This window comes from Ovis aries, chromosome 6, assembly GCF_016772045.2.
Source record: "Ovis aries strain OAR_USU_Benz2616 breed Rambouillet chromosome 6, ARS-UI_Ramb_v3.0, whole genome shotgun sequence".
Taxonomy (NCBI): Eukaryota; Metazoa; Chordata; class Mammalia; order Artiodactyla; family Bovidae; genus Ovis; species Ovis aries.
The window spans coordinates 96,726,105-97,853,514 of record NC_056059.1 but is presented as its reverse complement, the minus strand read 5'-3'; the positions used below and the strand labels follow the sequence as shown (position 1 = coordinate 97,853,514).

The window sequence follows — 1,127,410 nt, the reverse complement described above, 5'->3', positions numbered from 1 at the left end:
AGGTTGGTAATTATATTTTGAGTGATTTCACAACTTTTAGCTTTTATTTTTTAAGGTTTTAAATTTCAGTCAATTTCTAAGGCCACCCCTTCCGACCTGTTATTCCATAGGTTATCTTCATCTCTAAGATTATTTGTAACTTTGAAAGTTTTGTTTCCTGCAAGGTGCTTTTCTTTCCTGTTGCTTTGGCCTCTGCCCTTCATCTTCCTCAAATATTTGATGATCCTTAGCTCATATTTAGGAGTGCAGCATTTTAAAAGCTGCTTGGGTGTTGTGTATGGGGCTGAGGGATGGGGAGGATAGGGACTTGTCAACCATGGGGTTCACTGCTAGGCAGTCAGGCTGTCTCATTGAGGAATCTCTTGATGCATTTCTCCTCTGCTTTGAGGTGATCAGGTTCCCCAGAGAAGTGTTTTTTTTTTTTTTTTTTTCCATTCTGCTGCCTGGAAGGTAAAACAACTTGGCTGCCAATGTTCTGAGATTCCAGTGTCGAGAGAAACCTGAGGTATCTGAACAAGTAAAGTGCTTTTTAACTCCTTTGTTTTCATCACAGTATGCCTGTTCAAAGACCACCCTCCCTTACCTGCTCAGACAAGTTTCTGCCAGGATGGGGAAGTTCAGTTGTCCTCTAGTACAGAGAGGATATGGAGGTTTAATTGCTTAACCAATCCTCCCCTTTACCTCTATTTCCAGAGAGATCAGGGCTGCCAGTTGCTTAATAAGCCTTTGGAGGTTCTGTGATACAATTTGAAATACCCTCACTGCTGACGGAAAATTCCTTTCTTATCTGCTTAGTTGATTGCCATTCGTTCAAAAGCTTTTGGCTTATATCATTCAGTAGTTTCTTTTTTATGCTATTTGTTTTGGTTTTTGACTATACCTTGTGGAATCTTAGTTCTCTGACCAGGGATCAAACCCATGCCCACTGACAGTGAAAGTTGGATTGCCAGTGGTTTGCTGGGGGATTGCCTCCTGTCCATTTTTTTTTTTTTTCCTTAACATGGGTTATTTTTAAACAACCAGTTTTTGCCAAGGACTGTTGCCAGCCCACTCTCCCTCTACCCCCTTTTTTTAAGCACTGGGTTTTAGTAAGATTTCAGAAGAGACTAGAAGTGACAAGTAGCCTTTGTGTGTGTGTGTGTGTGTGTGTGTGTGTGTGTGTGTGTGTGTTGGGGGAACCGAGTGAGGCACACAAAGCACGCACCACGTTCCTCTTTCTGCCTTGGTGTGGTGACTGCTTCATTGTTCCTTTGTTGTATACAAGTTAGAATATAGTGTGTGGACACCTCTCCAGGTTCCATTTATGCTGAGATAATTTTGAAAGGTAATCTTACTAAAAAGAGAATCTGATTATCAGTTCTTTGTGTTCTGTAGTTTATGTGCTTTGTTTTACTGCCTGGAAAAGTTCTTCGAAGTTGTTACCTTGCACTTTAAAAGTGCCGTATGTGTGCGGCCTTGAGGTATTGGAATTTTAAAACAAGGACTGATAGCACTGTCCATCACGGTGTCTGTTTTTTCCTGAATTGTATAATGAGTATTTGGTTTAGAGTCCGATTAACCAGAAATTTAAAAATCTGGATCCATGCATAATGGATACACTGACATCTCAGTAAATTTATTTGGGTGCAGTTTATGTAATAGTGCAATTTATCAGTGCACTAATACTTAAGGATAACTCTAGATTTCATAAAGACCGATTGTTACTACCTACCTATGAAACAGTTGAGAAGAATGCATACTGACTTACCCTTTCTTCACTACTGGCCATATTTAGGAGTCTAACCTGAAATTTTGCATTTGTAACCTGATTCTAGCAAGATGAATATCCAGCTGTGTAAAATGAGTTGGCTTGGGCTATATATTGTTGTCAATTGCCTATAATCTGAAAAGTTGGGGGAAATTTATTATAATCTGTTGGTATTTGAAAAGAAGCTTGCAAGCTGGTTATACCAGAATCAGTATTTGGAGGTGTTGCCTGGAATTCTGTATTTCACATACATCCAGTGATCTTAGCTGCACTAGAGTTGTAAGGACTTGCTTTAAGATGGTTAGTTAAGCTTGCTGTTTTCATAAGAAATTTTTATTTTTACTGCTATCTTGTGTAAAGACAAAGGTTCATGTTTCATAAAACTTAACACCACTCAAGGATTTTAATCACAGACCCAAGGTCTAGTTTGAAAGAAAACCAGACTTGGCATTCTAAAGAGTACGAGATGACAGCAGCAGTGTACAAGCTGGGGAAGGAGTAGATAGAGGTGGTGAGAGGAGGCGGTTCCTGAATTCCTCGAGACAGTACGTTCTATTGCCTGCATATTCCCCCCTTGGCTTGTCACTGATCTCACTCATCGATCGCATTTTTACAAATTGTTAATCAGCAACTCTTTAAAATTGAGTGTTGTCTTGAGTTGGGCTAATTACATATCGCCTTATTTGTTCATAAGCATATTTTAGAATCTAATGAATGAAATGTAATTCCAACAGCCTCTGGTTATAAATGACTATAGTATAGTGCGTGCTAAGTTGCTTGAGTCATTTCTGACTGTACTACCCTATGGACTGTAGCCCGCCAGGCTCCTCTGTCCATGGGATTCTCCAGGCATGAGTACTGGCAGTGGGTTGCCATGCCCTTCTCTAGGGGATCTTCCCGACCCAGGGATTGAACCCACATCTCTTTCGTCTCCTGCATTGGCAGGCGAGTTCTTCAGCACCAGCACTGCCTGTAGCTTTGGATAAAGACAAGGATCCAAGGGACTGTGTAATTTAGAAGACAGCACTGGGGTAAGTGCTAAGTGTTAATTTTCCCCACTAAGCCCTATAAAGGCAGATAATTCTGGAGGGACAGAAAGCATGAAGAGGACTAGGTAAAACTATTTTACTACTTAAAAAGGGTGCAATGTTTTATAGGAATAAGATCCTAAGTGAGCAAGGTGTTCCTTGTTATAGCAGTCCAAGTCAGTTATCTTAGTTGTCATGGGAGGAATTCTTTACAGTCTTCAAAGAAAGTACAGACAGCAGGAAAGGTTCTATTCATTAAACATGGATATTAGGGTTACTGGATTCTATTTTGAGAAACTTGGATAAGTTGCTTGGGAAGATAGTTTACTTTTCAAGGTATATGTTTTATTTGTGTAGGCATATTTATTTTAGAATTTGAAGGCAAGTTTACTTTCCTGAATTTTTAAAAATTTCTCTTAAAACACTAGAAACTTAAGGAGGTCTGTTAGTGCCAGTACGTGACGTTTAATATGTCATGGAAAGCTATGCTTTGAATAAATACTTGAGAAAAGTAATTATAATTGCCCCCTTTTTGTTGTATGGATAGTCCTGATTACATGGAGCTTTATCAGATATTTAGAAAACATTTGCCAATCTCAGACTGGTGAAGTGGAACCCTTTTTAAAAGAAATTGGAAGAATGGTTTAGTTACGAGATTGGCTATGGCAATAAAGAAAACTTCGGAATGCTCAGAAATTTGTTGTGAATTGCTTCTCCAATCATTGATAAAGCATGCTACTACTAATTACATGTATTAAGACCAATCAGCATGTCATTTTTTGAGAACTTGGTTGATTTGATTTTAAACCCAACGTGATGTTCTCTGTACCATCTGACCTTTCCAGGCATACTTTCCCTAAGCAAATTCTGTTGGAACCAAGTGTTTCCAATTCTAGGAGTCTACTTCTAGAGTCTTCATATAAAGTTTATAGTGGGCTTTAATGGGGTTTTGATTTGCACTAAACTTCCTTTTCTGAAAAGATTACTCATGTTCAAATTACAATGTAGTGCTTTTGTTTTACAATTAAACTCTTACTAGCAGTCATGCATTTTTTGCACTGTCTTTTTTTTCTTTTTTTTTTTTTAAGCTTACCCCTCTTGGGTGAATTTCTTGAACTAACATAGGTCTTATTAGTTGAAAAAGTAAGGCAACTATTGTCAAGTCAAAAAGGACATGATGTTAAATGATGGGATTTTATGCATAATTGGTTAAATAATATTAAAAGTTGAGACTGTGGTGGATGAAAAAAGGGCAATTTCCAGTTTTCTCCAGGCTGTTCTGAGAAAGGATGCCTGCAATAGGAGTAATGTTATGGGGATGTTCAGTCTTTACCCTCTACTGGGCTTGCTGTCAGATTGTGGTGAAACCACCAGAAGGCCTGGGAATGCATTTAATATCTTTGCAGACTTAACACATTTTTCAAAAAATGGCAAATTAGAGTTGTGCAATAGCAGTAATGTTAACCAAGGTACTTGTAGTCAATGTAAATACAGGAAAAGCCGATTATTTCAGTATATTCCTATGTTTGTGTCCTTTGAGAACTCCTTTCAAGGGGTGTGGGGGTCTCATTGTGCTGGCCTGGAAAGAGGTTGCCATTACTGGGTGGGTCATAGTACTGAACAGGTGCTTCCCTCAGATGAACTCTTTCTTTAACCACCTTGTGATTTGTCTAAATACAGGCTGGAATTAAATCATGCATTCTGTAGTTGTAGGTTCTGCTAACATTCTGTAAAGAGGTAATGAACTTTGAAAAGTTAAAATAATTCTCAGATTTATTAGAATGTGTGGGACATTCTGTCTAGTAGATTATTTTTTAAATTCTTGTTTAGTATTGTCAGTGGAACAGATGGTATCAAATGAATGATTCTGAGGTTCTGCTGTCATTTGCCCTGTGATGTTGGGCAAGTAAAATTTTAACTCCTCCAACAAGCATCAGTTTTTCCAGCTGTAAAATTTGATGTTCTTTAGGAGGTATGTGCAGTGTTTTGATGGTGGTTCTCTGCTTCATACAGAAAGTGTGATGTGGCCAGGCTTGAGGGGAGTAGACAGGTAATTGTCCACTGTGATGGGAATGAGTGCCCTTTGCGAAGCTTGCCTGGGAACTTGCAGGGTCTCCCTGCTTTTGCTTCTGTCGCTCTTGTGGAGTTTCTTGCTGTGAGGTTCCATGTAGTAGCCCCATGATTTTCGTGAGTGATGCGGAAAGATGAGAAGCAGGAGGGAGGAGTTAGGGACGGATGGCTAAAGACTGTCCTAGGTTATGGAATAGCTGTGATCCCCTTTTGAAATAAACTCAAGCAGTTTCCAGGGGAAAAGAAAAAGATGTAGTTAAGAGTTTCAGGATTTAACATTAGAGGTGTTTGCATGACACCCAAGTGAGTGTGTCTCGTAGAAAATCATTTGTGATTCAGAAGGAAGGTTATTGCCAGAGAAGGCAATGCTGTGGGAGTGAATAAAAACACCCCGGATAGTGTGGAAAATGAAGAGACCTGAAGGCTGAGCTCTCTGCTGGTCCTCTGAATGGATGCTTGTGTGCATGATTGAACTCCCCAGGACTAGTCCACTTCCTCCACTCCCACAGCCAGCGGTGTGTTCATTTGTTTATCCTCATTCCTCTTAACTACGTTAGCCGAGTGGAGCCTGGCAAGTTATCTAACTTGTGCTTCAGTTTTCTTACCTGTAAGATGGGAAGAATATTATGTACCTCAAGGTTGTGAGGATTAAATAAAAAAGTATTTAAACAGTACTGGCACATCAGTGGTCAGTAACAATGGGACTGCCTTTACCTGTTGAGATAACTTTGATTTCCAGTAGGGTCCAATTCCCTTCCCTCTTAATGACTGGAGCCAGTGATTATCATTATCTTTCTTGTATTTATTTCCTGCCACACAACCACCATTTAAGTAGATGGTATTTTAGCGTGTTAGGATCTTTATGGGTCTTGCCTTCTCAACTGAAACATAAGCTTCCCTAAACATCAGGACCGCTTCTTAAACTTGTGTGTACAGCCAGTCATTTCTTAAATATTGGTTATCTCAGTGTGGTGAAGTCGCTCAGTCGTGTCCGTTTCTTTGCCTAACTTAGAATAAATCCTAATGTTCTAGGACTGTTTGGTGCTGAGTAGGAACTCTATTTGAACCCACAGATGAAAAATCTAAGACTGTCTAAGTATTTGTTTCTTTCTGCTTGGGTATATTGTGACAGATGCAGCACAGATAGCAGGGAAACACTCCTTACTAAACGAGTGCTTTCCTTCCTGGCAGCTTTCAAGAGTTGGTAAAAAATACACATCATCTGGAAAACAAACTCTCAGACTGCCTGGGAAAACAGGCTTTCTGTGAGACTTGCTTCCTGGAACCAGAGTGATGGCCTGTGCTTTCAACAGTGCAGTGGAGAGGAGGTTGCAAAGACGTGCAGTAACATAGTAACATGTAGCATAATGTTCAGGCTTCTGGGTCTTGGCATCTCAGTATGTAAAACTGAGGGCGGGGTGGTGGTTAGATGAGGTGATCTTTAAGTTCCATGGCTTCAAGCAATAAGTGTGCTAGTATTCACTGGCGATCAGTGAAGCATTGTTTTATGAAATGGCAACCCACTCCAGTACTCTTGCCTGGAAAATTCCATGGAGAGAGGAGCCTGGTAGGCTACAGTCTATGGGGTAGCAAAGAGTTGGACACGACTGAGCGACTTCACTTAACTATACATTGTTTTATACATAATTATTATAAGTTGCAGAAATATTAGGTAAATTTTACAGGGCTTTAAAAATAATGCTAGCAAAACTCATGACAATATCTCTTCTTATAAAACTTCAGAATCCTATTTCTACCCTCCAGAAACAACTACTAACCTGGCCCAAAGCAAAATAGTACTGATATGCTGTCTGGCCCACAATTAAGCAGGCAGATAATACACTCTGAGTTAAATGTGGGTTTTGTGGCTATATACTTCAGTCAGTACTTGAATCAGTAAAATCTCAGCTGTCTAACTATGTGATCTTGAATTTAACTTTGCTATTTTCTCATCTGCAAAGTAAAGCTATGTCTAAGCCTAGACAGCATATTTAAAAGCAGAGACATTACTTTGCTGACAAAGATTCATATAGAAAAGCTATGGTTTTTCCAGTAGTCATTTACTGATGTGAGAGTTGGACCATAAAGAAGTCTGAGGGCTGAGGAACTGATGCTTTTGAACTGTGGTGCTGGAGAAGACTCTTGAGAGTCCCTTGGACAGCAAGGAGATCAAAGCTGTCAAATTTTAAACCCAGAATATCATTGGAAGGACTGATGCTGAAGATGAAGCTCCAATACTTCGGCCATCTGATGTGAAGAGCCGACTCCCAGGAAAAGACTTCGATGCTGGGAAAGATTGAAGGCAGGAGAAGAAGGGCATGACAGAGGATGAGATGGCTGGATGGCATCACTGACTCAGTGGACATGCGTTCTGAGCAAACTCTAGGAGATAGTGAAGGACAAGGAAGCCTGGCATGCTGCAAGTCCATGGGGTTGCAAAGAGTTGGACATGACTTAGCAACTGAACAACAACATTAATGTAGCACTTATGTGCTTAGAACTACTGTTTTATGTGCTTTACGTTATACTCACAATATAATCGTTTTTACCCCTTCATGTCATTGAAACACCTCTCCCCCAAAGCACTTACTACATTATGTTGGGCTGTATTCCCCCCCGCCCCCCCGCCGGGTATAAATTACAGAAACTCCAAAAATTTCTAACATTGAAAATGCTTTAATAAAAAATATTTGGTGAATGGAAATGTGATACTGTGCTGGAGGAATTGGGACCTATTTAAAATGCTGAAATTAGATCATTATTAGGATTAAAATGAGTTCTCTAGTAGTCAGGAACTTCTGATCTTTTTGTTCTTCCTCATGGGTCACTATGATTTTTGTGATTTAAAAGCTGACTTTATGAGACTTCTGTGGCCATTCAGTGGTTAAGACTCCACACTTTCACTGCAGGGTGCATGGGTTTGATCCCTGGTCAGGGGACCAAGATCCTGCATGTTGTTCAAACAAACCAACAACAGAAACCTATCAGACCTCATGATCCCAGTTAGCACGAAACTTTGTTAACCAACTGTAAAGAAGTTGAATGTTTTGTTTTTTAGAAATCTTAGTGATTCATGGTTATTGAATGAGTGTATCACTCAAAAAAAAAAAGCTGTTGGTGTGGTAAAAATAAAAGACGTGACCTGTGATTTATTTGAGAAATGACAAAGTTTTCTATTTTTTTTAAACTTTACCCCCCAAAAATGCCTAGTATAAAACACAATGGTTTGATTTTCATTTCAACGAAAGTGTAAAAGAGGTGATGTATATCTGGACTGTACTCATGTAAAGATTCTCATTAAAAAAAAAAATTGCTTGGCTGTGCCAGGTCTTAGCTGCAGCACGCAGGACCTTTGGTCTTTGTTGCAGCATGTGAGATCTTTAGTTGTGACGTGCAAACTCTTAGTTGTGTCATGTGGGATCTAGTTCCCTGACTAGGGGTCGAGCCCGGACCCCCTGTATTGAGAGTCCAGTCTTAGCCACTGGACTACCAGGGAAGTCCCAAGATCAGGAAATTGTAAGGTCAAGGTCATTTCTGAGTAGAGTAAGATGATGGGAATTTAGTCAATGCCATAAATGGAATCATCTTTCCTATTAAGTAATAATTAACACTTAAATAACATTTACTGTGGGGTAGACAACTGTGTGGTATTATTAGCTCCATTTTAAAGACGAAAACAGCACCAAACATAACCCACTTTAAAAGTCACCTGTGGTACATGGCAGAGTGCAGAACTGAAACTTGGTGGTCTGATTCCAGGGTTTGTGCTTGTAATAGTAACAGGAAAGCAGTGGAGCAATGGTAATAACAGAAACAACCCCCCACCCCTCAAACCAAATGGGGTTACAGACATGGAAGAGATACAAAGACAAGTCCAGAGATACCAAAGAGACAGGGAAATACTTCAACCCCCTCTTCCTCCATTCCTTCTATCACTTTGTCATATGAGTCACTAGGGAAGCTCTCCTGCCACTAGAGAATGCTTTTGTAATTGTTGGTGGTAGAACTCTATAATTACATATAACAATTTATTGGTACCCGCTGGGGATGGGGAGAAGGGTCAAGTCGGAATAATGTTTGTACTTAAAAGAATGATGATGATTGAAAGGAGAGCTGCCATGCTGATGATGATGATCTTTTTGCAGTGTTTCCGCCATATCCTCCTAAGAACCTTCATTGTTTGGGGGGATTCTTTGGCCTGAAATAAAACAAATTTCATGATTTCTTCTCATTTCTGGATTAATGTGTGCCCTACAATACATACTAGAACTATTTAGAAGAATGGATTTAATTTGATTTTGATCAGTCACAAAGTCTCAATAGGTCTGAGCAGCTGTTCTAAAATGGTGCACCAAGATTCCTTATGGTGTTCAGCTGTAGTTTTATTGGCTTAAAAAATTTTTGACCTTGAAAAGTTACTCTCTGAACTCATTTCCTCATCTTCATGATTTTACAAGTGTCACTCTCCCTTACAACCGTATTTAAAATTGCTAACCCATCTCCATCCCAGCAACCCTTTTCCCTTTCAATACATTATTTTTCCCAAAGTACTTACCTCTCCTCTAACAATATATAAGTTTTACTTTTATTGTTTGTTGAGAATGTAAGCTCTGTGAAGGCAGGGATTTTTGTTTCATTCACTGCTATAGTCCCAACAGTGAACCAATGATATAGAGCAGGTATTTAGTTAATATTTGTTGGAAAAAAATGAATTATTAAGTCTGCTTATTAAATGAGAATAGTACCTGCCACAGAGTAGCCCAGATTCTGAGAACTAGCCAAGATAGTGAATATATATCAAGACTGGATATAAGAATTATTTCATTATAAAGTATGCCATTATTAATATTTTGATGAATAATGAGATGGATTTCCTTAAGTATGAAACAAGTTTCATATCTTAATTAAAATAGCTCACTTTTATTAAATATTAAATATTATTAAAATTATTGAAATAATTCAAGGAGCAATGAAGAGAAATGAAACGTGGCCACACAAAATTATACAATCCTGCCCACCCCCCTGAAGTAAGCTTTATTTTCATTCGGTCCACTCCTTTTTGTTTTTAAAATACATGTAAGTGCTTTTCATCTAGTCATGATACGAGTGAGCTGCTTGATGCTCACATGGATTTCTGCTGTCTGCCACCTGGATAAGGAGGCTGTTATTTCATTATCTTCATGCACCGGGTCTGCTTCAGTCTCAGTGTATGGTGATTTTCCAAGAACAAAGTCACGGTAGATGCTTACAGCGCTTACTCTTAAGTGGCATGAGTCCTGGCATGCCACTCAGGTGGCCTCATGACTCCAGTTTATGACAAGTTATGGGAGCCCGGGTTTGTATATCCAGGATGATGCTGATTATTCCCAAGGATTTGGAGTACGGAAGCTAGCGACCAGGTGTACTTTCCAATGTGTTATAATGCTTTAAGTGCAGGTACTATAGGACGTGCATTCTATGTATTTCTGCACAATACTATGTAATACTCATAATAACCTTAGGTTGATATTCCTGTTTTACAGTGTTGGAGAAAAATGAGGCTCAGAAAGGTTGAAGTTACTTGCCTCAGATTTAGAGAAAGTGACGGAACTGGAATTCAGATCTAGAATTGTGTGACTCTATACTGCCTTGTGTAGAAATACTGAATTAAGGTATAAATGGGCTTTACATTCTTCTCAGATTATTTATTTTTAATGTAACATGCATGTACAGTTTGGGCAGTCGGAATTCTGTAAGGCGTGTGAGTAAAAAGTGCCTTCTCCTGTCCTGCTCTTTTCCCTCCCAATCCTATTTTTCAGAGGTAATTGCTTTTAGCTCTTGTTTGTGTGTTTTGTTAGCTGATATATCCCTATTGGCTGGAACAGTGGTTCTCACCTGGGGATGCTTGTGCTTCCCAGATTGCACTGGGCAATATCAGGAGATATTTTTGCCTGTCATGAATGTAGGGGGTGCTCAGTTCAGTTCAGTCACTACTGGGTGTCTAATGGCTAGGAGCCAGGAATGCTGTTGAACATCCAACAAGGCCTAGGGCAGTCCCAAGCGTGCCACAGTCGAGAAACCCTGACCTAGAACAGTGTCTGATGTATAGTGGGTGATCAGTAAATACTTGCTCAATCCATCTCATTTAGCTGTTTATTTTTTCCTCGTGTTTGTTTTCCTTTGGATTACTAGAAATATTTACATATTATTATACACATATATTACTAGAAATATATATATATAGTTCTTGATTTTTTTCTGTTTCCAACTATAGAAAAGAGGAGATAATAATTCCTACCATACCTACCCCCCCAAAAAATCCTTCCTTTGATGGCTCCTGTGTTGGATCATTTTATCTATTAAAAAAATTTTTTTTAATTACTTATTTTTTAATTGAAGGATAATTGTTTAACAGAATTTTGTTGTTTTCTGTCAAACTTCAATATGAATCAGCCATGCTGCTGCTGCTGCTGCTGCTAAGTCACTTCAGTTGTGTCCGACTCTGCGACCCCATAGATGGCAGCCCACCAGGCTCCCTCGTCCCTGGGATTTTCCAGGCAAGAACACTGGAGTGGGTTGCCATTTCTTTCTCCAATGCATGAAAGTGAAAAGTGAAAGTGAAGTCGCTCAGTTGTGTCTGACTCTTAGTGACCCCATGGACTGCAGCCCACCAGGCTCTTCCGTCCATGGGATTTTCTAGGCAAGAGTACTGGAGTGGGGTGCCATTGCCTTCTCCGATGAATCAGCCATAAATATACATATATTTATTTTTGACTGCACTGGCTCTTTGCTGCCTGAGGACTTTCTCTAGCTGTGGACAATGCGGGCTACTCTTTGTTGCAGTGTGTGGACTCATTGCAGTGGCTTCTTGTTGCAGAGCATGGACTCTAGGGTGCATGGGCTTCAGTAGTTGCAGCATGACGGCTCCGTATTTGTGGCGCATGGGCTTAGTTGCTCTGAGGCACATGGGATCTTCCTGGACTAGGGATTGAACCCATGTCCCCTGCAGTGCCAGGCAGATTGTTAACCACTGGACCACCCGGGAAGTCCCTTCTGCTTTATCTTGGAAGTTCCACACAGAATCTTTTGATCTGCTCAAGTGGGTTTTGGTTGGGGGTCCAGGTTTGCTGTACCTAAAGCTTTAATCTTCAGATCTTTCTTCACCAGTATTCTGGGCATGCCCTTCTCTTGTGTTTACCTCCTGTTTTTTCAATCTCATTTCATTTCTTGATTTATTCTCTCTTGTTGGTGAAAAATTTCTTCTGAAAATTTCTCAGAAAGAGTCACTGGGAGGTAAGTTTCTGAAAATTTATATGCCTAGAAATGACTTTATTCTACCCTTACATTGAGTTGGTAATTTGGTTATAGAAATCTAGAGTGGAAATCATTTTCTTTCAGAATTTTGAAAGCATTCCTTCTTTTTTCTTTAGCACACCTATACTGTTTTTGCAAAATCTGTTGTTACTCTAATTGCCAAGTCTTTGTTTTTCTTTCTCCATCTGAAAGACTTCAGAATCCTCTCTTCCTTTTTAACATTCTATAATTTCAAGATTATATGCTCTGCTATGGTCCTTTTTTGTTGTTCACTGCATCTGTAAATTCATGTTATTTGTTTTAGGAATTTTTCTTATATTAATCTGGTTTTCTCTCCTCTGATTCCTTCATTTCCTTTTTCTGAAACTCCGGTTATTCATATGTTGAATCTCTTAGACTGTCCTCTGTCTTGCTTCTCTTTTTTTGCTCTACTCCCTGAGAGAATATCTCAACTTTATATTTCAATAATTCTATTTAATTAAAAAATTTTACTACTGTTTTAATTTCCAAAAGACCTTTTTGTTTTATGAATAAGTTTTTACATAGCTTTCCATTCTGTTTTCAGAGTTGTATTATATTCTGTTATTTGTCCCAGGACATTAGAGAGGTTTTTTTTTTTTTTAAGTACAGTTGATTTACAATATTGTGTTAGTTTCAGGTATATAGCACAGTGATTCAGTCACATATTTTTTTTTTTTTTCAGATTCTTTTCCCTTATAGGGTATTACAAAATTGAGTATAGTTTGTCCTTCTTCCCTAGAAAGGATTATTATTAACAGTTTGTTTTTTTCTCATGCCATGCAGCATGTGGGATCTTAGTTCCCCAACGAAAGATCTAATCTGTGTTCCCGGCACTGGAAGTACAGTCTTTAGGCACTGGACCACCAGGAAGTTAGAGGGTTTTTGTTCTATGATGAAGCTTTCTGTTGCTTCTGCATCATCTGTTTTGTCTGAGTTTCTTTTTTCCTGTTTATTTTTATTTATTTTTTTATTATAGAGATTTTTCTCAAATATCTCATGATCTGTGTTGTTGATTAAAGTGATGGTTGGAAACTCAGTATGAGCGAGTGAGGGCTATCATTTGGTGAGTTTCACTATAGGGTAATCTGGTGCACACCTGACTGTTTCATTGGGGGAATGCCTCAATACCTGTAGGTTAGTATCTGTAGGTCTTTTTTCCTTGTCCTATCCTAGTCAGTTTTCTTAGGGAGGAATCCTCTAATCTCTCGCTGAGTGAAGCTGACTGGGAGACAGGTTGGAGAGTGGTCACCATATTCTGGATTTCACTAAGTTCACATAATTTTAATATGATGGTCACTCTGGCCTTTACTGCACGTGGTATCTGAATTTAAAATCTCTTAGATCTGTTGTCTTTAGATAATACAATTTATTATCCTTTGTCAGTGATAAGGAGAGGAAGCAGCGTGGTTGTAAAAAGAAGGGAAGGGACTCGACAGGTAACTTGTTCCTTTTAAAAACTTTATACTCCAGTCACTTCTTTCTAGACCCATACTGCTTTTAGAAGTACTGTGTGTCTACTTTTAGACGTACCATGCATATCCAGTTGCTGATCCTTTCCAAAGTTTTATGGCCTGGATCAGTTTGCATCTTAACATCTTCTGCTACTGTAAGTGTGTGTTTTGAGCTTTCACTGGTTGGATTGAAACTATTAAATACAAAGAACCTAAATTTTTTCTAGCTTCCAAAATTTTGAGATTTTTTTCCTGTTATTCTTTTTCTAAAAAATCCTAGTGGTTTATACATTAAAATTTGTAACTGTTGTTTTACTTATCATTTAATAGAGTTTTGAGAGCATACCAAGAAAAATGTATATGTTTAATCTGCTATGTTCAAATCCATGACCCATATTTATCTATAGGCAGACTGACAGAAAGCTTATTGTCCTAGTTTTTTTTTAAAAAGAAATCTGCTTTTTAAGTACATTCAGTAGAGTCTTTTACAAAAAGATCAAGAGAAAAGAGAGAGAAGATTAATTTAGATAGGCAAAATTGGAGGATTTAGTGAGAATGATTATATGATATCTGTGTGAAAATAACATGAGAACAATTATAAAATACTTCAGTGAAATTTTATCTTGTTTTGAGCTGCTTCTACTTAACTGGCTTCAAGGAGAAAGTAATTTTCCCCATGTAATCATGAAAATACAATGTATACATAAAAGTGGAATTTTCTTGAGAGGAAAGGCAAAAAATCTCAACTTTTTTTGCTATAACTTTCTGGGATTTAGATGTTGCTCCTTTTCTGACAGGAAAGATACATGATATAATCTAATAAAAAAGTAAAAGGCCCAGTGATATAGTGGATTGTGTAACTATAACCTTGCCACTTTGTGTGGGTGTGTTCAGTTGTATGATTCTTTGTGACCCATAGGCTGTAGCTCACCAGGCTCCGCTGTCCATGGGATTCTCCAGGCAAGAATACTGGAGTGGGTTGCCATTTCCTCCTCCAGCAGATCTTTGCCACCCAGGGATCGAACCTGTGTCTCCTACATTGGCAGGTGGATTCTTTACCCCTGAGCCTCCTGGGAAGTCTGCCACTATTGCTACTCAAAAATGCTAGATAATATATCAAGTTGGCCTAAAAATGTCCCAACCTAGTATAACTTATTAACCAACAATAACTTATGGAAAAACCCAAATGAACTTTTTGGTCAACCCAATATAAGAAGCAAACTTAAATGCCTAGCTGAGCTTGGAAGAAAGTAAGAGAAAGGTCAAGAGCAGGAACCTAGGGAAGCAGCAAGAAGCTGCACTGATGGCACAGCTCCCCTGGATTTGGGAAGGTGATGATGCTGGCTTCTACCATGCAGGCAGGGCTTAGGGTTTTAGTGGTCACAGGGACAGTGGGCTAAGCCTTGGGCTCACATGAGGAGAGCAATGAAGGTACTCAATTTCCATCCTTCTGGTTAACAAGGCTCAACATTCTCTCTCACCCCATATCTAATCTGTCAGCAACTCTAATTCACGCCACCTTCAAAATATATCCAGAATCCAACCACTTCTCACCACCTATACTGAAATCAGTATTCCCTTGGTGTTACCTATACCTTTGAAGTAAAGTGAAGTTGCTCAGTTGTGTCTGACTCTTTGCGACCCCATGGACTGTAGCCTACCAGGCTCCTCTGTCCATGGGATTTTCCAGGCAATACTACTGGAGTGGATTGCCATTTCCTTCTCCAGGGGATCTTCCCGACCAGGGATCGAACATGGGTCTCCCACATTGTGGACAGATGCTTAACCATCTCAGCCACCAGGGAAGTACCTATACCTTTAGTACTTTACATACTTTAAAATGTTAATTTTATGTTTGTGAATTTTACATCAATTACAAAAAGAAAAGATTCTGCCCTGCATTAGAGATCAGATTAAAGGTATAAGCTTCCTATTCAACCCAGATAAATGGCCTCAAGGTAGTTGGCCTTTTAACCTGAGAGGGAGGCATGAGGAAGAAAGCAAATAACCAGGCTTTAGAACTTCAGAAATATGTCTGGAAAAGAACTTTACATGTGTCTACAGGCCCTTGGAAATGATTAGATGCAAAAAGATTAGAAGTCAACTAAGTTTTGAATGAAATTATAAATAAACCAAAAACTGGTCCTTTAAAAAGACCAAAAAAGAAAAAAACAAAAGCTTTGCAGTGTGGTTGCTGGAGAAAAGATGTGTGGAAGAATGGACAAAATACATAAAACCGTTTTTACTAATTTTTCCATCAGGAACAAAAGTATTTCATACATTACCATTTCTATTCTATATATTACTGGAGGTCCTAGCTAATGTACTGATAGGAAGAAAAGAAGAAAGAAAGAACAAGAGAGAGAGAGAGGAAAAAAAAGAAGAAAGGATGGACGGAAAGAAGGATGGAAAGAAAGAAAAAACAAAATATATATTGGAAAGGATGAAAAAAATCCTGTCATTTTTTACATGTTATCAGTTCAGTTCAGTCACTCAGTCGGGCCTGACTCTTTGTGATCCTACGGATTGCGACACCAGGATGTCCTGTCCATCACCATCCACCAGAGCTTGCTCAAACTCATGTCCATCGAGTCAGTGATGCCATCCAACCATCTCAACCTCTGTCATCCCCTCTCTTCCTGCCTTCAATCTTTCCCAGCATCAGGGTCTTTTGCAATGAGTCAGTTCTTTGCATCAGGTGGTCAAAGTACTGGAGCTTCAGCTTCAGCATCAGTCCTTCCAATGAATATTTAGGACTGATTTCCTTTAGGATTCACTAGTTTGATTTCCTTGCAGTCCAAGAGTCTTCTCCAACACCACAGTTCAAAAACATCAATTCTTGGGCACTCAACTTTCTTTATGGTACAACTATCACTTCCATACATGACTACTGAAAAAATCATAACTTTGACTACATGGAGCTTTGTCAGCAAAATAATGTCTCTGCTTTTTAATGTTCTGTCTAGATTTGTCATAGCTTTTCTTCCAAGGAGCAAGTGTCTTTTAATTTCACGACTGCAGTCACCATCTGTGGTGATTTTGGAGCTGCCAAAAATAAAGTCTGTCACTGATTCCATCATTTCCCTATCTATTTGCCATGAAGCAATGGGACTGGATGCCATGATCTTAGTTTTTTATAGAACTGCTATATAGAAAATGAAAATAATTTTTTTAGACAATATTACCACAAAAAAAGTTCAGCAAGACTTGGGGATATAAACAACTCCAGTACTTTGGCCACCTCATGCGAAGAGTTGACTCATTGGAAAAGACTCTGATGCTGGGAGGGACTGGGGCAGGAAGAGAAGGGGATGACAGAGGATGAGATGGCTGGATGGCATCACCGACTGATGGACGTGAGTTTGAGTGAACTCCGGGAGTTGGTAATGGACAGGGAGGCCTGGCGTGCTGCAGTTCATGGGGTCACGGAGAGTTGGACACAACTGAGCGACTGAACTGAACTGAACTGAACTGATGCAAAAATTGACTGTGTTCCTATTAACCAAAAGTTTTTTGAAAATGTTTAAAAATATCATATAAAATAACAATAAAAACATATCAAGAAATAAATCTCACAAAAGTTGTACAAGATCTGTATGGGAAAAATTGTAAAACTTGAAAGATTTTGAAAGACTTAGGAAAAGAGACATGGCATGTTCAGAGATGCGAAAACAGTATTTTAAAGGTGTTAGTTCTCCCCATAGTACTGTCATTCCAACTAATATACCAACATTTCTTTTGTGTGTAACTTGAGATGTTGATTCTACAATTCCCTGAAAGAGAAAGAAGCCTAACCAATGTAATTTCTGAAAAGGAGAAAGTAGATGAACTTGCCCTATAAGATATAAAGGCTTCTCCTAAAGTCATAATAATTAAAATGGTGTAATATTGGCCCAAGGATGTAGAAATAGACCAGAAGAATATAATATGAGAGTTGGACTGTGAAGAAGGCTGAGCGCTGAAGAATTGATGCTTTTGAACTGTGGTGTTGGAGAAGACTCTTGAGAGTCCCTTGGACTGCAAGGAGATCCAACCAGTCCATTCTGAAGGAGATCAACCCTGGGATTTCTTTGGAAGGAATGATAGTAAAGCTGAAACCTCAGTACTTTGGCCACCTCATGTGAAGAGTTGACTCATTGGAAAAGACTTTGATGCTGGGAGGGATTGGGGGCAGGAGGAGAAAGGGACGACTGAGGATGAGATGGCTGGATGGCATCAAGGACTCGATGGACGTGAGTCTGAGTGAACTCCGGGAGTTGGTGATGGACAGGGAGGCCTGGCGATTCACGGGGTCGCAAAGAGTCGGACACGAGTGAGTGACTGAACTGAACTGAGATGTCGATTCTGAACGTAATTTCAATGTAATTTCTGAAAAGGAGAAAGTAGATGAACTTGCTCTATAAGATATAAAGGCTTCTCCTAAAGTTATAATAATTAAAATGGTGTAATATTGGCCCAAGGATGTAGAAATAGACCAGAATATAATATATACAAATCAAAAGAATGAAAGTTGTTTGCATATGAAAGCATTATGTGGCAAGGTTGGCATTACAAAACAAATGGGGAAGGCTGAGCTAGTCAACAAATGGCTGTTGGGCAACTGCCTATTTATATAGAAAATAATGAAATTTGATTCCTACGTCATGTGTGCTCGGTCGTTTCAGTCATGTCTGACTTTTTGCCACTCTCCAGCCTGTAGCCCTCCCTCCAGGCTCCTCTGTCCATAGGATCCTCCAGGCAAGAATACTGGAGTGGGTTGCCATATGTTCCTCCAGGGAATCTTCCTGACCCAGGGATTGAACCCGTATCTCCTGCATCTCCTTCACTGCAGGCGGATTATTTACCCACTGAGTCACCTGAGAAGCCCTCCTACCTTATACTTTACACAAAAATAAAATGCCCCCTGTTTTAATGATCCATGTTTAAGAAGCAGAATTAAAATTTTTTTGGAGACAATGTAAGACTATCTTTGTAACCTGGGGAAAGTCATCTGGAAAGGCCTAAATAAGACACAGAAAGCATAAATCAGAAAGAGCAAGACAGATACATTTGCCGACATGGAAGTTAAAGACTTCTGTCCTGATAAATGGATAAAGAGATGTGGTACATATATACAATGAAATACTACTCAGCCATTAAAAAGAATGGAATAATCCCATTTGTAGCAACATTGATGCAACTAGAGATTATCATACTACATAAGTTGGAAAGAGAAAAATACCCTATGATATGACATATATGTGGAATCTAAACTATGACACAAAATAACCTATCTATGAAATAGAATCACGGACAGAGAGAAGAGACTGGTGGTTGCCAAGGGGGAGGAGGAGGTTAGCGGAAGGTTGGAGTGGAGGCTGGGGTTAGCAGATGTAAATTTTTACATGTAGGATAGATAAACAACAAAGTCCTATTGTATAGCACAGAGAATTATATTCTATAACCTATGACAAACCACATGTAAAAGAGTATAAAAAAGGATATTCATATGTATATGTATAACTGAGTCACTGCTATACAGCAGAGATTAGCCCAACACTGTAAGTCAACTATACTTCAATTAAAAAAACAGTAAAAAAAAAAAATGACTTCTGTCCTAAAAAGGATACTATACACAAAACTAAAATCAAGCCACATATTGGGAGAACATATGTAAACTCTATACAACTGCCTAAGTACTAGGATGAAGAATTATATGCTCATTCTTTATTCTAATAGTTATAAAATCATTGTTTTATACATGAATATATGTTAAAAACTATTAAAAAGATAAGTACCCCATTAGCAAAATGGTCGAAGGATATCAACGAACAGTTCACTGAAGAAATTCTAATGGTTAATAAACATAAAAATTGCTCATTGTCATCCAAAATGCAAATTTAGACAATATTTTCTTTCCCCTGTCAGATTGTTAAAAATTATAATCTAATAATCCCAAGTATTGGAAAGATACAGAACCTTTCATACAGTACTGATGGAAGTGTAAATTAGCACAATCTTTGGAAAGCAGTTTTAAATTATTTGCTTAATTCAAGGGTGCATATATTTTAAGATCCAGAAATTCAATTTCTATGTATATATTCTAGATGGTTTAAAATAGGATCAAGCGTCCCAAGGGGTTCAGATGACCCACTGGAGAGCAGGAAAGTAATATTAGAACCTCTATTTGTTTTAATCTAAAAAACAAGAAGGAAATTAAAATATTTAAATTTTAACATATGGATAGCCACTGACATCTTCCCTAGGTATGGTGTAAAATAATTAAATCATGAAAGTTAAGGTGTTTTGAGAATAGGGTGGAAATTCCACGGTGATGAAGAGTTGGCCACTGCATACTCCTTTATCCATTCTCTTGTAGTGTATTGCAACACGTATGATACATCTAGGTAAGTGAATGTATGGGTAATATTATTTAGTTTTAACTAAGCAATGGCAACCCACTCTAGTACTCTTGCCTGGAAAATTCCATGGATGGAGGAGCCTGGTAGGCTGCAGTCCATGGGGTCGTGAAGAGTTGGACGCGACTGAACGACTTCACTTTTACTTTTCACTTTCATGCACTGGAGAAGGAAATGGCAACCCACTCCAGTATTCTTGCCTGGAGAATCCCAGGGACAGGGGAGCCTGATGGGCTGCCATCTATGGGGTCGCACAGAGTCGGACACGACTGAAGCGACTTAGCAGCAGCAGCAGCAAGCTAAAGAATAGACGTGGCTTAATTATATTAATACTAATAAGGCACTCCTAAACAACAAGAAAATGACAAACAGAATATATCTCTGCTTCTAGTTTGAATAGTCCACCTTCCATATTTAGAGACTTTAAAGTCATTTGTAATCAGATCTGACTTTTAATTGCATTGCTATTATTAAAATACATTATTAAAATGTTTCTTAATTAGAGTTTTATTTTCTTAAGAAAACAAACTATTTAATTTTATTTCATCTTTGTCTCATTCTTTAAATTTCTACTTTTCTGTATGTTTTATATAATATAAGATTATTATAGGATAATACATATAATTTATATATATTTAAATGCATTCTCAACAATACAAATAAATGTGCATGATCAAAAAATTCTGCAGACCGCTCTTAGAAACATTTTGCAAGCATGTACCAAAAGACATGTACAAGGGTGTTCAATGCAGTGTTGTTGATAATAAAGAAGTTGGAACTACATTAATGTTGATAAAAGGGGAAAGGACAAGAATACTCTATTTCTTCAAACAGTAATGAGGTGCTGTCAGAAGCTAAATTGATAAATCAGAGCTAAGCGTATCAAAATTAATACATTTCAAAAAATAATAATGTTGAACTAAAAACAGATTGTAGAAGGATAAGCTCATTAGAATGTCATACATAACAAAGTTTAAAAATGCAAACCAACTATAGATATTATAGCAAAGGAATGAAAACATGCATATAAATGATTCATATCAAATTCATAATAGTGTTTCTTCTAGTGAGGGAGTGGAATGAGCTTGGGAAAGATTCAGAGGTGACTTTAATTACATTTATAATTTTATTTCTTTGAAAACCAAAGGCCCATATCCAATGTGGCAAAACGCTAAGGCCATATAAGACTGGCTGATGATTACAAGGGTATTAGATATATCATTCACAGAAAGTTTTCACATACCTGAAATAAATGTTGAATGATATAATACTGATTTTAGAATTTAATGATTGTGATTTCAAAATTCATTGTAAAAATGTAGACACTATCAGTTATACACTCTTTGGCTCTTACGCTTTATCCATCTGTTATGAACTTAACACATGCTTATATTGCAGCTAGGTTTATACTAATATGTCTCCTGCAATAGATTAAACTTTGAAAAGTATCTCATTCATTTTTTTAAATCCCTGAAGACGACAAGCATAATACCCTCTACATAATAGGCCCCCAAAGAATGTTTATTAATGAATGAATCTAAATGGCTCAAACAGTTTTATCTGAACTCTTTTGTTATAATTTTCATAAAGTACAACTGAATCCTAGACAATGATTTTCTTTATTAATTCTTCCTTGTAGATTATATAAACCAATGTGACCTATTCTTTTTCCTGCTAGAAAAATAATGTAGAGGGTTGCCCCTGGGGAAGGAAATGGGAACCCACTCCAGTATTCTTGCCTGGGAAATCCCATGGACAGAGGAGTGTGGCAGGCTACAGTCCACGGGGTCTCAAAGAGTCAGACACGGCTTAGCAACTGAATGCGCACATACCGGTTTCTGTCAACAAACTGCCCTTGTTTTCTACGGCGGCTGTAGCAAGGCTCTACAAACTGGGGGGCTCAGAACAACAGGACACGTATTGTCTCAGAGTCCTGGAGAACACAAGTCTGTAAAGTGTCAACACAGTTTAAGGGATGGTCCTTTGTTCTCTTCCAGCTTCTAGTGGCCCCAGGAAATCCATGAATTTCCTTAACATGTAGATGTAACACTCCAAAAAAAAAAAAAAATGTAGAGGATTGCTTTAAGTAAGTAGTGTTTAACTTAACTAACATCGAGTGCTTGTTTGCTGCAATTCTTATTATCTTAGTGCCTAACATAGAGTTTGGTAGACAGTAGATCTTCAAGAGATATTTGTCAAATTAATCAATAAATAAAAGATTCAGGGACTGCACAGATGAGAGAGGGATAGATTCAGCCTGGGAAATGGATGAGGAGATGATTCTTGAGTTGGGTTTTGATGGATGAGTAGAAGTTTTCCAAAGCAAGGAAAAAGAAGGAACAGTATGCATACAGGTATGAAATAATACAACATGTATTTGGGAGAAGTATAAGCAGTCTGATAATTTTTGAGATTTATAAACTATAAGACCATGACCTCTGGGTGATGTGACTGGCAATATAGTCAGAAGAAAGCTCATTAAGTTAGGGAGGTTGGACCCTACCTCGCTTGGACAGAGGTGCACCACAGCGGGGTTTCAAGAAGGCTATAGATAGGGACTTCCCTGGTGGTCCAGTGGTTACGAATCCACCTTCTAATGCAGGGGACATGGGTTTGCTCCCTGGTTGGGGAGCTAAGAGCCCACAGGCTGTAGGACAACTGAGTCCATGGGACTCAACTAGCGAGAAGCCCCTGTGCTGCAATAAAAGATACCACATGCTGCAACCAAGACCCAGCGCAGCCAAAAAAAATAGTAATTTAAAAAGAGGGCTGTAGATAGTGCTCACTACTTGCATTTTAAAAGAATACTCTAGTGTCACTGTGGAGGATGAATGGAGCAGAGCGGGACCAAAACTAGGGAGAACAATTAAATCTGGGAATTACCATATTCAGACAAGAGGTAACTGACCTCAGAGTGAGACAGTGAACAGCACTGAAATGGGCAGAAGTGAAGTGAAGTGAAGTCCGACTCTTTGTGATCCCATGGACTGTAGTCTACCAGGCTCCTCCATCCATGGGATTCTCCAGGCAAGAGTACTGGAGTGGGTTGCCATTTCCTTCTCCAGGGGATCTTCCTGACCCAGGGATCGAACCCAGGTCTCCTGCATTGCAGGCAGACGCTTTACCCTCTGAGCCACCAGGGAAGCCAGAAGGTGGGTTCAAAAGAGATCTAGCCATTCTGTGGAATACTATATAGCAATGATAAGGAAGAAAACATTAACATGCAACAACATGAATATCAAAAACATTAAGAAGTCAGACACAAAATACTATACACTGTATGACTGTATTTATAAGACATTCCAGAAAAGGCAACACTATAGTGACAGAAAGCAGATTAGTAGTTGGTTGGGGTCAGGGGTGGGGGAGTCAACTACAGAGGAGGGCAGATTTTAGGATGGAAGAGCTAGTCTACAACTTGACTGTGGTCACACAGTTGTTCACAATTATCACAGTTCATCATACTCCATACTTAAGAGTATGTGACTATTATATATGAATAATACCTTGTAAATTGTTTTGAAAGGTGAACAAAATGAAGTTTATAATAAAAAAGATTTAGGAGGTTGAACCAACAGAACTTGATGAGTAAAAAGTATGTATATACTTTGCTTTATATGGTATCTGTGTTTCTAGAAAAGCTCTGTAAAAATAAAATTTAAAATGCTCACCACAGGGAATTCTGTGGAGGTTTAGTGGTTAGGACTCTGTGCTTCATTGCAGGGGGCACAGGATTGATCTCTGGTCAGGGAACTAAGATCCCACAAGCCATGAAGCCTGGCCAAGAAAAAAAAATGTTCAGAGGGAACTCTTCAGACTTTAGTGATTGTTTTAAAACTGTTCTCTAACATAATTTCAGACATATAACAAAAGTTGACAGGATGGTATAATGAATCCCTATATACTCAACATCAAAATTCAACCATTGTTAATTTATGGCCAATTTTTGTCTAATTTATACTCTATTATACTCACCCACTCCTGAACTATTTTGAAGCAAATCTTAGATGTTACATAATTTCATTCATATATATTTTAGTATATATCTCTAATAAGTAAAGACTCTTCAAAAACATACCCAGAATGCCATTATCACACCTAAAAATTACTAACATTTCTTAATCTCATCAATCTCCAGCCAGAGTTCAAATATCTGTTTCATGATACTGTAAATGTTCATTTTTATAGTTTATTTGAATCAAAATCCAATAATGACTACATATTGCAACTGATAACTCTTCTAAGTCCTTTTTTTCGGTAATTTTCCCTCTCCTTTTCCTATTGGAATTTACTTGTTGACTAACATGTGTGTTTCTTAATATAGGAAATCCTTTAGTTACACAAATAACCATTTTCTCCTTTAATAGGCTTTAAAATTTGAGTTGTTTTAGAATTATTCTTTTACTATTTTAGTTGCACTGCAATAATCTTTAATAAAGAGATAGTCTGGTGATATAGGATCATCTCACCTAGCGTCCCAGTATGTTTTTGCTTTGGGCAGTTTGTCTCCAGAGCAGGGATCCTATGACTTAGAGCATTGTTTGGGTATCAAGACAGCGGAACACTCACAGTTGTTTGCGGATCATCCGTTCTACCAGTGAAGATATTCAATCTGTCTTCACTTTCCAAAATTTTATCAATATTTTGGGTCATAACATTTTTTACATCAGTTACTTGACTCTTCAGTGTGGATATCGAGCTGTCAACTTGATTTGTATTGTATTTCATCTATAGAGAAGTGAAGTATAATATACATTTAATTTTCTATAAGTGAAATCTATTGTAACACATTGTACAAATCAGAACAAAGGTGTCAGAGGGACATCTCACTGGTATTTCAGCATAGAGAATCAACTGAGCCTCAAATTGTCCTACCTTAATCTTGCAGAAAAAAGATGGAGAGTGGTGAGAGAGGGAATATATCAATGTATTCAATCAGCAATGTTCTGAAGTGTTTTTTTAATTTAAATTACTTATTTGTATAGACTTTTTAAAAGATCAGTTACGCTTCCCTGGTGGCTCAGGCTGTACAGAATCTGCTTGGAATGTGGGAGAACTGAGTTCAGTCCTTGGGTTGGGAAGATTCCCTGGAGAAGGGACTGGCTACCCACTCCAGTATTCTGACCTGGAGAATTCCGTGGACAGAGGAACCTGGCAGGTTACAGTCCATAGAGTCACAAAGAGCTGGACATGGCTAAGCAACTTTCACTTCACTTTTTAGGTTGACAATAAAATTGAGTGGAAATTTCAGAGTTCCTGCGTATTCCTTACCCCACCCCTCACACAGCCTCCCTCACCAGCAACATCCTGCGTCTGAGTGGTCCATTTGTTGCAATGGATGACCCTACAGTGATGTATCATTATCATCCAAAGTCTATAGTTTACCTTAGGGTTCACTGTTAATAGTGTACATTCGGTGCATTTGGACAAATGTCTAATGACATACATTTGTCACAACAGAATCATACAGAACAGTTTCATAGTGGCCCTTAAAATCCTCTGTGTTCCACCTATTCTTGCTTCCCTTCTCCCTAAGCCCAAGCAACAACCGGTCTGTTTTTTTTTTTTACTGTCGCCATAGTTTTGCTTTCTCTAGAATACCATATAGAGTCATACAGTATGGAGCCTTTTCAGATTGGCTTCCTTCACTTAGCAATATGTATTTAAGGTTCCTTCATGTCTTCTCATGGTTTAATAGCTCATTTCTTTATAGTGCTGAATAATAGCCCATTGTCTGAATACACTGTAGTTTATTTATCCATTCACCTATGGAAAGACATCTTGATTGCTGCCATGTTTCTGCAATTATGAAGAACACTTCTATAATATCCATATACAGGTTTTTGTGTGGATATGATTTTTAACTCCTTCGGGTAAATACTGAGAAACACAATTGCTGGGTCATATGGTAAGAGGATGTTAGTTGTATAAGAAAGTGCCAAATTGTCTACCAAAGTGACTGCACCATTTTGCATTCCCACCACCAGTAAATAAGAGTTCCTCCTGCTCCACATTGCCAGCATTTGGTATTGTCAGTGTTTTGAATTTTAGCCATTCTAACAGGTAAGTTAGGGGTATTTCATTGTTGCTATAATTTGCAATTCCATAATACATATGATATCAGGCCTTTTCATATGCTTATTTGTCATCTGCATGTCTTCTTTGGTGAGACATCTATTCAAATATCTGGCCCACTTTTATTATTTTTCTTTTTTTTAATAAATTTATTCATTTTAATTGGAGGCTAATTACTTTGCCATACATTGCCATGAATCAGCCATGGGTGTACATGTGTTCCCCATCCTGAATCCCCCTCCCACCTCCCTCCCCATCCCATCCCTCTGGGTCCACTTTTAAAACTGGGTTGTTTATTTTCTTTTTGTTGACTTTTAAGAGTTCTTTGTATATTTTGGATTACAGTCCTTTAACAGATTTGTCTTTTGCAAATATTGTCTCTCAGTCTGTGTCTTTCTCACGACAGTTTCTTGATCCAGTTTGACAATATCTGTCTTTAATTGGTATATTTACACCATTAACTTTTAAAGTGATTATTGACATAGCTGGATTAATAACTACCACAGTTGTTACTGCTTCCTATTCATTGCTCTTGTTCGCTGTTCCTATTTTTGTCATCCACTCTATCCATATTAAAAACATATCTATATCTGGAGAAAATTGTAATTTAAAGAGATAACTGCACCCAATGTTTACTGCAGCACTATTTATAATAGGCAAGATGTGGAAGCAACCCAAGTGTCCATCAATGGATGAATGGATAAAGATGTGGTATATATATATATATATATATAACTGAATATTACTCAGCCACAAAAAGAATGAAATAATGCCATTTGCAGCAACATGCATAAACCTAGAGATTATCACACTAAGTGAAGTATCCAAAGACAAATACCATACGATATCACTTAAATGTGGAGTCTAAGAAAAAAGATACAAACAAACATATTTACAAAACAGAAACAGAAAGCGAATTTATGATTACTAAATGGGGATGTAGGGGCAGGGATAAATTAGGAGTTTGGGATTAACGTATACACACTACTGTATATAACAATAGATGACCAACAAAGCCCTAGTATACAGCACAGGGAACTATACTCAGCAATATTTCACTATACTCAAAGTACTCAATACTTTGTAGCAACTTATAAGGGACAAGAATCTGAAAGAGAATACATGTATATAACTGAATCACTGTGTTGTACACCTGAAACTAACATAACATTGTAAGTCAACTGTATTTAAGTTAAAAAACAGATCTTTAAGATATAGTATATTTAAAAAATAAGCTGCAGCTGTAGAGTATTAAATAATAACTTATTAAGCACTTTGTGTGTGCCAGGGACTGTTTCAAGCACTTTACATTTATTCAGTTCAGTTCAGTCGCTCAGTCGTTTCCGACTCTTTGAGACCCCATGAACCGCAGCACGCCAGACCTTCCTGTCCATCACCATCTCCCGGAGTTCACTCAAACTCACGTCCATTGAGTCGGTGATGCCATCCAGCCATCTCATCCTCTGTCGTCTCTTTTTCCTCCTGCCCCCAATCCCTCCCAGCATCAGAGTCTTTTCCAATGAGTCAACTCTTCGCGTGAGGTGGCCAAAGTACTGGAGTTTCAGCTTTAGCATCATTCCTTCCAAAGAACACCTCATTTAATTCCCTATCGATAAGTCATCTTATCGTCTTTTATTTTCTAAATAAGAAAACTTAGACTGAGAGAAGTAAATATATTGCCCAGTGTTACACAGTCATTGACTCAATGGACATGAGTTTGACCAAACTCTGAGAGACAGTGAAGGACAGGGAAGCCTGGTGTGCTGCAGCCCCTGGGGTTGCAAAGAGCTGGATGTGACTTAGTGACTGAACGACAACACAACTAGAAGTAAAACTAGGATTTAGATCAAGAAGCTCTAGGGATTAAACCTTTACCTGCTGAATTAATGATCCCAGTTTTGTGAATTTACATATATATATGTACATAAAATTCTGGAAGGTTTACCCCGAACTGTTGAGTGCTCACCTCAAGAGAGTCTGTTTGACAGTGTAAGAAATACTTATATTTCACTTTCTATACCTTTGCATTATCTCATCTTATTACTGAGCATTATTTTTTAAATAAAAATGATATTAAAATCCCCTACACTTTGGCAAGTGATCACATCCACCTTAAACAGAACTCTCATCTTGGTCACTGGACCATGCAACTTATGACTGACATTCTGCGAGGAGCTCACCAGTTGGATTTAGCAAAGAGGGAATTGCTAGTTGAACTGTGTCCCCCTAAAAGCATGCTTTCAAGTCCTGATTCTGGATACTTATGAATGTGACCTTGTTTGGAAATAAGGTTTTGGTGGTTTCTGTTAAGAAATGTTAGGTAGATGCCTCTGTGGCTCACAGGTTAAAAATTTTTATTAAGACACAGTCAAGTTAAGATAAATGGTGAATCTTTGATTTTTCTTTTTATTGCTTTTCCCTTTTTCTCTCCTTTTAAAAATGTTTAATCTTTTTAATCTAAGCTGCTGCTGCTGCTAAGTCACTTCAGTCGTGTCCAACTCTGTGCGACCCCATAGACGGCAGCCTACCAGGTTCCTCTGTCCCTGGGATTCTCCAAGCAAGAATACTGGAGTGGGTTGCCATTTCCTTCTCCAAGGCATGAAAGGGAAAAGTGAAAGTGAAGTCGCTCAGTCCTAGTCTTAGCGACCCCATGGACTGTAGCCTACCAGGCTCCTCCGTTCATGGGATTCTCCAGGCAAGAATACTGGACTGGGTTGCCATTTCCTTTATTCTAAGAGACTCATCTAAATTTTGTTAAGATAATGTATTCATAGTCCATTCAATGTCATTTGGCACACAGACACACACACACACACACACATACACACACACACACACACACATATATATAAATATTTAAAACTCCCTCAAAACTACTTTTTTTCCCCCTGTGTGCATTTGTAAATTATAGCATTAAAAATTCAACAACTTTCAGAAAAATTTTCTACAGATTTAAAGCTCATTGGGTTAGTTTATAAATGTTAAACAAATTTCTTTGATGTCAATTGTGTTAACTGCTTAACATGTGCATATTTTTGCAGGGTAACTGGTTTTCAGGGAGCATGGTAATAATAGATTTTGGCTGTGATGAATACTGCAGAATTCTCCATAGAACAGTATGTAAATTTGATATATCTATCCTTCATTATTTTTCAGGCATTGTGGTGGACACACGCTATGGGGACACTCACTGAGTCACATCTTTGTAACATGCTCTCCCTTCAGTGTGATTTGCCCTTAGTGAACGGATGAAAGATGATGGATGTCACTCCTGTGATTATCATATTATGTCACATTCAGCAGACTGGAATGAGAGATTCCTCTGCTGGCCTTGAAGAAGCAAGCATGTGTGCTGAGGATGCCCTGGTGATAAAGAACTGCTGTCAGTCTTAGGACCGAGGGTGTCCTCCAGCCGACAGCCAGCAAAAAGCTGCAGCCCTCATGCAGTTCTTAGGAAATCAACAACCTGAATGAGGCTGGAGGCAGATTCTTCCCCAGCACTAACAGATGAGAACACAGCTGGACTGACACACTGACTGCAGCCTGGTGAGACCCTGAGCAGAACATCCCAGTTAAACCGTTCATGACCCGCAGAAATGGTGAGGTAATGAATGTGTGCTGTTTGGGGCTGCTGACTTGTGGTGATTTGTTATACATAAACAGAAAACGAACTGTTTTAAAACATTTTATTATGGGGCATACTTAAAATATTTTATTATGGGGAATTCCCTGGTGGTCCAATGGTTTGGACTCTGAGCTTCCACTGCAGGAGGCAAGGGTTTGATCCCTGGTTGGGGAACTAAGATCCCACAAGCTGCAAGGTGTGGCCAATTTTTTTTTTTTTAATTATGGAAAAGTTCAAACATATACAGAAAGAGTGAACTGTTTAGTGTACCCATCACCTAGTTTCAGCAGTTATCAACACATGGCCAATCTTATTTCTATCTGTCTTACTACTGATTGAAAAGTCAAAGTGTTAGTTGCTCAGTTGCATCTGACTCTTTGTGACCCCATGGCCTGTAGCCCGCCAGGCTCCTCTGTTGGGATTCTCCAGGCAAGAATACTGGAGGGGGTAGCCTTTCCCTTCTCCAGGGGATCTTCTCAACTCAAGGACTGAACCCAGGTCTCCCACACTACAGGCAGGTTCTTTACTGTCTGAACCACGAGGGAAGACCCTACTACTGATTACCCCTTCCCCAAATGTATTATTTTAAAGAAAATCCTAGGCAGTCTATTATTTTAATCTGTAAATGCTTGAGTTTGTACCTCTAAAAGCTATGGCCTTGTTTTTCCTTAAAAACAAAACCATGGGGCTTCCCTAGTGGTCCAGAGGTTGGGAGTCTGCCTGCCAATGCAGGGCACACAAGTTCAATCCCTGGTCCAGGAAGAATCCCACATGCCACAACCGCAACTAAGCCCCTGTGCCACAACTACTGAGCCCATGCTCGAGGGCCCAGGAGCTGGAATTACTGAGCCCTCGTGTTGCAATTACTGAAGTTCGTGCGCTCTAGAGTCCGTGCTCTGCAACAAGAGAAGCCACTGCAATAAGTCCGTGCACCACGAGGAAGAGTAGCGCCCGCACATGGTTACTAGAGAAAGCCCTTGTGCAACAATGAAGACCCTGCACAGCCAAAAATAAATAAATACAATTTTTAAAGAATAATAAAATATTGCCACTTGCAGCAGCATGAATGGACTTGGAGTGCGATATGCTAAGTGAAATAAGTCAGCTAGAGAAAGAGAAATCCTATATGATATCACTCATATGTGGAATTTAAAAAATACAACAAACTAGTGTATAAAACATAAAAGAAGCAGACTAACAGATATAACGCACAAACTAGTGGCTCCCAGTGGGGACAGGAAAGGCAGGAGGGGGAGGTAGGTATAGGAGATTAAGAGGTACAAACTATTAAGTATAAAATAAGCTACAAGGACATATTGTACAACATAGGAAATACAGCCAATATTTTATAATAACTATAAATGGAGTATAACCTTTAAAAATTGTGAATCACTATCTTGTACCACAGTAATTTACACAATACTGTACAGCAACTATACTTCAAGAAAAGAAAAAACTTTATAAAATGTACAATTTCAACCATTTTAACGTATGGTTCAGTGCATTAAGTATATTCAGATTGCTGTACAACTGTCACCACCATCTATCTCCAGGATTTTTTTATTTTCCTAAACTGAAACTCTGTATCCATTAAACACAATTCTTCCTGCTCCCTTCCACCCAGGCTCTGGCAGTCAAACTTCTATTTTCTGTCTCTAAATCTAGTCTATGTACCTCATGTAAGTTGAACCACACATCATTTGTCTTCTTGTCACTGTTTTATTTCATTTATTAGGAACTACTTTTATTTTTTTTAAATATTTGCCTGTGGCATGTGGTATCTTAGGTCCCAGACCAGGGATCGAACCCACACCTCTGCAGTGGAAGTGTGGAACCTTAATCAGTAGACTGCCAGGGAAGTCCCAGGACTCCTTTTTAAAACAAATTTTATTGAAGTATAGTTGATTTACAATGTTAATTTCTGCTGAGGGCCTACTTTTAAAATATTTAATAATTTTATATTTATGTAAAATATGTACAGAATGATTGTGTACATATTTTACAATTTTTAAAACTGTGTAAAATGTTTATGTGGTTCCAAGTCAAATTTGCAAGACAGGTTTCATTCACAGAGGTCTAATTTCTATTCTCATCCTTATAGAGGCATGTTTTCAGTTTATCCTTCCCTTGTCTCTCCATCCTCCCCTTTTTCACTATAAGCAAAACATATATTTGTATTTATTCCTCTTGCTTAAAATGGTTGTATATCAGGATGGTAAGTAAATAATAGTAATGCCATATATATTTTCTCTATCTTGCTTTATTCATTTACCAATATGTCGTGGATATCTTTCCTTACCATTATAGAAAGATAAAAGTTCTTAGTTCTCATTCATCTTAACAGCTCTTAAACTCCTAACTGATTTGTCAGAAGTGATATTGACAAGTTTTTTTTTTGGCCACGCTGCATGGCTTGGAGAATCATAGCTCCCTGACCAGGGACTGAATCTGGGCCCCTTGCAGTGGAGGCTGGAGTTCTACCCAGAGTCGACCACCGGGGAAGTCTCCCTGACAATGTTTAGGAATACAGTTAGAGGTTACATACCATAAACTTTCCTAATACTTGTTGAAAATCTGCAGCAACTGCATTTGAAGGAGAAAAGTGTTCTTGTGACATCAAAGGATTTTTCAGAAAAGTCTCACTAACCTGGAGAAATCAATGGAAATATTTAAACTGTATAGATAATTTCAACCGGAGAATTACAAAACAAGGGTTAATTTGAAGCAAAGTTTGGTAGAAACTTGCAATAAGAGAAAACAGAACAGTTCTAGATTTTTGGTGGCAGGGTATGTTTCTATTTTAAAGATGCAGTATAATGAAAACTGCTCATATCTCATATCATGAGATATGATTCTTTGGTGTTGATATTTCTCAGGACTTGAGGGGACCCACAGATGTTACCTCTGGCAGACAAGGAAAGATAGGGGGTCTATGATATTCTCTAAATAAGTGCCTTTCATTTTCCCCTCTTGCCTTACTTTCAAAATCCATTCAATGATAACAAAACAAACCCACCCAAATGTTAACCCTATAGGGTTGTTAAATGACATTTCAAAGCTTCAAGAAGGAATTCTGACAGCTGTTTGTACTTAATGTTGTGTCATCTCAGAAGCAGTGGTAAAAACCATGCAGTTGAGCAATTATGTGTTAACCTGATTTTGAAAAGTTGGTAAAGTTGGGATGTTCTTCCATAATGGCAGAGAGGGGAAAAAAATTCTAGTCAGTTAAACGGCTAACAGTGTTTATCATGTAGGTGCTAACAACTGTCTAGGCATAAAGATAGAGTGAATTACAATATTAGGCCTTATACTCCTTAATTCTATGTGGTTATGATTTGAGTTGTGTTAAAACAAGTTGGTAAACTAAGCAAATAAAATCTATAAATGACTCATGAATATGACTGGAGAATATCTACTAATAAGTATAGTATACTTGACTGATTTTCCATTAATATTTCTTTGTTAAAATATTTATCCTAAATTATATACTTGTGAATAAAATTGAAGATTAGTATTATTTACTTTTTAAAATAAGAAACAAGCATACTCTCTGGATCATAAAATTACTAGAATAATGGTTTATTCCTAGTCTGTCTCTGAGACTGCCTTTCACAATCTTGTTCTTGTTGTTGCTAAGTTGCTCAGTCGTGTCCGACTCTTTTCAACCCCATGGACTGCAGTTATCAAATTCTGGGTAATCGTCAGTAACAGATGATAGCTATTAGAGATGTTAATTACCTTTTAAGAAATTTATAAAATCTCATGTATCTACATACGTACACACACACAATTACTCTATTTATATTTTATATTTGTTGGTAACTTTTACATAAAACATTCCCTGAAGGTTGTGTAGGGCTTCCCAGGTAGCTCAGTGATAAAAGAATCTATCTGCAGTGCAGGAGATTCAGGTTTGATTTCTGGGTCAGGAAGATCCCCTGGAGAAGGAAATGGCAACCCACTCCAGTATTCTTGCCTGGAGAATTCCATGGACAAGAGGACTCTGGTGGGCTACAGCAGATAGGGTTGAAAAAGAGTCAGATACGACTTAGTGACTAAAACAACAACAAAGGTAGTATGAATGATTAAAAACATTTCTTTAACTCTTATAATTGATTCACATTTTCTGTCAGAAGTATCTTACATGTGTTTCAAAATTAAATACATATGCTATTGAGAAAGCATACTAAATATTATTGATTATAAAGCTTTTTTTACTTTGAAAGGACAAAAGAAATATAAAGAGAGATTCTGATAGATCTGGGTTGATTGTCTTTGCAGATCTTGCTTCAGAGTCGGGGGACGTGTGGAGGCAGGAGATAGGTGAAGGGTGAGGGTGAGAAATCTCTGAAGGTCATTAACGGCTCTGCTATATGGACAGATGGCTGATCTGCTCTTGGCTAGGGACATTACTACTAATAAACTATAAATCAGACCTCATAATTTCAGTAATTGAAAAAGTCAAAGTAGTATAAGAAATTACTTACATTTTTAAGAAATGCAGATGGTGTTAAAATATCTAAGGCATTGTCTGAGGCACAAAGGTAAGTGATTCCATCAATAAAGAGAGTATGGTAAACAAAGCTTTGAAAAGAATACATTCATTTACATATAATATTAAAGAAATTAAGTACTGATACAGAGAATTGAATTTTGTTTTCAAGCTTTTATTAATAGTATAAAAACTATGTAGGTAACTTTTTATAATCAGAATAATTAGAAAATCTTTCATACATTTGAAGAATTATGTTAGATAAAAACTCTAAAATGTGAATATCTATTTAACATTGTATCAAGAAAATAAATTACAACAGAGAAAAGTATAATAATTTAATCATATATGTATATTTGACATGCCTTTGATGGAAGTCACATTCCAAGGTTACATCTAGATTCTGATCAAACCGAAAATTCTATTTGTTCACTGATTTTTAGTATTCTTATATTTTTAGGTAGACATATTTAATTTTGGCAGTTCTTGGCTTTCTATCATGACAGATTAGAATTTAAAAGTCTTAAACTGCAAAGATCAAATATTCTGGAGAACATGAGTTGGGGGGGGGCGGAATTAAACTTCCCCATAGTAATCCAATTGGAGAAGGAAATGGCAACCCACTCCAGTGTTCTTGCCTGGAGAATCCCAGGGACGGGGGAGCCTGGTGGGCTGCCGTCTATGGGGTCGCACAGAGTCGGACACGACTGAAGCGACTTAGCAGCAGCAGCAGCAGCAGCATAGTAATCCAAAGTGTACGTTTTTTAAGACCACTTAGCTTCTAGGTACCTTTTGTACCTTCTCAGACATTTTAGGAGGATATAAGATTTTTGGAGAGTGTCACCATCTTTACTACCCAGCAATCCAGAAAATTTAGGGATGTAGCAAAATAGTTGCTTGGTGCCTAGGCTTTAATCTAGTCATTTTTGAACACTCTATATCCAAATGGTTATATAGGCAACAGACATGTTCAAATGCTAAACTGGATATATATGAGAATGAGGAATTGCAAAACATGTAGAAAAGATAATCCCAGAGGTAGAAAATTTAAAATATGCATGCTTTCAAAACAAATCCTTCATATCATATCATGAATACAATATAGTACAAATATTTTTAATGATGGCATTAGTTGACATGCATAATATACACTAGGGCTTCCCAGGTGGCTCAGTGGTAAAGAATCCACCTGCCAAGCAGGAGATATGGGTTCAATCCCTGGGTCAGAAAATTCCCTGCAGAAGGAAATGGCAACTCACTCCAGTATTCTTGCCTGGAGAATTCCACGGACAGAAAAGCCTGGTAGTCCATGGGGTCACAAAGAGTCAGACATGACTTAGTGATTTAAAAAATATTTATTTTTATTTTTAAATTGGGGAGAGTCTTTATAGGAAAAGAGTTTCTAATTCTATCATCTCTTCAAAAATTACATATGTGATTTGAAGTAAATTGATACTGGATGTGATTTTAAATTTATGTTTAGTATGCTTAGTGAATAACATTCAGAAATGTCCTTAAAGATTAAAAAACCTGAATACATGATGTCTAGGATATACTGTTAACTGACAAATGCAAGGCGGAGAAAAGTGCTTATGATGTACTACCATTTATCTGTCATTCTCGTATGCTACCATAAAGGAAATACAAATATATGGATGCATCTCTTATAGGAAAGAAAAAAAAGAAAATGATAAACTAAAAACTTAGTCAAAATAGTTACCTACACAGAGGGAGAGAGAGTAGTACGAAGAAATGAACAAAAATGAGACTGCTTGAAGGAAACTCGTTTTGTAGATTTGACTTTGGAGCCGTATAAATTTTATCATTTTACATAATGACAAAATGTCATTAAGTCAGACTTTAAGAGTGCAACCCTTAAAAATAAAAAACAAAAAGAAGAAGAAGAAAAAAAAAATCTAACTTGATGTCAAGTAACCCCAGCAAGAGATGGTGGTGGAGGCAGTCAGACTGTGGATATATTTGGAAGGGAAAGACAACAGAAGTTGCTGATGGGTTAGATTTGGAAGTAAAAGAGATAAAAATCAAGGATCATAGAAGTTTTAGACCTGAGGAACTGGAGAGGTGATGTGGGGACAACTCCAAGAGGAGGCTTGACTTCGAACCTAAGTTGGAGATGCCCATTAGACATCCTCTAGAGATATGGAAATGGCAACCCACTCCAGTGTTCTTGCCTAGAGAATCCCAGGGATGGGGGAGCCTGGTGGGCTGCCGTCTATGGGGTTGCACAGTCGGACATGACTGAAGCAGCAGCAGCAGCAGAGGTATGGAATGAATGGTTGGGTATACAAGTCTGGAGACCAGGGAAGAGGTCCTCAAAAGATTCAAATTATAATGTTTGATATAGGTAGGCAAATAGAGGAGAGAATCTCTTTTTCAAATCATTCCAGCTAGTAAGTAAAACAAAACTAGAATATCACTATTTTGCAGCCCGCAATAAATTAATGGCTCTACAGTGTAGGCCATGAATATCAATGGCTTCTAGTATGCCAGAAGGCAGAATTATGCACCCTCAGATCAAAAACTGATGAAAAACCTACAGTCTTGCCAAGGGATCAAGTCACTGGATCCAACTGCTTTGATCAGGATGAACTTCATTTTGAATATGCAATCAGCAAAACCAGACTGTGGGAAACTCTGTAGGTTCTTCAACAATAAATTGTAAGGAAAGGAAAGGGATGTAAGGGCAATATGTGGATTAAAGAGACTTAAAAGACACCAAACTAAAAAATGGGCGGGACTAGGCTCTTTTGCCTGAAGATGCATATTCAGGTACTGAGGTGATGAAGAAATAGGATAAGTGACTGCTGCAGAAGTTGGAATGGTTGTTGATTTGGGGGAGAGGGAGGAAGTTGTGAATGGGGTATCATGGTGGGGAATTTTTGGGGTAGTTGGCAGAGATCTATTCTTTGGCTTAGTTGGCAGTTGCAACTGGTTGCTGGGAGTGAGTCCTTTGAGAAACCTCATAAAACTGTGCATTCATTTAATGTGTCTTTACATTAAGTGTAAGCTAAAACAAATCTCCTCTTTAAAAAACAATGATGAGTCTGAAAAAAAAAAGAAATTGGACTTCCTTGGTGGCTCAGATGGTAAAGAGCCTTCCACCTGAAATGCGGAAGACCTGGTTTTGATTCCTGGGTTGGGAAGATCCCCTGGAGAAGGGAATGGCTACCCACTCCAGTATTCTGGCCTGGAGAATTCCATGGACAGAGGAGCCTGGCAGGCTACAGTTCACGGGGCCACAAAGAGTCGGATACAACTGAGTGACTTTCACTTTCACTATTTCCTACTTGTTCTTTTACTAGCAAAATATTTACTTAGGACATTACATGGTTTAAGCCACATCATGTAATGTCTCATGTAAAGTAGAATGATCTTATTAAAGATATTTTAAGGAGTATGTCAAGGCTGTATATTGTCACCCTGCTTATTTAACTTCTATGCAGAGTACACCATGAGAAATGCTGGGCTGGAAGAAGCACAAGCTGGAATCAAGATTGCTGGGAGAAATACCAATAACCTCAGATATGCAGATGACACCACCCTTATGGCAGAAAGTGAAGAGGAACTAAAAGCCTCTTGATGAAAGTGAAAGAGAAGAGTGAAAAGGTTGGCTTAAAGCTCAACATTCAGAAAATGAAGATCATGGATTTGGTCCCATCACTTCATGGGAAATAGATGGGAAACAGTGGAAACAGTGTCACACTTTATTTTTTTGGGCTCCAAAATCACTGCAGATGGTGACTGCAGCCATGAAATTAAAAGACGCTTACTCCTTGGAAGAAAAGTGATGACCAACCTAGATAGCATATTCAAAAGCAGAGACATTACTTTGCCAACAAAGGTCCGTCTAGTTAAGGCTATGGTTTTTCCAGTGGTCATGTATGGATGTGAGAGTTGGACTGTGAAGAAAGCTGAGCACTGAAGAATTGATGCTTTTGAACTGTGGTGTTGGAGAAGACTCTTGAGAGTCCCTTGGACTGCAAGGAGATCCAACCAATCCATTCTGAAGGAGATCAGCCCTGGGATTTCTTTGGAAGGACTGATGCTAAAGCTGAGACTCTAGGAATTTGACCACCTCATGCGAAGAGTTGACTCACTGGAAAAGACTCTGGTGCTGGGAGGGATTGGGGGCAGGAGGAAGAGGGGATGACAGAGGATGAGATGGCTGGATGGCGTCACCGACTTGATGGACGTGAGTCTGGGTGAACTCCGGGAGTTGGTGATGGACAGGGAGGCCTGGCATGCTGCGATCCATGGGGTCGCAGAGTTGGACACGACTGAGCGACTGAACTGAACTGAACTGAACTCAAGTGGAATATTGCCCTTTTTATTAATTAAATATTTTGGTATACCAAAAAAGGTACAGAGAATAAGATAAGAAGAACATTCGTAGCCCTACTGTCCAGTCAAAATGTTACAGATACAATTAATGTCCCCCATATACTGTTTCTCAATTTCTTCTCCCTTCTCTTTGTAGAGGTAACCACTTTCTTGAATTTAATGTCATCCTTACCATTCATAATTTCATACCTTCATTTCTGAGGATTCAATCAAGAGCCCGTGTGATAAATATTCCCCCCCATGTCATCATCATTATAATTATCAGTTTGTGGTGGTTGTTGTTTAGTCGCTAGTTCAAAAGAGTTGAACCTCATGGACTGTTGGCTGTCAGGCTCCTCTGTCCATGGGATTTCCCAGGCAAGAATATTGCAGTGGGCTGCCATTTCCTTCTCCAGGGGATCCTCTTGACCCAGGGATTGAACCTGCATCTTCTGCATTGGCAGGTGGATTCTTTACCACTGAGCCACCAGGGAAACCCAGCCCAGTTATCAGCTGGTAATGATTAAAAAGTAGACTTTATTAGAATATAACTTACCTTCCCATTTGAATTATGGTCTTCGGTTCAGCTCTAAGAAGTACTAGCTTAAGCACTGCTGCTGCTGCTTCCTAAAAAAAATTGTTAGCATTTATATAGAAGATTGTAGTGCCGTTCATTATTCATCTCCTTAATTTACGAACGTTTTTTTAAATTAAGGAACAACTGTTTACTAGGAGAACTAATGGATAGTTATTCATAATGCATGGTAAGAGACAAGTTATCATGAAATATTCATATGAATCTGAAGGAATATATTAAAATTACATCCCTGGTTTGGGAAGATCCCCTGGAGAAGGGAATGGCAACCCACTCCAGTAGTCTTGCCTGGAGAATTCCATAGACAGAGGAGCCTGGTGGGCTACAGTCCATGGGGTCCAAAGAGTCGGACACGACTGAGCACCTGACATTACTACTACTAAATACACATATACTTTGTTTGTATACATTCAAGTGTGCAGATATAAGATATGCTAGTCATTTTTATAACACATTATTAATATGACTGGTTATTATTAATATAGTCAACAAAAGAGTCTGAAATGCAGTACTTGGGTGCAGTCTCAAAAATGACAGAATGAACTCTATTCATTTCCAAGGCAAACCATTCAATATCACAGTAACCCAAGCTTATGCCCCAACCAATAATGCTGAAGAAGCTGAAGTTGAATGATTCTATGAAGACCTACAAGACCTTCTAGAACTAACACCCCCAAAATATGTCCTTTTCATTATAGGGGACTGAAATGCAAAAGTAGAAAGTCAAGAGATACTTGGCTGCTATTGCTAAGTTGCCTCAGTTGTGTCCGATTCTGTGCGACCCCAGAGACGGCAGCCCACCAGGATCCCCCGTCCCTGGGATTCTCCAGGCAAGAACACTGGAGTGGGTTGCCATTTCCTTCTCCAATGCATGAAAGTGAAAAGTAAAACTCCTAGCGACCCCATGGACTGTAGCCTACCAGGCTCCTCCATCCATGGGATTTTCCAGGCAAAAGTACTGGAGTGGGATGCCATTGCCTTCTCCGAGAGATACCTGGAGTAACAGGCAAATTTGGCCTTGGATTACAGAATGAAGCAGGGCAAAGGCTGAGAGAGTTTTGCCAAGAGAATGCACTGGTCATAGCAAACACCCTCTTCCAACAACACAAGAGAAGACTCTACACATGGACATCACAAGATGGTAAATACCGAAATCAGATTGATTATATTCTTTGCAGCCAAAGAAGGAGAAGCTCCATACAGTCAGCAAAAACAAGACCAGGAGCTGACTGTGGCTCAGATCGTGAACTCCTTATTGCCAAAATCAGACTTAAATTGAAGAAAGTAGGGTAAACCACTAGACCATTCAGGTATGACCTAAATCAAATCACTTATACTATACAGTGGAAGTGACAAATAGATTCAAGGGATTAAATCTGATAGAGTGCCTGAAGAACTATGAACAGAGGTTCATGACATTGTACAGAAGGCAGTGATTGAGACCATCCCCAAGAAAAAGAAATGCAAAAAAGGCAAAATGGTTGTCTGAGGAGGCCTTACAAACAGCTATGAAAAGAAGAGAAATGAAAGGCAAAGGAGAAAAGGAAAGATATACCCATTTGAATGCAGAGTTCCAAAGAATAGCAAGGAGAGATAAGAAAGTCTTCCTCAGTGATCAGTGCAAAGAGAGGAAAACAATAGAATGGGAAAGACTAGAGATCTCTTCAAGAAAATTAGAGATACTAAGGGAACATTTCATGCAAAGATGGGCTCAATAAAGGACAGAAATGGTATGGACATAACAGAAGCAGAAGATATTAAGAAGAGGTAGCAAGAATACACAGAAGAACTATACAAAAAAGATCTTCATGACCCAGATAATCATGATGGTGTGATAACTTACCTACAGCCAGACATCCTGGAATGTGAAGTCAAGTGGGCCTTAGAAAGCATCACTACAAACACAGCTAGTGGAGGTGATGGAATTCCAGTTGAGCTATTTCAAATCCTGAAAGATGATGTTGTGAAAGTGCTGAACTCAATATGTCAGCAAATGTAGAAAACTCAGCAGTAGCCACAGGACTGGAAAAGGTCAGTTTTCAATCCCAAAGAAAGGCAATGCCAAAGAATGCTCAAACTACCACACAGTTGCACTCATCTCACACACTAGCAAAGTGATTCTCAAAATTCTCAACAGTTCATGAACCGTGAACTTCCAGATGTTCAAGCTCAATTTAGAAAAGGCAGAGGAATCAGAGATCAAATGGTCAATATCTGTTGGATCATTGAAAAAGCAAGAGAGCTCCAGAAAAACATCTACTTCTGCTTTATTGACTATGCCAAAGCCTTTGACTGTGTGGATCACAACAAACTGTGGAAAATTCTTCAAGAGATGGGAATACCAGACCAGCTGACCTGCCTCCTGAGAAATCTGTATCCAGGTCAAGAAGCAACAGTTAGATCTGAACATGGAACAACAGACTGCTTCCAAACTGGGAAAGGAGTATGTCAAGGCTGTATATTGTCACCCTGTTTATTTATCTTATATGCAGACTTTGTCATGAGAAATGCTGGACTGGATGAAGCACAAGCTGGAATCAAGACTTCTGAGAGAAATAGCCATAACCTCAGATATGCAGATGACACCACCCTTATGGCAGAAAACAAAGAAGAACTAAAGAGCCTCTTGAGGAAAGTGAAAGAGGAGAGTGAAAAAGTTGGCTTAAAACTCAACATTCAGAAAACTAAGTGGCATCCAGTCCCATTGCTTCATGGGAAATAGATGGGGAAACAGTGGAAACAGTGAGAGACTTTATATCTTGGGGCGTTAAAACCATCGCAGATGGTGACTGCAGCCATGAAATTAAAAGATGCTTGCTCCTTGGAAGAAAAGCTATGACCAACCTAGACAGCATATTAACAAGCAGACATTACTTTGCCGACAAAGGTCCACCTAGTCAAAGCAATGGTTTTTCCAGTAGTCATGTACGGATGTGAGAGTTGGACTATAAAGAAAGCTGAGTGCCAAAGAACTGATGCTTTTGAACTGTGGTGTTGGAGAAGACTCTTGAGAGTCCCTTGAACTCCAAGGAGAGCCAATGGGTCCATCCTCAAGCAAATCAGTCCTGAATATTCACTGGAAGGACTGATGCTGAAGCTGAAACTGCAATCCTTTGGCCATCTGATATGAAAAACTGACTCCTTGGAAAAGATCCTGATGCTGGGAAAGACTGAAGAGGGGAGGAGAAGGGGAGGACAGAGGATGAGATGGTTGGATGGTGTCACCGATTCAAGGGACATGAGTTTGAGTGAACTCAGGGAGTTGGTGATGGGCAGGGTGGCCTGGTGTGCTGCACTCCATGGAGTCACAAAGAGCTGGACATGACTTAGCGACTGAACTGAATTGAAATGAATATGACTGAGGATTGGACTATCTAATCAAACATCTTTTCAGTGACCTCTGTGAAGCTATATGTAAAATGTTAATCGATTAAAAGAATTCAGCTTTTAGTCTCTGATAAACTACGCAGTCTTCTTTTTTTTTGATTAAGATAAAAATTGTATTCATTATTATGCACTGATGTATTTGTATAAAAATAATTGTTAAGATTTCTTCTATCTGTTTATTATAAGGCTCATTCTTTGGGGAAAATTTGCAAGGTATTATTATTCAGGGAAGAGGGCATGGCAACCCACTCCAGTATTCTTGCCTGGAGAATCCCATGAAGAGAGGAGGCTGGTGGGCTACACTCCATGCAAAGAGTCAGACACGACTGAAGAGACTTAGCAAGCAAGCACACACATGATTATCCAGAATATCTTAACTATATCTAATTATATGGAATCCCATTAATTGACTTTAGAAGCATGAAAGGAACCCGAAAAAGACCTAAGAAGACTTGAATAGGCATGTTCCTGATTAACTTTTCCATTTGCAGAAAATGATGCTTGAAATAAAAACTTTTTGGCAGAGAAGAGCTTATTATTAATGATTTGGGAGAGAGTAAAACTTGAAATTTTTGGTATTACCTTAAAAATCTAAGTGTTTTCTCTAGAAAATGATTTCCTAAGAAACATTAAGGGAATTAAGAGAATACATAATCTTTCAGTTACTCTGTTCTCATCACTGGAACATATTCCCCTAGCTTTTCCAAAGTGTCTCTTTTAGAGTATGTAAACTATGAAATCAGAAAAATGTGAAACAAAGCAAGTGGCAACATGAGGCAATAAAATAACTGACACATGAGGCTGTAGTGCTGTTTCTGGGATTGAAGTGCTCACAGTTTAAGAAAATGACTTGTCTGGGTCTGTTTCCTTGTGTGAAGAATGATGGGATTGGGCAAGATGAGCTCTACAAGAAGAAACAGAGACACAAACATAGAGAGATTACTATGTACAAAATGGGCTTCCAAGGTGGCGCAGTGGTAAAGAATCCACCGGCCAACACAGGAGACTCAAGAGACAGGGGTTTGATCCCTGGGTCAAGAAGATCCCCTGGAGAAGGAAATGGCAACCTACTCCAATGTTCTTGCATGAAAAAATTCCATGGACAGAGGGGCCTGGCAGGCTACAGTCCATGCGGTTGCAAAGCTCTAGTATTCTTGGGCTTCACTGGTGACTGAGAGGGTAAAGAATTTGCCTGCAATGCAGGAGATCTGGGTTCGATCTCTGGGCTGGAACCATCCCCTGGAGGAGGGCATGGCATGTATTCTTGCCTGGAAAATCCCCATGGACAGAGGTACCTGGTGGGCTACAGTCCATGGGGTCACAAAGAGTCGGACACAACTGAGTGACTAAGTACTGGAATGAGAACCTACTGTATATCACATGGAACTTGACTTAACGCTCTGTGGTGACCTAAATGGATGGGAAGGAAATCTGCAAAAGGGCATATATGTACACGTATGGGCTTCCCAGGTGGCGCTGGTGGTAAAGAGCCTGCCTGCCAATGCAGGAGACCTAAGATGCTGGGGGCCAGCGTGAGGAATTCCGCCCATGGCAAAGGTCATGAGGAACGAGGCTTGGCACACGCAAAGGCATGATCAAGCCTCAGGAAACCCTCTGTTCCCGAGCATCTAATCCCAAAACCACAGTCTGTTTTACGCTCTCACCTACACCTCTGACTTTACGGGGGCTCTCCCCCATAACCGTTTCTCTCTGAGAAGGAGTAAATGTGCAGCTCCAAGGCAATAAAAATTCCTGGGCGTGACAAGAGTGTTTCAGCTTACGGACTCCTCTGAAGGTTATCTAGCCCACCTGTATAGGTTTGTCTGGCCACATGTGATTGTTTACAGCCTCCCAGTCTGAGAGGCACGAGATGTTTTAGACTTATTAAAGGCGAATTATTTTGGGGAGTTAAAATTGTTAGTATAGTTGGTTAGGAATTATATTGGTGAAGGGTCTCTTCATTTGTTGTGTCAATAATTGCTGCTAATTCCCTGCTCTGGGTGGGACAAGGATGTCTCAGGTCAAACCTCTCTGCTGACAGACTAGCTTGTGTGACAGGATTATCCATACTCCTGCCACATGATTGTTTACTACCTCTCAACCATAAACAGCACAGAGTTTTGGAGTATTTTGAGAGTCTTAATTAGCATAGGACTTTTTCTTCTTGTTGAGTCAATGATTGCCGCCAGGCCTCCATATCCTTAGGCACTTGGGAATATATTAATCAATGTATTTGGAATATAGCAAAGGAAATATGGTAGTTTTTGATGTTAGCAATATTAGACTTTTTGAGTTAATGGATTTTCTCTTTTGTAATAGATCACTGTACTTATATATCACTGTGTCCTTGCTGTGTAAGAATGTAACTTTATCATATCTTAAGACTAAACAGATCTTAAGAGAAGCATTGGTGAAAGGATTTTCATTTGTTGGGCTGATGTTTGCTGCTAAATCTCCATGTTCCCTACTCTTATAATGAATATAACTAGCATATAGGAAGAAATAAGTATTAACCTTTAAGCATATAGGAGAAATAAGTATTAACCTTTAAGACTAATCATGTTAACCTTGGGCTGAATAAATTCCTTTCTTGATTGTAACTCACTACACCCTCACCCTATAGGAATGTAACTTTATTTGGAGGGTGGTGCCTGGTTTAAGAAAAAACACCCTTGGAAGAAATAAGTTTTTTTGGTTATCAGAAAGAAAGGATCATAAAATGTAAGCAGGTCTCACTCATGGCCAGAAGATGATGTAATATCCCTAAGACCTTTTTTTTATACATTTATGTGAAGCACCTGATTTTGACAAAGGTCAGGACTGCTGACCCCCACGTGACTCTGTATTCATCCCTATGTGTAACAAAAGGTATATAAGCAAACCCAAAAATAAAGAAATCGGATCAGTTTCCGGAAAGACTGATTCCCCCATGTCGCTTCTTTCTTGCTCCCGTTTTTCTGGCTGAATTCCCATCTGGAGCATGGATGCTATTTCACGTAATCCAAGTTATTCAGCCTCCTTTTCTCCACTGATCTTCCTACTACACTATCCATTTCTAATCTCTCTATATTTGTGATTAAATATGTATTTTTCCAAAGACGCCGACTCCGTCCCCCCACCTTCGAATCACCCTGGATCCACCGGGGCTGGACCCCGGCACTAAGAGACAGGTTTGGTCCCTGGGTCGGAAAGATCCCCTGGAGAAGGAAATGGCAACTCACTCCAGTATTCCTGCCTGGGGAATCCCATGGACAGCAGAGCCTGGGGAGCTAGTCTACAGGTTTGCACAGAATCGGACACAACTGAAGCAACTTAGCACGTATGTGCTCATGTATACATATAGCTAATTCACTTTGCTGTACAGTAGAAGCTGTTAATGTGCTGTACGTTCAATTGTGTCCAACTCTTTGCGATCCCACAGACCACAGCCCACCAGGCTCCTCTGTCCATGGAATTCTCCAGGCAAGAATACAGGAGTAGGTTGCCATTTCCTTTGCGAAGAAGCTATTAATAACACAACATTATTGTTGTGTGGTGGCCAGGATGTTAGGAGACTTTGAGGGAAAAGGGATACATGTGGTATACATGGCTGGGTCCTTTTGTAGCTCACTTGAAACTGTCACAATATTGTTTGTTTATCGGCAATCCCCCAGTTCAAAGGAAAAGTTGAAAAAAGAAACTAACACAGCATTATAAAGCAACTGTACTCCATCAAAATTTAAAACAAAACAAAAAGATAATCTCTACAGTCCTGTCCAGTTCTATTTGATTTCATGATTAAGCTTTGGTTGGTACTAGTATTTTCTAATGAGTATAAAACATTTGTGACATCAATATTTAGCATGGAAGGAATATATGACAGAACTGGCCCATAAAGTGCCTTCTTCTCCCTGGTCAGCCTTCCACACAGCAGTCATTTCAGACCTTTAATCCTGTCCTCCACTACCTTCCACTTTCTTATCTCTCTGCGTGTTTCATACAGAGAGTCCATTGGGCTTATAAACTCCTTCAACCTTCTGACCCTGTATCTTCAGAACTAATCAAATGGTTATTGAGAATCTACTATGTCTAGGCATCATACACTGTAAGGGCAGAGATGAAAACAGTCCCTGTCCTGAAGAAATACAGTGGCAGAGACTGATAAGTAAAAGAAGATTCCAGTTCAGCCTGGCAAGTAGTTTGTTAAAGGGATGTAAATTATCCTGGGCATTGAAGAAGCTTCGAGGAGGAATGCAGAAACATCTCAAGCACAGAAGAGGTGATATCATTAAAAAATGGAGACAAGTGGGTTCTAGGGAACAGGGACAGGAGATGTGAACGGAGACCTTGGTCAGACTGGAGAGCGGTGTGAAGTTCAGGGTGGGTGGAGCACCGGGGGTGGGGAAGAGGAGATAGTCATGGAGAAGCCCTACCAGGAGGGCCGTGAATGCCAGTCTGAGGACAGTGAACTTTATGATGAAAGTAATCAGTTGCCACCCAACGATTTGAAGCAAGGGAGTGACATGATCATATTTGCTTTTAGGAACAATCTCCTGAGTAGCAATGTGGAGGCTGGTTTTGAGAGGAACAAGGCTAAGGTCTGGGAGATGAGTTAGGGGGCATTTTCAATGACCCTGATGAGAAGTAATGAGGGCCATAATGAGATGTGGTTCTGACACAAGGAGGCGGATTCGAGATATACTCACAAGACAGAAATGATAGAACTTGGCAGCAAAGAACAGATGTGAGGGTATAGAAGAGGGAAAAATGGAAAGTGACTCCCAGTTTCCAGCTTGCATGGTTTGGCAGAGCTGTCCAGCAGCATTAGAAATACAGGAGGAGGAAAAAAAAAAAAAGAAATACAGGAGGAGGAATCTGCTAGGAAAGAATGAATTTAGTGCTGGACATCATATGCTTGAACCTCTATTAGACAATCTGATGGTGGAGAGAGGTGAATACTTTGGAAGTGGATTTGGCAGTGATCAAAGCAAAAGTAATCCAAGGGTGTGAATGAATGTGTCAAGTTAAAAAGAGGACTGAAGTTAGAACCCTGAGGAACACAGCGTTTAAGGGACTGGCACAGAGGCAAGCCTTAGAAGGAGACTAAGTTCCACGTCTACATCCACACCCATCCTTTCCCCAAGAGAAACACCGCATTCCTCTAATCCAAGGCTCACTTCTCTACTGCCACATTGGATTCCAACCCTTCATGCTCCTTCAGGTCTTACTCTCTCAATAACAACCCTCTCCACAAAATTTTCCCTCTTCTCTCCATTAGCCTACAAACGTGAAAGTTCTCCCTATATTAACAAATGAAACCTTTTCTGGACCAAGCTTCTAGCTGTTGGCCTTTCTCATTCCCTTTCTAAATTCTTGAAAGAACAGTCTAACTTCATTCTCCCTGCTTCCATCTCCCATTCACTTGTTGTTCAGTTGCTAAGTCTTGCCTGACTCTTTGCAACCCCATGGAGTGCAGCACGGCAGGCTTCCCTGTTCTTCACTATTTCCCAGAGTTTGCTCAAACTCATGTCCATTGAGTTTGTGATGCCATCCAATCATCTCATCCTTGGTCTCCTCCCACCCTCAATCATTCCCAGCAACAAGGTCTTTTTCAGTGAGTTGGCTCTTCACATCAGATGGCCAAAGTATTGGAGTTTCAGCTTCAGTATCAATCCTTCCAATGAATATTCAGGACTAATTTCCTTTAGGATTGACTGGTTCGATCTCCCTGCTGTCTAAGGGACTCTTGAGAGTCTTCTCCAGAGCCACAATTAGAAAGCATCAATTCTTCAGCCCTCAGCCTTCTTTATGGTCCAACTCTCACATCTGTACATGACTCCTGGAGAAACCATAGCTTTGACTTTATGTCAGCAAACTGATATCTCTGCTTTTTAATATGCTGTCATAACTTTTCTTCCAAGAGGCAAATGTCTTTTAATTTCATGGCTGCAGTTACCATCTGCAGTGATTTTGGAGGCCAAGAAAATAAAACCTGTCACTGTCTCCACTTTTCCCCCCACTTAGCCTAAAGCAATGTCTTCTTCCTCCACCTCTACCACTATCAGTAAGGTCACTTATCATCTCCTAACTGTCCAAGTTGGCTCTTATTCAACTTCTCTGGGGCACAAAACATTCTTGTAACTTTTTTCTCTTGGCTTTCAGAATACCATTGCTCCTGTTTGGTGACCCAACTCTCTATTAAAAAATTTTTATTACATTTATATTTATTGAATTATTTATTTGCCCATGTTGGGTCTTTGTTGTGACATGCAGGATCTAGTTCCCTGATCAGGCACCGAACTTGGACCCCCTGCATTGGGAACATGGCAGTCTTAGCCACTGGACCAGGAGGGAAGTCTCTCTATTCTATTCTTAATAGTGTCCTACCTTCTGGTGCTCTTCTCGTCTCACTCTCTTTCCTTGTCTTGGGCAGTCTCACCCACTTCTACCATCTTTATCTCTGACCCGTTGGACATGTTTACAACTTAAATCTTTTGGGAATGAGATGGAGGAATAAATACACAAACAGATGGACTGTTTTCCAACTGGCCACAAAATTCTACTTGTCCCAACTTGTACTCTCTTCCCTTGCAGTTTCTCTCCTAACTCCTTCTCCCACAATCCTATTCCTCCACCTGTAGCTGCCCTCTGGTTTCATACCACTCAAGAAAACAAATGGAGAAACTATACACCTTAAACTTATGCATTGTTGTATGTCAATTATATCTCAATAAAGCTTTGGGTTAAAAGATTAAAAAAAAAAAAAAAAGGAAACAACAAAACCCAAAAACCCTGAAGACTTCCCTGATGGTCTAGTGGCTAAAGCTTCAAGCTCCCAATGCAGTGGGCCCAGGTTCCATCCCTGGTCAGGGAACTAGATCCCTCATGCCTCAGCTAAGACCCAGCATAGCCAAATAAATAAACAAATATTAAACAAACAAACCCTGAGATTCATCCTAGGCATGGCCCTGTTCTCTGTCCTACATATCCTACCAGTCATTAACTCCTGAGGACTAGTTTGCAAAGTCTGTTTAGTATCTGTCCATTCCTTTCCTTCTGCACTGTCTTTGCCTTAGCTCAGGCTCTTTGATCGTCTAGATAAACTATACCATCCTAACTGGCTCTCTTTCCTCTAAACCATCTTCTATGTTGTAACCATACCAAATTTCCCAGAAAATGGATCAGATTGTGTCGTTTCTCTATAAATCTTGTCCGCTCCCTGGTATCTCTAGGATAAGAGAACCAGCCTAATCTAGGACCTTTCATTAACTAGTCTCTGTTCACTTTTCTGACCTCGTCGTTAGCCCCTCATATATTGCGACCCTGCGCTCAAGCCACACCTGAGGTTCTTGAGGTTTCCCCAAGCCCACCATGCTGTTCCAGGCTATGGCGAACTCTTGTAATGCTTTTAAGCCAAGCACCCCACCATCATCTCTTTGGTTGGCAAAGCAGTCATCCATCCTGAGTGCTACCGTGGCAATCTCTATCTACGTCCACTGAAACACTTATTACACACTGCAGGAGGGCTGAATGCAGCCCTTGGGTATAAAAGGACAGCTCCAGGCGCCGTTTTCATTGTATCCCTTACACCATGACTCTGGGATTTTACAACTAAAACATGTTCAATAAACGTGTGTTGAACTGCAGGCCATTTCTCCGCAGGGGAGAGAAAATCTTTAAGGGGTCTCCGGAATGAAACGTGACAGCCAAGTCACCCTCAAGTACGTCGCGTGCAGCACCAACACTAACCCCTGGGCGGCGCACTTGCGGCTCCGCCGCCCGAGAGGGCGAGCGGCTCCCGCCAGGGATTCACGGCTCACCAGCCTGGCCGTTCACGGGGGCGGGGCCTCACGCCCCTCAGCCCGCTCGGGACCGCCGTTCAGGGCCGCGTCCTGAAGGGCGGGTCCGGTGGGCGCCACCCTTGAAAGGTGGAACCTGCGAAGGCCGAAGGCTGAGGAGCCGACGGAGGGGTACCTGATAAGACCCGCCGGTTAGGGCCAGCTCCGCTAGGACCGCTCGGCCATTTGCAATGCAGCTGTAGGTGATCGTCATAGTGGGCGAGCTAATGAAGAAAAAGCTCCCGCCACATCTAACCGCCCGCGACTGGGGCGGGGCTTCAGGAGAGGGCGACGTCTGCGCAGGCGCGAGGGCCGGTTGATTGGCAGGCAGGAAGGCGGGGCCATCTCTTGCCTGGGCTGAAACTGATGAATCCGGGCGAGGTCTCTGAAAATACTGTTTGGGTGAGTGAAGCCTTTCTTCGTGGTCATTCTTAAAATCATTTAAGAGCCAGTTACTTCACAGTGTTTACGTACATATGATTCATTCACAATCTAGGACATATGAAATATCGACCTTGATTTAAAAGGAAATTCAATCATGAATTCAACAAGCACTTTTTGAACTCCCACTGTGCGCTCCCTAAGTACTTAGATGAACAGATATGCAGAGGTAGGTTCCAGACCCTGATTTTGAGGAGTTCATGTTCTAGTAGTGGTCAAAGAGGCACATGCAGGCAAATGCCAATCTCAAGTGATGGATGTGCGCTCTGATAGAAAGATAAACGGATCACACATGCTGGAGTGGATGCAACTAATCTTCCTTGGGAGACGGAGCAAAGATTTCGAAGTCACTGTCCCATCGTGGAGGATGGGTTGGGGTTCTCTTAAATGGGAAAGAAAGGTAGGACAGTCTAAGCAGAGGGAACAGCTCTGTGAAGGCTTGGAAGAAGGCAAGTGGGTGTAGGGAACGGATGTGAGTGTCAGAGGGAAGGTGTGTGGTGGAGTGGGTAGGAGATGAGAGTGGGAGGAGTGGTGGAATGACTGTTATTCTAGACCTAGAGTTTCTTGACAAGAATATTTTAAAGTATAAACTTCAGATGAACTTAGGTATTTTCATTAGCAAGGTGTTGTGGTAGAGTGAAATATAGGCATTGCCATTTACCCTGTGCCTGTATTGTAACAGCCTTTCTGAGACTCAATTTGCTAATCTGTAAAACAGGGATAGTTGTCAAGTTTAAATTAAGTGATTGTGCAGAATACTCAGCACACCATAGATATGTAGTTGCAATCTTTACTGTGATAAACACATTAATGAGAATTACTGTCTTGCTTCTGATGGTATAACTTTAAAGGAAAAACAGTCGATGCCTCGCTGGACTTGAAGAGAGGTAGTCAATTGAATTTATTTTAACCCAGTGCGATCAAATGGCATTTGACAAGCAAGCAGCAAAACTGGTCTGGACTGTAAATGTTAAAAAATGGCTTGTTGAATCCTTTATCGTTTTGTATAAAGGAGATCTTGAATCAATGTGTCTTATCAGCTTAGAGATAATGTCTTGTGTTATAGGTGGGATGCCTGAATCACGAGCGCTGATCATGTTACTTACATGTGGGAAAAAGAAATATGTTAATTCTGAGGTTATACATTGGTATATTCTTGCTTACTGTGAAAATAAGCTTCATAGGCTTCATAAGCTTGGCCGCACTGCCTTGCTTCTTCTGTTTAGTAACTGGTGGTGCTGAAAGTGACTGGGCAATGAATCCTGAACTGTAGTAATGACAACAAGCATCTGATGGTTGGAGACATGTATATGGGACCTTCCCTATCATTGGTCTCATTTTCTCATATTAAAACAATCCTGTAAAACTAGTGTGGGGGGTTAACTTTGCACAGTCCACAAATTCAGGCCTCAGCAACATAAAGCATAATTTATAACACACCTCTGCCTTTCTTGTGATTCTCATTTTACCTGGTATCAGTGCTTAATTTACTCACTGAGAGGTGTCCTCAGTGAACTCAGAATTCCCCTTCTTTGGGTGTGTGTGAGGAACCTGGAGGAGCAGGAGGTCTCCTGATCGAGGATCTTCCTCTCGCTCAGGTGGCATCTGCTGCTAATATTTGTTTCTGTTTGTCTCTGCTCATCAGTTCACTCACCGCACTTGGGACCTCCAGGTTCCCGCATGCACTTTGGGTCTCTCTCTACCTCTTCTGTGGCCCTCTGAGGGGCAGGGGAGACTTTCGGCTGCTCCCTCAGGCCATTCTGAGGCTTTGAGAGGTTCGAGAGGCTGTCTCAGGACTCTGGCCAACACACCGTGCTGCCTTCCCTCCTGTCGTGCTGCCACTGCGTTGTCTCGAGGGAGCAGCTCTTGGACCTTACCTCGCCTGGGGCCCCAGTGACTGAGCGTCTTCTCGTCCCACATGCTGTCACCCCTCACCTCCCAGCCGGGGCGCTGTGGCTGAGTGGATTGCTTCCCGTGGACCCTCTATGCTCCTCCAGCCTGGAGAGACTCCAGTAAGCCCAGGTGGGGAGCTGCCCAGCTCTCAGGCAGTCTTCTCGGTTTGTGGCATCACTGTTGGCTTCCATATCTCCAACCTTTTCTTTCTGCACACTCTCTCTTCAGGGAGTTTCCATAATCTATTTTGAAACCTTTAGGGAATCTTTTCCTGCTTGTCCTCCTTTCATTTTCTTTGTTTTCTGTTTTTATGCCAGAAAAATAATAGAGCCTAAAAACCACAGCAGGCAATATAAAACAGCACAGATATTTCTGTCTTTCCCTAGATGGTTTTGCAAAACCTTGAGGGTGGAGTAGAAAGAGTGATGAGAAGATGGACCCATGAGAAGAAGAAATGAGACATTGTGCTCTTGTCCATTTCTTTTATTTATTTTTTAAAAATTAATTATTTTTAAATTGAAGGATAATTGCTTTAACATGTCCATTTCTTTTAAAACAAGGCTTTTAGACCTTTCATGGACCAACAAATCTACTATCACTGCTTTTTTAAAAGTTTATTTTTTCTGTTTTTTGGCCATGCTGTGTGGCATGTGGTATCTTATTCTATATATGTGTGTGTATACACACACACACACACACACACACACACACACACACACTCCACATATTCCTTATCTATTTCCCTGTTGATGGATGTTAGGGTTGTTACCATGTCTTGGCTGTTGTAAACAGTGCTGCAGTGAACACTGGGGTGCATATATCCTTTTCATATCATGTTTTTCTCCGGATATATGGGCAAAGAGAGAAAACCACAATCACAGAAAACTAATCAAATTGATCACATGGACCAGAGCCTTGTCTAACTCAGTGAAACTGTGACCCATGCCGTGTAGGGCTACCCAAGACAGACGGGTCATGGTGGAGAGTTCTGACAAAATGTGGTCTACCGGAGAAGGGAATGGCAAACCACTTCAGTATTCTTGCCTTGAGAATCCCATGAACAGTATGAAAAGGCAAAAGATATGACACTGAAAGATGAACTCCCCAGGTTGGCAGGTGCCCAATATGCTACTGGAGGAGAGTGGAGAAATAACTCCAGAAAGAATGAAGAGATGGAGCCAAAGCAAAAACAACGTCTAATTGTGGATGTGACTATGATGAAAGTAAAGTCTGATGCTATAAAGAACAATATTTTATAGGAACCTGGAATGTTAGGTCCATGAATCAAGGTAAATTGGAAGTGGTCAAACAGGAGATGGCAAGAGTAAACATCAACATTTTAGGAAATCATTGAACTAAAATGGGCAAATTTAATTCAGATGACCATTATATCTACTACTATGGGCAAGAATCCCTTAGAGGAAATGGTGTAGGCCTCATAGTCAACAAAAGAGTCTGAAATGCAGTACTTGGGTGCAGTTTCAAAAATGACAGAATGATCTCTGTTCATTTCCAAGGCAAACCATTCAATATCACAGTTATCCAAGTCTATGCCCCAACTAGTAATCCTGAAGAAGCTGAATTTGAACGGTTCTATGAAGTCCTACAAGACCTTCTAGAACTAACACCCAGAAAAGATGTACTTTTCATTATAGGGGACTGGAATGCAAAAGTAGGAAGTCAAAGAACTTAGAGTAACAGGCAATTTTGGCCTTGGGGTACAAAATGAAGCAGGTCAAAGGCTAATAGAGTTTTGCCAAGAGAATGTGCTGGTCATAGAAAACACCCTTTTCCAACAACACAAGAGAAGACTCTACACATGGACATCACAAGATGGTTAATAACGAAATCAGATTGATTATATTCTTTGCAGCCAAAGATGGAGAAGCTGTGTACAGTCAGCAAAAACAAGACCAGCAGCTGACTGTGGCTCAGATTATGAACTCCTTATTGCCAAATTCAGACTTAAATTGAAGAAAGTAGGGAAAACCACTAGACCATTCAGGTATGACCTAAATCAAATCCCTTATGACTATACAGTGGAAGTGACAAATAGATTCAAGGGATTAGATCTGATAGACAGAGTGCCTGAAGAACTATGGATGGAAGTTCATGACATTGTACAGAAGCAGTGATTGAGACCATCTCCAAGAAAAAGAAATGCAAAAAGGCAAAATGGTTGTCTGAGGAGGTCTTACAAATAACTGAGAAAAGAAGAGAAGCTAAGGGCAAAGGAGAAAAGGAAAGATATATCCATTTGAATGCAGAATTCAAAAAAATAGCAAGGAGAGATAAGAAAGCCTTCCTCAGTGATCAATGCAAAGAAATAGAGGAAAACAATAGAATGGAACAGACTGGAGATCTCTTCAAGAAAATTAGAGATACCAAGGGAACATTTCATACAAAGATGGGCTCAATAAAGGACAGAAATGGTATGGACCTAACAGAAGCAGAAGATATTAAGAAGAGGTGGCAAGAATACACAAAAGAACTGTACAAAAAAGACCTTCATGACCTAGATAACCACAATGGTGTGATCACTCATGAAGAGCCAGACATCCTGGAATGTGAAGTCAAGTGGGCCTTAGGAAGCATCACTACGAACAAAGCTAGTACAGGTGATGGAATTTCAGCTGAGCTATTTCAAATCCCCAAAAATGATGCTGTGAAAGTGCTGCACTCAATATGCCAGCAAATTTGGAAAATGCAGCAGTAGCCACAGAACTGGAAAAGGTCAGTTTTCATTCCAATCCCAAAGAAGGGCAATGCAAAAGAATGTTCAGACTACCACACAATTGCCCTCATCTCACATGCTAGCAAAGTAATGCTCAAAATTCTCTAAGCCAGGCTTCAACAGTAGGTGAACCATGAACTTCCAGATGTTCAAGCTGGATTTAGAAAAGGCAGAGGAATTAGAGATCAAATGGCCAACATCCGTTGGATCATTGAAAAAGCAAGAGTTCCAGAAAAATATCTACTTCTGCTTTATTGACTATGCCAAAGCCTTTGACTGTGTGGATCACAATAAAATATGGAAAATTCTTCAAGAGATGGGAATACCGGGCCACCTGACCTGCCTCCTGAGAAGTCTGTATGCAGATCAAGAAGCAACAGTTAGAACTGGACCTGGAACAACAGACTGGTTCCAAACTGGGCACGGAGTATGTCAAGGCTGTCTTGTATTGTCGCCCTAGTTATTTAACTTATATGCAGAGTACATCATACGAAATGCCAGGCTGGATGAAGCACAAGCTGGAATCAAGATTGCTGGGAGAAATATCAATAACCTCAGATACACAGATGACGCCACCCTTATGGCAGAAAGTGAAGAACTAAAGAGCCTCTTGATGAAAGTGAAAGATAGGTAGGGTGAAAAGTTGGCTTAAAATTCAACATTCAAAAAATGAAGATCATGGCATCTGGTCCCATCACTTCATGGGAAATAGATGGGGAAACAGTGGAAACAGTGACAGACTTTATTTTCCTGGGCTTCAAAATCACTGCAGATGGTGACTGCAGCCATGAAATTAAAAGACACTTGCTCCTTGGAAGAAAGACTATGACCAACCCAGAGAGCATATTGAAAAGCAGAGACATTACTTTGCCAACAAATGTCTGTCGTGTATGGATGTGAGAGTTGGACTATAAAGAAAGCTGAGAATCGAAGAAGTGATGTTTTTGAACTGTGGTGTCGGAGAAGACTCTTGAGAGTCCCTTGGACTGCAAGGAGATCCATCCAGTCCATCCTCAAGGAAATCAGTCCTGAATATTCATTGGAAGGACTAATGCTGAAACTGCAATCCTTTGGCCACCTGATGGGAAGAACTGACTCCTTGGAAAAGACCCTGATGCTGGGAAAGATTGAAGGCAGGAGGAGAAGGGGAAGACAGAGGATGAGATGGTTGGATGGCATCATTGACCAAATGGACATGAGTTTGAGCAAGCTCCAGGAGTTGATGATGGACAGGGAGGCCTGGCGTGCTGCTGTCCTCGGTGTCACAGAGTTGGACACGACTGAGCAACTGAACTGAACTGATGAGAAAAGTGGATTCTTAACCATTGGACCATCAGGCAAGTCCCTGTCATTGCTTTTTATAGATTAGCTTCTCAGAAGGAGAAGTCACTAATTTTGAATCATCCTATTTCTTAGGTTACTAGAGCATTTCCGAATACGCCACAAGATGGAGACTTTCAAGTACTCACTAATTCAAGATGCTGCTTGTTAAATATCAAGGTCTCCTGTAAAGGACTGTTCTTTTACTTATTGTTGTTCTTCAGAAATGGAAATATTTTATAGTTTTTTTTTTCCATGTAGCACGTGATCACTGTAGAAGTTCAAACAGTACAGCAGTAAAAGTCTATTTGAAAGTGAATGTGAAGTTGCTCAGTCCTGTTGGTCTTTGCGACCCCATGGACTGTAGCCTACCAGGCTTCTCCATCCATGGGATTTTCCAAGCAAGGGTACTGGAGTGGGTTTCCATTTCCTTCTCCAGGGGACCTTCCCAACCCAGGGATCGAACCCGGGTCTCCTGCATTGCAGGCAGATGCTTTACCGTCTGAGCCACCAGGAAGTCTCTTTACCATCCCATAAAAATAATTTAGTGATCTAGTTTATATTTGTCTTTTCTTTTGTGCATTTTATATTTAACATTAGTGAAGACTTCCTGAACTCTGTTTTTTGTTGTTTTTAAAACTAATAATGCATTGTTTTCTCTGTCATATATATCTCGAATATTTTTCCCCTGAAGTTTACCATTTTCTCTTTCTTTTTCATGTCTGTTCATTTCCAGACATTTTGTTTTTTACCTCATCAAACATGTAAGAATTTTTTAATCATAGTGTTGGACCTGAGTGGCATTTTGGGCAAGGCTTTCTTTCCTATTTCCATATAAAAATATTGCCTTATTTTTCTTCTGTACTTTTATTTGTTTTAATGTTTAAATCCTTAATACACCTAGAATTTGTTTTTATGTCTCTTGTAAGAGTAGGGATTTGTGTTTTCTCAAATGTACAGCCAGCTGTTACATACCACTTATTGACTATTTTCCCCACTAGTTTGAAATGCTACTTTTACCACAGACTAAACTCCCCATATACATTGTTAATTGAATTTTAGAGTTGATGTATAGGTCTATTTCTGTGCTGATGTCACAGTGATTCAATAACCAAATCAATAGACCAAATTTACTTTTTACATTTAACAAATTGAAGAGAATGAATATATTTGCAATACTGAGTCTTCTCATCTGGGAACTGTGGTTAATTTTCTATTTATTCTACATTATATGTTTCTATAAAAGCTCTGTAAGTTTCTTCATAAAGACTTGACAAATGTTTAAATGTTTATTCTGGGGTATTTGGATCCTCTTGTTAGTGGAAGTTGTTTTCGATTATGTTTTCAAACTAGCTGTTTTTTTTGCCATGTGGAAAATCTATTGGCTACATTTAATTTATTTTGCATGTAGCCCCTGCTCCATTATATTGTACACTCCTTAATGCCAGGGCCTTCACACAGGGCTTTGCTCAGTATGAACATGAAATAGTATACTATTGTTAACCATTACATCCATTATCCTCAGTGGGCTTCCCAGATGGCGCTAGTGGTAAAGAACCCACCTGCCAATGCAGGAGACATGAGAGACGCGGGTTTGATCCCTGGGTTGGGAAGATCCCCTGGAGGGGAGCATGACAACCCGCTCCAGTATTCTTGCCTGGAGAATCCCATAGACAGAGGAGCCTGGTGGGCTATAGTCCACAGGGTCGCAAAGAGTCAGACATGACTGCAGTGACTTAGCACACGCATTATACTCAGTGACCAAGTGGAGGGAAACCTCAGGTAGCAGTGATATTCATGGAAACTGACAATGATCATAGTAGTGGGTGGGGATTAAAGGGACCTTGGAGTCAAGCAGGCCTTGGCTTGAATGCTGACTTTGCCACTTTCTGGTTGTGTAATCTTGGCATCTCTGAACCCAGTTCCTTCCTTAGGCTCATCTCTGAACCTAATCCATAAAATGAGCTAACACGCATAAAACTTGTGACTGGATCCCAACAAGTATTCCATAATAGTTGGCTGTTAGGATCATTGGCTGAGTCCATATTGTCGTGTAACCAAACATATCCAGTAAGATGCACATTTAAGAAGGCACGGCCTGCTCTGTTGAGTTGCTGCTTCTTGGTTTTTTTTTTTGGCCATGCTGCATGGCATGGTATGTGGTAGTTTAGTTCCCTGACCAGGGATCAAACCCATGCCACCTGCATTGGAAGCTTGGAGTCTTAACCATGGGACTTCCAGTGCAGCCCTGAGTTGCTTCTTTATAGATTCAGTGAACTTACTGGAATCAGCATTCAAGGCACATGTTACAGAAATTTTCTGAAATTCTTCCTTTTGAGAAATGTGTTGTATGTTAGTCTCCTCTCTCTAACTTGCAAGTTCCTTGACAGTAGAGACAAAGTATTACTAATTTTTTATTCTTCAGCACCTCACATGGTGGTGAACACAATTTAGGTGGACTGCATTTGTTTTTTTTTTTAGGTGGACTGCATTTCATAGTATGAACTATAATAATTTATTTCACCATTCCCCCCTTTTTTTAATCCTTCCTTCCCTTACTTTTTGTTGTTGCTGATAGAAAAGAAGTTGAACCGTCATCTTTGCTAGGAAGCGTAGCCAAGTTTAAGAGCAAATGTGTAGATGGCAAAGATCTCTGCAGGCCACCCAAATGTAACTTTTATGCTGTAGTTGGTTTTATTTTTTAATTTTTAAAATTAAAGTATTTTATTTTTTTGACCGTACCACGGGGCATGAGAAGTCTTAGCTCCCACGCTAGGTATTGAACCTGATGCCCCTGCAGTGGAAACCTGGAGTCTCAACCAGGAAACTCCCCTGTGCTGTGCTCAGTCGCTAAGTTGTATCTGACTCTTTGCAAGTCCATGCACTGTAGCCCACCAGGCTCCTTTATCCGGGGGGTTTTCTAGAGCAGAATACTGGGGTGAGAGTCCATTTTCTGCTCCAGAGGGTTTTCTGGACCCAGGCATCGAACCTGTGTCTCCTACCTTGGCAGGCATATTATTTACGACTCAATCATCTGGGAAGCCCATGCTGCTCAGTTCAATTCAGTTCAGTCGCTCAGTCAAGTCTGACTCTTCGCGACCCTGTGAATCGCAGCACGCCAGGCCTCCCTGTCCATCACCAACTCCCAGAGTTTGCTCAAACTCATGTCTATCGAGTCGGTGATGCCATCCAGCCATCTCATCCTCTGTCGTCCCCTTTTCCTCCTGTCCCCAATCTCTCCCAGCATCAGGGTCTTTTCCAGTGAATCAGCTCTTTCCATCAGGTGGCCAAAGTATTAGAGTTTCAGCTTCAGCATCAGTCCTTCCAATGAACACCCAGGAATGATCTCCTTTAGAATGGACTGGTTGGATCGCCTTGCAGTCCAAGGGACTCTCAAGAGTCTTCTCCAACATCACAGTTCAAAAGCATCACTTCTTCGGTGCTCAGCTTTCTTCACAGTCCAACTCTCACATCCATACATGACCACTGGAAAAACCATAGCCTTAACTAGACGGACCTTTGCTGGCAAAGTAATGTCTCTGCTTTTTAATATGCTGTCTAGGTTGGTCATAACTTTCTTTCCAAGGAGTAAGCGTCTTTTAATTTCATGGCTGCAGTTACCATCTGCAGTGATTTTGGAGCCCCCCGAAATAAAGTCTGTCACTATTTCCACTGTTTCCCCATCTATTTCCCATGAAGTGATGGGACCAGATGCCATGATCTTAGTTTTCTGAATGTGAGCCCATGCAGTAGTTGGTTTTAAACCTAACTGCCAGCAGAGGGCGCCCAGAGCACAGTTTTGAAGAAGTCTGACTACAGTAGTGGTGGGGAAGAATTAAAAAGGCCACTCAGGGCGTTTGCAGAAGGAAATGAGAGCTAGGAAGACGGCCGTTCCTCGTTTTTATTCTCATCTACTTTTGTAACTCGTTCAGGCCCAGACAGGCCTGTTCTCTTTTGTTTCTTGCTCAGCAGCTTTTCCCAGCGCTTCCCGTTCCTCTATTTAATTACACAGACCGGCACACAGGGTCATTAGGCCCTCCGGGCTGGTTTCTCCTTTAGCCAGCTCGGTTGCTGCTGCTACTAACTCGCTTCAGTCGTTTCCGACTCTGTGCGACCCCATGGACAGTGGCCCATCAGGCTCCTCTGTCCACGGAATTCTCTAGGCAAGAATAGTGGAGTGGGTTGCCATTTCCTTCTCCACCGGCTCGGTTACTTAGCCCATATTCGGGGCGTGGACTTTGGTGAGGGTCTCAGAAAAACACTGAGGAACCCAGGAGCCTCACTTCATCATCCCCACTGAATAAAGCCCTCTGGGGGGGGGGTCTTAGAGGGCAGGAAGGGAGGGCTTCAGGTGGTGAAGAATCTGCCTGCAATGCAGAAGACCCAGGTTTGATCCCTGGGTGGGAAAGATCCCCTGGAGTAGGGAATGGCAACCCACTCCAGTGTTCTTAGGGGGTAATCCCATGGACAGAGGAGCTGGTGGGCTACAGTCCATGGGGTCGCAAAGAGTCAGGCAGGACTGAGTGACTAAAGCTTTCACTTTTTTTTTTTCCCCACTGGGTAGGAAGGAGGGCTGGAGTTGGGTTCTCTGCATAAGGAACTGACGAGGCAAATAGAAACAGACTGGAAGGGCTGTGGGAAGTAGGGTTTCTGGAGAGTAGGAGAAATGCCACTTCCTGCTTTATTATCTTGTGTAAGAAGATCTGGTGAGCACAGAACCACATGTGAGGTGCCCCAACCACATGGACGCTAATGTTGGCCAGTGTTTCTTAACTGTTTTTGTGGAGTGCTAGGATCTTAGTAGGTATTATGTGGGAATAAGATCTATGATCAAATAAGTGTGTGGAAACTGGTGTAAAAAACGGAACAGGGAGTTCTACAGTGGGAGTTCTTAGATCCTTTAGTAGGCTAATTAATATCGTTCGTGAACTCCGACAGAAAAGGATATGATACGAGATTTCCCGAACTTATGTGGACTGAACCTTTTTAAGGAAAATCTATGGACTGAGTATTGTGTGAATTACTCTTGAAAAGTACAGAAATAGTCTTGTCTAACGTTTAGGAAATTAGGTTATTACTCCATGAAACACTTTAAAAAGTAGCTGTGAAGCACGTTAAAAAGGACAGCATTTTTTTCAAAAGTCTCCTGTGGCTTCCGACGGCTACCCACTCCAGAATTCTTGCCTGGAGGATCCCCTGGACAGAGGAGCCTGGTGGGCTGCAGTCCAGGGGGGATCACAAAAGAGTTGAACACGGCTGAGCCACTTAGTGTGCAGGCAGGGATGAGTGGAGTGCTGAAGGAAGCAATATCAAAATGTCAAGTGGGTTTTAAAAAAATTTATTTATATTTTTGCTGTTAGGCTTTGCTGCTGCCTGTGTTAGGCTTTGTTGCTGCCTAGCTGGGCTTTTCTCTAGTTGAGGATGGTGGGGGCTCCACTCTAGCTGCGGTCCGTGGGCTTCTCATTGCAGGGGCTTCTCTTGACGTGGAGCATGGGCTCTAGGGCACTTGGGCTTCAGCAGTTGGGGCATGTGGGCTGGCTAGTTGTGGCTCCCAGGCTCTGCAACACAGGCTTAGTTGCTCCACGGCACACGGGATTCCCTCCCCAGCCCCCCAGTCAGGGATTGAACCCATGTCTCCAGCATTGGCAGGCAGATTCTGCACTGCTGAGCCACCAGAGAAGCCCCTTCCTTAAGTGGAGTTTTTGAAATCTCTCATGTCCATTACCACTCCTCCTTCCTTCTGATATAGTCTGATATCATTCTCACTTCCTCATCCCTATAGTTGAGGATCTATTGAATTGTGGGCCATTGCTGGCTCTGGGAATAACTGTATCCCTCAAGCATGCTGGAAGAGAGGATATGTTTGTGAACCATTGTCCTGGAGTCCAAAATTCTCTGCCTGTTGCTTAAAGTTTTCTTTTGTTTTCTTATACCCCCCAAATCTCCCTGAATTTAACCTTCTTCTCTTTCCCACATTATTTACCGCTATATTCGGCTTACTGACCTCATAGCATATTATGCTGATTCTGGGCTGGAAGCTCTTGGACATACAATCGTTCTCCGCATTCTCCTAAATTCTCTTCTATTCTGCAGAATTCCACTTAGATGTTACTTCCTTCAGAGGTCTCTGGTTATCCCCCAGCCTACACCACTTAGTTTTTACAGTATTGGTTTCAGCTCTTAACTGCAGACAGCTAATTTTTTGTTGACGAAACTGTTGAGTTTAAAATGTTTATAAAAGGACTGGAAGGTAGAGCACATTTCTCTGCAGAAATATTGTAACTGAGTCAAGGTGTATTTGAAATAGAAATAGTAGAACGCAATCTTTAGTAATTAAGCAAAACAGTAACTCTAGTGATTAAACAAAACAGGGAATCAATAAGATTGAATTAGTTTACTCTCATTTATCTTGGTGCTGGTGTTTAAGGGAGAGCAGGTTTAATTAAAGGCAGATGAACAGGTGCTGGAAATTAGTGGCTATTCTGAATGGGCCTTATGGGGCAATTTCACAGAAGACATAGGCTTTACCTTACATCTTCATTCGGTTAAAACTCCTAACTCTCTCTCTCTTTTTAAAGTCTTTATTGAATTTGTTACAATACTACTTCTGTTTTCTGTTTTGGTTTTTTGGCCCCCAGACATGTGGGATCTTAAGGGATTGAATGCATACCCCCTGCATTGGAAGACAAAGTCTTAAGTACTGGACCGCCAGGAAAGTCCCACAATTCCTAACTCCTTGTTCCCATGATGCTCGTGTCTGCTACTAGTGCTTTTGTATTTAGCTATAGTTCAAACTATTTTTGGCTTGACAAAGGTTATGGGTAAATATCAGGAAAAATGGCAGAAAATAAGACCTCCAAAGATTTTTCTGTCCTTAAAGAGCAATGAAAAAACTGGGAGAAATTTTCAGAATTAACTGCTTTAGAACTCTAGAAATTAATCAAAGGCTTGTTGTAACTCAGGAATTGTTTATTCATGAAAAATGGCTGAATCCTAGTGTGAACATTGAGCTCTGTGGCATTTTAGCTTGCCCTAGTCCTTCTTGCCTCCACTTTCCAGTTATGCAATAGTCTTAAAAAATAATTGCCTACATTTCCAGGGCAGCTTGATAGCCACCAGAGAGGCCTGGAGGGAAAAATGTATTTGGAGTTTATTCAAAGCCTCTGTTTTTATAGAATTATTGTGATCTGACTTATCTGGTGGTTCCCTGGAAGACTTCACTTACAAGACTGACTCAGAACTCACTCAGTGCTAAAAATCTTCTCTTTGCACAGAGGCAATTGTCAAGAACAATTAAAAGCAGGGATTTTAACTTTGCAGATGCTTTAGATGAATAGCAGTTGGGGCAAACAATAGACTAACAGCTTAAAAGGAATAGCTGGGGAATGTACTGTCCATAGAGACTCTGAAAAACTCTAAAATATTCCTGGTAATCTAGAAGGCTGTGTACATGGATGAGCTATGAGCATGCTTAGAAGAGACCTGAGAAGCCCCAAAGCTCTCATTCTTGATTGACCTCGAGGTTATTTGCAAGCAGGAAGTGAAGGCTAAGGTGGAGTTATAAACTGAGTTTTAAAGATATGCTCCAACACTCACCCAAAGCCATTTGCAGTAAAATCTGGGAGACTGATTGGTTCCAGTATTTAAGGAAATTTCTGTCTAATCATTAGCTCACCAATGAACTAGCCAAGTAGAGACACTATGTGATGAAGAATGTATACTTTACAGAATTAGTTCAGGAAAGTCTCTAAACAAATAGCAACAGCTCTAAAAAGTGGTAATAATAACAAGCACTATAGGTACGGTGAGCAAATCTGGTTCCCAGAGTTGTCATATTATTTTAAATGTTTAGTTTTTTCCCCATCAATATTTTTTAAAAATCTATTTTAAAATATTTATTTATGTTACTGTGCTGGGTCTTAGTTGTGGCATGCAGGATCTTTGATTTCTGTGGCAGCATGCGAAATCTTTAGTTGTGGCATGCGAACTCTTAGTTGTGACATGTGGAATCTAGTCTCCCTGACCCGGAATTGAACCTGGGCTCCCTGAATTGGGATTGTAGAATCTTAGCCACTTGACCACTGGACCACCTTTTTGTTGTTGTTGTTGTTGTTCAGTCACTAAGTCACATCTGACTCTTTGTGACCCCATGGACTATAGCACACCAGGTTCCTTTGTCCTCTGCTGTCTCCTGGAGTTTGCTCCAATTCATGTCCATTGTGTTGATGATGCTATCTATTAAAAAGTCTCTTTTTAATCTATTTTAAATGTAGTAGTATGTACATGTCAATCCCCAAATCCCAGTCTATCCCTCCCCCCCTTGGTAATCATTAAAGTTCATTAAATGTTCAGCTTTTTACCAAAACTTATGAGACATAATTTAAAAACAGATTAAAAATATTGAGGCATAATTTAAGGCATAAATTATGAGGCATAGTTTAAAAAATAGAATTAAGAAAATATACTCCATACAAGGAAAAAATGCAATCAGTAGAAATTGTACCTAAGGAATCCTGGATATTAAACTTATAAGACACTTTAAATCAACTGTTTTAAGTATTCCAAAGAGCTAAAGCAAACCACGTCTAAAGAATTAATGTGTGATAACAGCATCATACAAAATAGAAAATATCAATAAAGAGGCATAAATTATGAAAAGAAATGGAAACTCTGGAGCTTAAAAGTACAAAAACAAAATGAAAGAAATCAGTTGTGGAGCTAAACAGCAAATATGAACAGGGAAAAAGGAATCTGGGAACTTGAAGATGGGTGCATCAATATCCAGTCTGGGGAAGAGAAAAAAAAAGATGAAAAATGAACAAAGCCTCACAGACCAGTGGCACACCAAAAGATTTACCAATACGACCGTACTGAAAGTTCTAGAGGAAAGGGGGGTGAGAAAAGGGCAGGTGAAAAATAACTGAAGAAATAATGGCTGAAAATTTCACAAGTTTGATGGAAAACATTCACCTGCATATCCAAGATGTTCAAAAGCTCCACATAGGGTAGACTCAGAGAGAGTCACACCTAGACACATCATATAATCAAACTGTTGAAAGCCAAAGGAAAAGATAGAATCTTGAAAATAGCAAGAGAGGGGAACTCATTAAATATGTAGGAACCTCAATAGCATTAACAGCTGACTTCTCATCAAATGTCATGGAAACCAGAAGACAGAAGACATATTTAAAGCACTGAAAGGAAATATAAAACCTATCAACCAGGAACTTTTATCTGACAAGGAGGAATTAAGACCTTATCAGGTAAACAGAAACTGTGAGAGTTCATTTCTAGCAGATCTGCCCTGTATGAAAAATTAAACAGTGAGGACACTGCAGTATGCCAGATCCACATGAAGACCACTGATAAGGTGGGTAAACGTAGGCAAATATGCGAGCTAATATGAAGATAGCTTCTGTTTGTTACTCCTCCCCCCATATCTGATGTAAGATACCTGCATAAAGAATAGCTAAATATATGCTGATAAGTACATAATGAATACAGATGAAATTTACAGTAATCACGGTATAGAGGAGAGGTGGGGAATGGAGTTGTTTAGGGCTTTTTTTTTTTTTACACACTATTGAAATTATTAAGGAGTATTAATCAGAACCAGATTATTATAACTTAATATGTTAATTGTAATCACCAAGGCAGTTGGTAGGACAATAAATAAAAAATACATAAGAATTGACAAGGGGACTTCCCTGGTGGTCTAGTGGTTAAGAATCTACCTTGTAATACAGGGGACATGGATTTGATCCCTGGTTGGAGAACTGAGATCCTGGAAGTTGCATGGCATGGCCAAAGAAAAAAAAAGGTACCTATAAAGTAAGAGGACTTAAAAAAATAAGAATTGACAAGGGGGCTAAAATGGTACAGCAGGGGCAGAAACCAACACAGTACTGTAAGGCAATTATCCTTCAATTAAAAATAAAGAACAAAAAAATGAAAACCTGAAAAAGAATTATTGGGATGCTCAAAAAAAATGGTACAGGAGAAAATATCTATTTAAAACAAAAGAAGGCAGAATTGGAGGAATCAAGAAACAAAAATAACATCAGATATGTAGAAAATAGATTACAAATGGCAGATATCAATCCTACCTTATCAGTAATTAAATTAAATATAAATGGATTATACTCTTCAATTAAAAGGTAAAATTGATAGGATGAATTAAAAAAAGATGATACAACTGTATGCTGCCTGTACATATTAGATGAAAAAAACTCAATAGCTTTAAAATAAAAAGGATGGAAAAAAGATATACTATGCAAATAGTCACCAGTAGTCACCAGAGCACTGATGTAGCTATACAAATATGAGACAAATAAACTTTAAGACAAAAATTCTGACTAGAGACAAAGAGGACATTTTTATAATGATTGAAGTGCCAGTTCATCAGAAAGACATGACTTATAAATATCGATGTACCTAACAACAGAGTTTCTAGTATAGGAACTAAAAGTTCATGGAACTGAAGGAAAAAATTGGAAATTAAAAAAAATAATACTTGGGACTTCAGCGCCCCAGTTCCAATAATACATAGAATAAATAGGCAGAATATCAGCATGGAAATCCAAGAACTGTATAATGCTGTATACCAGGTAGACTGATTGACAGCTGTAGAACACTCCCCCCCCAAATGGCAGAGCCCACATTCTTCTCAAGTGCACATGAAACATTCTACAGGATAGACCATATACTGGGCCATAAAGCAAGCTTCAGTAAATTTGGAAGGATTGAAATAATTACAAAATATATTCTCTGATCACAGTTCAATAAAGTCAGAAATCAATAACAGAAGGGACTTTACAAAACTCAGAATATGTGAAAATTAAATAACATACTCCTAAAATAACCAATGGGTCAAAGAAGAAATCGCCAGAGAGGTTCACTCATACTTTGACATTCATGAAAACAAAAGCACAACATGCCAAGATATAGGATGCTGCTGAACCAGTTCTTAGCAGGAAACTTAAAGGAATGAAAATCCTGAATACAAACAAGGAAGTACAGAAGGCATGTGTTCATGGTGATAGCAGGGGAACAAATCAACTCAAGCAAGCAAGCTCTTTCCCAGCCTCTGGTTGTGTTACGTTTGCTAATATCCTGCTCACCGAAATAAATTACATGACTGAGCCAGAGTGCAGGGGAGGGGCACAGCACACTCCCCACAGTGGGAGGGCCCTGGTGTTCTTCACCATGTAATATTTCTCTGTAATGTTGCTTGTTTCCGTTTCCCTGCTGTTTTTTTTTTAAACAGGTGCATGAGTTATTTATTATGATATTTAGAAACTTTTTTTACTAATAAAACTATTTCTTAAAGTTATCTACATCAAATTATGAGATCAATTGAATATAATTTTAAAGGCAAGTTTTTGTTGGAGTATAATTGCTTTGTTTATTTTTTTATATATATTTTTTATATAATTGCTTGACAATGTTAAATGACAGTCATTTCTTCTGCCCAGCAGCGTGAATCAGCTATGTGTGTACCTATATTCCCCCTTCTTGAGTCTCCCTCTGCTCCCCATCCGGTCATCACAGAGCACAGAGCTGAGCTCCTTGTGCTCTACAGCAGCTTCCCGCCAGCTGTTTTACACATGGTAGCCTGTGTATGTCAGTGTTACTCTCTCAATTCATCCCACCCTCCCCTTCAAACAAATATTGTATGTTAATACATACACTGGAATCTAGAAAAAGGTACAGATGAACCTATTTGCAGGGCAGGAATAGAGACACAGACAACAGACATCTGTTTCTCCGCTTTTGAAGTAGGCATAGGATTATAAAAATGCAAAATAAAAGCAGGAAAAGACACATTGCTTTCCTTGTTGAGGATCTGCTTAGCATGAGTTCATATGTTAGAAATTTGCTTCAGCTATGTATACTCATCATTGATATATCCATGGGGGAGATATTTACCTGTTGGCATGCATTCCCTGATCAGCAGTGTCAGTTCTGCTCAGATGCCACCATTTAAATGGTCCTGGAGAATGATTCTTTCATCTGGTTTATCTTTTGAGATTGCCCATCTTCAAATAGTGAGTTCTACTGAGTTCTGTTAGTTAGTTCAGAATTAATAACCCTTCACTAACCTGTGAAGTTGAAGGATAGAATTGGAAAAAGCCTGAATACTGTATCATATAAACTGATTTTTGTATTGTCCACTTGGTGGTAGAGTTGTTTTTAGAAAGCACTGCGAAGAGTAACGAGCCAAGTAAAAGAGAAATAGAATCTCATAAATTCCTAGCCGCAAGAAAAATACAGCATGCATTTTTTAGAATACAGGTATTCTTTTAGGCAACATCATTACTTTTACTAGAGTAAAAGATTGTGTAATCCAGGATAGGTAGGTTCATGTTATAGGTTTTTCTTTTTCTCTTTGCTAAGGAGGCATGATTATTTCATTTCCCAACATATCAGATGAAGCGGTTTGTTTACTGGTTAGAGTTCAGTGCTCAGAAATACAGATTTTAGAGATTGTCTTAATTTGGGTAATCCTCAACACTGTGTAATATGATAGCATCGTCATTATTATTTTTAATTTAGAAAAGTCATTGTGTAAAGTAACACTCCTCATGGTTTAAAGTCCTTCTTCCTCAAACGGAGGTTTCCTGATCAGCCACATTGACATCACTTTGGAGCTTGTTAAAAATGAAGCATCTTGGCCCTCACCCCAGACCTACTGAATCAGACGGCAGTTTCACAGAATGCTCAGGCTTCTTGCAGGCACGGTGCGATGCACTCTTCTGCACCGATGAAATGCAAGCAGTGGATGATGTACAAAGGGAAGAGAAGTAGGGCAGATAGTAGGATTGGAATCATTTCACCATCTATATTATGGTATCTGTTTCAGTGGCTGTTGCTCATGCCCCACTCGTTGTCATATAGTGTGACTGATTATCAACACTGATTGTCATCAGTGACATGTACTGTCAACTGATGATTTTAGGGGAGCTAAGTGCCAGGGACTGTTGTTCACAGATTTATCCTGAACCTTTAGCTGCTTATTTGAAACCATCCTGAAATAACCATGCTCCAGCACTGGAGACTGTATACATGAAGCCATCTTGAGTTCTTTTAGATTCTTGAAGAAAAAGCAGGGTTCTGTCAGTCATTTGCAGACTCATCAATCAATGCTAAAACACAGGAGATTCTGGAGACTGGAGTTCTAGTCTGGCTCAGCCAGTGGCCGGTGGTGTGACATTTGGCAGGCTGTTAATCTCTTAGTCTTTAGCTTCTTTATCTGACAAACAGGGTGGTTGGGCAGGTTTATCCTTTTCAGCCTTTCTAAAATTGGTTTGATTTTAGGTACAGTCAGAGTTGAGGTTCAACTGGTAAACCCAGAGAGCAGTGTGACCTAGCAGTTATTTAGTGGTGTCCAACTCTTGTGACCCCACGGACTGTAGCCCACCAGGCTCCTCTGTCCATGGAATTATCCAGGCAAAAATACTGGAGTGGGTAGCCATTCCCTTCTCCAGGGGATCTTCCTGACCCAGGGACTGAACCCGAGTCTCCTGTACTACAGGTGAATTCTTTACCACCTGAGCCAGCAGGGAAGCCACCAGAGAGCTCTGTACCATCTATATCATGGTATCTGTTTCAGTGGCTGTTGCTCATGCCCCACGGGTTGTCATATAGTGTGACTGATTATCAACACTGATTGTCATCAGTGACGTAATACTGTCAACTGATGATTTTAGGGGAGCTAAGTGCCAGGGACTGTTGTTTAGTCGCTATATCCGATTCCTTGTTTCTTGTACTAAACCTTGGTTCAGTCAGAGTTAAAGTAGAAAGATGAATGATGTGGCATTTTCAACTTTGAAAGAGGAGCTTGTGATAATGGATGTCAAGTTGCCATGATATTTAACTTTCTTTCATTAAACTTGTTTTTTGGCGATGTGCCACAGCATGTCGGATCAATAGTGTGCAACTGTGTACACTATTCACAGCATGCCAAGATTGTATCATTTGAAAGCATTTCTGTTTTAATGAAAAATTTATATGTTTCACTGAAAACTATGTCAGATAAATAGTCTTCAAAACTCTGATGCTGTGCTATGCTTAGTTGCTCGGTTGTGTCCGCCTCTTTGCAGCCCTGTGGACTGTAGCCCACCAGGCTCCTCTGTCTAGGGGGATTCTCCAGACAAGAATACTGGAGGGGGTTGCCATGACTTCCTCCAGGGGATCTTCCCAACTCAGGGATCGAACCCAGGTGTCCTGCACTGCAGGCAGATCCTTCACCAACTGAGCCACCAGGGAAGCCTTCAAAACTCTGATAGGTGAGATGAAAGCCCAGGAGTCTGGCATCTTGCTTTTAGGCTGGACATCATTATCTCTAGAATGTCCTTTGAGGTGAAGGACCATGATTTTTGGCTTCAGTCTTTAAAAAAGTTTACTAACTTTTACAAATCATTTTTTGTATGATTCCTTCCATGACAAAACATGTGTTTAGTAAAACTTGCAGCACAGAACAGATCTGATGGTCCTACCTACAACCACACTTCGATAGGTATTTGTACGTAGCAGATTTTTGTTTTGAGATCTTTCTCTGATGCAGGAGTTGTAGGAGAAATTTACTGGGTACATCGGATGACTTCTTGAGCTGCCCCCTAGCATCTGAGATTGAAATACAGATTTGGTGCCTTCAACTGGACTCTCTTTGAGTTCTTAGCACTGTGCTCTCCCTTTGGTACTTATTGAATCTTTGTTGATGTCGACCTCTAGTTTAAATGATTCGAATCCTTGAAAAGGAGCTAAAAAGTAGATCATCTAAGATGTTAGTCTGAAGCACATCTCTTTAAAGATCTTGTGCAAAGCTGGTGCTTTTTTGTAATTAAAGGTTACATTCACTTTTAAACAGTAGAAAACTATCACAGAGAAATAACAAAGGTCTTTTTAGTCAAGTCTTACCTTCTTGATCTTTTCAAAATGCAGTGATTCCTCAGGCTATATCATTTCAGTAGAGGTTATACTGATAACTCTTGACATTTGCAGTTGCTTTGTGTTTTACAAAGCACTTTGAGATGTGTCTTATTTGAGCCTATTGGTGCAGACTTAGTAAGGACCATATGCATCTTCAGTTCAGTTCAGTTCAGTTCAGTTGCTCAGTCGTGTCTGACTCTTTGCGACCCCATGAATCGCAGCACACCAGGCCTCCCTGTCCATCACCACTTCCTGGAGTTCACTCAGACTCACGTCCATCGAGTCAGTGACACCATCCAGCCATCTCATCCTCTGTCGTCCCCTTCTCCTCCTGTCCCCAATCCCTCCCAGCATCAGAGTCTTTCCCAATGAGTCAACTCTTCGCATGAGGTGGCCAAAGTACTTGGAGGTTGACTGAGTTTCCTTGACCTTCTCAAGGTTACATAGTTAAAGGTAGAGCTTGAACTAAAACATTTTTACTTTAGTGTTCTTTTCCCACCTACACATAATGATTGCCTTTGTTAAATGATGATTTATTAAATTAGTTTTTATTGGAGTGTAGTTGCTTTACAATGTTGTGTTAGTTTCAGCTATATAGCAAAGTGAATCAGTTAGGCATATACATATATCCACGCCCCATGGACAGTGGAGCCTGGTGGGCTACAGTCCATGGGGTCACAAAAGGTAGAACACGACTGAAGCGACAGCAGACACTCTGTTTTGGATTTCCTTCCCATTTAGGTCACCACAGGGCATTGAGTAGAGTTCCCTGTGCTGTCCAGTAAGTTATCATTAGTCGTCTGCTTTATACATAGTATTGATAATGTGTATATATCAATCCCAGTCTTCCAGTCCATCCCATCACCCTCTTCTCCCCTTGGTATCCATATGTTTGTGCTCTATGTCTGTGTCTCTATTTCTGCTTTGCAAATAAGATTATCTATATCACATTAAATGATAATTTGGATAAGATGACTTTGGGGGACAGTTATGGGATGGCTGGCATATGCTTCTGCAATTTCCGCTTATTCTTGTACGGTTTTCCTATCTTGGAAGCTAAGTGACAGTTTAGCACTATTGATACAACTCAATATCTAGTTGTGGCCTGATGAGGGCACTCTTATTCAACGCACAATTCAAAACCTGATATTCAGTCTCGCTTGTAACTTCACATATAGCTTAAATAAATAAGTGTGAGTATATTTATCTCGGACCAAATAAAGTATTTCAGTTCAGTTTCACCTTTTCCACCTATGCAAAGAACTGGAATCTGCTCTGTCCCCCTTCCTTTTAATATACTACAGTGTAGATTGAAAATAATAAAGAACCTTCCAAAGACTGAATTGATTTAACTCTGATTCCAGAGCGAGAGTGTGGAGGGGGAAATGGGGCTGGATCTGTCCATCTCTGAGATGATGGTTTGCAACTGGTGAAACTGTTTAAAGGAGCCCTTTGACCTGCAATGCAGGAGGCCCAGGTTTGATCTCTGGATCGGGAAGATCCCTGGAGGAGGGAATGGCAACCGAGTCCAGTATTCTTGCCTGGAGAATCCCAAGGACAGAGGAGCCTGGAGGGCTACAGTCCACTACAGTCCATGGGGTCGCAAAGAGTTGGGCACAACTGAGCGACTAACACATTCCCTTTCACTTGACCCTCTTTTTTAACTCTGTCTTGCTGCTGCTGCTAAGTTGCTTCAGTCGTGTCCGACCCTGTGGGATCCCATAGATGGCAGCCCACCAGGCTCTGCCGTGCCTGGGATTCTCCAGGCAATAACACTGGAGTGGGTTGCCATTTCCTTCTCCATAACTCTGTCTTAGCAGTGCAGATATCACATAAACAGAGTTCCCTATGTATGTGTAGACCTTCGGTGTTCAGATTAGCTTGCCTGAACTTCTGGCTAGTGCCAGAAGTCATAAAGTTTATATTTGTGTTTGTTGATTTATCGATGGAAAAATTAACCAGAGCTTCTGTTAACCAGAGCTATTCTTACATTTTCAACTCTCAGAAATTGTGAGATAATAAATACTTGCTCTTAGTTTTTTTTTTTTTTTTTTAAGTTAGGTATTTATTTGTCTGTGCTGGTCCTTTGTTCTGATTCAGCACACAGGATACACAGGATCTTTGATCTTCATTGTTAGCATGCAGGATTGTTATTAATTACGGCATGTGGGATCTAGTTCCCTGACCAGGAATGGAACCCAGACTGCCTGCTTTGGGAGTGCACAGTCTTAGCTACTGGACCACCAGAGAAGTCCCTAAAAAAGTTACATTTTAAAAAAGTACTGAAAAATGAAGAAGAAAGAAAAGACAATCCACAATCCTGTGAATAAGAGTAGAATCTATCCCAACAGTGCAAAAAGGAAAAATTAAAACTCTTCTCCCATCCCTTATCTCTACTTTCCTCCCCAGTTTTATTTAGCTGTCATTGACATATAGTATATTAATCCAAGGCATGCAAAAAAATGGTTTGAAATCATTTTTCATTATTGTGAAATGATTGCTACAATAAGTTTGGTTAGCATGGGTCACCGCCAATTTCCAGTTCTTCATCGTAAGGTGACCAAATTATTCTTCTACAGACTTCATGTATATGCAGGTTTCATCCTAAAATCCTGTTAAGATGTTTATAAAAATCATATTACACTCTTGAAAAAGCTTAATACATCTTGAAGACGCCTTCCTCCCAGTACCTACATCTCTATCTTATTCTTTTTAGTGGATTTTTCATTATTTGAATGCATCATATTTCTTTAAATCAATCCCCACATTTGGATATTCGGGATATTTACACTTTTATTCCATTATAAAAATGTCATGATGAACATTTTTGTGCTTTTGTGGGTACCCTCAGGTAAATTCCTAGTGGTGGAATTCTGACGTCAGAGGGTGTATGCATTTAAAGTTGATACTATCCACTTGTTTCTCAACCTTTGCCCACAATATACACTAAGTATGAGAATGCCAATTCCCCAGAAACCTGTGCATATCTTTGATAGGAAACATCTTTTGTTTTTTTGCCATTTCTTTTTCTTTTTTTGAGAATTGCTAGTGCCTAATAGAGTGCTTGTCTTATAACATGTAACATAATAATAGCAATATCTAGCATTTTCTGAGCTCTCTTGTATTTTGAATGCCTGGGTGCTAAATCGCTTCAGTCGTGTCCAACTCTTTATGACCCTATGGACTGTAGCCCACCAGGCTCCTCTTTCCATGGAATTTTCCAGGCAAGAATACTGGAGTGAGTTGCCATGCCCTCCTCCAGGGGATTTTCCTGACCCAGGGATTGAATTCATGTCTCTTGCGTCTCCTGCATTGGCAAGTGGTTCTTTACCTCTAGCCGCCACTGGGAAGCCCCTTCTTGTACTTTACGTGGATTTGAATACTTACAAAGACCTATGAAGTAGATACTGATATCATCTGCCTATGGCTGGTGGGAAAACTGAGTCAGAGAAAAGTTAAATAAACTGCTCATGGTTACACAACTAGAAAGGGTGGAGCCAGGATGCAAATTATACTGAAACTAAAAAAAAAAAAAGAACAGCTATGGAATGAGTGATTGAATGACCTGTTTGTTTTTCTTTTGCTTGTTTTTCTACTGAGTTGTTTTTCTGTTCTATTGGTAGGAGTTCTTTATATATCATGAAGATCAACTTCTTTCCTACTCTACATGTTAGAAATAGTATTACTTCTCTTTAACATATTTATTTGTCACATTTCTTGCTCCCATTAGAAAATCCCAAAGCAGTAGTTAAAAATATGACCCAAGATATTGTTGTTAAAATTTGTACTGGCTATTTGAAAATAGTAGTGACAATCATTTAGGTGTAACAGAGGAACTGTGATGTGGGTAATATAAAGTCTCAGTAAATTAATCTAAATATGAAAAATAATCTCAAGGGAATTAGTTGCTTTGTTCACACTGAGGTCTTTTAAAATTACAATTCCCCTTTAGGCATCTTTATAATTGAAAAAGAAGGAGTTGGGGGTTTTCATATGCATTAGATTGACATTTGGGGAAATGAATTTTTACTTCATTTTCAACAAATGAATCCCAATCAGTTAAGTGGCTCTGGGCTAAGGGAACTATAGTGGCTTCCTTCTCTGTTTTGTTTCCACTCTTTGAAATGCTCCTTTTGGCGCAATGAAACTCTCCCGTCCCCCCGGCTGATTCGCATGTCACTTCCCTTGAGGCCTCGAAACCTCCTCTGATCCCCTAAAGCATTTTATACAGAGGCTTTGGCAAACATCTTTCTTGCTGTGAGAATCCCAGATTTGCTTAGATGTTCACTTTTCCTCTTGTATCCTGAGGGATAGACTCATCCTGTAGGTTAGATGTCAAATCAGAACTGGCCAAAACCTAAATTGGTGTTCTCAAACTTTAGCATGATCGCCTTAACCTGGGGGCTTGGTAAAACACTGATTGCTGAGCTCCACCCCCAGAATATCTGATTCAGTAGCTGAGGGGTGGGGTGTTTCTAACAAGTTTTGAGGTGATGCTGATGGTTCAAGGACCATGCTTTGAGAATCATTGATCTGAGCCAGTCATGATGGTTCAACTTTGCCCATGATGGACTTAGTTACATTATTTTTCGTCTTCTTTGTTTTGTCATGCGGACTATCTATCACACCTGGAAAGTGACACAAAAATAACTTCCTAGGAGAGCTCTCAGTATGTACCATGTACAACGTGGTTTCCATTTTATACAGTTCCTGCTTTTGTTTCTGAAGATTGTGCACATAACACAGAGCCAAGTATTTATTTTTATTTTATTTTATTTATTTACTTATATGTTTTGGCTGTACTGGTCACCATTGTTGCAGGGAGCGGGGGCTCCTCTCTAGTTGTGCTGCTTGGGCCCCTCATCACGGTGGCTTCTCTTGTTGGGAGTGCGGGCTCTAGGGCATACAGGCTCCAGTAGTTGCAGCACGTGGGCTCGGTAGTTGCGGTGCAGGAGCTTGGTTGCTCCAAGGTACATGGAATCTTCCCAGACCAGGTATCAAACAGTATCCTCTATATTACAAGGCAGATTCTTAATCACCAGACCACCAGGGAAGCCCCGGACCACCAGGGAAGACCCAGAGTCGAGTATTTAAATACACAGGATTCATAAAGATGTGTTTGTGGCTCTGTATTTCAGGTTAACTTGGTTTGTGAGAAAATCTGGTACATGGACTTGGATGTTAGAGCAGCCTGTGTTTGAACTATACTTTTTCTGCACTTATATGAACTTGGGCAAATGACTCAATTTTTTGACCTTTGATTTTCTCATCTGTAACCAAATAAGAAAATTTAAAATTCAAAATAAACCACGATGAAGTCCTTGTTGTCCCCAGTGACCCTCTACGGTTTGGTACATACAGTTAATAATGTTTAGAAATATTCATGTGACTACTTCTTGGATTATTACTAGCTGTTAGTGCTGGTGGCAAAGAACTCGCTTGTTAATGCAGGAGATGCCAGAGAAACAGGCTCTTCTACCTGTCTAGGTCCTAGGACCTGGTGCAGGGCTCTGATTCCAGCTCTCCATCTCAGCCCCAGTTTGGACTCCCTGCCACCCCTTACCTCCCATCTCAGTTAACAACCTGATACATGTTATTTTATGAAACACCAGCAAGCTCCTTCAGATTCCCCACCTCGATAAACAGCAACTCCATTCCTCCCATTGTTCAGACCAAACACTTAGAGCCATTCTCAGTATCTTTGTCTCTATTACTCCTCATATGCAATTCACCAGCAAATCCTGATTATATCCAGAACCCAGGTGCTTCTCACCATTTCCATCGCTACTACCTCCCCCACCACCAAACATGTCACCTAATACACCAACATGATTTCTTTATATGATTGCAAAAACTTTTTTCAACAAACCATTTGCCTGGATCTAATATCTAACTCTGGAAGTGGCAAAGTCACTGCTGTCTGACTGTATTTAAGAAATCCAGGGCTTCCCTAGTGGCTCAGTGGTAAAGAATCCGCCTGCCAAAGCAGGAAACACAGGTTCAATCCCTGGTCCGGAAAGATCCCAGATGCCTCAGAGCAACTAAGCCTGTGTGCCACAACTACTGAAGCCTGCGCTCTGGAGCCTGTGCTCCACAACAAGGGAAGCCTCTGCAATGGGAAGCCCATGCACTGCAACGAAGAGTAACCCCCACTCGATGCATCTAGAGAAAGCCCGAGCAGCAACGAGGACCCAGCACAGCCAAAAATAAATAGATAATGTTATTTTTAAAAAAGAAAGAAATTCAGTGTACTGTGGTATAATGGATTTCAAGAAACTAAAGACAGACTAGCCCATGAGAGTGATTAGTGGGTTGACAGGCCACGTGATGCTCCTGTACTGTCTAGGGACTCCCAGACCTAGGTGGGCGGGACAGCACCTGCTCAAGAGAGACCAGAGTGTGTGCATGGGTTTGTGATGTTGGCAGGTGAGGGAAGTGAATCAGCCCACTCAGGAAGGTCTGACCCAAGTCTGTCCATGAACACCAGCTCAGAAACAAAAACTGAGCTAAAACAGAAACTCTGGTTAATTTTTGCATCAATAAATCAACAAACACAAATGTAAACTTTATGACTTTTGGCACTAGCCAAAAGTTCAGGCGAGCTAATCTGAACACTGAAGGTCTGCACATACATAGGGAACTCTGTTTATGTGATATCTGCACTGCTAAGACAAAGTTAAAGAAAGAGGGTCAAGTGAAAGGGAATGTGTTAGTCGCTCAGTTGTCCCACACTGCGACCCCATGGACTGTAGTGGACTGTAGCCCTCCAGGCTTCTCTGTCCTTGGGATTCTCCAGGCAAGAATACTGGACTCGGTTGCCATTCCCTCTTCCAGGGATCTTCCCGATCCAGAGATCAAACCTGGGCCTCCTGCATTGCAGGTCAAAGGGCTCCTTTAAACAGTTTCACCAGTTGCAAACCATCATCTCAGAGATGGACAGATCCAGCCCCATTTCCCCCTCCACACTCTCGCTCTGGAATCAGAGTTAAATCAATCCAGTCTTTGGAAGGTTCTTTATTATTTTCAATCTACACTGTAGTATATTAAAAGGAAGGGGGACAGAGCAGATTCCAGTTCTTTGCATAGGTGGAAAAGGTGAAACTGAACTGAAATACTTTATTTGGTCCGAGATAAATATACTCACACTTATTTATTTAAGCTATATGTGAAGTTACAAGCGAGACTGAATATCAGGTTTTGAATTGTGCGTTGAATAAGAGTGCCCTCATCAGGCCACAACTAGATATTGAGTTGTATCAATAGTGCTAAACTGTCACTTAGCTTCCAAGATAGGAAAACCGTACAAGAATAAGCGGAAATTGCAGAAGCATATGCCAGCCATCCCATAACTGTCCCCCAAAGTCATCTTATCCAAATTATCATTTAATGTGATATAGATAATCTTATTTGCAAAGCAGAAATAGAGACACAGACATAGAGCACAAACATATGGATACCAAGGGGAGAAGAGGGTGGTGGGATGGACTGGAAGACTGGGATTGATATATACACATTATCAATATTATGTATAAAATAGACAACTAATGATAACTTACTGGACAGCACAGGGAACTCTACTCAATGCCCTGTGGTGACCTAAATGGGAAGGAAATCCAAAACAGAGTGTCTGCTGTCGCTTCAGTCGTGTTCTACCTTTTGTGACCCCATGGACTGTAGCCCACCAGGCTCCACTGTCCATGGGGCGTGGATATATGTATATGTCTAACTGATTCACTTTGCTATATAGCTGAAACTAACACAACATTGTAAAGCAACTATACTCCAATAAAAACTAATTTAAAAAATCATCATTTAACAAAGGCAATTATTATGTGTAGGTGGGAAAAGAACACTAAAGTAAAAATGTTTTAGTTCAAGCTCTACCTTTAACTATGTAACCTTGAGAAGATCAATGAAACTCTGTTAATCTCCATTTACTCATCTCTAAGATAGATATACTTCTTACTAAGCCTGCACCAATAGGCTCAAATAAGACACAGCTCAAAGTGCTTTGTAAAACACAAGGCAACTGCAAATGTCAAGAGTTATCAGTATTACCTCTACTGAAATGATATAGCCTGAGGAATCACTGCATTTTGAGAAGATCAAGAAGGTAAAACTTGACTAAAAAGACCTTTGTTATTTCTCTGTGATAGTTATCTACTGTTTAAAAGTGAATATAGCCTTTAATTACAAAAAAAATAGCACCAGGTTTGCACAAGATCTTTAAAGAGGTGTGCTTCAGACTAACATCTTAGATGATCTACTTTTTAGCTCCTTTTCAAGGATTTGAATCATTTAAACTAGAGGTCGACATCAACAAAGTTTCATTAAGTACCAGAACGAGAGCACTGTGTAGGAACTCAAGAGAGTCCAGTTGAAGGCACCAAATCTGTATTTCAATCTCAGATGCTAGGAGGCAGCTCAAGAAGTCATCCATTGTACCCAGTAAGTTTCTCCTATAGCTCCTGCGTCAGAGAAAGATCTCAAAACAAAAATCTGCTAAGTACAGTTACCTCTAAAAGTATGGTTGTAGGTAGGACCATCACATCTGAACTGTGCTGCAAGTTTTAAATAAACACATATTGTTTTGTCATGGAAGGAATCAAACAAAAAATGATTTGTAGAAGTAAACTTTAATTTTTAAAGACTGAAGCCAGTAATCGCGACTTTTTCATTATATGAAAAGATGTCCAATACTTTGGCCACCTGATTCGAAGACCTGACTCATTTGAAAAGACCCTGATGCTGGGAAAGATTGAGGGCAGGAGGAAAAGGGGACAACAGAGGATAAGGATGGTTGGATGGCATCACCGACTGGATGGACATGGGTTTGGGTAGACTCTGGGAGTTGGTGATGAACAGGGAGGCCTGGTGTGCTGTGGTTCATGGGGTCACCAAGAGTTGGACACGACTGAGCGACTGAACTGTACTGAACTGAATAATCATGGTCCTTTACCTCAAAGGACATTTTAGAGATAATGATGTCCTGCCAAAAGCAAGATGCCAGACTCCTGTGCTTTTATCTCATCTATCAGAGTTTTGACGGCTTCCCTGGTGGCTCAGTTGGTGAAGGATCTGCCTGCAGTGCGGGACACCTGGGTTCTATCCCTGAGTTGGGAAGAGTTCCTGGAGGAAGGCATGGCAACCCACTCCAGTGTTCTTGCCTGGAGAATCCCCCTAGACAGAGGAGCCTGGTGGGGTACAGTCCATGGGGTCGCAAACAGTCGGATATGACTGAATGACTCAGAACAAACAGCATCAGAGTTTTGAAGACTATTTATCTGACATAGTTTTCAGTGAAACATCTAAATTTTTCATTAAAACAGAAGTACTTTCAAATGATACAATGTTGGTGTGCCGTGAATAGTGTACACAATTGAATGTAAATATCATAACAAGGGATTTCCCTGGTGTTAAGGCTCTGTGCTTCCAGTGTAAGGGGAGGGGTTTGTTCCCTGGTTGAAGAACAAAGATCCAACACGCTGTGGCACATCGCCAAAAAACAAGTTTAATGAAAAAAAGTTAAATATTTTTTTAACTTTGACACCCGTGATCACACATTAATAAACAAGCTCCTCTTTCAAAGTTGAAAATGCCACATCATTCATCTTTCTACTTTAACTCTGACTGAACCAAGTTTAGTACAAGAAACAAGGAATCGGAAATAGTGACTGAACAGTCCCTGGCACTTAGCTCCCCTAAAATCATCAGTTGACAGTAGTCACACTATATGACAACCCGTGGGGCATGAGCAACAGCCACTGAAACAGATACCATGATATAGATGGTACAGAGCTCTCTGGTGGCTTCCCTGCTGGCTCAGGTGAAGAATCCACCTGTAATACAGGAGACTTGGGTTCAGTCCCTGGGTCAGGAAGATCCCCTGGAGAAGGGAATGACTACCCACTCCAGTATTCTTGCCTGGAGAATCCCATGGGCGGAGGAGCCTGGTGGGCTACGGTCCATAGGATTACAAAAAGTTGGACATGACTGAAGTGATTTAGCACATTCACCTAAAATCTAATTTGTCCTTAGGACAAGGGTTATTCCATCTATTTTTGTGAAAACGGACTTCACAAGCCATTAAAACTTTTCAAATGCAGATTTTCACTGCACTTGTGACTACTTCAAGGTCCAACATCTGCTCCAGTGGTATTATGGAAACGTTTTAGAGTCCTTTATAGGTCAGGTAATTACACATTGTATCTCTTTTTTATTTTGATGTTTTTAATATGCTTCAAAAAGCCTTGAAAGGTCAGGAAAAATGCTTCACCTGAGAAAACCTATATAGGAATTTTATTTTCTCTTTATTGGATCAATGCAATTTATTTTTTATCTTTTTTTCAGTTGAAGGATAATTGCTTTACATAATTTTGTTGGTTTTTCTGCCAAACATCAACATGAATTTTATTTTTTATCTTTTAAAGCCTAAGTTGCTCAAGTCCCGATCCTCCAAAAAAAAAAATCTGTCTTGAAATAGACGATTCCAAAATTGGCCTTTGCTCTGTTTTTTTCTAAGGACAATCAGATTGTAAGTATAGTTTCTAACCAATTTACATATCATTAGACACGCACGTATTAAACCAGTTTGGATTTTCTGTGACCATCACTCAAACTTATCTACTAATTATTTTTCTAAATAGCAAGATAAATCTGCACTCAGTCTTCTCCCTTGGGCAGTCCCATAAGACATCATTTTGCTATTAGTCTGGAAATGTTCCATAAACAGAACAGTGTGGTGGCGGTCTGCAGCGTGGCCTCAAGGGGGACATCAGATGTTGGTTCAAATGTGACTTTTATGCTCTTGATCCCTCATCTGAAAGTAAAGATGCAATGTGTCTCTGCAAAGGTGGTGCTGAACGGGGGCATTCTATCTCTGTCGGCGTCTCAGCCTCTGGGGAAGTGCAGTCTGAAAGCCATCAGTGAACTCCTGGGCATTGTCTTTCATCGGATGTTTTGGGGGTTCTTGAAATATGGCGGCCAATTTAAACCAGTGAATGCTAATCCTGCAGCAGTCAGCCACATGAACACTTCTCATCCGGGGATTTAAAAACACTTTGCCAAACATAAGTCATTAATCTTCACAGTTGCCCTTTGGAGTCATAAACATCTATCACTACCCATCTTTACCACTAGGAAGTCTGGGATTTCAAAGGCACAGGGAAGGGCTATGCCCAGGTCCCAGGTGGGTCTCTGTGATCTGACCATCAAACTCTGGAATTAATCTTGGGAGCATGGCACAGTGGCCCGTGGGGAGATGTGACTGATGTGGGAATGGGTCACAGTGGGGTCTTTGGCAGGGTTGGTTCTGTCTGGAGCCCACCCAAATGCTGTGTGTTATTTGAAGAAATGTTAATGGGAGAAGACTGAGCTGTTATGTCTGTTTTTTTTCTTTCACTGATTATTTCTCTCCCTAGAGGTCTTTTTTTTTTTTCTTATAATCATTCTCTTAATTTGATTTCTCACTTCTGAAGACATAGATTCACAGCCCTTCAGAACACAGAGAAACCTGAGAAGTGGAGCACTTTTAATCTTTCTATAAAACTGAGATACTCTGGGCAGGGGTATAAAGTTATTGGCAGCGAAAACCCAAGCACTGAACTCTGTTTCTGTTGCTTTATCGTTTCCTGAAAATTTCTGGCCCATGGCAGTTGCTTCATAAATGTTTTCTGAATGAATGCATGAATGGGTAAAGCCCTATTGTGAATAAGGCTTAGAAGAAAAGGGATCATGGCAGAGGTAATCATTCAAATATTACTCAGGTAAGGCTCCGAGATTTACTAGATCGTCTTCTCTGGTTGTTACAGTGGTGCCTGGGAACCTTTAATCTATTTAAGGCCCTAACGTTAGAGAACAAAATACCAAGGACACACAGAGACTTTAAGTGACATGCCTAAAGCTGTATAATTCTAAAAAAGTATGAGAAACCAGTGCATTCTTTCTTGTTTTGTAGAACCTAAAAGTAATTGGTGTAATTTCTCCAGTTACAATGTGGTGTGTGTGTGTGTGTGTGTGTGGCACATACTCAGTCATCTCCGCCTCTCTATGACCCAATGGACTGTGGCAAGAATACTGGAGTGGGTTGCCATTTCCAGTGACTTAAAGTCCTAGTCTGTCACTTATTGACCAAAGTCATTTAATTCTAATAAGCTGTTATTTCTTCATCTGTAAAATGCTAATAATGGTATTAATCTTACAGAGTCACAGTGAGGATTAATAAGATAGTGAATATGAGAGTGTTTAGTAGATGGTGGAGTATTAGATAGTAATAAGTAAATATTTTATAATCCTATTTGAATATAATGTTTTTATTGGAGGTTTTTCCCAAATTACTAAATTACATATAGTAACTTATTCTCAGATGGTAAAGAATTTGCCTGCAACGCGGGAGACAGCGATTTGATCCCTGGGTCTGATCCCTTGGTCAGGAAGATCCCCTGGAGAAGGGAAAAGCTACCCGCTCCAGTATTCTTGCCCGTGGACAGAGGAGCCTGGCAGACTACAGCCCACGGGATCGAAAAGAGTTGGACATGATTGAGCGACTAACATACATACACACACAATGTATTCATCCAGACTGCCTAGGCTTCCAGACAAGTTTGGTAGTTATCAAGCAGCAGAGGATAGAGATCATCTAGGAATATGTCTGGGTAATGTCAACCATTCCAAACACAGAACAGTTTTAGGTACTATATCACAGACAATGTTGAAATGAAAATGTTAGAAAGTACATTGCTGGAGGCTGCTTGAAGGCTTCTTGCAGGCTTCTTGCATGCTTCTTGCATGCGAGGAGACAGGGGAGTGAGCCCAGCAAGGGAGACAGAATGTGTGGGGGTGTCATGACATACGTCATCATCTGTTCAGTTCAGTCTCTCGCTCAATCGTGTCTGACTCTTTGTGACCCCATGGACTGCAGCCCGCCAGGCTTCCCTGTGCATTACCAACTCCTGGAGTTCGCTCAAACTCATGTCCATTGAGTTGGTGATGCCATCCAACCATCTCATCCTCTGTGGTCCCCTTCTTTTCCTGCCTTCAATCTTTCCCAGCATCAGGGTCTTTTCCAGTGAGTCAGTTGTTCGCATCAGACGTATGTCGTGATACATAGTTAGAAACCTTGAAGACAAAAATTTCGACCTTAAAGTTGGACCAAAAAGAAAGCTTTATCTTCATGTAGACATGTAAAGACTTGTCCAGCCCTTACTTACCACCAGCCCCATCCATATGTCCTGTATCTAAAGCTGTCAATCGACTGTCTACTCAGTGTGGATTTTATACCACCTCTTCCCATGTGGCAAATTTCACTTCTCTCCTTTTTAAAAAAGTAATTGATTAATGAGGCTGTGCAGGGTCTTAGTTGCAGCATGTAGGATCTTTATTTGTGGCATGTAGGATCTAGTTCCCAGACTAGGGTTTGAACCTGGGCCCCCTGCACTGAGTGTGTGGCATCTTAGCCTCTGGACCACCAGGGAAGCCCCAAAGCGCAGCTCTCTTGAGTGAAGTTAAAAATGTCAGGTTTTTTTCATTTTCTTAATGTGTTTGCAGTTAATGATGTCAATATGACCCAATGCTGGTCAGTGAGCTGCCAGAGACGTCTGTGGGGATGCAGTTGGGAAAGACATCTTCCTGTTGGAGAGATTTGTCTGAGGAGGTCGTTTTCCCCCCTCTTCTGGGGTTATTTTCTGTGAGGTGAGGACATGATATTTGGAGTTGTTGTAGCAATCTTAATACTATGAGACAACCCACCAGAGGATGAAAATCCAATGTGTTGAGGCTCTCAGAGCAAAAGGATGGAAGGAGCCTGGGACCTTGAACACATCACTGAGCTGCTGGACCAATTCTGGAACAGTGTGTCTTCAGACTTATTACTTGAAAGGATTATATATATTTCTTTATTGTTTGCTGCTGCTGCTGCTAAGTCGCTTCAGTCATGTCCGACTCTGTGCAACCCCAGAGACGGCAGCCCACTAGGCTCCCCTGTCCCTGGGATTCTCCAGGCAAGAACACTGGAGTGGGTTGCCATTTCCTTCTCCAATGCATGAAAGTGAAAAGTGAAAGTGAAGTTGCTCAGTCGTGTCAGACCCTCAGCGATCCCATGGACTGCAGCCGACCAGGCTTCTCCGTCCATGAGATTTTCCATGCAAGAGTACTGGAGTGGGGTGCCATTGCCTTCTCCTCTTTATTGTTTAAATCACTCGAAGTTAAGCATTCTGTTAACTGCAGTCATAAATATACAGATGTACTCTTAATTTACCTTTTCTTTGTCTCAGGAAGAATTTAAGGTAGCCCCCTCCCCGGCCCCTGTACAGTGTGATTAAAGAAATTTGAAATAGATAAAGAAGGATGCAACATAAAAACATAAAGGGAAGGAAGGAAAGATGGGATGAGGTCTGATGTTAACACACAAAAAGTGTGCCATGACAACCAATATACTTTCTAGAAGAGTGCTAACGTTTTATTTTGTGGTCAGAGAAATACCATCAGAGCACAATATTCACTAGTTTCTCTTAAAAGTTTGTTGAATAAGTAAATGATAGTACCAGCCCCCAGGGGAGGAGCTCACACCTCTCGTCCCTGTACTGAGTGAGATGATTTTAGCATGGAAAGGAAGAGAAGTCAATGACCAGGCATTAAGACTGAGCCATGAGGGGTCTCCCCTGGTGGTCCAGTGGCTGAGACTCTGCGCTCCCAAGGCAGGGGCCTGGGGTTTGGTCCCTGATCTGCCTTCCCAGGTGGCACTAGTGATAAAGAACCCACTTACCAATGCAGGAGACGTAAGAGACATGGGTTTGATCCCTGGGTTGGAAAAGATCCCCTGGAGGAGGGCATGGCAACCCACTCCAGTATTCTTGCCTGGAGAATCCCATGGGCAGAAAAGCATGGCGGGCTGCAGTCCATAGGGTCACACAGAGTTGGACCCGACAGAAGAGACTTAGCATGCATGCAGGGAACTAGATCCCGCATGCTGCAAATAAGAGTTCATATGCAGCAACTGGAGATCCCACCACATGCCTTAAGGAAGGTTGAAAATCCCACCTGTGGCAATTAAGACCCAGCACAGGCAAATAAATAAAGACCGAGGCATGAAGGTGGTTTTCTGATCCCTTGGCCACTCTGCCAGAAAGAAGGGAGGAGCTCTTCCTCAGAGTTGGGGAAGCTGAGAAGATTAGAGACAAATCCTTGGATCCTGATTCTGTTGAAAAATTACAGAACTTTGAAAGTGTTTTCATTACATACTTTGTCATGGTAACAACTGGAAATAAATTCCAAGTTAAAAGGGTAGGGGAACAGTGTAGTAAATTGTACTTTATCCATTTAGTGGATAATTTTTATTTACCTGGTGGCTCAGATGGTAAAGAATCTGCCCCTGCGTTTGATCCTGGGTTAGGAAGATCCCCTGGAGGAGGGCATGGCAACCCACTCCAGTATTCTTGTCTGGAGAATCCCCAAGGACAGAGGAACCTGGCAGGCTATAGTCCATGGCGTCGCAAAGAGTTGGACACGACTGGAGAAACTAAGCATGCACCCATATTTGAAAATTCAAACAACAGCAATAAGGTATTCCTGCCTAAGGTGATACAGCTGTCTCTTAGTCCATTGGAAGCATACTCTCTCCCCAGAAAAGGGAGACCTAGCCTCCTTTCAGTTCATACACCTGCTTCTGGGGGATGTTTTCTGTCTCCTCCCCTTCCCTGGGTCAGGAAGATTCCCTGGAGAAGGGAATGGCAACCCACTCCAGTGTTCTTGCCTGGAGAATTCTATGGGTAGAGGAGCTTGGTGGGCTACAGTCCATGGGGTTGCAAAGAGTTGGACACGACGACTAACACTTTCACTTTTTCACCCCCACCTTATTGGACCAAACTTACAGAACTGTGTTAATCATCATTCTTGGTCAGTACACACTTTCATCTTTGCTTCTAAGTGATGTTCAGACTCTCCCTCCCCCTCCCCCACACCTGCCATGCAGGGTCTTAGTTCCCCGACCAGGGATTGAACCCATGCCACCTGAATTGGGAGCAAGGAGTCTTAACCACTGGACCACCAGGAAAGTCCCTCAAACCTCCTTTAATTCTGTCGGAATCCCAATTTGATATCCTGTAACCTTTATAATCCTATAAAACTACATTATAAAGTTTGTTACATCCACCATACCTTGTATAAAATAAGGAAAAGGTCGATGGAAAATTGTGTCAATAAAAAAGTAAGGAAAAATATCTGTACAGCTATTATAATCCTCATTTGTGTACCTGAGTATAATGTTAGAGTTGACATTTATAACTTCCTTTTTCCCCCTACCCATTCCATATTCCCTTTGCTTTCAGCAAACACCTCAGTGGTTGTGATTTTTTTTACCTGGTGATTGACCCAAACATCCATCCCTGTTGAGTGTGAGCTTTTGGTTGACCTGAGTATCCTGGGGGGCTAAGTCTTCTGTTAATTTCTATCAACAGAGAGGGCAGCACTGTGGGTTCCAGATTTCATCTTCTGCAGCCCCTGTGTTGTAGACAGCATCACCCGTTTCTCATCCCAGAAGATGGTAGGTCTGTGTCTTCAGCCTCTGCTTGTCACTAGATTTTCTTTTTTCTGGGTTACAGATATGCTTATATTATTTTTTTATTTTGACTGCACAGCCTCTTCATTACCGTGTGCAGACTTTCTGTAGCTGTGGTATGCAGCTTTCTCTTTTGCAGCATGTGAGCTCAGTTACCCTGAGGCATGTGGGCTATTAGTTCCCCTACGAGGGACTGAACCCATGTCCCCCTACACTGGAAGGTGGATTCTTAACCACTGGGCTGCCAGGGAGGTCACACTTACTTTATTTTTGAGCATAGCTATACCTTTGGCTCGCTTGCTGATGTGGGAGACATGCGATGTGAGTTCTATCTCTGGGTTGGGAAGCTCCCCCGGAGGAGGGCATGACAACCCACTTCAGTATTCTTTCCTGGAGAATTCCATGGACTGAGGAGCCTAATGGGCTACAGTCCATGGGGTCACACAGAGTGGGACGTGACTGAGTGACTTGACACACATACTTTTGAAAGATTAAACTTTTCCCTTGTGGCTCAGGGGTTAAGAATCTGCCAGCAGTGCCAGAGATACAGGAGACTCTGGTTCAATTTCTGTGTCAGAAACATCCCCTGGAGAAGAAAATGGCTATGCACGCCAATTTCTTTTTTTTCAAACATTCAAATTTATTAATGTAAATTTCCATTTTAAGTTGTGTACATGTTGGATCAGTAAAAATTCTCAGTGAAGCACTGCATCTTCCAGAGGACAAGGGTTTTATGGATGAGTATCAATTTGGTTCCCATGCTGAAACATATCTCTGCTAAGTTCCTTATGTATTTCTTTTTTAAAAATCTTTTTATTTTTTATTTTTTTAATTAATTGTTTTAATTGGAGGCTAATTACTTTACAGTATTGTAGTGGTTTTTGCCATACCTTGGCATGAGTCAGCCGTGGGTACACATGTGGGTCCCCCATCCTGAGCCCCTCTCCCTCTTCCCTCCCCATCCCATCCCTCAGGGTTGTCCCAGTCTACCATCTTTAAATTCCCTGTTTCATGCGTCGAACATGGACTGGTGATCTATTTCCCATATGGTAATATACATGTTTCACTGCCATTCTGTCAAATCATCCCACCCTCGCCTTCTCCCACAGAGTCCAAAAGTCTGTTCTTCATATCTGTGTCTCTTTTTCTGTCTCACATATAGGGTCATCATTACCATCTTTTTAAATTTCATATATATGCATTCATATATTGTATTGGTGTTTTTCTTTCTGGCTTACTTCACTCTGTATAATAGGCTCCAGTTTCATCCACCTCATTAGAACTGATTCAAATGCATTCTTTTTAATGGCTGAGTAATATTCCATTGTGTAAATGTACCACAGCTTTCTTATCCATGTGTCTGCTGATGGACATCTAGGTTGCTTCCATGTCCTAGCTGTTGTCAGCAGTGCTGCGATGAACATTGGGATACACGTGTCTCTTTCAATTCTGGTTTCCTCGGTGTGTATGCCCAGCAGTGGGATTGCTGGGTCATATGGCAGTTCTATTTCCAGTTTTTTAAGGAATCTCCACACTGTTCTCCATCCACTCCAATATTCTTGCCTGAAAAATTCCATGGACAGAGGAGCCTGGTGGGCTGTGGACCATAGGGTCACAAAGAGTTGGACATGACTGAAGCGACTGAACACACACACACGCATGCTCTTGGAAAGGAGGTGAGAATGGGCTTGACTCTGCTCTACCACACTGATGGACTGTGGCACCCACCCTGACCCCCTCTTCAGGGCTGGCACACCCAGGCCATGAGTGCTGGGTATATGGGCTGCCAAAGGCTCACAGCTGTGTCCTTTACTGTGAGGGGACCTCCGCTGCAGGCATCTGCCTTGCCCAAAGGTATACCTGTTCCTGGCTGGGGTCGGGGGTATAAAAGCCCACCTCCTTTGCCTCAGCCTGGAGCAACTATTGCAACTCCTGCTCTTCGTGGGATTGGCTGAGGTCTTAGTGCCAACTGCCTGGCAGTCGACCCTTCCCTCTGCCTAGACCTGCCCTCTTCACCTCCGTACAGGTGACATCTCTCTCAAGGACACACCCCAGTTAGCCCCTTGTACTCAGCTCTACACCTCGGACACTATTTGGGAACTCTGAGACAGACCGGAAGTTCACCAGAGAAAATATTCAGTGGCCTGCTAAAAACATCTGTGCTTTGACTGGTATGGTGGACATATATTAAATGTTTTCCTGGCAAGCCTTCTCTTTTCTCTAATTGGTCTTCTTCCTTTTGGAAACTATCAGTCCCTGTGACCCCAGTCACATTGTTTATTACAGGATCTGTATGTAACTCTACTTTTTATTTATTTTTTTTTATTTTATTCTTTTTAAAATTTTTATTTTTACTTTATTTTACTTTACAATACTGTATTGGTATAACTCCTCTTTCAGCTTCATCTAGTCCAAACTAGAAATTCTGCTTCTTGCAACCAAATGTTCTAAGCTAGTTCACTGGGATAAAGCACTATTTTTATAAGTCAGCAGATGAATAGGCTTGGTTTACCATATTAACCTACAGCAGGTCAGCAGAGGGCAGTTTTTAAGACAGGATAGATGAATTAATATAAAATATTTGTATTTTTTCCTTAGCAGGAAAATAGTGCATAGTTGTTGTAGAAAACTTTGAAAGTAGAAGGGAGAAAAAAAAATGCCCTTCATTCCACTGCCTAGAAGTAGTTGTTATTACTGTTTATTATTAATTTTTCTATATCCTTCTAGTCTTTTGTCTAAGGTTATATGTTTATGTATATCTATTTTCTTTGAGAATAGTGGGATCATACAATTGGTAAATTGCTTTAAAATAATTTTAATGTATTATAAACAAATTTCATGTCATTAAGTACTCTTCCACCATGTTCTTTTATTTAATTTATTTTTAAAACTATAGTTGATTTACAGTGTTGTGTTAGTTTTAGGTATACAGCAAAATGATTCAGTTACTTTTTCAGATTATATTCTATTATAGGTTATTATAAGATATTGAATATAAAATTCCCTGTGCAGTGCAGTAAGTTCTTGTTGCTTACCTATTTTATGAATTGGTGGTGGTGCTCAGTTTCTCCGTCATGTCCAGCTTTGGCAACTCCATGGACCATATAGCCAGAAGGATCCTCTGTCCATGGAATTTTCCAGGCAAGAATATTGGAGTAAAAAAAAATAAAAGAATATTGGAGTATGTTGCCATTTTATGAATAGTGATTTGTATTTGTTAATTCCATACTCCTAATTCTCACTGCCCCCCCACCCCACCATGTACTTTTAAATTGCTGTATACTACTATCCTGGTGTGCTGCCGTTCATTGAGTTGCAAGGAGTTGAACATGATTGTGTGACTGAACAACAACAATAACAACAACATCTCGACTGCATAGTTGTATCATAATTTATTGACTCAAACTTAAATTTAGGTTGTTTCCAAGTTATTGCTGTCATTAGTGATATAGTGAATGAGATCTTAAGATGAATTTTTGAACACAATTCCCAGAAATGTAATTGATGAATTAAAATGCTGATAGATTTTAAGACCTTTAACATGAATTACTAAATTGATTTCTAAAACATTATATTACCATACAGGTGCCAGCAGGGTATGAGAGGACACTGCTCTAATATGGGGTTGTTTTCTTAAAAGAATTTTTACAGTTTAATAGGCAAAATGATGCTTTCTTCCTTATCTCATATTTCTTTAATTATGAAGAGATGAATGTATTTTCATATGTTTTTCACCTCTATATGTGCATAGATATATGTATGTAGACCCAGCACATATAATATGGTATGTATGTATGTGTAAGTGTGTGAACTGCCTATTATGTCCTTTGCTTAATTTTTTTGTGATATGCTGACATTTTTCTGTACAATGCAAATATCTTTTCCAGTTTGTCATTTGCCTTTTACTTTTGTTCATAGCGTCTTTTGATGTATGCAGTCAATTTAATAATTGTCTCTTTTGTGGTTTCTGTTTTGCACGGGAAGGCCTTCCTCAACCCTAGGGAATAGGGACTTTGATGGGAGGTGGGGGTCCTCTGTGGCGAGGGGGCAAAAGGGAGTAGACAGAAAGGTTGATTAAGCCTGCGGCTAACTCCACAATCCCGACAAAGGCTTTGGAATTGCGTCTTCTACCTCCTTAATTTTACAGATGAAGAAGCAGAGGTCCAGGGAGAATAAGAAATAAGATTGAAGTGGAAGATTACAAAGTCTCCTAATACCAGCATTATCCATAAAGGGATATATTACATTTTTATGAGAAATAATTAATTTAGTGTGGGTGAAAAGCAAAACAAAACAAAACAATCCTTTTGTGTTCTTTCCTATATTCTGATGTTGGTCATAACATTGACATAAAGAATTTAAAATGCCCCTGAAAGCTGATTACATCTTCACATGTAGAATTGATGGTTCTAATTTCTTTTTATTGATTGTGTAGCATATTATAAAAGCTGTATGGATGTCATGGTGCTTACCCAAAGCAAACCCATCTATAATTGTTAACAGTGTCTACAAATTAAACTGGAGCGACTTGAAACTGAAGAGGAAGAACAGGCTATATAGTATTCAATAGACAGCGCTTTGTCTCGTTGGCACAAGGAGTAGAAACAAACAGCAAATAATGGAATATTCCAGAAGCACGCTTTGCATCTAGGAGGTGAAATATTAACTAATCTAGAAGGCTGCCAGATTTAAAAAATAAAAATATCCACTTAAATTTGAGTTTCAGATAAACAGTGAATAATTTTATAGTAAGTATGTCCCACATAATGCATAGGACATACTTAACTAAAGAATTATTCACTGTTTGTCTGAAATTCAAAGTTAATGAAGCATCCTGCATTTTATCTGGCAACCCTAGCACTCGGGACCTTTTGTTACACATAGTGAAAAACGAAACCCATTGCATGCACTATATGGGGCTGGTTCGTTATCATTTCTCCTACACTAGTCGGATGAACAAGGTACTTTCAAGGAAAAGTCCACCAAGAATCTCACAGTGATGTGAAAATTAGCAATAAGAAGCAGAGACATTGTATTAGATTCCAAGGGCTGCTATGACAAAATACCATAAGCTGGTGGTCCAAAATGACAGAAGTTTATTGTCTCCGTTCCAGAAGCTGCAAGTATGAAATCAAGGTGTCAGCTCTCTCTGAAATTAGTCAGGAGATCCTTACTGGCCTCTTCCTAGCTTCCGCTGTATGTGTTAGTCGCTCAGTCTTGTCTGACTCTCTGCAACCCCATGGACTGTAGCCTGCCAGGCTCCTCTGTTCGTGGAATTCTCCAGGCAAGACTACTGGAGTGGGTAGTCATTTCCTCCTCCAGGGGATCTTCCCGACCCAGGGATTGAACCCAAGTCTCCATCATTGCAAACAGATGCTTTACTGTCTGAGCTACTAGGGTGGTTTGCCAATAATCCTTGGTGTTTCTGGATTTGCAGCTACATCACTTTTATTTTTAAGTAATTAAAAAATTATTTTTTTAATTTATTTTTGGCTGAGCTGGGTCTTCGCTGTTGTGTTTTCTCTAATTGCAGCAAGTGGAGGCTACTCTCATTGCGGTGGCTTCTTTTGTTGCAGAGCAGGGGCTTTAGCGTTCGCAGCCTTCAGTCGTTGTGGTGCACAGGCTTAGTTGCCCCGAGGCATTGTGGAGTCTTCCCAGACCAGGGATTGAACCCGTGTCCCCTGCAATAGCAGGCAGATTCTTTCTTTTAAAAATTTTATTTTATTCATTTTTGACTGAGCTGGGTCTTCACTGCTGCACGTGGGCTTCTCTCTAGTTGCAGCAAGCAGGGGGCCGCTCTCTATAGTGTTGTGAGGGCTTCTAATTGCAGTGGCTTCTCTTGTTGTGGAGCACGGGCTCTAGGGTGCTTGGGTTTCAATATTTGTGGCACCTGGGCTCAATAGCTGTGGCTCCCGGGCTCTAGAGCACAGCCTCAGTATTTGTGTCTCAGGGGCTTAGTTTCCCTGAGGCATGTGGGATCTTCCCAGATCAGGGATTGAACCCATGTGCCCCTGCATTGGTAGGCAGGTGCTGAACCACTGGACCACCCGGGAAGTCTGCAGCTACAGCACTTATCTCTGCCTCCATTGTCACATGGTGTTCCCCAGTGTGTCTCTGTTTTCACATGGCATTCTCCTTTTATTAGGACACCAGTTATATTGGGTTCCTAAAAGAAATCAACCCTGAATATTCACTGGAAGGACTGATGCTGAAGCTGAAGCTCCAATACTTGGGTCACCTGATGCAAAGAGCTGACTCATTGGAAAAGACCCTGATGCTGGGAAAGATTGAAGGCAGGAGGAGAAGGAGATGACAGAGGATGAGATGGTTGGATGGCATCACCGAGTCAATGGACACGACTTTGAGCAAACTCCAGGAGACAGTGAAGGACAGGGAAGCCTGGCATGCTGCAGTCCATGGGGTTGCAGAGTTGGACACGACTTAGCAACTGAACAACAACAATGTATTGGGTTAGGACCCACTCTAAAGGTCTCATTGTGATTTGATTACATCTGTAATGACCCTATTTCTGAATAGTCACATTCACAGGTCCTGGGGTGGGGTGGTGAGGACCTTAAGATAACTTCTTGGGGGGACACAACTCAACCTACAAGTATGATCACCTAATATCCTTCATTATATATAAAAAATAGGAAAGTAACTTTAACTGTCTTTTTATTATTTGCTAATTCCAAATACAGATACTAACTGGGCAATCAGCTCCCATTCAATCATTCTTCATGGGAAAGATTTTCATTTTTCAAAGAACAAGCAGAAAATTTTATTTGGGCTCCTTGAATTTCCCCGTATATGTTTGGCTTGAAACCCAAAGTTGATGTTAGAAGGAGGCAGCTCTGGGGACTGCAGAAGTTTTTATTTCCCTGCACATAAGGGAAGATTTTTCTTTTAAACTTTTTATTTTGTATTGGATTACAACCAATCAGCAATGTGCTGATAGTTTCAGGTGCACAGCTAAGGAACTCAGCCATGCACATGCTTGTATCCATTCTCCCCCAAACTCCCCTGCCATCCAGGCTGCCACATGACGTTGAGCAGAGTTCCCTGTGCTCAGCAGTAGGTCCTTGCTGGTTATCCATTTCAAATATAGCAGTGTATGCATGTCCAACCCAAACTTCCTAACTATTCCTTTCCCATTCTCTTCTGCCCTGGCAACCATAAATTCATTCTCTGTGAGTCTGTTTCTGTTTTGGAAACAAGTTCCTTTGTATCATTTCTTTTCAGATTCCGCATATAAGGGATGGTATAGGATAAGGTGAATTTTTTTTTTTTAAACAAACTTTCCTGTGTGATAGTCAAGTGAAGAGTTTTTTTAATAGTCCCAGAGGGGCCCTTTATAAACATGTTGACTTTTATTTATTTATTTTTGAACTTTTTATTTTGTATTGGGATATAGGCAATTAACAATGTTGTGATAGTTTCAAGTGAACAGTAAAGGGCCTCAGCCATATATATACATGTATCCGTTCTCCCCCAGACTCCCCTCCCGTCCAGGATGACACATAACACTGAGCAGAGTACCCGTGTGACTTTTGGTACAGTTGTCCCAGAAAGGGAGGGGGAGATGTTATAAAGCCTTCAAAACTTTTACTTTCAAAACTGGTAGAGCATTTTTATGTTAATGTGCTTTGGAGGGGTCTTCAGACAACAACAAGGTCAGAACGACTTCTTAGCGACAGCCAGCATGTAAGGGAGAGGCTGAACCAGCAGCAGAAGTGACTGTATAACATGAGAGTTTATGTATCAGCAACACAGAGGATAGTTAATCAAAGACTAGACCAGTTCAGTTTTCTAGTTTGGAATAAGTCAGGGAAAGAGGGCATTTGAATATACTTGTTTTTAAAAAGATGATATGACAACATTAAATAAAAATTTGAAAAAATTACCCTAATCTTAGAAGCCTTATACAAATATGTTCATTTCTGTGACTTTCCGCTCCTTTAGTAATGTAGTGATATACCATTTAGAATCCACCTGCAAAGCAGGTTCAGTCTCTTAGTTGGGAAGATCCCCTGGAGAAGGAAATAGCAACCTGCTCCAGTATTCTTGCCTGGAGAATCCCATGGACAGAGGAGCCTGGCAGGCTACAGACCACAGGACTGCAAAGAGTTGGATATAATTGAGCGACTGAGCACACACATACCATTTTAAGGTTGTTGTTTCCCCATGACAAAGCAAAGCTTATTTTGTAAATTAAAATTTGAAAATAGAGACCACCCAACTTTAAAAGACATCTCCTACTTGCACATGTTATGTAAAAAGATTATAGTAAAAATGTTAAGTTGTTTGACAATATAAATAAGGTTGATCTGTTATGACAGGGACTTTGCTTGTCCTTGGGGAGGATTGACTGTCTTAAGTGCAAACTTGTGATTCAGATTTACAGATGTTTAACCTCACAAACTTAAGTCTAGATGTAAGAAATTGTATTTCCCAGAATTTTTAGTGTAATTTGAAGTAGGAAGAGCTGCTTTTTGAAATGGATTCGTCTCTGATATGTTAATATTTTTCATGGTGTATTCTTAGGCAACTGCTATGAGTCACTAGCATTGAGTTTCTCTGAGTTTTCATGTGGCAATCAGAGTAATGTATTTTCTTACCTGACTCATTGGAAAAGACCTTGATGATGGGAAAGATTGAGGGCAGGAAAAGAAGGGGGTGACAGAGGATGAGATGGTTGGATGGCATCACCTACTCAATGGATATGAGTTTGAGCAAATTTGGGAGATAGTGAAGGACAGGGAAGCCTGGCATGCTCCGGTTCATGAGGCCACAAAGAACTGGACATGACTGAGTGACTGAATGATGTTTTCTTGGCAAATCCTGATGCAGTGGACCTTTAGATGCTAGGGTATTTCCAAGATAGGGAGGGCCTTGATAAAGTCATAGAGAAGTGATAGGGGAACCTGTTCGCATCTCTTTGTGGCCACATTTTATTATTATTGTTATTATTTTTACACATTTTGGCCTTGCTCTGCAGCATGTGGGATCGTAGTCCCTGACCAGGGATCAAACCTGTGCCCCCTGCACTGGAATTGTGGAGTTTTAACCACTGGACCACCGGAGAAGTTGTCAGTCACATTTTAAAGCTGAACCATGGGTTGGCTCAACCCCCTCCCATCATTTACTTCCTCTGCTTCACCTTTTCTGGTGCCTCAAAGCTAGTACCCCAGAAGCCACTTATGTATCCAGCCCACCCTTGCCCAAGTTCAGAGCTGGTCCCCTCCCTGAGATAGGACAGGCACTGTGTCAGATCCCTTACTCTGTTTAGCACTAGCCATTTTCCTAAACTTGAGACGTGAGGCCTCTCGGAGGCCCCTGCCCCATGCTCTGGTTCTCTTTTGTTGTCAGCCCAGGTTTCATGCTTCAGTGACTACTCGGCTCCTACACGCTTTTCTTCTCCATCCTGTGTGTGCAGTCACCTGGTCTGACTGTCAGCTTTGGTGCCTGTTAGCTTGTCTTGTTCTTGCCAAGCCTTCTCCCCAGAGCCAGGATGGGTAACCTAAGCTCTGCTTCCAGGGGTGGGTAGCATAAGCTCTGCTTTGCCCTGGAGAAATGTTATCATGTCATTCTGAAATCTTTCTTGATCCTGGATTTACAGCTTCTGTTCTCCACCCACATGCTGAGTAGCCTCCTGCAATCCTTTCTTTTAAACAATTTTTATTTATTTATTTGTTTGTTTATTGTTGTCTGTGCTGGGTCTTTGTGGTGGCACACAGGCTTTCTCTAATTGCAGAGAGTGGGGGCTACTCTCTAGTTGTGGTGCCAAGGCTTCTGCTTGTGGTATCTTGTTGCAGCTAGAAAGCTCTAGAGCACCCAGGGCTTCAGTAATTGTAGTGCATGTGGGCTTAGTTGCCCCACGACATATGGGATCTTAGTTCCTGTTCCAGGGATCTAACCCATGTCCCCTGCTTTGGCAGGCGGATTCTTAACCACTGGACCATTAGGGAAGTCCCACTGCAATCTTCTCTTTAACTGCCTTGATGGAGCTTTGTTTCAGCCACTGATGTTCATTCCATTGTATCCAGCCCATGTTCCTTTGCAGACCGGGTCTGTTTCAGGCAACCATCCTAACCTGAGACATATCTGAGACATGTTCTGAGACGTATCCGTGGTATCCTTAACCCCTTTCCTTCCTGCTGAGAGACTCCATCTGTCTGATAATTGAGTTCTGAGACATAACAAGATGGGCTTCTGAACCATTTGTGGATTTTTGTCTTGAGATATTGAGTCTCTCTGAGTTCTTTCCATTTCTGTATTACCTGTTCAGACTTGCAGTGGAGACAGCACATGCAGAAAGCTTTTGTAAATTGAAAGCATGACTGATTGAATGAATGAATGAATGAATGAACAACCCATTGAGAATCATTCAGCTGAAAAATTCAGTGCTCAGGTAGGATTTTAACCAGCAGTCACTCACAGTAGACAGTGGAAGAGCTGGGATTCAAAACAACTTCTGCTTGGCTTCAATGCTCATAGGAAAATGCCAAAAGTGACAGCTAATTGATGTAGTGGAAGAAATACTCCTAATTTTCTCCCTAGCTAGGGAGTGTTTCAACAGCTCAAGAGGATGCGTTGATAGGTTTTAACCTTTTTACATGGCTTCTGGTTTTATTGGTTGCATCTTGGAGCATTGACTGTGAACTATTGGGCTTCTGCGCTATTGGTGATTATGTTGGAGAAATGGCAGTTGCTTCGTGTATGAGTGACCCAAGCAGTGTGTGATGCTTCTGTGATGGCAGTGAAATAAAGGGTTCTCTTGAGAGATGTCTCGGAGGAGAATAGTACCCAGTGGGGTTCGAGACTTGCTTAGTCCTCTGGTTATGTTATAACATGTGGCAAACATGTCCCCAAACAATAATTCTGATTATCATATCTCAGGGCAGACCTGGAACAAGGATGTTTCTTTTATCCTAAGAAGGTCTTAGGAAGGTGTTTGAAAGCTCCTGTATACGCCCCAGTGCTTGAGATACTCTGTGCAGAGGCTTGGAATCTGTTCTTTTTTTATTTGGCTGCACTGTGTCTTAGTTGCGGCATGTGGGATCCTCGTTGGGGCATGAAATTAAAAGACGCTTGCTCCTTGGAAATAAAGCTATGACAAACCTAGATAGCACATTAAAAAGCAGAGACATGACTTTGCCAACAAAGGTCTGTCTAGTCAAAGCTATGGTTTTTCCAGTAATCATGTATGGATGTGAGAGTTGGACCGAAGAATTAATACTTTGGAACTGTGGTGCTGGAGAAGACTCTTGAGAGTCCCTTGGACAGCAAGGAGATTGAACTAGTCAATCCTAAAGGAAATCAAGCTTGAATATTTATTGGAAGGACTAATGTTGAAGCTCCAATACTTTGATTACTTGTTGCAAAAGAGCCAACTCATTGGAAAAGACCCTGATGCTGGGTCTTTTGATTGAAGACAAGATTTTTTTTTTTGATTGAAGGCAAAAGAAGAAGGGGGAGGCAGAGAATGAGACGGTTAGATAGATAACATCACCAGCTCAATGGACATGAGTTTGAGCCAACTCTGGGAGAGAGGGGAGGATAGGGAAGCCTAGCGCACTGCAGTTTGTGGGGTTGCAAAGAGTTGGACATGGCTTAGCAACTGAGCAACAACAGCAACACGAGATCTTTTAGTTGTGGCATGTGGGATCTAGTTTCCTGACCAGAAATTGAACCTGGGTCCTCTGCATTGAGAGTGCGGCGTCTTAACCACTGGACCCCCAAGGACGTCCCTCATAATCTGTTCCACATGAGTGTATGTGTGTTTGTGTGAGTGTGTGTTTGTGTGTGTATTGAAATTCTGTTTTGTTTTATTTTGGTACCATAGATCTTTCTGACAGTCAGAAGAATGTTCTTAAATGCATAAAATGAAATGTATGAAATTACATAATATATAACAATCTTTATTGAAATCCAGCAGCATCCTGATGTAGTAGTAACTGCTGTAATTTTGAAGTAGTGGTGGGTACAAATGATATGACAAAAAGTCAGCAACAATGTGATAGGCTAGGAAAACATCTGGGATTTCTGACAAGTTCCTAGATGTTTCTAATATTACTGTGGTTTGTGCTCTGTAGGGGCTTCCCTGGTGGCTCAGAGGTTAAAGTGTCTGCCTGCAATGCAGGAGACCTGGGTTCGATCCCTGGGTTGGGAAGATTCCCCTGAAGAAGGAAGTGGCAACCCACTCCAGTATTCTTGCTTGGAGAATCCCATGGATGGAGGAACCTGGTGGGCTACAGTCCATGGGGTCGCAAAGAGTCGGACACGACTGAGTGACTTGTAATTCAATTCAAAATAAAATTTGTGCTCTATATTATAATGGAAGGAAACCCAAGGTACTGGTTTGTGTGTGGGGGAAGATAATTATTTCCAACCCAAGTTCACAATGCCCTAATGAAGAACCCCTTCTCTTTGGGTGGGAGCGCAAACTGGCTGTAAAGCCACCACTACAGACCCAGTCTCCCAGGCCTCCTCACAGGTTGCAGAGGGATCCATAAGGCAACTGCTATGTGTCAGGTAAACCAGACTCATCACGCCATCTCTTTATGCATCATTTTTTTTTCTGTGTCACTGAACCAGATATGTTGGCTCCATCTTTACCCAGAGGTTAAACGTAGTGATCTATGTCAAATAAAATATGTCACATGCCTTCAGGTCGTTAGAAGCAAAGTCAGTATTTAGTAGGTGTAACTTCATCTAGATAAATGTAGGGAAAATTAAATGGGAGAGATTAGTTTTCATTATTCATGATTCTATCTTTACCCAGTTTTTTTCTTTGATGCCCTTCCTAATAAATATTGTTTCATGATGATCTTTTCCAGGATCTTAATGAAAACAAAGTAGCTCCTCTCAATTACTCCTTTATAAAAATGTGGTTTCTTATCACATTATTATTAATAATTAAAATTTTCTTTGTTAGTTGAAAGATACTGGAAAAAACCCAATCAAGCCAATAAAAGGGAAAAAAGAGTCACTTTCAATTCCTCAACTCTTTTGGGGAGCTACATAAAAAAGAAATGAATGTCATCCTGTTCTCTGAACCCCTACTCCACAAGATAAATAGAGTTTATAGTGGGGGTTTAAACATTTTTTTTTCAACTTTTTCTAGCCTTATCCATGTGTATGTGTGCATGTGGGTGTGCATTTGTGTTTCTGCATGTATGTGTGTTTTATTGGTCACTGGCATCAGCTGTGGTAGTGCTTTCTATCTGGGTTGCTTTTCCATTCCTTTTCTTTGGCAAGATCAGTGTTTCTAGAGATGGTTCTTCTATTCCGCATGGTCCTTGGGGTTGGTCATGGAGCACCACTCACCTTTGATGTATAGAGGTGAAAATTGAGACCTGAGCATGATTGGCGATTGGGATTGATCAGTTAGGAACAGAGATTTGTAGGGTATTAATCCAGGTTGGTTCACTTTCGGCAGTCTTTCAACACCTGCTTCCGTTTCCTTTGGTACTGAGTTTGGAATGCTAAAATTTCCCAGATCTCTTTGCGGTGGGTGTGGAACGTGATGTTATTCAGACAGTGAAAAGGAAACGAGAAATCTGCAGAGGGTTTGGGGGAACCTTTGCTTTCCTGATAACAAGTGCTGTTTCTTTCTTCTCCGCCTGTCCCCAGAGATGCATTAGCTTGAGCACCAGTTGCCACATAGGGAGCACAAGGCAGGCTGGAGATAACTGCATAACTTTGAATGGAGGCCAGCAGATGCCTACTCTGGACATTTATTGTGATGTGCGGGAAAACCTCAAAACTTTTATGTGTTGAAACTAACATTAACTGGGTTTTCTGTTCAGTTCAGTTCAGTTCAGTTCAGTCGCTCAGTCGTGTCTTACTCTTTGTGACCCCATGAATCGCAGCATGCCAGGCCTCCCTGTCCATCACCAACTCTTGGAGTTTACCCAAACTCATCTCCATTGAGTTGGTGATGCCATCCAACCATCTCATCCTCTGTCGTCCCCTTCTCCTCCCGCCCTCAATCTTTCCCAGCATCAGGGTCTTTTCGAATGAGTCAGCTTTTCACATCAGGTGGCCAAAGTATTGGAGTTTCAGCTTCAACATTAGTCCTTACAATGAACACCCAGGACTGATCTCCTTTAGGATGGACTGGTTGGATCTCCCTGCAGTCCAAGGGACTTTCAAGAGTCTTCCCCAACACCACAGTTCAAAAGCATCAATTCTTCTGTGTTCAGCTTTCTTTATAGTCCAACTCTCACATCCCTACATGACCACTGGAAAAACCATAGCCTTGACTAGATGGACCTTTGTTGACAAAGTAATGTCTCTGCTTTTTAATATGCTGTCTAGGTTGATCATAACTTTCCTTCCAAGGAGTAAGCGTCTTTTAATTTCGTGGCTGCAATCACCATCTGCAGTGCTTTTAGAGCCCCCCAAAATAAAGTCAGCCCCTGTTTCCACTGTTTCCCCATCTATTTCTGTTACCTGCCTCTAAATGCAAACATTGACTGATTCAACAGGTGTTTTGAGCTGGAGCTGTCAGGTCCATCTTGGACTTTTCTTTAGGAGCTGAAGGGGGAGACAGCTTCTTTCTCTGGGGTTGCTTGGTTGGGTGGACGGGAGCCTGAGCTTCCAAGGGGCCACTTCAGCTCCTCTGAGAAAGTGTTCATCTGAAGAATGAAACTAAGGAGCGACAAGCCCAGGAGAGTAACACAGGCTTAATGCATCCTTTGAGTTCATGGATGCAGTCTTGTGTAAAGCCAGGAGCTCCCAATTTATGATAACAAATTTCCTTCTTGCCTGGTGTGGTTTTTTCTTTTTTCTTTTTTTTTTTTTCCTTCTGTGCTGAACCGTTTTGCTTTTTTTTTAAATTTAAATTTACTTTTTTTTTTTTAATTGGAGGATAATTGCTTTACAGTGTTATGTTGGTTTCTGCCATGCAGCAACGTGAGTCAGCCTTAAGTATGCAGATGTCCGCTCCCTCTTGAAGCTTGCCGCCGCCCCTATCCTATTCCACGCCTCTTGGTTGTGCGAGCACTGGGCTGGGCTCCCCGTGCTCCGCGGCGCTTCTCACTGGCTGTCTCACGCATGGTGGTGTACATAGGTCAGTGCCACTCTCTCGGCTTGTCCCGTCCTCTCCGTCCCTCGCTGTGTCCACAGGTTTGTTCCCTGTATGGTTGTTAGGCATGTTTCTCTCACTTGCAGCCGACAGACTTCTGACTAATCGGGTCTACAAGTGCCTCACCCTCCTATGCCCACATACTTGCCTCCATTCCAGAGATGCCCACAGTTAGTTTCATATGTGTTTTCCAATTTCTTCTAGTTTCTCCACATCCTCACTAACACTTGTCATTATTACTATTTTTAATAACAGCTGTCTGAATAGATATGAGTCGTATTTTATACTATCTTAATCAGCATCTCTAAATTACAAGTAATTTTGAAAAAGCTCAAAGGTACTAAACTAAAGTGGATTTGACATAGTTTCTTTAGTGATATCAGCTTCATCTGTTTGCATTCTCCTGTGCTTTCTTGGGGCTTTCTAGGTGGCTCAGTGGTAAAGAATCTGCCCGCCAATGCAGGCGATGTGGGTTTGATCCCTGGGTCAGAAAGTTCCCCTGGAGGAGGAAATGGCAACCCACTCCAGTATTCTTGCCTGGAGAATCCCATGGACAGAGGAGCCTGGTGGGCTGTAGTCCATGGGGTCACAGAGTTGGACCGGACCAAGTTTGCATGCACGTGATTTCCTGAGTGGAAGAGTAAAGGGGTAGAAGTATATTTTGTGTGCCGGGAATTAAGTATAACCTGTACATTCAGTAATCTGGGCATGTCCATTTCATATGCATGTAAATATTTTGCCAGATGGTAGGGAAGCAGATGAATAAAGCAAGATTTCTTATACTCTATTGTATGTTTACAGATGTGGAAAAATTTTTTTGTTAATAATGCTGTTAATGGAATTTGATATGAAATGGCTATTTCCAAGATTTAGCAAAAATTTTACATTGGACAGGCCTTTTTTTGTGTGTGGTTTGGATAGTTTTGAATTCTTTTAAAAATATTTTTATTTTTTATTGATGTATTTACAATGTGCTAATTACTGTTATATAGCAACATGATTCAGTTATATATATATATTCTTTTAAAAAATATTCTTTTCCATTATAGGATATTGAACTATATTGAAACTATATAGTAGTTTCAATAAACTATATAAATAAACTATAATTTATTTTAATAAACTATATATAGAACTATATAGCTCTCTATGCCATACATTAGGACCTTGTTATTTTTCCATTCTCTATATGTAAAAGCTTACATTCGCTAACCCCAACCCCCAACTGCACCCCTCCCTCAACCCCTGCAGCCACCAGTCTGACCTTTATGGACATAAGTGTTTATACTCCTTCTCAGAGTCCTTGAATCACCTGCTTCTCCTGAAGGAGGCCCTTTCTCTGATGCTGTCACCTCTTGTGGTTCCTGTGCTTTCTGGATTCTGAGTTGAGGCCCTGGATCTGTCTGGGATCCATAATACCAATGCTGAGCTCCACCTGCATGAAATTAGCCTTTACTTCTGCATTTGGGCACTCAGGGCATGGGATCCAGCCTCCTGAGCCGGTGCTGAAGGTCTGGATGTGAGTTCTGAGGACCTTTGATCAAGGGGCCCTGGAGATAGGGAATGGGGCAAATAAGCTCTCCTTTCCGCCTGCCCTGGACTGCTCCAGGGTGCTTAGTTCTTGTAGTTAATTACTGAGAAACCCCAAGTGCCCAGTAAACACTTGGGTGAGTGACCCACTGTGTCTCTGCAGATTGTAGTGAAGTGGTAGATGGCTTGCAACTTCCAAGGAAAGTACCAGCACTTTAATCCTTGCTTTGAGGTCTGCTTCCTAGGGAATTTGGGCTAAGACAGAACTCCATGTATATTTTGTGCTGAATTGTTCTGAACTAGTAGACCTTAATAGCTATGAATGATTATTGGCTCTCAAACCCATGAAAAGTTGCTCCACATCACTAATTATTAGAGAAATGCAAATCAAAATTACAATGAGGTATCACCTCACACTGGCCATCATCAAATCTACAAACAATAAATGTTGGAGAGGATGTGGAGGAAAGGGAACCCTCTTGCACTGTTGGTGGGAATGTAAATTGACACAACCACTGTGGAGAACAGTATGGAGATTCCGTAAAAAACTAGGAATAAAGCTTCCATATGACCCAACAATGCCACTACTGGATGTATACCCTGAGAAGATCATAATTGAAAAAGACACATATCCCCCAAGATTCACAGCAGCAGTATTTGCAGCAGCTAGGATGTGAAAGCAATCTAGATGTCCATCTACAGAGGAGTGGATAAAGAAGATGTGGTACATATATACAATGGAATACGACTCAGCCATAAAGAGAATGAATCTGAGTCAGGTCTCGTGAAGTGGGTGAACCTAGAGCCTGTTAAACAGAGTGTAATAGGTCAGAAAGAGCAAAACAAGTATCATATATTAAAGCATATGTATGGAATCTAGAAAAATGGTATTGATGAACTTATTTGCAGGGAAGGAATGGAGATGAAGATGTAGAGAACGGACGTGTAGACACAGTGGGAGAAGGAGATAGCGGTACAAATGGAGAAAGTAGCATCAACATATACACACTACCATGTGCAAAACAGATCGCTTGTGAGAAGTTGGTAGATTAGTACAACCCAGGGAGCCCAGCCTGGTGCTCTGTGATGAGCTAGACGGCTGAGATGGGGGGAAGAGGAGGGAGGCGCAGGACAGAGGTGATTTATGTTTAATTATGGCTGATTGGTGTTTTTGTATGGCAGACACCAACATAATGTAAAGCAATTTCCCTCCAATTAGTCAATAAATTTAAAAAAAATCTATGGATGATTATAAGACAATGAATTCTGTTATTTCCAAAAATGTATTTTCTAAAAGCAGTTCAAATTAAGGTCCCATTTCTTTTTGGCATTAAGCTATGATTATTGAAGTGTACTGATTATTAAAAATGTAAGGTCACTACTTCTTTCATCATATATGATTATCTTTTCCTGATCACACATGTAATACATGTTCATTGCATGTTCATACATATCAGAAAATAAGCAAGAAAAATATAGTCAGTAATCACAATGCAGGGAGTACAGTTGGTTGATATCTTTCCAGCTTCTTTTCTATGTATATGTATGTATATATGCATATGTGTATACTTTCTATGTATATGTATGTGTATACTTATGTGCATTGTGATTCCTGACTATATTTTTCTTCATTGTACATATTTTTTAAAAATAAAAACAGTACCAAACAATCCTTTCTCTTTTGGAGCCAGTGTTTTGGACTCAGTATTTACATGTTACTAGTTCTACAGCACCATTCTTTTTCCTGGCTGCATAATAGTCCTTTGTTGTTATGATATACTCTAATATTACTTTAAGTAGGCCATTGTGAGGATCATGTATAGAATTGTACATTTAAAAGTTCTTAGTAAACTGTAAACCACTGTACTAAAGTAAATGATAATGATTAATCTTATTTGCTGAATTAGAAAGTTGGAAACCTTTTGTTTGTGGTTTTGTTTTTCTGCCTAATCTATCATTTTAGCCTTTGTCTTTTTGGAGTTATCTATTCAGAAGAGGTTGAAATATACTGAGTGAGGGAAACTTTCTGCTCTAGGACACTGGAATTGAATTCTGCTGCCCGGAAGAAAACTCAAGAAGGATATTATGTGAATTTAAGTCATCTCATCTCTTTGGAGGGCTGGTAAGGCTGATTCAAAAATCAGCTCACTCTGTATAGCTTTATGCCTGCTCATCATTTTACATTCTTAATACAAAATACATGACCACTACATGCTATTAGTGGGCACATGTGCAGTGTAATCGCAGACATGTCAATCCTTTCTGACACCACCTTTCTGATTTTTGCTGTGCAAAGAATAATGTCACCTGGAGGGGCTGTAATAATGAGCAATTTCTTTATCAATAATAGATAGAACTAGTCAGTGCCAAGGTCCAAATTGTTGGGTAAATTGGGTCCAGGTCCCTAGTGGTCACTGGTGTTTCTCCATGATTATCTGAGAATAGTTTCACCTACTGGATGAGTGGAAAGCTGAGTAGGTAATTTTTGAGTACCTCCTAAGGAATACCCTTTGCCTGGTAGTGAAGTCTTAGGTTGGGATGGGAATTGGTAGAATGTTAAGACTTGCGTGTTAGAGTAATCTTTAGTGAAAGAAGCTGAACATCTGCATCTTTGTATCACTCAGAAGGAAGCTATGGCACACACACAAGCCAAATGATCCAGGAAACTGTTTTGGTTGGTGGCTGAAGACAAGGTTTATTTTGCTCAAGTGTTTGGCTATGCTGTTCATGATAATTCAAGATATTTTTCCACCTTGAAGATCCTTTGGGGGTTTTACCTGAGTCAGAAAAGCCTGAGTAAAAGGAAAAAAGCGTTTTCCTCAAGAGTAAAAACTTCTGAATTTGGCCCAGAGAAATATGGGTTGGTCTCTAGCAGAGCATTCTTTTTTTCAGGCAGGGTTAATAAGGAGTAATGTTTTATTTATAATATTAGTGAGAGAAAATACAGAGAATTCTGTTGCTTCAGGAATCTACCTGAAGAATCTAAGAGAGAGGATCCTTCCCGTTTCTGGGAAGGATGCTGTTCATTGTTGTGGTCCAAGGAGGCTTAGGAATACATCCTAGGGTGCTTTGGGCTCCCTCAATTTCCAGGCTGCTCAAGAAATGGTCTCACTTCCTCCTCATGCCTCAATTCCACCCCTTCCCCCACCTCACCCTACTTAAATTACATATTGGAGAAATATGTGTTTAACTGCAATTAATTATCTAGAATTTCATTGTTAAAAAAACATACAACAGTCTCAAGTCAGTTTGCAATGTAGGGATAAAGAAAAGGAATCGTGACACTGACACGGATTGTTCAAGTATTTTTAGTGTTCCTGATTAGAGTTTTGGATTCTATTCCTATTGCCTGTCAAAACACAAATCTGCCTCCTGTGGTGCTTAGCATAATATTTGCTTTTCCTATTTATCAATTAAGCACTTTTATATTTGCCTTATTAGAAGATTTTTGTTGAAGAGGAGTGGTAGCTTTTTATTTATTGATGGTTAACACGTTGAACTTGACTCTGGATCTGCTTCATCCCAGAAAATAGATTTTAACGGTGATTTGTGTTTATTCTTTGATGATATTTGACCTAGTTTTCATTAGCAAATCTGCCCTGTCTTGAATTTCAGTAGCTGTTTTTAAGTGATTTTTTCATACTCCTTTTCTTCTGTGAGTCTTGGAGAATGCCATGTTCCTACTGTGTGATGTCACTCAGCCATTAGCATGCATCACTGAAGTGTCAGTGCTAGGAGAGTTCAAGAGGGGATTTAAAGGAAGAAGGTCAACTCTGTCATCATTGTCTGTTACCTTTCATTCAGTGAACTCCCCATTTTATTTCCAGAGACTTCACCATCTTTCTCTGTTCCCACTTTGGCTTTTATACATTTGTTATCTGTTTTGATCCATTTGTGGACTGGTAATAACCCTACTTATGCAGACTACATCATGAGAAACGCTGGACTGGAAGAAACACAAGCTGGAATCAAGACTGCTGGGAGAAATATCAATAACCTCAGATATGCAGATGACACCACCCTTATGGCAGAAAGTGAAGAGGAGCTAAAAAGCCTCTTGATGAAAGTGAAGGAGAGTGAAAAAATTGGCTTAAAGCTCAACATTCAGAAAACGAAGATCATGGCATCTGGTCCCATCACTTCATGGGAAATAGATGGGGAAACAGTGGAAACAGTGTCACGCTTTATTTTTTTGGGCTCCAAAATCACTGCAGATGGTGACTGCAGCCATGAAATTAAAAGACACTTACTCCTTGGAAGAAAAGTTATGACCAACCTAGATAGCATATTCAAAAGCAGAGACATTACTTTTTCAACAAAGGTGCGTCTAGTCAAGGCTATGGTTTTTCCAGTGGTCATGTGTGGATGTGAGAGTTGGACTGTGAAGAAAGCTGAGTGCCGAAGAATTGATGCTTTTGAACTGTGGTGTTGGAGAAGACTCTTGAGAGTCCCTTGGATCCAACCAGTCCATCCTAAAGGAGATCAGTCCTGGGTGTTCACTGGAAGGACTGATGTTGAATCTGAAACTCTAATACTTTGGCCACCTGATGCAAAGAGCTGACTCATTGGAAAAGACCCTAATGCTGGGAAGGATTGGGGGCAGGAGGAGAAGGGGACGACTGAGGATGAGATGGCTGGATGGGTATCACCGACTCAATGGACATGGGTTTGGGTAGATTCTGGGAGCTGGTGATGGACAAGGGGGCCTGGCGTGCTGCGATTCATCGGGTCGCAAAGTGTTGGACATGACTGAGCGACTGAACTGAAGTGAACTGAACTGAATAACCTTACCAAGAACCTACTGTTCAGGAGATACAAAACAAAGGCATCCTTTTTCGAGTTTGTTTTTTTCCCCTCAAGGAGATATAGATAAGGATTGTCATAGCCGATATCCATTATTGGGGAACAATTAAATATACTAATTTATCCATACATTGAAATACTGTAGTGTGAATTTCTTTTTTTTAACGCAGTAAGTCTATATATACAAACATGATCTTCTACAGTTTTTGTTGAGTGAAAATAGCAGGTTCCGGAATGTGACTTAAAAGATGATGACATTTAGGTAGGAATGATATCATCATATTATTGGATTCATTTTCTTTGTGACGTATTTTTTATGCTAGGTGTAATTTGATATTTTGCTTAATTTTTGCATGTATATTCTGAAACCAATTTGGTCTTGTATCAGTTAGCTTTGGTGTATAACAGAGAGTTAGTTCCAAAACAACTCCCAAAACATACAAGCTTAAAGCAGTGGTTTCGTTAACTGGATAGTTCTCCTTCCCTCACTGTGCACATTCTGCCCCTATGTTGTTATTGATCAAGGAGATCTAAGGTGGCTTCAAGAAAGATGCTCTTGGGAAAAGCATTTCCATACTTTAGAGCTGTTCCTCTTCAGTGATATATCTGTGCTTTATTTAATTATGATTAATATCAGGCCATGGAGAAGGCAATGGCACCCCACTCAGTACTCTTGCCTGGAAAATCCCATGGATGGAGGAGCCTGGAATGCTGCAGTCCATGGGGTCACTAAGAGTTGGACATGACTGAGCGACTTCACTTTCCCTTTTCACTTTCATGCATTGGAGAAGGAAATGGCAGCCCACTCCGGTGTTCTTGCCTGGAGAATCCCAGGGACCGGGGAGCCTGGTAGGCTGCCCTCTATGGGGTCGCACAGAGTCGGACATGACTGAAGTGACTTAGCAGCAGTATCAGGCCAAGCACGTAGTAGTTGCTTAAGAATATTTGTTTAAGTTAAAAATAATACTTAACTTTTGTGGACTGCTTCTGTATGCTGGGCATTATTTTAAGTGCTTTCTATGCAGTAATTCATTTAACAAATAAATGAATATTTTGAAAGATGACAAGAAAAGGCACCTGAATTGACCGACATCAATTTGATCCATATTTTATTGACATCTCTGAACATGCTCAAACTCAGTTTTGAATTTAGTAGGAAACACTTCCTAAATGCAGGTACTTACCGTAATAAAAATTTCACTCTCAGTTTCTGTGCCTGCAGCAGGTGTTTAAATAATGTTTCCAGGCATCTGAAGAATCGGAAAATAAATTTCCATTTCTCTTTTTATCATGTTTGATAGAGTGGTTGGATGTTTGGACGTTTGGAAGTTGATATTATAAACCAAAATTATCAGTCTTGTTAAGATTTTCTTACATATGCTTGAGAATGGGTATTACAGTTTTAAACCACAAAAGCTTGTGTAATAGTAAACTCTGGGTGGACTGTTTTGTGACGCATCATACTATTTTCCCTGAGACCTCATTTGCAGGGAGAAACTGACTGTCCTGAATACTATAAAACTGACTAATATGCATTAATAAACAACATGGCAGTGCTTTATATATCTTTGTGCTAGTTCAGGGCCTTTAATTTAGGATCTCAGTAAGTGAGCATTGAATTCAATAATTTGGAAACAGGCAAAAAATTCATTCATATTCTCATCAATAAACATTTCCACTATTAGCATTTATGGGTATTTTATTCTGGATTTCTTTCTCCCAAAGATAATGAAGATGTTTCCATGGGTTATTATTCTGATCTTTGTAACCATCATTTCAACATTTTTTAAAAATGGAAATGTCTTCCTGTCTTTTTTTCTCATTATAACAGGAAATAAATAAGAAATTCAAACCTTTAGAAACGCATTAAGTGCAAATGAAAATTCTTAATAACTTCACTTCTCAGAGATAACATGTTTAACAGTTTTATCCATTATTTGAAAGCCTACTTATAATTCCATTTAGTGTGTTTACTTACCTAAGTAGTTTACTTAGGTTTTATTATTCGATAAAGATTTTTCTTCTAATTTTTGCTATAAAATAATACTCTAATGAATATCTTTGCACAGAAAGCTTTTCCTATTTTTATTTCTTTAAAGAATCATATAGAATAAGATTAAATCATGGAAATGGTGAAGTTATTATAAAAATATCAAAACTTGCAAAATTTATTTTGGAATTACTGGGTCAAAAGCTATGAATGAACTTAAGGCCTTTGAAGAACATTTTCAAATTGCTTTCAAAATGGTTGTGCCAATTTACATCATCAGTGATACTGAAAAGTTGAAACCTGGTATAAAAGTACCAGGTTAACATATATATTACCATATGTAAAATAAGAACTTCCCTAGTGGCTCAGCTGGTAAAGAACCCACTTGCTCATGCAGGAGACACAAGAGACCTCGGGTTCAATTCCTGGGTCTGAAAGATTCCCTGGAAAAGGAGATGGCAATCCATTCCAGTATTCTTGCCTGGAGAATCCCACGGATAGAGGAGCCTGGCAGGCTACAATCCACAGGGTCACAAAGAGTTGGACATGACTGAGCGTGCATACACACATATATGTAGAACAGATAGCCAGTGGGAATTTGCTGTATGACACAGGGAGCTCAACTGGGCACTCTGTGACAACCTACAGGGGCGGGATGACGTGGGAGGTGGGAAGGAGGTTCAGGAGGGAGGAGACATATGTGTACCTATGGCTGATTCATGTTCATGTATGGCAGAAACCAACACAACATACTAAAGCAATTATCCTCCAATTAGAAATAATTTTTTAAAATTATATAAATAATAACAACACAAAAGTGATAAGTGAAGTAAAGTGTTAGTTGCTCAGTCATGCCCGATGCTTTGCGACCCCATGGACTGAAGCCCACCAGGCTCCCCCTGTCCATGGGATTTTCCAGGCAAGGATACTGGAATGGGCTGCCATTTCCTTCTCCAGGGGATCTTTCTGACCCAGGAATCAAACCTGAGTCTCCTGCACTGCCAGATTCTTTACCAACTGAGCTACGAGGGAAATTAAGTGATAGGATTGAACATAAATAGAGTAGAATTGAACATAAAAAGAATTTAAGAAATACCAGATTCACAACATGCTATCTGTAGAGAGTATTATCATTCAACAAAGCACTTGCTAATTTCATGAGAAAAATAGCACTTTCCTATGGTTTTATTTTGTATTTCTTTAGTTTCTATTGGAATGTTTCTTCATGTTTGTTTATTTGTTGTATCTTCTTTTGGGGATTGTCTGTTTATATATTAAGTTATCAGAGCTGTGGGTTTCTCCTTGTTGTACATATGAACCCTATATGTTGTAACAAAAACAATAATTTGTCTGCTGTATAAGTTAAATTTGTTCTCAGTTTCAGTTCACTTCAGTCACTCAGTCATGTCGGACTCTTTGTGACCCCATGGACCACAGCACACCAGGCTTCCCTGTCCATCACCAACTCCCCGAGTTTTCTCAAACTCATGTCCACTGAGTCGGTGATGCCATCCAACCATCTCCTCCTCTGTTGTCCCCTTCTCCTCCTGCCTTCAATCTTTCCCAGCATCAGGGTCTTTTCTAATGAGTCAGTTCTTCACATCAGGTGGTCGAAGGATTGGAGTTTCATCTTCAGCATCAGTCCTTCCTATGAGTATTCAGGACTGATTTCCTTTAGGATTGACTGGTGTGATCTTGCATTCCAAGGGACTCTCAAGAGTCTTCTCCAACACCACAGTTCAAAAGCATCAATTCTTTAGCTTTCTTTCTAGTCCAACTCTCATATCCATACACTCATTCCAGTTGTTACTAATTGGTTCCCAAGTTAGACAGGGTCTAATTCTGAGTAATTTATTTAAATCTAGGCATGTGTACCTTTTGTTTACTTACTTATGTATTAAATGATTTTAACTACCTAATTTATAGTTGACTTTGGAGAAGGCAATGGCACCCCACTCCAGTACTCTTGCCTGGAAAATCCCATGGGCCGAGGAGCCTGGTAGGCTGCAGTCCATGGGGTCGCGAAGAGTCGGACCCGACTGAGTGACTTCCGTTTCACTTTCATGCATTGGAGAAGGAAATGGCAACCCACTTCAGTGTTCTTGCCTGGAGAATCCCAGGGACAGGGGGGCCTGGTAGGCTACCGTCTATGGGGTTGCACAGAGTCGGACACGACTGAAGTGACTTAGCAGCAGCAGGATATATTTGTTGAGAATCCACATGTATCAAGCTCAGTAACTTACTAATAACATTTCTTTTATACATTTTTTGATATTCTTAGTTGCTTACTCTTTCAGATGAATTTTAAAATAAAGTATCTTCTACAATCTTGTTGAAACTTTAAATGCAAATATAAATTTTGATATTTTTCCAATGATTTTACCATTCTCATTACTTAGCTTATTCTGTAAATATTTGTTATTTTCATGATATGCATATTTCTCATGGAAAATTTCTCTTAAAAATTTTTCTATTTCTATAGTAAGTAAGATATACTTTAAAATTATATTATCTAAATGGACTACTATATAGAAAGACTATTGACTTAAATATTTATATTTGGCCATTTTTCTAAACTCTTATCTTAGTTCTTCTAGATTTTAGAATTCTTTATTTAAATATTATCTTCAAATAGTGATAATTTTATAATTTTCTTTGCAGCATTCATAACTTTTATTTTGTCATATAAATAGTATGAAATACAAATAGTAGAAAGTGTCATTGTTTGTGCTTAATTTTACTGTTATACCTATAGAATTTATTTATTGACTGTGAGACTGGTTATTGGTTTGATTTTAAAAATAGCTTCCATTTATTGGGTACATATCATGTACCTAGAAATGTGTTATATATGCATGAGGTTTAGTGGTGTTATTTGACCCTGGGTCTATTTAATTTCAGAGTTTTCCCTCTTCTTTGTCCTATTTTTTTTTTTTTTTTGTAACATGGATGCTTTTATCTTCATTTTTTTTTTTACACTGATTGGTTCTTTATTATGAATATTATATGATAATCCACTTAAGTGATTGCTTCTTTCAAAGTCTAAGTTGAGAAACACTGGTTTAAAATAAAATTTATATGATTTGGTTTAGATACTCAATTTTAACATATATTTTTTTTTAATTTTAAAATCTTTAATTCTTACATGCGTTCCCAAACATGAACCCCCCTCCCACCTCCCTCCCCATAACATCTCTCTGGGTCATCCCCATGCACCAGCCCCAAGCATGCTGCATCCTGCGTCAGACATAGACTATTTTAAAGCTATTAACAAAATCAGGAATAGAAGTTAATTCCATCAACTCCCTTTTTGGCATCTGGGTGTTTTATTTAGTGATGTAATGATGTTAAGAATGAATATTTGATCCTTTCTATAAAATGATATCCTTCTTTATTTGAAAAAGGATTTTAGTAGCTCTCAAATATTTAGATATCAGGGTAAAAAAAATGATGACAAGTTGAGGCAAATGATTAAGTGGAAAATTATCTTATGGATTTTCTTATTTGGCTTTTTATTAGGACCTTACTAATAAAGTTTTCACCACTGGGCTATTCTTACTTTTCCTGTTTAAATCTGTTTGGTTACCTTCAGTTCAGTTCAGTCGCTCAGTCGTGTCTGACTCTTTGTGACCCCATGAATTGCAGCACGCTAGGCCTCCCTGTCCATCACCATCTCCCGGAGTTCACTCAGACTCACGTCCATCGAGTTCGTGATGCCATCCAGCCATTTCATCCTCGGTTGCCCCCTTCTCCTCCTGCCCCCAATCTCTCTCAGCATCAGAGTCTTTTCCAATGAGTCAACTCTTCGCATGAGGTGGCCAAAGTACTGGAGCTTCAGCTTTAGCATCATTCCTTCCAAAGAAATCCCAGGGTTGATCTCCTTCAGAATGGACTGGTTGGATCTCCTTGCAGTCCAAGGGACTCTCAAGAGTCTTCTCCAACATCACAGTTCAAACGCATCAATTCTTTGGCGCTCAGCCTTCTTCACAGTCCAACTCTCGCATCCATACATGACCACAGGAAAAACCATAGCCTTGACTAGATGGACCTTAGTCGGCAAAGTAATGTCTCTGCTTTGAATATACTATCTAGGTTGGTCATCACTTTTCTTCCAAGGAGTAAGCGTCTTTTAATTTCACGGCTGCAATCACCATCTGCAGTGATTTTGGAGCCCCCAAAATAAAGTCTGACACTGTTTCTACTGTTTCCCTATCTATTTCCCATGAAGTGATGGGACCAGATGCCATGATCTTAGTTTTCTGAATGTTGAGCTTTAAGCCAACTTTTTCACTCTCCTCTTTCACTTTCATCAAGAGGCTTTTAGCTCCTCTTCACTTTCTGCCATATGGGTGGTGTCATCTGAATATCTGAGGTTATTGATATTTCTCCTGGCAGTCTTGATTCCAGCTTGTGTTTCTTCCAGTCCAGCGTTTCTCATGATGTACTCTGCATAGAAGTTAAATAAGCAAGGTGACAATATACAGCCTTGACGTACTCCTTTTCCTATTTGGAACCAGTCTGTTGTTCCATGTCCAGTTCTAACTGTTGCTTCCTGACCTGCATACAGATTTCTCAAGAGGCAGGTTAGGTGGTCTGGTATTCCCATCTCTTTCAGAATTTTCCACAGTTTCTTGTGATCCACACAGTCAAAGGCTTTGGCATAGTCAATAAAGCAGAAATAGATGTATTTCTGGAACTCTCTTGCTTTTTCGATGATCCAGCGGATGTTGGCAATTTGATCTCTGGTTCCTCTGCCTTTTCTAAAACCAGCTTGAACATCAGGGAGTTCACGGTTCACATATTGCTGAAGCCTGGCTTGGAGAATTTTGAGCATTACTTTACTAGCATGTGCGATGAGTGCAATTGTGCGGTAGTTTGAGCATTCTTTTGCATTGCCTTTCTTTGGAATTGGAATGGAAACTGACCTTTTCCAGTCCTGTGGCCACTGCTGAGTTTTCCAAATTTGCTGGCATATTGAGTGCAGCACTTTCACAGCATCATCTTTCAGGATTTGAAACAGCTCCACTGGAATTCCATCACCTCCACTAGCTTTGTTCATAGTGATGCTTTCTAAGGCCCACTTGCCTTCACATTCCAAGATGTCTGGCTCTAGATTAGTGATCACATCATCATGATTATCTGGGTCATGAAGATCTTTTTTTGTTACCTTAGATGATATTTTATTGAATTAAATCTGCTAATATTTTATTTGTAATTTCACTTATATTCTTGAGTGAAGATTTCCAACGTCTCCTCTCATCTTCCCTTTCTTCCCTCTCCTTCCTATCCTTTTTTCCTTAAAAAAAATATTTTGTATTATCTTTTTGAAGTTTTGGTATTAGGGATATATTTGTTTTTCTAGAACCTATTAGGTTCTTTTCTATTTCTTCTCTATGTTTTGGAGCTAGGTCCATTTATTTACTACAACACACTCTCTGCTCCTAGAATTTTGCAAGTCTTTGCTTGTAAAACAATGTAATCCAGTAATACAAGCATTCCAGTACATAAGACAAGAAATTAAGTGTGAGAAGACAGTGTATATATATTTATTCTTCGCAAATGGCTACCCTTCTTTATAAGTTAATTTCCCTTCTCAAATGAGAATAATAAGAAGGACCTCTGTACTTTGAGACTAATCCATATTTTAAACTGGAATTTTCCTGCTGTAATAATTACATTTGCTGGTCCATCAGTTCAAACTTGATGATCTGTTGACATTAGTGGTCCCTGAAAAGCTTCTTGATGGTTTATTATTATGTTTCTGCTCCGCCCAGGCAACAAACCCACTTATTTTCTTCTTTGTTGTCATCTTGCTGAGAGTATTTCATTGTAATGACTATCAGCGCTTCCTTAAAGGGCACGATGTCATTCTCTTATTTCTTCTTTGAGAGAAAGTATGGTGCAGTCCTGAGAGCTGGGGCCACTCTGGACAGCCACTCTGCTTAACAACAGTTGGCTTTTCTAAGTCTCATCTTTGTCACCTATAAAGTGGGAACATCAATACAACTTAAGCCATTGGTTCTCATGAGAAAATGCTTTTAAAATGCTGAACATAGATTCTGACACGCTGTAAACAATAAATGGTAGCTCTTCTTACTTGATTCTTGGTATTTACTGCTGCTTTTATTATTACACCAACAATGTCAAAATATATTCAACACATAAAAAATGTAAAATGAATAACATTTTTATTTTAAAAATCTGCTTTTTTGAGATATAATTTACGTACAATAAAATGCTTCCATAAATGTTGACAAGTGCATGCACAGTTGAATACAGAACATTTCCACTGCCCAGATGATTCCATGTGCTTTTTCCTAATCAGTCCCCATCTCCCACCTCCAGCTCTAGGCAGCCACTGATCCGCTTTGTATCATTATAGATTAAACATGCCTTTTGTAGTGTTTTATGAGAATGAAATTATGTGGTAGGAACTCCTTTGCATTCTTTTTTTCACACTCAACATGTTGTTTTAGAGATTCAACTACATTGTTGCATGGAGCAATTTTTTTTTTAAAAATTGCAATTAGTTTGTTGCCAGTTTTTGGGTGTTATGAATAAAACTATAAACATTCATGTAACAGTTTTATAAACATCTTTTTATTTTATTTTTATTGGAGCATAGTTGATTAATAATGTTGTGTTAGTTTCAAGTACAGGTATCTTTTCTGTTTCTTTTCATGCCAAACCATTCTGTTTTGATTACAGTAGCATTATATTAAGTCTTTAAACCACTGTAGTGTGGGTTCTTTGGTTTTCTTTTTCAAAATTGCTTTGACTATTTTAGGTTCTTTACATTTCCATATACATTTTAGAATCAGCCTGTCAATTTCTACAGTAAAGTCTGCTGGGATTTTGATTGATATTACGAAGAATCTATAGACTAATTTGGTGATAATTGACATCTTATCATATTGATACAGATTATATGTCTCCATTTATTTAGGTTTCTTTTTTCAGCAATGTTTTGTTGTTTTCAGTATGCTGCTGCTGCTGCTTCAGTCGTGTCCGACTCTGTGCAACCCCATAGATGGCAGCCTACCAGGCCTTGCATACCTTAAAAAAAGCTGTCCTAAAAAAACAGTTGTCCTAAGTATTTAACGTATTTTTTTGATACTGTTATGAATGATGTTTTTTTTAACTTCAATTTCTAATTGCTTATTTCTGGAATTTAGGAATACAGTTGATTTTTGAGTCTTGCCCTTTTTTTCTTTTACACTCGTTTCTAGCATCTTGTCTAGACAAAAGATTTACTTAGGATTTTCTGTGTACATGAGCATATCATGTCCACTAATAAAGACAATTTTACTTCTTTTTTCCAATCTGTATGCCTTTTGTATCCTTTTTTTATCTGTTATATTGGCTAGGACTTCTAGCAAAATGTTAAATAAGAGTGGTGAAAAAAAGAATTCTTGCTTCTGATTTTAGGGAAAAAGTATTCAGTCTTTCAATAGTGTGTATTATAACTAGGTTTTCCATGTATCAGTTGACATTCTGTTCCTAGTTTGCTGAGCATTTTAAACATGAATGGATTTTGATTTTTGTCAGATGCTTTTTCTGCATTTTGCAAGACAATTGTATTTATCCCTTTTCTGTTAATATTGTGAATTACATTCATTGGTTTTCCAATGTTACACCTTTTATTTCTGGGATGAACTCCATTTGATCATGACATTTTACTCTTTTTACGTGTTGTCCAATTTGATTTTGCCTGAGATGCCAATATTTCATTAAGTTAGGTGCAGATCACTTAGGATTTCATCTATCATTGATGATGTTCAAAGCAATAGAAAGATGCAAGGTATAAGGCAGAAGAGATGTTCCTCTAAAACTGAGTGTAAGGGCTTCCCTGATGGTCCAGGGGTGGAGACTCGGCCTGCCAATGCAGGGGACACAGGTTCGATCCCTGGTCCAGGAGGAGTCCACATGCCGCAGGGCAACGAAGCCTGTGTGTCACAGCTACAGAGCCCGAGTTCTAGAGCCTGCGCTCTAAAGCAACAAGAGCAGCCACTGCAGTGAGAAGCCCATGCACCACCAGAGAGTAGCTCCTGCTCACCACGACTAGAGAAAGCCTGTGTGCAGCAACGGAGACCCAGTAGAGCCAGAAATAAATAAATAAATATTTTAAAAAAGTATCAGGCAACTCTGTTGGCCTGGACTTGCATTCCAAACAAACAAACAAAAAAACTGAAAAAGCCATCAAGGACAGTGGGTCATGTGTTTTATTGCCATAGTGTTAACTGACCCAAATCCAAAGCTTTCTGTTTTATAGAGAAGTTTTTAGAAATGTGGGAAGCTTCATGGTGAATATAATCTCATAAGACTTTTTCTTCCTTCTTTTCTTGTGGAGGTTGTCAATTTATATTCCTGCTCATGAGCTAGAGAAAGCTTCACAAATGGACTTCAGTTATTCTACCTGCCTTGAGAGCTGACAAATGCAGTAACCTAGATATGTTACCTAGGCTCTGCAATCCCATATCAAGGCCTTTCTTCCCAATAGAATTTAAGTAATGTAAACAACAAAAAGAGGGCATGCGGGAATGGCAATGTACAGAGCAAAGTCCTCAGGACTAAATCAGTTCTGAGTGATGATCCAAGGGTTATGCTCCTGGTGCTTTTGAGGATTATTCTGCATTGTGCAATCTGAGGCTCTAACTGTAAAATAATCTTTATGATTGCCATTAAATTTGTCATAGTGGAATCCTTCTCTGGTAAAAAGGTAAAGTTCTCACCAGAGCCTCCAGAGCAAATGTGTCGGGAGCACTTAAAATATATACAATGAAAAAAAGTCTTTTAAAACTGTACTGAACTGTGTACACCCTTTTTTTTGTGTGTGTGATTATCATAGTCTTTTCCCAAGGACCTCCAGATCCTTCTATATACAGATTCCCCATACTGTGTCTGCTTACAGAGAGGGATTGCCATCCCAAATATTAATCCAGAAGGCATCTTGCAGTAAGAAATCAGCAAGAACACCTTTCTGTAGGAGGCTCAGGAGTTGTGCTCTGGTTTCAAAACTTCTTGAAAGCAAGATCGGCACACCGCTCAGTGATTGGTACATTACAGGGCTCAGGAAATGTTTGCTGAGAGAAGGTGTGGACAGGGACTTCCCTGGTGGTCTGGTGACTAAGACTGAGTTCCCAGTGCAGGTGGCTTGGATTCATTCCCCAGTCAGGGAACTAGACCCCACATGCCATGACTAAGAGTTTGCTTGCTGGAACTGAAGATCCTGCATGCCACATCTAGGGCTGAAGATCCCACATGGGACCTCTTAAGACCCGACACAGCCAAATAAATAAATAAAGTATATTTTTAAAAAAGTATGGACATTTCCATGAAACAATGTGTTTGCTAATTTGCTCAGAAATTGTGATGCTGGAAATCTTAAATCTATAGATACCGTCCAGTTTCTGGATTATAGATTTTTAATGGCTGAGGAATATGAACTCTTCATTTTTTTAAAAAACAATTTATTGATTTTTGGTTGTGCTGGATCTTCATTGCTTTACAAGGGCCTTTCTCTAGTTACAGCCAGCCAGGGCTAACTCTTCTTGGAGGTGTGGGGGCTCCTCAATGCAGTTTCTTTTCTTTTTGTGGAGCACAGTCTCTAGGCATGTAGGCTTCAGTAGTTGGGGCTCGTGGGCTCTAAAGCGTGGGCTCAATAGTTGTGCTGCATGGGCTTTGCTTTGCAGAATGTGGGATCTTCCCAGACCAGGGAATGAGCCCATGTCTCCTGCACTGGTAGGTAGATTCTTTACCAAGGGAGATGTGGGGATGAGGGACCCAAACGGGTATAGCCAGAAACACAGAGGAAATCCCCGCACTGAGTAATAAGCCAAGCGAGCGTTATGATCCAAATGCCAAACTCATCTACAAATAGGAAATCTATTTTTTTTTTCTGGAATATGCAAGCAAATTAAACATCATCCTTTCTGCGCAGCCGGATTTCAGAACAGATGTGTGCGCTGCTGCTCAGGTTTCAGTTTGCAGGCCATGGCAACAGGCCAGCTCTATACGTAAGTGGAATAGGAAACCGCCCACATGCCAGAATTCTCTATAGCAACAACATGAGAGTTAGGGATTTGAGGCACAAGGCGTTCTTCTGTTTCCCAGTCCTTTCTGGCTATTCACTGACGCTTGAAATACATTTAACAAGGGACAAGGGCTTTGAATCACCAACTGGAGAAATACTTCCTCGTGGTTACTCCCCATGGCTCTCATATCATCTTGGATGTTTTAATCCTAGTCCTTATCATAGTGTACAGACCGGAGTGTGAGTTATATTTCTGTATTCCCAGGATCCAGCACAGTGTCAATCCTAAGATAAGTTGATTGTTAAATATTTGTTGAGTGAATGGAAGTTATACTTAGGTTTTTTTTCCTAAGATTTATTTATTTTTGACTGTGCTGGGTCTTTGTCGCTGCGGGTGCTTTTCTCTAGTTGTGGCAAGTGAGGCTTACTCTTCTCTAGCTGTGATGTGCAGGCTTCTCATTGCAGTGGCTTCCCTTGTTGTGGAGCAAGGGCTCTGGGGTGTGCAGGCTTCAGGTGTTGCTGTTCCTGGGCTCTAGAGCGCAGGTTCAGTGGTTGAGGCACACAAGCTTAGTTGCCCTGAGGCCTGTGGGATCTTCCTGGACCTGGGATTGAACCCTTGTTCCCTGCATTGACAGGTGGATTCCTAACCACTAGGCCACTAGGGAAGACCCCACACTTAGGTTTGTTGTTGTTTTTCAGTAGCTAAGTCATATCCGACTCGTTGCAACCCTGTGGACTATAGCACATCAGGCTTCCCTGTCCCTCACTATCTCCTGAAGTTTGCTCAAACTCATGTCCATTGAGTTAGTGATGCTGTCCAACCATCTCATCCTCTGTCGTCCCCTTCTCCTCTTGCCATCAATCATTCCTAGCATCAAGGTCTTTTTCCAGTGAGTTGGCTCTTAGCATAAATGACTAGTATCAGAACTTCTGCTGATTCCTGATTTCTAAATGGTCTGGGTGAGGAAGGGACTCCAGAAGAGGAGGAAGGAACCAGAAGGAGGAAGCTGAGAAGACTCAAGCAAACTTTATTTCCTTCACTATTTTCCTTGCAGCCTACCCCCACTTGGCTGGCTGAGAATGGGGTGACACAGGAAAAAATTTATACTTTTGTTCTTGTGCAAATTGAAAAGCAATGGGTCCAAGTCATTATGAATGTTTCCTCTGGTGCCCAAAGAGCACAGCGTGCTACCTAGAACTGTAATCCTAGGACAACAGGGAAGTCCTCTCTTGGACATTGAGTCTTAGCGTTGTACATTTATTCATCTGTGGGTACCTTACTGATTTTTTTCTCCTGGTTTTAGGGTTTGATGCTAATGGCTGTTCACATCACTAACTTAATTGGCAGTTTCCAGGGGGCCAGTTGTGGGGTAATGCTGTCCCTTGCCTGGCAGGCTGGAATTAGTGACATGTCCAAAGCTGACTAGAAATGGTGAACCGGATACATACACCCACACACAAGTGTTTTTCAGCCATTAAAAAAAGAGAATTCCTACTATTTATAACATCACGGATGAACCTTGAAGGCATTATGCTCAATGAAATAAGTCAGACACAGAACAACAGATACTGTATGATCTCACTTATATGTGGAATCTTTAAAAAATAATAAAAATTAGAAAACTTGTAAAGACACTCCGATACTTTGGTCACTTGATGCAAAGAACTGACTCATTGGAAAAGACCTTGATCCTAGGAAAGATTGAAGGCCTAAGAAGAAGGGGAAGAAGAGGATGAGATGGTTGAATAGCATCACCAATTCAATGGACATTAATTTGAGCAAACTCCAGGAGTTAGAGGAGGACAGAGAAGCCTGGCATGCTGTAGTCCATGGGATCACAAAGAGTCGGACACGGCTTAGTGACTGGTTGACAGCCCCACCAAAAGAAGACCAAAGGGACTTCTCTGGTGATCTGTGGGTTAAGACTCCATGCTTCCAATGCAGGGGGTGTGTGGATTCTATCTCTGGTTGGGGACATAAGATCCCACATGCCTTGTGACCAAAAGAATAAAAGCTCTTAAAAAGAAAGTGGTGAATCCTGAATAGCCAGGAATTCATCCCTCCAGGGAGCAATTGTCAACCAATGGCTGATGGATGTTTTGGGACAAATTCCTCACTCGGTGCCTCTTCAGCGGGATGGCTTGGGAATGTGTGTTTCATACCTTTTCCCAGTTTCCCCATGAGATGAGATGCTGGTCACCCCCAGTGGTAGCTCACTTGCCATCACCCCCTCATTGCCGTCCATCCCTGACCTCTCTCGCTTCCCAGTCACCTACTGGAGGTAGTACTTCCTGTGACCTCCAGACTCGCACTTGAAATGTTGCCAGAGGCTCTGCTTCTGGGAAACCCAAGCAAAGACAATAGGTTTTGCTCATTCCAGAGTAGACACGAGGATCTTGTGGTCATCACTTAAGATCTGCTGGATTTGTTGTTTTGGCAAAGTTTGGGGGGAGCACGAGGTGGAGGGGCAGGGATGAGAATGTATGGATTTCTGTTGACCCTTGATTTCCCGGGCACACTGTGGGCTCGGAGCTCATCAGTGTTGAGAGTTCTTCTCATTTCCTAGTAATTGCTTCACTTGGGAAAATCCCTGCTTCAATAGAGTCCTTTATGACCAGCCTATTCATCAGTGTTTGCAAGGCTGATGTTGATGGCCTTACTCGGGAGCTCTTCCTCAGAAAATCCCAGCTGAGAAAAGCTGTTTAGCTCCCATTTCAATTAGGTCCCAAGACCTCTTTGCCCTTGTCCTCGTGCGCTTCATTTTCTGCACGCGGACAGTGTTGCATGTGGCAGAGCATTGCAGGGGAGGTGTCAGGGCCGATGCCGCTCTGGTCAGTGTGGTGTGTACCCTGCCCTGCACAGCTTAGGCAGCATGGGGCGTGATAAGACAGCCTGGAGTATTATGAACGTGTCAGGATGATGGATTCACTATAACAATATCACCATTGGCAGCGCACGTAACACACTATATCTCAATCTGTCATTTTCCATGGTCATGCATTGTGTGGAATCAAGCTATTTTTTTTTCTTTTGGTTTTGAGTGATGCTGATAAGAGTGGTGGTGAGAAAAGCAGAAGTAAGATAATGATTTTGGATAGCCTTGTTTGAGTTAACTGTCATTGCCAGGAGACAAGGGGCTGTGTGGGGTGTGTGTGTGTGAGACACACAGAGACAGAGACAAAAAGAGAGACAGAGAGAGAGAGGATGTGAAACTGGGCAAGGGTGAAAGGAGATGCAAGCAAGATTATTATGAAAGCGTTCAAGTCCTGGGGTAAAGTCTCTGTTAGGTTATTTAGGAAACTCATGCAACATACAAATTTACCTGTACTCCCTATGCAGGGACTGCTTGCTCCAACAGAGGGTAGCAAATGGGAAGCTTTTATTTGCAGCCCCGAATGGGTTATCAATCTGGAAAATGATCTTTAGCATCTCATGCCTTTCTCCTTTGCTTTCAACCCTGCCATGACTCCCCCTTCCCCACCCACTGCCTTACCACTCACCCTGTGACTGCTTATCACTTCTGGGAACTCTCAGATATAACTCATTGGCAGACTGCTGCTTCTCTGTAGAGGGTAAGCAAAATGAAAAGACAACCCACCCATTGGGAGAAAATTTTAGTCTTCCAAATCTACTAGTAGTTCATGAGGCTTAACGTCATCAAAGCAAACAATCTAATCAAAATGGGCAGAAGATCCAACTAAGACATACAGCTTCTCCAAAGAAGACATAGAGATGGCCAAATGGCACATGAAAAGATGATCAGTGTTGCTAATTATTAGAGAAATGCAAATCAAAACTACAATGCAATACCACCTCACACCAGTCAAAATGGCCATCATTAAAAAGTCTAAAAATAATAAATGCTGGAGAGGGTATGGAGAGAAGGGAACCTTCCTACAGTGTCGTTGGAAATATAAATTGGTATAGTATGGAGGTTCCTTAAAAAACTAAAAATAGAACTACCATATGACCCTCCAATCCCACTCCTGGGCATGGTCTGAAAGGATACATGCACCCCAGTGTTCATTGCAGCACAGTTTATGACAGCCAAGACATGGAAGCAACCCAAATGGATGAATAGAAGCAACCTAAATGGATAAAGAAGGTGTGGTACAATAGGTACAGTTCAGTTCAGTCGCTCAGTTGTGTCTGACTCTTTGCGACCCCATGAACCGCAGCACGCCAGGTCTACCACCAACTCCCGGAGTCCACGCAGATTCGTCTCCGTTGAGTTGGTGATGCCATCCAACCATCTCATCCTCTGTCGTCGCCTTCTCCTCCTGCCGTCAATCTTTCCCAGCATCAGGGTCTTTTCAAATGAGTCAGCTCTTTCCATCAGGTGGCCAGAGTATTGTAGTTTCAGCTTCAGTATCAGTCCTTCCAATGAACACCCAGGACTGATCTCCTTTGGAATGGACTGGTTGGATCTCCTTGCAGTCCAAGGGACTCTCAAGAGTCTTTTCCAACACCACAGTTCAAAAGCATCAATTCTTCTGTGCTCAGCTTTCTTTATAGTCCAACTCTCACATAGGCATGTACATGACTACTGGAAAAACCATAGCCTTGACTAGACGGACCTTAGTTGGCAAAATAATGTCTCTGCTTTTTAATAAGCTGTCTAGGTTGGTCATAACTGTCCTTTCAAGGAGTAAGCGTCTTTTAATTTCATGGCTGCAGTCACCATCTGCAGTGATTTTGGAGCCCCCAAAATAAAGTCTGACACTGTTTCTACTGTTTCCCCATCTATTTGCCATGAAATGATGGGACTGGATGCCATGATCTTTGTTTTCTGAATGTTGAACTTTAAGCCAATTTTTTCACTCTCCTCTTTCATCAAGAGGCTCTTTAGTTCTTCTTCACTTTCTGCCATAAGGGTGGTGTCATCTGCATATCTGAGGTTATTGATATATCTCCCAGCAGTCTTGATTCCAGCTTGTACTTCTTCCAGCCCAGCATTTGGCATGATGAACTCTGCATATAAGTTAAACAAGCAGGGTGACAATATACAGCCTTGATATACTCCTTTTCCTATTTGGAACCAGTCTGTTGTTCCATGTCCAGTTCTAACTGTTGCTTCCTGACCTGCATACAGGTTTCTTAAGAGGCAGGTCAGGTGGTCTGGTATTCCCATCTCTTTCAGCATTTTCCACAGTTTATTGTGATCTACACAGTCAAAGGCTTTGGCATAGTCAATAGCAGAAATAGTACAATGGAATATTATTCAGCCATTAAAAAGAACGAAATAGTTTCATTTGCAGCAGTGTGAATGGACCTAGAGATTGTCATGCTGAGTGAAGTTAGCCTGACAGCCAAGAAGAAATATCATATGCCATCCCTTATGTGTGGAATCTAAAAAGACATGATACAAAGCAACTTAGTTATGAAACAGAAACAGACTCACAGACTTAGAGAGTGAACTGAGGGTTGTAGGGGGCATGGAGAATGGGGGGAGGAGGTAGTTATGGAGTATGGGATAGGTATGTATACTCTGCTGTATTTAAAATGAATTACCAACAAGGTGCTACTGTACAACCCAGGGAACTCTCAATGTTATGTGGCAGCATGGGTGGGAGGGGAGTTTGGGGGAGAATGGATACATGTATGTGTATGGCTGAGTCCCTTTGCTGTTCTGAGATACCTGAAACTATCTCAGTTCAGTTCAGTTCAGTTCAGTCGCTCAGTTGTGTCCGACTCTTTGCCACCCCATGAATCGCAGCATGCCAGCCTCCCTGTTCATCACCATCTCCCGGAGTTCTCTCAGACTCACGTCCATTGAGTCAGTGATGCCATCCAGCCATCTCATCCTCGGTTGTCCCCTTCTCCTCCTGCCCCCAATCCCTCCCATCATCAGAGTCTTTTCCAATGAGTCAACTCTTCGCATGAGGTGGCCAAAGTACTGGAGCTTCAGCTTTAGCATCATTCCTTCCAAAGAAATCCCAGGGCTGATCTCCTTCAGAATGGGCTGGTTGGATCTCCTTGCAGTCCAAGGGACTCTCAAGAGTCTTCTCCAACACCACAGTTCAAAAGCATCAATTCTTCGGCGCTCAGCTTTCTTCACAGTCCAACTCTCACATCCATACATGACCACAGGAAAAACCATAGCCTTGACTAGACGGACCTTAGTCGGCAAAGTAGTGTCTCTGCTTTGAATATACTCTCTAGGTTGGTCATCACTTTTCTTCCAAGGAGTAAGCGTCTTTTAATTTCATGGCTGCAGTCACCATCTGCAGTGATTTTGGAGCCCCCAAAATAAAGTCTGACACTGTTTCTACTGTTTCCCCATCTATTTGCCATGAAGTGATGGGACCGGATGCCATGATCTTCGTTTTCTGAATGTTGAGCTTTAAGCCAACTTTTTCACTCTCCTCTTTCACTTTCATCAAGTGGCTTTTTCGTTCCTCTTCACTTTCTGCCGTAAGGGTGGTGTCGTCTGCATATCTGAGGTTATTGATATTTCTCCTGGCAATCTTGATTCCAGCTTGTGTTTCATCTAGTCCAGTGTTTTTCATGATGTACTCTGCATAGAAGTTAAATAAGCAGGGTGACAATATACAGCCTTGACGTACTCCTTTTCCTATTTGGAACCAGTCTGTTGTTCCATGTCCAGTTCTAACTGTTGCTTCCTGACCTGCATACAGATTTCTCAAGAGGCAGGTTAGGTGGTCTGGTATTCCCATCTCTTTCAGAATTTTCCACAGTTTCTTGTGATCCACACAGTCAAAGGCTTTGGCATAGTCAATAAAGCAGAAATAGATGTATTTCTGGAACTCTCTTGCTTTTTCGATGATCCAGCGGATGTTGGCAATTTGATCTCTGGTTCCTCTGCCTTTTCTAAAACCAGCTTGAACATCAGGGAGTTCACGGTTCACATATTGCTGAAGCCTGGCTTGGAGAATTTTGAGCATTACTTTACTAGCATGTGAGATGAGTGCAATTGTGCGGTAGTTTGAGCATTCTTTTGCATTGCCTTTCTTTGGAATTGGAATGGAAACTGACTTTTTCCAGTCCTGTGGCCCCTGCTGAGTTTTCCAAATTTGCTGGCATATTGAGTGCAGCACTTTCACAGGATCATCTTTCAGGATTTGAAACAGCTCCACTGGAATTCCATCACCTCCACTAGCTTTGTTCATAGTGATGCTTTCTAAGGCCCACTTGCCTTCACATTCCAAGATGTCTGGCTCTAGATTAGTGATCACATCATCATGATTATCTGGGTCATGAAGATCTTTTTTGTACAGTTCTTCTGTGTATTCTTGCCACCTCTTCTTAATATCTTCTGCTTCTGTTAGGTCCAGACCATTTCTGTCCTTTATCGAGCCCATCTCTGCATGAAATGTTCCCTTGATATCTCTAATTTTCTTGAAGACATCTCTAGTCTTTCCCACTCTGTTGTTTTCCTCTATTTCTTGGCATTGATCTCTGAAAAAGGCTTTCTTATCTCTTCTTGCTATTCTTTGGGACTCTGCATTCAGATGCTTACATCTTTCTTTTTCTCCTTGGCTTTTCGCCTCTCCTCTTTTCACAGGTATTTGTAAGGCCTCCCCAGACAGCCATTTTGCTTTTTTGCATTTCTTTTCCATGGGGATGGTCTTGATCCCTGTCTCCTGTACGATGTCACGAACCTCATTCCATAGTTCATCAGGCTCTCTATCTATCAGATCTAGGCCCTTAAATCTATTTCTCACTTCCACTGTATAATCATAAGGGATTTGATTTAGGTCATACGTGAATGGTCTAGCAGCTTTCCCTATTTTCTTCAATTTGAGTCTGAATTTGGTAATAAGGAGTTCATGATCTGAGCCACAGTCAGCTCCTGGTCTCGTTTTTGTTGCCTGTATAGATGGTCAACACTGAAATCAGATTGATTATATTCTTTGAAACTATCTCAATATTGTTAATCAGCTATACACCAATATAAAGTTAAAAGATTTTTTTGTTTTTTATTTTAAAGGCAAGGTGAAAGTATGTGATCAACTTGTGGAAGTCCTTCTTATTGGTTGGTGGCAAGGTAACAAGGTGGTATTTCGGGAATTTCAGTTATCAGTTTTTTGAGTCCAACCCATCAGGGGTGTATGTGCTAGTGGTCAGTATGCAGTTCTACCTGGTGGTGGTTTTAGTGTCTGCAAAACAGCTCAAGGATCTGGCTCAGGACATTATCTATTGCCTTTGAGGAGGAACTAAATCTCCTTGACTTTGTTTTATGGCTAAATTATTATTCTTTTGTCTTTCTTGAGTATTTTCTTTTGTTGCTGCATCTTCTCACCACTCTGATTCAATTTGCTCTTTGGAACTCTAGGGAAGACTAGGAGGCTAATAGTGCTTTTCTGAAAACAAGAGGCAGGCAGGGGACATGTGGGGGTCTGTTCCTGGGAAGGACCATGCTCCTTCTTGGTTTCAATACCACCTTTGAAGACTGTGCTTCCAGGGATCATCTCTATGGTTTGTTAGTATCACCTTTGTTTATATATGTGTGTATTAAGACTTTTGCCAAATTTTATTTAAGATAGTTCATACATTTCCCTGTGACCTGCACCATTTAGTAGCCATGTCCATACTACTAGACATTTACCACTCCAGTACTCTTGCCTGGAAAATCCCATGGATGGAGGACCGTGGTGGGCTGCAGTCCATGGGGTTGCTAAGAATCAGACATGACGGAGCGACTTCACTTTCACTTTTCACTTTCATGCATTGGAGAAGGAAATGGCAACCCACTCCAGTGTTCTTGTCTGGAGAATCCCAGGGACCGGGGAGCCTGGTGGGCTGCCGTCTATCGGGTTGCACAGAGTCGGACACGACTGAAGCGACTTAGCAGCAGCAGCAGCAGCAGACATTTAGTTTATTTCCATGTTTTCTCACTAGAAATGTTACCAAAATGAACATCTTTGTGCATAAAGTTTTCTTTTTCCCATCTTTAGGATGATTGCAGTAGAGTATATTCTCAGAATTAGAGTATAATTAATAACTTGATTTTCAAAAGAATCTTACATTCTCACCAGGAATATATAAAGACTACATTTAACCAGGTCTTCATCAGCAGTGGGTATTCTCATCTTTGCTTTTTTTAATTATTAAAAAATTTTACTCATTTATTTTGGTTTACTTTTTATTATTTTATTTTATTATTGGAGTATAATTGCTTCCTTTCATTTTTAAAAAGAAAGAATAGCTCATCCTATTTAATAATTCTGCCTCTCCAAAATCACTGCAGATGGTGATTGCAGCCATGAAATTAAAAGACGCTTACTCCTTGGAAGAAAAGTGATGACCAACCTAGATAGCATATTCAAAAGCAGACACATTACTTTCCCAAATAAGGTCCATCTAGTCAAGGCTATGGTTTTTCCTGTGGTCATGTATGGATGTGAGAGTTGGACTGTGAAGAAGGCTGAGTGCCGAAGAATTGATACTTTTGAACTATGGTGTTGGAGAAGACTCTTGAGAGTCCCTTGGACTAAAAGGAGATCCAACCAATCCATTCTGAAGATCAGCCCTGGGATTTCTTTGGAAGGAATGATGCTAAAGCTGAAGCTCCAGTACTTTGGCCACCTCATGCGAAGAGTTGACTCATTGGAAAAGACTCTGATGCTGGGAGGGATTGGGGGCAGGAGGAGAAGGGGACGACAGAGGATGAGATGGCTGGATGGCGTCACTGACTCGATGGACGTGAGTCTGAGTGAACTCCGGGAGTTGGTGATGGACAGGGAGGCCTGACGTGCTGCGATTCATGGGGTCACAAAGAGTTGGACACGACTGAGTGACTGAACTGAACTGAACTGAACTGAGCTGGTCCTTAAAAGACCCAGTATTCTAAAGACAGTGAGAAGTATTCCTAAACATTGAGGAAGGAATGGGTGGCAATAATTGTTTGCATGGGGATGGCACCTGAAGGAGGGAGAGAGGGGAGGGACTTAAAGAAATTAAACCCAATGTGGCTTTTTAAACTTGGTGTCAGGAATGAGAGGATATTTCTGTTGGCTTCATTAACCATACCTTCATTTCTTTGTTATATCCCCTGATTCCATATGCAGATTTTAGAATATAGTTGCTTTTTGACAGATTATTTAAATCCCAGTGAGGTGGAACAGTATTCAGATTGTTTATAATGACTATCGTCAGTGGCAAATTAGTTTAGCCTGTCTCAGTTAATTCTCTTTGACAGCTTCATGTTTATTTCACCCCATGGAGGCTGAAAAAGAAAACACATATAAAGAAGAACTTATTATATTGTTATTTAATTATATGAATAATAATATGATGTGAATAATATGAATAATAATATGAAGAATCTGTTTAGAACCCTGTCCTAGCCACAGAATGAAACTGGACCTGAAACACCATAATGCTTTGATTTCCTCTTTTTTCTCACATGCCATTTTTAAAAATTGAATTCTATCAAGTTCATATTTTTCTAGAAATTGAAACTTAGGAAATAGACCACTCATGGTAATTGCAAACCATCCATTGCTTGGCTTTTAGAATATGTTGAATGGGATACCACATCTTCTAGCCATGAGTTTAACAAAGGATGCTCTTTTACCTATTATTGCAGTTAAAAAGTTAAGAATATATTATGTCTCCAGAATTCATTCATCGTCCGTAATTGGAGCTTTGTACCCTTTGACCCACATCTCCCTTCCCCTCTCTGTTTCACCCCTCAACTACCATTCTACTCTCTGCTTCTGTGAGTTTGAAAATTTTAGATTCCACATAAAAATGAGATCCATGCAGTCCATATTTGTCTGAGTCGCCTTATGTCATTTACCTTAGTATCTTCCAGATTCATGTGTTACAAATGCCAGGATTTTCTTTTTAAGGGCTAAATAGCATTTCACTGTGATATGTTCACTGTATTTTCTTCCTCCGCTCATCCATTGACAGATATTTGGGTTGTTTCCTTCTCTTGGTTCTTCCTGTGAATAATGCTGCAATGGACATGGGAGTGCAGATATCTCGTTGATATAGTCATTTTATTTCTTTCAGGTATGTATCTGGAAGTGGGATTGCATAGGGCAGTTTAATTTTTAAGTTTCTGAAGAAGTTCCAAACTGTTTTCTGTAGAGGCTGCACCAATTTACATTCCCACCAGCAGTGTGCAACGGGTCCCTTTTCTCCACCTCCTCTCCAACACTTTGTATCTCTTGTCTTTTGGAAAATAGCCGTCCTAACAGGTGAGAGGTGTTGTCTCATGGGAATGGCATGGTGAGGTCAGCTAACAATATTGTGCTGTGTACTTGAAGTTCGCTAAGAAGATACTGAGTGTTCTCACTATCAAAAGAAAGAGAAAGACAGAAAAAGAGAAAGAAAAATGGTAATTCAGTGAGGCAACGGATATGTTAATTAAATTGATTGTGGTGGTCATTTCACAATGTATACAGTGTTTTGATACCAAAACAGCAAGTTGTACAGCTTAAATATAATCAGTGATAACTGATAAAATTCTTATATTTCAATGATAACTGATAAAACTGAAAACATTTTTGAAAGATTAACAGTAATTTTTAATGTACCAATGCATTTCCTTCTTGATAGTCTACTTGAGTCTATTTCATCCCTTCTGGGCTGTGTCTCTATTTAGTGCAGGATACTGTTGGTATTGAACTTCCCTGGTGGCTCAGCAGTAAAGAATCTGCGTGCCAAGTAGGAGACACAGGCTCGATTCCTGGGTCAGGAAGATCCCCTGAAGGTGGAAATGGCAACCCATTCCAGTACTCTTGCCTGGGAAATCCCATGGACAGAGGAGCCTGGCTACAGCCCATGGGGTCTCAAGAGTTGGACATGACTGACTAAGCACAGCCCAGAACACGATACAGAGAAATCTATTCATAGAAAGGCTGTATAATTGTCTTCCAAAAATCTGCTTCCACCAAGAGAACAGGGGACAGACATTTACCAACATTAGAAATCAGTCATTCACCAGACCCATGTGCAAAAGAGGAAGTAGCGTGGTGAGCTTAGGGAAAAGGGCTGCCTAGTTGGAGTGTCTGGGTTTGTAACTTGGCGTTACTACATACCAGCTGTATGATCTTAACCAAGCTTCTTAATCTCTGTGTTCCTTGGTTTCCTCATCTGTAAAATGAAGTTGTAAAGATGTTAACGTGTAGATTGTTTGACGCATGTAAATACTCAGTGCATGGTATTAGTTTGCATCTGCAACCCCAAGTGAAGTCCAACGGCAGTGAACACATTGAGTCTCAGAGAGACTTCTTGGGCCTCATCCTATTCTGCGAATAGGATGCTGGTGTCACAAGTCTCTGGGAGCAGCCTCTGAGATGGAGACGGGTAAGCGAGCTGCTGTTGTTAGGGACTGTTTTCAGAATCATCACCTGGGAAGGGAACGAAGTGGAGGTTGGGCAGAGGTGGTTTTTGTTTTCCTGATTAGACTTTGATCCCTCCCCCCTCCCCTAGTTAGCAAGAAAACCCCGTGAGGGTAGTGGCTTTGTTTGGTTTTGCTCATGGAGATATTACCTGGATTCAGCACAGCAACTGGAAGAAATTTCTAAAGCACCTGCTGCTGTACTCAGTCCTGGACTCAGCATTGCCCTCCACATTGTTCGGTGAAATTTCAGATGCTAACAACATATTCTGATGACAATTGCAGTTTTTCTGACCCTCTCACTCCTTTACTTTCACTCAGTTCAAAAGCAGCACAGTAAATGAGGGATTTATATGTCTTTTTTTTTTTTTAATAGCAACCTTTCAGTTAGTTGAGTTGCTCAGTCCTGTCCAACTCTTTGCGACCCCATAGACTGTAGCACGCCAGGCTTCCCTGTCCATCACCAGCTCATGGAGCTTGCTCAAACTTATGTCTGTTGAGCCGGTGATGCCATCCAATTATCTCATCCTCTGTCATCCCCTTCTCCTCTGGCCTTCAGTCTTGCCCAGCATCAGGATCTTTTCAAATGAGTCAGCTCTTCACATCAGGTAGCCAAAATACTGGAGTTTCAGCTTTAACATCACCAATGCACACCCAGGACTGATTTCCTTTAAGACTGGTTGGATCTCCTTGCAATCCAAGGGACTCTCAAGAGTCTTCTCCAACACCACAGTTCAAAAGCATCAATTCTTCGGTGCTCAGCTTTCTTTATAGTCAGACTCTCACATCTGTACATGACTACTGGAAAAACCATAGCCTTGACTAGACAGACCTTTGTTGACAAAGTAATGTCTCTGCTTTTGAATATACTATCTAGGTTGGTCATAACTTTCCTTCCAAGGAGCAAGCGTCTTTTAATTTCATGGCTGCAATCACCATCTGCAGTGATTTTGGAGCCCCCCAAAATAAAGTCTCTCCCTGTTTCCACTGTTTCCCCATCTGTTTGCCATGAAGTGATGGGACTGGATGCCATGATCTTAGTTTTCTGAATTGGATGTGAGAGTTGGACCATAAAGAAAGCTGAGTACCAAAGAATTGATGCTTTAGAACTATGATGCTGAAGAAGACTCTTGAGAGTCCCTTGGACTGCAAGGAGACCCAACCTGTCAATCCTAAAGGAAATCAGTTCTGAATGTTCATTGGAAGGACTGGTGCTGAAGCTGAAACTCTAATACTTTGGCCACCTGATGCGAAGAGCTGACTCATTTGAAAAGACCCTGATACTGGGAAAGATTGAAGGCGAAAGGAGAAGGGGCCGACAGGATGAGATGGTTGGATGGCATCACCGACTCAATGGACATGAGTTTGGGTAATCTCCAGGAGTTTGTGATGGACAGAGCGGCCTGCCATGCTACAGTCCGTGGGGTCGCAAAGAGTTGGAGATGACTGAGCAACTGAACTGAACTGAACTGAATTGGATGTAATATATATGTGCTTAGTTGCTCAGTCACGTATGACTCTTTGTGACCCCATGAATTGTAGCCCGCCAGTCTCCTCTGTCCATGGGATTCTCCAGGCAAGAATACTGGAGTAGGTTGCCATTTCCTTCTCCAGAGCATCTTTCTGACCCAGGGATCGAACCTGAATCTCTTGTGTCTCTACATGGGCAGACAGATTCTTACCACTGAGCCACGTAATACAATACTGTGCATTTCTTTACCTTTCCTTCACTCCCTCCCTTCCTTCCTTCCTTACATTCCCCTCCTCTTTCCCTTCCCCTTCTTTCCCTTCCTCCTCTCCCTCTCTCCCTCCCCCATTTTTTTTGCCTTGGCCGCCTAGAAGCCTAGAAACAGATATTTCATCTGAATATGATAGCGCAGTCAATCACCCATTTATTTCATTGAATGCATATTTATTTTCATGGCTACCAGAGCCCAGGTACCAGCATTAGAAAGATGAGTCAGATGTGGCGCTTGCCCTTTAGGATGCTAATAGAAGAAACAGACATGTGAGTACACATGCTATAATAAAACCAAGCGTAGGAGTTCAGTTGGAATGTAGTAGAAAGGCTGACTAATTCTGTGGAGATATGTAGGTAAGCTATCACAGAGGGTTTATATCTGGAAGGATGGATACAGTTTTTTCAAGTAGATAAAGAGGAGAGGCAGTCCAAATAGAGAGAATGGTACGAGCATTATTATCATCAAGGACTAAGAGCAGGTTCTCTGGCCTTCAGATAGGATAGGTTGCAACAGTTCGGGTCTGGAGTGCTATATGGGCAGGGGCAGATCTGAGAGGGGAAAGTTGTGCAACCAGATCATCAGGGCTCCACGAACTTTGCTGAGGAGTTCCGACATCATACTGTGGCGATGGCAAAACCTTTGAAAAGTTAGAGTAGGTGAACGCGTGCTAAGTCACTTCAGTCGTGTTCGGCTCTTTGCGACTGACCATATGGATTGTAGCTTGCCAGGCTTCTCTGTCCATGGGATTCTCCAGGCAAGAATACTGGACTGGGTTGCTATTTCCTCCTCCAGAGGATCTTGCCGACCCAGGATGTCTCTTTACATCTCTTGCATTGGCAGGCAGAGTCTTTACCACTAGGGCCATCTGGGAAGCAAGCCCTAATAAATACCATGCTATAATTTGCTCCTGTACATATAGTACAACCTGGAGGAGGGCATGGCAACCCACTGTAGTATTCCTGACCTGGAGAAACCCATGGACAGAGGAACGTGGTGGGCTACCGTCCGTAGGGTCGCAAAGAGTTAGACACAACTGAAGTGACTTAACACTCACACATGTAATACAAATGAATCAGACAGGTCTCAGACCAGAGGCTTTCATTATTATTCAGGCGAGAAACGATGCCTGAAACAAGGTGTGCTTGTGGGCTTGGAGATGAGGCTGTAGATGAATGTATTTAATCAGGTGAAACTGATCAGAGTTGTGGGTGACTGGAGCCAGGCTGCCTAGGTTTGAATCTTGGTTCTCCCTCTTGGTAGCTGTGCGGGCTCAAGACACTTCTTAAGCTTGGTGCTTTCTTCATCACATGCTTTGGTAAAGCATATGGTTAATGAATGGTTAATACATTAATAAACAAGCTTAGAGGAGTATTGACTGCTCTAAGGAAATTATATTGGGTGAGGCAGGGGTGAAAACAGGATGACATCAGATTTTGGCTGGATGACAAGATAAATGGTCATCCTATTTAGGGAAAAAAAAAAAAAAGAAAACAGAAGGAATAGCATTCTGGAGGTGGGGAAACTTGAGTTTAGTTTTGGCTTTGTACATTCCGGAGGACATCAGTTGCACACTGTGAACTGACCTGAGGCAGTTCGTTTTTGCATTAACTCTTAGGTTCATTTTGGTTGATGATAGTAGGAACTCAAAAACTACAGTGACTGAGGGTCAGCTATTCTTCTACACAGTGATATCAGGTTATGGTGGTGGTAAGTCTTAGATCAATTTTTGCCATACGCTTGGATTTTTTTAAGAATGTGTCAGCAAGCAGGCACAAAATAAGTCATACAAACTGCTGTGTAAGGTTGATGGTGTCTTAGGGCGCTGTCCTATTAACTGTCACAATGATATTTTTATAAAAGGTTCACCTGGATTTCCCTGTCATTCCAGTGGTTTGGAATCCATCTGCCAATGCAGGGGACACAGGTTCAATCCCTGGCCCCGGAAGATTCCACATGCTGAGGGGCACCCAAGCCCGAGAGCTGCAACTACTGAGCCCAAGTGCCTAAGAGCCTGTGGGCCGTAACAGGAGAAAGCCCGATGGCAGCAACCAAGACCTAGCACTGCCGAAAGTAAATAAATTAAAAAATATAAATGGTTCACCAGCAGCATGTGTATGGGGCCACTGGAGTCCTCAGTCCAAGTGGTGGACTAAATAGAGGACTTACTGAAGTATCAAATCTTGAGCAGGGGCCATAAAGATTCAAACTACAGGCTTTACTGTCTTCTCATTCTCTATTCTTATGAGGGAGGAGAGTGTCTCCAAAGTATTTTACTCAGTAAATATCAATGCATACCACTAATTTTTCCATTGAGAGCTCATTTTTAATACCCTCTGGGCTATTCATTTACCAATGAAAACTTGTTTTTAAACATTTATTATGCTAATTAGCAGACCTCCGGTGTTGATCAAAGATAAGCATAATAGAAGCACAGTAACAGTTGTTGCTGGAGCTGGAATTCCTGATTAGAGCACATACTGACCAACCCCTGACTTCCCTGGTGGGTCAGATGGTAAAGAATATACCTGCAATGCATGAGACCCAGGTTCGATCCCTGGGTTAGGAAGATCCCCTGAAGAAGGGAATGGCTACCCATTTGAGTATTCTTGCCTGGAGAATCCCATGAACAGAGGAGCCTGGTGGGCGACAGCCCATTGGGTTGCAAAGAGTCGGACATGACTGAGCGACTGACACTTTGACTTTGACCACCCCTGGGATATAGATTCCTGATTAGATTAACTGGTAATCCCTAAGATGCAGCTTAAACTTGCTAATACAAATATGCATAGAACACTGTCTATGTTGAAGCACTTTATTTTTTATTTTTATTTTTTTTTTGTTGAAGCACTTTAAAGACCAATAAATCATGGTCAAGTCCAACAGAAAATAGGATTATGTAAGGGCGGGACTCAGGGAAACATCTAAATTGGAAACATTTTTGGCAATCTTATGGTTTGTCATATTTATTTCTACTTTAAAAATAATACTGCTTTCCTTTTTTCATTCCTTTTTTATGAGCTTTTTCTTATGTACATTTATTCTGTCCTGCCCACTTTAAATATTTTTTAACTTTGGAGGGTATAAATCTCAATAAATAAGACTTTCCCCCCCGCCATATCACTTGCTTTAAATTTCTGCTAAGAATTATTTCTTATGCAACCAGTTTTTTGTTTTTCTGAGCATATTGTGTTGCATTATTGTTTATTGGTTTTATTATTAGTGTGATTTCAGACAAAATCATATTAAGGAACTCTTTTAGAATAAATATAACTTTTTTGCATTTCTTTTTAAAAAAGTATAGTTGATCTACAATGTTGTATTAATTTCTGCTGAATAGCAGAGTGATTCAGGTATACATATATACACATTTAAAAAAACTTTTTATTTTATATTGGAGAATAGCTGATTAACAATGCCGTGCTAGTTTCATGTGACCATCAAAGGGACACAGCCATACATATACATGTATCCATTCTCCCCCGAACTCCCCTCCCATCCAGGCTGCCGCATCACATTGAGCAATGTTCCCTGTGCTCTAAGTAGGACCTTGTTGGTTATCCATTTTAAATATATTCTGCAACTAACATTTAAAACTACGTGCAAGATAATTATTGTCTCTGCAATTTTTGTCACTTTACTTAAAGTAAAATTTTAGATTTGGATACACGCACACACTTTTGTTGTTGTTGCAAACCATGTTTATTTTGCTCCTGTTAGGAATACCTCACAATAAGGAGACTGATATACTTTGCCAAGCAGCTGAGAAAAACAAGGTTTTAACTTTTCATATTTTCAGGCAAGGACATAAACTTAATTTTTTTTTTTCACTGATTCCTTTACATAAATTACTCTCTCCTCAACTGCTAGCCCTCAATTTAAATGTCACCACTAGCTCCATGGTGATGATAGTTTTGTATTATATAATGAAAGGAGCAATAAATATTTTGATTTAGTGATATTTTAGGCATATTTTCTTTTGTAGACTTGAAAAAAATTTGTTATTTAAAATAACAAGCATGTGGAAAAGTGAACAGATTTTAAGCGTAGAGCCCAAGGAATTATCAAAAAGTGAGCACACTTGTATTCCCCACCCAGGTCAAAAAATAGAATATAACCAGCACCTCCAAGGCTCATTTTAGCTTCCCATCTTGCTGCAAACATTTGTGTATGAGTATTTTGTGTGAACATATGCTTTCCCTCTGGTAAATGCCTAGGAGTAGAATGGCTGAGTTACATCTTAGGTACATATTTAAACTTCAAGAAAATGAGAAAATGTTTTCCAAAGTGCTTGTACCGTTTTACATTCTCAGCAGCAATGGGTGAGAGTTCTAGGTGCTCTACATTTTCTCCAACACTGTTATTGGGTTCTTGGATCCAGTTTCAATGTGGGGTGAGGCATTTCCCACCGCCCCCTCCCCACCGCAAAGAAATTGCCAAACACCAGCTGGATGTCCTACACTTCAACTTAATTCTGATACTATTTTCCTAGAAATAGCATAGATTCCGCAGGTTTAAGGCTCAGTCTTACTGCACCCCCGCCCCCACTTCAGATGCCAGTGGAAACCCCGGTTTGTTACTTGTGCTTCTGAGCTACCAGCTGTAGATTGGGAGTTCCAATGACTCTCTCCTTGGGTTCCTTTAACTTGTTAGCTTTTACATGGAACATTTAGATACTTATATTTAATGTATTACTAATTACTGAAATGTTGTTTTAATCGCTAAGTTGTGTCTGACTCTTGCAACCCCACTGGACTGTAGCCTGTCAGGCTGCTCTGTCCAGATAAGAATACTGGAATGGGTTGCCATTTCCTTCTCCAGGGAATCTTCCCAACCCGGGGACAGAACTTGAGTCTCCTGCTTGGCAGGCGAATTCTTTACCACTGAGCCACTTGGGAAGCCCAATTACTGAAATAGTGATAAACCTATGATCTTCCTACTTGTTTTCAACTTCTTATTGCCTTCTTTTGAGTTAAAATCTTATTATTCATTTTTCTCTATTAGTAAGTTGATTATAAAATATTTTACTATGCTTCTAATGTTTACTCTTGATCACAGATAACAGTCTGTCCTTGACTTATTAAACTTTAATATAAAGAAATACTTTCACCTTTTCCAGGAAAATTCAAGAACCTTTCAAGAAAATTCAAGAATACTTTAACTTCGTTTATCCTCATCCTGACCTATTATTGCTGTGTGTTTTATTTAATTCTATCTGTATTTTAAGTCCTGCAAGATATTAGTGTTATTGTTTTGTACAAACAGTATTTGTTTATTTTCTACATTTTTTTCTGTTCATTCCTTTATTTCTTAAATTTCTTGTATTCTACCTGGGATTATTATTATTATTTTTTGCCTATAGGATACCTTTAAAAAATTATTTTTATTTGGAGGATAATTGCTTTACAACATTGTATTGTTTCTGCCATACAGCACATGAATCAGCCATAGGTATACATATGTCCCCTCCCTCTTGAACCTCCCTCTTATCTCCCATCCCACCCCACCACTCTAGGTTGTCGCAGAGTACTAGGTTTGAGCTCCCTGCATGTAGGACACGTTTTGATATTTCCTTTTGTATGGGTCTAGAAGTAGCTTTCTTGTTTGCCTGAAAATATTCTTATTTTACTAGCATTCTTTTCTTATTTTTTTCTGCACATAGTGTGGCTTGCAAGATATTGTTTCCCTAACCAGAGATTGAACCTTGGCCCTTGGCAGTGAAAGCATGCCAAGGGTATTATGAGCATTCTTAAAAGACATTTTCACTGGGTATAGTTTGGCAGATTTTTTTTTTTTCTTTTCAAAGCGCTTATGCATTTCCTCTTGAAGACATTATGCATTATTTTTTGGCCTCTGTTGTTTCTGTTGAAAAGTGATATTTTCTTTTTTGAAGGCAATATTTATTTTGGAAGAGCTGCTTTCAACATTTTTCTCTTTCTCTTTCAGCAGTTTTACTATGGTTTGCTTAAGTGTATTTCACTTTGCATTTATCTTACTTGAGGTTTATAGGGCATTTCAGAGCTTTGGCTTGATCTCTTTCACCAGATTGGGAAACCTTCTCAGCCATTAACTCTCCATTTCTTCTGTCTTTTTCCTTTTATGTTTTAATTATTCTTTTACTATATCCACTATATGTCTTACCCATTTTTATACTGTCAGTCCTCTTGTTTCTTTTTCATTCAGTTTGGACAGTTTTTAACTTACCTTGCAATTACTAATTCTCCTTTTGACTGTGTTTTGAGTGCTGTTTGACACATATAGAAAATCTTTAATTTCAATTATTTTATTAAAAAAATCTATAATTCTCCTTCGGTTCACTTTTGTAATTTCTGGTTCCAAGTTGAAAATCTTGCCTTTAGTATCCTTGAGCATACTAGGCATCAGTTCAGTTCAGTCGCTCAGTTGTGTCCGACTCTTTGCAACCCCATGAATTGCAAAACGCCAGGCCTCCCTGTCCATCACCATCTCCCGGAGTGCACCCAAACTCACGTCCATCGAGTCGGTGATGCCATCCAGCCATCTCATCCTCGGTCGTCCCCTTCTCCTCCTGCCCCCAATCCCTGCCAGCATCAGAGTCTTTTCCAATGAGTCAACTCTTTGCATGAGGTGGCCAAAGTATTAGAGTTTCAGCTTTAGCATCATTCCTTCCAAAGAACACCCAGGACTGATCTCCTTTAGAATGGACTGGTTAGATCTCCTTGCAGTCCAAGGGACTCTCAAGAGTCTTCTCCAACACCACAGTTCAAAAGCATCAATTCTTCGGCGCTCAACCTTCGTCACAGTCCAACTCTCACATCTATACATGACCACTGGAAAAACCATAGCCTTGACTAGACAGACCTTTGTTGGCAAAGTAATGTGTCTGCTTTTGAATATGCTATCTAGGTTGGTCATAACTTTTCTTCCAAGGAGTAAGTGTCTTTTAATTTCATGGCTGCAATCACCATCTGCAGTGATTTTGGAGCCCCCCAAAAATAAAGTCTGACACTATTTCCACTATTTCCCCATCTATTTCCCGTGAAATGATGGGATCAGATGCCATGATCTTCGTTTTCTGAATGTTGAGCTTTAAGCCAACTTTTTCACTCTCTTCTTTCACTTTCATCAAGAGGCTTTTTAGTTCCTCTTCACTTTCTGCCATAAGGGTGGTGTCATCTGCATATCTGAGGTTATTGATATTTCTCCTGGCAATCTTGATTCCAGCTTGTGCTTCTTCCAGCCCAGCATTTCTCATGATGTACTCTGCATATAAGTTAAACAAGCAGGGTGACAATATACAGCCTTGATGTACTCCTTTTCCTATTTGGAACCAGTCTGTTGTTCCATGTCCAGTTCTAACTGTTGCTTCCTGACCTGCATTTAGGTTTCTCAAGAGGCAGGTCAGGTGGTCTAGTATTCCCATATCTTTCAGAATTTTCCACAGTTTATTGTGATCCATACAGTCAAAGGCTTTGGCATAGTCAATAAAGCAGAAATAGATATTTTTCTGGAACTCTCTTGCTTTTTTGATGATCCAGCAGATGTTGGCAATTTGATCTCTGGTTCCTCTGCCTTTTCTAAAACCAGCTTGAACATCTGGAAGTTCACGGTTCACATATTGCTTTGGGTGCTCATCTGTGTTAATTTTACCCTTAGGTCCTCAAGGATCTCAACCCCATGCCTTGGGAGATGGCAGCAGGGTGGGTCCTAGATTTATCAGCTGCTATCTGCTTTCCAGTAAGCCCTAAATTCCAGGTTTAGTCTCCTAGCCCTGTGAGTCTGTTAAAAACTCTTAACAGTTTCTCAGCCTCTCAGCCACTTCTGCTGGAACACTGGCACAGTTTTGTGGTATAAAAATGGTTCCAAACTTCAGACTCACTTTTTGAATGTCCTTATTCTTCTGGACCTTGGCTACGACATTTGTCACAGCTTTATTGTCTCTCTGTGCCTTCAAACGTTTAAAAAGTATTTGTTCAACTTTTAAAGTCATTCTCAGCAATAGGTTTGGTCTAAATCACCTACTCTTCATTCAGTTCAGTTCAGTTCAGACGCTCAGTCGTGTCCGAGTCTTTGCGACCCCACCAAAACCTTCATTAATGAAACCAAAATAGGCTTTTAATACCCAAAGGACTGTATTTTTGCTACTCTAGAATTTCTGGAGGAAATTCAAGTAAATTTTTTAAATTGATGATATTATTAATTTAAATTTGCTTGAATCTGAATAAAAAGATGTACCTGTCTATAAAATAATACATTTTCATGATTGAACTATATATATCATCTTTTTTTTTTGGAAACATGTAACATGGAGAGAGGAGTCTGGCAGGCTGTAGTCCATGGGGTCGCAAAGAGTTGGACAGGACTGAGTGACTACCACTTTCACTTTCACTCATTTTAAAAAACATCTTTCCCAAAAGTATGTCTTTTTTTATAATTAGTATGTGTGTGTGCTCAGCTGTGTCTAGCTCTTTGCTACCCCATGCTCGCCAGGCTCCTCTGTCCGTGGGATTCTCCAGGCAAGAATACTGGAGCGAGGTGCCATTTCCTACTCCAGGGACTCTTCCCAACCCAGGGATGGAAGCTGTGTCTCTTGTGTCTCCTGCATTGGCAGGTGGCTTCTTCACCACTGCGCCACTGGAAAAGCCCATTATTAGGAACAATATATTAAAAAAATTTTTTTAATTGGAGGATAATTGCTTTACAATATTGTGTGTGTTTCTGCTACAACAGTGTAAATCAGTGTAAGTATACGTACATCCCCTCACTCTTAACCGTCCCTCCCACCTCCCACCACATCCCTCTAGGTTGTTGCAGAGCACCAGGTTGAGCTCCCCGTGTTATACAGCAACCCCACTAGCCTTCTGTTTTACCTGTGGCGATGTGTATGTTTCAGTACTACTCTCTCAGTTTGTCCCGCCGTCTTCTTCTCTCACCGTGTCCACAAGTCTGTTCTTTGTGTCTGCATCTCTATTCCTGCCCTGAACATAGGTTCATCAGTACCATTTTTCTAGATTCCATACATATGCATTACTATACACATACAATCTCTTAATGTTCTAGTTCTCTTTCAAATTCATCCTAAACATAGGGAAAGTAACCTGAACTACCTTTCTTTAGTTCTTTTAACACATATGAAATAGGACGTTAAATGAAACAGGGCTTATGCACTGAGTGAGCTGGAATCTGGGAACTATGTTTTGTAAATTTAAATCTTAAGTTTTCTGGGTATTTTTGTCTCATTTGGAAATTAATTCCAGCTTCTCTTATATGGGGACAGATGAATTGGAGTTTGATTTTATACACATTCGAGTCAGAATGTTAGAGAGGGAAAAGCACTCCCCTCAAAGTGGGAGTGTTGGTAACAAGATGGAATTGAAGAAACTCTTTTGCAAGAGACAGATAAAACTAAAGAGGAAATAAACATGTTTCCTATATATCTACCATTCCTCACTCAGAATTTTCCTTCAAAGATACTTTATGCTCCAACATTATAAAGGTTTGCCATTTCATGCAGTTTCTCTCATTTAATAGGCAGAGCTCACTGTGGATCATAAGATCACTACTTACCATTATCTATATCATTTTATGATATCATCATCCTTATTAGTTGTATTATCCTAGCTACACATTGTACTACGTGTACCACCAGATCAAGGGAAATTGAGCTGATTAATATTCTTCTTGCTTCGATGACCCTAGAACACTCAGGGTTTGATTCTTTTTTCAACTGGGGAAACAGTGAAATTTATGTAGAATGCATCAATTCTCCAGAGATGTATGAGCAAGCAGAAGTTAATTCTTTTTTTTTCACATAACTAGACTGACAAATGACTGGGTAAAAGACAGGGAAATAAAATGCAATTTTCCAAGTGGACTCCAGTGGAAGAATTTTAATGTCACAGTGTATCACAATACGGATAGATCAACTGTAATATTTGGACAAACATTGTTAGAAAGCAAACAAAATAATTTCTTATTTTATGGGGCAGAAAATGCTCTCAGTACTGTTTTTATTTAGTCATATCTGTGGCCTCTTTTGTAGGAAGTGTTTCTCTATTTAGTGATATGTGTATGTGCGTGCAGACTTACATATTATTTCTGATTGTACTGGTTACTTATGGCTTTTCATATGTGGGTGTTTATTATTTTGTAGCTTATATATGCACATTATATTGAATATTCCTTTAGTGTTGATGAGAAAATAAATCATTGGTATGAGAAAACGCTAGCATTACAAGGTATTCATCTGGAATTATTCAACCTTTCACAAGCAAATGAGAAAGATTATAGGATTAGAGCAAATCCTGGATTCCCTTTCCTCTGTGCCCATCTGTATTCATTACAGTTGAAAGACAGACAAATGAAACTATTGGTAGCTCAGTCTTTAAAGCTTTATTACAATTTAAAAGCATTAAAATAGAGAGAAAATGGAAAAATCTTATCAAAGGCTGGAAATGATCATCATGCTGTATAGTTGAATTTTCCGGCTTAATGCCAATGAAAAATGAAGAGAGGTGTTGTAAAGATACGACTTCATTATTGGTATCACTCAGTATTCTCAATTCCAAAGAATTGAGCATAGAGCTTTTAAAAGCCTCCGTCAGAATATAGAACTGACAATTGGGCACATCACTGTTGGAAATGAAATGGGTCAGTGATTTTCAAGTCTATGTAAACTGCCTAAGACAAGCCCACAGTCTTGGCTAAGACTCATACCCGAATCCAAGACTCCTATGGACTGTTGCTCTGGTTATTGTTTTGCTTCTCGGACCCCAGGAATGTGGACTGAGAAAACGGAAGGGCTGCCATGTGAAATGCAGAGGATGCTGTTTGTTTTCCCCCAGTTCTTCTCCCCTTTTCTAAAGCACCCCTCTGTTTTAAAACTTAATTTTTAGTTGGAGGATAATTGCTTTACAATGTTGTGTTAGTTTCTGCTATAGGACACCTTGGAACAGCCATAAGTATACAGATCTCCCTTACCTCTTGAGCCTCCCTTCCCCCCCATTCCACCCTCTAGGTTGTCAGAGCACTGGTTTGAGCTCCCTGTTTACATAGCAATTTCCCACTGGCTATCTCTTTTATCCATGGTACTTTTCACTTTCACGCATTGGAGAAGGAAACGGCAATCCACTCCAGTGTTCTTGCCTGGAGAATCCCAGGGACGGCGGAGCCTGGTGGGCTGCCGTCTATGGGGTCGCACAGAGTCGGACTCGACTGAGGTGACTTAGCAGCAGCAGCACATATATGTTTCAGTGCTACTCTCTCAATTTGTCTCGCCTTCTCCTTCCCTGGCTGTGTGCACAAATCCATTCTCTGTGTCTGCATCTCTATTCCTGCCCTGCTAACAGTTTCAGCAGTACCATTTTTCTAGATTCTATATATATATGTGGGGCTTCCCAGGTGGTGCTAGTGGTAAAGAAACTGCCTGCCAATGCAAGATACATCAAAAATGTGGGTTCAATCCCTGGAGGAGGGCACGGCAACCCATTCCGATATTCTTGCCTAGAGAATCCCATGGACAGAGCAGCCTGATGGGCTACAATCCATAGAGTTGCACAGAGCCAGACACAACTGAAGTGACTTAGTGTGAACATACACACACACACACACACACACACACACGCGCACACACACATATTAATATACAATGTTTGTTTTTCTCTTTCTGACTTAAACTTCACTCTGTATAATAGCCTTTAGGTTAATCCACCTCACTAGAACTGTCTCAAATTTATTCCTTTTTATGACTGAGTAATAGTCCATTGTATATATGTACCACAACTTCTTTATCCATCCATCTGTTGATGGATATCTAGGTTGCTTCCCTGTCCTGGCTACTGTAAATAGTGCTTCAGTGATCATGGAGGTGCACATGTCTTTTTCAGTTATGGTTTTCTCAGGGTGTATGCCTAGTAGCAAAGCACCCCTCTTTAAATCCAGGAATCTAACCTTCACCAACACAGCTTAAGGACTGCAAGGGAAGCTGAGCCCATCCCCAGTTCCAGGGGATTTCTGATTGGTTTAAGGGTAGTTCTCAGTGTCACTGTTATTGATTCTGGAATAAATGTGTCACAATAAGGTCCCCAGATGCCTGCTGGGGACTTCTGGTAGAGTGTTCTTCTTGGCTTTGAGGGAGAGCCACCAGGCACGAGGATGTCTTCTCTTCCTCTGGACATATTTATGAAATTAGTCTTAAAACTACTTCGGCCAGTGTGAAGCAGACACATGGCAAGAGGAGAAAGAGAATTGAAGAGAAACAAGCCACAGCTCTGATCAAATCATATCTAATCGCTGCTTTTAAGAGCTGTGGGTCAGTTTCCTTAATTAATCATACAAATTTAAGTGAGCTGTTCCTTGCAGCCAAGATAATCTCTACTGATAGAGAAAGGAGGTCTACTTCCGGCCCAAATGGTTCCTAATCTAGAAGACCACCCTGAGGATGTATTTTGGGGACCTCAAGGCCAATTAGATCTCTTGGGAGAGTCACAGAGACATCCCTGCTCTGTATCTGCTTTTCAGGTTTTTGGACCTTTTATGATCATGCTCTTCAAAGTCCTCTGGTTTGTAAGCCTGGAGCATTCCTTCAAAGACTATCCCTGCTGGAATGAGCCCTCTAGATGCAGTTTGGTCCAGATCCCCACTCTTGAGTCGAGAAGTGCCTGCCTTGGTCACCTTCAGTCTGTGGAGAACAGATCACAGGATTCTTCTCTCTGGTCATTCATCATCTCCAACTCAATGTCTAATGAGAAGACCTTTCCGTGGGAGGAGATGCATTCTCATGCAGACTCACTGCTGGCCTTTCTAATTTCCCACGCAGTTTTGCTTTTTACAATGACTTTGGTCTAAGTGCACCATCAGTTTTGGGAAAGCCTGTTGAGCTCTTATTAGCTTACAGTGGAAGGCATTGTGATAGAGACAATTTGGCAATGCAAAGGCTTTGGTCAGGTGTGATAATAAAACTGCATCCTAGATGATCTCTAACTAAGCCCAGTAAGAACAGATTGGTTGCATCCCAAGGGTAAGATGCCTATTGTGCAGCTAGCATATAGAAATAAACTTCTATAGTGAGAAATCTGTGGTGTGCATGGTGTCTAATATTGTGAGCTTGCAATCATACGGGCAAGTTTTGTACTTCCGTTTAAATAGAACTAAGTCAAGACCAGTGGTTTTCATACTTGGTTGGGAGTTGAGGGGGGATGTGGGGTAGACGTTTAGAAGTCATGGTACTTAAGATACAACACCATGAAGCAACACTTTATTTAATACCATACTAAGTATTAGGCAGATTTTGGAGGCAGAAAATTGGATTCTTATTTCGTTCTTAGCATAGAGCCTATCTCTTCGTTATTCCAGGCACAGAAACACTAGTCTAACATGTAAACATAATTGCAAAGCAATGTAAGGTTTTACTATAATCTTTTTGGACAATGTGAAGTAGAGATGACATTCATAAAACTGCAAAACTTTTTTAAAAAGCTTTTCACCCTTCCATCTTCTTGAACTCTCCCTTACTGTGATGTCGTAAGTGCCTCTAAACTCTCTTATTCTCCTCTAAATTTTCAGAAATTCAAAAACACCCTGTCCTGGCTTTTATCCTTTTGTCTCTACTCTCTTATCTTCCGGTATGTTTTCTTCTCTTCTAGAGTAAATTTTGCCCTTTCCTATAAAAAATCAACCAAGTCAATCTTTGAGTTCTCATATAGCTCCCTATCACACAGTGCTTGTATTGGCCCAGAAATTGTGCATGTGAGGAAAGATGTCTCCCTACTATTACTTTAGAAGCTTTATTTATTATTCTTACCTTTTAGCATCAGTTTTGATCTGACCAACCTCTACCAGTTCAACGTCATTTCCCATGACAGCCCCAGAGATGTGGCATACTTCAGCACAAAAGGATTTTAAGCAGAGAAGTTGTGTGATCATATTTGCATTTTAGAAGGATTATTCTGAGTGCTGTTTGGAGAATGGATTGAGGTTTTGCTGAGACAGGGAGGGTGAGAGATGGTAGGGAAATAAAATTAAGAATAGGATTGTCTAGGAAAGAGATGTTGGCAGTTTGGACTGGGATGGTGGTAAAAAGAAATAGAAATAAGTTAAAAGGTTTGAGATGTATTTTGCTAATTTCTGGCTGGAGAAGAAATGAGGTTGTTATCCAGAGTAGGGAATACAGACAGATCTATTAGTTTAGACTGGGCTGGAAGACTCACAAGCTGGAATCAAGATTGCTGGGAGAAATATCAGCAAACTCAGATATGCAGATGATACCACTCCAATGGTGAAATGCAGAAAGGAACACTGTCTCTTGATGGGGGTGAATGAGGAGAGTGAAAAAGCTGGCTTAAAACTCAACATTCATGAAACAAAGATCATGACATCTGATCCAATCACTTCATGGCAAGTGGATGGGGAAAAAGTGGAAACAGTGACAGATTTTAATTTCCTGGGCTCTGAAATCACTGTGGACAGTGACTGCAGCCACAAAATTAAAAAATGCTTATTCCGTGGAAGGACAGCTATGACAAACCTAGACAGAGACATCATTTTGCCAACAAAGGTCCACATAGTCAAAGCTATGGTTTTTCCAGTGGTCATGTGTATAGTAAGAGTTGGAGCGTAAAGAAGGCTGAGCGCTAAGAGTTGATGCTTTCAAATTGTGGTGCTGGAGAAGACTATTGAGGGTCTCTTGGACAGCAAAGAGATCAAACCAGTCACTCCTAAAGGCAATCAACCCTGAATATTCATTGGAAGGACTGATGCTGAAGCTGAAGCTCCAGTACTTTGGCCACCTGATGAGAAAGAACTGATGTTTTGTTGGAAAAGACCCTGATGCTGGGAAAGATGGTGGGCAGGAGGAGAAGAGGGCAACGGAGGATGAGATGGTTGGATGGCATCACCAACTCAAGGAACATGGGAAGCCTGGTGTGTATGGGGTCCATGTGCTACAGTCCATGGGGTCACAAAGAGTTGGACACGACTTAGGGACTGTACAACAATTAGTTTAGAAAGTATTGAGATTGGTTTTGGATATGTTGAGTTTGAGGACCTATGAGGTATCTACTTGAAGTGTCATTTGGCATTTGTCTGGGGGTCAGAATTAGAGATATGGATTTGAGAGTTATCAGCTTATAGATGGCTGTGGAACCCATGAGTTTTTCTGAGCATATTCTAGGGATTCATTTATGAGGAACATATTGGCCAAGTGGGAGGGGAATTTAGTTTTATTTTTATGTTTCTGGAAAGAATACTGCAGAAGTTCAAAGAAACACCGGTCAATATGAAGAATTCTTTTACAAGCTGGTGAAAAATGAAATTGGGCTTCCCTGGCGGCTCAGTGGTAAGGAATCTGCCTACCAATGCAAGAAATGCAAGTTCAGTCCCTGAGTTGGGACGATCCCCTGGAGGAGGACATGGCAACCCGCTCCAGTTTTCTTGCCTATGAAATCCCATGGACAGAGGGACTTGGTGTACAGTCCATGGGGTCCCAAAAGAGTCAGACATGACTTAGCGACCAAACCACAACAAGATAAAATGGAATAGGTTGGCTTGTTTGGAGTAAGGACCCCTTGATTAGAGGTGTTTGAGCAGGAACTGGTGATCTCCCAATCAGGAATGGTGGAGCCAGGGATTCCTGTCTTGAGTAAGAGATTTACCTATTGAGGTAGCTTCTAATTTTAGAAGCCAGTGACTCTGTGAAGTTGTCTTTCTCTCTTTCCACATTTGAGGCATATATTGCAGATCACTGCACAGAGCGGGCCAGTGTGTCATGCAGTAAGCTTAGGGTGACTGTAAGGAGTGACGTTTTATTCTTTGGAGACTAAGTGAAAGTGACATGAATCCTCCCCACGTTCATATCAGTACTCAAGAAATTTTGTTGAGAATTCCTCTGAGAGAGAATGTCTCAGTATTGAGCCATTTTGTGGCCTTGAGCTGAGACAGTTGACGAGATATCTTGTAATAAGAATAAGAGGGCAAGATGCCCTAAGGGTTTCACATGCATTTATATCAAAATGCTGTGAGGGAAAATCAATATTTTGCTTCTGGCAGTGAAAATCCAAACCTCACCAAATTACTTGGGACAGACACTTTATTTTCAAACACCAGAGAGGAAAAAACACTCCAAGTTCAACAAATGCTACTTTGGCCATGTGATGTGAACAAATTGGAAAAGGCCTTGATGCTGGGAAAGATTGGGGGCAGGAGCAGAAGGGGGCGACAGAGGATCAGAGGATGGCATCACGGACTCAATGGGCATGAGTTTGAGCAAACTCCAGGAGACAGTGAAGGACAGGGAAGCCTGGAATGCTGTAGTTCATGGGGTCACAAATAGTCAGACACACCTTAGTGACTACATAATAGCAGCGTGGCTCAGAATATAAGATGGTGTCATAGGCTTGGCAGTGTCCCTATTTTGGAGCTTCAGTGATGTCATTCCTTCTTCCATTTAGTCTTTTATCAAAATCCCCTCAGTGAAGCCTTTATCATGCAATCTGAGATTGTACCCCACTCAATACTTCAATTCCTCTTTCTCTGCCTCATGTTTTCCTTGACACTTGTCTTGCCCAGAAGAAAGATCTTGGACATGGGTTTGAATGTCGTGGTTTATATGAGAGGTGATCCCAGGAATGCAAGTCAGGTTGGGGTTAGGGTTAGTGGGAGAGACTGGGAGGGGAAGGAAGCCAGTTCAGGGTATGGCAATCCGAGGTTACTGCTGTGGGCAACTGGGACTCAGTCCTGCTAGGGAACTCGGGGACACTGCATAGACACGCCGTGAAGTATGTCTGAGGCATAAGGAAGTGAGGGTGTTTATCCACCAATTCTCATCAGTTCATGGTTGAGAGCTGCCCTGGGGATGGGGGTGGGGTGGAGTCGGGACTTGAACTTTGCAGCATCTCCCATCACTGTGCTTGGGCAAGTGTCCTTCAGCTGCCAGGGGAAGCCTTCTGAGGTTTGCAGGGGGAGCCCTGGGGTCAGGCCGGGTGGGAACGGAGTCCGGGGAGTCTGAGACAAGCACTGATAACAGCTGCAAGAGAACGTGTTCCTCTCTACTGAACTGTGTATTTTACTTATCATTTTTTTCCCTGTCATTATCATTCTTTTTTTATTTTTGTGCTCAGTTGCTCAGTCGTGTCCAACTCTTTGCGACCCTATGGACTGTAGCCTCCCAGGCTCCTCTGTCCATGGGATTCTCCCAGCAAGAATACTGAGGTGGGTTGCCATTTCCTCCTCCAGGAGGTGCTCCCGACCCAGGGACTGAAACCATGTCTCTTGCGTCTTCTGCATTGCAGGACCATTCTTGACCTTCTGAGCCATCTGGGAACCCAAAAGGAATGTATATATGTGTATAACTGAATCACTTTGCTGTACAGCAGAAATTAACACAATATTGTAAATTGACTATGTGCTCTGGTGGTTTAGTCGATAAGTCATGTCTGACTCTTGCAACCTCATGGACTGTAGCCTGAGAGGCTCCTCTGACCATGGGATTTCTCAGGCAAGAATACTGGAGTGGGTAGCCATTCCCTTCTCCAGGGGATCTTCCCGACCCAGGGATTGGTGTCGGGTCTCCTGCATTGCAGGTGGATTCTTTACCGTCTGAGCCACCAGGGAAGCCCCAAGAGTGAGATGTGTCCCTTATTGGAAGATAATTGCTTTACAATATTGTGTTGGTTTCTGCTGTACAACAACATGACTCTGTTGTAAGTATACATATGTCCCTTCCCTGTTGAACCTCTATCCCACCCCCACCCTATCTCATTAATTGTATATCTTTATTGTCTGCCTCCCACTGTAACGTAAGCTTCATGAAGAGAGGGAATTTTCTCTGTTTTGTTCACCAAATGGCATTGAAAACATGGTTTCTGAGTTATTCAGTTTTTAACAGCACTAAATTAGTGCCTACCTGAACCAGGTACTGCCCTCACATTCTTGGACACTATGCTCTTCAAGGCAACCTCCACCATCTTTACAGCTAATCCTCAGCTTATATTGAGTCAAAATGAAAAATTACAAGGGAGAGGGAAGGAACATGTTATAACCAAGGAAGATGCCCTGGACTGGGGTGGGGGAAGGTTATTCCCAGGAAAATGACTGAGCGTCTCACACAGTGAGGTCGTCATAAGCAGGGAGAGGTGCTGGAAGATGAAGGAAGGAAGAAGACACAGACACAGTGGAGGCTGGGATCCTGGGTTCATGAGCACCAGAGAAACCTTACAAAAAAAGGTAAAGGGAGAAATAGAAGGACGTCCCTGCCAGTTCAGTGGTTATGACTTCGCCTTGCAGTGCAGGGGGTGCGGGTTCGATCCCTGCTTAGGAAGCTAAGATCCCACATTCCTTTTGGTGCAGTCAAAAACCCAGAACATAAACAACAGGAGCACTATTGTAACAAATTTAATAGACTTTTAAAATTCTGTGCTGTGCTTAGTCGCTCAGATGTATGAGCGACTCTTTGCAATCCCATGGACTGTAGCCCACCAGGCTCCTCTGTCCATGGGGATTCTCCAGGCAAGAATACTGGAGTGGGTTGCTATGCCCTGATTCAGGGGATCTTCCCAACCCAGGGATCAAACCCAAGTCTTCCGCCTTGCAGACAGATTCTTTACGGTCTGAGCAATCAGGAAAGTCCAAGAATACTGGAGTGGGTAGCCTATCCCTTCTCCAGGGGATCTTCCCAACCCAGGAATTGAACCAGGGTCTCCTGTATTGCAGGGGAATTCTTTACTAACTGAGCTACCAGGGGAGCCCAACTTTTAAAATGGTCCACATCAGGAAAAAAAAAATCTTAAAAAAAAATAAAGAGAATTAAAAGTAAAGATGATAATTGGTGTTAGCTGCTCTGTCAAGTCCGACTCTTTGTGATTGCAAGACTGTATGTAGCCCACCAGGCTCCTCTGCCCTTGGAATTCTCCAGGCAAAAATACTGGAGTGGGTAGCCATTCCTTTCTTCAGCGGATCTTGCCGACCCAGCAGCTGAACCCAGGTCTTCTGCATTGCAGGCGGATTCTTTACCAGGGAAGCCTAAAGATGATAATTAGACAGAGGCTTTTGTTTTAACCAGAGCATGAACTGGTAAATCAGAGAAAGGTCAACAGGGGGTTAAGAGAAAATGCAAATAAGAGATTAGAGTGCTTACTCTAACCCCAGCTTTCCCAGAGACTATCCTTGATCACTGAGTCTGCACACAGGAAACCCCAGTCCAAAGCTACCTCTTCCTGGCAGTGGGATTTAGGAAGAATATGCAACCTTAGGACCATAATTGAGGAAGATACTTTTCATCTGGGCTCTGTGCTTCAGTTAATGGAGACTTAGATCTGCCAAATGGTGGGGATGATTCATTGAGTAATTAACAACTGTTCCATGTATGACTATTGAATTACTTCCCACCTGCTCTGAACTTTTTTCCTGCAACTCTAAACCCAAGTTTAGCATATTTTTAGCACATGTAAGTCAATGTTTAGCTCTCACTTATCTGCTCTGTCTTTTGACTCTCCATTTCATCTCTTGCCCTTTCCAACACAGCAGATACGATTATTATTTTTGAAAACTCTGAGTCCTAGTGAATTTAAAGAATTTTTTATCAAGAAAAATCTAAATGAATTTGATTATACAATTATTTGTATATAGCCATACTTCTTTCCCTTATATTAATGGTGTTGTTTATCAAGGATTGACCAGACCGAAAATTCTTTCAAGTTGCATTTCTGCAATTTCTAATTTTGAATTTTTCCTGTGGGATCAAATCTACAGGCAGCCAAATGTGTCAGTACACACCCCATAGCTCCAGTTATTTTTGTTAAAATTTCTTAGTGTGGTTTCTAATTGGAGACTGTTTTTTACCCAACATGGGAGTATGTACTGTTTTAAAATCATTCATGAGAACCTCTAGAGTTATCTCCTCAAAGTTGGGGAGGAAATTTATTTCTAAATGCAAACCCAAATATAAACATATTTAATCATTTATTTGGTTGCAGCGCACGAGATCTTTGTTGCTATGTGCAGGATTTTAGTTGCTGCATGTGGATTCTTTAGTTGTGGCATGCAAACTCTTAGGTGCTGCGTGTTGGACCTAGTTCCCTGACCAGGGATTGAATCCAGGTCCCCTGCATTGGGAGAGCAAAGTCTTAACTATTGGACCACAAGGCAAGTCCCGCAAATCCAAATATTTTTAAACTATAACTGCAGGGAGAGAAATTTGGACATTTGTTTTATGCAGGCACATCTGACTTGTAAGTAAAAACTCAGAAAGAGGTGACTTAGGGCCTTTTGGTAAATTAGGTTGTCATCATCAAAGTAATATTTTTTAATATTATTTATCAGTACTATTAAGATGGACATTACACAAAGTGTGAATACTCAGTTGCTGGTTGTGTCTGATTCCCCACAGACTGTAGCCCTCCAGGCTCCTCTGTCCATGGAATTTTCCAGGGAAGAATATTGGAGTGGGTTACCATTTCTTTCTCCAGGGGATCTTCCCAAACCCAGGTCTCCAGCATTGGCAGGAGGATTCTTTACCACTGCACCACCGGGGAATCAACGTGGTCATGTGGAAGTGCCTGTAGAATTAAACGTGGTTGGGAGGTCATGTAGCTCAATGCATCAAGGTTTGCTAAGAGTGCCTGTGAGAAGAAGAATTTAGTGTTTCTGGGAGCTTTCTGTCCCAAAGATGGTATTTAGACCTCAGAAAGTCAGCCAAATCATGAGGTTATGTGTGGACCCACCAAAGCCATTAAGTTTTGTCTGAGACTTTGGCCTTTCCATTCCCGTAAGTTACAACAGTGACACGAACAAGCACATGGACGAACCACGTGGTTGTGCAAACACCAAATAATAAATTGGACATATGTCAAAAAAAAAAAAAAGCCTTTACACTATGTTAAAGAATTAAAGACAGCAAAATGTACATCTGTGAGCTGCGTGCTACCTTTGTATTCCATAAAGGTTTTCTTTCAAGTAAAACAATGAGATTACTGGTGTGATAAATTAGCAGACACCTCCTTTGGCGTGAAGTATTCCTGTGTTGCAAATCACCAGTTTTATTAGATGGCAGCTTTAGCAGCAATCTAACGGTGCCTCATGAAAAATCTATAACAATTCAATCTAATTTTAATGGTTCTGGAAACTAATAGTACATATTTGAGAACAGCCCACTTGCTCATATTCCCACTTTCTAGTCAGGTCTTTTAACGTGAATGTGATTCATGGGCTTTTGTGGCTATTTTTTTTAAAGCAATGTGCAAACCCCATTTGGTTTATCTTTACCTGTGTGATTCACGCTTCATCTCTCCTCTCAGCATATTTTTTGCATCTTGCATGTGTTTCTGGCTTGTTTACTTATTCATTTGGTTTCTAAGCTCATTGGAGGAAGATCAAAACTTATTCAGTTGAACATTTGAACCTGTTCTGATACTTGTTCATGGAAAAGATGCACATAGAAATGGCTTACATTTTTGTTTTAGAGAATAACCCCAAATAACTGTACCAATGATTCTCTTCAGGCATACAAGAGAACAGGAGGATTTTCTAAGATAAACAGAAAATTGGTGAAAGCCAATCTAGTAGTAGACTGTGACTCCGACTTATATGCCTCCTAAATATTTTACATATTTATTTATTTAGGCTGAGCTAGGTCTTACTTGCTCTTCACTGTGGCATGCTGACTCTTAGTTACAGCGTGCAGGCTAGTTCCCTGACCAAGGATCGAACCTGAGTCCCCAGCATTGGGAGCGCAGAGTCTTACCCACTGGACCACCAGTGAAGTACAAATTACATGCCTTCCAATTTCATTTGTTTACTTATGTGTAGAGCTTTATTCATGTGACACCTTCATTGTGTGATAGTCATGCCATTTTCCTGTGAAAACCCTCTGGGAATACACAAGAGCCTGATGTTTATTCTCAATTAGATCACTAATTTTTTCTTTGGCCATAGTTGGAATAATCTGTCATCTTCAGGCCCAATATTGGAAAAGAACAAGATGTTACTGTATTTTCGTATGTTCTGATTCTGGTGTTAGCACTGCTGTCTGTCCATTGATTAAACCATACACATCCTTCAAATATCTCAAGATGAGACCATGTTCCTTCTCAAATTCCACAGTTTTTAAAATTCACTTTCTAGATATGCATAGTTATCAGAATATGTTCTTTGCATGATTTCTTCTGTTAGGAGCACCATTTATCAACAGCAAATATTTAGCCTATTAATAAAATATTAGTCTGTATCTATGTTTCTCTTACAATTTTCTTTTCTTTATTTACATATACTTTTACCGTGATGTATTTTTATTGGCTTACAATTTCAAGATGAAGATTGTTGATGTTATTCATTGTTTTGTTTCATTTTAATGGTTTTTACCCCCAGTTGTTGTCTGCTGCTATTAAGAAATCTATCCTTTAATAGATATGCAGTTCTTTAAATGGCCTTTCCTGCTGGCTCAGACAGTAAAGAATCTGCCTGCAATGCTAGAGACCCAGGTTCGATCCCTGGGTCGGGAAGATCCCTTGGAGAAGGGAATAGCTACCCACTCCAGTATCTTTGCCTGGAGAATTCCATGGGCAGAGGAGCCCAGTGGGCTACAGTCCATGGGGTCGCAGAATTGGACATGACTGAGTGACTAACACTTTTGCTTCACTTCACTTTGAATAAAGGCAGATGTAGAGAGTGGACCTGTAGACACGGAAGCGGGGGAGTGAGATGATGACTTGGGAGCTTGGGATTGACGTATATACACTACCGTGTGTAAAATAGATGGCTAATGTATAGCCCCGGAGAAAGGAATGGCACCCCACTCCAGTACTCTTGCCTGGAAAATCCCATGGACGGAGGAGCCTGGTGGGCTGCAGTCCATGGGGTCGCAAAGAGTCGGACACGACTGAATGACTTCACTTTCACTTTTCACTTTCATGCATTGGAGAAGGAAATGACAACTCACTGCAGTGTTCTTGCCTAGAGAATCCCAGGGACGGCGGAGCCTGGTGGGCTGCCGTCTATGGGGTTGCACAGAGTCGGACACGACTGAAGTGACTTAGCAGCGGCGGCAGCAGTGTATAGCACAGGGCGCTCAGCTCAGTGCTCTGTGATGACCTAGAGTGTTGGGATTGGGGTTGGAGTGGGAGGGAGTTTCAAGAGGGAAGGGATATATGTATACATTATAGCTGATTCACTTCATTGTACAGCAGAAACTAACTCAACATTGTATAGCAACTATACCCTGATTAAAAAAATTGATTGGACTGTGGAAAAAAAGATAGATATTCAGTACTTTGAACAATAAGTGGCAATAAGAATTTTGTAATAGAAAATCAGAGTACTGAAATAACAGTAGAGGTCTATTTGGTTGCCTCAGCTTTGCCAGGGAGACTTAGAATAGCTTAGTCTGGAGAGATACAAATTGAAACAAATGCCAAGCTAATTTGTGGACTTTGCTCTGCAGGTGTGCTGGCCTGTGTGAGACCATTTGCCCAACTCACTGTTCTTGGAGATTAGAGAGGTCCCAGTCTTAAAAGTAGTGTTCTTGCCTGGAGAATCCCAGGCATGGGGGAGCCTGGTGGGCTGCCATCTATGGGATCACACAGAGTTGGACACGACTGAAGTGACTTAGCAGCAGCAGCAGCAGTACTTTTGAAAATATTGGTGATCATCCCTAGAGGTGCTTGCTCTTTCAGAAGTCAGATTCCATCTATTTTTCTAGTCTTGTATTCCTGAGCTTTAAAGCCAAATATACTTGCCTTATACTGTTGCCTCTCAGGTGAGTAAAAGATTTATTACTATACCAAAAGATAGAAAGCCTAGTCCAGATAGCCTGTGTATCTGGAAAACTACTGGACCATACTATATAAAAATCTACTATCAAAAGCCTAAAGGAGAAATAAGTAACTTAACATAAATTTTGGCTGATATTTCTTGTGTCAGACAAAAATGTCAATTAACCATTCATGAATTCTGCAAAAGAATTACAGACGATTTTGTTTTTAAATGGATTTCTTAAAGTCTGAAAATATCTTATTGCAGCATTTTTTTTTTCCTCCAGAAATACCTGCTACAGGGGTATGGGATAATTGTGGGATTATCACATAGGCTGTGGGATAATTGAACCTTTATCTTCTCCAGCCTATTTCAGTATTGGTACTAACATTCCTGTTAGAAAGAAAAGCTATGGCAAACCTCAACAGCGTATTATAAAGCGAGCCATTACTTTCCTGACAAAGGTCTGTATAGTCAAAGCTCGGGTTTTTCAACAACAATTCCCAACTAATGTCTTCAACTTGTAGGTTCAGTGTCTCCAGTTCCTAAGTCAGTCCTTGATAAATCCAGAACAAGGCTCTATAAGGGTAAAATGTTGTTGTTGTTCAGTCCCTAAGTTGTGTCCAACTCTTTGTGACCTCATGGACTGCAGCACTGCAGGCTTCCCTGTCCTGCACCATCTCCTGGAGTTTGTTCCGCATCCAGGTCCATTGAGCCGGTAATGCTATCTAATCATCTCATCCTCTGCCGCCCCCTCCTCCTTTTGCCTTCAGTCTTTTCCGGCATCAGGATCTTTTCCAGTGAGTCAGCTCTTTGCATCAGGTGGCCAAAGTATTAGAGCTTCAGCAACAGTCCTTCCAATGAGTATGCAGGGTTGATTGCCTTTAGGATTGACTGGTTTGATCTCCTTGCTGTCCAAGGGACTCTCAAGAGTCTTCTCCAGCACCACAGTTCAAAAGCATCCTTTCTTCAGTGCTCAGCCTTCTTTATGGTCCACCTCTCACATCCATACATGGCTACTGGAAAAATCATGGCTTTGACTATACAGACCTTTGTCAGCAAAGTGATATCTCTGCTTTTGAATATGCTGTATGTTTGTCATAGCTTTCCTTCCAAGGAGCAAGTGTCTGAATTGCATGGCTCCAGTCGCCATCCACAGTGACTTTGGAGCCCAAGAAAATAAAATCTGTCACTGCTGTCACTTTTTCCCCTTCTATTTGCATGAAGTCGTGGGACTGGATGCCATGATCTTAGTGTTTTGAATGTTGAGTTTCAAGCCAGTTTTTTCACTCTCCTCTTTCGCTTTTATCAAGAGACTCTAGTTCCTCTTTGCTTTCTGCCATAGGGTGGTATCATCTGCATATCTGAGGTTATTGATATTTCTCCTGGCAATCTTGATTCTAGCTGTGCTTCATCCAGTCTGGCATTTCACATGATGTACTCTGCATATCAGGGGATTTGTAGTAATAAACTTAGGCTCATGAGTTTTTTAGAGATTTTAAAGATAGGTGATTTCAAGTTAACTGCTTTTATGGTGGGCCAGGACTCATCAACTGTGGATAATGAATTTATTTTTTTCTGCTGCTGAGAACTGACCCAAACCACTTTGCTGTGCACAAGTATTAGGTTCTTTTTGGTATATCTTGGGAGTTTTAACGGTCGTCAGTAATGAGGGTTAATTACTCTCTCATAACCTTGTATCAGATTATTAGGAAAACAAATCTCAGACCAAATTCTGCTACTCATATAGACATTTCTGCAAGCAGGCACAAAACAATCATAAACCCCTTCTGCAAACATCATTTAGGGATATCACCTAGGATCCATTCCTAAGGATAAGGATGCCAGGGCTCACTGGAGTCTTACATCCTGTTCTTGCAAGCACAGAGTCATCTATAAAAATATCACAGGCAATTCATATTTCTCCACTGCCACTAATTTCCCAAATGAAAGCCTCATTTTTATCAATTAATGAGCCACTAATTCCACCAATGAAAACACACTTCTGACATTATGCTGATTAGGATGCTCTTGCATTGAAGGCAGAAAATAATGACAGAAGACCTTTTAGTCCTTACCTCTAGTGTATGACTTTTCTAATAATGCTCAGCAAATCATTCGCAGAATGTGAATTTCTGATTAGGGCAACATCCTGCCCCAAGAGTGTAATTGTAACTCTCATACACTGTCTGTACTAAAAAATATTAAAATAAAGTATAGATACCATAGCATGTGCTTTAAGGAGAGCTTTGGTGGAAGAGTTTGAGACACTTTCACCAGAGTATAAGAAATTAGGACCTTGGGATTAAGCTTTGTGGATTCATTGCTTTTGGAAGCAGCAACATCTCAGTTCTCAGGTAACATTTTCCAGAACTAAGTTTTGTGTACATAATTTAAAATTTTATTAAAATATGTATTTGTTTTTAGTGTCTATTTTTGAGCATACACAAAAGTAGAAGCTGTTCTGATCACCCAGCTTCAGTGATTATCAATTGTGACCAACTGTCTCTACACCTCTCCTTAACTTCCCTCCCAGATGACTTAAACTCCAGAATTATCTTTTCATCTATAAATACTTTGGTGTTTATTTCTAATACCAGGTAAGTATTTTCCTATTAGCATAAGCTTAATACTATTAGTATATCTAAAAATGAATAGTTCTTCAATATCCAGTCAGTGTTCAAATTTTTTTGAACCATAAATATATAGTTGCCTTGATTCTGGATGCAAACAAGATTCTTAAATTGCATTTGGTTGATATGCACCTTGGGTCCTGTATTTCTTGAAGTTGGCTCAAAACTGTGTTTCCTAATCTCAGCACTATTAATAATTTGGAGAATCATTTGCCATAGGCGGTTGTCCTGTCATTGTAGGATATTTGACATCCCTGGTCTCTACCTACTAGATGCTAATAACACCTTTCCCCTTGTGAAACCTAAAATGTCTATAAACATTGCCTACTGTCCCCTAGGGACAAAATTTCCCTAGTTGAGAATAATTGATCTAGCATTCATGTTTAATATTTTAGCAACATTCACAGTTGATAATTGTATTTTTTTTTTTTACTGTATCACATCCATAAGCACCAAAAAATTGGTTTTTGATTAGTGAGTATAAATATCATTTACCTGATTCATCCATGCTACAGTTTCTCATTTATCTTTTACCTAAGGATTTTAATAACCATTGATGAATATCACGTATATCCATTGTTTTATTAGGGATTACAGAATGGGAATTTTGTCATTTTATCATTATTTCAACATTTATTAGCTGTAACTCTTCATAAAGGAGAACATTTCCTCATCAACAATTTGGTTACACTGTAAATGAGGAAATACTGTGTTCCTCTACTTATAACACTCTAGGGCTCAGTCTCATAAGACTGCCCTCCCCCCCACTTCAGATGCTAGTTTTAAGTCCCAGGTTGTCACTTGTACTTCTGATCAGTTCAGCTCAGTTCAGTTGCTCATCATGTCTGACTCTTTGTGACCCCACGAATTGCAGCACGCCAGGCCTCCCTGTTCATCACCAACTCCCGGAGTTCACCCAGACTCATGTCCATCGAGTCAGTGATGCCATCCAGCCATCTCATCCTCTGTTGTCCCCTTCTCCTCCTGCCCCCAATCCCTCCCAGCATCAGAATCTTTTCCAATGAGTCAACTCTTCGCATGAGGTAGCCAAAGTATTGGAGTTTCAGCTTTAGCATCAGTCCTTCCAGTGAACACCCAGGACTGATCTCCTTCAGAATGGACTGGTTGGATCTCCTTACAGTCCAAGGGACTCTCAAGAGTCTCTCCAACACCACAATTCAAAAGCATCAATTCTTCGGCGCTCAGCCTTACAGTCCAACTCTCACATCCATACATGACCACAGGAAAAACCATAGCCTTGACTAGACGGACCTTTGTTGGCAAAGTAATGTCTCTGCTTTTGAATATGCTATCTGGATTGGTCATAACTTTCCTTCCAAGGAGTAAGAATCTTTTAATTTCATGGCTGCAATCACTGGCTGTAAATTGGGGGTTCCCAAGGTCCGCTCCATGGGTTCATTCTTGAGCCTAGAATGGCTGGCAGAATTCAGGGAAACACTTGACTTACTAGAGCACCGGTTTTTTAGAAGGTGTACAACTCATGAACAGCCAAATAAGATACATAATGGAAGGTATGGGGAGGTGCCCTGAGATTGTATATACTTTCCATGTGGTCACCCTTGTCTATTTGTCATCTACCTGGGAGCTCTCAAACTCTGTTGCTTAGGGCATTTCATAGCCATGATTGGAGGTTGGGGGTTGGTGATGAAGTTCCAGTTCTCTAATCAGGTGGTTGGTTCCTCTGGCCACCAACCTCGATCCTCCAAAAGTTGCCTCATGAGTATAAACTCAGATGTGGTGGAAAGGGGCTTATTAGGAATAACAAAATACTCTCCTCTCACTCCATCATTCAGGAATTTACAAGGATTTTAGAACTCTGTGACAGGAACTGGATATGTAGACCAAATACGTATTTCTTATATCACAATATCACATGTCACCCCCTGGTCTTTGAATACAAATGTGTTACAGTAAAATCTTGACAGAAGTCGAAAGATACTGGCACATTAGTAGAATCAATTCTATTATTAATGATTATCCAGCCCATCATCCTATTATATGAAGATGTCTCCCAGAGAGAGGCTACTCAGATTTGCGGGCTTTCGTTCAACCTTGTCAGTTTCCAAATAAGGAATGGTCTCAGAAATATACGTTCTGGTTTTTTTTTTTTTTTTTTTACTTTATTTTACTTTACAATACTGTATTGGTTTTGCCATACATTGACATGAATCCACCACGGGTGTACATGTGATCCCAAACATGAACCCCCTCCCACCTCCCTCCCCACAACATCCCTCCAGGTCATCCCCGTGCACCAGCCCCAAGCATGCTGTATCCTGCATCGGACATAGACTGGCGATTCGATTCCTACATGATAGTATACATGAGAAATATATGTTCTTCATTGCTCTTTTCACTTAATATGTCTAAGAGAATACTCTATAGTAGGGATTGTCCACTGCAGCACTATGGACCAGACAAATTTTGTTTTGAGTGACTGTCCTGTGTTTTGTAGGATACTTAGCAGTATCCCTGGTCTCCACCCACTAGATGCCAGTGCCTCTTCTCTCTGCCATTAGGCGATAAAAAAATATCTCCAGACATTGCCAGAAGTCATGCCTAGCTGAATTCCAGTCCCATAACACTGAGAGCTTTCTCATTTCTTTTTATGATAGCATTGTACTCCGTTTTGTGAATGTAGTATAGTTTATTCAAGCAGTTCCCTACGGTCAAGTATAGTCTTTCACTATTAAAAAGAGTGAGAATGGTGTCATGCCCACACCATTTTGTATTTTTGTTAGTGTATTTTTGGCAAAATTCCTGAAATGGGATCCCTTGGTCAATGGGTAAATGTGTATATCATCTATCTAGATATTGCCTCAAATTCTCCTCCTTGTTTTGTTCAGTTTTTCATTTCCTACAGCAAGGTATGAGAGTGCATGTTTTTCTTCATAGAACATGTTTTTAAATACTTGGAATTTTGTTTGCTTTTCTTTGAATTGTATAATTTACTCATTTTTGTATAGAAATTTCCATCCTCTACAATCATTAAGACCTCTTTGTATATTAGAGGTATTAACACTTTATGAGTAATTTAAGCTACATTCCCTCTGCCCCAGTTTGTGTTTATCCTTTGATTTTGTTTGTTGTTTCTTCATGCAAAAGTTGCTGTCTTTTGTCGTCAGATTTATCGCTTTTCCTTCATTGCTTCTGGATTTTACATCAAAGGAAAGTTTTCCCTATTCCCAGGTTATAAAAGAATGACCCGTGTTTTCTCCTAATGTGAGTGTGTGTGTGTGTATGTATGTATTTTTATTTGTTTCTTGGCATCGGGTCGGGTCTTAGTCGCAGCGCACGGGATGCTCATTTGCGTCATGTAGGACCTTTCATTGTGGACTCCAGTTGTGGTGTGTGAGTTCAGACACTCTGTGGCGTGTGGGATCCTAGTTTCTTAACCAGGGATGAAAACTGTGTCCCCTGCATTGCAAAGCAGATTCTTGACCACTGGATCACCAGGGAAGTCCCTTTATGTGTGTAATTAACATTTAGTTCCATTTAGAATTTATTCTGGCATACACTGTGAGAAATAGTTTCTTTACACATTTTTCTATATAACTAAACAGCTTTCATTAGTTCATTTTTTTCCATACTGATTTGAGATTCTGCTTTTGTAATATCCTAAAACTTCCATATTTGACTTGATGTGTTTTGGATTTTCACTTCTTTTTCTATTGCTCAGTCATTTCATGTGCCTACACTGACGGTTTTATAATAGGTTTTAATATCTAGTAAGGCTGTCCTCCCTGCTCTATTGTTTTGTTTTGTTTTTAGTGTTTCCCTGGATATTCCAGGTTGTTTGTATTTTTTTCAAATAACATTTGTAATCAACTTATCTAGCTCTGGGGAAAACACCATATATATTTTTATTAAGATTATGTTAAATTCATACAATCACTGAGGGAAAACTGACATTTTTCATGATGCTGAGTTTTCTGATCTGAAAATGTGAAATGTCTTTCCATTTGTCCAAGCCCACTTCCATGTCTTTCAGGAGTATTTTATAGTCTGTAAACACTTTGGGTGTCATATAGTGTGAAGAGTAAGGCTGTTCTCCCATTTCACAGACAACTTCCGAGCACGTACATGTTTTGAGACTCATCCTCTCACTTTTGTAGCCATGATCACTGAAACCTGATTCTTTCTCACAATTTGGGAGGTAGGAAGAAGAATGGCAGGTCGAGTGGTACGCATGTGGGGCTTAGGAGTTAGATTGCTTTTGGTTTGAGATTGGCACTGTCATTTGTCAGCTCTATGACCACGGGCAAGTCCTTATTGGTAAAATAGAGATTTCTCACCTTTTATAGTAATAAGGACTGAAGGAGATGATATATGTAAGGCAGCTAGCCCAGTGCCTGGCACAAGTAAGAGCTCACTTTCAGTGGTAGCTGATACTTGTAGGCACTTAGTCGTCTTAGTCTGTCCTGGTCATGAACAATTTGGGGTATGGATTGAAAACCATATCACTGGCCTTCTGCATGTGTTTGAAACCTAGCTGTCTCGTTCAGTTCAGTTCAGTCACTCAGTCGTGTCTGACTCTTTGTGACCCCATGCATCGCAGCACGCCAGGCCTCCCTGTCCATCACAAACCCCTGGAGTTCACTCAGACTCATGTCCATCAAGTCAGTGATGCCTTCCAGCCATCTCATCCTCTGTCATCCCCTTCTCCTCCTGCCCCCAATCCCTCCCAGCATCAGAGTCTTTTCCAGTGAGTCAAGTCTTCGCATGAGGTGGCCAAAGTACTGGAGTTTCAGCTTTAGCATCATTCCCTCCAAAGAAATCCCAGGGCTGATCTCCTTCAGAATGGACTGGTTGGATCTCCTTGCAGTCCAAGGGACTCTCAAGAGTCTTCTCCAACACCACAGTTCAAAAGCATCAATTTTTCGGCGCTCAGCCTTCTTCACAGTCCAACTCTCACATCCATACATGACCACAGGAAAAACCATAGCCTTGACTAGACGGACCTTAGTCGGCAAAGTAATGTCTCTGCTTTTGAATATGCTATCGAGGTTGGTCATAACTTTTCTTCCAAGGAGTAAGTGTCTTTTAATTTCATGGCTGTAATAAACCCATCCATCTTCTGTCTATGTTAATTTCATTGGTGCCTGGCAATACCATGTTCTTCTGAGCTTTTCCTTTTCCCCTATGAGTTGGCATTTTTTTCAACTTTGTGTTTTGTCTCAGTTTTACAAAATGCTGGAATAACCTGCAAGTTATGGCAGAAGCTTCGCGTGTCTGAGCTGTGATAGATCATCTTTTCGGGAAGCCATCAGTCAAGAGCCGCTAACAAGAATCTGGAGTGGGGTAAGAGTGGGAGGGGGTCTAAAGGTCACTTTACTTGGTTCACCGACTACTTGCTATGAATGCTTGTGATTGATGTTGTGGAAATTTCTGCTGATTTTGTCCCCATGTCGGGACAGGATTGACTTGCTTTCCCCAAGCAGATTTCTGATTTTAGTTGAGAATCAGCATTCTAAAGTTCAGAAATTTCAGGTACCCAGCCACAATAATTGAGCACTCACTGTCCACTGAGCACTATGCAATAGAGTTAAAACTAAGTAGAAGAGCGACAAAACCTGCATGGAACTGAAAATAGCCGCTTGCGTGGGCAGCTGGGCAAAATTATGGGCAAAATATACAAAGAGACCGAAAAACCCAACTGCCACTTTTGGAGAGCCTGGAGCAAAAACAGAATGTTGGGAGCAAAAACAGGGTACTATGCACGCCCCCTTCACTCAGCACCACCAGTGAAAGTAAGTCGCTCAGTTGTGTCCAACTCTTTGGGACCCCATGGACTTAGTTCATGGAATTCTCCAGGCCAGAGTACTGGAGTAGATAGCCTTTCCCTTCTCCAGGGGGTCTTCCCAACTCAGGGATCAAACCCAGGTCTCCCATGTTGCAGGCGGATTCTTTACCAGCTGAGCCACAAGGGAAGCCCAAGAATACTGGAGTGAGTAGCCTATCCTTTCTTCAGCGGATCTTCCCGACCCAGGAATCGAACCAGGTCTCCTGCATTGCTGGCGAATTCTTTACCAACTGAGCTATGAGGGAAGCCCCAGCACCACCAGAAGGGTGAGCAAAGTGCTTAAGCCACTACTCCAGCCTGACCTGGACACACGCTCACCCCGAATGAGGAACAAGCTTGTCTCCCAGAAGTGAGTGAGCAAGCAAGGGAATCTGTTGTTTGTTCTTGTTTGCCCTCTGCTTCAACAGGGGCCCCAGTAAAGCCTTGGCTGGAAAATATAAGTAGAGAGCCAGTGATGGGCTATACCAGGCTGGGGGGTAGGTGGTTTAGGCTTGGCCCCATTCTGTAAAGGTGGGTCTGGCTGACTGATCAAGGTGGGCTTCCCAGCCCACTTCCTCCTTGTTCAAGGAAGGTGGGCTAGTGAGTGCTCAGCGCCCATGATGGGTGCAGGGCTTGAAGTGCTGGTTTACCAGGGCTGAGTCATCACCTGGAAGCTGAAGGAAGCAGGAATTAAGTTAAGATCCTTTCCTGAAGAACAGGGGAAGTTTGCTGTTGTGGCCAACAGTGAGAAGAGGCAGTCTGTGGTGTGAAAGCCTTGGTTGAAAGCCGTGGAAACTGAGCAGATGGTGGAGCAGGAGTCAGGCCAAGATCAGAGGTGAGCAGACAGAGTTTCTCTCAGGAGGGGGTTGTGATGACAGGGTGTGAGGGGCAGGGCCATCTTTTTCAAAGGGCAGCGCAGGACATCCCTGGAGTCAAGCCAGTAAGGTGCCATCCCTCATCTTAAAGGGACCCTGTCATCAAGGTCAAGAGACTTGGGTGAACAGTCTGCATAGTCTATAAGCCAAAGTGGTACCCGGCCAGGACAGAATCTTGTTAGTAATAATAGCATCTTCATTTATTTCATGATTTAATACTTGAGTGTTTTCTCCTTTTTTAATGCACATGTATACAATGATGTCCCTTCCCTAGGAAGATGATGCCAAAGGCTTCCCACTAACCCTGTCCTTGGTTTTGTTTTGCCAGAAGTGTTTATGGACTTGGATTGATTAAACCAAACTTTTCGGTCTCCTAGTGACCTCCAGGAATTAGAAGCATCAGAGTGAAACGGTGTATTGTCTATATATTCACATTGCTGTGAAATATACATATGTACATGTATTTATTCAGCTCCAAATTCTTAGTGTGCACCTACTAGGTAGCAGGCACTGCATTGGTGCTGTAGATGTACAAATATCTCTCTGTAAAACTTGTGTCTCTGTGTTTATTATCCTGTAATATCACCTCTTGTCCAGAGGTCAGACTAATGGCGGCCTCAAGCACCGAGAACATAAATTGGAAAAAAGCAGTGAGAGAGGCATGAAGCTGCAGAATGCTGAAAACTTTATTCTGCAGGAAAGACAGAATTGCCCTCAGGCAGTTGCTCAGAACAACTGTGTGTATCAGGCAGCAGATGATTGCAGCAGGACTCACCGACCACACAAGAAATGATAGCTGACAGCAGAAGAAAGAGAAAAGCTCGCGAGAGCAGCATGATTTCTTTTGAATTCTTCCTAGTTGTTCAGCACAATGATCTGAGCCTTTTACTTCAGCAGAAAACAACCACAAGGGCCCCAGTAACCTTTGAGAGCAGGACTGTGTTAAACAGGACCATAATTGATGATCATAATGCTACTAGCTTGAATTTCCATAGCTTTTCTTTTTTTAAAAAATGCAGTTCTTTGTATTATGTGTAACATCGCATTAAGTCAACACAAAATCCTTTTGGCAGCGCACATCAGAACACATCAGACTCTTTGCATGTATAGCTGAATCACTTTGCTCTACACCTGAAACTAACACCGTATTGTAAATCGATTACAGTGGTAGTGGTTTAGTTGCGAAGTCATATCCGACTCTTGGTGACCCCATGGACTGTAGCCCATGCGGTTCCTCTGTGCATGGGATTTCCCAGGCAAGAATACTGGAGTGGGTTGCCATTTCCTTCTCTAGGGGATCTTCCTGACCCAGGGATTGAACCTGTGTCTCCTGTGGCTCCTTCATTGGCAGGCGGATTCTTTACCACTCAGCCACCTGGGAAGCCTATCTCTCTCTCTCTCTCTCTCTCTCTCTCTCTCTCTCTCTCTCTATATATATATATATATATATATATATATATATATATATATATATCTCCATTTATTTTCTTTATATAGAAAGAAATATATTTCCTTCATATTTCCTTTATATAAAGGAAATATTTAGTCATGAGGATATCCTGCCTTTTGTGACAACATGAAATTTTGAGGGCATCACGCTGAAGTGAAATAAATTAGAGGAAAACACACTATGTGACCTGATTTACATGTGGAACTGATAGAGTAGACCTGTGGTTGTCAAGGGCTTGGAGGCTGGAGAAATAGGGAGGTCAGAGGGTACAAGCTTCCAGTTATAAGCTAAATAACTTCTGGGGTTCTAATATAGAGAATAGTGATGATAGTTAATGCTAATGTATTATGTACTTTAAACTTGCTAAGAGAAGAGATCTTAAATGTTCTCATCATAAACACACACACACACATATATACACAAAGATAGCTATGAGGTGATGGATGTGTTCACTAACCTTACTGTGATAATCATTTCAAATATATACATATATCAAATTACCACACGTATACCTTAAACTTACATGTTTATTATATCTCAAAAAACCTGGAAAAATTGCCATCCTAGTTTATTAGAACATTATGTGTATGTCTTATGTTCTTTTTTCACAGAGCTGGATGGGGTTTTTGGTATGTGCATTTTTAAAAGATTTTTAAAGCTTCTGGAAAGATTCAGTTCAGTTCAGTTCAGTCGCTCAGTCGTGTCCGACTCTTTGCGACCCCATGAATCGCAGCACGCCAGGCCTCCCTGTCCATCACCAACTCCCGGAGTTCACTCAAACCCACGTCCATCAAGTTGGTAATGCCATCGAGCCATCTCATCCTCTGTTGTCCCCTTTTCCTCCTGCCCCCAATCCCTCTCAGCGTCAGAGTCTTTTCCAATGAGTCAGCTCTTCACATGAGGAGATCAGCCCTGGAAACATTAGGACACTTTAAATCTCTTAGCAGTTATAAATAAGAATTCCCAGTTCCCTGAACTCTCAATAACACTGGTCTTACCATATTTAAAAAAGCTTTGCTAATTTAATAATTAAACATGGTATTTATCTTAATTTGATTTTCCTTGATTGTTAGAGAGGTTAAACATTTGTTTGTTTGTTATTGCCTATTTATATTTATTTTCCTAATAAAATTATGAAATTATATTTTTAGCTTATTTTTTCCATTCGCTTGTTAGACCTCTTTAAAAATTGACTGAAGTAGCTTTTTATGTATTGAGAATAAAATCACGTACCTCTTGTACATGTTGGAAATATTTTTCTCAAATTGCTGTTTGCCTTTTTGCATTTCACATTATACTTTCTAAAGAGTTTACAATTTTTATTTAATCAAAATTTCAATCCTTTTAAAAATGGTATCTGCTCTTGAGGCCATACTTTGAAAGTCTTTCATTCAATATTATGTAAATATTCAAGTGTATATTTCCATGCTTTTAGAGTTTGATTTAAAATTTTTACACTTTAATTCCATTAGGAATTTCCTTCATTATCATGGAGAGACGAAGCCAGGGATGGTGTTCAAAATATTTAACAACCAGTATTCCCTGAGTGCTGACCGATCAGAATGAATGTCAGTCATGGAAACTGGTCAGACTGGTAGTTTTTTTGCTGAATATCAGCTCTGGATGAAATTGATTCTTTTCCCCAAATGATCAGCAGTTAGCCCAACACATATTACATCTTTTCCTCATTGATTTAAAATGCCTCATTTATCCTGTGTTAAATATTTTAAAAATTAGAATCTCTTTCTGAAGTTTACTATTGACTTTCCATTACATGGCTGCCTGCCCTACCTGTTCATAGTAAGGCAGTCAATTCAACACTGTTTTTGGTTAGTGTAGCTTCCAATGTAGAACATTTTATTAACCTGTTTTCAAATCACTGTGACGAGCAGGTAAGAAAGGGTGTTACCACCTTGACATCTGATCTTCAGGAGGTAATATAGCTGCTCTTACACAATTGGAGCAAGAAAGAATATTTTGCTCTTAAGTGTTCCATTGGGACATCTTCTGAGGCTCCCATCCCAGTTTCAAAGGTATATGGACAATACCTATAGCAATTATATATATATTAATACACACACATATATATATATACACATTCTTTTTCATATTTTTTCCATTATGGTTTATCACAGGGTATTGAATATAGCTCCCTGTACTGTATAGTAAGACCTTGTTTATCCATTCTATGTTCAGAATGGTTTGCATCTATTAACCCCAAACTCTGAATCCTTCCCACCCCCATGTTTTCCATAGTGGCTACACCAGTTTACCTTCCCACCAACGGTGTAGGAGGAGGGTTCCCTTTTCTCCACACCCTCTTGAGCATTTATTATTTGTTGACTTATTAATAATGGCTCTTTTGATTAATGTGAGGTGGTATTGCACTGTAGTTTTGATTTGCATTTCTTTAATAATTAGTGATATTGAACATCTTTTCATGTGTCTGTTGGCCATCTGTAAGTCTTCTTTGGAGAAATATGTATTTAGGTCTTCTGCCCATTTTTAAATTGGGCTATTTGTTTTTCTTTGTTGTTGAGTTATATGGACTCTTTGTATATTTTGGAAATTAAGCCCTTGTATCATTTGCAAATATTTTCTCCCAGGCTGAAGATTGTCTTTTCTTTTTGCTTATGATTCCCTTTGCTGTGCAAATGCTTATAAGTTTGATTAGGTTCCAGATGTTTATTTTTGCTTTTATTTATATTGCTTTGGGAAAGTGACCTACAAAAACACTGGTATAATTTATGTCAGATAATGTTTTGCCTATATCTCTCTTCTAGGAGTTTTATGGTATAATGTCTTATAATTTATAATTAAGTCCATAGAGCTTTTATGGACTTAATTATAAATTAGCTTTGATTATATGAAGTCTCCCTGTATATTAGAGATATAGATTAACTACCAAAAAGGATTTTCTTGAATTTTGAGTTAAATGAAAACGAGTTATTTAAAACTGTCCCACCCCCATCATTTCCTGAAGTTTCCCTTCCCTATACAATGTAGCCTGTGTAGATAACACACTTTTACAATAGGAACCTTCAATTTCATGAAACTCATAGTTCTCTATGAAGGCTCTGCCCCAGTAATGACAAAATTAGGGATGAAGCTATAGGCAAAGGCAAGTTTGGCAACTGGCGTCTACTATAGGCCACATGTGAAGTATTTGGAAATAACTGATCAAATGCCAGGAAATGTTCCTTACCTTTGGGACATTAATAAGATTAACTTGATGTAGATATTTTACTTATAAAAATTATGCTTGTTTTTGGTAAAAAATTAAAACTACATGGAAGGCCTTCCCACACTGCAATCTCACTTCCAGAGTTTTCTACTTTTAACAAATGTTTTGTGTATCCTTCAGAAAGTTTCTGTAAATACAGAAAAATATAGAATATCCCTTATAGTACCTTCCCCATACCGCCTTTCACATGGGATTATCCTGAATGTGATGGTCTCCATCTTCTCTGTCAATTAACAAATTGACAAATCAAACCTTCGACCTCTTTTTACATAGCTGTGTACATATCTGTTACTCTGTTGTACACAGTAGTATGGTATGCACCTATGCCATAATTTATTTACTAGTTGCTTTTGATGCTCTTTTGGTTGTTTCCAAGGTTTTGTTCTAAGAAAACATACTGCAGTCTGCATTCTTGTATTTATGTTTATGTGGATTGTTCAAGATATTTGTGGATAAAATCTCAGAATAAATTCTTGCAGTGGAAGGTATGTGCATTTAGCATTTTGGTAGATATTTCCAGGAACCTATTTATTTCCTTATGAGTAGAGTATAAAAACGTATGGGCCGAGTAGAGTATAAAAATGTATGGGCCCAGATGCGTGACCTGAATCTAATCATGAGGAAACACTGGGCAAAGCAAATTAAGGCACATTCTTAAGATGAAACAAAACAGACATTTATCTTTAAAAGTGTCAAGTTCTTGTTAAAATAAAAATGGACAAAAGGAAATATGAAAGCAACAATTTAATAATAAATGAGGTTGGTTGGCATGGACAAAAACAGAAAGTCTTTCAGCCTTTCACTGTGGACTGTGGATATTGGTTGTGGACTTGTCATGTAGGGCCTTTGTTGTGTTGAGATATATTCACTCAATGTGCTTTGCTGAGCATTTTTGTCGTGAATGGATGTTGAATTTTGTCAAGTGCTTTTGTGCATCTATTCAGATGATCATATTTCTGTCTTTCATTTTGCTCATGTGGTGTGTCGCCTTGATTGATTTGTGGATGTTGAGCCATTCTCGAGTCTCTGGAATAAATCCTACTCATTCATACCAAAAAATAAAATGCATAAAGTGTCAAGGTCTTGAAAATGACAGAAAGACGGCATCATTTCAGACTGCTAGAAACTAAAGGGGCTTGACAAATAAATGCAGCATATGGTTCCAGACTGGATCTTCTTGCTATAAATGACTTATTGGGAAAATTGGTTAAACTTGAAAGGGGTTTGTGGATCAGATGGTTATGATGTATTAATGTTAATTTCCTGATTTTGATAGGTATTTTGGGGCTACATAGGCTAATTATCTTGTTTGGTGGCTCAGACAGTTCAGAATCCACCTGCAATGCTGGAGACCTGGGTTTGATCCCTGGGTTGGGAACATTCCCTGGAGGAGGGCATGGCAACTGACTCCAATATTTTTGCCTGGAAAATCCCCATGGACAGAGGGGCCTGGCAGGCTACAGTCTATGGGGTTGCAAAGAGCTGGACACGACTGATTAAACACAACACAGCACATCTTATTTGTAGGAAATATATACTAAGGCATTCAGAGGTGATGGGTATCATTTTGGCAGTTTCTGAAACAGTTCAGGAAGAAAGTTCTTTTATTATATTTGCAACTTTTCTATAGATGTGTAATTGTTCAAGATAAAAATCTGAAAAATATACAAAAGAAAAAAATTACAGGGTAGTTTAAAATGCATATTTCATTAAAAATTTGCTTACCAAAGAGATCAGATTTATGCAGTTTCAAACTAGAGTGTTATACTAAGCTTTTAGAAGCAGAATTGTATGAGGGAATAATTTAAAAATGACTGAAACAATAGAATTATTTCATAAATTGCATTAGTAGACAGTAATTCTATATGATTTCCATTTTTGAATTGTAGCTCTTTCATAGTTTTCCTTAGGAAATTATTTCTAATATTTCAATCAGTCTTAATATTTGGGACATTTTGTGAGTTATTCATTTCTCTTGCTCTAATTTACCTGTTTTTCCTGATTTAATTTCATTTAATCATATTAAGTAATATCTCCCATTTCCTTTTAAAAGTTGTTTTGTCCATTTCTTACATACTCCTTAATTATTTCTTGCATGAATGTCCCTTCGTGCCTATATATTTTCATGTGTGCCCACATTAGTAAAATGATGTTGTTTGATATTGAAAAGCTTCAGTATTCTTGTTGGTTAGTAAAGCTTTATGCATGTATGAGTTATTGAAATAATTGTTTACAAGACCTAATGTGATTTTGTTATTTTTATCATGAATGTAAATGGTAATATATTTCAATTTAGATATGATTTAATGTAACTTTTGTTTGATAAAATATAATCTCTGTAAATAATTATTGCTCACATTCTTCACTGATGACCATTCATTAGTAATTTTTCAAAATAATTCTGACAGTTTTACATGTCACATATTATTGAGTAATCTGTAAAATGAACTTGTTCATTTGGAGAAGACAACATGGTTGCATGGAAACTATTATGATGAGATCTAGCGGCAATAAAAATATTAACAGTTGTTATGTCTGGGGTGTAGGAAGTTCTATTTTTCTCCTTTTGCTTACCTCTATTTACAAATTTACTTATAATAACCACATATTGATTTGTTTAAAAAATAAATAACATTTCAAACACAGTGTGTTTATCAACAGGGGCTTCCTTGGTGGCTTACTGATAAAGAATCCGTCTGCCCATGTAGGAGACACAGGAGATGTGGGTTCAACCCCTGGACTGGGAAGATCCCCTGGAGAAGGAAATGGCAACCCTCTCCAGTATTCTTGCCCGGGAAATCCCATGCACAGAGGAGCCTGGAGGGCTATAGCCCAAGGGGTCACAAAAAGTTGGACACGACTGAGCATGCGTGTACACATGCATGTGTTTCTCAATAGAGTTCAGAGGGGACCCATGAAAAGAGAGAGGAAGGGAGTGTGGGAGTGTGGCCAACAGTTCGCAGTTCTGTTCCTTCCCTGGTTCTTAAGGGAGCTGAGCAAAAATAATTCTTATGTTCTTCACTCTTTCCAAGAATGCATTATTTAAGTAGATGAACACATTTAATTTTTCTATATGAAAAAGAAACACAAGCTCTGGAAACTTTCTACTTGCAAATAGTCTTTTGGTTTTTTTCCTGACCGTAGGAATATGCACTCTGAAGTGAATACACTAAGCATCTGTGTTAGTTTGCTAGGGCTGCCATAAGTATACACAGACTGGGTGGTTTAAACAACAAATTTGGTTTCTCACAATTCTGGAGGCTAGAACTCTGAGATCATGGTGTTGGCAAAGTTGCTTCTCTCTAATAGCTGTCTTTGCCATGTGTGTTCACACAGTCTTTCCTCTGTTGGTGTCCACGTCCAAATTTATGCTTCTTATAAGATTAAGGATGCTAGTCATGTAGTATTAGGGCCCATCCTAATGATATTATTTTACCTTCAGTTCAGTTCAGTTCAGTTGCTCAGTCGTGTTCGACTCTTTGCGACCCCATAAATCGCATCATGCCAGGCCTCCTGTCCATCACCATCTCCCGGAGTTCACTCACACTCACGTCCATCGAGTCCATGATGCCATCCAGCCATCTCATCCTCTGTCATCCCCTTCTCCTCCTGCCCCCAATCCCTCCCAGCATCAGAGTCTTTTCCAATGAATCAACTCTTCTCATGAAGTGGCCAAAGTACTGGAGTTTCAGCTTTAGCATCATTCCTTCCAAAGAAATCCCAGGCCTGATCTCCTTTAGAATGGACTGGTTGGATCTCCTTGCAGTCCAAGGGACCCTCAAGAGTCTTCTCCAACACCACAGTTCAAAAGCATCAATTCTTCGGTGCTCAGCCTTCTTCACAGTCCAACTCTCACATCCATACATGACCACAGGAAAAACCATAGCCTTGACTAGACGGACCTTAGTAGGCAAAGTAATGTCTCTGCTTTTGAATATACTCTCTAGGTTGGTCATAACTTTTCTTTTTTATTTTTTTAATTTTAAAATCTTTAATTCTTACATGTGTTCCCAAACATGAGCCCCCCTCCCACCTCCCTCCCCATAACATCTCTGTGGGTCATCCCCCTTCTTCCAAGGAGTAAGCGTCTTTTAATTTCATGGCTGCAGTCACCGTCTGCAGTGATTTTGGAGCCCCCCAAAAATAAAGTCTGACGCTGTTTCCACTGTTTCCCCATCTATTTCCCATGTAGTGATGGGACTAGATACCATGATCTTCGTTTTCTGAACGTTGAGCTTTAAGCCAACTTTTTCACTCTCCTCTCGCACTTTCATCAAGAGGCTTTTTAGCTCTTCTTCACTTTCTGCCATCAGGGTGGTGTCATCTGCATATCTGAGTTTATTGATATTTCTCCCGGCAATCTTGATTCCAGCTTGTGCTTCTTCCAGTCCAGAGTTTCTCATGATGTACTCTGCATAGAAGTTAAATAAGCAGGGTGACAATATACAGCCTTGACGTACTCCTTTTCCTATTTGGAGCCAGTCTGTTGTTCCATGTCCAGTTCTAACTGTTGCTTCCTGACCTGCATACAGATTTCTCAAGAGGCAGATTAGGTGGTCTGATATTCCCATCTCTTTTAGAATTTTCCACAGTTTATTGTGATCCACACAGTCAAGGGCTTTGGCATAGTCAATAAAGCAGAAATAGATATTTTTCTGGAACTCTCTTGCTTTTTCCATGATCCAGCATCTCTAAAGATCCTATCTCAATGTGCAATCACATTTTGAGATACTGGGGGTTAAGACTTCAGCGTACGAATATTTGTTGTTGTTGTTGTTTAGTTGCTAAGTCATGTCTGAATCTTTGTGACCCCATGGACTGCAGCACGCCAGGCTTCCCTGTCCTTCACCATCTCCTGGCGTTTGCTCAAACTCATGGCCAATGAGTTGATGATGCCATCCAACCATCGATGCCATCCAACCATCTCATCCTCTGTTGCTCCCTTCTCCTTCTGCCTTCAGTCTTTCCCAGTGTCAGCGTCTTTGCTAGCGACTCAGCTCTTTGCATCAGGTGGCCAAAGTATTAGAGCAATAGCGTCAGCATTAGTCCTCCTAATGAATATTTGAGGTTGATTTCCTTTAGGATTGAGTGCTTTGATCTCCTTTCTGTCCACGGGACTCCCAAGAGTTTTCTGCAGCACCACAGTTTGAAAGCATCAATTCTTTGGCACTCAGCCTTCTTTATATATTTAAATATCTATGAATATTTGGAGGGGCATAATTCAGTGAGATGGTTAGATAGCATCACTGACTCAATGGACATGAATTTGAGGAAACCCTGCAAGACAGTGGAGGACAGTGGAAAGCCTGGTGTGCTGTAGTCCACTGGGTTGCAAAGATTCAGATATGACTTACTGATTGCACAACAACCATTCAGTCTATAAAAGCATCTGAAAAACATACCTATCAATTCAAATACTGTTTGGTTCCATAACTATACATGGCTCATATAGAGTGAGTTAGGGACTCTTTTCAGAATGAAAAGTTGGGAACTTCTACCCAGAGAAATGCGCAAACACAGTGAATTTCACATCAGGGAGTTTACAGACACGCCCTGGCCCCTGCCACCTCACCCTGTCTATGCATCTCTCGGGTCCAGATCACTTGGTGCCTGTGTGCTGAGTTGCTTCAGTCACGTGTGACTCCCTCCAACTCTATGGACTGTAGCCCAGCAGATTCCTCTGTCCATGGGATTCTCCAGGCAAGATATTGGAGTGGGTAGCCCTGCCCCTCTCCAGGGGATCTTCCTGACCCAAGAATTGAACCTGCGTCTGTTATGTCTCCTGCCTTGGCAGGTGGGTCCTTCACTACCAGCACCACCTGGGAAGCCTCAGGTACTGATGCTATTAAAACCACGAAGTCAGAGAATTCACTGATCAAATCCATCAGACTGGTTGTTTGTAAGTCACAAAACTTCACAAGGTTAGCCAGTAGTAAATTATAGTTTTAGATCTTTCGCTTAAATGCTTATAGTCCATTGGCTATAAGCTTGATACCTCAAGGATTTGAAAGCAGTTCTCACTCTACCAAAATCAAACTCCAAGTGCCTGCCAGCAACTCTCCTGCATGATTGGAGCTCTCTTGGTTTCCAAAGATGTCTGCTGATACCAGATTTTAAGGATACATCGATAGTGAGGGAGGGCAGGCCTGCTCTCAGGTGGTCCTGGGTTTGGACCTCTTAAGAATGAAAGGAGGTGGCCACACCAGGTTACATCTGGAGCTTCTTTGGAGATGTAGTCGGGCTTTGACTAATCAGTGGATAGGGAGGTCGCAGGTAATTAGGTTGATTTCCATTTCAGACCTTCCACGTAAAACCTGAAGTCCTTTGGTGCTCGAAGCTCAAAAGGAACTTAATATTACTTGAGGCTGAGTCAGATTTCCAAGGGCTGGACCTCTAACTAGTCCTGTGAAGTGAGCAGGATATACTTTTAGTATTTTAAAAAATATTTATCTATTTGGCTGCGCCATATTCAATCTTTGCTGTGGCATGTGGGGTCTTTAGTTGTGGGATTCTTAGTTATAGCATGCGAACACTTAGTTTTAGCATGTGAGATCTCGTTCTCTAACCAGGGATCGAACTGGGACCATGTGTATTGGGAGCACAGAATCTTAGCCCCTGGACCACCAGGGAAGTCCCCTTTAGCATTGTTTTTGCTTATAAATAAAGACAAAGGAAAAATCTGTTCCAGCCTTTATAGAAGTGAGCTCGAGTTGGGCCCTATACCAAGTATATGTAACTTCCCATAGAATGTATGGACTTGAATGAATGTTTAGACCTGGTGCAGAGAATATTTTGATCACCCTGTTTTTTTCTGGTACATTAGGTAAATGTGTCCATCTGAGTCCAGTTACTGCTTTTTGTGTTAGCACAACACTTTGGCAGGGTTTGTGAGTCAGGAAAAATTTGATATTTGGGTTCAGTTTGTTTCAGCCTTCTGAAACATCATGTGATTCTTTCCAGCTTTTGTTCTAAAGTTCATTTAGATTTGATTTAAGTCCATTGTCAAAACAAAATTGAAAATGCTTATTCAATAATACAGTGCCACTGGAAATCAGCTAATTCCCCATTATATAGTTACATCAAAATTCTGTACATAAGCCAAAAATATCATGAAGGAAAAAGCTTGCTAATCTACCAGAAATTCTTTAATTAAATTATAAATTTTTAATGTATCTTTAGTTTTGGGTGAGTGTATTTTATTTTCTTTGTCCTTTCTTAACTGCAGTGTGGTTGATTTACGATATTGTGTTAGTTTCAGATGTACAGCATAGTGATTCAAAAACTATCGATTATGCTCCATTTAAAGTTGTTAAAATATATGAGCTGTATTTCCCGTGCTGCACAATATGTCCTTGTGGCTTATTTACTTTATGCACAGGAGTTTGTACATTTTAATCCCCATCCCGTCTTGCCTCTCCCCTCTTTCCTCTCCTCAGTGGTAACCACCAGTTTGTTCTCTGTATCTGTGAGTCTGTCTCTGTTTTATTATATTCATTTATTAGTTCTAATATAAAAAAAGGAGAAAAAAGTGACCATTGACTCCATAATGAAAACCACTATACATTCTCGTTCTCCTTATGCATTTGTCTTTTTCACACAATATGTGTGTAAACTTCCCTGGGAAAATTATGTTATTCCATTGATGACTGAATAAATGAAAGAATAAAAATGGTTCAAAATTTAACAAAAAGAATATGTGGTACTCACACACACATACATCAGAATGCTACTCAGCCATAAAAAAGAATGAAACTTTGCCATTTGCAACAGCATGGCTGGACCTGGAGGGTGTCATGCTTAACGAAATAAGTCAGGCAGAAAAAGACAAATACTGTATGATATCACTTTTATATGGAGTCTAAAAAATAGATTTTTCCCTTGTCTTTGTTTATAAGCAAAAATAATGCTAAAGGCGCCAGTGGCTAAGGTTCTGTGCTCCCAATACAGGGACCCCCAGTTCAGTCCCTGGCTGGAGAACTAGATTGCACGTGCTCCAACTAATAAGACTCCCACAACTAAAGATCCTGCGTGCCATGAACAAGACTTGGTGCAGCCAAATAAATAAGTAAATATTAAAAACAAATACTAAAGGTATCATCTAATGCTGCTCACTTTGTGGGACTGGTTAGAGACCCAGACCTCAGAAATCTGGCTCAGCCTCAAGTATCTTCAGTTTTGGGTACAGATGTCAAGAGTTCCTTAGAAGCAGGGTTTTTTTTTTTGTTTGTTTGTTTTTTTCTTTAAAGAAAACCACTCAAATTTTATTCAGATTTCATCAGTTTTTCCACTAATGTCTTTTTTCTGTTCCAAGAGCCAATACAAGATAACCACATTTTCTTTAGAATGCTTTTTCTTTTATAAAGTAATTTTTGTTATTCCCATATTTTATAATAATTGCTGACTAGTAGAAATCCTGACCATGCTTGTGTGTATGGTTATGGATTCCCCAACCCCTTCTTTGGGAGAACAGAAAAAATAATCCTATGGGATTTGGAGTCACACTGGCCTGAGTTTTAATTCTTAATTTTCTACTTAATTTTGTGGGGTACCAGTCAGGTTATCTAAACTCTCTAAACTTCAGCTTCATCTGTAATATGTAATAATGATAAAGAAATAATACCTAACTCACTGAGTCGTAAGGACTAAATGTGAGTATACAGTGAACTATGATGATTCTTGGTGTTACTATTACTTATCATCTAATGACAATATTAAAGAAAAGAGAATTATCTAGAGAGCAGATGGTCAAAAATGATTTTAAAAATTGGGGGAGGAGAAATGGCATGGAAAAGCCACAAATTGGAAAAACTCACTCAAAAACAAGCCACATTTGATTACTGAGTAAAATTAAGAAGCTTTCCTATTTCTTGCCAGCATATTTAGAAGAAAATGTGTAACATGGGGCCAGTTTTGTTACTTGGCATGTTTCTGGCCATTAAAAAAAAAAATGTTCAGCAGCTGTTGTTCTGGGAGGCATATGGATGGATGACATTCTGAATTGTATTTTTCAGATGGAGAAACTGAGGTACCCCGTGTTTTTAATTGTTTTTGCACATCCACGAATTATTGCATTTGAAATGATAGGACCCAAGTATCTTCTGCCTTCCAGCTACATGCTGCAGAAAGGAATTGTCAATGGATGAGCTGGTAAAAATGGGGAGCTTCCTATGAGGGAGGCCAGCTGAAGAGTCGTGCTTTTGTGTCTGGTACAGATGGCCAACTGGTAGTGCTGGGCTCCCCTCCCCTGCAGCCACCCACCCTCAAGTGACAGCTTTTTGCATTTCCTTGTCTAATTAAACCACCAACAGAGAATGCCAGTTATAGGCTTGCATGACACCTCTGAATATTAAGTAGGTTTTGTAATTAATTATTTTTTGAAAGGCTTGATCCTCCATAATTAAAAAAAAATCTTTGAGAATTAATAATAGGTGAACACGATACATGGACTAAAAACACCACGAGCAACAGCTTGGCAGGGAGGGAACAACTTTGCATCCAAGATAGTGTCTCTATTGATCAGCCTTGGATGGTCTGAATGCTCCCAATACTAACATCACGATGTGTTTCTTCTCTTTTCTATATTCCTGTGCACCCAAGTGGAACCAATTGTTCCTGCACAGGATAAGATATAAAAATGCAGATAACTTAAATAATTTACTGCCCAACAAGGCAGCCTGTGTCGTACATGAGAATACATCGCAAGCAGCTGCCTGCCTCTTGTTGCCCTCTGGGTTTGTTATGACAGCAGCGCTGTTTAGTAACTTTTTGGCCTTTTTGTGCTGGTGGGGACACTAAGGCCAGATGATGGATGCTGGTGAGATCTTGAAATCAGAGGCATGGAAAGAACGCCTTTGATCAGGTGTTGATATTCTTCTATGGCGAGCTTGTGGGGTGTGGCATAGCTGGCCCACCCCAGAGGACAGTCCAATATGCCACCACTGTTTAGATGCAGGGTCTGCTATTTTGCCCTCGAGGAGGTGGGCAGCTGGGGAAGTAGGAACTTGCTGCTGGGGGATATTCTGCCTCTGGGCCTGGTGTTGTGTAATTTTGCCTTTTTCGGTGAGGGCTTTTTATTTTTATTGTTTAGTTTTGGCTGCGTAGAGTCTTAGTTGTAGCCTGCAGGCTCAGTTGCCTCACTGCATGAAGCATCTTAGTTCCCTGACCAGGGATCAAACCCGCACCCCCTGCATTGGAAGGTTGATTCTTAACCACTGGACCACCAGGGAAGCCCGGGGGGAGGCTTTTTAAGCTAAGTCTGTTCAGTCTTGGTTGTTGACTGCCAAAACTAGATAGTATAGGCATGCTGTAATTCATGGGGTCACAAAGAGTGGGACACAGATTATTGACTTAACAACCACCATCACAACAGATGTTTAGCCAGGAACAGCTGGGGAAGGGACGATGGAGTTAGGTGAGCAAAACTGGGAGAGGGGTCATACTCACATTTTTATTTAAAGGAAACTTCCTGCCCTTTCCTTTTGCCAGGTCTCATTCTCCTCCCATCTTCAATGCAGGATCATGCCTCAGCAGAGTAGAGTTTTAGATCTGGAAGGTATCTTGGGAGTTCTGGCCCAGCCATGGAAAGTCTCAAATCTTCAAGATTCTAAGAAGATTCCAAGGTACCTTCCAGGGGTTTTGCTATCTGGCTGAGAAATTTAGATGTAAGGGTAATGTATGAAGATGGTTATCATCCTAATAATTAACCCATATTGACTGATGCACACTCTGTAAGCTTTGTCTTTTGACATTTTAGTTACTTTTTTAACAGGTAATAATCTGCATGTATTTTAATAGGTAACACACCACAATGCATAACTATGAAATATTTGATAAAGATTTTCCCTCTCCCCTCCACTGAGTTACCACCCCCCAAAGACATAAATAATAATTACTTCCCACGTGGCACTAATGATTAAGAACACTCCTGTCAATGTAGGAGATATAAGAGATGTGGATTCGGTCAGGAAGATCCCCTGGAGGAGGGCATGGCAACCCACTCCAGTATTCTTGCCTGGAGAATCCCATGGACAGAGAGGCCTGGTGGACTACAGTCCATGAGATCATGAAGAGTCAAACACGACTGAAGCAACTTAGCACGGATGTTCAGTTCAGTTCAGTTCAGTTGCTCAGTTGTGTCCAGCTCTTTGGTACTTCCATCACCAACTCCCAGAGTTTACCCAAACTCATGTCCATTGAGTCAGTGATGCCATCTAACCATCTCATCCTCTGTTGTCCCCTTCTCCCCCTGCCCCCAATCCCTCGCAGCATCAGGGTCTTTTCAAATGAGTCAGCTCTTCCCATCAGGTGGCCAAGGTATTGGAATTTCAGGTTCAGCATCAGTCCTTCCAGTGAATACTCAGGACTGATCTTCTTTAGGATAGATTGGTTGGATCTCCTTGCAGTCCAAGGGACTCTCAAGAGTCTTCTCTAACACCACAGTTTAAAAGCATCAATTCTTCAGGGCTCAGCCTTCTTTATAGTCCAACTCTCACATCCATACATGACTACTGGAAAAACCATAGCTTTGACTAGACAGACCTTTGTTGACAAAGTAATGTCTCTGCTTTTTAATATGCTCTCTAGGTTGGTCATAACTTTCTTTCCAAAGAGTAAGCGTCTTTTAATTTCATGGCTGCAGTCACCATCTGCAGTGATTTTGGAGCCCCCCCAAATAAAGTCTCTCACTGTTTCCACATCTATTTCCCATGAAGTGATGGGACCGGATGCCATGATCTTCGTTTTCTGAATGTTGAGCTTTAAGCCAACTTTTTCACTTTCCTCTTTCACTTTCATCAAAAGGCTCTTTTGGTCTTTACTTTCTGCCATAAGGGTGGTGTTATCTGCATATCTAAGGTTGTTATTTCTCCCGGCAATCTTGATTCCAGCTTGTGTTTCTTCCAGTCCAGCGTTTCTCATGATGTACTCTGCATATAAGTTAAATAAGCAGGGTGACAATATACAGCCTTGACGTACTCCTTTTCCTATTTGGAACCAGTCTGTTGTTCCATGTCCAGTTCTAACTGTTGCTTCCTGACCTGCATACAGGTTTCTCAAGAGGCAGGTCAGGTGGTCTGGTATTCCCATCTCTTTCAGAATTTTCCAGTTTATTGTGATCCACACAGTCAAAGGCTTTGGCATAGTCAATGTACACTATTCATTTATTGTATATCCTTTCAGATTTTTGGAGAAAAAAATGTGTTGGAGAAGACTCTTGAGAGTCCCTTGGACTATAGGGAGATCAAAGCAGTGACTCCTAAAGGAAATCAGTCCTGAAGATTCATTGGAAGGACTGATGCTGAAGCTGAAGCTCCAGTACTTTGGCCATCTGATGTGAAGAACCTACTCATTAGTTCCCCTGATACTGGGGAAGATTGAATGCCAGAGGAGAAGGGGATAACAGAGGATGAGACGGTTGGATGGCATCATCCACTCTATGGACATTAGTTTGAGCAGGCTCCGGGAGTTGGTAATGGACAGGGAAGCCTGGCGTGCTGCAGCCCATGGGGTCGCAAAGAGCTGGACATGACTGAGTGACTGAACTGAACTAACTGAACTCAGATTTTTATGCACAAACAAGAAAATCTGAATATAAACATATATATTTTCCATTTCCTGGCCAAGTGGTAACACATTACACATTATTCTTTGTTTCATGTGTTGTTTTTACTTAATTCTCACAGCAGTCTTATGTGGAATGAGCTATTATTACCCCATTTTACAATTAGAATTAAGCTCTAGCTGAGTAACTTGCCCAGGGCAATGTAGCAGGGTGGAGGCGCTGGGATAACCCCCGACTGTCTAACTTGATCAGCCGTGATCTCAATCACTAGGCTGTCCTGCCTGGCTGGGACTGGTATGGACTCCCAGGAGTGCCTGCTGATTTGCACAAATTCCCTGGAGGCTCAGCTCAGTGCTGGCTCCTAACCACAGATTCCAGCCAACAAATGCGGGAATGTGGCAAAACTTCGTTCTGAATCAGTTGGCATTTATTTCTTTCTTTTCAATGAAGTAATGTTGTTGTTGTTGTTGTTTTAAATTGTGGCCAAATGCATATAACAAAATCGGCCATTCCATGGACAGTGGAGCCTGGCAGGCTACAGTCCACGGGGTCGCTGGAGTCAGACACAACGTAGTGGCTAAACAACAACAAACCATTTTAAAGTGTGCAGTTTAGTGACATTAAGTTTACGTAATTCTGGAACCAGTCTCCAAAACTCATTTCTTCTTCCTAAGCTGAAATTCTGAATCCTTTAGACAACAACTCGCCATGTGTCTCCCCACAGTGATCTGGCCCCTGGTAGCCTTGGTCCTACTTTCTGTCTCTGAGTTTGCTACTCTTAGGGACCTCATGTAAGCGGGATGATATTGTAGTTGTCTTTTTGTGATAGACTTATTTTGCTTAGCATAGTGTCCTCAAGTTTTGTTCATGCTGTAGTATGTGCTTTTGTTTTTAAGGCAGGATAACATTCCGTTGTTTGTAAGCACAGCATTTTGTTTATTCATCCACCCCTTGGTGGGCACTTGAATTGCTTCCACTTTCTGGCTGTGGTGAATAATGCTGCTGTGAACATAAATGTACTCATATCTGTTGCATTTCTGCTTTCAGTTCTCTTGGATACAAAGTGGAATTGTTGGATCATATAGTAGTTCTGGAGGAGGAAATGGCAACGCACTCCAGTATTCTTGTCTGGAGAATCCCATGGACAGAGGAGCCTGGAGGGCTATACCATGGGGTTGCAAAGAATCGGACATGACTAAAGTGACTTAGCACGTTGTAGTTCTGGGCTTCCCTGTGGCTCAGATGGTAAAGAATCCGCCTGCAATGTGGGAGACCTGTGTGGGTCCTTCAGTTGGGAAGATCCCCTGGAGGAGGGCAGGGCAACCCACTCCAGTATCCTTGCCTGGACAATTCCACGGACAGAGGAGCCTGACGGGCTACAGTCCATGGGATTGCAGAGTTGGACACGACTGAAGTGACTAAGCGCGTGCGCGCACGCACACACACACACACACACACACACACACACACACACAGGTAGTTTCTACTTTTAATATTTTGCAGAAATGCCATAGTATTTTCAATTTTGTCTTTTCCAGTAGTGCACAAGGGTTCAGTCTCTCTACATGCTTGCCAGCACTTGTTATTTTCTTTTTGCTAGTAATCATCCTAATGGACATGAGATGGCATTTCTTTGATAACACGTTAATTCTTGTATTGGTCCACCTGCCAAAGAATTCAGAGTTCTCACTTACTGTCCCTCTTGCAGGAGGCGGGGAGAGGGCTGTGAAGGACCAACCAGCCTGGAGGCCAAGTGATGCTGACGCTCAGCTCAGTAGGCTTGACCCTCCCCCTACCTGTGTCCTTGGTGACCTCACTCTGGGCTTCACTGTGGCTGCATCTTCATGCTGGTTATTCCTCAGCAGGTTTTCTTAACCTTTGCCAAAAAGACCAGGATGGGCTCCCAGAATGCAGAGGAAACCTTCCCATCTGGTAGATAACTCACATTACTTATCCCTTCTTCCTGGGTGATTGCTTGCTTTATTAAAGTGGGAGGCTTTTTAAATCTAGTAACACTTTCATTCAATAAGCCAAGTCACTGGTAGGTGTCCACCCTCCAGTTTACATTGTCCTTTGTTTTATCCTCTCCAGGAAGAAGATGGGGATGTTCTTGTCCCACAGTGTAATATGCAAGATGTATCACGTCTCATGCAGACTCCCCAGATAAGTGACTCAGTCTGACATGTAAGGTGAGCCATTTTTTCCCTCCAGCTCCCAGCCCTGGGCTCTCTGGAAGTGTTTATTGGAATAATTAGTTAGCTTTAGTTACTCACGGTTCAGGTATGGCCTCTGTTTGTCTGTGTTCCCATCTGTGTTCCCCACATCTAATTCAAGGCTTAGCTGCCCCAGGGATGGGGGAGCCTGGTGGGCTGCCGTCTATGGGGTCACACAGAGTTGGACACGACTGAAGCGACTTAGCAGCAGCAGCAGCAGTAGCAGCAGCAGGGAGGAGCAATGTGCCTCCGTTTGCGGTGTAATCCATTCTTCAGCTGCCTTCCGTACGCCCTTAAATGCTGTGTGTGCTCAGTCACGTCCGGCTCTTTGTGATCTTATGGACTGTAGCCTACCAGGTTCTTCTGTCCATAGAGTTTTCCGGGCAAGAATACTGAAGTGGGTTGCCATACCCTCCGCCAGGGAATCTTCTCCCAGGGATAGATCCTGTCTCTCTTGTGTCTCCTGCTTTAGCAGGCATTTTCTTTACCACTAGTGCCACCTGGGAAGCCTTGAGGGCTGTATAACCATCTTAAAAAGTAAATACTTTTTCTAAATACAAAAGCGAGCACACGTTTAAAGCAGAAAAGTAAGAAAAATACACCGCTATAAATGTTGTAGTGCGTAAGATCATAACGCAGGTACTATTTTATAGTCTGCTTCTTTGCTTAAAAGATAGTACAATCTTTCTACAATAACAAATATTTCTTTACCATATGAATTTTAATGATAATCTTCATGGCGTAACATGGGTATTCTATTCTTGATTTAAAAAGTTCTTTATTGTTGGATTTTTAGGCAGTATCCTCTTGACTGTTAGAAGCTTTCATGAACATATTGGTACATATACATATGAAACATGTTATTTTTAAATGCTATTTTTTGGAAAGATATATAGGAAGATCTGTTTTATTACTGGTGACCCTGACTCCACAAGGAAGTGGGTTGACCATGTAGGAACAAATACTATTTATAGGAGGTGGAAGAGGGTGCCTTCCCTTGGAGTTAGGACAAAGAGTGTCTGGGCAGTGACAGCAACTCCAGGGAACTCGGAACAACAATAACATCATTATTGTTTTGCCCATTTCATTTGACACCAGTGTTCTAAGATGTTCAGGATGCTCTGTTTAATCCTGCCCTGCTGTTTATGGTCCTGATTAGTGGAATCTTTGGAAATATGTCTCTAGCAAATCAAGCCAATAGCCTCACCCTCAAAATATAGATCTCTCCCTTTGTTCGATTGTTTGTTTTGTGAGATGTTGGATGATCATCTGAGTTTGTTTCTGTTTCTGAAGTAGCCTCTATTTCCCCAGGACATTTCTTGAGTTCTTACTGCAAGCAACAAGAGTATTGTATCATTGTTATTCTCATTATTATTCTGGGGGTCTCCTCTCCTTTGGTGATTTACCGCAGACAGTCCTGGCTTTTTCTGCCCTAACACATTCCTGAAGACTGTGTCCTCAAGCAGATTTTTAAAAATCATATTTTCTAATGAGAATAACACAATCGAAAACCTGCATGTTCATACCAAATAACTTAGAATCAAATAAAAACATAGGTATGGCAAATTATATGTCATTAAAACAAAGAAACATCATTCTATATTTTTTCCTAAATCTTCTTCAGAGCTATCAGAGGCATTCAAAGTACTTGCACTAATTCAGGTCATACAAAGTAAGCATAAATATACAGCATATACTGTGTTTTCAAAGGGCCCCAAATGTACATAGAAAGTACTGATAGAGACTATAAGAACATAATTCCACAACATGATCAATTTAGCTCACGTCTAGATCTTTTGGGCTGAAGAAACTTGAGAAAGTTCTAGCCTGCCTCACTTGATGGTTAAGGAAAGTGGGTCCCACAGCATTAAGTGACCTGCTAACGGTCTCCATGCTGACATTAATTCAACATGTAATTAATGACAGTTTTGCCTCCTTTCTGAGACGTAAAGTAGGTTGTGTGGGGGTGCTTATCAGCATTTCCCTTCAGGAGGACTGAAGACCTATTACCCCAGCCACTAGGAGAACAGGCAGTGGACAGTCACCAGCTGAGTTTCTCTCCTGGGGTTTGCACTGGGCTGGGAAAATCCTCTTTATCCAAGGGCAGCTCCCATCTGATGGCTGTGCTGCCTGGTTGATGTAGAGATATAAAGGCCTGGCCCCCCAGCCCCAACGGAGACAACCCTGAAGCGCCAGTAGATCAGCTGAAGCCTATGTTGTCCCTGCATGTGGTCCAGTTTTTCCCTCTGCCAGTGGTCCTTCCTTCCCTTTGGATACTGATCCTAGAGCACTTTCTAATAAATATCCTAAAGGCAAACTCTATTTCAGAGTGTGCTTCTCAGGGAGCTGAACTGTGAGGTTAAGCAAACCTTTTGGGGATATTTGGGATCAACAAGTCTTTCAAAAAATGTGTAGCATGAAGTTTGAGCTGATACCTTACTGATGCCTTGTTTTTTATATACTGTTTGTAAATTTTCTCAGAGAGTAAACAGAAGTAGCTCTGTTAACTCAAGTTGGAATATATGTATACATGTATATTGTATTAACCAGTTCAGTTCAGTTGCTCAGTCATGTCCGACTCTTTGTGACCCCATGGACTGCAACACGCCAGGCCTTGCTGTCCATCACCAACTCCTAGAGTTTACTCAAACTCATGTCTATTGAGTCGGTGATATCATCCAACAATCTCATCCTCTGTCACCTCCTTTTCCTCCTGCCTTCATCAGGGTCTTTTTAAATGAGTCAATTATTTGCATCAGGTGGCCAAAGCATTAGAGTTTCAACTTCAGCATTAGTCCTTTCAATGAATATTCAGGACAGATTTCCTTTAGGATGGACTGGTTCAGTCTCCTTGGAGTTCAAGGGACTCTCAAGAATCTTCTCCAACACCACAGTTCAAAAGCATCAATTCTTTGGCACTCAGCTTTCTTTATAATTGAACTCTCACATCCATACATGACTACTGGAAAAACCATAGCTTTGACTAGATGGACCTTTGTTGGCAAAGTAATGTCTCTGCTTTTTAATATGCTGTCTAGGTTGGTCATAGCTTTTCTTCCAAGGATCAAGCATCTTTTAATTTCATGGCTGCAATCACCATCTGCAGTGATTTCGGAGCCCCCCAAAATAAAGTCTCTCACTGTTTCCACTGTTTCCCCATCTATGTGCCATGAAGTGATGGGACCAGATGCCATGATCTTCGTTTTCTGAATGTTGAGCTTTAAGCCAACTTTTTCACTCTCCTCTTGCACTTTCATCAAGAGGCTCTCTAGTTCTTCTTCGCTTTCTGTCATAAGGATAGTGTCATCTGCATCTCTGAAGTTATTGATATTTCTCCTGGCAGTCTTGATTTCAGCCTGTGCTTTTCAGCCTGTGCATTTCTCATGATGCACTCTGCATAGAAGTTAAATAAGCAGGTGACAATATACAGCCTTGATGTACTTCTTTTCCTATTTGGAACCAGTCTGTTGTTCCATGTCCAGTTCTAACTGTTGCTTCCTAACAGATTTCTCAGGAGGCAGGTCAGGTGGTCTGGTATTCCCAACTAATACATATGTTTCTGAAAATATTGCAGCATTTTAATAAGGACTTTAGTTTGGAAAGGACCTCTCTTTTTCTTTAGTGAAGTATAGTTGATTTACAGTATTGTGTTAGTTTCAGGTGTACAGCAAAGTGATTTAGTTATACATATATATATTCAGATTATTTTCCACTATAGATTGTTACAAGATACTCAATAGTTTCCTGTGCTATCGATAATCCTTGTTGTGTATCTATTTTATGTGTAATAGTTTGTATCTGTTAATCACATACTACTAATTTATCTCTTCCTCCTCTCTTTCCCCTTTGGTAACCATAAGTTTCTATGTCTATGAATCTGCTTCTATCTTGTATACAGGTTCATTTGTATTATTTTTCAGGCTTCATATATAAATAGTATCATATAATACTTGTCTTTGTCTGACTTACTTCACTGAGTATAATATTCTTTAGGTCTACCCATGTTGCTGCAAATGGCATTATGTCATGATTTTTTCATGTCTGAGTAATATTTCACTGTGTGTGTGTGTGTGTGTGTGTATTGCTGCTGTGAACATTGGGGTGCATGTATCTTTTTGAATTATGGTTTTAATTTTTTATGGATATATACCCTGGAGCAGTAGTGGATATATAACCTAGATCATATGATGGCTATATTTTTAGTTTTTTAGGAACCTTGAAACTATTCTTCATAGTGGCTGCAGCAGTTTACATTCCCACCAACAGTGTACGAGGGTTTGGTTTTCTCCAAACCCTCTCTAGCATTTGTTATTAATATTTGCAGACTTTTTGATGGTGGTTATTTTGAGCAGTGTGAAGTTAGTCACTCAGTCATTTCCGACTCTTTGCGACCCTATGGACTGTAGCCTGCCAGGTTCCTCTGTCCACGGAATTCTCCAGGGAAAAGGTGATACCTCATTGTAGTTTTGATTTGCATTTCTCTAATAATTAGTGTTTTGAGTACACTTTCATTTATTTGTCGGCCATCTGTGTGTTTTCTTTAGAGAAATGTCTAGTTAGGCCTTCTGCCCATTTTTTGATTGGGTTGTTTGTCCCTGTGATATTGAATTGTATGAGCTATTTGTATATTTTGGATATTAACCCCATTTTCTCCCATTCAGTAGGCTGTCTTAGAAAAGACATATCTTGCTTATTTTTTTATTCTTCCCTTTCTCTCCCAACAAATTCACAGCCTAATTAAAGGGAGATGAAAATTCCCCAAGTTTTGTGTTTGAGAAGGAGAGAGGGATGACTGGTGAGAATAAGGAGATGAAAGAGAATAAAGAGTTGATTTTATGGAAATTAAATCTGAAGATTAAAGAAATAAAAAACATAGAATGATGTATTAATAACAAATATTCATATATTTATTACACAAAATTAATATGTTGTAAATTGTCATGATTTGATCTTCTTAAAAAATAAACAATAGAAATTTATTTCTCACTGTTCTGGGGGCTGAAAATTCCAAGATCAGGGTGCTGGTAGGTTCAGTGTCTGGTGACAGTCTGTTTCCTGGTTCATAGATGGTTGTCTTTTTGCTGTGTCCTCACTTGGCAGAAGGGCCAAGGGAGTTTTCTGAGGTCTCTCTCTCGTTTTTTTTCCCTTTTAAACTTTTTAGCCGATTAACAATGTTATGATAGTTTCAGGTGAACAGTGAAGGGACTTAGCCGTACATAAACATGTAACTCGTTCTCCCCAAAACTCCTCCTCTGATCCAGGCTGCCACGTAACATTGAGCAGAGGTCCATGTGCTATACAATAGGTCCTTGTTGGTTATCTATTTTAATATGTAGCAGTGTATACATGCGGAGAAGGCAATGGCACCCCACTCCAGTGTTCTTGCCTGGAGAATCCCAGGGATGGGGGAGCCTGGTGGGCTGCCATCTATGGGGTCGCACAGAGCAGGACACGACTGAAGCGACTTAGCAGCAGCAGCAGTGTGTACGTGACTACCCCAAACTCCCTAACTATCCCTTCCCCCTGGTAACCATAAGTTTGTTTAGAAGTCTGTGAGTCTCTTTCTGATTTGTAAGTAAGTTTGTTTATGTAATTTCTTTTTAGATTCCACATATAAGGGACGTCATACGATATTTCTCCTTCTCTGTCTGACTTACTTAATTCAGAATGACACTCTCTAGGTCCATCCAAATATGAAATAAAAGGTAGAGACAGAGCCCTTAGGATTTTCTCTTACCAGTACTGCAGATCTCATCCTGTTTGTGCTCAGTGTTTGGCTGAATCACTAGCCACACAGCAGCTGGTTTTTGACATCAGAAACACCAAAGGTGTAAACGTGGACAGGATAGCATCCAATGAACAGGGTGATGAAATAAGTGTTGAAAGCAGAGCACATCCTCCTGGTATGTGGACGTTTATTGTAATGGAGTCGGGAAGGTACAAATTGAAATCTAGATGGTGCAGCTGCAGAGAACAAACCCTTGGGGAGTAGAGCTCTCGCTCTCATTTTTAAATAATGTAGACAGTAGCATTTTAAAAGTCTTCTGAATCTGTGGATGTTGAATGGCTTGTGTAAAGGGCTTTGGAATTCATGATGAAATTTACCAGTAACTCCTCATTTCCCAAACAAGATTTCCTCTTCCTTCCCTGCTTCAGTAAATGTATTGCCAAATCACCTGAGTCAGAGACCTGGAAATCTCCCCAGAATTCTCCTGATCTGAGGACACCCAGTTCAGAATCATTCAGCTCCATCCCTTCCTCTTCATGCTGGCTTCTCCAGTCCTTATGTGGAATCTCATCGGGTCTGGGTTGCACTGTTACAGAAGTCTCCTGAGTGGTCTTGATACGTTTCACCATGGTGCCCTACCATCAGCCCCGGCCCAGCTCAGAAGCAAGAGTCACACCACCTTTGTAATGAGGTCCTCCTTTGTAATGAGGTCCTCACACCACAAATGAGGTCTTCCTAAAAGGCGATTCTGGCATATCATTCTTGAAAAGGAAAATCCATAGCCATTTCCCATTGCTCAATTAATTAATTCAAGATACTCCATGAGGCGTTCTCGCTCTCCACATCCTGGCCTCTGACCTTAAGCTTCAGGCAGCATCCTTCCCTCCCTGCCATGCTTCACACTTCATGATTTAGTGATGCCCAACCGCTTGGATACCCCCACACCAACCATGTCACTCTTTCTTGTCTTTGCCCATGCCTCTTCCTTGTGTTGAACTAAATCCATCCTTGCTCCTATTTCTTCAGCTGGCAAACTCCCACTCAGACTTTTTAAAAATTAGCCCTGGTGGTTGAGCTAAATAAATAACAATAAATAATATAATTTTAAACTTATTTTATTAAAATTTTTATTTTTTAATATTAAAATTTTAAATTTATTTTTTAAAGTTAGATTTATTTGTCTTTGGTGGCATCAGGTCTTAATTGCCACACATGAGCTTCTCCTTAGTTGTGGAGCGGGGGCTCGGTAGTTGTGGGTAAGGGCTTAGTTGCCCTGCAGCACATAGAAGTGCAGTTCCCCGGCCAGGGATCAAACCTGCCTTGCCTACATTGGAAGACAGATTCTTAACCACTGGACCACCAGTGAAGTCCCTCCGACTCGAACTTTGAGGCTCAACATTGCGTATTCTCCTTGAGGAAATCTTCCACAATTTCTTCCAGCAGGTTTGACTGTCTCTTTTTTTGTCTGCCCCTTAGAACCTGATGATTTCCCTGGTGGCTCAGACAGTAAAGTGTCTGTCTACAATGTGGGAGACCTGGGTTCGATCCCTGGGTTGGGAAGTTCCCTGGAGAAGGAAATGGCAACCCACTCCAGTACTCATGCCTAGAAAATCCCATGGACGGAGGAGCTTGGTGTCCATGGGTTCGCAAAGAGTTGGACACGACCGAGCGACTTCACTTTATAATCTGATGTGAACTCCAAAGTGAAATGGAGTGAAAGTGAAAGTCGCCCAGTTCTGTCTGACTCTTTGCAACCCCATGAACTATTCAATCCATGGAATTCTCCAGGCCAGAATACTGCAGTGGGTAGCTGTTCCCATCTCCAGGGGATCTTCCCAACCCAGGGATCCAACCCAGGTCTCCTGTGTTACAGGTGGATTCTTTACCGTCTGAGCCACAAGGGATGCCCAAGAATACTGGAGTGAGTAGTCTATCCCTCTCCAGTGGATCTTCCTGACTCAGGAGTCGAACCAGCGTCTCCTGCATTGCAAGTGCATTCTTTACCAGCTCTACCAGGGAAGCGATGTGAACTCTAAATCCTATTAAACCCTGCATCCCAGCATTGGACACAGTACCCGGCTTCATAAATGCTACTCTTCATAAATGCTTCTGAGTATTTGTTGAGTGCTGGCTCAATGCATCTGGGAAAGGGGTTGAATGCAGAACACTGGGTGGGTGGTGAGACCTTCTGTGTATGGCCTGCAGGTTGCTGGACGGAGCATGAGTGGAATGAGCTGGGGCATCTCCAGCACAGCTGTGTCACCTGCAGGGGTCTCTTCTCTAAGAAGGAGGGAGAAGGTTGGTGCTAGTTAGGTTTTGAGTCTTTACTGAATCTCTGAGAGCCTCCTGGGCTCACACAGGCTAGATCACTGGAGTTGGGAGAGATTGTGGGAACTATGTCATTGGGTGAGTGGAAGGGAAAGGTAAGGTGGTAACTGAAACAAGAGATGGTTGAACGCTGCAGGAGTGCCCAAGAACAGTAGCACGTTTTGCTTGGAAGGGACCGATGGGGAGTCATTTTCTTCCTCCTTCTCTTCATCTTCCTCTCCCACTCTTTCCCTTACTTCCCTTTTCATTTCTGTTTTTGTCAATGTCCTCTGCCTCTTTCCTTCAGTTTTGGCAGACATGTTACATTTTATGTCCCAAAGAACCATTTACTAATAGTGGCACAGAGAAAGAAAGGTAGAGAAAAATCTGGAGAAGTGCAAAATAAATTTGGGCTTAAGAGGAGGGTTGAAATTAAAGAGATGACAAGTAAAGTGGTTCATTCATTAAGTTGGGCAGCACGAGCCTTAAAATCAATTGTAAATCAAGCACTCGCATTATGTGAGGCATGTTGCCTTGGTGCATAAATCAAGTCACATTATCGCCACTGAAATAGAGTACAAGTTCAAGATGCTGGGTTATGAACCCAAATAGGGAGATATATAGTGTTGGGTGATACAGCACGATGCTGAGTGTCTCCCTCGACCCTGTCAGTCATGCACAAGATACTGAGTTTCTTTGGTCACTGGTGGATCAAAATTTGCATAAGGTATTTATGGCTTCTTGTGAATAGTTTGCAAGCTAAAGACTAATACTAAACATTAGGGCATCTGTATTATCAGTAAAATTGCCAGTGCTGGAATTAAACCCTGGCAGAATTTTCATGCCGTTGAATTTACGGTGTCTTTGAAGGAGCTATTTTCTGTGTTTAGTTTAAAGTATGTTCACAGGCCAGGCCGTCATTTCAGCCCCTTTTACTCGTGCTTTCTCACAACACAGGCCTTTTACCTACATTGGAAAAACCTGAGGTGCTTGCTTTGGTCTGGATTCTTGGGCCTCCCCACTCAGATCTACACGAGCAGGATGTCAGTGAGTGGGTGCTGGGACTCTGCAGTTTGCTTTAAGGCCACCAGGGTTTTCTGCAGCAGGTCCAGACGCCGAGCCTGCTGACTGTGCGTTTTGAAAGGGATACTTAGTGTCTGGTTCACATGGACCAAAGTGATGAAACATCACGTGATCTCCAGATCACATTGGCTGGAAGATGTGGTGTGCTATCAGCAGTTAGAGATGATACCATTCGTGTCACACAGATGGGAAACCCGGTGACCCAGCGATGGGCAGGGGTGCCTAGGTAGCCATGGGAACCCTTCCCTACTGAGATGATAAAGCAGTGGCTTGAACAGTGTCCATGACCCTGGAGGGGCCCCTGGCAGAGGGTCTTAATTGCAATTATATTTGGCTGCCTGACTCACACTTGGAAAGTCTTATTTTTTTAGAGTGTAATCCCGACCTTGAACAAAATCACACAGGGAAGCAGTCTGTTTCATAGGCTGTGAACTGCATCCAGACCACAGCCAAATTTATCTGTGGTTCTGTACAGTTTCTGAGCCTTCAGCTAGCCAGCTCTTCTGCCACTGCAGGGAAGCACATCTGCAGGAAAGCTTTGGGCCCAAATGCACTGGTAGCTGTCCTGCCATATCTTGGTGCACAGAATACAAATTCATATTATGATACCCCTTCATGTCATTCAGCCCATGTGATGGTATCGCAGAAATATTTAAACATATTTTCCTGGTCCGAGCCACTCTCCTTCTGATAACTTAGGACATCCCTATATCTTTCTGTGTGTGTGTGTGTGTGTGTGTGTGTGTGTGTGTGTGTGTGTGTGTGTGTATGAGCGTGCGCTAAATTGCTTCAGTCATGTCTGACTCTTTGCAGCCCTGGACTGCAGCCCGCCAGGCTCCTCTGTCCATGGGGATTCTCCAGGCAAGAATACTGGAGTGGTTGGTTTGCCGTGCCCTCCTCTAGTGGTTCTTCCCCCCTCAGGGATCAAACCCGTGTCTCTATGTCTCCTGCGTTGGCAGGCAGTTCTTTACCACCAGTGTCACGTGGGAAGCCCCATCTTTCTGTCTACATCAATATAATTCTTAATACAGTATGCCATTGAAAATGCGCCACCACCCCCACCGATTTGAAATGATAGACGCATAACTGTCTGTGATACACTCATCTGATGTCTTGGAAAAGCATACTGGATTTGTTCCAAGAAATCTTCAGGTTACTTGAGCTTTGAGCTTCTGGGAGTATGTGAAGATTTACTGCTGATTCTGAAAGTGGTTTATCTATTGTACCCCTCCCCTCTAGATTCATCATTGTTGGACCGCTTGTTTGGACTCTGGGTGTTCCTATCTGGCTACCAAGTAACATGCTGGAGGTGCCCTTGAGGACTTGAACATGTTGCCATGCTGACCTCAATGAGCCCAGCAGCTCTGCCCCTGCACCTGTCTGGTTAGAACCTTCCTGCAGACTCAGGATTGTTGTGCTTGTAACACACTTTTGTGGCCCCAGCAGGGATGCCCAAACTTAGCTGAATGGGAGGATAAAGGAAGGCAGAGAGTAAAAGGCCTCTGATCAGGGGATTTGATGGTCTTGCCTATTGGTTCTGGGTTCTTGCTTTTATCTCTAAGATTCAGGACATCATGTCTCCAGAGCTGTGGCACCTACCAGTGCCTCCTAGCCTTAACTGAATTCTCTGGGATGCACTGCTGATTGTTAAGACTGACTTTTGCAGCCTCATTCTCTTGACCTGCATCTTGTACCTCTAATATCTGTCAGATCTCCACCTGACAAATCAGGCCTCTAGTAGTGACTCTTCCTGGCTCACTGGGTCCAGTTTCCACCGGAACCTAGAACTTATCTAAACCTTGACTTAAGCTCTATATGGGTGGGCATTATGTTGATTTGCTGTTTCCTATAACAGTTGCTCAATAAATGCCGGCCACATGTTGAATGAAGCTGTGTAAAGACTTCTGTTTTTAAAAAGTAAGTATAAATTATAAGAGTGGGAACCTGGAAAGAAATTTATTTGAATGAAGAACATGAAAGTTGTGATTCTCTTTCTCCTGTTCATAGTAATTCCTGGTGTCCCTGCTGTTATCAAGAGATTTTCCCCATGTTTTTTTTTTTTTTTATCTTTTAGGAATAACAGGTAGTATTGCTTTGCTGATCTAAGATACTGATTTCCTTCTTTTAATATGAACTGTGCACAGAAGAAGGACAAACAACTTCTCCAAATCAGGGACTTAAACTGAACAGTTCTGGAGTCTAAAATTTACAAGAGGCCATTATAATTAATAATCCTGACTCCAGGGACTTTCCTGGTAGTCCAATGGTTAAGACTTTGCCTTCCAATGGAGTGCAGGCTCAATCCCTATTTGGGGAGCTAGGATCCCACATTCTCTGTGGCCAAAAAGCCAAGATGTTAAACAGAAGCAATATTGTAACAAATTCAATAAAGACTTTAAAAAGTCCACATGAAAGAAAAATACTTCTGACTCTGAAACACTTTTTTTTTTTTTTAATCCTTGGCCACCCCTCCTCCCTTAAACTCACATTATCATAGGAGCCAACATTTCCACAAAAATTCTTGATACATGTTATCCAACCAGAATGAAGTCAGTAAGGACACATTTTTTCCTCAAGTCTTGTTTGTTGTAAAATAATAAGAAAAATCATTTATGATCTTACTGCCTTAACTAAATTAACTACTTGCCTCTATGTTTCCTCAGATTGGAATATTTGTCTTATCTGAATGAAAGCCCAGGCTGAACTAGGGTAGTGCCATTTTGTCTTATGTATTTTAAACTCTGATTTGGCTTGCTTTCTTAGTAGTCACTTCAGCTTGTCAAATGACTTCCTGAGGCTGATATCACTATGAAAACTTTGCATCGACTGTTCTATTTTTCCTAAATAGAAGAAACTAGATAAAGCATGTGGACAGTTGAGATGAAGCCAAACTCTGGATAAGAGCACATGTTTTGACATAGATTTTTTAAAAAATGTATTTATTTTTAATTGAAGGATAATTACTTTACAATATTGCATTGGTTTCTGCCATGCATCAACATGAATCAGCCATAGGTATACATATGTCTCCTCCCTCTTGGACCTCCCTCCCCGCTCCCACCTCTTCCCACCCCTCTAGATTGTTATTGAGCCCTAGTCTGAGTCATACAGCAAATTCCCATTTGCTATCTATTTTACATATGGTAGTGTATATGTTTCCATGCCACTCCACGATTTTTTAAAAATCAGGTTGGCTCTTTTTTATTTTAAACTTAATTATTTGTCGCTCTGGGTCTTCACTGCTGCGTGAGGGTTTCTCTAGTGATGAGCGGGGGCTACTCTTTGTTGCAGTGCCTGGGCATCTCCTTGCAGTGGCTTCTCTTATTGTGGAGCACGGGCTATAGGCGCATGGGCTTCAGTAGCTGCAGACATGGGCTTAGTAGTTGCGGCACACGGGCCCAGCTGCTCTGGGGCATTTATGTAGATTTTTAAAAGAACAGACTATACTTTGAGATGGGAAGAGGCCAGTGAACATTCAGTTGGTCTCTGCTGTGTGTTCATGAGGAGGAAAGATGGCTGGAAGAGGGATTCTCATATCTGATCTTAGGACAGCTCTACGGGGCCAGCAGCCTCTGTTGCCCATGTTTCCTTCTTTGAGTCTCTTGGCAGTCTTGTGATGTAGATGGATAGGTAAGATGGGTCACTAAGCTTGTCTTTTATATGAGAAATTGATGCTCTGAATGTTGCTAACTCTCATTCAGCAAATAAATGTCAGAGTTGAAAATCAGACTTAGATCTTTTGATGATAAATTTTGCTCCTTTCCACATACCAGCTCCTGGAATAGTGCCTGTTATGTGTTCTTTCTGGAGCTATGAGCAGGCCAGCTAATCTCTAGTGTGAATTGCCTGAAGACGGGGGCTGGTGTGAGGTATTTGCCTTTCCCTCGGTTTTGTTTTTGGTTTCTTCTCTTAATATTTTTTCAAGATGATTTCCCTACCATTCTGTTACTTATGTGGTCCACATTCGTGAATAAATATTAGAGCTTTACTTGCCTGGAATTAATTCAAATAAAGTCATATCTTTGATATAAACATAAGTCAAAGTAAAGAGAAATCTGAAGCATGTTCAAGGGGTTTGGTTTTCCTTCTTTGGCTCCTTCAGATTTGGGATGTCTCTGAAGGGAAGTAGGATGGAGGCCTCATGGAACTGCCAAAATATATAGTTTTTCTTTAAACTCCTCAAGGAGTATGACTTGTGTTTCTTTTCTATGGGAGGACAAGACATTAAAGCAGATTCATTCTAAAGCTCCTTGGAAGGAAAGCTATTTCAAACCTAGACAGTATATTAAAAAGCAGAGACATCACTTTGCCATCAAAGGTGTGTACAGTCACAGCTATAGTTTTTCCAGTGCTCATGTACAGATGTGAGAGCTGGACAATAAAGAAGGCAGAGCACTGAAGAACTGATGCTTTCAAATTGTGATGCTGGGGAAGACTCTTGAGAGTCCCTGGGACAGCAAGGCGATCAAAACAGTCAGTCCTAAAGAAAATCAACCCTGGATATTCATTGGAATCTCCAATACTTTGGCCACCTGATGTGAAGAGCTGACTCATTGGAAAAGACCCTGATGCTGGGAAAGATTGAGGGTAGGAGGAGAAAGAGGTGACAGAGGATGAGATGGTTGGATGGCACCACTGACTTGATAGGCATGAGTTTGAGGAAGCTCCAGGAGATGGTGAAGGACAGGGAATCCTGGTGTGCTGCAGTCCATGGAGTTGCAAAGAGTTAGACACCACCTAGCGAATGAACAAAAACACTTTTTTAGGTAATACTTTTAATTTTATTTATCTATTTATTTTAAAAATTCTTGTTTGTACTTGTTCACTACTGTTACCTGCAATTATGAATTCCAAAAAGCTTTGAAAATCCTAATTTTTCCCCATAAGTTTAGTGCAGACTTATTTGGTAGAAATACAAGGTCTACACTGAAATGTGACTGTTTCTAGTCTTTATTTATCCCATTTAATGTGGATATTTATGTGTTTTGCTGCAGAAGTATTAATACAAGTTGCTGCCAAGATCCTGTTTAGTGTGTTACCTAAAATATGGTTATACCATAACATATGAAAAATCCAGATCCTGAAATGCATTTAGTCTCAAGGGGTTCAGAGAAGGGACTGTCAACCTCTTCTTAAGAAGGGAGGGGAGGTGTGTGACTAACACAGAATAAGGAAGAAACACAAGCAGTTGGCTATAAGACCTTTCACGCACATTGATGTCCCCCTGATACAGGATGATGTGTCTTTGTCTCCATCGCCTTGAACTCATGCACTCCCATGTGATCCGTTTTCTCTGGAAAACAAAATGTGAGCAGAAAAGAAGAGGTGAGTCATTTCTAGGCAAAGCTTTAAGAGCCAACATGTAGCTCTTCATTCTTTTTCTTCTTCTGCCAAAGCTCAGTAGGCTCTGTGTGAAGGCTGGGCTCTATCAGCTTGGACGTCCCGTGAAGCCTGGCACGGAGCTGTGACTGCTCGATGCTGGAGATGTCATGTGAATGAGAAAGAAAGCTTTGTTTTGAAGTCTCTACAGTCTGTTTTGAAGTCTCACTGAGTCTGTATTCGCTGACGCATGTAAAATCAATGCTCTTTGGGATGGAGCCATCCATTAATGTAACATCTGTGGGCACCAACACAGCTAATGACCAACAGTCCACTGTCCTCCAGGGGTCTGTAGTCCAGCTGATACAGATAAATAGTTAAGAAGTCAGGTCTGGGCTGCCGCACTGCCATGCCCTCTCCTCCACCCCAGTGTTGGTTTCCATGTTTCTACCCAAGGCTAGATGTCGCCTGACTTTATGTATCCAAACACAGGCTTGGATATCACTGCACACTTTTTGTTACTTTGTTGGATTTAACGAATTACTTAATTCCTGCTTATTATTATAAATTAAGCAACATGAAAATATGTAAAGAAAAAATTTATTCTTTCTTCCTCTCTCTCCTTCCAATGGTGTGTATCCCTCTACAGATTTGTATGTTCTAGGCAAATACAAATATGTTTGTTTTCAACATCCATCTATTTATTTATTTGGCTGTGTTGGGTCTTAGTTGTGGCACGCAGGGTCTTCAGTTATGGCAGGGGAACTCCAGTTGTGGCATGTGGGACCTAGTTCCCTGACTTGGGATTGAACCTGGGCCCCCTGCATTGGGAGCATGGAGTCCTAGCCACTGGACTATCAGGAAGTCCCTAGGAAAATATATTTAGATAAATAGGGTCATTTTAAAGTATTTTCCTCCCATGAGCATTACTCTGCCAAGGCGTGAATTCTTAGTCACTTCAGTCCTGTCTGACTCTGTGACCCCATGGACTGTAGCCCACCAGGCTGCTCTGTCCATGGGGATTCTCCAGGCAAGAATACTGGAGTGGGTTGTCGTGCCCTCCTCTAAGAGATCTTCCCAACCCAGGGACTGAACCCAGGTCTCCCACACTGCAGGTGGATTCTTTACTGTCTGAGCCACCAGGGAAGCCCCAATGTCCAAATCACTCTTGTTAATACTTAATTAAATCCCTTTTGTGAACCCTGTGAGGTTGGTACTGTTATCATCAACCTCTACTATTTGAGAAAATTGAAGCCTTGAAACATTGAGTCATTTGTGAATGTCACATAGATTAGGACGTGGTGGAGTGAGAAACCCAGGCAGCCTGACTTCACACTCCATGCTTTGAACCTCCAAGTTATATCACTTCCGTCGTTGCATAATAGTCTGTGAATGAATGGACTATAATTTATTCAAGCATTTCCCTCTTGATGGAGATTTAGGTGGTTTCCTGTTTTCCTCTTTGGATTTTGCTCCCACGAACAGTGTTGAAATAGACAGCAACATGGGGATGCTCTTTTTTCCTGTTGAAAGAGCCCCACGTCAGTTTCTTCCTGGGCCTCATTTGGGACATCGCTGCCAGCTCTGGCAGTTGGGTTCTAGTGAGGCAGGGTTTATCATAATTCCTATTCCAGGGACCAGTTAGGAATTCTTGCTTCACTGGTTCCTCTGAATCCCCTACATGTCTCTCTAGTCCTGGGCAGAGAGGAGAGAGGCTTGTTTAAGTCAATGCAGCTTACATGTAGAAACAGGAGGAAGTGAACTGTAAGGGATTGTGTTCTCCTAGATGTGTCAGATGCAATCACACAGCATAGATTTATGAAGCGGAGTGAAATATTTGTTTTGATTGCTCGCTGATTAAGAATACACTCTAATGCACAATCTTGACAGACATCTAGGGCAACTACCCTTACTTGCGAATCTGGGTCAGAGGTGCCCAACTTCTAATTCAGCAGTCTCATTTCATTAAAGGATTATGCAAAGAAACCTCAGTTGGGTCTGTGCAATTGGCCGCTTCATCTTCAGTATTTAATATTGCAGGAGCCCCAGCGGTTGCCAGTGTTATTGTCTGTAAGTTTGTAACATCTTCTTTTTTTTTTTAATTTTAAAATCTTTAATTCTTACATGCGTTCCCAAACATGAACCCCCCTCCCACCTCCCTCCCCATAACATCTCTCTGGGTCATCCCCATGCACCAGCCCCAAGCATGCTGTATCCTGCATCAGACATAGACTGGTGATTCAATTCTTACATGATAGTATGTATGTTAGAATGCCATTCTCCCAAATCATCCCACCCTCTCCCTCTCCCTTTGAGTCCTAAAGTCCGTTATACACATCTGTGTCTTTTTTGCCGTCTTGCATACAGGGTCGTCATTGCCATCTTTCTAAATTCCATATATATGTGTTAGTATACTGTATTGGTGTTTTTCTTTCTGGCTTACTTCACTCTGTATAATTGGCTCCAGTTTCATCCATCTCATCAGGATTGATTCAAATGAATTCTTTTAACGGCTGAGTAATACTCCATTGTGTATATGTACCACAGCTTCCTTATCCATTCATCTGCTGATGGACATCTAGGTTGTTTCCATGTCCTGGCTATTATAAACAGTGCTGCGATGAACATTGGGGTACATGTGTCTTTCAATTCTGGTTTCCTCGGTGTGTATGCCCAGCAGTGGGATTGCTGGGTCATAAGGTAGTTCTATTTGCAATTTTTTAAGGAATCTCCACACTGTTCTCCATAGTGGCTGTACTAGTTTGCATTCCCACCAACAGTGTAGGAGGGTTCCCTTTTCTCCACACCCTCTCCAGCATTTATTGCTTGCAGATTTTTGGATCGCAGCCATTCTGACTGGTGTGAAGTGGTACCTCATTGTGGTTTTGATTTGCATTTCTCTAATAATGAATGATGTTGAGCATCTTTTCATGTGTTTGTTAGCCATCCGTATGTCTTCTTTGGAGAAATGTCTATTTAGTTCTTTGGCCCATTTTTTGATTGGGTTGTTTATTTTTCTGGAATTGAGCTGCAGAAGTTGCTTGTATATTTTTGAGATTAGTTGTTTGTCAGTTGCTTCATTTGCTATTATTTTCTCCCATTCAGAAGGCTGTCTTTTCACCTTGCTTATAGTTTCCTTTGTTGTGCAGAAGCTTTTAATTTTAATTAGATCCCATTTGTTTATTTTTGCTTTTATTTCCAGAATTCTGGGAGGTGGATCATAGAGGATCCTGCTGTGATTTATGTCTGAGAGTGTTTTGCCTATGTTCTCCTCTAGGAGTTTTATAGTTTCTGGTCTTACATTTAGATCTTTAATCCATTTTGAGTTTATTTTTGTGTGCGGTGTTAGAAAGTGATCTAGTTTCATTCTTTTACAAGTGGTTAACCAGTTTTCCCAGCACCACTTGTTAAAGAGATTGTCTTTACTCCATTGTATATTCTTGCCTCCTTTGTCAAAGATAAGGTGTCCATAGGTGTGTGGATTTATCTCTGGGCTTTCTATTTTGTTCCATTGATCTATATGTCTGTCTTTGTGCCAGTACCATACTGTCTTGATGACTGTGGCTTTGTAGTAGAGCCTGAAGTCAGGCAAGTTGATTCCTCCAGTTCCATTCTTATTTCTCAAGATTGCTTTGGCAATTCGAGGTTTTTTGTATTTCCATACAAACCTTGAAATTATTTGTTCTAGTTCTGTGAAAAATATGGTTGGTAGCTTGATAGGGATTGCATTGAATTTGTAAATTGCTTTGGGTAGTATACTCATTTTCACTATATTGATTCTTCCGATCCACGAACATGGTATATTTCTCCATCTATTAGTGTCTTCTTTGATTTCTTTCATCAGTGTTTTATAGTTTTCTATATATAGGTCTTTGGTTTCTTTAGGTAGATATATTCCTAAGTATTTTATTCTTTTCGTTGCAATGGTGAATGGAATTGTTTCCTTAATTTCTTTTCTACTTTCTCATTATTAGTATATAGGAATGCAAGGGATTTCTGTGTGTTGATTTTATATCCTGCAACTTTACTGTATTCATTGATGAGCTCTAGTAATTTTCTTGTGGAGTCTTTAGGGTTTTCTATGTAGAGGATCATGTCATCTGCAAACAGTGAAAGTTTTACTTCTTCTTTTCCAATTTGGATTCCTTTTATTTCTTTTTCTGCTCTGATTGCTGTGGCCAAAACTTCCAGAACTATGTTGAATAGTAGCGGTAAAAGTGGGCACCCTTGTCTTGTTCCTGACTTTAGAGGAAATGCTTTCAATTTTTCACCATTGAGGATAATGTTTGCTGTGGGTTTGTCATATATAGCTTTTATTATGTTGAGGTATGTTCCTTCTATTCCTGCTTTCTGGGGAGTTTTTATCATAAATGGATGTGAATTTTGTCAAAGGCCTTCTCTGCGTGTATTGAGATAAACATATGGTTTTTATTTTTCAATTTGTTAATGTGGTGAATTACATTGATTGATTTGCAGATATTGAAGAATCCTTACATCCCTGGGATAAAGCCCACTTGGTCATGGTGTATGATCTTTTTAATGTGTTGTTGGATTCTGACTGCTAGAATTTTGTTGAGGATTTTTGCATCTATGTTCATCAGTGATATTGGCCTGTAGTTTTCTTTTTTTGTGACATCTTTGTCAGGTTTTGGTATTAGGGTGATGGTGGCCTCATAGAATGAGTTTGGAAGTTTACCTTCCTCTGCAATTTTCTGGAAGAGTTTGAGGAGGATAGGTGTTAGCTCTTCTCGAAATTTTTGGTAGAATTCAGCTGTGAAGCCGTCTGGACCTGGGCTTTTGTTTGCTGGAAGATTTCTGATGACAGTTTCAATTTCCGTGCTTGTGATGGGTCTGTTAAGATTTTCTATTTCTTCCTGGTTCAGTTTTGGAAAATTGTACTTTTCTAAGAATTTGTCCATTTCTTCCACGTTGTCCATTTTATTGGCATACAACTGCTGATAGTAGTCTCTTATGATCCTTTGTATTTCTGTGTTGTCTGTTGTGATCTCTCCATTTTCATTTCTAATTTTCTTCCTTTGATTTTTCTCTCCCTGCTTCTTGATGAGTCTGGCTAATGGTTTGTCAATTTTATTTATCCTTTCAAAGAACCAGCTTTTGGCTTTGTTGATTTTTGCTAAGGTCTCTTTTGTTTCTTTTGCATTTATTTCTGCCCTAATTTTTAAGATTTCTTTCCTTCTACTAACGCTGGGGTTCTCCAATTCTTCCTTTTATAGTTGCTTTAGTTGTAGAGTTAGGTTATTTATTTGGCTTTTTTCTTGTTTCTTGAGATATGCCTGTGTTGCTGTGAACTTTCCTCTTAGCACTGCTTTTATAGTGTCCCACAGGTTTTGGGTTGTTGTGTTTTCATTTTCATTAGTTTCTATGCATATTTTGATTTCTTTTTTGATTTCTTCTGTGATTTGTTGGTTATTCAGAAGTGTGTTGTTCAACCTCCATATGTTGGAATTTTTAATAGTTTTTCTCTTGTAATTGAGATCTAATCTTAATGCATTATGGTCAGAAAAGATGCTTGGAATGATTTCGATTTTTTTGAATTTATCAAGTTTAGATTTATGGCCCAGGATATGATCTATCCTGGAGAAGGTTCCATGAGCACTTGAAAAAAGGTGAAATTCATTGTTTTGGGGTGAAATGTCCTATAGATATCAATTAGGTCTAAATGATCTAATGTATCATTTAAAGTTTGCGTTTCTTTGTTAATTTTCTGTTTAGTTGATCTGTCCATAGGTGTGAGTGGGGTATTAAGTCTCCCACTATTATTGTGTTATTGTTGATTTCCCCTTTCATACTTGTTAGCATTCGTCTTAGATATTGCAGTGCTCCTATATTGGGTGCATATATATTTATAATTGTTATATCTTCTTCTTGGATTGATCCTTTGATCATTATGTAGTGGCCTTCTTTGTCTCTTTTCACAGCCATTGTTTTAAAGTCTATTTTATCGGATATGAGTATTGCCACTCCTGCTTTCTTTTGGTCTCTTATCTGCGTGGTATATCTTTTTCCAGCCCTTCACTTACAGTCTGTATGTGTCCCTTGTTTTGAGGTGGGTCTCTTGTAAGCAGCATATAGAGGGGTCTTGTTTTTGTATCCATTCGGCCAGTCTTTGCCTTTTGGTTGGGGCTTTCAACCCATTTACGTTTAAGGTAATTATTGATAAGTATGATCCCGTTACCATTTTCTTTATTGTTTTGGGTTCGGGTTTATACACCCTTTTGTGTTTCCTGTCTAGAGAATATCCTTTAGAATTTGTTGGAGAGCTGGTTTGGTGGTGCTGAATTCTCTCAACTTTTGCTTGTCCGTAAAGCTTTTGATTTCTCCTTTGTATTTGAATGAGATCCTTGCTGGGTACAGTAATCTGGGCTGTAGGTTATTGTCTTTCATCACTTTAAGTATGTCTTGCCATTCCCTCCTGGCCTGAAGAGTTTCTATTGAAAGATCAGCTGTTATCCTTATGGGAATCTCCTTGTGTGTTATTTGTTGTTTTTCCCTTGCTGCTTTTAATATTTGTTCTTTGTGTTTGATCTTTGTTAATTTGATTAATATGTGTCTTGGGGTATTTCGCCTTGGGTTTATCCTATTTGGAACTCTCTGTGTTTCTTGGACTTGGGTGATTATTTCCTTCCCCATTTTAGGGAAGTTTTCAACTCTTATCTCCTCAAGGATTTTCTCATGATCTTTCTTTCTGTCTTCTTCTTCTGGGACTCCTATAATTCGAATGTTGGAGCGTTTCATATTGTCCTGGAGGTCTCTGACATTGTCCTCATTTCTTTTAATTCGTTTTTCTTGTTTCCTCTCTGATTCATTTATTTCTACCATTCTATCTTCTATTTCACTAATCCTATCTTCCGCCTCCGTTATTCTACTATTTGTTGCCTCCAGAGTGTTTCTGATCTCATTTATTGTGTTATTCATTACATTTTGACTCTTTTTTATTTCTTCTAGGTCCTTGTTAAACCTTTCTTGCATCTTCTCAATCCTTGTCTCTAGGCTATTTATCTGTGATTCCATTTTGATTTCAAGATTTTGGATCATTTTCACTATCAATATTCGGAATTCTTTCTCAGGTAGATTCCCTACTTCTTCCTCTTTTGTTTGGTTTGGTGGGCAACTCTCCTGTTCCTTTACCTGCTGAGTATTCTTCTGTCTCTTCATCTTGGTTATATTGCTGCATTTGGGGTGGCCTTTTTATATTCTGGTAATTTGTGGGGTTCTCTTTATTATGGAGCTTCCTCACTGTGGGTGGGGTTCTATCAGTGGCTTGTCAAGGTTTCCTGGTTAGGGAGGCTTGTGTTGGAGTTTTGGTGGGTGGAGCTGGGTTTCTTCTCTCTGGAGTGCAATGGAATGACCAGTAATGGGTTATGAGATATCAAAGGTTTTGGGATAATTTTGAGCTGCCTGTATATTGAAGCTCAGGGGAGTGTTCCTGTGCTGCTGGGGAATTTGCGTGGAATGTCTTGTTTTAGAACTTGTTGGCTGTTGGGTGGAGCTTGGTTTCGGTGCTCCTATTGCTTAATGTTCCCTGAATTCAAGAGTTCTCTAATGTTTTCAGGCTTTGGATTTAAGCCTCCTGCTTCTGGTTTTCAGTTTTATTTTTACAGTAGCCTCTAGACTTCTCCATCAATACAGCACCGATGATAAAACTTCTAGGTTAAAGATGAAAAGTTTCTCCACATTGAGGGATACTCAGAGAGGTTCACTGAGTTACAAGGAGAAGAGAAGATGGAGGGGGTAGTTAGAGGTAACTGGAATGAGATGTGGTGAGACCAAAAGAGGAGAGAGCAAGCTAGCCAGTAGTCACTTCCTTATGTGCGCTCTATAGTCTGGACTGGTATTTATGGAGTTATATGGGGAAGAGGAGAGGGAGGAAGTAGACAGAGGTGACCAGGAGGATAAGAGAGAGGAATGAGAAGGAGAGAGACAACTCCTGCTAGTAACCAGTTCCTTGGGTGTTCTCCACCGTCTGAAACACACAGAGATTCACAGAGTTGGATAGAGAAGAGATGGGGGAGAAAAGAGACAGAGACCACCTGGTGGAGAAAAAGGAGAGTCCAAAGGAGGAGAGAGTGGTCAAGCCAGTAATCTCGCTCTCAGGTAAACTTGGGTAGTGAAGTTTGGGTTTTTAAATGTACAAAATTGACAACAAAAACCAAAGAGCAAAATTAAAAATCTAGAGTAGAGGTTGGATTTTCAAAAATACAATATTAAAGAAAAGAAGCAGAAGGAAAAAGGAGGAAAGAAAAAAAAGAGAGAAAAAAAAGAAGAGAAAAAAGAAAAAAGAAAAAAAAAGAAAAAAAAATTATTGAAAAAAAAAAACCACTATCAACCTTCCAAAAAAAGTCTTTTTTTTAAAATAGTAATAGTAGGTTATAGAAATAAAAATTAGAGGAGAAGTAGAAGACTTAACAATTTAAAAAAGTTAGAAAAAGAAAAGGAATGATTTTAAAAATAGTAAAAATACCACTGGCCCTTCTCTGATGTTGTGGGCCGTGTGGGATCACTTCCAAGGTGGTTCCCTCTGTTTAACTTCTTCTGTTTGCTGGTTTTTTAGGCTCACTAGTTCAGTCGTGCTGTGGGGAGGGGGATGCTGCAAACAAATAGCACTGTCGTGTGCACACAGTGTCTCAGCCCTGCTTGACCTGTCCCTTCTAGCGGCGCACAAACCGCTCCGGGTCTACGATGCTCAGCCGGGAACCGTCTGGGGCCGGCACTAGGCTGCATGCACTTCCCCGGTCCAAGCCGCTCAGGTTCGGTGCTCAGGCAGCCCTCAGAGGCACAAATTCGGCTGGGACTGCGCTTTGTGCCCTTCCCAGGTCCGAGTAGCTCAGGAGTTTGGTGAGTGCGATTGCCGCGACTTGTCGCCTTTTCTGCCGCTGCTGCTCAGCTTTCTGGGTGGACCGCTGGCGCCCCCCGTGAGGCAGATGGTGACTGTCCAGCACCCCCAGAAGTCTTAGCAAAGGAGCCTGCTTGCAGTTAGGTAAGTAAAGTCTCTCCGGGTCTGCAATTGCCCCTTTCCAGTCCTTATGGCTCTGGCTGCCTGTCCCCGGCGGGGGATGGTCTGCAGCCGGCTTTTTCCGTTCCGTCCTTTGTTCTGTGCTCGGTCCTGGCGGTGTCTTATGTTCGAGCTTTTCGCGTGGTAGCTATCCCACAGTCTGGTTTGCTAGCCCAAGTTAGATCGTTCTGGTTGCGCGTGGGGCGTTCCTGCCCGATTCTTGCAAAGCACTGCAGCCCGCGCCTCCCGCGTGTCCCTGCCCTGCCCCCTCTTCCCAACGGCGAATGCAGGCGTCTGTGCTGCTTTTCCGCTGGGGGAGTTACTGTTGGGCTTGTAATCTGTTGGTTTTAATTATTTATCTATTTTTCCTTCCTGTTATGTTGCCCTCTGTGTTTCCAAGGCTCGCCACAGACTCGGCAGGGAGAGTGTTTCCTGGTGTTTGGAAACCTCTCTTCTTAAAATTCCCTTCCTGGGACAGGCTTCCCTTCCCCGGACGGAGCTCCCTCCCCACCTCCTTTGTCTCCTTTTTCGTCTTTTATATTTTTTCCTACCTGTTTTTGAAGACAATGGTCTGCTTTTCTGGTTGCCTGATGTCCTCTGCCAGCCTACAGAAGTTGTTTTGTGGAGTTTGCTGGGCATTGAAATGTTCTTTTGAGGAATTTGTGAGGGAGAAAGTGGTCTTCCCGTCCTATTCCTCCACCATCTTTTCTCCATCTTCTGTAACGTCTTCTTTGTCGTTGTTCAGTATAGAGTTTGGGAAAGCAGTCAGCTGGGGATCTTATGAAAAATGAACGTATCCTATGAAAAGTGGATGTGTGATTTGATCCTAGAATAATTTGTGAAGATATTTGGGGTAAGGTGTGAGACAGAACTCCCCCATGTTGGAGATGCTTAAAAGTGGGGTTTTGCAAAAGCCTGAACATTATTTAAGAGGAAATGGCTAAAAGTTTTGAGAGGTTTGTTTTAAAAATTTAATCTAGAAGCACTACAGGGTAGGTATTTATCAATAGAGTGCTATAATGTGTTACTACATGAAAATTGGACAGTAAAGCACATTTGGCTATTTTAAGTTAAATTATCCAGTGAAATGCATTGGGGAAAGTCATAGCATAAATTGGGAGATCTAGTGTTTGTGCCTGAGTAGTGTATTTTTGTGTGAGGTAGAAGGTAGGGGTAGATAACCATGTGTGCTGTGCTAAGTTGCTTCAGTTGTGTCTGACTCTTTGTGACCCCATGGACTGTAGCCCGCCAGGCTCCTCTGTCCATGGGATTCTCCAGGCAAGAATACTGGAGTGGGTTGCCATGCCCTCCTCCAGGGGATCTTCCCAATCCAGGGAGCGAGCCTGAGCCTCTTAGGTCTCCTGCTTTGGCAAGTGGGTTCTTTACCACTAGCACCACCTGGGAAGCCCTAGAGAAGCATATGGTCTCCTTATTTATGTATTTTTTAGGACAGTGTCGGCTTTAGGGTAACCAGTTGTTAGTCTGTACAGTCTATGTTTGAAAGAAATGCTTTCAAGATCTTAAAAATTAATGATTACAAAAGTAAGAACTTCTACTTTCAGAAGCCAAGCATCACATCATCTCTGTCCTGAAGTGTCAGTGTGTCTATTTCTCACCTCAGCGGCCATCCCCATTTCTGTTTACTCAGGAGCATGTAATCGAAAAGCTCCCTTGTAAGTATCCAGGATGCAGGCCTCAGTCCATTCTTGACTCTGTTCATCAGGGGTGGGAAATGTGACACATGTTATATTTATTTATAAATATTTATGTGACAGATATTTTATTTATTGATTGATATTTATGAATATATATTTATAAAATGTTTAGTTTTTAAAGATTTTTTGATATAGGCCATTTTTTAAAGTATTTTTTTATCAAATCTATTACAATAAACTGCTTCTGTTTTATTTGGGCCTGAGACATGCAGGATCTTAGCTGCCCGACCAGGGATGGAACCCACACCCCCTCCACTGGGAGACGAAATCTTAACCACTGGACCACTAAGGAAGTCCTGATAGATATTTTAACTAACCCATGTTATGGCAACCCACTCCAGTACTCTTGCCAGGAAAATCCCATGGACGGACAGAGGAGCCTGGTAGGCTGCAGTCCATGGGGTCACAGAGTCGGACATGACTGAGCAACTTCACTTTCACATTATCTTGAATACAGTAAGTCCCCAACATGTGAACCTTTAAGGTGCAAACTTTCTAAGATGTGAATGTTCCTTTGTGTGTCTGGTCATGTGAGTTCACGTGTCTGGCGTACATTGTCATGTGTGTGCATTGTCTACAGGTGGTTGTGCTTTTGTGCACTTCACTGTATGGCACTTGTATAGAGTATGATAGTTCAGTATCTTTATTTCAAGCCCAGGCTGTCCAGAAGCAAGTGTAAAGGCAGCAGTGATGTAACTGGCACTGCTTAGAAGTGCTAAGCAAGAATGATCATGTTAATTGGGTACCTAGGCTAACTTTAGGAGAAGGCAATGGCACCCCACTCCAGTACTCTTGCCTGGAAAATCTCATGGATGGAGGAGCCTGGTAGGCCACTGTCCTTGGGGTCACTAAGAGTTGGACACAACTGAGTGACTTCACTTTCACTTTTGACTTTCATGCATTGGAGAAGGAAATGGCGACCCACTCCAGTGTTCTTGCCTGGAGAATTCCAGGGCTGCCGTCTATGGGGTCGTGCATAGACGTGACTTAGCAGCAGCAGGCTAACTTTGTTGGATCCCTGAACAAATTGGATTTATGAATGCGCTTGGAAATTGTTCGCATGTGGGGGACTTACTCTTCACCAGCGAGAGCCTGTTTCTACAACCATGGTGCTGAGATGCTGCTGATTTCACCAAAGGAATTCCATTTCTGAAATTCTTTATTCTCATGAGAAAAGCACAGATAAGGACCAAGAAATGAACACCTGGAGTGCAAGTAGCTGGAGTCCCTCTGGTGTGTGGTCTTCCACCCCCTGATTGTGGGGTCCTTATTAGGGCAACGGCTGCCCCTTGAGTAAAGCTGAAACCGGCTAACACATTCCTGGGTCCTGTTGTCTACACTGAAGATTTTAAAGTTAAGTTGTGGGTCTTTAATCCATTTTGAGTTTATTTTTGTGTGCGGTGTTAGAAAGTGATCTAGTTTCATTCTTTTACAAGTGGTTGACCAGTTTTCCCAGCACCACTTGTTAAAGAGATTGTCTTTACTCCATTGTATATTCTTGCCTCCTTTGTCAAAGATAAGGTGTCCATATGTGTGTGGGTTTATCTCTGGGCTTTCTATTTTGTTCCATTGATCTATATGTCTGTCTTTGTGCCAGTACCATACTGTCTTGATGACTGTGGCTTTGTAGTAGAGCTTGAAGTCAGGCAAGTTGATTCCTCCAGTTCCATTCTTCTTTCTCAAGATTGCTTTGGCTATTCGAGGTTTTTTGTATTTCCATACAAATCTTGAAATTATTTGTTCTAGTTCTGTGAAAAATGTGGCTGGTAGCTTGATAGGGATTGCATTGAATTTGTAAATTGCTTTGGGTAGTATACTCATTTTCACTATATTGATTCTTCCAATCCATGAACATGGTATATTTCTCCATCTATTGGTGTCCTCTTTGATTTCTTTCATCAGTGTTTTATAGTTTTCTATATATAGGTCTTTAGTTTCTTTAGGTAGATATATTCCTAAGTATTTTATTCTTTTCGTTGCAATGGTGAATGGAATTGTTTCCTTAATTTCTTTTTCTACTTTCTCATTATTCGTGTATAGGAATGCAAGGGATTTCTGTGTGTTGATTTTATATCCTGCAACTTTACTATATTCATTGATTAGCTCTAGTAATTTTCTTGTGGAGTCTTTAGGGTTTTCCATGTAGAGGATCATGTCATCTGCAAACAGTGAGAGTTTTACTTCTTCTTTTCCAATTTAAAGATCTAAATGTAAGATCAGAAACTATAAAACTCCTAGAGGAGAACATAGGCAAAACACTCTCAGACATAAATCACAGCAGGATCCTCTATGATCCACCTCCCAGCATTCTGGAAATAAAAGCAAAAATAAACAAATGGGATCTAATTAAAATTAAAAGCTTCTGCACAACAAAGGAAAATATAAGCAAGGTGAAAAGACAGCCTTCTGAATGGGAGAAAATAATAGCAAATGAAGCAACTGACAAACAACTAATCTCAAAAATATACAAGCAACTTATGCAGCTCAACTCCAGAAAAATAAACGACCCAATCAAAAAATGGGCCAAAGAACTAAATAGACATTTCTCCAAAGAAGACATACGGATGGCTAACAAACACATGAAAAGATGCTCAACATCACTCATTATTAGAGAAATGCAAATCAAAACCACAATGAGGTATCACTTCACACCAGTCAGAATGGCTGCGATCCAAAAATCTACAAGCAATAAATGCTGGAGAGGGTGTGGAGAAAAGGGAACCCTTCTACACTGTTGGTGGGAATGCAAACTAGTACAGCCACTATGGAGAACAGTGTGGAGATTCCTTAAAAATTGCAAATAAAACTACCGTATGACCCAGCAATCCAACTTCTGGGCATACACACCGAGGAAACCAGAATTGAAAGAGACACATGTACCCCAATGTTCATCGCAGCACTGTTTATAATAGCCAGGACATGGAAACAACCTAGATGTCCATCAGCAGATGAATGGATAAGGAAGCTGTGGTACATATACACAATGGAGTATTACTCAGCCGTTAAAAAGAATTCATTTGAATCAGTTCTGATGAGATGGATGAAACTGGAGCCGATTATACAGAGTGAAGTAACCCAGAAAGAAAAACACCAATACAGTATACTAACACATATATATGGAATTTAGGAAGATGGCAATGACGACCCTGTATGCAAGACAGGGAAAGAGACACAGATGTGTATAACGGACTTTTGGACTCAGAGGGAGAGGGAGAGGGTGGGATGATTTGGGAGAATGACATTCTAACATGTATACTATCATGTGAATTGAATCGCCAGTCTATGTCTGACCAGGATGCAGCATGCTTGGGGCTGGTGCATGGGGATGACCCAGAGAGATGTTATGGGCAGGGAGGTGGGAGGGGGGTTCATGTTTGGGAATGCATGTAAGAATTAAAGATTTTAAAATTAAAAAAATAAAAAACTAAAAAAAAAAAAATAAAAAAAAAAGAAAAAAAAAAAGAAAAGAAAACTCAGAAAGAATTAGAACATGGATAAAAAAAAAATTTTAAAAATAAAAAACTAAAAAAAAAAATAAAGTTAAGTTGTGGGCATTTATCTGTGATGGACCTATGTAAGCCCTTGCACTCAGCTGCTCTCCATCTGTTCCTTTCTATAATATATTCATTCAGGTTTGCCTTTGGCCATATGCTTATTCCCCTTTCTAGCTCAGCTCCCGCCTCCCTTCATGCAGGATGACAGTTCCTCCTTTATACATAAGTATATGAAAAAGTATGGTTACTTTTTTGAGTGATCATTGAGGTTACTTTATTTACTACTGCCATTGTGCTAAATGAAATGTTTTCACCTGGATGATTTAAAGCTTTGCCAAAACAGGGCAAAAAAATGACAAGTTTCCTCTTGGTGTGAAATGAGTGTCTTCCACCTTCGTCCTTTGGGCCTCTGCTTCCTTTCACCTGTAAAGTGATGAATTTGGACCAGAATAGCTACTCTTTCCCCGGGAGCTCTGATAATCTGAGATGTCTGTCTCAGCAATTACACCTTAGTCTCGGACTGCAGCACCCTGTGAGGCAAGTCCATAAACAGGGCTTGCTGCCTTGGGTGTGGGTCTTTCTCCTTATGGCGATGAATCAGAGGGCTCCAGGCATCACTGTTTGATAATCCAGCCAGGTCTGTTCCTGACATGACTAACAGATATGTATGGTGATGGTGCAGAAGCTCTACCATAGGTGAGTCATCCTTTAGATCAGGAAGTACCTCATGAGGGGAATCCATGGTAATCAACTGCCTGGCTTTAGTTTTGATGTAGTCATTGATCAAATACGCATGTACAGTGTAGCACACTGTCCCATCTTTGCCTTTAAATATAGTTCTGCTCCCTAGGCAGGTAGTATAATTTTTTCCAAGGCAGCAAAGTTTTGATTCCTGGGTCGGGAAGATCCCCTGGAGTGGGGCATGGCAACCCATGTCAGTATTCTTGCCTGGGAAATCACATGGATAGAGGAGCCTGGCAGCTACAGTCCATGGGGTCGCAAAGAGTTGGGACACGACTAAACAGCAACAACCAAAGACCCTTTGCCTCTGAATATCCAGTGTTGTCTTTGAAGGAATAATGGGCTGGTGTTGATGTCTGTGTTTAATTTCACTTTAAATATTATTTTACAATAGGCTTTTGTTCCAATGTCCATTTAGTGTTTAATGGTGGAGTTATTTGTCTTCACAGACAAATTCAGTAGACAGAAACTTGAAAGAAAATTTTATAGATATCAGTATTTATTCAATATATGGTGCCTGTTGACTGCATTCAACAAATGTACAGCTCCCTTGGCTGATATTCTGGTAAAACAACTCCTATTTTGTTCATTTGTGGCTGTTTCTATCTGTTATTTTTCTCTCATTTTCAGTTCTCATGCCTTTGCTCATTTCCAAAAGGGAACAGTTTAGCTCATGAGCTTGCTATCCTCTAGGAAATATGGGGCAAGAGGATTGGCAGAAATTGCTGCTTTTTTAGCTCAATTTTTTTCCCTGGATAGTTTAGTTCAACTCTTTGCTTTTTCTTTCTCTCATTGAGCCATCAGGTCAAGCAGACAAAAAACCAAGCATACTTACAGTCATATTTTGCTTATTCTTAATCAATCAGAGGGCTTCCCTGGTGGTTCAGATGGTAAAGAATCCGTCTGCAGTGCAGGAGACCTGAGTTTGATCCCTGGGATAGGAAGATCCCCTGGAGGAGGGCATGGCTACCCACTTCAGTATTCTTGCCTGGAGAATCCCCATGGACAGAGGGTCCTGACAGGCTACAGTCCATGGAGCCGAAAAGAGTTGGACACGACTAAGTGACTAAGCAATCAGAAGGTAAAAATTTAAGGAAAAAATATTATTTTTAATAGTCTTACCAAATGTGATTTATTATTATGTTCGAAGCCAGACTTTATCTACTTCTAATCCCTAACCTCATCCTTAGGACTAATATGTCTTTCTTTGCATTTCACACTGACCCTGGAGAAATCTCACGACACCACGATCCTCATTTAAATTCATGTTTGGCCCATCTGTTTCTTTTATTAAGGTTCACTTCTCCACTTTGTTCTATGCCCTGGGAGTTGGATGTCTTCATCAGCATACCTTACTCTCCAGCTCAAAGTTGGCTTGGCCAATGGGAGCCTTGACAGGTATGAGAGGGAAAGGAGACAGTCCTGTGTGTTCATCACCCTTCCTGTCTCTTTGGGCTTATTCTGTACTGTCTTATACTTTCTCTAAAATGTCCCTGCCCACACAGCCTCTGTGTTTCCAAATTCCAAAGCCACATTGCCCCTTCAGGCTAATGGGTGCTAACAGGGACCACTGATACCAATTCTGCATTGTCCCTTGGGGTTCACTATCCCCTGCATGCCCCACTGTGGACAAGACCCTTAGGGAAGTTTCCTTGTGGTATTAAGTTTGAATGTGCCATCTGTTTTTATGCTGGAGCCCTGGTGGATAGAATAATTCAATGAGTGCTTATATTACTGGCAGGTAGTGTGGTATAATGGTTGTCTTCCTTGTGGCATCAGACAGATCTAGGCTTGAACACATCCCCCATCACTTGTTAACTCAGAGAAGAGATTACTTAACCACTCTAAGACTTAGTTTCCTCTAATTTATTTACTTAATTTATTTGGGCTGTGCTGGGTCTTAGTTGTGGCATGTGGGATCTAGTTCCCTGACCAGTGATTGAACCCTGCCTCCCTGCACTGGAAGAGTGGAGTCTTAGCCACTGAACTACCAGGGAAGTCCCAGTCTTCTCTAATTTAAAGTGAGGACAATATTATTTACTTCACAGAATTGTTAAAAGAATATGTATGAATACTCAAAAATATCAACTGTTATATATAATTATATGCAGTAATATTAGAGCAATATACAGTACTATATATTGTGCCATAATATATAATAGCATATAATAATATTTTATGTAATAGCATTATATATATTATTTTGGTTTCCCCTCAACTTATACTGCTTCATTTCCTCACAGGTAAGGTGTGAACAATTACAAATCAGTCATTTTTCCTTCCTCTTCACCTTATGCTATTGATCTTTGTGATTCAAGTTATGTGGACTGCCTTTTCCCTTGTGCCCCACGAACTCCAGCTTATCTAAATGGTAGTTTGCTTCCCGCAGAGGGTCCTGACTGCTCTGCTAATCTTCCTTCAAGTCTGTGGAATTTTCACATGACTTTTCTTCCGAGGTAAGTGCTAAACACAGGGGTCCCTGGTGAAGTGTGAGTCTTTTGCTTATGTGTTAACCCTAAGCACAGGCTGCTTTTCTGCAGAGGAGCCAGGCATCACTGGGTAATCCCATGCTTTACAGAATAGCCGTTTTTTGTTTCTACCTTCTTGAAGCAGTATCTCTAAAATGTTCTGAGAGCACTGGCTAAGCCCAGAGAGGTGTTGCAAGGATTAGCTAATTGATTATTTTAAATGCTTTGAAACTGGCAGAGAGTTTAGCAAGAAGGACAGGCTAAATAATGTTTGCAGACTTGATAGGAGTACAAAATGTACCAAACGGTCCTTCCCATTTGATTTGTTGCCACGTAGAACTTGCCTATTGTATAACATGTCCCATTAAAATGAGTTATATATGTTATTGCATTTAAAACCTGACCCGGGGGGATGCTTTAAGATAAAGAGTAGTGTTCAGAAGGATATACAAACCTTTTGTCAAATGGAGTTGTAGTTGCTGAAACCACTTGGGTTTTTCTGACTTGAGGGAAGTCCTAGGAAGCACAACTCAGTTGCATTCATTTTCTCAGGGCCTGGCATGTGTCAGGTCTGAATGGGTCACCATGGTTATGAACCTTGAAGGCCCATAGCCTGGAAGAGGAGCCGGTATACACATAGTCAGAACTGTTTGATAGTATGTGATAGGGGCTAAGATGGATGAATATACAAGGTATAGTGAAAAAAAAAATCAAGTGGTAATTAGCTCAACCTGGGGAAAATCAGCGAAGATGCATCGTGGAAGAGAGGCTTGAATTGGTCTTTAAGGGTAAGAGAAGTTTGCCAAGTAATAAAGGCAGGATGGACATTTCAGACACAGGGAACAGCATATGATGAAGAGCCTCTCCTCCTCTCTCCCTGTTTCATTCAAACATCTTTTAAGAGTCCCCACTTCCTCAGTATCCTGCTTTATCTTATTCTTTGCTCATAGTAGATATTCAGTTAATTCTTATAAATGAATAGAATGGGTGGTAGGATTATAGGCAGTGATTTCAATTTTATTTATTAGGTTTTTCCTTATTTTCTAAATTTTCTGGAACAAATGTGTCTTTATTTTGTAATAAGAATATTCTAGAATATTTGGGGAATGGTTATCAGAGTCCATGGCTGCACTGGACTTGGAGATAAATGGAGTCAAAGAGGTCAATGAGCTTTTGGCCAGGTAACTTGGTGGGACAGAGGCTTGAGATGGTGGGAGGTATCACTGGAAATGAAGCTGAAATGAGAGGTTGGGGCTCAGAACTTTGGACTTTCTGTTGTAGACCATGAGAAACCATGGAGATTTGATTAGGCAGAAAGCCTATGTTGAGTCCTCTGGCGATGCTGTAGGGCACAAACTGGCTGCAGGAAGGGCTGGAGAGAAAGGACCCGTTGTGACACTTTTATAATCCAGGTAGAAAAGTATTGAAGCTTCTCTTGTTTGGGGAGTTGAGGAAAAGATAATGCATTTCGTTTTAGACATAAGGATACATTTGTAGTGTCCATGTAGTAGTCCGTAGGAAGGCCGGTGCATGTTTGGAACTGCCTGGGGGAAGGAATCAGTGTCTAAAATATGACTGACGCCAGACAGCACAGTCACAAAAGCAAGAGAAAAATGAAAGCAAATGGTGTTGTGAAAATCATGAGAGAAAGGAGAGGTGGTTCTGAAATGAGCAAATTATCTAGTCAGGAAGTAGAGTATTTTCCTTTCTCCAGACGTTCCTCTTCTTCCCTGCCTTCAGGTTTCTGCTCAAAAGAAACCTGTTGAGGTTTCTTCAGAGATGCCTTCCCACACCACCTAAATAAAACAGCACCCTTCCTCACTCCCAGCCACCTTCCATGAGTACTGTTTCAGAATGCAGCCTTTATTATTGTTCAAGTATAATGAGGATCGGAAAGTGAGTGCCACTGAAAAGGTAATTTGCTACCCATAGTTTCTGAGAGGGGGTGGGGCATGCCATGCCTTGCAAGGTCACATGGGCGAAACATTGGGGCCAGTCAGGACTTGGAGGGCAAGTCTTTTTATTTTTTTTTTTAATTTTATATTGGGGTTTAGCAGATTAACAATGTTGTGATAGTTTCAGGTGAACAGTGAAGGGATTCAGCCATACACATATATGTATCCATTCTCCCCCAAACTCCTGTCCCATCCAGGCTGCCACATAACATTGAACAGAGTTCCAGGTGCTATATAGTAAGTCCTTGTTGGTTTTCCATTTTAAATATGTTAGGCAAAAGTCTTTATAGTGATTTCCATGCAATGGAATAGGTGAGGCAGGATAAGCAGGCTTAGGATTGGCTAGTTTTTTTTTTGTTGTTGTTCTGATAGGTCTTCGTTGCTGTGTGTGGGCTTTCTCTAATTGCCTCGTGTGGGCTTAGTTGTCCCAAGGCATGTGGGATCACAGTTCCCAACCAGGGATCAAACCTACAGCCTCTGTACTGAAAGCTCGGAGCCTTAGCCACTGGACCAGCTGGGAAGTCCCCTGGGATTGGAGAGTGTGAGTAGTTCCTGTGGACTCTTGGGAAGAAGGGCTGTGCCTTATGGTCTGGTATCTGCCCCTAGGTGGTTAGGGCAGGAGCCAGTGACCTGAGTGAAGTGGTTGGGATGGGCTTGGCTTGGTTGGTTCACATAGGAAAGACTTGCTGGAGAGGTGAGTTGTTTACTATCTCTAGGAGTTACCCTCAAAGAAGAACAGCCCTGGGAGGGCAATGAAAGCCTCAGAATAAAAAGCCGTGTTCAACAGGAGCACTGCTTGAAATTATGTTCATGTGTTTGCAGGGCAGCTCCAGGCCTGGAACTAGGGTGTGGTGAACAAGGCTTTTACCTCAGGCACAAGTGTAAGGGGGTGGGTGCCAAAAATTTAATTAATCAAGTTGAATAATATGTTAATATGAACAAAGTAAAAGTGGACACAAAAATATACCTGATGAATAAAAATACCAATGTTGTAAATAAAGACAGATCAGTTGGTATTGAGTCATGCTGAAGCCTGAAACAAAAGAAAAAGGAATCAGTAATATGGATCCTCTAGGTTTGATTTTTTAAGCTGTTGCATTAAAATGATCAAGCCTTAAAAAGGAAGGTAATTCTGACACATGTTACAACATGAATGAACCTTGAGGTGAAGTCACAAAAAGACATACTGTATGATTCCCTTGCATAAAACACTTAGAGCAGTCAAAATCATAGAGACACGAAGTAGAATGGTGGCCACCAGGGTCTGGGGGTGAGAGGATTGGGGAGTAGTGTTTAATGGGTGTAGAGCTTCAGTTTGGGAAGATGAGAAGAGTTTCAGAGATGGACACTGGTGATGGTTGTACAATATTATGAATGTATTTGATGCCACTGAACCATGCACTTAAAAATGGTTAGTTTCAGTTTCAGCTAGTCGCTCAGTCGTGTCTGACTCTTTGAGACCCCATGAACTGCAGCACGCCAGGCCTCCCTGTCCATCACGAACTCCCGGAGTTCACCCAAACCTGTGTCCTTTGTGTCGGTGATGCCATCCATCCATCTCATCCTCTGTCATCCCCTTCTTCTCCTGCCCTCAATCTTTCCCAGCATCAGGGTCTTTTCAAATGAGTCAGCTCTCTGCATCAGATGGCTAAAGTATTGGAGTTTCAGCTTCAACATCAGTCCCTCCAATGAACACCTAGGACTGATTTCCTTTAGGATGGACTGGTTGGGTCTCCTTGCAGTCCAAGGGACTCTCAAGAATCTTCTCCAACACCACAGTTCAAAAGCATCAATTCTTCAGCACAGTTCAAAAGCATCAATTCTTTGGCACATTTCAAAAGCATCAATTCTTCGGCATCAATTCTCACATCCATACATGACTACTGGAAAAACCATAGCCTTGACTAGACAGACCTTTGTTGGCAAAGTAATGTCTCTGCTTTTTAATATGCTGTCTAGGTTGGTCATAGCTTTCCTTTCAAGGAGCAAAGGTCTTTTAATTTCATGGCTGCAGTCACCATCTGCTGTGATTTTGGAGTCCAGAAAAATAAAGTCAGCCACTGTTTCCACTGTTTCCCCATCTATTTGCCATGAAGTGATGGGACCAGATGCCATGATCTTCGTTTTCTGAACGTTGAGCTTTAAGCCAACGTTTTCACTCTCCTCTTTCACTTTCATCAAGAGGCTCTTTAGTTCTTCACTTTCTGCCATAACGGTGGTGTCATCTGCATATCTTGAGGTTATTGATATTTCTCCCGGCAATCTTGATTCCAGCTTCTGCTTCCTCCAGCCCAGCATTTCTCATGATGTACTCAGCATATAAATTAAAAAAGCAGGGTGACAATATACAGCTTTGATGTACTCCTTTTCCTATTTGGAACCAGTCTGTTGTTCCATGTCCAGTTCTAACTGTTGCTTCCTGGCCTGTATACAGGTTTTTCAAGAGGCAGGTCAGGTGATCTGGTATTCCCATCTCTTTCAGAATTTTCCACAGTTTATTGTTATCCACACAGTCAAAGGCTTTGGCATAGTCAATAAAGCAGAAATAGATGTTTTTCTGGAACTCTATTGCTTTTTCCATGGTCCAGCAGATATTGGCAATTTGATCTCTGGTTCTGCCTTTATTAAAACCAGCTTGAACATCTGGAAGTTCACGGTCCATGTATTGCTGAAGCCTGGCTTAGAGAATTTTGAGCATTACTTTACTAGGATGTGAGGTGAGTGCAATTGTGTGGTAGTTTGAGCATTCTTTGGCATTTCCTTTCTTTGGGACTAGAATGAAAACTGACCTTTTCCAGTCCCGTGGCCACTGCTGAATTTTCCAAATTTGCTGGCATATTGAGTGCAGCACTTTCACAGCATCATCTTTTAGGGTTTGAAATAGTTCAATTGGAATTCTGTCACCTCCACTAGCTTTGTTCATAGTGATGCTTCCTAAGGCCCACTTGACTTCACATTCCAGGATGTCCGGCTCTAGGTGAGTGTGAGTGATCACATCTTCGTGATTATCTGGGTTGTGAAGATCTTTTTTATATAGTTCTTCCGTGTATTCTTGCCACATCTTCTTAATATCTTCTGTTTCTGTTAGGTCCTTAGCATTTCTGTCCTTTATCAAGCCCATCTTTGCATGAAATGTTCCCTTGGTATCTCTAATTTTCTTGAAGAGATCTGTAGTCTTTCCCATTCTGTTGTTTTCCTCGATTTCTTTGCATTGATCACTGAAGAAGGCTTTCTTATCTCTCCTTGCTATTCTTTGGAACTCTGCATTCAAATGGGTATATCTTTCCTTTTCTCCTTTGCTTTTTGCTTCTCTTCTTTTCACAGCTATTTGTAAGGCCTCCCCAGACAGCCATTTTGCTTTTTTGCATTTATTTTCTTGGAGATGGTCTTGATCCCTGTCTCCTGTACAATATCACGAACCTCTGTCCGTAGTTCATCAGGTACTCTGTCTATCAGGTCTAGTCCCTTAAATCTATTTCTCACTTCCATTGTATAGTCATAAGGGATTTGATTTAGGTCATACCTTAATGGTCTAGTTCAAAAATGGTTAAGACGGTAGAGTTTATGTTGCTGCTGCTTCTGCTGCTGTCACTTCAGTCATGGCCGACTCTGTGCGACCCCATAGACGGCAGCCCACCAGGCTCCCCCGTCCCTGGGATTCTCCAGGCAAGAACACTGGAGTGGGTTGCCATTGCCTTCTCCAATGCATGAAAGTGAAAAGTGAAAGTGAAGTTGCTCAGTCATGTCTGATTCCTAGTGACCCCATGGACTGCAGCCTACTAGGCTCCTCCACCCATGGATTTTCCAGGCAAGAGTACTGGAGCAGGGTGCCATCGCCTTCTCCAAGAGTTTATGTTACTGTATATATATTTTGGAGTGTGACAAAAACAAACCATTATTTGCTTAAGCCACTGTATTCTCTGATTTGCAGCCAAACATATCTTCACTGATACACTTTTTCTTATTGTTAAACAAAATGGCCCCAAACCAATGATAAATGGAAAAATTACACTTAATCTGAAGAACAGCCAAACCTCAGCTTCTGATCACCCACCCCCCCCGCCACTTCCCTCTGACTCTCAGCTTCTCCCACAGTGCCCTCCAGGCTCGAGAGGATGGTGAGGCCAGTGCAACATGTAAAAGGGTGCCAACAAACTCAGTAATCCACATAGGCACTATTTCAATGCAATGGTGATTTTTCACTTTTTTTTTTGATTGTTGTTGTTGTTCAGTTGCTAAGTAGTATCCGACTCTTTTGTGGCTGCGTGGACTGTAGCCCACCAGGCTCCTCTGTCCATGGGATCCTCCAGGCAAGGATACTGGAGTGGGTTGCCATTCCTTTTTCCAGGGAATCTTCCTGACCCGGGGATCTGAACCCGTGTCTCTTGCATTGCAGGTGGATTCTTTATCCCTGAGCCACCAGGAAAGCTCCAAAATGTACATACAGTAATATAAAATCTACCATCTTAACCATTTTTAGTAATCCCTGGTGGCTCAGTGGTAAAGAATCTGCCTGCAATGCAGGAGACTGGGGTTCGATCCTGGGTCAGGAAGATCCCCTGGAGAAGGAAATGGCAACCCTCTCCAGTATTCTTGCATGGAGAATCTCATGGACAGAGGAGCCTGGCAGACTACAGTTCACAGGGTTACAAAGAGTCAGACACGACTGAGTGAGTAATGCATTAGTGTGCATGCACACACACACACACACACACACACACTCAACACACACAGACAGTTTAAGAAAACAATTCAGAATTTGTGTGCTGCTCTCTATGCCTTCAGTGATTCAATAAAATTAAAATCATACTTAAAAATAAAACTCAAAATTAAAGCTTGCTTACATTCTCATAAGGGCATTTCTATGTATATAAAATAAATGTATCATTTGCGTGTCTGGAATATGGTTGTGGATGAGGGTGAAATTCACATCCAGCCTGAATCAGCTGATTTGAGAGTGTGATTGCATGGTTTTGAATGTCCTGGGTTTTCTTGGTTGCGGCACCTGCTTTCACAGATTCTTCCTGGTGTCTGCAAGGAAGCTTCTTCCAGAATCTCTTCAGTATAGTTTAATAATTCTCGGCGTAAATGTTTGTTGGATAATCAAAAGTCTGAGCGGCAAGTTTCTCTAATCTTACAGAGGACTCTCAACATTTCTGAAGATCATCACTGGAGATATTCAAGAATCCCAGATTTGCAAACAACTCTGTAGCATATAATTCCCCCATAAAATGGATATTTTCCCCACTGGTTGGAGCAGCCACTGAAATAGTGTCTGGACACCTCCTCCTCCCATTTTCATACAGAGCAAACTGTTGACTCTTTCAAGTCCTAGATCCAAGTTCATTTCCAAATTTAACATTCTACTATTTGTTGTTTGTTCGTTGTTGTTTTTAATTCATTAAGTTGTGTCTGACTCTTTGAGACCCCATGGACTGCAGCACGCCAGGCTTCCCTGTCCTTCACCATCTCCTGGAGTTTGCTCAAACTCAGGTCCACTGAGTCGGTGATGCCATCGAACCATCTCATCCTCTGCTGTCCCCTTCTCCTTTTGTCTTCAATCTTTCCCAGCATCAGGGTCTTTTCCAATTAGTTGGTTCTTCATATCATGTGGCCAAAGTATTAGAGCTTCAGCTTCAGAAACAACATATCCAGAACTCCCTTTTGGAATCCAAAACATATCCAAAATTCCCATGGGAATTCGAGCTTCATTCCAGTTGCTCTAAGGAATCTCCAGGGAATTACGAATTATGCTCCAAGTGTAAGGTCTCTCATTCAGCCTGCAGAATTTACTCTGATGCTACAGATGGCACCTTGTCTATCTTGAGTCGGCTGCGCTGGCCACTGTGGCTTGTTCTTTGGTTGCTCATCCTGAGAGTGGCTCCTGCATGGCTGATGTCCATCAAAGGCAGGGCAGATGCTAGGACCTGTGTTGTTGGTGTCAGCCGATACCTGTGCCCAGGATGTCCCGATGCCATGCCTGATGGTGAGGCTCTGCAGTCTGCACCAGGGATGCTGGCTCCCAGACCACAGAGCTGCCCATACCCACACCCAGATGCCTTGTCTCAGAGATTATGATTGTGTTGCTTTTCTTCCCCCAGGCACCCTTCTTTCCTTCCATAACCAAGCCGAAGTACAAAATAACAGAGATCCTTGTAGCGTAACAGGGTACAAGAGAAATGTTAAGAAGTGGTTGGTTTAGACAATGAGAAAGGTCTGGTAGTCTTTACAGTTATTGTATTTGTAATATACCAGACATGGGGAGTTTACTGTTTCTTCAATTTTAGGGGGTAATTGTATTCGGTACTGTGGCTAAATTCTAAAGCCAGCGTGTGAAAAGAAAAGGAAAGTGGACAAAGTCATTCTTGAAATCCCCTTAAGTTGCTCATAGACTAAGTATCCACGGCCATATTTCTATGCCACAGTGAAGACTGACGGGCCATTTTTTGATGAACCTAACACAGCTGGTTTCTGCACTGGGTATTGAAACAAACCATTGTTGTTTGACTGACTGCTAAGTAGTTGACTTGGGTAGAGGGGCCATATTGTATCAGAAATTCAGATCTTTCACTTTTCACTTTCATGCATTGGAGAAGGAAATGGCAACCCACTCCAGCGTTCTTGCCTAGAGAATCCCAGGGACAGGGGAGCCTGGTGGGCTGCTGTCTCTGGGGTCGCACAGAGTCGGACACGACTGAAGCGACTTAGCAGCAGCAGCAGCAGCAGCAGTAGCAGCAGCAGCAGCAGCTGTCACAATACTGTGGAATGCAGTAAAATGTTCACACTACAAGAGGCATAAAAACCGAAGCCACCTAAGGGAAAATATGTGGTGTATTCACTCCTTTCACAGAATAACAATGGTAAACCAACATTTATTGGAGACATGCTGCCAGGCACTCTTAAAATTTTTTTTTATTGGAGCATAGTTGATTTACAATGCTGTGTTTCAGGTGTGCAGCAGTGTGAATCAGTGATACATATATCTGCTTTTTCTCAGATTCTTTTCCCATATAGTGTCAAGCACTCTTTTAAGCACTTTAATTTTTATTAACTCATTTAATTCTTACAACAACCCCAGAAAGTATTTGTTATTATTATACCCATTTTTTTAAACTCGTAACTCCAATACTTTTGCTACCTGATACGAAGAGCTGGCTCATTGGAAAAGACACTGATGCTGGGTAAGATTGAAGACAAAGAGAAGGGGGCAGCAGAGGATGAGATGGTTGGATGGCATCTCTGATTCCATGGACATGAGCTTGGGCAAACTCTGGAGGGCAGGGAAGCCTGGTGTGCTGCAGTCCACGGGGTTGCAAAGAGTTGGATATGACTTAGCAACTGAACAACAACATAACTGAGGCAGAGGGAGGTCAAGTGACTTGCCCAGTTAGAAAGTGGCAGGGCTTGAATCTGAACTCCAGCAGTCTGGCTCTAGTGCTCTTGTTCTTACCTGCTTTGTTCTACACTTTCGACCATGACTCCACCATTTAAATGTCTTTTCCTCTCCTTCTTTCCACGTGGAATGGAGTGGAATTTACCAACTTAATGTTTTTAATGGTGTGACTCCATTGTGCTTTCTTGCTGTGGCAAAAATTCAAATTATACTGAAAGGCGTAAAATATACAAAGGGGTAATGTCCTGTGTTCTCACCTTTAGCTGGAACAAATGTTAATGGCTTGTGCATCTTCCCCACCCCCGGGGTTTCTTGTATGCATGCATTCACACACATATTTTGTTTTTGTTTGACATATACTTCACTTTCCTTTTTCACTTATCAGTGTCACAGACCTCTTTCTATTAATATGTCAGAATATAGAATTTCACCTCCTCTGTTTTTGAAAGGACTATTTTTAATTGGAGAATAATTTCTTTACAATGTTGCGTTGTTTTCCGCTGTACAACAACATGAAGTGAAGTGAAGTGAAGTCGCTCAGTTGTGTCTGACTCTTTGCGACCCCGCGGACGGTAGCCTCCTCCGTCCATGAGATTCTCCAAGCAAGAATACTGGAGTGGGTTGCCATTTCCTTTTCCAACAACATCATGAATCTGCTATAAATATACGTGTATCCCCTCCCTCTTGAGTGTTCCACCCCCCCAACCCCTCATCCCACCCATCTAGGTCATCACAGAGCAACGAGCTGAGTTCCCTGTGTTACACAGATGCTTCCCACTAGCTAGGTATTTTACACATTCACCTCCTTTTCAAGAGCTATTTTAGTAAGTGCAGATTATTCTGCTACAAAAATAAATCATAATTTAACTTTGCATATTCCCTTACTGATGTATAGTCAGGTTTAAAAACAAAATTTTTGCCAAGTTTTTATTGTTATCGACTCTGTGGCAGACAGGTTTATTTGTTCTCCTAGCATTTTACAGATTTAGATTTTAGTTTTAAATCTTTAATCCACATGGAATTTGTTTTGTGCAGGAAGTGAGGTGGGAATTAGAGCCATTTCTTTACTTGCCTCATCCAAATGATTACCCACCTGAAGAGATTCAGTCTCCAGGCACCCCAGTAATCATGCTGCATCTATTAGAGGAATACTTGGGAAATTGTAATAAGGAGAATCTCTGTGGTGGAAAATATTTGATAGTGTGTGTTGGGGAGAGGAAGCAGAAACAGCAGGCTCTGCCAATGTGGACGAGAGGCCGGAGCTCCGCTTTCAGGTTGGAATGCTGCATTTTAATTAGCAATATTACTCCCAAATGTTTAGCTGCAACAGTAGGGGATTAGAGACCCCTGCTTGCTCATCATAATTCAGAACCTGCGCATCAGAGTGTCTAATTAGATCTGCTCACTTTTGAAAGGTCAGCCAATAAAATCGTCATGTTGTGTCATTCAAGGTCTAGAAGTTACTCTGCTATAAACTTGAAGGATTTTTTTTTTTAAGTTAAAAATTGCCTATTCATGTCTGGTGTCTTTAAGTGAGCTTTGCTGGCCGAAGATTTTGGCAGGCCATCACGCAAAGGATCTGTGAAGTCTTTCAGCCACTTAGAACAATTCGTGTCCTTTGTAATTTTTTTTTGTTATCACTTTGGACACTCTGCTAGAAGGAGCCACTGTATGATAAGCCGTTGGTTTTATTTTCCTACTCACAAGGAAAACAGCATTCACTTTGGTCTTTGTTTTGAATCTTGAACTCTGAATTGAATATTACTTTTAATTAACTTCCATGGGAAAAACAGTTCCCCAAAGAGCTGTGCTCCTCTGGAAAAATCATCATCATACAGAAATGAATGGAGCTAGGTTTCTTTTTTTTTTTTTTTCGTTTTTTTATTTTTTAAATTTTAATATCTTTAATTCTTACATGCGGAGCTAGGTTTCTTAATTTTATTCCTTGGCTACAAGTGAAGGAAGTTAGGGAACAAACTTAATTCTTTTAAAGCCATTAGAATCTTAATTCGGAGAAGGCGATGGCACCCCACTCCAGTACTCTTGCCTGGAGAATACCAGGGATGGAGGAGCCTGGTGGGCTGCAGTCCATGGGGTTGCGAAGAGTCGTACACGACTGAGCGACTTCACTTTCACTTTACACTTTGATGCATTGGAGAAGGAAATGGCAACCCACTCCAGTGTTCTTCCCTGGAGAATCCCAGGGACAGGGGAGCCTGGTGGGCTGCCATCTATGGGGTCGCAGAGTCGGACATGACTGAAATGACTTAGCAGCAGCAGCAGAATCTTAATTAGAATTCTGGATGGGGTGGCAAGTTCAGAGGAAAGCAAATGTGAATTATGGGCAACTCTTCCAGATGACAGTTGCTGTTGTCTCGCTCGGCTTATTCAACCCCCACCAGAGGGACTGCCTCCTGGGTCCATCGGGCCCCGCACCAGCTTTCTCCATGCTCAGAGCTGTTGGATTTTTAGCCTAAAGGATCTGAGATGAGGGGGAGAGAGTATTCAAAGCTGAAAGTGATCATTACTCCTATTTCTATTATATTATGGGTTAAATTAGCTTTTGTGGGGGTAGGAAAAAAAATCTTATCGCTCCTCCTAATATTTTCTAAAGTGTGGTTGCATTGTAATCGAAATGTTGCTCACTGGAGTCCATTCCAGAATGGGAATCTCTGGTGGCAGAACTCAGGGATGTATTTTTAACAAGCCTCTTATGCTATTCATTTGTGCATTAGGGTTTGAGAACATTTGATTTATAACATTATTTCCGTGGGAGAAATGAACTCCTGCTTCCAACCAGTTGGCTTCAAAGTGTACCCTTGGAATCTAGCGTGTGGGTATGTTGAGGATTGCCTGTGTGTGAAATCCGTGGTCTGGATGGCAATCACACTTTAAAAGTGTAAAGCTAACACCTGGTGAGCAGATTATGGCTCTGGGTATTGAGGCTAATTAAATTCTAAGGTATGGAGCTGAGGAATTAAAGCGTACAATGGATATTCAGCTGGAAGGTGAAGCTGCAATAGTAGTTTAAATATCTGTACCCAGATGTCAACTGATTACCCTGACACTTGAGCTTTAGATAAGATGGCTCAAATCCTTTCCTACATTCATTGGAATGTCTAGTGTTCTTTCCAAGATTTCTGCAAATCCTGGAGGACTTACCTTCCCAGGATTACTTTAGGGGGATCACTTATTTTTTTTTCTGCTTTGCATCTTTTGTTTAATTGTTTGACTGCACTGAGTCTTTGTTGCTTTGTGCTGCTGGCTTTTTCTCTTTGTGGCGAGCAGGATCTATTCTTCGCTTCGGAGCTTGGGCTTCTCATTGAGGTGGCTTATCTTGTTGCAGAGCACAGGCTCCAGTCACACGGGCGTCAGCAGTTGTGGCACGTGGGCTTAGTAGCTCCACAGCATGTGATATTTTCCCTGATTAGGGATTGAACCCCTGTCCCCTGCACCAGAAGGTAGATTCTTATCCACTGCGCCACCAGGGAAGTCCGCTGTGCATCTTATGATGATTCTTTTTCTCTGTATGGTATAGAAGGCTCCTTCTTTTGGATTCCTCCAGCAACAAAGAGTTTTTTCATTAAATAGAATCTTCGTAGAAGATGGTAGAATGAAAGGGCAGGAATCATGCTGCCACATCATTCATCACAGATTACAGCTTACACTCCTGTATGAAACACCCTGGTTTTTAAACGTATTTTTGACCACACTGTCACAGGGTATGTCTCACTGGCCGAGACACTTCGTACTGTTTCCTGGCCTCTTCCCATCTTGCTGGCTTCCCTGTCTCCTTTGTCTCAGCTAGCTTTCCTGACTTGCTTTCAGAATTCCGAACTCTTCTCACTCTTTTCCTCGTCAATCCTCTCATTGCCCTGCCCCACCAACTCCCAGACTCATCCCCAGGCCCACCTTTGCGTATCCAACACCAACCAAGCTCCTCGACTGAGCAAAGGGGCCACCCATTCTCTTCTTTAATAGAATGCATGCTCCTTAGAACACAGGTTGGGGATTAAATAGAATTTTCCTAAGATCTATTATGTATTTCTTCTGTGGAAGGATTAATTCTGTCCAGACTCTCCTGAATGCTTAAGAGCTGAGAAAGAATCTGTTCATCCTACATCATTAAAGAATCCTTTTTGCTGGGAGAATTGCATCTAGAAAGAGATAAGCGGGATTTTTGTAAGGTTTTAACAGGCAGGTGCACATCAGTGCACTCCCATTAGTTACCCTCGTCAGTCTTTACAGCGCTTCTGCTAACATATTTAGGAGTAGAGCATCTCTGTTTGTATCCAAATAAACACAAACAGAATTACTTCCCATATACCAGCAAAAAGAGTGCTACTGACGCCAGGTGAGTGGCATCTGTAAGACTATTCAGGGCATTCTGTGTCATAAATCATATCTTGAGAAGAAAGCAACTGAGTTAAATTGTTTTCAGAAGTGTTTGCTTTCTGGCTCGGTTATCTTTTGTATATCTGAGAGCTTTCTGCTTTGCTTGAAATGGAAAGTCATTTCCCAGGCGAGAGATCATTTATTTAGTGCTCTTATTTTCTTGGTAAGGATTCTGAATTTTTTCCCTATTAATTTCTATTTTTATGCACAGTGATTCTCAATTGGTGAGAAAATGATGATCTCATAATCTCTTTTCCTTGTACTTGCTGAATGATTAGTCCCATTTGCTGTATGAGTTCCACTTCATGGTTGTGAAATGACGACTCTCCCTGACTCTGGCTAAGCATGTCGGCTTGATGGCTTTGACCTTTTCCACGAAAACAAGGGAGATGAAAAGATGTGACATGTGTGTAAATTGTCACTCAAATGGGGTTATTTTGGCTAACGGCTTGGAATACATGCTTTGCTAAACTCCCCGAAGGCACCAGTGGAATGTTTTGTGTTTGGGGTTTTCTAAGACATTTGACAGTCTTGTTATTTTTAAGCAACGAGAAAAATCCTGATTGGCCATTAAATACAAACAATACATTTATATCCTGAATCACAAGCTCTGTGAATAAATGCATTACAGATTCCCAAGAAAAACCCTGTTCTCAAGTGGTGCAGTTAAATTCGCTTCATCTACGCTGTGATGGATATTACTTCCACTGCACTTAATTGGGATAACTGACAAATTTAGATTCAGAACATTTCAGTGACTCCAAGGGATGTATAAATATCTCACCAAATCCATTTAAATGGTATTCTGGATTTGGTCAGGGGTCTCACTGTAGTAATTTGCAGGTGTGACTGATATTAACTTATAAATTTCCCATGACTGGTCCTTTGTTGATTTCAGGCTTCCTCCCTGTTCAGTAATGATGGCTCAGCAAGCATATTTTACCTTCCTTCTCTGCAGGCCCTTTATTGCTTTGAGATGTGTCTGTGTGTGTGTGTGTGGGTGTGGGGGCATGCATGCACACGTTTTTATAGTAATGCATGAGACAGTATTTCCCACTAGAGCATATTCATAAGAGCTTGTGGAACTGTTTCTTACTGGACATATTTCTCTCTTTATTTGTCTGTGCTTTTAGTTAAGGGGATGGAGATGATATTTAACTGGATAAACAGTGACAAAACAATAGGGATGGTGTAGAAGTATATACATGCTCTAATAATCTGGACATATCACTCTAGGCTAATGATCCTATGATAGGATTTTTAGTAATAACCATCAGGGTCAGCATAATAACCCTAATGTGTTGCCATAATGGAGCTGATAAATTTACATGTGAGTAGAAATGATTCATTTTGAAGTCTTTTTTCTTTTTCATGACTGAAAATGAGGTTCTCATTCCCTCACACAATCTTTTTGTCACTTGCTCTTTTTTTTCCTGTCACTAGAATTTTTAAAAATACTTCTTTGCTTCTTTGGCTGTGCCGGGTCTAGTTACAGCGTGCAGGATCCTCAATCTTTGTTGGAGCATACAAACTTTTAGTTGTGCCATGGAGATCTAGTTCCCTGACCAGGGATTGAACTCCGGTTCCCTGCACTGGGAACTTGGAGTCTTAGCCACCAGACCACCAGGGAGGTCCCACTGGAAAGTTTTAAACAGTGACATGATCAGATATGTGTTTAAAAAGTAGCTCTAGTAGCAAAGAGGCTGATAGAATGGAGAGGCATCCATCCATGGGACCCATCCATGCATCATTCATTTGGAAAAGACAGCTATAGCTTGGAGATTTAGGTGAGTCATGTAGGTGAGTTTGCTCAGGAAGGTGTGCAGAACAAGGAGAGAAGAGGGTGATGATCACATCCTGGGGAACACTGACACTTAATTTGGGAGCAGAATGAGAGAAGCCAGAAAAAGAGAATCTAAGAAATGGGAGCAGAATGTACAGAGAAGCAGGAAAGAGCAAGTACTGATGGACCTATTTGCAGGGCAGCAGTGGAGACGCAGACAAAGTGAACAGATTTGTGGACTCAGTGGGGGAAGGAGAGAGTGGGATGAGCGAATAGCATGGCAACATATACATTCTGTATGTGAAACAGATAACCTGTGAGAATTTGCTCTGTAAAACAGGGAGCTCAATCCAGGCTTCTGTGACAACCTAGAGGGGTGGGAGAGGGATTCAGTAGGGACTGGACATATGTATACCTGTGGCGGATTGCTGTGGATGTGTGGCAGAGGCCAACACAATATTGTAGAGCAGTTGTCCTCAATAATTGTATCTTGTTCTGTTCTTCTCAATATTGTATAATTATAATCTTTGATAATGAAAAGAACTTATTAATTAAAAAAAGAGACACTGGGTAGATCAATGATGTCAAATAGTACGTGGACAGAGACGATGGCATTGGACCGCACACCAGGGCCATTTTAATTTTTTGATCAAGATAGCTTAAATTTAATTTCATTTGCTTCAAGGAGTTTATCATCTTTTAAGTTACCTTACAACTTTGTGCTTCTGTGAGATATAGGACATACTGCAGGAAAGATGCTGTAGCTCTCAAAAGGACATCTGAATCATATTCTAAAGATAACATTTTGATTATTGTTGTTTTCAGTTGCTAATTCGTGTCTGACTCTTTGCAGACAAAGAGTCCCATTTTGATGATGGGAATGATAATTTTTAAGTGTTCTGAATAAGAGGATCTGAGTGTGACTAGAATAAGCAATAAGAAGTCTGATCTGGGTAGTGACGGTCAAGTAAAAATGGTCCCAGTGCCATTTTTAATTTTTTTTTTTATTTTGGCTGTGCTGGGTTGTCTTTCTGAGCTTCTCTAGTTGCACTGTGCAAGCTTAGTCGCCCTGTGGCAGATGAGATCTTAGTTCCCTGACTAGGGATTGAACCTGTGTCCCCCACCAGGGAAGTGCCCTACTGCCATCTTAAATGCAGGTGGGGCTTGAGGACATACAGCGTCCCACCTACATGCTCTCCTTGGTGCTTCATTACACCCCTCCTGGTGGAAAAGGAAGTAGAAACTGTGTATCTGGGTCCCAGAGTTAAGTATGTTCAATAATCCAAGTCTCCTACCTTTTACTTTTATGATAGATTGTCCTCTCTTCTCTTTGGAATTCTACAACTCTAAAGGGAAAGTGTGCAAGCAAATTGAGAGAGAATGAACACAAAAAGCCTGGGGTCCGCTGTAGTCAGTCTTAAAATTTCATGACTTGCTGCTGGTGAGAAAGGGTTAATTTGGCAACAAAGCCACGATGAGGTTATATTCATCTCAGAACCGAGTTGCTGGAATCCAACCCAGCATTGTAATTAACAGATACAGCAGGCTCCCTGCCTGGAGCCTCGGAGCAGAGGCTAGATGTTGAATTCAGAGAAGGAAGGCTCATTGACATCCAGTGTCTCTCCCTAGCTGCTACTCTTAATACTTTCTGCCGTCAATTCAGTCATATTTGTGTTTGACAAAGTGTCTCTTTAAATGCTTCAAATGATCAGACCTATATTTTTGACCTTTCAGGGGAAATCTGTAAACAAATAGAACTGCAATACCCAAATGAATGATGGTGCTCAATTGTAAAATTTAATGCAATTAAACTAACAGAGCAACACCGCTATCCAGCTCAAGTAAATCAATAGCTTCCTAGTTACATCTGTAGCTGAGAATCATTGTGGCTGGCAGATTTTCTGCTGCAAACTTGAACTGTGAAGAATTAATACCAATGGCATAGAATCCTGTTGATGTGGCTCTGGTCGCCCAGCTGGAGCAGGGAAGGATGCTCTGGTGCCCTTTTTATGGCGAATGCAAATTAGCAGTTAGTTGTGGGAATAAAGTTCTCTTCTTGATCTATGGCAGGAGAGAGCTAGTCTGCAAGAGTTCTTTGCAGACTGTAATTAGTTTATTCATTAGGGTTGGGGAATTCAATGACACAGCTGCATGAGGTAGCATGGAAAGCTACCTGAACATATGGCAGAAGGATAATGCAAATATAGTTCCTGAAAGAAAAAGGCAAATGGTACAACTTTGTGCTTTTATTTTACATCCTGCAGTGATTTTCTGAAGGGAGGTGGTGAGTTGATTACACTCCAAACCTTGTAATATACATTGATTTTGGATTGTGGGGCATATTTGTTTTCCTTGTATGTTGCATGTAACATATCAATTCAGTTCATTCGCTCAGTCGTGTCCGACTCTGTGACCCCCTGGACTGCAGCATGCCAGGCTTCCCTGTCCATCACCAACTCCTAGAGCTTGCTCAAACTCATGTCCATCGAGTCGGTGATGCCATTCAACCATCTCATTTATATAAACATATAAATGTATAGAACATATCCGCGCACACATTGCTAGGCATCTCGATACATACATAAAAGACTGAATGCTGTTCCTTGGTCTCTAGCAAGAAAGACTAACACTTATATCCATTTATGGTGTTTCAATCTCCCCTTTTGTTTTTAGTACTACTTATTAATCTAACAAGGTTTTAACTCTTATTAGAAGTGCGCGTGTGTGTGTGTGTGTGTGTGTGCATGCATGCACACGTGTGTGTGTGCGCTCAGTTGGTCTGTCTGAATTTTTGCGATGCCATAGACTGTAGCCTGCCAGGCTCCTCTTGTCCATGGAATTTTTCAGGCAAGAATACTGGAGTGGATTGCCATTTTCCTCCTCCAGGGGATCTTCCTGATCCAGGAATTGAACCCGTGTCTCTTGCATCTCCTGCATTGGCAGGCAGGTTCTTACCACTAGCACCACCTGGAAAGCCACAGAAATGAAATAAAACTATTGGTTGTATCCAGCTTCTGAAAGACTTGTGGGTATTCATACATGTAAAATTCAACCTTGCTTGTGGAATGCAAGCACTTTCATAGCAGAGGTTCTCTTAAATCTGTTTTTTTTTTTTTTTTGTACCGTAAAGACTAATCTGACTTCACATGTAGCCATAGTTATGCAAAATTTAAAATCCATATAGTATTTGACTTAAAGAAAAATACCAGACCTGAATTCAAGTAGGTTATAGAAAGAATTAAATCTGCATTGTTAGTAAGGAAGCCCAGTAGGTTGAAAAAAATTAGAGCAAAGCAAAACTCGGTTTGAACCATTATACGAAACCGAATAATGTCTGGTGTCTCTCCTTATAATATTCACGTGTCACCTGTAAACATACTCAGTGAGAAGTTATTGAAGTTATTGAAGTCAAAGCATCCAACCAGGGACACAAACACGTGTGGAAAAGCAACAGAGCCTGAATACTTTTGTTCCTGGCAATCGATTTACTCTGTTTTAACGCCAAAAGCTACTTATTGACTATCATTTGCTCATGTGGTTTCTTCTTCTTGTAACTCTCAATCCAAATTGGTGGCTAACACAGAGGAAGCGAGATTCTTCTGCCAAAACTAAGATGTTACATTAGGAAGGAACTCACAATGCACAGTAAGATGTACTCGTGATTGTTCCTTGGTATCTGATTACAAGGAAGCTTTGCATCTTATTTTGTGGTTTTCTGTGCTATATATATTTTCTTAAAATGTGTATGTATGTGTTGCTTCCATAGTAATTCAGTCTTTCAACTTCAGAAATGTAAACTTACTTCTGTTTAGAACCTGATGTTTGTGGCTGTGGCTCTGAGAGGTGGTTGTGGGAAGCAGATAGTTGTAGGTAAATGGACAGGAAGGGGCACCCACAGCTGTAAATGGTAGGTCAGGGAGATGGTAGGGAATGAGAGTGAGAATGGGATCTGAAACTAATATGGCTGTCAGAGAAGTGTTAGTCACTCAGTCGTGTCCCACTCTTTGCAACCCCATGGACTGTAGCCCGCCAGACTCCTCTGTCCATGGGATTTTCCAGGCAAAAATACTATAGTATGTTGCCATTTCCTCCTCCAGGGGGTTTTTACAACCCAGGGATAGAACCTTAATCTCTTAAATTACAGGCAGATTCTTTACTGTCTGAGGCACCAGGGAAGTGATCAGGGCAAACCTAGCAGCAGATTCAGTCAAACGATGGGTTGAGTTAAGTGAACATATTAAGAATCAAGTGATGATCAAAAACCAAGGAGTCAGACCAGTACCATAATCCAGGATCTAGTCCGATGGTGGTTGATGAGCTGAAACGAAGCCAGCCAGGAGTCAGATGGTACAGATCCAGCTGGGAACAGGAGACCCTCCTAGATGGAGCAGCTTTCTACATCATTCTCTAAAACTTTCATATATTTAGATAAAATAATTCCTATGACAGGGAGAATTATCAATAACCCCAGATATGCAGATGACACCACTCTTATGGCAGAAAGTGAAGAAGAACTAAAGAGCCTCTTGATGAAAGCAAAAGAGGAGAGTGAAAAAGTTGGCTTAAAGCTCAACATTTAGAAAACTAAGATCATGGTATCTGGTCCCATCACTTCATGGGAAATAGATGGGGAAACAGTGGAAACAGTGCCAGACTTTATTTTTGGGGGTCTCCCAAATCACTGCAGATGGTGATTGCAGCCATGAAATTAAAAGACGCTTACTCCTTGGCAGGTAAGTTATGACCAACCTAGACAGCATATTTAAAAGCAGAGACATTACTTTGTCAACAAAGGTCTGTCTAGTCAAGGCTATGGTTTTTCCAGTAGTCATGTATGGATGTGAGAGTTGGACTATGAAGAAAGCTGAGTGCAGAAGAATGGATGCTTTTGAACTGTGATGTTGGAGAAGACTCTTGAGAGTCCCTTGGACTGCAAGGAGATCCAACCAATCCATCCTAAAGGAGATCAGTCCTGGGTGTTCATTGGAAGGACTGATGTTGAAGCTGAAAGTCCAATACTTTGGCCACCTAATGCGAAGAGCTGACTCATTTGAAAAGACTCTGATGCTGGGAAAGATTGAGAGCAGGAGGAGAAGGACGACAGAGGATGAGATGGTTGGATGGCATCACTGACTTGACGGACATGGGTTTGGGTGTACTCCGGGAGTTGGTGATGGACAGGGAGGCCTGGCGTGCTGCGGTTCATGAGTCGGACATGACTGAGCGACTGAACTTAACTGAACTGATGACAGGGAGAAACCTACTCCAATGTACTGAGGAAGAGGCAGGTGAAAACACCTGGGTGGATTAGAGAGACTAGAGCTTGACTCCAGTTGCATTTATGGTCCATGGTGTTAATTAATCCCATGAAGATATTACCATAGAGAATAACAAGGCATTTTTCTGATAGTCAATGGACCATTCTGCAGTTTTCATTAAAAAATTTTTTTATTGAAGCATAGAGGATTTACAATGTTTTGTTAGTTTCAGGTGTACAGCAAAGTGATTCAGTTATACATACACATGTATATATATTTTAAGATTCTTTTCCCATATAGGTTATTGCAGAGTATTGAGTGGAGTTCCCTGTGCTATACAGTAGGTACTTGTTATTTATTTTTTATATAGTAGTATATACATGGTAGGGCTTCCCAGGTGGCTCAGTGATAAAGAATCTGCCTGCCAATACAGAAGACACAGGAGACTTGGCTTTGATCCCTGGGTTGGGAAGGTCCACTGGAGGAGGAAATGGCAACCCACTCCAGTATTCTTGAATGAAAAATCCCGTGGACAGAAGAGCCTGGCAGGCTACAGTCCATAGGGCTTTCAAAGAGTTGGGCAGGGCTGAGTGGCTAAAGAGCAACAGTGTATATATGTTAATTCAAAATTCTTAGTTTATCCCTCCCCCGCTTTCCCCTTTGGTGCCGGAGTCCAGTCCCGGTGGATCCAGGGTGATTCGAAGGTGGGGACGGAGTCGGCGTCTTGGAAATAACTTATTTAATTACAGATAGAGAGGGATTAGAAAATTAGCAGGGAAAAAGAGGCTGAATAACTTGGTTTACATGGAATACCAATCACCACCTACATAGGCCGCAGGCGTCTTCCCATTCTCCCGAAGGAGAGGAGGCACTGAGGTCCCCCTGGTCTGATCTTAGAAGCCCAGGAAAAATTAGCAGGCTTGGTGGGTATCCATGCACCAGATGGGAATTCAGCCAGAAAAACAGGGAGCAAGAAAGAACGACATGGGGGAATCAGTCTTTCCCGGAACTAATCACAATTTCTTTATTTTGGGGTTTGCTTATATACCTTTTGTTACACATAGGGATGAATACAGAGTCACGCAGGGGTCAGTAGTCCTGACCTTTATCAAAATCAGGTGCTTTACATAAAAAAAGATCTTAGGGGTTTTACATCATCTTATGGCCATGAGGCCTGCTGGCATTTTACGACCCTTTCTTTCTGATAACCAAAAAACTTATTTTTTCCAAGGGTGTTTTTTCTTAAACCAGGCACCACCCTCCAAATAAAGTTGCATTCCTATAGGGTGAGGGTGTAGTGAGTTACAATCAAGAAAGGAATTTATTTAACCCAAGGTTAACATGATTAATCTTAAAGGTTAATACTTATTTCTCCTATATGCTTAAAGGTTAATACTTATTTCTCCTATATGCTAGTTATATTCATTATAAGAGCAGGGAATATGGAGATTTAGCAGCAAACATCAGCCCAACAAACGAAAATCCTTTCACCAATGTTCCCCTTAAGATCTATTTAGTCTTAAGATAGTGATAAATTTACATTTTTACATAGCAAGGACACAGTGATTTATAACAAAGTACAGTGATCTATTACAAAAGAGAAAATTCATTAACTGAAAAAGTCTAGTATTGCTAACCTTAAAAACTACTCTATTTCTTTTTCTATATTCCAAATACATTGATTAATATATTCCCAGGTGCCTAAGGATATGGAGGACTGGCGGCAATCATTGACTCAACAATGAGAAAAGCCCTATGCTAATTAAGACTTTCAAAATACTCCAAACTCTTTGTGCTGTTTATGGTTGAGAGGTAGTAAACAATCATGTGCGTAGTGGCTGGAGTATGGATAATCCTGTCACACAAGCTAGTTTGCCAGCAGAGAGGTTTGACCTGAGACACCCTTGTCCCACCCAGGGCAGAGCCTGGTCCACTGGAGAAGGGAATGGCAAGCCACTTCAGTATTCTTGCCTTGAGAACCCCAAGAACAGTATGAAAAGGCAAAATGATGGGGTAACAAAAGAGGAACTCCCCAGGTCGTTAGGTGCCCAATATACTACTGGAGATCAGTGGAGAAATAACTCCAGAAAGAATGAAGGGATGGAGCCAAAGCAAAAACAATACCCAGTTGTGGATGTGACTGGTATTAGAAGCAAGATCCGATGCTGTAAAGAGCAATATTGCATAGGAACCTGGAATGTCAGGTCCATGAATCAAGGCAAACTGGAAGGGGTCAAACAAGAGATGGCAAGGGTGAATGTCGACATTCTAGGAATCAGTGAACTAAAATGGACTGGAATGGGTGAATTTAACTCAAATGACCATCATATCTACTACTGCGGGCAGGAATCCCTCAGAAGAAATGGAGTAGCCATCATGGTCAACAAAAGAGTCTGAAATGCAGTACTTGGATGCAGTCTCAAAAACAACAGAATGATCTCTGTTCATCTCCAAGGCAGACCATTCAATATCACAGTTATCCAAGTCTATGCCCCAACCAGTAATGCTGAAGAAGCTGAAGTTGAGTGGTTTTATGAAGACCTACAAGACCTTTTAGAACTAACACCCCCAAAAGACGTCCTTTTCATTATAGGGGACTGGAACGCAAAAGTAGGAAGTCAAGAAACACCTGGAGTAACAGGCAAATTTGCCCTTGGAATGCAGAATGAAGCAGGGCAAAGACTAATAGAGTTTTGCCAAGAAAATGCACTGGTCATAGCAAACACCCTCTTGCAACAACACAAGAGAAGACTCTACACATGGACATCACCAGATGGTCAACACCGAAATCAGATTGATTATATTCTCTGCAGCCAAAGATGGAGAAGCTCTATACAGTCAACAAAAACAAGACCAGGAGCTGACTGTGGCTCAGATCATGAACTCCTTATTACCAAATTCAGATTTAAATTGAAGAAAGCAGGGAAAACCGCTAGACCATTCAGGTATGGCCTAAATCAAGTCCCTTATGATTATACAGTGGAAGTGAGAAATAGATTTAAGGGCCTAGATCTGATAGATAGAGTGCCTGATGAACTATGGACTGAGGTTCGTGACATTGTACAGGAGACAGGGATCAAGACCATCCCCATGGAAAAGAAATGCAAAAAGCAAAATGGCTGTCTGGGCAGGCCTTACAAACAGCTGTGAAAAGAAGAGAGGCAAAAAGCAAACAAGAAAAGGAAAGATACAAGCGTCTGAATGCAGAGTTCCAAAGAATAGCAAGAAGAGATAAGAAAGCCTTCTTCAGTGATCAATGCAAAGAAATAGAGGAAAACAACAGAATGGAAAAGACTGGAGATCACTTCAAGAAAATTAGAGATACCAAGGGAACATTTCATGCAAAGATAGGCTCTATAAAGGACAGAATTGGTCTGGACCTAACAGAAGCAGAAGATATTAAGAGGTGGCTAGAATACACAGAAGAACTGTACAAAAAAGATCTTCATGACCCAGATAATCATGATGATGTGATCACTAATCTAGAGCCAGACATCTTGGAATGTGAATCAAGTGGGCCTTAGAAAGCATCACTACAAACAAAGCTAGTGGAGATGATGGAGTTCCAGTGGAGCTGTTTCAAATCCTGAAAGATGATGCTGTGAAAGTGCTGCACTCAATATGCCAGAAAATTTGGAAAACTCAGCAGTGCCCACAGGACTGGAAAAGGTCAGTTTTCATTCCAATCCCAAAGAAAGGCAATGCCAAAGAATGCTCAAACTACCGCACAATTGCACTCATCTCACATGTTAGTAACGTAATGGTCAAAATTCTCCAAACCAGGCTTCAGCAATACGTGAACCGTGAACTTCCAGATGTTCAAGCTGGTTTTAGAAAAGGCAGAGGAACCAGAGATCAAATTGCCAACATCTGCTGGATCATGGAAAAAGCAAGAGAGTTCCAGAAAAACATCTATTTCTGCCTTATTGACTATGCTAAAGCCTTTGACTGTGTGGATCACAATAAACTGTGGAAAATTCTGAAAGAGATGGGAATACCAGACCACCTAACCTGCCTCTTGAGAAACCTGTATGCAGGTCAGGAAGCAACAGTTAGAACTGGACATGGAACAACAGACTAGTTCCAAATAGGAAAAGGAGTATGTCAAGGCTGTATATTGTCACCCTGCTTATTTAACTTCTATCCAGAGTACATCATGAGAAGCGCTGGACTGGAAGAAACACAAGATGGAATCAAGATTGCCGGGAGAAATATCAATAACCTCAGATATGCAGATGACACCACCCTTATGGCAGAAAGTGAAGAGGAGCTAAAAAGCCTCTTGATGAAAGTGAAAGAGGAGAGTGAAAAAGTTGGCTTAAAGCTCGACATTCAGAAAACAAAAATAATGGCATCTGTTCCCATCACTTCATGGGAAATAGATGGGGAAACAGTGTCAGACTTTAGTTTTGGGGGCTCTGAAATCACTGCAGATGGTGACTGCAGCCATGAAATTAAAAGACGCTTACTCCTTGGAAGAAAAGTTATGACCAACCTAGATAGTATATTCAAAAGCAGAGACATTACTTTGCCGACTAAGGTCTGTCTAGTCAAGGCTATGGTTTTTCCAGTGGTCATGTATGGATGTGAGAGTTGGACTGTGAAGAAGGCTGAGTGCCAAAGAATTGACGCTTTTGAACTGTGGTGTTGGAGAAGACTCTTGAGAGTCCCTTGGACTGCAAGGAGATCCAACCAGTCCATTCTGAAGGAGATCAACGCTGGGATTTCTTTGGAAGGAATGGTGCTAAAGCTGAAACTGCAGTACTTTGGTCACCTCATGCAAAGAGTTGACTCATTGGAAAAGACTTTGATGCCGGAAGGGATTGGGGGCAGGAGGAAAAGGGGACAACCGAGGATGAAATGGCTAGATGGCATCATGGACTTGATGGACGTGAGTCTGAGTGAACTCCGAGAGATGGTGATGGACAGGGAGGCCTGGCGTGCTGCGATTCATGGGGTTCCAAAGAGTCGGACACGACTGAGCAACTAAACTGAACTGAAACTGATTGGCACAACAAATGAAAAACCCTTCACCAATATAATTCCTAACCAACTGACTATACTAATAATTTCCAGCTTCCCAAAGGAATTTGCCTTTAGTAAGTCTAAAACATCTCATGCCTCTCAGGTTGGGAGTGTGTAAACAATCACATGTGGCCGGACGAACCTATACAGGAGGGCTAGATAACCGTCAGAGGAGTTCGTAAGTTGAAACACTCTTGTCATGCCCAGGAATTTTTTTTGACTTGGAGCTGCACGTTTACTCCTCCTCCGAGAGAACCGGTGGGGAACAGCCCCCCTTAAAGTCAGAGGTGTAGGCGAGAGCATGAAACAGTAATGTAGACAGACTCTGGTTTTGGGGGTAGGTGCTCGGGAACAGGGTGTTTCCTGAGGCTCGATCCCGCCTTTGCGTATGCCAAGCCTCCTTCCTCATGACCTTTGCCATGGGCGGAGTTCCTCACGCTGGCTCCTGGCACTTTGGTAACCCTAAGAGAATAATAAGACATTTCTCTGACAGTCAGTGAGCAGTTCTGCAGTTTTTTAAAAAGCTTTTTTCTGGGACTAAGGGGAGAAGCAGCAGAGCTCTGTGTCTCTTTCAATAGTATTAATTTAGCTGGGTTGTTTTGTGGATTTAAAGTCTAGACTGTTTGGTTCTTTGCATTTTGGGGGCTGTTCCTCCTCAGAAAATGTGTGTGCTAAGGAGTTATCTATTGACTGATTCCCAAGTCCTCCATCCTCTACTGACATTTTATGCATGAAGAAGAAATAAAATTTACAGTCCCTGCCTTTGGGAATTTTATAGCCCTTTTGAGGAGGCTAGATACAATCGTGCCTTCAATTTTAAGTTCATTCACTCCCTTGTTGTACTAGATGCCTTGTCTGTAATAATAAATTTGGTAGATACATCCTTGTTTTCAGGGAGGTTACAGTCAAATGAGTTACTTAAGCGATGCAAAACTTCTCTTCTACTTGCCTGCTGCAAATGCCGTACCTCTTTGCTTAAGGCACTTTGTGTTTTGCAAATATGGAATAGAATGAAATAAAACAAGGCTTTGTAGTCTTGGGGCTTTATTAATTTTACAAGATGGTTTCAGCACATTTACTAGTGTCTGGTGAAGAATTGTGATAATTAAAATTCAGCTGTACTAATTAAAACAAATGAATAAAGTCTTTAATGTTCTTTTCCTCACAATTTTTAATTTCCTTTTTGCTTACTCCTGACTTTGCAGAATTCTGTAATAGTCATTGGGGTTTTTACTGTCATTAGGGAAATTTATGAAGTTATATAGCTCAGGAAGCCTGAAGAAATCCTATAACAGTAATATTTGAATAAATTTAGTTTCCTTTGGGTCAGCTTTTTAAAATCAATGAATTTAAACTGATCGGTATTCTGAAAGTCAAACTTTCATAAGAAATTCTGACCGGTGTTTGTTATTTTAATGTTCTAGGGTTAAAACTGAGTCCCTGTAGGCTTTCTCAAGTCTCAGGAATTAAAAGCTATATTTGTGATATGAAATCAGCTAAATAAAAACTGCATAGAAAACAAAGTGCTAATATTGGTTATCTCTGCTTGCCAAGATAATTTTGTTTTGTGCTTTTGTTTATTTGTTTACATTTTTCTACATTCTTTAATTTTAAATTTAGCAACTAGGTGACTTAGAAAATTACAATAATAGCAAGTGGGACTGGTGCTGAGGCTGAAACTCCAAAACTTTGGCCGCCTGATGTGAAGAACTGACTCATTGGAAAGGACCCTGATGCTGGGAAAGACTGAAGGTGGGAGGAGAAGGGGACGACAGAGAATGAGATGGTTGGATGGCATCATCAACTCCATGGACATGAGTTTGAGCAAGCTCTGGGAGTTGGTGATGGACAGGGAAGCCTGGTGTGCTGCAGTCCATGGGGTCACAAAGAGTTGGACGCAACTGATTGACTGAACTGAACTGAACTGAAATGCCATTAATGGGCTTCCCTGGTGGCTCAGATGGTAAAGAATCTGCCTGCAACGCTGGAAACCCAGGTTCAGTCCCTGGGTTGGGAAGATCCCCTGGAGAAGGGAATAGCAATGCACTCCAGTATTCTTGCCTAGAGAATTCCATGGACAGAGGAGCCTGATGGGCTACAGTCCATGAGGTCCCAGAGAGTTGGACATGACTGAGTGAGTATCAGATGCTTTTAATGGTTGAGATTTCTGCCATAGATGGGATTTACCTTTCAAAGGCAGGTGTCAACTTCCTTTTGAACAATTCTTTCACATTTACAATGGAGGCATCCTTTGGCATATTTTGTTTTATGAATTGGTATTTCATTTCTTTCTTTATAAAGAAATTTGCCATTTATTTCTTTAGAACACTAACTCATCAGGTCCTTTCTGAATTAGTTTGATAATTTGATATTGCCATTAGATAATGGAGTGTTTGGCTTCCTGTTTTTAATTTAGTAAAATTAAAATTGAAAATGTAGTGCTTCCTTGTGATTTATTGATAGTATAATATCAGTAATAAGTGATGAGTCACATAAATGGGGGAGTTTTGAGGGAAATCAGATTTCCGCCTGTCAATATATTGGGTTGGCCAATATATTGAACTTTTGAACTGAATGAACTTTTTGGCCAACCCAATAATTCCTAACTCCTCTCCCTCCAATAATAGTAGGAACTTGGTAAGTGGTTTCAAATGAAATGAGAGAAAGAGTTCACTCCTGACTTCATGAGTATGTGATGAAATTGACGTCATGAGTTGTGCGCCTAATAACTAGCTTTTGAATCTGAGAGCAGATTTCAGTTTCTTTCACTAGCTGTGTGATCTTTGACAAATTGTTTTACCTCTCCGAGTTTCCTAATCCGTGAAATATGGAAGGTAGTTTTTACCTTTCAAAGTTACTTTGACTAGGTAATATGCACAAAACGTTTACCACTGTACTTGGCTCACATGGCTATTGTTGGAATAGGAGAAAGATACCTGTGAGTGGAAAAAGCCTCATATAATATTCTTGACTACTGAATTTAGGAAAGTCAACCTTTCTCTAGAATAATAATCAACTCTGACAAGAAGTTATGACCTTTTGTAATAGAGGATGTATTACAAAGCACTGTTGGGGTTTTGAGTCTTGTTAATGACACCAAGTGATCTTCTGAGCATGGAGTGAGTACCATTGCCTACACAGCAATTAACTTCACCCTTCATTAGTAATGTGCCTACAGACATGATTTCTTTTGCTCTTATCTTATCTCACTAGGATGCCATCCAAGGGAACACTTAAATAAAAATCCAGTTGTCATGTCTTGCTGTTAGCTGAGCAAATGTAGGGTAAACACCATTAAGGTTAAATGTGTTGCACTAACCTCTGTTGAATGAGTAACAAGAAGGCCAAGAACTCCATCTAAGCTAAGGAACAGCTCATTTTGAATGACAAAATGGAATCTTCTAAATTTAGACCTGGGTTTAATGAGGGGTTTCAGGTATTCTTACCTGAAAGCACAAGAGAAAAACTGAAGTTGTTTCTTCATTTGGGGTCTGTTTATTACTTATAATTATGGTCCCTGTTCAGGATCACAATCGAGGATTTTAAAATATTTTTTTCTTCCCCCTTTTCCTCTTTCATTCTCATCAGGAATTATTTGCTAAGTCACTTCAGTCGTGTCCAACATGTTGCGACCCTATGGATCATATAGCCCACTGGGCTCCCCTGTCCATGGGATTTTCCAGACAAGAATACTGGAGTGGGTTGCCATGCCCTCCGTCAGAGAAGGAATTATTTACTGAGCATCTATTATGCCCAAAATACTAAGCTAAATTTTGAAAGCCAAAAGTATGACAGAATTGCTGCTCTTCATACCTATTCTGGCAGTTTAGGTGGCTCAGATAGTATAGAATCTGTCTTTAAAAATGCGGGAGACCCAGGTTCAATCCCTCAGTTGGGAAGATCCCCTGGAAGAGGGAATGGCAACCCACTCCAGTATTCTTGCCTGGAGAACTTCATGGATTGAGGAGCCTGTCAGGCTACAGTCCATAGGCTTGCAAAGAGTCAGACACCACTGAGCAACTAAAACAGAGAGGACAAAGTAGCTATAGGAGGAGGTTGGTTTTGATGATGAATATCAGATAAATTTCTATATAAAATATCCTGAGTTGGCAGTTTAGTAGAGACTGAGCTTGTCTTTCCCTCAGACTCTAATAGATCAAAACACTTTATTTATCTTCAATTTTCCCAAATCAAAGCTGGCACTGCTACCTTAATCTACTTTTTTTTTTTTTTTTTACAGGCACTAAAATTCTAAGGTGTCATCTGGAATTTGAGAGCCATGCTCCACTAACACTAATGAGTGACTTTTGGTTAAATCTTCATGGATCAGGCTGAACATTTCCCTGTGGGTATTGATTCACCTTTCATTTCAGTGGGTATCACACCAGCCTGCGCTGAAATTGTTTGCATCATTTAACCTGTAAGGGTGTCCAACAAATCTATGATTTATGATTTGGAAAGTATCCAGCTTGGTCCAGATTGTTACTGAAAATTTCCTGATTTCTTCCTTTCTATTCAGGTCAAATAGAGGCCTGTAAATTTCCAGGCACTCCTTGTTTCCTGTAGGGCTCAGGTCAACATACTTTATAAATGGGCTAATATGACTTCTAAAATGACTGTTCTAATAATAACGGAATCATGTAAATTTACTTCTGAAATTTGGAAGATCAAGTTAAACATCCATGACAGACTGTATATTTTTGTCTGTATATTTTGAAATAACCTTCAGATTCACAGCTATGTGGGTGGGCAATTTTTAAAAATTCCTGAAAAACACAAGGAACCTCCAAAAATCATATTTTTGCTTGCTACATAATTCTGAATAGTGTTTATATTAACTGTATCTACCTTGAGTGCAAACTTAATGTCAGGAACTATTGTTGAGATGTGTAATTCAAGGTGAATAAGAAGGTGTTAGTCTTCCCTGGTGGCTCAGATGGTAAAGTGTCTGCCTGCAATGCGGGAGACTAGGGTTTGATCTCTGGGTTGGGACGATCCCCTAAAGAAGGAACTGGCAACCCACTCCAGTACTCTTGCCTAGAAAATTCCATGGATGGAGGAGCCTGGTGGGCTACAGTCCATGGGGTTGCAAAGAGCTGGACACAACTGAGCAACTTCGCTTTCTTTCTAAGAAGGTGTTAGGTTCTGAGCCATAACTTTGAGGTCTCAGCCTCCCACCACTAATGAATTTTCCTCTAACGCTCCAAGATTTTGAAACTTTAAACTGCTGGCAGTCAAGTGTGGATCTTTGTGCCTGTGTCTCAGCCCTTTGGTTTGGGGACCTGGTCCTTGCCAGCATTTTCTTAACAAGTTGAGTCCCTATTATAGTCTGACTGTTAGATGGGAAGCCATTAATACTTGGCAATTTTTCGCTGTCATAATGATGCTGAGGACTTTCCAGATGGCTTTTCCCTTTCTCTCTAGAAGAACTATGACTTACTTATTCCCTTTGATGGGGTTTTGATCAAGCAGACATTCGTCATGACCTTGATCCAGAGTAGAGACAAGACTTGGTTGGTTCACCTCTAGTCTGGGGATGACATATACAATACTCTGTCTTGTATTCCCTAGGACAGGCTCACATGCTTGTCAGAGGTTTGGCTTTCTGATACAAGGATGAGGCTTTAGGAAGGTGGGAGTCATGTCTATTAGGGTTGGAGTGTTGCCAGGATACATTTTGAGGAAAAACAGAGAAAGAAATATCCAATTGAATCTTTGAAATAACTAAACCAGCTGTGAAGGGAACAGGAAGTAGACAGATGAGGGTGTTTTGTTTTCTTTGGGTCTGTCTCTGTAGTACTCTCAAAAGTGAAAAGTGAAAGCTAAAGTCGCTTAGTTGTGTCTGACTCTGTGATCCCATGGACTATACAGTCCCTGGAATTCTCTAGGCCAGAATGCTGGAGTGATCTTTCAAACCCAAGGATCAAGCCCAGATCTCCCGCATTACAGGCAGCTTCTTTACCAGCTGAGCCTCAAGGGAAGCCCAAGAATACTAGAGTGGGTAGCCTATCCCTTCTCCAGAAGAGCTTCCCAACCCAGGAATCAAACCAGAGTCTCTTTACCAACTGAGCTACCGGGGAAGCTCCTGCAGTTCTCTCAGGCTAGGCACTTAATGTCAGTTTAGATTAGGAACAAAATGAGACTTTTCTGCTATTAAGTTTAAAGGCAAATAATTGTCTCACATCCAACTTTGTTCCCCATCTTTTTCTCTTACACCTCCCACTCAACCTTAAAGAGAGAAAAAAAAGGAATTTCCTATGGAGTTTTATAGTTCATGTTACCTCAGCAGTATTCTCCTTCAGAATAAGGGCAGCAGCAGTCGGCAAATCTCTCCCCTGTGGGAGTGATGAAGGTTCCGTGACAAGCTTCTTTCCGCCTTACAGTTCTTGTGCTTGGGCTGCTCTTTGACTAAAATCCTTCTCTTTGCCTTTGCTGAGGTTTCTGCTTAGACATGCCCCCTCTTTCATGTTCTCCCTGACCTGCTCCATCTGAGCTGGGGTCTCTCTCAGTGTCCCTCAATCTCCTCGGACTCTGCCCACTGCTTTCTGCTCCACTGGACTCATCACTCCTGGGAAACTGCCTCTTCCATGAGAGAGTAAGCTCTCCGAGGGCAGATACTTCTTACAGCTGTGCAGGGTCAGCTAGCTGGTAGAGCTTCAAAATATATATAAAGAAATATTTATTTATTTTTTTATTGGGCTATGGTGGCAAGTCTTAGGTAAGGCACCCAGCATCTTTTGTTGCCATGCATGGGCTTCTCTCTAGCTGTGACTCTGGGGGGCTCAGTAGTTGTGGCGGGTAGGCTTCGTTGCCCCAAGACATGTGGGATCTTAGTTTCTTGGCCAGGGATGGAACCCATGTCCCCGGCCTTGGAAGGTGGATTCTTAACCACTGAACCACCAGGGAAAGTCTCTCAAAAAATCTTTATGGAATCAGTGTATTCATTTCTCACCTCAGGCTCTGTGTGTAGGCTCTGAGCCTCTGTATACATGCAGCTCTGCTTGGCCTGTTGCCCTAATCCGAGACGTGCAGCTTTTTGCATTTCTGAAATCAGGATATGCATCAAAAATAAAGATTTAATAGGTGGTGGTTATCACCATCAAAGCTGAAAGTAAATCGATATACATCTTATAAGTCAGTGTGTCTTAGAATCAAGGACACTGTGGTAGACAGAATGTACATGCGTGCTAAGTCGCTCAGTCGGGTGCAACTCCTTGTCATCCTATGGACTGTAGCCCTCCAGGCCCCTCTGTCCATGGGATTCTCTAGGCAAGAATACTGGAATGGGTTGTCATGCCCTCCTTCAGGGGCTCTTCCAACCCAGGGGTCAAACCCACGTCTCTTAAGTCTCCTGCATTGGCAGACAGGTTCTTTATCCCTAGCACCACCTGGGAAGCCCCGGTAGACAGAATGCTCCCCCGCCAAAGGTATCTGTGTCCCTGATACTTGTAAATATATGTCACCTTACATGGCAAAAGGGACTGTGCAGATGTGATTCAGTTAAGGATTTTAGGATGGCAAGGTTTCCCTGGGCTTTTAAGACTGCTTGCCTACGTGCTTTTTGTGACCCAATGGACTATAGCCTGCAGATTGGCCAATGTAATTACAAGCATCTTTATAAGAGAGAAGTAGGAAATTCAGAGTTAGAGAGGAAGATTTTGTGATGGAAGCAGAAGTTGGAGTGATGCCACAGGAGAAGGAAGGTGCCCTCTAGAAGCTGGAAATTCAAGGACATGGGATTCTTCCCTAGAGACTCTGGAAGGATCATGACTCTGCCAGTCATTTGAGACGTCCACCTCCAGAACTATATGATAATAAATTTGTATTGTTTTAAACCGTTAAACTTGGTTGATTGGGTACAGCCATATTATTACAAGCAAGAGCATGGATTACGTTCTGGAAATTTAAAAAGTTTTAATTTAATCTTTCCAACAAGGAAGGGTGAGAGTCAGTGGGTACATGTCCGACATCCCTGCCCCTCAGTGGGAGCATTTGGAGGTATGTTTCATGCAGCCCCCCAGGGATCCCTTTCAAGACTGAGCCCTAATTGCCCTCAGTACTCATTAGCAACCCTCTTACTGACTTGCCTTACTACCTTGCCTTCAAGCTTCCTGGATTACTTCCAAGATAAACCTTTGGCATCTTAATCCTCACCTCAGGTTCTGCTTTTGGATGAGCCCAAACTGGGATGTCATCTTAGGTCAAGAGACTTGGCCCCAGCCATCTTCCCCTCTGTCTTCCTCCTTGCTACCCTCTCTCTTGCCCACCAACAGCCAACTACAGCAGCCATTATTCAGCATCTAAATCTGTTCTGAATTCCTGCCTTCCATAGGATGTTTGCACTTCCTCCAACTGCATAAGTGCTCCTAAACTGGGTTCATCCTGTAGGTTCCCAATCAATGTCCCTTCTTTATGGAGTTTCCCTGGTCCTCCAGACTATGAATGTTTTCCCCTAATCCTCCTGCACTTTTCACGGCACCAACCACAAATGAAATGAGTTAATTATTTTATGGGAGGATGGTTATCTGTGAGTGTCACATGATGTGGGTGTCAGGTAAGATTTATGGGAAACTCACAGGCAGAAGGGACAATGTGGTGCGTATGCCCCATTGTCTCAGTGGCTAGCACAGCTGGACAAATTATGGGGAGTGCTGCAAGAGGAGGACCCTGCTGTGTACCATGTATGCGTTTATAAGGTAACTGGGGGGAGGCAGGGTCAGCTAATGAACACACGATGGTAGAAGCTTCCTGGACAGAGATATATACCAGATCTACCTTATTGTGCCAGAGCTTAGCTTGAAGTCTCATCCTAATTTTCTTCCTTCCTTCCTCCCTCCCTGTTTCCCTCCCTTCCTTGCTTTCTTTTTCTTTCTTTATTGTTGAAGTATAGCTGTTTTACAATGTTGCATTAGTTTTAGGTGTACAGCAAAGTGATTCATATATATAAATACAAAATCTATTCTTTTTTGATTCTTTTCCCTTATAGGTTATTACAAAATGTTGAGTATAGTTCCCTGTGCTATACAGTAGGTCCTTATCATTTATCTATTTTATATATAGTAATATACTGACTCGATGGACATGAGTTTGAGTACGCTCCGGCAATTGGTGATGGACAGGGAAGCCTGGCGTGCTGCAGTCCATGGGGTTGCAGAGTCGGACACGACTGAGCAACTGAACTGACTGACTGAATGTCCATATGTTAATTCCACACTCCTAATTTTACCTTAAGTTTTAAGTGGAGAGCCCCAACAGTTGAAAAACAAGTTGAATTCAGACTTCCAATATATGTATATGTATTTATGTTTATACATGTTTCACTGTCACATTAAATGTCAAATAGTAGCGAAGCTGAATTTCTTCATTGATATAAGCATACACAAAATAAAAATAGACAAAAACAGAAATGAAATTTTAAAAATAGGAAATTGCAAAATGTCTTTGCATGTCCTAATAGATCATTTCATGTGTTTCCTGAGCGCACACACCGCGAGGTGATTACTGAGCTAGAGCAGTGCTTTCCTGAGAGACAGACCCCCTGGGAGCTGGTTAACATGCAGGCTCTGATTCATCGGGCCTGGGAGGGGCCTGGAATTCTGCATTTCCCAGGTGATGCCAATGGAATTGTTTTGGGAACCACACTCTGTGTGGCCAGCATCTTGCTATCCAAAATATCCATAAGCCACTGAGATTTAGATGCTTGGGTTGAACAGATTGATATGGCATCTTCTGTCATTTTGTAATGATTTGCTCTGTCTCACGTTTTGCTGTTTCCAGGTAGACTCAGTGGGATGTGTATGACCTTCACTGCATCGTTGAATGATTGCCCATTGGAAAAAAACAAAAAGTGAAGGGCAACTGGGCAAGGTAAAAGTTTGTTGACTCTTCATTTCTCTTGGCCTTTAAGATCCAATTATCTGTTTTTCTTCCTCTGAAGGGATAGCAGAAACCCGGTGAGCCCCGTGAGCGGGCTCTGTGCCGGGTGCTTTCCACGTGCTGTTTCATTTCAGCTCTGACTCTAATGGCAGAAACCAGTCTGAATACAAAGAGATCTGCTGTGTGTGTGTGTGTGTGTGTGTGTGTGTGTGTGTGTGTGTGTGTGTGTGAAGGGGGAGGACTCAGCTTTCTCTTCTGACCCTCTCTCTGATCTGTCTTGACGGATGGACCAAACCATTCAAACTCCCTCTGCTCAGGGATGCAGCTGAGAGTTTCCCAGTTAGTGACAGAATCTGAGTGATTTGTAGGGATTTGTGTGCTGATTGTCTTGCCCTCTAGGCATGAACTGTGTTGTATCAGGAGGGCAAGAGGGTTCCAAAGAGATTTAATATGCCTTGTATGAGCTTCAACCATCTGCCTGCCAGCTCTCAGTGTGAGCATAATATATGTTTCCAGAATCAAACACAAAGAGTCTGTTTTTTTCCTCCCTCTTTCTTTTTCCTTTTTTCAGAAGCTTTTAGTTCAAGTCATTTGTCTCTTCCTTGTCTTTTGGGGGTAGGCTACCAGGGTCACCCTTTCTACAATTACATTGGCTTTCATTTTGTTTTCTGATTCCTCTGGCATATTTAATTCAATGGGTTTCCCTTTCCTGCTTGCCATGTACCCCCGACAGAAACATATCCTTGAAATTAGTACACATCCATGGAATCTTGTGATGCATCTATGAGGTGGTTGGAATTGAACTTCAAGCATTCCCAGTGAGTACAGATTAGACCCTGGACATCTGAAAATTCTTCCCAGGCTAAATCCAAATGCTGTTCTTCTGAATAATGCAACTTGAACCTCCTCTCTTCTCTCAGTGGAAATCGTGTGACTTTTGATGGGCCTGTTCTAGTAGCTATAACTTGTTGTAGGACTCAAGTTATTCCGGTGTTGAGTGTCCTTGCTCTGGAACTTTTGTGTCATTATAGGGATCTTAAGCTCTGAAAGAGATGAAAGTAAGTTAAGCCAATCACAGAGTTCTTAACTTCAAATCTCACTTAAGTTACAGGAATTTAGCAGAAGATTCAGGAAGCTCTTTACATGAAAGTTGGGTGGGAACACGATTAGAACTCTCCTAGCATCACTCAGCAAGCAATGGCTGGGCAGGGAGGGACGAGGGGAAAGTGAACTTTCGATATTCTCTTGTAAAGGCTCTAGGGCATAGAGGTCAAAATTCTTCAGTTCTGCTTATTTTTATTTAGTCCACAAAATTGGCATTGTTTTGTATTAGACAGTGTATGTTTAAAAACTGCTTCCTCTTTAAATGCATTTCACATTCAACTCTCCCTACAGGGGAGGCTAAGAGAGCTCCACCCCTTGTTGCTCTTCTCATCTAGTGAAGATGGGGTTTAGGGAAAGCACGGAGGCTCTGGAGGACTGCCTGCATGCCTGGCCAGGCTCCATCTCTTTCTAGCTGTGTGACCTTGAGAAGGTAATAAACATCTCCGTGCTGTATTTTTTCTCAGTTGTAAAGTAAGGATTATGATAGCGTTTCATTATGAGTTGATGAAATGATCAAATATAATAATGCATAATAATATATGTAAAGTACTGAGCAAGTGCCTGCCACATAGCACTGTGTTGGCTACTGTTACTGTCATTACCATGGAGATGAAGGATGGAGAAGATTGAAAGCGTCGATTCCCCATAATGACTTGTGCTGTTTAGCTGTGGAAGACGATGTCTGGACACATCTCTGCCCCTGGAGGACTAAGAAGTCAGGGCTTGAGCAAGGAATGAAGGAAATAGAAATAGTATTTTTTTTAAAGCTTTGGTTTAAGTGTATGGCTGCCATAGGTGTGTGGTTGGATGGGAACCATTGCTTCCTACCTTTCACGCAGGATTAGCCTTGCCCTCTCCTCCTTCTTTTAACCCCCAGGTGTTTAGACTTGATCTGAACTTGAGTCATTTTTTGTTTTGTTTGTGATGCTGATAGAGCCTTAGGGGGACCTTGTCCAGAACTCACTGAGTGTCCGATGCAAGGCAGATCTGGGCCTCTGTGGGTAGTTAGAACTAAACAACCTTCAGGGGGATGGCATGGTTTGGGCCAGAGCCCAGAACCTGTCCATTCACTGTCCCAGCTATCTTTCCTGTGGACTTTTTAAGAACAGTGGCCACACCAATTAGAACGGACCAGTCAAAGGAGGGATGTGAAGCAATGAAATGCAAACAGAGATAGTGCTTGCCTCAAGCCCCTTCGGCTCCTTCCCCCTACCCCATCTTTTGGATCTTTAGCTTTCTGGCTCCCATGGGATCTCCTCTCTCATGTTTGGCTCTGCTTTTTCCTGCTGGTTCCCTATCTCTGCTCCATTGTCTGTGGCCTCTACGGCCACCATTGTTCAAGGAGGGTGGGTGCTGTGGTCAGGACTCTGATCTTCCTTTGCCTGGTCTTAGCCACATTCCTGACCGCCGCTGCCCACTTGGCTCCAAGATTTCATATCGATGCCCCACTTGCTTCCCAAGTGCACTCTGGTTCTCCACCCTTGAGCTGTGGTACTTCAGGGTATGGCATAGCCTTGATACCACTGAGGGTTTGGTTGTTATGCAATATTAACTGGTTGGATAGCGTCACTGACTCAGTGGACATGAACCTGGGCAAACTCCGGGGCATAGTGAGGGACAGGGAGGCCTGGTGTGCTGCACTCCATGGGGTCTCAAAGAGTCTGACACAGCTTAGCAACTGAACAACAACAACATACAGTATCAGTCCTGTCATTGTCATTGGCGCCGACCTTGGCACTTCTACCAAAACCATGATGAACCAGACCCTTTCCCACAAGCATAATGACACTTGTATTAAGCCCCAAACAGGTGACGTATAACTTACTCTCTTAGTCTCTTAACACACCTGTAATGCTGCAACTTTTCTATTTATTTGTTTGGCATCTTCAGATTGTATGTTTCTCGTGAGTCAAAATACAAGTTCCTTCCAGGGTTGGGTTGGAAGAGGATTGATATCACACTGAATGACTTAACCCCTTACACGTCCCAACTTCCTTTTGTGCTGACCATCCGCCGATTATGTTGGCCTAAGCCTTGAACCTTTCCTATACTAGAATATGTCTCCTTCCCATCCCAGACAGCCAGAGCAGGACTTTCTTCCAGGGAGCCCCTTTACAGCTTTTCAGATAACTAAACCTTGGCAGCTCTGAAGTACAAGGACTGAAACTCCAAGTTACTGCATCAGAGGAATAAGCTTGGCTGGGATGTGGGAGTGGTATCTAAAGGCTGTGATGCTGAGTCCTTCTCTGTCCCTCCATCTCCCCCCTCCCTTCTTTCTCTCTCCCTCCCTCCCTCCCTCTTCCTTTCTCACTTTCTCCCCTTTCTCATTTTTCTCTTTTGTTTTGCACCTAGCTCAAAGTAAAGCTTTTGGGGGCATGATTTAGTAAAGATGTACAGGGGCACTGAGAAAATGACTCAGTGGAAAGAGCATGGGCTATCAGGCGATTTAGAATCTGAGTCCCACTCTGCCAGTCTGCTCGCTGTGTACACTTAGGCAAAAACCTTAACCTCTCTGTGCCTCTCATTCTGTAAGTTTCTCTTGTTCTATTAGGGGGTGGAGAAGGAGGAAGTGGTAGGTTGGACTAAATTCTCAAAAACATTCTCTGATGGAAATGGGCTGTTCGCAGTTAGTGTTGGAAAAGTCCCAGTGTATATTAGACTTTCCACTTACCTTCTTGGTAAGGCAGACAGGGGTGCCCAGACAGAAGCCACATGCTCACTCATTGTGCCAAAAAAGAAGTGAGGCAGATACTAAGTTTAAATCAATAGTATTCCTGGAGCACTGAAGATGGAACTGTTTTCCCCCAAATTGTTTTGATTGCTGCCAGTAGCTGCTATTTGGTATGAAATCCATTCAGATCATCAAAAACCAAAGGAGCATAGAGTGCATGAAAAGATGCTGTAATTGGTACCATTGTAACTCTATACGGTGTGTGATCTTAGCTGGGAGGAAGGGAGGGGTGTTAGATAACTTGTAATCTAATTTTCTTTGTTGTAAAATAGAATGTTACCATTGTATTCTTGTGGAATTATAATTATACCATCTCAGCCAAGTAGAGCTGCCTTTCTCAGGAGGTGCTTAAAGAGCTCAATAGACATCCATTCAGCCTTGTAAACATAGTAAAACCTGGCTTGCTTGCATTTCTCTCGACTGAAAATTCCTATTAGCCAGCCTCTCCCTTCATCCTTCCTATGGGGAAAAATGATTTTAATGCTGGTGAACCCGACATCCCAAGAGACACTGAAGTGCCTTCTGAATCATCAAAGAATTATGAAACCTTCTGTAGAGTTTCAGTGTTAATTGCAATTTATGACAGCCTAATTTTTTGAAAAGTGGTAATTCAAGTGTTGCATAAGTGATAATTAGTAGTAATAGTTGATTAATCAGACTGCTCTATTTTCTGACCACATTGAGGTACAGTATTTACAGTAACTGGAATACTGGCTCTTTCTCAGTGCCATGAAGGAGGCGGGGTAAATGAAAGTAATATTCTCTATTTTATCATCATTCAGTTCAGTTCAGTTGCTCAGTCGTGTCCGACTCTTTGTGACCCCATGAATCATCATTATTATTATTTAAAAAATTTATTTATTTTTTAATTGGTGGGAAATTGCTTTAAATTTTGTGTTAGTTTCTGTTGTAGAACAACCCAAATTATTTATACAATTAAATATATATATATATTCCTTCCCTCTTGAGCTTCCTTCCCCTTCCCCAGTTCCTCCCCTCTAGGTCATCACAGAGCACCAGGCTGGGCTCCTTGTGTTATTTAGCAACTTCCCACTAGCTATCCATTTACACATGATAGTGTATATCTGTCAATGTTGCTTTCTCCCCATCCTCATCTTCCCCTGCTGTGTCCACAAGTCTGTTCTATATTAGTTTCATCAGTACCTTTCTTCTATATTCCATATGTATATGTATTAATATTTGATACTTATTTTTCTCTTACTTACTTCACTCTGTATAAGAGGTTCTGTGTTCATCTACCTCACTAGAACTGACTCAAATTCGCTTTTTATTGCTGAATAATATTCCATTGTATATACAATATCCTTTATCCATTCATCTGTTGATGGACACTGAGGTTGCTTCCCTGTCCTGGCTATTGTAAACAGTGCTGCATTAAGCCCAGTAGTGGGACTGCTGGGTTTTATGGTAGATTTACTCCTAGTGTTTTTTTAAGGAATCTCCATACTGTTTTCCATAATGGCTGTATCAGTTTACTTCTCCAACCAACAATGCAGGAGGCTTCCCTTTTCTCCATACCCTCTTCAGCACTCATTGTTTGTATATTTTTTTGTGACGGCCATTCTGACTACTGAGAGGTGATACCTCATTGTGGTTCTGGTTTGCATTTCCCTAACAATGAACATCATGTCATGTATGCCTTATTATTTTTTATTAAGGTATAATTGACATACAATATTACATTAGTTTCAGGTATGATATCACTACTTACTGTAGCGTTCTATACTGTACTGTAGCATTCTATACTGTTCTATAGTGTTCTACACTGTTCTATAACTAAACGTAGTTATAGAATTTCTTTCCTGCACTAAGAAATTTTAAGATTTACTCTTGCTGCTGCTGCTGCTGCTAAGTCGCTTCAGTTGTGTCCAACTCTGTGCAACCCCATAGATGGCAGCCCACCAGGCTCTCACCATCCCTGGGATTCTCCAGGCAAGATCACTGGAGTGGGTTGCCATTTCCTTCTCCAGTGCATGAAAGTGAAAAGTGAAAGTGAAGTTGCTCAGTCATGTCTGACTCTTAGCAACTCTCAAATACACAGTACAGTATTTTAACTATAGTTATCATGCTACACATTACATCCTCATGAGTTATTTATTACTTTATAGCTGGGAGATTGTACCTTTTGATCTTCACCCATTTCAGACCCCCCACCCTACCCCTAGTCCCTGCCTCTGGCAACCACCAATCTGTTCTCTGTATCTATGAACTTGGTTGGTTTTTGTTCTTGAGATGTGAGATTGTATGGTATTTGTCTTTCTCTATCGGACTTATTTCACTTAGCATAATGTCCTCAAGGTCCATTCATATTGTCAAAAATAGCACAATTTTATTCTTTTATGGTTAAATAATATTCTATTATATTTATGTGTGATATTTTCTTTATTCATTCATCTGTTGATGAAGACAGTAGTATTCCATATAGGCTGGCAGGAGTATATTATTACTCATTATGGGCAAGTGGCAAATGATCATTTCCAGAACTTATTCTTCAACTTTTGCATTAACTTTTAAAATAAACGAGAAGAGAAAACAAATAAATTATGCGAATATATTATATTTGCTTCTTATGGCTTTGCAATCCCCAGGATCATTGCTGATAACTAGACTATTAGCTGTTACAGTAAAGGTGAGTAAAATTGAATTTTGTATGATATTTAGCAGAGCCTCTTCACAAACAGAGGTTTCTTAAGGGGAGTATCAGTGCAGTAGACTTAGTTGTGTTAATTGGTCCATTCTAAATGTGTTGCAAAAGGGATAAGATCTTAAGTCAGTTAAGATTAACTTGATAACTTTTTAAAATGCTCAAGTCCTTAACAATGGGGTCTTTAAAAAGTATTAGAATTGGGGTTATAGTCAGGTTCACTGCAAAGAAATAGAAAAATTCAGGAATATGTAAGAAGAAAAATTTAAAAAAATCCATTATTCTATCACCCAGAGAGAACTATGATTGCCTTTGGTATATAGCCTTCCATTTTCTTCTTATGTATACATGCAAACATTTTACAAAGCTAGCATATACTACATGTACTATATGCTGCCACCATACAATGTTACATAAAGGACATTTTCTAGGTTGGTAAATATATTCTTTAAAAACATACTTAATGCTGAGTGTATTTATGAATCATAATTTATCATACAGTCTTCTATCATCAGACTTCAAGTGGTTTACAAATTTTGGCTTTATACTGCTTCAACAATTTATGTTTGCTCATTCATTTGCCGATCCATCCAGCCAATCAGTTTTTACTGAGTACAGTGTGCCAGGCTCTGGGTCAGTAATTAAGGACATATCATTAATCATAATCTTCCTAATAGTTAACATTTATTACCATTTCTAACTATGGACCAGGAACTTTATGAGTATCTTAATTATATGAATAGGTATTAGTATGATAATCATTCTAATAAGTTAGTATAATAATATTAACTAATTAAATCCGTATGAGGTAGATAAGGAAAACAAATAAGGAAATAGAGGTTTATCTAACTGAAGTGACTTGGCCCAGATCACTTCAAGTTAGTACTTGCAAGAACCAGAATTCAAATCCAGGCAACCTGACTCCAGTCCTGCTCTTATAACCACAGTGGCTACTATGTCGATAAAAAGCACACTCTCTTGCCCCTATGAAACATTTTAATTGTAATGCTCTTTGAATTATTATTATTTTTTTTAAAATTTGATTTCTGACTGTTTTCTTAGGATAAAGTCTAAAAACAGAAATGCTGAGTCAGGGCTTCCCTGGTGGCTTAGTGGTAAAGAATCCAGTTACCAACGCAGGAGACACAGGGTTCGATCCCTGATCTGGGCAGATCCCACACGCTGAAGAACAATTACTCCCATGCATCACAGCTATTGCGCTTGTGCTCTAGAGCCTAGGAGCCACAACTACTGAAGCCCATGTGCCCTAAAGCCCATGCTCTGCAGCAGGAGAAGCCACTGAGTGAGAGGCCCTTACATCGCAACTGAGTAGCCCCTGCTCACTGCACTAGAGAAAGCCCATGCACAGCAACCAAGACCCAGTGCAGCCAAAAATAAATAAAATTATGTCAAAAATCTAAATTATATTATAAAAAAAGAAATGCTGGGTCATATATTATGAATAATCCTAGTGAATAATACTGTGGTCAAGGTCCTAAATGAGGGAGGACCAGGGATGAGAAGACTGTCTCTCTTTGTCTCTATCTGTCCATTCATCTATCCCTCCACTCGTACATCCATCTGGGGTCTCCGTTGTTGCTCTACTATCAAGGGAGACAGCAAGAGATAGATGTAGTAGTGATTCAGACCTGGGCAGGCTTGGAGATGGTGTGGGCAATGCTCTTCCCATCAAGGCAGAGTCAGTGGGTGCCTGCCCTTCAGGAATGTTTTTCTTGACACTATATGATGTGGGATGGCAGAGGGGAGGCAGCAGGGATATGAAGAGCTCATCAAAGGAATGAGTCTAGATCACAAGTGTGAGTGTACAGCCCCTTAAGATGACTATCATTACAAGAAAATGCCTCTACCTTATACCAGTCAGAATGGCCATTATCAAAAAATCTACAAATAATGAATGCTGGAGAGGATGTGGAGAGAATGTAAATTGTTACAGGCATCACGGAGCACTGGACTGCACTGTTGGTGGGAATGTAAACTGATTCAGCCATCCTGGAGAACAGTATGAAGACTTCTTGAAAAAACTAGGACTAAATCTACCATATGACCAGAAATCCCACCACTGGGCATATGCCCTGAGAAAACCATAATTAAAACATGTACCTCAATGTTCATAGCAGCATTTACAATAGGCAGGACATGGAAGCAACCTAGATGTCCAGAGATAGGGGAATGGAATAAGAAGCTGTGATACACACACACACACACACACACACACACACAGTGGAATATGACTCAGCCATAAAAAGGAGCAAATTTGAGACAATTCTAGGGAGGTGGATGAACCTAGAGCCTGTTTTACACAGAGTGAAGTAAGTCAGAAAGAGAAAAACAAGTATCATATATTAACACATATATATGGAATCTAGAAAAATGGTACTGATGAACCTATTTGCAGGGCAGGAATAGGAACTGAGACATAGAGAATAGACTCATGGACACAGCAGGGAAAGGAGAGGATGGGATGAATTGAGAGAGTGGCATTGAAATATATACTTTAAAAAGGGGAGGGGGCTCAGATGGTAAAGACTTGGGTTTGATCCCTTGGGTTTGATGGTAGGAGACTTGGGTTTGATCCCTGGGTCAGGAAGATCCCCTGGAGAAGGGAATGCATTGAAATATATACATTACCATGTATAAAATAGATAGCTAATGGGAAGTTGCTATATAGTGAAGGGAGCTCAGCCCGGTGCTTTGTGACAGCCTAGAGGGGTGGGTTGGGGTGGGAAGTGGGAGGGAAGTTCATGCCGGAAGGGACATATGAATCCCTATGGCTTAGTCATGTTGGACTAAGTATGGTGGAAACCAAGACAACATTGTAAAGCAATTATCCTTCAATTAAAAATAATAAAAAAGAAAATGCCTCTATTCACTAAAAATCACTAGTTCAGTTAAAGATTTTCTTATTTCAGTTAGTATTTAATATAGCCTTCCTTGTTCCTAAACCATAAATTGCTCATATATGGCAAGTGACTCTCTATAAATATTCTTTCTGTTCCTTAAATTTCATATTTTTTCTTAAATTCTACTCCCCAAATGAACATTACCTGTACTTTGCCAACTTTCTGTCATGTAGTATCATGTAATAGCAAAAACACAGACCTGACTGGCAGTTGAAGTAGGTTTAATTCCTATCTCTGCCATGAACCTGCTGTATGGTGTTGGCCAGCCTTTTTAATTCTTGATTTCTTACCTTTAAAGTAATACAGAGTTGTAATGACAATCACATGAAGTGCTACGAGCAGGAAAAAAAAATAACAGTTAACCTATATTGAGTTCTTATTTTACATATCACAAAATAAGACACTGTTCTCAGTGTTTAAAATGCAGACATGTACTTTCCTCAGAATAATCACATGGTAAGCTGGATTCCAAATAGCTCTATGGCTTTCACCCCTGGTTTTCCTTCTGTGATTATGTTACATTATGTGGGATTTTGAAGATGTGATTACGTTGACTAATCAGTTGACCTTAGGACAGGAAGATGATCTAGGTGGGCCTGGATATTATAATTGTGTAATCACATGAGCCTCTTTAAAATGAAAAGTCTTCTCTGGCTGTTTGAAGAAAAAGAAGTTAGAGCGGTCTGAAGCATGAGAAGGACTCAAGACGACTGTTGTTTAGAAGATGGAAGACGTCACATGAGAAGGAATCTGGGCAACCCCTCCGAGTGGAGGGTGGGCACTCTGCTGACAACTAACAAGGAAACAAGGACTACAGACCTATAGCTGCAGGGAATTAGAGTCTGTCAACCTATTTGTTTTAAAAAATGATTATTTATTTATTTTTGGTTGCACTGGGTCTTTGTTGCTGCACACTGGCTTTCTCTAGTTGCAGTGAGCAGCTGTGGTTCCTGGGCTTCTCGTTTTGGTGGCTTCTTTTGCTGTGGAGCACACGGGGTTCAGTAGTTGTGGTGTGTGGGCTCAGTAGTTGCAGCTCGTGGGCTCTAGAGCTTGGGCTTCAGTAGTTGTGGGGCACGGGCTTAGTTGCCCTGTGGCATGTGTAATCTTCCCACAGCAGGGATCAAACCTGTGTCTCCTGCATTGGCAGGTGGATTCTTAACCACTGGGCCACTAGGGAAGTCCAAACCTGAATATTTATAGCTAGGATACAAAAGACAAAACCAGAGATGTCAAAGAAACTTTGTTTTTGATGATCTCTTTGCTGCAAAAAAACTTGAGGGAAAAAAGTTTGAGAAGCACTGAGCTGATATATTCAAAGTAATTTACACATTTCCTTCATATTCCGTTCCCTAAATTTACAGTGAGTTTGTTGTATCAGGTAGAATTCTGGAATGAGAATCAGGAAATGGACCCAGCTATTCATCACCATCCATCCAGCCATCCATCTTCTACTCATGGTGTCCAACAAGCATTTGTAGGGTGCTCCTAAGACAATGTGATTTGATGAAGTAACACAGGCTCTGCTAGTTCTGTTTCCTTGCATTTAAAACTAACTAGGTGATGCCACAAACCTCTATTACCAATAGGATGCTATTACAGTTCTTGTATGCGCTGACCTTTGGGTTTCACAAGGTAGGGCAGTGTTTCTCAAAGTCCAGCCTGGGTACCTACCACCTGCAGCGGAATCTCCTGGATGCTTAATAAAAAAGCAGATCCTGAGGTTTCCCCAAACCCTCTGAATCAGAAACACTGGAGGCTGGAGCCCAGTACTTCTGGTTTTAAACAAGCTTTCTGAATTATTCTCATGTACACACTTCAAGTTCCAGATGTATAGCTATGTTGTTGTTCAGTCAGCAAGTCCTGTTGGACTCTTTGCGACCCCATGGACTGGAGCTCACCAGGCTTCCCTGTACCTCACCACCTCCCAGTTTGTACAAGTTCATGTTCACTGAATCTGTGATGCCATCCAACCATCTCATCTCTGTTGCCCTCTTCTCCTGCCTTTAGTCTTTCCCAGCATCAGGGTCTTTTCTGGCTGCAAAATAAAGATGTAAGGTAGATTCCCGTGTCCTAAAATTATCTCCCTTATTAGAAGACAAGCCTCACAGGTTAGGAAAGAAAACAGGACCATACCTGTGTGCATCAACCTTTTGGCCATGTCCATCCATCCCCTGCCCCACCCCCACCCCAGCCAAGGCTGTGATTATGGAGCATATTTGTGCACAGATAGCTCCTTATCTGTGCCCTGTACCTGCAAAGTCACCTTTCCCCTTCTGGGGCAGTGCCTGTCCCAGGCATGATGAGGGGTTACAGGGAGAACGTGAGCGGGAGTCCCCCTCCCAGGCTTCGGGAGCCTTTTCCCTTCCCTGAGGGAGGGTGGGGCCGGCGCCGGCCGCCGGGGGAGCCCCTGCGGGCAGCGCGCGCCTGGCAGCCGTCACCCGGCGGGTCAGCCGCGGCCGGAGGCAGCCTTTCCCACCTCCCTTGGCGTGGAGAGGGGAAACCGGAGAAGTGGGTCACCCCGGCCGGCCCCGTCCGCCCACCCTCCCCGGCCTCGCCTCCCGCTCTCCCGCCCAGCCTCAGGCCTGGGCCGTGGCCGAAGCGGTGTGGCTGGAGCGGCGGCGCCCGGGGCCGGGCCTCCGGTGCCCGCGCCTCGGCGCTCTGCCCGCCAGTGCCCTTGCCCGCGCGCGGCGCCCGTCCTGCGGCGCGTTGGCCCTCCCGCCCCGCCCTCGGCGGGGCCCTTCCCGGTACTCGGGCGAGAGTGACATTCAGCGGGAAAGGCTAGCGCAGACGGCGGCGCCCCGCTCCCGGGCGGACCCGGCCGCGCGCACTCGCACCCCGCACGCCGGGCGGCGGTGGCGGCCGGGCGGCAGGCGCGCTCCCCCCGGGCCCGGCCCCGCCGCGGGCCGCCCCCAGCCCCGGGCCGCGCTGGCCGGCCGGCTGCGGGCGAGACCCGGGCGCTCGGGCCCCCGCGCAGCGGAAGGACGGATCCGGCGCCTCGGGAGAGCCCCTGCCTCATATGGCAAAGTTTCTCGCCAAGCTCCTGGGCTGCACGTTGCCGAGCAAGGGCGCCTCTCCCATGTTTGAGGTAGGTGGAGGGCGTGTCCCCGCGGCACGGCCGTCGGCGCGGGCGGCGACCCCTGGCCAGGGCCCTGGACCGTCTCTCTTGCTGGTTTCCACCTGCAGGTCTGGGGTGGGGCGCGAGGATGGCTGGGGGTGGGGGTCGGGGGAAAACCAGACCCCAGGGAGCCTGAAATCCAGCTCCTCTGAATCTCGGTGAAAATTTTGTTTTCCTTCCCTAGTAGGCAAACACGTTTTCTGTTAATCGAGTTTTGTGAGTTGCTCTTTCCCTAAAAGGCCAGGAACGTCTGAAAATGAGCGGGTGTCCTGCAGTCCTTCTCTGCTACCTACTTTGTTTCTTGCTTTTTCCTTTTCATCTGAAAAAACCTCAAACCCCAAACCCAAACCAACCAGGACGTGCAATCTCTGGGTCGGAAGGTTTCCACCTTGCCGCCCTCCTCCGCTCCCCTCCCCCACCCTCCCGCACAGCGCCAACTCCATTGAAGTTAACTCCTTTCTTCTTTCGGGAGTAAGATCCCTTGGGGATGAGAAGGGTTAAAAATGGGACTTGCCACATCAGGTGTACGAATCGCAGTGCTGAAGGCAGGTACATCTAATTGCTCCCACCTGTCTGAGGCAGCAGTGATGCTGCGGTGAGCATCTCTGCAAGGAGGCGTGTAAGAGGAGGGTGGCGGGCTTCTCCGCCTGGGGCAAAGGGTGGCACCGACTGTTGTATAGGAAACCCATGGGGGCCACTCAGTAGGGACAGTGTCTCACTGTGCACAGCTCCCCCAACCCCACCTCTAGAACCCTGTGTGTCCTTTGTCTCTGTCTACTCCATCTGCTGACTGCCTGTCTGCTGGGCCTGGACCAGAGGATGGTGGCAGTGGCCAGATTAACCTGCACTGCTGTGCGTGCCTGTGTGGCTCTCCTCACTCAGTCGTAGGCTCCTGCCAGCCTCAGGCTGCCTCTGGAGTACCTCCACCCTCAGTCTTCAGTTTCCTGACTGGCCAGAGAGAAGCTGAATTTGGTCTCTCTTCTCAGGATGCAGGAACTCATCCTTCAATAAGCCACCTCTTCAGGATTCTGACTCTTGAGTCTCCTCCCTGACTGCCGCTGAGTCTTTCTCATCTCTGACAGCTGTAGGTCTTCTTACCTTCTGAGGCCCTGTGGTCCCATCCCTTTGATTTTGGAGCTCAGACTGTTCAACCCAGAATCTCTGCCGCATGACAAAACCATCTTGAAGCAGGGAGATCCAGACAGTAGGTGATGGAGAGGAGCTGAGAAAATAAGAGCAGATGGGGAGAAACCAGACTGAAATGCCTGGGTACATGGTAGCCTGAAATCTAAGATATAATGAAGAGGCTGGAAAAGTCAAGGTTTCCAGGTCTGCAGCTAACATGAACTTAGGCATCTCTGCCCATTTGCTTCTCTGGAAGGGCTTTCCAGGTGGCACTAGTGGTAAAGAACCCGCCTGCCAATGCAGGAGATATAAGAGATGTGGGTTCAATTCCTGGGTCGGGGAGATCCCCTGGAGGAGAAAATAGCAACTCACTCCAGCATTCTTGCCCAGAGAATCCTATGGACAGAGGAGCGTGGCGGGCTACAGTCTGTGAGATCACAAAGAATCGAATATGACTGAAGCAACTTAGCGTGTTAGCACGACCTAAAGGTTAGACATCATTTGAGGGTTGTTCCGAACACCCAAGGTACTTCTTGAAGATGGCTTTTCTCTTTGAATTTCTCTTCACTTGTGTTTGGTTTTTTGTTCTGAAGTTACCAGAACCCATGCCAAGCAATTTCAGTTGTACATGCTGCCTTTTAATGGTATATGCCTGCCTGTTTTATCTTCAGGCCAGTAGATGCCCCACCTTAATTTCTTAAAATAATTGCCTCTCAATCATGGCTGAGAGGAGGGGGCCTCAGAAACTAGTCAGAGACCTATATATATATTTTCAATACTTTTATTTACTTATTTTTGGCTGCACTAGGACTTCATTGCTGTTCCAGCTTTTGCTCTAGTTGCAGTGAGTGGGGGCCGCTCTCTAGGTGTGGTGCGTGGGCTTCTCACTGTGGTGGCTTCTCTTGTTGCAGAGCACAGACTCCAGGGCACATGAGCTTCAATAGTTGCAGCACGTGGGCTCAGTAGTTGCAGCTCCTGGGCTCAAGAGCACAGGATCAATAGTTGTGGCGTGTAGGCTTGGTTGCTCCATGACACGTGGGATCTTCCCGGATCAGGGATCAAACCTGCCTTGGAAGGTAGACTCTTTGCTACCTGCCTTGGAAGGTAGACTCTTCCAGGGAAGCCCCCAGAGACCTATTTAGACAGTTAAGAAAATGAGTGGCTGTTTGGTCTTTGAAGAGCTCTAGGGAGAGGGAATTCCCTCTGTCCTCGGTGTCTCCTTGTGTCTTGCTCTGGGTTATTTTTAAGCACCCAGAGGCAGGAGCTGCCATGGCATCTGCTCTCTCCTTTCTACAACCGATGGATGCAGTGTTGGCTGAATCAACCCCAAACACTTCACCCAGGTGTCACTTTTAATCAGTGCTGCTGGAGCAGTTAAGTGATCATCCGTTTCCTCCCTGTGGGGGAAAATCTGTGCCCTCAGACAGATGAATAACTGAGTCAGGAATGTGTTTCAAGGATGCTTTCTTCTCAGGCAGCAACCCCTTCAACGCGCTCAGTCATAAACCAAGAGGCAGTTGTTGAGAGCTCTCGACGTCTGGGAGGGAGAGAAGTGTTGTACGAAAGAGATTCTTAAATCTTTCTAAATATTCCTTTTCTAAAAGTGGAAGGAGTGCTAGGATCTGAGAACATTTTAGGCAGCTTTTCATTTCTACCACGCGCTCTCTTCCTAACTGTGGAGGGTACCTTCAGTTTCAGGGAAATCAAGAGCAGAGATGGGTGTTTACACGATACATGGCCTTTGGCTTCATTCTGGTTTGGTGCTGACCAGGAATGTAGTTGCTTCCTGTGTGTGTGTGTGTGTCATTGCTCAGTCATGTCTGACTCTTTGAGCCCCCATAGACTGTAGCCCTCCAGGCTCCTCTGTCCATGGATCCTCCAGGCAAGAATACTGGAGTCGGTTACCATTCCCTTCTCCAGGGGATCTTCCTGACCCAGGGATTGAACCCAGGTCTCCCACATTGCAGGTGGATTCTTTACCATCTGAGCCACAAGGGAAGTCCTAGTTGCTTCCTACGCAGGACAAATAGGTTTACGCAGAAGAGATTTACCTGAAAGAGCACTGAGTCCCGACAGGCCCTCTCATGTGCTGACCAGGGAGAACGGGTGCCAGGCTGTGGAGGACATGGGAGCCAGAAGTCACTATGGTTGAAAAACAATGCCAGTGCGTGTCTGGCTGCATCATCTTCAGAGGCTCAGGACAGATGGTGTATGTTTGAAACAGAATGTCTTCGTGATCTTTTTGTTTCATCTTTTTCTTAGTATTTAAGTTAACAAGCCAAGTCTTTGAGAAACAGCTTTAAAATTTCAAGGAAAAAAGAAAGCAAAGGACCGTAAGTTCACTCCAGCCACGGTGGCACCATGAGCACTGGGCTAGATGTTTGGAGTGGGGTTTGCAGTGCATGAAGGCAGAGGTCCTGCAGAAAGAGTGGGCTTCCTGAACGTTCTGATATCTAAGCACATGGGTACGTGGTTTCAGACCCAACAGGTTCTACTTCCCTGTGTCCTGTGTGCTTGGATGGCTGGATGTCAGGGCCTGGCATCAATTTCTTCCCCTTTAAGCTCTAACATATTAAGAAACTGTCCCCACCTCCACCACCAGTATTGCTTTGCTTTCTTTGTGCCTCCGGGCTGGTCAGTGATGAGGTCTGGCTCCAGGACAGGAAGTGGCAGGAGAATCATGTAGACAGAGGCGGTTGCCTTTTCTCCCCGCAGAGCCCTCTGTCTTCAGTCTGCAAAGCTGCATCTTTCATCCTGCCATCCTCCATCGTGTAACCTCGTGGGGCACCTTTCAGAGGCCACATCCATTGGGCAGAAGACATCTGGCTCTACAGAAAAGGGCTGTCAGTTCCCCACCACTGTCATGGATGTTCTCCAGAATTGTCACAGCTCATGTGCATTCTACTTATTTCCACATTCTGTTTTCTGTCTCCCCCAGTATGACTGCCTAACTGCAACTATCGTTGTTCAGTCGCTGTTGTGTCCAACTTGTTGTGACCCCCTGGACTGCAGGACGCAGGCTTCCCTGTCCTTCACCGTCTCCCGGAGTTTGTTCAAACTCATGTCCATTGAGTCGGTGATGCCATCCAACCATCTCATCCTCTGTCACCGCCTTCTTCTCCTGCCTTCAATCTTTCCCAGCATCAGGGTCTTTCCTAGTGAGTTGGCTCTTGGCATCAGGTGACCAGAGTATTAGAGTTTCAGCTTTAGCATCAGTCCTTGCAGTGAACATTCAGGGTTGATTTTCTTTAGAATGGACTGGTTGGATCTCCTTGCAGTCCAACGGACTCTCAAGAGTATTCTCTAGCACCACAATTCTCAGCCTTCTTTATGGTCCAACTCTCACATCTGCACACAACTGTAACTGTAGTTTCATTTAAATCTATGCATAACACAAAATAACTATCATTTATTGCCTACTCTGGGCCAGGCATTGTTCTAAGGGTATAATATACATGATATCAGCTGTCCTCTCACTGGCTTCATAATTTTGGTGTTAACAACTATGTTTTACAGACAGGAAAAATTAAGTTTTAGAGAGTTTCTTTCCTTAAGATCATTCTATTAATGTGTGTTAGAGTGAGGGTCTCAAGATTCACCTCCCTCCCTCGACTATAGTTGCTTGGTATTTAGTTTTTTGCTTTGTTTTACTTTTTGTTTTCTACATCAGCTTCATTTCTAAATATACTCTTTGTCTTTGGAAGTAGGAAAGGCAAATCCCATTCTCTCTTATTCTTTCTCTCACTGTGTTACCGTTGGGATGGTGTGAGTACCTTACTTCTGGAAATGATCAATCCAAGGTTGATTAAAGTCAGAAGAATTGTTAAAGGGAAGATTCAAGTACCATGTCTGTGACCCTTTACCAATAGCCTCCATTTGTGGAGTGTTTCCTGTATGTCGTCCTGGCTTATTCCCATGTGATGTTATGAGAGAACTGATGTTGTCTTCCCTGTTTCAGAAGTGAGGATGCCAAGGCTCAGAGTCATTACACAAATTGTCCAAGGTCACTTATCCACTCCAGGCCTAATCCGGGGGGTAAATGCTGGATTCTGATTCCACATGCTTTGCTAGCCAGCTGCACTGAGTTACCCAAATCTTTTCCTGGCCTCTGATCTCTGTCTTATCCACTTGGTCTCTTGCACTATTGCCAAAGTCATTTTCTTTAATAGCCCAACTGACCACAGTACTCATTTATATACCCCCAGTTTTTGGTGTTTCACCTCTGCACACAGATTCAGCAGGATATGTAGCTCCCCTCAACAGTGTGTTCCTACCTAATTTTCATATTCAGTCTTATCTTCTTCCTGTTTCTTTCCAGTGTTCTTACGACTTTTTGGTCTCTTCCCGTTTCTTAACCATATCCTCTCACCTCCAAGCTCTTCCTCTGCCTGGAATATTCTCCCACTAACATTCTGTTATTGGTATTTCCCCTTTTTTCAGATTTTAGCTCAAATCTCACCTTCAGATCCACTTGCTGAAAAACATCCAGCCCTCCCTGAATGTTACTTATGTTTGTTCCTCTGTGAGGCCTTGAGCGAATTTCTCTTGTAACTCCTCTGCATTTCACTTTTCTAGCTTCAGTGGGAGTAATAGGACTGCTGATTGCAGGGTGGTGAAGGTCAAATGAGTTAGTGCCTGGAAAAGTGTTGCGTTGACAAAAAATTTTGTTTGGGTTTTTCCATTAGATGGTATGGAAAACCCAAATGTACTTTTTTGGACAACCCAGTACTTAGACTGGTGCTCAGGACATGGTCATTACTGAGATTCTAGTCTGTGTGTCTCTGACCTCGTGAGCCTTTACATCTCAGTCCTTTTTCCTTCCACAAGACCTAACAGAGGATTTTGCACCTAGCTTTGCATCAGATAAATGTCTGATGCTCTCAACCTTGAAGGTTCATGGTTTTCTTTGCCGTTAAATTATTTGTTTATCTGAAATTCAAATTTAACCAGCATCTTGTTATTTTTATTTGCTAAATCTGGCAACCCTCGCTTCCCTTCTTCCTCCTCCTCTCAGAACCCAGCTCCTAGAGTCCAATCTCACTCAACCCTGGGAAGCTTTTCCCCATGCTTCCCTCTTTAAAGCCCCTTCTGTGTCAGAGATCATGTCCCAGGCCAACTGTGTCACTGTAGGGAATTCTAGCAGGGCAGCTGCCCGTCCCCACGGCCTCACTAGTATGGAAATGCTGGAGTGAGCAGGCTTTCCACGGCAAGTGCCGGGGCTGTGACTGAGAGTGGTGTATTCCTGGCATGCTCTGTGTTCATTCTTTATGTGCTCACCAGTTCACTCATTCATTCATTTACCGAATGTTGTGAAATGCCAGCTTTGTGCTGGATGCCCTGTGGAAGCCTTGCTAAGACACGTTCAAACTGTTTTGACTGTGAGTCACTGTCAGAAATATATTTTACATTACAATCCTGAAGGGCACATGGCTATTTATACCTGTAACACTGATGTTAAGTTTCAGGAATAATACTTCTCCTTACGGCTGGAATGTATTTGATCTTTGCAATTTTGTTCTTTCCTTTCCTTTCCATTTATTGCATTCTATTAAGCATTGAACTGGGAAGGACGCATTGAATTGATTTCATGATTTGTGACTCATAATTTGAAAATCACTGCTATGTAGGATGGCAAGATTCTATTTTTACAGAACAGTTTGTATTACTTCATTATCCCAGTACTCTACTTACACCTTATTATACTAGAGTTATATTATTATAACTCTTATTATATTAGAGTTTTGTGGCCTGTCTTGGGAAGCCATTCACCATGCATAACACTATTTTTTGGCGGGGGGGGGGAGATATTTTCAGAGTTTCAAACAACTAACTTACCAAATGCCTTTTGATGACTATCCTGCCTCTAAATTGCATAAAAGGTTTGACATATTACCTGATAATATTTTATGACACAGTTTTTAATCTTGAACACTGTACTCAAATTTCAGTTTATTTCTCTTTTTGCATCCACTAGTAACAAATGCGCTCCACTGGTTGGATGGCCTCCCTAGGCTACATTTAATGGATCTTTCTGGCTATATATTTTAATTGACTCCATCCCTTCTCCCTTGAAGAAAGTTGTACTTTGAAGCAGCGTTTTTCCCCTTCGAATTTGCCTGGGGAAGATCTTGATTTTATCCACTACAGTGAGGTCCTTTGTCTGCTTAAATGAATCTTGCATACTCTCATCCACTTGGTCCTTCTGACCGCTTCAAGCATCTAAAGGAAGAACCATGTGGTCTGGCTGTTTTGAAAGCAAATAACTAGCACGAGTGTGGCTATTGCTTCAGTGATTGGATGTTGGTAGACGATCATAAAGGAGAAGTTTACTTTGAGAATAATAGCTGCCATTGCCACAGCTGGTCTTTCTATGAGGGCCATTTGAATTTTAAGCTAATGGATACTGAGTTTGTCTTGTAAATTCCCCATTCAGTTGGTTTGAGGGCCAATTGGATGGCTCTACCACATCTGAGCCATTGTATACACACAGGCAACTCTACTTACCTTTTGTGTTGGCTGCTTTTAAACTCCGCATGTGGTCCTAAATGCTCGCGGTTCAGTTATAGGAATATGTGGTCCCATTATGATTACATCTGTCTAATGGCTTCTTGCTGAGAAACCGTTACATGATTTTCCCCCCTTTTTTTGTATTTTGATAAGGAAACGCTAGTGTTTCACATCTGTCAAATCGCCAGTGCTGGCTGCATGTCATGGGGAGCATGTGGGAGCTTAACCCTTTGATTTTTTTTTTCTTTTTGCTTAGGTCTTTTCAATTCATAATGATGTTCTTGTATATTATGAATTTCTACTTTGTGAATCTTTGAAAAGATACAATAGATCTAATGGTGATGCTTATATTAGGGAAGTTCTGCCTACTTAGATTTGCCTATTGAAGTGACCAGTAAATAAAAATACAACTTCAATTTGAATTTTGTGATGAGTAAGGACTGTGCTTCCCATTCTTAGAGAATCTTAAATGTACTTAGGCCTATTTCTCCAAGTATCTATAATATATTAAAAGTATTCTAATGTCCCTTTCAAAGTTTGCATTTTCAAGCCCAAATCATTCTCTCTGCTCCCCATCTGAAACCCACTTTTCCTTTCCAACACCATCATCACCCCGAAGCTCCCCGTGTCTTCTTTTCACCTAGAGTAGCACTTTAGTGCCAACTTTGCTTACTCTCTTGTCTTCTTTCTTCGTGAACATTGTCAGTGATTCTTGCAGATTTTGTCTTGGATTTGTACCATTCTTTTTATTGCTGCTAGTCGTCATCTACTGATCTGAAACATTTATTGAGTATGTGCTATGACCGAGGACTAGTGGGGTCTGTAGGGGATTTCATGATAAGCTACTAATTGACTTGCCCCCCTGATGTCTCCCTCCTCTCCATTTTTCCTGAATATGCTGCTGGGACACCACAGTGCCTCTTCATTATCACTTTCCTACAGACGAGTCTATATGGCTTTCTACTCCCGAAGGGTCAAGTCTTTAAATTCCACCTGGGTTATTTGTAAGGTATTCAGTTAAGTGTCTCACTTTGCATACCCCGCTTTAGTGCTTGTCATCGATTTCCTTCAGGGATCCTCACGTGTTAGATATAAATCCTTGCCCTGCGTATTTGTTCATGCTCTTTGTCTATCCTGCAATATGATGACCTATCCTCATTCTTCCCATTCTTCCTACCTAAATGCTATCTAATCTTCAGAGCCATAATAAAGACCCAGTATGAAGGCTTACCCAAATAAAGCAAAGAGGTTAAGATGACATGTGCTCATAAATCAAACACTTGGCTTCCAATCCTGGCTCCCTTACTTAACTATGTGACCTTAAAAATTTTTTTAAATTGAAATATAGCTGGTTTATAATGTTGTGGTAGTTTCAGGTGTACAGCAAAGTGATTCAATTATATATATACATACACACATTTTTAAAGATTCTTTTCCATTACAGGTTATTACATGATACTGAGCAGCATTTCTAATGCTGCACCATTGGTCCATGGTGGTTGCCTATGTTCTATACAGTAGTCTATGTTTTGGGCTTCCCCAGTGCCTCAGCAGTAAAGAGTCTGCCTGCAACACAAGAGATGTGCAGGAGATGCGGGTTCAATCCCTGGGTCAGCAAGATCCCCTGGATTAGGAAATGGCAACCCACTCCAATATTCTTGCCTGGGAAATCCCATGGATAGAGGAGCCTGGCAGGCTACAGTTCATGGGATCCCAAAGAGTTGGACATGACTTTGAGACTAAAGAACAACAGCAACAGTCTAATATTTTAATCCCAAACTCCTAATATATCCCTCCACTCCTTTCCCCTTTGGTAACCATAAGTTTGTTTTCTATGTCTGTGAATCTATTTTGATTTCGTAAATTAATTCATTTGTATCATTATTTTAGATTCCCCATATATGCAGTATCTTATGATATTTGTCTTTCTCTGACCTACTTAGTATGATAATCTCTAGGTCCAGCTATTTTGTTGTAAATGACATTTTCATTCTTTTTTATGACTGAGTAATATTGTGTATGTGACCTTGATTAAGTAAATGACCTCCTTGTGTCTCATGTTTATTTCCTGTAAAATTAAAATAATAATAGTGGCTATCTTATTGCACTATTATGAGAGTTAAATAATTCAAATAAAATACTTAGCATAGTATCTGGTAATAGTACTTACTATAACATGTATTTTCACCTTGATCTCCATACCCTGAGTATTCCATCTTCTTTGACTAACCTTACAAATAATATCTTATTGTTGTTGCTGTTGTTCAGTTGCTAAGTTGTGTCTGACTTTTTGCAACCCCATGGACTACAGCATGCCAGGCGTCCCTGTCCTTCCCTGTCTCCCAGAGTTTGCTCAAACTCATGTCCATGGAGTCGGTGATGCCATTCAACTGTCTCATCCTCTCTTGTCCCCTTCTCCTCCTGCCCTCAATCTTTCCCAGCATCAGGGTCTTTTCCAATGAGTCACCTCTTCACATCAGGTGGCCCAAGTATTAGAGTTTCAGCTACCAGTAGCATCAGTTCTACTAATGAATGTTCAGTGTTGATTTCTTTTAGGATGGACCAGTTGGATCTCCTTGCCAGCCAAGGGACTCTCAAGAGTCTTCTCCAACACCACAATTCAAAAGCGTCAGTTCTTCAGCACTCGGTCTTCTTTATAGTCCAACTCTCACATCCATACATGGCTACTGGAAAACCATAGCTTTGACTAGAAGGACCTTTGTTGGCAAAATGATGTCTTTGCCTTTTAATATGGTGTCTAGGTTTGTCATTGCTTTCCTTCCAAGGAGCAGTTGTCTTTTAATTTCATGGCTGCAGGCATTGTCAGCAGTGATTTTGGAACCCCAGAAAAGAAAATCTGTCACTGCTTCCACTTTTCCCCTTCTATTTGCCATGAAGTGATGAGACCGGATGCCATTATCTTAGTTTTCTGAATGTTAAGTTTCAAGCCAGCTTTTTCACTCTCCTTTCTTATGTTCATCAAGAGGCTCTTTAGTTCTTCACCTTCTGCCATAAGGGTGGTGTTCATCTGCCTATCTGAGGTGATTGATATTTCTCCCAGCAATCTTGATTCCAGTTTGTGCTTCATCCAGCCCAGTGTTTCTCATGACGCAGTCTGCATGTAAGTTAAATAAGCAGGGTGATAATATACAGCCTTGATGTACACCTTTTCCAATTTTGAACCAGTTGATTGTTCCATGTGTAGTTCTAACTGTTGCCTCTTGTCCTGCATACAGGTTTCTCAGGAGGCAGGTAAGGTGGTCTGATATTACCATCTCTGTAAAATTTTTCCACAGTTTGTTGTGATTCACATAGTTATAGGCTTTAGTGTAGTCAATGAAGTAGAAGTGGGTGTTTTCCTGGAATTCTCTTATGTTCTCTATGATCCAATGGATGTTAGCAATTTGACCTCTGGCTCCTCTGCCTTTTCTAAATCCAGATTGTACAACTGAAATTTTTCAGTTCACGAACTGTTGAAGCCTAGCTTGAAGGATTTTGAGCAAAACCTTACTAGTGTGAGAAATGAATACACTTGCATGGTAGTTTGAACATTCTTTGGCACTGCCATTCTTTGAGATTGGAATGAGAACTTATCTTTTCTAGTTCTGTGGCCACTGCTAAGTTTTCCAAATTTTCTGGCATATTGAGTCCAACACTTTAGGAGCCTCATCTTTTAGGATTTTAAATAGCTCAGCTGGTATGCTTGTATGAATTCTCCACAGTGCTGAGTGCAACATAGGTGCTCAATCAGTGCTGATCAATGTTGAAAACATTATGCTGCTTTATCAAAATCTGGGTACCAGTTTATTTCTGGATACATTTAATTGTAGTTAATGGAAATGTGACAGCCATTGTCCTTTAGTGACTTGTCCTCAATCTATGGGACGTGTGTTAATTCTAACTTAGGCTGCTGTTGTACAAATGGTGACAATATACTTTTATATGCAACTGTGACAGAAGCGATTCTTGAAAAATGTACCAGTTATACATGTCATTTAAATGAAATTCAACCATAGATTGCAATATAATTAAACACAGGGTATTTTTTGTTTTTCAGTTGGTTTGCGAAACATGTATCCTCAAAATAGGTCAAGTGAAGCAAATTCGTGCCATAAGTCAAGTTTTTATTCATCAGACTTTTGTGTTCCATGCTGTTAGTGGAGAATTCTGGCTTAAAGTCAGGTTGGATTATTCCAAAGTTAATTTACTCCAAAGGACACTTACTCAGTGGGCTTCCTTATCATATTTCCAGTGGGACAGAGGGAGTAATGATGCCCTGCTTCCCTGGAAAACTCTGTTGGATGATCTGAAAGCATGGGAATTTAATTTCATGGAGATTATCTGAATTTGGTTGAAAGAAAAGTGGGGGTACCTACAGAGAGGCGCATGGGGCTGAAAAGTAAAGAGTAGCAGCCTTATGAATTGCAAAGAACCTGCACCCAGAGTTTTAAGATCTGAATTCTGAACCTGGCTTGTCTCCACACTGGCTCAATGCAATTGGGGGAAATCTCCTTACCTCTCTGAGTGTCAGTTTTCATAGCTCTGAAATGCAGGTATCAGTATTCAATTTGCATTATTCACAGAAATGATGTGAGGCTCTGGTGTAATAAATGTGAAAATCCTTATAAAATATCAAGCATTCTGCTAAGTCACTTCAGTCGTGTCCAACTCTGTGTGAACCCATAGACGGCAGCCCACCAGGCTCCCCCGTCCCTGGGATTCTCCAGGCAAGAACACTGGAGTGGGTTGCCATTTCCTTCTCCAGTGCATGAAAATGAAAAGTGAAAGTAAAGTCGCTCAGTCGTGTCCGACTCTTCGCAACCCCATGGACTGCAGCCTACTAGGCTCCTCTGTCCATGGGATGTTCCAGGCAAGAGTACTGGAGTGGGGTGCCATTGCCTTCTCTGATCAAACATTCTACAAACATGAATTGCCATCACCGGTACTGTACAAAGAGGACGGAAATATAAGGTAACTATTTGGTGTCCTGGGCATGTAGGAACCTGCTGGGAAGTGTACTGTTAGGGATGGTATGAATGGCAAAGAATAGAAATGTTTCTGTTTGAAAGGTAGAGAAAGAATATGAAGCAGTCATAATTTAGAACTAGAGCTTTAACGCTTGTGTAATAACCCCTGGAATCTCTGTATGCAGAGATTTACTTCAGGAATAATGCACTTTTTAAAAAATACTGTGCTTTACAATATTGGACTGATGCTGAAGCTGAAACTCTGATATTTTGGCCACCTGATGCAAAGAACTGACTCATTGGAAAAGACCCTGATGCTGGAAAGATTGAAGGCAGGAGGAGAAGGGGATGACAGAGGATGAGATGGTTGGATGGCATCACCAACTCGATGGACATGAGTTTGGGTGGACTCCAGGAGTTGGTGATGGATAGGAAAGCCTGGTGTGCTGCAGTCTCCATGGGGTCACAAAGAGTTGGGCACAACTGAACTGAACTGAACTCACTCTAGAGCCTCCCACCCTCCCATTCCGCCCCTCTAGGTCATCACAGAGCACCGAGCTGAGCTCCCTGTGCTGTGCAGCAGGTTCCCACTAGCCCTCTGTTTTGTACATGGAAGTGTATGCATTTCTTTGCCAACAAAGGTCCGTCTAGTCAAGGCTATGGTTTTTCCTGTGGTCATGTATGGATGTGAGAGTTGGACTGTGAAGAAAGCTGAGCACCGAAGAATTGATGCTTTTGAACTGTGGTGTTGGAGAGGACTCTTGAGAGTCCCTTGGACTGCAAGGAGAGCCATCAAGTCCATTCTAAAGGAGATCAGCCCTGGGTGTTCTTTTGGAAGGACTGATGCTAAAGCTGAAACTCCAGTACTTTGGCCACCTCATGCGAAGAGTTGACTTGTTGGGAAAGACTCTGATGCTGGGAGGGATTGGGGGCAGGAGGAGAAGGGGACGACCGAGGATGAGATGGCTGGATGGCATCACGGACTCGATGGACGTGAGTCTGAGTGAACTCCGGGAGTTGGTGACGGACAGGGAGGCCTGGCGTGCTGTGATTCATGGGGTTGCAAAGAGTTGGACACGACTGAGTGACTGAACTGACTGTGTATGTATTTCAGTCCCACCCTCAGCTTCCTGCACTATGTCCAGAAGTTCATTTGCTACATTAGCATCTCTATTCCTGCCCTGCAAATTGGTTCGTCAGTACCAGTTTTCTAGATTCCACACGTGTGGGTTAATATACACTATTTGCTTTTCTCTTTCTGATTTACTTTACTTTGTATAACCGGCTCTAAGTTCGTCCATCTCAGTTCAACTGAGTCAAACTGAGGAAGAAGGCACTTTTTGAGAAGTAAACTTGAACTAGATTTATGAATGAAATTCTATCAGCATGGGAGGAGGAACGCAGATATCAGTGAAAGAAGGAAAACTGCAAGGTGGGACTGCTGGAGCAGACTCGGAAATAGGGTGTGAGGATATAGGACCATAGATGGAAGAGACAGACAGTGGTTCCAACTTTTTTTGTCCCCTGAATCTAGCTACCTTGTGCCAGCAAAAAAGAGCTTGACACATGATGACTCAAATAACCTTGCTATGGGGCCATTTCAGAGAGTAGAACTCAGACAGGGGAGCCTGTTCAACGCAGGGGGAGCACTGTGGGTCTGGCAAGGGCGCAGTGAGTAGTTTCGAGCAGGAGTGGTCCAGACATACAGGCAGCCTGGAGCCAGCAAGGTCCAGTGGCTGCCTGGACTGGTTCAAGAGTTTATAGGATGTCATCTCCCCCAGAGAACACCTGCTGATAACAAAGGAGGATCAGATCCTTGGAAGAGAACCTGAAGTGCTCAATGTGTGGGTAGGGTTATGTGGCTAGCAAAATTTAGGTGTGAGTGATACAAAGACTTCATTTGTAACCACATTGGGGTACTTAGAACTGGCCCTTATTATCTAGTCAATTTCCTTCTTTCCTATTCCAGTCTTGAACCAGGGTAGGCCTTTTGTGAAATCTAACCCCCAAGGCAATTTTTCTTTTTTTAGCCTAACCAGCTTATTCTTGATGTTTATTTTAACCAAATTTCATGTGTTAACATGTATTGTGTGTCTATTTGAGAAAGGAGGGTGGTGTGGGAGAGGTCAGGCTCACATAACAGAGCCACACATGAACAGAAAGACACAGAGACACACAGTGAGTTGCTCCTGGAGTGGTCATGATGATTGAACCACACCATGGCCAGTGGTTAAAATAAATCCAGAAATCTCACTGATTTTATTACCAGCTTTGCTCTAAAACCTCAGATGTGTTTATGCACGTGAGGCCAAGCTCATGGTACACTTCTCAAGCATTAGCAAATGGAACTTCCTTTCCTTCAGAGTTTCTCTTTTGCCTCCTTCCTCTCCTCTAGCTTAGGGAGGCCGTTTCTAAGAATCTGTGGCATCACTGTGCAATTTTCATTTTTTTTCTCATCTCACTCTGCAAATAGAAACTGATTTCATTTTTTCTCATGTATAAAGAAATAGTGCATCTGATTTCATAGGCCAGAAAGAAATGATTGGAAAGCATCCAGCCAGGCCCTGGGGAAGCCCCTAAAATTATCCTCTGCCTTATGGACTGTCCAGATTGTTTGTACGTGTGGCTGGGGAAGATGGGGGTAGAGAAGAGGGATTTGGGAAATAGACTTTTCTTGTGCCCAGATGCTGTGAGTGAGTCAGATGGCTGAGTGAATACCCCGATGCCTACTGTGATTTTTAGGAGTCCATTTGCTCAGTGCCAGGTTTGGACATCCAGGCAGCTGGGTGGACCCTCTGGGGTTCCTAGCTGATGCACACCCTCTCTCAGCTCATTGTGTGGACTTCCCTTTTGCATGAATACTTCCTGGATAAATACATGTCTTTTGGCTTACCTTGAGTTCTTTCTTTGATCTGGAATTGCTCCCTGTTAGAATGACTAAGAAATATGCCCTCACTTAACAGAGTTGATGGATCATAGATAATAATAACAGTTCTTCATCATGTTTAGAATTCACCAGAACACCTCATATACATAATCTTATTAGAAATGGAGAAACAGTAGGGGGTTCTTTTACTCTATTTACAGATGGAAAAATGAAGGAAGAAGGAATTGAGAAATATTAACCTTTGGAAAGCAGCTTGGGTTTAAAATTGTCCAACATAATAATTTTTCATTTTTTTTCCTGTGTTTGTCTTCCTCAATAGAATTAAGAAGATAGCACTAGAGAAACACCATCAATTGAAATCATTAATATGAAAGTCTTTGAAACTCATAAAGTAGTGCAAAAAATTGGCTTCCCAGGTGGCTTAGTGATAAACAATTCACCTACACTGCAGAAGATGCAGGAGACCCAGGTTTGATCCTTCAGTTGGGAAGATGCCTTGGAGGAGGAAATGGCAACCCCACTCCAGTATTCTTGCTTGGAAAATTCCATGGATAGAGGAGCCTGACGGGCTACAGTCCATGGTGTTGCAATGAGTTGAACACATGACTGAGCGACTAACACACTCTGGAATATTGCAAGATATACCTAAATACTGTAAAATATTATTTAAATGAAAAATTTAAATGAAAAATTTCCCATTTTCTGGCCTTGCAGATGGACATGATAACAGAGGGGACCATCTTTTTTTTGTTTTTTAATTTATTTATTTTACTTGGAGGCTAATTACTTTACAATATTATAGTGGTTTTCGCTATGCATTGACATGAATCAGCCATGGGTGTACATGTGTTCCCCATCCTGAACCCCACTCCCACCTACCTCTCCATCCCATCCCTCAGGATCATCCCCCTGGACTGGTGGTCTGTTTCACATATGATAATATACATGTTTCAATGCTATTCTCTCAAATCATCCCACCCTCGCCTTCTCCCACCAAGTCCAAAAGTCTGTTCTTTACATCTGTGTCTCTTTTGCTGTCTCGCATACAGGGTCATCATTACCATCTTTCTAAATTCCATATATATATGTGTTAGTATACTGTATTGGTGTTTTTCTTTCTGGCTTACTTCACTCTGTATATCGGCTCCAGTTTCATCCATCTCATTAGAACTGATTCAAATGTATTCTTTTTAATGGCCGAGTAATACTCCATTGTGTATATGTACCACAGCTTTCTTATCCATTCATCTGCTGATGGACATCTAGGTTGCTTCCATGTCCTGGCTATTATAAACAGTGCTGCGATGAACATTGGGGTACATGTGTCTCTTTCAATTCTGGTTTCCTCAGTGTGTATGCCCAGCAGTGGGATAGCTGGATTGTATGGCAATTCTATTTCCAGTTTTTTAAGGAATCTCCACACTGTTCTCCATAGTGGCTGTACTAGTTTGCATTCACACCAACAGTTTAAGAGGGTTCCCTTTTCTCCACACCCTCTCCAGCATTTATTGTTTGTAGACTTTTGGATAGCAGCCATTCTGACCCACATGAGATGGTACCTCATTGCGGTTTTGATTGGCATTTCTCTGATAATGAGTGATATTGAGGATCTTTTCATGTGTTTGTTAGCCATCTGTATGTCTTCTTTGGAGAAATGTCTGTTTAGTTCTTTGGCCTATTTTTTGATTGGGTCACTTATTTTTCTGGAATTGAGCTGCAGGAGCTGCTTGTATATTTTTGAGATTAATTCTTTGTCAGTTGCTTCCTTGGTTATTATTTTCTCCCATTCAGAAGTCTGTCTTTTCACCTTGCTTATAGTTTCCTTCGTTGTGCAGAAGCTTTTAAGTTTAATTAGGTCCCATTTGTTTATTTTTGCTTTTATTTCCATTACTCTGGGAAGTGGGTCATGGAGGATCCTGCTGTGATTAATGTCAGAAAGTATTTTGCATATGTTTTCCTCTAGGAGTTTTATAGTTTCTGGTCTTACATTTAGATCTTTAATCTATTTTGAGTTTATTTTTTGTGTATGGTGTTAGAAAGTGTTCTAGTTTCATTCTTTTACAAGTGGTTGACCAGTTTTCCCAGCACCATTTGTAAGAGATTGTCTTTTCTCCATTGTATATTCTTGCCTCTTCTGTCAAACATAAGGTGTCCATAGGTGTGTGGATTTATCTCTAGGCTTTCTATTTTGTTCCATTGATCTATATTTCTGTCTTTGTGCCAGTACCATACTGTCTTGATGACTGTGGCTTTGTAGTAGAGCCTGAAGTCAGGCAGTTTGATTCCTCCAGTTCCATTCTTCTTTCTCAAGATTGCTTTGGCTATTTGAGTTTTTTTTTGAATTTCCATACAAATTGTGAAATTATTTGTTCTAGCTCTGTGAAAAATACCATTGGTAACTTGATAGGGATTGCATTGAATCTATAGATTGCTTTGGGTAGCATACTCATTTTCACTATATTGATTCTTCTGATCCATGAACATGGTATATTTCTCCATCTATTAGTGTCATCTTTGATTTCTTTCATCAGTGTTTTATAGTTTTCTATATTTAGGTCTTTTGTTTCTTTAGGTAGATTTATTTCTAAGTATTTTATTCTTTTCGTTGCAATGGTGAATGGAATTATTTCCTTAATTTCTCTTTCTGTTCTCTCATTGTTAGTGTATAGGAATGCAAGGGATTTTTGTGTGTTAATCTTATATCCTGCAACTTTACTATATTCACTGATTAGCTCTAATAATTTTCTAGTGGAGCCTTTAGGGTTTTCTATGTAGAGGATCATGCCATCTGCAAACAGTGAGAGTTTTACTTCTTCTTTTCCAATTTGGATTCCTTTTATTTCTTTTTCTTCTCTGATTGCTGTGGCTAAAACTTCCAAAACTATGTTGAATAGTAGTGGTGAGAGTAGTTACCCTTGTCTTGTTCCTGACTTTAGAGGAAATGCTTTCAATTTTTCACCATTGAGGATAATGTTTGCTGTAGGTTTATCATATATGGCTTTTATTGTGTTGAGGTATATTCCTTCTATACCTGCTTTCTGGAGGTTTTTTTTTTTAATCATAAATGGATGTTGAATTTTGTCAAAGACTTTCTCTATATCTATTGAGATAATCATATGGTTTTTATTTTTCAGTTTGTTAATGTGATGTATCTCATTGATTAAAGAATCCTTACATCCCTGGGATAAAGCGAGGGGACCATCTTTGATGATCTGTTTTTAAAATCTTTTCCAATCCCTTCTTTGTCCCACAAAATTAGCATGAATTCCACCTGCCATCTCTAACCAGCCCCATCAGCCCCATCTCTTCGAGTTCCTTGTATCACTGAATGAAGAGCTCCTAAGCCAAGGCCTGTCGAGAACCAATCAATTTTTGTCTCGAGACAAACCCTTCCTAAGTTATAGGATGTGGGCTAATTGAAAGATTCAGAAGCTGAGGCTCATCAAGATAAAGCAGACATCCCGAGATAACCACAGCCAGGAGGAGAGCTGAGAGTTTGGCTTGTGTTTTCAAGTTCCCCTGTTCTTCCCAGGGCAAGCTGAGTGTTAAATGTGATGCCTCCCCTCCCCTGCCACCAGTATAAGGAGACAACTGAGTCTCAGATATGTTAGTTCTCTTCATTCTCTAGTCCCCCACTCTTTCCAGGGAAAGGTGGGTGTTAACTGTGATGTTCCCCGCCCCCCCCGCCCCCCCCGCCCCAACTAGTGTTAGGAAGCAACCAAGTCTCAGATATATTAGTTTTCCCTATAATGACTCCATCACCAATGCAAAGGCGTGACCCTTCCCACTCCCTGAAGCTTTATTGGTACCAAAGTCTGCTTTTTAATGATTTTCTTCTAGAGTTTAAGCCTAATCTCTACTCTGTCTCTCATCAGTTATTATTATGTGAACATAGGCAAGTTACTTCTCTAAGCTTCAGGGTCTCATTATCCGTAAACTGAGGATGGTGATTACCATGAGGATTAAATGAGAAAATAGATATAAAGTGTTAAGCACTATGCCTGGTGCATAATTAATGTTAGGTGTTAGGTGTTACCTTTCTTCTGCTGCTTATTTAAAAAAAAATTTCCACCTCATGGTTGGGCTTGATTTACATTTTAGCCTGATTCTTCTCCGGCTAATTTTTGAAAGTGAGGTGGACATTGAATGGACACGTGATGGGAACGGGAAATGCCCAAGAGAAGGTACCTTCTATATACACTTTGTTCCTGGTATATGAAAACTGTATTAGATGCCATATTCTAGTGATAATCAAAGATTGGTTTTTAAAAATTTTTTTCTGGGTAAATAAACTAATGTTTACTTTTCTTTCTGAAGTTTCTTGCCCATCACGTACTGTGCTATGCTGATTACTCATTGAACAAGTATTTATTTAATCCCAATTATATGCCCTATTCACGTGCTTGGTGCTGTAACAATTACAAAAGGAAAAACGCATAAGCTCTTCCTCAAGTTTACTTGAAGAGATTTGATCTCTGAGTGCAAAAACACGGGACAGTTCTGAGCTGAGGTCTGGTAGGAAACCACCATGCCTATTCTAGAGACAAGATTTCACAGGTTCTTTCCCAAGAATGCTTCCAAGTGCTGTGGCAACGATTTAAAATCTTTTCCAAAAGGAGTTGATTTCAGAAGAGAATCTGTTTTTCTAGATTGATAATGATAAATAGGCAAAATAAATTATCATTTGTGTTTTACAACTTGCCAAGACACCAGAAATGATTTAAAATGGCAAAAGGTGGAATTATGTCTGAGGTCACATCAGACATAAAACCTTTTTAAAACCAAGCCTCTTTATTGGACTTTCTAATTTATTTTGCAGTACCTTCAGCATATTACTTTCCTCATATGTATAGTGTTCTTAAAAAATCTCACTGGTCTTCCTTGTAGGTTTTATGAGTTATGACATGAAAATACTCGGTATAGGCCCAAGCACATGGTAGCAAAGTATCCAATTAGTAATATTTTTCTTTCTACGCTGATGAATATGCTCTTTGTCTTTTCTAGACCAGAGGTTTAAATTAAGTCCTCCCTTTGCAGTCCCTCCTCCTGTTATCCACTTTTATTCTGCTATCTCCTGGAACGTTTCAATATTGTCTACAGCTCAGCATGGCTTTTCCTACCCCATCAAAGAGTTAATAATGCTGTGCTCCAGCCTTTCTAGTTTGCTGGAACTACATCATCAGAGAAATCGTTGTGGCTCTTTTGGTGCAACTCATTGATGTCCAGAACAACTAATTAGAGAGGGGCAATATAGAAAATCAATCTTTACTAACACTGATGTTTCTTCCAGTTTAAGCAATTGGTTTGCTTACATTCTTTGTGAAAACCTGTTGAGATCTAAAATTACCTCAGATGACTACTTTAGAGAGTTCTAATAGGCTCTTGGTGTTAGAATAAAGATTGCCTGAACATTAAATACACTGTCAGGATTTGGAAGAGATCCAGCACATTATGTGAACTCACTAGACAGTGGTTTGTACTCATGATACCATGTAAGAAGCTTCAGGCAAAGGTAGGACTAGTGTAACTTCATGAGAATCTAGCCTACTTAGAGGAAAGAGAATGGTATTAGATCTATTTCCCTTTGTACCTTTATTTCTTGATCTTTCCCCACTGTGAACTCCAGGAAATCAACCTGTATGAAATACATCCACAGAACTCTCTTGGCCTCAGCATCTAATTGTTGGCTTTAGCCAGTGGAGAGCATTGGCTAGAGATTGGAGGGAGTGGAGATCGTGAGGGCAAGATGTTTATTACCCTGACTCACAGTTTTCTAGGTTACTTTGAGCTGGGTGGTCCCCACTACTTAAGATCACAGCTCCTGTAAGATGGTCCTCTCCACATAGCCTGTCTGTCTCTAGCTTCCTGCAACTCTCCCCTTTTCTTGCTACTTTAAGTGGGGTGCTGTGCTGTGTTTAGTTGCTCAGTTGTGTCCAACTCTTTGTGACCCCATGGATTATAGCCCGCCAGGCTCCTCTGTCCATGGGGATTCTCCAGGTAAGAATACTGGAGTGAGTTGCCATGCCTGGGCATGTTACTAGTCCCAAGACATTGTACCATGCCTTGTGGTTTTTCGTATACCTTTCCTGCATCTTTGTAAAATTTTGCTGAACTTCTCTTAAATTACCCAATTTGAGTGTGCCATCTGTTTCCTATGAGGACCCTGAATGATAGAGGAACATTAGCAACATCCTCTTGAAAGATCAAAGTGGCCATCTGAATTACTGGCTTGTAAAATTTCTGCCAGTTCATAAAAATGCTATGTACCTTGCTACCTATTCAAGTCAAAGTGGGAAGTCACAAGAATGGCGTGTAAAGATGTGCTTGTGTTGGTTGTGATTGTGGTTACATGGAATGTTGTTTGGGTCAAATGATGTATTACTAGAACTTCAGTAAATGCCAGAATCTTAACAATGGAGCATTTAGAGATAGAGTGGGAAGCTGAATGCATTGCATCTCAACTTCTCAGCTTGCAGGTGAGGAATTTGAGTTGTCAAGAGAGTTCAGTGAGTTGCCCAAGTTCAGCTGCTTGGCAAGTATGTGGCGAAACTGGGTCTTGAACCATGTCTTGTGACTCTGACATGATTCATAGTGCTCCTGATTGTGGAAAGGTGTCAAATTTAGTTTCCATTAAGCAGAATACATCGATTTGACTTTAACTAGTCAGCTTGCAATGAACTAGAAATATACCTAAACACAGTGTTGTGGGTTTTGATTTATTTTAAATAGGAAATTAAGTGCAAGTGAAGAATTTCAGTTTATGATAATTCATTCATCTGTTGCATCAGTTTAGCTACATAGAACAATGTTTTGGAGATGTTAACACTGTTTTGGAACTGGTCTATTCATAAGGAGGTTTTTTTTTTTTTGCTGTATTGTACTTTTCATTTCAGAAAATGTAATTTATATTTGTGCTGAGTGATGGATTATAAACATATTCAGAAAGCAGTCCTAATCTCTGAATGTGTTTCACTTAAAAAGAGTTTTGGGGGAGCTGAAATCTCCTCACTGTTTCATATGAGAAAAATGTTTGATTTTCTACTGTGTCTGTGGTGTGTATTCCCTATGAACTGGTGTAGTTGTTATATGGAGAATGTAAATGTTTCTACCCTTAAGATAACAGCAGCCTAATGCTGTTATATTGGATAAAGATTATGTTCCAATTCGAACACCAACAGGATAAAATTTCCTGCTTTAGTCAACTGTTAGGAAGACCTGCAAGATAACCTCTTCAATTAAAGTGTAAACCTCTGACTTCAAGGGTGAAAATTTACATTTCTTTCATAGTCTCTTCTACCTCTTTGCATAGTGGACGGGGAAAATGATAATTGCTTAGTGAAGATTTGGCCCGTAAATAAATGAAATCCTGATAGATGTTCTTGTAGTATTTCAGGAATAGGAATGGGAATTCACTCCTGTTGTTATTTTATCCAGTTCATAATTGCTGGGCTTGATGGCTCACACAGTGGAAACATTACTTGGCTATACATTGTATGTGAGCATAGTGACAGCTTTTTTTTTTCTATTTAGGTTTGCATACAGAAAAATTGAATTGTTAATTCAATATTATCTTTTTAATAAATTAAAGACTAAAACTGTTTAGGTAAGCAAATTAATAGTAGATTGATTTCAATCAATTTTTACTATGAAACATCATCAATTTTCATATATATAAGCCTTGAAGGTTAATAAATATAAGCGGTTTGTTGGCTTCAGTTTTTGTGCTTTGATCCATAAAAACAGTGACTCACATCAGCCAGATGTGTTATTTTTCTTGTACCTTTGCAAGGTGCTGGGAGGGTCTTTTCTTCAATTCTGCTTTCCTGGATAATGCTGCACATTATTATATTACATGCATTGTTTAGAATTTTGAGCTATCAGTTTTGCCCCTGTATAATGCAAAGCTACAAATACATGCCATTCCTTTTATTTTTTTTTTTTCATGTTCAACGATTTATAGACAGATCTTTAAGTAAAGCATTCTCATTCATTACTAATTCACTGTATAATGCACAATAATAAGTGAATACAGCTCAAGCATGATCATTTAACATATTAATAAAGCATCAGTGCAATTTAAAGCAACAACCTTCTCACTTAACACAAATAATCTCTGGATAAGAAACCAGGAGAAGTAAGCATGAGAGACCAATACCCAAAAGATGTATATGTGTAGTTGCTTCAGTCATATCCAACTCTTTGCAACCCTATGGACTGCAGCCAACCAGGCTCCTTCACCCATGGGACTCTTAAGGCACAAACACTGGAGTGGGCTGCCGCCATGTCCCTCTCCAGGGGACCTTCCCAACTCAGGGATAGAACCCATGTCTCTTACATCTCCTGCATTGGCAGGAAGGTTCTTTTTTTTTTTTTTTTTAAGTTACTTTTTTTTTATTTTTTAAATTTTAAAATCTTTAATTCTTACATGCATTCCCAAACATGAACCCCCTCCCACCTCCCTCCCCATAACATCTTTCTGGGTCATCCCCATGCACCAGCCCCAAGCATGCTGCATAGACATAGACTGGCGATTCAATTCACATGATAGTATACATGTTAGAATGGCATTCTCCCAAATCATCCCACCCTCTCCTCTCCTCTGAGTCCAAAAGTCCGTTATACACATCTGTGTCTCTTTCCCTGTCTTGCATACAGGGTCGTCATTGCCATCTTCCTAAATTCCATATATATGTGTTAGTATACTGTATTGGTGTTTTTCTTTCTGGCTTACTTCACTCTGTATAATCGCATGCCATTCCTTTTAAAACATCATAAATGGGTCCTTTTTAAAGCAAATGCCAAGATTGGCTTAATTATCTTTTGAATGGGGGAGCTTTCAGAGAAAAAGGCCTGTTGAAAAGATAATAGTCATCTTCATGCTGACCGTTATGTAAAAATTGTACTTTGATAATGATATTTCCTCCAGAAAGAAAGTTAAATAGAAAGTTATGCCATAGTCCTCTGGGGTGAGTACTGAATGTTAACTTATTACTCGTCCCATCAAATTACTCCTCTGCCTCATTTGACCCCAAGATGGAGGCCCGTGAGTCCTAGAGGTTACAGGCCTGAGATTAGGCCATACCTGTGAGTGAGGGGAATTGCTCTCTACACATATCTGCCACTTTTTCCTTCTTCTTTTCTTCCTTCTAAAATGGTAAGAACTCCCACTTGTGAAAATGCACAGCCAACTCCCTGCTTTTACCTCTTTTTTTCTCTCTCTCTTTCATTGTTTTCTCTTTTTCATATTTTTTTTTAATTGGAGGATAATTGCTTTGCAATATTGTGTTGGCCTCTGCCATCCATCAGCGTGAATCAGCCACAGGTATGCATATGTCCCCTCCCCCGTGAACCCCCTTCCCCATCTCCATACCCCGTCCCACACCTCTAGGTTGTCACAAGAGTACTGGGTTGAGCTCCCTGTGTCACACAGCACATCCCCGCCTGCTATCTATTTTATATATGATGATGTATATGTGTCCATGCCATTCTGTCAACTAGTCCCACCCTCTCCTTCCCCCAGGGTGTCTACAAGTCTGTTTTCTTACGTCCACGTTTCCATTTTCTGTATTGTGAGAGTAGAAAGCTATGCCTTTGAAGAGGTGCAGCAGGCTTTCTTGTTGTCTCTGAATTCACTATCTTCGTTCCACACTTCTGCAAATGTGGAGTGACTGTCCTACCAAGAAGCTTAGTATTAGACAGTGAGAAGAACTGTGTATTTCTTCAGTACTGTATCCCCAGCACTTTACAGTGTTTCCCGAATAGCAGGCTTACAGAACTAATAAAATGATTAAAGTCATAAAGCCACACCATACCTTTTCCACAGATCTTCCTCTTTCCCCATCACCAAGAAAACTTGAAAAACATTGGTCTCTGTGAATGTACATTCTTAAAGATAGAAGATACTTTTTTTGGATGAACTCCTTTCCCCCTTCTCTTTGGTCTTGAAGGCTTACCAAATTGACTTTCTTTTAACCTGACTTCCAATTGCTTTTAAATATTGAAGTGGATAGAAAGAGATATTAGAATGTGATTTTGCCCATCTTTAGGGAAGGCATTGTACCCTAAAATATTTTAGGATGACTTTGATTGTAAATTCCAAGGTATATTATGATAACAACTTTAACATTGTTTAAGTTGATTAATATTTGTATGAATCTGACATTTTTCATTGATACAGTTGAAACTGTTCATTATTTTCAAATTACTAGTACTCAATTGAAGAACATAAAATTTAATGTACTTTTAATTCACTTTTTAAAATTACTTTTTGTGTATATATTTACATCTTCTGAGAAACTTTCTGTATAAATCTTCAGTTCCTATTAATTGAAACACAGTAGATAGAGAAATTTTCTTCACAAATTGTGTTATGTTCCAAAATGTTCATAATTTTGGAAGGTCGTTACAAAAAATGAAATTGGACAAATTTCCTTATTATCATAAACACCATGTTAATTTGAAATTTTACCTCTATGATATCTAAAACAACCGTTGTTTTTCTGCTTGACTCAGTGACCTACCTCTTCAGTCTTGTTATAACTGTCCATGGTGCTGAAAGCATACTGTCTTAATAGACATAGTCACAAAATGATGACAGTGTGAGAAATTTCCAGGCTAATGTCCCAATTTTCAGTGAAGAATTGTAGAGAAGTAAACTCATTAACCTAATTTGATGTAGTTTGTAATGGCTGATCAAGACTAGAATTCATGTATTTTTTTTCTTTTATGCCAGGCTGGCAAACCTGGTTTCAAACCTAGAGGACCCTTAGTAGCTTGCCAGGCTCCTCTGTCCATGGAATTCTCCAGGCAGGAATACTGGACTGGGTAACCATTCCCTTCCACAGGGGATTTCCCCAACCCTGGGATCAAACCCAAGTCTCCTGCTTTGCAGGAAGATTCTTTACCGTCTGAGCCACCAGGGAAGCCCTTAGTAAAGTTAAATGCACAAAACTCTAGGGTTCAATTTGAAAAAGCAGTTCCTGCATTATGAGTCTTCATAAACCCTTTAGACACTGGAAAGTATATGGTGATTTTTTTTTCTTTGTTGAGTACAGTGATGAGATTTCATTAGCTTGTAACCACTCTACTGGTGAGGGCTCTGAAAACTTTGGAAAAAAGCAATTTTAAAAAATTCAGAGTCGTTTCTCACATTTGAGTCTTTTGAAAGCCTTCTTAAAATTCAGAGTGACTTGTGAGTACTTTCCAAATATGAACAGCTACCTCATTATTTTAAGATTTACTATTAAAATTTAGTGTCTACTCATGATTTTAAAAGTATTTGGAAAAGGTAACAAAATATAGAATAATAAATTTTGAGATTTCTGGGTAAAAATTCTGAGATAAAGTATGAGCCACCCCTTATAAAAAATGCTTAGAAGAATTTTCTCTGGTGAAGATTTTCTTTTCCTTCCTAATAGTTTGAGAAGCTACCTACTTAGTTTGGTCTTGCAGTTTGGATTGATAATTTTATTTTTCTCATTATTTTTGTCTAGGTTTGACTATCCTATAGGGACATTTGAAATCTGTTTTGGTTCCTTCTTTGAAAGATTATTAAGATTACTTGTATTTTACTTAGAATATGGGGGTATTTTTAGAAAAGTTCAGATATTTTGTCTTCTAAGTATGTATAGGAAAAATAGCAAAAACCATCCTTTAAGTTAAACCTATGTATTCAGAAAACTAAGATCATGGCATCCAGTCCCATCATTTCATGGCAAATAGACAGATAAAAAGTTGAAACAGTGGCTGACTTTATTTTTCTGGGCTCCAAAATGACTGCAGATGATGATTGCAGCCATGAAATTGAAAGACACTTACTCCATGGAAGGAAAGTTATGACCAACCTAGATAGCATGTTAAAAAGCAGAGACATTACTTTGCCAACAATGGTCTGTCTAGTCAAGACTATGGTTTTCCCAGTGGTCATGTATGGATGTGAGAGTTGGACTATAAAGAAAGCTGAGTGCCAAAGAATTGATGCTTTTGAACTGTGATGTTGGAGAAGACTCTTGAGAGTCCCTTGGACTGCAAGGAGATCCAACCAGTCCATCCTAAAGGAGACCAGTCCTGGGTGTTCATTGGAGGGACTGATGCTGAAGCTGAAACTCTAATACTTTGGCGTGTTCATTGGAGGGACTGATGCTGAAGCTGAAACTCCAATATTTCGGCCACCTGATGCGAAGAGCTGACTCATTGGAAAAAACCCTAATGCTGGGAAGGATTGGGGGCAGGAGGAGAAGGGGATGACAGAGGATGAGATGGTTGGATGGCATCACCAACTCAATGGACATGGGTTTGGGTGGGTTCCAGGAGTTGGAGATGGACAAGGAGGCCTGGCGTGCTGCAATTCATGGGGTCACAAAGAGTCGGATGTGACTGAGGGACTGAACTGAACTGATGGTTATTATAAAATATTAGTTATATTCTTGTACAGTATATCCATGTAGCTTATTTTAAACATAATAGTTTATACCTCTTAATCCTCTACCCTTAAATGCCGCTCCCATCTTCTCTCCATTGGTAGATCTACTCTAAAAATAGTCATTAAAAAAGATAGAAATGGAAAAGGCAAACATGAGTCAATTGTTCATGCCATATAAATTTATTTCTGAACTCTTTACTGTGTTCTGTTGATTTATTTGTATATCTTTGTGCTAACACCAGACTATCTCGAATACAGTTGCTTTATGATAAGTCTTAAAATTAAGTCCTCTCATTTGCCTATTCTTTCTCAAAGTTGTTTTGGCGCTTCCAGGTTCCTTGAATTGCCATATAAATTTTAGGGTTAACTTACCAATTTTTGCAAAAAAGTGTTCTGGAATATTTTGGGGGGATCTATAGATCAATTTAAGGATAATTGACCTCACAACAATACTGTGTATTCTAACCTATAAGCATGCTGTATCTCTTCATTCATTTAGGTCTTTAAACATTTTTGTTGGCAATGTTTTATAGTTTCCAGTGATTAGGTTTTACATCATTTGCATCTTTGTATTACATATATTTTGTCAGATTCATCCCTAGGTATTTTGTATTTTTAATGCTGTTATAAATTGCATTTTTGTTGAATTTTAATTAAGATTTAATTAAATTTAATTTAAAATTAGAATTTTAATTTCTAATTACTCATTGATTATATAGAGAGATACAGTTGGTTTTTGTGTATTGATCCTGCAAAATTGCAAGCCTCCCTTCTTAGTTCTAGTTGCTTTTATCTAGATTCCATTATACTTTCTATTAATACAAAGGCAATCATATTGACATATTTTCTGTTATTACTTTGAAGATGTTGCTCCATGTTTTTCCTGTACCCTGTTTCCAATGAGAAGTCTGCTGTCATATTTATATTTGCCCTCGTGTATATGATGTGTTTTTTTCCCTGATTGCCGTAAGATTTTTTCTTTTTATCACAGATTTGAGTAATTTTTATTATGTGGTGCTTTGGTGTCATTTTCTCAGGTTTCTTGTGCTTAAGAGCTTCTCGGTTTTAATTAAATTTGAAAAATATTCATCAGTTCTTCATTAACATTTTTTCGCTCCCTATCTCCTCTTCTTTGGGACTCCAGCACACACATGCTAGAGCTATTAAAGTTGTCCCACCACTCACTCACTAGAGTTTTAAAATGCTTTTTTTCTGCATGTTTCATTTTAGAAAGTTTCTATTAATATGCCTTCAATGTAATATTTTCTTCTATAATATCTAACCTGCCACTTATCCCTTCCAGTGTATTTTTCCTTCTAGACATTGTGTTTTCATCTCTAGCAGTTTGATTTGAATTTTTTATATGTCTTCAATGTCTCTATTAAGTTTTTGCAGGTATGAAATATAGTTATCACAGCTATCATAATGTCCTTGTCTTTTAATTCTAACAGTTATGTCAGTTCTGTGTCACTTTTAGTTGAATTTTGTCCTTATTAAAATGTATGCTTTTCTGCTTATTTTTATGCTTGATATTTTTAATTAGATGACAGACATTTTGTGTTCCTGTAATTTTGTGCTTTATTTTGGGGATACAGTTATTTGGAAACAGTTTATTCCCTACCAGGTTTTATTTTAAAGATTTTCAGCTCACCTAGAAGTGTGTTGTTGTTTAGTCACTAAGTCGTATTTGACTCTTGAGACCCCAGGCTCCTCTCTCCATAGGATTTCCTGGGCAAGAATACTGGAGTGGGTAGCTATTTCCTTCTCCAGGGGATCTTCCTGACTCAGAGATCTCCTGTATTGGCAGGTGGATTCTTTACCACTGAGCCACGTGAGAGAACCCAAGAGGTGTGCTAGTCTAGGGTAATTATCCCCCACTTCTAAGGCAACACTGTGGTGAGTATCCTATCCAGTGACCTATACATTGTGATGTTTCCTTGTCTGTCTTGAAGAAAGAGAAACTATTCTCAGCCTTAGGTGAACTCTAGGTATTGCTCATTCTAATCCTTTCAAGTGGTTCTTTCTCCAGCTTCAGAGCCTTTCCTCACTTTTATGTGCAAATCAGTACCTTGCTTGTTGTTTTTAGAGAGATTTGCAGATCTCTGGAGTTCTCTCTTTGTGAAATCTGTCCTTTTTGGTATTCTGTTGTGTGTACTCTGTGTGCTAAGTCACTTCAGTTGTGTCCGACTCTTTGATATCCTGTGGACCATAGCCCTCCAGACTCCTCCATCCATAGTATTTTCCAAGCAAGAATACTGAAGTGGGTAGCCATTACCTACTGCAGGGGATCTTCCAGACCCAGGGATGGAACCCATGTCTCTTATGTCTCCTGCATTGGCAGGTGGGTTCTTTACCACTGGTGCCATCTGGGAAGCACCCTGTGTATACTCTAGCTGCCTTGATCTCCCCAGACTTTCACTCTGTCTTTTCAACCTGTTTAGTCAGCTGACTTCCCCCTGGCTTTCCTCTCCTTGGGCTGCAGCCTATAAACTCTGTCAAGGCAGTATACCAGCACAAATGTAGGGCTCTTCTTGTTTGTTTCTTATGTTTCAGGGAGTGTTGTTCTTCATTGCCTGCTATCTAGCATCTTAAAGCCCACTGTTTCATACATTCTGTTAGTTTTATAGGGTAGTTTTGGGCAGGAGGATAAATCTGCTCTCTGTTACTTCAGATGCTCTCATTATTATTGGGGCAATAAATGTATGCTAAACCATGTGCTAGATGTGGAAAGTTCTTCAAGAGATGGAAATACCAGACCCCCTTACCTGCCTCCTGAGAAATCTGTATACAGGTCAGGAAGCAACAGTTAGAACTGGACATGGAACAACAGACTGGTTCAAAATTGGGAAAGGAGTACGTCAAGGCTGCATATTGTCATCCTGCTTATTTAACTTATATGCAGAGTACATCACGTGAAATGTCGGGCTGGATGACGCACAAGCTGAAATGAAGATTGCCGGGAGAAATATCAATAACCACAGATACGCAGATGGCACCACCCTTATGCCAGAAAGTGAAGAGGGGCTAAAAGCCTCTTGATGAAAGTGAAAGAGGAGAGTGAAAAAGTTGGCTTAAAGCTCAACATTCAGAAAACTAAGATCATGGTGTCTGGTCCCATCACTTCATGGCAAATAGATAGGGAAACAATGGAAACAGTGAGAGACTTTATTTTGGGGGCTCCACAATCACTGCAGATGGTGACTGCAGCTATGAAATTAAAAGACACTTGCTCCTTGGAAGAAAAGCTATGACCAACCTAAACAGCATATTAAAAAGCAGAGACATTACTTTGGTGACAAAGGTCCACTTAGTCAAAACTATAGTTTTTCCAGTAGTCATGTATGGATGTGAGAGTTGGACTGTAAAGAAAGCTGAGCATTAAAGAATTGATGCTTTTGAACTGTGGTGTTGGAGAAGACTCTTGAGAGTCCCTTGGACAGCAAGGTGATCCAACCAGTCCATCCTAAAGGAAATCAGTCCTGAATATTCATTGGAAGGACTGATGCTCAAGCTGAAACTTCAATCCTTTGGCCACCTAATGCGAAGAACTGACTCATTGGAAAAGACCCTGATGCTGGGCAAGATTGAAGGCAGGAGGAGAAGGGGACAACAAAGGATGAGATGGTTGGATGGTATCACCAACTCAATGGACATGAGTTTGAGCAAGCTCCAGGAGTTGGTGATGGACAGGGAGGTGTGGCGTGCTGCAGTCCATGGGGTCGTAAAGTCGGACATGACTGAGTGACTGAACTGAACTGAATTGATGTGCTAGATACATAAGTATAGTTGTAGGAATTAAGTAGAAATAGAAGAGATTTCCAGAGGGACAGGAGACAGTCACATGGAAGAAGAGGATGAACTCATATTTGAAGGTTAAGTAGAATTTGGAGGTCTGCAGTGGACATGTCGTTGTAGTCTGAAGTAGCCCTCTTGTCACAGATAACTACAGAGACATGAATGAGCAAAACTTTGACTGTTGGTTATTTAAGGGACCAGTATACATATTTGCCTTTTTTTTCATTTGCTCATCCACATCTTTTTGATGGAAACTATTAAGAGATACAGTGAATGTAAGGTCTAGTCATTTGGGAATGTGTTATTTGTTAATACTAGGTTTTAATTTTCAACCTCAAACCATAAAAACATTATGAGTTTTTATTATAAATAATAAATGTTACATAAATTAATTTTGGAATCAAGCAGATCTGTATTGGAACTGGCTTTGTCATTTATTAACTGTGTTTCCTTGGACTAATTACTTCTCCTAGTTTCAGGTTCCTTGTCTTTAAAATGAGAATAGTGATAGTTGTTATCAGGATTTAGTGAGGTCATTCCTGTAAATACTTGTAATGGAGCCTGGAACAGATTGAACCCTCCATAAATGTTAGTTACCCTTATATGTTATGTCAAGAAGGTGGAATGGCAGTTGCATTAAAATATTTTGTGTATTTAGCTTTCTGACATAAAATTGTTCATTTGTTTTTCTCATATATTCTTATAACTGAAAAAAGCTGCATTCAAGAGTGAAAAGTGAAAGTTTAAGTGTTAGTCACTCAGTCGTGTTCAACTCTTTGTGACCCCCTGACTGTAGCCTGCCAAGCTCCTCTGTCCATGGAATTCTCCAGGCAAGAGTACTGGAGTGGGTTGTCATTCCATTCTCCAGGGGATCTTCCTGACCCAGGGGTTGAACTCAAGTCTCTTGCATTGCAGGTAGATTCTTTACTGTCCATTCATTCATAATATTGTCCTGTATTCATTACTTAAGCATCATTTTATTTAGTCATTGCCCACATGATAGCAAACATCTGGATAAAAATTGAACAAGTATTAAATGTGGGTAACTGACTTTATCTTAATGGCTGTGCTGGATCAATTGGATGACCTTGCCTGAATTAACTATGTCTGTTTCCTTCCCCAACTTTCTAATCTGGATCTTTTCTTTTTTTGTCTCCATTATCCCTGTCTTGCTTAAGTTGGCATCTTCTCCCAGTGGTTTATCTTTTGTGGATTTTGTTCTGGAAGGGAGCTTTGCCTGATTAGTTTTGAGGCTTTGTAGAAACCAAGCTCCTACAGTCCCTTTAGATGTTTCTGAGAACCTCTTGCAGGACAAATGGAAATGTATTGAATTCATCTGATTTTCAGCCACTGTCTTCACATCAGCCTATTGTGTTTTCCAGTGAGTAATGTTGTTGTTTAGTTGTAAAGTTGTGTCTGACTCTTTTACAGCCCCATGGACTGTAGCTTGCCAGGCTCCTCTGTCCATGAGATTTCCCAGTACAAGAAGTAAAGCTGTGACAAACCTAGACAGCATATTAAAAAGCAGAGACGTTGCTTTGCTGATGAAGGTCTGTCTAGTCAAAGCTATGTGTATGGATGTGAGAGTTGGACCATAAAGAAAGCTGAGCACTGAAGAATTGATGCTTTTGAACTGTGGTGTTGGAGAAGACTCTTGAGAGTCCTTTGGACTGCAAGGAGGTCAAACCAGTCAATCCTAAGGGAAATCAACCCTGAATATTCACTTGAAGGACTGATGCTGAAGCTGAAGCTCCAATACTTTAGCCACTTGATGTGAAGAACTGACTCATTTGAAAAGACCCTGATGCTGAGAATGATTGAAGGCGGGGGGAGAAGGGGACGCAGAGGATGAGATGGTTGGATGGTGTCACCAACTTGATGTACTTGAGTTTGAGCAAGCTCTGGGAGTTGGTGATGGACAGGGAAGCCTGGTGTGCTATAGTCCATGGGGTCACAAAGAGTCAGACACGACTGAGTGACTAAACTGAACTGAACTGAGAAACCCATTACTGGAATGGGTTGCCATTTCCTCCTCCAGGGGATCTTGCTGACCCAGGGATCAAACCCACATCTCCTGCATTGGCAGGTGGATTCTTTACCACTGAGTACTTGGCAAGCTTTGGATTTTCCTGTTCTCAGACCCATCAGATACTCTTTGCTTCTTTCTCTTTCCTCTTGCGTTGCAGGGGATTCTACATGGGACTTGTGACTGCTGGTGGCTTATTCCTACCTGCTCATATTTTCAGGTTCCTGGGGAAATCTCATCACTTAATTGTCACTGTTTAATGTAAATATTGTTTGTAAGTTCTTGGTGTTTTTATCATAGTTGCTCTGTTTTTATGGAGGGTTTGGGGGAGATTTAAAAATGATATTCTGGCTGCTATTGTGTCGTCAGAATTCTTCTCTGATCAGAATGTTTTTCACATTTATCTCTCCATTTGAGACACGGCCAACAGTTTTCTGGAAGCTCTGACCCAAAGGTTAATGAAATGGAAACTAGATTGTGATAAAGGAAACTATCCTGGCTGGAGGTGGCTTCCTAGCGGAGTTATTTGAATGGAACCATTTAATTTTTCTGGATGTGTCTGTGGGTTAGGATATGTTACTTCCTTATTATTTAATTTGCAATTTTGGCTGTGTCTATATCATTTTTATGCATTTCAGGTATGCCAAGAGTCAATGTCTGCTCCTCTGTCCAATAAACATTAGACTTACTCAAAATTTTTTGATGGAGCTCTATTAGCTTAAAGTTCAGGTACTGGTCTTATTCCCTATCCCGAATTGTAATGGGATTTTACTTGTTTCCATGTTGAGCATGTTTTTCTGATTTGTTGAGCTGAGATTACCTTCTTTTCTTTTCCTAATTTCTTGTTTTTCTTGGTCTTTAACATCATTGAAGTTGGAGATGGAGGAGGTGAAAAGCTTTTTAGAGTTTTCATTGCCTTCAAACCTAGAAAGTGTCTATTAAACCAATCTATTATCTTTTGGAATTTTTCCTCTTTTTTTCTGAGGAAATTAATCACTGTAGAAATAAACATGTCATCTGGTCATTTCAGACCTTATAGATTTTTGTTCAAGTGTAAAATTGATTAGAAGTAGTGCCAGTAGTGGTGTGGGGTGAGTGAGAAAGGAAAGGATCAGAATTAATTATCTCCTTAAATCTATCCTTCTCCAAGGGCATCATCTTCAGCATCATTATTTTGAGTGTATTGTTAGACCTCACCACAGAAGACAAGTGTATTAGCAATTTTACCTGATTCACAGGAGAGTAAAATAGGAATCTGAGAAATTCTTAAAAGTCTAGGGATATATATTATAATTAGTTCCCCAAAGTCTTCCTTGTGTTCAATGTTCTGCGTAGAACATAGCTGAACTTTTATGAGCAGTCATCATTTATGACCTACAATCTCTCTTACAATAACAGTTTTCACTTAATTTTCAGAGAGATGCTAAAAGCTCTCATTTTGGAAACCAGAGAAATGACTACTGACCACACACATTTTTGTGCAGCAGTGGCCTTTGATGTACTTGGATGATTTATAGGAGAGGTTTTTCTCATTTGACTTCACTGTTTTGTCCCATTACAGCCCCTGTGCTCCTCTCTAGAGTCTTGCTGTGTGTGGCACGCAGTTCATGACTGCTTAATTCCCCGTTCCCCACCCTTGCCAAGCTCTTGTCCACAGACTGAAAAGTCTCCTAGCATCAGTTTTGTTAGTAGGACTTTGTTTCTCCATTTTAATCTAGCTCAAAACTCAATTCTTGCACAAAGTCTTCTGTTGAATGCTATTTATGCCCTCTGAGATGCCATTGGGATAGCATCGCTTTACACATTTATTTTTGATTTGAATAATAATGCTTCTCACTGCATTTAGTATAGCTTTTAGTCCAAACTGGGCTCTTACTTCACTTTCACTTTTCACTTTCATGCATCGGAGAAGGAAATGGCAACCCACTCCAGTGTTCTTGCCTGGAGAATCCCAGGGACGGGAGGGCTGGGTGGGCTGCCGTCTATGGGGTTGCACAGAGTCAGACACGACTGAAGCGACTTAGCAGCAGCAGTAGCAGAGCTCTTAACATATGATGCTTAACCAACTAACCTATTACCTTTCCTTGTAGGAATACCAGTAAATAAGCCTCATGTATCAAACATCTATATTTATTAACATTTTGAGTGTTTGAGCATAAAACAAATGCTTTATGAAAACAAAAGATGGATGAGTTATGAATTGAGTTTTATACTGTAATTTGGTTGTATGCGTACCAACACAAATAAAACATATAGTGATAACTCTATAAATGCCTTTTGGATGATAAAATAGCTGCTGTGTGTTGTTGTATGCCACGTGTTCTGCTCAGGAACCTGGATTATCTTGTTTTATCTTTCCCATATTTGGAAGTATGTGGCTTAGTGGTAAAGAGTTTGATCCCTGGGTTGGGAAGAGCCTCTGTAGGAGGGCATAGCAATCCACTCCAGTAATCTTGCCTGGAGGATCCCATAGATGGAGGAGCCTGGCAGGTTACAGCCCATAGGGTCTCAAAGAGTTGGACACGACTGAAGTGACATAGCACACACATGCACTATTAATATACTCATTTACATGCAGGTGATGACCTTGGTGCTTGAAGAAGCTAGGTAACTTGCTGAAGATCACCCAGATAATAAATGACAGAGTTGTGGTCCAGTAGTTGTAGCATATGAGCTTAATTGTCCCTTGGCATGTGCGATCTTAGTTCCCTGACCAGTGATTGAACCTGGGTCCCCTGCATTGGAAGTAGGATTCTCAACCACTGCACCACAGGAAAGTCACCAGAACAACACTTCTTAAAAGGAGGGTTTTTGGAATTAATTTTAATAAGGGTGTGGCGGACATAATAATGGCTCATGAAAAGTGTCCATGTCCTAATCTGTGGAATCTGTGAATGTGTTAGGTTGCATGGCAAAGAGGAATTACGGTTGTATATGAAATTAAGTTGCTAATCAGATGACCTTGAGATGTTGAGATTATCCTGGAACATCAGAGAGGGAGTCAGTTCCGTTGCTCAGTTGTGTCTGACTCTTTGCGACACCATGGAATGCAGCATGTCAGGCTTCCCTGTCCATCACCAACTCCCAGAGCTTGCTCAAACTCATGTCCATAAAGTCGGTGATGCCATCCAACCATCTCATCCTTTGTCATCCTCTTCTCCTCCTGCCCTCAATATTGCCCAGAATCAGGGTCTTTTCCAATGAGTCAGTTTTTCCCATCAGGTGGCCAAAGTATTGGAGTTTCAGCTTCAGCATAAATCCTTCCAATAAATATTCAAGACTGATTTCCTGTAGGATTGCCTGATTTGATCTCTTGGCAGTCCAAGGGACTCTCAAGAGTCTTCTCCAACACCACAGTTCAAAAGCATCAGTTCTTCGATGCTCAGCTTTCTTTAGAGTCCAACTCTCACATCCATACATGACTACTGGAAAAACCATAACTTTGACTAGATGGACTTTTGTTTGCAAAGTAATGCCTCTGTTTTTTATTATGCTGTTTATGTTGGTCATAGCTTTTCTTCCAAGGAACAAGTGTCTTAATTTCATGTCACCATCTGTAGTGATTTGGGAGCCCCCCCCCCCCAAAAACATCTGTCACTGTTTCCATTATTTTTCCATCTATTTGCCTTGAAGTGATGGGACCGGATGCTATGATCTTAGTTTTCTGAATGTTGAGTTTTAAGCCAACTTTTTCACTCTCCTCTTTCACTTTTATCAAGAGGCTCTTTAGTTCTTCTTCGCTTTCTGCCATAAGGGTGGTGTCATCTGCATGTCTGAGATTATTGATATTTCTCCCTGCAATCTTGATTTCAGCTTGTGCGTCATCCAGCCGGGCATTTTGCGTGATGTACTCTGCATATAAGTTATGCAGGGTGACAATATATAGCCTTGATGTACTCCTTTCCCAGTCTGGAAGCTGTCTGTTGTTCCATGTCCATTTCTAACTGTTGCGTCTTGACCTGCATACAGATTTCTCAGGAGTCAGGTCAGGTGGTCTGGTATTCCCATCTCTTGAAGAATTTTCCACAGTTTGTTGTGATCCACACAGTCAAAGGCTTTGGTATAGTCAATAAAGCAGAAGTAGATGTTTTTTAGGAACTGTCTTTTTCAGTGAGCCAAAGGATGTTGGCAATTTGATCTCTGATTCCTCTGCCTTTTCTAAATCCAGCTTCAACATCTGAAAGCTCACGGTTCACGTACTGTTGAACCCTGGCTTGGAGAATTTTGAGCATTACTTTACTAGTGTGTGAGATGAATGCAATTATGCAGTAATTTGAGCATCCTTTGGCATTGCCTTTCTTTGGGATTGGAATGAAAACCGACCTTTTCCAGTTCTGTGGCCATTGCAGAGTTTTCCAAATTTGCAGGCATATTGAGTGCAGCACTTTCTCACAGCATCATCTTTTAGGATTTGAAATAGCTCAAGTGGAATTCCATCACCTCCACTAGCTTTGTTCATAATGATGTTTCCTAAGGCCCATTTGACTTCACATTCCAAGATGTCTGGCTCTGGGTCAGTGCTCTCACCACCGTGATTATCTGGGTCATGAAGAATCTTTTTTATACAGTTCTTTTGTGTATTCTTGCCACGTCTTCTTAATATCTTCTGCTTCTGTTAGGTCCATACCAGTTCTGTCCTTTATTGTGCCCATCTTTGCATGACATGTTCTCTTGGTATGTCTAATTTTCTCGAAGGAATTTCTAGTCTTTTCCCTCCTATTGTTTTCCTCTATTTCTTTGCATTGATCACTGAGGAAGGCTTTCTTATCTCTCCTTGCTGTTCTTTGGAACTCTGCATTCAAATGTGTGTATCTTTCCTTTCCTCCTTTGCTTTTTACTGAGAACCCCATGAACAGTATGAAAAGGCAAAAAGAGAGGGAGAGTCTCGTTGTAATCACAATAGTGGAAGAGGGAAACCACAGTCCGCACCATTGTGATCTGAGAAGGGCTAGATCTGTTGTTGGCTTTGAGGGTGGGAAGGGATCATAAGAGCAGGAATGAAGACTCCCTCCAGAAGCTGGAAAAGACAAGGAAATATGTTCTCCTCTAAAGCTTCTGGAAAGGAGCACAGCCCTGCTGACATCTCAATTTAGCCCAGTGAGGCCTTGTGGGACTTCTAACGTACAGATATGTAAGATAATAAATTCATATTATTTTATGACATTGAGTTGCTGGTAATTTGTTACAGCCACAATAGAAAACTGATACATGAAGTTAAAAGGAATGAGGGGAGGGCGATTTCAAACAATAAATTAATACTTTAATTTACCCTGGGATCATTTACCCTGCAAACCTTGAAGTACACGAAGGCTGTAATTGTCGTGTCTGAACGTTTGAAAATTTCATTCATTCCTTTGGAGCTTTGGTGGGTGCCATCATGACTTTTTGATATTGTAATTATGGGGTTGACGCGGAAGCACATTATACACAGAGAGTGAGTACGGGGAATGTGTGGTGTGCTATTGGTACCCATTTGGAGCCAGGTCTTGATGGCCTAGAATGTATCTGAACTTCAATGAGTGGCATGCCAGCCATGAGATACATGGTATGTCCGTAGAGACCCTGTTTGTTTGTGTCTCTGGGAACTTATCAGGCTATCACTATGCTGGTTATGGAGGCTTGGCAAGAAACAGGAGTACCTATCTGATTGGTTTGTTTATCTTATCCTTTTTCTATAGTATTTTTTTGTTTTACTTATCTCCCAGTTCTCATATTAAAGCCTTTACATTTGCTATCATATTTTTAATTCCCTAGAACTAACTTTTGATTTCTGAATGATGACAAAGTTCCACTGAGCCCCTTTTTTGGCTATTCCTCCTCCTGGGCTCCCAGCCCAATTTTAACAAGAATCCTGCGAAGCTAGTTTAGAGAGGATCCCCCGCCCCATCCTTGATATCCAGTCAAATTCCTCATCTCCCCAACCTTTGATGCCTAACAGATTTCTTCTTAGTGATTCTCCATCTGCTGACCCCCTCATCCTGCCTATGTTATGAATCCTCAACTGCTTCCAGGTGAGAGAAGTGGGTGCTCAGTTGTGTCTGACTCTTTGTGATCCCTTGGACTGTAGCTCACCAGGTTCCTCTGTCTATGGGATTATCCTAGCAAGAATACTGGAGTGGGTTGCTATTTCCTCTTCCTGGTCAGTGGCTCAGTGGTAAAGAATCTGCCTGCCAATTTGGGAGACACAGGAGATGCAGGTTTGATCCCTGGGTCGGGGAGATGCCCTGGAGGAGCAAACGGCAGCCTACTCCAGTATTCTTGCCTGGGAAATCCCATGGACAGAGGAGCCTGGAGGGCTACAGTCCATTTGGGGTCACGAAGAGTCGGACACAACTTAGCGACTGAGCGCACACATACTTCCCTGTTGTATTCGGAGTTCAGCTCTGTCTTTCTTCTCTACTGCAAGTAGTCTTGATCCTTGTTGCAGTAATCCTGAATAGTCTTCCTCGTCTGTTTGACTATCCAGTGCAATTTCTCTGTGACAGTGCTTCTTTCGTATAGACTTTGCCCCTTTCTTCTCTCATTAATCAGAGAACATTAATGAGGGGCTTTTTTATTTTTTAAAAAACATTAAAAACAAATCATTTATCTGGCTGCACCAGGTCTTACTTGCATCATGTGGGATCTTTAGTTGCAGCATGTGGGATCTAGTTTCCTGAGCAGGAATTGAACCTGGGCACCCTGCTTTGAGAGCTCAAAGTCTTAAGCCACTGGACCACCAGGGAAGTCCCTCTGCAGTTTTAAAAGTACTCTTAGATTTATTTGAGAATTTTCCCCCCTGTTTTTCATATTTAAGAAGGGGACACAAAAGTTCTTATTGGAAGTTCTGTATGTGACTTGTCAATTGCGGGGCTTTAGTGTAGGATGGTAGGTGAGGTCATTTCCATCATTTCTGTCTCTTTTTACAGTCCCCTGTCAATACCCGTGGCTCCATTCTCTGGGGCTGGTGTGTTTTTCCAGAGAGAAATTTCCCAAACTCTTGCCTGTTGGGAAAGGTATAAAAGATTAGTTATGTGAGTTCTGGATGCAAGGGTGAATGAGAAACTGCGACTCTCACCTTTCAATATGTGGCTTTTATGTCATCACCCTATCTAAAGTGTGATGTCCATTTTTCTCTGTGTCCCAGGTGTCCCTTAGCCATCATCCCTTCCATTCCCCATCACCAGAAAGTGAATCTAGCGTCCTCTGTAGGTTAGGGAGGATCTTGAGCAGTCTTAGGTAGACTCCCAGTCAATCTTCCTGTTTTTAACCCTGCCCGATTTCCCGTTCTTTTGGAGGTCCATCACTACTCTACTGAGTCTTTTAATCATTCTGAGGGAGTGCTTGGTTGGCTTCTTGGTTTCTTTCAATGCTGTTTTAGTATTAGAATTTCTCAGGTCTGCTAAGTCAGGATGATGTGTCTATCTGCTCTCCATCCTCCAATATTTTGTTTCTGTCTTCCCCCCAACTGTTTTTTGGTCTTTCCTAAAAGTAAAGTATCAGAAAGTGTTCAATGCATCATGTTTAACTGGAAGGTAATGTACATTTTAGAAAGGTTTCAAGATAATAGCTAATTATCTTCTGTTTTCCTCTCAGTCAATAAGAAATTCAATTTACCTTAATGTCCCAGTTCCTCCCAACAAACATAGAATTAGTAAATGGTGATGGAATGATTGATTTATTATGCAAATAGACACACTGTATTTCCTTGACTCTTTTTAAAGGACATAAAGGAGTACTATATTAAATAAATCCAATTGAAGGCAAAGTACTCACAACAGAGTATAAATTACATAAATAGGAACTGCCTCACCCAGCATATTGCATTAGAGCTGAGGATTATCTCAGTAATCACCTAACAATAGGGGTCCATATTGATTTTAGCTACTAATTATGTCAGGGATATGCCCCCGAGTTAGAATTTTAAATCTAATTCTGTTTAATCTGAAAGCACTTCATGAACTCTGAGTTGTAATTTAAACAGAAAGGATTACAAACCCTGGCAAAACAGCAGATCTGAGTAGTTTATCCCACAAGAACTGATTAAGAATGTTTTCATCATCTTTTATGATGACAGAGTCTGGCTTTGTATTTTGGACCAAGGAGTCACAAACTGGAATACTGAAGGCTAACCCAAGTGGAATAAAGCCTCCAACAAAGTGAGAATTAGTAAATGATGATGGAACTATTCAGTCATTAATATTGGATATTTCCCTTGTTTTCCAAGGACATTTGATTATAATTTAAGTAGTAAAGTAAAAAAAAAAAAAAGAACCAAGAGTAAACGTAGAGGAATATAATGAATTCCTGTTTGGTAAAATCCAGGACTCATCTTTCTCTGGAATAATGCCTCAGATCTCTGCCTTCTTGTTAAAGGATACAGAGGTAAACACTGATGGCAGCTTTTTCCTCAAAGCCAAGCATGATTCTTGGCTCAATCTTATCATGTTCTTCATTTACATAAATTTGATAGTGGCTGAGATTTTTGAGATGTATTTTAGGTCATTATTGATCAGCTCAGCCACCTAAAGGACCTTGTTTAAAATAGGGTCCTGAGATGTCATTTGAACATTTCATTTTTTGGGTGTTTAGATCTAAAACAGGGCTTAAAATATCTTGTTGGTAGATAGATATGAATTTTTGGCTGTCAAGGAGACGTAGAAGATTAGTTGAATTGGCTATTGTTTCACTCCATTCTGAATACATGTTTTAATGTTCCAGAACATTTCCAAATTTTAAAAAATGCTTCTTATTGAAAACAGAGTTCCGTAAGTTGATGCCAGGTGGTGAGGAGCATAAATTTCTAAAGCATCCTGTGGTACATATCTGTTTTGATGAGGAATATAACCTTTAAAAATATTCTTTTGATAAGCCGCTTTTACCTGTAAAATAAAATTTTTGTTCAGATACTCTTTCAACAAAGCCAAATAGTTTTCCATACAAGGAAAGGTATACTATTAACTGATCTTCATGCTGTGTCTCAAGTTTCAATACAATGAAACAGACTTAAAAGTTTTTTGAACTACCTTTGTCAAATACACAGTTAGACTATTGCATTGTCAATATTTCAGTCTGCCAAGTATGTATCAGTCAAGTGTTTAACATTCATGGGTTACAGAAAAACGTGTTTTCTTGTTTACTTTTATGAAAACACCTATCATAGTGCCTGTCACATGATAGATGCCTATTTAACATTTTTCTGGACTTCCATACCTGTTCAATTTTGAAAAATAAAAAGTCTTCAGAAATAAATTATTAAGCAAAACTTAAACCTTTCAGGCAAGTGAAGATGAAGCTATGTTCAAACCATAATCTTAAAGTAAATACATTATCACTTACTCTTAGGCACAGTTGATAGTACTGGATGTAAAATACCAACAATACCAGTTGGTGTATACCAGCCACTGTTCTGAATACTCACCCCTCTCTCTGTCTTTAGCATCCTGGGCCTACCTACAACCCATCAATTAAAGAATTACAGCCTGGCACAACAGGTAGGTTTCCTGGCCTAGAGTCTGTTCTGATTGACAGATGTCTGAGATATTCTGTTAGTATCTTGATTATCACCCTCTTCACTCACCAGGTGATATTTGCTTAGGGAATGCAAATAAATTTCCATAGTAGCTGGGTACAGATTTTATTAGTATGCAAATCATTTTTTTGGGGGAGGGTGGATGAGTGGAATAGAATGTAGCATTTCCCGAGGTCTTTTTTCATGGAAATATTGTTAGTTGACTTGAAAAATGCTGGATTGAGCAAAGTTACACCTGTTATTTTGGTGTGTGTGTGTTAGTCGCTCAGTTGTGTCTGATTCTTTGCGACTGGATGGACTATAGCCCACAAGCTCCTTTGTCCATGGGATTTCCCAAGCAAGAATACTGGAGTGGGTTGCTATTTCCTTCTCCAGGGGAAATCTTCCTGACCCAGAGATTGAACCTGGGTCTCCTGCATTGCAGGCAGATTCTTTACCATCTGAGCCATTATTTTGGTGTAGAACCTAAAATATATGACTTTATATTTTAAAGCCCTAGGAATGGATATCTCTTATTTCCCAAACTTACTTTACTCTAAAACACTTTTTCCCCCTCATGGGACACCAATTAATATCAATTGATATAGTGTATATTAAAACTCTAAATATTTGGGATAGCCCTTGGTGCTTCTCACATATGTATGTGTGTATATATATATATATATATACATATATATATGTGTGTATATATATATATATATATATGTTGGCTTTATTCACTGTTTTTGAATTATCAGTTTTATGGCAAGGCAGAAGAAAAATTAATGTTGATCAAGGCAAAGAAAAGTTAGAGCTGACTATTGTAGTCAGAGTAGGCTAGGTCAAACTGTTGTTGTTCAGTTGCTCAATCATGTCCAACTCTTTGCAACCCCGTGTACTGCAGCACACCCAGGCTTCCCTGTCCTTCACTGTCTCCCTGAGTTTGTTCAAATGCATGTCCACTGAGTCAGTGGGAACACCCAATACCCAAACCCTAGTTGGTTTGATACAGCAGTGGCTCGCTCACGCAAAAGCTTCTGTGTTCCAGACGCTGTCCTTCAAGTAGTGACCCAGAGATATGGCTGCTTTTTTCTTACTCGGAGGAGCTGATGGACTGTGGTGAGCCTTGATATCTCTGCTGAAACTGTATTGCAAAATCAGTATTATGTAGTTTAGTATGGTGATTGTCCTTCATGTTGGTAAATAAATAACAAGCTATTTGCTGCTGCTGCTGCTGCTAAGTCGCTTCAGTTGTGTCCGACTCTCTGCGACCCCATAGACGGCAGCCCACCAGGCTCCCCCATCCCTGAGATTCTCCAGGCAAGAACACTGGAGTGGGTTGCCATTTCCTTCTCCAATGCATGAAGGTGAAAATAAAAAGTGAAGTCACTCAGTCGTGTCTGACTCTTAGCGACCCCATGGACTGTAGCCTACCAGGCTTCTCCGTCCATGGGACTTTCCAGGCAAGAGTACTGGAGTGGGATGCCATTGCCTTCTCCGAACAAGCTATTTACCTTCCTCCAAAAGTACTTTTTCCATTCTGCACATTAGCCATGGAAAAGTATCAACCGGCTTTGCTTAGCTCACTCTTAGAGTATCTATCATTTTGCCATTACATGCTTCAGTGTTTAGTTCAGGTTTTTAAGTATCCAGTCAATGCTGTAGACACACAGAGTTGAGAATTTGGTTGTCTGATTTCTTGCTTTTTGGCCCTTGTTTATATATCAGTATTGTTCATTTTAACATTACTTATTCTTTATGACTGGTTAATTTATTTGTAAATACTTAAACAAAAACTCTACGTTTTTTTCCCTAAACATGAGAAGTGCTTTCTCTTACCATAATTATTTTCTAAAAGACTTGCTAAGTGAGAAATCTTCCCCAGTTTTGTCAAAACTGACAGTCTGTTTTGAAGAAAGAGTCTTGTCTTTTGTTATCAAGGGGATAGTGCAAAGGGCGTGAACACCGACAGAACTTCACAAGAGCAGCACGTGGTATCCTGTGGTGCCTCTAAATCAATTGTTATTAATTTTTCATGTTAGTGAGTAGCACATCCACCCACAGTTATTCGGATGTTAAGAAAGCCTCCAGTATTACCAGTATTACCTCCTGCCTGTTCAACACTTTATTGGAAGGAAAGGCGCTGACCTTAAACTGTGTGAACTGAGGCTCAGAAATGCTGTGGTGAGGGACGGGATGAGATTCCACTCATTGCTTAAATATCTTTCCAAAATGGTTTGAACTTAACGTAGTATACTCATATAGTTTTTCTTTATGGTGCTGTAAGGGACGAAAAATATCTTTTCCTTCTGCCTTTCTCAGTTCTTGGTTGGGTCCCAATAACAAGACAGATGAACAAGAAAAAAGCATATAGATGTATTTTTTTTTGCAACTTTTTATTTTGTATTGGCATATAGCCAGTTAATAATATCTTGATAGTTTTAGGTGGACAGCAAAGGGACTCAGCCATACATATGTATGTATCCGTTCTTCCCCAAACTCCCCTCAGAGTTCTCTGTGCTGTACTGTAGGTCCTTGTTGTTATCCATTTTAAATATAGCAGTGTGTACAAGTCGATCCCATACTCCCTAACTAAGTTTCCCTTTCCCCCATCCTTCCCCCTCAACCGTAAGTTTGTTCTTTAAGTCTGTGAGTCTGTTTCTGTTTTATAAATAAGTTCACTGGTATCATTTCTTTTTAGATTCTGCATATAAGGGATGTCATATGATATTTCTCTTCTGCTGGACTTCTTCTCTCAGCCTTCAGATGTATTTAATATAACATTTACATGACATGAGAACCTTGATAAAAAAAATAAAGACGAAAAAGCAGTTATCATACTAGGTTTGATAACGAATAGAAAGTCGTGGAAAAATGTGATAGGATAACAGAGTATGAGCTAAGGGTGGTGCGTGGGGAAAGATGTGATTTCAGCATCCTTCCACCTTGGAAATAAGGAGGTTCCTTTCCTCCCAGCATGGAGAAGGCCCCTCTCTCATGAGGGTTTTGTGACCTCCTTCAGGGGAGAGTCACAAGGTCCTTTCTGCATGTGATATTTCTAAAGTTTTTTTCAACCTAAAATACTCAGTATACCAAGGTGTCATATCTTGGCGTAGGTTGTCCTGAACACCATCAGTGCTGTGAGTTAAACACCCAGAGAAACTCATTAGCCTCCATTGTACCTGATACTCTCCTTTATGGGTTTCCTTACTCATTTTTCCCAAGTTCGCCCAGCAGAGATGGCCTTTTCCAGTTTAAGAAATTCATAATGTACAAGTGCTGGGTAGCAGATATACTAAGCCCCAGATGATATTTGCTCCTACCCTTGTGAATTCTATGCTTTGAAATAATAATTTTCCCTGCAAAAATGTTGGAGATGGGGTTTAGAGTCTTTAGCCTCTTGGATCTTTAAAATTAAAGATTTAAAAAAATTAAATTCAAAAGCAATATATTTCATTGTAAAAATATTAGAAATGACAGATAAAGAGAATAAGAAAAAAATCCAGGGATTTCCCTGGCGGTTCAGTGGTTAGGACTCTGCTTTTATTGCCAAGGGCCTTGGGATCGGGGGAACTAAAATCCAACAAGCCTTGCCATGTGGCCAAAAAAAAAAAAAGAAAAAAAGTCACCTTTGACTGCCCCCAGTCTCCTACACAAAAATAATTACTATCATCCTATCTGTATATATTGTTTATGACTTTTTAATGTCCTTTTCTATATAGGTATAAATAATTTTGTCTATATAAGTGATTTCCCAAGGTTGTAGTAATAATATAAACGCAATTCCATGTTTTCTTTTATTTTTCCTTTTTATACACTCTTTTCCATGCTTTTTGTATAATCTTCATAGTTACCATTTTAGTGGCTAACACCATTATTTGGAAATGAGTCATTGTTGGAAGAGACAGATTCTCAGAGAAACACTTTCCCTTCTATTCTTTTAGTTTGAACAAAGTTCTGGAGTATAGGGGCTACCCGAGTGGTCCAGTGGTAAAGATCTTCCTGCCAATGCAGGAGTCCCAGGTTCGACCCCTGGGTTGAAAAGATCCCCTGGAGCAGGAAATGGCAACCCTCTCCAGTAATCTTGCTTGGGAAATCCCATGGATAGAGGAGCCTGGCAGGTGCAGTCCTTGGGGCTGCAAAGTGTCAGACAAGACTGAGCACAGAGCAGCAGCAGCTGGGGCAGAGAGGATACTTCCCTCCACCTTGGGCGTGTGTTCACCCATTTCCTCTTCCCCTGTTTTCCCCTTCATACTAGAAATATTTTTTCATCTAGGCAGATGAATAATATTAGAAATTTTTGTGGAAAGAAATAAAAAGTGAAAGAAGTATTCCCTGAGGAGGATCTTTTTGGATAGGGTAGAAGACAGGGTTTTTCATGCGTTCTGACATTGGCTTTCAAATGAAAGTGGAAGGAATGGCAGCTGTATTTTAAGCGCAGAACTGTGCATATCTGTGTGTCTGAGCAACTTGATGAAACAGCTTAGAAAATGATCATCAGTGCCTTGAACAGATCCATCACCAGGTGTGTGCTTATTGAAAGCACATTCTTGGGTCCCCAGCATTCACATGGCCTGGTTTGTAATATATGCCTTTTTTCCCCCCTGAGTTTGCATATCAGAGAGGATGTCTTTTTCTCTCCCTCCTGGTATGCACTGCTGCTGCTTCTACCTGGGATTATGCAGATTCTGGTTTAAACCTCTTTATTCTTTTCTGCAAGTGCACGGCATGATGGGCGTCATTTCTGGGAGTGAATGATAATGGATTTCAGCTTTCAACCAGTGACATTTGGAAACTACATGTCTTCAATAATATGTATGCCACGCAATAAAAACAGTCACCCTGTTCCGAGGATGGGAAAGTGTAAATAAAATAGCTGTGCTGTAAATATGGAGAGGCTAAATCTTCCAATGAAGGTAGGGGGTCCTCATTATTTTAATGGAGCCAATTTTATGATTTTTCAAGCTGGATGTAGAGGACAATCTTATCGATAGTGGGTACTTGGGATAATCAGGGGAAGGCTCTTAGAAAGGGTTTAATTTATTCTGTCAGATAGTCAAGGTTATAAAACATTTCAACAAATCAAAGCCATCATTTTGAGAAATAATAAAGATTAAAAGCCAGCTTCGGACACCACAAATTTGGGTCCTTCCTGCCCTTGAGTCTGAGTACCAGTTTGATATGAAATAAAGCATGCTTATCATTGATTAGCATTTATTTCTATCTCCCTGGGTGTGCGGTGCTTTTTGATGGTCTGGATGTAAAGGGACCCAATTTCTTGTCTGAAACAACTGAGCATCTATCTTTTGTTTATGATGATAAACTCCATGCGTGAAGGTTGGGAAGAGAGAGTTTTGATAAATTTGTCAGACCTGGGCTTCCTGGCTACAGTCCACAGGGGGAGGAGAGGCAAGGATGTTTGAAAAGAGCAGGGAGATTTCTCTAAAGAGCTGTGACCTCAAGAGGTAAGATTACTGAAATCTCAAATCTCAGTTTCGGTTCTCGAGGCAAAGTAGCCTCTGCCTCATCCCAAAATTCCCATCTTAGCAGAGGCTGGGCATCAGTTTCCTACCTTTATGAAAACAGAATTTATTGGGCTTCTCATTCCCACATTCTCTCTTCTGTAAGAGAAAGAGGAGGCTTTTCTGCTCGAAATGCCTGGGGAGGACCATCGTCATTTCCTATTCCTGATTCATCTGGGCCCTCGCACTTGGAGTATTGACTGGTGGCAGCGACACCTCCACCTTGGGGTAATATGTCTTTCAAGCGAGAAGGCTTTCCTGGTCAATACTGAATCAATTTGCTCTGGCAGTCTAATTGAATGCCTCCCTCAGACAAATGGGTCACTGGGGGAAAGGGCAAAACCTTGATATGCAGATCTGAGTCGAAGCCCCAGAGAAGGCTGTTTTAAAAATATATATTCCTCTTGAGAAGTAGCCTGTGTAACAAAAGCAGTGCTAGTTATTTGCTCAGCAAAGTGGACATAAATCAGTCTGTTTACATCCTTCTTTTTATTGGACTACAATTTTGCTTTAACTTGATCCCTGTATAGCAAGAGAGAAAGAGAGATGGACAGACAGACAGAAAGAGAGGAAAGAGAGAGAGAGATCAAAGCTCTAGCATGACCTCTATGATGAGAAATTTCTTGCCTTCAAATTTTGGGTATGTCGATCTCTTTTTAAGATTGCACACCATTTCCATTTAGCTTGATGCTTAAATTCATTGATATCCTTAATATTCATAAAATACAGCTTGTCCTAAGATGATTATGTTTTTTTTCCTCAGTGTTTCCTTGGGAGTTTATGAGAAGAAAGTAGCAGTTGCATGCCCAGCATTGTGTTAGCTTCTTTCTAAAAAAATCTCTCTTTTAAACTAAAAAACGAAAATAGAACTACCATATAACCCAGGAATCCCACTATTGGGCATATATATACCCAGAGAAAACCATAACTCAAAAAGATAGCTGCATCCCTATCTTCATTGCAGCAGTGTTTACAATAACCAAGACATGGAAGCAACCTAAATGTCATCAACAGAGAAATAGATAAAGAAGCTGTGGTGCATATCTACAATGGACTATTACTCAGCTATAAAAAGGATGAAATTGTATCTTTTGCAGAGACATGGATGGACCTAGATACTGTCATACAGAATGAAAGAATAACAAATGTCAATTATTAATCTATATATGTGGAATCTAGAAAATGGTATGTGAAGTGAAGTGAAGTTGCTCAGTCGTGTCCGTCTCTTTGCAACCCCGTGGACTGTAGCCCACCAGGCTCCTCCATCCATGGGATTCTCCAGGCAAGAATAGTGGAGTGGGTTGCCATTTCCTTCTCCAGAAAATGGTATAGAGGATCTTATGTGCAAAACAGAAACAGAGGCGTAGATATAGAGAACAAATGTATGGATACCAAGATGGGAAAGGAGGGTGGTGGGATATATTGGGGGATTGAAATTGACATACATTCGCTATTGATACTGTGTATAGTTAGCTAATGAGAACCTACGGTATAGCTCAGGGAGCTCTACTCAGTGCTCTGTGGTGACCTAAATGGGAAGGAAATCCAGAAAAGAGGGGATATATGTATATGTTTAGCTGATTCACTTTGCTGTACGCTAGAAGCTAGCACAGTGTTGTAAAGCAGCCATATGTGTTAGTCGCTCAGTCGTGTCCGACTCTGGTGTGATCACATGAACTGGACCGTAGCCCACCAGGCTCCTCCATCCATGAAATTCTCCAGGCAAGACTGCTGGATGGGTTGCTGTTTCCTTCTCCAGGGGATCTTCCTGACCCTGAGATCGAACCTGGGTCCCCTGCATAGCAGACAGATTTTTTGCCATCTGAGCTACCAACGAAGCCCCTATACTCTGAAAAGATAAAAGCTCCCTTTTAGTCCTTACTCCAGCCCTATGAGAAGAATAATGCCTGATTCACAGAGCAGAAAACTCAGAGCTTGGTAACTTGCCCCAGGTTATTTAGTTACTTAGAGGTGGTGCCGTGGTAAAGAATCTGCCTGCCAATGCACGAGACACAAGAAATGTGGGTTTGATCCCTTGGTCAGGAAGATCCCCTGGAGTAGGAAATGGCAACCCACTCTAATATTTTTGCCTGGAAAATTACGTGGAAAGAGGAGCCTGGTGGACTGTAGTCCAGGGGTATGCGAAGAGTTGGACATGACTGAGCACACACACACAAACACACACACACACACACAAACCAGACTTTGGTGTCTTCAAGGCCAGTGCTTCTTTTCCCATAGCACTGAATTTTCAATCACTTAAAAAAATAGTATCATGGGGTGCCTGGGTATCTTATTCATCTTTTTGCCTAAATGGTATGAAAATGTATACACATTTAGTATGTTATTTTCCAATTGTTGCTGTAACTAATTGCCACAAACTTAGTGGCTTTAAACAAAACAAATTGATTATTTTTCAGTTCTGGAAGTCAGAGTCCCCAAAATGGGTCTCACTGAGTTAAAATCAAGGTGCTGGCAGGCGTGTGTTCCTCCCTGGAGGCTGGAGGGGAGAATCTTCTTTCCCACCTTCTCCAGCTTCTGGAAGCTGCTCTCGCTTCTTGTCTCATGGTCCCTTCCTTCCTCTCCAAGTGATTACATGGCTCCATCTGAAAAATCCAGGAAAATCCTCACATCTCAAGGTCAACTAACTAACAACATTGATGCCATCAGCAACCTTAGTTCCCCTTTGCCGTGTAACCTGACATAGTCACAGTCAGGGGAGTAGGACTTGAACATCTTTAGTGGTTTAGTTGCTAAGTCATGTCCAACTCTTTGTGATCCCATAGGCTGACCCCATGGAAGCCCCGTTGGTCTTCCCTGATAGCTCAGTTGGTAAAGAATCTGCCTGCAATGCAGGAGACTCCAGTTGGATTCCTGGGTTAGGAAGATCTGCTGGAGAAGGGATAAGCTACCCACTCCAGTATTCTTGGACTTCCCTTGTGGCTCAGCTGATTAAGAATCCACCTGCAATGTGGGAGACCTGGTTTTGATCCCTGGGTTGGGAAGACCCCCTGGAGAAGGGAACAGCTACCCACTCCAGTATTCTGGCCTGGAGAATTCCATGGACTGTATAGTCTATGGGGTCGCAAAGAGTCGGACATGACTGAGCGACTTTCACTTTCACTTGGGCTTTCCTGGTGGCTCAGACAGTAAAGAATCCTCCTGCAGTGCAGGAGACCTGGGTTCAGTCCCTGGGTTGGGAAGATCCCCTGGAGAAGGGAATGGCCACCCACTCCAGTATTCTGGCCTGGAGAATTCCATGGACAGAGGAGCCCAGTGGGCTACAGTCAATGGGGTCGCAAAGACTCGGACATGGCTGAGTGACTTTCACTTTCAGTGTCAGCTACTTTCATGGACTGTGGTTTGCCAAGCTCCTCTGTCCATGGGATTTCCCAGGCAACAATATTGGAGTGGGTTGCCATTTCCTTCTTACTGGCTTCGAACTCACATCTCCTGCATAGGGCAGGTGCGTTCTTTACCACTGAACCACCAGGGACATCTTTGGGGGATCCATTATTCTGCCTGCCAAATATTACAAAATCTTTTAACAGAAGAACACAGAAGCGAGAAACCCAGCATTTGAAGTCAGAGTGCCTGAGTTCAAGTCCTAGCCCACTGCTTTCTCACTGTGTGGTGTGGGGCAAATCAGTTACGTTCTCTGTGTCTTGGCCTTCTCATCTATAAAATGGGACTAAATTTCTGGTGGAGATTAAGATAACGTATACAGGCTGCTCAGCATGTGGCGTATAGTAGATGTCCAATAATCCTTGGCTCTTATTGTTTACAAAACATTACGTGAGTGTGCAGTGTATTGTACTGCACAGCATTTTCACAGATATAAATTTTTTATTGCTATGACATTTATTGTTAACACATTTTTAGTTTATTGCGAAGTTATTTTTAATCCAAGTTGAAATTATTTTAAAAATGGCTTAAAATTAAGGAGAAGTTGTGGGAAATCCACCATTTTATTTTTAATACTTCATTTTAATCTTTTAATACTTCAAAGTCTTTACCTGCATATGTTCTATAGTTATTTATGAGCTTCTAGAAAGTAGGTGGCTCAGAGGTTAAAGCGTCTGCCCGCAATGTGGGAGATCCGGGTTCGATCCCTGGGTCGGGAAGATCCCCTGGACAAGGAAATGGCAATCCACTCCAGTATTCTTGCCTGGAGAGTCCCATGGACGGAGAAGCCTAGTAGGTTACAGTCCACGGGGTCGCAAAGAGTCGGACACGACTGAGCGACTTCTCCACCATCACCACAGAAAGCAGAGATAGTGCTTTTGTTCATTCTGTAGGTACTGGCTTGAACATAATTAGCATGTAATGAATGCAGATGAACGCTTGAAGGAATCCAGAGAGGCTGAAATGACCAGAGGTGAGGGCATAGGCTAGGAAGTGGTGAGGCTTTTACATTCTCTCACTTTTTCTGCTGCTTTGACAGTCGCCTAGTGGGCCTCTTGACCTTGATGTGTTTAAACTTTTCAATTCATTGAGGACATAGTGACTTCCTAAGAGCTACCTTGATCAGTTCAATGAATTGGCTTTAGCCATGTGCAGGTAACAGAAACCTGGTCTCAGAGTGGCTAAAACAGTGAGGCATTTATCAGCTCATATAACTGAGAAGTCACAGACGTAGATCAGGCTTCAGGTCAGGCTGGAGCCAGTGGTTCGCTGATGCCATCGTTTTGTCTCTTCCTTCTTCTCTTGTTTTCATGACACCTTGTGTATCACAGGGTGGCTGGTAGCAGCTTCTCAGGGCTCCCCACTTCCTTGTTCATGTCTTGTAAGGAGAGACAGCACGGCTTTCAGCAGCAGTCACAGAAGAGCCAAGAACAAAATACTCAAGCTGCAGAGGGGAGAGATGGTTTCTGAGCAGCCAAACCCAACAGAGTCAAAAACAGCTCAGGACATCTGGGAGTGTACAGGCAGAAATTCTTCTAGGTAAGGAAATCTGTCTAAGTTGTGTCCTAGTCTATTATACCTTTAGAAGCTGGTCTCTTGAGTCATTCTTCTTGCTCATTATCTTGTTGATTTATGGAGCATTTCCTAAAGGTTTTGCTAGTTCCTGTTAGAGTAAAAACACTTCATTTATTCATTTGCAAGGATTTATCCAACATCTACTCATGAGAGCTGCTCTTCTAAGCACTGGGGGGTCCAGAAGTGAATAAAACAGGGTCCCAAATTTGACCACCAATCTTACTGCCAATGGGATAGAATAGAGCCCCTGAGCTTCAGAATCCTTGGTTAGTTTCAAGGGTAAATCCTTGTCAGAGTCTCAACCTGACTGCAGTTGGGTCAAGAAAGCTGAATCTTCAAACTTGTACATAAGCTTGAAGAACCCACTCGCTTGTCTTAGAGGGAGCGATTTGGGAAATGACATAAGTAGTGTGGTTGAAAGGTGTACAGTCAGCAACAGAGATTGACACAGTTTAAATTTCTTGTATTAGAGTCATAAACAGTAGGGTGGCTGGGCACAAGACGGGGTGATTGAGACGGGATGCAGAGAGAGATGGAAGCCTGAAATGCATTCCTTGGGGCCCTGGTGTGTATTGAATGGAAAGTGGCTTGAAACTGTGCAGTTACTTCACAGTTCATGACCTCTATTGGAGGAACCTAGGATCGAATCTGTCAATTAAAATCCTATTTTCTCTCCAGGAAGTAGGCCCTCTGGGTCATCCTGTGAGTTTCCACTGATGATGAACTTCACATTTTAACTGCTTTTTCTCTAAGTAACTACTTCCCTAGGGTGGAAGGAGCAGATCTCTTAGTGCATACAAAACTTATTTAAGCAATGAATCGACTTCCTGTAGGTCGGCTCAGGAAAGCTCATAGGGCAGAGGCTAGTTGGGGGCAAGGACTAGGGTTAAGTTGGGTTACTTAGACTGTATCCACTCATGTGGTTGCCATTTTTTCTCAGTTTTGTAATGGTTGAGTGCTAGGAGCACAGAAGCTTAAGTATATTGAAACACGTTTATTAAATTTCACATATTACATTTCCAAGAAAAATAAGATGACCCACCTTAATGGTATTTTTAGTAGTTATTATACATGTAGCAATTAGTCATAGTGTAATATTCTACCCGTTATTCTAATTAGTATGACTTTGACATAGCCAGACCGGTTTTGAGTGTTCCCTTTGCTTTGTTAGTTTTCCAGTATCCATGAATAGTATTAAGGCTTGTTGGGATGCTTGGAGGGAACCCATTAAATAAAACCCTTTGTTTTGCTTGAGCACTAAGAAAAGTAAGAATTAAGACAACACAGTAAAACATGAGAATTCAAAACACCACTGTGTGTGTTAGTCACTCGGAATCGTGTTTGACCCTTTGCAACTCCATGGACTGTAACCTGCCAGGCTCCTCTGTCTATGGAATTCTCCAGGCAAGAATACTGGAGTGGATAGCCATTCCCTTCTCCAGGGGATCTTCCCAACCCAGGGACTGAACCCAGGTCTCTTGCAATGCAGGCAGATTCTTTACCATCTGAGCCACCAGGGAAGCCTGAAAATACTACCTTAGTTACTCTTAAAGACTCAGCAGAAGGATATATTTTACTCTACTTTCCCACTTGGTCGTTGGCTGTGCTGAAGTACTACTGACTGTCCGTGGCTGGGGCAGGAATGGAGAAGGGATGTCAGGGTGTGACTTGGGGCTTCCCTGGAGGGACACAAAAGAGCGAAAGAGGTATAAAGGAAGAGCTGAGTGAGCGTGTTCATTCAGTTCATTCCTTCAAATTTATCAGGTAGGTCACTTCAGAGAGGTCATGGGTGTTACACGGAGTGAATTCCCTTCATCCGAGTATTCTTTTTAACTTTGTAAATACAGTTTAATCCTCCCTTTATCTACTGACTTGACCATTTACTGTTGTTCAGTTGCTAAGTCATGTCTGACCCTTTGTGACCCCATGGACTGCAGTACTCCAGGCTTCTCTGTCCTTCACTATCTCCTCGAGTTTGTTCAGACTCATGTCCACTGAGTCAATGATGCCATCCAACCATATTATCCTCTGTTTCCCCTTGTCCTTCTGCCTTCAATCTTTCCCAGCATCAGGGTCTTTTCCAGTGAATCGCCTCTTCATATCAGGTGGTTAAAGTATTGGAGCCTCAGCATCAGTCCTTCCAATGAATATTCAGGTTGATTTAGGATTGACTGGATTGATCTCCTTGCTGTCCAAGGCACTTTCAGACCCTGTCATCCCTAAAACAAGATCTTGGATTCAAAACAGTCATTGTATTTCCTTTGTCCTTCATCATCCCTGTTTCCACCCCATTCCTCCTCCTTTCACAGTAATTCTGGCCCCTGGGCTCAGACTTTGCGAGGTCCTCTTCTGTATTGATTTAAATTATTTAGATTATATCCCACATTTAGTCCCATTTGGGAGCTTCAAAGCTTGTCATGTGCCAGTCACTTTATATATATATTATCCCATTTAATCCACAACAAACCTGGGCAATAGGATTTATTCTCATTTCCAAATGCAGAAACAGTTCTCAGAGATGGTGATTCATCCAAGGTTAAAGAGACAGTAAATGGTGAAAACAGGATTCCTATCCCTTCACTCCAAAGCCTGAGGGAAGCTGGTCACCCCAAGTACTCTGGTCTCCCGTCCCTGCAGTAGGGAAGAATGAGAATGAGTCAGAGATGAAAGACATCTGCCTTGACCCATGGAGTGAGCAAGGTCACATGGGTCTTTGGCAGAAGTGGGTGCAGGACAGAGCACGGTTGAACCTGGAGCTTGCTGAAAAGGCAGAGGGAAGTTAAGAGAAAAGTAACTTGCCTCTTTAACACAAGCCTCTGTCCTCCTAACCCTATTCTATGTTCAGAGAAGTTAGAAGCTGGCCAGGCGGCAGAGTTAACTTTTCTGGCTTTGCTGTGACCACAGGACAAGGACTTGGCAAAGGCTTAACTTGCCTTTGGGTGGCGGCCCCGGGGCTTCCCAGATGGCTCAGTGGCAGAAGAAACTGCCTGCTAATGCAGAAGACTCAAGAGGTGCAGTTTCCATCCCCTGGAGTAGGAAATGGAAACCCACTCCTATGTTCTTGCCTGTAAAATTCCATGGACAGAGGAGCCTGGCGGGCTACAGTCCATGGGGTTGCAGAGAATCAGACATGACTCAGCACTTATTCCCATCACTCCTAGGGCAGAGAGATGTTCAGGTCTGTGAACAGTTGTGTTGAATCATTTCTTGACCTTCTTTTCTCAGACAAGGATCTGTTCTCCACTGTTGACCCCCAAAGCCTCTTCTCTGCTGGGACACTGCTTCCCTTCCCTCCCACCTCTCCACAGGGCAGCAAGGTGGCAGGACTGGAGTGCATGCAGCTTACACTCTGAGGACTCTTCTGGTCCAAGGTTAATAAGGCTTCTCTGTTGCTGATGGAGGAGAGAGAAAAGAAAGTGTGTCTTTTTTTTTTTTTTTTTAAATGAGGACCATTTTTAAAGTCTTTATTGACTTTGTTACAGCACTGCTTCTGTTTTATGTTTTGATTTTTGGGCCAAGAGGCATGTGGGATCTTAGTTCCCCGACCAGGGATTGAACTCTGAATTTCCTGCCCTGGAAGGCAGAGTCTTAACCACTGGACCTCTGGGGAAGTCCCCAAAGTGTGTCTTCTCTTTTCCTTTGTTGTAGAGTGGATAGCTGTGTCCTTGCATGACTGTTTCTGAGGATCTGTGGTTTCCTGACCATCTTTGCCTCTGGAGCAGAATGTTTTCCTTGACTTTCTGCTGGATTGATGATGCTATAGACCTTGCCTTCCTGTTTTCTCTGGGAGTATTCTGCGTGCTTCACCAGCCCTGCCACCACCAGTCTAAATATTGACAACACTTGCATCCCATGTGCCTAAACTGTGAGCTCGGAATAGTTGCATGGTTGACTGTACCATGTGCATAGAACTTGCTTTTTCTAAAAAAATATTTGAATGCATATTTATTTTATTTTTCTCTGGAAAGTATCATTTCTTTTTTTTTTTGTATTATTTTTTAATTGGAAGATCATTGCTTTATAATGTTGTGTTAGTTTCTGCTGTACAAGAGTGTGAATCAGCTGTGTGTATACACATATCCCCTCCCTCTTGAGCCTCCCTTCCACCCTCACCTCCATCTCACTCTTCTAGATTTTGTTTTTTGATTTTAACAGGAATTTCAAGTGTTAGAGCCCAGGGATAATGTGCTGGTATATTCATAATAAATCTTTCCAGGTGGTGCTAGTGGTAAAGAACCCACCTGCCAAATCAGGAAATGTAAGAACCTGGGGTTCAATTTCTGGGTTGGGAAGATTCCCTGGAGGAGGGCATTGCAGCCCCCTCCAGTATTCTTGCCTGGAGAAGCCTATGGACAGAGGAGCCTGGCGGACTACAGACTGTGGGGTCACCAAGAGTTGGACACGACTGAAGTGATTTAGCATGCATGCACACATATTCATAGTACCTAATGTTCTTTCCACTTATCTGGATACCTGATAAGAGTAATAAACATCTCACTTAATTATGGGCAAGATTCTAAGCCTGTTGTGTGAGCATGACTAAATATTGGACTGCGACTTGTGAAATATAGTGGTAATTTATTGGTCTGTTCTATGCTAAGGGCTTGAGTTACATCATGAAATTCTTAATTGCACAGTGGTGGCAAAAGGAGATTTTAGAATATTGTTGATGGTGTTTCTGAAACACTGAGGATTTCCCAAAACAGAGTGTCTTGTTCCTCAATCTCTGCTCCATTGGTAATTCTAATTGGCCTTTGTAGATATGTTTATTTTTCCAGTTTATACCAAAAAAGTAAAATAAACAACAGAAAACATGAAAATCAATTTTCTTCATTTCCACACTGCCCAAGGAGACTACAGAGGAAGCACACTAGGAAACTTAACTTGATTTTAAATTCTATTGCTACATGTGAAAAAGAAAAAGAAAATCATTTTTGATTGATTTCTTTCACTCTGCATCCATCTCCTTTACAAACAAACTGGAAACTCTGACAAGATTCTGTTCCATTGATTTCTTTCTTGGTTGGCGTGATGAGGGAGTCCATCAGTCATTTCTATAAAATTGTATCTTTGAGGTATCTGTGTTGTTCATGAAGTACTTATGAGTTTTGTTGTTGAACTGATTCCCAAGCAGGTTCTCATTTACAGACTGCGGTAGAAATATGTAACCCATGTGTACCTGAGTTTGGCAGAATGACTGAAAAAGTGCTCACATGTTGTATACAATATGTTTTTTTTTTTTTTGTAAGACGCCTTAGTGCCATATCATAGATTGAAATGGGCAAGATGTTCCTGGTCAGGAACATACAGATTGTTAAAGCTAGCTAGGGTTGGAGGCTTTGGGCTTATGTTTAGCCTGAAGTTTCTCTCTCACCAAAGAATAGTGTGACTCAGTTTTCTTTGTGTAATTGCAAAGGTGAGGGAAAGTGAGGAAAATTCTTTAACTTTCCAGAAGGTCCTCTCATCATCTCTTCTATTAATAATAGCTCTTATTTCTTTTTCTTTTTTAAAACTTATTTTTATTGGAGTATAGTTGCTTTACAGTATTGTGTTAGTTTCTGCTGTACAGCAAAGTGAATCAGCTGTTACGTATACATATATCCTGTCTTTTTTTGGATTTCCTTCCCATTTAGGTCACCACAGAGTGCTGATTCGGGTTCCCTGATTAGCTGCTCTTTCTTGGGAGCTAACGATGGGCTAGCTCTTGTGCTAAATGCATGGGTCTACACTGGCAAATGTTAAACGATTCGCTCTCAATAAAAGTTATAGTCTGTAGCCTCTGCCAGTTTCTGTGGTGTAAATACTCCCACCATGACCAGTGTCATGCCATGCGTGTGATGTCACTAGGGAGCCTTGGGAACAGCTGCCATCCATAGGCTCTTGTGAGCTAAAAGGAGTCCAGTCCAGCACATGTGTGAGTGCGTGCTAAGTCGCTTCAGTCATGTCTGACTCTTTGTGACCCCATGGACTGTAGTCCTCCAGGCTTCTCTGTCCGTGGGATTCTCCAGGCAAGAATACTGGAGTGGGTTGCCACAAGTTCAGTACACCCCTGGTGAAATGTTTTACTAAATTCGCTGAGTCTCACAACAACTCTATGACTTGGGTACTATAACAGCCTCATTTCAAAGGCGAGAGCACTGATGCCCTGAGAGGTGAATTAACTGACACCTGGTCACACTGCTAGCAAACAGCACAGCCAAGATGTGCACAGAGCAGTATGGCTCCAGAACCTGGGCTCTTAACCACCGTGTCGTATCACTTGCAGCCTTATAGTGGTTTCATCTCCAGTTCGGGGTTTCCAGGTGGTGCTAGTAGTAAAGACTACGCCTGCTAATGCAGGATATGCTAGAGACTTGGGTTTGATCCCTGGGGTCAGGAAGATCCCCTGGAGTAGGAAATGGCAACCCACTCAAGTATTCTTGCCTGGAAAATTCTGTGGACAGAGGAGCTTGATGGGCAACAGTCTGTTGGATCACAGAGTTGGACATGACTGAGCGTGCACGTACACATCTCCAGTTCAGTTTAATGAAAATTCTGTTTAGGAATATGAAGTTATTGAGCGTGAAAACTTTCACTTGGTGAAAGTAAAAGAGGAGAGTGAAAATGCTGGCTTACAACTCAACATTCAAAAAACTAAGATCATGGCATCCAGTCCCATCACTTCATGGTAAATAGATGGGAAAACAGTAACAGGCTTTATTTTCTTGGGCTTCCAAATCACTGCAGATGGTGACTGCAGCCATGAAATTAAAAGATGCTTGCTTCTTGGAAGAAAAGCTATGACCAACCTAGACAGCATATTAAAAAGCAGAGACATTGCTTTGCTGACAAAGGTCTGTCTAGTCAAAGCTATGGTTTTTCTGGTAGTCATGAATGGATGTGAGAGTTGGACTATAAAGAAAGCTGAGCACTAAAGAATTGGTACTTTTGAATTGTGGTGTTGGAGAAGACTCTTGAGAGTCCCTTGGACTGTAAGGAGATCCAACCAGTCCATCGTAAAGGAAATCAGTTCAGACATTCATTGGAAGGACTGATGTTGAAGCTGAAACTCCAATCTTTTGGCCACCCGATACAAAGAACTGACTCATTGGAAAAGACCCTGATGCTGGGCAAGATTGAAGGCAGGAGGAGAAGGGGACGACAGAGGATGAGATGGCTGGATGGCCTCACTGACTCAATGGTCTTGAGTTTGAGCAAGCTCTGGGAGTTAGTGATGGACAGGGAGGCCTGGCATGCTGCAGTCCATGGGGTCACAAAGAGTTGGACACATCTGAGCCACTAAACTGAACTACATTTGTATCCATGGAAGTTCATCTCTCTAAAATAACTTTAGGTAATGGTAGTGAGGGGCCATCATCTGGGAGCTAAGATAGAGCTCACATGGGGATATATCTCTAACAGTAACAGCCATCTGAAGACAGAGTGTGTGAGTGGACGGGTGGAGGGTGGGAGAGCCCGTGGATGAGTAGTAATGACAGGAGGTGAGGCTCTGGGAGCAGACAGTCCAGGGGCCTGTGAGGCAGATCCACGGAAATGGAACAGCTTCATGGAACACTGCCACCTGGATTTCCTGGAGGAATGCTTCTGCTTGTCTGCTCATCTGCCAGTGAACTCCAGAGAGCTCCTGGGTCTCAACACACTGTAAGTAAGGGTGTCTCCATTAGTTGAGCCCTGAACTCCAAGAGAAAAAAGCTGATATACTCCCTTAGTAGCCCTTCTGTGGCTCCTTGATGTTCCAGGTTTCTTCTCTGGGTGGAGTTATGTATGTAGTATCTTTTTTTTTTTTTTTTTTTTTTAAGGAGGCTAAAACTCTATTTCTGTACTCAAAACACTTTTGACATCAAATATGCATTTTTTCCCATCATTCCCCAGTTCTCAGCAGACACCAACTGGGTAACCTATAGTCTCACTCAATTTTGACACTAACTGGCTGGAATTAGCAGACTCCACAGGGCAGGACTGTGTCCCTCTAGACTGTCCTCCACTTTGAATGCCAGTCACAAATCCCAGGTTATGACTGAAAGTGAAAGTGTTAGTCACTCAGTCGTGTCTGACTTTTCAACCCTGTGGACTGTAGCCCTCTAGTCTCCTCTGTCCATGGGATTCTCCAGGCCAGAATACTGAAGAGGGTAGCCATTCTCTTCTCCAGGGGATCTTCCCGACCCAGGAATCAAACCCAAGTCTCCTGCATTGCAAGTAGATTCTTTATTATCTGAGCAACCAGGGAAGCCTGCTGGCTGTAAATGAGAGTCCTCATGATCCCCTCCTCAGGTTTGATAATTTGCTAGGGCAGCTCATGGAATTCTTGAAAGTGTTTGGCTTACTATTACTAATAAGTGTTTGGCTTATTTTGGAGGCTACAGCTCATGAGCAGCCAGATGGAGTAGATGCATTGGGCAAGGCATGTGGTGGGGGCGCCTGGAGGTTCCACATCCTCTCTGGATGCACGACCCTCCCAGCACCTGTGTGTGTTCAGCAATATGGAAGCACTCCAGGCTCCTTCCATTAGGGCTTTTATGTAGGTTCATTTGTACATTTTTCATATGTACATTTTTATGTAGGCACAATTGATTTAATCAGTGGTCATTGGTGATTAACTTAATCTCTGGTCCTTCTCTCCTCCCTGGAAGTTCAGGGGTTCCCTGGAAGCTGAAAATCTGAACCCTTGAATCTCTTGGTTGGTTCCATCCTCCATGAGTCACTTCATCAGCAGAAACTCAGGTTTGGCTGAAAAGAGCTTGCTGTGAATCACAAAATACACTCCTTTCACTGCTGTCACTCAGGACATTCCAAGGGTGTTAGGAAGTCTGTGCCAGGAATGGGCAATGAAGACCAAGCAGTATTTCTTATTATATCACAATATCCCTTTCCTCTGATTTAAGCAAAAGGGTGTGTAACAAAGAAAATTATTGCTAATCGTAATTACTTTTTTTTAACATTCAAAATCAATACACCCATGCTGGTATAACCCAGATGTCCCTTGAGGGAGGCTGTTTCCTGGTCACCTCTGACTTCTAATCCTGTTTGTAAGTCAGCTCACTATTGCACACATGCTGTCCCAGTATTGCAGAGTCAGCACAAATGGAGATCAAAATCAAAAATACCTTTTTGTTTTTGACAGTTCCTCATCCCATATCCAATTCATATCCCATATGCCAAAAGAATGACCAAAGCCAATCTCCTAAGATCTTTGAGTATGAGGAAGACCTTATGGAGAGTCAGAGGGGGTTTCCATTTGGCAGTAACATTAATAAGTTGATATTAAATTCTGATATTTCCCTTAAAATTTTTTTTTTGATGTGGACCACTTTTAAAGTATTTGCTGAATTTGTTATAATATTACTTCTGTTTTTTGTTTTGTTTTGTTTTGGCCACGAGGCATGTGGGATCTTAGCTCCCACAGGGATCAAACCCGAACCCCCTGTGTTAGAAGGGAACTCCTAATCACTGGACTGCCGTGGAAGTGCCAGAATTTAGATATTTGCATTCACAGAAAGTTTCTTGGCCATTTCCTCCAACCTGAACTCCAGTTTTCCTCCATTTTCTTGGTTTTCTATTTCTCAGGTTTGTTTATTTGTTTTTCTTTAACTGTCTCTAGATACTCTTCAAAGTTCTCGTATCTCATTGTCCACTTTTCTCTACCTACTACCTTCAAAGTCAGCTCCAGGCCTCTCTCTGTAAGCTAAAGACCCATTCCAGTCCAGTCCAGTCGCTCAGTTGTGTTTGACTCTTTGCGACCCCATGAACTGCGGCACACCAGTCCTCCCTGTCCATCACCAACTCCCGGAGTCCACCCAAACTCATGTCCATTGAGTCGGTGATGCCATCCAACCATCTCATCCTCTGTCGTCCCCTTCTCCTCCTGCCTCAATCTTTCACAGCATCAGTGTCTTTTCAAATGAGTCAGCTCTTCACATCAGGTGGCCAAGGACCCATTAGTAAACTCTGAAACGCCTTTCTTCCTTCTCTATGCATCTTTTATAGAGGAAGAGATAGTGCAGAACAGATCCTCAATGATATGAAATATGCACCCATGCACACCTGTACCCGCTCCACCCCGCCCCGAGTAGAATGGGCTCACTCACTTTGGTTCTGGTAATATTTGATTTGATTTTCCATTTTCATCTAGAACAAATATAATCCTAGAATTTGCTCAAATGCAGTTTGGTTGTAGAATAAGTAGGCGCGGTATAGCTGGGGAGATCATTGCATGACATGATTGTCTAACTGCACAATCTGTTGTGTCCCTCGGGGGCGCAATCTCATTTGTGTTTTCTTATGTCAATGTTGGTTTTATCCTTTAAATCCATTCATTAGCATAAGGGTAGATTTGACAGAATAGAGATTTGTAGAGTTGTCTGGCAGCTTAATAAATTTTGAAAACCTTTATCAAAATTTATTAAGCAGTATGTCCAGGTGTGTTTGGAGGCTTGGATGCCCTTTGTGAACAGACCTAAGCCCACTTGGATATGCTTTTGGGTAGATCTCAGCAGTCCCTACTAGTTAGAAGGGCATGATGGTTTGCCAACCCATCTCCCCTCCGCTCAAGTTACACATACTCTTTTTTTAAAAAATATTTGTTTATATTATTTAACTGCAGTGGGTCTTAGTTGTGGCATGTGAATTCTTAGCTGTGGCACGTGAGATCTAGTTCCCTGATCAGAGATAGAACCTGGGCCCCCTGTATTGGGAGCACAGAGTCTTAGCCACTGGACCATGAGGGAAGTCCCCTCACACATAGTCTTGATACCAGGTTATAATGAATTATACTGAATTTCTTCCCTCATGAAGATGCTTACTAGCCAGCGCAGTCATTGAGCTTGTTCTGTGGGTAGATGAAGCTCCAGCTCTGTCCTTTTTGGTCACCTGAAAACATCTTGCACAAAAGGTTTACCTGTAGTTATTATAGCACTATTCCAGTGTCAGGATTCAGTGAACTGCTGGGAAACCAAAAATCTTCTGATGCACTGACTGGGCACAGGATGTTTAAAAATTAGGCTACAACTGCAGGACTTACTGTTCGGCTTCCCAGGTGGCTCCGTGGTGAAGAATTCACCTGTCTATGCAGGGGACGCAAGAGACACCGGTTTGACCGTTGGATCAGGAAGATCCTCTGGAGAAGGAAATATCAACTCACTTGATTGTTCTTGCCTGGAGAATTCCATGGACAGAGGAGCCTGGTGGGCTACAGTTCATGGGGTCATAAAGATTCTGGCACAACTGAATATGTACCACTGCAGGACTTACTATATTATTATATTGGTTTTCATGTGTATCTAAGTGAGTGTCCCAGATCATCTGTTCTGAATATTTCTAATTTCACCAATGAAAACCCTCACCAAAATTTGTTAAGCCAATTGCCAAAACCTCTGGTGTTGATCAAAGATAAGGATAGCTGAAGAATTGATGCTTTTGAACTGTGATGTTAGAGAAGACTCTTGAGAGTCCCTTGGACTGCAAGGAGATCCAACCAGTCAATTCTAAAGGAAGTCAGTCCTGAATATTCATTGGAAGGACTGATGCTGAAGCTGAAACTCCAATCTTTTGGCCACGTAATGCGAAGAAATGACTCATTGGAAAAGACCCTGATGCTGGGTAAGATTGAAGGCAGGAGAAGGGGATGACAGAGGATGAGATGGTTGGATGGCATCACTGACTTGATGGACTTGAGTTTGAGCAAGCTCCGGGAGCTGGTGATAGACAGGGAAGCCTGGAGTGCTGCAGTCCATGGAGTCACAGATAGTTGGACATGACTGAGCGACTGGACTGAACTGAACTGAAGGATAACCGAAGGCTTTTAGTACTTACCTCTGATTAAACAGTGACTGACTACCCCTGGAGTATGATTTTGTAATTAAGTCAACTGTAGTTAGATTGTAGTTTAAACTAACAATGATATAATACCATGCTGCAAACAAACAGAAGCTGTGACAGGAATATTTCTTGTCCCAAGATGTTCAAGTATTTTGAATGTTCTTTCTAATTACTGAGCATCCTTACTCCTCCCTTCTGAAGAATGTCTCTTAGGTTGCAGAGAAAACTGACCTCCTTTTCTTTGTGGTACAAACAGGAGCAGAATGTGCTGTTTTAAATAGACATGATTGGAGACAGTCTGGTTTGATAGAAATACATTTGCAGCCATTTTGATGGATTAAATTGTAGAACCTTCTACAGGGTTAGATATCTACTTTTCTGGCAATAAACTTGGTTTCCTTAAAGTATGTACTGAAAGAAATACTAGAAAAATGCAGAAAACAAATCTTCAGACACCTTGATGTGGCTCCTTGTTTTCCTTTTTTTTGTTTTGTTTTTTTTTTTTTGTGGTAAATATCACTCACAATTTGCAGATCAAATGCATAGCAACTTGAAACTCTGCCTACCATTAAGTCTGTTTTTTTTTTTTTCTTGGTAATTTTGTGTGCCAATTCAGACACATTGATGGCTTATCCCATTAAGGAGAAAAAGACAAATAATGGGAATAGATGATTAACCTTTCTAACCAACCTGCAAAATAAAATATTCATGGAAATCAAGGTTCTTAATTAGCCAAGGGCCATGGACAGACAAGTTTATGAAAGGCTGCTTAAAAATTGGGATTGGAAACACATCTGAATTTTTATATTGTTCAAGATAGATAGCAAATTTATTTCCCTAATTAGAATCTCAAAAAACTCAATGATAAAAATTTATGTCAAGTTCTTTGATTTTGTTCAGTCAAATAAAATTCAGTGATTTTGTTGAAACTTGTGTCCCAGAGAACAAGGTTCAGATCATGATGTGCTTTATTTTAAAGACAGATGTGAATGAATGGGTTCCTGTCAATGGGTGTACTGCTTATGCTTGAAATAATTCTATACTTTCTGACCACCACATCTTTGAATATATTTCCCCTACTTGGCACTGTTTTATCCTTGCTCGCACCCTGACCTCTCCAATCTCAGGTTTGTTGTTTTTACTGTGCTAAGTTTAAGTCTAGGATTTTTTTCAACAACAGGGTAGTGAAACCAGGGAGGAGACTTGGATTTGGATTGGGGTCAGTTCTGTGTTTTGGAAGTAGGGTCAGAGGGACTAATCCAATTGCAAGTGCTGAGAAGTAGGTGAGTGTGGTAAGTTAAATATGGTACTGAGTGAGAAAGGTAATGAAAAGATAATAGTCTGTGAAACAGATTAGGAAGGATACAGCCCTTGTACCCACCAGCCCTACCCTTCTATGCCATGGACAGCCATCACTAATGGATCATGACATATTTCCCTATAGAACCTAGACAAGGCCTTGGACTTTTTTCCAGCAAAGGATTCTTGGCACCCAGTCCAGTGAAATGAATTGATATTTGTGGTTTAATTGGGTGAACTGTGTGGGCCATAAGAACCCATGGAGCAGACAGTATCTGGAACAGGCATGGAGCCCTCAGCTGTGAAGAGTCTGGGATATGGGCAGATAACCAAATTGGGGAACAGGACAACATTCTCAAACTGGACTATTAAGTGGGGCCAACGGTTTGAGGAGGTACAAGAGATGCAGGTTTGATCCCTGGGTTGGGAAGATCCCCTGGGGTAGGAAATGGCAACGTACTTCAGTATTCTTGCCAGAAAAATTCCATGGACAGAGGAGCCTGGCGGGCTACAGTCCATGGGGTCATATAAAGTCAGACACGACTGAGTGCACACACACACACACACACACACACACACACACACACACACACCCCTTCACACACATACACACATACACCAAGGGGTCGAGAAGAAAGAGAAGTCCTGTTATCAGGACTGGGGAGTAATGATGAATCTGGGTGGGCTGCAAGGAGAGTTTGGTACCATTCCCTGGAGTAACGAGAGAGAAAGCAGAGAGAGAAAAGGCCATCTTCACTGGGTGCCTGCTCTGTGCCAGGGACTGTTCGGTATTTTATGGGCTTGAGCCGATTATGCAGGCAGTTCCTGCAGTTCCTTCTGCACAAGAGTCGCTTGATTCCTTGGCCGGATGCCAGCCAGGCTGCAGAGGCCGAGCACCAGGCCAGAGCCATTGCTTGCCGCATACTCTCATCACTTGTCTTTTGAAAATCTCTGACTGGATTTCTTTCTTTCTTTTTTTTTTTTTGGCCACATGATGCAGCTTGCATGTGGGGGTCTTACTTCCCAGATCAGGGATGGAACCCGGGCCCTGGCAGTGAGAGCGCCGAGTCCTAACCACTGTTCCTCCAGCGTAGTCCCAGCCTGCACTGGATTTTAAGCATTTGAGGGACGAGACTGAGCCTCCTGCTTCTTTGTATTCTCCTCGTGTCCTACCTGCCTTAGACGCTTGGTAAATATTTGTTCATTGATTGCTGCCTCCTGGTACACATGGCGTCTGTTTTAGGAGAAACCTATTTCTGAGGATTGTGTCTTTAAGCTGATCTCTGTAGACCAGACCCTGATTGTCCTTGAACTGCTGTCTTGTGGAATCACTGAATGAGCAGGTAGCGAGGGGAAATTGTGAAGTCCAGATTTGAATGTGTTGTAAGTAACAGGGCAGAGTCCTCCCAGTGGATGCTTTCAACACTGAGTTTCTATACAAGGAAGAGTTTGGGCTGAAAACTACAAAAGCCATGAAAGGAAACAGTACCGAATTCTTGGTGGGGTTTCATGAGTCCCAGGATGTGTCCTCCCCATCCCCTTTTCACCTCAACGTGCCGTTTGTGTTGTGTGAAATTCCCATGGTACTTAAAAGTACTTACCTGTTGTTCAGTCACTAAATTGTGTCCAACTCTTTTCTGCCTCATGGACTGCAGCGTGCAAGACTCCTCTGTCCTCCACTGTCTCCTGGAGTTTGCTCAAATTCATATCCATTGAATTGGTGATGTTATCTAACCATCTCACTCTCTGCCCACCCCCTTCTCCTTTTGCCTTCTATCTTTCCCAGCATCAGGATCTTTTCCAATGGGTTAACACTTCGCGTCAGGTGGCCAAAGTATTGGAGCTTCAGCATCAGGCCTTCCAATGAATATTCAGGGTTGATTTCCTTTAGGATTGGTTGGTTTGACCTCCTTGCAGTCCAAGGGTCTCTCAAGTGTCTTCTCCAGCATCACAATTTGAAAGTATCAGTTCTTCAGGGCTTAGCCTTCTTTAAGGTCCAACTCTCACATCCATACATGACCACTAGAAAAACTGTGGAGTTGGCTATACACAACTTGCTGACAAACTGCTTACCTGTATGTTTAGGCAAATCCTTGTGAGTATATGTTAAAATACAGTCAATGTGTGGAAGACTTAAACAAATATCAGTCCTTTGTTTTGCAAAATCAAGATTATGATACTCTTTAAGTTAGAGAAAAATATCATAAATTAGTGTATATATGTGGAATCTAGAAAAATGGTCCAGACGAATCTATTTGCAGAGCAGGAATAGAAACACAGGCATAGAGAACAGACGTATGGATGTGGCGGGGATAGGGGAAGAGTGGGATGAACTGGGAGACTAGGTTTGACGTAGATACACCACAGTGCATAACGTAGATAGCGAGTGTGAACCTGCTGAATAGCACCGGGAAAAATCAACTCTGTGCTCTGAGATGGGAGGGGGAGGGGAGCTCCAGGGGAGAGGGAGTGTATGCATACATGTAGCTGGCTCACCTCATTGTACAGCAGAAACTAACATGACATTGTAAAGCAATTCTATTCCAATAAAAAAGGTTGTGATACTCTTTTCTGTTAGGGCTGTCAGGTTAAGTTTGGTACAGCAAAATGATTCAAGAGGAAACTTGTATGTAAATTAAAAATAACCCTAAAAGACAGGTCCAATTATAATTTCTCAGTCTGGGCCACCTTCCTTTAGATATTCCTGGTGGGTGCTGAGACATGCAGGTGAAATAACAAGGCTTTGATCTTAGATGGTATTTTTCCTTTGTCACTTACTTACCTAGGCGAGGTAATTAACCTCTCTGATTCTCGGTTTCTTTATCTCTAAAATGAGGATAACAATGCCTGTGTGCCCAGTTTTTATCAGGATTTAAGAGAATGCTACAGACCGTGTAGCATGCAGTGGATGCCCAGTGAAATGTGGGTGTTATTAAACTTTTGATTGGTTTTTGAAATGAGGAGACAACCCTGTTCTTATCTGTTTTTATTTTCTGACTTTTTGTTTATCTAAAAATCAATAAATCAAGAAAGTACGAAGTCATTCTGATGCATTTTTTTTTGCCTCTTTATTCATTGGATGTGGAGGTTTTATCATTTGTCTTTTATCTCTCAGGCAACATATACCACAATGTATGTGCAAATGCAAACGTTGAAGTTCAAACTTAGAGCATTTTGTGGAAACCATTAGGGAATTCACAGTAGAGAGACAAGGGCAAGATGAATCTTTGATCTATAGAAGCTACTGAAAGAGGCACACGTGAATTCCAAGATGCAGATATTGAGGCTGTTTGCCCAGCATCATCTCTGCCATGTTCTTCTTTAACATTATAGTTTTGAGTATATATTCTAGCTTTCAGCCATCTTTCAATCCTAAGTGATCTTCTTATTGAGGAGCCGTCTCCCATCTCTCTTAGGCAGCCATGACAAGTTGAGTGAGATGTACTAAGGAAATTCTCACCCAACAGTATCTTGGCACACTTTTTCACTTAAAGAAAAATATAAACTCATGATGAAAGAGAACCTGCTATGCTGTATGTATATGTGTGTGGCCCCAGTCACTACAGAGCTGTTTAATATTCTGTGAAAATATTTTTACAAGCTTAGTTCCAGTTACTACAATCATGATAATAAATTTTCACACCCTGGCACCTATTAAATTAGCAACCAAGTTCTTTTCTTGAGCCATTATTCAAATGGATTCTGTCTACATTCAAATTAATCTCAAGATCATAGAAATTAACAATGGGAAAAGTACATTAAATCACCTACTCTATTTCTTTGCTAGGGGAGGATTGATCTTTCCATCATAATCTCTAGTGCTTTGTCCAGTCTGTTTTAAACATCTTGAATAAGTGTTATTCTGATTCTGGGTGGTCATCTCATCCAATTCCAGGGGAAATTCTTTTTCACAGCCTACTATAATATATATGGATTTTCTGATGCTATGCAATTTACCAGTGTTAGAGCTGCCAGAAATGGGGCAATGAATTTTCCAGAGAAGTATGTATGTGCATGAATGAGTGTGCGTGAGTGTGCATTGAAGGGGGTTGGACAGGCCTTGTTGGGGAAGGGAGACAAAGACAAAAGGAAGGCATCCTGAGAAGGATGGTACCTTTGATTATACTTGAGATTTGACTGTTGTTTGTTTTCATTTTGTAATATCCTGAGTGGCTTGGGGAATTCAAGGGAGAAGTAGATGTAATCACAAAGCCAAGAGAGGGAGTGAAAAATGTGGGTGAGTCTGATGTCAATTTGAGTAGTAATTATGAAATTCTTATGAGGTCAATATCTAGAATCCAGAGAAAAAATTCTGTACCTTAAGGCTATATTTTATTAATCTTACATATGGAAACTTTAAGATATAGACTCGAAAGTAGAAAGTCAGAGTGTAGACATTTTACTGTTAGTTATTTTTCCCTCTTTATAATTCAGTTTCAGCATTCTAATTAAACAGCTAGAAAGGTACATAGTTAGACAGACAGATAGAGAGAGAGATAAAATAGGCTTCTATATTCAGCATCCAGCTCAAGAAATAGAATATTGATAGTACAACGAATCCTTCCTTGATTGTTATCTTATTGAACTCAAATGGCCTCTGTTTTCTTATTTTTAAAATGAGATCAACATAAAGGATGAATCAAATACTTTATAAATGTTAGGGCACAGCGAAAATAAAGCAGATTTTGTGTTTTCTTATAACACATTCATTGTTCAAATTTAACAGATGTAACAGGGAAGGAGTTGGTGCCCCAGAACTGACATTAAAAGCATAAGGATCTTTTCTTTCAGAATCTCATGGAATATGAGGATCAGAAACTTCCCCACTCCCCCCTTTTTTTTCCTGCCATCGTGCAAGCATGTGGGATCTTAGTTCTCTGACCAGGGATGAACCTCTGCAAACCCATGCCCCCTGCGTTGGAATCTCTGATTCTTAACCACTGGACAACCAGGCAAGCCCCCAGAAAGCACTTTAGATCCATTTACCCTCTGTTATGCTGCTTGAATCCCTACTTCAGCATCCAAGACAAGTTATTCAACTCCTAGTTGACTTCCTTCTGTGGTAAAAAAAATCATTAGTACTTAAGATTTCAGTAAAAATGGTTTGAAGGTTCTTATTTCCAGTGAGACCCAAACTCTGCCTCCTTGACAGTTTTATCCATGGATCCAACACTTAAGGGCTGAACAGAACTAATCTAATTTCTTATAACAGCTCTTCACATGTTTGAACACAGTTGTCATTGCCTCTTCCTTAACTCACCCCGGTTCTTTAAGCTAATTCACTGTTGCCCAGAAAAGGTCATTGCTTGGTTTGCACCAGTCTTAAGTGGTGGCTCCAGGCAAACTCATTCTTCACTGTCTTCCTGAAATACATTCCTTCAGAGACATAACAAGGGCTTAATGTATAATTGTTAAATGGATAAGCTTTGTCTAGCCAATCACAAAGCATATTTATCTATATTGTAAACCTTAGTTTTGGAAAACTTGTTTTCTTTACTATCTCCCACATCATTCTCTTTCCAAGTCTCTGTCCCCAGAAAAGATGAAAATGCTGCCTTTGGTTCCAGTGGGTTCAGTCTTTCAGTAACTGATCCATCCTTTCTTATTTTAAATTTTTGTTTATTTACTTATATTTTTGGCTGCACTGGGTCTTCGTCGATGCTTGCAGGATTTCTCTAGTTGCTGTGCGAGGGGCTTCTCTTGCTGCGGAGCATGGGCTCTAGGGCGCTTGGGCTTCAGTAATTATGGCCACGAGCATACCTGCTTCATGGTGTGTGGGATCTTCCCAGACCAGGAATCGAACCCATGTCTCCTGCGTTGGCAGGCGGATTCCCAGCCATTGGACCACCAGGGAAATCCCAATTCATCCTTTCTGATAAGCCCAAAACACAGCAAGCATTATTTCAAGACCTCCTGTTCTCCGCACCTACTCTTTAAAAAAGGAAGAGTCTGCACGGAACCTAACATTGAACAATGGCCAACTGAACTGTACCAGGTCTGAGTTGTACACTCAGTACAGAGCCCTTCTACAACCTCCAGAGCCGGATATGGCCTAGATTTTACAGCAATGGCTGGTGTTACTCAGGCTACTGCTGATGTTGGGGAGGGAGGTCTTTGTGCAAAGTAGGAAAAGGGGCCCCTCTGGTGCCTCTGACAAAAGCCCCCTGCCCCTGGTCTTCTGGTGGCCCCACCCTCTTCTCCATCAGCCACCTCTGGCTCCACTCTCATATAAGCCAGTACATCAGATGACTGATAATAGAGAAAACTCTTGGAAACATTTGTTGGTTAAAGGGTGATGTTATGAAAAGAAACAGACCAAATGCCAGTAATTGCTTTAAGGAAAATGAACCATATGAATATGCTTACATTTGGCCATGCCTGCAAATGCAGTCTGCTTGGCTCAAGACGTGTGCACTTCTTCACAGAAAAGTATTAAGAGAGCCCCGAAGGATGGAGAAGGTTTGTCATCTGAAAGGGGACTTGCTGTGCTTCCCAATGCTATGGAGCCCACTGACAACAGGATTGCCAGCTTTGTCTGTTTAGTTAAGTGTTGCTGCACAGGCAGGGGGCTTTCCAGGTGGTGCTAGTGGTAAGAACCTGCCTGCCAATGCAGGAGTTTGATCCCAGGGCCAGGAAGCTCCCCTGGAGGAGGGCCTGGCAACACACTCCACTATTCTTGCCTGGAGAATCCCATGGACAGAGGAGCCTGGCAGGCTGCAGTCCATGGGGTCGCACAGAGTCGGCCATCACTGAAGCGCCTTGCCACGCACAGACAGGAGCTGGAGGAACCACCCCAGCAGGTTGCCTACTGCTTGATGGTCCCAAGGCTCAAGCCCAGGTTTTGTGTGGTGATGAAAAGCTAAGCTCAGAAAGAAGTAGAGATGCTGGAAAAAAGCACGATCACCTCTGTCATGGGGAGGCCAAATATTAGATCAGTCCTGTCTTCCTGCCACTGAGGTGACTGCAGGGGAATGAGATGTTAATTTTTGCACATGGCTGTCAGCAGCCTAGAGGTGAGTTCTGTCATCTGTCTGATTCTGAGGCCCAAGTAGCTGCTACTCTGTAACCTTTGGGCTCCAGTCAGGGACACACCCCTCCACTGCCATTGTTACCACTGGGATGAGCAGACCAGGCTCTCCTGCCTTACTTCCTTGTTCCTCTCCACACTCCACGAGTTCTTCCTTCCTTTGCTGTTGTTCGGTCGCTAAGATGTGTCTGACTCTTTGCGACCCCATGGCCTATAGCACGCCAGGCTTCCCTGTCCTTCACTGTCTCCTGGAGTTTGCTCAGATTCATGAACACTGAGTTGATGATGCCATCCAACCAGCTCATCTTCTGCCTCCTCTCCTCCCTTGCTTTCAGTCTTTCCCAGCATCAGGGTCTTCACCAGTGAATCGGCTCTTCATATCAGGTGGCCCAACTACTGCAGCTTCAGCTTCAGCATCAGTCCCTCCAGTGAGTGTTCAGGGTTGATTTCCTTTAGGATTAACTGGTTTGATCTCTTTGCAGTCCAAGGGACTCTCAAAAGTCTTCCTTTCTTCCCCCTGTACAAATCTGAGATGCCCTTGTAGTAGGACCATAAAGAAAACTTTGCATGCACATAGAACAATTGGTGACTGATTGAAAATGCTTTTCTGCAACCCATGGGGAAACAATAATGTGTGTTAAAATGAAATAGGTTTATTGCATGTGGTTTTAAGAGACCATTTGGAACCACAGAAAATAGCACCCAGCTTTAAAGTACTGGAAGGTTGATCTTGCAGTTTGTTTATGATTTTTTTTTCTCCAAGAAAAGCCTGTAATTTGTCTTTTGTGGGGAGGGGAATGGAGAAGAGGTAATGGAATGATCAGCAAGAAAACCAGAATTCACCCCCTAGCAATATGAATAATTGCAAGTTCTTAAATGGAACTGGCAAGGTTACAGATGACATAACATTTGTTGGTATAAAATGGGGTGTCCCCAGAGGCATAGATAGCTTTAATTGTTCTTGAGAGCTTTTATGAACCTGGGAATAGCTGTAATTTTATAGTATCTTTGTGGCAGGTGCCCTGGATAGCAGCAAAGATATGTTTAATAAAGTTCTCTTTGTAGACAGAGCCCAAAGACTCTCAGGCTGTGCACTGCCTTGGGAGTGTAAGATGCCAAAGCTAATTTCCATTTGCTTTTTGTTTGTGTTTTGTCACATATAGGGTGCCCTGTAGAGTTTAGCCATGTGCTTGACCTCAGTGAAATTCACTATTCATGTCCTCATCTCTGCAAGTGTTTCTTCCTCGGAGGTGCTGGGAGGAAAGGTGACATGATTAGAGTTTTAGGGAGGAGGATGGGAGGTGTTTGTTCTTAGCCAGGCGTGTGGGAAGGTCAGACTGAGCTGACCGAGTGAGGGCCTTCTTCTGGGAGGCCTCTTGTGCTGATAGCTCCTGTCCCCCTCTAAGGGCTTGAGAAAATGTTATGGCTATAGGTCGTGGAGGGCCGCTTTGTGCCATTATTTCCAAGGCTCGTTGGTTCTTGATGTCAACTTGCCATTGTTCATAGATTATTCACAGAAACACAAATGAAGAAGCACAAACCTCGGGCTAGGGAGGTGGGAGCGGAATCTCTGCAGTGTGTCCAAATGCATATTCACTAATTTCGTTTTAAAATTATTTATTTTAGTTGGAGGATGATCACTTTACAATGCTGTGATGGTTTTTGCCATACATCAACGTGAATCAGCCACCAGTATACATGTGTCCCCCCATCCTGAAACCCTTCCCGCCTCCCTCCCCACCCCATCCCTCTGGGTTGTCCCAGAGCACTGGCTTTGGGTGCCCTGCTTCATGCATCAAACTTGCACTGGTCATCTATTTTCCATATGGTAATGTACGTGTTTCAATGCTATTCGCTAACGTCTAAGCCTTTATAGACCATGTTTCAGTAGAAATCATCTTTGAGCCTACTGTATCCACTTAATGTGCACTTGTCTTCTCTGTGTTCTGGCAGCAGTGAAGAGACTCCTGGACTGTAAGAAGTCCACTTCCGTGGCTCCACCAGGGGAGGACAGGCTTTAACAAGTACTGGTCTGTGTCAGAGGCCTGGACACTGCACTTGCCACTTTTATACACTCTCTTTGTGTTGCTATAAATCTAACGTACTGGCTCTTTGATCTCTCTGAGATGGCTACACTCTAGACTTACCTCCTGAACTTGTCAGCACTCTGATCTCTACCTCTTGCTCTATCCAGGCTACATTTCATGGTTGTCTCTTCATTCAACACTGTTACAATAGCAAACGGATCTCTGTCCATACGGAACTTATATTCTAATTGGGAGAGAGAAAAACAAGCAATATATGTATGAATGCATATGGGTGGGAAGGTGGCAGGGTTAGATCCTGTGATCATGGGCTGCCCTTTGTCCCACACTGAAGGACTCAAGCCTGAGTACCTGCCACCTTCTTTCTGGATAGCCAGAGAACTAGCCTGCCTCATCCTTCTTGGAGTTCTAACTCCTATAGAAACTGAGTTAATGGGGAAATTTTGCTGAAGATGGAGAGCTCCCTCAGTTCAGTTCAGTTCAGTTCAGTCGCTCAGTCACGTTCGACTCTTTGCAACCCCATGAATTGCAGCACGCCAGGCCTCCCTGTCTATCACCAACTTCCGGAGTTCACTCAAACTCATGTCCATTGAGTTGGTGATGCCATCCAGCCATCTTATCCTCTATCGTACCCTTGTCCTCCTGCCCTCAATCCCTCCCAGCATCAGAGTCTTTTCCAATGAGTCAACTCTTCGCATGAGGTGGCCAGAGTACTGGAGTTTCAGCTTTAGCATCATTCCCTCCAAAGAAATCCCAGGGCTGATCTCCTTCAGAATGGACTGGTTGGATCTCCTTGCAGTCCAAGGGACTCTCAAGAGTCTTCTCCAATACCACAATTCAAAAGCATCAATTCTTCGGCGCTCAGCTTTCTTCACAGTTCAACTCTCACATCCATACATGACTACTGGAAAAACCATAGCCTTGACTAGATGGACCTTTGTTGGCAAAGTAATGTCTCTGCTTTTGAATATGCCATCTAGGTTGGTTGTACTGGCACAGAAATAGACACAGTGTGGCCATCTGAAAATATGCAGCTTTGTCTTCATCCACATCCAAGTATTTGATGTGGATTGATTGACTTAATTAATTTTAACACTGAAATATCATGCTCACTCCTGCACACGTCCAAATGAAATGGATAGACATATTAAAAGTAATACAGATGGGGCTTTGCCATCTAAATAAAATGTTCTTACGAACACAGTCTCATTTTAGCCTTGCAAGAGTCCAAGAGGAAGACAGAGTAGATAGCATCTTCCACATGACAGTATCATACCTGTAAATCTAGTCCTACTGTGTTTTCCTGGGCAAGTTCCTTAAATTCAAAGTCTTTCTTCATCTCTAAAATGGGAATAATAATAATAATAATGATACTTACTCTTCAGAATTCTGGAGAGGGTTTCATGAAAAAATGTAGGTAAGTTTCCTAGATCTTGCCTGACGTGTGATTGGAATGATGAATGCCAGCTATTGTTGTCATTATTACTGTTTACAGTGGAGAAAATTGAGGCTCACAGAGGAAAGCCACTGGGCTAAGGCTGTTAATGATGGGCTGGAACCCAGATTTGGAGGCTGTCGTTTCCCCCCTTAACACCAAATGTCTGTGAGTCTCATGTGCTGGTTACGAATCTCTGTTCACCATCCACATTCAATTTCAGACACTTGGTCTTTTATGCTCCCCAAATAATTAGTGCTGTTGATCTTGTGAAATGATGCTTGTTTCAGGGCAGATGATGTCTGTAGTCAGAGATACTGAGTTTTTAGGGCCTAGGTGCTCTGTTTAGGTCCTAAAGCATCCTCATGGACTCAGGTGAAGAAAGCACCAGGAAAGAGTAAGAGAGTGAGAAAGCGCCTGCTGTTTCGGGAGGCCAAGAAGGGGGCCCCTTTTCTTTCCAACTCGTTGGGGAGCTTCATTTGCCTGTTCCCAGAGGATATTTTCTAAGGAAGAGCATCTCCCATCTGAGGCAAGTAAATGAATTGATCCCCTAAGTGTGAATGATTGAGATACCTTACCCTGGGTTCCTGTCTAAAAAAAAATGACCAGGATAGACATACTACTTGACAGAAATTGGCATGAGGAAGCACTGAAAAACTGCTGCACCTGCCAGATTTGATCTGTTTTCACTGTTTTCTGCAATAGACATTGTATGCGTGTGTGGTCAGTTGCTCAGTTGTATCTGACTGTTTGTGACCCCATGGACTGGAACCTGCCAGGCTCTGCTGTCCATGGAGTTTTCCAGGCAAAAATACTGGAGTGGGTTGCCATTTCATACTCTAGGAGATCTTTCTAACCCCGGGATCAAACCTGTGTCTCTTGCATCTCCTGCACTGGCAGGCAGATTCTTTACCATTAGTACTACCTGGGAAGCCCAGGCACAGTATAAATGAGTTTTTTTTTTTTTTTTAAGGCCTAAAATTCTGAGTTTCAAATAATCAGTCCCATTTTATAGCTTTACGATGTATGAAGTACCTTTAGCAAACTTGATCTCATCTGAGCAACAGTTTTGCCACATAGAAGGGCAGATGGTGTTCTGCCCACTTTAGTGGTGGGGAGTGTGACCCCTGAAGGGTGACCAAGGTTGCAAACTCAAACCCCATCAGTTGTGAAAACAATAGGTCGTGGCTGGCAATTGAAGACTGCCTGGTCCAAAAGTGTTTACATCTAAAAATTAAAACAGGGACTTCCCTGGTGGTCCAGTGGTTAAGAATCCACCTTCTGACACAGGAGACTTGGGTTTGATCCCTGGTCGGAAAACTAGGATCCCACATGCCATGAAGCAGCTAAGCCAGGGTGCCACAGCTAGAGAGTCTGCGTGCCACAGCAAAAGATCTCGCATGTGGCTCATCTCTTTATATTGTTATTGATAAAGTCATAAAACTTGTAAGTGGTAGAGGTAGGTCTACATTGTAGATCTCTGTCTCTGTATTCAGTGCTCTTTCTATAGAACCTCCCCTTACATGATTGATCCCTTGGGTTTCTGTGAATAAGAGCAATAGTAAAATTTATTGAGCATTTTACAGTTGCTAGGTCTTTTTCTCCTTCCTCCGGTGTATCATTCATGTAAATCTCACAACAGTCCTATGAGGCTGGTACCTTATTGCACCCATATTGCAGATGAGGATAGTGAATCCCTGTGAGGAGGAACAAGCTGCCTACCAGCCTCATGTGGTTCGGAAGCAGAGGAGCCAGCGCTGGAAGGCAGGCAGTCCTGGTTCCAGATCATATGTGTGCGTGCATGTGCTCAAGTGTGTTTGACTCTTTGCAACCGCACAGACTGTAGCTCCCCAGGCTCTTCTGTCCATGGGATTCTCTAGGCTAGAATAGTGGAGTGGGTTGTCATTCCCTTCTCCAGGGGATCTTCTCGACCCGGCGATCCAACCCACATCTCCTGTGTCTCCTGCACCGCAGGCAGATTCTTTACTGCTTGAGCCATTTGGGAAGCCCCTCAGATCATATATTGCATGCTTTTAATCATTGAGTAGTATTAGAGCACTAACGCTTTCTCTGAAAATTGACAGACAAAAACAACCGAAATATTTGTTAACCTGAGTCACAGGAACAACATCTTCTTCATAAAAGTATACTGTGTTTGAGAAACCTCTTTGTGATCTAAAACGCAAGGTAATGATTGAGCATCTTTGTCAGGGCTCTGGCTGGCCCACCCAGCGTAGGCAAGGCTGGCATCTGTAAGTCAGGACCCTCTGGCCTTCAGGTAGCAGGAATGGAAAGGGGCGTGAGAGCCCTGAGAGTACATGCTTTGGTTTGGTAGGAAATATGATCACAAGTATAATGGATATATGTCCTCAAATTGACTTATGTATTTTTCGTATCTTTCCCCTCTTAATCAAATGTTCCACTTTACATTAAAAAAAATATGTGGCTGCGTTGGGTCTTAGTTGTGCCACACAAGATCTTTTGTTGTACACACGGACTCTCTAGTTGTAACTCTAGGGCTTCAGTAGTTGCAGCAGGCAGACTCTCTAGTTGCAGTGCGAAGGCTTAGTTGCTCTGCCATATGTGGGATCTTTGTTCCCCAGCAAGGGATTGAACCTGCATCCCCTGCATTGCAAGGCAGATTCTTAACCCCTGGACTACTGAGGGAAGCCCCTCTGTTTTGCTTTTTAAATAAATTTTAAAAAATGGTTCCATCACTTATTTGCTATAATTGGAGATATGGCCTTATCTCCATGTGGGAGATTGTGCCCATTTCCCTCTCTGTAATGATATACTTATATCAGGAATAATGTGAGGAATAAATGAGCAAAGCTCTTTGTGTAGTTCCTGGCATATCCATTATAAATGCTCAGTAAGTGTTAATTGTCATCTTCATTGCTGAAGCTGAAGCACCAATACTTTGGCCTGGTGCGAAGAGCCAACCCATTGGAAAAGATCCTGATGCTGGGAAAGATTTAAGGCAGGAGGAGAAAGGGATGACAGAAGATGAGATGGTTGGATGGCATCACTGACTCAATAGACATTAGTTTTAGCAAGCTCCAGGAGATGGTGAAGGACAGGGAGGCCTGGCGTGCTGCAGTCCATGGGGTTGCAGAGAGTCAGGTATGACTGAGCGACTGAACTACAACATCATCATTGTTATTCTTTTAAAAAGTGCTGGTAAACTCTTATGACTATTTCAACTCGAGCCAAGTTAGAAACATATAAGCTGATCACTTGGGTTGGAGATTTATTTCCTTCCAATTAAAAATAGGAAACAAAACATTTATTGAGCCTCACTGTACCTCCGGCCCTCTGCTGGGAGGTGACATCTTGTTTAGTGACTTGATCTAGTCCATAAGCCAGCTAAGCAGAGACACATGTTATTCCCATTTGACATATGTGAAAACTGAATTTCAGAAAAAATAAGTGGTTCTCAAAGTTATTCAACTAATAAAAGGCAAGTCCAGACTAAAATTCATGTTTTCTGACTTAAAACCTGATGCTTTCTCCATAGTACCACCCTGTCACTTTCCCCTGACCTGCATCCACGCATCTCTACTGATTGATTACCATGCTTTCCCCAAGTTCTGGCTTTGTGTAATGACAAGCTCAATTCCTTTGCCTGTGGTGTTCAGGATCTTCAGGCAGATCTTCAGGCATGAAATGAAATGCTTTCATTTCAAAGATTTTTGAAATCCTTACTTTACAAAGATTTTTAATGCTTGAAAACGTTTTTTTTCTTTGGCATGTGAAATTTCTTGCTTTCATTTCATTTCAGTTCAGTTGCTCAGTTGTGTCTGACTGTGACCTCATGGACTGTAGCACTCCAGGTTTCCCTATCACCAACTCCTTGCCAGAGCTTGCTCAAACTTGTGTCCATATAGTCAGTGATGCCATCTAACCATCTCATCCTCTGTCATCCCCTTCTCCTCCTGCCTTCAGTCTTTCCCAGCATCAGGGTCTTTTCCAGTGACTCAGTTCTTTGCATCAGGTGCATTTCTTGCTTTGCAGTTGCCCAAATCTATAAGTTCAATGTCTTATATTTTATATCTCATTAAAGAATTGGATGATAGCTATATTGAGTAATCTGAAGGGCTTATGCTGAGTAACTTGAAAGCAATCATATTAAGATGAAGGTAAATTCAGAGCTGGTGACTGTGTCATCTATGAAAAAGACTCAGAATACCACAGTGCCCAATTTTAGGTAATGAATGAAAATTTGCCCAATTGTTCAGTTGATTGTAGCAGAAGAGTAAATGGGAGAATGTTTCTTTACAAAGTGAAAATTTAGCTTTGTGAAACTCAGTTTTGTTTGATTTTTGGCCTGGTTTTCATTCTTGCCTTTCTTTTGCTCTGGGCATGGCTCCATCCATTATAATTCTCAGTGTCTCAGTTGCCTGACATTCCACCTGGGTTAACTGTGCAGAGCTCTGAATGGGTTAAGCACAGTCAGGTTGCTGCTGCGTGCTCCATGGTTACACTGGCTGCAGAAATGCAGCAGCTTGAAGGGGATACCCATGAATCGGGTCCTGAGTGGGATGAGGTAACCCTCTCAAATCTCTTTGTCATAGGCTGATGTCAGAGAATTGTTTAGTAATCTGGACAGTTTCTAGGCTGTTTTTGTGGGGAGAAAATGCTAAGGATTTGTATATAAGTGAGTCATTTGTAGATTCATCCATTCATCAAAATATTTGCTTTTTAACTTTAAAAAATTTATTTATTTTAATTGGAGGACAATCACTTCACAACACTGTGGTGGCCCCTGCCACATATCAACACCAATCAGCCATGGGTGCACATGCGACCCCCCAATCCTGAATCCCCCTCCCACCTCCCTCCGCACCCCATCCCTCTGGCTTGTCCCAGAGCACCGGTTTTGAGTTGCCCTGCTTCATGCATCGAACTTGCATTGGTCATCTGTTATACGTATGATAATATACATGTTTCAATGCTATTCTCTCATATCATCCCACCTTCGCCTTCTCCCACGTAGTTCAGTAGTCTGTCTTTCACATCTGTGTCTCTTTTGCTGCCTTGAATATAGGGCTGTCATTACCGTCTTTCTAAACTCCATATATATGCATTAATATACTGTTTTGGCGTTTCTCTTTCTGACTTACTTTACTCTGAATAATAGGCTCCAGTTTCATCCATCTCATTAGAACTGATTTAAATGCATTCTTTTTTTTTTATAGTTGAGTAATATTCCATTGTTTATATGTACTACAACTTCCTTATCCATTTGTCTACTGATGGGCGTCTAGGTTGCATCAAAACATTTTCAAGGGGCTTTCTAGTTGTTTCCCTTTAGGCTTCCACTACTCAGCACAGACACCTCATTGGAAAAGACCCTGATGCTGGGAAAGATCAAGTGCAGAAGGAGAAGAGGGCATCAGAGAATTAGATGGCTGGATGGCATCACTGATGTGATGAACATGAACTTGGGCAAACTCCAGGAGACAGTGAGGGACAGGGAGGCCTGGTGTGCTTCAGTCCACGGCACTGACACGGACCCGACTGGGCGAATGAGCAATGACAACTCAGCACGGTGCCTTACATGATCATTTCTTTTGACTCAATGAATGAATGATTGAATGAATGAATGAGTGGAGAAAAAACACCATGCTGTGGGAGCATGCAAAAAGGAGGCTTCATTCCTCAGAGATGACTCCAGGAGGAAGAGATATGTAAGAGGAGCCTTGAAGGACGAGTAGGTGTTAATCATGAAATAAGGAGATGTTTGTTTGCAAATCTGTATCTGCTGGAATCCTCATCATAAGAAACGACAGAACGTGGCAAGGAGGGGCACAGCCAACCACAGAGACAGTCCAGAGTGAGAGCAGCTGGTCACATAGGAAAAGCACTGGGCACGGGGCAGGAGGTAGCTAGATTTATTTTTCTTTGTTTAATGAATACTTATTAACATAAGTAATAAGTAAGCCCAACATAACAATACAAGTTGGGCACTCTTGGACTCCAAAATCACTGTGATTTATTTAACTGTGTTGGGTCTTACTGCAGCATGCAGGTTCTTCAGTTTTGGCTCGCAGGCTCTTTGTTGCAGCATATGGGGTCTAGTTCCCTGATGAGGGATCAAACCTGGGCCCCCTGCCTTGGGAGAACAGAGTCTCAGCCTCTGGAGCACCAGGGAAGTCCCCAGCCAGACTCTGTTCATTCCCAGAAAGTGATTCCTACCAAGATGCTCCTGTGTGCCCACATCTGCTTGTTACTAAGTCTGGGCTGTCCCTGCTACCCTATGTTGCTTCAGGCACAATCAGAATCTCCAGATGATGATTTTTTAAAAATTGTATTGTGGTAAGAACACTTAACATGAAATTCACCCCTCTTAATGAATTTTCGGTTGGATAGTACAGTATGGTTAGGGCTTCCCTGGTAGTTTAGCATTAAAGAATCTGCCTGCACTGCAAGAGACATGGGTTTCATCCCTGGGTTGGGAAGTACCCCTGGCGAAGGAAATGGCAGCTCACTCTAGTATACAGGCCTGGGAAGCCCATGCACAGAGGAGCCTGGCGGGCTACAGTCTTTACGGTTGCAAAGAGTTGGCAACTGAAGTGACTGAGCATGCACGCACCTTGGTGCCTATGATGGAGTCAAGAGGCATGGCTGAAAGGCCAGTGTGGATAAAATGCATGATATGAACCCACTGGAGGAGGCTTGGTGATTCAGATTTGCTAGGCTGGATTGACAGATATGACTTTGGATAAAAACAGCATGTGGCTATTGTTTCTGATAGATTCTGTTTCTAACCTGTTTTTAGTGAGTAGTCCCTGCAGCCAATGGGCTGTTGGCTTCTGGACCCAGGAGCTCAAGCTCATTTTTCTCTCCCTAAAAGCACGATCATTTCCAGAGGGCAGCACATGCTAGAAACCTGTTCCTGGGGGCTGCTGTGTCAGGAGAGGGAGATACAGTAAGAGTCTGTCGGGAACAAACAAAGACATCCTTGACAATGGCGATTTATCTTGCTACCTGCAACATGCCCTTTGGTGTGATAGCTGCCTGGGCTGGCTGGGATTATTTATCTTGAGCGCACACTGATATATGGAAGTGAGCTCCTGGCAGGCTTCCCTCCTTTCTTCCCTCTCTGCCTGGCCAGTCTTTTCTGTTCATTCTTCCATATCAGAGGGCTGTCAGCCAGCATGTTCCTGGGGAATAAGAGGGGAGGGCAAGTACCTTGAAATATCTTAGGAGAAATTATCTTCTTTGTAAGCAGGACTTGATCTGGTTTCTCCTTTCCTCTTGGTTCAGCCCTGGGAAATCAGAGATGCTGAGGAGAGGGTCTGGCAGGTGTAAGGAATGCAGAAGCGGGCTCTTCCACAGCAGTGATCTCCTTTCAGCAGACCCTTTCCCCCTCTCCTGGCTTTTCAAAGAACGTCTTCCTTCTGCTGCTTGGGCTCATTGCGGGTGATGCTAACATCACAGTGGCAATGGCAGGAGAACCCCTGGCAGCAGCTCTCCCCCACTTTGTGCCTTGGAAAATACTACTCCCTCTGTTAAGAGTCTTGCTTTCTCCCTAACTTCCCCTGGCCGACTCCTGCTGGATATTATACATTCAGCTCAGGCGTGACCTTTTTTCTCAGCATCACTTGTCCGGTTTCCCATCTCAAACTGTGCCGAAGAGTTTTCAGGGCCATCTAGAGAAAGAGTTACTGTTCAGGGGCCCTGGTATTTTTTTCCGCACCCCCAACACAGGTGTGTAGTGGAGGCAGATGCACGCACATGTATGTGTGCACACTCACGCCCGTGTGCACTCTGCCACCCAGTAGAATGAGGTCATAGCCTTACTGGCTTAGTCTACAAATCGTGAACTCAGTGTCTGTAAATGTTATCAGGATGGCAAGAAATGGAAATTGTTCTCTAAAGACTTAAGCTGAGCAAAGTGTAATGAAGGGACTTTTTAGCAGTGTGGGTGAGCTAAGAAGGGGTAAAATACTCAGGAACTGGTGATAGGAGGAAGGGGCAAGGCTTAAGGTGCTTCCGTGTCCTGGCTATTGTAAATAGAGCCGCAATGAGCACTGGAGTGCATATATCTTTTTGAATTATGATTTTCTCCAGGTATATGTCCAGGAGTGGGATTGCTGGGTCATACGGGTTCCTAGTTTTTTAGGGAACCTCCCTGCCGTTCTCCACAGTGGCTGTGCCAGGTTACATTCCCACCAACAGTGTAGGAGAGTTCCCTTTTCTCCACATCCTCTTCCACATTTACTGTTTGTAGATTTTTTGATGATGGCCATTCTGACCTGTGTGAGGTGATATACCTCATTGTAGTTTTAATTTGCATTTCTCTAATAATTAGTGATGTTGAGCCTCTTTTCATGTGTCTGTTCTCTATGCCTTCTTTGAAGAAAGGTCTAGTTAGGTCTATTCTGCCCATTGTTTGATTGGGTTGTTTGATTTTTTTGATATTGAGCTGCATGAGCTATTTGTATATTATGGATATTAATCCCTTGTCAATTGCTTCATTTGCAAATATTTTCTTCCATTCTCTTTATCTTGTTTGTGATTTCCCTTGCCATGCAAAAGCGTTTAAGTTTGACTGGGTTCCATTTGGCTTTGTTTGTTTTTGGCTCTGGCATGTGGGATCTTAGTGAGGTATGTGGGGTCTTAGTGAGGCATGTGGGGTCTTAGGCATGTGGGGTCTTAGTGAGGCATGTGGGGTCTTAGTGAGACATGTGGGTCTTAGTGAGGAATGTGGGATTTCAGTTCCCCAACCAGAGATGGAACCGGTGCCCCCTGCGGTGGAAGCGCTGGACCACCAGGGAAGCCCCTACTTTCTCTTTTCTGAACCACTTTGGCAATCTGGAAAGCTAATAGACCCTTTTTCAAAATAATATTTCTAAATGCAAAAGTAGAATACATAGGATTACAAAAAAAGCCAGTTATTTTAAAATACAGTTACCAAAATGCTAAAAATACAAAATTGTGGTATAGTCATATATTCACTTATTAACACGTGTGCTACAAAATCTAGTGGCAGAAAGAACAATTGCCAAACTTTCTGCATGATGATGAGTGTAAATGATATTTCAAGATACCTGTGATAGCTGAAATGAATATGAAAGTATCTCATGTTTTTCGTTGATGATAAAGTCTTAGGCACTTTTAATACTGGTGTTTCCCGGGTGGCTCAGTGGTTAAGTATCTGCCTGCTAGTGCAGGAGACACAGGTTCAATCCTTGGGTCGGGAAGATCCCCTGGAGGAGGAAATGGCTACTCACTGTAGTATTCTTGCCTGGGAAAACCCATGGACCGAGGAGCCCGGTGGGCTACAGTCCCTGAGGTTTCCAAGAGCTGGACACGGCTTAGTGACTAAACAATAACAATATTACCACTGCTGTGCTTTGTTGCCTACCTTTATAGTTGAGGAAAATGCGAAATTTCAGATGAGTAGAGTTTAGTGATAGAGATCAATATATTAATTTTTTTCCATCTAGGTTCACTGACCCCTGAATTCCGTCCAAGTGCTCCTTAGGGTTCTGAATGTCCCAGGTTGTGACAATTTGCCTTAACTGTAAGTGTAGGGATGTTAAGTTCTGGTTCCTGGTGATGTAAGCTAGAGCACAAGAGGGCAGCAGTGTAGACGGAATCCAGCTTCTCAACAGGACCAGAATCCTCCCTGTGCAGTGTCCCAGGGCCCTCGAAAATCATGCTAAGAAATGATGCATCTGCTCAACTCCTTGGTCGTCATCTACATCTGTTAAATACTGTTAATACATTACTGGCTCTGCTAGAATGTAAAACTTCATGAGGATATAAAATGCTAAAAACTTGTTATTGAAATATTATATAAATATAAATGTATATTTCATCCACTGCATGGCTTGGTGAATTTTCATGAACTGAACACACTGGTCTAGGTGGAACCTGGATCATTATCTGCATCCCAGAAGCCTCCCTGAGGTTGCCTTCCTGACATGCCATCTCCCCTAAGGATAATTGCTCTTCTGATTTCTAACAACCTAGAGTAGGTTTGCCTGCTTTTGTTATTTCTGTAAGTAGAATAATACACAGTCTACTTTTTTGGTGTCTGGCTTCTTTCTCTCAATGTCATACTTGCGAGATTCACCCATATCCTTCCATGTAATTGTAGATAATTCATTCTCATCTCTCTGTAGCATCCCGTTGTATGAATATGCCATAATTTATCCATTCTGCTGTGAATGAAAATATGGATAGTTTTGAGGTTTTGGCTATTATGGATAATGTGTGTGTGCTCAATCGTGTCCAACTCTTTGTGACCCCATGAACTGTAGCCCACCAGGCTCCTCTGCCCATGGAATTTTCCAGGCAAGAATACTGGAATGGGTAGCCATTTCCTTCTCCAATTATGGATAATACTTGTTATAAATATTCTAGCTTGTGCCTTTTGGTGAGAATATTGAAGTACTTCTGTTAAGTATATACTTAGGAGTAAAACTGCAAGGTCTTGAGTCTGAGTTTAACTTCAGTAGGTATTGTCAGTTTTCCAAAGCAGTTGTATTGATTTATATACTTCTACTGGTTCCAGTTGCTCCAGATCCTCACCATCAGCCCCCATTCTCTGTCTTTTTCATCGTGGCCATTCTGGGGGTTTTGTATTGGTAACTCTTTGTGGTTTTAGTTGGCTTTTTTCCTGGTGATGAAAAACCTTTTTAATGCAGGGTATCCTCATTTATGAAGGTCTGAGTTTTTTGTCTGTCTTCCTACGGCCTGTACTTTGATATCTTGAGCAAGTTAATTATTCTCAGTCTCCTCATTTTTTAATGTAAAGACAATTTTATTTATTTATTATTTAAATATTTATTTGTTTAGTTGGCTGCACCGAGTCTTAGAGGCAGCTTGTGGGATCTTTAGTTGCAGCATACAAACTGTTTAGTTGTGGCACATGGGATCTAGTTCCCTGACGAGGGATAGGATCTGGGCCCCCTGCATTGGGACTGCAGAGTCTTAGCCACTGGACCACCAGGGAAGTCCCAGTTTCCTCATTGTTAAATTAGAACATTAATAGAATCAATGAAAAAGGTTATTATGAGGATTAAGAGAGATAGCCTATAAAATGTTTAGCCTGCTGCCTGGCTCCTGGCCTGTGGTAAGTGCTCAATAATTTCTAACAGTTATGATTAATCACTGAAGCAGTGCATATCATGGATGCTCCATCTATGCCTGCTGCATAACTGAATTTAAAAATATTACTGTAACAGCATTATAAATAGAACCTGCTAATCTTGCCTGTAGCTGGGTGGGGAGCTCAGTGGCTTTGGGGTGGGATGAAGGAGAATTTCTTATTTTTTATTCTCTTCAGTACTTTTTGAATTTTGTACGATGGTATGAATTTCCTATTAAAACATGTGAAGCTAAAATCCAAAAAGAATAGCTGAAATAGGAATGGAAATAGTCTAGAGTTCCACTGTACCATGAGTTGTAATCCCTGTACTGCTGCTGCTGCTGCTGCTGCTGCTGCTGCTGCTGCTGCTGCTAAGTCGCTTCAGCCGTGTCCGACTCTATGTGACCCCATAGACAGCAGCCCACTAGGCTCCCCCATCCCTGGGATTCTCTAGGCAAGAACACTGGAGTGGGTTGCCATTTCCTTCTCCAATGCATGAAAGTGAAAGTGAAGTTGCTCAGTCGTGTCCGACGCTTAGTGACCCCATGGAGTGCAGCCCACCAGGCTCCTCCACCCATGGGATTTTCCAGGCAAGAGTACTGGAGTGGGGTGCCATTGCCTTCTCTGGTAATCCCTCTTCTGCCATGTATATCCAGGATGTACATGGAGAAGGGGCATGTTTAACTGTGGTGAAGAGGAAACTCTTTGAAGAAATAGATTTAATCAGGAAGGTATGATGTACATGCATTATGTAAAAGTTATGACAGTGGAAGGAGAAATAAATTATGGCATATGATTAATGTTTGAGTGTTCCCACACCTCCGGGAGATGGGATGTCAACTTAACACTGGGAGACGAAAAAATATCAGGGGACCGAAGTGAACGGAATGCTTTAGTCATGTTTAGTCCAGCCTCTAAGGGTTCCAAGAAGTTTGAAAAGATGTATTTTGGTCCAGAGTTCTTGAGGATGAAGGCACACATTTCCTTGGCTCTTGGAACTTCGTTGTGCATAATAAGGCATGTTGCACTTATCCAGGATAAGTCACTTTTGAGTGACCCAGGAGACAGAACTCTCTCAGGGTTTGTTTCTAAATTATTATTACTGATGACAGTACTGATATTACTGTCAGAGTGGACTAGAAAGAAAGCTGAGCGCTGAAGAATTGATGTTTTTGAACTGTGGTGTTGGAGAAGATTCTTGAGAGTTCCTTGGATTGCAAAGAGATCCAACCAGTCCATCCTAAAGGAGATCAGTCCTGGGTGTTCACTGGAAGGACTGATGTTGAAGCTGAAACTCCAATATTTTGGCCACCTGATGCGAAGAGCTGGCTCATTTGAAAAGACCCTGATGCTGGGAAAGATTGAAGGTGGGAGGAGAAGGGGATGACAGAGGATGAGGTGGTTGGATGGCATCACTGACTCAATGGACGTGAGTTTGGGTAACCTCCGGGAATTGGTGATGGACAAGGATGGACAGGGAATTGGGATGGCGTGCTGCAATGCATGGGGTCACAAAGAGTCAGACATGACTGAGCAACTGAACTGAACTGAACTGAGTTGGCATAATGTTTTCCACAACATACTAAGTATTGTTAAAGTCCGTGCTCTTATTTGCTTTTCATAATAACTCCTAAAAAGGATAGCTGTTGTTATCTCCATTTTACAGGTGGAAGAACTAAGGCTCAGAGGGGTACAGGAAATGAGGGAGCCAGGACCAAAATCTAGGTTAGCGTTGGAAAAAGTCCAAAGTACAGTTCTTAAGGTGACTGTTGTGCCTGTCACAGATATGAGGGTTGAGATGAGACGTTTGAATAGAGAATGATGACTGGAGAATTTTGAGAATAATGAAGGGAGATGTTTGAAATGGTGAGGTCAGCAACTGCACCGCCCAGAGGGATGGTTATGGGGCCGTGTTGTGTGGTCCGCCTCTAGATCTTGTCAGTTCTGAGCTTAGGTGGTGTCCCAGACAGCGATTCTGCACCAACATTCAATTTTGTGACTTCTGAAATGTTCTTTTATTTTTATATGATATTTTTGTGTGTGATTGTTCTTACAATGTAAAGAATCTCCTTATAATGCAGGAGACCTGGATTCGATCCCTGGGTTGGGAAGATCCCCTGGAGAAGGAAATAGCTACCCACTCCTGTATCTTGCCAGGAGGATTTCATGGACACAGGAGCCTGGGGTCAGAAAGAGTCAGACAGGACTGAGCGATTAACACACTTAAATTCTTACAATGTATCATTTAAGCCATCACACTTCCTAATTTTTTTTTCCTTTTGGATTCCTTCAATTGTGACATCTCCCCTTAAAAGATAATCACATTTGATTCTACCTGATTCCCCAGGCAGTTTAATGGTAGACCTGTGGGACAGATTCAAGATCACTTGTGACAACCTCCTTAGAATTTTACAAACGAATTCGATTCCCATTCCGAATTGTCTTCAGCTTCCTTTGTTAAGCATTATGGGACCAAGGTCTTAACTGATTGCAAATGTTTCTGTGGTAAACTTTTCCATGAGAGTCACCAGCTAGATTCTGCAGGGTTGCTGGTCTTACCTTAAACCTTGGGAAAAAGAAGTGGGTGACAAGAAAATCTTCCTGAAAGGACATTGTTGTAAAAAGTTGTCAATAAGCTTGTTTTCTCTGTGTGTTAAAGGGCAGGGTGCTCAAAAGGAGCGGGTAAAATAAAGTCATAAAAAAAGGTAAAAAAAAAAAAAAAAGAATTTTACAAATGAGGGAACTAAGACCCAGAGTGGAGAAGGCAATGGCACTCCACTCCAGTACTCTTGCCTGGAAAATCGCATGGTAGGTTGCAGTCCATGGGGTCGCGAAAAGTCGGACACGACTGAGCAACTTCACTTTCACTTTTCACTTTCATGCATTGGAGAAAGAAATGGCAACCCACTCCAGTGTTCTTGCCTGGAGAACCCCTGGGATGGGGGAGCCTGGTGAGCTGCTATCTATGGGGTCACACAGAGTCGGACACGACTGAAGCGACTTAGCAGCTGCAGCAGCAAGACCCAGAGAGGCAAAGTGACTTGCCCACCATCACAAAGCTAGCTAATGTCAAGGATGGAATGAAATAAATGGGAGGAGAGAAAGAGGGCAGAGTTGACTGTCAACAAGGGAGATTTTCTGTAGAAGTTGTTTACAGTGAGTTTTCAGGAAGGCGAATGTTCTGGTAGTTCTATGGAAAGAGAAAGATTGCTTCCCAGACCAACAGGAATTTTACCCCTCTAGCTGCCAGGTGATGATGGCAGATGGTCGCCGTAGGGTTATTGTAGATATGGATAAAGAAGGTCTTTAGTCACCGCACTCGCTGCTACCCTGTCAGCTCAGCACTTTGATCCTGAACCAGTGCTGAAAATAGAAAATCCTTCTGAAAGGACATGGCAGGATACTGAGATGGCTCCAGAGATTATTGCCCTTTTTGCACACACTCTTAATAACACTTTTCCCCTTGAGGATGCACAGGTCTGTGTATACGACCGATTTCACTCCCACAGTGAAGTTATACTACATGACAAAGATGAAGGAATTTTGCAGATATGATCTCAGATCAGTTGGTTTTGAATGAGGTCAGAAGGGAGGTAATCCAGGATGGATTTGAGATTTATTCAAAAGGGACTGAGATTCAAAGGGAAAGCAATTCTCCTGCTGGCTTTAAAGAAGTAAGCCTCTATGTTGTGAGAGACTTCTACAGCTAAGACCTGAGACAGCTCTGCTCATAGCTGAGGTAAGCTCTAGGAGCTGAGGCAATCTCTGGGTGACAGCTGGACCCCTGGGTCAGGAAGATCCCCGGAGAAGGGGCTGGCCACCCACTCCAGTATCCTTGCCTGGAGAATCCCCATGGACAGAGGAGCCTGGCAGGCTATAGTCCATGGGGTTGCAAAGAATCGGACATGACTAAAGCGACTTAGTACACGCTGGGTGACAGCCAGCAAGAAACTAGGCTGAGTCCTACAACCAAAAGGAAGTGTATTCCACTAACAACTTGTATAAGCTTAAAGAAGATCCCCAACTCTGGACTTCCCTGGTGGTCCAGTGGTAAAGGATGCGCCTGCAAATGCAGGGGTCATGGGATCGATCCCTGGTCTGGGAAGATCCTACATGCTGTGGAGCAACTAAGCCCGTGTTCCACAACTACTGAGCCCTCAAACTTAGAGCATATGTTCTGCAACAAGAGAAGCCACCACCGTGAGAAGCCCAGGGACTGCAACCAAGAGTAGCTCCTGCTTGCTGCAACTGGAGAAAGCCCATGAGCAGCGATGAAGACCCCATGCAGTTGAAAATCCGTAAACAAATTAATGAAAAAGAAGATCGCAGCTGCTGCTAAGATCATAGCCTCAGCTGACAGCTTGAGACCTGGGGAGATCCAGGTGAGACCTGGGCAGAGGACCTAGTTAGACTCTGTCCAGTAGTGATGTGTGGATGTGAGAGTTGGACTATGAAGAAAGAATTGATGTTTTTGAACTGTCGTGTTGGAGAAGACCCTTGAGAGTCCCTTGGACTGCAAGGAGATCCAACCAGTCCATCCTAAAGGAAATCAGTCCTGAGTATTCATTTGAAATCACTGATGCTTAAGCTGAAACTCCAATCCTTTGGCCATCTGATGCGAAGAACTGACTCATTTGAAAAGACCCTGATTCTGGGAAAGATTGAAGATGGGAGGAGAAGGGGACAGCAGAGGATGAGATGGTTGGATGGCATCACCGATTCAATGGATATGAGTCTGAGTGAACTCTGGGAGTTGGTGATGGACAGGGAGGCCTGGTGTGCTGCAGTCCATGGGGTCACAAAGAGTCGAAGACAACTGAATGACTGAACTGAACTGAACTGAGACTTCTCATGTACAGAGGTTGTGAGATAGTAAATTTCTTTTGTTTGGGAAAAAATAAAAGAATTTTCCTAAGTACCACTTCCCTGGAACGTCCAAGTTCAGAAGCATAAACTTAGGCGAGAGAAGCCCCTTGGGGGACACCTTGTTTCTACTTGGAGTCAAGGCTGATGTATTCCTTCATAGTATAACCTGTGAGCTAATAATGGCCAGTAGTAGCAGATTATCAGAGAGTTGGTTCATCACAGTTTCTGTGGATCATTTTACAGAGAAACAATTTTCTAGGAAGACAAATCAAACTTTGTTAGAAGCTTTAGGGAAGATAATATCCCTGGAAACCTATCAAAGATTCAAAGTAGATCTCCTGCTCTTGGAGACAGCATTCTTTCAATTTATCCAAAATCTTCACTTGCTTAAAGGAGAAAAAAAGTCTTTCTGATGTATGAGGGAGCTCACTTCTGTTTTTCCGCCCTGTTACCTTGTTTTCTAGAATACTTCTGAATTTTTCCTCTACTTACTGAACGTGCTGTGTGCTCAGTCATTATCTTGTCTGACTCTTTGCGACCATGTGGCCTGTAGCCCACTGGGCTCCTCCATGGGATTTCCCGGGTGAGAGTACTGGAGTGGGTTGCCATTTCCTACTCCAGGGGATCTTCCCAACCTAGGGATCGAAGCAGTGTCTCCTGTGTCTCCTACATTGCTGGCAGGTTCTTTTTACCACTGAGCCACCTGGGAAGCATTTACTAAACAGAAAATAATAAACAATATTTGTTTCTACTTGGTGCGTGGCGTACTGGGGAGAGGAGGACTGAGATGTTTGAGAGAGACAGGCCTGTTTATTTTTTTCTTTTTTTCCTTTCTTTTAAAAAGTTTTCTTGGGGTATAGTTAATTTACAATGCTGTGTTATTTTCTACCGTATATCAAAGTGAATCAACCTAGTGTGGTAGTCACTCAGTCGTGTTTGGCTCTTTGTGGCTCCATGGATGGGATCCCCCAGGCTCCTCTATTCATGGGATTATTCAAGCAAGAATACTGGAGTGGCTTGCCATTTCTTTCTCTAGGGGATCTTCCTGACCCAGGGATCAAACCCAGATCTCCTGCATTGTAGGCAGATTCTTTACCATCTGAGCCACCAGGGAAACCCAATATGTGTATATAGCCCCTCTTTTTTGGATTTCCTCTACTTTTAGGTCACCACAGAGTACTGTAGAGAGTTCCCTGTGATAAACAGTAGGTTCTCATTAGTTATCTATTTTGTACATAGTAGTATATATATGTCAATCCCAAGCTCCCAAGTCATCCCACCTCCTTTCCCCCCCTTGATGTCTATACAGTTGTTCTCTACGTCTGTGTCTCTATTTCTGCCTTGAAAATAGGTTCATCTGCATGATATTTCTAGATTCCACATATATGCATTAATATAAAGTGTTTCCCAAGCCCTTTGTTGAACGGGGCTCTCGTAGTCAACTGCGTTTCTGGTGGTCTGCCTGCTACATCGTCTCTGCTCCACAGCCGCCTCTGCTGTGAGGGCAAAACAGGGGAGTCGGCAAGATTCTTGCTCAGGAAGACCCACTTGTGGGGACTTATTTGTGACATTTCTAGTAAACACATTTAGAAACATAATTCTTTATTTCAACTCTGTTATGGATGAACACCTGTAAAGAAAAGATGGTTGTAGTCATGTTCAGTTGTATCTTCCAGATTCTCTTAGACATGGTGAATATCAGTCCTAATCAAAGCTAAAGACAAGCTTTCTAGTTTGTGGGTCTCACAAAAGGGGACTTTGAGGAATCATGTCTGTAATCAGGGCTTCTCCAGTGGCTCAGTGGTAAAGAATTTGCCTGTAATGCAGGAGACACAGGAGATGCAGGTTCAATCCCTGGGTCGGGAAGATCCCCTGGAGGAGGGCATGGCAACCCACTCCAGTATTCTTCCTGGAGAATCCCATGGACAGAGGAGCCTGGCAGCCTACAGTCCATGGGGCTGCAAAGAGTCAGACACGATTGAGCATGCTCACAGGCACATCTGTAATCAAGGGAGCGCTGAGATGTGGGGTGCTGCATGTCCCTAAGGGCAGTGTCCAGGCTCTTTTTTGAGATGCAAGCGATGAGGGCAAAGGGATGAAGTGAGGACATCGCCTCCGAGGAAGCATGCCAGATTAATTCAAGCTCATTTGACAGTCAGAAATAAATCTCTAAGGATCCTTGTTAGTGATTCCACTCAGGAGAGCAGGAAGAACACTTAACTTTTGCCAGTTCATAGAACCGTTCAGAGCCTCGGTGTCCTTGGGTGTAAGTGTGGGTATTTCTGTAGCAGTCTTTGTCTCTAAGGAGCAGCAGCTAGCTCTCACCGGCTTAAGCAGAAGACTGTTTGGAAGGTGCTGGGCTACTCCCAACACCTGTAAAGGCTTGAGACCCTGGGTGGGCAGGAAGGGCAGGAAGCAGAGCGGGCCTGAGGTCTGCAGAGTGGCAGCATCTGCCGTGGTAGCGACTATGCTCAGCCTTGGTGGTCTCGTGGGAGACGTACTTCTTTTCCATGTGAATATAGACAGTCCAGGGCTAGAATGGAGGCTTCACAATCGCTGAGGATCCTCCTGACTGAGTCCCTGGTGTTTGGCTTCCTAGTACAGAACTTCAGATTCATGGTGTGTGCTTGCTAAGTCACTTCAGTCGTGTCTGACTCTGTGCGACTCTGTGGACTGTAGCCCTCCAGGCTCCTCTGTCCATGGGCTTCTCCAGGGAGGATGCTGGAGTGGGTTGCTGCGCCCTCCTCCAGGGGATCTTCCCAACCCAGAGACTGAACCCACCTCTCTTTTGTTTCCTGTATTGGCACGCAGGTTCTTTACCACTAATGCCACCTGGGAAACCCTCAGATTCATGATATGAATATGCAGTTTTTATGAAAAAAAGATGGACATTTCCAGTCTTTCTTTTCTGGAACAGTTTCTCTTCTGGAATATGTGCATTTGTTCAGCAAAGTTTTGATTTGATTGAAGTTAATACCAGACCACCTGACTTGTCTCTTGAGAAACCTGTATGCAGGTCAGAAAGCAACAGTTAGAACTGGACATGGAACAACAGATTGGTTCCAAATAGGAAAAAGAGTACATCAAGGCTATATATTGTCACCCTGCTTATTTAACTTAGAGTACATCATGAGAAGCGCTGGGCTGGAAGAAACAGAGCTGGAATCAAGATTGCCAGGAGAAATACCAGTAACCTCAGATATGCAGATGATACCACCCTTATGGCAGAAAGTGAAGAGGAACTGAAAAACCTCTTGATGAAAGTGAAAGAGGAGAGTGAAAAAGTTGACTTAGAGAAAACAAAGATCATGGCATCTGGTCCCATCACTTCATGGCAAATAGATGGGAAAACAGTGGAAACAGTGTCAGACTTTATTTTGGGGGGCTCCAAAATCACTGCAGATGGTGATTGCAGCCATGAAATTAAAAGACGCTTACCCCTTGGAAGGAAAGTTATGACCAACCTAGATAGCATATTCAAAAGCAGAGATATTTACCAACCAAGGTCCATCTAGTCAAGACTATGGCTTTTCCTGTGGCCATGTATGGATGTGAGAGTTGAACTGTGAAGAAAGCTGAGCACTGAAGAATTGATGCTTTTGAACTGTGGTGTTGGAGAATACTCTTGAGAGTCCCTTGGACTGCAAGGAGATCCAACCAGTCCATCCTAAAGGAGATCAGTCGTGGGTGTTCATTGGAAGGACAGATGCTAAAGCTGAAACTCCAGTACTTTGGCCACCTCATGCAAAGAGTTGACTCATTGGAAAAGACCCTGATGCTGGGAGGGATTGGGGGCAGGAGGAAAAGGGGATGACAGAGGATGAGATGGCTGGATGGCATCACTGACTCGATGGACATGAGTTCTAGTGAATTCTGAGAGTTGGTGATGGACAGGGAGGCCTGGAGTGCTGTGGTTCATGGGGTCGCAAAGAGCCAGAAATAGTGGCTGAACTGAACTGAATATACTTGCTACCAACCTCAAGTTTGAAACATTTAATACAGCTCTAATTTTATTATTAAATGCTATAAAGAAACATAAAGAAGACAATATTGTAAAGTAATTAGTCTCTATAATAAATAAATTTATAATAATAAGAAAAAGAAAGTAGAGACAGCTCTAGGCTTGACATCCTTGACATTTAAATCTAACTTTGCAAAATAATCTACTTGGACAAGAGAAGTATTTCCTAGGTTCTCAGGTCTGCCTGAATAAGTTTTTATAAAATGGTAATAAGCTTCCCTAGAAGGGGCTAAGTGCACATTTAAAGTTGCATTTTTATTTTCTATTTTATTGAAATAGATTCTTTAGATCTAGATTAGAATTACAACTTGGGAAATATTTTTAAGGAAGTACACTGGCATTGAATACATCAGACCCTTCTCTCTGCTATTCTGAAAGCCAGTTGGAACTCAGCTGAGAGAAGTGCTGGTTTTAAGGAGCTCAGATTCACGCCGTTCATTCAGTTTACTGCATAGTAATCACTTACTTGGGATTTTAACCATTTCAGATCATTTTCTTCATTTAAAAATGACAGAATATTTGTGTGCTGACACCAGAAATATTTTTCATCAGCATAATCAGATGTCTTAATCAGCAGGTATTAAGTAAACTCAAAATATTGACTGCACATATTTGTTTGTTTAATACCAAGAGATGGGCGAGGATTATAAGAGCCTCAGTTCAGTTCAGTTCAGTTCAGTCACTTAGTCGTGTCCGACTCTTTGCGACCCCGTGAATCGCAGCACACCAGGCCTCCCTGTCTTGGCTTTACAGTCAGGTTTAGGAGACGATGGTTTATCTCCATATTTAGTACTCTCACTCAGCTGTTAGTGCCTGGGATGTGCTGTAGAAACAGGGCTTTTGTTTTCCAATCAGCTTCTCTCTCACAGGCATATCATGCATGTCTGAGTGATGGAGAGCCCACTGGATACCCATGGGAAGAATGTGGCAGAGGGGGCTAGCTGTACCCCCAAATTCATGCTCCTCTTTCTGTAGTGCAGAGTTGTCCCTGCTAAGTAGCTATCCATCTGAGGCTAAATTTCCCAGCCCTTTTTGCACCTAAGCATGGCCATGTAGCTATTTCTAACTAATGGAATGTGATCGGGAGTGATGTGTGTCACTTCCTGGCCAGAGCGTGTAAGAGGAAGGATGCTTCCTCCATGTTTCTGCTTTTTTTCTATTGACTGGATGCAGATAACACCCCTGCCCTTGCCCCCTTCCCCCACCCCCAACTGCCTCAGGCTTGGTGGAACCACAGGATGGAGCCATGGTGAAGAGCGGCTCCACCTACCAGCTGGGAACATCCACCTTGTATTCTTTTCTTTTGAAAAAGGTTCATTATTTATTTATATTATTTGTGGCTGTGCCTAGTCTTTGTTGCTGCACAGGCTTTTCTGCAGCTGCACCCAGCAGGGGTCGCTCTCTAGTTACTGCACGCAGGCTTCTCACTGCAGCGGCTTCTCTTGCTGTGGAGCATGGGCTCCAGAGCGCAGGCTCAGTAGCTGTGGTGCATGGGCTTGGTCACCCTGCAGCATGTGGGATTTTCCCGAATCAGGAATTGAACCCATCCCTGTCTCCTACATTGGTAGGCAGATTCTTTACCACTGAGCCACTGGGGAAGCCTGATCTTGTATTCTTACTTTAACAAGAAATAAATTTTTATTGTGTTTGAGCTTTTGTATTTGTGTAGGCTTAATTGGTTGGAGAAGGCAATGGCACTCCACTCTAGTACTCTTGCCTGGAAAATCCCATGGATGGAGAAGCCTGGTAGGCTGCAGTCCATGGGGTCGCTAAGAGTCAGACATGACTGAGCGACTTCACTTTCACTTTTTGCTTTCATGCATTGGAGAAGGAAATGGCAACCTACTCCAGTGTTCTTGCCTGGAGAATCCCAGGGACAGGGGAGCCTGGTGGGCTGCTGTCTATGGGATCGCACCGAGTCGGACACGACTGAAGTAACTTAGCAGCAGCAGCAGCAGCAGGTTTAATTGGTATATCTACTAACTTTACCCTATTATAGGAAATAGATTCCCTTCGGTCACCTCTGATGTTGCTATTCTATATTTAGTATATCTTTGAAATCCTTTGCCATTTTGAACTTATAGTGGAAAGAAAAGACTAGTCTACATCTTTGCTGCTTATCCAATCTACAGACGTGTGAGTGAAAGGAAGGAAAAGAGTGGGAAAATAACATTCAGTTATTTAATGTAAGTGGACACTTACATTCAGTTCAGTTTAGTTGCTCAGTCATGTCTGACTCTTTGCGACCCCATGAACCGCAGCACGCCAGGCCTCCCTGTCCATCACCAACTCCTGGAGTCCACCCAAACCCATGTCCATTGAGTCAGTGATGCCATCCAACCATCTCATCCTCTGCCGACCCCTTCTCCTCCTGCAAATGCATAGCCAATGGGAACTTGCTGTATGACTCAGGGAATTCAAACTGGGGCTCTGTAACAACCTAGAGGGGTGGCATGGGGAGGGAGGTGGGAGGGAGGTTCAAGAGGAAGGGGCCTTAGGTATACCGATGGCTGATTCATGTTGATATTTGGCAGAAACCAACACAATACTGTAAGGCAGTTATTCTTCAATTAAAAATAAATACATTTAATTAAAAAATTGTCACTTCTCAGATTTATTAATCATTTTCCTAAATTCTTCTCCTGAAATTTTAGCCTATTGAGAGACAGTGTGACCTAGTGGTTACATGTGTAGGCTGTGGAGCTAGCACACCTGGTTATAAATGTCACCTCTGCTGCTTACTATCTCTGTGAACCTGAGTAAGTTGCTTAACTTTTCTATGTCTCTGTCTCTTCATCTGCAAAGTGAGGAAACAACACTGCCTTCCTCAAATGATGGGATTAGGAGAATTAGTGCAGCTTCATGCTTATGGTGGTTTCTGGCTTAAAGTAAGCACACAATAAATGTCATTTCTAGTGATTACTGAGGGTCTTTGTTGCTGTGGTTTTCCCTAGGATTTCTAAGGACCTTTGCATTTATATGTGGTTCTTTTGTCTTAAGAGAATCCTGGAAGCTTATTTATGAAGGGTGATGCCTTTGTTAACAGCACAGAGGGAAATCTAATATTAACTAAAATGATCTGCAAACACTAGCTACCTTGTGGATTGTGCTGTGCTTAGTTGGTTAGTGGTATCAGACTCTTTGCAAACCCATGGACTGTAGGCTGCCAGGCTCCTCTGTCCATGGGATTCTCCAGGCAAGAATACTGGAGTGGGTGGGCATGTCCTCCTCCAGGGGATCTTCCCAACCCAGGGATCGAACCCAGGTCTTTCACATTGCAGGTGGATTCTTTACTGTCTGAGCCACCAGGGAAGCTACCGTGTGAAGTAGAAGATCTAAAAACATGATGATGATGATAGTTTAGTGCATAATAAGTGTCAGGCGTTATTTTAACTTTGCATATATTAGCTTATATAATTATCACAGGGCCTCCGTGGTGCACAATGCTCTTTTGAGGTGGGTATTATAATTTTTCCTATTTTACAGATAGGGAAATTGAGGCGCAGTGAGGTTAAATTACTCACCTCAGGTCACATAACTGGTAAGTGGTAAAGTTACTCCTTCAAATCCAGGCAGTGTCACTGCAGAGGCCATGCATAAGAAACTCCTGTTCACCTTTAACATTTAGTCCAGGGCCCCCTCTTCTGTGAAGGTTTCTGTGAATTCTTCCCTGGTCTGCTTGAGCTTCCCAGGTGGCGCTAGTGGTAAACAACCTGCCTGCCAATGCAGGAGACATAAGAGTTGCAGGTTCAGTCCCTAGGTTGGGAAGATCCCCTGGAGGATCCTCAGAATCCATGTGTGATGGTTAATTTTAGGTTTCAGCTTGACTGAGTTCCCAGGTATATGATCAAATATTATTAAATAGAGTCAAGCAGATGGCCCTCTCTCTTGCAGATGGGCCTCATGCAATTAGTTGAAGGCCTGAGTAGAACAAAAAGGCTGACTCTTCCCCAAGGAAGTGAAAATTCCTCCTGTTTGATTACTTTTGAAGTTGGACAAAGGTGTCTTCCTGCCTTTGGGCTCAAATTGATTCATCAGTTCTTCCTGGATCTCAAGTCTATCAGCTTTGAACTCGAGCTGCACCATTGGCCCTCCTGTGTCTCTGGCTTGCCAAGTCACCCTGTGGATCTTGGGACTTGTCAGCCTCCATAACCGTGTGAGCCGGTTCCTTATAATAAATCTCTTTCCTCCTGCCTCCCTCTCTGTTGGTTCTGTTTCTCTGAAGAACTCTGAAGACTACAGTGGATCTGAGTGAGGTCTGAGATTCTGCCTTTCTGGCAGGTTTCCAGGAGACACCAAAGCTCCCAGGCCATGGTTCATATTTTGAGAAGCAAAGACAAGATGGTCTCATTCACTTTTTTATCCTTGATCTCTAACACACAGAGGGCACCCAGTAAATTTCTTTTGAATGTTTTGGATGAAGTGTCTTACCAGGCAAAAGATTCTCTAAAAGAAAAGTGAAGGAAATAGTGATCAGATGAAGTAATTTTGAAAACTCTGACTTCAAGTTTAATATAGTCCAAATGTGACCTAAATAAAGAGGAGAAAAGGGAAGGGAAAAATCAGGAAAATTACAGATTGTAAGAGCTAAACATCTCGGAAGTGGAAAGTAAGATTAATGAGGCTGATTGGGACTGACTGACTCCATCAGCATAGAGCATAGAGAAGATCAAATTACTTTTAGCACTTGTGGTTTTTTAAAAACATTTTTTATTTTTACTTTATTTTACTTTACAGTACTGTATTGGTTTTGCCATACATTGACATGAATCCACCACGGGTGTACATGAGTTCCCAAACATGAACCCCCATCCCACCTCCCACCCCATATCATCTCTCTGGATCATCCCTGTGCACCAGCCCCAAGCATCCTGTATCCTGCATCAAACATAGACTGGCGATTCGTTTCTTACATGATAGTATACATGGTTCAGTGCCATTCTCCCAAATCATCCCACCCTCTCCCTCAGAGTCCGAAAGTCCGCTGTATACATCTTGTGTCTCTTTTGCTGTCTTGCGTACAGGGTCATCATTACCATCTTTCTAAATTCCATATATATGTGTTAGTATACTGTATTGGTGTTTTTCTTTCTGGCCTACTTCGCTCCGTATAATCGGCTCCAGTTTCATCCATCTCATTAGAACTGATTCAAATGTATTCTTTTTAATGGCTGAGTAATACTCCATTGTGTATATGTACCACAGCTTTCTTATCCATTCATCTGCTGATGGACATCTAGGTTGTTTCCATGTCCTGGCTATTTTAAACAGTGCTGCGATGAACATTGGGGTACATGTGTCTCTTTCAATTCTGGTTTCCTCGGTGTGTATGCCCAGCAGTGGGATTGCTGGGTCATAAGGCAGTTCTATTTGCAATTTTTAAAGGAATCTCCACACTGTTCTCCATAGTGGCTGTCCTAGTTTGCATTCACACCAACAGTGCAAGAGGGTTCCCTTTTCTCCACACCCTCTCCAGCATTTATTGCTTGCAGATTTTTGGATCGCAGCCATTCTGACTGGTGTGAAGTGGTACCTCACTGTGGTCTTGATTTGGACTTCTCTAATAATGAGTGATATTGAGCATCTTTTCAGGTGTTTGTTAGCCATCCGTATGTCTTCTTTGGAGAAATGTCTATTTAGTTCTTTGGCCCATTTTTTGATTGGGTCGTTTATTTTTCTGGAATTGAGCTGCATGAGTTGCTTGTATATTTTTGAGATTAGTTGTTTGTCAGTTGCTTCATTTGCTATTATTTTCTCCCATTCAGAAGGCTGTCTTTTCACCTTGCTTATAGTTTCCTTTGTTGTGCAGAAACTTTTAATTTTAATTAGATCCCATTTGTTTATTTTTGCTTTTATTTCCAGAATTCTGGGAGGTGGATCATAGAAGATCCAGCTGTGATTTATGTCTGAGAGTGTTTTGCCTATGTTCTCCTCTAGGAGTTTTATAGTTTCTGGTCTTACATTTAGATCTTTAATCCATTTTGAGTTTATTTTTGTGTGTGGTGTTAGAAAGTGATCTAGTTTCATTCTTTTACAAGTGGTTGACCAGTTTTCCCAGCACCACTTGTTAAAGAGATTGTCTTTACTCCATTGTATATTCTTGCCTCCTTTGTCAAAGATAAGATGTCCATATGCGTGTGGATTTATCTCTGGGCTTTCTGTTTTGTTCCATTGATCTATATTTCTGTCTTTGTGCCAGTACCATACTGTCTTGATGACTGTGGCTTTGTAGTAGAGCCTGAAGTCAGGCAAGTTGATTCCTCCAGTTCCATTCTTTTTTCTCAAGATTGCTTTGGCTATTCGAGGTTTTTTGTATTTCCATACAAATCTTGAAATTATTTGTTCTAGTTCTGTGAAAAATACCGCTGGTAGCTTGATAGGGATTGCATTGAATCTGTAGTTTGCTTTGGGTAGTATACTCATTTTCACTATATTGATTCTTCTGATCCATGAACATGGTATATTTCTCCATCTATTAGTGTCCTCTTTGATTTCTTTCATCAGTGTTTTATAGTTTTCTGCATATAGGTCTTTAGTTTCTTTAGATAGATATATTCCTAAGTATTTTATTCTTTCATTGCAATGGTGAATGGAATTGTTTCCTTAATTTCTTTTTCTACTTTCTCATTATTAGTGTATAGGAATGCAAGGGATTTCTGTGTGTTGATTTTATATCCTGCAACTTTACTATATTCATTGATTAGCTCTAGTAATTTTCTGGTAGAGTCTTTCTGGTTTTCTATGTAGAGGATCATATCATCTGCAAACAGTGGGAGTTTTACTTCTTGTTTTCCAATTTGGATTCCTTTTATTTCTTTTTCTGCTCTGATTGCTGTGGCCAAAACTTCCAGAACTATGTTGAATAGTAGCGGTGAAAGTGGGCACCCTTGTCTTGTTCCTGACTTTAGGGGAAATGCTTTCAATTTTTCACCATTGAGGATAATGTTTGCTGTGGGTTTGTCATATATAGCTATTATTATGTTGAGGTATGTTCCTTCTATTCCTGCTTTCTGGAGAGTTTTTATCATAAATGGATGTTGAATTTTGTCAAAGGCCTTCTCTGCATCTATTGAGATAATCATATGGCTTTTATTTTTCAATTTGTTAATGTGGTGAATTACATTGATTGATTTGCGGATATTGAAGAATCCTTGCATCCCTGGGATAAAGCCCACTTGGTCATGGTGTATGATCTTTTTAATGTGTGGTTGGATTCTGATTGCTAGAATTTTGTTAAGGATTTTTGCATCTATGTTCATCAGTGATATTGGCCTGTAGTTTTCTTTTTTTGTGGCATCTTTGTCAGGTTTTGGTATTAGGGTGATGGTGGCCTCATAGAATGAGTTTGGAAGTTTATCTTCCTCTGCAATTTTCTGGAAGAGTTTGAGTAGGATAGGTGTTAGCTCTTCTCGAAATTTTTGGTAGAATTCAGCTGTGAAGCCATCTGGACCTGGGCTTTTGTTTGCTGGAAGATTTCTGATTACAGTTTCAATTTCTGTGCTTGTGATGGGTCTGTTAAGATTTTCTATTTCTTCCTGGTTCAGTTTTGGAAAGTTGTACTTTTCTAAGAATTTGTCCATTTCTTCCACGTTGTCCATTTTATTGGCATATAATTGCTGATAGTAGTCTCTTATGATCCTTTGTATTTCTGTGTTGTCTGTTGTGATCTCTCCATTTTCATTTCTAATTTTATTGATTTGATTTTTCTCTCTTTGTTTCTTTATGAGTCTGGCTAATGGTTTGTCAATTTTATTTATCCTTTCAAAGAACCAGCTTTTGGCTTTGTTGATTTTTGCTATGGTCTCTTTTGTTTCTTTTGCATTTATTTCTGCCCTAATTTTTAAGATTTCTTTCCTTCTACTAATCCTGGGGTTCTCCAATTCTTCCTTTTCTAGTTGCTTTAGGTGTAGACTTAGGTTATTTATTTGGCTTTTTTGTTGTTTCTTGAGGTATGCCTGTATTGCTATGAACTTTCCTCTTAGCACTGCTTTTATAGTGTCCCACAGGTTTTGGGTTGTTGTGTTTTCATTTTCATTTGTTTCCATGCATATTTTGATTTCTTCTGTGATTTGTTGGTTACTCAGAAGCGTGTTGTTCAGCCTCCATATGTTGGAATTTTTAATAGTTTTTCTCCTGTAATTGAGATCTAATCTTAGTGCATTATGGTCAGAAAAGATGCTTGGAATGATTTCGATTTTTTTGAGTTTATCAAGGTTAGTTTTATGGCCCAGGATGTGATCTATCCTGGAGAAGGTTCCATGAGCACTTGAGAAAAAGGTGAAATTCATTATTTTGGGGTGAAATGTCCTATAGATATCAATTAGGTCTAACTGGTCTACTGTATCATTTAAAGTTTGCGTTTCTTTGTTAATTTTCTGTTTAGTTGATTTGTCCATAGGTGTGAGTGGGGTATTAAAGTCTCCCACTATTACTGTGTTATTGTTAATTTCCCCTTTCATACTTGTTAGCATTTGTCTTACATATTGCGGTGCTCCTATGTTGGTTGTGTATATATTTATAATTGTTATATCTTCTTCTTGGATTGATCCTTTGATCATTATGTAGTGGCCTTCTTTGTCTCTTTTCACAGCCTTTGTTTTAAAGTCTATTTTATCGGATATGAGTATTGCCACTCCTGCTTTCTTTTGGTCTCTATTTGCATGGTATATCTTTTTCCAGCCCTTCACTTTCAGTCTGTATGTGTCCCTTGTTTTGAGGTGGGTCTCTTGTAGGCAGCATATATAGGGGTCTTATTTTTGTATCCATTCAGCCAGTCTTTGTCTTTTGGTTGGGGCAGTCAACCCATTTACGTTTAAGGTAATTATTGATAAGTATGATCCCATTGCCATTTACTTTATTGTTTTGGGTTCAGGTTTATACACCCTTTTTGTGTTTCCTGTCTAGAGAATATTCTTTAGCATTTGTTGGAGGGCTGGTTCGGTGGTGCTGAATTCTCTCAGTTTTTGCTTGCCTGTGAAGCTTTTGATTTCTCCTTCATATCTGAATGTGATCCTTGCTGGGTACAGTAATCTGGGCTGTAGGTTATTTTCTTTCATCACTTTAAGTATGTCTTGCCATTCCCTCCTGGCCTGAAGAGTTTCTACTGAAAGAGCAGCTGTTCTCCTTATGGGAATCCCCTTGTGTATTATTTGTCATTTTTCCCTTGCTGCTTTTTAATATTTGTTCTTTGTGTTTGATCTTTGTTAATTTGATTAATATGTGTCTTGGGGTGTTTTGCCTTGGGTTTATCCTGTTTGGGACTCTCTGTGTTTCTTGGACTTGGGTGATTATTTCCTCCCCATTTTAGGGAAGTTTTCAACTCTTATCTCCTCAAGGATTTTCTCATGGTCTTTCTTTTCGTCTTCTTCTTCTGGGACTCCTATAATTCGAATGTTGGAGCGTTTCATATTGTCCTGGAGGTCTCTGAGATTGTCCTCATTTCTTTTAATTCGTCTTTCTTTTTTCCTCTCTGATTCATTTGTTTCTACCATTCTATCTTCTATTTCACTAATCCTATCTTCTGCCTCTGTTATTCTACTATTTGTTCCCTCCAGAGTGTTTCTGATCTCATTTATTGCATTATTCATTATATATTGACTCTTTTTTATTTCTTCTAGGTCCTTGTTAAACCTTTCTTGCATCTTCTCAATCCTTGTCTCCAGGCTATTTATCTGTGATTCCATTTTGACTTCAAGATTTTGGATCATTTTCACTATCAATATTCGGAATTCTTTCTCAGGTAGATTCCCTATCTCCTCCTCTTTGGTTTGGTTTGGTGGGCATTTATCCTGTTCCTTTACCTGCTGTATATTCTTCTGTCTCTTCATCTTGGTTATATTGCTGCGTTTGGGGTGGCCTTTCTATATTCTGGGAATTTGTGGGATTCTCTTTATTATGGAGCTTCCTCACTGTGGGTGGGGTTGTATCAGTGGCTTGTCAAGGTTTCTTGGTTAGGGAGGCTTGTGTTGGAGTCTGGTGGGTGAAGCTGGATTTCTTCTCTCTGGAGTGCAATGGAATGACCAGTAATGGGTTATGAGACATCAATGGTTTGGAGTAACTTTGAGCTGCCTGTATATTGAAGTTCAGGGGTGTGTTCCTGTGTTGCTGGAGAATTTGCATGGTATGTCTTGCTCTGGAACTTGTTGGCCCTTGGGTGGTGCTTGGTTTCAGTGTAGGTATGGAGGCATTTGATGAGCTCCTATTGATTAATGTTCCCTGGATTCAGGAGTTCTGTGATGTTCTCAGGATTTGGACTTAAGCCTCCTGCCTCTGGTTTTCAGTTTTATTTTTACAGTAGCCTCAAGACTTCTCCATCTATACAGCACCGATGATAAAACATCTAGGTTAAAGATGAAAAGTTTCTCCACATTGAGGGACACTCAGAGAGGTTCACTAAGTTACATGGAGAAGAGAAGAGGGAGGGGGTAGTTAGAGGTGACTGGAATGAGATGAGGTGGGATCAAAAGAGGAGAGAGCAAGCTAGCCAGTAATCACTTCCTTATGTGCACTCCACAGTCTGGACCGCTCAGAGGTATTCTTGGAGTTATACAGGGAAGAGGAGAGGGAGGAAGGAGACAGAGGTGGCCAGGAGGATAAAAGAGGGAAATGAAAAGGAGAGAGACAGATCCAGCAAGTAACCAGTTCCCTAAGTGTTCTCCACCATCTGGAACACACAGAGATTCCCAGAGTTGGGTAGAGAAGAGAAGGGGGAGTGAAGAGACAGAGGCGACCTGATGGAGAAAAAGGAGAGTCCAAAGGAGGAGACAGTGGTCAAGGTAGTAATCTCGCTCTCAGGTAAAATAGGGTAGTAAAGTTTGGGTTTTTAAATGTACAAAATTGACAACAAAAACTAAAATGCAAAGATTAAAAATCTAGAGTAGAGGTTGGATTTTCAAAAATACAATATTAAAGAAAAAAAGGAGAATAAAAAGCCACAAGAATTATTAAAAACAACAACAACAACCACACATAGACTATATATTGTGTTTGCTTTAAGAAATAGGGTCTTTTTTTTTGAAAAGTAATAGTAGGTTATAGAAATAAAAATTAAAGGAGAAATAGAGGACTTAACAATTTTAAAAAGTTAGGAAAAAAAAGGAGAAAAAACATCCACACAACAACATCAACAAAAAACAAATGAACAAAAACAAGAAAAAGAATGATCGTAAAAATAGTAAAGATATATCTGGCCCTTTCTGTGGTGTTGTGGGCAGTGTGGGGTCACTTCCAGGGCGGTTCTCTCTGTTTAACTTCTGTTTGCTGGTCTCTTCAGTGTCTGATTTCCGTCCTGACACAGGGGGAGTGGTGGTGGACACTGTTTTCTTTGTTTTTTTAGGCTCACTTGTTCAGTTGCGCTGTGGGGAGGGAGGGATGCTGCAAACAAATAACACTGTCGTGTGCACGCAGTGTCTCAGCCCCGCTGGGCCTGCCCCTGCTTGCTGCTTACAAACCGCGGAGGTTCTACGTTGCTCCGTCGAGAACTGTCTGAGGCCGGCCCTAGGCTGCATGCACCTCCCCGGTCTAAGCTGCTCAGGTTCGGTGCTCAGGTAGCTCTGAGGTGCAGATTCAGTTGGGACTGCGTTTTGTGCCCTTCCCAGGTCCGAGTAGTTCAGGTGTTTGGCGAACGTGGTTGCTGCAACTTATCACCTTTCCCGTCTCTGCTGCTCAGTTTTCTGGGTGTACCACTGGCGCCCCTTGTCAGGCGGATGGTGACTATTCAGGACCCCAAGAAGTCTTAGCAAAGAAGCCTGCTTGCAGTTTGGTAGGTAAAGTCTCTCCGGGGCTGCGATTGCCCCCTTCCAGCTCTTACGGCTCTGGCTGCCTGTCCCTGGTGGGGGATGGTCTGCAGCCGGCTATTTCCGTTCCATCCTTTGTTCTGTGCGCGGTCCTGGCAGTGTCTTATGTTCGAGCTTTTCGCATGGTAGCTATCCCACAGTCTGGTTTGCTAGCCTGAGTTAGTTCCTTCTGGTTACGCGTGGGGCGTTCCTGCCCAATTCTTAAAAAGCACTGCAGCCCGTGCCTCCCGTGCCTCCCTGCCCTGCCCCCAGTTGATAATGGCGGATACAGGCATCTGCACTGCTTTTCCGCTGGGGGAGTTACTGTTGGGCTTGTAATCTGTTGGTTTTAATTATTTGTTTATTTTTCCTTCCTGTTATGTTGCCTCTGTGCTTCCAAGGCTTGGTACAGACTCGGCAGGGAGAGTGTTTCCTGGTGTTTGGAAACCTCTCTTCTTAAGATTCCCTTCCCGGGATGGGTTTCCCTTCCCAGGACAGAGCTCCCTCCCCACCTCCTTTGTCTCTTTTTTCATCTTTTATATTTTTTCCTACCTGTTTTTGAAGACAATGGTCTGCTTTTCTGGTTGCCTGATGTCCTCTGCCAGCATTCAGAAGTTGTTTTGTGGAGTTTGCTCAGCGTTGAAATGTTTTTTTGATGAATTTGTGAGGGAGAAAGTGGTCTCCCTGTCCTATTCCTCTGCCATCTTAGGACCGCCCCTTAGCACTTGTGGTTTTAATAGCAGGGATTATCCACTGCCTGTGTATCTTAACATTATAGAAAATTTACTTCTGCACATTCATGCATTGAAAGTCATTTTAATCATTTGTAAGTATGATAATGTATCCATGAAGTCTGAGTCTGATAACCTTCAGTTAGTTTCATGGGTCATTATTTTCTGATGTGGAGATAGTGTGGTTCATTGGCTGTGTTTTCTCTTGGAACTCTGTTCCCAAAGATTGGTTACACTGTAATCAGCTCAACAAATGCAGGGCTTGATTTCTGTGTGGTGAGTGTTGACATGTTTCATTATTGCTATATTTGTTTTCTCCTAGTAACTAAGGTTTATTTACCAGATTTATAGACCTCTAAGATTGAAAGATGACACCAGCCTTATGGCAGAAAGTGAAGAAGAACTGAAGAGCCTCTTGATGAAAGTGAAAGAGGAGAGTGAAAAAGTTGGCTTAAAGCTCAACATTCAGAAAACTAAGATCATGCCATCCGGTCCCATCACTTCATGGCAGATAGATGGGGAAACAGTGGAAACAGTGGCTGACTTTATTTTTCTGGGCTGCAAAATCATTGCAGATTGTGATTGCAGCCATGAAATTAAAAAATGCTTACTCTTTGGAAGGAAAGTTATGACCAACCTAGACAGCATATTAAAAAGCAGAGATATTACTTTGCCAACAAAGGTCCGTCTAGTCAAGGCTGTAGTTTTTCCAGTGGTCATGTATGGATGTGAGAGTTGGAGTATAAAGAAAGCTGAGCGCTGAAGAATTGATGCTTTTGAACTGTGGTGTTGGAGAAGGCTCTTGAGAGTCCCTTGGACTGCAACCAGTCCATCCTAAGGAAGACCAGTCCTGGGTGTTCATTGGAAGGACTGGTGTTGAAACTGAAACTCCAATACTTTGGCCACCTGATGTGAAGAGCTGATTCATTTGAAAAGACCCTGAGGCTGGGAAAGATTGAGGGCAGGAGGAGAAGGCGACGATGGAGGATGAGATGGCTGGATGGCATCACCAACTGAATGGACATGGGTTTGGGTGGACTCCAGGAATTGGTGATGGACAGGGAGGCATGGTGTGCTGCAGTTCATGGGGTTGCAAGGAGTCGGACACAACTGAGTGACTGAACTGAACTGAACTGAACTGAAGATTGAAATTGTTCCAGGAGTTGGTGATGGACAGCGAGGGCTGGCATGCTGCAGTTCATGGGGTCACAAAGAGTCAGACATGACTGAGTGAGTGACTGAACCGAGCTGAACTGAAGATTGAAATTATCCCAGGAAGCACATAGTGCTAAAACAACAACAAAAGAAGACAGTAAGAGTAAGATACACACAGAAACATATGTATTCAATTTAAGATCCTGTTGATTGTAAGATGCATCATTACTATATGTACTGTTAAAACTGAAAAAAATGCTGCACTATAATAATTATGTTATTATATAATACAATAATATAAATACATAATACAATATGTTTTATTATAATATATAATGTACTATAATATAATAATATGATTATAATATATAATTATTATGTTATAGAATGTCATATTATTATATTATAAGATGCAGTTTCAGAGATGCTAACATAGAAAATATATGCATTTTAGAATTTGTGGTATACATTATATTTTTTTAATATATGTGCATATGTGTGGCTATATAAATAAATATGTATTTATTAATATTTATACATACCTGCTTAGGTGTATCAGTTCAGTCCAGTTGCTCAGTCATGTCCGACTCTTTGCGTCCCCATGAATCACAGCATGCCAGGCCTCCCTGTCCATCACCAACTCCCGGAGTTCACTCAAACTGATGTCCATCGAGTCAGTGATGCCATCCAGCCATCTCATCCTCTGTCGTCCCCTTCTCCTCCTGCCCCCAATCCCTCCCAGCATCAGAGTCTTTTCCAATGAGTCAACTCTTCACATGAGGTGGCCAAAGTACTGGAGTTTCAGCTTTAGCATCATTCCTTCCAAAGAACACCCAAGGCTGATCTCCTTTAGGATGGACTGGTTGGATCTCCTTGCAGTCCAAGGGACTCTCAGGAGTCTTCTCCAGCACCACAATTCAAAAGCATCAATTCTTTGGTGGTCAGCCTCTTTATGGTCCAACTCTCACACCCATACATGACTACTGGGAAAACCATAGCTTTGACTGTACTGACCTTTGTCAGCAAAGTGGTGTCTCTCCTTTTAATATGCAGCCTAGATTTGTCAGCTTTCCCTTTAAGGAGCAAGTGTCTTTTAATTTTGTGGCTGCAGTACCATCAGCAGTGATTCTGGAGCCCAAGAAAATAAAATCTGTCACTATTTCCACTTTTCCCCATCTTTTTGCCTTGAAGTGATGAGACTGGATGCCAGGATCTTAGTTTTTTAAATGTTGACTTTTAAGCCAGATTTTTCACTCTCTTCTTTCACCTTCATCAAGAGGCTCTTTAGTTCCTCTTCACTTTCTGCCTTTAGAGTGGTATCATCTGCACATCTGAAGTTGTCATCTGCACATCTGAAGTTGTTGATATTTGTCCTGGAAATCTTGATTCCAGCTTGTGCTTCATCCAGCCTGGAATTTTGCATGATGTACTCTGCGTATAAGTTAAATAATCAGAGTGACAGTACTCTTGTGCCTTGTGGTACTCCTTTCCCAATTTTGAACCAGTCAGTTGTTCCCATGTCTGATTCTTCTTGACCCACATACAGGTTTCCTAGGAGACAAGTAAGGTAGTCTGGTATTCCCTTCTCTTTAAGAATATTCCATAGTTTGTTGTGATCCACACAGTCAAAGGCTTTAACATAGTTGATGAAGCAGAAGTAGATGTTTTTCTAGAATTCCCTAACTTTCTCCATGATCCAAAGAATGTTGGTAATTTGACCTCTGGTTCCTCTGCCTCTTCTAAAGCTAGCTTGTATATCTGAAAGTTCTTGGTTCATGTATTGTTGAAGACTGGCTTAGAGAATTTTGAGCATTACTTTACTAGTGTGTGAGATGAGTGCAATTGTGTGGCAGTTTGAACATTCTTTGGCATTGCCTTTCTTTGGGATTGAAATGAAAACTGACCTTTTCCAGTCTTGTGGCCACTGCTTAGTATTCCAAATTTGCTGGTATATTGAGTGCAGCCCTTTCACAGCATCATCTTTTAGGATTTGAAATAGCTCAGCTATTTCAAATGAAATTCCATCACCTCCACTATTTTTGTTCGTAGCAATGCTTCCTAAGGCCCACTTCACACTCCTGGATGTCTGGCTCTAGGTCAGTGATCACACCGTCATGGTTATCTGGGTTGTGAAGATCTTTTCTGTACAGTTCTTCTATGTTTTCTTGCCACCTGTTCTTAGTATCTCCTGCTTCTGTTAGGCCCTTACTGTTTCTGTCATTTATCATGCCCATCTTTGCCTGAAATTTTCTCTTGGTATCTCCAATTTTCTTGAAGAGATCTCCAGTCTTTCCCATTCTTTTGTTTTCCTCTTTTTCTTTGCATTGATGTCTTAGGAAAGCTTTCTTATCTCTCTTTGTTATTCTTTGGAACTCTGCATTCAGATGGGTACATTTCCTTTTCTCCTTTGCCTTTGGCTGCTCTTCTTTTGTCAGCTATTTGTAAGGCCTCCTCAGACAACCACTTTGCCTTCTTTCATTTCTTTTTCTTGGGAATGGTTTTGATCACTGACTCCTGTACAGTGTTACAAACCTCCATCCATAGTTCTTCAGGCACTCTGCCAGATATAATCCCTTGAATCTATTCGTGATCTCTACTGTATAATCATAACAAATTTGATTTAGGTCATATCTGAGTAGTCCGGTGGTTTCCCCTAGTTTCTTCAATTTAAGCCTGAATTTTACAGTAAGGAACTCATCACCTGAGCCACAGTCAGCTTCAGGTCTTGTTTTTGCTGACTGTATAGAGCTTCTCCATCTTTGGCTACAAAGAATATAATCAGTCTGATGTTAGTATTAACCATCGGTTGATGTTCATGTGTAGAGTCATCTCATGTATTGTTGGAAGAGAGTGCTTGCTATGACCAGTGTGTTCTCTAGACAAAACTCTGTTAGCCTTTGTCCTGCTTCATTTTGTACTCCAAGGCCAATCTTTTCTGTTACTCCAGGTATCTCTTGACTTCCTACTTTTGCATTCCAATTCCCTATGATGAAAATGTCATCTTTTTTGTGTGTGTGATAGTTCTAGAAGGTCTTGTAGATCTTCATAGAACTGTTCAGCTTCACCTTCTTCAGCATCAGTGGTTGGGACATAGACTTGGATTATTGTGATGTTGAATGGTTTGCCTTGGCAACAAACCGAGATCATCCTTTGTTTTTGAGACTACACCCAAGTACTGCATTTTGGACTCTTTTGTTGACTATGAGGGCTACTCCATTTCTTCTAAGGGATTCCTGCCTGCAGTAGTAGATATAATGGTCATCTGAGTTAAATTCACCCATTCCAGTCCGTTTTAGTTCCCTGATTCCTAAAGATATCAGTGTTCAATCTTGCCATGTCCTGCTTGACTATGTCCAATTTACCTTGATTAATAGGCCTAGCATTCCTAACAGTATGCAATATTGTTCTTTTTAGCATCGGAGTTTACTTTCACCACCAGACACATCCACAACTGAGTGTCATTTTTGCTTTGGGCCAGCCGCTTCATTCCTTCTGGAGCTAGTAACACGTGCCCTCTGCTCTTCCCCGGTTGCATATTGGACACTTTCTGACCTGCGGGGCTCATCTTCTGGTGTCATATCATTTTGCCCTTTCATGCTCTCATGGGGCTTCTGCAGCAAGGGCACTGGAGCGGGTTGCCATTTCCTCCTCCAGTGGGTCACGTTTTGTCCGAACTCTTCACTGTGACGCATCTGTGTTGGGTGGCCCTGCATGGCATGGCTCATAGCTTCACTGAGTTATGCAAGCCCCTTCACCACTACAAGGGTGTGATCCATGAAGGGGTTAAACTGTTTTAGGCTTCAAAAATAATGTTTATTTTGACCTACAAAATTGAGGATCTCTGATTAACAAAGGAAATTATAATTCAGATAAAAGCTATTTGGTTATTCATATGAAAAATATGCTCTGTGATGTATTCATGCTATCTTGATTTTTCTCCCAGACATTTTAATACAAATCTGCCACTTTGTAAAATTGTATTTGATCTGAGGTGTCACTCAGATGGACCCTGTTAATCAAATCAAATTGCCAAGGCTTTCTCTGTGTGACCTTGGTTAAAGTTTCAGAGCAAGTTGAGAATTGCTTCAAGCATATAGAGCTCCCCAAAGTTCAATAATGATCTCTAGGGTATGTGGATTTAGTGACAAGTAGCCATGGATTTTACGTGAGAAACAATTAAAATAACATCGATACCCACTAATGTCTTGCACCTAGGGATCAGATTTGTGAAAAAGCTATGAACCCCAGGAACATGATGGATATCGTGGGCAAGCCACAGTTGTCATGGAAAAGCTAATGATCATTATTTTTCATGGATGAAACTTTCACACTGCCAATAAAACCTTTCAAATGGCAGACACGGGTCCCCCAGGAAACATGTTTAGGCATTACTAAAATCTGTTTTCTTTTTTCTGTCTCCCTAAAGTCCCTTTAAGAGATTGATTATTTAATGTTGAGCCTTGTTTTATTTCATGTTGCTTTCTGTTGATATCTTGTATTTGAATTAAGGAGGGTATCTTATTTACTGCTCAAGCAGGAAATAGAACAGGGACCTTTAGGGGCTACCAGGACTATAGGGGTCAGTGACAATAAAACTTCATTTTAGAGGACAGAAGTCCATGTGAGTTTCATAAAATATTATTATTATACCAAGTAAAGAGTATTTTTTGTTTTGAAAAAAGAATCCACGCTATTTGAATACTGGAGTGGGTGGCCAATGCCTTCCTCAGGGGATCTTCCTGACCCAGGGATCAAATCCAGGTCTCCTGCTTTGCAAGCAAACTCTTTACTGTCTGAGCCACCAGGGAAGACCCATTGAATAACAATAGGAGATGCAATGTACTTGCAGTTAATAAGAATTGAGTTTCCCTTTGAAAAAGGGAAACTTTTTTCACTGGCAACAATCTTATAAGCAGATACTCTTACTAGACTGTGTTACCGACAGACACTGGAACACAGAAGTATTACATAACTTACCTAAGTGTGTCAGTGAGGCCCTGACAAGAAACACCTTCAAGTTGTGTAATCAGAGGAGAGTTTATTAAAAGGATTATTTATAAGACCTTTAGGGAATTACCTGGTGGCTCAGCGGTTAAGAATCTACCTGCATTACAGGAGACTCCAGTTTGATCCCTGGGTCAGATCCCCTGGAGAAGGAAATGGCAGCCCAATTCAGTATTCTTGCCTAGGAAATCCCATGGACAGAGGAGACTGGTGAGCTCCAGTCCAGGAGTTCACAAAGAGTCAGACACAGTTGAGCAACTAAAGAAGAACAAGAATATTGTAAGGTTTAGGGAGACCAACACAAAATTAGCAACATCAGCGGTCACTTCTACTCCTAGGATTGAGGGGGTAGAGGAATGGAAAGTTCCTGGATCCAGAGCTACGTAAGAGGACTGACGGGATCTGTGGATTTGAGGTTGAAGGAAGGAAAGTGGGGCAATAAGTAGCAATCCCCACTCTGCTTCTGCACTTGGAAATCCTGCTGCTGCTGCTGCTGAGTCGCTTCAGTCGTGTCCGACTCTGTGCGACCCCAGAGGCAGCAGCCCACCAGGCTCCTCTGTCCCTGGGATTCTCCAGGCAAGAACACTGGAGTGGGTTGCCTTCCATTGACTGAATCTGACTGGAGCCAGAGGGCAAGAGAGCCCATGGATGCAATTGGTCCTTAAGGCTCAGCCTCCCTGAACATGGAGTGGGATGGAGTGTGGTCTAATTCCAACACCAGTGCTCCTAGCCCCTGACTCGTGGTAGATGCCTTTAGTTCACCTTCAGAATGAATCTAGGATTGAAAAAAATCCCACAGAAATGTCTTAACCATTCCAGACATCATTAATTTGTTCTTTATTATTCACTTGAAATTTCATTTAACTTCCATTTCTAGTTAAGTTTCACTTAACTTCGACTTTCTAGTTCTACAAAGAACACACCCTTCTTTCCCCAGGTTGCATGAAGTGCAGACTTATCTTTCGGCTCTCACTATGTGTTTCATTACTTCTTCATCCCTTTGTGCAGAAGTTCATCCCTAATAATTGTTTTATTGTTGTTTAGTTGCTCAGTCATGTCCGACTCTCTGGGACCCCATGGATTGTAACCTGCCAGGCACCTCTTCTCAGTGGGATTTCTCAGGCAAGAATAGTGGAGTGAGTTGCCATTTCCTTCTCCAGGGGATCTTCCCAACCCAGGGATTGAACCTGCATCTCCTGCGTTGCAGGTGGATTCTTTACTGCTGAGCCACCCAGGAAGCCCTGATAATTGTTTTATTTGAAGAGAAACAAGTTCTTAAAGTGATCTTTAAGTCTGTTAGATTTGAGAATATTTTGAAGTATCAAGAAAGTATCTATTTCTAAGAAAGCAGAGAAATTGCCTTTTAGTGTATGTGTCAAAAAGCTGAATCATCTTGAGAAAAATAATCCAGCTAAATGAATAAATGATTATCCATATTTGTATTGAAGTGTAGTTATTTCCATAGATACCAGTTCATAAGGATTACTTATACAGTTGTGCTTTCCAAAATCTGTTTGAATTATATTTGGCAATGGTATAATAAACTTCTAATTTTGTACTCTAATACTTCATGTTTTTCTTTCAAAAATTAATAAAGATTAGTTTAATAGATTCAGCTTTCCATTTTTATATTCACTTGCTACAGGATACGTTTTAGAAGTATGGGTGTGTGTGTTAGTCGTGTCTAACTCTTTGCAGCCCCATAGACTGTCGCCCCTCAGGCTCCTCGTGTCTAACTCTTTTCAACCCCATAGACTGTAGCCCCTCAGGTTCCTCGTGTCTAACTCTTTTCAACCCCATAGACTGTAGCCCCTCAGGCTCCTCTGTCCATGGAATTCTCCAGGCAAGAGTACTGGAGTGGGTTGCCATGTCCTCCCCCAGGGGATCTTCCCAACCCAGGGATTAAATCGTGTCTCTTGCATCTCCTCCATTTTTAGGCAGATTCTTTACCACTAGTACTACTTGGGAAGCCCCTGGAAATATTTTAGAACTTATTAGTTACAATAATCTTATTTTTTATTGTTGAAAAAATTATAATGAAGGTTTTATTTGTTGAAATGGGTTGGTATTATGATGATGTTTTGACCAGAGCAAGCTATTGTAGCGAGTACAGAGCCCCATTTTAGCCAGGAATCTACATCTGGTCTTAGAGTGTACAATAGTCACGGAGCTTAACATGGCTTCTGGTAGCCTGGTGGACTGCCAGTTTGGTGGATGTCCTGGTTAATAATAGTAATAACTAATATTCCTATATAGATTTAAAGCTTACAATACTTTTACTTCTATATGTGGTTTGATACTTATTGAAGAAGTGATGGTCCTTTGGAAATACTTGTGGTGTAGTCAAGGTACTTGCTTCAGCAGGTGTCCTGAGATAGTAAGTCATGCTAACAAGGACAGTGGGATAGAAAAATTACATAAATGTAGACAGATCTCTGTGTTTGTGTGTGTTTTTGTGTGCCTATGTGCAAAGATAGGTAATTCCAAGGTAGTTCTTCGATGTCTAAGTGGTGTATCGGAGGTACAGTAGTTCCCCCTTATCTGTGGGAGATATGGTCCAAAACCCACAAAGCTTGAAACTGTGAGTGGTACTGAACTCTGTATTATACTATGTTTTTTTCCTATGTATACATACCTATGATAAAATTTAATTTATAAATTAGGTACAGAGATTAGCAACAATACCTAGTAGTAAGATAGAATAATTATGGCAGTATACTATAATAAAAATTGTGTGAATGTGGTCTTTCTCAAAATACCTTTTCCATCTTAACTATTTAGTTATCATATGTTGTAGCCTTAACCTTTTTTTTTTTTTGAGGTATAGTTGCTTGGAGAAGGAAATGGCAACCCACTCCAGTATTCTTGCCTGGAGAATCTCCATGGACAGGGGAGCCTGGCGGGCTACAGTCCTTGGGGTTTCATAGAATCAGAAATGACTGAGCGACTAAGCACAGCACAGGTTACAGGGAGGTTAAGATTCTCAGAAAATTCTGTTTACATAAATACTATGTATATTTGCATGGACTTTAAATTAAGCTGCATTTATGAAAACCCTGTGAGCTCTTTGGATTAAATGCTACACTTCAGTCCTAAGAATTATGCCTGTGCCTAGAGTGTACCCAGAGGAATACTCTTTTTCTGATTGCTTATGCAACTTCCCTGTCCTAGCTCAGCCCAGTTTCATTAAAATCTCTATTAGTGCAACACAGTTATGATTAAATATTCTCCTACTTTTTCAAGAGGAAAAAAAATGCAGCTAACTCTTGATCGCCTGTGTCAACTGGGGACATGGATCACAGGGATAAATTAAATCCATAAATAATCCAGAACCTTCATTTAAGCCAACAGCTTCAATCTCCATTCTCAACAAACCTTTTCCAAGAGCTGCTAACAAAGAATTCAAACTGCCTTCAGCGAGACTCCTTTGTGCAGGGTCAGCTCCAGGTAACATTGGGAGGTGACTCCCTGCTACCATCTACCCCCAAGAACTCCCGCTGCCTCTGTGCTCCATGTCTCACTCATAATAAACCTCCTAAATGCCAATTGCTGTCTTCATCTCATTGGACCTTTCTGTAGCTCCTGACAATGCTGACTACTCCTATCCTATTTTCCTGAATCTCTTCCTAGAGCCTTTATCTCTTCTCTCCACTGGTTCTCCTCCTACTTGGTCAATATGCTGTTTCAGGATATCTTTTATGTCAGTGTTTCCTCTACCATCACACCCAGTTCATTTTTAAAAATAATTTTTAAAATGTATTTATTTTTGGCTGTGCTCGGTCTTCGTTGCTCCATGGGCTTTTTGCTAGCTGTGGTGAAGGGGGCTGCTCTCTAGTTGTGATGCGCAGGCATCCCATTGCTGTGGCCTCTCTAGTTGTGGAGCACGGGCTCTAGGGCATGCGGGCTATGATCATTGCAACACATGCGCTCAGTAGTTGCAGCTCCCGGGCTCTAGAGTGCAGTCTCAGTAGTTGTGGTGCATGGGCTTAGCTGCTCAGCAGCCTGTGGGACTTTCCCAAACCAGGGATCAAACCCATGTCTCCTGCGTTGGCAGGTAGATTCTATACCACTGAGCCACCAGAGAATCCCCACAGTTCAGTTTTTCTTTGTTTGGTTTTCCTGGAAGATACCTTTCATACCTGTGAGTTTAACTATGATGTCATATAAATGTGACTCTCATCTGAGCTCTTTTTTGACACATATTAGATGTTTAATAGATACCTATTGTTAGTTTAATAAGCATCTATTGTTGCTTATTGACCAGAAGTTGGGTTCTACCCTACTTTTCCAGCCCATTTCTTAGTAGAACCCCTCCTCCCTGTACTTCACACATCAGACCAAGCAGTTGTCTAACAGACTGTGACTTACAGCTTTATAGCTTTGCTAATAACTTCATGCCCTTCTCAACTCCAACTCATCTTTCCAAACGTGCTACAATGAGGTATCACCTCACACCAGTCGGAATGGCCATCATCAAAAATGTCTACAAACAATAAATGCTGGGGAGGATATGTAGATCCCTCTTGCACTGTTGGTAGGAATGTAAAGTGATACAACCACTATGGAGAACAGTATGGAGTTTCCTTAAGAAACTAGGAATAAAACTACTGTATGACCCAGCAATCCCACTACTAGGCGTCTGCTCTGAGAAAATCATAAAAGAAAAAGGCACATGTACCCCAGTGTTCATTGCAGCACTATTTACAACAGCCAAGACATGGAATCAACCTAAATGTCCATTGACAGATGAATGGATAAAGAAGATATGGTACACATATACATAATGGAATATTACTCAGCCATAAAAAGGAATGAAATGGAGTCATTTGTAGCGATGTGGATGGACCTGGAGCCTGTCATACAGAGTGAAGTCAGTCAGGAAGAGAAAAGCAAATAGGTGTTAATGCATATATGTGGAATCTAAGAAAATGGTACTGATAAACCTAGTTGCAGGACAGCAGTAGAGACATGTATGTAGAGAATGGACTTGTAGACACAGTGTGGGAAAGAGGGTGGGATGAACTGAGGCAGCAGCATTGACATATATACACCACCGTATGTAAAACGGATGGCTAGTGGGAAGCTGCTGTATAGTGCAGGGAGCTCAGCTCAGTGCTCCGTGATGGCCTGGAGAGGTGGGATGGGGGGCGGTTGTGGGAAGGAGGCTCAAGAGGGGATGATATATGCATGCATACAGCTGATTCACATTGTTGTACAGCAGAAACTAACACAGCATTGTAAAGCAATCATCCTCCAACTTAAAACACTTCTTTTTAAAGTCCAGTTGCAATGTCAGGTCTTCTGTGAATTTTTATCCAGCTCTTTCTATTCCTGAAGAATTAATAACCTTGACCGCTGGACTCTTGAAAACACACTTCAGTTATACCAATCTGTAATGGCAGGGAGCGCACTAAAAAATACTGATGGAATACTGGACCATCTCCTTAACTGTATAGAAAGCTTCTTGAAAGTGGGGACCATATTTTATTCAGTTTTGTTTTTCAAGTGACAAGTACAGTGCCTGTCATGTAGGGACCATATCCACTCTATCTAGGTAAAGTCCTTTGACTGAATGAAAAGGATGGATCCTTATGGATCATGCTGGGCAAGTTTCAGGTCGAGGACTTGGAGTGGATGTTTAGGCTAGAGGAAGGGGGCTGGTAGTTGGAGAGAGGATGTTATGAACTGAGACAGGTATTGGAGCTGTAGACCTTTTCCTGCATGTGCAGATTCCTTTTTAAGGGAATATGAACAGCTCATGGCCCCTGCTGCCTCCATGACAGTGTTCCCATCACATGACCTCACGCCTCACCTCAGGCACAGATGATTGGCCCAAGGATGGACAGGTGGCCCAATGGGAAGCCAACAAACTGGAAAGCAGTCTAAAGCCTGACTCAGAAAGATGAGGATGGCCAATAAGATGTCTTTCTCCCTCTGTCTGCCTCCCTGCCCCATCACTCCAGAAGACAGTCTGAAGCATTTAGTAATGGACACTAAAGCTTAACAGTTATGGTATAAAAGGATCCTAGAAACTATTGGTCATGACAACTTTTTAAAAACATGGGTTGTAAGTCAACAGGGTAAACAAGGCAACAGGGAATAGCACATATAACAGAGAATAGCTGGGACCCCAAGAGAGGGGGAGAGAGAGAAAGAAACAGATTTTTCTCAGCAGCTTCCCAGTTCATATTTCTGTGAGATCTAGTTCCTTCCGTGGTTGCCCATTTTATAATCTCCTTTTCCTTGGCTTTTCTTGAATAAACCGCTGTCCCTTACAACAGTCAATATAAAATAAAGATAGCTTCAGGAAAGGAATTATAAAAATGATGAAGACAAACTTTATCAGTTTTATACTTTGCCTACTGCTAAATCTGTATGTAAGAAAGTGAAAGTGGACCCCTACCTTATACCATACACAAAAATTAACTCAAAATGGTTAAAAAAATTGAATGTAAGACCTAAAACTATAAAAATCCTAGAAGAATGTGAGCTTCTTGACATCAATCTTAGTGATGATTTTTTTTTTTTGGATTTAACACCAAATGTAAAGGAAACAAAAATAAACAACTTTTAACAGGATTACATCAAACTGAAAAGCTTCTCCACAGTGAAAGAAACCCATCAACAAAGTGAAAAAGCAGCCTATTGAATAGAAGAAAATATTTGCAAGTGATCCAAAATACATAGGCATCTCCTACAACTCCAGAGCAAAAAAAAAAAAAAAATCCAATTTAAAAATGTGCAGTGGACATTTTTCCAAAGAAGACATGCAAATGACCAATGGGTCCATGAAAAGATGCTCAATATCACTAACTACCAGGGAGATGCAAATCGAAACCACAATGAATTGTCGCCTCATGCCTGTTAAAATGGATATCATAAAAATGATAAGAGATAACAAGTGCTAGCAAGGACATGGAAAAAAAGGGAACACTTGAACACCATTGGTGAGAATGTAAACTGGTACCATCCCTATGGAAAACAGTATGGAGGTTCTTCAAAAACTAGAAACAGAACTGCCATATGAAAAACTATATGCCAAAACTAGAAACAGCAGGTCCACTCCTAGATATATATTTGAAGGAAATGAAAACACTAACTCAAAAAGATACATGCATCCTTAATTTGGCACATTATTTACAATAGGCAAGATATGGGAACAACCTAGATGTCCATTGATAACAGAATGGATAAAGAAGATGTGGTGGATGTGTGTACATATATATATGATATAATGTTATTTGACTGTAAAAAAGAAAGAAATCCTGCCATTTGAAATAACATAGATGGACCTTGAGGGCCTTATGCTAAGTGAAATAAGTCAGACAGAGAAAGACGGATAATATAGGATCTCACTTATATGTGGCATCTAAAAAAAATAGCAAGAACTAAAAAAGAACATGAACTTATGAGTACAAAGAACAGATGGGTGGTTACCAGAGGCAGGGATAGGGGAAGTATATGAAATGGTTGAAGGAGGTTAAAAAATACAAACCTCCAGTTATAAAATAAGTAAGTCATGTAGGCGTAATATACCGCATGATGGCTGTACCTAGTAATATGCACTGTATATTTGAAAGTTGCTAAGAGGGTAAACCTTAAAAAGTTTTCATCATAAGAAAAAGGGAAAAAAAGAAAATGAGAGTAAATTATCCTTCTCCTTTTTTTAAGCCCCACTTCATAGTCCCAGCCCTCAGAACCTATAACTCAAGCCACTAGTCCTAGAGCCATGGATAAATTATGTCTTGAAATAAATAGGCTTTTATGGAGTGCCTGACAAATCAGCTATTATTTCTGACACTTCTGTGGGACAGTGAATTCCAAGATGATTCACTCAGCAGATATTTACTGATCACCTGCTGTGTGCAAGACGCTAAGCAAGGAACTTGTTCCATGGGAATGGACTTTGTTCTTGTGGAATTTACTTACTGGTTAGGAAGAGAGAAATACATAAGCAGGCAGACAAAAAGGGTAGTTACAAACCCATGTGTTATAAATGAAACTATAAGAAACTGAGAAAGGAAAGAACAAGAGAAGACTGTAAGGCAAGGCCTCTCTGAAGAGCTAACATTTGAGCCAAGACAGACAGGAGGGAGAGCAGTGAGCCGAGTGTACAAATGTGATGTGGGAACAACAGCAGAACCGTAAGGCAGGACACCCACTATGTGTTCAACTCACTGGGCAGTGTCGGCTGAAGACTGGAAAATGAGTGGTTGACCAGAGGCAAGAGCCATATCATCTAAGAATCTGTAGCCCTTTAAAAGGATTTATTTTTATTTTATTTGTTTAATTTATTCCAAGTACAATGAGAAGTTACTAATGAATTATAGCCGGGGGGATAAAATGAGTTGATAAATATCTTTGGAAAATCATTCCTATCGGTGGATGATTGAGGAGGGGGGACCCAAGGTTGGAGGAAGGGAAGCCAGTTAGTACATTAGTGTCATAGTACAGGCGAACAGTAAGAATGTATTAGACTAAGAAGATGGCAGTGTCCATAGGTCAAGTGTATGGAGTCAAGATATTTCAGAAGCAGCAGGACTTGCTTACAGATTTTATGTGAGTTGTATCAGAAACAGTTACATCAACAGTTGGGTGGATATGGGTGCCATCTGTAGAAATGGGGGAGACTGGAGACAAGGGGATATGTTTGGAGGAGAAAATAGAGCTTCATTTAGGATATGCCACTTTTGAGATGTTTGTGAGGAATCTCAGGGGAGAAGTCAAACAGATTACCTTTTGAATATAATGTTTGCTAAATCAATGGCTGCCTCCCTTAACATTTAGCTATTTCACTGTTATTTTTCAAAGCTATTTCAGTCTTCATTTTCACATCTGTCTTTGTGACAGTAAACAAAGGGTGTTCAAAAATGGGACTAATTCCATTTCTCCTTCAAATACATATTATAATGGTGTAAGTAGGGATCATGGTAATAAAAAAAAATGAAGTCACGAATAGCCTCTGTATTATTTATGTGACTAATTATCACCTTCTGTATTATTTATAAATGACTGAAGTGTAGGAAATACAAAGTTTCAACCACAAACACTCAACTCATCTATAGAGAAATCAACATAGAAACTCCCTAATTATAGATTATAGCTAACTAGGGCACCATGATTTTCAAACTCTGCAGGTTGTCAATATGGCATGCTGACTGGAAATTATAAAAACATATGATAGATCTATGATTATCTTAGTGGCAGTCTCCTTCCCCAAGAAGGGGGTCATTGTTGTACTGACTGTTATTGAAAGCTAACTTCTCATTCCTAGCTACAATAGCTTGTGGGATCAACCACATAAAAACACCAAGACAGCATTACATAAAATCAGCACAAGGGACTTTGCTGGTGGTCCAGGGGTTAAGAGTCTGTGCTACCAGTGCAAAGGATGTGGGTTCAATCCCTGGTTGGGAAACTAAGATCCCACATGCTGTGCAGTGTGGACAGAAGATTAAAAAAATTTTTTTAAAGCATAAAAAAAAAAAAACCAACCCAGCACAAGTATGCCGGATCAGCTATGTCTGTGAGTAGAATTTTTGTAAATCAAATCTGGTTTTCATTTTGACTCACGTTTTGCCGTAAGAGAAGCTTATCTTTGTTTCTAACTGATCTCTAATTGATAGTGGCTCCTACTGCTTTGCATTTATGTTCTTTTTCTCCTTAGTCACTTTGAATTCACTAATGCTATATAAATATCTACCTGAATGCCCAAGGAATAGCTTTGTGTGAAAATAATCCTACAGTGAGTCTTTTCTTTGAAACATAGGATCCTTTGAAATGTAGATATTGATCTTCCGATTTTCCTGTTTAATTACTTGGAGAATTTAATGTGAGTACCAAATCAAAACACCTGTGTTTTCTTAAAAGAGTAGATGAGAACATGCTATGGCCTGTATTTCCATCCTCTCACTACTGCGACTCCCCTTTTTCAACTCCCAAGATAATGGAAAGAAATACACACCAAGGCTGGATTCTGAAAGCATCTGGTGGAAGCTTCATGCTCTTCACAAGAGGGTCTTTTCCTCCATCAGAATAGTCCTCGGAAATTCTACGAGAAGGGCTCAGAGACCCCCAAAGTAGAATAAATTCCTGGCAGTCTGAAGTATATGCCCTCCTCTGCTACCTACCCTGTAATAAAACTTCAATTTGGATTTCTCCAATCCTAAGTTTCAGCATCAAGCCTCTACTCCTACTTACATGGCAATTTCTTAGGGCTGATATATGTCCACCACTTCCTACAAATTCTGCTTGTTGGTCTGTTCTAAGACATAAAAGATGACTCTACTTTTTCTGGTGGAGAAGGAAATGGCACCCCACTCCAGTACTCTTGCCTGGAGAAACCCATGGACAGAGGAGCCTGGTAGGCTGCAGTCCATGGGACCGCAAAGAGTCGGTCACAACTGAGTGACTTCATTCTTCAAACACAAATTCTCCAATTATATATTGAAAACCTCCTTTTTGCCAGAAAGACTATCTGGTATTTCTGTGACACTACTGTAGACATGCTATGACCTTAGGGGGTCCTGCTCACCATGTCAAGTTATTGAGATTCACTTCCAGGTCTCATAGGGGCTGCTCCCACATACAATCATTTGGATGCTCAAATTGGAATTTTTAGAATTTATTTTTAATTGGACGATGATTGCTTTGCAATGTTGTGTTGGTTTCTGCCATACAAAATGTGAATCAGCTGTAAGTATACAGATATCTGGGCTTCCTTGGTGGCTCAGTGAAGGAATGCGCCTGCCAGTGCAGGAGACTCAGATTTGACTCCTGGGTTGGGAAGATCCCCTGGAGAAGGAAATGACAACCCATTACAGTATTCTTGCCTGGGAAATCCTATGGACAGAGGAGCCTGGCAGACTACAGTCCATGCGATCAAAAAGAGCTGGACACAAGTTCATTCTCTACGTCTGACTCTCTATTCCTGCCCTACAAGTAGGTTCAACAGTACCATCAAATTGGAATTGCTTTTTTAACACATTTTGCTGAGTCAGAGAGATTGGTCCTCAAACATGAACTTTACCGTATTTCTGTTTATACTTTTTTGACTATATTTCTTAAGCTTTCTGAGCCTTGATTTCTATATCTGCAAAATGACAGTGCTAATAATAGCTACTTCATAAGGTTGTTAAAGGAGAAAATGGCAAAAGTCACTGAGCACCTGGCCTAGAGTAAGCGGACAAGAAATAGTAGTTGTTGAGGCTGTGGTGCTGATAGTGGTGTTATTTTAGGTAAGGGGAAATCCGCATGTGCCTTTGTGTTATTTCTTCAGTCAACTCTTGAATATACAAGTTTTCTAGCAGTAACTCAGCCCAAGATATTTTCCTCTAAGAACACACCAAAATATAGCAAGATACTCTGATGTGACTCACTAGATTGCCTCACATGGGTTATGTCCTAAAGGACAGGAATGATGTTCCAAGATCTCAGTGTCTTTCTGTGATTCCATGTTCCATTGTGACAGCATCTTCTCCCTTTCTGTGTTCCACATTTGATCTCTTTTTCCCCTCCCCAAGGGTCACTTCCATTTCTTAAATAATTATCAACATATATATGAATTGGAAAAGACCCTGATGCTGGGAAAGATTGAAGGTGGGAGGAGAAGGGGAAGACAGGGGATGAAATGGTTAGATGGCATCACCAAATCAATGGACATGAGTATAAGCAAGCTCTGGGAGTTGGTTATGGACAAGGAAGCCTAGCATGCTACAGTCCATGGGGCTGCAAAGAGTCGGACATGACTGAGTGACTGAACTGAACTGATATGAAAACCCATGCAGTTGCGCAGAGCACAGAGGCGCATAATTGTGCTCCAGGATTCTGATGCACTTGGGCAGCCGTGGGAACACAAAGGGGGTCAGGAGAGATGCATCTACCATGGTCAAGACAGCAGCAGACGTGACCATAAGGGAACTTGTTCTAGATGTGGGGTTCACTAGCTGTGCTGTTTATTTCGAATATAATAAAAAAGGAAAAAGAAGTTCTTAATTATTTTTACAATATATGCATTGCCTGGCATATTTCAAAAAGCCCAGAATTAATTGAAATCCTAAGTGAATTCTCAAGGGGAAACTCACTTCATTTTCTGAAAAATATTCACTACTTGGACAGGTAGTTGTGGTTTATTAAGTTGGTATATATTTGGAAGCTGTCTTCCTTTCACAGATTTTACAAGAATGACAGTTTTCTTTTTTTGCTTTGGACGTACCTAATGATCTGAATATCACAAATTTCATTGTGGGATCCCAAACTCTACCCGAGTGGCATCAAAATGTTACCATTGTTGTTGTTGTTTAGTCGCTGAGTTGTGTCCAACTCTTTTGCGACCCCAGGGACTGTAGCCCACCAGGTTCCTCTGTCCATGGGATTTCCCAGGCAAGAATACTGGAGTGGGTTGCCATTTCCTTCTCCAGGGAATCTTTCTGACCCAGGGATTGAACCCAAGTGTCCTGCATTGGCAGACAGATTCTTTACGACTGAACCACCTTGGTAGCCCCCACATGTTACAGTACTGTTTGATAACTCTATAGTATTTTGGCCAAAAGAACATTGTGTAGCTGCTAATGAGTGGTCTCATGTTTGTGGAAGATATGTCTACTGATGACTACCCAAGAGTGAGCAGGAGCTTCTTACTTTTGTAAATCCTATCTTCTTGCAGGATTTTCCCTAATGTTACTGCAAGCCCATTCTGACATATCAGTTTCTATTCCAAGAGAAAGGAAAAAACTGAGCCCCAAGAGGAGAACTGAGATCATCATTTCTCAGGGAAATTTTTGTTTGCTTTCTCCGTTTCTCAGACCTCTTCACTGATGTGCAAAAAGTCCAGGAAAGTAAGAATCCTAGATGCCATGGTTCAGAGACTTGCAGGTGAGTTAGAAAACTGGACAGACAGTGGTTCAGAACAGGGCCGCCTGTACTGTTGGCCTTTTGAGGGGGACATATGCTATTACAGAGGAAGAATATTGTATTTGCCACCTTACAGACTTCTCTTGGGTCTTTAATAGCACAAAAAGATCCAGGAAGCAAAGGAAATTTGGAGCTGATTAGCCTCATATCTGGTTCTGTGGGCTCTTCACTTTTGGGACGTAATCTCTTTGTTTAATCTGGGCACTCTGGGCTTCTGATTGAGAAGCAGACTGCAAACTGTGATCACAGTCCTTCTTTTAGCATTTGGGTCACATTGTTCTGATGAGCGATCTCGGGACCCCGAGGCATCTACAATAGTCCTCACTTATCTGCAGTTTCAGTTACCCAGGGTCATCCACAGTCCAAAAATATTAAATGGAAAATTCCAGAAATAAGCAACTCTTAAGTTTTAAATTACATGCAGTTCTAAGTAGCATGATGACATCTCACGTGTTGTGCCTGGGCTATGACTCCCTCCCTTTGTTCAGAATATCCTGCACCTTAGTACTTAGTGGCATTCTGAACAGTCAGATAAACAGTATCACAGTATGTGTGTTCCAGTAACCCATATTTTAATATGGTCCCAAAGCAAGAGTAGTGATGCAGGCAATTTGGTTATACCAAAGAAAAACCAAAGAGGAGATTCGAAAAGCCAGCTTTAAACTCAGTATTAGAAAAACTAAACCATGGCATCTAGTCCCATCACTTTATGGCAGATAGAAGGGGAAAAGGTGGAAGCAGAGATAGATTTTCTTTTCTTGGGCTCTGAAACCATTGAGGATGGTGACTGCAGCCGTGAAATTAGAAGATGATTGCTTCTTGGAAGGAAAGCTATGGCAAACCTAGACAAGCATATTAAAAAGCAAAGACATCACTTTGCCAACAACAGTCCATATAGCCAAGCTATGGTTTTTCCAGTAGTCATGTATGGATGTGAGAGTTAGACCATAAAGAAGGCTGAGTGCTGAAGAATTGATACTTTCAAACTATGGTGTTGGAGAAGACTCTTGAGAGTCCCCTGGACTGCAAGGAGATCCAAGCAGTCAGTCCTAAAGGAAATCAACTCTGAATATTCATTGGAAGGACTGATGCTGAGGCTGAAGATCCAATACTTCAGCCACCTGATGCAAAGAGCTGACTCCTTGAAAAAGACTCTGATGCTGGGAAAGATTGAGGGCAGGAGAAGGGCAACAGAGGATGAGATGGTTAGATGACGTCATCAACTCAATGGACATGAGTTTTAGCAAATTCTGGGAGGCAGTAGGGACAGGAGAGTCTGGTGTGCTGCAGTCCATTGGTTTGCAAAGACACGACTTAGTGACTGAACAACAATAACTCAGATAAAACATAAAAAGAAGATCTTATATAAGTTTGATAGCATGGGGATTTCCTGATTGTCCAGTGTCTAGGCCTCAGTGCTCTCACTGCTGAGGGCCCAGGCTCAATCCCTGAGTGGGAACTAAGATCCCATAAGCTGCACAGCAGTGCAGACAAAAGAAAAAAGAAGTCTCACCAAACAAAGAATGTTGATAAAGATAAAAGCTATTTTTTAAAAATTGATAGCTTGATCATTTAAATTCATTTACCTTCCACGGAAATCAAGGTAAAGACTGTTGATTGAAACTCCACCCTCCCCTTCTATATATTCAGCCTTTCCTTGAGGATAAGTGAGAGGATCTGAAGAATTGTCACCATCTAGAGCTTAGGGATCATTTCAGACAACTTCTCCATTTTGCAGTGAGAAACTGAGGACCACAGAGGAGAAAGAAATGATATGTCTGAAGTGCTTATCTGTTTTGTGCCCGAGCTGGGAAAAGAACTAAGTTTAGGGTACTCACATTATACTCATAACTCAGATGGTAAAGAATCTGTCTGGAGGGCAGGGGAACTGGGTTGATCCCTGGGTCGGGGAGATCCCCTGGAGAAGGAAATGGCAACCCACTTCAGTATTCTTGCCTGGAGAATTCCATGGACAGAGGAGCCTGGCAGGATATAGTCCATGGGGTCACAAAGAGTCGGACACAACTGAGCGACTAACGCTTTCACTTTTACTTTAGGGTACTTATTATAGAGTGAAGCCTCCATTACTACTAATGCTAGCAATAAAAAAGCGACATGCAGACGTCCCTGGTCCAGTGGTTAAGAATCCACCTGCCAATGCAGGGGAGACAGGTTCGATCCCCAGTCCAGGAAGATTCCACATGCCACAGGGTAGCTAAGCCCCTGTGCCAAAACTACTGAGCCTGCACACTTACAGCCCATGCTCTGCGACAAGAGACGCCAGTGCAACGAGAAGCCCGCTCATCACAGCTTGAGAGCAGCCCCTGTTCACTGCAATCAGAGAAAGCCTATCCGTAGCCAACAGAGACCCAGTGTGGCCAAAAGTAAACAGAAACAAACAAAAGCAACATGGGTACAATCCAACCAACTCTCTTAAGTCCCCTCTGGGCCTCTTTAATCCTGCCAGACTTTTCTGTCCAGAACAAACCTGGCTGTGTTATTCCTTCTATATAAAAGTCTTCAATGACTGTGCTTCATATGGGGTGAAGTCCAGATTCCTTTGGATAATAAACACATGCCTATTTCTCTGGTCCTGCCTGCCTGCTTCCTGCCCCTTGAGATCTGCCTTTTAGACCCACTTAGCCGTGTGCAGTCCCACACTCACATTCTCACACCTTTTCTCTGTCACATTCTGGAATCCCTGTCTCCCCTCCCAGTGCTTACCCATCAGTGGCAGTTTGTCATCTGAACTCAGCCCAAGCACCACCACTTCCCTCCCTCTCACACCTTCTCCCTTTGTGTTTTCTTTCTCAGTTCAGTTCAGTCACTCAGTCCTGTCTGACTCTTTGCAACCCCATGGACTGCAGCACTGCCAGGCCTCCCTGTCCATCACCAACTCCCGGAGCCTGCTCAAACTAATGTCCATATCTCATCCTCTGTCATCTTCTTCTCCTCCCACCTTCCATCTTTCCCAGCATCAGGGTCTTTTTCAGTGAGTCAGTTATTCACATCACGTGGCCAAAGGATTGGAGTTTCAGCTTCAGCATCAGCCCTTCCAATGAATATTCAGGACTGATCTCCTTTAGGATGGACTGGTTGGATCTCCTTGCAGTCCAAGGGACTCTCAGAGTCTTCTCCAACACCACAGTTCAAAAGCACCAATTCTTCCACTCTCAGCCTTCTTTAGGGTCCAACTCTCACATCCATATGTGACTTACTGGGAAAACCATAGCTTTGACTAGATGGACCTTTGTTGGCAAAGTAATGTCTCTGCTTTCTGTTCTGTTACTAGGAGGTTGCATTTCTCTGTATAATACCTGCCACATTGACTGGAAGTCATTTGCTTATGTGTTTAATTATTTGCCTAGGAGATCCTTGAGTTTAGAGAGAATGTCTTACTTATTTTTACATTTGAGTGCACAATGCCTGCCATGTCTCGGTGCTCAGTATATGGTTGTGGAATTGAATTGTAACAGTAACTGCAAATCCTGCAGTTCTGAACCCCTAATAGAAAATTTAGATGAGATTGTCCGAGGAGTTCTTTCCAGTTTGAAATGGCCCTATCCTTGTGGGAAGGATAGGGCCTCTTCTTCACAACCTTATGGAGAAGTTGGCCAGCTCACTGTTCTCCAGGGACACCATATACATTAATTCCTCCCTCTGTGCTCTTGTCCATGGCGTTACCCCTGCCTAGCAAGCCCATCCCCTTTGTTTACCTAGAAGTTGTTGAAGCTGCCAGTGTGTCTTTCCTGGTGCCGGACTCTAAAGTTTCCCTGTCTAAATAGGACTCTCCCATTCCAGGTCCCTTACTCCTATTCTCACTTGCCTCTTCTAACTAATGGGCTCAGCCCTCTTTGTCACTTTACCACTTCATGTAGGTACTGCATATTTGATATTTAATGTTAACTACTCGTTTATGCTTAATTTTCATTCTGGGACTGTTTACATACCTATTCAACTAAGTTACAAGACTCTTGAGGGCAGGCACTGTCGTGTATGTTAACTGCATATTAGGAAGTGCCTTAATAAATGTTGACCAATGATTGGGAACACTCAGGGGACTTTTTCACGGTGAGGTTCTGTGTTCTAGCTCCTGGGTTCAGCTGAGTGTGTTATTCATGGAGGCAGGTCAGCCTGGCTGTGATGAGGGTTTGTGGAATTGAAGGGTGACTTTCTGAAGCATGGCTCAGGTGGTAATCTGCCTACAATGTGGGAGACCTGGGTTCGATCCCTGGGTCAGGAAGATCCTCTGGAGAAGGGAATGGCTATCTACTCCAATATTGCCTGGAAAATTCCATGTACTGAAAAGTCTGGCAGGCTACAGTCCATAGGGTCGCAAAGAGTCTGATCCAACTGAGTGACTGATACTTTTACTTTCAGAAGCATAATTGCCCGTGATATTAAAAGTAAATATCTCCCAGATGGAAAAACTAGATCATGTAAAGATTTCCCCAATTTGCAGTGATTTATAGACTTACTATAGTAACAATTAAAATCTGATTGGGATGGAAAGAAGAGTTTATCTGAAAGAATAGTCAGAATTTACAAAGGAAATTCTGAAAAAGTACCTTTTGAAAGGCTATCTCTATCAGATCTTAAAGCACAAAAAATTATAGTAGTTAAAATATTTTTGTACTCATCCTGGTGTCTTGGATGGTAAAGAATCTTCCTATAATGCAGGAGACCGGGTTCAATTCCTGGATTGGGAAGATCCCGTGTAGAAGGGAATGGCAACCCACTCCAGTAATCTTGCCTGGAGAATTCCATGGACAGAGGAACCTGGCAGGCTATATCATTCATAGAATCTCAAAGAATTGGACACGACTGAATGATTAACTACCACACAATTGCACTCATCTCACACGGTAGTAAAGTGATGCTTAAAATTCTCCAAGCCAGGCTTCAGCAATACGTGAACCGTGAACTTCCAGATGTTCAAGCTGGTTTTGGAAAAGACAGAGGAACCAGAGATCAAATTGCCAACATCCGCTGGATCATCAAAAAAGCAAGAGAGTTCCAGAAAATCATCTATTTCTGCTTTATTGACTATGCCAAAGCCTTTGACTGTGTGGATCACAATAAACTGTGGAAAATTCTGAAAGAGATGGGCATACCAGACCCCCTGACCTTCCTCTTGAGAAACCTGTATGCAGGTCAGGAAGCAACAGTTAGAACTGGACATGGAACAACAGACTGGTTCCAAATAGGAAAAGGAGTACGTCAAGGCTGTATTTTGTCACCTTGTTTATTTAACTTCTATGCAGAGTACATCATGGGAAACGCTGGACTGGAAGAAGCACAAGCTGGAATCCAGATTGCCGGGAGAAATATCAATAACCTCAGATATGCAGATGACACCACTCTTATGACAGAAAGTGACGAAGAACTGAAGAGCCTCTTGATGAAAGTGAAAGAGGAGAGTGAAAAAGTTGGCTTAAAGTTCAACATTCAGAAAACGAAGATCATGGCATCCGGTCCCATCACTTAATGGCAAAGAGATGGGGAAACAGTGGAAACTGTCAGACTTTATTTTTTGGGGCTCCAAAATCACTGCAGATGGTGACTGCAGCCATGAAATTAAAAGACGCTTACTCCTTGGAAGGAAAGTTATGACCAACCTAGACAGCATAGACTTCCCTGGTGGCTCAGACAGAAAGCATCTGTCTACAATGTGGGAGACCTGGGTTCGATCCCTGGGTTGGGAAATGGCAATCCACTCTAGTACTCTTGCCTAGAAAATCCCATGGACGGAGGAGCCTGGTGTCCATGGGGTCGCAAAGAGTTGGACACGACTGAGCGACTTCACTTCACTAGACAGCATATTAAAAAGGAGATACATTACTTTGTCAACAAAGGTCCATCTAGTCAAGGCTATGGTTTTTCCAGTGGTCATGTATGGATGTGAGAGTTGGACTATAAAGAAAGCTAAGCACCAAAGAATTGATGCTTTTGAAGTGTAGTGTTGGAGAAGACTCTTGAGAATCCCTTGGACTGCAAGGAGATCCAACCAGTCCATTCTAAAGGAGATCAGTCCTGGGTGTTCACTGGAAGGACTGATATTGAAGCTGAAACTCCAGTACTTTGGCCACCTGATGCGAAGAGCTGACTCATTTGTAAAGACCCTGATGCTGGGAAAGATTGAAGGCAGGAGGAGAAGGGGACGACAGAGGATGAGATGGTTGGATGGTATCACCGACTCAATGGACATGGGTTTGGGTGGAGTCCGGGAGTTGGTGATGGACAGGTTCATGGGGTTGCAGAGTTGGACACGACTGAGCGACTGAATTGTCCTGAACTGGTGATGACTTTGTAGCACATAGAGATGTCTAGTTATTGTCTTGACTGTCCAGCTCTGTGTCCCCAAGAGCCTCTGCCACAAAGTGGGTTCAGTAACTACTTGTGGAATGTAGGGACATTTGGATGTCTGAATGACTGTGTAGACCTTCAGTGTGATGAGCTATGAGAGTTCTCTTCATGTCTGTTTTGACTGCCTTTGAACTTTGGAGAGAGGAGAGGAAATGACGTTGGGCCATCAGGCATCACTTCTGACACTTCATCTGTGCTAGTCTTCATGCTCTGTGGGAAGAGGGTGCAGGGGAGGATGAGACCTTGGAATCAAAAGATAAGAAGATAAAGCTCTTTCAAGGATGTAGGCTGACCAGGAAACATATTTATGGGTGAGGTAAATTTCTAAATGCTCTTTGCATGTGCCCTCAGTTGTGTCCAACTCTTTGCGACCCCATGAACTGAAGCCCACCAGGCTTTTCTGCCAATGGAATTTTCCAGGCCACAGTACTGGAGTGGGTTGCCATTTCTTCCTCCATGAGATCTTCCTAACTCAGGGACCCAACCCAAATCTCCTGCATTGGCAGACAGATTCTTTACTATTACGCCACCTGGGACACCCCTTAATGCTCTTTAGGTAATCTTCTTTTAAATGTTATTTACACTTTCACTTCACTTAGTTCTTTTATTCTCTAAACGCTTTCTTCTTTTCTCCCTCTTCCTAGCAAATTTATAAGTGAAGATACTTTTATATTTTTAGGAGTTCCTCCATAATCTTTAAGTGATCTTAATCCTCTTCTGTTTTTGTTTTGTGTGTGTGTGTGTGTGTGTGTGTGTCAAATAAAATGGTGGCCTCTCTGGCTCATGTCCCCTTTTCTGACTAAAATAGCCAATAGAGAGTTGCAAGCTGAAAAAGGCAGTCCTTCATCTGGATTTTTGTCAGTTTCATGAATAACTGTTTGCTTTGTGCCTTCAGAGAGCAAGAGAGAAGAAGACAGACATAACCCTCGCTTTGGAGTTTATTGTGTGAAAATAACTGGTCTTTATTAGTATTTGTGGCATTGTGTTTTCAGAGAACGCTCAATATTAGACTTCAGCACATTAATTAGCTTAGGAAACATATGAATCCGGAATACATTATCGTCATTTGTCTTGGCCTTGTTTGTGCACTGCGCTCACCATTGTTTTATTTTTGAGCACGGCTTCTTCTTTGCTTCTTGTCTGTGGAGTTATTAATAGGAATAGGAGCTTCCCAGCTTCAGTGAGTGGCGTGCCTGAGAGGAATGTTTGAAAGAGATAGGAAGGACTCATGTCCCAAGTAATTTGTATGCCAGGCAGTGCCACTCCTTAGAAACCCTGCCGTTTGTAGCTGACGAGGTTCCTGTTAAGGCTGGCATGGAGGGAGAACCATGGCAACCAGGGGAGAAACTGCCCCTTAGAACTAAAGCCCCCCCCCCCACCTCCCACTATCACCCTCCATCCCAGGGCTAGAGCTGCTAACAGTGAGCCAGGTGAATCACCAGCTGCAGGGGGGAGAAAGAACAGGCAGGTGGGCACACCATGGTGCCCAGGCAGTCACGGGGCAGTCGTGGAAGAAGGTGTGAAAGCAGAGAGCAGCAGGGCACATGGGACGTGACCGCATGTTATGCTTAGGAAGGGCAGCCGTTAGAAGCGACACAAATGTCCATTAACAGATGAGTGAATAGGCAAAATGTGGTATAGACATAGAATGCAATATTATTGAGCCTTAAGAAAGAGAGCAATCCTGACATACGCTACAACATAGATGGACCTTGAGGACATTGTACTAAGTGAAATAAACCAGTCACACACACACACACACATACACACACACACACAAATCAGCATACGTATGATTCCACTTATATGTTTCGTAGAGTAGTCAAATTCATAGATAGCGAAAGTAGAATAGTAGTGGTGTCCAGGGGCTGGGGAATTGGGGAAGGAGGAGTTATTTACCAGGGGGAGTGCTTCAGTTTTACAAGATGAGGAAGTTCAGGAGATCAGATGCACCGCAGTGTGGAGGCACTTGACATTACTGAACTGTACACTTACAAATGGCTGCTATGGCCAATTTTGTGACGCGTATTTTGTGTTTTATTTTATGTTGGGTTATTCAGTTTACAAATTGAGAAGAAATCAGAGATGATCTAAAGGGAAAAAAGGAAGGCAGCTCTGAAGACAAGCCACCTGAGTTCAAATCCTGGCACAAACACTGACTAGATGTGTGCGTGTGTGTGTGCTAAGTCTCTTAGTTGTGTCTGACTCTTTGTGACCCCCATGGACTGTAGCCGCCCCCTAGGATCCCCTGTCGATGGGATTCTCCAGGCAAGAATACTGGAGTGTGTTGCCATGCCCTCTTCCAGGGATCTTCCTGACTGAGGGATCAAACCCGTGTCTCTTGCACTGTGGCAGATTCTTTACTGCTGAACCTCCGGGGAAGCCTGACTAGATGGGTTCCTTTGGGCGAATCAGGTAATCTCTCTGAGCTCTTTTTTTTTTTTTTTCCTATGGGACTGACAAGAATAGTACCTGTACTATAGGATTTGTTGTGAGAATTAAGTGACATACTATATGAAAAGCCCATGGCACTTAGAAGAATACAAAGGTGTTACTTTTCACCATGATTATCAGAATAGTATGTGACATTTTAAGTGTACAGGCAGGCAGCTTTCTTTAGGATGTCTATGAGCATTCTGAGGGAATAGGGGCCAAGATACTAGTTTCAGGTTGAGGGCTATGACTTTGGTTCATAGTGGGCCCTAAGGAACAAGGTGTGACCCCAGAGTTAGCAAATATTCATGGAATACACGCTGGGGGGGGGGGGGTTCTGCTCAAAGTGTAGAAAGACAGTAATATAATATCGTTCACAGCATGGTGGGTGTATTGTCAAATTATTAGGGGAAAAGTCCAGTTATATGAATGAACTATGATACCTAATAAAGACTTAGTATTAGATATATTAGCAAGCCTCGGTAGCGTAGCGGTTAGGCAGGCAGGTAGGCAGGCAGGCTAGGGTCAGATATGCAGATGACACCACCCCTGAGGTAGAAAGTGAAGAGGAACTAAAAAGCCTCTTGATGAAAGTGAAAGTGGAGAGTGAAAAACTTGGCTTAAAGCTCAACATTCAGAAAACTAAGATCATGGCATCCAGTCCCATCACTTCATGGGAAATAGATGGGGAAACAGTGTCAGACTTTATTTTGGGGGGCTCCAAAATCACTGCAGATGGTGATTGCAGCCATGAAATTAAAAGACGCTTACCCCTTGGAAGGAAAGTTATGACCAACCTAAATAGCATATTCAAAAGCAGAGACATTACTTTGCCAACAAAGGTCCGTCTAGTCAAGGCTATGGTTTTTCCTGTGGTCATGTATGGATGTGAGAGTTGGACTGTGAAGAAGGCTGAGCGCTGAAGAATTGATGCTTTTGAACTGTGGTATTGGAGAAGATGCTTGAGAGTCCCTTGGACTGCAAGGAGATCCAACCAGTCCATTCTGAAGGAGATCAGCCCTGGGATTTCTTTGGAAGGAATGATGCTAAAGCTGAAAGTCCAGTACTTTGGCCACCTGATGTGAAGAGTTGACTCATTGGAAAAGACTCTGATGCTGGGAGGGATTGAGGGCAGGAGGAGAAGGGGACGACAGAGGATGAGATGGTGAATGGCATCACTGACTTGATAGACGTGAGTCTGAGTGAACTCTGGGAGTTGGTGATGGACAGGGAGGCCTGGCGTGCTGCGATTCATGGGATCGCAAAGAGTCGGACACGACTGAGTGACTGAACTGAACTGAACTGATTAGATATATTGCAGAACCCCAGTCAGTTATAGAATTATCCCACAATACAAAAAATAGATTTAAAATGAAGGTAATGCTATTTATTAAGACGTTGCCAATTGCTAGTGACATAAATCCCAATTGAAACTAGCTTGAACACATAATTTAATTATTGCTTTACATAGTGAAAATATGGTCGTATATCTGGCTTCAGGCATGGCTGGACCCAGATGTTCCCATGATATTGGAAATCTGTCTCTTGGCAGCCTGTGTATCCTATCCCTGTATTGGCATTTTTCTTAGGCAGTTCTTTGTGATGGGGGTAACATGGCCACTAATGCCCTTTGGCTTATAATCTATCAAGTTAATACTCATGTTCTTTTCTTTCTGTTTCTTTTCTTCTTCCTGTCTTTTCCTTTCTGTTGCTGAGCCATTCAGTTCAAAAACCATTAAGTCTCCTAGCAAGCAGGAGACTTCACTGAGGGCAGGGGTGGGCACAGAGCAGGGTGTTGTACCCAGTTGGGGTGAGGAGGGCACCCCAGAGGGAGAGTGGTCTGTGCAGGGTGTTAGAGTCCAAGGGGGTTAACGAGAGCATCCAGCAGGAGGGCTGATCAGTGTGTTGTGTCAAAGCCTGTGTGGGGTGAGGAGGCGTCCACCCCGTGCAGGTACTGGAGATCAGGTGGGATGAAGGGGATGTCCAGATGGAGAATGGCCAGGCCCAGAGTGTTGGGGCCCAGGTGGATGAGGAGGGTGTCTGTGGGTGTAGGTGGCCCAGAGTGAGGTGTCAGCCCCTGAGAAGGCTCTCCCTGTGGGGACAGTCAGTACCAGGAGAGGGTCCGGGCCCAGGCAGGGCAAGAGAGAAATGTGGTACAAATATGGAAAGGGAAAGAAGTAAAACCAACTCTCTGGCAGTGGATTTGGAGGTATTGGTGGGAATCCATGATTTTCTTGCTGTGGATGAACAGGTGGATGGATGGATGGGTAGATAGATGGAAAGGGATGTAAAGTATAAATATAAATGTGTGTCTCTGCAGTAGGTATTGCTTTTTAAATGTATATATTCTATGGCTTCTAAATACCATTCTCCTCTGAAAGGAGCCAGGGGTCTTGGAGAAATGGCTGATTGAAGAATGGGGGCGGGAAGGCGCAAGCTGAGCCTGCAGCATTTTGTACATGAAAGTGAGGAGGCGCTCAGAGCATGAGAAGGGCGTGTCCGAAGGACTCAGAAGCAGTGTGAAGGGCCCTGCTGGCTGCCTCTGGGACCATTTGAGCTTTAATATAAATAGCATGCATGCTCAGTCACTCAGTCGTGTTTGACTCTTTGTGACCCCATGGACTGTAGCCCGCCAGGCTCCTCTGTCCATGGGATTCTCCAGGCAGGAATACTGAAGTGGGTTGCCATTTCCTCCTCCAGGGGTTTTTCCCAACCCCAGGATGGAAGCTGCGTCTCCTGCATTGGTAGGTGGATTCTTTACCACTGAGCTACTTGGGAAGCCCCTGGGGGCTGATACCCACTGACTAAAACAGGCAACTGTTGAGTTCAAACTGACACACATTGAATGTTGATGCAGAACTTTGAAGAATGGACACATGCTTAGTCTCACCACAAAATACTTATTTATGACCAAGGGAAAAGGCACGGGAAGGTGGCACTTCCCAAAGAAGGGCTGAAGTCCTGATGCTCAGGATGTTAAGGGGAGGCTAACTTCTGCAGATGCTGAGTCCCCTGTCCTCTGGCTTCCACCTGGTTTTGTGACAGGTGCTGGGAGGGGGTGGGCTTCTCTGCCTCTTTACCAGCGGGGTTGCCCTGTGGAAGCGGCAGTGCTCCCTGTGGTGACCTCCCCTAGGATACAGCTCGCCCTGCGGTCAGTGGTGATAATTACTAACCACTGACGTTAGCCGAGGTGCGTCCCTACTCTTATTACTGGTTTCCCTTGATCCTATCTACATCTCTGTGCAACTCTCTTTAGGGTGCCCTCTGTCTCCTGCTGGGAGCCCCACTGATACAGTGATCAGGCACTGTTATCAGAGAGACAGACAGACAGATGTCCAGCAGCAACTGATGCTGACTCACCACGATAGGGGTGAGGTCCACAGATGGAGCTGAGTCCACAGCTGTCCAGTGACCCAAAGTGTGGGAAGAGAGTCAAATCAGAGACAGGGACTCTAGAAGGACCTGACAGCAGCTCAGTGACCAGAGAGGAATTTTGTCCCAGTTATTTATACTGGAAAAAAGATGCCTCAGTTTTCTGTTGAAGAGTCAGAAATTTCCCTCTCCCTCAGTTAAGGAGGTGGTGGTCCCACGTTATGAAGAACTGCAGTTCGGAACGTCATAGGCCTTTTGAATTCAGCTGTCTGCCTCATTTGTTCCACAGATGACTAGATTAAAAAACAATGCACAGGGCAAGGCGATATCTCCTTTCAGTACTGTGCAGTCCTGACTGCATGGTTATCACCTGAAAAATCAGGAAGTGCCAGACGCTCTTCTGTTTCAAACCTTTCCGTTTCAGCCATCTCTTCTTTTGTATTCTGGAAGACAGGCACAGACAAGGACACGAAGTGGAAGGTTTTCTTATGTCACCTCAGCTCAGAGGTGTCCCTTGTTCCAGCCTCTGAACATGGGGTGACACTTCTGGGCACAGCCTGCTAAGAGAGTCAGCTCAAACTCACATGACTTATTGGGTTGCTAATCACCCCATTTGCAGATTGAGCCTGTAAAATTAGCCTGCAGCTCCAATTAAGGGAACTCAGACCAGAGCCCATGTTCAAGAATCCTCCCTTGTCAGTTTCTTCCTGGGGTTTAAATTGAATTCTTCATGTTGGTAGAGAAAACTGAAACATGTCCTAATTCTGCTAAAAGTAGCAGAGAAAAGAGGCCCTTTTCCGAGGTGGACAGGATCATTGGTGGGCCATGGGGGTTGTATGTACTGGGAGGTCACTTCAATTCCCTTCTGGTTTCTAATCAAGCCCTGCCTGTTATATACTCAACCACAACTGCAGACTTAGATGTCAGAATGCTCATTTTCCTAAGCAGCTCTGGAAAACACAGTCAGATTCACCTCTTGCTATTTTTAACTTTGGAGTAACTTACAGAACCTGTGTGTTTAATGAACACTGACTTATAAGAGTTCAAGTCAGAATCCCAGGATAGCTTGGTGTCATTTAACTATAGAAGAAAATCATGGATTTCTTTTATGTTTTCTTCACCTGCTACTGCCTTGTTTTTATGTACATTGTGTGTAGTAAGGGCAGAGGCTTAACCTTATGGGTAGGCTGCTGCTGCTGCTGCTGCTGCTGCTGCTGCTGCTGCTGAGTCGCTTCAGTCGTGTCTGACTCTGTGCGACCCCATAGACGGCAGCCCACCAGGCTTCTCTGTCCCTAGAATTCTCCAGGCAAGAACACTGGGGTGGGTTGCCATTTCCTTCTCCAATGCATGAAAGTGAAAAGTGAAAGGGAAGTTGCTCAGTCATTTCCAGCTCTTCGCCACCCTCTGGACTGCAGCCTACCAGACTTATCTATTACCTTTTCCCTACAACTTCCTTTCTTTCTCTTGAAACAATTATTTGTCATCGCAGTTTCTGGGTATTCTCTGATTTTTGCTATCCTGCTGCTGCTGCTGCTGCTAAGTCACTTCAGTTGTGTCCAACTCTGTGAGACCCCAGAGATGGCAGCCCACCAGGCTCCCCCCGTCCCTGGGATTCTCCAGGCAAGAACACTGGAGTGAGTTGCCATTTCCTTCTCTAATGCATGAAAGTGAAAAGTGAAAGTGAAGTCGCTCAGTCGTGTCCGACTCTTAGCGACCCCATGGACTGCAGCCTACCAGGCTCCTCCATCCATGGGATTTTCCAGGCAAGAGTACTGGAGTGGGTTGCCATTGCCTTCTCCTACCCTAGACTGTTCTAAATTCTTCCTTTGGCATTTATTCTCATATAAATAGTATAGTGCCTGCATGTGCTAAATCGCTTCAGTCATGTCCATCTCTGCGACCCTATGGACTTTAGCCCGCCAGGCTCCTTTCTTCATGGGATTTCCCAAGCAAGAATACTGGCGTGGATTGCCATTTTCTACTCCAGGGGATCTTCCTGACCCACAGTATACAATTTTTTTTTATTGTACTTGCAGAGCATTTAGATTATATCAGAGGTTAAGTAGGCCTTTGTGTTATAGCCTATAAAATTACTTCTAAGGGGAAAATAAGCTCCAAGTCCTCAACACCTAACTAAAGAAAGAAATTTTTAGAAGGTCAGAAGTTTTTAAGTGGGGACTGAATGTATAGCATGATCTGTACCATGCAGGTGATATTTTATCAGGTCCAACCTCCATTCTGCCTAGATAAGACATTTACCAAGAGAGATCAAAGAACTCATTTAATGTCAAATGAAAATGTTATTTCTCTTGAATTGGATTGGCTTTTGTATTGGTCAGTATTCTCCAGACAAACAGAACCAGTAGGAAATATGTATGTATATATTAAAAATTATATCTGTATATGTAGATATATTATATCTGTTTATATAGATAAATTATATCTGTATAAATAGATCTATATATACACACGTACCTAATTCCTCAAGAGCAGGAGGAGATGAGCATCCCAACTCAGGAAGACAGGGAATTTGCTTTTCCTTAGCCTTTGGTCCCATTTGAGGCCCCAGTGGGTAGGATGGTGCCCACCCATACTGATGAGGATGGATCTCGTTTCTTAGTCTGTTGAATCAAGTGCTAATAATCTCTTCCAGAAACATTCTCATAGACATACGCAGAAATGATGTTTTACCAGCTATCTGGGCATCCCTTGGCCCAGTCAAATTGACATAAAATTAACCACCACAGCTTTTTATCCCTTTTATAAATGGAAGTCTTGTGCTTTGGATCATGTCTGCTATTATGACTTCGAGTTCAGTACAAAGGCCACATTCAAGGATGTTTATGGCATTTACGATAATATAGAAACCCAACCGCATTTCTAAAAATATAAATAAACAGATTTTTTTGTGCTTGTGTTTATAACCTGGAGAGGTTAAAGAATTGTTGTAGATCTGCTTTTGGACTAGTTTGAATAATTTACCAACATTCAGCCTGTTTCAATTATCCTGGCCCACCCACAGATTCAGTCAAATTAAGAATTTTAACATCAGACATTTAAAGGAGAAAGGGAAAGAGGTTCATTTATTTGTATTCTTCAAAGACAAAGAGAGAGGGAGAGGGATTTAACACCATTTTCCATATTTTCCTACTTCTCACCCCAAGTTACCACCCTCCTTGGCAAGCAAGTGGTCCATGTATTTGAATTTCCATGTATCTGTTTGAATTTCCTTAGCTGCTTGTTATCGTTCACGTTGCTGGGAGCCACTCCAGACCTCCTGACCTGAAATTTCTGGAGTTGGGTTTCAGCAAATTGCATAGTTAAGAGCCCCCTCAATGATTTTTGTGAACTCTAAAGTTTGAGAACCACTGGTTCAGACATTTTTCCTTAGGGTGTTTGTGGTTAACTAGGAATGTGATGATAATGATAACGGTCCCTTTTGATTCAAGACTTAGTTTTGCTGGACCTCCATTTTTGGATTCTTGACTTTTTTTGGGTAGATTTGTTAGGGTCTATATAATATTGGCTTGCTAGGGTTACAAAGCAAAATACCACAGGCTGGGTGGTTTAGACGACAGAAATTACTATTTTCTTACATCTCTGGAGGCTAGAAACCCAAGAACAAGGTGTCAGCAGAACTGGTTTCTGGTGAGATCTCTTTCTTTGGCTTAAAGATGGTGTCTTCTTTGTCTTCATCTTGTTTCTCCTCTATGCGTGTGTGTTGTCTGTGTCTTAATCTCTTCATCTTATAAGAGTGCCAGGCATATTGGGCTGCTTTTCATTGTTTAGTTGCTAAGTTGTGTCTGACTCTGCAACCCCATGAACTGCAGCACTCCAGGCTCCTCTGTTCTTCACCATCTCCCGGAGTTTTCTTTAGCTCATGTCCATTGCGTCTGTGATGCCATCCAACCATCTCATCCTCTGTTGCCCCCTTCTTCTCATGCCCTCTGTCTTTCCCAGGATCAGGGTCTTTTCCAGTAAGTCGGCTCTTCACATCAGGTGGCCAAAGTATTGGAGTTTCAGCTTCAGCATCATCCTTCTGATGAATACTCAGGGTTGGTTACTTTTAGGATTGACTGGTTTGATCTCCTTGCTGTCTTTGGACTTCACCTTCACCACCAGACACATCCACAGCTGAGCATCATTTCCACGTTGGCCCAGCTCTCTTTCTAGAGCTATTTCTCTGCTCTTCCCTGGTAGCATATTGAATACCTACCAACCTGGGGGGCTCAATCTTCCCGTGTCATATCTTTTTTGCTTTTTCATACTGTTATTGGGTTAGACTTACTCATAGAACCTCGTTTTACCTTATATACCTCTTCATAAGACCTACCTCGAAATATGGTCACATTCTAAGGTGTTGGGAGTTAGGAATTCAGCATATTAATTCTGGGGGGAAACAATCCAGCTCCTAACAGAAGCAATTATACTCCTGATTGGTCTCTTGGTCTCTCTTCTAAGGCAGCAGGAAGGAGGTAGGGACAATGACCCCTTGCTTTTCATTGGTTTTGTTCCTGCTAAGTTCCATTTTTTTTGAATGTCTAGTTACTTTGAGAGTCTAATTACCACTGGCTTAACAGTATGAAAAGGCAAAATGATAGGATACTGAAAGAGGTACTGCCCAGGTCAGTAGGTGCCCAATATGCTACTGGAGATCAGTGGAGAAATAACTCCAGAAAGAATGAAGGGATGGAGCCAAAGCAAAAACAATACCCAGCTGTGGATGTGACTGGTGATAGAAGCAATGTCCCATGCTGTAAAGAGCAATATTGTGTAGGAACCTGGAATGTCAGGTCCATGAATCAAGGCAAACTGGAAGTGGTCAAACAGGAGATGGCAAAAGTGAACGTCGACATTCTAGGAATCAGTGAACTAAAATGGACTGGAATGGGTGAATTTAACTGAGATGACCATTATATCTACTACTGCAGGCAGGAATTCCTCAGAAGAAATGGAGTAGCCATCATGGTCAACAGAAGAGTCCAAAATGCAGTACTTGGATGCAATCTCAAAAACGGCAGAATGATCTCTGTTCGTTTCCAAGGCAAACCATTCAATATCACAGTAATCTAAGTCTATGCCCCAACCAGTAATGCTGAAGAAGCTGAAGTTGAATGGTTTTATGAAGACCTACAAGACCTTTTAGAATGAACACCCCAAAAAGATGTCCTTTTCATTATAGGGGACTGGAATGCAAAAGTAGGAAGTCAAGAAACACCTGGAGTAACAGGCAAATTTGGCCTTGGAATACGGAATGAAGCAGGGCAAAGACTAATAGAGTTTTGCCAAGAAAATGCACTGGTCATAGCAAACACCCTCTTGCAACAACACAAGAGAAGACTCTACACATGGACATCACCAGATGGTCAACACCGAAATCAGATTGATTATATTCTCTGCAGCCAAAGATGGAGAAGCTCTATACAGTCAACAAAAACAAGACCAGGAGCTGACTGTGGCTCAGATCATGAACTCCTTATTACCAAATTCAGACTGAAATTGAAGAAAGCAGGGAAAACCGCTAGACCATTCAGGTATGACTTCAATCAAATCCCTTATGATTATACAGTGGAAGTGAGAAATAGATTTAAGGGCCTAGATCTGATAGATAGAGTGCCTGATGAACTATGGACTGAGGTTCATGACATTGTACAGGAGACAGGGATCAAGACCATCCCCATAGAAAAGAAATGCAAAAAAGCAAAATGGCTGTCTGGGGAAGCCTTACAAATAGCTGTGAAAAGAAGAGAAGCGAAAAGCCAAGGAGAAAAGGAAAGATATAAGCATCTGAATGCAGAGTTCCAAAGAATAGCAAGAAGAGATAAGAAAGCCTTCTTCAGCAATCAATGCAAAGAAATAGAGGAAAACAACAGAATGGGAAAGACTAGAGATCTCTTCAAGAAATTAGAGATACCAAGGGAATATTTTGTGCAAAGATGAGCTCGATAAAGGACAGAAATGGTCTGGACCTAACAGAAGCAGAAGATATTAAGAAGAGGTGGCAAGAATACACAGAAGAACTGTACAAAAACGATCTTCATGACCTGGATAATCACGATGGTGTGATCACTCATTTAGAGCCAGACATCCTGGAATGTGAAGTCAAGTAGGCCTTAGAAAGCATCACTATGAACAAAGCTAGTGGAGGTGATGGAATTCCAGTTGAGCTGTTTCAAATCCTGAAAGATGATGCTGTGAAAGTGCTGCACTCAATATGCCAGCAAATTTGGAAAACTCAGCAGTGGCCACAGGACTGGAAAAGGTCAGTTTTCATTCCAATCCCAAAGAAAGGCAATGCCAAAGAATGCTCAAACTACCACACAATTGCACTCATCTCACATGCTAGTAAAGTAATGCTCAAAATTCTCCAAACCAGGCTTCAGCAATACGTGAACCATGAACTTCCAGATGTTCAAGCTGGTTTTAGAAAAGGCAGAGGAACCAGAGATCAAATTGCCAACATCTGCTGGATCATGGAAAAAGCAAGAGAGTTCCAGAAAATCATCTATTTCTGCTTTATTGACTATGCCAAAGCCTTTGACTGTGTGGATCACAATAAACTGTGGAAAATTCTGAAAGTGATGGGAATACCAGATCGCCTAACCTGCCTCTTGAGAAATCTATATGCAGGCCAGGAAGCAACAGTTAGAACTGGACATGGAACAACAGACTGGTTCCAAATAGGAAAAGGAGTATGTCAAGGCTGTATATTGTCACCCTGCTTATTTAACTTCTATGCAGAGTACATCATGAGAAATGCTGGACTGGAAGAAACACAAGCTGGAATCAAGATTTCTGGGAGAAATATCAATAACCTCAGATATGCAGATGACACCACCCTTACGGCAGAAAGTGAAGAGGAACTAAAAAGCCTCTTGATGAAAGTGAAAGAGAAGAGTGGAAAAGTTGGCTTAAAGCTCAACATTCAGAAAACGAAGATCATGGCATCCGGTCCCATCACTCCATGGGAAATAGATGGGAAACAGTGGAAACAGTGTCAGACTTTATGTTTTGGGGCTCCAAAATTACTGCAGATGGTGATTGCAGCCATGAAATTAAAAGACTCTTACTCCTTGGAAGAAAAGTTATGACCAACCTAAATAGCATATTCAAAAGCAGAGACATTTCTTTGCCGACTAAGGACCGTCTAGTCAAGGGTATGGTTTTTCCAGTGGTCATGTATGGATGTGAGAGTTGGACTGTGAAGAAGGCTGAGTGCTGAAGAAGTGATGCTTTTGAACTGTGGTGTTGGAGAAGACTCTTGAGAGTCCCTTGGACTGCAAGGAGATCCAACCAGTCCATTCTGAAGGAGATCAGCCCTGGGATTTCTTTGGAAAGAATGATGCTAAAGCTGAAACTGCAGTACTTTGGCCACCTCATGCCAAGAGTTGACTCATTGGAAAAGACTCTGATGCTGGGAGGGATTGGGGGCAGTAGGAGAAGGGGATGACAGAGGATGAGATGGCTGGATGGCATCACGGACTCGATGGATGTGAGTCTGAGTGAACTCTGGGAGTTGGTGATGGACAGGGAGGCCTGGCGTGCTGCGATTCATGTGCTTGCAAAGAGTCGGACATGACTGAGCGACTGAACTGAACTGAACTAAGTGCTTTAAATGACCAAGAGTGGCAATTCTCAAAGGAAATCTGAGAAGTCAAAACTCTCTCTTTGCTTCTTTTTTTACTAACATCTGCACTGATTGTGCAAGAGCCACGGTAACTAAAACTATTGATACTTTAGCGTGTATTAAGGCAGTAGCACCAAGCTGTACTGGTAGTCATTATAATTTCACCATTGTGCGTCTGTATTGCAGGAGATAAAATACCAGTTTCACTTAAAAATACCCTTGATGAAGTAGGACAAATTATTAGGTTGACTAAATTCAACCTTTGAAATTTTAGTATCATCTTCTTAATATTTTATGTGACATAATGGGATGCGTGCATAAAGCATTTCTACTGCATATAAACATTCAGTGACTGGAAGAAAAGCACTTCTGTGATTGAATTGTGAGCCAAACTCGCCTCTGTTTTCATAAAACACCATTTTAACTTCAAAGGATAAGTGATAGGTGAACTATGCTTATTCAGACTCACGTAGCTGGCAGACATGTTCACAAAAATAAGTCAAGTGAGCCTGTCACTTCAAGAAAAGCAACTGACAGTATTTGTTGCTCATAATAAAATTCAAAGCTTTCAAGTGAAAATTAGAGTTTTGGAAAACTTGTATCTGTTACTGTGAGCTTGATAGCTTACCAAGAGTTTATGATTTTTCTGGTGAGGGTGTGTGTGTGTGTGTGTGTGTGTGTGTGTGTGTGTGCACTCAGTTGTGTCCGACTGTTTACAACCCTATGGACTGTAGCCCGCCAGGCTCCTCTGTCCATGGGATTCTCCAGGAATAATACTGGAGTGGGTTGCCTTTTCCTACTCAAGGGGATCTTCCTGACCCAGGGATGTAACCTGAGTCTCTCATGTCTCCTGCATTGTCAGGTCGGTTCTTCACCACTAATGCCACCTGAGAAGTCCAATGTATTCATTATCTGAATGCTAAACATAGTAAACGTGAAAAATTCCCTACCAAAATATTCTTGATCAATGGTTGTTTTACCTTTCTAATTGCAAATAAGATTAGATAATCATGAACAAGCTGGAAAATTAAAAAAAAAAAAACCTCTATAAGAACTAATTTTTTTGAGAGCTTTGTTTCCATCTACTTAGAATTCATTTAAATCAGCAGAGATTAGAAGCTGTCCTATTGAAATGCTCTTGGAAACCTTGCCGTAAATGTCCCCTTCTCTTCATTCTGCCTCTGTTTTATCTTTTTCTAATATTTATAGAGCCTCTTTTTCCTCTTTTCTCCTTCATTTTTCCTTTCCTCCTCTTTTACTCATTTCCCCTCCTTTTGCTTTGCCTTCTTATCCCTGGAAGTATTTCCTCATATGTTGCAATTTTCAGTTTCTGCCTGCATCCTCTAGGAGAGATGCTGAGTCGGTACATATGAGGCGGGCATTGACAAAATGTGGGTGCATCTTTGCCATCTCAGCTCCAGGACTTAAACAGCCTTCCATTCAATATGCAAAACTCCACACTGGAATCTTTGCTTGGCTTCTATTCTTAGATTTCTAGAGGCTGTGAAGGAAGGTCAAGGGAAGGGATTTTAACTGAAAATGTATACCTTCTAGAAGTCACTTCAGAATTAGTTCTACCATTATAGTGTGTTCTTTATAAATTTCTTTCTCTTTTTTCCTCTAGTCCACAAGTCACTCCCGAGTTGGCCTGAAAGCAAGCACCAAGCAAAAGGTATGTTTTGTCCTCTGCGTTGTTCCTTTCAAAAATGATTATTTTGGTGAGTGCTTATATATATTTTTCCTGTAAAGAGTGACTTGATTTTGGAAGGCAGGGGGTATACCCAGAAACAAAGTGTTTTTGATTTTCATTTACTTTGCCTCCATAATAGCAAAACTGAAATTGGAGAGAGATCCTTGAAATGAAATGGAATGAGAGGTAATCTAGATACCCAGTGACAGAAGCTCAGAATTCTCCATGGCTTACAAACAATTCTGAAACAATTCTGAAAGCAAGGTCAGAAGGTACACTCCCAGGTTCAGCTCTTATATTTTCTTAGCCCTTCACAGTGAAGGAATGTGTTCCTGTCTCCATCCACATTTTCTCTAAACTTTGTTCCCTCAGCATCTGCTATGCAGAATGACCCTCACCTATGACCTGTGTTGAATTGGCTAAATCATGAGCTCAGAGTCAGAAAGAATTGGGTTCAATTCCTGAATCTGTCATTTTATTACTTATGTGACCTTGGACATATTTGTATGAAGATAATTGTCTCGTAACATAGTATATTTTAACCATAAAATGAGATAATATATGTGAAAATACTGATAACCCAGTGCCTAGCACAAAATAGGTACACCATGATTTTTTAAATTATACAATATATCATTGATGTTTTCAATGTACAAAACAATAGAAAATTTGAAATTCCAAAATTTTAATCCTTGAATGCACACACATTGTGTTTAAATTATGCTCATTGCTGGTGACACATAGGGCAATGATGTAAACAGGTGTATTAGGATTTGGAGAAGTTTGTGCTAAAAAAATTATTCTTCTAGTGTAGACATTTGCGCTGTTTGGATAACTTGCCAAACCTCTCAGGATGATGGATATCTTAGCACAGAGGACCTTTCTTGATGTCAGTTGTTAGAGGAAAGAAACACCTGAGAGGTGTTTAAGCATATTAAAAGAGATGACTTCTGAGAAAGCACTAAGGCCAGTGCCTGAGCAGATTGTAACTTTATTTAGTAGAGAAACATCATGTTGGCTGGGAAGAAGATGGGCAGACCTGGGCTCTAACCCAGGTTCAACACTTTCCAGAAAGTGATCACTGACCTCGATATGGCCAGTCCTGTGCTCCAGATAGGCGTGAGCACTTTACAAGGTCCAATTCATTTAATACGCTAGGCAGGTGTTCTTGTGTCCCTCAGGGTTGGTCAGGAGAGTAAATCACACCAATAATTTGAACAGAGAGAATTTGTCATGAACAACTGTTAATCTGTTATAAAGTTGTCAACTAGGTAATGGAAAGAATGAAAAGAGAAGTCTAAGGCAGTGATCCTTCAACCTTTTTGACACCAGGGACTGGTTTCATGGAAGACAGTTTTTCTGTGGGTTGAGGCGAGGGGGATGGTTTCGGGATGATTCAAGGGCATTGCATTCATTGTGTATGTTATGTGCATATTATTATTACATTGTGATATATAAGGAAATAATTGTATAACTCGCCAAAATGCACAATCAGCGGGAGCCCTGAGCTTGTTTCCCTGTGACTCGATGCTCCCATCTGGGGGTGATGGGAGACAGTGACACCCGAGGTGCCCAGATCCTTCGCATGCGCAGTTCACAGCAGGGCTCACGCTCCAGTGAGAATCTCATGCCGTCCCTGCTCAGGTGGTAATGTGAGTGATGGAGAGCATGTGTAAATAAATACACACGAGCTTCACTGACTTGCCCGCTGCTCACCTCCTGCTCTGCAGCCTGGCTCCTAGCAGACCACAGAGCAGTACCAGTCACTGGTCTAGGACTTGGGGACCCCTGCTCTAAGGTATAGGAAGCGGTACCAGCCCCAGGGCTGAGGGAACAAAGAAGAGAGTGAGGATTACTAAGACTTCTCACGCACTTAGAGGAAGGTCCATACACAGCTGAAATGCAGGCCTCTGAGGAGAGGGTGCTGGCAGCAGGCTCTGAGGCTGATACAAGAACTCTGCAGATGGGTTTCAGTGGTTCCACAGTAGAGAGGAAAAGGCGAGTTCCGTCTTGCTCCTCCATCTCTGTAGTCTTCGCTAGCGCCCCCTACCGATGGAGGTAAAAAGAAACCAGCTGACTGAGCAGGGATGTGGTCTGCAGTCCCAGCTTAACATCATAAACTGGTCACAGAAAGATGCATTTGGCCGTGAGAGACTGGCATACTTACTAGTTCCGTTTTGTAGATGAGGAAACCGAGACGCAAGTGTGTTACGCTGTGTTTCCCCAGTGCTATAGTCTGAATGTCTGCATCCTCCCTCCAAATTGAAATCCTAGCCTTCAAAAGGGATGTTATTAGGAGGTGGGGCGTTTGGGAGGTGCTCAAGTCCCTGAGGGCGGGGCTCTCATGAGTGGAATTAATACTTTTTTTTTTTTAATTTTTATTTTTACTTTATTTTACTTTACAATACTGTATTGGTTTTGCCATACATTGACGCGAATCAAGACACAGTGGGAAGTCTGCAACCCTCACCTGAGCACACTGATACCCTGATCTCGGGCTTCCAGCCTCCAGAACTGTGAGAGAAAAAAAAAATGCTGCTGGCTAGAAGCCACCCAGTCTGTGGCATTTTGTTATAGCAGCTTGAATGGACTAAGACACCCATCTAGGAATTTAAACCTAGACAGCCTGGCTCCAAAGTGCATGCTTTTTAACCTCTTGAATAAGTGAGTCAACACTTATTCTAAACATGGGTCAAAACACTTCTCTAAAGCTTACTTTTAAAATCTGTAAAGTGAGGATGACAGTTTCTAACATGTAAAGTTAAATAAACTTTGAAAATGATGAGCCTGTCCTATTTCCTGGCACATGGTCGATTCCTAACAATACTAGCTCTTACTATGTGTAGCATTTTTCTTGCTTCGAGTCTAAAGGACTATTCATTTGACCTCAGTGAATTTGTATGTAGTTTTGAAAGTATTGCCTTTGCCTTGGTTGATCCCATCTCGAATGGGTTGTTTATCTCTCTGGCTTAGCATAGTTGGGTGTTTACATTGGAAAGTGAGCACCAGAGAGAATTTAGTGCTGGAGCTTGACCAGTGGAGGCTTAATTGATGATGTCCTTAAAATCAGAGTTTATCAGGGGCTGCATCAGAGTGCCGAGTTGGTCTTTCACTTTGAATTTTAAGTAATGGGGGAAATCACTGATTACATTCATTCATTCTTTAAAGGAATAATTATTTATTGGGTGCTTAATTGCAGCAGACGCTGTGCTAGGCATGAGGGTGTTAGAAACAGATGGATGGACCCTGACCTGAAGATTGTTTCTTCCAGTCCAGTGGGGGTTGTGGTGTAAAATTCAACAGCTCATTTTCCCTCGCTTCTCCAGGTGTGCATGTATGTATATATGTTTTTTTTTTTTAACATATATTTAAAGCCATTGGGCTTCCCTGGGGGCCCAGATGGTAAAGAATCTGCCTGCAATGTGGGAGACCCAGGTTCAATCCCTGGGTTGGAAAGATCCCCTAGAGAAGGGAATGTCTACCCACTCTAGTATTCTTGCCTGGAGAATCCCATGGACAGAGGAGCCTGGCAGGCTTCAGTCCATAGGGTGAAAAAGAGTCAGACATGACTGAGTGACTAAGTACTTAATGCTGTCATGTGGGGAAAATCTCTATTGGACCTACTATGGAGTTAACCAGTATCTAAGGGAGATTGTATGGGGGTAGATGTGTGAGGGGAAAGCCTTTCCTGAAGGATGGGGTCACTCATTAACCAGGGAAGAGGCAAGTCTCAGACTAGACTCAGGGAATGAGTGGGCAGGGCTGGGAGGCAGCAGCCCTGGGGAGCTCTGGGATTCCTGGTGGTGGATCACAAGATGTTATGTGCAGGGGTATGAGAGTTTATAGCTCCGACGTGCATACCGTGATACTCTAAGGGCCTCTAGAGTATTCTCTAGAGTGGAAAAGAGAGTCTGGGACCGGCAGGGCCTTGTTGTGTTGCTGTTTAGCCACTCAGTCTTGTCTGACTCTTTGAGACCCCATGGACTATAGCACACGAGTCTCCTCTCTCCTTCACCATCTCCTGGGGCTTGCTCAAACTCATGTCCATTGAGTCAGTGATGCTATCCAACCATCTCATCCTTTGTCTTCTCCTTCTCCTCCTGCCTTCAATCTTGCCCAGCATCAGGGTTTTTTTTTGTTTTTGTTTTTTTTTTTTTGTTTTTTTGCAATGAATCAGCTCTTCGAGTTAGGTGGCCAAAGTATTGGAGCTTCAGCTGCAACATCAGTCCTTCCAGTGAATATTTAGGGTTGATTTCCTTTAGGATTGACTGGTTTGATCTGGCAACCCACTGCAGTATTCTTGCCTGGAGAACCCCATGGACAGTGTGAGAAGGCAGGGCTTTAGAGCCCTGGAAGTAGCTGACTGGTGGGATCAGGATCCTCTGGTGTACAAATCAGGCTGTTTTTATTCTTTATTTCCCCTCTATGTTTTATTTTCTTTTTGCTTCAAAGTGCCAAATATCTTGGTATCCCTAAGAGAACTAAGGGCAGAGCTTTATCTGTGTTCTTTGACCAGAACTTGAAGGGAGAGTTGGCCTTGGAGACTAGCATGGTAGCTGCGTCATTCAGGATGCTCACGAGAGGACCCCAAGGTTGAAGCCTTGTATTTAAGGTCGTACTACGTCTTGTTGCTCTTTCTAGAAATTCTGGTGAGAACTAAGGTTAGTTTATATTGAGATATACTTTGTAGGACATGGGAATATCCAAACCTCTTGTTGACCCCCCTCAGCTCAAGGGAATTTATTTTAGATGAAAATAAATAGAGGGAATAGACAGGGAGATGAATATTCTGTCACCCCAATGCAGAACCTCAGTGAGCTATGCTGGAATAAATAAATTCTGTCTCCTTCCCACAAGACTTTCTGCTCCCCCAGTATATTTTCAAGATTATTAACAATGTTAATGGTAAAAATAAGATGTAATCAGTGTTCTGGTTGCTTTGCAAACATTCAGTGGTAGCACTGTTTTCCTTCGATTTTAATCAAAAAGAAAATTGAATTGCCAGAGCCTACTGTTAACAGTGTGGTTTAAATATTCTCAGTCTCCGGCCTGAACATTTCTATGACATTTAGTGATCTCGAGTTTACTATATCCTTGCTTTTATCAAAGCCATCTCTTCAGATCTTAAAAATAAATTCACAGTAAGTTACATTTGAATTATTTGGCTTAAAGTGTAATCTCTCCTAAGTGTATTTGCATTTTAATAGATGACAGAGCTAATGAAATCGAGTCGAAGGGGTGGAATTTCTGGCATTAGCAAACAGAGAACAATTTTTAGTTGGTAGAAAGATCTTATCCTTGTTCCTAGAATTATATCATTTACATATAAGATTTATTCAGAAGAAAACATTAACTGGCTAGATGACCTAGGTCACAGATGTTTATAGTTGGTAGGGAGTCAGTATTCCAGTTGGGAGCATGGAGGCCAGGTGGGGCTTGTCTGTTCAGCCCATGATTATCTCTTCCTTCCACACCACCCCCATCCAATCCGCTTATTTTTAAAATTAATTAATTAGTTAATTTGGCTGTACCAGGGCTTAGTTGCAACACTGGGAATCTCTGATCTTTAGTTCTGGCATGTGGAATCTAGTTCCCTGACCAGGGATTGAACCCAGGCACCCTGCATTGGGAGCACAGACCGTTAGGAGCACTTAGCCACTGGACCACCCAAGGTAGTCCTCAGCCTCCTTCTTAATGAGTGTAATTTCCCTCTTTTCCATAGAACCATAAGCTTTCCTCCAAGCGCAAACAGATTTTCTTAATATTTGTGCCTTTTTTCTCTATCCTCCTCTCTTTGGCACCAAGTATGTGAGAGCTTCCTAAATGTTGATATGCATGTTGAAAAACACCCCAGGCCCCATTTATACCTGAGCAATCCATGGGGGCTTCCTTAATGACTCAGATGGTAGAGAATCTGCCTGCAGTGCAGGAGACCTGGGTTTGATCCCTGGGTTGGGAAGATCTCCTGGAGATGGGAATGGCTACCCTCTCCAGTATTCTTGTCTGGAGAATTCCACGGACAGAGGAGCCTGGCGGGCTACAGTTCATGGGGTTGCAGAGTCGGACACGACTGAGCAACTTTCATATACATACATTGCGGATGTTCATTCTCTGGGTTTGGACAAATAACTGACATGCATGCACCATTGCAGTTTCACTTAGAATAGTTTCACGGCCCCCAGAGCCCTCTCTGCTTTATCTATTCGTGTCTCCACCCCCAACCTCTGGCAGCCACTGATCTTTTTCGTCTCCATTGTTTTACCTTTTCCAGAATAAAATAAAGTTGGAATAATAGAACCTTTCCACATTGGCTTCTTTCACTTAGTGATTTAACGTTCTTCTGTCTTTTCATGGTGTGATAGCTCATTTCCTTTTAGCACTGAACGATATTTCATTGTCTGGATGAACCACAGTTTGTTTATCCATTCACCTACTGAATGGATAAAACTTGATTGCTGCCAAGTTTTGGCAATTGTGAATAGAGCTGCTATAAGCATCCATGTGCACATTTCTGGGTGGACAGAAGTTTTCATCTCCTTTGGGAAAATACCAAGGAGTACAATTGCCGCGTCAATTTTTCTTTATAATTTTCTTCTCACAAATGACTGTGAGCCTTTGCTCGATTGTCCTCCAGTGTCTGCTCCAGCTTGTGTATTTTCCCAGGCATGTTTCCTCTTCTTGGCTGGGTCTTTCCTGTGCTGAGGGTCTGCCATCCCCAGGAATGATCTGTGCCCCGCTTGGAGGAATGTAAGGAAAGAGAGAAACCTTATCCAGCAATAGTACAGGGAAGTTTTTAGTTGTAGCAGCTAGATTTGGGCAAGTTAGGAAGAAGAGGCCATAAGCTGAGTTTATAGCACCCGAGAGTTAAATTCTGTCTGCCCATGCAATCCTTCCTGGCGTTGGAAAGAGTCATTTAGGCCTTTTACATCGCTGTGAGCATCTGAACGCTGAATCTAGCTTAAGGGAAATTAAAAGTCACTGCTTTCTGCTAGTGACAATTCCCCCTGAAGGTCCTGACAGGAGATGGAAGGGAAATCAGGCTCCCTGAAGTGGAGTCCATATCATCCTTCATCCATGTTAAGCTTCTGTGGTCCTGCGAGATGCCCAGTGGCTTTCTGAAAGACGCAGCCAGAATAGAAAATGACAAGACCAGCAAGATGAATTTAAAAGAGATGGAGGCCATCCCCACAGACTCACAACAATAGAGATTTTAGGTGAGCCCACTATTTTTTTTCCTCAGAAAAACAAACCACACCTCATTAGCATTTTTATATTTCAGTTGTTTTAAAAATACTATTTTATTTTTCCGGAAAGAGGGAAATTTTTGAGACAAATATTGTTCAAAGGACCAAAGGCTATGTATCAGATGCACTGACACTAAGTTTTACAGTCATCTCGTTTCTGAATTTTAGTCATAAAAGACACAAAAGGACACACTGGGCATTTCAGCAATGTAGGTCAAAGTCTGTTGCCATGCGCTCCAGGGGACTGGCTGTCCAGTGCCTTTTCTCCTCTTGGACTTGTATTATATTGAATAGTATTTGGCAAATATGAGCTTTGGGCTGAGGCTTTGGGAGAATATCATGGATTTTTAATGTGACGGTATTTGTGAAGTGGGTACTGGAGTCATTTCACTTTCCACTTAATCCTTTTCTTTCCCCTCCCCGTGGTGATCAGTAGCCTGTCTTATCCAACCTGTGGTCCTCCATGTCTCATGCCCCTACCGCCCAGGTCAAGGGTCCCCTTCAGTCTTATCTTCTTTCCTCTAACTCCAGTATCCTGAGACATTCCTGAGGTAGAATGAATGCTCAGACCTGCTTTGGTTACAGCCTAGCATCTCAAACTCAAAAGAGTCAGCTCCAAGGAGGGTGTAGGCCAGTGGTTTTAAGAATCCCTTTCATCAAAGAGCAAATGTATTCTTACAAATCCTGTGGGAGGTGAGGCCTGAGCAGGATTGCTCAAAGCCCATCAGCCGTGTATTTCTGGAGCAAAGGAAGAATAATAATGCCTCCGAGCATAGCTGTCCTTGTTAAATATTACATATGGTCACGGCCCAACTGCCCCGTGTTTCTTTGAGTTCTGGTATGTCTCTTCAAGCTGGTCCTCTAATGGGCTTTTCTGGCCTGTGAGATATACCCAGTGTTTTGGAATGGCAGTCATTCTACAAGGGGAACCAGTGAACTTAAATCTAATAAGAGATAGAGTTCCATGTGTTATACAATAGGTCTTTGTTGGTTATCCATTTTAAATGTAGCAGTGTGTATATGAACTTCCCAAAGAGCTATCTATCTCTTCCCCCTGGCAACCATGAGTTCCTTTTGTAAGTCTATGAGTCTCTTTCTGTTTTGTAAATAAGTTCATTTGTATCATTTCTTTTTAGATTCCATTTGTGCCAGCCTAGATGGGAAGGGGGTTTTGGGGGAGAATGGATACATGTATCTGTATGACTGAGTCCCTTCACTGTTCACCTGAAACTGTTACAACATTGTTAATTGGCTATACCCCAATATACAATGTTTGTGGTATTACAAAAAAAAATTTAAATAAATTTAAAAAAGAGATAGAGACTAGGGGAGGTTTTTCTGGAACAGGACGTGAAGGATCACTAAAGCAATCAGAATGCAATGCAGCTGCTTCTTTTCACGGAAGGAAATGTTAGCTCTGAAAAATTCGTTGACACTTCAACTCAGAAAAGTTGGTTAAATACCCTTGTGTCAGGTTGTTCTGAAGTCAAAACTTTGATTTCTACCGCTTCCTCTCTGAGTGGCCTTTTCATTTAGCCTCACTGAAACAAAGAAGGTGTTTTAATTTGCATAAAATAAAATCTTCCATGCTTCAGAAAAGCTCTAGAAAGGATTTCAGAAGGAAAGAATGAAAATGCATCTTTTTTCTCCCTTTTCTTTTTTTTAAAAAATTGGAATATGGTTGATTGACAATGTTGTATTAGTTTCGGGTGTACAGCAACGTGAATCAATTCTATGTATTCATGTGTATCCACTTTTTTAGAGGCTTTTCCCATGTAGGCCATTACAGAGTATTGGGTGGAGGGCCCTGTGCTGTATAGTAGGTCCTTATTAGTGTATGTGTCACTCTCAGTCTTTCAATTTATCCCTCCCTGGTAACTAGAGTTTGTTTTCTACCTCTGTGGCTCTCCTGCTGCCTTCTAAATAAGTCATCTCCCTTTTCTCATACCCTAGATGATTCTGCAGAGATTGGGAATTCACAACGCAGTCATGTTTTGTTTTGCCCATTTGAGTGATTTTTATCAAATACTGTGCCAGTATTGTAAAATGTGAGTATTTTCATATCAATATCTGGGTTTGTGCTTGTCCTGAAAAATTGAAATATCTAGCACCTTAATGTCGATAGCCAAATGACAATGATCTACCATAGCTAAGGGACTGCTGCCCGCTTTGGACAAGACAAGGCATCTTCAGTTCAGCATTTGCCTCACCCCACCCTATCTGCATCTTCCTAACACCCTCCAACGGATGCCTTTCACAGCTTTCCTGGCCTTGAGAGGCATTTGAGGTTTTGACCTCTAGATATTATGCTACTTCTTTCTTGAGGAGTTCTCAATCGTTTTATAGATATTTTAGCTGAGATCAATCCTGGACTGTCTTGCAAACACATTCTGTTTAGCAAATTCATTATTAGGGTTCAGGTTTTCTTAGCAACATGTTAAGCTTCAGTGAAGAGTTAAAACATTCTTTGGTTTAAACTTATTTTCTTCTAACTTATTAATGATATTTAAGACTTTTTTGGTTAAAGATAATTCTGTTTCGTAACTCTTCCATTTTCTATCAGACACTTGATGTACAAAACAGCAGTTCTGCATTCTATTTAAGCTTAAAATAATTTTCCTTGAAAATGACACAAAGGACAGAATTCTAAAACATGAATATGCTAGCTTCCTATGTAATAACATTACTTCAAGTCCAGACATTATTCCAGACACAAATTTGGCAAACAGAAATATTCTTAGATATCAATAACTCGATCACAAAATAGTCAAGATAGGGATAAAACAATAAAGAGAAACAGGATGGTCCAGAAAAGGAGGGAGTAGCAAGGAAAACCTGAACATTAAAATGCAGATGATGGGATTCTGGAAGGTTGCTGCCTGAACCAGTGGATCCAGAAACACAGCATCACTGTCATGATCTGGTCCAGATCCGGAATGAAGTGAGTGAGGCACAATATTTAAGAGGGTAAGAGAGAAACTTAGTAATTATAACAAACACTAACATTTTTAAATGGTGATGCACTATTTTAGAAATCAAAATGAGTGCACAGAAAGCCATGGTGGATAAAATGGTCTTGTTGGCCAATAGGCTGACATTTGGCCGGCATGTGGGGGTTACTTACCCAATGCCAGGTATGGTACTAAGTACTCTTCATACTTTAAAAATAATTAATATAACATATTAATTATGTTACTTACCCAATGCCAGGTATGGTGCTCATCACTTTCATGCTTAAAAAAAATTTAATATACAGAACAGCTTCATGAGATAAATTCTCTTATTTCCTATCTTTCTCCACATTTTATAGCGAAGAAAACTGAGGCTTAAAGATACTGAATAACTTGCTAGATTAGAGCTACTAACTGAGAGGGCTGGGATCCAGGCCATATGAGTGTCACAAGTGCCCGTGTTCATGGTACTGTCCACTTCTGTGGAGATGGCTCAGCCCCCGGGTCATCACGTTCTGTGATGCTAATATGCTTCCACTATCCTGGCATTCCTCCTGGGTCAAGGATAGGTTCATGACCTCAGAGCAGTCATGTGTATATATAGAGGGAGAATCTGGAAACACACACACACACAGAATCCTAAGGATCATGAGGACAAGACAGTGAATAGATACCTGCTATTGGTAGAGGCAAGGACACAGAGGAGGAGGCAGCTTCTCCATATGGTTCAAGCCCTGAATGGAGAGCAAGGGAACCCTACAGCCAAAGGGAAGCCACATAACTTACCCTAGCGCCATAGTGGAATGGTGCTCTAATCTCTGGGTTTTCTGGCTTCTTTACTGTGTGTTCCTCCCCATCCTTCTCTACACATCCTCACCGTAATAGCTTGAAGAAGTCACTACAACCCGAAACAGCCCAATGGGCCCTCATTCCCAGTTTCACACTCTTCACCTCCAGTCCAAATTGTCTGGTCTTCCTATCCTTCCACATCGAAAAGGATGGAATGATAACAACCTTTTACTCATTAGTAATTACTTATTGGGCTTCCCTGGTGGCTCAGCAGTAAAGAATCTGCCTGCCAAGCCGGAGACATGGGTTTGATCCCTGGGTCAGGAAGATTCCCTGAAGAAGAAAATGGCAACCTACTCCAGTATTCTTGCCTGGGAAGTCCCATGGACAGAGGAGTCTGGTGGTCTCCAGTCCACGGGGTCACAAAGAGTTGGACATGACTTAGTAACTAACCATCACCACCACCACCACCACCAACAACAATCATTTATTATGCTTTATGTACGTGGAGAAAATTTGCAACTATGCCTCAGATGCTTTAGAATGTCTGTTTTTAGAGTTGGTGAGTGGTTTATTTTACACATTTGCATCATTTGAACTTGTTGCAGTGGTCAATCAGTGAAGTCAAATTTATTTGACTTTCATGTATAAATTCTAAATAAAAAATCTTTAAAAAAGGTTTCCTTTATGGTAGTTTAAACCTTCTCTAGGCCAGCTACTTGTTTTTCTATATAATTTTTCATGTGTTTTCATGTGTTCATGAATTTTTAATTCATTCACATATTGATTTATTCCATACTTGCTTATTGAGTCTCACTCTCAACCAGGTCTTTTCTAGGCACTGAAATAAGGCAGTGAACAAGAAAGACCATGGAGCTCACATTCTAGTGGGGAATATCGTCAGTAATACATCAAGTTCAGTTCAATTCAGTTCAGTTCAGTTGCTCAGTCATGTCCGACTCTTTGCGACCCCATGAATTGCAGCACGCCAGGCCTCCCTGTCCATCACCAACTCCTGGAGTTCACTCAAACTCATGTCCATCGTGTCAGTGATGCCATCCAGCCATCTCATCCTCTGTCGTCCCCTTTTCCTCCTGCCCCCAATCCCTCCCAGCATCAGAGACTTTTCCAATGAGTCAACTCTTCACATGAGGTGGCCAGAGTACTGGAGTTTCAGCTTTAGCATCATTCCTTCCAAAGAACACCCAGGCCTGATCTCCTTTAGAATGAACTGGTTGGATCTCCTTAGAGTCTAAGGGCCCTCAAGAGTCTTCTCCAACACCACAGTTCAAAAGCGTCAATTCTTCGGCGCTCAGCTTTCTTCACAGTCCAACTCTCACATCCATACATGACCACTGGAAAAACCATAGCCTTGACTAGATGGACCTTTGTTGGCGAAGTAATGTCTCTGCTTTTCAACCTAGGTTGGTCATAACTTTCCTTCCAAGGAGTAAGCATCTTTTAATTTCATGGCTGCAGTCACCATCTGCAGTGATTTTGAAGCCCCCAAAAATAAAGTCTGACACTGTTTCTACTTTTTCCCCATCTATTTCCCATGAAGTAATGGGACCAGATGCCATGACCTTCATTTTCTGAATGTTGAGCTTTAAGCCAACATTTTCACTCTCCTCTTTCATTTTCATCAAGAGGTTTTTTAGTTCCTCTTTACTTTCTGCCATAAGGGTGATATCATGTGCATATCTGAGGTTATTGATATTTCTCCTGGCAGTCTTGATTCCAGCTTGTGCTTCTTCCAGCCCAGCGTTTCTCATAATGTACTCTGCAAAGAAGTTAAATAAGCAGGGTGACAATATACAGCCTTGACGTACTCCTTTTCCTATTTGGAACCAGTCTGTTGTTACATGTCCAGTTCTAACTCTTGCTTCCTGACCTGCGTATAGGTTTCTCAAGAGGCAGGTCAGGTGGTCTAGTATTCCCATCTCTTTCAGAATTTTCCAGTTTATTGTGATCCACACAGTCAAAGACTTTAGGATAGTCAATAAAGCAGAAATAGATGTTTTTCTGGAACTCTCTTGCTTTTTCACCATATACTAAGAAGAGAAAGAGAGCAGGATACAGAGATGGAAAGTGTTAGGAAGTTCTGATTTATAGTCAAAGAGGGCCTCTTTGAAGGGCAGTTGTATGAGCATCTGCCTGAACGAAATAAGGGAGAGAACCTTGTAAATATCTGGTGAGATGCATTTCAGAATGTAATTCGTAATGTTTATGCAGTAGTTTGGGTTTTAGTTTAAAATCAGAGTCAATCATATCAGCAGTACTTATTGAGCATGTACTAGCTGCTTGGTGAGTGAGGTGGGCTACTGGATAACAGGGAAATACAAGACCTGACCTTGGTCACGTCATTTACAACTTCCATGGGAGTTGAGCACAGCACACATAAAAATATCAAGTGGTAAAACAGTACAGAGTTATTTAGTGCTAAATTGTGTGATGACACAGAGTCTAGGTTTTGGGAATCTCTTTTGGGTCTTACATATTCAGAAGTGAAAGTCTAATTCTGCTGGATTCAAACATTTTTGAGGACAAGGAAGCAGACTGCAACCAGAGGGAGGAAAAAGTTCTCTGTGGGACTTTAGTTCTCACTCCTGTGGGGATTTCCTTCTCTTGGAGGTTATTTATGTTTAGACAAGTGAAAAGTGTTAGTCGCTCAGTCGTGTCTTACTCTTTGTGACCCCAGAGACTGTAGCCACCCATCTCCTCTGTCCACAGGATTTCCCAGGCAAGAATACTGGAGTGGGTTGCCATTCCCTTCTCCAGAGGATCTTCCTGATCCAAGGATTGAACCTGGGTCTCCTGCATTGCAGGGAGATTCTTTACCATCTGAGCCACCAGGGAAAAGGCAACGTATTTAGAAACACAGTTCTAATTGGGGATAGCAAACTCTGTTGAGAATCCAGACAATGGATTTACTTTCTATGGGATGCCAAGCACTTAGCATCCTTTGAACTGTGTTGCTATAGGATGGTGGCAAGGGTAGCAAATGCCTTCTTTTCCTGCTTCTCCTTCCCATCGTTCCCCTGTGCTATGAGGTGGGAGTTGCCACTGTGGTTTAGACTTATAATCAAACTTGAGACTCTCCATTTCCTAGCACAGAACTCTCAATAATGGTTCCTATTTTGGTCTTTCAGTAAATGGTTTGTGACTGAAATACCAACACGCTAACAGTATTTGGGCTAGAGGAATTATGACATTTTGGGTATTTTCTGTTTTCCACAAATCTTAATTGCTCATAACACAGTTTCTGATTGTTCTTTAGTTTTGGAGTCTATTACCATTGAAATTTTTAAAAAGGAAAAATTACTGTAATAATTCAAACACATCATTGGATTCATTACGTTAATGAGTGCTTGTTCAGCTTGCACAATAGACTTTTCTCTGCTAAATTTAAATTTTTTGCTGCAAAGACTCATGCTTCAACAAACTTTTTCTTTTATTTTGATCATGATTATCCTTGCAAGCATTAATTATAATACCTAGTGTTCACACTATGATTTTCACCCAAAGTGATAGAAACACATTTTTAAATTCAGTAACCCCTTATTAAAGCTCAAGCCTAGACAGTAGATACTTACATTTTATAGAAAAGCCTGGAGGTCAGGTGATGATAACAGCAACATACCAGATACATTTTTCTTTGATCTGATTGGAAATAAGCTTTTTTTTTTTTTTTCGTGTAAAGCTGCCTAGTCCCTTCCCAAAGCTGTTTCTAAGGATGCTAGTGAGAAGCTTTTCTGAAATAAATAACATTTAAGTGCTGCTACAAACCTGAGTTGGAAGGCTCTCCCTGTGGTTTTGATTTATAATTTCATTAGCTGCACAATCAAAGACTAGATTCCCCCTCGTTTTGTTCTCCGGTGTTAGAATTCCAGGCAGCGATCTCGACGTGCCGCTTCTCACGTGGAGAGCCTTTGATCGTTTCAGATCTTTGTGGCGGTGTTTAGTATGCCGTGTGCTCTGTCCCTCTGCCTGCGTGTGCCTTCCTTGCCCTTCCTCTCTCTGCTCCCTGTGATGGGGATGAACCTGGCAGACTGGCTTGATTCCCCAGCTCCTTCTTGTCATTTGATCTCTGGTGGCTCAGATGGTAAGAATCTGCCTGCAGTGCAGGAGACCTGGGTTCCATCCCTGGGTCATGAAGCTCCCCTGGAGACGGGAATGTTAACCCACTCCAGTATTCTTGCCTGGACAATCCCATGGACAAAGGAGCCTGGCGGGCTGCAGTCCATGGGGTCTCAAAGAGTCAAACACGACTGAGCGATTAACACTCTCACACAGGGCTCTGCCAATGGGGGTACCTGGAGGTTGGAAGAGGGCAGGGCACCGGCTCCTCCAGGCCGCCGCAGCTGCAGCCTCCTTCCTTGACCCCTCTCGCCTCAGGCTGGTCCTGGCTTCCTGCTGCTGCCCGTCTCTGGGCTGCCTCACTTTCCTATTTGTTTTCTCAGCAGCTCTTCCGTCGCCTGTGCCACCACTTCTCTGTTAATGAAGTCCCTGTTCCGGGTTTGTAAAGTGGTTTCTGATTTTCTAGTTTAACCATGATTGATACAGATACCAGTTCTCAGGGATGATTGCCAACAGAATGAACTGTTATTGTCTTTGTGACAATTCTCAGAAAATAAAAGTTTATAAAATTTACTTCACTTTGGACCTCCAAGAGGAAGAGAAGAGGGGAAAACTGAGAAAATAGCTTTATCATTTTGTTGGCACGTACTTCTGAGCTGATGAATTATTGTACATACTTCCGTCAAATGAGTCAAATTAATTACATCGGCCTGTGAGTTTCTTTGTTGTTCCTCTGTATTTGTAACACTTTCTAGTTATTGAAGAATATAAAGTATGCTGGGGTTTCCCAGGTGGCTCAGTGGTAAAGAACCTGCCTGCTAAAGCAGGAGACGCAGGAAACGTGGGTTCAATCCCTGGGTCGGGAAGATCCCCCCTGGAGAAAAGAAATGGTAACTCTCTCCAGTATTCTTTCCCGGAAAATCCCATGGACAGAGGAATCTGCAGGCTGTAGTCCAGGAGGTCACAAAGAGTGGGACACGACTGGACGGCTACACATGCATACACACGTACATAAAGTATGCTGCGGAAATACGTTAATTGAAATATTTAAAAGTTTGTACCTATTGTACAACATGGGGAATATAGTCAATATTTTGTAGTGACTGTAAATGTAAAGTAATCTTTAAAACTGCATAGAAATTTGAAAAATTTAGAATAAGTTTATACCTAAAAGCCCAGTATCTTTGTCTTTATTTGAGGCAGACACACTTCTTAGTAGTATTACTTTAAGAAACAATGAGAAATAAGTTTCTGTGATTTTTCTGAGACAGGAAAATTGTTCATCTGGATGAGTGACCAGTGTTAATAAGTAAGGGGCTAGTATGTAGTGTCTTCTACATCTCTTTAACCACATGACCTGCAGCAGTGGGGAAACCACTAGCCTAGGAATCATAAAACATAGATCTTATCTTAGGTTGGGTTCCTGAGAAACAGGGCTGTGCAAATAATTTATTGAGTGGAGTATAGTAGGAGGTGAGAAGACAGAACAACGCAGGGAGGAAGATAAGCAAAGAGTTGTTTTAGCTGAAATCTAATCTGATCACATGGGGAAGTTGGGAGCATGATGACACCAAAGAGAAGTCCCACCTTTTTAAAAAATGTTTGTGTATTTTATATTGGAGTATAGCCAATTAACAATGTTGTAAGAGTTTCAGGTGCACAGCAGAGCTACTTAGCTATACATATACATGTATCCATTCTCCCCCAATTTCCCCTCCCATCCAGGTAGCCACATGACGTTGATCATAGTTCCCTGTGCTATACAGTAGGTCCTTGTTGGTTATCCATTTCAAATACAGGCGTGTGTACATGTCCATCTCAAACTTCTGAGAAGTCCTGTCTTGACACAGGAAAGCTGGGCTCTAGTCACCCTTCATTAGTCAGTTATTCACTGCAGGAGCCTGAGAGTAGGCTAGAGGTACATACCCTCCCAGGCGTTTATGTCGGAGGAGGGCAATCTCTGGACAAAGGTGTAGCTGTGAGCTCTTAGCAGCAACACCTACAGCAGCTGAGAGATGGAGAGACTGACCTGAGGTGTGTGTGTGCGTGAGGAGGCACCCACAGCATCTACCATCAATACCAGTATACAGAGTACCCTCCCCTCCTCCTTGTACAAGCCCTTTAGCACTGGACAAGACACATAACCTCTCCAAGCTGCAGCCTCCTTGCCTGTCTAAAATGAAAAAGACCTGGAATTGGTAATAACGACCACCCTATCGCTTTCCTTATTACTCATACGTGTGCTCTTTCTTTATTTGAAAGAAATCAAGTGCTGTAGAAGTGTGTTATTTCCCTGGGTAGCTGGTCTATAAGGGGAGGGGGCAGTGCAAGGTTTGTAAAGGTAACTTGAAAACTTCAGCCTAAACATGATCATGGTCTTCCCTTGGGTTCCTGAAAACATAGTCTGAAACAGAGAGGTTCTTTATTTTGGAGGTGACCCTAGCAGTCAGGACTGGAGGAGTGGAGGGTGAAACAGGGACGAAGGAACAGCCAGTAGACAGCTTTGCTGCTGGAGTCCCTGCAAGGCCTCAGGCTGAGCTCAGTTCCACATTGGAGCAAGCTGCCATCCGCAGGAAGCCAGTCAACCCCTGCGTGCCACTGCTCACACCCAGTGCCAGAAGCGTCCTGTCTGGTGTGCAGGCTCTTGGCACTACTCAGACCCACCAATGCTCCTCATCAATTCCATTGTCACTGTTCTTCAAAGGCTAGGCTGACCCCTGCCTTGAAGAAAAGATTCCACAGTGCAGCGAGCCACAGTGCTCCTCACTGCGGTGGGTTCTGCAGTCACAGTTGCTACCGTTCATCTCTCTTCTCTGCTATGCCCTGCAGGCTTCCCTCACCCTCAGCCAGGAGGTTGTTGAATCAGGTGATCCAGCCTCTCGGGGTCTGAGACTGGGTGGGTTGACTTCCTGCCTGTTCCCTGTGATCAGTGGGTACCAAATACCAAGAGACGCCTCAGAGGATCACTCAAGATCCAGACCTTCTCCTCGTTTGCTTTTCCACTGTGTAGCAGTTGCCCTGTCTCCTCAGATTATCAGTAGTTTCTCTGCCAGTGCATTGAGAGATGTTCCATGCTTTGACCGTGGTCTGTAGCATGAAGAGTATGAGTGGTTAAGTCGAGTGGCAGCTTCAGCCGAAGTGTCCTATGAGAAATGCCCTCTAAGAACCGGGACCTCTATTCTAGCAAAGCTTAAAGCTGTGGAAACAAGCAATCTGAGTCAAGCAATGGTGATGATGAGAGGAGCCAACCAATGCATGTACCCCTTGTGCCCAGACATTGGTTTTCTGGCTTTGGGGGACCCAGCGCCATGTAACGGTTATTGCTTCAATGCACAGAATGTATCTTAGAGAACAGCCTCCTAACTCTGTAGGTTGCAGGCATGAGTGGTGCCACATGCTGTGCTGTGCTGTCACTGTCAGGCCGGACTCTTTGCGACCCACCAGACTGTAGCCTACCAGGCTCGTCTCTGCCCATGAGATTTTTCAGGCAGGAATGCTGGAGTGGTTACCATTTCCTTCTCCAGGGGATCTTCCTGACCCAGAGAACAAACCCATGTCTCCTGTGTCTCCTGCATTGCAGGCAGATATTTTATCTGCTGAGCCACTGGGGACGCCCATAGCTGAGCCAGTATGTTGTTGTTTAGCCACTAAGCAGAGTCCAACTTTTTGCTATCCCATGGACTGCATACCAGGCTCCTGTATCCTCCACAATCTCTTGGAGTTTGCTCAAACTCATTCCATTGAGTCAGTGATGCCATCCAACCATCTCATCCTCTGTCGTCCCCTTCTCCTGCCTTTAATCTTTCCCAGCATCAGGCTCTTTTCCAGTGAGTCAGCTCTTTGCATCAGAGGGCCAAAGTATCAGCTTCAGCATCCTTCCATTGAATAGTCAGGGTTTATTTCCTTTGGGATTGACTGGTTTGATCTTCTTGCAGTCCAAGGGACTCTCAAAAGTCTTCTCCAACACCTTCAATTCTTCAAAACCTTCAATTCTTTGATGCTCAGCCTTCCTTATGGTCCAGCTCTCACATCCATACATGATTACTGGGAAAACCATAACTTTGACTATATGGACCTTTGTCTGCAAAGTGATGTCTCTGCTTTTTAACACGCTATCTAGGTTTGTCATAGCTTTCTTTCTAAGGAGCAAGAGTCTTTTAATTTCATGGCTGCAGCTGATATGAGGCCATTCGAATGTCCTGTTAGGCAGGGTCCTTCTGGGTGATGTGATATGTGATAGCAGCAGTGGATCCTGGGGTTGTTCATCTACTATTCATCTTCTCTGGAAGAGGTGGTTACTATAAGGTGTGTTTAACTGACGTGAATCTCCATGTCACCCATGGCTGAAATCATAGGCGAGCCCCAGAGAATGTCATTCGGGCCCCATGTGTGTCTACTGAAGTTGCTCTCACGGATCTTTGGTGAGATTCCTTGTTGTGTGTGGTGCTGGACTAAGGACATGTACCCAGGAAATGCTTAGACATTAGTTCTGCCTTCTTTGATCTTCTATCCCATTTACATATCAAGAAAATAGCAGATAACTCTCATGTGCCAACAGGTAACTTTCAAATATGAAAAAACAGCAGGTAACTCTCTATGTGAGAGAGGCAAATATGAGTCAAGTTTCTATTCTTTGGAAACTTACCACCTATCACAAGGAATATGTATATAAAGAGTGAACTATATTTTGTGATAGATGTTTTAAATATAGGGAGCACCTAAAAGAGAGTAATTAATCCTTTCTGAAAAGGCTTCATTGAGGAGATGATATTTAAGTGGACCATTAAATGGTAATATAAGTTTTAAAAATAGAACTTGGGGGATTTCCCTTGTGGTCCAGTGGTAAAGAATCCACCTTGCAATGCAGGGGACCATGGGTTCAATCCCTGGTCAGGGAACTAAGATCCCACATGCAGGGGAGCAACTCAGCCCGCACACTCCAACTAGAGAATGTGAGCACCACAATGAAAGATCTCACATGTCGTGCGATTATCCCATGTGCCACAACTAAGACACGACGCAGGCAAACAAATATTTTTAAAAAACAGAAAAAAAAAAAAGCCCTTGATTGCGAGGGCAGGCTGGGTAGAGAAAACAGCATCAGCAGAGGCACTGAGATGTGAAGGACCATGACAAGCCCAGGGATGATGGGAGGTTTAGGGTCCAAGCAGAGTGTGTGTGTTGCTGGGTAGGGTGGAGAATGAGAGAGGATAGAATTTGAGGAGGAAGAGAAGGCTGAAGCAGGTCACATTGAAAGGCCCTTTATTATATTTAAGGAATCTGGACAGGATAGGTATCTCCAATATAGACATGTGTATAAACTATGTCGTCAGCATAATGGAAATGGTACATGCATGCATGCTAAGTCGCTTCAGTCCTGTCCGACCTTTGATCCTCAAACTAGTTATCTGTGTTGGGTGAGAGGAGCAGAGTGGGGAGGGAAAGAGAGAGGAGGGAACACGCCTGTGAGTGGAGGTGGGGTGGGGAGCAGGGCACAGGGGCCTGGCAGAATTACCTAGAGATTTCTTCACACCACCCACGGCTCTTATGCCAGGAGCAGAAATGCTAATGACGCCCCCTAGTGGAAGAGGTTAGCTGATGCGCGAACCTAAGTCACGACAGACTGTCGCGTCTTCTGGAGGTGATGTCGAGAAACGAGCTTCAGAATCCCTGATTCAACCTTTGCTCTTGCCTTCTCTTTCTGATAAATTCTGGAAGAATCCTTTTCAATTTCTTTTCCTTCATGATATCATAAAATTGCTAATTCCTGTATTTGTATATTGTAGCCGTTAGCGTTTATAATGAATTCTAACTAATGATAACATGATCAAAATGATGAATGTGACTGCTGAAAGTCTTAGGCTCAGATGGTAGACAGTTCAGGACAGATGTCCCCACTTCTTTCATGTTTTAGCAATGGAGAAGGGGTGAGAGGGAGGAGGTTTCATGTATGTTTATAATGATGCTCTGTCATGAAGGCATCCCCAGTGCTGAGTCACTTTTAAACACCTCCAGTTATGGGTGAATAATAATGACATGAGAAAGAAAGATGACTGCAGAGGGCTTTGTATTTTGGTAATTTGTGATCCATAATGGTGGTTGAGGGGGAGAGATTAATTATTTACTACCAAATCTTTTAAATAACATGTTTAGTACAATTGTATAGCTTAGTTCCAGTAATGAGAAAGGCTTTTATTTCCCTCTGGTATTTTAGAAATATTTAAGTTGTAAAAATAAAGGGTACAGGGTTAGCTATATTGTAATTTCATCCAATTTTTTAAACTTTGTTGTTTAGTTGCTCAGTCGTGTCTGACTCTTTTCAACCCCATGGACTGCAGCGTGGCAGGCTTCCCTGTCCTTCACCAACTCCTGGAGCTTGCTCAAACTCATGTCCATTGAGTTGATGATGTCATCTAATCATCTCATCCTCTGTTGTCCCGTTCTCCTCCTGCATTCAATCTTTCCATGCGTCCGGGTCTTTTCCAGTGAGTCAGTTCTTCACATTAGATAGCCAAAGTATTGGAGCTTCAGATTCAGCATCAGTCCTTCCAATGAATATCCAGGACTGATTTCCTTTAGGATGGACTGGTTGGATCTCCTTGGAGTTCAAGGGACTCTCAAGAGTCTTCTCCAACACCACAGTTCAAAAGCATCAATTCTTCAGTGCTCAGCTTTCTTCACAGTCCAACTCAAACATCCATACATGACTACTAGAAAAACTATAGCTTTGACTAGATGGACCTTTGTTGGCGAATTAACATCTCTGCTTTTTAATATGCTGTCTAGGTTGGTCATAGCTTTTCTTCCAAGGAGCAAGTGTCTTTTAATTTCATGACTACAGTTACCATCTGCAGTGATTTTGGAGCCCAAGAAAATAAAGTCTCTCACTGTTTCCATTGTTTCCCCATCTATTTCCCATGAAGTGATGGGACCAGATGCCATGATCTTCTTTTTTCGAATGTTGAGTTTTAAGCCAGCGTTTTCACTCTCCTCTTTGACTTTTATCAAGGGTCTCTTTAGTTCCTGGTCACTTTCTACAATAAGGGTGATATCATCTGCGTATCTGAGATTATTGATATTTCTCCCAGCAATCTTGATTCCAGCCTGTGCTTCCTCCAGCCCAGCGTTTCTCATGATGTACTCTGCATAGAAGTTAAATAAGCAGGGTGACAATATACAGCCTTGACAGATTCCTTTTCCTATTTGGAACCAGTCTGATGTTCCATGTCCAGTTTTAACTGTTGCTTCTTGACCTGCATACAGATTTCTCAGGTGGCAGGTCAGGTAGTCTGGTATTCCCATCTCTTTAAGAATTTTCTGCAGTTTGTTGTGATCTGCACAGTCAAAGGCTTTGGCATAATCAATAAGGCAGAAATAGATGTTTTTCTGGAATTTTCTTGCCTTTTCTGGAGAAAGAGAAAAAGAAATAGAAAAAACACACATATATAAGTGATGCTATATATATGTAAGTGATTATATATATATGTATATGTAAATGATGCTATGTATGTAAGTGATGCCATAAATATATGTGTATGTATAATAGTAGTCATTTCCTCCCTCACTGAATGTCATGCCATTCTCCAGAGGCAATGAACTGTTCCTAAGTCTTTATTTGTTCTATGACTTCCTGTTTTATGAAGCTAGAAATTTTAGTCTCAGGCCCTATCTCCCAAATTCCTGTATCCTTTTGCTACAGTTATTTCACAGTTTTTGGCATTGTTTTTAATACTTTAACTAGGTAAACATTATTTTTATCTGAGCCAAGTAGTAGGCGATAATTACATTTATCTTAATTTTTCCTGAAATTAATCATCGCTTTCTTGATTGTTTCTATCTGCTGCACTGCCTTCAAATCTCTGGCCCAACTCAATTGGTCACATCCCCTTAAGCTTTGTGAGATGTCTTTCTTATTTTTCTCACAGTCAAACCTAGCAAACGATCGATATCATATCCCATCCTCCTTTTTATTTTTATTTTTTGAGACATCTTCTGTAGCCCTCAGTACTCTGATCTGTCCTAGGCTGGTGGCTTCATTTTTTTTTTTTTTTTAAGATTTTTTTTGGATGTGAATCATTTATAAAGTCTTTATTGAATTTTTTACAATCTTGTTTCTGTTTTATGTTCTGGTGTTTTGGCCATGAGACATGAGGGATCTTAGCTCCCCGCCCAGGGGTCAAACCTGAGCCCCGTGCACTGGATGAGTGAGCCTTAGCCGCTGGGCCACCAGGGAAGTCCTGATTCCTGCTGCAGATCTGTTGTCCTTTGCCCAGTTCAGTTTGTTTCTCTTGCTTGTGTCTTGTCGCTTCATGTCATTTTCTTCCTTAGTTAATTTCTTCCTCCTCCTCAGCTTCCTGGGAAGCCATGGGAGGTAGATTTCCTGAGACTTTACATATCTGAAGAAGAGTGTTTATTCTGTTTTTATGCTTCATTGATGGTTTGGTTGAATCTATGATCATTGGTGGCAGATTATTTTCTTTCAGGATTTTGGAGCTGTTCCTACACTGACTTCTAGGTCATAATGCTGTTTTTGAGCAGAGTGATGCTTTTCTTATTTCTGAGCTTTTGGCCTGTGACCACTTTCTCCTTGCTGGAACACTTTGAGATCTCTTTGTGTTTGGTACACTCAGCTTTTACACTGCTACCCTCAATATGAATTCCTTTTCATTCATTTTTGCTGTCTTTTAAGTGAGAAATTTCTGTCCTTCAGTGCTGGTGTGTGAGCTCCTTAAGCATGTGTGTGCTAAGTCACTTCAGTTGTATCCGACTCTTTGTGATCCCATGGGCTGTAACCCACCAGGTTCCTCTGTCCATTGGATTCTCCATTCAAGAATACTGAAGTGGGTTGCCATGCCCTCCTCCAGGGGATCTTCCCTACCCACAGTCAGTGCTGGGAAGCTTCCTTAGAATATTTCTTTGAGAATTTCTTCATCAGTGATTTCTTTGTTCTCCTTTTCTGGCACTCCTATTGGCTGGCTTGAACCTCTAACCTTCTTAAGTTTTCTGGCCTATTTTCCACCTCTTTGTTCTTTTGTCCTGCTTTCTGGGTGAATTCCTTGACCTAATCTTGCTGTCTGTTTGCTGTTTCTTATTTTTAAATTTTTGCAGTATTTTTAATATCTTAAAGAATTTTCTTTTTTATATTTATTTTTATAATAAGTTTTTATTTCATGGATGTAGGTTTTATTTTTTTATTTTTTTAATTAGTTTTTTATTTTTTAAATTTTAAAATCTTTAATTCTTACAATTATGTTTAAATTGCCTGTTTCTCTTTGTCTGTCATTAGAGAGCTAATAGGCCCCTTTGTTCTCTTTTTTTTGCCACACTGCATGACATATGGGGTCTTCATTCCCTGACTAGGGATTAAACCTGCAGCCCCTGTATTGGAAGAGCAGAGTCTTAACCACTGGACTGCCAGGGAAGGCCTGTAATAGGCCCCTCTGGTGGGAAGGAAGGGACTGCTGCTCTTCTTAGCAGGGATGCCATATCCCTTGGCATTCTGGGAGAACAGCTACACAATGCCTGAGGATACTGAATAGAATGGTTGAAAAAGTTTTCCTTTTCTTCATGCATTGTCTCTGTTTCTTCTGAGTTCCTTTTATTTTCTCATCATTTGTGGAGGTTTTTGTTTTTGTTTTTGTTTTTTTTTGTTCTGACTTTAATATTGCAGACTTTCCCCAAATGCCTGGAGTCCTTGGCTGTCCATTCCCATTTATGAGTGAATCTTTAGAAAAATGATTGAAGGTTCTGTGTCTATTCACTGGACTTTCCAGCTGCTGGCTTTCACTGTAGGGTCCTTAGGATGATGTGGCTTTTTCACTGGGGACCTTTCAAATGTCAGAATTTGTGGTACTTTGTCAGGTGAGTGGTGTAGTTTTCCTAGAGAAGATTCTTTGAACTGTCTGTACGTTCTCTCTGTTAAGAATGAAGACTTTCCTTTAATCGCTCGGTTTTCATTGGCATGCCTCACCCCCATTCTTTCTGTTACCTCTTGTCCCTGAGTTTGGATCCCTACATTCTCCTGTAGGGGTGAAGGTGGAATAGTCAGACCCAGGTTTACCCTACTTTCTAAGGCACCTATGCTCCTACTGTCTGGATTCTGTAGGTATTTTTGACTCACTTCTCATCATTACTTTCCTTTGCAAGCACTTAGATGTATTCTTCCTTCTCTCTAGCGAGGTATTTTCTTCTCTATTGCTTTCTGCCATCTTATAATTGGATTCAGAATTAAAATTATCCCCTAGACTGATCAAAGATTGAATTTTATTTCTGATTCCTACTCCTTGAGTATTAGGGAGATTTTTAAGATGAGAGAGGTTGGAAAATGTCTTGATTTTTGAATCTTGAACCTGAAAATTCAACTATCATCACTTTAATTATAACAGAGAATAATGGGAGTGGCTAAATTAGTTGTCGTATGGAAAGACGTTTTCTGTTAAATTCCCTTTCTGTTGAAAGCTGAAACACTTGATATCATGAAAAAAAATCTTTTTTTTTTTCTTTCTAAACTTTGTGAGGATAGATGGGGAAACTATGAAAGGATTATGGCTGAAAATCCTGTTGAAGCATTTTTTCCATCATTGATAGGATGGTAGTTTCTGGCCTGTTTTTCATACAAATTCATACTTTCATAGCACACCAAGGTTAGAATACAATGGAAGGCAATTGAATTTTTAGGTGGTCTGTAGTATTCTGCATTTTTGCAGAGTACAGACTTAATCTGTGAGAAGAGTGCTCAGTTTTCTGGTATCGTCTAAACCAATGCAGCATGTACACACTGCTATATTTAAAATGAAGAATCAAAAAAGACCTGCTGCCAGATGAATGGATAAGAAAGCTGTGGTACATATACACAATGGAGTATTACTCAGCCGTTAAAAAGAATTCATTTAAATCAGTTCTGATGAGATGGATGAAACTGGAGCCAATTATACAGAGTGAAGTAAGCCAGAAAGAAAAACACCAATACAGTATACTAACACATATATATGGAATTTAGGAAGATGGCATTGACGACCCTGTATGCAAGACAGGAAAAAGACACAGATGTGTATAACGGACTTTTGGACTCAGAGGGAGAGGGAGAGGGTGGGATGATTTGGGAGAATGGGAATTCTAACATGTATACTATCATGTAAGAATTGAATCGCCAGTCCATGTCTGACGTAGGGTGCAGCATGCTTGGGGCTGGTGCATGGGGATGACCCAGAGAGATGTTGTGGGGAGGGAGGTGGGAAGGGGGTTCACGTTTGGGAACGCATGTAAGAATTAAAGATTTTAAAATTAAAAAAAAAAAAAGACAACTGGAAAAAAAAAAAAACCCAAAAAACAAAAAAAAACAAAAAAGACCTGCTGCATAGCACAGGGAACTCTGCTAGGTATTATATAACAACATACATGGGAGAATAATTTGAAAAAGAATAGATACATGTATACATATAACTGAATCACTTTGCTGTCCACTTGAAGCTATCACAACATTGTTAATCAACTATACTCCAATGTAAATTAGAAAGTTTTTAAAAAAAGTGTGTGTTAAAGTGTTTGTTGCTCGGTTCTGTCCAACTCTGGGACCCCATGGACTGTAGCCCACCAGGCTCTTCTATTTAAGGAATTCTCCAGGCAAGAATATAAGCATCTGAATGCAGAGTTCCAAAGAATAGCAAGAAGAGATAAGAAAGCCTTCCTCAGTGATCAATGCAAAGAAATAGAGGCAAACAAGAGAATGGGAAAGACTAGAGATCTCATCAAGAAAATTAGAGATACCAAGGGAACATTTCATGCAAAGATGGGCTCGATAAAGGACAGAAATGGTATGGACCTAACAGAAGCAAAAGATATTAAGAGGTGGCAAGAATACACAGAAGAACTGTACAAAAAAGATCTTCATGACCCAGATAATCACGATGGTATGATCATTCACCTAGAGCCAGACATCCTGGAATATGAAGTCAAGTGGGCCTTAGAAAGCATCACTACGAACAAAGCTAGTGGAGGTGATGGAATTCCAGTAGAGCTGTTTCAAATCCTGAAAGACGATGCTGTGAAAGTGCTACACTCAATATGCCAGCAAATTTGGAAAACTCAGCAGTGGCCACAGGACTGGAAAAGGTCAGTTTTCATTCCAATCCCAAAGAAAGGCAATGCCAAAGAATGCTCAAACTACCACACAATTGCACTCATCTCACATGCTAGTAAAGTGGTGCTCAAAATTCTCCAAGCCAGGCTTCAGCAGTACATGAACTGTGAACTTCCAGATGTTCAAGCTGGTTTTAGAAAAGGCAGAGGAACCAGAGGTCAAATTGCCAACATCTGCTGGATCATGGAAAAAGCAAGAGAGTTCGAGAAGAACATCTATTTCTGCTTTATTGACTATGCCAAAACCTTTGACTGTGTGGATCACAATAAACTGTGGAAAATTCTGAGAGAGATGGGAATACAGACCACCTGACCTGCCTCTTGAGAAACCTATATGCAGGTCAGGAAGCAACAGTTAGAACTGGACATGGAACAATAAACTGGCTCCAAATAGGAAAAGGAGTATGTCAAGGCTGTATATTGTCACCCTGCTTATTTAACTTCTATGCAGGGTACATCATGAGAAACGCTGGGCTGGAAGAAGCACAAGCTGGAATCAAGATTGCCGGGAGAAATATCAATAACCTCAGATATGCAGATGACACCACCCTTATGGCAGAAAGTGAAGAGGAACTAAAAAGCCTCTTGATGAAAGTGAAAGAGGAGAGTGAAAAGGTTGGCTTAAAGCTCAACATTCAGAAAATGAAGGTCATGGCATCTGGTCCCATCACTTCATGTGAAATAGATGGGGAAACAGTGGAAACAGTGTCAGATTTTATTTTTTGGGGCTCCAAAATCACTGCAGATGGTGACTGCAGCCATGAAATTAAAAGACACTTACTCCTTGGAAGAAAAGTTATGACCAGCCTAGATAGCATATTGCAAAGCAGAGACATTACTTTGCCAACAAAGGTCCGTCTAGTCAAGGCTATGGTTTTTCCTGTGGTCATGGTACGGTCATGGTCATGGTTTGGATGTGAGAGTTGGACTTGTGAAGAAAGCTGAGCGCTGAAGAATTGATGCTTTTGAACTGTGGTGTTGGAGAAGACTCTTGAGAGTCCCTTAGACTGCAAGGAGATCCAACCAGTCCATTCTAAAGGAGATCAGGCCTGGGTGTTCTTTGGAAGGAATGATGCTAAGGCTGAAACTCTAGTACTTTGGCCACCTCAAGTGAAGAGTTGACTCATTGGAAAAGTCTCTGATGCTGGGAGGGATTGGGGCAGTAGGAGAAGGGGATGACAGAGGATGAGATGGCTGGATGGCATCACTGACTCGATGGATGTGAGTCTGAGTGAACTCCGGGAGATGGTGATGGACAGGGAGGCCTGGTGTGCTGCGATTCATGGGGTCGCAAAGAGTCCGACACGACTGAGTGACTGAACTGAGACAAGAATACTGGAGTGGGTTGCCATTTCCTTCTCCAGGAAGTCTTCCTCATTTATGGATTGAACCCGAGAGTCAGATGGCTGGATTAAGTTGGGGGAAGGATGGTAAAGTGCTTCCTGAGAGATATGAACTAAGTTATTGGTGGTCAGAGAGGGCGGTTGATGATCATTGGTTTTGAGCACTTACTGTGTGGCAAGTACATGCCTGGAAATCCCTTTTACAGACATTATGCCTTTTAATGCTCATAATAACCCTATGCTGAAAATGCCATTACCTCTATTTCACAACTTAGGAAGCAGAGGATGAAGTGACTTGCCCAAATTTACACACAGCCACGATTCAATCCCTGGCCCTCTGACCCTGAAGCCTCTGCTGCTAACCTTCATTCTAATGAAGAGTCCATGGAGATAGTATTAGGAGGAGCCAGCAGTGCTAGACGAAGGACGGGGGAGGCAGCCAATCCCATCGATGTTCAAGGAAACTGTGCCCCAGGGGTCTTGTGGGTCCCACTGAGAAGATGGGGTGAGGAAAGGAACTGTGTAAACATTTGCTTCTGCTTGAGTGTTTTCCTTCCAGCACCCCCCACCAATTAGGAGAGCCGTCTTGAAGAATGAAGAATGCTGCCTCGGCTTCTGTAAAGAAGACCCCAGGACATGCATTAATGAGAGGAGGGGGAGTCGCAGCTGACAGAAAAGTAAAGGTCTCAGCAGGAGCCCTGGGCTCCCAGCGAGCCCCGGAGCTTGTTGACTGAGCAGCGGGAGACCCCTGCCTGTTTGGCTTCCCCAGCCTGGCTGGCTCCCTGCTGCACCTTGGAAGAGCACTCCCCCCCAATCCCTTGATTCACCTTATATGGGACAATTAATGAGCAGTGCGGGAGCGGCAGACACCTCTCCGTATTGTTCAGAGCTCGGGCTTGTGACCAGACAGTTCACCATTGCTCTTCCACTTCCATCAGAGAAGTGCCTTCTCAGCAGTTTGTAGAATTAGGTTGTAAAAGCAGAGGGCACAGTGTTCACTGCATCACATCGTTCATTTCTTTAGTTGTTTGCGTTGGGACGAAGCATGGATTTAGGGACGAAGCATGGATTTAGAAGGGAGGGCTGTCTTACTCTGAGATGGAGTCTCTCCTTAGTCAACATTAGGTTGCTTATTAGAATTACTTTGAAAAGAGGGACTGGATTCAGTACAAAAGGAAATCCCTTAAGGCAGAGTTTTTAAAGGGCTTTCTTCTCTGTAACCTATTTTGATTCAAGAGGAAGGTTTTATTCCCTTTCAAAAGCTAGCTTAGAGATGTTTATGTAAGAACTGTACCCAAGGTCATGTGGGGTTGAAATAGAAGTGGAACTAAGGTTGACTTGCTCATAATCCTGGGCTCTTTCCTCAGTGAGTTACCTGTTGGTCAAAGTTTGCTAAAGGCAATAACTCCTCAAGGCTTAAAAGGCATCTTGGAGATGTCTTTTTATGAGGCTCCAGAAGATCATCCAGGAAGAGTCAATCACTAAGCATTTCTTTTTAGATTATGTAAGTGCTCAATACACTGCTAGGTACATAGAGGAAATAAATTAGCTTGGGTTTTATGTCTCTAATAAGTTTTCAATCTCATTGGAAGATAAGTAGTGTAAACAAAATATTTAAAGAACAATTAAGTATTCTAGAACAAAAAAAAATTACAGTTTGTTTGGAAACAGAAAAGAAAAACGGAGCTGGAGGAATCAATCTTCCTTACTTCAAACTATACTACAAAGCTACAGTAATCAAAATAGTACGTGCTGTGCTGTGCTTAGTTGCTCAGTCGTGTCCGACTCTTTGCAGCCTTGTGAACTGTAGCCAGCCAGGCTCCTCTGTCCATGGGGATTCTACGGGCAAGAATACTGGAGTGGGTTGCCATGCTCTCCTCCAGGGGATCTTCCTGACCCAGGGATTGAACCCAGGTCTCCCACATTGCAGGTGGATTCTTTACTGTCTGAGCCACCAGGGAAGCCCAAGAATACTCCATCAGTAGCCTATTCCTTCTCCAGGGGATCTTCCTGACCCAGGAATTGAACCAGGATCTCCTGTATGCAGGCAGTTTCTTCACCAGCTGAGCTACCAGGGAAGCCCTCAAGATAGTAGGGCACTAGGAAACAGAGAGAGATCAGTGAAACATGATGGCCAGCCCAGAGATAAACCCACATACCTATAGGTACTTTATCTTTGACAAAAGAGGCAGGAATACACAATGGAGAAAAGATAGTCTCTTCAATAAGTAGAACTGGGAAAATTGGACAGCTGCATGTAAAAGAAAGAAATTAGAGCACTTCCTAATATCACATGCAAAAATAGACTCAAAATGAATTAAAGACCTAAATGTAAGGCCAGAAATTGTAAAACTCTTGGAGGGAAACAGACAGATCACTCTTTGACATAAATTGTAACAAGATCCTTTCTGACCCACCTCCTAGAGTAATGAAAATAAAAACAAATGATGACAAAGGAAACCATAAACAAACCGAAAAGCCAGCCCTCAGATGGGAGAAAATAGTTGGATATGAAATGGTAGACAAAGGATTAATCTCCAAAATGTACAAGCAGCTTATGCAGCTCAGTATCAAAACAAACAACCCAATCAAACAATGAGCAGAAGACCTAAATAGACATTTCTCCAAAGAAGATATACAGATGGCCAACAAACAGATAAAAAGATGCTCGACATCACTAATTATTCAGTTCAGTTCAGTTCAGTTCAGTCATTCAGTCGTGTCTGACTCTTTGCAACCCCATGAATTGCAGCATGCCAGGCCTCCCTATCCATCACCAGCTCCCGGAGTTCACTCAAACTCATGTCCATTGAGTTGGTGATGCCATCCAGCCATCTCATCCTCTGTCATCCCCTTCCCCTCCTGCCCCCAATCCCTCCCAGTATCAGGGTCTTTTCCAATGAGTCAACTCTTTGCATGAGGTGGCCAAAGTACTGGAGTTTCAGCTTCAACAGCAGTCCCTCCAATGAACACCCAGAACTGATCTCCTTTAAGATGGACTGTTGGACTTCCTTGCAGTCCAAGGGACTCTCAAGAGTCTTCTCCAACACCACAGTTCAAAAGCATCAATTCTTCAGTGCTCAGCTTTCTTCACAGTCCAACTCTCACATCCATACATGACCACTGGAAAAACCATAGCCTTGACTAGACATAGCCTTTGTTGGCAAAGTAATGTCTCTGCTTTTTAGTATTATTTATAGAAATGCAAATCAAAACCGCAATGAGATAGCACCTCACACTGGTCAGAATGGCCATCATCAAAAAACCTACAAACAGTAAATGCTGGAGAGGATGTGGAGAAAAGGGAACCTTCTTGCACTGTTGATAGGAATGTAAATTGATACAGCCACTATGGAGAATAGTATGGAACTTCCTTAAAAAGCTGAAAATAGAACTACCATATGACCTAGGAATCCCGCTACTGAGCATATACCCTGAGAAAACCATAATTCAGACAGACACGTGTACCCCAGTGTTCATTCCAGCACTATTTACAATAACCAGGACATGGAAACAACCTAACTGTCCATCAGCAGATGAATGGACAAAGAGGATGTGGTATATATATATATATATATATGTATATGTATATATATATATATATATATATACACAATGGAATATTTCCCATCCATAAAAAAGGAATGAAATGGGGTCATTTGTAGTGATGTGGATGAACTTGGAGTCTGTCATACCAGGTGAAGTAAATCAGAAAGAGCAAAACAAATACTGTATATAAACGCATGTATATGAAATCTAGAAAAATGGTACTGATGAACCTGTTTGCAGGACAGGGATAGAGACACAGACATAGAGAGCAGACTTGTGAACATGGGGGGCAGGGGAGGGTGGGATGAACTGAGAGAGTAGCGCTGACATATATACCCTGCCTTGTATAAGATAGACAGCTAGTGGGGAGCTGCTTTACAGCACAGGCAGCTCATCTCAGTGCTCTGTGATGACCTAGAAGGGTCGAGGGTGGGTGGGAGAGAGGCTCAAGGGGGAGGGAATATGTGTATCAACATATGGCTGAGTCACTTTGTTGTACAGCAGAAACCAATACAACATTGTAAGGCAATTATAGTCCAATAAACAGTAAAGAGCAGTTAAGTTGTTAATTACAGCTAAATAATAAATGTAGAGTTGCTCAGAAAAGGGATCTAGAGCATGTGCTGGAATACTTGGGGAATGGGGAGTGGAGGCAGAGGGAAGGGCGGGGGTGGACATGGATGAGACACATAGGAAGGCAAGAAAGGGTTCTTTTCTACCAGTGCAAACGGAATTAGAACAGGGAAGGAAGGTTCTGGGCCAGCCCGGGAGTTTGGGGTCATGATGTAATGCTGCTCTTGATTTTCTTCTCTCACCAGAATGCATAAAGTGGGACTGAGAAGGAAAAGGCCACTTTTTCTTGCACCTTTACTTATTGTATTTCTTAATCTATCCATTGTACTAACTAGTTTTTGAAGGCAGAAAACAAAAGTTCCCAATACCTCAAAAATATTTTTAGGAGAGTTACTAGTAATCACTGAACATATTGTCTGACTTTAGATTCTAACAACCCTCACTCCCTAGTTGATTTCAGAGATTCTTTTTTCCCCCAAATCAGATCCCTATGTTTATCAGAATATCCACATGGAAAGAATTTATATATGTATACATTTAGAAAACATAAGTAAAAGTAGAACCACCATGTAAATATCAGTGCCTCTCCAGAGGAGAAACTACGTAAATGAGACCAGAGGCAGAGCCCATCTTTCCCCCTGGTATTTCCATGGTGTGAATAATCTCTCTTCCTCACCATACATGAGCTCCTAGAAGGAAGAGACCATGTCATGTGCGTCTCTACATCCTGGTATCTAGTATATAACTAGTGGTAAAGGTTACTCAAGTGGCCTCTACCATTCATTTAGTCGAATGAATAACTGTATACATACGTAAGTGCAAGGCTAGCTTTCATCTTGATGTTAATTAGGGTGGTGCTAGCTGCCATGACAGGCCCCTCAATTTCAGTTTTGCATAACAGAACTTTAGTTATCACTCGTGAAAGTCTAACATTGACGGGTGGCTTTCCTCTACTTGGTGATTCAGGGACCTGGCCTCTCTCCATCTCATGGTTCTGCTTTCCCCTGGGGCTTCAAAGCCCACGGCGTATGGTAGACAGATAGGAGAGAGAGCGTGAAGAGGGTACAAAGGACACACACACCACGTGTGCTCACCTGACGCTGTCTGGGGACAAGGTGGGCAGGAATATGTGGTCCCTGGCTGGGTGGCTTCCTCAACACCACGGAGGAGAGCTCTGGGTTTTGGTGCACAGCTGGCCATATCTGGCCCTCAGCACTTCCTAGCTGTGTGATCTTAGGGAAGTTCATGGCCTGTCCAGGTCTCCATTTCTTCCTTGGATCTATCTATCTATATTTAAATGTTTGTTCATTTATTTGTCTCTGTTAGGTCTTAGTTGTGGCACGTGAGCTCTTTGTTGTGGTGCGAGGGCTTCTCTAGCTGCTTCTCTCTAGTTGTGGCTTGCAGGCTCAGTAGTTGTGGTGCCCAGGTTTAGTTGCTCCCCAGCATGCGGGATCCCAGTTCCCTACCAGGGACTGAACCCACGTCTCTTGCATTGGAAGGTGAATTCTTAATCACGGGACCATCGGGGAAGTCACAGCACACCGGGTCTTTAGTTGCAGCATGCAAACTCTTAGTTGTGGCATGCAGAATCTTGTTCCCTGACCAGGGGTTAAACCCAGATCCCCTGTATTGGATGCTCAGAGTCTTAGCCATTGGACCACCAGAGAAGTCCCTAGGTAGAGACTTTGAAATTAAGAAACCCTACTGGGGCCATGAAACATACTAAGGCTAGAATAACACATGGTACCTGTTTGGTGGTATAAACTTCAGATAAAAAGGAGAATTGTCTCTTGAAAATTTACTGCAGATCTGCTAAGAGTGGGTATATATTGTCAGCATGAAAGGATGATAGGCCTGTAGGTATCACCCCATCCTGGTGGTGGTAAATGGAACAGAATTATTACAAGGCTTGTCACTGAGACCAAAAGGAGCAAGAGGCAGGACTCTAGGGAAAGGAGAACAAAGGCATGTAGGACTCAGGGTGCTGTGGGAAGAGAAGAGAAGAGAAGGGAAGAAAGGGAAGGATAAAGAGGAAGGGAGGGGGGCAGTGGTTGGGTACCTGGCTCTCCCTTCAGGACTGAGCTCCTCTCCTTTCCCAGCTGCTTTTGAACTGTGGTGTTGGAGAAGACTCTTGAGAGTCCCTTGAACTGCAAGGAGATCCAACCAGTCCATCCTAACGGAAATCAACCCTGAATATTCATTGGAAGGACTGATGCTGAAGCTGAAGCTCCAATTCTTTGGCCATCTGATGTGAACAGCTGACTCATTGGAAAAGACCCTGATGCTGGGAAAGATTGAGCCCAGAAGAAGGGGGCGACAGAAGATGAGATGGTTGGATGGCATCATCGATTCAATGGACATGAGTTTGAGCAAACTCCAGGAAACAGTGGAGGATAGGAAGCCTCATGCACTGCAGTCCATTGGGCTGCAGAGTAGGACATGACCGAGCGACTGAACAGCAATCCAGCTGCAGGAGCATGTTGGCTGCTGAGGGCTTGTGACTGAGTCCTCCCTCTCCCAGAAACTGACCTTGGTTGAAGGGAGCTGCATCTCCCAAGATTACAAACCTCCCTTGTCACTATTGTGGCCCACTGTGGACATCTCTGGGGCCATCCCAGCTCTGCAGTTCCTAGTGGGGTTGCTGAAGCCTTGGTGGAAACTGAGTTCAACTTCTCTCCAGTTGTGCCTCCCACATGCTTTCAGGGCTGTGGTTCCCAATGCGCTTCCCAGGAAAGTTCCTGCACAGGACTCTGCAGCTCAGAGTCTGTGTCCTAAGGGCCTGGACCTGTGAGAGTAGAAGGAAAAAGAAGAGAAGAGAAAGGGAAGGAGGGAAGGCTAAAGGAAGGGAAGAGGACCCCTAGGAGAGGGCATCTGTCCTTATGGGTTGTCACTTTCTGCCGTTGTCACTTTCTGCCGTAGTCCCCAGAAAGAAAGTGAAAATGTTAGTCACTCAGGCATGTCCCACCCTTTGCAACTCTATGGACTGTAGCCCACCAGACTTCTCTGTCCATGGGATTTTCCAGGCAAGAATACTGGGGAGGGTTGCCATGCCCTTCTCCAGGGGATCTTCCCTGATTTAGGAATTGAACCCAGGTTCTCCAGCATTGTAGGCAGATTCTTTACTGTGTGAGCCACCAGGGAAGTTCCCGGAGATACCACAATAAAAGGAATCCTATTTACCTCCAGGAAAACTCGTTAGACAATACGATTCCGGCTTGAAGTAAGGGGCTCTTTGTGCATCTCTCATGCTTGCCCAGCTAATAGGAAGTTTGTTTAATAATGGATTGCTGTGCTTACCTTCTGCTATCAACAGTATGGCCAGTAGTGTTACATGGTCCTTCTGTATAAAGAATCAGCTTTTTACAAAATCTGTTTTCTCCCTCCTTCCTACTCCCCACAAAAAGTAGACTAACTCATCCATTTCTGCTTTGAACTATAATGCAAATGTGCCTTCCGAATTCACGTGGGGGAAAACGAGCGGAAAGGTCTATTTCCAGTGTCTGTCTTGGGTCTTTTCACTGAGAGGGCTTATGCTGCCTCTCTCTCTCCTGCCAGGAGTGAATGTAAGTGGGTTTCGTGACCTTTTGTGCCAAGCACCCAGTGGGCCTGCAAAAAGTGCATTTTAAAGTGAATTGCACTGAGTCTGTAATCAGTGGGATCTCACTGGCTGGGGTGAAAGGATCTCACGGGAAACCTGACCTTCCAAGGTCGTTCACCTTCACGCATTCTCTTCTTTATCTAGTTGATACCTTTGGGAGACTGCTTTCACAACAAGAGCTCCCAATTTGCGGATACTGGCAAGATTCTAAATTGCCCTGTATTTCGGGTGGTTCTGTTTCCTTGTGGGTGGGTTTGCCACGATGAGTTTCAATTTCCCTGATAGAAGTGTGTTTTCTGGGCTCTCGTGGTGATTAATTCAGGGGAAGCCTTTATCAGCTGCGATCTAAATGTGTATTTGTTTTACCCTCAGCCAACAAGACAATTACAAATGTTGCCTTGCCTGCCACGACAGGCTTGGGAATGCAGTTGTCACAGCGAAAGCCACAAAGCATATGAGTTCCAGGCTCTGTGCTGACGCTTGACTAGCTGAATACATGCAGGAGCCAGAAAGTGGAAAATATTTCACGGGAGATGATGAATGCTCCTCTGCTTCCACAGAATTGGCAATGGGCTTTGCCTGGACTTTAATTTGACCCAGAGTTGTTCCTAAAAGTGTGCAGGGTGACATCACAGCCTAACCACCCTACATTACTATGTGCCTGTGTGTATGTACTCCAAGAATATTAATTGAGGGAAGTGTCCTGCCTTCATTTTGTAATTTTAAAATTTATTTGGTTTTGGTTGCGCTGGGTCTTCGTTGCTGCCCACGGGCTAGTTATAATGAGCAGAGGCTACTCTCGAGTTGGGCGCACTGGCTAATCATTGCGGCGGCTTCTCTTGTTGTGGAGCATCTAGGGGTATGTGGGCTCGCGGTTGTGGCTCTCAGGCTTAGTTGCCCTGAGGCGTGTGGGATCTTCCCAGACCAGAGGTCAACCCATGTGCCCTGCATTGGCAGGTAGATTCTTAACCAATGGACCACCAGGGAAGTCCGTGTCCTGCCTTCTTCTTCCACCTCAGGGTTCTCATGGACTCCCAAAGCTCTGATGGGCCCCAGCATTTGGGACGGACACTGATTGGACCTGAGCAGGTGGGCTTATACTATATTCAAGACCTGGGGTAGGGCTGGTGGTCACAGGGAAAGCTCAGGGATGGAGTATCCCCACTGCTATCCTGCAGAAGGTGTAACCTGTGCGTGTGCGTGCCTCCTAAGTGGCTTCAGTTGTGTCTGACTCTGTGCGACCTTATGGATTGTAGCCCTCTAGGCTCCTGTCCTTGGGGATTCCCCAAGCAGGAATGCTGGAGTGGGTTGCCATGCCCTTCTCCAGGGGATCTTCCTGAGGAGCCTCCGGAACCATAATCCACGTCTCTCATGCTTAGGTGCCCCAAACCCACTAGTCCTCTTCTGCCATATGCTTAACATTCATAGTCAATACTTTCCTGCCCATAGTTCTAAAGACAGAGATGATAATGAAACTATACTGATAACTGTGCTATCATTGTCACTAAAACTGAAAAAAAAAAATGACTTAGGTGGTGCCCTTCCTAGTGACAAGTCTGAGTATTTAATGCTATCTTGAGATGGCTCCTGAGGGAGCTGTTTTATGTCATTTTCTTGTAACTGTCACTCTAATGTGCTGAAGGGAAGTTTTATTGTCATTTGCATATTCTGAAAGTTTACTGAATTTTAAGAGATGCATGCCTGAGCAATAACTTGTCTCGATATGTTTAGGAATTTAGAATTTTTTTTTTTCCTGGTTGGAGCTGCCAAGCTCAGCTGCTACTTGAGTCATTTATTTCCTATAGTTTTACGTGGATTTAGTCCAAGTGCTTGGGATTTAAAGAGGTATGAGCATGATTGCCATGCACAGTGGAGTGATGGGGTGGTACATGTGAGCAAGTACTGGGAGTCCAGAATGCTCCACCGAGCTTCTGGTAGAAGAAGCACTTCTTCTACCAAGTGCTTTGAGAGCAGAGAGGAAGGATGAAGAGCTGACCTTGGTATCCTCTCATGGTGGGAATGGCAGTTGAACTGGGTTTTGAAGAATAATTAGGAGTTGACAGGATGGGGAAAGGTAACACAGCATGAAGAAACAAAGAGATGCAACATAGTGGGGGTATACTTGTGGATTTGACAAGCATTCGATGGGTAAGAAGGTGCCTAGAGCTTGGAAGCATTGTAAGAGGGTCTAGGGAATTTGGACAGGTGGAGCCAGGGAAGGCTTTTAGGTAGGAGGTTGAGTGTACACAGTGATCGTATGCTGCCTGGAGGGCGAGTGAGATGAGAATTGAGATGCGGCTGTAAACAGGTCAGCTGAGGGCCCTGGTTGACCTCTGAGGGAGCGGTTGCAGTGGGGTGGTGTTACGGAGCCAGGCTGAAAGGAACATCAGAGTAGGTTGAAAGCTCAGAATATTAGCAATAAAGAGATCAGGAGAGTGTGGCATGGTAGAGGGAGGATGAGGATGGTTAACGCAAGGTGAGAAGGTGAAGATTTGTGTGAGAACCACCACCTGGATCAGCTATTTGTTATGTGTATATTCTCCTGGACTTCTTTGATATAGTTGATCCTCCGAAAGTCCCCCAGGTAGAGATGAGCTTTGCTTGAACTTTCTTCTTGGCTTCCAAAATACTAGAGAAAGCTTAGCTGCTTACATATTTGCCTTCCCCTTCTAGGCCACAAACAGCTTGAGGGGAGGGATTGTGTTCTGTTAGTATTTGTGTCCTCCATCTCTGGCACTTAGTAGGTGCTCTGTTGGTATTTGTTGAAGAGGGATTGAACGATGATATAGATGTGATGGGTTGAAGGGCAGGAAACTGTAGAAATGGAGAGGTCGAAGATAAGAGAGAGAAGGAGAGAGATTAAGAGGAAATCTCAGAGGGTACAAAAGGATAGGTCATCCACAATAGGGGTCAGCAAACTTTTCTCTAAATGCCTGAATAGTAGCTATTTTAGACTTTAGGGACCAGATGGTCTCTGTTTCTCATCTCTGCCATCACAGTATGAGAGCAGCCATCCACAATAGGTCAAAGAAAGGCATGGCTGTGTTCCAGAAACACGGCTTATAAAAACAGGCCCTGATCTCTGCTCTAGAACAGCGACCCCCAACCTTTCAGGCACCAGGGATGAGTTCTGTGGAAGACAGTTCTTCCATGGAGCAGGGATGGGATGATCCAGACGACTCAAGTGCATTTCATTTATTGTGCATTTTATTTCTATTATGATCACATTGTGATATATAGTGAAATAATTATACAACTCACCATACTGCAGAATCAGTGGGAGCCCTGAGCTTGTTTTTCTTGCAACTAGGCAGTCCCATCTGGGCGTGATGGGAGCCGTTGACATCCGAAGTGTGTTGCTCAATTGTCACTTGCTGCTCACCGATGGGGTTTTGATATGAGTCTGCAAGTGATTGATTTATTATGGTCTCTGTGCAGTCAAACCTCCCTGCTAATGATAATCTGTATTTGCAGCCACTCCCTGCTTTCACTGCGTGTAAACAGGTGAGGTACACCTTGGCGTTAATCAGGGAAACATACCAATACTTTTGGGAATCTCTCAATATGCTATTTCTGGGGTAACATTTAAATTTGATCACAGTGCTGGAAAGTATGACTGAGAAATTAAATGAATCTCTTTTAGATACTTTGTAAAGCTTTTGGTAGGTGTGACTGTACATGCTGCTGCTGCTAAGTCACTTCAGTTGTGTCTGACTCTGTGCGACCCCATAGGTGGCAGCCCGTTAGGCTCCCCCGTCCCTGGGATTCTCCAGGCAAGAAATCTGGAGTGGGTTGCCATTTCCTTCTCCCATGCATGAAAGTGAAAAGTGAAAGTGAAGTCGCTCAGTCGTGTCCGACTCCTAGCGACCCCATGGACTGCAGCCTACCAGGCTCCTCCGTCCATGGGATTTTCCAGGCAAGAGTACTGGAGTGGGGTGCCATTGCCTTCTCCGTGACTGTACATAGAGAGCAATACAACTGAAGTGTGGCAGGCATGCTAGGCCATTGCTGGGCTCACTCACCAAGTGCGTCCTCAGCAAGCTGGCAGATCTTTACATGTCACGGCCCTTTAGGGGTCACTCGCAACTAGTGGAACTGCAAATGCTAATGCAGTTTGTTTTATATCTAAGTTGTAGGCTTGTGTTTTAGTGAAGCGAATAGATTGCGTATCTGTGCTCAGTCATGTTCACCTCTCTGCAGGCCCAGGACTGGTGCCCACCAGGCTCCTCTGTCCACGGAATTTTCTAGACGTGAATACTAGAGTGGGGTGTCATTTCCTACTCCAGGGATTCTTCCTGACCTAGGGATCGAACTCGCATCTCTTGTCTCTCCTGCATTGGCAGGTGGGTTCTTTACCACTAGCACCACCTGGAAAGCCCCTAAACTAATAGATTAGATAGTAAGCTTGTCAGCTCACTCTATACTTTGCTTTTTAAGTACTTCATATGTTGATCAGAAACTTGTGATTATTAAATGAATAACTGAAATGAATAGCTCTACAAATGTAATTGAGACCATGTCTATGGATAATTGAATAGACCAGGTCTATGGACATGAATTTGAGCAAGCTCCGGGAGTTGGTGATGGACAGGGAGGCCTGGTGTGGGGAGTCCATGGGGGTCACAAAGAGTTGAACATGACTGAGCAACTGAACTGAACTGAACTATGGATAAAAATGAAATCATCTTATTAATGTTACATGTATAAAGGCTTAGCTGCTATCTTATGCCTTCAGTAGTTCAAGTTTCCCTCAACGTTTTCCTCATTTGTAACTGACAAAGACTTGGGTTTGTCTAAATAGCAATTTTTAAAAATAGAATTTGATCACATAATTAGAAAAGAGAGGTATCACTTCTATTCTTCCAGTGGGTTTCATATTTAAATAATTGATCACAAACCTAAGACACTGTAAATGTGTTTTATTTGCATGACATTTATAAAATGTCTGAATTGATTGCCAGTAATAAAAATCAAGAAATGTTACCAGAAAACCTAGGCTTCCTAAAAACATGGGTGCTCTTCCAGAGTAGAGGGAAGAAGCTGCTGTCCCAAAGGAAGGTGCATGGCGGGCTGCCCCCAGGCAACGCAGCCTTACTTCCCTCATTTCGGTTGCCTGCCTGCCTCTTGTGGGCATTTAAGTTTATGACTCATGTAATAGCTTATGACTGAATAAATAAAAGTTGTCACCTAGAACTGGAAAGTGGGGTCCTCTTAAGAGATCACATTGTTAAGAATGTTCAGCCATCAGTCATAAAAACTGATTTGTAATTCATCTTCTTTGTGAAAAAAAAAATTATTTGGTTTTCTGTTCTGGGCTATGCAGATTTTGAAGATTCATGAATTAATTCCTATTTACGCTATCATTAGCCTCTTTATCCAGCATTCTTTGAGCTAAGTTATTATAACCTCTCCAAGTTATAATAACCTCTCTTGCTAAGGTATTATTTTCCACCCAGAAAATGGCATTTTATTTTTTTAAATTATTTTTTATTGGCATATAGTTGCTTTACAAAGTTGTGTTAGGATCTTCAGTTCAGTCAGTTCAGTCGCTCAGTCGAGTCCGACTCTTTGCGACCCCATGAATTGCAGCACGCCAGGCCTCCCTGTCCATCAACAACTCCCGGAGTTCACTCAAACTCACATCCATTGAGTCAGTGATGCCATCCAGCCATCTCATCCTCTGTCGTCCCCTTCTCCTCCTGCCCCCAATCCCTCCCAGCATCAGTGAGTCAACTCTTCTCATGAGGAGGCCAAAGTATTGGAGTTTCAGCTTTAGCATCATTCCTTCCAAAGAACACCCAGGACTGATCTCCTTTAGAATGGACTGGTTGGACTTCATTGCAGTCCAAGGGACTCTCAAGTGTCTTCTCCAATACCACAGTTCAAAAGCATCAGTTCTTCAGTGCTCAGCTTTCTTCACAGTCCAACTCTCACATCCATACATGACCACAGGAAAAACCATAGCCTTGACTAGACGGACCTTGGTTGACAAAGTAATGTCTCTGCTTTGCAATATGCTATCTAGGTTGGTCATAACTTTCCTTCCAAGGAGTAAGCGTCTTTTAATTTCATGGCTGCAATCACCATCTGCAGTGATTTTGGAGCCCCTCAAAATAAAGTCTGACACTGTTTCCACTGTTTCCCCATCTATTTCCCATGAAGTGATGGGACCAGATGCCATGATCTTCGTTTTCTGAATGTTGAGCTTTAAGCCAACTTTTTCACCCTCCTCTTTCACTTTCATCAAGAGGCTTTTTAGTTCCTCCTCACTTTCTGTCATAAGAGTGGTGTCAACTGCGTATCTGAGGTTATTGGTATTTCTCCCAGCAATCTTGATTCCAGTTTGTGTTTCTTCCAGTCCAGCGTTTCTCATGATGTACTCTACATAGAAGTTAAATAAGCAGGGTGACAATGTACAGCCTTGACGTACTCCTTTTCCTATCTGGAACCAGTCTGTTGTTCCATGTCCAGTTCTAACTGTTGCTTCCTGACCTGTATATAGGTTTCTCAAGAGGCATCTACTGAACAGCAAAGTGAATCAGCTATGTATGAACATATAGACCCCCTTTTTTGGATTTCCTTCCCATGTAGGTCACCACAGAGGACTGAATACGGGTTTCCTGAACTGCACAGTAGGTTCTCATTAGTTATCTATTTTGTGCATGGTATCAATAGTGTGTGTATGTCCATCCCAATCTTTCAATTCATCCCAAAACCCACCCCTTGGCTTCCCCCACTTCAAGCTCATATTTGTTCACTGCATCTGTGTCTCTATTTCTGTTTTGCAAATAAACTCATCTATACGATGGGCTTCCCAGGTGGTGCTCATGGTAAAGAACCCACCTGCCAGTGCAGGAAACATAAGAGACATGGGTCCAATCCCTGGGTCGGGAAGATTCCCTGGAGGAGGACATAGCAACCCACTCTGGTATTCTTGCTTGGAGCATCCCCATGGACAGAGGAGCCTGGTGGGCTATAGTCCATAGGGTCACACAGAATTGGACATGACTGAAGTGACTTAGCACACACGCACACAGCTATACCATTTTTCTAGATTCCACATATATGTGTTAACATGTGATATTTCTCTTTTTCTGACTTACTTCAACTAAGTTATTATTTATGCAAGAACATTTTTGTAACCATGGTGTTTATGTGCCTGGCTTGTCTTTGTGATCCTCTTAGATTACTCTTTTCTTCCATCGTTTAGGATTGTCTGTCTTTGCCAGGTTCCTGGGGGAGATTCTTCTGCTCTGTTTCCTTCTCTTTGCTCTAGTGCGTTGTTTTGTGCACTAATATCTGTATCATCCTTTTCCCTTCATTTTGTAGCTTGAAAAATGTATCACTTCATCATGAAGCATATGCCTGGAAAATGAACATATACCAACAATCACTATTTTGATAAAATGTACACAAAGAACCAGTATAGCTACTTGAATATATATCAAGGAATTAAATTTATTCATTCAGCCATTCACTCAGGAGATACTTCTTGAGCACCTAATGTGTGCCTGGTGTTTCTGGATCCTAGGGATGCAATGGTGAACCAAAGAGAGCAACGTTCAGCCACGCTCTAGTGGAGAGACAAGCACTCAACCTATATCTGATATCTTGTCAGTAAGGCCAGTGCTATGAAGATGATAGAATGGAGATGATGATTGAGTCCCATGGGTGCTATTCTAGATGGGCAAAGCAATTAAGGCCTCACTGAAGAGGTGATATTTGAGCAGAGCCGTGAATGAAGCAAGGGGACAAGCCATGTGGATGTTTGTTGGAAGCTTTGCTGGGTGTTGAAACAGCTCTTGCAAAGGGCCTGGGGAAAGAATGGTCTTGGTGTGCTTCCTGAAAGGTCAGTGTGGGTGGAATGAAGTGCCTGTGGGAGAAGGTAGGACAGGGTTCAAGTCAGGTTAAGTAGCTTTGTAGACCATGAAAAAGAATCCAGGTTAGATTTTAATTGTGATGGGAAAACATACAAGGAAGATTTGCTTGTTGGTTCTTAACTTGGGAGATCCTTGAGCATCTATGAGTATGCCTGCAGAGGAGAGGGGTGGCTATGGAGGATGTCTGATCAGTGGTGGGTTGGTCCCCAGATACAGGTTCAGATTCATGGGAAGGAGGCGGTACACAGAGCTGGCTCTAACTCTGGCCGGCTGCTGCTGTTGCCGTGCCCTGGGTCCCTGGGCTCTTTTCCCTCTCCCTGATTCACTCCTGCTGTTAGAGAGTATTCCCTGCAGAGTATTTCAGCACGATGCCAAAGTGGGGCATCTCATACATTTGGGCTTTGTGATGTACCTGCTTTAGTGTTCATTTGAGTCTTCCCAGGAGAACATGGATTCCAGGAACCGGGGTCTACAAATTTGACTATGTAATCTCAACAGTATGAATATCTGGATGCTCACTCAGGGACCCATCCACGTTTATTGAAACAGAAAGGCTCTGCAGCATCTTTCTGTTCAGAATCCTCCAGGTGCATGTTTGGAGGGGTATGCATTTGCGTGTGTGCATCCTCAGTCTCTCAGCTGTATCTGAATCTCTGTGATTCCATGGACTATAGCCTTCCAGACGCCTTCATCCATGGAATTATCCCATCAAGAATCCTGGGGTGGGCTGCCATTTCCTCCTCTGGGGGATCTCAAGCCTGCGTCTCCTGCATTGGCAGGTGGCCTCTTTACCACTGAGACACCTGGGAGGCCCTGTTGGTGTATCTTTCAGGAGGGATAATTTTGATAGATAAAGGAATTTGTGATATTCCATTGATCAAATGACAAAAGTACCCACTTTTCCCTATTCCAAAGCTCCTCAGTAATTATTTAACTTTTTGGAGGTACCATTCTCATGCTAAAGGCCTTATTACTTTTCCTCTTGTAACAGTGATTTACCTGTTTTTCCAGTAGAGAGGGCTTCTAACTAAAGCCCGCTGATAATGTGTTCCCCTTGTCAAAAATTCATTGTCATCAGAAGTTAGAAAATTATTATTGTTTGTTCCTATTTTTGTTTTGGCATGATTTTTAACTCAAAGCAACACTTGAAGGCAAAAGGAGAAGAGGGCATCAGAGGATGACATGGTTGGATAGCATTAGTGACTCAACGGCTGTGAACTTGGGCAAACTCTGGGAGATAGTGAAGGACAGGGAGGCCTGGCATGCTGCAGTCCGTAGGGTTGCAAACAGTTGGATACAACTTAGTGACTGAACAACAGCAACAAGCACAGCAGCACAACGTAAAGCATTATCTCGTCTCCTGCTCTGTATTTTACCTACTTCAGGACCCTGGCTTTCCTGTTTCCAGCCTCAGTTTTTGAATTCGTTGCTGTCTTTGTGTTGAACTCCTCTCAAGACGCACATAGCTCCATCCTTTGTTTCCTCGAGGTTTCTGTACACGTGTCAGCTCACCAAGGCCTTTCCTGACCATCTCTTGTGAAATAAATGCCCCACCATGGTGCTTCTCTCTTCTGTTCTGCCTTGTTTTTCTCTGTAGCATCATCACCCCTTAGCAGGTTGTTCATTTACCCATTTACCTGGTCATTTGTTTATTGTCTCCTTCACTAGGATGTAAGCTCTGTGAGAGCAAGGACTTTGTTACGATCATTGCTTATACCCTGAGTTCCTAGAACACTGTTGTACACAAAAGAGTCAATCAATATTTTAAAAACAAAACTATGATGATTAATGGCTGGTGAAGTCAAGTTTGCCTTTTCGTACTGTTCATGGGGTTCTCAAGGCAAGAATACTGAAGTGGTTTGCCATTCCCTTCTCCAGTGGACCACATCCTGTCAAACCTCTCCACCATGACCTGTCCGTCTTGGGTGGCCCCGCACGGCATGACTTAGTTTCACTGAGTTGGACAAGGCTGTGGTCCATGTGATCAGATTGGCTAGTTGTCCGTGATTGTGGTTTCAGTCTGTCTGCCCTCTGATGCCCTCGCTCAGCACTTATTCAGTGACATCCATTTATATTCTGAGGGTATTTCGGAATACATAACAGTAATGAGTCCCCGGTGGCTCAGACGGTAAAGAATCTGCCTGCGATGCGCGAGACCAGGGTTCAATCCCTGCATTGGGATGAACCGTGAACTTCCAGATGTTCAAGCTGGTTTTAAAAAAGACAGAGGAACCAAAGGTAGAGGAACCAAAGATCAAATTGCCAACATTCGATGGATCATCAAAAAAGCAAGAGAGTTCCAGAAAAATATCTATTTCTGCTTTATTGACTATGCCAAAGCCTTTGACTGTGTGGATCACAATAAACTGTGGAAAATTCTTCAAGAGATGGAAATACCAGACCACCTGACCTGCCTCTTGAGAAACCTGTATGCAGGTTTAGGAAGCAACAGTTAGAACTGGACATGGAACAACAGACTGGTTCCAAATAGGAAAAGGAGTACATTAAGGCTGTATATTGTCACCCTGCTTATTTAACTTCTATGCAGAGTACATTGTGAGAAATGCTGGGCTGGAGGAAGCACAAACTGGAATCAAGATTGCCAGGAGAAATATCAATAACCTCAGATATGCAGATGACACCACCATTATGGCAGAAAGTGAAGAGGAACTAAAAGCCTCTTGATGAAAGTGAAAGAGGAGAGTGAAAAAGTTGGCTTAAAGCTCAACATTCAGAAAACTAAGATCACGGCATCCCATTTCATCACTTCATGGCAAAGAGATGGGGAAACAGTGGAAATAGTAGCAGACTTTATTTTTCTGGGCTCCAAAATCACTGCAGATAGTGATTGCAGCCAAGAAATTAAAAGACGCTTACCCCTTGGAAGGAAAGTTATGACCAACCTAGATAGCATATTAAAAAGCAGAGACATTCCTTTGCCAACAAAGGTCCATCTAGTCAAGGCTATGGTTTTTCCAGTGGTCATGTATGAATGTGAGAGTTGGACTGTGAAGAAAGCTGAGCACCAAAGAATTGATGCTTTTGAACTGTGGTGTTGGAGAAGACTCTTGAGGGTCCCTTGGACTGCAAGGAGATCCAGCCAGTCCATCCTAAAGGAGCTCAGTCCTGGGTGTTCATTGAGGACTGATGTTGAAGCTGAAACTCCAATACTTTGGCCACCTGATTCGAAGAGCTGACTCATTTGAAAAGACCCTGATGCTTGGAAAGATTGAGGGCAGGAGGAGAAGGGGATTACAAAGGATGAGATGGTTGGATGACATCACCGACTCAATGGACATGCGTTTGGGTAGATTCTGGGAGTTGGTGATGGACAGGGAGGCCTGGCGTGCTGCAGTTCATGGGGTCAAAAAGAGTCGCACACAACTGAGCGACTGAACTGAACTGAACTGAAGTCAAGTTTGAGTTCTAGACCCCCATTAGCAACATATGCTTGCCAACTGAGCTAGTTGCCATTGAGACTTGAAAGGCCAAAGCAAGCAATCCTTCTAGCCACAGATTTACAGAGGAAAGTTTTCTTTGGATGTTGGGTTGTTTTCTCTTAGGAAAGAGAACTTTGCAAACATGATGAATAAACTATTGGACTTGGTCTCTGAATTCTTGCTCCTCAAAGCATGGTCTGCCTACCAGCAGCATTGGCATGGCCCCAAGCTTATTAGCAGGCTTCCCTGGAGACTCAGACAGTAAAGAATCTGCTTGCAATGCACAAGACCTGGGTTCAATCCCTGGGTCAGGAAGATCCCCTGGAGAAGGAAATAGCAACCCACTCCAGTATTCTTGCCTGGAGAATCCCATGGACAGAGGAACCTGGAGGACTATATATAGTCCATGCAGTCGCAAGAGTCGGACATGACTTAGTGCCGAAACCACCACTAGAAGAGTATGGCAACCAGTATTAGCCAATACACTCCAGTATTCTTGCCTGGAGAACCCCCGCTCCCTGACAAAGAAGCCTGGCAGGCTACAGTCTGCTGCTGCTGCTGCTGCTTCCAAGTCACTTCAGTTGTGTCCGACTCTGTGCAACCCCATAGATGGCAGCCTACCAGGCTCCCCTGTCCCTGGGATTCTCCAGGCAAGAACTCGGGAGTGGGTTGCCATTTCCTTCTCCAGTGCATGAAAGTGAAAAGTGAAAGTGAAGTCGCTCAGTCGTGTCCGACTCTCAGCAACCCCATGGACTGCAGCCCACCAGGCTCCTCCATCCATGGGATTTTCCAGGCAAGAGTACTGGAGTGGGGTGCCATTGCCTTCTCCGGAGGCCACAGTCTACAGGGTTACAAAGAGTTGGACACGACCGATGCAACCTAACATGTATAGATGCAAAATTTTTTTTCCTGTGGCAGCTCTGCCCCAGTGAGTGTTGAACGTGAAGGTCGTACAGCTACTTGGCTTGCAGGCAAAGTGTGCCAGGACACAGACTGTCTCTGCCCCAGGAGTTATGGCCCTATCTGTCTTTTTTCGAGCCTCTTGTAGCTGGTGATCAGAAGGCCTCTTTGGTCAGTCTTTCTCTGTATCTTCCTCCATTCAGGCACTTAGAGGGTTCCCTTGCCTGGGGTCCTTCTTTGTTGTTTGGCACATCAGACCCACTGAGGGACCTCCCCCCCGCCCCCCCGGCTGAGGTCCTACTCTGTAGATCAGAGCATCAGGCACTTAAAGGAGCACCCTGGGTGGGTTCCTACTCTGTAGATTGGTACCTCAGTCACTTAAAGGAACACTCTGGGTGGGGTCTTTCTCTGTAGTTCAGTGCATCAGGTGTTGGCTGGGCCAGCCTCTGTTGTTCACCTGCCAGTGCTGGCGGTGTAGGGAGAGAGAGGTTATGGTGATGGCTCCACCCCCTATGCGTGACAGCAGTGTCGCCTTGCTTCCATGGCTGTTGGCTTTCCTTCATAGGCATTTCGCACCACAGTCTCCTCCCTCACATCTCCTTGATCTGTCTCTCCGCAGTCAACAGCAGCCCTCACCCTGGGATTGCTCCACAATCCCTAAATTCCAGCTCCCAGCCTTCCAGGGGACTTGCATCCCTGTCCGGGGTATGTATGGCTGTGGCAAGGACCGTCTGATTCTCATTCCATTTAGGCTGCCACGGATCAACTGTTTCACTCTCAGCCTTAAATGTTTCTTCTCTGACTCAGACAGTTGCCCCAATGTGGGGATCGGACCCCTGCTTCAGTTCCCCTACCACTAAGGGCAGGTGCAGTCCTACTAACACTCCCGTTTCCCCCCCTAGTTCCTTCATCCTACCGAGTTTTGCGTGGTTCTATATATTCTTTTCCACTGGTCAGGTACTCCTGTCCACTGTCAGCTGTTGTTCCGCGTGCACATCTGTCTGAAGGTATATTCCTGATGTATCCATGGAGAGAGAAGTACTCCACATCCACCTACTCCTCCTCCGTCTTGTTCTCCCCCAATACTTCATATTCTTATTTTTTCTTTATAGGTTGAAAGCAGATGGATTTTGGGTTGGTCACTTAATCCTTCTGTCCTCAACTTCTTTGTTTCTATGAGGAGGATGCATATGTGCATGCTTAGTCCCTCACTCATGTCTGACTCTTTGGGACCCCATGGACTATAGCCCACCAGGCTCCTCTGTCCATGGGATTTCCCAGGCAAGAATACTGGAGCGAGTTGCCATTTCCTTCTTCAGGGGATCTTCCTGACCCAGGGATCAAACCTGGGTCTCCCTCATTGCAGACAGATTCTTTACCACCTGAGCTACTGGGGCTGACATGTCTCTGTGTGTAGATATATATTTGGGGCATACCTTTCTTTCAGACCCAAGTCAGAGTAGATTCTGGCCTTCTAGTGATCTAGAAGGATGGAGAAACCTTTCTGGGGAAAATGGTGACCACATTCTATTTGAAGAGAGCAGTCATATGTGCTTGGGCCCAGAAAGAATGTCCACTGATGTGTTAGTTAGACTGAAAAATTTCCTGTTTGATCTCTTCGCTGTCTGAGGCACTGTCTGTGTGCTTTACATCATGAGCTGACATAATCCTAACAACATCTTGAGAAGATGAAACTGTTGTCCTCATTCCACAAGTAGTGGAAACCACAGCCTGAAAGGAGTCAAGTTCCACAGTTACTACGTGGCAGATCTGGGATTCCAGCCCAGGCAGACTGGCGCCCAGACCTGAGTGCTTCACTGTTCCTAAAGGGAGAATCTTGCAGATTTATCAATATCTGTTAGACAGAAGCATGGTTGAAACATTGATCAGAGGCAATTGTGGGTTCTTCAGTGAGACTGACGGTGAATTTTGAGCTGAGTGATCAAGCTTTGTTTATTTCTTTTGAGGCTCATATTTGAACCTTTTGTTATGCAAAGCTGCTGATGTGATCTTCCAATGCAAAAACTCTCCAGCATAATGAACACATTGCATATATTTATTATCATTATTTTTACTGAAGTATGATTTATTGTACGATATGATTTATATTTTATTGAAGCTGATTTACAAGGTTGTGTTAATTTCTTTACAGCAAATTGATTCAGTTATATATATGTATGTGTGTATGAATATATATATGTATATATACACGCTATTTTTAATATTCTTTTCCACTATGGTTTATCACAGGATTTTGAATATTGTTTCCTTATTATTCATTGTAACTGAAACAGGAGGGAAGGGGGCAGGGCACAGCCTTAAAAAGAATGACATGGTCATAGCACATGACAAAAAGTGCTTAGAACCAACTAGAACTAAAATGGTGGAAAATTTGACTTCCGGTGGACCTTGAGCCTCATTATACTCTCATTGTAATATAGTAACGTGCTCAGTGGCACACCCATTACAACCATGACAGTTCTGAGGCCAAGCATGAAAGGCCAAAATGTGAGCAGTAGTCCAGTGCCTGGATATCTCCTCCTCATCCCCCAAATAATTGGAATAATCCTCCCACTCATTAGCTTATGAAATTACCCAGCCCATAAAAACTCAGTTCAGTTGCTCAGTTCAGTTCAGTTCAATTCAGTCACTCAGTCATGTCCGACTCTTTGCGACCCCATGAATTGCAGCATGCCAGGCCTCCCTGTCCATCACCATCTCCCGGAGTTCATTCAAATTCACATCCATCGAGTTGGTGATGCCATCCAGCCATCTCATCCTCTGTCGTCCCCTTTTTCTCCTGCCCCCAATCCCTCCCAACATCAGAGTCTTTTCCAGTGAGTCAGCTCTTTGCATGAGGTGGCCAAAGTACTGGAGTTTCAGCTTTAGCACCATTCCTTCCAAAGAACACCCAGGGCTGATCTCCTTTAGAATGGACTGGTTGGATGTCCTCACAGTCCAAGGGACTCTCAAGCGTCTTCTCCAACACCACAGTTCAAAAGCATCAATTCTTCTGCGCTCAGCTTTCTTCACAGTCCAACTCTCACATCCATACATGACCCCTGGAAACACCATAGCCTTGACTAGACAGACCTTTGTTGGCAAAGTAATGTCTCTGCTTTGCAGCTATCTAGGTTGGTCATAACTTTCCTTCCAAGGAATAAGCGTCTTTTAATTTCATGGCTGCAATCACCATCTGCAGTGATTTTGGAGCCCCCAAAATAAAGTCTGACACGGTTTCCACTGTTTCCCCATCTATTTCCCATGAAGTGATGGGACTAGATGCTGTGATCTTAGTTTTCTGAATGTTGAGTTTTAAGCCAGCTTTTTCACTCCCCTCTTTCATTTTCATCAAGAGGCTCTTTAGTTCTTCACTTTCTGCCTTAACGGTGGTATCATCTCATATCTGAGGTTATTGATATTTCTCCCAGCAATCTTGATTCCAGCTTGGGCTTCATCCAGCCTGGCATTTCACATGATGTACTCTGCATACAAGTTGAACAAGCAGGGTGACAATATACAGCCTTGATGTACTCCTTTTCTATGTCCAATTCTAACTGTTGCTTCTTGACCTGCGGACAGATTTCTCAGGAGGCAGGTCAGGTGGTCTGGTATTCCCATCTCTTTCAGAATTCTTTATAGCTTGTTGTGATCCACACAGTCAAAGGCTCTGGCGTAGTCAATAAAGCAGAAGTAGATGTTTTTCTGGACCTCTCTTGCCTTTTCAGTGATCCAATGGATGTTTGCAATTTGATCTCTGGTTCCTCTGCCTTTTGTAAATCCAGCTTGAACATCTGGAAGTTCATGGTTCAGATACTATTGAAACCTGGCTTGGAGAATTTTGAGCATTACTTTGCTAGAGTGTGAGATGAGTTGTGTGGTAATTTGAGCATTCTTTGGCATTGAAATGAAAACTGACCTTTTCCAGTCCTGTGGCCACTTCTGCGTTTTCCAGATTTTCTGGCATATTGAGTGCAGCACTTTCACAGCATCATCTTTTAGGGTTTGAAAAAGCTCAACTGGAATTCTGTTACCTCCACTAGCTTTGTTTGTAGTGAAGCTTCCTCAGGCCCACTTGATTTCACATTCCGGGATGTCTGGCTCTAGTCCCATGATCACACCATTGTGCTTATCTGCATCATGAAGTTTTTTTTTGTACAGTTATTCTGTGTATTCTTGCCACCTCTTCTTAGTATCTTTTGCTTCTGTTAGTTCCATACCATTCTGTCCTTTATTGTGCCCATCTTGGCATGAAATGTTCTCTTGGTAACTAACTGATAATTTCCTTTGGAAATGTTCCTATAAAAACTAACCATGCCATATTTCGGGGCTCTCTCTCTGTCTCTTTCACCTTCTGAGATGGCCCATACTCTGTGGAGTGTGTTTTCTCCTAGTTATCCAGTTCTTACCTACCGCTTTGTCTCTGAATTCTTTTGTGATGAAGCAAGAACCGCAGATTCACTGGGAACAGAACTTTGAACCAGCAGAATGACTAGAGTTTGTTCAGTTGCTCTAACCCCCTTCAGGCCACCCTGAGCCTGCAGGTAGAGGCGGCACAATGGCAGCTCCTCTGAAAATTCCACAGTGACTCGGTGCGGGGAAGAGGGGAGAGTGAAAAGGAACCTATGATTTGTATTTCACATCTGTGCTTGGTGTCTTACAGTCATCATCTTTTTTTAAATTTATTTTTCGCTGTGGTGGGTCTTTGTTACTTCCTGGGCTTTTCTCTACTTACAGAGAGTGGGGGTTACTGGCTAGCTGTGGTGCATGGGCCTCTCTTGTTGCAGAGTACAGACTTCATAGTTGTGGTGCTTGCTCTTGATTGCTCTGAGGCATGTGCGATCTTCATGGATCAGGGATCAAACCCATGTCTCCTACACTGGCAAGAGGTTTCTTTACCACTGAGCCACCAGGGAAACCCTATCCTCTTGTTTAATCTTCATAGCACACCGGTGGGGAAGTGTCATCTCCTCCATTTTACAAAAGAGGAAAACCAAGGTTTGGAGCCGTTAAGTACTTGGTCTGAATCTTACAAGTAACTGCTAACCGATGATGGCAGTATTCAAACCAGCTTCACTTGATCTCAAGTTTTCCCTCTTTCCATTTCAGCACTTTGGAGAAACACAGGGAAGTGCATATGGTGAATATATTTCAAATATTAGAAATATGGATTTCAGGTTAACATATTTATTCTAAAAATACATCTCTCCATCCTTGTAAAACAGTGCTATTCTCACTGCCTCCCACCTCAGATTGGCTGATGGCAGTAACATAAGTAAATTAAAAAAAAAAAAAAAAGATGAATGGTTTCTAAGGCCATCACTGGTTGACTGAAAACAAGAGTGGTGAACAATCAGTTTGCCTGTAGTCAGACACATTATCTGTTGCTTCTGCAATCATGGTAAGTGATCCATTTGTTCACTTTATTTGAGGGAGAGATAGGTTTTGCCTGGAGGTACTTGAAGGTATAAATACACACACGTCTCCAGCTATCTTCTTAGCATCGTGTTCCATGGCTGGGGTGTATTGACCTGTTCTGTCTACACACTCGGTAGGAAATCCAACCCAAGTCTTCACTCTTGTGATTTGCTTCACTGGATGCAGTTACCCTTGTTGTTGTTGTTTTTTAATCGCTCAGTTGTGCCTGACTCTTTGTGACCCCATGAACTATAGTCCACTAGACTCCTCTGTCCATGAGATTTCCCAGGCAAGAGTACTGGAGTGGGTTGCCATTTCCTTCTTCCAGGGATCTTTCTGACCCAGGGATTGAACCCAGGGATTGACAGGCAGATTCTTTATCACTAGCACCACCTGGGAGGCCCACAGTTGCCCTAATGCTGGCAAATTCTTCAAATTAAAAACTCAGGCTGATTTTACTTCTCCTCATTCTCAACTCCTACCATACAGAGCATAGGAGATTTTGATCCAGGCAGTCACCCTAGCCATTCCTATGAGGTGGGATTCCTTGACATATTTCCAGGTATTTTGATGAAGCAAAGTTCGCAAAGGAGAAGAGATTCTCTTTTTATTGAAAATGCACAGCATTTTTCTCATTCTTAAAGGAAGACATCTGAGCTTCTCAGTCACCAAGGAGGCATGCTGGCTTTCTGCATTTCACGAAGTGCCTTCCATGAGGGCAGCAGCTCTAGAAATTCCTAGGAAATCAGCACATTTTCCCTTTCCCTGTTGAAGTGGTTTCTTCCCTTTAAAACTAGCGCTTCCTGCAAGTCCTCAAGGGCCTCCCTATGGCTCAGATAGTGGATTGAGAATCCTTCTGCAAATTAAGAATCCACCTGCAATGCAGGAGACCTGGGTTTGACCCCTGGATTGCAAAGATCCCCTGGAGGACAGCATGGCAACCCACTTCAGTATTCTTGCCTGGAAAATCCCCATGCATGGAGGTGCCTGGTGGGCTACAGTCCATGGGGTCCCAAAAGAGTTGGACACGACTGAGCGACTAAGCATAGCACAGCACAGGAAGTCCTCAAAGCAATCCATTTCTATGCTGCCTCTTGTGGCCTTTCTTACTGAGGGGTCTTTAATGTAGCAATTTGGGGAATTATTTTTGAAAGTAGCTGTCAGCGCTTACGGAGTGATCATTCTAATCTGAGTCACCCTTGCAGTGTCTGGTGCAGAATGAAAAACGGAGGCTGATCACGTCTCGGCGCCATTCCCCAGTCAGGGCTCCTTAAAATCCTGTGTGTTATTCTCCAGTGACAGTATTTTTCAGCTTCCTGAGGCAGCTAGCGAAACTCTGATGTACAAGGATTTGTCATTTTGATTCTAGTCGAAATGAAGCATTTTGTACAGTACATGAAAAAATATAGAAGTCTTTTCAGTGGATGAACAGCCTATTATCCATAGCAAAACTACTGTGTTTTATGTCTGTCTGAGAATTACCGATTGCAGCCACAGCCCAGGCGGGAGGCAACTAAGCTGCCACTAAATTGTCATGGCCTGGAAATGGATGGAAACTTCATTTTTTTTGAAGCATTCTCAATTGGTGCCATAGTCTCCATTTTCTAAAGTACAAATGAGCTCTTTGCTTAGAAATCCTGAGGATAAAAGGCAGCCCCGTAAATGGAGGAGACATTCTCCGACTGACCAGTTGGTTTTGGAGTTGGAGGGGAGTGATGGATCACCCATTCATTCCACTAGTGACAAAGCTGCCTCTTTGAAACCAGTTTAATTTTACAGGATGATCCATCAGCATTTCCCAGTTGCATCTGTGATGACCGTTTGAGGGCAAGATCAGTGCCTTTTATGACTAATGTGTCTTAATTTTGGCAAGATCACAAAACAGTCTTTTATGGAGACTTACTGCAGCTTCAGTGTTTAGATGTCATAGCTGCCAAAGTTTAAGCTTGCCTGTTTCTTGGGTATAAAACCTCTGACTCCGGGAATGGGAGACAGAAAGAAAATGTAATCGCAGGAGGAGTCACTTGCTATTAAGAAATTTGTAGTAATCCTAATGATAAAAAGCTTTCTGTTCTTATACCCAGGATCTACTTCATGGGTGTGCAGACCACACAGTTGCTCAGGGCTGGATTCCAGAAGGGCCTCTTGCTTGGTTTGATGTCCTGCCCTCACCTTCTTGAAATTCTTCATTTTTGAGCAGGAACTCCTTCATGTTTATTTTTCACTGAGCTCCACAAATCATGTAGCCAGTCTTGCTTGCAGTTTAGTCTTAAAAGATGATAAGCAGAGACTCCGGCCAAGTAGGGCCAGGTGGAGCTAGTGGTAAAGAACCTGGCTGCCAACACAGGAGACAAAGAGGTGCGGGTTTGATCCCTGGGTTGGGAAGTTCCCCTGGAGGAGGGCATGGCAACCCACTCCAGTATTCTTGCATGGAGAATCCCATGGACAGAGGGGCCTGGCAGACAATATAGTCCATGGGATCGCAAAGAGTCGGACACAACTGAAACACCTTAGCACACACGTACACACATGGGTAATGATCCCATGCCAGTTGGTGGATTTGAAATGTAAGTTGAGAACTTACAAAAACTTTCACTTTCGGGAACATAGCTACATTCCTAAATTATTTATCTTCTGCTATTCTGCACCATCAAAGCATTATGGGTACTCCAGATATTTTATTGATGCCAAGTTTAGCATCCAGTCAATGATCAGGAAGTATTAGAGCTAGGTAGATATTCCGTCTATTTGCTATCATTGGAGTGGCTTCTGCAGTGGCTGGAGAGATAGTCCTTGGCAGTTAATATCTGGGTCCTCTGCCCCTGGATAGCACACTGCTGCTGCTGCTAAGTCGCTTCAGTTGTGTCCGACTCAGTGCAACCCCATAGATGGCAGCCCACCAGGCTCCCCAGTCCCCAGGATTCTCCAGGCAAGAACAACAGAGTGGGTTGCCATTTCCTTCTCCAATGCATGAAAGTGAAAAGTGAAAGTGAAGTTGCTCAGTTGTGTCCGACTCTTCTCGACCCCATGGAATGCAGCCTACCAGGCTCTTCCATCCATGGGATTTTCCAGGCAAGAGTGCTGGAGTGGATTGCCATTGCCCTCTCCGACAGATTGCCACAAATATGCAGGCAAGATCCTTTGTGCTAGGTGAGATTGCCTCAGTAAAGTTGGACTGTTGTACTCTATAAAATGAAGTGATCTATACTTCCCTTTGGATTCTGTTTATGTGCAATGAATGATGAAGCTTTTTATTTTGCCTTCCTATTTTCCATAATTGAGGATGAAATTTATTTAGTGAACTGCACTGGCTACTTAGCATTCCTGCATTACCCAAGGTAATTGTTACTCAGAGCCGGTTCCTTATTGCTTGCATTTAAAGATTTATTTTTCTTTTGTTGTAGTTTCTTGACTTGGCTTTGAGTAGGGCAGACAAATTAATAGGCATCAGGTACGAAAGTCTTGCAATTAAAGCAAAGTGGTAATAAAGGTGACCTTTTCCAAGAAAGCTTTTCTTTAAAATGAAAAAGAAAAAACCCTGCTTAAATCAATGCCCATTGTACATGGATTGCTCTCTTTGCTGCAACCCCCTTTCCATAGTCAGAGTTTAAAGACTTTTACGCTAATTTAAAATGTGTAACGATCTCAACTGTTAAATCTTTAGCTTTACCACAGTTCCTTGAGTGTTGTCAATTGTGTTTTGAGCTAGATCTCCCTTATATAAGAGAGATAGAAATAATGGCACTTATTTTAGTCCCCATCCCATTCATTTATTCAACCAATACTGAGTACTTCTTTTTTAAAATTAATTTATTTTTTATTGAAGGATAATCGCTTTACAGAATTTTGCTGTTTTCTGTCAAACCTCAACATGAATCAAGCTTTTTATTTTATATTGGAGTAGAGCTGACTAACAGTGTTGTGATAGTTTCAGATGAACACAAAGGGAATCAGCCGTATGTATACATGTATCCATTCTCTCCCAGACTCCCTTCCCATCCAGGCTGTCACATAATACTGAGCTGAGTACTTGTTATGTGCTTGCAGTTGGCATATAAAGATATAAGACTATGGACTGTCCCCTTGAGGTGTCACAATTCAATAGAGAGAGATAGACGGAGGAATAATTGCCAAGTTATGTGGTTAGCTGAACAATAAGGAATATTGAAAATATAGAGGAGGCTTTAATTAATTCCATCTTGAACAGTAGTCTTTTAAAAAATATTTTATTTTATTTTTTAACTAAAAAGTTTATTGGACTGTAGTTGATGTACAGTGTATGTTAGTTTCAGGTATATAGCCAATTGAATCAGTTATACATATACATATATCCACTCTTTTTGTTCCAGATTATTTTCCCATATAGTCCATTAGAGAGTATTGAGTAGAGTTCCCTGGGCTATACAGCAGGTTTTTATCGGTTATCTATCTTATATATTGTTTAGTCATTGTTTATGTTGTTGTTTAGTCCCAAAGTTGTGTCTTTTTTGTGACCCCCATGAGTCGGTAGCCCACCAGGTTCCCCTGTCCATGGGATTCTCCAGGCAAGAATACTGGAGTGGGTTGCTATTTCCTTCTCCAGGGGATCTTTCTGATCCATGGACTGAACCTGCGTTTCCTGCATTGACAGGCATTCTTTATTTACCATTGAGCCACCAGGAAAACCAATTGTAGTGTGTATATTTGGACAGTGGTCTTTAGGAAAGAGATGTGTTTTAAGGGATGAGTATGAGTTCTTCCTGAAAACAAGGAGAACACCCTGTTGGGTGGAAGAAGGGGCCTAGGCAAACCAGGGCAGTGCCAAACAGCCTTTCTCATTTTGAGAACTCCAAGCAGTTTGATATTTCTGGAATATAAGGTCTGAGGTGGGAGATCTGGATGACTAGGCTGAAGGAGTATCTTGTGAAAGAACCTATGTTCTACCTGGGTTAAATTTTCTCTTTGGGGGATAACATAATTTTTAAAGCAAGGGAATAACATTGAATTTGGTAAGATCCTCTGGAAGCGAAGTAGATGTTATTTGCTAATTTTAATGGCATACATAGTCAGCAGATGACTATTGATGATAATATGAGTCTAGGAAAGCATAAGTAATTGAAATCCTTGGATGGAAATTATTTGGCATAATAAGTGAAAAAATAGATATCAGCCTGGGACCCATTCCACTGACACTAAGTAACTTGGCGACTCAGAAAATTGTTTAACATCTCTTGACTTTGGTTTCTTTCTGTTTCCCCATCATCTGACCAATGATGCAATTGGATACATTTTCTGAAATCTCCTCCAAAGCTAATTCATCATGGATGTCACCCAGTGGATGACATCTTTCCTCACAATACTTTTTTTTTTAAATTAGAATGTCTCATTTATTTTTGGCTGCCTTGAGTCTACATTGCTGTGTGTGGGCTTTCTCTAGTTGCAGTGAGGAGGAGCTACTCTCTAGCTGCGGCACAGACGTCTCACAGCAGTGGCTTTTCTTTTGGTGGAACAGGGACTTTAAGACACATGCGCATCTGTAGTTGTGGCGCACAGGCTTATTTGCCCTGTGGCATGTGGCTTCTTTCTGGACTAGAGATCAAACCCATGTCTCCTGTATTGGCAAGTGAATTTTTACCACTGAATCACCAAGGAAGTCCCATCACCATACCTTTTGAAAGAGCTGGAGTGGCAAAGAAGAGTGAATGTCTCCAGCCCTGTACTACCAGTATAGGATAGGACATGTTATTCCCTTATAATAGGATAGTTTATTTTGATTAGCAGATGATTGGTGGGTCTCCTTCAGGACTGTTTGGATAAATCCAAAGTTTCATATCTTATGTTCCAGCTAAAAGTTAAAATGTCTGAGAAGATTAAAGGCAGAAATCATATTTTATTTATCTGTCTTAGAATTCCAGCTGAGCTATTTAAAATCCTAGAAGATGTTGCTGTTAAAGTGCTACATTCAAGATGTCAGCTGCTGCTGCTGCTGCTGCTGCTAAGTCACTTCAGTCGTGTCCAACTCTGTGTGACCCCATAGATGGCAGCCCGCCAGGCTCCCCTGTCCCCGGGATTCTCCAGGCAAGAATACTGGAGTGGGTTGCTATTTCCTTCTTCAGTGCATGAGAGTGAAAAGTGAAAGTGAAGTCGCTCAGTCATGCCTGACTCTTAGCAACCCCATGGACTGCACCCTACCAGGCTCCTCCATCCATGCGATTTTCCAGGCAAGAGTACTGGAGTGGGTTGCCATTGCCTTCTCCCAAGATGTCAACAAATTTGGAAAACTCAGCAGTGGCCCCAGGACTGGAAAAGTCAGTTTTCATTCCAATCCCAAAGAAGGTCAATGCCAAAGAATGTTCAAACTACCACACAGTAGTGCTCATTTCACATGCTAGCAAGGTAATGCTCAGAATCCTTCAAACTAGGCTTTAGCAGTACGTGAACCGAGAACTTCCAGATGTAGAAGCTGAGTTTAGAAAAGGCAGAGGAACCAGAGATCAAATTGCCAATATTAGTTGGATCATAGAGAAAGCAAAGGAATTCCAGAAAAATGTCTACTTCTGCATCATCGACTATGCTAAAGCCATTGACTGTGTGGATCACAACAAACTGTGGAAAATTCTTAAAGAGATGGAAATATCAACTACCATACCTGACTCCTGAGAAATCTATATGCAAGTCATGAAGCAACAGTTAGAACCAGACATGGAACAATGGACTGGTTCAAAATTGACAAAGGAGTTCCTCAAGGCTGTATATTGTTACTCTTGTATGCAAAGTACATCATCTGAAATGCCAGGCTGGATGAATCCCAAGCTGAAATCAAGATTGCCAGGAGAAACAGCAGCAACCTTGGATATACAGATGATGCCACTTTAATGTCAGAAAATGAAGAGAGACTAAAGAGCTTTTTGATGAGAGTGAAAGAGGAGAGTGAAAAAATTGGCTTAAAACTCAGCATCCAAAAAGCTAAGATCATGGCATCTAGTCCCATCACTTCATGGCAAATAGATGGAGAAAAAGTAGAAACCGTGACAGATTTTATTTTCTTGGGCTCCAAAGTCACTGAGGACAATCAATGACTGTAGCCCTGAAATTAAAAGAGGCTTGCTCCTTGGAAGGAAAGTTATGACAAACCTAGACTGAGTACCGAAAAGCTGGGACATCACTTTACCATCAAAGATGCATATAGCTAAAGCTATGGTTTTTCCAGTAGTCATGTATGGATGTGAGAGTTGGGCCATAAAGAAGGCTCAGCACCAAAGAACCGATGCTTTCAAACTGTGCTGCGGAAGACTCTTGAGGGTCCCTTGGACTGCAAGGAGATCAAACCAGTTAATCCTAAAGGAAATCAACCCTGAATATTCATTGGAAGGACTGACGCTTAAGCTGAAACTCCAATACTTTGGACACCTGGTGCAAAAAGCCAACTTCCTGGAAAAGACCCTGATGGTGGGAAAGACTGAGGGCAAGAGAAGAAGGGGACGACAGAGGATGAGATGATTGGATGGCATCAGAGACTGAATGAACATAAGTTTGCGTGAACTCTGGGGGAGAGTGAAAGCCAGGGAAGCCTGGTATGCTGCAGTCTGTGGGGTCACAAAGAGTTGGATGGGACTTAGCAAAAGAACAACAGCAACAGTTTATCTGTCTCCGCTATCCTGTAGTGACTTTTCTTTCTAAGGAGGTAACTGGCAGAAATCTGTCGAGGCCCTTTTAATTGCCATGCTCATCCTATTTTCTATTCATCTTCTCTTCTATTTCTTCTTAGTTTGAGGTGTTCTTTTTTGTTTATCTCAAGGGTTATAGTTTTGACAGAAAAAGCAGTGAAATAGCTGTTCTGTGTTACTGGAATTACTTGAAAAGTAGACTTTTTCATGGAATGTTGTTCATCCACAGTCAGAATGATATGGTGTCAAGCTGGTTGTTCCTAAGTAAAGGGTTAGCTGATGGAAATGACCTCAGAGAATCAAATACAGTTTGTTATCGTCTACTTCATTGGTATATGAGTTAGCATGTACTCATAGTCAGGCTGTCTTTTCACCACTGTGTAATGTCGCATACTTAACTTTTTTTTAAATTGGGGTATAGTTGCTTTACAATGTTGCGCTAGTTTCCACTGTACAATGAAGTGAATCAGCCACATATATACATACGTCGCTTCCCTCTGGGACCTCTCTCCCACCCTCTCCCCCACCCCATCCGTCTAGGTCATCACCTTGTTTTACACATGGCAGTGAGCATATGTCAATCCCAATCTCCCAGTCCACCCCACCCCACCGTCTTGTGTCTATAGGTCCCTTCTCTCTGTCTGTGTCTCTTTTCTTACCCTATACAGTGGAGTATTACCCAGCCATAAAAAGGAACAAAATTGGGTCATTTGTAGAGACATGGATTGACCTAGAGTCTGTCATACAGGGTGAAGTAAGCCAGAAAGAGAAAAACAAATATCATATATTAATGCATGTATGTGGAATCTAGAAAAAATGGTACAGATATCCTTAACTTTTGAGGTAGGTGACTTCTGCCTCTCAGTTCCCATGCAAAAGGAGGCATGGGATCACTATACAAGCAGAGATCTGGAAATAGAGTCCTAGAAGGCACTTGAGAACCATTTAAGATGACCATAGTGATTAAAAAAAGACTATATTTCCTATGGCATTTACATGTTTTTGAATATGCGATTAATTGAATTTTCTATAAACTAAATATAAGGTACCTAGAAAATGATACTGTTGAGAAATTCACATTTAGTACCCTCCACTGCTCCTTTCAGAAGGTGTTTATGTAAGACTTAAAGAAAAAGAAAACAATCACAGCTTCTCTTTCTTCATGCAGATTTGCATAGGTTGCATATAATTTGCATAAGTTAATGTCAAACTATACAGAGTCTTCTTCAATCTTTGCAGCTTTCTCACCAGTGTCTTTTAGTCTTTTTCCTCTAAATAACTTAAACTGTGTTTCTTGATTATATTTACTCGCTGTTTTGTTTCTAGGGATAAAAGACCCACAGTTGGAGGAAATCCAGTTTTCACTTTGCCTAACAGTATTTCATTTATCTGTGCAAGTTTCAGTGGATCATTTGGCTTAGGAGTACCTGTTTTCCTCATTATCCAAGGCTTTTGGGTATATGCTTGCCGACTGAAGTATATTACGTAGAGACATTGTGTGGTTGGCTTCGTTCATGTGGAACAGTAATAAATGGCTTCCATTTAAAGAAAGCATGCACTGTATGTTAACAGCATGAGGCAGTAGGATGTGGCAGATAACAGTGGGCCCCAGATCCCAGCTGGCTGGATGTAAACCTTGGCTCTGCCACTTACTGGTTGTATAAGCTTTGGCAATTATTCTCAGTGCCTCAATAGAGATAATAAACTGTATCTATCTTAGAGAGTTTATTATGAAAACTAAATGAATTCATTCATTTAAAAACTTAGATTAGTATTAAAATATTAGCTATAGTCATTATTTCATCAGTTCAGTTAAGTCACTCAGTTATGTCCAACTCTTTGCAACCCCATGGACTGAAGCAGGCTTCCCTGTCCATCATCAACTCCTGGAACTTGCTCAAACTCATGTCTATCAAGTTGGTGATGCCATCCAACCATCTCATCCTTTGTTGTCCCCTTCTTCTACCTTCAGTCTTTTCCAGCATCAGGATCTTTTCCAGTGAGTCAGCTCTTTGCATCAGCTGACCAAAGTATTAGAGCTTCAGCTTCAGCATCAGTCCTTCCAAAGAAAATTCAGGGCTGATTTCCTTTCGGATTGATTGGTTGGATCTCCTTACAGTCTAAGGGACTCTCAAGAGTCTTCTTCAACACCACAGTTCAAAAGCATCAATTCTTCAGTGCTCAGCTTTCTTTATGGCCCAACTCTCACATCCATACTGATAATAATTAGACTTACTACTGTTCCAAACCCATACATAATCTTCTATGGCACAATAATCTATAATGCTGCTCACTCCTTTTCAACTTGGTACCAGAAAGTGATCTGGGAAGAGAGATCTGAAAAGTCTCTATTTTTTAATATGAAGAAGGGCTCTGCCGCAGTTAAATGTAAATACATAAAGCTGAGCTGCCTTTAAGTTAATCTCTGCCCTCTGTCACTTGGGCTTTCCCGGTGGCTCAGATGGTAAAGAATCTGCCTGCAATGCAAAATACCCAGGTTTGATCCCTGGGTTGGGAAGATCCTTTGAGGAAGGAAATGGCAACCCACTCCACTGTTCTTGCCTGGAGAATCCCATGGACAGAGAAGCCTGGCAGGCTACAGTCCATGGGGTCACAAAGAGTCAGACAGGACTGAGCGACTAACACTTTCACTCTGTTAGCTAAAAACACCCTGGAAAACCCCCAAACAAAGCAAAAATAAAACCCCAAACACCTATCCAATGGTGCATTAAGAAGTGTTAAAAACAAATTTTAATTTTAAGTGTCTCAAATAGCCTCTTGATGCAGTGGAAAAAGGAAATAAAATCCCTTTCCCCATCTCTCTTTTTTTTTAAAGTCTATATTTCATCAATATGTATAATAATGATGAATTGATACTGTTTGAGCAATAGCATCTCAAATGCAATGAAATAGGATATCTCACATGGCATAGCAGTTGCTGCCAAGACTTCTTTTCACAAAGGACTCTGCCACAAAGAATCTGCATTGATGTTTGTCTCTCTCATTGTCTTCCTTGCATTCCTGGATCCCCTCTCTCTTTTTCTTTTCTCTCCTCTCTTCTCTTTTTCTCTCTTGATACAAATCATGTTAGCTGTTGCAACTCTTTCTGTTCTTTAATTTCATCCTGTACCTTGAATCAATGCAACGAAAGACCTAGGCCTGGCAGCCGTCCTGGCCACAGAGGCCCATGTCCCTGGTAAAGTAGAAGAAGGGGAAAAGTTATGACTACATTAATTTGTTTTACAAATGGTTTTACAAGTATATCTGCAGAAGCATGTTTCCAATCCAAAATTCACCTCTCCAGGTGGCACTGGTGGTAAGAACCCACCTGCCAGTGCAGGAGACTTAAGAGACATGAGTTTGATCCCTGGGTTGGGACGATCCTCTGGAGGAAGGGATAGCAACCTACTCCAGTATTCTTGCCTGAAGAATCCCTGTAGACAGAGGAGCCTGATGGGCTATAGTCCATAGGATTGCAAAAGAGCTGGACGTGACTGAAGCGGCTTAGCACACATTCTCCTCTCCAGCCTGATTTATCTGAGCCCGTTACCACCTGTCTGCACTCCCGTTTCTTAGACATCACTAGGAGACAGCATACACCCCTCCATCCCAGTCTGCTCTTGATAGAGAGCATGACTCACTAGCTTAGCACAGTGGCAAATCTCAGGGTTCCTGAGATTTATTTTGGAATTGAAAACAGCTAATGTTTTTCTACCGTCTTTTCTCCCATATGGTTGTAATAATCATCTTTGCCTCATTCCTAAAGTGTTTGGAGCATGGAGGTGTCAGGGGGAACTCACAGAAGGAATGACTGTCTACCTGAGTGGGAAGAGGATTTGAGGAGAGGTGATAATTCAAATGTATTTTGAGAGATGAGTGAGTGTTGAACAGGCGTATTGCTGGGGAAGATTTAAGAAGGAATTGGGTAGAAATGAGGGGATATAAGATCAATTCAGGTGAAGATGTGAGCAAATAGATCGAGTCAGGGGAGTCTCACAAGAGCCTGCTCATTGGACAATAATGAGTTTGGTTTGTGTGAAGGGCAGGGCTCAAAGAGAGGACAGGGTTCATGAAGAAATTTGATAAATTTAGTGTAGATGTGCTGAGTTTGTGTGTCTTTACCTATATATCAGGTCAAGAGATCTAAGAGGATTGAATATGATTTGGAATAGTTGTAAGTCTGTGAATGAAAATATAGACTTGGGACTTTTGAACAATTTAAAGAACAGTTGTTTGGAGAAATTGAGTAATAAAGATGGATGGGCACATGATTGTGGTCATAGATTGTTATGCTACAGTTAAGGACTTAAATATTTTTTTCCTTTAGAATTATTTTATTAAATAATAAATATACAGCAGCTTCTGAACTCTACACATGCACTTAAATATTTTTAAAGGAAACATTATATCTTACCACACCATCCTCCTGGTTGATAGCCTTTTAGAGCTTTAAGAAAAATCTTAAAAAAAGGTTTCACATGTTACCAGTCAAGTGATAATAAACTCTAGGATGAGAAAATTAAAATTGAGATGATGCAAAATAGTGTAATGAGATGGCTGGATGGCATCACTGACTCGATGGACGTGAGTCTGAGTGAACTCTGGGAGTTGGTGATGGACAGGGAGGCCTGGCGTGCTGCAATTCATGGGGTCGCGAAGAGTTGGACATGACTGAGCGACTGAACTAAACTGAACTGAACTGAAAATAGTGTAATTGATTGCTTTTATAATTATATTTGAAAATGACTTTGCTTTTTTCAAAAATCTTTTCAATTAAAATAATGAAGAATATCATAAGACCTGGATTAGGCATCTGAATGTCTTTTCCTGCTGCTCTGCCTAATTTCTTTACAACTGAGTTCCTAATAGAAACTAGCCACTCTTAGGCTCATATAAGGCTTGACTTTTTAAAAAGACTTCTCTAAAGGGGGGAGTGAGTTAAGTCATTTGGTGCCTATAAAAGTGATTCGAGTGCAAAATAAGTTGCCAGCAGCAATATAATGAAGACAGTAGAGATTGTCGGTAGTGTTGACAATAACTGTCAATAGTGAATGTTAATGTGTCCCAGTGTAGGAAAGATGATGGTCCAGGGCAGGTCTGAAAGTGGCTCTAACTAAAGATGGGATCAAGGCTTTCTGAGGATCACTTCTAGTCTCTGCTCCTGTTCACAGTGAAATTCACTTGGGTCGTACATGACGTGGGTACCTGATTGTTGTCTTCTTGACGATGTTAATGAATCTCAATACTGCTGCTTGTTTAGAGATTGTACAGGTTGTCTTGTCCACAAGCCTTCATGAGGGACGAGTTCCCACCCTCTCTACTTCATTCTATAGTTTTACATGATACCCTAGAGAAGTTACATTCACCATCTGAAGTCTTTTGGAGCACTAATGAATGGTTGAATCTCATTTAATAAAGCACTTTTTGCTGATCTATATATTTATTTATGTGTTAATTATTATTTATGTCAAGTTGATTTTGATCATGATTAATTACTTTAAATTCTTAACTGGACATTTACCCCAAACTAAGGAGCTGTAAACACACACACACACACACACACACACACACACACACACACACACACACGTACACAATCAAGGCTGAACAAATGCTTTCCCCTTATTGCTAAGATTTTCAGTCACAAACTGTCCACTGGCAGTCTTGTGGACAGCAGTGTGTGGGACCCCTCCCCACAGAGCAGGTCTGAGGCTCAGACTGAAAACCTACCCCTACTATTGGGTTGGCCAAACAGGTCATTCGGGGTTGTCCCCAAGATGTTACAAAAACCCCAAAGAACTTTTTATCCAGTCGACTAGTTCCTCAGCCTCCTTCCTTGAGTTTCCCTGGGTTCTATTATGTGCATCCTGGTAGTCGGAGGAGGCAGGAAAAGAGGACTGAAGGGAAAGAAGGACATGCGTCTGGAAACCTAGTGCAGAAGGACTAAGGCAGCTCCTACAAAAGTCTTTTACCCTGTGTGCTTAGTAGCTCAGTCCTGTGTGTGTCCGACTCTTGGTGACTCCATGTCACCCGCCAGGCTCCCCTGTCCATGTGGATTCTCCAGGCAAGAATACTGGAATGGGTGGCCAGACCCTCCTCCTGGGGATCTTCCCAACCCAGGGATGGAACCCAGGTATCCCGCATTGCAGGCAGATTCTTTACCATCCGAGCCACCGGGGAGGCCCTTTTACCCTGGGTCTAACCCTATTGTCTGCTTGCCATTCTAGAGAGGGGAGGTGGAGGTGATGAAGGAGGAGGAGAAAAAGGAAGAGGAGAAGAATGATGCCCTTACTGTTGGGCAGGAGTTGGGGATCCAGTAGGAAGAGGGCAGCTGAGAGATCCTAAAAGAAGTCAGGATTCTAAACTGCCAGAAGGCAGACCTTTTCCGCTTATTACACTTAAACTTCATCCGCCAGGATCCACCGTCCTTGTCTCTACCATGTGCGTCACGTGGTCTCTTTAGAAGAAGAGGTAAGGAAACAATGGAAGGAGACTTTTGTGGACCATTTGTTTTGTGTGTGACCTTTTTAAGTTATTAGTTTTTAAAATCAGTACTTTTTAATGGAAACAACTTGACCAAAAATCTATCGGAGAATTTGAGACCCATTTAAAAAGTTTAATGAGAAAATAAGAAAACAAAAGAGAAGCTGTGGGTTTCTTCTAGAGATCAACATTTGTTTATTTGTTTGTTCAACACACAATATTTTTTGAGTACTTGTGATGGCATTTTTCGAGACACTGTTGTACAAATATATGGTGAATGAGAAAGAGAGATTGAGAAGAGAAAGTGAAATTTTATTTGTTGTCTCTGGATTTGTACAGAATGAAAAATACTGTCAATTGCTCTGATACAGTAATCTTGATTATGGATAAGTGTTATATGAAATGTGGGTGAGTGGTTTTCATATCACTAACCTGTGATATATAAGAGTCTTTTTCTTCCATGTGTTGTTAAAGTATGTTAATACATTGTATTGAATGATTATAAATTATGAAATTTAAAATGTCTATTTTTATTCTGAGTTAAGAAATTGTATGGGAGATGTCCCTATTTATTGTCTTGGCACATTGCTTAGAATGGCTGTATGGTTTTTAGTCTTCTGATAGCCAGGTTGAAGAGTGCCAGGTTATTTGGCAAGATTTCTGTCCCGCTGTGCAGTCAGACAGACATATGCTGAACTGTGGAATAAACCCAAACCTTTTCTTGGGCTGTGGACCATCTGAGGATATAGGTCATGGTCACTAATATATAGAACTTTATGTCGAAGACCTGTCAGTACTTAGCCGAGGTGATAAATTTGTGGCTTTCTGTTGGCTGAGAGTAGTTATGAACCATTCTGACTGAATGTAGAGTTTCTGGACTGCTGGTAAATTAACTAGAGATTACCAACACAGGGGTGTCCCCATGCTGCTAGTTGGCCAGAGAATGTTGGCACCAAAGAAGGCTTTCTTGGCCAGCCCCCATGAACAAACTGGCCTAGAGTCTGACATTGAGAGTTGACAATGATCCAAGACCAAGGTGCATCTTTTGAAGAATGTATGGAATTGGTTTTGGTCATCTTTTTAAAATTTCTTTCCTTAGTTAATTTCCCTATAAATAGCTATAACTGAATGATACTTTTTCCCTTTTATTAATTACATTTGAATTCAACCATATGCTCTTTTGTAATACTTTCTAAGTCAAATTATCAAGCATTTCTAAAGAGAGAATTGGTATGGTATTCCCTTTTTGTTTCAGTTAAGTTGAAGAGGTTGAATTCTGTATCTCTGGGGAGTTTAGGAGGTTCCATATACTTCTGATGATGGGGTTTGGAAACCCCTTTTCTAACTGCACAGGAGTAAAGAGTCTGGTAGGAACAATTGGATGCGAAAATATAAAATTAAAGACCAAAAGTCCTGCTGGCTTAGATGGTAAAGAAACTGCCTGCAGTGTGGGAGACCCAGGTTCAATCCCTGGGTCAGGTAGATCCCCTGGAGGAGGGCATGGCAACCCACTCCAGTATTTTTGCCTGGAGAATTCCAAGAACAGAAGAGCCTGACAGGCAACAGTTCATAGGATCGCAGAGTCAGACACGACTGAGTGACTCACTCAGGCTTTCACTTTCATCATCTTATAAGTTTCATGCCCCTTGTGGTGAACGTCTCTGTAAAGATGGAAAGTTTGAACAGCGACAGGTTGCCTCCTTCTCTTAAGTCATTAGTTAAAAGTCCTTGATGAAAATGCGGAGGTTTCCAGCAGGAAAGCCGAGCCTGTAGTGTTGGCATGGAGTGCTGGACGGCAGACAGCTCCCTCACCCAGACCAACCTGGCCCAAGCTTTGGCTACTTGTTCCATGTTTTGAATAGATTAGTGTCTCTCTTGAGTGCATATGTATTTAATCATTCACTCATATTTGGCTTTCTCTAGCCCTCCAGTGTTCTTGCCTTGAGAATCCCAGGGATGGGGGAGCCTGGTGGGCTGCCGTCTATGGGGTCGCACGGAGTCAGACACGACTGAAGTGACTTAGCAGCAGCAGCAGCAGCAGCCCTTCATTTTACCTTGTTTATTTCACGTTTTCATAGCACTGCATTGTATGAAGACATGAATTGTGTCTTAATTAGTTTTTAATATTTATCCCATTTATAGCGGAGATCAATGACTTAATAACTGGCAGTTGCCAGCCTCCCTTATGACGTATCCAAAGATGTATGATGGTCTCTGGCTTGGCCAAGGCCACTGTCCTGACCTGAGGGTGTCTGACTTGAAAATGAAGATACATTTCCAGGCAGGTTTTCCACTGCCCCCCTAACCCCTGGCCACTCCCAGCACTGACTTCATTATTCCTTTTTGTACACCCACTGCTCTAGTTAAACTGGATTAGGAATTTTTTTCCCAAACACTGCCTTCACCCTTTACCCTTCTGAGCCTTTCCTCTTAGTTATTACATCTGTCTGAAATTACTCACTGACATTTTTCATCCGTCAAACTCTAATCCAGTGTTGAAAGGCTAGTTGATCTTGAGGAGGTTAAACAGGAAATTGTAGCAACATTTCACCTGCTTCTTTCTCTTCCTTTCTCCTCCTCTGCCACACAACTGTGGCTGATCAACTAAACAACAACCACCACAACCACACAACCATACACAAAACTAGCAACCTCGTTTTCTCTCATAACGTCCTTAGCACTTTTCACGCCTTTGTTACCTTCTAGTTTTTACAGCAGTTGTTGTATATTGTAAATTCTCTATCAAATTACAAACGTGTCAAGGAAGAGAGCCCCACATCTCAGTCACTGCACGCTTATTCACAGTCCATTCTCCTCTGTCTTCCCCCTCCTTACTTTCCACTGTACTTTGTATATAGTAGATATTCAGACAAATATTAAATTATCTTGAAGATAAATTTCATTATTAAAGTGAAATAAGATCAAAGTATGCAACATGCACTGCTTAAAACTCTCTGAAGTGGGAAGTTAAAGAAGGTGAAAGAATCAAGGGCTTTTGTTTTTAAAGTCATTTAAATGGAAATAATGTTAGTTGCGTATCTAGCGGCGCAGTAAAAAGGCCTGTCTTTGACCCTCATGGCAGAGTTTTGGGAAACACACTCTGATGTTGAGGTTTGTGTGTGAGAAGTTTCCCGGGAAGACCACACCCCCTGTGTGAGACCAACACCTTGTGGGAGGGAGGAGGGAGAAAACAGAAGGTAAGCTCAGCTGATCCCCCGGAGAGTTCTAGAACTGGACATCACTGCAGAGCTGGTCCTTCTCACGTCAAGAGGGCTCAGTCTTTATACAGTAAGTCCCCTACATACTAACCTTCCAGTTGTGAGCTTTCAAAGATGCAAACGTGCATTCCATCAATGTCAGGCGTGAGTGAAATTGCAGCTTGCCCTCCATCTCCTATTGCTGACGATCCTTCAGCTCTACCATCTCCCACCTCCTCTCCTTCCTCCAGTCAGGAACTCTTTTTGCCTGGACACTCGATGCTAGCCCCTGTATGCCAGCTGATGTACTGTACTGTAAGATTAAAACTGTTCTCTTTATTTTTTTTTGTTTGTTTATTATGTATTATTTGCAAAGAGTTGGACATGACTAAAGCGGCTTAGCACAGCGCAAACATCTCTATGTTAATATTGTTATTTTTGTTTTAACTTTTCAGTTTTGATATTGTCTCTTGATGTCTGCTACAGGAACTGATGACTTAGTTTTCTTCTATCTCCTGTCTCTGTCCCCCTGGCCCTATTTTTCAATACATACTTTCCCCGATGTCTTCCAGATATGGTTATGTTCTAGAGTTGTGGTTTATCTTGTTGAGCCTATGTTACTGTCATTTATAGCTGAGCCATGCGCTATGTTATGATTGCATTTGCTTTTCTATGTAACTTTTAGGGAGTTTTTGGAGTTAATAATTACCAGGAACTCTATGCCTCAATTTCTCCAACTGTAAAATGGGGATTAACTGTCATTCTCTCATGGGGTATTCAGACTATATAGATTTTAATTATTAATTTTCACTGACTTTATTTTTTATATGTGTGCATGCTAAGTCAGTTCAGTCATGTCCAACTCTTTGCGACCCTATGGACTATATAACCCCCAGGCTCTTCTGTCCATGGGATTTCCCAGGCAAGAATACTAGAGTGGGTTGCCATTTCCTCCTCTCGGGGATCTTCCCAATGCAGCGATTGAACCCAAATCTCCTGCATTGACAGATTGGTTCTTTACCACTGGGTCACCTGGGAAGCCTTTTTTTTTTTTAAATATATCAGCCCCTAATTCATCTCAGATTTTCTAATGGAACTGTAAATATGCTCAAAACACTTCATCACATGTTAAGTGCTCAATCAATAAGGGCTTAAAAATGTGCATGGCTAATACTCATGATATGCAGATGACACCACCCTTATGGCAGAAAGTGAAGAAGAACTAAAGAGCCTCTTGATGAAAGAGAAAGAGGCGAGTGGAAAAAGTTGGCTTAAAGCTCAACATTCAGAAAACTAAGATCATGGCATCTGGTCCTATCACTTCATGGCAAATAGATGGGGAAACAGTGGCTGACTTTATTTTTCTGGGCTCCAAAATGACTGCAGATGGTGATTGCACCCATGAAATTTAAAGCCGCTTACTCCTTGGATGAAAAGTTATGGCCAACCTAGACAGCATATTAAAAAGCAGAGACATTACTTTGTCAACAAAGGTCTGTCTAGTCAAGGCTATGGTTTTTCCAGTAGTCATGTATGGATGTAAGAGTTGGACTATAAAGAAAGCTGAGTGCTGAAGAATTGATGCTTTTGAACTGTGGTTTGGAGAAGACTCTTGAGAGTTCTTTGGACTGCAAGGAGACCCAACCAGTCCATCCTAAAGGAGATCAGTCCTGGGTGTTCATTGGAAGGACTGATGCTGAAGCTGAAGCTCCAATACTTTGGTCACCTGATGCGAAGAGCTGACTCTTTCGAAAAGACCCTGATGCTGGAAAAGATTGAGGGCAGGAGGAGAAGGGGATGACAGAAGACGAGATGGTTGGATGGCATCACCCACTCGATGGACACGGGTTTGGATAGACTCTGGGAGTTGGTGATGGACAGGGAGGCCTGGCATGCAGCGGTTCGTGGGGTCGCAAAGAGTTGGACACGACTGAGCGACTGAACTGAAGTTAACTAAATACTCATGAACCCCAGAGTAACTTAATTGAGGGAAGAATGCATTCAGAATTGGGAGGCCTGGTTCAAGGTATGGATCTGCCCCTACCTGCCCCTATGACTTTGGGCTGACATAGTTGAATTGAAGTTTTATAATCTGCAAATAAGAGAATTGGGTTAGATAATCCCTAGGGTCTCCTCCAGGTCTGGAACTCCGTTAATGAACTAAAGGATGTGCAGAAAATATCAAACAAATTAAGGTTATAGTGGTATTGGCTGCCACCAATTTTGGAACCACCTCTAGAAGACCTGTTAACCACCTCTGTCTGGCAAGAGTATGGAGCTATCACTCACACTGTGATAAAGAACATTGCTTAGCATTCGATTGGGGCAGGTGTCCTACCCTATGGGACACCTGGTTGTAATTTAAGGGAGCCACCACTACATGTCGCTGTAGGTTATTTAACTAGAAGGTCAGGAGGCACTCCAATGTCCTCCAAGCCTCAGAATTACCCTGTGTTTGGTCTTCTTACAGTCAGAACTACACACTTTCAATACTTAAGCATCTAGAATACTTAGATGGAAATTAAAGAATTTAAAAGGAAGACTGTAATACCTTCCAAATTCTTCCACTTGCTGTTCCCTCAAATACTGTATCTACATATCTAGGTACTGATGCAAACTGAGTAAATGTTAATTGCTCAGTTGTGTCTGACTTTTTGTGACCCCATGAATCTCCAGGCTCCTCTGTCCATGGGATTCTTCAGGCAAGAATACTGGAGTCAGTAGCCATTCCATTTTCCAGGGGATCTTCCCAACTCAGGGATCAAACTTGGGTCTCCCGCATTGCAGGCAGGTTCTTTACCATCTGAGCCACCACAAGTGGTATTTAAAGGAATTCCCACTTGAGCAGTTCCTAGATTCTTTGGTTTATGAAGTGAAAGTGAAAGTTGCTCAGTTGTGTCCAACTCTTTGTGACCCTGTGGACTATATAGTCCATGAAGTTCTCCAGGCCAGAATACTGAAGTGGGTAGCCTTTCCCTTCTCCGGGGGATCTTCCCAACTCCAGGATCAAACCCATTTCTTCCACATTGCGGACTGAGCCATAAGGGAAACCCAAGAATACTGGAATGGGTAGTCTATCCCTTCTTCAGTGGATCTTCCCAACCCAGGAATCAAACCAGGGCCATCGACATTGCAAGCAGATTCTTTCCCAACTGAGCTATTAGGAACGCCCACACCTTTTTGTTATTTTTCTCCCTTAAAAGTAAAGAGATTAAGCTACAGAACGGAAATATGAGATTTTTTTGTTTCCTGGTTCTTCTTTTTTATCTGTAAGCTTTTCTGGAATCATAAATACTCACTGTCTTTCATTGATTTTATGAAAATATACACGCATTTTTCATATTTTAGCTTTGATGAAATTGTGATGCTTTATAGAGTCAACAACAACATATGATTAGCTGCACTTTTTCCTTTTTAGTGATGGACAGGGAGGCCTGGTGTGATGTAATTCATGGGGTCACAGAGTCGGACATGACTGAGTGACTGAACGGAACTGAACTGAACTATGATCAATGATGTCTTTTGTGTGATAAAATATTGTATCTTGTATTATGGTGTATCCATCTTCATTTATTCGGGCTTCCCAGGTGGCTCAGCAGTAAAGAACACGTCTGCCAGTACAAGAGACGTGGGTTTAATCCCTGGGTTGGGAAGATCCCCTGGAGAAAGAACTGGCAATCCACTCCAGTATTCTTGCCTGGGAGATCCCATGGATAGAGGAGCTTGGTGGGCTACAGTCCATGGAGTTGCGAAGAGTCGGACATGATTTACTGCTGACCTAACCAAGAATAGTCTTAATTTATTAGTGTTCAATGCTGCATTAAAAGTTGTTTGACAGGTAAACTTTCTTTTCCAGTCTAGTTTTTTATGAGCTCAAACTGGAAGAGAGACCAATATTTCTTGAATGTTTACCAGTGTTTGAGCTGTGGGTTATGTGTATATGATTGTATTTAATCCTTGCCATGCTGTAAAGTGGGTTTTTTTTTTTTGTTTGTTTGTTTGTTTCCATTTTACAGTAGAGGAAACTGAGGCCCAGAAAGCTAAGTAACTTGCACAAAGTCATGTTGCTAGTGAGGGTCACTGCTGAAGACAGTGTATCTATGTATTTTGGCTACAAATTCTACGCTTTTTGTGCTTATATGTTCAGTCGCTAAGTCGTCTCTGACTTTTTTGTGACCCCATGGACTGTAGCCCACCAGGCTTCTCTGTCCATGTGATTCACCCCGCAAGAATACTGGAATAGATTGCTGTTTCCTCCTCCAGGGGATCTTGCCAACCCAGGGACTGAACCCATGCCTTCTGCATTGGCGGGTGGGTTCTTTACTGCTGAGCACTAGGGAGGCCCACACTTCTTGTGCCATACTGCAAAGATATTGTAGGACAGCGGCGCTCAATCTTCTGGCATCAGGGACTGGTTTCCACGGACCATGGCGGGGGGAATCGTTTCAGGATGATTCAAGTTTATTACATTTATTGTGCACTTTATTTCTATTATTATGACATCAGCTCCACCTCAGACCATCAGGCATTAGATACTGGAGGTTGGGGACCCCTATTTTAAGGCACACTGCGTCTCTTTAATACCAGGCATTTCTGACTTAGCCCATAGAACTCAGCCTTCTTTGAATAGTGCACACTTGTTTTCTGAAAGCCTTTAACAATGTTGAATCAAACAACATAGAAGTGTGTGTGTGTGTGTGTGTGTGTGTGTGTGTGTGTTTTTAATGAATTCCAGACTCAGTCTTTGAGGTTAAGAGGATGGAGTGAGACTTGATGTATCCAAGATGAGAATTAGCTTCTCGGTGGGGCCGTGGGCTCCGGGAGTCAAGGATGCTGGACAGGAGCCACATGGGATCTAGCGCAGCTACTTCAGGGCCTTTGGATTCCCTTAGTCTCCTGGCAGAACTCTCTAGGAAATAGTTTTCAAAATGCCTTGAATTAAAAGTATTTCCCCCCAGTCTCTAATGTACAGAAATCTGGTTTATCAGCTTTCAGAATGTGGCTCCCATCAGAGACCACAGAGATGCAGGCTGCGTGCCACACGTACGTGGTAGGAAGAATTTAGTCTCTCCCGGCTTAACTTCCATGGGGCAGGGCCGAGAAAAGGGCAGATTCCTTTCGTACATATCTTTGCTTTGACGGTCTCCTGTAGGCAGATGGCACCCTCTGGCAGTCAGGAAGGAGGAGAGGGTGGGCGGCAGTGTACATCGTAATCATCATTGTGTTTGCACAGGCCCAGGTAGGCTGAATTTTCACTTCTCAGCAACTCTCAGAAATTGCTGAACCACATTTCATTCTAATTCCCCACCTCATGTCCTGAAGGGCATTGGCTGTCTGCAGACTGCACTTATGTTTTCTACTTCCAGTCCTTTTTATTTCAAGTTCTCATTTGTAAATCTGAAAACAAAACATTAGCAATCTGTCAGAGGTTCTGTTTCATTCATTTGTCTAGGGATTTATCATCAAAATATTCCTTTTATATCAGCAACTTGGGGGCCTTATGATGATGAATAATCTGTGATTCTACTTTGCAAGGATTTCTCGAATAGAGGGCATGTGATTATAACATGCACAGGAGATAACAGTAAAAAATTCAAGGTCACTAAGAGATGAGTTGATTATAATTATTTTAAGTTCCTTGGCTTAAAGAGAGTACTATTTGCTGAAGCAATTTTGAAATGATGTGTTTAACCTTCCATCTCTTAGAGGAGGTAATGACTCTTTTGGGCTTCCCTGGTGGCTGAGATGGTGAAGAATCTGGCCACAATGCAGGAGACACAGAAGACTCAGGTTCAATCCCTGGGTCAGAAAGATCTCCTGGAGAAGGAAATGGCAACCCACTCCAGTATTCTTGCCTGGAGAATCCCATGGACAGAGCAGCCTAGTGCTCTACGTCCATGGGGTCGCAGAGAGTCACACATGACTATTATATGCTATCTGGATGAAAACCATTGGATAAAACCTATTTGCACCTCTTCAGAGCTATCCATCCATTTTGTAGAGATTTTGCTCTTGGAAGGAAGGCCAAATAACTAGCAGGAGACTTTTCATTTTATCAGGAATTCTTGAACCTTCCAGTGTGAAACTCATGGAAGTTATGTGGTAACACACAGGAATAGAAGCCAGCCTTTATTTTCCTGAATCCTAAAATCAAGGCTCATCTTTCATCCTTGTCTTATGTGATGTCTTGACTGCTTTCGCTTATTTATTTAAATACTCATCTCTTCAATTTTTCAGCAAATATTTATTGACCAGCAGCTATGTGCCCTGTGTGTGTGAGCACTCCGTCACTCAGTTGTGTCCAACTCTTTGTGACCCTATGGACTTTAGCCTGTCAGGCTCCTCTGCCCATGGAATTTTCCAGGCAAGAATAGTGGAGTGAGTTGCTGTTTCCTTCTCCAGGGGAATCTTCCTAACCCAGGGATTGAACCCACATCTCTTATGTCACCTGAATTGGCAGGCAGGTTCTTTACCACCAGTGCCACTATGTACCATAGGTTGTCAATAAGACAGAGTCCCTGCCTCTGGGGATTTATTGCCAAATTCAGACTTAAATTGAAGAAAGTAGGGAAAAGCACTAGACCATCCAGGTATGACCTAAATCAAATCCCTTATGATTATACAGTGGAAGTGACAAATAGATTCAAGGGATTAGATCTGATAGACAGAGTGCCTGAAGAACTATGGACGGAAGTTTGTGACATTGTACAGGAGGTAGTGATCAAGACCATCCCCAAGAAAAAGAAAGGCAAAATGGTTGTCTGACGAGGCCTTACAAATTGCTGAGAAAAGAACAGAAGCTAAAGGCAAGGGAGAAAAGGAACGATATACCCATTTGAATGCAGAGTTCTAAAGAATAGCAAGGAGAGATAAGAAAGCCTTCCTCAGTGATCAATGCAAAGAAATAGAGGAAAACAAGAGAATGGGAAAGACTAGAGATCTCTCCAAGAAAATTAGAGATACCAAGGGAACCATCTTCATGCAAAGATGGGCACAGTAAAGGACAGAAATGGTATGGACCTAACAGAAGCAGAAGATATTAAGAAGAGGTGGCCAGCACATGGAAGCAACCTAGATGTCCATCAGCAGATGAATGGATAAGAAAGCTGTGGTACATATACACAATGGAGTATTACTCAGCCATCAAAAAGAATACATTTGAATCAGTTCTAATGAGATGGATGAAACTGGAGGCTATTATACAGAGTGAAGTAAGCCAGAAAGAAAAACACCAATACAGTATACTAACGCATATATACGGAGTTTAGAAAGATGGTAACGATAACCCTCTGTGTGAGACAGCAAAAGAGACACAGATGTATAGAACAGTCTTTTGGACTCTGTGGGAGAGGGAGAGGGTGGGATGATTTGGGAGAATGGCATTGAAACATGTATAATATCACATAAGAAACGAATCGCCAGTCTAGGTTCGATGCAGGGTGCAGGATGCTTGGGGCTGGTGCACTGGGATGACCCGGAGGGATGGTGTCGAGAGGGAGGTGAGAGGGGGGTTCGGGGTTGGGAACACATGTACACCCATGGCAGATTCATGTTGATGTGTGGCAAAACCAAGATAATATTGTAAAGTTAATAATAATAATAATAATAATAATAATAATAATAAATTTAAAATATAAATGCAAAATAAAAATAAAAACTTATTATAACTCTACTGTATAACACAAAAACTTAAGAGACATGTAGGGCATAAAATGGAAAAAATAAAAATAAAAATAAACTGGTGTCTGTTTAATTAAAAAAGGAGACCAGTAAGCTGAGGTGGCTTTAATGCCAGGGTAACCTATAGAAGTAAACCAAAATTTAAACCTGTAATGCCTCAAGTTTGCAAAATTGAAATGCTTAGGATAACCAACCACAGACAGCCAACCAGGCTTTATTTTTTAAGCTATCATCAGTTGAATAGTGTAATGTCTCTTCTTTGTTTCTGCACTGTATCTGAGGCTCTCCCTTGGCTCCTGTGGTGGAGCACTCCTGATCATGCATTCCTGGTTTGACATTGCTTGATTTGAGTTGATTTGTTTTCAAATAAACTCTTACAAATTAAAAAAAAAAAAGAGGAGGTGGCAAGAATACATAGAAAAACTGTACAAAAAAATCTTTATGACCCAGATAACTATGATGGTGTGATCACTCACCTAGAGCCAGACATCCTGGAATGTGAAGTCAAGTGGGCCTTAGGAAGCATCAGTACAAACAAAGCTACTGGAGGTGATGGAATTCCAGTTGAGCTATTTCAAATCCTGAAAGATGATGCTGTGAAAGTGCTGCACTCAATATGCCAGCAAATTTGGAAAACTCAGCAGTGGCCACAGGACTGGAAAAGATTGCCAATCCCAAAGAATGGCAATGCCAAAGAATGTTCAAACTATTGCACAATTGTACTCATCTCACATGCTAGCAAAATAATGCTCAAAATTCTCCAAGCCAGGCATCACCAGTACATGAACCATGAACTTCCAGATGTTCAAGCTGGATTTAGAAAAGGCAGAGGAACCAGAGATCAAATTGCAGACATCCTTTGGATCACTGAAAAAGCAAGAGAGTTCCAGAAAAATATCTACTTCTGCTTTATTGACTACATGAAAGCCTTTAACTGTGTGGGTCACAACAAGCTGTAAAGAATTCTGAAAGAGATGGGAATACCAGGCCACCTGACCTGCCTCCTGAGAAATCTGTATGCAGGTCAAGAAGTAGCAGTTAGAACTGAACATGGAACCACAAACTGGTTCCAAGTAGGTAAAGGAGTAGGTCAAGACTGTATATTGTCATCCTGCTTTTTTAACTTCTGTGCAGAGTACATCATGTGAATTGCCAGGCTGGATGAAGCCCAAGCTGGAATCAAGATTGCCAGGAGAAATACCAGTAACCTCAGATATGCAGATGACACCACCCTTATGGTAGAAAGTGAATAAGAAATAAAGAGCCTCTTGATGAAAGTGAGAGAGGAGAGTGAAAAGTTAGCTTAAAACTCAACATTCAGAATACTAAGATAACGCATCCATTCCCATCACTTCATGGCAAATAGATGGTGGAACAGTGGAAACAGTGGCTGACTTTATTTTCTTGGGCTCCAAAATCATTGCAGATGGTGACTGCAGCCATGAAATTAAAAGACACTTGCTCCTTGGAAGAAAGGCTGTGACCAACCTAGACTGCATATTAAAAAGCAGAGACATTACTTTGCCAACAAATGTCCATCTAGTCAAAGCTATGGTTTTTTTCCAGTAGTCATGTATGGATGTGAGAAAGCTGAGCACCAAAGAATTGATGCTTTTGAACTGTGATGCTACAGAAGACTCTTTAGAGTGCCTTGGACTGCAAAGAGATCCAACCAGTCAATCCTAAAGGAAATCAGTCCTGAATATTCATTGGAAGGATTGATGCTGAAGCTGAAACTCCAATATTTTGCCACCTGATGTGAAGAACTGACTCATTTGAAAAGACCCTGAGGCTTGGAACAATTGAAGACTGGAGGAGAAGGGGATGACAGCGGATGAGATGGTTGGATGGCATCACTGACTCAATGGACATGAGTCTGAGCAAGCTCCAGGAGTTGGTGATGGACAGGGAAGCCTGGTGTGCTGTAGTCCATGGGGTTGCAAAGAGTCCGACATGTAGAGCAACTGAACTGCCTTTGGGGAACTAATATTCTATGAGGGTTGCAAGCAAATATATAGTTAAAGTCACTGTGATAATCATTCTGACACAGTTTAGGATGAAGCGAGGTGGGATCACGTAGAAGGAGGTTCTGATCCTGAATTTGGGAGATCAGGGAGAGCTAATCTGAGGAAGTGCTATCTTAGGGTTCCTTCAGGAGGTGTTATTCTGTGACAATATTCTGGCTCTTCCACTCCTCTCACTGATTTTCCTTAATTTCCTTAGCTGGTTCTTCCTTCCTTTCATCCTAATAAATACCAGTGCTCCCTTGAGGTTTGTCTGAATCCCTCATTTCTTATAATTATCTATTTTTCTAAGAACTTAAAATCATAACCATGGCTTCAGCTACCCTTATCCACAGTTGGTGCCTAACTATATCTCTAACTAGCTTTAGATTGTTAAATCAGTGACTCATTCATTGTTTTTGCAAACGTTCATTGACTCTCAACCATATACCAGACTTTGCTCAGGGTAACAGAGATGAATCAAGTTGACTTCTTAACACTCTCTGAGCTTTCAGTCTCACTAGCAAGAGCTTCATTGCAAAATCATAAAGTATGTGAGAATTTAAAACTTTAGCAACAGAGAAAGGGAAACCTCTAACTGCTCCTGGTGGTGTCAGAAATCTTTGCAGATGGAAGAAGGAATTGACTAGGTAATTTAGGAGAAGGGATTTCAGGCAGAGGGAGTATTGTAGTATGTGCAAGGACTTGGGAGTCTCCTTGGCTTGTCCAGAGCACAATCAAACATTTAGTGTGGTTAGATTATAGGATGTGTAATAGAAAGGGTCAGAATCCAGCCTGATGGAACAAGTTGCAGTCAGATTGTCCATAGGTACCATGCTCAGAATCAAGGACATGATTCTTTTACATATTAGGGAGCCAGGAGAGATTTTTCAGCTGTCAATTTGCAAATTTAGATTCTGCAATATCTGGTGGCAAGGTAGAAGCTGCTTGTGGCATGGAGATTTGGTAGGAAATTAAATAAGAGGTGATGACAGTCTGCACCAAGGCAGTGACACAGCAAGGGGAAAAGAAAGGTTTGTGACTTGAACATTTTCCATAGTCAAATCAGTACGATGTGATAGGTAAGGAGAGAGAAGAATCAAAAAAGACACTGTAATTTGTGGTTGAAAGGGAAAATAGATTGTCTCACTGTTAACCAAGATATGAACAACTGGGAGCTGATTTGCTGTCAGGGAATATGGTGTGTTCAGTTTTGGACAAGTCAAGTTGTAGATACCTATGGGACATTCCAGTGGAGGTGTTTAATAGACAATTAGAAATAATTAATTTGAAGCTTAGGAGAGAATTAGGGATGAGCATACACAGTAAGAATGAACATCGTGTAAAGACGATGTGGTACATACATATAATGGAATATTACTCAGCCATAAAAATAAAATAATGCCATTTGCAGCAACACAGATGAAACTAGGGATTATCATACTAAATGAAGTGAGTCAGACAGAGAACGACAAATACCACGTGCTATTGCTTATATTAAATATTCCATATTTAGTGGAGTCTAAAATATAACAGCAATGAACTTGTCTGTGAACCAGAAACAGACTCACAGGCATAGATAATAGACTTGTGGTTGCCAAAGGGAAGAGAGGGGGACAGGGATGAATTTGGGAGTTTGGGACTAGCAGATGCCAGGCATTATGTATAGAATGAATAAACCACAAGGTCCTACTATATAGTACAGGGAACTATATTCAATATCCTGTAATAAACTATAATGGAAAAGAATATAAAAAAGAATGTGCTTATATATTTTATATGTATATAAATATATACACATTTAAATATAAATATAAATGTGTATATACATATATATTATATGTGTGTATATATTATATATATATATGGTAAAGAATCCATGGTATGAATCTGCCTGCAATGTGGGAGGTGACCTGGGTTCAATCCCTGGATTGGGAAGATCCCCTGGAAGAGGGCATGTCAACCCACTTCAGCATTCTTGCCTGGAGAATCCCCATGGAAAGAGGAGCCTGGTGGGCTACAGTCCATGAGGTCACAAAGAGTCGGACACAACTGAGTGACTAAGCACAGCACACACGTATGTATATGTATGTATAACTGAATCACTTTGCTATACAGCAGAAATTCACACATTATAAATCAACTATACGTCAATAAAATACATTTTAAAAAAGAATAAATATTTTTCATCTAGTAGTTGAAGTCATAGAAATGGATGGACTATGTTTTATATTCAACACATTAAAAAAAATCTACTATATACGAGCCACTGTGAATATGGGAATGTATGAACTGTGAATTCACATTGTGGACAGGAATATGAGTATAGCATGGCCATCTGGCTTCCAGAGTTCTCTGGGGCAAGGGACATAGTCAAATAAGTGCACTATAATATGAAAATGGTTATTAATAGAAATGTGTACAAGGTATAGAAGGAGCACAAAGGAAAAAGAGATCACATCAGCAGGATGGAAGACAGTGAAAAGAAGAAAGCCAGGCTCAGAAATGAGTGGAACTTCTTCAAAGGATATGAAAAGCTTCATAGATTTGCTTGTTATTTCTTCAAGGCACATGTCATATCTCATTCATCAATATACTCTCCGCAGAACCCAGCCTAATGTCTGCAACATAAGTGTTCAGTAATGTTTGTTGAATAAATGGACCCAGGGCATTTGGAAAGACATGAAAAAAAAAAAAAAGTGAAGCATGGGCTTTCCCCAAGCCCTGGGGGATACTTTAATCATCTCTTATTAGCCTTTCACATGGAGAGATTGTGCAGGTGGATCTCAAAATAAACTGAAGAAATGAAGATGCAGCAGTTTGGAACTAGGATAAGGACTGCATCTGTCAGAACTGTAATTATGAAGGGTGCTTATGGCAAGCTAGATCTTTTATTTTTATTTCTAGTGTGCAGTAAAAATTGTGTAGCCATTGATTTCCTGTCAAACCATCCCTTAGAGTGCTTGAGATAATGCCACATCACCATTCATTGATTAATGACAGCGCCGGGCTTTTAAACAGGAACCCATCCCATTGAGCCCTGCAACCTCCATTCTTGTTGTGTGTCCATTTAAATGATTTGTAACAGCCAGTAATTATGAGAATGTCTTTCTTTCTTGACCTTCCCCCTCCTCTCCTCCCCACCCACTAAATTTACAAGTTAGTATTTCATCAGCTTTGCGTTACAAATTAACATATTGTTTTTTCAGAAGACAGATCTATGTAGGTACATATTAGTACATAGAATTACTATGGAAAAAAAAAAAAAGAGGAAGGCACTGTGAAAGCCTCATGATGAAAGATTCCACTCTACCAGTAAGAATCTCTCCAAGGGCTGAGCACTTCCATTTCACTGCCCAAGACTGGCCATGTTTCTTTACTGTCTTACCGGAGAATTTTGAACGAGGGAATCTTTTTTTAAAAAATTTAACTTTATGTATTTTTATTTTGGCCTGTGATGGGTCTTCTTTGCTGCTCACACTTTTCTCTAGCTGTGGCGAGTAGGAGCTACTCTCTAGTTGCAATGTGCCGGCTTCTTACTGCGGTGGCTTGTCTTGTTGCAGAGTGCAGGCTCTAGGGCCGTGAGCTTCGGTAGCTGAGAACGCGGGCTCAGTAGTTGCAGTTCCTGGGCTTTCACGCACAGGCTCAGTAGTTATGGCTCTAGGGCTTAGTTGCTCCGAGGCCTGTGGGATCTTCCCGGATCAGGGATCGAACCCATGTCTTCTGCTTTGGCAGACAGATTCTCTACCACAGAGCCACCCGGGAATCCCTGAAGGGGGGAATCTTATTATCAATACGGATGGTGCTTTATCATTTTTTAAAATTTCTTTCCCCACATAACTTTTTTTTTAGTTGATGAGTTGTATTTTCATTTTTATTCAGTTCAAGAAATTTTCTTTCCTTTTTTTTTTTTTTCGCTCACACGGCAGACAGGATCTTAGTTCCTTGAACAAGTATTGAACCCGTGCCCCTTGCGTTGGCAGCACGGACTTTTAACCACTGGACCACCAGGGCCTAACAGTACTTTTTAACCACCCACCCTATGCCCTCCAAAATAACTAAATATGGTATCATGTTTTTCATTGTTTTCTCTGGCGGACATGTAGTTTTTACAAGTTAATTTTTTTTCCTGATTGTATTCTCTCTCTAGCTGCTTGAAATATCATGCTTTTCTAGAGGATGAGCTATAGGAGCCTCTGGAATATTTTCTCAATAATTCAGACCTGCAAGCATAACCATGTGTGTTGAAAATGATCATTCGTATCACTTTTCTCTTCTCTCAAGGACTGCACAGTATTCACAGTATGAGTCATGATCCACCTAGTTCAGCCAGGGACATGAAAATTTGCTAGCATACGATAGACCAGAGATCATTAGAGGGAGGAGGGGCCAATCCCCCTCCCTGTCTCCAGCCACTTGCTAGAGCCCAGTCTTCAAGTAACCTTGTAGCTTTCCTCTGCTTCCTCATGCACCGTTGTGAACTTCAGTGGCACAGGTGTGTATGCGTGTGTTAGTCACTCAGCTGTGTCTGACTCTTTGTGACCCCACGGACTTTAGCCTGCCAGGCTCCCCTGTCCATCGGATTTCCCAGGCAAGAATTCTGGAGGGTGTTGTCAGTTCCTTCTCCAGGGGATCTTGCCAACCCAGGGATCGAACCTGGGTCTCCCACATTACAGGCAGATTCGTTACTATCTTAGCAACCAGAGAATCCCAGTGGCACAGATACACCCCTGTAAATAGGCATTTGTGAAGCCTGTAGAGTAAGAATGGCTGGAGACAAAGCTGGAGAAGAAGTCCAGAATGCTCTGAAATAATAATAATAGCTACTATTTTTGGAGCACACATCCTCTTAAATTCTTACAAAGTACTCTCAGGTAAGCTGTCTTATTTCCATTTTCAGTTCAGTTCAGTCACTCAGTCATGTCCGACTGTTTGAGACCCCATGGGTTGCAATACTCTGCGCTTCCCTGTCCATTACCAGTTCCTGAAGTTTGCTCAAGCTCATGTCCATCAGTGATGCCATCCAACCATCTCATCCTCTGTTGTCCTCTTCTCCTCCTGCCTTCAGTCTTTCCCAGCATCAAGATCTTTTCCATTGAGTCAGTTCTTTACATCAGGTAGTCAAAGTATTGGAGCTTTAGCTTCAGCATCAGTCCTTCCAGTGAATATTCAGGACTGATTTCCTTTAGGATGCACTGGTTGGATCTCCTTGCAGTCCAAGGGACTCTCAGGAGTCTTTTCCAACACCACAGTTCAAAAGCATCAATTCTTTGGTGCTCAGCTTTCTTTATAGTCCAACTCTCACATCCATACATGACTATTGGAAAAAACCATAGCTTTGACTAGATGGACCTTTGTTGGCAAAGTAATGTCTCTGCTTTTTAATATGCTGTCTAGGTTGGTCATAGCTTTTCTTCCAGGAGGAAGTATTTTTTAATTTCATGGCTTCAGTTACCATCTACAGTGATTCTGGAGTCCAAGAAAATAAAGTCTGTCACTGTTTTCCATTGTTTCCTAATCTATTTGCCATGAAGTGATGGGACTGGATGCCATGATCTTAGTTTTTTGAATGTTGAGTTTTAAGCCAGATTTTTTTTACTGTCATATTTCACCTTCATTCAGAGGCTCTTTAGTTCCTCTTTGCTTTCTGCCATAAGGGTGATGTTATCTGCGTATCTGAGATTATTGATATTTCTCCCAGCAATCTTGAATCCAGCTTGTGCTTCATCCATTTCACACACACACACACACACACACACACACACACGCACACGCACACGCACATGCACACGCACGCACACACACACGCACAGTGATATGCCAGGGTGGATGGGGATGGAGAGGAAGACAACAAGGAGTATGAAACTCCAGATATTGGTGGCAGCCAGGAGTTGGCAAAAGATGTGAATTCTCTCCTGTTCACTTCAAACATGAGTACGAGGAGTCAGGAGCTGAGAGTAAGTTTAGTGACCACGCTTGTCTCTACATCAAGGAAATACAGTCTTAGGGACAAAGGAGAATGAGAATAATTAATTTGGAGTGAAATCCTTGTTTATGACCGCAACTCGTGTGTGCTAGCCATGTGGAGGGTCTGCTCTGGCCTCCTCAAGGAATCACTCTGTCCCAGGGAAGTCTGCAGCCCTGTTTTGTTGTGTGGGAAAAGTGAAACTTCCTCCTGTGAGCTTTTTTCTTTCTTCTGCGGTGCTCTCTTTGGCTTTACCTTGTGCCAGACCTGAAAATCTGGAGCTGTCAGCTCTAGTTCAGCCCCCGCGGAGCCCAGTGGCAGGGTTCCAATTCCTTGCGGTGGTGAATGTGACGAAGTGCTGTGTGTGGGGTAATGTTTATGGCTTTGTCAGCTGTTGGCACTGTAGCAACGGACTCAAGAATGGCCAAAGGAGCTTTAGTGATGAAGAGTGTTTATTTAGAATGATAATCTAGGGAACTGAGCTCTGGCCTCTCATCAGCAGGCCTGTCCTGGTTGAGAACATTCCCTAAAAGAAATTCTTGGTTCAGCAGTTAGCCCCAGGTCAAGTGTGACCATAGAAGATGATGTATATTGCAGTGGAGATGCTGTTTATCCCAGAAAGTCCTTTATTTGCCCACGCCCTTGTGTGTGATAGGCATCTTCTTTTCCTCCTGCATGATCCATCTGAAGATGTGGGTGATTGAAGGGACTTAGGTCTTTTTTCCTTTCTGCCCTGGCTCCATGACTCACGGTCAACTTGATCATCACCCTGACCTTATTGTTAATATTTCTGAAGAGTGAGACAGAGCTAAATCTATCCAAGTATCAGTAGGGTTAACTGTATACAAAGTGTTTTAAAATATATGATTTTTCATCTCATCCTTGTGAACTTCCACGTGGAGAAGAAAAATTTATTATAGTCTTTGAAGATGGAAGTCAATGATTTAATTAAGTTGCAAGAATAATAAGTGGAATCAGGACTAGAGATAGGTATTTCTGATTCCTAGATCTGTACCTTGGAGTAGACAAGTTATAGCTTGCTGGCCAAATATGGCCACTGTCTCTTTTTGTACAGCCTGCAAGCCTAGAGAAGTTTTCACATTTTTAAATAGTTGGGGGAAAAATAACAAAAGAATATTTCATGACACATAACACAGGTAATTCAAATTTCAGTGTTTAAAAAATAAACTTATATTTGAACACAGACACATTTATATATTTAGGCACTGTCTGATTACGGTTAGGTTACCATGACAGACTTCAGTTGTTGTGACAGAGACGTTATAGCCCATGCCACCTAAAATATTTTGTAAAAGAAAAGTTTGTCAACCACAGTAATAGACGATCAATAAGTAGAAACCTATGGAACAGTCTCTCTGCACTAGTCTGTTAAAGCTACATAAAAAGTCCCACGAACTAGGTGGCTTCAAACAACAGACATTCATTGTCTCCCAGTTCTGGGGGATAGAAGTGCAAAACTGAGGGATTAGCAGAACTGTGCTTCCTCTGAGACTTTGAGTAGAATCCTTTCTTGCCTCTTCCCAGCTCCTGGTGGTGGCTCACGGTCCTTGGGGTTCCTTTGCTTGCATCTGTATCCATTTAGTCAGTTTCTGCCTCCATCGCCATGTGGATGTCCTCCCCTCATCATCCTCTGTGACTGTCTGTGTCCAGATTTCCGGTTTCTAAAAGGACACCAGATATATTGGATTGCTGTTGTTTAGTCACTGAGTTGAGTCTGACTGTTAGGACCCCATGGACTGTAGCCTGCCAGCTTCCTCTGTCCATGGGATTTCCCAGGCAGAACACTGGAGTAGATTGCCATTTCCTTCTCAGGGGATCTTCCTGACCCAGGGATTGAACCCGCATCTCCTGCATTGGCAGGCAGAGTCTTTACCACTGAGCCACCTGGGAAGCTGCTGTATTGGATTAGGACTCCCTCTAATGACTTCATCTTACCTGGATCATCTGCAAAGACCCTAATTCCAAACAGGGTCATTTCCAGGTACCAGGGTCATCAACGTCTCTTTTTGGGGGACACAATACAACTCATAGCACTTTTTCCAATGTAGGGTATCATTCACACATTATCATCGCTCTTCCCTGCTTCCTCCCTTTGTACCTCCTTTCCCGCTTCTTTCCCCACCCTCTTACATCCCTGATTCACTAGACATTCAACAAACATTTATGCAATCATTAGTGTACTCACCGCTATGCCCGTCACGGTGCTAAAGTACAGTGTACAGAAATGACTGCGTTCTGGCTTCTGGTCTCAGTGAGCTTGCAGTGCATGACCAGCTGTCTGTGATAAGCCCTATCAGAGGGATTTGTGTAAGCTACAGTAGAGATTTGAAAGGATCTTTAGCTTTAAATTCTCAAATATTGAGCAGTAATCTTTCAAAATAATCGACGTGGTCTTCTTTAATGTACCATGGCTATTGACTCAAAAATAACAGGTGCTGATATTCTTAGAATTGTAGAGTTTCCTTACTGTTCTTTTAAAAGTCAGAAACCTTCAGCCCCTTGTCTGCCTTTATTCCTTCAGTCTCTCTTTCCTTCAGCACTGACCATGTCAGGATGGATTCTCTGTTCTGGGAAAAAACAGTGGAGTGACTCTGCGGAGGGGGTCTGGCCTGGTTATGTTAAGTCGATGGCTTTTGGGGAAACTTAGTCGTGGCTTTGTGGGATGAGGCTTTGTCGCTCTGCTCTCTCCTCCTGGCACTAATGGGTTACATTCAAATGTAGTCATGAAGTGCATAAAATACGTTCTGACAGCGTTTTCTCCCCTGGCCCCAGAACTCAGCATCTCGCTGGGCTTGTAGGATCCTCCTGGGTCATGGGTGTAAGGGCACAGCAAGGGAGGAGGTTCATCCTTTCTGTGGGGGATTCTGGTGGGACTATTTGTGGACCGCATCCTCGGGTCCGATCGTTATTATCTCTGTGCACTTTGTCAACCATGGAGTTCCTTCTGCTTCCTGCAGATTCAGAGCTTCCTCACTTCAGTTCAGTTGCTCAGTTGTGTCCGACTCTTTGCGACCCCATGAACTGCAGCACACCAGGCCTCCCTGTCCATCACCAACTCCCGGAGTCCACCCAAACCCATGTTCATTGAGTCGGTGATGCCATCCAATCATCTCATCCTCTGTCGTCCCCTTCTCCTCCTGCCCCCAATCTTTCCCAGCATCAGGATCTTTCCAGATGAGTCAGCTCTTCACATCAGGTGGCCAAAGTATTAGAGTTTCAGCTTTAACATCAGGACTGATCTCCTTTAGAATGGACTGGTTGGGTCTCCTTGCAGTCCAAGGGACTCTCGAGAGTCTTCTCCAACACCATAGTTCAAAAGCATCAATTCTTCGGCACTCAGCTTTCTCTATAGTCCAACTCTCATATCCATACATGTGATTCAGAGCTTCCTACTGGTTCTCAAATCCAAAGATGCTAACCTGGTGGAAACATCAAAGATCCACTCCCTGTAGGAAGAGGATGAGGGAACTGATGCTAAAAAGTAATGCCTCTTCTCCCAGTGGTGTCCTTTTCCTGGAGTTCACAGTTGCTGCTGACCTTTGTATTCAGACTTTGTGTATGTGTGTGTATACACACACACACACACACACACACACACACACACACACACACATATATATATATGTCTCCATTCTAGTTAGCCTTTTAAAGGAGCTTCTTTGATGTTTTTTAAAATTAAATTCACTATGAATGCCAATATTCTTCAGCTTTTATAAATGGTGCAGAGTAAGAAGAAATTAATATTGACTTATTGGTAAAGAACCTCTGACATTGATATGGCGAGACTACAGTAACCTTGCTTTGTTAATTTTAACTGAATTTCACATTTTACCCTAATGCTCCCAGAGTTCAATTCCTGTGTCACAGTCTACCCCAGAAATACTTCTGAAGGCCAATGACCCAAATCTTGGCTTGACCACTTACTACCTAAGAAAACTGGGGCAACTTGCTTACCCTCTCTGTTTTCTCAGTGTCCTATAATGAGTGAAACAGGTACTCTACAGGGATGTTTGGAAGTTCAGGTGAGACAGTGTGCATCAAAGGGCTTTAGAAATGGGAAGTTTTATATAAATGTCAGAAGGTTTCACTACTGTCCTGATGAAAATTAATGCTATGGAAATTCCAGTCAGAGATTCATTTTCTTCTTTTCTGTGACCTTAAAAGGCAGAGTTACACTGCCATGAATTTGTTTGGGGTATTTCTTAGACTATTGGTTCTCAAGGTGTGGTTCCCAGACCAGGATCAGGAACTTTACCTGAGAATGTGTTAGAAACACAAATTCTTGGACCCCCACCTCAGACCTCCTGAATCAGAATCCCTAAGGGGGGAGCCCAACGTCTGTGTTTTAATAAGAACTCCAGGTGATTCTCCTGGCACTAACGTTTGAGATTCACTGGCTTAGAGTTATACCCAACTGCGTGTGTGCAGACTCTGATTTTTCTGATTTTTTAAAAAATCGGAGTATAGTTGCTTTACAATGTTGTCTTGGTTTCTGCTGTACGACAACCTGAATCAGCTATTTGTATATGTACAGCCCCTGCCTCTTGGACCTCCCTCCCACCATCCCTATCGCACCCCTCTAGGTCATCGCAGAGCACTGAGCTGAGCTCCCCGTGCTTTACAGCAGCTTCCCACTAGAGGTTTATCTTACACATGGTAGTGTGTATATTGCAGTGCTTGTCTCTCAATTTGTCTCACCCTCTCCTTCCACCTGCCATATCCACAAGTCTGGTCTCTATGTTTGCGTCTCTATTCTTGCCCTGCAAATAGGTTCATCAGTACCATTTTTCTAGGTTCCATATATGTATGCATTAATATATGATATTTGTTTTTCTCTTTCCGATTTACTTCATTGTATATGACAGACTCTGGGTTCAAACACATCACTGCAAATGACCCAGTTTCAATCCTTTTTTATGGCTGAGTAATATTCCATCTTGGAGAAGGCAATGGCACCCCACTCCAGTACTCTTGCCTGGAAAATCCCATGGGCAAAGGAGCCTGGTAGGCTGCAGTCCATGGGGTCACTGAGAGTCGGACACGACTGAGTGACTTCACTTTCACTTTTCACTTTCATGCCTTGGAGAAGGAAATGGCAACCTACTCCAGTGTTCTTGTCTGGAGAATCCCAGGGATGGCAGAGCCTGGTGGGCTGCTGTCTCTGGGGTCACACAGAGTCGGACATGACTGACGCGACTTAGCAGCAGCAGCAGCAATATTCTCTCGCATATATGCACCATATCTTCTTCATCCATTCATTTGTCAGTGGACCTTTAGGTTGCTTCCATGTCCTGGCTGTTGTAAATAGAGCTGCAGTGAACACTGGGGTACGTGTATCTCTGTGAAAACAGAATTACCATATGACCCAGTAATCCCACTGCTAGGCACATACCCCTCTCCCCACCTCTTCTTTTTTAAACCTGGCTTTTCTTTCAGACCTGGAAGGGATTCTGAAAGACAAATGTGTGCATCTAAGATTGAGTTGCCACCATCCGTTGACTTCCTAGAACATGCCTGCCCGACAGATGTGCCATTTTTAGCATTGGCATAGATCCTATGAATGCAGGACCTTAAAGCAACCCGTTGGTTACACAGAAACTTGTTGGGGATATGCTGGCAGTCTATAGCAGTGCTCTCTACTTAAGTGCCTTAATAACAGTCGAATGAGATGACTGGTAAACTCCTCTGTGAAATTCAGTATAGCTCCTGCTGAGCTTGGTTTGTATTCTGGCCACCCTTCAACATCAGGTGTCTTCCTCCCTCTAATAGTCTCTTGTCTTATTCAAAGGAACCACTACCTCTTGATGAGTTGGGGCCCCTATCTTGAAGTGCTCTGACAGGTCGTAGAAATAGCCAGTGGTGTCCCTCGTGGTCTAGTGGTTAAGAATCTGCCTGCCAGTGCAGGGGACATGGGTTTGATCCCTGGTCCAGGAAGATCCCACATGCCTCGGAGCAACTAAGCCCCGCTACCACAACTACTGAGCCCAAGTGCTGCAGCTGCTGAAGTCTGTGCTCCCTAGAGCCTGTGCTCTGAAAGAGGAGAAGTCCCCACAATGAGAAGCCCTCGCACCGCGATGAAGAGTGGCCCCCGCGCTCCACAACTAGAGAAAGCCCTGGTGCAGCAACAGAGACCCAGCACAGCCTAAATAAATAAATAAACTTTAAAAAAGTGAAATAGCCAGGTGCCCACTTTCCCATCATACCCCTGGATTGCAGCTATGCTGTGGCTGTCCTGACAGATAGATGGACGGTAGTTACCTTATACTGAAAACGGAACTCTAAAGGTAATTAAGACAGAAGAGAGAAAGTGGTGGGAAAAACCTTAGGGAAATCATGGTGCTGTCGGGTTGATCCATAAGGGCAGAGGTGCATGGTAGGTGTTCAATAATACTTATAGAATGAATGAATGAAGGCAGAACTTTGTGTTTGGGAAGTGATCCTGCCTACTTCACTTATGAGCATCCATCTTATTCCAAAGGAGCAGACATTATGCTTTGATTGAGTGAACTATTAGATATGTTTAGTTTTAAATGCAGACATAAATAGATTTGATCTTTCCGTGGTTCGACTTTCCTCCCATCAGCTTTCCCTTAATTATCCACAAGTGTTCCGAGCCTTCATTAGCTAAATAGGATGCAGATGATGGTCATTAGTCTGGGATATAAATCCTGCTGGCACATTCAATGGCTTTTCACTCAGTTAATTGAAATTTTCAGTATTCATGGACTACAAGAAAACACTAATTTTATCATTTATTTGGGGGTACAATTTTTTTTCCTTTTGCTGATTATGTTTCATAATTATGAAGTTAAAAATAAATATGAATGCCACACTTTGCCTGGAGAGGATGCCACTATTTTAAGTACACATGTGTCAATACTAGTCTGCTAAAGCATGGAGACCAAATGGAAAATCATACTTTGTCTAGAAATCTTAGAATTGGCCAACTAAATGTCTAAGAAAGCATCCAAGTAGCGTGCACTTTGGGAACCCATCGATTCAAGTGTAAGAGACTTCCAAATTGTTAGTAATATGAGCAGGTCTGGTCTTGACATCTGCCAATGAATAAGATATCATCCAGTTGTCTTTGGAGTGCAAATTGCAAGTATCAAATAGAGATGATTAATGCAAGCGTTATTCCTTTAAATGGTTCTTAGCTTTTGACTGCATTTGACCGTTTGTCAAAGCTAACTGGCCTCTGTTTAGTGATATTGAGAGTGAAACACACATACACAGACACATGCGTGCAACCGATACTTGAAATAAAATTTCATAACATTACCATCTATCTTAGAGATTCAGTTTCTGAATTCCTTAGTTTTTATAATCCAATACTTCAGCAATGATCTCTGCTTGCCCCCTACTTTGTTCCAATTTAATCGAGTAAGTGTCATCTGTGTGCTGTTTTAAAAATATAAATCTTGGTTATGGACGTTACACAGCAGAAGTTGGCTCAGTAGAGGCAGAGTATATCTATTTCTAAACCTAATTTAGTGGGAATAAAACAACAATGTAATAATTCTCAGAGGTAAACTCTCCCTTAAAAAGGAGACTAGAACATATGGAGTCTCTTTCCAGTACTCAATCACTTTGCAAAACACACCCACCAGTGAGAATGGGGTAGGCAGCTGCCCTTGCAGAAGTCTTTTGTAGGCTGGACTGGATGAACCCATCCATCACTGCTCCTCTGTCTAGGCTGTCTGACCAAAGCCTTATCAGCCTCAGTTGTTTGCTATTCTTCCTTCTGGGGTTGCTTTGACCTTTTGGCCCCTTGGAATGTTTCTGCGAATGATTCCTAATGATAATTTAAGGAAGACATGTTTAAGCACCTCAGTCTTCTAAATCAACCATTATATATATAGAAAAATATACATGGCTTAATATTGTTGTTTCAGTCACTAAGTCCTATCCGACTCTTTGCAACCCCATGGACTGCAGCATTTCAGGCTTCCCTGTCCTTCACTATCTCCTGGAGTCTACTCAAACTCGTGACCATTGAGTCAGTGATGCCATCCAACCATCTCATCCTCTGTCACCTCTTTCTCCTCCTGCCCTTAATCTTTCCCAGCATCAGGATCTTTTCCAATGAGTCAGCTCCTCACATCAGGTGGCCAAAGTATTAGAGCTTTAGCTTCAGTATCAGTCCTTCCAAATGAATATTCAGGGTTGATTTCCTTTAGAATTGACTGGTTTGATCTCCTTGAAGTCCAAGGAAATCTCAAGAATCTTCTCCAACACCGCAGTTCAAAAGCAGAAAATTTCTGGCACTCAACCTTCATTATGGTCAGTCTCTTACATCTGTACATGACTACTGTATAATATATAAATACATATATTTAATATGTATGTCAATATTTAATTTAAATCTGTCTCAAAGTCGAATATAGAGACATTTTTATCACTTATGCTTTTGAGAATTCCCTAAAAATTCTCCTTTCTGCCTCTGTAGTTAATCAAAAGATGAATGTATTATTCGGCCAGATGTCCTGCCTTCAGAGGATGTAGAAAAGAAGTAGTCAGTCTACTCACTGATTTCCAAAAATGTGCCTGATAAGATCCAGCTCTTTTTCTCCAAATTAACCAGGGTTCTCATGACCTAATGGGAAATGAACGGGGGTTTCCTCATTTCAAAATGAAGAATTCAAGACCTCTAGTCCAAAAATCTGTCTTAAGCTTACAAGGTAATGTTCGTCTCTTACTAAGAAGAGACAAGAATCAGATGCCTAGATTCCTGAGCAAGTGACCCATTTGTTTATTTCTCCAGCAACTCTGTTATAAAAGATCAGCAAGTATATAAATGCTAATGAAGGGTCACATGAGCTTCCCAGGTGGCGCTAGTGGTAAAACATCTGCCTGCTGATGCAGGAGACGTAAGAGGTGTGCGTTTGACCCCTGGGTTAGGGAGATCCTCTGGAGCAGGAAATGGCACCCCGCTCTGGTATTCTTGTCTGGAAAATTTCATGGGGAGAGGAGCCTAGTGGGCTGCAGTCCACACTACTGCAAAGAGTCAGACATGACTGAGCGACTGAACACAAGGGGTCACATTCAACTAGAGCACATCTGTCATAGCCAGTATCAGCCCTTGGCAAAACTGGGTCAAATTAAACTGTACTGTAGTGAGCAGAGCCAGGCTCCACACAGATCTCCATGCACACTGCCCTCAGCTCTCTGCCCTCTCAGGAAATTGCCCTTGGCTGAAAAGAGGCATCATCCCTAGGGTTTACCCCCTTCCCAGGGCAGCTCTTTCCCTTGCCCCAGCTTAGGACAAGTCTAGCCCAGTTTCAGAGCTCCGCATTTGGTTGGCTGAGACCTTGGTTGAGTTTGTACTCCAGCCCATCAACCCATTGCATCTCCCTCTGCTCAGTCCTACACCTTTGCCTTCCCTTCTCCAAGTGGAAATCCGAAGCTCTCCCTAACGAGCCTCCTGCAGGCTGGTCTCCACCTCATAGACTGCTTTTGAGGGAGCCTAACCTGCCACCTGCGTGATCTTTTCCATCAGCATTGAATATCAGAGATCTTCATGCTATAAGTCATCATTTCTCTCAAAATCTGCTTTGAAAATAATAAAAGACAAGAAGCATCTGCTTGTAGGAAAGAATAAATACATTCATCCTCTCCAAGATGTAAGAGGCCCAAGATTATAGGACTCAAAATTTCCAGTTTCCCCCTTTCTGGTGACTTTTACCCCCAGCGTCCCTTGAGGGTCTGTCTATTATGATTCAAAGCCTTCTGCTGAAACCAGAGCTCCTATAAATGAAATTTCAGATATCACTATGTAAATGAACAACAGTGGGACCTCACCTTTCTAGATTCATTTTAGGAAATTGTTGCAACTGTCCATGTATAATACTGTTCACCCCATGCTATTCATTCTGCCGACAGTCTTAGAAGTCAGTACTCTAAAAAGCCACGGTGTATATGTACCACAACTTCCTTATCCATTCATCTGCCAGTGGACATTTAGGTTGCTTCAATGTCCTAGCTATTGTAAATAGTGCTGCAGTGAACATATACCTAATGGAATATTACTCAGATATAAAAAGGAATGCATTTGAATCAGTTCTAATGAGGAGTATGAACCTAGAACCTATTATACAGAGTGAAGTAAGTCAGAAAGAGAAAGACAGATGGTGGCTCAGACGATAAAGTGCCCACCTGCAATGTGGGAGACCAGGGTTCGATCCCTGGGTTGGGAAGATCCCCTGGCGAAGGAAATGGAAACCCACTCCAGTATTCTTGCCTGGAGAATCCCATGGACAGAGGATCTTGATAGGCTAGTCTTGATAGGCTAGGCTTGATAGTCCATGGGGTTGCAAAGAGTCGGATACGACTGAGCGACTTCACTTCCACTTTCGCTTTCACTGTATATGGAATCTAGAAAGACAGCGCCAACGATCTTATGTGCAGGGCAGCAAAGGAAACACAGATGTAAAGAACAGACTTTCGGACACAGTGGAAGAAGGAAAGGGTGGGATGATTTGAGAGAACAGCATTGAAATACAGAATCTAGAATGATAGTGCCAATGATCTTATGTGCAGGGGAGCAAAGGAAACACCAAGGTAAAGAACAGACTTTTGGACACAGTAGGAGAAGGAAAGGGTGAGATGATTTGAGAGAATGGCATTGAAATACATACGTTGCCATATGTAAAAGAGATAGCCACTGCGAGTTTGATGTATGATGCAGGGAACCCAAAGCTGGTGCTCTGAGACAACATGGAGGGATGGGGTAGGGAGGGGAGTGGGGGGCGGGTTCAGGAGGGAGGGGACATATGTATGTCTGTGACTGATTCATGTTGATGTATGGCAGAGGCCATCACAGTACTGTAGAGTAATTATCCCCCAATGAAAATAAATAAATTTTTTAAAAAAAAGCCATTGTGCTTCCTTGCAACAAACGCAGCATCAGGCTAACTTTGATGGAGGGGACTCATTAGCAATTTCCTCTTTAGTAGAAAAATATTGATGCAGCAATCAAGAAGGTCACAGCATGGGTAAGTCACCATGTTTTGAGGCTTTCATTTTCAGTAATTAAGGTGAACATGTTATTGGAAGGTTTAGAAAGCCCACCCCAAGTCATTCACAATAGCTGCCATCAGGAAACTGGAATCCCAGCGAAAGTCTTTCAACAGAATGAAATGAGACTGACCAAGCGTATAAGCACAGTCTCCTTAAGAACGGCCAAATTAAGGATATGGACTCTGATTGACCCTTGCCATATCACTTCCACACTCATTCCATGTCCTGAGGTTTCACTGTATATTCATGCTTTGTTTCAAGTGGTTCTTTGCTACAAGTACAACATTTAGAGCTATATATATATATATATATTTTTTTTTTTCTTTTTAGCGAAGCCAATTTCACCCTTCTCTGACTCTCATTTCTCCTCCAAACATGTTTCTCAGGTTACCTGAGACTGTTTTTGAAAGTTGAATGATATTGTTTAATTTTGAAGATCATTTCCCCTGGGGGCAGAGCACTAATGTCTGCATTCTTAGACATGTCTCTTAATTTACTCTCTCCAATGGTATATGTTGCTGCTGCTGCTGCTGCTAAGTCGCTTCAGTCGTGTCTGACTCTGTGCGACCCCATAGACGGGAGCCCACCAGGCTCCCCCGTCCCTGGGATTCTCTAGGCAAGAACACTGGAGCCATTTCCTTCTCCAGTGCATGAAAGTGAAAAGTGAAAGTGAAGTCGCTCAGTCGTGTCCGACTCTTCACGACTCCACGGACTGCAGCCTACCAGGCTCCTCTGCCCATGGGATTTTCCAGGCAAGAGTACTGGAGTGGGGTGCCATTGCCTTCTCCGATGGTATATGTAAAGCTTAGTTAAAAATGCAATGAGTCGCTCAAGTTGCCCCCACTTGGCAACTGCACGGAGTCTTCTGTAGTTGGGATTTGTGCCTCCCTTAGATTTTTACTCCCATTTAGGACAGAAATTTGTTGTTTAGTCGCTCAGTCACATCCAGCTCTTTTGCAACCCCATGGACTGTAGCTCACCAGGCTCCTCTGTCCATGGGATTTTCCAGGCAAGAAATACTGGAGTGGCTTGCCATTTCCGTCTCCAGGGGATCTTTCCAATCCAGGGCTTAAACCCTTGTCTCCTGCATGGAAGGCAGATTCTTTACCACTGAGCCACCAGGGAAGCCCTAGGATAGGAAATGAGACTTGAAATCAGGAACAGGAAGAGAAATTCCCACGATTAGACTTTTCTATTTCCTGGAAAAAATTTAGTTGCACTCATCAAGGAATTATGATCATTTCTATAAACTAGTCAGTTAGAGTTTATACCTTTTGTTCTCAACTAGGGGTAATTTTGCCTGCCCCTTGGTGCTTGGCAATGCCTGGGCACGTTTTTGGTTGTTATGGCTGATCCAGGGAGGAGGCTGTGCTGCTGGCATCTGGTGGGTAGAGGCCAGGGATGCTGGCAGCCTTTCTTCAGTGCTCTGTGCAGCACATACATCCCATAATAATGGATTATCCAGTCCAAAATCTTCATAGGCCCAACACTGAAAAATTGACTTAACTAAACCATGTGGATGAGAAAGTGGATATATGCTAAACAGTGAGAAAAATGTTACTTGACTACAGTTCAGAGGCTTTTGTGTCTGTCCTTTGGCTTCACTTTGTAGCTCTATGTCACATGAGTTAATCTGCTTCCAAAATAATGTTTTGGGATAAGACTGCAGTCTTTTTTTTGGCATTTTTTCATCTGGTGCATATTTTGTGGATACCTTTTCTGTGCCAGGCACTGGGCTAGGTAATGGGGCTATAGCGATGACCAAGTCTTGTTGGGTCTTCGCTCCCTGAAGCAGAAATCTGAGCGTGAACATCAAGATCTCTCTCGTGGTATAGTGCTCAGTGTACAGGTGTGTAAAGATGAAGAAGGGTCATGAAGAAGGCATTTGATGGGAAGATTGAAGAGGGTGCTTCACTGTTACATGCGCCAGCTATTTGCTACTTTGGCTGTGCTTTCTCTCCTTACTGGTCCAATCTTGATTTTGGCTTTCTCTCTCTCTCTCTCTTTTTTTTTTTTTCTGCCACCAAAATCTTTCCTCTTTTCTGTTTTCCCTTTTCAGTTCAAACTTTCTGAATAACATGTATCCCTTCCTTCCCAAACAAAATTAAAACACACATAAAAACTACTGGCAATCCACATGTAAAGATCACGCCCGCCTAAACCTTGAACTTAATTTGTCTTCATTAAAGATCCTTCTTTGTATGTTTACCTATGTCTGTGTTTTCTGTCCTTTAATACTGTATATTATTTGGGGACAGAATACATGCTGTCTCAGAGTCTTAACTTTTTCTAGTTCTTGTCCCAAAACATATCAAAACCCTAGGTGAGTTGATAAATATTTTTATGTTATATGGAGAAAGAGTGAGAGAAAGTTTATACACATTAGATCTTTGAGCCATACCCAAGTCTTTGTATACATTTCTTTCAGGTTTTAGTTCTATTCAACCAAAATAAAACTATCAGTGTGCATATGTATACATATATATACCCACACACAAAATACACATACAAACATCTACGCACACATATACATAATGCATATGTATGCACGCATATGTATTCATAGTGTTGTTCACTCGCTAAGTCATGTCTAACTCTGCGACCCCATGGACTTCAGCACGCCAGGCTTCCCTGTCCTTCTCCATCTCCCGGAGTTTGCTCAAACTCATGTCTACTGAGTCCTGATGTCACCCAACCATCTTATACTCTGTTGTCCCCTACTCTTCCTGCCCTCAATTTTTCCCAGCATCAGGGTCTTTTCCAATGATTTGGCTCTTTGCATCAAATGGCCAAAGTATTGGAGCTTCAACTTCAGCATCAGTCCTTCCAGTGAGTATTCAGGGTTGATTTCTTTTAGGATTGACTGGTTTAATCTCCTTACAGTCCAAGGGTCTCTGGAGAGTCTTTCAGCACCACAGTTTGAAAGCATCAATTCTTTGGTGTTCAGCATTCTTCATGGTCCAACTCTCACATCTCTACATGACTACTGGAAAAATCATAGCTTGACTATTTGGATCTTTGTCAGCAGAGTGCTATCTCTGCTGTTTAATACACTGTCTAGGTTTGTCATAGCTTTTCTTCCAAGGAGCAAGCATCTTTTAATTTCATGGCTGCAGTCACTGTATGCAGTGATTTTGGAGCCTAAGAAAATAAAATCTGCCACTATTTCCACTTTTTCCCCATCTATTAGTCAAGAAGTGATGGACCTGATGCCATGATCTTCAGGTTTTGAATGTTGAATTTTAAGCCAGCCTACATATTTATGCATATATATACACAAGAATATTTATTGCAAAGCAACAACAAAAGAATAAAGTCCTGCTGCTGCTGCTAAGTCACTTCAGTTGTGTCAGACTCTGTGCGACCCCATAGACGGCAGCCCACCAGGCTCCCCATCCCTGGGATTCTCCAGGCAAGAACACTGGAGGGGGTTACCATTTCCTTCTCCAGTGCGTGAAAGTGAAGTCACTCAGTCGTATAAAGAGTATGATTTCTTTTATATGCAGGAATAATGTTATTTTTTTAATAACGAGAGTCCTGGAAACCATCAAATCTCTGTCAGTAAAGGAAAGCATGCACAAAGTATGGTAAATCCATGTTATGCGTGTTGTGCAGCCATTAAGAGGAGCGAGTGACTCTACATGAACTGACTGGAAAGATGTTGATAATGTAGTCCTAGTAGGATGGTATGATCTCAAGAAAGAAAGAAACTTCTCTGTGTGCATGTGTGATAGAATGTGTATAATTAATATGTATACCTTGGTGTTGATATCCTTGGTTACCTCCGAAGGATAGGTTAGAAAGGGGATTGATTCATTAAGGATGTATAGTACTGTGCTGTACTCAGTTGCGTTAGGCTCTTTTGTGACCCTGTGGACTGTAGCCTGCCAGACTCCTCTGACCATGGGATTTTCCAGGCAAGAATACTGGAGTGGGTTGCCATTTCCTACTCCAGGGGATCTTCCCCACCGAGGGATGGAACATCTTCCCCACTAAGGGATGGAACCCGCATCTCTTGTATCTTCTATATTGCACATGGATTTACCTGCTGAGCCATTTTAGTTTTGTAATTAATTAAAAAGTGGAAAATTTTACTGAAAAAATTATTGCCATTAGGTCCATTAAACTCTTCATAGGATAGTCCAGAAGGAACAAACTTGCATGTAAATCCCAACTGGCCTTGAATACCAAAGTGCCTTTTTAGTGGCTCACGAGGCCAAGAACATATCCACACAACTAAATAAAAAGCCAATCATGCGAAGAACAAGTGGGCTAAAGAGAGGGGATGAGATGGCAAATCCGATACTACTGTTCAGGCTCATACTGCTTGTGGATGGAGAGAAGCTCCACTCCATCACTCAGGTTCTTCAAGGTGTCATTTGAAAGATATTGGCATTTGACAATTTGTATGTCTCTTCAAAAGAGACAGAATCCCGTGCGTGGTTGAGAAGGTGGGTACTAGAGTCAGACTGATAGGCTTTCATTCCTGATCTATTTCTAAGGCATGACAATTAATCTAATGGTGCTGTAGTGAAATGAAGTAAATAAGAGTCTTTATCCTTACTAGCTCATTGTTGGCCCACAGTGAATGTTCTGACTTGGAGGGGGTAGAAAGTGGGACTGGTGAAAGACAGGCACTTTTTATAATTCAGAGAAATCAGGAACTTCCCTGGTGGTCCAGTGGCTAAGACTCCGAGCTCCCAATGCAGGGGGCCCAGGTTCGATTCCTGGTCAGGGAACTAGATCCTGCATGCTGCAACTAAGACATGGGGCAGTCAAAATAAATAAATAGATATTTTTTAAAAAGTCCAGAGACATCAGTGGGGTCATGGGAGATGGTCCCCACCTTGCATGGGAGATGCACGGGCCAGGGCAACGTCATTACCCTTTGCCAGTTCTAATGGGTCTCCCACCTTCTTATTTTGCAGACCACCATCTTCAGCACATTGGCCAATGAGAAGTCCTTATCTGACTGCAAAAAGGTAAGTCAGCCTGCAGGAATTCCAGCCTGCAGTCAGAGTAATAAGCGACTTTAGAATTGATGACATTCAGTTGAAAAGCTATGGGATCAATGAAAATGCTCTGCTGCCATTGTGTAGTCCTCTTTCCTCAGAGATGGAAATTTGAATGGTTGTCTTTAAGGATGTGGAGGACGCTGTTATCATTTGACAGTGGTTTCTTATACAGAAGCTCTGGTTCCATCTATTTCTCTCTCGCTATTATCTGATATTTTATTCTGTAAGATGAGCGTCAAGGGAGTTCAGGGCAAGCCTCATGGCAGGCATCTTTATCTTTGTTTGCAAATTTAAATGTAATAAACCTAAACCCAATACAAAATAAAAATGATTTTGTATTTGGAAAGCTGAACTTATAGCATAAAAATCTGGTTTGGATTCACCACAGTCGAGTTTGAGAAGCTGTCAGGCTTTGCAAAAGGATTATCCTCGCTGGCATCTGATGGAAGCCGTCCTGTAATGGATCATGTCTGAGGACTGCCTGCTGGAGTAGCAGCGTGTCTAATTCCTGGCCTCTGCAGTGCAGGGGGCACTTTTATCCGCCTCTTTAATCTCAGGTTTAACTAGATCTTGTCCTTCTTGACGGGAAAGAAGTGATTTCACAGTCTGAAAACTCAAATGAATTCTTTGACACTATCTGTTGATATGACCCACCAGGTGCATAGAGAGGTGACCTGTGCCTTGCATATTAGTTATTTGGCATTTCTGGGGATTTGATACCATGACATTGTTTGCTGGGTTGTTTCCCTTCCTGAATTTGCTTGATATGGAAATAGGTAGCAGGGGTCCTCACCTTTAAAGGTGGCATGGGGGCCCACCGTTCTGAGTGCTATCCATTTTATTACCTTGATCATTTTTTTTTTTATTGTGTGTGAAGTCATCATCTTAATTGGGTTCTGCAGTGTTTGTCTGGTTTTGGGCTCCCTGAAAGTGAGGTCCATATGGAATTCTTAAAATTATAGAGCTTAGAGAACAAAACAAGAGGAAAGAGAACAGGGGTACAACCTTTAAAAGAATGACGTAGCCCAAGGACTTGACCTAAGTTGATTAGAACCGACTAGGTCCAAGATGGCAGATGAGCCGACTTGCACTAGAAATCCCCACCCCTTCCCCAAAATAGCTGGAATATTCCGCCCCCCCCCGCTCTTTAGCCTCTGAAATTACCCACCCCTGTAAAAACTTGACAACCTCATACTCCCAGACCTCTCACCTTCAAGAGATGGCTCAAACTCTGTCTGTGGAGTGTGTTTCTCTCTAAGTAAATCCACTTCTTACATTTATCACTTTGTCTGTCACTGAATTCTTTCTGTGGCGAGACATCAAGAACCTGAGCTTCGTTAAATCCGGAGAGCACGTGTCAGTTCAGTTCAGTTCAGTCGCTCAGTCGTGTCCAACTCTTTGCGGCCCCATGAATCGCAGCACGCCAGGCCTCCCTGTCCATCACCAACTCCCGGAGTTCACTCAGACTCACATCCATCGAGTCAGTGATGCCATCCAGCCATCTCATCCTCGGTCGTCCCCTTCTCCTCCTGCCCCCAATCCCTCCCAGCATCAGAGTCTTTTCCAATGAGTCAGCTCTTCGCATGAGGTGGCCAAAGTACTGGAGCTTCAGCTTCAGCATCAGCAGCTGTGATCTCACTTAAAAGACTGTGGGTTCAAATCCTAACTGGGTTTAGGCTGGATTCGAGTCCCAGTATGTGAATTCGAGTCCCAATCTGCATTACATGGTTTCAAAAGGACTTCAGGGGTTCTCTAGTGGCCTGCTTTTTCCAGATTGGACTGCCATCAATATCATGTATAGATAATGATAACGGGGCTGGTGGGCCTCCAGCCTCCACTTGAATGTTCTACTGACAGTGTACTTAATGACTCTACCTGTCACTAGAGACAAAGTATTAGAGAGGTAGTTCTTCATTTTACTGAGCCAGTATCTGCCTCCCTTTGACTTTTGTCTAGTGATTAAGTATGAAGCCAGCTAATATGCTATTTTCTGAATCTTCTCCCCATCCCATTGCAAGGCTATTTATCTTCCTTATTTATTTCTAATAGGATGTTGATAATGATTGATTTCCAAAAGCTTGGCTGCTGGGAGCTCACTGTCTGGTTTAAAAACGTGGCTCTGCTACTTGTTACTTATGTGACTTTGGGTTGGTGACATAACCTGTTTGTGCCTCATGTTTACCATCTGTAGAATGGGCATAATAGTTGCACACTTCATATGGTGGATGAATTAGCATACACAGAGTGTTCTGAACAGTGCTCAACACATAGAAGCATTGTATTAGTTATTATTATTATGGCTTTTGGACCAGGTTAGCCTTTTCTTTGGGGGGAGGGAAGCTAGTTTTTATAACCAGTGTCAAGGATTCTGCTTTTCACTCTTCATTCAACAAGCTCTGTTTACAAACTTAGTGTGTAGCAAGCACAATAGAAGATGTGATCTGTGATGAAATGATAAGCTGTAGGCATTCTTGAGTGCAGCACTAACATTCTACTAACAGTCTAAGATGGCACAAGTTTTATTTATAAGCCATATCCTTCTGTTGATTGCATGATGCTTAATGTACTTGCATGAGCCCTTAAAACATTCTTACATGAACTGGCATTAAAACACAAATCTGTTTTATATTTATGTAAGTGATTCTTTTAGTACAGATGCAGGCTATTATGTTTATTTTCTTGACTTTAAAAAATTTGATCAATCAAGATAATTTAAAAACCCAGTCCTGTTATCCAACTTATCACTCCCTCTCCCAGTTCTATATCATACACAAATTAGAGTAGTATAGTTGGTCTCTGTGACTTCACTTTCCTTCATCCATTTATATGCATTTACAAGTGTTCACTGAGCATCTACTATGGGATGTGAACTGGAATATCCTGTGAACAAGTCACATCTGGTCTTCACCCTCATAGAACTAGTAGGCAGTCATTGAAAGTGAAGTCGCTCAGTCGTGTCCAACTGTTTGTGACCCTATGGACTGTAGCCTACCAGGCTCCTCCTTCCATGGGATTTTCCAGGCAAGAGTCCTGGAGGGGGTTGCCATTTCCTTCTCCAGGAGATCTTCCTGACCCAGGGATCGAACCTGAGTCTCCTGCATTATAGGCAGATGCTTTACCGTCTGAGCCACTAGGGTGATAGTAGGTAGTCATTAAACAAGTAACATTGTCATAAGATGATGTGTTGTGTTGGCCAAATTGTGATAGATGATATGATTGTTTTTTAAGTTGGGAGGTTCTAAGATCATATACCATGAGAACCTAAGCTAATCTCGGGGCCAGGGGAAACTGTCCTGAAGAAGGGACTTTCACACACAGTAAATGAATGGGATTTGGCTGTGTGAAGACAAGGTGGAGACAGAAAAAGAGCAAGTGTGAAGTCTGGAAGTGAGAGGTAGAGAACTGTAAAATGTTCAGAATATCTAGAAATTATAACTTGCACTAGAAGATGGGAAACAGTGAAATAAAAGGCAGCCTGATCATGAATGGCCTTGTAAAACTATAGTAAGTGTTCAGATATATTGTAAGGGTAACAAGCAATTTTTAAAGGACTTTGAGCTAGGGAGGGTACGTATGTATGACATGATATGATTTTTATTTTAAAATCTCTTGGCTACTAAATAACAGAAGCAGCTAGAGTTTAGATATGAAGTCTAAGAGGGAGGCTATAATTTAGGCAACAGATGGTCATAGCCAGAATTAGAACAATGGCAGTGGGAACCAAGAGGTTTATAAAGTCAACAGCATATAATAATAGCTTGGATACATGGGAGAGGAAGTTGCTAAGGATGATTCCCTGATTCCAGGCAAGAGCAATGGGCAGATTTGCAGTGCTGTTTTCTGAGACAGAGACAGGGATAGGGAGGAAGTTGGTGGAGCTGAGATGAGTTCAGATGAGTATTGCTTGGTCTGTGTTAAAGTGAAAGTGAAGTCGCTCAGTTGTGTCTGACTCTTTGCGACCCCATGGACTGTAGCCTATCAGGCTCCTCCATCCATGGGATTTTCCAGGCAAGAGTGCTGGAGTGGATTGCCTGAATTCAAATTGATATGTGTTAGATTTTTGAGATCTCCTGGAAAGGAAGACCAGCAGGCATCTGGCCATGTAGCGTTACAACTCCAGAAAGCTCTCTGGGCTAGAGAGATGAATATGGGAGTAATATGTATGTAGAGAGTGATTGAGAGAGTGGGAGTGGGTGAGATCACCCGGGGAAGGTGTGGAGAGTGAAAGGAGGTTTACAAAACTCTTGAGGGGTGTTAATATATAAAGTCCGGGAGAAGACTGTGTCCTCTGCAAGACACCAGCTGACACTGTGCACAGCACTGGGGCAGGGAAGGGGGATTGCAAGGCGGTCTTCACTCTGCCCCCCAGTTCTGCGGCCAGTTGGTTTTCGACAAGGGTACCAGGGTCCATCAGTGGCGAAGAAAATCATCTTCAGCAAATGGTGCTGAGACAGCTGATGTGCACATGCGGAAGAATGAAGTTGGACCCCGCTCACACCACAGAGCAAAATGAACTCCAAAGGGAGCAGTGACCTAAGTATAAAAACTTGGAGGAGAGGACGGCGGAGGAGAACCTGTTTAATGAGTAAGAAGTTTTGCTCTGCAGTGATGGAGGTGTTCAGGTACCAGGTAGAGGTAATGGTTGCACAACGTCGTGAATGTTCTAAACGCCACTGAACTGTCCAGTGTACAATGGCTATGTGATGTGAATTTTACCTCAATAAATTATTTTTAAAAATCTAAGGGATCTCAGTTTTTATCCCAAAGAGCCCCCAAACTCTGCATCACTTGAGCAGTCTGGAGACCTGGAACAGACTGCTAGAATACCCGCTGCCTTCTCATCAGCTTGGAAAACTCACTCTTCCATGGAGAGATCTCTTTCTTTGTCCCTTTCCTTTCCAAGATTTTTGAAAGACTTTTCTTGATTTCTCCAAGAAAGATGAGTGGTTTTATCTGCTGAGCTCATAACATTTGGTACTGACTACACTTGTCAAATGTTGACCATGTTCACAGCCCTGTGCAAAGTACTTTACATGGATTTTCTCATTCAATTTTTATAACAGCCCTCACAGGTAGGTAATAAAACCATCAACTGGTAAAGAAGCTGCTGGAGGACACTCCAGTAGTAGATGTTGTAATGAGGATGTGAGTTCAGCTATCTGACCCTAGAGTCATCGCTTTCAGTGCTTGTTACCTTCTCTGCCGCTGGATTCTAAATACTTATTTATATTAGGTCCAGCTTCCCCCTAAACTATCAGTTCTTGGAAGGGAGGAACCATGACTGATTCTGTTAGCAGTAGTAAAAATAAATACCCCACAGGTAGTAAGAACTCAATCAATGAATTATTGAATGAGTTTGGATGAGATCCATGAGATCCAAATGAATTTGCTGCATGCATGGTAGTGAAGGACAGCAAAACCTGAGGTGCTGCATGCAGTCCACAGGGTCACAAAGAGCTGGACACGACTTAGCCACTGAATGCTAAATGGTTGTCTGTTAGCATAATATTATTATGGGACCATTTTGTTCTAAAAAGTATTTTTTTCCTTTTCACAGGAGTTGAGAAAAGAATATTTTATATTCACTGTAAAGGTAATTTCTGCATTAAAATAAGGTGTTAATGGATGGCTAGTGGTGATTGACATGTTAAGGGTGGGCAAAGACAGCAACTATTCTAAAGCTTACTTCCTAAACACCATCTGATAGAGTTGTAAGAACCCTCTTCTTATTTTCAGCCAAAGACCAGTTTATGCTGTAATTTGGAAAACTTAAACACCTCTAGGTAATATGCATAAATTCATTCATTATTCATGAATATTTATTGAGTATCTCCTATTGCAAAGCAGTTGTTATTCCTAACATGTTATAGGAGAAAAACAAATATGCCGAGACATGAGATGACTTGCTCTAGGGCACATATTAAACTCAAGATAAACTCTTAGAGGGTAGGCCTGATTCAGATCTTCGGATTTTCTCTCTCTAAAGCCTCTCAAATGAAACTACCATATGACACAGCCGTCCCGCTGCTGGGTATGTACCCTCCACACGTGCATGTGTGTGTTTGTGTGTGCTCAATCACTCAATCATATCTGTCTCTTTGCAACCCATGGCCAGGCTCCTCTGTCCATGGAATTTTCCAGGCCAGCATACTGAAGGAGATTACCATTTCCTGCTGCAGGGGATCTTCCTGACCTAGGGATCGAACCTCTGTCTCCTGCATCTTCTGCACTGACAGGCAGATTCTTTATCACTGCACCACCTGGGAAGCCCTGAGAAAACCATAATTCCAAATGACACAGGCACTCCAGTATTCACTGCAGCCCTATTCATAGTCCCCAGGACAGGGAAGCAACCTAGATGTCCATCAACAGATGAATGGATAAAGAAGTTGTGGCAATACATACAATGGAATATTACCCAGCTATGAAAAGGAACACATTTGAGTCAGTTGAAATGAGCTGGATGAACCTATTATGCAGAGTGAAGTAAGTCAGAAAGAGAAAAACAAATATCATTAACGCATGTACATGGAATCTAGAAAAATGGTACGGATGAATGTATTCCCATTCATTTGTATTCATTGCAAGAATACACAGATGTAGAGGATGCTCTTGTGGACACAGCAGAGGAAGGAGAGGGTGGGGCAAACCAAGAGAGGAGCATTGATGCATGTACAGTACCAAATGGAAAGTAGATCGCCAAGGGGAAGTTGCTCTATAACACAGGGAACTCAGCCCAGCCCTCTTTGAGGACCTAGAGGGGTGGGGGGTGGGAAGGAGACTCAAGAGGAAGGAGCTATATACTTACGGCTGATGCCCACTGTTGTACAGCAGAAACCAACACAACATTGTAAAGCAGTTATTCTCCAATTAAAATTTTTACAAATTGTAAAAATATAAAACCTCTCCACGCCACACTATTTATCTAGTGTTGACGCATGAAGGGTGTGTATTCGGTGGACCAGCAGCACAGAGCGATCCTCAAATGTGCTTCCTAATGTCTCCGGCCACCTGTTTTATATTCAGTGGTATTTATAATTTTGTGTCTTGATGCTTTTCCATCTCTCAATGCAAGATATGGACCCACATGTGTCAGCGCTTTCCCAGCAGCACTATTGAACTTCCATCATTTTAATTGGAAGCAGCACATGTAACAGATGCCTTCATCCCTTCTCCAAGGCTCCTCACTCTGACCCTGACCCCCCACCCCTGGGACCCAGGTCAGAGATAGGCAAGGGGTGACAGAGAGGTGAGGGTGATGGATGGGGTGAAGGTCAGGCATAAGATGAATCTGAGGGATGGGTCAAAGGTTAGAGATTTCTGTTTCACAAATTACTTAAAAATGAAAAACATGGTTTTCCAGTTTGACATTAAAACACCCTACCTTATCCTGCTGTGTATTCCATTTACATACGGTAACCTAGACTCCCAGCCATGTGATAGTAGTCTTATAAATAGGTTTCTCAGGTTGGAGAGTTTATTTTAAAAATTCAGCTGTACCTTACGTGTGTGTTGAGGGGGTGAGTGGGTTCCATTTCTCTCTCTCGCTCTGCCCTCTCTCCTTGGACTTCTGAGATCAACCCATATACACAAAAACCTTTAAAAAAATAGTACATTTCGGAAATGAATCCTTATCATATTAAAAGGTATTGGTCTGGGGACTTTGTGGAAACCTAAAGGAAATCTATTTGTTTATGGTGGTAATTTGTGGGGATATTTGTGGCTGTGTTGACTGTGCATCCCTTCCACCCAACCATTCGCCTTGACTCATCCCTCCACTGTTACCAATGACATATGAATATGCAGAGCTTATGTCATCACTTAGCCCACTGGATGAAGGTTTTACTTTTAATAGACATAGACAATGCTTCACTCACATAGGCAAGGTAATTTTCCTTCAGGAAGCAGTGATTAAAATAGACAATGTAACAGGCTTTTGGAAGTTTTCATCCGTGTTGATGAATGGGTCTCTGTGTAAACACAGCCCAAGATAGTAATATCGGTGGTTAAGATATTTACTTACAGTTGGTTCCTTAGCCTTTGAGACTGTATTATATCTGGCTTCCTCTTTTAAAGACCAAGACTTAGTGTCTAGACGGCATTTGCTGACCTCCACAAAGCAGGCTGGGCAGATTCCCATGACTCCTGGCCTCTTGGCAGAATTTCCAGGCTGCCAGGTCACCGTGGCTTCTTCCCATGGCCTGAGAAAGGGCATGGAGACGAAATCAACCCTGTCAGCATCGAGGAAAATTTCCAGTTCCCCCCTGAGAAAGGCAGAATTCGTGTTCTGGAGCAGTTACAGTGAAGGGTATCATTTCAAGTAAATTTAAATGCTGTTTACTTTCTAAATAGATTTTTTGGGAAGCTATGAAGGTTCATTGTTGGCAGAGTGCTGTTTTTGCTGACTTGCTATATGGCTGTCTGCTGGATAAAGGATGACAGAGATGTATTTGCAAAGTGCTATCCATTTTTTCACATGTGCCAATACAGATCACTAACTTATAGGAAGGAAAGTTGTAACGCTTTGAACAGAGGGGCAGTATTGCAGCCAGCGCCCCTCCTCCCAGTCGCTCCATGTCTACTCGCTTAGCCAAGAATGGGCTCTTAGTGCTCATTTGCAGTATTTGGGATAAGGGTGTGTGGTTCTGGATTCTGGGCACTCTCATTTCAGCAATTATTGCCCAGTTTTTGGTTTTTATTCTTGCATTTTTCCCATCTCCACTCTCCTGGGAGGCAGTATGGTGCAGGGTTAAGAGCACAGGCTCTGGAGACCAATGTCTGTGTCTTGAATCCCAGCTCCACTACCCAGGAGCTCTGCAACTTTGCCCAAGTCACTCAGCCTCTCTGTGCCTCACTTATGTCATGTATGAAATGAGACAAATGATGGTATCAACCCCCAAAATTGTTGTGAGGATTGAACAGGTGGATCCACATAAAATTCTTCGAACAGCCTCTCATTATTATTCCACCCCTGTGCTTGCAGAGAATACTTTGAACTTTGATACTCTGTGTCCTCCTGTATCTTCTTGCTCTAAAATACCAAAAATATCAAGGAAAGTACTCAAAAGACTTGGACTAATGTCAACATTTGGAAAGAACATCAATAGTTATGGCACTAGAGAGATACCCTCATGTGGACCTCTAGTTCTTATTTACTCCAATTCTTAATAACTAGAGTGCACTCAAGTTCAATATTGTTGGGGTTCCAGTTCTGTAGAAGAAGGCATTTCTTAATAAATGAAACATAAAATCTTTCTAATTGTACAATGAATATGCTTTTTTTATATCTTCTAGCACTGGACAGAATTTTGAGCCCATGCTGCTGCTGCTGCTAAGTCGCATCAGTCGTGTCTGACTCTGTGCGACCCCATAGATGGCAGCCCACCAGGCTCCTCTGTCCCTGGGATTCTCCAGGCAAGAATATTGGAGTGGGTTGCCATTTCCTTCTCCAATGCATGAAAGTGAAAAGTGAAAGTAAAGTCACTCAGTCATGTCTGACATAGAAGACATTTAATACTGCTTGTTAATTCATAAGTTTGGCTTGGTATTTTTCTTCCAAAAGCCTCCAGGAGAAGGCTTGAAATGAAAAAGAATTTAAGAGAAAGAATCTACTTTTATAGATGGGCTTATTGCTTTTGTCTGATCAAAAGGAGGCATTTCGATGGATGGAGGGTTTGGGCTGGTGACTATGAAAAAGTGCTGTGGAAATGTTGGACTTCCTTGCTTTCAGTGTAGCATCCATGAATGTAATTTAAGAGATTGAATATTGGTGATTCCTTCATAATGATTTTATAGCCTTGGCCTAGAAAATTTTCATTCTTTTCCATATGATTGCAACATTTTCAAATATACCATATATTTTCACATATACCCAAGGTCAAACCAAGTAGTCCTAATTTACAAAATTGAAACTGGTTGTGGAAAATAGTCTTAGGACCAGAAGAAATTCATTGCCTATTTTTGTATATGTCCTACCTTAAGCAAAACAATCAAGGAATACATTATAATCATTTTTTGGATGAGGTATAATTTGCAGCAAATAAAATGTAGTGATAAGTTGACAGTTTAATGATATAGTTGTTTTTTAAATTTGGCCACAGAATCTCATCAGTGCCATTAACATATGCCTTTTGGGATGTGGGCATTTTCATGAATGGGGCCTTGCTGCTCTGGACAGCACTGGTGATGCCAGTTCAGTTCAGTTCAGTCACTCAGTCGTGTCTGACTCTATGCGACCCCATGAATTGCAGCACACCAGGCCTCCTTGTCCATCACCAACTCCTGGAGTTTACCCAAACTCATGTCCATCAAGTCGGTGATGCTATCCAGCCATTCATCCTCTGTCGTCCCCTTCTGCTCTTGCCCCCAATCTCTCCCAGCATCGGAGTCTTTTCCAATGAGTCAACTCTTCCATGAGGTGGCCAAAGTATTGGAGTTTCAGCTTCAACATCAGTCCTTCCAAAGAACACCCAGGACTGATCTCCTTTAGAATGGACTGGTTGGATTTCCTTGCAGTCCAAGGGACTCTCAAGAGTCTTCTCCAACACCACAGTTCAAAAGCATCAATTCTTCGGTACTCAGCTTTCTTCACAGTCCAACTCTCACATCCATACATGACCACTGGAAAAACCATAGCCTTGACTAGATGGACCTTTGCTGGCAAAGTAATGTCTCTGCTTTTGAATATGCTATCTAGGTTGGTCATAACTTTCCTTCCAAGGAGTAAGCATCTTTTAATTTCATGGCTGCAATCACCATCTGCAGTGATTTTGGAGCCCCCCAAAATAAAGTCTGACACTGTTTCCACTATTTCCCCATGTATTTCCCATGAAGTGATGGGCACCCCATAATTCTCTCCCAGCAGCTGCTGTAATTGTCATCGTCATTTCAAAATCAACAGTGCATTCAGGTCCATAGTATGTCTAAGTATAGTTATTGTCTTAAACAGGAACATTGCTAATAGGAAGGAAGGTAGTTAAGGGCAAGTGTCACAAAATATGTTGCTTTAATCCCCTTTGAGCTATAATTATCGCTCTGCATCTGCATTTGAACAGTTTTCAAGAGTATCACCTTGAAAGTCTGTGGTTCATGCCTAAAGTGAAAGTGAAGTCGCTCAGTAGTGTCCAACTCTTTGCGACCCGTGGACCGTAGCCCACCAAGCTCCTCTGTCCATGGGATTCTCCAGGCAAGAATACTGGAATGGGTTGCCATTTCCTTCTCCAAGGAATGTGGTTCATGCCTAACTGCTCATGTAATATACATTGTAGGATATATTTGAAATAGTAACAACTAGCAGCAACCCTTTCCCCCACCACACATACCTACAGCTGAAAAAGTCTATTTTGAGCCACCAAAAAAATAAGTGGATATTTGTCATAGTAGTTCTGGACTGCCAAAATTTTTAATGGAGGTGGCAGAAATAAAGGGATGCTGACTAATTTTGCAAATTATACTTGCAAAAGGGCATATAAGACTTGTTTTTTTATTTATGTGGGTATATAATCCAGAGGTATAAAATGATGATATTATAGAGGAATCACCATTATTTACTCTCTTCATTTATCTCTATGGCTGCTACACCAAAAGCAAGGAAGTCCAACATTTCCATAACACTTTTTCATAGTTACCAATCCAAACCCATCATCCATTGATGTGCCTCCTTTCGATGAAGAGAAAAGTTGTACGCCTGTCTACACTGGGCCACATGCATATTTATATATGCATTTCTGTGTGGGGGGTTAAAGATCACAGAAAGAAACTACTCCATTCAGCTCTACAATCACTAACTTGATCTCCTAGTTTCTTTGTCAAGTACTAAAGATATTATTCCCTAATGGTTCAGATGGGAAAGCATCTGCCTACAATGCAGGAGACCCGGGTTCGATCCCTGCATTGGAAAGATCCTCTGGAGAAGAGAATGGCAACCTATGCCAGTATTCTTGCCTGGAAAATCCCAAGGACAGAGGAGCCTGGCAGGCTATGGTCCTAGGGGACACATAGAATTGAACACGACTGAAGCGACTTAGCACAAAGATATGTTGGTGAACTTCTGGCTGTGAATTCTGTTTCCCTTGTGATTCTAGATGATTTCCTTTTGGGCTGCGATATTGCTGAGTCTCAAGGGCGCCATGGTAGCTTTCTCTCTTTCTTCTTCTTTCTGTTTTTGGATTTTCCAGACTGTTACATAATCAGGATTTGGCATAGTTAAATAGACTTGTGTGCCTGTGCACACATAAACACATTTAATTTTACATAATATGCTCTGAAAGATGAGCTTTCCTAGAGAGATTTATCTTATTTTCTGAGTCCACAGCACAGTGTGCTAGATGTGAAAAGAAGGCGGAAAGAAAAAAAAATTAAAAGATGACTCCATAAGAAGAATGGCCCAGAATTCGTGTAAATTGGATCTCTCTACTGGCTTACAACTCTTTTTAGAAAAGTGGAGTCGTCAGAATACTTAATTTGCCTCAATTAAGAATGATCACTCTCGCTATTGTTGCTCAAAATGGGACCAAGTCAGTCTGCAATCAAGCTAATTGCAACCTCTGATTTAGCAGCTTAGCTCTGCGCTTTGCCTTTGTTTTCATAAAGGATCTGTACAGGCCAAATAATCCGTCCCCTCCCACTCCCCCCACGCGGATTGTTTTTCTTCATTATTTTAATTCCATACTTGAGGATTGCTATAATCTTCTGAAGCCATTGCTCACGCCAACTGCTAAATAAGACAGCTGATGTGAGGATGACAGGGCACTCGGATAAGGAGCCAGTGTGGTGGCTGCTTTGTGAGATCCAGAGCCTGCCCGGAGCCACTGCTCCAAGAATTTTTATGTGGATCCACCTAGTCAGTCCTTTCATCCATTCTAGAAATCGATACATTGTTTGTCTCACGTTATACATGACACAGATGAGGCACAGAGAGTTTGAGTGACTTGGGCAAAGTTGCAGAGCTCATGGGTGGAAGGGCTGGACTCCAGTCCCAGAAGTTGGTCTCCAGAGTCTGTGTACCAATACTGCCTCTCAGCAGAGTGGGAATGAGAGAATGCAAGAATAAAACCCCAAGGCCGGGCAATAATTGCTGAAAGGAGAGTGCCTGGAATCCAGAACCAAGCATTGCCTGTGAGTGCTAAGAGGGCCTTCCTGGCTGGACAGTGCGAGGAAGGGGCGTGGAGGAGGGGGATGGGGGAGGGCGGACTCTGCTCCTTCCCTGTGGCACAGTGATTCAGCTTACCGGTCGATCAGCACCTTCTCAGTGACCACCCGATTCAAAACTGCAATCTGCTCCTGTGCCAAGGATCTCCAAGCTGCCTGTGTTTTCACTTCACCTTCTAAGATACTATGTAATTCATTTTTTCCTGTATTGTTTATTACATGTCTCCTGACAATAGACTCAATTCCAAGATGACAGGGATATTTGGATCTGCTTTATTCATGCATAGGAACTGACACTCGAACATAATAGCTCCTCAAAATTTCCTGTTAAATGAACTACTGGGACCATGACCACCACTATCACCACCGTCTTTAGTCATAACAAGGGATGGCCATAGACTTTTAGAGCTGGAAGTGATCAGAGATCATCTCTAGAACAGCTCCGCCTTTTGTCAAAGCAGAGACGCCTGAGTCACGTCCTGGGTCAGGAGCGGGAGGCTGGTCTTCTCAAACACTTGTCTGCCCCCTGAAATGAGCGGGCTGATTCTCCAATGTAAAGTGGCTAGCACTTTAAATAACTGTCTTGGGAGATCTCATACTCTACCCTGCTCTGGGGTTGAGCCTAAATTTAATGATCTTTAAAACCACAGACCATGAAGGCTTACGGAACTGCCTAGATAATGTTGGGAAAAAAAAAAATGGTATTGCTGGTGTGGAATTGCAAGATAAGCAGAGAACCCAGTAAATGACTCTGTGGGAGTTTTCCCCAAGAGAAGGATAAAGAAAAGAGTGTACTGTTTTTTTGGCAACGGAAACTGGCACTTAACATGATTATAGCCACTCTGGGCACTTGGCTTTTCCCACTGGGGAGATCAAATGTGATAAAAGCAGAGCTGCTTCTCCAAAGCTAAACCTTCATGAGCTTCCGTCTCCCACTAAGGTGTCAAAACAGCCGATATCCCTGGCTGGAAGAGCACTTTAATCAATTCGGGCCTTGAGCTGGCAGTTTGCCACAAAAACACCTGACCCTGGTTGCCCATGAATGGAAGTGCAGAAGGCCACTGCCAGGGACCTTCAGAGCATCCACCTGTCTCCATGGGGAAGACAAGTGCCATGTTCTCCTGATGGAGGACCTGTTTCCCCTTGATGTTCTTCGGAGAGAGTTTCCTGGTAAAGCCTTTCCTCTCACATAGCTCCCAAGGTGGGGGAAAAAAAAGATGGAAAGGAAATTGCTGCTTCTGCTTGTGTTAAGAGAGCCACAAAAGTCAGCATCCGCTGCAAGCAGAAGGTGTCCAAGGAAAGGTGACCCTTCTGGCCGAATCAGAGCTTGCCATCTTGTATCAACTCTGGACATCCCAAGGTTCTCTAAGTAGGATGACGTTTTGAGGCTCTTTAGTGTCAGTGAGGTGACCTGGCATGTTGAGGTGCATCCCCCAGGTGATCTAAGGGGCCTGGGGACTCTGTCGTCAGAAGTAGCATTGCTAGGTGTCTGCGCAGAAGTGCCCTGCAGGTTTGTAGATGCTTTCATGCCCTGGTTGTGCTTCTGAGCAGCTCCTGTTGTTGCAGGAGATGCCGTTTGGAAGATGGGTTTCTGTTTACTCAGAGAGATGGAGATGAGCTGGAGCACAGGGCTGTGCTCACCTTGCCTTGAGGAAAGGCGCTGAGGGAGGAGTTTTCTAACTGTAATGAGGATCACTGACTGCAGCTTCACTGCAGACCTGTGCAGGGCATCTGGCTCCCTTCCTCTCCTTTGACTCCTGGGCCACTCCATTATTTTTTTTAAACAATTTTTCCTTTTTAAAATCAGTTTTCATTTTGTTTTATTAATATTTATGTTTATTTATTTTATTTGGCTGCACTGGGTCTTGGTGCAGCCCACGGCATCTTTGATCTTTGTTGCAGTGGCACATGGGATCTTTAGTTGTGGTATGTGAACTCTTAGTAGTAGCCTGTGGGACAGGAATCGAACCCACGGCCCCCTGCTTTGGGAGCTGGGAGTCTTAGCCAGCAGAACACCAGGGAAGTCCCTCCTGGGCCACACTTAATCGTGGTGGGGGAAATGCTTTCTGTGACCATTTTCTCAGTGCCCCTCTCAGCTCTCTAAAGTAGTTCTAAAAATCGTTTAAGTGTCTAAAGTACATGATAATGTACTTTCAGACATCAAATGGAGTTATTGTGGATTTACTGGTCACGTACGCTATGTAATATGTAGAATATTTATAGCATTGTGTGACATATTGTCCAGTTTCTGTGTAACTACTAATGACTCTGGAGTAAACTGACTAATAAAATGCTGCCTTAGCACTCACTCACTCTGTGATGCTCACTGTTACCAAAACCCCTCTGTGCCTGTATTTCTTCTTCCCTGCCTTCCCTTCCCCCACCCTCCACTCCTCCTTCTTCATTTTTGGAGAAACCACTTGTACTTCAATAATTTAGAAAATTCTGTCTTATTTATACTGAGCAAAAGTCAGTTAACAAACTTCCAAACTGCTCAAGAGCAGCTCACAAAGCATTGCACGCAACCTAGCACGTGATGCCAGACTGAAATCCAGAGACAACATGTGCTTTGTTTTCCAATTTGAAAAAAAAAAAAACAAACCCATAAATGCTAAATTAAAATATTGTATTACTGAGTACCTGAGTTAGCAAATCATTCTGGCTCAGAGGAGAAAATAAAACTTGGCAATATGTGGATTTTGTGTCTGCTTTTGTTACAGTCTCTTCTTAAAATCAACATTTTAGGCCACATTAGTATTACTCACGATTTAGATTTGGGAGTGACCCTCAAAAATTATAGTTATTAAATCTTTAATAGTAAATGTAAACCCTTAGACAGACTGAAAAGATCAAAGTAGGAATCAAGGTAAAAGGAGAAATTGGGGAACACCACTATTTAGGGGTCAAACAGAAAAGTGGAAAGGGAGAGGAAGCTATCGAGCCTGTAGACAGGACCAGAGAGTTTGAAGGTGCAGAGAAAAAGGGAAATCAACTGATGCAGGAATGTTGTAGAGATGGAAAGGTCAGGGTATGGGTCACGGAGGCCAGAGGGTCACTATAGAAATAAACCTTGACTAGAAGGAGGAACAGCTCACCAGCAAAGAGAACATCTCAGTGTAAGTGAATCTGGGTGTGGAACCTCTTCATTTTTTTTGTTGTTCAGTCGCTCAGTCATATCCAACTCTTTGCAACCCCATGGACTGTAGCATGCCAGGCTTCCCTGTCCCTTCAGTATCTCCTGGAGTTCACCCAAGTTTATGTCCGAGTCAGTGATGCCATCCAGCCATCTCATCCTCTGTTGTCCCCTTCTCCTCCTGCCCTCAATCTTTCCCAGCATCAGGGTCTTTCCCAGTGAGTCCACTCTTCACATCAGGTGGCCAGTGTATTGGCACTTCAGCATCAGTCCTTCCATTGAATATTCATTTCTTTCAAGGTTGACTAGTCTGATCTTGTTGTCTAAGGGACTGTCAAGAGTCTTCTCCAGCACCACAGTTCAAAAGCATGAATTCTTTGATACTCAGCCTTCTTTATGGTCCAACTCTCTTATCTGTACACGACTTCTGGAAAGACCATAGCTTTGACTATATGAATCTTTGTCGGCAAAGCGATGTCTTTGCTTTTTAATACCCTGTCTAGGTATGTCATAGCTTTCCTTCCAAGAAGCAATTGTCTTCTAATTTCATGGCTGCAGTCACCATCCACTTGAAGGTGGATTCATTCTTAAGGGGGAGATAATGATAGGACACAGCTCAGGGAATTACTGGTTCAGTTGGTAAAGAATCTGCCTGCCAATGCAAGCGACGCCAGAAACACAGGTTCCATCTTTGGATCAAGAAGACCTCTGGAGGAGGAAGTGGCAACCCACTTCAGTATTCTTGCCTGGGAAATCCCATGGACAGAGGAACCTGGTGGGTTACAGTCCATAGGGTTATAAAGAGTCAGACACAACAGCAAACCCGAAGTCCAGGATCTCATGAGAGGCTCTACCTCATTTCCAGATCTAGCTTCTCTTGATCTAGAGACAGATCTACCCACCCGTGTCCGGGGAAAATTATCTTCCCCCTTCCCCACCACACAATAGGCAGTGGTGGAACAGAATCAAGATACCCACATGCGTGCCTCTCATCAGGAAGGGGAAATCCAGATGCACGTAGCAGCTGCTGAGGGTACAACCCTGACATCCCTACAGTCTCTGACTCTTGGGTGAACCTCACTCCTGTTTCTAGGAGGTAATTTCCCAGGCCTCTAGCTCTCCCTCCAAGAGGGTTTTCTTTTACTAGCGTCCTCCTTGGCCACAAGTGAAAATGACATTAGAGAATGCGCCCTCCTTGAAGGAGGAGCTGCTTTCTCAGCCTTCTCCCTGCTTGTTGAGTAGCCACAGTTGTTTTTAGTCCCAGACTCTATAACTCACTAGGAAGCCCAGTAGGCTTCTTATCTGATTCCCAGTCAGCTCCATGTGCTCATCGGCACACTGTTAACTATTTGATTTATATCCTCTAACTTTTTTCTTTTTATTGATGTATCACTTAATATATATCTGCAGTGTAGGAGACCCAAGTTTGATCCCTGGGTCAGAAAGATCCCCTGGAGTAGGAAATGGCAACCCACTCCAGTATTCTTGCCTGGGAAATTCATGGACAGAGAAGCCTGGTGGGCTACAGTCCATGGGGTCATAAAGAGTTGGACACAACTGAGTGACTTTCACTTTTATCCCTTACATATGGAAAATGAATGTATTGTAAGTATACCAACACAACCATTTTGTGTATGCCCATGTGTGCACCATCCATATTGAGCAGTAGCATTTTCCAGCACCCTCTTGAACATCCCTCTTCTGGATTCTGGAAAGAATTTGGGTCCTTAGGCCTCAAACCAGCACTGTTCCTTCTTGGAGTTTCACAGCCTTTCTTGAACACAAAATCTTTAGCTTCTGGCCTTAACTGCCCTCCCCACTGGGCTCAAGACGGGTTTCCTGAATCTAAGAGGAAAGATCTCTGTGGCAGCAATTCCCCTCCGTTAAGCTCATCCATTCCTCCTTGTCTGTGTCTTCCCTTTCTCCTGAACACTGTTGCTCCAAAATTTATGCCCTTCCATCTGGAAAGAGCTCTCAGATATCTTAGATCATAAATGTATGTGCTCAGAAAGTAGCCAGCCCAATTCCATGAACAGGGACCCTTACATTCTAATCTAGATAGCTAGGATGCTCTGACAGTTGGTTTCTCCAAGCTGTGAGTGGCCCAAAGTCTGGGCCCAGAAGACGTTTAGTTCCAGAAAAGTATGAGTTAATTAAGCAACATGTGGGCCTTTTTGTTCCTCCAGACACCAGTCACTTGCTGGAGGAAACCCATGTTTATGTTTCTGTGCTCTGTATATCTATAGTGTGCCTTTCAACAATGTCTGGATTTAAAGGATTAAGAAAGCCAGAGTATCTGTAGATTCTTATCTTGACCTTCATTCATAAAGAAAGGAAGCTAGATCACTTATTGAACTCCTTCGACATCCTAGGAACCAAGCTTGCTATCTCAGCATTTTAAAAGTTGCCCTTTGTGTCTGCAGACTCTCGCGTGGAATCAGCAAGTCCCAGATAAAGTCATGACCTGGTGGGGAAAACCTGTCAGTTTGGCTTCAACTTAATGTCATTTTGTTGTCATTTGTTACTGTGAAGTTCAAAAAAAAATTTTTGTAGATGAAGGAATAGACATAATTCCAGGAAGAAAAGAAAACTGAAATTAGATCATTTCTGTGAAAATTAGCTATGTCAGCTCTGGGAAAATAATATCGATTGATTCAGGGGAAGTTGTGTTGCGTTGCTGCCTGCGTCTGGGAAACACAGGCCTGAGTGAGCAGAGCATGGACTTGCACACAGAGGGCGGTAGATGGCTGTGCTGAAGGGCACAGGGGCTGAAGAGAGAAATTCGGGCGGTGGAGTCGGGTGCATTCCCGCTCCTGAGGTGAGGAGCTGAGACGGAAGTGATAGGTCCTCATGGCCTCAGCATCCCCTGAGGAGAGTGAACAAAACTAGAGATCCCTGAGCTCAGCTTGGCTCCCTGAGACGCTTCTTCTTCAGTTGTCTTGACAGGGAGTCTGGACACTGACAAATTTAAAAGCTCCCTCTGCATTCTGGCTTCCCCTGTGGCTCAGCGGTAAAGAATCCACCTGCAAATGCAGGAGACATAGGAGATGCAGGTTTGATCCCTGGGTCGGGAAGATTTTCTGCAGGAGGAAATGGCAACCCACTGCAAGATTCGTGCCTGGAGAATCCCAGGGACAGAGGAGCCTGGAGGGCTACTGTCTGTGGGGTCACAGAGAGTTGGACACGACTGAGCACACCCATATTGTGCATTCTACTGTGCAGCCAGAGTTGAGAACCCCTGAGTTAAAGGAGCACGTGAGTTCCCAGGTCTAAGTCCATTTTCATATGAACTGGCCATGGTGAAGGGGACCCAGCTTGCTACCCAGCCTGGTCGCCCTCTGCCGTGGGCATCGCTCCCGGATCTGCAGTGCTCAGGAGCAGAAAGCCGGGACACTCCCCTCGCTGGCCTTTGCCTGACCACCCCATTGGCCTCAGTGTTGTCTCTGCCTGGGGTTGTTTGAGCTCTCCTCGGATCCCTTAGATCTGCTCCTTAAAGCTCAAGTCCTAAGGGGTCTCTCTAAGGCCCACCTCATCTGGGCCTCAGAGGGTGACACCTGTGAAGCACATGTCTATATGCTTAGAAATTCCTGAATGGGTTCTATGCTACCATTCTGCAATGCCTCGCTGTCTTTTTACACATAGCTTCTCAGTGGAGACAAATGTCAGAGTCACCTGTGGACTTCCCTGGTGGTCCAGTGGCTAAGCTCCATGCTCCCAATGCAGGGGGCCTGGGTTCGATCCCTTGTCAGGGAACTAGATCCCACGTGCCAGAACAAAGAGTTCACATGTTGCAACTCAAATGCTGTAGTTCTGCCATACAGAACACCCTACAGTTTATCTTCTTATTTTTTCTGCACCCTGAATATGATCACAACCCCAGTGTCTGTCAGGTACCTGGAAAAACTATAGTTACTTACAAAGATCTAGAAACACCATTTTTGATGTCAAGAAGCCATTCAGTGTGAATTCTTACAGGCTCTGGGCATGGAGGAAACTTTATTTTGGTTATGTTTGGTAGACATACTACCAAACTGGCTGGCCTTTAAAAGCCATTCAAGACCCGGAAGCATGGCTACAGGGACTTCTGGTAGCCCTGACTGGCAAATCCCATTCTTGTACAGCAGCCATTTGGATACATGTGCTTGGGCCAGACACACCCAGAATTCCAAAGGGGAGAATAGTTAATTCACAAGGGCTGATAGACTACCATCATGTTCCTGCTCCCATTTCTTGGCCACAGTGAGAGTTGACACCGTCACCAAGATGACAGAACTCAGAAGAGTTAGTTGCACTCTGTTCATTAGGGGAATTCCACCTCCACAATTAATATAAATCTTGAGTTTTGATTCCATGTATCAATTAAATCCTGAATTGAGAAGGCATAGTTCAGAAACCTGCTTGTCCAGAACCATCTGTCCTCTACTTCTCATCCCCACAGAAATGGTCTGATGGAACACATTTCAGCTCCATCTGCATTGACTCGTCATGCCATGGACCTCAGCACTGCTAAATCTACATATAATGATTTATAATATCTCTCCATACAGAACACCCTACAGTTTATCTTCTTATTTTTCTGCACCCCGCCCCCCAATATGATCACAACCCAAGTGTCTATCAGATACCTGGAAAAGCTACCAGTTACTTAATAAGATCTAGAAACACCATTTTCTATGTCAAGAAGCCATTCAGTGTGAATTCTTACAGGCTCTGGGCATGGAGGAAACTGTATTTTCTAGAGGATCACTCCTTGGAACTATTTAAGATCAAGAACAGGGGACTTACCTGGTGGTTCAGTGGTTAAAGATTTGTATTCCAGTGCAGATGGTGCAGGTTCAATCCCTGGTCAGGGAGCTAAGACCTCACATGCCTTGTGACCAAAAAACCAAAACATAGAACAGAAACACTATTGCAACAAATTCAGCAGTGACTTTAAAAATGGTCCATATCGAAAACAAAACCAAGAAAAACACTTTTAAAAAGATCAAGAACAGTACTGGCATTCCACTTCCTACTGTCCTGTGCCCGTGGAGCCACTTAGGGTTTCACTGCTTCCTGTCCCGTCCGCCCCCAGAAATTCTCTTCCCATCCCTATTCTCAGTCTACCCTTTGAAGCCTAAGGCAGAGAAATAGAATATGTGTGAATGGAGTTCACCCCTGCAGAGAACAGTGGCAGCTTCTACCACCTGCTGCAGGGATGGTATGGGCCTCAGCTCACCACTCATCTCCGAGTGTGCCATCCAGCAAACCTGGGTTGGACTCAAGACCCCCTGCCCAAGGACAGGCCATGGGAGAAGGGCACCCACTCTACCCTCCTCTCTGATGCTGACCCACTTGCTTCACCCTGTGTCTAAAATCTGCCTCGTGTCTGATTTCAACAGCCACATGTGCCTTTTTCCATCTTTATCATGTTTTCTACCTCTCCCACCAATACTGGGGACTTCTGTTCTCCTTTAGGGCTTCTGGTTTAGCTCACCCAACCCACTTGGTGATTGTAGCCATGAAATTAAAAGACGCTTGCTCCTTGGAAGGAAAGTTATGACCAACCTAGATAGCATATTCAAAAGCAGAGACATTACTTTGCCAACAAAGCTTCGTATAGTCAAGGCTATGGTTTTTCCTGTGGTCATGTATGGATGTGAGAGTTGGACTGTGAAGAAAGCCGAAGAATGGATGCTTTTGAACTGTGGTGTTGGAGAAGACTCTTTAAGAGTGCCTTGGACTGCAAGGAGATCCAACCAGTCCATCCTAAAGGAAATCAGACTTGAACATTCATTGGAAGGACTGATGCTGAAGCTGAAACTCCAATATTTTGGCAACCTCATGTGAAGAGTTGATTCATTGGAAAAGACCCTGATGCTGGGAGGGATTGGGGGGAGGATGAGATGGCTGGATGGCATCGCCGACTTGATGGACTTGAGTTTGGGTGAACTCCAGGAGTTGGTGATGGACAGGGAGGCCTGGGGTGCTGCAGTTCATGGGGTCGCAAAGAGTCGGACGCAACTGAGCGACTGAGTTGAACTGAACCCACTTGTCTGTCTATTCTGACTATTATAACAAAGTATTATAGAAGGGTGATTTAAGCAACAAATATTTATATTTCACAGTTCTAGAGATGGAAAACTGAGGTCAAGATGCTGGCAGATTTGAGGTCTGGTAAGGGCACATCACTGGTTCACAGACAGATGTCATCTTGCTGTGTCATCCCCTAGTTAAAAGAGGGTGAGAGAGCTCTGGTGTTCCTTTTATAAGGGCACTAGTCCTTTTCATGAGAGTTCTATCCTCATGACCTAGTTAGTTCCCCAATGTCTCACCTTCTAATACCATGACATTAGGATTTCAACATCTGAATATCGAGAGGAAACAAATGTTTAGTCCATTGCATCACTGCCCACCTGTACCTAAATATATGCGCACAGGTATGCACACGTATGCTTGTGTATTCACATGTGTGCACAGAGAGATATAGGCCTGTAGACGTATGAGGCAAGAGTAATAGTCAGGGGTCAGATGATGAATGGCCTCCAAAGTAGTTTGGATTTCGTCCTGCAGACCGTGAGCAGTCACTGAACGTTTTAAGCAGGAGAATGGTTCAATGTGTAATTTAGAAATATCCTCACTTGTTTTTATTTGGCTGCATCAGGTCTTAGTTGTGGCACCTGGTATCTTTTCTTGGCATGTGTGGACTCTGTAGTTGCTATGTGTGGGCTTAGTTGCCCCATGGCATGTGGGATCTTAATTCCTCAACCAGGGATCAAACCCATGTCCCCCACATTGCAAGGTGGATTCTTAACCACTGACCATCAGGGAAGCCCAAGATCTCCATTCCTAAATGCAGTGTGAAGATGCTTTAGACCTTATAAGATCTAGAAGCAAATGCCAGTGTGTCAGCCCAGCCCAGGTCCCTCCTTATTACCTGACTTTTAGCTCTTTAATTCACAGGACACTCTTTTTCTACCTCTGTGTTCTGTCTGCTGTATACACAATCAATGTTGCTCAATCAATGTTTTTAAAATTAAGAAAGCAAGCTGAGTCTTCACAATTGATGGAAATATGTGTAGAATCCTTATAGAAGGAGACAGCAATAGGGGACCAAAGTGAGTGGCTTGATAGAAAGGTGGTCTTTCATTTGGGACAAGAGAGATAAGAATGGATAAAACATAAAGTTGCTGGGGGAAAAAGTACAAGTTGGAGTAGGCATGCGTGACAGGAAAAAAGCATAAGGTAAGAAAGACTCACAATGCAGATTGTGTGGCTGGAGAGAAGAGAAGCTTGATGTGGATTTAGTTGCAACAATCAAGCTGAATACAAAGGGGAAAGTCATTATTCCTTAAGGAAGACAGGAGAGCTATATCAAGGTGAGATTTTTCTTGTGTGGAATCTGAGTTGGAAGATGTAGTTCATGAAAAAGAAGTATAAGGCACCAAAAAGTGAAGAAGCAGCAAAATATTTAATAGTGGGCATGATAGCTTGGGAAGTGAATAGCACATTGTGTTTTAAGAATATAAGCTTTCCCGTGCCTGTAGATTCACTGTTGCACTATACAAAGCTTTTGGAGGACCTTTGGCGAATAGGATGAAGGAAAATAAATAATGACTATCAGAGACTAAGAAAGATTTTAGAAACTGAAGGCCACCACCATCACTAAGATTTTACCTGCAGGACAGTCTGCTGTGGTTGACTAGATTAACAAAGGGCATGTCACAGGGTTTTGTAATATAGTATATGTGGTGGTAAAAATATAAATTGAAGAAAAATGTCAGAACATTCCAAAGGAAAATAGAATCTATGCTATATTTGAATTAGTGATATGCTCTTGTTTTATCCAGCAAACTCTTACTATTTTCCTTTAAGACCATGTAAAAATTTATGGTCCTAAGAAGATGTGTTGAAAGATCTTTAAGTTACCCTCAGCCCATGTGACCATCTTTGAAATGAATGATTAGAAGGGGGAGGAAACATAAGCATGAGGGCAGTGAAACACGACAGCCGACACATGGCTTTATTCTGTGTATTTGTTGTTCAGTTGCTAAGTCATGTCTGACTCTTTGCTACCCCATGGACTGCAGCATGCCAGGCTCCCCTGTCCTTCACTATCTCTTGGAGTTTGCTCAGACTCATGTCCATTGAATCCATGGATACCATCCAACCATCTCATCCTCTGTTGCCGCCTTCTCATCCTGCCCTCAATCTTTCCCAGCATCAGGGTCTTTTCCAGTGAGTCCCATTCTATGTATAGTCTGTTAGTAATCTCTGTATTCACCCAGGTTTCACTAAGAGAAGCAGGACCAGGAGGAGACATGAATCAAATTGGTTGCACAGTTGTGGGGCTGACTGGGCAAGTCTAAAATCTATAGTGGGGGCTCTTAGGACAGGAAAGCCAGAACTCTCAAGGACAGGCTGAAGCTGCTGCCCACGAGTGGGACTGCCTCTCCTTCTGGAAGCCTCACCTGTGCTCTCAAGGTCTTTCAACTGATTGAATCAGGCCCACTCAGCTTTCCAGGATGAGCACCTTCATTTAAATGTCAACTGATTATCTTTAATCACAACTTTAATCACATCTACAATATACCTTCACAATAGCTAGATTAGTGTTTAACTGAATTATTGAAATGGTAGCTGGCGGGATGTTACATCAAAAGACTATGGATGAAATTCTGTTAGGGAAATTTGGTAAGAATGAGGTGTTAAATGAAGTGTTAGTCATTCAGTTGTATCTGACTCTGTGACCCCCTAGACTAGCCTGTCAGGCTCCTACATCTATAGAATTTTCCAAGCAAGAATACTGGAATGGGTTTCCATTTTCTTCTCCAGGGGATCTTCACTATTCAGGAACTGAACTCGGGTCTCCCACATTGCAGGCAGATTCTTTACTGTCTGAGTCCCCAGGGAAAAGGGGTATAATTATAGCTCAGCCAAGGAGCATGCCACTCATTTATTCTGACAATTAAATAAAGGGAGAATGTATTCAAAGTCTGTGAGGAGAATTTGAAAAAGTGTTGGATGGAGCAAAAGTCATTAATTCGCTCATTTATTCATTCACTCACTCATGCACGTGGGCATTCATCAAACATTTGCCTCTAGTTAATGTATGAGACATGGAGGATATAGCAATAAAGCACTGCCTCTTCCAATAAATAGTTTCCAGCTTGGTGGGATAGATACAGAAAAAGGCATTTGCAAAATGTGTATTTTTGGTATGTGAAATCCTAGTTCCTGGGCCAGGGATCGAACCTGTGTCCCCTACAATGGCAGGTGAATTCTTAACCACTATGCCACTAGGGAAGTCCTTAAAATGTGTATTTTAGAACGATATTATAGAAATGTGTATATACTATGGGAATAGCAAGGAAGACCAAGGAGGATGGTATAAAAATGGAAATGAATGTGTACTGAATTGTAGAAATAGGTGATAGGCCAGTGAGAATTCTTTGTGTATATGACCGAGGATGAATAAAGAAAACAGCAATGAAAATAGGGGAAGTAAAAAGTTAACAGGCACGGGAGGGTAACATGTCTTAATGCTAATTTTCCTTTTCCACATTCGTGATGTGTGGCTCTTCCCACCAAGAGTAATGAAGATCCTTTTATGGCCTGTGGAAAAGGAGCACAGTCTCAGAGGGCAGCGGTGCATCTGCTAGGCTGGAGGGAAAAGAATGTGCTGCCCAGAATATTTTCACACTTCAGGGTTACTGAATTTCTAACGTTAAGAAACCCGGAGGTAAGGACAGTGGTGGAGTGTGTGGGTAACTGAAACGCCAAGTGCTGAAGTTGGCTCAGAAGCCTCCCCTGAAAAGAAGTAATGTTTATAGTGAATTTATCTGTCCGCAAAGGCACCAGGTTATGTTTCCTCCTGTCCTTCAGAATAGATCTCTGCTGTATGAACTTGCGCTCTTGATTGCAAGTAACAGAAAGCAATTCAAGCAGGCCAAACAAAAAAGATTATTTGTTAGAATGCAGGAATAGATCCTAGAACTGAGAGTGGGAAGGTAGCCAGATCTCAGATGGGGGCGGGGGGGGGGGGGCGGGGTGGGGAGATGGGGGGAGTACCTGGGATTTTCCCCCTCCCTCCCCTTCTCTCCTCTCTGCTCATTGGCTTTGCCATCCCTGAGAATCAGAGGTCTCTGTTCTGCAGTGCCCCTGGTAGACTATCTGCCGCATGGAGGACTATTTGCTCCAGAGTGAACAATTACAGCTGGAGCCGTGCACAGGCTTTCCCAGTTCTAAATCTGATTGGCCTGTGTTGAATAAGATACCTGCCCTATTTAGTCAGATATGGGCCAGGACGGGGGCCAGAGGAGCTCTGAGGTCTGGGAGAGATGGGTCATGGGTTAGTTAGACGTCCCCAGGGAAGCTCACAGAAAGAGAGGGAAGACATGGGGCACCCTATAGACCTTTAGTCTCTGCTATGAAGCTCTTGATTCCTATCTTTATTCTTTTGTATCCTGACCTGTGGGTGGGTCTTATTTTTGTAGCCCTGGAAAACTATGATGTCTGAGATCCAGAGTGAAGTCTTTAGGAAACAACAGCCATTGTGCTTCATTTGTTTTTCCATTGCAGTAAAACCATAATAACACACAGATCTAAACAGCTGGCCTTTTGGCTTTTCTTGCACTTTAGTCCACCTACCCTAGAAACTGAAAAGCGAAAACACAGTGGATCATCATGTCTCCTCCCTCCCGTGTGTTTAGCATCGCGGAGATCAAAATCAGAGATACAGAGGAAACAAAAGACATGAATCTTGCCCAAAATAAAATGGCTTGAAAGTGAAAGTCGCTCAGTCATGTCCAACTCTTTTTGTGACCTCTATACAGTCCTTGGAATTCTCCAGGCCAGAATACTGGAGTGAGTAGCTGTTCCCTTCTCCAGGGGATCTTCCCAACCCAGGGATCGAACCCAGGTCTCCAACCCAGGTCTCCCGCATTGCAGGCAGATTCTTTGCCAGCTGAGCCACCAGAAAAGCCCAAGAAGCCTATCCCTTCTCCAGCGGATCTTGCTGACCCAGGAATCAAACCAGGGCCTCTTGCATTGCTGCTGAGCCACTGGGAAAGCCCCAAAATGGCTTATTACTATCTATTGAAAAGAACAAAAGGAATGATTGAGAAGGAAAAACTGGCTAAGCCATATTAAGCAGATTAATATTGGGATACAGTGTATTGATATAATACATATAATATCAGAAGATACTAGAGGAATAAGATATTGGGGGAACTGCTCTCTGTGGGCCTTATGTATACCTGTGGGTCAGTCTTCTGAGCACAGAGAGGGAACAGCTCAACTTGTCCCTTCTCCTTCCTCAGAGAGAGAGGGGAGAAAGCCTGATAAGATCAGAGCAGAAACTCCAAGAAACGCAGGGCTGGGGAGAAAGTGAACGTGAATAAGGAAATAGTTCTGAACCTGCCCAGTGGTTTTTGAAATCAAATTTATTAGCCTTCTCTCCTCATTATACCATACTGCCTCTCCATAGATCTATAAGGGATGATAATTGCTCTATTTTTCTGAGCTTTAGCCCTTATAATAGTCTTATAATGATAATATATTTTACATGGTAATATCCTAATAAGAACACTACGTATAAGATTAGGTGAATTGTATTTGACAAATTTAATTTTAAAAAGCTAACAGAAAAAAAACCACATCCCAATGAGATTAAACGCTGACTTAAGTCCTCAAAGTGGGAAATTGCCAGAAGGTTAATTTTGCCTTTATCACGGCTCCACTGCCTCCTCCCAGAGGGCCTTGCAGCTGCTCTCACGGCCTGTGCTCCAAGCCTCTGAAGCACTTGTGGACTCCTGGGTGAAAGGCAGATGAACTTCAAAGTGAGTTTTTCCTTCTTACTATTACTACTTATCTCTTAATGAACTCTATAAAGATCAACAAACAGAGACATTGGAGTGAATGAATTTAGAGGTTTGTGGGGAAAGGTGATCAATAGGTTTAAAAATAATTTAATATCCTCTGGATCATTTTCTCCTTCTTTTGTGAAATAGTTCAACAGAGTAAAATCTCTATTAGTTTTTGATAGGAAGGGGCTGAGTAATTTTCCAGTGTATCAGTAATTTCAGAAATTTGTTTTGTAAAAAAAAAAACAAAACTCAAACTGCAATACATTTCACAAAGATAAATTTGAATTTTGAAGGCAAATCTGTCATGTGGTTTTAAGAAGATGGAACAAAGAAATAGTATTTCTATTTCTCCATCAGAAATAGTACTGGAAAGGGAGACAGCTCTAACAGTGGTCACTTCCTAAGGATATAAGGAAGGAACTCCCATCGTAAGCAGTCGGTGAGAAACAATCACATTTTATTATAATAAAGTAAATATAAAATTACATTTCTGGTGGCTCAGATGGTAAAGACTCACCTGCAATGCAGAACACCTGGGTTTGATCCCTGCATCAGGAAGATTCTCTGGAGAAGGGAATGGCAACCCGCTCTAGTATTCTTGCCTACAGAATCCCATGGATAGAGGAGCCTGGTGGGCTATGGTCCACCAGGGTTGCAAAGAGTTGCATATAACTGACACAAAATTAAATCTAATGGCAATAGGAAATAAAGTATTTTTTTCTCTTGTCTATAGTTGTACCCAGTGTATTATGTAGAATGTTCTGAGGATATGATTGTTAATTTTATGTGTCAGCTTAGTTGGGCCACAGTGTCCAGATATGTGCTCAAATCTTATTCTGGATGTCTCTGTGAGAGGCTTTTCAGATGAGATTAACATTTACATTGGTGGACTTTGAGTTAAGCAGATTGCCCTCCATAGTGTGGGTGGGCCTCACCCAATCATCTGAAGGCCTGACTCGAAGAGAAGACTGACCTCTCCTGAGCAAGAACACGTTCTGTTGGGAGAAGGCTTTTGAACCTGAATTGCATCACTGGCTCTTCCCTGGGTCTCTAACCCACAGCACACCCTGCAGATTTTAGACTTATTTAATTCCTGAAAATATATCCCTGTCTCTCTTTCTCACTTACACACACACAGACACACATAGGCACACACGTGTGTGCGTGTGCACACGCACACACACACATGCATGCATGCAGACCAGACGAACACAGAAGTTGTTACTCAGTCTCTAAATTGTGTCCTGCTCTTGTGACCCCATGGACTGCAGCACTCCAGCCTTCCCTATCCTTCACTATCTCCCAGAGTTTCCTCAAACTCATGTCCATTGAGTCAATGATGTCATCCAACCATCTTATCCTCTGTTGCCCGCTTCTCCTCCTGCCCTCAATCTTTCCCAGGATCACGATCTTCTCCAATGAGTCAGCTCTTTGAATCAGGTGGCAAGTGTTGGAGCTTCAGTTTCAGCATCTGTCCTTCCAATAAATATTCAGGGTGGATTTCCTTTAGGATTGACTGGTTTGATCTCCTTGCTGTCCAAGGGATTCTAAAAACTCTTCAACACCACAATTTGAAAGCATCAGTTCTTTGGTGCTCAGCCTTCTTTATGGTCCAACTCTCACACCTGTTCATGACTGCTCAAAAAACAATAGCTTTGACTATGCAGACCTTTGTCAGCAAAGTGATGTCTCTGCTTTTTAACATGTTGGACTTTACTTTCACCACCAGACACATCCACAACTGAGCGTCTTTTCCACTTTGGTCCAGCCTCTTCATTCTTTCAGGAGCTATTTCTTTACTCTCCCCTAGTGGAGAAGGCAACGGCAACCCACTCTAGTACTCTTGCCTGGAAAATCCCATGGATGGAGGAGCCTGGTAGGCTGCAGTCCATGAGATTGCTAAGAGTCAGACACGACTGAGCGACTTCACTTTCACTTTTCACTTTCATGCATTGGAGAAGGAAATGGCAACCCACTCCAGTGTTCTTGCCTGGAGAATCCCAGGGATGGCGGAGCCTAGTGGGCTGCCATCTATGGGGTCGCAGAGTCGGACACTACTGAAGTGACTTAGCAGCAGCAGTAGCAGCAGCATATTGGCCCACTCGTGTTCTTGCCTGGAGAATCCCACGGATGGGGGAGCCTGGTGGGCTGCCCTCTATGGGGTTGCACAGAGTCGGACATGACTGAAGTGACTTAGCAGGAGCAGCAGCAGCAGCAGCATCTTCTGACCTGGACATCTTCTGACCTGGGGGCCTCATCTTCCAGTGTCATATCCTTTAACCTTTCCATACTGTTCGTGAGGTTCTGGAGGCAAAAATACTGGAGTGTGTTGCCATTCCCTTCTCCCGGGGACCAAGTTTTGTCAGAACTCTCCACGAGGACCTGTTCATCTTGGTCCTGGGTGGCCCTGCAAGGCATCACTCATAGCTTTACTGAGTTATACAAGCCCCTTTGCAATGACAAGGCTGTGATCTATGAAGAGGAACACAGAGGTTGAGTTTTATTATTGAAAGGAAAAAGAGAAGAGAGAAAAGGAAAGAAAGAGCAGCTCCCTTTAAGAGTGAAAGTGAAGTCGCTCAGTCATGTCCGACTCTTTGTGACCCGTGGACTGTAGCCCACCAAGCTCCTCCGTCCATGGGATTCTCCAGGCAAGAATACTGGAGTGCGTTGCCATTTCCTTCTCAAAAATTTCTTTCAATGATACAGACTGTTACTTCCTTTAAAACATTGCCTCTTAAGTGTATAAGTTTATAAATCATTTAAAAGGTGCTTTATTTAAGTAAGCACTTAATGAATTGGAACAAAATCTGCAATAAGAAGTAGATTGTGTGAGGACACATATTAACAATTATTAAACTGTGAACTCATGGAGGGCAAGGTCATTTACATCATATTAATTTCAATTGCTGATCTGTTGTATTGAGCCATATGAAATTGCTGCTATTTGAGTATTTCTGACCTATTAAAAAGAAAAGCAATTACATATGGTTCAATCAAATAGAAGTATATTATAATCCTATATGATAAAGGTCAGAAAAAAAGCATTTCTAGACTTTTTTCCCCGTGTAATTTAGACCAGTTTTTTGTTTAGTTTTTTTTTTTTCTTTTTAGGACCATTAAGATAAAGGTAATCAAATACTTTATGTGAAAAATATACAAACTTGAGCAGTGATTATCCTTTTAAGTATTTTCATCAAATTTTAAAATTTCAGCTCCTTTTTTGAGTACACAGCAACACTCTTAAAATCATAGATACAAATTCTTTCCCCCCATAATGTAGCTTCCATCTATGGCACATTCCATGCCAGTGGGCTGGCTGTGTGCCAGGCATTCATATGGGTCCTGTTGAAGTGCCAGTTGAGGTACAGTGTGTCTCTTAGGTGTTATCCAGAGATCTGAACAAAAATAATTTGTGATGTCCCTAGTGATCTCTAAGAGGATCTGGAATTGTATCAAAGTACCTTACATTTGAGTAACACTTGGCAATCTCGAAAGCTTGTTCTCTTTTCATCTTTGCACAAACATCATAAAGCATTTTGTCTTTCCCTAATTTATCATAGAGGCAACACAGTACAGACAACTGAAGTCGTTTACTGAGGTTCTATAACTTAGTGGAAAGAGCTGAAGCTTTAAAGCATTTTGAGCACTGTTGTTGGTGGTGTTTTTTAAAATTTTCATTAGGGTATCCATCTCTCAGTCATGTCTGACTTTTCGTGTGAATCCATGAACGGTAGCCCACCAGACTCCTCTGCCCATGGAATTTTCCAGCCAAGAATACTGGAATGGGTTGCCATTTCCTCCTCCAGGGGATCTTCCAAACCCAGGGACTGAACCCCCGTCTCCTGCACTGAAGGTGGATTCTTTACCACTAATGCCACCGTATAGGTGCTTTACAATGTTGTCTTGGCTTGCTGTAGAGCAAAGGGAATCAGCTATACATACGCATACATGCGCTCTTTGTCACCACAGAGCATTGAGTAGTTCGCTGTGCTGTGCAGTAGGTTCTCACTAGTTACCTATTTTATACACAGTAGTATATGTATGTCAGTCCTAATCTCCCAGTTCGTCCCACCTCCTTTTCCTCCCCATGGTGTTCATACATTTGTTCTCTCCATCAGTGTCTCTATTTCCGCTTTGCAGATGGGTTCATCTGTACTGTTTTTCTAGATCCCAGATATATATGTTAATATGTGATATTTGTTTTTCTCTTTCTGACCTGACTTCACTCTGTATGGCAGACTCTAGGTCCATCCACATTTCTGCATACGGCACAGTGAGCACTGTCACTTTACCGCTGCGAGACTGATTTCTAGCTTTCTTGCACCTTGCTCTTCTTCCCCTTCCAGTTTGCTTCTAACCCGTTTTGTGGATTAGTTCCCCACAGGACCCTGAGTTGCTCATGCACAGGATTCTGCAAACATTTTCAAGGCTGTGTTTTCAAGGAAAATCTTAGCAGTCCTCTGCTGCATTCTGCTGAATCTGTTTCTGATCTTGTTCTTGTTCCAAAATACAGTGCTGACTTTGCAAATGGCCCGTAAAGCAAGTGTGCCTTGAAGTCATAGCCATCTGTGTGCAGCAGAGCTGGAAATGTGGCATCAAGCAGCCAGCTGTTTACAAGACCACCTCCCTTGCCTCATCCATTCGAAGGAGAGACAGCATCAGGATACGTGTGTAGCTGTTTTGTTGTTGCTGTTTGGTCTGTCAGTTGTGTCTGACTCTGCAAACCCATGGGCGGTAGCCCGCAAGGCTTCTCTGTCCATGAGATTTCTCAAGCAAGAATACTTGAGTGGTTGCCATTTCCTTCTCTAGGAGATCTTTCTGACCCAGGGATTGAACCTGTGTCTCCTACAAGTCTCCTGCATTGCAAGTGGATTCTTTTCCGCTGAGCCACCAGGGAAGCAGCAAGCTGAATTCAAAAGCTGTGAAAAATTAGGGACGAAAAATTGACAAGGGACTTCTTAAAGTCCCACCTGAGCACTGGAAAACAACAGGGACTAAGGGAGATATGTGGCCATAGAGCAGTCTGGCTGTTACCGACTGTGCGATGGAAGTGTCCTTTACCAGAGAAGATACAGACGGTTGGTCCAAGAGAAGATGCCCTGGACTGCACGGGCTCTGCCTAGCTCTGCTTCGTGTCTGCCTGAGGACTATGCATGCAGCCGAGACTCACAGATTGGAAGAAAATAACTGTCAAAATCAGCAGAATGTTCTTTGTGGTCACAGAATAACACTGACTCTCTAATTAAGGAAAAATGACCCACCTCTTTGTTTCAGTATGTTTTAGCACCTTTGCTGGTGGTATCTTTTATTCTTGGAAGGAAAAAAAAATATTGCAGTTCTTTTTTTGCTCTGGCTTATCAGAATCTGTCTTCACTACCATATAAATTCACAGAATTTGTGAATATATCTTCAAATTTACTTCACAATTTCCCTAATTATAGATTTTCTTTCTTGTGAATTTATTTTCCAGGCTTTTGCCTAGACATTTTAGTTGGTTCATTCTTTCTGGATGAGTGCCACAGGGACGATGCTGGCATAAAACAAACATTAGCAGACTAGAATCCAAGATCAATCTCTTATCTTCCTAATTACCACCCATTCCCGCTGGCAAAGTCTTCAGGTCTTAAAGAGAAAACAAACAGTCTACCTGAAAAGCAGAGGCAGTCTGTGCGTGCAGTTTCACCTGGCTGGGTGTGTTCTGCTGGAGGAATTTTCAGTGCTGACTTTTGGGTTGTGCGTGTGTGCTGGGTTGCTTCAGACATGTCTGACCCTGTGGGACCCTATGGACTGTGGCCGCCAGGCTCCTCTGCCCATGAGATTCTCCATGCAAGAATACTGGAGTGGGTTGCCATGTCCTTCTCCGGGCAATCTTCCCAACCCAGGGATTGAACCTATGTCTCTTATGTCTCCTGCATTGGCAGGGGAGTTCTTTACCGCTAGGGCCACCTTCAGGCTGGTACAACTTAAACAGTGACTGCAGTAACAAGGTGACTTCTGGCCTTGCATCTCTCAGCTAATAAATTAAATCTCAATTTCCCCATCTGTAAAACTGGAATAATCATAGCTGCTTCATAGTGTTTGAAGATCAAATGAGTTAATGAATGAGAAATGGCCTTGTGAACTTTAAAGTATTGTAAGAGTTTTAGCGCTTAGCTCAGTCGGTAAAGAATCTGTCTGCAATGCAGGAGACCCAGGTTCAGGTCTTGGGCTGGGAAGATTCCCTGGAGAAGGAAATGGCTACCCACTCCAGTATTCTTGCCTGGGAAATCCCATGAACAGAGGAGCCTGGTGGGCCATAGTCTGTGTGGTCACAAAGAGTTGGACACAACTGAGCAACTAAACCAAACCACAGGAGCTTTCGCTGTGGTCAGGTGATGATGATTGCTACGAATTTTTGGAGTTAGAGAGTTTTCTACAGTCAATTTTAAGTTACTCTTTACTTCTTTTTGTCCTGTTAATGAATGAATTTGTTCATAGGTAGTGCAATTAGAACACACACATACACACCATATAATTCCTTATAGATTTTTTCCCCTAAGAATGGCCAAAAGATTGGTTTACATAGAATTTTGAGAGGGGTTGGCAAACAATGGCCCATGAATGAAATCTGGCCAACTGCCTGTTCTTGTAAATAAAGTTTTATTGGGACACAGCCTGACCATTTGTTTACAAATTGGCTTCAGCTTCTTTTGCAACAGATTGGTTACTTGCCATAGACTGTATGGCCCTGCTATTGCTGCTGCTAAGTCACTTCAGTCATGTCCGACTCTGTGTGACCCCATAGACGGCAGCCCACCAGGCCCCGCCCCCCATCCCTGGGATTCTCCAGGCAAGAACACTGGAGTGGGGTGCCATTTCCTTCTCCAATGCATGAAAGTGAAAAGTGAAAGTGAAGTCGCTCAGTTGTGTCCTACTCTTTGTGACCCCATGGCCCTAGAAGCCTAAAATATTCACCACCTGACCCTTTATAGAGAATGTTTTGTGACTCTGGAATTAAATAGAAGGATTTGGCAAAATAAAAGAAATATTAACCTGTCAGTCTGAACATATCCTTTACTATCCCCAGTGGTTCAGTTAAATGGACATTTTGATACACTGGTGGTGAGAATATAAATTGATGTAGCCTTTTTAAAGGGCAGTTGGGCAATGTGTATCAAGAGTTTGAAAAATTTGCATGCAACTTTAGTCCCTGAATATAAATATGATGAATATTTAACAGTGTTTACTTCTGAGATACGGTTCTTCAGATGCTCTTAGAAACTAAGCAAAGCTCTTCTAACTCTTAAAATTCCCTGCTGTCATTTTAGAATCTTCATGAGAATCTGATAAAAACAAAAACATACCAACTTACATGATGTTATGGGGAAAATACGCCCGTAGTTCAGTGCTGCCTCAGCAATGGTTATTTCAGGAGCTATAGAGAGAAGCCTTTTGATATGTGGATAGGCAGCCTGTATTTTGTTTTGCAAGTTTAGAACACTATTTTTAGGTTTCCTTTAAACAGATCCAGCACCCTAAGTGCTTCTGTATACCTTCTGATCAAATATTTCTGTTTCTCATATAATTGATACACACACACTCCCCAAAGGACAAATCAGCATTAGTATCAAAAATATTATTATCTATCTTCAACTTCTGGAGCAAATAATTTCATGTAGAAATTCCTGTGCTTAACCAACAGTTTATTTGGTAGAAAGGAATTACTGTGGCTGAATATATTATTGTAAAGTTTCAGAAAAAAAATTATTTTCTGGTTAGAACAGCTAAAGTTGCCATAGTAAAACATCACCCTCAAAAAGGGAAACAGAAAAAGAAATGGAATTCAAGTTTAGAGCCTTTGCTTTGGTTTCAAAATTACTTTATCCAGGAATCTATTTGCATTTATTACTCTTTTGTAGTCAGTGGTAGTTCCCTTCCTTGCTATCTTAACATTCTTCCCCCAGGATAAACGTATCACAGAGCGTGGTAACCCATGGCAACCAGGCATCGTGTGAGAGGGGCAAACTAACTTGGAGGTATACTTAATGTTTTCTTGGTGAGGAAAACTTGTGGAAATGATTTCCCTTTTTCCTTTTTTCATAATTCACAAGGAACACATGTGGAATGTCATAATGAATGCACTGTGAGATATGCTACTGGTAGATGGCACATAGTTATCAGCTTCTGAAGTTCAGTTTCAAGGCTGCATAACTGCATTAAAAGGCCTGGGGGCTTCTCAGTGCATATGCAAAAGCTAAATGAGTGCTTATCAAAAGCATGTGTTTTCTCACACTTAGAGGTGCAATTTTGGTGATTACTATGAAGCGACTTTTGTTTCAAAAGAGAGTCAGAAACCAGGATTATGAAAAAATAGACTGTGTATTCTGTGTGCATGTTGTTGGAGATAAGATGCATGAATAGGATTTATAGATAAACATGCCCTGAGTATGGAGATGGAGTGCTACTTTCTTGAAAGGACTAGATACCTGATAAGAAATTCCAAGCATGACCTTTCCTTTTCCATTTTCATGTATAAACACACCACAAGGTGTTTTTGTTTCTTTGGAAATAAAATGAGTATTGTTTCTATTCTTACAGTTAATAGAAACAGTAAGTTTCTATTACTGTTTCTGTTACTATTAGTTAATAGTAACAGTTGCAAAATAGGAAAGCTTGACAAACTGATGATTAAATCCAAGAATATGGACAAAAGCATAAAATAGGATGTAGAGGGAAGAGTTTTCCGTACCTCACTCTCTAGAACAAAACTCAGCTACAACTCTTCTCAAATAAAGAGGAACCATTAAATCATAGACTTGTTTGATCGAACTCTGGGACTTAATGAAGGACAGGGAAGCCAGGCATGCTGTAGTCCATGGGGTCATAAAGAGTCAAACACGACTGAGCCACTGAGCAACAAAAAAAATTAAATCATTAAGGGTAAGAAATTAATGGTGATTCTTTGCATTTGCAGAATATACCACCTTCATTCCAAGGATGATGGACACGTATTGGCCGTATTAACTGTACTTTATCCTGTGACTGGGTGTTGCAGTCCATGGTGTCGCAAAGAGTCCGATACAACTGAGCGATGAACAGTAACAACCCTGTGAGTTAAGGAAGCAGAGCAGATTTTAATCACAGGGGAAAAAAGTATCATTATAATATCTGTGTGTATTTGCTGAAGCTGAAGCTCTGATTCTTTGGCCACCTGATGCAAAGAGCTGACTCACTGGAAAAGACCCTGATATTGGGTTGGATGACGTCAGTGACTCAAGGGACATGAGTTTGAGCAAACTCTGGGAGACAGTAAAGGACAGGGAAGCCTGGCGTGCTGCAGTCCATGAGATCACAAAGAGTTGGACATAACTAAGCGACTGAACAAGAACAGATGTGTATATTGTGATATACATATATTTTGATATATATGGATGTGTGCATACATATGTATCATACATACATGCTTCTGAATTATTTGCAATGGCAGAAAACCCAAGGATCAAATAAGTTACATGCATCTCAATAGGAAATGGGCTAAATGAATCATGGTTCTACGAAGAACCTTTTAAAAATCAGGTTTGAAGGAAAGCGGTCAAAAAGTACAAACTTTTTTTATAAGATAAATAAATGCTAGAGATAAAATGTATAGCACAATGGCTATCGTCAACACTGCTGTAGGACATACTGGAAAATTAGAGAATAATTCTTAAGGATTCTCATCACAAGAAAAACATTTTTTCTTCTTTCTTTTTAAAAATATTGTATCCACAGGAGATGATGGATATTAGCTGAACCTATTACAAAGATCACACAGAAATATGTAAACAACACCATCATGCTGTATGCCTTAAGCTTATACAATGATGTATGTCAATTATTTCTCAATAAAACTGGAGAAAAGAAAGGGATTAAGTAAATCTCTATTGGCTGCTGTGAATGTTCTCCAAAATGTAAAATTAAATAAAATCACTGTGAATTATCTCATTTGAATAAATAACAGGATATGTACACAGACACACATATGCTAGCCAATTATAACTTTTTGTTTTGGAAGGATGAATAAAAAACTATTGTTAATAGTTAGATTTGAAAAGGAGAAGGCAATGGCACCCCACTCCAGTACTCTTGCCTGGAAAATCCCATGGATGGAGGAGCCTGGTAGGCTGCAGTCCATGGGGTCGCAAAGAGTCAGACACGACTGAGCGACTTCCCTTTCACTTTTCACTTTCATGCATTGGAGAAGGAAATGGCAACCTACTCCAGTGTTCTTGCCTGGAGGATCCCAGGGACGGGGGAGCCTGGTGGGCTGCCATCTATGGGGTCACACAGAGTTGGACACGACTGAAGTGACTTAGCAGCAGCAGCAGCAGATTTGGAGAAAAGTGTAGGGTTTGGAGGAGAAAGAATTCTACATCTCATATTTTCCTAAACTGCATGAAATTTTTACTATGTGCATGTAATAATTTTATCATTTAAAAGTATTAAGATTTACCTGGGGATAGAAGTTTTGTCTAATATGTTTTTCAACATTTGAAAATATCTATGTTATTAAAAATGCTTCTCAGGTGGCTTAGTGGTAAAGCATTGGCCTGCAATGCAGGAGACGTGGGTTTGACTCCTGGGTTGGGAAGATCCCCTGGAGAAGGAAACGGCAACCCACTCCAGTATTCTTGCCTGGAGAATCCCAGGGACAGAGAAGCCTGGTGGGCTGCCGTCTATGTGGTTGCACAGAGTCGGACACGACTGAAGTGACTTAGCAGCAGCAGTAGCAGCAGCAGTCATTTCCATTATCCACAGATGATGCTGTGCAGTCTATCTCACACATGTGTTTAACTACCACAGTTGCAGTTGAGTTTCCCAGGTAATCCTAGTGGTAAAGAACCCGCCTGCTGATGCAAGAGACATATGAGATACGGGTTTGATCCCTGGATTGGGAAGATCTTCTGGGGAAGGAAATGGCAACCTACTCCAGTGTTTGTGCCTAGCAAACCCCATGGACAGAGGAGCCTGGCGGCCTACATTCCAAAGGGTCACAAAGAGTTGGATACGACTGAAGCAACACATGTTGCAGTTACTAGTTCACATCTGACAGTGCACAAAGCTGGGTAGATCTAATAGCCAGTATTCTGTTAGTTAAAAACAGCCAGGCTGAGTAGTTCGGGGTTTAAATCTTGTAGATGCTTCAAATTCTATAGTCAAAAGAGCCCAGGTTTCTGAGCTGTGGCTCCTCTCACACAGAAGAAACCAGAGAAGGAAAGAAGAGATCAGTGTAATATCCAGTGGAAACCAGACATCTGTATTATCACCTGTAGTACCGGATTTCTAAATTTTATGTAAACAGTATGTCTCCAGTTAGAAAATAAGTAAAGTTTTCATCAGTTTGTACACATTTATTTGAAATCATGTCTTAAGACAAATCAGGGGGCAATATCACTAAAATTTAGGGGCTTGTGACAGATTACGTTGAAGTTCACACTCTTTTCACTCAATAATGTAATCTATTATAAGAGAGAGTAACCCCCAATCCACTCATATTAAATAAAGAAAGGAATTATTGACTTGCCTGTCAGGGAGGTCCAGTCGTGACTGGAGACAGCTTGGTGGCTAAATCAAGGGATCAAACAGTGCTGTGTTTATGCTCTTGTTTCTGTTCACTTTGCTTGTTGGTGTAATTGTCTGCTACTGCTTACTTGCATTTTTTTTTATGTAACAAAAAAGATGGTTCTTGGAAACCGTCAGCTCATTGGATTATGCTTCTCTGTCCAGTGGGATAAGGACCGTCTTTTTCCTGATGTCTGTTATTAACATAGTCCAAGGAGGATTCCTGTTGGCTTTTTGAGGATCAAGTGTCAGTTTCAGAGCTAATCATTGGTCCTAGAGGATGTATTCCTGTGATTGGCGTCACTTGGTTCATCTGTCCACTTCTGCGTATGGGGCTGGTGGGTGGGGGAACTTCAGGATTGGCAGTACCAATAATAAGGGCTCCCCTGGTGGTTCAGACAGTAAAGAATCTGCCTGCAATGCAGGAGACCTGGGTTCTACCCCTGGGTCTGGAAGATCCCCTGGAAAAGGGAATGGCAACTCACTGCAGTATTCTTGCCTGGAGAATCTCATGGACAGAGAAGCCTTGCACGCTACAGTCCATGGGGTCACAGAGTCAGATACGACTGAGTGACTAACACTTTCATTTATTTATTTGACAAGAAGGATCTTTAGTTGTGGTATGTGAGTTCTTAGTTGCAGCATATGGGATTTAGTTCTCTGACCAGGGAGTGAACCCAGGCCCCCTGTATTGAGAGCTTGGAGTTTCAGCCACTGGACCACCAGGACAGTGCCAGCTTGGGGCCTCCTTTCATCTGCCCGGGAGCCTCTCCACCTGGACTAATTTGGGCTCTCTCAGCATGGTAACGGTTCCTCAGGGCAAGTGTCCGACCTCTAGCTCCTGAAAAAAAGGCTATAGAAGCTGTATCCTTCTCACAGTCTAGCCTGGAAAGTCCGAGGGTCACCTCCATGGGCATCTTTTGGTTGGAGCTGTCATAAGCTCCAATCCAGACTCAAGGGGAGGGAACGAAGGTCGCCACTCTCGTAGTGGGAGGACTGTCAACGTCACATTGTTAAAAGAGCACGGTGGAGTGGCAGCAGTGAAGATGGGGCAACAATATCGAATTTGACTCCAGACCAGAAGGGTGCATGTTTAAATCGTGTCGGAATCAAAGCGTCATCTTTGGTATGACAGTATGGACTTCCCTGGTGGCTCAGATGGTAAAGAATCTGCCTGCAGTGCAGGAAGATGCAGGTTCGATCCCTGGGTCAGGAAGATCCCCTGGAGAAGGGAATGGCAACCCACTCCAGTATTCTTGCCTGGAGAATCCCATGGACAGGGGAGCCTGGCTGGCTACAGTCCATGGGGTCGTAAAGAGTCATACATGACTGAGTGACTAACACACACTCAGCAGCAATCAAGTTCTTCCAAGGCGACCAGCATAAGCATGGTGCAGAACATTTTGGAAATGAAAAATCCTACAGCTTTTGTGGTCTACCGTGCATGCGTTCCCACTTCAGTGGGAAGCCTGTAGTCTACTCAGGATGGCGTCAGAAGCAATCATTTGGCTTTCAATCATACTCTGAATGTAACTTTGTTCAATTCTGCTTATATTTACAGCTGGACTCAAGTGAAGGATTAAGATGGCGTTTGGGCACTACATTTTTCAAGTGTCTTTCATTAATGAAAGTCATTCTTTCATCTTATTGGTCCCCCGCACCCACCAATTTTCTCTCATATTTTATAGAAAAGTGTTGAGCATTTCCCAAGCCAGGACTCTTCTATGTTAATTAATTTTAAAAATGAAAACTTTTGTCCTCCTATTGCTTCGATTAATAAAGAGTGTTGAGAAACCAAATCAAAACAAAAATAGGCTTGTTAAGTTACCGGGTTGGCATATCACATGAGAGTCAGAAGTTAAAGTAACGTCAGCAGCATCCGTGAATAAGATGCCCCTCGTGTGCATCCTCCCCTCGACTACAACAGTTTGGCGTCTGTCAGTGGACAAAAGTGCTGTTGTGGGAACTGTGGGGTCCAGCCCCATACATGACACATGAAAGCACCCCAGAGAAGCCTCACCCCGTGGGCTGCCCTGCCTCTGTGCTGTGGGCCCTGCAGTGGCCCGTGAATGACTCGAGCCCCTCTTGGCTGTGGTCTTGCAGCTCCTGGAAACAGTCTTAGGCGCTCACCCACAGACAAGAGAGGCTTTGTGGAAGCCCAGGTTTCCAGCACAGAAATTCCAGCAACTTTTGTTAGAGCAAAAATTACCAGTTTGGATACCCTGGAGAGGGTTGTTTTTGTTTAGTTGCCAAGTCGTGTCCGACTCTTTTGCGGTCTCATGGACTGTAGCCCACCAGGCTCCTCTGTCTATGGAATTTCCCAGGCAAGAATACTGCAGTGGGTTATCACCTCCTTCTCCAGGGGATCTTCCTGACTCAGGGACTGAACCCACATCTTCTGCATTTCAGGAGCTAATTTGACTTTACCAGCATCTACTCTCCCCCAAGACAGCACATTTCAGTGCCGAGAGAACTCCCCACCCCCGCCCCACTGCTGCACCACTCCCTCCAGAGCACTGACTCAATCAGCTGAATGACTGGAAGTGGGAAAAGACTGGGAGAGTCTCAGAGGACATTAAAGGGATGTGGATTCTACTAAGTGTGTCCTGGACTCCATCAAGAAGAGCACCCATGAGCTGCTGACATGCCTTGCCCACGGATTCCCCCAACTGGCCCATGGGCACCCCCCTTGCTTCCTGTCCCTCACCCACACACCCACTCACCTTGTGGCCGGCTCTCTGTGCATGCTCCTGATGGTGGCGATAGTGAGCTATAGCAAGTGGCTAGTGAGCCTGCATAGACATACAGATGGCTAACAAGTATATGAAAACATCACTGATCGTCAGGGAAATGCAAATCTAAATCACAATGAGCTAACTATCACCTCGCACCTGTTAAAATAGCTGTTATCACAAAGACAACAGGTAAGTGTTGGCAGTGATGTGGAGAAAGGAAACCCTTGTCCCCTGTTGATGAGAATGCAAATTGGTGAAGTCACTATGGAAAACAGTGTGGAGGTTTCTCAAAAATTAGGACTAGAATTGCCATGTAAGTAAGCCCATATCTGGGTATAAATTCAAAGGGAATAAAATCAGCATTTTGAAGAGGTATTTGTACCCACACTCCCATCCATGTTCATCACATCATCATTCACAGTAGCCAAGTGAACAGCCTAAACATTTGTTTTTTTTTTTTTTTTTAGTTTTTTATTTTTTAAATTTTAAAATCTTTAATTCTTACATGCATTCCCAAACATGAACCCCCCTCCCACCTCCCTCCCCATAACATCTTTCTGGGTCATCCCCATGCACCAGCCCCAAGCATGCTGCATCCTGCGTCAGACATAGACTGGCGATTCAATTCACATGATAGTATACATGTTAGAATGTCATTCTCCCAAATCATCCCACCCTCTCCCTCTCCCTCTGAGTCCAAAAGTCCGTTATACACATCTGTGTCTCTTTCCCTGTCTTGCATACAGGGTCGTCATTGCCATCTTCCTAAATTCCATATATATGTGTTAGTATACTGTATTGGTGTTTTTCTTTCTGGCTTACTTCACTCTGTATAATCGGCTCCAGTTTCATCCATCTCATCAGAACTGATTCAAATGAATTCTTTTTAACGGCTGAGTAATACTCCATTGTGTATATGTACCACAGCTTTCTTATCCATTCATCTGCTGATGGACATCTAGGTTGTTTCCATGTCCTGGCTATTATAAACAGTGCTTCAAGATTTGTATGGAAATACAAAAAACCTCGAATAGCCAAAGCAATCTTGAGAAAGAAGAATGGAACTGGAGGAATCAACTTGCCTGACTTCAGGCTCTACTACAAAGCCACAGTCATCAAGACAGTATGGTACTGGCACAAAGACAGACATATAGATCAATGGAACAAAATAGAAAGCCCAGAGATAAATCCACACACATATGGACACCTTATCTTTGACAAAGGAGGCAAGAATATACAATGGAGTAAAGACAATCTCTTTAACAAGTGGTGCTGGGAAAACTGGTCAACCACTTGTAAAAGAATGAAACTAGATCACTTTCTAACACCGCACACAAAAATAAACTCAAAATGGATTAAAGATCTAAATGTAAGATCAGAAACTATAAAACTCCTAGAGGAGAACATAGGCAAAACACTCTCAGACATAAATCACAGCAGGATCCTCTATGATCCACCTCCCAGAATTCTGGAAATAAAAGCAAAAATAAACAAATGGGATCTAATTAAAATTAAAAGCTTCTGCACAACAAAGGAAAATATAAGCAAGGTGAAAAGACAGCCTTCTGAATGGGAGAAAATAATAGCAAATGAAGCAACTGACAAACAACTAATCTCAAAAATATACAAGCAACTTATGCAGCTCAACTCCAGAAAAATAAACGACCCAATCAAAAAATGGGCCAAAGAACTAAATAGACATTTCTCCAAAGAAGACATACAGATGGCTAACAAACACATGAAAAGATGCTCAACATCACTCATTATTAGAGAAATGCAAATCAAAACCACAATGAGGTACCACTTCACACCAGTCAGAATGGCTGCGATCCAAAAATCTGCAAGCAATAAATGCTGGAGAGGGTGTGGAGAAAAGGGAACCCTCCTACACTGTTGGTGGGAATGCAAACTAGTACAGCCACTCTGGAGAACAGTGTGGAGATTCCTTAAAAATTGCAAATAGAACTACCTTATGACCCAGCAATCCCACTGCTGGGCATACACACCGAGGAAACCAGAATTGAAAGAGACACATAAACATTTGTTTTTGAATGAATGAATAAAGAAATCGCGGTTCATGTAGTGAGTGGAACATTACTCAGCCACGAGAAAGAAGGAAATTCTGTCATTTGCAACAACACAGCATTAGTGTTAAAGAACCTGCCTGCCAGTGCAGGAGATGTAAAAGATGTGGGTTCAATCCCTGGGTCGGGAAGATCCCCTGGAGGAGGGCAGGGCAGCCCACTCCATTATTCTTGCCTGGAGAATCCCATGAACAGAGGACCCTGGTGGGCTACAGTCCATAGTGTCACAAAGCACTGGACACGACTAAAGCAACTTAGCACACACAGCATGGATGGGCCTTGAGGGCATTATGCTAAGTGAAGTCAAGCAGAGAAAAATAAATACTGTATGATATCACTTATATGCAGAATTTAAAAAGTCAAACTCATAGAAACAGTAGACTGGGGATCACTAGGGGCTGGAGGAGGGGGGCAATGGGAAGATACTGGTCAAAGAGTACAAACTCCAGTTGTAAGATGAATAAGTTCTGGGACTCTAATCACAGTATGCATAGTAGTGATAGCTGATAATACTATATCACATATTTGAAAGTTTCTAAGAAAGTAGATCTTCAATTTGCTCACCACAGAAGAAGAAATGGTAATCATGTGAGGAGATGAAGGTGTTGGTTAACCCTATCAAATCAATACATTGTATATCTTAAACTCACCCAATATTCAGTCAGTTATGGGCTTCCCGGGTGGCACTAGAGGTAAAGAATCTGTCTGCTGATGCAGGAAACATAAGAGATGCGAGTTTGATCTCTGGGTCAGGAAGATCCCCTGGAAGAGGGCATGGCAACCCACCCTGGTATTCTCACCTAGAGAATCCCAAGGCCAGAGGAGCCTGATGGCCACAGTCCATAGCGTTGCAAAGGTGACCTTGTTGTTGTTCAGTCGCTCAGTTGTGTCCAGCTATTTGTGACCCCATGGACTTCAGCACCCCAGGCATCCCTGTCCTTCACCATCTCCCGGAGCTTGCTCAAACCCATGTCCATTGAATCAGTGATGCCATCCTACCATCTCATCCTCTGTCGTCTCTTTCTCTTCCTGCCTTTGATCTTTCCCAGCATCAGGGTCTCTTCCAGTGAGTCAGCTCTTCGCATGAGGTGGCCAAAGTATTGGAGCTTCAGTTTCAGCATCAGTCCTTCTAATGAATGTTCAGGACTGATCTCCTTTAGGATTGACTGGCTTGATCTCTTTGCAATCCGAGTGACTCTCAAGAGTCTTCTCCAACACCACAGTTCAAAAGCATCAGTTCTTCAGCGCTCAGCTTTCTTCACCGTCCAACTCTCACATCCATACATGACCACTGGAAAAACCATAGCCTTGACTAGACGGACCTTTGTTGGCAAAGTAATGCCTCTGCTTTTATATGCCATCTAGATTGTCATAGCTTTTCTTCCAAGGTGACCTAGCACTCACATATCTCAAATAAAACTGGAAAAATTCAGAAGTTAATTATGAATATAGAGTTTATATCTTACTCTGTATACTTATATTGCATTAGAGATGGGGAGAAATCCCCAAACTTGAGTATAGCAAATGCCAGTGGGAGAGCTGGCTTTCAGGAGCAATGGTGATGCAATCAGGAATTCGCCATTGCTTTACAGCATGTCATTGGCTAGACATGATGTGGAGGATATCTGAAAAGTCTATTCCTTTATAGGAGTTTATAAGGCTTTTATTTTCCATTTTCTTAAACATAACATTTATTTTCTGTTATGCATGTGTACTTGTTTCCTTTGAAAACTCTAGTTCTTATTGGGGAAATGATTACAATTTTACAGACATTGTGCCCTTTTCTGAATGGACTTTATAATCATCCTTCTGTATAGCAATTCAACTAATAAGCTTCCTGGAGCACTTGGTGACTATTTCTTATTTCAAAAATTGTTTCGAGGCTCATTCTAACTGATCCATGACAAGTTGCTCTAAGTAATTTCTCAGGCATGATGTCCTCTAAATGATTTCAGAGTGTAGTTTAGAAACTGAATTATGATATACCAAAGCTGTAGAATCATCACTTTTCTAAATATACGTTCAAAACTTTATTCCATGTTTCTTCTAAAAAAAAGTGCGTATTTGAGTCCCTTGAGCCAGTATTTTACATGAAGAAATGAGTGGGTTTCAGACATAACTATGTTACTAAAGGAAGCAGAAAGGTATAGAAGTTACAATAGTAATAGTTTAGAATCAGTGAATGCTGAGTTTTTATTGGGTTGGCCAAAAGGGTTCATTCATAACATAAGATGTGATGGAAAAATCTGAGCAAACTCTTTGGCCAACCCAGTATTTTGACTTTGCTATGTGATAAGTTCCTTGGACAGAGTTTCTTTACCTTTTTGAGCCTTGATTGTCTTCCTGCTAAATATCAGAAATACTTATTAGGTAGCATTGCAAATGCTAATGGGATAATATTGGGAAAGGACTCATTCCCAAATCAACTGCATAGTAAATATGTACAGCTATGTGTTTGTTTAAATTGTTGTTGCTTTTTACTGTTATCATATATTTTTAATATTAGAGGTAGACATCTGTCAAAATCTGTCCCCTTTATTGATTGCCCCCTTTACTGATTTCTGATTCTATATGCTTATTTATGGACTCAGCTATGTGACCTGGTTACCAAGAACCTAAATCTTTTCTTGCTGAAACGTAATCAGGTACCATCTTTTCAGATGGTTCTGCATTTGCCTTGAAATTGTAAAGATACCTTCTATTACATCATGGAGTGATCCCTGTTCCCTCCTCACATGGGAAATTTCTATCAGAGTTTGGTTCTAGGAAAAGCTCTATCTCCCTTGGGAAAGTAGTGAGTTTCCTCTTCTCAGATTAAATTGACTTACGTGATTTATCACATTTTCCCCTTTTTCTTGTTTGTCAGGAAGATTACAGTTGATCTTTTCACTCAACCACTTGACTTTTTGTATTTTGAATATTTACTTTTCCCCTCCTGTTTCCCACTAAAAATATTAGTTTATTAATTTATTTTTTCCTTCTTTTACTAAGTCCCTCACTCAGATCCTTTTGGGAAAGAGGTGAGACAGAAATATATGTATTTATGTGTGTGTGTGTATGTGTACATATACAAGGTGCTGATTACAAAGTCTGTAAGGACCCAGTGTCTATAAAATTTTATTGAATAATCATTTCCCAAGTAAGAAACAGACTTTTCAAAGGAAACAAGTACACTCCATAGATGCATAAAAAAAAATCTTATTGTTTTTAAGAAAATGAAAAATAAAAACTTTATAAACACCAAAAAAGAATAGATTTTTCAGATGTATATATTTTTATATATTTTCAGATATGTATGTATATATATCTTCATGCAGAAATATTTCCTTATTAATTTTTATTTTTAAGTTTGGCACCCAAGTTTAAGTTTTAATATTAGCAACTTCTTTAAATCAACTAGTGCCTTCTTTCCCTCTTTTACATTTCATTCTTATGTTTGTCCAACAAATATTTCTTGGTGCCTAATATGCTAGCTTTTTAGGTGAAGAAAACTCTATGAAAATGAATCAAATTGTCATCAGGGAGCATATGTGCTACAGGGGGATATGGACTCCTGAGAGGAAGAACAGGCCTAATAAGATCAGAGGTGCTTTCCTTAAAAAGATGTGAAATTTGAATACCATGCTAATTCTGGTTTAAAATGACAGGTAGGAGAAAGGCCTGGGCTTTTTTTCCTGACATTATTACTGAATCTAATAGGATTCCACTAGTTTGCCCACAGCCTCAGGTGAAATTGGTTTTTCTGTTCATTATCTTGGTGCCTTTTCTACAATAGCTACAAATAAGATGTCCTCTCATATCTGCGGAGAATGAGAATGAATTTTGTTTAGTCACATCCCTGCCTGTACTCTTCAGGACAGGAAGAAAATACAGCCTAAGAGCCCCTGGTTGTTGAGTCCCATTTTCTTGTTATTGTGTACTACACTTTCAGCATATTTTTTAGGATGACTTAACTATCCTATATACTTACCATTGTCATATTTTCATCCCTGTGGTTGTTTAAAGCAACAAGAGGTCTTTTATCCTATTTCATGGAGAAATGCAATGCATTATTAATCATGATTATTTTATTTGTATGTCAACACTGCTTCAATGGAGCGTGGATCACCCCAGGGATAACTCTTGATGTGTGAAGGAGACTTTCAGATCAGGGGTCTCTTTAGGGATGTTTCTTTCCATCTCAGAGAATGTTTTTGGCTTTAACATAGTGGTATGTTTTATCTGTGAATGCTCCTCCCGTGTTAGAGATGTGCTCGGTAGCACAGTTATGTCCAACTGTTTGCGTCCTCATGAACTGTTGCTGCCAGGCTCCTCTATCCCTGGAATTTTTCAGGAAAGATTGCTGGAGTGGGTTACCATTTCCTACTCCAGAGGATCTTTCTGACCCAGGGATCGGACTCGCATCTCTTGTGTCTCCTGCATTGGCAGGTGGATTCTTTAACACTAGGGCCCACCCGGGAAGCCCATGTTAAGGATGACGGCACTCATTTTGAACTTATCTTGTCAATGCCTACTGAGCTGCCAGTGTGAGTTTTATGCCATGTTGGAACCTGGACTGAATGTAACTGCAGTATTTTGTATGTTAAAACTGTAGTGAAGACTGAAAGTAAGAATAGAAGATACTTTGTGGGTATATAGCTTCTGTTGGTCTTCTCTCACACTCTGACTCTAAGAAGAAATACTGGATATGGGAGGGGCTTAATGAATTTAGGATAGACCCTGTTATTGAAGTTGGGGTAACCAGTGGTTCCAGTTTTTAGCACCAAAAGTCCTGGCTGCAGGAAACCCCTCACTTTGGGGCACAGTGGCATGGTTCAGTTCAGTTCACTTCACTTCAGTCACTCAGTCATGTCTGACTCTTTGAGACCCCATGGACTGCAGCATGCCAGGCCTCCTTGTCCATCACGAACGTCTGGAGCTTGCTCAAACTCATTTCCATTGAGTCTGTGATGCCATCCAACTATCTCATCCTCTGTCATCCCCTTCTCCTCCTGCCTTCAATCTTGCCCAGTGGCAGAGTCTTTTCTAATGAGTTGGCTCTTGTCATCAGGCAGCCAAATTATTGGAGCTTCAGCTTCAGCATCAGTCCTTCCAGTGAATATCCAGGACTGATTTCCTTTGGGATTGATTGGTTTGATCTCTTTGCAGTCCAAGGGACTCTCAAGAGTCTTTTCCAATACCACAGTTCAAAAGCATCAATTCTTTGGCGCTCAGCTTTCTTTATGGTCCAACTCTCACATCCATACATGGCTACTGGAAAAACCATAGCTTTGACTAGATGAATCTTTGTTGGCAAAGTAATGTCTCTGTTTTTTAATATGCTGACTAGGTTGGTCATAGCTTTTCTTCCAAGGAGCAAGCGTCTTTTAATATAACTACAGTACAGAGACCTGGGTTCGATCCCTGAGTTGGGAAGATCCCCTGGAGGAGGGTATAGCAACCCACTCCAGTATTCTAGCCTGGAGAATCTGCATGGATGGAGGAGCCTGGTGGGCTACTGTCCATAGGGTCGCAAAGACTCAGACACGACTGAGTGAAAGCAATCTTGATCTAGGTTTGTCATAGCTTTTCTTCCAAGTAGCTGCTGCTGCTGCTAAGTCTCTTCAGTCGTGTCCGACTCTGTGTGACTCCATAGATGACAGCCCACCAGGCTTTCCTATCCCTGGGATTCTCCAGGCAAGAACACCGGAGTGGGTTGCTGTTTCCTTCTCCATGCATGAAAGTGAAGAGTGAAAATGAAGTTGCTCAGTTGTGTCCAACTCCTAGCAACCCCATGGACGTTGTGTCTGACTCCTAGTGATCCCATGGACTGCAGCCTACCAGGCTCCTCTGTCCATGGGATTTTCGAGGCAAGAGTACTGGAGTGGGTTGCCATTGCCTTCTCCACTTCCAAGTAGTAAGTGTCTTTTAATTTCATGGCTGCAGTCACCATCTGCAGTGATTTTGGAGCCCAAGAAAATAAAGTCTCTCACTGTTTCCATTGTTTCCCCATTTATTTGCCATGAAGTGATGGGACCTGATGCCATGATCTTCATGTTTTGAATGTTGAGTTTTAAGCCAGCTTTTTCACTAGAATGGTTGATCATACTGCATTTGAAGGTCAGATGGAAGCTGTGTCACAACATGACCATAAGGTGACTTGGACTCTAGGACCTCAGTTTCTAGTAAGGCAACCTTAAACGCAGGCTTCCCAGGTGGCTCAGTGGTAGAAAATCCACCTGCCAATGCAGGAGATGCAGATTGCATTCCTCGGTTGGGAAGATCCCCTGGAGTAGGAAATGGTAACCCACTCCAGTATTCTTGCCTGGAAAATCCATGGGCAGAGGAGTTTGGTGGGCTACCGTCCATGGGATCTCAGAGGATCAGACACAACTGAGCATGCATGCAACCTTAAAACACAGCATTTCTCTTTGCAGGAAACTTATACCTATTTATTAGCTTAAGTGAAGATGGTGTATTATAAGGAGTCTTGTAGAAATAAAGAAAAATTGAGCAACTAGGGTCCTAAAAAGATAAGAGGCTCTGAGGACCTCAGCAGCTTATGTTCAAGGATTTTAATGTAGCATTCTGCCATTAATGAGATTCCCTGGTGGCTCAGACAGTAAGTAAAGAGTCTGCCTGCCATTCAGGGGACCCAGGTTCAATCCCTGGATCAGGAAGATTCCCTGGAGAAGGGAATGCTACTCACTCCAGTCTTCTTGCCTGGAGAATTCCATGGAGAGAGGAGCCTCACAGGCCCCAGTCCATGGGGTTGCAAACAGTTGGACATGATTGAGTGACCAACACTTTTACTTTCATCCTGCCATTAATATGAGCTAGCTCCCAACTCCCTTAGGCTCTATGCCCCTTAGTTCAAATGTTTGAGAACAAGAATTTTAGTGACTTTCATGTGCCTGCTGCTAAGTCACTTCAGGCGTGTCCGACTCTGTGCGACCCCATAGACGGCAGCGCACCAGGCTTCCCCTCCCTGGGACTCTCCAGGCAAGAGTACCAGAGTGGGGTGCCATTGCCTTCTCTGGGAGTTGATTACTCTTTGGTCTTATGTCCGAACACAGTCTACTTAGCAGTTGCCCAGGGTCCGAATACTGGTCATTGCAATTGACTGGAGAGCACCCACCACCCCAGCTGATCGTGGTAATTCTGATCCCTTCACCTGTGATTGGTTTGGGAATGGATATGTTACCCAGTTCTCATCAATGAGACCCGAGGGGAATCTTCTGGAGGGCTTCTGGGAAAGGTTCATAAATCCTCAGAATGAGGCACATGTCCTCTGCATACTGGTATTGTCATGTATCCTTGTATTGTCTGGAACTATGGAAGCTGTCTTGCTAGCAGTCTGAGGGTGAAGACTGCACAAGACGGGCAGAGTAGAGAGGACGAAAAATCTTGAGGCTTTCACGAAATCTTTGAGTCAGTCAGTCAACCCAGAGTGTGCCCTACTGATGAACTTCTAGAAATTGGAGAGTTAAAAAAATTCTTTCCTTGCTTAGGAAACATATGATGCACCCTGTATCCTAGGATGTATAATGCATCCTGGGGTAATTATAATGTATCATCATCATCATCTCACAAACACCAGTTGGCTGGTGGGAGCTGGTAGAACTGCTCCTGTGAGTGGAATATATTCTTTAAGAAAACTTGAGAATGAAGAGTATCACTTCTACACAAGTAAACCAGAGATTCGCTGCAGTTCTTCATTTGAACCTCTTCCTTAATGACTTGAATCCTCTTTTGAGTGTGCTGATTACACGTCTCCTCTCTCTTTAAAGAGAATAAGAGATAAAAGATCCTACATCCTTTTACTTACAAATGCAGTTGCTCTAATCACAACCTAGGACGGGTTCCCATAAGCAATGGGCCCTGCTGTCTATTGCTTGCCAGGAGGAAGCACCTCAAAAAGACAGTCATCACAATAGGTTAGACATCTTCTAATGTTAACTGGATTATAATGAGCTCTGTTCAGAGAAGCGTCTTATCTGATTACCCAGAATACATTTTGTAAGCAGTTCATTTTACAATATGTACAAGGAAGGTTTCATTGCTAAAGGGTAAATGTTTTACAAGTGCTTTACATGTGTGTGAAAGTGTTACTTGCTCAGTTGTGTCCAACTCTTTTGCGACCCCATGGACTGTAGGCCACCTGGCTCCTCTGTCCATGGAATTCTCCAGGCAAGAATACTGGCCTGGGTTGCCATTCCCTTCTCCAAGGGATCTTCTTAACCGAGGGATCAAACCTGGGTTTCCCACATGGCAGGCTGATTCTTTACAGTCTGAGCTGGCAGGGAAGCCATGTGTGTATGTGTGTGTGTGTGTTATATTTTTAATGATCAAGCTAGATATTTTATAATAGAAAAATTTGTAATTGTCCAGGTTTAACATGCTGCCATGTTTGTGTCCTTGAACTCTACATGTCATGATTTTTGATTCACCTGTGAGTTAGACTGGGAGAATCTTGGTAGCAGAGAAGCTTCATGGGAAGGAGGGTATTTTTTCCAGGCTACCCATGGGCATATCTTAGAATAATCTGACTGGCTGTTAAAGCATGTGATCAGAGTTGGCTTCACAGATGTGTGATCATATACAATTATCCAGGGCCTCCTCATCTGGAGGATCTTGTACTTGGTTGACTATTCTGCTTTAGCCATCTTGAAAATCTTAATGCCTTTGAACAAGGAGCTCTACAGTTTTATTTTGTATGTGTTCCTACATATGATTCCTTACTCATCTGGATCTGGCAGCACCAAATACTTATACTCTTAGTTCTGTCAGAGAATAGAATTTTGTTCTTATCAAAACTCATAAAACAACATTTGTGGGGTTTGGCTGAAGGCTGTGTGGCCTTTCCTCTGAACATGCTAAAATCAATTTCTGGATTAACCCACTATTTTCAGTGCCTGGAACTCATGATTTTCTGCTCTTATTGCCCACCCCGGGCCCCCATTGCTTTACTGAATTGCTCTTTGGTGGCAGGCCTTCCCATTGAAGGATGTCTAAAAAAGTCTATATTGCACTCATCATTGTATTTACTGGAAAGATAGTGTTGAGAATGTTGTCTTTAACAGTATTCACCATCCTTTGCTGGGTCTTCGTTGCTACATGGGTTTTCTCTAGTTGTGGGGAAGGGAGGCTACTCTTCAGGTGTGGTGCATGGACTTCTCATTGTAGTGGCTTTTCTTGTTGTAGAGAACAGGCTCTAGGGTGCATGGGCTTTAAGTAGTTGCAGCCCTTGGGCTCCGTAGTGGCAGTCCCTCGGCTGTGGAGCACAGACTCAATAGCTGCGGTTGCTCTGTGACGTGTGGCATCTTCCTGGACCAGGGATCAAACCCGTGTACCCTGCACTGGCAGGTGGATTCCTTAGCACAGAGCCACCAGGGAAGCCGTGCACCTCTTTACTGTGGGGATCCATGAAAGATATTTTTATTTGTTCTCAGTACCAGGAATGCTTTTCCGGACTTGTTTACCTAGTTTATCTCTTGGATATAGAATCATAAGGTTGCATTTTCCTGTTTGTCATGGTTGCTAAAAAGCTTAGAAAAAAAGTGACTAAGGACTACAGGCACAAACTTCATAGTTTGTGATTTGTTTATTGACTTCCTTCTTGCTTTCATCTCTCCCTCTGCATTCATTTTTTTCACTCACTTCAATTTAAAAACAAATAGCAATCTCTTTTTGTCCTAGCACATGCTATAGTGTAAGTGGCTTTGAATTCTTCTAGAATATGTTGAATAATAATTGTATAACAAAAGTTATGTCTTGTATATACTATGTTTCCCCCTGGGAATATATAAAGGAAACATTTTTAAAGAGTGGCAAGATTTGAGGAGTGAAGAACAGTGACAGAGTTTTTACTGTGTAGGGATACAAAGACATTTTAGAATGTTATTACAAGAAATGACAAGGAAAATGTTTGGTAATAGTAAAATGTGACTTGGAATAGATTCTCTCCCTAAAAATCAATTGCGTTTGAGTTTTATTTCATGGTGACTCTTGAAAAAAAATTCCCCGTTTCTTTGTGCTTTATGGTCCTCTCTGAAGAGTGGGTAATAACATACCATATGTTTATACATATCCAGGGATGGTATTTAATATTACCATACTTAAAAGAAAAAAAGAATTGTTTTTAAATAGATATTTTTGTAAGTACAAAGAATTTATTATAGCTGATCTCTTTAAAAAAAATTAGTGCTGCTGCTTTTAGTTGTTTTGTAAAGGATGAAAGATTGCTTACACTGGAAATAAGATAAGTTTAGAAAGAAATAAATGAAATTATAATATGTATCTTTGTTTTCTGATTTCAAAACTTACATTGTTATGTTTCCTCATGACATTTTTGATCCAGTAATTAATCCAGTATTCGTTTACAGTGTTTTTTTGAGGACCTATAAAGTACCAGGTATTGTTTGAAGTGATAGGAATATATCAGTGAGCAAAAAGCACCCCACCTTATGGTTCTCATATCTAATGACTTCCCCCAAATCATCTCTATCAATTGTTTGAGTTTATATCCTTTTCCACTGCTTTATTTTATTTTGTTTTAGCATGTTGAAATCAACTTGGCCTCTCAATGTTCTGGGCTTTCCTTCTCTTTCCTTTTATACTGATCAAATGCCTGGAAGCTTCGCTTGATTTGCTAGTGAGCCACATATTTTACTGCTTACGGGGGTTATGTGATGTGCTTGATTTGGGCTAATTTACATATTTTCCTGATTAAGCTACATATTAGCCTTTTGACCTTTGCACTTCTTCAAAGGTAGAGAATAATTAGCCTGCACAATTTGATAGGAAGAATTCACATCTGTTAAATCTTTTTTTTTCATCTCAATTAACAGACACTTATGATAATATATAGATTTTCTTCCAGGCTAAATATGAAGAAGCTATTTTCATTCTGTCATGAATGGCATCATTGAACATTGTCCATATTTTTTTATAAAAACAAAAGCTATGCCACTTCTTGTTCAAAGCAAGGAGGGGAATAAAAGGCATTTGTCAATGGAAGACAGCAGTTTATTTTTTTAATTAATTTTTTTGGAGTATAGCTGCTTGACAGTGTTGTGGTAGTTTCTGCTGCTGCTGCTAAGTTGCTTCAATCGTGTCCAACTCTGTGCGACCCCATAGACGGCAGCCCACCAGGCTCCCCCATCCCTGGGATTCTCCAGGCAAGAACATTGGAGTGGGTTGCCATTTCCTTCTCCAATGCATGAAAGAGAAAAGTGAAAGTGAAGTCCCTCAGTCGTGTCCGACTCCCAGCGACCCCATGGACTGCAGCCTACCAGGCTCCTCCATCCATGGGATTTTCCAGGCAAGAGTACTGGAGGCGGGTGCCATTGCTTTCTCTGGTGGCAGTTTCTGCTGTACAGCAAAGTGAATCAGCTGTACGTGTGCATATATATCCCCTCTTTTTTGGATTTCCTTCCCATTTGGGTCACTACAGAGCATTCGTTACAGTTCCCTGTGCCATACAGTAGGTTCTCATTAGTTATGAATTTTATTTTTTAAATTATTTTTTATTGAGCTTTGCTTGTGGCTCAGCTGGTGAAGAATCGGCTTGCAATGCAGAAGACCTGGGTTTGATCCCTGGGTTGGGATGATCCCCTGGAGAAGGGAAAGGCTATCCACTCCAGTATCCTGTCCTGGAGAATTCCATGGAAGTCCGTGGATGTAGGTGTTTTACAATCTTGCATTGATTTCTCAGCCTTGATAACTTACTAGCTATGCGACATAAAAAGTGAAAGTGAAAGTGAAGTTGCTCAGTCGTGTCCGACTCTTTGCGACCCATGGACTGTAGCCCACCAAGCTCCTCTGTCCATGGAATTCTCCAGGCAAGAATAGTGGAGTGGGTTGCCATTTCCTTCTCCAGGGGATCTTCCCCACCCAGGGATCAAACCCAGGTCTCCCACATTGCAGGCAGACACTTTAACCTCTGCACCACCAGGGAAGCCCTTAGCTATGCAACATAGAAGGAAACAAAAAGGATAATGCTATTTGCAAAAAGTATGATTCTGCAGTTGGCACTCAAATGGATATGTACTACAGTATCTAGTTAGATGAAGATTTGAAATTTCTTTTCTGGAAGGAACGCCTTTTAACTCTTCAGCTCACTTTTCTGACTAGATGGAGAAAAGCTACCTCAGAATAGCTTTGTCCTGGGGATAATTGTCCTGGAGGAAAGAAATAATAGGACTCTTTGGGAAGGCTTGTTAGAGGATAGGAGACTTGACGCTATGACCTTACTTCTTGAAGCATGCTGATATTAGCAACTCGCTGGTGGATTACGATGGCTCTAGGGTGTCACGCACCCTTCCTAGCCCAGGGGAAACTCATCAGGGAGAAAAGAGTAGTGTCAGCTTTTCAATGCAGCTCACATCAGGACTTTCAGGTCCAGGTGAAGTGCTGCTTCAACTCAAAGGTTTCCTCTACCCGCCTTAGCATTGCTTTAGATACATGGGCTCACTGTGTTACTGTAGCTAAAGAACAAAGACCTTGCAAGTCACGGGGTTACCCTTAAGGGAACAGAATCTCCTTTCCTTGGTAAACCAGCCGGGCCTCTGCAAGCTTCTGAGTCAGCAGTGGAGCCACAACAAATTGGGCAAAGGCCTTTGGGCCTGTGCGAAGTTTTAGTAGCAATCTTGTGTGGTGGCCCTAAGAGCAGCGTCCACTCGGAAATGAAAGTTGCTTTTCAGAGGACTGAGCAGACATCTCAGTTTTCTCAGTGCAGAGCTTTGAAATAAGGATTTTTAGTAAACTTCCAAGTGAAAGTGAAAGTGTTAGTTACTCAGTCACGTCCAAATCTTTGCAACCCTGTGGACAGTAGGGTCCTCTGTTCATGGGATTCTCTAGGCAAGAATACTAGAGTGAGTAGCCTATATCCCTTCTCCATTGGATCTTTCCAACCCAGGAATTGAACAAGGGTCTCCTGCGTTGCAGGCAGAGCCTTTATCATCTGAGCCACCAGGGAAGCCCCAAACTTCCAAGGCCCTTGAACAGATCAGCAGGGAAGGGGAAACCTGAATAAGGGGGAAACTTCCTGCTCATTTGTCCTGTGGGTGGTGGTAGGTAGAGATGGGTGTTTTTAAATTTGGAAAAATATGAAAGAAATGAAGTGGGATCATCTCATTCCTTCACCATCCATATCAAGATGTTTGCGAGGAATTGACTAGGACTGATTTTCTAAAGCAACTAAGGAGGGACTTGCCTGGGGGTCCAGTGGTTCAGAATCTGCCTGCCAATGCAGAGGATGCAGGTTCAGTCCCTGGTCCGGGAAGATCCCACATTGCATGGATAAACTAAGCCCATGTTCCACAGCTGCTGAGCCTGTGCTCTAGAGCCCATGCTTCGAAACAAGAGAAGCCACTGCAATGAGAAGCCCATGCAGGGCAATGCAGAGTAGCAACCACTCGCCACAGCTAGAGAAAGCCTGCATGCAGCAACAAAGACCCAGCGTGGCCGTAAGTAAATAAACAAAGCGACCAAGGATAGTTGTGGGCACTTCAATAAGGAACCTTTCAGGGAAGCAGCACTTGCAGATCCCTGGGTGAAAGAAGTGCTTGGGTCTTTCCAATAGTTACTGTGAGTGGTATCATTTGAAATTAAAGTGTTCCCATTAAAACTGGTCAACCACTTGTAAAAGAATGAAACTACCACACTATCTAACACCATACACAAAAATAAACTCAAAATGGATTAAAGATCTAAACATAAGACCAGAAACTATAAAACTCCTAGAGGAGAACATAGGCAAAACACTCTCTGACATAAATTACAGCAGGTTCCTCTATGACCCACCTCCCAGAGTAATGGAAATAAAAGCAAAAATAAACAAATGGGACCTAATTAAACTTAAACACTTCTGCACAACGAAGGAAACTATAAGGAAGGTGAAAAGACAGCCTTCGGAATGGGAGAAAATAATAGCAAATGAAGCAACTGACAAACAACTAATCTCAAAAATATACAAGCAGCTCATAACCAGAAAAATAAAAGACCCAATCAAAAAATGGGCCAAAGAACTAAACAGACATTTCTCCAAAGAAGACATACAGATGGCTAACAAACACATGAAAAATGCTCAACATCACTCATTATCAGAGGAATGCAAATCAAAACCACAATGAGGTACCATCTCACACTGGTCAGAATGGCTGCGATCCAAGGGTCTACAAGCAATAAATGCTGGAGAGGGTGTGGAGAAAAGGGAACCCTCTTACACTGTTGGTAGGAATGCAAACTAGTACAGCCACTATGGAGAACAGTGTGGAGATTCCTTAAAAAACTGGAAATAGAACTGCCATATGACCCAACAATCCCACTTCTGGGCATACACACTGAGGAAACCAGAATTGAAAGAGACACGTGTACCCCAGTGTTCATCACAGCACCGTTTACAATAGCCAGGACATGGAAGCAACCTAGATATTCATCAGCAGATGAATGGATAAGAAAGCTGTGGTACATATACACAATGGAGTATTACTCAGCCATTAACAAGAATACATTTGAATCAGTTCTAATGAGATGGATGAAACTGGAGCCGATTATACAGAATGAAGTAAGCCAGAAAGAAAAACACCAATACAGTATACTAATGCAGATATATATGAAATTTAGAAAGATGGTAATGATGACCCTGTATGCAAGACAGCAAAAGAGACACAGATGAATAGAACAGTATTTTGGACTTAGTGGGAGAAGGCAAGGGTGGGATGATTTGAGAGAATAGCATTGAAACATGTATATTATCATGTGTGAAACAGATTGCCAGCCCAGGTTCAATGCATGAGACAGGATGCTCAGGGCTAGTGCCCTGGGATGACCCTGAGGGATGGGATGGGGAAGGAGGTGGGAACAGAGTTCGGGATGGGGAACATGTGTATACCCATGGCTGATTCATGTCAATGTATGGCAAAAACCACCGCAATATTGTTAAGTAATTAGCCTCCAATAAATTAAAAAAAATAAAATTAATTTTAAAAAAGTGTTCCCATTTAAGTCTGTCTACGAACTTTTGAGGTGGCCTCTTATTATTAGAGAAGGTCTATGCATAGTTTTGAAGCCAAGACTAGTCTATGATTTTATAGTTTCTCATGAGCCAGGGTAAGGAGTGAAGTTTGTCTCTTTTCAAAAACTACCTCAAGCCTCTTCAGTATATGAGGCCTTTTCTCTCTACACATGGAAATGATTTCGTTAGGATCTGGGAAGGACTTTATTTGGTTCTCATCGTGGGGCTTTGGTATGGAGCTTTTTTTTTTTTCCTCCTCCCAATACTTCAGTGGACATGGTCATCTTTTTTTTCTGTGTTGAAACTGTAATGCCCATGAAAGTGAAAGTCTCTCAGTCATGTACGACTCTTTGCAACCCCATCGACTATACAGTCTGTGGAATTCTCTAGGCCAGAATACTGGAGTGAGTAGCCTTTCCCTTCTCCAGGGGATCTTCCCAATCCAGGGATCAACCCCAGGTCTCTGGCATTGAAGGAGGATTCTTTACCAGCTGAGCCACAAGGGAAGCCCAAGAATACTGGAGTGAGTAGCCTATCCCTTCTCCAGCGGATCTTCCTGACCCAGGAATCAAACCGGGGTCTCCTGCGTTGCAGGCAGACTCTTTACCAACTGAGCTATCAGGGAAGCCCATGGGCCCCAGCAAGACTCCCTAGAGACACGTTGCATAATAGTGGTTCATCAGAGTGTGAATATTGGTTTCTCTCAGATCTAAAATATGTTCTGGAATATGTTTCTCTTTTCCATTTTAGGAACTGTGTACAGTATTTTAACTGTTCAACATTTAGTGATTGTGAAAAGCTATGGCAGGAATAATAGGTCTGACATTGCCTTGCACAGTATTTAGCACATAACAGGTACACAATAAATGCTTGTTGAAAAAGTAAAGGAAAAACTGCTTCTTAAGAAAATATCCCATTGCCTCCTCCAGGGGATCGTCCCAACCCAGGAATCGAATCTGCATCTCCTGTGTCTCCTGCATTGTGACAGGCAGGTTCTGTGGTACATATAGATGATAGAATTTTACTCAGCCATAGAAAAGAACAAAATAATGTCTTTTGCAGAAACATGGATGGACCTAGAGAGTATCATACTGAGTGAACTAAGTCAGACAGAGAAGGAGAAATATCCTATGACATCCCTTATATGTGGAATCTAAGAAGAAATGATACAAATAAACTTACTTAAAAAACAGAAAGAGACTTACAGATTTGGAGAACAAGCTTATGGTTGCTGGGGTGGGTAAGGGAAGGTTGGGAAAGGGATAATTAGGGCGTTTGGGATGGCTCTGTACACACTGGTTGGTTGCAAGGAGATCCAACCAGTCCATCCTAAAGGAAATCAGTCCTGAATATTCATTGGAAGGACTGATGCTGAAGCTGAAACTCTAATACTTTGGCCACCTGATGTGAAGAACTGACTCACTCGAAAAGACCCTGACACTGGGAAAGATTAAAGGCAGGAGGAGAAGGGGATGACAGAGGATGAGATAGTTGGATGGCATCACTGACTCGATGGACATGAGTTTGAGTAAGCGCTGGAAGTTGGTGAGGGACAGGGAAGCCTGGCATGCTGCAGTCCATGGGGTTCAAAGAGTCAGACACGACTGAGCGACTGAACTGACTGACTGACTGACTGTGTACACACTGCTATATTTAAAATGGACCAACAAGGACCTACTGTGTAGTACAACTGTATAGTGAAACTCTGCTCAATGGTATGTGTTAGCCTGGGTGGGTGGGGAGTTTCGGGAACAATGGATACTTGTCTGTGTAAGGCTGAATCCCTTAGCTGTTCACCTGAAACGATCACAACATTGTTTGCTAATTAACTATACCCCAATACAAAATAAAAAGTTTTAAGAAGCACAAAGAAAACCCCAAATATGATCTGTTTGAAAAGGAAGGGATAATGATAAATCACTGTCTTTCTTTTCTATTTGGAAAGAAAGGAATAATGATAAGTCACTGTCATATTTGCTGACTTACAGAGTCTACAAAAAAATCCCAAGAAATAACTATGCAAGAGAATCCTAATTAGTGATGCTTGTAAAAACACGTGATCTCTTTGCATCCCTGCTGTCTCATTGGTGGCAGGATAAGCCAACCTAATCACAGTCGTTGCTCTGGAAAATGCATTTACTCCTTCAAATTTTTAGTCAACTTCAAGGTTCTTAAACAAGTCAGGGAGGAGCAGAAACCTGAAACTTAAATTGTACTTTCTGAAACCCCTAATATGGAGGATTAATGTAAGTTATCTGAGTAAAGCCCTAAGAAGCCAAATCACCCTTCACACATTACTCATTTTACCCCTCTATGACATGTAAGAAGATAGAAGGAGGATTTCTCTCAGTTCAGTTCAGTTCAGTCGCTCAGCTGTGTCTGACTCTGGGCAGTTGTAAATTATGAGAACAATCACTTTGTTTTAAAAATAGTGATGCTGAGTCACAGTTAACAGGAATCTACAGCCACTCAGGGCCTTCAAAGCGAGTTTCAGCTCTCTTGTATTATAACTTCTCTGTATACAAAAAAGGCATGGCTAAACTTTTCCCTTAAACTGGAAGCTTCACCCTGAATAAAAGACACCCAACTCAGGCAGTGATTCAAAACCACCAGTTGGTGGACCAGCTGCATAAGTATGAATTAAAAACTTGCCAAAATATTGATTTGAGGGCCACACTCTTGAAATTATGATTCAGTAGAGCTGAGTGAGGTCCAGCTCTGTGTGCATATTGAAAGGTTTTTAAAATTTCTGGTTGCAGAATGAATTAGATGATTAGAGAAATCTTTTTTGATAATTCCTTTAAAAATGAACAGTAAAATAGTTAAAATTAAAGCTATCTGTGTATTGCTCTTTCTAAAAGAGTGACAGAGAGAGAAAGACACTGCAGACTTCACGTCTTTAGTATCGTGAGGAAATAAACACAAACACATTTTATAAGTAGCTGAGTTACAAGCAGAATAATGGAATTCATTTGGCTGAAGCATGATAAGGAAGCTTGACTTCACAGAATTAAAGTGAATGTGTTAGTCACTCAGTCGTGTCTCTGACTCTTTTGTAACGATATGGACTGCAGCATGCCAGGCTCCTCTGCCCATGAAATTCTCCAGGCAAGAATACTAGAGTGGGTAGCCATTCCCTTCTTCAGGGAATCTTCCCAACCCAGGGGCTGAACCCAGGTCTCCCACATTGCAGGCAGATTCTTTACCATCTGACCCACTGAAGAAGCCCCCATAGAATTAAGCAAAGTGCCAAATCTGGTATGACCCAGAGGCTTTGTTAATTGCTGGTGTCTGACAGCCTGGTTTTTCATTGTCCACATGTGAGCTGAAGGAGGAAAGGGTCCCAAAGCCTAGGGTCCCAAGCAGATTGGAAGTCAGATCAGAGTTTGCACATAAACCCAGAACACTCTGAAGATAGTGTGCTCAGGGTGTGCCAAAAAATTGTCTGCCCCTAAGGTGATGCAGATATGCACCTGTTTTAGCTTTGGCTCTGGGTGAACAAACAGATAAAGAAAATGACCTCCTTTGATAATCCCCGAGCACAAGCTCACACGCACGCGGGACTGTGGCTTGAATTCACGCTATCTTGTAGGTGCCCAGTCACACCCAGCAGTATATTTACTGTGAAGTGGCCCTGCCTGGTATAGCCTCCAGGGCACAAGTGAAAGCCAGACAAACCCTCCTGGAAGCTATGCATTTTAAACAGGGTCTCAGGAAATCCCACGGATGATATTTCAAGTTAAATGAACCCATAATTTTTTTTAAAATCCCTGTAGATACAAGGAAGTCAGCCACTGTCAGTGAGAAATAGCAGTAGTGAAGAACTACAGAGGCAGGTAGGCAAACACTAGAAGAACTGGAATGATCAGATATCAAGAAGTACGAAGATAGAGATTCGCTCAGTCATGTCTGGCTCTTTGCGACCCCACAGACTGTAGCCTGCCAGGCTCCTCCATCCATGGAGTTCTCCAGGCAAGAATACCGAAATGGGTTGCCATTCACTTCTCCAGGGGATCTTTCCAACCCAGGGATCTAACCTGGGCCTCCTGCATTGCAGGCAGATATTTTATCATCTGAGCCACCAGGGAAGCCCAATCAAGAAGTATAGTAGGCAATAAGAAATAGAAGGTATTCATTTTATGATCAAGAATAAGAAGATGCTCACTCTTGGTGCTGTGTTCTCTGCTGGGACAGGAATGAATCAATAAACTGAGTTTTATGTTGGTGGTTTTTTTTTTTTTTTAACTTATAAACAAATACAAGAATGAGTCTGTTTTAGTCTGCTTGGGCTGCCATAACAAAGTACCACGGACTGGAGGACTTAAAGAACAAGTTTATTTCCTCACATTTCTAAAGGTCTGAAGTCCAGGATCAAGGTGTCAGCAGGGTTGGTTTCTTCTGAGGCCTCTCTCCTTGGCTTGCAGACAGACAGAGGTGGGAGAGTTAATCAGGGGGCAGCACACACAGGGCCTTTTAGGCAAAGATGAAAAACTTAAGCTTTATTCAAGGTTTGGTGAGGAGTCATTGAGGATTCAGGGCAAGAAAGAGAATGGTCTGATTTCCTATTTGGCGTAATTACTCTGGCTTCTCTGAGAAGACTATAGAAGGGAGCAGAGAGGCAGGGGAGGGCAGTGTGTGAGCTCCAGTGAGAGAAGGGGGTTGTTTTGTTTAGGTGTCAGAAGTAGAGAGGAAGCACTTCCCTGGTGGTCCAGCGGCTGGAAATCTGCCTGCCAGTTCGGGGGACATGGGTTGGATCCCCGGTATGGGAGGATCCCACACACTATGGGGCATCTAGGCCTGTGTGCCACCACTGCTGAGCTTATGCACTGCAACTACTGAAATCTGTGTGCCCTAGAGCCTGCGCTCTGCAGCAAGAGAAGCCGTTGCCATGAGAAGCCCATGCACTGAGAGTAGATAGTGGTCCCCTCCCCACCCCCAGCCCCGCCTCACTCGCTGCAACTGGAGAAAGCCCTCGTGGAGCAATGAAGACCCAGCACAGCCAAAAATAAATAAATAAATAGTTTTTAAAAGGCAGTGGAGAAGAGAAAGATACATAAAGGGCTTAAATAAAGTTCTTGAATTTTATTTTTTGTAGGTGAGGTGGACAGAGCTGGTAGATAGATTAGATATAGGGTCTAGGGGAAAAGGTAACCCTTTTGATTGGGCCTGAGCACAAGGTAATATTCACAGAGGTGGGAAAGCCCAAGGAGAACAGAGTTGGGAGGGAAGAGGGGTAATCAGGAGCTCTATTTTGGGCAAATTTTTGAATGACTATTACATATCCAGTTGGAGATGTTAAGATAGGATGGATGTGGTAGCTGAGATAAAAACTTCAGAGTTATCTGCATATAGATGATTGTATCAATTACATTTCCTGCTGGATGTAATTGGAAACCCAAGTTCAGTGAGGTTAAATGAGGATGACAAAGAAGAATGCTACCTAACTCAGGTCTGGATGCTCAAGGAGCAAAAGCAAATACCGAGAGGCAAGTGTTGTTAAGAAAGGAAAGTTTGCTTCATTTCAGAGGCTGGCAGTTGGAGGAGAAGACAGACTCATGTCCAAAAGCAAACTCCCCCTGCTGTGCAGGGGACAAGAGCTTTTAAAGTGGAGTTTTTCAGGGCTGTATAGGCAGAGGAAAGGAGCTATGTATAGGACGGTACAGTCAGCTCTGACAGTCATCTTGAAATTGTTCATGTAGTGTTCTGATCAGCATAATGTTGATTGTTTTAGGTACAGTTAGTCTCTAGTTCCAGGGTCAGCTCATTCCCATTTCTCCATTCTTGGAGGTCAATTCTTGAAACTGTGCAAGATGAAGCAGCTCAGGTCATGGCTACATGACGGTTTGGTCATCATGTAGTTAACTTCTGCCACCTGGTGAAGGTTTTGGTATCTATAAAGTAGCTCAAAGGATGTGGCTTAGAATATTATCTATCACCCTTAAGGAGGAACTAAAGGTCCTTGACTTTGCCTAGTGACTAAACTATTATTATTTGGTTTTGTTTGCCTGCTTTCCTTTGCTTTTGTTTTTCTCACTTCCCTGATCAAGTTTATTCTTTGGCTAAAGATTTTCTATGGACAAGAGGCAGGTGGAGGAGATGGTGAGGGGGGTGGGGTCTGTCCTAGGAACGCCCCATAGGGTCCTGCTCTGTTTCAAGAGAAAGCCCAGACATAAGTCAAGCTTCTGGTTTGGTTTATCCAACACTTCAGTGATGTCTCCGAAGACTCAAATATTTCCTTCTCTTTATTTTTCTGCACTAGTGTCTTCGGTTGCCTGGAGTTGCCTTTTTATGGCATCAGAGCGATGGGTTTCTTCTTTCATATGTGAAGGGGAAGACACTGACTAACTACAGATGTCTCTTAAGAACAAAAAAGACTTCCTAGAAGTCCCAGTCGTCTAGGCTGGGAGCCTAGAAGCTCCCAGCAAATCTTTGTGTGTACCTTATTGGTTCAGATTGCCTTAGACCTGCCCATCCCTGAACCAGTCACTGGCAACAGTCCTGGGGCTTCTAGTGTTGACCTAGACAAAGAACCTGGAGTGAAGCTAGTTTGGGGAGTCAACCTCAATATCCTTTTTTTAAACCCGTGTAGTCATGTCGGGAAAACATAGAGATAGTGAATGGAAGGTAATCCAGGCATGCTCTGTGGAATTCTAGTGTTTAGCGACTGACCTGAGGAGCTGAAGGAGACAGCAAAGTACACCAAAGAGAAGTCAGGGAGGGAATAGGGGAGCCGGGAGAGTGCCATGGCTCAAAGGTTGAAAGAAGAAAGTGTGGGGAAATGTGCAAAATGCTGCTGAGGGAAAATAAAGTGAGGCAGGAGAGTGATCCTTGGATTTTATGAGTCAGGTGAGGCCTGTAGAAAATTCATTCTCATTGGGTTGGGGCTATAAGCACAGTACTAACTCCACATTCATAAAATCCAATATTGATATTCTTTCTGGAGGAAAGGTGAGGAGTGCTAAGAGTTTATAGTTCCTTTCTCCATTTGGTAATTGTGAGTTAATAGTCATTAGGAATAGTAGTTGCCCATAATTGGCCTTGTTGCGTGCATGCTCAGTCACTCAGTCATGTTTGCCTTTTTGAGACCCCATGTATTGTAGCCCACCAGGCTCTTTCCAGGCAAGAATATTGGAGTGGATTGCCATTTCCTCCTCCAGGGGATCTTCTTGACCCAGGAATCAAACCCATTTATAAAGCATCTCTTGCATTGGCAGACAGATTCTTTACCACTGAGCCACGTGGCAAACCCGATAGGTCTTGTTACGCAGGTAAAAATATCTCTTTTTTTAGACCTTTATAGTTTCATACATAGATATCCAGGTTTTTTATTCTTTACCACACCATACACTGGAATGAAAATGCAAAATGAATATGAGAGTTGAAAAATCTGATATCTTTATCCTCCTTCCTAGATCTCTACACTTTCTTTTGGATTTGTAAGTGCCCAACTAGACCGCAGTTGTGCAGAAGACAGGTGCATCGAAATTCCCTGTGACTAAACATTTGAAATTGTGTAGATGTCAGTGACAGTTCTATGTTCTCTTCTACCAAGAGAGAAAATCATGGATGGATGGATGGATGGATGATGATGGATGGAATGCTGAAATGCTGTGTGTTCAATATTTCTTAATCAAACCCAAGGTAAGACAAGGTTGTAAATCTGGTGGATGAAGTGTGTGCATTAAAAGAAGCAGGGATATGCAAGAATGATAATACAGCAAGTGCATTTGCACTTGTCTATTTGTTTAAATCAAAAGTAGGTTTCTCCCTTGAAAATTTTAACTCCTTTAGGGAAAGTAACGTATTGTATTTATTTTTGTATTTTTGGAACTTAAATAAAGAACCGTGTCTATAAAAATGTAGTAAATATAAAGAAGGTTGGATGGAATGAAATGGGTTGCCGTAGGACTGAAGTTATAGAAAGGAAACCAGTAGTTTTGCACCTTGTGTGAAGTCATCGGGCTTCCCAGGTGGTGCTAGTGGTAAAGAACCGACCTGCCAATGCAAGAGACCTAACAGATGCGAGTTCGATCCCTGGCTCAGGAAGATTCCCTGGAGGAGGGCATGGCAACCCACTCCAGTATTCTTGCCTGGAGAATCCCATGGACAGAGGAACCTGGTGGTCTACAGTCCATGGGGATGCAAAGAATTGGACATGACTGAAGTGCCTTAGCACAGACATGTGAAACCATTAGTTGTGCTGTGAAACCTGGCAAAGAACCTCCAAGTTAAGAAATCAAATTTTTCCTTAAAGGTCCCATCAGATCCATTAAGCCAATGGTTCTACCAGGGGTGATTTTGCTCCTAAGGTGCATTTGCAAATGTCTGGAAACATTTGGTACCATTTTCTGCATAGTAAGCTGTGCATTCATTTCCTGTTTCCTTGTAGAGTAGAGCCTTTAGTAATGATACCTGGAGAAAAGCAGAACCAACCCTAGATTCTGTGGTTATGTGGAGCTTTCAAGAATATTCCATGTGGTATGTTGGTTTGGAATTTATAGACACCTTGTTTGCAATGAATTTGAGCATCACCTGCTTATGTTGTTTCTCTGGATAGAGTCTTCATCTTTCTTTCTTTACGGGAGGACCTAATCAAGACGCCTCCAGTGCACAGTAGGTTAAAGTGAAAGTAAAAGTGTTAGTCAGTCGTGTCCGACTCTTTGCGACTTGATGGACTGTAGCCCACCAGACTACTCTGTCCATGGAATTCTCCAGGCAAGAATACTGCAGTGGGTAGCCATTCCCTTTTCCAGGGGATCTTCCCAACCCAGGGATTGAACCTGGGTCTCCTGCATTGCAGGAAGATTCTTTACCGTCTGAGCCACCAAGTAGTCCTGCACATTAGATGAAACAAGGATCAAATGAATGGCAGAGTGGGTAATGAAATGGACTCCCCACTCCCGACCCTGCACCAGCACTAACACACGCCACAATGCTGCTGTGTCCACTTGAGATTTCCATTTGAAACTGAGCAGCAGGTGGTATCTGACAAGCTGAAGGATGCTGAATAAAGACTCCGCACAGCTGTAAGTAGTAGGGAGCTCCCCAGGATAAGGCAGGGAATGTGTGGATCCTGCCAGATTTGCAGGCTTCTGTGCAATCGCATCTGCGTGTGTAGCTGCAAGGTCTCTCATTACAATTTTAAATGATGAGCTTATTTTTTAATGCACATAAATTGCCATCAATAGACTTGGTGATTGAACACAGTAAATATTTTTCTGTGTCACTAAAAATAGCAAGGACTCTGGAAAGCATTTCTCTTGCCTTTTCTTGCAAAGGCTTGTCTTTCGGCAGAGCTGGAGCTCTTAAGCATGGTCTTTACACACACCCTTCATACTGCATTTTTTTGTCATCTCCTTTCTTCGGTTGAGTACTCTCCAGCACCACTGTGCTCTGTAAGCAGAGCTGTGCCCGTGCGGTGGCAGAGGGGCAATGCCTTTGGGAAAAGCTGCTGGACTTGGGATAGAGGGGGTCCTCCTCCAGCCGGCTATCTTGTCACATGACTGGGCGGTTGTACCTCTGTTCCTTACGGCAAAAACTCGGCTTGCTCTTTCTGCATATTTTCTGGGGCTTGCCGTTCCCCCAAGGAGCTGCTCATGTAAATTATATCTGCAAAGGTTGTCCTTCTCTGTCTTCTGTTTTCTGTGCATACCCACCTTTGCCTTGGTGTTAACTGTCTTGGTGTCACTCTAAGGGGTCCCCACTATCCAGGCCCCCAACAGCACATTCCTGTAAATTGCCCTTGGCTAGGGGGCAAGGAACTTGTATAAACAGAATCTATGCTTAGATGGTTCCAAGTGTAATCGCTCAGCACAGCACTGAATAAAATAGCTTTTCTTCAAATTCATTTAAAGGACAAGTGGATTGAAATGAGATACAGAAATCTCCAGCTTAGGACAAAGTTCACAGATATCCAGAGGACTGACCTTCAGACACTGCTCTTTAATGTCACTCTATATTTTCAGAAGCTGGTGCATTTCTGTCTTGCCTCTTGTGAGAGTGAACGTGGTAGTCGCTCAGCCATGTCTGACTCGGTGCGGGCCCCATGGACTGTAGTCTGCCAGGCTTCTCTGTCCGTGGGATTCTCCAGGCCAGAATACTGGAGTGGATAGCCATTCCCTTCTCCAGGGGATCTTCCCAACCGAGGGACTGAACCCGGGGTTCCTGCAGTGCGGGTGGATTCTTTACCATCTGAGCAGCTTCATGTCAGTCTAGTGTCAGTCTCTCTCTTGGCTCCTAGTAGTCTGCTGACTCCTTTCGGCTCTAAAATGAGGGTAATTATTGCCTCAATCAACTCCAGTCGAAAAGGAGAAGAAAGATGCTTTTAAAATCCCAGAGAAATTGAAGTGTCCATTCTTTGAAGGGAAAACACTGGCTAAATATCCTTTCCTGCCTGAGGTGTGTGCATGTATGTGTGTGTGAGTGTGTGTGTGTGTGTGTGTGTGTGTGTGTGTGTATAAAGGTCACAGAAAGCTGCTGAAGGGAGCAGGTCTTGGGTCCAAGTGCCATGTGGACAGACAAGAGGGGAGAGGACCTTGGGGCTTTGCAGCTATAAAGTGTGGTTCTCACAAATGTTCACACCAGTAGACAAGGGATTGCCTCAAATGTGCTGCTCAGAGACCATAGGGGCTTCTTGCTGCAGAGACTGCTGGTGGGCAAGGTGAGAAGAGCTGTGAAAGTATCCCCTTGCTGGTAGTGGGGAAGCAAAGGACAGGCTTCATGCATGGAGCAAAGGAGCTCCAGCCACAGTTTCCGGGTGGACGCCTTCTGGCAATTCTTTTCTGGGGCTCAATCCACAGAAATGACTAGATAACGTGGACTCTCAAGTCCTCCATGAAAGCAGATCTACTATGAATACATTCACAAGTAAAATACATTTATGAATGAGATCGCCAAGAAAATGACATCCACATAGTTGTCTCTTATTCTCCAGTTAGTGTGTAAAACACTTTGTGACATTTTTTAAAAATTTTGGGACTTTGTATCATGTTAAATTAAGATTCTGAGGTTTAGAAACTAGCTCACTTGAAATCCTTCAGGCACTAGTGTAAGGAATGTAAATGAAGACACAGCTCAAGAGAAGGGAAAGAGTGGGCCGTGTTGATTCCTAGCACACACCTCTGCATACTCACCTTGTATTGTGGGCTGATTGTGTCCAGCCCCAGAGTCATAGGTTGAAGTTTTTACATCCACTAACTTACAAATCTGAGAAGGCAATGGCAACCCACTCCAGTACTCTTGCCTGGCAAATCTTATGGACAGAGGAGCCTGGTAGGCTGCAGTCCATGGGGTCACTAAGAGTCGGACACGACTGAGTGACTTCACTTTCACTTTTCACTGTCATGCGCTGGAGAAAGAAATGGCAACCCGCTCTAGTGTTCTTGCCTGGAGAATCCCAAGGACGGGGGACCTGGTGGGATGCCATCTATGGGGTCGCACAGAGTCAGACACGACTGAAGTGACTTAGCAGCAGCAACTTACAAATGACCCTATTTGGAGACAGGGTCTTTAAAGAGGTAATGAGGTCAAAGTAAAGTTATTTGGTGGGGCCCTCATCCTATATGAGTGGTGTCCTTATAAGAAGAAGAAATCTGGATACAGACAAACCTCCTCTGCATGCAGATGGAAGACCACGTGGAGACAGAGAGAGAAGGTGGACATCTACAAAGCGATGAGAAAAGTCTCAGAAGAAGCCAACATGGCCAACACCTTGTTCTTGGACTTTTTGCCTAGAGAACTGTGAGAAAGTAGTGTTTTGTTGCTTAAGCCGCCCAGTCTATGATACATGGTATTTTGTTAAGAGAGCCCTAGCAAACTAACTGGGCTTCCCCAGTGGTTCTGTGGTAAAGAACCCAGGTGTGACACAGGAGCCGTGGCAGGAGCCGTGGGTCCAACGTCTGGGTCAGGAAGATGGCTGGAGAAGGATATGGCAACTCACTCCAGTATTCTCGCCTGGAAGATCCTGTGGATAGAGGGGCCTGGCGGGCTGCAGTACATGGGGTCACAAAAGAGCTGGACACAACTGAGCCACTGAAGCAAAAGCAAACTAACAGAGCTACCAATTCCGTGGAGAGTGACGTGACACGGGCTACACCTCTTAGCCTAGAGCCTTCCTTCACCTCGTATGTGAAAGAAAATATGATTAGAACATGTTCTTCCTAACTCAGTCCATCCAGCAAAGCAAAGAAGCAGATCGAGAAATATTAGCCAAAAGAGTATTATTCTCATAAAGAAGAAGCTAGACTGTGATCTGTCAGTTAGTCCTCTGAATGCTTCCCTCTCCCTCCACCTTCTCTTTTTTCACCCTTCTCCCTCCCCTTCATCCTTCCACCCACATATAACTACACAGATGGTCGTCAGCACGGGTGGGAGGGAATAGTTCACATTCACTGGAGAACTGAAGGAGGCCTGTGTGGTTGCAGAGCTGAGAGCAAGGGAGATTGACATGCAAGGAAACTGAAGACGTGGGCAGGGAATAATAGATGAGTGTGAATTATGACAAGAATTTGCATCTTAATCCTGATAGCAACACAAAACCCTCGAAGGATCTTTAACTCAGCAAGCAGTGCAATCAAATTTGTGTTTGAAAGGATCACTCTATTCATAGTGTAGGCAATAAATTGAAAGATTCCTAGAGTGGATCCAGGGATCCATGGGATTGCTACAGTCCAGGCTTGTGGCATGGAGATGGAAAAAATGGATTCCAGAATTGAGGTTCACCTAACATCCATTCAGATGGCTACTGCCAAAGGACCAGAGAATCATAAATGGTGTTTAAGGGTATGAAAAAATTGGAACCGTAGGCAATGATGGTGGGAATGTTAAATGGTACAGCCACTGTGGAAAGCAGTACAGCAATTTCTAGAATTAAAGATATTAAAATTAAAAAAAAAAGAAAGTTAGAAATAGAATTATTACATGATACAGAAATTCCACTTCTAGGTATATGCACAAAATAATTGAAAACCAAGGCACAAAGAAATATTTGTGCAGTATTATTCTTAGTAGCTAAAAGGTAGAAGCAACCCAAACATCCATCAGCAGATAAGTGGATAAACAAAATATGATATATACGTCCAATGGAGTATTATTCAGTCTTAAAAAGTTATTCTGACACATGCTACAGTATGGATTAACCTTGAGAACATAATGTCAAGTGAAGGGTTAGGGTTAAGGATAGATACTGTATAATTTCACTTATATGAGGTACGTAGGGTTGTCTTAGAGACAGATAGTGGAGGTGGTTTCCAGTGCTTGGGAAATATGGGGAATCCAGAGTTATTGTTTAATGGGTACAGAGTTTCAGCTTTGCAAGATGAAAAATTTCTGGAGATTGGTTGCATAGCAATGTGAATGTACTTACTGTTGAAATTAAAATGGTTAACATGATACATTTTGTGTGTATTTTACCACAATAAAAATTCATTTGGGAAAAAAAAAGACAAAAGACTTTAGGGGGTGAGGTAAGATGGAGGTAAGATGGAAATCGTCTGGTCCTGGGCTGGATATGGGGTAATAGAAAAGGAGTGTCAAGGACAAGGCTTAGGTTTCTGACTTGTATAATGGCTAAAAAGTGGTGTTAGTCACAGATGTAGCAGACACGGTTATTGGACTCAAATCATAAATTCCACCTGGGCATCTTGCCCTTGAAATGCATTTGGGACACTGACATTGTGGCGTGGAGTTGGCATCTGGCTACATGAATATGGAGCCTGGATGAGCAGCATAGGGATGAAGTATAAAGGTCACCATGTTGCATGTGAGTGGGAATGTGGGGCAAGGGATACGAGGAATGGAGCCCAATCAGCATCAGTTAATTAGGAGGTTATTTGGTATCTGATGAAATAAATAATGATAGAGAGAAAAGGATTTCAGAGATACTTGTGATGTATAATTTTAAAAATATAGAGACCAATGGGAGTAGGGGATCTAGTTGAGGGTCATAGTTAAGTCCTTCAAGTTTCTAATTTTGGGAACTGGATGGATGGTGAGATCATTGGCTAAGCCCAGAAATTTAGGAGGCAGAAAAAAGGTAGGAAGGCATGATAAGTTTCAAACCCATTAAACAAACAAATCCAAATTGAGGTATGTGATAGGCAGTCAGACAATCAGTCTGGATGTCTTTCAGGAGTTCTGTTCTGGGGAGACAGTCTGGAAATCAACAACAGTGTACAGATGAGAGTGGAAGGTGATTCTGAGAATGAGCAGCACAGAGCAAGAGAATGGGCACAATAGATGATAATAAGGCTGAAACCAAACCCTGGAGACACTGACGGGTCAGCAGAGGAAGAGGAAACCCGAAAGGAACATCAAATTAGAGGAGGCAGAACTTCCCTGGCAGTCCAATGGTTAGGAGGACTTGGCCTTCCAACGCAGAGGGGTGCAGGTTCAATCCTTGGTTGGGGAGCTAAGATCTCACCTGCCTCGTGGCCAAAAAAACCAAAATATAAAACAGAAGCAGTATTGTAACAAATTCAATAAAGACTTAAAAAATGGTCCACTTTAAAAAAAAAAACCCTTAAAACAAAAAAAATCAAATTAGAGGAGGATGAGAAGAAGAGTATTGTTACAGAATCTGGGGTGAGGTTAAAGGAGATGCTGCTAGCTGTTGTGACATTGGGTACATCAAGGCCAGTGAGATTAGGACTGAGAAATGTCACTCAGTTCAGTTCAGTTCAGTCGCTCAGTCATGTCCAACTCTTTGCCACCCCATGGACCACAGCACGCCAGGCCTCCCTGTCCATCACCAATTCCTTGAGTTTACCCAAACTCATCTCCATTGAGTCGGTGATGCCATCCAACCATCTCATCCTCTGTCATCCCCTTCTCCTCCTGCTCTCAATCTTTCCCAGCATCAAGGTCTTTTCCAATGAGTCAACTCTTTGCATCAGGTGGACAAAGTATTTGAGTTTCAGCTTCAACATCAGTCCTTCCAATGAACACTCAGGACTGATCTAGATTGGTCCATAAAGAGGCCCTTGCTGGATGTGAATAAGAAAAGTCTCAGGAAAGTGGCTAAAGGGCTGGAAGGGTTTGAAGTGGATGGAGACATGGATGCCCAGTAAAGAAACAGAGGCAGTGCCTATAGATTATCCTTTATAGAGACTGGCCGGAAGAAGACGAGAGAATGGAGGAATTGGTTAGAGGAAAGACACTGACTTGAAGGATGGTTGTTAGACACATGTATCCCAGTGTTCACTGAAGCACTGTTTATAGTAGCCAGACGTGGAAGCAACCTAAATGCCCATCGACAGATGAATGGCTAAAGATGTGGTGTGTGTGTGTGTATATATATATATATATATATATATATGCACACACACTAAGTATATAGTGTGTACACACACACACGCACACATATGCATGCACAATGTAATATTATTCAGCCATAAAAAGGAACAAAATTGATGATTTGGAGAGACATGAATAGACCTAAAGACTGTCATATGGAGTGAAATAAGTCAGAAAGAGAAAAACAAATATTAATGTGTATATGTGGAAGCCAAAAGAATGGTACAGATGAACCTACGTGCAGGGCAAGACTAGATATGCGGGTGGAGAGAATGGGCATGTGGGCACAGTGGGGAAGGGTCGGGTGGGATGAACTGGGAGACTGGGGTTGACATATATATACACAGCATGTGCACAATAGACAGCTAATGGGAAGCTGCTGTATGGTGCAGGGAGCTCTGCTCCATGCTCTGTGATGACCCGGAGGGTGGGATGGGGGTGGGGTGGGAGGGAGGCCCAAGAAGAAGGGGATAAATGAACACATACAGGTGATTTACTCTGTTGTACAGCAGACACGAACACAGCATTGTAAAGCAATTATGCTCCAATGAAAAATATTCTGTGGTATTAATACTAAAGAAGGGGATGAAAAAAATTTGTAGATTGAAAGGGGCTATAAGTACACCCGTGGTGGATTCATGTCAATGTATGGCAAAACCGATACAGTATTGTAAAGTAAAATAAAGTAAAAATAAAAATTAAAAAAAAAATACAGGAGGAAAAGGCATAGGGAGGCTCCAAAGAATGAGGGAAAGGATACAGTTGATGCACTCGGGGAATGTGTAGTCATCAAGCATGAAGAGGAATGAGGTTGGCAGAAGCATAACTACGGGTAATTCTGATGATGGTGAGGAAGAGGAGGATGTTGAGGGGATTCATGCCGAGTGGCCTCTTCTTCTGTGAAATAAGATGAAAGCTCACCTTCTGAGAGCAGCAAATAAAAGTTGGGATAAAAGATTCTAATATAAGGATGAAATATTGAAATATTGGGTGAAATGCAAGAGGAAGTTCACTGGCTCAGGCCAAGGAATTGCTGGGTGGTCCTGCAGTCTACAGAGCTTGGAACCATAAGTTGTCCTCGTTGATATAGTGGTGTTACCTTTTTGAAAAATGATCCATGGTCTGGGGAGAGGAACGCAGAAAGCAGATGGTTTAGAAATTAAGGAATTTGAAGAGCAGGTGCAAAGAAAAAGTTTAAGAGAGTGAAGGAATTAAAAGTGGTAGTCAGTGAGGGATTGAAGTGATCATGGTTTGTTGAGTCAATCCTGGGAGCAGGAAATGAATCAAGGAGGAGAAAAGTGAGAAGTCAAGTCACATGAAATCTGAAAGAAGTCTAAATGTAAAGGTATTCAGAGTTAGAGATTGGAGGGCTGTTGGGATAGTATTTTGTGGTCAGAATGTGACATTTTGGAGTATACAATTCTGGAGATGGAGCAGTACCAGATGAAGAAAAGATTATGGAGGGAGAAAAGGCTATTCAAGTAAAGTGTGGTTAAAACTCACTGAAGGTGAAAAAAAGGGGGCAGAGGTTCATTTTTATCACAATTTACCATGACAAATAAAACAAGGTGAAATATCCGTGAGAAGTGACCAGTCAGGGCTGGAGTTGCAGAGGACAGACTTAATGATGATTAATTATGAGAGATTTTTTTCCCCCTTAGGAAAGGGCATTTGCTTGCTTATTTATTTTTGTGCATGCTTATTTAAATAAAAGGAATGGATAGTCTGGTTTTTCCATTTCTAATGTCAAATAAACCCCTAGGAGCTGGAAAAAGAGCAACACAGATGTGATTGCTGCTCTAAATAATGAATTTCCCTCAGTGCCACCAAATTGCAAATGAGTCATGATACACGGATACACTCATGATTATTTCTTTAATGAAAATGTGACATTAAGACATTCCCAGCGACGTAGTAAACTTCTGTTTGCTGATGCAGCTGGCCTTTCATTAACCTTTTCACACATGCTATAGGATCTATTTTCAGTTCATCAAAGCTTTGTATTCAAATTCCTCATAAATATTTTATCAATACAAATGGAGAGTTTTCCTTTTAGCACATGAGAGAGGCAAGTAGGAGGCCCCACCTCCCAGTTCTACAAGGACCAAAGCCACTAAAAGCAGGATTGATAGCTGGAACAAATTGAGATCTTGAAGGATGGTTGTCATGGAGAATTCCAAATCACTCTAAAATTCGCTTAGTGAACGGCTACGACTGAACTAGCTCAGAGTTAGCCTTTATGTTTTACACTGTTTTCTGTTTTGCTTATCTTGAGAACAAAGTTGACAGAGACAGAGAAAAGAGGTAAAATGACCTGAAAAAATACTTGTTTAGGTTAAGAAATCTGTATAGGAGGCTAATTCAGTTTCTAGGACTCAACCCTCTCGCTTTTTAAATTTTTTGGTGTGACTTTTTAAATCGTTCTTGTTGAAGTATAGTTAATTTACAATACTGTGTTAGTTTCAGGTATACAGCAAATTGATTCAGTTATATATTTATATAATATATATATTATATTGTGTGTGTGTGTGTGTGTGCACTCAGTCATGTCAGACTCTTTGCAACCCCATGGACTGTAGTCCACCAGACTTCTCTGTCCTTGGGATTTTCCAGGCAAGAATACTGGAGTGGGTTGCCATTTCCTTCTCTAGGGGGTTTTCTTGACTCAGAGATCAAACCCACATCTTCTACTTTGCAGGTGGATTTTATACCACTGAACCACCTGGAAAGCCACTAAATATACATAAATATGTTCTTTTTCAGATTCTTTTCCATTATAGGTTACTACAAGATATTGAATATAGTTCCCTGTGCTATAAGTAGGTACTTGTTTATTTATTTTATATACAGTAATGTGTATATGTTAATACCAAACTCCTAATTTATCTCTCCCCTGTCTGCTATCCTTTTTGATATCCATAAGTTTGTTTTCTATGTCTGTGAGTCTATTTTTGTTTTGTAAATAAGTTCATTTATATCATTTTTAAAGATTCCACATTTAAGTGATATCATATATTTGTCTTTCTCTGTTTGACTTGCATCACTTAATATGATCATCCCTGGGTCCATCCTTGTTGCTGCAAAAGGCATTGTTCCATTCTCTTTTATGGCTGAGTGATGTCCCATTGTATATATGTGCCACACTTTTTAATCCATTCACCTGTTGATGGACGTTTCGGTTGCTTCCATGTCTTGTCAGTAGAGCCGCAGTGAGCACTGGGGTGCTTCTATCTTTTTTAATTGCTTCCTGAGATTCAGTTTTCTCACTTTCAAGTGATTTCTTAAGCATGCATGGACGCTAAGGTGCTTCAGTCTTGTCCGACTCTTTGCAACCCTTTGGATGGTAGCCCGCCAGCTTCCTTTTGCCATGGGCTTCTCCAGGCAAGAATACTGGAGTGGGCTGCTATCCCTCCTCCAGGGGATCTTCCCAACCTGGGGATCAAGCCTACATCTCTTACCTCTCCTACACTGGCAGGCAGATTCTTTGCCCACTAGTACCATCTTAGGCATATCAGGTCCCTAAGCTGTGCCCTATAAATTGTTCACTAGGAACATTCCAAATTACTTATAATGTAGCTTATATCTTCAGAGCTGTTTCTTAAACTGCTGCATAGAAAAAGCCAAAGCAAATTTACCTGAGCAGGCTTCTGTCAGTTGGTGAGGCACTGAGATGGCCAGGGTGCTATGAAACACGCATTTCTCAGGCTTAACTTTAAAGGGCCAGAGAATAGCCTGCTCTTGTTTTCTTCTGCATGGTTTCATGTTATACATCATCAGTGCTGCTGCTGTCAGAAACTTAATTGAGGATCATAGACTTTCTTCAGACAGTGTGGGCAGAAGGAACACTGGAGAGCCACCAAAATGTCACTGGACAGAGCCAGAGATGAGGGGCGCACAGCAGGCGAGATTGTGCCGCTGACTCATGGGCTGCTGAAGGGACAGGTTCACCCAGCACAGATTCTGCAAGCCAAGTGGAGCTTCCTTCCCTCCACTTCCCCCAGGAATATGGGGGTCTTGAATTTTTTCAAGGAGACTCATGCTCCTTATACCCCTACCAGTATTTCCTGAAGCTGGTTGTTATTCTTATCGCACCCCAGGCCACTGTTCAGTGTCAAAGCATATAAATCTGCTATAAACCAACAACATGGATTGTCTAACTTTGAGTACCTGGTCTTTTTCTGGACCAGTTCCTGACAAAAGCTTGGTTGCAAGAAACTGTAATTATAAAGGAGCATTTGCAGATGTTACAATCCACCCACTGCCCCAGATATAAAAAGCTTTTCCCTTGGCTGAAGAAGACCATCAAAGAACTGTCCACCTCCATCCTTATAATCATTCCTTATTGAAGTGCTTTAGCTGGATTGTACTTCAGACTTTGAACTTTTCTGTTTTATACAGCAGAGGAAACGATAAACAAAATGAAAAAACAACCTATGGACTGGTAGGAAATATTTGCAAATGATACTAACAACAATAGAAACAGCTCATACAGCTTAATATTAAAAAAAAAAACCCAATCAAAAAAATTGACAGAAGACCTCAATAGACAGTTCTCCAAAGAAGACATACAAATGACCAACAGGCACATGAAAAAATGTTCAGTATCACCAATTATTAGAGAAATGCAAATCAAAACTGCAATTAGGTATCACCTCACACCAGACAGAATGGCCATTATTTATTTATTTATTTTTTATTGCTATTATTTTTTTTTAATTTTATTTTATTTTTTATTTATTTATTTTTTTAATTTTAAAATCTTTAATTCTTACATGCGTTCCCAAACATGACCCCCCCTCCCACCTCCCTCCCCACAACATCTCTCTGGGTCATCCCCATGCACCAGCCCCAAGCATGCTGCACCCTACGCCAGACATGGACTGGCGATTCAATTCTTACATGATAGTATACATGTTAGAATTCCCATTCTCCCAAATCATTATTTAAAAATCTACTAATAATCATTGCTGGAGAGGGTGTGGAGAAAAGGAAACATTCTTACACTGTTGGTGGGAATGTAAATTGAATGTAAACAGCCATTATGGAGGACAGTATGGAGATTCCTTGAAAAATAAAAATAGAGTTGCCATATGATCCTGCAATCCCATTCATGAACATATATCTAGAAAAAACTCTAATTCAAAAAGATACGTACACCCCTATTTTCAAAGCAGCACTATTCATAATAGTCCGACCAGGGAGGCAATATAAATGTCCATTGAAAATGGATAGAGAAAGAACATAAGGTATACAGTGGAACATTCTTTGTTGTTCAGTTGCTGAATTGTGTATGACCCTACAACCCTATGGACTGCAACGTGCCTGGCTCCCCTGTCCTTCACTATCTCCCAGAGTTTGGTCAGATTCATGTCCACTGAGTTGGTAATAGTATCTAACCATCTCATCTTCTGCTTCCCCCTTTTCCTTTTGCCTTCAGTCCTTTCCTAGGATCTTTCCCAGTGAGTCAGCTCTTTGCATCAGGTGGCCAAGATATTGGATCTTCAGCTTCAGCATCAATCCTTCTGATGAATGTTCAGGGTTGATTTTTTTTAGGATTGACTGGTTTCATCTCCTTGCAGTGCAAGGGGCTCTCGAGAGTCTTCTCCAACACCACAGGTCAAAAGCATCAATTTTTCAGTGCTCAGCCTTCTTTATAGTCCAACTCACATTTGTATATGACCACTGGAAATATCATAGCTTTGACTCTAAGGGCCTTGTCGGCACAGTGATGTCTCTGCTTTTTAACACTGATGCTTTTGAACTGTGGTGTTGGAGAAGACTCTTGAGAGCCCCTTGGACTGCAAGGAGATCCAACCAGTCCATTCTAAAGGAGATCAACCCTGGGTGTTCTTTGGAAGGAATGATACTAAAGCTGAAACTGCAGTACTTTGGCCACCTCATGGGAAGAGTTGACTCATTGGAAAAGACTCTGATGCTGGGAGGGATTGGGGGCAGGAGGAAAAGGGGACATCAGAGGATGAGATTGCTGGATGGCATCATCAACCTGATGGATGTGAGTTTGAGTGAACTCCAGGAGATGGTGATGGACAGGGAGGCCTGGCGTGCTGTGATTCATGGGTTTGCAGAGTTGGACATGACTGAGCAACTGAACTGAACTGAACTGAGGTTTGTTATAGCTTTCCTTCCAAAGAGCAAGTGTCTTTTACTCAGCCATAAAAAGAATGAAATAATGCCATTTGCAGCAATATACACTGCTATATATAAAATAATAACAAAGATCTACTGTGTAACACAGGGAACTCTAAGAAGGCATACAGATGGCTAACAAACACAGGAAAAGATGCTCAACATCATTCATTATCAGAGAAATGCAAATCAAAACCACAATGAGGTACCACTTCACACCAGTCAGAATGGCTGCGATCCAAAAATCTACAAGCAATAAATGCTGGAGAGGCTGTGGAGAAAAGGGAACCCTCTTACACTGTTGGTGGGAATGCAAACTAGTACAGCCACTATGGAGAATAGTGTGGAGATTCCTTAAAAAATTGCAAATAGAACTGCCTTATGACCCAGCAATCCCACTGCTGGGCATACACACTGAGGAAACCAGAATTGAAAGAGACACTTGTACCCCAATGTTCATCGCAGCACTGTTTATAATAGCCAAGATATGGAAGCCACCTAGATGTCCATCAGCAGATGAGTGGATAAGAAAGCTGTTGTACATATACACAATGGAGTATTACTCAGCCATTAAAAATAATATATTTGAATCAGTTCTAATGAGGTGTATGAAACTGGAGCCTATTATACAGAGTGAAGTAAGCCAGAAAGAAAAACACCAATACAGTATACTAACACATATATATGGAATTTAGAAAGATGGTAATGTAACCCTGTATGCAAGACAGCAAAAGAGACACAGATGTATAGAACAGTCTTTTGGACTCTGTGGAAGAGGGAGAGGGTGGGATGATTTGGGAGAATGGCATTGAAACATGTATACTATCATGTAAGAAATGAATCGCCAGTCCATGTTCAATGCAGGATACAGGATGCTTGGTGCTGGTGCATGGGGAAGATCCAGAGAGATGATATGTGGTGGGAGGTGGGAGGGGGGTTCAGGATTGGGAACTCATGTACATCCATGGTGGATTCATGTCAATGTATGGCAAAACCAATACAGTCTTGTAATGCAAAATAAAGTAAAAATAAACATGTAAAATAGAAAAAAAAGTAGCTTATAACAACCTCTAATGAAAAAAGAATCTGAAAAAGAATATATATATTATTAATTATATTTGAACTTAAAAAATGGTTTGAAAAAAGAATTTGAGCTGCTCTTGGCTCGCAGTGCTGGCTTTCATCAGCAATAACTAATGATTTTCAGTTCAATCGCTCAGTTGTGTCTGACTCTTTGAGATCCCATGGACTGCAGCACGGCAGGCCTCCCTGGCCATCACCAATTCCTGGCGTTTACTCAAATTCATGTCCATTGAGTCAGTGATGCCATCCAACCATCTCATCCTCTGTTGTCCCCTTCTCCTCCCACCTTCAATCTTTCCCAGCATCAGGGTCTTTTCAAACGAGTCAGTTTTCTTCGAATCAGGTCGCCAAAGGATTGGAGTTTCAGCTTCAACATCAGTCCTTCCAATGAATGTTCAGGACTGATCTCCTTTAGGATGGACTGATTGGATCTCCTTGTAGTCCAAGGGACTCTCAAGAGTATTCTCCAACACCACAGTTCAAAAGCCTCAAATCTTTGTCACTCAGCTTTCTTTATAGTCCAACTCTCACATCCATACATGACTACTGGAAAAACCTATTGCCTTGACTAGACGGACCTTTGTTGGCAAAGTAATGTCTCTGCTTTTTAATATGCTGTCTAGGTCGGTCTGTGAGATATTAATATGTTTGAGGGCCTTCCTAACCACACCCTGCAATGTCCCCTACAAGAGACCCCACAGGCGACATGGCTCTCAGGTCTTACGAGGAAAAAACATGTTACACCCAGGTAGTTAGCTTGCTTACCTCTTAAAGATACGATTCATCTTGTAGCATGTTTTTCATTCTTTGCATTAGCAATTAGAAAGTTAGAGCTAAATTTGGGACATAGCTGTAAAAAGCATAAAGCTAGTTTACTCTTAGCTTTATTATATTCCTTTCCATTTTACCTTAGGTACCATCTCCTTCAAGAATTCAATATCCCACGTTGAAACATGTATAATATCACATATGAAACGAGTCGCCAGTCCAGGTTCGATGCATAATACTGGATGCTTGGGGCTGGCACTGAGACTACCCAGAAGGATGGTACGGGGAGGGAGGAGGGAGGGGGGTTCAGGATGGGGAACACGTGTATACCTGTGGCGGATTCATGTTGATATATGGCAAAACCAATACAATATTGTAAAGTAATTAGCCTCCAATTAAAATAAATAAATTTATATTTAAAAATAAATAAATAAATAAAAGTTAAAAAAGAATTCAATATCCTTGTGTGATGACATAATAGCAAAATTGGTATAAAAAAGAAAAATGTGATTTTATGTGATTACATAAAATTTGTCTCTAATTTGAAGAAGGGGTATGCAGTCACAACAGTTGCAAGTAAAGTAGTAAAACTTTAGCTCTGGTGCTCAAAGAAAATAAAAGTAATGAGCCCACACCAAGGAGCCCACAAGTGAGTGGGCCTGGCTCAGTTCAGAGCATATGGACGTTGCAAAGAATGTCTGCCACGCAGCTTCGTGTCATTTAAGTCAGAAAGGCATGGCTCGAATCAGTGTTCCCTGCAGTGTATTTCATTTAGTTCTTAAAGGATTCTGTGTTCAGATATGTGTGGGACACTCAAGGAATATATTTAACTGTTTTTAAACCTTAACTGCAGGATTTCTAAAAGTTCTTAACATACATTTATTATGAATCTTCAGGAGGCAGTCTGTGGTGCAGAGTTTCTAAATTTATTTGACCATTTATTTTTCCTGGAGCAAGTCCAAGAGCTAATCTTCTCTGAGAAATGCTAGGGTAGAATAATGTCATAATAATAATTCTTATTGTTAGAGAGGACTTTCTGTTTTCTTTTAAAAAGTAGATGGTGAAGGCTTAGCTGTTTATTGGTGGTATTCTTAATTTCTTATTTTAAAATTTAAAGTGAAAATGCACTGAAAATAAAAAGCAACAAAAACGTTTATAAGCCACGTGGTGTGTTTTGCGGGTTTATTTAGTGGTGTCTTTCTTTTTTAGGTTCCAGTTCAGTTCAGTTCAGTCACTCAGTCGTGTCCGACTCTTTGCAACCCCATGAATTGCAGCATGCCAGGCCTCCCTGTCTATCACCAGCTCCCGGAGTTCACCCAAACTCATGTCCACTGAGTTGGTGATGCCATCCAGCCATCTCATCCTCTGTCGTCCCCTTCTCCTCCTGCCCCTAATCCCTCCCAGCATCAGAATCTTTTCCAGTGAGTCAACTCTTTGCATGAGGTGGCCAAAGTATTGGAGTTTCAGCTTTAGCATCATTCCTTCCAAAGAACCCCCAGGACTGATTTCCTTTAGGGTAGACTGGTTGGATTTCCTTGCAGTCCAAGGGACTCTCAAGAGTCTTCTCTAACACCACAGTTTATTTATTTATTTATTTTAAATTAATTTGTTTATTTTTTTAATTTTGAAATCTTTAATTCTTACATGCGTTCCCAAACATGAACCCCCCTCCCACCTCCCTCCCCATAACATCTCTGTGGGTCATCCCCATGCACCAGCCCCAAGCATGCTGTATCCTGTGTCAGACATAGACTGGCGATTCGATTCTTACATGATAGTATACATGTTAGAATGCCATTCTCCCAAATCATCCCACCCTCTCCCTCTCCCTCTGAGTCCAAAAGTCCGTTATACACATCTGCAACACCACAGTTTAAAAGCATCAATTTTTCGGCACTCAGCTTTCTTCACAGTCCAACTCTCACAGCCATACATGACCACTGGAAAAACCATAGCCTTGACTAGTCGGACTTTATTTAGGTTCAGTTCAGTTCAGTTCAGTCACTCAGTCATGTCTGACTCTGCAACACCATGAAATGCAGCACACCAGGCCTCCCTGTCCATCACCAACTCCCGGAGATCGCTCAGACTCACATCCATCGAGTCAGTGATGCCATCCAGTCATCTCATCCTCTGTTGTCCCCTTCTCCTCCTGCCCCCAACCCCTCCCAGCATCAGAGTCTTTGGTTAGTCCTTCTTAATTTAATGTTTAAGGTTCTTAACTATAGGATAATGTGATGTTGCAGTGGAATCACTGGCAACATGCTGGTTTAATGACTTAATTACACTTCAGGAAGGCATAGGAGTGAAGAGGTTGGAGTCTGGAACATGGTTTCAGTTTTTGGTTCTATCACTTACTACATATCTGAATCTGTGACCTTAGGAAACTGCTTAAGTTCTATAAGCCTTGGTTCCCTTCTCTGTGACATGGGGATTATAACTGTCTCGTAAACTTGTGAGGATGAAATCAATTCATGTGTGTGTGGTGCTTAGCACTTACTATATTTGATTTTCAAGTAGAACCTAATAAAGAACCTAATAAATCATACTTATTATAATTTTTGGTTATTACACAAACATTTATTAAGCAACTGCAAGGCAATGGGTCCTGTGTTGTATGTGTGGATATAAATATGAATGAGTCACAGTCCCTACCCTGGAAGAACATAATAATTTAGACAAGTTAACAGGCAGTTACATGCATGTATAAGTGAAGGGCGTATGTATTGTTGATAAATATAAGTACAGAAAGAGTGGAGTCATAGAGGAGAGCGTTGTCAGTTCTTTTGAAGCAAGGAGGAAGGGGGCTTCCAGAGGATCCATAGTGCGTGCTGCATTAGAGGTGAGTTTTAAAAGGTGATTGTATGTTTGCCAGGGAGAGGACAGTGAGGCCAGGGAAGCTGGTGAGAGGGATTCCAGGCTGGTTTATGAGAACGAACAAAGGCAGAGTAAATCTAGGAAGCTAAAAGTAGCTCAGAATAGTGGGATATGGGACTAGGAAGGGGAGATAGGATGAGAAACAAGGTGGCTGAGGGTGGCAGTGGCTAGATCAGGAGGGTCCTAAATCCCCAAAGGGGAGCGTCTGTAAGTAGTGGGAAGGCGTTGAGAAGTGTTGGCAGTGGAGTAACCATATCAGATTCATTTTAGATCAGTCCAACTCCGTAGGTGGGCTGTGTCCTTGTGGCATGTCCATCACCAGAGGGCTTTGTTAACAATGTCCATTTTTAGGCCTCACCCTAAGCTACTGGATCGGAGTCAGCGCTTCGTGTTTTGGTGAGCTGTCTAGATGAATATTTTGGTAACATCCGTGTGGAGCAGCACTGTTTTAGATAGGTCGCTCCATGCACTTTGTAATGGATAGGCTGGGTGCTCTCCAGTTAGAAGCAAAGAGACGAATGCCTGGAGAGCCATTGCTCAGGTGAAGAAAGATGGCAGAAATGGAGAAGAAAAGAGGAGGAGACAGGTAATAGAAATATTAATTAAGTTTGCTTATGGAACCTTAGTCATCACCTGGATGCTGTGTTAGGAAAAGGGATAATTCAGGAGTGACCCCCAGGTTTCCTGCTAATTAATAGGATGCTGCTATGTATTGAGATGGGAGTAAAGGAAGAGTATAAGGCTTTTTGCTTTATTTGGGGTTTTTAATTTGTTTGTTTTGAGAGTGAAAGGGCTAAACAATAATGGGTTTTGTTTTCAGTATGTTAGAAGTGCCTGTAAGACATCCAGATGAAGTGTACTATTGGTTTTGGACACTTGGCCTCAGTGCCGAGAAGTGAGGTTCTGACCAATGTGATGGATTTAGGGGTCATGAACATCACAGCATGGCTGTAGCAGCAGGAATGAAAGTGAAAACAGACCCCAGTACAGAAATTTGGGTAACAGCACACGTTTTAGTGGGCCTTTACTATCACGGCACTGTTTATTTCCCTGATCTCATCTCACACCTCTTGCTCTAAGCAATCTACGTACCAGTCAAATTAAACCACGTGAGGTTCTCTGAACACACATGCTCTCTTAACGTACATGCTGTTCCCTCTGTCAGAAATGTCCCTTGCCTCATTCTGTTGCTCAGCTCTCGGCATTTGGCAAACTCCTATTGATCCCTCAAATATTTGTGTGTGTGCGTGAGCATGCACGCTCATATGTCTGACTATGGTGACCCCATGGACTGTAGCCTGCCAGGTTCCTCTGTCCGTGGAATTCTCCAGCCAAGAATACTGGAGTGGCTTGCTGTTTCCTTCTCAAGGGGATCTTCCCAACCCAGGGATCAAACCCACATGTCTCTGTCTCCTGCAATGGCAGGTGGGTTCTTTACCAGTAGCACCACCGAGGAAGCCCCCTGATCCCTCAAGACCCACCTCCAAAGTAATCCTCTCCCCAGGAAAAGTGCCCCTTATATGTGCTTTCCTGGAGTAACCACATTAAGTAAAATGGACTCTTTGCTTCTCTCTTTTGTGCTTAGGTCCTGATGATAAGGTCTGTGTCTTGTTCAACATTTCACACCAGTCCCTGGCAGTGTACCTGACACGTAACAGGTACTTAACAGCTAATTGTTGGCTGGAGTGTGAAAGAATGACCCTAGAGTTGTCAAGGAGGACTAAGAAAGCATCGTATTAGAAGTGGAAGGAGTACAAGGCAGGAGTGATTGAAGGAAACCAAAAAGGATGCTCTAGAAGGGAGCAGTCAGTAGTGTCGAAAGCTTCTAAGCAATCATGTAAGATAAAAACTGAAAACGTTCATGTGTGTTTGTTGCTCAGCCGTCTGACTCTTTGCGACCCCGTGGACTATAGCCTGCCAGTCTTCTCCATCCCTGGGATTTCCCAGGCAAGGATACTGGAGTGGGTTGCCATGCCCTTCTCCAGGGGATCTTCCCGACCCAGGGATCAAATCCAGGTCTCCTGCATTGCAGGCAGACTCTTTACTGTCTGAGCCACCAGGGAAGCCCAAAACCGTTCACAGGATTTAATAATCAGGTTAGTGGTGCCCTGTGAACTGTTGTAGTAGAGATCAGATTGCAATGTTTGAAGAACAGCTGATAGAAAAAGTAGGGCCTGAAACTATGAGGAACTGGTCTAGAATAGAAAGCATGGAAGGAGAGATGGAGTACAAAGAAGGCTCTTCAAAGTAAGAGAGGGTGACTTGGAGGAGTCGGAGCCTGGTAGAATGAGGAGTCTAAAGTAACAGAGGAAGAATGATAACTGAACCCAACTTCGGCTTCCAGGAAGGGACAAAACTTCATGAAGGAGAATTAATCTTGAACTGGAAGAGGGCCTAGAAGGGACTGAAGATGGGTGTGGATATAGACATGTCTATAGGGGTGGGGAGGAACTTTCAGAGAGTTGAGGATTTGATTGCTTAATTTTCTCAGGGAAATAGGGGACAAGTTAGACGTTCCTGTTTGTGAACGTGTATGTGTGTGTGTTTGTGTGTGTCTGTGTATGTGTGTAGGGGCTGGTTTAGACAGGCTTGGGGTGTGCTCATGAAGAGGAATAAAGGTGCCAAGTAGTCCTATAAGACCTGAGAGAGGGAGCTGACCAGAAACACATTATTCTTTTCTTAGAAAAGGAAGTCCCATCAATTTAAGGTTTGTGCCCTTTATGAATTCTGAGAGTTTATTGATTTAGATAAGAACTTTTTATAGAGTACATAGGGAGTACCATAAGGTCATTACTGATTTATGATATTATGCTTGAGAGACTATCACTGAGGAAAAAGTATTTTTAAAGGAGTGTCCTTCCATAATTTAAAGAATGTTATTTGTCTCACCATCTAGGTATTTACATACTATATAAATGACCTGAACATTTAATAACAATGTGACCCATGTCAGCCTCCCACGTTACCAAAGGAAAGGGGAGAATTCAACCATGTTATTGCTTTGGTTGAGTTTATCATATCCCTTAGTTAAATGCATGAGCAAGCCATGCTGTGCTGCCTTGAATAAACTATTAATCAGTATAAAAGTAAAAAGATATGCACCTTAGAGTTATGGTTTTGTATCCCAGGTGGCTCATTAACATTTACTGAATTCTTACATAATGCCAGGTGTGCTGTGCTAAGTCGCTTCAGTCATGTCTGACTCTGTGACCATATGAACCATAGCCTGCCAGGCTCCTCTGTTCTTGGAATTCTCCAGGCAAGAATACTAGAGTGGGTTGCCACGCCCTTCTCCAGGGGCTCTTCCCAATCCAGGGATTGAACCTAGGTCTCTTACATCTCCTGCACTGGCAGGAAGGTTCTTTACCACTAGCACCACTTGGGAACCCATGTAATGCCCTATATTATCTTATAAAATTTCCTAGTATATTCTCATTTAAGCTTCATAATCATTTCAGGGGCAGGAAATATTTAAGTCCTATTTTATAAATGAAGACACCAAGGTTTAAAAATAGGTATCTTGCGTCTCTTTTGGTTTACCATTCAGAGAAGACTATGTCAAGTTCAGAGGGCCCAATATTTAGTTAAGAGTTCTGTATTTTAACTGCACTGTTATAGCTTTTTCAGTTTTATGGCATTGCATAACCTGTGTAGGGTAACCTGAATTAGCCCCTCTGCTCGTGACACACAAAAGCGTTGCGTTCCCATCCTTCTCTGGGCCACTGCGGACATTGATCATCAACTGTAGCACACCTTCTGTGGGGCTCAGAATTGGTGTCAGAAACCCTCATGAGATGATGATCCAGGCAATCACTAATTGATTTGTCATCCAGAATCTAATATCCCCCATTGTTTTGTGAATCACACCTGGTGGACAGAACTGTGTGTCATTTCAAATACTCTGAGAAGCAGCCAAGCTGGGATAAGACTTATAAGAGCTTTACTGGGAAAAAATGCCTGTGAAGATAAAGAGAAAAGGAGAAATGGGGCTGAAAGGGAGGGTCTTCAGACCACAGTGTAGTTTTGACACCTCTGAAAGAGGGAAGACAGAGGGGAGGAAGGGTTGGGTAGGTAGGGCTTTTCTGACTGTAGCACAGTTCTAAGAAAGTCTCAGCCAGGATAATGGGTTTCTTGAGCAAAGGTGTCTCTTAGAAGAATCCCATCCTGGGCAGGAATGGGCTGGCCCTCCCTGCTGTTCCTCTTACCATGCTCAGTGACTGGCTGCAGGGAAGCGTGGCCTTGGAGCTGGAAGCCTCGATGAGGATCTGAGTGCACACTTCAGTGGCAGCTACAGCAAGTATCCCTGGAAATATCACAGCTGATCTTCCGTAGATCAACCAGAAACCATTGTGCTTCCAAAGCTGGCAATTCACAAAGGCCCTGAAGGTTTCTTAGCAGCTAGAAGGTTAAAACTCTTACTTCTCTTCCCTGGAGTTGTGACTCATCTTCCCAAGTTTTAACGCTGGTGGGCTTGTGAAGTCCTCGGTGCTCCCACTAACCATCAAACCCTGAGAAAGAAGAGGGAGTTGCAGCCACTATTTCTCCCATTGGCTGACTGATTCCTGGTCTTATCACTTCCTTTGGTTGGAAATTATGTCTCACTTTCACTTAGCAAAAGCTATCTTCTTGGTTACAAGGATTGTAAAAATAATAACATATGATTTATAGAGTATCACAAAACATTGGTATCTACAGGGAATATGTTTACGATCTGCAAATATTCCCCGAAATTACAAATATAGAAATGTTTAAACAGCTCGTTGGCTTTCTCCCAAATTATATTTTCACTGAAAGACACATGTATTTATCTTTATCATGTGAGACATTTTTTTCCTTAATAAATAAAGATTTTGCCACTTCAAGAGTCACTATGGAGAAGTAGCAACTCAGCAATGCTGATAGGCTGCTAACTAATTTTCTTCACTAGTTAAGTGAATTGCTCCTATACACAACTCTCAGAGTGTGTAGAATTCAGGTATACTTTTCATTAAGGTTACACATTCAGTTCAGTTCAGTTGCTCAGTTGTGTCCAACTGTTTGCAACCCCATGTTCTGCAGCACAGCAGGCCTCCCTGTCCATAACCAACTCCTGGAGCTTGCTCAAACTGATGTCCATTGAGTCGGTGATGCCATCCAACCATCTCATCCTCTGTTATCCCCTTCTCTTCCTGCCTTCAATCTTTCCCAGCATCAGGGTCTTTTCTAAGGAGTCAGTTCTTTGCATCAGGTGGCTAAGATATCAGAGCTTCAGCTTCAGCATCAGTCCTTCCAATGAATATTCAGGACTGATTTCCTTTAGGATTGAATGGTTTGATCTCCTTGCTGTCCAAGGGACTCTCAAGAGTCTTCTCCAACACCACAGTTCAAAAAGCATCAATTCTTCGGTGCTCAGCTTTCTTTAGAGTCCAACTCTCACATCCATACATAACTAGTGGAAAAACCATAGCTTTGACTAAATGGACCTTTGTTGGAAAGTAGTGTCTCTGTTTTCAATATGCTGTCTAGGTTGGGCTTCCATTGTGGCTCAGCTGGTAAGGAATCCACCTGCAATGCAGGAGACCTGGGTTCAATACCTGGGTTGGGAAGATCCCCTGGAGAAGGGAAAGGCTAGCCACTCCAGTATTCTGGCCTGGAGAATTCCACGGACTGTATAGTCCAAGGGGTCGCAAAGAGTTGGACCCGACTGAGCGACTTACACTTTCACTTAAGGCAATGACACCCCACTCCAGTACTCTTGCCTGGAAAATCCCACGGATGGAGGAGACTGGTAGGCTGAAGTCCATGGGATCGCTGAGTCGGACACGACTAAGCAACTTCACTTTCACTTTTCACTTTCATGCACTGGAGAGGGAAATGGCAACCCACTCCAGTGTTCTTGTCTGGAGAATCCCAGGGATGGGGGAGCCTGGTGGGCTGCCGTCTATGGGGTCGCACAGAGTTGGACACGACTGAAGCGACTTAGCAGCAGCAGCAGCAGCAGCAGGATGGTCATAGCTTTTCTTCAATGAGCAAGCATCTTTTAATTTCAAGGTTGCAGTCATCATCTGCAGTGATTTTGGAGCCCTCCAAAATAAAGTCTCTCACTGTTTCCATTGTCTCCCTATCTATTTGCCATGAAGTGATGGGACCAAATGCCATGATCTTCATTTTTTGAATGTTGAGTTTTAAGCCAGCTTTTTCACTCCCCTTTTTCACTTTCATCAAGAGGCTCTTTAGTTCCTCTTCACTCTGTCATGAGGTGGTATCATCTGCTTATCTGAGGTTATTGATATTTCTCCTGGCAATCTTGATTGCAGCTTGTGCTTCATCCAGCCCAGCATTTCACATGATGTACTCTGCATATAAATTAAATAAACAGGGTGACAATACACAGCCTTGATGTATTCCTTTCCCAACTTGGAACCAGTCTGTTGTTCCATGTCCAGTTCTAACTGTTGCTTCTTGACCTGCATACAGATTTCTCAGGAGGCAGGTAATGTGGCCTAGTATTCCCATCTCTTTAAGATTACACATTACCACAGATTGTAATGAAGACAACAGTTATTTTTGTTGTCCAGTCACCCAGTCGTGTCCAATTCTTTACAACCCCATGGATGCCAGCACGCCAGGCCTCCCTGTCCCTCACCATCTCCCAGAGTTTGTCCAAGTTCAAGCCCTTTACATCAGTGATGCCATCTAGGCATCTTATCCTCTGATGCTCTCTTCTCCTTCTGCCTGGAATCTTTGCCAGCATCAAGGGCTTTCCCAGTGAGTCAGCTGTTCGCATCAGGTGGCCAAATTATTAGAGCTTCAGCTTCAGCATCAGTCCTTCCAGTGAGTATTCAGGGTTGACTTCCTTTATGATTGACTGATTTGACCTCCTTGCTGTCCATGGGACTCTCAGGTCTTCTCCAGCACCACAGTTTGAAGGAATCAATTCTTTGGCACTCTGCCTTCTTTATGGTCCAGCTCTCACAACCATATGTGACCACTGGGAAGACCCTAGCCTTGACTGTATGGATTTTTGTTGGCAAAATGATGTCTCTGGTTTTCAACACACTGTCAGTTATCACCTACCATTTATTTATTGCTCATTGCCAACACACTACATCTGAATACATTAATATCAGATATTTATAACAACCCTGTGAGGTAGATGATACCATGTCTTTTAGAGAAAGAGAACATTTTTATTACCTATTGTATTTTTAACTTTTAATTAACTTTATTGGAGTTTAGTTGCTTTACAATATTATGTTAGTTTCTGCTATACAGCAAAGTGAGTCAGCTGTATGTTTACATATATCCCCTCTTTTTTGGATTTCCTTCCCATGTAGGTCACCACAGAGCATTGATTAGTTCCATGTGCCATACAGTAGGTTCTCAGTAGTTACCTATTTTATATATATAGTATCAATAATGTATATATGTCAATCTCAATCTCCCAATTCATCCCTCCCCCCTTCCTCCTTGGTATCTGTATGCTTGTTCTCTATGTCTTTATATTTGCTTTGCAAATAAGATCATCTATACCATTTTTCTAGATTCCATACATATGTGTTAATATATGATATTTGTTTTGAAAGAACATTTTTTTAAAAAGCGTCAGAGAAGTTAAAGCAGCTACGTAAGTCAAATAGAAAATGGTAGAACTGAGATTTAAAGCCACACATCCTTGACATTAAAAAATAGAAAACAACTTCTCTGTTTTTCTCCTTTCAAAATTATGTAGAGACCAAGCTCTAGGTGAGCAGAGTCTATGTCCTGGTTTATTCCCTGCTCCTAGCATCATGCTTAGAATATAAGAGAAACTCCATATGGACATAGCATGAAGGATTGCTGGCACATTTGGCTTCTGAGAAAATGTGATATTCACTTAATAGATGATTGTAGGCCAGAGAATAAGTTCACTTAAATTAAGATGGGGGAAAAATCCAGAATGTTGGATACCTCCAGTGTGATCAGTAGTCTAGTCTTCTTTGAGGTTGAGGATGGTTCTTTGTGGGTTTGATTTTCCCAAGGGACACAAAAAAAAGGGGCAATTGGCTTAGCCATTGAGAAGAGAAAATGAGAAGGAACATCTGACCACTATTTTTTGAAGTGCTTTATTACAAGCCCTAGAAAAAATGTGTGCAGATCAAAACAGCCAGGTGTTCACATAACAGCCCTCCAGGGCCAGCTGGCAGAGGGCAGCTGGTCATCAGAGTAGATGGAAAAAAATCTTCTGAAAATGAAGCCTTAGCCCAAGAGAAGGGACAGGAAAGTGTAGGGGCGGCTATGGACAGACCGTAAATCATGCAGATGGAAAAGGATTAAAGGAGCACATTTCAGAAGGTTCTAGGACTAATACAAGGTTTCTTTAATAAGTAGAGTTAGACATCCACCTAGAGTGTCAGTTGACCCTTCCGATGTTGGTAGGTCAGTAGACATGCACAGCATTCAAGAGGTGGAGAAACCTACTTCAATGCTGGTGCAGTGTTGAGCACCTCCAAATGAGTCACTAAGCTCAGGGGTCTAAATTACAAGGCATGACCCTCCAGCTTAAATGCAGGAAATTGAAAACTACTAAAATGTGGACAAATAACTATGTGATTAATACCCTTATGGGGAAGTCATCCAAAATACATGTCTTGGAATTTGAACTTCTCATCCAGCAAAATTATGGATTAGACAGCTGGATGTGGTTCTCATCTGCAGATTCAACCAACCACGGATAGAAAATTTTTTTTTTTTGAAACTTCTAGAAAGTTCCAAAAAGCCTAACTTGAATTTGCCACACGCTGGCAACTATTTATATAGCATTTACATTGTATCAATAGTTGCAGATATTTGCATAGTATTTACATTGCATTAGGTATTATAAGTAATCTAGAGATAATTTAAAGAATATAAGAGAATGTGCATAGGTTATATGAAAAGATGATGCCATTTCATATAAGGGGCTTGAACATCCTATCCCCTCAGAGACTAAGGGATGACTGTATTTATAAAGGAGAAATTTGAAGTTTTGCTGCGGTCTCCCTTGTCTTCACCCCCTCCATTTTTTAACCCTTTTTCTGTTGCCAAGCCAACAACATATTATATATAATAACAATTAACATTGTTTGACCCCATTCAAGTGTTTTACATAAATTGTCTATCCTCATAGTAGTCCACTAAGGTGACACTTTTTTTATCCCTTTTTACAATTGAGGAAACTGAATTGATCAAAGGAGAGGGAATTGATTAAAGGAAAAGGAGCACCTAGCCCCCAATAGAGTAAGGAAATGTAGTCCCACCATTATTAAAACAAGCTGCTACTTACAGTGCCTGAGAGCCGACAGAAGGCAGAAATGGACAAGAAATGAGACTAGAGGAGCAACTCTTATAAGGAAGTGGGCGAACTGAGCGAGTAGCAGTGAAACGTGTACGTTACCGTATGAAGGTGCTGTATACCACAGGGAGTTCAACCCGATATTCTGTGACAACCTAGAGTGATGGCATGAGTGGGTGGGAGGGAAGTTCAAGACCGAGGGGATGTGTATGCTTGAGTGCATGCTCACTCAGTCGTGTCAGACTGTTTGTGACCCAGTGAACTGTAGCCAGCCAGGCTCCTCTGTGCTTGGGGATTCCCCAGGCAAGAATACTGGAGTGGGCTGCCATTTCCTCCTCCAGGGCGTGCTCCTGACTCAGGGATTGAAGGCGCTCCTCTTGCATCCCCTGCATTGGCCAGCGCATTCTATACCGCTGCGCAAGCCCAGGTATACTTAGATTTTATGAACGCAAATGCTTACATTTTCCCATATCTAGGAAAGCAGTAAAATCATTAACAGTGACATCTACTTTAACATTGAGAAAGGGGATGCCTTTGAAAGTCAAAATAGAGTAACTGTGATAGAACTCAGGCTTCCCCGTTGGCTCAGTGGCTCAATGCAGGAGCCGCAGGAGACTGGGGTTCAATCCCTGGATGGGGAAGATCCCCCTGGAGGAGAGCATGGCAACCCACTCCAGTGTTCTTGCTGGAGAATCCCATGGGCAGAAGAGCCTGGTGGGCTACCGTCCATAGGGTCGCAGAGAGTCGGACATGACTGGAACAACTGAAAAGGCATCGCTGATTCACATTCTTGTATGGCAGAAACAAACACAGCATTGTAAAGCAATCATCCTCCAATTAAAATAAATTTAACAAAATAAGAAAAGTAAGAAATAGGTCTAAAGACTGTAACATTAGACCAGTGTTTACTTATTAAAGGAACTTTATAGCTAGAGGATAATCTCTAAATCTTGAAAATAAAACATATTTGGTCTGTTTCCTCCAGCCAGCCTAATGAACCCAAACCTTGAAAAAGCACCGAGAATAAAAGGAAGTGTAAGAGAAGCGGAAGAGACCGCAGACATGGGGGCGGGGGCGGGGGCGGGGGGTGCAGGAAAGGGCAGAGCCCTGCTGTTGACTGGGTTGGACTGGGATGGTCATCTGTTTTGGCCTGCAAGCCCTCAGGGCTTTGGCTATCAACCTGGAAAATCCTCACATCTTTTGTGGGATCCTTGGCGGACAATTCACCAGCCCCCACTCCCTGGCACGGCAGGCTGTCCTTACACGTATATTCAGATTGCGACCCTGCCTTCTATGAGTATCTGTTTTTCACTTATGCGAATCTGAGCTGAATCAGCCAGCCAACCCAGGGTCCCAGGCCATTCCTTGCTGAAGTCTGTCCTGGTCACTGCACTTGCCTGGCCCCCTCCCAGGCACCCCAACCCAAAGCTCTCAGTGATCCGTGAGGATAGAGACTCAAATGGTCCATGTTCAAGGGCTCTCTCTCTGCCTCATGAGTCTCTCCTCCAGCCACAAGAGACACTGTTGCCGAGAACTAGGCCAGTGAAAACACAAGGATATTTTTCAGCCAGACAAAAATATGCAAACAAACTGGTTGGAAGGGAGCTGGGAGGCAAACCCAGAGTCTTAGCTTCTGAGCTAGAGCAGAGGGAGAAAACTGGGGGAATCCGCGTGACTGTGGCTTAGAAGGAGAAATGTAGGGAACCCATGGCTTGGAGTATCCATGTGCAACCTGAGAACTGCAAAACAGAACCAGAATACAAGGAATGCCATCATGCTGGAGTCCTCAACACACAAGTTTAGATTGCCATCTCTCTTCTTCTCTCATTTGGTAAGCTGTCTGATGTTGCTTATCTGAAGGCGTCACATGGTAAATATGGAAGGGTTCTCTTTCTTTCTGATCTCCTCTCTGCTCTGGTGTGACTTTGGGAACACTGAGTCCCTGGCCACACTGCCCTTGGTCTGCTGCTAAGTAGAAAATCCCCTCCCTAAGTAGAAAATCCCTTTTTTTTTGGAGGGAGGTGGAGGGAATGGAAGTGTATCTCAAAGTTTACTGTCTCTTTTCTTGAGGAGCTAATCTCCTGAAGCATTACATAGAGGGAGTGAGATGGGTGTAAACAGCAAACTTCCTGAGAGAAGAAAGGGGCAGAAAGACCTGTCTCAGCTGGAAATCATAGCACACTGGGGCAGGCAGAAGGGTGTGAGTGTGTGTGTGTGCGCGCGTGCGTGTGTGTGTGCGTGTGTGTGTGTGTGTGTGTGCCATGCACTCTCACATGCACATCCATGAACACATCAACTTAATTGCCGGCAACATCTGTCTGGTCAATTTATCAGGTAAGTCTTCAGGATTAACTGATCACAGACCACCATTTCAGCTTACTTGTTTTCTCAGTGTATTGTTAGTCTCAGGGGTATCTACATTATTTAGTACAACAGCAGCTCTCAGCGTTGGCTCTACATTGCCATTATCTGAGTGTTAAAGTCACTCCAGTCATGTCCCACTCGTATGACCCTATGGACTGTAGCCCTCCAGGCTCCTCTGTGCATGCAGATTTCCCAGGCAAGAATACTGGAGTGAGTTGCCATGCCCTCCTCCAGGGGGGTCTTCCCGCCCCAGGGGATCGAACCCGCATCTTTTCTGTCTCCTGCATTGGCAGGCAGGTTCTTTTACCACTAGTGCCACCTGGGAATCCATTATCTGGGGAGCTTTAACATACCTGGATGTGTGGGAGAATCAGATTCAGTTGTTCTGGGTGTGACCTGTGGATCTGGACTTTTAAAAACCCTCCAGGTAGTTCTTATTTGCAGACAAGGCTTATAAGTCCTAAAGGTGTAGAGTTACTTCCTGATGAGAAACTTAGGAGGACTCCTTAGTCTACTGGGCCAGATGAAAGGACATATTATAGTGGCACCATTAGTCCAAAGGAGGAAAAGACATAGGAAGTAAATATCTAAATGAGAGCAGAAATTCTGTTGACAAAACAGCAGCACCAACAGCTCTGAGTCTATAGGGGAGGCCTCAGAAAACTCCTGGTCTCTTCCAAGTTTCATGCTTGTCCTCATTCCCTTGGCATCAACATGTGTTACTGTCTCCTCTTAAATACCAAGAGATAATCAGGCCAGAGGTATGACTTTATTAGCAGGGTGTCCACCAGTCCTCCCTGGAGTTCAACAACAGAATAATCACCACAAACAGACCTCATGCTTTCAGTGCCCATCAGGATAGACACCAAAGCCAAGTTGCTTAGGTCTGTCACCCCTGATCTCCAGTGAGTTCAACTGTGCAGCTGGAGAATTATGCCACTGGGAGTTTGGACAAGAGAATGTCAGTCAAATTCACAAGGTCTTTCTGCAATTGGACTCCCAGGCAGTTTTGCAGATATGATTTGAATTTAGTCAAGGAGTTCTCTTCCCTCATATGGTTCTATCAAATACTATCACTGCTGTGTATATACCACGCATTCTGCTAAGAGATTTATATAGATTGTCTCATTTCAGCCTCACAACCTCCACAGGCAGTAGATGTTGTTTTCCTCATTTTACAGGTGAAGAAATTGAGACTTACTATGGTTTTGTGGTATGGTCATTGTCTTGTGGCTAGTAGATGATTGGGGAATGGTTTATTTTTCTAAGTTTTCATTTTGTACTGGAGTATTGTACTGGAATATAGCCAATTAATGGAGAAAGGAATGGCACCCCACTCCAGTACTCCTGCCTGGAAAATCTCATGGACGGAGGAGCCTGGTGCACTGCAGTCCATGGGGTCGCTAAGAGTTGGACACGACTGAGCGACTTCACTTTCGCTTTTCACTTTCATGTATTGGAGAAGGAAATGGCAACCAGCTCCAGTGTTCTTGCCTGGAGAATCCCAGGGATGGGGGAGCCTGGTGGGCTGCATAGTCCAGTCTGTGGGGTCGCACAGAGTCGGACATGACTGAAGCGACTTAGCAGTAGCAGCAGCATAGCCAATTAACAATGTTATGATAGTTTTGGATGGACAGCAAACGGACTCAGCCTTGTGTTTACATGTGGCTATTCTCCCCTCCCATCCAGACTGCCACATAACACTGAGCAGAGTTCCCTGTGCTATACAGTAGGACCTTATTGGTTATCCATTTTAAATATAGCAGCGTGTGCATGTTGATCTCAGACTCCCTAACTACAGAGCAAATGTTTAATCTGTATCTGTGACTTTAAAATCCCAGGTTTTATCACCAAACTACTGCCCCTAGTTCATAGACTTCCAGGGAAAAAAGACATTCACTTTTGCTTGTTTTGCAGTCTCTTGGTTTATCCCTTCCTAAAATCTGAATCCAAGTCATTGTAATCATGTGGAATGTTTTGGTGATTGATATCTTTATTATTTTTTAATAAATTTATGTAATTGGAGGCTAATTACTTTACAATATAATATCTTTAAAACTTTTAGTCTTTCTAGAAGAAATTTGCCACCGCATATGTGAGTTTCAAGCAATAGCTAACTTTATAACTGGGGATTGAGATGTTTCTTTATGCAGTTGGATTAATCACAAGAAGGAGGCGACGGCAATAAAAATGGAAAGAGTGGCTGAATATGCTCCTGTGCTGAGTCATATCACTGGTGCTGCTATTTTGTCAACACTGAAAACTGGATTTTGTACTTTATACCATTCCTTTTCTGTTTTAGCTCGTGACTGTTATAACATTCTGCTCAATCTGCCGGAGATACTTGAAAATCTTCCCAAAGCTATCATTAGCATATAAGGCAAGGCAGGGCCAGCCGGCATTTCTCTGCCTACTAGCATGTGGGTGTACTGGATGAATATACCAGAGGTGATGGTGCCTGAGCTTTTCTGATATTGACTGTATTGCTACAGAGTAAACAGGAAGGACAGCAGGATGGCATTTGAAGGTTTTGTTAATCTGTGCTCGAATGTGTGTATGTAAAGGAGTCTCCAGGTCCAATCTTCTGCTAGGCTCCCATCCTGCACACTGAGTGTGAAGCCCAGCTTCTGGGAAGCCCTGTCATTTTCATATGGAGTGAATGGCTTGGGCTTTCGTACTGTCTGAGCTTGCCTTGTCCTTTCGAGGGCCTGGATGGGGTGGCTGTTCTCTGATGGGGATGTTTATCTGGCCGTTATAAAACAGTCAGGAGGTCTCTCCAGGGGCTCTGCACTTGAACGCACACTGTCAGTGGGTGAAGGCTGGGCATGTGGATTTATGGAGTCTCCTTTAAAATCTGTTGCAACTTATCAGGGTCTTCTGAGGCCAGATAGCCTAGAATAAGTAATCTCAAAGATCAGCTTATTCCCTTTTTAAAGGTTTTGCTCCTCTGAGAACATGACCAGATTTTTTATCTCCCCAAATAAAGCATGTAACGACATGCCTTTTGATGTTGTACGATCTTGTAACTTCTGCGCTCAAGGACAGGATGGAATTGAAAAGAAATCTTCTTATAGACTCACTGTGGACACGTACAGAGAACAAGAAATGCTTTTTTGTTATTTGAAACTGCGGAGTTCTGGGGTTCTTTGGATTGACAGCGTAGTCTGACAAGAAAAGCATCATATCAAAGCTCCCATATTGAGGGGCAGTAGAAATATGACAAGGGCGATTACTTAAGAGGAAAGGCTTGGAAATTTGTTTATTTGTTTGCTTGTTTTAACTTTTGGAACTGCTGGCCAGCAAGTGTAGGAAAAGATTGAAAAGATACCAAGGTCAAGATCTGTAAAGCCTCTGCTTTTTAAAAAAGTTGTAGTAAAATTTTCCATTTTAGCCATTTTTACATGCACTTTTCTGTGACGTTGAATATCAGTACATTCACACTATTGCGTAACCTTCACCACCCTTCACCTCCAGAATTTTTTCATCATCACAAACTGAAGCCCTTTACCCATTAACAACAGCTCCCCTTTCCTTAATCTCCAGCAACCACCATTCTACTTCCTGTCTCTAAGAATTTGACCTCTCTAGATACATCATGTAAGTGGAATCCTACAGTATCTGCCCTTTTGTGTATGGCTTATTTAAAGCTCCCCCCTGTTAAAAAAGATTGCATTCTAGTTTTTGCTCACAGTCCCTATATCTGTCTAGTTATTTTGATGACAGGCTTTGCTCAAAGAAGAGAGGAGGATGACAAGAATCTGCCTAATCACTGACTCTGGGAATGAGTTGAGGTGACTGCATGCTTTCCAAGCCAGAGGTCAGCAACCTTTCTGAGTTGGAATGCCAGAGTTCCAAGCCCTGCGCTTCCTTTGGGTCAAAGGTCAGGGATGGTTTCAAACCCTGAGTGAGCAAGTTCTGCCTCCTGATGCTGTGGGGAAGACAGGTTGCTCTCCTGCAAATTGAGGTGGAGAGACAGCTTTGATTTCTTTCAGTTGCAGAGGAAAGGTTGAGCCCAGTGACAGCAGGTGGTGATAACTTTCAGGAGAAGCTGTGGCAAAAGTGATAAGTCCCAGAGGCCATCAAAGAAGGAGGGAGCTTCTTTACCCTTCCTTCTACTTGAAGAAAAGTCAGTTGTCCAAAGTTGTCTGAGGAAATGATTGCCTTTTTGGTCATTGCTTTTCCTCTTTCTAGAATTACAGTCGTTGGCAACGTGTGGATGATCTAAGGTGGACATAGGAGGGCTGAGGGGTCAGGGGACTGCAAGTCGGAGGATGCAAGCCAACCTGCATTGATGTGGTCCCCAAGCTCCTGTTCAGGGAGGCAGGCCACCCTTGGAGGAGACAGGTGAGCCCTGCAGGCTGCCTCTGAAATCCAGCTCCTGTCTACTCCATGAGATCTGAGGGCCCCGTGGACAAGAGTGCTGAAAGCCCTATCTTCCGGGCATATTGAAGTTTTTCTTTGGAAATTAGTAGGATCAGAGACTTACTTTTTAAAAAGGATCACAGGAAATTTCTATAATTGCTGTAGAGATAATAAAATAGTGCTCTGGGAAGAATGGGGGAAAGGACAGTTAGGGAGTTGGGGATGGACATGTACACACTGCTCTATTTAAAATGGATAATCAACCAGGTCTGTTGTATAGCACAGGGAACTCTGCTCAATGTTATGTGGCAGCCTGGATGGGAGGGGAATTAGGGGGAGAATGGATACAGGTATATGTATGGCTGAGTCCCTTTGCTGTCCACCTAAAACTATCACAACATTGTTAATTGGCTATATTTTAATGTAAAATTAAAAAAAAGTTTTAAAAAACTGTGCTCTGGTTTATGTATTTTGCTCAGTAGGTATCAGTTTTGTGTCAGGCAGTTAACTAAGTGTTGAGGATACAGCAGAAGTATAAACACACATGGTTCCCTCCTTCATGAAGCACACAGTCCAGGGATCAGACAAATATAAATCAACCAGTAGGTCAGTCAATAAGTTTTTATTGAACATGCATTGTTCCAGACACTGAGGATATCCAAGGAAGCTAAGCGGATACAAATCAGGTAGAGATGTCAGATGGTAACTCTGATGAAAGCTAAGTAAGGGAAGTGTTTTGAACCAGGAAAGCCTATAATCCAAGCTTAATAGCCAGGGAAAGCTTGTTTGGAGATCTGAGAGATGGAAGAGCATCACCAGGGAAAGGGGACAAGAGTGCATACCAGGCGGAGGGAAGAGCACATGCAAGGGCCCTGTGGTAGGGAGCTTGGGTGAGCATGAGGGTGAATGGAAGCCATCTGTGGCTGGAGTCGGGTGAGAGGGATTGGTGGACTCGTGAAGGCTGGAGAGTAGGTGGGAGCTAGTCAGGAGAGACATCCACATACAAGTGAGAGGAGTCTGATTTGTCATTTTTCTTCTTAGAAAGTCTTTCTTTTTTTCCCTCAGCATAGCACCGTGTTTAAGAGCATGGGTTCTGGAACCAGGCTGCCAAGGTTGAACCCCTGCTTCTCCCGCTGACAAGCTCAGTGACCGTAAACATGCTGCTTAACCTCTCTGGGTTTCAAATCTGTAAAATGGTGAATAGTGCCTACCTCATAAAGTTGTTAGGAAAATAAGTGAGTTTATATATGTAAAGTATTTAGAACAATGCCAGACACTAATTATAAGTATCACATAATAATAAGACCTATTATTATTACTCTGTAGAGCAGAGGACATCATTATTCACCACGTATTACCGAATCAGTTTATACGTAAGAAATCCACCCTGGATTATATCCAGAACACATATATATGTAGATCACAAACAAACAAAAATCTAAAACAAGCTATAGGTCTCTTTAATGTCCCCTTATGGTATGGAAAAAATGTGTTCCTCAAGTCAGTTATCTTGGAAAAATCCTCTTTTAGAATTGAGAGAATTAAATGCTTTGCACTTTGCTCCATGTGTATTTGAAATTTGAAGAAAAAAAGCATATTCTTGTTAATGATTCAGGTGATACTCAGAACTGACTAAGGGCAGAATGTACCTCGAATCCTTTCATCATTTTATCAACTCATGCAATTGAGCAATCAGGATGGCAGAGCCAGAAACAACCTTAGCGATCAGCTTGTCATTTGTTCTGATTTAATTGACTTGTTGGTTTCTCCATGAGGTGATCACATTAGAAAAAAGAGCTGAATGCCTAAGAATTTAATAGACAAGTTAATTTCACTGAGATGCTTCTGTGAAAGGAACAAATACCATCTGCAGCTTCTCCTTTGGAAGGTGGTAATGCATTTTTGCTGAATTTTTTTTTGGTAACTATTTCTGAAAAATAAAAATAACAAGTGGCGTTACTTTGTACCTATAGATTTGGTAACATTGTGAGTCATCAGGTCCTCTGTGTGCACAGTGGTATGTTATTGAACAAACAAACTTTTATTGAAAACTCCCTGTGTATGAGACCTTATGATGGATGCTTTTATATGATGCCTCATTTAACCCTCACAGTAATTATATGGAGTCTTGAAGCCTGCATTGCCCTTCCTCTGCCCTGCTCTGCACTGAGGGGGCCTGTATCCCATAGTTACAATTCCTAGCCTCTTCTGTCCACAAGTTCCTCGCTGGGTTTGAGCACTGAGAGGCACTGGAGGAAGTCTAGGGTAGGGTGGATAAAGAAGTCATATTTCTCGCATGTTTCCCTGCCTTGGGCTGCGTCTTCTGTATGGCACCAGCTCCCATGGGTCTGACAGATGAGAGTTCTAGCTTCCACTTGGTGGATCCACCCCTAGGCTCTAATAAACATTCTCTCCTCCCTTGGTCCCTCCAGCAATGGGTAGGTAGACCTTTCTGCTCTTGTTCATCCCTGGATTTCCCCATTGTCTGATCTTTGGTTTATAGTCTCCAGTACCTGTATAACCAGTTCCTACATTAAACTCCCTCTATTAAAAATAATTGAAGCAATTTTTTTTATTTAGGCCCTAACTGCTAGATTTCAGTATAATTATGCTTGTTTTGCTTGTTTTCAATATATGAGGAAACTGAAGACTATGCAGGCTATATGTCACAATATTAAACCCTTTATCACAAATCTGCTAATTAGACTTTGCCCTACTAAATTCATGTACACTTCATCTATTATTTCACTGTGATAGCTTCATGACTTTATAGAAAATGGAAACCGTTTTCTATAGGGGAAAGCCCCTCTCTGGGCTTTCCTGGTGGCTCAGATGGTAAAGAATCTACGCAATGCAAGAGACCCAGGTTTGATCCCTGGGTCAAGAAGATCCCCTGGAGAAGGGAACGGCAACCCACTCCAGTATTCTTGCCTGGAGAATTCCATGGACAGAGGAGCCTGGAAGGCTACAGTTCATGGGATCACAGAGAGTGGGACTCGCTCAGTCATGTCTCCCTCTAGGACCATTAGTATCTGAGGGGTTTTGCTGCAATCCCACTTTAGCCCAGTTGGATTGATGACTTATTTCAGGATGAATTTGATGGTCAACATCTTACATCTCTCCAGAGACAGAATGATTCGACTTCCATGCAGCAGATCAGAAAAGATGCCTGTTTGGATGAAATTATCCACAGATCCATGGAGCCACCAACTGCTGGCAACTCTTCCAGGCCAGGTGATGGATTCCCTTTGTTTCAATTCAAATAGAAAATTGAGATCTTCATTGCTGGATTTATGGAGTCAGGATAGGAATACTCAAATTATTGTTAAGTCCCACATACGATCAAAGACTTTGGACTTTACCATAATTTTAGGCATAATTTTTAGACTCCTTTCATAGGAATAAATCATAGGCTAAAATGTCTGTGATCTGAGAACACTAAAGGAATCCTAGAATACCACTGATTTACATATAGAGAGACTCTTCATATGAAGAAGTTGGTATTCTAAAAAGCACAAGTAAAATGCTAAACCAGCAGTAGAAAAATAGCCTCTGAATTCTCTCCTTCTATTTAATAGTAAGAATAGATAGAAAGGACCAAGTACTGGTTCACGTGTGTGTGTGCACGCGCGTGTGTGTATGTAGGGATAGGGGTAGAGCGTAAACCATCAACGCAAGCAATTGAGTGGTTTGACTGTGTGTTTAGGGAAATAGGTAAAATTGTGTTTGTTGAACTTGCAGATGCGGAAGAATGTCTGGATTAAGGGTACTGTTACAATGCTACTATAGACTGTATACCTAGCCAGTACTGTATAATACTGTATAGTAGTTAAGAAAGATGAAGACTTGAATTGAGTGACTTTGGAGTGGAAGCTACAGGTGGGTGCATGAGATGACGAGGAGGTGGAACTGATCGGATTTGATCATTGATGGGGTCAGAGGTAAGGAGGGGAGAGAAAAGGATTATTCTGCAGTTTGGAGTCTTCAGGACTCTATCTTTTCTTTTCTCATATAACGTGCTCTGCTTCGTTGCTCAGACATGTCCGACTCTTTGTGGCCCCGTGGACTGTAGCCCACCAGGCTCCTCTGTCCATTGCGATTCTCCAGACAAGAACACTAGAGTGGGTGGCCTATCCCTTCTCTGTGGGATCTTCCCAACCCAGGGATCAAACCAAGGTCTCCTGCATCGCAGGTGAATTCTTTACCAGCTGAGTTACCAGGGAAGACTTTTTCGTATAATATCCAACTCAGATAACTTTGTGTCCTATTGCAAGACCTTCGTATTACAACCAGAAACTGGTTGATAGTCATTCTTCTTCAATGAAGACAGAGAAACCTACCAAGTAGCCTTAGTACAGCCGCACTGCCAGATGTGAGACAGAAAGAGCAATATGGAGATTCTGAAGTCATCAGTACTCCTGACCACGTGATGAGATCTTGGATGTAAAGTAAATGGGGTGCCTTGCATCTCATCACACAGAGTGACTAAAAACTAAGGGGCCTGACAGTAGTTTTAGATCTCTACGTAAGGTCTAAAGATCTCTGGGTAAGAATTTTGTACAGAGTTAGACAAGGGATGAGATAACCACCCACCTCACTTTTGCCTGGATCGGAAGTAAGCCTTGCAGGGTGGTTCTCATACCTAGTATAGCCCTGCCCTCTAGTCCGGGAGGTCTGTGTGCTGCCTGTGGGCAGGCCATGCTTCTGCATCTCTGTCCTTGCTTCGGCTCTCCCCTCACCTGCAGGACCTGCTCCTCACTACCGCTCAGAGCCTGCATCCTCAGAACCTAATCCTTCCTGCTGCCTGGGGTCCGCCACAATAATTTGTTTTCCTTTAACCTATCACAGTGTGTTTATTTCATTTTTTTTAATAGAAGTATAGTTGTTTTACAGTTTTGTGTCAGTTTTTGCTGTACAGTGAAATGAATCAGCTCTGTGTATGTATACACATATCCCCACCCTCTTGGACTTCCCTCCCACCCTCCCATCCCACCCCTCTAGGTCATCACAGAGCACCGAGCTGAGCTCCCTATGCTGTGCAGCAGCTTCCCACTAGCTGTCTGTTTTACACATGGTAGTGTATTTATGTCAATCCTGATCTCTCAGTTCCTCCCACCCTTCCATATCAACATGTTTTCTACGTCTGCATCTCTATTCCTGCCATGCAGATCAGTGCATCTGTGCCATTCTTCTAGATTCCACAGATATGAGTTAATATTCATTGCAGCACTGTTTACAATAGCCATGGCGTGGAAGCAACCTAAATGTTCATATTCGTCAACAGATGAGTGGATAAAGAAGGTGTGATACATATACACAATGGAATATTACTCAGCCATTATAAGGAACAAAATTGGGTCACTTGCAGAGATGTGAATGGACCTAGAGACTATCGTACAGAAAGAAGTAAATCACAAAGAGAAAAACAAATATCATATATTTAATGGTTTTTTGTACTTCATTATATATTGCATTGTATTATCCTTTCATTTTCCAATTGCATTAGTCTTCTCTTTCAGATATCTCACAAACTCCTTGAGGGAAGAACTATTTCTTGCCCCATCCTTCACAATGCCTGTCTAGAGTGAATACTTGTTGAGCAGTTGGTTCAGTGTGAAAATTTTGCCCCAGTCTGTTCCAGCTCCTAGCCACCCGATTGGCTTAGCTACCTATTGCTTCTTCTGGAGCTATTGGGCAGCTATCACCCAGTACAAGTTCTGAACATGCAAATATTTCTTCCAGGACATAAAGAGCGCCAGATATGGTAGTAAGGGTGGAGGGAGAAAGAAAGGAAAATGCAGGTAGAAACACAGCTTGTTCTTTGACCTGGGAGAATTTATTTGCCAGAAGTTATTGAAAACCAAAAGCTGCTCAGAATAATTATCAGTCTATCTTCAGAATCTGGGATGTCTTAAAATAATAAAAACAGTAGGAAATGACATGAGTCAATTCTTGGTGGGACTTTTGGGTTAAAAGTATTTCTTGCTTTAAGAACATTCATTAGCCACAGACCTACTTTATAGCACAGGGAATTCTACTCAATAGTCTATAATAACCTATATGGGAAAAGTATCTGAAAAAGGATGGATATGTGTATATGTATAACTGAACTGAATAACTTTGATGTATATCCGAAGCTAACATCACATTGTAAATCAACTATACTCGAATACAAAATTAAATTTAAAAAAAAGAACATTCATTAGCTTCAATATCAGTATGAGAGATCAGTAGCTATTATTTCCTGAGCCAGGAATGTTGAGGCAACTTGTATCTACATGTTGAAGTTTTTAACATCAATGTAGGTATAGTATTCTAAATGCCACTAAAATGAGAAAACTTTGGTCTAGAGGGTTTAGGTAATATTAATGTATTGCCTCCTCCAAGAAGCCTTCCCTGAACCTTCAGGATAGGGTATGCACTGTTATATCTCCCAAGAAACCTATGACTATGTTTATCGTAGCTCCTACATATTATTTTATGCAGTGAAAATGTTAGTTGCTCAGTCATGTCTGAATCTTTGTGACCCCATGGACAGTAGCGCTCCAGGTTCCTCTGTCCATGGCATTCTCTAGGCAAGAATAGTGGAGTGGGTAGCCATTCCCTTCTGCAGGGGATCTTCCTGACCCAGGGATTGAATCCAAGTCTCCTGCATTACAGGCAGATGTTTTACTATCTGAGCCACTGGGGAGGCCCTCCATAGTTTTATGTAGTAACACAAGATAATCTGTCTTATCTATCCGTCTCCTCTGTTAGGATGCAGCTTCCTCGAGGATAGAGAAAGTTCCATTTCTAAGTCCAGTGCTTTTTTTTTTTTTTTTCCTCTGTGCTACAGTGTGATTTTCATATATGCCAGAGACCTGGGAGTTTTAAACCACAGAATGCCTTTCAGTCATTGAGAATAAATTGCTAGCTTTATTATACAGTCAGGGTTACTCAGTGTGTCCTCTTTCTATATGTAAGGTAATACTTAGGACATTTTCTTTCTTTTCAGACACCCACCCCACTGCATTTTAGTGGATGGGGGAGGCTCTGTTTCCAAAAGTTAACATCACAAGAGGGTGGCTTATAGTTATCATTGCCCCCTGGCAGAAAGGTTGCCAGAGACACTGGAGAACATTCACGGTTAATTTCATACAACCATGACTAATGGGACAAATCGCTCAGCTATGGAGACTCTTCAAGCTGAAAAGGCATAAAGAGATGTAAAGGGGGGAGCAGATCATGGGCTCTGCCCTGGGATTCAGAGGAGACTCATAGCCAGGAGAAAGCAGGCAACTGTGACTCAGTGTGGGTGATGTTGGACTCAGCTGTTGCAGCTGGACTGACTGACATCTGCAACATGTGATTGACGTCAGTGCAAAGAGGGTGTGTGGCAGGGTCCACCAGGGTTTGAACCCATGAGAACAGCAAAACCATCAGTGAGCCCTCTCTTTCTGTCTAAAGCCTATCTAGGCTCACCTGACTTAACAGCACATCTGAGAGGTGCTGTGCGGTGTCTTAGATCACACAGAAGGTTAGAGGCCAGGCTGGGACTATTAAATGGATGGTGTGACTCTTCATAGATCCCAGAAAAAGACAGATTTTTAAGAAGTTGTGACATCAAGTTAGGAATTACCTGACTCTTGCTTCTTCAAAGCACAGAAGGGCATTGGGGTGTTCAGTGACTGCAGTGATTTGACACGGCAGCTTGCCATTGTTTCCTGGAGGTGGTTTCTTCCAGATTAAGTAAGAAAAATATTGTAGTAGGACAGTCATCATGCATACACTGATCTTTACTGATGTGTAAGAAGCAACAACTATGATGCATGCAAGAAAGAGATGTAAGTGGTTCTCTTCCCGTAGAAGCAACACCCTTCAATCAGGAAGCAGTAGTGCGTTAATTGTTGTCTTCAGTCATTAAGTTGTGTGCAATCCTTTGAGACCTCGTGGACCATAGCAGGCCCGGCTTCCCTGTCCTTCGTGCATATGTGTGCTAAGTTGTTTCAGTCCTGTCTGACTCTTTGCAGCCCTATGGACTGTAGGCTCCTCCACTGGGCTCCTCTGTCCATGGGATTCTCCAGGTAAGAATACTGGAGTGAGTTCCCAAGTCCTCCTCCAGGGGATCTCCCCGACTCAGGGATTGAACCTGCATCTCTATAATGTCTCATGAATTGATAGGCAGGTTCTTTACCACCAGAGCCACCGGGGAAGCTCATCCCTGTCCTTCACTAGTGCATAATTAAGACTATAATATTCTTTAGAATAATTTTTGAAAGATAGTAAACAGCTTGAGTTTGCTAACTACTTCACTTACTCAGCATAGTTTGATGAATCCTGTTTCATTTGAACTTCACAGTTATTTCTGCGTAACTCAGGAGGCAGTGAAAATGGAAAAAGTGAAAGTAGCTCAGTTGTGTCCAACTCTCTGTGACCCCATGGACTATACAGTCCATGGAATTCTCCAGGTCAGAATACTGAAGTGGGTAGCCTTGCCTTTCTCCAGGGGATCTTCCCAACCCAGGGATCGAACCCAGGTCTCCCTCATTGCAGGCAGATTCTTTACCAGCTGAGCCACAAGGGAAGCTAGGAGGCAGTAGCAGGCCCTCATTCTGTAGATGAAGAATCTGAAACCAGAAAGGTATGGTGATTTGCCCAAGATCACACAATGTTTACTGTCAGAAATAGGACTAGAATTTTGTTTCTTTATCTCATGTTTTTGTGTAGTAAAGTTCACCATTCCTTGTCTAAAATGCTGAAATCCAAACAAAAACAACAGGAGTCTATTTTTATCCCTAACTTATTTGGTGGCAGAACTTCCCCTGTCTTGACCTACTTTGGTAACAAAATCTGTTTTGAGATGCTGTGAAGCTCTTCATTGTCCTCTTAGGGAGAATGTTCATGTTTTATTACAGAAATTTTAACGTGTTCAATTACCAGATGTCCCAAACCAGTATATTTTCTTTGTTATATGAGTTGTCTTTCTAAAAGTCCACACACACAAAAGCAAATTCTAATTTTAGAAGCACATTTAAACAGAAGAGTTTTGGACAATAATTGTCACCCTGAAGTAGACTGGCTCTGCCATCTAACAGTCAGGAAATGAAGTATTTCTATTCATTACATATAGTTAATAGTCAGTATAGGTGCCATATATGCATTACTATGTTGAATAAATTAGATTATAGTGAAATAAACTTGATACCGACCTAGCAGTTGTGGTGAGGATTAAATAAGATAATTCAGGTAAGTCATTTGGCAGAGTATCTGGCTTATAGGACACATTCCGTAACTAGAGTGTCAGCTATTACCTTTCTTTAGAAACTTTGCATCCCCAAGACTTAGCAGTGACAGGCAGGGAGGTTAAGTAACTTGCCAAGGTCGCACGGCTAGTAAGTGGCACCACCACAACTGGACACCCAGACTGTCTCTTTCACCCAAAGCATATGCAAAACCAGTAGGGTAGAGATAATTCTGGGATCTTCCAGGGGACTCTAGAAATCCTTCCAGATCATCATTATGAAAATTAATTACCGAATCATTGGACTGGAGCATGTGGAAGTGCTGTTTAATAGCCTGCTGGGTAAGCCAGCTTTTGCTGGCTATCAACAGAGAGGGAGGGAAGAAGGAGAGAGAGAATGGGGGATGATTCCTGACTAGAGAATACTTTATAAATTAAAATGTTGGGATGCCTTTATGGAGTGATTGGCAAACCTCTATTCCAGAGAATTCTTATAAGAACAGTAACTTCCTTGGATGGATTCATGAGGTCTTTCTGGGAATTAGAACAAAGACAATTCTTTTCTTTCTCAAGACTTCCCCCAAAATTCTGTGGATTAGGCCAATGAAGCCTATGGTTTGGAGGTAAGTTAATAATGCCAAATAGGTGTGTGTATATAGATGGTAAAGCATCTGCTTGCAATGCGGGAGACCCAGGTTCAATCCCTTGGTTGGGAAGCTCTCCTGGAGAAGGAAATGGCAACCCACTCCAGTACTCTTGCCTGGAGAATCCCATGGACGGAGGAGCCAGGTAGGCTATAGTCCATGGGGTTGCAAAGAGTAGGACATGACTGAGTGACTTCACTTTCACACACTCACACACACACACACACACACACACACACACACACACACACATATATTAGGGGCTTCCCAGGTGGCTCAGTAGTAAAGAATCCTCCTCCAAATGCAGGAGACCTAGGTTTGATCCCTGGGTCAGGAACATTCATGAAGCACTAGTGTTGCTCAGTTGTGTCTGACTCTTTGAGACCCGATGGACTGTGGCCCGCCAGGCTCTTTTTTCCATGGGATTTTTCAGGCAAGAATACTGGAGTGGGTTGCCATTTCCTCCTCCAGGGATCTTCCCAGGTCTCCTGCATTGCAGGCAGATTGTTTATGGTCTGAGCCACCAGGGAAGCCTATCTATATATATAGGCATATCTATATCTGTATGATGAGAATTTGCTCCCATCCTGCCAGCCCCGCCCCCCCCACCTCCCGCCACAGTAGCTTTTTAATCTTCTCCATGTCCTTCCTTTGAACCTAGGACTTTGGTTTTCCAACCAGGCTTTGGAGGTGAGTGCAGAGCTGGGGGTGGGGTATGGGAAAGCAGCCTGGGATACCGGCGGGAATGGGGCGGAGTGAGAGGGGGCTCTGGAGAGGAGAGGGGGCAGCGCCTGCCTCACAAACGGCTTCTCATCCTGCAGCTTCTTCCCCGTCACAGCTCACATCCCAGATGGTGGGAGGAGGGCTGTGGTCTGTGAGGACACGGGCTGGCGAGAAAGCGAGCCCCAGGGCGGCTGGGCCCGAGATGAAGCGACCCGGTGCCATTGTGTTGGCAGCTGCTCCGCCTCCCCCGTGTGCCATCGCGTCTGGTCTCATTTGCGCTCGGGGAGGCGGCACTTGAAAGGTGGCCCCTCCCCCAGACTCCTTGACATTTGTCCAGAGATTAATTGGGCTAATCCCCTGCTTGGAAGAATAGGTTGCGGGGTGTGTGTTCGGGGAGAGCGAGGGGACCGGCTGGGATTGAAGAGACGGGCATTAATGAAGGCGCTGGGGCTCGCTGGAAGCCTTTGAAGGAAGAAAAGAGCAAATTTCGCCGCTGTTCTCGGCCCAGGCTGACAGGTGGGCAGGGAGACTGCAGCTCTTCTGTTCTGCCGGGCTTTGCCAGAAGGTCTGTGCACACCAGCGGTAACGACTTTTGACAGCACCAGCTGTCACTCAGGGAGGCCGGGCTCCCAGCACACCTTGGCCTGCCATTCTCGAACTTGTAGCCAGGGCAGAAGGTGAGAGCCCAGAGCTGGGCTGTCCTGCTGTCCAAAGCCCACCTTGCTCAGATTCTTGTCTGGGATACTTACAAAAAGACGTTTACATTTAATTTTGAATCAAGCATGCAAAATAAGCACTATTTATCCATTGAGATTTTTGACAGAGAACCATGGACAGTGTTTTCTTGTGCTTTGTGCAGCTGTCTATTACTGGGAGGGAGATGCACAGTCTTTTTCACCTTTTTTTTGTCTAATAATTGTTGTTCGGTCCCTAAATCATATCCGACTCTTTGCAGCCCCATGGACTGCAGCTCACCAGGCTTCCCTGTCCTTCACACAGAATTTGCTCAAATTCTTGTCCATTGAGTTGGTGATGCTCTCTATCCCTCTCATCCTCTGTAATCTTCTTCTTTTTCCTTGCATCTTTCCCAACATCAGGCCGTTTTCCAGTGAGTCAGCTCTTTGCATCAGGTGGCCAAAGTATTGGAGCTTCAGCTTCAGCATCAGTCCTTCCAATAATAATAGCTAGCATTTATTGGGAGCTTATTAGGTATCAAGGCATCATTCTAAACATTTTCCATGTGTTAATTAATTTTTTTATTCTTAAATTTAGCCTTTATTTTATAGATCTAGTAACCTTCCCAGGGTCATTTTAAATGGTGGCATCAAAACTCAAACTTCTGCAGTCCAACTTGCAAACCCACCCTCTTCACCCTCTTAACCACTGCACTAGGCTGCCTTGCTAACAGAGGAAAGAGAATAAATATTTCCAAGTTTAGAACATGACTTCAGTGAGATTGAACAGTTAATTGAGGATTATGCATCCCAGGAGAACTGAAGATAAAAAGCCATGGAAATACTTTGAGGTCCCTGGAAACCTCTGAAAGATACGTGCCTAATTGCACTATAGGTAGAAAAATTCTTTTCCAGCTATGGGATTCCAATCATGTGCTGTGTTTCTTTGTAACTTACTGCAGTCACTGGCATAATGAATATGAAAAGAGTGGTGGTTAATCAATTGCAGGAAGAGAGTTCTTCAAGTAGGATTTATATTGATGCCCATTATAAAAACTATTAATAGTGAGGAGTTTTAAAAATGTCACTGCAAAGTGAAAGGAAATCTGCAAAGGTATGAATATCTGTTCATCCTTTACCAGAGGTAAGATAACTAGGTCACAGAAATTACTTTGGGAGGAACTGAATCAACAGATCCAAATGTCAGAACAATGGTTGGAGAGCTGGGGGCATATATGTGGTTTTTGAGCACAACGAGTAACGTTCGACTTAAGAACATCTAATTAAACCTGGTTCTCCCTTCTATGTAACTGCTGTCCACCCAGCAAGCAGCACACACAGCGTCTCCATTTCCAACTGAGTTTTTTTTTTCCTCTGTGTCATGAGGATTGATTTCTAGGCACTAGAGAGACCACTACAGATTCTCAAGTGGGGTAAGGAAGATAAGAGAGAGTAAATGTAGAGTCCGCTCATCTCCTGTTTGATCTTCAAAACCATCCAAAGAAGGTATACTGTCTTCACTTAATGGTGAGGCAGCTAGAGATCAGAGAGGTTGCTAACTGGAGCCTCTCCAGTGAGTAAGTAGCCAAACTGGCTTTGTGCATAGGCAGTGACGCCCAGAATGGGACTTCTATGCTGGGTCCACTCCTGCTTGTCACCATGTGCCCAGTGCCAGGTGGTAAGGATTGGGAAGGAAGGAGGGGGAAGCCTCATCCTGCCACCTTGCCCACCCCTGTTTGCTGTTATGTCCTTTTGCTGCATCCAAAGTCAGTCTCCTTGCTATAATAGGGGAGAGGGGAAGGGGGAGGGGAAGAAAGTAAGCATCCTTACTTCCTAATTCCTTGTTTTGTCCCTTTCTCCAAGTTCCCACAGCCCCCTCCTCATCTCCCAGCTCTGGTCTCCTCCCACACAGAGCCTCACTGCTCACTTGGACCAACCAGAACCTACACTGCTATTGACTCCTTAAGATAGAAGTGACTTTAGATTTTTGTCTCCATCATGGGATGACCTCTAGGTCACCATCACTCCATCTGCCACTCCAGCCACCTACGTGCCTGCTCAGTGGCCAGTGCTGTGCACCTGCTTGGTATCTTGTCTTACACAACACCACCAAAACCAACCCTCCCCTCCCTGCCCTACTTTAGCAAAGATAAAAGAGCACACTCCAGGGTGAAAAAAAAGAAAATGACTTCAGTCGTCTTTACGGAACTCCTAGCTCCGACACACACTTGAGAGGTGAATCCTCTTGTGTCTTCTGGAAGCAGTGTTTCAATAGTCATCACCCATAGAGGGGTTTGGCTGAGAGTTTGACACACAGAAAAAAAACCGGATGCTTTAGTTTTTCAGAAGAGCACCTGTTCCAAACCAAAGATTTCCAAAGAAACTAGAAGCAACCTCTTTTTCCAAGTTGGGGATCACTGGACAAGTGCCCTGTTCTTTTGTACACAGAGTAGTTTCTAATAACAGGCTCAGTGATTTTTGCATGAATACAGTCTTAATTCTACAAAGTAATGTCATCTAGGGGCTTCCCCATTGGCTTAGCAGGTAAAGAATCCACCTGCAATGCAAGAGACACAGGAGACTCGAGTTTGATCCCTGGGTTGGGAAGATCCCCTGGAGGAGGGCATGGCAACCCACACCAATATTCTTGCCAGGAAAATCCCATGGACAAAGGGGCTATGATCCGTTGGGTCCCAAAGAGTCAGACATGACTGAAGCGACTGTTTACACACACACACACACACACACACACACACACAATGTCATCTACATCCGTCTGACTTTATTTTAACGTAGCCCAACTCAATAGGTGTCAGGATCAAACCCAACCTTTCCTCCTTGGTGCCTTGTGCGCCGATACCACATGGCGGTCATTCACTCTCCTGCTTTTGACTCACATCAGATGTGAACTCTTTGGCCGTACAGACCCTGTTTTAGCTTACTTTGCATCTTAGCATAACATTCTTCCACTCTTACCCTGTCCAATCCATTTCCCACACAGCAGCTAGAGAGAGCTTTTGAAAACATAAATCAGATTGTGTCATTTTCTCGCTTAAAACTTTGCAGTCTCCCCACAGCCTTAAAATATGATGTGCATGCCTGACTGGGGCTCCTTGCCTCCTGCGGGTCCAGGCTGTCGTCACTTCTCCAGTCTTGCTCCGGGCCTGCTAGCCTTTGCTTAGGGCTCTGCTGCCTCAGGGCCTTGGAGCATGGTTTTCTGTCTGTCTGGAGTGCTCTTCTCCTGGCTTTTGCGGAGTTGGCTTCTCTTGCCTGAAGTCTTAAATGCTTAAATGCCACCTTAAATGTCAGAGAGACCTTTCCCTGAACGCTCCATCTGATGTAAGTCTTCCCTGTTACTTTTTATCTCTGCATTCTGTTTAATGTCTTTACAGTATGTGCACAATCAGCAATTACTTTATTGCCTCCTTTGGGGGGTTTGAGGGGTATGTGTGTGCTTTTTTTTTTATTGAAGTATAGTTGCTTTACAGCGCTGTGTTAGTTTCTGCTCTACAACAAACTCAGTCAACCACACATATACATATGTCCACTCTGCCTTGAATTTCCTTCCCATCTAGGTCACCACAGAGCAGTGAATAGAGTTCCCCGTGCTCTAGAGTTAGTTCTCATTAGTTATCTGTTTTATGCATAGGAGTGTATGTATGTCAATCCCAACCTCCCAAGCCACCCCACTCGCTTCCTCCTGTGGTATCATCCTATTGGCTCATTTTTTCACTCTCTGTTTCTCTTACTAGAATGCAGGCATCATGAGAACAAGGTTGGCATGTGTTCACAGATGTATCTTCAACACAAAGAGTAGTCTTGGCGTGGAGTGGAATGTCTTTGTGTTTAATAAACGAATGCTGGAAAGAACAAATGAATAATAGAACTGATGAACAATACAGTCATTACTCAGTAGGAATTACGTGTAAAGCGTCTCCCAAGGGTTTGTAACTTCTGTGTCTACTCAAGTGGAGAATGTGACCTCTCACCTTTGTGAACAGACCATCCACAGGAAACCAGAAGAAAGGTAACTCTTACTAGGAAAGTCCTGCCTGAAAGCAGCGTTGGTATTCAAAGTCCTAGTGCTTCTCAGCTGCTCACCTTCTCCTGCTGAATCCTGTATGCTTCCAGGTCCAAGATGGCCTGAGAACCTTTGGATGCTCTACATACAAAGAAGAATGAATTGGGAGGTTTACTCTTGATTTTGAGAGATAAAGTACTTTTATAGGAAGCTTGAAAATAAATGCATGCTTAGTTCTCAGTCATGTATGACTCTTTGCGACCCCATGGATTGTAGCCCACCAGACTCCTCTGTCCATGAGATTTCCCAGGCAAGAATACTGGAGTGGGTTGCCATTTCCTTCTCCAATGGATCTTCCTGACCCAGGGATCAAACCTGTGTCTCTTAACATCTCCTGCATTGGCAGGCAGGTTCTTTACCACTGCGCCACCTGGGAAAGAAATTGATTAGTTGGGATCTGACCCCAAAGGCTGCTACCTGATGCTGTCCAAACAGGTTATTTGTACTGCCTGATCCAAAGCCCTATGTCTCTCATTAAAAAAATTTTTTTTTTAAATTTATTCATTTTGTCTGTGTCGGGTCTTAGTTGCAGTGTTCGGGTTTGGTTGCTCCGTGGCAGGTGGGGTCCTAGTTCCCAAACCAGGGATCAAATCTGAGTTCCCTGCATTGGAAGGCAGATTCTTAATCACTGAACCACCAGGGAAGTCCCACCATATGTCTCTTTTTTAGGCCTGTTTTAGCATTCTGAAATGCAAGGGAGTTTCACTAACTCTATAAGCCTTTAGGATGACTTATTTTGGGGTTCAGCCTGATGACCCCCACATTTAAAACAAAGGAAAGATGGCATGATCCCAACAGCCCCCGTCCCTCTGTTGCTCCTCAGTTTGTGCATCAAACCCCTGGGAGCTACCATGGAAAATAACGTCCCCTAAACATCCAAGTTATTCAGATTATTTGAAATGCATTTCCTTGGACAAAGATGCTATTGTATTTTAAACTTTATATTTGCTTATACGTACAATGCTTAGCAGGATTTTCAGTGTGTCATGCTGGTTTAGTTCCTGTAGCACTATTAATGATAACTAACATGGAATCAAAAGAGAAAATGACAGGGATTGTTCTAAGGAAAAATTTATTTCATCCCTGCATTATCAGCTCTTTTGAGATTGAAAAATAATTTCCTAAATTGTGGCCTAAAGGTGATCATCTCCTCCATACAGTCTCTTGTCTGTGTCAAAGAGTTGAAATCCTTGTTTTGTTTATTGCCTTTGAATCATTTATGGATTTAAAGCCACCCCGCCGAGCACCGACTCATCTCGGCCAGGTGCACTGGGCCTCAATGGGTTGGCAGTGAAATGTGGGGTCCCGAGCAGGGAAAGAGATGGAAACCGCATTCACAGTTTATTTGCTCACAGATGTTCACATAATAGCGGCTGAAATTTAAGAAGTAGCTTCCTTCTCTTTGTATTGGACAGAGACAAAGAGAAACAGTTGTGTGGGGGTTGGGAAGGCAAGGGGCGATGAAGCTGTGAGAAGAATCGGGAATACCTAGGTTCACCAGCCCTGGAAAGAGAAAAAACTCATTGACAAGGATATTGATTTTCATTTCTGGAAATATAGACCTGAGTATTTGGCTCTGGATGATTCATCAGCAAGTGATTTTTACAGGAGGAAGGAACTAGGAGGGCTGATCATGGATGAGGGCTTGACCATTGATTGTCCCCGCTCCACCTCCCCCACCACCTCCCCGCCCTGTCCCCATCCCCTGAAACGCAGCAGGAGAATCATCACGGAGCATCAGGGTCGTGACAGCGCCTCATGCTTTGTAATGCTGTTAAGATGTCAGCTACATACTTCTCCTCCGCCCGTGTCAGCGCACTCAGCTTTGGTCTCTGTTTGCCACAGGGACCTGGCACCATGCGCTACTGAGTTCTCTGTTTTCGCATGCAAGAAAATGCGGGACACCACGAGTGAAAGAGAGACTCTGTGATTTTCTCGGCCAGAAGTGTAGAAGCTGCTGTCTTTCCTCCGATGTCTGGCGGTTCTGTAATCACGGTCAATGATCAAGTGAATAATTGCTTGTGAATTATGATTTTTATGGTCCAAACAGCTAAATTTCTTTCAGGTTTGGTTAAGTGTGCTCAGTCACTCAGTAGTGTCTAACTTTTTGCGACCCCCATGGACTGTGTCCTACCAAGCTTCTCTTTTCATGGGATTTTTCAGGCAAGAATAATGGTGTGGGTTGCCATTTCCTGCTTGAGGGATCTTCGTGACCCAGGGAACAAACCTGCGTCTCGCGCATCTCCTGGATTGCAGGCAGATTCTTTACCACTGAGCCGTCGGGGAAGCCCCAGTGGTTAAGCGAGTCAGTGTTTTAAGATGCTTTTCCAAGATACTATGATTCTTCTAAAAATTGTATGTATCATGCCATATGTGAATTTCATGTCACCCTGAGGCCTCCGATTCAAGTTTCTCTCTTCTCACTTGTCCTAGCAACCAGCGCTTATTTCTGTTGAAGCATCAGTGATTGATTTTCAAGGCCAACAGACATTATTCTATTGCTATCTCCAGGAGTCTCATTTTTATCAGTATGAAACTTAAATACATGTTAATACATGTAATTTGGCTCACATCCCTTACTTTCTCTAAAACTTTCACCTTGTGAATAGTAACACTCACTAGTCAGGGAAGGCTTGCTGCTGTACAAAATGACTCCCACATTTCAGTATCTTCAGAAAGCAAAAATATATTTCTTATCCAGGTGGGAGGGGTGGGGACATGCTCCATTCAGAAGCTCAGGGTCCTTCCATCTTGTGGCTCCACCTCCTTGTAGAACTTCAGTGACTTGTGCATTCTGCTGGTGATGACAGGAGGGTTAGTATTATGCACTGGAGCTGTTTATGGGTCAGACCTGAGGAGTTCACATTACACCCGTTTTACATCACTTAATTTTATTGACTGTATATCTATGGTGAGTATTTATTTGTTTTTTCAAGCAATCACATATGTTGCCTGGAAAATCCCATGGACAAAGGAGCCTGGTGGGCTACAGTCCATGGGGTCACAAAAGAGTCAACATAACATAGTGACTAAACAACAACAACCCACTATAATCGTATATACATACATATATATACACATACGTATGTACATCAGTTCAGTTCAGTCCCTCAGTCGTGTCGACTCTTTGCGACCCCATGAATTGCAGCGTGACAGGCCTCCCTGTCCATCGCCAACTCCCGGAGTTCACTCAGACTCACGTCCGTCGATTCAGTGATGCCATCCAGCCATCTCATCCTCGGTCGTCCCCTTCTCCTCCTGCCCCCAATCCCTCCCAGCATCAGAGTCTTTTCCAATGACTCAACTCTTCACATGAGGTGGCCAAAGTGTTGGAGTTTCAGCTTTAGCATCCATTCCTTCCAAAGAAATCCCAGGGCTGATCTCCTTCAGAATGGACTGGTTGGATCTCCGTATGTACATACATTCGGGCTACAGTCCATGGGGTTGCAAGAGAGTCAGAAACGACTTAGTAACTAAACAACAACAGCCCACTATATTTGTGTGTGTGTATGTGTGTGTGTGTGTCTGTGGTATGTGTGTACATATATACACACATACATACAGTGGGTACTTCATTGTTCACTGTTCTCGATCAAACAGTTCTTATGTTTAATTTGTCCTTGCTTTTAGTTCATGTTTAAGTAAAATACCTAGAGACCCTTTTCCAGAATTGAACTTTCTTTGATTCATCCATAAGAATGGCATTTCTTCAGTTTCATCAGATGTCCCATCAAATCCCAGCTGATGCCCTGATTTCAGTTGGTGATGCTGCTTTTGGATTTCTGGCTTCCAGAAGAATGAGAATAAATTTCCTTTGTTTATGTCACCAAGCTGGGGTGATTTGTTAGAAAGCCACAGAAAACTAATACAAGCAACAGTCTCTATTTTTTTTTTGTTTTTATACCTGTCAGCAAAACATATATAAAATATGTGTACTCATAAATATTTGCCCATAATACTCTGCCAATATATTATACACATTATATGATACACAAAATAAAAAGTAAAAATTATTTAACTTATATGCAGAGTAAGTACATCATGAAAAACGCTGGACTGGAAGAAACACAAGCTGGAATCAAGATTACCAGGAGAAATCTCAATAACCTCAGATATGCAGATGATGCCACCCTTATGGCAGAAAGTGAAGAGGAACTAAAAAGCCTCTTGATGAAAGTGAAGGAGGAGAGTGAAAAAGTTGGCTTAAAGCTCAACCTTCAGAAAACGAAGATCATGCCATCTGGTCCCATCACTTCATGGGAAATAGATGGGGAGACAGTGGAAACAGTGTCAGACTTTATTTTGGGGGGGCTCCAAAATCACTGCAGATGGTGACTGCAGCCATGAAATTAAAAGACGCTTACTCCTTGGAAGAAAAGTTATGACCAACCTAGATAGCATATTCAAAAGCAGAGACATTACTTTGCCGACTAAGGTCTGTCTAGTCAAGGCTATGGTTTTTCCAGTAGTCGTGCATGGATGTGAGAGTTGGACTGTGAAGAAGGCTAAGCGCCGAAGAATTGATGCTTTTGAACTGTGGTGTTAGAGAAGACTCTTGAGAGTCCCTTGGACTGCAAGGAGATCAAGCCTGGGATTTCTTTGGAAGGACTGATGCTAAAGCTGAAACTCCAATACTTTGGCCACCTCATGCAAAGAGTTGACTCATTGGAAAAGACTCTGATGCTGGGAGGGATTGGGGGCAGGAGGAGAAGGGGACGACCGAGGATGAGATGGCTGGATGGCATCACTGACTCGATGGACGTGAGTCTGAATGAACTCCGGGAGTTGGTGATGGACAGGGAGGCCTGGGGTGCTGCGATTCATGGGGTTGCAAAGAGTCGGACATGACTGAGCGACTGAACTGAACTCAACTGAAGAAAGGAAATAAATGATATAAGCAATTTTGTATTACTAATGATATAAAAATCTTTTATTGCTACTAAGAATTATATTCCTACCAAGAAATATATTCCTACTAAGAATTATATTTTAGTGAAGGCAATGTGATTGGATATGCTTCCTTAGTTTAAAATTTTGGCTTTAACACTTTGTTAAAGATCTTTGTTAATACTCTGTTAAAGATCTGGTTCAAAGTTGAGTTTATTTCGATATAACCATTATTCTAATGGCTATCATACCTGAAAAAAATACCTCACAAGGATATTCAAATCCAAAAGAAAGAAATACTTCCTTGACCTTGACTGTGCTTACTAAATCAGGACATTCTTTTATTATCCAATCCCACATACTAATTTTACAAATGATTTTTAAAAGTTTTTTTAATTGGAAGATACTTACTTTACAGTATTGTGATGGTTTCTTCCATACATCAACGTGAATTAGTCACAGGTACACATGTGTCCCCACCCTCTTAAACCTCCTTTTTATCTCCTTCACCATCCCACCCCTCTAGGTTGTCACAGAGCACCGACTTGGGGTTCCCTGTGTCGTACAGCAAATTCCCACCGGCCATCCGTTTTGCATATGGTAGTATACGTTTCCATGCTACTCTCTCAAATCATCCTACTTTCTCCCTCCCCCATGATGTCCAAAAGCCTGTTCTCTAAGTCTGCATTTCCACTGCTGCCATGTGGATAGGTTCATCAGTACCATCTTTCATATATATATATATATTTATATATATGCATTAATGTATGATATTTGTCTTTCTGACTTTCTTCACTTTGTATAATAGGCTCTAGGATGAACCTAGAACCAATGAGTTTTTAATACCATTCAGGTCATACATTTTCACGTTAACCTTGTCAATCAGTGCTCTTCTAAACTAATCAGATGATGTCAAGTTCCTGAACTTTTAACAAATAGGTTCATCTCACGTTCACCTAACAAACAGTTTCAAACCCTGCTGAATGTCTTTATTGGGAAGATTTGAAAGTAGATGCAAGTCTTTAAAGAGAGCAGATAAAAGAATATTTTAGGTGGGACATGGTGTTTTCAGACAACAAAACCATGTAATCATGGAAATATTTCTAGATATCTGTTTTCAAAATGTTCTCTTTCTTAAAAAAAAAAAACTTTTAAATTCATTGCTAAAATACTACTCTCTCGTGGAGGGGCAGATTGAAAAGAAAAAAGAGAAATCTTTGGAAAGTTAATTAGTAGATTGATTGTTTTGAAAAAGTATCTTCTAGATACCTACCAGGATTTAAAATCTCTTGTATTATAGAAAACATCAAAAAATTTGAACACTTGTATTATTGTAAAAGAGGACTATGAAACTCATCGTCAAGTGTGACAACTCTTCAGAACTGCCATGAAATAGCCAGTGAAACTCTGTGGAGTATAGGAGTTCCATGGATGCTGCCATTCCATGGCAAAATACTTGAGGCAGTGAATGACTAATAATTGAATGTATGTGGGTTATGGTGGTGGGGCTACTCCAAGTGTTTTAGATGAAATACTTAGAATTTGGGACAAGAGAGATGAATGCAAGAAGAGAAGAGGAGAAACTTTCCTTCCCTACAGAAAACCAAGAGATCTTTAAGAAAACATCTTGGGATTGACATATACACACTACTATGTATAAAATAGATAACTAATAAGGACCTACTGTAAAGCACAGGAGGGCCTTCCCAGATGGCTCAGTGGTAAAGAATCTAGCTGCCAGGCAGGAGCCATAGAAGATGTGTGTTGATCCCTGGATCAGGAAGATCCCCTGGAGGAGAAAATGGCAACCCACTGCAATATTCTTGTCTAGAGAATCTCATGAACAGGGGAGCCTGGAGAGCCACAGTCCATGGGGTGGCAAAGAGCTGGACACGACTGAGCCACTGAGCATGCGTGTACAGCATAGGAAATGCTGCTCAATACTCTGTAATGACCGATATGGGAAAAGAATCTTAAAAAGAGTGGATATATGTATATATGTAACTGATTCACTCTGCTGTAAGGCAGAAATTAACACAACACTGTAAACCAACTATACTCCAATACAAATTAATTTAAAAAGAAAGAAAAAAAAGCCGTTTTTTTTCTTCCACAATCTTTGGGTCCATTCAAACTCCTATGCATTTCTACACCGAGGCCCAAATCTTCTCTCTGCTGCTGGTGATCAGTCTTAAAAGAGCACATGTTGTGGTTTAGTTGCTAAGTCGTGTCCAACTTTTTGCGACCCCATGGACTAGAGCCGACCGGGCTCCTCTGTCCATGGGATTTTCCAGGCAAGAATACTGGAGTGGGTTGCCGTCTCCTTCTCCAGGGGATCTTCCTCACTCAGGGTTGAACCTAAGTCTGGGGGTGGAAATATCAATGACCTATTTAAAAGAAGGGACTCGAGGCCCAGAGGAGACAGTCAACCCATCAAAGTTCACACAAGTCAATGATAGCTGAGTACCTAGAACATAAACTGGAGCTTTATTCCCTTGAACACCTGATTTTCCAGGACAGAGAACAAGCTGGTTTCTCCCCAAAGGTGGAAACGTTTTCTGTGGTGTCTGGCACTCCATTTTTCTTAATTACCTAGTTGTGGTGCTCACAAAGATTCGAGTGTGTCTTTGTGGGACTAAAGGAGAGAAGTCAGACTGTTCAGATATGAAACGCTACATGAGCTGAAAGGGACATGTTATCATCAACAAACTGTCAGAGGAAATAATCATGAAAAATTGCCTTCAAAGAAAACTGATTTTTTATCGAGAGGAATCAGAGTTTCCAAATACTGAACCTTAATCCATACCTTCCCTCGGGACATAAAGAGCCCCCAGGGAGTGAGTTGTATAGTGCACAAGTCCTGGGGCCCCGTGAGCGTGAGTGTGGTGCCAGGCACATCTTAGGTCCTCAACAAATATTTGAGCGGATGGGTAAATGCATTGGCCGCTTTCCTCAGCTTTCAGAATCTTTTCACTGCTGGACTGTAGCAAATCCTCCTCTAGTCTTCCTGGTTAGGATGTTGTAACACTGATGGAAGGAGCAGGTAATATGACCAATTGTTTAGAAGGCAGATACCATTATTAGTGTCCTTCCACAGATACATGTGTGAATGAGCTAGGGTACTGAGGGTTTAGGAAACAGAATGCTTCTGGTTTCACCTTTCGCCTGACTTACTCTGTTGTCAAATATTGTTGAGTTGGCCTGGACCTACACAGTAGTGGCCACTCAACTGGTAGCTCAGATGGCAAATAATCTGCCTGCAATGCAGGAGACCTGGGTTTGATCCCTGGGCCAGAAAGATTCCCTGGGGAAGGGAATGGCTGCCCACTCCAGTATTCTTGCCTGGAGAACTCCATGGACAGAGGAGCCTGGTGGGCTACAGTCCATGGGATGGCAAAGAGTCAGGCCCGACTTGACTAACACTTTTATAAGCACTTTTTGAAGACCTGCTTGGCCAGACATTAAGTTATGCTGGGGGAGTACAAAGATAAATGATTTAGACTCTGCTCTCAGCTAGTTCATCATTTAGTACCTGGCAGCCCCCCTAGGAGAATGGGGGTTGTGGGAAAGTCTACCAGTATAAGCGCTGCGCTAGGTACATACACTTGAAGGAAGGCTGTGCTATTGGTGTATTCTGTGGACCCCTTGGGATATAGTTTAAGATAGAGTTGTCAAAATTGAATTTTAATGATACTCAGGGAAAAAAAGAGAAAGATGAAGCTTTTGGGCCTCACTCTTTTTTTAGAGAGTTATTTTTTAAAATTCATTTATTTATTTTTGGCTGCTCTGGGTCTTGCTTGCTGCACGTGGGCTATCTCTAGTTGTGATGAGCAGGGGTTACTCTCTAGTTGCAGTGAGAGGGCCTCTCATTGTGGGTGACTTCTCTTGTTGCAGAGCACAGTCTTTAGAGCCCTTGGGCTTTAGTAGTTGCAGCATGCAGGCTCAATAGTTGTGGCTCACGGGCTCTAGAGAATAGGCTCAGGGGTGGTGGTGCACGGGCTTAGATGCATGTGGAATCTTCTTGGACCAGGGATCAAACCATGACCCCTGGCCTTGACAGATGGATTCTCTTCCGCTGTACCTTGAGGGAAGTCCTGCGGCTCACTTTTAAGCTTGCCCTCCATTCCCTAAGCGTGGGCCTAGGCAATAGTCAATTTCCCCACCCAGAGATGAGCCTGAAATCATTGTGGCAGCAGTGTGAAAACAGCAGCAGAGCACAGCTGAAGAAAACAAGACTGGTTTTGGGGGAGTGGGGGCTGTGGAAGATGGTAGTGAGGTTACAGGGAAGAAACTGTGTGTGAAAGACATGCTGTGAATAAGGATGTAATCAAGAGTTTATAAATAACTAATGTTTATTGAGCACTCATCATTTGTCAGGCCCTGTTCTCAGCACAATACATTCATTATTTCCTTGAATCTTTACAACAACCCTATGTGGTTGATATCATGATGATGATGGGATTTCTCAGATGCAGAAGCTGAGGCATGGAGTCACAGCTAGGAAGTGGTAGGGGCAGATTTTGAACACTTAGCCTCCACTCTGTGCTTCACTATACTTGACCGATTGAATGAAAGAAGTGCATTCAAGGGAGGGCCCAAGGTTGACACTGGGTTTCTGGTTTAGAAACCACTCCCCATGATGGCCTCACTGTGGTGGGGAACACAGAGGACAAGCAGATTGGGGAGGCCGGGAAAGAGTGTGGGCTGGGACAATTTATTTTGGAGACCGAGGCGTCTTTGGGATCTGCAAGGGAGAGGTTCAATTAGTCTGTGGCTTATGGTTCTGGAAGTCAGGAGAGAAATCTGAGCCTAGAGAAACTGAGCTGGATCTGAAGAAACAAAGAGAAACCAAGAAACAAACAAAAAAACACACATAGCAGGAAACGAAACATTTTTAATAATACTTGAAAATTTGACTGTTTGTTTTGAATTGTTGATATCCAGAGTCGCCAGATAGCCCAATCCTCAGAATTTATGCAACAGCAGCCTTCATGCATAAAGATTATAAATCTGACTTTTCCCAGTAGAAGGTCAAGCTCTGAGTGATACATATGCATGTGTGCTCAGTCACGTCCGACTCTTTGCAACCCCATGGACTGTAGCCCGCCAGTCTCCTCCATCCATGGGATTTTCCAGGCAAGAATACTGGGGTTGCCATTTCCTCCTCCAGCGGGTCTTCCCAGCCCAGGGATTGAACCCACATCTCCTGGTTCTCTTACATTGCAGGTGGATTCTTTCCAGGTGAGCCACTGCAGAAGCCCCGAGTGATATATATATATATATATATATATATATATATATATATATACACACACATATATATACATATATATACACACACATATATACATATATATATACACACATATTCATATGCATATATATTATAGATATAAACACATATAGATATATCTAGATATAAACATATATAGATGTAAACATGCATAGATCTATCTGATGATGGACAGGGAAGCCTGACATGCTAGAATCCATGGGGTGGCAAAGAGTCGAACATGACTGAACAACTGAACTGAATTGAACTGATACCTATTATCTTTTGGTAGCAGTAATGGATTTACAACCATGTATCCCTAGTCTTTAGGAGTTGGATATGACTGAGTGACTTCACTTTCCCTTTTCACTTTCATCCATTGGAGAAGGAAATGGCAACCCACTCCATTGTTCTTGCCTGGAGAATCCCAGGGAAGGGGGAGCCTGGTGGGCTGCCATCTCTGGGGTCGCACAGAGTCAGACACGACTGAAGTGGCTTAACAGCAGCATCCCTAGTCTTTCCCTCAGCATTTATGACACCGATGACCAGTATCGTTGGTAGAGTTTATGTCCACAGAACTAATCAACCTACACAGACATCAGAGGCAGGGCCTTGGTCCCCCTGGCATTGCATGCCCACCAAAGGTGCTGACCCGGCAGCAGTACCAAGAGGGAAGTGATGCTGCTGATATTTTTATGAGCCTGTAAAAATAATGTTTAGGAGCTTATCTATCCCATCAATCTACTTCCAGAATGGATGGAACATTCTACATGTTGAGGCAGATAAGTCAGCCGCATGCCTGTGCAGTTCTTTGTTCCCTGTTCAACAAAAGGGGCTGCCCACCTGCAGCTGTGGCCCACAGGACACTGCCTTTCAGTCTTCAGTCAAGGATGTCCTTCCAGGGCCGCACGTGCACACCGTCTAACCCCAGATCAGAGTCTGTCTCCGTTTTCTGACTTTCGTTGAATGCCTATCAGGGAATCGGTTTCATGAGGATCTCAGGTGATGAGTGGTTTCAAGCCAGAGGTCTTAGCATTAGGTTAGCATGCTGCCTCCGTGGAGGAAGTCATTCCCTGTGAGCTCACAAAGCCTCTGTCTGTCTTTCTGTGGGGCAGGGTGGTGGACAGTGCTGCTCCACACCAGAACTCAGGGCCCCAAACCTTACTAGTCAGAAAATGAACAGAAAATTCCAAAGAGAAAGAAACCAGTATATTAAGGAGCCAATACATTAAGCGGTAGAAATTCACTCTGAAGAAAACCTGGGGCTGCAGATTTCTGAAGAAGCAGGATGACAGGTGCCCCAGGACATGCCTCTCTTTCTCTCTAATAGGAATTGCCTGAAGGGCTATTCCTTCTCGTCTCTGTGTAGCCAGGATAGCTGTTGCTAAGAGAGTCACCTCTGGGAGAAACCCATGTTTTCTTGAAAGGGATTTAGCATTATTCTCGCTTCTCTCTTTAAGCTACAAGTCTTTAAATTTTTAAAGTGCCTTCGCCTCTCTACAGAAAAAAAACAAAACTCGATTAAAGATTCTCAGTAAATGTATATATTCTTAAATTGTGTGTATTTGTGTGTTATGAACGTTATAAAATTCTACTGCTTGCTCATTCAAGTGAACCATGTTGCAATGCCCATGAGTGAGAGTAGTAGTATTGATCAATTTCAGTTATTGATTATTAGGAATTGTTAGTGAAAAAGAAAAGTTTGTTGTAATGAACTCTCTCCATATATATGGATATCCCAAACTGAGAAAGCCAGAATTGGGGAACAGGAAAACTGGGAGAGACTTCTGCTGGGGTTTAACAGAGACAAAATGGTAGAAGTCAGCACGTTCATCTATTTAATGGGGAGGCATTGCACACCTCCTTTGTGCCTTGGAGCAAAGCAAGCTCCCATCTGAATGAACCTCTGTTTTCCTAAAGGGGCCCATCTGCCCTGTTTACATGGCTAAAGTGGGTGTCATTTACAGAGGCTACATGGAGACCCTAGGGGAAGGTGGCATTGGTGAGGGAAGCTGAGAAGTCTGCTGAGTCTGGAGGGGATTAGTGCTCTGATGAAGAATGATGCCAAGTGAGGGAGAGGAGAGAGGAGAGGGAGGGGCTTCTTTTCCTGACGGTGGAAATCTCCTGAGCCGGTGGAGCTGAGGCTGGCCCTGACTGCCAGGAGGTGGCTAGTCCGGTGGTCTCTGAGGCAGAGCATTCTGGGTATTTGTTTTGGGTCCCATCCTTGCATCCCTGGTTGCAGGTGACCACAGCCCAGCGGGCCTGAGGGCCTGGGAATGGCCTCCTGAGGGGCCGGTGGGCCCCCGGCGAACAGGAGACGCATCCTCAGCAGCTGGGAGCTGCCACATAAGGCACCAGAGCTTTGTTGCACTCAGTCTGCTCCCTATCAGCCGGACAAGGCACCCGCTTCGTGCTCGCTAATGATGGGTCTGCTTTCTGAGGCGCCGTCCAGTTCTGAAGCGTAAACTGTGAACTTGTTAAACCCAGCTCCTCTCTCCCCATGTCTCCTCCCTCCACAAGACTGGGTCCTCAGAAGTTTTTCAAGACTGTTATGACCATGGATTGCCATTGCCTCGTATAAAATGAATGTCCAAGGCATGCAAGCAGTTTGATCATCAGCTGGCTAGACCTTGGCCTGTGCAGTAAGTCACCTACACATGAACCTTCAAGATGTGAACTTTCAAAGATGCAAACACGCATTCCATCAACGTCAGGAGCGAGTGGAATTGCAGCTTGCCCTGCATCTCCTATCGCTGACAATCCTTCAGCTCTGCCATCTCCTACCTCCCCTTCCTCCTCCAGTCAGTAGCTCTTCTTGCCAGTTCACTCAATGCCAGACTCAATGTCAGCTGATGTACTGGACTACTGTGCTTTTCAAGGTCCCATACTGTAGAATTAAAAAATGTTTTCTTTAATTTTTTTGTGTGTATTTTTATGTTATTATTTGTGTGGAAAGTATTATAAACCTATTACAGTACAGTGCCATATAGTTAATTGTGTGAGTTAAGTACCTAGGCAAATTTTGCTGGACTTATAAACAAATTGGACTTAGGAATTGCTCTAAGAACAGAACTCATTAGTATGTAGGGAACTTACATACTTACCCAGTGTTTTAGAAAATGAACTTATATGTCCCTGTTTGTAAGAAGAGGCCGAGGCAGGAACTTTGAACTTTTGCTGTAAGGACAGTTGGGAGCTTTCAGAGTGTCTTTCCCCGGATGTGTCTACTGAGCTTTCTTTAAATTATAGTAATAACATTTCTTAATAAGTCCAACAGTACAGTGGTATTTTAAAAATTAATAATCTCCAATCCTCTCCTTCTCTAACAACTTGTATCATAGAATAGTGCAGAGTCAAGAGTGTAGACTCTCAGTCAGACACCCAGGTGTAAAGCCTGCCTACCACTTGCTAGCTATGTGACCTGCACAGGTAAATCTGTTTTGGCCTTGGCTTCCTTATTTGTAAAATGGGATTGAGCACAATCTTTTACATACCTTAGGATATTGTTGTATGAAACGAATAGCACATAATGCACTTAAAATAAAACCTGGTAAAAAGTAAAACCTGTATTCATATTAGCTAATATGAGGTGTTGCTTCACGCTTTGTCTTCATTTTCTCTTAAATTGAATCATCGTATAGAACTTAGTAGCTCATTAAAAAAAATTGTTTTATTGGAGTATAGCTGATTTTCAGTGTTGTTTTAGTTTCTGCTGTACAGCAGAGTGAATAAGTTATACATATACATATACCCACTCTTTTTAAGATTCTTTTCCCATATAAGTCATTACAGAGTACTGAGTAGAATTCCCAGTAATATATAGTAGGTCCTTATTAGCTATCTATTTTATACATAGTAGTGTCTTTTTTCACCACTTAATCTATCATAAGCATCATTCTAGATCCAGATTCAAACATTAGTAGAGATTGTTATAAATTTTTAACAGCTGCATACTCCTATTTAATATTTGTTTGTTTGAACATTACATTACATTCTTACATATGGATGTTTCTAAGTTTTTACTCTTATAAACAAGGCAGTAATTAAGACTTTTGAACATCTATCCTTTTGCATTTTTGCTTTTGTTTCCGAAAGATTCTTAAAAGTGAGAATTCTGGATCGAAAGTCATGAGATTTTAAGATGGTAATAGATGTCCCAAAATATCATAGCAATTTGCACTCCTACCAGAAATATATGAGTGCTCATTTCCCCATGTGCTTACCAGCAGTGGATATTATCAATCTTTAATTTTTTTTTCCAGTCCACCAGGCAAAAAATAGAATCTCATTGTCCTTTCAGAAGACATTTCTCTGACTGCTGTTGAGATTGGGTGCATTGAAAGTTCTGAGCTGGAGGGTTAAATAGTAAGATTCCTACTTTGGAAGCTCACTAGGGCTATGACATGGAGAACAGGTTAGAATGAGAGTGGGGACGGAGAATGGTCAGGAGACTGTTTCTCTTCTCCTGCCTTTCCCTGTTACCTTAATAATAACCTCTACTCCGAGATGTCATCCTCTAACCCTTGCTCTTTGGCCTGGGCTCGAGCATCACATTTCTTTTCCTGTGTTAGACGTTACTCTGTGGGTGTCAGTTGTAGAGGCAGCTCAAACTCCAAATGTTCAGAGTAAGTTCCTATATTCTGTGCCCACTTTCTACCAAACCAATTCTTTCTTTTCTTTTAAAAAATCTTGTCTGCACTGGGTCTTTGTTGTGATTCACGGCTTTCTTCATTGTGGCTCGTGGACTTTCTCTAGTTGCCCATATGGGGGATTCTCTAGTTTGGGCATGAGCCCACAAGGGCTCAGTAATTAGGGCACTCGGGCTCTCTAGTTGAAGTACACAGGCTTAGTGGCCTCCACCATGTGGGATCTTAGTTCCCTGACCAGGGATCAAACCCATATCCCCTGCATTGGAAGGAAGATTCCTAACCACTGCACAACCAGGGAAGTCCCACTCCTATTTTCTTGACTTAGTTAATGGCCTCACTATCCCCTTAATTCACTCTAGGACTAGGTTTAGTTAGTCTTTCCTGAATTACAGAACTTGGAGTCACTTTGCAGTCCTTATCCTTTCCCTCCCACAGCCAATCCATCCCTAAACCCTATGATTTACCTCTGGCTTGATCATTTCATCCTCCCTGCCTGCCATTCTTTCTGGAGCTGTCATTGGCTTACATTTCATCATCTTTTTCTTGATTATTGGATAACTCCATGGGTTCCCAGCCTGATCATATTCCCTGGTCTTTTCTCTGTTTGGAATTTTCTTCCATCATTCATCCCTAAATTGGGAAGGGAGACTTTCTTCTAAGCTCAGCTGAGTGTTTCTTTTCCTGTGACGCCCTCTGTTTTTTACACTCTGATTCCAGACAGAACTCATAACTCCTTTGTGCACCTTCTGTGCGCCCCACATTCTTAGGTTGCAAGATTTACCCCCATGACCAGCACTTGACTGCATGGTACTCTCTTTCTCCTTCAGATGTGTGTGACATCTTTGAGAACATGGGCCATGACCTCCTCTTCCTTTTTATCCAGCACACTCCTGGCAGAGGTAGCAGTTAACAGTTTGTTGAAACAAGGACGGCCCCCTGATTTAAACTTTTGCTGCTAAGAGTGATATTATTCATAAAATATATCACCTTTAAAATTCTTCAAAATTTTAAATTGTAAAACATCACTTACTTCTTGTAGAAAATGTGGGGAACATAATGAAAAGTAGAAACCAAAAGTGGTAGAGAGTCATACATGTTCCTATTTATCATTTTATCTTGCCTTTCCACCTTTTAGTTTAAGAATTACTTAAGCATCTATAGTGGGAGGTTCCCCTCCACCTCCACGTCTCCATTCCTAGAATCTTGAGACTCTTAGACTAAACTGAAGAGGAGGGAGCCTGCCATAATGTCAACTAATACTTCAAAGGGAAGGGCAATCTTTTAATATAATGAAAATTAAAAATAATGCTAGCAGAGGTTATCCTTCACAGTGTTTTGATAAGATGTAATATTTTTCATCATGATGCCACAGGGTCTAGAGTTAAGTTCTTGTAGGAATGAAGAGTTGGATTAAATGAATAGATGATGGGTGCTCATCTTGACTCCCTACCATTCAATGTATTATCTCTCATCATGTATTGGGTTTTTTTTTTTTTTTCCTTAACAGTAGACTTTCTCTGGTGAGATTCTACTTATCTGCTTTTTTTCATTTTAAGTGACCAACTAAAGCAATGAGAAAACTTATATTTGTTGTCTGCTTTATAATAGGGCTTGAGAAAAGACGAGGGAAATGAGACATATCTCATTCCACCAAATCTCTGTATCATTAGACCCAGAAACAAACAAACAAAACAGTTGAATTTCCTTTGGGATTTCTGGTCAGCTATGACAGTAAATTTATTTTGTAACTGACATTTCTCCCTCTTTCATAATGAGAGATGTGATTGCAATTTCCACTTGTTTGATGTGCTATCTTAATTTATATACTGAATCCCATGATGTTGGACATTTAAGTCTTCCTTTTTTATATTATAGTAATTATATTCCCTGATACCTCAGTTGATAAAGAATCCGTCTGCAATGCAGGAGACCCGGGTTTGATTGCTGGGTCAGGACTATCTGCTGGAAAAAGGATAGGCTACCCACTCCAGTATTCTTGTGCTTCCCTTGTGGCTCAGCTGGTAAAGAATCTACCTGTAATGCGGGAGACCTGGATTTGATCCCTGAGTTGGAAAGATCCCCTGGAGAAGGGAAAGGCTACCCACTCTAGTATTCTGACCTGGAGAATTCCATGAACTGTTCTATGGGGTTGCAAAGAGTTGCACCCATCTGAGCAACTTTTGCATGAAACATTTTTCAGGATTTCAGCTTTATATCCTTAAGCCTGTTCTAGAATTACTGAATCAAAGGATAAGAACAGTTTGAGGTTCTTGATACATATCGCTAATTGTTTCTAAAAGAGTTTTTTCAAATTTATACTCTCTCCTGTATTATATGAAAGTGGCCATTTTGGTCACATCTTTTCTAAGAATAAGTGTTGACAACTAAAAAATTAATCCCTGCCTAATTTGTTAGGTGATCAGCAGCTCTAGAATTTTTGCAGTATCTCTTCACCTCTTCAGGAAACCTCTACATAGACCAAGAGTTCATCAGTCACTATAAAGGTTTCAACTGGGCTAAAAGTCTGCTTCAGGTTACTTTAAATGTTTTGATAATCCTATAATTATTGGCCACCCTGAACATTATTCCCATTTACAAGGTGCACAGTTGTGCTTCAAAAATGGGTAGTTATAAATAATGTGGGCTGTGTCATCTTTGTGTAGGAGGAATGACTCCGTGTAAGAGAGATGGCAGCTGGAGGCCCCAGGGAGAAAAGAAAGGAAAGAAGATGTTTGATTAGGGTAAGTTGGGTAATCTGGGGGAAAATGAGCTCACTGAAATTTGCTAACCATAAATCATAGTTCTATGACCAAAGGACTGTTACAGAGTATAACTAAGGGCTTGCTTTTCTTTTTTCAGGTTAAAATAATATTGCACACATAATTCTCTAGGTAAAGGCAGGAGACAGGAAAGGAGGGAATGACACAGCAAAAGCCTTGGGAGTCTGGACTACCTTCAAATTAGTGTGTGCTGAACTGGCTTCCTTCGAGCCTGTTCAAGCAGTAAAGAATCTGCCTGCCAATGCAGGAGACACAGCGGACACAGGTTCAGTTCCTGGGTCAGGAAGATCCCTTGGAGGAGGCAATGACAACCCACTCCAGTATTCTTGCCTGGGAAATCCCATGGACAGAGGAGCCTAGCAGGATACAGTCTGTAGAATAACAAAGAGTTGGACGTTACTGAGCACACACGCATGCTGAACACTCATTGTGACCCACTAAATGTCTTTGTCTTTCATGACATTTGGTGGCTTCTCTAGCTGTCTGCCTTTTGCATTGTATACAATGCAAAATGCAAAGGTTGACTTTCCAATCACTATTTGGAAAATCATTTCAAAGCCCCCAGAGTAGGAATTTGCTATTTGCGGCAAATGCTTTTCAAATAATTTCTAGCACTTCACAGATATTTTCGCACCAATCACTGTGTATTTTTGTTGCTGTTCTTTGGTAGGAAAGTTGGCCTGATGAGATCAGATTCTGCTCCTCTACCTTATTCATTTTCAGCGCTAACTAAAGCAATTGACAAGTGTGTATCATTGTCTACTTTGTGCCAGGCCGTGAAAAGAACCATGAAGGCTGGCTTGGCAAATCTCATCCCATCAGATCCTTCAGTTTAGAAAAGAAGCTCAAGTTGATTAGTAATTAAATGAAGTACTGCTTTCAAATAGATTACATTCAGGTTTTGTAGAGAAACTTGTTGCACCAATAATGGAATTCATTCAGTGTGTGATGGGTAGATGCCAAATGTTGGGGTACAACATTATGAATGCAGACCAAGATTAATAAATTATTCTTATTTGAACTTCACCAAAACCCTGTCTAGTATTATAGGCCTCATCTTCACCTAAAGATACTGAAACTCAGGACTTCCCTGGTGGTCCAGTGGTTAAGACTTCACCTTCCAATGCAGGGGCTGTGAGTTCCATCCCTGGTCAGGAAGCTAGGATCCCACATGCCTCAGGGTCAAAGAACAAAATCATAAAAACAGAAGCAATGTTATAACAAATTCAATAAAAACTTTAAAATGGTCCATATTTTTTTTAAAAAAAGACAAAATTGAGGCTCAGAAATTTTAAATAAGTATCTTGTCAAGCAGAACCCCATGAGTAAGGGCATAAATGGCGATCCACTGCAATATTCTTGCCTGGAAAATGCGATGGACAGTGGAGACTGGCGGGCTACAGCTCACTGGGGTCACAAAAAGTCAGACCCAACAGAGTGAGCACACAAACATTGTTCATGACTCAGTGAGGAGGTTTGCTTGCTTGGATTAGAGGATTCTACAAAGTGATTTGGAGAGAATATGATTTTGGAGGTAGAGTAGAACCTTTGGAACTAAATTAGATGTCCTTGATTTTTTTTTGCAAAGTTTTAAGCAGGAATATGAATATTAAAAATGATGCCTGTTATAGGTATATTGGTTGAATTGGAATGGGGAGAGATAGACTTATAAAGATTGGCTAAATAATGTTGTGATAGCCAATGTTTGGGGCTTCCCTGGTGGCTCAGGGGTAAAGAATTGCCTACCGAGGCAGGAGACTCGGATTCAACCCCTGGGTTGGGAAGATCCCTTGGAGAAGGAAATGGCAATGCATGCCAGCATTCTTGCCTGGGAAATCCCCCGGACAGAGAAGCCTGGCGGGCCACAGTCCATGGGGTCGCAAAAGAGCTGGACATGACTGAGCATCTGGTCCCATCACTTCATGGGAAATAGCTGGGGAAACAGTGGAAACAGTGGCTGACTTTATTTTTTTTTTGGCTCCAAAATCACTGCAGATGATGATTGCAGCCATGAAATTAAAAGGCGGTTACTCCTTGGAAGGAAAGTTATGACCAACCTAGATAGCATATTCAAAAGCAGAGACATTACTTTGCCAACAAAGGTCCATCTAGTCAAGGCTATGGTTTTTCCTGTGGTCATGTATGGATGTGAGAGTTGGATCGTGAAGAAAGCTGAGCACCAAAGAACTGATGCTTTTGAACTGTGGTTTGGAGAAGACTCTTGAGAGTCCCTTGGACTGCAAGGACATCCAACCAGTCCATTCTGAAGGAGATAAGTCCTAGGTGTTCTTTGGAAGGAATGATGCTAAAGCTGAAACTCCAGTACTTTGGCCACCTGATGTGAAGTGTTGACTCATTGGAAAAGACCCTGATTCTGGGAAAGATTGAGGGCAGGAGGAGAAGGGGACAACAGAGGATGAGATGGCTGGATGGCATCACTGACTTGATGGATGTGAGTTTGAGTGAACTCCGGGAGATGGTGATGGACAGGGAGGCCTGGGGTGCTGCGATTCATGGGGTCGCAAAGAGTCGGACACGACTGAGCGACGGAACTGAACTGAACTGAACTGACTGAGCAACTAAACAACAGCTCCAGCCAATGTATGATACGCTGGACTTAAATGTGAATGGAAGAATGGAGAGGAGAAGACCCCAATAAAGGAAATATCAAAAGAAAAATGTGGAAGTCTTAGTAGTGAAATGGACATGATCACTGATAAAGCAAGGAAGAATACAAGATGATTTGGTTTTGAAGCTGGTAGCAAGGGGATTGGCAATTCAGTTGACACAGAATTGGCTCCTTGAATTCACAGGCAACGAGGCAATTCTCTGAAAGCATTTCTTGTGCTGGGGGAACACAGAGGCCAAGGCTGGTTACAAAGCAGTTTTTCTGGCTTATGTATAGTCACTAAGTTGATTTAATGAGTTCAGTTCAGTTCAGTCATTCAGTTGTGTCCGATTCTTTGCAACTCCATGAACTGCAGTACGCCAGGCCTCCCTGTCCATCACCAACTCCCGGAGTTCACTCAAACTCATGTCCATTGAGTTGGTGATGCCATCCAACCATCTCATCCTCTGTCGTGCCCTTCTCCTCTTGCCTTCAATCTTTCCCAGCATCAGGGTCTTTCCCAATGAGTCAGCTCTTTGCATCAGGTGGCCAAAGTATTGGAGTTTCAGCTTTAGCATCATTCCTTCCAAAGAACATCCAGGACTGATCTCCTTTAGGATGGACTGGTTGGATCTCCTTGCAGTCCAAGGGACTCTCAAGAGTCTTCTCCAAACCACAGTTCAAAAGCATCAATTCTTCAGTGCTCAGCTTTCTTTATAGTCCAACTCTCATGATGACAAAAGCTATCATATAAAAGACAGAGAGGAGGAACTATTATTATCACTATGAATTTTATTAAAATAGTATTTCCACTGTTGATGGGTGGGGTTCTCTGTTATAAGAACAATAATACTAAACTACTTTATCCAGATTTCTGCCTTGCTTGGAGATGACATTTCTTCAAGCCACCACATGGGACAGATAGAGACTATAATTTTTTAATAACAAGGCTTTTATTTGTGATGATTCATAAAGTTTTCAGTCTCCTTGAAGAAAAATATATTATGACAACTTGTATTTCTCTTGGTTCAGCTGACTAGCCCAGCTTCTGAATGCACCATTAGAACTACATGACTGCTATTGTAGTAATGTGGGCATTTGAATAGGTCACTAATAACAGAGGCCTTTGAATATAGGGATGTCCTGAGAAGATTTCAGTATAATTAGTAGCTCATAGAATAATTATATTCTTGTGTTCTGGAGTTTTCCTCATTTCAATAATGGTTGATATTTTATAAGGGGAATATTATGTAACCATATTTAGAATGGTTGGGACTTCCCTGTAGCTCAGATGATAAAGAATCCCCCTGTACTGCAGATCTGCATGGCAGATCAAGACCTGGGTTCGATCCCTGGGTCAGGAAGATCCCCTAGAGAAGGAAATGGCAGCCCACTCCAGTACTCTTGCCTGGAGAATTCCATGAACAGAGGAGCCTGGCAGACTGTAGTCCATGGGGTCACAAAGAGTCAGACACAACAGCGACAAACACACACACATATTTACAATAATTACATTCTCATGTTAGAGTTTTTCTCATTTCAATAATGAGGAATTATAAGGGTAATGTTCTATAACCATATTTCACAGCTTTTGGTGAATAATGGTGAGGAGGCTACATTAGGTGTCTTTCATGGACATATAAGACCAGAATTATTAATGATTATATTTATTTCCTTATTTTTGGCTGGGCAGCATCTTCGTTGCTATGCATGGGCTTTCTTTAGTTGTGGTGAGTGGGGGCTACTTTCTAATTTCAGTGCATGGCCTTCTCATTTTGGTGGTTTCTCTTGTTGCCTATCACGGGCTTTAGGGTACTTGGGCTTCAGTATTTTCGGAAGGTGGGCTCTGGAGTTGTGGCTCCCAAGCTCTGGAGCAACAGCTCAATAGTTCTGGCTTAGGTGCTGCATGGCATGTGGGATCTTCCTGGATCAGGGACCTAACCCATGTCTCCTGCATTGGCAGGTGGGTGTTTTTTACTTTTTGAGCCACCAGGGAAGCCCCAGATTGGGATTTTTAAATGGCTTTTTAATTTATCTGAGTCTTTTGAGAGAGGCAACAAAGCAAAATGGTAATAGGAGTTTTTAAGTCCTTTTGTTCCAAATCTTTGTTGAGTGCCTGAAACCTTGAGCTAATATAGATAGTTCCTGATTTAATGATGGTTTTAGGACTTTTTGACTTTGCAGAGTGAAAATGATATGCATTCAGTAGCTACCATACCTCAAACTTTTTGGCTCTTTTCCCAGACTGAGCATAAGCAGGAGGATATATTGTCATGAGGCTGTACATCATCAGTGAGCCACAGCTCCCAGTCAGGCATATGGTCTCAAGGGTAAATGACCAATACACTTTTATAAAGTAGGGTTTTTGTTAGATGATTTTGCCCCAGTGTAGGCTAACGTTAAGTATTCTGAGCACGTTTAAGGTTGGCTTGGAGAAGCTATGACGTTTGGAAGCTTTGTTGTTGTTGCTGTCTGGTCGCTCAGTCATGTCTGACTCTGTGCTGCTCCGTGGACTGCAGCACTCCAGGCTTCCCTCTCCTTCACTGTCTCCTGGAGCTTGCTCAAGCTCATGTCCATTGAGTTGGAGATGCCATCCAACCATCTCATCCTGTGTCATCCCCTTCTCTTCCTGCCTTCAGTCTTTCCCAAAATTAGGATCTTTTCCAATAAGTCAGCTCTTCACATCCGGTAGCCAAAGTGTTGGAGTTTCAGCTTTAGCATCAGTCCTTCAGATGAATATTCAGGACTGTTTTCCTTTAGGACTGACTGGTTTCGTCTCCTTGCTGTCCAAGGGACTCTTTTGGTAGTTTAGGTGTTTTAAGTGCAGTTCCAACTTAGTGAAAATTTTAACTTAGGGTGGCGTGTTGTGACCCCATCGTAAGTGGGAGAAGATCTATAGCTGTAATCAGTGGCTTTCAGATGCAGACTCTGATCCGAAATGAAAAAGAAAAAAAATATGGAATGTGACTAGTGACCTTCCAGTGTCTGGGGCCACAGAGAAGCTGAGATCTCTTTCTTCTTCTTTGTCCACATACTGCTCCTCGTCCCTCCAATCAGCTGGCTCCTTTGTTCCCCTGACTTTATTAGACTGTCTGTATGGACTTCCTACTTTGGAAATTATTATATATTGTGTTCTAAAAATATATTCCAGATTTTTCACAGCAAGTTGACAAGCATTACCTGAAAAGCTACTGTATGCCCTGCGCTAGTTCCTGTGTGAGACATCTCCTCTGTGTTGACCAAGTCTGGCTCTTTGTCTCATTGGAGCCCCTGATAGAATGCTACGTAACACTCCCAGTAGGGTGCTATTTGGTTTAGGATTTGGGCGATGCTGGGACAAGAGCCCCTTAGTGAATTAGTATCGTATGTTACAGAGACTGCTCAATACCAGATTCTTTTCAGTGACTATGAGCCTTCCCTGATATATATATTTGTATATAGATATCTGTATATAGAGTCAGACATGGTGTTATATATGTATGATATTATATATATTTATACATAAATATATGATGGTATTTTATAAATGATATTTATTTGTTTATTTATATGCTTCCCAGGTGGCTCAGTGGTAAAGAATGATAATGATGATGATGATGATGCTAAGTCACTTCAGTTGTGTCTGACTTGTTGCGACTCTTGTTGCCAGGCTCCTCTGTTCATGGGATTCTCTAGGCAAGAATACTGGAGTGGGTTGCCATGCCCTTTTCCAGGGGATCTTCCCAACCCGGGGATTGAACCCATGTCTCTTAATGTCTCCTGCACTGGCAATCCACCTGGCAATGCTGGAAGAGACAGGAGACCTGGGTTCAATCCCTGTGTCAGGAAGATCCCCTGGAGTAGAAAATGGCACCTCACTCCAGTGTTCTTGCCTGGAAAAGCTCAGGTTGCCTGGAAAATTCCATAGACAGAGGAGCCTGACTGGCTACAGTCTGTGGGGTCGCAAAGAGTTGGTCATGATTGAATGACTGAGCATTCACATTTATTTAGATTATATAGTCAGACACGCTGAGCAACTAAACTAAACTGAACTGATATATAAAATATCATATATATTTCATGCTATAAATATATCTACCAGAGGCTACTATTAAAAAATAGAGATAGGATGTAGTGAAGCAGTGAAAAGAGACCATGAACAGAGGATTTCTATTCTTGAATTTCCCTAAACTGCTGGGAGGCTTTGTCACGGTTGTCTGACTTTGGGCAAATCCTTTGGTTTTTCTGTACCTTGGCTCCCCATCTGTAAAGTGAATGGTTGGGCTAGGGACTGCTTGTCATTCCTGCCCTTTGCCCTAGCTCTGGCAGAAAGATAGAAAGATAGCGCTAAGTTGTGTCTGACTCTTGAGATCCCATGAACTCTAGCCTGCCAGGTTCCTATGTCCACGGGATTCTCCAGGCAAGAATATTGGAGTGGATTGCCATTCCCTTCTCCAGGGAAACTTCCTGACCCAGGAACTGAACCCAGGTCTCCTGCTTTGCAGGCAGATGCTTTACCGACTGAGCTACACAGGAAGTGCTGGCATTCTGTTATCAAATCTTCTATAACTTTCACTAGGAAAAAGTGGTACCTTCTATACTCTCAGAATGCAGTAAACTGATGTATAGCGTATTAAAGTGATAGTAGTAGTAAACAATACTTTGCTTGCCATTCAAAAACCCACCCTTTTCCTTTATTGGAAAATAAATCTACTTGAATGGATTATTTGCGTGAAGTTACTCTCATGTCTCTTTTAACTTAGGTGTTTTGTGGATATAAAATAAGTCTAACATTTTTCAAAAGAGATAAAGGCTCAGTGTTTAATCAGACCATTTTACTGCTATCCAGGCGTAGTATATTTTCATTTCATGGAAAATTATTTTTTCAGTAGACTAATATGGGCCCATCATATTTCCATGGTGGACCTGTGAACAAGATTGGTATGTAGGGGTGAAAAAATACAGAGAAAAGAGAACTAGGTAGAACAAAATGGGCCCTATTAAGTCTGTGTTTCCTTTAGAGAGGAAAAAAGGCAAAGCTGCTCCTGTAAATCTAAAATAAAGAAATAAAGATTTGTTGTTTAATTATTCAGTTACATGCTCCCTGTTAGTCATGAAAGTGAAAGGGAACTGAAGAGTCTATTTAAATTAAACTGTCACAGGGCATTTTTCTGGGCTTTAGCTGCTTCTCTGACTTGTCCTGGGATGTTCACTTTCTGGTTTGGCATCAACCCTGTGATGATGGTCATGTTGCCCTTGACAGCTGGTGAACTTAAGAGGTGGGAAGGTGGTGGGGTGCCAGGCTGGAGGAGGACTTGGGGACACCTGCACTCATCTTCCCATTCAATCAGGGGAACACATGCCCTCTGAGAAGGCAGATCCTTGCCTGGCCCTGTGATCTAATGTACCCTGTAATTTCTAGGGCAAAATCATCGTTTCTTTGGTTACTTTTGAGACTTGTTCTTTTGAACCAAAGTTGGACTCTTCCACAAGATTTCCTACCCAGAGTTTAAAGCTCCCTCTGATCTTTCCCCAATTCACTGCAAGCTTTTATTCCCTTGCCAGGGCTCTATGGCCGTCAGTTACAGGACCCGGGTGCGATTTTGCCAGCAGCTAAATCTGGTCCCTTGATAACGACCAAAGGCAGTGGCTTCCAACAGAGGCTGCTCTGGCCTTCGGCTTGTTGTGTGGTCAGACTACTAACTGCTGCCTCTGACGTTTGTCAGATGCTTAGGAATGAAGATATTTTAGTCTCAGATTCTGTTTTCTATCCCTCCTGTGAATTTGAAGTTTGCACATATATGGTTCTGAAGGGGAATGAGTAGGTTGCCTGAGGTCACAGTTCTTCTCTGGGTCTCATTTTCCTCATCTGATAAAGAAGAGAGAGTTGTCTTTTCCAGTTTGGATTCCTTTTATTATTATCACTTATATGTGGGATCTAGAAAAGTGGTACAGATGAACTTACTTGCAAAGCAGAAATAGAGACACGAATGTGGAGAACAGATACATAGACACCAGTCCCTGTATGAGGGAAAGGTGGTGTGAATTGGGAGGTTGGGATTGACACGTATACCCTATGTATGAATAGATAACTGATGAGGACCAACTGTGCAGCACAGGGCAGTCTACTCGTGCTCTGTGAACCTAAATGGGAAGGAAATCCACAAAGGAAGGGATGCATATCCTTCCCATTTAGGTCACCGCTGAGCACTGAGGTCACCCCAGAGCACTGAGGTCACTCCAGAACATTGAGGAGGGTTCCCTGTGCCATGCTGCTGCTGCTTAGTTGCTGAGTCGTGTCCGACTCTGTGTGACCCTGTAGACTGTAGCCTGCCAGGCTCCTCTGTCCATGGGGATTCTCCAGGCAAGAATACTGGAGTGGGTTGCCATGGCCTCCTCCAGGGGATCTTCCTGACCCAAGGATCAAACCCAGGTCTCCCTCATTGCAGGCACATTCTTTACCATCTGCGTCACCAGGGAAGCCCAGGAATACTGGAGTGGGTAGCCTATTTCCTCTCCAGGGGATCTTCCTGACCCAGGAATTGAACTGAGGCCTCCTGCATTATAGGCAGATTCTTCACCAGCTGAGCTACCAGGGAAGCCCTCCCTGTGCCATATATATATATAGCAGAAACTAACCCAACATTGTCAATCAACTATATGCCAATAATTTTTTTTGAAAAGGAGAGGGTGATCTGAGGTCTTTGCAGCTCTAACACACCAAGATATCACAATATCCACGTATTTATCTCTGTTTTCCTACCAAGTTCCTGCTCAAACCCCATCCACTCCGTGAGGCTTCTTTGTCCCCCGTCTCCATCAAAATAAATGTCTCTCTTTGCAATATCATCTCATCATGCTCTATTATAACTGTCATTATAGCTCGCTTTGTGTGTCAAGCCATTAATCTGTGTCTGTCTCCCTGACCAGACTGTTAACTTCTAAATATCAAGACAGCTCATGTGTTATTTATCTTTCCATTTCTCCCAGTGCTCTCTGCATTGCAGGCAGGCACTGGAGAAATGTCTGAATTGAACAGAACTTTTCGCTTGCAGGAAACAATCTGTGAGCAGGTCCATAGAAATACAACAGGTTAACTCTGGGAGATGGGGAAGGACAGGGAAGCCTGGTGTGCTGCAGGCCATGGGGTCACAAAGAATCAGACACGATTGAGCGACTGAACAACAACAAAAATCTCAATTCCTGTTAAGCTCTATAGAAGCTTAGCCTTTGAGGAGACTTAGCTCCATGCTCCCAGACCAAAGTTAATTAAAAGGGCAGTTGGCTCTGAGACTTCTAGTTCCCTAATGCATTTTTAAAGTTCTGTGGCAAATAAGGTTATTTCAATTCCTGCCAGATTAATGACCCCACAGAGAAGCTGCCTGTACAGACAGTCCAGAGATAGCCAGCTTTGAAATCCATTGAAAACAGAGACTGGTCAGAGTTCTTTTTCACTGTTGTGGCAGAAAATTCAAAATGGTATCATTTCAGCATATTCTTCAAAGATTTATTGAGCCCATGGTATGTTCAGAGTATAGCAGAATGTGCAAGGATGAAGAGAACCTAGCCTCTGCTCTTAGAAGTTAGCAGCTTTATGGAAGTTTATAAGAAATTGCTTACATGAGTTTAATGTGAGTCTGAGTTTAATAATTGCAACTAGCACATGAAAAAATGCCAGTTATGGGGTTCAGAGGAGAGAAAGCTTACATGTAACCAAATTAATTCAAAAAAGCTTTTATTTGTATTTTTCATTAAGTTGATTCTTTCTGCTTTTATTTTATATCATTATAAAGGTTACTTTCCATGTACAGTTATTACAAAATATTGGCTTCATTCCCTGTGTTGTGCAATACATCATTATAGGGCTTCCCAGGTGGTTCAGTGGGTTAAGAATCCACGTGCAATGCAGGAGATGCGGGAGATGTGAGTTCAAACCCTGGGTTGGGAAAATACCCTGGAGGAGCACAAACAACTCACTCCAGTATTCTTGCCTGGAGAACCCCATGGAAAGAGGAGCCCGGCGGGCTGCAGCCCATACGGTGGCAAAGAGTTGGACACAACTGAAGCGATGGAGCATGCACACACGAACAGACTGTCTTAAGCCCAGCAGTTTGTGCCTCTCACTCCCCTCACCCAATACTATGCCTCCTTCTCCCTACCCACTGGTAATGCTAATTTGTTCTCCGTATCTGTGAGTCTGCTTCTTTTTTGCTATATTCACTAGGTTGCTGTATTTTTTGGATTCCATATATGAATGATATCATACAGTATTTGTCTTTCTGTCTGACTGATTTCACTAAGCATAATATTATCTAGGTCCATCCATGTTGCTGCAAATGGCAGAATTTCGTTCTCTTTAATGGCTAAATAATATTCCATTGTTTCCATATGCCGCGTCTTCTTTCTCCATTCGTCTGTTTATGGACACTTAGGTTGCTTCCATCTCTTGGCTGCTGTAAAGAATACTGCTATAAATATTGTGATTCATGTATCTTTGGAATTAGTGTCTTGTTTCAGAAAGCTTTGAGAACGCAGAATTTGAGAATGGCATTGAAGGATACATGCAGTTTTAGTAGATAGGGGAACTGTATGAGCAAGATGAGGAAGTGAGAACACCTGAAGAAATAATACTCCAGCTTTTTCAGAATGGAGATTATGTGCATCAGAGTACTGTGAGGCAAAGCAGGGGAGGTGGGAGGTTCGTGCTGTGGAGGAGATCGAGTTCCAAGAGGATGGCTTGTCATGGAATTGGTAGGTTAGGGCATGAGAAAAAATTCTGATAGGAGAGTGAATATTTTAAATCAGAGATCAGCAAACTTCTGGCAGTGGTCCAAATCTGACCTGCTGTTATATTTTCTCAGAACACAGCCATGCCTGTTTATGTATAATTTATAGCTGCCGTCTAGTCAAGGCTGATTTTTCCAGTGGTCATGTATGGATGTGAGAGCTGGACTGTGAAGAAAGCTGAGAGCCGAAGAATTAATGCTTTTGAACTGTGGTGTTGGAGAAGACTCTTGAGAGTCCCTTGGACTGCAAGGAGATCCAACCAGTCCATTCTAAAGGAGATCAGCCCTGGGATTTCTTTGGAAGGAATGATGCTAAAGCTGAAACTCCAGTACTTTGGCCACCTCATGCGAAGAGTTGACTCATTGGAAAAGACTCTGATGCTGGGAGGGATTGGGGGCAGGAGGAGAAGGGGACGACAGAGGATGAGATGGCTGGATGGCATCACTGACTTGATGGACGTGAGTCTGAGTGAACTCCGGGAGTTGGTGATGGACAGGGAGGCCTGGCGTGCTGCGATTCATGGGGTCACAGAGAGTCGGACACGACTGAGTGACTGAACTGAACTGAGCTGATAGCTGCCTTTGGCTTACATGGGAGAGTTAAGTAGTTGTGACGAGACGCTGTATGTCACATACATGTGCAGAGATGCTGTAAGCCACAAAGCCTTAGCTATTTACTATCTGGCCTTTAATAGAAAAGACCCCTCATATAAACATCTTTCATTCATTCATTCAGCCATCCATTTATTTACTCGTTTATTGATTGATTCAACAAACAACATTTAATGAGTGCTCAGGATATACCCTGGTATTGTTTCCTCCATTGTTTAAGTTGGGTCCTTATTCAAATTGCCCTTTAGAATTGTTCTGCGAGATTTAAATTCTTGTGTAATTCATGTGTGATCCATCATGAGACATGCTGTTTCTTCACATGTCAAGAAAATGTTCCTGTTACAAACATTCATAGCTAATCTTATCAGGGCTGAAGTTCAAGCAACATTTATGTCAATGACTGAGGTAGAAAGTGAAAATGTAAGATTATAAATTAAATAATGCAGCCGAGAAGGTTAACTACAATGTAAATGAAAGACAACGAGGCCGATTGTACTATGTAAGTAAGAATTAGTTTGGCCACTTTCTTAATAGCTGGTTGGCTTAACTTCTCTCCTAAGGAAAGATGGCAGCAGAAGGGAATACGGCCCCATATACAACCTCACACCACTGACTCTTGTTACCACCACTGCATCTGCCATTTCTAAATACTAATACTTCTTATGGCATTCTGCTATGGCATGTGAAAGTAATCCTGTGTTATTTTGCTAGATCTGCTATAACAAATATCAGAGACCAGGTAGGTTAAATTGTTGTTATTCAGTCCCTAAGCTGTATTCGACTCTTTGTGACCCCGTGGACTGTAGCCCTCCAGGCTCCTCTGTCTGTGGAATTCTCCAAGCAAGATTACTGGAGGAGGTTGCCATTTCCTTCTCCAGGGGATCTTCCTGACCCAGGAACTGAACCCAGGTCTCCTACAGTGCAGGCAGATTCTTTATCATCTGAGCCACCAGGGAAGCCATGAAGAGATGGAGGATTATAGCGTCCTCCATAGCATAGATGCTATGATCTTAGTTTTTTGAATGTTGAGTTTTAAGCCAAATTTTCACTCTCCTCTCACCTTCATCAAAGGGATCTTTAGTTCCTCTTAGATTTTGGCCACTAGAGTAGTATCATTTGCATAACTGAGGTTATTGATATTTTTCCCTGGCAATCTTGATTCCAGCTTGAGCTTTATCCAGCCCTGCCTTTCACATGATATACTTTGCATATGAGTTAAATAAGCAGGGTGATGATATACAGCCTTGATGTACTCCTTTCCCAATTTTGAACCAGCCCTTTGTTCCAGTTCTAACTGTTGCTTCTTGATCTGCATACAGATTTCTCTGGTGACAGATAAGGTGGTCTGATATTCCTGTTCTTTAAGAATGTTCCACAGTTTGTTGTGATCCACAAAGTCAAAAGGCTTTCATATAGTCAATGAAGCAGAAGTAGATGTTTTTCTGGAATTCCCTTGCTTTTTCTATAATCCACCAGCTGCTGGAAATTTGATCTCTGGTTCCTCTCCTTTTTCTAAATCTAGCTTGTACATCTGGAAGTTCTTGGTTCATGTACTGCTGAAGCATAGCTTGAAGGATTTTGAGCCTTACCTTGGTAGTGTGTGAAATGAGTGCAGTTGCATGGCACTTTGGGCTTTCTTTGGCATTGCCTTTCTTTGGGATTGGGATGAAAACTGACCTTTTCCAGTCCTGTGACCACTGCTAAGCCTTCCAAATTTGCTGTTATACTGAGTGCGGCATGTTAATGGCATCATCATTGAGGATTTTAAATAGCTCAGCTGGAATTCCATCACCTCCACTAGCTTTATTCCTAGTAATGCTTCATAAGGCCCACTTAACTTCATACTCCAGGAGGTCTGGCTCTAGGTGAGTGATCACGCCATTGTGACTATCTGGGTCGTGATGATCTTTTTTGTCCAGTTCTTCTGTGTATTCTTGCCACCTCTTCTTAATCTCTTCTGCTTCTGTTAGATCCTTGCCATTTCTGTCCTTTATTGTACCCAGTTTGCATGAAATGTTCCCTTGGTATCTCCAATTTTCTTGAAGACATCTCTAGTCTTTCCTTTCTATTGTTTTCCTCTATTTCTTTGCATTGTTCACTTAGGAGGCTTTCTTGTCTCTCCTTGCTATTCTTTGGAACTCTGCATTCAGTTGGGTATATCTTTCCTTCTCCTTTGCCTGTAGCTTCTCTTCTTTTCTCAGTTATTTGTAAGGCTTCCTCAGACAATCACTTTGCCTTCTTGCATTTCTTTTTCTTGGGGATGGTTTTTGTCACTGCCTTCTGTACAGTGTTACGAACATCTGTTCATAGTTCTTGAGGCACTCTGTTTACCATATATAATCTCTTGAATCTATTTGTCACTTAGAAGGGGATGACAGAGGATGAGATGGTTGGATGGCATCACCGACTCAATGGACATGAGTTAGAGCAAGCTCTGGGAGTTGGTGATGGACAGGGAGGCCTGGCATAGTACAGTCCACGGGGTCAGAAAGAGTTGGACATGACTGAGTGACTGAACTGACTGACTGACTGTATAATCATAAGTGTTTAGGTCATACCTGAATGATCTAGTGGTTTTCCCTACTTTCTTCAAGTTAAACCTGACTTTTACAATCAGGAGCTCATGATCTGAGCCACAGTCAACTCCAAGTCTTGTTTCTGTTGACTGTGTAGAGCTTCTCCATTTTCAGCTGCAAAGAGTATAATCAATGTGATTTCGGTACTGATGATCTGGTGACGTCCACGTGTAGAGTTCTCTTGTGCTGTTGGAAGAGGGTGTTTGCTATGACCAATGCATTCTCAGTGTGGACTCAGGTTTGATGAGTATACTTTTTGCTAACAAGATAAGGAAATTTCTTCGCATGAGAAAGGTGGCAGAATTGAACATCTTCTCCCAAATTGAGCTTGTTCCTGCCCTGGGTTTGCAGTCAACAATCTGGGGTTTTTTGAAAGTGGAGAACAGCCATTAGCACAGAACAAGTTTCCCCTGCAGATGCCTGGGGCATGCAGACAGTGGGCCTGAGTCATGTGTGCAACCCATTTATGTTTCTTTGGCCTTGGTTTTGTCTTAAGGAAATTGGGAGATTTAGGGAAAAATCCAGAATTCTAGCTTCTAAAAAAACTGAATATGCTGTATTCCAGTTGCGTATGCTACTGGTATGAATTAGGGATTTGTTGCTGCTGCCTGTCGCTATTATTTCCCAGCACTGTGGTTGCAATTCATCAACCCACATGTACTGCTCCTTTGAATAGAAAGCTAGGCATGAGCACCTTGTGTTTCAAGAAAAGAGTTTTCCTGAGTGAAAGGTGAGGACATAAACCTTCAGTATAACGCACTGGCATTTTTACCCATTTTGGTCACGTGCCTGCTCCTGTTGTGACTTGAAGGGGTGACCCTCCTGTGGAAATTGGGGACATAGTGCTGAGAGTCTCCCAAGGGATAAAAGGAAACAGGTTATCTCAGCCCAGGCCCAGGCAGAGTGAGACTGAGGGGTCGGGGAGAAATTGTAAGAGGACTACACGCCTCCCTCTATCAACCTCCCATGAGTTCTGGGGTCTTTATCCTGGTGAAGTGCTGAGTCTACCAGAGAGACTTGGTGATGCCATGGAAACAAATGACCCTTAAATCTCAGTGTCCTAAGGCAGTGGTTTTAATTTCTTCCTCGCACCACACGTGTCCATTGTGTGTGAACTGCAGGTTCTGCTTTGTGCCAACATCACTCCAGCATCTCAGCTGACAAAGCAGACACCACCAGGAACAGTGCCAACTGTTAGAGGGAAGGAGAACTGTGGCTGGTTGCTCACTGGTTCTTCAAACTCTGCCTTGGAAATAACACACGCTCTTTCTGTTCACATTTCATTGGCCAACTGTCACATGGCCATGCCAAACTACTGCAAAGATCATGCTTCATACAACCCTACCATGCCCCGAAGGCAGAGTTGGGAACGTTTGGCAGACAGCACTAAGAGTTAAGACATTAACCTTTAGAGCAGTGGTTCCCAACCTTTTTGTGCATCAGGCACCTATTTTGTGGAAGACAATTTTTCTACAGACCAGGGTGGAGGGAGAGGACTTTGGGCTGTTGCATTTATTATGCACTTTGTTTCTATTATTACTATTACATCTTTTCCACTGACTCAGCTCTTCGCAGGAGGTGGCCGAAGCACTGGAGCTTCAGCTTTAGCATCAGTCCTTCCAAAGAAATCCCAGGGCTGATCTCCTTCAGAATGGACTGGTTGGATCTCCTTGCAGTCCAAGGGACTCTCAAGAGTCTTCTCCAACACCACAGTTCAAAAGCATCAATTCTTCGGCACTCAGCTTTCTTCACAGTCCAACTTTCACATCCATACATGACCACTGGAAAAACCATAGCCTTGACTAGATGGACCTTAGTCGGCAAAGTAATGTCTCTGCTTTTGAATATGCTCTCTAGGTTGGTCATAACTTTTCTTCCAAGGAGTGTCTTTTAATTTCATGGCTGCAGTCACCATCTGCAGTGATTTTGGAGCCCAAAAATATAAAGTCTGACACTGTTTCCACTGTTTCTCCATGTATTTCCCGTGAAGTGATGTGACCAGATTCCATGATCTTAGTTTTCTGAATGTTGAGCTTTAAGCCAACTTTTTCACTCTCCTCTTTCACTTTCATTAAGAGGCTTTTGAATTCCTCTTCACTTTCTGCCATAAGGGTGGTGTCATCTGCACATCTGAGGTTATTGATATTTCTCCCAGCATTCTTGATTCAAGCTTGTGTTTCTTCCAGTCCAGCATTTCTCATGATGTACTCTGCATAAAAGTTAAATAAGCAGAGTGTTGGGGGCAGGAGGAGAAGGGAACGACAGAGGGTGAGATGGCTGGATGGCATCACTGACTCGATGAACGTGAATCTGAGTGAACTCCAGGAGTTGATGATGGACAGGGAGGCCCGGCATGCTGCGATTCATGGGATCGCAAAGAGTTGGACACGACTGAGCGACTGAACTGAACTGAACTGAATTATTACATCAATTCCACCTCAGATCATTAGACATTAGATCCTGGAGATTGGGGAATCCTGCTCTGGAGAATCTCTCTTAATTTATTGATACTACAGAAGGAGCTGGAATCAGCCCAGCTTACATTGAACTTGAGAAAGAAATGACTGGTAAAAATTCACATGACTGGTCATGTTGACAGCCATGGAATCAGAGACCAAGTGCTTGGACATGAACTTTGAGGAAGTGGGCTGTTTGTCTAGTTGCCCTTTGGCTAACTGGGCCTAGGAAGCTTAGAAAGGGTTTCTGACCCAAAGCACTAAAAAACATTCCCATTTTAACAGCACAGCAGAAGCTTTTGTTTTCTTGCAGAAAGAAAAAAAAACCAAACCATGATTTTGGCCTTTCTTTGCTTTTTCTCCTCTTACCCTCAAAGTGACTTTCAGCCTATGTGCTTTTTGGACATGGCACGATTTGAAATGTGTTGACAATTTAGTGTATTCTTTTACAATTCCATAAAACCTACACAGGTATTCTCCAAGTATATCTGTAGAGTGGTAGTGAATAGCTTGCTAAACATTTAAAATTGAGTCATCAAATAACCAAGTATGATTTCAGAAAGCTCTCAGGACTTCTAATCACCAAGTCAGTGCACTTGACTGGTTTATATTTTCCTAAGGGAATGCATCAGTATTGTTCCCTGAAAGATGTTGATGGTACAGAGGTTTTCAAGCAGACATCTTAATCTTTCAGGGGTATTTTAGCTGCTGAAAAGTCACATCTACTATCATCAAGATATATACTTTTTTAAAAAAAATTTTAAAGTAGCTCCATATGATTTGTCTTAGTAGAGAGAAAAAGGTTAATTATGGACTGCTGCTGCTGCAAGTTGCTTCAGTTGTGTCCGACTCTGTGCAATCCCATAGACGACAGCCTACTAGGCTCCTCTGTCCCTGGGATTCTCCAGGCAAGAATACTGGAGTGGGTTGCCATTTTCTTCTCCATAATTATTGACTATTCATACAGAAATAGAAGTATTTTGCCCAAGAATGTGACCAGTAGCTGGGAGCTGGGCAGTCTCACCAGACATATATGTGTTTTAATCAAGGAGGGGTATGAGGAATATTCTATAAAATTAGTTAAATAGAAGACATAGAAGACACAGATAAATGAAGCTCCGCATGTCGGGGAAATAAATACCAGAAAACTCTATGTAATTTGAAGTTCTTTTATTTTCATCAAAGAATCAAAAATCTTTTTGTGAGTCAATTTATGTTTTACTTAGCCTGTTAACAAGGAGAAATGAAAAATATAGAATTACTTTATCCAGATCTTTTTTTTCTAAAACACATAATTCACAATGACATAATTATTTGATCTCCCCAAGTCTAGATCTGTGAAATACCCAAGAAGGCAAGATCATACAACGCAACTTGACAGGTCATCTCATAGTACATAAAAGGTCCTTGTTTGAGGCATACCTATCCATGGATTTCTAATGACTATTGTATCAGTATAATAAACCCTTTGATTAAGAGTAGAAATGAAGATGTCCTCAACAAAAGAGACAGTAAAATCAATGTCCCTTTGAGAGAATGAAATATAACCAACTTTAATGCCAACAAACAAACTCCCAAAGTTCTCATCTAGCATCCTGGCTTCTGGCAGACTGGTTGTTCTTAGACTCTTCTTCTGTGGGGTCAGTGCCTAGGTGGCCTTTATGAAAGACATCTAGTACTCTGATTCCTCCAGAGAAAAGCGATTCCATTCATTCCACCCAGGAGCTTGCATTTCTTCTTTTCATAGCAATATGTGCCTTCTTTTCATCTAAGGGTCACTGAAGGACTTTGCAAAAGCAGTTATTTGCAGATCATGGAAAGTATGTTATTCCATGTGTCAGACAGAGAAACTGAGCCAGAAAGACTTAAAAAGTAAAAAAGGCCATTTTCCTAAGTATAGGAGAAACCAGAAGGCATAAATCATGGCTGTGATTCTAATGAAGTGATCTGATTAAATTGTAACCCATAGTACTTTTTTTTTTCATCTTCAAAATCAACCCTTCAATTAAAACATAATTATGCTTTGCTCTTTTGTGGTATCTTCCACCCAGGGAACAGAAAGTGCTTTACAAACATTAATTAAGCAGCACAACACCCCTGTGAGGAAGGTAGGAATTATCCTGCTCTTAGATGTTGGTGACATGGAAACTGAAGAATTTAGTAACTTATCCATGATTACGATGGGAATTGTTGCTGAAGGTTCCATATGGTTGAAGTCTCTCTGTGGTCTTATGCTTTTAGTTAGATGGTCTTTGAAATGTATTAATCATCTTTTGTGAAAAATAGTTCCACTGCTTATTATTATTAGCATTTGGTATGTTTTAAAGAAAAGGTAAGCTTTTGTGAATCATTTTCATCATATATTTTTTAAAAATTTTAAGTCTGAGCCAGTTCCCTAGTGATAGGGAACATTTTGGTATGTTTTTTGGCTTGAGTACTCTCTCTAGGGTCTCACCTGAACCTGAAAGTCATAAGATTATCTTTTAGTAAACTTTTCATGGAGCTATATTGAAATAATACATAGATACATAAGAAATGCAAAGATTGTAAACATAAGGCTTGATGAATTTTCACAGAGTGAATGTATCTGTGAACAGCAGCACAGGGTATTCACAGCACCCAGACCCTCACCCTGGCTGCCTCCTCGCAGTCACTGCTCACCCAGAGGTAACCAGTAGCCAGTGTGCTAACAGCATAGATTAGCTGTGCCTGTCTTTACTTTTCAGATGCAGGGAGTCACACTGCAGGTACTTGTTTGCCTCTGGCTTATTTTGTTTGGCATCTTGTCTGTGAGATTCATCCATGTTGTTGCCAGCAGTTATATTCATTTCCTTCTCATTGCTATACAGTATTCAGTTGTTAAAACCTCACAATTTCTTTATCTATTCTACTGTTGATGAACAGTTGGGTAGTTTCCGGTTTGGGGCCATTTAAATATTGTTTTATATTTTTAAAATAAATATGTATTTATTTATTTGACTATGCCAGATCTTAATTGCAAGCACTTGGGATCTTTGATCTTTAGTTACAGCATATAGAATCTTTATTTGTGGCATGTGGGATCTAGTTCCCCGACCAGGGCTCTAACCTGGCCCCTGCATTGAGAGCGCAGTCTTAGCCATTGAACCACCAGGAAAGTCCCAATTATTGTTTTAAAGGTATGCTCCTGTATAGACTTTCCTTCAATTAGGTTGAAGTAATAAAAGATATCTTTTTTCACATGCTTTACTCACAAAGGCACTGAGATAAATGATGTGTTCTAAAGAGTTGCTGATGTTATTCACATAAGGACGAATGAGAGAGAAGAACCTGTTTCCCAGTTGTAGGGTGGGGATAATTAAACTTTTTCTCTAAACCTGAAAATATAATCTGCCTTTATTCATTAGTTGAGTTCACAGGAGGTATCTTAGAGAAGTTTAGAGAGCTCAGTTACCAGGTAGACCTGGGTGTGAACTCCAGCTCCAGTATATACTAACTGTATGATCTTGATCAGCTCAGCCTCACTCAGCTCCTCTTTCCTTAACCATCAAATGGTCTCTAGGTTTGTTGAAAAACATGAGGTTAAATACATTATATGAAGTAGGAACTCCGTGAATCCTACATGCTATTAGATATTTTTTGACCCAATATGACTCTGTGTCCTACCAGATGGAGGTCTTACTGACTTGGATTATAATTTTGGATTATGAAGACTACTTATTTGAAAATTCAGTAAATACTGTACAATAAATATGCGTATGTGCTATACTGCTTCAGTCGTGTCAGACTCTTTGAGACCTCATGGACTGTAGCCCACCAGGCTCCTCTGTCCATGGGATTCTCCAGACAGTACTGGAGTGGGTAGCCATTGCCTTCTCCAGGGAATGTTCCTGACCCAGGGATTGAACCTACATCTGCAGCTCCTGCACTGCAGGCAGATTCTTTACTGTTGAACCACAAGGGAAGCTCACATACAGTATGTATAGGAACATCTATGTGAGAGTTGGACTGTGAAGAAGGCTGAGTGCTGAAGAATTGATGCTTTTGAACTGTGGTGTTGGAGAAGACTCTTGCGAGTCCCTTGGACTGCAAGGAGATCCAACCAATCCTTTCTGAAAGAGATCAGCCCTGGGATTTCTTTGGAAGGAATGACGCTAAAGCTGAAACTCCAGTACTTTGGCCTCCTCATGCGAAGAGTTGACTCATTGGAAAAGACTGATGCTGGGAGGGATTGGAGGCAGGAGGAGAAGGGGACAACAGAGGATGAGATGGCTGGATGGCATCACTGACTCGATGAATGTGAGTCTGAGTGAACTCCGGGAGTTGGTGATGGACAGGGAGGCCAGGCGTGCTGTGATTCATGGGGTCGCAAAGATTCGGACACGACTGAGCGACTGAACTGAACCGAACTGATATTCAAAGAGACCTCTGACAGTAAAGGGACCTTCACCATTAAGGGTATCTATATTTCTGTTTGAGATATATTCATAATGAATATACCGTGGTCAATTGATTCAATCTTGGCCTCCCTGAAAGAGTTTATCATAGATATAAGAAAAGAGCAGACCACGTATCATTACAGACATAGTCTATAAACATCTTGATTTAATGTATGGTTTAGGTTGGAAAATTGTTGGCTCTAAGCACAGAATTCTGTAGAAGTGGAAACCTGAGGAGAAAATTGTTACGGGACTTTGCATTTGTTGGTTCCTAGATCAAGGAGCCTCATGTTAAATGATATTTTCTAAATGATAATAGTTGGAGTGAACTGAACTGGAGAAGTAGGTAATATTTTTGCCTGACATGTCTGGCTGCCAGTTAAATTCATTTCATATGTTCATGTATTTCCATGGAGAGTCATTTATCTGAATCACTGCTGCTACTAAGTCGCTTCAGTAGTGTCCGAATCTGTGCGACCCCATAGACAGCAGCCCAGAAGGCTCCCCCGTCCCTGGGATTCTCCAGGCAAGAACACTAGAGTGGGTTGCCATTTCCTTCTCCAGTGCATGAAAGTGAAAAGTGAAAGTGAAGTCGCTCAGTTGTGTCCGACTCTTAGCGACCCCATGGACTGCGGCCCACCAGGCTCCTCTGTCCATGGGATTTTCTAGGCAAGAGTGCTGGAGTGGGGTGCCATTGCCTTCTCCACTACATTGTCCTATTCCACCTTTCCCCATCTGAAGAAATGGTACAGAGTTGCTGGAGCTAGAGCCTGAATGTTCCTTTTTTTTTTTTTTTTTTTTTGCTGCTCTGGGTCTTTGTTGCAGTGTGTAGTCTCTTGGCTGCAGCATGCAAGCTTTCTTTTATTGCAGCCCAAGGACTTCTCTAGTCGGGGCACACAGGCTTAGTTGCCTTGCAGCATGTGGGATCTTCATTCCTTGACCAGCTATCGAACCTACGTCCCTTGCATTGGTAGGACTGAACAACAACAATATATCAGTAGATTCTCTGTCCTGAAACATCTCTAGCAGGAAAACAGACTGTCAACATCTACATGATTTGGGCATACATATGCCTGAAGCATAAAGCTTAACCAAAAGGTCTTTTAAGATCCTTTAATCTTTGTGTTTGTATGACTCCTTATTTCAATGTTAAAGCCAACAGAGGCCTTACTGATGAAGGCATGCACAAACGTAATCTGTATTTCCTAGTGTTAGCCTCATATACAGCTTGGTGTCAGTTCCTAAATCTGTAATGACTAGGCACTAGGCTGATAGTTTTCAAACATTGTTATTTTTGTTCAGTCGCTAAATCATGTCTGACTCTTTGTGACCCCATGGACTGCAGCATGCCAGGCTTCCCTGTCCTTCACTGTCTCCTGGAGTTTGCTCAGATTCATGTCCATTGAATCCATTGGGGTTTATCACTGAGACAATCAGATAATCTTAGGTGATCTTTCAACTTTAAAATCTTTCGGCTTTACCTAGGATCCATTTCTTCTTGTTTGGTACTTTGTGAACGTGGAGAACAAACTAATATTGTCACCGTCTTGATATGTACAGATGTCTCATTATCCAAGAGTACCAATTCCTGAAAAGATCCCCCTCCTCCACAAACTTATTGGGGGTCCACTCACCCATATGCAGTAAAGCCAGTCTACTGACACCAGTTTGCGATGAACAAAGTGAAAGTCACTCAGTTGTGTCCGACTCTTTGAGACCCCATGGACTGTAGCCCACCAGACTCCTCAGTCTGTGGAATTCTCCAAGCCAGAGTACCGGAGTGGGTAGCTGTTCCCTTCTGCAGGGGACCTTCCCAACCCAAGGATTGAACCCAGGTCTCCCTCATTGCAGGCAGATTCTTTACCAGCTGAACCACCAGGGAAGTCCAAGAATACTGGAGTGGGTAACCTTTCCCTTCTCCAGGGGATCTTCCCAACCCAGGGATCAAACCCAGGTCTCCCACGTTGCAGGTGGATTCTTTACCAGCTGAGCCACAAGGGAAACTCCCATAAACTTATTGTGTTAGAGCAATCTTAGACACTAAAGTTGAACCTCTTCATTTTATATAAACAAATGCATGGATTATATGTCATTCAGTTATAAACCTGACAGATTTATGAGTTAATTTCAGTACTTCAGATGAATTTTTATCCTGTGTTGTATTTTCCCATGGTACAATTGGAGAGCATCTGGCCTATTTAAATTTAGGTCTGAAAAAAAAAAAAATTTAGGTCTGGTACAAATCCTTCTCCATCACTAACTACCTGTCTGATTTCAGCACATTATTTGATAAACCCAAGCTTCATTTTCATCATGTGATAGATGAAGATATAAGCTTGTGTTGTATTGTATTGTGTTGTATTGTGTTGTATTGGGAATCAAGTAAGAAACAGCATAGTGCCTAGCACATAATAGGTGATCAGTTAGAAAACAGATGTGTTTGTTGTTGGTACAGTATTTTTGGAAGACAGTTTGGCAACCATCAAGTCATAGGTAGGCATATTTTATATCTTGATACATTTAGAAAAGTAGCTCACTATCATAGGAATTTATTTACACAGTGAGTCAGAGCTTGTTTTCTTAACGAAGAACCCAGAGTAGGACTTCCCTGGTGACCCAGTGGTTTAAACTCCGTGCTCCCAAAGCAGGTTCAATCCCTGGTCGGGAAAGTTCCATATGCCATGGGGCATGGCCAAAAATAAATTAAATAAATAAATAAAAAATTTTAAAAAGAGACTAGAGTAAATCTTGATACAACCCAGATATCCTAGAACAGTGGTGCTGTCTTCTGACAACCTTCTGGAAGAATTTAACCGCAGCTACTTTAGTCATAAGAAGAAAAAAGTTATGATAAATGAGTTGATAGTTTATTTAACATGTATGATGTGCCAACCCTAAGCTTAGTCACTTAATCTTTGCTATAACCTTTTGACACAGATACATTATCCATTTTTAAAGAGATTAAGTCACATGTGCATCTTTGGGTAGTAGTGGAAGTGGCAGGGGTTGTCACAGAATTTGTTGGTGGCCGAGTCAGGATTGAACAGAAGTTGCTTTGATTCCAGATTCTAGTGCTTAACTCTACAAGTTTTACATGTGGAGATTAAAACAAAACAAACAAACATCAATGTGAGGACCCGGGCTTCCCTGCTGGTTCAGACTGTAAAGAATTTGCCTGCAATGCAGGAGACCTGGGTTCGATCTCTGGTTCTGGAAGATCCCCTGGAGAAGGGAATGGCAACCTACTCCAGTATTCTTGCCTGGAGAATGCCATGGGCAGAGGAGCCTGGCAGGCTACAGTCCACAGGGTCACAAAGAATCAGGCATGACTGAGCAACTAACACACACACACACACACACACACACAATATGTGAGGGCCCATCCCAGATTTTCTGAACCACAAAGATGCAAGACAGGCAGCATTGAGGACAACTGTCACAACCATTAGGTTTTTCTCTCTCTGTGTGCCTTGTATTTGGTCTGCTTACTAGAAAGAAAATACACTACTGTGCATGACTAGAGATTACCTTAATCATTTATTGTGGCCCTGTTTTCACCCATCAAACTCTCCAGACAGCATCCTTGAATTGCCTCGGGGAATGGGCTCCCCACTGGAAAGACCTTGATGAAAAACCCTAACTAGGTACAGATGCCCTTGAATGTTTGTTTTACTTACTAATGGCTGGGTGTAGCTTTCTTTCTTTTCCCTTGTCAAGGAAGCTGAGGTTCGGAGGCAGCCACAGACTACAACATAAATATGGGGAGGAAGGCAGGAAAAGTCTTGGAAAACTCAAAAGCCTGCTATTTCCAGACAAGCCCAGATCTGCCTTTGACATCACTCCAAAGGGAGCGGTTTCCATAACAGCTTGTGTGTAACCTAATGTAACTTGACCTTCCTGGAACCAGTCTGCATTAGATGCTTAAGACATTCACTTTTTCTTCCCTGCAGCCAGGGACTCTATTCTGCAGATCTACTTGATGGCTGCTAAGAGAGGGGTGGGTGCTTGGGTTCCTCAGGCCAACAGCTGTCTTCACGGCAGCTCAGCTCTCAAAACTGCTTCCTCCTCCACCGATGTCACCAGGTCCGGTGGGAGTAATTTGTGCCCCAGGTTATATGTGTGGTTGACAAGTGTTTGTTAATTATATCCTTCCTCTTACTTCTAACTAGCCCTGCCTGGTAAGCCATCTGAGAGCTAGATGAGTTTCTCTTTACATTTGGCAGCAGAAAAGACTGAGAAAGGTTTGGGAGGTGAAAGAGTCTGCCCAAGGCAGCATGGGAATAGAAGCTGAGCCAGACAGGCCTCATCTCTTAGCATTTACAGTCATCAGGCAAGATGACCTCCCAGTTTGCCATGCAGGCCATCTCGTTCTCCATGTATCTTCTGACCCGAACTGTTTTTCTGAGATTGACAGAGAGGTTGGAGGAAGGGTCAACAGTCTGGTGACTTGGCATTAGCTTCCATTAGGACTGCTTCTTTCTCTGGAATGGGGAAATTCAATCTCACAGTTTAAATGCTTATCCCAAAATATTGCAAAATGTGAAATGCATGTGAGCCAAATGACAAAAATGTTTTTTGGAAAAACAAAAACATGGGCTTCTTGTCATCCACCACACTGGCTGTTTCAGTGTCTGTTCAGTCAGTAAATTATTCTTTCTGATTTTCATTTCTGATGATATCCAGATGGTCTAAAAGTCAATCTTTTTCTGTGAGAGAGAAGCTCTCTGTGAAGTTAAAAGTGAGTAGCCCTCATGTTCAGATAGCGTGGCTGGGAATTAAATGGAATGACACAGGATTGACTGTACCCAATTAATATAATATTTAACTAATTACAGTGTCTATCTATTCAGCTTGATGTTGGGCTTAATTGTTAACGTTCTTAACTATTAAAGGAAGACTGTATCTTTCACCCTAAATTATAGGAGGCTGTAAAAGCCAAGACTGCTAATGTTAGCTTTTCTTTCTTTCTGTTTCCTCCATATTTTCTGGAGTTAAAACACTATTTTGATGGGTTCAAAGATGTTCTCTAGTCAACCTACCGCAGGTTGAATCTGAGAGCTTGAAATAAGTCTTGGTGAAGTAAGTCATGCATTAGAGTGTTTAAGATTTGTTCTGTTTCTTTTTAAATATAGCCTTTAAATGACGAATTCATAATAATAACAAAATTCATATTATTTTTGTCATCGTTATTTATCAGACTTTGAAAAAAGATACTCTTTTTCAGAAAAAGAAAAGCAATACTAGCTTCTCTTTATTGAGTCTTTACTATGTACTAAGCTTTATGGTAGATACTTTCATTGTTCTCTCATTTATTTCTTTTTAGAACCCAAAAGGTAAAGAACCTGCCTGCCAGTGCATGAGACTTAATAGACATGGGGTTCAATCCCTGGGTCAGGAAGACCCTCTGGAGAAGGAAGTGCAACCCATTCCAGTATTTTGCCTGGACAGTCCCATGGACAGAGGAACCTGGGGGGCTACAGTCCATAGGGGCGCACAGAGTCAGACACGACTGAAGTGACTTAGCACACACCACATAGGCACCTATTAGAAATGCAGACTCTTGGGCCCTATCCCAGACCTAAGGAATCAGAATCTACCTTTTAACAAGGTCCTCAGGGAATTGATATGCATGGTAAGTTTGAGAAGCTGTGGCCTAGAAGAATCTAATAGGTCTTTCCCTCCAGAGCAGAGTCACTGATCTCAAGGTAAAAAGAATCATCAGAGAATATGGGTTACAGGCTCCTTCTGTAGTCAGAACCAGGACTGTTCTGTGGGTGGGGAGACATGCGTTACTGCAGGTAACAGACTAGGACAACCCTGCACCAGGTAACAGAGGATCTAGTGGGAACTGTGGGTACCATTCTACTGCGGCCATTGACAAGGTTGCTGCAGGCCCTGTCAACAGATGTGCGTGCATACACACATGTACACGCATGTGCAAGTACTGTCACCCAGATCACAAAGAGCCATGTTGTTGTTCCGTCGCTAAGTCATGTCCCACTCTCTGTGACCCCATGGAATGGAACACGCCAGCCTTCCCTGTCCTTCACTGTCCCCTGGAGTTTGCTCAAACTCATATCCACTGAGTCGGTGATGCCATCCAAACATCTCCTCCTATGTTGCCCTCTTTTCCTCCTGCCTTTGATCTTTCCCAGCATCAGGGTCTTTTCCAATGAGTTGGTTCTTTGCATCAGGTGGCCCAAGTATTGGAGCTTCAGCTTCAGCATCAGTCCTTCCAATGAATATGCAGGGTTGATTTCCTTTAGGATTGACTGGTTTAATCTCCTTACTGTCCAAGGGACTCTCAAGAGTCTTCTCCAGCACCATAGTTTGAAAGCATTCAATCCTTCGGTGCTCAGCTCTGGAAGAAGGTAAAGGACAGGGAATCCTGGCATGCTGCAGTCCATGGGGTCGCAAAGAGTTGGACACGACTGAGTGACTGAAAAACAGCAGCCTTCTTTTTAGTCCAGCTCTCACACTCCCATACACGAGTACTGGAAAAACTATCGCTTTGACTCTATGGACCTTTATCGGCAGTGATGTCTCTGCTTTTTAATACACTGTCTAGGTTTGTCATAGCCGTGTGTGCACCTAAAGGCTAGGGAAGAGAGAAACCCAAATGTATTACATCTCCTGTGTGCCAGACATTGAAGCAGGTGCTTTCGTTTTAAAGACTAGACCACACATAAAAAGTCAGATTATTGTAAGCACTCATTCAATTACTAGCCAAACTTCATTAACCAGGACCGTCTCACATTACATAGGTCTGTAGCTGGTGTTTTTAATGGTGACCTCATTAAATGATTCAGTTAAATGAAGAGATCTTAAAAATCTAAGTCAAAAAGAGTAATTAAATTATATTAGAGTTCTCATATTTATAGTATCATCTTAAAAAGACAGTTTCCACGTGACCTCAACTGCAGAAAACATATTCTAATCTTAAGTATTGTACACTTAACCTCAGATGTTAGCAGCTTGAAAGGGACTCTCTTTCCTAAGACTAGCTTTCTGGAGCTGGATACTATGTCATGAGTACAACAATTTAAGCAGTTATCTCCTTACCAAGCTCTGGGAAGCTGCTGCTTTCCAATATTCCTTTCTTTGATAGGACCTAAAAGTTCCCCAGTGCTTTCCTTCTACAAGGACAAGTGTTCCCAGCATGGGGTTGTGCACAAAATCCTTAAATGGATTCTAGTCTTGTCACTGTTGTGACTGGCTAGGAGATCTGGAATGTCACTGACTGCTTTGGGTCCCAGGTTTATCCTCTATAAGAAGCAGTGAGCTTGTGTAGCATGGCGAACTCTACTTACTGCACTGCGGTGACCGCAATAGGGCTTTCCAGGTGGTTCTGTGGTAATGAATCCACCTGCTGATGCAAGAAGACGCAGGAGATGTGAGTTCGATCCCTGCAGATCCCCTGCAAGAGGAAATAGCAACCCACTCCAGTATTCTTGCCTGGGAAAGTCCCATGGACAGAGGAGCCTGGCAGGCCACTGTCTGTAGGGTCACGAAGATTCAGACATGACTGAGTGACTGAGCATGCACACGAGTGACCTGAATGGGAAGGAAGTCCAAAAGGGAGGGAATATACGTATAGATATGGCTGATTCATTTTGCTGTATGTAGAGACTAACACAACATTGTAAAACAACTATATGCCAATAAAAATTAACTTTTAAAAATTAATGAGCTTGACTGGACTCTAAGATCCCTTTCATCACCTGAATATTCTAGAGTCTATCAGTTCAGTTCAGTTCAGTTCAGTCGCTTAGTCGTGTCCAACTCTTTGCAACCCCATGAATCGCCAGGCCTCCCTGTCCAGCACCAACTCCCTGAGTTCACTCAGACTCACGTCCATCAAGTCAGTGATGCCATCCAGCCATCTCATCCTCTGTCGTCCCCTTCTCCTCGTGCCCCCAATCCCTCCCAGCATCAGAGTCTTTTCCAATGAGTCAACTCTTTGCATGAGGTGGCCAAAGTATTGGAGTTTCAGCTTTAGCATCATTCCTTCCAAGGAAATCCCAGGGCTGATCTCCTTCAGAATGGACTGGCTGGATCTTCTTGCAGTCCAAGGGACTCTCAAGAGTCTTCTCCAACACCACAGTTCAAAAGCATCAATTCTTCAGTGCTCAGCCTTCTTCACAGTCCAACTCTCACATCCATACATGACCACTGGAAAAACCATAGCCTTGACTAGATGGACCTTAGTCGGCAAAGTAATGTCTCTGCTTTTGAATATACTATCTAGGTTGGTCATAACTTTTCTTCCAAGGAGTAAGCGTCTTTTAAGATTTTTTATTAGAATATCAGCATGAATTCAAATGGATTCAGTTGGGTCTCATCACATGCCTCTGACGTTTCCTGCCATCCCAAAGTCAGCATCTTTCTCTCCATTTCTTCTCATAGACTTAGCTTGTGTCAGAAACCAGCTCAGCTACTGAGGCGAGATGGCAGGTGGTGAGGTACTGGCTGGTGATCACTAAACAGAGAATGCTGGTGTCTTGACCGTACCATGGCTTTTCAGAAAAGGATCTGGGTTTCTGTAGTCATTTCCTAGGTTGCATGTTGAATATCTTCTTTTGTTTTTGAAATTTTTACCCAAAATTCAGGACAATGCCCAATGTATTTGTTCTCATTATTTGAAAATTATAAATCCTGTGATAATATATGGAGTAACTCTCTACAGAAGCAAATTTTTGATTGGCAGCCTATTCGAGAGAGGAAATTGTTATAAACTTTGAAGTTAGAAGGACCTGTATTTATATAGCAATGCTTCCTAGCTGGGTAACTCTGGACATGACAATTATGTTCTTTGAAACTCAGATTCCTAATCTCTTAATTGGGGGTAATGATATTTACTTTGTCGAGTTACTATTAATATAACAATTCAAGATAATATCTACAAAGCTCCTGGCATAAAATAGTTGCTCAATAAATGTCAGCTATTATTTTCAACTAGAAAAATTGTTCCCAAATGCCAGTTTGTGAATCAGCATTTTCACTATTCTGTGATAAACGGTACAGAATAACTACAGTGTAGGTAGTTTTTCACAAATTTAAATTTATATGGTGTTTCTTTTTTATAAAATGATATTGACAGTGGATGATAATGATTGTTTTTAATTTGTGTAGCAAAATTTTAAGAACTAGCAATTCTGTCTGTATTTTCCATATTTAATTCATCTGCTCTACATAAAAATAGGACTCACTGAATTGAGACATCCTAATCATACGGAGGGGCTTCCCAGGCGGGCTAATGACAAAGAATCAGCCTGCCAATGCAGGAGACATAAGAGACTGGTTTGCTTCTTGGGTTGGGAAGACCCCCTGGAGGAGGGCATGACAACCCACTCCAATATTCTTGCCTGGAGAATCCCATGGACAGAGAAGCCATACTGAATATTAGGGTCACGTGAATCAAATTATTTTCCCTTTCAAATCACTTTAATGGGGGCAGTGGGATTCTGAGCATTCCTTCATAGCACAGCCAGTTATTATCTCCTGGATTCCTACAGTACCTGTCATAGGGATGACTCAGCTCACAGTCACTGTGCGTGGCCTTAGCACCAGTACTCACTGTGGTCTCAGTGTGGTTTGTGTCTCTGTGTCTGATTTTGGAGTGAGGCACAATAACAGAATGAGGCTGCATACTGTTGGAATAGAGTCTGAACTCTGAAGCCAGACTTCCTGGGTTCAAGTCCTGGTTCACCACTGGGTAGCTCTGTAACCTCAAGCAAGTAACTGACTCTCTCTGTGCCCGAGTTTCACGATCCATCAAATTTCAGAATTAAGATTGCCTGTGTAATAGGGTTATTCTGAGGATTTACTCAGATAGTCCATGTGAGCATTTAGCATAATGTCCGATACGTAGTACGAGCTCCATGAGAGTGAAGTAAAAGTGAAAGTTGCTCAGTTGTGTCCGACTGTTTGTGACCCCATGGAATTCTCCAGGTCAGAATACTGGAGTGAGTAGCCTTTCCCTTCTCCAGCGGATCCTCCCAACCCAGGGATCAAACCCAGGTCTCCCGCATTGTGGGCAGATTCTTTACCAGATGAGCCACAAGAGAAGCCCAAGAATACTGGAGTGGGTAGCCTATCCCTTCTCCAGGGGATCTTCCTGACCCAGGAATCAAACTGGGGTCTCCTGCAATGCAGGCAGATTCTTTACCAACTGAGCTATCAGGGAGGGAGTGAGTGAGTGAGTAAAGTCGCTCAGTTGTGTCCGACTCTTTGAGACCCCGTGGACTGTAGCCCACCAGGCTCCTCCTTCCATGAGATTCTCCAGGCAAGAATACTGGAGTGGATTGCCATTTCCTTCTCCAGGGGATCTTCCCAACTGAGGGATCGAACCCAGGTCTCCAGCATTGCAGGCAGACGCTGTAACCTCTGAGCCACCTGGGAAGCCCGTTTATAATAGCAGAACAATAAACAGACAAGGAACAAGGAGACAGAAAATTCTAGGGAGTCAGACTGGCTTGAGATCAGACACACCCACCTCCATCACCAACCCCTCCCCTTCGGTTGCATGGCAGGGCTTTAGGCAAGTTACTTAGCTTCTGTGCCTCTTATTTTCCTCATCTATATAATGTCTACCTTGTACATTTATTGTCAGCATCAAATAAGTTATATGTAAATTATTTAATATTGTACTTGACTCATTGTAATTGCACAATAAATGTTTTATCAGTTCCACAAGTCTGTATTCCACATAGTCCTTTCTCCCTACTTTGCACAGTAATTAATAAGTATCTGTTGCAGGCCTATAACCCATCTCTCTGTCTTACTTCCTGTCATCTGCATTGTCAGTTACTCTACGAGGAAGAACAGAGATTGATGTGCTCTAAACACAGAATAGGAATCTCGCTGTTAGGGAGTCAGGTTACTCAGACCTGTTGGCCATTCCTCTGCTTTGGCCAAGATCAGTCCTGACAGACTTCTCTTATGACAAGACAGCTAATCAGGAAGAACACTGCACTGGGACATTCTGTGACATCTTGTCACAGATGAGAGAGTTATGGGCCCAACACATTATTTTAAAGACATGTTCTTTTTAAAGTTTGTGGTTGGTGTCTCTCTCTTTGCTGAGGTCTCCAGTCTCAGCCTTTTCTTTTGAGTGATTCTCACATTGGCAGCCCATGAGGCCAAGGTGAACTGCCTTGTTGGACTTGACATCCAAACCTGACATGCACAGGAAAATCTGTGAGACATATTTTCAGGATTATACTGATATGTCCCTCAAGTTAAATGAATACTGTTGCTCTTAAAAAAAAAAGAACACCCTTTTAAAAGCCATTTTGGAGCAAGATAATGGTCGTTTTCACTGCTGGAATGAGGGAATAAAGGACTGAGTGGCTGCAGAATAAATCTCTATACATAGTTTAAAAATACACACACATGTATAAACCCTGCTTTGACATTAGTGTTCTAATGTATGAGAATGCAATGCTCCTTGCACTAAACCCTGGTTCTTTACCTCTTCCCAGCCTCTTCTAAGTTGGAACATGTTTCTTTGCCTTTTTTTTTTTTCTTTTTTTCATTTGAATTGGAGGATAACTGCTTTACAATGCTGTAGTAGTTTCTGCTGTACAACAACGTGAATCAACTGGAACTATATATATATATATATATTCTCTCCCTCTTGAACCTCTTGCTTTTTTCAACTTTTTTTTTTTTCCCAATCAATGCAGCATTTTAGGAGAGACTCCTTTTAAAAGTGAGAATTTAGAAGGAGTGGTTGAAATGCTGACCATTTGGGAATTCCAAGATGTACTCTGACAATTAAGAGGTTATAAAGCAGGGAGTATGTTCTGCGGCACCCACCTTGCTAGGAACTGGAAATACAGATGTTCACTTTGGGAAATATAGATGTTCAGTGCAACACCTTCATTGCAGTCTGTTGATCCTAAGATGCCTACCATTCCCCTTGCTCAGAATAGAATGTTCCTTTACTACAACTCAAGCACCTATAACTGGCTCCGCAAACAATACTATTTTGTAATTGTTGGGAAAGAGTCTTTGTAAAATATCGTTATGTTGGCACTCTTGCTGTGCTCTGTGGGAAGAATGAATTTAGACTGCTTTGGTACCCTTTCCCTCGCATCCTTTTTAGCATTCCTCTCTTTTTTTACTTTGCGACACTGCATCTTAAATAAGGTTGGGATTTCGCAGAATATCACCCCATTTTAGGGAGACAAAGAGGAGCAAGAAACAAACCTTTGTTATGTAAGCCATCTTGAGCAGGTTTTCCCAAACTTAAGTCCTTCAAAAATTGTTTGTGAGTTTTTCCCTTATCTGTACATTACTCCTCTTATTAGTTCATAGATTTTTTTTTTTTACTTTAAATTGATGCACTCTAAAAAATGTAGGTTTGTCCTAAGCAACAGCATCTGAGAAATTAGGTTTTATGTTCTAAGTTCCTGATGCATATAAAAAGAAACCCATGAAAGCTTACACTAAATTTTAAAATATATGTCTTACTTAGAATCATCCTATGTAACACTTGTGGTGGTTGTTCTTCAGTTGCTCAGTCGTGTCCGACTCTGTGACCCCATGGACTGCAGCACGCCAGGCTTCCCTGTCCTTCACTATCTTCCGGAGTTTGCTCAAACTCATGTCCATTGAGTCCATGATCACATCCAATCATCTCGTCCTTTGTCACTGCCTTCTCCTCCTGCCCTCAATCTTTCCCAGCTTCAGGGTCTTTTCAGACTGAATTTTGGGAAACATTGAACTGGATTATCCCATGTTGAAGCTGAAATCGGGAATTAAAATCACATTCCTTGTGTGGGGTTGGGAACATAGGAGTTGATTTGCAAAGCCAAGGTGGGTGGAAATACCTGTAGGTGTGCCAGGTGTTGAAGGCCTCCTTCCTTCCCTGTCTGCATTCAACCTGCTCTATTCTAATCCTGTGTCCCTGAACCATAGGATTCTTTCTCCTCTTCTTTTGTGTCTTGACCTCCATTCTTAATCACTGCCTTTGCTCCACCACTGACTGTGCTTGTGGGTTGCCAACCTCAGACTGAAGACCTAATGCCTCCTTTGCACTGGTTTCCTTTTGGCCTTTTTGATTGCGGGCTTTACACCAATTTCTTTTGCTATGGAACTAGTAACAGCAAATTAGTAAAATAGTAAATGAGAGCTGAAATTTCTTTGGGAAAAACTTTGGAAGGATTTTATGTGATTAGAAGTGGGGCCATTACCAATTAAAACAGAAAATCTTGTGAGAAGAGAATTTGTGAAAAGCTTACAGTAAAAATAGGGTGTCTGCCTATATCTCTCATAAACATTTTGTATCTTAACTGTGAAAAATGTGGACCACCCTCACTGGTCCTCTCATTATTTCCTGAGCCAAAATGATGTTCCATGCTGCAAAAGTCATTTCCAAATATTCTCAAACATGAGTTCACCATTGTTCACATGTAACCCCAGGGACCACTGGCAGTTTTAGGGCTGGAAGAAGAGAAGTTTTAATAACACACTGAGGAAATGTCCTAGTTTAAACCTCAATCACCTGGGCTTCCCTGGTGGCTCAGACAGTAAAAGAATCCACCTGCAATGCGGGAGACCGATGTTCAATCCCTGGGTTTGGGAAGATGCTATGGAGGCAGGCATGGCAACCCACTCCAAAATTCTTGCCTGGAGAATCCCCAAGGACAGAGGAGCCTGGCGGGTTACAGTCCATGAGGTCACAAAGAGCCGGACATGACTGAGTGACTTAGCACAGACGAAACCTCAGTCCTCTATCTCCTTCACTGATCTTTGTGTTTTCATTTTTCTTTGCTCAAATTAATGTCTATTTTTTAAAGGGACAAAGATCTGTAAAGAGCCCTGTTAAGTAATATTACAACTGTAATTGGTTTGTTAGATTTATAAGAATGCCTTTGATAAAAATACCAACACTCTGCTATACTTTTAGACAATGAGACCAAATTCTGGGGCACGAGGTTCCACTATATGCACTGATAGCTTTCACCTGGAGTCTTATATGTATCGATGCAGTTGTGCAAGTCACATTTTTAGCAAAGAACATTCACATCATCAATACAATGAGAGAAGAACATCCAGAGGCCCCAGCACGTTTGGATTCTTCTTCAGTTCAGTTCAGTTCAGTTCAGTCACTCAGTCCTGTCCGACTCTTTGCAACCCCATGAATCGCAGCATGCCAGGCCTCCCTGTCCATCACCAACTCCTGGAGTTTACCCAAACTCATGTGCAGTCGAGTCAGTGATGCCATCCAGCCATCTCATCCTCTGTCGTCCCCTTCTCCTCCTGCCCCTAATCAGGGTCTTTTCCAATGAGTCAGCTCTTCGCATGAGGTGGCCAAAGTATTGGAGTTTCAGCTTCAGCATCAGTCCTTCCAATGAACACCCAGGACTGATCTCCTTTAGGATGGACTGGTTGGATCTCCTTGCAGTCCAAGGGACTCTCAGAGTCTTCTCCAACACCACATTTCAAAAGCATCAATTTTTCTGTGCTCAGCTTTCTTCATAGTCCAACTCTCACATCCATACATACAGTCCATGGAATTCTCTAGGCCAGAATGCTGGAGTGGGTAGCCTTTCCTTTCTCCAGGGGATCTTTCCAACCCAGGGATTGAACCCAGGTCTCCTGCGTCTGCAGGCAGATTCTTTACCAGCTGAGCCACAAGGGAAGCCCCTTTTCTTAAATGCCTGAATTTTAACTGGACTTTGGGAATATGAATTTCCTGAGTCATACTAGCCAGCTGAAGCAAATTTCAAGCAAAAGTGGCACATCCATGAGAGGCTTGCTGCCAAGGGTGGAGGTAGAAAGATGTCAGTGGTCTTGAGGCCAGGGCAGGATGTTGTTCATGTGTGTGGGCAGCTGGTAGGTTCAGAGTCCTCTGAGAGATAGCAAAACATGCTGTGTCTGCACTATTCACTGCTTTACTCTGTCCCCACCGTGTAGCTACATGCATCTGAGAGCTGCAAGCCCTTTATGATGGTACCTACCAAGTCTTGCTGTTGGTTTTGCTGGACACAGTCATCGACAACCTGAAAGGGTTAAAAAGCATGGTTAAAGAGAAGCAGCAATGGAAATGTCTTATCAAGTGTTTCCAGTAATTGTTTGAGAATGCTGCAAATGTTTACTCACATAGCAGGATGTAAACTAGTGTTGTAGATTAAGAATATCAGAATAACAAAGACTTAGTTTTGACTGTTAACACCCACCCAAAAATGAACGGACAGAGCACTTCCAAGGAAATCTAGGTCAAATTTCCCTTTTGACTGGTTCGTATTTCTCTCTCACCTCCAAATTCCCCATACTTCTATTGTATGTCTCCACAATTTATAAGGCAAGGATGAAGCCCGTTAAGATGAAAATGATTTGTTTATTCATAATTCAGCTCATAACTCTGCTTAAGCACATGATTTAACAAATAATTGCAGAATTCCTTAATCTGAGAGCTCTATTTTTGGCCAGTTTGATTTTTTTCCCTTGACTTTAACACCAGATGTGCATGCATGCTAAGTTGCTTCAGTTACATCTGACTCTTTACAACCCCATGGACTGTAGCCTGCCAGGCCCCTCTGTCCTGGGATTCTCCAAGCAAGAATACTAGAGTGATTTGCCATGCCTTCCTCCAGGCGATCTTCTCAACCCAGGGATCGAGCCCACATTTCTTATTTCTCCTGCATTGGCAGGTGGGTTCTTTACCACTAGAGCCCCCTAGGAAGTCCCTTAACACCAGAAACACTGATAATTCATTTATGGAAGGAAACGGATTAATGCTTTTTGCTGAGCGGCAACTCAAAACAGCTCCATCTATCAAATGTCTGCAGATGCCTTTCAGAAAGACTCTCCCCTGATGGTTTCCATCAACAAAATTCTTACCCTTCTGGGTGGGAATTCAGGTTACATCAGCTCAAAACCCTCTGTGGTTTAAGTAAGGTAGTACATCACAGAAGAAAGAGCACTAGAAAATTAGCTTCAAATTCTAGTTTTGCCACTAAGTAGTTTTGTGTCTTTAAACAAGTGATTTAACCTTTCTGAACCTCACTTTTAATGAAACACAAACGTTGGATCAAATCTGGGCTTATCTCAAGTGCTAATTCAGATTCATCGGCAGTGGTATGCTGGAGAATGTTGAGAACATTTGTAAGACTGTATCTAGACACAGAGGGAATGAGTACCCTTATTTATTGATTCAGACTCAGGCTTATCCTAATAGATTTGCTACGTCTGTCCTGTACAGGTAATGGCAGGAGTGCCTTGCATGTGTTAAGCCCAGCTAGAAATGCTGTCTAAGGTGCATTTCATCTCTGTTTAAGAGAGGTAGAACAGATTTCAGAATGTTCAGAATCAGAAGTAGAAAATTCTCTTGGATAAGACAAGGGTTCAGAGGCAATTCTTTCCAATTCCTTGGCCCAATATCTCATATTTTCCTTCTGACTATTAATAATTAGTTGGAACAAATGGCCAGATGATGCACCCTGCCTGGGGAATGGATAGAAGCAACCAGAAATTCTTCCCTGACTCACACTGATTAGAATTTGAAAGGTTTACTTTGCTTACCAATCAATGAACTCACAATACATTATTCTGAAGTGCTTAGAGCTAGCTGTAAACTAGATTTTATATAATTTTCATTTGACGGGATCAACTTTGAGACGTCTTTAAATCAGGCTGAAATCATAAAATTATTTAAGTCTACAACGTCTTTAGGAGAAAGTTTGCCATCTAACTGTAATGTTGACTTCCACACTTTGGAATTCATGGTAAGTATCCTGAGTAGCTTCAAATATACAAGTCTGTCTTTTGTTAGTTTATTTAATGAAAGTTTTGCTACTTCCTAAAAAATCTCAGAAATTTGAAAACTTGGACCATCGTTTATTTATCCATTAGAGCAATTTGCTTGAATTAAAGCTGAGGCTTTGAAATCAGCGTTCATTACCCTTTGGCTATGGATTTTATATTTGACTAAGAGTCAGAGTTTGGGGCTTCTGGTCCTATTTGTCTTTTTACTGGATCTATTCCTAGTTTTAGGAAGATTGTTGAAGCACAGTGTTTCTGCATCCCTCTCCAAACAATTAGATATTTGCTTTTGCCCCGATTGTACCTCATGGATATTTGAGGCATCAAAGAAGTCCCAGGAGGTCCACAGAGGCCCTCCGGTGAGAGCATTTGTGCCATTACCATAGTTGTCGTTGGTGAAGTTGTAACTTATCCTGTGCCTTCATCTTAAATAGCCCTGCATGGGACTTCCCTGGAGGTCCGGTGGTTAAGACTTCACCTTCTGATGCAGGTTCGATTCCTGGTCAGGGAACTAAAGATCCTGCACGCCTTTGGGCCAGAAAACTAAGACATAAAACAGAAGCAGTATTATAACAAATTCAATAGAGACTTTAAAAATGGTCCACATCAAAAATCTTTCAATGAATAAATAGCCCTGCATGTTCTCTTGAGCACAGAGAGGCCATTTATATGCTATTTACAACACCCAGAAACCACAGAGGCTCAGAAGAAATTATTTCAACTAAGAAGTACTAGTAGTTTTTACCTTAATCCATAAAACAGGTTCATCTACTTTGTGATTTCTCAAATGTCTGGGAGAGCTTGTGCAACAGAGGCTGTTACCAGGTCATAAGGGTGTGTTGGCAGATGTCCTAAGTAGGTTGTATACACTTCGGACTCCTGCTGTCTCTCCTCTTACATTCACTTGTTCTGTTAAAGGCAAAAAGGAACAAGACTGACATGTCAAGACTTCCTTTTCCTTAAAAATCTATTAACTTCAAGAGGACAGGTATATACATCTTCAGAGAACATGATTTTATTTCACTGGTCCTCTCCTAAACTATACTGTTACTGGATTTTCTACATATTAATAGAACTGATGGACTGTTTTTTCTGCCAGTATTCATTTTTTTCTCCTTCTCCACAATCTTCCCATTGTTTATTTGATATGAGCAGTGGTACATGAGTCAAGGCTTAAAAACTGGATCTGAAGAAAAAGATGAATCATAATTTGTAGCCTTTGCCAATTGTATGGTGTGAATATTCCTAGCATGGCTATTTCTGAGTTACCAATATGTCAGCACAGGACGCAGAGTTGAGAAGAGATGCACAGTAGATACCACTCTATATAGTAAGTATTACCACCACCCGTAAACAATGGATGTGAATGAACTTGAGAGTGTAGATAAATAGTAAAACACAGGATTAGGAAATGATGTTTTTAGTATATATTACCCTCGTTTGAAACATAATTTATTTGTTAGTGCGTGTAATTTAATTTTTAATAACAGCTGTTTCTAACAACCGGTTCACAAATTTCCTGAAAATTTAATAGTTGGTTCTTGTGAGCTGGTGTGGACTGGTTCCAGCACACCATTACAAATGAGTTACTTAGAGATTCAAGTTTGTTAATTCCCTGGGAATGCTTGAAAAACTGGACAGGGAAATGGAAGTGATTTGAAACTCCTATCCTAAGCAAAGTAAATTAAAGAGCAGGGATGTATTCACTTAACATGCTTTATTTGGTGCCAGTACAAAGCCTTGGCATTTTTGCTCTTAATGCATGGATCATATCAACAGTGAAGAGTGGGGAGGCCCAACTTGCCAGAGAGGCCCCTCCTAAAACCATCAAAAAGACTCTTTAAAATTTTGAAAGGAATATAAACACAACAGAACATGAAACTCGAAGAACTGGAGAGAGAGATTTTTTTTTTTAAAGTTAGTTTAATCTAGACAGTATAAATACACCGAGATAGTATTAAATCTGTCTGGGTAGGCAATACTGTAGATATCATTGTTCATTGTGTGTGAAATGAAGGAAGTAAAGAAGACAGGCCAAAAGGAATAGAGCCTTAGATTTTATGTATATAGGTAGATTAAAAAAGTATAATTGTATTTGCTTTGGCTGCAGGTGAATGGATCTGGGGCCACCGTAAGTCAGTCTTCAAAGCTTGGCTGCTTGATTAGCATAGCTCACGGTACCAGGAGGGAATATCATCAATTCTACTGTGTACGGCAGTGGCGGGAGAAGAAAGGAAAATGGCTTTCTATGCTACAGATCTTTCTTCTCTTCCTCTAGAAACTGCCTCCAAGCAACATACTCCGTCACTCCCCAAATGCTGTTGATTCTCCCTTCAGTGCTCTTGCCAAGGCTTTACTTGGAAGTCTCTTTATCTCTTCTTGCCTTGTCTCCCTCACTGTCTCCTCCCAACTTCTGCTGTTCTCGGAATTGCAGCCCCTGTATCAATTCCAAGAAGCCTTCCTTGACCCTCCAGCCCTAGCTGGAAGTCACGATGAGTTGACATTTCGTAGGTCTCTCCTAAGAGACTCAAAACTGCTTACAGATGGAAATATACCTCGTGCTATTGTATGCTTTGTGCTCAGAGCAAACCCTGATGGGTGCTCAACAGAGGCTTTCTCTGAATGAGTAAAATAAATGAATCAATGCCCACAAATGAGACAAAACCCCAAGGGTCCTAGGAGGCTTTCCATTGCTTAGGACACATAGTAACGCCTGTATTACTGGGTGATAATCCCCCTGGTACTACTACCCTCTCTGAATAAATGAGTTGAACAAAGTCAGTTGTGAATTTCAGCGAATGTACCTTCTGTTGCCCTTCCTCATGCTTTTGTTGTCATTGTGCTGTCTTCAGTAGTGTCCAGTTCTTGGCGACGATTTGGACTGTAGCCCGCCAGCTCCTCTGTCCATGGGATGTTTTTAGGCAAGGATACTGGAGTGGGCTGCCGTTTTCCTCCTCCAGGGGATCTTCTCCACCCAGGGATCGAACCCTTGTTTCCTGTGTCTCCTGCCTTGCAGACAGATTCTTCACCTGCTGAGCCATCAGGGAAGCCCCTTCCTCATGCTCATCCCTGATATTCTGCCATCAATTCTGTTAATAGCCTTTTCCCTCTTCCTTTAATTGCCTCTGGAGCTCCTTGCTTACTGTACCAAGTATCATGGATGGTCTGAAATTACCTGGGGTGAATAAAGGAGGACCATAGGCTCCAATGTGAGGGACTCACCACATTTGAGCCCTTGTGTCACTTCTGTCTTTATACAAATAATTAAGTACACGCTCCTTTGTATTGCTCTTTGGCACTCTGGCCAACACTGCTCTCTACATAGTCATGGAGACAAAATAAAATGGAGTAAGGAAAAATTACAGGTTAGACAAGTGTCTGGTGATAGCTTAAATTATTATCTTTGCAGAAAGCTAAAGGTTGACGTAGGCCTTTTACACACCTCCAAAGACATGAAATTCAGGTTCTAAATTAGAGGTGGAATACATTATGCAGCTTGCTGCTTTATTCTCAGGTGTGGGAGATGTCTGGAAGTAAAATAGCGTTAGCCACTGTAAGACTGGAGCTGTTTTAAGTTGGGAGATAGGTTATTCGCATGAGTTTTAATAGACAGAGATGCCTTGCACTTTGACTTTTAAGAGAGTCACTCTTTTTCTCCTGCTAGAGTAAACATGGATTTTATTCACTGCCCTCAAAGTCATTTAGGCACAACTGATGACCATCTGTCAACACTGAGAACTTTTACTTCCTTTGTGACCATAGCATGTGGACTGTCCTATTGGCATCAGTGAGATTGTTAGTCCTCACCTGCACTTCTGCGTGATCTTATTACTTCTATCAGGTATGAGGGTCTCAGGTTCTCTCATTACTCCTTCAGAGGCTTCCAGAGAAAGTGAACACGACTTTGGTATTGTGGTTTTCTCTTTTAGTTTTTATTATTGATGTTCAGCCGCCGTCATGTCTCTTTGCGACCCTGTGGACTGCAGTACACCAGGCTTCACAGTCCTCCACTGTCTCCCAAAGTTTGCTCAAATTCATGTCTGTTGAGTCGATGATGCTATCCTACCATCTCATCCTCTGCCGCCTTCTTCTTCTTTTGCCTTCAATCTTTTTCAGCATCAGGGTCTTTTCCAATGAGTCGGTTCTTTTCATCAGATGGCCAAAGTGTTGGAGCTTTGGCTTCAGCATCAGTCCTTCCAATGAATATTCAGGATTGATTTCCTTTAGGATTGACTGGTTTGATCTTCTTGCAGTCCGAGGGACCCTCAAGAGTCCTCTCCAGCACAATTCAAAAAGCATTAATTCTTTGGTGCTCAGCCTTCTTTATAGTCCAACTCCCACATCCATACATGACTACTAGAAAGACCATAGCTTTAACTATACAGACCTTTGTCAGCAAAGTGATGTCTCTGCTTTTGAATACGCCATCTAGGTTTGCCATAGCTTTTCTTCCAATGAGCAAGTGTCTGTTAAATTTCATGCCTGCAGTCCTTAGCCACTGGAAATGGCCATTTTTGAGCTCTGGGTATTTGTTCATGGTCTCGTCTCTCTTTGTTGAATTAAATAGCACCTTTTGTAACTGACAGTAATTTAAAACCTGGAGGTTCCAAAATATTTCTATTCAACTTTTTTAAAGGATTGCAAAGAATAACTCTCCATCCGAATGTGCTTACTGTAGAACTTTGTCAACACTTTAGGACACCCCCCCAAATTTAAAAAGAGTTTATATCCAATTACATTTCAAGAATATTGATTCTAAGTATCTTTATCTGCATGAATATTATTAAGCAAACATACAGCAAATATTTTCAAAGCAGTCTTTAATGCATTGTTTCTCAAAATGTGGACCAATCTTCCTGCATCTTATTTGGAGAGCTTGTTCAAAATGCAGATCCTTAGGCCTCACACTGGATATTCCAAATCAGAATGTCTGAGGCTGGGACCTAGGAATCTGCATCTTTAGCAAGTTCCCAGGTGATATTGATATATATTAGAGACTAAGGATCATCAATTTAGAACAGAAAGAAACAAAATGTAAGAAATACCTGTTGTTTTTCTTGAAACACATAGAGATACCATGCTTAGTCGCTCAGTCATGTCTGCCTCTTTGTGAACCCACGGACTATAGCAGGCCAGGCTCCTCTGTTCATGGAATTTTCCAGTCTAGAATACTGGAGTGGGTTGCCATTTCCTCCTCCAGGGGATTTTCCTGCCCCAGGGATCCAAACCGTATCTATCTCCTGTGTCTCCTACATTGGCAGGCAGATTCTTTAGCATTGTGAAACAGAGCATTCCTCATTACTGCCGTGAGCTGATAAAGATATAGGCTTTATTGGGCAGCCATGTAGGTGGATGTGAATGGCAGAATCTGAGCCGCGATGGGTGGTAATCTGTGTAAGTTCTAAAAATTGGTAGCTGTATGAATCAATAGCAGAATGGCCTACAATTGAACATTATACATTGTACTTGAAATGACCTATGTAGAACAGTCAGATTCAGTAATCCAAGTGGGACTGAACAAGTAGGTTTCCTCGTGATTTCCGTGAGATATTAATAAGGACAAAGATTTCATAGTACTTTTCATTACTCATTCATTCAGTCATCCATTTGACAGATAATTATTGGGCACTTTGTCTTAGGCACTACCCTAGATTCTGAGAATACTGATGTGAGCAAAACTGATGTGGTCCCTGCCCTCATTGGGCTTAGGTCAGCATGAGAAGGGAGATTTCAGATACATAATCTTAGAATCACAGAACTAAGTACATAGTTATAATTTGTAGTAAATCTATGAAGAAAAATTACATGGTGTGGAGAGTAAGAAGAGTACCGAATAAAGTAAGCTGAACCGTTTATAGTGAAACTGAGAACTCCAGCAGAACAATCTGAGTGCTTCTCCTCCATCTCTTTCTTACTATATAACAAGTATCATCAAAACAGTAGCTAACTATCTGTCTTGGCACCATAGTAGATTTCTCACAAATGTTTTCTCATTTAACCTTCTCAGTGATCCTTTGAGTTCCATCTCATTTCACACAAAGAAAAGTAGAAGCTCCCAAAGCTATTAAATGTCTCCACTGGGATTCAGGCTCAGCTGTCTGATGCCAGTGTCTGTATTCCACTCACCATTCACTATTCCTTTGTCAGACACCATAGATGCATACCGTGTTTGTGAATGGCATATATCAGAAGTCATCTAACTCTATAGCTGCAAACACAGGAGTCAAGCACCTATCAAAACTCTGGTCAAAACTTGTTGATAGCAGAGCTGAATCTAGACCCCAGGTCTTGAGCCCCAGTCCAAAGCTCTTCTGGTTCTACCGTGTTGCTTCTGAATCTCATATTATTGGGTTGGTCAAAAAGTTCATTTGGGTTCTTCCATAATAGTTTATGGAAAAGCCTGAGTGAAATTTTTGGCCAACCCAATATAAGTGTCCTGTTAGGAATTTAGCATGCAACTGATTCTCGGTGCTAGATTTTTAAAAACTGGTTGGTTTAGGTGGCAGAAATAATTCTGCACTCTGTTGTTCTAATTAATTAGCACTATATTGTTCTTATTTATCATTATCCTCATGCTCATCTTCTAAGCATTTAAAATCTACCCTGTGATCATTACTGGTAACCTGCTGCTTTTCAGGTGTAAATAATATGCCTTTGGTGCACTGTTTGGTAGGAAGGGACTTCTCAGTTGTGTTTTTGGTAATGGAAATGTATTTGTTTTTTCTACTTTTTACTCTGGGTTACAGTAATCTGGCAAGGTGCCTAAGATCCATAGACCTGCAAGATAAATATGGTACACCTTCCTAGAGCATTAGTTTAGCCAAACAGGTATTTTTAAGCCTTTTATTTAACATTCCAGCAGACATGAATATGGTATGGAATAGAATGCAAAATTAGGATGAATTGTTTAGGTAAATACAAGGCTTCAAAGGAATTTGAAACATTACAAAAGAAAGGTTAAGGAAACAATTGGGATAAGAAACTTTTTTCTCTGACAGATGTTTTGTTTGAAATCTAGTCTTTATTTTCTTCACATCTATTGGGGGACTGATATGATTTATGATGTCAGGATCACAAATCTGTTGCGCCATAACTAGGGTTCCTGGGTGGCTCAGTGGTAAATAATTCACATACGATGCAGGAGCCACAGTAGACACAGGTTTGATCCCTGGGTCGGGAAGATCCCCTGGAGGAGGAAATGGCAACCCACTGCAGTTTTCTTGCCTGGGAAATTCCATGGACAGTGGCACCTGGTGGGCTACAGCCCATGGGGTTGCAAAGAGTTGGACGTGACTGAAGTGCCTTAGCACATACACACGTGCTAGATAAAGTGCCTCTCAGATTTTGCCTTAAGTTAGAATGTTTTGACTTTCTGGTTTCCTTTCCTACTTCCTGTTTCCAAAGCCAAGAGCTTTAAAAAGATCAGAAAATAATTATCACACAATATTAGGCCCATAGGAAAAAATGTTTTTATGAGTCAAGTGCTACTTTGTCAGAATTATATAGCTTAAAATATCTTCAGAAGCTATATATAAGTTTATAGGCAAAACCCCCTTGGATCCAGTTCATCCAAGCTATTGAAACTCTTTTGTCAGTTGACAAAACCAGCTGACAGATTCCTATACTCCTTCTGTGTTGTGTTTGTTTGTGATGCATATGTTAGGGTGCATGAAAGCCTCAACAACAGTTCTATGCAGACTCACCTCCAGTCTGGTTCTTCTAGAGAAGAAGTAAAGAGAAGGCACTTGCTCTGAAGATCAGAAGAATGTTGAGCCTGGGGTTGGCCTGGGGGAGGAAGATAGACTGAATTCCAGCCCCTCCTCCAGAGAACATATTCTCCCCACTTCTGTTCTATGTCAGCTGTATATCGGTCTCGCCACACTCTTTGATCTAAGACTGTCATCTTCCCTAACTGTGGAGAAGACAACCTCATGGTCTCTAGCTTCAAACCAGTAACATCTCCATGGGTTTCTTGATTAAACATGCAAGGCGTTTGAACATCTTGGCATTCTTAAAAAGTTTTAATGTTATTTCTAAAAATATAAATACCTAAGAGAAATAAGAACCTCCCTGAACCACATTCCCGAGCGACTCAGTCGCATTTCTTCTTCAAGTATACTTCTCAGGGCCTCTCTTCATCATATCTTTTGAGGATATTCAGAGATACCTGTCCCTTTGAGCAGCCAGAAATAGGTAGGGGTGACAGAGCTCTCAGAAATGCTTACCTTTTTTTCTGCCCTGCCAGACATCTCTGAACCATTGCATCACACCCAGCTCTAACAGGGAAAATTCTTGCCTAGCTAGAAGGTGCCATTGGCTGGCCTACTTTGGAGAACAGATCCACTGATCATCTCAATAGTGCATGACTAAAGCACAGAGGAAGGAAAATGCTGACAGTTTTGATCAAAGACAGAGATGGCTTAGCCGGATGCAGGCAATTGTCAGGACTAAGAGTTCAGACCTATGAATCATCCTTGCCTCACAGAGATGACAGGAGGCAAGGGACTTGGGAACTTGCTCTGCCTTGTGGCATTGGGACAAGGTGCAGAGAGAGGGTATTGAAGGAATCCTAATAGGCATGTTTTGAGCATGAGCTTTCAGAGAAATATCTGGGTGTTTGATTTCAACATAGTAAAGAATTTAGATAAATTTCTTTCTCCACTGAATTGGCTGTCATTTCATAGACTCATATGATTTATATAAAGTTAAGAATGTTTATTTTCATAATATGTACTTTCAGATGACAACTCTCAGGGCCGATGGTCAACACTGTCAAGGAATTGAGGTCAAGAGCACTTGGCATATAGAATGAATTGTTGTTGCCTACCTCCCTCTCAGCAAGAGAAGAAAGTTTAGCATTTGAGGCTAAGTGAAGACTTTCCTAAGACTCTTCTTAGCCATGTGTGGTCACTTGCCATATGTGATACCTGGAGTCTTACTTCATTCCACAGTTATTTATTGGGCTAGGCACAGTGCTGAATGCTGAGGAAAAATAGAAAAGGAAAGTCCCTGTCTTTGAAGAGGGTATAGGTCAACAGGAGAGAGGCACCGGTAAATGCTTTGATTTCTCAGCTCTGTCAAGAGTATCCTCAAAATTAGGCCCACTGATCTGCTCTATCTTGGTCTCCTGGAGCTTGTTTGCAACACATATTTCTGGGACTAACACCAATCCTACAGAATAAAAATCTCTGACATTTTAACAAATGCCTCCAAATACTTCTGATGTCATAAATCGTCTCATTGCCCATTTTAACCATGACAAGGCTTTATTTTACGATATTTCTGCAAGAGGGAACACGTGAGCAAGCATGTCGGTTTGGGGTGGAGTGAGTACTGAGTTTGTGGCTTTCAGACATGACTTTAAATGTTGATTCCTCCAGGTATAACCTCCGCTTATTTACTCTCCAGCCCCCTGAAGGATTGTCTGTGACGGTGCCAAGTCAACGACCTATGATTGCTTCTTTTGACTTCTTTATCAAATAATGTACTCATAAACAATGTTAACACATAAGCTAAAGACAGGGAGAGGATACTTACATTTTATATATATATATATAAATTACTGTTGTTCTGATGGTGTGAAACAAAAGAATTCCTACAAATCAGTAGACAAGACAAATATAAATGCATAGAGAAATGGGCAAAGGACATGTACCGGCAAGTGACAGAAAAGGAAACAATCAGAAAAAAACTCAGTTATGAGCAGTTGTGAATTTAAACAAACATGAGGCAGACACCTTTTACTGTAGACAGGATGTTAGCAAAAACTCAGAAGTCAGAAAGTCTCAGCAGTTGTCAACCTGTGGGTGAAATGGTGTTCTTCCGCATTGGTCTTGGGACTATAACGTGCTATACCAACTTTCAAGTTATACTGACAGCCACTAGCAAGATTTAATACCTAGGTCTCAGTAATTCCACTTCTGTGTATATACCCAACAGAAACTCTGGTGTGTATGCACAGGGTCATGTAATAGGGTGGGTATTGCAGCGTTGCTTATAAGAGTAAATGAAGTTGGAAAGCAATTCCCAATCTACCATAGAGGATTAGAAGGGCAAATAGAATGAATAGGATGAGAATGAACAGGTGAAAATAACCATCTCAATCAACCGATTAGAGCTCCAGAACTTTATATGTAGTGAAAACAAGAAGAAGAACAAAGCATTCAATGTGAATCACTCATATAAACAAGAAACAAAAATAATATTATATTATTTAACAAATTTATTAATAGTAACAAGTAAATAACATATTAATGAAAACGAAACATAATAATATATGTTGTTTTACAATACGTGTTTATATATGTAAATTTTTAATGAAACAAAAGGAATCAAAGCTCATGATATTTGTTGCCTGAGAAGGATAATGGAAAAAGGATAAGTGGTTAAAGATCTTTGACTCTGTCATTTAATTCCATAAAAGCTGGGACTTGCCTGGTGGTCCAGTGGTTAAGACTTCACACTTCCAATGCAAGGGGCATGGTCCCTAGATGGGGAACTAAGATCCCACATGCTGCATGGCCTAAATACATAAATTAAAAGAAAGATCTTTTAATTCCATAAAAATAAAATAATAAAACGTGGAAGAGATACAACCAAATGTAACAACTGTTAAATCTGCATGTAAGACGGTTTTATTGTCACATTATTCTTTGTAGTTTTATACAACATTAATGTTTGAAATTAATAAATGGCACTGATTACTCTTCATCACCTCAGAAACTGTCCAGACGGAAAAGAGGTGGTCATGTCTAACCTGGAATGCACTGACGGGTCCTGGTTTTCCTTCTGCAGGGCTCGAAGTTGGCTGCAGAATGTTGCAAGTCCCCAAAAGACTCCCATGGAGGGAGCCCCTGAGAATATGAACTGTGTTTATATCAATAGTATGATTGTGTTTTAATGCTCTCAGCTACTGTTTATGCAGACAGTGCGATTACCACTCAGAGACTCAGAGGATAAATAGGTCTCTTTCTTCTCTTGCATGTCCCCCCTTCTTACCCCGCCCTTGCCTGTGATTTGGCAGCTGCACTTGATGGCCTTACAATTGGCTGCTCCTCTCCCTTTCTGTTTTATCTTTCTGTCTGGTAGGTGGCTGCAGAGGAAGGATGAAGGAAACAAGGAAAAGAGAAACCAAAGAGGGAGAGTGGAATTGACTCTGGATAAAGAGAGGACATCTCTTGGTTTATCGTTCCAAGGGTCAAGCTTCATGCCCTTACCTCATGTGATTTTAGGAATGAAGACACCAGAGATTCTCACTTCCAGACCCCTGAACAGTGTATTATTTATTTATTTATTTAAGGGGAAAAAGTGAAAACAGGGACAGATTTTATTTTCTTGGGCTCCAGAATCACTATGGATGGTGACTGCAACCATGAAATTAAAAGACACTTGCTCCTTGAAAGGAAAGCTATGACCAACCTAGACAGCATATTCAAAAGCACTTTGCCAACAAAGGTCTGTATAATCAAACCTATGATTTTTCCAGTAGTCATGTACGGATGTAAGAGTTGGACCATAAAGAAGGCTGAGTGCTGAAGAATTGATACTTTTGAATTGTGCTGGAGAAGACTCTTGAGAGTCCATTGGACAACAAGAAGATCAAACCCGTCAATCCTAAAGGAAATCAACCCTGAATATTCATTGGAAGGACTGATGCTGAAGCTGAACCTCCAACACTTTGGCCACCTGATGGGAAGAGCCACTGTGTTGGAAAAGACCCTGATGCTGGGAAAGATTGAAGGAAAAAGGAGGAGGAGGTGGCTGAGGATGAGATGGTTAGATAGCATCATTGACTCAATGGACATGAGTTTGAGCAAACTTCAGGAGATAGTGTAGGACAAGGAAGCCTGGCGTGCTGCAGTCCATGAGGTTGCAAAGAGAAGAACCCGACAAAGCAACTGAATAACAACAACGTGTACTTATTTGATTGCATTGGGTCTTAGCTTCGGTATGTGGGATCTTTGTTGCAGCAACCAGGCTTTTCCAGTTGGGCACAAGCTCCAGAGTTTGTGTGCTCGGTAATTGTGGCACATGGGCTGAATTGCCCCATGGCATATGGGATCTTAGTCCCCCAGTCAGGGATCGACCCTGAGTCCTCTGCACTGGAAGGTGGATTCTTAACCATTGGACCACCAGGGAAGTTCCTGCTGAGTGGTTTTGTAGTGATCCTTAAGTTTCTTGTAGCCTGTCAGCACACAGTGATGCACAAACATACACTCAATCCTCACTCCCACCACCCATGCTTAAACAAAACCTCCAGCTTGTTTCGGCAACCTCTACCCCATAAATATGCTTAAGCAAAACCTCCAGCTTGTTTCAGCAACCTATACCCCATAAATAAAAAACAGCGCCCCAGAGAGTGGAATATAAGGCACCTTGCTCATTTTCAGGTCCTTCCCTACACATGCATTTAACTTGCAAGCTCCAACTGATACATGTCAGGGAAAATGAGGGCTCATGTTCCTTTGCAATTCAATATCATTTGACTTTGACAGACCATCTAGGGTTTTGTCTTCTTGGAAACAGGGTGGATATTTGTTGATTCTTTCCTCCTAGAAAAAGAGCTGCCATGGTATAGTATAACATAGTGGTTTCCACAGAGTGTGGTCCCAGTACTAGCAGCATCAGTGTCACTGGAAACTTCTTAGAAATGCAAATTCTTGGGCCCTACCCCCGACCTGGGCTTCCCTGGTGGCTCAGTGGTGAAGAATCGGCCTGCCTATGTAGGAGATGCAGGTTTGACCCCTGGGTTGGGAAGAGCACCTGGAGAAGAAAACGGCAACCCACGCCAGTATTCTTGCTTGGAAAATCCTATGGACAGAAGAGCCTGGCAGGCTATACAGTCCATGGGGTCGCAGAGTCAGACACCACTGAGTGACTAAACAACCCCAGACGTATTGCTGGGTGAAGGTCTGACAATTGCTGTTTTAACAAGCCCTCCAGGTGATTCTGATGAATGCTCAATGGAAGCAGAAATCCCGAGAGATGAGATCAAATCAGATCTTGACTCCTTTACTTACCATCTGTGCCACTCTGGGCGAATAACCCACTAGGATAGAGTATTTTTATAAAATGTAAGCAGCAACTAGTTACTGAATGAGTCATGTCCATGAAGGTTCTCTGAAAACTGTGATGGATCCTGTAATGTACATTGTTATTATTGCTATTATCTCATCAAGGGAGTGGTTTTGTTTGCTGAATCAAAAGCCCTGATTTAAGTAGCTCTTCTACTTCTCTTAGAAGCTGTTTACTACTGTCCATAAAGATCTGCTAGATACAGTGAATGAAAATACAGGATACACAGTTAGATTTGAATTTCTAATAAACCACAAGTAATTTTTACTATAAATAGTCCTACATATTGAATGGGCATACTAATATGGAAAAATTAGTCACTGTTTTTAACAAGTCCTATATTTAATTTGATATCCTAGATTTACTCTGGTGACCATTTCTAGGAGTCTTTTTTAAGGTTAGCCACCAGTTTTTGTTAATCGCAGAATGTTTGTGTATTAAAAAGAAATGCTTTAAGCCTAAACAAACTCTTTAAGCATTAAGCCTAAATAGAAAGTCTTGGAGTTTTTAACAAGCAGAGTTTATCTTTCTTACATAGCAGGTAGTCTTGGAGAAAGGTGATTCTATGAAAGTTTCAATGGCTCAGAGACATCAAGAATCTGATTCTGGCTTCTTGTGATTCTCTTGGTCTTTCCCTCATTAGCATAGGATGGCTGCAGTAGCTCTGAACGTCTCTCCTCACAGAGCTTTCTTGCCAGCCACTTTTGTAGTTTCAGGAAGAGAAGTATCTTTCCCAAAATCTTTCTGAAAACCTAGTAAGTTACCTAGCTTTTTCAGAATGAAGGTCACCAAGGAGGAATGGGATAATTTGGGGTATCTCAGTGAAAGTGTCTGCTAGTATTGAGAAGACATTTATTGAGTGCCTACTGTATGCCAATTCCTATGCCTAGTGTTAGAGACACAGAATGTATAAGACAAAGTTTCTTGCATCCAGGAGCTATTCCAGGAAGGCAGGTGTGAGTCACATGCATTGATATAATTAGCGATGTGCTTTGTTAGAGCCCTGTACCAGGTATAACAAGAGCTCACAGCAGGGTACTTCTCTTGGGCCAGGAGGTTAAAAAAGGCCTCTGGAAGGGATTCTTCTGCTTAGCACATAGTAGATGCTTGGGACTGTGTGAAGATTGGATCAGTTTATGTATGTATCAATACAAATCTTTATTGTGGTATCTGGAACATAATAAGGATACAATAGGTGTTAGCTCTCATAATGATTATTATCCTTGCCAGGGAGCCAGTGGTTGGCCTGTCGCATGGTGCCCATCGAATTTAAGGTATGTGACCTGCCTTACCTGACGTAGGATTAGGAAATTGAACAAGGAGTGGTGAGAATGAGCAGAAACTAAGCGGGTGGCAGAACCAAGGAAATTAAAATTCATAGATCGGAAGAGCTGTCTAATCAATGGCTCTCAAAGTTTTTATAGCCCTTGCTCCTTTATGTATACGAGTTTGTGATCTTCGTATTATTATTGGCGTGAGCTGCAACTTAAACTCACAACTGTAACTAAAACCAAGTAAAAAACAATGGGATAACATGCTGCTTTATTTTCCAGTTGTATCTCATCTTGCCTTGCCCCACAAAATGCATTCAGATAACTTCCCTCTGCCTACTGTGTTAGTATGCTATTGCTTTGAAGATCATATGGATTGGTGGGTTTTTATTCTGTGAATTCTCCAGGTCTCTGGAGGGTGCCACAGGGCAACTTCACAGACCAGTGAAAAAGCCAAGTGTTTTGGGCTGTATTGTATTAACAGTCTCACATGCCCCCTTCCCCAATAACATAAATGTGCGTGCACACAAACACACACACACACACACACACACACACACACACACACACACACACACACATGCCAAACAGGACTTCCATTTAGCTGGAGATTCAGAGCCAAGACTGGAGAATCAGACTGTCTGCTCTCTACTAGCTGTGTGACCCTGGACAAGTTTCTCAACTTCTCTGTGCCTCAGTTTCCTCACTCATAAAACAGGAATGACAAACTTGCCTAGTTCTTAGTGTTAAGAGTTAGAACTTAAATGAGGTCGTCTACCTGGAGTGCTAAGTACAAAGCCAGGCAGAGTCTAAGTGTGTAATAATTGAGAATTATGAGTAGTGCCACTTTTGTTATGATTATATATTGGGAGTTTGAGTGTGATATCTCAAGAGAGTTCTGCTGCTTAAAGAAAGACCACTGTTCTCATCAAATCCCCTTGTTCTGTTGCTAAAGCCAATGAGGTCCAGAGAGGTAGTGACTTGTTTGAGATCATTCAGTTAGTGGTAGATTTAGGTCCAGTGAGGTTCTCAGGCTCTCACTGCAGAACCTGTAAAGACTCACACAGATCACAGGGTTTTTACTGCTCAAAATAATGTTACTTGAATTATTACAATACTGGCAACAGATAGCAAGTGTTTGTGGGAATATACCTGAAGCACAGGTTTCTATGCTTCATTCAAGGTCTGAGGTGAGCAGTGGGGAGTGTGTTAGTCGCTCAATCATGTCCGACTCTTTGTGAACCCATGGACTGTAGCCCCTGTCCATGTAATTCTCCAGGCAAGAATGCTGGAGTGGGTTGCCATGACCTTTTCCAGGGATCTTCCCAACCCAGGGATCGAACCCAGGTCTCCTGCAATGGCAGGCAGTTTCTTTACCATAAGCAGTGGGTAAACCTACTTTAACAGCAGGACTTAGCATCCACTTGTCCCGCTGACAGTGTTCCCTTTCAATCTCTTTTAAGTTGCTGCCCAAGACACAGGTCCACTCTCAGCAGTTTTAGAAAACAACCTCTTCTTCTGGCTGGATGACCCCTCACTGAACCACAGACTCAGAGAGATGGGCTTAGAAAACTAATAATTTCTCCTAGAGGAGAAAGTAACCTATACCCCTTATAGGTCATCCCACTCTCATGGGTTCCCAGTCTAGAGACTTGAAATTTATTTCTAATTCTTCTTTCTCTTTCCCACATTTCTATTTTACTTTCTATAAAACCTTCAAAGGCCCTTTCCCAAAACTGGGGTCTCCTTGGTTTCACAAATGTATCTCCTTCATTAACCATGTCGTTCTCGTCACTGGACCCAACAAGTAATAAATCCAGTTAAAATGGGCTTAGACAGGGGGAGTCATTGTCTCATATGACAAGAAACCTAAGGAAAGCAGTTACAGAGTTGATCGTCAAGGGTGCTGGAGCAGCCTCTCCGTAACTTTTTTTGTGTTCATCTCATGGTACTAGATGGCCACCATGGCCCCAGGGATTATGTCCTTGAAGGACAGTGTCCTGGGGAGGTCTTTCCCCCAACCTGTCTCTCCTTGTCTATGAGAGAAGAAGCCATTTCCCAGAGTGCCTTGCCCTTCTGCCCCAGGATGGTTGAAGTTGTCCATGGATTAGCACTCAGGGCAGTTGGGAGACTCTGTGGTGGAGGTGGGCTCTGCCAGGTAACAGACAAAAGTGAGAAGCGGTGGTTGATTGTTGACTAGTATTGTCATCACAAAATACCGCAGACTGGCTTGGCTGTCTTATACACCTCAAGCTTGCTTTTTCACCTTTGTGGAGGCTGAAAGTTCATGACGGATGTGCTGACCAGACTGGTTTCCTCTGAGACCTCTCTCATTGGCTTGTGGTTGGCCATCTCCTTCTCTGTGCTCACGTGGTCTTTCCTCCCTGTGTGCCTCCCTCTCTCTGCCAATCTGCTCTTTGCATAGATGCCACTGAAGCATCATGGCAGAGCTAGAGCTCCCTCAATTCCACACTCTCAGCTAAATGTCTCAGCCCTCTGGCTCCTGGATGGGACCATGTGACCAGTTTGGAGCAAAGGACAGTAGTTGAAAGTGAAAAGTGTCATGTCAAGGTCAAGGCAGTCGAGTCTGTGTGTCTCCTTCCCTCTTTCTCTCTCTCCCCCCTCCATGGTGATCTTGGAGGCCATCCATTTCTGCTGGAGTAGCCATGAGATGAAGGAAGGCCATGTGTCCTACAACGGATTTTGTGTTCTAGTGAAGAAGAAATAAAGTTATTATATTACACTAAAAAAAAAATCTCCACTTTGTATAAGGACCCTAGTCAGCTAGATTAGAGTCCATCCACCTGAACAGCCTCATTCAACTTAATTGGCACTTTTTAAAAATTTTGTATTGTGCTGTGAGCTTAGCTGCTCAGTCTTGTCCGACTCTTTGTGACCTCATGGACGGTAGCCCGCCAGGCTTCTCTGTCCCTGGGGATTCTCCAGGCAAGAATACTGGAGTGGGTTGCCATGCCCTCCTCCAGGGGATCTTCCTAACCCAGGGACTGAACCCAGGTCTCCTGCACTGCAGGCAGATTCTTTACAGACTGAGCCCCCAGGGAAGCCCATTTTGTAATGGGGGACAGCCAGTTAACAATGCTGTGACAGTTTCAGGTGAACAGTGAAGGGACTCAGCCAAGGGCCTATCTTCAAATACAGTCACATTCTGAAATACTGAGGGGTGGGGGGCGGTGGTTAGAGTTTCCACATATGTATTTTGGGGAGAACAGAATTCACTCATGACAGAAGATAAGCAGCTGTCCCTGTCATATTGCTGGTGACAGGTTCCTTTTCACCTCTTCCTTAGACTTTGTTTCTTCCATCCTTATTATATGGACTCCCCTTTGCCTCTCCAGATATCCAAAAGACACTCATTTTCAAAGAAAGTATATCCAAAGCCCACTTTCCCAGGAATCCTATTCCTGCACCTTTTCTCATCTTCCCTGTCCACTTCCATGGAACCCTGCCTCAGTTCACAGGCATGCATCTTTATCACTGAAGATGTGTATGCTTGGGAATACCTTGATTAGAGCTGAAGAAATATGATAACCAAGTCATGGCATCACATAATGTGAATCATTGTTTAAACAAAACCTGGGTTTGAACTGTGGCTGAAGGAGGGACAGGGAGTGTGATTTGAAATCTCTTCTAAAATCTGGATGTTAGTTCATCATGTTGAAGTGAGAACTCAAGAGGAACTTAGAGTTCAATCTGGCATCTTTAAAGGGGACTTTAGCACAGGAAACTGAAGAATGAGTTGTAGTCACCCAAGGAGAATTGTTTGGGCACCGCTTTATTTACTGTTGAATTCCTGATTCTCTGTCCCTGTTACCTTGTTAAAATGTATTACTATGGAGATGGGAAAATAGCAATTTCAAAAACTCAGCTCATCTGAAAAGAAATCAACCCTGAATATTCATTGGAAGGACTGAGGTTGAAGCTGAAGCTCCAATACTTTGGCCACCTGATGCAATGAGTCGACTCACTGGAAAAGCCCCTGGTGCTGGAAAATGTTGAGGGCAGAAGGGAACAGCAAAGGAGGAGATGGTTGAATGGCATCACTGACTCAATGGACATGATTTCAAGCAAATTCAGGGTATGTTGAAGGACAGGGAAGCCTGGTGTGCTGCAGTTCACAGGCTCGCAAAGACTCAGACAGGACTTAATGACTGAACAATAACAAGAGCATAGACTTTTATAGCAGCAACCATGCCACAGCTGGATTTTGAAATGTGTGATTAGCTTCTCAGTCCTAAAAGAGTCTGTTTCTCAGAGGAGGGATCTGGAGTCCCTTATTATAAGACCATCCTGGGTCTGGAATTCTTATTTGTTACAGCTTCTCTTGGTGACTTTTCAAAATGGATATTGCAAGATTATTTGAATCTGAATGTTTAAAAAAAAAAAAAAGGAAACTGTGCGGGCCTGTTTAAGGCATTGTGCCTTCCAGCTTGCTTCCCTCTGTTCAGGCAAAGGTCTCTTTATCTCTGATCAGTGCTGGTCTTCAAAGAGAAGGACACATCTTAGACATCTGGCCTTCCCACACTTCCTTTCTTTGCAGCTTCCATTGAAAGAAAGCCAGCTTACACCTACACATGGGACATGCGCACAAAATACCAGGTGTTCTGGGTCAGGACCTTCCAAAGGCCACCCCAGTTGGGCCATGAAAATAGTCTTTCAAGTCAACAGAAGTTTGTTGTCAGGCTCATAAGGAAAATACAGCATGAGAAGTTTGGCTTTATGTTGGAACCATCCAGACTTTGAGACATGCACATTTGCCATGCTTTCTTACTTAAAATCTTCAGCAGCCTATGAAGTATAACACACTGTGATCAGTGCCAATGACTGGTGTGAACAAAGTGCCACAGGAGCAATGTTGTAAAGCACCAATACATAAGGTACTGTTGGTTCTGTCTGACAAGGCAAGACTCCTAGACAGGTTGAGAGGGAAGGAAGCCTTCAAAATGAACAAAGTAGAATTTTGTTGGATTGGAGAGTAAGAAATTCTGGGCAGAGGCCAGAGCATGGAGGAGAAAAAATGGCAGGTCTGTTGATGGAAAGATGAGCAGTGGCTCTAAAGTTGGGGCAACAGGACAGGGGTGGGTAGAGAAGACTTTAGAGGGAGGGAATAAACACACAAGTTAGGTCTCCAAAGATGCAGGGTACTGCAAAAGCAGAAAAGGGAACATCCGTGGAAAGCAAAGTAAACACAGAAAGTTCTTGTCACTAGTATTTTACACAATGGGAGTGACTATAGACACTTACTTGTAAAGTAGTTAGAGAGCAAGAAGAGTGTTATATTCTCAACTCAATCCTCTGGAGGTTAAGCGCATATTTCTTTCAAGGTTATTCAGAGGTCAGTGTATTCAAGGAAGTCTTCCTGGAGTGGGTGGAGATGGGCCGAGGTCTGGCAGGTGAGGACTTGATTTATCAGAGGAGAGAGAAGGCATTCGCCCTGAGCCCTAGTAAGTAGGACTGTGGGAACAGAGGTCATAGAGATTCAGGACAAAACATAGATTAGCCTAGCAATACAGAGGTGGGCTTCAGCTGCAGATCCGTTGGTTTGTTTCAGTGCCTCTCCACCTTGACTGCACATTGGAATCACCTAGGGATTTAAAATATTGGTGTCTGGATCTGAAGCCCAGGAATTCTGAGCTTAATACACGTGGAACATGTCTTGAGCAACAGGATTTTGCAAACTCATTTTGCAATGTCTCTAGTGTACCAAAATTCATGGCAAAATCCTGGAGTGAATATCTATCTGAGCATCAGGTCAGCATGGTGCCTGTGGGGAAGGAAGGCACAGGGCAGACCTCAAAGACACATTAAAGAATTATCTCAGAAACCTGGTAACAGGGACAGCAATATTTAGCAGAAAAAAAAAAATGGTGATTCTAGACCCAGATTCAAATTGAAGCTCTGCCCAATTGCTAGCATTATGACCTGGGCAAAGCCTTTAACTCCTCCTGTGGACCATTTCTCTGCCTTAGAGACAGGAATAATACTTACCGAGTAGAGGCATGGTGAAGAGGAATGAGATAATGTATACAAAGTACCTGGCTTACAGCAAGTGTTTCAGTTCAGTTCAGTTCAATTCAGTTCAGTTCAGTCACTCAGTCGTGTCCGAATCTTTGCGACCCCATGAATCGCAGCACGCCAGGCCTCCCTGTCCATCACCAACTCCCGGAGTTCACTCAGACTCACATCCATTGAGTCCGTGATGCCATCCAGCCATCTCATCCTCTGTCATCCCCTTCTGCTCCTGCCCCCAATCCCTCCCAGCATCAGAGTCTTTTCCAATGAGTCAACTCTTTGCATGAGGTGGCCAGAGTACTGGAGTTTCAGCTTCAGCATCATTCCTTCCAAAGAAATCCCAGGGCTTATCTCCTTCAGAATGGACTGGTTGGATCTCCTTGCAGTCTAAGAGACTCTCAAGAGTCTTCTCCAATACCACAGTTCAAAAGCATCAATTCTTCGGCACTCAGCCTTCTTCACAGTCCAGCTCTCACATCCATACATGGCCATGGGAAAAACCATAGCCTTGACTAGACGGAGCTTAGTCGGCAAAATAATGTCTCTGCTTTTGAATATGCTGTCTAGGTTGCTCATAACTTTTCTTCCAAGGAGTAAGCGTCTTTTAATTTCATGGCTACAGTCACCATCTGCAGTGATTTTTGAGCCCCAAAAAATAAAGTCTGACACTGTTTCCACTGTTTCTCCATCTATTTCCCATGAAGTGATGGGACCAGATGCCGTGATCTTAGTTTTCTGAATGTTGAGCTTTAAGCCAACTTTTTCACTCTCCTCTTTCACTTTCACCAAGAGGCTTTTTAGTTCCTCTTCACTTTCTGCCATAAGGGTGGTGTCATCTGCATATCTGAGGTTATTGATATTTCTCCCGGCAATCTTGATTCCAGCTTGTGCTTCTTCCAGTCCAGCATTTCTCATGATGTATTCTGCATATAAGTTAAACAAGCAGGGTGACAATATACAGCCTTGACATACTCCTTTTCCTATTTGGAACCAGTCTGTTGTTCCATGTCCAGTTCTAACTGTTGCTTCCTGACCTGCATACAGATTTCTCAAGAGGCAAGTCAGGTGGTCTGGTTTTCCCATCTCTTTCAGAATTTTCCACAGTTTATTGTGATCCACACAGTCAAAGGCTTTGGCATAGTCAATAAAGTAGAAATAGATGTTTTTCTGGAACTCTCTTGCTTTTTCCATGATCCAGCGGATGTTGGCAATTTGATCTCTGGTTCCTCTGCCTTTTCTAAAACCAGCTGGAACATCAGGAAGTTTGCAATTCACGTATTGCTAAAGCCTGGCTTGGAGAATTTTGAGCATTACCTTATGAGCATGTGAGATGAGTGCAATTATGCGGTAGTTTGAGCATTCTTTGGCATTGTCTTTCTTTGGGATTGGAATGAAAACTGACCTTCTCCAGTCCTGTGGCCACTGCTGAGTTTTCCAAATTTTCTGGCATATTGAGTGCAGCACTTTCACAGCATCATCTTTCAGGATTTGAAACAGCTCAACTGGAATGCCATCACCTCCACTAGTTTTGTTTGTATTGATGCTTTCTAAGGCCCACTTGACTTCACATTCCAGGATGTCTGGCTCTAGATGAGTGATCACACCATTGTGATTATCTGAGTTGTGAAGATCTTTTTCGTACAGTTCTTCTGTGTATTCTTGGCACCTCTTCTTAATGTCTTCTGCTTCTGTTAGGTCCATACAATTTCTGTCCTTTATCAAGCCCATCTTTGCGTGAAATGTACCCTTGATATCTGTGATTTTCTTCAAGAAAATCTTTCCCATTCTGTTCTTTTCCTCTATTTCTTTGCATTGATCTCTGAAGAAGGCTTTCTTATCTCTTCTTGCTATTCTTCGGAACTCTGCATTCAGATGCTAATATCTTTTCTTTTCTCCTTTGCTTTTCACTTCTCTTCTTTTCACAGCTATTTGTAAGGCCTCCCCAGGCAGCCATTTTGCTTTTTTGCATTTCTTTTCCATGGGGATGGTCTTGATCCCTGTCTCCTGTACAATGACACGAACCTCATTCCATAGTTCATCAGGCACTCTATCTATCAGATCTAGGCCCTTAAATCTATTTCTCACTTCCACTGTATAATCATAAGGGATTTGATTTAGGCCATACCTGAATGGTCTAGCGGTTTTCCCTACTGTCTTCAATTTCAGTCTGAATTTGGTAATAAGGAGTTCATGATCTGAGCCACAGTCAGCTCCTGGTCTTGTTTTTGTTGACTGTATAGAGCTTCTCCATCTTTGGCTGCAAAGAATATAATCAATCTGATTTCAGTGTTGACCATCTGGTGATGTCCATGTGTAGAGTCTTCTCCTGTGTTGTTGGAAGAGGGTGTTTGCTATGACCAGTGCATTTTCTTGGCAAAACTCTATTAGTCTTTGCCCTGCTTCATTCTGCATTCCAAGGCCAAATTTGCCTGTTACTCCAGGTGTTTCTTGACTTCCTACTTTTGCATTCCAGTCCCCTATAATGAAAAGGACATCTTTTTTGGGTGTTAGTTCTAAAAGGTCTTGTAGGTCTTCACAGAACCGTTCAATTCAGCTTCTTCAGTGTTACTGGTTGGGGCATAGACTTGGATTACTGTGATATTGAATGGTTTGCCTTGGAGATGAACAAAGATCATTCTGTTGTTTTTGAGATTGCATCCAAGTACTGCATTTCGGACTCTTGTTGACCATGATGGCTACTCCATTTCTTCTGAGGGATTCCTGCCCGTGGTAGTAGATATAATGGTCATCTGAGTTAAATTCAACCATTCCAGTCCATTTTAGTTCGCTGATTCCTAGAATGTCGACTTTCACTCTTGCCATCTCTTGTTTGACCACTTCCAATTTGCCTTGATTCATGGACCTGACGTTCCAGGTTCCTATGCAATATTGCTCTTTATAGCATTGGACCTTGCTTCTATCACCAGTCACATCCACAGATGGGTATTGTTTTTGCTTTGGCTCCATCCCTTCATTCTTTCTGGAGTTATTTCTCCACTGATCTCCAGTAGCATATTGGGCACCTACTGACCTGGGGAGTCCCTCTTTCAGTATCCTATCATTTTGCCTTTTCATGCTGTTCATGGGGTTCTCAAGGCAAGAATACTGAAGTGGCTTGCCATTCCCTTCTCCAGTGGACCACATTCTGTCAGACTTCTCCACTATGACCCGCCCGTCTTGGGTGGCCCCACAGGGCATGGCTTGGTTTCATTGAGTTAGACAAGGCTGTAGTCCTAGTGTGATTAGATTGACTAGTTTTCTGTGAGTATGGTTTCAGTGTGTCTGCCCTCTGATGCCCTCTTGCGACACCTACCATCTTACTTGGGTTTCTCTTACCTCGGGCGTGGGGTATCTCTTCACGGCTGCTCCAACAAAGCACAGCCGCTGCTCCTTACCTTGAACGAAGGGTATCTCCTCACCGCCGCTCTTCCTGACCTTCAACGTGGGATAGCTCCTCTAGGCCCTCCTGCCCCCTCGCAGCCACTGCTCCTTGAACGTGGGGTTGCTCCTCCCGGCCGCTGCCCCTGGCCTAAGTGCAATCTATGGTATCTTTCCTTTAGGGAATAAGAAAGCTGACTGGTTAAGACCATCCGCATTGGAAATAGGCTACTGATCTAAAGCTAGCTTAGCCCCTTGAAGGTGGAGTGACTTTGGTAAAGTCACTCTAAACTTAAATTTTTCCCATCTGTGAGATCAGAACTTACTTCCTTTCTATGTGTGTTAGTTGCTCAGTCATGTCCGACTCTTTGTGGCCCCATGGACTGTAACCTTCGGGTTCCTCTGTCTATGGACTTCTCTCCGAGCAAGAATTCTGGAGTGGATAGCCATTCCCTTCTTTGGGGTATCTTCCCGCCCCAGGGTTCGAACCCAGGTCTCCTGCATTACAGGCAGATTCATCACCATCTGAGCCACCAGGGAAGCCCCAGTGGTCATGCAGTAGTAGTCCACTGAATGAAAGGGCTTCATTTTATTTATCCGTTTCTCAGTGGATGGACATGTGGCTTGTTTTCACTTTAGGACTTTTATCAATAATGCTGCTATGGGTACTTGTGTACAAATTTTTGTGTGGAACATATGTTTTTATTTATCTTGAGTCTATACCTTGGAATGGAATTGCTAGATCATGTGGTAACTCTGTTTAATGTTTTGTTTTCCATAGCACTTGTACTATTTTACATCACTACCATCACTGTATAATGCTCTCAGTTTCCCCAGGTCCTTACCAGTACTTATTATTTGTATTTTTTTATTATAGCCTTGCTAGTGGATGTGAAGTGGTATCATATTCAGTTCAGTTCAGTTCAGTCGCTCAGTCATGTCTGACTCTTTGCGACCCCGTGAATCACAGCATGCCAGGCCTCCCTGTCCATCACCATCATATTAGGTATTAATATTTTGCACCAACCTAATATTTTTCTAATAGCTAAACTATTGAGCATCTTTTCATGTGCTTATCCACCATTTGTAAATCTTCTTTGGAGAACTGACTAGTATTTAAATCCCATGCCTATTTTTCAATTGGGTTATTTGTCTTTTTAGTGTTGAGTTGTTCAAGTTCTTTATATATTCTGGATACAAATTCCTTACTGCCTGTGTGATAAGCAAATATTTTCTCCCATTCTGTGGCTCATTTTTTCACTTTCCTGATGGTATCATTTGAAGCACAAAATTTTTCAGTTTACCTATTTTTACGTTTGTTTCTTAGGATATGTGTTCTTGCTTAACCCAAGGTCATGAAGATTAACACCTGTGCTTCTTCTAAGAGTTCTAATAGTTTTAGTTTGTACATTTAGGTCTATGGTCCGCTTAGAGTTAATTTTTATCTATGGTGTGAGGAAGGAGTCCAGCTTCATGTTTTTGCAAATGGATATGCACCGTTTGTTGAAAAGAAAAGACCATTCTTTCCCTATGACATTGTTTTGGCACCCTTGTCAAAAATGTGTATGTCTAGTCTTATGCTGCCTTATCTTTTGGATGAGAAACTAATCCGAGTTTGAGAAATATTATAGGACTTGCTGCTATGACTCTTGTTTGTTAGATTTAGGCCATTGAAACATTTTAAATGATCTACCAGACCTTTAAAAAATTTGATCTAATTTAGACTTTTTTATTTCACATACAAATTAGTGAGAAGATTATTACCAGGATTTTTTTTTTTTCAATTTTCCAAAAAAGAATAAAGCATGGAGATTTGGCTTGAGGTCACAGGCGTGGCACACACGTGCATACTGTCACACACTTTCCTAAACATCTCTCTCTCGGCGTTCTTTCTTTAATGCTTAACCCGGCTGGACCAACAGTAGGTTTTGTGGCTGGGGAACCATGCTTAATTCTCTCTTTATGTTCATCACTGCGGATTTTCAGTAGACCTCTGGCAGTCTTGTTTATCCCAAATATCTCAAAAATCCTTTTTGAAAATGTGCATTGTTTCTCTGCCCTGAAGGTAAAACACAGCAACCTTGTTTAACAGCAGAGCTCACATGGCTAGCAGTTCAGGGACCGAAGGATTGACTGTCTTCCCTCTGGGTCTTGTCCTCATCGGTTCAGCGAAAGGATGGGAAACAGAGCTGAAAAGGGGCGGCCAGCCTGGCTGGGCAGAGCGGCGCTCTGTTGACGGGAAGGCAGCATTTGGGGCAGCCTCTCAGGGGCTGTTCTGCTGGCGGAGTACGTGAGAGGTGGACGATGGCAGCAGGCCTTGTATGCTGTGTGCTTAGTTGATCAGTCGTGTCCGACTCTTTACCACCCCATGGGCTGTAGCCCTTCCAGCTCCTCTATCCATGGGGATTCTCCAGCAAGAATACTGGAGTGAGTTGCCATGCTCTACTCCAGGGAATCTTCCCAACTCAAGGATCAAACCTAGGCCTCCCTCATTGCAGGCGGATTCTTTACTCTCTGAGCCGCCAGGGAAGCCCCTGGAGGCCTTGCGGTAGAGAGCTAATCCATACCCCCGAGGGCAGAGATGATGTCTAAGTCTTCAACATTTTCCCATTTGTGGTCTCGAGACACTAGACTAACAGAACAAAAGGTGATTTGGACCCAGGACGGAGGGTAGAAAGTGGTCTTGGAATGGAACTTGGTATCTACCAGTCCCTCCCCTGGCCTAGATTCTTCATGATTATCTCCTCAGTGATACATGCTATCTCACCCTACGTGCAATGCAGGGTCTTTCCTGGTAGCTCCTGTTAAAGAACCCTCCTGCAATGCAGGAGACCCAGGTTCAGTCCCTGCGTCAGGAAGATCCCCTGGAGGAGGGCATGGCAACACATTCCAGTAATCTTGCCTGGAGAATCCCATGGACAGAGAAGCCTGGTGGGCTACAGTCCATGGGATGGCAAAGAGTCAAACACGACTGTGCAACAAGTTTCATGCATCCAGGAATAGTAGACAAGACAATATCTGATCAGCCTTGAATCGTTTTTGTGAGATAGTGTAAGGAATGAATGCTTGGTTTTGTTTTCTCTGAAGCTAGTGCCTGGATAACCCTTGCAAATAGCCTGAGAAATGAATTTGTTGACAATTCTGAAAGAGAGATAATTATTTCAGTCACATAATTTATGCCAGCTTCTACTCTGTTCTCTGTTGGTGCTCGCCAGGCACATAGGATTGGTCTACTCTGCACCAGGAAAGAGAATTTACTGTCCTTACTTAGCTTATTTCTTCTTTGTAGGTGAAGTGAGGATAGAAATGTACAAGTAATATGAATATCATTTATTTAATTTGGATTTTCCTTTGAAGAACAGTGTATTTATCAATTTAATTTGTAACATGGATATCTTCTGAAGCACTTACATTCAGTTGAGCCTGTTAACTTTGAAATTGTAAATCCCTCTCCTAGATCTAACCTAGACCTTTTCTAGGTTAAGATATTTCAATCTTCCTTGGTTGAGATGCTTTCAAATTCAAAATCATCATAGCTAAAGAGCTGGTTGTCAGTGGTGGACATCTAACGTAGGGTGTTTAGAGGGTATTGTCATGAAGGCTGAGGGGACTACTGGAATGGAATGGATCAGGCAAGAGATGCTAGAAATCCGTCTAGCTGTGTGGAGGACAGTTCTGCACAACAAAGAATTCTGCACCCCCCACCCCGCGCAGAAGGTGAACAGGGCTTCCGCCTTCCCCAATTAATTGAGAAGCTGACCCATTCACTTGAGCCTGAGTCTCATCTCTCCGCTTTCGAGTGGACTGATGCCTTGTTGTCTCCACATCTGGGGCTGACAACTACAAACGTCAGGGAGGTCTGATGCAGTTACAGCATTGCTTGGGTCTACAGCACTTTTCTGCAGCCCCTTCCTGTAGCCCCTGTGATCTAGACTCCGCCAAACCGTCTTCCCTCCATGGCTCATTCCTGCCATCTGAAGCAGGATGTTAACAATGACTAGCACTCACTGAGTGCTTACTTGATATCAGGGAAGATGCTGGATACTATTTCATATACTGTTTTATTTTGTTACTGCAGTAATCCCAAGAGGAGGACCTCATAGTATCTTTCACGAATAGGTTTTGAGGGTTACAGTCATACAAAGGGAACAGAGTGGTTTGCAGAACTGGAATTTCTTCCCACACCCGTGCACTCACAAAGCCATGTCCCAGGACCTGCTGTGCCGTGTGGCTTCCCCAGCCTGTGTCTCTTAGTGACAGGCCCTGCCTTGGCTCCCCGCCTAGCTCACCCTCTCTACGTGTTGCTCCCTCTGCTAGCAAACTTCCTCCTGCCTCGTCTTTATCCCAGCCTCCTTTGTCTGGCTGATTGTACCTGGTTCCCCGTCTCACTTTCTTAGGAAGCCTCCGTGACTTTCCCCACTTTGGGTTAGGGGACCTCATCTCTGTGCACCCTCTATTTCCCCAGTCGTGGGCAATGGTGACCATGCTATAGATACGGTTCACATGTCTGCACCCCTCTCTAGACTCTAAAGGACTTAGGGTTTGGTTGATGCTCTGTCCTTGAAGCCTAGTTAGGCCAGGCTGTGGCACAGACTGGGTACCACACAGACATTTGTGGGGTATGCAGAGGGTGGCCTGGACTCACCCCTCTAGGGCTTAAAGAGTGGTTCTGGTGGGCATGACCCCCTAACCGCAGCCCACTGATCACATCTACCCTTCGTGATGGGGACTCGCTCCCAGGCCAGCTCTGAGTGGGGAACATGAGCAGAGCTCAGTTGGGGAGACTTACACTGATGGATATGGAGACAAGGATCTTCATGAGCGAGGTGGCCCAGAACCTGTGGTCGCACAGCAGGACCTATGGCACAAATGGGACCAAGTGCCATAATGTGCACTGCCTGGGCCACGTAAGGAAGTAGAAATGGTTTCAGATCCACTAATTTCCTCTCAGCTTGTATTTTTTTGAAGATTGATTAATTTATTTACTTATTTGTTTTGAGCTGTACGGGGTCTTCATTGCTGCACACGGGCTTTCTCTAGTTGCAGAGAGGGGGTCTACTCTCTAGTTTTGGTGTGTGAGTTTCTCCCTGCAGTGGCTTCTTGTTGCAGAGCATGGGCTCTAGAGCTCTGCCTCAGTAGTTGTGGTGCGTGGGCTTCGTTGCCTCACTGCATGTGGAATCTTCCCGGAGTAGGGATTAAACCCGTGTCCCCTGCATTGGCAGGCAGAGTCTTAACCACTGGACCACTAGAGAAGCCCATCCTCTAAACTTACTGCAACTAAAGTAAGACCCAAACTGGATCCTGGGGGGGTAGCTATCCCCCAAAACCTCCCTGACTTGATAGGGAAAAAAAGCTGTGGGTTTCATGAGAAAAACAATACAGAAGAAACAATTCTTGAATAATGATGTTGGCATTTAACATGAAAGAAAACCAGTTCATTACTCAGAAGTCAGCAACTCAGGTGCATTTTTATAGGATTATATAGATCCACGACACAATTATGACCTTGAGATGGTGCCTACTGTGTGCTAGGGGCATTAGACACGTATATGTGGCTTTATTTCTTTTTCTCGCTAATGTTTGCCACAATCCTAAGACTTGGGTATGGTTTCCCCCATTTTACACAAGCCTATGTAACTCACTCAAGGTTCACGTACCTTGTCAAGTGGCCGAGAAGGAATTTGAACTCAGGTCTGTCTGAATACAAAGTCTGACGAGTTGCCAGTGGCCTCAAGCAAAAGTATCACCTCTCTCCTTATGCACCAGCACCTCCTCCCACGGCGCTTTCACTTCCTCGTTCTTTATAGAGACAGTGTCCTCTGTCACGTGAGGTGAGCAAGTGGCCCAAGAAAGCATGAGCAAAAGAAGACTCAGGCGTGACAGGGGTGGGTGTGTGAAGAGGAGGAAACCTGGCCTTTCTTTGCCAAAAGCTGGGATAAAGCCTCTGCCAAGCTGCAGCCGGAAGTCATCTGTGATAGAAATGGGAAGTCTTTCTTTCCCTTGCAGACTGCTCTTCATTTAACAGAAAGGATGGATAATACTCCAGATCAAAGAATTTCCCTAACTTTGTTTATTCTTATCCAAAGTTTGTTTTTTAAACCTGGAACCATATTCAGTCTGACTCAGCCAGGAAACCTGATCATAAATAGATCCTCCTGAGCGTAATCAAAATGATATTTCCTCCTCAGGGCTAGACCAGCTCTGGCTGCCTAGCTGTAATTATCGTCCACCTGCCAGTCTCCTGAGTGGATTCATTCTGTTAATTCACACTCGTTGTGTGGCTTTTTTTTTTTTTTTTTTCCTGCAGCTCAGATCCTCCCGGTCTCCAGAGGCAAGAGTGACTGCTGTAAGTCGAATCATATTTGCAATTCCCAGGGGAGCCTTTATCACTGTTGTGCAAACACCGTGTCCTCCTGAAAACCTGTCTAGAGCGGCATTTGATACCTTGGCGTCACCTGACTCCATGAGGTCAGAGGTGAAAAGCTCGCTTTCCTTTGCACACATTTACATGGCACCAGCACAGATTGGGCCTCTTGTATCACGAGAGGGCTGCTCTTCTCTGAAGAGTCCCTCACATAGGCAGCTCCATGAATGGGCTCAGTCATCACTTAATACAGGAAATGAATGGGTGGAGGTGACATGATCAGTTTCTTCAGTCGTGTCTGACACTGTGACCCCAAGCACTGTAGCCTGCCAGACCCCTCTGTCCATAGGATTCTCCAGGCAAGAATACTGGAGTGGATTGCCATTTCCTTCTCCAGGGAATCTTTCCAACCCAGAGACTGAACCAGGATGTCCCATATATGCAGGTGGATTCTTTACTGTTTGAGCCACCAGGGCCCTTTATCTAAATCTGCCAACTCCCATTCCTTTAACTTGAGTTTCCATAAGAATCCAGTCAACAAACTTTGGTCTTAGGGAAGAGTTCAGAAGGCTTTTTCTTTTTGTTCACTGTTTATTTTACCTACTTTTATATAAAAGGCTCTGGGAGTCCCAGGGTCAGACAGAGCCGTGGAAGTCAGGCCCTTTAGCCTAGCTGTCCCCAAATAACTGGTCAGATAGCTCTGTGTGTACATGAGTGGGTCCATTTCTGTCGAGTCCCTTTCTGTCCTGAGAACATGGGACCATCCCAGGAGGTGTGTGACCTGAATAATTATACTATGTGCTGCACAGACACACTGAGAGCTTGTCACCAGGACAACCAGGGATGACAGGCAGCTGAGCACTCTGTTTCTAGGGTCCAGAGAGAGAAGCTGACGAGAGGAAGATTTCGGCCCCATAGCCTGTGTCTGTCAGTGCCGACATGGTCAGCTTTTGATAGTTTAGAGGCTGTTTTTCTGCTCAAGGAACGATTTAGGGCTTTTTATCCTGTGATTGCCAGCACTTCTTTCCCAAGAAGGGCAGAGGGAGGGGAATCGAGATCAAGCTGAAATACCTCCATTTTCCAACTCGTCGGCAGCTCTGCCAATAGTGGCGATGGCCTACGATGGTCTTAGGACGAAGGGTATTTAATGTATATGCATCACCGTGTTCCTTAAAGTTGACACAGATCAGGTTTTTTTTTATTTTTAGAAAACTAGAAAGTTGGAACTCCCATTTCTATAGCCCCAACCATAAGGTATAAGAAGAGAATGTTCACAAAAATGTATTCCAGTAGACATTAGGTGTGGGGCTTCCCAGGTGGTGCTTGTAGTAAAGAACCCACATGCCAATGCAGAAAACATGAGATGCAGGTTTGACCCCTGGGTTGGGAAGATCCCCTGGAGAAGGCATGGCAACCTATTCCAGTATTCTTGCCTGGAGAATCCCATGGACGGAAGAACCTGGTGGTTCTTCCATAGGGTTGCAAAGAGTCGGACACGACTGAGTGACTTAGCATGCACGCAGACATTAGGTGCAGACAAATACTGTTTGATTCCACTTATATGAAGTACCTAGAATAGTCAGACTCAGAGAGTCAGAAGTACATTGGTAAATGCCATGGACAGGAGGGCTTCCCGGTGGCTCGGTGGTAAAGAATCTTCCTGCCAGTGCAGGAGATGCAAGAGACACGTGTTCGTGTGTTTGATCCCTGGGTCGGGAAGGTCCCCTGAGAAGGAAATGGCAACCCACTGCAGTATTCTTGCCTGGGGAATCCCATGGACAGAAGAAATCCGGCAGGCTATAGTCCGTGGGGTTTCAAAGAGTTAGACATGACTGAGCAACAGAGCACACAGGGGCGGGAGGCGGGGTGGGATGGGAAAGGAGAATGGAGGATTGTTGTGTAATGGGGACAGAGTGTCAGTTTAGGAAAGTGAAAAACTCAGGAGATGCATGATGGTGAGAGCTGCACGCAGTGTGAATGCGCTTAGTGCCACTGAGCTGGGCAGCAAAATATGGTCAAAATGGTACGTTTTATATTATGTGACTTTTACTGTAATAAACAGATATTTTTTAAAAAAGAAAGAAAATGTCCAGGTCACTGTGATGAACGGTCTCACCCAGCCTTTAGTGCCATAGTCCACACCCTGCTTCTTGAAACTGACTCTTCCTCTTATTTCCCTTAACCTGCACTCTCTTGGCTTCTTAGCTCCTGCTTGACACATCCTTAGCCTCCTTCACTAATTCCTGATTTTCTCCACTCAGTGCTGTGGTGAGGGAACTGCCTCAGGATCTATAGTCAGCCCCACACCCCCAACCCCCGCCGCTCTGTCCTCCTCCCCAGAAAGATTCCACCCACTTCCACTTCCTCACTCACACTGAGATCCTTTCCCGTCAGCGCTCAGCATCTCACTGCCTGCTGGGTATCACCGTGCACACATCAAGTAGGCATCTTAGACTTAATTAGTCAACAGTCAAGCTGCCTGAGCGACTGAACTGAACTGAAGCTAAACTATGGTCCCTTCTTTCCCCTGGACCACCCAGGCCCCCACCCCTCACAATTGCTCATCATCACTAAGAATTTCCTTCTATTGTTGGTGGAGCAAAAATCGCTTCACAATCTTTGACAAGAAATCTGAAAGACTCAGTGATGAAAAGCATGTATATCCTTTAACCCGGCAATCCCACTTTTGGGTTCTCTTACTGAAGTCAAAGCACATCTCTGTATAAGCATATATAAGTAAAGATGTTTATTTTGTGTCGTGGTGCGAACTTGGGGACAAACAGAATGCCCATCGGGGAGAATAGATGACAGTGCATTATAGCCATTATGCAGCTATTTGATGTGAAAAGAAGCCCATAATGTATTCTGAAGTCAAAAAGCAACTCATTGGGGTGGGAGGTGGGAGGGGGATTCAGGATCGGGAGCTCGTATACACCCGTGGCGGATTCATGTCAATGTATGGCAAAACCAGTACAGTATTGTAAAGTAAAATAAAGTAAAAATAAAATAAAAAAAAAGCAACTCAGAAAGTAATATGTACAGTAGTATCTAGTATATCAGATAGTATAATCTAATTATTGTACAAAGTCAATCTAGAAAAGCCCTGTATGTGTACACGTGTCTCTGTGCTTGAATGGATATGAGGAAAGCAATAGATATTCAGCAGACTGTTAGGATTGTTTCCCTGGGTGGGGCAATGCCCAGGAAAACAGAGCACATATTGTTTTTATAGTAATTGGAAAAATATTTAATTGCTCATTCTCCTGTATTTCTTGCTAGTCCATCGAGTAAGAATCTTAGCATCACCTTAGGCACCTCCTTCCCCCTTCCTCTTTCCAATGAGTCATTGTTCTTACACTTGCACCCTCCACTAGATTATAGAATCATTGCGAGCAAGGGCCTTCTGCATGGAACCTCACATATAACCACTCAGTATATGGTTATTGACATGAAATGAAGATGTTAGCGTCATTGTGCTGTATTTCTATTATCTAATATCTCTAAGCTTTCTTCTAATTCAGAGTGATACCAGTGCTTTCACCAAAACCTTTTAATGCGCATCCCCTTCCCCCACCCCTGCTGTGGAAAATGGGCCCTTGGAATAGAAGATATTATATCACGTACTCTGCTGTCCCGGTTTCACTTATTTGGTCTTCTTTTATGTATATTTTTACTCAGCTCTGCATCCTGCTTTCAGTATCATTTAGAGTTTCTTGGATGGGAGGCAGGTAAACGGGATAAACAGCCCCGAAGGACTGTATGCAGATTTGCACTGAAATAAGCAGAGAACGCCACATGTGTCAAACATAGTGATGAAGAAACCAGTCCAAATATCCACATGTCTCCTGCTGTCAAAGCTCTGGCCATTTGAAATCACGGCATTCAGATGTTTTAGAACCAGTTCTTAAAATAGTACATAGGGAACATTTTGCCACACCCCAGGGAAGCTGTCAGCACACCGACACCTTTATATACCCACACCCATAGCCAAACACACACACACACACTGCATCGAACTTTGCCTGAACCCCCACTTGCTGAATCATGATTTTTCTGGCTCCGTTCCAGTGGCTTTCCAGGGCCGATGGTTCACTTCTGAGTGGCCTGAGGAGGGGAGTGGTAGGTGTACAGTCAGACTTGATAGGTGAATTGCCCCACTAATCTTTCCACCAGTTCTGCATGTACTATTCCTGTCTGCCTTTCAGGACTTGAACAGATTCCAATACAAAGATCTGTGATCGACCATCCTCCCAGTGTGTGGGATCTCACAGCATATTGAATGACCATGCAAGCAAATAAATAAGAATATGGGGCCTCTGAGAGCAGATTGAGTGAAATCATACCATGCTATTTATATCCCCAACATTTTTCAGCCTGAGAGTTCAGCATAATCACAAATATCAGTCACAACGCTCCTTTGTTCCTAGAAGTTGCTGTTTATCTCCTTTGCCATTTTACTAAGAGGGGGATAGAGAATAACTCATAAGACATAGTATCAGCATTCTATTAAAGGACCTCAGCTCTGCCAATAGTGAGACCCAAGAAGTTAACATTAATTGATATGAAACAAATTGGGGTTTCTTTAGAATGCTACCCATTGTGATGAGATCTATACCTAGTTATGATATATCAATAAGTTCCAGACTGAACACAGCTGGTAGATAGAATTTCATGCAGGAGGTATGCTTCTTGAACCCCTCTGTGTGTGTGTGCTCTGCATTTTTAAGAGTTGATGTCAAGCTGGTCCCTGTTAGGGGGCTGTATTTCCATCTACTCATTGTGAATTCTGAATACAGCCTCCTTAGTCCAATCAGTTGACTATTCTGCTTGGAGTCAACCCTTTGGAAAGGTATTCTTATGCATTTTGGCTCTTTATCGAGCCCTTCTTCTCTACACCCCACCTCCCCAAATAAAGAAGAAATACCACCCGAAGCAGCAAAATGTCCTCCGAGTGAGCATAATCTCCTAGCATCAGAAGTTAGTGGGAGCTTTGCCGAGGGAGAGGAATTAGAAATCAGCCCATAAAAATAAATGAATCTGTTTCCATAGTGACGGGAATCTTTCTCCTCATAGTTTTTATCCTATGTTCCCCCGCGGATCCCTTAGGCAGAATAACAATAAACTTGAAGAAAACATTTTATTATCTTAATGGATTCTTAATTTAAAGCCAAAAGCCTTTAAATTATCTTCCCAAGGATACCGCTGGCCGTAACTTTTGGAATTGAATACCTGAACGGCGTTGCAGGAGGGATATCACCTCCCAGAGCCCAGCCAAGCAGGGGAGGTGGAGAGGGGAGGACCTCGTGGGTTACACAAGCGTTTTGTATGCTGCTTTCCTGATGGGTAACGCACCTGTCATGTTTAATATTTCATCGGAGGAGGAAACGTGCATCTGTCTATGTTCATCTGCTGAGTGAAATTCTGCCCCGATGAAGCCTGCTCGCGGTAAACGCGACAGGGCGCCCTCATTATGCCCCTAAATCATTTTCCGTAGCAACCAGGAGGGATCCAGAGCAACAGCGAAGCCTGAGCCACTGCTCTTACCCCACCAGCCAGCTCTAGGGAGCCCTTTACCTATGTTTCTGCAGCTGCGGCTGGGCCTGCCTCTGCCATCACATTGTAGAGGCTGAGGGAAGCCCAGCAGCTGTACTATGGGAAGAGTAGCTGCAGAGAAAAAGGACTCAAAGGCACAAACCTCTGGACCAACACAAGAAGGGGCTTCCCAGGTGGTACTCATGGTGAAGAACCTGACTATCAATGCAGGAGACCCAAGAGATGTGGGTTCGATCCCTGGGTGGGGAAGATCCCCTGGAGGAGGGCATGGCAACCCACTCCAACTTTCTTGCCTGGAGAATCCCATGGACAGAGGAACCTGGTGGGCTACAGTCATGACTGAAGTGACCTGGCGCGCATGCATGATGGTGAGGAACTGAGAGGCAGAGCTGGAAGAAACGTCTCAGTGTCAATGTGGCAAATTCATCGGATAGATAGATGGTTGGTCCATATGCAGAATGGTGCAAACCACATGTGTTGAAATTATTTCAGCCTTATCGCAAAACCGACCAAGAAGGGTCTGAGTAGATACCCTTGATTTTCTCAGAAGTCATCTCAGTAGAAAAGAGTCATGATTCCCTTCCTTAATCCCTTATGAGAGTGAACATAGGTCCCTGTTTCGGGGGGAGGTTTAGGGTTTATGTCTATTGTCTCAGGATAATGACTAACACCACCTCTTTTCATTCTCCAAAGTATCTCAAAGGCTTGAACAATAAATGTGAAGGTCACCCTACTTAAAGCCCACAAATTTAAGTCTAGTGTCCCACCGCTGACCTTATATTTATTTCTCTCCATTACATGCTGTCTGTAGACAGATGTGTGCCTCTTTCCTGTAATGTAGCAGCTGCCAGGTTTAGGCTCTTTCAGTCTAAGGTACGTGGAGCCAGGAAGATATAATTCTGAAGAGGAAAAGCAGAGAATGGAGTTGCTTCTTCCTTACACTGTAATGCTTCAGGTGTATTAAAAAGCTCGTGAATTAGTTTTGAACCTTAGATGCGAATTTCTTGAAGACAGAGAATGTTACTTATCTATTGCCAGGAGCATTTACAGGCATTCAGGGCACGCGTGCTAAGTGGCTTCAATCATGTCCAACTCTGTGACCCCATGGACTGCAGCCTGCAAGGCTCGCTGTCCATGGAATTCTCCAGGCAAGAATACTGGAGTGGGTTGCCATGTCCTCCTCCAGGGGATATTCCTGACCCAGGGGTTGAAACCTCATGTCTTACATCTCCCGCATTGGCAGGCGGGTTCTTTACCACTGGCACCACCCGGGAAGCCCATAGACACTCAGAAGTGTGAAACTGCATGAATGATGAATACAGCAATAGTAAGGAGGGAGTTTATTGGGGCCCAACATGAAGCCAGCTTTGGAGGAGAGGGTTTGAATACTAATACATGACAGTAGGGTTGAAAAGGCAGGAGGAGAAAGGAATTTCCGAGACCATTATTTTCTCTCATCATGTCATTCATTAATGTTGGTTATTGTTGCAAAACCAACCAAGAAGGGTCTGAGTAGATACCTTTTTAAAATTAGAAATAAGAAATAGGCAATAAGAAAGAAGAAGATTTAAAAAGGTCCCTTACCGCCCAGAATACTCATGATGAACTTTCTGGGACGTGATGTCTTGTGCTTGTCACTTGCATTCACACACGTGTAAATGTGTGTCTGTGTTTTCGTGTGGGTCTCTTGACAGGATCACTGCTCTGGGAAGAACTGCAGTGTTGCCATTAGCAAGAACTGCCGTCAAGGGCAGCCTGCCACTACTTGTTACGGTGGCAAGTGAGGGCTTGGAATTGTCTGAAGACTTTATATGAGTATTCCTGGGTCGGGAAGGTCCCCTGGAGAAGGAAATGGCAATCCACTCCGGCACTCTTGCCTGGAAAATCCCATGGACAGAGGAGCCTGATAGGCTACAGTCCATGGGGTTGTAAAGAGTCAGACACGACTGAGCAACTTCACTTCACTTCACTAAGTGGTGGAAGAGAAACCTGCAGGAAGAGCAGTGATCGTTTGGGGTTTTCTAATTTTATTCATTTAGTTTTGGTGGTGCTGGGTCTTTGCTGCTGTGGGAGCTTTTCTCGTATTGTGGTGAGTGGGGGCTGCTCTCTAGGTGCGGTACACGGGCCCCGCATTGCAGCGGCTTCTCTTGTTGTGGCACACAGGCTTTACAGCTCAGGCTCAGTAGTTATGGCACATGGGCTTAGCTGCTCTGAGGCATGGGGGATCTTCCCAGACCAGGGTTTGAACCTGTGTCTCTTGCATTGGCGGGTGGATTCTTTACCACTGAGCCACCAGGGAAGCCCAGGGCTTGGTTTTTCTTACTTTATTCAGACTCAAGTTTTCCCTATATTTTTCAAGGATATTCTGCCTTTGCCAGAGGCTTCTGTCACTTAGGACCAAGTGAGTACAATTGAAAATACTGGACTTGGAATCAGAAGATTGGTACCGCTTCTGAATTCATCTCTTACTTGTTGTCTGAACCTGGGCTAGTTCTTTAACCATTCTGAACCTTAGTTTTATCACTGTGGAGGCATTTATTCCCACCGTATAGCATCAGTATAAGGATCAAATGAAATCAGAAACATACTTGATGGTCTAGAACATGGGCAGTGATCAGCGGATGGTGGCTGATGTAAAGAGTGGTAAGTATATTCTTTACAGTTCCTTATGGAATCGTGTTTTTGTGGAAAACAAGGGCTTTGGGATGTGGAGTTGGGTTTGAGGCTGTGTGGAGCCCGCAATAACTATAATTGTAAAGCAGTTTGTTTAACGTTTTTAAGCCTTTGTTTCCTCATGTTGTATGCCCAGTCACTCAGTCGTGTCTAACTCTTTGCGATCCCGTGGACTGTAGCCCACCAGGCTCCTCTGCCCGTGGGATTTCCCAGGCAAGAATACTGGAGTGGGTTGCCATTTCCTCCTCCAGAGGATCTTCCCCACCCAGGGACTGAACCCATGTCTCCTGCGTCTCCGGCATTGCAGGCAGGTTCTTTACCGCTGAGCCACGTGGGAAGCCCTTGTTTCCTCATCAACAACCTGAAATCATTTACATAATAAAGTGTTAAATTAACAAATCAAACTTCACATCATCATCATTGTTTTTATGATCATGGTGATGAGGATAGTTTCCTTATTGGTAGAGGAGAACAGAGAAGAAAGAGGAAGAAGAAGAGTTTATCATGCTATTATAAAGACAGATGAGAGGATGATATTTTATTACTATTCTTTAAGTCCTACACTTTCAGGTGGAGGTCTGTTTTATTTCAGCTGTTTTCAACCATGACTGTGCATTAGAATCACTGGAAAGGTTAAGAAAAATAGCAAAAAAAAAAAAAAAAGACAGTAAAATGAGAGGCTCTGGAGGGCTACACTGGCTATCATTATTTTTAAAAGCTCCTTAGATCACTGCCATAAGCTGTCAGGGTTGAGAACTGCTGCTGTATATCTGTGCCTCCAGAAGGGAGCTACTGGTAAGAAGTATGACTAATTTTCACAACTCAGAAGGGCTCCAACAGGAAGCTGGTGGGGACCCTATACCCCATGTTGGTAGGAGAAAGGAGAAGCTGGGGGAGCCAGCCAGCCGTGGAAAGTGGCCTCCTCCCAAGTGGCTGGGGTGTTTTACAGCACCGAGTTTAGAGGTAGTGGTGAGCTGAACTCAGCGGGGAAGGCCTCCTTGTGGTTCTGGGCACTCAGCCCACGTCTGCATAACTGCGGCAGCCCCCTCCCTAAATCCCAGTCTCTAGTCTTAATCCTCACAAAACAGTTTCCCGCCCAGTCCAGCAGAAGCCTGTGTTTGTTTTCTGATGCTGCAGAGCAAATCTCCAGGGATGGGGTGGTTCAAAACCATACCTCCTGTGAGCTCACATTGCTGAAGGGATAGGGTAGCTGGATTCTCTGCTCGGTACCTCACCAGGCTGAAATCAAGGGGTTGGTTGGCTGTGTTTTCATCAGGAACTCAAGATCCCATTCCAAGCCCCTTCAGGTGGCTGATAGATTTCAGTTCCTTGCTGTTGCAGGACTGAAATTCCCGTGTGCCTGCTGACTGTCAGTCAGGGACCACTCAGATACTGTGTGCCATTCCCACTCCTCACATGGCCCCTCCAGCAGTGGAGAATATCCGTCATGTCAAATTTATCTCCTGCTTTGAATCTCTGTTGCTCTGATGAGCTCAGTCCATTTTAAGGGCTTACCTGATGGGGTTGTGAAGAGTCAGACATGACTGAGCAACTGAACTGAACTGAACTGATTAGGTCAGGCTCACCTAGGATAATCTCCTTATCTTCAAGTCAAATGACTTGGGACCTTAATCACATCTGGAAAATTAGTGTTTCATTCAATAATTGAGAAAGGACATGTGTACACAGTGGAACTACCTTAGAATTACAAAGTCCAAATATATGCTTAAAGCTTTTCAGTGGCCATTCATTTTACCTATTTCATAAAGCCCATGCTCCTTAGCGTGGCATTGTTTTTGTTGTTCAGTCCCTAAGTCATGTCTGACTTCTTACAACCCCATGAACTGAAGTGTGCCAAGCTTCCCTGTCCTTCACTATCTCCCTGAGTTCGCTCAAACTCATGTCCATTGAGTCAGTGATACTATCTAACCATCTCATTATCTGCTGCCTTCTTCTCCTTCTGCCTCCAATCTTTCCCAGCATCACAGTCTTCCAGTGAGTCAACTCTTCGTATCAGGTGGCCAGAGTGTTGGAGCTTCAGCTTCAGCATCAGTCCTTCCGATGAATATTCAGGAATAATTTCCTTTAGGACTGGTTGGAACTCCTTGCCATTCAAGGGACCCTCAAGAGTCTTCTCAAGCACCACACTTTTAAAGCATCAGTTCTTTGGTGCTCAGCCTTCTTTACGGCCCAACTCTTGCATCCATACATGACTACTGGAAAAACCATAGCTTTGATTATACAGACCTCTATCAGCAAAATGATGCCTTTGCTTTTTAATATGCTGTCTAGGTTTATCATAGCTTTCCTTTCAAGGAGCAAACATCTTTTAGTTTCATGGCTGCAGTTAGTCAACAGTGATTTTGGAGCCCAAGAAAATAAAATTTGTCACTGCTTCCACTTTTCCATCTTCTGTTTGCCATGAAGTGATGAGACTGATGCCATGATCTTAGTTTTTTGAATACTGAGTTTTAAGCCAACTTTTTCACTTTCCTCTTTCACCCTCATCAAGAGGCTCTTTAGTTTCACTTCACTTTCTGCCATTTGAGTGGTATTGGTATCATCTGCACATCTGAGGTTGTTGATATTTCTCCTGGCAGTCTTGATTCCAGCTTGTGATTCCTGGTGGAGAGTTCTGACAAAACACCGAGGACCGAGACAGGGAAACTGAGGCTGGAAGCCTAACTGTAGGAACAAGCCCAATACACTGACAGCAAGGAACTTGGGAACAGTGGGCTGGTCCCTGGCTGTGTGATGCGAGTTTCCATCCTCGTACTCACTTTGTGAATCTCTATTGCCGTTTATCCACTTTTGTTGAAAATGATGGTTTACAGGTCTGTTTCCTGGTCTCCTGGAGGTGGGAATCAGTGAAGATCTCCCTTCTGTTCCTGATTTCCAACACAGTTGTCTTCAATACCCTCCGCATAATTATTGGTTCTCAACCTGAAATTTTCTAATTTCCCACATGAAATTAGAAACTGGTCCCAGCCAGGGAGGGCAGGGATCAGTTGAAGGTAAAAACAGACTGCTCCACATTGATAGGTGGTCATTGTAACAAGCAAGAGGACTAACCACACATGTGTCTCCACCAGCTGAAGGACAAGTCGGTCTCTTTGTTCACCCACCAGTATCTTAAAGTTTACACAGAGGCCCATCTTAACAGGGTTCCATCATGTGCCCAGTCCAGATGGTCTCAACAACACATTGCTGTGTTGAGGCTGTGTCCTTGGAGTAGCTTTGACTGTGGGAACACTGGACAGACCACTTCACAGACAGGAGTGGGGGTGGGGAGCCTCTGATTACTGGGGTGCCGCTTATAGGTCAGTCATCGGTCAGGTGCTCTCTATGACCTCTTCCAACAATGGTCAAGTTGCCAAAGGGGGTGGGGTAAAGCATGAAGCCTGCCAGGACCAATAGGGTCTGGCTGTTGACTTCACTTTTCTGAATGACCTCCTCAAGGTGAGTTGGGGAAAATTGTTTGTTGTGATGATGTACATTGATTCAGTATTCTCTTTAGAATGAAAACTGGACAGTTCTCATGGTACAGCTCTAGGGGATGGTAGAGGACATGCAGTCACCTTCTTTCTTTCTCTGCTCTTTGTGGACCCATCTCCAAGTGCTTGCTTGTTTTGCTATAAAGCTTTTCTTTTTTTTTTGCTTACTCATAGTTTCTATTAATACTGCCTCATAATTTCGGATTGCATGTTCCTTTGGCTTGCCATGAACCCAAGTCTGTTTCATGGCTTTTTTCAGCTTCATTTCATATCACCAGCTGGTACTCTCTGCATGACTTAACTCAAACTTAGGAGGCAGAGAACTTAGTCATCCCAGCTCATCTTTTTTTTTTTAACACCAGCAAGCCAAAGGCTTAGCTTAGTTCAGACGTTCACCATTAGCTTAAGTACCTAAAGCCTCTATGATTGGAGAAGGGAAATAAAGAAAAGGGATCGTGTGCATATAATGTAATGGCTTAGATACCAGGGGTCTGAGGGTGGGAAAATTTTCCTCCAAAGAAATGTAGGTTCAGTTCAGTTCAGTTCAGTCGCTCAGTCGTGTCTGACTCTTTGCAGCCCCATGAATTGCAGCACGCCAGGCCTCCCTGTCCATCACCAACTCCTGGAGTTCACTCAAACTCATGTCCATCAAGTTGGTGATGCCATCCAGCCATCTCATGCTCTGTCGTCCCCTTTTCCTCCTGCCCTCAATCCCTCCCAGCATCACAGTCTTTTCCAATGAGTCAACTCTTTGCATGAGGTGGCCAAAGGATTGGAGTTTCAGCTTTAGCATCAGTCCTTCCAAAGAACACCCGGGACTGATCTCCTTTAGGATGGACTGATTGGATCTCCTTGAAGTCTAAGGGACTCTCAAGAGTCTTCTCCAACACCACAGTTCAAAAACATCAGTTCTTCGGCACTCAGCTTTCTTCACAGTCCAACTCTCACATCCATACGTGGCCACTGGAAAAACCATAGCCTTGACTAGATGGACCTTTGTTGGCAAAGTAATGTCCCTGCTTTTGAATAGCAGACATCAATTGACATTTCTTTAAAAAATAATACATGTGTATATATCTTTGCGGAGAAGGCAATGGCACCCCACTCCAGTACTCTTGCCTGGAAAATCCCATGGATGGAGGAGCCTGGTAGGCTGCAGTCCATGCTGAGGGTCTGGCACGACTGAGCAACTTCCCTTTCACTTTTCACTTTCATGCATTGGAGAAGGAAATGGCAACCCACTCCAGTGCTCTTGCCTGGAGAATCCCAGGGATGGGGGAGCCTGGTGGGCTGCTGTCTATGGGGTTGCACAGAGTCAGACACGACTGAAGTGACTTAGCAGTAGCAGTAGCAGCATATATCTTTGGCTGTGGTGGGTTAGTTGCCACATGGGGGAATATTTAGTTGCAGTATGTGGAATCTAGTTCCCTGACCGGGGATTGAACCCGGGTCCCCTGCTTTGGGAGCATGGAGTCCTAGCCGCTGGGCCATCAGGGAAGTACCCAATTGATATCTCTGATTCCAGCAGTGAGATGAGTCCTTGAGGGGGGATTGAACATTAACTCAGGCATTTAAATACCATCACTAAATACTGAGAGTCAAGAGGAAGCTTGTGAGCGAAAAATGAAACCAATATTCAGCAAAGTCGAATTGGGAACAGAAGGCAGTGAGCAATCTGAGGAGTCTAAGGAATATGTCTAATGATAGCTGATCTTTGTTTTCCAAGTTAGCACCTGCCATTCCTACTTTATTGGGCAATAGGAGAAACAGGGCAAGTCCTCAAGGCTGTACACATACAGAGAGACGTATTGGGCTGGTCCAAAATAAAAGCTGAGAGTTCCTATAAGTATCATTAGTATGCACCAATGGCCTTCATTCATTGAAGACTTAACTTGGTGCCAAGCATTGTCATAAATACTGGGACTATGGCAACTCTTCCTCACCCTTGACACTCCATAATCCCCCTCCCTGGTTTATTTTTTGCTAATAGCACTTTTACATTTCTAAAAAAGCTACCATTTCACTTACTTCTTAATTTTTTATTCCTCCCCTGTAATCTAAGATCCATGGGGTCTAAGCTCTATGGGAACAGGGATGGTCTGAATCTTTTTTTTTCAGTTTTATATTTGGAACATCCAGAAAGTATCTTTCTCAAAAATGACTGGCTGAATGAATTAATGAATTCCATCATTTACTTGGTTACTTGGGGGTAAGTAGCTGGCAGTGGTTGTGAGAAAGATGAGGGAGGTAGAGGGAGACCCCTCCCACTTCTAGCGTTAGTTGATCAGTCATGTCCGACTCTTTGAAACCCCATGGACTGTAGCCCGCCAGGCTCCTCTGTCCATGGAATTCTCCAGGAAAGAATACTGGAGTGGGTTGCCATTCCCTTCTCCAGGGGATCTTCCCCATCCAGGGATCAAACCTGGGTCTCCTGCATTGCATGCAGATTCTTTACCATCTGAGCCACCAGGGAAGCCCATTTAATCATTTATCGATGTTACTTGCACAGAAAATAAGAGAGATCATAGTCATAAGTCAGAAACTATACAAGTGTTCCCTGGAAAACATGGATGCAGTGTGTATACATTTCTGGATTAAAAAGAGAGGATTTTCCCCTCTTATTGAGTAAGAATATGTCTCAACATGTTTACCAGTATACTAATCAGTATAGGCTATATTATGCTGTGATGACAAATAAGCTCACGATTTAGCTTAACTCAATACAACATATGGAACACTGAGTAGCAGGAAGCTCTGCTCCATAGAGCCTCTCAGGAACCCAGGCTAACAATGTTTCCAGCATCCTTAGACACCAGCACCTCAAAACTTCAGTTTGCTGCTGCAAGAAAAAAGAGAACAAAGACAATGCACTCTTTTTATGTTTGTTCAGACCTTGCCCTTTTCTCTAATAGGACCATGTCTTTCTCCAACATGACCTCAGGGGGATTGGGAGGGATTCCCATTCAGGAGGAAGGGAAAAACAGTTATAGTAAGTACACAGCCAGTGACCCATACTGTGGAGGGACCACTAATGTTTACCATAAAAGCCCTTGGAGAGGAAAGGAGTGGTGGTGGGAGGAACTGGGAGACTGGGACAACGCAAATACACTATTGATACTGTGTATAGTGAGCATGCTAAATTACTTGGTCGTGTGGGACTTTTTGCAGCCTCATTGACTGTGGCCTTCCAGGCTCCTCTGTCCATAGGATTCTTCAGGCAAGAATACTGGAGTGGGTTTCCATGCCCTCCTTCAGGGAATCTTCCCGGTCCAGGGATCGAACCTGAGTATCTTGCATCTCCTGTATCAGCCGGCAGGTTCTTTACCACTAACACCACCTGGGAAGCCCTTATGTATCGAATAGATAACTAATGAGAACATACTGTACAGCGAATTCTACTTATTGCACTCCAAGACCTGAATGGAGAGAAAGTCCAAAAGGGAGGGGATATATGTTCATATATGGCTGATTCATTGTGTTGTACAGTAGAGACTAATACAACACTGTAAAGCAGCTATTTTAAAAAGGTCCTTGGAAAACACAGAATTGACTTTTTGGGTCAAGTGGTTTGGTTTAACAAGATATGAAATTTAGGGCCAGAACTAAATAATGGTAATTACATAAATGTTTTTGCAAAAAACACTTCAAGCAAAAATTTTTTAGGAAATAAAAGGAAAACATCACAGAAGGATGTCAACATGTAGTCACTGACCCACTTGAGTAATTTTATCAAGACTCTCTGGCTTGCTGGAAAAATTTGGATCTAAACCAGCTCTCTCAGCACTCATTTCCTTTATCCTCATTGAGTCGGAATTTTTTGTTGTTATTATTGTTGTTTTTAATCTCTTATTAATGTAAAATTGCTCCAGCAGAATCCATCTTTCTGAGTAGAGATGTCTATTTGGGCCTGACCTCCAAGGCCCCATTAAACATGAAAAGCAAGTGCTTACTATCTTCTGAAGACAACAGATTCTGGTTTTTTATCTTACTATGAAGGAAATTCCATCATACCAGCTCAGTCACTGACCTCGAGCTCTCCGGCTTGGCAGGAGGAGTTGTGCATAGTCTCAACAAGCCCACTTATCAAAATTCACCCTGCTCCTCGTGGGAAATGTTTGCAGAGAGTGACTGTATGAACAGGCAATTGATGAACTTATATTGACACATCACAGTCACCCAAAGTCCACAGTTTACCTTAGGGCTCATTCTTGGTGTATAATAACAGAATAACATATATCCATTAACGTGTAGTATCACACAGAAGTAGTTTCACTACCCTAAAAATCCTCTGTGGTTTGCTTATTCATTCCTTCCCCTACTTCCTGGCAACCACTGATTTTTTTAAATTAATTTATTTTTAGTTGAAGGATAATTGCTTTATAGTATTGTATTGGTTTCTGCCATACGTCAACATGCATCAGCCATAGATATACGTATGTCCCCTCCCTCTGGAACCTCCCTCCCACTTCCCACCCCTTTGCACCCCTCTAGGTTGTCACAGAGCCCCGGTTTGAGTTCCCTAAGTCATACAGAAAGTAATTGCCACTGGCGGTCTGTTTTCCATATGGTAGCATATGTTTCAATGCTGCTCTCTCCATTTGTCTCACCATCTCCCTTCTCACTCCCGTGTTCGCAAGTCTGTTCTCTATGCCTGTGTCTCCATTGCTGCCCTGCAAATAGGTTCATCAGTACGTCTTTCTAGATTCCATGCATGCGAGCATGCTGTCTCTTCAGTCATGTCTGACTCTTTACTATCCTATGGACTATAGCCTGCCAGGCTCCTCTATCCATGGGATTCTCCAGGCACGAATACTGGAGTGGGTTGCCATGCCCTCCTCCAGGGGACCTTCCTGACCCAGGGATTGAACCCATGTCTCTTACGTCTCCTGCATTGGCAGACTGGTTCTTTACCACTAGCGCCACCTGGGAAGCTCCCTAGATTCCATATATATGCATTAATCATTAATACATGATATTTGTTTTTATTTTTCTGACTTACTTCACTCTGTATAATAGGCTCTAGGTTCATCCACCTCATTAAAACAGACTCAAGTGTGTTCCTTTTAGTGGCTGAGTAATATTCCATTGTATATACGTACCATAACCTCTTTATCCATTTATCTGTCAATGGACATCTAAAGAAGCCAGTCTGAGAAGGCTATATACTGTATGATTCCGACTCTGTGACATTCTGGAAAAGGTAAAGCTGTGGAGGCAATGAAAAGATCAGTGGTTGGAAACCACTTAGCCTTTTCTGGAATGTCACAGAGTTGGAATCATATAGCATGTAGCTTTTTCAGACTGGCTTCTTGCACTAGTAATATGCATTTAAATTTCCTTCAGGTCTTTTCATGGTTTCATAGCTCATTTCTTTTAGCACTGAATGGTATCCCATTGTCTAGTACCACAATTTGTCTATCCATTCACCTACTGAAGAACATTTCGGTTGCTTTCAAGTTTTGGCAGTTATGCATAAATCTGCTATTAACATCTGTTTACAGGGTTTTTGTGTGAACATCAGTTTTTAACTCCCTTGGTACGTACCAAGAAGCATGATTGCTGGATTGCATGGTCAGGGTATATTTAGTTCTGTTAGGAAATTGCTAAACTGTCTTCCAAAGGGGTTGTACCACTTTCCATTCCCCTGTTGCTTCACACTCTCACCAGCATTTGGTGTTGTCAGTGTTCTGGATTTTGGATGTTCTAATACGTGTATGCTATCTCATTTTAATTTGCATTTCTCTCATAATATATGATGTGAAGCATTGTTTCATATCCATCTGTATTCTGTATATCTTCTTTGGTGAGGTGTCTGTTAAGATCTTTGGCCCATTTTTTAAGCGCAGTTCAGTTCAGTTCAGTCGCTCAGTCATGTCCAACTCTGCGACCCCATGAATCACAGCATGTCAGGCCTCCCTGTCCATCACCAACTCCTGGAGTTCACACAAACTCATGTCCATCGAGTCAGTGATGCCATCCAGCCATCTCATGCTCTGTCGTCCCCTTCTCCTCCTGTTCCCAATCCCTCCCAGCATCAGGGTCTTTTCCAATGAGTCAGCTCTTCACATGAGGTGGCCAAAGTACTGGAGTTTCAGCTTTAACATCAGTTCTTCCAAAGAACACCTGGGACTGATCTCCTTTAGGATGGATTGGTGGATCTCCTTGCAGTCCAAGGGACTCTCAGGAGTCTTCTCCAACACCACAGTTCAAAAGCATCAATTCTTTGGCGCTCAGCTTTCTTCACAGTCCAACTCTCACATTCTACATGGCCACTAGAAAACCATAGCCTTGACTAAATAGACCTTTGTTGGCAAAGTAATATCTCTGCTTTTTAATATGCTATCCAGCTAGTTGTTTTCTTACTGTTGAGTTTTCATTATTTTTTGTACATTTTGGATAACAATTCTTTATCAGGTATATTCTTTGCAGACGTATTTTCCCCATCTTCTCTGTCCCTTGACACTGCTCTTTTTTAAAAGTCCAGCTTGTCAATTATTTCTCTCATAGGTGGTACCTTTGGTGCTATATCTAAAAACGTTATTGACATACATCCCCAAGGTCATCTATGTGTTCTCCTATGTTATCTCCTAGGAATGTTGTAGTGTTGCTTTTTACATTTAGGTCCAATTGAGTTTATTTTTGTGAAGGGTGTTAGGTCTGTGTCCAGATTCACTTTTTGTTTTCCCTGTGGGTGTCTAGTTGGTACAACACCATTTGCTGAAAAGACTATCTTTGCTCCATTGTGTTGCCCCTTGGCTCCTTCATCAAAGATGAGTTGAATATAGTTATGCCAGTCTGTTTCTGGGCTCTGTATTCTGTTCCATTGATTTCCCCCCACCCCCACCATTCTTTTGCCAGTACTATGTCTTGATCACTGTAGCTTCTTTCTAGTCATTTTCATTGTTTTTTGTACACACACACACTTCAGGAGGCTGAAGCAAATGGGCATGGCTGCAGTTTATAGCTGCTTTGAGTGTAGGCTATTTTCAAATCAAGTTCATTTTCAGAGTGTATGAGAATTCTTAGACCCTCGAAATCAGGACACCTGCACTGGACTGACATTAGATTCACTTCAGTTCAGTCGCTCACATGTGTCCGACTCTTTGCAACCCCATGAATCGCAGCACGCCAGGCTTCCCTGTCCATCACCAACTCCCAGAGTTCACTCAAACTCATGTCCATTGAGTCCGTGATGCCATCCAGCCATCTCATCCTCTGTCGTCCCCTTTTCCTCCTGCCCTCAATCCCTCCCAGCATCAGAGTCTTTTCCAATGAGTCAACTCTTTGCATGAGGTGGCCAAAAGATTGGAGTTTCAGCTTTAGCATCATTCCTTCCAATGAACACCCAGGACTGATCTCCTTTAGGATGGACTGGCTTGATCTCCTTGCAGTCCAAGGGACTTTCAAGAGTCTTCTCCAACACCACAGTTCAAAAGCATCCATTCTTCAGCGCTCAGCTTTCTTCACAGTCCAACTCTCACATCCATACATGACCACTGGAAAACCATAGCCTTGACTAGATGGACCTTTGTTTGCAAAATAATGTCTCTGCTTTTGAATATGCTATCTAGGTTGGTCATAACTTTTCTTCCAAGGAGTAAGCGTCTTTTAATTTCATGGCTGCAGTCACCATCTGCAGTGATTTTGGAGCCCCCCAAAATAAAGTCTGACACTATTTCCACTGTTTCCCCATCTATTTCCCATGAAGTAATGGGACCAGATGCCATGATCTTAGTTTTCTGAATGTTGAGCTTTAAGCCAACTTTTTCACTGTCCTCTTTCACTTTCATCAAGAGGCTTTTTAGTTCCTCTTCACATTAGAGTACAAAAAGCAAATAAACACCTACATCTCCTCCATGATTTTCATTAAATTAACACAATTCAGAGCTGCATTTCAAATGTGTGGATGGAATCTTTTAAAAAGTAACCAAGCAAATAAATCCCCTTAATCCATTGCAAGGTTTAATATTAAGCTGAATTCCTAGATAATGTTAAGATTAACACTGACTTTAGATAAATTCCAAATTCCAGCCAAAACAAATAGATTTCATAGAGAATAGAGTTCAAATTCAGTCAAAGAGCAGGAGGACTCTCCTGGGCAAAAATTAGTGAAATAACTCTTTCTTCCTCTATGAATTCTGTCATGCATTCCCTTACTCTCTCATCTGTTTGGTGATTAGGTACAGAAATTCCTTAGTTCTTATCATGCCAGGTCAAGGTGAATCCAGGAATAGACCAAATGTAACAGTAAATCAAGGTGGATCAACCTCTGTTTCTCATTTCTTTTGCTATTTGTATACATACACTGATACTAAAAGGTAAATCCTAAAATTAAAAAGAGAAGGTTAAGAAGAATATAGTGGCTGTATTGCCATGTTCAGTTTGTATGTTTAACTTTCCCTAGAACTTTAGGTGAATACATTAACATCATATATTGGGAAATAAAGAGAGTGACTCAGTGAAACTAAACACCAGTTTGGCAAATAAAGCACCTAAATACCAGGCTCCAAACCTGCAGTGATGGCTCATCCTCTGTGTTTCTTAGATTTTTAAAAAAAAGCAATTCGAAACCTAAAAGGATTTTTCTCCATTGAGAATTTGTCTAATACTTCAAGGTCTTTAACCGTCAAGTACACTTTTATAATGCAAAAGTGATTTTATTTATGATTATAAATTAGATGGAAGAGATACTCAGGAAGAATAAACTTTCCTTTCAGAATATTGAGGATCAAAAAGAAAGTGTTCCTTGAGTGCGACTACTGGGCTTTATGTTTTCCTGTTGTTGCATAAGTGGGCTTTGCATTTGCTGTGTGTCTGCCCTTTTCCAAAGGAAACTGCCTTTTCCCAACAATGGGTAGGTGTTTGTTTCCCTGCCCACAAATATGACTGGGCATGAAGTCCCTGAAGATATTCAGGCTCACCTGGCATAACATATGAAGGAGTCAGCTGCCCACATTCTGTAAGCTGAAGTGCCCCCCGACCAAGAGTAGCAGCTGATGTTTATGTGCTCACATCAGCCCAGGCTGCCAAAGTAGAAAGTACCAACACCAAAAACTAGCTTTGTGTTTGGATGGAGGGTACAGTTTTCACTTCTCTTCAAGGCTGATTAATGACATGAATTGTACCAGCAATCACTTGTCAATTATAAGCAGCAGGCAGCAGATGATACCATAACTATCTGCTGGATGATAATTTTTAGAGAGGAGTGTTCAAAAATAAAATTGGTTTAGGAAACGGTGTAATTAAAAAAGCAGCCAAGAGAAAATACGTCAACTGTTCTTATAGCCCTACTCTGCCCTTGTCTATTCGGCTAAGAGTTTTTTCCTAGGGATTGATTGTTACTGCTAAGTCACTTCAGTCATGTCCGACTCTGTGCGACCCCATAGACGGCAGCCCACCAGGATCCCCTGTCCCTGGGATTCTCCAGGCAAGAACACCAGAGTGGGTTGCCATTTCCTTCTCCAATGCATGAAAGTGAAAAGTGAAAATGAAGTTGCTCAGTCATGTCCGACTCTTAGCGACCCCATAGACTGCAGCTCACCAAGCTCCTCCGTCCATGGGATTTTCCAGACAAGAGTACTGGAGTGGGGTGCCATTGCCTTCTCCATTGATTGTTACTACCAATTTCTAAATGGATTCCAGTGTTGCCTTCAGACATGATTCCATAACTGCGGTTGCATGATGTATAGAAATGCCCTTGAGCGTGCGTGCTTGCGTGCATTCTCAGCCACTTCAGTAGTGTCTGGCTCTTTGCAACCCTATGGACTGTGGTCCACCAGGCTTCTCTGTCCCTCGGATTCTCCAGGCAAAAATACTGGAATGGGTTGCCAAGGCCTCCTCCAGGGGATCTTCCTGACTCAGGGATCAAACCTGTGTCTTCTGCATTGCAGGCACAATGCAGAGCCACCAGGGAAGCCCAGAAACGCCCCTAGTGGGTTTCTCTGGTGGCTCAGCTGGTAAACAATCTGCCTGCAGCACAAGAGACCTGGGTTCAGTCCCTGGGTCGGGAAGATCTCCTAGATGAAGGCATGGCAACCGACACCAGTATTTTTGCCTGGTGAATCCCCATGGACAGAGGAGCCTGGTGGGCTATAGTCTATGGGGTCGAAAAGAGTCAGACGACTGAGCAGCTAAGCACAGCACAGATGCCAAATCTGTTCAGGTTCAGTTGTTTCTTTTAATGTTTTTTGTGTTTCAGATAGAAACTTAAGAGAAATTCCACCAAAGGAGGGAATCCTCTTTGTTTTAATAAATTGTGCCTAAACCAATAACACTTTGTGCCAAGCAGACAACAAAAACTACCACCAACAGAACGACAGCAACCAGCCAACAAACCAAAACACATCAGTGTCATAATCTGTAAAATTCTAATAGGTTAAATCAGTTCAATATTTTGAACTGAGTCAGATTTAGTATTTATCTGTAAAAAAAAATGAAACATAACAAAAACAATTATATTCCTTCTCTACTCTGTACTCATTCTGAAAAAAAAAAAAAAAAAGACATCTTTCAAAGAAAGATCAGTGTAGGTGGTGAAGACATATATTGCTGTTTATGACCTAGCAGTGTTCCATAATGTTTTAGAAAGACTGTAAAATATTTTATGAATATGAATTACCATTATTACCTAAGACTCTATTTAGCAGAGCTGGACTATAGCATCAGTGTCTGCCAGTAACTGAAGAATATTGGCAAGCAGTTTGTCATGCTCACCATTCCATGGAATGTTCATCCTTTCTGAGTCACATCTACCACCTTGTCTTGGATGCTCTGCACAGACACTGGGGAAAATAAGGACTCCTGAAAGATTGCTGGTGCTGCTTGATATCATTTAGAGTTAACAGGATCTGCTTTACATGTCCTTCATAAGTTAATCAGCTTTTTTCTTAGCTTCAGAAAAAGAAATTATCAATATGGTATGTTGATGAGAAACATAGATTTTGGAGGCAGACAATGTTGGGTTCAAGTTCTTACTTTGTCATTACATAGATGATCTTAAGCCATTTATTTCAGTTTATTAAATGTGAGTTTCCCAGTTTGCATAAATACTAATCATACTTCATAGCATTTTGCCTAATTCAATGCCTGGGATATCATTGTTGAGTGAGAATGATTAACTGGGGTTATCTCTGACTATTTAACTATTGATCTAGGAGAGAGAGAGTGTGTGTGTGTGCGTGTGTGTGTGAACACTTAGTTACAATATCTGATTAAAAAGTAATCAATACAAGGTGGTTACATAATGGCATCAGGGCCTCTCTCCCTGCTACTCCTAACCTATAACATTCCTCTCTGGATTTTTGCACATGTCTCATGAAGTTCTTATTTGCAAGCAACAGGAACCAGCTAATAGAAACAGAAAAAGAAATGTGATATAGTCCCAGAATGGTACACATGGCAGTGAAAGAAAATGAACTATTGCCATATACAATGTCCTATAATATATCTGTTTTACAGTTTTACCTTTCATAATAGAATTTCAGATTAAATGTCCCTGGCATGTGTCCTCTCTACTATCACTGCAAATTCCATTTCTTTTGTTTCTTTGAGAGAAAGTAATCTTTGTGTGCGGCTTCCCTGGTGGCTAGGTGGTAAAGAATCTACCTGCCAATGCAGGAGATGTGGGTTCGATCCCTCAGTCAGGAAGATCCCCTGGAAGAGGAACTGGCAACCCACTCCTGTATTCTTGCTGGAGAATCCCATGGAGAGAGGAGCCTGGTGGGTTACAGTCCATGGGGTCGCAAAAAGAGTCGGACACAATTTAATGACCAAACAATAACAACCACCTTTGTGTGATGCTGGCCAGGCTCCTCTGCCCATGGAATTTTTCCAGGCAAGAAAACTTGCCTGGAATTTCCAGGGGATCTCCCTGACCCAGGTAGCGAGCCCTCATCTCTTGCGTCTCCTGCATTGTCAGGCGAATTTTTTACCTCTGAGCCTCCTGGGAAGCCCTCTTCTCTCTTATTGTGAATGAAATCCAACAAGCCATCTCTCCCAGGGAATTTCACACATTAAAAATTTTGCTGTTAATTACAGAATGAATATCTTTTCCCTAGAAAAGAAATTTCAAGTGCAGATAATCCAAAAGTGGGCTTCCTAACCTCTGCACTTGAAATTGTACCACCTATTTGCTCTTTGGGAGAATTAGGCCCATGGCTATGGCCCCATTTGTGGTCTGCCAAATATTAAATATTAAATCAAATTATTAGTATGAATTTTATCATTTTTATCTATATTGTACAATGTCAGATTTAAATGTCCGTATAAGAGCATTGAACTTATCTGGTGCCTTCCTGAAATTGTGCAATTAATGCTTAGCAGCTTGTGCACACGTGTGTCATTTTTAGCAGAATGGCAGACACACTGCACAACAGGGTGCGTGCATGGGAGAAAGCAAAAATATTTGGTGGCAGCAAAAAGTTTGACTTGAGGCAAGAAGGCAGGGGCCAAAATGTAGTACAAATTTTACATCAGTGAAGGCATTTAAAATCAGGATTCCACAGTGGGGAGTGCTCTTTGGGCCTTTTGGTGCCCAGGGCAGACCCTGAGGCAAACAAATTACCCCTTAGCTGTACCCTCCTCATGTCCTTTCCTTCTCCTGGAGTCTACCCTCTGTGTCCCTGTCTCCACTCCCTCACTCTCTACACCTCTGTCTTTCCTGGTCTGTGACCACAGCGGCCTAAATATTTGCCAAGCTCCTAGTCTCTCCGCCTCTCACATGCATGCTCCTGTCTGCTGCCCAGCAAATCCATTCACATACTGTTGTAAAAGTATCGTGGGCCTCTTAGCTGCTTCTCCAGAGTCATCACGCTCCACCTCTGTCTCTTTAAGGTCTAACAGCCCCAAATTATCTGTGGTTCATATAAAAACCCTAGAGTAGGAAATGGCAACCCATTCCAGTATTCTTGCCTGGAAAATTCCATGGACAGAGGAGGCTGGTGGGCTATAGTCTATGGGGTCCCAGAGAGTCAGACATAAAAACTCAACACTTCTTTATATTGCATGCCTCTTGCACTCATGACATTTTCTCTTCCTTTGACACCATACGTCTCTTTCTCTATCCCCAGCAACCCACCACCCCCGAGCCACCCTGCTTCATACCACTTCTTTGACTACCTAACTTTGTCCTCCTGGCCTCAGCTCCTGTACCACCTTCCTCCAGAAACCTTCTGGTCACAGGAGCCCCTCTCCTGGCTGGGCCAGCTGCTCTTCCTTTGCCCCAACTGCATCTTCTTCTATATATCTGTGTCCTGAATGTACACCACTCCTTTGAATATTGTTTGTTCACCTCTCTCTCCCACTAGACTGGGAGGCCTCCTTGAGAGTAAGACAGCGTCGTATTCACCTAAGTATCCCCAGGGCCTGCTCAGCACTGATGCACAAAATCCTGTCCATGCAAACATCTGCATCTGTTTTGTTACTAGTCAAGGCAACATCCAGTTTATTTGGAAACCTTTCTTACACCAGCTGCTTGTGCTTAAGTCACTTCAGTTGTGTCTGACTCTTTGTGACCTTATGGACTGTAGCCCACCAGGCTCTTCGGTCCAAAGGGTTTACCAAGCAGGAATACTGGAGTGGATAGCCATTTCCTCCTCCAGGGGATCTTCCTGACCCAGGGATAGAATCCACATCTCTTATGTCTCCTGCATTGCCAGGTGGGTTCCTTACCACTGGTTCCACCTAACTGCCTCAAAGTCCCCAAAAGCTTCTCTGCTAAAAGTCCTTCCTCCTGATATTGAATTTGTTTGTTGTTTTGTTTTGTTTTTGCTGGGAAGCTATCTATTCATTTTCTAGGGTTTCCAAATTGAGTGGCTGAAACAACAGAAACTTACTTTCTCATGGTTCTGTGAGGCTAGAAGTCTGAGATGAAGCTGTCACCAGAGTTGGTTTGAGACTTCCCTCCTTGGCTCACAGATGGCCGTGTTCTCCTTGTGTCTTCACATGACCTTCCTTACGTGTGCATCTGTGTATACACTACCTCTTCTTATAAGGACTGCAGTTATTTGGATTGGAGCCCACGCTGATTATCTCATTTTAACTTAATCACCTCTTGAAACACCCTACTTCTAAATACAGTCACATGCTGAGGTCCTGGGAGTTAAGACTGCAATGTATGATTTTGAAATAAGCTTATAACTTGCCACTTACCTATTGATGCTTTCCCCTAAATTTGCCGCTGGTCACCAAGCAGATCCCATCTGCAAAGATGCAAGTTACAGCATCCTTCCCTCCATCCTGTAAAAGTTCCATATGATTATTTTATGAGCCTATTCTTCCCGAATCATTTTGCATATGATATTGTCCTCCAGTGATACATGGGAGGTCAAAACAAGGGAGAGAACTATTTTCTCATGTTTGGATAGATGATGACTTTGCATTTTTGTTTTCCTTCCTATTTTTGCTGAACTCCTAGATAATTTAGGGTTCTTATCATATAAGTGAATGGACAAATTGTGTGGTGGAACTATCACACCTAGGTTTTGATGTATCAAAAAGCTGTACAATTTTTATGTGGTGTTGATTGTTTTCAGATACATTGCCTTATAGGATCTTCTTTTTAAAAACAGCAAATTATATACTATACTTTTTATTGCTAAAGAAATGAGGAACCCCAAAGAGGTCATATACCAAGTGAGTGTCAAAGCTATTCAGAAATCCAAGACTTCAGAATAAGGGACCACAGCTATTTTTGCTTTATCATTATTGTCTTGTTTACAAGGTCCTTAGAGCCAGACCTCTACTTGTATTTATTTATTTATTTTTGCTCTTTCTTTTCTTTAAATTTTACTTTATTTTACTTTATAATACTGTATTGGTTTTGCCATACATCAACATGAATCTGCCATGGCTGTATGTTCCCAGTCCTGAACCCCCCTCCCACCTCTCTCCCCATACCATCAGACTTCTACTTTTAAAATAAGCATTTATGTTTACGAGCCAATTCTTATTTTATTAACTCATGATTGATTATTTTTTAATATTTAAAATATTTCTATTTTAGACTTTGTGTTTTACTTTAAATTTTTAATTATAATTTATAATTTAAAAGTTCTGAATATTTTTAGTTTAAAAGTAAATATGCCATTTGAACTTAATTGATAAGTTTCTAAATAATTTACTTGTGACTTTTATAATTTTTAAAATCTATAATTGCTATAAATTTTATTGAAACATTTTTATAAACCTTGATATTGCTTATGTAATCAATATTTTATATAAAAAGTCATAAATTTAGTATAGAGCTAAGTTACAGTAACTCAGAGGATAATTTTCTGACTGACAATAGAGGAGAAAATGTATTAAATTATAATAGGGAATTGAAGATACCTAATATTTTACTTTGAAGAGGGCACCAAGGAAGAATAACAATAAGCCATTTGTCATTAACATGAAAAATGATCTGAGCATTATTATGTAAGTTTCTTTGCTGACTTGAATTTTAATTCAAATCCTCCAGATAAGCCTATGACGTAGGTATCATCACGTTGTATGTTTGTGGAAACGGATGCTTAGTGATTCAGCAACCTACTCTAGGTCTCCATGCTAGCATGTTATGGGGCTGGAATTTGATCCCGTGCCTCTGACTCCATCGCCATTCTTGTTTCATTGTGACACAAGCTGAAGAAATTACAGGAGAGACTCATAGTCAGCAATTACTCATTGAAACCAGTGACATGTTGGATTCAGACACTTGAAGCCAATGAAGCCCGTAAAAGAGGCATTGCTTGGCTTTGGCTGGTCATCTAACACTTGAGTTCCCAATCTCTAGGACCCTTGGTATCTTCATCTATAAATATGAGATTAATTGTGACATCTTCCTTAAAAGTTTGCTGTGTTGAAAAAAGTGTGTGTATACATACATAATACACATATGATATGTGGTAGTTGTGTAAACTTATTTAGATATTGTGTTTTACTTATACATCTAATCCTTTCAAAAAGCAGCATAGATAGTAAATAGCAAAAGCCACAAAAATGTTCATAATTTTGGCATAGGAACCCTACTCCTGGAAAAATATTCTAAAGAAATGATTTAAAAGACCAAAAAAAGTATATTTTCATAGGTATTAATTGCAGGGGAAAATAGTTTGATAGTTCCTCAAAATGTGAAATATAGAAATGTCTTATGATCTGGCATTTCCACACCTAGGTGTATAACCAAGAGAAATGAAAATTTGTACATGAATGTTCATAAATGCCTTATTCATAATAGCCCCAAAGTAAAAACAACTTATATGAATAAATAGATCAATAAAATATAGTATCTCCATTCAAAGGAACTTTTTTGGACAACAAAAAATGATGAAGGATGATATATCCTACAACATGGATAATCTTTGAGAACATTACACTAGATGAAACTCACAGAAGACAGCATATTGTATGATTTCATTTATGTAAATATAAAATGTTTAGAATGGGCAAAAACACAAGTAGAAAGTTGACTAGTGGTTGCCTAGGACTGGGGAAGGGGACGGGGAAATGGTGGAGAGTTACTAATAGGTAAAGGGTTTCTTTTGGCAGGGGACGCAGATACTTTAAAATTACATTGTGGTAATGGCTGCACAAACCTAGACAACATATTAAAAAGCAGAGACATTACTTTGCTAACAAAGGTCCATATAGTTAAAGCTGTAGTTTTTCCAGTAGTCATGTATGTACGTGAGAGTTGGTCCATAAAGAAGGCTGAGCACTGAAGAACTGATGCTTTTGAACTGTGGTGCTGGAGAAAATTCTTGAGAGTCCCTTGGATGGCAAGGATATCAAACCAGTCAATCCTAAAGGGAATCAACCCTGAATAGTCATTGGAAGGACTGATGCTGAAGCTGAAGCTCCAATACTTTGGCCACCTGATGCGAAGAGCTGACTCATTGGAAAAGACCCTGATGCTGGGAAAGATTGAAGGAGGGAGGAGAAGGGGATGACAGAGGATGAGATGGTTGGATGGCATCAGCGACTCCATGGACTTGAGTTTGAACAAACGCCAGGAGATGGTGATGGACAGGCAAGCCTGGTGTGCTGCAGTCCATGGGCTTTGCAAAGAGTCAGGCATGACTGAGCGACTGAACAACAACAATGGCTGCACAACCCTGTGAGGTTTTTTTTTGAGAAATATTGAATTGCACACCTTAAATGGGTGAAGTGAATGGCATGTGAATTGTATCAATAGAACTGTTTTAAAAACTTCAAAAAAATTACAGTGAAAAAATGGAAATAAAATATGTATCAGGATAGTAAATGACATTATACTCCATCCTGTTGATGGAACATGATGTAATCACTAAAAATTACAAGCCCTAAAACTACATAACAACGCAGAACATGTGTAATGTGATGTTCAGAGTAAAGCAAAGTGATGTTGTAGCTAAATATACATTCATTTGGATAAAGGCTGGCAGGAAACTCAGAGAGAGGAGACTGTGGTGAGAGGGACGTGCCACTTTCTTTCAAAAGTCTCATTAATGTTGTTGAGCATTTTGAAGGCACTTGTTTTAATGTGTTTTGTAATGGCAGCCTTGTGGTAAGTACAGGTGGTACTGAAGATGCATAAAACATAGGAAAGGAAGGCAAAAGCACAAGGGACATTTAAAAATCAACACATAAAATATCTAAGAATTAGAAATTGACATGCCAAGACTCAGCGGAGCATTTAAGGAAAATGCATATTGGGGGAAGCACTGAAGAATATTTAAGCAGCTCAGGTTCTCCCAGGATTCTGCCCAGAAACTTAAAAACTGGAATGCCTGCGAGTCTGTTCTTCCCCATGAGCCTCTCTCTGCTCACAGGTTTTGAGGGGAGGGGATTTTCATATACTGGAGCTGGTGTGGGTCTGTGATAATAACCCAGAGGAAGTGGGAACACTTAGCAGCGGGTGCAGTTTACTTAAGTTCACCAAAATTGTACTGGATTGTGGAAAAAGGGAGGAAGTCTGGTCAAGCCTGAGTGAGTCAACATTTAATGGCCCTCCACCCAGCTCTCCTCCCTTCCCAAGGCCGCCTCACCTCTGTGTCTATGTGCTTGACCCTTGCTAAGAAGGAACTCTGGCTGGCCTGGGTGGGGTGAACCCAGGTTCCTGTTGATTGGTCCCAACTCTTATGTTGGGGGGACAGAGAGTAGAGGGGCCAGAGCAATGGGGCCTGGCCCCTCCTCTCTATGTAGCTATATCACATCCCTTTTAGGAACTTTCCCTTCCCTGGTTCCCACTAAATGTTTGAAATATATTCCCCTCCTGAGTCCCAGAAGCAGCTTTTGAAAATACTGCTCATAAGTTTGCTGTGTTGAAAAAAGTGTGTATACATATCTGCAACATATACACATATGCCATATGGTAGCTGTGTGAACCAGCCCAATCCTTTTGAAAAGCAGTATAGATAGTAAATCACAAGAGCCATAAAAATGTCCATATCTTTGGCATAGGAACCCTACTCCTGGAAAAATATTCTAAAGAAATGATTCAAAAGGCCAAAAATAAAAAAGAGTGTGTTTTCGTAGGTGTTAATTACAGGGGAAAGTAACTTGATATTTCCTCAAAAGGTGCAGTATAGAAGTGTCTCATGATCCTTTGGGGTAAAATTGTCCTCAGTCCTTTGGGAGCACTCTGTAGATGGAAGGTGCGGTCATCTTTAATCTGGATAAAGGATGGGTGACAAGTTGAGGATGGATAGAGGGGTGGCCGTCTTTGAAGAAGAATCTGCTTGCATCTCAAAACAGAACACATTGTTTACAGCCCTGAGGTGTGGGGAGGAGGTACAGGCAGTTGATTGACATCCACGTCCATGTTTTCTATGGGATACAGATCCAAAAAAGAGGGGGTGTATATATACATATGAGGCTTCCCTGGTGGCTCAGACAATAAAATATCTGCCTGCAATATGGGAGATCCAGGTTTGATCCCTGGGTCAGGAAGATCCCCTGGAGAAGAGAATGGCTACCACTCCAGTATTCTTGCCAGGAGAATCCCATGGACAAAGGAGCCTAGAGGTTCTACAGTCTGTGGAGTTGCAAAGAGTCGGACACAGCTGTGGGACTAACACATGTATACATAAAGCTGATTCACTTTGCTGTACAGTAGAAACTAACACAATATTTTAAAGCCACCGTGTATGTGTGTGTGTGTTAGTCACTCATTTGTGTCTGACCCTTTAAGACCCCATGGACTGTAGCCTGCCAGGCTTCTCTGTCCATGGAATTTTCCAGGCAAGAATACTGGAGTGGGTTGCCATTCCCTTCTCCAGGAGATCTTTCCTACCCAGGGGTCGAACCGAGGTCTCCCCGATAGAAGGCAGATTCTTACCATCTAAGCCACTGGGAAAGCCCCTGAAAAAAAACTACTCTGCAATAAAAATTAATTTTAAAAAAATCGAGATTTCTGAGCAAGGATACATTCTTTTCTTCAGAGTTATTAGGGTTGTTTGAGCTGCCCAGTGATGCCCCCTTGGGCAGATGCCACCCACACTGATCCCACTGCTCGGTCAATGAGCTGAGCTGTGAGGTGATCCTTGTGTCCTTCCTCCTCAAAATTATGGATTATTTCTGTCCTTCGGCACCAGGAGTTGCCCTTATATTCCAGGCTCCAGGGTAAACACTAAAGGTTGTAATTACAGTTCATGGTCTTAACCACTTCTTTGGTCTCCTTTTAGGAATCCAGTCTTAGAAAAGTAACCCCAGGTACCTGTCATTGCAGAGAGCTCTCAGCAGTTCTGTAGCTTCTCAGGAATGCTCTGAAGTTATTATGGGAAGAAGATAAAGGGGCAGTTTCACCCTTATCTTGCAGAGAGCTGGAGAGGACGGCCGGATTTGCCTGAGGCTTTGACTTTTCCCAAAGTTTCTCTTATTCCACTTCAAGACCATCCTCAGAGTCCCTGTCCCCACATAGAGCAAACAATACATTAGATGGGGAACAGCTCCCAATACCAGCCACCCAGCCACTCAACTACCCAAATAATAGCAACAACAAACCCTGTGTTGGAAAGCCTAAAATGACCAAAGGAGAGAGGGAAAGGGAAATACTATTTAGGGGAGCAGGAAGAGATGGAGGTGACATAGGTTGGACGTCAAGAGGATGAGATGGTTGAATGGCATCACTGACTCAATGAAAGTGAGTTTGAGCAAGCTCCAGGAGATAGTGAAGGACAGGGGAGCCCAGTGTGCTGCAGTCCATGGAGTCTCAGAGTCAGCCTGAATGACAAGTTAGTCATAACAACATGCCCGACTACTCTGTGTTTTGTATGTGAACCCATTATCTCAGAAATATCCTTTTATTTATGGCCCAGAATCGTCACACATTTTCCCACCACACAAATGATTTCTAGGTAAGAGATCTGTGCTTTGAGACTCGTAGGTTGCTTCAGTCTTAAATATACCCAGTGCAATCATATCAAGGGACTCTTTGGTCCCAAAGAAAATCAAGCTGCACATCCACCTAAGAAAACTAGTTACCTGTTGCCATAGCAACTGGACCAGCCTTAGAGGGAAGGGCAGAGTTCCTCAAATTCGTCTACTATGTCTGCAGATTGACTTCCTTGAAACTGAGTCATGTGTCCTGATCATCAACACTGAACTGTTATTTTCATTAAAAAAAAAAAAAAAAGTCACAGTCTCAGTTGATGTATTTCAGCTTTTTCTCTGGTGCCACTCAATGAATGTCTTTTTATCTCTGAAAGGTGGGAATTGGTAACTGGATCCTTTAGAACTTTCATGCATGCCCTAACGTGGTTGGGACCTGGGCCAATAGGTTTGGTGGTAATTAAACTTTGATGGCTGGAACGTGATCTGTGAAATGAGTTGCTGGTCTCAGCTTCACTCCTAATGAACAGAAAGCCATATGCCTTGGAATTTGACCATCTCCCCTGTTTCTAGACCACAGGAAGAAAGTCAGAGGTTTGAATGGCTTCTCCTGGGGGTAGACTGCAGGGGCCTCTGCACCAGGAATCATGCTTTGCCTTTCTAGGCCACAGATAGCTCCACAATTTGTCTCAAAATGCCCTGCGAGATATGTGTAAATAACATGAACCACATTTACAGGCAGGGCCACCCTGGTCGAAAGTACGAGTAATTTGCCCAGAGTAAGATAATTAGTAACAGCAGGGGTAGAGATTCCAGAGGGTTGTACTCCATTCCTTTGCTAAGACCACTGAAAAAAATCTTTCTTTCGCTCAAGAAACATGGCCAATTAATGGACAGTAGGAGGCGGGATGGGTCAATACTTGCTTGATTCAGTTTTAAAGGTCATTTTTATTTTATGGGGTTGTTGGTACCTACGGTTAAGATTTTTTATCTTTCAATAACAAGTATCTTGATATTTCCTCTAATGAGACTGAAAAATGTGCTTAGTGAGAATGAGAGCCGAGGGCCAGAGAGAGCTGGATCGGCTGGGATGTTTCTACGTAAAGAAAAGATTCAGCTGACAAAAGGCAAGAGTACTGTCATGGAAAGCACCTATATCTATGTCTTAGTCTGTTCAGGCTGCTCTAACAAAATGCCACAGATTGGGAGCTTATAAGCAGCAGACATTTATTTCTCAGATTTCTGGTGACTCGAAGTCAGCACAGTTGAGTGAGGGTCTTCTTCCAGGGCACAGACTTGTCCTTGTATCGTCACATGGGAAAGAGGCCAGCCAGCACCCTGGGATGTCTTTTACAAAGACATTAATCCCAATCATTTCCCAAATCACTGTCTAAAGCCCCCACCTCCTAATCCCTTCACCATTGGGGGCTTAGGAGTTTCTTAAGGTTTTTTGTTTTTTTTTTTAATGTGAACCGTCCTTAAAGTCTCCACTGCATTTGTTGCAGTATCATCTCTGCTTTTTATGTTTTGTTTTTATTGCCTGCAAGGCATACAGGACCTCAGCTCCCTGACTGGGGATCAAACTAACACCCTTCATTAGAAGGTGAGGTCCCAACCCCTGGACCAACAGGGAAGCCCTTAAGGGCTTTAGGATTTCAACATATGAATTCTGGGGGGGACACAAACATTCAGATTAGAGCTACACATAAGACCTGCCTTAGATTATAAAGGATACAAAGATAACAAAAGCAGGGGTCCTGTCTTCAGTAAGTCACTTCCCAGCAGATAATGACAAGTACCCTAATAATAGGATGTGAATCCTGTGATTGGGAGAAGTTTATTTTGATTCTAGCCAGAGTGGAGGAATATAGCAAAATGCTTCTTAGGGAATCTGAGCTGTGCTTTTTAGGACAGGTGGGAAATCATAGACAGACAGTGAAGAAAGGATCTTTCAGAAACTAGGAGCAGTATAAACAAAGGCATAGACTGGAATCTACTGAAGAAAAACACAATTGGCCAAATGTAGCTTGAGGTTTAGGTAAATTATAGGAGAGAGTTGGAACTAAAGCAAAAAAGGGAAAAAGAGCCACATTTTGGAGTGTTCTAAAAGGCAGGTAGAGAATTTTGGACAGTACTCCATATAGAATCAGAGGTTTGAAAACCAGAATTTGAGCTGTGATCAGTGTTTTTATGCAACAAGATGAGATACTTGTAGTGTTATTTTTTTAACAACAACAACAAAAGATTCACATAGTCTACTCTATGTTCTGCAAGATACCTTAGCAGATTAGCCTGAAAATATTCTGCGCTTCTGTCGATATTCCTTCAGAATGTCATAAGAGGTCTTGTAATGTACCCTGCATAAGGTTAAATGAGTTTGCACTGACTGCGAGCTGAAGGTGCCTGTGTAAAAATGCTGCCTCGGGTATTTCAAGTGACAACTGTTACGGGTAAGTGCTTGAGGCACTGTTGTGAGAAGCAGGACAACGGCTTCACGCAGTAGGAGAGCCAGCCAAGTCCCTGAAACCTCTCTCTGTTTCCTTCCTCATAGGAACAGCAATGGAAACCTTCGATGTACAGCGGCATAACTCCCATCTGCTTTGCAAGCCCTCTGCTTGAGAAGCCAGTTGGCAAAGTAAGAATGAATTCATTTCTTGCTGAACGGTTTAATTTGAGTCTGTTGGCTGTTCTTTCTTTTGTCTTGAGCTATTTGGGTGATATAATCAAACTGATCTCATAAAAGTGGCTGATAAAAATCCAGATTTTGAACTCTTTGGTTCGCCCTAGTGGCATTGCTCCTTGGCAAGATGTTGAGCTAAGTGATGTTGATCTGAGATTCCCAGGTCTTCACGTGGATCTCGATGCTGTCCTCCCCAGCTCCCTTCAGTGTCCCGCTTTCTCAGCTCTTTGTCTCACCTTCCCTTGCCGATCGGAACATATTAGAAAGAAAGAGGTGGCTTTTAGTCATCTACATTGTAGGGGAAGGGAAACCTTTTTCCTCATCTCTTTTAGCTTAGTGCCTGGGGTAATGCAAATTAAACCGAGAAAATAAAAAAGACAGGTAGAGAAAAGATTTATTACTGTGAATAAAGAGGCCTTCATAGAAAAGAAGTGAAGACCCAGAGAAGCAACTGTATTTGAGACTTGTATAACATTTTAACAAAGAGTGATATTGGAAAAGTGACAAGAGAAAGGTGAAAGGTTTGGGGCTTCCCTGGGCTACAAATTGTGAGCTGGTTAATATATGGGGGAAATTAATGAAAAATTAAGAGTTACTTGGTAAGGTGTGTTATACGAACTCAAGTTGGTGCCTTTTCTACTACTAAGAGTCTTTTCTAGCGATTAAAAGTCATCTTCTTCCTGGTATGGAAAAGCAAGATACCGTTACAAATTTATGTTACTTTTACAAAGGAAAGTTTATGTACTACTTTCAGACAGAAAGAGAAGTCAGAGAGCTTGGCCTACACCTGCTATTTCTCAATTGCCTTTGACTCAGAGTAATCTTTATGCAAAAGTGGCATATTTAGGGGTGGCAAAATCTGATTCTCTTCAACATCTTATTGTGAAATCCAACCGCCACTCTGCTTCTTCCAAACATATTTGTTATTTAAACTATCTTGTAGAATGAAAAACTTTGACTCCAGAAGAGAAGTTACAGTATTTGTCCTGAACTTGAAATCACACCCATCAGTCCCACCAGGGAGTATAGAGCTGGATAGTTAAGAGGTGGGTTCCTAGAGTCAGGATGCCCAGGGTCACCAGCTCTGTGACTTTGAGCAAATCAAATGTAAAGAAGTCTTCATACTGGTACCTGCCTCACGGAACTGTCATCAGAATTAATTTAATAAAAATTCATGAGAACAAGGATTTTTTAAACCTATTTTGTTTACTGTATATGCAAGTAGTCAACAAATGCAAATGAATTGAATGAATGAATAAATGAAACACTATACACATGATAAACGTAGAGGAAACACATGCTCAATTTGCTTATTTCAAGAAGTGAGAGCTGGAGGGTGTTGTATGTAGGGAGGGACACCATTCTCGACACTTTGGCGAGAATGCCAAGGACAATTGCCAGGCACACCTTAACAGAAGCACCAATCTACCTGGGATAAGTCACCTTCCTGTCCTTTGCTACAGTTATTGGTGCATCTCCAGACCACACACAATCCAGCCGCTAGGATGAACCATAGTCAGTGTCAAACAAACAAAACTTCTTTCAGTAGGTCTTTTCTCTCCAGCTTCTACATATGTGGGCAGAGCTGGAGCTTTTGTAGTTTTTAAAAGGAAATGAGTCTATTTTCCCCAGCAATTCCTGGTAATTCTGCCTTGGCGGTGAGTCCTGCCAAGACAGCTGTCTTTGGAGTACGAACTCCCAGTGGAACAGGAAGCCTCCTGCCCATGCTCTCAGCGCGGCTGACGTTTTGCATGCGTAGCAGGGGAGTGACCCAAGCTTCTTGGGACTGACTTTTCTGTACTTCATGTTCACTAAGGTCTGCACTTCCCCTCTGCTGACTTCAGTTCCAAGCAAGAGGAGTATCCTTTGGCCCAAAGATTAAAACAACAAACAAACAAAACACTCCCTGAACATCACAAAATGTGTTGGCAGCAGCTCCATTTCACTGCTTTGTCCCTCCCTGGGTCCCTTCCAGCCCTGCTTCCTTTGACTTTATTTATGTAGGTTCTAAATAGACCACCACTTCTTGGGGATGGAAAGAAGCCATTCCAAAGGTTGAGTTCAGAAGTCCACAAGCCCTGGAGAGACTCTTTTGACTAAATTTCACACCAACCTAATAGCCAGTCCTGAGTTTACTTGCCGTTTTCCTAGACCTGATTGAGAAACGCTAATAGCAATGTAGAAATGGTGGAGAGTGCCTTTGGTAAATGCTTGCCAGAGAGCCAAAGGAAGTCAAGGGTAGTATGACCATTCTTGGGTTTTGCAGATGGCTCATTGGTAAAGAATCCACTGGGAGATTCTTGATGCAGGAGACATGGGTTTGATCCCTGGGTCAGGATGATCCCCTGGAGAAGGGAATGACAATCTACTCCAGTATTCTTGCCCGGGAAATCCCATGAACGGCAGAGCCTGGTGGGCTATAGTCCATGGAGTTGTAAAGAGTTGGACACGATTTAGTGACTAAACAACATGACCATTCTTGGTTCGATAATATTTCGCAGTATGTTCCTCAGGTTTCCCTCCCCCACAGGGCTGAATGAGCAGGTAATTGTCTATCTGTACAGTGACACCAGGACTGTCCTGGGTGAGAGGAGCTGCTCCCAGAGAATACACTTTCTCTCTTTTCTCTCCATAGCTCTGGCTTTAGCTTAACACATGTTCTGTGAAATATTCTAATGAATTCATTTTTAAAATCAGCTCTCTAATCCATCCGCCTGGGGGTGTATGTGGCGGGGAATGATGCCAAATTGTAAGAAAGTCAAGCTTTAATTATAGAGGTCAATGGAAGGCAGCATTTGGGGGTGGATAATTAAAACCTATGTTTAATCTGCCCAGAATCCAAACTCTCTTCCTCACTGACAAGAAACTTTCTGTTGGTTAAAGGCTTCAAGGTGGACCCAGAGGCAGTTTCTACCACCCAAATTAGGGTGCCCCAAGCTGAACCAAAGACCAGTGTTTTCCTGCTACAACGGAGAGGAAAAGTGTTGAGAAAATATCAGTTAGAAAACAGGGGTTTCCAATGTGAGCTCATAATAGAATAAGGAATATTTTGGCGCCAACTCCAGTCTTACCACTAAATGATAAATCTTCTCATTAGTGGTTATGATTAGAGGACAGGAATTAAAGGAGGGAAACTTCCTTCTTTTCTAGGGAGAAGCCCTTGACATCACTCTGGGCAGCAAGCAAGCCTGGAATGTGTGAATATCCACTCTCAGATCAAGAAGAGTTTTCTGTTTTATTTTACATCACTGGAGTCAGCGCCTTTTGAATGGAGCATGTAAATTTATGTAAACAAGAATGCAAATGTTAAAAAAATATGTGTCTTGGGATTTCCTGGGGATGCCTTGGTAGCTTTGTCTTCCTGCCTTTGTATCATCTAAATATCGTGTTGTGAAAACTCGGATGAACTTACTTCCTCAAATCCCACAATGTTATAACTAGAGAGAGGGTTTTCTTTATCATTTATAGGAGATATTTTGGAGAATGAATTAAGACAGACTAATGTATTTGACACTAAACATGTTAGCTCCAAGAAGATACACAGGCCAACAATAAATGCAAAATGGATTGGAGAATTTCAATAAATTGATGGCAGATTCAAAGTGGATTATTGAAAGGGAATTAGAGAATGATGATGGAAACAAAAGCAGGGATTTAAGGAGATAGGTGACATGAGAAGACGCCATAAAATTCAAACTCCAGGCTGTCCTTCAAAATTCTCACTGAGGCTACTGACAAGAGATGGGTTTAAAGAAGTATTAGTTCAACTCAGCATAACAGTCCATGCCAAGTGTGGATCATGCCAAGTCTAAATGACCCAAGCAAGTGCCATGACCTCTGAAAGCTGCAGAGAATACACAAGCAGATGGGACTGTTTGGGATTAAGAGCTGCCCATGAGTATGGCTGTGCCAACCTGTCTTTCTCAGTATAATTTAGGAGACAGGTAAACTTGTCCTCAAGTCTAAGGAAATGTAACTTTAATACATGATTTGATTAGGCCAGAAGGAAATGGAGAGAGATAAACAGCCTTGAAGGATAGCAGTGTTATTGAATGGAAGGGTAACTAAGAAAGTAAAGGAGGCCCCCTGGGCCTTCTATATTTCTCCATGAGTAAAGGGGGAAACTGGAGGAGCTGGGTGGAAGTACTGGATAAACAACAGATAAGAAAGGAGCTGGTGAACTCAGAATTAACCACATATAGAGCTGCTTTATTTCAGAGTTGAGAGGCATCTTTGGGAAGAAAACAAACAGAGGTGTCCCCTTTTTGCACACTGATCTTTAGCTTCTTTAAACACTGAAGAATTTTTCTCACCAAAGGAAAATTTAACTTAGCCAAAATGGACCACTTTAAGAATCGTCGTCTAAGTCATGGCCCACTGAGAATCTCTGAGTGTGTTACATCATTATATCATGGCTAGGTCTGCATAGACAGCACCAATTCAATGAGAAGTACCTTGGAACTTAATACTCAATATTTAGGGGTCTAAGTGACTAAAGAAGATGGAATGAAGAACTCAACCCACAAAGTACTCTGTGGCCTATTGCCGTTTCCAAAAAAAAAAAGAAAAAAAACCCAAAAGTTAGGAATGGAATAATCCAAAGAGAATAATAATTGTAAGCACAGCAAGCTACTACAATTACTATAGCCATAGATAAATGTAATTTTCATTAATTGAGAATGAGGGCACCTGATGTGACTGGCTCTCTTTTTCTATACATTTAGCTTCTGGTCACTGAGGTAAAATGCATTAAGCCAACTATTCTTCAAGGTGAAAGAAACTTCCAAGGTAAAGGGTCAGCTCTCTTCTCCTAAGATAGTGGAGGATTTAGTTGGGCATATGTCCACCCAACTAAAGAGCACCTTTTCAGCATCCCTTGCAGCTAGATGTTGGCTATATAATATTATGGGAATGAGATATGAATGGAAGTGATGTATGTAATTTTTGAATCATGCCATTCATATTAAAGGCAGACCCTTCCTGCTGGCTGGAATATAAATATGGTAGCAAAAACTGAAATAGCTATGTTAGACCATGAGAGGATGGCAGAGAAACCACATAGAACCATTATCTGCTTGTGTTCAGACAGCTGTTGCCTGAGACAGAAATTGGCTTTCATCTTGTCTGCATCGCTACTGATTTGGCCATTGGTACAGTAGCTGCAATGGTATCTTAGCACACAATTAAAATGGGAGAAATTAGACTGCATGCCCTGTGAGAACTCACGTGGGATTCAGTGAAGGCAAAAGGCTGAACCTATACAGTAAATATCAGTTAAAGGGATGAAATTCTGAATTGCTGTCTCCCCAATCAATCTGGATAAGGAAGAAGGGTTACAGAGGCTAATTTCTGGCTCTGAGGATAAGGGGATGAACAGAACTCTGGTTAGCTGAGCTCTACTATAGTAAACTCAGATAGCCATCATATCCTGAATTTTGGAGTTCTCCTTAGATCTGAAACAAATTTCTACTGAAAATATTCCAATTCAAGCACTGTAGTGGAACCGGTTATCTGGTCAAATAACATTCTATTGATAATTATTATATGAGGAACTACGTTAGTTTGGAAACATTTATAAATATCTCCATGTATTTGGTATAATATTCTATTCTTTCATCATCTGGAACAGGTTTGGATTCCCTGGGGCTTCAGGGAATCACCTTGGGCTTCAGCTTTTGCTATAATTCTATTACACAGGATTTTATGGGAAGACCGAATTGTTATCTCATAGCTTATTCTAGATGCACTGTCCTTTTATTAACATAAAATATAATACATATTATTTGGGCTTAATAAATTAAACCATCAGCCTTTACTACCATCACACATTAGAGTCCATGTCATTTTTTCCCATCATCTCTTTCCTCAAAATGTCTCATCTCTTTCCTCAAAATGTCTGATGTGATGACATGTACATAGTAAGCAGGTAGTGCTTGTCCAAGGATGATTAAGTGAATATGGAATTTTACTCCATTACTCAGTTATTTTCATCTTCTTATCCTGATCACAATGGTTGTTGAATAGTATTCTATGTGAGTGGGCTACTATATCTACTAAAAACAGAAAAAAATTTAATCAATGGCATTACCACTGTCCTATGAATATTAAGTAAGCAGTGGTGAAAATATATTTCCCTTGAATTTCAATTCCTGGATTCTCACTACCACCCAAGCAAAACCTCGACTGAAATTTACTACATTAGGTCCATTGAAAAGAGTTCAGAAGGATAAGAAATGCTTCCTAAAGCGTAAGGACAAGAAGTCTTTCCATCCCAACATTCCTACCAGGCAAGATGACTTTATAAACAGGCTTGTAAGCACAGAGAGTTGGAACAAGATTGAACAAATATCTGAAACCAATGGCAGTTCGAAAGCTTTGACCAACCTAGACAGTGTATCAAAAAGCAGAGATAAATTACTTTGCTGACAAAGATCCATATAGTCAAAGCTATGGTTTTTCCAGTAGTCATGTATGGATGTGAGAGTTGGATGGTAAAGAAAACTGAGCACTGAAGAATTGATGCTTTTGAACTGTGGTGTTAGAGAAGACTCTTGAGAGTCCCTTGGACTGCAAGGAGATCTAACCAGTCCATCCTAAAGGAAATCAGCCCTGAATATTCATTGGAAGGACTGATGCTAAAGCTGAAGGAACAATCCTTTGGCCACCTGATGGGAAGAACTGACTCATTGGAAAAGACCCTGATGCTGGGAAAGATTAAAGGCAGGAGGAGAAGGAGACAACAGAGGGTGAGATGGTTGGATGGCTTCACCAACTTGATGGACATAAGTTTGAGCAAGCTCTGGGAGTTGGTGATGGACAGGGAAGCCAGGCGTGCTGCAGTCCATGGGGTTGCAAAGAGTGGGACACGACTGAGCGACTAAACTGATAAACATAGAAGCAAATTCAGTTCTGGCTTCCAAACCTATAGGATATAAGTGAAATATGAACAATTAATATCTATAGAATTTATTTTATTATGCTTATCAAACAAGACCACTGGAGTGGGTAGCCATTCCTATCTCCAGGGGATCTTCCTGACCCAGCTTTTAAACCTGGATCTTCTGCATTGCAGGAAGATTCTTTACTGTCTGAGCCTCCAGGAAAGCCCCATCAAGGTTGTTAATTCATAAACAGTTAAATGCCTATACACAATAAAAATGAGAAACAACAAACATAGAAATCATTCTTATTCTCTGATCTTGTTTTACAGCTTATTTATTTTAAAGGTGAAATATATGGAACAGTATGTACAGCTCAACTGAATAGATGTATTACGATATACATTGTTTAAATATGAGATAAATGGCTCGTTAACATTGCACACACACACACACACACGTAATTACCAGACCCTTGCTATCACAGACTGCACCATTATCAGAGGTCTCAGAGTCGTATTTGTATTACACAGGACTATTGTTTATTTTTCCCTTGGCTCAGTGTGCTCACACTTTCCATTTAACACCACATTGATTTCTCTTGCACAACCTGGTTGAAAAATATCATGTGGAACTTCTGATGGAAAAATGCTAAGTAAAAATACTGCCTGGTCTGTTACTGACGAAAAGAGAAATTTTCATTTGTCCCACCTGGGGGCAGGGGAAAAAGATGACCTGGAACTGGCATAGAATACATGTTTTCTATATTCACAAAGATCAGAAAAATAGAATATCTTATTCACAAAGATCAGAAAAATAGAATATCACTGAATTCTGAGACATAGCACTGCAGAATTATCAACAAAATTAGCCCAGAATTTATACAGTTTTGCTCCTTTCTCCATACTCTGGGTCGCCTTGAGAAAGCCAAGGGAAGCTCCTCTTGGAAATATTGCATTCTAAGCATTCTACGCCAGCTGCTTATTTCCACTAAGAAATGCCTTCCATGTGTGCGGGTGTGCTATAAACAGTAATTCAGGGCAATTTGGTATAAATGATAACAGCAATAATCATTATTATAATAGATTCCATTGTTTGAGAACTCTGTGCCAAACACTAACCTAAGTTCTTCATATCTAGTCTCTCGTTTAATTGTTTTACCCATGAAGCCTGAAAAGGATAAAGGCCTTGTTCAAGGTCACGGACTGGTAAACAATAGAGCTGGCATCCAAAACTAGGCAAGGACCTATGCCTTAACCACCTGCTGGAGAGAGATTTAAAAAATGTATTCGGATAATCTCTTTTCTCTTCCTCGTTGAAATATAGTCAAAGTTTCCTGAGAGGACACAGAAGAATGCCCAAAAAAGTATGACCTGGCTTATATTATGGGTCACTCTGGCTGCAGTTAACCAACCTTAGATTTTCTTTTTCCAAAAGGCCCTGTTATAAATAGCAACCGGGCACAAGTGGGAAATAACGTGTGAGCATGCGGCGTTAGGTTGCCCCTTTAAAGGCAGCTGCTTTACAAAGGACTTTAAAGGGGATATGAACTGCAAAGATAGCGGCATGAGGTTACTCAGATCAGAATAATATTCCTCAGAAGCCATTCCATACCTTTGGGTGTCCCAGTTTATCTCCTCTGGAAGAAGGCGAGTTGGTGCTCACCTAATACTTGAGGCAAGGCATTTAATTTTAAGAACTCTAATGCTCTCAATGAAAAAGGGTCAAAAGTGGCCTTATTAAAGTTCAACTTAACAAAAGACTCATGGTACAGACAAGGGTAGAGCTGAAATCTGCACTCACCACTAATGCCTGTTAAGTTTTTCATGGAGGCAGTTTAGATGCCTGCTGAAATAAAGGCATCTGTTCTCTTTAGTGAACAGAGAACAGATTGCATAAAAGTTTATGGTCTGAAGAGTAGGGAGGTAATTAGTGGTGCGATGAACTCCCCAATTGTGTCTATGTTTTTAAAGGTCATTTCCTGGATTTTACGAGAAATGGGGAATTACCTCTGGGCCCCCATAGAACTTTGCTTTTACTGTTATGAATGTTTATTTCAGTTTACCTTACCTTAGGGTTGGCTGATTGCATGTCTGTCTCTTTTGCAGGGGCTTGTAATCTCCTTGTCTGGGGGCTAGGGTGGAGCAGAATTGGGCCTTATTCATTATATGTGTCCCCAAAGCACCACACGTAATTCTTTCCATACAGGAGCTGGTTATTGAGGAGGGGGAAGTGGTAGAAAAAGAAAGGGAAAGGAATTCTCATTTTGTTTATCTGAGATCACTCTTTTCAGATTACCTGGGTTTGGGCTGCTTTTCATGAAATGCCTTCTGAAACCTCTCTAAGAACAGCTTAGTGAAAAAATTCAACTTTACCTTAAAAGACATTTGCTTACAGCATAACTCTTAAAAGGCTCTGTTCATTTGTAAAAGGCAGAAACTGAAGTTTTTACACTAAGGACTTTCACAGAGAATCAGCGATAAGAGATGTGTTGAGATTAAAACAAAATAGAAAAAAATTTAAAAAACAGAGAATGTTCTCATGTCTCACGGCATGGAAGTTGTTCTTCCTCTGCTGTGCCAGTCGAAGAGGTCTTGCCAAGGTCAGTAGGGAAATCCTAACTGCTAAACCCAGAGTACATTTCATTTCTTCTGGAACTTGACTCAGTTGACCCTTCCTCAAAAGGTGTTTCTCTCTTGGCTTTTATGAGAGATGACTGTTGTAATTCTCATCTGACCTTCTCAATCTCTTGTTGTTTCATCTTCCCTCAATAATACGTCCAATTTTGTGTTCCCCAGTGTCCCATCCCCAGTGTACTTAAAAAAGCTCAGCGCTCCCTTAACAAGCGATACTCTATTTTCTTGTTTCATTTGCTCAACACTTTCAAAGCTGGACTAGTCAGCACCTCTTACGGGTCTCTGATTCCTCTGCTCTACAGATGTTCTGTTCCTCTCTCAGTGAACGTTCCTACCTTCTATCCAGCAATTCAAATCAGATTCTTGGGGGTCATCCATCATTCTTTCCCCACTCCCCACCCCACCTCATCCTTTCAGTCAGTCATCCAATTCGGATGGTTCTAAATCCTTTATATCTCACCCTCTCCTTCCCTATTGTGATTGCCGTATTTAAGGCCTTCATCATCCCTCATCTGCTTCCTAAGGAGCCCTTGAGCTGTTTTTCTCTTCATGCTCATCATCTTCTTTCAGTTCCTTGTCAGTATCACTACAGACCTATCCTTTCAAATGGCAACTATGATCAATGCTTGCTTGACTCAGTGATGGAATGGCTTTCCACTGACTGTTGAGTTAGTCTGAGTCTCTCTGAATGGCTGAGGTGGGCACGTGTGAAATATTGCCCTGCCCCTCTGTTACCTTCCTTTGCTTGTCCCCTCCCAAATCCTTCAGGATACTCTACTTCATGAGACTGTCATCGTTCACGCTACTCCTACTTTCCTGCCTAATCCCTCTTCTTTTTAAAAATCTTAGATTCCCCTCCATTCTCTTCTGTCCCTCCTACAACCTCTATGCCGAGTTACGACTGTACTTTGTATTTTTCCTGTTGCAGCTTTTCTCTCCTTTACTGAAATTGCTGTGCTCTGCCTCCTCTTCGTAACGGCGCACGTTTGTCATCTTGTATTCCTCCAGGTGCAGCACAAAGCTTGACACACGAATGAGTAGATGCTCCAGAAATCTTATTGGTGCCAATGAATACGTTGCCTGTTCATTTCACAGCAAGCCCAGAATTCAAAGTTCATTCAAACACACAGTTTAGAACTCTTCTCTTCATTTATTCATCTCAGGATTTTCTTGGCCAGTGTTCCTGACTCTGAACTTTCATTGATGAGGAAGGTAAATACTGCTTACAGGTGATGAATGCCCATTGCTATGCTGAAGCTCATCATAATGAAGGAAAGGTTTTTATCAGTTGGAAACCATGAAGACAGCACCCTGGTCAGTGTGAATTTCTTCCTATTGACTGGTGACAATGAGATAACTGAGGATGGAATTCTCTAGGCCAGAATACTGGAGTGGGTAGCCTTTCCTTTCTCCAAGGGATCTTCCCAACCCACAGATTGAACCCAGGTCTCCCACACTGCAGGCGGATTCTTCACCAGCTGAACCACAAGGGAAGCCCAAGGAGATAGGCGTATTACCCCATTTAGGTAAATCTGCCAGATCAATTTTATTAACTTGAATTACAGTAGAAGTTAGAAGTGCTTGCTGTGCCTTTAGAATACAAGAGTGATCATAGTTAGTGTTTCCAGATGTTCTGTGTACAAACAGGAGGAAAAAAGGTTACTGGCTCCAGCTTGGACTTTGGATAGCAGGTCAGTCACCAAAGAAAGTTCAGCCTTTTGTACCTTGAAAAATCTGACTGGTTTAAAATTAGACATTCTGATAGGAAGAAGCCAAGTGGGAAAAGATGAGGACTTTGAACATACCAATTTAAATGTCCCCAAAAAAGAATTTGTAGGGCTAAAATTTACACTCTTTAGTTTTAGTCACTATGGTAATCATAAAAATAAAATTTAGTGTTGTACTTGTTTTAGAGGAGAAGAGAGACAAAATGAATCAAGAATCCTCACACAACTTCATTTCAGCATGGAACAACTCTTACTATGAGAAAAATTATGATTATATAATCAAAAGTGTTTATTAAATATAGTAGATAGACATCATTTGATCAATAGTGCTAAGTATTCTGGGAGATAATAAGGAAGTTATCTTAAGGAATATAGAATGACTTATTTAGCACTGGAAGATAATTTAAATATCATCCAGCCCAACTTCTCATCTAACCCTTAAATCTATCCTACAAATTCCTGCCAAACCTCTTCAGTATATCTCAGGTTAGAGGAAGCTTTCCACCCTCTGAGGCAGTTCATGTCATATTTAAATAGCTCAATAAAATTTATCGAGTGCTTACTGCATGCCAGACACTGAGCTAAGCATTTTATCTTCAAAAATCCTATTTAATCTTTATCACAACCTTGTGAAATGGTACTGTTATTATTTCCATTTTACAGCTGAGGAGGAAACTGGGCAACTGCCCAACATTGCATGGCTGGTAAGTAGAAGACCCAGCTTTGACTACGCAGTCTGCGTTCTTAAATAATATACACCTGCAGGCTCCCTAACAACTTCTTTCCTATGCTGATCTGAAATCTGTCTTCTTAGAGCTTCTGTTCATGGGTCCTAATTGTTTTGGACTCTGACTCTATTTTTTAATTAATTTTTATTGGAGTATAAACACTTTACCATGTTGTGCTAGTTTCGTGTGGTTGTTCGGTCGTTAAATTGTGTCCACCTGTTTGCAACCCCATGGGCTGCAGCACTCCAGGCTCCCTGTCCTTCACCATCTCCCGGAGTTTGCTCAAACTCATGTCCATTGAGTCGGTGATGCCGTCTAACCATCTCATGCTTTGTTGCCCCCTACTCCTCTTGCCTTCAATCTTCCCAGCATCAGGGTCTTTTCTAGTGAGTTGGGTCTTCTCCTCAGGTGGCCAAAGTACTGGAGCTTCAGCTTCAGTATCAGTTCTTCCAATGAATGTTCAAGACTGATTTCCTTTAGGATTGACTGGTTTGATCTCCTTGCTGTCCAAGGGACTCTCAAGAGTCTTCTCCAACACCACAGTTTGAGATCACCAGTTTCTGCTCTATAGAAAAGTGAATCAACTACATATATATATAGTGCTCAGTGCTCTGTAGTGATCTAAACTGGAAGGAAATAATAAAGGAGGGGATATATATATATATATATATATATATATATATATATATAATGTAGTCTTGTCCAGCTCTTTCTGATCGCATGGACTGTAGCCTCCCAGGCTCATCTGTCCATGGAATCCTCCAGGCAAGAATAGTGGAGTGGGTAGCTACGCCCTTCTCCATGGGATCTTCCCAAACCAGGGATCGAAACTAGGTCTTCCACATTGCAAGCAGATTCTTTACTGTCTGAGCCACAAGGGAAGCTCTTTTTTGGATTTCCTTCCAATTTTTGGGTCACCACAGAGCACTGAGTAGAGTTCCCTGAGCAATACAGTAGGTTCTTACTAGTTATCTATTTTATATATATTATCAGTAGTGTATATATGTCAATCCCAATCTCCCAATTCATCCCCTCCCTTTCCCCCCTCAGTATCTATATGTTTCTTCTGTATATCTGCGTCTCCATTTCTGTTTCGCACATAAGATCATCTATACCATTTTTCTAGATTCCACATGTATGTGTTAATATATAATATTTTCTTTCTCTTTCTGACTTATTGCACTGTGTTTGACATTCTCTGGGTCCATCCACATCTCTACAAATGACCCAATTTTGTTCTTTTTTATTCATAGGTCCTAATTTTTAATGAGATAATACCTAGCATATCCTGTTTTATTCCACACAATAGCTCTTCAAATAGTTGAAAACAGTTATCTTATTTACTCTACGCACCTCAGTCTTTCTACTGGATATGCAATTACATTGCCTTCCATTTCCCCTCGTGTGAAATGGTCTGTAGTCCCTTTAACATCATGATCATTGTCCTTTGAACGAACCTCACTTTGGGATCTTATACATTGAACACAGCATAAAATCATATAAGCTTTGTTGCAAGAGTAGAAACAAAACGTTAAGTCATATGCTTGTGGTCAACCAAAGCCAACGTGTTCCACATGTATGTTGGTAATCTGTATCTCTGCTCTCCTATATTCCCACAACTGTTTATGTTAAACTTGAACTTAGAGCTTTGTACTTAAATCAGTTATGTGTTTGTGCATGCTAAGTCACTTCAGTAGTGTCTGACTCTTTGGGACTGTATGGACTATTGTTGCCCACCAGGCTCTTCTGTCCTTGGGATTCCCCAAGGCAAGAGTACTGGAGTAGGTTGCCATGCCCTCCTCCAAGGGATCTTCCCAACCCAGGTATCGAACCTGTGACTCCTGCATTAAAGGAGGATTCTTTACTGCTAAGCCACACAGGGAAGCCCTAAATCAGTTATATTTTATCTCAGTAGTATAGTTTATGATTCTAGAAAGCTGAAACCTTTTGTATCAAGATTCTGTCATCTAAAAATTTTTACCCTTTGTGTTCTTTAATGTTTATCATGTATGAAGCCATCCCCAACTTATTGGTTTAAAAGAACAATTCAGCTTCTAATTCTATGTGTCTGAACTTAGACTGGGCTCAGTTTAGGGCTTTTTGGACTTGACTGGGCTTACTCATGCATCTGTGATCAGCTGCTAGGTCAACTGGGGGCTAGTGAGTCCAGAAGAACCTCACCTGGGATGGCTAGTCTCTGCACTACATGGTTTCTCATCCTCCAAAGGCCAGCCTGGTCCACATGTCAGAAGAGGGATCCCAAGAAAGCAAATGAAACTGAAAGAGGCCCTGTGAGTCCTAAGCTCAGGACAGGGACACCATCGTTTCCCCTGTCTTCTGTTAGCCAAAACAATTCTAAGGCCAGAAACCTTCAAAGGCTGGAGAAGCAGACTCGATGGGAGGAGCTTCAAAGTCTCCTTATAGTGGGTCTCGATAGGAAAAGAAAACAAAAGAAAACAGGATGATTGTGCCCATTTTAAAAAATCTGCCACGCTTTCATGGTCATGCCGTTTATAGATCTCATAAGCACATCATCAAAATGATCCTTTAAAAATTCTTGCGTTTTATTTTAATAAGATCTAAAAATAAAGTCCTATGTAGCATACTACTTTGGCCCTTACAATCTAGTTCAACAACCATAACAAATGTAAAGTAAAATTTAAAAATTACATTCTGAACTATACCATTCTGTTTCTAGAGAGGCATATGTAAAGACCACCACCAGGAAGGAACATGCTTGTAGATAAGTCTGAATTTGATATGTATGGATTTTTTTTTCTTGAAAGGCTAGAATCTTTCCTAGGAAAGGGAAATTGTAGAAGTGTTCAGATTAAGGATTAGCATGTGCAAAAGCACAACAGCCTGGAGAATAGACTAGAGTGAAAATATTGAAGGATTACTCTGAAGAATAAATGGTAAGAGAAAGGGCGGCTAGTTGGTGGGGGATCCATAATGAGAGAACTTAGATCTAGAAATTTGAGTTTGACTCTAAGCAGTTGGGCACTATGGATGGTTCTTAAACAAAAAGATAAAGTGATGAAATTTTTGCACAATTAACCTAGGACTAGTTTGAGTGGTACCTTTTTTGTAGTCAGGGAAATCATTGAGAAAAACCTTACAACTTTTTAAATTCCTAATTAAAATCAAGTACCTAATATCACTTTTCCTATGGTTGTAAAGAAAATGACCTAAATAATTACCTTGACAATATGTTTCATTTCTGCCAATTGAAAGAAAAGACAAGGTACCAATATCTGGAAAGAGGTGACTATGTTCTTTTTCTTAAAGAGGAAGAAAAGAAAGTATAACTACTGCTTAAATTTAAATCATGTCACGTGTACAGATTTTTTTCCAAGGTTGTTTCCCTCAATGGCAAAATGATGACTAATGGAAATAAAAAGCTGACATTTTCAAAATTCAAAAACTTACTGATTGACTAAAATCCTGAGTACTCACAAAAGTCTTAGTTTTCCATTCTGGTATGGAAATGCTACTTACTGTAAGAGGACATAAAATCACCCCAACCTTCTCAGATATTCTTAGTGTGAGTCCTACTGTAGGGTCTCTGTAAATACTGAAATTTCTCTTTAACCAATGTTCCAATACCAGGACACAGAGAATGTTGGAAAAAATATCATATGTTTGGAAAACACTTTGGAATTCCCTTAGGAAAGGAGTGTAGCCAGTCAGAAATTCCATTGCTAATTACATGATGTAATAAAGGCCATCTAGGTTACTTGTCTGAAGACTTTCTTGGAACACATCCTTTCTAGAAGAAATCAATTTAAGTCCTTGTTTGCTTTGAGAATCCCATCGACAGAGGAGACTGATGCGGCTACAGTCCATGGGGTCACAAAGAGCTGGACATGACTGATCAATGTTGATAGGTGTGTTGGTTGTTGCTTGAAAAGCTCTGATCAGCAAGAGATATGAAGTGTTTACATGTGACATGATATTATGTCTGAGATTTACTTTAAAATACTTCAGCAAAGGACAGTGAGGGGACAGGAGGTAATAGATGAAACGAGCAGAATGGTGACAAGTGCTAGTCAATGAGTACCTTGGATTTATTATCATATTCCCTTTACTTTCGTGTATATTTGGTAGTTCAAATTATTTGAAAGTTGTTGGAAAAATCATGAAGGCAAACATTAATACATTCTACTATGTAAACAATGTTGAGAATTTCTGTGTCTTCTCAAACAGCAGGCTGGGGAAAATATTTGTTGCAAATGCAGCAGACAGAGTTAACATTCATTTTCATACAAATGCACATATATGTGTATATACAGTAACACACATATCTGTATGTGTATACACACATAAAAGTTGATAGGACAAATACTAAGAACCCAACAGCTAAATAATATAAACAGAATTTGAAAGGGGAAATGCAAACTGCTTAAAATATTCCTTTAGAAATAATCATAAAAAAGCAAGCTATTCTCCAGAACATATATGCCTTTTATGTCCTGGAAAACAGTCATTTTCAATGATCAATAGAGAAATCTTTAAAAATAGTAGCAGCCTTTTTATTAAATGCCAAAACAGTGTCATGTGCTGTACAGTAAGGGCTATTTTTGGAAAGTCTTTCTAACACTTCTCCAGTGCTGATAAAATCCTGGCCAAGAATCCCTGCTGGGGCTGAAGAGGGAGTGCTTGAAAAAAAAAGAACTTAGGGGAGGGTTGTGAGAAGGAAGTCTTCACAGGGTGCTTCTAAGGGTGTTGACAGTGTTCTCAACTTGATTGATAGCCATATGGGTGTTCCTTTATAATTATTTCTTAAAAGTGATTTCTTATTTGTGTATATATATTTCATGCCCTTTTTAAATATAAATGCAATATATTTTATAATGACAGTATTTTTTTTTTAAAGTAAACTCCAGCAACTGTAGTCACCCAAGTGACTTGAGTGGCCTTAATGTGTTGTCCTGATATCACCCTGGTTGAGCACAGAGGAGCCTGACCGCCTTGGAATGGAGTGAGCTTGAGCTTCTATAATGGCCGAAACTGTTTCCCAAGAGGAACTCTTAGCTCATGTTTGATTATAGGGCTTCTCCAGGGACAGTGGAAGAGTGTTCAGTTCTGGAATTACTCTAAAGTCAGAAAGCGTGCATGCATGCTCAGTCATGTCAGACTCTTTGTGACCCCGTGGTCTGTAGCCCGCCAGGCTCCTCTGTCCATGGGATTTCCCAGACAAGAATACTGGAGGGGGTTGCCATTTCCTCCTCCAGGGGATCTTTCCGACTCAGGGGTCAAACCCGAGTCTCCTCCGGCTCCTGCATTGGCAGGCAGATTCTTTACCACTGAGTCACCTGGGAAGTCTGTAAAGTTAGAATACCCCAGGAAAACCCAAGAATCCCCTGAGAAGTTGCTTTTTTGTTTTATTAATCCCAGCCACATGGGATGTGTTTAATGACTAGAAGAAAAATACGAATATTATCCATAAAGATACTGATATCAGGACTTTCTAAGAATGGGCAGACTCTAAGATGGTTTTCTAATAATGAAGATGGATTTACTGTTACTTATTTTCATCTTCTTACCTAATTCCTCCAGGGGGCTAATAAGTGTTTGCAAGATGGGTAAAGGAGTGAATGATTGGTTAAACTGTGATCTTAAAAAATGAACTGAGATGATTCCCCAACATTAGCTTTCAGCTTTAAGATTCAAAGACTAGTTTGTAATGGATGTGTCCAGAAGGCTAGTATGTTAAGCAGTCGTATCTGGTCAATATCTAATCCTGTTCTTAACATCAAGTACCCAACAATAATTTGTCCATGGTCATGCAAGAGAGAAAAAAAAAAAAAGATAAATGATAAAAACAAACCCAAGTATCAGAGAAAGATATGACCATTTCCTGATCAAGTTGTGGAGGTAGCCTATTAGAAAATCATTTTTAGAAAATCTGTTATACCAGATAAATGAGAAAATGTGGCTTCTAATAATTCACTACATTCTTTATCATTTAGAACAAGGAACTAAGGCTTCCTGAAACCATACAACTCACATTACACACTTTAATTCTCTCTCCTCACATATCTCCCCAGTTCTCTCTTCAAATTTATCAAATTACCTGGAACCTGATTATTATATGCTTGCCTTCTAAGAAAGTCTCACCCAGGAATAGGGGATTTAATCTTTAAGTTTCATCCATGAGTTTGAAATATTAATTAACGACAAATAGGAATTACATTTGATAATTTACAGTAGAATTTGGATGTCTTAGTTCTTAAAAAACTCTTCTTATTATTATGGAAGTCATACTCTCTCACTCTTCCTCATTATGGGTAATTTGGAAAATTCGGGGAAGGTCAGAAGAAAACAAAAATGTCCACAATCCAAAGTTAACATTTTAGTGCATTCTCTTCCTCCTTATGCACACGTTTGTTTAATATAACTGAGATTATTCAACATATGCAGTATTCAATAAACTTTAACTTTATTGCATGAACATTTACAACATCATTATACATAGATATTTTAAATCTTGATTTTAAATAAGTAATATTTGAGTGTATCACTGTAGCTAAGTTATTTTTACCAGCAAGCCAACTCTGGACATTCTGGTGGTTTCTAACTTTTGTTATAAATAATACTAAGATAAATAATGAACATAGTTATAGAAAGATCTGTGCATATTTTTCTGATTCCGTAAAAGTGCTGCACTCAATATGCCAGCAAATTTGGAAAACTCAGCAGTGGCCACAGGACTGGAAAAGGTCAGTTTTCATTCCAGTTCCAAAGAAAGGCAATGCCAAAGAATGCTCAAACTACTGCACAATTGCACTCATCTCACATGCTAGTAAAGTAATGCTCAAAATTCTCCAAGCCAGGCTTCAGCAGTACGTGAACTTCCAGATGTTCAAGCTGGTTTTAGAAAAGGCAGAGGAACCAGAGATCAAATTGCCAACATGCACTGGATCATGGAAAAAGCAAGAGCGTTCCAGAAAAACATCTATTTCTGCTTTATTGACTATGCCAAAGCCTTGACTGTGTAGATCACAATAAACTGTGGAAAATTCTGAAAGAGATGGGAATACAGACCACCTGACCTGCCTCTTGAGAAATCTGTATGCAGGTCAGGAAGCAATAGTTAGAACTGGATATGGAACAACAGACTGGTTCCAAATAGGAAAAGGAGTACGTCAAGGCTGTATATTGTCACCCTGCTTATTTAACTTCTATGCAGAGTACATCATGAGAAACGCTGGACTGGAAGAAGCACAAGCTGGAATCAAGATTGCCGGGAGAAATCTCAATAACCTCAGATATGCAGATGACACCACCCTTATGGCAGAAAGTGAAGAGGAACCAAAAAGCCTCTTGATGAAAGTGAAAGAGGAGATTGAAAAAGTTGGTTTAAAGCTCAACATTCAGAAAACTAAGATTGTGGCATCCGGTCCCATCACTTCATGGGAAATAGATGGGGAAACAGTGGAAACAGTGTCAGACTTTATTTTTGGGGGCTCCAAAATCACTGCAGATGGTGATTGCAGCCGTGAAATTAAAAGACACTTACTCCTTGGAAGAAAAGTTATGACCAACCTAGATAGTATATTCAAAAGCAGAGACATTATTTTGCCGACTAAGGTCCATCTAGTCAAGGCTATGGTTTTTCCTGTGATCATGTATGGATGTGAGAGTTGGACTGTGAAGAAAACTGAGTGCCGAAGAATTGATGCTTTTGAACTGTGGTATTGGAGAAGACTCTTGAGAGTCCCTTGGACTGCAAGGAGATCCAACCAGTCCATTCTAAAGGAGATCAACCCTGGGATTTCTTTGGAAGGAATGATGCTAAAGCTGAAACTCCAGTACTTTGGCCACGTCATGCGAAGAGTTGACTCACTGGAAAAGACTCTGATGCTGGGAGGGATTGGGGGCAGGAGGAGAAGGGGATGAGAGAGGATGAGATGGCTGGATGGCGTCACTGACTCGATGGACTTGAGTCTGAGTGAACTCCGGGAGTTGGTGATGGACAGGGAGGCCTGGCGTGCTGCGATTCATGGGGTCGCAAAGAGTCGGACACGACTGAGCGACTGAACTGAACTGAACTGATTCCTAGAAATAGCAGAGGTTAGAAACTTTCAAAATTTCACAAGTGATACTGCCTAGCTGCATTTCAAAAAGATTGTTCAGTCTGTGTTTCTACTAGCATCATATAAGAATGTCAGCCTCTCTATACTTTGATCAGCAGTGACTATGGTAAGTTTTCATCTTTGCTAGGTAAAATCATGGCATATTTTCATTTGTTAGTGTTTACTAGTGGGACTGATGTCTTTCCTATATCCATTTGTTTTTTATATTTCTTCTTCTGTGCAGTGTACATTCATATCCTTTATTCATTTTCTTTTTTTAATGTATTTTTGGCTTGCTGCATGGGCTTTTCTCTAGTTGCGGAGAGCAAGGGCTGCTCTTGTACAGGCTTCTCATTGCGGTGGCTTCTCTTGTTGCCAAGCAAGGGCTCTAGACTAGAGCACATGCACAGACTTCAGTAGTTGAGGCTTGCAGGCTCTAAAGCCCAGGCTCAGTAGCTGTGGCACATGGGCTTAGTTGCTCCCCGGCAGTGGGATCTTTACGTATTGGGGACTGAACCCATGTTTCCTGCACTGGCAGGCAGATGCTTTACCACTGAGCCACCAGGGAAGCCCTCCTTTGTTCATTTTCTATTGGAACTTTGGTATTATTATACTGACTTTTGAGTGACAGAGATAAAAGGAATCTGTGTGACAGAGATAAAAGGAAATTATATTGAACCACAAATTTTGTTATCCCTCTATCTTTCACCTTCTCTCTTTTCCAATCCCATTTCTCTCCTTATAAGAAGAAGTGATGAGCCTTTATCTCAGCTAGTTAGAGTGAGGTGTGGTTGGGAGAATAGAAACTAAATTAATGTACATAAGAAAAGGCATGAAAATATATTTTCTAATGTGGAAATATGAAGATACTGGATGGGAAGGATTTGTGATGATAGCAAGAATTTGGAGACATTTGGCAGGAGAGAGAAAAAGGGGGGAAAGCCAGAATGTTCCCACATTTTGGGAACAGGGTGGTGAGGGAGGTTATCTTTCCTGGTGGTTCAGATGGTAAAGAATCTGCCTACAATGTGGAGACCTGGGTTCGATCCCTGGGTCTGGAAGATCCCCTGGAGAAGGGAATGGCAACCCATTCCAGTATTCTTTCCTGGAGAATCCTGTGGACAGTGGAGCCTGGTGGACTACAGTCCATGGGGTCACAAAGAGTCGGACACGACTGAGCAACTAGCACTTTCTCTTTGATAAGAGAGATGAAAAGCTACTCTGATCAATAAGACTTTAATGGAAAGGCTGAGCAAGATGGTCTTTAGTATATTTTACTGTGTTTTATGCAGTGAAACCTTGCATTTGCTGCCATCTCTGCCCCTCAACCAAATAAAACCATCTTCAATAAAGTATATACATTAATCTTCAAGGTTGTGGAATTAGATTTGTGTTTGGGTGTGTCACTGGACTAGGACAGGTCTTAAGAGAGGAGAAGATAGCCCAGGTTTATTATGAAGGTTTAACTCACATACTTAATGCAAATAGCCCTGTCATAGTTTTAAACAAATATTTTCCCCTACTGGCTGTTTAACGTTATGAGAATTTTGTACAGACATTCTGGAAAATGGAAATAGCAGCTTACAAAACTGAGACTAAATGCCTGGCGTGCTACGATTCATGGGGTCGCAAAGAGTCGGACACGACTGAGTGACTAAACTGAATTGATCTGGGAAAGATGTTTTCTTTAACCAAATGTGTGGTGTTAGACACACATACGAGGTGGTAAAGTTGGAGAGGACCCCTGCTGACGAAGCAGATCACTTGGGTCAACCCAGGCAATCAGTTGACACAACCAGGAAGTCTGCCTTCATACAGTCATACTGTTATGATACTTTTCCACATTTAAGTAAGTATCTGTAGCTATATATCTCTGTTTCTGTGTGGCTATGTTTACATATGCATGTGTGTGTGTTGGAATGATCCAATATCATCACCTTTCTTTCCTTCCAGTTCTTCTGTGGCATCAGTATTAAATGATTATGTGATGAATGACTTTTAATGTGTAGGATGAGATGAATATGTGTTGATTATTTTTAAAATTATCCAGTTTGTTCTCATGTCATCATTGGAGAGCTAATTCCTTCCTTGTTAGTACGTGTCACTCACTTTGTGACATCAAGTTTTTATAAATTTTAGAACCACTGGACTTTTCTTTTCTCATAGCATGCTATGTTGATTTTTGTAGATTTATAATGCCTTTTGATATTCCCTCATCACTTTTTCAAAGTTATTTTGGAAACTTTATCAAAAGTACATTAGAACTATAAATTACTTTGCAAAGAACTGACATCTTTATAACACTTCTTCATCATGTCCAAAATAAAGAATATCTCTCTGTTCCACTATCCTCTCTGTCCCATCAGAAAAAAATTATAATTTGTCCTTATGTAAGCTACCACATGAATTTTAATCAAAGTTATTATTATTGTTTTATATATTCTATTGCTATTATAAATTACTGTTTTTATATCACCTTTTTTCTTCATATCCCCTAACTGCATGTTGTAAATACATAGAACAACTTTTGAATTTTGAACATTTATTTTGAAACTGATCACCATAAGGAACTTTAAAAAATTAATTCTAATGTTTTATTAGCTAATTCTCCTGCAATTTCCTAAACATAAATTTATACTATCTATAACTAAAAATAAAATATCAGAAAGGAGGTAAAATCAATTCCATTCCTTATATTTTGATTGGAAGATCTTTCAGGAATATTTTTACATAATATTGAAAAATAATAGTGAGGTCATAGCTCACTATGAAACACCAGAGACATCCCTGTTAAATTCAAAAACAAGACAGGAATATCCATAAGACCACACTAAAAAAAAAAAAAAGAACACATTACAAAGATAACTTAACTTCATTAACATAGAAGGCATAATTAATACAGAATGCATTTAACCTTGATGAAATATATAGTACATCAGTATTGCCATATTATAGTTGAAGAAATCAACACAGAGGGATGAAGAACATGCCCTGGTTCTAATAGATAGGATTTGAGTCCAGGTCTGTGATATTCCAGTCTGTTCTGTTCAATAGACCTTTTTGCTTACTTGACCTTCCAGCAAAAGGCAAGCATTTTCTTTTTTAACTGCTTAAAATTTAATAACATGCCTTTATACACTCCATCTCACATTTTCTCAGAACTAAACTTTGAGTTAAGTGAACTCATTATCATTTTTACATAGTATTAAACAAACACTAAAACGTTGTCTCTTACTTCATAGGTGGTTTGGCTACATCAGAATATCATCTATTTCCTTAAAAAAAGATAACACAAAGCACTTAGGGAAAGGCTACTTTATATTCAGAGCTGCCTTTGCTGCCTTAATTACACCTGTGGGTTTTTTCTCTAATATATATTTGATAACATTGAATTGGTGTAATTTTGTGAGAAAATTTCGGTGAGTTTAGGGGTTTGTGAAAAACCCAGCTAGAAAGAGTAATTTTCCTATTGTGTTGGGAAGAAGAGCTACAGAAGAAATTTCAAGTTATGTTGGGGATAAAATTTGTATGAGGGAATTTGATAAACTTTTTTCCCCAAACAAGTTCCAACCCACAAGGAGCAGCATTTGATACTGTATTTTGAAACAGAGAATGGAACCTGGATTCCTCAGATCTTGTCCAAGGTTTTGCCAAGGATGGATGCCAGTCTGTGTGCTGATATCATTTTCTTGTGCTGGGCTTAGCTGCTCAGTTATGTCCGACTCTGCGACCACATGAGCTATAGCCCGGCAGGCTCCTCTGTCCATGGGGATTCTCCCAGCAAGAATCCTAGAGTGGATTGCCATGCTCTCCTCCAAGGGAGCTTCCCAATCCAGGAATCAAACTGGGGTCTCCTATACGGCAAGCAAATTCTTTAGCAGCTGAGCTACCAGGGAAGCCCAATTGTACTACTGAGAGAGATTGTGCTGTGTGCTTAGTCGTGTCCAGCTCTTTGTGACCCCATGGACTGTAGCCCTCCAGGCTCCTCTGTCCATGGCGATTGTTCAGGCAAGAACACTGGAGTGGGTTGCCATGCCCTCCTCCAGGGGATCTTCCCAACCCAGGGATGGAATCCAGGTCTCTCGCATTGCAGGTAGATTCTTTACTGTCTGAACCACCTTGGAAAGGACTATATGACACTTTCAATTCAGTTCAGTTCAGTTGCTCAATCGTGTCTAACTGTTTGAGACCCCATGAATCGCAGCACGCCAGGCCTCCCTGTCCATCACCAACTCCCGGAGTTCACTCAGACTCACATCCATCAAGTCAGTGATGCCATCCAGCCATCTCATCCTCTGTCGTCCCCTTCTCCTCCTGCCCCCAATCCCTCCCAGCATCAGAGTCTTTTCCAATGAGTCAACTCTTCGCATGACGTGGCCAAAGTACTGGAGCTTCAGCTTTAACATCATTCCTTCCAAAGAAATCCCAGGGTTGATCTTCAGAATGGACTGGTTGGATCTCCTTGCAGTCCAAGGGACTCTCAAGAGTCTTCTCCAACACCACAGTTCAAAAGCATCAATTCTTCGGCGCTCACCCTTCTTCACAGTCCAACTTTCACATCCATACATGACCACTGGAAAAACCATAACCTTGACTAGACGGACCTTAGTCGGCAAAATAATGTCTCTGCTTTTGAATATACTATCTAGGTTGGTCATATCTTTTCTTCCAAGGAGTAAGCGTCTTTTAATCTCATGGCTGCAGTCACCATCTGCAGTGATTTTGGAGCCCCCAAAAATAAAGTCTGGCACTGTTTCCACTGTTTCCTCATCTATTTGCCATGAAGTGATGGGACCAGATGCCATGATCTTTGTTTTCTGAATGTTGGGCTTAAGCCAACTATGTTCTTTCAATCTTTCCATGAGAAAATATAGATTTAGGACTTAGGTGCGTGTGTTGATTCTGCATGTCTAACCTGCTCATCTGGACTTTACAATGACCTTTATCCCAGATGTTCTTGTCCTGTGACTAAGATCAAGTTAGGGCGGGGCTGTGCCTGCCTCATTATGAGTTACAGTGGCATGGGGAAGCTGGAAAAACACCCACTGAGCTCTTATAAAAACATTTGTAATGGGTTCAGTTAGGAAAACAGTACTCAAGGGATTTTTTGAAGGCAGACTAGATTTCTCCACACTAAATTCTACTCAGCTGCTGTGTGTGTGTGTGCGTGTGTTGACACATTTGGTAGGTAATAAAAAGATTTGTGAAAGAATATTGTAGGTCTTCTGAGTCGTTTGAGCAACCACAGGTCTCAGATTTCTTAACACCTTGGGAATAATTTTAATAGCATTAAAGTAGTCACCTTTGTTGTCATTTAGACTTATTTTGCAATGCATTTTTACTATGAAATGTTGTTATTGTTGTTCAGCTAAGTCTTATCCAACTCTTTGTGACCCCATGGACTCTATTCCACCAGGCTCCTCTGTTCATGGGTTTCCCAGGCAAGAATACTGAAGTGGATTGCCATTTCCTTCCCCAGGGGATCTTCCCGACCCTAGGATGGAATTGGCAAGATTCTTTACCCCTGAGCCACCAGAGAAGCCCATTAAAAACTGGCTGAGTAATATTTAAAGCATACACAATTTAAAGCATCTATAATAACTTGGGGAAATATTTTAAATAGTCAATAAAAAACATCAATTTAAATTTTCATTGTTTGAGTCAGGTGTCTTTTGTTTGTCTGTAACATTGACCCAGCTCAGATAAAAGGGGCTTTGAGTATGTTTCAGAAGTCTTGTAAGGCTCAAAGCCTAGGAATCAAGGACAGATGGATCTCTTGAAAATGAATCTGGAAAATCGCTGAGCGTCATGTTTCTTTCTCTATTAGCTTCGTTATTCCCCCTTCTCCATCTCTCTGTCTCTACTAAGTCAACCTCGTCTCCTTAAACATAGTTTTTCGCTCTCTCATAAATTCAGCTTGCATATTGTTCAAAATGTTTTTGTTAGCTTCTATCTCACATGTACTCCTTTCAGCTTGTTACCCGCTGGCTTCATCTCTCAGCTTCCCAATTCTAAATTCTTAAATGGATTGGCTCAGTGTGTCTTTCAGAGCCAGACCACAACTCATGGATCCTGAGTCAGCCTGAAACTGGACCACCCTTGAATCTGGTGGTCGACAAAGCAGCTCACTTTACACCTGGGCGAGAAGCATCACAGATGTATCTAGTACTTAAATGCAGCCTGATGGGCTGCCGTCTATGGGGTCGCACAGAGTCGGACACGACTGAAGTGACTTAGCAGCCGCAGTAATAAGCATGGATAGAAAGTGGAGTTAGGAAAATAAACCTAAATATTAGCAGCAGTTGTCTCCAGGCAGTAATAATACAGTGAATTCTTTTTCTTCATTTTGTTTTTTTCTTCAGGGAACACATGTTTTATAATTACAAACTTCATAGACCTCAAAATCCTGAAAAAAAATTTTTTTAAGAATGATGATCTTGATAAGCAAAAAGGTTTCAGGATAATGTAATTCAACACTGCTTCAATAATTTAACACCATTTCGATCTACAAAGGTTGAAACAGACCCATGTCGTTAGTGACTTAACCAAAGTCGCAGAGCAAAGGAGTGACTAAGCTCCAAGTGTCCCGACTTATTCCTGAATGACCTCAGCCCCACATGGTACTGCCTTGTCTGAACCAAATGAGACTGACACCCCTGCTTGCAAGTCAAAGCCTGTGGGTAGCAGATCCCTGAATGTGAGATCTAACGGTAAACCACATGCTAAATCTTTAGGACTTGAGCAAGTTTGTTAAAATAATATCCAGTTGAGTTGAAACAGAAACACACCCCCCAGGTTTCATTAAACCAGCATTTTCTATGATCTATATTTTGCTAAGGGCTTCTACTTACACACTCCAAATTGTCAGCTCTGCTTTGTGTTAAAATAATACCCACAGCAGAAAAGCAAAGGAGGACTTGGGGAATTTCCAGACGTAAAGTAAAAGCTCCCTCTACACTTGTGTCTGTGTCTCTATTCCGGTGGTTTGGGCTTCCTTTCCTCCAGTATGTTTTTTTTCCTTGATGGATTAATGTGATCTCGTAAGAAGAGAATAAAGTCTTTTGAGGTGAGAGCAAAGTATAGGCTGGGAGGGACATAAAATCAGATCTACACTAAGGGAGAAAAGGAAAGAAAAATTAGACGTCTCTTAAGGTTTCATTCAAAAACAATACTTCAAGCTGAAATAAAATACCATGCTTGGCAGGAAAAGGTTCCCACACAGTTTGAAGCTGGCTCCTGCTTAACCTAAAGGAAACAAAAGTCCTGAGGGATTTAGTAGTTCTGGGGATCTAAATGTTTTAGAGATAATCCCATCTCTAAAGCATTTACTGTGTGCTTTACAATGTGTTAATTCCTCCTGCACTGAGCCTCAGAGAAGCTTGAGATGTAGCTCAGGTAGAAACCCCTGGACCATTTAGTGCTTCCCTTTTGGCTCAGATGGTGAAGAATCTGTCTGTAATGCAGGAGCCCCAGGTTCAATCCCTGAGTTGGAAAGATCCCTTGGAGAAGGGAATGGCAACCCACTCCAGTATTCTTGCCTGGAGAGTTCCATGGACAGAGGAGCCTCGCGGGTTACAGTCAGTCATGGGGTCGCAGAAAGTCAGATACAACTAAGCGACTCACACTTTCAGTTTTTTCAGTTTTTCTTAGAAGAGGATGAGCCAATATGACATATGTCAAATGATAGACTCAAGATTAAAGAATTCTCCATAGTTTGTAATGATAGCTTAAAAAATTGAATGAAACAAAATGAAAAAAAAATGTATAAATAAAAAGTCCTAAACTCAGACACCAGCAAAAAAGAAACATACAAATAAAAGATAGGCCAAGGTTGCATAATTGAAATTGACATGAAAACATCCTTGAGCAGTCAATTTCCAGTTTAATGTGAGTTAAGTATGCCCAAGACAATGATTATACAAAAATGTGTGCAAAATATTTTTTTAGGTTTTAGTATTTGGAAACACTAGAAAATTGGCACAAGCAGACAGGAGCAGCCAAAGTAAGGAGGTGGTCTGTAAATCGTGTCTTAAGAAACCAGGAATATTCAGTTTAGGGGAGGGAGGAGGAGGAATATACAATAATGGTTTTCAAGTGCTTCGGTGATCCTTTTGGAGTTAGAGGTCTTTGATAAAGGATCAAAGGACTGAATTTACAGGAGGCAAAATTCAGTTTGAAATGAGGAGGATCTTTATACCAATCAGAGTTAACCCCCAACTGCCTTGTAAGGGACTGTGTCCTCTGCTAGTAAAAGAGTTTAAGCAGAGGCTAAAGACTCCACTTCCCAGGTGGCTCAGTGGTATAGAACCCGCCTGTCATTGCAGGAGATGCAGGTTCGGTCCCTGGGTTGGGAAGATCCCCTGGAGGAGCAAATGGCAACCCACTCCAGCATTCCTGCTTGGAGAATCCCATGGGTAAAGGAGCCTGGCTATAGTCCATAGGGGCACAAAAGAGTCAAACACAACTTTGGGACTAGACTGTACTAGATTATGGTGGGGGTTCTCCTAGGACTAATGATATGACTCTGTGTACTAGAAACTTAGTCATTTAAATTATTTTTCTCTTTTTATATTGTCCTCTGCAGAAACTTAGTGAGATCGCTGCCCTTGTTATTTCAAGATGGATATTGAAAAAATAAGAATATAAAAATGGCTTAACAGCAGAACACCAGCAGTCAAGGTTGCCTCATGCATTCCTTAAGTAATGAGCTTACACTTGTGGGGGATGCTATGAGACCTCTACAATATTTATTTACATTGCTCAGTTTTTATGGAGCATCTGCCCTGTGCTAGGCAGGTATTGTACCAGGGTCCAGACTACAAACATGAAAAAGACATAGTTCCCCTGCACACAGTTAGAGTTGGAGTTATAACCCATAGAATGGGCAGGGTGTTATGTTCTTCATGCTAAAATCTATTCTAAGTTTTCTTTCTTGATTGAATGTTCCCCTCGTTTTGTTAGATGCTTTCACATCCGTAGATGAAAAGTTGTTCAAGTAGACCTTGGTGAACCACCCCTACATTCAGTTGAAACCTTTTGATGTATCCAAGACAAAGAAATGGCTTTATTACATTTTATCTGTGTGGAAGTGTCAGTTGCTCAGTCCTGTCCAACTCTTTGCAACCCCATAAGCTATAGCCAGCTAGGCTCCTCTGTCCATGGAATTCTCCAGGCAAGAATACCGGAGTGGGTTACCATTCCCTTCTCCAGGAGATCTTCCCAAACCAGTGATCCAACCCAGGTCTCCTGCATTGCAGGCAGATTCTTTACGGTCTGAGTCACCAGGAATAGAAAACAAATAAATGTGTGTTTAATACAAGCCTTGTCCTCTATACTGCTGTCTTTGAATACCTAGCAGATTGATTCAGTACTTATACCTAAGGTATCTTTTTATCTTAACAAGTTGAGCTGGTGAAATTCAAGTTCTGAAGCAATCTCCAATAATTAGAGGACCTTTGATCTGGAGTATTCCACAGTTAATGTGTGAGCAGATATTGACCTGCATTGAGCATTAGGATTTAAAAAACAAACAAACAAAAAAAAAACAGTTAAATAGGAGGTTAATTTTGCAGAAGTGTTCAGTGGTAATCAATCAGTGGGATTTCTGCTTAGAGAAGAAACTGGCAAGTAAGTTTCAGTGTTATTTGCTCCTTGACTACTTTGCAACTGTCTGCTTTCTTTGTATTTGTTTTTTTTTTTTTTTTTTTTTTACAAATTACATCTAATTTTTTAAAGCAACCTCTAAAGTTGCATTTAATTTGCTAAAACCACCACAAACCATCTGTGTGTGCAGGTAAGGAGGCAGGGGAGAGGCTTATTGACCAAGCCTGTATGGCTGCTTTCCCACTGAAATGTGATCCTTTTCAACAGAAGAAAAGGCAGATTAATTCCCCAAGGAGGAACAGCCAGGCTGCTTACTAATCTGACCACCTCTTTATCACTCCTTGTCACTTAGGTTTAGATATCTAATGAATCTGTATTCTGTGGGTTAGAAAGACACATATCCACTTTTCTGAATACTCCTCTCCTTCAACAGACAGGGCAGGACAGTTGAGTGTAAATACCTTCAGAATATCCAACAACTATTTTAAAATGGTAATGGTACCCTCTGACTCTTTTTGTTTTAATATGTATTAGGGCTGAAATGAAGCCACTGGTGGTAAGACCCACTCTCAGTCAAGGAAAAGTACAACTGTAGGAAATCAGATGGAGCATAATAATAACAGTGAAACACAAACTACCACATTAGATGATACCCCCCCCCCCCCGCCCTTTTTGGTTAGCTAGTGCTGTCTTATGGAAGGCAGGAAGGACCCCTTTTCAAGTTGTGTCTGTATAGATTAGTGGGAATAGAAATGCCAGATGTCTTAAGCAATTGCTGGGATCTGAAGAAGAATCACTGATTTGTGTCTTTCCAGTTTTCTTAAGCTTCCCTGGTGGCTGAGATGGTAAAGAATCTGCCTGCAATGCAGGAGACCGAGGTTCAATCCCTGGGTCAGGAAGATCCCTTGGAGAAGGAAATGGCAACCCACTCCAGTATTTTTGCCTGGAGAATTCCATGGACAGGGGAGCCTGGCAGGCTACAGTCCATAGTGTTGCAAAGAGTCGGACGCAACTGATCAAATTTCACTTTCAGTCCTGGTGATCACTGGGGTTGGGCAGGGGGACTGAAATAGCCAGGCCTGGTGACTTTCGAGGAGTTCCTGCTAATAACACTTGGAAAAAGTATCTCCCTAGTCCTCCCTTCTGGACCACCTCTGGATCCTGGCTCTTGTGGAAGACCGATCTGTGATGCTCACAGGAGGAAGAACTCACACTCATCTGATCATGGTTTCTTGTAATGTTTAACGGTTGTGTCAAACTGAGCAGAGAATAAGAGCAGACTCAAAAGGATCCATTTTACCTGTATTTGTTTTGTAAGTTTTCAGCTAAGACAGGCCAGAGGAGCAGCATGTAAGTATGTCTTCCAGACTGACTTGTCTATTTCAGTGTGTCGTGCAGCATGTTCAGCCCTGGTATCCTTCCCCAGCTGTCTTATCCTTTCAGCTTCCTTTCATGCTCACATCATACAGCACAATACTGTCAACCCAGGTGAGTTTCAGTGCCACACATTTCTGAAAGCCAGTTGAGGGAAAATTCAAAATTCACTGCCAGAAATACCCAAATATCACTCCTATACGTACAGAGTTGTAACTGACAAAGTGAAGGATGGAGCAAGAAACACTGATGCTCTTTTGCGTCATAATTAAGAAAGTTCCACAGTCCTGCAAAATCAGTAGAGATTCCTGTCTGATGATTCTTAATCACTTTCTATGGTTCTACTATAACCCTGAACCTCTATATTTTTCTCAAATTCTATTTCAGACCATTAGACATTGACCAAAAGTTTCCCTTCTTTTAATATTTTTCAGATGTCCTCCCTATAGTGGTGGTGATTTAGTTGCTAAGTCATATCTGACTCTGGCGAGCCCATGGACTGTACGCTGTCAGGCTCCTCTGCCCATGGGATTCTCCAGGCAAGAATACTGGAGTGGGTTGCCATTTCCTTCTCCAGGGGATCTTCCCGAACCAGGGATCGAACCCAGGTCTCCCACATTGCAGGCAGATTCTTTATAGACAGAGCCACTAGGGAAGCCCTGCGTATAGTGAGGCCAAGGTAAAATATGAATGTCTCAGAAATGAAAGCTGTTCACAAGCCCCCAGTATAAATACATTGCTCACTAATGATGAATTCTAGGGAGGAAATCATGCCATTATCTCAAGAGCCTCTGAAGGTTCTCATCTCCCGGTTTGACAGGAATCAATCTGAACTCCTACATTTTAAATATACATTCTGACTCTAACAGGGTGAATCAGGGAAGCTTTTGAACATCAAAATATCAGTTGGAGCTGGCATACAATAAATTAAGGTCCACCTTTACAGATGGTCAGGGCATCAACATTGGATATAATAGCTCTTCCAACTTCAATAAAGCATTTAACAAAAGACTCCTTTTTAGCATCCTTGATGGTGAATCCAAGTAGGACATTGATAGTGGACTAAGGAAAAACACCAGGGAGATGTCCCTGGTGATGCAATGGCCAAGACCCTGCACTCACCCTGTAGGGGCCTGGATTCCGTCTCTGGTCAGGGACCTAAGATCCCGCATGCCATGTGGCACAGTCGAAAAAGATCTAAAAAATTAAAAAACAATTTTTAAGTAAAATAAATCGATGAAGCATTTTTTTTAAATGGCACCAGCCATTGTATTAAAATATACAAATTCATAGCTGTTAATGTTATTTCCATACTCAGACCCACCAAGGCCCCAGGCCAAAGGAATGTTGCTTTAAGGCTGCTCCCTGTCCCTGCTCATTGGAGAGTGTTGACTGGGAGCAGTGTTCCCTCTAAACCTCTGCTTGAACAGAAATCTGGTGGCTATGTGAGCATCAAGCCACAGCCTCCCTTAAACTGACTGAGCTACTAACACTAACACACACCGAATATGGTAGGTTCGTCAGAAAATAATTCTGGGTAATTAAATGATTTGTTTCTGTGTTAATCCAACTATTCCCAAATAAAGAATATTCTAAGTCAGTTCCCATTTCCTACTGTGGCTGAACATTTCAAAGGAACCAAAATAAGGAGGATCAAAGCACAATTCTATTCAAATTCTTCTATTTTTTTCCTTCTATATAGAATAGATAGAATAAAACCCTCTAGGCCCATGAACCTCAGAATGCAGACGTCTTCATATACCCATGGGTGACATTTTAATAACAGAAGCTGTTTGATCTTTTATTTTAACAGGATCTCATACTTTCTATCAATAGGTATTTTCTGTCAAATGATAAGAGAGACAGAAAATAAAGGGTTTTTCACTTTCATGCATTGGAGAAGGAAATGGCAACCCACTCCATTGTTCTTGCCTGGAGCATCCCAGAGACAGGGGAGCCTGATGGGCTGCCGTCTATGAGGTCACACAGAGTTGGACACAACTGAAGCGACTTAGCAGCAGCAGCAGCAGCAGCAGCTCCTTAATACTCTTAAGGTTCAAATCAGTTGACAAATGAAATATTAACAAATATTAGTTAAAGATATTAATTGTACAAAAGTTTGTATTTACATAGGACCAGAAACACTTTCATTTTTCAGAAACAATCTAAATGTCCAACAAGGTGGGACCAGTTAAATACATCATAACTGCAGTTCTCGAAGTGTGACCCATTGACCCATGGGATTGATTGTAAGATTCAAACTGTTTTCTAAATAATACTAAGGCATTGTTGATCTTCTTCATTGTTTTGATGTTTGCATTGATAATGCAAAAGCAATGGTGAGGAAAACTGCTAGTGCCTTAGTATGAATCAAGGTAGTGCACCAAACTATGCTAATAGGCATTGTATTCTTACCAACTTGTATGTTCATTTTTTTTTTTAAGCCAGGTTTACTTAAGAATGTCTTTGATGAAACATTACAAATGATTGATTTCATTAAGTCTTGACCCTTGAGTACTTGTTTTGTAGTACTTTGTGTGACAAAATGGGAAGCATGCAAACAAACTTTGGCACATCCTCAAGTATGGGGGTTATTATCACAAGGGAAACTACTCACGCAATTGTTTATTGCACTGAACTATAATGGAACATTTTCAACTGAAAAACTGATTGCAAGCTATAGTTATTCAGAATTGGGTATTTGGCAAATACTTTCTTGAGAATAAGTGAATTTATTCAAGGAAGACAATAGACCAAGTTTCCCACCAATGGGATTTCCAGAGAAAATTAAAAGTTTCCAAAGCCCCTAGGACCTTGACAAGTTCTTCATATTTACAGACATTTCTAGGAAGATTAGTGGTGATACTAGTCACCACTAATCAGTGGTGTTTAGTTATTGTGTTTATGTTATTTCTGCAGTATGCAGTGGGCTTACAATTGCCATTTTAAATCAATTAATTAATATATTTTTGAATTTTTTCTCAGCATTCATAATACATAGAAATCATATATCAATATAAGAAGAAATCCTTGAATACTTCAGTAATTTTTAAGAGTGTAAAAGTTCCAGAAACCATAAAGTTTGAGAACTGCTAAGTTATGGTATAGTGTCAGACTTTATTTTTGGGGGCTCCAAAATCACTGCAGATGGTGACTGCAGCCATGAAATTAAAAGATGCTTACTCCTTGGAAGAAAAGTTATAACCAACCTAGATAGTATATTCAAAAGCAGAGACATTACTTTGCCAACTAAGGTCCGTCTAGTCAAGGCTAAGGTTTTTCCAGTGGTCATGTATGGATGTGAGAGTTGGACTGTGAAGAAGGGTGAGCACCCAAGAATTGATGCTTTTGAACTGTGGTGTTGGAGAAGACTCTTGAGAGTCCTTTGGACTGCAAGGAGATCCAACCAGTCCATTCTGAAGGAGATCAACCCTGGGATTTCTTTGGAAGGAATGATGCTAAAGCTGAAGCTCCAGTACTTTGGCCACCTCATGCGAAGAGTTGACTCACTGGAAAAGACTCTGATGCTGGGAGGGATTGGGGGCAGGAGGAGAAGGGGACGACAGAGGATGAGATGGCTGGATGGCATCACTGACTCGATGGACGTGAGTCTGAGTGAACTCCAGGAGTTGGTGATGGACAGAGAGGCCTGGCATGCTGCAGTTCATGGGGTCGCAGAGTCAGACACGACTGAGCGACTGAACTGAACTGAACTGAACTAAAATGGAATTATTTGTAACAGTGGAAAATAATGAAACAGATTTGTAGGTGCTTGTTGGAATTCACTCCATTGTATATTGTTAAGTGATTGAAATGAGTTGCATTATGTATGTATAGTATGCTTCCATTTGTATTAAAATGAGGGAATAAAGATGTTTAAGGTTATAGTTATATATATATTCATATACAAATACATGTATTTTTATTCATGAATGAAGATTTCTTGTATATTCTAAACTGTAGTTGCATCTGGGAAAATGACCTGGAGTTTTAGTAGACAAGAGAATAACTTTCATGGTATTTTCTTTTGTATTAAATTTTTTTTTAACAGTGGATGCTTACTATTAAGAAATTTAATAATTTTTTAGAAAACAAAAATCATGCAAAGAAGTGATAAATTACTCAGCATTAGACAAAAATATGCAATAGGACAGAACTGATAATAGACCCTAGGCCTAGGCGTATTAACACTGAGTTGGCCAACTCTGGCTTATCTATTAAAAGAAATGTCTCTTTTTGAGTTCACAGTTTCAAATTTTAACTTCAACCATAGCAAGTAAATACTTTTTGTCCTGCTTCTTATCTTTCTGCAAATATTTATTTTTCATTAATGTTAAGCAATTGTACGGGCAGTGCTTATTTTTGTTAAAGTGGAATGGCAAAATTTCACAGACAATAAATGTCCTTTCTTCTCACTAGATTCAATTTATAGGAAGAGGGGAAGAGCACAAACAGGACATGGAGGACAGAAAAGATAAGGAAGTTGCCTAAAAGAATAAGGGAGAGGATTAAGTTGAGGGAAGAAATGGATGACAGTTGGGGGGGAACAAGACAGGGAAAGTGAATCAGGAAAAAAAAAGAGTCAAAAACAGCATGGAAAGAAACCAGGAGAGGAGGGAAAATTAGTGCAAGGTCAGAGAGCAAGCGCTTAGAGATAAGAGTACATGGGAAAGAAAAATAGAAACCCAAACACAGGGAAGCTGAGTTGAAAACAAGAAGTAATCAATCAGAAAGAAATATCCTTGACCGCAAGTAACTAGGAAACAGATGACTTTGGCTCCAAGGGAGAAAAGAGAGTGAAAAATCACTAAATAGAAATTCCGTGGAAAGTGAGACATTGAGTGGACATGACACTTGACAGGAAGGGAAGCTAGAATGTTAATTTAGATGAGACTCTTTTTAAAGGTGTAAATTCAAAGTAGAAAGTTTCCAGGCACAAATGATGTTCCCCTCAACTTTCTATGCTTCATCCGTAAGGCTGATGGCATAGGAAAGACAACGCTGAGCTGTGATGGGGTCGGGGGGTGGGGTGCTGTGGCAAAAGGCAAAAACTGAAAGAAACTTCTGTGATCCCTTATTCCTGGAAGAGGAGAAAGGGAGGGGAACCCTGTATCTGCTGGCCTTGCAGCTGGAGCCGGATTCTGTCTCTCCAGCTGAGCATCAGCCCAGTCACTTCTGACCCAGACAGTCCATGACAAATAGCGTTCCACCCACCAGCCTTGGGCTGCGGCCAGGGCTGTACAAGGCGGGGAGTAAGCAGAACAATCTCCAGATTAGGATATTAAGGAAATGGAAATTTTGAGAGAAAAGGGGAAAGATGGGATGGACATTAGCAAAAGTGAAACTTTAACAATACAAAAACTTAAGTACCTAAATTGGGAACAAAAAAAGCAGGGGCAGCATGTGATCAAAGTAGCCATCAAACAAATTACACCCACTTGGATTTTGACTTGAAGGTATGCTTCTTACTCCTTTTAAGGATTATTTATTCGTTCCGTGATGATAAAGAATTTGGAGGTTCTAGGTCAGCATTTTGTTGTTGTCCTTACCATCTCCTGGATCCTAGGTCCCCTGATTTTAGATTTCATCTTTTTCGTTGTTTTGTTTTTTTACATTTTAAACTTTTTATTTTTTATTGGAGTATACCCGATTAACAATGTTGTGACATTGTTTCAGGTGGACAGGGAAGGGACTGAGCCATACATATACATGTATCCATTCTCACCCAAACTCCCCTCCCCTCCAGACTGCCACATAACATTGAGCAGAGTTCCCTGTGTTATACAGTAGGTCCTTGGTGATTATCCATTTTATATATGGCATCTTTTAAGCCTGAGCTCTTGCAACCAGAATAAGATTCACCATGATCTGCTTTTTGCAAGCAGCTAGCTGTGTCGAGGCACCAAGAATAATTTACCAGTTTGGTAGTGTAAGATATTTATTAGCCTACAATAGACACTGAATGAACATCCATAGAAAGCAAGGATGGGACAATTTAGTCACATTCTTATCTTTGTATGCTGTTACCTTTTGCCTATAAGATATTTGTCTATAGGGAAAATATTAACATAATAGTCTTAATACTAGGCTAACACTAACCAAGAAGGAAGTGTTCTCAAGTGATGAGAAAAGTGAGCCAAAGTTTAAAAGATTACAATAAAAATAAATTTTCCTGAAACATCTGGAGATGAGTCATTCAGTGCAGTTGACAATTAGTCTCTTGAACCACCAGAATATTTTTTATTGTATTTACTTTATGCGGAAATAATATTAAACAACATAATTCATTTGTCTCTTTCTTAAAAAGTATATTCTGATTACATTTTTGCCCTTTATTACTCAGTGTTCATTATTGTTACAATTAGTTTTTCACCAACTATATAGTGATGATATGGGTCTCTTAAAAGAAGGTATATTTGTTTGCCACCCTGCTCAGTCTCTAGATCAGTGGAAGTTTAAAGGTTTTCTTTTGAATTTTCTTTTTAAGGCTTTCTGTTGCTTTTCTTGTTGTCAGCTATCAGCAGCTGCTCCACCCCCTCCGCCTTTAAACTTGTGATCTCTGAAAGTCAGAGAGCCATGTGTACAAAAGTTATGGATACACTATCAGGAGACAGGTCTGAATCAGGACGGCAGCAAAGCCCCTGAACTTCAGCTTGGCGGATTTGTTGGTCTGTTGCTTTTGGTGTGTGACCTTGGTGACACCATTTGGATGCTCATGGTTATTCTTGTTTTATTGTATCTTCTCCTTTATGATCTTGTTAACAGAGGCTGCCAGGTGAATTCAGGAAAAATGAAGTACTTTGAACATCAATTGAGGAAATCTTAGTTGTTGTTAAAGCTTTCTCAAACACAAACTTGACAGTGAAAATAATTTTTGTGGAAAAAGGGAGGGCAGATTCCAGCTCCCTGCACTCCCAAACAAAACAGGTTTATTAGTCTCGAAACTAGAATTCATGATTACTTTTCAAAATTTCAAACTACTTTTTAAAGTTCAAAAATGAAGAAAAGGAATAATAAGTATCTCAAAAATATTCGCAATATTATTATCTTTAATGATGTTGATATGATTAATATTCATATCTTTAAGGAAACACCACTTAACTGCCGGTTTTTCTCTTACATAAGAGTAATAAGACAGAAGTTATGTAATTCTAGTCATTTTGTATATGTATTTGTAGCCTATCTGCTTAATATATCATAATGTTTTTTGCTTTACTTCATAATCTCCATTGAGTTCAATTATTGCATAATATATCAAATGGATACCCTATAATGTGTATATTTAGTACATCCTGGTGTACTTGTTTTTTCCACTTATTTTATAAATTTACCTGTTTGGGTATTTTGAGCATAATTGTTCTTTTAAAATATTGTTGCAGTCTTTTTTCTTAATATTTTATTTTGTCAGTTAGTTTTGACCATACTACTCAAAATAATAAATTCACTTTTCTAGCAACATATTTTACAAATAAAAACTAAAAAATAGAAGTCATTTGGATGGAAATTCCGTTGACAGCAAACTCTGAAAATACACCAATCAAAGACATCTGAGATTGTTTGGTCACTCAGATGTCAAAAAGTTCTTTCTCTCTTCCCCATCTTGCTCATTTTAAGCTGTCTTCTCTTTCTCATTCAAAATAATGATTTTTAAAAGGCCAGCATTTTTCTGACTCTTTCATATTCTCCAACTTTATAAATAAAATTCTTAACTCCTTTAAAGTAGCAGTGACTCAATCCTTATATTTAAACAGGTTTATTTTTTTATATGCATTGGTAATACAAGATAATGTTACTTCACAGCATTCAACAGAACCAAGAAAATTGCTGTTATAGACTATATATTCTGCACAGAAATTTGCTTGGTATTGATTTTCCTCACAGATATCTTGAGAAAGAAAACACAGCTTTTATTTCTCTGCTTTGGAAGTACATGAAAAAAAATAGCAAGGAATTGAAAATCAGATTATATGACTTAGTCATATTTATCAGAACTGTGTTAGTTTTAACTGTCTAGCATGAATTTCCATAAGAATAAGAAGAGAAACTTTCATTTGAAAACTCAGTTATAGATTTAAAATACTGAAATCGGATATTACACCTTTCCCAGAGATTTAAGGTGTCCTTGAGAAACGGGTCTAAACTCAATAAGTCAAAGCAACATATCTAATCTGTTGAGGGATATTTTAGCATTTTTGACCTGCTGGGAACAGGCTATCTGACCTTGGGCTTCTCACTAGCCAGACTGGGCCTCTGTCTTTTCATTTGTAAAATGAAATGGTCACATGACCAGATCTCAGAGAATCACAGGATTTTACACCTGGATGGAATCTCAGAGAGAGTCAGCATTAGAAGTTTGATCCATCTGAAAAGCTAAGCTAAGGATGTCCTTCAGTTAAGATCTTGACTCAACTGCCTATAGAAGTGGTAATGGAAAAACCAAGATGGTCCCACTTTCATTATTTCAGCTGCTGGTTTCATTTCCTCCACAGCAGGAACCCCCTGCTGTGACGTCCAGGAAGGATGCTTGAAATGGAAGCGAAAGCAGAAACTCCAGGCAATATAGGAAACACCAAGTGAACCATATGTCTGCAAGGTAGTGCTGGCTATTTATTGTTCTGAGTAGTCTGGAAGAAAAAGTATATAACAATATCCACTTCCTCTACTAATCCCTTCCTTAAGTGAGTGTACTGCCTAAAAGACAGTAAACGTAAGATCAAATTTTCAAGGTGAAACTTCCCTGGGAATTTTCTTATAAGAGAAATAAATACTGTCACCAGCTGTCAGGGGTCAATTGGAATTTTTGGTTCTTAAGTGCCTCTAAATGTACCATTAAATAAACTTGGGCACCATCAAGGAGAAAAGCTCTAGAACAAGGCTGGTAATAGAGATGTAAAGAGAATCGATTCATCAAAGATTTATTTATGAGTGGCTAGTTCAAGCCCTTGAGAAATACCATTTTATTTTGCCAAATGTGTGATTGGCATGGGTATGGACAGGTTGCTAATGAAGGCCCAAGACACTCCTCAAATTCCACATCTCTCTGCTTGGTTGCTCATGCTCCCAGCTATTTTCCATAGCCGTGGACACTTCTAAGGTTGGTTCTGGAAGAGCATTTTTAGGTCTTTTTGGATCACAACCCACAATAGAAACACATTTTAAACCATGAACGAGTTCTTAGGTATGTGAGTGTATGCATTGTGTATTTAAGTAAATGCATCTGAGAAAAGTCCCAGGAAGTGATCCACTCACCATATGGGATGCACTCTGAGACTTTCTGTGTTAGTCTACGCTGCTTTATTTACTAAAATGCTGTGACACCCCAGTTTATTGACTATAAAACCCATACATAGGCTGAAGTCCATAGTTTGAAAAACATTGGCCTAGATTAATAATAATCATAATGATAACTATAACAATAATATCTAATAATAAAACAATAAAAGCATCAACCAACAGAACCCTGAGCCTTATTTAGAGTTGGAGTTTTTAAGAATGACGTAAAGTAGAGGGTGTGTAGGAACTCTCCTCCAGTTCAGGAAAATTTTCTAAGATGACAACGGACAACCATTTGGAAAGTTTTGTCCCCAATCAGCCTCTGTTCCTGATTCATTGCAATAGTGTTACATTAGATGTTTGAAAGATCTGCTTTTCATATACTCTCATCTTAACTGGATTTGAGAGTTGAAGGGTTAAGTTTATGTTGTTGTTCAGTCGCCCAGTCACGCCTGACTCTTTGCAACCTCATGGACTGTAGCATACCAGGCCTCCCTGTCCCTCACCATCTCCCAGAGTTTGCCCAAGTTCATGTCCATTGAATTGGTGATGCCATCCAGCCATCTCATCCTCTGACACCCTCTTCTTCTGCCCTCAATCTTTCCCAGCATCAGGGACTTTTCCAATGAATCATCAGTTCACATCAGATGATCAAAATACTGGAGCTTCAGCTTTAGCATCAGTCCTTCCAGTGAATATTCAGGGTTGATCTCCCTTAAGATTGACTGAGTTGATTTCCTTGCTGTCCAGGGGACTTTCAGGAGTCTTCTTCAGCACCACACTTAGAAGGGATCAATTCTTTGGCCCTCTGCTTTCTTTATGGTTCAGCTCTCACAACCATACATGACCACTGGGAAGACCATATTCTTGACTATTTGGATCTTTGTCAGCAGAGTAATGTCTCTGCTTTTCAACACACTGTCCAAGTTTGTCATTGCTTTCCTGCCAAGAAGCAATCATCTTCTGATTGCATGGCTGCAGCCACCGTCCACAGTGATCTTGGAGTCCAAGAAGAGGAAATCTGTCACTGCTTCCACCTTTTCCCCTTCTATTGCCATGAACTAATGGGGCCGGATGCCATGATCTTAGTTAGGTTTTTTTTTTTTTTTTTTATATATAGTCTTACGCAGGCTCTTTCACTCTCCTTCACCCTCATCAAGAGGCTCTTTAGTTCCTCTTCACTTTCTGCCATTAGAGTGTTATCTGAGGTTGTTGATGTTTCTCCTGCCTATCTTGATTCCAGCTTGTAACTCATCCAGCCTAACATTTTTCATGACGTGCTCAGGGTACAGACTAAACAGACAGGGTGACAGCAGTCAGCCCTGTTGTACTCCTTTCTTGATCTTGAACCAATCAGTTGTTCCATACAGGGTTCTAACTGTTGTTTCTCAGCCCATGTACAGGTTTCTTAGGAGACAGGTAAGATGGTCTTGTATTCCCATATCTCTAAGAGTTTTCCACAGTTTGTCATGATCCACACAGTCAAAGGCTTTAGCATAGTCGAAGAAACAGAGATAGATGTTTTTCTGAAATTCCCTTGCTTTCTCTATAATCCAGCAAGTGTTGGCCATTTGATCTCTAGTTCCTCTTCCTTTTCTAAACCCAGCTTTGACATCTGGAAGTTCTTGGTTCATATATGTTGAAGTCTAGCTTGCAAGGTTTTAAGCATGAGCTTACTAGCATGGGAGATGAGTGCAATTGTCTGATGGGTAGCAATTCTTTGGTACTACCCTTCTTGGAAATTGGGATGAGGATTGACCTTTTCCAGTCCTGTGGCCACCACTGGCTTTTCCAGATTTGCTGGCATAATGACATAATAGTGTTACATTAGATGTTTGAAAGATCTGCTTTTTATGTACTCTCATCTTAACTAGTTTTGGGAGTTAAAGGGTTAAGATTATAGCACACTGTTATTTCATGAACTGCAAAGAAGGAGAAAATTCTGTTAATTATGATTGTGAAATGCTACCATTATAGGACATATCTATTTCAGGTATGTTAAAATATAAAAATATATATGCATTTAAAAATCAATGCTGGGTTAGCTCTCCCCAAGTCTTTTAGGTCCCCTGTTCTTTCCTTGAGAGGACTATCAGAGGTTATTTTTTTTTTTAATCCATGGGGGAAATTACCTAGGATTAGTGATTGCAGCCATGAAATTAAAAGACGCTTACTCCTTGAAAGGAAAGTTATGACCAACCTAGATAACGCATTGAAAAGCAGAGATGTTACTTTGCCAACAAAGGTCCGTCTAGTCAAGGCTATGGTTTTTCCAGTAGTCATGTATGGATGTGAGAGTTGGACTGTGAAAAAGCTGAGCACCAAAGAACTGATGCTTTTGAACTGTGGTGTTGGAGAAGGCTCTTGAGAGTCACTTGGACTGCGAGGAGGTCCAACCAGTCCATCCTAAAGGAGATCAGTCCTGGGTGTTCATTGGAAAGACTGATGTTGAAGCTGAAACTCCAATACATTGCCCACCTCATGCGAAGAGTTGACTCACTGGAAAAGACCCTGATGCTTGGAGGGATTGGGGGCAGGAGGAACAGGGGATGACAGAGGATGAGGTGGCTGAATGGCATCACCGCCTCGATGCACATGGGTTTGAGTGAACTCCGGGAATTGGTGATGGACAGGGAGGCCTGGCGTGCTGTGATTCATGGGATCGCAAAGAGTCGGACATGACTGAGTGACTGAACTGAACTGAACATTTTGCTAATCTCATACAATTTCATAGGATTCTAAATTTAAAAGTCATTCTCAGCGATGATTTGGATTATTCCTCCTCATGTTACAGTTGAAGAATCTGATACCAAGAGAGATGATGTGACTTGCCCCAGTTAACACACCAAGGTGGGGACAGAAACCAATACAATATTGTAATTAGCCTCCAATTAAAATAAATAAATTTATTTTTAAAAAAGGAAAATAAACAAAAGGATCTAAGTTGTCAGACTGCAAAGAAGAAGGAGTAACACAGAGAAAAATCAAGGCTGAAACCAGAAGTCTCTGGTTCATTTACGCTGTCTCCATAGTTTTTGATATAGAACTGGTTGTGTTAAAGCAAGGTCATTAAAAGGAAAGCAGTGTACATAATCCAGTTATGTTCAGTTCATTTGCTCAGTTGTGTCCAACTGTTTGCAGCCCCATGTACTGCAGCACGCCAGGCTTCCCTGTCCTTCACCATCTCCCAAAGCTTGCTCAAACTCATGTCCATGGAGTCAGTGATACCATCCAACCATCTCATCCTCTCTTGCACCTTTCTCCTCCTGCCTTCAATCTTTCTCAACATCAGGGTCTTCAATGAGTCAGTTCTTCTCATCAGTTGGCCAAAGTATTGGAGTTTCAGCTTTAGCATCAGTCCTTCCAAAGAACACCCAGGACTGATCTCCTTTAGGATGGACTGGTTGGATCTCCTTGCAGTTCTAGGGACTGTCAAGAGTCTTCTCCAACATCACAGTTCAAAAGCATCAATTCTTCTGTGCTCAGCTTTCTTATGGTCCAACTCTCACATTCATACATGACCAGTGGAAAAACCATTGCTCTGACTATAGGGACCTTTGTTGGCAAAGTGATGCTCTGCTTTTTAATATGCTGTCTAGGTTGGTCATAGCTTTTCTTCCAAGGAGCAAACATCTTTTAATTTCACAGCTGCAGTCACCATCTGCAGTGATTTTAGAGCCCAAGAAAATAAAGTCTGTCACTGTTTCCATTGTTTCCCCACCTATTTGCCATGGAGTGATGGGACCAGATGCCATGGTCTTAGTTTTCTGAATGTTGAGTTTTAAGCCAACTTTTTCACTCTTCTCTTTCACTTTCATCAAGAGGCTCTTTAGTTCTTCTTCACTAAGGGTGAACTTCTTCTGCATAAGGGTGGTGTCATTTGCATATCTGAGGTTATTGATATTTCTCCTGGCAATCTTGATTCCAGCTTGTGCTTCATCCAGCCTTACATTTTTCATGATGTACTCTACATATAAGTTAAATAAACAGGATGACAATATACAGCCTTGCTGTACTGCTTTCCCAATTTGGAACCATGTCCTTTCCATGGAGCTCCTTTCCATGTCTGGTTCTAACTGTTGCTTCTTGACCTGCATACAGATTTCTCAGGAGGCAGGTAAGGTGGTCTGATACTCCCATCTCTTTAAGAATTTTCTTGTTGAAATCTCTCAAGAGAAGTTCTCTCTTACCACAACTTTGTCCATATTCCCTTTTGTTGTACATCCATGGAGCCCTGAGCAGCTGTGGTCCAACCTAACACTTGTCATTATATCTTAACTGTCCGCTCACAGATTTCCATTCTCAACTAGCCTGAGAGGTACTTGAGATGCAGTGCCAAGATGCCTCTTGGAAACATTGGCACCTAGGATAGTGCTGACCATACTTCATGGTCAGTTCACACTGTTCCAGGAAAACAAAAAGAAAATAAATTTGAGAGAAATATTTGAGAAATATATCCATCAGTGAACAGCTCTTTCTGAAGTTAATGCACAAACAGAATCGCAGTGATTTCTCTTGGATATTAGAAGTTATTTTTAGAGTCAGGTTATTCTTTGGATCCCATCTTTGGTGTGGAATAAATTGTGTCAGCTTGTTAGTCATATCTTAGAAAAAAAAATATTATCATCTAAAGGTTAGAGCCAGTTGGACTTCTGTTCAGTGACTCATCAGGCAGCCTTCAAGATGCTATTTTTCTCTTTAATGCTACAGCAATTTTACTGCCATAATATTGTCTGGGTGAGATAACACGCAGTATATTGATTTGCTCATGTCTCTTGAATTAAGGTTTTCTGTACCCTTTAAAACTAATTACGTATGTATTAGCTTTAATAAAGCTTCATTAATTCATTTCAGTTCACCTCTTTCTCTATTATTGTTACTGCACCATTGGCAAAGTTTTCAGAGTCGAAGAAAGGTTCCTCTCAAAGAATGAGAAGGCAGCTGCAGTTTATTTTCAAATATTCCATGAAAAACCTGCATATCAGTCAATTTGCATTCTGGAATTCATAATCTGAAAGGTATTCCCTTTCATGTGAACCACACAAGAACTACATCTCTGGAAAGACCAATGGGTGGGGCTCAAGTATAAGTCATATTAGAGTTTCTCACTTTCCTGCTTTGTTAGATGTCAGGAAGTTTAGCATAATGCAAATGGAATGAACTCTGTAGTAATGTTCCAACATCTGTGGAATGCCACATACATTATAAGGATGATACAAAGAACATGCGAGTCACAGAAAGCTTGATTTAACCTCCTTTGCCATTTGCCACCCAGGCGATGTTGAGCAGCTTACTCTCCCTCTGTGCCTCAGTTACCTCTTCTGTAAAATGGGATTTAAAATACCTGACTTCCTCGAATTGTTATAAAATGTATGTAAAAGAGTATATGACAAGGCTCATGTATATTAAATGTCAGATGATGGACAGGGAGGCCTGGTGTGCGGGAGGCCTGACATGCTACAGTCCATGGGGTCGCATAGAGTGGGACACAACTGAGCAACTGAACTGAACATAATAAATCTTTAAAATGGTTATTACTAGTATCATCACTTCCAGGTTATTATGTAAAATTATAACCTCATTTAAATAGTTTTTCATCAATATCTTTTGCAAAGATTTAAAAGCACAGTCAATAGCTTCTGGGACGGTTGGCACCTGCATTGACATTTTAGATTTAGGGTTTCTTATGTAACTTGTTTTCTTTTGTTTATCATTCAGGATTTCCTCCTGGCTCACATTGTGTCAGGTACAAGTATTACAAAGCTGAATTATTCATGGACCCAGAATACCATATTGATGTTTGAGAGAGTTCCTTGAATGCAGAGTCCTTGGTAAAACCCTCTGGTGGTTTCTTTTGGCTGAATGAATTACTTTGGAAATTTTTATTGACCAGGAAAAGTTTGAGCTGGAGAGACAGTATCATAAAATGATTCACAAATCCAAAGCTTCTAGATTATTGGGCTGGCCTAAAAGTTTATTTGGGTTTTTCTGTAACACATTATGAAATTTTTGGCCTACCAATATTTTGTGAATGATTATATAGGAAGATAACTCTTAGAAAGTCAGCAAAAACAAGAGGGACTAATTCTAGAAAAATAGGCATGCCTACTTAGGCCATGACAGATAAGCTTAAGTTTCTGCTTAAAGAAAGATACAAGGTTGTGGGGCAGATTCTATAAGTAACAAGTCTATTTAAGAGAATATGACATTTTGGTTTTAAGTAAAAAGACAAATTCCAAAATGCTGAAAATCTAGATATACAAACATTAAAATGCAAAGAAGGAATGGTGAGATTACAACTGGCTTTTTTTTTTTTTTCATTTACATGTCTCTCTAATTTATAAACAATAAACATATATGGGCTTCCCTGGTGGCTCAGACGGTAAAGTGTCTGCCTGCAATGCGGGAGACTCGGATTCCTTTCCTGGGTCAGGAAGATCCCCTGGAGAAGGAAATGGCAATCCACTCCAGCACTCTTGCCTGGAAAATCCCATGGACAGAGGAGCCTGATAGGCTACAGTCCATGGGGTCGCAAAGAGTCGGACAGGACCGAGCAACTTCACTTTCACTTTTACAAACATATATATCTTATGTAATAAGATAAAAGCCACGTAAAAAAGAAACTGTGGTTAAAATTTATCTGAATGATGTTCAAGGACTTCTACAACTGTTCCTATCACCTGATAACAAGTTACTTGAGTATTATATAGCAGTGAAAGGAGAGTGGATTATATTGAAAATATCCAGGCCCCTAGAAACTGCAGTGTTGCCAGAATACTCAGCAATACCCAAGAGAGCATGATAGATGTCTACATTTGTTTCCTAAAAACATCTCCCACTTTTGCTGGAATCATTGAGACCAACATGCTTCCTAGGACATTTCAGCAGAAACAGTTGCTATAAACTAACTTATTTGTTAAAACTATAATCCTGTCATTAAAAGAGTCCACTTGTCATTGCACAGAGACCTCTTGGTAAAGAATTGGTTTATCTCACCCGTAATAAACTTACAGTAGTGGTGGTGGTGAGTGCGTGGTGGTGAGTTGTGTATGTGACTCTTTGTGACCCCATGGACTGTAGCCCACCAGGCTCCTCTGTCCATGGAATTTTCCAAGCAAGAATCCTGGAGTGGGTTGCCATTCCCTTCTCCAGGACATCTTCCCAACCCAGGGATTGAACCTGCATCCGTTATGTCTCCTGCATTGGCAGGCGGGTTCTTTACCACTGAGCCACCTGGATACAAAAAGCTGACTCATTGGAAAAGAACCTGATGTTGGGAAAGATTGAAAGCAGGAGAAGAAGGGGATGACAGAGGTTGAGATGGATGGATGTCATCACTGAGTCAATGGACATGAGTTTGAGCAAGCTCCAGGACATTGTGAAGGACAGCCTGGGGTGCTGTAGTGCATGGCATTGCAAAGAGCTGGACCCAACTGAGTGACTGAACAACACCACCTGGCAAGCCCAATAAGCTTACAGAGCTTATTCTAAATTCAGAGGATTAAAAAAAAAAAAAGCAACTGAATAGAATTTTACCAAAACAATTTTTATATTCATAAAAATTAAGATTGGCCATATGAAGCAGAGCTTTTCAAAGAAATACTAGGCTTGTCTTACTTTCCAAAGCGAAAAATCCTAGTAATTAGAATTCAGGAAATAAACATTACAAAGAACTGCTGCATAATGGCTTACCACCAAAGAACAAAGCACACCAAACACCAGACCTCAGAACCTCACTGAAGTCAACTTCCTAGATCAGGAAGGATAAGTAGACAGTCATAAAATAAAGACTGCTTTGTGTGTTTTTTTTTTTTTTAATTTTGGTTTAAACTTGAGTTGGTAAAGAGTCTCTGTACTAAAATGAGGCCAAGCAATCTTGAACATGAACTCTGCTGGCAAGAAGCCATTAGACATTGAACTTTCAGTTAAAGCTCAGTTAGACCTGCAAGTTAGAGAAAGAAAATCCAGAGGCAGACTTGTGGAGTGACATATCCAATAATTCAGTGCCTATTAAGGGGTGAGCCTCAACTTCTTGTCCATTAAAAGCTAGAGTTGAAGGCAAGGGCAGGGAAGAAATTGGGTATGCCAGAGGAGTATGGCATGATATAGTCTTGTTCATTTCTGTATGGCTGTTCCTTGCAGACCTAAGTCCTTCATGATTGAGGAAACGGAGTAGAGGTTAATTATATACTTCTTCATTCTAATAAGATTTTGTGATTAACCTCTACCTTTTCTTGCCAGCCTAAACACTGTTTGTCTTGAATGATAAATTATATGTTCTGTGAGTTGTTGATCTTTCTTAATTATGAATTCTTATTTATCCAGAGATCCATGGATAAATAGACCCCTCCAATAGGCAGTCTATTTGTAGACCTTTTACGGCTGCGTCATAAGGAGAAATTCCATATTGTTAAATACATTTTTACTTGAAGACAGGATGATTTCTCCCATTATAGTGTCACTGCCCTGAGTTAAGGAGAATAAAGTGAATCAGTGTATCAGGCTTATTGTGAGCACGTGTGTGCTTAGTCACTCGGTTGTTTCTGACTCTTTGCGACCCCATGGACTGTAACCCATTAGGCTCCTCTGTCCATGGGGTTTTTCAGGTAAGAATACTGGAGTGGGTTGCCATTTGCTACTCCAGAGGATCTTCCCGACCCAGAGATCTAACCTGCATCTCTGTGTCTCCTGCATTAATAGGCAGATTCTTTACCACTGAGCCATCTGGGGAGCCCCTATCAGGCTTATTATATGTTATATAACATTGAAGTTGATGTATAAAGGTCGGGCACAGTAGGAAGTAGACTGTGAACCCCATGTAGGTATCCAGTGGTTAAGACCAATAACTTTAATTATAATCAGTATCAGTATCAGTTCAGTCACTCAGTTGTGTCCTCCTCTTTGTGACCCCATGGACTGCATCACGCTAGGCCTTCCTGTCCATCACCAACTCCTGGAGTCTACTCAAACTCACGTCCATTGAGTCGGTGATGCCATCCAGCCTCTCATTCTCTGTCGTCCCCTTCTCCTCCTGCCCTCAATCTTTCCCAGCGTCAGGGTCTTTTCCAGTGAGTCAACTCTTCGCATGAGGTGGCCAAAGTATTGGAGTTTCAGCTTCAACATCAGTCCTTCCAGTGAACACTCAGGACTGATCTCCTTTAGGATGGACTGGTTGGATCTCCTTGCAGTCCAAGGGACTCTCAAGAGTCTTCTCCAACACCACAGTTCAAAAGCATCAATTCTTCCGTGCTCAGCTTTCTTTATAGTCTAACTCTCACATTCATACATGACCACTGGAAAAACCATAGCCTTGACTAGACAGACAGAAAGTATCATTTCTTTTCATGTATCTCTCTCTCTCTCTCTCTCTCTCTCTCTCTCTCTTTTTTTTTTTTTACTATTCTATAAGTAGAATTTTCATAGTGTAAAGTGTTCCCCAAATGTTGTTGAACAAAGTGCCCAGAAACATGGTACTTTGATCACTATAAAATCAACAGCTGTGTGATTTTTTGTTTTAAGGATAGATTCTGGATTGTTCATTTGAAGAAATATTTATTGAGCATCTGTTATTTGCCAGGTAGTAGGGAATTCTGATCTCTAGGCATTTACAATTTAGTGGAGGAAACAGATACGAAACAAGAAGAATTCAATTTGATAAACATGAATTTTAGGCATAAGGACAATGCTGCTGCTAAGTCGCTTCAGTTGTGTCTGACTCTGTGCGAACCCACAGACGGCAGCCCACCAGGCTCTGCCGTCCCTGGGATTCTCCAGGCAAGAGCACTGGAGTGGGTTGCCATTGCCTTCTCCAATGCATGAAAGTGAAAAGTGAAAGTGAAGTCACTCAGTCGTGTCCGACCCTCAGCAACCCATGGACTGCAGCCTACCAGGCTCCTCCGTCTGTGGGATTTTCCAGGCAAGAGTACTGGAGTGGGTTGCCATTGCCTTCTTATGCTATAATAAATTTAATAATTTATTGACTCTTTTTTATGAAACATATAAAGTTACTGCAGTCTCAAGACTAGCTAGCTCTAGGGGCTCCAATAACTTCATTAGGACCAGGGTATCTTTCTCTCTCCATCTCTCAGCTTTGCTTTCTTTGTGACAGTGTCATTCTTAGGCAGCAGCTTGGTTCCAATGGCCCCAAGCTTACTCCCACCTGAACAGGAGTTTGATTTTGTTAGTTCCTGCAAAAGTCCCAGAGCTGGCTCTGATTAACCCTTCTTTAAAAAAAAAAATGTGTTTATTTATTTTACTTGTGCCTGTGCTGGGTCTTCACTGCTGTGTGGGCCTTCTCTAGTTTCAACAAGAAGGGGCTGCTCTTTGTTATGGTGCATGGGCTTCTCATTATAGTGGCTTCTTTTCTTTCTGAGCATGGGTTCTGGGGCTCGTGGGCTTCAGTAGCTGCAGCACACGAGCTCAGGAGTTGTGGTGCATGGGCTTAGTTGTTCTGAAGCATATGGGGTCCTCCAAGATCAGGACCAGGGGGCCACCAGGGAGGTCTCTGATTAACCCTTCTTGAGTCATGTGCCCACTTTCAATGTAAGCGTTCTAGTCCTGTGATGCACCACTCTCATTGGCTACTTGGTGATACAGACTTAGGGATGGGTGATTCTCCAAGGAAAAACCAAGAGAAGCAATAGATGCTCACTATAACATGATTATTGATTATATTAAACATTTAGCTCATTAAGCATGAGCTCCTTTATCTCTAAATTAGAACGATTTGAGATACATATAAAAAGATGATAACTTAGTCTTAATTTTCTGATACATGACTATTCCCAAGCCTTTTAGGCTTGCCTGAAGGCAAACCTTTAGACATTAGATTCAATGGCTTTCTATGCTATGACAGTTTCTACTTTATACCAAATGTCCCTGTTCTATTCTATACTTGAATATAGTCTGTAAGGAGAGGTCCATACTAGACTATTCGAGATGAACACACAGAATTAATTACTAAAACTGAGGTCCATCAAAGAGCTGAGCAACCTTCAAATGTACCACTGAGAAGCCCAATGCATGAGCAGAAAACATTTAAAAACAAGAGATTGTCTTGGAAAGTAAGGCACCATCCAGGAAAGGAAAGGGAAACGATGTAAAAATAAAAGAAACACAGTAGACTCAGTGCAGCATACTCCCAGGTCTTGAATCCACTGATATTTAGGAACTGCTGTTATGAATAATTTTAGAGATTTGGCCCACCAGCCTGGAGAGGTAATATTGGATCAAATAAGCTACAGTGTCTTCCACGTCATTAAAAAATTTCAAACTAAAAGTTGTGCTTTTTAATTGTTTCATTTTTATCTCAGATAACTGAACATATGCAATAAACAAATTTAAAACCTGAAATCAGTCTTCTTTTCATAGCAGTATATTTGTTTGATTTTCCCAAATGTTGTTGGAATGATGCTTAAACATGGCAGGTCAGTTACATAAGCAGGAAATAATTTATCAGTAAACACATAACTGTGTTTTTCCACAGGACTAAGATGTTCCAATGGTTTTCCAGTAATGAATTTATTTTTATTGGAGATCTATTTTCATAAGCCGAAGGTCATTACTGGCCATTGCTACTATGAGTATGCCCTAAATAAACCCCCAAATAAGCATATTAAAAAAAAATAGCTATGGTAGAAATCCAGGCTTGGGAATAGTCATGTATCAAAAAATTAAGACTAAGTTGTCATCTTTCATATGTTCTCAAATCTTTCCAACTTAGAAATAGTCTAATGATTTTATTTATAAATAATTTTTCCCCTAACCTCTGAACATCATAGCACTTTATGTGCCTGTTGTTATAGCATTTTAATAAAATTTGTTGTGCCTTTTTGCGGTAAAAGCTCTATGATAGGTATTTGCTTCTTTACGTTACTGACTTTATCCCTTGACTGTGAGCCCCTTAAAGAAAAGAACTAAATCTTTAGTTATCTTCTGATCTTCAGAAACTCTGTTTGGTACCTGAAGTTGTTTTAGTTACTAAGTCGTGTCTGACTCTTTTGGACCCCAGTGGATGGTAGCCTGTCAGATGCCTCTGTCCATGGGATTTCCCAGGCAAGAATACTGGAGTGGGTTGCCATTTCCTTCTCCAGGGGATCTTCCCAACACAGGGATCAAACCTGATCTCCTGAGTCTCCTGAATTGGCACTGGGCTTCTTTACTACTGCGCTGACAGAATTAGATTATGATTTGTGCAGAAATTAGGGAGTGACAACTTGGGCCAGTGCCCCTGCTGACGAATAGGCATGGTTGGCAGTTTCTGGTTAACTCTCAGGACAGACCGCTAGTTGCCTTTTTGTGTTGAGTAAAGAAGAGACTCCTGGTGACAAAGCAACCAACTGTGTTTACTGCATGAACAACTCTGCTTACCCATACACAAGTGGGCATGTTTGGCAAATTCTTGAGTCTGTGCCAAAGGAGATTTTTCGGGTTAGGGAACTTTGATATCCTCCAAAGAAAAATTAATTTTAAGGGAAATAGCCAGTCATGATAGGCAGGCCATTAGCCCATCTTTCTTTACTTTGAAAGGAAAGAATGTTCTGTGCTCAGACAAGTCCACCACTCAGATTGTCTCTGAAAGTGAAAGTGTTAGTTGCTCAGCTGTGTCCAACTCTTTGTGACCCCAGTGGACTCTCTGTAGCCCTCCAGGCTCCTCTACCCATGGAATTCTCCAGGCAAGAATACTGGAGTGGGTTGCCGTTCCCTTCTCCAGGGGACCTTCCCGACCCAAGGGTCTCCTGCACTGCAGGCTCCTGTCTGAGCTACCAGGAGGGACTGTCTCCATTAGCCCCATTAGCCCCACGGAAGGCAGAAGTGTGATGAGCCAAAGCCAGAAGAACTCTCTTAATAAACGCTCTAACATCTGGGGTATATTTTTACAGTACTTAATCTCCTATCTTCCTGTTTTCACAGAGGAAGGAACTTCTCTCCTTCCGATCAAGCCTGTGGCTTTGAAGACGCTGTCTAGCTTCTCTCCCAACCCCACATTCACTTCTCCGTGAAGGAGGAAGGGCAGTTCTCAGGAGAATGTCGCTCAGTTGAGAATTGTCATTCTCCTGCACAAGCCTCCTCTTCTCTAGGACCTTCAGGGGAGCAGTGGGCACTCAGGCTCCCTAGCTCTTTGCTTCTGTATGAAAAACACACTAGGGGAGATATTTCACCTCTTATCCTCCCCTCTTTACTCTCCGGTCAGCCGCTAGCAGGGTTGATGAAGCCTGTGACCTGTGCGCAAGGGTGGGTGGTGAGTTTGTGCTGAAGACTCGTTTCTCCCTCCCTCCCCTCAGCCCACCCCAGGCTCCAGTGGCTCAACAGTCTCATCTGGATGGGGATGGGATGACACATGTTGGCTTTGGATCCAAATTGCATTCTCCAACCCAACATTTACTAGCATTTGCAGTGTGTCTTGGGCACTTGCCCAGTTCATTAATAAATCTAATTCATGAATAAACCCACAAGTGATCATCAATTAGCTATGAGTTCCAAGGGTCTGTAGTTTCTCCACTGCTGGAGAGTCAGAGTGGATCATAACCTCCTCTCCCACCTAACCCAGATCCTACTCTGACACAGTCAAAGCCCAGGGCATCAGTGGGCTGTGCCCAGCAGGGTCGAGGCAGAGCAGTGACATATGCCTTAGAAAAGCCAGCATGGTTGATGTCATGGAGTGCTGACGAAGCATGGGAGTGGCTGGGCCTGGTGGCGCAGCAGGAGAAGCTGAGCCTTGATGGAGCAGCTGCAGTGCCCAGTAGGAATCTGCTGAAGATTATATATGAGAGGTTCCAGTGGCTAAGCAGAGAAGGCAGTGGCACCCCACTCCATTACTCTTGCCTGGAAAATCCCATGGATGGAGGAGCCTGGAAGGCTGCAGTCCATGGGGTCGCTGAGGGTTGGATGGGACTGAGCAACTTCACTTTCACTTTCATGCATTGGAGAAGGAAATGGCAACCCACTCCAGTGTTCTTGCCTTGAGAATCCCAGGGACAGCGGAGCCTGGTAGGCTGCCGTCTATGGGCCCACACAGAGTCAGACACAACTGAAGTGACTTAGCAGCAGCAGCAGTGGCTAAGAGTCTTCCTTCCCAATGCAGGAGGCCTGGGTTTGATCCCTGGTCGGAGAACTAGATCCCACAGTTCAGTCCAGTTCAGCTGCTCAGTCGTGTCCAACTCTTTGCCACCCCATGGACTGCATCACGCCAGGCTTCCATGTCCATCACCAAGTCCCAGAGTTTACTCAAACTCATGTCCATTGAATTGGTGATGCCATCCAACCATCTCATCCTCTGTCATCCCCTTCTCCTCCCGCCTTCTATCTTTCCCAGCATCAAGGTCTTTTCCAGTTAGTCACTTCTTCCCATCAGGTGGCCAAAGCATTGGAGTTTCAGCTTCAGCATCAGTTCTTCCAATGAATATTCAGGACTGATTTCCTTTAAGATGGACTGGTTCGATCTCCTTGCAGTCCAAGGGACTCTCAAGAGTCTTCTCCAATGCCACAGTTCAAAAGCACCAATTCTTTGGCACTCAGCTTTCTTTATGGCCCAACTCTCACATCCATATATGACTACGAGAAAAACCATTGCTTTGACTAGGCAGACCTTTGTTGGCAAAGTAATGTCTCTGCTTTTTAATATGCTGTCTCGGTTGGTCATAGCTTTTCCTCTAAGGAGCAAGAGTCTTAATTTTGTGACTGTAGTCACCATCTGCAATGATTTTGGAGACCAAAAACATAAAGTCTGACACTTTTCCACTGTTTCCCCATCTTTTTGCCATGAAGTGATGGGATCAGATGCCATGATCTTAGCTTTCTGAATGTTGAGTTTTAAGCCAACTTTTTCAATCTCTTCTTTTAATTTCAACAAGAGGCTCTTCAGTTCTTCTTTGCTTTCTGCCATAAGGGTGGTGTCATCTGCATATCTGAGGTTATTGATATTTCTCCCGGCAACCTTGATTCCCACTTGTTCTTCTTCCAGCCCAGCGTTTCTCATGATGTACTCTTCATATAAGTTAAATAAGAAGGGTGACAATATACAGCCTTGATGTACTCCTTTCCTGATTTGGAACCAGTCTGTTGTTCCATGTCCAGTTCTAACTGTTACATTTTGACCTGCATACAGATTTCTCACAGGAGGCAGGTCAGGTGGTCCGGTATTCTCATTGCTTTAAGAATTTTCCACAGTTTCTTGTAATCCACATAGTCAAGGCTTTGGCATAGACAATCAGAAGTAGATGTTTTTCTGGAACTCTCTTGCTTTTTCCATGATCCAGCGCATGTTGGCAATTTGATCTCTGGTTCCTCTGCCTTTTCTAAAACCAGCTTGAACATCTGGAAGTTCATGGTGCACGTACTGCTGAAGCCTGGCTTGGAGAATTTTGAACATTACTTTACTAGTATGTGAGATGAGTGCAATTATGCGGTAGTTTGAGCATTCTTTGGCATTGCCTTTCTTTGGGATTGGAATGAAAACTGACCTTTTCCAGTCCTGTGGCCACTGCTGAGTTTTCCAGATTTGCTGCCATATTGAGTGCAGCACTTTCACAGCATCATCTTTCAGGATTTGAAATAGCTCAACTGGAATTCCATCGCCTCCACTAGTTTTGTTCCTTGTGATGCTTTCTAAGGCCCACTTGACTTCACATTCCAGGATGTCTGGCTCTAGGTGAGTGATTTTCTTCTGTGTATTCTTGCCACCTCTTCTTAACATCTTCTTCTGTTAAGTCCATAACATTTCCGTCCTTTATTGTGCCCATCTTTGCATGAATTGTTCCCTTGGGATCTCTAATTTTCTTGAAGAGATCTCTGGTCTTTCCCATTCTATTGTTTCCCTCTATTTCTTTGCATTGATCACCAAGGAAGACATTCTTATCTCTCCTTGTGATTCCTTGGAACTCTGCATTCAGATGGTTATATCTTTCCTTTTCTCCTTTGCCTTTAACTTTTCTTCTTTTCATAGGTCTTTGTAAGACCTCCTCAGAGAACCATTTTGCCTTTTTGCATTTCTTTTTCTTGAGGATGGTCTTGATCACTTCCTCCTGTACAATGTCACAAACCTCCATCCATAGTTCTTCAGGCACTGTATCATATCTAATCCCTTGAATCTATTTGTCACTTCCACTGTATAATGGTAATGAATTTGATTTAGTCATATCTGAATGGCCTAGTAGTTTTCCCTACTTTCTTCAATTTAAGTCTCAATTTGGCAATGAGTTCATGATCTGAGCCACAGTCAGCTCCCTGTCTTGTCACAACTAAAGATCCCCCATGTACAACTAAGACCCAGTGCAGCCAACGACATAAAACAAATATTGAATTAAAAAAAAAATTACATATGAGAATACAAGATACCGACTGGTGGTTTCCATGTTTGCGGATTGGGAACTCTTACTGGCTATTGAGGACATGCATAGGTCATGTGAGTGGAGCAAGTGGAAATTAAATGATTATTTTAGGTGATCTCATTCATAGTCCTAGACTGATGGCTGCTGGGAAAATCATGGTTCGTCCACTTTACTCTCTGAGCACTCATTCACTAGAACACCTTGTCCAAAGTGGGCAATTATTGTGGAACAGGAACTGATTAATTCACTTGAAATGGTGACCATTTCATATGTTGCTGTTTAAAGGTTTGTTAGTTGAAATAAGAAAGTTAGTATTGTTATGAGGTGTTAATACACTATTACAAGGGTTTTCAATTTTTGTTCACTTCTGTGTGCCTTGAGCTTGGAGTACGGTGAAAAGTAAGCCTGCAAACTAGCAAAGAAGGCTTAATCCTTTAAAAAAAATTTTTAAGCCATTATAATTGTTTAAAGCTGATTCTCTATGTCCTAAAGGAATTCTCTTTCTTCCTACCTCAAAACCACATTGCTTATCAAAATTGTTTAATCTCAAAATGAATATCTTTCAGCTAAGTTATTATTTCAAAAGATAATACCAGATTGGCCTGCAGTTTCCATTTGAAATTTGTTCCAACAAGCAGATGCTGCTTAATGCATTTTAAAAATTTTAATATACACATGCATATACAAAATTTTATTTTGCTCTAAAATGCATTTTTTTATCTACAAATATTATGATTGTAATTTTAGGCATTTCCCAAATTTTATAGCATTTTCTTCTTTTCTATCATAACCAATTACCTGTTCTCTTCCGCATAATAACAATATTTGTTTCCTATTTTCACTGAAATGGAAGCAAAGGGGGATGGGTGAAAGGGATCAAGGTGAAGGTAATTAAGAGATACAAACCTCCAGTTATAAAGTAACTAAGTCATAGGTTATAATGCATAGCACAAGGAGTATACTCAATAATATTATAATAACTTTAAGTGGAGTATTTGTTGTTCTTTAGTCATGTCCACCTTTTTTCGATCCTATGGACTGCATCATGCCTGGCTTCCCTGTCCTTTATCATCTCCCAGAGTTTGCTCAGACTCATGTCCATTGAGTCAGTGATGCCAGTCAGCCATCTCATCCTCTGTTGCCCACTTCTCCTCCTGCCTTCAATCTTTCCCAGCATCATGGTCTTTTACAAAGAGTCAGCTCTTCACATCAGGTAGCCAAAGTGTTGGAGCTTCAGCATCAGTCCTTCCAATGAATATTCAGGGTTGATTTCCTTTAGGATTGACTGGTTTGATTTCCTTGCAGTCCAAGGGACTCTCAAGTGTCTTCTCTAGCAGTTCGGTTCAAAAGCATCAATCAATCTGTAATAATTTTGAATCACTATGTATACATCTGAAACTAATATAAAACTTCAAACTATACCTCAATATAAAGTTTTTTAAAAATTAAAAGAAATGGAAGCTATTATAATCCTGAGACCACAGAAATACTTTCATTTGTATTATAATATTCATATAGTTTCTATTGTTTTGCTCTTAAGAATGACATTTGTATCAGTTATTCTTTGTGGCTTGGATCAAGTATTAGAGTTTAGGGTTTCTCAAATGTCAAATTTGCATCTAAATTGAGTTTGATAAACTTTCAAATCACTAATCTACATCATATATTTAAGAGATTAGTTTCAAAACGATATATGTTCTCAACAATTAAGTAATTCTTGGGTTGTTTTTCCAATTGGGTTGACAAATTGGCAAATAGCTTTTTTTTTTTTCCTTCGGTTCTGATCTGGTAGCTTTATCTCAAAGGTAATGATAATAATGCTCTGCTCTGATCATGGATGGGTGACTTGATATGGTGGAGGAAAGGAGTGGACTTTTGAGAAAAGGAGACCCCAGTTCAAATATCGGCTGTACTACCTACTGTCTGTGTGATCTTGAGTAAGTTACTGCACAGCTTTAAACCTCATTTTCTGCCTATGTGGCTCAGACAGGAAAGAATCCGCCTGCAATATAGGAGACCTGGATTTGATCCCTAGGTCTGGAAGATCCCTTGGAGAAGGTAATGGCATCCCACTCCAGTATTCTTGCTTGGAGAATTCCATAGAGGAGCCTGGTAAGCTACAGTCCATGGGGTCTCAAAGAGCCTGACACAACTGAGCCACTAACACTTTTCATTTTCTGCATATGTGAAATAGGAATCATGTACATATTCTGGGCAGAAGAAACAAGACAGTGATTGCTGAGTCCTTGTAACATGATAAATGCTGAAAAATTCCAGTTTTAATATCTAGTAACATTTCTCCCTGGAAGCTCAGCTATCTCTGTGGATTTAAATATACTACTCATCTTTTTAATAGCTATGAAGTCATAGTACTTTGGGACTAGACGTTACCTTTGAGATCAACTAATTAGTAGTATTTCACAGATGGGGAGGGATTCCCTGGTGCCTCAGATGGTAAAGAACTCACCTGCCAAGGCAGGAGCCATAGATTCCATCCCTGGGTCAGGAAGATGCCCTGGAGAAGAAAATAGCTACCCACTGCAATATTCTTCTCTGGAAAATTCCATGGACAAAGGAGAGTGGCGGGCTATAGTCCATGAGACTGCAAAGACTTGGGCACGACTTACCATCTAAACAACAACAGCAACACAGATTGGGAAAGCATGACACTGGAAAGTTAAACTATATAAAGAGTCTTTTTCTATATGTTTGTATAATAAAGAAATTGGAGACAGAATCATTACTTGCTTGAGTTTCCATTTGAAAATGGTAGACAAAGCCAGCCCTCAGAGAGGTGGTACCAGATATGAGGTAAACCTCGGTCAAGGTTTATGGTTTATACCCAAAGTAAGATAAACACAACATATTTTGAGAAAGAGAGTCCTTCCCTTTACTATTTTAATGCATCTGAATGCTTTGGAGAATCCTGGAAATTATTAGCTGCCTATAATCAGTTATTCAATATCTGAGGAAGTATATTCACTGTGATTGCTAACACTACATCCCAAAGGTTTTTAAGATGTGCTTGAGATATTTTTATCCAAGAAATATTTTTAATCACTATTTAATCATATTTTAATCACGGTTACTATGAGTTTGATTCTGAGGGGTAAGAAATCCTAGGCCCTTATTGTGTGTGTGTGTGTGTGTGTGTGTGTGTGTGTGTGTGTGTGTGTGTGTGTGTGTGTGTTAGTCACTAGTCATGTCTGACTCTTTGCGACCCCATGGACTGTAGCCTGCCAGTCTCCTCTGTCCATGGAATTTCCCAGGCAAGAATACTGGAGTGGGTTGCCATGCCCTCCTCTGGGTTTCTTCCCAACCCAGGAATCAAATCTGGGTCTACCAACTTGCAAGCAGATTCTTTATCTCTGACCCACCAGGGAAGAGGTCTTCATTTTCCTCTGAAGACTTAAAGAGTTATATTAGAGGACTATTTCCCACATTGCAATCCTTTTTATAAAAACTATTTAATTAAAAAACTTATTTGGCTGCAGCAGGTCTTGGTTGTAGCATGCAGGATCTTCGATCTTAGTTGCAGCATGTGGGATCCAGTTCCCTGACTGGAGATGGAACCCAGGCCCCCTGCGTTGGGAGCGAGGAGTCTTAGCCACTGGACCATCAGGAAAGTCCTTGCAATCCTTTACGTTACCACAGTCACAGTTTTCATTGTATAACACACCTGTAATGTTATTTGCTGTTTTAAAATGGCCTGATTTTGTAAATTTAACCTAATCTTGCACAGTATGATGTAGGAAGTGGCACATTTGCTACACTGATTCTACTGTTTCTAATATAAATATAACTTCATGACTGCCAAACTAAAAGATTCCTGTATATACCACCTAAAATCATCTCATGTATCATGCTGGCTTCTTTACTGACCTAGCAGAGTCTTATTCTTACTTCTTTCTACTGGTAGGGTTGATCAGAATGAAGTATGATTTGCAATGACAAAGTCCTTTTCCAGGCTCAAGAGTTTAGTCTCTGGTGTTAAAAAAAAAAAGGTCCCTGTCCTAGGTTCATGTGTTTCTTGAGGATGGGGAGGTTCAGGTCTATGTGGTTTTAGATAGGCACTATGGGAAATGCAGCAAAATCCAGCAAAATTTCCTGTTTGAAAAAGATTGAACCACCACCATTAGGAAGTATTATTTATTTTAAGATTAGTTCCAATAACATCAAATTAAGTCCAAATAATTCGTATCAGTGTGTACTTATCCAAGGAGACTTCATCTAAAGACTAACGTTCTTAGTAACATTCCTGAAGGCCTATGGAAATTGTAACAGCCCCCAAAACAACATTCCTTCAAAAATAAAATATTTGAATAGGAACAAGTGGGAGAAAGTACATTAAAAAATTAGCCCTCATTAACGAAGAATGTATATTTTGGAAAAGATCTTGAAGAGTAATCTCAGACCTACATATACATTTCCCCATAGACACTGACCTCTTAGTTGAACCGATTCATTGTTCATTTTCATGAAATTCCTCTTCTCTTCACTAAGAACTTAAAATTCCATTCCACCATTTCTCTCAGACATGGCAAGGGCATTTTATTTTTTGTTTTCATTCAATATATAAATAGAATCATGGCTATTTTCCATTAGATAGATAGATATAGGGAGATAGATAAATATAGTACATTCATGCTCACCCCCTTCAGTCGTGTCAGACTCTTTTCAACTCTATGGCCTGTAGTCCGCCAGGCTCCTCTGTCCATAGGATTCTCCAAGCAAGAATCCTGTGTTGCTATTCCCTGCTCCAGGAAATCTTCCTGACCCAGGGCCTGAACTCAAGTCTCCTGCATTTCCTGCATTGCAGGCAGATTCTCTACCACTGAGCCGCCAGGGAAGCCCAGATGAATATAGTATACACACACATATACCACACACACACACACATATATGCACACACAACTATATAATTAACAGAGACATAGAATGCTTTATTTGGGAGGACCTTAATGGTCATTGAGCCCAGCATCACCTAAACTGTGTTCCATAATTTCCATGCAGTGTTGAGTGGGTGTTCCCTTGAGAAAGGGATCCATGATCAAATAATGTTGGCAAACATTGGATTAAATAAAACTTAGCTTATGACATTATATACTTTTGATTTCCAAGAAGAGCATATATCAGTGCTTCTCAAACTTTAATGCATGTGTAAACTTGCATATTAAGTCTGAAACAGGGCCTCAGATTCTGCATTTCTGACAAACTCCCAGTGACTCTAATGCTTCTGGTCCAAGGACCATACTTTAAATCACAAGGGTGTCTTTCTTAAAACCTTATTTTACCGGTGTAATATTTCCTGCTTAACACAAAGTTGGTGTTTTGAAATGTTTGGTTGATTGGTTGGCTGACTGGCTTGTTAATTAGTGTTTGTTGATTTCAAAAGTTAAACATCAGTAATTTACAGTTTTCAAAACTGTCACTGTATCTGAATACCCTCTCTTATAGAATGTCATTATAGATGTCATTTTTTAAAAACCACCCTAGATTTACCTAATTAACTTTTACCTTTTCAGTGGTTTTGCCTTGTTTCACTTGAGTTATGCTCGGGAAAACATGAATCCCTATACGATTGGAGAAAGGGATGAAGGAAATAAGAGGACAGATGTCTCTTGAATTCTATTCCAATATGCACTGAAGGGTGTGCTCACTTTATAAGCACACTGAAAAATAAGCATGACTCATATAGCCAGACTAAAATTTACGTGCAAACAATTGTTTGGATTTATATTATTGACTTTTTTTTCTTGTCTGTTCAACAATTAATCATAGAATCATACAGAAAATCATCTACTTTAAGTATCCGGCAAGCCAGCCACTCAGTATTCTCCACCTACTCATCCACCCACCACCACTGACCTGTGCATCCACCTGTTAAACTATACACTCATCCACTCACACATCCAGTCCCACTCAACCACTCAGTCACATGCTCACCACGTGTCCACCCACCCATCCATATGCTCATCCATCCCTTTATATCAGTTTGGTCAATGATATTTATGTGACATTGTTTCTTGGCAAACATGGAGAAAAAGCAAAATTAATCTGCAAGTTTAAGGTAGGTAAAAGAATCAATTACATGTTATTTTACAATCTCCTAATATACTTCCTTAGGTGCTAAACTCTCATCTGTAAAAGAGAGTTATTTCAATGGTAAATTTTAAACAGTGGCTTGGATGGTGCCAGCGTAGGGAAAGAAGCAAGCTGCTTGTAAGCAGAGAGCTGAGCTGTCCAACGTAGCTCCTCAACCTGGCATTCCTACTCCTTCATTCCATGAAGAATTCTTTCAGTCCTTTCTACCACATTGCCTGGCATTCCTGTTCATGCTTCTCTCCAGCTAGCTAAACTGAGCAATTGGAATTGCCCAAACTATGCCTTTGATTGTACTTTTTCTTCCATCTGAACTATGCTTCCTGACCATCCTGGATGTCTAGTTCATAGCCCAATACATTTCTCTCCTAAAGTTTTCCCAGATCTTCTCTGATTTGTCATCTGTCAATCTCCTCTGACATTTACAGTTGACCTTACATTCTAGTTTCTATGTGCATGTTTGATCTCAGCTGTTAAGCATAAAGCTCCTAGAAAAATGAACTATGTACCTAATTATCTTTGCATCCACCACAGAACCTTAAATAGGGCCACTCAGTAGACATTTCTGGTATAAATGAATCAATCCACCTACACTTCTCATTGAATGAAAACTTTGAGTGTGCTGATTTCATGAGTAACTGAAGAGTTTGAGGCTAAGAAACATCCTGCTATATAAAATCATTAGTTAACTGTATTAGTGGATTATTACTGCTGAATCTTTTGTAAAATACTTTGCCGTGACTTTATCTGAGAATGTTGGTATGTTTCAAAGTGATGGGATAGTCTTGATTTAATTAAAGTATTGACTTTCTGGAGCACAAGCTGTTAAAATGATACATCCTTACTCTAAGATGTATTAATTCGAACGCTATTTTTCCCTCTAAAACTTTTCTGCTGTTAATAGATATTCAGTGTCAAAACTTGTAAAGAATCACATGGAGTTGTGGCTTGGAACTTACTAACCAGTGACAATTTCTACCATTCCCTTTGGCTGTCAGATCACTTGAAGATGTAAAGTCTCTTTATCATCAGCAAGATTTTTACCTACCCCTTTTCCATTTTACAAAATGATAATAGCTTTTGTTATTGTCACTGTTTGTTCCTTTACATTGTCCCAAACACTACATGAGTTCTCAATAATTATTATATGAAAGAGAGAGAGAAAAAAGATAATGACTCCACTGGGAGCTCAAAGTCATAGCCTGTAGAATTGTCCCAAGGCTAGAGACGAAAGCGAATCTTTGTCTTTCTCATTTTCCTACAAACACTCTTACTTTCCTACAAACATGTCTCTTTAAGAGGTCATCTGGGACTTCCTTGGTGGTCCAGTGGTTAAGAATCCATTTGCCAGTGTGGGGGACACAGGTTCAATCCCTGGCCTGGGAAGATCCCACATGCCGTGGGACAACTAAGCCCACATGCCGCCACTACTGAAGCCCTCAGACTCTAGCGCCCATGCCCTGCGACAGGAGAAGCAGGGTATGTTTCAAAATGATGGGATAGTCTTGATTTAATTAAAGTATTGATTTTAAAGCAGCGAGAAGCCCGTGCACCGCAACTGGAGAAAGCTCAAGTGCAGCAACAAAGACTCAGCACAGCCGAAAATAAGTAAATAGATATTATTTTAAAAAAGAAGCATTCTGACATTTCAGGTCCTAGTCTTAATGTCTTTGCTAATCTGTATGATTGTGTTAAAGTAGACCTAGATTATATCTTGTTTTTTCCCTTTATCATGAAACTCTATAAATTTTACAATACCAGTTTTGAAAATTATATATATATTGTTTATACATATTATATATATATTACTTTGAATAGGGATAGGAAATATAAGAAATATATAACATATATGTAATAAATAAAAAGAGTTTTATTTACATTGATTCAGTTGTCAATGTAAATTTACCTGGACCTCTTCAGACTATATGTGGAACTGTGAAGCTCTGAGAGACAGCTGCTTCCATAAGAGCCCAGAATCTCCTGGACTTGTTACTCAATGCCCATACTTTGTCAGCCTTTTCATTTCATCTTGGCGACAATGAATAACAGTATTTAATACATATATAGAATCTTCCCATGGTGTCCCACTGCCAGGATCTCTCTTGTTTTTCTGCTTCCGTTAGCCTTGGGCTGTCATCCCACCAGGAATGGGGTTGTTATGGCTTTGAGCACTCAGGATTTTTGCCCCTTCATTAAGGAAGAGAGAACAAAAAAAAGAACAAGAAAAGTACATGTCATCCAGACAGTAATTTTCCCTTTCTCTGGGTCTTGAACCATGTACTCGAGAAATGTTTGGATATGCTTATTAACTTTCAGCCGACCTGAAGGTTACTTTTTTCCAGTACATGCAAATGGGTCCCCTGACACTTACTAAGTCCCACCTGGCTTGCCTCCCTTTGGAAGCCTCCTTTGCTGCTGGTGTACTCCACTGAAGGGCCCCACCTCTGCACATCCCACCCACTGTGATGGCCAGCTGCCCAGGATGGAGCGGCATTGAGAGGTGGCCCCCGAGGGGGACTCCCCAGCCTGGTGTAACAACTTCCCTCTGCAACTGTTTCTGCTGACTCTACAGTCCTATCCTTCAGTCTTTCCCACCAAATCCTTCACACACTGGGCTTTGAAAGCAAGAGGCGCCAGAGAGCTTCCAGCACCATCTCCCTGAGAGACCCAGAGAGACCCAGTCCATCATATCTAACGTGGTCTCCTTTGGAAAAGATAGTTTAAATCCCAAACAATCAACTGTCTCATGAATTTGGAAAGCAGACTGTGTTTGATTTGGGGATTCTGTGTACTTGCATGGAGGAAGTGGGGCTGCATATAGAAACTAGAGTCTAACTGCTGAGTGAGCACTTAACAATTTTTTTTAAATATATAATTTAATTCTCTAAAGACAGGAAACTGCAGGCAGCTGCATTTCCACCATTCAAGAAGCACTTTTCTCCTTTACAGCAAAAGAGCTCAACTATGAAATGAACTTTGCTGTCTGAATGGGAGCTAGGTATTTTGGCAGTCATTCAAAAGCTTTTTCGATGGAGTGTCCATCAAATAGCAAGTTTGTGAAGTACTGCTTAGAAATGCTTGCTCTTATTCTTTGATGACTAGAGCAGGATAAGGAGGGAGTAGGAATCCAGAGTTACACGTAATTTTTTTTTTTGCAGCTGGAGAAACTGAGGCAATGAAAGGAAGAACATTATGCGAGGTCACAGAGGGGAGCCTGCAATTTTGAGAAAATCATCTTCATTTACTCAGTCATTTCCAGGCAGCTGGTTGAAAGCTAATCTTATTTTTAGATAAGCTTAGTTTTCTGGGATATTATTGGCCACTCCATCCCTGGGAAAGGCGGTGTGTTTTAGAAATAAGGTTAGTTATCAGACTTCTATCAAAGACAAAATTTAAGGAAAAAAAGAGATTTGCTTCCTTATAAAGTTGATTAATAAGTTCACTTTTTTATTGTTGGGTATAAGCAAAAATGTTAATATGGATTGAGGAGTATGTTTAAGTTATGAAACATAATAACCACCTCCCCAGCTTAAGAACTGGAACATGAACAATGGCATAGAAACTTCTGGCATATTCTTCCCCAGACTCCTCCACTTTCCCCTGCCTCCTGCACAGAGGTAGTCTTGTTCCTAGATTGTATGTTTGTCTTTTCTGTGGTTTTATTATGTATCATTAGACAATTAATATTAATTTTAGCTTTCTTAGAGCTTCAGTGAAATGGTATCATAGTGAATGTATTTTTCTGCGTCTCAGTTTTTCATTCCAAGAGTGTGTTTCTAAGATTTATATTGTTTCATAAAAGCTGGAGTTTACTCATATTCACTGCTGTATAATATTCATCATATGACTATATCAAAATTCAGCAAGTCACTCTTGACAGTGGAGTTATGGATTTGGGAGTAAAGGATGAACCATCAGGAATGGGCTGAGATTCTTGTCCAACAGTCTCTTCAAGTCAGAGGCTTTCAAAACTTTTTTCTTCACTCTTATCAAAAACAAAACCTACTTGCGGGGCAGGAATAGAGACAGAGATGTAGAGAATGATGTGTGGACGTGGCAGGAGGGGATGAATTGGGAGATTACGATTGTCATAAATACACTATCACATAGTAAAACAGATCGCTAGTAGGAACCTGCTGTAAAGCTCAGGGAGCTCAGCGTGGTGCTCTGTGATAACCTAGAGGGCTGGGGTGGCGGGTATGGGAGGGAAGTCCAAGAGGGAGGGATTATATGCGTGCTTATAGTTGGTTCACTTTGCTGTACAGCAGAAACTAACACACTGTTTTAAAGCAACTATACTCCAATTTAAAAAAAATTTTAAATCTCAGTACACACACATATAAATAATTGAAACAAAATATAATGAAATAATACCATTTTTACCTTGTGCGATATACTCTAATAGTTCTATCTAGCCCATTCTATTTCAGTTTTACTTTTTAACACTTAACCATTTAATACAACTATTTAATACTTCGTTGGCGAGGTCCAACAAATTGATTTTGTTACCCTCTGTGTTGCTGATCACAGTTTGAAAAACACTGCTCCAAGTCTTGGCAGTGATGAATCAATTAGTAGGTCAAAAAGTAAAGCATGCTTATTTTTAATATTATGAATTTTATTGGGGTCAGGAAAAGCAATATAGCAAAATCCATATAACATTCACACACGGTGCTTTTTATTGTGATCACTATAAGATTTTATCCCTCATATCATTAAAGCCTCCTTAATGATATTTTAAAATGTTCCACAGACATAAACACTTCTAAAAGAGTCTTTTGATCAAAACTGAATTGTGAAAAAGTCCAGCACAACACTGTCTTTAATAAAGTACATTTTCATATCATTTTAGAAAATTTAATTTTGTAATCAGAGAAAGCAAAATATTTTTTTCTTTTCTTTTGCCATGGGAGATAAGAGGTTGCTTTCCAGATTATGAGTCAGAAAGTTAAGCACACACAGACCTTGTTTTTGACCATATCCCCTGTGAGTTCCTCACTCTATGCAGCAAGCAAGAGATAGCAGTTTCTTAAGGTTTGCACCCATTGCTCTTACTGCAAAGACATTACAACAAATCCTATATTTTAGCCTCCTCAGGGGAACACTGGAGAAGAATCTTTTCTATGTATCCCCAAATGCAAAGCAGCACTGAGTTCCTTTTTATACTTTATCAGAGTTGATGGGGATTTACCATTTTTTTGCCCCAAATTACAGACATCTTCAAACTTCGACACAATTTCCTTCCTATTACAAGAGACTTAGGGGAAGCTGGATAGAGCTACTTGCCAGGTATCCTCACTTGAAAGAATCATTAAAAAATTTACAAACAATAAATGCTGGAGGGGGTGTGGAGAAAAGGGAACCCTCTTCCACTGTTGGTAGAAATGTAAATTGATACAGCCACTGTGGAGAACAGTATGCAGATTTCTTAACAAACTGGGAATAAAACTTCTGTGTGAACCAGCAGTTCCACTCCTGGGCATATACTCTGAGAAAACCATAATTCAAAAAGATACATGCTCCCAAATGTTCATTGCAGCACTATTTATAGTAGCCAGGACGTGGGAGCAACTTTAAGGTCCATCAGCAGATGAATGGATTAAAGAATGGTGCATATGTACAATGGAATATTACTCAGCCGTGAAAAGGAGTGAAGCTGGGTCATTTGTAGGGACATGGATGGACCTAGAGACTGTCATACAGAAGTAAATTGGAAAGAGAAAAACAAGTATTATTTATCAACACATATATGTGGAATCTAGAAAAATGTTACAGATGAACTTATTTGCAAAGCAAAAACAGAGACACAGACATAGAGAACAAACCTATGGATACCAAGGAGGGAGGGGGTGTGTGGAATGGATTAAGACTGACATATATACGTCATATTGGAACTGACATATATTCACTACTGTGTAAAAAATAGACAACTAATGAGAACCTACTGTAAAGCACAGGGAACTCTACTCAGTGCTCTGTAGTGACCTCAGTGCTCTGTGGCGACCTCAAAAAGAGAAGATATATGTACACATAGAGTTGATTCACTTTGCTCTTCAGCAGAAACTAACACAACATTGTAAAGCAACTATGTGCTGTGTGCTAAATCCCTTCAGTAGTGTCCAACTCTTCGCGACCCTATAAACTATAGCCCACCAAGCTCCTCTGTCTTTGGGATTCTCCAGGCAAGAATACTGGAGTGGGTTGCCAAGCCCTCCTCCAGGGGATCGCCAATAAAAAAATTTAAATAAGTAAATGATTAAAGATCATAAAAAGGAATTAATTCTGTGGATACTTTCACCTTTGGCCCTCACACACCCAGAATGAGGAACAAGTTAAAGAGTTTGCAGTCCTCAATGAGATACCCAAGATTTTAGGCTATCTATTTGTCTCTAGACCTTCTCCCTGTTGCTTGGGAATGGACTTATTCTATGTCAGAAGTTTGTGTCCTTTCCAAGTAAAGCAGGAAATAATTTTTGGAAGGGTTAAAAACATTTTTCTAATTATGATAACCTTGAGTTATTCTTGGATCATAAATTAGTCTCTTCCTTAACCTTCCTTTCTCTTTCTTCAGAGACTAGTGAAAAACAAACACTTCCACTTCTAAATCTTTGAGCAGACTTTTTAGTTTTTATGATCTTTATTCCTCTCCATGGGATTTTGTTGTTTTGATTAGCTTTCACAATAGTGCCTATCCTTTTTTTCCTCTTTATTTTTGTTTGTAAATCATTGGCTATTTTACGGTTTTGTTTAAGAAACAATGTTTATATAAGGGACAATTAACATTTTAGAAAGAGTCTTGAGTGGTTAAGAGTGAGTCTTCTGGAGCCAGACTTCTCAGGTTCAAAGCCCAGGTCTTCCACTTACTGCTTGTAGGACCTTAACAAGTTACTTAAACGCTAGTGCCTGAGTTTCCTCACCTGTAAAATGGAAATAATACCTTCTGCATGGAACTTTTATAGGCTGATGCAAGTTAATACCTAAAGTGCATAGACCAGGACCAGATATATAGCAAAGGTTCAATATATATTATTCTTATTATTATAGTCCTTGCTATATTATTATAAAGATATTATATTTTGTGGTAATCCATGATTTCCTTCTCACGCCTAAGAAGCTAAGACTGATTTTTTTGTTTCTAAATTTGTTAAAACAAACACATTTTTTTCTCTTTGGGGATCTATATAACCAACATAACTTTCTGATGAAAGTTTGGCTTTGTTTAATTATCAAGTGAGATAAAGTCTATAAAGTACTTCGTAAATCATAAGGTACTACTAAGAAAATGTCTATTTTCTGGATGCCTTTATTTAAGAAGTCTTATCTTTCCTTTTGGAAATAAATTTGAAGTGATTTCCCCATAAAGAATAATCTTTATGGTGCTGCAAAGATCTTAGATTTGTTGATGGCATTTTTCATTATTGGGATAAGGATTTAGATTGTATCAAATTGAAACATATTTGCAATTTCAGCCTCTCCTTCCACAGAGATATGAACAGATTGCTCTCCCTTGTCTATCAAAAAAAAAAAAAAAAAGCAAAGGACTCTTGGTTGCGAGAATTTCAAAAAATAAATGTTAAATAATACAAGTTCTCAGAGATTTCAACTCTCAGACCATATTGATGCATACTTTATGTAACTAATTGTAAACCTGTAATTAATTGTGTATCTTATGAAATTTCTTAGAAGGAGACATCCAATCTGCCGACAAGCACTCAATTGGTGAAATTTCTTAGACCATCATTACACAGAATTCTCCCCTTCTTCAATTTCCTTTTGTACACATAATGCAACTCTCCCCTAAGTAAGACCTTATCATGATATATATTATCCTTTCCACAGGCTGTCAGCCCTTTACAACCTGGCATTTTGTTATCAGCATATTATGTTATTATAGGTAAAATTATTTCCTGAGTGTATTTAGCCTCCTCAGCTAAATTTTAAGTTCTTGAAATCAAGGCTCATATTTTATACTTTTCATAATCTTAACATATATAGATATATAATGGCCAGCAAAATCCTAATCATATAATAATTGCTTAGGGAGTGCTGACTGATTGGTTAATTGAAATTTACATTAGCCTGCTCTAGAATCCAGTGAGACAAAGCCCATAGTTTCCTCAAATGAAAGGCTTCAAAACAGAATTCTTTTTCACTCTTCCTTAGCCTTCCTACAGGCTCATCTGATGCTTCTGTGGCCTGCAGACATAGCGGTACAGAAAGGAAAGAGCTTCCATTGGGGTTTCAAGTGTCTGCATTTCAAATAGTAAATGTAAAGAGGATATTTGACCTCCCTGAGCCTCAGTTTTCTCATTGATAAAATGGGAACAATAACGTCCACCTTAGTGTTTTGAGGATTGGGAAAAATACTTGATCTAAAGTGCTTAGCATGGCACCTTGTTGGGACGCTATAAAAGTAGCTGGTAAACACCTACTTAAGTAGAGGTGCTGACTTGACCTTTACCTCAAAGACTCAGTATTTCCAAAACCAAGCTCACGATTTTCCCTAATTCCCAAACCTTCTCCTCCTTCAGAGAATGGCACTACCACATATCCTCCGATGCAAACGGACATCTAGGCTTCATACCACTCACAGCCTCTTTCGCATCACCCACTTCCAAACCAGCACAGACTCGCTGCCTCCAGAATCTCCCCACTTCATACCACTCACAGCCTCTTTCACATCACCCACTTCCAAACCAGCACAGACTCGCTGCCTCCAGAATCTCCCCACACCTCTGCACCTGAGACGACCCCCAGATCAGTAGAGGCTCCTGTCACCTCTCATTGGGACCACCACCGACACCTCCCACTGAGCTTCCAATCTGCTCCTGCTGCTACTGCTAAGTCGCTTCAGTCGTGTCTGACTCTGTGCGACCCCACAGACGGCAGCCCACCAGGCTCCTCCGTCCCTGGGATTCTCCAGGCAAGAACACTGGAGTGGGTTGCCATTTCCTTCTTCAGTGCATGAAAGTGAAAAGTGAAAGTGAAGTCACTCAGTCTCTTAGCGACCCATGGACTGCAGCCTACCAGGCTCCTCCATCCATGGGATTTTCCAGGCGGGATTTCCCAGGCAAAAATAGCGGAGTGGGTTGCCATTTCCTATGACACCAATAACCTTCCTTTGTGAATGCAAATCTGATCCCGTCTTTCCCTCACTGCCAATCATGCTCAGAAGAACGAATACTCGAGTCCCTCACTTGGCTGATAAGATCTGGACCCACAGGGCGCATACCCTGCAGGACATTTTCCACTTGTCCCTCAGGTCCACTTTATTCTTCTCCACCCTGAGGTGTGCACTGAGAGCTCCCTTGTGATAAGCTGCATCACAGGGCTCCCCCGTCATCTGACTTATGGTGCATTTGACTAAGGAAGCTTCCCTGGTGGCTCAGTTGGTAAAGAAACCGCCTGCAATGCAGGAGACCTGGGTTTGACCCCTGGATCAGGAAGATCCCCTGGAGAAGGAAATGGCAACCCACTCCAGTATTCTTGGCTGGGAAATCCCATGGACAGAGGAGCCCAGTGGGCCACACAGTCCATGGGGTTGTAAGAATTGGACATGAATTAGCAACTAAACCACCACGCCTAAAGAAACATTGGAGATGAGGAGGTGGCTGGAGATTGCAGTCTGGTATTTATTCCCCTGGATCTCTCCTTGCTATGTAGCTTCAGACTATCTGCATCTCCTTACAGCCGCAGCCACTGTGAAGTGTATCTTTCCCGGAGCCCTTTTCTCTGATAAATACTCCTGCCTTCCACTTGATGCCCAGCCACAGGAATAACTTTTCATTTTTGGGTACCGTACAGTCATGTTGACTTCCCTTAACCATCCAGACACCACTGCAAAGAGTCCCTTCATTTAACTGTCCCCAGTGGACCTATGTATGAGTGCGCCCTGTTGCTGCTGACTGAATCATTCTTCCCTCCTTAAGCCACTGGCCTTTCAGTACTTCGAATATATTCCACCTCTGCCTGCATGAATCTTTCTCTTTCCCTAGTTAATGCTAACTCATCACTCACATCATGGCTCAGATCCCCTTCGTAGTGGAATCTTTTCCTGTCTCCCGAAGTAGGTCAAGTAACTCTTTCCAACTTTCATGTAATTTTCCACAGCACTTAGAACAAGATAACAAATGCATCATTTAATTAAAGAACATCTCTGCCGTGAATGGAGGAATCACGTCTGATCTGCTTGCTCATCACTTCTCCCTAGTTCTCCACACAGTGTCTGACATATGTGGTCCTCGGAACATAAACGATAAAAGACTAAGTGGTTTGAAATCAGGGAGCCTGATTTCTCCAGCTCCATTTTTTCTTCCTCAAGATTGCTATGGCTTTTTGAGGTCTTTTGAGTTTCCATACAGCTTGTAAAAATTTTTTGTTCTAACTCTGTGAAGAATGCCATTGGTCCTTTGATAGGGATTTCAGTCGGGTCCGTTGGTAGGGTTGTGGATGGACCTAGAGTCTGTCATACAGAGTGAAGTAAGTCAGAAAGAAAAGAATGAACAGCGTATATTAAAGCATATATGCGGAATTTAGAAACATGGGACTGATCAACCTGTCTGCAGAGCAGGAATAGGCACGCAGACATGCAGACACAGGGGTGGAAGGGGAGGGTGGCACTAATCGGGATATTAGGGTTGACATATATACAATACTATGTGTAGCATAGATAACTTTTTCTCTGATACCCCCCCATACCCTACTTAATATTTTGATAACTTTTATTATCATCTAGCATCATTTATGGGCTTCCCTTGCGGCTCAGTAGTAAAGAATCTTTCCCTGCTGTAAAGCATAGAACCTCAGCTTGGTACTCTGTGATGACCTAAAGCAGTAGGATAGGGGAGTGGAGGTGGGGGGGAGATCCAAGAGGGAGGGGATATGGGTATACGTATAGCTGATTCACTTCATCATATAGCAGAAACTAACAGAACATTGTAAAGCAACTGTGCTTTACATTTGGCAGTCATGTCCGACTGAAAACATTGTGCTTAGTCATGTAGTCGTGTCCGACTCATTGTGACCCCCTGGACTGCAGCCCACCAGGTTTCTCTGTTCATGGGATTTTCCAGGCAAGAATACTAGAGTGGGTTGCCCTTTCCTACTTCAAGGGATCTTCCCAACCCAGAGACTGAACCCAATTCTCTTGTGTCTCCTGCATTGGCAGGCAGATTCTTTACCACTGAACCACCTGGGAAACATCAAAACTACACTCCAGTTTAAAAAAACAGAATGTACCCAATGTGGTATTTGCAACCTAGAAATATGCCAGAATTTAGGTGTGTACACATTTACCTGTTTATTCTGTAGATCCATGTCCATGTGCTAATCATATTTGGACAGAGAGATTATTTTTATTATTTCTCCCAATCACAGTTTCCAAAGCCAAGCATTTCAAAATTACTTTAGGGATTTCCTGGCACCCTATTTGCCACCAATGACTATCCTTTCTTCTTCTTCTTCCCATAGTCTGCCCTTAGTATTTTTCCCAATAAGTAATTTTCTACTTTCCATTATGTCTTATATATAGCCAGAAATGCCCCAGCCTCTCATATCCATGGGACTAACTCCTTCACCTCCTTCAAGGCTTTGTTCAAACATGGTGTCTACCCTAACCACACTATTTAAAATTTCAGAAGCGACCTTTTCTCTGATACCTTCCCATAGCCTGCTCAATATTTTCATAATGTTTATTATCATCTAGCATCCTTTATTGGAGAAGGCCATGGCACCCCTCTCCAGTACTCTTGCCTGGTAAATCCCGTGGACGGAGGAGCCTGGTAGACTGCAGTCTGTGGGGTCGCGAAGAGTCTGATACGATTGAGCGACTTCCCTTTCACTTTTCACTTTCATGCATTGGAGAAGGAAATGGCAACCCACTCCAGTGTTCTTGCCTGGAGAATCCCAGGGACGGGGGAGCCTGGTGGGCTGCCATCTCTTCAGTGGCTTAGCAGTAGCAGCAGCCTTTATGGGCTTCCCTGGTGGCTCAGACAGTAAAGAATCTGTCTGCAGTGCAAGAGACCCAGGTTCAATCCTGTGTTGGGAAGATCCCCCGGAGAAGAAAACAGCAACTCACTCTAGTATTCTTGCCTGGAAAATTCCATGGACAAAGGAGCCTGGCGGGCTACAGTCCATGGGGTATCAAAAAGGAGTGGGCATAACTTGGTGACTAAACAACAAGAGCATCCTTTATAGTTTCATGAGGCCTATTTATTGTCTGTTTCCTCTAGTAAAATCTATATATCTTAAGGCCCTACAATAGCACCTGGAACATAATAGACCTTCAAAAATATTTGTTGCATGAGTTAAATTGGTGTCCTTTTCTCAATCTTTCTTTGACTCACCTGCAACTCTTTATTCACATCTACTCTTTATTCACATCTATTCTTTTCTCACAAACCAAAAGATTTAACCATTCTCCCTTTCCCTTCCTCTATCTGGATACAACTCTACCTAGACAAAATTTTTTGGTGCAAAAAAATGGAAAAGACATCTCATGGGATTTAAAGGAAATACTCTTACCCGACTTACTTCTTAAATGATTAAGTAAGCCATGTGAACACAGGAAGCATGCCTTTTGCTTTAAATGTCCCACATTCAATAAATATTTTGTTAGGAGGGTGATAAAAATGAAAGCAAGTGTTAATGAAAGTCCATAAAGTTGTAAGTAAAATGCCTAGTCTCTCTTTGCTAAGCAATTTTCTCCATTTTATCTGCAAGTCACTTTAGAAATACTGTATAAAAAGCAAAATTGTTACATAATCTAGCAAAAGAAACCACTTTCAAATTTGTGTTGTATTGCATTCTGTGTTATGTTCATCACTGATATCCAAAATAATCAGTCGAGGCTCTGCAAGATCCTAAAGTACCTTCTGAATTGTTAACATTAAATTTTCAATAATATTTCAGGCCTTACCTTATTTATTTAATACTGGTTATACATGCCCTGTGTACATGGTTACCCTCTAGTAAACTAGAATATTCCAACCAATCAATCTGACAGGAAGTAGCTATTAAATGACTAGCATGGACTCATTCTCACATTGTTTTGTCAATCAGGATACCATCCCTGGTGGTCCAGGGGCTAAGACTCTGTGCTTCCAATGCAGGGGGCCTGGGTTTGATTCCTGGTCAGGGAACTAGATCCCACATGCCACAGCTAAAGATTCCACACATAGCCTCAAAGATTGAAGATCCTGTGTGCTGTAACTAAGACCCAGTGCAGCCAGTGAATCTAAAAATAGAAATACAAGGACAGACTCTTCTTTTAAAAAAAAGAATCCCATGCCTCTGAGTATGCTAAATACTGAGAATTTACTCTATTATTAACTATGAACATCCGTCAGTCTGTAATTGCTTTTACCCGGATGCCCTTATATGGCTGAAGGAAAGGAGAAGTGAAGCCTGTTAACAGTCCTGTGGGTGCTTCTGCCTTCACGGTGCTGCCTCTTCTCTGAGGCACATACTTCCCTTCCCCTTGTGATTAATCACATCCAAACTCAATTACGTTTTCTCCTTTAAGGGAAACATGGTAGAAAATTGTATCTGAGATATTTTACGTGTCGTTTTGTCTCCCTTTTACCTTCAGTTCCTTTCAGATGCTAAATTGTATCCGACTCTTTGCAACCCCATGGACTGCAGCATATATCTCCTAAAGCTTGGTCAAACCCATGTCCACTGAGTCAGTGGTACTATCTAACCATCTCATCCTCTGCCACCCCCTTCTCCTCCTGCCTTCAATCTTTTCCAGCATCAGGGTCTTTTCCAATGAGTAGGTGCTTGGCATCAGGTGGCCAGAATATTGGAGCTTCACCTTCAGTGTCAATTCTTCCAATGAATATTCAGTGTTGATTTCCTTTAGGATTGACTGGTTTGATCTCCTTACCGTCCAAGGGACTATCAAGAGCCTTCTCCAGCACCACTTTCAAAAGCTCAGTTCTTTGGCACTCAGCCTTCTTTATGGCCCAACTCTCACATCTATACATGAATACTAGAAAAACCATAGCTTTGGACCTTTGTTAGCAAAGTGATGTCTTTGTTTTTTAATATGCTGTCTAGGTTGGTCATAGCTTTTCTTCCAAGGAGCAAGCATCTTTTAATTTCATGACTTCAATCACAGTCTGCAGTGATTTTGGAGCCCAAGAAAATAAAGTCTGTCACTGTTTCAATTGTTTCCCCATCTATTTGCCATGAAGTGATGGGACCAGATGCCATGATCTTAGTTTTTTTGATTGTTGAGTTTTAAGGCAGCTTGTCTACTTACTTGTCAATAAAAAGAGCAATTAGAAATTACAGAGAGAGAGACAAAGAATTAATTCCCAATTCTCCCATACAGTTCATCACTAAAGGAAGCTACTGTTATTGGGGGATATTTATCATGGTTTTTACACACACACACACACACACACACACACAGAGTGATCTGCAGCATGCCAGTAGTGGAGAGCTAGAAAAAAAAAAACAAAAAAAAACAGTCCAATCCTATAAAAGTGACATCTATTAAAAAAACATACCTAAAAGAAAAACAAGAAAGAATGAAAACCTAGCCTCCAGGGTAAAGGTTAACCACTGAACTGTCATTTAGAGTTGATGATTTGCTTCCCCCTAAGCCTAGAACTTTCAGGGAATTAGTTTATGATCCCAGGCAGCTTTCTCGGCAGGGGGGAGGGTGCCCAGTTAGCCCTAATTATGACATTTTGTTTCACATTCCCACTTAAACAGCTAACCTTTTTTTTTCTAATAGGTCTGGACTCTGGCAGCCGCAGCTTGAACTGACTGAGCCTTTCTTTCTCTAAATGGCCTTTTGTGTGTGGATAATGACTCCACTCTCTTGAATAGGGATTTTTTTTTTCTACTTACTGTAGCTAAATGCATCGTTGGAAAAAACAAAGCAAAGAGAAATTTCAGTAAAATGGTACATGATGGCCCCCTGAGGTGGGGAGGAGGGTAGACTTGACTCTTAGACTTTCACACTTTGCTTCTTTTGAAGTTTCCTACAGAGTAATGTTTTGCTTCAGAGCTGGGGTGGTAGAAGGGTGTGGATTGGGGCCACGTTCTGGGTTGAGATTTAAGACAAGCTGTCAGTACTCTTGCCTGGGAAATCCCATGGAAGGAGGAGCCTGGTGGGCTGCAGTCCATGGAGTCGAGAAGAGTTGGACACGACTGAGCGACTTCACTTTCCCTTTTCACTTTCATGCACTGGAGAAGGAAATGGCAACCCACTCCAGTGTTCTTGCTTGGAGAATCCCAGGGACGGGGGGCCCTGGTGGGCTGCCGTCTATGGGGTCGCGCAGAGTCAGACACGACTGAAGCAACTTTGCAGCAGCAGCAGTCACTGAGTTAACAGATGCCTGGGTCTTAGTACAAATTCTGCTGTGCTTCTTGAGTCAGTTTATGAGTGAGAGCCTGCCTCAGAGGAAGCGCTAGAAATGTTTCTTCTTGGTCAGCCTCAGGCTTCCAAGGGCCGTTGGTCATCCTTGTGCTACAATTCAATGTGCTACCTGAGCGTGCCATGTCTGTGGCATGGGAAAGAGCTGTGAAACATGAATGAAAGCTCTTGGAAACCCACTTGTACCAAAGATTTTAAATTATATTCAAAATTTTCCATATTATAGAAAGAGTAATGGTATCAAAGTTTACAAAATTGTAAGGCAGACTTTGATCTACCAGTGTTATATTTTAAACTAATTAAGGAGCTCTCTAGATTTCTTTGTCATCCCTATATATTTCTTTACCGACTTAAAATCACAATAAGGCAATTTTAAGGTCTAAGGACTGTGTGTTACTGGAACCTTCCTGCCTATACTAATTCGGTATCCTCTCCACTCCTTTCGTTGATTCTCCTCCTGTATGTAAAAAGCACTTTGTAAATTACTGTTGGTTTAGTCGCCAAGTCCTGTCTGACTCTGTGCGACCCCATGGATTGTAGCCCACCAGGCTCCTCTGTCCACTGTGTAAATACTAGTCTGTGTGACCTAATTGCCTTTCTATCCTGTACTGAATTCCCTGCATTCCCCCTTGTTTACTTGGTCCTTAACTAATTCCGAACAATCCATTTCTGCCTCCTCATCCCTTGAGTATTTTAATAGCTTCATTTAATAAATTAATAACCCATAATGGGTTAATAAAAGGCATTTAGGGGTTCCTAGGGTACAGTTCCTTGAAGATCTGTGATTTATTCACTCCCACTTCTGAGTGCCCTGGGCACCTCATCTTAAAAGGGAGTAATAATAACATGCCTTCTTTACTCAGACAAGTGAAGATAGGTGTGGTATATGTGTGTGTGTTTAACATTTTTAAAGTTCGGCCTCTGCGTAAGCAAGAGAACAGGAAATAGGACTAGAACGCAGAGAGAAGGAAGTTCAGGAGATTGTTTCATAAAAAAGACTGACTTGAGACTTCCTGATAGCCTAGTGGTTAAGAATCTTTACTTCCAACGCAGCAGGGCATGGGTTCGATCCCTGGTTGAGAAACTAAGATCCCATGTGCCTCTTGGCATAGCCAAAAAGTTAAAAATAAGTCTAGCTTTGTGAAGAGAGATAAATATTAGCAACAACAGTATATAATATTAATTGAACTCAATCATTTTCAGTATATCACCAGAAATTCTGAGTAGATTTCAAATATGCTACATTAAAAAAAAATACTATTAAAAATCCAGTGGAGTTTGGAGAAAGTTCAGGCAAGCAAACTCATCCCCTGTGAGGGTAAAAGTCAGCCATTTGTGAATATTCCTTCTCTTCCTGGAAGACTTTTGAGACGAGTGCAGGTTTGCCCAATAGCTTTGGGCTGCAGCTGCTGAAGAGGAGGATGGAGCTAAATAGCAAGGCAGATTGGTTTATAAACCTTGGCTTTCTGGGTGGACTGAGTGCTTTTCGACTCTATCAAATCTGCACTTTTGATGTGACCTAGTGTTCTTGCCTGGAGAATCCCAGGGATGGGGGAGCCTGGTGGACTGCCGTCTGTGGGGTCGCACAGAGTCGGACACGACTGAAGTGACTTAACAGTAGCAGCAGCAGCAGTCTTTAAAACCCACATGAGAATCTGAAAGGTGACTAAAGCTTCCAGGATGAAGAATGCTGACCTACTCAGAGTAACACTCCTTCTAAATGTTCTTTGTCCGACTAGAGGTATCATGAGGCAAACCACTTGCGAATGACCTGGATCTGCGCCCACAGCCTTGGGACACTTTCTGAGCAAATGCTAACCAGTGACAGCTAAAACAAAGAAAGGTTATAGACTAGGAGTAACAATTACAGTTCCATCATTACCCATGGAATAGTGGCATTCTATGTTGCTTCACACTATATGTGGGATCCATTCATTCGTATGTTCACAATCTTTATTGATCATCTCTTACTTGCTAGACACGGTATTAAGGTTCAGCAATACAGATGATAAACAGGATTATCTCTTCCCTCAAGAAGTCACTTTTTACTGGAAGTGACCGAATATAAATAACAGAATAATTATTCTCACTTACTCCTGCCAGCTGAGCTGCTGTTACTGTTCTAAGTCAGTGGTCCCCAACCTTTTTGGCACCAGGGACTGGTTTGTGGAAGACAATTTGCTATGGACCTGATCGAGGGGGTGGGAGGGGATGTTTTGGGGATGCTTCAACCACCTTACATTTACTGTGCACTTTATTTCTATTATGATTACATCAGCTCCACCTTAGATCATCAGATACTAGATCCCAGAGTTTGGGGACCCCTGTCCTAGGTGATCTGTATGCATTCACTCTCTTCCTCTCACAATTATATGGGATATGTGTTATTATTATCCTTTTCTGCACATGACTGAACTGAGGTGCAGAGCTGTTTGTATTAGCACAAGGTCACACAGTAGCAGATGATGGAGTGGGTATTCAAACGCTCTTCACCACTGCCTCTGACACCATATTCTAAAAGAAAGGTATAGAAAGAGGATCAAAAATCCCTGGGAAGGGATTAGCACTTCTGTTAAAACTTTGTTTTAGTCCTACTCCCGTATATAGCTGGGTTTCCTTGGTGGCTCAGTGGTGAAGAATCCACCTGCAATGCAAAAGACATGAGAGACGTGGGTTCGATCCCTGAGTTGGGAAGATCCCTACAGGAGGGCATTGAAACCCATCAGAATATTCTTGCCTGGAGAGTCCCATGGGCAGAGGAGCCTGGAGGGCTACAGTCTATAGGGTCGTAGAGTCGGACATTACTGAGCAACTTAGCATGCACGCACCCATATAAGACTACTGTTAAGAGTTTGGTGAATTTCCTTTCATCCCAACCAATCAATGGCACCCCACTCCAGTACTCTTGCCTGGCAAATCCCATGGGCGGAGGAGCCTGGTAGGCTGCACTCCATGGGGTCGCTAGGAGTCAGACACGACTGAGCAAATTCACTTTCACTTTTCACTTTCATGCATTGGAGAGGGAAATGGCAACCCACTCCAGTGTTCTTGCCTGGAGAATCCCAGGGACGGGGGAGCCTGGTGGGCTGCCATCCCTGGGGTCAGACAGAGTCGGACACGACTGAAGCAACTTAGCAGCAGCAGCAGCAACCAATCTATGTGCCTGGCTTTGCTGCTTTAAAAGAAATAAGTGTAATTATATTGTATATACAATTTTAAACATGTAATTCTGAAGTCTGTCAGTAGGCCTTGAATGTTATTAAGCAATGACAGAGGAAGTCCTTGAAAATCATTGTTTAAGGGCTTTCATGGCCAGAGAGATACTATTTTTTACACTACCTTAAAAAAAAAAAACCTTAGTTCACTGGGGAAGTATTCATTTACTTGTATAAAGTGTACATTACAAAAATAAGCAATTTCCCTGTATGATGCATCTTGAAATCTCACCTACATATTGAAATAACTAGAAGTCTTGGGTATGAAAATGATATTTAGATACTTTTACATCCTCTTGCTGTTTAACCTAAGCAAGTTAAATTGGTGCATCAGAATTGTAAATGCATTTATAATTTTAGAAAGTTCCCCAAATACTCATCAAGAACTCAGTAAAAGTTAATGTTTCTTTTATAGCAGTACTAAAAATTAGCAATGGTGGGAGAGGACTTAAAGAACCATAATTATAGCCAGTCTTTCCATAAAGTATACATCTGTTTACATTTTAATGGTGGTATAAACAGGAGTACTTTGCAATCCAAGGGTTACACATCTTAACTATTAGGAAAGCATGTAACACTCTTAGAAAAATAAGGAAGTGGGTAGGGGAAGGAGAAGAAAATGTGCTTCGGAGTTTTAAACTGTAGCTACTGACTTTCCTATCAGAAGCCAATTTTACATCTCAACCCCCAACAGATCTGAGCAAATTTTTGGCTTGCCAACTGATGAGTTTAAAAATGAAGACCTCCTGTTGTTGCTTGATTTTCTTTCTGCTTCAGTTGTTCTTTCAAATAAACACACTGAAATGCTAAGGAAGCAATTTTCAGAAATGCATTGGTAGTGAAATCACAGCTGTATGGTTGAGATCCCAGGTAGGTGGACTACATCTGTGTTACCCAAAGTCTCTGTAACATTCTAATGTTACTTAAAGGTGGAAAAATCAGTGCTTACGGAAGGGAATTTCTTAGCTGGGTAGACAAAAACAATAAAATTGCATAGTCATGAAGTCATTAAAACAAACTCTAGCCTTTTCCTTATGATTGTCACGTTCACTAAAACCTTGCTGTAACATTGATTTGATAGTAAATTCTTCAATATAAGACAAATTTGCCTAAATCTGATCCAAGGTAGGCTTTTAAAAAGCAATAAATTAGGCCCAAGCACTTCCCTTAGATTATCTCTTTTGAGCTTCATAACTGCCATACGAGATAGCTACCATCATTTCCTTGGTTGTCTAGATAAGGAAGTTGAGGCACAGAGATTTTTAAATATTAATAACTAGCCCACGTTTACAGTTAGGGAGTGGCAGGGCTGGAATGTGAACACAGATAAGGTTTCCCAATGCCTTATTTTTTGTCACTTCCTCCTTCAAAATCTCCAATGGCAACTAATAGCCTTTCAATCCAAATGATAAGAGATGATATATCTTTTTCTTTGGTGCTATCTTGGGAGAAGAGGGAATGAATGAAGGCACAGGGAAGGGAAGGCACCATTTTTTTTTTTTAACTCATCTTTCATGAAAGTTGCCAAGAAAGTAAAACGTCAAAGTTCTCATCACAATGGAAAAAAAAATGTGTAGCTATGTGTGGTGATGGGTGGAGATTTATTGTGTGATAATTTCACAATATATGTAAACACCAAATCATTAACTTGTACATCTTAAACTAACATAATGTTCTGTGTCCATTATATCTCAATAAAAAGGAAAACAGCTTTCAGTTTCAGTTCACCCAGTGGGCTGGGGATTCTGTTTTCAGTTCTCCAGCCTTTTCTCTCCTGCTGCCAGCATCTCTGGCCTCTAGCTGGGTTCAGCCAATGGGAGGCCCTGGCAGGAGAAAGGAGGGCTGGAGGAGAGAGAGATTGCAGTATTTCTTCCTCGCATCATCCCCACTTCAGTACTGTCCCTGGTAATTACCGCATCTTTTCTGCCAAATGACTCCTCTTGCTCTTTCAGCCTCATGGCTGCTATCAGCCTTCTGTTGCTAGAAAAAAAGTGAGTGTTAGTTGCTCAGTCGTGTTCAACTGTTCGCCTGCCAGGGTCCTCTGTCCATGGGATTTCCCAGGCAAGAATATTGGAATGGATTGCCGTGTTTTTCTCCAGGGGATCTTCCGACCCAGGAATTGAACTCAGGTCTCCTGCATCGCGTGCAGATTCTTTACTGTCTGAGCCACCAGAGAAACCCTTATTGCTAGTCCCATCCTTTCTTATTCGTCTCCTTAAGTCATCCCTTCAGTAAAGTGGAGCTTGAATTATTAGGGGGAAATTCTGTTTCCTGCTGAGACCTGACTGCTAAACTTTGTCTTTCTAGACTTACTCCTCTCTCCTCTCTACATAAATCCATTCATTGATTAAATATTCACTGAGCCGGGTGCTCTCCCAAGGCTGGTGGTGAAGAACATCAGATGAATGATATGGATAAAATCCTTGCTTTCTTGGTACTTAAACTATATGCTTTCATTTCCCCATGCTTTTGTTCATTCCCTATTCCTCACTCATCTCTTGACAACTGAAAGTTTTTAAGCCCCAGTTCCAATATTTCTTCTTCAACATGGCAACATTTAGACGTCTTTTGAGCACTGTGAAGGGCTAGGTTCTGTGCTAGCAGTGAAGACTCTAAAAAGAATTCTGAAAGCATTCATCGGTCACCCCTGCATTCCAGTTCTTCTTTCCGAGAATCCAGAACTCTGAAAAACCCAGAGGAACAGAAGGAATTTTCCTAAGTGGGCGGCCACGGACTATTTGCCCCTTTGAAATGATCGGCTTCCCCAGATGATAAAGAGATGTTTGTGTCCCAGGATGATAAGATTATGAAAGCATTTTTCTCTAAACCATCTCCAAACAGCAAGGCTCTGAGGCTCCTTTGCCTCAGGATAGGGGTGTGTTGCAGAAAGCAGAAGTTTTCCTTAGACAACCTGCCTTCCTGATTTTTGTTTCTAGAAGCCTGAACTCTTGAGGAAATCATGGTGGTGGGAGGGGAGGGATGAAGATGGTTAGAGGCAGGAGAAGAAACTGGTGAAGACTCAAGACAGGGCAGAGGCCACTGCAGGGCATTCCAGAGAGGTGGCCATGGTTGTATGCATCCCCAGTAAGTCTGTCTTCTAGTCTCTCAGCCAGGATAAAGGCCCAAGGAGTCTAGAGCAGGGAGTTTCCAAGCTCCCTGCACCCCCTACCCAGACTGGCTGCCACCCCACCCCCCACCACCTTCTAGGGATATAGGTAGCAAGATGCAAGACCACCTTCATCTCCTCTGAAGTTTGGTTTTTAAATAAGGTAATTGACACACATCAGATCCTGATGTTGCTTAATTTCCTAGCAGCTAGATGTACAGCCTACTGTGGTTTTTTTCTAGCATGGCTCGGTGCTATTGAGTTGCTGCTACTGCTAAGTCGCTTCAGTCGTGTCCAACTCTGTGCGACCCCATAGACGGCAGCCCACAAGGCTCCCCTGTCCCTGGGATTCTCCAGGCAAGAACACTGGAGTGGGTTGTCATTTCCTTCTCCATTGCATGAAAGTGAAAAGTGAAAGTGAAGTCACTCAGTTGTGTCTGACTCTTTGAGACCCCATGGACTGCAGCCTACCAGGCTCCTCCTTCCATGGGATTTTCCAGGCAAGAGTACTGGAGTGGGTTGCCATTGCCTTCTCTGGCTATTGAGTTGACATCAACTCAAATCTGTATCTAAATTTGTATGTGAGTCATTAAATTGTATTTACAAAACCCTGAGCTGCTTATGAGAGAGATAAAATTATAGTTCCCTGGGTAAGTAGGAGGATTCCTTCCAAAAGGGCCTTTTGTTTTCCTTGTTTGCTTTTAGTTTTAGTAGAAGAGAAGGAGAGAGAGGAAAGAGAGAGAATTGACCAAGTTTAAGAGATGTTGTATCAAATCATTGTCATTTAGGGTAGGAGTTGGCAAACAGTCCGACAGGCCAAATCCAACCATCACCTGCCTTTGTATGGCCCAAAAGCTGAAGATAATTTTTACATTTGTAAATGGTTGGAAAAAATCAAAAGAAGAAAAATATTTGATGACACGTAAATTATATTAAATTCAAATGTCAATGTCCATAATAAAGCTTTATTGGAACATCACTAGCCTCACTTGTCTATGGGGCTGCTTTTGTGCAATAATGCAATGGAGTAGTTGCAACAAAGACCCCCTAAAACCCAAAATATTTACTACCTGGCCCTTTATAAAACTGCTGACCCTTGATGTGGTGTGAATGTGGCAACTCTTGTTCCTAGGCTTTCATCCTGGCTGTCCAAGAGAGGATCTGGCTACCTAATACCTAGATTCTGTTTAAATAAGGAGAAGACAAAGGTTATTACTCACCCAGGGGTGAAGGTCAGCATCAGAATAAACTAAGTCCGAAAAGGGGGCCATGGGACTTCCCTGGAGCTCCTGTGGTTAAGACTCTGCCTTCCGATGCAGGGAGTGTAGGTCTGATCCCTGGTCAGGGAGCTAAGACCCCACGTGCCTCGTGGCCAAAAAGCAAAGCATAAAACAGAAGCAGTATTGTAACAAATTCAATAAGGACTTTAAAAAATGATCCACATCAAAGAACAAAACAACAAAACCAAAGGGGGGCCATCTTTATGAGTTAAACAGAAATCAATGCATTTTGAATGAGTTTAGCCTGAGGAAGTGCTCCTAAAGACATTATAATAATATTAATAGCTTCCACTTACAGAACTCTTACCATATTCCACCCACCTCGTTAGCAACTCAATTTAATCCTCAAAAACGACCCTGAAAAGTAGGCATTTTAAAGATGTGATGAAGGTAAGGCAATGAGTTGAAATATAAAAACCAAAAGACATGTTCAATCCACGTGAAATGCTAGAGGTTGGGAGAGGCCTGAGAAAGTGCTTCTAAAGTATGGGACCAAAGGTTGAGATTTCTGCCCACCCGACAGGAGGTCTGTTCTTGGGACAGATAAGATCAACATTACAGAGTTGTCATAGGGAATCAGTAACGTAACTCACGGAAAAACTAACAGTGTCTGGCAAGTGGTGGTTACCAACAAAGGTTAGTTTATTTTCTTCCCTTTTTTTTTTCTAATTAACTTTCCTATTTACAAAATGGATTTGGATTTTGCATAAAGAAAGGCTATGAGAGTGCAGCAACAAATAATACAAATGGTTACTGGTAAATGGCACCCCACTCCAGTACTCTTGCCTGGAAAATCCCATGGACGGAAGAGCCTGGTGGGCTACAGTCCATGGGGTCACCAAGAGTCGGACACGACTGAGTGACTTCACTTTCACTTTTCACTTTCATGCATTAGAAAAGGAAACGGTAACCCACTCCAGTATTCTTGCCTGGAGAATCCCAGGGACAGAGGAGCTTGGTGGGCTGCTGTCTATGGGGTCGTACAGAGTCAGACACGACTGAAGCGACTTAGCAGCAGCAGTAGCAGCAGGGGCTGGGCAGGGTACAGGGCAGACAGGGACAGGAGTGTGAGCATTGCTTCTTGAGATATTATTTCCATATTATTTTGATTTTCAACCATGTAAATATATTTGCTATCAAAAACTTAAATGAAAAATATGTAACGAAGGGAATTCCCTGGTGGTCCAGTGGTTAAGACTCTGTGCTTCTACTGCAAAGGGCGTGAGTTCAATCCCTGGTTGAGGAGATAAGACCCTATATGCTCAGCAGTGTGGCTAAATTTTTTAAAAGCGAAAAAAGGAAAAAAAATGTGTAGTGAGTTTTAATTTGAGACCTATAGATTTCAGAGCCTCCCTATTTGAGAAGCCTACTCAACTGTATGATGGTGCCTCATCATTACAGATTTCATTTCATCCTATGTTTTTGTTTGTTTGTTTTGTTTTCTTTGGAATTAATTTATTCCTTGGTTTGGAAACATAAGTACATATCCCAGTTCCTTTGTTATACAGTTAACTCCTGTGAATAGTCGTGATTCTTAGCCAGTAGTTTATTCTTATAACTAAAACATAATTTCTGAGAGCTCGGTACATCCTATTTTCAGGTCCTTTTCTATCTACTAATTCAATCCAGTAGCATGATTGCTTCAACCACATGTATCTAGTGGGTAACATATGACTCACCAAAGCGTTAGTCACTCAGTCGTGTCCAGCTCTGCGAACCCATGGACTATAACCGGCCAGGCGCCTCTCCCCATGGGATTCTCTAGGCAAGAATACTGGAGTGGATAGCCATTCCCTTCTCCAGGGGATCTTCCAGACCCAGGGATCCAGGGATCGAACCCTAGTCTCCTGCATTGCAGGCAGATTCTTTACCACTGAACCACCAGTCAAATGAAATAATAACATACTTAGAAGTTAAAAGAATTGTTTCTGAGCTTACTAAAACATTTCAATGGCTTGTGATTATAGAGAGATTCAAGTCCTAGCTCTGTCCCAGGAAGTACACAGCCCTCTGGGGCCTGGATTCCGCCCTCCTCTCTGCAGCCCAGCCCCTGACACCCCCTGCTTGGTCTTCCAACATCCCTAAACCACTTGCCTATCTCAGCTTCCTCATGCTGTTTCTCACCTAAGTGCCTGCCACTTGGTAGATGCTTAATCAATATTTGATAAACTGATGAATGGATGACCAATAAACTCTCTGATATTGATTTAATTTTCCAGAATACTGTTCTTATTAGAGAGGAATGAGACAGGCTAAATTACTTACCATGCCTACAAGCCATTCCTCTTCATATTTGTGTGTAACTTCCTAAATGCTTAAATTGGCTTTTATGGACAAATCTCTTCTGAGTTTAGTTACTATGGATCAAATCATCTATAGTAAATTGATGAAAACAAGTTTCAAGACCCACTTGGCCTATGGCTTGGAATGAACACTTCAGAAGTCAGTGAGGGAAGAGGTTTCAGAAAAACAAACCTTCTCTCCTTATCCCTTAAGAATAACGGTGTAGAGTCTCAGCGGGGATGAGACAGGTTGGGACCTGGGACCCTTTGTGGCAATGCCACGATCAATGCTTGTACCAAGACACATCCCTCCTTGAGCAACAAAATGCAAAGAAACTATATGGGACTAAAACTGTGTGCATGCATAGTCGGGACAAATTCTGGACAAAAGATAAAAATCATCAAAAAACCCAGCTGCCACTTCTGAAGAGCTCGGAACAAGTGCAAGGTACTGTGTGTGCCCCCTGCATATACCACCACCAAAGGGGTGTGCAAACCACCTAAGCCACCCCTCTGGCCCGGCCCCTGAACGCACACCTCCCCTCACCTCAATAAGGAGCAAACTCAGCCCTTCGGGAGCCAGCAGCAAAGGAACCTGTTGTTTGTTATTGCTTCCCCTCTTGCTGTAGCAGGGGCCCCAATGAAACCTTCCCTGGAAAAAGAAGAAGAGGAAAGAAGCACTTGAGAAGCACAAACAAGTTACCTTCCCTCTCATGACTCTAGAAAAGTCCCCAGACCCATGCCCTGTCTCTGGTGCATCCTGAAGAGCCACAGCCTCTCTTTCTAAAGACTTCATAGACCATATTCTAATTAGGATAATGTTCAAGGCTATTTTTAACTTGGTCCCAACTTTACTCTTTTGTACCATTTCCCACAATAAAACTCTCTACTCTGAGTGGGTCAGTTTCCTCAAGATATATGCTCTGTTCATTTCTACCCTCAAATCTTCAATCATTTTCTTTCCATTAAAAAAAAAAATCCCTAGGTTGGTTTGTTTTTAAAGTGGTTTGTTTTGTTTGTGCCAATTAAAATTCTGTATGTCATGAAAGCCTAGATAAAATCTCTCTTTTCCACGATCTTCCCTAGCACCTGCTGTTTATACCATAACATCTAATACTTGTCTATAGGTAGCCTAATTGCTTCCCAGTTGCAAATAGGAGTTTATTTATACCTCTTGTCTCCTCAAATAGAAGGAATATTCTTCTGAGACATTGTCTGGGCTTTCTCATCCTTTATTATTTTTTCACAATGCCTACCACAGAGCTAGTTGGACTGAGTAAGCATTCTAAGGATACCAATTGAATCTCCGTAAAGTATTTTCTAATTGGAAGGAATAAAATGAATATATAAGACCTACCATGATAGGTGTTTATTCTTTGTTATCTGAAGTCATTCCCATACAATGCTTCCAAGTATGTATTATAAGCCCCATCTTTTAGAGATGAAGACCCAGATGTTCACAGACATTTAGCAACTCACCCCAGTGTCACTCAGCTTGTATGTGGCAGAACTGGAATTTGAAAACACATCTGCTTGATAGCAAAGCTTTTTTCTCTCTCTTTCCAATCAGTCTTTTACTAGTAGCTGACATTGGTCCTAATCTTTTAAGACCGAAGGGTATAACCTGTTAGTATGTATTCTAAGTAGGTAATTTGATGGAAAGAAATTAGTTTTGCCTATATATTGGCTTTCTTATCTTTAAGACAAAATTAAAATTGCATAAGGGACAGCTTCTCTTTATCAAATAAAGAGGAGGGATCATTAAGGAAATAAATTCAATAGATAGAGAAATAAAGCCTTGCCCATCTTGGTTAACTAACAGAAACATCCTGAGTTTAGACAAACTTCAGGCTGCCTGATTTCTCAGAGAGGCAGCAAGAATGTCAAGGTATATTTTCTACTGCTTGAAAAAGGATCTTTCAAAGACAGGATTTTTTTTTTTCTTTCTTCTTTAATTTCAAGAAGATCAGCTAAGATAGCAGTACAAATTTAATGTCTAATATTTTCCAAAATGAGATTGAGGCCTGGTATGTCAAGAAAACAAAATGGAAAAAAAAGAAAGTCTTGTAAAATTCTTTCTGGAAACCCAGATCCTCTTTCCGCCTATGAACATCAACCGCATAACCCATTCTCCCTACCCCTGGGTCCTCCACCGACCCTGGAAATGGAGTATCTGTTTGTTTTCTTTGCTGGGTTTTTTGTTTTTCTTGTGCTTCTCACTGAATGGGAGATCCTGGTGTCCCTGGGCTAGTTGTGGGCAGAGGGTATCTCCAGAAGCTGCCTGACCCAGGCAGGATGGCATATGGCAGGCAAAAGAAAGGATTCAGCCCGACTCACAGCCAGGCAACTCCTCCTGAGAAACTTCCGAGCCCCAGGTGTAAAATGACTGCAGACACATTCATTTACTGGACGTCTTTGTTTCTAGTTTTGCCCACTGCTTCTCCTTCTGTCAAATCTGGAAACTCACGTAACAAGCCATACCTCTGTAACTCCTCCCACTGATAGATATCATTCTGAGACTGGATAACAAGAGGAAGGGAAAGGATGAGGGGGAGGGAGGGGGCTTTTTGGAGGAGGATGAAGCTTTCTTTACATGGAAAAACCATTTCCTTTTATTCTAACCTCGGGCTTCTTTTAATTTTAAGCTATTAATTTGAAATAGCTAATCAGTTGCCACAGGCGTACACACATTGCCAAGATTGCGAAATAACTCTCCTTTCCTAATCAACCCCAGAGTGATCATGATTTATATGTATAACGTGCACTTAGCCTGAAAAGCCCAGGCACTTTCTGTAGGATGATTCGCAGAGATTATTCAGTAGGATTTTCTAATCCATTCCAATGTCTTCACGATTGAATAAGAGAGTGAACACACACACTTCATAAAAACAAACAGAACCCCCCAAACCACAAACTCTAGGAAGAGCTTTCACAAAACTTCCTTTACCCATTGATTTGGCCGAGTGTCATTTCGTTTTGGTGGAGTACTTATGGGAATGTCCTGCTGCTGCTGCTGCTGCTAAGTTGCTTCAAGGTTTACATAGCACAAGCTTTCATTGCTGCTCTGATACCAAATATTTACTGGGAAGCAGGATGGGTTTCTTCATTTAAATGAGAATTATTTGGTTTGGCCTCATGAAGCAGGAATTAACTGTTAGCTCTCTCACTTAACCCACTGCTGTGATGTATCTATCTTTATTAAGGAAACCTAATATCGCCTTGGCAGATCACAGCAACACTATGGTTTTGAGGGAACTGGTAAGAAAGAACACTGGTTCTAACTGAAATGACAGCAGGAATTTGAGCAGAATGCAGTAGTCTGCATTGAAATGTTCCCGCCATCCCAGTTAGAGTTCGTGTCCTGACTTCTACCCAAATAGTCAATCAGAACTTCACTGACCTTGCAAAGTAATGTTTTGACCACACTCTTAAATCTACTCTGGGGACTTCATTTCCATAATGGGGTGTTCATTCAAGGAAAAGCATAACTCCATCTTCATTAAGTGTCAAACTCAGCATAGCAACTTCCCCTGGCATTCTGCTATTCAAGTCAACTGAAGTGTTGACCCAATTAAGATTATGAAATATCTTGGGAACATTATCCTAGGGGACATGGTTGGGAAATGGTCAGTTTACACTTAATTGAATTTGACTCATCTTTTGCAAAAAGTCTTTCTCAAAGTGAGGTGTATTCAATGTTGTCATTAAAATAAAATCAACATTAAAGTAAGTAGATTTCTTAGGTAAAACATGTTTATTATTAAGGTCATTACAGTATTAGAGATAAAGGATCATAAAAAAAAGAGTGTAGGAGCCAAGAGACACTTTGGCTGAAGACTAGTTTTTCAAATAGAAATTCTATTTGAGATGCTACTTTATGACAGTGCTATTTTATTTTAGTGCCTGCCTCTCAAAAATCTCAATATACTTTACTGAAAATATCCTCTTTTATTGTTGTCTTAGGTTCTGAATTTCATAACTTCAAAAATACACCTTTTCCCAGCAACAAGAGAGAATTCTTTAACTGTTTTTTACAGTAAATCGCATAGGAGATCGCTAAAACATCATTTTGGTGGGTTAATTTTTTTGTCCCTTTTTATAGATGCTTGTCGCTGCTTCCTAATTGAATATTTTAAGACATAAATAATATATAGAAATATTATTTAAATAATATATATTAAATAAATTATTTAAATAATATATTATATATTATTATATATAAAATATATATTAATATAGATAGATAGATAGATAATATATTTAACCCCATACTGCCTATAATGGACTGGAACATGAATATCTTCAGGCCACATTCTTTTTAGGGAACTTGTTTTCAATCTGGTATTGGAAACATGGGAAAATAAGTAGAAGAATATGGAATGGAATTAACTTGTGTTGCATGTCAATAACTAGGATTGCCATATGAGTTGGACCTCAGATCCAATACATGCCCAGTAACTTTTTAAATAGTTGTAGGTGGAGCAATTACTTGGTGACGATATGTCTGCAGAGCACATAGATGCCTTGGAATGATGCATTGATAATTCAATTCTCCTCTGCCAATTTTTAACAAATCTCTGTGTGTATAAAGGGAATTGAACGTGTTCCTGAGAGATACTCTGTAGTTCATCTGGTCTAAGATTTCTCTCTCCTTGTTCTAACTGAGGTGATCCCATTTTAATGTGCCTGTAACCTATCAAAGTGGATGTCAGAGTACATTTCCCCCACAAGAGACGGCTTCTGTGGATAAGCAATGCAGGAATATCTAGATTGTCACATGCTCTAGAAACCTGTTGGGCTTTACAAATGATCTAAATTTAGAGTTGCTAGTTTTAGGGTGTGCAAGCGTGTGGGAGACTGTCAGTCAAAAGCAGAGCTTAACATTTACAGTGACTTTGGATATTGAAACAGGATTCCTTTTTGTCCTCAGCTGTAAGCTCCAAAATGGAGTGGAACAAGTTAATTAAAACATTGGTGGCTTAATACTTTTCAGCCACTGATAGCTTCCAGTTAGCATCCCTCGGGAGCATTCTCTGTTATTGTGAAGCTCATCCAGAGCCGATAGAAAGATTCCTTAACAAACACAGTAATTTCTTCTAAGCTCTTTCTACCCTTTCGTTTAAGATCTGAAGGTGACCGTTTTGTGGAATATTTGTTGATGCTTCAACCCCTCTATGATACCATGGAAGATGTAAGGAATATCACATTTCACAAGCATATACCTAGAAAATAGCTTTATCAGCAGGCATCAACTTATCTTTTCCTATGCACAGACTTTGAACAGTCTGCCCACAAGCAATTGGCTAAATCCTGAGGAATAAATAACAACAAAATCCTTCATAGGTCTAAGGTTATTTTTGGCCCTTGGTGTCCTAGATATAGAAATATGCGGGAAGAGATTTGTTTGTATGTTGAACTCTTTGCTCTGTGTGGAATTATTTGAAGAATTTTTTTTTTTTTCACCAAAATATTTTACTATACAAGGAGTGAGAATATTCATGGAATGTTCCTCTTCTAGAAGTTGCTCACTGGTGGCCCACAGGCCATATAGCCTGCAGACATGCTTTTTGTGGTCTAAGTATCTTCTAATTAATTGACTTAGGAGGCCTTTTATGTGAACTGGAAATTTCACATAGAAATAGATTTCAGGATTAAAAAACAAAAATCTGTCCCCAGTGGGCCTGCACTATGTTGAGGCAGGAGTTAAGTAGAAACTGCCCTTTGGATGTGACTCAGTCCCTCCATAGATGGGAGTGGACCTTCCTCTATCAGGCATAAGTTCTCTAATTGCCCTCTTCAAATGGGACACGCACCTTTTGGTCACCCCCTTTAGGTAAGCCACAGTTCTCCACAAATCACAAATCAAATCCTACTGTAGGCTTACCAAAAACATTTTGCTTTTGTGATCACTGCTCTTGACAAAGAACTTTTTGATATCATAATCTTAATTATCAGTAACAAGAGAGAAACTAAGTCAGAAAGAGAAAACCAAACATCGTGTGTTCATGTATATATGGAATCTGAAAAAAGTGGTCCAGACGATCTTATTTACAAAGCAGAAATAGAGACACAGATGTGGAGAACAAAGGTACTATACCAGATACCAGTGGAGAAACTGGGGGTGGGATGAATTGGGAGATTGAGATTGACACATATACATGATTGATACTATTAATATATATAAAATAGGTAACTAATGAGAACCTACTATATACAGCACAGGGAACTCTACTCAGTGCTCCATGTGACCTAAGTGGGAAGAACAACAAAAGAGGAAATTACATGTATATGTGTAGCTGATGCACTTGGCCGTACAGTAGAAACTAAAACATTGTAAAGCATCTGTATTGCAATGCAGATTTTAAAAAAACAGAAACTATGATAAATGCTTTTTTGAGTTCCTTAAATAACTTCCTTTCCATGAAGTTGGACCGTCATTCATTAAGTGCCTGTCATGTGCCCGGCATCATTCTTACCCTGTCTCATGTGATCGTTACAAAAACTCCATCCAGTAGTTATTTTACAGACTAGGAAAATGGAGCTCAGAGAGACTGAGGAACTTGCCTAAAATCACACAATTGCATTTCTAGGCCCTCCTGTTTCCAGGTTTTCTTCCCTGGTGGCTCAGATGGTAAAGAATTCGCCTCCAATGAAGGAGGCTCAGGTTCAGTCCCTGGGTTGGGAAGATCCCCTGGAGAAGGGAATGGGAATCCAATCCAGTAATCTTGTCTGGGAAATCCCATGGACAGAGGAGTCTGTGGGCCACAGTCCATGGGGTCGCAAAGAATCGGACATGACTGAGCAACTAACACTTCCATTTCCTGGTTACAAAGCCCAGGCTCCTCCACTAAACCTCCTGAAGACTTCAGATGACTTGACACAGAATCTCATTCCTCTTACCACATCCCTGTTGAGAGTAAGGAACTGAGTCAGAGAGGTGGAAGAGAGAAAGGGAAATTTTAAACTTTTTTTCTCAATGGCTACGTAAACATTTCCTTCTTAGAATTACAAGAAAATTTCCTATTTTGGTTTTTGTAATTCCTCAGGACAAATTATGAAACTTACATGTGGATCCTCTAGGCCACTAGCAGGTTGGCATCCACGTGGCTATTCTTTTCCGCTGGCTGTGTATTCTCACCTCTCAATTGCTGCACAGCTGTAAGGAGCTCAAATTGTAATAAAAGTGGTTTAGTGCCAACTGTACATTTATAATGGTCTTTGATTTCCCTCTAGGCTTTGAAAATCTCTCTTAATTATCTGTCTGTAGACTTGAAATTTCTTTGCCAAGTCTATCTTCATTTTCTGTAGTGTCCCAAAATACCACTTTAGAGGAATTTCTTCAGAAGTGAAAACTGGCCCCAAGCCCTCATATGGGAGAAGGTCAATGCAAGTGATGAAGCTGACTTGAAAACTTACTCCAGTGAGGAAGCCCATTAAGAAAAGGCATTAGGTGGGAATTTACTGAATGACACAGGGAGCTCAAATCCAGGGCTCTGATAACCTAGAGGAGTGGGATGGGATGGGAGGTGGGAGGGAGGTTCAAGAGAGAGGAGACGTGCTTACACCTGTGGCTGATATATGGCAATAACCAGCACAATATTGTAAAGCAGTCATCCTCCAGATAAAAATAAACTATTTAATTTAAAAGCACACACACACAAAAGCCATACAGGGCCCACTCTGTTTCAAAAATAAAAGTTGTAAAAATGGGAGTGAGGGTGGCAAAAAAGAACACTAAATAATCCAGAGTTGGGGGAAAATAACAATTTAGTTGAACTGATGCCCTGGTGAAGGTTAAGCTTCCTTCTGCTCCCTGTAGCTCCAAATTCCTGCTTTTGCCCCAACAGACTTATGCAACCTTCTCCAAACCTTCATTCAGTTATTCATTGAAACCTTCTCTGGGCACATATATAAAATGAGACCTGCATCCATCTCTAGCCCCTTACCCTGCTTTATCCTCTTCTTCTCACTCTTATCACTGCCTCATTGTATTATATATCCAGTTGTTGTATATATTGTTTGCCCACTCACCTAAACATCAGCTCTCTGAGCACAAAGACCTGGTCTGTTAGTTCACTCTTATACCACTAGCGCCTTATGCACGACACATGATAGAAACTCAGTAAGTATCTGTTATTCCTACTATGTACGTAGAGTCTGACTGATGCTGAAGCTGAAACTCCAATACTTTGGCCACCTGATGTGGAGAGCTGACTCATTTGAAAAGACCCTGATGCTGGGAAAGATTGAGGGCAGGAGGAGAAGGGGACGACAGAGGATGAGATGGTTGGATGGCATCACCAACTCAATGGACATGGGTTTGGGTAAACTCCGGGAGTTGGTGATGGACAGGGAGGCCTGGCATGCTGCGATTCATGAAGTCTCAAAGAGTTGGACACGACTGAGCGACTGAACTGAACTGAATGTAGGGTCTGAAAATGATTAAGATGTGGTTTCCACCTCCAAATTATACACAGGCTTTTTGGAGAGACAGACGTAAACATAAATGCAACTCATTCTATGAGAACTTGACCTGTATTCATGGGCTTCCCTGGTAGCTCAGCTGGTAAAGAATCTGCCTGCAATGCAGGAAGACCCTGGTTCCATTCCTAGGTTGGGAAGATCTGCTGGAGAAGGGATATGCTACCTTCTCCAGTATTCTTGGGCTTCCCTGTTGGCTCAGCAGGTAAAGAATCCACCTGCAATGTGGGAGACCTGGGTTTGATCCCTGAGTTGGGAAGATCCCCTGGAGAAGGGAAAGGCTACCCACTCCTGTATTCTGGCCTGGAAAATTCCATGGACTGTATAGTCCCTGGGGTCACAAAGAGTCAGACATAACTGAGCAACTTTCACTTTCATGACTTTAGCAACAGTGATTTAACTGATTGGCTGTTGGACTCCATAGTGGGATGGTTAAGTTTATGTTTCAACTTGACTGCCATAGAGTACAAAGGTGTTTGGTTGAACATTATTCTGGGTGTGTCTGTGAGGATGTTCCTAGTTGAGATGAACGTTTGAATCAGTAGACTGAAGAAAGTAAATTGTCCTCCCTAATGGGGTTGGCCTCATGCAATCAGTTGAAGGCATAAATAGAACAAAAAACCTGAGACCACACCAGCACCACCACTACCACCCCACCCTCCCACTCCCCAGGAGTAAAAGGGGTGTCCTCCTGCTTGAATCCTCTGACCTTGGTCTTGTCTGATTTTTAGACTTGGACTGAGCCATTATCAGCTCTTCTTGGCTCTCAAGCCTCTCAGCTTTCACATTGGAACTTGAACTATCAGCTCTTGGAACTTTAGCTTCCAAAAATGGAATTCCACATTGGCTTTCCTGAGTCTGCAGCTGGCCAACTGCAGACCTGATGGCTTCTCAGACCCTATGACTATATGAGCCAGCTCCTTATAATAAATATATATCTCCAGTAAGTTCTATTTCTCTTGAGAACACTGGCTAACCCAGTGGGCCAGGCAGGCACTTTGCAAAATGTCATCCTTGCTTCTCTTAGAAGCAGATGCCAAATGGAATTAAATCTGCAAGAGGTTTACTGAAGGAAGTGCCTGTGAAGGATGAGGGGTAAAGTGAGAAACAGCAATATAGTCAAGGGTAGCCTCCAGTCCATGATATAGATCTGAGACCTATGAAAGGAAAGAGGAAGGAAGGCTTGAGTAGGAAGAGTTTCAGACCACAGCACAGCTCTGAGAAACTTTCCGTTATCCTCCTGGAGAGTCCCCAAGCCAAAAGTGCCTCTTTGAAGAATCCCCCTTGAGAAAGGAATGACCCAACTCTAGTTCCCCACACCCACCACTTCCCTACCCCTGCCCTGTGCTCAGTCAGTGGCTGAGAGCAGCTCTGGGGAGGCGTGGCTTTAGAGTAAACACATTAGTGGATCCAAAACAAGGCAGCTGGTGCTTCCTGCAGCTGGTGTAGCTGTCTATCAGCTACACTCCATACCACGTTCTCCAAGCAGGGTACCTTCATGACCCATTCTTCTAGAATGCTCTCTGTTTTAGAAAACCCACCAGCTTTCACAGATTTTGGTCATCATAGAATCTCTGTGTGGGAGGAACAGAGTCTAAGAGGCGATCCCAGGAACTTATCTTAGAGCACATGGTCTGACCCAAATTATATATTTACCAAGGCCAATCTTAGCGCCATCCCTGCCCACAAGCAAGAATGGCCTCAAATGAGACAGGCTGGTGGTGGGAATCAGGGGAAAAGAAGGCACAGAAGCTGGACTGTCTGTCAAGTCTGCCAAGTCCAGTGGCATGGGAACAGCAGGCACTGACGATTCTAAGTGATGGGAAGAGGATCTGGTCTTTGAAACCAATAATACATCAATCCATGGGCCAGCTTTGGTACCCATGCTTTACTTGACAGACCTCTGGCTGAGACTTTGAGGATCTGGATACATTTCAGTAGAGCTGGGAGGGAAATGGCAGAGATCAGCTTTCCTTAGTAGGAGCAGAAAAGCTCCCGTGAGTGGGCAGGGAAAGATAGGAGGCCACCTGTTCCTTTGGCAAACCAAAGAGTGCTTGTTTTGTTAAATGGTTAAAAATCAAGTTCTTTCTTTTGTTTCTCCTTTAGGATCAAAATTTATGAGCAATTTAAATGCTTTTACGTGGTCTGGGCTTCCCCTGTAAACATTTTCCTTCTTTAGTGTATTTCTTCATTTCTGCAAATTAAGAGAACTGCCACTTAAAACTTGTCAAAAATAGCCTTGTCAATTAATTCTGATGGAATCATAGTGATAAAGCATTAGTGCTAGACAGGAATTTGGAGATCCTTTATTGTTACATATAGAGAGATTGAAACCCACAGAAATAATGATTGCCCAAGGTTAGTGGGCTGACTGATGGCAGGAAGAAGTCTGGAACCAAAAGCTTTAGTTTTTAGGTTAGAGCTCTGCTCATCACAGCAGCCTAGCTTTCTTCTGATTGTACCCTGCTTTTTATTTTAAGTTCTTTAAGTTGAATACATACTTGTCATGGCATCCGGTCCCATCACTTCATGGGAAATAGATGGGAAAATAGTGGAAACAGTGTCAGACTTTATTTTGGGGGCTCCAAAATCACTGCAGATGGTGACTGCAGCCATGAAATTAAAAGACGCTCACTCCTTGGAAAAAATGTTATGACCAACCTAGATAGTATATTCAAAAGCAGAGACATTACTTTGCCAACAAAGGTCTGTCTAGTCAAGACTATGGTTTTTCCTGTGGTCATGTATGGATGTGAGAGTTGGACTGTGAAGAAGGCTGAGCACCAAAGAATTGATGCTTTTGAACTGTGGTGTTGGAGAAGACTCTTGAGAGTCCCTTGGACTGCAAGGAGATCCAACCAGTCCATTCTGAAGGAGATCAGCCCTGGGATTTCTTTGGAAGGAATGATGCTAAAGCTGAAACTGCAGTACTTTGGCCACCTCATGCGAAGAGTTGACTCATTGGAAAAGACTCTGATGCTGGGAGGGATTAGGGGCAGGAGAAGAAGGGGAAGACAGAGGATGAGATGGCTGGATGGCATCACCGACTCGATGGACTTGAGTCAGTGAACTCCGGGACATGGTGATGGACAGGGAAGCCTGGCGTGCTGCGATTCATGGGGTTGCAAAGAGTTGGACATGACTGTGACTGAACTGAACTGAACTGAACTAGCCAAAGATTTTTCATAGCACCTTTTCTAAGTAATCACTTTTTTTCTCTGGTTAAGAGTTTTGAGACCTGACTTAATCTTAGAAAAACCAAACCAAACTAAAAAATGGCACTGTAATTCAGGAGCTTATGCAAATGCCATTGCCTTGAAAATTGACAATGGCAATAGCTTAACATAAACCCTGTGGAGGGAAAAAGAGAAAGTGTTAGTCACTCAGTCATGTCTGACTCTTTGGGACCCCATGGACTGTAGCCCTTCAGGTTCCTCTATCCATGGGATTTCCCAGGCAAGAATACTGGAGTAGGTGGCCATTCCCTTCCACGAGATCTTCCCGACCCAGGGATCGAAACTGAGTCTTCATGTTCCAGAACGTCTTCTGCATTGCAGGCCGATTCTTCATCATCTGATCCTCCTGAAATCATCCGGCTTTGTAGCTGGTAGAGCCAACCCTCACTTACTGCTGTGGAAGATTCCACTGCTGCTTGTCTACAGACTCTGAAACTTCCATGAGCTGCAAGGAACTCTGACAAATATTTATGAAAACAGGGCCCCAGGAAAAGCAAATTAGGGCTGGAATGCACACTTTCTTTTAGTCAGATGATTGTTGATAACCTAATACTTTGAAGGATCCAAAGAGGAGAGTTTTAATTTAAGACAAGCAAGGGCGAATGAGGAAGTCGTGTTCAAAGTCAGAGCATACTGGCAATGAGAATCACTATTAATTCCTTCCAGGCACTGTTCTAGGTACTTTACATGGATGAAGAACTTTCACTGGGCAATGAGTCAGCTTTAACAGGTTATGTCCCAGTAACAAGCCCAAATCAGTAGCCTTATAACACAGTGGCTTATTTCTTATGTATTATATGTTGATTTTTATAGTGGAGGCCCTACTCCCCGTGTCTTCTTCATTCAGAATCTATCATGAATGAAGGTGAAAGTGTTGGTCACTTTGTTATGTCTGACTCTTTGTGACCCCATGGACTGTACCTGCCAGACTCCTCTATCCTTGGAATTCTTCTGACAAGAAGACTGGAGTGGGTTGCCATTCCCTTCTCCAGGGGATCTTCCTGACCTAGGGATGCAACCTGGATCCTAGGTATTGGATCTGCATTTGGGGCAGATTCTTTACCATCTGAGCCATCAGAGAAGCCCAGCATGAATGAGATGACCCTGTTTGAGATAAGTCATCCTTATGGCAGAGGAAAAAAGAGCACAATGGCTCTGAAAACCTCTGCTCCCTCATGTCATGTGTAGCTCAAATTCCATAGGTCAAAGCAGGTTATACAGCCAAGCCTGATGCCAATGAAAGAAATACAGCAAGTCATGTGATAATGGGTATATGTGTGTGTTTAACATGAAAAGCAAAATATTTGAAACAATATTGCAATATACCACAATGAGAATCACCACCTTTATTAGCTCCTTTAATTAAAACAAAAAAACACAAAACTATGAGGTAGGTAAAGATATCATTTAATGTTGAAATTATAAAACACTTAATAGACAGAACTAGGGTAACCTCCCTTTACCCCACTGGGAGCAAAGACTGCCACCATGTCCTGCCAGCCATTCACTGCACGTGGTGGGATGTCACTCCAGGGCCTGCTTCCAATGTGTAAGATCCCTTATTCATTAAAACATTGATGTCTCATAAAAAAGGAGATAGAGACAGAGCTGATGTTTGAACCCAAGCAGTCGGGCTCAAGAGTTCACACTTAGTCAATAGGCTGTGTCGCTCTTCATAATATGATGCCTTTAGTCCAATAACCTTCTGACGCAGATTCCCTCTCCTCCTCTCTCTCTACCAACAAGGAAAGTCCACCTAACACCTCACCCAGAAACTTCCACTGTCTGTGATTTTTACCTCTTTCCCACATGCACTTATTTATTATAAAAACACATGTGCGCATCTGTGGACATGACATGATACAAAGCGGTAGGCAGAGTGGTTACAAAAATAAATCAGAGATAGATGATGAGCCCTGTTCTCAGAAACATAGTCAGGATATGTATAACTGAAGTGCGTGGAATAAAGTGATAAATCTTCAACACATATGAACCTACTGTTAATTGCTATGGGGAAGTAATAAGAGATTTCATCTGAGGAGGAAGGCCTGAAAAAGGATGGGAGGGGAGCATTAGTTTGGCCTTTGAAGGAGGGGTTGAATATGAAGATGTGCAGATAGAGGGGAAGGAATGGGATGCAGGAAAATGGGGCCCTCAGGGATGCAGTGGGCCAGCAGAGCATTTAGTTCAAGGTACATGTCCACCACCGACCTCAGAAGAGTCTGTGCGTTGACTCAGCAACACTGGCAAGAGTACACAAGCCCTTGTCACCTGTTTTAAACTGGTGTTCCAATACTGGGCCACACTGTTTAAAGTGACTCTATAGGAATATTTGTATAACTCCTGTAATTATCTTTGAATGACACAATTATATTACACTGCATTTAGTAAACATTAAGATCATTAATTTGATAAACATTACTTTCTAATATTTAGCAAACATTTAAAAATCTTGTTTTGGCTTTTATTCATTAACAAATATATTTATACCAGGGACTTCCCTGGGAGTCCAGTGACTAAGACGCCCCACTCCCAATGCAGGGGCCCTGGGTTCGATCCCTGATCGGGGAACTAGATCCCACATGCTGCAACTGAGAGTTCAGTTCAGTTCAGTTCAGTTCAGTCGCTCAGTCGTGTCCGACTCTTTGCCACCCCATGAACTGCAGCACGCTGGACCTCCCTGTCCATCACCAACTCCCGGAGTTCACTTAGACTCACATCCATAGAGTCCGTGATGCCATCCAGCCATCTCATCCTCTGTCGTCCCCTTCTCCTCCTGCCCCCAATCTCTCCCACCATCAAAGTCTTTTCCAATGAGTCAACTCTTCACATGAGGTGGCCAAAGTACTGCAGTTTCAGCTTTAGCATCATTCCTTCCAAAGAAATCCCAGGGCTGATCTCCTTCAGAATGGACTGGTTGGATCTCCTTGCAGTCAAGAGTCTTCTCCAACACCACAGTTCAAAAGCATCAATTCTTTGGTGCTCAGCCTTCTTCACAGTCCAACTCTCATATCCATACATGACCACAGGAAAAACCATAGTCTTGACTAGACAGACCTTTGTTGGCAAACTAATGTCTCTGCTTTTGAATATGCTGTCTAGGTTGGTCATAACTTTTCTTCCATGGAGTAAGCGTCTTTTAATTTCATGGCTGCAGTCACCATCTGCAGTTAGCATGTCACAACTAAAGATTCTGTATGCCATGCTAAAGATTCCAGGTGCCACAACTAAGACCAGGCATGGCCAAATAAACAAATAAATGCATATGAAAAAATACCAGCAGCCTTTAAAAAAAAAAATGAAAGCAGATTTTATAGCTTTCAATGTCCAACAGGTTCTGTAGTAAAAGCATGGTAGAAAGAAAGTTCAATCATTTCGACTGGGAAAATTGCTTTCATTCATTCAACCAACAAATATTTAATGAACACTTAACAAGCTATGATTCCAGGTACTGGGAATGAAGCAATGAATAGAGGCGCACATTTCTGCCCCCATGGAGCCTGCATTCTGCTAAATACACAAAGTAATGAGAACCAAAAGGCCAGATTGCACATTTTTGAGGGAAGTGAACCTTGACTGTCAAGCTGACTAGTCTCATTTTTCTTCTGAAGACTGTGGGGAGTCATCAAAGCATTTCCACAAGGAAGAGAGAGGTTTGCAGCCTAGCCTCTGGTAGGGACAACATGGCTTAGCCCAGAGGTATATGGTGGACTTTGGCACCCTAGCTTCCTAGGTTACTCAGTGGTAAAGACTCCACCTGCAATGCAGTTGACATAGGAGACTCAGGTTCGATCCCTGGGTCGGGAAGATCCCATGGAGAAGAAATGGCAACCCACTCCAGTATTCTTGCCTGGGAAATCCCATGGACAGAGGAGCCTGGTGGGCTACAGTCCATAGGGTTGCAGAAAGAGTTGGACATGACTGAGCAAGCATGGGCACAGACCCTAGCTTTGAAGTCTAACTTGACACTTAATAGCTGTGAAGCTTTGGGAAAATGGCTTACCCTCTGAGCTTTAACTGCTCCATCTGGAAAAGCAAAACATAATCCCTAACTTGCAAGATTAAATAAGATAATAAATACAGTACACAGAGCATAGACTAAGTGCTCAATCCCTTTTTGTTGTGATTATTATAATTACGTGGAAGAGGAACTGGCTTGGAGTATACATTTGAAATAACTGCATACTCATTTGAAGTAACTGCAGAGTAACTTCAGAAGTAACAACTTCCAAAGAGAGGTGTTGAGTGGACAGTCAGAAAGTTGGGAGGCCTTACACAAGCCCCTAAATTAATAACGACAATATAGTCACATCTATTTTGTGAGCATTTACTGTGCTAATGATTTGATTAGCCTCAACCCAATTAGTTCTTCCAGTAAGCCTACAAGAAATACATGGTTGTCCTCACTTAAAAAAAAAATTTTTTTTAATGTAACTTTATTTGTTTATTTTGGCTGTGTTGGGTCTTCCTTATGACACAAGGGCTCTTCACTGCTGCGTGTGGGCTTTCTCTATTTGTAGTAAGTGGGAGCTACTCTCGAGCCAAGAGTGGAGAAGAGACTTGTGTGATACTGTATGATATCACTTATGTGCAATTTAAAAACAATACAAATGAATACATATGCAAAATAGAAACAAACTCAGGTTTAGGGGCTTCACTGGTAGCTCACTGATAAAGAACCTGCCTGCTGATGTGGGAGATGTGGATTTGATCCTGGGTCAGAATGACCCCCTGGAGGAGGAAATGGCAATCCACTCCTGTGTTCTTGCCTGGAGAGTCCCATGGACAGGGGAGCCTGGCGGGCTAGAGTCCGTGGGGTCACAAAGAGTCGGGCATGACTTAGCAACTACACAGACTCCTGTCGCAGTTCTCAGACTTCTCGTTGTGGTGCCTTCTCTTGCTGAGGAGCTCTGGGTCTAAGGCCTACTGGCTCCCATAGTTGTGGTGCAGGGACATAGCATGGGGGGATTTAGTTCCTGGACCAGGGATCGAAGTCGTGTCCCCTGCATTGGCAGATGGATTCCTAACCTCCGAACCACCGGAGAAGTCCCTGTCATCACTATTTTTAAATGAAACAGATTCTTTTCTATGTTTATCCCAGCCTACACAGCTGATAAGAGACAGAACTTGAATTTGGGTCCCCTTGACTTAAACATTAAGAGTTTGGAGTGGCAAACTCAGAGGTGGCACTTCATTTTGTTTAAGAACAGTAACTGTCCACTCATCCATACTCAGACCCCTCCCATAACCCTCCAGGAGGGTGGCCTGGATTCTCTGCTCTGCTTATGAAGGTAACCACCTTGCCCATCTCCACAGCACCTTTTGTAGACTGGAGCTGATTTCATGGTTCCACTCAGATACCTATTCATAATCACAGACAGCTCCTTTGACTCTGGAAAGGTCTGTGTGTGTGCTCAGTCATGTTCAACTCTCTGCGACCCCAGGGACAGTAGCCTGCCAGGCTCCCCTGTCCATGGGATTTCCCAGGAAAGAATACTGGAGTGGGTTGCCATTTCCTACTCCAATCCAGGTTGACTCTATCTTTCTCTAGTAATCTTGAGCAAGGTGCCTGAGACTGGGAGCCAGTGCAATAAACATATACCAGTCCAAGAAGTCAAGATGTAAGTTCAGTCTGGATCTTCATCATTTATTACCTGTGTGTTTGGGGGAAAGTCCCTTACCCTTTTTAAGCCTCTCTTGCTTATTTGCAAATCAGAGAATGACCTCAGGCTCAGATCAAACAAGAGAAAAATAAGGTGGTATGGAGAAGGAATCTGTAAATAGCAGCTGTTCCCTATGACATTTCTGTCCTACTGGTGGTCAGCTGGAAGAGGGAAGAAAATCTAAGTTCTTAGCCCCCAGAAGATGTCAAAGCCGTGAGCCACAGAATGCTCCCAAGAGAAACACCTCACCTGACCCTTGAATTAGACCACCTTCAACTTAAGTACAAACCTATTTTCACTCTTCTTTCCTTTCCCAAATGCAGCTATATTGAGTCATTTTTCACTCAAGGAAAAGTGTCACATTCACAGTTCTGCCCCTTCTATTTCAATGTTAATTTTAGCGTTACCTTTGCAGATTACAGGTTTCCGATTCCAAACAAGCCTTTCTTAGGATGGAATGGAGGCCGCTCTCTGACTGACTTAACAGCTTAATATCAAGCTTTGCCATTTCTCCGTGAACAGCTTCTGGCAACAAAGCCTACTAGAGTATTCTTTCCTAATAATTTACCGTATGAGGAACCAACAAATTGGCTTCTGAAAATCCACTGCGCAAAAGTGGCCCTGGCCGGCTAGTGTTTGGGAAAAATTTTGATATGATCAGAAGAAGACAAGATGCAGATTGTTCTATGTGTTAGTCAGGGAAGCCTGATTTTGTTTCTCATTCCGGGTCAATCTCTTAAAAGTATGAACTTGTCCCAGAGAGCAGAGACTTGCCTTTTCATCAATATCCGCTCCTCACTTCGACTGTCTCACAAGCAGGCATCTTCTTGTTTTTCTTTCCTTTCCCTTGAATGTGCGATCTGGCCAGTCGAAGGAAACACCAAAATGCCAGAGCAGTCGAGCGAATAATCGACATTTACTCTGGGCTCCGCCACGTTTTCTAGCCAGAAGGACGACAGAGTTGAATGAGTGGGGGTCTCCAGCATGTGGCTTTGTTCAGCGGGCCTGCCAAGCATTACTATTCCAGCCCTTAAGCCTATGCCAGACTGTTAATGTCTTAATGCTTATTCAAGTGTCAGGGAGTGCTGGCAGATGTCAGGGAGAATGGGAGGCTGTCAATAAGGAAATGACTTACATTCACAGGGTGATTGCTGCAGTCTGTCAGGTAGCATTTGAGAAGATGTCAAGCTGTAAAGGAGGAAGCAGAGGAAAAAAAAGAAGGTGGCAGCAAACAGCATGGGGGGAGGGCCCTTTTTTATTTTTATAAATTGTTTCAAGATATTTTATTTGCCTTTTTTTTCGTCTCGAGCTAAACACCAGATTCAGCAGTCATAGGTCAAGAAATAAACAAGCAGTTGTTTCCTACTTCTGAAAACCTTAAGCGTCAGTGCTGCGTGACTGGGGCCTTTTGTTTTTGACACACGACAAATCATTCAAGCTCTTGCCCCAAGAAGACAGCAGGAGTCAGTTCCCTGGTCATCAGGAAACACACATGGTTTTCCTTGAAAGTGTGTTAGTTGCTCAGTCATGTCTGATTTTTGCGACACCCTGGACTGTAGACCACCAGGCTGCTCTATCATTGGAATTCTCCAGGCAAGGATATAGAAGTGGGTAATCATTCCCTTCTCCAGGGGATCTTCCCAACCCAAGGACTGAACCTGAGTCTCCTGCATTGCAGGCTGATTCTTTACCACATGAGCCACCAGGGAAGTGCCGTGGTTTTCCTTACATTCTACATCTCATTCAGCCACGACTTACTACCTTCTCTGTGCCAGGCATGGTAAGTAACCCAAAGATTTGATGTATACACAAGTGTATTTAAAACCACATTTTTGAAATGTTAGGAAGGAAAAGGCTTCCTTGCTCTGTGGTTTTAACATTAATAATTTGAACTGAGTAAAATCCCACCTGTGTAACTTCGACAGCATTTGCCTTTCTTATTGCCTGTTTCGTGAGGACACTTGGGGAACAGAGCTTTGGAGAAAGAGGTTTACAGGCAACCTTGCCTTTAAAAGCTTTTCTTAATTCTAGATCTGCTATGGTGGTTCTATTTATTGCCTTCTTATGCATTAGAGGGCAGACAGAATGAAAACCACAATCACAGAAAACTAATCAATCTGATCACATGGACCACAGCCTTGTCTAACTCAATGAAACTATGAGCCATGCCATGTAGGACCACTCAAGGTCATGGTGGAGAGTTCTGACAAAATGTGATCTACTGGAGAAGGGAATGGCAAACCATTTCAGTATGCTTGCCTTGAGAACCCCATGAACAGTATGCAATCATCCACCTATCAACAAGGTAATTGATATATATCCTAACAGTGGAAAATCCTGGAATACTTCTTCTTCCCTGGAGAAGGGAACGGCTACCCACTCCAGTCTTCTGGCCTGGAGAATTTCATGATGTGGAAAGAGTCAGACACGACTGAGCGACTTTCACTCCCTCACTCTGTGCCTGTGAAGCCCTGTTCCTGTCTTTTTCCTGATCTTTACACCCCCATCCCATCCCTCTGTGTATGTAAATGTCAATGTCTTTGGCCAACACAACAATCTAATTACAAGGGGGAAATGCAGATGTGGCTACAAAACTTAGCTTTGGATGGGTTGAAAGGATGGGTCCCTCAGAAATACCCTGGAAACATGAGACCCCTCTGATGTTTATCCCTAATAATGAGAAAAACATCATTGCATTTAAAGGGAAAATGGCAATGCCATTCTTAGTTAATGATGGCTTTTTAGGGCTGTCTGCGCTTAAGATATAATGTCTCATGTTGCTCAGTCGAGTCCAACTCTTTGTGACCCCATGGACTGCAGCACGCCAGGCTTCCCTGTCCATCACCAACTCCTGGAGCTTACTCAAACTCATGTCCATTGAGTCGATGCCATCCAGTGATGCCATCCAACTATCTCATCCTGTGTTGTCCCCTTCTCCTCCTGCCTTCACTCTTTCCCAGCATTAGGGTCTTTTCCAATGAGTCATTTCTTCGCATCAGGTGGCCAAAGTATTGGAGCTTCAGCTTCAGCATCAGTTCTTCAAATGAATATTCAGACTGATTTCCTTTAGGATGGACTGGTTGGATCTCCTTGCAGTCCAAGGGACTCTCAAGAGTCTTCCCTCCCACCGCATATTTCCTACCATAACCTAGCTCCCTTTACTACTTTAGAAATTCTCCCAGGAGGAATAGAAGAGGGGAAGTTAGGCACATTTGCGAGTTGCCGTTGGACTACTTAAAGAAAAGCAGGTATTTTACTGATGGATACTCCAAGGTGAAAGGTGTCCAGGAATATAGGATACAAGAACAGAGAACTTCTTCCCACAGAACCTGAGTCAACCAAGCTCCTGAAAGATGCCCCTGGAGGACTGGACTCCCTGGGGACAGAACAGGCTGGGGTGAAAGCTGTAGTCCAGACTTAGCTTTTTCATACTGCTCATGGGGTTCTCGAGGCAAGAATACTGAAGTGGTTTGCCATTCCCTTCTCTGGCAGACCACGTTTTGTCAGAATCCTCCACTATGATCTGTCCATCTTGGGTGGCACTACATGGCAGGGCTCATAGTTTCACTGAGTGAGACAAGGCTGTGGCCCATGTGATCAGTTTGGTTAGTTTTCTGTGATTGTGGTTTTCATTCTGTCTGGATAAGGATAAGAGGCTTATGGAAGCTTCCTGATGGGAGAGACTGACTGTGGGGGAAACTGGGTCTTGTTCCAATGTGCAGGGCTATGCTCAGTAAATCTTTAATCCAATTTTCTGTTGATGGGTGGGGCTGTGCTCCACCCCTGTTGTTTGGCCTGAGACCAAACTATAGTCAGGGTAATGAAGGTAATGGTGACCTCCTTCAACCAACAAAGGTCCAAATATAGTCAAAGCAATGGTTTTTCCAGTAGTCAAGTATGGATGTGAGAGTTGGACTATAAAGAAAGCTGAGCACCAAAGAACTGATGCTTTTAACTGTGGTGTTGGAGAAGACTCTTGAGAGTCCCTTGGACTGCAAGGTGATCCAACCAGTGCATCCTAAAGGAAATTAGTCCGAATATTCATTGGAAGGACTGATACTGAAGCTGAAGCTCCAGTACTTTGGCCACCCGATCCGAAGAACTGGTTCATTGGAAAAGACCTTGATGGTGGGAAAGATTGAAAGCAGGAGGAGAAGGGGATGACAAAGGATGAGATGGTTGGATGGCATCATTGACTCAATGGGCATGAGTTTGAGCAAGCTCCAGGAATTGGTGATGGACAGGAAAGCCTGGCATGCTACAGTCCATGGGGCTGCAAAGAGTTGGACACAACTGAGCAACTGAACTGAAACTGGAGACAGCCTGGACAGAGAGGTGGCCCCAGTGGCTTGGGCAGGGACCCCCAGGCCATCTCTCCCATCCCAATAGTTCAGAGGACACTGTGTGGGATTTGGATTCCGGACAAGAATGTGCTCCGACCACATCATCACAGCCCCCCCCCCCCCCCAGGAGCATCCCGCCCCCCACTGCTTGGGCTGTGTACTCTGGATTTCTGGGGCGCATGCCACATACCTTCATGGCTCTCACCCTAGTGGTGGAGGAGGCCCCTGGCCTTTGAAGTGTCCTCTGAACCTTTGAAGTGCTCACTCCAAGAGGGTATCAGCAAATTACTCTCTGAAAAAATGTGGCATTACTTAACCCATCCCAGGAGGCATTCTTCCAGGGACACCTCACATTTCAGGAAAAGGTAATTAAGTTTCTATCAGCTGAATTTACAACAGCTTTGCTTCTTTTCCTTGCTAAGTTGAAGCAGAGATCAAGCTGGACACCCTGCGGTCTATATAGTAAGCTTTGAAACATCTTTCCTTGTTAGAGCTGTAACTTCTTTACTCTCACCTGCTCCACCCTCATACACCCAAGTAATGTCAAAAGCCATCTCCTATATGCTGCAATATAGGATTCTGGGTAAAAGAGCATATCAATCAATCAATCCAGGACTAATGCTGAAAGAAATACATAAAAATACAAGAAGACACAACCTAAGCAATATTAGGACAAAGTTCAGTTCTGGAGATGTCACTAAAACATTATCAAGGCCCCAGGTTTCCTGTAATGCATTTCTTTCCCCACTTGGTTATTTACCATGTACTGCTCATTTTACTGAAACATTCTGTTTTAAAAAAATTAAAATCCATAGCATTTTCAAAATATTTTGTTTTCCTCCCCTATCCTTTCTAATTTCATGATTGCTATTATTATATATCTTTGTTTCTTTTATCCTGTTCTCTGACTGGATACTGGTCAGGGAGTAATGAGAAAAAGTGAAAATAACAAGGTCGACTAATTGTGTCATTAGTTAAGTACTTACTAAGTGCTGGGTTAAACTCTTCACATCTCCTCACTAGGATTTTAGGATAATCCACTATCTCTATCATTACAGATGACTGACACTTAGAAATGGGAAATAACTTAAGGTCTCAGGTTTTGTAATACCAGTGCAAGGTCATTTCCTCGGGGAACCACTCTCAATTAGGACATAGACCTCTTTAAATGTTCTTATAATCTTATAACATCTTGTAACTTTCCTTCATATTTCTTATGAGAGTTTGTAATATTACAGTTATTTGTTTAATTTGTTGAATAAAGTGTTCCTCCCCACTACACTCTGAGTTCTAGGACAGCAGAAACCACATCTGCTTTTGCTATTACTGAGTTTGGTACATAGTAGTAGGATTATAAGCCACACTGAGTGAATAAATACTAAAATATCTTAATTAGTGAATAAATGAGTCTTTGTCTAACTCTAGAACTTGAGAGGTTTAGTTTAGGTGGCAAAATTGCTTTTTAGATGAAGTCGTAGGTAACAGAATATGCAAAGTGCTGTATCAGTTCAGTCATTCAGACGTGTCCGACTCTTTGCAACGCCATGGACTGCAGCTTGTCAGGCTTCCCTGCCCGTCCCCAATGTTTTTCAGAGTCTTTTCCCTGATCGGTTATTACAGAATACTGAGTAGAGTTCCCTGCTGAACTTGTTAGTTATTTATTTCGTATATAGTAATGTATATGTGCTATACATTCCCTTCTTATTTTACTTTTTATAACCATCCCAACCAGAATCTGACCAATACTTCACTGTCTTTCTGGGCCTTCTCCAAATCAGTTCTTCAATGTTTCCCCAGCCTTCCTAAGATAACAGTCATCAGGTGGTCCTGATTCTTCCTATTTTTTGAGTGCTCTCAAGGCTCAAAGTAATAGAAGTACCATGGTGAGAAGAAAAACGAGACATTCAATCAAATCTCCTGAATGGGAGTCTGTCTTCAGGCCTGCTTCTGACTGGCTATTTGATTTTGAGCAAGTTATTTCACTCTTCTAGGTTTCCCATTGCCCATCTGTGGAAATGAGACTAATTCTCCATGAAGCTTATTCTGGAATTGTTTTTCCTTTCTCTGCCCTCTTTGTTTAGCTCTATGTCATAAGAACAGTAACAATAGTACATGCTTTCAACTTACACTTTCCAGAATCTTTTGTGTTATTTGGTCACTGTGTCAAAAGTCTGAGGATTTCCAGCTGGACACTATCACTCCACTTCCAGATAAGGAAAGTGAGCTAAGACAGGAAGAGCATATATGACTTGGCAAGGTCCCGGAGCCCCTAGAACGCAGATGTATCTGACTGTGGGCTGTCAGGAGTCTATGGTATGTTGTATACATTGCGCTGGGCAAAGTGCTAGTGATACAACACCAATCCCATATTTTTTGGTAATGGAATATGCACACAACGATTACTTGCTAACCAAAGGGAATAGATGCTAAGAGCCAAATGCTGCTGCTGCTGCTAAGTCATTCAGTCATGTCTGACTCTGTACGACCCCATAGACGGCAGCCCACCTGGCTCCCCCATCCCTGGGATTCTCCAGGCAAGAACACTGGAGTGAGTTGCCATTTCCTTCTCCTGTGCATGAAAGTGAAAAGTGAAAGTGAAGTTGCTCAATCGTGTCCGACTCTTCTCGACCCCATGGAATGCAGCCCACCAGGCTCTTCCATCCATGGGATTTTCCAGGCAAGGGTACTGGAGTGGGGTGCCATCGCCTTCTCCGAGAGCCAATTCATTTTCGTCTTACAGATTTGAGTGTGAAGAGAGAATCCCTTCCTTTTTAGATGAAATTCCCCCATTGTTGTGTGCTACACTCTCCCCTCTTTTTTTCCTTTTTATAAACATGCTAACCAGGACCTGACCAATACTTCCCTATCCTTCTGGGCCTTCTCCAGATCAGTTCTTCAATTTTCCCCAGCCTTCCTAGAACAACAGCCTTTAAGTGGCCCTAATTCTTCCTATCTTCTGTGTGCTCTCTAGCCTCAAAGTATTAGAAGTACCATAATGAAAAATGAGACATTCAGTCAAAACCCCATCTCATGCAGCTGCTACATGGAAGGCAGAGATTAATTTTACTTTACATCATTATTCAATTATATGTAAGCACTAGCCTTGGGATGGATATCTTTCAACAATGGTCTGTTTGGACTTTACTGTATGTTTTGATTTATTCCTAAGCTTTAAAATTCTGTAGAAGAACAAAAATCAAGATTGGAAGCTGTCTTGATCATTTTCTTGTGAGCTTTTGTTTTTTTGACTCCGTGTTTTAGTTCTGATTGTAGGAAAGGTATGCAGGGTTTCAGTTTCATTTTCAGTGAAATTGAGGAGTACCAGAATTGACTTGGAAACTCCACAGTGACAATAAACACTGAAAGAAGATCTGGAATTTTTTCTATTAGGAAAATTACATTTTCTTAGGACTTTTGGTAGTGCTTTTAAGGAATTTAAATTTTTGAATGTATTCACATAAATGCAAACATGGTAAAGTAAGAAAAGGTGTCTTGAGAAGTTTCCTTCCTATCTCTCCCTCTCACTGTCTTCCACCTACCTAGTTCTCATCTCTTCCACCGAATAGCTAACCAACCACTTGTCAGTTCTTTGTTTATCAACCCAAAGATTTTTCAATGTAAAAAAAATAATGCAATAGAAGTATGTATTCCTTCTTGTTTCCTTTTTTTTACATAACAGCACACTGCTGTTGCTGCTAAGTCAATTCAGTCGTGTCCGATTCTGTGCGACCCCATAGACGGCAGCCCACCAGGGTCCCCTGTCCCTGGGATTCTCCAGGCAAGAACACTGGAGTGGGTTGCCATTTCCTTCTCCAATGCATGTAAGTGAAAAGTGAAAAGTGAAAGTGAAGTCGCTCAGTCATGTCCTACCCTCAGCGACCCCGTGGAATGCAGCCTACCAGGCTCCTCTGTCCATGGGATTTTCCAGGCAAGAGTACTGGAGTGGGGTGCCATTGCCTTCTCCGGTAATAGCACACATTATATGATAATCTGTACCTTTTTTCACTAAACAATATATGAGCACTTCATATCAGTACAGTTTCCTTATTATTGTCTATTGTATTATATTAGCTGAGTGTTTGAATTCTGTGAATTTATCGAAACATATTTATCCAGCTCTTTAATGAGGGACAGTAAGTTGCTTCTAATATTTTTACCTGAGGAAATGAATTAATGCTTTGTTCATGTGTTACTTCACATACTGACTGGAGTGTATCTATAGGATAATTTTCATTGGCTCATATTGGTGAATCAAAAAGGGTGTAAGCTTGTAATCCTCTACAACATGGATTTTTTTGCTAATCTGAGGAGTGAAAGAGAAAAGATACCTCAGTATAGTTTTAATTTACTGTTGTCAGTATGAGTAAGAGGGAGCATCCATTTAAAAACCTTTTCAAATACAAGCTGTGTGTTCATACTCTGATTTTCTCTTGGGCTCTTGATTTTCATTCAGACAAAGCACAACAAATAAGTGTATATTCACTATTTCCTAAGTTCGCTGTTGGGGTAGGCTTCTTTGTTGGGAGAAAGTGGCTATTCTTACCTTTTTTGTAACTGAAGCTACATACAGGTGGTTAGTTTTGGCAAGCCCCAACAAACCCTACATCTTTTCTTTCTATTTTTAAGATTTGACCAAGTTGAACTGGAACAAACAGAATTATATTTATCCCCAAAGTCCTTCTCTTTCTATTGTACTCCTCCACATGGTTGAACTTTGCTCAGTATAGGAAAGAAAAAACAAGTTCAACTAAGAAAAACTCCCAGTCTTTTTTCCTCTGTTAGTCATTCTTAAAATCATTCACCGGTTCTTACAATAAAACTGGAAGAACTGATAATGTGAGAAGAAAAAAAAGGGGAATAGTCTACAATAGAATAAATCTCACGCTATCACTAAATGATGATTTGCTCTTTTTTCCTCTCTTTGAAGTTTGAAAACAATTTTTCAATCGATATACAGTTCTCAGAAACTTGGGAAAGCAATAGCATGTTCTGATATCTCTAAACGTGTTATAAAATTAACCTATTGGCTTCCTAGTGTGCCACATGGAAAACAAGGAAAACCTGAAGCATGAAAGGAGGATGAGGTGGCCTATACACTGAATATTGATTCATTGAGCATGTATTATTGAGCTAGGGCTTCCCTTGTGGCCCAGCTGGTAAAGAATCTGCCTGCAACGCGGGAGACCTGAGTTTGATCTCTGGGTTGGGAAGATCCCCTGGAGAAGGAAAAGGCTGCCCACTCCAGTATTCTGGCCCGGAGAATTTCATGGACTGTATAGTCCATGGGGTTACAAAGAGTCAGACACGACTTTTGCAGTCACTTAATAGCCAGGCCTTCCCCTGAATGGGCTTCTCAGGAGGCACCGGTGGGAAAGAATCCTCCTGCCAGTGCAGGAGATGCACGAGATGCAGGTCCAATCTCTGGGTCAGGAAGATCCCCTGGAGTAGGAAATGGCAACCTGCTCTGGTATTCTTGCCTGGAAAATTCCATGGACAGAGGAGCCTGGTCAGCTACAGTCCATGAGTCCATGGGGCAGCAAAGAGTTGGACACAACTGAGTGACTGAGCACGCTTCTACTGAACAGATCAAACACACGCATGTGTGCTAAGTCACTTCAGTCTTATCTGACTCTGTGTGACCCCATAGACTGTAGCCCGCCAGGCTCCTCTGTCCATGGGATTCTCCAGGCAAGAATACTGGAGTGGGTTGTCGTGCCCTCCTCCAGGGGATCTTCCCCACCCAGCGATTGAACCTGTGTCTCCGTACCACTAGTGCCACCTGGAAAGACCATGGAATACGAATCAGTAAATAAAGGTGTGTTCCTGCCTTCTCAGAGCTGGGATCCTACTCTCATCCATCTTTACCCAGATTACAGTGAGGATTATCTGGAACAGCTTTGCAACAATACCAATGCCTGGACCCAAGGTAAGAAATTCTAGGGTTGCAACTCAGGAACAAGTATTTCTCAAAACTCCCCAGATGATTCTAAGAGAAGCCAGAGTTGAAAACCACCAGCCTACATACCCTAGAGGTAGCTACAAAACCACAAAATATTTTGAAGAGGAAGTGGTCGTGGAAATTTTCTATGATGTAATATGAACTACAAAGTTAACTACGTTAACTTTGAAGCATTCTTGCCATGTTTATCTTAAAATCAATAAAGCTTTAAGCCTCTCAATCCATTTTTTGGATAACTTAGAGGATAGAAGGAAACATTAAATGGCATCTCAAGGAAAAATATCAAACAGTTCCAGAATGCCACTTTCTCCAAGACAAATAGATTGGTTTCTTCACAAAGAAAGCGATATCAAGAAAAGCAGAAAGGGGTTAGGAGTGGAGTGGGGACTGGGACACATTAAAAGAGAAGGAACAACAGAGTTTCAAGGACTTCAATCCCTGAGTCAAGAAGATCCCCTGAAGTAGGAAATGACAACCCACTCCCTGGGTCAGGAAGATCCCTGGAGAAGAAAATGGCAAACCCCTCCAGTATTCTTGCCTGGGAAATCCCATGGACAGAGGAGCCTGGTGGGCTAGAGTCCACAGGGTTGCAAAGAGTCAGACATGAATGAACACAGACACAAAGAAACAACCACCAAATAAAACACTTTAATTATGTCCTGGTTCACAAAATTCTTGAGGATAATTTTGAGGGACAATTTAGGAAATTTAAATTATATACTAGAATTAGATGATATTAGTTAACATTGTCAGTTTTTCTTAGGTGTTTAGAAATCTCAATATCACTGTCCAAGAATGTCCTTACTTTAAAGAGATGTATGTTGAAGTATTTAAGTGTGTCAGCAACTTTCAAATTGTTCTTCAGCAGCCCAAAAGGAAATCACACATATAGACAAGCAAGTATAGTCATATTTTTTAAGACGTTTGAAAGAGGCTGAAGTGTTAAAAATGAAAGAGTCTGCTGAATAGTGATGATAGCTATATTTAATTAACTACCATTTATTGAGTTCTCTGTGTCCCAGATACTGTACTAATGACTTTATATGTTGGTATTATTTCATTTTTTAAAGCAAACATTATCATTTTAATTTCACAAATGAGAAAACTGAAGCATTATTATTTTAATTTCACGAATGAGACAACCAAAGCTTGTAAAGAATAAACAATTTTTTTAAGTTCACACTGAACCAGATTTTGAACCAAGTTCTTCCTGTTTCCACTGTGGGTGATCTTGAGTACTACGTATGCAACATTGCTCTGCCCCAGAAAGTACACACACTTCGTATTTACTTCCATTACAGTGCTTATTACCAAGCAAGTCCAGCTAGTGTTTATGTGTCTACTCTATAGACTGTGTCTTCCTTGTCACAGGAAGACTATGATGTTTGGAGTCCTGCCCACCTGGATTCAGATCTTGGCTCTGTTGCTTATTTGATGTTGTTCTTTGGCAATTTTTACAAACTTCCCTCAGTTTCAGCTTCCTCTTTTGCGAAGATGGATATAATATAAAGGGCTTTATAGGACTGAAAGCACTTAGCACAGCTCTGGCATAGAGTGAATGCCCAGTAAATGTTTCCTCTCTCCTTACCTTTTACAAAATTTAATTTGGATGACCACAAATGACTTCTGCTCATACTGAGAAATCCCCAATGCTCAGTGATTGCTCAGTGCTGAATCCTGCAATTGTGTCCATTCACTTTCAACTTGGCGTCAGGGACCATAGCTTTGAATCCCTAAAGCCTACAACAGGAGAATTCAACTAGTCTTTAAAAATATATATGTTTGTTAGTATTAAATCACTGGTATGCCTGGAGCAGGAAATGGCAACCCACTCCAGTATTCTTGCCTGGGAAATCCCATGAACAGAGGAACATGATGTGCTACAGTCCATGGGGTCACAAAAGAGTCAGACACCACTGAGCTGCTAAACAGCAGCAATAGAGTGCAGTGAGAATCTATGTTTATTTTCTAAGAAAGAGGAAACACATACTTTTTAAATAGGAGAGATGCTGATATTGCTGGAGAAACCTTAGTAAAGATGTGTTTTGCTTTGAAAAGATAAAAATAAAATTAATGATCAGTATGATAGTCATTGTGACTTCATTTATTAAGCTTGTGCCAGGTATTAAAAGTTCCCTCTAGGAACTTAAAATTATGATATTTTCAATGGGTTTCTAAAATTCAGGCAGGAATAATTATTTGTAATATATTTTGGAACTAAGAAATGACATTCCAGGTAAATGGAATAGTCTGAGTAAAGTCATAGAAATGGGAAAATGTAAAAAAAAATTTTTTTCCAGAGACAGGTAGTAAACTCAGTTGTATTACTATACGTGTAAAAGCATAAATAAGAGGTAAGATTGGAAAGTTTGGTTGAAAACCTTCAGGCTTCAGTATGAAAAACTACTATCGGTTTTGGAGCAACTGAACAATTCAAGTTTCTGAGATCTCACATATCAGACTTCGTCTAATCTAGAAGTGTGTTGTATGAGTATCTGTGTCTGTCCTATTGGGCAGATGCAGGGGTGGCAGTTGGGTAGGTGGGCATTTCTCTATTCTCTGAATGCGATGCAACTAGAATGGTGAGGGAAAGTAAGGGAGATTTGGGGGATAGAAAAATTAGAGGATATAGCTACTGACTGGATGTAGCAATAAGCCTGGAGAAAGAGGCCAAGTTGGCTTTGAGGTCTGTAGCCTGAGTAACTGAGAAAATAAAGGTACCATGATCAGGAGTGAGAAATTAAAACTCCCCTCCCATCCAGGCTGCCGCATAACATTGAGCAGAGTTCCCTGTGCTATACACTAGGACCTTGTTGATTATCCATTTTTAATAGACCAGTGTGTACGTGTCGATCCCAAACTCCCTAACTAACTATCCCTTCCTCCAATCCTTCCTCCCTGGCAACCGTTAAGTTCGTTTTCTAAATCTGTGAGTCTGTTTCTGTTTTGTACATAAGCTCATTTGTTAGATTTCTTCACTCAGTATGACAGTCTCTAGGTCTATCCATGTTGCTGCAAATGGTATTATTTCATTTTTAATGGCTGAGTAATATTCCATTGTATATATTGTTACACATCTTTGGACTTCTCTGGTAACTCAGCTGGTAAAGAATCTGCCTGCAATGCAGGATTCCTGGGTCAGGGAGTTCCCCTGGAGAAAGGATAGGATACCCACTCCAGTATTCTTGGGCTTCCCTAGTGGCTCAGATGATAAAGAATCCACCTGCAATGTGGGAGACCTGGGTTTGATCCCTGGGTTGAAAAGATCCCCTGGAGAAGGGAATGGCAGCCCAGTTCAGTATTCTTGCCTGAATAATCTCATGGACAGAGGAGCCTGGCAGGCTACAGTCCATGGGGTCGCAAAGAGTCAGATATGACTGAGTGACTAAGCACAGCACAGCACATCTCTGTCCATTCCTGTGTCTTGGTTATTGTGAATGATGCTGCAATGAACACTGGGCTGCGAGTATGCTTTCAGGTTTGGGGGAGAATGGATACACGTATTTGGATGTCTGAGTCCCTTTGCTCTCTACCTGAAACTATCACAACATAACTATTAATCAGTTTTTCTCCAATATAAAATAAAAAGTTAAAAAAAATAAGTGAGAAAATAATAATAACGAGCTGTTTCAAGGGACTTGAGAAATTTCCTGATGGAAAAGGTAAATTAGTTCATTTGTTAGATTCTGCTAGAATCGAGCTAGAGTTTGCTAGACTTGTACCTTCTTTTAATTAGTAACACCACAGTCCACCAATAGAGGCACCAATAAAGCTGACGTCCTGGAGATCTGTCTCTCCTCAACTTGGGTAGCAGAGCACCTAACATCCTGTAAGCTTATGCCTGGGCACAGAGCAAAGGAAAGAGCTCGTAGCAGCAGGCAGACTAGCTTAGGAGAGCCCTCGCCTGGAGCTTCATGACTGTTCCATGGTCCATAGGACCTATAATTCCGTCTGCCTCATCGATAGTCTGGTTGAGAAAAAATATTTAATTCGGGGAAAGTAAGTTTAGGGTACCCACATAGTATTAGTAAATAAAAATATTACTCTCCCTTATTTATTCAATAGATATTGAACAGCTAATAAATACCAAGTATTGTGGGTACTGTTGGCATTGTAGATTAGGTCTTTGTGTGAGTGCATTTTTATTCTAATTATTCTATGAACATTTTATTCTACAGCTGATTCTAACAGTAAGCACATAAATGGATAAACAGTTTTGGAGAATGATAATATTCTCCTAAGATTTTCTTGAAATATCTCTTAATTTTTAGAAATGATCTAAAACTTACCTGTTTTGGCAGTACTCATGACTGACTTTATACCCTTCAGGTCTAATTCAAGAGAAATCTTTTTGACCCCCTCTAAGCAGAGCCCAAAAGCTGTTTCCCGCCCAGTAATGACCACCATCTGTAATGATTGTCCATTATTTATTCCCTTGTTTAATGTCTGTCTTGCCCACGTGGATGGCAGCCTCATGACAGCAGGAATCTTGTCTGCTTTGTTCTCATGGGGTTTCCTCTTTCTAGGGCCAAACCCATAGAAGGTTCTTGGTAAACTCTGTGAAATTGGGGTGACCAACTGTGCCAGTTTGCCAGGAGCTAAGGGTTTGCCCAAGACATAGGAGTTTGGGGGCTACAACCAGGGTGAAGTGAAAAAAGTGTGAAGTGAAAGTGTTCGTTGCTCATTTGTGTTTGACTCTTTGCACCCCCATGGACCATAGCCTGCCAGGCTTCCCTATCCATGGAATTCTCTAGGCAAGAATATAGGGGGAGGGGGTAGCCATTCCCTTCTCCAGGAGATCTTCCCCACCCACGGATCAAACCCAGGTCTACTGCATTGCAGGCAGATTCTTTACCATCTGATTCTGTTCATGGAGTTCTTCAGGGAAGAATACTGGAGTGGGTAGCCATTCCCTTCTCCAGGGGATCTTCCTGACCCAGGGATTGAGCCTGAGTCTCCTTCATTGCAGGTGCATTCTTTACCACTGAGCCACCAGGGAAGCCCAGAACCAGGATAGTCCTGAGCAGATTGAGATGCTTGGTTACCCTATATGAAATGCACATCAGTTAGATAAGAAATTAGCCCCAGACCTTCAATCATTGAAGCTGAATGTCAAAGCTTATGAAACCAGACGCAGAACAGAGGTATCACTATGCCGTGGGATGGTGAGCTGCAGCCACTGCCTCTAGTGTTAGGCCGAGCCTTAGGGAAAGTGACAACAGATCCCTGGGGACTCTGAAGCATCCTCATCACTATAATAATGCAGACAATGAACTCTGGGGAAAGATATAACCAGAACTATAGTCATAACCAAGTCTGTGGAGTTGGGTCAAGTCCATCACTTCTGGGCCTCGATGGAATCAGTCTAAAAACTGACAATTAAAAACAGTATTCATATGAAGTAGTATTTGCCAGCTAGAAAACACCTCTGAAATCGAATCTCCAATCCCCTCATTTTACAGTTGAGGAAACTAAGAATCTGAGGTGTTAACTTCTCCAACAGAGAGCCAAGTTCGATAGAATCCCTGTTATTACTACTTATACTGTCCAAGGTCCCTTTCAAAGAATGTTCACTGCTTTCACTTTACAGGTGAGAAAATGAGTCTGTTATCTGCTCTCAACAGGCTGTCCTGTTTTACATTTTCTTCCTCATTTTGTATGCTCTGGAACAAGTTCAGCTAGCCTTTTTTGCAAATGGCTTATTTCAATATACTGGTTGGTTCTCCCTGAAATAACTGTCTAACAGATTTAAACATTACTTCTTCCTGGTTTAATTACTCTGAGATTTAGAGTAAAAAATTTCCCTGCTATGTAAATCACAGAGAAAGAAAGAAAGGGAAGTTTCTGAAAGAAAAAAGAAAACAGATAAAAGAAAAATAAAAGGAAAGAAAGCCTAAAAACTCCTGTAAAAAATTGTGAAACCTAGTATAGGCACCTTATCAAGCTAGATGTTCCTAGATTTATATCACTGTGATATACTTTAAAGGCTAGGGTTTTTCCTCACTGGTGGAAAGACACAGGCCAAAATTCACATTCATTTGTATTTTGTTGTATGTTTTGAATCAAAAACTGACAATTGTCAACTATTAGCCTTAGTGCAAGAGTGGGGGCAGGGCTAGCCAAAATTGCATCTATTTAGAGATATTTTCAAAACAGTATGTCCCAGTTCAGCTATTTTTTGAGGAAAAGTACAGCTTGTTAGTATTTTGGAAGTTAGAAAGTTTGGGCTCACAACTGCCTTTTGTAACAGCTGGTGTTTGACTTTTAATTTAGGAAGGCAGGGCATTTCAAAAAGAGTTTGTTATGAGTTCTTAAGAAACAAAAGAGAACTTAAGACAAATGTTTTATATATCGGGGGATTTTATCCAGGCTAAGATATTTTATTTGACCTTCTGTTGTGGATTTCTTGTTGTGAAAGGTGTTAAATTCATCCTTTCACAGAGAAGGCCTTGGTCTTTCTTAGGCTTATTTCCTTACATGCTTTTTCTTGGGAGATAATCTCTTTAAAATCACTGAGAAATACATTCTGGACCAGAAAATTTCTGTTTATTCCACCTCTTTCCAAATTTCACCTCTGCTGGCACCAGGCATGTCCTTCCACCCCATTTACTCATCAAACACATCTTGAAAACATATACTCTGACTCTCTCAACAGACCTGGAGTGAATGGACTATTCTACTAATAGACATTTCCATGTATTCAACCTCCATTTTCCTTTCATTCTTGACCACTCTTCAGAGACAGCTAATTGGAGTTAATTATGTGGGTAACTGTAGATTCTAAGGATATCACTAGTTAATTCCAAGCCCTAGAAACATTAGTCATATGCTAGTGGTGTTAATGTGTATGAGGTTTGACCTTAAAGAAGATTTCTATCCAGACTCAAACCTCTTTTGTGGGTTTAATGCTCATAATAAACATCACAGTCTGAGAGAATATACCCACAGTCACATCACAGCAAGAGAAAGCTAATCTTGATAAACTCTGTGAGATGCATCACATTCTTTAACAAACTTTTCATATATATAATTTTGTATATGTGTGTGTTTATATGCATGTGGGTGCGCTCAGTCGTGTCCGACTCTGCGACTCCGTGAACTATAGACCGCCAGGCTCCTCTGTCCATGGGATTTCCCAGGCAAAAGTACTGGAGTGGATTGCCATTTCCTTCTCGAGGGGATCTTTTAAACCCAGGGATCTCTTACATCTCCTGCATTGGCAAGTGAATTCGTTACCAGCTGAGGCACAAATGCTCTGGACTTTTTATTAAGTTATACTTTATAAATGTGATTAATCAATGAGCAGAAAAAGGTAAAACAATAACTTTACCAGTATATATTGCTTTAAAATGAAAAATGTAAATACAGACATTTAGGGAGTTCCTGGCCTAGTGGTTAGGATTCTGAGATTTACTGCTGTGATCTGGGTTCAGTCTCTGGTCAGGGAACTGATCTGTAAGCTGCATCAGTTCAGTCACTCAGTCATATCCGGCTCCTTGCGACCTCACGAACTGCAGCACACTAGGCCTCCCTGTCTATCAGCAACTCCCAGAGTTCACCCAAACTCATGTCCATTGAGTCGGTGATGCCATCCAACCATCTCATCGTCTGTCGTCCCCTTCTCCTCCTGCCCTCAATCTTTTCCAGCATCAGAGTCTTTTCAGATGAGTCAGCTCTTCCCATCAGGTGGCCAAAGGATTGGAGTTTCAGCTTCAACATCAGTCCTTCCAATGGACACCCAGGACTGATCTCCTGTCGGATGGACTGGTTGGATCTCCTTGCAGTCCAAGGGACTCTCAAGAGTCTTCTTCAATACCACAGTACAAAAGCATCAATTCTTTGGCGCTCAGCTTTCTTTATACTCCAACTCTCACATCCATACATGACCACTGGAAAACCATAGCCTTGACTAGACGGACCTTTGTTGACAAAGTAATGTCTCTGCTTTTGAATATGCTATCTAGGTTGGTCATAACTTTCCTTCCAAGGAGTAAGCGTCTTTTAATTTCATGGCTGCAATCACCATCTGCAGTGATTTTGCAGCCCCCCAAAATACAGTTAGCCACTGTTTCCACTGTTTTCCCATCTATTTGCCATGAAGTGATGGGACTGGATGCCATGATCTTTGTTTTCTGAATGTTGAGCTTTAAGCCAATTTTTTCACTCTCTTCTTTCACTTTCATCAAGAGGCTCTTTAGTTCTTCTTCACTTTCTGCCATAAGGGTGGTGTCATCTGCATATCTGAGGTTATTGATATTTCTCCCGGCAATCTTGATTCCAGCTTGTGTTTCTTCCAGCCCAGTGTTGCATGGTGCAGCACAAGAAAGGAAGAAATAAAAAAAGAAGAAAGAAATGATTTTAAGGTTATATAACATAGTTATATGAAAACATCCAATTTTCACCATAAAAATCTTTTGTGTTTTTGGAAGAAATTTATAAGATTTATTTTTTTCATTTTTTATTTTTTAAATTTTTATTTTTACTTTATTTTACTTTACAATACTGTATTGGTTTTGCCATATATTGACATGAATCCACCACGGGTGTACATGCGTTCCCAAACATGAACCCCCCTCCCACCTCCCTCCCCATAACATCTCTCTGGGTCATCACTGTGCACCAGCCCCAATTTACAAGATTTAAAAAAGAAAAGGTATTGACACCTGTGTATTCACCACCCACAAATGATAATATCAAACATCTTGTCATATCTGCTTGATATCTTCTTTATGAAAGAAATAAATACTATATTGGAAAAGACCCTGATGCAGGGAAAGATTGAGGGCAAGAGAAGAAGGGAGTGACAGAGGATGAGATGGTTGAATGGCATCACTGACTCAATGGACATGAGTTTGAGCAAACTCAGGCTGATAGTAAAGCACAGGGAAGCCTGGAGTGCTACAGTTCATGAGGTCACAAAGAGTCAGACATGACTTAGTGACTGAACAACAGCAGCAAAAACACTTCGCATAAAGCTGGAGTCTACTTTGTCTTCCATGCCCAGTCCCACCCCCACCCCTTCCCAGGGACAGCCATTCTAATTCAGTGAAATAATTAAATTATATGATCTGCCCCATTTGTTTTTGTGCATAAAAATATACTTAGTATTACATTTTTCACAGCAATATTTAAATATATTGAACAGAAATGCTGCTGTTACTATGAAAATAATGGTTGTCCATGAGTCAAAACGTCTGGACATTTTACAAAATGAAACTTCACAAGATTATCTAGAAATCACAATGCTATAATATTTATGAAAGAGGATACAGTCTTATGAAAATTATTTTATTAAATTAAATAAAAAATACCTTCTAGGAATATGTTTTCATGATGACAACAGCAAATGTTTCTAAAGAAGTTTTTTTATTTCTTTTTTGGGGGAAGGGCACACTCCACAACTTGTGGGATCTTAGTTTCACAACCAGGGGTTGAACCCAGACCCATAGCAGTGAAAGCTCAGAGTCCTAACCACTTGACTACCAGAGAATTTCCTAATTTCTTGAATACAGTTTATAAAGTCTGATTAATAGTCTAAACTATGGTTATGTTCATGATAAAGCAACTGAGAGTTTACTATATTACTATCTTGAATATTAAATAGATAAATGATATTAGCAATATTTAGAGAAACCTAATCAAAGGTATTAGCAACATCTAAAGAATTCTTCTTTATCATTTCATCAAGAAGTATTTAGTAGAGAGAATTTGTCATCAATATTTGAAAACAAATTATACTTCAATAACTTCAAAGTTCTTTACCAGATGGTCAACACTGAAATCAGTTTAGTTATATTCTTTCCAGTCAAAGATGGAGAAGCTCTATACAGTCAACAAAAACAAGACCAGGAGCTGACTATGGCTCAGATCATGAACTCCTTATTGCCAAATTCAGACTTAAATTGAAGAAAGTAGGGAAAACCACTAGACCATTCAGGTATAACCTAAATTGAATGTCTAACAATTATATGGTGGAAATGAGAAATAGATTTAAGGGACTAGATCTGATAGACAGAGTGCCTGATGAACTATGGATGGAGGTTTGTGACATTGTACAGGAGACAGGGAGCAAGACTATCCCCAAGAAAAAGAAATGCAGAAAGCAAAATGGCTGTCTGAGGAGGCCATACAAATAGCTTTGAAAAGAAGGGAAAGGAAAAGCAAAGGAGAAAAGGAAAGATATACCCATTTGAATGCAGAGTTCCAAAGAATAGCAAGGAGAGACAAGAAAACCTTCCTCAGTGATCAGTGCAAAGAAATAGAGGAAAACAATACAATGAGAAAGATGGGAGATCTCTTCAAGAAAATTAGAGATACCAAGGGCACATTTCATGCAAATATGGGCTCAATAAAGGACAGAAATGGTATGGACATAACAGAAGCAGAAGATACTAAGAAGAGGTGGCAAGAATACAGATAAGAACTATACAAAAAGATCTTCATGACCCAGATAATCACAATGGTGTGATCACTCACCTAGAGCCAGACATCCTGGAATGCGAAGTCAAGTGGGCCTTAGGAAGCATCACTATGAACAAAGCTAGTGGAGGTGATGGAATTCCAGTTGAGCTATTTCAAATCCTGAAAGATGATGCTGTGAAAGTGCTGCACTCAATATGCCAGCAAATTTGGAAAACTCAGCAGTGGCCACAGGATTGGAGAAGGTCAGTTTTTGTTCCAATCCCTAAGAAAGGCAATGCGAAAGAATGTTGAAACTACTGCACAATTGCACTCATCTCATATTCTAGCAAAGTAATGCTCAAAATTCTCCAAGCCAGGCTTCAGCAATACGTGAACTGTGAACTTCCAGATGTTCAAGCTGGTTTTAGAAAAGGCAGAGGAACCAGAGATCAAATTGCCAACATCCGCTGGATCATCGAGAAAGCAAGAGAGTTCCAGAAAAACATCTACTTCTGCTTTATTGACTATGCCAAAGCCTTTGACTGTGTGGCTCACAATAAACTGTGGACAATTCTGAAAGAGATGGGAATACCAGACCATCTGACCTGTCTCTTGAGAAACCTGTATACAGGTCAGGAAGCAACAGTTAGAACTGGACATGGAACAACAGACTGGTTCCAAATAGGAAAAGGAGTACGTCAAGGCTGTACATTGTCACCCTGCTTATTTAACTTCTATGCAGAGTATATCATGAGAAATGGTGGGCTGGATGAAGCACAAGCTGGAATCAAGATTGCTGGGAGAAATATCAATAACCTCAGATATGCAGATGACACCACCCTTATGGCAGAAAGTGAAGAAGAACTAAAGAGGCTCTTGATGAAAGTGAAAGAGGAGAGTGAAAAAATTGGCTTAAAGCTCAACATTCAGAAAACGAAATCATGGCATCCGGTCCTATCACTTCATGGCAAATAGATGGGGAAACAGTGGAAACAGTGGCTGACTTTATTTTTGGGGCTGCAAAGTCACTGCAGATGGTGATTGCAGCCATGAAATTAAAAGGTGCTTACTCCTTGGAAGAAAAGCTATGACCAACCTAGACAGCATATTGAAAAGCAGAGACATTACTTTGCCGACTAAGGTCCGTCTAGTCAAGGCTATGGTTTTTCCTGTGGTCATGTATGGATGTGAGAGTTGGACTGTGAAGAAGGCTGAGCGCCGAAGAATTGATGCTTTTGAACTGTGGTGTTGGAGAAGACGCTTGAGAGTCCCTTGCACTGCAAGAAGATCCAACCAGTCCATAAAAAAGATCAGTCCTGAGTGCTCACTGGAAGGACTGATGTCGAAGCTGAAACTCCAATCCTTTGGCCACCTGATGGGAAGAGCTGACTCATTTGAAGACCTTGATGCTGGAAAAGATTGAAGGCTAGAGGAGAAGGGGATGACAGAGGATGAGATGGTTGGATGGCGTCACCAACTCACATGAGTTTGAGTAAGCTCTGGGAGTTGGTTCTGGACAGGGAGGCCTGGTGTCTTGCATTCCATGGGGTCACAAAGAGTTGGACACGACTGAGTGACTGAACTGAACTGAACTGACCCTCAAAGTAGCTCCACAAATTTCAGCCCTGAAGGAATGATTAGGAAGTCAAATCAGGTAGGTTTGAAGTCTTGGACTTACCATCCAGGCTCTTCGACTTGTACAACCTTGGCTCTTACCTTGTTGGATGGCCCTGGAGAGATCATTGAATCTCTTAGTATTCAATTTCCTCAATTAATAAATGCCTTGGTTGGTGGCATTGAGGTGGGGAGACATGAACAGAGATGATCGTTAATTTTTCTCAGCTCTAAGATTTTATTATTCTATTATTCATTTTCTCCCTTCCCTACAACACTCAATGTTCTAGGACATAGACTGGTAATTAGTCAAAACTGAGAGGATTGTCTAGCAAAATAATCAGACAATATTAAAGGATTAAGAATATGAAACATAAAACTTTTTCTTCATTCATTATAAGATCAACTCCTCCACAAGAAACCAGACCAAACCACTATAAGGAGAAATTTGAACTAGAGAAATAGTATGTTTACCATTCACTATAAAGATTTTACAAGATGAAGAATATTTATCTAAATAAATTCATGTTAAATATAGTTGAATCTCCTCTCAAAAGAATGATTTATTGTTTAGTTGCTCTGCCCTGTCTGTCTCTTTGTGACCTCATGGACTGCAGCACACCAGTCTTCCCTGTCCTTTACCATCTCCTGGAGTTTGCTCCAACTGATACATTATATTAAAATAGTATTTAAGGTTATGAAATATTTCTTTCTCTGTATTAAAAAAAATCACTATGCATTATATAATCAATGATGATGAAACTGTCTCATAACCACGCCAAGCAATATTGTTTCTCAATATCAATATCCCTTCTGAGGGTATTGCAAAAATTACTTTGTATGAATAAGTAAGAACTGGCAAATGAAAATAATGATGCTTATGAAGGAAAAATAATATATTTGCTTTTCTGTAGTTCTTGTCTGGCATAAATGAAAATATGGTAACTTTTACATCTTTTTAGGGCACTTTGAAAACCTACTATGAAAACCTATCTACTTTGTGGAATTTTCCATGCAGTTGTGACATTCTTCTCTACAACTTTAAAGTCCAGTAGAAATTTGTCACCTAGAGGATCACCTAGATGTGTGGAAGAGACTTCCCTGAAGTTACCTTTTCTAGTCAATTCCCTTTTACTTAGTGGTAACTTAGCAAATCTAAATGAATGGCTCTCTATAATATTTTTAGCGATCCCAGGAAAGGAAAATATATGCTTCTGTAATAACCACCATTAGCACTGAGTGACCTTCATGAACTCAGTATTCTCCCTAAATGAGACAGTGCTGTGAAAGAACATTGTAAATGATAACAATTGTTAGGAATTATTATTGAGGAGACCATTCCAAGGCTGACCCAATCATGTGTTTCATTGCAAAAATTCCTCCCAAGTAGCAGGGTTCATTTTATAGTTGTGAAGGGCCAGGGACTCAGAATCTTTTTTTTTTTTTTTTTGGGGACTCAGAATCTTGAATATCTAAATTTTCAAGTCCTGTGCTCACCAACCTTCCGTCAGGTTCCAGGAAAAGGTAGGAATAGAGGTCAGTGTCAAATACATACACACTTTATTACTGTGAAATTCCATCATGGCCCCCTCATAGGCTAGGAGGGCCCATGGGCAGAATTCGTTTTACTCAGGCTAGAATGAGGAAGAGGCCTCGAAACCCAAGCATGCCAAGCAGCTTCCTTCCCTGTTTCACTCCAGGCTCTCAGATGAGGAAAGGGAAGTCAGGGGAAATCATGCTAAAAAGCAGGGGAATATAAGGGTTTTTTTGTAAGGTCTAGAGCCAGGCTGCTCTAATTGACCTGATCAACATCTCATCATCCCATTATAGCCACATGACAGGGGGAATCCAAAGAGGATCCCAATAAATCAGACCTCTGGTTCCAAAATGTCTTTGTCTCTACTGAGCCACACCACTGTCGTATTTCATCCTCCCTTTATGAAAGGGTGCAGTATGGGGGAATCTTGTGGTTTTCTCTCCTCTCTCTTCCTTTAAATTGATTCTCATGCAAAAGCAATTGTTTTTCCCACCCTTTTATATAAAATAATGGTATCTGGGCCGTACCTAGGTATTATAGAGTTTGGTTTCTTTTTATCTGTTGATTTTGCGAATTCCAGAGAAGCTGCAATTAGTTCAGACAAAGGACGAATTAACCAGCTACACACTTATACTAACATACCTTGCTTAGGAACTGTTTAATGATTTTTCTCAGAATTGCATCTGGTCATTCTTCCTGTTTCTGCTTTCTGAAATCCTTGTAATCTTCTGTCAAAATATACGTGAGGCAGTATACATCATACTTATAAAACATGGGTTTGTCTTCCTTGGCTTTGAAAGTGAGAAGGCTGAGGATGTGGTCTAGACTGGCTGTTGATAAGCTGTGTGACCTCTGCCTTTGTTTCCTGCCATTTATAAACTGGGGCTAAGATTCCATATCCTTGTACTCTTCATCTTCATATTTCAGAGTGACACTAAGAAGCTAAATGAAAGAGAATATGTGGAAGTGTTCTGAAGAGTTACTTGGCCATTTCACAAGGCCCTTTAAGATCCAGAGAGAGGGAATTCAATACCAATAAAGGCTGCTGTTCTATTGGGAGCATTGTTGTTCAATCACTAAATCACGTCCAGCTCTTTGTGACCCATAAACTGCAGCATGCCAGGCTTCCCTGTCCTTCAGCATCTCCTGGAGTTAGCTCAAACTTATGTCCATTGAGTTGGTGATGCCATCCAACCATCGCATCCTTTGTCATCCCCTTCTCCTCCTGCCTTCAATCTTTCCCAGCCTCAAGGTCTTTTCCAATGAATCAGCTCTTTACATCAAGTGGCCAAAGTACTGGAGCTTCAGCTTTAGCGTCAGTCCTTCCGATGAATATTCAGGACTGATTTCCTTTAGGATGGACTGGTTGGATCTCCTTGCAGTCCAAGGGACTCTCAAGAGTCTTCTCTCCAGCACCACAATTTGAAAGCATCAATCCTTTGGCACTCAGCCTTTTTTATGGTCCAACTCTCATATCCATACATGACTACTGGAAAAACTATAGCTTTGACTAGACAGACCTTTGTTACTGTTTTTCTTACACTGAAGCCTTGGTCTGTTCCTATATACATTTCCCTATTTAGTTCTATTTGGTGTTCTGGAGCCTTATTCCTCTTTGATATGATGCGCTTTAAGCATTTGAAGGCAGTTATTCTTTGTGAGATTTTCATTTAAATTTCTTGTATCTTAAGAAAATCATAAGCCACAAAAAATGATATTTAACTTGTGTCTGAGACAAGTGATAAATGTTGCTTTGCAATAAAAAGAACTGGCCTCTGGTTTATCTACACATATCTACCAGTTTTAAGAGCAATGAAAAAGCCAGACTCTGGTTTTAATTTATATACACATAGCTACTAGTTTTAACAGAAATATCTTGGATGTGAAATGACCAAGAAATAGAGGATTTTTTTCAGGTATTATTTCAAAAATCTTAGAGTAATTATATCCATTCTGTAGATTGGAACATTGGAATCAGAGAGATACAAGTTTCATTCATGGCTTCTCCATTTGAATGTTCTTGGCAGTTATTTACCTTCTTAAGCCTTAATTCCTGATCTCACTAGTGGAGAAAACAGTACCTATATCCCAGAGTTTTGGTGAGGACAAATGATAATGTAAACAAATATGAAAGTGAAAGTGTTATTTGCTCAGTCCATAAAAGGAATATGATGAAATACTCAACAGTGAGTAAACGAAATGAACACCATCAACTTATGTCAACGTGGATGGATAGATGATCAAAACTTAGAAAAAACCTCGAGAAAGAAAACGAGATGGATCGCACAAAAATGTTTAGGTAAATAAACTCTTGTGGTGCTCACATAAAATATACGTCATTGTTCATGAAAGGCAGATCAAAACATCCACACCACATCTGTGAGAAGGAGTAAGTGGCTTTGGGTGAGAAGTGGGGTCTTAGGTGGGAAATGAAAGAGAGTGAAATAAAAGGAGGAATGTGGGACATGAATCAGTCGTGATGACTGTTCTAATTTTGTGAGCTTCAGGTCCAAAGGGAAGGGAAAGAAAAATAATGTTCAGCATAGAGCTGGCCACATAGAAGAAGCTCAATACAAGTGGCTGTTTTTATTACCCAAGTGAGGTCCTACTCAGCAGGGGTTTATTTGCATCAATTTGACCAACATTACTGAGCTTACCAACATGTCAGAGACAAGAGCTGAGCCAATGGAGTCCAAAGACCAGAAAGAAACTATGACAAGTAGAGGATGGAATGAATATCTTTTCATGATAAAAGGGAATTAAATACATACTCATGAAAGCTATTATTTACCATTTGCGAGGCATTCATTCATTCAACCAACATATAGATAGCGAGTGTTTACTATGTGTTACATACTGTTCTAGACATTGGAAACAGCAGAAAGACCACAACTGCAACAAGAAACCACAAACTTGGCTCTTAAGGAACTTATATTATAATGAAGGGAGGGAAGCAAATACTAATAAGTAAAATAGACAGTATGTTAAATGGTAGAAAGTGCTATGGAAGAAACAACAAAACAGAGAAGGATGAGATGGATGGGGGAGGGGATTACAGTTTTAAATAGGGAGATCAGGGGACTTCCCTGGTGGTGCAGTGGCTAAGACTCCACTCTCCCAATGCAAGGGGCCCGGATTTGATCCCTGGTCAGGGAATTAGATCCCACATGGTGCAAATAAGATCCCACATACTGCAGCTAAAGATCCTGCATGCCACAACTAAGACTTGGCATTGTGTGTATGCGTGCTCAGTTGGGTTCACTCTTTGCGACACCATGGTCTGTAGCCCACTAGGCTTCTCTGTCCATGGGATTTTCCAGGCAAGAATACTGGAGTGGGTTGTGATTCCCTTCTCCAGGAGATCTTCCCCACCCAGGGATCAAACCCACGTCTCTAGTATCTCCTGCACTGGCAGGCAGATTCTTTACCACTAGCGCCACCTGGGAAGCATTAAATAAATACTAAAATGAATTTAAAAAATAATAAGGAGGTCAGAAAAGGCTTCTCCAAGGGACACTTTTCCAAGTTTATTTTATGTGTTATATCTTTTCATCTTGTTCCATAAAGAATTTGCTTTTATAAAGCATGACTGCTTTTTTTAGATGAATCAGCTGGGCCTCAAGAATCCTTCCTTGCCTTTTCTAAGGTTTGATCACTGGCTAAGAGACAGAGGATTAGAGTTTGAGCCACCTAACTCTGGAGCAGTCTCCTTATGTGTTACTCTCACACAAAGAGCTGGCAGGGGCCCTGGGGAATGAGCCAGAATAGGGAGCAGGAATGTGGTTTGGAAAAGCACCGAATCAACAGTATCATAGTCTCTATTATATATTTTTGAGAAATTAAAACAAACACCTTTTATTTGGATGGAAGAAAGAAAAACTGCAAAATGTAAAACTGGGCAAATCTTTTGGGCTGGTGGGTATATCCGGAGGCTACTACAAAGGATGTCAAACATTTCCATTAAGAAATCATGATTTACTCCAGCTCTTATTTATTGCTACAGGAGCAGGAACTTCAAGACTGGAAATGACTTGCCCAACCTCTTATGGCTTGTTTGCTGCAGAACCAGGGTGGAAAACTGAGCTCGAAAGACTAGCCAACCAGCACAACCACAACAGGGCTGGGCCACCCAAGCCTGGTGCCTTACTCTGAATAGCTAGCTGGCCATGCCAAGCTGTCTTGGCCTTATGGCTCCTTCTTTAAACTGTAGAGAAGCTCAGATAAGTGAGAGTGCCTTCCTGAGTCATGGGGCAGGGGGAGAGGCATGGAGGGGGGTGGAGGGGGGTGGGAGGTGAGGAGACCCATTTGTAGTAGAGAAGGATGGGGTATAATTAGTGAAAGAGAAGCCCCAGGAGGCACCAATGAAGAAGCTGAAGGGAGGGATGAGCTAAGCATAGGCAAGGTGAACTTCAAGAGCACTGTTTCCATCCCGGGAAGGAGGAAGGAGGGAGAAAAGATGGCACAGAGACAAACGAAGTTCCTCTATCTCAGTAATCCTAATTACAGTCCTATAGGCCAGGTATGAATAATGTTGTTTTATACATGGGAAAACGGAAGCTCAGAAAAAGCTGCTTTACTTATCCAAGGTCACATAGCAGGCAAGAGAGTCTGTTGATGTGTGTGTGCGCGTGTATTTATTTTTTAAAATTTTTATATTGTAGTAGAGCATATAGCCAGTTGGGTTTCCCTGCTGGCTCAGACTGTAAAGAATCCGCCTGCAATCGAGACCTGGGTTTGATCCCTGAGTTAGGAAGATGCCCTGGAGAAGGGAATGGCTACCCACTCTAGTACTCTGACCTGGAGAATTTCATGGACAGAGGAGCCTGGCAGGCTACAGTCTATGGGGTGGCAAAGAGTAGACAGGACTGAGCTACTTTCACTTCACTTCACTTCCTATAGCCAATTAACAATGTTGTGATAGTTTCAGGTAGACAGCAAAGGGACTCAGCCATACATACACATGTATCCTCCTGATGCTTTAAGATTTTGTTCTTTTCTTGCATCTCTTCCTTCCCCTGTTTTTCATCTTTTCTTCCCTCCAGCCTCTTTTCCTTCGTACAAGGTGAAGTACTGGGGGTTTTACCTCTTTTTCTAAAATAGTTATCAAGTATCCAATGATCAAGTTTAAGGTTGCCATGACAGCAAGACATTTACTGAGGTCAGGCCACCCCTTTGCCTCCAGAATCTTATTTCACAGCACAGTTCCCTTTCATTGTGGCACCTGTAACCGCCTCAGTTTTACGTTTTGTTCGGGTGACGATTTTCTTAATGTTTGTCCTCCACTAGACTGTAAGCTTTATAATTGCAAGGACCAACCTGGAGTGTGCCCCCAGCGTTTGGCACAACCCTGGCACTCAGGCTTTCCATAAATATTTGCTGAGCGAATGTTCTTGTGGTTTCTCTCCGCTCCCTTCTGAAAGTTACACGGACAGTAACCTCTAGCTCATAATTATGTTAATAGAGACGGTATAACAAGTCGGGCCGGTATTTACAGGTAGCACACAAGTAAACGAACACACACAGGCACACACATGACTGCACAAACAGCCCCCGGCAGGTGCACTTGGGAGGAAGCGCACGCCGACCGAGCTAGCCGAATCAGCGTTGGTAAACACTGCGGCGCCGGGCTCCGCCGGCCTCCGCAGCGTGGGCGGGCACCGAGGCAACCTCGCTGCTGGAGTCCCGGGCCCCTGGGGACGCGTGGGCGGGTCCCGGGCGCCGGGGGCGGTGGCAGAGTGGGCGGGGATCTTCGCCGTGATTGGCCCGTGAGGAAGGGCGCGGGGCGGGGCTGACGGCGGGGGCGGGCCTTCGGAGCCAAGTGGGTGTGCGCCCCGGCCGCGGCCGTAGTTTCAGTATAAACAAGACACCAGACTGGTTGGACAGAGTTCGTTTTTTTCACCCCTCATCTTCCCGCGCTCTTTCGCTCCCTGTCCTTTGGTTGCGTTGGTGGGCACACGGAAAGCAGTCGGGAAGCCGAGGACGCGGGGTCCATCTGCAGGTGAGTTGTTCCCTGATCAGTAGTTCTGGGAGAAACCAGAGCCCGGCTGCGGGAACGCGCTACCCTGCTGCGCGCTGCCCTCTCCCAGGCTCTCGGACTCGCTCCCGCTGTCGGTGCCCCTGGAGGCGTCGGGAGAGCAGGGTGAGCGAGCGCTCTTGGTGCAGAGCGTTCCGCGAAAGCGAGTGGAGTGGGGAGTTCTCCTGCCTGGCCGCCGAGGGCGTCTGGGGCCGCCCTTGGAGCGGTCACGATGCCAACAGGTGCGGGACCCAAGCCGATGGGGTCCAGGAGGGGACAGGCTTGGATTTTTGCCTTGTTTTTCTCAGCCGGATCCCACGGCCAGGCCTTCTGTCTCGAGATCTTGGTATAGGTTTTGAGGATCTATCCGAGACCTAGTCGCTGTTCATCCTCTCTTCATCCTCTTCTCCCTTCCTGGGTTGTTTTCTTCTACTTCTTGGCTAGTTTTCGTGCGTGGGTGGGTTGGGCGGAGGGGTGCTGTTTATTTTTTGGTGTCGGAGCCTTAAAATCTTAAGGTTTGACTTAGAAGAGACAAGGGAACAGAAGTCATGTGCTCACCACTGACACGGTAATATTCTTTAATTCCTCTGTTTAGCTGGCTACTTGGGACAGAGTGTCCCCTTGCTCTTGCCTGAGCTCAGGTGAGTCGTCTTGGGTCACCTGGCTGGGAGATAGTAATCTGAACTGTGGGTACCTGGGAGCCTCGCGGGCTGCTGGCGGGAGGAAGGCTCCTTTCTCGGGGAACCGTGGAAACTTCAGTGCTGTTCCTGAGAAAAAGCAGAACAGGGGGTCTGGAGAGTACGTGGGTGTGTCTCTCTGTCTACGTACCACTGGAGTATTGATTCTCACCCTACCCCAACGTGATCCGCGCAGGTCAGGCGAGAGCAAAGTAGCTAAGTCCTCTGACAGTGCCGAGTGGCGCAAGTGTACCAAGAGGGCGTCTCTAGGGAGCGACCCTCTTTTCTGAGTGGATGGATATGCTCATCTTTGCTAACGAATTCAGTGGGTATAGTGTATATGGATGGATATGCACACAAATTTGTGTACGTGTGTTTGGGTCGAAGGCGTCTCCAAGGAGTCGTTCGTCAGCAGCACCATGTGACAGGGGTCAGGGACTGCTGGTGCGCGTAGATCTATATTTAGACCTCGATGATCTGATGGCCTGGGAGGGTCTCGGAACTGGGTGCATAAAGGGGAAGAGTTCAGGGATCAGGCTTTTGCCCTCTTGATTAATGTCTGGTACAGTCAGACTCAGATGGGGTGAATAATTATTCTTTCCTTCTGAAGACAGCGGCTAGAGCTTAGCATGTGATGGCTGTGTCTTAATTTAAAACATAGACCGTGGTGATAAGCCTAGGCTAAGAAACAAGGAGGTTACAGTTCACCAGAGTATATGCCCGATCAGAGATTTGGGAGGAAAACAACTAGTCAGGTGAGGTTTAGGGCAAATGTAGAAGTGACTTCTAAAAGGATATAAAAATATAAATGCTAGGCTGTTGAGATTTTCGTAACAGATTAAAAAGTGTGGCAGCTTGTTGGATCCTATTATTAATGGTTATTTTATTTGGGGGGGAGGGAGGAGGGGGTTGGGCCAGGGAGGACCTGGGGCATTTTTGACAGAAATCAGGGTTCACAGCTGATGCTCTGTTACACCTGTCAGGCAAAAAGTGGAGAAGATCAGCTACTGATTAGCAAGTTTCTTGTTGGCATCCTTCTACATGTTGGTCAATCCTTTGTTTTCCTAGAGGTGGCAACATTTCTGGCTACTAAGCCTAGTACTTTCCAGTGGTCTAATGGACTATTAAAGTCTTAGAATTTATGTCACCCTTGGTGCACTTTCAGTCTTGCTCTATTTTATATGCTCCACTAGACACTTAATCTGATGTTTGAGATCCTACTGACTTTTGGAGTAGAAAATCATAAACCATTTGTATTTATTTTTTAAAATTTAATTTATTCTTATCCATATATTAAATATTTAAATATTATTTACCATAATTCATGCTTATTACTAACACTGCATTCTTACAGTCTAAAAATAGCTACTAGCTAATAAGCTACAATAGACAAAAACATATCAATTGAATAACACCTCTCTAGGAGAAAAAAGAAATGGTTAAGAAAATTGAAAGGGCAAAGCTAGGTGATGGTCTATGTTGGTAAGGTACCTAATATGGCAGAGGAAAAGATGGGTTCAACTTCATCAATCTCCAGAGGTGGCCTGGAACAATTGGACTTTGGAGGAGAATTCGGATGACCCCAGAGAGAATATCTGCTTGAACAAGAGATGAGGAAATGTATCCTCCCTTCCTTGGGAGAAGAATCTGGCATCTCTGAAGCAGGGACTTAGAATCTTGATTCTGATGCCACAGATAATAAATGGAAAAGCCAACATTTTGTGTGGTTGTAAGGAGACGAATTATAATATTGAAAATACTTAAGATTGATGAGGTTTTTGTCTTTGGTGGTTGAATTCAGATGTTACCTCCCCTTCAGTTGTACTTTGGGGTTTGCAGTTAAATTTATAAAAATTAGATTTGTGCAACCCTCTCATCCTAGAATGACAGATGTAGCCAAGTGCTATAGGCAGATTTCTGCCTTGGAAATAGAGAGGAGGGGTCTAATCAGTATGGAGCCCTAACAAGTCACTCCTTCTCTCCCTATGCCTGCAACATCTGTGAAATTGATGAGTTGTCACACTAGATGATTTATGAGTCTCTTTTAGCTCTGTGTTAGCTGACTTATTTTGCTATACTATCACTTCATTCATTTGTACCATTTATTGGCTGTGGAAGAATGAAGGCTGAAGTAATGATCTGTGGTTAGATGTTCAGCTACTTTCTGGGTACACAAAAATGAAGACAGGAGAGTGAAATTTCTTATTGATGAAAATTATGTAAAGATTTACTGTTTGCCTGAACTGCCTTTTGTTTTTCTCCTACAAGTGTTTTTAAAAATGCTAGTTTTCAAGAAGGCTGAATGAGGAAAATTTTTTGACCTTTTAATTTAGTGTTACTATTAAAACCGATCATCTTAAAATCAATCTTTTGACAAGTCTGTATATTACTTTATATGGTCTGTATATTACTTTGTTTCGAGGTATGTCTATGTCTAGAAGTCATTCAGTTGATTCATATTTTATTAGGAAACTCTGGTATGAAAATTACTGTAACACAGAGAAAGCACAAGTTAGTCTTGTAAGAAAGGAAAGCACTTTATAGACCACTAATATCCTTCTGTTTATCTAAAAGGGAAGAATGGAGGAGGGGTGGCAGATAAGGGTAATTTTTCAAGAACTTGCAGTCAAAAAAATAGTATTATCCCAGTAACCATGTTGATAGAAAATTATACTTGTTTACTAAATGTCCTAAGTATCAGGTTATTTTCCTACTGAGGTAAATTGGGTGTAGAAACATAAACCCTTTTAGTTAAGGTTGCTTCCCCATTTGATATTCTGTAATTTGACTTGAAATCTATCATGTGTAAATGATGATTCCACTACTTATCTCTGTGCTGTGCAATATGGTAGCCAGTGCTGTTCAGTAACTAGCCACATGGGGATATATGAACTTAAGTTTAACTAAATTAAACAAAACAAAAAAAATTGCACGAGTCATGTTTTAAGTGCTCAATAGCTATGTGTGTAAGTGGCTGATGTATTGGCCAGAAAAAGAAAGTTTCAAATATCTCAGCAAGCTCTTTTTGACAGCCCTTAATTAGATGATGATGATTTTGATTATCCAGAAGATCATTTTTATTCCTCTGGGAAAATGACAATTAATTCTCATCATAAACAGCACCCAAGACGTAAGGAAATAAGACCGACTGGCTTTGTATGTTTGCAACTGTATTTCATGAGCAATGCCACCTTCCAAAGTTCAGTAATTTGCCACAATCACACATGCCAATTTCTCAAAAAATTTCCCCCAGAACTCCCAATTGTCCTTTTACTTTTCTAAACCAGCACCTACTGTTTCTGCTAGAATGCACCAGCCCTTTCAACGACAAGGAACGTGGAGCCATCTACTGTTAAGGCCAGGAACTGCATGGAAGTTGTAGATGAAAAACTGTAGGAAGAATATGCATGGGGATCATTTCCTACAAAAAAAAAAAAAATAGTAAAGATTTATCTCAAAGAAAGGTTTTAAATGATCCTCCAGGCCTATTTATAGTTTCCATGTACTGAATTGTTATTTTGTGTCTTGATAAACTGCTGACAAGATATTCCCAAGTCAAAAGATGACAAACTTTAGCTTTGTTTTTCTTCCAGGGAAACCAAAGATAGTAATTATTTGAGTCAGAATTCTTTTCCTTCGTTGATTAGGAATTAGTTTTTTTTTTTTTTTAAAGTAGCATCTAGGGGAAATGAAGCAAAATGCAAATTCATTTTTTTATATGGAAACCTGTAACAAATCAGGAAATATCCCTATTTCATGCTTATAGAGAGAAATAGGACCTTCTTTCCTCAGAAATACTGATTATTTCCCCTTGACTGTGAGATCTCCTAAGCATCTGGGGCTCAGTTCCAAAGAATGTACTTATCTGGGAGTTACTTACTTTTTGTTCTCACGCCAAAGAGGTGAGTCCATTCTTACTTGTCTGCTCTGCATTGTTTGTAATCTCAACACAATACCTCTTTTTTCAAGGAGGTTAACAAAGGTGTAGCTTTACTAGCATCTAGAGATGCTGCTAGGGAGAAATGAGAAGATCATCTTTGAGATGTTTTCAAGCTCAAAATAAGCATGTTTTAGATTGTGTTGGAAACTTGATTTTACTTTCTTCCAACTCAGATCCATAATTAGAGAAACACTCTCTGAGCCTACTGTTGACTGTTGTCTTCTGAGATTCCACAGTGCCTGAAGGAGGACAAAAGTACTTGAGATCCCAGCTGGAGTCAAGCTGAAATATGTGAACTCTTTTTTCATTCCCATCTCTGGAACCTCAAGTGAGAAAGGGAAGTGGTGGCCTCTCACCAAAGGGCAAAGTTCCTCTGGAATCTAGATGGGAATTTGGGAACCAGTCATTCCCGGATCTTAAATTAAGCCTCTCCTTACTAAGCAAATATGGTTTCGAAGTTCAACTGTGATAGAGTGGCTATCCTCTACCTCACTGGGACACATGCCCAGCATTTTTGAACAGAAGCAAAAAGATAGTAATCAATATAAAGGCATTGGGTTTATTAAATATCTCACCAAGGCGCTCTATGATGAAATAGGGAGAAATACACCTCTTTTTTTTCTTACACTCCTACCCTTTGCAATCTCATTCTCCTGGGTGTAAATGAAATGCTGACTTGACATCTTGGTAGAGATTTACAAAACACCTAAAGCAGATGTTGAAGGATGGCCTTTGATTTAGTTCCCACACCCATCTTTTCCTGGCCCTCTTTTCCAATTTGCATTGTCACCTGAAACCACCTTAGCCTCATGCACCTGCCTCCCCATAAATAACCTTGTGCAAAAGCAGTCGCTGATTCAAGCACAGTCTGCTTTTCATCTGGTGCCTTAGTTGGTTTGAAACCATTAGGCATGCCTTTCAAATCCATTCATCCCTTAAATCACCCAGAGCCTGCTTCCTTGCTGCTGGATCAATGTCACGCTGAACTCTGGCAGGGTCCTTGAAAGAACATGATATATCTTTGTGACTGAATTAGCTGCTCCTGTGAGATATCTTGTCTGTCAACCAACTTTCCAGGTTCCCAAATTCATTTTAAGAAAGAGCATTCATCTTGTATACCTGGATTGGGTATCGCTTACTTCCCCTTCGGAAGTTTCCCAGAAGAACCTGTAATCTGTATGCTAATTCTGGCGACTCAAAGCTTTCTTTTATCCTGGGTCATTGTTTTAAAAACCAAATTCATTTCCCATTGTCTCATTGCCTTCTCTCCATTCCAAAGTCCTCAGTTTGTGGAGGGTGTGGGAGGCGGGGAGGCCTATTTAATTATCTCTGCCCCCCCAAAAAAGAAGTGTCTTTTTCATTCTCTTTAACTCCATTGGATCAGTACTACCAGGAAAAAAAAAAAATATTGCTTTCTAAGGAGCCAGTTTTGAATGTGTTACACCAAGGTTCTCTTCAGAACCACCATATTCTCCTTCTTTGAGGAAGTGGGTAATAAATACGATCCAAGTTCTGTACAGGCCAGCACACATACTTCCTAATCTGAGATCTGAACTCTCTAAAAGTATATACACATTTGTTGGTTGATTTCTTGCAGAGAAGTTTGTGATCTCCCTAAAGAGCTAGAGCCACTGGCCAAATAGAATATATTCTGAGTTTCCAGCAACTGGGTTACAAATGAAACTTTGCAAGGTGAGAACTGTTTGTGAGGTTAACCTGTCTCTTAAGCCTTATCTTCCTGGTAGTAATTTGAATAGAGTCAACAGCTTTTTCAAGCATCTCACATAAATCTCACTTTTTCCAAAGGAGTTAACTGCTTTGAAGTTTGACTTAACCAGCAAATTAAGGACTCTGCTTAATCGCCTGGGGGAGGAAATGGCAATCCGGTCCAGTATTCTTGTGTGGAGAATCCCATGGACAGAGGAGCCTGCGGGCAGCAGTCCATAGGATCTCAAAGAGTTGGACAAGACCGAGCACAGCACAGCACTTAATGCTGTCACTTATTTCAGTTTTGGAAAAAAGTGACTTTCTCCTAAACCAGAATTTTTGCTAGCTGGTCCCCACAGCAGGTACACTGGGTTGGGCAAAATTTGTACTAAAGAAGGATGGAGAACTTGGTGGAGGATGTGCTAAAGGAGGATGGAGAAGGTAGTGTTGAGATTATGCTGGAAAGGATAGAGAAGGTAAGTAAATTGAGAGTTTACAAAACCCCACAGACAGAACATAGTAATTGTGAGAACTGTAAAGAGAAGGTTTGCTGCAGATAAGAAGCCAGAGCTTCACTGAGATTAAAGAAAATAAATGGAAGCTGTGGGTAGGAACTACCTTAAACTCAGTCTTCCGTCCACTGGGGTAATGTTAGCAAAGGATTCCTGGAATTAATAGCTCCCGGGGCTAAATGCTTCTTTGGATTCTCATGTCCAGTACTTGGACATTCTGTGAATTTGTTTTCTTAAACAAAAACCAAGCCAATATTTAATCTTCTGAGCCTCCCTATTTAATTCTAGAAATGTAGCAGGTTGAACTAAAGTCTTGGACATCAAGTTTGAGCAATGCTAAATAAACAGTTCCTGATGTGGATAATAAGAGGAAAGATACTTGAGAGAAAAAAATTCCACTATGTTTATCTTTGGAAGTATTTAAAAATCCACTTCACAAACAGTACTTTCTGTGCCATTCTGCTGACCTTTCCTCTTGTTTAACAAATACATCTATTACGCAAGGCAGTTGATCTTTCCAAAAAACAGACTGGCCACTTGCTAGAGATTGTCCAGAAATTAGTTATGCCTACTGTGATCTATGAGCTTTCTTTGTGTCATTTTATCTCATCAGATTTTTTTCTGGAAATCTATAAAGTACACACAAGCAAATATCACTGTATTTCATTGAATCTAAGATTTCATCCATTATAAGATGCTCTTTTTTTTTTTTTAGTTTTTTATTTTTTAAATTTTAAAATCTTTAATTCTTACATGCATTATATATTGCTAAAAAAAAAGACTGATGGTTAAATGTATTTTCTTGTCACTCAACTATCTAATGAATCCCAATTTCAAAGAAACTAAAATATAAAGAAGTGTATATGAGAATCTCTGAAATCTTTGACTAGAGGGGATTATTCTTTGATGGCAAAGGTCAGTATCTTAAATACTTCTGTTGACAGTGTTGCTTTTTAATAAGAGTAATTAATGGCCTATCATGCATCTTTGGAGCAAGGATTTATGTAGAACTTGTAAAGCATATAAATTATTCTAATAGACTACAATTTGGGACAGACTGACAGGCTTTTCATTTAATGGGTAAACATTAGAAGTTCAAAGAAGACCATTTGCAGTATAGCATGATGTAGAGTTGTAAATTTTGAACCTGGAATGTGAAGACCTGGGTTTGAAACGCAGTATGCAAGTTGAATTATCAAGATGGTTTGTGGTCAAATCAATCAGCTGATCAACAACAGAACTTTGGGCTAATTAGAAGGCAGAAAGCAACCAGTGACATGGTCTTTTCTTAAATTAGATTTTTAGTAAACTGTAACCCCAATTAACTTATCTCAGTTTACCATCCTTTGCTCTTTGCAGTATTTTCTTTTGGTACCTTGTCAGAGAGTTTTCGGAGAAGGCAATGGCACCCCACTCCAGCGACTTCACTTTTACTATTCACTTTCATGCATTGGAGAAGGAAATGGCAACCCACTCCAGTGTTCTTGCTTGGAGAACCCCAGGGACGGGGGAGCCTGGTGGGCTGCCGTCTATGGGGTCGCACAGAGTCTGACACGACTGAAGCGACTCAGCAGCAGCAGCAGCAGAGAGGTTTTGGTGTGTTGATACTTTGTACACAGTTCCCAGGAACAATACAAATGCCCCTTGTCATTGCTCTAAAAAATGCTCTAACTTTGCCATAAAGGAAATTGGTAGTTTGTTATTATTTAGAATTTTGGAAGGAGAGAGCAAAACTGGAAATAATTTTCCAGGTGAAGAATACACCTCAGTTCAGTTCAGTTCAGTCGTTCAGTTGTGTCTGACTCTTTGCAACCCCATGAATTGCAGCACGCCAGGCCTCCCTGTCCATCACCATCTCCCGGAGTTCACTTAGACTCACGTCCATCGAGTCCGTGATAACCATCCAGCCATCTCATCCTCGGTCGTCCCCTTTTCCTCCTGCCCCCAATCCCTCCCAGCATCAGAGTCTTTTCCAATGAGTCAACTCTTTGCATGAGGTGGCCAAAGTACTAGAGCGTCAGCTTTAGCATCATTCCTTCCCATGAAATCCCAGGGTTGATCTCCTTCAGAATGGACTGGTTGGATCTCCTTGCAGTCCAAGGGACTCTCAAGAGAATATACCTAGGGGTGAGTAAGTGACTCTCCAAAGTTTTCAAGGCTCTTAAGCCCCAGAAGAGGGCTTCATACACTCTGTGTCTTTGTCCATATCTGGATCCTTGCCCACTTAATGGGAGTAAATAATTAAGAAGTACTTTTGGTGCTGATTGTTTGAAAGGGAATTCTAAGTAATTTGTGACCATTTTGTGGGTTAGTGATTCCTGTCGACCAACCGAAGGCTGCAGGGGTGTGTGTGTGCAACACGCAAGGAAGTTGCGTTGGGCTCACTTGATGCTGTAGCTATGTGACTGTGTCGTCCTAATCTGGTCACTTCACCTCACTGCACAGGTCTCAGTTTGTGCATTGGAGGACAGAGGAGAGTGAACCTGACTGTCATGGCACTTGGACCTCGGCTGCTTGCATAACTGTTTTCTAGTCATTGCTGATCCCTTAGGACCTAGCTACAGCCTTAGGTGCTAATCCCTTAGCATATGTTCCCCACCTAGTCACAGCCTTTGAATCCTTACTCTTCATAGGGCCTCTGGGCAACCACTTCAGATTGATTGCAGCTAGAAAGTGAAATGAAACCTATTTCCATCTTCGACGAGTTGATTTCCTATGGTCCTTTTGAACTTTTGGCACTTTCTGATTGTCTGAAATTCCCAACTCTTGGCCTACTGTTTCCCCAAAGCACTTTACTATGATGGTTTCAGTAGCAATGAGTGAGTGGCAAAATCAAGGAAAATTCATGATTCTTGGCAGAACGGGGAAAAGAAAACCTTCAAGGGGATGATGGAGTGAGTTCCACTTGTCAACCTTGGATGCCAAGAATACTGTGTGGTTTTAACCATCTAAAGCTTTTTTAAGTCAGAGGCAGATGACCACATCCAAATGGAAGGTTCCTTCTGGGCTGTAACTTTTAGATGCTTCTCATCTCAGTCTCTGGTGTCCCAGGTTAAGGACATGTTGACTTTCTCAGGGCAAGGGCAGATGGTCTCTTGTTTTCCTTCCCACCAGGGACAACCCATTTGCAAAGATGCTATTGCATGTGAAACAGACTCACAGAAAACGGGCAGTTTGAAGAGGACAGAAGCATACTTTGTCCATTGTCTTATGAAATGTTGGCCTTGAGTTGTTTATTTAACTGTGATTCCTGTGTATACGATCTTACCAACTAAGTGGAGAGCATTTGTGTTAACCTCTGCATCTCATTGTTCCTGGTCCCTTGGTCATTATGACCATGTCCAGCCCAAGCGAGAGGGATGGCAGCGATGACTCTGGTGGTTACCGGTCTCCCCAGACAGTGATTCTCAGTGCTCACTTTCTTCCCATTTGTGACTGTATTTTTGCAGGATAGTTGATTTACAGTGTTGTGTCTGTTTCAGGTGTACAGTAAAAGGATTCAGTTATATTATACTGTTGCTGTTCAGTCGCTAAATCATGTCTGACTCTTTGCGACCCCATGGACTGCAGCACACCCGCCTTCCCTGTCCTTCACTGTCTCTCGGAGCTTGCTCAAACTCACATTCATTGAGTTGGTGATGCCATCCAACCATCTCGTCCTCTGTCGCCTGCTTCTCCTTTGCCCTCAGTCTTTCCCAGCATCAGGGTGTTTTCCAGTGAGTTGGCTCTTCACTTTAGGTGGCTCAAGTGTTGAGCTTCAGCAGCAGTCCTTCCAAGAATACTAAGGGTTGATTTCCTTTAGGATTGACTGGTTTGATCTCCTTGCTGTCCAGGGGACTCTCAAGAGTCTTCTCCAGCACCCCAATTTGAAAGCATCAGTTCTTCAGTGCTCAGCCTTCTTTATGGTCTAGGTCTCACATCCCCACGTGACTACTGGAAAAAGATATTCTTTTTTCAGATTCTTTTCCTTTATAGATTATTACAAGAGATTGAATATAGTTCCCTGAGCTATACAGTAGGTCCTTGTTGTTTATCTGTTTTATGTATAGTAATACATATCAATTAATCCCAAATTCCCAATTTATCCCCACCACCACCTCCCACCACTACTTTCCCCTTTGGTAAACACAGACGTTTGTTTTCTGTGTCTGTGAGTCTGTTTTTGTTTTGTAAATAAGTTCACTTATATCACTTTACGACTCTGCATATAAGCAGTATCATGTGAGGTTTATCTTTCTTTCTCTGTGCTATTTCATCATGGATGATTTTATGTTCTCCCCCAGTATTGGATTATGGATGGGATAGACCATAAAATACTGAAGTTATTATTTTTCTCCTTTTTCACTTTCCTGATGCTTCTTTCTCTAAATGCCATTTCACCTGCCAGGGCGGCTTTACAGTGGGTGGTGTTTGTTCCTAACACCCCACCCCTGGCGGCTCCCTGCCCAGGCACGTGCAGGTACTGTGATGCTCTGGCCCCCGTGGGAGGCTGGCAAGGGGGGACCTGGGACAGACCTGCTTGGAGAGGGATGTACAGCCACAGACAGACCCCACTCCCAGCCCCCATTCGGATGCAAATATCTTAAGCCTCTTGAAAAGAAGGATTAGTCCAGGTTGTATCCTCTCCTGCAGCCTCCAAACACCCTGGGCCTGTCAGTCCAAGCTCTGGAGTTTGCCTTTCCCTCATTGTTTGCCTCTGAAACCCTCCATCTCCGCAACTCCTGAATGCCTCCATTGTCCAGACAGGCTGCCAGAAACGGGAGTCTGTTCTGGGGCCAGGAGCTCCATTCCTTGGAATCCAAGTAATAACTTAATAGCCTCTGGCCTCCACCAAACACCCTCTTATGTGGGCTTTGTGAGCAGGAAAGCACACCCAGGGAGAGGACGTCACAGCGCTCCTTGTTCCTCAGTCAGGTGCTTTCTCAGCCTGTGTTTACTGAGCACTGAGGCTTTATAGAGCCCTTCACCCCTAAAGAATTCAACACAAAGGGGCAAAAATGAATAGCATCAGACTTCCGGTGAAAGCTGGGGAGTTGGCATTAAGTCTCCTGATATATACATGCATCTATAAACTTACACAGTGCTTCCCTGGTGGCTCAGTGGGAAAGAATCCGCCTGCAGTACAGGAGACTCTGGTTCGATCCCTGAGTTGGGAAGATCCACTGGCGAAAGGAATGGCGACCCACTCCAATATTCTTGCCTGAGAAATCCCATGGACAGAGGAGCCTGGCGGGCTATAGTCCATGGGGTTGCAAACAATCAGCCATGACTTAGCGACTAAACAAGAACATAAACACACACATACACATATGTACACGCAGAGACACTTTAATTCTAGGCTTCGCTTAGGCTTCAGTTTCTCAGCTTCTGTTTTGGTTATCTCCTAAAATGCCCAAAGCTAGTCCAATATTTCTTAAGCATGACATAATTCTTCCCCACCAACTTTGAAGGAGCATGTTTCCACCTTAGGATGATACTTGACCGGGAGAATAAAGCAGTTTAAAGCTCAACCCCTCTCCCTGCCTTCCTAACCAAATGTGAAGGAGTAAGATCTAAACACAGCAGCCAGACACTTGGCTTCAGGTATAGACTGGCACCTTTGATCCAGGTATTTCACGCTACTTTATTGGACACGATTGGTACTCAAAAATATGCATTCGTGTGCTGTTGAAAAGCAGTGTACTTCTTGATGAGTTCTGAGATTGTTTCAGAGTCTAACCTGGGTTAAAAAGTGCCTGCTTCTTCATGACTGTGAAAGCCTCATGCCTATTAAAGTTTGCTTTTCTTTGGGGCTGCCTATTACTGACACCATGTCTCTTCCTTTCTTATTTGTTTTAGGAAAGCATGCCTCAGACTCCTCCCTTTTCTGCCATGTTTGACAGCAGTGGTTACAACCGAAACCTCTATCAGTCTGCAGAGGACAGCTGTGGGGGTTTGTATTACCATGACAACAACCTCCTCTCCGGGTCTCTGGAAGCGCTCATCCAGCACTTGGTACCCAATGTGGATTATTATCCGGATGTAAGTATTCACATGTTTCTGAAACACATCCTTGGTATCCAGCAGAAATTACAATAGAGTAAACAGGGACCCTGGGTGCTCCAGAATTACATCTGGGTTGCCAAGAATTTTTCTGACAAGAAGTTGCATGTTGGTTATTGAGTGCTTTGAGACCCGACTGAGCCTGGATATGACAGTTCTGCCTATCAGTTTTCTTTTCGGGACTGCCACCACAGTGTAGATAGTCAGAGACCATCTGAAAAACGGTAACGTTTGACTCATGCTTGTACCATGATCCTTACATAGAAATGCCAGAGAACCTTGGATGCTCCTTGAATGTTCAATGCCTTTCTGGTTTTCAAGGCCATCACTATGTTGAGAAAGGTGAAGTGACACAGGGAGGCTTCATAGAAAAGAGAACACGAGTTACATTCAAGATGCAATTCTTTGTAGAATAGACATCAGATAATATGCTTGCTTATGTTTTCCTTAGATCCCTGACATTTGTATAGGTAATCCTTTCTAATTCAGGAAATCTGTGTATATTTCTCAGTCTTTAGAGCAATTCCAAGAGACTCAGAGAGGAAAAAAAAAATTGAAATTTGGGATTCAGTTGGTGCATGGTCTCACACCCGACATCAGCAATCAAACCCGGGTTTTCTATTTCTAGAGCAAGTGATGTTTCTTCCCACTTCCTTTGTGCTGTGGCTGACCCCGTTCCTCAACAGCTGCTTGTTGATAAAGATTTCATGAAAATATCCAGACACTGGATTCAAATGCTTTTAAATATAATAATGACCTTGGTGTACAAATGATAGTCTGTGCTTGCCACTGGAGTTCACCATAGTGTTTGTTACTGAGTTATCTCTCTCTGTGTGTGATTTGTTACATAGCATTTTCAAATATGTTGCCACACAGGGAAAACTTGTAATCAAAAGTAAAAGGCATCCCTTGTTCAGCCCTGTAAGTGTTTATGAGCTATAAAAGGGTGCCTCAGGGGGAGAAAAAAACCCATGGAATTTTTCTTTTTATTGGGAGTCTGAAGCTATTATAACACATAAGCATTACTTCATTATTGGCTTCTTGGGAGACAGTGTGCTTAAAGAAAAGTATATAGTGTGATATTATGTTTTATCAAATTGCTTAGCCTTTGAGCAAGTAAACAGATGACTTGAACGCCTGTCTTTGAATGTTCTGACAAGCACACAAATGCTCCAGTGTGTAATACTGGACCCACTGGAGAATTCTTGAACTGATGTGGGTAGGGTGGTTTTTTGTTTTTTAATTTCCATTGAGTTACCATAATATCTGGACACAGAACAAGATTCTGTACGGGTGGTATATGTAAGTTAGATTGATCTCCGTGGGCTGAATTACATTCTTCTTTACTGGGCTGAGTTATATGTCCTGGTATGCAGGCTCCCAGAGGATAGATGTAAAAATGTGCTGTGAATAATTTAATAGCTCAACTTATCCTGTACTTCTGTTATTTTTAATATGGTTTAAGGGAAAAGATATATCAGAAGGTAAAGGAGAAATCCATCTTGTTTTCCTACTAGTAAGCATCACTTTTGAAACTATAGCATTTTCACTTTGATCAGGAGAACTTGATATATGATGTATCATGTTTAGGGGAGAAACTAGTTTCAGATATAGGATCTAACCATGATAACTTTTTTTTTTCTCTTGCCACAGAGAACGTACATATTTACCTTCCTGTTGAGTTCTCGGTTATTTATGCATCCGTATGAGCTAATGGCCAAAGTTTGCCACCTGTGTGTTGAGCCCCAGAGACTAAGTGATCCCAACAGTGATAAGGTAATGATATATTTTGAACTTAACTTTTTTTCTATTGGGTTTGGTAGCTTTATGGCTTAAATCTTGTGAAGTGGGTCTCCTGAAGTAAGGAGTATCACGGCTATGCAAAGGGAATGGGGAATGGTATAAAGAAGAAATATTAGTGTCATGGGAGATCCCTAGGTCCTTCCTAAAGTTGGTAGCACTTGACATTGATTTGGGAGAGGGGGACTAGAGCTTCTTTAGCCTCAAAGACTTTGCGCTAGAAGTTTATCAGTAGCGTTGTTTGTAATTATTTGTTTGATGGATATCACTGAATTCCGTTTGCTTTTCCTCCCTAGAATCAGATAAGAAAAATTGCACCGAAAATCCTTCAGCTCCTGACAGAATGGACAGAAACATTTCCTTACGACTTTCGGGATGAAAGAATGATGAGAAACTTAAAAGATCTGGCTCACCGAATAGCCAGTGGCGAGGAGGTTGGTAACCTAAATTGAGTACAGTCATTCGGATTTCCAGGCAGGGGCTTAGTTGGGAAGTGGTGCTGACTTGTACACTGGCATCTCCACTGCTTCCTCTGGGTTTCTGCCTTTGGGCAAGTCCTCTCCACAGAGCACTGTTCTGTTTGGTGTGCCAAACAGAGCTGATTAGACGATCCCACTTCAAAGGGGTGTGATCTGAAGTTTTATGTGATTAATTTGGGGGTATGTTCATGTCAGTTCATGCAGAGGATTCATGCTGCAAGTGTGTTTTTATGTTGTTTTATTGATTCCTCCCTTCCTTCCAGATAGGTGTGATCTAGCAATTTAGACAAAGAATATCACAGTAGGAGATATAAATACTAATACATGTAAAATAACCTACTTATATGTTAACAGAGAATAAGGAATATATTACTAAATCGGAAATAGTTTGTATCACGGAAAGGAGAAAACAAATAGTCTAATATTAAGAACCAGTTGACTAGGACAAGATTGTTTTATTTCACTGTAAATCTCTAAGTAAAAAGAAAACACAGTTGGTTATATAATTTTCACTATCAGAGGAGCAAAACCATACAAATTCTTCAAAGAATTAAATAAAAATTTTTTAAAATGTCCTACAGTGACTTGGTGAATATGATCATGGAAACTGTTCTGTGTAGTCTTTACAACAAATACTCCTTGGTAAAAACTGTGGCCATTAGATTATTATAAATTAGCAAAGGTAATTCTTTAGGAGTAGAAAAGACAGAGAAAAAAGGATTCAAGTCTTGTGCCCGGAAGTTGATTCAAGGCTAGCACCTAGACTAGGTGAAGATGGAAAATAAGTCTGTTAGATAATCTTTCATAAATATCATGTTCCTCAATTGAGCCTTTGATAAGCACTAACTAGCTATGGCAAATTCAAGGTTATCCTCTTTGAAGCAAGCCTGGAGGACTGGTATTCTGTGTTGAGGCTTGTTGGGCAAGGAGGCCTTTGTAGTTTCCGTGTTGCTGGCGTGCTCCAGGGAACACATTACTTAGGCCCAGATACAACATTCAAAAAAGATAGATGAAGCATTTGGCAAAGCCAGTGGTATCTTGTTTCATTTGTCTTAAAATGCATTTTCCCATTATGGATACCCTAACTGGAGAAATCATTCTTTCAGTGATGTGCCGTCAAGATCCTATAACAAGACACCCTATCTATTCTGTCTACTTCTAGTGAATACATTTTTATACTGTTTCCCCAAACTTAAAAAAATCAGACAAAATTTTCTAAGATTAACACTTGAAAAATGTGCATGTTCTTCCCACATTATGTTCTCATGAAAGTGGAGTTAATCCTTTCACAGTTCCCCTATGACTTTGTCGAGCTATGGGTTGAGAAGATTCCCTGGAGAAGAAAATGGCAACCCACTCCAGCGTTCTTGCCTGGAGAATTCCGTGGACAGAGGAGCATGGTGGGGTAGCCAAGAGTCAGATGCAACTGAGCGCATAAGCACATATGACTTTATATTGAACACTGGTACTCAGAACAGCCATAACTTCTACAAGACTGAATGAGTAGTTCCCTGGGTCCTTTTGCAAATTCTGACACTTCTAATCATTTTGCTAGTTTGTTTGTAACAGGTTCAAGCAAGATAGGAATTGGTATGTTCATCACTCATAATAAAGGCAAAAGTTAGGCATCACTGTTTTTTAGTAAATCTTTTCTTAGAGGGCTAAGCTGCTATGCTGCTTGGCAGAAGCAGGGCTATCTCAGTGACCTAAGTTTATGATAAGCTGCTCAAAAGATGAGTGGCATCATAAGGACTTTTTCTTGTGTGAGGCTAAGCCCTGAGTCAGGCAGTGCTTCATTTCAGTTAAATTGTATTTAGATACTTTACTTGATGTGGCAGTCAGCTTCCTTTTTCTCTATGGCCTTGTTTTTTTCCAAAGGAATACCTTAAAAATTTTTTTCAGATACAGTGCCAAATGGATGGCTTTGTGTCCTTCTTGTCATGGAAGTTCATGAAGGGAAAGGGGATCACTGCTATCTGTGTTGGCCAGATTGGGTCCGATCTCTTTTTAACAGGATCAAGCCATTCAAGAATTGGACGGAACCAAGCAAGGGAGCCAGACAGCCTTGTGCCTGGGCTTCTTCTCAGCCCTCCTGTGTTCATAATAAATCCTTGATAGACCTTGACGTCTTCAGAGAGTTATAAGTGTGAAAAGAAGAGATGAGAAGATAAGCCAAGTGTAACCACGGAGTTGGTTGATTCATCTAGGGCTTGAGTGGAGAGATGTCACCTGCCATGATTCGATTGGGTTTATAGTGAGATGCTATTCCTTCAGCCACTTATATAGCCAGTATTCAGAAATGGGTCCATGATTTGGCAGCTGGTTGATTTGAGTGCTCTGGCAAGTCCTCAAAATTCTCTGCTCCTCCTTCATTTCTGTCAATCCTAAGAGGTAAAGTTTTGTGATTGATGCTCTTTTCCTCGGTTCTGTGCTTACCTGAACTGGCAGGCCACTTACCTGTCTTGGGCTGAAGTGTCTTTCCTTGAAGAGATCTTCCCCCACCACCCAGCCATGGCACTCCCCGTTGTTGGCTTTCACCACCAATTTCTTCATAGCACTCTGTGATTAGTAGTTACTTTCTTTATGACTTGTTTTCCCCCCTCTGGACTCCATGCTGTGCCCCTTCTGCTCACATAGCACCTTAACTCCTAGCCCAGTACCTGGCATTTAATGGGCACTCAGGAGTGTTTGAATGGATGATTGAATGGATGAGTTAACAAACTAATCAATTACTGGAATAGGAAAAAATATTTCCCTCCACTGGGAAAAGGATCTCCCTTCTTGGGAAGGAGTGTGAGCTTGGATTGGGACTTGCTGCATCTTGCCTGGGAATTTTTTTTTTTTTTTTTGGCAGTCAATGGATCCAGGTGTGCTCTCTGTGTAATTTAGTTGAGTTCTGAATCTGCTAGAACAGTTCCGCATAATATGACCTAATATGGTTCCTGCCTCAGGATTTGCCCAAAATGAACAGGTTTATTAGGACTTGGCTGCAAGGAACCCGAAATGAAACTGATGATTGAATTACATGACAAATGACTATTGTGGGTAGAATGCAATTTTCTCTTCCTTAAGGGGCTGGTCTTTATTCTATCTTTATTTGCCAGGTAATTACTGACACTGGCATTTGAAGTTATAAAAAAGATTAAGTACATATTTAGCAATCCATGATTCAGGAAGGAAGCAGGCTTAATGACACCAAGCTTTGGTTTCTCAAATGGAATCAAGTCGCAGTAACAAACTTTTCAAAGAGGTCACACACATACGTATCACACATACATATTCCTCTCTGTCTGTCTCTCTCACACACACACATACCTGCGTGTGCACCTGCACACACACTCGTTCTTTGTTATTTGAATGGCTTTTCCCCTATACCCTGTTGCATGCATGTTCTCCTCGTATTTTACTGCTCTTTGCACGCTAGCTGAATCCTCCACTGGACATTCCTCTGCCTGTTCCCTAAAAAGCACTTTTTAAGTGTAGAATAAGAATCTTTCACCAGAAATTTGCTATGTGTCAGAATCACCTGGGGAGCATTTATTATGATATTTGGAACCAAAGACCGCAGAATCCATTTGAAGTTGGTGGATTTTTATGTAGCTTAAAAGATTATGAAAGTAGAAGAAGCAAGGGAAATAGGGATGAAGGATTTTTATTTTATTCCTCTTTACTTTCATTGAGGTACAGTTGACATATAACCTTGTATTAGTTTTAAGTGTACAACATAATGACTCACGGCTTATGTACATGGCAAAATGATCACCACGGTAAGTCTAGTTAACATCTGTCACCTTTCATAGTTACACAGTTTTTATCTTGTGATAACTTTTAAGATCTCTTAGCAACTTTCAAATATGCAATGCGGTATTATTAACTGAAGTCACTATCCTTCCTGGACATTACATCCCCATGACTTATTTTGTAACTGGAAATTTCTACCTTTGACCCCCTCTTACCCATTTTGCTCACCCCCCAGCGAAGGATTTAAAATAGCCCTCAATTTGGCCTGAAGTGCTTTGAATTCTGAAGAAAGAGGCATTTTCTTTGAGTGACAAGCATATTATCAAATAGATAGCACCTTCTAAACTGATAACTTTAGTGCTGTGTGGAAGATAGCTTCTTTGAGGGCTCAATTTTTTAAACACTTAGGTATTTCGTTAGTGACTTTAGGGTGATCTGTGAATGTAGGAGGGAGGAAAAGGTCATCGAATGAACCAGTTTAAAGAACTCAGTGGAATATATACCAGACAAATAGAGAAGAAGAGAAGGAAGGTTATGTGGGCTTCTTTGCCTTGACTGTATGAGAATTGCTCATTACCTCCTATTTGTGATTTTCCTCCATTTAAATATGAGAACATCTGTTCATTTAAAATTTTATAAGATGCTCTGGTAAACCAAATGACGACTGTTGAAAAAAAAAAGATGGTTCTTAGGCTTGTAGGTAAGATGCCATTTAATTTTCAGGTAGTTAATCTCAGAAAATGTTACTGTGGTACTTTTTGAAAAGGAGCTGATTAGTTAGTAAAGCATGGATATAAGGTTTTCATCTGGAAATTCACTGGGACTGTCCTCCTCTGGAGCTTTAACCTAAGGACCACACTAGCAATGAATTAGCCTGTAGGCCTTTCTCTGATACCAGCGTCACTATTTACTTAGATGGCTAAGTGTTTGGCAATTTTTGGCTGGAAAAGGAAGAATTAAAAGAACACCCCTAACTTACATCATGATAACTACCCCCTAGGGATTGATTGTGGAGTTATTTTTTGGACTTAATAACTATTTTAAAAGTCAAGAGGCTAACATTTATCTATAATACGTTGTGTTGCTTTTAATACTAATTTATCTTAGTGCTTGGCTGTAGCATGATGTAGTCACAAACCAGGCAGCAGCTGGTAGTAGCATTACAGGGAGAATTGCCATGTGAAGGAATTTGATTGTAAACATCAGCAGTGACTCATGAGTGCAACAGAAACAGACACGAGCCAAAGGGAGGTCAGACACCAAAAAGGAATATCCAGTGCTTCTTTTGGTGGGAACTCATGTTATATGTGGAAGTCAGGAAGGTGGTTAGGGGCTGAGTAGGAAGTGATGGTGTATTTCTGTCAAATAGTTGTTTGTACTTAGACGAATGAGATTAGGAATGATAGAAGTAGAAAAATCAAGAAGGTGGGCCTAAAGAAAAAGGACTGGGAAAAGGATGCTCTGACTTGAGATCTGTGCATCTTCACCTCGCAGAAGAAAACCAATAGGTTCCTATTTCAGTCCAGAGAACATTAGTTGTATGTGGTTCCTATTATATGGAATTCCCTAAATAGCTCATCTAAAATATTGTGGTTGTTTCATGGCCCCACTTGAGTCACACTCTCAAGAGCAACCCAAGGAAAGAACTAAATCTTGCAGGTCTGAAAAGACACCGTATGTATCTGTGTCTTTTAAATTGTTAGAGCAAAGCTGACTGCCTCTAACTGCCCTCCACCAAGGTGGCTAGCCAGCATCAAAGTAAAAGCACCAAGTACAGAGTCTCTGAGTTTGTGGCATGGATGCACAGGCAGAGCGAGGAGGTCATCCTTTTCTTGTTTCCTGGCAGACGTATCGGAAGAATGTCCAGCAGATGATCCAGTGTCTGATCCGCAAGCTGGCCGCGCTCAGCCAGTATGAGGAAGTGCTGGCCAAAATCAGTTCCACATCGACGGATCGACTCACAGTTCTCAAGACCAAGCCACAGTCCATCCAGAGGGACATCATCACTGTCTGCAGTGACCCTTACACGTTGGCCCAGCAGCTGACTCACATAGAGCTGGTGAGGCCGTTGTCATCCTTGTCTTTATAACCCACACTTGGTTTGCCGTGGTAACCAGATAGCATGTTCATCGGCAGTAATGTCAAGGGAAAGGTGAAAATAATCCAAATGGGAGCTAATATATGAAATAGTGGCAGCGTGTTTTGTTTAGATATTTGTGTATGACTGTTTCTGATATTCTGAGAATTCACTTAAAAATAAATACTAAGCAAGAGCGAAGAGGTTATTGACCTTCCTCATGTTCCCCCTCTAATGAATTTTTCCATAGCTCGCTCAGCCTTTTACTTTCTAGTATACATTGACCCAAGCAGAAAACTGTCTCTGCTCAGATCTTAAAGATAATGACGGTTTTGAAGGTTAAAGGCTCATTTTACAAGCTGCTTGTTGAAAATGAGGATAGTGGCAGAAATTAAGAGACAGAATGGAAAGACCATTCCTTCTCCTTTTCTTCAATCCTGTTGAAGTTTGTGTTTCTTCAATCCTGTTGGGTTTGTGTTTCAGGAGAGGCTCAATTACATTGGCCCAGAAGAATTTGTTCAGGCCTTTGTGCAGAAGGACCCTTTGGACAATGACAAGGTAATGGGTCTACCCAGAGGTTAGCCCCGAAATTAGAAATGGAATTCTTTAGTCCATGATAGTGGGTATGAGAGACAGAAATTGGAACACTTTTGTTTTAGATTTAAAGATCAGGAAGGTTGTTGTTTTTTTTTTTTATTTTTTAAATTCATGTGACTCTATTTATTGCGATATTTGTTTTATTGCTGTAGTCTGGAGCCAAACCCACAATATCTCTGAGGTATGCCTGCACTTTGTGCACGAGGCTTTTTCTTGTTTTTGATCATCCTACACAGCATGTGGGATCTTAGTTCCTCAAACCAGGGATTGAACCCGTGCCCCCTGCAGTGGAAGCACGGAGTCTTAATCTTAACTACTAGATCACCAGGAAAGTCCCTCAGAAAGATTTTTTTTTTCAGCCATGTCTGATTCATCACACTTTTATTCTTGAGTCTGGTCTCCCAAGTGCCGTAACAGTATTCTTACCCTATCACCAACTTTTATCCTCTCTTTCTCCTTATTGGGAAATTTAATAAGCAAGTAGATGCAGGCATTTGTGATGATGAAGGTGGGAGATAAAGGATAATGGTTTTAGCAGATTAAGTCAGAAAGAAAATACGAGAGGATGCTCTGCTCATGATTCAACAGTAGCAGGGGCGGTAAAGACAGGATGCATGTCCAGTGTGCCAAGGACAGGTCTTTACTGCTCTGCCTCTTATTTTAAGGTGCATCCCTCATGGCAGGTTTATTGCCTGAGTACAGCCCATATGGGCAATAACTGATGGTAGGCAAGGCTGCAAGGTCGGCGTACACACACATAAGAAACTTTTCCTCGCGTTACCTCCAGAAGTATTAGGCAAAGACTGTATCACCCACTAATGAAAGCTCCTCTTTCAGAGTAGGGGCAGCAGCTGTTTTCCGGCCTTAGAATAGTTTTGCTCAGTACAGGAAGTGAAGATCAGGTTTTGCAATAGAGGCTACTGGACTTTTTTGTTTGCCTCATTTGGAAGGAAGGAAAGAGGGGTGTAATTAACCTGTTTAAGCTTGGCCTTGAACTCTGAGATGAGCTTAACTTCTTTTTGCTTTTGAACAATATGTCACTCACTCTCCAAAAACCAGGATGGTGTAAACTTCCGCTTTATCTACCTTGGAAAATACTAGTTTCTTGCTACACAGTGTTCCAAAATTGTCTCCTAGTCTTAGGAGAAAATTTTCTAGACTTCTATACTCTCAGCTTCTCCATGCTCTGTGAACAGTAGTAGGTAGTCACACCCGTATTAATTGGTCAAGATTGTTTTAGAATGCAGCCGAGACATATATATATATTTTGGAATGGTACTTCTGAGAACTGTTCTCACCCAGAGTAATTTAGTCTCCTGGGAGAGAAGGCACTGTCATGAATGCAGCAGAATAGGTTTCTAGATCTTCGGGTTTTCACAGGACTGTACTAAGAGACTGATATTTCTATTGAGAGCCCTGGGCTTCCCAGGTGGCGCTACTGGTAAAGAACCCGCCTGCCAGTGCAGGAGACCTAAGACACGCATGTTCGATCCCTGGGTCAGGAAGATCCCCTGGAGAAGGGCCTGGAAACCCCCTCCAGTATTCTTGCCTGGGAAATCCCATGGACAGAGGAGCCTGGCGGGCTACAGTCCATGGGGTCACAAAGAGTTGGACACGACTGAAGTGACATAGCACACACTCGCAGGAGAGTCAAGATTATTAGTGGCTTGTTCTCTTTTTCCCCTCCCTGCTGCCCCCCCCCATCCTCAAAAGTCTTCCTAATTCATAAACTGAGAATAAAGGCCCATATCTGACAAAAACAAGAGCCTCATACACCCTTTTTTCCTCCAACTCATCTGCTCATTTTACTTTCTCGATAGAGTTGCTACAGTGAACGGAAGAAAACACGGAACTTGGAAGCCTACGTGGAATGGTTTAATCGCCTCAGCTACTTGGTTGCTACAGAAATCTGCATGGTGAGAAAATGAATTTTTCTCCCAGCCCTCTATCTTACTTTTTCATACTTCCTTTGTATTTGTTGGGCCTACATGTTGGACAACTGCTCTCTTTCTTCTCGTTCGGTACAGCCTGTAAAGAAGAAGCATCGAGCAAGGATGATTGAGTATTTCATTGATGTGGCTCGGGAGTGTTTTAACATTGGCAACTTCAATTCCTTGATGGCAATAATCTGTGAGTGTTTTCTGAGAGATACGTGTCCTTTGTTTATATAGGTTATGTGAAATGGGCCCACTAAGAATTAGCAAATAGTACAGTTTTGTTCATGAAAACTGTACTTATTAATCCAGACTTGTTTCAGAATAACCAGAAAGCTTTAAATATACAAACTGATACAAATATGTTTAATCTTTTATAAGTATATAAGAATTTATGGAATATGTTTAGTTAATCTTCATCTGAATATTTATCTATAAAATATATTTGCCTAAATTAAGGATTTTAGAAAGCGTTTGAGCAGCTTGTGTATCGGGCATTATAGAAACATATGATCTGAAAGTAAATCAAATGATTCCGCTGGTAAGACAAGAGGTTGGCCTGAGAAACTGGAACATTTTCTGACTACCCTTGATCCTAGTACTTGTCATCTGCTGACCTCATTAGCCTCACAAGGATTTTTAATGCCAGCAACTATTCATTCAATAAACATAGGGCATGGGGGTAACACTGTGTCTTGTTTTTTTTTCCAGTTTATACCTGTTTTCTTGCTACGATTATTGATAATGACTGTTTCATTTAAAAATATCCTGATTTATATGATAAACAATATGGCTACCTTACACATTATAAGTACTCAGTAAATATGTGAATATTTACCTGCCTCTTTAGAATCAGGGTCAGTTTGAAGCCAGAGAATCTACTGAATTTAATTCAATAATTTTAATTTTAATAACCCCCCCTCATGAATCCATTTTTCCCTTAAAAAAACCTTTTTTTGACCCCTTGTCTCCCCCATAAAAATAACTAGTAAATCTTCAGCTTATTATCTGGCTTACTGCACAAAAATAGTGAGCAGAAAGGTCATCTAAATCAGGGACTTGAAAGGCCCACAGTCTAGGTAATAGAAGATTACCTAATTTCCCTCTTGTACAGTTAAGAAAATGTCAGGGCAATTTATATCACAGGAGAAAGTATTTGTAATACATCTAGCCGAACACTTGTATTCAAACTCTGTAAAAGACCCTACAGAGCAACACTATGTCGACAAATAACCCAGTGAAAACAAGGGCAAAATACCTGAACAGTTCATAAAAGAAGATACACTGATGGACAGACAGTATATGAAAAGAAGCTCTACATCATTAGTCATCAGAGAAATACAAATTTAAATTAGAATCACAGTGAAATACATTTCACACACTGGAGTGACTGAAATTAAGAAATCTGATTGAACCAAATATTGTGAGGATTATGGACCAAGTAGAATTCTCAGACCTGGGTGGGGTTGTGAAATGGGACCACTACTTTGGAAAATCGTTTGGCAAGTTTTTTTTTTATTTTAAATCTAACTTCCTTTTACTTAATAATGAACACTTTTTTCAGAATGCACCTTAGAATGACTTCTCTGATTTCTCTGTTTCCACTTTCTTTTTCTCGCCTTCCATTGTAATCGGAAGCTGGCATGAACATGAGCCCCGTCTCTCGACTGAAAAAAACTTGGGCCAAAGTGAAGACTGCCAAGTTCGATGTTCTTGAGGTATGTGAAGTGGAGCTCTTACTGTTAAGTAACATGTTGCCCCAGAGTTATTTGGGCTTTTTGAATCCAGCATTTAGAGTGTGATCTCATAAACATTCTGCAGGTGAGAAGTGTGTAGTTCATATTCTCCTCTCTTTTGCCTACAGCATCAAATGGACCCTTCGAGCAATTTCTATAATTATCGAACAGCTCTTCGTGGGGCAGCGCAAAGGTCTTTGACTGCTCATAGCAGCAGAGAGAAGGTATGTGTTTAAACAAGTTTTATTCATGGCCTAGTTGCCACATGTGGCACTGAAATGCACTGTGTGTGCACGTGTGCTAAGTCATTTCAGTTGTGTCTGACTCTCTGGGAACTTATGGACTGTAGCCTACCACACTCTTGTCCATGGGGATTCTCCAGGCAAGAATATTGGAATGGGTTACCATCCCCTCCTCCAAGGGATCTTTTCCACCCAGAGACTGAACCCATGTCTCCTGCAGCTCCTGCCTTACAGGCAGATTCTTTACCACTGAGCTTCCGGAGAAGCCCTGAAATGCACTGTACTCAGCTGCTTTTGCCTGTTTAGATCTAAGAAAGAAAGTTCATATGCTGTGGACATGTTTCTCACTTGCCACATAGGGAAGGGGGGATGCTAAAGAAGGAGGAAAGGGGAAGGCAACTTGGTAGCGAGCTTTGAAAATGTTATTATTGCATTATTTAAATGATTATTTTGTAATGTGTCATAGTTGTGTTTCAAGCAATAAATTAAGTCCTATGTTAAGATGACTAATGGCATTAGAGAGTAATTTGATTTAATGGAATACAAACATTTAAGCTCTGCACAAGGTAGCTGACTTAATGTAATCTTTTAAAGAATTAGCTTACCTCCCATGGTTAAGTCATTTATTTTCAGAAAGTAGGTTAGTTGCTGTAGCATTAGGCCTGCTGTTACTAATTGGGTATGTGGGTGGCGGGAAAAGTGCCAGGATGATGTCTGAGAAATGAATGGTCTTCACTCTACCTGCCCTGCCCTTAAAAAGTTTCACACTGTCCTGGATCAGCCATGCTTCTGACTTGGAAGGGCCTTTACCCACATTTCATACTTGGGAAGAAGTCATTTTGACATTAGGAGATCATGTTATTTGAGAAGTAAATACTTGGTTACAGTAAATGGGCTGATGAAGGTTGCTTGGTGAAAACAATTTTCTGCTTAGGTTCTACCCCATCTTTTAACTTGAACAATATGCTCCAACAAATCAAAGAAAATGAGGATACAAAATTTTAGGCCCTCTTGGTCGCTCACCCTCAAAAGCTTCAGCTTCGGTGATCTAAAATGAAAACAAATGCAAAAAAACCCCACTATCTTTTAAGCATGCTAAATTGCTTCTCACCAAAATCTAAAATATTGGTTCTGATCATGTTTGAGAGCTATTGTAAATACATTAATTTTTCAAATAAAGAAGCAAGGTTGGAGTGGGGGTGAAGCAGAGATGACTATCTCACTTAAGCCCAAGGGAGTATATAAGCTTTTGTTTATATTATTATTATTTTATAATGTTTATTTATTTGGCTGCTCCAGGTCTTAGTTGTGGCGTGTGGTATCTAGTTCCCTGCCCAAGGATCAAACCCAGGTCCCCTGCACTGGGAGTGTGGAGTCTCAACCACTGGACCTCCAGAGAAGTCCCTGTATGAGCCTTTAAGTACTGCTTTTCCACATCTCAGTACTTCCATGACTAGACTGAGAAAAATCTAATCAGAAGCTTTGTAAGCTTCAGAAAATGAGCACACTTGTGGGAGGACACCAGCACCCAGAATGTGCAAGGCCTTCTCTGCAGAACCTCTGTGAGTTAGAGGGGTCTCTGTCCTAGGGAGGAAGCGGCTGTAGAAGCCTCTGTCTTAATCAGGAACTGCGTGCACATAGGCATGCCTACTCAGTCGCTCGGTCGTGTCCGACTCACTGCGACCCCATGGACTGTAGCCCACCAGGCTCCGCTGTCCATGGGATTTTTCAGGCAAGAATACTAGAGTGGGTTGTCGGTTCCTCCTCCAGGGGTTCTTCCCAACCCAGGGATTGAACCTGAGTCTCCTGTGTCTCCTGCATTGGAGGGCATGTTCTTTACCACTAAGTCTGAAGCTGCAGCACTGGCCAACCCCCCCAACCAAGGTCTCAGTGAATGTTATGCTTGTGGGACTCTGATAGCTTTTTCCAGAAAAACAGTATTTACCCTTTCTGGCATTGAATAAATTCTGTCGACTTTAATTTCATTTTTTTCTCAAACCAGTTCTGTCTGAGCGTATGGATTGTATTCTGCAGTTCATAAAACAAATGGTATCACCACCAATTTTTTAAAAATATGACGTTTCTAGTTCACAGTTGTCCTCCAAGTCTATGAATGAAAGCATTTGGGGGCATAAGAGCCAACTTTGATTCAAGAGAATTGAAATCTTTTTTTGAAGTGAGGGTAAACTCTTTACCTCTGAGTTATTGCCTATTTTAAAGTCTTCCTGGAAACATGACTAGAATAATACAATCTTTGACATTCTTTGAATTATGTTTATGTGGCCAATGTGGTTTCTCTCTAGGAACCACATCATAGAACAGATTAAATCTATCTGTCACACAGGGGCCGTTAAATGATCCTTAAATAGCTGTTTTTCCTCTGAGTCCTTGTGTCTCCTGGTTTTTTAACCACTCCTCATGAGAGTGTATGCTTCTAAATACTTTCACCATCCCATTTCTGATCGTGGGAACTTATTCCTCCTCATCACCATTCATTTCTAGGTGTGGAACTGATAGCTCCTTTAAGGTGTAGCTGCCAAGTTTCTGAATTTAGAATATTGTGAAAGGGAATTAGGAAACATTACTACTTGAGAAGTTTTCCCACTAAAGCCTTCATTGAAAGACTTCTCAGACACCAAACTTTTGCTCCTGTTAGTAGCCTGTATGTCTACCTTAGCTCTGGAAACCCAAAGTCCTTATAGTCTCCTAATTTTTACTGTGGTGGCTTTGCATAGGGGCTGCTGATCTGAAGGGAACCACTGATGAGGAAATGAGAAGGTGAAGGAGCTTGTGAGACTGCTCTGTCTAGCATATGGGCGTCAGGAGTAGAGCAGGAAAAACAGGGGAGATTATTTCTGTTTCTGCATCTTGGAAAAGTAGTTCTGACAATCAATAGTGGATCAGTCCAGCAATTCCACTTTTGGGTATTTATCCAACTATATCAAAAATACTATATAATTCGGAAAGATATATGTATCCCATGTTCATTGCAGCATTATTTACAAAGCCAAGATATGAAAACAATCTTGTCCACTGATGGATGAAGAAATTGTAATTTATATAAATAGGTATGTATGTGTATATATACATACACACACACATATATATACAAATATATACATATGCAGTTTATTCATTATATATGTAATGGAATATTATTCAGCTATAAAAATGAATGAGGTCTTACCATTTGTGGTAATATGGGTAAAACTGGAAGATATTAAGTGAAATAAATCAGATTGAGAAAGACAAGTACTGTATGATCTCTCTTATATGTGAGATCTAAATGTATATATATATATGTGTGTATATATATATATATTTTGTTTTCATTTTAAGGCAAGCTTATAGATACAGAGAACAGATTGATGGTTGCCAGAGACATGAGGTAGGGAATGGGGGAAGGAAGTGAATTGTTCTTCACTTTTTTCTGGTTTAAGTAAATTTTATTTTTTAAAAAAGACTGGATTGTATGGCACACACCATGAATGCAAAGCTCACATATGTTATAGCCTCCGCCACCCAGCTCGAGGCATGTGACAAGAACTTCTGAAGAGTTTAAATATCCTTATAAGACAGTGAGTGATCAGTACCATATGTAGGTCCACCTTAATTATAATTCAGTCCTCATTTTCCTGATGATGATCCATCAGCAGTATTTGTCCTCTTGTATGGGGCCCATGGGTTTGGGGGGGATGCTTAATTGAGGTCAAGTTTTGTATTATTTAATTTAATCCTTTACAACCCAATGAGGCACTGTTTCCATTTTAAAGTGAAGAAACTAGGCTTTCTTAGTATGTTAGCCTTATACCTGGGGTTGGCCATCTTTTTCTCTTAGGGACCAGATCATAAATATTTTAGGCTTTGTAAATTGCAGTTTCTGTTGCAACTACTGAGCTCAGACATAGTGGCACAAAAGCAGACACAGGTGATGTGCAGGTGAGTGGATGAACGTGACTGTTTCACACGAAAGCTGTCTGGACACTGGAATTTTAACTTCATGCTCATGAAATATTATTCTTTTGCTATTTCCCCAGCCATTTAAAAATGTAAAATGCATGACCTCTAGGCCATTCCAAAACAGGTGATGAGATGGGCTGGCCTGTGGGCCTCAGTTGGCAGACTCATGGCTTATGTGGCCGGTCAAGTGTGGAGCCAGATTTGAAACTGGCAGAGGCAGAGCCTCTCAGTTCAGGCATTTGAAACTGGCAGAGGCAGAGCCCAACACCTTGCAGGCACAGGTGGTTTTGCAAAGAAGTGAGGTGCAGGTGTACTTTTATCCTTGTTGTGATGGCTGTTTAGTTCTAAAATAATAGAAAAAATAGCCAGTTTTAGATAGATACAGAGAATAGATACAGGCATATGAAGGCACCTTTACGAATTCAGTTTAGAGACTTCCAGACAATAGCAGATAATTCAGGGCTTCCATGCTGGTCCAGTGGTTAAGAATCCACCTTGCAGTGCAAGGACGCCAATTTGATCCCTGGCGTCCCACATGCCTCAGGTTCAGCTGAGCCCGTGAGCCACAACTACTAAAGCCTGCTCACCTAGAGTCCGTGATCCGCAACAAGAGAAGCCACTGCCACGAGAAGCCCAGACACCACAACTAGAGAGTAGCCCCTGCTCACTGCATCTGGAGAAAACCCGAGCAGCCGCCAAGACTGAGTGCAGCTGAAAGAGCAAAGTAAAGAAGGAAATTTAAAAACGTGTTTTTTTTTAAGTACATTCAAAAGTGCTGTCAAGAAATCAGCAAAACAAAAAAATAATCAAAGCCTATCTTTTTAAAATGACTTTAGGGGAAAATCTGAATTTCTCTCTAGAAGTGAAAATGTATGCTAATATTCTTGTGTATAAGCCAAAACATATGTTTTCCAGACCTCCCCTTCATCTAGTATAGATGTACCACGTGAGTCATAAGCTTAGGGAAACTTCAAAAACCTGCTCTTGGGTAAACAGCATAGGCCCACCCACGAGTGTTTGCAGCATCGTTTGCACTGTTGCAAATGTAGAATCTTCAAAAGCATGTTAGCATTTGAAAGAAAGTAGAAGTTACAAAGGGGAAGAACAGAGAGTCTTATTCTTTGTTCCTTCTGGATTTAGCAGGAATTAGGATACTGTCTCAGAGATTATAATTTTAGGTTAATTTGTTAAATACCACTCTATCAGACCAAAGATGTAAGGCAGGAAAGGCTTACTAAAGAAGGCTCATTGTCTTTTAAACAACTGTTAATTTGCACATTCATATTCCCCCCTCACCTGGGCCTCCCTCACAACACATTGTGCAAGGTATTATACTGCTTTGGTGCTTTCCCAAGAGAGCAGGTATTTACTTGTTCTGACATACACGGCCAGATTTGCTCAATAGGAAGTTTGTAGCAACTATCAGTGAAAACTCCCCGTTCTCATGTTATCTTGAGCTGTGTCTACAAGAGAAGGGGCTTCCCAGGTAGCTCAGTGTTAGTCACCTGTCAATGCAGGTGACTCAGGAGACTCAGGTTCGATCCCTGCGTCGGGAAGATCCCCTGAAGGAGGAAATGGCAACCCACTCCAGTATTCTTGCCTGGAAAATTCCATGGACAGAGGAGCCTGGCAGGTTACAGTCCATGGGATCGCAAAGAGTCAGACAGACTGAATGACTGAGCATATATACAGTTCTTCAAGGAAAAAGAAAATGTTCCTCTAAAAAGAAAAATCATCTAAAATGTAGATGCATAAATGATAGAAGAAGTACAGATCCTCACAGGCAGATGGGTCACATATTTTAAAATCTTAGTACCTGTAGGATTTTCCTGGTGGTCCAGTGGCTGACATTCTGTGCTTCCAATGCAAGGGTCCCAGGTTCAAGCCCCGGTCAGGGAACTAGATCCCGTAGGCTGCAACTAAAAGATTCTGAATGCTGCAACTAAGACCCAGCACAGCCAAATAAATAAACATTAAAAAAAAAAAAATCTTTGTACCTGCAGTGACAGGTATTCTATTAATATTTGGTTCTAACTGAATGAAAAGTAAGTCTTTTAGATCTTGTCCCTTTGATTATAATGAGAACTTTCAGATTTTACTATATGCTATTATATTGAGAAAAATAAGGAAAACAACCTGAATCCATCCATCTCCCATTGCCACTCATCTTTGCTTCGTTTTGGCTATTAACAGCATTTGCATGTTCAGAAAAATTATGTAAGGAAGGAAATGGCTGTCATGGGAGGTCAAAACACTGCGCCCATCCTAATCAATGGTAGCCAACTATGGGAGATGGTGAGGGACAGGGAGGCCTGGCGTGCTGCAGTCCATGGGGTTGCAAAGAGTTGGACATGACTGAGCAACTGAACAGCAACTACGTAATCCCTTCATTAATGTCCTGTATTGTTTGATGAGAGACTAAATGTTTATTTGCCCAGAACAAACCAGAATCTTTCTGTTTTCTCTAGATTGTGATACCATTCTTCAGTCTGTTAATCAAAGATATTTATTTCCTCAATGAGGGCTGTGCCAACCGCCTTCCCAACGGCCATGTCAACTTTGAGGTAAGCGTAGGCCGCAAAAACCTGAGCACAGAGGACCAGCCTCTCCACCAAGTGCAGAGAGGCCAGGCCATCTGAGCTTGATTCTGAAGTTCTCAAACCAAGTTTTCTCTTTCCTTGCTAATCTGTGAGAAGATAACAGTGCTAAGTAGAATAAATTAGCTACACCATTATTATTCTTATCCAGAGATATTTGAGTAACTTTTCACTACTACCTAAAAATACCAATCGCTGATTTTTCTTAAGTTAAGAAAATGATGTAGTTCAGAAGATTAGAAGCCAGAAGAGAACATTAACTGGAGTGGTTTCATCCAAGCTCATGATTTTTGACAACTGCCTTTCAATTCAACTTTCATTTGATTCTTTTGTAGAAATTTTGGGAACTGGCCAAACAAGTGAGTGAATTCATGACGTGGAAACAAGTGGAGTGTCCATTTGAGAGGGACCGGAAGATCTTACAGTATCTGCTCACAGTACCAGTCTTCAGTGAAGATGGTGGGTAGCCTATTAAGCTGTGGCTGCTACCAGGATCTGTAGACCCTACGATCAGGAAATCAGTGTATTAAGTGCTTGGTGTCTGATTCCTTATGTAGTATGAAACCTGTCTTCTGACCTGCTCCATCTTCAGTTTTCCATTGCACCAAAAACTGTGTGATTTATCCCTAAAATATTTGAGTCAGGCACTCACTCACTATTCAGGCACAAATAGTACATTTTTGTGTTTAAACAAAATTTTTATAATATTAGATCTGCAGAGCTTTGGGGCACAAATGGAAAGTTACAGAGGGATTTTTTTCCCCTTGTTCAGGCTTGCTTTAATGGAGAAAAAAGGTGTTTCATGACATGTTGATATTCAAGATAAACTTGAAAAACGAAGCAGTTGCTACCCGCTGCTATTTGTAAAAAATAAACCATGGAAAGTCTTAACCTGTTAAAACATTAGGGACTTTGAGGCAGAAACAGTAGTTGGGTACCCAAAAAACAGACTGGATATTTAAAGTTTGTAAAAGACTTGGGGATTGATTATATTACTCTATTATAGCCTGCTGCTAAGTCACTTCAGTCGTGTCTGACTCTATGTAACCCCTTAGACAGCAGCCCACCAGGCTCCCCCGTCCCTGGGATTCTCCAGGCAAGAACACTGGAGTGGGTTACCATTTCCTTCTCCACTATTATAGCCTAATATTATATAAATCAATTGCACTATTAACTGTTTCTCATGGTAGATTGATAGTGTTTATGATAATGACTAAAGAACATTTTGAATTAATAAGATCTATTCCAGAGGGGGCTTAATTGTTACTAACCTCTGAAGACAGGATTAATACCAAGCTTTTAATGCTTTAGAAATCTTTTTGACTTAAAATTAAAGTGAAAACATTAGAAGAGTGAAAAATTGACCTAAAAACCCTAACTTTTTACCTGCTGAAAGGTCTTTTTAAAAGCTAACAGGGGTCCAGGAGTCTTTTTAAAAGCCCTGGTGGTCCAGTGGCTAAGACTCTGCACTCCCAGTACAGAGGGCCTGGGTGCGATCCCTGGTCAGGGAACTGGATCTCATGTGCCACAGTGAAGATTGAAGATCCCATGTGCCACAGCTAAGACCCGGCACAGCCAAATAAATAAATCAATCCAGCAGAAAAGGCTCCCCATCCCAGTCCTCCTTTTTGTAAAGAGTATAAATGTGAGTGTATATTCCAGTCCTGTGGCTTGCCTTTATAAGCTTTTTTTTTGCCTCAAAAATTGTCTTAGTTATGGGCTTCCCTGGCGGCTCAGTGGTAAAGAATCTGCCTGCCAATGCAGGAGATACAGAGTCCAGTCCCTGGTCTTTGAAGATCCTACATGCTGTGGAGCAGTTAAGCCCATGTTCCACAACTATCGAGACTGTGCTCTAGAGCCCGGGAACCGCAACTACTGAGCCCACGTGCTGCCGCTCCTGAAGCCTGAGCATCCTAGAGCTCATGCTCTGCAACAAGAGAAGCCACCACAATCAAAAGCCCTCTCACTGCAACAGAGAGTTGCCCCCGCTCACTGCAGCTAGAGAAAAAGCCCACCCAGGCCAGCCAAAAATAAATAAATAAATAAAAACAAACATAGATATATAAATAAACTTAAAAAAAAATAGAACCTGGGAGATATGCTGGGGCATGTCAGACTTGCATGTCTTTCACAAGTATCCCTTTAAAAAATAATAATAATAAATTGTCTTACTTAACCAACTGCTTTTTTGGTCTAGAGGCTCCTGGCAAAATGGTGTTTTGTGTTTCTAAAGCTTCCCAATTGTAATTCGATGCTTTAAAGAGTGTGCTTTGCTGTAGGGTTTGGCTGAGGTTGAATGGGGGATGAGTGGAGGTGGGTAATGTATCAGAAGAAGGCTTCGGCATTCATGCATTCTTCTTTTTGGTTGATTGTAGCTCTCTACTTGGCTTCCTATGAAAGTGAAGGACCTGAAAATCATATCGAGAAAGACAGATGGAAGTCCTTAAGGTGAGTCTTGTTGCTTCTCATTGCTGTACAAATCTAAACATGTTGGCCTTAAGTGAAAAAAGCCACGTGCTTGCTGGAGGAAGTCCCTGCCTGTGTGTTGCAAGCCCTCTCTGTAGCTTATCTCTTGATTACTAAATCTTTGTGGCTTGAAATCTTCATTGTCATCCTTCAGTTTTATTGCCTTTTTTTTTTTTTTTTAATACTGGCAGATATACAGTGACTCTGTGCTGCTTTTTCTCTCCCAGTATTTTATGGGATGAGGAACTGAGATTTCCCCATGGTGTGTTACAAAGGCCTCTGACACATTTTCTTCATCTAAAAGATAAGAATTGTTCTAACACTAAAATTTTATTTGACCTGAGATAAAAAAGACCAGTTGGTTTAGTAAATCTGAGAGTGTCACTTATTGCCTAGATCTTGGTCCCCTCTTTGGTTTGGGAGAGAGTTAGGACTTGAAACATAATCCACAATCTTTTCAAATTTAAACATTTTGTTATTCTATTAATATTTTTGAACAAGACTAGGATAGATGAATTTGTCTTTTAACCGCTTGAGATGCTTTAATGGGCGAAAATAGCCCAGGATATAGAATTACTATAACCAAAATTACTGTTTGTGTATTTTTACTGAGAGACTCTGGGAGTGTGTGCCTTTTGGTACGAGGTTAACAGGCCCATTTTCTCTTCTTTCCAGAGTCATTTGGGAGCCTTCATTAAACTCCATCAGGGCTAGGTTTTATGAACCAGGGTATCTAAGATATATTTGCTTTTGTGTGATTTTGTTTCAAAGGAAAATTTAGGCCTTCTTTGAACCTTTTATAGAGGAGAGATAAGGTACAGAGGCGTTGGAATTATTATCGTTAGAACAAATCATGGTGATAGGCAAAGAACTGGAGCTGTTTCTTCTTTACTCTTCTGCTCTGTGAGCCCTTAGGGTGAGCACTAGCTCCTCCCTCATGTCTGCCACAGCTCTGGACATGCTCCTGTGCTGTTGAGCAATGACACTGAGGGTAATGCAGGTGTTGGGCAAGGCAGAGCACCCCCAAGGAAGATAAAAAAGAAGTATGCGATGGTTCTTTGCAAAACCACACATGCTAAGTGGATACTAAGGCTCATTAAAAGCAGAGACATCACTTTGCCAACAAAGGTCCATATAGTCAAAGCTCTGGTTTTTCCAGTAGTCATGTATGGATGTGAGAGCTGGGCCATAAAGAAGGCTGAAGAATTGATGCTTTTGAATTGTGGTGCTGGAGAAGACTCTTGAGAGTCCCTTGGACAGCAAGGAGATCCAACCAGTCCATCCTAAAGGAAACCAGTCCTGAATATTCATTGGAAGGACTGATGCTGAAACTGAAGCACCAGTACTTTGTCCACCTGATGTGAAGAGCTGACTCATTGGAAAAGACCCTGATGCTGGGAAGGATTGAGGGCAGGGAGGAAAAGGGGATGACAGAGAATAAGATAGTTGGATAGCATCACTCAACAGGCATGAGTTTGAGCAAACTCCAGGAGATAAGGGAGGACAGGGGAGCCTAACACACTGTGGTCCATGGGGTCTTAAAGGGTTGGACACGACTTAGCAACTGAACATCAACAACAGATTCTCAAATGATGTACCTACCTGGACTAGCAGTTCTCCCAGAAAATCTGAAAGACTTCAGTGCTTAATATTTTGCTGTCCTTTTTTAAAAAATTAGTTTTAAGTTATTTTTTATTATAGTTGATTGACAATATTGTGTTAGTTTCTGGCGTATAGCAAAGCGATTCGATTTTATATATGTGTACACACATACATACATATATATATAGAGAGAGAGATAGATACTTTTTCAGATTTTTAATAGGTTGTTACAAAATATTAAGTATAGGTCTTTGTTGTTTATTTTATATATAGTAGTGTGTATATGTTGGCTTCCCCCATGACTCAGAGGTAAAGAATCTGCCTGCAGGGCAGGAGATGCGAGTTCGATCCCTGGGTCAGGAAGACCCCCTAGAGAAGGAAATGGCAACCCACTCCAGTATTCTTGCCTGGAGAATCCCATGGACAGAGGAGCCTGATGAGCTACAGTCCAGAGGGTCACAGAGTCAGACATTACTGAGGTGACTTAGCATATACATATCTCAGTAAAGCTGGAAAAAAAAAAGAAGTTAATTATTAATATAGAATTTCTAACTTACCCTATATACTTTTATCACTTTAGAGATGTGGAGAAATTCCCAAACTTGAGTATAGCAGATCCCAGGGGATTAGCGACTTAGCACGCATGGACAGTGTGTGTATGTTACTCTAAAATGTCTCGTTTATCCCTCCCCCCGCTTTCGCCTTTGGTAATCCTGCTTTGTTTTCTGTGTCTGTTTGTGTTTTGTCCGTCAGTTCGTTTGCGTCATTCTCTTAGATTCCTCATACGAGTAATATCACATGATATTTGTCTGACTTACTGTAAACTATTTAAAATCGAGCTTCAAACACGGGAAAGACAAAACTGGTGTTAGGTGAGGATTCTCACCCTCCTTCAGATCATCTGCCGCCTTCCTTCTGATCGTGTCTTCTTCACTCCTCAGATCCAGCCTCCTGGGCAGAGTTTAACACACGGGCTGCTGGTTGCTGCCGCCGCCGCCGCCGCCACCGGTTCGCATAGATCATCGAGGGGCTGGCCTTTGTGTTCGGGAATCTTGTGCTACCAAAAAATCATGAAGTCCCTGCAAACACGCTCCCTCAAGAGCAGATGGGGACCTTGCTCCCTGCAGCTGACAGATTGACTCAGATTCTGTGAGACTGAAATGTTCACTGAGGACACTTGAGAAAGAATCCTCTGAGGGTCCCAGCTCTGCAATGATTCATCTCCTGGAATTTCCATGTGAATCACAGCTCTGCACCTGGATGGAGCTTTCTTTTGTGTGTGTATGTGTGTGGTTTTTTTGTTTTGTTTTGTTTTTAATTTGGTTCAACATTTGCTGCTAATGGGACTTGCCCAGCTGAGGGCTGGCTCTTAGGAAGCCCATGATTCTTTGTTAACTTAAAAGAAAAAGGGAGAGAAGATAGGGGAAGCAAGCCTTCCTTTTAGATCCCAAACTGCAGCTCAGTGGCGTTGCCCCAGAGGGATCAAGCTGGCTGGAAGCCAACCTCGGACTTGGTTTCCCTGAGCTCAGGCTGTGTTGTGAATTCCCCTCTTCCCTTTTCCTGCAAGGTTTTGAGTTGGCTGCTGGTTAGCAAACTCCTTTTTACCCATATAAGTTATTTAATATAATAATGAAGCTCAACACTGTGGTAGGAAAATAGCCACTAGGAAAAAAAAAGGCAGAGTTTGTCATTGGACTGCGTAACTTTCTAGGACTGTCTGTTTTCTTTGCCCTTCTGAGCTGTTTACAACTGACCACTGTGTTCTACAGATGTATTTTTTGGTAGTTTTTTTTGTTACTTAGTTTTCCATGACGTGTATTATTTTTTCCTCTTGTAAATTTAAATTATCTGACTGTAAGAGTCGTGGGGGAAAAAAACCCCATGGTCTAATTACAATTTAATTTTTTAACAGTCTGTTATTTTTCATTACCTTTTGGAATCTGTTGGCAACTGAACATGTGAACAGAAAACAAATTGGTAAAGTTCCCCCCTGGCCCCCTACCCACTAGAGCAGTGAACAAAACAAATGAGAAACATCTTGCTGTTAACTCAAGAGGTCAATCTAATTGTGAAATAGTTCACCTTGTTAAACATCTAAACAAATCTGTAGTTGCTCTGCAAACAGCCATTATATTTATTTACTCTAGGAGAATCTGTAGAGTAGTAAACTGTGCTAATGAAAAAAACAAGACATCATGTTCAAAACAGAGATGTATTTGAAAACTTAATGACATGGTTTCAAAACACAGAGCATGTCTGTATTCTGCACGCCATCTCAGCAGACCGAAAATGTCTCTAAGCTGTCCCTTTACAACCATCAATATATTTGACACTCTGCGGCCTGGAGTTGTGATGCCTTTCTTTTCTTTCACGGATGGAATTGATGGGGAGGTGGGGGCGGTGGGGGACTGGAGTCTCAGTCATTTGACTCAAGTGACTGGCTGGAAATGTGTCTTGTCCTTGGAGAAGTGGCCTTTAGAAATATGTGTGTGGCTCCTGACTTTCTTGAACCCAGTCTCCAGAACAGGAAAGTGGTAGTTGCTCAGCTGTGACCCACTTTTTGCGAACCCATGGACTGTAGCCCAGCAGGCTCCTCTGTCTGTGGGATTCTCCAGGCAGAAATAGTGGAGTGGGTAGCCATTGCCTTCTCCAGGGGAACTTCCCGACCCAGGGACTGAACCCAGGTCTCCTGCATGAAAGCCAGATTCTTTACCGCTGAGCCATCTTTTAATAAGCATCACTTGCCAGATACATCTGAATGTTTGGCATGGATCATCATCCCCATGCTTTTAGGTGTGGAAATAGGTGCATCAATAATGATGATGATTTGTTCAAGGCCATGTAGCTAATAAGAGACACAAAGACTTGACCTAAACCTTCTAATTTTAGAGCCCAGGCTTTAAATCACACTGTCCAGCCTTCTCAGACTTCAGTATAACCTTCCAGCTTTCGAGGAACAGGGGGCTCTTGATGACTTGCAGGTGTGGATTCTGTAGGTCTGGGGTCGGGTGCAGGGAATGCTGCTGCTGCTGGGCCTAGAGTCTGAAGAGCAGGGTGCCTGACCGCACTGCCTTCCGTTCCCTCCGCTGCCTCTCCCTGCACTCTGCATGCTGCAGGTGTTGCCGTGACGGCAGCCGTGTCCATCTTTCAACCACGTACGTTGGGGGGTCTGCAAATGATGGGCTGCTGCCCAAATCTCCTCCTTTTATTTGAGCCACAAGGTGACAATTGTTGGAAAGAATTGAGAAAAAAGTGTTTCACGATACATGAAAATGACATGAAATGCAAGTTTCCACATCTATAAGTGAAGTCTTTGGGATACAGACACGCTTGCTTACACACTTCCTCGTGGCTGCTTTTGGCTACAAACCAGGGTCTTATAGTTGCAACAGAGAGAATGGTCCACAAGGCCTCAGATATTTACTCTCCATCCTTTACAGAAAGAAAGTTCGCTGCTGACCTCGACACTCTTGTTCTGAGCATTACAGTGAATTTGCAAACATGCTCTAAGATTTTCTATTTAAAGCATTGTTGTTGTTCAGTCGCTAAGCTGTGTCTAACTCTTTGCGACCCGATGGATGACAGCACGCCAGGCTTCCCTGTCCTTCACCATCTCCCAGAGTTTGCTCAAACTCATGTCCCCTGAGTCAATGATGCCATCCAACCAACCTATCCTCCTCTGTCATCGCCCCCTTCTCCTGCCCTCAGTCTTTCCCAGCATTAGGGTCTTTTCCAATGAGTCAGCTCTAATGAGTGGAATTAGATAAATGGGGCTAGTGAACATTTTTTTCCTAAAGTGATAAGAGGCTTAACAAATTAGGGATTTTTAGAGATTATAAGGCTGTTTAAACCGTAACTCTTCACGGAAAGAGTTACCATTCTCGTGCCTTTTGTTTTCATGCCCACATAAGCCAGCAGTTTTAAACCAGGAACTAACTGAGCTGTGGCAGTCATTCACCATCCTCCTCCGGGTGCCGTCCTTGGGTTTGGGTCTAGGTGCCTTGATCGTGGCTGCGGCTGGATGGAAGTCTGGGTAAACACAAGTATGAATGGCACCCCATAAATGTGGATTCTGATGTGTTCTGTTCAGACACGCCCTGCATTCCTCAGCTGCGGGCTCTGAGCTGAGGCCTCACATCAAGCTGAGTTGGGTGGGGAAGGAAGAGAGACCCCTTTCAGGATTTGAAGTGTCCCTTGTGTTGCAGGACAAACCCCCTGTGTATGAGGACACAGGCCCAGGTTCCCCAGCGGTAGCCCGCCTTGCATCTAACAAAGAACATCATTGGAAAAGGGTTGCCTTGCATCTGTCTTTGAAGGTATTTCAGCTTTCTGTCTCCACCGGCCCCGCTCTGACACCCCTGCTGTTTCCTCTCGCACCTCTTGCACCTTTAACACACTTGCGCTTCTTTCTGTACTGCTGCCCGTTAGCCTCCTGCATGTAGAATCCTGAGAAAGCACAGCTCAGCCTTGGAAGCTGAGTTGCTCAACTGTACAGGCTACAGTTACATCAGCTACAAATGATAGAGGTGCTCTGCCTTCCACTTCGGTGCGTTCTGTTTACCCTGTGGCCTGTCTCAACAAAAGCCCCTGCCTCTATTCCAGACGTGTCTTGCTATTCTGATGGAGAGTGGACCGCTGGGGATAGAAACGTGGGCTAGAAAAGTTGATTTTTTTTTTTGTGGGGAGAGCTAACAGTTCAAAGGAATTCCTGAATTGGCTTCCTGGAGAAAAAAATGTGCTTAGTGACCTGGAAACTAACTAAACATATCACACTCAAAGAGATTCTGATGACGACTCTATTAGCTTTACCCTTAAGACATTTTGAAAAGGAAAGACTTTTGTCAGACCTGGGCTTCCAGAGTTTTAACAGAAAATTGGGGACTTCCTGGATAAGTCAAGCCAAAAATTTTTTTCTGGGTTTGAACGATTAGGCAATAGATTTCAGTTCTCTGCTTCATGTCATCAAGATCACTTGACGCTACTCTGTGCTAACAGAAGAGGTTGGGATTGGAGATTAAGATATCCTTACGTTGCCTTTGTTAGAGGTTAGAGGCTTGAAACTATCAAATAAGTCCGGATCCATGCCAAATAGACCCTAATTAAAAATCTGCCTTAATTCCATACTTAAGAATCAACTTCTCTTAAAGGATGCATTTTTTTTCTTTACTTAATGCAATGAGAACATTCACAGGTAGTCAATTCCCTCTTTAGTGCTAGCAGGCTTTGGCAGGTTTAAACCCCATTCCACAAGCCTGAACCCTCCTTCATTTCGCTAAGATTTGATCTAATGAGAAATGAAACAGCCCAAAGTGTGTACTCATGTTCTGGATAACATGAGATAGCAGTCTTAGAATATGGTTGTGCGTGATTCTCCAGGCAAGAATACTGGAGTGGATTGCCATGCCCTCCTCCAGGGGATCTTCCCGACCCAGGGATCATCAAACCTGCATCTCTTTTGCCTCCTGCATTGACAGGTGGGTTCTTTACCACTAGCACCACCTGGGAAGCCCCAAAATATGGTTAGTTGTTGGCAAACTTAAGTTTAAATGTGCACATAATCCAACACGTTAGGACTTCTGTGTAATGGTATATGGAACACAATTTCCAGAAGTAAAGAAGAAGGGAACAAATATTTCTCGGAATAATCAGGAAAATTTTGGGTTCCTTGAAGAGTACCAAATCAGTGGGCTTTCTACCTTAAAAGCAAGTTTGCTTTTTTTTCCTCTTTCCACCTACGCTGCTCAGAGAAAATGAAAGCATGAAATCGTCTTTTCCTGGATGAGTCACTGTCGGAAAGTCCGTTCAACAGTGTTTGTCCACTTGGTTGAGACAAGGCAGTGGGAGGACTGTGGGCCTTGTTCAGTTTTTTACTGTGCGGTTATGGATCCTCGTACACGTAGGTGAACCATGTGGGGTCTTCATGTGTGCTCAGTACTAAAATGTCGAATCCAGGAGCTGGTTACCTGTCTGGGAATATGGGGTCACGCAGAGTCGGACACGACTGAAGCAATTTAGCAGCAGCAGCCCCCTTATAATAGTCTGACTTTGGAAATGAGTGTAAATTTGAGTGATTCTGATCCAGTCTCTTTGTGACCTGCTAGGCTCCTCTGTCCATGGGATGCTCCAGGCAGGAATACTGGAGTGGGTTGCCATGCCCTCCTTCAGGGGATCTTCCCAAACCAGGGATCGAACTCGCATCTCTTATGTCTCCTGCATTGGCAGGCAGGTTCTTTACTACTAACGCCATCTGGGAAGCCCAAAGAATGGGAGGCCTAAGGGCTAAACCTCACTCTCCCCAGATTTTCTGGACTTTGGGAGAAGTTTCCCCTGCTTTTGGACCTCAGTGTCTTCAACTGGAAGTAATGAGTCTGGATTGACTGATGTCTGCTGTTCATGGTCTGAGAGTTTGTGGTTTGGGAAAGCACTTTCTCCACTAACTAGACTGAGAGGTGAGTTAGCAAGTAAATACAGCATCCTGCATTTGTGCTGCCAACCCTTTCTTTCTGCCTGGCTCTTTTGTGTTTTGTTGGTTGTATCTGAAGAGGGAATGGATAAGAGGATAATTGCTACTTGATTGGAGACAAAGAAGTGATAAAGGCTCAGCGTCCCCCTCCAGTTCAACTCCGCACAAAGAGATAGGGTTCTTTACGGTAAAGAGTGATTGCTACCCAGACCAGAAACCAAAAAATTCCCTTTGTGCAAGTCCAGTTCTGTGATTTCAAAGGTGCTAGATGAAGAAAGCATAGTTTCCAAAGACCAAAGACTACAAAAATGCTTTGTTGTGTAGACTATATCTTTGCCACGGCAGCTGTTGCAATTATGCTGGTTTGTACAGATAAAATCTTAGATAAAGTGCCTGTTCACACCTAGTCATTTACAAATGAGTCAATATTTGGCTTAAAAGACCAAAACTCAGTCTCATGATGATCAGAGTCCACTTCTGCATTTTGTCAATTTTCGTATCTTAAAAATGATTGGAGACCTCCTCTGAAGACTCCTGAATTTGACATACATTTTACAGGAAGTCCTACATGGAAAGAAACCAGCAAAGGCATGGATCAGTTGTGTGAGTGTGGATACCTTCTCTCCTTTGGCTACAAATGCTCCCTGAAGCCTAGTCCAGGAAGACCTGTGCAAAAAAGAAAAGATCAAAGGAAGGAACAGGCAAACAACTCAGAAGAGAGAGAAAACTGTAGAGGGATATGTAAATGACAAAGCTTTGGCAAGTGGAAGAATTAAGGAAGAGATGTAGCATTAGTAGTGTTGGAGCTTTTGAAATACTCAGACACTGAAGATCTAATACGAAAACAATGAATCAAGGAAGTCTGTTCTCTTGGGAAATTACAAGCTATTTAGCTATTAAAATCGGTATCAGGGAAAAGGATAGAACTAGATAACTAGGGAGGATATTTTCAATTACTGAACTCCTTAAAATAAAGTTTATAAAATTCTGGAAAACAGGCATCACCAACCCTTCTCCACCTATTCGAAAATTGTCAAGGCCTTTGTGCAGGGCAGAGAAGCGCTGGCAGGAGGGCATGCTTTTTCAGGCAGTTTAGACTCAGATAGGAAATAAGGATAACTCACAGTGTTCCTTAATGCCCCCACAAAGGCTCAAGATTTGTAAAATGCTCTTTTTCTTTCAGGGTGTTCACTTGGCTTACAGATAAACCCAGCCATGCTGCGATGGCCAGGTACACAGTGGAATAAATGGGATCCCTTAGCTCTGCTCTTAAACTTTATAAGGAGGTGGGAATGCAGTCCTATGACCAAGGTATGCTTATAAAGAGAACTTCTTATATTCAGAGAATTCAGAGTATGGTGCAAATCATTTTTAGGTTTTTCTTGAGTAGTTTTTCAGCCTGTACTCTGTTAATCTGGAAAGAACCCGAAGGGAGTTTTACGCTGCCCTCATGGAAGGCAAGAAGCTTTTCAAGTAGCACTAGTTGTAAAGAACCCACCTGCCAATGCAGGAGATGCGAATTTGATCCCTGGATTGTGAAGATCCCCTGGAGAAGGGCATGGCAACCCACTCCAGTACTCTTGCCTGGAGAATCCCATGGACATACAGAGCCTGGCAAGCTATAATCTATAGGGTCGCAAAGAGTTGGACACAACTGAAGCGACTTAGCACCTGGGGTTTCCCTTCAGATGGTAAAGACTCTGCCTGCAATGCAGGAGACCCAGGTTTGATCCCTGGGTCAGGAAGATTCCCCCTGGAGAAGGGAACGGCCACACACTCCAGTATTCTTGCTTGGAGAATTCCATGGACAGAGGATCCTGGTGGGCCCCAGTCCCTGGGGTCACAATGAGTTGGACAGGACTGAGCAGCTAACATACATGGAAGGTATGAAGGAAGATAGTTCTGGAACCGCTAATATCAAGGGAAACACTGACTGAAACTGCCTGCATTTTGAGCAGGCATGGTGATAACCAGTTGCATGAATTATCTTAAACAGGAGGTCCTGGTAAGGAATATGGAACTAACAAGATACCAACAATCAGAAGAGTTCAGGAAAGGTCAAAAGGAGAGTGGAAACACCAGCCTGCATATGCTACTAACCTCCCAGAATCCTCCTCACTGGAATCCATCTTGGCTGAGTGATGCATGCGCTGCCAGGAAGGACCCTGATGGGCCAGCCAGAAGCAATTCGGAAACTAACCCTATCACCATAAAACCCAAGACTGCAAATCACATGGCAGAGCAGTTCTCCTGGGTTCCCTTACCTTCCTGTTCTCCACCTGGCTGTCCTTCCCAATAAAGTCTCTTGCTTTGTCAGCAAGCAAGTCTCCCCAGACAATTCATTTCCGAGTGTTAGATAAGAGCCTACTTTCAGGCTGTGGAAGAGGTTTCCCTTCTTGCAGCACTAAGCTTGGCCACCTCTTTCAGCATAATCCCCAGGTGCTATAGTAACTATGGAGTCTCTTCTCTTTGCCTTAACAAAGAGTCCTATCCATTATCCTTGCTTGGAGTGGGCCTGGGCCCCAGGAGGTTGGTGGTCACGTGCTCTAGAGGGTAGGGGATGAATGGAGGCCACTCAGCCTTGTTAGTATCAGACAACACTATTTCTAGCAAGGCTGGCACAGCCCTACCTCCCATTCCTCCACCTTAACATTCTCCGTGCCCTGGAGCCTCTTCGAAATGTGCGTTTCTTCAGGGTCTGCTGATTTTAGCTAGCAATTTGCAGGTTTAAATTTGTTAAGCCAACTCATACCGTTGTGTGATTGACAGAATCATTTCATGTTGGTTGTCTAGCTGGTAGAGTATTAGGACATATGTGTGCATGCGTGCTAAGTCTCTTCAGTCTGGTCCCACTCTTTGCGACCCCATGGACTGTAGCCTGCTAGGCTCCTCAATACATGGAATTCAGCAGGCAAGAATACTGGAGTGGGTTGCCACGCCCTCCTCCAGGGAATCTTCCTAACCCAGGGGTTTCGTTTCCTGCATTGGCAGACGGGTTCTTTCCCACTAGTGCCATCTGGAAGCCCATCAGGGCGTACAGTAGAGCAGAATTTAAAAACCTAGGCAGCAAGGAGAGAAATGCGGACAAGAGGACCTTGTAAAACCATACAATGGAAGAACTTTAATGCTTTTATCAAGCAATTGATTCCTCTAGCCATCAAGCTAGTTGGTGAGTGGCCTGGGGCTAGAGCCACAATCTAGGACCATTCCTTGGCACTAAGTGGCTTCCCTCCAGGGCAGGTCAGCCTGTCTGGGACTCTGCCCAGGTTCACACCCTCAACAACTTGTGCTGTTTTCAGCTAATCCAGCACTTTTGAATTCACAGATTTTCTACTTGTCAAGAAAAATGGAAAAGTCTCACTTGAGATGGACAGAGTATGCTGCCCAGTGTGCTGAGTGCTGAGATACTGGGATGCGACTAAAACCCAGAATCAAGGCTGAAGGGGCTCACCTTCCCCTGAGGAAACCACCCTGTGGTGAAATAGGTGTTGGGAGTCCATCTTCCCTAATGTGCCCATAGAATTTTCTGTTCTTAAATAATCAGCTTGGGAGATCAGAGAGCTTTTCCTTGTAGATGCAAATCTGAGATCTTATGAATGTTTGCCTGGGGAAGTCCTACTGAGGCGTGGGCAGAGCCAGGAAGCTAGATATGGATATGTTATTTTGTTCTGACTGGCACTGAAATCCATCTTCAAGCTGTATATGGAGCCTGTACTGAGGCAACATCCACCCTGAGAAAGGAGGGTGTTATCATAATTCATCCTCCCTGATGGGGTACTTTTTTCCTACTTGGCACAGAGGCTCTTGCATGCTAAGAGCAGCCTTCTTAAAGGGCACAAAGAAAACACACCCCTCAAAGAACCACCTTGTGTTCCTTACATCTGAATTAGGGTTTAAGCTGAGGCTTGGGAGGTAGTCAGGATCCAGGAGGAGGAAAGGTTGGAGATCTGTGCTGAGAGATGGCACTTTATCCAAAAGGTCTATGTGGAGCCACTGAAGGATTTTTAGCAGTGAGGTGACAAGGTCAGAGGTGCATTTTAGCAAGGAAATACTGGCTGCTCAGTTCAGTTGCTCAGTTGTGTCCGACTCTTTGTGACCCCACGGACTGCAGCACGCCAGGCCTCCCTGTCCATCACCAACTTCCGAATTCAGTCAGACTCATGTCCATTGAGTTGGTGATGCCATCCAACCCATCTCACCCACTGTCGTCCCCTTCTCCTCCTGCCTTCAATCTTTCCCAGCCTCAGGGTCTTTTCCAATGAGTCAGTTCTTCGCATCAGGTGGCCAGAGTATTGGAGTTTCAGCTTTAGCATCAGTCCTTCCAATGAACACCCAGGAATGGTCTCCTTTAGGATGGACTGGTTGGATCTCCTTGCAGTCCGGGGACTCTCAAGAGTCTTCTCCAACACAACAATTCAAAAGCATCAATTCTGCGCTCACCTTTCTTTATAGTCCAACTCTCACATCCATGCATGACTACTGGAAAAACCATAGCCTTGACTAGATGGATCTTTGTTGGCAAGGTAATGTCTCTGCTTTTCAATATGCTGTCTAGGTTGGGTATTGCATGTAAAATAGGGTTATGCTGCCACAAGCTAAGGGGCTACCATAAAGTAGGAGACTGAGAGCAGGCCCTTCTCTGATGTCTTCAGAGGGACCACAGGCCAACACCTGCATCTCAGACTTCTGGCCTCTAGACCCCAGAGGTCATACATTTCTGTATAAGCCACTCAGTTTATGGTACTTTCCTACAGCTGTCTTAGAAAACTAACCGTCTGTCTCTTTTATGATTAAATTATATGTTAGTTGGTGTCTGCCTTTAATTAGTGTTATGCCATTAATTAAACCCCTCTAATAAAGAGGAGGTTTATAAAGGGATCAGGTAATCCTTCCTACATGTTACCTTGAACTCTGAAACTACTCATTCCAATTTATTGCCAAACATCTTTTTGGGGTTCCATATTTTATTTGCTGATTAGCCTCAACTACACCAGTCTTAATCAGTGTAAAACGAATAGGAGTTTGCACAAGTCAGTGAATGTTGTTAAATATATATCATGGAAATTGATGTGATCTAGATGAAAGATCCAAACCAAAGTGACATGGAATTCATGGGCCAAATGGTAGAGTCAGAAAGGACTCTGGAGAAAATAATATAACCCCCATCCATGCATACACCATGGTCCAGAGGATTTATGTGACCTGGGGCTAGTGTTTAACAAATTTGTGACAGGGCTAGAAGTTAAGATTTCATCTCCTGACCTGTAGTCAATTATTTCGCCTATACTGCTTGTTCAGTGGTGAATTTCTCTTTGCACTGAATTGGTCTGAGGCCACTCCCAGGTTTTGAATGCAGAAGCTAAAAGTCGAATGACACAAGGCACTCTATCTTGCAGGAGTTCAAGAAAAGAGCTGCTATAAAAATAAATAGTATTGTCTGGGAGAGCAAGCACAAAGTCAGTGCAAAGAGAAAAAAATATTTATTATCAAGTCGGTCTCACTGGCTACTTCTCAGTCTCCTTTGCTAATTGCTTCTTAATTTCAACTTCCCAGGGATCAGGGACTCCTTTATTTATCATTCCTGCAGTGGTGACTTCCTTCAATCCCATTGCTTTAAAATCCTCTGCTACCTGGTAAAATCCCCATTTGCAGGATAAGAATATACATATACATATTCTTTTTCAGACAAGCTATTGAATATAGTTCCCTGTGCTATATAATGGAGAAGGAACTGGCAACCCACTCCAGTATTCTTGTCTGGAGAATCCCAGGGACAGAGGAGCCTGGTGGGCTGCCGTCTACGGGGTCACACAGAGTCGGACACGACTGAAGCAACTTAGCAGCAGCAGCAGCAGTGCTGTATCAGTTCAGTTCAGTTCAGTCGCTCAGTCGTGTCCAACTCTTTGCGACCCATGAATCGCAGCACGCCAGGCCTCCCTGTTCATCACCATCTCCTGGAGTTCACTCAGACTCACGTCCATCAAGTCCGTGGTGCCATCCAGCCATCTCATTCTTGGTCGTCCCCTTCTCCTCCTGCCCCCAATCCCTCCTGGCATCAGAGTCTTTTCCAATGAGTCAACTCTTTGCATGAGGTGGCCAAAGTACTGGAGTTTCGGGACCTATAAATAGTAGGTTCTTGCTGTTTATCTATATTTTATATGTACATAGTGTATGTATCTGTCCATCCCAAATTCCTAATTCATCCGTCACCTTTGACTTCTTAACCTTAAATAAGCTTCCTGTAATATAAACTCTCGGTTCCCCAAACCTGGGTCCACCCTTTACTGTCCCATGGGACTCAGACTTGTACACTCCACCTCCACTCGGATGGCCATGTCCAAAAAATGGAAACAAAAGCACTCCTGATTTTCTCATCAGCGGTAGTCATTGGTGCTAGTCACCAAATACTTCCATGTCTCGAATTCCTAGGCATGTGCTGGGTTGCATTTCCCATCATCTTTGAAGTTAGGCAGAGGCCGGTGGTGGCTTTGTCTGGTGAAATGTGAGGGGAAGTGACATCATTTCCCAGCAGGAGCTTGAGAAACCAGAGTACAGTTCACTAAGCTCCCTTCCCCCCGACCTTACCCTAGGAATTTCTTCCCTCTGGCTCTTCCCAAGTTCTATCCTTTCATAATAAATGGGTGTTTTAGCAAGTAAATATGTCTCTGAGTTCTGTGAGCTGCTCTAGCAAATTAGTCAAACCCAAGGGGGAGGCTGTGGAAAATTTCAAAATATAGCCAATAGGTCAGAAATACACGTTATAGCCCATACTTGTGATTGGCATCTGAAGTAGCGGAGGCGGAAGGTCTTGTAAGGCTGTGCCCTTAGCCTGTGGGATCTAACTCAGAATTCAGTTGAGTTGTAGGAACTCCAGTTAGTGTTGGAGAATTGCTTGGTAAGTGTGGGAAGAACCCCACTCCACATGATGAATTAGTGATCATAACTGTTTCCCCTAAGCACCAAACCCCTCCCCAGTGCTTCCATTCGTTTGTGATAACATGTAGGGAATTTGACTGCAATATGTTATGTGTGTGTTGTGTGTTTAATCGTGTCCAACTCTTTGTGACTCCACGGACTGTAGCCCACCAGGCTCCTCTATCCATGAAATTTCCCAGGCAAGAATACTGAAGTGGGTAGCTATTTCCTTCTCCAGGGGATCTTCCCAACCCAGGGATCGAACCTGCATCTCTTGTGTCTCCTGTATTGGCAGGCAGATTCTTTTACCACTAAGCCATGTGCTAGCTTCTCTGTTAACTCTTGATACAATAAACGTATTTACCTAGAGTGATCTTACACAGTGCAAACCGTTCTTACTCTTACTGAAGTGTTAGAGAAGCCATGGCATAGAGATGTTAGCACCTCGTTTAATGTCACAGAACTGAGTGGCACAACTCGGATTTATCTATGTCAGACTCTAAATTCACGTTCTTAATTGATTGATGATTTTGCTCCATAGATTAAGTTGATTTCAAAGATATAGGAACAATTGATTTGGGCAATTTTAAAAATAAGTCTTCATGCTATCCTATGGGTGAATAAATTCAGACCTTTGCCAGCACAGGATTCAGAGCTCACTGCACAGCAGTGCCCACAGACTATAGATGGATGTCAGTGTTGCCTGGATACCGGTCTGGCAGGGAATGACAGCATTCCCACACGATCCTGGTCCACTCTCATTTCCCTCACTGACCGGCATGAAGATCGAAAAGGTCACAAAACTGATGTGGCATCAACATTCAAAACATTTCTGTTTTGTTGCAATAAGGAATAAAACCTGGGGACTCCCTGGCAGTCCCGTGGTTAGGATTCCAAGCTTCCACTGCTAAGGGCCCTGGTTCAAACCCAGGTCGGGGAACTAAGATCCCACAAGCAGTGGGGTACAGATGAAAAAAGAGAAAAATTATGAATAAAACTAAATCAGATGAAGCTTGACTGCCTGAAGATAGGTTCAAAACTCACTCTTATAAGTGCAAGGAGAGAGAATGTGTCTTACAAAAGCTCAGATAAAGGGCCCCAGGGATTTAAACTGACCTCTCTCTCCACTTCCCTGGTGGCTCAGACGGCAAAGCATCTGTTTACAATGCGGGAGACCCGGGTTCGATCCCTGGGTTGGGAAGATCCCCTGGAGAAGGAAATGGCAATCCACTCCAGGACTATTGCCTGGAAAATCCCATGGACAGAGGAGTGTGGTAGGCTACAGCTCATGGGGTCGCAACGAGTCGGACATGACTGAGTGACTTCACTTTGACTTCACTTCACCCTCTCCACTGGACCCATAGTGTGGCATCACACAGATGGTTTTAGCAGTCATCTCAGTCTCACTTGGAAAAATCCTGGGGCTTCCTTGGTGGTTCAGTGGTCTGGCTTCCAAAGCCTCCAAAGCAGAGGGGGTGGGTTTGATCCCTGGTAGGGGAACAAAGATCCTGCATGCCACATGATTCACTTTGCAGTACACCTGAAGTTAACACAGCATTGTAAATCAAGTATACTCTACTAAAAATTTAAAAATAATAATAATAACATCTAAAAAAAGAGAGAAAAATCCTGCATCTGGGTACAGGACTAGAGGTTTTTGACTATCTGTCCTGCTACACCACATCTGTAGTTTTGTCATCTTATTATTTTGTTATCCCATTGTCTTTGCTTCTGAGGCTTTAAGAGCAACATTGATAAACTCAGGAGCACCAAAAAGGCAGCGATAAGGATAGCGACGTTTCGGGAATCCAAGACATGTGAAACTTTGGCTGGACCCAGAGTAGTTAAGCCAGAAGGGAAAACTTGGTGAGAAATAACCACCATCAGAAGCTTTCAGTCTATTGTGTTACAAGGAATAATTTGGGCCCCCAATTGAAAATCACAAGGTTACAGACTTCAAGTCAATGAAAAGAATTTTCTAATGAACAAATACGTCCTGTGTTCCTAATGGTTTCAGGAGATATTCTCATGGATGGCAATAGAACCATACTCCTGCCTTCAAAGTGCTCACTGACCAGTCAGAGAGACAGCTCACTGGCTTGTTGACCTGCTTAAATGCAAAGCTTTGAAGTTGCTGGAGAAGTCAGCACTGGCCCAGGGCAAGGAGTGATTGATTCTCCCTAGGTGGTCAGGGACACTTCACAGCAGTGATCATTAAGCATAACTTGGAACCACAAGTATGGGTTTTGCAGGGGAATGCCTGCAAGGGAAGGGTTCCCAGGAGAAGCTGGTAAGGGAGTTCAGGATATCATATGAAGATGGGAGGGAGTGTGTGACTGTTACTTGCTCTGTTGCGCCTGACTCTGTGTGACCATCCAGGCTCTTCTGTCCATGGAATTCTCCAGGCAAGAATACTGGAGTGGGTTGCCATTCCCTTCTCCAGGGGATCTTCCCAATCCAAGAATCAAACTTGGATCTCCTGCACTGCAGGCAGATTCTTAACTGTCTGAGCCACTAGGGAAGCCCAAAGATGGGAAGGAGCCAAGCAAGAGTGAAGTCCCAGATTCAGCCAGAGCTCTGGAGCATAAATGACACCTCAGTGTTTGTCCTCTTTGAAGTGAAATTCGTAGTTCCACACCAGTCTGTCACTGGTAATGGGCTTCCCTGATAGACAAGCAAGGGGAGGGGATGAAACTCGGCAGCGTACCAGGAAATACAGAGCATCTCCAGGGTCATGGGTGCTGGGAGGGAGGAGGGAGCCACCAGCAGCAGAGCAGGCAGAAACTGGAGCAAGGTTGTGAGAGACAGTTAAAGGTCTCATGGTTCTGGCAATCTGGTTTCACTCTCAGGGTCCTCTCTCAGAGTCATGCGAAAGTGAAAGTTGCTCAGTTGTGTCCATCTCTTTGCGAGCCCAGGGACTGTAGCCCGCCAGGCTCCTCTGTCCATGGGATTCTCCAGGCAAGAATACTGAAGTGGGTTGCCATGACCTTCTCCGGGGGATCTTCCCACCCGGGGGATCGAAGCCGGGTCTCCTGCATTGTAGGCAGATTCTTTACCATTTGAGTTTCAGGGAAGCCCAGACACATGGAAGGGAGCTAGCCAAAGAATCAGCTGAGTGAAAGTACGAAAGTGATGTGCACTTAGAAAAATAGACTCAGTATTGCTCAACACAAAGGGTGAATACAACAGAAGCCGAAAAGGCAAAAGAGCTAGGGGGTAGACTTTCGTGGCGCCAAGTGAAGAAAATTCCACCTGGATCAGAAGACACAAGAATCTCAAGTAATTCTAAGAAAAAGTACTGCAGTATGTTGATGCGTGATGGAGGCTGATTATGGAAGGCCGTTCAGGATTCCAGGGTGCCTTGAGGGTTTCCTAGGCAGGACTTAATGGATGCATACTTTTGTTCTCTGACAGATTTTCTCAAACTTTCCTGGTTCAGAATTCAAGGTTTAGAATCTCTAGTCTAAATTAAACATCACCAATCTTTTGCCTGAGCAGAACTTTGTGTATCAGCACACTTCTGAATCTGCTATAAAGCTTTAGGGAGGTACCTGACCTGGGTGCCCAGGAGCTGTCACGGATGTACAAAGAAATATGTCATAGGTCTTGGGTACTTGGACGCGTGTCACAGGACATGGCAGGGAGATGGCCATGATTTGGGTGCTGTGATTGGTCAGAATAAACTTTCCAGGAACCAATTTGAGAAGATCCCAGTATCAGTATGCATGTGTGCTAAGTCACATCGGTCATGTCTGACTCTTTGTGACCCTGTGGACCGCAGTTCACAGGCTCCTCTGTCCCTGAGATTCTCTAGGCAAGAATACCGGAGTGGGTTGCCATTTCCTCCTCCAGGGCATCATCCTGACCCAGGGATTGAACCCATGTCTTAAGTTTCGTGCATTGGCAGGTGTGTTCTTCATACTAGTGCCACCTGGGAAGCCCTCATTATGTTTAGCTGGGTACCCAACTGTGCAGGACCAGGCCTAGGGTGAGAGGAGTGGGTGGATAAGGCCCCTTGGGCACACAAGGAGCTTCATGTTCAGGGTCATGGAGGTGCGAGTGAAGTCCTCCTTACACTTTGCACCCTGTGGCCTCACTTCCCTGACCCCAGTTCTGATCATCAGTCACCCCAAAACTGAGTGGTGGTGGCTCATGAGCCTGTGGATCAGAAATCTGGGGTGATCCAAGCTCCGAGGTTCTTCTGCTGGTCCAGGCTGGGCTTGTCCATGTGCCTGCGGTTTGGCTGGCTGATGATGGCTGGAATGTCTAGGACGACTGGACCCTCGCTCTCTGCGGTCTGTCATCCCCTGGCTTGTTCACATGGACGTCTGAAGTTTCCAAAGAAGAGTAAGACAGAGCTTTTAAAGCCTCTGCATGTATCAGCTTTGCTATTGTCCCAACAGTCAAAGCCAATCACAAGTCCATGATGAAAGGGTAGAGAAATTGACTCCATCTCTCGATGGGAAGAACGGCAAAGTCACTTTGCAAAGGTGCATGCATCCAGGGAAAGGGCAATTTTGTTGCCATTTTTCCATTTACCAAAATCTTATGTGCAGAGGAAAGGGACATGGTTTCTCTCCTATAGTCCAAGGGAGCTGTGGAAGTCTTTCAAGCCATGAAGTGATGATCAGATTGAGTGGTAAGAGATGTCTCTGTAGCAGTTGGAAGAAAAAAGGAAGATTGGCAACAGGAGATGGGAGGTACAAAACTGTTGGGTGAAGGTGAAAAACGGTGAAACCTTGTTCCAAGAGAGCAGCAGGGAGGATGGAGGAGAGAGGACTGGATCAGGAATGTTTAACACTTAGAGTAAACAAGAATGGAAGCTGTCACTGGCTGGAGAAGGAAACTGGGATTAGAGACTAAACCCACTTCCGGGTCAGGGTTTCCAGACTCAGTTGGGCTCTCAATGCTTCCTTCTTCCTGTGGTCGGTCCAGCCGTCACTTTAAAAAAAAAATTCTTCTTCATGTTCTTTTCCATTGTGGTTTATCACAGGGTATTGAAGACAGTTCCTTGTGCTCTACTTTGTTATTTATCCATCCTACATATAACAGCTTGCATCTGCTAAACCCAGACTCCCAATCCATCCATCCTTCCCCCACCCCTCAGTCTTCACTTTCAAAACTCCTTCCACCCTCACTCCTATTCACTCTCAGCTGACGATCTTGCCTCCTGATGCACCAAGAAAATTGAGGTCAATGGGGAAGCCCCAATCCAGCTTCCATCTTCCTCTATCTACTCCCCATCCTCCTTTCTAACTTACCTCCATTCACATCCACTGTGACCTTGCCAGGGCTGTCTGAGGACACTCTTTTCCCGTCCATGGTTAAGACCTCTTCCTGTGATTTTCCTCCTGTTTCCTCTGCTCTCCTTGAATCTTGTTTCATCTCCTTTTACAAAAGTTTATCATCCCTGTGGTCCAGTTTGAGTATTATGAGGACAGACATATTAAATGTATTATAATACATGGTGGAGGCACACTTTCAAGATTTCTGTTATGCGTAAAGCCGGCAAAGAGTCAAGCACTTTAAAACCAGTTTGGACATTTTGTACAAATACAGCGTTGAAAGTGTTAGCCACTCAGTTGTGTCCAACTCTTTGGGACCTCACAGACTGTAGCCTGCCACTTTTCCAGGCAAGAATACTGGAGTGGCTAACCATTCCCTTCTCCAGGGCATCTTTCTGACCCAGGGATGGATCGAACTCGGTCCTGCTGCACTGCAGGCAGATGCTTTACCATCTGAGCCACCAGGGAAGCCCTAAGGTGGTCCATAAACGAAGTTCTTTTGTTTCTGGTTCCAACTTCGAAACTGCACTGAAAGAGTTAATTCTCCTCTGAATGTGCACACCCTATATTCCTTCTGGGTAACTCTGGTGGTATTTTACCTGAAACAATAAATTGTCAGTGAGAAGCTCTGGGGCCCAGACGAGATGGAAATACTGGAAGAGGATCAGAGAGTAAGGACAGACGTGACTGAGGGAGTGAGAGGGATTCATTTATGTGGAGACAGGAAAGAAGAGCTAACTAGGCGGTGACTAATGAGATGATAACTGTCTGCAAACACCCCTGTGTATGGAGTGAATGCCAAGAAGTCATTGCTTCCTTCAGCACAAAGATACAATCTGATCAGTTACACGGTAGACAAAAAAAGAAAAACAGAGCGTCCTTAATTACAGTCACGGAAGAAAAAAAAAGAGCAGAGATTAGCACGACATCAAGAAGACTGCTTCCTTTCTCTGAGGACAGCTCGTATTCATTCACTCATTCATTCATTCATCAACAAACTCGAAATACTTAAAGTGCTAGAAAGAGGCCACCTCTTCAGGTTTCCTGGCTCAGAGGTCCCAGCCTCGAACTTTTCCTTCATTTCCTGAGGGGTCTTCCTGAGTCCTCTCCATTCAATGTTCAGCCAAGAAATTATTGCTAAAAAGCCCTGCACCAAGAGCATCTTGATGTATAATTTAACTCATCTCAGGGAAAAATATCCACAGAAGGATCGGCATTGCATTCCAGTTGACTGTTGGTCCTAGAAGCATGCCAGCCTAGAGGGATGAAGGTTCAGCGTGGAGGGAGGTCACCACCACTGTAAAAGCCCACCAAGGGCTGTGTCCCGATCAGCACACTGCTCACAGTACTCCCTGAAACAAATTCTCCCCTTCTTCTATGTGACACTGACTTACCCCTTCAGCCTCCATCTTCATGGGTTGCCAGGGCCAGGGCAAGGCCCATGTCAAAGCAGACGTACTGACAGTATGCCTCTTCTGGGGAAATTCATCATCAGCATCATTGAAGCAAAGGAAACGGCCTTTTCACAATGACCCATTCATTCAGTAAACCCACATGAAGTCAGACATGGTGCAAGGCTTGCTGAAAGCTTAAAGCTGGTCTCACAAAGAATGCCCAAGATACGGACTCATCTTCAAGGAGGTGTCTGAGGGCTTCTTGCACCACCAGATACAGTGGGATAGGAACTGCATTGCACAGTGTTGGTGCCTAAAAACCTGTGAGGAATGATGGTAAGGCAGGGTCATGGGAGTCAGGAAAGAGTTGGAAGTTCAGAAGCTATTTGAGGGAGGAGCCCAGGGAGGCTTAGTTAATTCTGGTTGTTGTTGCTGTTTAGTCGCTCAGTCGTGTCCAACTCTTTTTGACCCCGTGGACTCCTCTGTCCATGGGATGTCCCAGGTAAGAATACTGGAGTGGGTTGCCACTTCCGTTTCCAGGGAATCTTCCTGACCCAGGAATCGAACTCAAGTCTCCTGCATCTCCTACCTTGGCAGGCAGATTCTTTACCACTGAGCCACCTGGGAAGCCCGTTGATTCTGGAGGGATGCGAATTAAAGGTGGAAAATCACTGTATTAGGCCAAGCGCAGGGAAAGTGTGCCTGAGAACCCTGTGCTAGCTCCTGGGGACAGCTCCCAGAGAGGTGAAGGGCCTCCTGAAAGATGGGGCAACCGGCTCCCAGCATCTTGAATGGAATGGGACTGGGAATCATGGATAAAGCACAGACTGATGAACTTTTGGAGTTCTTTGTTTAAAAAAATTAATTGAAGTATAGTTAATTTACCATGCTGTGTTAGTTTTAAGCGTCTCACAAAGTGATTCAGGAATACATATGCATTCTTTTTTTTTTTTTTTAAATCATTTATTTGGCTGTCTCAGTCTTTGCTGTGGCATGGGTATCTCTAGTTGCAGCATGTGGGATCTAGTTCCCTGACCAGAGATTGAACTTGCATCCCCTGCTTTGGGAGTGCCGAGTCTTATCCGCTGGACCACCAGGGAAGTCCCCATATGTATTATTTCCCAGATTCTTTTCCATTAAAGGTTATTACAAGATGCTGAATATAAGGACTTCCCTGGCAGTCTAGTGGTTGGGAGTCTGAGCTCCCAACGCAGGGACCAGATTCCATCCCTGATCAGGGAACCAAGATACCACATGCCGCATGGCATGGCCCCCCAAAAATGCTTGTGCTACATAGTAGGTCTTTGTTATCTATTTTATATCTAGCAGTGTGCAGAATTACCAACTATCAAAAAAGAAAATGAGAATTAGATGTTGAAGGGTCTTTATCCCCATCAAATGGTGGAAGAAGGCAGTGTTAAAAAAGTTGGCTATGAATTAAATTTTTCTAAGCTGCAGAAAGGCTGGAAGCTATTACATTTGAAAGCCTTTATTTCAATAGCGCACAATCACAATTTTGGAGCTTTTTTTCTTTGTGTAGGTTTCATATTCGTTATCCCCTGATTTCTACTTCTAGTTAGATCTGCCAATTCCTTCCGCGTGCGTTGCTGACGACTGTATCACTGGAGAAATGCTGCCACCTTGTGGGCGAAGTGGAAAGATGCACTGAGGGCAAGTAAGACACGGTTTAAACTCTGTGAGGAGGCAAACCGTGAAGCTGGAGGAACTCACCTTTGGCATTTCTGTCTTCCTTTTTGCAGGAAAAGGACATGCACTATTTTGTGATTGCAGTTTGATTAGTTCTGTGTTGTTTTTGTTGTTCAGTCGCTCAGTTGTGTCTGACTCTGCAACCCCATGGACTGCTGCCCATCAGGTTTCCCTGTCCTTCACCAACTCCGGCAGTTTGCTCAGACTCGTGTCCATAGAGTCAGTGATGCCATCCAGCCATCTCATCCTCTGTCGTCCCCTTCTCTTCCTGCCCTCAATCTTTCCCAGCATTGGGGTCTTTTCCAATGAGTCAGTTGTTTGCATCAGGTGGCCCAAGTATTGGAGCTTCAGCTTCAGCATCAGACCTTCCAATGAATATTCAGGGTTGATCTCCTTTAGGATGGACTGGTTTGATCTCCTTGCTGTCCAAGGGACTCTCAAGAGTCTTCTCCAACACCACAGTTTGAAAGCACCAATTCTTCAGCACTCAGCCTTCTTTATGGTCCAACTCTAGTGAATGTGTTAGCTTCACTTTCCTTATCTGTAGACATAATGACATGTATAGAACACAATTATTATTTTCTCCATTTTTTGCCTTCTTTCTTACAAGAGCTTCTTGTCTTTTTCATCTCCAAAACAGAAAAAATGTGCCCTGTTTACATTAATTCACACTAAAGTATGTGTAACTGCTGTGCTGTTTTATAATTATACTGCTGCTAGTTAGCGACTGCATTGTGTCCAACTCTTTGTGACCCCAGGGACTGTAGCCCCCCAGGCTCCTATGTCCTTCGAATTTTCCAGGCAAAAATACTGGAGCAGGTTGTCATTTCCTCCCCCGGGGGATCTTCCTGACCCAGGGATTTAACTCAAGTCTTCTGGCTGGCAGATGGATTCTTTACTACTGAGCCAAGGGGGAAGGAAGCCCTTGCTCTGGATTTTCTGGGAAACATTCTGTTCTCCCAGCAGCCAGCAGGGGGAGGCTGCCGCTTTCTCTGGGAAGGAAGCTGGGCTCCAGCCTGGCAGTTCCTTGGCCCCTTCCCAGTCCACAAATCCTTCTCCCTGCAAGTCTTAGCTTCGCCTTGCTTCAATTTACAGTCTTAAGAACAACGGAATCATAGATGCTTCAGCCTGAGAGGGACCAGCCCTATTTACAAATGTACCTCTCAGAAAACACTTAGAAGGCTTCCTTGAGTTTTATTAAGTGCAGAAGAAAGAGCGCTTAGAGAACGAAGCCATTTCTGTGTCAGCTGTCATTGAAGAGAGGTGAGGAGTGTGTTTAGATGGGATTTCCAAAACGTCTCTGAGAAGTGCTTTGGAAAGTTGAGTCATAGGCGAGGTGGGTGGATAGCGTGGCAGTGTTGCTACCTGCTGTCTGGGTGTTGTGTTATGTTGTGACGCATGGAGGGCATTACCTTCAGGGAGTGGGGACCTGATCTCCGTCATCACCTCGGGTTCCTACTTTGTTTCCGAAAGATATTCGGAATATCTCGAGATGCCCACAGGGGCAGTTTCCCATCGGCCCGTCACTCAGGAGTCCCGCAGGGGAGCCTGCCTCAGATCGTCTCCTTCCAATTAATTACAAATGTAGCTTGCCACTCACTGAATTCCCTCTCTCCGCAGCACTTCCGGCTTCTTGGAAACCTTTTGGTCAGAGGCGGTCCTCTGGCAGGCGGTATGGACAGTTCCTTTTCCATGATGCCAGAGGCGGGGGAAAGGTCCACCGACAGGAGCAGGTGTGGGAAATGTCTGCACACCCCCACATGCTCACCAACACCAGGGACCAGTGCCCGAGGCATTTCCTCTTTTCCAATTCTTTGGGATGTGCTCAGTTGCTTCGACGTGTCTGACTCTTTGCAACCCCATGGACCATAGCCCACCAGGCTTCTCTGTCCATGGATTTCTCCAGACAAGAATATTGGAGTGGGTTGCCATTCCTTATCCAGGGAGTCTTCCCAACTCAGGGATCAAACCTGGGTCTCTTGCATCTTCTGCTTTGGAAGGTGGGGTTTTTGTTTTCTTTTTTTCCACCACTGTGCCACCTGGGAAGCTCACACAGAGGGAGACTCCTTTGGGATAGAATTACTTTAAGTGAGTCTGGACCTTCCAGGCATTGTAGAACCTCTCTGTTTTCTCCTAATGCCTTTGACTGAGTCCCTGATGCTGGTGTGTGGTGTGTTTGGGAATTGCCTGAGCTCTGATAACATTTCCAGAAGCTCTGCCCTCTATTTGCTCTCTTCTGTCTCCTGATGAACCAGGAGGAAGTAAATAATTGCTTACTTCAAAATCACACATTCAGGGAACACTTTAGATGACCATGAAGAGCTTACTTAGGTTCAAGAGTCTTGGTTTTAACCTGAGACCTGCTACCAATGTTTTCTATGGCCTCAGGGAGTTCACTGGGTTTCTGAGTTTTCTCTTTCACCCATTCATATGTAGAATTGTTAAATAGAGCCTATCTTTCTTTTTTGGAAAATATTAGCTGCTTCTTTTAAGAAATGCAGTTCAGATATTTCAAGTGTCTATCACTTGCCTGAAAACACCGTAGTGGACACTGGGGTGTGGTTTAGCACTGGGAGGTGCTAAACCAATAACCAAACCCAAAAACTTGATGATGAGGGTGTTATTCCCATTTTACACATAAGTAAACTGAGGCTTGGAGAAGTTAATTAAATCATACAAGGGCCACCAACCTTGAAACACAAGCCGATTTGATATCAAAGGCTATATCCTTCATCCCATATTTGCTGCAAAAATGATTGAAATATGGTTTCTGTCCCCAAGAGGCTTTCAGTGTAGAATGGGTGACAGCTACAATCCAAGGAGGAGTCTTAAATTCTGCAGAACAGAGCAAAAAAGCACAGGGCTGTGGGAGAACTGTGAAAGCAACTATTACTTAAGCTTATGTTTTCGTCTTTGTTATTCATAGCGTTGTTACCATAGTTACGGCTTAAACCTCTCATAATTGTAAACTAAAAGCCACACAGATGTCTACGGGGATACCCTGACCCTAACTGGTAAATCCATGCCACAAGTGGCATCAAACGCTGGGGTCAGGATATTCAGGGAGTGGCAGGGGTTCCAGCAGCCAAGATGCTTTCTCCCTGGCTCTACCCTGCCTTCCACCCCAGGTCCATGATTTACCCTCTTTGTGGCTCAGTGAGCTCCTCCAGGAACCAGGCCTGATCAGAGCTTGTCCTGCCTCTACTACTTAAGGTTAAGCGAACACCATTCCCCAAATGTGGGAATGAAAGATTTCCAAAGTCCCATGGCAACATTCTGTAAGGAACCAAACACTCCTGCTTGCAGAGGTTAACCCTCAAATCCCCGACATTTATCCTCTGAAGCTCTAGGAGAGAGTTCTTGAGGGATCTGGCCCCATAAAAACAAACCAAGTTACAACTGTGTGACAGACACATTTCACTTATAAAGCTCAACTAAGAGGATTTACATGCTAGACCTGCAGCCCAGTGATGGGTGTTCCCACCAGATCAAAAGCAAAGTCATTTGATTTTTAGATGCTGTCTTCTTGGGATTGGACCCACCAGGTTCCACAGCCCCGGAAGGCTGCTCCAGCTGGAACACCTGGAGCCAGTGCACAGGGATTCAGAAGCACTTGTTCCAGCCTAAGCCTTGCTAAATGTCTTCACGCCACAGAAATGGCGTGAAATCTGGCCTGTTCAAAGGGCAAGGGGCCCCCAGCGTGCATCACATTCTTCCAGGCTTAATCTACTCAACAACCAAAGTGGAAATAGCTTCTGTCCCTACCCCAACTCACGCCCATCATGGCCAACCGAGTGTACAATAGAATCTACTGTTGCTGCAGAGCAGGCTTCAGGGGTGACTGACTCTGCCCTGTGTTCCCCCAGAGAACTTTCCAGAATTTTACTGAGGGCACAATTTGTGGGGACAACTGTTCTTTCCCAAAAAGGAGAATAATCTGAACCTGGGAAAAAGGAGAAGCTTTGAATGACACTGACAGTTTCGTTCATGTTTATCTTTCAATTGCTTCTTTGATTCAGCAGAACCGCTAAGACATTATGGATGTGGTACCATAATGCAGCACAGGTTGTCCTGGGACTTCTGTTACAGCTATGATCTTGTCCCTTCCAGAGGGGGCCAGCCAGAGGGGTGGGCACATAGCATCTTGGGTGCATCTTTCTGTGACTTTATGCCTGGGAGCAGAAAGTGGGGGGAAGGCAGCTTGGGGCTGACTTCACAAGGTGTGGCTGGGTGAGTGCTCCGATTTGGTTCCAGAAAAGGTGGAGGCCTGCCTATGCTTCAGACTTTCTTGGCTCCCTCAGCCAGGCCCCTGGAGGAGGACTTTTCATCTAGGACAGGGATCCGTGACCTGTTAGGACCTGGGCGGCAGGCGGTGAGCCAGTGAATGTTCCTCTGTATTTACAGCCGCTCCCCATCACTCACATTTCTCCCTGAGCTCTGCCTCCTGTCAGATCAGCAGCAGCATTAGATTCTTGTAGAAACCAGAACTCTACTGTGAAATAGGCATCCAAAGGATCTAGGGTGGGTGCCTCTTGTAAGAATCATCCAGAAACCATCCACCCTGTGGAACCATCCATCCCATTCTATGGAAATACTGTCTTCCATGATCTGGTTCCTGGTGTTCGAAAAGGTAATAGACCTCTGATCTAGTGTTCAATAGTTTTTTTCATACTAAATTCATCATTTCAATAACTATTTCTAACAAGAGCCCATTGGCTATCTCACTTGTCTCATTTTTATTTTCTTTTTCTGGTCTCTTTTTCCTTTGGAGGTAGGATGAAAGAGTATTCAAGAAGAGACTTGGACCTGACTATTCTCCCCCAGAAACTCTGATTGAGGAGTAAGCAAGAAAAATGTCATTTAAAATTATTTCAATTATTTTATGCTTTATTAGAAATGGCAAGTTGGATTTACTTTGGGGGCATACTATCCTTTTTTCCTGGGCAAAACTAAAACCAAACAGCAATACTTAATTGGTAGTGTGGTTACATTTTGAAAAGTAGCCATCACTGTTCTTGGAAGAAAAGCTAAATGCAGTGAAGCAACTCTAAAGCGAGAAATGAAATGTTCTGTTGGTAATGCAGTCAGCGAAGGTTACTGTACTAACACTGCCTCTCTTATTTCTCTCTGTGTTGAGAACACGTTGAAGGGAGAGTGTCTGGTGCCCAGCGGGCACTTAATATATGTATGCTGATCGATGGCTTGACTGTGGCTATGACTTTAGAACTTGCGGGGTTTCCTTTGTTCTAGATTGGTGGGTTTCTCATCTTGGACTGCAAGAAGGTGGGCCTTACTTTAAGCAAAAGCCATGTATTTCTGAAGTTCTGTATAACTCGAATTCTTACAAAATAATCAGTTAAAATGCACCAGGGAGAGAACATTTAGAGGACTTCAGTGTGAAATTTCAGTAGTGATTATCTTAGAATGATGAAGGCGTAATACGTAGTCTGTTAGCATTTGTTTTTTAAAGCTGACCGCTTTTTACAATTAGTGAGGATTGCTAACACTGGTAGACTTGAGAGTCTCTTTCTCCTAAACAGTCTGTGTTGGTTTTGTTTGTTACACACGTATCGTTGGAAATGATTATGTGCCTGTGTGCCTGTTAAGTTGCTTCAGCTGTGTCTGACTCTTTGCGACCCTCTGGACTGTAATCCGCCAGGCTCCTCTGTCCATGGGATTCTCCAGGCAAGGATACTGGAGTGGGTTTCCATGCCCCTCTCTGGGAGATCTTCCTGACACAGGAATCGAATCCACACCTTTGAAGTCTCCTGCATTGGCAGGTGGCTTCTTTACCAGTAGAGCCATCGTATCTCACCATATTAATTTCACTGAATATTCCTGCTAGGGTCTCACAGGAAATCTGTTCTGCATGCATACAACTTTTGTTCACTGATGGGAAGGACTCCCTTTTGAGACCCTCCAAAACATTGAGGGGGAAGGTTCTAGAAAGACTGTGAGTTTTGGTTTATTCTGTTTCCAAATAGCTTCTATAAGAATGTAGTGAGAGGCAGAGGGCAAGTGGGTAGAAAACCACTCAGTTCAGGTCAGTTCATTCAATCGCTCAGTTGTGTCTGACTCATTGCGACCCCATGGACTGCAGCACGCCAGGCCTCTGTCCATCACCAACCTCCGGAGTTTACTCAAACTCTTGTCTATCGAGCTGGTGATGCCGTCCAACCATCTCATCCTCTGTCGTTCTCTTCTCCTATTGCTTTCAATCTTTCCCAGCATCAGGATCTTTTCAAATGAGTCAGTTCTTCGCATCAGGTGGCCAAAGTATTGGAGTTTCAGCTTCAGCATCAATCCTTCCATGAATATTAAAGTCTGATTTCCTTTAGGATTGACTGGTTAGATCTCCTAGCTGTCCAAGGGACTCTCAAGAGTCTTCTCCAGCACCACAGTTCAAAAGTATCAGTTCTTCGGTACTCAGCTTTATAGTCCAACTCTCACATCCATATGACTCATATCCATCCATGTGACTTCTGGAAAAACCACAGCTTTAACCAGATGGACCTTTGTTGACAAAGTAATGTCTCTGCTTTTTAATATGCTGTCTAGGTTGGTCACAGTTTTTCTTCCAAGGAGAAAGCATCTTTTAACTTCATGGCTTCAGTCACCATCTGCAGTGATTTTGGAGCCAAGAAAATAAAGTCTGTCACTGCCTCCATTGTTTCTCCATCTATTTGCCACAGTTGGAAAAACAAATCATCCTCCAAAGAAGAGGGGCCAAATAAAGATAAAGCCTCAGGACAACTGAAGTCATCATATACATTTGAAAAAGTGTCTTATGTATGCCTAAAGTATACAAAGTACTACTAGGGAATGCAGCTGGAACTCCAGTACTTTGGCCACCTGACACAAAGAGCAGACTCATTGGAAAAGACTCTGATGCTGGGAAAGGTTGAGGGCATGAGGAGAAGGGGGTGAGATGGTTGGATGGCATCACTGACTCAATGGACATGAGTTTGCGCAAACCCTGGGAGATGGTGAAGGACAGGGGAGCCTGGCATATTTCAGTCCATTGGTTTGCAAAAAGTCAGACATGACCTAGTGACTGAACAACAACAAAATGTACTACAGCGTGGCATCTCAAAATATATATATTTTATAAGAAAGTAGGATTTGTTGGTGGACATGAGTAAGGAGGGGACAGCTCCAAGACTCATGAATGCAGAGCCCGCCATTTGTCCAGAGGGCCGCCATTAGGGTTGTGTATATAATATGTGGCCCCCAGCCATCCCGAATGTGCCACTTTTCTCTCACGTTTTCAAGTTCATCTGCACTAACCTTAGTAAACGCCCACTTCTTGGAGATGTGGATCCAAGATGTGTTGGTGGGGGAACTTGAACTTGGCCCCACAGAGGGTCTCAATCACAGGCTCCTTGTTCTGCATCTCAGTGGGGATGGACATTACGACTTGGCCAATGTGGACCCTGGCCAGCGTGCCCAGGGCTTTCCAGAGGCACTGTTCTTACCTGTCTGGAGCTTAGATTGGGGACAGCATGCCAGTCATGAAAGTCCACTGGAAAGAGTTGTATCCAAGGTCGCTTAGGGCAACCTGTACAAGCAACAGGCTGCATACACTACCGAGGAGGCTGCTGTTTGCAGCCATTGGACACTGGACCCCCATGGGGAATAGAGCACAGTCAGCTTAACCGGCTGCAATGGTGTGCGTGCGTGCATAGTTGCTCAGGCATGTCTGACTCTTTGTGATCCCATGGACTGTAGCCCACCAGACTCCTCTGTCCATGGGATTCTCCAGGCAAGAATACTGGAGTGGGTTGACATTTCCTCCTCCAGGGGATCTTGCTGACCCAGAGATAGAACCTGTGTCTCTTGCGTCTCCTGCATTGGCAGGCGGATTCTTTAACACTGTGCCACCTGGGAAGCCCAGCTGTAGAGGCATCTTTAAAAGAAGAAGACGAAGAGGAGGAGGAGGGGGAAGAAATCCCACAAGCCAAATCAATAAAATTGTTTGGTTACATAGTACTTAGGTTTGACTAAATGCGTTTGTGTTTAAGCACTATTTGTCGTCAAGCACAGAAGGCTCTTCTCATAACCGCTATTGATTTTATGGGTTCAATACCCTGTAGGTCTCCTGTTTCTGGTATCAGGAGCAACTACAAGTGATGTTGGTCCCATGGATCACAATTGTTAAGCTCCTGAGTGAAGTGTGAATTCAGTCCCTTTGTCTGTGGCATAAGGAGTTTCTACTGTGTCTGTCACTTAAAAACATTCAGCTCACAAAAGCTATCGCTAACAAAGGGTCCAACAAGATAGGTGAAAACCTGATTCAATTCCTGAGATCCACATCAACAGGTTTTGGGCTGACAGGTAAATATTGACTAAAGCAGGCCTGAGAGCTGAGAGGAGGCAGATGTGCAGAAGAAAATCCTTTCCTCCTTTCTGGGGGCAAGTCCACCGTGTTTAGTTTTCTTAATGATGAAAGGCTGTTGGAAGTCAGGCATTGCATGGCGGTGGCAACGTGCCCCCTTTCACCTCTGTAACAAACGTAGCTAATTCCGTCACCCACCTGAGGGTATCACAGGAACTCAGGAAAATAGAGAGGAACATCAGGGAGTGTGGTATAGTGGTTATAACATGTTATTACAATGACGAGAGTGGAATAACTGGCCAGAGGTGACTAGAGATATGGATCTGAGTAAATATCTTTTCCTATTTGATTAAAAAAAGTTTTATTGGAGTATAATTGCTTTACAATGTTGAGTTAGTTTCTGCTGTATAGCAAAGTGAATCGGCTATAGAGATAACATCAATAACCTCAGATATGCAGATGACACCACCCTTACGGAAGAAACTGAACAGGAAGTGAAGAGTCTCTTGATGAAAGTGAAAGAGGAGAGTGAAAAAGTTGGCTTAAAACTCAACATTCAAAAAATTAAGATCATGGCATCCGTTCCCATCACTTGATGGCAAATAGATGGGGAAACAATGGAAAGAGTGACAGACTTTATTTTCTTGGGCTCCGCAATCACTGCAGATGGTGACTGTGGCCATGAAATTAAAAGGCCTTTGCTTCTTGGAAGAAAAGCTATGACCAACCTGGACTGCATATTAAAAAGCAGAGACATTACTTTGCAGACAAAGGTCTGTCTAATTAAAGCTATGGCTTTTCCAGTAGTCATATATGAATGTGAGAGTTGGACCATGAAGAAGGCTGAGCACTGAAGAACTGATGCTTTTGAACTGTGGTGTTGGAGAAGACTCTTGAGAGTCCCTTGAACAGCAAGATCAAGCCAGGCCACCCTAAAGGAAATCAGTCCTGAATACACTGGAAGGACTGATGTTAAAGCTAAAACTCCAATACTTTGGCCACCTGATGAGAAGAACTGACTCATTGGAAAAGATCTTGATGCTGGGAAAAGACTGAAGGTAGGAGTAGAAGGGGATGACAGAGGATGAGATGGTTCGATGGCATCACCGACCCAATGGACAGGAGTTTGAGCAAGCTCTGGGAGTTGGTGATGGACAGGGAAGCCTGACATGCTGCAGTCCATGGTGTTGCAAAGAGTTGGACATGACTGAGGGACTGAACTGAACTGAACTGAATAAGAATACATATAGCCCCTCCCTCTTGGACCTCCCTCCAACTCCCTACCCCATCCCACCCCTCTAGGTCATCACAGAGCACTGAGCTGAGTTGCCTGTGTTATACAGCAGCTTCCCAAGATATAGTGCATATATAGAATGGAATGTTGCTCAACCATAAAAAGAAATGAAATTGGGTCATTTGTAGAGACATGGCTAGACTTAGAGTTTGTCATACAGAGAGAAGTAAGTCAGAAAGGGAAAAACAAATACTACATATTAATGCATATACATGGAATCCGGAGAAAGCAATGGCTACCCACTCCAGTGTTCTTGCCTAGAGAATCCCAGGGACAGCGGAGCCTGGTGGGCTGCTGTCTATGGTGTCACACAGACTTGGACACGACTGAAGCGACTTAGCAGCAGCAGCAGCAGCAGCAGCAGCAGCAGCAGCAGCAGCAGCATACATGGAATCAGGTAAATTTTAAAGCTAGGAATGTGGAAAGTTACTTTCAAAACCACCATCTTGTTCTCACCCATAACAAATTTGGTTTTACAAATTTTGCTCCAATATAGCAAATGGTGTCTCTAATTTGTCATGGCATATGAACTAATCTTAAGGTCTGTGGTAGAAATGATATTAAGTCAATGCAGTAAGTGGAAGCAAATTACTTTGTACTTCTGGAAATGAAGACATGTTTCACTGACTGAATAATGAATGCCAATAATAGAGAGCATTTATTCAGTCTGAAAGGCAAATTCAATATAGATAACTAATGAAAATAATGTGGTTTAGCTGTTAAGTTGTGTCTGACTCTTGGAGACCCCATGGACCGTAGCCCGCCAGGCTCCTCTATCCATGGGATTCTCCAGGCAAGCATACTGGAGTGTATTGCAATTTCTTTCTCCAGGGGATCTTCCTCACCCAGGGATCGAACCTCGGTCTCCTGCATTGCAGGTGATTCTTTACCAGCTGAGCCGCCAGGAAAGCAATGAAAATGATAGCTCACATTTATTGCATACTTCTGATGTAACAAGCACTCTTCTAGGTGTGCTGTGTGAATGACGTCAGCTCTAATCTGGTTCTGTGAGGTCGAGTGGTCAAGGTGGATTCATCCTTTATGACACTGCCATCACACTCCATGGCTACTGGCCTAGGGCTGCTTCTGCCTCCTCCTTTATCCCTCAGGAAGTATTGGGATGTACTCTGGTCTTCTTAGCCTCACTATCCATGTTGCATCCCTATTGATGTTCTTGAAGCCCACACATGTCTTAGCTGGGTTAGAAATGGATGCTCACTTAGAACAGATGAAGCATCCGAGCTTTCCCAGGAAGGACTAGCTTTAGCAGACCCATGGTTTTAGGCACGCAAACAAGACAGAGCAACAAAGTTTCAGGAGCAAAGCTGGGGTAGGGGAGGAGCTGGGGTCAGAGCTACATGGAAGGGAGTGAAAGAGGTGATTTCCCAGGCCACTCAGGACAGTCACAGGTTAGATGGAAAAGTGCCTTTCTCCCTCAGGGGGTGGGCAGACAGAGTCCACAGGAGTAAAGTCTGGCAGGGCTCAGAGCTCTAGATGCCTGAGGCTTCAAGTGAGGAAGAGTGAGCCTGAGTCTGTAGCGTGGGTGGGGGAGGGGAGGGACAAGTAAAAGGGGCACCAGCCTTTGACTCCCTTTGCCATCGGTCTTACTTTTACTTCTGTAATATCTTCTCATCATTGACTTAAGAATAGTTTTGGCATATATTCTGAGAAAACCACAATACAAAAAGCCACACGTACCCTAGCGTTCATTGCAGCACTATTTATAATGACCAGGACATGGAAGCATCCTAGATGGCCATCGGCAGATGTATGGATAAAGAAGATATATGCAATGGAGTATTATTCAGCTGTGAAAAAGGATGCACTTGAGTCTGTTCTAGTGAGGTGGATGAACTTAGAGTCTGTCATGCAGAGGGAAGTTAGGTCAGAAAGAGGAAAACTATCACCGTTGGGCAGGATCCAGTTATGGGGCTGGTCCCCATCATGGTCTTTGTCCTCAAGATGCTATGTATGAGGGATATGCGTATGAGAAATTTTCATCAGCTCTCTTCCTCATGCCTTGCTTTTGTCTGCACATGGTCAGGCCACTTAAGATAGTTCTCTGCTCTCTGTACATCCTTTCCCTGGTAACCAATGAGCCAGCCTGACATCGGTTCCTCCCAGTTACCAGTCCATGCCCCCAACCCTCTGGTGCATATACAGTAGGGTGTCACTTTAGGACCTTGCTTCAGACATGTAAGCTCCTCCATCCATTAAACCACTTGATGTCTTTGTCACTGACTCTGGGCTCTTTCTTAGGTCTTGAAGCTGGGCAAGCCTAGGGCTTGTAAGCCTGCAGTGTGCAGCCCAACACTCTGGGATCCATGCTGGTTCCCTTCTTGCATTTTTGGTCTGAAGCACTTCTGGTTATAAGATGCCCTTAGGTTTGGTGTTGCTTTCATTCGTAAAGGATGAAGACATGAAGAGAGTTCACTGTGAAGAAGAAAAGGAAAAGAGTATTAAGAGAAGAAGAGTACTTTCACACTGGTATTTCTGTAGGTAGCTCCCTTTCTCCCTTGCTAACATTTCCATCCTCTAACTGATGCCTTTGTGTTTCTTCAAGGCTATGACTTTGGTTTCAGTGAGTAGACTCAGGAAAGGCCTAATGTGTTCAGGTCAGATGAATAATGATTCCATGAACTAAGAAATAAACTATGCTCCACATCATTTTATTATACCTAATTGCCTCTTGGTCACCCAATTCCAAAATATGTGTGGGAGTGGGGGTGGGAGGGGGTTCCACACACCTCCAAAACTGATGCTCCCAGACACCAGCCAGATGTCCTACAATTCAAGTCCGTTCTAACACTGTCTACCAGGAGACTGAAGCTGAAGCTCCAATACTTTGGCCACCTGATGAGAAGAGCTGACTCTGGAAAAGACCCTGATGCTGTGAAAGATTGAAGACAGGCAGAGAAGGGGATGACAGAGGATGAGATGGTTGGTTGGTATCACCGACTCAATGGACATGAGTTTGAGCAAGCTCTGGGAGATGGTGAAGGTCAAGGAAGCCTGGTGTGCTGCAGTCCATGGCGTTGCAAAGAGTCAGACACAACTTAATGCCTGAGCAACTGAGAGATGACATCCAATACCACATGTAAAGTGCTGAATCCCAAAAGACTCCCCCTAGTGACAGATGCAAACCTGTGTTTCTGATGACGTTATAAATCAGAGGTTCGCATAATCCTGTCCTTGGGTTCAATTAATCTGCTGGAGTGGCTTATAAAACTCAGGAAACCTATTTACTAAGACCACTCATTATATACAAAGGGTATTAAAAGATACAGATGAACATTCAGATGGAAGAGAAGCAGAGGGCAAGCGCTTCGGTGCCCTATCCAGGATCATCCCTCACCTCTGTGTGTTCTCAATCTTCTTTACGGTCTGACTCTCACATCTGTACATGACTACTGAAAATTAGCTTCTCTTTTTTGTCTTGGCAAGGTTGTCTGCATTTCAGTCAACACTGGTCCTTCTATCCAGACAGTTTTTCCAACTCTGCTTTCATTATCTTGTCAATGCTGGTTGAAGGTGGAGTCACTAGCTGCCTTGATGGTATAATTTGAAAGATGCTGAGAAGTTTGTCCTAGGCAAAAGCACTATTTCATGGGCTTTCATAGAGATTCTTTTCTTTGGGTTAAGGCATTATCATTAGAGAGTGTTCAATATATGCTTGATAGAATGTATGTGTTACTCAGTCATGTCCCCCTCTCTGCAACCCCATGGACTGTAGCCACTCCGGGCTCCTCTGTCCATGAAATTCTCCAGGTAAGACTATGGAGTGGGTTGCCATTCCCTTCTTGGGAGGATCTTCTTGACCCAGGGATCGAATCCAGGTCTCCTGCATTGAAGGCAGATTCTTTACCATCTGAGCCACCAGGGAATACCTCTTTCTCCACTATTAATGTAGAAAATTCACTTATTGGCATATTTCAAGTGTGTGGATATCTGAGGATAAGATTTGAAATGGGAGAAGGGGAGGGAGAGGGAGTAGAAAGATGTGTTCAAGATGCTGATATGCTGGTGTAGATTTAGCAACTGACTGGATCTCCAGGGAGGAAATAAAAGTCCTGATCTATAGCACTGGCCAATTTCCATGCTGTAAACACTCCCGCCACAGTTGATTGCAAGCTTCAATGTGGTCATTGAATATGGATTTGGGAAGAGACCCACAGGGTCAGCTCACACGAGCAGGCAGGGGTTTGGTTTCAACGCATCCTTGGGACAACTGGGGCAAGTCTTTGTGAGAATCCAGAAAAATAGAAGAGACATAGGGGAACCTGGGAAAGTTCTTCAAGCAGACAGAAAGTTACAGAGAGAGGAGAAGCGAAGGCTTTGTGGCTTCCTCAGGTCTGGAGAGGAGCGCCATGCTGAAGGAATGTGCTTTCTGCCTCAGGTTAGGTCTTCACCCTATTTCTCTTTCCCAGATTTTCAAATATAATGGACACAGAGGTGCAGTCTCACCAAATTTTTTTAAATTTTACTTTATTTTACTTTACAATACTGTATTGGTTTTGCCATACATCAACATGAATCCGCCATGGGTGTACATGTGTTCCCCATCCTGAACCCCCCTCCCACCTCCCTCTCCATATCATCCCTCTGGGTCATCCCAGTGCACCAGCCCCGAGCATCCTGTATCATGCATCGAACATGGACTGGTGATTTGTTTCACATATGATACTATACATGTTTCAATTCCATTCTCCCTCGCCAAATCATCCCACCCTCGCCCTCTCCCACAGAGTCCATAAGACTGTTCTATACATCTGTGTCTCTTTTGCTGTCTCGCATACAGGGTTATCGTTACATCTTTCTAAATTCCATATATATGCGTTAGTATACTGTAGTGGTGTTTTTCTTTCTGGCTTACCTCACTCTGTATAATTGGCTCCAGTTTCATCCACCTCATTAGAACTTATTCTGATGTATTCTTTTTAATGGCTGAGTAATACTCCATTGTGTATATGTACCACAGCTTTCTTATCCATTCCTCTGCTGATGGACATCTAGGTTGCTTCCCTGTCCTGGCTATTGTAAACAGTGCTGCGATGAACATTGGGGTACACGTGTCTCTTTCAATTCTGGTTTCCTCAGTGTGTATGCCCAGCAGTGGGATTGCTGGGTCATAAGGCAGTTTATGGAGTATGTTCATGGCTTCATAGTTCAATGGAGAGTGATTTCTTTCTCCAGCTAACATGTAGAACTGAGCTATTGTAAATCTGTGTTCAGTTACCTTCACTCCCGTGGTAGATATGCAAGTGTATCTAGCTTTTGATCAAATAAGTGAGAAGATTCTCATATTTATGGTACTCTTGAATAGATATCCCCAATTGTTTGTGAGGAAAAGGCAGATGCTCAAGTACAAATTAAGTCCAAGAAAAAAATTATGTCCTGTTTATCTTATTAGCAGTTATTCTTTATAAGAGGATGTCTGCTATGCTTTACTCTTCAAACAAGAAGGAGTCACCAAGAGGCTTATGAGGTGCCAAACATTTCAAACTTTTGAGAAAAATAATGAAACGGTACTTGGAATAGGCATTTTAGACTCTAAAGAAAGAATAAACTTTTCCTAAGAGATGTGCGCTAAAGGCTGCCTTTGGGATTTTTTCCCCAATTATTTCTAATTGGTTATGTGCTGATGGAATGTGTGTCTCACATCAGCCACTTAATTTCCCCCCTGTGACCAGGCCCTCTGTGATCAAAAGGTAGAATCCTCATCAGACGCATGCTCAGTCACTTTGGTCATGTCCGACTCTTTGTGACCCCCTGGACTGTAGCTCACAAGGCTCCTCTGTCCATGGGATTTTCTAGGCAAGAATATTGGAGTGGGATGCCATGCCCTCCTGCAGGGCATCTTTCAGACAGAGTGCTTGAATCTGCATCCCCTGTGTCTCCTGCATTGCAGGCAGATTCCTTACCTCTGAGCCACTGGGGAAGCCCGTAATAATGACACAGCGGATATTAAAAAAATAATAATAATAATTGATTTTAAGTAAGAGAGTTAAAGAAGTATAATATAATCTCTTTACCATTTTTAAACAGAAAAGGGATTTTAAATCTATAAATTTATGATTCTACATGAAACTGACATATGAGCTCACATTCAGAATAGTTTTTGTCAGGTTTTTCTCATTTAATGCTTTTCCTGTCTTTCCAGCTCTCTCTTCTACCCGAGAAGAGGAGGATCTGAGTCTCAGGAGGGGCTCACAGGCCACAGATGGTCAGCGTATAAATGCTCTCCTGCACCTTTGGTTTTACTGCAATGATTTGTTCATTTCACAGTCTTTTGGGCCCATCAGAAATGTTTGTTGAACTTAGAAAAAGGTCAGGGTTTGGATGGGTCTTGAAAATAATTGCAATAGCTTTTCTTTCCCTTTGTTTTTACTTCTTTAACAATATGTCATGCCCCAATGGCCATTTAATATAAAAACAAACAATCAATAATACAACCTGACCTATAAATTCTGGGGTGTGTGTGTGTGTGTGTGTGTGTGTGTGTGTGTGTGTGTGTGTGTGTTAGTTGCTCAGTCGTGTCCAACTCTTTGTGGCCCCATGGACTGAAGCTTGTCAGACTCCTCTGTCCATGGAATTTTCCAGGCAAGAATATTGGAATGGGTAGCCATTCCCTTCTCCAGGGGCTCTTCCCCACCAGGGGTTCGAACCCGGGTCTGTCATGTTGCAGGCAGATTCTTTACCATTTGAGCCACCAAGGAAGCCCCAAAATTCTGGTGGAATCTCTAATTTGCAGTTTTGTGTTCACTTAGGTAAATCACTAGGTATATCACTTTAGTTCATGCAAGTATAGAAAATTGGACTAGGGGTTTTCAACACATAAACTACATTAACTTATGAAGAAGTAAAACTAATTATCACAAGTATCAGAGACAGGTGGGTATCTTCATTTCTTTAAGTAGATAAATATAAAAGATATGTTTAAATACATATATATACATATATTTCCAGCCGTATGAGGTTTTTTTTTTTTTTAAGTTTTTGTTGGCTGTTTTTGGTAAGCACTCCTTAGCCCCAGTTTGCAAACTGAATGACTTCTTGGTCCTCCATTTGGAAATTTTTGTCAGTTCTTTTGAACTGTATTGTTCCTTGTAACTCTTCAACTGTATATACCTTATGACAACAAAGCCAATCTTTCCCCATGATGGCTGACTTCTAAATTGTTAAGGTTAAAAAAATTAAAAAAGGGACTTCCCTGACAGTCCAGTGGTTAAGACTCCACACTTCCAATGCAGGGGGCTCAGGTTCAATCCCTAGTTGGGGAACTAAGATTCCACATGCTGTGTGGCACAGTCAAAAATATATGCTAAATTGTTAAGGTTTCTAACCCTATGGTTTTTCCAGTGGTCATGTATGGATGTGAGAGTTGGACTATAAAGAAAGCTGAGCGCCAAAGAATTGATGCTTTTGAACTGTGATGTTGGAGAAGACTCTTGAGAGTTCCTTGGACTGCAAGGAGATCCAACCAGTCTATCCTAAAGGAGATCAGTCCTGAATATGCATTGGAAAGACTCATCCTGAAGCTGAAACTCCAATGCTTTGGCCACCTCATGCAAAGAGCTGACTCATTTGAAAAGACCCTGGTGCTGGGAAAGATTGAAGGCAGGAGGAGAAGGGGACGACAGAGGATGAGATGGTTGGATGGCATTGCCGACTCAATGGACATGGGTTTGGGTGGACTCTGGGAGTTGGTGATGGACAGGGAGGCCTGGCGTGCTGCAGTTCATGGGGTCGCAAAGAGTCGGACACAACTGAGCAACTGAACTGAACTGAACTGAACCCTATGCCTGGGAGAGGAATACACAAACTTCCCAGAAGGGCAGTGTTGACTATTCGGGTTTGCCTCTTTGAGCTGGGGTCAGTGTTTTATATTTCTCTTTCTTCCCAGACCACTTCTGTATCCCTCCTTGAGTAACTAACCATCTCAGCCATGAGGTCTGTATGCCTCCAAAGTGTTTATGGGGCTCCTGCACCTGAGAATTTGATAAGGAATTCCTGCTGTGATAAAAAGTGCTCTTAGGTCAAATGTGTAGTGGTAAAATTAATTGTTTTGAGACTGTGTGTCTCAAGCCATCTATAAAAGCCATATTATTTACTGCCTGGGATACCACCTGTGTAAGGCAGCTGTCTCAACCATTTTGCACACACATCCACACCCACACCGGCATACAGATTTACAGATTGAGAGAGAAATAGAAAGAGAGAGCTAGAGAGGGAAATTATATTCAAGGGGAGGTTTTATTTGGGTCAAAGCCATACTCCCTGGAGGTTTTGTTCCCCCCCTAATTGAAAACATCTACAATACTTCTGCCAAAGAAACCTGAACACAGGCCGGCCTGGGGATGAGGCCCTCTGGTCTCTAAACCATGAATCACTGATGATCTTGCCTCAAATCTAGGCCCAAGTATAATGTTCTGCTTATCAAATAAAAATAGTAGCAAACAGCAGGATCACCGAAGTGACAGCTACTTGATTCTCAGCCAAAGGATTGTCATTAGGCTTTTAGTCCCCAAATGTTTCATTGAAGTAGCTGAAGTGAGGCTAACTTTAAAGATCTCAGAAGACTCAGGGAAAGGTCTCTCCTACTTGTACTCCCTGGTGCATGGTTCGTATCCCCAGTGGGAATGTTCTTGCCTTCTGTAGCCCATCTTCATTTCTTCTTGGAGATTTGAAGTATGACAAGGTCTTGTTCGGCTCTTTTATTTCTATTCATTTATAAACCTCAAGTTAACTCACCTTTGAGATCCAGGACAACAAACAGAGCAAAGACCATTCTGAGGCTGAAAGAGGGGAGGCTGAGGAGGCTCCTGTTTCTTCAGCCTAGGTCAGGCTTGGCAAACAGTAGATCACAGGACAAATCTGGCCCCTCATCTATTTGTGTAATAACATTTTATTGGAACACAGACATGCTCCTTTGTGTCTACGGCTGCTCCATCATAATGGCAGAGTTGAGAAGGAATTCACAAAACTGAAGATGCTCATTTTCTGGTTCTTTGTAGAAAATGTTTGCTGACCCCCAACCACTAGGGGTTAGTGTTTGAGGACTTTGCTGTGGGTTGGAAACAAGCAATTCAATTGCCAAGACTCCTGAGCCTGTGAAATGAAGTATGAGAGAAACCTCTGGAAAATGATGATAGCAGGACAAATCTGGTCTTTGTATGGTGAGCTGTCTTTGAGAACTCACCACTCTGAGTGTATCTAAATGTGGAGAGGATATTTTGAATGATATTTCCTAAATGTTGTTGCACAGAATCTTCATTTCCTTCCAAAGCAAAATTGTTTCATGGTGAAAGGATTCCCTTGAGGAAGTAAGCTTTTTCAATACTTGGACTAAATGAAGTTCAAGAGTTTTCTTTACTCCAGGACTTGTAATTCACTCCCGTATTGTGGAATACAAGAGGGATATAATTTGTACAGCGTTTCCCAATTTTACTTGACCATAGAAATATTTCTCTTGGAACATCTAGAAATATCTTATGAGCTACATTTTCTTATGGAACACAGTCTAGGAATCTTTTCCAGGATCCTAGCACATATGAAATCTATTTTCCCTTTTCAAAATTAATTGTCTCAATTCTCATTTTTCGGTTGGCAGCACTGACATTTGCTGGGCACTAAACAGCGGTTTGTCCAATTGTTAAATGTCTTGAGATATATATCAGTCGGCAAGTAACAGTTTCTCTGAACCCTCAAATATCTCCTGGATTCCTGGCTATCCTGGCTTCTTCCCTGAGAATGTTTAAACTTCTGTTCATTTTAATAAATAAAGGTTATTATTTGTGGGAGACAGGGAAAAAGCCCTAGGACCATGCTCTAGTGTTACCTGTGTATGTTCAGACTGGTCACTGCCTAGGGGCTGTAAAATATTTTGAATATCACTATCCAAATTCCAATACTTTGGCCACCTGACGTGAGGAGTCTACTCATTGGAAAAGACCCTGATGTTGGGAAAGATCGAGGGCAGTAAGAGAAGGGGGAAAGAGAGGATGAGATGGCCGGATGGCATCACCAACTCAATGGACACGAGTCTGAGAAAATTCTGGGAGATGGTGAAGCACAGGGAAGCCTGGAATGCTGAAGTCTATGGGGTTGCAAAGAGTTGGACATGACTGAGCAACTGAACAACAACAATCCAAATTCCAGCACAAATGTGTTGGTTCTTTAGGCTACTGAGAAATGTCCTGCCTGCCATGATGCAAAAGTCACAGCATTGCTGAAGCCAAACAGCTTATGGTGACATGTCAAGTTTACCAACATCAGGACCATTGTGTAAATGGGGAACTGGAAGGCTAGGACGATGGCCAAAATTCTCAAATAGGCATGTTATCTCTCCCAGGCATGGCATAAGGTAAATGAGGAGGAAGGCATCATGACATACCTGGAGTATTCTCTAAACCATCCCCCCAGTCCCCCAAAAGGCAAGGTTTCCAGTTTTAACAATTATTAGTAACAAACTAGTGACACATCTGAAGAGTAATTAATCCATCAGTATGTTAAGGAGTGTTAAGTCTAACAGGAGACTCAGATGACAAATGGCCGCTGTAATGTGATGGATAAAGGCTGTGATGGGAAAAAGCACAGAGCTAAGTAGCTCAGCAGAGCTTGGGCAGAAGGAATTTACCACAAAATATTTTCTGGAGGAGAAGACATGAGCCAAGCCTTAAAGCAGGAGCTGGTTGCAGTGGAAGGGGGATGAGTGAGGCTGTTCTAGTTAGAGGGAACAGGGTGTTCTGAGCTCAATTCTGTTTCTCTTGCCCTTTTCTCCCATTCCTGCCCCTAAAACCTACCTGCTGTTAAAAGCTCAGCTCAAACACTGTTTGGCTTGAAACCACCTTCTGCTCTCAATCTGGTGGCTCCCTACTTTGTGCTATTGTGGACCCTGGTATTTCAGGGAAGGATAAATAATTTTCCGTTTACCCTTTGAGTTCTTAGTTGGGACCCCTGTAACAAAAGACACATTAACAAGAGAAAAACAAATGAAGTTTACTAACATATTCCTCATGGGATACTCAGAAGAAAATGAATCACTCCCCAGGGTGGCTTAGAATTCAGGATTAAACAGAATCTTATAGGGAAAGCAGAGGAAGGATACAAGACTCCTAGGAGAGAACAGATGATCTTTAGGAAAGCTGAATGAAGAACCGGCGGGAGTTGGTGACAAGGTTTGTCAGGCTGTGGTGTCGCCTCTAAGCTTCTCGCTAGTGATGACAGTCGATCTTCTCTGGTTGATGAAACTGGGGCAACTGAGTATTTGAGGTGGCCAGTGGGGGGAGGGATCTGTCTTTAGGCAGAGAGGAAGCTCAAAGAAACCTCTTCCTGTATCTACTGTTTTTCTTTCTTTCTTTAAAATATTTATTTATTAGGGACTCCCTGGCGGTTCAGTGGTTAAGACTCCACTTTCCAATGCAAGGGGTGCAGGTGCAATCCCTGGTCAAGGAGTTAAGATCCCACATATCTCGTGGCCAAAAAACTAAAACCTAAAGCAGAAGCAATATTGTAACAAATTCAATAAAGACTTTAAAAATGGATCACATCATCAAGAAACAAAGGGAGAAAAATCAAATCAATAAAATTAGAAATGAAAGTGGAGAGATCACAACAAGACAACACAGACATACAAAGGATCCTAAGAGACTACTATCAGCAACTATATGCCAATAAAATGGACAACGTGGAAGAAATGGACAAACTCTTAGAAAAGTACAACTTTCCAAAACTGAACCAGGAAGAAATAAAAAAATCTTAACAGACCCATCAAAGCATGGAAATTGAAACTGTAATCAGAAATCTTCCAGCAAACAAAAGCCCAGGTCCAGACAGCTTCACAGCTGAATTCTACCAAAAATTTAGAGAAGAGCTAATACCTATCCTACTGAAACTCTTCCAGAAAATTGCAGAGGAAAGTAAACTTCCAAACTCATTCTATGAGGCCACCATCACCCTAATACCAAAACCTGACAAAGATGCCACAAAAAAAAGAAAACTACAGGCCAATATCACTGATGAACATAGATGCAAAAATCCTTAACAAAATCCTAGCAATCAGAATCCAACAACACATTAAAAAGATCATACACCATGACCAAGTGGGCTTTATCCCACTTGCAAGGATTCTTCAATATCCACAAATCAATCAATGTAATACACCACATTAACAAATTGAAAAATAAAAGCCATATGATTATCTCAATGCAGAGAAAGGCTTTGACAAAGTTCAACATCCATTTATGATAAAAACTCTCCAGAAAGCAGGAATAGAAGGAACATACCTCAACATAATAAAAGCTATATATGACAAACCCACAACAAACATTATCCTAAATGGTGAAAAACTGAAGCATTTCCCTAAAGTCAGGAACAAGACAAGTGTGCCCACTTTCACCACTATTATTCAACATAGTTTTGGCCACAGCAATCAGAGCAGAAAAAGAAATAAAAGGAATTCAAATTGGAAAAGAAGAAGCAAAACTCTCACTGTTTGCAGATGATATGATCCTCTACATAGAAAACCCTAAAGACTCCACCAGAAAATTACTAGAGCTAATCAATGAAATCAACACACAGAAATCCCTTGCATTCCTATACACATAAAAAAAAATCTTTAAAGAATTTATTGATTTGACTGCACTGGGTCTTAGTTGCGGCACATAGGGTCTTCAATCTGTTGTGGCATGGGGGATCTAGTTCCCTGACCAAGGATTGAACCCAGACCCCCTTCCTTGGGAGCATGGAATCTGAAGCACTGGACCACCAGAGAAGTCCCTGCATCTACTGTTTTTTGAGTACTTTCAGCTCAAAGTAATCAATAGACCTAAGTGGCCTATTTCGGGGTAGCCTGTCTTGCCACCCTTCTGTTCTTCCCTTACAGTGCACTCTTAGACTTCTTAGAGTTACTATTCTGTACACTTGTATTATTTCTTCTATTAAATTTCAGTCTCTTCAAGACCAGAGCCTTATTCTCTTTTCACATACCCACCAATACCCTTTCTGTTGTACGAACTTAAACAAAAATTATAAAATCGAGTTGGGAAAAGTTCCCATTTGTCTGATCTCCAGCTTCTCATATTTTTCTTCCTTACCTGCCAGATTCTCCAGTCATGTTCCTTTTGAAACAGTGCATGGTACCCTTTAATAGAAAGTAAGCATGTTCTTGAAAGGGAAGTACTATAATTGTCTGCATCTTGAGAATCTGATACAATTTAACAGACTGAAAATATTTTTGGAGAATTTTATTATTCACCTAGACAGAGGAGGTGTTCTCTCATATTGTTTTTTCATCTCTTTCCCCCTTTCTCTTATTCTTTGGGTAGCTTTTCCTGCTCTGGCAATGCACAAGGTTAAATGACACCTACTCCCATTTTATCTCAACTCAAGTAACCAACCTTGATATCCCAAGATTTCTTATTTCTAGGCCAAGATTGTGGAGTTCATTTTGTCTTGTTCAGTCACTGAGTCATGTCTGACTCTTTACAACTCCATGGACTGGAGCAAATCAGGCTTCCCTGTCCTTCACATTTTCCCCAAGTTTGCTCAAACTCATGTCCATTGAGTCAGTGATGCCATCGAATCATCTCATCCTCTGTCGCCCCCTTCTCCTCCTGCTTTCAATCTTTCTCAGCATTAGGGTCTTTTTCAATGAGCAGGCTCTTTGAATCAGGTGGCCAGACTATTGGAGCTTTAGCATCAGTCCTTCCAATGAATAGTCAGGCTTGATTTCCCTTAGGTTTCACTGGTTTGCTCTCCTTGCTTATTTGTTTGAATAAATGACTTTCTATTCGGTAAAGGAGTTGGAGCTGCTCTCACACAGAATAAGCATGGCTCCTATGAACCTCTTGTGTGGGTGGGATAGAGATGTAAAGCTTGTTTATTATACAGTAAGTCCCCTACATATGAGTGAGTTCCATTCTGAGAGTGCGTTCCTAAGTCCAATTTGTTTGTAAGTTCAACAAAGTTAGCCTAGGTACCCAACTAGGTAACACAGCTAATTCTGTATCAGCTATATAGTATTTGTACTGCAATAGGTTGAAAAAACAAAAAAATCAAACACAAGAAATAAATAAAACATGTTTGATCTTACAGTACAGTAGCTGGAAAAAGTACAACAGGACCAACTACATCACTGATGCTTTTATGCTTGCTTCTGGTCATCCTGAGCTTGAAAGAAAGACCTTGTACTACTGCACACTCTATGTAATATTGGACAGTAAAGTACACAAAAGCACAACCACTTGTAGAGGATGCTTGCAGGAAGATGATAATATACACCAGACACATGAACTAACTTACGTGGTTGGACATACGAATGCATGTTTGCATCTTTGAAAGTCTGCAACTTGAAGGTTTGTCTGTAGGGGACTTTACTATACTTATGCCACTTAGTATAACAGCAGTCCTACAAGGCAGCTCTTATTATTTCTACCTTATGGAAGAGGTAACTGAGATTCAGAGGGAGGGACTAAATGACTTCCTCCAGTTGCAAAGTCAAGATTCCAAATTGAGCGTCAAAGTCAAAATGTTAGTCACTCAGTCATGTCCAGCTCTTTGCAATCACATGGTGTAGCCCGCCAGGCTCCTCTGTCCAGGGAATTCTCCAGGCATGAAGACTGAAGTGGTAGCCATTTCCTTCTCCAGGGGATCTTCCTGACCCAGGGATTGAAACAGGGTCTCCTGCACTGCAGGTGGATTCTTTACCATCTGAGCCACCAAAGAAACCAAATCGAGCATATCTGACTCTAAATCTGTTCTCATTTATTTCCTCTCGGCTCTATAACATAGACTAAATAGACCAAAGTAGACTAAATACTTGTCTGTAGGACATGGGTTGTGATGGTGGGCAAGCCATTTCTACATTTACTCTTTTTCTCAACCAAGAGCAGAATCAGAGGAAAACCAAGAGCATTTTCCTGTGGGACTCATGTTAAAGGGAGGTGGCAGAGTGCTTGGTCCAGAGTGGCATGGACTTGAGTGACACTTGAGGCATCCGTGACACCTTCTGATTTCAGAAGCAACTGTACTCTTTGAGACTGGCTGAATCATGAGTGTCTTCAGAGCACGTGAGAAATACACAGACAGAAATTTTAAAAGATATTATTCAGAAGCCAAGATTCAGAAATCACCCTGATATTTTTCATGTCCCACAAAATATATCTTCATTCATAGAAAAAGTAGAACTACTTTGTATTATTTGGCAATGTGAATGGGCTCTTAAGATTATCTTAATGTTCTTTACTCTTCAGCCCCTAAAAAGCCTGAAAAGAGGGTTACATATGGTCTCAATTATGGGCCTCACTTCCTCGAAGATTTTGCTCCTCTTCACATAAGCAGGATTTTCCAGCAGGTTTGTGACACTCAACTAGACAAAGTGAAATGGAACAAGACACAATGGTCCTTACCCTCCATGTCCTGTGCCTGCCTCTTGTCAGTGGAAAAACTTTAGCCAAAGATAAAGTTTACCCAGAGGAATGAGAACACGCACAAACAAAGGAAAACAGTCAAAGGAGACTGAATAAGGTAGTCACTGAGCAAAGTCAAGGACCGTTAGTTCCTTCTCAAGGGCTATACATAATATTCTGAGCCATATCCTGTGAGCTGTCTTTTAGATACTGAAAACCCCACAAGGTGGAAGACGCTAACTACACGGTGACCTGACAGTAGCCGTGACATAAGCTGCCATGATTCCAAGAACCTGCCTCAAGGAAATGGGACCAAATCAACCCCGGGACTCAAGATTAACTGTACATAAAACAATTAAGATGACACTTGTCAGACTACCAGTGACCAATTTCAAGATGACTGTTAGAGCTGACTGTGCTGTTTCTAATGCTGCCCTCTCTCTTTGTCTGTAAAAGCTCTTGCACCCTGATTGTCGGGGTGGGGGTGGGAATTGACCTTTGGATGGGCATCCCCTCTCCCCACCCCCCTACCCCTAGTTGTCAGCATCAAAATAAAGCAAAGTTTTCCTTTCCACCAACCTGGACTCTAATGGCTTTTGAGCAGCAAGCAGCCAGACCCCACTTTCAGTAACAAAAGAAACCTACCTTCCCGCCTGTCCTTCTTTTGCCCCCTCTTTTCCCCAGAGGCGCTTCTGCTTATTTTCCCCATCAGTGCACCATTGTCTGTTTATTTCTCACCCTTGGGATTTTTTTCCCCTCATTTTCTTTAAACTCACGGTGTCACAATGTATTAGTTTCTATGTAAATGTTATACTTATTTATCCTTATTTAATTAGAGTTTGTATAAAGCGATTCAGGGATATAATTTGGCAGTGCCATTGTTAGGCAGGTTTCTGTCATTCTAACTAAGCTCCCAGCCTCCCTGGTGAGGCATTTCTTAACATCTGTCCCGCGTTCCCATTGGTGGAGCCTCCCGGGACCCCTCACCACTTCTGTGATACCTCCAGACCCTTCATCTGCCTTGCAGAGCCTGTAGGCAGCACATCACAACCACCCAATGACTGCAAAATGCAGACTTCCATCTGCCTGGTCTGGGAATGATCACTCAACGACTATTGATTCAGCACCTGCCTATATGGCCCTCTGAGCTTTGTGGAAAGCCCAGGTGACTGGGGAAAAATATAAAGAAGGGGGAAAAAATAAGCACACAGGTCTTGTTCTGAGGAAGATTACAGTTTAATAGGGACAGGGGATCTTCCCCACCCAAGGATCAAACCCATGTCTCTTACGTCGCCTGCATTAGCAGGCAGGTTCTTACTGCTAGCGCCACCTGGGAAGCCCTGAATAAAGTTGTACATGGATTTTTCACTGCATTGCAGGCAGATTCTTTACCTGCTGAACCATCAGAGAAGTTGGATATATATACACATAGCTGATTCACGTTGTTGTACAACAGAAGCTAACAGAACATTGTGAAGCAATTATCCTTCAGAAAAATATAAGAAAACAATAGGGTTAGCACCGCTAACCCCAACCCCACCCCCTGCATTTGAGGGTCAGCTGCATATGTATAGAGATCTGGATAATATTCATCAAGTACTAAAAAATGTTTGTTATCAGGTGGTAAGATTTGGGATCATCTGTGCTTTTCTTTTTTTTGTACTTTATTGTTTAAAATTTTTATCATGACCATGTATCATTTTCATAAAAACAAAGTCATCGTTCTAAAAAAATTATTGATGTAAGGTCACTTGCAAAATTACATCTGAAGTCCTAAGAGCCACATAGAACTCAGGCCATACACTCTAGTTACACATGATGACTTCAGGTGACGGTGGGAAAGTCCAGGTGAATTCTTTGTGAGAGTTTTTAAACACTTTCATCTTGGTGGCCATGTTAAATGACTGAACTAGCTGGAAAGTGAAAACTGAAGTCTAATTATTTCTCTAACATCAGAAAGTCAAATGGTGTCCACCACTCAATAATTTTCTAAGCTTTTTCAGACAAGTTTGATATTCACACATCCAACAACTTTCCACTTGCCTGTTTCTATCCAAGGGAGAAATGAAAACAATTAATAGGCAAACATGAACAACACACACATTTAAAACATTTTTTTTTTCAAAACACAAATGGCTGTACTAATGGAAAACACATTCATCACACACATATATAACACTTGGTCTTATTAATCCGTTTACAAAATGTTAAGCTTTTTTTTTTTTTAAACCGAGGACCGAATAAAGACTTAACTGGGGTATCACTCAAATTTACTAGGAAGATAAGAGAAAACAAGTTTATCTTCACTCATTTGAACCAAATATTAAATATGACTTTGATACTAATTCAAAATGAAATCTTAATGGCCCCGTATTCTAGGAAGTGGTATAAGAGGTTTTTAGTGAGTTTTATAAAGGAAATCACTTTTTCCACATATTAGTATCAAAATAACAGGTTCACTGCTTCAATAGTAATCATGTCAATTATATGCACTGAAAATAATGCATCACACTCAGACATTAAACATTATCATTGATCTTTTTATAAAGAAAACTCTAGTTAAATTTGCATTTTATTAGTTTTGGACTTGACATTTAAAACATGTGTATTTGGGATTTATCTAGGGTTTGGCCACCTATTTTCCCGCAGTATCGTACAGATGCGTGAAGAGGCCCTGGGAACCCAGATAGTGTGGGGAAGGTAGATTTTGTTTACCTAACTTCAGCAGAACGAATAAGCACTGGATCATTCAGCCCCAAACTAAGATTAGCTGCAGACACTGCACTGTTCACTGACTGTTTTAGGGGAAAGGAAGAAAGAGATTAACATAGATTCACATATATTTTAAGTCAGAAGGCATCTTAGATTTTGTTCTAATTTAAGGCATTTACAATTCAATTGTGTGGTTTTTTTTTTGAGAAGATATACATTTGTTTATTATGTGCGTGTGTGTGCGCTCAGTTGCTTTAGTCGTGTCTGACTCTGTTCAACCCTGTGAACTGTATCCTGCCAGGCTCCTCTGTCCATGGGATTCTCTAGGCAAGAGTAATGGAGTGGGTTGCCACGCTCTCCTCCAGGGGATCTTCCCAACCCAAGGATCGAACTCGTGTTTCCTATGTGTCCTCCGCTGGCAAGTGGGAAGCCCACATTTATGTATAACAAAGTCTATTTATGCAGTTTCATATACATTATTAGACACACATTTCACCAAAATACATCTTCATAGATTACTACCTCAGTAACAGCCTGATATATGTACCACTCTTGACCTACAAAGTTAATTCACCCTATACCCCAGTGCTAGCAATTTGCGGCACTCTGTAGATTTTTAACACTTGATGTTCTGCTTTTTGATCAACATTTAAATTTCCATTAGGCAAACAACATTTAGCTGATTTAAAAACTGAGAAAGAAAGAAAAAAAGGAACCCTAGACACTTCTGGAGATCACTCGATATTATAAAATTTAATTCCCAAAGGATCAATACAGAGAAGGTTGAGTGACTGAAAACCATGGGGATCACATATGCTTCATAAGGAGATGTTTTTATTCACTGAAAACTTAATGCTAAGAGAAACTCTGGGGCTTCCCTGATGGCTCAGTGGTAAAGAATTCACCTGCAAATACAGGAGACATGGATTTAATCCCTGATCCAGGAAGATCCCACATGCCTTGGAACGACTAAGTCCAGGCACCACAACTATTGAGCCTTGCCCTAGAGCCCGGGAGCTGCAGCTAGTCTGTGCTCTGCAACAGAGAAGCCACCGCAGACAGAAGCCTGAGCGCCACCGCGAGAGAGTCGCTCCCGCTGGCCACAACCCAGGAAAAGCCCAGGCAGCAGCGAGGCCCCAGCACAGCCGAAAAGAAACACAAAGTAAAGTTCTATTTAAAAATTGAGAAACCGACTTTGAAATGGTTATCTGAATTGTTGTTCCAATTTTTCAGTGTGCTTTGTTAGAAAAAGAAGCTCCTTTATAGAATAATTGCATCTTAGAACTGAAAAGGACCCAAGAAATTATTGCACTCAACTTTTTGAGAGTGAGTGAGAGCAAGTGAGACATTATCTAGAACACTTTCCCAATTCTCCAGTGAGAATTAATCTTAAAAATATCCCTTATTTATGATTATCAAACTATTAGCCATGCCCTAAAGAGATCAAATTGCCAACATCTGCTGGATCATGGAAAAAGCAAGAGAATTCCAGAAAAACATCTATTTCTGCTTTATTGACTATGCCAAAGCCTTTGACTGTGTGGATCACAATAAACTGTGGAAAATTCTGAAAGAGATGGGGATACCAGACCACTTGATCTCCCTCCTGAGAAACCTATATGCAGGTCAGGAAGCAACAGTTAGAACTGGACATGGAACAACAGACTGGTTCCAAATAGGAAAAGGAGTACGTCAAGGCTGTACATTGTCACCCTGCTTATTTAACTTATATGCAGTGTACATCATGAGAAATGCTTGGCTGTAGGAAGCACAAGCTGGAATCAAGATTGCCGGGAGAAATATGAATAACCTCAGATATGCAGATGACACCACCCTTATTGCAGAAAGTGAAGAGGAACTAAAAGCCTCTTGATGAAAGTGAAAGAGGAGAGTGAAAAAGTTGGCTTAAAGCTCAACATTCAGAAAACAAAGATCATGGCATCTGGTCCCATCACTTCATGGGAAATAGATAGGGAAACAGTGGAAACAGTGTCAGACTTTATTTTGGGGGACTCCCAAATCACGGCAGATGGTGACTGAAGCCATGAAATTAAAAGACGCTTACTCCTTGGAAGGAAAGTAATGACCAACCTAGATAGCATATTCAAAAGCAGAGACATTACTTTGCCAACAAAGGTCCGTCTAGTCAAGGCTATAGTTTATCCAGTGGTCATGTATGGATGTGAGTTTTGGACTGTGAAGAAAGCTGAGCACCAAAGAATGGATGCTTTTGAACTGTGGTGTTGGAGAAGACTCTTGAGAGTCCCTTGGACTGCAAGGAGATCCAACCAGTCCATTCTAAAGGAGATCAGTCCTGGGTGTTCTTTGGAAGGACTGATGCTAAAGGTGAAACTCCAATACTTTGGCCACCTCATGGAAGAGTTGACTCATTGGAAGACTCTGATGCTGGGAGGGGTTGGGGGCAGGAGGAGAAGGGGACGACAGAGGATGAGATGGCTGGATGGCATCACCGACTCAATGGACATGAGTTTGCATGAACTCCAGGAGTTGGTGATGGACAGGGAAGCCTGGCATGCTGCAGTTCATGGGGTCACAAAGAATTGGACACGACTGAGAGACTGAACTGAACTGAAAGAAAACCTGATGAATATAAAGTCTTATTTAAATCTAGTCCATTTCCTTCCAGAATCTTTTCAATTTCTATTATACAATGTCTTGTCACAATATCCCTTAAAATATTTTTAAAATTGTTGGGTGACATGCCATCGTGTTGATTGCACTCATCTCACAGGCCAGCAAAGTAATGCTCAAAATTCTCCAAGTCAGGCTTCAACAGTACACGAACCATGAACTTCCAGATGTTCAAACTGGATTTAGAAAAGGCAGAGGAACCAGAGATCAAATTGCCAACATCTGTTGGATCATCAATAAAGTAAGACAGTTCCGGAAAAACATCTACTTCTGCTTTATTGACTACGTCAAAACCTTTGGCTGTGTGGATCACAACAAACTGTGGAAAATTCTTAAAGAGATGGGAGTATAAGACTACCTGACCTGCCTTCTGAGAAATCTGTATACAGGTCAAGACGCAACAGTTTAGAACTGGACATGAAATAACAGACTGGTTCCAAATTGGGAAAGGAGTATGTCAAGGCTGTACATTGTTACCCTGCTTATTTAACTTATATGCAGAGTACATTATGAGAAATGCCACGCTGGATGAATTGCAAGCCTGAATCAAGATTGCTGGGAGGAATATCAATAACCTCAGATATGCAGATGACAACACCCTTATGGCAGAAAGTGAAGAGGAACTAAAAAGCCTCTTGATGAAAGTGAAAGAGGAGAGTGAAAAAGTTGCCTTAAAACTTAACATTCAGAAAACGAAGATCATGGCATCTGGTCCCATCATTTCATGGCAAATAGATGGGGAAACAATGGAAACAGTGAGAGACTTTAGTATTTTGGCCCCCAAATCACTGCAGATGGTGACTGCAGCCATGAAATTAAAAGACACTTCCTCCTTGGAAGAAAAGCTATGACCAACCTAGACAGCATATTAAAAAGCAGAGACATTACCTTGCCAACAAAGGTCTGTCTAGTCAAAGCTATGATTTTTCCAGTAGTTGTGTATGGACGTGAGAGTTGGACTATAAAGAAAGATGAGTGTCAAAGAATTGATGCTTTTGAACTGTGGTGTTGGAAGACTCTTGAGAGTTCCTTGGACTCCAAGGAGATCCAACCAGTCCATCCTAAAGGAAATCAGTCCTGAATAATCATTGGAAGGACTGATGCTGAAGGTGAAACTCAAATACTTTGTCCACCTGATGCAAAGAACTGACTCATTGGAAAAGACCGTGATTTTGGGAAAGACTGAAGGCAGGAGGAGAAGGGGATGACTGAAGGTGAGATGGTTGGATAGCTTCACTGACTCAATGGACATGAGTTTAAGTAAGCTCTGGGAGTTGGTGATGGACAGGGAAGCCTGGAGTGCTGCAGCCCATGGGGTTGCAAAGAGTCAGACACAAGTGAGTGACTGAACTGAACTGATGATTATATTTTAGGACTAATTTCTAGAGGTGGAGTTCTTGTTTAAAAATAGATGTTGTGGGGAGGGAGGTGGGAGGGGGGTTCATGTTCGGGAACGCATGTAAGAATTAAAGATTTTAAAATTTAAAAAAAAAAAAGAATAAAATGAATGTTCTAGGCAAAAAAAAAAATAGGGATTGTTAATCTGCTTCTCAGAAAATAAACACAATAGCAACATAGGAAGATACCTATTTATCTTTCTTAAGTGCAGCACTTCATACTTACATAAATGCACAAATCATGTTATCTCTGGTGGTAAAATTAGTTGAGGACATACCTGCATCATTATAGAGATAAGAAATCCAAAATCTAGATTGTGTGGTTGAATTGCCCAAATTCTCATAATTAGTGGCAGAGCTAAAGGTAGAATGAGGCTTTTCTGCTATAATTCTTTATACAGGTCTTACCCAAATATGTGTATGATAATTATGTGTGTTATATGTGTTAGCTGCTCAGTCGTGTCCGGCTCTTTGCAGCCCTACAGACTGTAGCCCGCCAGACTTCTCTGTCCGTGGAATTCTCCAAGCAAGAATACTGGAGTGGATTGCCGTTCCCTTCTCCAGGGGAACTTCCCAACCCAGAGACTGAACCCTCGTCTCCTGCATTGGAGGCAGATTCTTTACCATTTGAGCTACAGGGAAGTCCTATTATCATGGCTCTAATTGTTTATTTTTCAAGATATTTATAGATGGACACTAAGATGTCAAGGTGGTCAGTGTTTTACGCTATGCCTTTTCCTTTATTTAGGAACTTTCCTGTTCTCCTCCTCGCCCATGTACCAAAGATTCTTAACTTGCAGTATTAGTATCATCTTGTCAGCTTGTTAGAAACAGAATCTCAGGCTCTATCCAGGCCAATGATTCAGAATCTGCATTTTAGTAAGATCCCTGGGTAGTTTAGAGGCACATTAAAATTTGAGAAGTATTGGGCTAAAACATGTGGGCCATCTTTCCTACAACCCAAGTAGCCAGTTTCTGTTTTTTTTTTTTTTTTTAAATTGTCATAATAGAAGAGAACAAAAACATGTATTAACACTTTGACTTGAATTGATGGATTTTATCTTTCCCCAAAATATGACTAAATAGTTCCTGGACAGTCATAAAGTGGACCATAATAAAGAAAACCTAAATAAAGGTTAGAAAAATAAAGCATAGAAATTAATCTATGCTCTTGTTGTTTAGTCACTAAACTGTGTCTGACTTTTTGTGACCCACTGGACTGTAGCCCACCAGACTCCACTGTCCATGGGATCTCCCAGGCAAGAATACTGGAGGGGGTTGCCATTCCCTTCTCCAGGGGATCTTCCTGACCCAGGGATCGAACTTGCATCTCTTGCGTTGGCAGGTGGATTCTTAACCACTGAGCCAGCAGGGAAGCCCTAGTGCAATAATATATTTAAGGATTTTGTCTCTGGAAATCAATTTTGACCATAAAAGCAGAAAACCTGATCACAAAATTAAAAAAAAAAACATGTTATAAAACAGAAATTAAAAAGTTCAGACTATTAAAAAATATTTATTTGGTAAAACCAAGTATCTTTTTCTTTCTTTTGAGGATGTTTCTAGAGGCTGGATTGATGATATATCTTAAAGTCACATCTAGTGAAGTTAGGAATATAATATAGATTCTTTCCCTTGGCAAGCTTTAGTATTGCAAATAGAAGTATTCTTCATTACTCAGCCTGCTAAATTGTATTCAGTTTATGGCAATCACCCTTAAAACAGTTCTTGCTAATTTGATGCATATGCAAGGTGGAGAAAATCTTTGAATGAGAACAGTCAGGGAAAAGCCGGATCCTTTGTTACCCTGTGGTGGCCTTCTATGTTCTACCTTGGTTGCTCATTAAGATGAGTTTCATTTTTCCCTTAGATGGCTTGTGCGTGATAGGAAAACTTAAGTGGTTCATAGAGTTCTTTTTTTGTTTGTTTGTTTAAGATTGAGATCTTTGTTTTGATGCATCTCTAGGAAGGGTCCATTGTTTTCTGGGAAGACTGATATGCTGGCTATAATGGAGGTAAAGGAGGCCACTGTAGAGGGTATACACCCATTAACTAAAGCTCTCAAAACTTAAGGAGTCAGAAGAAAATGCAAAATTCAGAGCTTCTGACTTCCAAAGAGTTAGTGTGAAAGGAGCCTTGAAATTTCAATAATTAAAAATAAACCCTTGTAAAACAGAAATTATAGGAACTCCCAGAATTTAAGACACTTTTTAAAAGTCGCTTTGTAGAATTTAGTGCCAATTTGCTGTAGGATACAGAAACATGAGAAAAGTTTTGCTTTCCAAATATGAGATCTGTTAATTTGAACTTTATGAAACCAAATAACTCTTTTTTTTTTCCCAAATAACTCTTTTTGATTATCATCCACTTATCTCCCTTCCATCCCCTGACCCTGACCCCATAAAAAATGTACCACTGGATATTGATTCAATATTCCTTGCCCTTGTAGAGAAAAATCAGTTAAACTGCTTACCCACAAAAACTGTGTCTTTTCCATTTCACTCCAAACTTGTGGAATAACAGTTCCACTTCCAAAATGCTCTCAGAGAAAAAAGACTAATTTTGGCTTAACTTCTTTTTTTTAAAAAAAAAATTATAGCCAAAGGGGATTTTCTCCCTCAATTCCACTCTTGGTAAAAATTGATTTCTTCTTTACAATGTTGATAATCAATAAAAGTCTTTACTCAAACTCCCCAAAGCACCCGTGGTAACCCAGTCCTTCGATAAATCTAGGGCCTCTCCCACGGGGTTTCCAGGCCAAGCCACCCCACAACTTTTATGGTGATATATGAGCATCAGATCCAGGGACTTACCCAACATCCTCTAAATTAAAAGTCACTGGAGCAGGTAGTTTAAGGAACAGATTTATAACAACTTTCAAATGAAACAAAGGTATTCCTCACAGCTGTGAGCCATCTGCAACCAATTTTCTCATACTCGGGGTATATTGAAGATAAATATTTTCCCCATACCCACCCCACCCCCTCAGCACACACAGAGACTCGTATAACATGCCACCCAGAGGAACCTTAACATTTCCGAAGCAAACAGCTGCTCAGCCTCCCTTTGGCCTTTCTCTTGTAGTTCATATCAATTTCAAATCATTGCTACACTTATTATGCAGACCCTTACCTTATTGTTGAGCCTGAACACGCTGGTTGGAAAAGTAAGGATCATTTAATTGCCACGAGGTTCAGAGCTATGACTGATTATTCGATGTGGTGGTGAGTAATACTAGAATCGCAGTCTGGAGAATGTCCCCAAAGAGTGCAGAGATAGATAGGGATACAGAGCAATATATCCCAGTGGTCCAGAGCAGGGCTGGGCTCTGACAGACCTGGGTTAAGGCTTTTTCCTGGCTGTGTAAACTTGGCCTCCACTTTTCTCAATTATAACTTGTGGTGGTAGTTTAGTCGCTAAATTGTGTCCGACTCTTTCAACCCCATGGACTGTAGCCCGCCAGGCTTCTCTGTCCATGGGATTCTCCAGGCAAGCATACTGGAGTGGGTTGCCCTTTCCTAAACCAGGGAATCTTCCAGACCCAGAGATCAAACCCAGGTCTCCTGCATTGCAGGCAGATTCTTTGCCAACTGAGCTACAAGGGAAGCTTTTAAACTATAACCTGAGGATATAAATAGTACTTGCCTCAGGGTTCTTGGGAAAATTAGATATGATAATGTACAGAAAACCTCCAGAAGATATTTCACCTTCAATAAAGGTTAGTTATTATTATTATCTTCATGAGTGACAGTATGTTCAATGTTACTTTTAATAGCCATGATGTCACATAATAATCTCTTTGATCTATCATCTCATAGCACTACATCCTACACTATGCAACACAAACTTTGTTTATCCAAGTATTTACTTCTCAAGGTGTCCTTCATAGCACATCAGCATCCCATAAGATGTAACATCTCCTTCTTTCTCTTCCTATTGAGAACAAGTGAAATGCTGGGTTGAAAACAATCTAATAGTCTTTTCTGCAGAACTTCACAGAGCCTTTAATATACTGATTGTCACTGTCAATTTCAGCATGGTGGTGGCAGCTGTGGCTAATTTTATAGTAGGGATTATAGTTTACATTGCTTCACAGTCTTATTTTACCAAAGAACACGTTTTCATTTGTTCATTTTTCACATAATATCCATTCAGATGGTTTACTAAATGGTTTGAAGTTGTTGTGTGTCTTAGTCCACTTGGGATGCGATACCAAAAATATGGTGAACTGGAAAGCTTAAACACAGAAATTTATTTCCCACAGTCTGGAGACGGGGGCGGGGGGTGGTCCAAGACCTAGGTGCCTGCAGACTAGGTGAGATGAGAGCCTATTTCATGTGTCGTAATCTGTTGTCTTCTTGCTGGCCCTTACCTAGAAGAAGGGGCAAGGGAGCTCTCTATGGTGTCTTTTATTAGGGCACTAATCCCATTCATGAGGGATCCGTCCTCAAGAACTAATTACCTCCTCACCTCCACATGTCATTGCACTGGGGATTAGGTTTCACCACATGAATTTGGCAGGAGGTGCACAAAAATTCAGTCTACAACAGTGTGGAGGTGTGTGTATGCTTGTGGGCGCTGTCGCTAAGTCGTGTCTGACTCTTCGCAACCCCATGGGCTATAACCCTCCAGATTCCTCTGTCCAAGGGCTTTTCTAAGCAAGGATACTGGAGTGGGTTGCCATTTCCTTCTCCAGGGGATCTCCCCAATGCTGGGACTGAACCCACGTCTCCCGGGTTTCCTGCATCAGCAGACGGGTTCTTTACCTCTGAGCCATGTGAAAAGCACATTACATTGTGATATAAACATGAAATACTTAATTTTTTTCAGTTACCTCCTTCAGTTACACACTTTATGCCACAATAATATGGCCAGATCCCATAGCTTTCTAATCATTCTATTCCAATTTAGTCCAATTAAAAACTCACTCTATCCGGAATGCTACTGTGCATCATTCTGTTCCCCCTGCACAGGCATTCAAAATGGGGGTGGAGGGTGTTGGTTTGCCCTATTGTTGAAGTGAAGAGGGAAAAAGAAGAATGAGGGTTTTTTCTTTCCCTTTCCTCAGAACAAAGAAGATAAAGAGAACAGTTAGTAGACCTGAAATTTCTTAGTTTTTTTTTTTTTAACTTTAACTGGTCTTAACTCTGTAACTAAGTTTGTTTTTCTGCCTCCTAACTCTGCAGGATGAGATAGTTGGATGGCATCAAAGACTCAATGCACACGAGTCTGAGGACATTCTGGGAGATAGTGAAAGACAGGTCAGCCTGCTGTGCTGCAGTTCATGGGGTTGCAAAGAGTTGGACACAACGTAGCGATGGAACAACTCTGCAGGAGCTACAATTCACATTTTTTCCTTTGACTGTATGCTAAATACATCCCCTACCTGTTATTTACCCTTAAAATACTCTTCCCCTTGTAGTTACACATCAGAAAGGAGGCCATGGGGCCCCAAACTGCCGGACTCAATTACTGGGTCACTGATGCCAGTTTACGACTGTCTTTGAAATAATGCAAGAGGAAGAAATCAAGCTCCTATCACCTTTGTTCCTCATCACTGGCTCCTGACTCCAAGTCCTTGTCTTACGTAAGCTCCTGGACTCCTCATGGCAGGGATGTGTGTGCACAGTTCTTGAGGCATGAGGGTACTGCGTTCCCCTCGCCACTGGCTGAAAGTTCAAACCACCTTTCTATTTCCTCCAAATGCTTCGATGGGCAGAGAAGGCCAAGATTTTGGTCAGCAACACTACCACTTCTCCTTTCCAACTTCTTCTGGGTTCTATTTTATCTGTGTTTGCATAGCAGAGAAAAACTAAAGGTTACAAAGATCAAACGTTCTTTTGTTTCTGTGAAAGTGGAAATGTGATTTAATACACTATCGTGAGTCACTTTGCAGGAGACCTGGTTAACTGAAACCCTGTGTGTGATCTGGCATGACAGACATTTAAATGCTGACTCTCATATAGGGCCCTTGTTTGCATTCTCTGAAATGTGGATCTTCACTGCATAATGCATGGATGAACTCCTGGATCGATCTCTTCCAACATTTCTCAGTTCCCACCTGCATGGGGGACCCTATAGCCTCTTGCTTCTAGGGATCCCTCATCAACTGACTGCCCTCCCAGGTGGGGAGTTGATTCAAATCCAGTGATCTTCATGAGCATACAGGTTGGTCCACCACCACTGTTCTCTACACTGCCTCCTCTCTCAAGTTCTCTGCAACCTAGCCGAGACAGCTACAGATGGTAGACCAGCAAGCCCACTGCATAAGTAGACATTTGACAAGAGAGTTAGATGTCTAGCTCTCCTTCTGAAAGGAAGAGATGTCTATTCTCTCCTTCTGCCAATGTCTAAAGGAGTCTCAGCTAGCACCTTCTTTACTTGGTTTTTGGCATGAGGAGGCAATCCCTCTTTTCACAGTGGGGAGAGGGAAGTGCTGTGATACTGAAATGGATCAGGGCCCTCTGGTCCTTGTCCTCCATGCCCTCTGCCTGCCTTTTGTCTGTGGAAAAATTTCTGTTGTTGCTTTTCAGTCACTAAGTTATGTCCAACTCTTTGTGATCCTGTGGAAAAATTTTAGCTAAAGAATAAGTTTAATCAGAGAAGTGAGAAGATGCCAAAAGCAAAGAAAACAGTAGACAGGACAAAACAATAATAATTTATTCAGTAAGCAAGTTCAATGACCTGAGTCAAGGACATTAGTCCTATATAGCTAATATGGCTAATATTCTGAGCCATATATCCTGTGAACTATCTTCAGTTCAGTTCAGTTGCTCAGTCATATCTGACTCTTTGTGACTCCATGGGCTATAGCACACCAGGCTTCCCTGTCTATCACCAACTCCCGGAGTTTGCTCAAACTCTTGTCCATCGAGTAGGTGATGCCATCCAACCATCTCATCCTTTGTCATCCCCTTCTCTTCCTGCCTTCAATCTTTCCAAGAATCAAGGTCTTTTCCAATGAGTCAGTTCTTCACATCAGGTGGCCAAAATATTGGAGTTTCAGCTTCAACATCAGTCCTTCCAATGAACATTCAGGACTGATTTCCTTTACGATTGACTGGTTTGATATTCTTGCAGGCCAAAGGATTCTAAAGAGTCTTCTCCACCACCACCATTCAAAAGCATCAATTCTTTGGTACTCAGCTTTCTTTATGGTCCAACTTTCACATCCATACATGACTACTGGAAAAACCATAGCTTTGTCAGTAGTGAACTATATGATAGATAGTGAGACCCCCACCAGGTGGAAGACGTTTACTACATCATGACCAGATTATAGCCATGACAGAAGCTGCCACAATTCCGAGAATTGGCCTCAAGGGAATGGGAACAAACGGACCCATGGAACTGATTAATTGTGCCTACAACAATCAAGATGACGCTGGCTAGACCACTGATGACCAATTGCAAGATGACTGTCAAAACTGACTGTGCTGCGTCTGGATGTAGTCCCCTCTCTCTGTCTACGAAAGCTCTTGCTCCCTGACTGTCAAGGGTGGGTAGTCAGCCTTTGGACAGGTGTCCGCCCCCACCCTTATACCCTGCCCCTGTTGCTGGCATCCAAAATAAACAACTTTCTTTTCTACCAATCTGGCCTCTTTATTGACTTTTGAGTGTTGAGCTGCCAGACCTCATTTTTGGTTACAATACTATGGTGAAAGCTTTGGAACTTTATGCCCTTGACCTGATGCCTCCTCTTCTCCTCTTCTTTTTCTATGCATTATTCATCCATAGAAAATGGGGTTTGTGGGACTTCCCTGGTGGTCCAGTGGTTAAGACTCCACTTTGCAATGCAGAGGATGAGAGTTCAATCCCTGGTTGGGGAACTAAGATCCCACATGTCAAAGCAACTAAGCCTGCACATTCTGAAGCCTGTGAGCCACAGCTAGAGAGTCTGTGTACCTCAGCCGAAAAAAGAAAAAAAAAAGATCCTGCATGGCACAACTAAGACCCAGTGCAGCCAAATAAGTTAATTGAAGAAGAAAACTGGTTTGGGCTTGGGTGGTGATGGCAGTTAGAGGTAGTTCAGCTGCCACTTACTAAGCCCTAAATACAGTAAGAACCTGGTTTCTGATTACTTACAATTCTCTTTATTCTTTAGAACATGGGTTATTCTTAACTTGGGTCCTGTTCAGCAGAAAAGTTTGCAACAATTGTTAAGTTCTTGTAGGTTGCTGAGAGCCTATGAGATGCAGTTTAGCAGATGCCAGATTGTAGACTTCCTGGAGATAGGGACTGTGATTGTCTTATTCATTTGTACTCCCCAGTACTTAATAGGAGCTCAGTAAATGTTTGTTAAATGAACACATGAATGAATAAATGATCCAGCCAACATATTCTTTAAATGTTAGAAAAGATAAGAATCACTTGTTATTTCCCTGGTGGTCCAGTGGCTAAGACTCTGCACTCCTCATGCAGGGGGCCCAGGTTTGAGCCCAAGTCAGGGAAACAGATCTCACAAGCTGCAACCTAAACCTGGCGCAGCTAAATAAATCAATAAATATTTTGAAAAAGAATCACTTTTTTTTTTTTTTAAGTACAGATGCTTTGGCCTCACTGGCAGAGGATCTCATTTAATAGTTCTAGAGAGATGGGACACACTTTGAGACATACTGGCTAGTCCATAGGCAGATTAACCCTGTGTGGTTCTACACTTACTGGGTAATGATTGCTTAAACACATGTTTTTAATGCTGATTTCAGCAACTTTCTCCTGATTCCATATGAATAAATACATATATATACAGACATGCAGGCACAAATGCATACACATCACACATAGATAAAGAGAGGAGATGGAATATGATACAGAATTGATGCCTGAATCATTACTTTGGGCCTCATGAAAACGTCACCTCAAGGAAAGTGTTCTTGGAAAACCCTCTAACCATTTTTGACTTTTACATACGGGTAAAAGCTCCTTTCCTAATGATGATTAAGTCACTTGTCTAGATGCTGCAAATCAAAATTCCTTAATTCCCAGGGTTCGTGTCTGTGATGAAACCCAGGAAGGAGCCATGGGTGGAGCTGTGATGCTTCCATTTTGCAGGTGGTACCAGTTATAAGAATAAATGATGATTTTGACTTTCTGGAGTTTTCAGTACAATGTATTTTATAAGCACAGAATAAAAATCGTAACCCCAACACTTTGAAAGAGTATAGATGTAGAAAGTCTACTTATATACCAGGGATATGTGAATCCCAATGAATCTGATATAACTTAGAAAGATTTGAAGAGGCAAAGCCAATATTTTTAACAGAAATGAACTCAAACACCTACAACTTGTCTATTTCTTGTATTTCTTGTAGAGATTTTTAAAACTGAAATAAATACACCTGTGCAAAATGTACTTCATACATACTTAATACATTGTTCTCATTTTAAAGCTGCATAACTGAGTCTATTAGAAACAATGTAACTATTCTAAAATATATATATTATTTGAAATAAAGTTTTAATCACAACCATGTAATGCATTGTTATAGAAGTTAATTTCACCAGATTAGGTTATTATTTTTCAAGTCATGTTATTTTCAGATGTTTTCTAGGCAGTTAGAGGACATTACATAACATTTTACAATCAGATAAAGCTGACATCTCAGAGACAATTCAGGAAGATAGAAGTGAAGGTGGTCACAATTTCATGGGCTTAAAGTGATGAACTTGTCAAAGCAAAAGTTAAGAGGAATCTCCAGTCTTCAAATGCATGAGTTATGAAATAGACCCAAAAGCCCCTTTGCCTTTTAGCATGAGAGCTGTGACAATAAGAAGGAAACTCCAAGGGCTTGATACCAAAGATTTCTTAGCTACAACCAGAGAGTCAAAGATTCATGAGATAATCTAAATCATGGGATTAAAAAATATGTCTTATCAAGAAATAAATCATCAAAATTCAAATCTTCCATCACGAAAAGCAAAATGTCACTTGTATATCTTGCTGTGCCCGTCTCCTCTCCTCCCCTCCCTTTTTCCTCCCTCCTCTCCCTCTGTTTCTTCCTTCCTTCTTCCAATTTTGTTTTGTAACTTCAGATTGTTAATGTCTATTTGGACAGGTAAGTCTGTCCAAATGGACATTAACAATCTAAATTTAACCACTTACAGGGAAGCTCCGATTTTCTCAACAGTGAAGAATCCACCTGCAATGCCGGAGACGTGAGTTCAATCCCTGGTCTCGAAAGATCTCTTGGAAAAAAAAATGGCAATCCACTCCAGTATTCTTGACTGGGAAATCCCATGGACAGAGGAGCCTGGGGGGCTACAGTCCATGGGGTCTCAAAAGAGTGACTAATCAAGAATAGCAGCAACAGTAACAACAAAACCACTTATAAAGGAGAGACTAGGGTCTGCATAATAAAAATGAACCACAGAAGAGAGGTCTTTCTTGAGTCCATGTTAATACTCTGGCCCTTTGGGGACATGTGTGGGAGGGGAGAGAAAGAACCTGGGGAAAGAAATGGGATCAGGCATTTGTAATCACTTACCATGTCTATTCAGGGTGGGCTCGTTTACTTGTGCAAAGCATTCCTGAAGTTTTAATTCCTTTCAACACAGAGTTCTTCTAGGTTCTCTAAGTTCTTCTAGGATGGTAATAGAAAACCTAATTTGATCTAGACTCCAAGGACAGCCTTCAGACATCAACAGAAAATTTGGATCATCTTTGTAGTGTCTCAGAGAAGAAGCTGGGATAAAGCAAAGTCTAGGGGTCCCTGGAGGGCAAGCCATGGCTTGTTGAGGTCACTTCAGTCTGACTGTAACCCCCAATAGTCCGGGTATTGCCAAAAGCTCAGCACTGTTTATTGGCCGAAGGGGGTGGCATTTGTACAACCTAAGAGGTACATTTTGATCTAACCACATCCCAGATATGTTATGATTAAAATCGATCTTTTATCTTTTTTTAAAAAAGCAATGCATCTAAATGTGTTGTCGATCTCTCCCCCCAAACCTAAAAACCAATAAATAAATTAAAATAAACCCCAAACCAAGAAAATAAAAATATTCTCTCCCTGGGCGTAATTTCTAACACCAAAAGTGACATATTTGCCACTTCATTTCATGACATTGTGTTCAAAGCCCTGCCAGGACCCCGGCTGGTACTACTGTAGGAAGCTATTAGCTTACTGAGCAAGGGAAAGAAACAACAACCTCTTATGGGATATAAATCCATAGTTCACAAATCTAGAGGATTCTTGTATCATGCTGACTGATTAATGGTTGTGAAAGGGAAATTTTAAAACATACTCTATCTTTAGGGTTCTCTGCAACTGCTAGGAATGAAAAAAATTCAAGTCCAATGAAGTGTTTTAAAATTTTCTCATTGCTGTTTTTCCTTTATTTATTTATTGTTTTGCTTTGATTCTGTAGTGGAGGACTCAACAGAAAACAAAACATAAACATGCACAGCATGATTACGACCTAAAATTACAGTTGTGAACCACTATTAAGCATATGTTTATGCATCCCCCATGAGGCTAACAATGATACCCAGACACTTTGCTGCTGAACACACACAGAGTCATCTTGTATTTTACTGTCAAATTTCTTTTTCAAGTGTACAACTCCAATCCGTTCCTTTACTCATTTTTATTAATTCACGGTTGTAGTGCAGTTCCTAATGATCCACTGTAGATCGATGACTTCACAATTATTCATAGGCTGGGTTATTCTTCCTCATGATCTCTCAGAGGAGCCTCTCTCAATTAAAAATAAAAAGAGAGATGCTGGAAACAGGCTGGGTACTGAAATGAGGGTCAAAACTATATGCATGTCTATGTGTGTCTTTTTAAAACTGAACATGTGTCTCTAAAACTGACCCCAAATAGAAATTATTTCTTTTGTTTGTTTACAATCTGAATCCAACAAATAGATAAAGTGAAATTTTATGACTCAGGTAATTAAATGGATATTTTTATCAAACTGTTTTCTATTTCTTAAGTGACTCCTCTGCCTTTTCTAAATCCAGCTTGTTCATCTGAAAGTTTTTGGTTCACATACTGTTGAAGCTTAGCTTGAAAGACTTTGAGCATAGCCTTACTAACATGTGAAATGAGCACAATTGTTTGGTAGTTTGAGCATCCTTTGGCATTGCCTTTCTTTGGGATTGGAGTGAAAACTGACCTTTTCCAGTCCTGTGGTCACGGCTGAGTTTTCCAAATTTGCTGGCATATTGAATGCAACACTTTAACAGCATCATCTTTCAGGATTTGAAATAGCTCAACTGGAATTCCATCACTTCCACTAGATTTGTTCATAGTGATGCTTCCTAAGGCCCACTTGACTTCATATTCCAGGATGTCTGGCTCTAGGTGAGTGATCACACCATTGGGATTATCTGGGTCATGAAGATCTTTTCTGTACAGTTCTTCTGTGTATTCTTGCCACCTCTTCTTAATCTCTTCTGCTACTGTTAGGGCCTTTATTGTGCCCATCTTTGCATGAAATGTTCCCTTTTGGTATCTCCAATTTTCTTGAAGAGATCTCTAGTCTTTCCCATTCTATCGTTTTCCTCTATTTCATTGCCTTGCTCATGTTGCTTTCTTATCTCTCCTTGCTATTCTCCGGAACTCTGTATTCAGTTGGGTATACCTTTCCTTTTCTCCTTTGCCTTTCACTTCTCTTCTTTTCTAAGCTATTTATACGGCTTCCTCAGACAACCATTTTCCTTTCATGCGTTTCTTTTTCTTGGCTGGGATGGGTTGAGGGCAGAAGGAGAAGGGGGCAATACGGGATAAGTGGCCATGAGTTTGAGCAAACTCTGGGAGATATAGAAGGACAGTAAGACTGGTAATGCTGCCACGCGTGGGGTAGCAAAGGGTCAGACATGACTTAGCGGCTGAACAGCAACAAAAAGGAGACTAAGAGAAATCTCATTCTTTGTCCACTAGCAGGCACTGAGGAAAAGCCTGGTTAGGACACAAGAAAGTGGCTGTCGACAAGCCAGGAGAGGGCTCTTACCAGCTATCAAATCCTTGAGACCTTGCTCTTGGACTTCCAGCTTCCACAACCATGAGAAATAAATTTCTTTTGTTTAAGCCACGCAGCCCATGGTATGTTGCTATGGTGGCCTGCGAAGGCTGAGACAGTCTGTTAGGAATGTACTATTTGGTTATAACCAACACAAAACTCTATGAGAATGGGGTAGTGTAGGTGCCTGACATTACACCTTTGATTGTGGAGAAATCCATTTCCAAAGACATCTATTTTGATTAGGCGTGTCCCTGGCTGTATGAACCTGCTCCTTAGCAGACCAACCAGGTAAGGAACTAGGCCACCCACACTCCTGAAGTTCCCCAGGCTGCCTGGATAACTGATCCCTGTAGTGACCCTTGCTCCACTCCCCTGAGCCCTAAATCCCCTCATGCTTCAAATTACCCCATAATGAGTGACCCCACAAAACCCCAGACACCTCACCCTCAGACCCTAATAAAAGCAGAGTCCCAGGTCCGTTCTCTCTGTCTCTCTGTTTCTGACAGTCACCTCGAGATCTTGCTCTGTGGCCCTTGGGCGTGTGGTATATTTTCCAGGCTCTCTGAGTAATAAATCTTGTCCCTTACAGTTTGCTGACTTTTTTTTTTTTCTGAAGTGTATCCTGTGATCATAGTAAAAACCATAAGGATGGGCACTGGCACAATGCTGGGCCCAGTGTGGGGTTGGGAACATCTGCGTGCCTTGTTCAGAGGGATGGGGCCTCATATTTTCCTAGTCCAGAGCATTACCATCAATAGGATGGGACCCACAGGACAGAACAAGGGATTGAAACATTAGAATTTTTTTGGCATACAAAGAAATTCAGGGAAGGGAATCCAGTTCAAGGCATATGTGGTAGCTCAGCTGGACTATTAGTGACCCATTCCACCATCTTTAACATTTAAGCCCTTATATTGATGCTCATCACTTCATAGTTACAAAACGGCTGCTGTACCTCCTAACCTCCCATTTGTGTTCCAGGTATGAACAAAAGGGTAAAAGAAATCTGAAAGTTGTCTTGCCGTCCTAAGGAGGCAGGTGGCACTAGTGGCAAAGAACCTGCCTGCCAATGCAGGAGGCATAAGAGATGTGGGTTTGATCCCTGGGTCGGGAAGATCCCCTGGAAGAAAAAATGGCAACCCACTCCAGTGTTCTTGCCTGGAGAATCCCATGGACAGAGGAGCCTAGCGAGCTAAAGTCCCCAGGGTCACAAAGATTCGGAAATGACTGAAGTGACTTAGCACATCTTCCCTCACGTGGAACTTCTATCTTTCCTTGGCTATGTCACATTGTTACCAACCAGGGTTCTTGGTCTCCTTAATCAATAGAAATTGATCAGAGGCCAGACAAACATCTAGACAAGGCTTTATGGGCCCCCCTACTGCACAGCGAAGGCTTCCCTGGTGGCTCAGATGGTAAAGAATCTGCCTGCAATGCAGGAGGCCCGAGTTTGATCCCTGGATTGGGAAGATCCTCTGGAGAAGGAAATGGCAACCCACTCTAGTATTCTTGCTTGGGAAATCCCATGGACAGACGAGCCTGGTGGGCTACAGTCCATGGGGTCATAAAGAGTCAGACACGACTAAGTGATTAAACATGCATGTATGCACTGCAGCGGGGGGAAGCAAGAACAAGCAACAGCTTCCCTTGGTTACTTACTCTTGAGGTGGGGTGAGCTTGTTCTTTACATGGGGTCAGGGTAGGGGTGTGAAAAGCAGAGACATTGCTCTGCCGACAAAGGTTCGTATAGTCAAGGCTATGGTCTTCCCAGTGGTCACATATGGTTGTGAGAGCTGGACTGTAAAGGAGGCAGAATGCCAAAGAATTGATGCCTTTGAACCATGGAGCTGGAGAAGACTCCTCAAAGTCCTTTGGACAGCAAGGAGATCAAACCAGTCAATTTTAAGGGAGACCAACCCTGAATATTCGCTGGAAGGACTAGTTGAAGCTCCAGTATTTTGGTCATCTGATGTGAACAGATGACTTATTAGAAAAGTCCCTGATGCTGGGAAAGATCGAGGGCAGAAGAAGAAGGTGTCAGAGGATGAGATGGCTGGACTGCAAAGAGTCAGACACAACTGGGGGACTGAACAACAACAGGGTGTGTCCAGAGGTTGTGGCGGAGGGTGTGGCTTGGTTGGTTTGCCCGCCTTTTAGGTGGTATTGTGTTCAGGGAGCATGTGCAGTACCCTGCTTTTGCTCCAGGCTCTTCAAAAGTGCCAGTTAGGTTTTTTGGTCTCTTTGTATCTTTTGTCCAGAATTTGCCCCACCTGCACATATACACGGTTAATTTTAGTCCCATATAGTTTCTTGGCATTTTGTTGCTCCAGGTGAGGTGTGTCCAGATGCAAGCATTACAGCACTGCAACAAAGGTGCCAGGTTCCAGGCCTGTCTCAACTTTGACCCGCCGAGAATGCTGTATCTGTCTATAGATTCAGGGATTCTTCACTGGGGAAAATATATGTGACCACCTGTACTCCTTGGACAGTCTGCCATCCATGCATACCCTCCTTCACGGGAACACACTTCATACTGACACCTCTAGGAGAATATGCCCAATTCTCCCCCTGCCACCATATTCCTCTTTGAGCTCAGGATGTGTAGCCAGTCCATAGGTCTCTCTGGCACATCTGCCTGGGGCTCCCTTGTCCTGGGGGGCTTATCACCCCACCTGGGCTGCACTGGCCACTGACCTTGGATGTGCCAATGGGATGAACATGGGTGGCATCAGTGAATCTTCTGTTTGTATCTTCAATGTCATCTGTACCGTTTGCATATTTTTGCCGCTTGGGTAATAAGACCTAAATGAAAGCAACCTTGAACTGAGTCCAAGTCAGAATTCTTGCAAACTGAGATCAGTCTTTGCAGTCTGGCCTAGCTCATTGGGCTGGTTTTGCTGGTTTATGAATCATCAGGACTGGTGGGTTCAAGGAAGAAAATAATCAGTGAAACCCGCCTGACTGAATCACGGGTTAATCCAGTCAGCCTGGTCAGTCTTGTATACTTGGAAACAACCACAGTCTTTGTTTTTCTGATCCACAGACTCTAAAAGGCCACAACAAACAAACTTGCAAATAATGTCTGAGTATACTCACAGCTTTCACCTGTTCTTCCTTCTAACATGAGGCTTTTTAGAGAATTATTACTAGCCTTCTCTATTCTTCCTGGGAAGACCTTTCTTCCCTCAGAGTCAGAAGAAAATACCAGAATTCCTAAGAAGCGGGCTGCATTCCACATTTGTATTTCATTGTAAAACCGACAGTGCCATCTGATTTATATGCCCTCTGGGACATGTACAAGGACGGCTCTGCTTGTAGAGCACAGGTTAATTACCACCACTCTCCCCTCTGTGTACTTTATGGCTTTCCTTAGCTTCTGATCAACGGAGAGAGGAAGACTGAGAAACTGCTTCTGAGCTTGAAACTGATGAAATGACGCGTATTTTATTTGGAACTGTCTCTCAATCCTTCTGAACCCCTCTTCCAATTCTGGGTTACTGGGCTGCTGCTGCTGCTGCTGCTAAGTTGCTTCAGTCATGTCCAACTCTGTGCGACCCCATAGACAGCAGCCCACCAGGCTCCCCCATCCCTGGGATTCTCCAGGCAAGAACACTGGGAGTGGGGTGCCATTTCCTTCTCCAATGCATGAAAGTGAAAAGTGAAAGTGAAGTCGCTCAGTCGTGTCCGACTTTTCGAGACCCCATGGACTGCAGCCCACCAGGCTCCTCCGTCCATGGGATGTTCTAGGCAAGAGTACTGGAGTGGGGGTGCCATCGCCTTCTGCCGGGTTACTGGGCAGAGAGAGCATATAGATGCCCACGTACCATTCAACATCTGCCGATGTTTGTTAATCTTTGGACGCCTTAAGAACTTATTCGCTTTGCTGGACAGAAGAAAATAACACAACACTGTAAAGCAACTATACTCCAATTAAACAATAAAAACTCAGTAATTTTTTTTTTTTTTTTTTTAACCAACCTCCAAACCGCGGCTTCTGAGCCCCAGTGAAAAGTTACCGCTTGAACAGACGCTGCATTTATTTAGCCACTAGAGGGCAGCACCAAACAGAAATTGAGGCGCAGGCAGAAGATATTTGTTTGATTTTAAAGGATGTGAAGGAGATTTCTAGGGCGCAGGGCAAGCCAGGAGGGAGTCCTCAGAAGGCAAACAATCAAAAAATAACTCCTACAATTACCTCGTGTAAAAATTAAACAGATGTGCAAAGCTTGCCACATGGAGAAGGCAATGGCACCCCACTCCAGTACTCTTGCCTGGAAAATCCCATGGACAGAGGAGCCTGGTAGGCTGCAGTCCATGGGGTCGCTAAGAGTCGCACACGACTGAGCAACTTCACTTTCACTTTTCACTTTCATGCATTGGAGAAGGAAATGGCAACCCACTCCAGTGCTCTTGCCTGGAGAATCCCAGGGACGGGGGAGCCTGGTGGGCTGCCATCTATGGGGTCGCACAGAGTCGGACATGACTGAAGCGACTTAGCAGCAGCAGCAGCAACTAGAGGAAAATAGATGAATATATTTAGATATTTATCCCTTCATACCGGTCATGGAAGAAGGAATGAGCTACTCCTTTAAACTGAGGGCAGGGTACCAAAGTTAGAGAGTTTAAAGTATACTTTTACTTATTTTGGGGACATGACCCTAAAAAGCATTTAGACCTAGGTTTATATGTCATTTCCATCATTACTGAGCTTTGGAATGCTGTAAATTTGTTTAATTCTCTAAGCTTCAGTTTGCTTATCTGGGAAGTGGGGCTAATAATAATAATAGCAACTCCCTCATAGTGGGATTGTGAGCTTAAACAGAATAATGCATTTGAAGAGATTAACTCAGCCCTCAGAAATGTAGATTCTGGCTAGGATTAAAGTCATCCCCTAGTTCATTGTTCAAAATAAGCTTTGCCCTTCCAAAGTCTTTTAAACCCTGAATCCAGGCTCCTAAGAGAGATACAGGAGCCAGGAATAATTGGAGCCAGTAGGAGAAGGAGGCAGAGATGACAAGGCCAGCACTGTGGTCAACACCCTGGTCCTCCCAGGGGCCTGAGCAGGCTCTCTGGCTGCAGGCAGGATGTTGAGGCCACCAGTTGGCTGGCTGTGTCTTCCAGGCTTCTGGAAGGGGATGAGCAGTCTGGGAGCTCAGCACAAGTGTGGGCTGGAGGAAACAATAGCTACTGATGCCTACTTCTCACACTTTTACCTTTAAAATGTTCTGCTAAGCTTAAAGTCACAATGATGGGAAAGGCAATAGAGTTGATAGTCAAACAGCTTTCCCAGCTCAGGGGGAAGCCCCTGCCTCCTGTTGCTATTCTTAGTTGTCATGGGACTGTTTTCCTAGCTTCTTCCTCTCTTGGTTCTTTCAATCCTGTTTCTAAGCTCATCAAACCCTCTATTCTGCCCACAATATCTCTTTTATTTATTTATTCATCAGCCTAACATGTAGTTATTGAGGACTGACTGTGTGCCAGATATTGGGAATACAGTGCAGAATGGAGGTCGGACACCTGTTCTAATGAAATCCAACCAGTCCATCCTAAAGGAAATCAGTCCTGAATATTCATTGGAAGGACTGATGCTGAGGCTAAAACTCCAATCCTTTGGCCACTTGATGCGAAGAACTGACTCACTGGAAAAGACACTGATCCTGGGAAAGATTGAAGGCAGGAGGGGAAGGGGACAACAGAAGATGAGACTGTTGGACGGCATTACCAACTCGACGGACAAGAGTTTGAGCAAGCTCCAGGAGTTGGTGATGGGCAGGAAGGCCTGATGTGCTGCAGTCCATGGGGTCGCAAAGAGTCGGACATGACTGAGCAACTGAACTGAGTGGGGAAAACAGACAATAAGCAAACAAATGAACAAATCAGATAATCTTGGAGAATGGTTAAGTTGCAGGCTAGGTAAAAGTTGACATGCATAAGATGGTGTGGTCAGAGAGGGTTTCTCTGAGGAGATGACATTAAAGCCGAGGCCTAAATGATAAACACAAGCCACCTAGGCATGGGTCACAGGATTCCAAGCAAGGGCAAAGACCCCAGAGTGGGTTTGCTGCATTGGGGAACAGAGCGAAGCCCATGGGAGGAGAGGGGGAGTGGGGAGAGAGATGATGTTACAGGTCAAGCCAGGTTAGAGTGTGAATTTGCCTCTAAAGCAGAAGAGAAGTGATTTTGAAGCCTTAAGAAAATAGTCTGGGGACTTTTCCGGTGGTCCAGTCTTCAGGAATTTGCCTGCCAATGCAGGGGCACATGTTTGATCACTCGTCTAGGAAGATCTCACATATCTCAAAGTAACTAAACCTGTGGGTCATAACTACTGAGCTCAAGGGCCGTGCGCCCTAGAGTCCCTGCTCCCCAACAAGTGAAGCCCATTCACCCCAGTGGAGAGTAGCCCCTGACTCGCCGCAACTAGAGAAAGCAGCAAGGAACATCTAGCGCAACCAACAATAATTAATTAATTAATGAAAACAAAATGGTTCTTCCTTCAATGTCATACATAATGTCTTACATCTTCTTATATCTGTTTTGCAGCTTTGGTTTCTACTCAGTAGAAATGGCCAGGGAAGAAGGTCATCTCTTGTCTGGGAGGAAAATAATAGGCAAATAGATTCACAAATCAAAGAAACACAATCAAATTGGAATAATGGGAATATCCTCTCAACCACCTACCTCTTCTCTGCTGATGGTGACTTCAGCCACGAAATTAAAAGATGCTTGCTCCTTGGAAGAAAAGCTATGACAAACAGCGTATTAAAAAACAGAGATATCACTTTGCCAACCCTATAAAGGTCTGTCTAGTCAAAGCTATGGTTTTTCCAGTGTGTGTCAAGTTGCTTTGGTTGTGTCTGACTCTGTGCGACCCTATGGACTGTAGCCTGCCAGGCTCATCTGTCCATGGGATTCTCCAAGCAAGAATACTGGAGTCGATTGCTGTGCCTTCTTCCAGGGGATCTTCCTGATCCAGGGATTGAACGCACATCTCTTAAGTCTACCTGCATTGGCAGGAGGGTTCTTGACCACAGGGACCGCCTAGGAAGTCCATGGTTTTTCCAGTAGTCACGTCCAACAGACAGTCCAGAGAGCTGGACTGTAAAGATGGCTGAGCACCAAAGAACTGATGTTTCTGAACTGTGATGTTTGGGAAGACTCTTGAGAGTCCCTTGGACAGCAAGGAGATCAAACCAGTCTATCCTAAAGGAAATCAATTCTGACTATTCACTGGAAGGACTGATGCTAAAGCTGAAGCTCAAATACTTTGGCCACCTGATGCAAAGAGCCGACTCATTGGAAAAGACTCTGATGCAGGGAAAGACTGAGGGTGGGAGGAGAAGAGGGTGACAGAGGATGAGATGGTTGGATGGCACCATTGGCTTAGTGGACATGAGTTTCAGCAAACTCTGGGAGATAGTGAAGGACAGGGAAGCCTGGCATGCTGCAGTCCATGGGGTCACGAAGAGTCAGACACGACTGAGAGACTGAACAACAACTCAAGCACCCTCCTGAGTGAGTAATTAGATCATCGTTTTCACTCTAGTCCAGAATGTTGTCATCAGAACTCACTCATTAGCTACCTTGCAATTTCTTTGCCTTCTAAAGGGAATTCAAGTGGAGACTAACATCTAAAGCGTTTTCTGGGCAGCTCTCATGGCTCAGATGTGAGGTCGAGCAATGTGAGGGAATGTTGGGAAGAACAAAGCCAGCACATATGTTATCACTGGCAATTTCCAGCATAGCCCTTTCCAAACAACAATCTCAAACACTACCCAAAAAAACTGAAGCCAGTTGAAATAGCCCAGATGCTCCCCCTGCTTGTAAAGTAACATACACCACAACAAACCATGAAAGATGACATCAAAGTGGTCCACAAAGCCAGGATCTTCATGGAATCAGGGATATCCCTCAAACTTTCAGGCATCTGCTCCTGCACCGGGGCTTGGGCTCTTCTGTATCTGGCCAGTGTGTATCTGGAAATCACACATCTGGAAACAATGTCATGAGCATTCCAAAAGCTATTTCTTCCTTTGATAAGAGGTTGCTTTACTCAGAAAAGATGAAATAGCGCAGGTTTCTCAGTTGCGCAAATTCTTTACCTCCAAGAAAAGTAAGGAGTTTCCAGGAATAAACTAAAAAAACAGAAAAGACAGAATAACCATACAGAACCCCTGTCTGATGTTTTGATTAAGCCTTGGTGAGGATGTGAGATCTTCTGACAGGCTGTGGGTGTGCTCTCCTTATTTTTTCTTGGGTCCTTTGCCATTTTCATGCACAATATCCAATACCTACCTTTGGACTGCTAAAACCTGCTTTGCCTTTTGAAATGCCTGGAAATTAATGGCTCTCTCAGTTCAGTTCAGTTCAGTTCAGTTCAGTCACTCAGTCGTGTCTGACTCTTTACGACCCCATGAATCACAGCACACCAGGCCTCCCTGTCCATCACCAACTCCTGGAGTTCACTCAGACTCACGTCCATCGAGTCCGTGATGCCATCCAGCCATCTCATCTTCAGTTGTCCCCTTCTCCTCCTGCCCCCAATCCCTCCCAGCATCAGAATCTTTTCCAATGAGTCAACTCTTCTCATGAGGTGGCCAAAGTACTGGAGTTTCAGCTTCAGCATCATTCCCTCCAAAGAAATCCCAGGGTTGATCTCCTTCAGAATAGACTGGTTGGATCTCCTTGCAGTCCAAGGGACTCTCAAGAGTCTTCTCCAACACCACAGTTCAAACGCATCAATTCTTCGGCACTCAGCTTTCTTCACAGTCCAACTCTCACATCCATACATGACTACCGGAAAAACCATAGCCTTGACAAATTACTTGAGGGTGGGAATATAAATATCCCAGCTCCCCTGTATTTGGCAGGATAACTGGGATGTGTGAGTGCTATCTTCTACCAGAACCTCTAAGTTGGATTAAAGTCTGGTTGCCCGCCTCGTGTCTCCTCCCCCAAGGTAGCTCTCTTCATTCTGGGCCCCTGCTGGCTGCCTTACTTGCTCTGTCTCATCTATCATGAACCTCCCAAATAAACTGTGTATTCAGTCTGCTTCTTGGGGCCTGTTTTTCAGAGGAATCCAACTAATCCACACACTTGATGAAATAATTTCCCTCTCCTTAACATTTTATAGAAAAGAAGCGCGTCTCCTACAAAACAAGGGATGCTGCAGTATAAGTCAGCTGATGTTTCCTATCATCTGTGCAGTGAAAGCTGGCTGAGATCAATGAAGACCTATTGATCAATGAAGGATTACCAGGCTTGCCCTTATTGACCCCCTTTCACCTTCTCTTGTGCTCTGCTCTGCCTGTAATATGGGAGGAATCCAAGTTTAGAATAGACTCCTTAATGTGTCCCTTCCCATCACATGAAGCAAGGTGGTTGTAGATACCATGAAATATGCCTTGATCAAGAACCAGGGGACATACTTCACCCTGTATGACAGACTCTAGGTCCATCCACATCTCTACAAATGACCCAACTTCATTTATTTTTAAGGCTGAGTAATATTCCAAAATCACTGCAGATGGTGATTACAGCCATGAAATTAAAAGACTCCTTGGAAGGAAAGTTATGACCAACCTAGATAGCATATTCAAAAGCAGAGACATTACTTTGCCAACAAAGGTCCGTCTAGTCAAGGCCATTGTTTTCCCAGTGGTCATGCATGGATGTGAGAGTTGGACTGTGAAGAAAGCTAAGTGCTGAAGAATTGATGCTTTTGAACTGTGGTGTTGGAGAAGACTCTTGAGAGTCCCTTGGACTGCAAGGAGATCCAACCAGTCCATCCTAAAGGAAATCAGTCCTGGGTGTTCTTTGGAAGGAATGATGCTGAAGCTGAAACTCCAGTACTTTGGCCACCTCATGTGAAGAGTGGACTCATTGGAAAAGACTCTGATGCTGGGAGGGACTGGGGGCAGGAGGAGAAGGGGACGACAGAGGATGAGATGATTGGATGGAGTCACCGACTTGATGGACATGAGTTTGAGTAAACTCTGGGAGTTGGTGATAGACAAGGAGGCCTGGTGTGCTGCGATTCATGGGGTCGCAAAGAGTCAGACACGACTGAGCAAGTGAACTGAACTGAACTGAATATTCCAATACTTTGGCCACCTGATGCAAAGAACTAACTCATTGGAAAATACCCTGATGCTGGGAAAGATTGAAGGCAGGAGGAGAAGAGGATGACAGAAGATGAGACAGTTGGATGGCATCACTGACTCGATGGACATGAGCTTGAGCAAGCTCTGGTAGTTGGTGATGGACAGGGAGGCCTGGCGTTCATGGGGTCACAAAGAGTCAAACATGACTGAGGGACTGAACTGAACTGACTATTCCACTGTGTATATGCACCACATCTTCTTTGTCCATTCATCTGTTGATGGACATTTAGGTTGCTTCCATGTCCCAGCTATTGTAAATGGTGCTGCAGTGAACATTGGGGTGTATGTGTCCTTTTGAATAATGGTTTTCTAAGGGTATATACCCATAGTGGGATTCACTTTATTGTATAGCAGAAACTAACACAACATTGTAAAGCAACTACACCCCAATTGGAAAAAAAGAGACAGGGGAGGCGGAACATTTATGTTAAAATAGAAAGTTCCAAGATGATATCGAAGTTATATTATTGTCTGCTTAAGAAAAGTTTGGGGTATCTATTAAAACCATATTCCCAATCTCAAACCTCAGAAATACTGATTCAGTGGGTCTAGGGTAAAATCCAATGATCCAATGGTTTGCTTTTTAAATAAGTATAGCAGCTGTTTCTTTGACTCTCCTAGTATTGAGATGTGAGTTCCATGTCCCCTCTCCTTGACTCTGGGCATGATCGTCACTCGACCGATAGAGCACAGTGGATGGGATGCTGTGCAGGATTCTGGGCCCAAGACTTAAGAAGTAGGTAGCTTTTACTTCTGCCTTTTGGGGTGCTTATTGTTGGGACCTAGCCACCGTGCTATAAGGAAGCCAAGCGGCTGTACACATGTGTGTATGCTAAGTCACTTCAGTCATATCTGACTTTGCAACCATATGGGCTGTAGCCAGTCAGGCTCCTCTGTCCATGGGATCCTCAGCAAGAATACTGGAGTGGGTTATCATGCCCTCCCCCATGGGATCTTCCTGATCCAGGGATCAAACCCGATTCTGTTTGGTCTCCTGCATTGGCAGGTGGGTTCTTTACCACTAGCGCCACCTATGAAGCCCAAGCAGCTGTATAGCAAGGCCATTTATGAATGCTCCAGATGATCCCCCAGCTGAGGACTGACACCCAACAACAACCCTGAGTCATGTAACTGAGCGTTTGTTCTGAAGATGCAGGTCACCTTCAAGTAGCACCTACTGACATTTTGTGGAGTAGGGACAAGCCTGCCATGCTCTGCCCAAATCAGGAACAAGTGTTGTTTGCTAAACAGCAATCCTAACCAGAACGATAAATTCTCCAGGTGATGCTTGAGTGCATGGCTCATGCTCTTTGAAAAATGAACTTTCTGATTATCAAGTATGTCAAAAGATTATGCTAAACTGAATGGTGTTAAGAAGCTATTAAAAAATGCAGAGGGTCAGTAGGGAGATGCAGAGGAAAGCTATTTTAATATGAAGTCTCCATCTATAATGTGAAGAGCGTGAATCTTAGTCTGTAATTCAGATACAGAGGATAATTAACTTTGAACATTTAAAAAATATTTATTTATTTGTTTATTTATGCAGTTGCACCAGGTTTTCGTTGTAGCATGTGGGATCTTTAGTTGTGGCTTCTGGGATCTAGTTCCCTGACCAGAGATCAAGCCCGGGCCCCCTGCACTGGGAACACGGACAAGCCAGGACCACCAGGGAAGTCCCAACTTTGACCATTTTTTAATGTATTTGTGGGGAGGCTGGTGATCTCCTCATCTGACTCTTCTGCCATCTTCTTCCACCTTCTGAACATTAAAAAAAATTATTTATTTATTAGCATGTTTGGCTGCACTGGGTCTTGGTTACTTTGTGAAGGCTTTCTCTAGTGCAGAGAGCAGGGCCTACTCTCCAGTTGTGGTGCGTGGGCTTCTCATTGCAGTGGCTTTTCTTGTTGTAGAACACCAGCTTTAGGCTCTCAGGCTTCAATAGTTGCAGCTCAGTAGATGTTGTGTCCCGGCCCTATAGTGCCAGTGGCTTTGGAACACAGGTTTGGTTGCTCTGAGGCATGTGGGATCCTCCCAGACCAGGGATCAAACATGTCCCGTGTATTGGTAGGCAAATTCCCACCCACTGCTCCACCAAGGAAGCTCTAAATGTTTTTGATAGCCAACTTAATTGGTCACCTGATGCGAAGAGCTAATTCATTGGAATAGACCCTGATGTTGGGAAAGATTGAGGGCAGGAGGAGAAGAGGGCAGCAGAGGATGAAATGATTGGATGGCAGCATCAATTCAATGGACCTGAGTTTGAGCAAAATCTGGGGAATGGTGAAGGACAGGGAAGCATGGTGTGCTGCAGTCCAGGGGTTGCAAAGAGTTGGACACAACCGAGTAACAGAACAACAAAAATTGGTGCCTTTCTTCATTCCATTCCTGGAAATGCTGAGGCACTGGGCATTTCTGATCTTGGCCTCTATGTAGTCACTCTTCAGCTTCCATGGATGCCTACTTCATCCTGTGTCCACCAACAGAGATCCAGCTTGGAGTTTTTAGTCTCCAGCTTCAACTACAAGGTCTCTTGGCATCCAGATTCCACACTGCATCTGTCTCTCCTTGGGACAGCACAGCAGCACAGTGCCTGAAGCTGTCAGGTCATTACTCTGCATCGTGTTGCTGCCCTGGGGCTTCAAGGAGGGAATCAATCAGTGAAGTGGACCAGTTGTTTGCTCTAGGTAATTGATGCCATGAGGGAAAATGGGAGCTAGACATCCTGATATGTTGAAAGAATCCTAAAGTGAGAATTTTTATGTAGAATCTCCCGATATTCTGTGTATATCAATAACAAAGACACAATTTAAAAATATACTGTAGGGATTTCCCTGGTGGCTCTGCACTCCCAATGCAGGGGACTCAGGTTCCACCCCCGGTCAGGAAACTAGACCCTAAGTGCCACAACTAACACCTAGTGTGGCCAAATAAGTAAATTAATTATATATGTGGACTGTGAAGAAGGCTGAGCGCCGAAGAATTGATGCTTTTTAACTGTGGTGTTGGAGAAGACTCTTGAGAGTCCCTTGGACTGCAATGAGATCCAACCAGTCCATTCTGAAGGAGATCAACCCTGGGATTTCTTTGGAAGGAATGATGCTAAAGCTGAAACTCCAGTACTTTGGCCACCTCATGCAAAGAGTTGACTCATTGGAAAAGACTCTGATGCTGGGAGGGATTGGGGGCAGGAGAAGAAGGGGACGTCAGAGGATGAGATGGCTGGATGGCATCACTGACTCGATGGACGTGAGTCTGAGTGAACTCCAGGAGTTGGTGATGGCCAGGGAGGCCTGGTGTGCTGCGATTCATGGGGTCGCAAAGAGTCGGACACGACTGAGCAACTGAACTGAACTGAAACAATATATATGTATACATATACTATATGTATACACACTTATATATAAGGAAATATATATAATATATAAGGAAATATATATATATATATATATATATATATATATATATATATAGAGAGAGAGAGAGAGAGAGAGAGAGAGAGAGCATAAAGGTTGAACAAAAGATATCTGCTGGCCAGCCTTATAGCCTGACAGTCTGCATGTTCTGACACAGTGAATTTTATGTGTGTGGGGTTGGCAGGTACGCTAACTACAAAGCAAAGAATAAAAAGAAATATTTGAACCAAGGGCCTATCTGTGAGTTAAAACATTATTATACCAATAAAGAAGAGAAAATAAGGTACAACATAAAACTTGAAGAAAAAGAGATTTCAGCTTAGTTTCAAATGGGGGCATTTCTTTTTTGTTGCTGTTGTTCAGTCACTAGTTATGTCCAGCTCTTTGCAACCCATGAACTACAGCATGCCAGGCTTCCTTGTCCTTCACTATCACCCAGAGTCTGCTCAAACTTGTGTCCATTGAGTCAGTAATACCATCCAACCCTATTGTCCTCTACCGTTCCCTTCTCCTTTTGCCTTCAATCTTTCCCAGCACCAGGGTCTTTTCTAATAACTCAGATCTTTACATCAAGTATTGGATCAAAGTGTTGATCTTTGCATCAAAGTGTTTGAGCTTCAGCTTCAACATCAGTCCTTCCAATGACTATCCAGGGTTGATTTCCTTTAGGACTGACTTCTTACTATGTGTGAAATAATCAGCCATGCAATGAACAGTGCCCTGCCCAGACTTCAGAGCCCAGAGCCCAGGGTCTTGAGTATTCTGTCTGAAAAGGAGAGAGGTGAGGGAAGAGAAGTCAGTAGATGGGAGCTGTGAAACTCAGAAAAGTCAGTTTGCAGAAATTTAAGCAAATAGGCTTTCTGATGACCATTTTCAGCTTTACATTCATCCTCGTATTCAAAAGCAGAAGCAACTGAAATTTACAATCAGTTCTTCCTTTTGAATATGATCCCAATCCAAGAGTTATCATGCACCCTTCCACTCAGACATAATCGTAGCTGAGAGTTTAGCTCCTAAAATGTTAATTAAAACAATATATTTAACTTAGAGGTGGAGAAATGAACAAGGGGCAGTGGAATGCAAAGGTTTGCTGGATGAATATGGGTCACCTGAGATCCAGGGAGGAAGAAAAACTTAGTGTGAATGTCCTGTGGGCAACCAGGTTCCAAGAACAATGCTGTTGCTTTACTGGGAAAGGCCCAGAAGGAAGATTATACATTAGTTGGGGGATAGAAAATTGGTCTACAGATCTCCGTAATAGGATATTTCCCCTTCCCTGTGGAAGGCATGGATGAGGGCATTTGGAGACTGCATAAGAGTGAAGGAGTATTTATAGTCAGAACCCTCACTGAAGGGAACAGAACAAAACCCTCACTAGTCTAAAGCAAGAAGGGAAATGTTTGCTCATAGAACTGACTAATCCAGTGATAGGACTAGTATAGCTTTCTCTCTAGAGCCTTAAATGATGTTACCAGAACTCAGTTATTCTCTTCTCTTGGCCCTGACTGTACACCAGCACAGAAGTTCCAGACTCTACTGGAAAGGAGAATATTTCATTCTGGAGACTCAAGCCCAAGCTCCAACATTAGATCTGATTGTACCAAGCTGAACCACATGGTGACTCTTGAGTCAGTCATGTGGCCATGGGAATAGAACCCTCTGACTTGTTGGGACTACTGCAGGTCACACAATCTAACATCAGAGCTTTTCTGATTTATTTTTTTCCCCCCAGTCCTTTTTCTTTCTGTATTTCAGTTGGGATCCTTTGCTTTGATCTTTCAGTTAATGAATTTTATCTTCTATATGTCTGATCAGCTGGTAAACCAATCTGTTTTCAGTTCTTACTTTCATATATTACATTTTTCAATTTTAGACTGTCCATTTAGTGGATTCAACCAAAGGCATGTACAAGTATGCTCTAAAAAGCATTATCTGTAACAACCAAAGCTGAAATTAATTTCTATCAAAAGTGAACAGATAAATAAATGGCATTGTATTCTTAGAATGGGATACCATTAACTAGTTAAATGAATGAATCCAACTATATCTAACATCATATATGACAGTTGACATAAAATTAAGATAAAAACATCAGATACAAAATATTGTGTAATCACATTTATATAAAGTAGTTAGGGATTGATATTTAAGTAGTAAAAGTATAAATAAAGGCAAGGAAATAATTGCAAACAAAGCCAGTACATGTATTTTCGGTAGATGTGTTATGTTTTACAATAAGGAAAGACTTAGATAAAGGAAAGGGGTGCCTATAGGTTTTGAAAAGCCCATGAGAACATAAGCCTCTTACCTCTATGGTCTTCTCTAGTTGCCTCCTTTAGATACCATCACAAACTTTCCAGAATTATGATGGTCTTTTATCGTAGAAAAGTGGTAAATAACATCATCTCCAGAAGTCTTCTTTTAAAATTTCTAGTGAGGTAGAAAATAAGGCAGTGTGTACTCAAAAAGAGTTATATCATCATCAAGTAAGATTATCATGTGAGATCTTAAACCTGATGTGGATTTAGCTTTTAAATCTAAACTTCTATAAGCACAGCAGCTCACTTTACCTGGTGAGTAATTTCCACACTGTAAGGCAGAATTAATTATGAAACCATTAAATTTCAGTGATATGATATGGTAGAGAGGCTTCCCAGATGGTGAAGTGGTAAAAAATCCACCTGCCAATGCAGGAGACATGGGTTCGATCCCTGGCTTGGGAAGATCCTCTGGAGCAGGAAATGGGAACCCACTCCAATGTTCTTATCTGGAAAATTCCATGGACAGAGGAGCCTGGTGGGCTATAATTAATGGACTCTCAAAGAGTTGGACAAGACTGAGCACACGCCAGCACAGATATGGTAGAAGGAGATTTAGAAGGGTGCTCTGGACTAAATTATTTACCCTCCAAATTTGTGTATTGAGGTCCTAACACCCAATGATGGTATTTGGAGATGGGACTTTGGGGAAGTGATTAGGTTTAGTTGAGGTCATGAAGGTAAGACTTTCATGAGGAGATTAATGCCTTTATAAGAAGAGACACCAGCAAGCTTGCTTCCTCCTTCTCTCTCTCCTTTGCTCCACCCCACACCCTCCCCATGCAAAAAGAATCATGAGAGCATATAGCAAAATGATGGCCATCTACAAGCCAGGAAGAGAGCTCTAACTTGGATCAGAACATCCTGGCAGCCTGATCATGAACTTCTAGAACATGAGGAAATGCATTTCCGTTGTTTAAGCCACCCAGTCTATGGTATCCTGTTATGACACCCTGAGCAGACTAATACCCCTTTTCAGAAGGGTTCGCAGCTCTTCTTTGAGTGATGGCAGATACAATGGCAGAGATAGCAAAGGCTCAAGAAATCTGAAGGACCATCCCAAGAAAATGAACAACCCAGACAGCATCATCGTAAAGAAATCAGAAAATCTACCTTGGGGCTTCCCTGGTGGTTCAGTTGTTAAGACTCTGTGCTTCCATTGCAGAGGGCACTGGTTTGATTCCTGGTTGGGGAACTAAGATTCTAAAGGACACATGGTGTGGCACTTCCTGCACCCACCACCCCCCAACACCCCACCTAGAGACCTACCTTTGTTTTCTTTAGAACTATGTTACACCTGGTATTCGGTACCAGGTCTTTGTCTGAGGTATTTCTTTGTCTTGTTCAGCAGAAGTGTTGCCTTAGTGTCATCAATACTTAGAACATTTTTAGAAAGCAAAACATTTGCCTCACTAAAAATGTTTCATTACATTGTATTCCTGCTGCAGGTCATTCTTTCCTTTCTGGAAAAGAATCGGGTTATAAAACCTTGGGAATGCATTTAGCAAGGACCTTTAAATGGTGTTTGATTTTTTAAAAAAGCTTAGGCATCTGACCATGGTTATTCCAACTCAAACTGGGAGGCTTTGAAGTCAGAGGCCTGTAATGCTGTGGGCTACTTCTCTGTCTCTCTCCTGAAATAGTAGGTGAGATCAGATGAGAAAATTAGTACAGATACTGTTTGTGTTTCTCTACATAGAAGACCATTTCTTAAGAGTTTGACCTATAAACCTTACTTCAGTTCTATAATATACTGAGTCACTTTTTGGAAATATATAAGAAAAAAAATTCAGTATGCTGAAGAAACCTTATTTAACTACATTGCTATTACTTTTAAATATAAAAAGTGTCATTTTTTCTTTACTTTTCAAATAATGAACAGAAAGTCCCAGAGTATCAGAAGACCACAAAGCAAGCCATGACTAATCCTGATTTTAAGCTCATGATAATAGAGGCCTTTTTTAAATTTTGTTTTTTAATTGAAGTATAGTTGATTTACAATGTTGTATTCATTTTTGCTGTACAACAGAGTGATTCAGGTATATGTATATTATTTTTTAATATGCTTTTCTATTATGGTTTATCACAGAATATTGACTATAATTCCTTGTGTTATATAGTAAAACTTTGTTGTTTATCCATTCTATATACAAGAGTTTGTATCTGCTAACCCCAAACTCCTACTCCATCTTTGTCTCACCCATCCCCTTGGCAAATACAAGTCTGTTCCATAGAGGCCTTTTTAAAGATGCAAAGATCTCAAAAATGATAGTTAAATGTGGTGCTGGAGAAGATTCTTGAGAGTCCCTTGGACAGCATGGGACAGCAAGGCAATCAGTCAATCCTAAAGGAAGTCATCCCTGAATATTTTTTGGAAGGACTGATACTAAAGCTGAAGCTCCAATACTTCAGCCACCTGATGGGAAGAGCCAACTCATTGGAAAAAACCCTGATTCTGAGGAGAGTTGAGGAGGAGGAGAATGGAGTGAAAGAGGATAAGATGGTTGGATGGCATCATTGACTCAATGGATATGAGTCTGAGCAAACTCCAGGAGATAGCGAAGGACAGGGAAGCCTGGGGTGCTTCAGCCCAGGGGGTCTCAAAGAGTTGGGCACAACTGAGCAACTGAACAACCCTTTACATTGTACTTACAACATATCAGTCACAATCCTTGTCATCTTGGATTATTTTTCATTGTTTTAGGACATCAGCAATGAAAATACTTATAATGGATGAAGAAATTGAGATTCAGAGTGATTAAGTAATTTGTCTAAGATACATTATTGATAAGAAGCTGGATCACAACTTTCCAACTCTCTGCCTCCAAAATCCATACTCTTTCTACTACTATGCCATGAACATCCATAATGTTCTGCATTTCTGGAAAGGCCAGATCATCTATTAATAATTAATTTCTCATCCTGGAATAGTAGCAAGCTCTCAAGGAGAGAAACGTGAATATTGGTTGTCTGGTGACTTGAATGTTATTACACTTCTCTACTGTTGAAATTCTTCTAAAACAAAGTTGATTTTAAAAAAAATTGGTGGTAAGAGTGTGCATGGTGTACTGCAGCCCATGGTGTTGCAAACAGTTGAACATGACTTAGTGACTGAACAACAACAATAAGAGTGTGCTGGGAAAATACTGTTGGTAGCTTGATAGGGATTGCACTGAATCTATAGATTGCTTTGAGTAGTATACTCATTTTCACTATATTGATTCTTCTGATCCATGAACATGGTATATTTCTCCAACTATTTTTGTCATCTTTGATTTCTTTCACCAGTGTTTTCTAGTTTTCTACGTATAGGTTTTTTGTTTCTTTAGGTAAATTTACCCCTAAATATTTTATTCTTTTCATTGCAATGGTGAATGGAATTGTTTCTTATTTTCTCTTTCTGTTTTCTTATTGTTAGTGTATAGGAATTCAAGGGATTTTTGTGTATTAATTTTACATTCTGCAACTTCGCTATATTCATTGATGAGCTCTAGTAATTTTCTGGTGGTGTCGTTAGGGTTTTCTAAACAGTGAGAGTTTTACTTCTTCTTTTCCAGTCTGGATTTCTTTTATTTCTTTTTCTTCTCTGATTGCTGTGGCTAAAACTCCCAAAACTATATTGAATAGTAGTGGTGAGAGTGGGCACCCTTGTCTTGCTCTTGACTTTAGAGGAAATGCTTTCAGTTTTTCTCCATTGATGATGCTGTGGGCTTATCATATATGGCTTTTATTGTGTTGAGGTATGTTCCTTCTATTCCTGCTTTCTGGAGAGTTTTTATTATAAATGGGTGTTGAATTTTGTCAAAATCTGCATCTATTGAGATAATCATATGGTTTTTATCTTTCAATTTGTTAATGTGGTGTATCACATTGATAGATTTGTGAATATTGAATTCTTTCATCCCTGGGATAAAGCCCACTTGATCACAATGTATGATCTTTTTAATATGTTGTTGAATTTTATTTGCTAGAATTTTGTTGAGGATTTTTGCATCTCTGTTCATCAGTGATATTGGCCTGCAGTTTTCTTTTTTTGTGTGTGACATATTTGTCCAGTTTTGGTATTAGGGTGATGGTGGCCTCATAGAGTGAGTTTGGGAGTTTATCTTCCTGTGCAATTTTCTGGAAGAGTTTGAGTAGGATACATGTTAGCTCTTCTCTAAATCTTTGGTAGAATTCACGTGTGAAGCCATCTGGTCCTGGGCTTTTGTTTGTTGGAGTATTATTTATTACAGTTTTGATTTCCATGCTTGGGATGGATCTGTTAAGATTTTCTATTTCTTCCAGGTTCAGTGCGGAAACACAAAAAAAACCTCAAATAGGCAAAACAATCTTGAGAAAGGAGAATGAAACTGGAGGAATAAACCTGCCTGACTTCAGACTACACTATAAAGCTACTGTCAACAGTATGGTACTGGCACAAAGACAGGAATATAGATCAATGGAACAAAATAGAAAGCCCAGAGATAAATCCATGAACCTATGGACACCTTATCATTGTCAAAAGAGGCAAAAATATACAATGGAGAAAAGACAATCTCTAACAAGTGGTGCTGGAAAACTGGTCAACCACCTGTAAAAGAATGAAACTAGAACACTTTCTAACACAATACACAAAAATAAATTCAAAATGGATTAAAGATCTAAATGTAAGATCAGAAACTATAAAACTCCTAGGGGAAAACGTAGGCATAACACTCTCTGACATAAATCACAGCAAGATCCTCTATGACCCACCTCTCAGAGTAATGGAAACAAAAGCAAAAATAAACGAGTGGGACCTAATTAAACTTAAGAGCTTTTGCACAATGAAGGAAACTATAAGCAAAGTGAAAAGACAGCCTTCAGAATGGGAGAAAATAATAGCAAATGGAACAGCTGACAAAGAATTAATCTCCAGAATATACAAGCAGCTCATGTAGCTCAATTCCAGAAAAATAAACGACCCAATCAAAAAATGGGCCAAGGAACTAAACAGGCATTTCTCCAAAGAAGACATACAGATGGCTAACAAACACATGAAAAGATGCTCAACATCACTCATTATCAGAGAAATACAAATCAAAACCACAACGAGGTACCATCTCACATCAGTCAGAATGGCTGCCATCAAAGCCATTTAATGGCACACACATCATTTCCTTCTCCAGGTATCAAACCCGGGTCTTCTGCATTGCAGACAGACACTTTACAGTCTGAGCCAAATACTCTCCTCCCATCAAAGTCTACAAGCAATGAATGCTGGACAGTGTGTGGAGAAATGGGAACCCTCTTATACTGTTGGTGGGAATGCAAACTAGTACAGCCACTATGGAGAACAGTGTGGAGATTCCTTAAAAAACTGGAAATAGAACTGCCATTCTACCCAGCAATCCCACTGCTGGGCATACACACTGAGGAAACCAGAACTGAAAGAGACACGTGTACCCCAATGTTCATTGCAGCACTGTTTACAATAATAGCTAGGATTTGGAAGCAACCAAGATGTCCATCAGCAGACAAATGGATAAGAAAGTTGTGGTACATATACACAGTAGAATATTACTCAACTATAAAAAAGAACACATTTGAGTCAGTTCTAATGAGGTAGATGAAACTGGAGCCTATTATACAGAGTGAAGTAAGTCAGAGTGAAGTAATACCATATATTAACACATATATATGGAATTTAGAAAGATAGTAATGACGACCCTATATGCAAGACAGCAAAAGAGACACACATGTAAAGAACAGACTTTTGGACTCTGTGGGAGAAGGCGAGGGTGGGATGATTTGAGGGAATAGCATTGAAACATGTTTATTACCATACGTGAAATAGATGGCCAGTCTGTTTGGTGAATGAAATAGGGCACTGAAAGCCAGTGCACTGGGACAAGCCAGAAGGATGGGATGGGAAGGGAAGGGAGGTGGGAGGAGGGTTCAGAATGGGGGCACACATGTACACCCATGGCTGATTCACATCAGTGTATGGCAAAAACCACCACAATATTGTAAAGTAATTAGCCTCCAATTAAAATTAAAAAAAAAAAAAAAAAGAATGTGCTGGGAAGAAGGGCAAGATAGACTGAGAACTGCACTTTACCAGCAGGTTCTAATCATGCCGTGATGATAGACCATCAAGGTATTGATCTGCAGAGCCTACAGTGATCACAATAGTTCACATTTGTAGAGATTTTTAGAGCTGAAATACATTGTCTGGAAGAAGACAAGACAACTAACTGGATCAAAGAAGAAGCTGTACCGTGCAGATTAGATTAGCTTTCCAAGTGTGTTGGGGGAGGGAACCTTGATTGGATCCCTGTTTCTGTGGGGAAAATGGGGAATTGGAAGTCAGAAAGAGTCACCAGGGAAGCTGTCTACTTGCAAAGTACAGTAAGTATAAAAGTTTGAAATTGGTTCACTATAACAATGGGTTATAAAGAAGGGTAAAGAAGGGTGATGAAGTTGAGGTAGTTACAAATACCCTGAGTAGAAGGAGGGTTGCCTGGAAAATAGGGATGGCAGGGCATCTTTGTGAGCAGTTTCCTGCACTAAAGAAGGAAGGCTGTCTAGTCTGCCAGACAGATCTATTTCTGTAGAGAAGAATGGGAACTCATTAGCTTGCCTTATCTTCATGATAATGTTTCCAGGATCATCTAACTCCCCTGGCTCTGATTCTGTATTCTCCAAGCAACCTTCTGATGGTAATTGAGCTTCCCAAATAGATTTATCTTCTGGGAAGGAAGTGAGTGGACAGACTGATGTGACTATCCAATCTTCTTAGCGGTGATTTCTCACCGTAAAATTAAGCCCCTGGCTCCTGCTTGTGATGCAGTTGGGTGTTGTGAGTCATGTCTGACTTCTGTGTCAAGCTAAAAATCAAGGCCTTAGGTACTGCTGTTAGCACTGCTAATAGCAGTTACTTACATTTGTATGGTAAATTGCTGTTAATAAAGCCTTTGACTCATGTCATCTCATTTAGCTTTCATAATGTGCTTGTGAGGTAGTTACTATGATCTCTAGTTTATTAAGATTTGAAAAGGTCGAGTGACTGTCTCAAGGTCACACAGCTAGAGGCAGACAGGATGTAAAACCCAGGAATTCTGATGATAAATACAGAAAACCTCCACTACCAGGAATAGGTGAGTTCACAAGTGTGTGGAGACTCAGGAGATGGTGTTTGCAACAACTTGCAGCCTTACCAATCTTTTGTGACAGAAGAGCATAGTGGGTAGAGGATGAACCTTATTTTTATTAAGCTTATTTAACCATCACCCCTGATCTCCCCAACACCTTTAAGCTTAGGAAACCACTACTTTCTGCCTCTTCAGATTTGCCTATTCTTGACATTCTGCATATATAGAATCACACAATTGTGTGGTCCTTTGTGACTAGTTTCTTTCACTGAGCGCAATGTTTTCAAAGTTCATCTGTATTGTGTCAGTACTTCATTCTTTCATTTATTTGTTTTTGGCTGTGCTGGGTCTTTGTTGCTGCTCACAGGCTTTCTCTAGCTGCTGTGAGTGGGGGCTGCTACTTTCTAGCTGTGGTGTGCAGGCTCCAGGTGCATGAGCTCAGAAGTTGCAGCACATGGGCCTAGTTGCCCCCGAGGCAGGTGGAATTTTCCCGGACCAGGGATCCAACCCCTGTACCCTGCATCGGCAGGTGAATTCCCAGCCACTAGACCACAAGGGAAGCGCAGTACTTCATTCTTTTTTATTGACAAATAGCATTCCATTGTGAAGATGTACTGCTAAGTCTTGGCTATCTATTTGTCAGTGGATGGACATTTGGGTTGTTTCTACTTTGTGACTATTGTGAATAGGGCTATGAATATCTGTGCAGAAGTATTTATATGAACATAGGTTTCCATTTCTCTTGGGTATTTAACTAGAAGTAGAATTTCTGGATCATAAGTTAACTGTACGTCTTTATAGTTGAAAAATTGCCGGATTCTTTTCAAAGCAGTTAGACCTGTTTATAGTCTTCCTAGCAGTTTATGAAGCTTCCAATTTCCCCCCATTCTCATAGACTCTTGTTACTATCTGACTTTTTGTTTAGAGTTAACCTAGTGGGTGGGGGCTACGCCAGTAGCTTAGTGGTAAAGAATCCACCTGCCAATGCAGGAGATGCAGGTTCGATCCCTGGGTCAGAAAGATCCCCTGCAGAAGGAAATGACAATCCACTCCAGTTCTTTTGCCTGAGAAACCCCATGGACAGAGGAGCTTGATGGGCTATAGTCCATGGGGTCTCAAAAGAGTAGGACACAACTAAGCAACAACAATGACCTAGAGGGTATGCAGTGGTTTTCACTGTGGTTTTGGTTTCCCTGGTTAATAGTTTTCTAATGGGTAATGATGCGAGACATCTTTTCATATGCTTATTGACTATTGTATATTTTCTTTGGAGAAATGTCTTTTGAAATCCTTTGTCCATTTTAGAATTCTGTTATCATTTTAATCACTGAATTTTAGTAGTTCTTTAAATATTCTAGACACAGTATCCTTAAGAGATATATGATTTTAAAAAATGATCTCTCATTTTTTGGGTTACCTTTTCACTCTCTTGATGTTGTCTCCTGCAACACACAAGTTTGAATTTTGATGATGTCGAGTTTATTTTTTTCTTTCACTTCTTATACTTTCGATGTCTAGATAAATCTTTTTGAATAATGAGAAAGCCTGATTAGACATTTAAATAATGTTAACTGTTACTGTGAGGTTAAAGGAAAAAGAACAATTTCAGAGGAGAGGTATCTGCTTTCATGGAGTCGATATAGGGATGAAAAGAAAAACGAAAGAAAGAAAGAAGGTAGCGAACAGTAAAAGAAGGATAGGAAAAGTGTTGGTAAAGAATAAATATTGAAACTGAAATGTCAAGAATAGCTTATTCTAGCAATGTTTATTTATCCATTTATTTTTTTGGTTGTAGAGATACATTACATCAGCAAAGTACAACCCTTAAATATATATTTTTCCCTTAAATTTTTTGGATGTTTTTCTAGAGATGGAAACAATTGTAGCTGTATTGTGTATTTGCCTTCAAAACTAGTACAAGTCAAGCAGTTGTCCATATAGATTTGTCCATGAATTTCATGGACATGAAAACTTTGGGAGATAGTGGAGGACAGAGAAGCCTGGCATGCTGCAGTCCATGAAGCCACAAAGAGAAGGACACACTTAGTGATTAAACAGCAACTACAACGTATCGGTGTAAGATTTAACCATGTAGTTTAGACTTATTTTCTTCTGTGTCTGTATCATTACCAAAACATCACCTTGGTTTATACAAAAGTCTTAAATTTCCTCTGAAACTGCCTTTTAACACAGTACTGTCTCTTTAAACAAACCAAGATATATGTAACTTCTACCTATGATACAATTAGATTTTCTTCCTGGTCTCTTGACAGGTATTTTATGAGTAACATCTGTAATATCCAGTAATCTGCTGCAAGAAATAGTGTTGATTTCATTAGAAAATAATTTGCCTTTCAAAATACTTTTTTCATATATTCTAAGCACTCTCCTAATAATAGATTACCAAGGAAAATTCTGGGAAGAGTAAAGAAAAAATAAGTATATTCAGTTCAGTGTTGAAAGGAAAATGAGTGGAGAAAGTTTCTTAATCTATTCTCTTACATGTGCATCCCATTATGATGGTTTTATGTTTGCTCTGTACCTACATTTATTTCCAGGTTTAGGTTTATGGCTCAGACTGTAAAGAATCTGCCTGCAATGCTGGAGACCCAGATTTGATCCCTGGGTCGTGAAGATCCCTGGAGAAGGGAGTGGTTACCCACTCCAGTATTCTTGCCTGGAGAGTTCTGTGGACAGAAGTTATAGTCCATGGGGTCCCAAAGAGTCAGACACAACTGAGCGACTAACAGTTTAGGTTTATTTACTCATCAAAATTAAATTTTGAAATGCTGATGAGCTGCAAACTCCAGGAATACTACTGTGGTCCTTGAATTCAAACAACAAGGTTTTAGTGCTTAATCAAAGTTTTAACTCAACTGTTACTTTGGAAAGAACTATCTTCATTAAGCCATTTAAACCTCACCAAGAGTAAGCAAGCATTAAGAATGAAGTTTGAGGGTAACTGAAATAAACCAAGTGGAGGCTATGGCTTCTTAACTTCCATTTATTTTCAGTTTTTCTCTTTGAACGAATTCTAACTGCATTGTTATGCACAAATGTTTACCAAAAAGTTATTCTATGATTGACCCTGTTTGTCCAATAAGAAATTCAACTCTTCCCAGGTTTTGGGCCGGTTTCCCAGATTTCGGGATATTTTTATAACAGAGTGACTTTAGGATTTTTTTCCTCTCTCACATCTCACTGGTTTGTTGTTGTTGTTGTTGTTGTTTTCAAATTTAACTCTCTGCTGCTAGAAACACACAAGCACACTTATATAAAATATTATTTTCATTGTTATATAACTTAATACTAATATTATATAATAATATATATGTACTCTACATAAGTATGCCTTTTAAAAAATAAGTTTTGAAAATGTGTTAGTGACAACATAGTGTTCAGCAGTGAAGTTTCTTTCAGTTCAGTTAGGTTCAGTCACTCAGTTGTGTCCGACTCTTTGCGACCCCATGAATCACAGCCCACCAGGCCTCCCTGTCCCTCACCAACTCCTGGAGTTCACTGAGACTCACGTACATGGAGTCCGTGATGCCTTCCAGCCATCTCATCCTCTGTTGTCCCCTTCTCCTTCTGCCCCCAATCCCTCCTAGCATCAGAGACTTTTCCAATGAGTCAACTCTTCACATGAGGTGGCCAAAGTACTGGAGTTTCAGCTTTAGCATCATTCCTTCCAAAGAAATCCCAGGGCTGATCTCCTTCAGAATGGACTGGCTGGATCTCCTTGCAGTCCAAGGGACTGTCAAGAGTTTTCTCCCACACCACAGTTCAAAAGCATCAATTCTTTGGTGCTCAGCTTTCTTCACAGTCCAACACTCACATCCATACATGACCACTGGATAAACTATAGCCTTGACTAGACGGACCTTTGTTGGCAAAGTAATGTCTCTGCTTTTGAATATGCTATCTAGGTTGGTCATAACTTTTCTTCCAAGGAGTAAACGTCTTTTAATTTCATGGCTGCAGTCACCATCTGCAGTGATTTTGGAGCCCAAAGAAATAAAGTCTGTCACTCTTTCCACTGTTTCCCCATGTATTTCCCATGAAGTGATAGGACCAGATGCCATGATCTTTGTTTTCTGAATGTTGAGTTTTAAGCCAACTTTTTCACTCTCCACTTTCACTTTAATCAAGATGCTTTTTAGTTCCTCTTCACTTTCTGCCATAAGGGTGGTGTCATCTGCATATCTGAGGTTATTGATATTTCTCCTGGCAATCTTGATTCCAGCTTGTGCTTCTTCTTTATGATGCATTAAACATCTATTGCTCAGTCGCTCAGTTTTGTCTGACTCTTTATGACCCCATGGACTGTAGCCCACCAGGCTCCTCTGCCCATGGAAATTTCCAGGTGAGAATACTGGAGTTGGTTGCAATTTCCTCTTATAGGGAATCTTCTTGACCCAAGGACTGAATCCATATCTCTTGCATTTGCTGCATTGGCAGGCAGATTCTTTACCACTAGTGCCACCTGGGAAGCCCAAAACATCTATCATGAGGATAATTAAATAAAAAATATCATATTTAAACAAAGGTGTGACTCCAGAAGAAAGTAAAGGAGAAATCCTGTTGTCATAGTTTACATTCTTAGTTTCAAGTTCCAAGTGTTTGAACTAGTTTAGAGAGGCCTCTGATGTTTTGCGTTTCAGGTGACCTTTTTAAAATAATCTGAACCACGATGACCCTGCAGGACAGTGTACCCTGACACAGCTGACAACATTTTAGGATTTAGGAAGGCGTGTTTACTTCTGCAAAATAGATAAAATCTCCCATTGAGAGAAAGTGACTGCTAATTCTGCATTTCAGTGTCCACCCCCTGGCTCACATGCCCTCCCTGTCCTGCTAAGGAATGGCATCAGCAGGAGGTAAAGGCCACCCACAGGGCAGGGCTGGGTCCAGAGCGGATTTGAGGCTCTGTGATGTTATGGAGGCCGATGGCCAGTCTTCTCACACTTGGTCTCTCAGGAGGGGACCCTGCATGTGCCCATGTCTACTCAGGGGTGTTTGAACTGAAACTCAGCCTTGTGATTTTGTGGTCCCAGATGATGTCTGTGAAAGGACTGGTGCAGAATTGCTCTGCAAAGTCTGAAGTCCTATGCATTCCGATCCTTCTTCCATTCAGTTAGGAGTAGGCAGATCGGAGACTTTCCCTTCTGCCCCTCCTCATCAGATTTCAGCACTCTATTTCTCGTTTAACTTTTTCCTCCACTCCTCAGATTCACTTGGGCTTTGATCAGTGGCCTTCTGCCTGCAGGGAAAACCACGCTAGCTCTGCAGGAAGCCTGCCCCTCACTCTGCACCTGGGAGCCCAGAGCTCAACAGGACACCTGAACACTTTTGTATTATTTTGGGAGAGTTAAAATTTTTTTATTTAAAAAATTTTTTGATTAATTTTTATTGGGGTATAGTTGCCTCACAATGTTGTATTATTCTACCATACAGCAAAGTGAATCTGCTAGATGTGTGTGTATATATATATATCCCATATTTTTTGAATTTCCCTCCCCTTTAGGTCACCACAGAGCCCTGGGTAGAGTTCCCCGTGGTTTACAGTCAGTTCTCACACACTGGTTTGTGATAGCATGAATTAGTGCGTTTATTAACTAGTTCCATGACCTTCAAATCTGTTTCTGAGAATTCTTCAGTCTTTTCTTCCTGAATGGCCCCCTTTTATCTTTCTTGGGGTTTTCAGTCTCCACCCTTGCCTGGAAACCAAAGCTGTTTTCCCATCACACTGTTGCCTTGGATTTGTTCCATGATCAGAGCTGCCTTCACTGGCATGTGACAATCACACACCACTGTGTGCTCAAAGAGCCCCTTTCTTGGTTTAAGGCCTTGCTGGGAGTCAGCATGGGAGAGCCCACCCATGAAAAGGTCATGCGGAAGAGACCTGACAGGGAGGGCGGATCAGGACTCGAGTTACTCCCTGAACCTGCTCGAGCATCTACTCCAAACCAAAATCTCTCTGTCTACTGTTTACTATATTATGCCTTTCACCAACTCTTCTGACATTAACAGAGGGCTATCCCTGACCACCTTTCTCTGGAGAAAATCAACTTAGGGCTCTAGCTGATAAATCTCCTGGGCATGAAAGGAGTATTTCAATTCAAACACCCTGTTAGCATTCTAGCTTACTTGGCAGGTTTATCCAGACTCTTACAACATTGTTGAGCCAATGCTTGCTGCCAAGTTCCCATACCCCTTATCAATTGTGTGCCTGGGAGTGCATATAGTTAGAATGTAGAAAAAACAAGTTGTAGCCTTGGCATTCGCAACATTAGACTTTGAGTTAGTAAGTTCTTTCTTTGCTGTAACCCACTGAACCTTTGCTCCATAAAAATGTAACTCTGTACTTTAAGGGTGACATAGGCTAAGAAATGTAAGAAAAAATATTTCAAGGGAAAGTAAGTGTTCTGGTTCACCAATCTTTATCAGAAATGGGTCATAAAATGTTAATAGGCCTCTGGGCTGTAAGATAATGTACAAAAAATAAGACCCTTGTTTATGAAACAGTATGCAGGAAGAAACCTGGTATCAATAAAAGTTAATACTGATGGAATGTTAAGCTGACTCTGCATGACTGCATTTTTCACTTTGCTCAGTGTACAACTCAGGATATAAAACCTCCCTCTAAAAATAAAGTGACAGGCCTCGCTCCACCTAAGCTTGTCCTCCCCGTGTCATTCATTCCGTCGCCAACGCCGTTCATCCTGAGGGTATCCCTGGACTCCCCTGAGGGAGTCACCATCTTGAAATTCTTAATAATTTCTGAACAAGGATCCTGGGTTTTTGTTTTGCACAAGATTCCACAAACTGTGTAGTGTGTCTCGTCCATAACACGTGGCCGTGAGCCTACCTGACTTATTCCCTTGGTTTCTTTCCCCTGATTCACTAGCCCAGCCTGAGGCCCTGTGCAGAGAGAGGTCCAACCAATGGGGGTGAGGCTCAGTAATTCTTCCCTTGACTGAATGGGTCCAGCTGTACCCACAGCTAGAGGGACTCTGTGATACCAGCTGTGGTTGCCATGGGTAAGCCAGGATTTGAGGGCATATTTAGTAAGCTAATTTGAATGTTGATGTTGGAAGCTAGAACTGACTTAACCTTTCCTTCTCCCAGACAATATTTAATCTCACTTTCACTCTCATAAAGAGCAGAAAGAAGCAGCCAGTGCCCCTTCTTCACCTCCCAATCTTGCAAAACAGGTGGCTCAGTGGTAAAGAATCCTCCTGCTAATTCAGGAGATGCAAGAGACGTTGGTTTGATCCCTGGGTTGGGAAGTTCCCCTGGAGGAGGAAATGGAAACCCATTCCAGTATCCTTGTCTGGAAAATCTCATGGGAAGGGGAGCCTGGTGGGCTACAGTCCATGGGGTTACAAAGGGTCAGACTGAGCATGCACCACCAAAGGAGACTTAGTGTTGTGGAGATTTAAATTGAATGTGAATTTGGAGTTATGAGGTTATTGCATAACATTAACATTTTACTTATTTAATTGTGACTTACTATTTAGTAGTAACCAAGAAAGCTGTGAGACCAGCCCAGAGTTTATCCAGGGACAGAGAAAGAACAAGTTGAGAGAGTGGGTTCTAAGAGTGAGGGGCAAAAAGAAAAAAAAAAAACCAAAAAACCTTTTGCTTGTACTCTGTGGAATCCAGCTTAATTAATAAGATAGACATAAGAGCCTTATTGCCTTAAGGCCAGTGGGAGAATGAGCAAGTGAATCATAAGGACATCACTTATATTAAACCTCAAGTCCTGTTCTTTTTATTCATGAGGCTGGCCCCTCATTGCAGGCAGATTAATGCAGGACTCATCTAGCCCCTACTAAAATAATAACTACCAACTTTTTGGTGTTTACTATGTGCCAAGCAAAGCTATAAGCATATTTTATGTATTATATAATTTCTACCGCACAACAAGGTCTTTTAATAACCACATTACATAAATGAGGAAATTGTATGTTAGAAAGATGAAAGTCCTTAAGTCATACAGTGGGTAAGTAAAGAAGCCAGCATTTGATGGCACCCCCATATAACTCCAAAGCTCATGCTTTAACCACTAATTTATTCTTTTCTTAATGGAGCTAAAAAACTGAGTTATTCAGATTTTTTTTAGTATGCCTTTCTGGACAGTCTTTTCTGCAAAAACTCATATATAGCAGCCTTTAAAATAGCATCATTTTCAACCAAACAAAAGCAGTGTAATTCCTTGCTCACCCCCTTTCCCTATTCTCTTGTTCTTTTATATTTGTACATATAAACTGTAAAACAAGCAAGGATACCTAAGTTGTTTAATTACACTAGCATTACCATTCATCCATTTGTATAGCTTTTGTAAGTCCTGCTAAAATTAAAACCAGAACCAAACAGATAAACAGACCCAGATCTTATCCTAATTTCTTGTCAATATCAAGCTTCAGATGATGAAGAAAACAATGAGAATCACTGTTCTAGATCAAAATCTGATCAACAAAATCGAGGACCTGAGTGCCCAAGAAGAGGAAGCTGACCATGTCAGCTGTATCCTCAGAGCTCAGTGAAACAGCATCAGGTGAAGGGCGTAGAGTTAGGATCTCAGACTTGCAAATACCTGTGAAGTTAAGAGGACAAATATAGCTGTACAGAATTCTTTCTAAAATCTTCGTTTACATAAAATCAGGAATAAGACGGAAGGGACTTCCCTGTTGGTCTAGTGGCTAAGACTCCTCGTTCTTAATGCAGGAAGCCTGGATTTGATCCCTGGTCAGGGAACCTGTGAAAGTGTTAGTCGTTCAGTCGTGTTTGACTCTTTGTGACCCCATGGTCTGTAGTCCACCAGACTCCTCTATCCATGGAATTCTCCAGGCAAGAATATTGGTGTGGATTGCTATTTCCTCCTCCAGGGGATCTTCCCCACCCAGGGATCAAACCCTGGTATCTAGCATTGCAGGCAGATTCTTTACCATTTGAGGTACCAGGGAAGCTTCTCAAATGGTGCTGGTGGTAAAGAACCTTCTTGCCAATGTAGGAGACATAAGAGACATGAGTCTGATTCCAGGGTTGGGAAGATTCGCTGGAGGAGGAAATGGCAACCCAATCCAATATTCTTGCCCAGAGAATCCCAAGGATGGAGGAGCCTGGTAGGTTACAGTCCATAGGGTCACAAAGAGTCAGACATAACTGAAGTCATGGAACTAGATCCTGTATGTCTCAACTAAGATCCAAACTCCTAGGTGCTGAGAATATGACCAGATGGAGCCAAAATAAATAAATAGTTTAAAATAAATAAACATATATTTTTAAAAAGTAATAAGATTGAAAAGGAAGAATATGCTTGTACCAGGAGTTTTATGAACCTGAAACAGCAGTAAGAAATAGGCCACTATTCAGAATAAACAAAGGTTTATGGCACCACAGTGTATTAAAAAGCAGAGACATCTCTTTGCCAACAAAGCTTTGTATAGCCAAAGTGAAAATGAAGTCACTCAGTCGTGTCCAACTCTTTGCAACCCCATGGACTATAGCCCACCAGGCTCCTCTGTCCATGGGATTCTCCAGGCAAGAATACTGGAGTGGGTTGCCATTTCCTTCTCCAGGGGATCTTTCAACCCAGGGATAGAACCCAGGTCTCCCACATTGCAGGCAGACACTTTAACCTCTGAGCCACCAGGGAAGCTCCAAGCTATGGTTTTTCTAGTAGTGATGTACAAATAAGAGAGTTAGATTGTAAAAAAGGCTGAGTGCAAAAGAATTGATGCTTTCAAACTGTGGTACTAGAGAAGACTCTTGAGAGTCCCTTGGAGACTGCAAGGAGATCAAACCAGCCAATTCTAAAGAAAATAAACTGAATATTCATTGGAAGGACTGATGCTGAAGCTGAAGCTCCAATACTTTTGCTACCTGATGTGAAGAGCTGACTCATTGAAAAAGACCCTGATGTTGAGGGAAATTGTAGGCAAAAGGATAAGGGGCCAGCAGAGGATGAGATGGTTAGATAGCATCACCGACTCAATGGACATGAGGTTAAGCCAACTCTGGGAGATAGTGAAGGACAGGGGAGCCTGATGTGCTGCAGTCCATGGGGTCACAAAGAGTCAGGCGTGATTGAGCCACTGAAGAACAACAATGGAACCACTCCCTAATCCTGGTTCAAGTGCCTTTCACATCCCAACAAAAATATTTAAAGGACTTTATCTCCGTCCTGGGACTGGGGTTGGAGAAAAGGCTACAGGCATTTGGAGGAGGGAGAGACCTGACTCACCTTCCCTGAACTATGAATGACAAGGATAGCAGGGGCACCGTTCCCCTACTTTAGTAACCTTGACTTGGCCCTTTGATATTTCTCTTACAACCTTCAGGTTCTCTGGGCCAGAGAAGGTAACACTTTCTACACAGATAGGATTTTAATAGTTTTTTTTAACTGTTAGAAAAAGAAGTCTATTTTCCTCCACCCTCATCCTTTCCTCTACAGCATGTGGCAGAAGAAACTGTATTTATCAGAATTTCCTTCTAGCAGAGAATGTGATTTTCAGAGAAAATCTTTAATGAGCTCATTTCGAGAAGGTGAGATCCCAGAGGACCTGCCAGAGGGGATCTGAGCCCTCCTTACCTAGAGGACTGCTGTGAAGCATGAGATGTTAAGTCTTATAAGGTGATGCCTATTATATGGCAACTGTAATATCATGGTTTTAAAATTACTATCTTTTCTAGAATCTTGCTCCAGATGAATCTCAAGATAAACAGTCTTTTATTAGTATCTGCCATAACTAGCTTCTTTCTTTTTTAAAATGAGGATAACATTGGCAGATGTCTCTTCTCTCTGTTTTTTCCCTAGAAGACCACCCACCATCCTGTAGGTATTCCATGCTCTTTTCAAGCAGGGGGATACAATGTATGGGGGCCAAGGGGACTTGCGCAACCACCTACAATCTCCTCCCCTGTTTTGGACTTTACTTCAATAATCAGCACCTTCACTGATAGAGAAACATAAGGGGAAGGGGCAATTGGTTGTTATTTTAAAAACTTTTTTTAAAAAATTGGGGTATAGTTGCTTTATAATGTTGTGCTAGTTTCTGCTGTACAATGAAGTGAATCAGCTGTATGTATCGATATATCCCCTCCTTGCTGGACTCCCTCCCTTCCAATCCCATCCATCTAGGTCACCACAGAGCACAGAGCTGAGCTCCCAGCACTATGCAGTAGGTCCCACTAGCTATCGATTTTTACACTTGGAAGTGCACATATATCAACCCCAATCCCCCAATTCATCTCATATTGTCTGTCTCCAGGGACTAGACCTATGTTTTCCTTATTCTTGTTCCTTCTCCGATATTTAACACTTTCACAGCTCTTAACATCTTGTACAAAGCTGGCTAAGCTACACCTTCTCTGTCTGTCACTCCACTCCACCCCTTATCTCCCATGGTGGGGGCAGCGTGGGCTTCTGCAAGTCTGAATTTGGGCAATGACACTGCATATTCATGCTGAAAGGTGTTTCCTTTGAGCAACAAGATGGGAAGGGAATAATACGAAGAGTTAAAAGACGAATCTCCCCCCACTCAGATTCCAAGACTAGTCCCTTCCTCAAACCCTACGTCTGTTTCTGTACTGCCTGAGCTTTTGCCCCCTACTGGAAGTGAGACACATCCTGGGATGATGTAACAGGTCAATCATGGGTGAAAGACTGAAATACACAGAGGAAAGATTTGTGAAAATCAAATGTAGAATGTGTGAAGGTACAAGCTATAGGAATACCAAACACACTGTTGTTGTTCAGTTACTTGGCTGTGTCCAACTCTTTGCGACCCCATAGACTGCAGCACCCTGCTTATTTAACTTATATGCAGAGTACATTATGAGAAACGCTGGGTTGGATGAAGCACAAGCTGGAATCAAGATTGCAGGGAGAAATATCAACAACCTCTGATATGCAGATGACACCACCCTTAAGGCAGAAAGCAAAGAAAAACTAAAGAGCCTCTTGATGAAAGTGAAAGAGGAGAGTGAAAAAGTTGGCTTAAAACTCAACATTTAGAAAACTAAGATCATGGCATCTGGTCCCATCAGTTCATGGCAAATAGATGGCGAAACAGTGGGAACAGTGACAGACTTCATTTTTTTGGGCTCCAAAATCACTGTAGATGGTGACTGCAGCCATGAAATTAAAAGATGCTTGCTCCTTGGAGGAAAAGCTATGACCAACCTCAACAGCATATTAAAAGTAGAGACATTACTTTGCCAACAAAGGTCCATCTAGTCAAAGCTATGGTTTTTCCTGTAGTCATATATGGATGTGAGAGTTGGACCGTAAAGAAAGCTGAGTGCCAAAGAATTTATGATTTTGAACTTGGTGTTGGAGAAGACTCTTGAGAGTCCCTTGGACTGCAGGGAGATCCAACCAGTCTATCCTAAAAGAAATCAATCCTGAATAATCATTGGAAGGACTGATGCTGAAGCTGAAACTCCAATATTTTGGCCACCTGACATGAAGAATTGACTCATTTGATAAGATCCCGATACTGGGAAAGATTGAAGGTGGGAGGAGAAGGGGACAACAGAGGATGAGATGGTTGGATGACATCACTGAGACTCAGTGGGTATGAGTTTGAGTGAACTCCGGGAGCTGGTGATGGACAGGGAGGCCTGGCGTGCTGTGGTTCATGGGGTCGCAAAGAGTAGAACATGACCAAGTGACTGAACTGAGCAAACTGAAGCACCCCTGGCTTCTCTGTCCTTCACCATCTCCCTGAGTTTTCTCAATTCATGTCCATTGAATAGGTGATCCCATCCAACCATCTCATCCTCTGTCATCGCCTTCTCCTCCTGCCTTCAATCTTTCTCAGCATCAGGGTCTTTTCCAATGAGTGGGTTCTTCACTTCAGGTGGCCAAAGTATTGGAGCTTCAGCTTGAGCATCAGCCCTTCCAGTGAATATTCAGGGTTGATTTCCTTTAGGATTGACTGGTTTGATCTTGCTATCCAAGGGACTCTCAAGAGTCTTTGCCAACACCACACTTTGAAAGCATCGGTACTTCAGTGCTTAGCCTTGTTTATGGTCCAACTCTCACATCTGTACATGATTGCTGGAAAGACCATAGCTTTGACTCTTTGTTGGCAAAGTAATGTCTCTGCTTTTTAAAATTCTGTCTAGATTTGTCAAACACATACACATAAAAACTTATTGAACATAAAGGAAATTCCCCAAGATCTTATTGGATAATGCAAAGTTAGCCTAACAGCCAACTGACAATGACCGCTTTTCCTGGGCTTGTCCTGTTCTCATTTCATTAACCTTGCCATAAAAACGTTCATATTTTACATGTTGAAAAAAGTTTCTGGAGCTCATTTCTCAATATCATTAGCAGGGTTGGAAGGTATTTGTTGATTTATGGATTATTTAATTTTGTGGCCATGCAGTAATATTCCTACATCAACACTGTACTTTCCCTAATGTAATACCTTCTAAGTAAGATGTTTACATTTAGAGATTATCTTTCCCAAGGACCTCAGAATATACATAGTGGGATGAAGTGAAGGGGGAAAGCATGTTGCTATGAATTTGGCACCTGGGTTCTGTAGTAGCTTGGTTCATAGACAGTTGTGTGATCTTGGATCAGTCAAATAATCTTTCTGAGTTTCACTATCCTTCATGCTTGTGCTTAGTTGCTCAGTTTGTCTGACTCTTTGCCACTGCATAGACTATAGTCTACCAGGCTCCTCTGTCCATGGGATTTTCAAGGCAAGAATACTGGAGTAGGTTGCCATTCCCTTCTCCAGGGGATTTTCCTGACCTAGGTATTGAACCCAGGTTTCCTGCATTTCAGATGGATTATTTACCATCTGAGCTACCTGGGAAGCCCTTTCTATGCTTACCTGTAAAATAAGAGGATTAAAGTATGATCTAAGATTCTTTAACTATAGTCATTTCATTGCAATGGCTATGTCCTTCCCCCCCTATTTACATATATACCTTGATACAGGAATTCACAAACTTCATATTTTATGGCACTGGTTATAACTAATTACAGAATCTTCTCAATTGATTCCACTCTTTCACATATCTCTTTCCTCTTGGAGGAAAGCTGATAGCAGCAGTTACAAGGTCATGTCCCACTCTTTGCGACCTCATGGACTGTAGCCCGCTGGAATCCTCTGTCCATGGAATTCTCCAGGCACGAAGACTGGAGTGGGTGGCCATTCCCTTCTCCAGGGGATCTTCTTGATCCAGGGATCAAACCTGGATCTCCTACATTACAGGCAGATTTTTACCATCTAAGCCACCAGGGAAGCCCAATTATAAGGAAACAGATGATTTAATGTCATACACATCCTGATGCATATATTATTGACTTTCAAGCTATTTTATGGGTATCTGTGCACAGAAAATTGGATGTCTATGTACCAAATTTGGAAAACACAGCCGTGGCTACAGGACTGGAAAAGGTCAGTTTTCATTCCAATCTCCAAGAAAGGCAATGCCAAAGAATGCTCAAACTACTGCACAATTGCACTCATCTCACACACTAGTAAAGTAATGCTCAAAATTCTCCAAGCCAGGCTTCAACAGTATGTGAACCATGAACTTCCAGATGTTCAAGCTGGTTTTAGAAAAGGCAGAGGAACCAGAGATCAAATTGTCAACATCTGACGGATCATCAAAAAAGCAAGAGCGTGCCAAAGCCTTTGATTGTGTGGACCACAAGAAAATTCTTCAAGAGATGGGAATACCAGACCACCTGACCTGCCTCTTGAGAAATCTATATGCGGGTCAGGAAGCAGCAGTTAGAACTGGACATGAAACAACAGACTGGTACCAAATAGAAAAAGGAGTACATCAAGGCTGTATATTGTCACCCTGCTTATTTAACTTATATTGAGTATATCATGAGAAATACTTGGCTGGATGAAGCACAAGCTGGAATTAAGACTGGCGGGAGATGCGTTGGAGAAGGAAATGGCAACCCACTCCAGTATTCTTGCCTGGAGAATCCCAGGGACAGAGGAGCCTGTTGGGCTGCCTCTATGGGGTCACACAGAGTCGGACATGACTGCTGTGACTTAGCAGCAGCAGCAGCAAGAGAAATATCAATAACCTCAGATACGCAGATGACACCACCCTTATGGCAGAAAGTGAAGAAGAACTAAAGAGCCTCTGGATGAAAGTGAAAGAGGAGAGTGAAAAAGTTGGTTTAAAGCTCAAAATTCAGAAAAGAAAGATTGTGGCATCTGGTCCCATCATTTCATGGCAAATAGATGGAGAAACAGTGGAAACAATGGCAGACTTTATTTTTTTGGGCTCCAAAATCACTGCAGATGGTGACTGCAGCCATGAAATTAAGGAGATCAGTCCTGAGTGTTCATTGGAAAGACTGATGTTGAAGCTGAAACTCCAATACTTGGGCCACTTGATGCGAAGAGCTGACTCATTTGAAAAGACCCTGATGCTGGAAAAGACTGAAAGCAGGAGGAGAAGGGGATGACAGAGGATGAGATGGTTGGATGGCATCACCATCTCAATGGACATGAGTTTGGGTAAACTCCAGGAGCTGGTGATGGACAGGGAGGCCTGGTGTGCTGCAGTCCATGGGGTCACAAAGAGTCGGACATGACTGAGTGACTGAACTGAACTGAACTCCTTGGGAGAAAAGTTATGACCAAGCTGGATAGCATATTAAAAAGCAGAGAATTTACTTTGCCAACAAAAGTCTGTTTTGTCAAGGCTATGGTTTTTCCAGTAGTCATGTATAGATGTGAGAGTTGGACTATAAAGAAAGCTGCGCACCGAAGAACTGATGCTCTTGAACTGTGGTGTTGGAGAAGACTCTCAAGAGTCCCTTGGACTGCAAGGAGATGCAACCAGTCCATAACAAAGAAAATCAGTCTTGGATATTCATTGGAAGGACTGATGCTGAAGCGGAAACTCCAATACTTTGTCCACCTGATGCGAAGAACTGACTCATTTGAAAAGATCCTGATGCTGGGAAAGATTGAAGGCGCAAGGAGAAGGGGATGACAGAGGATCAGATGGTTGGATGGTATCACCAACTCAATGCACGAGTTTGAGCAAACTCCGGGAGCTGGTGATGGACAGGGAGGCCTGGTGTGCTGTGGTCCACGGGGTCACAAAGAGTTGGACATGAATGAATGACTGAATGACTGAACTGACTGACTGACTATGCACAGAAAGAGTTAACTAGGCAGGCCTGATTCCTGGCTTAGCTGGCATTAGAGAAATTATATTTTGGGAGGGATCATGTTATTTTAACTGGTAAGGATGGCTCTCTGCTTCTAAACTGTATAAACAATTTGATTTATGTTGAACACCTGCTTACTTCTTGAAGCCTAGAATTTTGGTGTTAGGCATGTGTGTGTGCTCATTCAGTTGTGTCTGACTCTTTGTGGCCCAATGGACTGTAGCCCATATGCCCCTCTGTCCAAGGGATTTCCCAGGCAAGAACAGGAGTGGATTGACATTTCCTCTTCCATGGGGTCTTCCTGACCCAGGGATAGAATCAGTGCCTCTTGCACTGGCAGGCAAATTCTTTACCACTGAGCCACCTGGAAAGCCCAAGTGCTAGGCTGAGGATGTCTATTTGCCCATCTGCCAACAAATCCACTGGACACTGAGTTTCTAATGAGCTTTCTTAATAGAGAACATTTCACATGTGCTGTCCCAGCCTATAGCTGTGTGAGTCCTTTGGGAAAGGACTCTATTTTAAAAATTTGTTTTATTTTTTGGCCTCACCACATGGTGTGTGGGATCTTAGTTCCTTGACCAGGGGTCAAATCTTTGCTCCCTGCATTGGAAGCTGAGTATTAATGGCTGGACTGGCAGGGGAATCCTGGAAGAGGACTCTTAAAAGCCTGCTCCTGATTTCCTCCAAGCTCTAATACATGCGCCTTTATCCTTCATTGATTTTGCCTCGTATCTTTTAGCTGTAATCATTATAACCATAAGCATTTCTATGTGCAGATCCTGTGAGTCCTCATAGGGAATCATCAACCCTGAGGATGGTCTTGGGAACCTCCAACCCAATGTCCTTGAAATGTTTCCATTTCTCTGTATCATTTCAGGGACTAGTTCATTTCAGAGACATTTCTGAAGGAAAAGTCCTAAGTTATATACATTTCCAACCCTGCATAGACAAAAATGAAGGTAGTAGTCATGTTAAGTGACTTGGGATGTAAAAACCCTGCTGCCTTTTTATTCAAGTGTTCTCATGAACTTAAGTATTACAGAAAAGTGATTTTAAAACTTAACTTTTCAGTCATAAAATCCTTTGTGTATGGAGAGGTCTTATGGGGAAACCAGTGTGTGCAACATTTGAAAATAAGGGTGTTCTGATTGGGAAAGTTCTCAAAGCCTTGACTGCTTGCTCTTGTCCCCCCTTCCTGACATCAAGCTAGGAACTGTGACTTGGAGGTTACTTTTTAATTTTTATAGCCTACATCATGCATGCGTATGTGTTCTGCCACTTCAGTCATTTCTGACTCTTTGTAACCCTATGGACTGCAGCATGCCAGGCTACTCTGTTTATGGGATTCTTCAGACAAGAATACTGGAGTGGGTTATTGTGCCCTCCTCCAAGGGATCTTCCTGACCCAGGGATCAAACCCGAGTCTCCTGTATTGCAGGCGAATTCTTTACTGCTGAGCCACCGGGAAAGTCTGATACATACCATAAGTGTAAGTAGTCCAAAAGTTTACTTCCTCACAGAGGGAAGTAATTTGATGATAAAGCAGGTGCGTATTTACCAGTGAAATCACTAAGTAGAATGACAAAATTAGGTTATGACAGCATCATATTTATCTCTCTAATCAAAAAACAGTACCTGAGCACTGGGGGAGTCAGAGATGTCATAACTAAAGGCACAGCTGAAGTCCCACTTCTGTACTTGACTGTTTTCCCTCAGTATATCAAAGAGTAGGAGTGTAACTATTTTTTAAACCATTAGGAATATGTGTTTGTGTGAAGTCACTTCCGTCGTGTCTGACACATTACAACCCTGTGGATCATAGCCCATCAGGCTCCTCTGTCCATGGGATTCTCCAGGCAAGAATACTGGAGTGCGTTGCCATGCTCTCCTCCATGGGATCTTCCTGACCCAGGGATTGAACCCATGTCTCTTAAATCTCCTGCATTGGTGGACGGGTTCTTTACCACTCGTGCCACCAGGAAAGCATCATGAACATGCTACATATTATTTCATTTCATTTTTAGAAAACCACTAGAGGTACTTTCTGTCCTTTTTACAGAGTAGAAAGCAAAGTCTCACACTGGTGCAGGGTTGGGATTTGAATCTACCACGGACTCTTTTGGGTTTCTTAGGTGGGTCAGTAGTAAAGAATCTCCCTCCCATTACAAGAGATGCAGGGGACACAGACTCGATCCCTGGGTGGGGAAGATCCTCTGACAGAGGAAAAGGCTACCCATGCCAGTATTTTGCCTGGGAAATCTTGTGGACAGAGGAGCCTTGTGGGCTACAACCCATGGGGTTGTAAAAAATCAGACACGACTGAGTGACTGAGCTGACCCTTCTTGCTGAAGCACATTGCATTCCTAGGTGTCAGCCTGTTAGGTTGTCTACCTTCTGGCCCAGTGCCGCAACTCACTAGTCTCATGTGCTGTGTTCTTTTCTCTTGTGGCTTCTAAAGTCCTTTTACCTGAATGAAGAGTAGCTGCAAGGACCTCATTCTGTATGCTCTGTGAAATAGACAGGAGGATTAGGGGTCAGCCATGTGGTCATCCTGCTCAGAGAGGCGATGTTGAAATCTGCATGAGCATGTACCAAAAATACCCTCAATTGTCCAGCAGTCCTTGCTAAACTGAGCACACAGGAAATATCCTTTAATTACTGCTGGACGCAGCGCTCTGAAAGATATTTTGCTGTTTGTGATATTTTGCCAGCCTGATACCATGTTCCTGATAGCCACCTGTCAGCCTGAATGTCCTATTTGTCTCCAGTCTTTCTGTTTCTTCAAGCTGTGCTTCAGTGAATCTGGAAAGTATTTCCTCTTCCTTCCCGGCTCATGATTATCCCTCTTCAGCTTGCCATACGACAGCTGTCTGGAATCCAGCTGTCACCCTCCAATGCATGTGAGCAGCCCAGCAGAACATTACTCTGTATCCTGGCTTCACCCCAAGACCATGGGAGGACATCGCTCCCCACAGAGGATGGAGAATTGAAGAACCAAAGAAGTTACAGCAAAACACAGGGTTGGCAACACTCCATCAATCAGCAAGGTATGATTCCAGCAGGTGATACAGATTTAATCCTGAGAGATAACGTGCATCCTTATTTTTATTCAATCTCTGCCCCAAGGTTTAAAGACAACATTGAAGTAAGGTATGCTTCTCAACACTGCCTAAGAAGCTAAAGGGAATAAGGGGATTCAGCTCTAGGTAGCAAGTGGGGCACTAGAAAACCAACCTGTATGGCACAAAGGACTGGATTATAGGCAACAGAAAGAAGTTCACCACTCATTGGCAAAGAATGAAATAATGCCATTTGCAGCAACATGGATGGACCTGGAGATTCTCATACTGAGTAAAGAAAGTCAGACAGAGAAAGACAAATATCAGATGGTATACTTACATGTGGAATCTACACAAATGATACAAATGAGCTTATTCACAAAACAGAAATAGGCTCATAGATATAGAAAACAAACTTAATGGTTACCAAAAGGAAAAGCAGGGGATGAATTAAAATTTGGTAATTAACAGATATACACTATTGTACATAAAAGAGCTAAACAACAAGGGTCCACTGTATAGTGTGAAGAACCTTGTTCAATATTTTGTAATAATCTATAAAGGAAAAAAATCTGAAAAGGATACTTGAATATGTATTAATATATGTATAACTGAATCAATATATACCTGAAACATCAAAAATCAGCTATACTTCAACAACAATAACAACAAAGAAACCACAGGGAATAAAACCCACATTAACTAAATTTTAAAAGAGACCAAACAGGAGCAAAACAGATTCAGTTTGGGTTCAGATTGGACTCAGGGAGGTCTGTGGAAAGATTGCTAAAAGGGTTATGAATTTAGTTATTGTGGTACATTTTAATCCTTACAATTTAAGATGTATGTATGTATGTATATATGTATCATCAGTTCTGTTTTATAAATGAGACAGTCACAGCTTTTTGGGTTAAAGATATGTGCCCAAGGTTAGTATCATTAGTTCATGGCAGAGCCAGGGTATGAACCTGCTTCAGCTGAAGTGAAGGCCAGTGCCTAGCAACTATGCCACACTGGAATCAAGCCAAGGCAGCAGTACTATCACAGTCAAAGTCAAAGGTGAACTCTTCACCTTCTCCCAGAGATGGGTCCTCCTTCATTCATCCTCCACCTTGGTTAATGGCACCAAGATGCATGAGCTTCCCTGGTCTGAAACTCCAGATTCATTCAGGTACCTGTGCACCTCTCACTCTTCAAGACTCAGTTCATAGGTCTTCTTCTGTATAGAAGACGGTCTTCCCCTTCTTCCTTGACCTCTTCCAGGATCAACACTCCCTCTGCTCCATGCCCATCCCAGCCCTAGCATCCTGTAACATAATATGTGCCTGTCTTCCTCCTCCACTATAAGTGGGCATCTCTAGAGGGAAGGGACTGTGTTCCACTCATCGTTATATGCCCAGTGCACAGCAAATGCCTGTCACATAGTTAGTACTTTAAATGAATAATAGAATGAGTGAAGACCAGAATATCAAGAAAAGTATTTTTCTCTTTATTAGTCATATTTCTCTCTAACTGGTAGAGAATTTTCCACCCAGGAGTGTTGAACATTGCAGCTGACCTTGTTTTTGGTGGCACTTTTTCAAGATGTGCAGGAGGGAAATGGCCAGTGTGCAATATGTTTGTGGTTTTAATGATCACTAATTAAGCACTTTGGATGGACACCAAATCTTATTAAAGAAAATGGCTTCTCCAAGTTAATTCATCAAGCATTCAGTTATAGAAGGCTATTTGGGCATTAAAACAGGATGAGAGGATTTACATTGATCATCTTTTAGAGGTAGCGTTCATTCATCTATCTTTATCTATCTATCTGCCTGACGCTGGATAAATGTTCATCCAGGCTCCTTTCCCTTCATTCGTACATAGCTTAGCAGAAGTCACCTGCCAAGTCTAGAGCTAACTGTAAGGTTGATCAGCTCCTCCATTAGATCACTGTCTTATACCCAAGTCACATGTAGTTGTTACTACTTGTCTCACAAGCCTGGGGAATAAATATGGTCAAATCTTGCATTTTTCCCCAATAGTCATCTGAGAAGACCGTTATTCTTACTCATAAGTCCAGCATCACTTTTTTAATGCTTTCCATATCTTACTAAATTCTCCAGCAACCTTGAGGGTTTAATTAATTTGGGAAAGGATTCTGGGATTAACCCTGCTTCCAAATGCGAACCACAAGGACAATTGGAGAAGTGGATCAGTCTGTGGCTGCCATTACTTCTGGCCGCTACGATACAGTGTCAGATGGTTGTGGAGTGACTTGCTGTCTGTTCATGGGCTCACTGAAACCCTCTACTTAGAATGCTAGGCTAAGGCTCTTTTCCACTCATACCCACACAGTCAGTTGTTATTTTTGTTGTTCGGTCACTCAGTCGTGTACCCCATGAACTGCAGCAAGCTAGGCTTCCCTGTGTTTCCCTATCTCCCAGAGTTTGATCAAACTCATGTCCATTGAGTCGGTGATGCCATCCAACCATCTCATCTTGTCGCCCCCTTCTCCTCTCAGTCTTTTCCAGCAGCAGGGTCTTTCCCCATGAGTCGGCTCATTGCTTCAGGTGGCCAAAGCATTGGAGCTTCAGCTTCAACATCAGTCCTTCCAATGAATATTCAGGGTTGATTTCCTTTAGGACTGACTGGTTCGATCTCCCTGCAGTCCAACGGACTCTCGAGAGTCTTCTCTAGCACCACAATATGAAAGCATCAGTTCTTCAGTGCTCAGCCCTCTTTATGGTCCAGCTCTCACATCCCTACATGACTACTGGAAAAACCATAACTTTGACTCTGCAGCCCTTTGCGGGCAAGTGATGTCTCTGTTTTTAATATTCTGTCTAGGTTTGTCAGACCTTTTTTTCCAAGGAGCAAGCGGCTTTTAATTTCATGGCTGCAGTCATCATCTGCAGTGATTTTGACATCCAAGAAAATAAAATCTGTCACTGGTCAGAGAATGAGTGGCACCAAGGCCTGAAGATAGAATGAACCATGATTTTGTAATTGCTGCTGCTGCTGCTAAGTCGGTTCAGTCATTTGACTCTATGTGACCCTATTGACAGCAGACCCTATTGACAGGCTCCTCTGTCCACGGGATTCTCTAGGCAAGAATACTGGAGTGGGTTGCCATTTCCTTCTCCATTTGTAATTGCTAGAGAAACCTATTAAGCTTATTAAACTACAGGTCTACCGTTGATGAGCTGAGTATTCATAAGCAGAATATTTGTATGTAGTACAAACTTACTTTTCTTCAACCAGTTAGTGTTTATCTTATGAACACTATGAATGGAACATTTAACTGTATTCTTCTGGGCTTGAAAATTCAGAACTAAATAGATAGGACCTTGAGTATGTGCATATTTATTCTAATACTCCCCTGATTTATCAAAAGTAGTTTACCTATACTTCCAAATTAACTCTGCTTTCTTTATTCTGAGTGAATACATTTCTTTAGTGTACCTTTAAACTTCTAAACATAATTGGATAGAGATTATGTTTAAAAACTGAGGAAGGATTTGTGGTATCTTCTCTTTTTTCAAGGGTAATTGTTAGTATTATCTAGATCAGATGCTATTTAGAAAAATTGTTATTGTTGTTCAGTTTCTAAGTCATCTCCGATTTAAATAATCAGTGTGATTTACACCCTGTGCCAGTTCTTAGTATATAATGTAATAATAAATCCTAATGGACAAAATCCCATTGACAAGATAATAACCCTATTTACATCTCTGAGGAAAGCAGACAAGGCCATTTGAATTTTAATATAGACATATCATTAGCATTCACTAAAGAATATATTTTTAGGCTATTTAAAATATGCATTCATCAGAAGATGACAACTGATATGTAATGAAGTTCATTTGCTTAAGCACTTCCTAGAACTAGTCATGAAGTCATCTCTATGTGTAGACAAAATTAAGAACCATTTAACTTCTAGAATTCTTCGCTCACATGCTGTATTGGGGACCTGTCTTGGACTATTAATTGAGATGTTAATTAACTAGTTAAAGGAATAAAAAGACCCTTGGTATTCTATCTGCTACTATTCAAGCACTGTTAAATAAAGAATTGAGAGTTGCCAAGAAAATTCAGTACAAATTGCCCTCCTAATCCAAATGCTAAACACTGGTTGGGCTTGCCTCATAGCTGAGTCAGTAAAGAGTTTGCCTGCAATGCAGGAGACTGAGGTTCGATTCCTGGGTTGGGAAGATCCTCTGGAGAAGAAAATGGTAACCCACTCAGGTATTCACACCTGGAGAATCCCATGGACAGAGGAGCCTGGCAGTCTACAGTCCATGGGATTGCAAGAGCCGGACATGACTTAGTAACTAAACCAAACACTGGTTAACTCACTTCCTTAGAATATGGAGCATTTAATGTCAAAACCAAATTCAGTAACTTCCAGGGCCAGATGACTGAATGGAAAGAAACAGCCACATGCTGTGTGCACAGAGCCAGTAAATGTCCAGGGCTGGAAGAGGCAAAGTATGAATAAGGCAGACTCAGAACTCATGGTGTAGGCCTGGGTTTGCGGGGTCATATTGTTACTGAGTCCAAGCTCGTTCTGGTTGCCACATGATAGGCCAATGAATCCAAGAGACAAGGTGTTGAGGCAAGGAAGAGACTTTAATTGGGGAGCCAGAAAACTGAGAAGATGGAGGACTAGTGCCTCAAAATAACCATCTTACTAGGGTCTGGATCATCTTTTATTGATCAGAGATAAAGAAGCAATGAGGAACTAAAGCCAAAAGGCAAAATAGGGAGATGCAGTGGGGAAGTAAAGTGAAAGGGTCTTCAGCCTTGCAGAACATCTCCAAGGGAATGGGCAGCCTTTACAAAAGGTATGTTAATCTCTTCTATTCATGGGCAGACAGGGACACTATCTCTCCATGAGCTGAGCAAAGGCACTTTAGTTTACCATCAAGCAGAGGGGCAGTGTCCTCCAGGTAAGCCACTGAGGGTGATTATAATAATAAAACCAAATCAAAGAAACAGTTTCCAACATGGAGCCAGAATTGGCTTCCTCCCTGCAATAATATTTCAAAGACAGAATGGTTGTTCACTGGCCTCTTCACTTAAGTGCACAACCAAGAACCAGAGGCCCTATCCTGTATGCGAAGCACTGTACTGCAGACTTTACGTACATTGTCTTATTCATTTATGAACTCAGAGCTGAACTAGGAAGACGACTAGAGGCTAGGGTAGAGAGAACAGTGCAAACTATAGGAACTGTTGGAACTTCTTCTTGTGCTTATCAGATTTCTTGTTACCTTTGCAATAGCTTCAGTTTCCTAAAAATGACAAGATCCTGTTTCTATTTAGGGGCACAAGAAAATTTTGGAAGATTTGTGTGGAACAAAGCTCAGGGTTAGAGAGGATGGTGGAAGCAATAAGGGACTCCCTGAGGTAGTGGTGAGAGACTAAATGTTTTAAAGCTGACTGGGAAGCCCTGAGTTGTAACATTTGCTGGTTTGTTGGTTCCCCTGGTGTAAATTTTCTCACCATTGTCAATCAATAAGTGACATAGTGTCACTGAACATGGAATTGGGGAGAGACACATACACCTGGCTTTGTGAGCTGGTTGAGAGCCAGTTCCAGCACTCTCCCGAAAACAGAAGTGCTGGGAGTTCTCCTGGGCCCAGAGATTGGAGCCACCTGGGGTCCATTTTATGTTCCTGTCTTAGCTTCTTGCATCTTAAAGCTAAGACTGTGACTATTCATCTTTATGTCCTTAAGTTCTAGCATAGCTTCTGACACATAGCATACTTGTGAAGGGTCTGAAAAGCAAGAGCCCAGATCCCAAATTTGACCTCTATTTCTGTTAGAGTTTGTTTGTCCGAGAGGATGTCACTTAAACCTCATTTTCCTTACCTGAAATATTGGAATTTAAAATAATTCTGTCCCCATGTCATTTCTGGCTCTGAGATAGTATGAAAAAAGTATTAGTTTTCTTCAATTAAGATTCATGTAAAATCTCTACTGGGCTTCCCTGGTGGCTCAGCTGGTAAAGAATCCTCTGCCTGCAATGCGGGAGACCTGGGTTCAATCCCTGGGTTGGAAAGATCCCCTGGAGAAGGGACCAGCTACCCACTCCAGTATTCTGGCCTGGAGAATTCCATGGACTGTATAGTCCACAGGGTTGTAAAGGGTCAGACATGACTGAGTGACTTTCACTTTCACTTTCAAACTCACTACTGTATATATATATAATAGATAACCAGAAAGGGTCTACTGTATAGCACAGGGAACTATGCTCAATACTTTATAATAATCTATAAAGGAAAAAGTATGCATACATATAAAGAATAATATATAAGAATATATTATATTCTGAATACATATATTTATATCTGAATCACTTTGTTGTATACCTGCAACTAACACAACATTGTAAATCAACTATACTTCAGTTTTTTTTTTTAAGTTGCATGTGTACAGTGTTTCCCTGATTTCTCAGATTTTTTTTTTTTCAATTGAGAACAGGGGTTAGTTTGATAGAAATTATAATTTGTAGACTCATGTGGGCTCTGGAGTGATAAATGCTTCCTTTTCTCGTGCTTAAAGGATACTGGATGTTTTGTCAGGTAGGGATTTTATAAGCCACATCTTTGGCGTACAAAAACAGCACTTTTGTCTTTAAAAACTAAACTTCATTCTTAAACTCTCTCTAAAAACAAATGTAATTGTACAAAATCAAAGAAAACTCCACTGAATTCTGTAATTTCCCAAGCAATTCAGGGCATTGCTCTCATTTTGGCTTATCCAGGTTTGTGAACTCTCATTTTCATTTCTGCAAATGGAGGATTCAGAATTCATAGGAGCAGCATCAATTTGCTCTGAAGGCTGTTTGTAAACACATATGGGAATGGAACAGATTATCCTGAAATAACTAAGTTAGCAACTCCTGTCATCTCTCTGAGAAGAGACCCTGGGCCTTGGTCACATGTCAGGCTGAAATTGATGGGGGCTTCCTAGACTCCAGTTAGCAACCTATGTCTCTCCACATGGATGAGATTGCTCTTGGAGAGGGCAGTGTCCCTTGTCTGCCCCGAGGACCTTCTGCAAGGATTTATATTCAGAGCAGGAGCCTCACACAGGATGTAGTCAGACAGAGCAGACTCAAATAGAACCAGCTCCTCCTGACTAGGAGGAGAGACAACATGGAAATTTCTAAAGTGCTCCCTAGGGCTTAGGATCAACCTCAAGGAGGAAATAAAGAGAATAAAGGCCTGAGAGAGTCTTTCTGAATCATCATAAACCTGAATGAGAAAAGGGCTGAGTTTCATACAGCTTAACTTAGGAACAAGCAGATTTTCTTTTTCTTTTTTTTTGGCTGCACAGTGTGGCCTGTGCGATGTTAGGTTCCTCAACCAAGAGTCAGTGGTGAGAACACAGCCCTAACCACTGGACCACCAGGGAATTCCCTTATTGTTTTCCTTATCATCTAGAATTGTGGCTGATCACCAGAAATCAACCTTGATTACTGAGTTGGTAATTCTTACTTGATGAAATAATTTATTTTAGCATTTTGTTAGAAATTTTCAGCGAATATGTCTAGTTCCTCTTTTTTTGAAGCGGGCAACTTTTCCACTTCTAGATTCTCAATACTGCCTCTGTTTTCTGCAATTATGCAATGGTTACAAAAATGAGCAATAGTCACATTTGCAGTTCTCAGTTCTTTGGGAAAGAATTCATCTGTCTGGAGATTTGTGTTTATTTAAAGCCACTAAGAGCTTTATTGCCAAGTGCTTTCTACGTATCCTGAGTTTCCATTCCTTTGCCCTCATGTTGTCAAGCCTTTCCAGCTTGAAGATGACGGCTCCTTGTGGATTATGATGCCCTTTATACCGAATGGGCTTCCCTGGTGGCCAGATGGTAAAGAATCTTCCTTCAATGCAGGATAACTGGGTTCAGTCACTGAGTCAGGAAGTTCCCCTGGAGAAGGAATGGTTACCCACTCCTGTATTCCTGCCTGGAGAGTTCCATGGACAGAGGAGCCCGGTGAGCAATAATAGTCCATGGGGCCCCAAAGAGTCAGACATGACTGAGCCACTAACATTTTCACACTTTATACTGAATAAATAGATAACACTAACGCAGTTAGCATGAATGGTGATTGATTAATGAAGGGTTATAATTAAACATAGTGTTGTAGATCATACAATCCAAGTGAAGTGGGAAATTAATATAAATGTGCAAATGAACTTGACCAAGAACACTTAAGTTGGTCTGGGTTTCATAGTTTTGCAGTTTCAGTTATTTGGATACACTAAGTGCTCTGGTTTGTCTCTTTACAGTTCAATGTAGATGTTTGTCTGCCAAGAAAAGACAGTGTGGTCAGATCCTTAGACAGTTAGAATTTTGATTCCCTGCTAACTGGCCAAAAAAGTCCAAATCAAAGAATTAAGGGAAGCTTTTATTTTATTTTATTTTTTTTGCTATTTGGATTTTCTTGCATTAAGGACAAACTTCATAGGTTCTAATGTTTAAAAATGTATAGAGTGAATTCTAAATTTTTTTTCTATTATAAAAGTAATACATGCTCTCAGAGGGTAAAGTGCCTGTCTACAATGCAGAAGACCCAGGTTCGATCCCTGGGTTGGGAAGATCCCCTGGAGAAGGAAATGGCAATCCACTCCAGTACTATTGCCTGGAGAATCCCATGGACAGAGGAGCCTGGTAGGCTACAGTCCATGGGGTCGCAAAGAGTTGGACACAACTGAAAGACTGAGCGACTTCACTCACTCAATACATGCTCATTATAAAAACCTGATACAAGTATAAAGTGTTAAGAAAAGCAGTTCCCCAACAAGGTCCTCCTGTATAGCACAGGGAACTCTGTTCAGTGTTATGTGGCAGCCTGGATGGGAAGGGAGCTGAGGGGAGAATGGATACATGTGTATGTATAGCTGAATCCCTTCTTTGTTCACCTGACACTATTACAACATTGTTTGTTAATCTGCTATATCCCAATACAAAATAAAAATTTAAAAAACCCCATTTAATTAAACATTTGCTGCACTAATACTTCCAGAAACAAATAAACAAAATATAAATTTAAAATAAAAAAGAAGATAGTCCCCCTACCAACCTTTAGTGGATAAAAATGGCCTTGACAGTCTAAACTGTCTTCTCTGAAGTTTGGCAGAGAGTTTCAGTTAGTTTTTTTAGCATCAAATCTCCAGTTAGAAACCAATATGATCATCCTTACAAAATATAATTACAAATTGTTGTCAATTGTCAATGGACAATACTGTAAACAGCCATTCTAAATAATTTTACATTTATTTTCTATTCACAAATACTTTCCACAAAGAATTATGGAAAGCTTTTGAAGCCCTAATAAATTTTCAATCTTCCTGCACACTCCTCCCTACAACCCTTTTCATGAAGACAGAAGTAGTTCACCAGGACGTTGGGGAAGCTTAAACTTCAAGGTCTTGGAGCAGTCCAAGCAATGTCTTCCTACAGCCAAGTGTTTTTGTAAATTTCACAAAAGGATAACATTTAACTGTAATCTTCCCAGACCACTGAGTCGTTTCTCTCTGACCTTCTCTTTTCATATTTATTCTCCTGTCAGGAGGCCTTGGAGTGTCTGTGAACATTTTGGGGATTTTGGAATGAGAGCAGATGCAGGTTGCTACTGTTATCTAAGAACCTTACAATCAGTTAAATGATAGCTGGCTTTTGCTATGTGGTGTGGTTTTCAGGTATGGTGTGTGACGCAAATGTGTAGTATTGCAGGTGTGCTGTGATACACCAGCACTTAGCACAGAAAGCAGGTGGGTCCTAAAGAGAAACACGGCTTGAAATTATAAACTCAAAAGCTAATTTGTGGAAGATTATTTCCATCATTGAATGTGTACAGTTTTAAGCAGAGGATTTCATTCATGTTGATTCCTCAGTCAAAGTAGAATTTCTTACAGGACAAAATAGACTCAATAAAACAACATATACAATTATCAACCTACCATACATTTGATAGGAACTACTGAAGCAGAATTTGTCAGAATTAATCTGCATTTACTGGACAAAAAGCTGCAGTCATTTTACAAATAGGAAGAAAGCCTGGGGTGGGGGCACAGGGGTGGTGGTGGTTTATTCCTCTCAGTCATTAATTAAAGAAAACATTTCAACTGGTCTTATTAGATGAATGAATTATCTCTTTGTTCTTCCTATGGATTGCTATTTTTAAAAATTATCAACATATAAAAAGCTGATAAAGGAACATGCAACCAAAAAATGTAGAGAAAAACTATTACAAAACTATGTTAGTAGTTATTTCCAGAAATCTTTTTGCTATTTTCTGGATTTTGCAACATCCTAGGTATTTTTCAGCTTCTTATAATTTGTAATTTATGGTGATTTAGTTTCTCATTCTGAGCAAACATTCACTTTGTTACCTAACTTTGGTATTGCGATATTTAAATTTTTTTTCTTAAAAACATCTCCTGCAAACCCCAAATCTCTCTTCACAACCCACCATATTTCTAACTGGGGCATTCTTTATTATTCTCACAGAAGAACACATATCAAGTATTATTTATTGAGAAGTTATGATGTACAAAAGTGTTTCGTAGCTACGGTTTGACTTGGGGAAATTTGTTCAGATTCCCAGAGCTGAAGATTATCTACAAACCAAAGCACAGTTTGGCTCACTGCTTTCCAGATTCAGTGAGGTTAAATGATGCACATGGGAATATGTTCTAAATCAAGTGCTATTTAAATAGTTGACCCGGCATATAGGCCACTATGAGAATGGACCACCCTTTGTTATGTTCTGGCTCTGTCTTACTAATGATACTTTCTTGGATCTACTCATTTCTTCACTTGTAAAAAGGGAGAAAATGTATCCAATTCATAAGGCTCTTTGTTATCAGCATTAAATGGATAATTGACATGGCTATTATTATTAATATTATTGAATTGGCGCTCTTACTCATTATCAAAATCAGTGGCAAATAATGCCTCTAAAGAACTTCAGGGAGTGATAGAGCCCTTTCAAAATCAGTGTATTGCTTTTTATTAGAATGTATTAATTATCATTTCTGTATTTTTCATTTGTATGAGATTCACTTATTTTTGCAGCCATGAATATTCTACCAGCTTTTAGTTTTGTAATTGATGGTGTTTTGACTTTTTAGCTTCAGCAATATGAATAATAAATATAGTAAAACAGCATGGAGCAGAGCCTTAAATATTTTGTCACATTAGTTATATTATGAAGACATATCAGGTCAAAAAGACAATAGCAGGAGCTATTAAATATCCAGGGCCTTGTAGGCATCAAAAATTTTTGTGCATGATTTGGCAAGACAAATTAATAAAGCATCTTTCTTTTCTACCAAAATTTTTAAAATGTTTTTGCTTATTTTTTCATACTTATTTCAAAAGAATAGAATTCAAGAGTAACCTTTACAAAGAGAGGTTTCCCAAACTTAGGCTCTTTTTCTTTCTTACCCTGTAGGAGAGATTTCTCCTACTGTCAATTAAAATTCTCCCCACTGATAGATATATTTCACATATAGTTAACCAGGGAAATTGTCTGAGAGCTATCTTTGGGGTGTCTAGTGTAGCAGAGATACAGAGAATTAGGAGAAGATGACATTTGCTAGTACTAAAAAAAATAAGGATAGGAGATGCTGTGTACCTGTATAGCAAGCACTTGAGTCTGGTTTCCTGGTAACAACATCCCTCCATGCTTCTCCTTCATACAGTATGTTTCTTTTTTACAGTGAATTTCCACCTCTATGGTTTCCTGTTAAATGTTCCAGTTACTACTACTGGAAAACAAAGCACCTCTAATTCAGTGGTATAGAACTACTGTTTTATGCCCACAGGTTCTGGAGGCCAGGAATTTTGATTGAGTACAGCAGAAATACTTTTAACTGCTCCATAAATCTAAGGCCTTCGTTGGGAAGAGTGGAACAGCTAGTGATGATCTGCATGGTTGAGAGGAGGAGTCATCTGGAAGGTTCTTCACTCACATGTCGACTTCTGGGCTGGAGGAATTCAAGTTTGGCTTCACCTGGAACCACTGACCAGAAAGTGTTTCTTCTGGCCGCTGCATATGGCAGGAGGGGTCTCCTTTTAACAAGGCTGCCATGAGAATTCAGGACCCCAAAAAAGTGTTCTCCGGGGAGTAAGGTGAAAGATGCGAGGACTTTTATGACCAAACTCAGAAGCGACATAGTATCACTTCTGTCATACTCCATTGGTCAAAGCAGTTATAAGCCCACCCAGATGCCAACAAAGAAACACAGACCCCACTTCTCAACTGAAAACGTGTCAAAAAATTTTCAGCTGTTTTTTAAAAACTGCCTCAGGATACAGCTTCACTTTAACAACTGAGGATCAGGGGTAAATGCACACAATTGGCTTTCCTGAGCCACACATCTCAAGATAGGAATCTTGGTGAGACATGTAAGATGTGATCTCTTAAATTATTTACTCATTTATTTTTATTTTTTATTTTTTGGTTGGGCTGTGCAGCATGTGCGATTTTAGCTATCTGACCAGGGATTGAACCTGCGTCCTCTGCATTGGAAGCATGGAGTCTTAAACACTGGACCACCAGGGATCTGATGCAATCTAAGAGAGGCAATATTTTGTACTAGAAAGGGCCTTGTGTGGAAGGGACTGATGAGTCAAAATCTTGTATTTTATGCTTGATGTTTTGCCTTGAAGGATCTTTTCTCTGGTCAGGGTTAATAAAACGTGTTAATATCCATGGTTGGCATGAAGGTCTGCTGAGACAATGTGAAAACCAATGTGTGGCTTTTATTAGCATGCCTGATCTCCAAGGCAAATCTAAGGCAGAAAAAGATCAAAATTCAGTAGTCCCTGAATATCCAGTCTGAGTTTAGGTTAATTAGTCACAGATTACATCCAGAAGGGAAATGATGACAATCGGATGGACATTAAAAATTCAGCATTAGGAGAAGCTTTGTGATTGGCAGTTGGGGGTATGATTCACTTAAAGACCTAAGTTACCCTTTAGGCCTGCCATGCATTATGACCACATACCAGATTGATCAGTGACAGAAAGGCATAATAATAATAAAAAAAGAAACATTTATTAAGAGCTTCTGTGTTCCAAGTGTCATGTTAAATACTTAACAACAGATTTAGCCCTGACAACTGTATTATTAATATCTATGTATTCGGATGGAGAAACATTTATGGGAATTATGTATTTGATGAAGTGCTGGAAGCATGTACGATATGGAGATAGAATTTGAACCCAAATAGCATATATTGTACTGGTCAATGATTGGCTTCCCTAGTGGCTCAGTTAATAAAGAATCCACCTGCAATGCAAGAGACCTGGGTTCACTCCCTGGTTCAGTCCCAGAAGATGTGCTGGAGAAGGAAATGGCAACTCACTCCAGTATTGTTGTCTGGAGAATCCCATGGACAGAGGAGCCTGGCGGGCTACAGTCCCTAGGGTCACAAGCATCAGACATGACTGAGTGACTAAACCACCACCACACTGACTAAAGATACAAAGTGAAAGTGAAAGTCACTCAGTCGTGTTGGACTCTGCAATCCCGTGGACTATAGCCCTCCTTTCTCCCAGGGATCTTCCTGACTCAGGGATTGAACCCAGGTCTCTTTTATTGGCAGGCAGATTCTTTACCATCTGAGCCACCAGGGAAGCCCAATGATACAAAGTCTTACTTATTTGATAGCCCTTTTTGAAATATACCAACATGACATTCAATTTGGTTCTGATTCAATCTAATTAACTTAATTCAATAAATATTTATTAGTAAAATATCTTTTTAAAGTTTAGGATGTGTAACAATGATTTTGAAGACTGGGATATAACTGAGCTATAAAATTTTACAGCTTGTTGATCTGATACCTATATGCTACAATATAATTACCATTTTTGTGTTAGCCAACACCTCCATTATCACATAATTATCATTTTTATTTGGGGAGGACATTTTGTGATACAGTCTGTTAGCAACTTTGAATATACAACAGAGTCTTGCTAACTATAACCTCCATGCTGTGCATTGCTGCTGCTGCTAAGTCGCTTCAGTCGTGTCCGACTCTGTGCGACCCCATAGACGGCAGCCCACCAGGCTTCCCCGTCCCTGGGATTCTCCAGGCAAGAACACTGGAGTGGGTTGCCATTTCCTTCTCCAATGCATGAAAGTGAAAAGGGAAAGTGAAGTCGTTCAGTTGTGTCCGACTTTTCGAGACCCCATGGACTGCAACCCACCAGGCTCTTCCATCCATGGGATTTTCCAGGCAAGAGTACTGGAGTAGGCTGCCATTGCTGTGCACTAGATTTCCAGAACTTAGACATCTTGTCAGTTTGAACCAACAAACAATATAAGAAACAATATTCTTTGATTGGGTCGTTTATTTTTCTGGAATTGAGCTGCACAAGTTGCTTGTATATTTTTGAGATTAGTTGTTTGTCAGTTGCTTCATTTGCTATTATTTTCTCCCATTCAGAAGGCTGTCTTTTCACCTTGCTTATATTTTCCTTTGTTGTGCAGAAGCTTTTAATTTTAATTAGATCCCATTTGTTTATTTTTGCTTTTATTTCCAGAATTCTGGGAGGTGGATCATAGAGGATCCTGCTGTGATTTATGTCTGAGAGTGTTTTGCCTATGTTCTCCTCTAGGAGTTTTATAGTTTCTGATCTTACATTTAGATCTTTAATCCATTTTGAGTTTATTTTTGTGTGCGGTGTTAGAAAGTGATCTAGTTTCATTCTTTTACAAGTGGTTGACCAGTTTTCCCAGCACCACTTGTTAAAGAGATTGTCTTTACTCCATTGTATATTCTTGCCTCCTTTGTCAAAGATAAGGTGTCCATATGTGTGTGGATTTATCTCTGGGCTTTCTATTTTGTTCCATTGATCTATATGTCTGTCTTTGTGCCAGTACCATACTGTTCTTTTTTTTCTCTTTAATTTTAGTTTTTTATTTTTTAAATTTTAAAATCTTTAATTCTTACATGCATTCCCAAACATGAACCCCCCCTCCCACCTCCCTCCCCATAACATCTTTCTGGGTCATCCCCATGCACCAGCCCCAAGCATGCTGCATCCTGCGTCAGACATAGACTGGCGATTCAATTCACATGATAGTATACATGTTAGAATGTCATTCTCCCAAATCATCCCACCCTCTCCCTCTCCCTCTGAGTCCAAAAGTCCGTTATACACATCTGTGTTTCTTTCCCTGTCTTGCATACAGGGTCGTCATTGCCATCTTCCTAAATTCCATATATATGTGTTAGTATACTGTATTGGTGTTTTTCTTTCTGGCTTACTTCACTCTGTATAATCGGCTCCAGTTTCATCCATCTCATCAGAACTGATTCAAATGAATTCTTTTTAATGGCTGAGTAATACTCCATTGTGTATATGTACCAGAGCTTTCTTATCCATTCATCTGCTGATGGACATCTAGGTTGTTTCCATGTCGTGGCTATTGGCAAGAATATACAATGGAGTAAAGACAATCTCTTTAACAAGTGGTGCTGGGAAAACTGGTCAACCACTAGTAAAAGAATGAAACTAGATCACTTTCTAACACCGCACACAAAAATAAACTCAAAATGGATTAAAGATCTAAATGTAAGATCAGAAACTATAAAACTCCTAGAGGAGAACATAGGCAAAACACTCTCAGACATAAATCACAGCAGGATCCTCTATGATCCACCTCCCAGAATTCTGGAAATAAAAGCAAAAATAAACAAATGGGATCTAATTAAAATTAAAAGCTTCTGCACAACAAAGGAAAATATAAGCAAGGTGAAAAGACAGCCTTCTGAATGGGAGAAAATAATAGCAAATGAAGCAACTGACAAACAACTAATCTCAAAAATATACAAGCAACTTGTGCAGCTCAATTCCAGAAAAATAAACGACCTAATCAAAAAATGGGCCAAAGAACTAAATAGACATTTCTCCAAAGAAGACATACGGATGGCTAACAAACACATGAAAAGATGCTCAACATCACTCATTATTAGAGAAATGCAAATCAAAACCACAATGAGGTACCACTTCACACCAGTCAGAATGGCTGCGATCCAAAAATCTGCAAGCAATAAATGCTGGAGAGGGTGTGGAGAAAGGGAACCCTCCTACACTGTTGGTGGGAATGCAAACTAGTACAGCCACTATGGAGAACAGTGTGGAGATTCCTTAAAAATTGCAAATAGAACTACCTTATGACCCAGCAATCCCACTTCTGGGCATACACACCGAGGAAACCAGAATTGAAAGAGACACATGTACCCCAATGTTCATTGCAGCACTGTTTATAATACCATACTGTTTTGATGACTGTGGCTTTGTAGTAAAGCCTGAAGTCAGTCAAAAAATGGGCCAAAGAACTAAATAGACATTTCTACAAAGAAGACATACGGTTGGCTAACAAACACATGGAAAGATGCTCAACATCACTCATTATCAGAGAAATGCAAATCAAAACCACAATGAGATACCACTTCACACCAGTCAGAATGGCTGCGATCCAAAAATCTGCAAGCAATAAATGCTGGAGAGGGTGTGGAGAAAAGGGAACCCTCCTACACTGTTGGTGGGAATGCAAACTAGTACAGCCACTTTGGAGAACAGTGTGGAGATTCCTTTAAAAATTGCAAATAGAACTACCTTATGACCCAGCAATCCCACTGCTGGGCATACACACCGAGGAAACCAGAATTGAAAGAGACACATGTACCCCAATGTTCATTGCAGCACTGTTTATAATAGCCAGGACATGGAGACAACCTAGATGTCCATCAGCAGATGAATGGATAAGAAAGCTGTGGTACATATACACAATGGAGTATTACTCAGCCATTAAAAAGAATTCATTTGAATCAGTTCTGATGAGATGGATGAAACTGGAGCCGATTATACAGAGTGAAGTAAGCCAGAAAGAAAAACACCAATACAGTATACTAACACATATATATGGAATTTAGAAAGATGGCAATGACGACCCTGTATGCAAGACAGGAAAAAATACACAGCTGTGTATAACGGACTTTTGGACTCAGAGGGAGAGGGAGAGGGTGGGATGATTTGGGAGAATGGCATTCTAACATGTATACTATCATGTAAGAATTGAATCGCCAGTCTATGTCTGACGCAGGATACAGCATGCTTGGGGCTGGTGCATGGGGATGACCCACAGAGATGTTATGGGGAGGGAGGTGGGAGGGGGGTTCATGTTTGGGAACACATGTAAGAATTAAAGATTTTAAGATTAAAAAAAAATAATAAAAAAGAAACAATATTCTTAAAATGCATCCTGTAAAATGACTTCAGACACCAGGATAGCAATCTTGTATTCGGACTGCTCCAAAACAATTAATTTTTACTTTTTTTTCAAATAGAAAATAGTTTACATTAACTTCCCTGAAAGCTCACTTGGTAAAGAATCCGCCTGCAATACAGGAGACCCTGGTTCAATTCCTGGGTTGGGAAGATCCACTGGAGAAGGGATAGGTTACCTTCTCCTGTATTCTTGGTCTTCCCTTGTGGCTCAGCTGGTAAAGAATCTGCCTGCAGTGCAGGAGACCTGGGCTCGTCTCTGGGTTGAGAAAATCCCCTGGAGAAGGGAAAGGTTACCCAATCCAGTATTCTGGTCTGGAGAATTTCATGGACTGTATAGTCTATGGGGTCACAAAGAGTCGGACACAACTGAGCGATTTTCACTTTCACTTTCATTTTCACTTTACGTTTGTAGCTAATGATGATTTCAAAAAATTACTTGTAAATGTATGTCCCTTAAAATTTACAAGCAAATGTTTACTATGGTGAGTACTTAAAATTCCACAAGCCATCTTCATCTGCAATTGATTCTAGAATTTGATGTGGAAAGTATTTTCTCTTGGAATTTTGAAGGCACTTGGCCTTTGTCACCAAGAAGTTCATGTTGCTACAGGGGTGCTTGCTTTCTTTCTTCTTAAAAAAATCATGAATTGATTAGTTTGTTTTTGGTTGTATTAGTCTTCCTGCCTGCCTGCGAGTTTTCTAGTTTGTGGCGAGTGGGAGCTCCTCTCTTGTTGTGGTGTTCAGGCTTCTCTTTTGTGGGACTGGGCTCTAGGTGCATGGGTTTCAGTAACTGTGGCCCGTGGGCTCTAGAACGCAGCCTCAGTGGCTGTGGTGCATGGGCTTAGTTGTTCCACAGCATGTGGAATCTTTCCAGACCAGGGATCGAACCTGTGTCTCCTGCGTTCGCAGATGGATTCTTATCCACTGTACCATCAGGAAAGTCCTTGGGATGTCTACTTTCTTATCTTTGTTTTTGATCTTCTTTTCCTCTCTAGAAATGTTTGAATTTCCTTTTTATTCCTGATGTTCTAAAATTTCAAAATAATTTTGCTTTGTGTGTTTATTTTCAACTCAACACTCTGGACATTCACTAAATCTTTCATTTTCTTTTAGCTTTGTTACAGGACTTTCTTGACTTTATCAGCCAACCATGTTATTTACTGTTATTAAATTTCAAGAACCGTATTTTTAAGTTTCTGAAATGTGTTTCCAAACCACTTTGTTTTAAATGTACCATATCAGCACTGAGTGGATTTTAGTTAATATCCAGAATAAGAATTTTTTTGTTATTATAGTTGACTTCGAACCATTTGTTCATTGATGAGACATATATTCTGGCCCTAAATTTACCCTTTTATTTAATGTTACTCTCTTTGCTTTTCATTTATTTTGCTAGGTATTTGATGGGATTCTTCAAGCTGCAAATCAGAGTGTCATGGGCAAATACAGCATGACATTGGAGTTTCTTAGTTTCATAACCTAAGGACTAAATCATCCTTTATTTCTCTACAGCTTTCCCATCAATCCTACAGTTGTAGAATAATGCTGAGTTTCTGTTATGTATTAATAGATATTGTTTATTTGACATTTCACAATTGGTTATTACATAGAGCCTGTCAGAGACCAAATTTATTTAATTATCTCCAGTGCTTAGTGTTATTAGGCTTTATAAAATATTTTATTGAATGAGTAAGCGGTAAGAGTAACCCATTCAGAGAATAGTTTTTTAAAAAATAACATGTTTTCTCCAAATTAATTTTTATTTGTGCACTATATGGTACAAATACATTAGAAAACTCAAATATAATCTACAGAATAGGAGAAAGACAGTGGCAAGCACTTCTTGGGAAGTGCTTCTTATAGACCTTTCAAGTCTTACACTACTATTTTTCTCTAGGAGTCCTCCAATTTGTGATCGAAATCAGTAAGGGAAATTTCCCTTATAGAAACTTACTCTATGATCTCAATTGAGCCCATCTATTCCATAGATAACAAAATGCCTATTAAAAAAACAATAACATAAATGTCCGTTACACAATTCTCATACTTATCATATCATTAGATCTCTTTTAAACACTTGGGACTTCCCGGGTGGTGGTCCTGGAAAAGAATCCACCCGCCAATGCAGTGACGCAAGAGATGCGAGTTTGATCCCTGGGTCAGGAAGATCTCCTGGAGGGAGAAATGGCAACCCAATCCAGTATTCTTGCCTGGAAAAATTCCGTGGACAATGGAGCCTGGTGGGTTGCAGTCCATGGGGTCACATGACTGAGCACATTCGAACCATATCTATTACACGATTTTCATACTTACCACATGATTAAATCTCTTTTAAACAAGACAGCTATCTAAATAGTTAAATGACACAGCTTGAAGTATAAACTAAGATTTTCCCAACTTAGCCCCACTTCGTTTTTTTTTTTTCTGTCTCCCTTTAATTAACCCGGTGGAGTGAGTTCAAGATCTTAAGTCCCCTGTGAGCCTCGACCAAGCTCCTGGCTCATTAATGTTGAAGTCTATCCAAGTTTCTCACAATTTATCCTTAAATGTAATGCATATCAAACTCTTTAGAAAGGAGAGATCTAAGATGATTCAGATCTGGCTTTTCATGAATCCAAAATAATATGCTCTGTAGAGTTTATTAACACTTATTATGTGAAAGTTGATTAGCACTTGTCACTAGACAACTTCTGGGCAAAGTCCTACTCCATTGCCTCAGGTTCACTCTAGAGAGTTCTCTCTCTCCCCCTCTCCATCTCCTTAATCTCTTGTTTCCTTCTTTCACATTTTATTCCTTCATGTTTAGATGAGAAGGAACAAATTCACCCCTGTGTTAGTCCTTGGCAATACTTCTGCTAGCCTTTCCTGGGTCTCCTGGGGTTCTGATGAGCAGTAGGGAGGCAGGGAAGTTGGCCAGGAGGTAAGAGTGAAGACAGTGGGGTACGTATGTGCCAGTCCTCAAAAGACATCAATAGCCTGTGCCAAGCCTGGCATAATGTATTAGTCATTAAGTGGACATTTCAGTCATGGGGTCACCATTTGGCTCTAACAATAGACTAAAAGAGCTCTGAGAAGATCACATAACTGGTTGCCCCATCTGCTCCCTTCTATCCCTTGCACCACCACTCTGTGCCAGACACCACCCTGGTGAACAAAACACATAGGAGAAGACTGTCAAAGAAACATTATATACCCTAGATAACTTACTTATCTCGGATCCCTGGTGGCTCAGACTGTAAAGAATCTGCCTGCAATGCAGGAAACCCGAGTTCAACCCCTGGATCAGGAAGATTCCCTGGAGAAGGGAATGGCCACCTACTCCAGTATTCTTCCCTGGGAAATCCCACTGACAGAGAAGCGTGGTGGGCTACAGTCCATGGGGTCGCAAAGAGTCGAACATAACTGAGTGACTAACACTTTCACTTTCAGGATCTTAAAAGGGGCTAAGTGCCAGGAAGAAAAGTTAAAGCAGGGAAGGCAACAAGGAGTGCTAAAAAATGAGTAGAAAAATTATAGACTTTACCCAAACCTACTGAATCAGAATATCCAAGGGTGTGAGGAGCAGGTATCTGAATTATGAACAAACTCCCTACAGGTTCATGTTGCATTCCAAACTTTGAGCATCACTGATCTAAATGAAACCAGTCCATTCTAAAGGAGATCAGTCCTGAGTGTTCATTGGAAGGACTGATACTGAAGCTGAAACTCCAGTACTTTGGCCACCTCATGCGAAGAGTTGACTCATTGGAAAAGACTCTGATGCTAGGAGGGATTGGGGGCAGGAGGAGAAGGGGACAACAGAGGGTGAGATGGCTGGATGGCATCACTGACTCGATGGACGTGAGTTTGCGTGAACTCCGGGAGCTGGTGATGGACAGGGAGGCCTGGTGTGCTGCGATTCATGGGGTTTCAAAGAGTTGGACACGACTGAGCGACTGAACTGAACTGAACAGAACCGATCCAAATAAAATTCTTTGTGTTGCATGATATGTCGTAAGAAAGAATAAACATTCTTCTCCAAAAGTTTTATAGATTTTGTAGTTTTTTGGAACCTTTTATTGGTTTTGGCTGCACTGGGTCTTTGTTGCAGTGCGTGGGCCTAGTTGCCCCTTCTGTATGTGGAGTCATAGTTCCCTGACCAAGGATTGAACCCACATCCCTGTACTGGGAGGTGGATTGTTAGCCACCAGGGAAGTCCCCATTGAAGCTTTCTTCATTTGCTTTTGTGCTGAACAATTTTTGAAAATTACAGCATCCTCGTGATCTTTTCCATGGGTCTCCTGAAGGTTGGTTTTCAGAGGAAATGGTGAAGGCAAGAATACTAGAAATCTGTATCAGTAAGTAAGATATCCTGTCCCATTACTTCATGGCAAGTAGATGGGGAAAAAGTGGGAAAAAAGTGGAAACAAGGACAGATTTTCTTGGGCTACAAAACACTGCTGATGGTGACTACAGACATGAAATTAAAAGATGATTGCTCCTTGGAAGGAAAGCTATCACAAACCTAGACAATGTATTAAAAAGCAGAGTCATCACTTAGCTGACAAAAGCTGTATAGTCAAAGCTATGATTTTTCCAGTAGTGATGTATGGATTTAAGATTTGAACCGTAAAGAAGGCTAAGGATGAAAAATTGAAGGTTTTGAACTGTGGTGCTAGAGAATATTCTGGAGAGTCCCCTGGACAGCTAAGAGATCAAACCAGTCAATCCTAAAGGAAATAAATCCTGAATATTCATTGGAAGGGCTGATGCTGAAACTGAAACTCCAGTACTTTGGCCACCTGATGGGAAGAGCCTACTCATTGGAAAAGACTCTGATGATGGGAGATTGAATCCAGGAGGAGAAGAGGGTGACAAAGGATGAGATGATTGGATGGCATCATGGACTCAATAGACATGAGTTTGAACAATCTCCGGGAGATGGGGAAGGACAGGGAAGCCTGTCATGCTGCATTCCATGAGGCTGCAAAGAGTCGGACACAACCTAATTACTGAACAACAAAGTAAGACACACTGATTGGTTTTGATAAAATAACCCAGATAAGATGATACTTAGACAACAATGAGTTATCATAACAAAATAATTAACTGTCATATTACTTTATTCAATTACATAGAAGTGCTTTTCTTTGGACTCGAGGATGCAATTCAATTTCCTTTTGCTAAAAGCACGGACGGTCATAAATTTTTATTATCTTTATCTACGGAAACAGACTACTCTGGATAATTCTAACATCATATGACCCGTTGATTAAACATTTGGACAGCCCAGTAAATCTTGATGAACTTTGTCCAGTGTTCTTATTAGTGAAAGATTAAAAACTGAGATATACAGCGAATGATTTAATAAGTAACCCCTGCTCTTTGGATACCGTGGGATTAGGGCTTGGTGTAGGGAAACACGGTGGAAACATAATTCTTTTCTTTCAGCTGCCCTTAGCAACCTCGGGTTTCTGTCTTAGTGGTTCCTAGCATCATTATATAAGCTGGATGTTTGTGCAGGACACGAGGAAGTATTTTTCTCCAGACCTCTATCTGAGCCATGGGGAATAAGATAAAATGAAGACAGGAAATGAGTAGGACATTTCCCATTAGTTTTACAGTAAGAGTGGGTTATCAGTTTAACTCTTTGCTCAAAAAAATTACTGAACACCAACAATATTTTTAGATTTTAAGCATACAACTTGAGTACACTCTGTTTTAACTTTGGTTCCAAGCAAAGAGGGCAGACTGGTATTTGAACTGATGAAATAAATACATTCTCTATTCTGTCTAGAGAACCTGGCCCTTTAGTGAATGATTCTTAACTTTGAATTCGCTGGTATTTTGTTCTAGAACTTGAGACACTAAATAAGTGAGAGGTATTTTCATATAGTTGAAAAAAATCTGGAGCTAGGTTTAGAAAACCTGAGTTTGAAGTGATATTACTAGCAATGACTTCTGTAGCATTCATTTTTCATTGGCAAAACCTGGAGTAATATCTAAATCCTAGAACTACTGGGAGGATTAAATAAAACAATATACAGAGGCAGTTGGCATGGTAGCTAGCATATAGAAGAAGCTCAGCTGATGCTAGCTCATAAAACATGATATGATGGGGCATGGAGTTTCATCCAATAACCAGTGCATATTATTCAGTTGATGAAGCTTTCTATACCTACCTGTAGGAGGACTTTTATATGGGAAGTGAAGGGAATTTATTACCAATGATTTTAGCAGAGATTTTATATTTACCTGTAACTTTTGAAAGCTGCAAATGCTGGACATAACCATACCAACTAAACACAAAGACCTCTGGGGCAACATGTCACAAAATAGCACCCATGCATTTTAATAATGCTCTTCATAAAGGGAAAATCTGCTTCATAAGACAAACCCAACACTCTGTATGCTTGATTCTACTAGTTCCCAAGAGAAAAGAAAATGCTGGTCAGTGTGTGTGGGTAGGTAGCAGAAGAGGCTGGTGTGTGTGAGTGTGTGTGTGTGTAGGGGTGGAGTGTTTATCAAGACTCTGGGTTTAAAGGTTTATAAATGTGCGGATAACAAGAGCAAGGTCATAATATTGACCATTAGAACGTAACTGCTCCGTGTTAACTCACCTTTTCAAGTCTGGGAGGCTGTTAGCAACTCGGGGCCCTGCCCTAGAGAATGGGAGGGTTGCTGCCTTTAGATCTTTTTAGTTTCTGGCTGCCAGGGTACACGTGCCAGCAGCAAGGAAGTTTATCACTTCCAGACAATGTAGAATAGACATGCACCCTGGCTTTTCCTCATTATTTGGTAATACACTTGATCCTGTGATAGAACACTTGTTTGCCTGTGAGGCAGAAAAATGAAATGCTCACCTTCCAGACCAACAGGGCCTTCGTGTTGCTGTGAGTATCCAGCTGTGATGCATGCCCTTCCAGGCTACAGATTGCTAAGCTTGGCACCTCATCTTAGACTAAGAAGACAGAGTTTGGAGGATGAGATCAATTTTCAGACTGTCTCCTTGTACACAAAACAATCTTGGAGGGCCTTTTATAAAACACAATTCCTTTTTTAATAGTCCTATGTTGATACTTTTAAAATCAGCCTTTATGTTGATGTATGGCAAAACCAATACAATATTGTAATTAGCCTCCAATTAAAATAAATAAATTTATACTAAAAAAATCAGCCTTCACTTATTAAATATTTCATCAGCTCTTTCCAATGTGAGGTTATAAACTTTAAAAGATTAGAAGTGGAAAATGAGGGAGTTCAGTTCTAACCCAGTAACATTATTCCCAAATCAGATCATTTTTAAGACATCACTATTGTTTTTAGCCCATTAGTAAGACTGTTTCGTCCATTCCAATTTGGTTTTTTAATTGTTCTTCAGGAGAAAACTTTGTTAGATTTGGACTGTTTTATGAAAAATTTACCCATGTCTACAATATAGACTCCTAGTGTCACAGAATCAGTTTGTCTTAAGGCATTTTTCCCTATGAAGGAATATGGATCTATTCATTGAAGTGATTTAATTCTAGGCAATTCACTCAAATTATACACAGGATAAGACACTGTGGGAGGGATGATGATGAAGAGGGGTAGACAAAATAGTCCAAGGTTTTCTCCATAATTGACAGGCTCTCAGACTTATTGAAGAAGGTGATGGGTAAAGAGCATAGAGTTAAATGGCTAAAACTCCACACTGCCGATGCAGGGGCCTGGGTTCCATCTCTGGTCAGGGAAGTGGATTCCACATGCTGCAACTAAGAGTTTGCATGCTGCAAATATTAATAAAAAGATCCTGCAGGCCGAATGAGAATCGAAGATCCCAAGCGCTGCACTAAGACCCAGTGCAGCCAAATAAATAAATAAACATTTTAAAATGGTGAAGCAATGCAACACTGTACGATTCTGCGTCAGATGAACTGTGCAGGCAGAAAGCATTCTAGGAATGGAAGTCCAGCCAGCCAGATCAGGTTCCTGGGAGGAGCAAAGTTTATATTACTCTCCCTGAGGCCTTTGGGCATTGCTTAAAAGGAAAGAAGGATGGACTGGAGCAGGTGGAAAGTGGTGTGAGTTTTATAGAGTTGAACTTGGCATAGCAACAGCTCTAGGGCTTGTAGATCCAAAATGCCATGGTGGAAGTTTTTCTTCCGTTGGGCTCAACAGTCCTGAGTCTCCCAGTTATCTGATACTATCCCTCCATCTACTTAAGTGGGGATCTTTTTCCTTTACGTAAAGTCAAGCTGGTATCAGTGATGAACAGAATAGCCCAGTGACTGTCTCTCTGCCCCATATTATTAATGTTTGCATGCTTAGTCGCTTCGATCCTGTGCACATCTTTGCGATCTCATGGACTGTAGCCCACCAGGTTTCTCTGTCCGTGGGATTTCCAAGGCAAGAACACTGGAGTGGGTTGCCATTTCCTTCTCTACATATTATTAATAGGGTGAAATTAAGTCTGAGTCATCATAAAGATAAGCCATTTCAGGTCAGACATGCTTTATTTACTGTCCCAGTAAGGATTTTGGATGTAATGCAGGTCTGTCACTGATGACCACCCATATTCTCTCTTTCCACAGATGATGCTTATTGCTGGGACCAAAGCACATACTGGAGACTTGTGTCTGGCCCTCATTAGAACAAAGTATTACAGGGTTTGGGGTGGATGTGGGCTTAGAGCTAAGGATGGCTTGAGTTAAAGGGGATTCTTAGAGCAAGCAGGGCAAACAAAATCTTCCGTCTCAACCCTTTTCACTAATGTTCTCTTCACCTGTTAGATTTCTCTTTCAGAAACAACGTGTAATTACAAAATATGAAAATGATTCTTTGGCATGTTCCTCCTGTGCCAGCCATCTGGCAGTACTATATTCTTGGAACAGAAGCATATTTTTGCTATTATTTTTTAATGTTGTCGCCACATGTCACTATCTTCCAGCATTTTGGGGGGATTCAAAAATGAAACAGGACTGAGTTTCTTTTCCTTCCATCTCAGGCCTAAAAGCAAGTATGTGAAACCATACAGGGCAGGAGGATGCAAACTTGGCAAAGTCAGGCTCTGGGAGAGTCCTTTAAACTAAATAAATCAACCCGAATGAGTCTCAAGATAAAAAGGAAACTTCTCTCACTTCATTTCTTGTTCAAAGAAGTTTCTGCAACCAAATCTGGAAGAAATGTGTCATTTCTTTAACTCTATGTCAGAAAACACAAAGATCTTTGGTTAGATCCACTTCATCATTAGAAGTTAAAACAAATGGATAAGGCACGTGGGATCTAAACAAACTCAAGAATCCGAGGTTGGAATGCCAGTGGTTCTTAGAAGACGCTTCTGCACATGCCCTTTCAGCAAGGGAGCATCTGCTGTTTACGCTGATGTTTACGTTGAAAGTTCATTCCTTTTCGTATCTGCACCTCAGGGCACAGTGAGAAAACCAGGGCCCCCGAGTGCTCGGTCAGCTGGAGTCAGGTGGTTATGGATAGGGTCCCCTGACACCAGGTGTGGTGTATGGCTTTCCCCTGTGATTCAGCCATGTGCAACACAGCGGTTGGGGATCTGAAGAGGTATCAGTTCTATTTTGGTCTTCCTGACTCTTCCTTCTCACCAGCTCTGCCCATAGCCTGGCGCTCTACCACTTGGCTGGCCATCTTGCCTGGTGTTGTTGATAATATTAATAGGATTTATTATTTAAATGCTGTCTAATACAAAACATTTTCTGAGATGATTTTGTGACTCTAGATCCTTATAAAGATGGCTTCTGCTGAAAGGAATGGGCAAGAGTCCTTTTTTCCTAACCTTAGAGTGCTTGCCTTCACCTCAACTCAGGAAAAGGTTACAAGTTTTTTTTTTTTTTTTTAAATAATGTAGGGGAATGTGCTGCAAATTTCATTCTGGAATGACAAAACAAGGTGACAATGCTCCTAGTGACTAAATAGCAACTGAAATGAAGGAAGAGTCACTTTAAATAAGCTACTTCCTGCGTGCGTGTGTGTTCAGTTGCTTCAGTCATGTTTGACTCTTTGTGACCCCATGGACTGTAGCCCGCCAGGCTCCTCTGTCCATGGGATTCTCCAGGAAAGACTACTGGAGTGGGTCGCCAAGCCCTCCTCCAGGGGATCTTCCTGACCCAGGGATCGAATCTGCATATCCTGTGTCTCCTGCATTGCAGACAGATTGTTCAAGCACTGAGCCACCTGGGAAGCCCAAGCTACCTTCTACAGTAATATAAAACTTTAAAACAGAGAAGTTACTATCACCCTAACAGAGTCTGAAATGCTCTGTAGTAGTTTTGCATTCAGAACTTTTATTTAAATTCTTCTTTTGTTAGACATGGCTTCTTTTTTTTTTTTAATTAATGTACTTATTTTTATCCTTGGATGCACTAAGTCTTCGTTGCTGCATTTGGTTTTCTCCGGTTGTGTCAAGCAGAGGCCGCTCTAGCTGCGGTGCGCAGACTTCTCACTGTGGTGGCTTCTCTTGTTGCAGAGCACAGGCTCGAGGTGTGTGGGCTTCCGTAGCTACAGTGTAGGAGCTTAATTGCCCCATGACATCTGGGATCTTCTTGGAACCGGGGGTTGAACTTGTGTATCCTCCATTGGCAGGCAGATTCTTAACCATTGGATCACCAGGGAAGTCCCTAGACACAATTTCTATTAGAAAACAGGCCACTCTGATGTACTTTCATATAAAACTTAGTCCAGAGTATAGTAAAGAAAATGCTTTACTTTCCTATGTTTAAATAAAGAGATTTTCCCCCAAAGAAAACTGAATAGAATTCAGTGTTCTATCTGATAGAAACCTAAACATACATATATGTATTATGTATATATATATGTGTGTGTAGAAATTTTTAAAAAATATATGTGTATTAGAATTTAGAAAGTGGTTTCCTGCAAGTACATTCCAGTGCCAAGTTCTAAATATTTTATTTTGCTCACAAGATTTTTGGATTCTTTCACCTTAAGAGATTTGAAAAAAGCAAAAACAAAGAAGGGAAAGAGAGAGAGAAATGTCATTCAGTAAACTGTTGAAAGAAAAATCAGTATTTCATATCTAGTTATGTGAAAAAAACACCAAATTTCCCCTGTGGCCCATTGAAACAAATGGTTGGGAACAGGACCTTGCTTTTGTATGCAGAAAATATATATTTCACACTTGAGGTAGAAGCTGAACATGATAAACAATGTGTCTGGGGAAGAAGTGGGAAAGATTTTGCTGCTTCAGTAAGAAAGGCATGCATGTCCACAGAACAGATTGAGAGTGGGAGGAGGGAAGTATTGATACAAAAAGAAAGGAATTCCCTTAATAGGAGGAGTGAGACAGGCCCACCGGTCAGAGGCATTCCCTGGATTTCTCTCTAAAGACACTTACTAACACACACAGTGATGAGTACATGCTGACGCTTAGCTATACTTCCTAGTGAGCTCAGTAAATGAAACTTTTTTTGTGTACATTTGCCTGTAAACTTCTGGAAAGTTTACATCCAGACTTTGATGATATATCACATAATCTGTCAGACCAATGCATTTGTCTTTTAGAGACCTGCTAGATAGGGACAGGGAGGCCTGGCGTGCTGTGATTCATGGGGTTGCAAACAGTCGGACACGACTGAGTGACTGAATTGACTGAGTGACTGAGATGATCCTGATTGAAGTCATTTCTTTAAAAATCCTATTCAAAGCCCCAGGCCGACGACAAAGACAACCACTGCATCCCCAAATGGCTTCATTGGTAGCCTCCATAGAGAAGCCCAGTAAGATCCCTTTCTCTGTCTTTGCTTTCCTCCACTGGTATCTCTAAGTGCTCTTTCCAGGCCTTCCAAAGACTGATTCTCTCTCACACTAGTACACAGTCCAACAGACTCAAGGTGGTGTGATATCTCAAACACTTACTTGTCAGTTTTATATTAAAAACATTAGAATTACTAGTAATTCTATATTATTAGCAATGTTAGTAATATTATTAATAACTTTAGTATGTTAAAATTAAAGGGAGCAGGCATGTTAGTGTTAGTAGCTCAGTCGTGTCCAACTCTTTGAGACCCCATGGACAGTAGCCAGGCTCCTGTGGCATGTTAGATTTATTAGTAATATATTACTAGTATAGTAATATATAATATAAAATATTTATTTTAGTGAATATATTATATTTACTGAATGAATGGGACTTCCCTGGTGGCTCAGATGGTAAAGCGTCTGTTTACAATGTGGGAGACCCGGGTTCGATCCCTGGGTTTGGAAGATCCCCTGGAGAAGGAAACGGCAATCCACGCCAGGACTACTGCCTGGAAAATCCCATGGATAGAGGAGCCTGGTAGGCTACAGCCCATGGAGTCGCAAAGAGTTGGACACGACTGAGCGACTTCATTTCAATACTGAATGAATGACTAATCTATTACTAATAAGTCATGTCCTACTCTTTGAGATTCCATGAACCACCAGGCTCCTCTGTCCATAGGATTTCCCAGGCAAGGATACTGGAGGGGGTGGGCATTCCCTTCTCCAGGATATCTTCTTGATCCAGGGATTGAACCCAGGTATCCTGCATTGCAGGCAGATTCTTCACAGTCTGAGCCATCAGGGAAGCCCAATATAACCAACCTAATTAGTATATTAAAAAGCAGAGACATTACTTTGCCAACAGAGGTCCGTCTAGTCAAAGCTATGGTTTTTCCAGTGGTCATGCATGAATGTGAGAGTTGGACTGTGAAGAAGGCTGAGTGCCGAAGAATTGATGCTTTTGAACTGTGGTGTTGGAGAAGACTCTTGAGAGTCCCTTGGACTGCGAGGAGATCCAACCAATCCATTCTGAAAGAGATCAGCCCTGCGATTTCTTTGGAAAGAATGATGCTAAAGCTGAAACTCCAGTACTCTGGCCACCTCATGCGAAGAGTTGACTCATTGGAAAAGACTCTGATGCTGGGAGGGATTGGGGGTAGGAGGAGAAGGGGACGACAGAGGATGAGATGGCTGGATGACATCACTGACTCGATGGATGTGAGTCTGAGTGAACTCCGGGAGTTGGTGATGGACAGGGAGGCCTGGCGTGCTGCGATTCATGGGGTTGCAAAGAGTCGGACACGACTGAGCGACTGAACTGAACTGAACTGAACTGAACTGAATATATAAAATAACAATATTAGTAATGGATTAGTTTTTTGTTCAGTAAATAATTTTTGAATACTCATTTGGCAGACATTCTTTTAGATCTGTGAACAAACTGTTAATAAAACAGTCACACACTATGAATGCAGAAGGTTCCATTTTACTGCAGGAAAATGAAGTGAACAATAACCATCATACATAAATAAATTAAGTAGTCGATGACCGTGATGGAAAAATTAAAAGTGGAGCAGGACAAGGGAAATCAGTAGCCCTGGGGGGAAGAGGGGCAGGGTGCAATTTTTTTTTCTTTTTCTTTTTGATTTTACTTTATTTTAGTTTACAATACTGTATTGATTTTGCCATACATCAACATGAATCTGCCACGGGTGTACATGAGTTCCCAATCCTGAACCCCCCTCCCACTTCCCTCCCTATACCATCTTTCTGGGTCATCCCAGTGCACTAGTCCCAAGCATCCTGTATCCTGCATAGAACCCAGACTGGTGATTCATTTCTTACATGATATTATACATGTTTCAACGCCATTCTCCCAAATCATCCCACCTTCTCCCTCTCCCACAGAGTCCAAAAGTCTGTTCTATACATCTGTGTCTCTTTTGCTGTCTCACATACAGGGTTATCATTACCATCTCTCTAAATTCCATATATATGTGTTAGTATACTGTATTGGTGTTTTTCTTTCTGGCTTACTTCACTCTGTATAATTGGCTCCAGTTTCATCCATCTCATTAGAACTGATTCAAATGCATTCAGCAGATGAATGGATAAGAAAGCTGTGGTATATATGCACAATGGAGTATTACTCAGCCATTAAAAAGGGTGCAATTTTAAATGAAGCAAGCATCATTGCAAAGTTGATGCTGAGCAAGGCTTGAAGGAGAAAAGGAAATAACTGACAGACAATAGATCTGGGTAGTGGAAGCATCCAGTGCAAAAGGGCAGAAGGCAAAGAGCTAGCTAGCATCTTTACCAAACAGCAAAGAGGCTACTACAGCTGGCACAGAGGAACCAGGGAAGAGGAAAAGAAGATGAGGTCAGGATTTCTCTGGTGGTTCAGTGGTTAAGACTCCAAGCTCCCCAGGTAAGGGGCTCAGGTTCAATCCCTGGTCAGGGAACCAGATCCCATGTGCTGCAACTAAGACTCAGCCCAGCTAAATTAAATATATATATATATATTTATATTTATATTTATATATATATTAAAAAACGGAAGAAGATGAGATTAAGAACCAGCAAACAAGGGGTACAGAGTAGTCAAGCTGATCATAGTGCCCCATAAGATGTTACAAGGATTGGGGGTCTTACTGTGAGTGAAATTGGAAGCTACAATAGGGTTTTAGTAAAGGGAGTCATGGTCTCATTTATGTTTTAAAAGAATTGCTCTGGCTAATGGGGACAGAGTATAATGGGGAGAGTAGAGAGACTGAGAAAGCAGTCAGGAGGCTGCACCAATCATCGGGTACAGGATGAGGTGGCCTGAACGTAGTGGTAGCAGTGATGGTGAGAGCAACTCTGAAATGACTGCTAATAGGATTTCCACATGAATTTGATTACATCAAATCCTGTAGGACTCCTGAATGGCATCCTTTGGGGACCACTCCTCTAGCGCTATTTGGTTTTGGGAATGTCTGTCTGTGGTCTTCCTCGGTGGCTCAGTGGTAAAGAATCCACCTGCATTGCAGGAGTCACAGGAGATGATAGCCAGGTTTGATACCTGGGTCAGGAAGATCCCCTGGAGGAGGAAGTGGCAACCCACTCCCATGGACAGAGGAGCCTGGCAGGCTACGGTCCACGTGGCAACAAAAGAATCAGACAGGACTTAGCAACTGAACAACAACAACAACAACAATTGAGTGCTTACTAAATGCCAGGCATTGTGTTAAACGCCTTTATATAGATCATCTTATTAGACCCTCTCAACAACCATGTGAAGCTACTATTATTATCCCTTCTTGCCAGATGAGGATATTGAGGATTCATAAAAGGGGAATTACCTACCTAAGGTTATCTCATAAGCAGCAGAGCAGGGAGTCAAGCCCAAGTTTGTCTGGAGCTCTGAAGTACTTTGCTTTCCATTTAATCCTCACTCCCCATCCCCCAATTGTAGTGTTGAAGAAGACTCTTGAGAGTGCACTGGATAGCAAGGAAACCAAGCCAGTCAATCCTAAAGGAAATCCATCTTGAATATTCATTGGAAGGACTGGTGCTGAAGCTCCAATACTTTTGGCCACCTGGTGCAAAGAGTTGGGAAAAACCATCACTGGAAAAAACCCTGATGCTGAGAAAGATTGAAGACAGGAGAAGAAGGAGGTGCCGGAGAATGAGATGGTTAGATAGCATCCCTGACTCAAAGGACATGAATTGGAGCAAAGTGGGAGACAGTGAAGGGTAGGGGAACCTGGCATGCTACAATCCATGGGGTCCCAAAGAGTCAGACACCTTAGAGACTGAACAATGACAACCCCATCCCCACAAGGCTGTGAGGAAAGAATTATTGTCTCCATGTAAGTTTAACAGCTTTCCATTCAATTTGCTGTTATTTTTTTTATCACTAGTATGTGTGTGTGTGTACTTGCATGTAGAGAAATTGAGTGTGTGCCATAGCATCAAGTATGATGCCATGAGCATAGCTGGGGTTGAATAAATACAAATTGATTGATTTTGTGCTTGTTAGGGACCAAACGACAGGCTCTAGGACCTGAGTCATGTTTACCAAAAAGAGACAGGATATACGCTCATCCTGCCTGGCCAATCATGTAACGCCAGCTACTCCTGTAACTGAGACAAAGAACTGCCTGTATATAAGCCTCCATACTCCTTTGTTCGGGGCTCTTGTCAGATTCCCTTGTGTGGGATGAGACTTGGGCCCTAGCGCGCTAGGAATAAACAAACTCCCTTCTTGCATTTGCAATACTGTGGCGGACTTGGTCTCTCGGTCGGGTCGGAGATACAGGCTCGGAGCATAACATCTGGGGGCTCGTCTGGGATCTCCATCCCGCCGGGGAGGACAACTCTCCTGGTAGAAGGGAGTAACCTCGTTAGGAGATAAGAGCTCTGAGCACCGGTGCTAATGTTGCAGAAGCCCAGATTAAGTCCGGGGCCCAGTATCGTACTGGGGAGGCATCTGGCTGTAAAGTGCAGAGACAAGTCCAGCGTAAGGCCGGGGCCCGGTTTCATGCTGGGGAGGCAGCTGGCTCTGTGAACATCCTGCAGGTAAGATTGAGTGCATTGTCAGTGGCAACCTTGCGTTTGTTATCTGTTTGTCTATTCGTGGTGTCCGCGTTGCTCTTTGTGTGCTCTGTTGGCTCCCAGTGTACTTTTCTGTGATCATGGGACAAACAACTTCTACTCCTTTATCTCTTATGATTAACCACTTCTCTGATTTCAAGTCTAGAGCACAGAATCTATCATTGCTGGTGAAGAAAAGCAAGTTAGTAACTTTTTGTTCTCCCGAGTGGCCTGCTTTTGATGTTAGCCGGCCACAAGAAGGCACCTTCAGCCTGCCTACTATTCAAGCAGTCAGAGAGAAGGTGCTCGCCCCCTACCCTTCGGGACACCCAGCCAGACCAAACTCCATACATTTTTGTCTGACAGGACCTGGTGGAAAACCCCCTGGCCTGGCTAAAACCTTTTGTTTTTCAGCCCCTCACTTCCCTTCCCTCTTCCCTGCCCTTGCTTCCACAGGTTCCACAGGTTTCATCGGGAGAAGCCAGAAAGAAAACCAAGCCTTCAGCTCCTCTCAGAAAAAGGGGCCCCATCTAGGAAACTCAGGGAAAGGCGAAAAAAAAAAAAATGGCCGGCATAGCGGAAGAAGACCTGGAGGTTCCCTCCTCCACCATTCATGTGTTTCCGGTCTGGGCGGGGCCAGCCAGAGAGGGTAGAGAACGGACATATCAGTATTGGCCCTTCTCCACTAGTGATCTGTACAATCGAAAAACCCAGACTCCCTCCTTCTCTGAAAAACCGCAGGGTCTTATTGATCTTTTAGAGTCTATCCTGTTTACTCACAATCCCACTTGGGATGATTGTCAGCAACTGTTACAGGTACTTTTTACTACAGAGCAGTGAGAACAGATCCTGTCAGAAGCCCGGAAAAATGTGCCAGGGGTGGATGGGAGGCCCACAATACAGCCTCACCTCATTGAGGAGGGGTTCCCCTTGGTGCGACCCAACTGGGACTTCGAACGCGCTGAAGGTAAGGAGCGTCTTCGAGTGTACCGTCAGACTTTCATGGCTGGCCTTAGAGCGGCCGCCAGAAAGCCAACTAATTTGGCCAAAATAAATTCAGTGAGACAAGAGCCAAATGAGAGCCCAGCAGCCTTCCTGGAAAGGATAATGGAAGCTTTTAGACAGTATACCCCTATGGACCCACAGGCAGATGAGTCATGAGCGGCAGTTATGTTAGCACTTGTAAATCAAGCAGCCCCCAATATTAGAAAAAAGTTACAAGAGATAGAGAGGTTAAGTGAACAATCCTTGCAAGATCCAGTGAGGGCAGCCGAGAGAGTTTTTAATCATAGAGAGATCCCAGAAGAGAGAGACGACCACATTAGAAGAGAAGAAAGAGAATTTAGAGCTGAAGAAAACCGTAAAAATCAAAAAGAGCTGGCCTGGGCTATTTTTTGCTGGGGTTGAAAACCAAAACAGGTTCCAGAAAGGGAAAAAACTGGACTCAAAAACTGAAGAAAAAATGACAAGGCGTAAGCTTGAGAAAAACCAATGTGCATTTTGTAAAAAGTTTGGACATTGGAAAGATAAATGCCCCAAGAAAAATCTAAAAGAGGGGCCCAAGGACCCCAAGAACGAGACTCCCTCTCCAGACAGTCATATCCTCTACGTGGGTGAGGATAGCGACTGGGGGTGGGGGGGGTGGTCAGGGTTCGAAGCCCCTCCCTGAGTCCTGGGTAACTATAAATGTGGAGGGAAAACTGGTTGGCTTCATGGTGGACACGGGAGCCCAATACTCAGTCTTAAACCAAAAAGATGGACCCATGTTTAAAAAAAGTAGCTGGGTGCAGGGAGCAACCGGGACTAAATGATATGGATGGACTACACAACGGCATGTGAACTTGGGGGCCCACTAGGTAACCCATTCTTTTCTGGTGATACCTGAGTGTCCAGCGCCCTTGTTGGGAAGAGATTTACTGTCTAAAGTGAATGCCCAAATTCATTTCGACCACGGGCAAGTGTCAGTTTTAGATGGGACCGGGCATCCTCTTCAGGTCCTGTGTCTGGCATTAAAAGATGAATACAGACTCTACTTGCCAGAGGCCCCAGCGACAATAAGCCCCTAAGTGCAACCATGGGTTCAAAGATACCCTCAGACCTGGGCTGAAACAGCAGGAATGGGACTGGCCAAACAGAGGCCCCCTATCATTGTGGAACTGAAAGCCAGTGATTCCCCGGTGAGGGTATGGCAGTATCCCATGAGTCAAGAGGCTTGACAAGAAATTACTCCTCATATACAATGCCTCATAGATGCTGGGGTCCTGAAAAGGTGCCGGTCCCCATGGAACACTCCCCTGTTGCCTGTGAAAAAGCCTGGGGGAACTGATTTTAGACCAGTTCAAGATCTACAAGAAGTCAACAAACGGGTGAATGATATTCATCCTATGGTTCCTAACCCTTATACATTGCTAAGTAACTTGCCTCCAAACTACATTTGGTACACTGTTTTAGATTTAAAAGATGCCTTTTTCAGTTTGCCTCTTGCCCGTGCAAGCCAAGAGATCTTTGCCTTCGAATGGCAGGAAGACGGTAGTCAGACCCCTGTGCAGCTGACATGGACTCGCTTACCACAGGGTTTCAAAATCTCGCCCACGTTATTTAATGAGGCCCTGGACAAAGACCTCCGTGAGTATTGGGTTGAACACCCTACCATTGTTTTATTACAATATGTTGATGACCTTATGCTGGCAGCGGCTACAGAGAAAGAGTGCCAAGAGGCAACAGGTGACCTTCTCCAAACCTTGGGGACTTCAGGTTACAGGGCCAGTGCCAAAAAGGCCCAGATTGCCAAGCAAGAGGTTACATATCTCGGTTATAAGATAAAACAGGGCCAGAGGTGGCTAACACAGGCTATAAAAGAAACCATCCTCCAGATCCCTGAGCCGGCTAACCCTAGACAAGTGAGAGAATTTCTGGGAACTGTGGGATATTGCCGGTTATGGATCTTGGGGTTTGCAGAAAAGGCCAGGCCCCTATATGAAGGGACCAAAGAAAACAAGGACTGGGAATGGACTGAGCCAATAAAAGAGGCCTTCCAAGAGCTCAGGCGAGCCTTGCTAGAAGCTCCTGCCCTTGCCCTCCCTGATCCATCTAAGCCTTTCCAATTATTTGTAGATGAAAAGCGGGGGATAAAAAAAGGGGTACTAACACAGAGATGGGGACCATGGAAGCGACCTGTAGCTTACCTTTCCAAGAGACTGGACCCAGTGGCAGCTGGATGGCCACCTTACCTCCGTATCATCGCGGCCACCGCGCTCTTAGTCCACGATGCTGATAAACTGACTTATGGACAGAGACTCTTGGTCTACACTCCTCATGCCATAGAGAGAGTTTTAAAGCAACCCCCAGGTAAATGGATTTCTAATGCCCGCTTGACGCACTACCAGGCCTTGCTACTTGAAACCCCACGGATTCATTTCCAAATTCCCTGCACTCTAAATCCGGCCACTCTTTTGCCCAATCCGGAGGAAAATAGCCCCCTCCATGATTGTGATGAGATACTGGCTGGGGTAACAGCAATGCGAAAAGACTTAACCAATACTCCACTGGATAACAGTGAGCTAAAATGATTCACAGATGGCAGCAGTTATATAAAAGATGGACAGAGACGGGCGGGAGCCGCAGTAGTAGATGACTCTGGACAGACGATATGGGTAGAGGCCCTTCCCCCGGATACCTCAGCACAAAAGGCAGTTAATTGCCCTGATTCAAGCATTAGAGAGAGCCAAAGGAAAAAAAAAACAAAACTATTTTCACTGACAGTCGCTATGCTTTTGGCACGATACACATCCAGGGCCAAATATATCGGGAACAGGGGTTTTTGACAGCTGAAAAAAAAGAAATTAAAATCTTGCCTGAAATCCGTAGACTTTTAGAGGCTGTACAGATGCCTCGGGCTGTGTCAATAGTACACGTACCTGGACATCAGAAGGGTGACAGCCCCACGGCACGAGGGAATCATGCTGCAGACCTGGCAGCTCAAAAAGTAGCTGATGAAGATTTCATCACAGCTGTGTTGGCAATCGGACTTCCACCTCCAGGTATGGGAACTCTGCCCCCAACCCCTGAGTATTCATCCACAGACCTTGCTTGGATCCAAAAACACACCAACCTTCAAAAAGATAAAGATGGATGGTACCGAGACTCAGATGGCTACTTGATACTCCCTGCTCAGTTGGGACAGCAACTATGTGAGCATTTGCACTTGTCTACTCATCTGGGAGAAAAGAAGACTCTGATGCTCTTTCAAACTGCGCGCCTGTGATTTCCCCAGCACCAGACAACTGTAAAGAACATAGTGCATGCTTGTAAGGCGTGTCAACAGATGAGGCCAGGAAAAGGACAACATGCAGGACTGAGGTATTGGGGAGAAGGACCAGGGCAACACTGGGAAATAGATTTCACCGAGGTAAGGCCAGGCAAGTATGGTTACCGGTACTTGTTAGTGTTAGTGGATACCTTCTCAGGGTGGGTGGAGGCTTTTCCTACAAAGGGAGAAACCACGATGACAGTGGCAAAAAAAGAAAAGATTTTAGAAGAAAGAGTTCCCAGATTTGGCCTGCCAGTGACCATCAGCTCTGATAATGGACCTGCTTTTGTGAGTCAAATAGTTCAGAGCCTTGCCCTAGCCCTGGGGACTAAATGGAAGTTACATTGTGAATACAGTCCACAGAGCTCAGGGCAAGTAGAAAGAATGAATCGGACTCTAAAAGAAACTTTAACTAAATTGGCTATAGAGACTGGCGGGGCTGGGTGACCCTCCTTCCCTTCGCCCTCTTCCGAGCTCGTAATACTCCTTATCAACTTAATCTGACCCCATTTGAAATTCTGTATGGGAGACCTCCCCCTGTATGTCCAATATTTAAAGGGAAGAAACTACCGCCTCCCACGTTGGGGCAATTCCAAGAGGCCTTGATGGCCTTAAGCAAGGTGCACTCTCGTGTCTGGAAACTGCTCTGGGAAATACATGTGGGTCAAAATAAGGGAACTATTCCCTCACATGACATTGGCCCAGGAGACTGGGTATGGGTCAAAAGGCACCAAACCAAGGCACTAGAACCCAAATGGAAGGGTCCTTATGTTGTTCTTCTTACCACCCCAACTGCCCTAAAGGTCGACGGTATCGGGCCTTGGGTGCATTGCAACCACGTATGCCCAGCTGCTTCAGCAGAGCAGGAAGACACTAAGAAAGAATGGGAAGCATTTCTGCACCCGTCCAACCCCCTGAGGCTAAAGCTTCGAAGGCGCCAACAGGACCAGGACAGCTCGGCTGGGCCGTCTTGTGGATGACCCAGTTACTCTGCTCCGGAGTTGCCAGCGTGAACCTGCATCAACCCGTCAAAATCACCTAAAAACTGCAAAATAGACTAACACGTGAGATGCTTAACTCCACCACTGCAATATATCCACCAAATACTTGGTGGCCAGACTTATACTTTGACCCTAAGCCGGTGGTAAATATACCCTGAAAGAGGGGCATGCTCCGAAATCATGCATTCTGGGCATGTCCAGGTGCGCCCAGGCATAACTAAAAGATCTGTGGGGAGATACAGGGGGGACTCTGTGCTGCCCTAAAAAAAAGAGTGTTGTTTTTATACTGATCACACAAAAATAGTTAAAAAATCTATGGCCCATGTATTATCAATAGACTTGTAGCCTTTGTAAAAAAATGCATAAATACAGTACAGCTGTTTGTGCTTCGACAACAATATCAAACTGTGTCTCAAGACTGAGAGGAAGATTCCTCTATATGATCTAAGGACAGGGGGGAATGTTAGGGACCAAACGACGGGCTCTAGGACCTGAGTCATGTTTACCAGAAAGAGACAGGATATGCGCTCAGCCTGCCTGGCCAATCATGTAATGCCAGCTACTCCTGTAACTGAGACAAAGAGCTGCCTGTATACAAGCCGCCATACTCCTTTGTTTGGGGCTCTTGTCAGATTCCCTTGTGTGGGATGAGACTTGGGCCCTAGCGCACTAGAAATAAACAAACTCCCTTCTTGCATTTGCAATACTGTGGTGGACTTGGTCTCTCGGTCGGTTCGGAGATACGGGCTCGGAGCATAACAGTGCTGTGCTGCTTCATGATGTCATCCTACACCATATGCAGGGTCAGATTCTACTCGATGCCCCCAGAGTGCCCATTGTATAGTGTGTGCTCCAGAAATCTTACGTTTGTTAGTTAACCTATATCTATCTTTGTGATTCTGCTATGACTCTTTCAGTTCTCACCCAGATCCAGCTATTTTGTCTGCTGTGACTCTTATGAGAAGAAGCAAACATTATTTTTTGTCTACAACATTTTTATTGTATTCCCAACTGGGGGGATAAAAATGAATCTGACATCAGGGTTCAAACAACAGCAGTGTTCACATGGACGTACTTTCCTTATCTTCAACAATCCCATGAGATTTGTAAATGTATAGTACCCTCAGCAGACACAACAGGTCCTGCATGGAGCAATTTGAGCTAGATCAAGGAAACAAGGCCAGGGGTTAGTGGCTAATGTAAATAAGAGACATAAGCCTAGCTGCTAATCTAGGGGTCAGAAGCACAGGTTGGACTTCTCAAGAACATAGGAGATCTTGTAAAGAGTTATACGGCAATTACACACTGCTACTGCTGCTGCTAAGTCACTTCAGTCATGTCTGACTCTGTGCGACCCCACAGACGGCAGCCCACCAGGCTCCCCCATCCCTGGGATTCTCCAGGCAAGAACACTGGAGTGGGTTGCCATTTCCTTCTCCAATGCATGAAAGTGAAAAGGGAAAGTGAAGTTGCTCAGTTGTGTCTGACTCTTAGTGACCCCATGGACTGCAGCCTACCAGGCTCCTCTGTACATGGGAGTTTCCAGGCAAGAGTACTGGAGTGGGTTGCCATTGCCTTCTCCTCAATTACACACTAGCTTCTTGCTTTTTATTGTATAATCTACTCTTGGACCATACAGAGAGCTCTACTTCTGAAAAACAAACAAGTAAACAATAAGAGCAAGAAGACACTGAAAAGCACTTTCACCTACTACTTTATGAAGTATTCTTCCCTTATCCTAATTTAAAAATGTTGATTTTCTTCACCCATGATAGAGTCTATATTAGTCAGCTCAGGCTGCCATAACTAAATGCCGTCGACTGGGTGTTTTAAACAACAGAAATGTGTCTCTTACATTTCTGGAGGCTGGAAGTCAAGATCAAGGTGCCGGCTGATTCAGTTCTCAATGAGGACTCTCTTCTTGGTTTACAGTCTTGCTATGTCTTCACAGGCAGAGAGAGAGAAAGACAGAGAGAGAGAGAGAGAGAGAGAGAGAGAGAGAGAGAGAGAGAGAGAGAGAGAGAGAGAGAGAGAGAAGAGAGAGAGAGAGAGAGAAAGAGAAAGAGAAAGAGAGAATCTGAACCTGAACTTCTCTCTTCCTCTTCTTACAAGGACACCAGTCCTATTCAATCAGGGCCTTAACCATATAATATCATTTAATTTTCCTTATTTTAGTAAAGGTCCTATCTCCAAATACAGTATCACTGAGACCTTGAGCCTCAACATATGAATTTTGGATGGCCAGAATTCAGCCCATAGTAGTCTATCTTTGTTATTTATCTTAAGACCGGGGTCCATTTATTGAAAGTTAAATATAAATTTTCTTTATCTGTAGAATAGTGCTCACACTAGTGATTGTTTGGGAGCAATAGATCTATTTCTGAAATGGCAGAGAATTGTATTATTCTTATTTTAAGATGATACGAACAATAGTTTTAACAGTGAAAGCAAATGTTTAAAACCAGCCTTGGGAGCCTGAATGCTACTGTTATTATTGAGTCATCCCTAAAATGATGAGAGATCGTGAAGGATAGGGAAACCTGGTGTGCTGCAGTTCATGGAGTCGCAAAGAGTCAGACACAACTTAGCGACTGAACAATGACAAAAATGATGAGATAAATCTATTTTCCTATTAGCTCTGGGATACAGACCATCTTTTTCACGTGTACTAATTTCCTTCATTGATCACTGATCATAAAGTAATAATATTCCAAGCTAGCTTTTAATATCCACATTATTAAAAACCACTATATCCTTGGCTTTATATGGTAGTCAAAACAAAATCATGTCATTAAACGAGCAATGACAGGAGGAAAAAGAATTCTGTTGATCCTTGTGTAGGCACTAACTTATTAAAGCCGACTTCATCTTACTAAAGCCATCCTCACCCCAAAGATGTCTTCACCTACCCTATATCTACATGACTTTCTAAACACCAGACAGATTTAGGGAAATAGCTGGTCAATATAATCAGAGAGAAAATGAGAGCAGGCAAATTCATTTTTTGGATCACATATACGTATCCACAATTGTACTGTATATTATCCCACTTGAGTCAACACACTAATTGTGATTTTTAAAGGCACTTTTGGAATACAGGCTGCCAAGTTCGGATTCTTTTGAAACAACTTTGAAAAAAAAAGAAGCTTTTTAAAAGAGATTTTTCCAGCTCAGCCTCTTTTTGGTGGCTGAAACAATTACTGCAGAAGGAAGGTAAAATAAGAAAGAACCCATATTCCACAGAATCTGGACTAGAATGAGATGCCAAGTTTTATCATGTTATTTCAGGCTTCTCACCAATATCACCCCATTCTAGGTTTAGATTATTTTTGAAATATACTTCGTGTTCTTTCTCTAACCAATAAAACATTCCTCCACCAGTGATACTGGAAACTTTTGCTGATGAGACTTTGAGATTCATAAGTAGAGTAAATCCCCTACATATTAAGCTTCAAGATGTGAACTTTCAAAGATGTGTATGTCGATGCCAGCCCCCGTGTGTCAGCTATTGTGCTGAACTACTATACTTTTCAAGGTACTGTACTGTAAGATTAAAAATGAATTTTTTTTGTTTCTTTGTTTTTATGTATGTATTATTAGTGTGAAAAGTACAGTACTATGTAGCCAATGGTGTTAGTTGGGTACCTAGGTTAACTTTGTTCGATTTTTAAGCAAATTGGACTTAAGAACAGGCTTTTGGAAATGGAATCTTCCACATGTAGGGGGACTTACTGTATTCTAAAAAGAGTATGAGAATTTGCTTTTCCTTGATTTACTAAGAACTGTGTGGGCATAATGTTTGAAATTGCTATATTCAGTTTTTTTTTCTTATAAACTTATAGATTTTTTTTAAGTTATAATTTGGTGAGGAGGGGGGCTAAAGAATGTTCCTAAGCATCTTAAGTTTTTAGGTATTAGTTCCATTCCTCCATCACAACTATTTTGCTTTATGTTCCTTTCTTAAAATTGTGAAACTGCATTTTCCTCCCTCACTAGCCCAGAAGATTCTGTCTCTATCTAGATTTAGTGATTGCTGTTGGTGAAAAAATCATATGTGCCTATGCGTGTATCTTTAGAAAGGAATTGGTGAGCTGTCGCTATTTGTTTTGAAGGCTCTAGAAACCCCAAAATATATTTGCATATTATATTTTAAAAAACATGTTGCAATCATTTCCTGTTTCTAAGTGGCATGTGATGTAAAACAGCTCAGATGTTTCAAAAATGGGGCAGATATATTAGAAAACATGTGTATGTGAAAGACTTAAATTTAGTGTTGAGTTTTGATAAACAGCATGAGATCTTCAGAGAGTCTGAATATTCCAATGTGTGATAAATTGAGGTGCTTTCATATTTATGTGGCTATTTGGTCAAACTCAAGCATAAGAAATAGCTTGGTTTTCTCATGCAAAGTGAGCACAGTCAGATCATTGTATTGTTGAACTGAGTTAAGATATGGTAGATACTATATATATATATATATATATATATATATATATATATATATACATACACACACACACACACACACACACACACGCAGATATACATGGGTTTCCCAGGTGGCTCAGTGGTAAAGAATTCCCCTGTTAACACAGGAGACCTAGGTTTGATCTCTGGGTTGGGAAGACCCCTTGGAGAAGGAAATCGCAACCAATTCCAGTATTCTTTTCCGGAAATCCCATGGATAGCGGAGCCTGGTGGGTTATAGTCCATGGGGTAGCAAAAAGTTGGACATAGCCACTAAACAACAACAACATGTATATACATATGCATGTATATGCATTATATAACTGTAAAAATAAGTATAATATAAAACCACATATTAATATATAAATAAGATAATGTATATACAAATTGGGATGCTCAATTCTGTGAGAACTACAAAGATGAATAAGAGAGTGTGCTGGGGGAGGGAGGCAGGTGAACACATAAATAACACTGATTAGAAAATGACTAGGACTCTTACAAAGAATCAGGAGACTTTAGATTCTAGGTAAGGAAGTCCTGAAAAGGTAAAGAGACACTGAAATCCATGTTTCCGAAACAACCAACAAATACTCTGAACAAAATACAGCAAAGCAAAAATGAATCCACTCTGCCTCCTTCACAATTGTTTCTAGGACCCTTAGTGAGCCTAGAGAAGGACGACTCCTAGGAGTCTTGAATTCCAGAACCAAGTTGCATGGGTTGAAATACCTGCTCCATCTCTTCCTTATTGTGCTACCTGGAGAAATGACTTACCTTCTCTGTGTCTTTGTTTCTACTTCTATAAACTGGAGATGATGATAGCACATACCTCATGGAATGTCATGAGGATTAAGGGAGTAAATATACATAAAATATTCAGAAACAGGTAAGTGATATAATTCAGATGGCAGATGTTGTCCTAAACACAGATGCTGGGGAGAAGTGGGGTTGAGGAGAGGAACAGAAAGGACTTTCTCTGTAGCTCAATTCCAGAAAAATAAATGACCCAATCAAATAATGGGTCAAAGAACTAAACAGACATTTCTCCAAAGGAGACATACAGATGGCTAACAAACACATGAAAAGATGCTCAACATCACTCATTATCAGAGAAATGCAAATCAAAACCACAATGAGGTACCATTTCATGCCAGTCAGAATGACTGCTATCCAAAAGTCTAAAAGCAATAAATGCTGGAGAGGGTGTGGAGAAAAGGGAACCCTCTTACACTGTTGGTGGGAATGCAAACTAGTACAGCCACTTTGGAGAACAGTGTGGAGATTTCTTAAAGAACTGGAAATAGAACTGCTTTATGACCCAGCAATCCCACTGCTGGGCATACACACCGAGGAAACCAGAATTGAAAGAGACACGTGTACCCCAATGTTCATCGCAGCACTGTTTATAATAGCCAGTACATGGAAGCAACCTAGATGTCCATCAGCAGATGAATGGATAAGAAAGCTGTGGTACATGTACACAATGGAGTATTACTCAGCCATTAAAAAGAATACATTTGAATCAATTCTAATGAGGTGGATGAACCTGGAGCCTATTATACAGAGTGAAGTAAGCCAGAAAGAAAAACACCAATACAGTATACTAACGCATATATATGGAATTTAGAAAGATGGTAACGATAACCCTGTATACGAGACAGCAAAAGAGACACAGATGTATAGAACAGTCTTTTGGACTCTGTGGGAGAGGGAGAGGGTGGGATAATTTGGGAGAATGGCATTAAAACATGTATATTATCATATGTAAAATGAATTGCCAGTCAGGTTCGATGCATGATACAGGATGCTTGGGGCTGATGCACTGGGATAACCCAGAGGGATGGTATGGGGAGGGAGATAGGAGGGAGGTTAGGATGGGGCACAAGTGTATACCCATGGCGGATTCATGTTTATGCATGGCAAAACCAATACAATATTGTAAAGTATAGCCTCCAATTAAAATAAATAAATTTATTAAAACAAAACAAAACAAAAAAGGACTTTCTTTTGATTCTCCCAAAGGATAATATGTAACCCAGCTTTATACTCGTTAAAAAAGTTAGAGGGACTTCCCTGGTGGTCCAGTGGTTAAGACTCTGCACTCCCAATGCTGGAGGATGAGTTTGATCCCTGGTTGGTGAACTAAGATCCCACATGCCAATAAATAAATAAACAAAACCTGAAACAAATTGAATGGGTGATATTATGTTAGTAAAACATCAAGCTTGCAATTTCAACACTAATAGGCCCAAGAAACACAAGTGTGGTCGTCACAGTCACATCACAGAGGCTCCAAGCTGACTTTACTGAGGATGAAAATTCATTTTCCAAATCAAATTGCAGAGGAACAGATGAGTTAACATTGTTTTATGGACATTTGACGTTCTGACATTTGAGTCAGAAAGGAAAAAGCACCCAGCCTCTACTTTATATATTATTTTCTCCCTTTTATCTGAGAACCACAATATTCCTTCTTCAGTCAGTAGGGATTTCAGAATGTGCAAACTGCTCCCTGGGCTATTGGGTACTTTTCGAAACAGCATTTAGGTTATTATAGCAAAACACAATAAGACTTAAACAAAAACAACAACAACAAATGGATGTACTTTATAAGTAACTGTCAAAAATTGACTTTCTTTTTAAGATGTAAATTAGACATCTTGGACTGTTTTCAAGATTTTTCTATAGAGTACTTTGAAAGATACAACAAAAACAACTCAAAACCCTTTCAGTAATTTCCAGATAAATGCCTCCAATAAAGTGTGTGTTTAGGCCTTTCAGGCTATGCTATTAAACTGGCAACTCTTCTCTCCTTCAAATATTCTAGGGTTTTATTTCTCTGTCTCTCTCTCTGATTCTCTGTGGTCTCTTCCTCCCATTCCCTATCTTAACATTTCAGAGTGAAGCAAGAGATACCTTTATGCCTTTTAGGTATTCAAAAGGCATATTTTGTTTCTTTCCCTAGGAAGACACATTTTGTCTTTATTGATTAACATTTCCCCAGAAGAAGTTGTTGGGAAGGAGAAAATTCACCTCTTGAGTAATGATAAAATCGACCCAAGACAGACTCATAGGAGGAAAAGAAACAAACTTTATTTCATGGGAGATAGGGTTAGAAGAAATCTCAAAAAAATGGTGCCTAAAAATTGGCAGGGGCTTCCCTAGTGGTTCAGAGGTAAAGAACCTGCCTGAAGTGCAAGAGATCTTCTGCCACAAATGGAACTCTGTTTCAAAGCCAGAGTCAGGACAATCCCCTGGAGAAGGAAATGGCAGCCCACCCCAGTGTCTTTGCCTGGGAAATATCATGGACAGAGGAGCCTGGTGGGCTACAGTCCATGGGGATGTAAAGAGTCTGACATGACTTAGTGACTAAACAACCACCATCAAGAAGTGGCCAAAGTAAGCAGCTTTTATACTTTTTTGACAAAGAAAAAAAAAATTTGTAAGAAACAGACAAGACAAAGAATTGTAGGTTTTGAGTGCTCAACTAATGTAAAATATAAACAGAGTTTGTGCTTGAGGTAATAAATTTTAAAAGTAACAATGCTTATATAAACCTTTATGTTTATATGTTTTATATTGGGATTGCACGGAGAAGGCAATGGCACCCCACTCCAGTGCTCTTGCTGGAAAATCCTATGGATAGAGGAGCCTGGAAGGCTGCAGTTCATGGGGTCACTGAGGGTTGGACATGACTGAGTGACTTCACTTTCCCTTTTCACTTTCATGCATTGGAGAAGGAAATGGCAACCCACTCCAGTGTTCTTGCCTGGAGAATCCTAGGGACAGGGGAGCCTGGTGGGCTGCCGTCTGTGGGGTCACACAGAGCCGGACACGACTGAAGTGACTTAGTAGTAGTAGTAGTAGTAGCAGTAGTATCCGAATCGCAAGAGTCAGACATGACTTAGCCACTAATCAATAACAACAACAAATGTTTTTAATACACATGTACACATGAAATAGAAGTAGGTCCTTGAATTGTTAGGTCATATGGTAAGGTTATGTTTAAATTTAGGGGGAACTGACAGATTGTTTTCAAAAGTCACTGCCACTGCACAATTTTAAAACACTACCAATTAAACTGACTTCAATAGTTGGTATTCTGCTGTGTCCGACTCTTTGCAACCCAAGAGACTGCAGCATGCCAGGCTTCTCTGTCCTTTACTATCTCCTGGAATTTGCTCAAATTCTTGTTCATTGAGTCGATGATGCCATCCAACCATCTCATCCACTGTCACCCCCTTCTCCTCTGGCTCTCAATCTTTCACAGCATCAGGGTCTTTTCCAATGAGTCAGTTCTTTGTACTAGGTGGTCAAAGTATTGGAGCTTCAACTTCAGCATCAATCCTTCCAATGAATATTCTGGGTTAATTTCCTTTTGGATTGACTGGTTTGATCTCCCTGTCGTCCAAGGGATTCTCAAGAGTCTTGTGCAGCACCACAGTTTGAAAGCATCAGTTCTTTGGTGCTAGCCTTCTTTATGGTCCAACTCTTACATCAGTACATGTCTACTGGAAAAACCATAGCTTTGACTGGATGGATATTTGTCAACAAAGCGATGTCTCTGTTTTTGAATATGCTGCCTAGGTTTGTCATAGCTTTTCTTCCAAGCAACAAGCGTCTTTTAATTTCAAGACTACAGTCACCTTCTGCAGTGATTTTAGAGCCCGAGAAAAATAAAAAGTCTGTTACTGTTTCCATTTGTTGTTCATCTATTTGCCATGAAGTGATAGGACCAGATGCCATGATTTTAGTTTTTTGAGTTAGATAAGCAGCCCTGATGAAATATACCATATACAGCCTTGATGAAAAAAAGAAAATGAATAAATATAATTTCAGTCAGTTCAGTTCAGTCGCCCAGTCATATCCAACTCTTTGTGACCCCATGAACCACAGCACTCCAGGCCTCCCTGATCATCATCAACTCCCAGAGCTGACCCAAACTCATGTCCATTGTATCGGTGATGCCATGCCACCATCTCATCCTCTGCTATCCTTCTCTTGCCCTCAATCTTTCCCAGCATCAGGGTCTTTTCAAATGAGTCAGCCCTTCACATCACGTGGCCAAAGTATTGAGTTTCAGCTTCAACATCAGTCCTTCCAAAATAAAAAAGTAAAATAAAATAGTACCAGCTATGCATGAGGCTTTATAATTTCTCTAAATTCATTCCAAATTTTGTCTTTTAAACACTTTAGCCTTTGTACTGAGTGTGATGTGTATCAAATTTTAGTTTTTATTTGTGTTCCTTGAGTGACTGACGTTGAGTTTCCTTTGGTCTTTTGTATACTTTCTTTGCAAGAAATGTCTTCTTATATGCTATGTCCATTTTCAATTGTACTATTTGTCTTTCTATTGTTTTTTTTATTGAAATGTAATGCTTTATGCATCATCTGTGATATCTAAAGAGAAAAAAAGCCAAAATATTCATCAATTGATGAATAGATAAGCAATTATTCATTGAAATATTACTCAAAAACAAAAAGGAATGAGTAATGACACATGCTAAATATGGATAACTCTTGAAAGCAATATGCTATGCGAAAGAAGCCAGTCACAAAATACCAGATATTGTATGACACCATTCATATTAAATGTTAACATGAATGTTAACAGGCAAATTCATTGAGACAGAAAACAGATAAGTAGTCACTAGAGGCTTAAAAGAAGGGAGAAAGGAGGAGCTGTTAATGGGTACAGTGCTTATTTTGGGGGTGGTAGAAATGTTTCAAAATAAAAGTGATGGCTGCACATGTTTGTAAGTACAGTTGACCCTAGAACAACATGGATTCTAATTTCATGGGTCCTGAGTTGGGAAGACCCCCTGGAGGAGAGCATGGCAACCCACTCCAGTTTTCTTGCCTGGAGAATCCCTTGGACAGAGAGGCCTGACGGGCTACGGTCCATAGGATTTCAAAGAATTCTACCCGACTGAAGTGACTTAGCACATACGCACTTATACATGGATGTTTTTTGGTGATATGAAAGAACTACATGATCCGTAATTAGTTGAATCCACAGATGCAGGACTATGGACACAAAGGACTAACTGTGAAGTTCAGTTCAGTTCAGTCGCTCAGTCATGTCCGACTCTTTGTGACCCCATGAATCAAAACACATCAGGCCTCCCTGTCCATCACCATCTCCCGGAGTTCACTCAGACTCACGTCCATCGAGTCAGTGATGCCATCCAGCCATCTCATTCTCAGTCGTCCCCTTCTCCTCCTGCCCCCAATCCCTCCCAGCATCAGAGTCTTTTCCAATGAGTCAACTCTTCTCATGAGGTGGCCAAAGTACTGGAGTTTCAGCTTCAGCATCATTCCCTCCAAAGAAATCCCAGGGTTGATCTCCATCAGAATGGACTGGTTGGATCTCCTTGCAGTCCAAGGGACTCTCAAGAGTCTTCTCCAACACCACACTTCAAAAGCATCAATTCTTCGGTGCTCAGCTTTCTTCATAGTCCAACTCTCACATCCATACATGACCACAGGAAAAACCATAGCCTTGACTAGACTGACCTTACTTGGCAAAGTAATGTCTCTGCTTTTGAATATGCTGTCTAGGTTGGTCATAACTTTTCTTCCAAGGAGTAAGCGTCTTTTGATTTCATGGCTGCAGTCAGCATCTGCAGTGATTTAGGAGCCCCCCAAAATAAAGTCTGACACTGTTTCCACTATTTCCCCATGTATTTCCCATGAAGTGATGGGACCGGATGCCATGATCTTCGTTTTCTGAATGTTGAGCTTTAAGCCAACTTTTTCACTCTCCTCTTTCACTTTCATCAAGAGGCTTTTTAGCTCCTCTTCACTTTCTGCCATAAGGGTGGTGTTATCTGCATATCTGAGGTTATTGATATTTCTCCTGGCAATCTTGATTCCAGCTTGTGCTTCCTCCAGCCTGGCATTTCTCATGATGTACTCTGCATATAAGTTAAATAAGCAGGGTGACAATGTACAGCCTTGACGCACTCCTTTTCCTATTTGGAACCAGTCTGTTGTTCCATGTCCAATTCTAACTGTTGCTTCCTGACCTGCATACAGATTTCTCAAGAGGCAGGTCAGGTGGTGTGGTATTCCCATCTCTTTCAGAATTTTCCACAGTTTATTGTGATCCACACAGTTAAAGGCTTTGGCATAGTCAATAAAGCAGAAATAGATGTTTTTCTGGAACTCTTTTGCTTTTTCCATGATCCAGTGGATGTTGGCAATTTGATCTCTGGTTCCTCTGCCTTTTCTAAAACCAGCTTGAACATCAGGGATTTCGCGGTTCACGTATTGCTAAAGCCTGGCTTGGAGAATTTTGAGCATTACTTTACTAGCATGTGAGATGAGTGCAATTGTGCAGTAGTTTGAGCATTCTTTGGCATTGCCTTTCTTTGGGATTGGAATGAAAACTGACCTTTTCCAGTCCTTTGGCCACTGCTGAGTTTTCCAAATTTGCTGGCATATTGAGTGCAGCACTTTCACAGCATCATCTTTCAGGATTTGAAACACCTCAACTGGAATTCCATCACCTCCACTAGCTTTGTTCATAGTGATGCTTTCTAAGGCCCACTTGACTTCACATTCCAGGATGTCTGGCTCTAGATGAGTGATCACATCATCATGATTATCTGTAAAGTTATAACTGTATTTTCAGTAGCAGTGGGTCGACTTCCCTAACCATTGCATTGTTTAAGAATCAACTGGATATGAAAAGTCACTGAACTATACAATTTTAAAAGGTGAATTTTGTGGTATGTGAATTATATCTCAATGAAGCTAGTATCTAAAAAGTTAAAAAAGTAATAATGTTTATTTACCTAGACTTCTCAGACCTAATACCCTATCTCTGGCAATTCAGGGTGACCTTCAAGACTTCCCTGGCAGCCCAGTGGCTGAGACTCTGTGTCTTTTGCAAGGGGCACAAGTTCGATCTCCACATGCCATGCAGCACGGCCAAAAAAAAAAAAAAAAAAAAAGGTGTCCTTCTACCTCCAGATGTAGAAGGTGCCCCTTTCATGTGAGAGATTTACTTCCTGTTTCAGGAAGACAAAAAGGAAAGTTAAAATGTGCCTTTTGCTTTGGCCATTTCTTAACCTACTTTAATTTAAAATAATCAATATGCCATGGTGGCACATTTTGGGGTGACCTGCCCAAAGTGCCAGTAAAGTGTTGCAGGGAGGCAAGGTTAGGTGGACGTTTGTACTTTAACTATTGGACGAAATGTAATAGCTGATGTGAATCAACAGTGCTATCTTTCTAAAGTCATAGGACAGATAGAATCATTTATCCCATCAGCAAAAAGAAAAAAAAAAAAGCAAAATGTGAAGCAACAATCTTTAAGTTATGAAGAAATAGGAATTCAGAGGTTTTACATATCAGACTTAGAATATCCGATTACTTGATGTTTAAGAGCACTAAAGTGCTTTGTGATTAAAATCGATAGGAAGAGAAAAATATTTGTATGTACTTAAGTGGTTCAAATACTTTGCCTCTTTGATTGATTACCAAATGGTTACTGCAACTAAGTGAGTTAAATTGAATAACTTATCAGGGAAACAGCAACAGTCAAGTTTTCAAAGCGGTTGTGTGGATGTGTGTTCAGTCAGGAAGTCATGTCCAACTCTTTGTGACCCCATAGACTGTAGCCTGCCAGATTCCTCAGTCCATGGGATTTTCCTGGCAAGAATACTGGAAGTGAGCTGCCATTTCCTCCTCCACAGTATCTTCCTGACCCAGGGATCAAACACATGTCTCCTGCATTGGAGGTGGGTTCTTTACCACTGAGCCAGTAGGGTGGCAATTGTTGAAAGTGAAAGTGAAAGTCGCTCAGTTGTGTCCAACTCTTTGTGACCCCATGTACTGTCCATGGAATTCTCCAGGCCAGAATATTGGAGTGGGTAGCCTTTCCCTTCTCCAGGAGATCTTTCCAACCCAGGAACTGAACCCAGGTCTCCCACATTGCAGGCGGATTCTTTACCAGGAGCCGCAAAGGAAGTCCCTCAAAGTGGTTGGTTGCTGCCCAAATTTATAAAAATATGTATGCTTATGAAGAAACTACACATCTATTAGCCAACCTCCATGTGATATCTAACTGCATCCCAAACTCCTAACAGCATCCAGCAGGGGTAGAAAAGTACTCGGAAGAGACTGGCCAGACCTATGCAGCAGTGCAGGTAAGTGTGCCTGAACGACCAGGTAGACAAGTGAGCCGCGGCTCTTCTAGAAAGAGACACTCAGTGCACTGGAAGAGTTAGAGGGATCTGGGAAAGGGCCCACATATAAAGGAAGGTGAAAAAGGAAGCTGTCAGGAAAGACAGAAATTGACTTCTGTAGTAAAGAAGTTACCGTTTCCACACGCCCAGTGCTAACTTCTAACTGTTGGCACCAGCCTCCTCTGTGGGCTTTCTGACTGACAGGTGAGGCTGGAAGTCAAGGGGAATTAATTGTCCCCAAGAAAGGGGAGTTATTGCCCTCAACCAATCACTGATGGGAGTTTGTGGACAAAACACCCAGCTCCCTACAAGGATAACTCTGAGGATCACCCTGCACTGAGTCCTAGACCTCCCAGTGGGGTAAGAGCCTTCTGCTTGCAGTGGTAATGGGCTACATATTTTCCTCTTCACCAACTTCCTTCTCCTGGTTCTATTCTCTGCACTCTGCAGGGTTTCCTGGCACCATCTTCTAGCTAAACGACTTACACTGGACTCTTGTCTCAGGATTTGCCTCAGGAAGAACCAAACTAAGACAACTCAGCCCAACAAAGCACCTAAGAAGAGGAGGACGCTTCTTGTCAGAAGGAAAATGGCAATGTTTATACATTTCCTTCTGTCTCTCCATAAGGGATGCCTATGGATACAGATTGTTGTTTTTCAGCCACTAAGTAGTGTCCAACTCTTTGCAACCCCATGGACTGCAAGCACACCAGGCTTCCCCATCCTTCACTATCTCCCGGAGTTTGCTCAAACTCATGTCCATTGAGTTGGTGATGTCATTCAACCATCTCATCCTCTGTCATCCCCTTCTCCTTCTGTCCTCAACCTTTCCCAGCACCGAAGTCTTTCCCAAAGAGTCGGCTCTTTGCATCAGGTGGCCAAAATATTGGATCTTCAGCTTCAACATCAGTCCTTCCAATGAATATTCAGGGTTGATTTCCTTTAGGATTGACTGGTTTGTTCTCCTTGCTGTCCGAGGGACTCTCAGGGTCTCTCCTAAGACTGCAGTCACAAGGCTGCTGTCATCTGAAGTCTTGACTGGGGCTATAGGATCCCTTCTAAGCCTAGTCATATGACTCTTGGCTGGAGGTCTCAGCTTCTTGCCACCTGGGCCTTTCCATAGGATGGCTCATAACTGCTTATGGCTTTCTCCGTAAGCAGTCATCCAAGAGGGACAAAGAAAAAGCAGAGAGCTGCCTGGTAGCTTGTATGTTGTTTCCATTTTCAGCAGTTATAAAATAGGCTGTGATAAACATCTATACAATGATATATTTTAGACATTCATAGTTTCTTTGACATATAGTTTTAGAAGTAAAATTGTGTTGACACTGTTATCGTGAGCCAAACCTCACTCCTCTGAGGGGCCTACCACAACCAGTCTCAAGGAGATCACTCGGCTGTCACTCTCCATCCAAGTGTTTTATTTTATGTTCTGTAAGATTATTTTTGTCTCAAAGTACTTTAATCATTTATAAATTTCTTCTGATGAAATGTAAGCTCCATGAGGATAAAGACTTTGCTTGATTCAATGGTTACTTTACTGTATTTCTGGCAATCGGAATAGTACTTGGCATATGTAATCTGTTCAATAAATTTCTGATACTTAAATTAACACATGTGTTTCTTATTTTCCTGCCATCTGTTTATCACTATCGTTAAGAAAAAAATCTTCAAAAAAGTAGAAACTGATATCTTGCTAATGGTATCTTTTATGTCTTTGATCAATGTTTAGGTTAAAGATTTTTTTAAAAACTATGTTGACTGATGACTGTAGTTCTAATTTTTAAAATTGTTCTTTCATATTCTTTTCCTAGCTCAAAACATGGAGGCATTGTTTTGTTTTCTATTGATCTTTTCCTATTGATTCTTTTCCATTTCTTTATATTTTGACTCTTTGCCTGCCATTTATTTTGCCAGGGAAAATTGTTCCAAATTAATTTCTCTAGGCAGGTCAGATCACCTGCAGGCATTGACTTTTCAATTCCAAGATGACAGTGACAGAGACTGATAGCGCAAATCAGAACGCCTGAAAGGGCACATCCTGTTCTTGGAAGGGCGGTTACAGCTGCTATTTGCAGAATCAGAGCCTTTTGCTCACTTGGAGTTTCGTGAGTGAGCCTGAGGTCTTTAAAATTACTTCCCCATCTGACCAACGTGACAAAGCTGGGCCTCATCATTTGAAGCTGTGCTTCAGGGAATCCTTAAAATAGTCCTCCTGCCCCATCCTGCTGGTGGCTGCCCTACTTTAACTCACAATTATGAAAGTTCCTTGAGTGTCTGGTGGTCATCTGTTTCCCACACAGGGTCAGTTCCATAAAGCTGTGCCAAGATGCATGTCACTTTACTGCTGGAGTCCCTGGCAGGCCATTTCCTGTTCAATAGGCTCACAGGGAATTCCACAAGAAGAGACTTCTGAAGCTGGTATTCCTCCCAACAAGTTCAGAGTTGGGCTTTAAGTCTTGAAGTCACACTCTGTCTGCTGGCAAATCAAAGGACTTAGCCTTCTTTGTTCAGGCTTCTTCTTCATTGATCTGTGCAATATTGGACTGACAACTTGCTGACACATCCTGGAGATTGATTTTCCCTCTGCATGGATGAAGAAACTCTTTAAAATATGAGTATATTCTTCTGAGGCAATTTCAGTTCAGTTCAGTCACTCAGTCATGTCTGACTCTTTGCGACCTCCCTGTCCCTCGCCAACTCCCAGAGTTTACTCAGACTCATGTCCATTGAGTTGGTGGTACCATCCAACCATTTCATCCTCTGTTGTCCCTTCTCTTCCTGCCTTCAATCTTTCCCAGCATCAGTATTGGAGTTTCAGCTTCAGCATCAGTCCTTCCAACGAATACTCAGGAATGATTTCCTTTAGGGTGGACTGGTTGGATCTCCTTGCAGTCCAACAGTCCTTGCAGTCTGAGGCAGTTTAGCCTATCTTGATCTGCTCTATTGATCTCTTTCTCTCCCTTCCCTCTTTCTTTCTCTAAAGAAAAGGAGAATGGACAAGTGGCAAAATGCAAGTAAATATGGTCCAGTAACTCTGATCTATTCTTTAGGTGATGAGGAATTATGCATAAGGAAATGGCAACCCACTCCAGTATTCTTGCCTGGAAAATCCCATGGATAGAAGAGTCTGGCAGGCTATAGTCCATGGTGTTGCAGAGTCAGACTGAAGCATATTAGCAACAGCAGAATGGATTTTAAATGAAACCATCACAACAGCTTCTTCTTTGAATTAAAAAAAAAAGCAGGAAGATAGTATGACGTTTAAACTTCAGCTCCATGCTAATCTTCCAGTTATTATAAAATGGGATAATTGGAGTTGGGCAAGGATGGACCAGGAAGTAAACAAAGATCTTCATGTTGCCGTTTAATTGGGCTGACCTCATGATGCTCACTGAACTTTATAAAGGCATAACTGGAATGTGTAAATGCAGCATTACAAAGTCAAAGTGAGTCTTCCATAAAAGTTCTGTGTAAAACTTCAAAAACTCTTCACTATGCTTTTATTTTTATTGACTTGGCCTTGGTTTAACTATAATTGAATCAGGCCAGTGATAGACTCTTCTACTCATAGAAGATTGCCTAACTGTTCTTGAATTGTTAATGCAGATGTGAAACTGAGGTCAAGCCATTAATTCTCTTTTTGTTTTTGATTGAAAACAATATGGCTTTGGGGTGTTTCTTTCTAAGAAAAAGCAGTATGAGCCGTAATCCTTTGGTTTCCTTTTCTCAGAGAGCACCTTAACTGGGGCCATGGTCATGGTTATTTCCAACTCCACTTGGGCTACAGCTGAGAATCTGAATGGATGTAGAGCATAACTTCACCACATCCGACTTTTTTGGGACCCCATGGACCATAGCCCACCAGACTCCTCTGTTCCTGGAATTCTCCAGGCAAGAATACTGAATGGGTAGCCATTTCCTCCTGCAGGGGATCTTCCTCACCCAGGGATCAAGCCTGTGTCTCTTGCATCTCCTGAATTGGCAGCTAGATTCTTAACCACTAGCACCACCTGGGAAGCCCATAACTTCAGAGGTCCTGGTAGAAATCTTGTGTGGGAAATTACTGGCTCTAGAGGGTGCCTGGGCTTCTGTGGATTACTGCTAGTATATCCCTTCATCAGCCTGGGGGAAACAACTTCTGTTTTAGAAAACGAACTGTACTAACTTTTTGACTCTGATCTTTTCTCCTTTGCAGAGAGCAAAGAGCTGTGCCTCCAAGTGTAGCTGAGGAGCTGATACCCCACAGTGTCAAGGTATACACCACTGCAGCTTATCCATCAAAAGATCTACGCTTTAAGACGTCCTGCAGTAGGGGCCATTATGGCAAGAATCTAAAACCAGCGGGACTATTGTACTGTCTTCTTAAAAATGGGATTGTTGGGACTATCCCTGGTGGTTCAGTGGTTAAGACTCTCAGCACTTCCAAGGCAGGAGACTTGGGTTCTATCCCTGGTCGTGGAATGAAGATTCCACATGACGCTGCGAACGGCTAGAGGAAATAAGGAAAGAAATGGGATTGTTACCTACCATGCTACAAACAATTAGCTCCTTCATCTAGGAAGACTTCTTTGAAAAGCTGATAGTTTCCGTGTCATTCTTGGTTGTACTTGAATGCTACAATTATTCTTTCTATGAGATTTGGAATTTTTGGAGGGAAGGCACGGCATTTAATATAAAGTGGAATGTAACAGCACAGCAGCATTTTAATTGGACCAGCAGTACAGATTGCATGTCTCTTACCATCACACCACTTCAGCAGTGACCTGGAGATGCTTACACTGCCTTCTGAGAGCTAATTTGCTCTTCCCAACCCTACATTCGGTAGTTCATGTTGGTAGCTTGAAATTAACCACAGTGGTGAGTCAGGTGTGATTGTGGTCATGCTCAGTTGCTGAGTCGTGTCTGACTCTTTGTGAACCCATGGACTGTAGCCCACCAGTTCCCTCTGTCCATGGGGTTCTCCAGGCAAGAATATTGGAGTAGGGGGGATCTTCCTGACCCAGGGATCAAACCCACAACTCCTGTGTCTCCTGCATTGGTAGGAGGGTTCTTTAGCACTGAGTCACCTGGGAACAAGTAGTACTCTTCCCTTCCCCCACCACAAGAGGCCCAGTGGTTAAACATTTCTCAGCTATCTCCATTTCTGGTTCACAGATGAAAGCAGGAGGACGAAGGTAAATCGTGAAAATCTACCACCGGAAGCCTTCATGATGGCGAAAATGACGCAACTTTTTGCATTTGATGCAATATGATGCCGCAGCTGCTTCAGTGATGCCACAACCCATGGAAGCTGAGATATAAGGGCTGAGCAGTGCTTTTGAACAAGCACAACCAAACAGGCAGATCTAACCGGGTTTCTTTGCAAAATTACTACAGTGAAAAATGACGCATTGGCGCACTTAGTCATCACCACTCAAATTAGTCCTGAACCTCTTCTTGAAATCAGTTCTAGATAAATGTTTATGAAGCACGTACACATTTTATTACTTCATAGTCTGAAACATACGTAAAATGCAAAATGCTAAAATCTCTCAGTCCTCACCACTCTCTGACATGTGGCTGGTGACATCACCTGGCGTTCCTCCATGAACTCCTCGGTTCTTCTGCTGCTGGGGTTCCCAGCAAGACTGCCAACGTTCCACTATCCTCGTTTGAGTGACATTGGGAAGATGAGCCAGCTCGGTTCCCAACGATATACGTAACCAAAAAATGAATCATCCGTCTCCACTTTCAGCAGTCTCCCAAAACCTCATCAGAGTTCCTGTGGGGCTGCCCTTCACGGGATCCAGGGAGGAGAAGTCCTCTCTGCCCAGTAGGGGGCGCTGAAGGGAACACATGGTTTCTTTTCCTAACAGTCTGCTCCCCTAAGAGGTGAAGTCTTTCTGGTTCCTATTTCTCCTCTTCTACTGCTGAGGGGTGAGTAGAGGGCAAGTAGAAATGCCTTGTCTTAACACCTCGGGCCTTGGAGAGGTAATTGGATCCGGCTTCTCACAGTTCTCTTAGGAACTTAGCACTTCTTTTCTCAGCCAGGGCCAGAACTGTTTAAAAAAAAAAAACCAGAGTCTCTTCAAGCACCTAATACCAAGAATCCTGTAGCAAAAATAGTTTGTTTTTTTTTCTTTTTTTTTTTAACAGCTTTTATGCTTGGAAATCCAGTGTGTGAAAGAAATGGAAGCAATGCAACACATTAGAGTTTTCAATGTGGTGACAGGAGAGTAAGTGGTGAGGTGGGGGGGGGTTGTGTGTGTGTATGTACAAGCTTGCACATAGAGGAATCAGGACTTTTTTCAGCAGCTCGCAGAAGTCTCCTCAGGGCTGCTTGTGTTACTGTTCATTCATTGTTTGATCTATGATTTTTATCGTCTACTCCCTAATCTTTTGAGGGAGATCTATGATTTTGTCCACTATGTTTTATCAAATATGTTTAATCTATTATTTGATCCAGTCGCTAATCTCTATCATATTTTGCACCCTTCTCTCTTAGCAGTCCTCTGGCACTTGGAAAGTAAATGTGGAAGGTCAAGAAGAGAAGAAAAGCTTTGAGAAACTATGTGGTGAGGAACATCGACTCATTTTTATCCTGTTGGGAGAATCACATCCATATAATGGCCGCCACTGATCTAAAACAGATGGACACAGTTTTGGAAAAATGGTAGGAATGTTAGAAATTTGATTCTTATCACAGTTTCCCTCTCTCTGTGGGGTCAGTGTCAGCCGCTGAGGTGCCAGAAGCATTTCACTTAGAACTGGCTTGAACTGAGGGATGAGATCAGAGTTTCACGTAGAAACACTAGTGTCAGGAAAGACTGGGAAAGAAGGGAGACAGAACTCCAGAGGATGGCAGTGGTGAAAGCAAGGGCAGGAGAGATGGACTTCAGGCTGACTTGGATTAAAAGGCAGGATGAGTGGAAGAAAGGGCACTGTAGGGAGGAAGATATCTAATTAAACTGAGTTCTACCATAGCCAGCCCCTGGGAAGTGCTGACCCAGACTACAAAATGATTGGCTTGGGGATGCAAACCACTGCATAAATTATATTCAATGAATAACACATGGGAAAGGCCTTAGATGCATACCTGATACATAATGGAAACTCAACTAGTATTAGTTTTCCTTCCCTTCCTGCTCTTGATGATACTACCAGGTGGCACAGAAAACACATTATGTGAGTTGGGGTCAAGGCATCACTGTGACAATATTGTCTCAGCAGCATTTCTAATGGGGGTAAAAGTTGAGCTCAACGTGTGAAATGCCGAGTGAGAAAAATAGCAGTCGTGTGTCAGGAGAGAAATAAAACCACAGCCTAAGTTGGAGCTGAGAAAGAAGTAATAGGGGTCTAGTTTCCCTTGGGGGAAGTGGGACGATCCAATATCCCTAGGGGCTCTTCCATACGCTCATGTCCATGACTCTCAGAGTCAAGCCAAGTCTGGGGAAGAATGTTGGGAAGCCATAAAAAAAATCAGGTGATGTGGGAGTCCACAGATAAGGAATCTTAGCATTTGGAGACATTCAGAAATTAAATCCAGTTCCTAGCTAAGGAGGCAAGGATTCACAGGGCAATGAAAGGGGCAGAGATAGGAAGCTGCCTGCTTCTAGGTGCCCTCTGAGTAGGGTTTAAAAGTACTGAGGTTGGGCTCTTGGAATCTTCTGCTACCTCACGGGGTCTAGAGTGTCTCCATTGTTTGTGTTGCCTTTTTAGGGTTCTTTCCCATTATGAAATTTATACCTACCTGAGAAAAAAAGCTTAAAATGAAACTTTCCTCTTTACTATTTAACCACCCACTCAATCTATATTTAGATATTTACACACACACACACACCAAATCGTGATGCTGGGAAAGACTGAAGCAAAAGGAGAAGAAGGTGGTGGAGGATGAGATGGTTAGATAGCACCATGGACTCAATGGACATGAACTTGAGCAAACTCCAGGAGATAGTGGAGACAGGGAAGCCTGGTGTGCTGCAGTCCATGGGGTTGTAAAGAGCCGGACACTACTGAGCGACTGAACAACAAATTAAGTTCTTAATTTTCCCACTACCTTAAAAACCCTTCATACCTGGTTGATCAGATGTCACTTTATGAAGCCTTCTCTGACTCTTGCCCATAGGATAGTTAAGCTTTCATCATGTACTGAAACATTTTAAAACTTCAGAAAACTGGTTTGCATAATGGACCTGCAACACACTTTTGAAATTATGTTGAATCAATTTTCTTCATATTCATTTGCAGAATAGTTGTTTGTTGTTTTCTGCCACTCACAATCCACTCTTTAAAAAAAAAAAATAATGATGCCTTACTTAATTTGGAGAGAATTCTCTCTCTTCCTTTGTGTATACTATCATTTGGGGATGCCAATCAACATGTCCTGCCACTTTCTAGTCTCGAGGTGGGTGTGTGAACCACGATGGCCAAGTAGACAGACACTAATGAAATGCTCGCTAGCTATTGAAGCAGAAGGAGATTTATTACAGAGAACCAGCCTTCCAGGAAGTACTGCCAGTATAAGACTGGAGTGCAGAAAGAATGTCTCCCACCAGGAAGCTGAGGAATTAGGAAGCCATCGTGCCAACTTCTGGTGCCCACTGCCACTGTGAGCTCCAGGAATACGCCTCCTTAGCTGTGACCTGCCAGAATAGAAGCCACTGGCAGAGTTGTTGGTTCCAGAGCCATGACACCTGCTGGGATTGCACCAACAATACAGAGGGACCATGCCTCTTAACACTTAATAAGCTGTGGCTGGATATTGGGACCCTGGCCAGGGCTATTGCAGAAAAATCAAACCCCTTGATATTCACTCTCTGGAGGAGAAATTGCAGAAGCTGCACTAATGTGGGCTCCACCTCACTGCTGCCTTTCCAGGCACACACAAGTGTATGTGACTGGCTGAGTAATAATTATCCTCTGGAACACTGGCTGCAAGAGAGACTGCAGAATAGAATTTTTAGCATTCTAGCCTCTACTACGAATAAAGGGACCTTGAAATGGGGCAGAATGAATAGCGAACATCGATCCATCATGTGAGCAATATCCCTCCCCTTCACACTTGGACTCTGGAGCCTAGTGACTAAAAGAAGAAAAATGCTTGGAACCAATTAATGCCGGTGCAGTATCCTGGAGATCTGCCACTTAGATATCCCCCAAACTCAGGTTCTTGTCTTTCCAGGCTTCTGCTTCTTTAGATTTCCCCTTGGGAGCCCCACCCTGACCTCAGTATCATTTCCCTTTTATCTGCAGTGAGCCAAACATGAGTTCTGGTATTTATATTTTCAAGGCTGGGCCCCAAAGAATTTGATGCTTTCGAACTGTGGTGCTGGACAAGACTCTCTAGAGTCCCCTGGGCAGCAAAGAGTCCAAACCAGTCAATCCTAAAGGAAATCAACCCTGGATATTCATTGGAAGGATTGATGCTGAAGGTGAAGCTCCAATACCTTGGTTACCTGATCAAAGAGCCGACTCATTGGAAAAGACCCTGATGCTGAGAAAGATAGAGGCAAGAGGAGAAGGCGGCAGAGGATGAGATGGCTGGATGACACTATTGATTCAGTGCATATGAGTTTGAGCAAACTCTGGGAGATAGTGAAAAAAAGGGAAGCCTGGTGTGCTGTAGTCCATGGGGTTGCAAAGAGCCGGACACGACTGAACAACAAAAAATTTATAATCAAAGACCTTAAATGATACATGATTGGACATTGTTTTGCAGCGTCTGCTGCTGCTGCTGCTAAGTCACTTCAGTCATGTCCAACTCTGTGCGACCCCACAGACGGCAGACCACCAGGCTCCCCCGTCCCTGGGATTCTCCAGGCAAGAACACTGGAATGGGTTACCATTTCCTTCTCCAATGCGTGAAAGTGAAAAGTGAAAGTGAAGACGTTAGTCATGTCTGACTCTTAGCGACCTCATGGACTGTAGCCTTCCAGGCTCCTCCGTTCATGGGATTTTCCAGGCAAGAGTCAACAGTCCCCAAATTCTTGCTGAATCCATGTGTTAAACTGCATTTAGATCTGACTCTTGGAATTCTAGTGTCCTAGAACTCAAAAGCCAAAGAAGTCCTCAGTGATAAGCTTATTCAAACTTTTTTGTTAAGAGATGAATTTGAAGTACAGAGAGCAGCTTAACAGACACATTCATTTATTATTAACATTATAAGGATTCTTCCCGAAATATTTTATCTCTATAACAACACAATCCTAATTTTAATAACATAGAAATATCCTTGGAAGAAAAAGGTAGATAAACAACGCTTTTAACAAAATTTAAAGTAACACAGGCTTTGGTTTGTTCTTGTCATTAGCTAATAATTTTATTATAGGATTTGCAGCCAGACTTGTGAAAATCTATAAACATCTTACAGAAGTTTCTTTGATAAAGAAAACCATGCTCAGTGGAAAGCTTTTGGGGTTTTTAATCCTCAGTGGGAAGGCTTTTGGGGTTTTTAATGCAGCCATTGATCTCCTATTCTTAAATTTGAAAACTACAAGGAGCCCATCTGTCAAAACCTACTGTAATATAAACTTTGCAAATGGTCCAGCCACAATCTTACATCCCATGAAGATTGCAAAACAGGCTCCATGTCCTCCCTGCAAAAATACTTTCGGATGAAAAATGTTTAACCAGGTTTTTTATAGTAGTGGCCCAAAGACTTTGAAAAACATCCTCAAGAAGCTACTACAGGAACTTCCAATTTAATGAATTTTAACAGCTGTTCTGCCACTAGACTTCCAAGTGGAATTTGATTTCCCTCGAGGCAATCCTATTAATTTGTTTTTATTATTTTAGGATAGCTAATATGGGTTAGCTGGCTGGGTTCTGACACTAGGTACGGTGTGGGTGGCAAGGCAATCCTGGTAGTAATCAGTACTCTTCTGAACCCTTTCCCACAAGACCACCCAGACGGTGGACTGTGCTAGGCTGCAGCGTGAGCAGTGCCAAGTTGCCGGGTCTGGTACCAAGGAGTGTAGCAGTTCTGCCAAGCACTCTGGAGGGGTACTCAGGAAGATGGGATACTCAGTAGTGTCAGGAGATGATGGTGAAAGAATATTATTTCCTCTCCGCTTCTAAGGTGCCCGCCATCCCTCAAGCATTCAAGCCTTGACCTGTTGCAGTGTGCTTGTAACACAAGGTCCACAGAGCTGTGCTCCAATCCAGCTTGGCTTAAGAGGACTGAACTGTGGTGTCTGAGTCTGTATCAGAAAATTAAGGATAATGATAATTGCCCTTCTGATACTCAGTGCTATTGTATTTAAATTCATTCATTCAGTTTTTTGAGGGCCAACACTTTAATTATATATTTTTATGAGCTTTCCTCATAGCTCAGTCGGTTAAGAATCTCCCTGCGATGCAAGAGACCCGGGTTCGATTCCTGAGTCGGGAAGATTCCCTGGAGAAGGAAATGGCAACCCACTTCAGTATTCTTGCCTGGAGAATCCCATGGGCAGAGAAGCCTGGCAGGCTATAGTCCATGGGGTCGCAAGAGTCAGACACGACTCAGTGACTAAACCAAGCTACCATTTTTAATTGGAGGATAATTGCTTTATAATGTTGTGTTGGTTTCTGCAGTACAACAACGTGAACCAGCCATGAGTATATTTATATATCCCCTGCCTCTTGAGCCGCCCTTCCTCCCACTGCCCCACCCCTACGCCATCCAGCCCCGCTAAGTCATCACAGAGCGTGGGGCTGGGCTCCCTGTCTTACATAGCGGCTTCTCACTAGCTATCTATTTTACACACGGTGCTGTGTATACATCAGTGCTTCTCTCTCAGTTCATCCCACCCACTCATTCCCCCACTGTGTCTGCAAGTCCTCTCTCTTTGTCTGCATCTCTATTCTTGCTCTGCAAATATGGTGAATACATTTTTTACAGAAATGCATCTATACACTTCACAAAAGTTTTCCTTAAACAGGGATCTAATTTGAAGATTACCTAAGAACTTTGAGTCTTAAAGATCACTTCCTTTTCCATACAATAAGGTTGAAATCAGGTTTCTTTTCTTTTTTTTTTTTCCTTTTTAACAATGTAATTGCCAAAGGTGAAAGGAAAAGAAGTTAGGATATTTGGATATTTTCTCCTTTTTTTCTTTCTCTGCTGCATCACAGGGTTTGCAGAATCTTAGTTCCCTGACCAGGGATAGAACCCATGACCCCTGCAGTGGAAGCAAAGAGTCCTAGCCACTGGATTACCAGGGAAGTCCCAGAATATTCCCTTGAAGAATCTGAACAGTTTGGTCAATAAGAATTCTCTGAGTGACTAATTTAATACTTTAGTTCATTAAAAAAGTCTTTACATGATGGTATAGAGCATAGTTTAGTTTTCTTAGCCAAATTTACCTGTTAGCTTCTAACACAATCAAAGTAAGAATGATGAATGTGAATTGTTAACTAAATGTTCAAATGGTTGAAATAATGCATTCTGGCATAATAACATGGGCTTTGTGTGTAAAATACATACACACATGAGAGTGTGTAAAGAAAGAATCATATTGTGCAATTGAACTGGCACCTTGTGTTTGTGTTGGGTTACATCTCTATCATAACAAGTCATCTCTTAGGTTTGCCAGACTCAGCATCAAGCTTTTCTCTATAATTAATTGAATCATAAATGATTTCTCAGTGAGTAAAACAACTCTGATATATTTTTTTTTATCGCCCTCTCTGTAAACCCAAGCTTTTATTTGATTATTGTTGCTGATTTTTGGAGTAGGGAGTCCTGAAAAGATGTGGATGTGGCTGGAGATTTTTTAAAAGATTTTAAAAAATTTTTTTAATAAAAAGAGTGTGTTTTTAAATTTTAATTTCACAATTTGTATATTTACTATAACAAATTTCAAAAAGCGTGTACAGTTAATTTCAAAAAGTGTGTATATTTAATTTCAAAAAGTGTGTATATTTATTATACACACTTTTTAATTTCAAAAGGTATATATATTTACTATAAAAAAAGTAAAAAATTCAGCAAAGCATCATCAAGAAAGTAGAAATCAGCCAAAATGGTACTATTCAGAACCAGCCATTTCTGACATTCTGGTATAATTTTTTCTTTTTATTTCCTTGTATAAATACATTTTTGGTTTTTAAACTATGTACTACTTTGTGACCTGTTGTCATTAAACAATATTTACCAGTCAATCCTAAAAGAAATCAACCCTGAATATTCATTAGAAGGACTGATGCTGAAGCTGAAGCTCCAATATTCTGGCCACCTGACACAAAGAGCCAACTCACTGGAAAAGACCCTGATGCTGAGAAAGACTGAAAGCAAAAGGAGAAAAGGGCTGCAGAAGATGAGACAGTTAAGCATCACTGACTCAGTGGACAGGAGTTTGGGCAAACTCCCAGATATAGTGAAGGACAGGGAAGCCTGGCACACTGCAGTCTATGGGGTTGCAAAGAGTTGGACACAACTGAGTGGCTGAACAACTAATAAGGATCAAGGGGACCAAGACAAGGAGGAGAAACAAGCCAAGCAGGAATTCGGGCAAAATCTGACAAAAGGTAGCTTCAGCTTGCTACTTCAGGGGACTCAGGAGTGTGTTTGACTTCAGAGATGGCCTGAGTCAAAGAGCTGGGTTTTCATGCTTGTACACTGGCCAGTGAGAGTCAGAGTGGTGCCCTGGGGATGGGGTTGGGAGGTGAGGCAGGGCATAAACTCCCAAGCTCTCTGACCTCTTCCCCTTTATGCTCAATGGCTCCAGTAGTTTGAGGAAAGTCCTCTGAAGTCATGGGTATAGGCTGTTACTTAGAAGCAAAAGGCACACAGAAGCAGTAAAAGGGGCCTGAGAGGCTCTGGGTGGAATATTGATGGTATTCACTATAGCGTTACACATCCAAAAGAAAGATGTAAAGTTTCAACAGATTTGGAAATAGAGAAGAACATTCTAGACCTGTGCTGTTCTATATATCAGCCTTTAGTCACATGTAGCTAGTGGCTACTGTACTGGTTCATGTACATACAGAATACTTTTACCAACAGAAAAAGTTCTATTGGACTGTACTGTATCTAGAATGAGAATACTATGAATAAAATCATGGAAACATACATATTAACATACATGTTAAACATACATGTTTAACATACTAGTTTAACAAGGTCATAATGAAGACAGATGACTGGAATACAGGCTGTGGTCAAACTGTAAAAAGCTTTGGAAGCATTGATCCTATATCACCTCCATACCTGGCATTATACTAGATCTCTTTGTGCCCCTAGCTGAAAATTTGGTCTCTAATTTGTTCTCTCTTTTCCTTTGGCTCCTTCTCCAACCATTTACCCAACATCACTTGTGCGACTGCCTCCTTTCAGCTCCAGGCTTGAATCTTAAATCATGATTCAATGGTTTAGACTTTCTGTCTAGCATTTTAAATTTCCTTCCCTCTCATATCAACTACTTCCTAGTTAGCTCCAATTTGTATATAAAGCCAGCCAATTTGTATATAAAACTATATGTGTGTGTGTGTGTGTGTGTGTGTGTGTGTGTGTATAACTAGGAAAGATAGGAGGTATGTGTGTGTGCTCAGTCACTCAGTCATCCATGCAGTCACAAAAATAGGAGGTAGACTGAATCAAATCAGGTGAAAGGATTCAGGGGTCCCAAGCATGCTGGATAGACTGTGTGAAAGACGCTCTTAAATTGGAATAATTAGTAGTGTTAAAGTGGCCACACTCCCTAAAGCAATCTACAGATTAATGCAATACTTTTCAAAATACCCATGACATTTTTTCACAGAAATAGAACAAATAATCCTAAAATTTATATGAAGCTAATAAAAGACCCAGAATTGCCAAAGCAATCCTGAGGGAAAAGAACAGAGCAGGTTTACCCTCCTAGACTCCAGACAATACTACAAAGCTACAAGACTCAAAACAGCATAGTATTGGCATGAAAACTGAATCAATGGACAGAATAGAAAACTCAGAAATAAACCCATACACCTATGGACAATTAATCCTTGATAAATGAGGAGAGAATATATACAACTTGGAAAAGACAGTGTCTTTAGCAAATGGTGTTGGGAAAGTTGGACCTCTGCATGGAAATCAGTGAAGCTAGTACATATCCTCACATCATATAAAAAAATAAACTCAAAATGGCTTAAAGACTGAACTATAAGACGTGACACCATAAAACTAGAAGAAACAATTCTCTGACATAAATCATACCAACATTTTCTGAGGTCAGTCTCCCAAGGCAATGCATGTAAAAGCAAAAATAAACAAATGGGACCTAATTAAACTTCCAAGCTTTTGCACAGCAATGGAAACCATAAAGAAAATGAAAAGACAATATATGGAATGGGAGAAAAATATTTGCAAATAATGTGACTGACAAGGGCTTTATTTTCAAAATATACAAACAGCTCCTACAACTCAATAACAAGGCAAAACAGACCAAATACAACCGAACTGAAAAATGTGTAGCAGTCCTAAGTACACATTTTCCAAAGGAGACATACAGAAGGTCAATAGGCACATGAAAAGATGTTCACCATTGCTAACCATTAGAGAAATGCAAATGAAAACAACAATGAAGTACTACCTCATACCTGTCAGAATGATCATCATTAAAAAGTCTACAAATAGTAAGTGCTGGAGAGGATGTGGAGAAAAGAGAACACTCTTACACTGTTGGTGGGAATGTAAACTGGTGCAGCCACTATGGAAAATAGTGTGGAGGTTCCTCAAAAACTAAAAATAGAGCTTCCATATGATCCAGCAATCCCACTGTTTAACATATACCCAGATCAAACTATAATTTGAAAAGACACATTCACCCCAACGTTCATAGCAGCACTATTTACAATAACCAAGACATGGAAAAAACCTATGCTCAGTTGTTCAGTCATGTCTGACTCTTTGCGACCACATGGACTGCAGACCGCCAGGCTCCTCTGTCCATGAGATTTTTCAGGCAAGAATACTGGAGTGGGTTGCATTTCCTTTTCCAGGGGATCTTCCCGATCCAGGGATCAATCTGGCATCTCCTATATCTCCTGCCTTGCAGGTGGATTCTTCACCACTGAGCCACCAGGGAAGTCAATAAGTAAGACATGGAAACAACCTAAATGTCTATCAATAGATGGCACAGTGGTAAAGAATCTGCCTTTAATGCAGGAGACACACAAGAGGTGCACTTTCAGTCTCTGGGTAGGGAAGATCCCCTGAGCAGCAATGGCAACCCACTACAGTATTCTTGCCTGGAAAATTCAATGGACAGAGAAGCCTAGAAAGCTTCAGTCCATGAGGGCACAAAGAATCAGACATGACAGAGCAAAGCACAGCAGATGAATGGATGAAAATATGGTATACGCATGTGCGCACACACACACACGCATGCACACACACGCATGCACACACACACACACTCACACACACACACACAAAATGAAATAATGCCATTTGCAGCAACGTGGATGAACCTAGAGATTATCATACTAAGTGAGGAGGAAAAAGACAAATATCATAAGATGTCACTTATATGTGAAATCTAAAATATGACACAAATGAACTTATCTATGAAACATAAACAATCTCATGGACAAAGGGAACAGACTTGTAATTGCCAAGGGTGGGTAGGGGAGTGAGGGAGGGATTGACTGGAATTTTAGAATTAGTAGATGCAAACCATTATATATGATGGATAAACAACAAGCTTCTACTGTATAGCATAGGCAACTAATTTCAATACCCTGTGACAAATGAAAATGAAAAAGAATATAAAAAATAATATGTATGTATAACTGAGTCACTTAGCTGTACAGCAGAAATTAAGCACAGTATTGTAAATCAACTATATCTCAACAAAATTTAAAAAATGAATCAGTGGGGATGGAGAAATGAAAGAAACAGATCAGACAAGAGAGAATTACTGGAAAAGGAAAACTTTAGGGAAAACAATCTCTTCCTTAATTTCTAGTAGATTTATTTCCTCTCCACACTATCTGCATAAAAGGAGACCAAGGCTACTGTATTACTAAGTCCTTGTTGCTCCATATGCTTCCTGTATAGTAAAATCTTAACTCCGTGCTTTCCTCAACCTACATTTTTTTCTACATGTGAATTTATAAGAGAAAAAATGACAAGACCACAAGCTTCAATCATGGAATATTTTTTCTTTAAAAATTCAATTGTGGTAATATGCACATGGCAAAATGTACAGTCCCGACCGTTTTTCAGTGTGCCTATGGCCCAATATGTCATTTACATTGTTGTGCATAATTTTCCATCTGGCAAAATGGAAACTCTGTACCAAGTAAACAGCAATTTCCAATCAAACCCCGCCCCTACTCCTGGAAATCATTCTTTCTCTTTCAGTAAAATTGACTGTGTACTCTCAGTATCTCATGTAAGTAGAAGCACATAGTATTTGTCTCTTTATGACCGGCCTATTTCACTTAGATTAGTGTCTTCACAGGTCATCCATGCTGTAGCCTGTGACAGAATTTCCTTCCTTTTTAAGGCTAGATAAAATTCCACTGGATGAATAAGCTGAGTAATATTTTATTGTAGGTATATATCACATTTTGTTTATCCAATTATCTGTCAATAGATATTAATACATGGTTTGCAACCATATTCCAGCTATTATGAATTAAACTGCCATATTCCTAAATCATAGATTTCTTACAAATAGATCTTTTAGAATATAGCCTTAGCTTGGTACCAGTGGGGCTTCCCTGAGAGTTCAATTGATAAAGAATCCGCCTGCAATGCAGGAGGTCTGGGTTCAGTCCCTTGGTTGGGAAGACCCCCTGGAGAAGGGAAAGGCTACCTACTCCAGTATTCTGACCTGGAGAATTCCATGAACTGTATAGTCCATGGGGTCACAAAGACTTGGACACAACTGAGAGACTTTCACTTTCACGTTTTCACTTGATGCCAGTAACCATCTTCTTTAACATCACTCAAAATATATATACTAATAATCATAATGGTTGGGCATCCCTGATGGCTCAGTGGGTAAAGAATCCACCTGCAACGCAGGAGACTCAGGAGATTCAGGTTCAATCCCTGGATCAGGAAGATGCCATGGAGGAGGAAAATGGCAACCCACTCCAATATTCTTGCCTGAAAAATCCCAGGGATGGAGGAGCCTGGTGGGTTACGGTCCATGGGGTTACAGAGTCAGACATTACTGAGTGGCTAAACACACAATCATAATGGTAACCTAAAAGCTGGCCAAGATATTTAAAGCTATTAACAGCATTGTCTTGGAGGTCAGATTCCTTATTCAGATATTTCTGTTTTTGTGTTAAATTTCCAAGGCCCTACATTCATAGTGATTACAAATTCAAAAGGCTCTTTTTAAGATATTTAATGGCTTACTCTCTTTTAGGTTACCATTTTTTAAAGAAATAATAAAATTATGTGCAGTACACTATGAGCTCCAAAGCAGAGAACACTAGTTTAACATGTTAGTGTGATTCTCAAGAAATAAGCATTTAAATAAAAATTGATTATGGGTAACATTTTATCTTACCAGAATATTCACTTAATCAGAACATAGTAAGTATGCCAATGCTTATTGACAATACTGCAACCGTGAACACTTATGCTTCAAAGGATGTGAACCCTTGTTTTAATCAAATGTTGAAAGGCTAAAAATGGCATTTGAGTGTGGTTAATTATGTCCTCAGCCACATGCAAGAGCAACATAATTTCAAATAGGTCCTTTCAGGACTGAACTTAATACAGGGGAAGAATCTTTTTAGAAAGATGAAACGTTCCTCAGCCAATTCAGCCAAGTTTCTCCAACCGTAATTTTTACTGCTATGAATGCCTTCTCTCAGGATTTTTGTTCCTTTCTTTGGACTCTGTGAAATTGCATGGCAAGGTCTTTTTTGCACCACACACTCACTTGTGGTCCCAAGCCAACCACAGGCCTTGCAGTGCATCTGTGTAGCTGATAAACAAGCTCACGGCACAGTCACAGGGGACAACAGAAAGCCTTGACTTTCTAAATGACAGTGTTCTCTTCAGTGTGGATGAAGGAATGTTTGATAGTGAATGAAACAGAAAATACCCAGGCATGTAAATGCATCATTTGAGGGAAAAAAAAAATTTAGTCCATCCGTTAGTTTCATTGAACAAAAGTGAATCACAGGACAGCTTGATTCACAGTCTTATTTTTTCAGTCCTTTTTGGCTTGTCAAAGTATTTATATTCGACCTATAAAGCCCCCATACATTTTTTCTCCATCAAGGAGTAAGTGCTTATTATCATATCCTGGTCTTCTACCTCTCTGTTTAAACTTCTCAGTGTGAGAATCAGCAGGGCTGCCTTCCTGGATAAAAAGGACTTGATTTTATATTTTCTGTATCTCAGCACTCTTTAAAAAGGGGCATGACAGATACAAGGGACCAAGATGCAAAAATTGGAGCCTGCTGGTAAAACTTGTGCTCCTGGCCAGCAAGCGTCCATGATTTCCTACTAAACCCATCTCTGAGTGGGTAATATCTGTTCTCTTTCATTCCAGTTCCTTTCCAAGGGATATAATTTTCTCACATGGGCACTGTCCACTAAACCAGCCTGAACAGATGGTGAGTTGTACAACTGTGTACATGGGCAAAGGCCTTGGGAGGAATTGAGGCTGTGGTACACAGTGACCCCAAATGGGGAGGGATTTCCTGGAAACTGAACTTTAGCTGAAAAAAAGGAGTTTAAAAAAGGTAAGAAAGTAAATGTCAGCTTATACCACTGGAATAAGTTATTGACAGTGGATTACGGGGTAAAAATCATAGTAATTATCTACACATCCCTATCAACTATGTCTTTTTTGTAATTTAATAATATTTCCACTGGGTTTTTAAATAGTTTCTCAATGTTCACATTTGTGTGTGTATGAAAACAGAATATATTTTAAAAAATAGGTGAAAACATAAAATAGAAAATGTTTGGTTGTCTGTCCAGTTTATTTTCCTGCCTACTTTTTTTGGGTTCACAAATCTCAATGGGAACTCTGTAGACTAATTAGTCACATGATTCTTACTGACTTGAAAACTGCAAAGGAAAGATATTTGCAAAAGATGAAGCATGTCATTGTGTTCCTTTTTTCTTTTCTCTCCTCTGAAGCCATCTATGTGCTTTTAGGAAAGACTTTCTTTCCTTCACTTTGGCCAATGTAACATATAGGGTAGGTGCGTGTGCAACTCTGAGTCTACAACTTCTTGAACTTTTTTTTTTCCCTGAGAACATTCAGAAGAAAATAAGGGAAATATGAAAAATTATCATAGATGCCTGTACTCAGAAGATCTGGATTCAAGTTCTAGCTCAATTACTCAGCAGCCCTGTGATCTTGAGTCTGTATTCTAAGAATAAAAATACCTGCCTCACAAAGTTATTTTCTGGATTAAGTGAGATGGTAGATGTGAAGCACTGAGTAAGCTGAAACATACCACATAAATGTAAGATATTATCAATGAAAGTTCTGGGTTTTTTTTTTGTGTGTGTTAGTCACTCAGTTGAGTACAACTTTTTGTGACCCCATGGGCTGTAGCCAACCATGCTTCTCTGTCCAAGAGATTCTCCAGGCAAGAATAGTGGAGTGGGTTGCCATTTCCTTCTCCAAGATCTGGGTAGGCAGGCTCAAAGGACACCAAGCCAAAGAATTCATATTCTGGCCTTAAAAGTACTGCACTGAAAAGATGAAAATGCACACACACACACACACACACACATATACAAATATACACACACATATAAATAATTTCTTGACTAGATACTATTCAAATCATGACTTGATTAATATCCTCTATAATCCTGCAAGGTAGTCACTATTATCCTATTATAAAGATATGGAAAAATGCTTGACTGGGTTCAGTTCAGGTCAGTTCAGTTTAGTCGCTCAGTCATGTCCGACTCTTTGCGTCCCCATGAATCGCAGCATGCCAGGCCTCCCTGTCCATCACCAACTCCCGGAGTTCACTCAAACTCATGTGCATCGAGTCAGTGATGCCATTCAGCCATCTCATCCTCTGTCATCCCCTTCTCTTCGTGCCCCCAATCCCTTCCAGCATCAGGGTCTTTTCCAATGAGTCAACTCTTCACATTAGATGGCCAAGTATTGGAGTTTCAGCCTCAGCATCAGTCCTTCCAATGAACACCCAGGACTGGTCTCCTTTAGAATGGATGGGTTGGATCTCCTTGCAGTCCAAGGGACTCTCAAGAGTCTTCTCCAACACCACAGTTCAAAAGCATTAATTTTTCGGCGCTCAGCTTTCTTCACAGTCCAACTCTCACATTCATACTGGAAAAACCATAGCCTTGACTAGATGGACCTTTGTTGGCAAAGTAATATCTTCCCTTTTTAATATGCTATCTAGGTTGGTCATAACTTTCCTTCCAAGGAGTAAGCATCTTTTAATGTCATGGCTGCAATCACCATCTGCAGTGATTTTGGAGCCCCCCCAAATAAAGTCTGACAGTGTTTCCACTGTTTTCCCATCTTTTTCCCATAAAGTGATGGGACCAGATGCCATGATCTTCGTTTTCTGAATGTTGAGCTTTAAGCCAACTTTTTCACTCTCCTCTTTCACTTTCATCAAGAGGCACTTTAGTTCATTTTCTGCCATAAGGGTGGTGTTATCTGCATATCTGAGGTTATTGATATTTCTCCCAGCAATCTTGATTCCAGCTTGTGTTTCTTCCAGCCAAAGATGGAGAAGCTCTATACAGTCAGCAAAGACAAGACCAGGAGCTGACTGTGGCTCAGATCATGAACTCCTTATTGCCAAATTTAGACTTAAATTGAAGAAAGTAGGGAAAACCACTAGACAAATTAGGTATGACCTAAATCAATGATTTAATATTGATTAAATCAATGATTTAATATTTATTTAATACAATTAACCTTATGATTATACAGTGGAAGTGGGAAATCTATTTGAGGGATTAGATCTGATAGACAGAGTGCCTGATGAACTATGGACAGAGGTTCGTGACATTGTACAGGAGACAGGGATCAAGACCATCCCCATGGAAAAGAAATGCAAAAAAGCAAAATGGCTGTCTGGAGAGGCCTTACAAATAGCTGTGAAAAGAAGAGAGGCAAAAGCAAAGGAAAAAAGGAAAGATACAAGCATCTGAATCCAGAGTTCCAAAGAACAGCAATAAGAGATAAGAAAGCCTTCTTCAGCGATCAATGCAAAGAAATAGAGGAAAAGAACAGAATGGGAAAGACTAGAGATCTCTTCAAGAAAATTAGAGATACCAAGGGAACATTTCATGTAAAGATGGGCTTGATAAAGGACAGAACTGATATGGACCTAACAGAAGGGGAAGATATTAAGAAGAGGTGGCAAGAATACACGGAAGAACTGTACAAAAAAGATCTTCACGACCAGATAATCACAATGGTGTGATCACTCACCTATAGCTGGACATCCTGGAATGTGAAGTCAAGTGGGCCTTAGAAAGCATCACCATGAACAAAGCTAGTGGAGGTGATGGAATTCCAGTTGAGCTGCTATTTCAAATCTTGAAATATGATGCTGTGAAAGTGCTGCACTCAATATGCCAGCAAATATGGAAAACTCAGCAGTGGCCACAGGACTGGAAAAGGTCAGTTTTCATTCCAGTCCCAAAGAAAGGCAATACTAAAGAATGCTCAAACAACCGCACAATTGCACTCATCTCACATGCTAGTAAAGTAATGCTCAAAATTCTCCAAGCCAGGCTTCAGCAGTACGTGAACTTCCTGATGTTCAAGCTGGTTTTAGAAAAGGCAGAGGAACCAGAGATCAAATTGCCGACATCCGCTGGATCATCAAAAAAGCAAGAAAGTTCCAGAAAAACATCTATTTCTGCTTTATTAACTATGCCAAAGCCTTCGACTGTATGGATCACAATAAACTGTGGACAATTCTGAAAGAGATGGAAATACTAGACCACCTGACCTGCCTCTTGAGAAACCTGTATGCAGGTCAGGAAGCAACAGTTAGAACTGGACATAGAACAACAGACTGGTTCCAAATAGGAAAAAGAGTATGTCAAGGCTGTATATTGTCACCTTGCTTATTTAACTTATATTGACTGGGTTAACTTGGTTGGTTACCTTCCTTTTCTTTTAATTTTTGGCCGCAGAGCACAGCAGGCAAGATGGATCCCCGACTAGGGATCAAATCTGAGTCTCCACCACAGGGGTGGAAGCACAGATTATTATTTTTTTTTTAACTTTTTATTTTGCATTGGAATATAGCCAATTAACAATGTTGTGATGGTTTCAGGTGGACAGCAAAGGGACTCAGCCTTACATATACATGTATTTGTTCTCCCCACAAATTCCCCTCCTCTTCAGGCTGCAAATAAAATTGAGCAGAGTTCCATGTGTTATACAGTATGTCTTTGCTGGTTATCCATTTTAACTATAGCAGTGTGTACATGTCTATCTCAAACTCCGTAACTATCCCTTCTACTCTGGCAACCATAGCTTTTTTCTCTTGTCTGTGAGTCTGTTTCTGTTTTGTAAATAAGTTCATTTGTATAATTTCTTTTTTAATTTCCCATATAAGGGATGTCATATGATATTTCTCCTTCTCTGACTTCCTATGCTCAGAATAACAATCTCTAGGTCCATCCATGTTGCTCACCACAGGAACAAGGGCACTGGAAGTGTTGATTCTTAACCAGTAGACCACCAGGGAAGTTCCTGTATTTCTAATCAGTGGTAGAATGAGGATTCAACCACTGGTCTTGATGGCCTGCTGCCTAGGCCAGCTTCCAGCTATGTTATGACACTGTGTTCCCAAGAACTCTATGAAATATTTTAAGAAAACTCCAGAAGCAGTCTAATGATACTACCATAGATTCTGGTGGCTCATGTTTGTGACAGATGTTCATAGGATTTTTGAGATTCAGAGCAGAAGATAATCAGGGGGCATTTGAATACCTACTGTAAGCCAGATACAGCTCTAAGTAACATTTATATATTGCTCATTTAATTCTTTTAACCCAACAAGGTAAGCTGTTTTTTAAGTCTGTCCTCACTTGACTAAGGGCTGAGCTTCCCAGGTGGCTCAATGGTAAAGAATCTGCCTCTCAATGCCAGGTGACCCCAGAGATGTGGGTTCTATCCCTGGGTCGGGAAGATCCCCTGGAGAAGGAAATGGCAACCCACTCCAGTATTCTTGCCTGGAGAATCCCAGGGACAGGTTCTGAGGGTGAAAGCATTTTTTACCTAATACTTAAAATACATACACACGCACCCCAAATTTATGTGAATTTCTGAGGATATTTGAAGCCTAAACAGATTTTCAAGCCATTTTCAAATATAAGTGATCTTCAAGTTTCTAGTGATACAGGGAGTCACAGATGGCATTTGATGCCCCAAAGAGTGGCCTTAGGACAAAACCTACCTTAAGATTATTCTGACCCTCACAATGACTGATTAGTTTAGCTGACATAAGTTACATTTATCATTATAACTGTCAAAATCGTTCATTTGAATTAATGTTCTATGTCTTGGCCCCTGGAATCCTAGTGTTCACAGACTGAGAAAGCTATTTTCCAAATAACAGACCAGGGAAGGGTAAAAGTACAATTCTGGCTGTTGTTACTGAATGTACATTTTATTTGTTTTTAGACAAACTGATATTTCTGGACAGAGAAACATTTTTCTCCAGATTTCTGGAAAATCTGTTGAGTGGGAAAGAAGTATTTTCTGAATAGGAAAGACTGCTGGGACTCTTTAAAGAGCGGGCAATTTTTGTAAGACTATAGACATCAAAGTCTCTTCAACTTAGAAAGCTCTGGAGAAAAAAAATTGTCTAATATGGTCTGGCACCTAGACTTTCTGTTCAGGAAGGATGGCATCAAGAAATCCTTCCTTATTGGTTCTGGCAAAAATCAAGGAAATTAGATAAGAAAGAGACCCCTGAGGGAGCAAGAGCATTTCCAGAATAAGGATGAAAGTAGTGAAACTGGAGAAACTCTCAAGTCCTCCAATGCACAAAGATAAAAAGAAACTTAAAAAAGAAGAAGAAAAAAGATAGAGCAGTTATCACACTACCAGAGATGAAAGACAGAAACGGTACCAGTCAAAGTGATGGTTATATGCCAAAGCAACATTCCGCAGCTACAGACTGTTAAGACTAAAGGTCAAAGCATAAGAGAATTTCTGGGCAGCCTGATGCTGACGGTAAGGCTCTTATCTGGTATAGTCAATTGGCAAGCATAGATGAAATTATCTAAGGTTACTCTACGTCCATAAACCAGATAAACATTGTATATTAACAAACTGAATTAGAGTCAGGTAGAAAGCAGCGGGCTTCCTGGAACATAGGAAATAGCAGACACCTCGTGAAAGCCAATGCAGGAAGGAAAGCCATGTAATCCTCAAGGAGTGGCAAAACGTAGCCAAGTCCCCAGACAGCCACACAGGAAAATGTTGATCCTTTGAATACGAACAGGCTTCCCTAGTGGCTCAGACAGTAAAGAATCCACCTACAATTCAGAAGACCGGGGTTTGATTCCTAGGTCAGAAAGATGCCCTGGAGAAAGGCATGGCAACCCACTCCAGTATTCTTGCCTTGAGAATTCCATGGACAGTGGAGCCTGGCGGGCTACAGGCCACGAGTTTGCAAAGAGTCGGTCACGACTGAGCAACTAATACTTTCACTTTCTTGAAGCTGAACAGTTACTAGCCCTCAACAGAGTGAGAAACTGTGGTGGTGGGAATATAATAGTACCTTTGAGAGCAGGAGTGTCTATGATTTTTTGGTAAAGAATCCCTAAGAAACTAAATTTTTGAAGAAATATTTTCAAAATAAAAATTAAGTGGCATATATCATTGACTCAGTTTAAATTGCATGTTAGGGCATGAGTAATGCTCCTTTGACAGCAAAAACATCTCAAGTCTCAACATTTCCCACATATGTGAGTGAGATTAATCCAGTTTAAATCAGAATCACAAATGATCAGTTTCTAGCATGAGAGTAGTAAGGTTTCTTAACCAAGTAAAACTTTAAAAACATTTCTTGGTCACATTTTTAGCTATGCTTAAATATGTAGGAAATATTAAAACAGGAAAATACAGAACTCTAAGTAAAGGCAAATTAACTAGAAAAACTTCCTCCTGGATGAAGAAACTGCCCTTCAAAGCAACAGTTGGCTGGGAGATTCACAAGAGCTTTGAGATATTGCCAAAAACATTAGGATACCCTGGAGAATACTAAGTCAAATTTGATGCCCAAACACATTTAACACTCTCTGTCAAAAAGTAGAATTGCTCATTTCAATATTTACTCAGTTGGGGAAATACTTCTGACATGCATGAAATTTAACTTCAGAAGACTGAGTTTCCTCCGGTGAAAATATTGGTATTTAGAGATGAACATAATACATAAAATTAAATAAACCATGCTTTCCACCTATGTAAGGTTGCTGTGAGGTGTGCTTGATGTGATTTTAAAGAAAATAGGTCCCATCAAACTTGGGCAAGAACACACCTTGAAAAACATAATTTTGGCAGAGATATCGATTGGAAACTACTAAATCTGGGTTTGAAGTGATCACTGATATTGGACTGCCAAAGGAAAAACTTGAAAGAAAAAGTTAAATCGTGGTGGGAGTTGTGGCATGCTATCACGCTTGCCATATTCTATTGAGCAAAACAGAGCCAGTGCAGAATCAACAGTTAAGAAAATAGACTCCACTTCTTCATGCAAGGAGATACAGGACATTGTGGTCAAGTCTGCCATCTATCACCATAGCCATCTGACATTATGGCACCAAAGCTTCCCACAGATCAGACGTGTGGGTCAACATTATGTTCCAATATCAGTTCTGGAAACAACTTAAACAGAACTCTCCATCAAAATTATATTGAGGCCAGTGTCCAAAAAATAAGGACTAGGTTGTTAAACATCATAGATGCTTTTAAGTACATTCTACCCGGTAGACAAAGTTTGTTTCAAGTAGATGTTAATGTACAAGGCTGGATTCCCTGATTGAAAGAACAAAGAAAATGAAATCTCTGTTCAACAGTCTGGTTATATATTAATTTTTACAGATAGAATTAAGCAATTAGAGTAGCACTGACAATATATGCACTACCTTGTGTAAACTAGAGAGCTATTGGGAGCTGCTGTAGAGCACAGGGAGCTCAATTCTGTGCTCTGTGGCGACCCAGGTGGTGGCATGGAGGGGTCGGAGGGAAGTTCAAGAGGGCAGTAAATATATGCATCAGTTCAGTTCAGTCACTCAGTCATGTCCGACTCTGCAACCCCATGAATCGCAGCATGCCAGGCCTCCCTGTCCATCACCAACTCCCAGAGTTCACTCAAACTCACGTCCATCGAGTTGGTGATGCCATCCAGCCATCTCATCCTCTGTCTTCCCCTTCTCCTCCTGCCTCCAATCCCTCCCAACATCAGAATCTTTTCACATGAGTCAACTCTTCACATGAGGTGGCCAAAGTACTGGAGTTTCAGCTTTAGCATCATTCCTTCCAAAGAAATCCCAGGATTGATCTCCTTCAGAATGGACTGGTTGGATCTCCTTGCAGTCCAAGGGATTCTCAAGAGTCTTCTCCAACACCACAGTTCAAAAGCATCAATTCTTCGGCGCTCAGCCTTCTTCACAGTCCAACTCTCCATACATTGCCACAGGAAAAACCATAGCCTTGACTAGACGGACCTTAGTCGGTAAAGTAATGTCTCTGCTTTTGAATATGCTATCTAGGTTGGTCATAACTTTTCTTCCAAGGAGTAAGCGTCTTGTAATGTCATGGCTGCAGTCACCATCTGCAGTGATTTTGGAGCCCTAAAAAATAAAGTCTGACACTGTTTCCACTGTTTCCCCATCTATTTCCCGTGAAGTGATGGGACCAGATGCCATGTTCTTTGTTTTCTGAATGTTGAGCTTTAAGCCAACTTTTTCACTCTCCACTTTCACTTTCATCAAGAGGCTTTTTAGTTCCTCTTCACTTTCTGCCATAAGGGTGGTGTCATCTGCATATCTGAGGTATTGATATTTCTCCCGGCATACGGCTAATTCACGCTGTTGAACAGCAGAAACTAACACAATATTGTAAAACAATTATATTCCAATAAAAATAAAAGAAGCAATTAAAGAGTTATAGTAAGCCATTGGATTTCCCAGGTGGTACTAGTGGTAAAGAATCTGCCTGCCAATGCAGGAGACACAAGAAATGTAGGTTTAATCCCTGGGATGGGAAGATCTAGAGGAGGATATGGTGACCCATTCCAGTATTCTTGCCTGAAGGATCCCATGGACACAGGAGCTTGGCGGGCTATAGTCCATGGGGTCACAAAGAGTCGGACATGTCTGAAGTGACTTAGCATGCACGTAGTATGTCATTGCTTGTTGAAACTTGCCTTTCCCAAGTTCAGATTATTGAAAGCAGATTTATCTGCCTTGTTTTAACACAACAGACTGTCCGGACCCCTTAATATTGCCTTCTTGAAGTGTCCTCCATTGATCGCTAATTCTTTAATGCATTTACTTATTATATAAACAACAGTAAGGGTCTTATTACTTGCAGGCTCCCAGTAACACATCAGTGAACAAAATGACCTTGATCTTTGCTCTTGTAGAACTTTAGTAAAGAAGAAGAAGAAATTAAGTCAATAAAAGAACACATACAAATATAATTAAACCTGTAAAATTTTATATGAATCTTACATAAAGTGTGTAATAAAGGATTACTCATTCAATAAACATATATCTAGTGGCTTATTAGCCAGTTAATGTGCCAGGCACAGGGAATACCAAAGTGAATGAATCAGAGATGCCTCTTTTTTTAATCTTTTTCTTTAAATTATTTTTTAATTGGTGGAAAATTGCTCTACAATTTTGTGTTGGTTTCTGCTGTACAACTATGCAAATCAGTCAATTATGCAGCTTTGCTCAGTTTCCCAGTTGTGTCCAACTCTTTGACACCCCATGGACTGTAGCCCAGCAGACTTCTCTATCCAAGTTCATTCTTAACTAGGTTTTACCATTTTTCTAGATTCCATATACATACATTAATATATGATACTTGATTTTCTCTTTCTGACTTACTTCACTTTGTGTAAGAGGCTCTAGGTTCATCCAACTCACTATAACTGACTCAAATTCATTCCTTTTTATGGCTGAGTAATACTCCACTGTATAAATGTACCACAATGTCTTTATCCATTCATCTATCATTGGACATCTAGGTTGCGTCCATGTTCTGGCTGTTGTAAATATTGCTTCAGTGAATACTGAGGTATCTGTGTATTTTAATAGTTATGGTTTTCTCAGGGTATGTACTCAGGGTATGTACTCAGTAGTGGGATTGCTAGTTCTTACGGTAGATTTATTCATAATTTTTTAAGGAAAGAGATGCCTCTTTCTTTATGGAGCTCAGTTTCTAGTATGAGAGATAGCCCCAAGGACCAGTTATTTAATTAATTACAAATGAACAAAGACTTAACAGTAACTTGTGATGCATGCTGTAGGAAATCAAAAAAGGGGAAAAAAAGTGAGGACATCTTTAGAGGCTGTGAGCTGATAAAATTTCCAAGAGAAGGTGATATTTAAGCCAAGATCTGAAGATGAAAGAAGCTGTCATTTTAGGAAGAGGTAGAAAATGTTTAAGCAGAGAAACAAGAAGTGCAAATTCTCCAGGGTGAAAAACGATGACAGGATGAGGCAGGAATCTTAGTGGAAATCCAATGACCATTGATGTTGAGGGCAGGGCAGGAGCCAGGTCATGGGGCTTTCATGGGACAGCGAGAGAAATGTGGATTTTATTCTAAAGAAGTGGAAAGCCACTGAGGATTTTTAAGTAGAGAGTGATCTGCCCTATTCTGAGAATTGTCTGCTGCTGTGTGGAGGATGGGCTGAAAAGACTCGAAGTAGGAGGGATGATACCAGTGATGAAGTTGCTGCAGTAGTCTAGGCAAAGGATGATGGAGCCCAGAACTGGGCCACGGAGTGGAGGAATAGAGGAGCAAGTGGGACATTAAGAGGAAGGAGTGATGTAGAGTAGGAGAGTCAGGAAGTCATCCCTAAGGAAGGTAAATGGAAGAGAAAACACACAGGTAAAAGTTAGGATGCACCTTCATTCACACAGTGAAGGCAAGATTAAATTAAGACCTAAGGAAGACTTAAATTCTGAAAAGGCTACTGTTACCTCTTCCCTAAGAAACATGTAATGCTGATATAATTCAAAAGCAAAACAGAACTAAACCACAAAATAGGTGGAAGTAATTCTACCAGACTCAAAGATTTCTCATCATGACTATCGGCTTTCCAGGTGTGGCAGTGATAAAGAACCCACCTGCCAATACAGAGACATAAGACATGTGGCTTTGATCCCTGGGTCTGGAAGATCCCTTGGAGGAGAGCATGGCAACTCACTCCAGTATTCTTGCCTGGAGATTCCCAAGGACAGAGGAACCTGGCAGGCTACAATCCATAGGATCTCAAACAGTCAGACACAACTGAAGTGACTTAGCACACGCATGATTATGTTGGTGCTTTCACTTTTAAAATTTCAAATATCAACTAATTTCAAGGTAGCTTTGTTGTTCGAGATCTGCTGTGTCTTTTTGTTTAATCTATCCTTTAACAAAGACCCTGGGAAGAACAGTCTTTTGGAGTCTGTGGGAGAAGGCAAGGGTGGGATGATTTGACAGAATAGCACTGAAACATGTATATTATCATATGTGAAACAGATTGCCAGTCCAGGTTCGATGCATGAGACAGGATGCTCAGGGCCGGTGCACTGGGATGACTCTGAGGGATGGGAAGGGGAAGAAAGTGGGATGGGGAGAAAGGTGGGAGGGGGATTCAGTATGGGGAACACATGTACACCCATGGCTGATTCATGTCAATGTATGGCAAAAACCACTACAATATTTTACAGTAATTAGCCTCCAATTAAAATTAATTAATTAATTAATTTTTAAAAAGACCTTGGGAAGGGCAAGCGTTTGGAGTGTTTTTGACTGAAAGTAGGCTGCCTCCGGAGAAAGGCAATGCTAAGGAATGCTAAAAAATACCACACAATTGCACTCATCTCACACACTAGTAAAGTAATGTTCAAAATTCTCCAAGCCAGGCTTTAACAGTCTATAAACTGTGAACATCCAGATGTTCAAGCTGGGTTTAGAAAAAGCAGAGGAACCAGAGATCAAATGGCCAACAACCATTGGATCATTGAAAAAGTGAGAAAGTTCCAGAAAACTTCTGCTTTATTGACTATGCCAAAGCCTTTGACTGTGTGGATCACAACAAACTGTGGAAAATTTTTCAGCAGATGGGAATACTAGACCACCTGACCTCCCTCCTGAGAAAGCTGTATGCAGGTCAAGAAGCAACAGTTAGAACTGGAGGTGGAACAACAGACTGGTTCGAAATCTGGAAAGGAGTATGTCAAGGCTGTATATTGACACCCTACTTATTTAATGTATAGACAGAGTACATCATAAGAAATGCTGGACTGGATGAGGCACAAGCTGGAATTAAGATTGCAGGGAGAAATATCAATAACTTCAGATATTGATAACTTTCAGATAGATGAAACCAACCTTATGGCAGAAAGCAAAGAACTAAAGAGCCTCTTGATGAAAGTGAAAGAAGAGAGTGAAAAAGTTGGCTTAGAGCTCAACATTCAGAAAACGAAGATCATAGCATATGGTCCCATCACTTCATGGCAAATAGATGGGGAGACAGTGGAAATAATGACAGACTTTATTTTTTTGGGCTCCAAAATCACTGCGGATGGTGATTGCAGCCATGAAATTAAAAGACACTTGCTCCTTGGAAGAAAAGCTATGACCAACCTAGACAGCATATTAAAAAGCAGTGACATTACTTTGCTAACAAAGGTCCGTCTAGCAAAAGCTATGGTTTTTCCAGTAGTCATGTATAGATGTGAGAGTTAGACTATAAAGAAAGCTGAGCACCGAAGAATTGATGTTTTTGATCTGTGGTGTTGGAGAAGACTCTTGAGAGTCCGTTGGACTGCAAGGAGATCCATCCAGTCCATCCTAAAGGAGACTAGTCCTGAATATTCATTGGAAGGACCTGATGATGAAGCTGAAACTCCAATCCTTTGGCCACCTGATGTGAAGAACTGAGTCATTGGAAAAGACCCTGATGCTGGGAAAGATTGAAGGCAGGAGGAGAAGGGGACGACAGAGGATGAGATGGTTGAATGGCATCACTGATTCTATGAACATGAGTTTGAGTAAGCTCCTGTAGTTGGTGATGGACAGGGAAGCCTGGCGTGCTACAGTCCATGGGGTTGCAAAGAGTCAGACACGACTGAGCGACTGAACTGAACTGAGGCTACCTCCTCCTGATGGAGGGATATCAGCCTAGGGTAGACCATGCAGTGACCTGCAGGTTAAATTGGATACTGGAATTTAAGAACAAAAAAGAAGGAGGTGACTCACTGTGGGGTCCTGAACCAGGCTAACAGCAGGATGGAGATGACCTTGGAGCAGCACCCAGAGGACACAATGAAGAAGCCATCAACTGCTGAAGTCCTGTGAACAGGCTCACAGGAACTCAGTCTGGGCTGCTTGGGACCCTGTAAGACGAGCATGCCAAGTGATACCTGTTAAAGCCCAGCAAGCAGCTAAACTAAACTCAGATCTCACTGGTATTCTGGTGGTGAGAATCAGGGAACATTGTGATGCAGAACAGAACGGCAATACGTGACAGGGCACAAAATGCCCTCTTGACGTCGCTTATCCCTTCCCCAGAAGCCTGTCATAGGGACCCAATCATACCTTGTGTTAATTGTCTTATAGAACTATTAAGAGTCCCAGCAGTTGGGCCAGTCATGGAATGTGCGTTTGACACTTCTCCATTAATATTAGAGTAACCTGCTTTTTGACTATGGATTGACTTAGCAAAATATTTAGTTACAAAAAGATCATGTTTTGAAGGCTCAGGTCATGTTATAAAGAGAACTTTGCTACATTTAATATATTTGGCTAGCGATCCCATGGACTGTAGCCCACCAGGCTCCTCTGTTCATGGGAATTTCCAGGCAAGAACATTGGAGTGGGTTGCCATTTCCTTCTCCAGGGGATCTTCCTGACCCAGAGATCGAGCCCATGTCTCTTGCATTGGTAGGCGGATTCTTTACCACTATACCACCTGGGAAGCCCCAGCACACAATGCACAAGAGGAGGGGCCATAAGAGCAAAGAAGGCTTCTAGACAGCAAGAGAGAAGAAGCAGGAGTTCAGCCTGGACATGACTGCTCTGATCTCTGATCCCTGGTCGGGGGCCTGGGTGTGGCTGGATTACAGGGGCTGATGGTAGTGGAACAAAGTTTTCCATCAGTTGGAAGCCAGGTCAGAGGATTCTGAAGGCCAGTTCTGATGAGAAAATGAATACCCTACCTACTCTACTATTTTTGAAAATGCATTTATTTTTCTACCATTTCTCTGTTTTGTCTGGAGCAAAGCAGAGTTGTGAGTTACTTTAGTTGGTGTGAATAAAATGTCAGAGGCAAGGTATCGGTCTAGTGACTTCTTCTTCAAAAGAACTGAAAAATGTCATCATTTTTATCTTTGGAAATTCATTCCTCACTTTGTTTGGTTTTGATCTGTATGGTTTGCTTTAAAGATAATACTGTAGCCACCCTGGCTTGTATGGCTTGCTGTGGCTTTTAACCAAACCTGTTAAAATTCCTACCTGTAATGATTCATTTTTGATCATACCAACTTTTTTTTTTTTACATTTTTATTTTCCTTGACTCTCCTATGAGGCTATAAAGCTCCTTTTTAATATTTGAATTATCCAATTCTTTGGTCCGCAGTTTTCAGAAACTTGGAGTGAGGAACACGTTTGTTTTTCTAGCTTGAGCTAAAGCACAATGCGTGTAACAAAACAGATGCTTGTGGAATGTAATTTGGATAGTCCTGCCCACAGGGAGATTTTGGGTGACTTTGGGGAGTCAGCTGCATTGAAAATGACATACATGGGACTTCCTTGTTGGTCCAGTGGTTAAGATGCCAAGCTTCCAATGAAAGGGGCTCAGGTTCGATCCCTGATGGGGCAATTAAGATCCTACATGCTAGGAGGCCAAAACAAACAAACAACACACAGTGTTGTTGTAAGTGGAACAGGGGAAGTATGTGAGGATACAGAAGCAGGAGAGAGAAAGAGAGGAAGATGATTTATGTTTGGAAGTGTCAGGGAGAGTATGAAAAAGTGATTCCAGGGGAGCCAGTGGGGAAGGACTCCCAGGTGGAGGAAACACCATCCAAAGAAGAAGCAAGAAGTGTTCCGAGATTTTAATTCCACAATTCTTGAATAGGCTAAAATGTACTGAGAAGGAGCTATAAGAGGAGACAAAACTGATATGCAGGAGCAAAAACATCCAACACTTTGTAGGTCATGTGACAGAGTTTGGACTTTGTCTGGCAGGCTGTGAGGCAAGGGGCAGGGAAAGCTCTTGGTGTGGATAAGCTAAGTCTGAGTAATATGAGCCTGCTAAGTCTCAGAGCAATATGATCAGACTTGCATTCTGCCAAGAGCACTTTGGCAGTTATCACTGGAGTGAGTTCAAGTGCACTGGTGGATTGACTTAGGAAGGTGCTATGATAATAAAGTAGATGGGAGTAGTCTAGGACTTTCAGTAAAGCAGAGGCCATAGAAATGAAGAGGCCAGGTTGATTCAAGAGATTTATAAGATGGAATGGGCAAGATCTGATGACTAGATATGAGAGAAGGACTCATGGAAAAAGGGAAAGATTCATGGCTTAAAAGACAAGTGAAGATGGTCCTGCCCACCCAGGGGATTGGTTGTGGGAGGATGAGCAAGCTGATAGTAGAGGGGACCAATTGATCCTTTGGGCCTTTTAGAAAAAATAGGAGTATTTTTCCATTCAGAATCGTCTCATTTCTTCTTTTTTGTTAATTTATGTTTATTTACTAATTGATTTGTTTTTGGCCACACCTTGTAGCAGCACTTGGGATCTTAGTTCCCCTGCCAGGGATTAAACTTGTGTCCCTTGCATTGGAAACGCAGAGTCTTAACCGCTGGACCTCCAGGGAAGTCCCTCTGGGACATTTTGAGCGTGCAGTAAGTAGAAGACAGTGCACCTCAGTGTCCGTGTACAACTGTCCAGATCAAGGGCAGTTTTTCATAAATATATTTCATAACATTCATGCCTTTGTTATCCCTTTATAGCATCCTCTATGCTGCTGCTGCTGCTGCTAAGTCGCTTCAGTCGTGTCCGACTCTGTGCAACCCCATGGACGGCAGCCCACCAGGCCCCCCTGTCCCTGGGATTCTCCAGGCAAGAACACTGGAGTGGGTTGCCATTTCCTTCTCCGGTGCACGAAAATGAAAGTGAAGTCACTCAGTCATGTCCGACTCTCAGCGATCCCATGGACTGCAGCCTCCCGGGCGCCTCCATCCATGGGATTTGCCAGGCAAGAGTACTGGAGTGGGGTGCCA

At 41.7% G+C, this 1,127,410-nt stretch overlaps 1 protein-coding gene, 1 long non-coding RNA gene and 2 other non-coding genes across 12 annotated transcripts; 1 reads left to right on the top strand and 3 right to left on the bottom strand.

Annotated features, from left to right (window-relative positions):
- Positions 1–8,859: 8,859 nt before the first annotated feature.
- Positions 8,860–50,607, bottom strand: LOC105609538 (uncharacterized). Of its 3 annotated transcripts, XR_009601095.1 has the most exons (6): positions 50,477–50,607; positions 39,098–39,168; positions 32,254–32,355; positions 24,578–24,736; positions 23,680–23,785; positions 8,860–9,043 (listed from the first exon to the last, which is right to left on the bottom strand). It is a non-coding gene; the product is annotated as an uncharacterized LOC105609538 (long non-coding RNA). The 3 variants fall into 3 exon arrangements; XR_006060184.2 differs by lacking the exon at positions 23,680–23,785; XR_009601096.1 differs by lacking the exon at positions 32,254–32,355.
- A 217,493-nt stretch (positions 50,608–268,100) lies between these two features.
- Positions 268,101–932,972, top strand: RASGEF1B (RasGEF domain family member 1B). 7 transcript variants are annotated; one of them, XM_042251549.2, is made up of 17 exons: positions 268,101–268,268; positions 418,628–418,675; positions 521,536–521,589; positions 759,144–759,227; positions 907,192–907,374; positions 909,049–909,171; positions 909,492–909,629; positions 915,262–915,474; positions 915,976–916,050; positions 917,910–918,005; positions 918,117–918,219; positions 919,662–919,741; positions 919,888–919,983; positions 926,430–926,525; positions 926,894–927,017; positions 928,934–929,006; positions 931,568–932,972. In XM_042251549.2, exons 1-17 carry the CDS (start codon positions 268,200–268,202, stop codon positions 931,590–931,592), a joined length of 1,680 nt encoding a protein of 559 aa, XP_042107483.1. In that variant the 5' UTR covers positions 268,101–268,199; the 3' UTR covers positions 931,593–932,972. The 7 variants fall into 7 exon arrangements, with proteins under 7 accessions (XP_042107483.1, XP_060273287.1, XP_060273289.1 ...); XM_060417304.1 differs by lacking the exons at positions 268,101–268,268; positions 418,628–418,675; positions 521,536–521,589 and adding exons at positions 618,228–618,436; positions 656,145–656,222; XM_060417306.1 differs by lacking the exons at positions 268,101–268,268; positions 418,628–418,675; positions 521,536–521,589; positions 759,144–759,227 and adding exons at positions 796,811–797,014; positions 798,786–798,889.
- Positions 737,731–737,803, bottom strand: TRNAW-CCA (transfer RNA tryptophan (anticodon CCA)). The gene has a single exon. It is a non-coding gene; the product is annotated as a tRNA-Trp (tRNA).
- A 26,948-nt stretch (positions 932,973–959,920) lies between the features above and the next one.
- LOC114115449 (small nucleolar RNA SNORA70) lies at positions 959,921–960,055 on the bottom strand. Its single transcript, XR_003589789.2, has one exon. It is a non-coding gene; the product is annotated as a small nucleolar RNA SNORA70 (small nucleolar RNA).
- Between the last annotated feature and the right edge of the window lie 167,355 nt (positions 960,056–1,127,410).

Excerpts from the sequence above, each read along its gene's own strand:
- RASGEF1B (XM_042251549.2), top strand. The coding sequence starts at position 268,200 with ATGGCAAAGTTTCTCGCCAAGCTCCTGGGCTGCACGTTGCCGAGCAAG. Across the intron at positions 759,228-907,191 it reads TTGAGAAGCCAGTTGGCAAA|GAAAGCATGCCTCAGACTCC; the intron begins GTAAGAATGAAT and ends TATTTGTTTTAG. Across the intron at positions 907,375-909,048 it reads ATGTGGATTATTATCCGGAT|AGAACGTACATATTTACCTT; the intron begins GTAAGTATTCAC and ends CTCTTGCCACAG.